Source organism: Elgaria multicarinata, chromosome 1, assembly GCF_023053635.1.
Source record: "Elgaria multicarinata webbii isolate HBS135686 ecotype San Diego chromosome 1, rElgMul1.1.pri, whole genome shotgun sequence".
Classification (NCBI taxonomy): domain Eukaryota; kingdom Metazoa; phylum Chordata; class Lepidosauria; order Squamata; family Anguidae; genus Elgaria; species Elgaria multicarinata.
In genome coordinates, this window is record NC_086171.1 from 170,064,773 (window position 1) to 171,218,205 (window position 1,153,433).

At 42.6% G+C, this 1,153,433-nt stretch overlaps 1 protein-coding gene across 2 annotated transcripts; it reads right to left on the reverse strand.

Moving 5' to 3' along the window:
- Positions 1-98,034: 98,034 nt before the first annotated feature.
- PLXNA2 (plexin A2) lies at positions 98,035-596,275 on the reverse strand. Of its 2 annotated transcripts, XM_063142969.1 has the most exons (32): positions 595,905-596,275; positions 546,164-547,440; positions 540,876-541,058; positions 396,099-396,233; positions 298,426-298,526; positions 285,903-286,026; positions 284,154-284,307; positions 281,138-281,234; positions 275,856-275,970; positions 254,746-254,946; positions 248,887-248,983; positions 245,257-245,456; positions 215,441-215,592; positions 203,089-203,206; positions 195,702-195,838; positions 190,668-190,835; positions 186,040-186,133; positions 175,475-175,714; positions 172,832-172,975; positions 169,866-170,100; positions 163,164-163,306; positions 159,247-159,515; positions 138,446-138,512; positions 137,468-137,614; positions 136,324-136,483; positions 134,809-134,912; positions 117,366-117,465; positions 113,162-113,352; positions 112,010-112,179; positions 104,102-104,314; positions 102,699-102,849; positions 98,035-99,635 (listed from the first exon to the last, which is right to left on the reverse strand). In XM_063142969.1, exons 2-32 carry the CDS (start codon positions 547,349-547,351, stop codon positions 99,540-99,542), a joined length of 5,694 nt encoding a protein of 1,897 aa, XP_062999039.1. In that variant the 5' UTR covers positions 547,352-547,440; positions 595,905-596,275; the 3' UTR covers positions 98,035-99,539. The 2 variants fall into 2 exon arrangements, with proteins under 2 accessions (XP_062999039.1, XP_062999049.1); XM_063142979.1 differs by lacking the exons at positions 98,035-99,635; positions 102,699-102,849; positions 104,102-104,314; ... (18 more) ...; positions 248,887-248,983; positions 254,746-254,946 and adding exons at positions 259,468-259,855; positions 260,293-260,391.
- Between the last annotated feature and the right edge of the window lie 557,158 nt (positions 596,276-1,153,433).

Sequence of the window (1,153,433 nt, forward strand, 5' to 3'; positions counted from 1 at the left end):
CTGACTGAAAATTACTATACCTCATTTTGTTAGCGAAAGGCTGAAGGATATACTGAAACAGATTTACTTTTCTTTCTAATTAGGGGCATGGATATCACTTGTTATCACATAACTCAAAGACTGACGGCTGAATGTGTGAATGACTATCTCCATTGGAAAAAAAAGTGTTAAGTAACTGTTGCATCAGGTAATTGTTTGGCCTTTTCACCCATGCAAGTCATCATGAGGTTCCAGTCACTGAGTGATGAATATATATATATATATATATATATATATATATATATATGTGTGTGTGTGTGTGTGTGTATGTATGTGTATGTGTATGTATGTATGTATGTATGTATGTAGGGTTGCCATACATCATGGAAAACTGGGACTGTCCCGATTTCCAGGAGATTCTGAAATGTCCCGACTGGCTGGGCAAGAATCTCGGATTCCTGGTCCAGCTGGCTGGAGAAATTCTGACCTCCAAAATGGTGCCTCGAGTCTGTTTAGTGGAGCGGCAGCAGCAGAAAAAAAGACGCATTAACCTGGTGTCTTTTCCAGAGCATCACCGCTCTTCCACAGGCTCATCTGAGTCACGCACACCTGCGGATGCATAGAAGAGGAACAACAGCGCACGTGCTTTCCTCAGGCTACCTGAGTCCCATACTATGCAAAGGAGTTTGGTGAGCTTGGTTGATTGTGGTTAGACCTTTAGGGTAAGTGCGGGGTGGAGCTGCTGGGTTATTTGTGGTGGAAGAAAGAGTTTTGTGGGGGCAGGAGGGAGCAAGCGAGTGGGGGACGAAGGGGTGAAGGAGATTAAAGGAGAGAGGGGAGAAAGGAAATAAAAGTCACTCCCCAAAAATCACCTTTCAAAAATCCCCCTCCTTGGATTTGGGTTGCAAGCCTCAAATCTGTTACTTGGAAGTAAGTTGCAGTGAATTTAAGATGCCTGGTTTTACAGTTGTTATTTTAATTGAAAAATTGGGCTTTGCAAAAATTGGGCTTTCCCTAGACCTTTATATATTGCGCAGTTTTTTTTTTTTAAAAAATCTTAGCCCCCCCACTCCAAAAACAATTGTCCCTGTTTTGTGGATTCAGAATATGGCAACCCTGTGTGTGTGTGAGAGAGAGAATAATACCATGAGAGAATACCCTAGGAGCAATGTTAAGGAACTGGTTTATCCTGGCATTTGGATAGGTTATATTCACATAATTGCATTCCTCCACATGCTCCTTTTGAATTTCAGGAAAGCTAATACTCATAGGCCCATTCATCCCCCTACCCCTCTCCTAGGTGCAGTGAGACCCTCCTCTCATCCTGTCCAGCACGCCCCCCCCCCCCTTAGGTTTTATAGGCGAGGGAGAAGCCTGCAGTGATTCTAAACCTGCCTGAGAGGCTGGAGCTTCCACGGAGCTAAGTACAACAAGAGAAGTAAAATTCTTTAAGGATACAGCTGGATTGTTTTAAGGGATACGCCTGTGAGAGTGTGTGGAGGGAGGAAATTATGTTAAAAATCCCCACAAGCGTTTTAAACTATCTAACTAGTTCCTGATATTTACAGCGTAAGGGATGTTAGCCACCTGTTTTTAGTGGGTGGAATGAAAGAGGATACAGAAAAAGCATCAGGGCATCTAGTCATTTTAGATGCCTCTGCTCAAAACCACCTGACTATACTACTTTGTACTTTTCCCTATCCCACGCAACAAGTGCAGTCAGCAGCAGCAACAGCATTCGCTTGTACAAGGATGCAAAGAATACCCTGTGAGAGGCAGGATAGGATAAAAGCCATGAACAAAAACCTATGAAATAAGGCTGTGACAAAATGGCATTATATGTTATTGTTTGTATGTGTATATTTAAGTGTTTGGTTCAGGGTTGGATTTGCTGTGGCCAATTCTTGTCTTTTTCAGGAAATGGTAAGTAAGTGGGAGGGGGGAGTTAGAATGGTGAGCAGTGTGAATGGCGTTGTCTGATTGGTGGGTTGATTTGAAAGAGAGAGAGGGAGTTAGTGAGGGTTGGAGTGAGTTGGGTTTAGTAGAGGCTTGCATCAGGACAGAATTAGGAAAGTGGGGTTATAGGATTTGGAGGTGGCTAGTATTCCCTGGGAGGTGGAGGGAGGTAGATTTATGGATACAACTTAAACAAAATAATGTATTTATTTAAACATTTGTATCCCGCCCTATATCACTAGGATCTCAGGGCGGCATACAGATTAAAATTATACATATAGAACAATAAATATAAAGTGTCTTTCAAAATCTTTTACTTATGAATCAACTTCATTCTTATTTTATTATATTAACCACGTCTGCTCAGTCAAATGCATTACTTTAGTTGGACAATACACATGCACACTCATCATTAGTTAAAAGAAGGTTATTGTTCCCTCATTCTTTTGAGAGATAAAGAATAGGGTGGTGGCAGCGAAGGAGAGGTTTAAATAGATGTCACAGAGGCTGATGATGCCACAAAGGCCATTCATTAGAAGTCTATTCACCTGGCAATTAGAGAACAACTCAAGGTGGATGGTGCAACATGAGACTCAAGTCCTACCTGGTTTAGCACGACGGAGGGGTGAGGATTTTGCAATATTTTTATCGCGAGATCTCCCCCTCTGTTTACACGTGGCGTGCAATGGCCTCGGAGGGAGAGGACGTTACACCTGCCATTTTTTTTTTTAAAAAAACCCAGAAGCGCTCGTGTGCTCAAAGGTATAGATTTGTTTTTTGTTTTTTTAAAAATCCCCGCTCCCCCCACCGATGGGCACAGAGCTCCTGAGTGACCATGAGGAGCTGGGACAAACCGCGACGCCCAGCCACACATACTGTGGCCTCGGGATCAGCCCAGGACCATGGTAAAACTGGGCTGCAAGGGTAGGGCAAAATCCCAGGGAAATGGAGGAATCATCCCTTCCTGCTCCCGCAATCCCCTGTGTGTCATGTGGACGCACAGGGATGATCCCGTGGCAATTCCTGGGATAAGCCCTCGTCTAGCTATGGTCTCAGTGTTCCTGTCTCATATGTAAGATGGGCTTAAAAAAGAAGCCTTGCAGCAGAATCTTTGCCTGGACAGGCATTCTCCTGAACCATGAGTGGTCAAAGTTTGTAGGAGGACAGGGTCACGTATGCTGGCCCCACCTCTACACCTCCATATGTGCTAGTTCCCACCCTCTTGGTCCACAACCTTGCAGCAGTGAGTGGCAAGGTCCGAAGCAGAATTCTACTTGCGTTCACTTGAATGCAAGTAGAATGCTCTATGCAACTGACCACCTTTGCAGCCTCATCCACTACACCAGCCTTCCTCAACATGGTGCCCTCCAGATGTTTTGGACTACAATTCCCAGTATCCCTTATCATTTGACATACTGGCTAAGACCAAAACTCCAGGTTGGGGAAGGCTGCCCTACACAATTTGAGCCCTCACACATTCAGGAGAGCACCCATATACGGCTATCGTATAACATGAAAGTCATACTCTATGAAACATATTTATATCATGTAGCTAAGGTTTAGTGGCCTATGAAAGCTCATGCAACAACTAATTCAATATAGAATTCTCATTTTCAAAAAATAGCAGATAAAATAGTACATCTATTTCACGACTGTACCATTTCAGATTGCAGGGTCAGGCTCACACATGATTGGATGCTGCTTCATTAAAATTAAGAAGATTCCTTGCAGATGGAAAACTAGCATATTAGGGAAAAGGAAACCTTCAGCTTAAGTGACAATGACCGATCAGAATCCTCTCTATTTCAGTAAAGACACAATGTAAGATTTATCCATTGCCCTGTGAGCTAATTGAAAAATCAGAGAGAGTATGTGACATAGGCGGAATCTACACTACTGCTTTTTAGTGGTATAGAAGTGCATTGACAGCTATTGGGGCCCATTATACATCTACACCAAGCAGGATATAACACTATGAAAGTGGTTTATAGAATGTGTCATGGGCCCCAACAGTTGTCAGTGCACTTTGATACCGCTATAAAGCAGTTTTGTAGATCCTGCCTGAACATACCGTTTTCATACCACTTTGATAGTGCTATATCCTGGTTGGTGTAGAACTGGCGATAGATAGGATTCCCCTCACCAGAGAAAATATTTTTAGCACTATAGGACTTATCCTTCCTTTCCAAAGCCTTCCTTTTGGCTTATCACTGATGCCTCTGCAGAATAAAGAAAATCCTGACGTGATAGTGTGTGAATGGTTCTCTGGAATTATAACTCATAACAGTAATTATATTTATCAGTCTAGATGTTCTAAACAAAATAACTTGGGAGTAAGCCTGATGAACACAGTGGGACTTATTTCCAAGTAAATGTACATAGTTTGTATTATAAATGTCTCATTCTCTATAATTATACATTTAGGGTTATTTGTGAATAATTGCACAGAAGTCACATCACTGCAAGCATCCATGGATCTGTCAATGTTCGTTTTACCTGTATGCAAACGTACTGTGACATATCAACTTGATAGTGGGCTCATGCACACCAATTACAGAACTCCTAAGAACTCCAAATTCTCATCTGCATTTGTTTTCCAGGAACATTTGTTAGTTCAAAAATGCTGGATTATTGCCACTATTTGCTGGTTTGAAAGATTGTAATGGAATTCTGCCTTCCTTCCCCCTTTGTGACTTATATTTGAAATTGTAAGAGCAAGCCAAAAATGGTAATACTAACAGATGCCTTATTCATCAGTAAGGGATTCTAAAAAGCAGTTCACTTATCTGAACAGAAAAGGACCTTCTTCCATTCTCAACATATACAGGAAAACTTATTTGAAACACCGACAATACATAGGGCCACAACAGACTCCTAGGTATATTTACTCAGGAATAAGTTCCCCTGTAGTTAATGGACCTTAGTTCCTAGTAAGTGTGGTTCCAATGTATTACCAGTTCACTCAGTATTGATTCCTACATATTAAATTATGGTAATAATGCATATGTATGCATGCGTGTGAAACAGTGAGTTCAGACGTGGCCTTCACAGTGGCCTGGCCTCCTGATTTTTGCAGTGAATGCGTAGGCCTAACATTCAACAAAGTGGTTTTCAACGTTTTGCAACTACAAACCTTGTCCTCTGTGATACTCACCCATTTAGCCCAGAAATGAACAAGTCCTTATAGCCCTATCCAGGTGTTCGGGTGAATGTGTGTGGGGGCTTAAAGTGGGGAATGGTGGGCCTGAAGATCAGAAAGAAGACTGAATGCATTTAGAAGCTTCCCTGTGATCAGGAACTCTGCATTATCAAGATTCCCAGTCACGGGGAGACTTCTAAGCACATTCTGCTGAACGATCTTAGAATTCCCCTTCAGACCTCCATGCTGAAGTGAGCCCCTAGTTCTCCATGCTAGCAGACCCAGTCTTTGAAAGAGGAAATAAGATCTGGAAAAGGAACTCAACCAAGAAAAGCTCCTACTAGGACAAGGCAACAAAGATCACAGAGGTCAGATTTACGGCCAGATCTACACCTTGTGTCAAATCATTATGAATGTGGAATAAAAAGCAGGAAATAGCACTATGAAAGTGGTATATGGAATGTGGCAGATTGTGCCCCAACCATTAACAGTGCACTTCAATACCACTATAAAGCAGTAGTGTAGGAGCGTCGTCATGCGGGGGTGGGTGGGAAGAATCACGTTTCCTTTCCGTGGCTTCTCCACCTGTGCGTTTGTCCCTCATTACTTCCTCAATCTCAAGGGAAAGGAAAGAGGAAGTAAACAATGTGCACGTGGCCCATTCAGGGGCTGTCTTTATCGCCGCTTCTCCAGCACACAGCAGGAGAGAGCGGCAAGTTCTAACCATGGGGGCTATAAAAACATGGTTTAAATACACTCACTAACCATTTCATGCAAAAGGGTTAGCACCCTAACCATGGCTTAAAGTGTTGTCTGAATAAGCCCAAACTGTCCATATATAATTCTTTATTTGGCTCATGCCAATTGTCTTCCCCAAATTCAAAAACTAATGATTTCCCATCAGCTCTTTTTAAATGTTCTGTCTTTAAAAATAGTACAGACTTACGGGGGTGGGGTGGGGGTTGTCAAATGAAGAAGGCTAGAAGGGGCAGAAGGCGCATGGGAGACAGACGACGTCATGAGAGGGACCCGCGAAAATCCATGAGTGCCCAGCAATGAAGGTGCAATGAAAAGCTCGTCTGATGGAGCTCTAGTTTTGCCAATGAAAGGTCAGTGCTGAAAGTAAATAAGAGGCAGGGATTTTCTAAGGGAAGCCAAGAAGAAAACAAGGACAACTAGACGCAGAGAAAGACAGAGATTAACTGGTCAGTGTTCCCTAATAATTTATCAGTACATTTGGAAGATGTCAGAGCCCCATTAACCTGGTTGGTTTCATTGACTGCTCTCCAATGCCTCACTGTCCAAAGTACTTAACTATAATAAACAGCAGCACAACAAAACACCAATAAAAATCATTAAAGCATAAGCTTCATAATTTAGGACACAGTTTAGCCTCTCCATACTTGATGTGCAGATTGCTGATTGCGATTTATTCCACCCATTTATGGATGTCGCATGAAGGCGTGCATGAGATTTATTACTCAGATATTCCATCCATCAACAGTCTGACTGGCAAAAATGGGCAGTTACTACCAGAGACAGATACTGGATGTATAATTTAACCTTAATTTTCAATAAATGGGTTGTTTGCCACTCCATATATTTTAAATATTATTTTTAAAATTGGCAATTTTCATCAAGATTTAAACCATAGCATATTGACAAGTAACTTGTAGTTACAAGCAACAGATTTTGATGAAAATGTATGGAATGCAAATGTTATTGATAATATGCAACTATTAGAGGTAGATCTAAATGTCATATAGTACAGCACAGGGAAGAACAATTCTGGATGGTGGGGCCGCACTAGGTCTAAGATGAGAGAAAGTGACACAGCACACAAAGAATCAGAAGAACTAATATAAGATGGCCATAAATTAGGACAATGCCTTGGAAGATGGTTTGAGAGGGACGAATGCTAAAGTTTCAAGATAGTTTGTGACTTACTTTCATGACTGTTCAATTTCCCATCAGGCAAAGGGATCCATTACCTTCTACAATATCTGGCCATTATTTCCTTCAAGCATGTGCCCCTTGACTGAACAGACCTGTGTGCGTAAACACACAGTAACAGCTGTTTCAATGATCCATATTAAATGGCTTATGTGGTTGATGGGTAGTTAGATCCCCTTTTCCACTCTTTATGTCACTTTGTCATAATTTTACTGCTAACTAAAATGCTTCCTTCCCTCCTTTAACATCTTTATCTCCATAAATATTTTTTATAAATGTCCCAGGAACCGGGGGGTCAACATATATCACTTAAAGACCTGCTGTAAATAAAAATCCTTTATCTTGCATATTTCCCTTTTACAATGACCTGGTCAGACGACACACTAAGCTACAGTGGTTAAGCATTTTGATCTAAACGTTACAGCTTAGCATATTGTGTGAACCGTGCGTTGTGTGTGAACCATTCCCAACCATGGGGGCTATAAAAAGACGGTTTAAATACACTCACTAACCATGTCATGCAAAAGGGTTAGCAGCCTAACCATGGCTCAAAGTGTTGTCTGAATAAGCCCAATCTGTCCATATATAATTCTTTATTTGGCACATGCTAATTGTCTTCCCCAAATTCAAAAACTAATGATTTCCCATCAGCTCTTTTTAAATGAAGTTTTCATTGGGACTGCAATGCACACGGAGGTTTTTTTTTTAATTCTTGCAACTGTTCTGATGAAGCCCTCCCTTGACATTAGCCTCAGGACAGAAGTTCCCATTGGCATCACATCTAATTTGGTCCTTACACCTGTCACTATGGCACAAGAAGTGACTCCCACAGTGGAAGGTGGGGGGAGAAATACAGGGCTGGTCAAAACCATAGAAACAAACAAGGTGCTGCAAAATTAACTTAGTTACATAGGTATCTTGGAGAGAGACCCCTTGCCAGCATTTTAAGAGGAGACAGACAGACGTAGCTTATCAGCTGGACAATATCCTCAGCATTCCAGATGATACTTTTGATTTCCATCAATTGCTCAGAGCATTGACACCGTTGTAAAGGGAAATGACACCAACGATGATGGTGATAGAAAAACATTAAAAATGAAAGTTGGAAAACAGTATCATGGTCAACTCTTGCTCATTAACAAGTTGTGTGTGTGAGTGTGTGTGTGTGTGAGAGAGAGAGAGAGTGAGTGAGCGACAGGGACCTTAGCTAGACTGGGCGAAATCCCGGGGTGAACCCCGGGATTGTCCCTGTGCATCCACATGATGCACAGGATCCCAGGATCAGGGAAGGATGATCCCTTCCTTGCCCTGGGATCTTGCCTCCCCCTTGGGCCCGGTTTTTCCATGGTCTCAGGCTGAGCCCGAGACTGCGGAATGTGTGGCCTGTTGCCATGGTTTGACCCAGCTCCGCGCGAGCTGCGCCCATTGGGGGTAGGGTGGTGGGAGTGGGAAAAGTACTTAAAATAAAAAACCTTTACCTTTAGCGCACGAGCGTTCGTGTGCTCCTGTGTCTAAAAAATAATTTTAAAATGGCAGGCGCGACACCTCTCCTCCTGAGGTCGTCGTGCCTCACGTGTAAATGGAGGAGGGATCTCGCGTTAATCACAACACAAGATCTTCCCTCCTCCATAGTGGACTATGAGGAAGGTCTAGCTAAATACTCTGTGTGTGTGTGTGTGTGTGTGTGTGTGTGCGCGCGCATGCGCACCTAGTTCTACAAAGGTGAATGAGGCAAAACTGATACTATGTGATGTCTGTGGACAAGTGTTGGAAAATTATACAGAATAATAGAAATAGTGGAATAAATCATATCAAATTATTTTGAGCCAAAGATGAAATTTAGCTGTGAACTCAGAATAATTGCCCTTGCCTCAGTATAAATATTGGTACAAAACTACATCACTGCTACCAACACTATCACTCCTACATTTTAAAATATCTTACTAAAAATTGGGGAATGGGAACCTATGTTCTGTTATAATTTATACCAACAAAATATGGCACAACCTCACATTCTGCCTGTGGAAATGTCTAGAGATTTTCCAGGTGAATATTGAACTTGGACTTGCCAGGTGTCATTTTCAGTAGGGCCCAGGGTCTTCTTTTGGCTTTTTGTACCTTGACAAGTTTTAGAATGGAGATATGGTGCAACACTTCCCTCTTGTGGTAGGTGCTGCTATTATCTTAATTTCATCGTGAAATGCATGTTTTATGAAATGTGGCTTTCCTACCTCATAAAACATAAACTTTAGTCGTAGATGCTGCATGAATATTAGTATCATCACCACACAAATATAACACTAGTTAGCAGTGCATAGATCAGTTGAGGTTAATGTTGTGATGGTGTTCTTCAGTTTTGTACGCTCGCCTCGAAAGGCTTTACCACAGAGGCTTTGCTTAATAGATGAGTTTGGAAAAATCAACAACCTACTTTGCATAATTGGGTGGTGGAAATCAAAAAGAAGAAAATACATATATTTAGTGCATGTCAGCCAGATCTACTCCTTGTGTCAAATAGCTACAATCCCATCACGTTAATGCTATATCCCTCTTGCGCATTTATACTTTGTAGGAGGGAATCTACACGTCGTTGTGAGGGTGCTTACATGTGCCCCCAGTGCGCCCCCACAACGACTGTGTAGACCAAGAAAGAAGAGACGAAGAGGCGGAGGAGGAGGAGGCTGGGGAACCGGCCACGTCCTTGCCACCTCCCCGCCGGCCTCCTGCTGCCGGGGTAAGAGCCACCCGGGTCAGAGAGCTCGGCTTCCGCTTCCGCTGAGCTCTCCGACCTGGGTGGCTCTTAGCCTGACAGAAGGAGACCAGTGGGGAGGTGGCGGCAGCGGCGGTAAGGACGCGGCCGGTTCCCCAGCCTCCTCCTCCTCCGCCTCTTCCTCCATCTCTTCTTTCTCGGTCTACACAGTCGTTGTGGGGTGCACTGGGGGCACATGTAAGCACCCTCACAACGATGTGTAGATTCCCTCTTAGACACACAATAGGGCTGTCTATATGTGCTGAAAGCCCCAGTGTGTGTGTGTGTGGTGGTGCAGCATTGATTATATGACGCAGAAGCCACCACACAGGCATCTTGGGGCTTCCCCCTGAAGCAAAAAAGTTTGGGACTTACCCCAATGTTTTTGTCTGGAATGCAGTGAGGATCGCACATGGCTGTCTGTCGCTTTGCTCCGAGGTCATGACTGGGTGGATGGTGAGCCCTGATTGGTTGCTATCTGCCCAGGCAGGGGGGCAGGGGCGGCCCGGCAAGCTGAATGGCCACCGAAACACCCCTGTGCTGCCTCTGGGTGGGGAGAATAGTCTCCCTTTTGCTGGGGGGAAAGTTCTCCCCATTACTCAAGTCTGAAAGCAATTTCATGGGGCATGCCTCCCTTACTGTTTCCCTCACACTTTAAAGATTTATTCTGAATGGACAGCATGAGCTCTTTTCAGACCTTCAGTTCGTGGTGATGAGTGAACATGTTTTGGGGTGAGAATAGGAACACAAGAGGCAGCTCCTGCCCTGAACTATATACATTCATTTGAAGGTTGAATTAGACCCTCTACCTGTATAATTATGCCCATGTGGGGCTCTCTCCACACGATTAGGAACCCATAAAATGCTAGGTGTTCAGTCCCAGGAGTACAGTTGTACATTAGTAGGCTATATGCTGGTCATTAAATGTGTCAGGTTGGGAGGAACAGTGCACACAAGTCCTGCTCTCGCTCCCATGCACATTTAATGTAGGGCTTCACACTGTTCATAGAGAGTAGCTTATACATCCTTCCCCAACCTGGTGCCTAGGTGGAGAAATTCAAGACAAACTAAAGTGAGTTCAGATTTCTAAGAATCTGACTTGTGGAATTTATTTATTAATTATTGCATTTATATCCCACCTTTTTTCCTGCAAGGAACCCAAGGTGGCGTACATAATCCTCCTCCTGTCCACTTTATCCTCACAACAACAACCCTGTGAGGTGGGCTGGGCTGAGAATCTGCGACTGGCCCAAAGTCACCGAGTCGGTTTCCATGGCTGAGTGGGGAGTAGAATCCGGATCTCTGACTCCCAGTCTGACACTCCCAGTCTGACATTCTAGCCACTACACCACACTGCAGACCCAGGCTGCACAGAGTCTGTCGACCTCTGTCTGTATTTTTTTACTTTCCCGAACTTTACGCAAATTCATTCGTAGGAAAATGCGCGCATTTCTGCTAAGACATATGTCATGCTGGAAAACATACATGGGGAAAAGCCAAATGGAATGGGGGACAATACGCTAAATATTACCTACTAATGTAAATTGTGTAAACTCCAGCAGGGTTGCACCACATTTTCCCCATGCTATGGGGCGAGCACAGAGTTATATGGATCATGGGGAGAGCCGCCCCCACCGCCACTGCCTGTCCCTCCCTGGCTTTCCCCCCGTACCTCGTGGGGACTGAAGCCAAGGGAATACATCTTCAGATCTGACTGAAAACAAACCACCACCAAATGGCTCACCTTGAGCACCAGAGTATTTGTTCATTGTAAACCAGTTTAGAGATTAATAAATAAAACAGATAAATGAACAAATGGTGAGACGGTCATGTAAGCTGTCCCATAGCAGACCTTTGACACAGTCAGGAACGGCTTGTTTATTCTCTGCTTTAAACTTGCATACATTCCTGCACCCCATGTAGCAACTAGTCCCAGTCATGACAATAGGGAAGCAGCACTGTCAGGTGATTTCAGAGAAGAAGCCAGGCCAAAAATGGATGCCTAACAAACACCTTTATTGCTTAGAACAATTCAGAACAGCAGCATTGCTGACTGCCTCAGTTGGAGCACAGTGCCACCTATATCTAGAATAGCAATATAACAGTTAAATTCTCCAACACATCTCGCTTGTTACGTTTAGCTCTGTATACATTCTACTTTAGAAATGCAAAATGTGGCTGGTTAATGATAGTCCTCAAAATGAACAGGTTTCCTCACAATCCAACCATAACGAGTAACAACCTGGCTACTGGGCTGACTTTTAGAGGGAATCTACACTACTGCTTTTAAAGCGCTTTAAAGCACTATGAAAACATTTTGAAAACTGTATATGCAGTGTGTCCTGGGCCCCAACAGTTGTCAAACCTGTTATAAAGCGCTTTAAAGCAATAGTGTAGATCCTGCCTTTCTCTCTCTCTCTCTCTCTCTCTCTCTCTCTCTCTCTCTCTCTCTCTCTCTCTCTCTCTCTCTCTCTGTGTGTGTGTGTGTGTGTGTCTGTCTGTCTGTCTGTCTGTCTGTGTCTCTCTTTTGACCATGCTGAAATAGATAGATCTCCCGATACTGAGCCTGGAGGCACACAGAGAATTTCTTCTTGTTTTTATTTAGTCTTTGGTAATGGCTGTAGATGTCTGTGGTTTCTGTCAATTCCCCTTGGTAAAATATTTGAAGTTATGGTCAGCTTCATAGATGCGAGAACTAAATGGCACTTCTCCAGTCCCTGAAGTCTGTGGTTATGCAGGATTTGTATTTCATTCAAATCTGGCCACTCTGAGGGTCTGTTGAAAATTGTACCATGGCAAGTTCTGTGCTGATTCTGGCTAATAGGAGCCTGATGTTGGAAGGTGTTTTTTGTTTTTTGCAGGAGGGGCAATTTGGATCAATAGATAACAGGGCTGCAGGGGCTGCAGGAGTAGCAGGTACTTGAACAAAAAGAGAGTGAGAGAGCAAGTTCACCCTGTGTGGCACCTCCTTGCCCCTCCTTCCCTGCAGCACAGGGCCAGCCTGACATCACACTTGTGGCAAATGGCATCAACGTCAATGTCGTAGTCTTTTGCCGCTGATACTGCTGTCGCCACGAGCAACAAATGAGCAAGCAATGAGGCAGTGACCAGGCTATGTTCTCACTTGCAACAGAAGCTGGGTAAGCTCTGAGCGAGAGATGTGGTGGTATAACAACAGTTTGAATGTCTCCTGCCCCTGCTGATGCATGTGTGCATATACACTGTCTTATGGCTCCCACATGTGTTCTGTGTGCATGCACAGAATAATTTAAAAAGTATTGAAATGATTCATAATTTATTCAATTTTCAAAATGAAATATTAATTTTAAATGCCCAGGCATTTGCCTCCTATTCCTAGTTGCAGGCAGAAGGAAGAAAGCTCTTCTATATGTACAACTAGTTGCAGGCAGAAGGAAGAAAGCTCTTCTATATGTACAACTGCTGCTTCTTTTCAAGAGACAGGGAAGCAGTACCCATTTTCCAACAGAAAGCAAGATACTGGGCCTGTTCAGATGACACACTAAGCCATGGTTAGGCCACTAACCCTTCTGCAGCAAATGGTTAGTGAGCGTGTTTTTTGTAAACCGCCCAGAGATCTTTGGCTATGGGGCGGTATATAAATGAAATAAATAAATAAATAAAATAAAATAAAATAAAATAAAATAAAATATAAACTGTGGTTATGTAGCCACCACTGGTTCACATGACATGCTAAGCCATAATGTTCAGCTCAAAATGCTTAACTGCAATGTCTTAGTGTGTTTTCTGAACAGGGTCACTGAAAGTATGGCCATTAGGAGGAACATAGTGAATCCTGTCACTTAAGTTTTAAAGGCCACCCAGCTGTGTTTCAACAAAGCGCTCCAAGTTGTTGCCATTTTTTTTAGTGTGTTGCTGCTGGTAAGCCAATTCCTAAAGTATATATAATTCCTAACTTGATCAGCCATTGCAGCAGGGTTAGTTGGCCCATTAAGAAGAATCACAGTAATTGAAGACTGCTTGTCTTCCCTTAATTGACTGTCTCAGAGGGTAGGCCACTGATCAATGGGTTAACTAGGATCTACTGAATAGGGCTTAGTGTTGTTAAATCACAGAACAGCTTAGCATTCTTAAACCACAACACAACCACAGAACTGTGTGGCAGACAGCAGCAGACAACTGGAAAGGGAGAACTTTTTCTCATCAGTTCCACATATGCATCCCCATCCTTTTGCCAGTCTTTCTCATCCAATCTGACCTATCCCTCTGTTGCTAACCCATCAGAAATCCCCTTCCAGGACTTTTCTGTCAAGCCCATGTCCTCTTTTAGGTGAGAGGGAGCAATTCTAACAACAGATCTTTTCACTAAACCTCAAACGTTATTCCTGCTGTTTCCTCTCGTACCATTGAGACCCTCCCCTCCCCTTTCTTGTGTCCCCCTTTCACTGGGTGAGCTATAGTAATACCTCAACCCATAGCCCTTCCTGCACCCACTCTGAGGTTTCCTTTATGTGTCTGCCTAGGAAATTAGTCACATAGGTGTGACCAATTTCATGGGAATTTCCCACCAGATTCTTGCTCTTTTGTGATCAGGTTAAAAAAGAGAGACCGATACAGTTGATCCGTTCATGTGGTTTTGGTATTCACACCAGCATCAGAGCCATGTAGAATCAAACTACAGGGAAAGGTTCTCATGGTTGCATGTGTAGGGGACCTAATTCTTTCCCAAACCCATCCCTCCAATAGCTAGTATTAGAGGATCTCAATCCATAAAACAACATGTCCCACTTCAGCAACATGTCCCACACTTAAAAGGAAGGTGTGTTCACATACACATACACAAATACCCACACTAGCTTCCAAATGTTTTGCTAAAGGGGAACTATGGAACATTTAGGGCTCTTGGGCTTAGAAAAAAAGGCAAGTAAAAGGGGCATGACATAAAATTATGTATCCTGTAGACAAAGCGGATAGGGAGAGGTTTTTCTCCCTCTCTCATAATACTAAAACTTGGGATCATCCAATAAAGCTAAATGGTGATTGATTCAGGACAGATAAAATGAAGTACTTCTTCACACAACATAGTGATGACCACCAACTTGGATGGTTTTATTTATTTATTTATTACATTTATATCCTACCTTTTTCCTCTTGCAAGGAACATACGTCTTCTTATATGGTCCTCCTCTTCTCCACTTAATCGTCACAACAACACTGTGAAGTAGGTTAGGCTGAGCGTCAGTGACTGGCCTAAAGTCACCCAGTGAGCCCGGATTGCCTGACTCCCAGTCCAACATTCTAACCAATGCACCACACTGGCTCTCTGGCTACACCACATCGGCTTTAAAAAGGAGCATATGCAAATTCATGAAGCCTGTCAATGGTTGCTAATCACGATGGCTAAATATGATACCTCCAGTATCAGAGGCAGTATACCTCAAAATACCATTTGCTAGAGAAAACAAGGAGGACGGTGCTATGGCTATTGTGGGCTTCCCATTGGCATCTGGTCAAGCAATGTGGGGCAGAATGCTAGACTAAATAGGCCTTTCGTCTGATCCAACAGGTCTCTTCATATGTTTTTGCATTCTTAGCTAGAACTCTGATAAACCTACAAAGGGAAAATAAAAGGTAATAAGTAAGCCTGAACTTCTTTTATTCACCTTCTCCTTTTCCCATAGTGCTGTAATAGGTTTTTGAGGGTATAATATGGCATTGGAAACTCAATCAGAGAGAGAGACAGAAAAACAGACAGACAGAAGCAAAGTATAAGGATATAGGGGAAAGGATCTGCTAATAAGGGCAAATGCCTCAAGTGCAACCTGAAAGTGGTTAGTGTTTCAGAGCTCTGCCTAAAGAAAAATCTGGCAACCTTAGTTGAAGAACACTGTGTCTAATCTATGAAGCAAAGCATGGTGTACAATATCTGTAATTTTGGGAACTCTGTAATAAAAAGCCCCATAATAAAATGCTAGTGATATGAAGGTGTTACCTCTGCTGGGTATCAGCCTGTACTGCCATGCAGATTATGGTAGCTTTTCCTCACTCAACCATTATTACAATTTGCCTGTATTAAGGTGAACACACAAGAAAGCAAAAGTGTTGAACTGCTGATTAAGAAAGGAGCTGTAGGGGGAGCTATAATCCCAGCTAAAATAACATAGGTGCATGCATTCTATTGTTTGAGCTGCAGCAGTGATTATCAAAACTATTTGTGAATGGTATGTTAGCTCTAGCAATCTCCTTGGTAAAGTCTAGAGAAGGTAGAGCCCTCTCTGTGCTGAGAAAGTATCTCCTGCTTTCTAGATTGGTCTGCCCTGCTTGACATAGCTGTGTAACACAAACAAGAAGCGCAAGAGTCAATTCCCAGAACAAAAGAAATTGCCTTAAACTAACTAGGTTGGACTATTTGCACATCTATATCTATCAGAATCTAACTCTCCAAGTTCAGAGATCTTTGGTATCAATAGCTACATGATCCTTTTAACTCGAGGATCCTGGGCTTGAACCTGTGACTTTCTGATCTGTGTTCTATACCACATTCATAAGTCTTTTCTTTAGATCACAGCCATAAATGTGAAAGGAACCCAACCAGTCCTCACAAAAGGTCAGTCTATTGTAATCCTGGCCACAGATTGCCACAAGCAGAGAGCAGGTACACTGCGGAAAGGCACTTGTAGAGCAAACATCTTCAGGTAACTAGAACAGGGAAGTCCAGTCATATGTAGTGTGTGTGTGTGTGTCTGTGTGTGAGAAACTCAATCCAGAACAGCATTTATATCCAATTTAACCTGAGAGAATATTCCTTTCACACCCTAAATATAGCAATTAGTGAGCCTCTGTACGTTAACAAAATGTTAATCAAGAAATCCCCAAAGAATATTTTATTGGAAACACCATGCTAGCAAGCATGATGTCTCTAAGTACGGTCAGCCTCAATGGCCTAAAATAAATGGTGGAAAAATAATTGGGGGGGGGGAAATAAGGGGCAGGGAATAAGGGGCATGAAACCAATTGTCCAAAAATGAAGCATCAGAGTAGAAAATGCTAAGATATCCCTCATAAATATATCCAGTTTCATTTTGAACCCCAACACTCCCATGGCTATATTTTGTAATTTATACCCTTTGAAGAGTCAAAAACTTTCTTCTGATTATCAGCAGAAATGGTTAATGACCAGATGAAGGCTTTACCTAACCATACATCTCTTTTTCACTACTGTTATCTTAAATCTTACTTGCTCTTCTGGTTGTAGCATTACCCATTCTCATATATTTAATAGAGTGCTATCATATATTTTATTCACAGCTTGCAGGCTTTAAGTCAAGACTGGATGCCCTCTGAGAAGTTATGCTTCAGCCAAATAAGACTTAATAGGCTTAGGTGGTGCTGGGAGAATTTCAATTTCTCTATCTAATACTAGAGGTCAGCTGATAATCTTGATAGAATGCCTGTTTTTGAAAATGTACAAGTGTTATTCCTTTTAGGAAGAACGTAAAAGTTGAATCTACTAAATATAAATAGATCCTCACGAATTTATGTAATTGTTACATGGGATACCTCCAAACCAATATCAAATTTACTGCACAGAAGTTTATACTGCACAGATTCAATTATTGCCATTGATCCAGAGCACGGATCATGATTCTTCATGATTGTAACATGAGATGCTAACAAAACCACAATGAAGCACAGAATGCCTCTGTGGACAAAGATGTGACCTATAATTTTATGGTAGTTTTGGGGGGATCCATTGAAAAAAAAATCATGAGGAACCTTAAGAATCCTTGCAACAGATCCATGTTTTTGCACTATGGCAGTGTGGAAAAATCTGTGACTTTTCAATGGACAGATGTGATATGTGATTTGATAATAGTTGTGTGTACATATGCTTGATGCCATGTAAAAATCATGCAAATTCAAGAAGATTTGGTCTTAATTTTACTGAATCCAACTTTTATCCAGATTCTTAATTTTATTATCCAAACAAAAAACAGAGCTAGTGAATGCTAGTTTCTTATTCATGTACCTAAATTTAAGCAGAAATGTGCCCCTTAGGCTCTTTCCCTAAGAAGATTATTGTTATCTATATTGTCTTGTGCTTCTGGCAGTGAAGGGTCTGATACTGATTGATCTATGGATACTCCAGTGCTCAGGGAACAAAACTATTGGTAGTAATGCAACTAGCTTCATATCTCCAAAATCTCTCCCAAGCTATGTGAATGAATTCACCTGAATCTAATGGCCACCCCTACTGTACAGGTGATAGATGAGAGATAGGCTCTGGTGCTATTGAAAAGTATAAAATCTTTAATAGTTCTTTTTGTATCAAAGGCCCTTTGATACAAAAAGAACTATTAAATTTTTTCTACTTTTCAATAGCACCAGAACCTGTCTCTCGTCTAACACCTGTCCAGTGGTGCTTTACCCCTCTACTACATGCCACCCCTACTGTACACACAGAGCTCACATCTTCTAGGCACCGAAAAGAGGAAGTGGTCTCTTAAAGATACAGCAACACTATTTTGCAGAAAGAGTAGGGCAAATACTCATGTCTGAACAGATATTTTCAAGAAAGGAGTGTAAGAAAAGGCAAATAATAGTGATGAAGTTCTAGACTAGGGGTAGGCACCTTTTGGTGGGCCTGTGGGCATATTTGGCTATTTGAGAAACCTCCACCAAATGGCTGTCCTGGCTAGTCACAAAGTTACCTGCGCAGAAGAATGAGTACAAGGCAGAGGTGGTGTCTGAGCCCCAATATACTGAAGAACTCATCTGAACCCATAGTTTTCAGCAACAATATAAACCTATTTCACAGAAGGCAAATGCTTTCTTTCTCCCCCTACCTCCACCAGCCAACTCATGATATATAAAATTATATACAGTATGGAGAAAGTGGGTAGGAAGAAGAGTTTCTCCCTCTCTCATAGGATTCAGTGAAGCTGAATGGTGAGAGATTCAGGATAGAGAAAAGGAAGTACTTCTTTGCACAGCATATTGTTAAACTATGGAATTTACTACCACCCATTACCATAGGTGATGGCCACCCATGTGGACAACTTTAAAAGAGGCTTTGACAAATTCATGGAGGATAAGGCTATCAATGGTGATTAGTTAAAATGACTATATATTACCTTCAGTATTGGGGCAGTGTGCCTCTGTATGCCAATTGCTGGAAATACATGTGGGAAGATACTGTTGTAATGTCCTGCTTATGGGCTTCCCATAAGCATCTGGTTGACTACTGTGCGAACAGAATGCTGGACTAAACGCCTTTGGTCTGATCCAACACAACTCTTCTTATGTTCTTATGGTTGTCAGTCTGGCTTGGATTTAAACTTCAGATGGGCACTGTGAAAGGAGAAACTATGTGAGGCAGGATAAGAACTAGAACCAAAAGTGCAGAAAGCTCAAAAACAGGGTGGCTGAAAGAAAGAGAGAGTGGAGTGCGATATCCAAATGTGTGCGAAAGGCAGATTGAAGGAAAAATGATTAGTGGAAATCAAGACATAGAGGAAGGCTAGAGGAATATTTCCATATAACTTCAAAGTACCTAGCTGATCCTTTGTCTTCAAACTTCAGAATATTATTATTTATTATATTACTATCATATCTAGTCCCCAATAAAGCTACAGTTGGTTCTGAGTAAGTCCTCTGGAATCAGATGAAAACAAGTAAGTCCCATTGAGTTCATTAGGCATTATTCCAAAGTAAATGTGTATAAGATTGCGGCCGTCAATTTCTAGTAAGTATTTTTATTAATGGAGACAAGAATGGTCTCCAATGTGTAGACTCCACCATCTAGCTTACCACACTCAGAACAGCAACATGGAGTCCCATTCTTTTCCATGGAACTTAGACATGGTTAACTTCAGCTGGTTTTAGACCATAGATTCTAAGTTGATAACATCCATAAAAAATCACTATACAAAAATACAGCAATTGCAAAATTCACCAATATATAATTAAAATCCCATAAGATATAACAAAAGACACACAGATTACGTTGTCGAGGGAAGAAATGCTTTTAGATCCAGTTTTACCTTGGGGTGTTGGTACTTACTAGACTGGCGCCTGCACATTAGCACAATGTTTCCCCATCTTTTTTGTTTATAGCATGGCATGTTTTCAAGAAAAGTCTCACAAACCTTTGGTATGTTTTCCATCCTATCACTGACGGGAGCTATGAAAAAGATGATAGCCCTGCCAAATTGTATAACCCACTGCGGTCTATTCACTGTGGTCGTAAGAGACCACCCAGAGCATTCTGGGATATGGTCCAAGAATTTATGTCTAGTTGGAAATGTTCTTGACAGCAAATTCTTATTCTTAATTGCACAGCCACGTTCTGCACTGTAGTGCAAAGCCAGCAGCACAGTGGCCTTGACCTGGAGCTCTGGAGATCCTCATACTTATTATGTACATTTGGTACACTTGTGGCACCTCCCGGTGGGGTTGCAAAGCCCATGCTTTGCATGCAGAAGGTCTTAGGTACAATCCCTGACATCTCCGGTTGTAAGGATCAGGTAGGAATAAGCCTGATGCCCTGGAAAGCTGCTGCTAGCCAGAGTAGACAATACTGGGGGCAATATATCAGCTGCTCAGTAGCACACCTCAGTAGCATCACCTTTGTGTGCAGTGATGAAAAATGCTCAATTTATTTTTAGCCAAGTTATAGGTTTTAGCCATAGTAATAGACACTTTAACATACAGGGCCTGCTACAGATGAGTCCTAGGAACTCTGTCCTACAAGGGGGGCGGGGACTGGTCCTGGGTAGGGATGACTAGATATTGTTAAATCTGTTCCGTCAGTATTTCACAGATTGTGAAATGTCTTTTGTTCTGTCATCCTCTCATTGATGGAATTGGATTGATTGGATTTTTTGGTGGGTGGGTGGGTGAGAAGTTTATTCTGTGAACCGCCCAGAGAGCTTCGGCAATTGGGTGGTATAAAAATGTAATGTAATGTAATTTAGATGTGCTAATTCGCAATAGCTCAAGTGCGTATTAATGCCAATGCAAATGAGCACAAATCCCCCTCCTGCAAAGAGAAAAACTGGTCCGCAATGACTCCGAAAAGGCTGGTCTCAGAACAAGCTGGTTCATAGAAATACAAATTCATTTGAACCCCCTACAAATTTCTACAACATCCTGTGTTTGCTGCCCTGTCTAAGGATTGAGCAGCAAACAAATACAAAGTTTACTCTAAGCTATTAAGCATGTATAGAAAAGAAGAAGAAGAAACTACCATGGTACAAAATATGAAGCAGAAAGTGAAAACATGACATGAAAGCTTACAAAAATACAGACCATACATTGGCACTCACAGTACATTGCTACAAGTGGTGACCCCTTGCTAGAAGCAACACTACCCTTCTTTTTTCATTCCTTAATTTGTGATCTCTTGTTTCGAATATTGATATTCCATCTATCTATCCTTCACCCCTCATCAGTTGTTTTCTCCATATCTTTCAGTAACTGTTGTTCTTTACCCACCATTTGTTTCCTGTACTCTTACTATGTTCTTTGTACTTTTTGTTCAGACCACAAGATAAACACATCCCCATGTTGGTGTATTCTTGTACGTTCCACCTACACATATGTCAACATCACTTCTGGTTAACGCTAACCTAAACTCTACTATTACAATTCTTCTGCAGGCCTTTATTTGTAAGCCTTCATAACCCCCCCCCCTCTCTCTCTCTCTATATATATATTATATAGGTGCCTTATATCTATGCTTATGCTACCTACACTCTGTGCTGCCAGATATCAGAGACACTAATCACTAATAGAGGTGCACAAAATGATGTATGGTGTGGAAAAGGTGGATAGGAAGATGTTTTTCTCCCTCCTTCATAGAATCCGAGATCATCCCATGAAGCTGGATGGTGAGAGATTCAGGAAAAATAAACAGACGTGCTTTTTGACTCAGTGCACAGTTAAACGATGGAGTTCACAACCACAAGATGTAGTGATGGCCACCAATTTACTCGGCTTCAAAAAGGGATTAGACAGATTCATGGAGGATGACGCTATCTGTGGCTACTAAGAATAATGACAATATATTACCTCCAGAATTAGAGGCAGCATGCCTCAGTATACTACATATTTGGAAATCCAAGAGAAAGAGTGCTGTTGCATTGATGTCTTGTTTGTGGACTTTGCATAGGCTGCTAGTTTATCACTGTGTGGACAGAATGCTAGGCTGGACAGGTCTTTGGTCCAGCATGGCTCTTTTTACGTTCTTATAGATGTATGTATGTATGATATACGTTAGTGTATAAGCCACATATGCTTTTTGTACTCCTACAAGAGACAGACACTGAATAAAAATCATTTTATTGAATAACCTTCTGAAAGTCAAGGGACATACAGTACTCTTGGCATCTGGTGAAGAGCTGCAGTGAAAGAGTGCAGCCTGTTCATTTAGCTTGTAAAATCTGCACACTGGAAGAGAAGTTTAATTTAAAACTGTATGCATTAAAAAAGGAAGAAAGTGGCTGAAAAACCGAACACTCGAGTGTGGTACTGCTTGTAACTGATCATTAGGCCTAATTGGATAGCCTGAGTCAGAAAAGTAACATTAATAAGGATTATGGGGAGAAAAACACCCCTCGAATTCCATCGTTCAAAAGGGGGTAAATCCCCTCCAGCTGTAGTTTATTTAAAGTAAGCACAGTCTAAAAGCAGTGGCAATATATTTCAACAGGAAAGAAAGCATGGTTGTTCTACAATAGATTTACTGTTTGGAATAGCTTCACTGTGAAGTCACTAACATTTAGAGCACAACAAGTCGGTGTTTATGTAGCTACACCACAATGAATGACAGTCTTTATGAACCTTGCAAGCAAAACTTAGTAGAGGCTGACAGTACTTGAAAGGAGAGAAATGTAAAGTTACTGGCACTGGCAGCTCAATAGGAGGCAGGCACACCATACTGCACGTCAGCGCCAGGCTGAGCCCAGAGACATACGGAATAGGTAAGTTTGGTATCCTTTCATTGAAGCAGATTCTGTTGGTATCCAATTTTTAAGTTGGCTTGATGATTCAACAGCTTTTGCATTCTTACAAGCATTGGTTCAATAAAAAGGTGGGAAAATAAACGTTCATATTATTTCCTAATTCTTTGGAGCCAATGTGGCAATAACATATGCATCTATCCAGATAACTTTTCAGAGGATTTAAAATAGAATTAAATACATATGAGAAAGAGAGAGAGAGAGAGAGAGAAGTAAACTCAGATTTATCTTTATTGGATTATTCTGAATTATACCAATCTTTCTTGATATGTCAGCCTTCTCCAACCTGGTGCCTGGTGTTCTTTCTTGAAGAACACCCCAATACCATAACTTAGAGCCTTTTTACTGAGAAACTCAGCCATGGTTAAAGTATCCATTTTGTTCTGGAAGAGGTTTCAAGAAGAGGAGATGAAGGCTGCCAGGAACAAGAGAATACTAGATGGTAGCAGAGAAGCTATCACCTAGGCTAGATCTAGAGTGTAATCAGATGAGTGTGTTATTGCACATTAATTACTGGCCATTCACAGATTTTTGTGGGTCCTATTGATGACATCGTCTGCCTCCTGTGTGTCTCCCACCCCTTCTAGCCTTCTTCTCATGATGAAAAATGACCCCATTAAATCCATTTTATTTTTGGAGATGGAACTTGCCACTATCTCCGCTGTGTGCAGAACTGGCACGATAAAAATGCCCCACTGAATGTGTCACATGCACGTTGTTTACTTCCTCTTTCTTCTCTGTGAGAAAGAGGAAGTATTGAACAACAAACAACAATAGCGGGGGTGGAGAAGTGAGAGTAGGGAACCGTGATTTCCGTCCGTCTGATGGAGCTCCTACCCTACTGCTTTATAGCGGCATTGAAGTGCACTGATGCCTGTTGGGGCACAGTCCACATTCTATATACCGATTCCATAGTGTTATATCCTGCTTTTTATTTCATATTCGTAATCATAGAATCATTGAATAGTAGAGCTGGAAGGGGCCTATAAGGTCATTGAGTCCAATCCCCTGCTCAATGCAGGAATCCACCTTAAACCATACCTGACAGATGCCTGTCCAGCGTATCTTGATTTGACGCAAGGTGTAGATCTTCCCCAGTTGACCTTACTCTGTTGTCTACTGTAACTCAATCAAAGGAGTTATCCTGCTGCACTATGCAAAGCTTGGGAACTCTGAATAAAAGCAAATGCCTTCCTAACTCCCGAGTCACCACCCCAGCCAGACAACCCTTGAGGGTAATTTTAAATTTGCTAATTTAGAGCCTGTGCAGGAAACATGGTCCATCTTGAAGCATTCTCGCTCTCCCTTCTTCTTGGAACCACCTTGCTCCCTTGTTTGCACAGATAGATCCATTGCTTTGTATACCTAGAAAGATCTTCACCCTCTGGTGAAACATGCAGTGTGGCTTTCTAGACAGCTTCCATTTAGAATCATAGAATAGCAGAGTTGGAAGGGGCCTACAAGGCCATCAAGTCCAACCCCCTGCTCAATGCAGGAATCCACCCTAAAGCATCCCTGACAGATGGTTGTCCAGCTGCCTCTTGAAGGCCTCTAGTGTGGGAGAGGCCACAACCTCACCAGGCAACTGATTCCATTGTCGTACTGCTCTAACAGTCAGGAAGTTTTTCCTGATGTCCAGCTGGAATCTGGCTTCCTTTAACTTGAGCCCGTTATTCTGTGTCCTACACTCTGGGAGGATCGAGAAGAGATCCTGGCCCTCCTCTGTGTGCCAACCTTTTAAGTATTTGAAGAGTGCTATCATGTCTCCCCTCAATCTTCTCTTCTCCAGGCTAAACATGCCCAGCTCTTTCAGTCTCTCTTCATAGGGCTTTGTTTCCAGACCCCTGATCATCCTGGTTGCCCTCCTCTGAACACGCTCCAGCTTGTCTGTGTCCTTCTTGAATTGTGGAGCCCAGAACTGGACGCAATACTCTAGATGAGGCCTAACCAGGGCCGAATAGAGAGGAACCAGTACCTCACGTGATTTGGAAGCTATACTTCTATTAATGCAGCCCCAAACAGCATTTGCCTTTCTCGCAGCCATATCGCACTGCTGTCTCATATTCAGCTTGTGATCTACAACAACTCTAAGATCCTTCTCGTTTGTAGTATTGCTGAGCCAAGTATCCCCCATGTTGTAACTGTGCCTTTGGTTTCTATTTCCTAAATGTAGAACTTGACATTTATCCCTATTAAATTTCATTCTGTTGTTTTCAGCCCAGCACTCCAGCCTATCAAGATCACTTTGAAGTTTGTTTCTGTCTTCCAGGGTATTAGCTATCCCACCCAATTTGGTGTCATCTGCAAATTTGATAAGCATTCCCTGCACCTCCTCATCCAAATCATTAATAAAAATGTTGAAGAGCACTGGGCCCAGGACTAAGCCCTGCGGTACCTCAGTCATTGCCTCTCCCCAGTTTGAGAAGGTTCCATTGATAAGTACTCTTTGAGTCTGATTCTGTAGCCAACTATGAATCCACCTAATAGTTGTTCCATCTAGCCCACTTTTTGCTAGTTTGTTAATCAGAATGTCATGGGGCACTTTGTCAAAAGCTTTGCTGAAGTCAAGATATATGACGTCCACAGCATTCCCACAGTCCACAGTCCACTGTGGCATGGCATAACCATACTTGCCTCTGTAGGGCACCATGCCATGTAAGAGGCCATGTCAATTCTTATGAGCGGCTGACTGACTGAGTCCAGTGGATTATTCACTCATTAGGTGGACAGTCTGTGTTGTTGTGCTGAGGGTTTTCAGGGCATCCCACAATTTCAGCTAGTTTTCTTCCCTTGCCTCCGTTTTCTTTCCCCAAGTTTTCTTTTCTCTCTCTATGTAGTCAGGATCCAAGGTGAGAACTTCTTTTAAGGCTCTCCATTCTAAATTCTGTTTTTGCGACCAAAATTGTCGGGGTTCGGGGTTCCTAATAACAGCTTGGCCAACCATTCAATTTCCCCTTCATTACCTTGGCCTCTATGTCCAAGAGTCCAACAATATTAGCTAAATTTTGGATCTTCTCAAAACAGTATTTGGATATTTTGGCCCTTTTTGGCTATTCCTGAACAACTTGACATTCTCAGTAGTCTAGGCAGCCAGGGTGACTATTTCATTTTGAATTCATGGCTAAAAACCTCTAAACCAGAGAGTACCCTGTGTCTTCTGTGACTTTCCAAGTATCCATAAACAACTAGGAACTGAGGCCCTTTGAATTCCCCTCACTCTGAAACAAGGTAAATATGCCTGCTTTGACTTTATTTCTTCTCTGTCTCCTGATATTTCTCTGCATCTACCCATCTGGCCTTTAAATAGCCTACTGTGCACCCTTGCACTTCAAAGCTCCTATGGTGTATATCCTTCCAAGCCTCACCTTGCCATTTGTCTAACAAACTTCCTGCTCCTTATTTGGAAGACATGAATTCCCTGTCTCTGTCTTTCTCTGTCTCTGTTATTGCTATTAGGAATGGTGCGCTAGTCTAAGTGCAAAGAGTTGGTTAAGGATGCATTCTTCTTTCATAAATTAATTTGTGGTAAAATAAAGTTTATACTGATCCCCCTTGATCATTGCTGTCAAACTGATTTCTCAATCTGAAGAAGCTATTTCCCGCATTTGTTTCATTACGATGCATGATCTGCCATGTGCATGCCACGTACAAGATCATCTTCCCATGTGAACAAGGACATGTGGTAAGAGACCACACAGCTGATATCTCTCTGACCATGTGCTGAAAGTCAAGAGAACAGAGAGTGTGAAAAGAGGGGGCTTGAACAAATGATCTTCTGATAGGTGGAAGAAAAGTATTGCAACCAAAAGTAGTGCAACCATGAACCTACCCGCTCACTGCACTCTACATCTAAGGTCTTCCTCTGAGTGCCTACTCTGAGGGAAGCTTGGATGGCAACAAGAGAGAGGGCCTTTTCAGTGGTGGCCCCCCAATTATGGAATGATCTCCCTGATGAGGCTCACCTAGCGCCAACATTGTTATCTTTTCAGTGCCAGTCTCTTTTCACAGGCATTTAACAGCATTTAACAACATATGCTGAGTTTGTTTGTTTTTAACGGACCCCAGAATAGCTGTTTTTATAAGGATACTGTGTTTTTATGCTTTTTATGTTTTTAAACTTTGTATATTTGTTTTAATGTTTACTGTTTTAAACTTTTGTAAACCGCCCAGAGAGCTTCGGCTATGGGGCGGTATATAAATACAATAAATAAATAAATTCTGGAGCAAACCTCTTTGGGCAGCTTTACAGGCAACTTTGGGGCAAGACCTCTATGATCTGAGATCAGCGATTAAGCTTCTGCCATCAATTATCAGCCCCAGCCCTCTGAATTCCTAGACAGGCCATCTAGCTGGAACAGTTGTCACTGGTTACTATATTCTCCTCCCTTGTAGAGTAACCATGAATGTATGCACCAGTATGAATCCTTTCATTTTTAGTTTTGCATTTATTAAATTTAGTGTTTCTTGCTTTACCTACGATATAATTTTTTGAAAGTTGGTTTTCATGCACAACAATATATACTCCAAGGCCACACATACAAATGCCAATATCATGACAAACAGCAGTTGAATGCGTGCAGAACACACAAACCCTCATACTCACAGCACAATACCTTCCTAAAACCCACCCGCTCTGAATACATGACAAGTAAAGGGAATTAGATCCGCAAATAGGAAGGACTGGAAGTAGTACACAGACAACACAGATGAAGCACTTGAACTAGCTCGCGGCTGTTTACCTATTCATTATAACATCCCTATCTTGATGGAGTTATTTATCTATACCAACATCGGTCATGTGCAGGAGAGTCAACTTATTTTAACTATTCTGTTCTGGCAGGAAAAATCAATTGCTCCCCTCTCCTTCGATGATAGAAGTGAGAAACACAAGAGCGTCCAATCCCTCTGTTGGGTGACCTGGGAAAAATAACGTGGCCATGCTAGCAATTACGAGTACATTACTAAATTCAGGTGTCGTTTATTTATTGATATGTTTCTACATTAGTGGCAAGGCTGCCAACACCCAAGCCCCTTCTGATGACACATAATAAGCACAGGCAGGCATGCGTGTATGCGCACATGCACACACACAGACATGGTGGATAATAGAACCAAAAACCTTCTAGCAACTCTACAAATCAAAGTGCATAAAGGCAAGCAGTTAAACCTCTCAGGAGAGGGGGGAAATGGCAGGATGTCTTAAGGAAGAGGGAGAGGGTGCTATTGCGAGAGGGTTAAAATAAACACAAGACTTTGAGGGAAATATTGATTTTTATTGCATTTTTGTTTCCCCCCTTCCTTTCTTCAATTAATAAGCCATCCTACAACAATAGTTATCTAGGTGGCATTTTTTTTCAGTTGCATTCTCCCGTATTCTAGTTGTGAACTCTCTCATATCCCTCTGTCTCTTAATCTACTGTTTTTGACCAATGCATGCTCTTTCTTAACCTGTCTCACTTCATATTTCCTCCTTTCATTATGAGCCAGGTCAGACAGGGTTTCCAGACAGTCCCATTGATGCTCTTTAGTTCCTTGCTCCCTCTTCCCTTCCCTTGCTTCTGAAGAATCTCTTGACCTCCATTTTCAACAGCTGTTCTCTGTTACTAGTCCACTCCTACCTGCCATCCAAACCTTGCCAGTCCTTTTACGAAGCCCTTCATTATCACCTTTTCCTGCTCTATTAATCGAATCACAAATGTTAGGACCTTCTGCGGAGGTGCTGTGTGGAACAGCACTAAGCATAAAGATGGCACTAGACAAAAGTTAAAAAATAAAACAATAGCTTTACTAAGACAAATGATACACTGGGAGTAGGCAAATCCCAAAGTTTTCACCTAATGCAAGCAATTACTTAGACATCCCAGATTGCCATAGTTAGTAGATCACATAGGGGATTATTATTCCAATAATTGCTACATAGTGATGGAGGAATCTATCATGCCAGTGAGATCAGATTTTTAAATATTGGGAAAGTGTAGTTTTCACAGTAATCAACAGGGTTACCTTTGAATCTGGAGACACAAGTTAAGATTAGGGCCTGGCTGCAGTCAGCACTGAAAGGAAGACACAATGCAGAAAAAAGTGACTATCTGTGAACAACTGTGTTAAAACTGGAACTAGATTGTAAGACAACTGACAGCTTACATCAGGAAGAAGAAGGCAATGTTCAGTAAGAAGAGGTTGTTTTGACGGTTCCCATAATTTAGGTAATAATTTGTGCCATTGAAAAATCAGTTGATAGTCTTAAGTGATGTTCTCATAATAAAAGTGGTAGAGTTGTTTTGAAAGTGTAGCCTTTCAGTATACAGTATATCATGAAACTCAGTTATCAAAGGACTCTTGTCTTGTCTTTCTCCCTTTATAAGACTTAAATAGCCATCTGCATATCTAAAACCTTAGTTCTCTTTTAAAGCAGCCTCCAGCCAAGCACCTTCTAGGTTATGTGAGACCACCACAGTGTGCCAAATATTTTATTATAACAGGATGTGGAATTTGCAAGTGCAGGAATAATTTTGCAATAAAACAAAACATGCAGGGCCTGTGCACTATAATGAGACTTATGAAGTACCATTAACATGTCCTGTTCATCTGGCTGCCATCTATCTTGATGTCCCATGGCCTCGAGGTTAACTGTATTTGCAGTGGGTGACTATAATAGGCACATTAGGAATACCCAAGATAGAATAAGACTCCCCAGCATAATGAAGAATTAATGACTCCTAATTTGTCCAGAGATAGAGAATGGATGTCAGATCTGATAGATGCTGGCCTGGTGAAACAGATTTGTCCTTTCTTTGCTCATGTTGGCACCTTGTCAGCGGCTAAACAAGATTAAAGTCAGGCTTGTACCAAGCACCCACAGTAATACAGGATATATTTTATTGACGTTGCTGTTTGGCCTTCTGTACAGGTTATGGCGATGAATAGGTATCGGGAAAGATTAGCTTCCTACAGAGAAAAGGTTAACTGTTTTGCTATACAAGCCAAGTCAAGGGAATTTATTCCTTGACTTAGTTGGGAGAACCACATCTCATGATGCAACAGAAGGATAGCCAGATGTTTCTTATTTGATAGGTGTGCCCTTTATTCTAGATCACTGCAGGTCTTGTCCAAACACTCAGGCTCCAGTAGAATCAACATCAGAGATCTCTAAATTTTCTTATTTTTTGAAATACTGTGCTGGCCATCCTAGCATCCTTGACATGGGAATAGACTAGCTGGGACCCATCAAGGTAACTGTCCTCTTTTATCCTATTTTTGGATTTTCCTCTGTTTTGGCAATTCAGAAGTGGCTACCCTAGCCCCATTCCCATTGGGACAGGATTGGTATAATTTTCATGGGAAGGCCCAGATGTCCTGTAAGAGGCCAGCACAGCCAGAAATCCAAGCATGATTTGCACTTTTTTTAAAAAAGAGATGACACACTGTGGCTTCCAAAAGTGAGCCTGGAGAGGAGGAGGTAGACTAAGCAATCCTCACCCTTCACACCTGGGGAATAATCTGTTTAAAGACACACAGCTACCGATGGTGATGGCAGAAGGGAGATTTCAGAAGGCAACAAGGTAGGATTACAGAGAGCTCCAGCTATTGGGTGGTATAGAAATGAAATAAATAAATAAATAAATAAATAAATAAATAGGAACTCGAGAGTCCATTCCCTAAATCCCTGGCGTAATATATTTTTGAAATACTGAAGGAAATGTGAGACAGCGTGCAATATAATAAGCAAATGCTATGATTCATGGTTAGAAAGGCTATATTTAGCATTAATTTTCTGTTTTCCATTACAGTAATACATACAAAGCAAACAAGTGTGCCCTAAATTTTCAGTCTTACTAATGTGAGTTCATTGATTTACTCAACCAATTAAAACTAGTAAAAGTTTGCAGCCCTATAGAATACCACTGGAGCTTTGTATGTGAAGTTATAAACAGTGTTGTAATATGAAAAATAATACCGTAAGGCCTAGATTTTGCAAAGGGACAGCCAGTGTAGTTGTCTGTGGAAAGTGAATATGGAGGAATAGAGTTCAAGTCCCATCTCTGCTGCCATGGATGATTGTGCAGTCTTGTACAAGCCACCATTTTTTAAAAACTTCAGATTCTCATCCATAAACATGGGAATATTGACTTCTTTGTAGGCAGAATATAGACAGGAAGTACATTGCAAATCAAAATGACTCCAGTCTCACCATGTCCTTTATTATTACTAGTTCTTTTTGTTTTGTTTTTTTGTTTTGTTTTGTTTAAATACCCAGCTATTGGGAATATTGCAACGTTGTCTGCAAGTTACAGGAAGGGAGCATGTTGCACTTATTTCATGGGAATTTGGGCATAGATAGCCTTAGGATCTTGATACCTACAGTGTGGTTTCCTGTGATTTGCTCCTCCCCGTCCTCTCCCCCCCTAAATTTCTCCATTGCTGGGAGCATACATGTTTTTGCTCACTTGCTCTGGCCTGTGTAATGGAACACAAAATGGGCTGTACAAACTCCTTTTGAAACTCTATGCTGTATCTGCATCTTATATGCAAGAATATTGTGAGTAAGCTAATTTAGCTTTTCCTCACTAAATGAGGGTGTAGTCTTTTTTATCCTAAGATAGTCTCATGTGCATGTGGGCTTGGTAAATGCTCGTTTTGTTTTGCCTTTTTTGTTATTCTTTGCTAAATTAACTTTCTAACAAAAGGCATCATTACTAAGTAACAGGGCTGTGCATCGCTTCAGTTTTGAATCCCAAACTGAAGCGGGCTGATTTGGACTCCTTCAGTCCGAATTTGGATCAAGCCTGGATTGGGCTGAAGCAGTCTGGAATGGGTTGGATGCGGACTGAGGCAGATTGGGGCCTATTTGGAAGCTCCAAAGTGGCTTTGGAAGTGGTTCGGGGTGGGTGGCTGGGTCCCTGCATATACCTACTAAATAATTCCCATCACATGCAGGATAGATGAGAAACTCTTCTCTTTTCAAAATGGATTCCCTCTGTGCCTGAGCAACAAAAAGCTCAGCCACGTTTTATCAAAGTGAAGAGCGGTTTTGTGTGTGTGTGTGTGTGTGTGTGTGTGTAAAGGGTGTTAAAATGTACCCATGGAGGCTATAAACCAAATGTGAAATCCAACATGAGGAAAATATGCTGTTTTCCCCACATGGAATCACCCCAGCTGCTTTTTGCTTTGTATCCGGGGGCGGGGGAAATAGGGTTGGGTTTTTTTGCTCTGCATAGGGATGTTTAGCAGAGCAATGGCGCAAGGGGAAAAGGGCTCATAACCTCCTCCCCTCCAGCTGCCTCTCCTCCGGCTTTAATTTGCAGCCTCTGTCGCTGCATTTGGTAAAGCAAGCAAACAAAACATGTTAGGTACAAAACAACATAGCACTGAGCGTCACGAAGGCAGAGCAGCTTTATTTAAAAGCCACCGGCCTTCTCTTCCCTGCTTTCTAGTTTTATTGAAAAAGATAAAGCATGTGGCCAGGGGGGGGTTCCAGTTGTTCACTTGAAAGCAAATAACACGTTTGTTTTCTAGGCCACTGCAATGGATGGCAATAATATGAACAGAAACAAATATGCCAGTCTTTAAACAACAACAACAACAACAACAGAAACCCTGGCTGCCTCTCCCCCTTTTCACTCCACTTGCCCCCAAACACCCACCTGACCGTGTTAGCCTGTTCATTTTCATGTACGACCTGGTGTTACAATGAGTACAAGCATGGATGTGGTACGCTCTGCTGCACAGAGACCTGAAGCCCATTTTCACTAACCTTGACCTGCTGTAAGCCATCAACCTCCGGTGAGACTTGCCTGGGCTACTTGCTGTTGCTGCAGAGAGAGGGGAGGCGGAAACCCACGAAGCATGTTTATTCTTCCATGGGGAATTACGGTTGGCTTGCCCCAATGCCACTCTAAATAGGAACCACAGTCCATTCAATCACATTGGCTCCCCGACTCCTTCAGGTGTATTCCTTCTCTACTGCAGTAATTGCACACGGCCTGTTACCCCTGGCAGGGCTGTGGACTGATCGACTGATATTACTTCTGCTGAAGAAAGCAGTGGAGAGGGTGGAGGGGAGGAAGGGAAGACTGGAGCAAGAAAACTACAGTTATACCTGTAATTCACCGAAACTAGTCATTATTGTATTATATGTAAACTTTCTCTTTTGTGTGCATTCTCTCTCTCTCTCTCTCTCTCTCTCTCTCTCTCTCTCTCTCTCTCTCTCTCTCACACACACACACACACACACACACACACACACACACACACACACACACTTACTTCTAACCAGACATAACCCCTTTTGTTTGGGAGAGGATGGAAATCAGAAATCACTTTCTCTACTTTCTGTTGGATGGAATTGGGTTTCATAGGCCCCATACATTTCATCGAACAAGAATCTTCTTTTGCTTCACTGGAATTAGGACGTGTATTTGTCACAAGAAGATCAGTCTTCCCACTGCAGGAGATAGGAGCTTGAGAGGGAGTGAGGTGTGCAGCATATAGACAACTATGACTTTCCTAGATGCCGGGGGATTTTCTGTTTTGCACATCACAAACACTTAGAAGCAGGAGGGGTCGGGGGAGAAACTCTCTCGCCTTCAAAAGATACAGAAGAGAGAAATGTCAAAAGGAAGGGCAGTATATTTTAATTCAAAAATAAACAAAGGGTACAAAAGTCTGAGGCTTCCTTATTATAATAAACCCTCTATATCCAACGTGTGATTTTGGCCTCAGTAAATTCAATAAACAACCTTAATAGCAAGCAAAGAACAAGAAGGCTGTAGCAGAGCTCTGTCTTTAGCAGGTGTTTGAACCCACTGCAGCTACTACCATTCATCTCACTTCCCCACTGGTTCAGGCACACAATGGACGGATCAACTACTTCTAAAAAAACCCTCTGAGCTCTCTCCACAGTAGAAAGTAAAAACAAATTACATTAGCACAGTCTTGCACGCTTGTGAAATAAAATCACACTCTACTCCATTTTAGTCCTCCTAAAAGCAGGGAAAACAAATTAAGAGGTAATTACATTCTCCTTTCCAAACTGCTTAAGTAATATAAGGTTTGTTGCTTTAAAAATGTATACAATGCAGGAAGATGCAAATTTGGATGACTCTACAGTGTGCTCATTACCAAATAGTTTATTTTTAAATCAGAAGCTATGGAAAACATTTTAAACAGTTCCTTAGAACAACATGGTTAAGAGCATAAAAAAGGGTAGAAAAATAAAGTACAAAGAAAAAAGAGCACATCATTTTTCAGGCAAATAACATACAATGGCAAAGCAAGAAATAATAATAATAATAATAATAATAATAATAATAATAATAATAATAATAAAGAACCCATTAAAATTTTCCTCTTATTTCATGCGTATGTGTATCTGGGCTTGTCTACACCCATGCACAAACTCAAAAAGTCTTATTGATTCCTTATACAGATGACCTCATCAAGAGGCTGTCAGTTGTACTTTCCAATCTAGTGTAAATGATATTGGGCCTTTCATAAATAATAATCAAGGAATTATTTGTTGCTACTATTTTAGACAGAGGTGTGCGATTCTCTAGAATGCAAACATTGAAACGTGATTAAAGAAAATACAGAGCTTTATCACACCAGCGTTATACCGTGCAATCACTGCGAATTGCGTGCAGACTGTGTTCGCATCTAAAGATTAACAATAAAAAAAGGGGGGGAGAGGAACGGGGCAGCCAGAGTGAGCTCAGAGGGAGGAGAGCCGGATGCCTTGTTCCTCCCCCCTCCCCGGTGCTTGTCCTGGCAGCGGCGGCTGACTCCCTGCTGCCCCGTTTCTTTAAAATGTATCACTGTGGAGCCGGGAGTTCCCTGTCTGCCCCCTTCCCCCTTTTAATTTGTTTTTCTTAAAAAGGCTCTGTAGAGCTAAAAAGTTGACTTTTTTAGTGCGGAGCTTTGGGGCTTTGCCCCTGGATCCCTTCGGAGTGGCGGCTGCATCATGTAGATCACCTGCCGCCACTCTGAAGCTACCCCAGGGGTAAAGTGCCCGTGTAGATGAGCCCTTTGGTTTCCCCCCATCACTGCCTCCTTTGAGTTGTTAACAGAGTGTACTAGGAAACTTATCTGTAATCCATTTGTGAGGACCTACAGGTCCTGGTCTACCAGATGAACCCCTGAATCACTAATTCATGACAGAGAACCTCCTTCTGTCTTTCTCACATTCAGAGAAAGAATATCTGCACCTTAAACCTTCCTATATAATATTTGTTCTCTTTTCCTCATCTCTCTCCTGTCTCCCTAACTTCAGAGCCATTGCCCCTCTCTCCCAAGGTAACTATTAACATACTCTCCCCACCACTTTCCCTCTCTAAGCCTAATAGATCCTGTGCATGGGATTCTAAAAAGCCTGTCTCTCTCCCCTTCTTCCATCTAAACACCACTCAGATGCTGCTCTATTTATCTGCATTTATTTCTCCAGCTGCAGACCCTTCTATAGATGTAGCTAATTAGCTGCAGGTCCTATGCAGGTTTTGTGCATGTAATAATCTTTGGATCTCAGTAATAAACATCTTTGGTTCTTGTCTTGTTGCAAATTCCAAAGGAAGAGCCCAGGCTCCTCTTTCAAGGGAAGAGCCCAGGCTCCAGTCAAGTGCATGGCTAAAGACCCTTGATGTTTATTTATTTATTTATTTATTTATTACGTACATTTTTATACCGTCCAATAGCTGAAGCTCTCTGGGCGGTTCACAAAAAACATGTGTTCCTCAGATACATGTGCATTACTAGACGCATGTAAATGAGGACACATGATAACACATGATTATCTTCAGCAGTCCTAAATAATTCTAACTTAGTATGAACTGAATCCTTCTTAAATGTGTTGTTCTATTGACATTACAGATACAAAGCTGAGAGACTACTTATTGGATTTCTGGTTGTGGAGTGATTTGAACTGGCAATGCCCTGCCTTACATCTCACGCTTTGATGACTGTGTCACACCATCTACATAGGCTTCTTCTTAAGGACCATGAATATTGGTTGGATTTATAGAACACTGAATACGGTTTGCTTGTGCTGATAACAAAGTGATGCAACAAATAGCTGTTTTTGTAATGACTTATAACAAAATGGTGTCAATTGTAGATTAAAAGTGATGTGGCAGACTGCTCCTTTGACCATTAGGACTGTATAAGTTGAAAAGAAAATGGGCCAAATTGTCTTTTAGTTGTCAATCTTCACTTGTACAGTACAATCCTATGCATGTTTACTCAGAAGTAATTCCCATAGTATTCACCCAACCCTAATTAAAATTCCTTTAGTCCATCTCAGTGGGATTATCTACTCACCAGCAGGGCCAGATCTACACCAAGCAGGATGTGACACTTTGAAAACAGTTTGAGAACTCTATATGGAATGTGTCCTGGGCCCCAACAGTTGTCACTACTGTCACAATCCATTTTAAAGCAGTAGGGTAGATCCTGTCCTGTGGTAAGGAAGAATGAAGGCCAGAAAGTGCAGCATAACTACCTCAGAGATGAGATGACAGTTCAAGGTGTTTGATTGTTTTCTGAGACCGATAGGTCTATTACCACTTCAGGGGGGCAAAATGAAGTATGGGGAAATTAGTTTCCCATGCCTTGTTTATCTTTCTAAACTTTCCCAGCTCTTCTTTCACCTTCTATGTATCAATTCAATTCTGTGAAACTCTTGTCATTTCTGACATATATCATTCTTGTCCATTCCTGATGCAAGCTGCCATGATGTCATGTCTGCAGTCTCTTGCTACGATAAACAAACATAAATTATGCTCTCTTTTTCAATGTCATGGACCCTGACAAGTTGACTCACATTTGGCTCTCAGAAATATTTGTTTCTATTTCCATCAGTGAATATTTTAACTTATGAGTTTATTGAGTGAGCTATATTCAAGAGTTTAAATTCTCTGAACATCAGCTCAATTCTCTCCTCTCCTCGTTTTGCACTTGAATTTGTGATTGCTGCTGGTTTTGCACAAATGTGAAAACTGTGCTTACATTTACCAAAGTTGTGCACGTTTTCCCCCATAGTCTAAGGGCACAGTCTGAAAGCACATAAGCTAAGCAAGTCTAGGTCTGGTTGGTGTATGGATGGCAGAGCACCCGGGGACCACATGTAACCACTTTGAGTTCCACGATGGAAGAAAAATGGGATTTAGGTGTAAGAATTAAATAAATAAAGTCTGAAATTGCACATTTTTTAAAAAGCACAATTTGAACTCCCACCCCCAAGCAAAATTGGTGTATTTTTCAAATGTAAGTACATGTTCTTCTGCTTGCGCTCAGGCTTGAGGACAGGTTTTTTTTGCATTTTTGTGAGGAGAAATGAAATTTTCATACATCCCTAAACTGAATTGTTTGCCTGTTGAGCCTTACATTGAGTTTGTGCATGCTCTTTCTATCCACTGGACCCTCTACCACTGAAAGAAGCAGCAGATGGGGAGGCTAGGTAGTACTATTGACATTGGAACATATTAGCAAAGATGCAGAGGAGAAATGGGGGGCAGAATTTGGCATATTCTTGAAAGTTCTAACACCTAGGGGCAGTTTTAGAGTAACAGTTAATGCTGTTATGTAATCCTATCATGGTTTCGTGTGGTTTGACATTGTTTTCATAGGGTTGGATCCAGATTTATGCTGAATCAACTGCACTGATGGAAATGGACTTCCCTGCCCCCTCATTACCATAGTCGCCACATTGCAGTAAGGATACTACACAGAGAGTCAGGGGACCCTGCTGAATGGGCTGCGTTGTGGCGTGTGTGTGGGTGTGGGTGGGTGTGGAATCCCCAAAACTCAGTAGGAGGGTTTCTTCCTCTTACAGAAGACAGATTCTCTATCCAAACCAAAGTGTGTTAAGAGATGTAAGAGAATGGTGGACAAGGGGTGGAAAAGAGGAGAATACAAGCAGGCCAGCTCTCCAGAAATTCAACATATGATACATGTAGCCAAGAAATGGAAAGAGGTATGGAGAACAATTTACATCTGCTGGATTATCTCTTGGTGAGGAATGGTTGGGAAATGAAATGTCAGGGCACTGAGGAACGAGGAAGCCATGTTTAGAGGTTTAGAAGACATGCCTATCCCATATTTCAGAATTTCTCTCAAGCAGCCTGGTTACAAAGACAATATTCACCATTTCATTTGTTTGGGTTTTCTTTGTTCAAATACAGCATTTTTATGTACTATTCTAATATCCAAAGCCCTTTGGCTTTGATGGCTCTATTGGCATGGAAAGATTGTGGAGAATTCAGAGCTTTTCTTTTAGATGGACAAAGAACTGACTGATGGATCCAACTCATACAACCAGATTGGCATGGTGAGAAAGCTGTTTTTGTGGATACATGATGATTTTGATACTTAATGAATGCTATGTGTAATTTTTAGATAAACCATACTTTCCACACCACACACCAGCTTGCCACAAGCAAAAAACCCTCTTTGCAGCCAGGACTCAAATAATTGCATATAGGAATGTAGACTGATATCGTTGCACACTGAAATAAAGATTCAGTATGGGGATACACTAACTAGATCTGGGACCATTTGATAATGGAAACAATGACCCTGTTTAGATGATACAATAAACCATGGTGGGTGAACCATGACTTAGGCCGTAGCTAGACCTAAGGTTTATCCCAGGATTGTCCTGGGGTCAAACCTGTTCATCTAAGTGCCACACAGGGCATCCAGCACTCAGGCAGGGATGAATCTGGGATGATCCTGGGATAAACCTTAGGTCTAGCTAAGGCCTTAGTGTGTCATGTGAACCATTCCTAACCATGGTGGCTCCATAAACATGGTTTAAACACACTGACTAACCACTTGTGGCAATAGGGTTAGTGGCCTAACCATGGCTTTTGTGTGTTGACTGAATTCACCAGCTGAGAACATACAGAGGACAGGCAAAACCTTCTTGCCGAGGTCAAATTCTTTTATGTCCTTTGATGACTATCAGTGCCCAAACTATCACCTCATTGGACAAATACAAAATATTTTTACTATCTTGATCTCCCCTGCTTGATTAGAATGCAACTTTCTAATGTTATCTGCATTGTAACTCATCTTCATTTGTAAGAAAAATATAATTTGTTGCAATTTCTTTTTGAAATTAACATTAAAACAGAGATTGAAAATGAGTTCACTTTGATGGTGTGACAAATTTGTATCTCCTAGAGTAGTGAACTGAAAGTGCCCCATTTCTTATCAGTGAAATGTACTTACAGATATTGTTAGTAAAAGTTTAGGGATGAATGAGTTGTCATCGCCTTCCACTTTTAGCACCCAACTAATACTTAGGACAGACTTCCCCAATCTAGCACTCTCCAGATGTGCTGGACTGCAAATCCCATCATTCTTAGACAGGATTGCCATTGCAGTCCAACTTACCTGGAAGTCCCAGGTTGAAGGCTGATTTAGCATATATATAATTCAATTGAAGTGTTCAAAGCAGTTTTCATATAGAGCTTTTCTACATGAGGCATTTATCATGCACACATCATTCCCTACTGACAGTTGTTTACGGGCTCATGAGATGATATTGTGATCCTCCCCTTTTGCTTCTGTTTGTAAGCAACACTTTCTGTGAGGTTTTAAACAGCATAGAAAATGGGGTATTATTTCTGATCATCAAAAGGAAGCACAAGTAACTCTTGTGTATTTACTCCACTACACCACAGTGCCACCTAGAGGTTATGTAGCAGGAAAGCAGGAAAGAAAACACTCCTCGTGTGGTGCTCAGATCTCAATTCTGCAACAAAGTAGATTAACAGCCTTGTATAGAAAAGCCCACAATATCACTGTAATCCTTACAACATCCCTGTAAGGTAGACTAGTATTATAAGATGATGGTAAGATTTGAATCAGGGACTTTCTGATTTATATCTCACAATGTTAGTTACTCTAGATCTCAGTAAGGAGATGAAATGTGCAACATAAGAACAAGTGTAAAAATCCTTCTGAGATGAGCAGCAATTCCTTAAAAACAATTGATAGAGAGTAGCCTGTTCATAAGTGCTCAGTACTATTCATATCTTTGCTGTTGTTTGTAATTAACAACAACACAAACCTCTCTCCCCTCCAAACCCTCTTTCCCCTCTTTTTTCTTGTCACCATCTAAACCTGGCAGCTGTGAAATATTAATTGTCTCATTTGAGGCCTGTCATAGCTGTCAGGAAACATCAAGCTGGCATTCACTGGGAGCACAGCCATTTCAAAACACGATGTGGCGATCACCTTTTACATCAGGGGAGGAAAATGTGGCTTTGTTTAGAACCTTCCTTTTTCCCTTCATGCTGATGTGCCGCCAAACCTGGCCTGAGGGGGAAAAAACATACGAGTGGGAGGGGGCTGCCGTCAAAAGCTATATGATGCCAGCTATGATGCTGCAGTAGGACGCAGGCCCCAAAGACTTCCCCTTCTAGGCACCTTCCTGGGAGCAAAGGGCCCTATTTATTCTGTCTGTGCTCTCTCCAGCCACCTTGCTGCAAGCATAGCCTAGCATGGCAATGACGGCTTGATGAGCCCTGACTGCAACAGAGATTGTCAAGAGCCAGGTACAGGGATACCAATGAGATATATCTGGGCAAAGTCAAGAGTGACGGGAATGACTTGCTGAACCACCCTGACCTTGCAGTGATGCCAAATGACATTTGTATTCAGAGATGTGCCATGTGGGAAAGGCACCAAGGCAGAATGGCTTTGCTTACAAAATGCCCATGGACTGCATATCCCCCTTTGGGCCCTCAGATCTAAGGGCAATGGAATTAAGCCTAAACCTGTAAATAGTAATGCTGAGAATTCAGGTGTGTGTGTGGGGGGAGAGAAACAGTTTCTTAGCAGATAGGTGTATTCCGAAATGAAAGAACATTCAAGATGCTTGCTTTATAAAGAAAGAGGTAGAGAGTCTCTGAATCAAATCCACTAGCCTCATTCATTGAATCCCCTCTCCCCAATTTTCATTAAATCATTCCTTCCCTGAAATTTTCTTAAAACAGTAGCTGATAGGGGTTGATTTGAATGGTTAGAGGGCAAAAGACCCCTCCTCCCCACACCCTCAATTCTTACATTGAAGTGTCTTGCATTTTTGTGGCTTTAGGGCAGGGTTGTTGAACCTCTTCCAGACAAATTCCATGTCCAAAAAGCTCTCAGGGACTGCTTCCTAGCGGTGGGGAGGGTAAAAAGGGTCTGTGTGTTTTAGTGTAAACTCTGCAACTAAGCCTTAGGAGAGGTGTTTCAACCTTGTAGAATTGGGGAAAAGATGTGCAAAAGCTTGGAAATGATTGAATAGTCAGCGGTTGGGGAAAGGGGTTGGATGGGGGAGGAAACAGGGGTGTGGCCATTTGGGGGATCTGTATTTGGCCCACAAACCCAAAGTGGTGCTTTACGCAACCACTTCACAGGTGGTTCTTTAACTTCAAACTCAACTTGAACTGGACAGCCCATCAAATAGAGGACAGTGCTCTTAGAGCTCTCCAAAATGGAGGACTTCCTTTAGTAAAGTAGGACACTCTACCAGGCAGGCCAATGCAAAGGGCCTCTTTATGGCTCCCTCTCCTGCTACGTTGCAGAATTGCTGGCCACTGGAAGGAAAGCAAGAATCAGGCCTAAGAAAAGCAGAACCAAACCAAACAAAAACAAAGAACTCCAATTATGAGCAGGAAGGCTTTTGCAAGACTTGCAGTGGTAGGAGGCTGCTGACCAATACCCATATATGCAGCTGAAAAGAGAGATGGATGCTGAAGATATGCTGAAGATCATTCCACCAGATTTGAGGGTGGAAAGGGTTCTTTCCCATGAAGAAAGGCAACATTAGCACCGAAGACTGAAAATCCTATTATTGGAACCTATGGAGCGGGAAAGTGTGTGTGTGTGGGTTGGAGGTTATCACAGCTGGTCCTCAAATGCAGCAATCACAGCTTCTGTTGAAGGAAAACATGCCACCAATGGCTCCTTCCCTCCTTTCCAGTGGTGGCCATCTGCAGAAGAGCACCCATTGAGCAGAGTCTTGGTGAAAAGAATTAAACCAGCAATGGCACCAATGACTCAGTGGACTGATTTTGATGTGCAGTAACATAGGATGATTTTAGAACCTGAAGTGGTGCAGTGTATTTTGCGTAGGGAATTCAGGTGAGAAAAGCTGGATTTTGCCACTGTAGGGATGGGGTAGAAATTTGTTCAGTTTACATTTTTATGAGAATCTTACTAATTCCTGAAATGCAGTTATTTACACTTCTCCAACTTTTGTAATGGAATTCTCCAATCAAAATATGTGCACATTACAGAAAGATGTGGACAAACATGCCTTATATTAGGGGAAGATATATTACATATATTAGGCACAGTGGCATACACAAGTACATATATTAGGAGAAATTCATGCACAAACCATGTGTACAAATTTTCATGCTGTGTTAAAAACACACACCAAAACCCCAAATTGATGCAGCATCAGGATGACTTAAGATGAGGGGTGGGGTGGGGGGAGAAACTAAGGCCTTAGCTAGACCTAAGGTTTATCTCAGGGTCGTCCCTGCCTGCTCCTGGGATATCCTGTGTGTCATTTACATGAATAGGGATGACCCCGGGACAATCCTGGGATAAACTTTAGGTCTAGCTAAGGCCTAAGACACACCAAAATTGTCAGATTTGTTCATCATTACACTCAAACTGGTTAAAATATATTTGGGGAAGGTAAACAATGTGCAACCTTTGACAGAAGACATACACAGAGGCCTTGTGAGTGAAATGAGGCAGCTGATAAGGTGTGTGAAGAGATCAGATGACTGCAAGGTATTAAAGAATTGTGTGTCATTGTAGAGGCAGAGGGTTGCTGTTGGGCAACTTTCCTCCTTTTCCCTTGCTATAGCATACACCACTTGCCACCTTCAGTTCTCAAATGCACTCTGCCAAATTAGAACTTGAGCGCAGACATCCCTTGCCTTGCTGGGAGATACCACAGCAGTCTCAAGAGGCTCCAAGGCATATCTGAAAATAAACCACTCATAGGGCACCCACCTTCCTAAGGAGAGGGAATCAATCATCCCTGGCCACAGTCCCCCTATATGACCCTAAACAGGTTTCTCATTCTCCACATTCCCCTATTTACAAAGCTGAGCACTACCACAATTGTGCAAGAAAAGCAGATTAAGCATGATGAATGATGTTCAGATGTTGCAGCAATGAGACCGACCCAAATACCTAAATTAGAGAGAAGTTAACAGTTCAGATAGTACCTGGATGCTCTCCTCATTGCAAATCTTGAGGGCGTCATCCCTCACTGGTAATGAACTGGTAATGAGCATTTCTGCAGATGTGTGTGTGTGCTATACGCCCTCCTGCTACTGATCATGGGCCTGGAGCACATTTATGTCACATGAGCCTTCTTTATTTCACCTGCTTTCAAGGGTAATTAAAACCTAAATCTACCATCATAGAGTTGTTTGATTCTTTTAAGTCTCATTTAGAACCAGGTGACAGCCAGAGTGAGACCAAAGTGCTTATTTGTTTTTCATGAACTTGTCATAGATGATGTTTTTGTTACCTGAAGATTATATTTGTGTAGGAAAAAATGCTTCTAATATCTAAAGCATCTTCCAAGAAAAGATGTTTTGGATATTATCATCTTCCAAGAGAAAGAAGAAATTATTGGCATCCAACTAGTAACTGATGAAAGGTTGCTCCCAATGGATGACGCTTGCCAGACATATTTGCACATTTCCCTAGCAAAAATAATCTGCAAGTCAAAGAACTACCAGGGTCAGGACTGTTTGTACCCACAACGATGCTGCCTGAAAAGTAGTCTGGACCAAATGAGGGTAGGTACACAGACATATGTAGAAATCAGAATCCTGTATCTTTTTTCTCTCTCCCACAGCTTGAGCCAACTTCTCCTGACCATGAAAACCCATTTGACAGATGTGCTGGTTGGAGAACTGAACATTCATTCCATTCAGAGCAAACTTTCATCTGTGACCTTGTGCCACAGAACTGCCCTGTGGCTAAGGAGGGGCAAAATTTGATCCAGCAAGAAACTAAAAATGCTTATAATGGCTATAAAATGGAAACTGAGGACATGCAAAATGCGTAACAAACTAGACATATTTTCCCTGTGCTATGCTGCAAAGAGGAAGGAAGAGCGCACTTTAATACAGAGAGAGAGAGAGAGAGCGAGAGAGCAAAGAACACACAAACACTGCTAAAATTAAAAGTAAGGTAAATGTAAAAGCACAAAATGAAGCTCAGGTCACTCTGTGGAATGCAGAGATGGCTCAGGTAGATGACATGATCAAGCCCAAGTGCCCTCTTCCTCTGAGCAGAGCCCAGCCAGCTCCTTAGTATATACCAGAGCTGAGGGAAATAGAGAAAGAGGGAAGATGGCTAGAATGCAGGTGGAGGAAAACTTGTGCGGAGTCTGTCTGAACACAGGTTAGAGTTCATTATTGGACCTGCTCTGTGACACTGATTTTTCACCACCTTCTTGGTGTCATCCAGCAAAGCTTTTCTGAGTGGTTCATGGCCTGCTACATTCTGGGCCACTGAGAGAGATGATGTGACATGTTTATGGGGAATTTTGAAGATAACACATTCAAATACAATAGTTATTCATTTCCATTAGCAAAGATGCCCAGGAGTCTGGTATAGATAGATAGATAGATAGATAGATAGATAGATAGATAGATAGATAGATATAAATAAATGAATGAACAAAATTCAGTGGAACAATTGGCTAGGAGCCTCCAGGAATGGGGAGACGCCTTAGTTTGGCCTCCCTGGACATTAGAGCTCTTTTTGTGGTACATGCCAGCCAAGAGGAAGCCAGATGTCTTTGCTGGAAGAAAATTTCCTTGCTCTTGGCAACCGGTAACCCCACCTGCTGGCTGATTTTGTTGCCGGAGAGACCACTGAACAGAGTAAGGAGATTGTCTCTCATAGTGTTTTTTATTATTTAGAGTTATGAAATATTCAGTATCCCAGCACTATCTGGAAAAAAATTGTTGCCTTAGTAACAGCAGGAGTTGTGAAGGAATTGTATTTTTTATAAGTCATGAGGCTACCGCATAGCACACACCTGCCCTACTGTGTGTTCTGAGTTCAGAGGCTATGGAAAGTTATTAACAGAACTATTGCAATCAGGACCCCTCTGTTCTAAGGTTACCAAATGATTTGAAACACACATCCATCCATCCACACACACCGATTTTGTCCAGTTGTGTGGCGTTTTGTTTCGTTTTAGTAGTTTATCATTTTAAAATTCCACTTTTCAATCTGTTTGCCTGTTCTCTGCCATCTTTCCTCATAAGTCCGTTTGTTTGGCAGTTTCAGTTTTGAAATGGTAAGGTTTGTTGTATTTCATGAATATTGTGAGGTTCTTAGGGGTCTCCAGTAAAAAAAAAAAGCAGCATACAAAACTAAATGTAAATATCTCAACGTCCCTGAACATCTCACTATCCCAGAACAACTCAAGCCCATACTGCCCATTCCAGATGTACCCATTCCAGATTGTCTTGATCTGCCTTTACCAACCTGGTACACTCCAGATGTTTTAGATGATGGGTCCCAAGATACTTTGCCATTGGCCATGCTGCAGAGCTGATGGCAATTTAAGTCCAAAACATCTGGAGGGTATCTGATTAGAGAAGGCTGGTCTTGATCGTTCCAGGGTGTTGTTGTTGTTGTTGTTGTTGTTGTTGTTATTATTATTATTATTATGCCTTTCCCCCAATACTGGGACTCAAGGCAGCTTTACAAATTAAGACATACACAGTTAAAACAGATAGAGATATACAAAATTTTTAAAATTAATTAAACATGCTACAATATTAAAACATTTAAAACATTTAAAAACATTTAAAATACAATTTTTTTTTTGAAAAACCAATATATAAACAGCAAATAAACAGAAGTCCAAACTAGCCCCCAAAGGCCAGCTGGAACAGAAAAGTTTTAGCCTGTCTCCAGAAACACACGAGGGAGGGAGCCAGTCTAGCTTCCCTGGGAAGGGAGTTCCAGTGCCCAGTGGGACAGCTACCGAGAAGGCCCTCTCCTGCGTTCCCACCAGGCGTGCCTGTGATGGTGATGGGACCAAGAGGGCTTCCTCTGAAAGTCTCAGAGGATGGGCAGGCTTGTAAGGGAGAATATGATCTTTCAGATAACCTGGACCCAAGCCGTATAGGGCTTTATAGGTCATCCAGCACTTTGAATTGTGCCCGGAAATGGACTGGAAGCCAGTGGAGCTGTTTTAACAAAGGAGTTGTATGCTCCCTATAACCATAGAATCATAGAATAGTAGAGTTGGAAGGGGCCTATAAGGCCATCGAGTCCAACCCCCTGCTCAATGCAGGAGTCCACCTTAAAGCATCCCTGACAAATGGCTGTCCAGCTGCTTCTTGAATGCCTCTAGTTGTAGCCTATTACCTGCATATTACTTGCATTTATTCCATAAATGCATATTACTTGCATTTATTCCATACCTAGGGAGCCCACAACCTCCCTAGGTAACTGGTTCCATTGTTGTACTGCTCTAACATTCAGGAAGTTTTTCCTGATGTCCAGCTGGAATCTGGCTTCCTGTAACTTGAGCCCATTAGTCTGTGTCCTGCACTCTGGGATGATCGACAAGAGATCCTGGCCCTCCTCTGTGTGACAACCTTTTAAGTATTTGAAGAGTGCTATCATGTCTCCCCTCAATCTTCTCTTCTCCAGGCTAAACATGCCCAGTTCTTTCAGTTTCTCCTTATAGGGCTTTGTTTCCAGACCCCTGATAATCCTCATTGTCCTCCTCTGAACATGCTCCAGCTTGTCTGCATCCTAATTGAAGTGTGGTGCCCAGAACTGGATGCAATACTCAAGATGAGGCCTAACCAGTGCTGAATAGAGGGGAACCAGTATGTCGCGCGATTTGGAACCTATACTTCTATTAATGCAGCCTGAAGTAGCATTTGCTTTTTTTGCAGCCACATCACACTGTTGGCTCATATTCAGCTTGTGATCTACAACAATTCCAAGATCCTTCTCATTTGTAGTATTGTTGAGCCAAGTATCCACCATCTTGTAACTATGCATTTGGTTTATTTTTCCTAGATTTAGAACTTGGCATTTATCCCCATTAAATTTCATTCTGTTGTTTTCAGCCCAGCACTCCAGCCTATCAAGATCATTTTGAAGTTTGTTTCTGTCTTCCAGGGTATTAGCTATCCCACCCAATTTTGTGTCATCTGCAAATTTGATAAGCATTCCCTGCACCTCCTCGTCCAAATCATTAATAAAAAATGTTGAAGAGCACTTGGCCCAGGACTGAGCCCTGCAGTACCCACCCAACCCCAATTTGAGAAGGTCCATTTGAAGGTACCAGCCCCTGTCAACAATCTGGCTGCAGCTCTTTGAACCAGCTGAAGTTTCCGAACACTCTTCAAAGGCAGCCCCACATAGAGTGCATTACAGTAATCCAAATGGGATGTAACTAAGGCATGTATCACCGTGGCCAGGTCAGATATCTCTAGGAACAGGTGTAGCTGGCGTACTAGCTTTAACTGTGCAAATGCACTCCTGGCCACCACTGAAACCTTGGCATCTAGGCTCAGGGCTGAATTCAGGAGTACACCCAAGCTGCGAACCTGTTTCTTCAGGGGGAGTGTAATCCCATCCAGCGTAAACTGAATCCTTATTCCCTGATCTGCCTTTCGACTGACCAGGAGCACCTCTGATTTGACTGGATTAAGCTTCAAAATGTTTGCCCTTATCCAGTCCATTATTTATTTATTTATTACATTTATATACCGCCTCACAGCCAAAGCTCTCTGGGCGGTTCACAAAAGTTAAAACAGTAAACATTAAAAAATATACAAAATTTTAAAACCATCAGAAACATAAAAACAACAGTATAAAAACAACAATATCCATTACTGCCGATAGACACCAGTTTAGCACCAAAACAGCTTCCTTGGAATTGGGTGGAAAGGAAAAGTAGAGTTGGGTGTCATCACTGTACTGGTGGCACCACACCCCGAAACTCTGGACAACCTCTCCCAACAGTTTCATGTATATCTTAAATTGCATGGGGGACAAAATGGAACCCTGAGGGACTCCACAGGCCCCCTGCACCACCTTTTGGGTACATTGCTCCAGGAAGGAATGGAACCACTGTAAAACAGTGCTTCCAAGTCCCATCCCAGCGAGGCGGCCAAGAAGGATACCACTGTCGATGGTATCAAACGCCACTGAGAGGTCCAGCAGAACCAGCAGGGTCACACTCCCTGTGTCCAGTTCCTGTTGTCGGTTATCCACCAAGGCAACCAAAGTTGTTTCTGCCCCATAACCCGGTCTGAAGCCAGATTGAAATAAATCTAGATAACCCGTCTCATCCAGAAATCCTTGCAGTTGGGAGGCCACCACACACTCCAATACCTTGCCCAGAAATGGAATATTGGAGTTCTGTCCAGGATGGCCAATGGACTTATTCCAGTTGCTAAGTACAAATGGGCTCTAAACAATATGAGGCAACTGCACTAGATAAATGAGAAGTAATCAGTAGTGCAGACATGGAGTTAGAATGTCACCTGTTGTCCTGTTTACATGGGCCTTTTGGGGCTCCCCCTGCTCTCACTCTGCTTGGAATATAAGTTTCCCAATGCATTGAGTGAATTGTCATTTGATGAAGCCTACAGCACATCCCGCATCATGGGATGATAAGGTGTGTGCATTCAAGGTGATGGTGGTCTGGGAAGGGATTCAAATCCTAAGGCACTCTGACAATATGCAAAGCAAAGCAAGGTTACCCCACACGGTTCTTTTTATCGATCCTAAAACTTGCTTTCAAAAGGCTTTTCCTTTCATTTCAGAGCTGATATTCTTTCTGATCCTAATAGATGCTGCAGCTCACAGGCTACGTCCTCCCAAACTGTTATTTCACAGACATTCAGTTTTACAAAGCCCCTTCCCACTACCCAAGTTTCAGAAACAATGGTATCCTCTAGCTGATCACTGTGTGACAAAAGGCATTTAGGTTTTTGGTTTTTTTGTGGCTTCACACTTTAAAAAACCCTCGGACCCTCGTGGCTCAACCTCCCCATTTCAATGCTATTCCCCTCTCCCCTTCTGCCTCCACTCTGCTTAGCAGGTGTGAAATATTAATTGCTACACTGGGGACTGGGCGCTCAGTCTGCTGCATCTGACTTAAATATCATTCTCCATTGCAAGTATAATTATTGTGGCGGGGGTGGGTGGAGTTGGGGGAGAGAAAGGCAACTGCATTTTAAAAAACCCCAACAACTTCCCGCCTGCCTCTTAATTAAGAGCTATGCTTTGCTTCATACTGAGATATTTTGGCTAATTATGAAAGTGGGGGCCGCACAATTTGTCACCTCTTTTGTTTGCATTCCGCCATGTCTCTCCATGACAGCATCACCAAGACGTGATCTACTGCTCAGCCGACAGTTCCAGATGCTCCCTCGCAAATCAAGAGAAAGCCACAGCTGAAAAATTCAAAACTACATTTTTAAAAATTATATATATATATATATATATATATATATATATATATATATATATATAAAATATTTTTTACAGAAAAACTAAAATGTGCCTCCCTCCACTCCCCCCACACATGGATGGAACAAAATAAAACAGGATGTCTATACCTCTTTCAAAATAAGTAGTCCTTTGGGGCAATGTTTCATTCAGAGAACCTGTGCGCATTCTTGTGAAAACATGATCTTAAAATGGTAACAACAATCAGAATTTTTTTCCAGCGATTAAAGATGGATTTATGCAGGGCTGCACAGCATTCTGCATATGTACTATCCACCCCACCTTCCATGCAACAATAAGGTCTGGTGTTGAAATTTGGCATTCTAAGATTATCAACTGTCTTCCCCACCTTCCTTTTTTAAAAGAACATTAAGCAAATGCTTATTACAAAACTCATGGAAGGACACCTTGTATAGAGTTGCCAACTGGCTGGTTTGTGGCCAGCCTAGCCACTTTTGAACTTCTGGGATGGCTTCCAGACTAAGGGGGAAAGCTGTCTTACATTTCACACTGGTTTCCCTGCATATGCAAAATTTAAAATAGCCACACCCTGGCTGGGTCTCCATTTATCAAAAACAGTGTCAGAGTCTGGATGATTGGCTGAGCCGTTTGTTCACAGCCCCCCTTTGTCCTGCAGTGGGATGGTAGTGAGCAACAGCAATGATAATAGTGGGTGAGCAGCATTAGAACTTCTGGCCCAGCCTTGCGACTTGTGGCTGAAGCACCACTTGATAGTGGTCCGGCTAGCAATCTCACACCACTCGATCACCTCATGATTGGGGTGAGAGGTCTGTTGGTGGTTCATTTGTGGTGGCTCTTCAGTTTTCCAGCCCTGTCTCTCCAACATTTAGGTATTTACTAGCAAATATGCCCAGCTTTGCATAGGTTGTAATAGTCCATCTGCTACCTCTTGACCAAAGGTGGTACTGCTGGCTTCAAACACATAGACACATATAAATTAATTAGAATTAATCAATGCATTTTAACAACTGAATAAACCTGAAGCACACAACCCTAGGTATGCATGCCATGTTTTAGGTATCTGATATCACTGTTTTTGATCTATAGTACTGATAGGTAGACATACAAACTTCTTCTTCTTCTTCTTCTTCTTCTTCTTCTTCTTCTTCTTCTTCTTCTTCTTCTTCTTCTTCTTCTTCTTCTTCTTCTTCTTCTTCTTCTTCTTCTTCTTCTGAATTTTTAAACCGCCCTTCAATCATATTTCTGGGGGAGGCTCAGCTAATAGCTCAGTTGCCCTACCTAAGCTGTGACTAATGTAGCAGAGCTGGTGCCCAAGGAAGATACCTGCTCCATTTTACCTGGCATATCAAGCGAGTTACCAATTTTAAAATGTATAGAATAGAAGGGGGATTGGCTCTTCCTCTGTCAAAGCAGACACCAAATCCAATATCACAACTTACTGGGATACATTATCTTCAGACTAGTAGGAACCCATATATCACCAATCAGGAAAGCTTATACTAGACAAAAAAAATCTTGCTGTTTGGAAGAACAATTCCTTCCAATGTAATCTTGAATATGTAATCACTGCTTAACCTCTGTTAGGCTTTAGCAGCAAACACATTGATAATTTGTAGGGGTGTGCACGGACCCCCCGCTCCGCTTCTCTTCCAGATCCATGATTTGCGGATCGGGCCACTTCGCTCCGCCCCCGCTCCACCTATGTCCGCTCCGCTGCGGAGCTCCGGATCTGGATCGGAGCTCTGTTTCCCCCCCCATAGGCTTGCATTGAAAGCTAAAAAAGTATACAACTTTTTTTCTGTTAAAGTTAGAAACCTCAAGTTTGGCACCATGACACCTCATGGAGGTATACACACGCACGCCAAGTTTCAAGCCAATCCCATCATTCCCTGATTTTTGGGGAATTTTTGAAAATCGGGCACCCCATTTACACCCCTTTCGACAGCTCCGTCAATTTGCACGTTAGAAACCTCAAACTCTGCACCATGATAGCTTATCCAGGGATACACATGCACGCCAAGACTCAAGGCAATCCCATCATTCCCTGATTTTTAGCGGGGCTCTAACCTCTAACGCACCACCCATAACCCCAATTCACACCCCTTTCGATAGCTCTGTCAATTTGCATGTCAGAAACCTCACCTTCAGTCCCATGACAGCTTATCCATGTGTCCACATGGACGCCAAGTTTCAAGCCAATCCCATCATCCCCTGATTTTTGGGGAATTTTTGAAAATCGGCCACCCCATTCACACCCCTTTCGATAGCTCCATCAATTTGCACGTTAGAAACCTCAAACTCAGCACCATGATAGCTTATCCAGGGATACACATGCACGCCAAGACTCAAGGCAATCCCATCATCCCCTGATTTTTGGCGGGGCTCTAACTTTTTAACTCACCCCAAATCAAGTCCCATTTTACAACTACGTCAATTTGCACATCAGAAACCTCACCTTTGGTACCATGACAGCTAATCCATGTGTCCACATGGACGCCAAGTTTCAAGCCAATCCCATCATCCCTGGATTTTTGGGGAATTTATGAAAGTCGGACACCCCAGTATCTGCAGACAGCTCAATGGGCCCATTTCAAAGGAAATCCCAACATGCCATGAATTGGGGAGTAGAGATAAACCTAAATATGAATCTTCTTCCACACTTGAAAAATTGATTTGGAACTTGAGCACAGGAAGGACTTCTCCCCTGAGTCAAAGCAAGACACACAAAAACCATCCCTGCGAGGTGGGCAGGGGAGGAGGGAGGGTAGGCAGGCAGGCAGCAGACTTTCTGGGGGCACAAGGAAGTGAGCCAAGGATAGTTTCAAAGCCAGTAATGCATATAAAATGGAATAAATAAATAAATAAACAAAGGTGGGGTGGAATTAAAAGAAGCAGTGTTGCTGAATAAACAACAAGAATAATTTTTTTAAAAAAGGCTAGTTTCAAGCCAGTAAGAGGGGAGTGGACGTGCCCAAGAGGAGGAGGAATCATATGCCGATTTGACTGGTCCTGTCTAGGTACAAGTCTTTAAGAAGCAAACGATCACTTCAACTCATGATAGGCATTCTCTGATTTACTTTTGGAGGGCTCTGATGGCCCTCCAAGGACAGGAGAGTGCACAGGGCACGTCGTTGCCCTAGGGGAGCTCATCCCCTTGCACCACATCTATTCAGTTGTTCCCCAAAGTTAGGGTGGGTAGCAGTGCTGTGCTTTTTCTATCTCTTATTATTGGCTTAGTATTTGATTTCAGGTTGTGTTTGTGCATTTGGTGGGGCTACTGTTTTAAAAAACACTGGGAAAAGTCCGTTCAGACTAAGAAAGAGAAGTTCCCAGAATCCCAAGTTACCCGTTTTGCCTATCCCCTCCTCCAACTTTGGGATCATGTGATCATGACCTGGAGTTGACTCTGCCCCTCAGCCCTTCAAAAAAGGTATTTTCCCGCTGTTTTACCCGATTTCCCCAAAAATTCTAGCAAGCGAACCGCAGCACGCAGAGAGCTGAGAGTAGGCTCAAAATGACCCCCAGCCACGACTCTCTAAGCACAAGAAGTTTCAGAAAGATAGCTTAAAAAACAACACAGTTATCCCCTATTCTTTTCCACAATGCAATCCTATAGGCGAAATTTTTCAAAACGGCGATCGGATCGGTCCGCGGAAAGAGAAGCGCTCCGCGTATGGGTGCTTCTCTTCGCCGAGCTTCTACGGGTCCCCGGTCTGCTTCTACTCCGCCTCTGGGCAAGGCGGAGCAGGCCAATTCACTTCTGATTCTCCGCTTCTAATCGGAGCGGAGCACATCCCTAATAATTTGACCAAGAGGGCATCAGAAGGCAAGTAGAATAATCACAGTCTATTACATCCATGGTCCTCACTAAGAGCTCCATCAGATGAATGTTTTATTGCTTGCTCGTTACTGGGCACTCATGGATTTTCGCGGGTCCCTCTCACAACGTTGTCTGTCTCCCAGGTGCCTCCCGACCCTTCTAGCCTTCTTTGCACCACAAAACAAACAAACAAACAAAAAACCCAGTAAGTCTGACTTATTTTTAAAGACAGAATTGCCACTATCTCCTGCTGTGCAGGAGAAGCAGTGCTATCAAAGCGGCCCACTGAATGGGCCACGTGTAAGTTGTTTACTTCCTCTTTCAAAAGAGGAAGTAATGAGGGACAAATGCGTGGGTGAAGTGACAGTAAACAAATGCGATTTCCCCCTGTGTGGTGAGTCTCTAAAGTCAAGTATTGCTTTGGTAATGCAAAATTAACTGAGTTATATAAGGTTGAAATAAGTCACACAGACCCAGTTTTAAGGCAACACAGGCTGGGTGGGTCTCTATATAGGGAAAAGGATTCCCTTGTTTCACTAAGGAAATAACTCACTTCAGTATGAATGAAGAGTACATTACACCTGAGAGATTCCTCACTTTCCATTAAAAAGGATGTGGGGGATTCCTGGCACCTATGGCCAAGACTGCCTTCTATCAGTTTATGATTATTTGCCAGTTACATCCCTTTCTGGAAAAAGCAGACCATGGGGGATTCCACACGTCGTACTGAGGGCGCTTCCATGCGCCCCCAGTGCGCCCCCAAAGCGATCGTGTAGCTTGCCTGTTCGAAGAGATGAGGAAGAGGCGTCCTTGCTGCCGCTGCCACCCACCTACCTCCTCGCCAGCAGGGTCTCCACCCGAGAAGCTCTCCACCCCGCCTTCTTCCGCCGAGCTCTCCAACCCGGCCGGTGAGGAGGTAGGTGGGTGGCGGCGGCGGCAAGGACGCCTCTTCCTCGTCTCTTCTCCAGGCAAGCTACACGATCGCTTTGGGGGCGCACTGGGGGCGCATGGAAGCGCCCTTAGTACGACGTGTGGAATCCCCCCTGGTTCAAGTTATACATGCATTGGAGACATGCAGGGTCAATTACTCCAGTGCTTTCCACTTGGAAATGCCCTGAAAGACAAATCAGAAACTTCCAATTGGTTCAAAATCAGTCACCAGGAGGTTTATTTTATTTTATTATTTTATTTATTATTCAGGTTTATATACCACTTTCCACAAAAGTATCAAAGCAATGTTAGTAGGGGCAAGGTGGTTTGATCGTATAACCCATATCTCACACCAGTTACATTGGTTACTGATTTATTTCCATGCTCAATTTAAGGAATCGGCTTTGACCTTTAAAACCCTAAATACTCCAGGACCTGATTATCTAAAAGATCACCTCCACCCATATCAACCTACCCAGGTTTTAAGATCTTCAGCCCAGGTCTTGCTCTCTGGAGTCCAGTTGAATCAGATGCATTTGTTGAGTACCAGAATCAGAGCCTTTTTGCAGCAGCAGCAGCAGCAACAGCACCACCACCACCACCACCACCACCACCACTCAGGCTATGGCTCTTTCTGTCTGGAGTAATCCAGCAAGCCCTTTCTGTCTGTCTACACATTTAGGGCATGGCTAGATGAGGGGGGCTGAGGGGGGTGATCTTGCGATTTTATGATCGTGAGATTGTCCCCCTCAGTCCACATATGGCGTGCGATGTCCCGGGAGGAAGAGGATGTCGTGGCCACCATTTTTTTTAAAGACGCAGGAGCTGGAGTGCACCAGGGCTCCAGCGCAAAGGTTTATCTTTAAAAAAAAAGGCCCGACCTTGCTCCCCCAACCTCCGATGGGCACTGAGCACTTGCAGAGCTCTGTGCCCCACGCCCGGTTTCTGGCTCCTCGTGTTTACTCACGAGGAGCCAGGACAAAACTGTGATGGTGGGCCACACGTCCTGTGGTCTTGGGATCATCCTGAGACTGTGGGAAAAATCAAAATTAAAGAGTAGGGCGATATCCCTGGGCAAGGGAGGGATTGTCCCTCCCTGCTCCCGGGATGCCCTGTGCATCATGTGGACACACAGGGACAATCCCGGGACAATCCTGGGATATCGCCCCATCTACACATGCCTTTAATGGCATTCTGAAAACTGTTTTTTTTATAAAACAAGAACAACAACAAGAACAACAACTTTTTATGATTAGTCTAGTTGTGTTGGCACGATTTTAGCTGAGGAGCTTTATGTTATTTTGTTATATTGCGATTTCATTGCTTTTGTGTGTTTTTATTGTTTTAATTTTGATAAACCACATTTTAAGGAGTTATCTGAAAGGTGGGATAAACATATTTTGAATGAACAAATGAATAAATCACTTTTAGAATAAATTTCATTCGAATAGCAAGTTTTTGACTTGCACACAAGTCTTTTATATCAAGGCATATTACTGCCTTCTGACTACTGTAAAATGTAATGTAATCGCCCCTAAAAACAGCTAGTAAAAGGTCACTATGGAAAGTGCACTAGATAAAGTGGCTTATCCATTAAAATCAGAGCAATCATCCATAAACAACTTGAGTATTTTTGTAACTTCTACACAAACAAAATTTCAGCTGGATCTCCCTAATGCTGCTACAACAAAACGTGATATAAAATATATGTATTGAGAAACAAGGTGAAGGGCTTTAGTTTAAGGTTTGATACTTCCTTTCTCCCAGTAGTAGATTTGCATCTAGGAGAGGGTGGACGTTCTCTTTCTCTGTCTCTTTCCTTTTCTGTCTCCCCCTCTCTTTCCCTCCACACCATCCTACTTCATTTCAGAAATCTAATTGTTTTCTGTGTTTGTGAATAAAAAAGGATTAGCAACAATGCTTTGCATTAAGGTGCCATTTTGTAAAAGGCTTTATAATTATTTATGAAATTACCCAGCATTTCATAGTTTGCCTGATAACAACTCAAATTGATGTATTAAACAGGCACAGTAATTATTTTAACAATATTAAATGTCTCTCTGTCAAATAATCATTTCATAAATATGAAGAAAGCATTTCTAAGTGGCGCCATCATTTAAGACGTTACCAGATTAGTGACACAAAAATCCTGTATCCTTTTTCTTCAAGACAGATGGAACTCCTTATCTGCTCGTGAGCTTCCTATTTCTTGAAAAATGAAAATGAATTTTTAAATTAAAAAAAATTATATATTATAGAGGCAATTTTGGCAGTGAACCGGAAAAATAGAAAGGAAGATAAAAGGAGGTATTTCTTTATCCAGGAATAAATTGTGCAAACCTTGTTCTATTACAGACAGCCCCCCAGGGTCCGAAGAAATAATTCATTTTCTGTCATCTGTTTAAGACTCACAGTTCAGACTGGGTGTATTAGCTAGAGGTGTCTGTACCAAAAACAAACCAAAAACCCCCTGCAAACCCCATGAAATTAAACAGTCCTATTCTTTGGGTGAAACACAAATGTTAATGCTGCTTATAGCCTGAGGATACTCTAGTCCAGATGTTCACAACGTAGGAAGATATAGAGTTTATGGATTTCTAACCCCCTTCCTCATTTTTTCCTATCCCTTACATTAAAAACAACAAGAAACCAATGATCCCTCCCACGCCTTGCACACACAGAAACAGACACACCATTATGGTTACAAGGAAATACATATTTACTTACACCAGGGGTAGGCAGCCTGGAACCTCCATTTGTTTTGGACTTCAAATCCCATAACCCCTGAGCACTGGTCACACTGGTTGGGGGTGATGGGAGTTGTAGATCAAAACATTGGGGAGGCACCAGGTTGCCTACCCCGACTTATACAGTAAAAAAAGCTAGAGTTCAATTCAAGGAATGTCTTGGTCCGAGGAATAAATCCTGTCTTTGCCAGGGCCAGATCTACACTTCGTGTCATATTGATACAATCCCATCATGGTGATGTTACAGCCCTCTTGGACATTTACATCTCATAGCACACACAATGATATCTTTTGGATAATACACAATAAAAGTGGGAATTAATGCTAGAAAAGCAGTATACGGAATAACTAATGTACCTCCAAAGTTATCAGTGCACTTTAATGCGGATAAAAGGGACTAGTGTAGCTCTAGCGCAGGTTTTACTTTCAATGAAATTGCAAGGACAAATACTCTTCCTCTCTGTACCTAAATAATAGCCTTTTGCCAGATACGGTGAGCCATGTGTCCTACTTTACAGAGATTTGTTTAAAGGGCTGTCAGACCAAATGCTAGTCCACTATTTGGAAGTGTACTTTATTTTAAGGGCTGCCCAGTCCAAGTTTGGAAAAACAATAAAAGAGCAGCCTTCCCCAACTGGTATCCTCCAGATGTCTTGAACTTCAATTGCTAACAGCGTTGTAGCTTGAGAGTCATCAGCTCTGCAATCTTGGGAGTCATTGTCCAAAACATCTGGAGGGCACCAGGTTGGGAAAGGCAGATCTAGGTAAACTAATGGTACATCTGGTATGGGCAGTTTGGTCTTGAGGTTTTCTGGGATATTGAGATGTTCAGGAAAGTTGAGATATTTACATTTAGTTTTTGATGCTGCTTTTTTTACGGAGACCCCTAAGCACAATATTCATCAAATGCAACAATCACATTCACAACCCCTTTCTGTTTCTGCAGTGTCATCCATGGGTAGCACAACACTTGGGTAGACTCCAACCCAACGTTGCAGCAGCCAGCCGGCACTAGAATAGAAATTGCAGCTTTCGCAGGCCAAGCCTTGCCAGCCATCATGACCTATCTGCTCACTGCCCAAGCAAATCTTGGAGGAGTGGCATGAATTTCACGAGCCGTTGGTGGAGATGAGGTGAGACATAAAAATGCTTCTAGAATATTGAAGCTGTAGCTCATTATAAAGGAAGAAGTGACTCTTTATTTTCCATAAGTGGCATAAGTGTAGAAAAAAATGTCAGGGAAATGACGTTAGTTGAAACAATTATTTCACCCTGATGGGGTAGCATAAAGTTTAGCACTTTGATAATCACCCAGGATTTTTGATGGGTGGGTGGTTTTTTGTTTTAGATTAGAGAGTAATAAATCTTTGTTGAGAGGATTTAAATACTTGTTTTTGTTCTTTCTCCAGCTGAGAATGGCTCTATGCTGTAAAACAAAGGCCTATGGCTGATCAGGCAGATATTTTATGGTGGTTTCAATTTTTTTGAAGGGTATATATAGAAACCTCCATGTTCTTTAACATTGGATACAAATACTGTTGTTCAATAGGAAAGCCACACAGAAGTAAGTAAAATACCCCCAGTACTAAGCAAACAGCCCAACAAGATTAAGCCTGGGTCTATTCAGCACACTCATCCTGTCCCACAAGTAGGATTCTGTCCTTACAGAAAGCTTTGCAGAAAAGCACACAATTCAGACCAACTCCGCCATCCCCCGCCTGCAAAAGAAGTAACAAACAACCCAAATTCATTTCTGCCAAATGACCAGAAGAAAAGACCTTTGCTGTTTTTGTTGTATACTTTCAGATCAGCTACCAGGACAAGGCTATTTGCCCATCCATTAAGTATTTTTATTGTAAGGCAAATTGCCTTTCTGCTAGTATTAGATTTGCCAACCAACCAAATACAACAACAAGCAGTTTTGGAACTCTTGACCTTTTCATCTCCCAAAAAGAGGAGGGAAAGCTGACTAAAATATTTTATAGTGCAGTCCTATGCACATCTACACTGAACTAAGTCTGAATGAGTTTAATAGGATTTACTCCCATATTAATGTGTATAGGATTGCAGCCTTAGTCTTTCGTGTGTTTCCTTTTAGTACAGGTGCATTGTTAAGTTACACTTCTCAATCTTCGTGGGTGATTTACTGCAGACGGGAAACACTTTGAGGTGGTTTAAGACACATGAAGTCATTGCAAATCTATAGCAAAGCCGTTGCTTCCCTCTGGAAAAGGTGCAGCTTCTGAAAGTTCTTTCACTGTGTCTTTTTTTTAAAAAAATGTGATTCCCACGCAGTTTTGCCACAGTGTCCCCTTCTGTGCATTTTTACTGGGAAGTAAGAAATAAATCTCACTTCCATGCAGTGAATCTTTAACACATCCCAATGCATAGGGAGCACATTATATCACTATATCGCTAAAGCATCACATCTCTAAAGTGCTTTAGCTCGTTTAACCTAAATGCAAGACGCATGTGCTACCCACAAGATCACTACGTCTCTCTCTCTCTCTCTCTGGGCATGTCTAGACCTCCAAGCTTTCCGGGAGGGAGTGGGGGAAGATCTCGCAATATGGTGATTGTGGGATCCTCCCCCTCTGCCTACACGCGGCGCGCAACGTCCAGGGACGACGTAGGACGTCATGTCTACCATTTTTATTTAACGCAAATAAGCACAGGAGCATTCCTGCACAAAGGTACATTTAAAAAATAATAATATTCCTGTCCCCCCCCCCTCGATGGGCATGGAGCGCCTGAGGAGCTCCATGCCCGGTTCTCAACTCCTAGCAGTTACTCGTGAGGAGCTGGGATGAAACCACGATGGCCGGCCACATGTCCCACGGTCTTGGGATGAGCCGGAGACCGTGGGGAAAAACACAATTAAAGGGTATGCCAATATCCCAGGGAAAGGGAGGGATCATCCCTCCCTGCTCCAGGGATCCCCTGTGTGTCATGTGGATGCACAGGGATGATCCCAGGGCGATCCCCAGGATATCGGCAGGTCTAGACGTGCTCTCTGTCTCTCTCTAGTCTCTTTCTATGCAGGGAAAAGGAGCCAACTAAATAGCAGTAGGCAGAAACCTAACTGTGCTATACCATCAACCCAGGTAAGGGAAGTTCTCATTTCAAACTATACAAATTTTACTATGAACAACAAATGCTGCACCTTTCTATAGAATTTTTTTTAATGATAGGACAAGAGCAAGCGTCTTAAAGATGATCCATTTGCAAGCAAAGTTAGAGTTATCTTCTCCTATTATCTAGTGTCAACAGGAAAACCTCTTTTTTATTTTGCTGCTGTTCCTGCTCTCCTTTAGGGTTGTGTGCATGCCATTTTGCCCACATTATATGTCATCACGAGGCACTTTGCAAGACTGACAGAACTTTTGTCTGGGGAAAATTTAAGCTTTAAGTGCTTCAGAAATGAGTGTGCCACTCATCTCAAATGTTAGCACTTTTAAGAGACCTTTTCTTTCCAATTTGTGAAATATTATTGTACGCTTTTCCCATTGTTCGTTCTTTTTAAAATGTTACCCATCCATTAGATATATCCTCTTTGCTCGCTGTGAAATATTATTGTAAGTTCTTCCCATCGTCATTATCTCTTTTTAACCTTTAGGCTATCTTCAGCTCTTCATAAACCATACAGCTTTCTTCGTGTGTCCTTCACACTGCAACAGTAAAGCACTCTTTTGAATGTGAGTCTCTTCTTTTTGTAATGGGTTAATTCCCTGCCCAAAAATTGCAAACCACTTTATATAGAATGGCACCCTAAAAGAGTGCCATAGTGCAGAACCAGATATAAATATGGAAACAACTAGCAATATCCCACAACAATTTAAGGACAAGAGTCAAGGACAGATCATTCATCTTTAGTATTGCTATTTTTTTTTTTGACTGACTCTGGAACCCCAAATAGGAGCTGTTATTCACAAGCCAAATTTTTCTGCATCATCATCATCATCATCATCATCATCATCATCATCATCATCTACAACATTTATATACTGTTCAATTATCTAACACAGATTCCAGGGGGGTGAACATAGATGATGATTATCGTAAACAGTAAAGGAGAGAAGATTAAAAAGCAAATTAAAATTATTCAATTTAAAAACAAAGGAGCCAGGGGGAAAAAACCCCAATGGCTACTCAGTTGGGAAAGGCTTCTTGAAACAGAGATGTTTTCAGGTAGCCTAATGTTGGTGCCTGCCTCTCCTCCAGGGGCAGAGAGGTCCACAGAGAAGGGGCCACTACACTAAAGGCTCTTCTCCTGATGGATTCCAATTTGGCTACAAGTCCACATGGAAAACTAGGAGCATGCCCTCCGATGACCTCAGTGATTGGGCAGGTTGGTAAGGGAGAAGGCACTCTCTTAGGTATCCTGGTCCCAAGTTGTTTATGGCTTTGTACACTAGTACCAAAACCTTAAGCCTGGCCAGGTAGCCAGTGCAATCCCCTCACCAAAGTAGTTATATGCTGAAAAGAGGCAGCTCCTGACAACAGACGAGTTCCAGCTTGTTCCAGCTTGCGGAGCAGTCTTAAGGGCAGCCCCTCATAGAGCACATTGCAGTAATCCAGTCTTGAGGTTACTAATGCCTGTAGCACTGTGGCCAAGCTATCCCTGTCAGAAGAGGCTGTAGCTGGTGAGCCAGCCAAAGCTGGTAAAAGGCACTCCAAGCCACCCTGGCCACTTGGGCCTCCAGCGACAATGATGGATCTAGGAGTACCCCCAAACTACGAACCTGATCTTTCAGAGGGAGTGCAACCCTATCCAAAATAGGCAATGTGCCTATTTCCTGGACTTGGGAACCACTCACCCACAGGGCTTCCTTCTTGCCAGGATCCAGCTTCAGTTTATTGGCCCTCATCCAGCCCATTACTGAGTTTAGGCACTGATCTAGGACTTGCACAGCCTCTCCTCATTCAGATATCACACACAGGGAGATAGAGCTGTGTATCATCAGTGTACTGATGGCATTTTGCTGCAAATCCCTTAATGACTGCCCCCCAAAGCTTCATATAGATGTTAAACATCACTGGGGACAAGATGGTGTTCTGCGGCACCCCATAGCTCAACTGCCAAGGGGCTGAGAAATGATAACCCAATGTTACTCTCTGAACTGGAACCACCATAACACAGTGCCTCCAATGCCCATCCCATGGAGTTGATCGAGGAGGATACCATGGTCGATAGTATCAAAAGCTGATAAGAGATTGAGCAGAATTAACAAGGTTGCACTCCCCCTGTCTATCTCTCGATAAAGGTCATCCATCAGGGTGACCAAGGCTGATTCAGTCCTGTAACAAGGTCAAAACTCAGAATGAAATAGGTCTAGATAAACAGTGTCCTCCAAGAGTGCCTGCAGTTCCACCATGACTCTCTCCAATAACTTCCCTAAGAAAGAAATATTTGCAACTAGGCAATAATTGTCTAATACCATTGTGTCCAGAGTGGCTTCTTCAGGAGTGGTCGCACTACCGCCTCTTTAAGGATGGCAGGGATACCCCTTCCCATATTGAAGCATTCACCACACCCTGAACCTACCCAGTCAACCCCCCTTAGCTATCGTTTATTAGTCAGGAGGGGCAAGGATCAAGAGGGCACATGGTCAGTTGCATTGCTGCAAGTCCCTTGTCAACAGCATCAGGCTGCAGCAGCTGAAACCGATCCCACAAAATTGGGCAGATGGCGGTATCAGACAGCTCGACTGGAATTACGCTAATAACAGCATCAAGTTTGCTGCAGAGACAAGTGATTTTGTCTTCAAAGTGAGGCCTTGAGGGAACCAGGGCTCCATGCACCATGGAAAGTGTTAGCAACCCCCAGACCACTCGAAAGAGCTCCACTGGATGGCTACTTGAGGATGCAAGGAGGCAGCAAAGGAAGCCTTCTTTGCTGCTCACTCTGCTGCACAATAGGCACAATTGCATGCTCGGTCATCTTTGCTCCGAGTCTTGCGCCATTTGCGCTCTAGCCGACATCCAGCCTGTTTCATTGTCTGCAGCTCCTCACTATACCAGGGAGAAGAGCAGGTTCCACAGCACCGAAGAGGGTACTCAGGTACAATCAGTTTGATGGCCCTCCACATCTCACTGTTCCATAATGATGCTAGGGCCTCAGCTGGATTATCAGCTCTCTCTCCACTGGAAAGTCCTCAAGAGCATTCAGAAATCTATGAGATTCTATCAGCCTCCTGGGGCAGACAATCCGGATGGGTCCCCACCCCTGCAGGAGGGAAATAATGATGAGACTTTATCTCACCAGAAGTGATCTGACCATGACAATGGGGTTACTTGGACCCACCCGGATTTTCAGATTACTCAACTCATCACTTGGAGCAAAAACCAAATCAAGGGTATTGGGCCGATGTGTTGGGCCGATAACAAACTGAGACAGCCCCATGGTTGTCATGGAGGCCATGAAGTCGTGAGCCGGCACTGTGATGTAGCTGAGACAGGATACCCTCTTCATTCATCCACCACTTTCCAATTGTCCTTCGGGGCCAAATGATTGTGATCAGGCTAACCTTATGGCTCTGATGATGGCTACCTAATCAGGCTTACATTCAGTTAATTTCAATGCTGACAGACTAAGGCCTCAGCTAGACCTACGGGTCTAGCGTGCCGGGGGTGGTGGTGAGGATTTTGTGATAGTTTTATCGTGAGATCTCCCCCTCTGTTTACATGCAGCGCACGACGGCCTCGGAAGAACAGGACGTCGCACCCACCATTTTGTTTTTGTTTTCTTAAAGGAAACGAGCGCATGAGTGCTCGTGCGCAAAAGGTGAGTTTTTTATTTTTAACAATTTTTCCCACTTCCCCCACACCATGCCCGATGGGTGCAGAGCTCCTGAGGAGCTCTGTGGTTCCTGGCATCTCATGAGTAACCATGAGTAGCTGGGACAAACCTGAGACTGTGGAAAAAGCGGGCTGAAAGGGTAGGGTGATATCCTGGGGAAAGGGAGGGATCACCCTGTGCGTCATGAGTTGTACACATTGTACCCGCCTCATCTAGCCATGCTGCCTGGCAGCCCTAAGCATGGCCCCTGCCATGGTGCATTCCTATAGCCCCCTGAGGCAGGGATCTGTCCACTTTATTCTTTAGAGGAAGGGCTTCCCCAAAACAGTCAGGGAGGGCATCTGTTTAACTCTGTACATAAGACTACTCCCCACTGGCTTTAAACTGTGTTGACTTCAAAGCTGTGCCCTAGTTAGTCTGCCGCCTAGTGACTGAAGATATTATTTGAAGTTTCAACCATAGTGACATATTTAAATTAATTAATATGTTTTAAAAACAGAATAACCCCAAGAGGGTCTAGGGTCCTTTTAAGTAGGCATGCTAAGTTTCAGGTGTTTAGGTTTCACAGGTTTGGCACAATGGCACTGATAGACACTTATTATTATTATTATTATTATTATTATTATTATTATTATTATTTTATTATTATTTTATTATTATTGGACCCATCGTGCTTAACTTGCAAAATCAGAAGGGGGAACTTCCCTTGTGGTTCACACTGCTTGAATGGATAGCCCCAGCACAGAGAACGATTGATGTTCTTTCTAACTTTGCCAAAATGAGCTTTTATTCCACTCTTTGCTGCCTCAGCAGAGGCTTCTTGTAAAGTCATGGCTGTCATCCAGAGAAGCTTTCATCGGGTGCAAGGCTGGGTTTATCTATCACAACAGTGAAATATTTATGCCTTAGACTGGCCATTTACAAGCAAATCTGCTCAAATATTGATACCACAGCATGATTGGTATCAATTGGTATCACAGCATGACATTTGGTTGGGCCCAAAATATCTAGACAATTATATGGACAGGCATCAATGTTTCTAGAGGAGTGTGCCTTCATAATAGCATTGCAAAGCATTCCAATAACTTATGCATGAGATTTGTAAACATACAGAGATGAGTCCTGCTAAACCAATCTTCATAGTGAAAGAGATAAGGGGGGGTGTCTATATGCCTTATTTGCCCTGTGGTGGCTGCACGGTGGCACTGTGTTGGTTATACAATGCAGGCATCAACTCGCAACCATCCTGGGGCTTTTCCCCGAAGCCGTGAATTTTAAAAGTCGGGGAATTACCCTGACTTTTTGCTTTGAAGCAAGGTCACCATGGTCCTTCTACTGTGTGAACTTGCTTTGGTGTCGAGCTCGGGGCATTCTGGGATGGATGGCAACTCCTGATAGGTTGCTGGAAGAGCGGGAAGGCCAGGCAGTGGGCAGGTTATGGGCCCGATGAGCCAAATGGCCAATGGAAAGCCTGCACTCCCTCCTGCCCTGGGGATTTCACTCGGACCACCCTCTGCCCAGCCTTCCCTCTCTTTCAGCCCCCACTCCACAGCAGCAATACTGAAGGGTTTTATAAGGAAGGAGCGGCAAAGTGGCACCGTGAAAACATCCCCAAGGAGTTCAGGTTCCAAGGTTTCAGAATCAAGACACATGCCTTACTCTCTCTCTCTCTCTCTCTCTCTCTCTCTCTCTCTCTTTACCTCTGCATTAAAGTTCTCTCTTTCGCATTAATGTGTGTCTGTATTTAATGAAGGTTAAATCACAACAATTAACTCAGGCCCCTTTTAGAGGAGGAAACAGACACAAAAAATCATAATACATCTTGTTCCAACAAAAAACAGATTTTGCCAGCTCTATATTCAGAGTCAATAATATATTTTAAAATCATAACTTTGGGACTCCAGTCTGTTACTTCATTCACTGCTAAGCATATATCCTAAATTCTAAATTCATTTCCCAGTGAGTGCATTCCATTGAACACAGTATGATTTATTTCTGAGTAAACATGCTTAAGATCACAGCTTAGTAGCTCCATCCTAAGCATCTTTACTCAGAAGTAAGTCACACTGTGTTTATATGGTTTACTCCCACCCCAGCTTTCAATTAAACATAATTAGGATTAGATTGCACAAGGGTCTTTGCAGAGTTGTGCATGTGATGAACAGCATGTGCTTCTCCAGATATCCGGCTTCTATCTTCTCAAAAAGCCAATTTTATCTTGTGAACTGGTCCCAAGATATTCTTAGGAAAATGATAATCTATCCGTGCATATTTTCGGACCGAACCCTAGTGCAGTTCAATCCTATTCATGTGTGCTAATTCACTGCTTTCAATGGGACTTACTCCAATTGCCAAAGCTTAAGCCAATAAGAATTTATAGGCACACAGAGAGATGCCACTATGGATCTTTGGCCAGTTCTACACTGAGCAGGACATGACACTTTGAAAGCAGTTTGAAAACTGTATATGGAGCATGTCCTGGGCCCCAACAGCTGTCATACTGTTATAAACCAATATAAAGCAGTAGTGAAGATCCTCCCTTAGACCCAAAATTAAGAACTACCTTAAAAACAGATCTTAAGAAATGTCAAGCAGGCATATATGAGCAATCCCATTTTTTTCAGGGACAATTTACAGATTAAAAATTTCAGAGCTGGGCTATAGCATAAATGCAGAAGACCATTGTATATCAAGGAGTCCATGGTGCATCAGTTCTCCTGCCATATCCAAAGCACCTCTTTGTTGAGCTGATGGGAACGGGGTAGCTGTGCTGGTTCCTAGGGTTGAGGCTGTTGGTGTTGTGGTCAAGCTAGTAGAAAAAAGGCTTTGGCAGAATCTCAAGGTTAGCTACTTATTGCATAGAATGGCTGAGAAGAATGTTATCTTCTAGGCTGGCAATCTGCCCATTATTCTGCTGGTGTTCTTCCAGTCTACAAGATTGTATGCTGAAGGGTTGGGCCATGTGCAGAATAAGAGGAATCAAGGGGATAGCATATGATTCCCTGGCATCCTCCCAATTCCTCTTTGTGGGGTGAGCCAACAGGTACTACAGGACAGGCCTTTGAAGCTGTTCGTCATTGCTCTTATCTGATTTGCTGAACTTAAGCTAAGAGTATGAGGTTCCTGATGACTGAAGGAACGTACTGACTTGCTTTTTCTTGTTTTATTAGCACATTTTAGCTAAATATATTTCTTTATTTAGAAATAAAGATTATTTGAAGGAACGCCTCCTCCCATATGTACCTGCCCGGACCTTAAGATAATCTACAGGAGCCCTTCTCCATGAGCCCCTGCCAAAGGAAGTGAGGCAGGTGGCTACTAGAAGGAGGGCTTTCTCCGCTGTGGCACCCCGGTTGTGGAATGAGCTCCCCAGAGAGGTCCGCCTGGCGCCTACACTGTACTGCTTTCGTCACCAGCTGAAAACCTTTTTATTCTCTCAATATTTTAACACTTAATTTTAACTTAAATTTAAGTCTTACTGTTTTAACTCTGTATTTTAATCTTATATCAATTTTGCTGTGTGGTTTTATCCTGGTTGTGCTTTTTATACTGTATTTTGTAATTGTGCTTTTAACCTGTTGGTTGTTTTATTGTGGTTTTAATTTTTGCGAACCGCCCAGAGAGCTTCGGCTATTGGGCGGTATAAAAATGTAATAAATAAATAAATAAATAAAATAAATTTCCTTCACCCATTGGTGTTTTCATTGCTTCTGAATATACAAACAAACAAACAAACCATTGCCTATTGGCAAAACATGGGCCCAGCAGATTCCTCTATTTGAAGGACTGTCAGCTACGAAGGAAGAGCAGGGGGCTTGAACTTTTGCAAACTGCCCAGAGAGCTTCAGCTATGGGGTGGTATATAAATGTAATCAATCAATCAATCAAGGTCCCATCAACAATCCGCCCCGCACACTCAGGTCCTCTGGGAAGAATTTACTCCAGCCAACAAAAACAAGGCTGACAACTATTATCCAGAGAACCTTTTCTTGTGCCGCTCCCAGTTTGTGGAATGACCTGCTGGGAGAGATTTGTCATGGACTCCACCTGTACACAGTCTTCCCACTCTGGTGAAATGTATTTTATTTCTACTTCTAAATTTGTACCTATACAAATAAATTAGCACATGCAAATTTTAAGTAAATTGTGGACAGTTTTGGTGACAGTTTTTCCTTTTTTTATTTTGGCAATTCATAAGTGACCACCCTAACCTTATTTGACTAAAGCCCAGCAGGAGTTGTATAACTTATTGAGAGGTTGAGCTTTGTTTCTGTGAAAGGATAAGATAGGTTCAAAAACCTTAAAACATGAGATCTATTTGTAGCAATGTTGATCTATATGTACCATTTCTGGTGGGGTGTGCAAAATTCGGGGATTTGTTTTGGAAGTTAGGCTGAATGAATGTTCATATTCAAAGTGCCACTAATTTTAATATTGCAAAAACTAGATGATTCTCAGCGGAATGCATCTCTCCATGGGTATGAATTGCATTGTATTAATCACCACAGTGTGCCAGTTAGTTCTCCCCCGCCTCGCCTCCTCCAACCTGAGAAGGAGAGTCCCTATTACCAATCAGTCCCATTCCTAGTGAATTAGTAATTTCTGTTCCTTACCCTATGTTTCCATTCAGGATTTGTTTGGTGGTGGGATTGGGCAGTGCTCTACAAAATGGCAGTAATTAACCCAGCTGCAGAATGTAGCAAGCTGAGAAAATCCCTATCATTTTCTGGAATGGGGGCGTTTGCGGGAGGAACCTTCTCACTGCCTCCCTTTTCGTATTGTAATTGCCATAACAGATGCTGAAGGAGAGCTAATTTCCCCCCCAGTCCCGGGCCTCTCTCTGCTTGTTACCACCTGTGAGGACAGCCACTTTCACCCTTCAAAAGCTAGTGTTTAATAAGCCTTTCTCAGTGGCACGTATCAATTATTACTCAAGTACCTTGGCTCAGGCTGGGTAACTGTAAAGCTATTGAGTTAAAGAAATAATGAGTGGAAAGCCAACCCTCGCCATGGGGCAGCCACAACAAACTAGGGGCTCTGTTGTTAAGTGAAATTCGCCTTTTTCACGCTGGGCTTTCAGATCTGAAACCTGTAGATGGTTCCCCCTTCAGCCATCTGCAGCATTTCAGATGGCTCCTTTATAAAATGTGTGGTGAGAAGGAAATTAAAAGCCCAACTGTATGTAAATAGGAACCTGAGCAAATGCACTCGGCAGCTCTGGGGAATGAGCAGCTGTGATTTGCCAAGCCAACCAGAAAATTAAAAAGATTGTTTTACAAACAGGCAGAGGAGGTGTGTCGGAACATGAAACTCTGGGAGCACACACAGCTTACGGAAGGCAGCTTTGTGAGGATTTCCTGTGATTTAAGCTCGGCTTCTCAGCCTCTTGGCATGAGCCAGACCATTGCAAGAACAAGATTTACTAGGGGCTTATCCCCTTGAAGTATCCCCCTGTTCATCCGTGGTTTATCTTTTGCACTGAGAGAAGGGATGCCAATTCCTTTTGCATTCAGACTGCCTGGTTTTCAGGCCTAGGGCAGCTGTATCCAGTAGGCTGGGCAGATCTCAACTGAGGGCCAAAAAAGACATTACTTTAAATCCATGTCTAGCAGCAATGCCCCACTTTGCTAGAGTTCTGATATGGATTGGACATCCTGCACCTACTCTAGAATAACCATTAAGAAAGATTGGATTAGATAAGGATTATAAGTAATGTCTATTTTAGCACCATAGGTTCTGTTTGGATTTCTGAATGTCTAAGTAGAATCCTAGGAAGTTTCTATAATAAGTTCCTTATTCATAAATCAAGGGTGTGGAACCTTTAATTTTTCTGGTTGAGGGTTTCATTCCCTCAGGGTTAATCTGTCGGGGGACTACATGCCAAAGGACATGGGGCTGAAGGCAGCAGAGAACAGGGCCAGGGCCAAAATTGGGCAAGGTGAGCTCCCTCTCCCTCTCTCTGACTCTCTTTCTGACATGCTTCTCTCTTTCTCTTTCCTCCATGCCCTTGTCTGTGTCTCTGATACTCCCTTCTCTCCCTCTCCCTCCTTTGCCCAGCAGGCTGCTAGGGGAGGGACAGGTCGCTTTTGCCAGAGGTCTGAATGGAGGGCTTTTGAAATTAGGCTGGAGGCCACATGAAGCCCTAGGATGGCAGGTTGCCCATGCCTGTGATAAATAAAGGCAGCTTGAACAAAGGCCCATCATGAGTTGAACATTTTCAAAAGAAATATGTATGTCTGCCTGGGGGTAAAGAAAAACCAGGCAGCATCACAAAGAGGGTGTGTTTGAAGGAGGATCTCTAAGGATCATATTCTTCATATTAGGGAGCTAATAAACCTAGGCCATGAAATGGTTAAAATAGTGTGATAAGGGTTTATTTAATTTGCATAGTTGGAGATGTAATGCACCTAGTGCTTCTTTTATTCATACATTTTGGTAATGCCCTATAGTTGCCCTTTTTGGGAGGCAGTCATAATAAGGATAAACTTCATATTGGAACAGCCTTTCATATGGAACGATGTGCATCCTACTGGTTTCTTGGAAGTTAATGCATGGTCCGTGCAAATGGATTTTCCAAGCCTTTATGGCAGCTAAAAGACTGTTATTATTGCATTGGAAGGATAAATGTTCACCTCCCATAATGCAATGGACTGAGGACTTAATGCTATCAACATTTGAACAGGTGGTATATAGATACCACTTATGTACAAGTGGATAAATACATGGATATTTGGTCTACTTCTCTTGAAACCTACGTATAACTCTCCCCCACCTTTTTTAAGGAAGGGTGTATCAGATGCATGTAATGTTTGTTCTCTCTCTAGCTCTCTCCAATTTGTTTTCTGTTCTGTTTTGTTAAATACACAATAAAAAAGCAGCAACAAAAGAAGTGTAAGCCATTCCAAATCTTTGCAATAGAGGAGGCTATAAATCTAATGGCACATTACCCATTGCTCTAACGTTACCCTCCTTCCCATTATTTAATTTTACAGGTAGGGAACAGTCACAGAAACATTTTGCTAATTTTCATAATAGGTTTGCAGCCTAAGTCAAACGGATGAAAGCAGATAGGAGCTCAAACTGGATTAAGACTAGTTTATTTTAGCTAATATCCATGTTATATTGATTAAGGTTAGGGTAAGCTGGGAAGATTTTGAACAAATTATTTGACCACAATCCTTTGCACACTTTTTAGATCCATTGAATTCAGTTTATTAAGAGGGAATATGGAGTCTCTTTTAACAAGACCTTTCAACGGAGTACCCTAAACTATGCAAGTCTAGATAGTGGAGAGTCTGCCTTGAGAAATGCTGTATATTTTTTATATAGGTTTATATATATTTAATAGCCCCAGGGCTCCTCTATTCCCCTCCACTCTCAGAACAGACAGCCTAAAGACCCAGAAAATTTCACCCTTCCTTCCTAGATCTCTGTCCAGTGCTCATTTGCTCTTGCAAATTACAAGGGTAGTGTTCTTTCTTTTCTGTGTGCAGTATCCCCTCTGACCTATACCTACCTGTCAAAGGCTAAAGTGCCATTTGAGAGTACTTGTAAAATATGCATGGGGATCCCTGACCTAGCCCATAAACTCCTGTACTGCCGGAGGCAATGCCTCTGTGGTGAGCTCAGACTGACTGTGGGTTCCAGCTGCAAAAATCAAATGGCTGTGTCAAAGGAATGTTGAAAAACCTCATTCAGGAGCACCCCCACCCCGACAGTCCCCCCACCCCTGAGCATCCCTTTGGAGAAGCTGAACACGGCTTGAGAAAGAAAAAAAAGAAAAGAAAACGTGAACCTAAGCGTTTTATATCTTCTCTTCAAAGCCAAATCTAATTGAGATCTAACAAGAGAGAAAATGCTTTCCTCTTCCTTTCAGAAACCAGCAGCTGGACCAGAATTGCAATTTGGAGAGCATTAAGGAAACAGCCTCACCTGAAAGACAGAAAGGAGGTTTCTCACATGAGGCTTAAATAACCTTCAGGGTGTTTTCTTTCAAATGTGAATATGGAATGGTAGCATCTGTGATTGTAATGTGCAGGCTGCCTGCTTTCAAGAGTGTTCCAGCTCAGGAGTGGGTAGGCTTCAGGATTACTTTATTAGAGTCCTGAGCTCCACCAACATGAGCCAGGTGCAAAAGACAGACACTTAGAATTAAAGAAGTTTGGTAACCCAGGAATTCGTTTTGAGTACCAGAACTGAATGTCCTTCTACACAAAAACTCCTAGTTACCGCAGTTTCAGCAGTCCTCATGTCAGCAGTATAATTTTAGATTGGTGGCGGGAGGAGGGATAGTCACTGACCTGGTTTGTACAATCACTGTGGGTTAAACAAGCCATGGTGGCTTGCTTAAGCTGTGGCACATGCTGGGCACTATTTGCCTAATCACCCACCCAGGCACAGCTTAGTGTGTTGTCCGAACCTGGTCAACATGGCTTGTTGGATGGAGAAACAACCCTCAAATTACCCGACAACAGCCCATAGGTTATTTGAAGGTTGTTTCCCTCTCCAACAAGATCATGCAAACTGGGCTATTTTGTTGTTAAACAGTTGAGTGTCACAAACCCTTGCTAATCTACTGTGAAAAGACCCAGAGATTCGCCTATAATTACTAGGCTCTTCAGTAAAGGAGTCTAACAGGCAGGGTTTTGTCTCTTGCTTACAGGCCAGCTTCCAGAAAAGCTAGTGGCATAACTACTCCCTGGCTGTTTTGTTGTAGTTTCTTAACTTGTGTATGCAAGGGAAATAAACAACTTTTATGTGGGGCTCTACTCCATACTTGCCAAATAACTGGGATCAATGGATACTTCACAGTCAACTCCACCAGGTTCTAGAATGTTCTTTATTGCAAGAGTTTACTCCTATCTCCTGAGGCAGAGGCAGAGAAGGGCACTAGAAGCTTAGTAACTTGCTCTTCTGCACTCCACACAAGATACGACCCGATTGGGCTCTTAATTTGCAGCAACTGTTAAGGAACAACAAAAGCTTATTTCTGCTGGCTGATAACATTAATTAAAGAGTTAATTGTAATCATTATACAGGCTGGCTGTGATCCAGAGTTCTCTGTGATCCAGAGGCTTGGTGAGCGTTAATGGTTACTGCTGCCTCAGCGTGGGCTAAAGTGGCCAGGTGTCCTCATTCATGAGGCCTGGTATTGCTACCACTCCATTTCCAGAGCCCATAGAGGGCATTTTTTATTTTTCTCTGTGGAAACAGAAAGGATACCTGTTGTTTCACAGCAGCAGATTCAAGGTTTCTCAATTTGTTCGCAGTGCCTCAGCAGCAGGCTTCTGCATTGCCAGCTTAAAAGTGACCATATGAAAAGGAGGACAGGGCTCTTGTATCTTTAAGAGTTGTGCAGTTAAAGCTGCAGGAGATAGAGTTACCAGATACAAAAGAGGGCAGGGCTCATCAGCCTTAACTGGTGTGATGAAGAGGGAATTTCACCAGGTTCCCTATATGTACAAATGACACCTGCTGAAATTTCCTTTTCAATACAACTGTTAAAGATACAGGAGCCCTGTCCTCCTTTTCATTTGGCCATCTCATTTTATAGTGAGAACACCCCTCCAAGTGGTGTACAGAATTCATTAAAATAACAATTAGAATAAAATAGCAAGCCATAATAAAAACAGAAAAATCTACTAAGCTATGTATTAAAATCAGCAAATGCCAAGTTAAACTGAAATATGAACAGGTGCCAAAACACCATCAAGATTGGTACCTGTTCCATCGTGGGGCAGGGCAGGGGGAATGCCAGAGATGGGGTACAGAAAAGAGCTCTCCCTTTTTAATATTTGAATTTTGAATTTGTTAGGGTGATAGTAATGATGACTGGTCAATGGGGATAATTATTAATTGAAGGAAAAATAATTTTGAACTGGATCCATCTTAGCTAGACCTACCGGTCTAGTGTAATGGAGGGGTGAAGACCTCACAATATTTTTATCGTGAGATCTCCCCCTCTGTTCACAAGCGGCGCGCGACAACCTCAGAGGGAAAGGCGTTGCACCCATCATTTTGTTTTTTTTCTTAAAGAAGAAGATGTGCATGAGTACTCTTGTGCACATGGTAAGGTTTTTTTTTTAAAAAAATATTCCCTGCTCCCCCCACCCCACCCACAATGGGCGCAGTGCTCCTGATGAGCTCTGCGCCCCATGCACGGGTCCTGGCTCCTCGCAAGGAACCATGACAAACTGTGACATCTGCACACACATTCCGTGGTCTCAGACTCAGCCCGAGACCTCGGAAAAAGTGGGCCTAAAATGTAGGGCAAGATCCCAGGGCGAGGGAGAGATCATCCCTCCCTGATCCTGGGATCCCTTGTGCATCATGTGGATGCACAGGGACAATCCAGGGGATCACCCTGGGATTTTGCCCCATTTAGCTAAGGCCTGGGTGGGATATTTAACTGGTGAGAAATTAATGGAATTGTATAGATTGGTTATATCTTGTTACCAGAAGATCATAGATATACCCTGCTTGGCTTCTCCTTTTAAGGCCATGATTCTATGCATTTACCTTTGAGTAAGTCCTATTGAACTTAATGGGCCTTCCACAGTTAAACCCTTTTGTATTGTATTTTATATTATGGTTTTATACTGTTGTTTTATATGTTGAATGGTTTTAATTTTTGTGAACCACCCAGAGAGCTCTGGCTATTGGGCGGTATAGAAATGTAATAAATAAATAAATAAATTTGTTAGGAGAAATGTATGTAACTCCAACAACCTGGGCCAATGGAGAGTTAACTGCAGCTAAAGCCATTGATTTCAGTGGAGTCTGGCATACCCAACTCTGTCTAGGATTGGGCTGCATTTAAAAGAACATGCATTTTCACAAGTGATATGAGGAATATGTTTTTGACTAGAATGTGTCACTCATGAATGTTGTCGGTGCATTATAGAAAGAAGGTGGCCATTTAAAAATCAAATACACATTCTAATCAATTTAATTTGTTCATTTAATTAAAAGGATGACATCTCCCCCTTCCCAGCTCTTTTGGAAATGTACTCCAAATGTGTCATGTCTCCCTAAGAGTCTGAGAAAACCACAATTTTGCTTGATTATGTTCCAAACTGATTGCCTCATTCTAAAACCAAAATTGAAAAAAAATTACAAGAACATCTGTAGGCTTTCCAGCTTGTGTAGCAAATGTGGCCTTTAATTAATTGATTACATTTAAATAAATTTGCATATCACCAAACTTCAATATAGGCCTTTTTTAAAGGATAATGGGGGAGAGAGTGGCAAATTCGTGTAACAGAATTTGCCACTCATTCGAGCGAAAAGATAACCTCAATATTTTCCCCCACACATTTGAGAATAAAGAATATAGAATATTGGTAATTATAATGCCAAAACAACAATGCCAAAATTGCTTCCAGAAAGTGAAGTGCTGTGGAAGTTAATTAGTATTGGGAGCAATCCACACCACACCATATGACCCCATCTTGGATATTCAGTGTGTGGTTCCGAGGACAGGGATTTCTTTGCAGTGGCACCTCATCTGTTGAGTTTTAACACACACACCCCGGCACATTTGCTTTAGAAGTGGCTGCACTTTCAGCTGAATAGTGATTTAGTTCTTTTAATGTTGTTTTTAAATTTTGTAGTGACTCTTTATATTTTATGCTAAGTTTATGCTGTTATTTAGTATTTTATTATATTTATGTTTATGCTATTTTAATAATTTTAATCTTGATTTGTAAGCCAATTTAAGAATTGTAAAATTGAGTGGATATGAATTCTTGAAATAAATAAATAATCCTGTGCAAGCTTCATTGGCATATGAGAGCAATTAAAACTTTACTCAATTAATCTACCAATGAAAATCAATTAATGCTTTCAGCTTTGAAAGTATCATTGGCTCCTGAAAACATGCCATTGATTTTGGTTTTTTAAAATCCAGTTTTCACATCAAGATAGAGGTACCTACATTTGATTTTATTCTCATTAAAGCAGAAACAATATGCAGTAATTCAGGAATTAGTTTTATTTAAAATGCCAGTTTCCCACATGTTTATAATTATACTATAAACAGTTGTGTTTAATACGTATGATTGATCAAAATAGCAAATGTCTTATAAGAAATGTACACAAATAATGATAGACGGCTCATTATGCTCTCCCAACATTAACCCTTCATGCTCAATATGCAGTCAGAGAAGGCAATTTTCAAGAGCAATAAGGGTGAAATGATAGCCATAAAACTCCAGTAATCAAATGTAAAAATGATAGACCCAATTCATTAATACAATGTCAAGCTAAGGGGGGTGTCCGTCTTAATTATGAGATGGACTGATTTAATTTTAATGTAATTGTTGTTTAAGCTTGGGATCTCTCCTTAGTTACAAACATTTTGCTTCAGAGTGACTTGGTGAAGAACTGAAACTGGATTCCATCACTGGACTTGCTTATATGGGCACAATAAATGTTGACAGAATTCTATTTCAGTATCTCTTACTTTATGGAAACATTTGTTGTCAGGATGGGAAACAGACTGCATTTTAATTTTAACATACCACCAGTGTGAACATTTTTTAATTTCCATACATGCTCATACAAAGGGAACATACCCTCAGCTCCTACATGTGTTTACCTGGAAGTAAGTCCCATATGAGTCAATGGGACTTACTCCCAGGTAAGTGTGCATAGCATTTGCAAGTTCAATGTATGCCCTTCAATACCAGTTGTTGGAGAACATGACTGGGATGGTGCTATTGCATTCTTGTCCTTGTGGATTTCCTACAGGCACCTGTGTGAACAGAACACTGGACTCAATGGACCCTTGGTCTAATCCAGCATGGCTCAAATATAGAGGATCTTATATTCTTATGTTCTTAGTGTAGGTGGGCTTTTGCTTAAGTTCTGCTTCCCACCTGTTGGAGAACCTAAAGGGTAACTTCTAGCGGAAATCACTAATGATATGGATTCTGGTCTCTAGATTTACTTAGCATTTGGGAAGTGAAGAACATCAAGACTTCAGTTCAGAGGAACCCTTGAAAGAACCATATATACAATGGGCCTTTTAAACATCAACATTATCATGCCACATTGGAAGCTGCTTCTTGGTTCTGCTCAGATAAAGAGCCCACAAAACAAATGAGGTAACTTTCAGAAATTCTGTTGAGTAGATGTGTGAAGTTCCAGGAATGCAGCCAGCTAGGAATGTGCATGCCCAAGAATCCAGCAGGCACAAGGATAAAAGGTTCAGTAATAAAAAGACTACAAGAGCTGCCGTAGAAGCCAATAACTGGACTTGGGAGCCAAAGACTAACAAAGAACACTGCACTCAACTGCTCCTTAATATTGTCTGTTGCAGCTCGTATATAAGCTCATACATCTTATCCTGAATGTTATCTCAAGAGAAATGAAGATACGGAAAAGGGGAAATCACTCAATGAAGTATGTGGGTGAGTGACAGTGGAGGAGGGAGTAGTGGATGTATGGGTAAAATGGAGTGTGAGTGGCGTTGGTTTGTATCTGTGGTGAGGAGAATGGCTACAGAGAAATTATTACAACCTCCCCACTCCACAAATTTCCTTGTGTTTTTCTACCTGTATAATTCCACAGCCCATTAGTACGAGAGTACAGTATGAGAAAATGGGCAAGGAAAAGTTTATATATGTTTGTGTGTGTGTGTGTGAGAGAGAGAGAGAGAGGGAGAGAGAGAAAGAGAGGGGGCGGGGATATGTCTAGACCAGGCCTATATCCCGGGATCATCTTGGGATCATCCCTGTACATCCAAATGACACACAGGGGATCCCGGGAGCAGGCAGGGATGACCCCTCCATTTGCCTGGGATATTCCTTAGGTGTAGAAAGGACCAGAGAGAGAGAGAGAGAGAAAGAAAGAGAAAGAAAGCAAATGAGTTGAATAATGAGTTGATATATGAATAAGCATCTTCTGGGGAAAGAAAAATCATAACAAGAAACGTTTATGATGAGAGGTGACCTAACAAATAGGTAGAATAAATAGAACCAGACAATGGTATTTTTTCAGAAAATTGAAGGCAATTTGAAAGAGGAATTGCTTTGCATAGCATATGTATAATCATCTTGTTTTTGCATATGATAAGTTCGGCACGTCTTTATTGTTTGAAAACCTGCCAAACCCACTCCACATTTTTAACCAGTAAAATAAAGATGCAAATGATCTTCACTAAGAAAGCCATCGTCAGAAGTGTACAGCCAAGACTACTCCTAGCAATGGGGAGGAATCCCCATTAAACTACATCCCATCATGCCCATTTTATAGAACCCCCCCCATAATTCTGCTCCTCCTCCTAGGCAGACTCTCACGTGCACATTACCTCCCCGCTTCTCAAATCCTGGAAAGAGACTTGCATGACTGAAAGGAAATGCATGCAGAATAAGTCAGTTTTTCCTTTTTTTATCGCAAAGTAATCCCTTCAAATTCTGGGAAAGTATTTCTATTGATATTGTTTCCTGGCTGACAGATTTCGTATTAAGCAGCCAAATACCATAACCTTCTACCACAAAACTTCTGCAGATCCAAGGGGCCTGTGATGTGCCTAGGGAAGTGGGAACATCCATTTGGTGCAAAAATACCAGCAGAAGTAGTCATATATATTATGTCTCCCTCTCCCCTGAGTCCAAAAGAAAGTTTTATCCATGAGAAGAATGTGTAAAGTCCAGGACATTTTCACAGTTTGTTCAAGCGTAGATTCTTGCTTTCAACATGGGCGTACCTGAGACTTTCTTATTTCACCTGAAAGAGAGATCAGGAAGGGTTACTTCCAGGGTTGTACTCAAACTATTTACTTTGCTTTTGTCCATTTTAATATTATTAAACATTCCTGACACCCCATTGACAATCAATTGGGTATATAAGTATTCAATTTCCAAAGGAGCTCATGGCATGAGCCCCCAAACATTGCTGGGTACTGAATATTATCTAGTCTTTATTAGCCCTTGCATTGAAATCATAATATCTGTATTTGAAAATATAGTTCAGTGAAACTGATATCCAGGTAAGTGTACATAGGATCACAGCAAAAATAGACATAGAGCTCTCTGGGAATTTTCTCAAAATAGCTGATTGATATTGAGAGAAATGCTCATTTTGCTAGTCCTTATCTGGCAAGATGCTGAAGTATAGAGCAGGGATGTCATAGAAATCTGTAATGGAATCAAATGAGTTCACATTTCTAGGAATCTAGGAATCTGCTGATTCTGCAGTGCACTGGCTTTTTCTGAGTTGCATGAATTCTGCAGATTTGCACATCATTGATTTCAATTTCCAGAATCTTAGGCAAATTTAGTCATAGAAAAATATGTAAAATAACAAAAGCATGGGCCAAAACATGTACATCTCCCCCATAGGCTAAAGCATGAAATAGCACATTCGGGGGGATTTGCACATTTGGAAGGGGATTTGTGCATTTTCGCAAATGTGAATTTCTGCAGATGTGAATTTGTGCCACCAACGAGCAGACGACAAGACAAAAGGCAGCTGAAAATCTGTGAAACACAGACCGAGTGGATTTTACAAAATCTGCATATCCTTTAGATTTAATATAGGCTGGTAACTGTTGCTGCTGTTTTATCTGGTTGAGCTTTTATATTGTACTTTATATTATGGTTTTATACTGTTGTTTTATATTTTGAATGGTTTTAATTTTTGTGAACAGCCCAGAGAGCTCCGGCTATTGGGCGGTATAGAAATGTAATAAATAAATAAATAAATAAATAAATAAATAAATAAATACTCTGACTTTTTATCTTTTGTGAACTGCCCGGAGAGCTTCGGCTATGGGGCGTTATACAAATGCAATAAATAAATAAATAAAGGGAGAGAAACCATGCAAATAAGGTAATCAAACATCAGTGAAAATAGGAACGTGCCTTAAATGAATTCAGTCTACTTTGTCCATATAGCCCATTATGACTGGCAAAAGCTTTATCGGACAGTTTTCCCCAACCTGAGCCCTCCAGACGTGTTGGACTATAACTCCCATCATTCCCAGCTAGTATGGTCAATGGACAAAATCACTGGTACTGATAGAAGTTATGGCAGAATACATCCAGAGAGCTCCAGGTGGGGGAATCAGGCAGAGATCTTTCCTGTCCCATCTTTTTAACTAAAGATGCCAGAGACACGATTTGAGATCTTCCACATGCAATGCTTCTGCTCTAATAGTGAACTTTGGTCCCAAATTAAATGCAAGCTTCTTAGATCCAAGGCCAATTCTCTCTACCCACTAGACAACAGTGGCTCTCTGAGTAGTGAGTCTATTACAAATGCAAGTTTGTGATCCAAATTTCACAAAGATTATGTGCAAGATTACAAATATAGCAAAATATCATACAATTGTGAATCTTTTAAATTAGTTTCAGACACTTAGAATTTCATCAATAGGGAGATACATGGATCACTAGGAATCTCCTGCAAGGGCAGACACAGGGGGAAATCAGCACACCAGCAATACTTAATGCTCCAAACAGAGCATCCTCAAGAGGCAAATCCGAGTCAGAGAGGCCCAATTTGGAAGTAGGGAGCAGTCGGCTTTTGCTGACCTTACAGATGGTTAAATCCACCACTGGGTCCTAGTACACCATCGAAGCGAAGTGCATAATTAGCCGGATGCTGCAACCAGATGAAGATGATAGGACTGGTTTTCTTTCAGAATCTCTGTGGGATAAACAAAAGCACATTCCCATCAACTGACTCTCTTGCTAATGATGTTCTCAGTGCATCCCAGTTGCTGAATCAGTCTGGATTTTCCCATATGGGAATACAAATAATCAGATTCCGTAGAGAAGCCATTTTAGCTTGGGTTAGAGAATTCACTCATTAGGCCTCAGGAGGGGCTTACATGTTGGCCTGAAAGCCAAACCCATGATTAGGTGAATAAAATATTCCACTTGTGAACCTTTCTCCCAGCAGAAAAAAAGAAAGCTCTGAAGATCTGTGTGGTGCAGAATACTGTGGAATGCATTGAGTTGTCTGTCACTGGTACTCCATGGTGAATTTACATTTCAAATGCATGATCCATCTATACATGTTAACTCAAAAGAATATTTATGGGAATAAAAGGCATTGGATTTTTGTGTTTATTATCATCAATTTAGAACAACCGTGTGTCATTAAATTCAATTATGTGACACCCTCCAGTGAAGTGTTTGTAGAGGTGGAAAGATGTTGGGGTTTCAACAACTGCAGGTCAAAATTAATGTAGTGATTGTATTTGATACTTAAAAATGCTACATCCATTAGCTTATCTTGAAAGGCAGGCTGGAAGAAACTCAGAAATGTTCCTGATATGATGCAGCTTAGAAAGATTGAGAAAAGGCTAAACGAAAGCTGAGATTGGCACTGATGAGCAGAGATACCTAAGGGACAAATTCCAGACCAGCAGCTGTGTGAAATCGGATGTAGCAAGAACAATCAAAGAGCGGCACTTTAAAAAACACATTTTTGTGGCATGAGTTTTCATAGACCAGCACCTGCTTCTCTCAGCCTTCAAAAGCTGATGTCACCATAAGTTTCTTCATCTTTAAGATGCTACAGAATTCTCTTTCTATGCCAAACATTAGGTAAAGCTGTAGGTAGTGCAAATTTCAAGATGGTGCCATTTCACAGCCAGCATGAGTATGTGGGTGAGCGTCATTAAGCAAGCCATCAGAACTAAGCAAATTGCTTGGTGCCTTTGGAGACAGACAGCAAGGCTTAGAAGGAGATGCATAAAAACCGGGGATGACCGCAAAAGGTAGCTGGGCTAATGATCAACATAACTGCATGAGATTGCATATATTACTGTTTCCCATCTAGAGTTTGTACTTCTCAGTCCATCAAGTTCATTTAATATTTTACACCAGAAATACAAAAAGAGAGAACACAATTCATTTGGCTTCCTAGCTTTATAGTAATGTGTAAAGCGTCCTTTACATGTGGCACACAAAGTAGGTGTGGAGCTATGGTCTCAGTGCACATGAGATTTTTTATGGCACCAAAAGAAATGTGAACCTTCAGTGAAGCCACCGTAATATTGCTGTGTCAAAATGGCTGTGCAAAGGGGCCCTGATACAATAATCCTTTTCTTCCAATGTGGTGGATGCACCTTCATGCTTAGATATTGAATATCCCAGATATACAATATCCATACATTTTAAAGAGTTCGAAGCTGTATGGCAGAAAAATAGTGCTGCAGAGATCACGAAACGTATGGTCACTTTCATTGCGGCTAATAATGTTTCCCAGAGCCAGTGAGAAGATTCTCCCAACCTTTCTCTCCAGAGAGCCTAGCCATTTGTGATACAAATTGCCTCTTTCACAAGGTTACTGCACATTTCCCCTTTCTAGTTATTTGCAAGGAGTCGAGAAGAAGGTGGGAGAAGCTCATCGTGCCAGAATATACCTTGCCACAATAGACCACAGGGGACTGTGATGTCGCAAACATAAAGGCATTGTGGATTTCCTTCTTCCCTTCCTTACCTAAACACTCTCCAGTGTACAGGAAGAATACTGGCTGGGCTAGGGATTGGGAAATTTACTGAGAGATTAGGGCACCAATTAAAGTAATCATCCATTGGACAGAACATTTCTCTTGAGAGATCTACAAAATCAGATTCCAAACCACAAACTTCTAGGTGAAGAAAAAAGAGCAGAAAGGAAGACAAAGCTGAAAATTAAAACCATCTCTTCTAAATGTTGAATTCCTCTAAAATTAAAACTGTCTCTTCTAAATATTGGAATTCCTGTGTGGGCTTGTCTGTATAACTATATAACAGCTATGCAATGTTGAAGCCAGGAGAATTGTGATCTTCTTCAGACAGGATTAAACATATTTCTTAACTATGAAGAAAGAAGTAATTTCCACAGGTGCCATTTTGAAGTTTGTTCAGAAGCACCTCCAGATGCAGATCCTGGGCTCACCATGTTAGACAGGAGAGGTTGATAGGGTGAGGGCTTTGAACAGAGTGGGCTATCTGCATTTTATATTAACTTTCCTAAGCATCATTTGACCTTGTCAGTGCAGATAAAGCCTTGTGAAGTGCACACCAGACAAAATGTAATTTTAATTAAGTATAGTTATATCCGGCCAAGGTAGCATGGAATACAAATGACCCTGCCACCAGTGAATCCTTCTCAGATTAAAATTTCTTTTGTAACCCAAAAGACTGAAAGAGACAATTGTCCAAATCCCCGAGGAAGGATTTGGAGACGGAATTCTTCATCTTGTGGTATCTGATTGCCTGCACTACTGAGATGTCCCCAAAACCCACAGCAATATCTTAGTTTCTCCATGTCACTGAACTGAAAAAAAACTTTCATTTAGTTTTCTTCACCCATCTCTCTCTTTCAGGAAGACACTTCATGTCCCAATGTAGTCAACTGTACCCTTTGTATGTCAATCAGTTATCTACACCTACTGTGGCATCTGTGAAAATAGGCCAGCAACACCCTGTATTGTCCACAAGGGAATCCATCTGTATAGTTCAGATGGCAGGACAGTAAATGTAAAACCTGACTATGCCCCTAGAAGTTTGATTTGTCATCATTGGATGACTCTTTGTTTTGTATCTGAAATTTGCTTGGAAGAGCAACACTAAGGACATTTCACAAGGAATTGTATGAATCTATTGTGTTTGTGTCAGGGGGTGCATGCTGGTGCCAGGCAGGGCCAAACCCAGTGGTGGGCCAGGCAAGCCAAAAGTGGGCAGAGCCATCCTTTCTCTTTCTGTCACCCCCTTTTCTCCAGAAAAGGGACAGATTGTTGTTGCTAGAGGTCTGAGCTGATCATTTGCAGACAGTTTTGAAATTAGGCTGAGGCCTACCTAGGGCTACTGGTTGTCCACTCCTGCTATAGCAGGCAGGTCTCTCTCACATTATAGGTACTATGTGGAGTGGCATAGACGTCCTAAGCCACCCATGCACCCACCTTCCGTCCCTCTACTAAGGTGACCATATGAAAAGGAGGACAGGGCTCCTGTATCCTTAACAGTTGTATTGAAAAGGAAATTTCAGCAGGTGTCATTTGTATATATGGAGAACCTGGTGAAATTCCCTCTTCATCACAACAGTTAAAGCTGCAGATACCCTGCCCTCTTTTAAATCTGATCACTCTAGTATAGCTCCTGCAGCTTTAACTGTGGTGATGAAGAGGGGATTTCACCAGGTTCTCCATATATGCAAATGACACCTGCTGAAATTCCCTTTTCTTTGCGACTGTTAAAGATACAGGAGCCCTGTCCGCCTTTTCATATGGTCACCCTACCCTCTACCCCCATGCCACCATTGGAGCAGCTGCTAGGGAATGGATGTGTGTGTGTGTGTGTGTGTGTGTGTGTGTGTGTGTGTGTGCGTGCTGACTGGAGCAAGGGGATTTGAAGGCTCAAATCAGGGCTGGCAACTCAATCTAAAGCATTCTTTTCCTGAACATTCCTCACCTTCCTTCATAGATGCTGGCTCCAATCTGAATCAGCATGTGCTGAATTGCCTTTAGACGGGAAGTTTAAAACTGCAGGAGCTCTACTAGAGTGACCAGATACAAAAGAGGGTAGGACTCCTGCAACTTTAACTGTTTTGAGGAAAAGGGAATTTCACCAGGTGCTGCATGCATACAAATGACACTGGCTGAAATTCCCTTTTTTCCTACAACTGTTAAAGATATAGCAGCCCTGTCCTCCTTTTCATATGGTCACCCTACATTGACTCTCCATTCTTCTCCAAATGCAACTAGATGCTATGCTTTTTTTCTTTTTTCTTTTAACCTCCAGAGTATTCCTACATTTATTAAAAATCTCAGTTCCTTTCTGAGATGAACAACCCCCTCCCCCCTTATCCTAGATTACCATATTTCCTTTCTGCTCTCCCCAAAGGGTCTCCATTTCTCTGTCTCTTCTCATCACCCAGAGTAATTTGGGGCTGTTAGAGAAAGTTCATTGCTGTAATTGCAACCAGATTGGTCATTAAAGTTGACAGACAGCTGTTGAGAAAGTCGTGCATTGATTCTTGCCACTCAGCTGCTGCTCCCACTGCTTGCTCAAAGCAAGCTTGAATTGCTGGGAAAGGCAGCATAGGCCCGTTACCTCCAGGAACAATCGGTTCTGAGAGGAGAGAGTCCTCAGAACTCCTGCCTTTATATGTAAACAAGGTTCAGATGCACCTTCCCTAAATCAAGCCAAACTATTCAGCAAATGAAAGATTCCCCTGGAGCTCTCTCTTATGGTTCGAAGTTGGTAATGCATTTTAGAAAAATAACACTTTACCCTCACAACTGAAATAACAGCCTTAACTCAGGATCTTTAGGTAGGGTGACCATATGAAAAGGAGGACAGGGCTCCTGTATCTTTAACAGTTGTAGAGAAAAGGGATTTTCAGCAGGTGTCGTTTGTATGCATACAGCATCTGGTGAAATTCCCTCTTCATCGCATTAGTTAATGCTGCAGGTACCCTCTTCTCTTTTGTATCTGGTCAAGAGGGCAGGACCCCTACAGCTTTAACTGTTACGATGAAGACAAAATTTCACCAGGTGCTACATGCACTCAAATGACACTTGCTGAAATTCCCTTTTCTATACAATTTTAAAGATACAGGAGCCCTGTCCTCCTTTTCATATGGTCACCCTACTTTAAGAATTGTGCATAAGTTATTGTCCTTCTGGCTGGGGTCCTTTTTCTGTAGAACTCTTTCCCATTTATCAATATAAAAGTGAATGGTTCATGCATGCTCTCCCTCAGTGGAAGCTGGTATCTCCAATGTTAGCGGGGTGGTAAATCCACTTCAGGGCCATGGCTAGACCAGGCCTATATCCCGGGATCATCCCAGGAACATCCTTGTGCGTCCACATGATGCACAGGGGATCCTGGGAGCAGGGAGGGATGATCCCTCCCTTGGGCCACGATATGACCCTACACTTTATTCCCGCTTTTTCTGCAGTCTCGGGATTATCCCGAGACCGTGGAACATGTGGCCAGGCATTGCAGGTTGTCCCAGCTCTTTGCGAGTAACTGCAAGTTGCTGGGACCCAGGCTTTGCACCCATCAAGGGTGGGTGGGGGTGGGGGGAGGGCAAAGTTTTTGGGTTTTTTAAAAAAAACTCACCGTTTGCGCATGCGCACTCATGCACTCCTTTCACTTTAAAAACTGCAATCCAAAATTGCGGCCACAATGTTGCACGCTGCATGCAAACAAGGGCAATGATCTCACGATCATAAAATCGAGAGATTGTTGCTTTCCGACCCCCTCATCTAGCCGTGGCCCAGGTTGCAGTCAGATCTCTAAACATCTTGAATAGCTCCTTTAGAGTCCTGACTGTTTCTAACTAAAACCCGAAGCGGATTCACCGCCCCACTAATATGAGAGCCAACAGCCTCTACTGCCCTCCCTTTTCTTTTGCAAGGATGCTGAGATTTGCAACCTTTAAGTTATGTATGAACCCATTTTGTGGTAGTGGTACCAGTGTTTTTAAACTTGTTCATAAATGATCTGGAGTTAGAGGCAAGGTTTGTTCATGACATCAGATTATTTAGGATGGTTAAAACAAAAAGAGATTGTAAGCCTATGCGGCAGGGTCTTGCTATTTACTGTTTTACTCTGTACAGCACCATGTACACTGATGGTGCTATATAAATAAATAATAATAATAATAATAATAATAATAATAATAATAATAATAATGAAGAGCTCCAAAAGGATCTTTCCAAGCTTAGAGAATAGCCATTCAAATAGCAAATGCAATTCAATATAAGCAAGTGTAAAGTGTGCATAATGGGGCAAAAAAAAATCCTAACTTCACATAGATGCTGACTGATGGGGTTTGAGCTGGTGGTGACTGACTAAGAAAGATATGCTGAGTACTGGTCTGGTCACTGCACCTCAAAATAGATGGGCAAAAATGCTAAAAAGGTGATCAAGGGGCTAGACCAACTCCTCTTTGAAGAAAGATTGCAATGGTTGGGGCTTTTTAGCTTAGAAAAATGGCAAGCAAGGTGGAACATATATAAAATATTCCTAGTGTGGAAGAAGGGTTTATTTCTCATACTACTAGAACCTGGGGTCTTCCAATAAAGCTGAATGGTGGATGATCGGGGTTGCCTCCTGACTGTGGAATGATCTTCCCAATGAGGCTCGCCTGGCGCCAACATTGTTATCTTTTCAGCGCCAGGTCAAGCCTTTTCTCTTCTCCCAGGCATTTTAACAGCATTTAACAACGTTAAGTTTGTTTTTAATGGACCCCAGAATTGTTCTTTTTAAATGGATACTGTTGTTTTTATACTGTTTTTTATGTTTTTTTAAATTTTATATACTTTTAATGTTTACTATTTTTAATTGTTGTAAACCACCCAGAGAGCTTCGGCTGTGGGACGGTATATAAATGTAATAAAATAAATAAATAAATAAATATTAAGGCCAGATCAAAGGCAGTATATGCCACGGCTGCATTTCACACAGTACATGCCACAATTGCATTTGGACTGGGAATATCTTCCACAGGGCAGTAGCAGTGTTCTTGTATTAACTCAGTTCCACCTGCATTTTTGATGAGAAAATATTACCCTTTTAAAATCAAAGCCTATAGAGTGGAGAGCGGGACTGTAGGTAGCCTTCCTTGCCAGATGGAATTTAAAAACAAATGAATGGGAAATCTGTTATTTCCTGAGAACCACCATAAATAAAATATGTCCCAACATGGATGTGTGCTCCTGAAGAAAGAAGGAAACAAAGAAACCCCTTTAGTCATGATGATTTTATAACACCCTTTTAGCCATTATAATGTTGAATATTGTAGGGTGCTTAAAGAAGAAAATTACACTCATTTAGCCACAATTCCAGGGTGTTATTGCTGATTTTGTAATGGGGGGCTATGTGCACAGACCACAGACCCACAAACGTACATGTAATACACAGCTGGGGATGCACATGTGGCCTCTAGCTGGATTGGGGACTATGATTAGGGAGTAAATTTAAATTTAGCCTCTTGATATAAAAAGTTGAATGTGAAGATATGTATCCTTTGGTAATGGATAGGAGGGTATTCTGGAGGTGGGATGTTTCTTCTCTTAGCCACACTGAATGCCTCTGCGTTCATGCCCTAAAAGGAACAACTCATCAAATAAAAATCTACTTTTTTGTTTATTGCTCTTGTTGAAAATGTCAATTGGATCCAGTGTCATTTTACAACCTGAACAATGATTTCTTCTTCGTCGCTGATCTGATACATTGAGCTTCATCAGACGCGCATTTTATTGCATGCTCAATACTGGGCACTCACGGATTTTTGTGGTTCCCTCTCACGACATTGACTGCCTCCCACCCCTTCTAGCCTTCTTCAAGCCACAAAATAAGACCCAATAAGTCTGACTTATTTTTAAAGACAGAAGTTGCTGCTATCTCCTGCTGTGTGCAGGAGAAGCAGCAGGATCAAGACGGACCACTGAATGCACCACATGCACATTGTTTACTTCCTCTTTTAAAAGAGGAAGTAATGAGGGACAATCGTGCGAGTAGAGAAGCGATGGTCAGCAAATGTGATTTCGCCCTGTGTGATGCTGCTCCTTATTTCTCAATGGCAGGATTTAAAAACAAACAAACCAGTTCTTTCACAGCGGATGTTTCTTCTTTGTAAACTATGGGGGGGGGGGAATACCCTTTTCAGTACCTAAAGCTAGATGGCAGTGTTTAACCTTCTTCAGCCTCTTGAGTTTTAAGTACTTGGCATGTTGTAAAAGTAAATTGGAGATTAAATATTTTATTTTGGATCTCCTATTACTGATTTACTACTGGTGCAACACAGCAAGTAAATATCCCTTCACTGGTTTATCAAAAGTGCGCATTAGTAAATTCAACCTATCCCAAGCCAAGCCGACTAAGGAAATAGATATAGATATTTTTATCCAGTAAACTTTATTTATATATAACAACAGTACAAAGTGAGTCCTTGGATTGCAAAATAGGAGTGTTTCATATTTACAATAGGTACACAATAATATATTAGAATAATAACAAAAAACCTTTTTTTCCCCTTGTAACATTTTTTTTTAAATATTTCAGCTTTCTTACATTCCCCCCACAACACTTGTAAAAACAACAAAAACCAGACAACCATCTCTTTAAAAAATTAATACAGAACTCCAGTGTGTCAAGTATAAAGGAGGAAGATGTTGAGAAAATGTTTAGAGTAGTCTGGAGTGGGTAAACGGAGATCTTGCCAGCCTGCTGTGGCAATTTCATTCCAGGACTGGGACAAATTAAATAAAAGCCCTTTCTTACGCCTCTCAAATCTTCCTCACAGTACTAAAATGGATCTTTATTAGAAATTCCACAAGATTTGGGTCCTGTCTATTATTATTATTATTATTATTATTATTATTATTATTATTATTACTACTACTATAGTGCATGTGCAGAAAGAAACACTGCATGAAAATAAAGATTGCCGTGAGAGGAACAAATGCACTGAGCATAACTTCTTCAGGACCTTTGTTAGGGTGACCATATGAAAAGGAGGACAGGGCTGCTTTATCTTTAACAGTTGCATAGAAAAAGGAATTTCAGCAGATGTCATTTGTATATATGGAGAACCTGGTAAAATTCCCTCTTCATCACAACAGTTAAAGCTGCAGGAGCTATACTAGAGTGACAAGATTTAAAAGAGGGTAGGGCTCCTGCACCTTTAACTGTTGTGATGAAGAGGACATTTCACCAGGTTCCCCATATATACAAATAACACCTGCTGAAATTTCCTTTTCAGTACAACTGTTAAAGATACAGGAGCCCCGTCCTCCTTTTCATATGGCCATGCTACCTTTGTCCATTTAACAAGGCTTGGTGGAAGTTGCTCAGTGGGTTCCACCCTCAGAGCAATCAAAATGCTTGCTTGTGAATAAACCTCATGATGTGCTTAAGCACAACGAAAGCTTATGGACAAGGCCTACATCATGCTCAATATAGATCTAGAAAGCATTTTGAATTTTTTAAAACAAAAGCACCATTTCAGAAACTGTGCAAAGTTTAGTTCCAGTAAACATTCTGAAATCTTGATTCAACATTGCTGGGAGGTTATCTAAGCAGAATGTTGACAGCAAAATTTGAAATGTCAACTATTTCTCTTTTTCAGAAATGGTAAGTCATATTTGAGAATAAAAATTGACAGGTACCAAAGACCCCTTGTAATTATGAACAAGTTGTAGACTGTGTTTTGGTCGGTCTCTCTCTCTCTCTTCCCCCCTTCCATTTTGTAGCTTCACCCACAAAAATGATTCAACTATTGGCCAACAACATTTTAAAAATATGCTTGAAAAGCTGGTATTAAAATGTTGCTGACCTCTCTGGAGCACAACCTGTCTTGTAAACAAGATAAAATAAAACAAACAAAAATAAGTGGAAAGTTTTAAGTGTCCAAACTTCTGCTTGCTTATTGGGATAAATGTATTTTCCAGTCTTAGCCCATCATCATGTTTCACCTGTGAAGGGGGGAAAATACACAAAGAAGCCAAAATACAAACAACATAAAGGGAGATTCTGGGCAAAAACAAGAGACAAACACAGAAACCCAAGCACTAACAACATTCAAAGCAAAGTGTATCTTATTTCAATTTATTTATGACCAAATTTGTTTAATAAAATATGCTGAGGAACAATGCCAATCTGAAATGACTACATGAGGTGAGTTGCTAGTTGCTCATCAAATTTTTCCAGATGCTGTTTCTTGCTAAAAGGGGTTGCACAGAACAGCCCCCGGTCATGCTTACACCTGAGGCAGGACACCCACCCACAACAAACCCTTGCATTTATCAGGGGGAAGGCCATTCTGCACTGTTTGCTTGAGGAGGTTTCTTCCAGTCAGCCCCAGATCTGAACAACTGCTTACAGACACCACAATAATAGTACCTGGGATTCTGGTGTATGTTTGTATCATTAAGTTATCTGGAAATAATGCCCCATCATTATGTTTCTAAGGGTGGCCTTGCATGTTAGGAGGAAGCGTGTGGAGAGTGAGTTGCACTTTTTCCTCTTTGTGCTTCTGATGTCATGTGTGAAGGGCATTTTGGATTTCCTCCTTTGGTGAGGCTCCCAAGTCTCAGATGCTGAAACAGCTCATTGGTCTCATTGTGGAGGAGCTAGAAAAACGGTCCCCATTTGCATGTTATATGGGAAGTGCAAAAACAGAAAAGGATGATTCACTCCTGCTTCCCCTCCTCCTGCTTCTTTATACCGTGTGATACTGATAGATTACGGTGTGCATTTGGAGGAGGGGAGGGAATGGTATGCACAGAATATCTCTTCAAGAACTACACTTCAAGCCACTACCAACTCCTTCAGAGATATTTACTGCGAATTAACAAGAAAGATTTTCCTTCCTGTGAAGCCTTTTAAAAGGAAATACATTCAAGGGGTGTTTTCAGTTTTAAAACTATTTTTATTCTGCTAAAACTGAAATAACCTGCATTGAGAGTGTGGTATTTTCTTAGCCTAATGGTTTATGGACACTGACCTGGGGCCTTGCTAGACCTGCCGGGATAAGCCGGCAGGGAGGCGGGGCGACGGCGTGCAAACTTTAACGCGCGCCGCCCAGCCTCCTAGACGCACAACGCGCAGGGACGACGGAAGCCCTGCAGCGCCGGCCATTTTTTAAAAAGTTTAAAGGGGCCACGTGCGCCCGAAGACTGCGGAGAAGGTAAGGGTTTTTTATTAGTTAACCCCCCCCCATCCGCTCCTGATCCCTTCCTGATCTTTCTCTCCCTCCATGTCCCGTGTGTCGTCTCCCCTCCTTTTCCCTCCGTGTGTGTGTGTGTGTGTCCTGTGTCATCTCCCCTCCTTTTCCCTCCGTGCGTGTGTCCTGTGTCATCTCCCCTCCTTTTCCCTCCGTGCGTGCGTGTGTGTGTGTGTGTCCTGTGTCGTCTCCCCTCCTTTTCCCTCCGTGCGTGTGTCCTGTGTCATCTCCCCTCCTTTTCCCTCCGTGCGTGTGTCCTGTGTCATCTCCCCTCCTTTTCCCTCCGTGCGTGCGTGTGTGTGTGTGTGTCCTGTGTCATCTCCCCTCCTTTTCCCTCCGTGCGTGCGTGTGTGTGTGTGTGTCCTGTGTCGTCTCCCCTCCTTTTCCCTCCGTGCGTGTGTGTGTGTGTGTGTGTGTGTGTGTCCTGTGTCGTCTCCCCTCCTTTTCCCTCCCGGGATCTCCCCGGCCGATGGGCACAGCGCTCAGCGCTGTGGCCAGTCCGCGGCTTTTTGTGGCTACTCGTGAGTAAGCGATTAGCCGCAAAAAGCCACGGAAGTCCCTAGACCTTCCCCAGCTCCGGCCTCAGGCCGGAGCTGGGGAAAAGGCGCGCCATAAGCGAATTCGCTTATGGCGCGTTGGAGAAGGCCTCAGCGCGGCCTGTCTCCGGATTCCCCTGTGCGTCATCTGGACGCACAGCAGGGAAGCCGGGACAGAAGGCGCGCTAAGGCCTCGTCTAGGAAGGCCCCTGGTTTCCATGACACGACAACCCATGTTGGGTTGTCAGCCTTGTTTGTCGTGTCTTCTGAAGCTTGCTTAGTGGATTCATTGTGGTTTGCTAGCCATGCACAAACCACCCTGAGAACCCATTGTTTGTTATTGGGCTGTTCAAAGTAGCTTATTTTCAGAATGGCTTGTCATGATGTGGGAACCCAGCAAGATGGCTTCTGTGTGGCTTGTGCCAAAAGGCCACAGGGTCGCTTGGCAAGAGCGGCAGAAAACCTGACTGTTCCACTTGCTGACTCACGATCTCGCTAGCTGTATGTCAGGCTGGCAACATCTGTGTGCCTGATTCCCATTCGCAAGTGCTGCTCCCTCTGGGCAAACGTGAGAATTCCACAAATCGAGCAGCAACCAACTATGAAATTTGCACAAATTTCCTAATTTGCAGACCAGTTTTTTTAAAAAAACTTTCTGGAATTGAACACAAATTTAGTTGGGGGAAAAACCCAGAGATGAACAATAAGCATTCCTACCCTCCCCCATAGGTTAAACAGTGAAAATATGGATTTTCGGGGTGATTTGCGGTTGGTTGTTTTTTTACTCCCCCTGCACTTTTAGGGAGATTTGCACACATACGCATTAACTAATGTGCATTTACTCATGCACGTATTAACTAATGTTTATTAGTTAATGCAATGTGTGCAAACCTCCCCAAAAGTGAAAAATGGTTAAAAACCACAAATTCCCTAAATCTACATTATCATGATTTAGCCTGCATGTGTGTGTGTGTGTGTGCGGTGGTGGGGAATCCATATTTTTGGCTTGATTTTTTTTTACCCCCCAGCTAAATTTTAGTACAATTCCAGAATGGATTGAATAACATTTTAATCTTAAAACAAAAGTTGTGCTGTGAAGGGCACTGGCAGCGCCTAATCATCTGATAGCAGCAACGTGGTATGTGATGGATTAAACAAGCCACCGTGGTTGGTTTTAGGGTGGCTTATAGTGACATGTGAACTCATCCTGTGAGATCTTTTAGAAACTTCAAAAGGTATTATGCTGGCATGGGACAGGGTGGATTGGTAATTATCACTCACAGGTACAAAAGGAAGGGACCTGCTGTGTTATTCAGAGGTTTGGAATATCCAGCTGGCATCTTGAAATATGAAATATTAATTATGGCATTTATTATTATGGCATATTATGGAATCTACAACTTAGCTCCTCCCACTGCTGAGTTCATTGGGTAGATCTGGGACAGATGGGTACAAGGCTATGGGGCACAGGATGGTGGGGGCAAGAAGTCTCTGGAGACACATCCTCTGCTTAGAACATCAGACTAGCTCTAACTAGCAAGTAAATATATAGTGTAACATGTCTCCAGACTATTACTGGCTTGTGGTTTATAATACAAATGGAATACTGAAATCTGATAAACTCTAGCTCTACTGGAGTTTAAATGCTTCTTTCATGTTGGTTATTTATCCTCCTCCAACTGCTCCTGCCACCTCCTCCTCCTTTTCTCTCTGCAGAGTTCAGCCTCTCTCCCTTCCCCCAAAGCTCATCCAGGTCAGGCTATTTTTGTTTCATTTTGTCTGGTGAACTGAATCCCCTTGACAGGTGAGTTTAGATAACACTGGAGCCTAAAAGGAGGGCTGTTGGGGAAATCACAGCACCTGGTACTGCTAATGGGAAAAGCTCTAATTCCTACATAAAGCTGTAATTTGCTTCTTCTCAAACTTAATCTCCCTCAAGAAGATTCTCAATCCTGCATCCAGTTTCTGCAATTCAAGGGAACATTTGCAATACATTATGCGACTGAAGTTTGCTTCCTGCTAAGTTTTTATATGGTCGACTTGAATTTAGATCTAGACAGTTTCTGTTTCTGCCAAACTCTGATCTTCAGTGTGGTGTTTTTGCTCTGTACCCAACAAAACAGTACGGAGGAAAATTCAGCAACTGTAGCTAGAGTTAAATACTGATGTTTACGGAGCAAAATTCAAAAGGCAACACTAAACTATGTATATTGCTGACATGGACTGCCATTTTATTAGACTCCCTTTGACTCCATAGTTCCAAGGCACAAGACAGTGAACAAGCTCAACAAGTGCTTGCCATCATGACTTTTCCATTGCTGCACCAATTACATTTTGGAGGCATCACAAGAGGTTGCTTACCTCTAACTGGGGCCATTAAAGGTTTGGCCCCATCCAAGAGGAGGAGGAGGAGAATACAGCTGGAATTAGAGTAGCTCTTGTGATTGGATGGGGCCTTCGTAGAAGAAGGCTTGCATAAAAGGTAAGTTTCTACTGAAAATACAAAGCAATCTCTCTCTCTCTCTCTCTCTGTGTGTAAGTGTAAAGAATCAAATTTTTGGCCCCTTTGTTTAGTCTGGGACAGTTGATCCAGATGATGTTATGTATACTGAGTTCACGTAAACTTTAGTAGACTCAAGTGAGCTACTCAGGAGTAAGACCATTCTAGTGAAGTAGCCCTTACTGAAAAGATATAGGATGCCTTCTACCAATTTGGCAGAGAGCAAAGACTTCCTGTCCTGGTGGTCAATCATCTGATCCTGTGACTTAAACATTACAGTAGCATGCAATGGAAGGATACTTTGATTAAAAGACAGGTGTCATGGTATGAAACTGTAATATGGATGCTAAATATTACACTGGATTTCCTGACTGGAAGGAAAAGGCATCCCACAATGACAGGGATAGAATGGGAGTTTTCTAGTCCACATCTGTTTTTCTGGGTCAGGCGAAGATGTCCACTGTTCTGAATAAAGTAGAGAACCTTTACCTATTCCTAAGACATTTCCCGCTAGCATTTTTAATTTCCAACGCCGGTTTTTACCATGCCTATCATCAATTTAGCCAGAAGCTATTCTCAGTGCAGTTGTATCAGTATAGCTGTTTACCCCCTTCTACCATTTCCTAAGTACTCGTGAAATATATTCCAAGAGGAGCTGCATAGATGGAATGTCCCACTGCTCTAGCAAATGAAACTGGCTGCTGAATTTTAGTGCTAAGGGGGTGGGGGAAGTACAGCAGGGGCAGGCAAGTGTGCTAACAAGATGGAAATGTTAAAATAAAGGCCTTCAAAGGAAAGAAGCATTTGATTAGCACATCACTACCCCTTGCAGAGGGCTCTTTGATGGCTCTGGATAGCACTCATCAGTGGAAGATTAAATGGAATTATTCAAGCAGCAGTGCCAGGCACAGAAATTCCAAAAATGACGTCTCTGGCTTTGATGTGAAAACACCTGAAACAGAGCAGGCTGAGACTCAAATATCAGGACAAGGCGGCACTGACACGGATGGAGAATGTCACCCAAGGTAATCACAATGGCTTCTGAATGCTCAAATGCTGCTGCTGTCCAAAGAAAATAGCACTTCAAACTTGCCCACAGTACTTAACTGAATTGTCTATGAATTAGGCCATGCAGCTACAACTAGCCTTTTGGTTTTCATTTTTTTTTTTAAATCATGGAGCAGAAATTATAGCACAAATTGGGTTCCCAGGTCAGAACTTACGATAAGTTCTAAGTAATCAGGGTGCAAAACAGGGCTGACTGAAGTCATTTTGCTGCCTGACGCAAAGGACAAGATGGTCCCCCACCCCCAAGGCAGATTCCACATACAGAAGCCAACTGGATTGGCAGTTGAATCTTACTTCAGCATTGGTGATGGGACAGCATCCTCCCAGCATCTTGGCTGAGGACTGAACACTAGCTTAGTGGGGACATGGCAGGTCACGTGGCACACACACCTCTGTCCTCCAACACCTCACTGCATCTCCCACCCCCTCATTTCAGATCTGTCGACTGAGACATCTGCCTCACTCTGCCTAATGGTAGGACCAGCCCTCGTGCAGATAATATGAAATGTTACAAAACAGGAGCTCCCTTCTAGCTTTAACAACTATGTGTGGAGATTACCAGTCTGCTATGGAAAACATAACTATAGAAAGCAATGGTCATTGTTTAGGGCATCTCCAGAAATATGATGCCTGAATCAACATGCCTGACAACTGCTAGCTGCCTAAAGACGCTGACAATCCTTGTACTGTTTGCCACTCAAACCGGCCAGCAGGATCAATGTTGGTGGCACAATTTACATCAGAAACGGTAGTGCCACCCCACCCCTACTAGTTGGTATCTCTGAGTGAGTTACCTCTTTCTCCAGTTCTGAATAAGGATACAGGAAAGTCCTATATCTTGGTTTGGAAGGCCATAGCTACAGCCACACGGTCCAAATGTCCCAGCAGTAAAAACTGGTACAAATGAAAATGCACTCAAGGAGACCCCAAAATGGTCAAATTGTGAAGTCCCTGAAATGGGGTGAAGTGGACATTTGTTCAACCAAAACTGGCTGTTAAAGTTAGTCCTGACACCAATTACATTCAGGAAAAGAGGAGACAAATAAGCCTTTGCAATCAGACTCGCCACATTGCCGAAGGGTACAGAAGTGACTCTCCTGAAACTGGGCTGCCCTTCCTCTGAGATGCTTCTTGCATTTGGCTCCTGGTCCCTGTTCCTGCCAAGTCAATGTAAATCAGAGCTTTCTGGCTGCAAAGCTCTGGCTGCTGTGAATGTCAAAGGCTTTGGCTTCTTGTACAAGGTCAGTCATTAGTATTTCTTTCAGGCTATTAATAGGGCCCAGGGAAACATATGAAAGTGAATTATCAGGGGGAAAGTGGGCTTGGCACAGCTTATAATGAATTATAATTGAAGCAGCAAGTTGCTCCTTTTGCTGGCAGCATTCAGGATAATGGTTTGAAAGTAAAAATTGGAGATTCTCGGTGTGAAACCCACTCACCCACAGCCTTTTGTACAAGCACCCCCCTGTCTTGTTCTGAGGGGAATGGGAGTGGTGTGTGCTGGAAGGTGGGAACACTTTGGCTGATACGCATCTGCGCAAGCCATTGGTGGCAAGAACTGTCTACTCTGCCAAAGAAGAAGCCAGTTCCTCCTTTCTGATATGGTGATTCACTAGTCCAATATCAGTAACGTATGAGTCCCCTTGGGCAGGAGGTCTGCACAGTTAACGGCCCATGCCACTGGTCCCTGTTATGGTGTTGCAAGCCTCCCTGCTTCCCCAATGAGCATGGACATCTGAAGAGAAGAAGCCTGTGCGCCTAGAACTCTGAGCACTCTTGCTTTCCTGCAATCTGGAACATCAATTGTGTAAGGTTCCAGATTGCATGGGAGTCTACAAGCATAGAGCTCTATGAATGCTCAATGTATCAGCACTGAGGAAGTACAGGCCCACTGCTTGTTAATAGTGTGGAGCCCCTTTCATGGGTATAATGTGTAATGGGTGCTAGGGTAACCATCCCTTCCAGACTCTCTCTTTAAAGCCGAGTCTTGCCTTGGATTTATAAGGCAAGGATAGTTCCTGGATATAACATAGACAGATGTTGTAAATGTGGGGTAGGAGCAAAAGCTTTGGGTCTTCTGACCCTTGAGACTTCCTCCATTGAGCACTTACAGAATACTCCAAAATGGTTGTCCCTTGACAACCCCTTGCTTGTCAAGGAACAACCATTTTGGAGTATTCTGTAAGTGCTCAATGGAAGAAGTCTCAAAGTTCTAAATCTCTTTAGGTTTTTCTAGTATTAATGCTCAAGCAACCTATAGCTAACATGAGATGGCATCCGCTGATTCCATTTTGAGCAGCTTTCAACAACCCTGGATTATTCTGAAAATGCTACAGCCTTCAGGGAAACTGTGACAGGATCAGAATCATCATACAAGACAGTGGTAGAAACAGCCCATCCCAGACCTCATTTGAGAAAGCCATTTTGCTTCTCTTCAATCTGACTCGGATTCCAGTCACGGGATCTGAAAACATGTGGTCGATATCCTGCCTTCCATTAGGCCTAATCGCCTTGCCCCTTAGTCACCCCTCTTAACTGCAGCCTGCACAAATATCAATATTTATTACAGAGAGAAATATTTACAGCATACCTCCTGCTACTTGGCACGCCTGAAGGGGACAAGAAAGCTTTGGTCTTGTGTGTGTGTATGTGTGTGTGTGTGTGTGAAAAGAACAACAACAACTCACAGACATCATCAGCCTTCCATTGATCACTAAGAAATGGGCTCTTAGGGTCATCTAAGAAACCTAACCCGAGACGAGACACATGGACAAAGACAAAGACAGCCATTAACTGGCGTGTAGAGTGTGCCATTTCCTTTTGTCTAGAGAAGACTCCCTCACTTCACCCTCCCAGTGGACCGAGAAGTCTTATGCTTGACCTCTGTATGACCTTGCACATGGTGTGAGAAAAATGCAAATACTGTTTGTCCCGATCGCATAAGGATCAGTGGATCTGAAGAGGGAGAGCAATAAATATGTCGCCTCACTAGGTCTACACTGTTCAAGTATTGCTTGTTGTAAACAGGGTTGTTTTTTTCTTTAAACTGCAAGAAATCACATAGTGACTAGGGAAAAACAACAACAACAACAATAACAACAACAACAACCCAAAAGCTAACCATCCCATATCCCAAGCAACTAAGAAAGCCAATTAGTTTTTACACAAATCGCACCTGCAGAATAGCACAATGCACCAATTTCAGTTTAAACCACTCACAACTTCCTTAGCTTCAAACGGACAGGACATTCTTTAGGAACATAGTTGTCAAACACAGAGAAACAGGGAGGATTTCCCCCCCCCCCAACAGGTTGAGTTTTGTGTCAAAGTTGAAGAGGAATGAAGGACTTTCATAAAATCATAGCGCCCCTCCAATGGGAAATAAGGAGTATTAAAAAAATATCCGCACTCTATAAATACATAGTTGAAGTTGGATTTCAAGACAGATGGGTTGGATGACTGGATGGCTTTTCCACTCATACATTTCTGCTAAGTGCCTTTTGCGGACACTTCCCCAACTGCACTGTTTAAAAGGTTTGGTGCAAATTTGTGCTCGTGGGGTTTTCTGTAAGTTCCCAGGAAGAGGAATAATGGAGTTTTTCAAACATTCCCAAAGGCGTGAGAATCCACTCGCGAACCATCCATCTGAGCCACCGCTAACGAGGATCTCATGGGATGGGAGGGGCAGTGTGTGCAGTGGAATCTTTTCAATGGGATATTTGATGTGGCCACTGTGGTTTTTGTTACATTTCATTTTTTTCCTTCTCTCTTTCCTTTTTCTTTAAAAAAACAAAGAAAAAAACTTTAAATAGTGTTTTTGTTATCTCCTAATATACATCAAACAACTTTCATGCAAAGCAGCAGTCATGGAGGAATCTAGGTTTCCCAGGATCTTTCTAGGTTACAACTTGAAGAGCTGAAGTTCTTGGCAAATCCAAGTGGTTTCTGAGACGCACAGATGTGATTGGTTTGGTTTTCTCCCATTCTTTCAACTGGAATCTGATGAGTTCTGACCTAAGTATCTGGGCCAACTTCTGCTTTTTTGTTGTTTTTTCGGAGGTTGTCACAGTAATTCAGGTATGTTCCCTGTGGCCTCCTTGCCTGTTTTACTCTTCATTCCCAGAAACCTTTGAAGTAACCACTTCATTTTCTTTGTTGTAGGAGTTCCTGCTCCTTTCTTCAGCTCTCCATAGACATGGCACCAATAAGCTGTTCTACTTTGTATGCCAAACGCTGCCGGCGCGCCTGCTCATCTTGCTCCAGAGCCCCGATGATCTGGAACCAAATCGAGACCAAGGTTTTAGAAAGCACAGGAAATAAAATGAGCTGACAGAGTGAGTCAGATTAAATGGAAGGATGAAAGGAAAGAGAGAGGGAAACAAAGACAGGAACAAAGGAAGGGTCTTCAAAAGTCATGGTGAAATAGTCTACAGCCTATAAGAGTACAACATGTTTGTTCCATTCCATGGATTACCAAGGAATAATCCATGGAATGACATTTCAGCCTAGTTTTGTTAATACTTACGGTATTAAAACTTTTCTAGAGATCCAAAGTCCAATGGTGATAGAACCTCATGCTAGGTAGGCTCTTTGGATGAGGCAGCTGGATGCTAAAGTGTAGCTGGTTAGCCTAGTCCTAGTACTTAGTTGCATTTTCCCAGAAAAAATGTAAGGGATGAAAGGAAGGCAAAGTATAGAGTGCCATTGCATTCATGATCCCATACTCATTTATGTGTTATCGTGTTGGTGCACATTACCGGCAAAGAACACAATAATATTCTGGATGCTACATTTCCTGTATCATTTAGCAGGAAAGTAATGAGGTTCTCATTCCTAATCGGCAAATGGCTGCTGCACAGTACCACACGCTTATACACGCAATTAAATGACAAAAGCTTTGCCTTTAATGGTTGTAATTGCAAAATAGGCTTTTCTTGCACTGCAAATTAAAGGGCTGAACAGATGGTGGGAACTTGGTTTCAAGTGATGCATCCATCAGAAGAGCCCATGCTGCCAGCAACACTTTGCAAAATAGATGGTGTTCAGGTTGTGCCATGCTATTTGTTTCTGGGGAGACAAGGGATGGTGGGATGGCTCCATAGGCCACAATGATTTTTAAAAGCATTTTGAGAGCAGTGCAGCTTTTCAAGAGCTGGATAAAACACCACCCCCCTGCTTTCTTTGAAGACTGTGACCTAATCTCATCAGGATGAAGAGTCACCATTAATTCGATTCTACTTGAAACACACTTTGGATAATGGTAAAGAAAACAAATACAACCTGAAATGAGGCAACCTTTCAAAGACTAGTAAAAAAGATCATATACCTCAGAGAAGACACGGGTGTTTTGTTTTGTTTAAGCAAGAGTAAACATCTTTCACTACATACATTTTCAATCAATGATACTACGGGGATTTATAAGCCCATTTATATCAATGTAGAGATGGCAAACTTCTAGAGATATTTGTAAAAGCTTCAGGATAAGAAACTAGGTCATATTGTATCAGTGCCCATGACTGGAGAGAAGGCCTTCTCCATGCCCCATTTATGGATTGGTCTCTTTGGAGAGTCTCACCTGGTGCCAACTTTTCTACCTTTTTGGTGCTGGGCAAAGTTCTTCTATTTCAAGGCTGTGATAAATTTTCCCAGCAGCAAAAAATATAATTTTTAATGTTTTAGTGTATTTCTGTCTTAATGATACATGCTCAGTTTTATGGTTGTGAGATATTTTGGTTACATTATAAAGTTACATCATATGGGCCAGAAACCCCCTGCAAAATGGGCTCCTGATTTTTGCAGACCCGAGGGAGCTTTGGAAAACTGTTTTTGAAACTCAGAGGAGTTTCAAAAGCATCATGTAAGATGGCATAATGGTCTGCTGTTCAAAGGAGAAAAGACAGCAATCTCATTTGGCAGATGCACTACAGTAGAGATACTAGTGCAGTGCATTGTATGTGCGGGCTGGTTCAAAATACAGCTGCAAAGCTTTTAACCAGGACCAGTTGGTGGGAAAATGTCCCTGGTCCATTTCTGAGCACAATTCATTGTGCTGGTGCTTAACTTTAAAGCCTTTCATGATGTTGGCCCAGGTTACCTTTCTCCACACCATCCTGTCTGTCTGTGGAGATCACCCTTCCAGGATTAACCCCAAGTGGTCATACCCTTTGAGGTGAAGCAAGGTGGCAACTAGAGAGAGGACCTTTTCGGCTGTGGCACCCTGGTGATGGAATTCTCTCCTCAGGGATGCTTGCCTTTTAATCTTTTTGGTGCCAAGCTTTGAATGGCTAGGGTTTTGAAGTGTTAGCCTGTGACAAGGAAAAACTAGCCACAATAAAAAATATTATTATGGCTGTGAGATGCCCTTAGAATATTTTATATTGAAGGAACAGCATAGAAATGAAAAATAAAATAAAAGTGTAGGCCCTTATGCTCACCTAATATAGCTGTTTGGGTCATTGTTTCAAACTTCTTGTAAAACAATTCTTTGATGCATTTTTAAACAGTTAATGCTTATGGTCTGTCCTGCCCATTTTCTACTTGGGAGGAAATGCTTTTAGGTTACTATACATACATATCAAAACATGAATGTTTTGAACAGGTATTTTGTGACATTTTATCTTAAATGAATCTTGCCTTTTTATTTACAAAGCACAATATTAATAATTTTCTCTTTGAGAGAATAAGGTTGCAATCCTTAACCTACTTACTTGGGAGTAAGCCCTATTGAACTTAATGGGATGTCTGAGTGAACACACACAGTATTGCGCAGTTAATATTCTGCAGTGGTTGTGAATGCATATCAGAAGGCCGTGGTTTCTTTTCATCATAATTCATTTGTTAAGATTGCGTACTAGTAAACACAGCTTGCATTCCGCAAGCACAGATATGTTCCTGGATGAATGAATGAATGAATGAATGAATATATATATATATTCTAATTGTAAATGATTATGATTTGAAGGGAACTATACTAGGTCCTAGACTTTAGGCCAAAGCCATACAGTAACTATTAGCTGTTAGGCTAAGACCTTTGTAGATGTACAAATTATCACACATTGCACTTTTTGGCAACTATTTAACTTCTTGCCCTTCCTTTGAAGCCCTAAAAGCTAATGACAGCTGAAGACAGGCAGCTAGGCTAGAATAAAATTCCCCAAGCCCTGAAACCCACCAAAGCTATCATCAGGGGATGGAAATAGGTGACAAAATATTGGAATAAAGTCACAACTTCCAAGCAAGACATTGTGTGTCCCATATATCTTGGCAGCAACACTCATAGAAGTGTCTTATAAGACAAATGGTTCCTTGTGCCCCTCTGTGGATGGAACAATCCCTCACCTCCTCACTGTATTTGCTGACGTAGGAGTAGATTTCATTGAGTGCACTCAGCATGTTGAAATCAACAGAGTGGAGACGTGACTGTTCTGCGAGGTAGGCATTCATATCCTGGTCACTGATGGCTGGGAGTTTTGCAATGTCTGCATAATACCTGCAAAAGAAATGGAAAGACACAAGGGAGAACGGTGTGGTTCAGAAATAGAACGAAATGTGTCTATTGCTAATGTTTAACAGCAAAACAAGCAAGGAGAGGGTATGTATGAATTGTATGAGAGCCGCAAGTCATGTTCAGCAGGCAAGGTGTGCCACAAAAGGAGCTGAATAAACTAATCAACATCAGGAAGATCTGGTAGGATTACATAATGAACATAAAGTAAGTTGCACTTTTTCTAGTACTCTGTTTATCACCATGTACCATTACATTATGGTGGCACATAGGAGAGGGCTTTCTCTGTTGTGGCACCCTGGTTGTGGAATACCCTCCCCTTGGAGGCCCGACTGGTGCCGACGCTGGCTTCATCTTGGTGCTGAGTTAAAACATGGCTTTTTATCAAAGCCTTTGAGGGCTAAATTCGCCATGGTTGCAGATAGTTTTAACTGTTTTTAATTGCTTCTACTGCTTTTAAGAAAATTCTACCAGTTTTAATTTGTTAATGATTTAATACTTTTTTTTTAGCTGTGTATGTTATTTATTGTTTTACATTGTTCTGATTTTATCTGTACACCACCCTGAGATGCCAGTGATATAGGGCGGAATACAAATGTTTTAATAAAACAAATAAATCAATAAAACATACCCTTGTACAACCATTATATACATACTAGTAACTGCCTGTTGATTAAAAAAATAGTTGCACTTCTTAAAGGCAAACCAAAGAAACAACTCCATTTGTAAAAATACTTTGGGTGTTGGAGAAGAGGAAGAATTCCTTGATGGTCTAATACAGAAAGCTCCCTGAAAACAAAAACAAACTAAAGCTGCACTAGACTTAATTGGAAGCACAGGAAAAGGATATTACATTAGGAAGTAAAACTAGTGGGTGAATGTTGACAAATGACAAGTAAGCAATCTCTTGATTTCTCTTGTTATTGCAACTTCCCTGTTATTGTAATTTTTGCAGAAGTTCAATAAGTCTCATTAAAACGCGCACACACACCTAAGAAAGTGAATGGGAGAGGACATTGGGGGTAACACTACAACTCTTCCAGAATGTGCAGACAAATCCTTAATGGACATACTAGCAAATACAGCAATAGAGACAGGAAGAATACACTGTGTTGCCTCTCTAAATCTGATCCAATTTCACTCAGTTCACAGTGAAATAGCAGTAGGCACAGTAACTGCAAACTTGGTGGAGCTTTGCAGAAGGAACTCACAATATAGCACTCATCCCCACACTGACCTCTCCACCCAGCTCTTATAGCTGGGTATATCCTTGGCATAGAGCAACTTGTTGGAGGGGGAGTCCTTGCCCAGGCGGTGTTCTGAGGTGGAGCATGAATCCATAAAGGTCTGGGCCACGACTGAGAGGCAGGCGTCCGTGATACTTCCTTTGTGGATGTCGAAAACAAACTGTGGGTTTTTAATTACATTCACCCAGAAGCGGAGGGGAAGACTGTACAGAAGAGGGGTAGAAAGACACGTTACAAATCCAAGAACGAAGAGGGTAGTATATCTCACCCTGCCGCCATTTTGCACAAAATGACCCTTGATAGCCAAAAATAATGATCTGTTTTTGGCAACAAAGGCTGCTATCAGTGCAGCCAGGAAATAGTCAAAACCAGACCACACTGGGTACCAAATTCCAGCCAAGTTAAACATCATTTTCATCTAAGATGTTATAATGAGTAAACAAAATCAATAGGCAGCAGTTTCTTCATCTGAATTTATCATGTGCTTTTGATTGTTTTTGCTGGACACGTACCAGAGTGAAAATGTCTTATAGCCACTTCAGGGGAATTGGATTGGTTTTTTCGTGAAGGTTCTACTTTGTGGTTACTCTCCACATGGGTGTGTTTTTGTGTTTAATGTGTTAATGGGCATCTGCAGTGTGCATTGTGTTAATAGGCTCTTCTCATGGATCTTCAGAAGTGTGTTCCAACCAACAATCAATTTTCTTTTTGAATGTGAGTCTGTTTTCAGATATTCTCTTTGCTCTCTTGAGTTCTCTTTAATCCTAAGAGACCAAATGCAATTGACATTTACTGGGTCAACTGTCACTAGGTGCCACTGTTTGTCTCTTTTGCTCATAAATGCCAGTATTATGTTCTAACAACAAACAAAAAACTCCAAAGTTATCCTATGCAACACATGAATATGTACTCTGAAATATAGGTAACCAGCCACAGAAAGAGAACCACGCCTATTGATTATGTAAATATCCTTCTCTGAAATCTGTAAATCACAGCTGTTTCAAGCCACTTCAACAGCTACTTCCATGCTGGGAGAAAACAACAAAACTAGTGATGCTGTCGAAGTCAGCAGTTCCTTTGTTCAGAATGAAAACCTCAGTGACTTGTTATGTTCACCTTAAACAGGCAAGTAATACAACTCCTGAGAACTTTGTGGGCTCAGAATTCAATGTGAGCCAGAGAAGAACAACTCCCTCTTCAGCCTACTCATCTCTTGCTCTGGTGGCAGGGTAGGGCAGGATCTCTCTTCCTCCCTTCTCTCATTCACCCTCTGATATCTTGAATGCTGCTACAGCAATGCCCTAGGCACCAGGAGCCCAGGAAAATGTAGTTTTCTCAGGCTCTTGGTGGCTCAGTCGTTGCTATAATGCATTTCAGGCAGATTGGGGAGGAGGGAGCCTAACTCAGTAATAGGGTACATGCGTTGTATGCAGAAGATCACAGATTCAATGCCTTGTGTTTCCAGTTAAAAAGGATCAAGTAGTAGGTGAGTGAAAGACTTCTTTCTCAGATCCTGTACATCTGCTGCAAGACAGAGCAGACAATACTGGATTAGACAGACAAATAGTCCGACCTTATATAAAGCAGCTTCTAAGATGTTTTTAAAATGTATTTAGGATGTTTTTAAGGATGTTTTTAACAATGTATATTATGTTTTAATTGAGTATTATGTATTTTATTGTTTATTGTTGTTCCCTGCCTCGATCAAAATGGAGAGGCAGGCAAGAAATATTATTATTATTATTATTATTATTATTATTGCAGGAGTTAAAACCAAGACATCTCCCTCCTGCTGGCAGAACAGCTGCCAACAGGCAAGAGGATTTGAAAAAGGGAGGAGGGACTAGATTTTCCCATGCTCACTTTGATGCCATTAGGAATTCGAGAGTGTGCGCACCCAACTTTGCTTCATAATTGAGTATGGAATAAAGTGTGCTATTTTCCCGTTTTATTTTTTGAAAGGGCTAGGTTTGAAAACCCTATTGGATGTATACATCATCCTTCCCTAGGGGGAACATGATGGATCGCCTTCCTCAGCACAGACCCATATGATTGCTAAGATAATCAGAGGAGGACTTGCTGGTTGAACAGTGACCTGCACATTGCCATTTGGAAGCAACCTTAAAGTGGGATTTATCCATGACAGTGCCCACCTTATGGAACATCCACTCCCCTGCTATTCAGGAGGTGCCAGCTGTGGTGTTTTAGGTGTCTGTCTAAGACCTCTGTCTTTACCCAGGCCTTCCCTGCTCCACAGTTTGTTTGATAATTGTTATGCTTTTGGATTTTAGTTTTAATTTTTTTAATTAATTAATTTGCTGAAATTTTCTAAAACAGGCAGTTTGTTGCTTCTACTTCCGTTTTTTGTTTTGCAGAATTAAGATCAGATCTCTGGACAAAGTTTAGCTCGGTCCCCTCCTGTATGCCTATCTAATGAAGATGGAAACACCGAATGTGCTAAAAGCCAGAAGAACTGCCTGAAAGCCAGAGGAAAATTGCCTACACATGAGCTGAATCTGGGACTTAGAATAGCCACAAGCAGCACTGTGCTTCTTGAAGAAATCTAGCTGGTTGCTTGACTCCCATGTAATGTGTTTCATTAAATCTATTATCTTGGAGCCAATTCCTTACTTGTTTCCTTAAAAAGTGTCATCAACCAAAAAATTACCACAGACAGGTGTTGTTGTTTTACTGGGTGCATGATCAACTGCAACACTGAGGCATGTTTCTGGCAAACTCTCCAGAAAGGTTTTCCATTGTCCATGCATCTCAGACTTGCACTTGTCAGTTTGCACATTACAAAATCGCAGGCCACTTATAGCTATTTTCTTGCTGCTTTGGCTCACGCATCAGCTCCAAAAACCAGAGGAAGGCTACTTATTGCCCATTGTCTTGGAAGGTGTATTAGAAGCTTTCCTTCTAAGTCTCAGGCATCTGCAACCAAAGGTAAGTTATGATTCATTTTTCTGTATGGCAGGATCAACAAAGCTGCACATTCCTGCTAGCTTTCAAGCATGTGACAAGGCATCCCGCTTCAATAAGGGTATGCCCAATGCTAGCTAGATTCCTGCTTTGCTCTTTTATCTGACTTGGATTTTGTACAAGCAGCATTTCGCTATTCTTTAATTTTGTAATAAATTACCAACCTTGTCCTCAGTTTCCTCTCAGCGACTTTACTCAACACTTCTACTGACTGACCTTCAAGTGTGAGCAAAACACCTCAATCTCAGGTACACCATGAGGCTTAAATCTTTCTTTCTTCAGGGGCATTCAGGGATACAAGTAATCTCTCCTACATGTAATGGCAGCTACAGGCCAAACGCCCAGGGAAAAAAAAGTTGGCATAAAGATGCAACAACTTAGCCTGGGCAGTTTGAATCAGCTACATAATTCTGTTATTGGTTCTCCTGAATCTCAGTGAATGTAATAACTCATTTATAAAATAGGGATAACAATGCTATTTTGCCATATTATGTGCATGTTATGGGAATGAATGGTTCCGTGAGAAGCATATTCTCAAATTCCACAGAAATGGTGTGGAGCATCTACATTATTTTTGCTGAATGCCTTGGGACAATGTCCCTTTTTCTAAATCAATTAGTTTTTTATTTGTTTTAAATTTCATCTAGTTATTTGATTCCACTTACTACTGCCCATCTCCATACCCAGTGGTATCACAAAGAATAATATATATTGGGTGTACAACCTTGTAATGATGTCCACCAACTCCAATGGCTTTAAAAGAGGATTAGACAATAACATGGTTAGCATGACAATATCATGCTAGAGAACATGAGCAGGAGAGTGCTGTTGAACTCATGTTCTGCTGTAGGGTTCCCACAGGCATCAGGTTGGCTATTGTAGGAACAGTATGCTGGACTAGTTAGGCCATTGGTCTTATGTTCTCAGATTTTGAAGAGAAGGTTCTATCTCACATGGGTAAGCTGATGGTACTGCTGGTAGAGAGGAATGTAGATGTCTCAATTTTTCATTGGCAGCTGTCAAAAACAGGGTGTGTGTGTGAGACTGGCATACTCTCTCGCCCTCCACATCCCAAAGAAGTGTTCCCTATGGCCAAGCCTTTGCAATTTGGCAGCAGACAAATTTAAAACACACACACACACACACAAAAAAAGTCTTTCCTTCTTTTAATTGGCAATCTACTTGTGGCAGGATTGAAGTTCTTGGAAAAGGGCCACAGTTCGATGTCAGAATAATACTTAGCATGTACAAAGACCAAGATTCACCTAGAGATGCTTATATCTTTTTAAAATTCCTATACAAATTGATCTGCACCTTTTGGACTAATGTGTGAATTGGAACTTGGCTACTCAGTAGATTTACACTTCACTGCATGTTGCAATGCAGTTCTCAGCAATTTAAGTGTACCAAAATACAGTACATATTGAGACAAAATATGCATTTAAATACATATTTAAACAACATATTTAAATATGCATTTTGAGAAAAATAAAAACCTTTGCAGATTAATGTGGAAGTGGAATGAAATTATGAGTAAAAGCATGCAAAAGTGATATAGACTGGAAATAGATTTTTCCATCTCTTGAACTTAGACCCCACTGAAATCAATGGGACAATTTAGTTATGACTTAGGTTATTTCCAATTGATTTCAATAGGAATTAAGTTCAATTCACTTAATCTGGATAGGAGGGTTGGAGAAGACTAGATGGACCAAATGAGCCTGATGGACCAATGATCCGATTCAGTGTAAAGTGGCTTTGTCTGTTTGCATGATCACAGCTGAAAGGGGAAGATTTAAATGCTGGTCTGAGTTTGAAGTGTCTGTCTCTCCTCTCCGGGTTCTTTTCTAGCTGTTGCATGCAAGGATTAGCAACAGTTGGGGAGCTCTTTATGCTGCAGGCCCATGTGATCTGGCAGCCATAGGGGGAAAAAATCTCTGCTCGTCGGCGCCACTTGGTAGCTTTAAGAAGTGTCATTTTATTCAGGATTCCAACGTTTTATCCTAATAACCCATTCCTCTAAAGCTTCGCTAAATTGTTTTTAGCTCCCTACAGCCTTAGCAGGGAATCTGGCTTTGGCAGACAGGATGATTAGAGGCTTTTCAAACCACAAGGGATTGAACACACACACACATACACACACACACACATACACAGTCTGGGGTTGGCACTTTGTGTATATATGAGCTTTTATTTTCGATACTGTAGTAAATTTTTAACCCAGGGAAATTTTAATCCTAAAATAGCTAAAGAAATATGTAATAGCAGCAATTGTTCTGAAAATGTAGAATAAAAAATGCTGCTTCCATCAGTCGTAATCAGATGAAGTATGAGATCCTCTCAGCTGCCTCATCCCTTATGCAAGATCAGGCTGGAAGTCCTCAAAACATTTGAAAAGTGGCTAATTGAACAGTCACCTGTGTGTAGTACTGCAACCAAGCCACAACTATTGATTTGGGTCGTGTTTTGCTTTCACAATTGTTGAGTTTTTGATAACAAAACCCCCTCTTTGGGGCTTCTTGCAAAAAGAGCTGTGCAGGAAGCTCCAAAGGGATTTTTTGGGGGGTGGGGGTGGAGAGTTGGGCAGTCCTGGGCTGAGCTAGGTGGACCTCCTGATTCCCAACTAAGTAAAATTTCAGGTGACCTCCTTTTATATCACTCAAGAAGAGTCTGCCTCACCAGTATATATGGTGAGGACCTGCCTCACCCTGGCTCTCACCCACAGTTACAGGCACCAGGAAAGGGCTTACATATGGGCTAGAACTACACTACTGCTTTGTAGTGCTATTGAAGTGCACTGATAACTGTTGGGCCGCATCACACATTCCATATACCACTTCCCTAGTGTTACTTCCTGCTTTTTATTCCACATTATCCAAAATATTTCAACAAATGTCATTGTGTGGCCTACAAGGGATAAATGTGCAAGAGAGATATATCATTACCATGATGGGATCATAATGATTTGACACGAGGTGTAGATCTAGTGATGGCGAATAAAGGGAGGCTCATGAAATTCCTGTACATTTGGCTGAGCTCTAGTTACAACCACATTTGTATATTGTGTTCATGTTGGCTTCCCTGAGCAGCTCCTTTTACCCTTTTCTAAGGCCTGTCATCTCTTCTCAGTGATAGAGCCAAACATTTCCTTTGCCCTTTAGGCACCCCCATGCTGTTCAGAGAACACGGATTGCATTTCTGGCTCTACTGACTGAGAGTGCATCACTCAATCAGCTCTAGATGTGATAACACTATCAAGTAATGGAATAATTAATAAGGCTAAAATAATTAATGAGAGAGGGGCATGAATCAATCGCAAGCCTCTGTCCTGAAAATGAATGGTTATAAACCAAGGGACTTTGAGGTCAAATTATTCTACACCTACCTAATGCAAATCTTGTGCTTTCTTTGAAGTGTTAGGTTTTATCACTGCCAAGAACAAAATGTTGGTGAAAGCCAATCCAATGAAGCTGGACCATCTGGTGGGTGAAACAATAAATGTGCCCTATAGAGTACACAGACAGCCTCAGAATTGGGACTCTCTTCCCATTACTTCAAACACTGAAGCCCATTTCTCACTTTCCAACTTTCCATGTTGAGCAAGATGGTCACTATAGCTGCAGATGGTCTAAGGCACTATCAGCTTAGACCTCTGCCAGTTTCCCCTTCAACCAGAATGTGGTACTGAGACTATGGGGTTGAGAGATCAAAAAGGAAAACTGTACCCTGCAGTTCCAAGATACCTCTTTGAAGCTTTGGTGAGGTGCTGATGAAGTGACAGGAAAACATGCAGACATTTATAGGAGTGCTCTTGAGCAAATCTGGTAAGTCCATGTTAAAAGGAGTAGTATTAAACATGCTACAGTAAATTTCTGCACAAGACTGCATGGTCCTAATTTGTGTTACTATTTGGGGGGAGCAGATGGTGCTAAACCATCAAACTGACTACCTAGAAAATATTAGAGAAAAAACTGAACATTAAAAGAAGTAGCAACAGCCTGCCTAGAAAGGGAGTTGGGCACAATAAAATCCACCTTCTTTTTCGGGAGTAAATGAAGACGACTTTCCTGAAGAGTTATTTCTTTGGTGTGTTTTTTACTTGTTGTTGTTTAAAGCTTGAGAGTCTTTAGAAAATACATCTTTCTGAAGAATAGACTAGAATCTGAGTCTCTGAATTCACCTTCTCTTAGCTGAGACCTGTTCAGCTGCACTGTGAATTTGAATGACCCATTTCAGTGCAGTACAGGGCGCTGTCTATCTGCAAGGTGCTGCGAAGTGGTGTGCAGTGGTGCTGCATCAATTATATGACACAGCAGCCAACGTGCAGCCACCTGGGGGCTTTCCTGCAAAGCTGCGAAGAAAAGAAGTCAGGGACCTCCCTCGACCTTTTTCTCGGGACCAAGGCGAGTATGCCACATCTGCCGTCTATGCTCACTCTGAAGATTCAGCAAAGACACGACCAGGCAGATGGTGACCCCAATTGGTCACTGTCCCCCCAGGCAGAGGGCTGGCCTGGCTCCCTAAACCCCCCACTTTTGCTGTAGCATTGGGATTAGCTGCCATCATCCCAAAGTAGCAAAGCGCGGGGTTTTGCTTATCATGGCGGAAACCCATCGCTGTAAATGCAGCCCCCTGGATTAATAAAAATGCAACAATATTGTCTAAGGCCAGGTCCAGTGAATGCAACAATATCTGCTAATTCTAACAACAACAACAACAACAACACACACACACGACTGCTTGAAATTCTAGAGCAATATGGACCATCAAAATGTGTTCATGTGTTTAACTTCAGAAAGCAAGCTCAAAACATTCCAGGCAGTTCCATGACAGGCTTGATTTACACAAACCCTATACAATACACATCAACATAGTTCAGCTCTTTCTCCATACCCATAAACCTTGACCCCTCTCACCAGTTGCTCTTCCAGGTGTGCCTCACATCGGTGTCATGGATGCCATGCTTATCTGCTTGCTCATCCAGGAAATCAAACATATATTTGATAGCCAGTGGGAGAGCGCTGCCTCGGTGCACAGTGCTGAACAAGGTCTCGAACAAGTCGTCCACAAACTTTTGCAGTGTACCCTGATGGAAGCAGAAACCAAAGTATGAAGGTATTTGACCACAAGCCATGAGGAGAGGCAGGTGCAGGACAGTTTTGTTAGAGGTTGAGTAGAAACAGCCTCAGTAACGTCGCAGACACATTTGCAGTTGTTCCCTTTTTGTTGATACTTCAGGGAAGGAGGGGAAGAAACTGGGCAGAGTTCACACGGGGAAAAGAAAGCATGTCCCCACATTGCATAGGCAACATAGAGTAGCTGGTATCCCTCTCTTCTCATGCCGGTGCTGGTATGGAATAGTTTAACTTTTGTCTGCTCTACTGAGGCCTCAGCTAGACCTACCAGTCTAGCACGACGGAGGGGTGAAGATCTTGCGATACTTTTATTGTGAGATCTCCCCTTCTGTTTACACGCGGCGTGCAATGGCCTCGGAGAGAGAGGACATTGTGCCCACAATTTTGTTTTTGTTTTTCTTAAAGAGGAAGGAGCACAGGAGCGCTTGTGCACAAAAGGTAAGTTGTGCTGGTTTTTTTAAAAAAAAATCAGTTCCCCCCGATGGGCGCCGAGCTCCTGAGGAGCTTGGCGCCCTGTGCATGGGTCCCGGCTCCTCGTGAGTAACTGCGAGGAGCCGGGACAAACCACGATGCCTGGACACATTTTCTACAGTCTCGGGATCATCCTGAGCACAGAAAAAGCAGACCTAAAGTGTAGGGCCATATCCCGTGGCAAGGGAGGGATCATCCCTCCCTGATCCCTGGATCCCCTGTGTGTCATGTGAATGCACAGGGACGATCCTGGGGATCGCCCCGGGATAAAGCCCCATCTAGCTATGTCCTTAGCCTCTGTTACTAACTCACTTGTGGGATGGTCTTAAATTGTTTCATTGTTCATTTAATTACTGCTTTCATTATTTGTATGCAAAGAGACAGAACAGTAATAAATTCCACTGTGAAGTCAAACACTTTCAGGTGATGAAAAAGAGATTTAAAATCAAAGCCCTGTATTACCTTTGTAGCTAGCAGCCTCGTCAGGTAGATTTCTGACACCATCTTACTGCCCCGATCTCCCTCTTTCTGGTCACCATGGTCGTGATTCTTGACTAAGTGCCAGACTTTCACCCCACTCTCTAGATCTGGGGTAATCATGGGTGCCCTGGAACGGAGACTGTCTGGGCTGCCTGTGTACCGAAATGTGGAATCTGAGGAAAAAGAGGAAAAAGAAACTGGTAATGCGCAAAAGGAAAGCAGGCTTCGGTACATCTCTGTCTCCCTTTGTCCACAGTTCTCTAACAGTGAAGGCATCTTCTGTGGCTTATTTAAACAGTAATGACAAGGTAAACACACTATCAAGTCTTTCTCAAACAATTTCCAGTTCATTGAGCCGATCCATCTAATTTTTGGAATGGTGCAAAAAGGTCCAGGCATTTTTTATGCTTTATGATGCATGAGGGTGTGATGTGGCCAGTATTATGTGCCACTACAATTGACCTCATGGACATAACGGTTCTTGGATCACAGGATTGATTTAATAGGTCTGAAAACAAACCCTTCTGAACGGAAGTCATTTTGGCCAATATAGCTACAATATTTAATAGGAAGTTAAGCTAAAAGGACATATGTCCTCCTATATCACATGAAGTTTTCCTTATTATTTATCAGAAATTGGAAAAAGTTTTTTGGGGAGTAAAGTCAAGCCAGTCTATACAGTTTTCTTTAAAAACAAAACTTTCTTCCATTTTATTCTTGAACAAAGGCCTGTTTTGCTGTGACCAGCTCAAACTGGTTTCTTAATTTGCTGCTCTTCCCTTTTGGGTGACAGTAGGATTAAGGGGATCCCCATAAATTAGTAGGAGAATGACTGAATCATTACGAAATTTTCAAAAGCTTCACTCTTGATTAATGCTCAGATAAATATGAATATTCCTGTGGATGTAATTAAGGGGTGAGAGCACTGAATCATTCTATTTTTAAACTAAGCTCTGCACTGATTCATAATGCAAATGGAGAGAGTAAATATGCAGCTTCATTTGCATGCCATCTGCGTAATCAAAGATATCAATATCAATGTTAGCAACAACTGGAGGACTCATTGCGTGCAAATGCTCTTATGTCAACGACTTCTAACTGAACAGTTCAACAATGATCTTGTCAGATGCAACTATTTTCGGTCTTTAAAACAGGAATCCTAGCCTGGAAGAACTTCAAAAGGGATGTCTCCTAGTCAGATGCAAACAAAGCTATATTGTTGCAGAGTTGTTATGGTGGTCTCCTAACAAAGTTGTTATGGTGGTCTCCTGACCCTTAGAAAAGTTGTCCATGGGTTCTTTTATAGAAATATGTTAGAGAATTAGAGGGATAAAGTTGGATAGTGCTTAGAACTCTCTCACACACAAAATGAAAGAGCTGAAAAACCATTCTATTTGCAAATTTAGTAAAGCATCCTGGTGTTTTATTACCAGACATATGGTACAACAATTCTTTGGGCCAACACAAACTTTTACCAAAAATAGAAGACAAAAATAATCTAGTCCCAATTCTCAAATTTGATATTTGGTTTTAATCCCAGTTTGTTTTTGTAATAAAATATTTGTACCCCAAAATCAGTATTCAAATTTCTTTTTTATTCTTTTTGTTTAATATTAAAAAAAAATATCGAATGGAAAATACGTGTTCATATTGACACATTTATGTTAATGTACATTCAACTGAAAAAAAAGGAAGTGAAGAGGAATGACAGCCACATTTAGATGTGCATTGGTTGTACATAAAAATGTACATTTAAATATGCAAGGAAGAGTTCTTGTTGCCTTGGCAGTGGGAATGTGATCCCTCTAACCCCCAATAGCTATGCCGGTGCACACATCCCTGTTTGGCAGAGGAGTATGAAAAGTGCTGAAAAGCAAGAGTGCATTTTCCCTGGAAAGGGTCAGGGCATTTATAATTTACATCTAATTTTTTAACTTAGCAGTATTCTGAACTGACGTTTTCATTAGTGATGTCAGTGCATAGCCAAATCTGATTGGCTGTTTAGTACTGTGACATGATCATGCTTCCTGATTGGTTGAGGTCCCTGATGGGATTAAGGCTGAAAGAAAAAAGAAATACCAGCCAATAGTATCACAGCAGCATCTTGAGGAACAACATAAGACACAATTGAAAAAAGATGAGTAGTGTCACAATTAAATTTATTTTCTGAATAATTTTTCCATCCCTGACAAATAGCTAATTTCTGCCCAAAACCAAAATAGGATAATATTAGGCACATCTTATTTACACATTAAATTTTAGATGTACAAATAAACATTTCTGGGTGCACATGTAAAATAATATTTAAATCCATCTTCAGATGGCTTAGCTGAATTTTTACCAAAATTATTAGTTTTGCAACCTCATTATTTGAATATTAGTGGGGATATCCGAGAATCCTGGATATTTGATTACTACATCTATTGCAAAATATTTTGAACAGGGAATTTAAGCAATAGTAACCCAGGTTGAAACTAAATGTTGCCTTTAATACATAGCATGCAACTACATCTCTTCTTTTACTTTACTCAAAAATAAACAGGGTGGTGGGAGTAGGAGAGGCTTTAACCCCTTCCCACCCACAGTGATCCCAGTGCTGACTGCCAACTGCCCGCCCCTGTAATTTGCATGAGAAAAAAGGTTCTCCTATTCAAATTGCAGCTGTGGGCTGCTTGATTTAGACTGGGGACCACAGTGGGGGATAAAGGGTTAAAGCACTTTTTACCTCACCACATGCTAGGGTCAAAGTATGGATTGGATTTCTGCACTTACTTTTGAGAAAAGAAAAAGAACAAATGGAGCTGCATAATACATATTAAATATAATGTGTAGATTAGCTCTCAGAGTGTAACCGTTTCAGAGAAATTGCCCAAACCAATGGTTCTGGTACATGCACAAGTGATCTCAGTGGGAATCCCCATTTCACAGGTGGAGTAGGAATCCCTACTTCACAGAATTTTTGTATGTGAAGTGTTCCATATGTACACTAAAACTACCATGGAGGTTTGGACTGTGCCCTGTGTTTGGGAAATGCCCCAGTCTACCAAACAAAGGCCAGATCTACACATTTTGAAAACTGTATATGCAGGGTGTCCTGGGCCTCAACAGTTGTCAGCGTGGTTATAAACCATTTTAAAGCAGTAGTGTAGATCCTGTTACCGAGTGTATTTTCCAAGCGACACTGGGATAAGAATTCTCAGAAGCTTCTGTGCCACCTGGCACAATTAACAGGTGAGACCACTAAGATCGAGAATCAAAGAATTAGGGCCTTGCTAGACGAGGCCTTAGCGCACTGTGAGGCCCGGTTTCCCTGCTGTGCGTCCAGATGACGCACAGGGGAATCCAGGGTCAGGCCGTGCTGAAGCCTCCCCTAACACGCCATGCCTAGCAAGGTCTGTGGCTTTTTGCAGCTACTCGCTTACTCGCGAGTAGCCGGGAGAAGCCACGGACTGGGTACAGCGCTCATACGAGCGCTGTGCCCATCGGGCCGGGGGGATCCAGGGGGGGAGATAGGGGGAAGGCTGGACCGGCAGGAGAGGGGGAGGGTGGCACAGATACAGGAGGGAGGGGTGAGGGTGGCACAGATCGGGGACGGGACGGAGGGCAGAGGGTGGCAGATACGGGAGGGAGGGCCGAGGGTGGCACAGATCGGGGACGGGACGGAGGGCGGAGGGTGGCACAGATACGGGATGGAGGGCCAAGGGTGGCACAGATCGGGGATGGGACGGAGGGTGGCACAGATACGGGAGGGAGGGCTGAGGGTGGCACAGATCGGGGACGGGAAGGAGGGCGGGGAAAGAGTGGGCAGGAGGCATGGGAGGGGATCAGGAGCGGATGGAGGGGCTTAAGTAAAAAAAAACCCGCTTACCTTGTCCGGAGTCTTCGGGGCGCACGTGGCCCCTTTAACAACAAAAAAAAGAATGGCCGACGCTGCAGGGCTTCCGTAGTCCCTGCTCGTCGTGCGTGTAGGAGGCGGGGCGGCACGCGCTAAAGTTAGCGAGCCGTCGCTCCGCCTCCCTGCTGGCTTATCCGGCATCGTCTAGCAAGGCCCTTAGTCTCTGTAAGGACAGAAACCTACACACATTTAGAGAAAAAAGACCTACTGCTGGGAATTGTAGGACATTTTCTGTCTGAATGTGTATAGGATTGTGCCCTATGTTTCTCATCGTGTAACTTTGCTTCTTACCATATCTGCTAATTGAGGTCCGTGATATACTGGCAGAGGCGGGAATGTTGTAGGAAGAGGTCTGCTTGGGAACAAGGGCCACTACAGAGCGATCAGACACCTGGTGGAAGAAAAAAGGCAAAGAAGTTAAGCAAGCAAATAGAACCGTGTAAGGAAGTTCTCTACTAAAAGATATTCACAGAGTACAGCTTGCTAAAAACACTTAACATTATAAATCTTGCAACCCTTGGCAGAAACATATGGCATGACATGTGGTGCCAGAAGACCAAGGAAAATAAAGGATATATTTCCCTATTGGCCTGTTCTGTCCCTGAAGAAAAGGACTGAGAAATGAAAAGACATATTGAAGGCATTCTCAGTGATTTTGATTTAAGATTACATTTGATCCAATAAAAACGGAGATTCCCAAGAATTGTAGCAACCCAATTAAAGCAATAACACACTGGGAATAAAACAGCTATAATAATGTTATGGACCATAAAACATTCCTATTAAACCATTTTTTATTTTAACCATTTTTATGAACTTTAAAAGTTTGATTTATGGCAGAACAAGTCATAAAATCATCTTTCGAGATCTTAAATGGCCAGTCCCACAACTGCACCAAAAATGGGAGGGGGTTTAAATCTGGGAAAGTCAAACTATAAATGAACATTAACACTAACGAGATTTTGTTATAGCGGGTTTTAGTGGCAGCGTTTAATTTTACCCTCCCTATAAATCTGAGAGTCACGAAGTTTTTAACTTATCTTCATTAACAGACCTTTACATCTCTGTGATTTGTATTAACAGTCTCCTAGTGTAGAATGGTTGTGGGAATTGAAATAGCAAACTTTTCAAGCTGGAAATATTCTCTGACTTGTATTTGACTTTGTATGGGTGCTCACACTTTCATATCACCTGTTGAAATCATTAACACGCTGTTGGTATTGAAGGTGCTCATTATTTGGGCTTGATCCACTCAAGTGCTTAAGCACACTTATAACATGCTACCTCCATTAGTAGAGGCGATAAGCCTATGTTTACCAATTCCTGGGAACATGGGATGGAGGGTGCTGTTGCACCTGTATCCTGTTTGTGGGTCCTGGTCAACAGCTGGTTGGCCACTGTGTATACAGAAAGCTGGATTAGATGGGCCCTTGGTCTAATCCAGCATGGCTTTTCTTATGTTCTTATGTTAGGATGTATCTTCCTTGAAATTAATAGGCACAAGCTCACACTTTTAAATATGGTGTCAGGCCAGATCATTCATTTTCTTGAAAGAGACATGTGTCCCAAGTTTATCTATTAGAGGCAACTATGGAGAGTAGTATGAATACCTACTGGTGATAAAAAGTAAATAAATAAATAAATAAATAAATAAATAAATAAATATAATAATAATAATAATAATAATAGTGTTCCTTCGATTTCTTCTCCATTTTACTGAATCTTCACGCAGTTTCCATCTATAGTACTTTCACTGTGACTTTGTAGTTTTCCTGTACACATTCACTGCTGTGATCAGTAATGTATGACTTAGCTGTCTTTCTGACTACTTTGTCCCATATAACTCCATATTCATCCAGTAATGCATTCAATGCTGAGACAATGCCTTCTGTCCTTCCCTGCATTACTCCATTCTTCTTACACAATCAGGTTCTTGGTATACTTGGAAGATATATATGTAAAGCGTCAGCAGAACACAATCCCATTTGCTAACATCTTAGCTTTTTCATCCCTTCTCTTGCCCAGGGTTGCATTATCCCAGAATACTGCTGCCTCCTCCTCTCGATCAACCCAGAGTGCAGGACACGGAATAACGGGCTCAAGTTACAGGAAGCCACATTCCAGCTAGACATCAGGAAAAACTTCCTGACTGTTAAAGCAGTACGACAATGGAACCAGCTACTTAGGGAGGTTGTAGGCTCTCCCACACTAGAGGCATTCAAGAGGCAGCTGGACAACCATCTGTCAGGTATGCTTTAGGGTGGATTCCTGCATTGAGTGGGGAGTTGGACTCGATGGCCTTATAGGCCCCTTCCAACTTTACTATTCTATGATTCTATGAATTTATCTCTTCTTTGAGGGACTGCTTCAGCCCCCCTTGCTATTTGAGATATGGTGAGGGATCATCCAGGACAGAGACTATTCTACTGAGGCACCAAAGCTCTGGAACTCCTCCAGACCTTTGCTGATGGCTTCCTGGTAGCAAGCTAAGACTGTTCTATTTCTGAGGCAGTTGTACAGGGGATATTCATTCTTGCTGCCCCAGTAGAGGTTGGCAAGTTTTTGCGGTGGCAGTCAGGCAGTCAGTTGTGTTTTCTTCCCACAATGCTTCAGAAAAATTTAATATCAGGGACATTGGACAAAAATGAATCTGGCAGCTGCTCAGAAGAGGAGCATAAAAAAAAGACCAAGGCAGTGGAAAGGGGACTTATGGGCCCTAGCATTTGCCCAAGAATGCCAGGTGTTGACATCATCCTTATTCTTACTAGGGGTGTGATCCGCTCCGATTAGGAGTGTAGAAGCAGTAGCGGATTGGCCTGCTCCGCCTTACCCAGAGGCGGAGTAGGAGCGGACCGCGGACCCCCTAGAAGCAAGGCGAAGAGAAGCGCCCATTTTTCGGAGCTCCTAGTTCAGGCGGAGCGCTCCGGTCGCCATCTTGAAAACATTTCGCCATAGGATTGCATTGCGGCAAATAATCGCGCATAACTACGTTGTTTTTGAAGCTATCGTTCTAGAAATTCTTGTGCTCAGAGAGTCGTGGATGGGGGTCATTTTGAGACCACTCTCACCTCTCTGCGTTGTCTGGGTCGCGTGCTATATTTTTTTGAAAATCGGGTCAACCGCGCGGCTCAAACGGCGTTTTCGGCTTTTCGCCCATAGGATTGCATTGAGGGAAAGAATCGGGGATAACTGGGGGGGGTTAAGCTATCGTTCTGAAAATTCTTGTGCACAGAGAGTCGTGGATGGGGGTCATTTTGAGACCACTCTCACCTCTCTGCGTTGTCTGGGTCGCGTGCTATATTTTTGTGAAAATCGGGTCAACCGCGCGGCTCAAACGGCGTTTTCGGCTTTTCGCCCATAGGATTGCATTGAGGGAAAGAATCGGGGATAACTGGGGGGGTTTTAAGCTATCGTTCTGAAAATTCTTGTGCACAGAGAGTCGTGGATGGGGGTCATTTTGATGATCCCAAAGTTGGAGGAGGGCATAGGCAAAACAGGTAACTTGGGATTCTGGGAAACTTCTCTTTCTTCATCTGAACGGGCTTTTCCCCGTGTTTTTTAACACAGTAGCCCCACCAAATGCACAAACACAACCTGAAATCATATACTAAGCCAAGAATAAGAGATAGAAACACAGCACTGCTCCCCACCCTAACCTTGGTGAACAACTGAATCGATGTGGTGCAAGGGGATGAGCTCCCCTAGGGCATCTCATCGTGGACGTGCCCCCACTCTCTCCTGCACTGGAAGGCCATTAGAGCCTTCCAAAGAGAGTAAAACGGTGGAGCAATGCCTATCATGAGTTGAAGTGAATGCTCACTTTTCAGTGGTGGAGCAATGCCTGTTATGAGTTGAAGTGAGCGTTTTACTTCTTCTCAGAGCTGTTGGTGGCTGTCTTGAACTGGCAGCTACTTCCCCCTCCCCCGGGCACGTCCCCCTATTGCTGGTAAAAGACAGATATAGCCTTTTTAAAAAAATTCTTCTTGCTGTTTATTGAGCAACACTGCTGCTTTTAATTCCACCCCTCCTTTGTTTATTTATTGATTTATTCCATTTTATATGCATTACTGGCTTATCCTTGGCTCACTTCCTTATGCCCCCAGAAATGCCAGCTGCATGCCTGCCTGCCTTCCCTCCCTCCTCCCCTGCCCACCTCGCAGGGATGTTGTGTGTGGGGTGCCCGATTTTCAAAAATTCGCCAAAAATCAGGGGATGATGGGATTGCTTTGAAACTTGGCGTGCGTGTGTATATCCCCATGAGGTGTCAGGGTGCCAAACATGAGGTTTCTAACTTGAACAGAAAAAAAGTTGTATAATTTTTTAGCTTTCAATGCAAGCCTATGGGGGGGGGAAACGGAGCTCCGGATCCGGATCCGGAGCTCCGAGCGGAGCGGAGCGGAAGTGGGCGGAGCGGGGGCGGGGCGGAGCGGCCCGATCCGGAAAATGGCGGATCTGCAAGTGAAGCGGAGCGGGGGGTCCGTGCACACCCCTAATTCTTACCAACAAGATTCTCAGCCATAATACATTTATTTTCCTGAGCATTTTAGATACAAGTTTAATTCTGCAGGATGTTTTATGCTGCTTTTTAAAATTTTGTACCTTTTGACTTTTTTATTTTTTGTAATTACATTGCATTATTATTATTAGCCCTCGCTATGTGATTGAAGGGCAGGAGAAAAATATTTTAAATAAATGGGACTCTTAAGAAGCCATAGCTCTCTTTTCATGATTATTGTAAACAATGGTATGCAAAGGTACATTATGTTATTTTAAATAACTTGTCTTCACAACAAATAAATCTGAATCCAAATTCCTAGCTCCTAGACCAACACACTACTTTACTCACAGGGATGTTGTGAGAATTCATAAGACAATGAGTTTAAAGTGCTACATCAGTGGCATTATAATGAGCTGGAGAAGGCGCATTCTTACCAACAGATAAACTATTACTAATATACAGGACCATGAAGAAAGTCATTATAAAATTATTTCATAAGAAATATTATTAGTTGTATTGGTAGAAATAGTATGGCAGTTTAGCAGGCTATGCAGCAATAATAAGATTTAAACTGAACACTTTGTTCGTTATTTCTTCTCCTCCACCTCCTTTCAGCCAGTTTATAAGTCTTTAGACAGAACTATCAACAGTTATATTATTTTCTTAGGATGTTATTAGCTGCCATTTTGGTTTAATTCCAGTGGCTGGAATATACAAGGCAGTTCACATACAAAAGTATTCACTCCCAGGTTTCCGGGTCTGTACAGTTACTTCACTCTATTGAACTAAAAGAAAGAAATTCTAAATATACATGCACATGTACTTTATTGCTTCAGGCAGGGCTGGACAAATATTTCAAAGTCTTAGCCAACAGTGTCATGTTTCTAAATTCCTGGGCAATCAGGCACCTAGAGTTTTTCTGTCTCTGTTTCCATCCAAGGCTTAAATAGGATGCTTCTTCTTTTCAGCTAAAGCAACATGTGATGTAATACACACACTTTTCTCCATCCCATTTCGTCTAAAGCAAAACTCCAGAGATTTAGGAAAAACTGCTGGACACTTTTTTTGTCTTGATCCACAACACTGTGAAGCTCCAATACTTAGATTTAATGGATTGACATCCGAATGCTGGCTGGATGACATGTTTTATGATGGAGTGTTCTTTTAACCTGAGCCATGTAATGTTATAACACATACACACAAACGGGTAAAATTTCCTAAACTTTTGCTAAAGGTACCCCACTAATGGATCATGTCCGGTTCACAGGCCATGTGAATTAACAGTTGCATGGGTCCCACCTGCCAGTTCTATATCCGTACCTTATAATTAAGCCTCTTCCAAGTTCACTAGCCCATTATTTTTCAGAATTGCCCAAATCAATGCATGCAAAAGGCAACATTTATTCACTGTTGGCGTTCCCTCCTAATCTTTTCATTAAGAAACAACAGAATTAGAATGTTGGAATGGTTTTTTAAATTGTTTATATTGTTTTAATTATGTTTGTAAGCCATCCTGGATGGCTTTGACCAGAAAGGCGGCATATACATTTCACAAACAAACAAACAAACAAACATTACTGGCAAATACATTCATGTGAAAGAAACAATGAATAAGAACTACTGGATAAGGCATCTGTGTTTTGTTTTCTGTACTTATTTTCCCCTAAACCTAATTTTTAATTGGAAATAGACTCTAACCCCTCTTTCCTTAGCTTTGTCAGCTTTCCATTGACTTGGTTCGCTGTGTTAGAATTAACCTTACACATGCAATTATACATTGTTCGATGTTAAATTGAGGGCAAGTCATTTTTCTTATAAAAAGGACGTATTTGTGGAGCTGTATTTCCTTCTTCAATCTTTTTGAGTCTTTCAATCTATTTTTAGAACCCTCAAATCTTCCGTTTTATTTGTTGCAAATGGTAATAAATGGCATACATTTCAAGGCACTGCTAATTGGAAATAAGTCAGCATGCTGGGAAATGGCAGCCTTTGGAAACAGCAAATGGAGATTTTGTGGGTTTCTGATGTCTGCGGTTGAATGATATATGATGCATCTGTATTCAGAAAGCTGCTCCATCAGAGGTGTGTCATACTGACATGGGTCCCATATACTACACAGATCCAAATACCTAGGGATGTAATTCTATATCCTGTTATATGTTTTTCAGTATCTTTGATTTCAATGGGACAAAGCTTATGTATCTGCATTACAAGATTGTAGCCTATCCTTCCAATACAAAAAACCAGAATTATAGCAGAACATAGAAGAGAAACACTGTGTTTGTGGGGCCTAAGACATTTGCTCAGGTCTGGTGAATCCCTGGGCCATCTTGCCAAACTCCCACCCTGCTTAACAAGCAAGCAATCCAGTCAGAAATTGAAGATAATGTTCCTATTAGGTAGGGCAGAATGGGGGAAAGGGAAAAAGAACAGGAATGGGCACCACTTCCCGCTCTGTTTCCAGCTCTATGAGAACACCTTGGGCTTCAGAGCTCTCAAAATCCAATCTACTAATAGGTGAGGGACCACTGAGGCTTTGCCCCTGTGTCCAGTGTAGGAGAGCTATGCTTATACACTGCTTGGTGTACGTTTCTGCACTACCACCATGCCCTGTATCCGGCTTTTGCATACCTGGGAGGAATGATCTGTTGAAATCTGCTTTTGCATGAGAATTGCCTATAAAAGTACTGCTGCCAGACAACAAGAACTTTACAGGATTGGTGTTGTATTTTATCCAGGATCCTTGTGACAGGAGGAAGAAAAGGATGAAAAGGCTCTCCCACACTAGAGGCATTCAAGAGGCAGCTGGACAGCCATCTGTCAGGGATGCTTTAAGGTGGATTCCTGAATTAGCAGGGGGTTGGACTCGATGGCCTTATAGGCCCCTTTCAACTCTACTATTCTGTGATTCTATGATCCAGTGGGATTAGTGCTGAATAAAGATCAGAGTTAGATGATCTTGTTTTTAGATACATGTTGTCTTCTTATATATTGTCTGTGTGCTTTATGTAAATGGTTTTTAAACGTTGCATACTGTATTTTAATGTTTTTAATCTTTGTAAACTGCCTAGAGAGCTTTGGCTTTGGGGAAGAACAGAAATAATAATAATAATAATAATAATAATAATAATAATAATAATAATAATAATGCACTGACAACTGAAGGAACCAGTTTAAGCCATGGAAAAGGCTTAGCCTGCAATGTGAACTGTGACGGTCTGTTTGCCTTGGCAATAGGGATGCTGCAATCCCCCTTCTTGGGCCTGGATGTCTGCTGAAAGACTGACCATATCCAAGAACATGCATGGTTTGTTATGCCTACTTCTAAGGTGAACAGGGAACAGCCAGAGTAGTTCAACTGCTGCTGGATTTATTTTCATTTCACATGGTATTTTTAAACTTTTAAAGCTTTATATTATGTTTTGATTTGCTGTATTCTATGGTTTTAATTGTGAACTGCCCCAGAGAGCCTTGGCTATTGGGCAGTATAAAATGTAATAAATAAACAATAGAATAGAATAGAATAAAAATTGGGGCCAAGCTCTTCTTTAGCATCTGTCTGGGGAACATGGATGAGTGAAGAGGAGGCTAAGGCCAATATTTCCACTATCATTCCTCAGATCTGAGACCAAGGCCTTAGCTAGACTTAAGGTTTATCCTGGGATCGTCCCGGGTCGTCCCTTCCTGCTCCTGGGATATCCTGTGTGTCATTTACATGAACAGGGATGACCCCTGGATGATCCCGGGATAAACCTTATGTCTAGCTAAGGCCCAAGATATTCAGTGGAAATGCACTTGAGTCCTTTGGGTTCAGACTGGGATTTGCTGAGCAAAGGCCCACTTGAATCCAGGCTTACAGTATGCCAGCCTCTTGCTACTGTATGGCAGGAGGAAAAGAGAAGGCCACAAATTCCATTTATGTGTTAATTGTCTATCATGCCACTTGGCCTATGTATAGATGCTCAGAACCAGTGCTGACTCCAGGTTTTTGAAGGCCTCTGGGTAAGTCACCCTCAATGGGTCCCCTCCCTTCTCACCACCATTGTGGCCAGCTGATATAGTTCCTCCTTCTCTTTCTCATCATTGTTAACACTTCCTTGCTGGCTCGCTTGGCAGGCAGAGAGTGAGCGAGCAAGTAGGCAGTAGCATCTATTTCTTCTCCTTCTCACTGCTACCATTGTCTGTGCCACAGCGAGAGGAGAATGATCAAGTAGGTTTCAAGGAGGAGAAGGAGGAGGAGGAAGTCGAAGGAGCTCCTGTCAATCGGCCTCTGCTGGGGTATGGGCCCTCAGCAAGTGCCCAACCATGCCTACTTTTGATGCTGGCCCTGCTCAGAATGACATGCAAATATAAGTGCACACAATACAGAAACGCAATAAAAATGAACAGAATAAAATTCCAATTTACAATTAAAACCAACATTTTTTTTTAAAAAAAACCATTACTAATACTCATAAAACAGCATGCAAAAGAGGTAATTAAAAGCAGGCTATTCTGACTTCCAAATGCATGCTCAATTTTTTTAAAAAAAGTTTTGGCCAAGTGTCTAAAGGTTAGGACATTACTAGATTGTTTGAGTTTTCCTTAGGAGAGAGAGCCATCCTATGTGTGCCTCCACTGAAAAAGTCCTGCTCTGTCCGTCCTTCCTTCCTTCCTTCCTTCCTTCCTTCCTTCCTTTCTTTCTTTCATTTTTATACCGCCCAATAGCTGAAGCTCTCTGGGCAATTCTTTGATAAAGAAGTGTCTTGGAGAAACAGGGCTTTTCCCAAGTTCTTGTGTGTGTGTCTCATATTGGAGGAAATACTGCCTAAGGCAATCTAGATCCAGGCTGTTTAGGGCTTCTGAAATTAAAACCATCACTTCAAATTGTATTGGGTTTGGGAGTCAAGTCGGTTCTTTCAGCACAGATAAGATGTGCTAACTCTGTATTTTAATCTTATATCAATTTTTGCTGTGTGGTTTTATCCTGGTTGTGCTTTTTATATTGTACTTTGTATTTGTGTTTTTAGACTGTTGGTTGTTTTATTATGGTTTTAATTTTTGTGAACCGCCCAGAGAGCTTCAGCTATTGGGTGGTATAAAAATGTAATAAATAAATAAATAAATAAAATAAATAAGATGTGCTCCATCACGCCATACCCACTAGCAAGCTGGATCCTGAACCAAATGAAGTTTCTAAACTGTCTTCAAAGGTTGGTGCACATAGAGAGTGTTACAGCAGCTGTGTAGTGTTGAGGTTACCAAGCCATATAATCATGGTTACCCTGTTCTAGGAGTGAAAATTGAAAAACACACACAGAAAAACACTCCTAGCTATGGGTACCACAGGAGATTCCAGAAGCAACACAGGGTCCAGGAGGACTCTCAGACTATGCACCCAGTTCTTCAAAGGAATAGAATCCCTTTGCAACAAATGTTTGCTAGTTCCATTACAGTAAAATGAATTGTTCTCAGTTCAGCATTAAATAACAAACAGAGGACATTTGACGGTTGCCCTCTTTAGAGTAAATCGACATTCATTGCACTGTCTAGTCCTCGAGCTTCTGTAGTTTTGATAATGTTATCACTGAATTTGAAAAGAAAATGTGTTGGGAACAAACAGAAAATTGTGACTGGTGTCTGGTAAAACATCTAATGTTGCAAAAAGGGCAGCTGCTTTCTGCAGCTTAAGCAATCTTGAGCTGGGCTGCTAAATGATCTGGTATATGCTAAGAAAGGATTGTGCACATTTGGCAGCAAATTATTTCTTTTTCATACTCATGAAATGGAAACAGCTATTACTGTCAGTTGAGGCAACAGTCTGATTAATGTAAAGGACAAACCAGGAGTGCAGCAAAATACTAGAATCCCTGAAATGCATGCCCTGGGCAACTACTACTGAATACATGCATATATCACACATGCTTTGGCTGATACTGCATGGCAGAAGAGCAACATGAACAGGGCATTTAAACTCTTAGATGATCCTGGCATGGTGATAGCCTCAGCTGTATATTAATGCTAAGACCTTCCACATTACTAAAGGTATTTGGATACTTGGTTTCCAATCATTTTAAATGGAAGCTAGGCTGGGATTTTCAAAAGGAAGGGAATTTGTGTTGTTTTTTTTAAAAGTCATTTAGCTGCTTGTGAAAATCCCTACTTCTCCACTCCCTTTAATAAGAGCTGAGGTGGCTTTGCAAATCTTAGCCTGCATTTGTATTGCATTATAACAGTCTGCATTTTGATCTGCAGACAGACAAAATGTTGGGTTTAGACAGACGGATAAAGGTTCAGACCCTGCTTAGCTATGAAGATCAAAGGGTGAACATGGGCAAGTCATGATCTCTCTCAGCTTTATCTACTTTGCAGAGCAGAGCTGTAAAGCACTTTGTACCTTGAACAATGTTACAGAAATGTTTCCTTTAAATAATGAGAAAAGGCAGCAGTGCTTTCAACAGTGTGAGTTTCATTTATGAAAATGCTTCCAACATTTTTTGAATCAAGGATCTTGAAAGTATCATAGCACGCTCACATCTGTTTCACTAGGTGACATAGGTATAACTGTTTCTCATGTTATGGTAATGTTAGGACTTGTGTTAGGACTTGTGGGAGCCCTCCAGTAAGTGGGTGGGGGAGCTGAACCACTGGTAGCAGCTCTTACGCTATATGTGCACAATAGTCCAAATTCAGGCCCTGTAGTCCAAATCCAAAGCATATCTGGCCTGTACAACATGCAGAAGTGCTATCACCTGAAGCACCTCTGCTGACCCAGGAGTCTGTCTTGTACCACCATGCTATTCCTGATCCAGCCCAAATGCACAACTGATCCTTCCTCATGCTTCAGCCAAAATGCAAAAGTGACAGCACAAAAGTACAGGACGTTACAGCCAGAGCCTAAGGTGATTTTCAGTGTAATCCCATCACAACCTGTAATCAAATGATAAAAGCAACAAGAAACTGTAATTCCCTGCATAGCTCCGCTACAATCAGTGGCATTAGCCTAGGCTAGTTATTTGTATCATAACTGGAACAAGAACTGTCTAAAGGTCTTTCTAGATTATTGCATGTTTCAGGAGATTCAAACCTTTCTCCTCTTGCCAAAGTCCCTTTTGTGTGTGTATGTGTGTGTATAATATGTGACAATAGGGGCAACGGTTTTATCCTTAGGAAAATGTGGTTCCCCCAGTTTCAAGCAAGCACCTCTATTTTCAATAGTGGATGCTGTGGGAACTGCAGTTGCTTGATGGTTATGGGCATCAATTGGAAAGCTGGGATGAACAAGACAACAGCTTCTCATGCTGACTGGTGGCCTTTATGATTTACCACTCCTGCCTACTGATGAGAGGATTGGAATTCTCCACAGTAACATTCAGAGGTGGAGCATTCAGGCAACTCTTTATAATCAACCAAAGTGATGAAAAAGAGCAAAGCTTTTCCCTCACCCAAAACACTGCCCACCATTGGGTAAACTTTTATCTCATGTTTTCCCCAAATGTACCATGTTTTCAGTCCACAGCTCCCAAAGTCTTAAAGTTTCAAGAACTGTGAACAGACTATCCTTTTTAAAGGAGCAAGGATATTGAACTTATTTATTTATTTATTTATTTATGGCTGCTTGTAGACAAGAAAGCTCTCTCAAGGTGGCTTACAAAATCCATAAAACACCAACAATGTACAATTAAAATCCAACTAACAATTTAATAACAAATAAAAATGAAACTGTGGGACTGAAGCCAACTAAATACGAACATTAAAATCAACCATGCACTAAAACTATTTCTATGAAGCAGACCCATAAATCTATAGTACCACTGATGCCATATAATATGAACCTACCCACGCATTAAGATTTACCAGGGAGATTCTTCTCCATGTGCCATCTGTAATGGAGACACAATGGGCGGGGAACATTCGTAAAAGTATTCTCAGTAGCCATGCCTAGGCAATAGAATGCTCTTTCTAGGGACACTCAACATGTTCCTTCCCATGTTTCCATTTCAAATAAAATACTCAAGGTAGTCTTTGCAATGCTGATCAATGAATTGAACTGAATAATCCCCTAAGCTCTGCACTGGGGACAGGAAAAGCTGCTGTTCTTAATTTTAATAAGAACCATGGCAACTGATCCTGGGCGAGTAAGTGCTGCTGGCTGAAACTACAAGCCATGTTTAAGACTTAGTTTTGTGAGCGGATGGGATTTGGTTAGAAGGTCAACTGGGGAAATTGCCAAAAAAGAGTTCCTAGCTAGCTGTGTGGCTAGAAGAAGCTATTAAGCAGAGTTTCCTTCAAGTTTACGCCAACAACAATAAAAGCAAATGAAGGAGGATACATTTCTATAGTGGAAATTTGAGTAAAATAAAAGAAACAAAAAAGAGATATCTTGTGTCTTTTGTATAGCATATAGTTGCCTCACAGGATCTGAGAGGCCTCAGGAAGCAATATTTCTATTGAGTTGAATGTTCAAGAGTGACAGACAGACGAAATAGGTGCAGAGTCCTATGCAGAGTTACAGTAAAAGGGAGTTTCTGAGAATACACTAGTGTTGTGGGAGACAATAAAGAGGTCTGCTAAGCAATCTACAAAGCTTTATTCAAGCAATAAACATCTCTTCTCACCTGAAGAGAGTCTAATCTCTAGGAACTTTCCTTTAGGCATTATGCAAACTAAGCAAGGCAATTGTCCTTTCAAGAAGAAGAACAGAAAGCCTTTTCTCAGAATGCGTTAACTTCAGGGAGACTAGTTCTGATGCAGCTTCTGCCGAGATGCTAGTCAGGCCGACTTTCTCTCAACTTCCTTTAGCTCCGCCCTATTTAGTCTGCGGTGTACTCTAGGATCAGCTAACCTCTCCGTTCTCTCTCCCTCAGAAGAATACTGATTTCTCACTGACTGTGTGTTGTTTACCCTTGAAAAGATAAGCTCTGGAGAAGGTTCACTCCCAGTTGGTGAAGAGCCTATGAGAGCTCTTCACCGTCTCCTCTACTTCACAGTCTGATTCTGATTGATTGCCTGAAACTCCTTCCCCCAACCTAAGGGGAGCAGAGCTAGACATGACACCCAGAAACATTCCTAAGAAGGGGTATAGTGACTCCTCAACAGGAGGAAGGATAAGCAAGTGAGGTTAATCCCTGGATTTCCACCCCTTGGCTAGCTGAGCCCCTGGTTCTATTACTCTTGAATTTCATTTGCCAGTTTTGGCAGCGGTGGTGGGGAAACACCGAGTTCTTCAAGGAATTCCAATTTCTCTCCCAGAAGGCTAAAGCAGCTAGTAATTAAGGTTGCATAGTTGTGGAAAGTGTGCATATGTGTGTAGCTGCCACACAATTAGTCAAATGAAACCAAGTAAAAAATAAAAGTAAGGAACAATATAATAAATGGAGCTAGACTACATTACCTTTGAGTGGGACTGTCTAACTTCTGCATTTTTATGGCGATAGCCAATTTATTTATTATTACATTTATATCATACCTTTTCCCCTCAAGGAACCCAAGGTGGCCTACATGACCCCCCTCCTCTCCATTTTATACTTACAAGAACCCTATGAGAAAGGTTAGGCTGAGAGTCAGTGACTGACCCAAAGTCACTCATAGCTGAGTGGAGCAGAACCCAAAGCTCCCAAGTCCCCTTCCAAGATTTTAACCACTACACCACACTAGCTGTTGTGTGAGTTAAAATGATTATTTGTTTGCCACATTAGTATCTTGCCCTTTCTCCAAGGAACTCACAGCAACATACACAGGGTTCCTCATCAGTTTCTCATCCAGATACTGGTTAGGCCAAGAGCCGCTTAACTTCAGAAACAGAACTGCATCAAGAACCTTCCAAGCATTCTTCTTTCATGAAATCTGGATGCTAAAACCAAAATTGAATAGGGAAACTGTCTAAAGCCAGAGGACAGCCACCCATCAATGAGCTCCTCCTTGAGACCATCTTTCCTTCTCCACAGGAAAATCTGAAGAAGCTTTGACATAATCAGTCACCCACAACTTTCAATCCTTCCCTCACCAGTCAAGTGTTTCCAACCACTGGTTCACTGGTGGTGAGCTAACCCTAACTCAGCAAGGGTTAAATCTCCTCTCTCAGCCTAGTGCACTCTCTGTTTCACCCTAATCAGCACCTGCAATTGAAAATTCATTGAATTCCTCTGCCATGCAATCCTTGTCTGGACAATGTCATTTGCACAGATTACAAGGCCGAATCCTTTGGGGAAAATGGGGTTATCAAGTAGCAAATTGCAAAGGCTGCGGAGGTTGTCAGGAGCTGCATCTCAGAGAATGAATGAATTTTATTTACGGTCTCGCTTATTTGCTGACTGAAGATAAATAAATGGTTTACGTATGTGACACCTAGAGTGTCTATAGCCCCAGATATCATATAATGGGCAGAATGCTTACCAGAGAGTTAGCACAAATGGCAGGTATAATTTTTTTTTACCTTTCCTAAAGTAAATAAATAAATAAATAAATCAAATAATCTGGAGAGCAATCCAAAGCACATTTACTAGGGAGGGTCTCATTAAACACAATTGAGCAAATCCATTTTTGGATTACACTGGGTTCTCCTGGGTGCTTTTTGACCACCATAGAGTGATTTTTATTTCACATGCCTTATGGTGAGATCCATCCATGTGGACCATGAGAGGGACTCAATAAGCATTCAGCTTCCTGGACAAGACGGATTTTGTCAAAACTGATTTTAAAGTTGGCTGAATATTTAATAGAGTGCCATGCACTTGCCAGGCTCTTCCTATTAAATCTGTATGCATATAACTTAACTGCCGCACACAAATGAACAATACACATATTTCCACTGAAAGAAAGCAATTTAATTTCTGATCCTGAAATCATCATCTTCCTGCTATGTGACCATCTGTTTTGTTTTCAGGAGGCACAATGGTTTGTTTCAGAAGCAGGGTGAGTTATGTAGGATAAAGTCCAATAGTCATGGGATTTTACAGGAAGAGTAACAGCAGAGGAAATTAACATGTTAGTTCGAGGAAGTTGTGTAACTTTACAACTAAAATAGAAATGTTTTAGGTTTTTCTTTCCTCCTTAGAAATTTCCCTGGAATAGCAATAACTATAATCCTGTTATCACATTATATGTATACGAAAGGTTCATCACACAATAACCAGACATTGGAAGCCATGATACTGGCCTCACTGCCAAGACTATGTGTCTTCCTTTCCCCACCCCGACGTCCACACATTGAGTGTGGACATCTACAGGGGGGAAACCATGTGCATAGAACTTTATGTGCATAGGTTTTTCTGGGAGCTGGAACCCTGCACACTCTTGAAGGCAGTTCAGCCAAGCTCTCTGGTTTTATTAGCATTTAACATATTTCTTATCTAATTTTCAAGACTGTAGTCTTTTCAAGGAGGTTAATTGTGGAAATTGTGTGAAGACCCCTTCATGCGTCTAACACATGAAAGGAGCTTTCGTTGAGGAATATAAATGCAGCCAAATAACACTTTCGATGTTCATTTTCAAGTTTTTTTATGTGTTAATTGCTGTGTTTATATTTGGCCTTAGAGTGCAAGTTCCCCCCTTATTTCTCCTTTACCCTGATGCTTCCAGGTGAGTAGATAAGTAGTCTACAGCATAAGAGCTAAACTGGGCACTCTTCCTTCCTGACAAACCAACTAAAGTGATGGTGTTTATGATGTGGACAGCAGATTACTGACTAACACTGTCAAACTTAATCCAATAGGAGGCTGCCATACAGTTGTGCAATTAATTAAATTTAACACAAAATGAAAGGAGAAAAAGAAATCCTAAAGGAGCAAATGGTAAGAAAATCTGTTCTGCTTTAGAAAATGCTGAATCAAGAAGAATAAACATTCACAGAATTTACGGCTAAAAGAGGATAATAATATCCCTTGTTATGTTCTCCTGCACAATGCAGACCTGATAAAAACTACACACTCTTCCTTTATTAAATTCCAAGCATCTGACCGAGCAAGAGTCAATCTTCCACCATGTTTTGGGTGAATAATTAGACATGTCATTTATTCATTTGATTTGTGAAGGTCTCAGGGAAAAATACAAAATAAAAACAATAAAACCAACACTACCACATTTTTTTTAAAAAAAAGCAGCAATAGGAATTGCATTTTTAAAAAAGAAGATAAAAATCAAGGCAGAACAGAGATGTGGCAATTTTAAAATAGAATAGCAATTAAAAATACCATGAGACACCAAACAAGTAGTAAACTAAAAAATTGTAAGAATGTCAAAGCCTTGAGAGATTTTTTTAAAAGGTATTTTATGAGGTGCTGGAAAGTCAACAAAATCAGCATTAGGGTGATTTCTAAGGAGGACATTCCATAATTTAGTTACTAAGTGGGAGGTTTCACTGGATCTGAATGAAAAATTTACTGAGAAAAATGATAATGCAGATAGGATTCTTGGGACAGCACATTTGCTCTTTAGAACGCTGCTCTACTTCAGGCTGAAAAAGTGCCATTCCAATACGCCCATTTCCTGTGTAGCACTCCAGACTTGGAAAAGTGGATTGGCCTGACTGAGCATTTATACTTGTAGATACACAACATATCATCATCCTCTTTCTAGCTGGTGCAGCCTTTGCTTGTTTAATCAGATCAACTGATCTCGCATAATATGGCAAACAGGACTACAACCCAAATGACCTGCTGAAAGTCACAGCTTGGCTCTGTGGCAGAGTAGGGAACTGAGCCCAGATCTTCACAATATGGAGACAGTGACATATGAAATGGGCCAGTCTTTCTAAATTGAGCTGTAATACAGCTTTGTGTGTGAATTGGTGGAGAACCAATTGCCCATGCAGCCTGATATCTTGCGACATTTGTTCTGACTGTCGCTCTATCCAGCTGCATAATCTGCAGCCCGTAACGGATCTCACCCCCACCTCGCGCAATGCTCCTCTGTCACATTCTAGTCCTAGGTTTCTGCCCATGGCAGCTATTGCACTGGCCTCCACATCCTCAGAGCTGGGAGCTCAGCTCCTCTGCATATGCTGCCTGTCTTACGAACACGGCTGGCATGTTTAATTTAGTCAATTTTCAGCTCTGCTTGTTCCTGTGAGATGTGTGTCAGGGCTGTTTTCCCTTTTAATACTTGGAACACATTGAACCATTTTGATTTATCATAAGAATGTGACTCTCCCTGCCTGCCTCGTTAGAAGAGATGCTGAGGTATTAAATGCCTGGTCTTTTTGCTTTGTCTTCCGCTCAGCTGATTTCTGTGGGCTGCATGGTAGGTTTGCTTGCTTACCTGATAATGAATCAGGGTGTTTAGCCGCTTCCAGTCACCCTCAATCTTGGTGGTGATGTCTTCATCCTGAAGGACCACTCGTGCTATTCGGCCCTGGCGCCACTCTGCAGTGGAAACAAGAGCATGGTAGGCAATCAAACTCAGAAGCGCAGATATCTTAATGGGAGGTGGGTTCTCTGGAAGGCTGATCTTTCAAGAAAGGGGGGGGGAAAGGAAGGAAAGGAAAAATAGGATTTTTTTCCTGTTTACTCCTCTGCAACTGTAGTTGTTAAAATGGTTTGGCTGTAGGCAGATGAGACTAAACTAATACTAAGACTGCAGAACCACACATCACAAGCCCTAGCTCGCCTTCTCCCCCTTGTATGGAGAGCTTTCTGAAGGGGCAGCATCAGGGCCTGTATCAAGGCTAGTCATCATGGGGCACTTGCTGAGGGCCCATACTTCAGCAGGGGCCCACTGATAAAAGCTCCCTGGACTTGTTCCTCCTCTCCATCACTACAAACTGCATGTTCACCTGTCTCTCGCTGTAGCCCAGGCAATGGTGGGAAGGAGGAGCTGTAGATTCCACTGCTTACTTGCTTGCTTACTGGCTCTCTGCCTGCCAAGCAAGCAAGTAGTAAGTAATGTGGAGAAAGAGGACAAGGAGAAATAGCAGTTAGTGGCAATAGCAGTGAGAAAGTAAGCTCACTGAAAGAGGAGGCCCACGAAGGTGTCTTGTCTATGGGCTCTCAAAAACCTGGATCTGGTACTCCTCTACCCCTACTCTTCTTAGGAGTAGAGGAGAAAGGAGGACCTGTCATTAGACTCACAGAGAACAATGCCAAACACTAGAACAGGCTTCAGTGATCTTCCTACATTAATAACATCTATATTAGGTGAAGGGTATACACATACATACTCTACATGCAGGAATTGTAAGCTGTTGTATGATTGTTCTAAGCAAGAACCATTGCCTCCTTTGATATGGCAAACCTCTCAAAGATACATCCCAATCCCTTCTGTGAATCTTCCCTTTGGGCATGTCTACACCACAAGGATGTAAGGAGAAGATTGCAGACTTACCGGCTTCCACGATCCTCCCTGGGTGTCTAGATGCCTGTGCAACATTCCAGACGGCTGCCATTTTAAAAAACAACGAGAGGAGCGCACTTGCGCTCCACTGCTAAAGGTAACCCCCCCCCCAAATGCTCCTGCTCCCCACCCCACACCCCTGATGGGCATGGACTTCTGCTGTGCAGCTCTGAGCACATTTCAAGTGACCCGCTACTCGCGGGGAGGACAGGATGACCCAGGAGCAGTGACCACATGGCCACGCTCCATGGGATGGTCCTGGAACTGCAGAAAAGTCAGATTTTCTGTGGTTCCTGAATATCCCGGTGTAAGTCCTTGCTCATCCTGGGTTGTCCTCGGGATCCCCTGTGCATCATGTGGACACACAGGGACGATCCAAGGACTACCCCGGGATATAGGCGTGATGTAGACATGCCCTTTATCTCAAAGTAGGGATGCTCCTACCCAAATCCATGTCGACAGCTCGTGGCCTTTGAGAGTATGGGACATTTTTATACACTGCATCCAGAATCTTCTCTTTGACCTGGGTGATGGTGTCACAGTTCAACACCTTCACAGGAATCTCAGGACTGTTTTCATTGTCAGGATTCACACAGTTCAAGATCTAGAAAAGATAAATAATGAGAATGCTAGGCTGAACTCATAAAAGCCATGAAGAATGAAAACGTCTGCATATAACTATAGAAATGTTCACCATACTATGGAAACATTGTTTACTATGTAATTTCCATAAAAATCACCTGAGTTCTCAATTTAGTGTTGCTTAGACTGGGAAGATGACCATATTTAAAATTGGACAATAATTTCCTATTTCACTAAAAGGGTGTGGAAGCCTACACCAGGAAGCACGTGGAGATAAATTTGTGAATTCCGCATGTGCAAACACTGTGGTTGTGGCTGGACTTCGCAGAAGTGGATGCACAACTTACACGCAAGTTTTATCCGCTTGCGCAAGGAACACAATACTTTTGTAAGTCAGGTGCTTTTGAAAGCCATCCCTTCAATTATAGATGTAAACCGCCAATAAATCAAAAAAACTCAATTCTGAAAATGAGGGTGAGAACTACTTGAGATGGTTAACTTCCTATTTTCTGCTATTACTCATATGGACATCTGTAGGTATGTGCCCTAACACTGAAAATGATGAACTGGGTAATAGAGCAGATCCTTTATTTCTATTAATAGAGGTGCTCCAACAAGGTACTCCCTGCCTGCCTAAGCTCTCAGCCTTTTGCAGGAAGGATTTCTATTTGGATTTGTGCTCAGAATTGCTGCTATTTGATGATTCACCAAGGCAGGATCTACACTACTGCTTTAAAATGGTTTATAACAGTAGTGACAATTGTTGAGGTCCAGGACACACTCCCTATACAGTCTTCAAAACGTTTTCAAAGTGTTATATCCTGCTTAGTGTAGATCTGGCCCAAGCCTTGCTATTATACAGAGGACTTGGGAGAAGAAAACATTTGCCCCTTAGCTTTCCAGCTTAATCCATGTCCAGCTATGGGGACTGTGTACTTTCTATGTTCTCTATGATGGTTCAAGACTGGTGCTAGCATAAGCTGTTCAAGAGAAGGCACCCACTCACTAGAGTTTTGTACTCAATCTGCTGCCGGATCAGCTTGTCCTCGCTTAGGGAATAGCGTGCCTCCCCCGTAATAGCATCAATTGGGCCTTTCTCCATCTGTTGCTTGATGGCACAGTACAACATGAAGAGTGGCTCTCCAGCACATTCCTGTTTCACATAAAACACAAGAGAACCAGCTTATCAGTAAAGATAGAACTTTACTATAAAGTAGCTACACAATTCTGCTGATACTTTATTTATCTAGCCTCATAGGCAACATAGGCTGAGGTGGATTCACATGTTTTGGCTCCCAAGGTGCAGGCAACAGCACTGGACTAGATAGGCTTTTGCTCTAATCTAGCACAGCTCTCCTTATATAATATTGAAAAAATGTATCTACCCACTCCCCTCTGAACCCTGTCTAAAACTCTGTTGATGGCTGTGGTCATTTCCAACGTTGACAAGATCAAATGGGCTGAAAGTTGGAATAGTTATTTAAATCTTCAATCCACCTGAAGGAAGCATAAAGTGTTCAAAGGAAAAACAAATATTCAACTGTTGAAAATGCAGTGAACAGCCTATAAGACAGGGGAACATAACTGCATAGCCTTGGAAAGACCAGTTTAACATTTTGTTCCTCCTATCTTTTTCACCTTTAACCATTTGTATCCGAGTCTCTTGATTTCTCTCCACTGAGTATGCATGTGTGGAATTTTAGATTTGTAATGTAATCTAGAAGCCAAGTGCTAAGGGAAGCAGTACAAGACACACCTATACTGCAATCCTAAATAATCCTGGCATCCCCCAAGCAAGTACAGAGTAAGCACCAAGATTTTGATATGTTAAGAGTACAATCCTATGCATGTTTAAACAGAAGAAATCCTACAATTCCCAGCACCCTTCCAGCATCCTTCCAGGTTAAACTAGATAATCAACAAGGACATGAAAAGCACTGAATTAAGGAAATGGGATCTGGGTTGAAGTTAAATAGTCCTTTACCTTTAGGAATTTGTGGAGAAGGAATGCAAACCAATTAGTCAACATCTTCTCAGCCACTGACTCGGTCCTGGGAAAAGATTAAAAGGTGTTTTATTAAGCCCACGTTAAAAACAACAACAGTTGTCTATCCTGTATTCAGCATCACTGCCCATATTCGATCCTCAGAAGCAGCATTTTTGATGGTTCCATATGGTCCTGGGGTTCGTTTTATGAGCTCTAACAGAAGTGCATTTAGTGTCATAGCACCCACCCCCTGGAATGCTCTTCCTAATAGCATTAGTCAAGCGTCTTCTGCCTTCATTTACCAAGGTCTCCTCAAGACTTACAGACTTTGCCTGAGGTGTGACCCAGTCAGTTACAGTATTTTTATCGGTGGTCAGGTAGAATAATTATTGTTGTATTTGGTATTTATACTTTAGTGAAGTTGTTATTGTGTTCACCACTTTCGTAATTTTCTTGAGAAGCAGTATATAAATTTGTGAAACAACAACAATAATGACAAATAATATCATTAAGTATTACAAGTGAGAATTTCTGGACTGGTTTAACATCTCCTTCCTTTATAGATTAGGAATAATGTCTGGTTGCCAACAGTCCCTCCATGTTTTCTACAGTGGGATACTAGACCAGGGCATTGGTTGCCAGGAGGTCAATGAAATACAAAATGGGGGTGATATCATTATGTAGGAGATTTCAAATGATGTGGCTTCTGCCTCATTGACATATTTTTTTATTTTTCAAAGTTTTTCTGCTTCTTGATGAAACAATGAATAAGATTCAGAACACTAGACATTATAACAGAAAGCCATCTGCTGCAAGAAAATATAATATAATATAATATCACACAAAGATAAACATAAGCCCCACGATGTAATCTGAGGGCAAAATTCAATGTGAACTACCATGGGAATCTATTGTAATACTAATAGCCACATATGCTATGTGCTATTCCCTATCAAGCTGTGAACTAAGTGTTTTAAAAGACAAGGAAAGTGTATAGCCCAAACCTATAAATATTTACTCAAAAGTAAAAACCACTGTGTTCAATAGAACTTACTCCCAGGAAAGTGCACAAAGAATTGCATCTTTAATCAATTCTTCCTCTCTGTTTGGACACTCCTAAATAGCTATCCAGCAACTGCTTATGGTCAAGAGAGCTGCAGCCCAGGTATAGAGTTGTCACATTTATTTCTTCAATTGAGAGACCCAATCCAAAAGTGCAAAGCCATGCATACATGGATTAGGCCTCTCACTGACCCTGATGGGGGAAAGAATGCACACATGAATGCCCCAAAGCATTCACAGAACTTTAGATTGGGACACTTGATTTTAAAATCATGAAGGATTATTACAATCACAAATCTTGACCTTCTGAGCAACACAGACTAATAAATGTATCCAGCAATTCTTCCACCAATCTCTCAACTTTAGGCTTTTCTTTCAGACAGAGATGATATATTACTGTCTATACACCCCTTCTGCCTGCCTATAGGGATGGATTTTGGTTTACACTAACTGAGTGTCTATTGAAGTCTAAAGCTGAAGTGGACTTGGCAAAAAAGTCACACTCCAATCTAGCCAAATTTAGCCAAGATTAAGGCTACATTTAGAGTAAGCTTCATTGAACAAAGTGGGGCTTAGGTTTGAGTAAACATGCATAGATTGCTCTGCACATTCTATTGAAACCAGCAGAGCAAATAATAGCAAATTTCAGCCTGATCCTGTGCATGTTCATTCCAAAGTAAGTCTCTCTGTGTTCAATCTCAACTCACAGTGGATAGGTTTGCATGGTCACAACTTATTTTAGCTGGATGGGGGACAATGTGTATACCTGATATTTACTTTGTGAGCAACAGCAGAGACACAGTTTAACAAACTTTTGTGAAGTTTGGAGTTGGAAAAATTGTATGCAGAGAATTTACACATCCACATTGTGTAAATGGGATGGATTTTTACAAACCCTAGTGCTAAAACTAGAAGCATCATGTGTGTATTTGCTAGCCAGTGCCAGGCATCGACTGGTGTGGTGCAGTGTGTTTAGCAAACCCCACTCAGCTATCAAGTTCATTCACCAGGTGGCCTTTGAGCAAGTCATACTCTCTCAACCTAAGGCTAAAATGGCACTGGGAGATTTTTGTAGGAAGGGTGGGAGACAAATGGAATATATAATAATGGTAATTATTAGCAAATGTCAGTTTTAGGATCTCTGACGATGTGTGACTGCATTGTGTTTCAAAAGAAAGGGGAAGACAAGAACAATTGGATCAAACGCTATAGCTTATGAATGCAAGAGGGTCCCTCTCTTGATTTTTGATCAGTTGGAATTGGAAAGTCAATTGGGAGCTTTTGTCCCCGGCCCGGCCCCTCCCACAATTTCCGTAAATGCAGATTGCTCATGAACTGAAAGTAACAAAGCCCAGCTGACAGTCCATCACCAGCCCCTCTGAAGGGGATGCCTGGTGGCGCTGTAACTTCTCACACGTGGTGCAAATTATACCCTGTGGCTCAGTAAATCACTGGAATTTGTGGCTTGTGGCAATCAAGGACAGCAGAGTGACAATGGCAGAGGAAATTGCAGCTTTTCTCAAGGGCCAAACCCAGCACTAGCTCCCCCCATTGTACCCAAGATTATCTCTAATTTAAATACAATGGTTGTTAATGATAGTTTTTAATGCTTGCTCCGCAGGATTGCCAGTTCCGCTTTAAAAGGGATATAGCCTCTTTCCCTGGAAAAGGATAAGATTTTGAAAGATATAGCAATGAAAGGAGTAGAGTTCCTGTTCTTCTTATGTACTGAGCAGGGAGTTCATGTGTTTGCAGAGCGGCTGCAGAGTTGTGCCAGCCAAAACCATGCTGCAAGTGAATCTTTTACAAGGCAGGCTGATCTCCTTCATAGTATCGTAGAATCACAGAAGAGTAGAGTTGGAAGGGGCATATAAGGCCATCGAGTCCAACCCCCTGTTCAATGCAGGAATCCACCTTAAAGCATACCTGATAGTTGTCCACCTGCCTCTTGAATGTCTCTAGTGTGGGAGAGCCCACAATCTCCCTAGGTAATTAGTTCCATTGTCGTACTGCTCTAAGTCAGGAAGTTTTTCCTGCTGTCCAGCCGGGATGTAGCTTCCTGTAACTTGAGCCCATTATGCTGTGTCCAATTCTACACTGTAGCTTTTACAGACTTTCTTCCATAGGACATTGGTCTGTTACATACTCATCTGTCCCCAGCAACATAACAAACAGCATTGTTATGCATCATTCACTTGCATATTATCCAGAAATGATACACTAGGATGCATTTTTCTAGAATGACAATAAGATATGCAATGATTTACTGCAAACCCTTCTTGGCAGATTAAGTGGTCACCAGAGATCCAGAAACATTTTTTTCCTACCTGGTTATATATCCATTTACAACAACTAGCATGAGTATTTTTCAAGTAGAGTTTGATGTGAATATAGGCTCCAGGGATTCTTCTTTATGTAGAAAAACAGGAAAGGCCACAGCAGTTCTGCTGGTTTCTCAATTTAAAAGATTTTAGGTAGGAGAATTGGGAACATTTGTGACTAAGGGACACTCCGAACCTTATTTTTCCTGACACTGAGGTTAATGCTCTTGGTCCAATCGTGTAATGAAACTCCTTTGCCGAGCAGATCAAAGTTTAAATCAGATCTGGTCATGCTGTGCATAAAAACAAACAAACCTACAACACTCTAGATTTATATGTAGACAATTATGATATGCAAATTTAATGCAATTTTTTTGGGGTGATGTATTAGTTGGTGCCCTAATCCAGACATACATTTACTCTGCTAGAATTAATTACATTTTCATAGAATATCAACTATTTCAGGTGAAAAATGAATGTTTTGGCTAGATGTGCAGAAGGCAGTGAAGGATTAGGAAACACTGAGATGAATAGGGAGATGTAGAGAAAGGAGCTTTCTACATGTTTTTTTATTTATTCTAAAGCAATTATGTTTACAGATTATTATTTTTAACAAATATGAAAACTGGGAATTTGAAGCCAAATTGTGTGTGCATGCTGGATAAGGAGAACCGCCCCACCCTCCTCTTTCATCAGCAAGACCTTCCTTCAAAGCATACCCCCCCAACAAAGGACATTGCATGAGTGCTGCAATACACAGGGGCAGAAGAGAACTTTTATCCCATCTGGAGGAAATAAACTGGACTTTCCCTGCTCTAGAAAAACATGAAAAATGGAGAAGAGGTGGGATGACTGCAGGACAAGCACAATGTCCTGCAAACAGGCAAACCAGGCATGACGAGGGTGCAATAAAATGCTGGTGTGATGGAGCCCTTAGAAAGCACTTTATAAACAATACATATTAGCCAGGATCCAAAGAGCCATGTGCATGCAAGAGGGCTTTTCCTGTGTGCCTCCCTCCCCCTGCTTCCTGCATGGCAAGCTGCTTTTGCAACAAAGGGTGTTTCATAAACTGTGAAATGGCATGTGAGTCAGCAGTTGAAAGGAAAAGAAGTCATTAATTTGACTGGGCTAGAGGAAGCCCTTTGTGTGAGTTAAGCACCTGTTTGGATGATGGCTATTTTAATAATATCAATTAGTGTTATTATCATTATTTATAATTTATCTATTTTATTACATTTATATACCACCCCATAGCTGAAGCTCTCTGGGCGGTTTACAAAAGTTAAAAACAATGAACATTAAAAACGGATTTACAAAAATTTAAAAGCATAAAAACAATATCTATTTAAAAACAGTATCCATTTAAAACAACTATTCTGGGGTCAATTAAAAATTCAGCATATGTTGTTAACTGCCTGAGAGAAGAGAAAAGTCTTAACCTGGCGCCAAAAAGATAACAACGTTGGCGCCAGGTGAGCCTCAATATCATTGTCTAAAAAGTAACAGCAAAATCTATGGTATCTCCCTAGTTCAGGTAAGGAATATACACACATCCATCAACTCAGCTCCACCCCTTGCACTGAGCTCTTGCAGCACGTTTTAATCCACTGCATATCATTTTGCCACCCACATCTCATTGTGGCTAATAGTCTCTGAAATCTGACCTGTGCGGGAGGTCCCATAAGTAGTCCTGCCATGTTCTGGAGGGACCTCTGCTATTCTCTGCTCTACTGAAGAGGGCCTTCAGATCTGCAAAGATAGTTTCTTTGGAGCACTGCATTGACCCCCCAACAGCAGGCATGCTTTTTGCCCCATAGACTCTGAAAAGACTGCTTTAGATCTGCCTGTAAAAATATTAAATAAGCTCCCAAAGATTAAAGCAGCAGGGGACCATCCCCAGACTCAAAGAAAATCCTTTTCATATTGACCACATAATGAGGGCAAAGCGCACTCCAGAGATGAGCCAGCATTCCAAAAAGGAAAAGGAAAAAAGAAAAGAAAACGAGGCCTGATGCCAAAAACCAAAGCCCTCTAGCTGGCTAGAGGCAAGAGTAATAAGACTAAGTCAAACAAAGAGGTTTAGGAGAACCCTAAAAAAAAAATCAATGTGTATATTATTATTTTTTCTTGGGTTTGCCTGGGACTCTGAACTCCTGCCTGCTTCTTGTTCTAGGGACAGGCACAGCAATTTCATTTAATATCAACTTTCTTCCAGATTTCCAAAAAGGAAAGAATAATGAGAGACAGAGGGACAGGGTGGGTGGGGGGTGGCGGCGGGAATTGAGCGCCAGCTTAGAAAGTGCTTCCATCTGAGATCTCAAAAATAAAATAAAATAATCTCTCACTTTGTGGCTGCTCATTCATTATTAACTTAGAACAAAATGTTCCGTCTCACAATATTTTGCATATTAAATAAAACTCAAGGAGTCTGTGGATCCACAGGGTTGGAACAGGCCTTTATTTGTAGCTTTCTGCCTGAAATGTTTGATCTTCACACAGTCAAGCAGGCTTTTAAGTTGTTTTGCTCTTCTCTCTGGTTCCCTCCTTGCATCTTTGCTTTGCCTTATGAATAACTGCTACTTCTCATTAACCCTTCTGAGACGGCTGCTGCGGTTTCATCCTACCACATGGTTCACCCTCTCAGCCTCAGCAGCATGTCAGTTATCAAAGTCAATAGTACAGGAGAGAGAGAAAAGGGAAGAATAGTACAGCACTGCGGGCATTGCATTTCTGGGACAGAGCACAGGATCACAGATGTGAAATGAAGCACCAGAGAAGGTGACTATGTGAAATGCGTAGGTGGAAAGCATTCTGCAAAAGACACCTTTAGGGATCGCTTGGGGCTGCAATATTCAGCACATGGTCTCTTCATGGACTCTGTATTCTGCAACCGATGTCTACTCTAACTTTCACAACTACACTGAACTAATTCGTGCATGGAAACCAGAGTTTACTGCAAAAGTAAAATGTAGTCTGTTTTGCCTCAGTGAAGACCTTAAGTTCTTGATAACTTGTATTTAGCCCTGACCTCTGATGTTCACACCCTTTTGCTAATTTTTTGAAGCAAATCCTGGTTCCACAGATTGCATGTGAAACAGCAGAATGTGGAATGATTACTTTTCGCACTGAATCTACTTGGAACCTGACAGAAGGTCTGCAGTTCAAGACACTGAGAATCTCACACTTAACTTCTGGCAAACAATACCGTTTTTCTATTTGAATTTTGTCAAGTGTTTGCTCCCTTACTTTTGAGTCTAGGGTGGAGTAACAAATCTCAGTTTAAGAAGTTAAAAACGAAACAAAACAAAACTGAACTTCTGTAACAAAACGATAAAAGGTTTCACAGATTTCTGTGTGGAATTTCTGTGTCAGGAGTTGGTGGGTAAGAAATATATCATGGAGATGTGACCTCCTGTCCCTCAATCTATTTACAAGTCAAAATGGATGTCTGTTTTGCAGCTGGTGTTCATGATAGCTAATGAGGAGAAATTCAGCAAAGAAATTTAAGCCTTGACAGAGTCCCAGGCCACAGCTAGACCTAAGGTTTATCCTGGGATCATCCAGCAGTCGCCCCTGCCTGAGCACTGGATTCCCTGTGTGTCACCTAGATGAACAGGTTTCACCCCTGGGCGATCCAGGGATAAACCTTAGGTCTAGCTATGGCCCCAGTTTCCAGAATGTGACTTCTTGGTGGATCTTTTTATATGCTGAAACTTTCACGTACATCTTATAGTGGACTACACATTATGATTAACACTGAAAAATGTGCATTATATTCTCCTGGTCCAAAATGTATGGTGTTTTGACATATGCTATGCATTTTGCCTCTCTAGCACCATATCATTAGGTACAGTTGACCAAGATGAGAAAGTGCACAATGGAAAAACATCAATGGGAGGTGGAAAGAAAGGGGGAAAGTTATCCCTATATCCCTGCCCTGTTGCAACCCCTGCTATCCCTTGGTGCTCACCACCAATATGATTTTCTTTTTTAAGATGACCATAGTGGCTACAGAGTGCCCAAAGCCATTGCACTCTGTAGCACAACAGAGGGTTGCCCATTGAACTTCGGGAGCAAACATGATCTCAGGCCTTTCCCCCTTCTTTAATTGGGTGGCTCCTGGTGGATTGTGCAGTGCCCTGTGGAAAGAGGCCCATGGTACGAATCCAGGGTGGGTGGAGAATGGCCTCTGGACACCCAGAAGTTGCCCTTCCCTGTCACAAGATATAGTTCCACCTTTACCATTGACCTCTGGTGTTAATACCTCATTTTACAGGGATACCAGAAGTGTGTGCATCAGGGGGACGAAATTGCTTCCAGGCATTGAGCTTTACCTATGTAGCAATCGTAGAACATTATGGCTGCATTTAAAGATGATTTCTGATAATACTCTTGATATCTTAAAAAACCAAGCAAACATACAATACCAATTTTCTGACCATGCAAACAATAGTGACCACTGTACGGTGCAAAACAGCTAGGCATATGGAATACCTGTACACTCTGTGCTAGGTTAAGAGCCCCTGTTCTGCCCCAGTATAATAGTTCTTATTTTACTTTGAGCAGCAATAAAGTTATACTCTACAGTGTAAATCTGAAGAGTTCTGTTACCCGGAATTTGACTCTGCCACAAGAAAGGCTGTCAGAGATTTCTTGCTAAGCCTTCTTTGGGCAATGAAACATCTGCTTCTGGCTTAATTCCTTTCCCTTTTCAGCTCAAAGACGCCTTCCCAGCTCATAATGGAATGCCCTGTGACTGGGTTTGGCAGAAAGAAGTCAAATGAAAAAAAAAAGCCATGCAGACTTTAAGCAGGCAAGAGAAGACAAACGCAACACCACAGCTTGCCACACACAGCCTCTGTGGGCTTGTTGTTCCTGCCTCGTGCGCCATCTCTCTAGGAATCAGGCTGCACTGCTGCCAGGCTGGCTCTGATGTGGTACACTGGATTATGAAGAAAACCTGATGCTGATGCTGGTAAGGCATAAGGAAATGCTGAGTTCATCTTTTTGGGAAAACAGTGAAAAGTCATTACTAATAGCTCTGACAGAAGATCCTTTTCTGAAGCTGAAAAAATTATGGGAAATACAGTAACAGAGCACTGCCATTTCTGAAATGCATTACCGACTCTGTGAACATGACCAGATATATACCAATTTAATGTCAAGTGAATTTACTGGCCTGGTCCAGGCAATCACCTAAGCCATGGTTTAGGTGATTGTGAATGAGCCACAGCGAGCCTCGGAGTTGCACACACTCCCCCCTGCCCCTCACCCTCTCTTGCATGCAAAAGGAAGGAAGTGAAAAACTCCCCTTGTGAGCAGAGTAGCATTATCTTATGGGCTGAGTAGAAGAGATGAGGGGAGTGTGTGAATCCCTGGTTTGCTACTGCTGCTTGTGCCTAATCATGGTTTATTAGGTGATCATTTGAACTGGGACATTGAGTCTAGATCAATTAGAAGCAATGGACGTTTCTAACAATGTCTTTGATGAATCTTGGATTGGACCCATTAGGCTAAAGAGGTCCCTAAACATCTTTCTCAGTTGTGTTGGTGCTCATCATCATCATGATCCCTTGTTTCCTCTATCTGATTTTTTGTCACAGTATCTTCCATGATGTGCTGTTAGATGCTTTTTGCAGCACTTTAAGGGTGCAATCCCATGTATGTTTAGATAGAAAAAGTCCCTACAGCTCCCAGCAAATCCTGCAACTCCCATGCCCAGCAAGGCTGGCTGGGGAAAACTCGGAGTAGAAGGATTTTTTTCCTGTCTAAACATGCATGGGGTTTCACCCTTAATGTGGTGAACCAGCCACAGACAGACATTCTCATGGAATGCTAGCATGGTGAAGTAGTTTTGCGAATACAGATGGCAAAGTTCATTTTTCAAGGGGTTTCCACAAAAAGTGATGAGTTGTTGTCTCGGCATGTGGCTGAGCGTTAGAAGATAGTTTTATGGAACCTGAAACACTCAGAAAAATATAGTTCCCCTCAATCCACCACGTTAAAACAATGCTTGTGTAAACTGGAATTTTGGAACACAGATTCCAATCTAGAATTGGTTAGGTCACAATTCTACTTTTCAAATCCTTGCAATTACTTACAGGCTTGTGGCCACATAAAGAGCATGTGTTTAGGGCTTAAGTCCCACCAAATTTTGGAATATTTAAAAACTGTGGTAGCTAAAAGTTGTGAGTAATTTGGATATGATTTTGGGATTCTTGGAATTATGTATAAAAAGAAGTAGAAGCGGGCAACATTTCCCCAAACCCTCCTTCTCTGATCTCTTAGCTCTCTTCCTTCAGCCCAGAAGATCTGTTGGTTGTATTTTTTTCTGATTGCATCCCTTTACTCCATCTATACACTGAAGTGATACCTCCCTGCCTTCAAGGCAGCTAAAAGAATGAACAGTAATGATTCCCATTAGCTGAGGTAGGATCACAAAAATAAATATCTAAGATAAACACCTGTGCACATGCAGCGTATGCACTAGAAAAACAATTACAGCAGTTTGAAGAAATGTATCGGAACAAACTCCTGTTGGGATACAGTAACATTTACTGAACAACCACTACATTCAATTAAAATTTTCGCCTTGCTCTCTTCCTCGCTACTCCTTTTAATGGACTCACTCCTCTACATTTGTCTCAGTCCTATCTATCTTTGACTGTAAGCTCTCAAGGCACAATGCCATTTCTTTGGGATGGTTGTCAAGTTCTTTTTTTGGTGTGTGCTATGTTTTAATATATGTTTGCAGTAGACGTTGATTGGGTTATTCTGAATATTTAATCACACTTACTGTCCATAGTTTAAGATCAAGCCTATGTGCAGTAAAAAATAAAAAAATAAATCTGGTGTTTGGGGATGTGGGTCAGCATGCTAATGACATTTGGCTCTCTTCGTTCCATCTAATTCCAGAGAAGCTGTGGACTCTGAAAGAGTCTGGCTTGATGCAGGCTAACAAGCTTAATCCGGAAGCCCCCACCAAATGTAGTGAAGTGGGTAGCTACTAAAGAGAGCGCCTTTTCTTTTGAGGCACTCCGGTTGCAGAATGAGCTCCATAGATAGGCTCGCTTGGTGCCTATGTTGTAATCTTTTCAGCACCAAGTGAAGAACTTATTTCCTGAGACTTTTTATTCTTTCAGTTTTTGTTTTAAATCCGTTACTGTATTTTAAATCTTTGCACTGCTGCTCGGTTTTATTTCAGTTTCTAATTTTATTTTATACTATAGTTTTAATTTTTTTTATGCTTTTAAATTATATTTTGTCATGTTGTATTTTATGGTTTTAATAGTTGTGAACTGCCCAGAGAGCTTCAGCTATTGGGCGATATAAAAATGTAATAAATAAATAATCCAGGCAAGATAGAGGTGGTGACGGTGGGAAGGGCAGTCCCTGAAGAGGTGTTCAACTTGTTCAGGGGTGTGTGTATATGTGTGTTGAGCTTACCCTAAAGTAACAGGTATGTAGTTTACGAGCACTTCTGGAATATGCTTTGCTCCTGGATATACAACTAAAAAACTGTGGCCACGGGCACTTCTGCACAGCTTTGGCTGGTGCATCAGCTGAGCCCCTGCTTTTTCTACAGTTCCACATGCACAGAATATATCCAGGTTCCATTACTGTAACACACATTCCCTGGGGCTACCCCTGAAAAGCATCCAGAAATTGACATTGGTGCAGAACGTGACAGCGAAGCTGCTGATAGGAGCCCAATCGTATGACCATATCACACTAATGTTATATCAAAAACACTGGGCCCCAGTATGTTGTTGGATCCAATTCAAGGCACAGGCAGGGTCTATAAAATTATATTTGGTCTGGGACTTGGAGATTTGAAAGAGCATTTCCTCCAGCATGAACTTATCTGCACACTACGATCAACGGGAGAGGCTTTGCCATGCACCCCTGTGCCAGTGAGGTATGGAGACGGGAGAGTGTGATCGCTTCTATTTGGCAGTGGCGCTCAGACTTTGGAATTCATTGCCCATAGTGACCTGGCAAGGCACTTTCTTCAGTGCAGTTTGAATGCTGTCCATTGATTATTTATTTTGGCTGCTGTTTGGCTGTATCTAGTGCTGCTGTGATTGGTTGTGGTATTGGTTATGGGTTTTTAAAATACTTTAACTGATTTATAGTATCGATGAGTGCCCTATGGGAGTGGGAAAAGTGGGGTTAAACAATTGCATAAATAAGTTGCTGCAGAATCAGCCTGCCTAATTCCTGCTCAAAGACCCATACCATATAGGAACTGGCCCTTTTTTCTGCCTAGCGCTTAAACCATTGTGGAATTCTCATCCATGCTAAAGAAAGTATTGTCTCTAAGCGACATGTTCTACAAATGAAATGCATTTGTATAAAAAACACAAATATTATTTCATTAGAACAAAACTGTGCAGAGACAAGAGCAAAGAAAAAGGTATTTGTGCCAATGGATAATATCTCTTTCATTGGCATGACTTTGGAAGAAGCATCTTTCTTATTCCAAGGTAGGCTTGTGTTGGAGTACTGTTATAACTAGAGATGGATGGTGTGAAGGTGTGAGGCCTACACAGGCTTGGGTTTGGTTTAAGCCTGAAGGCCCAAAAAATCTCCTGATGGGAGGGGGCATTCCTTGAGTTTCATTTCCCCCCTAAAGGAGTTAAGTTTCATTTGCCCAGTTTTAGGTTACCTAATGGTTTGGTTTCAGTTCTGGGGGAGGGTATAAAAAGGGGTGGAATTAACTGTTTAAATGGGGCGGATCCGCATGTCGGCCCCAGAGCGCATTTATGCGACTCCAGGGCACCCCGAAAACAATAGTCTGTACTTGCCTGTAAAAAGAAACGAGGAAGAGCCGCTGCCGCCGCCCAGCTTCCTGCTCCCTGGCCGGCTCGGAGAGCTCTTTTTGAAGAAGGCGGGGTAGAGAGCTGCTCCTTCCGCTCTCCACCCAGCTCTCCATCCCGGCCGGGGAGCAGGAAGCTGGGTGGCGTCATCGTCGTTGTCTCTTCCTCGTTTCTTTTTACAGGCAAGTACAGACTATCGTTTTCAGGGTGCCTTGGGGTCGCATAAATGCGCTCTGGGGCCGACGTGTGGATCCGCCCCAGGAGAGAGAGGAAGAACTACAGAGAGAGAGCCTCTGAAGAAGAACAGCCAAGAGAACGCTGGAAAGGACTCTAGGCCAAAGCCTACAGGTGAAAGAGTAGCTAGGCTAGAGGAAACTGCATTTTTATTTCTTTTATGCCTTTTAAAGCCTTACAGCTCTGTTTGAGTAAATACCTTAAGGTTATCTGCCTGCCTTATGTCTTGTAATCTAGTAAATTTTTTTGTTAAAACCTGGTGTTCAGGAGCGTCATTTACACTACGCCTAAACCCTAAACCCAACGTTACTAAGAGGGGAAGGTAGAAACTTAACATCAGATGAGAAGGGCTCTTAAAGAGGCAAAACATCTTTAAGGAGCAGATCAAGGGGTCCAGATAAAGGAGGAACCTTGACAGATGGATTTCTGGTTAATGTCAATTTTGCATGTGTTCATTCATAAGTCTGTTCCACCCCATTTCTGCATTAATCTGCCTGAAAATTTGACTCTAAAACTTATTTACAAACTTATGCATTCCTAAGTGTGCATTCTGGTCCTCCCCCGAGGGCTGGTTCCAGAAGGTGGTGTTGGGGGACTCCAGCTGAGCCCCTTGGTCATTGGCTTATGTGTCACAAAGGGATCAATCTTGCCTCCCACGTTATTTAACATCCACATAGAACTGCTGGGAGTGCTCATCCTGGGTATTTGGGGTGTGCTGTTACCAATATGTGGATGACCAAACTTAGTTTATCCTTTTCAACTAATACCAAGGAAGCTGTTGATGTTCTGAATCCGTGCAGTTCTAGAGGCAATAACAGGCTGGCTGAAGGCTAACTAATTAAGGCTTGATCCAGGTAAGACAAAGGTGGTCCTGATCAGGAAGAAGACCAACTCTGGAACCTACTTTGGATGGAGTAATACTCCCCTTGAGGAATAAGGCTAGCAGTCTGACGGTGCTCTGGACTCTGCTTTACACAACCAGGTATCGGCTGTTACCAGGAGCACCTCTTGCCAGCTAAGTCTTGTGTGCCAGCTGTTCCCATTCCTGAGGTCAGACCTGGTCACAGTAATACATGCCTTAGTTACATCCAGGTTGGATTTTTGCAACATGCTCTACATGTAGCTACCTTTGAAGAGTCTTTGGGAGCTTCAGTTGGTTCAGAATGCAGACGCAAAAGTGGCTGCACGCCCATGGGATTATGTTATGATCACTTGTTATGAATTTGCTTGCAGGCACAATTCAAAGTGACAGTGATTACTTTGAAAACCCTAAATGGCTGGGGTCCAGGATACTTGAGGAATTGTCTCCTCCCATACTGTTCTGCTTGCTTCCTAATATCAAGAGGAGAGGCTGTTCTCTGTGTCCCAGCCAGGGTGGAAGCTTCTTAGAGGGCAACAAGATACAGGACTTTCTCAGTGCTAAATTGATATTGTGGAACACATTGTCCTGCGAAGTACAGATGGTCACATCTCTGGGTATATTTTATTGGCTGGTTAAGATGATGATGATGATGATGATGATGATAGCAGATGTTTGCCTGATAAGTATCTGCTGTTTTATGTAAAGGTTTTGTTTTATCTGTGCTCTCTGCTTTTGTTGTATCTGTAACATATTTTATCGCACTTTTAATATTTTTACTGTATTTTATGATAAGCTGTCCTGAGTAATAGGCCCTAGAAAGGCAGAACAGAAAATTTAAAACGTAAAATAAAATTTAAAGGTACATTTGAGTTGAGAATTGCATTGCAAATTTCACAAAAATGCAAAATCTGAAGAATAACTGCATTCGAATACACACATTAGTTTGGAGGTGTGAGTCAAATCAGTTCACTTTGAAATGCAGATTGAACAAAATCTTCAAGCATCTATAGTTCTAGCACAGAACGCTATGCACTGACAGTCCAGCATAACAGTCTACCTGTTAAAATTACATCTGTCTGTCTGATTATTTATGCCATTTCATCTCTGTAATGTCTGAGCAGAAGGCCTTGCAGGCCCAGAGAAAGGAGCCACACAAGAAATCAGGTAACTGGCAATACAATGAGATAATTCAGAGACACAGAAGATGGAAATTCTGCTTCTGGCATTGTTCTGAAACTGCACCACTTTGCTGACTTCAGCAGGCATTTAAAATCCAAACAAATGTGAATCCCAGGGATTTCCCACTCCACTTTGAAATGGGAAAGTGGTGTTAGGAATGTGCTGCTGCAAAACTGAAACAAGCAGCACCGTTAGCCAAGTTGTGCTACAGCAAGAGCTCTACTAGCTTGTTCTTAGACCTAACATCACCCCTTTGAAAAAATATATCCATATGAATATTGCAGCCAGAATACTCCTTCTTCTCACATCAGTTCGTTGGTTTCTGTTCACCGCTCTGCTGCTAAGATCATCTTCTTGGCTCGCCGCTCTGACCATGTTACTCCACTTCTGAAATCTCTTCATTGGCTTCCAATTCACTTCAGAATCCAATATAAACTTCTCCTGTTAACCTACAAAGCTTTTCACTGTCTAGCTCCTTCCTATCTTTCCTCTCTCATCTCACACTATTGCCCCGCTCGTGCTCTTCGCTCCTCTGATGCCATGTTTCTCACCTGCCCAAGGGTCTCTACTTCGCTTGCTCAGCTTCGTCCATTTTCTTCTGCTGCCCCTTACGCCTGGAATGCTCTTCCAGAACATTTGCGAACTACAAGTTCAATCGCAGCTTTTAAAGCTCAGCTAAAAACTTTTCTTTTTCCTAAAGCTTTTAAAACTTGATTTTGTTCTGACTTTTATACTGTTAGTTTTACTCTACCCTGTGCCTGTTTGGTGCATTCTCTTCCCGTCCTTATTGTTTTATTATGATTTTATTAGAATGTAAGCCTATGCGGCAGGGTCTTGCTATTTTATTGTTTTACTCTGTACAGCACCATGTACATTGATGACGCTAAATAAATAAATAAATAAATAAATAATAAATGCACAGAAACCAGGTTATGCTATTTGGTTACTTGCATAACATATGGATCTTTGGGAACATCTGAATGCAGCTTTCTTTGAGCTTGAGATGTACTCATTCAGTGGGTCCAATATCTGAAACAGGAGGCAGAAGAAGAACCTGTGCCCATGCACAGAAAAAACACACCCATAGTTTAAAGCAGGGGTGGGGAATGTTTTTGGGGCACGTGGGCACATTGGAAATGTTCTGGGCACCACCATAACATGGGCATGCTAAAGATGAAAACACTAGTCTGCAACCACCTGCATCATCGTTTCCTAAGAATGTCTTGAAGTCTCATATGTTGCCCAATGGCATCCACAGGAAAACTAGGTGGGAGCAGCTAAATGCCCTCACTTGGCTTTGAAGTGATCCCAGCTTCCAGTAAAAGACTTTGTCATTTGAAAATAAATAATAAAAAAGTGGGAGCGGTAGAGAACTTCAGCAGGTGCCAAGAGGCACACTGGCACCTGTGGGTTCCCTGTTGCCTACCCTTGGCCTCATAGGTATCATAGGTTACTGTGTCCTGACTGTAGTCAGCCATAACAAAAATAAAGTCCACAAAAGCTATAGTTCTACCTCAGAATGTGGCTTTGGAACTGATTCCAAATATACAGCATCTTTTGTAACATGCAAAAAAGTTGGGGTTGGCCTTCCCATGAATCAGGGTGAGGTACTTGCATCAGGCAGCTGAGTAGGAAGAGCAGTGAATCATGTCACATCCTACCCCTGCCCGGAGGCTACTGCCACATTGGCTATACGGAAAGCCTCATGGCCAGAAGTAGCAGCTCTTGTGAGAGCCCCACAGCTGCTGCTTCTGGCCGTGTAACTTTCCATACAGACATGGTGGTGGCACCAAAATTAGGGGGAGCATGATGGGGAAAAGAGCACACAATGTGAAGGCAGCAAGAAGAGTTGCTTCTGTAACCCTCTGTCCAATATATCTTCTGCAAAGAAGCAACACTGTCAAGATTTGGAAAACTCTGGAACTGAGCTTTTCCATTTAGGGCCTTTTGTATCTTTCTCATGACACTGCAGAACTCAAAGAGGCTAGGACACATATGCAATGCAACAAGGCACTTGTAAGTCTTGCTCTTGTGGTGTAGTTGCTAAGGAGAAAATGGACATATATCTACATGTGGGTAACTGCAGTGACAAATGCCTCTCTCTCTCTCTCTCCCTCTCTCTCTTCTTTCTTTCTTTCCTGAGGACACTTTCATTGGAGTAACCTGTACTAGGTCTGGGCCCAATTGAAAGTGCTGGTATTAACAGTCAAAGCCCTAAACTGCTTGGGGTCAATTTATCTCAAGGAATGCCTCCTTCCATATGTGCCTGCACGGGACCCTAATAACACCTTCAGAGGTCCTTCTCTGTGTGCCCCTGCCAAAGGAAGTGAGGCAGGTAGCTACCAGGAGTAGGGCTTTCTCTGCTGTTCCCCTCGGTTATGGAATGAGCTCCCTAAGGAGGTTTGCTTGGCACCTACGTTATACTCTTTTCGACGCCAAGTGAGGATCTTCTTATTCTCCCAGTGTTTTAACAGTTTATCATCTTAGTCTTTTAACTTTGCAGTTTTAAGGCTGTATTTTAAATTCGTATTTTAAATCTGTACAACTCTCTGCATTGCTGCTCGGTTTTACCCTAGCTGTGTTTTTATATTGTATTTTTATATTGTGTTTTTATACTGTTGTTTATTTTATACTTTGATTCGTAGTTGATGGTTTTAACTTTTGTGAACTGCTCAGAGAGCTTCGGCTATTGAGCGGCATAGAAATGCAATAAATAAATAAATACTAATATATTATGGGAAATAGCTGGGTTCACACAGCATATCTTGTGTTTCAGGGCTGTTAGGTAGAACATCATTCAGATAGAAGGCTGTAAGATTATCACTGACTGAGAAAATTAGCCCATGTGCTACTGTTCTATGTGATGCAGACCCAAGAAACATGAAACCAAGTGGCTTTGTCATAAGGGCCACGTCCCTTCAGAGATTCAGATAAATTAGGTGTATTGAATCCTTGACCTGAATTTCCCCTCAGATTAATCTCCTGTCCATTCCTAACTCCTGAGGGAACGTGTTTTCCTGTATACTTGCCCTTCATCTTGTTCCTTTCCTTTTGACAGCTACTCCAGTCCACACAGAAGATGAAATAGGCTGGAGAAAAGTGGAGGTGGGGGAGGGGAGTGTAAGAGTGTTTCTGACACCTAAGGCCCTGTGTAACCTTAAGGCACTGTTGAGAATGATGGTTCTGTCTGTGGTGATTTTGCCCCTCCTCCATGGAAAGAAAGATTAGTATTTTGGAAAATACAGAGCCACATCTGGTACACTCAGGAATCCTGCCTCCTTCAAATTCCCAGTTGTGTTACATTGGGCTAGTGACGTGAAGAAACAACGCTCTCCTCCATCAGGGGCCTTGAGCAGCCAATTCATTTCCCTTTCCTGTCTCCAGTACAGGAGGTTAATTCTATCGTATGATTTCATGGGTGGCTGCACAAGGTCTTAAATTGGATATAAGAGAATGATTGTCTCCACTACTTCCCTCTCACATATTTCCTGCTCCCCTCTCCCCTTCCACTCTAGCTAGAAGACACAACAATCCTATAAACCTCATAGGATTTTGTCTTCTAGATACTGCTTCCCTATCAGATAAAATGGGAGTGGTTTTAGGTAGAAGTATAGAAGGGCCTAACTTTAGAGAAAACCATCACTATCAAGAATGACGCAGTGGGAAACTAGGAACAAGCAAAGACTTGTTTAGGCAAATGTGTAAAGGCTTAAAGGGGGTAGAGTCGGGGCAGTGTACACCAGCAGAGCTCCCTACATCTCCAGGCAAGCTAGCTTTGCCCACCCTCAGTTCAGACTTTGCTGTGCTGAACTGGACAAGGTCTGAAAGGAAGTTCTACTCATGTTTCCTTGACTGCAAGTAGCATTCTCCATGCAATCGCCTTATCAGAGTTCCCAATCACACAGAGAGTTCTACTTGTGTTCAAGCAAATACGAGTAAAACTCCCTTTCAGACTTTGCTAATTTAACGTGGCAGGGTCTGAACTGAGATGGGTCTGGCCTGCCCAGAAACATAGAGGCTCGGGCCAATGTTCAAGGCCCCGGCCCTTTAAGCCTTTATGCTTTCATCTGAACAGGGCTATAGTCTCCAGCATGAGATACTTCCCAAGACAGGAAGCAGAGGAACGAAGTTCCTGCAAGGAGGGACTATGCAACTTTCCACTTTCTGTGCAACATTATGCAGAGACGATGCAACTTCACATTGTGTGCAGTGTGCCACCTACAGTAACCTTATGATTTCCCTTCCATATCATTTGGACCAAAAGGAATTTGAACAGGGTACAGAACAGTTGCTCAGTTGCTTGCAGGGACTAAATACACTGAAATCTGTTCAACTAGGACACTACAAAAAAACACACATGTGACCATGGCCTAATGATTTCCTCTACATTCACAATAACTAATTGGGATGTGGTGTGGGGCTGTACCAAAATACCAGTTAGGCGAAAAATGGTATGAGCTGGGAATAAAAGCCTGACATCTGGAAAATGTAGAGTAACATGGCTAATGTCCCTGTAGGTCAGGGTCAGGCTGGTGATGCTGAGCAATGCATTTAAACTGTCAAGCTGTCAAAACCTCCACCGCATATCCTTACTTATTACTGTCACCTAGGGTCACCCCATGTGGAGTTGCTCCTTGACAATGCAGAGACCTCCAAGCACTCCTGGTGCAGGTCAGGTGAAAAGCTTAGGCAAGGATCCCCAGCTCAGTTTCTGAGACACCAAGGGCAGCATGAAAAAGTAATTGGTAGAAGAATGAGAAAGTCCCATGGGGTCTTGGTATGCTCTTGGTATGATTTACTAGACAGGGAATTCCCTGCTCTTTACTAACAGATCTCAGAGCCTTATAAATGCAGCTTTTGTTTGTGTGTACATACATAGATAATGGATAAAGTTTCAAGTGTCAAAGGATTGTGATTCCCTGGTTTCGGGAAGGATTCCTTCCCCACCCCTGCATTCAATACCTTGTTTCTTCACCCTGCACTTAAAACCCTGGCCAGATCTACACCAAGCAGGCTGTAACACTTTGAAGATGGTATCTGGAATGTGTCATGGACCCCAACAGTTGTCAATGCACTTCAATACTGTTATAAAGCAGTAGTGTAGATCCTGTCCATGCCTTCCCTAACACCTCATGGCAGCAGGGCTACCACAACTAAAGGCACAATGCAAGCCCATTCCGAGTTATACATGTAGAACCTGTCTCACCTCCCACCTGCCACCGTCCTTTTGAACCCTTTCAGAATCTGTTTTTTTGTTAAGAGCAGTCTATCTGAGCTTACAAAACTTTCTTAAGACTGGCTGGCCCAACGTTACTGTTGTGCTAATGCAACATCACAAAACGTGACATTACACAGGAATTGAGGTGATATCATGATTGAGTGAGAGGCAGATCGATCAGCAGAAATCTTTAGAATAGGAATGTTTGTCAGATACAAGTAACAGGATATTTGCTTTCTGTTTTACTTGTCTTCTAGTAAGGAGGAAACAGACCCAGAGCATCAACAGGTGAGTTCTCTGGTGTAGTCAAACAATTGTCCACTATGACGCCGAATGTGCTGTTCCTCCACTGTTTCCTATTAGCCAGCTCTACTACTGCTATCCTTGGCTCCTGTTGCTGCCACTGCCACTTCCTTCTGGCATTGATCATTCTAAAATCTTCCAGCCCCCTCACTTCTGCTTGGCTAAAACAACAGAAAAAAGGCACTAACAACCTCCTTACAAAGGGGAGGCATAGTCACCCAGCCCATTGACAAGAACCCCCTGGATCTGTTCCTGCTCTTCACCAGTGCAACCTCCTTCTCTCTCTGGTCTGGACAACGGTGATGGTGAGAAGGAGCAGCAGATACCACTGCCGACTTGCTCACTGGCTCTCTGCCTGTCAAGCAAGCAAGTGGTGGCAATGATGAGAAAGAGGAGGAGGAGCAATAGTAGTGAAAAGGTGGACTTATTGAGGGTGAGGGCACATTGAGGGTGTTATGCTCAAAAACCTGGAGTTGGCACTCCCTTTGCATGCTAGGGAAAGACACAGGGAAAGAAGAACAATGGCAGGAACCTGAGATATCAAATGCTCTAAATGAAACACCACATTTCCCAGGACCAAACCACAATTGTACAGCAAAGATTTTTTTTGAAAAGGAGACTTTCAACACTTGGTACAGTTCAAATGTTAAGCCTGGTGGATGAATCTGGTGACTTCAGCAAGATTATTTCCATCCCCACCCCTGAAATCTGCACAGCTGGGTATTTCATTCTTGATCTACAGTCTTTCCACACAAGGTACCAGGCTCTGCCAAACTGCCTTCTCTTTCCACACTTACCTGCGCAAGAGGAGTTTGGGGTGGTTTTTGTTTTCCAGATTCTTCTCAATCAGGTCAGACAGTAACTGCTTCAGGACATCGGTGGCATATTCTAACTTTCCCTGAAGTCCTGTCATGATGAGGGAAGCCACATTACCACGGTCACGCATAGAGAAACTTCGCTGCATCTCCAGGGTACGGATGAAGGTCAACAGAAAGACCTTGTTGTTGATCAGCTGGGCAAAGAGCTTCAAGGCCTTTTCAACATTCAGCTGCCCATTCCCTTGGACCTGTAAGGAGGAAGAGTGTTCTCAAAGATCAAGTTAAAGAGATGGTGCCTCTTATTTCCAGCCTGGCTTGAGCTTTCCAAAAGCTCAGAGTGTAGCCCAGTGAAGTATATTATATTGTCTGTGCACCGAGGTAAAAAAGCTCCCTAAATAGCACTTGAGCCGTGGGTCTGTGGCACACTGGCAAATTAATTACAATTTAGGCTACAGCTCAATTGAGAAGCAGCAGTAAAAATAAATAAATAAATAAATAACATTCAGGCTTTTTCTATAGTCATGGTTGTAAGTAATTCATTATGAGTCAATGCGATAAAGCATTGTGAGTAATTCTTTATCAAACTTTTTGGAGACTTATGTATTCAAGTTATTCATGTTATGTAACTAAGCAGCTGTCTAACTGGGAGTACATTCATCAGTTCTATAGCATTCTGAGAACAGTAAATAAACTAAGTATCAAGCACCAATATTTGTTTGCTATTTGCCAATGTAAACAGAAAACAAGGGATGACTACTGACTACTTAAATGGGTATTATCTCAGAGCTCCATCTGATGAGCGTTTTATTGCACGCTTGTTACTGAGCATTCACGGATTTTCGCGGGTCCCTCTAATGACGTCGTCTGCCGCCCACATGCCTCCTGCCCCTTCTAGCCTTCTTTGTGCCACAACCCTCCCCCAGTAAGTATGATTTATTTTAAAGATGGAAGTTGCCACTATCTCCTGCTGTGTGCAGGAGGAGCAGCACAATCAAAACGGCCCACTGAATGGGCCACGTGTAAGTTGTTTACTTCCTCTTTCAAAAGCGGAAGTAATGAGGGTCAAATGCGCTGGCGGAGAAGTGATGGTAAGGAAACACAATCCCCCCCCCGGTGTGATGACACTCTCACTGGTAGCCTTAATTGACATAGGTAGTGAAATGACAGAAGCAGGAGGCTCATTGGTTCGGCCATGGCATGAAGATAGGTTGGTACGAATGCAGGCTTAACAATATGCTGCTTCTTGCTTCTGAGCTCAGAACCAAACCACACCAAGGCACTGGGCAATTCATATATGCTCTAATACTATGTTCTAGAGTGATACTACCTTATACATAGGTCAATGGTTTAGATCAAAAAGGAATACAAATGAGACCAAATACAAAATGGCCCATGCTGGCCCAATTTTCATTAGACCAAATCTGCAATCAGCCAAATTTAACTAAGTTTATATGTTTTTGACTTTTTATACATTTTTTTTACATTTACAACTGTTTTTCTACTTGGAGGAGAAGATTTGCATACATGTAGCTTAGCTTACTGGAAAAGCAATATGTGTTGTATACAACCCACCAAGAACACTTCCTCTGTAAGCCCATCAAATGCTTCTGGGCTTGGCCAAAAGATTTGTTTGCAAAAACAATCTTGTACAATGAAACCAAGTATATGTAACACAACATTCTCTCGCTTAAGCTAGGTTTGACCTTCCAACCCTTCCAGCTCTGGTCTTCACAGTACTACCACTTGAACTACTTTTTGTAGCTGCCAGGTTTGTTTTAATTAGGGCCCTAGAGAAGGACTTCATATATTAATCAATAAATTAAATAGCTATTGGCAGGATATTGCAGCTGTGTAGGACAGCAAAGTTTTTTAGTTCAGCATATATGCAGACCTTGGATTTTCTCTGCCTTCACATGTCATCTCTTTGCAAGCTGTATGGTGGAAAGAGGCATGATTGCAGAGTTCCTTACCTTCTACAACAGAAGCTTTATTGAAAAGACAAAGAAAACAGGGAAGTGTTGGCATAGGAGCTATCAGGAGCAAAAATGATATCCAAACTACTTCACAGGGCACCCCTTTGGCTTATTGAGGCATGGGTATTTCTATGTAGCCATTATGCCAAGTACTCTAAGGTTATGTTCTGTAAAGAACCGTTGTTACTGGAATCAGTCAGTCAGTCAGAATACGTCATTATTAACGTTTTTGTGAACCTCCCAGAGAGCTTTGGCTATTGGGCGGTACAAATATGAAAAATAAATAAATAAATAAATAAATGAATGTTACTACTCTCACAGTAGAGTAACTGTGCATTAGTTATATATTCTGTGCATATATAACTAATGCACAGAAATGTCACTGGTGGTGTTACTAATTCTTTTGTTTTCCCATGGTCAAATGCCAGCAACAGCACTTTCATGTTGAATAACGTGTGCCATCTGCTCCTGCAGTTGCTTTAACTATATGAGAACTGTGAAGGACAGGGGTGCAAATCTGTACCTTTAATTCTGCTGTTGCTATGGGGTTGTAAGATCTGCCCCTAGGAAGGATCTGTGGTCTATTGTTCAAACTGGCTGTGCCAGGCTTTGGTGGCTGCCAGCCAAGGTCATCCCTGTTCAAGCCAGTCCAACTCCCACTGGCACCTGGAGATTATCAGGGCGGTGAACAAACTAACAGGATTCAGCTGTGGGGAAAAGAGGTGGCTTGGCCCCTATGCGGGGGGGGGGGGGAGGGCTATAGCCCGAAAAGGGCACTAGTTGGTCTATCTAAGTCATGGGACGGGGGTCCCAAAAAGAGATAAAAAGCTCTATGAAGAAGATCCTCCATCTTCCTTGGAGGTGTGTGCATATGTCAAGTGGGAAGGTCAGGTCTGTGGCAACCATGGAGGTTGCCTGGAGTTAGAAAGGTTTTTTATATTTTAACATGTGTGGGTATTCTGGAGAAGGCCAGCCGGATTTCGTCTGGGTGTGGGGTTGTATGAATGCTTCTTGGGGTAATGGCTAAGTATTAGAGTTTTTCCTCACCTTCTTTCTTCACTCTCCCTTTTCCACATTACCTCTTCCTCCCCTCTTCCCTATCCTCCCCCTTCTTATTTTAAAAGGGGCTGTTTTATGACCAAGGCCTTATGTGTTAGTTTTAGTGATTACAATAAAGTTGCTTTGGTCCCTAAATGTGTGTCTGTGGTTTATTCCCGTGAACATCTGGCTCGTCCCGGTTGTGGACAAGGCAGGGAGGTGGGTTACTTGGGAGTTTAGGATGTTTTGTCCAGGAGCCTACCTTGCAGGGTTGTCAGGTAGACCCTGACTTCCTTTACAAGAACTACCTCAAAAATGGGGTGGCTGATGATGTCATTGGTAAAGCTGAAGTGATGTGATCAAAGTCTGTCACACACAAGAGCTTTGTCAAGCAGAGGACAAGATGTAGAAAAATTGGCATGCTGCTTTGCAAAAATGGGAGCCTCGTTCCCCTTGGAACTGCAGGGTGTAATTTCTCCAAGCGCCCCCTCTCTTTGGCTTCCTTTTCACAAAGGGAGAATTCAAGGAGCATTCAAACAGTTGCTGGTGGCAAACGCAGCTGCTTTGCTGCTGGATGTTCAGGCCTGGTCATGGAGCTTTAGCATGGGGGGGGGGAAATAGAAGGCAGGACAGCAGCTACACAGAAGATCTCAAGAGGAAGCAAACTGTGTGTAAAATATCTAAAACACAGGGCTTTTGTTATAATGAACATCAGTGTTCATTGTGCTTAGCCCAGCACTTCTAATAAGATTCAGCGTGGGAGGCAGAAAGGTGCTTTCACAGCTGTGTGGGTTTTAATCTAGCTTCCCAGAGGGAACCTGGGAAGCAACAATGCCAGTTACCTGATGAGACAGAGACAGAGAGAATGCGCAGTGACTCCATTACCTCTAGTTCACGCAGGACAGGGTGGTCTTCGATGCCAGGGAACAGCACCCTCATGGCATACGTGCGATAGTCAAGGTATGGGATCCCCGAGCGGTCCAGGTCACTGGTTAACTCATTGATGTCTGTCTGCAGCTCTGCAAAAGCTATTAGAGGGAGGGAGGATGACAGACAATCAGAGACAAGCCCTGGGAATGGAAGCAGTGGTACAAGCAATCAAGGGCTGCAAATGAGCCAACCCAGGGAAGCTCGTTTACTGTAGACCTCTCTGTGTCACTCAGCTATGCCCTCAAGATGGAAGCCACTTCCCCAGCATCGCAGGAAGAGGGAGAGAGAAGGAGAGCGCCCACAATGCAAAGAACAGATGCTGAGAACAAAACACTCTTGCTAATTTGTATGCAGTTCACACCTTGTATGTAAGCACTGAAAATGCCTTGAAAGGCACTAGATAAAAATAAAGATCCTATTTTTAAATCTCTGTGCGGTGCTGCTCTCTCTCTCTCTCTCTCTTCATTCCTTATGTTCTTTTGCTGTGGCTAGCACAGGGAATCAATTCCCATGCTTCACAGCTTAAATGGCATTATCCAGGGCCCCGGAAGAAAATGATGCTGTCAGGTGGGGGTACAGAACTGCAACAAGATTCACACGCCCACCAGAATGGGCTCTTGATGTACATTGTGGGAGAACACGAAAATTCACATACCATGGCTTTAACATAATTGAACTTTTCAAATATTGTGCGCATATGGCAGCGTCACATGCCATGCCTCCAGCATTTGGCACGCTGCAAATGTTCATGCTCCCCTAACATGCATACTTGGAGGCTTGTTTTGATGTATTTGAAAATTGGCCCGAAAATGCTTGATTTATTTATTTATTTATTTATTACATTTCTATACCGCCCAATAGCCGGAGCTCTCTGGGCGGTTCACAAAAATTAAAACCATTCATAATATAAAACAACAGTATAAAACCATAATATAAAATACAATAAAAAAGCTCAACCAGATAAAAACAGCAGCAATGCAAAATTACAAATTTAAAACACCATGTTAAAATGTATTTATAAATTGTTAAAATGTTGGGAGAATAAAAAGGTCTTCACCTGGCGTCTAAAAGCATATAATGTAGGTGCCAAGCGAACCTCCTTAGGGAGCTCATTCCATAGCTGGGGTGCCACAGCAGAGAAGGCCCTCCTCCTGGTAGCCACCTGCCTCACTTCCTTTGGCAGGGGCTCACGGAGAAGGACCCCTGAAGATGACCTTAGGGTCCGGGCAGGTACATATGGGAGGAGGCGTTCCTTCAGATAACCTGGCCCCAAGCCGTTTAGGACTTTAAATGTTAATACCAGCACTTTGAATCGGGCCCGGACCTGGTTGGCAGCCAATGAAGCTGGAAAAGGACTGGCGTAATGTGGTCTCGTCGGCCAGTCTCTGTTAGTAAGCGTGCTGCCCTGTTTTGTACCAGTTGAAGTTTCCGGACCGTTTTCAAAGGCAGCCCCACGTATAACGCATTGCAGTAATCCAAATGAGAGGTTATCAGAGCATGGATAGCTGTAGCTAGGCTATCTCTGTCCAGATAAGGGCGCAGATGGTATATCAGCCTGAGCTGATAAAAGGTGCTCTTTGCCACTGAGTTCACCTGTGCCTCAAGTGACAGTTCTGGATCCAAGAGCACCCCCAAACTACGGACCCGATCCTTCAGGGGGAGTGCAACCCCATCCAGGACAGGGCAAACATCACCTTGTCGGATAGATGAACCACCCGCTAACAGTACCTCCATCTTGTCTGGATTGAGTTTCAGTTTATTAGCCCTCATCCAGTCCATTACCGTGCCCAGGCACTGGTTCAGAACAGCCATTCTAAACATGATTGCCTACTTGCTTGAAAAAGTACCAGTCCTCATTAGGTTCATGGGGATTACAATCCATGATGTAATGCATCATATAAAGCTAGTACACAAGCCACACTTTCTGCTTCATCAACATGAAACAGCCACAGAGAAAGACACACTTCTTCCATTGTCCTCCTAAACCCGAAACTAAAATGCACTATGGTAGTAGACAACATAGTACTTTTGACCTCCTGCCCGACAAAGTAAATATCAATAAAATAAAAATAATATTGTAACATTTAAAATTAAGGCCCAATGTTCATCAATGATCATTCCAGTGTGTTTGCACTTATTGGCCAGAACACTGGAAGAAGAGAGCAAGTTTGCATCTTGGTAAGCAATTGGGTAAAATACTATCTCTAGCATGGCTAGTGAATTACCCCCTGCTTCCCCCCTCCAATAAAAGTTGCAAAGTGCACTGTAGACATTTGGCCAGTGCACACCAGTATTTCAGCTTATTCTCTATGATCCTGCTTGGGAGACAACATCAAGTCTGTATGACTTATGGAAACAAGTGCAAGAATATGACATGCTAAAATGCAAAGGTTTCTGATGATTAATTGGTTTTTAAAAGTCCACAGTCTTAAAAGCATCTTAGAGAAGCCCGCTTGGGTCTACTGCTAGAAGAGGTGGTTTTTGATCTGCAGTCACACTGCCAGAAAAGAAATACTTTGGTTTTTAACTGGACTTTTTAATCTAAAGGATTGTTCTGCTTAGTAGACCTTTTTGCTTTTACAAGTGTTACACCCTAAAAAGCAAGCTGCGCATCTCACACCATCACCATTGAGTGCCGCATTCCCAGACCTATACATGTCCCGAGTACATGCTTTGAATTTATACACATATATAGAGAAACAAATTATCCTGCTGTTGATTCTTAAGAAATCTAGTCTTCAAACTGAAGACTCTTCAAGGTTTTTCTGAATGCCCGTGGTAAAGGTTCAAGAGAAAGAGAAAGAGAGAGAGAGAGAGAGAGAGAGAGAGAGAGAGAGAGAGAGAGAGAGAGAAATTGCAATACAACGTCTGCTACTGCCTCCTTCTTCTCTTGCCTCTCAAACAAAAACTTTTCTGGGGATGTTCCCAGGATTTTCTCTCTGGCAAAAATAATGTGAATGGTGGCCATTTTCTGTTGAGGATTCTGCAACTAGTAGTCCAGTCCTATCCAAAAGATGCTGAACTTGGTCTTGGGGAGCATCTGCTGACCAAGCTTAGCGGGAGCAGGGGAAAAGGGAGGTGGTGGCACTCTCAGGGTGAAGGTGAACAGGGACCTGCTTGCCTCAACCCTGTTCATGTCTCACAACTTTAGAAAGGCTGGCTGATAAGCTTCCACAGTGAAGTATTCTTCCACGAAACTGGCAGTTTCTTTCAAGGGAGTTGCCTCTCCAAGCCTTTCAAAACAGCCCCTGAAGAAGGATTGTCACCATCCAAAACGTTAGGCTATCCGTGATTTAAAAAAAAACCTTTTTAACAAGAAAAAATAAATAAAAGATCTTCTTACCAGCACCAGAGCTAGTCTCTCCCTCTTTTTGTACATACTTTTGGTGCTTCTCCCTCCAACTTCTTTTCGCTTGCCTTGGGAGGACTACAAATCCCTAGATACACCACTGGGAACCTCAGTGCAATGGGGGGGGGGGGGGGGAGGCAGAACATGCTCTTTCCCTCATGCTCTCTTCTCAGCACAAAGTGCTATCCAGAGTGCAGGGTAAATAAAAGGGATCACCCCACTGCTCATTTTCTGAGCTCCAGAAGGGTCTCAAGAAATGAGTTGATTTCTCTCTATTTTTTTCAGAAAGAAATCAGCTCATTTCTGAGTGAGTTTGTTGGGGAGATTTGGCAATCTCACCCATTCCTATTCACCACAATCCTACATATTCCACATGCTTGTCTTTGCTTCTGCAACAGCACCCTGCTACCCATGTTCCCCAGCAACTGGTGTACCTAGACAAACTGCCTCTGATACATGAGGGAGCATAATAACCATCAGAACTAGAAGCCACTGAAAGCCTTCTTCTCCAGGAATTTGTCCAACTATCTTTTAAGGTCATCCAAATTGGTGGAAATCACCACATTCTGTGGTAGGGAATTTCATAGTTTAACTATGCGCTGTATGACAAGATACTTCTTTGCAGGATCTACTTTTTAATTCTTTTTACTAGATTCCCCAAGTTCTAATCAACAGGAGCCTGGTGCAAAATGGTGAGCATGAGTGGTGGGGGTGGGCAAATATAGAATAAATTAACAGAGTGTGTCTGAGTTTCATTGTAGAATCAAAAGTGAGCTCACAGTTCTTTCACACAAAATCCCACTACTGTTCTCCCCGTGAAAAAAACTGGTTTCAGCAGCCTTATTTGAAAGAAGGAAAAAAGAGGTTCTTTTCTTGTCGCTACTGTTAAATGACTGGGAGTCAGTTTGTCTACCAGAAGATCCCATTCTACATTATGTTCACCCTCAGTATACACTATGCTACATTACATCCAGAGCTTGGCTATTTTGCAGGGTGGTCTGTGATTATTTTATATTCTAAGGTTTAAAAATGGGCAAACTTTCTTCAATAACTCAATCAGTCATCAGGGGGTGCAAATTATTTTCTTGCCTGGGTCTAATTCACCCAGTGTAGCACTCAGATCATTGCAAAGGATTCTGGATTTCCTCAACATCCACATGAAAAGCCTTCAGAAAAAGGTCAGCAGACAACCAGGCCTAATGACCTGGCACCGACAAACTCTATACATGTCGCTTAAATAGGATCAAGCACTAATCCTGTTCTCCACACATTAGGCAGGCAAAGGATGCGTCTGCATCCAGTACACTTGTTACTGTTTTCCCTCACATACAGGCCCTCATGGGAGAGAGTTCAGAGCCTTTTGCTGCAAAAGAGGGCTATTTTTGAGTGTGTTTGTTTGAGATTGGCCAAATGTTCATTTGACAGCTGTACATGCGCTCAGGCCCTGTTAAATTCATACCAGATCAAAGGCAATAGGGCAAGCAGGAGGCGGTTACCACGGAAACTAGACTTGGCACTGCTCAGTACTGGAGATGTATTCAATCAACGGGGAAAAGTTATGTTAAGCAAGCTAGATCTGTTTAGGTACCTCTTGGTATGTATGAGAAGGACAATTCTTTTGTATAAAATGTCCCATCTTAGTGTCTGCTGCGGGACCCTTGCATCCCAATTCTATGAATGTTTAGTTGGAAGGAACTCCCATTGTGTTCAGTGAATTTTGATCCCAGGCATGTATGTAGATATTAAGACAGTATTTTTTTCTATACTGCATTTTTCTTCTGGTGTTCCACATGGACCTTTGTCCCAATTGGACTCCACCAGAAGAAGAGTCTTTAGTGTGGTGGCCCCTTCTTTTTGGAACTCCCTTCCCCTGGAGGTCAGGCAGGCACCAACACTATGCTGCTTCCATTATCTCCTGAAAACAACTCCTTTCCAGGAAACATTCCTCAACTGACCAGCCACTGTATTTATTGGTACTTTGTTTTAAATTGGACAATTTTAGTTTGCTGTTTTAATCTTCTTTCTTTTTACTGTTTTATTCCTATGTTTACCACTCTGGAATCTATTTTAGATATGGAGTGTATAAATATTGTAAATAAATAAATAAATAAAGATGATTACAGCCACAGGTATGATCCTCAAACTCTTACAGTGGAGTAAAGACTGGACGTAGTTCCAGGGTACAAAAGAGGTGAATTAATGTGTTTGCCTGAGAATGCTTAGATGTAATAATGGTCTGTGAACATGATTATGAAACTGTGTACATTTCTTTGTATTTCCTTGAGTTCATCAGTTGAGCTGGACCTGTTGCATGGGGGCCTAATTCAAACAAAGCTTACTTGTGGGCCAGTGGGATTTTACAATGGTGTTACTCGCAGAATAACATGGGGACAGGTTCTTCCTTAGTCCTCCTGATTTCTGACACTGAAGCTTGGATGCATGTGCATCCCTTCAGTTGAGGTGTGTATATCAGGTGTATCAGCAAGCTGACATCCCTCTTCCAAAGATTTACATAGTTTAAGTAAGAGGACTGAAGTGAATTTATCCTTTGGAGTCAATGACATTGAGACAAGAAATGCACTATGGCAATAACTCTTACAGAGAAGACAAAAGATAATATGAAATTAATGGCCATGGCCATTTGTCAATGACATATGTAGCTTATAATGGGAAGTAAAGGACTGAGAGTGACTTTGACTGACTCTCCAGTTCCATTTATCTGTATGCATGTGCGCATGTGTTCTTGAACCTGAAAACCTCAGGTTATTGATTCCTACGTTGTACCTGCTTTTTTTTGTCCAGCCAAGATAGGGTATATAACAGCAGCTTTCCAGATTCTGACTTGATTACCATAGACAGAACTGGTTAGGTCAAATGACATAACCAATTTGAGATGATGGATCAGACAACATGGCCATTTCTTTACGCAGTTCTATTTTTGGAGATACTGCAATAACCTGAGGAGAAGGGATTTTGATCAAGAATTTAGGCATTGGCATGATCTCTTGGATCATCTTCTGAAGTTGATTTCCATGACGCACTTTCCTTTATTCACAAATGATGGCCTTAAGGCAATGTAGGCTGGCAACTGCCTTGTATTGATTCAACAAAGCACCCCCACTTCATTAGTCAAGAACCTCACTGGATCTCAAACCTATAGTGCTTCCATGAAATTATGCTGGAGGGTGTTGTGAATACACTTTGAACAGATGCATATGCCCTTGTTTAAGTAGCTTTGTGAATAGACCTCATGTTTATTTGACATGTCGATATTAGTAGCATGAACATCCACGGGTGGTATTACTGACCTTCTTTGCATTCGAGGGCCACTCGAGATTCCAGGTTGTCCATCTGCATCTGTAGCCTCTTGAGGGTGAGGTCATTTTCACGAGACTTGCGCTTGTAGGCAATGAGGACGATGATGACTATGATGAGAAGAAGGCTGCCTCCTGCTGCAATGCTGACAATAGCTGGCAAGGTGAGCAGGCTGTCTGAGATCACGTTCACTGAGCCAGGTGAGAAGATGATGCCACCCACATGCACCTAACGAAGCAAAAGATATGACCATCAGATTTCATGCAGTAGCCATGTAGATCAATTTGGGGGTAAAACACCTATTTGGAAAGGGGAGCACAGGAGCATTCATGCAAAGGATCAAACAACTTTAACAACTCTGCTACTGGCAAAGAAAGAGAGGTGCTAGAACTAGTATTATCAGTGAAAATGTGAACAAGCCCAATACTGGTTCGAAAGGTGTCTCTCTGCTCACCTGTATTGAGCTAAACCATGGAAGAAAAACTGCTATTTTTGCTCTACTAATTATCTCAGCAGGATTTTTTTATTTTATTTTTTAGAAATGTGTGCCTTCAAGGACTGGTGCCTGACAGAGATTCCTTGCCCATGTCACTCCTACCATGGAAATCATCCCCAACGCGTCAAAGATACTTTTAGAGGCACAGTATGCCATTTGTCTGCCAAGTCACAGACAAGACCGTGCAAACAGTGTCTGTCTTCGGAAAGAAAGGGCACAGCCTACTTGAAACACAGAAAAGGCTTCAAGTTGTGATAAATACGTCATCGCGGCACTATCTCTGGCTTTGTTCTGATTATCTGATGGCTCCATTTGACTTTCATTTCACAGGCTTTCAGCTTCCTTTTGTAAACTATGGACATTGGAGACAGAATGACAATTTCATTGACAAAGGAATTTAAAGAGAGAGTAGAGAAGAAGAGAAAAACAAAAGGGCTGATGGAATGGCAGGACCTGGGGAAGACCATGGGATTGCTGCAGAATAAACAGACAGACAGTTAATGATGGACTAGGGTTTAACAGAACATGCTTTGATAAATGCAGAAACTAATGGAGTAGTCTATAGTAGTACAGTGTAATTGTAACAGAGAGCTGTTATGCCTTGTCACCGGGGAGTATGAGATCCAAAGTATCTAAGGAGATGCTTTTTGCTAGATTCCCAGCAAAACAGACTTGAAAGTCCACTAGACATAGGAAGTTGCCTTATACTGAGTCAGACCATTGGTCGACACTGACTGGCAGCAATGGCTCTCCAGGGTATCAGGCGGGATTCTTTTCCTCGCCCTACCTGGAGAAGCTGGGGATTGTACCTGAGACCTTCTGCTGTATCATACTGAGCTATGGCCCCTCCCATCGTATTGAGCTATGGCTCAGTGTGATTACTGGATGAAGTTCTTTGGGGGAAGGAAAATGTAACTATTCTTGTTTCACTGGGTTCTCCTTCAAAAATAATGAAAAAAGTGATACAAAAAGTCTGATCCAATAAATACACCTTATTTGCAGTATTTTAATACCATTCTGCTCATTAAAATAAACTTGGAGAAAAATTGCCATCAACCAAAGCAACGTTCAAGCTCTGCTAAGACTCTTCAGAGGCTGTCTGCCTGATCTTTAACTATGTTGTATTTTGAATGGAGGGCATGTCTTACAGTATGAATTTCCCAAGGCTCCCTGACTTGTGTATTCTATGCAAAAAGGTGCTCTTTATGAGGTATTCAGATTAGCACTCTGCTAAAGTCAAGAGGACCAGGATCAAATACAGTGAAAAAAAGTATTGGGCAGTATCCAATACTGCCTGTTCATGAGCGGGGGCAACTGCCGCTTTTGTTCTGCAGGATTTACATTAAATGAGTTACAATGGATTCCAGAAAATGTCAGTTCTTTCAAACTGATGGCAGACTTAAAAACAGGCAACTCATTCACCTGAAAAAGCTACTCACCTGCACCAATTGAATGCTGGATATACATCTCAAGGAACTATCTAGCCTTACAACAGACCCCAATGCCAGCTCTACCCTTCACCTACTCTGGCAGCATTATTACCCAAGTAGGTATCAGCAGGCAGTAAAATGAACAGGTAGAGATGGGAGCATTTCATATGTCCACATTACTTCCCTTGTTCCAATTTGTAAACACTGTATGTGTCTCTCATCATATGAGAATTTGTTCTAGGGTGTATCTCGTCTAGATGTGCCTTTAGAGTGCATAAATGGTAGTCATCAAAAAATCTGACAGACAAGCTGATCCTGTCTTCAGCTGTAGCTTCCGCTAGTGTGAGCTGAGACAAGGTGTCTGCTTCCAACAGTGCCGGGAGTCCTGCACACCCACTTATATGCTCTGGCGCCTATGAAAGCTCTTGCTGCAATAAAACTAGCTAGGCTCAAAGGTGTGACAGCACTTTTTGTCTTTCGACAGCTGTGGGGTTTAGCGCTTTTCAGCTAGTAGTTCAGAGTTAGTCATTGCTACTAAATAAAATCCCTGCTGTGCCAGTGTGTGCTTGTGTAATATGTGGGTGGACAAGCAACATACAATTACACACTCATGAAAGCTAAAAATGTTCTACAAATACAATATATCTAGGCTGTTCCCTGTAGGAACGAGTTCTACAGGCTGTTGTATATTTGGTGAATAAAGAGTTCTACATGCTTTGTCTCTCAAAGCCATTTTGCCACATCGTATTCTCAAATTCATTTATTTATTAAGAGCATTTCTGTGCCTCCCTTCAGTAAAATCTCTCGAGCTGGCATACAAAGCTATTCACTTAGGTTTCCTGTGTTTCTAGAAAGCTGGGGACATTGGAAAATTCCTTCTCTGATATCAAAAAAGATGTGGTTTTTGTTTTAAACCTCAGTTTCTATATCAGAAGCCAGAATAGGAGTCAGTGCAGAAAGGGAAGAACTCTGACACTTCAGTGACATGAAACACAAAAGATGGTTAGGCAGAAATATGATTTTTTAACCTCACCATAACTTTGTGTTGCCCGGTGAGATTTGGAGGCTCACATAGCAGCTGGGTCTCAGAGACAGTGACAGCACAAGCGGTCTCTCCAATCAGAACGGTGTAATTCAGCTTTGCTCCACCAGAGGCAGGGGGGCACAGATTTTTACCCTATGAGACATAAGGGGTGGGGGGAGGTTCTATGAAGATATAGCACATGCCCTGGCTTTTCCCAGATGGGCTCTTGAGAAAAAAATAAAAACAAATCAACATTATATCATACTCTGTGTACCTGGACAATACAACTGCATAATCTTTTCCCAATAGCTTTTACTTGCCATGACTTTAATGATAGTGACACACATTCCTATAAACATTCATATTTAATCAGAGCTTAATTTCCAGCAAGGTGCTTGGAAAGGCGCACATTCAAGGTAGGTACCTGCTGCACCTGTGCCTGTTTGTATTTATATATCCCTCTTATGGTCAGGGGGGACGATTGTTCCAGTGCCAAACCTGAAGGGTAGTCCACTAGCAACATGCCCTCTGCTTCTATACCCTCTTCTTGACACTACCCATTTCTTTGTCAAATCTAGCCAGTGGGATTCCCAATGACTTACAGTTTGTTACTCAGGAGTTATGGAAATTGCCAGCCCAACTCCCAGTTTCTTATCAGTCAGCTTCTGCCTAACATCTTTCCTTATCTCCCATTAAAGCTGGTAATATAACACCAGTGGTCTAGGCAGCATGGAGAGGAACACAACCGTTGAGTGTTAAGAGAATCCAGTCCAGCCAAGGAATCCAAGTCAATAATGTTTTGTTTGTAAGCATAAAAAAAGGGAAAATAGGAAAAAGGTCGTGGGTATGGACTGTAGTAAAAATGAAATAAAACACCAAACCAGACTACTGGTCTATCTAATCCTATATGAACCAGTCTAAAGCAGAAATCATTTCAGGTCATGTCACCAGTCTGTAGCCTCTTGAGACGGTCAAAAGTTCAGTGACCAGTTATAAAAGGCATTTTATGCTGCTTAATAAATAATGGTTGACAGCTCATTGGCAATTGGCCAATGTAGGGAGCCCCAAGTAAGCAAGGGATACATGAGGAAAAGTCAGTGGATGCCACCAATCACTACAGAAGGTGAACAGTAGAACCGAGATGACTAGTCTTTCTCTGCCACACAAGTTTGTGAATATGAAAGGGGCGCTGGTTTGCAACTGGCAAGTCATCATGAAATGGTGTCTGATATTCCAGCCAATTATACAGAAGATTTAATATATCAGGCTTTTCAGGCTCAGGGATCCATGACAACATCTAACACAAAAGCCAGCCTCTCTCTCACTGTATTGTCTAGCAACATAGAGCATACCTACACATTCTGAAGAAGATAAGAAACCATCTGGATATGTCTATCCCTGCAATGTTCAACATAGCTCCTACAGTCCAGGATACCACATTTTATTAAGGGAAATGGAAATGCTTGCTTGAAATGAGAAAAAAGGCCATGGGCTTCACTGATGCTGCATGCCAGGTATAAAGGTAAGAGTTCAACTTCAATAAGCAAGTCCCAATTTCAATTGGATTCTACCCCCTACTACTTTTGTACATACTTGAGGCATTGTATGTTAGAATCAGTAATAAAAATAAGCATGACACATCTCTGCAGTACCTTTCAGTATGTTAAATGTTACACTAAAAAGCACATCATCACAATTGAGTCCTATAACTTGTGCAACATGGGAGTGGAGAAATAATGCTGATGCAGTGAACAAGAAATCGTGTTCATACAATATTAGACTTTAATCCTGGTGTGTGTTTAGTGGAAATGCACAGGTTGGGTTCTTAATGTGTAGCGTTACATTGAGACAGCAAGCAAAAGTGCATGGTTTATCTGTACAGTTTAAAAGTACAGTTTATCTGTACAAGGAGAGGCTGAAGCATTTAATGGACCTGTGGAACATCAATAAGAGTTGAGTAATTAAAATTTTGTTTAGTGGAGTTTTTAGGTAGAAGATACAGGTCAAAGACACCCAGAATTTAGTTCTTCTGGGTAGCTCAGAGTTCCACCTAGGACTATATCACACACCATGCAGAAGAAAAACTGGATATATTCAATAGATATATTCAATAGATATATTCACTCTATTTCAAGTTTGGCAAAGGCTCTAGAAGCACCACTTCCTATTAATGAGAGACCAAAAGGTCTTCCCTGCTGCTTGTCACTATCTTTCCCTTCTCAAAAGTAAACAGATTAGTTGGGGAAGGGGATGGGGGAGTGGCAGAGAGGGCTGACTAGCAACTGGGGTGTGTTTAATCCAACTGCGTGTTTTTTAAGCAGAACTTTTTTTAAAAAATCTTGAGTTTTACAAGTATTTTTGTTGTAAGCTCAAACCACTACCACCCCCCCCCCCCAAAAAAAAATGAGGGAAATTTGCACATCTCTATTTTTTTGTATTTACACTTTACCAATCTAGATCTACACTTAAACCCCCGCCCCCTAGAAATATAAATATGTGAAGTGGCCACACAATATAATACATTTATAGGGAAATTTGTCAATTGAGGCCAAGGTTTGACATATAGTATATTGCTGTTCCAAGATATGCTTATTCCAATTCACCTGGATTTGCATAGCCAGGTAAGTCACCTGGACTGTGTTGTCATCTTACCTTCAGGATAATGGGTGAACCTGGCTTCTGATCCAAGACTCCAGTGGCACTCAGAAGCTCAAAGGTAGGGTTTGGGTAATAGATAAACTTGGTGTCATTGTAAGTCAGCAAGGACTGAACATTGTTAAAGATGAAGCCAAACTCATCTGGCCGTTCAATAGCATCCAAACCAGGTCGATACTCCGTGGTGAGCGAGGGAGCCAAGCAAGTCAGGGTTGTTGTATTCACAACTTTGCAGACCTGAAAGCAGATAATTAAGGAAGTGTTTACACTTTGAATAGCATCTTTCTGTCTCTGGGAAGAAGTCAGAGATTTCACGTAACGATGCCACCAACATAAGTGGAACTAGGTAAGACTGAAGCATGATATCCTTTTACAACCGATGTCCTGCCTTGCACTAATGACTGAACTGTGTGTGTGAGGAAAAACTCTAGATGTGAGAGAAACATTTTTTTCTCTTGAGTTTGAATATCCTTGCAAGACACAGAAAGCTAATAGAGATGTATGATACTGGAGGTTTGGCAGAGCTTCAGTGTATTGGAAATAATGTGAAATGCTACCTAAGTAAAGAAACAAATACACGCACACTTGAAAGTTTTCTTGCTGTTTTCACAGATCACATGAAGATCATGTCAAGGCACCTCACAGGCACTGTGACACAACACTAATAGAACTATTGCTATCACTTCCACAAGTATCTGCATCCACAGGCTGTAAGTGGATAGAAAAGTCTATCACATACCTGATTTACATCACTCTGGGCCTTGCTAGACCAGGCCTTAGCGCGCCTTCCAACCCGGTTTCCCTGCTGTGCGTCTAGATGACGCACAGGGGAATCCGGCGGCAGGCCGCAGTGAGGCCTGGTCTAGCGCGCCATAAGCTAAGTCGCTTATGGCGCGCTTTTTCCCCAGGCCGGGGCTGGGGGAAGTGTGGAGACTTCCGCGGCTTTTTGCGGCTCCTCGCTTACTCACGAGGAGCCGCGAAAAGCCGCGGACCTGGCACAGCGCTCATAGGAGCGCTGTGCCCATCGGCGGGGGGGGGGGGAAGAGAGGGGAGGGCGAAGGATGGGAGGGTGGGTGGCACGGGGGAGGGCGGGTGCGATCGCGCCGCTGCCGCCCGAGCAAGCAGCCGAGCGGCGCTTGCCCGGGCAATGTCGCCCCATCCCGGGCATTGCCCGGGCAAGCGCCGCTCGGCTGCTTGCTCGGGCGGCGGCGGCGCGATCACACCCGCCCTCCCCCCGTGCCACCCACCCTCCCATCCTTCGCCCCCCTCCCCCGTTTTTTAAAAAATAATGAAACAGCCACTTACCTTCCTGGAGTCTTTGGGCCACCCGCGGGCCCTTTAAACAAACAAACAAAAAAATGGCGGACTCCGCAGGGCTTGCGTCCTCCCTGCGGCTCCGCCGTCTGGAAGCGTGGGGGAGGCACGCTAATGTTAGCGCGCCTCGGCCCCGAATCCCTGCCGGCGTAAGCCGGCAGGTCTAGGAAGGCCCACAGTCTCTCTTTCCTATTCTATTATGTGGAAGGATTTAACAAGATAGCCTAAGATCAATTTAGTTCTCTTCATACAAAGACATAAACGATATTACAAAAACAAAATTCATGTTAAATGACTCCATCAACTACAGTGAATTTTGGTAATTCCAAAGCATGGGACCTTTTTCCATTCCAGAAATAAGGAAATAAACACACATCCACACCTGAGCTCTACACATCTTATTGAAATGCTGGAAAAAAAACCCAAACCCTACAGATTGCAAAGCTCATTCAGCTTCTTTCCCAGTTCTTACTATCCTATTTATTCTTTCTTTCTTTTTAAACAACACACCACAAACCCAACAACCTCTCACTACAACTTAGCATTTTGCTAGGTTGTACCTAAAATTCCAACATAAAGCCAAATTCAGAGGAGCCTGGGGCTGTACAAAGAAGCTTAAATATGGATTACCCAGCAGTTGGCATCTGGAAAAGTTCAGGTTCTTTTTAATGTATATAGAATCCATGGGGGGGGGGAATGTGGAGAAAGACTGAGTGGTTGAAGCAAACCTGTTTGGAACATGATAGGATCATTAGCTCAGATTTGCATCATTATAGTCTCCCTTTGCCCCCAACCAAACATCAGGCCATCAGATGGCACTTCAAACTGAACATAACAACAGAATATGAGTTTTTGAACTAGACCCTTCCCCCCCCCACTCTACTTTCATGCTGTCTTTCTTTCTGCCAAATATGCCTTTCAGCTGAACTTGTAATTAATGTCTGGTTCTCCTGACAAATCTAAGCCATTTCCCCATGCCAGCTGTATTGAACAATCAGTTGGTCACACAAGGGATTTGGAGTAAAATGAAGGTTATGTCCCATTGGTAAAAAGTTGGCGGCCCAGCTCCTTCTTCCCCTGAGAGAAGAGATCATTAGAAAGAAAAGCATGGTTCCTACTGTTGGGAGTATTATTTACAAATCATGTCCTGTGAAGCAGCAAGAGGTGTTTAATTTGGACTGGCTCAACAAACCAGACATTTACTTTTTGTCCACATTTGTGTATTAAGAACAACCTTTTCAATAATAATTCAATGAAATGTTCTTTTTTAAACCAGAAACACGAAATGTGGAGTCAAGGGAAGAATTGCATGGTGCTTAGGTCCTTCTAAGGATGATATGGAGTAGGCACCTCCTCTGGGTGCCTACTCCGAGAGAGGCTCGGAGTGTGGCAACGAGGGACAGGGCCTTTTCGGTGGTGGCCCCCAGACAATGGAATGATCTCCTTGACGAGGCTCGCCTGGCGCCAATGCTGCTATCTTTCCGGCGCCAGGTTAAGACTTTCCTCTTTGCCCAGGCATATGGTGGCACATCGTAATCACCCATATGCTTAGTTTTTTAATGGTTTTTAATGCTTTATGTGTGTATGTTCTATGTTTTATTTATTTTATTTATTTATTTATTACATTTTTATACCGCCCAATAGCCGAAGCTCTCTGGGCGGTTCACAAAAAGCTTTCTGGGCGGTTTTAGGATTTTAAATTTTGTATACTCATTTTTATCTTAATTTTAGAATTTCTGTAAACCGCCCAGAGAGCCCTGGCTATGGGAGCGGTATATAAGTGCAATAAATAAATAAATAAATAAATAAATATGCAAGAGGCTTGTATCTTCAGAATGTTTTTTTCAAATTAATAATGGGCCTGTTCAAACAACACGCTAAGCCATAATTAGGTTGCTAACCCTTTCGCAGAAAATGGTTAGTGGGTGTGTTTAAACTGTGGTTATGTAGCCACCATGGTTAGGAATGATTCACACAACACGCTAAGTCATGGCTCAATGACGTGCTAAGCCATAATGTTTAGCTCAAATGCTGAACCATTGTGGCTTAGCGTGCCATCTGAACAGGTTCTATGAATCAGCCCCCTACCAAAAAAATGTCAAACTGCATCAGACGTATGGGCCCATCTAATCCAATGACAACGGTTCTCTGTCAGAAAAAAGAGAACTGACCTCAGGTTAGCCAATCAGGAAGAGCAATTCATATCTGCCACATCTTTGCCTTTGACTTGTGAGGCACAAACACTTCCCGTGGCAATTTCCAGTGGAACTCCCATGTCCTGATTTGCCTTAAAGGCTCCACAGTTATCTCCAGTGAAGAGCACCAGAGCTATCTTCTCGTGCTATCTCCAGTCAGCACAAGGCAGCAGTACCTTTCACTCCAGCTAACTGTTGCATCACACCAAACTGTATTAAAACTTCAGACACAGGCCATGAATATCAGGGGTGTGAGAGGTCCGGCCTACCACCCCCTTATAGCTGCAGCACTGCTTATCCCTTCCTTATCTCTGATTAGAGGTCAGAGATAAGGAAGGGATTTCCGCATTAGCAATAGTAAGGGGAGTCCTTCCCTCATCTCCAATCTCTGATGAGAGATCAGGGATAAGCAACAGTCCCCCTTAACTAGACTTTACTCCATTTTTTTTTATTCCTTTGGTAGCATTAGAGCCATTCTCAAACTGTAGGTGAATATGTGTGTGCGAGTGTGTGTGTTTGTGTATGCATGAGTATGTGTATGGCCGAACTCCTTTAACTGGAGAGAACAACATAAATATCAATTATTATGTCCACCTAGTATATCAAAAAGATGACAGTATTTGCCGTAAAAGTGGAGTTGTTGGGACAAGGGAGCACACCCATTCCACTTCACTGTTCAGTTTCAGAAATATTCATACTGTACACTTTTTTTGACCCTTCACAGCATCCCTAATGAGAACAAACGAGGAAGAAGAAAGCTCTGCCAGCAAACATCAGACCATTTCAGAATACTGCTCTATAGCTGCCATTTGTTTTAAATCTACACCATTTGGAGCCATGAGACTCTCAGCTGCAATACTGCGTACAGTTAAGTGCACTTAAATTTCATTTATATTAATGGGATTTCAGTGCAAAGAACTGTGTGCTGGACTGCAGCTATCAGTTTTACAGTTTTGAGTCCTGACAGTTGTGGGGAACTGCCTCAATAGAGAATTTTAAAAGGTAAGTAATCAGAAGCTACATTTTCACAGATTTATGTAGTTTCCCCCTGCAAAATGGCAGGCATCATAAAAATACGTAGCTCATCTACACAATATCCCAGCAATGTGTATCTACATGCCCTTCATCAATCTGACATCTTGCTTAGACTTACTCATGACCTCAGTAGTCAATATCCAATCCTGTCTGAGGATCTTTTTATCAGCTCCAAACTCCGAGGCTGCCAGTGACACGCACGCCAACAAAGTCATGTTGCCAGGTAGTAAAATGAAGCTGTTTCCTTGCAAAACAGTTCCTGAAAGTCACTAAATGGCACCAGTAAATTTGATTCTTTATGGTGTTCTAGGTTCCTTGCAGAACAACAATATTCAAAATCATAAAACATCCAACAGCACTACAATTCAAGGAGGTAAAATCTCTCTCTCTCTCTCTCTCTCTGTGTGTGTGTGTGTGTGTGTGTGTGTGTGAGTGAGTGAGTGAGAGAGAGAGAGAGAGAGAGAGAGAGAGAGAGAGATTGATTATGAATGGCAATGGTGAATGCCTCTCCAATGGGAGCCAAAGATTATTCTTGGGATGGGGACATCTGAGATGAACAGACGAAAGAAGAACATAAATATGAAAATTGTATGGCAGCGCATTGATGCTACGGTGCTCACCAACTTGTAGTGACCTTCAATTTAAAAACAAAACAAAAAACATGAACAACCATAAAACACAGAAAGCAGCAAGGTTTTAAAAGCGAAATGAAATCAATCAACAAGACCAAAATTATATCTAAAAGAATTGGGAAAACAAAAGGTCTGAAAGCACAACAAAATAGGTGCCAGGCAGATCTTTCTGGAGAAGATATTCCATAATCTGGGTGTCACTACTGAGAAGGCTTTCTCCTTGTTAGCCACCTGCCTTACCTTAATGGTAGGGGGCATGCACAGAAGACCATGAACTAAAGATCTTAATTTATGGGTAAAAATATAAAAATAAAGGCAATTCTTCAAGTATCTTGGTTCTTAGCCATGAAGGGCATTAGAGATCAAAATCAGCAATTTGAATTCAGCCTGGAAACTGAACAGGAACCAGTGCAAATAGCATAACACCAGCATAATTTGGTCATAACGTCCATTCTCAGCTGGTAATCTAGCTGCTACATTCGGAGCTATGTTTTTTTGTATTCTTACATTTATATCTTGCCTTTCCTCCAAGGAACCTATGATTTCATTGAACAGACAATTGTAAAAACCTTTTCGAATAAGCCCTGAGGAAGGATGTTTTTTTGTCCAAAATGCGTAGGCATTTAAACCCTTTTCTGTACAAATAATATTTTGCAAGATTACCCTTGGTTCCGCCCCTGCCTTTGGCTTATTTTTTCCACTCCCATCTTTAAGGGCACCTCCAGGCAGAGTGGATTACTGTAGTCTAGCCTGGAGGTTATTAGAGGCTGAATCTCTGAGGCCAGGCTATCTTTGTAAAGGTTTAGGCATCTTTTAGCCTGTCATCTCTAGTTCATTCATAAGAACCGCCTGTTTTATTTAATTGCACTCAATACAACACCAATATTCCTTCTATAATATTCATAGAAACAGGGAGGAGGCTAATAATAAAAAGGGTAAGTTGAATCAAAAAGAAAGCATAACGTCCATAGCTCTATGAATTTGAAAAGAACCCCCCCACACACACACAAAGAAACAGTAGTAAGGCCTTATAATGACCTTTTTTTGATAACGAGGCATTTGTACAGAACAGAATGATGGCAGGGAGCCTTATTAACAACAGCAGAAAAGGAATATGTTTAAAAGACTTCCGTTATGGGAAGGTACCTGGGACATAAGAACATAGGAAATTGTCTTATACTGAATCATACCATTGCTCCATTTACTTCAGTATCACTTATTAAAGTGATACTGGCAGGAGCTTTCAAACAGGAGTCTTCCTCCATTCTACCTGGAGATTCCAGAAACTGAATCTGTGACCTTTTGAATGTGAAGCATGTGCTTTACCACAGAGCTCCAGCCCTTCTTGTTCTAAACCCTGATTATCTTGCCAGTTGTTCTAATGACTAAGGGTCAAACTAGATGAGATACCATCCACACAATTAGAAAAAGATTGAATGGCTTTTTAAAAGTAAATTGCTGATATATAGGGGACATGATCTGGACTACGAACCTGGCATGGGGGTGGTGGTTAGTTTTTTTTTAAAAGAGTTTGCTCCCACTGCACTCCCAATCCAGATTGGCCTTTTTGCACCTGTTATTTGTATTGGGTAAAAAGCTCCTATTCACTCCAACGAGAGCATTTTTATCAATGTACCAATTTACCAATGTATCAATTTACCAACGAGAGCAATTTTATCAACTCTCCTTTATTCCTCATATTGAGGCAGTAGCTAAATCTTGTCGATTTTTCCTGTATAATATTGCCAGGATTCGATCATTTTTGTCTGTCTCTTCCGCCAAGACGCTTGTTCATGCACTGGTTATTTCACGGTTGGACTACTGCAACCTTCTTCTCTCTGGCCTTCCTTCTTCTCACATCAGTCCGTTGGTTTCTGTTCACCACTCTGCCGCAAAGATCATCTTCTTGGCTCGCCGCTCTGACCATGTTACTCCGCTTCTGAAATCTCTTCATTGGCTTCCAATTCACTTCAGAATCCACTATAAACTTCTCCTGTTAACCTTCAAAGCTTTTCACGGTCTAGCTCCTTCCTATCTCTCCTCTCTCATCTCACACTATCGCCCCGCTCATGCTCTTCGCTCCTCTGATGCCAGGTTTCTCGCCTGCCCAAGGGCCTCTACTTCCCTTGCTCGGTTCCGTCCATTTTCTTCTGCTGCCCCTTACGCCTGGAACACTCTTCCAGAACATTTGAGAACTACAAGTTCAATCGCAGCTTTTAAAGCTCAACTAAAAACTTTTCTTTTTCCTAAAGCTTTTAAAACTTGATGTTGTGCAGACTTTATACTGTTAGTTTTACCCTACCCTGTGCCTGCTTACCCTACCCTGTGCCTGTTTGCATTCTCTTCCCCTCCTTATTGTTTTACTATGATTTTATTAGATTGTAAGCCTATGCGGCAGAGTCTTGCTATTTACTGTTTTACTCTGTACAGCACCATGTACATTGATGGTGCTATATAAATACATAAATAATAATAATAATAATAATAATAATAATAATAATAATGTAAAAAAAAACACCTCTGAGATTGGGATTAAAGTAGGAGGCAAAGGGTTAATGCTTCCTACCCACTCATCAGAGTCCTAATCTGGATATTCCTCCCACACCTGCAATTTACTTGCCTCTTGTTTAGTTTGGCCCTGAGTGAAGGTAGACAGAATGACTAAGTCAAGGGAGATCACAATTTACATTCTGTAGTCAAAGATAAAAGGTATTACAACTCTTATGTATTGGCATGGTGATTTATAAAGTGAAGGACAAATGGTTGAAGGCTAGATAAAAGTGGTAAGAAGTGATGGATAAAAAGAGAGAGATACAAAAGCAAAATCCTCTTCACCTAGAGCTCCAAGTTCCCAGGAACAGGGAGAAAACTATTCCCCCTCTCTGTTACAAACATGCACATCTGGATATTCTGTGTAACAGAACCATTGATTCTGAGTGTGGTGAAAGCATGCTGGAAAGCATGACGACCATTAGGGTCAGAAACAAATTCTGCACTTGCAATAGAAGTGTACATGCGCCAATGTCTTTCCCTCCTTCGTTCTTGAATTGTGTTGTGTGAGTACTATACTCAGCTGCATATGTAATTTCTCATACGATGCTGAGAAACATCTGGGACAATAGCTGGAGGCCCCTTTTCTATAGTGACAGCTTCATTTGTCTTGGCTTATAGGTACCTTTTTGGCATTGGAGCTGTGACACAAGTTGTGTTTAAGAGCTGAACTTGATTTTAATTAAAAAAGGCCTCTTGAGCGCACATTGGTGAAAACCATTGTGCTACGGTGGAAACTCCTTGGAACTTTTTATCACGTTGTCTACAAACAAAGGATGCAAGAAAGGGAATGTGCTCACAAGAGCCTGAATTTGTGGAATTGCCATCTTCTTAGAGATGACCTCTAGTTATTAGCCTGTGGGGGCTAAGGGTATGCTAAGAGCAGGGAGGAACTATATGGAAATCCAAACATAAAGTACATTTGCATGGGCTGCATTCCACACTGACCTGGGGCAGAGCAAATCTTTGTGCTTAAAGGGGGCTCTTACATCTCTTGCTTTTACGAGGCTCTGATAGTTCCACATTAGCCCCAGGACAACCCCATTGTCATGAAGCAGGTGCTCAGAGGGGTAGGCTCAGTGAAGACATCACTTCCATTGTGTCTCTGTCAACCCCTCATTGCCTGTTTACGAAGTGCACCTCTCCCTTCTGCTGAGGTTTTTTTGTGTAGCTTGGATGATATATAGCAGGGCCTCATAATGACACAAGCGCCATATGCCTCCATTGTCCTCTGCTAAATGCAGTTTCTCCATATGACAGAGCTCTGTGGAGCAAAACAGGAACAAGCCCTTGAGGTTCTCCATGATAATGATTCCAAAGGGGATTCACCGATTGTACCCTAAGATGTGACTGCACAGAGGTTACTTTTGCACTTTAACAATATGCTGGAGATGCAGGATGCAATCCTCAGACATTATCAAAACGTACAATGTAAAGTGAGTTATCCTGAATGAACATAATTCTTTCTCAGATGCAGGACACCACCTGCACAGACCTCACAATTCCAGATGAAGAGGAAAGCAACATTTAGCCTGGGCACTGAGCGGCTATTTTTATTTGTTTGTAAGCTTCGGCTATTGGGCGGTATAAAAATGTAATAAATAAAAAATAAAATAAATATCCTGGTTTATCAGCCCAGAAAAAGTCCTCCAGGCATCTCTCATAAAGATGCTGAGTAAATGCATCTTACCCTAGATGGAAGGCCCACACACAGACTAGGGATGTATGAGAAATTCATTTTAGCCCATTTTTTAAAAATCAGAATTCACCCAATTTGCATCTCCCAGACTCGAATACAGACGGGAATGCAATCTGTGGTCGAAGTCTGTACATTTCGAAGGAAGAAGTTTGAGCTCCAGTCCCATGTAGCCAAACTAAACATGATATCCTGCAACAGAAACATTTGTGTTTACGAAAGTAAGTTGTAAATGTGTAGGGGGGTCGTACGCAAGGATCTGCAAAGTTTGCTAGATGGGATAAATCAACCCTAACATACGAAATCCCTAACTGGTAAAAATAAAATAAAAATCCAAACAAAACCAAAATAGACTGCACCATATTATTCCTCCCTTAACAAAAGGTCAAAGGCTACCTTCGTTAATTGTCTGTCCTGTCGATCCCTTTTATTACAAGAGCAATCTATCAACAAGCAGAGTAAATAATGCCCCTTCTCTTAGGCATTGTGTGAACTCAGGCACTACTTTGTCTGTGTGAACAAGCCTGCTGTCTGGACTCTTTGGAATTTAGTCACCTACATCTGAGATCTAATTATCCTTTTAAAAATCTAGTTTTAACAAATAAATCATCTGAAAGATAAACACTGCAAGTTTAAGCCCTTTGCCAAGGAGGCACTTTTATTAAAGGATTCTGCATTTGTAGAGTCGTTTCACTTTCAATGAGAATTTAGAATCTGAAAGTCACTGGAAGGCTTCCCTTATTTTGCTGGCATGTGTTGGATCACATATTGGAATTGTTTTGCTAACAATATGGTTCAAAAGGTTTGCTTATGTGCGCCTGGAAAAAGAAGAATTGTAGAAAGCTATGAAGCTATATATTTAGGAAATATGGTATTCCCTCAAAAGAGTTTAAGATGGAATGGGGTGGTAAAATCTCAGTACCTCAAAAAACACCCTCAGAATACATCTCAATTCCCCTGAGTAGAATGTGTCTATCCTATTAGCAAAGAATACCAGAGACACACTTTGTAGAGAATACTTTCTTTTCCAATGGGCTAAAAATACTAAAAATGCAGAGGAACAGTTTACGATGGAATGGCCATGTCCAGAAAGAAACTTGTTTAAGGCAGGATGAAACTCTGGCAAAAGCAGCTACTTACATTGACTGACTCCTTGCCATTGTACTTCACTCGGATCCTGGGCTCTTGTATGACATCCAGGTTGGATCCTGTGACAGTCAGAGGCGTATGGCCACTGAGAGGAAGCAGAAGACATTGGGTTAATGAGGTTTGGCAAGGGGAATTGGGGGAGAGCCCAGTACCCATGTTTCTGGAAAATACAAATGCTTGGTGAACTCAGCAAGATGCTTCCTACTGGCTGTATAGGAACGAGGTGACAAAGTGGATTAATATACCATCACCCGGATTCTGGCTAGAGCTGTCTCATAAGTTAATTGGATTTTCTGGTCTCATCTGTCCCCCTAGTGGGCAGTTATATCTCCCCTGCAACATTTTTTTTAGGGTTGGCAAGAGGAAAAAATAAAGATCCAGGACTAAATAAAGACAATAAATTAGAGTGCTTAATGGTTTGCTTTACACATTAAGCACACTCCAAAGAAAGAGAAGGTGCACATTATATAGTGCTTGCAGGGAACAGATTGCTATTTTGCTAATCACTTTGTAATCTCTAGCAAAATTACTACACATTGGGCAGGGATTTTCACAGAAAAATGGATGTCAGGTAAATGAAAAGAGAGGCATAATGGCCCAAAGGAAGTGACAGTGAGGGTGCTCGTCATAGAGCTTATTTCCTTGACTGAAATACTACAGCTCAACAGGAGTAAGCTTATTTGAAAATCAAGTTTCTTTTTAACTTCCAAAGCAGCAGAGATGTTGGGGGAGGTGAAGAATCATGATTCCACATTTGAAGGTGAAAAGAATCCAAAGCCAAACTAGATGGCTGGAAAAAGCGACCAGGAATTACCTTATACAAAAAAGTCTCTCCTGTGGCATAATCTGACTACCTGAAAGTCATGTTAAAGTAAAAAACAAGAAAAAAAAGAGGTCAACAGCCCTGTTGTTGTGTGAAAACTTTTAAACACACTTAAGAGGTTCTTTGGATGTCTTTTGAATCCTCCTCTAAATTCAGCCTCTCCAAATTCCTATGGTATGTTTGAGTGCCTCCATGATCTCACCCAGCCCAGGATATGTGGATGCCTTGATAGCGTATCAAGTCATTTCTGCCCAATCAATGTTATTCTGAGTTTCTCCTGCAGTGAGTTCAAAGTGTTCCAGGGATTGGCATGGGCTCAGTCTCACAAATTCTCCCCACCCTTGGTGTTTCAGGTACTGAAGCGGTAGGGGAAGTGGCCTCTACCAGCCAAGTCATCTTTATTCTGTCTTACTTACATCCAGAAAGCCAGAGTTTGACATGACCTAGAGAAGTACAATATGTACAGTTTGGGAACCCCAAGAAGCCACTGAACACATAAAACTGGTCTGCCTAAGATATCAATACCTGCAGATTTTTAAAGTTTGGGCATTCCATTTCCCCCAGCATGTTGTGCACTTCTGGAAATCAGTTTGAGCCCAATGCCTCAAGTGATCTCCAGAATCTCCTCTTAAAAGTTCACCCTTGTCCATTTTTGCAAGAAACACTTCCATCTCCCTAGTGGTCAGTTTGTTTTCAGAGTGTGAAGCTTCTGCACAAACATTTCATCCTTCGTGTGCAGCTCTATGAGAGCCAAAAAAAGTTACAGCAGTGAAGAAATTGACCCAGCATTATCGAAAGAGGTCCATCCGAGCCTGTACTTTAGAGCACTCCTGTAGTGTGCAGCAGTGCATTTTGGGTAAACAACATGTTTTGATCGGCATCAGCTTTTTTATGCATTGGTTGTCACTGGCTCTGTTTTATTCCTGACTCTCTGACGCTCTTAAGAAGAAGCCTTTAATGAGCAATTGTGCATTTCTCCAGCAGATGGGAGTGATCACGGGACTCCGTTCACTCTCCCGGAATCTCGTCACAGATTGCCATGGTTGTAATTGCCTCAGTAATTACAATTGAGTTAATAACTCTGATTTTCCAACTCAGGGAACAGGGATGCTCTAACTGCCTAGCAATGAAGAATTCAGGTCTGTGGATGGGAGACATTCTATTCCAGATAGTTTGCTCTTTAGTAATATACTGAAGGGGACTGAGATGTTTTCAAAGAGCTTTCCTGAGCTTCTGCAACTACTATTCATAGCCCCAGCAAATGCAAACTATGTGTTGCTCTTAAGGGCATAATTCTTCAGCATGCTCAGATCCTCTCAACCCAGAAAATCCACAGGAATGGATGTGCCAAGCTCATTGATGGATCAGACCTTATCCATAAATCTTTAGTATTTACACAAGTGGAATAAATCCCCTAGGAGCCTGAGAAGCCGGGTGTTGACAATGGAGAGCAAAGCAATGCAAGGGGATGACAGATAATAGCTCTTTCTCCCAAATAAAGGACTGTGCTGAATCACAGATTGTGTTTTCTTTTCTATGGGGGGGGCAATAATAATTTTTAAATGAGAACTTTTAAAGTTAGTGTTGATTCTAGAGTCATCACCAATAAGACTCCAAGGGCTGAGACGGCAAGGGAAAAAAAGCAGCTGCAGAAAGTCCCCCCCCCAAAAAATCCTCTAAAACACTGTTTCTGTTCATTAACTGTTGATTGCAATTTTTAACTTTTCAATACAATGAACCTCTTCCCCCCTTCCTACCAACCCCTCTGGGTTTCCTCCCCCACTCCCTTTCATACAGTCCTTAGAAATATACTTAGAGCATCATCAGACAGGGAGGGGGGAATCGTGTTTACTTACCATTGCTTCCCTCCCCACACTTCTGTCCCATGATACTTCCTCTTTACACAGGGGAAGAAAGAGTAAGTAAACAAAGACCACGTGGCCCATTCAGTGGGTGTTTTTATCACACTGCTTTTCCTGCACACAGGTGGCACATTTTGCTTCCAACCCCCACACCCCAAAGACCCATGGATTTACCAGGGTCTTATTTGTTGTGGAAAGACCAGAAGGAGTGGGAGACGCATGGGAGGCAGATGGTGTCGTCAAAAGGACCCATGAAAAGATGTGAGTAGGCACTAACAAGTGTGCAATGAAACACTCGTCTGATGATGCTCTTAGAAAATAGACCTATCCTGGATAAAACATTTGTTGTAATTTAAACAAATTAGTTGATGGTGAAAAGTATTCATAGAATTTGTGCCTGTAAAGATGTAACTTTCATCAGAAATTTCACTCCAATGTTTTTCTTTCCCCACCATTCTTTTTCTTCCCAGTTTCTAGAAAAGGGCATTTAGAGAAGAACTGGGTACAATGGGTGGATAGACTATGCTATTTGGGCTAAGAAAAGGCAGCATCCTAATTAAATGTACATCCTGATTTAAACACTGGCACCAAAAGGATTGAGAAGGTCACCACTAATCACCCAAAGTAAACATGCTAACTGTGTAGTAGAGCACCCCACTTTGCTACATTATGAAGCATTATGAAGTATTGTGCATAGGATACTGAAGTGTATCTGTGACTTAAATCCCCTTAAGGTGAAAATTCCAACTACACAATTCATGTTGAAGATGAATTAAAGTCTGTCTCATTATACCAAACAAACATTTCTGGTTTTTTAGCACACCCAAATCAAAGGTGCCTCCAGAAATAATTCTGGCAAATGCATGTAGACAGACTACTCTGTTCCTAAACAGCTGCCCAGAAAGGGTGGATGCTCATAGAACTGAATTGTACTCTATAAGGAAGGACAGATTTCATTGCACAGTGGTCCATGGCTTAAGACAAGAACAGCTAACCCACAGGCTCGATACCCCATGATGGATATTCAGCCACTTGGGTGTGTCCTCATTGGATCCAGATCCCCCTTTCTCTTTTTTCTTTCCCAAATCACTCTGTCAATTGGGACAGATTGTTCAGCAAATTGCAGGCACAGTGGCCCTGATCCAGAATGGGACCTTGGAGTGGAGAGATAGTAGGGTGCTACAATCCTTTATCCCCAACAGTAATCCTGATCTGGACTGGGCCACCTGCACCAGCAATTTGCATTGGGTAAAAATGCTCTTATTCACTCCAGTTGATTAAAGTCCCCCACACCAGGGGTCCAATCTGCACTGGTCTCCTTGTACCTGCAAGCAAGAGATTTTTTTTTAATCTAAGTTGCAGACAAGCTTCTTACTGTTGATCTGGACTGGGAGTAAAGCGACAGGGGGGAAGGTTAAAGACCCCCCCCCCTAACTTCCCATGCTAGGTCCCAATCCAGATTATGACCTTGCATCTGAAATCTGCAAAGCAATCTGGGGAGGAAGAAGAGTAAAAAGGAGGTGGGGCCAAGGAGAAGAGAAACCTGCAGGAGAATGCATGTGTGTCTGTGGGTAGATAACCTCCCAAAGGGGATTAAGGCTAACCAAGGTGGGTGTGCTTTTGGAAGGATTAGTTCAAAGCCACATGGTTTTTCCCAGATTTTTGGGAGGAAGTGAGTTTCATATCTTAAACCAAGGGTGGGGAACCTTTCCCTCTCCTGAGGGCTGCTGTGCTGTTCTTTAGGGGTAATGTGCTTGGGGCCATCCCCACTCTCCATCCATCTTCATATAAGCACACACTTGATTCATCCATTCACTACCTTTCCATCTCACCCCCCTCCCCACAAAACATGGATCTTGTATTATTCTCTTTTTTACATCTCCTGATCCAAACCATGTGGTTCTTAGTTCCCCTAGTGTTAAAAGCCCAGTTACCTGGCTATGCTCCACTCGGGCTCAATACGTTGAACTTTGGGGTCATCGATGTATTCAAACTGTAACATGCTCTCTAACTGGGCCCGATCCACACTGACTGAGACATGCACAGGTCCTAGACCATGAGTAGAAGGTGCAGAGACACAAACAATCTCATTTATAGATCTCCTGTAAGAGAAAAGAGAATACATAAACCTTTAACCAGTAATAAGGCAAACAACAGATAGTAATACTCTTGACATTCTTATAATGGTCTCTGGTTGAACTACAGATACAATTAATTTATTGGGTTTACTTAAACACAAAGTGGTGACAATCTTAAGGGTAAGATGTGGTGCCTACCTAATGGATATGGTAACTACTGGGAGCAATCATGCCACCAACTGCACACTAACATATTGTCAGCTGAAGGCATTCAACTAGCACAGCTCCTTGTAATGTTTGGACTGGAACTTGCTCAGAGTTATAAATCTGGTGTTGTGATCCAAACGTTCAGGAGCATCACCTGACCACATCTCCTCAAAATGCATGTGGGGATTGCTTGTTTAAAAGTATGCTCATATCAAGATCTCACTTCCTAGAGATAGGAACATAGGAAGCTGCCTTATACTGAGCCAGAACATTGGTCCAACTAGCCCATTGTTGACAACATGGACTTGCAGCAGCTCTTCAGGGTTTCAGGCAGGAATTTTTCATGCCCTGCCTGGAATTGCAGGGGATTAAACCTGGGACCTTCTTAATCCAAAGCATGTGCTCTGTCATGGAGACCCTTCCCTTTAGGCAAAAAATCGACTAACTGAATCCTGCAATGAAAAGTGTGTGTGTGTGTGTGTGTGTGTGTGTGTATGTGTGAATAAGTGAGAGTGAGAGCAAGAGCATACAACAAGGTGGTCCTGCGAGGGCAGCGGAACCAGTGGGAGGACAGTGGCAATATTTGATACTGGCCAGTGCCTTTCCTAAAATAGGGTGACCATATGAAAAGGAGAACAGGGCTCCTGTATCTTTAACTGTTATATTGAAAAGGGAATTTCAGCAGCTGTCATTTGTATATATGGGGAACCTGGGGAAATTCCCTCTTCATCACAGCAGTTAAAGCTGCAGGTGCCCTGCCCACTGTTAAATCTGGTCACTCTAGTATAGATCCTGCAGCTTTAACTGTGGTGATGAAGAGGAAATTTCACCAGGTTCTCCATATATACAAATGACACCTGCTGAAATTCCCTTTTCTATGCAACTGTTAAAGATACAGGAGCCCTGTCCTCCTTTTCATATGGTCACCCTACCTAAAAGGAACAAAAGACAAGTTTTTGCCCTGAGGAGCTTACAATCTAAGAGCCTTTCTACACCAGGCCTTTATTGTGTGCTCATCATTCCTCACTTACGATAGTTTGCATGTCCTTTACATGACATTGTTATCCACCAGGGTCTCTTCCCTGATTTGCAATTATTTTAGTGTGTGTGTGGGGTTCTAACAAGGAAAGACTGGTATTATTTCTGTATGGTAGGATAAGGGAAAAAAAGGAAAGGACCCTCTCGTGCAAGCACTTGAGTCATTGCTGACTCCTAGAGGGAGGCCTGCTTTCGCTGACCTTTTCTTGGCAGACTTTGTAGCGGGGTGGTTTGCCATTGCCTTCCCCAGTCACAGTTACCTTTCCCCCAGCTAGCTGGGTACTCATTTTACTGACCTCAGAAGGATGGAAGGCTGAGTCGACCTGAGCCGGCTGCCTGAGAACCAGCTTCCACTGGGATCAAACTCAGGCCTTGGGGAGAGTTTTAGCTGCAGTAACTGCCGCTTACTGCTCTGCGCCACACAAGGCTCTATGGTAGGATAAAGCCCAGTGTAATTGCTCAATTCCACTGTACCACAGTGCCACCTAGGCAGGATCTACACTACTGCTTTAAAACAATTTATAACAATAGTGACAACTGTTGGGGCCCAGGACACACTCCATATGCAGTTTTCAAACTGCTTTCAAAGTGTCCTATCCTGCTTGGTGTAGATCTGGTCCTAGTGTTTGTGTAACGGAATATAAGAAAAAGAAGAGAAAGAAAACCTCCAGAAACAAACACATGTAAAGGAACCAAGCTTAATCCTGCAAAGAATACAAAAACAGAAGCCTCAGAAAAAAGCCTCATGTAGAAACGTCCATTATCTAGATGGGGGTGGGTGGGATTAAAAGAGCAAAGGAAATAGTAAAGCATGGAAGAGTGATGGGTAACAATTCAAGAGCGAGAAAGAGCACACGGAGGGAGGGATGATGGAAAGGAAAGGAAAGAATAAGTAGAGATGTATGTACTGCTATGACTGTGTGCAGCCTGGGCCTGAGTAAGAGCCAATTCCCCTTAGAGCTTAATAATTCTCAGCCATTCCCTGCCATGTCCTTCTTCTATCCGTCAGTGCCTCATGTGAGTACAGGCATTTTAGCATGCCAGAGACCAGACTTCAGAGAAGCCTGCTTAGCCCTTGTGCAAGATCCAAAGCGACACATCACTGCTGGCAAAGAGTTACTGCAAGCTCCCTGTGATCAGTTAATTAGCTTTCTGCGCTATTACCATGTCGTCATGGTGAATCTCCCCACTCCTCCGATCAGAGGCAGGAGAATAGAGGGAAGCTGTAATTATAGTGAATCTCATTAGAAACTGCTTCATCTAATCAGTCTCTCTGCACATCATGAGTACATGCCAAGTTCATCACCTACAAACTGTGCAGTAAAAAAATGAAAAAGAAATCGGCCATGTTATGACCTTGTGTGGAAATTGGGCTGGATTCTAGGCAATGCTGGTTTACTGGTTTATGTGAGTTAATTAGATAATATGGTGAATTAGGAGCCGCTCTTAAAAGTAACCATTTATTTAGATGGATTATTGTGCTGGATGAAGACTGGACATAAAAGCAACTATTCCTGTACCAGTTCCTTGATCTATACATTGGAATGAAAGAAACTTAAAAAAAAACTCCTCTACAGACAATTATAAAAAATGATTTTGATTACCAGGAAAACTGCTCTTACAGCCTTAGTGGTATAATGTGAAGCTCAGCTATGCCTTTGGCTTGAGGTATTGGTGCTTCAGCTTACAAGAGTTCTGATTGGTCAGAAAATGAATAGAATGTTACCCTTCTACTTCCTGTTTCCAAATGAATCCAGTAGTGGGTGGAAAGCGATACAGAAGAGAGAGAGCACAGTATGGGGCACTTCAGCAGGGAAGCTTCACTACTTTGGCTTCATACTTTTCCACTATGGCACTTGCCCTCCAGCACAGTTTGTTCTAGGATGCTCACACTTTTAGGAAGACATTTTTGAATGCCCTTGGATAGCTTAAGGAAGGAAGTCAAGACCAATGTTTACTCTGCCAGGGTTTTGGTGTTTGGGACCTTGAAGGGAATGGAACAAGTAGCAAGATCAGGGCTGGATCCAGACTTAGTCATACTTGGAGTGGATTCATTGAAATCAATTGAATCCCATTGATTTCAGTGGGTCTATTCTAAGTATGACTAAGTCCGGATACAACTTGGTGTTCAACATAGCTTGAAGTATTGTCAAGTTATTATTTTATGATAGATGTCATTCTATATTATATAATATATTATCATAGCATTCGATAACGCTGTTGTCGTAATTTATTGTCATATAGCTCATTAGCCAAGTGGAAGGAGGAGGCTTCTGCAAAGTGAAAAGAAGGATAAAAGTCAATATCTGAACTCAGTTGCCCACAAGTGATTCACTGAATTAGGAATCTGTGAAAAGAAGTCAAGGGCACTCCAAGCATTCTTTCCAACTGTTCATGTTACAATACACCATCCAAATAATCCATCATCCAATTGCCAAAGAACAACAGCAGAAAGAGGAACATCCAAAGGCATTCAGATATGTTTTAGTTTTCTTTTCGAGCAACAAATCATGTGGTGTGGTTGGAAATATTTGTTTGTCATGTTGTGGCCAAAGGGCTGACAGTAGGCATACAAACAAGCAAAAGACAGAGTTCTGCAGAGGTCAGTGGTGTGCCCCAGGCCAGCACCAATTTCTGAGAGATCCTACACAAGTCCAGACTTAAAAGGACACCAAAAAGAGAAAATCTCATTTACAGATACAAAAAGAAATAGGTGGTAAATTTTAACTAGGAATATTCTGTTTTGCTTTTTATCTGTTCCAAAGGTATATATTAACTGTTTATTGAATGAGAAGAGGATATACTAAGACCATTGCTTCCCCCAGGCATACAAAGGGTGCTGGGCTGTTTTATCTCTTCAGAGGCTAGAGAAAGCAGCAATTCTGTCAGGATCCCACCCAGTATTTCTTACTCAAGTGACCATGTAAAGCACAAAGGCATGTGTCCATAGTTATTTACTGGTCATCACTTTGGCATGCTGTTGATATGGGTACATAAAATCAGTGTATATAAATCAGAGTACTGCATGTTTAAGAAGCATAAATGACAAATAATGCAAGCTGTGTCTTTTCCTTTAAAGAGTAAAAAAGCAACTCAAAACCTACTTTAGCTTTTGAGGGGGAAAACTTACAATTAAGCACAGGAATTAAAATACGCGTTTGCAGTTGCGAAATTCTAAGTCTACACACACACACACACACATGGCAAAGCTGCATCCTTAGTTCCTTTCTCTTAAACCTTTTCTCCACCATTCAGGTCACTACTGAGAGGAAGACGGATCTGCTGCCACCATAGCTACAGTAAAGATAACAGAGTGGAAGGAGATGTCTGTTGTTCTTTCAGGATTACACTTTTTCCTGAGAACAAGGGGATGGAGAACTTTTAAAGGGATTTTCCCAACAGCAGAATGTGATTTGGATTTGGGGAGGAGACAGGATTTTAATATATGTAAATAAAACAATAGATAAAATTAATACACGTTAACTCAGTTTATTGCTGTGCAATGCTCATCACTGTCAGTGAAAGGATGGCTTAATGTGATTAATGACAGGTTGGGTGTTTGTAGCTGGAGTAGTTTAAATGCTTCCCAGGGAAGCATGGAAGATATTATTACAACACAGAGATATGTATGTGCTAGCCCCTTACCCATAAAACTCGCAGGTCTGGTTTCCCAGTAACACCGACACACTGCTGCCAGCACCTAGAAAATGGCCAGTGATGGTCACCATAGTTCCTCCGGACTCTGGCCCACGGTTGGGACTCAGAGAGCTCACTGCAGGATTCTTGGAAAGAAGAAAGAAAAAGATAATCTGCCTTGGTCTGATGAAGTCCCATGGGAGAATACAGCCCCAAGATACATTTCTATGGACTGAGGTAGACCAAGAAGGACCTTTAGCAGAAGGTCCAAAATACATGACCACCTATCACTAGTGATAACAGTTTGCATGTTGTGGTCTTCTTCTCCTTCTTCTTCATTTTCTTTTGAGTGAACAATTTCAGTAGTTTGCAGCATGGATGTGGGAAACTGAGGCTCAATCACTACTAAACTGTGAAGCTCACTGGGTGGGTTTGGGCCATGCACTCAGACCTAACCCACCTGAACTCACTGGGCTGTGGGGAGGCTAAACCTCTGTTTTGAATTCCTTGGAGAATGGCAACATAAGAAACAAAAGTAACAAAATAATGACACTGTTTGGATTATGCATGCCATTAGTATCCTAAATTAAAGAGTTTTGCTTTTTGCACAATACTTTTCTTGCTGTGATTTTGCGTTCACTTGCAGGATGGGATTATAAGTAGAACTGCATTTATTAAATATGTATTTGTATTAGATTTGATTCAATAAAAATAATAACATAAAATTACCAAAGTTAATCATATAGACTAATCACACAAGGTTAATCAATCAAATGCATTCATTAAGTGATGTTCAAGTAAGATCTAAAGATTTCACTGCCGTAAGTATAGGTACTGCATTATCCACAAATCTTTCTATAGCAATCCATGGGAGCTTCATGGTGCTTTTGTGTTGTTTTCCTTTCTTTCTTTTTAATTAACATCATAAATAAAACTTTATCAAAGTTCAAACAAGTTGTCAGCTTAATTATTTTGAGTCCTTGCTGCTCCTAATTGGTTAATTTTTCTGTCAGAACAATGGTCCATAGGTGATTATACCATGAATCAATTCTACCATTTCTACCTGTTTGCCAACAGATGACTGTGAACACATGTGTGCAAACACACATAAACCCAGGAAGTTGTATAGATTACGTTGCATACAAAATGAGCCTGTTTTAGAGATGGCAGGGTTAAGATGAATTAAGGTCAATTGGTGCACTTACAATTCGTGATGGCTGCTTATTCTTACAAAAAGAATCTGAAGAAAACAGGCACTTTAAAATTTGTTTTCAGTCATGGATGTAACTAAATTGTTTCACTAATTCTTCTCCCCTTATGGCTCTCATCTGCTATCTGGCAAAACCCCAGCTACTTTCCCTGGACAGTGTCATCTTGGTGCTACAGCAGCACAGTGAATATGAGAGATTTCTTCACTGCTCTCAGATCATTGCATTTCCCAGGAGGCATCATACAAGCTGCCATATAAAATCAACTCAGTGGTCAAACTAATCCAGTGCCCTGGCTCTGAAGAGTGACCTATGAGGAATGATTTAGATATAATTTTCCTAGCTTGGGGATGTTTGGAAAGCATTCAAAGAGGCTGTATCTGGAACAGAGGGATAGGTTTTCTCCATATATGAGACTGTCTTACATCGGGGTTTGAGATTTATGCTACATAATGATGCTGTAATGACAGAACTGTAACCTAGATAGGTTACTGAACTCAGCATAAATAGGTGTTTGTCGCAGTTCCTGCCTGGCCTAGTGAATGGCTTTTCTGTGCCATAATTTCACTCCTTTCTATAATGGGGATAATGATGCTGACTTTTACAGCAAAATGCTTTGAAATCTATGAATGAAAAGTACAGCAGTGTTAATATTAAATTGTGCTCAACACTGGGTGGTTACCATGCTGAACTGCTAAAAAATATAAATGGCACATTCTAAGCAATTTTAGGTAACAATAGACAAGATGGCTGTTGCAGAAACAGGCAAACTTTAGGTCTTACATGGCCTTCAAGGCATCTTCCTTTGTTGTGCATAGGCTAATTGTTGCAGGGTATCAAGTTTTGTTGTTTAAGAATCCAGCCTTTCATGGCTGCATATAGGACAAAGCAAAGGCATCAAATTGAGTGCACAATTTATAAGAAGCTCAAATTCTTTATGCTTTTTTAAAAAAAATATGTCATGATTTCAATGACAGGCCAAGATTTTTGAGGCACCCCACCTCTCTTTCTAAATATGGTAGGTTAAATTATATGAGACCAAACAAGCTGCACATCTCCATTCCTGAAGCTAATGTCCAAAGCATATTAATTCCATGGAACAAAATATTTAAATTAGCTGTGACTCACCTAGTGTCTCCTGGTCCTAAATAAATTGCCTTTCCATAGTCAAAAGTCCCCCATGCTTTGGCTAGCAGCCAGTGTTTTCCTTGTCTGATTCCATTGTATATCTGAGACATTTACTTTTTGTTATGCTGGGAAAACAACCTCCATCTATAAATCAGGAATTCTAGGATGCTTCAGCCAGACAGCATTGCTGACTTGCTTAAAACACTGTTTTTCTCCATGAATTGTGAACACTCAACAAGAGTCACAACCCTACTGATGCTTACATGATCATTTATCCATGGATGAAAGGAAGAAGAATACAGAATTTATCTTGCCAGGAGTTATTGACTCTTACCTAACTTCAATCTGAGACTCATCTCCTGAATGTGTAAATGTTAAGACACTGCAGAATGTCATCCCATGATAACTGATCAACTATTGGGCAAACTCAATGTGAAGGACACGTTTTGTTCATGTATGTTCATATATAAATGTATAAAATGGGAGGTCTACTTTTTACCTCAAAGGGGGAACTAAACTCCCTCCCTCCCAAACTCCCTTTTTTTCTACCCAGTTTTAATACCAGAAGGGATCTATGCTGGGGGGGGGGGGGGAAATGCCAGGAGTGGTGATTACAAAAAGATAAAACAAGAAAAGAGATAAGGCAGGAGAAAATTACAAAGAGATTACAAAGAGAAAAGGCAGGAGAAAATTCAACTCCCCTTACCTGCACTTCCCTGTTGATGCTAAAATGAAAAACCATCTGCTTTATACATGAACAGGAAATATGCATGAACAAATGTGGGTACCACTGTCATATTGTGTTTGGCCTTAAAACACAACAATAGAGCCTGGTTAGTGTGTTGGACATTGGGTGAGGCTTGACCCAGGGTTGCCTCAGAATCAAAGGGAAGCTTTTCTTTTTGACATCTCTCCATTTCGTTATGGTATTTAAACAGCTCCAATTTGCCATTATGAAGTCTGTGTCAGTGCCAACAGAGAAGCAAAAAATGTCCAGGCAACAGGAAGAAATTATGTGCTGGTCGCTTTTTCCATTCATAAACAAGGTGCAGCAATGCAAAGAATGATAATGTTCAACATATGTTTAATGAGTTGCTGCAAGGTGTTACTCAGAGATTCATCTTCACAATTGCCTTCACCCATTTCAGCAAGGAGAAAGAGCTTTCAGATGTCCCAAAATATGCCTGAAATTATCTTCAAAAGCAGATCCTGAGCATTTTAAAATATTTGCTCTTTAGGATTTAAGACAACTTTTAAACTTATTACTCAGCTAATCTATAAGTGACAGCAAGACAATGGCCCTCTTCACATGAGGCTTTTATCGTGCACTTGTAGTTGGTCACTCATGGAAGTTTGCAGGTCCTTTTCATGATGTTGTCAACCTCCACTTATTTAAGCTTTATTCTGCCTTTTTTAAAAAAGCCCCGAAAATGCAATAATAATTATAAACAGCCATCAAAGAGGTGGAGTTTTTCTGGAATTGCAAAATATTGCAGCACCATTTACTGGCTGTATAAATGAAACATACGGAGCTTGCCTACAAAGGAAACAACCAGAAAAAAATGGGGGAAGCACGTGCATTGTTCTGATCTTAATCCTGCAAAGACTCCAGAAGAAGTCTTCCTTACATTTTGCTTCAATGTAGAGAAGTCCAATAACATAGCACTAGGGCCAGAATCCAGCATGATTTTTTAGTCATATGGAAGACTTTGTGCTTGGTCAATGAAGATTTCTACCCCTGCCCCAATTCTACATAATGTACAACTTTTAGATGCAGTCCTGGGCTGAAAAAGCAGGTGGTGTTCTTTGAACACCACTGCAGGAGGGATGAAAAATATCCTAATGACTAAATAAAATGCATAAATGTAATGTTTTTTGGTAATTCTCTCTCTCCTGCAAGCTGTTAATGTGCAATATTTTGCCAACAAAAAATAATTTTCCATTCTGGTACAATGTTCATAACAGTGACGAGAAGGCAGATGCAATCCGATTTGTCTATCAATTACTTTACAAATTGTGGACAATTGGTAACCACTAACATGTAATCAGCACAAAATCAATGAGGCCAGATTGCCTTGTTTAGGCAAAAATGGAAATGCAGAGAAGCCCCAGGTGTGACTTGCAAGCATATGAATAAAAAGGTTCATAATTAAATAACAGAAGGATGCAATGATCACATCAGGAATGGAAGGCCACAACAAGATCTCTGGATTAGTCAGATAAATTGAACCTCTATTGAATTAGCATCTATTTGCTACCTAAATAGAGAAATACACTTGCACATCAAGGAAAGATATGAGAGAGAGAGAGAGAGAGAGAGAGAGAGAAAGAGAGAGAGAGAGAGAGAGAGAGAGAGAGAGAGAGAGAGAGAGAGAGAGAGAGAGAGAGAGAGAGAGAGACATTGGAAAGAGAGAAGGGGGAAGGAGAGAGAGAGAGATTAGAAAGAGAGAAGGGGGAAGGAGAGAGAGAGAGAGAGAGAGAGAGAGAGTTACTCTTCAGAAGCTATCAAAAGAATAGTACTTCTTCGAGTAGCTAGACAAAACTATTCCACAGACTTCTGAATATAAGAGAATGAAAAGAGGCATCTCCATAGATTAATTCCAGTAAATTAAGTTCCAGAGAAATAAGGGTTCCCATTCTTTCCACTGTGAAAAGGGGTTGGAATGGGAGGAATTATGACCAGCATGATGCCTTTCTTTGCTTTGATAGCACAGAAGGAGATCTTAAAACTATTGCAAACTCACAGTTAAAGGCACACTTTGTAACAGAAGATACCTGCAAACATTAAGTCTCAGCATCTGTGCAAGATGCATCATCTTATAAGACTTGCAGAATTCATTTTTGTCTGACAAAAATATATACAAATAAACATACATTGTTCACATTGATTGTAAGCTCTTTGGGCTGTAAAAGGGCTGTAAAAGACATATAAAAGTATGTACAAGGTTCTAGTCCACAAGTTAGATTGCTAAAAACTACCAAATATCTAAAGACCAGTTAATGTTAGGGCCCCATATCATGTCTATCAATACTATTTATTAAAGTTAGAAACCATATTTATTTATTATTTATTTATTTACAATATTTATATACCACTCCCCATTCAAAGTTTCGGAGTGGTGTACAAGATAATATATTTTAAAGCATTACTTCTAATATTCCTGCCAGGAACACCAATTTCTCCTGTGACAAGTTGTAAGATCAAAGGAATTCTTTCCTCGAAAAGGAGAAAGGTGGGTTCACTGAGGGTTTCATAGACCTGTCCACAGACACACTGTTAGTCTGGATCAGAGCTGAGTTTCCTTTCTACAATATGGACTATGTGCATGTCTACACCAGGGGGCTGGAGGGGGAGGATCTTGCGATATGATGATCGTGAGATCCTCCACCACCAGTCCACACGGGGTGCGTGATGTCCCGGGGGGGATGGAGGACATTGCGCCCACTATTTTGTTTTTTGCTTTTTAAATTCAAGATGAGCGCAGGAGCACTCCTTCAAAAAGGTTTTTTTAAAATAACAAACAAACAAAACCCTTGCGCTCCCCCTGCAATGGGCATGGAGCTCCTGAAGAGCTCCGTGCTCCATGCCCGATTCCCGGCTCCTCGCGTTGACTCGCAAGGAGCCGGGAAGAAACTGAGATGGCTGTCCAGACTTCCAGTGGTCTCGTGGACGCACAGGGATGATCCCCGGGATATCGCTCCATCTAGCCATACCCTATGAGTACTGAAGCCTAAATTTAGTTTTCATCTACTATATGGTAGTAGAGAATGTTGTTTTATTTTCCCTTTTGACAAGCTGCTCTGCCATGGGGCTCCAGAGGGCCTCTTTAATTTCTCCCTCTCTGGCCACACGCCACACCTCGGCACAAACATTTCAAATCCTCCAACCAACTTCCCTCAATACAAACAAATTTATTTATTTATGGTGGGGACACTCGAATCTCTCCTAGTCTTTGACCAATCTTGCTGGATTTCGACTTCACTGCTAGATGGCCCATTCTCTCCCAGCCTGGCAACTTTCCATCCACATTTTGCATGACAGGCAGTTGGTCATGCTTTTTCACTGTTTTTCCTCAGATTCTCACACTAAAAAAGAAAATATTTCTACCATAGCCTATGCGCTAGAACTCCCCATGGACCTCTGTCTGAAAGGGCAACACTAACTTCCGTCTGTGTGTGTGTGTGTGTGTAACCCTTTTTCTTAGCAACATCTCATAATAAGCTTTGTTATGCACCAAACTCAACTAATCCGCTAGCAAATTACCATAGCTAACTATGTGCAAAATGTGGGCTAGATCAGACAAGGGGGAACTTAGCTATGCCTCCCAAACTGACTTTTCGCCCTTATGGGAAAAACGTGCAAAATATTAATGTTCTCAACCATAAATAGGGTGGCCACAATCACTTACTCCACTTTATCACTCCACAGACGAAAAAAAACAGGCATTCCTACCTGCTTGAGTAATAAAGAAAAAAGTGTGGTGGTCAAAGACACGTTCCAGAACAGTAGACATATTAATATAGCATCAAAAGACAAAAGGCATTGTGCCATGTTATGACCCACCTGTGAGGGCCACTGAAAATAGCTGGCCCTCCCACACAGAAACTTTTAATATTTATATACAACTTATCACATGGATAGTTGATCATCAGAAACCACAGTTTCTGGGTAACTAGTGCCACTGGTATGGAACCATGCTGAAATTATTATGACATATGTATTCATAGCCAAGAGCCATTCTCAATCATATTACAAAAGAGACTGAACAGAGTTTGAAGAAGAGTAGAACATTAACATAAGGTGACCGAAATGTATAAACAGCCACATCCTACTAGTTTGTATGCTAAATGTGATCACAGTATATAACCTAAACGTTTGCTATAACATCAAAGCATGAATAGCAAAACATTGTAACACTTTGAATATTTTTGTAATATTCCCCCTAAATATTCATTTGCCAGAACTGGAACTGACTCATTATTATTTATTTTATTTATGTATTAATATTTGATACGACTTTGCCAAATCAATTAATAAGAATGGCTGTACTCATACTTACCACAAATGTGTAATGCTGTGCAGATTTGGCCACAAATTCTGACTTGCATTCTCCAATGCAGAGAAGTGCAGGACCGGAACTGATTTCAGGCTCAGCCTGTCCCATTTCACACACAATTCTGAAAATGTAAAATGCACAATGAATTCTATGAAGAGATATTGCTATGAATACGCATTCCCCACCCCATCATTTTCATGCTCGATTCTCTCATCTTCTGAATGAACTAATTATGGAGTCTCTTTTCTTTTTTTCTTTTTGCGATGGAGCAATTTAAAGGGGAGAAAGTCAAAATTAGACATAATTATTGCAAGCTGTAAACTTGAGTGCTAAGCAAAACACAAACGGTAAATATATTAGACTATAGAGAAGAGAATGCAAAGTCCTTGAAGTAACGGATGAGTTCATTAACGGAACAATTCTCATTGCAGGTTACAGTTTAATCAGCAATAGGCACACATGCTCCAATGAGGTATGATGGACTTGACACGTTTGACCACAAGAGAATGCTCTGATGGTGCTGAGAGCATGAAGCCAGTAGAAGGGAACATAACTGACACAATGCAATAATAATCACAGATAAAACATCAAATGTGTCAAATTTGGGGGGAGAGAACTAAAATATTATGTATCGGCACTCAAACCAGTTAATGCTGGTGATGACATAGGTATATTGGATAGTCCTATTGTCAGACTCCTCTCCAAAGCATGGAGAATGTGATTATGGCTGTTGATCCTAGACCCCCATGCATTGAGCAGAATGTAGGAATGGACCTGGTACATGTACAACTGCACACATGATGAAGAATCATGGTTCCATCAGGGATCCTGTTCACAAGTATGGGCTCTGCCCATAGTTGTACATGCATTAGGTATGTTCCCATGTTCTGCCCTATGAGCAGAATTTGGATGTGGGTGCTGGTAGAGACACAGGGATCTGGTGTGGGACCAGTCACTATGATTGAAGAGGAGTATAAAAAGAGAGCTAGTATATGTCAATCTCTATTACTTTATGTTGGGTTTTCTCTACTATCATTCATCTTGTGCTGTCTATTATATGGGTGCAATTAGATGTGATGTTGCTTGACATAGGGCTAATGTCAACATTTAAGCTATTTCAAGAAGTAAGGATGAGCTGGGGTTGAATGTAATGCAAAAGGGTATCCCACAGCTAAGGCTACATTACATGTGTAATTCAACTGTGGGTGAATTTTGCAGCTAAAAACAGGTGCAGTTATCATGGCAAATATAGTTCTACTCACTTTAGCAAACTCTGCCCCATCTCCATGACGCCTCATATTGGGCAAAGCTACACCCAGAATCTATACTAGTTATGCATTAATTGTGCTTCATCCATATGATTTCCCTTTGCTCTTAGGTGGCTAATTCCATTTTGAATGCAGGACACTCCTGCACAAGGCGACTGATTCCATCTGGCAACCCCACTATTCATGTACTGTTTAAACTTTTGTCTTTAAGTGCTTGCTATTCTGATGTTATCCAGGTGACACCACCTAATATCTTCAGCTTTTGTTAGCCTTATTCGGCACAAGACTTTAGGCTCCCATTTTGTCTAAGGAACAGCTTTGTTTAATTCAAAAGTTTGCATTCTTTTTCGCCATCAAAGTGCCAGTTGTAATAACAAGTATTGCTTCTATGGATGGGCAAAGACAAAGCTGTTTACTCCAAATATTAATTGGGCCCCTTCAAGCCTTCTAGGCAAACATTGAAACCCTCAAGAGGGTGTTGATGTTCAAAAGGATGCTTTATGGCGCTCAATTCTTCCCCCTTCCACCACCCTGATTTCAAGCTGGAAAAGACACTGCCTGCAAAGATCCACTTCAGGTTTTTTTTTGGGGGGGGGAGTGTGGGAAGGAAGAGGAGAGATGTACCAGGCCTCTCCCATCTTTACTGAAACCACAAGTGGAGCCGCCCTCTACCCTGTTCTTGCCTGCAAAGTGAGCTTTTCTCCTTTGGTGATGAAGATGGGGTTAGTGCGTGTTGGTGAAAGCAGAATTGAGGTGGTGTGTGCTGTCCACCCCAATTCTGTGCAAGCACCACAACTTGGTTTCTTTCATCACCCCTAAGTGCCGAACTGATGGCAAATCATTCATTATGTGAAAGCACAGTGACAGCATCACCCCATACTGTCCTACCATTTTCTGCAGCTTTAGTAAAAATCCACTCCCACACAGAAACTTAAATCGACAAAAAAACACTGTCGGTAGAATGCTGAAAGAGGCTTAGCATTAAACACGTAAATGCTACCAAATGTGAGATCTGCTATCACTGCACATCAACACAAGCTCCCCATAGAGAAGCTGCCCTTGGAGAATCATAGCAATTCTTATGTCTGCCTAATCCTTTGTATGATCTCCTCTATCATCATCTTAATCATGGATTATGTGTGTGCCTCTTTCTTACTCTGATCAAAACAGAGCTTCTTCCTTCTTCAAGTTCACACACTAAATGCAACAGGAGCAGTGATTCATTTTGGTCATGGCACATTACAGGTGTATAAACAGGCTAAAAAAGAGTGGTGGTGGGGACTCGCACAAATTCCTCTTCTCAAATAGATTTAAATGGGGATTTGAATTGGCTTCAACAGAATATGCTGACACTGTCCAATTTAAAAACACACACACACAAGTATATTATTGTAGCATCATCCCGAGAGAATAAAGTACATTAAGGGCACTTTTATGATTGCTATACCATCCGCTTAGTTTGCAGCCCATCCTAAATTTGTGATGGCACTACAGTATTGCTGAAATCAGGATGAACATTTGGGTAGTGAATGAGCCAATTCAGATGAACTTACAGCAACCTTCCCCAACCTGGTGTCCTTCAGAGGTTTAATTTCGATTGCAACTCCAGAATTCCTGACCATTGGTCATGCTGGCAGGGGGTGTTGGGAATTGAAGTCCAAAATATCTGGGGGGCACCAGGTTGGGTAAGGCTGATATATAGGCTATGTGTGCTATGGTAGTAGGATTTTACCCACCCACCCCTAGCACATCTGTTGCTCTTCCAGGCCTATGGCTCTCCATATGTGAATGTCACAATTGCATGGTCGTTGTCCCCCCCGGATTTAATGTAGGTGAAACGGATTATCTAGATCCATTTCAATCGGGTTTCAGGCCTGGTTTTGGAATGGAAACTGCCTTGGTCGCCCTGTGGGATGACCTCTGTCGGGAGAGAGACAGGGGGAGTGCGACCCTGTTGGTTCTCCTGGACCTCTCAGCGGCCTTCGATACCATCAACCATGGTATCCTTCTGGATAGGTTGTCTGAGCTGGGAGTTGGAGGTACTGCGTTGCAGTGGTTCCGCTCCTACTTGGATGGCCGATTCCAGAAGGTGGTGCTGGGGGATTATTGCTCCGTGGCTCCTAAGCCATGGGGTTCCACAGGGCTCTATTTTATCCCCTATGCTGTTTTAAAATATACATGAAGCCGCTGGGGGAGGTTATCCGGAGATGTGGACTGAGGTGTCATCAATATGCGGATGATACCCAGCTCTACCTTTCCTTTTCATCAAACCCAGGTGAGGCAGTGGCTGTTCTGAACCAGTGCCTGGGCACGGTAATGGACTGAATGGGGGCTAATAAACTGAGACTCAATCCAGACAAGATGGAGGTACTGTTAGCGGGTGGTTCATCTGTCCGGCGAGGTGATGTTTGCCCTGTCCTGGACGGGGTTGCACTCTCCCTAAAGGATCGGGACCATAGTTTGGGGGTGCTCTTGGATCCAGAACTGTCACTTGAGGCACAGGTGAACTCAGTGGCAAAGAGCACCTTTTATCAGCTAGGGCTGATATACCACCTGCGCCCTTATCTGGACAGAGATAGCCTAGCTACAGTTATCCATGCTCAGATAACCTCTCATTTGGATTACTGCAATGCGTTATACGTGGGGCTGCCTTTGAAAATGGTCCAGAAACTTCAACAGTTACAAAACAGGGCAGCACGGTTACTAACAGGGACTGGCCGACGAGACCACATCATGCCAGTCCTTTTCCAGCTTCATTGGCTGCCAGTCCAGGTCCGGGCCCGATTCAAAGTGCTGGTATTAACATTTAAAGCCCTAAACGGCTTGGGGCCAGGCTATCTGAAGGAACGCCTCCTCCCGTATGTACCTGCCTGGACACTAAGGTCATCCTCAGGGGTCCTTCTCTGCGAGCCCCTGCCAAAGGAAGTGAAGCAGGTGGCTACCAGGAGGAGGGCTTTCTCTGCTGTGGCACCCCGGCTGTGGAATGAGCTCCCTAAGGAGGTTCACTTGGCACCTACATTATATGCACACACACACACACACACACACACACACACACACACACACATATATATATATATATATATATATATATATATATATATATATACCAGGTGAAGACCTTTTTATTCTCCCAGCATTTTAACAGTCTATAAATAAATTTTAACTTGGTGTTTTAAATTTGTAATTTTGCATTGCTGCTGTTTTTATCTGGTTGAGCTTTTATATTGTATTTTATATTATGGTTTTATACTGTTGTTTTATACTTTGAATGTTTTTAATTTTTGTGAACCGCCCAGAGAGCTCCGGCTATTGGGCAGTATAGAAATGTAATAAATAAATAAATGTGGTTTGATGCTATGCATGTTTGATTTGTCACATGTAACCCCTATGCAAAGAAGATGCCCATCCATGGATGGATAACTGACCCATAGACAAGACGAGGTTGACAGAGAAGGTCGATGTGATTCCTCCCCCACCCCCGCATCCTATATGTTCGCCCAAATTAGTCTTTCCATCGTAAGAAACACACACATGATGATCATGATGTCATTTTTTACTGGACTGCACTTGATAAGACTACCAACCTTCAAGTTTCTCACAGTTGTTTAGCCTGATCACAATCAAATTTACATTGAAGTAAATCCCAGTGATTTCAAACTACAGAAGAAAACATTGCTCAGTCTAATCTTTGCCATTTGGTGTGACTTGAAAAAAAGAATCCACGTTTTTCGTGGAATGAGATTCCATTCTTTTTAGCAGACTCTAGTTATACCTGACTTTTCAGCCCTCCATTGGTAGAATTACGACCTTTGAATAATAATACACAGTTATGACATCCACAGGCAAGTAGGAAATTAAAGTTGGGATATTAATTGCTATGGTTCATCTGCTCCGAGATAGAAGTGCTAATCCATTCCAGGCCAAAACCGCAGGTATCCTGTCACAAAATGATGCTCTTGGAAGAGCTATAGGGGGCTGATAACTGGGTTAAGTGGCCTTTTAACCAATATTAACCTAATTGCTGGCTGATAGATAGCATAGTTAGAACATGGTAAATCATTACTGTCTCAGAATCCAGTCTGCCCACAGAACCCTTAAGAGAGTCCTTTTATCTGGATTCATCTTGAAAATGCAGCCAACACTTGCTGTTATCTGCCTAGGATAAATGTTTTAATGATGTTAACAATCTTTGAAAGCTTGAGAGCTGTAATTAGAGTTCTGATTATAAAATCAGGGTTTCATACTATCATCAAAAGAGGATAATTTTAATAATCCTCCATCTCTTGTCCTAAAAATAAAATGGAACTCTACAGTGTATAAAGTATAATGGCTGTGCAAACCCATTCCTACTATAGCTTATGATGGCATTAGTGCACGACCCCAAGCTATTACTGTAATAATAATATTACTTTGCTCTTCTATAAAATCTTTTAGCCAGGGATCTAAAGGTACTTTACAAGCACTAGGCCACCCACAGCACTTTGGGCAGGAACAATAGATAAATACAGCTTTGCTGGTTTTTGAGAAGAGACAGCTGAGGTACTTAGCAATGAAGTGATTTGCCTAACATGAGTGAGAGATAGGATTACAATTTCTTGCTGCAACCATTTGAGCTTCCTCCTTTCAGCACGCAACTCCTTTGCTGAGGGAATGGCGTTTTATTTTATTTATTTATTTATTTATTTCATTTCTATACTGCCCAATAGCTGAATCTTTCTGGGCGGTTCACAAAAATTAAGGCGTTGGCTTAAAATAGGCGTTGGCTGCCTATTTGCTATCAGGTCAGGTTTAATGTTTTTATACTAGTATACAAAGCCCTTAATAACTTGGGACAAGGATCCCCGAGACAACGCCTTCTTCCTTACCAACCTGGTCGGTCGCTGAGGTCATGCTCAGGAGTTCCACATGGACCTATGCCTGATTAGAGTCCACCAGGAGAAGAGCCTTCAGTGTAGTGGCCCCCTTTCTTGGGAACTCCCTTCCCCTAGAGGTTATGCAGGCACCAACACTGTGTTGATTTTGGTGCTTCCTTCAAACAGCTCTATTCCAGGAAACATTCCTTAACTTTCAGCCACAGTTTTTATTGGCATTTGTTTTTTAAAAATATAATTTTAATATAGTGTTTTAATCTTTTTTTTTTTTACTGTTTAACTTCTTAGATTCACTGATCCAGAATCTGTTTTAGATATGGAGCGGTATAATTTTTTTGTAAATAATTAAAATAATAAATAAAAAGGGGTGCAATTGAAAAGATGGTTTGTGCTTAGTGCTTTTAAAGTAGTTATTCGGTGCAATAACATGGGTCATTCAAGGCGCAAATTAATAGCCCTGGATGCATCAGAGAGCTTTGGGTGCAAACAGAGGTCAAAAGCAGCGAAAAGGAAGGGGTGTTGCTTAGCAGCCCAGTGGACCCAAATAAGGTTCCTTTTAGCCTGAATTTCTTGTGTATAAAAGACCGATTTGTTCAGCTGTTTTATATTTCTGACTGCTTAGCCAGGGAATTATCTGTTTATAGATGAGTAAAATTTGCCAGGCCTTTCACTTTCTGGATTCAATCTGCTTTATTCAACCACTTCTGCTAACGAAAACTCCTGACAGGACGCATAGAGAAAAAATTCTGAGGAGGTCTTCCTGCCTCCCACCCTGCCACCAGTCCTCCTGGAATTATTAGCATTTACCAGTGACATTTTCTTTAATATGGAATTGTTGCAGCACAAAGTTCCTTCTCTACAGCTGAACTGGAAATGAAGGTAGTAGAATTTATTATGCCACTTCAGAGTGCAGGTGGTGGGGAATCACATTTTTTGATTCTCCTCTGTGGTAAACAATAACACCCATAAGTAGTCAACAACTACCACAGCAGGGACAGGGATAGGCTAGAACCTTTCTCCCTCAGGTATTTGTTTTCTATGTGCATGGTACTTGGAGAATCATTCAAGAATGCCATATCCTACTGCAATCTAAAGTGGTGAAGTCAGTCCATTCTATCAGCTTATTCTGTTGTATGGCCAGGCCTAAAACTTTACAGGAGTTGATTCTAATACGTAAGCACTGCTGACCTGAGTTGTAAGCAGTTGAGATGATCTTAGCTTTCGTGAAACCAGATTGTCTAAAGTATCCTCCTGAACCTTGCCAAACTTCATTATTCAAAGGAGAAACCAAGCTGAGGAACAGACACTGGCCCAGTTCACACAATCACGTCTCCTTCCATACATGCCTGCCTAGACCCTAAGATCATCTTCAGGGGTCCTTCTCCTGCCAAAAGAAGTGAGGTGGGTGGTTACTAGGAAGAGGGCCTTTTCTGCTGTGGCATCGTGATTGTAGAATGAGCTCCCTAGAGAGGTTCACCTAGCATCTACATTGTATTCCTTTTGACCCCAGGCGTTTTAGCATCCTAGTCTTTTAGCTCTGCTGTTTTAAAACTGCATTTTAAATCTCTGCATTGCTGCTAGGTTTTATTTTGGTTGTACTTTTATGATGCCGTTTTAAGCTTTTATATTTTATATTGTTTTTTGCTGTATCCTGGGATTTTAATTTTTGTGAACCACCCAGGGACCTTCAGCTATTGAGCAGTATAGAAATCTAATGACTGCCCTGAGTTCCTGAGAGTAGTAGACCAAAACATCTGGAAGGTTACAAGTTGCCCATCCCTGGATGAACTGAAATTTAACAAACTCATTTTGTATAGGTCACCAGAGTGCCACCAAGTAAGAACTTGCTGCTCCCAACTTGGTACCAATATAAAACAATGTAGTGAAATGCCAGGCACTGGGCTCTGTATCCTCTCTACTTCCCACATTATGATTGACATGAGGTGGGAGATTTCCTAGCTAATAGCATAAAAGAAATCACAGCAAATAATTACACAGTTAAGATCCAGAAGCCATGGCCACTAGTGATCCAGTTCTGGAATTCTGGCATATCTATACCATCCTCAGAAAGTGGCATATATCTTAAATGTTTGCATGTTAAACTGCATAAAAGACTCACCTGAGGCATACTTCCAGGTAAATAGGTATAGGATTGCAGTCTGAAGCTCTAATTGAATTGTCACAAACCGTTCACATTTCACTGCCATCTTACTCTACCTTTTACATCATGCATCTGATGAAGTGAACTCCTAAGCTTATGCCATAATAAACATGTTAGCCTTTGAGATGCCACAGGGCTCTCTATTATTTTTGCTGCTAAAGACTAACAGGGCGGCCCCTCTGGAAATGCTTTTAGTTGGGAGGGATGCTTAATGTATTCTTTCTTACCTTATCATGCATGGGTGAGCATTTACAGACATGCTCCTCCTTTCAGTACAGTGGTGTTGCATTCCCCCCCCCTCCCTGCCACAAAAACAAACAAATAAGCAGCTAACATGGGGGACATGTGTCACAGGGGAAGGGTTGTTTGCCCGGCCTTTGTTACATGCCTATTTTCTAATTTTCAGCTGACATTTTTCTTAGTGAAATAAATGAATTGACTCCAGCAGAGGCCTATTCGGATTAAACTGCTGTCACTGCCTCACACGCTTAACAAATGGCTGCCTGCATCTGGCAGCACGGCGGGATGCATTCCAATTGGAGCAGGGAGGAGGCTGAGTGTAAACCGCAAGGTACTCATCAGGAAAGTTGCTTAGCAAAGCAGGAGCCCAGACTTGGGAGGGAAACAAAATGCTTAATAAAAGTTTTAAAGGATCATTTAATCCCTCAGATAAAAAAATAAAAATAAAAAAAAATCAGTCTCTCGGTTCTTAGTTGGTGCAAGCTGGCCTAAATCATTGGAGCGCTGTTGATTTATACTAGCTGAGAATCTGGCCTGACAGGTACAGGGTTTTCGTTTGTGCAGTGCTGTGGAACAGGAAAGAAGGAAATGACAGGAATATAGAACTATGCGTGTTGTTGTGCTGGAAGGTGACTCCAGAAGTCATCCTGGCACTGAGGCAGGGTTAATTAAGCAAAAACTATTAACAGCAGTTGTTTTATTTTCCCAACAGTGTGCCATTTAGGTCATGTTAGCCCCAAGAAAACTATGGTTTTGCATCAGAATGTCTAGGAATCTCTTCAGATATTGAGAAAGAATAAGGGCATGTCTACATGGGGCGATATCTCGGGGACTGCCCCGGGATTGTCCCTGTGCGTCCACATGACACACAGCAGATCCTGGGAGCAGGGAGGGACCATCGCTCCCTTTCCCCAGAATATCGTCCTACATTTTAATCACTGTTTTTCCTGTGGTCTCAGGATGATCCCGAGATCACGGGATGTGTGGCCCACTGTTATGGTTTTGTCCTGGCTCCTCGCAAGTAACCACGAAGAGCCGGTTGCTGGGCATGGGTCACAGAGCTCTTCAGGAGCCCTGTGCCCATCAAGGGAGGGGTGGGGGAAGCGGGATTTTTTTTAAAACAACAACAACCACTGACTTTTTCGGTGGATCGCTCCTGCGCTCATTTTCGATTTTAAAAAATGGCGGGCGTGACGTACTCTTCTTCCCGGGACGTCGCGCGCCGTGGCTAGACACCCTGGGACGATCCTGGAAGCAGGTAAGTCTGGGATCGTCCCACCTCCCTCCCTCTACACTGTATGGTGTAGACATGTGGAACCATTTCGAGCTCCCATTTCAAAATCTTACCACGTATTCAAAGTGCATAGGAACATGGGGCCATTTCCAAGCAAACATTGGAACATTTTGAGATAGAGCAATGTTCCCATGGGAGGAGAGTGCCAGAGTATTTTGAGCAATAACTGGTCCAGTCATTTGGGGTGGGGGCTGTAGCTCAGTGACAGAGCACATGCTTTGGATGCAGAAGGTCCCAGGTTCGATTCCCGCATCTCCATGCAGAGCAGAAAAAACTGCCTGAAAACCCAGAGAACCACTGTCAGTCAATGTCAACAGTACTGGACTAAATGGTATAAGGCAACTTACTATGTTCCTATGGCCCCAAAGGGTTATAAAACTGTATAGTACTTTCCCCTCAAACCAGTGTTCCTTCATACCCCAAGTACCCTCCTATAACAAAGCCCTTGCTTTTTCTGTGATGTATCAGGCCTCCTGTTTGTATGTGCACACACAGATGCATGTGTGCAAGAAACGTTCCACTAAAGGAACACTGGAATAGTTAGACCCCAGTTAAAGTGCTCAGAAGAAAAAGTGAAATGCTGTAAGCTCAAGATTTATTTTGGAGGGGGGAGGTCTAAATGACTGACTTCAACATGGTGAATGCTCTCATCACCATAACTTGTTGATATTGAAGTTAAGGAGATTATTACCATTCAGGTTGTTGTTGTTGTTGTTGTTATTATTATTATTCCCACATTCAGGAGGTTTTAAACTGAAGAAAAAAGTGCACGAGTAAGCTATCTGTAAGCTTTGAGTTAAAAACCAGTGTTTCTCAAACTGTAAAAGCCACAAGAGGGATGGTTGAACGACACTGGCAGTTGGGATGGGGAACAAGTTAATAGTGAAAGAAGGGGAGAAGAAATGGCAGGACATGGGTAAAAAGACTTTGAGACACATGTGGGGGGGGGGATGGAGAAAAACAATGTAAAATATACAGGGAGCCCCAACCTATTTTGGTCATTGGATGCATTAAGAATGTTATGTGTGTCATGGGCACACATAGCTGCCATAGAGGGGCTTGCTCATTCATAAAATAGCTGCCATGGCAGGCATGGCCAGCCACAAAACACTCATTTCCCAGAAGGCAAACTGGTGAGAGTAAAAAGAATCCAAGAACCCAAGTACAAGGCAGAGGTTTGAGCCTCGTCTGAGCTTCAAAATACAAAACCACTATTTTGAACCCAAATACATTATTATTATTATTATTATTATTATTATTATTATTATTATTAATAATAATATTTATTTATATATAGTGTCATCCATTTTCATGGTGCTGTACAGAACAAAATATCCCAAGCCACAAGTGCGCAGCCTAGCTGGACCATTGGGAGACTTTGGCAGAGAGAGAGAGAGAGAGAGAGAGAGAGAGAGAGAGAGAGAGAGAGAGAGAGAGAGAGATTGTTTGAGGCTGGAGGCTTTGGTTTGTCTGCAATGACTTAGAGTGAGAGACAACAGAGGCTGCACAGACAACCCAGAGACATCTATTGTAACGTAGCCCCATGGTGCTGGCATGGAACGCAGGGCATTAGGAAGAGGGTCTCAGAGTTGCATGTTTGTGCAGGAAGTAGAGAGGAGTTCAAAGTCTGGATGTGCCAAGTGGTGCCAACACACAAGCCTTGAGAAGCTAATGTATATAAGTGAGAAGTGTTCACTGCCACAACACCCACCCTAATGTTAGAGTAGAGAAACTTGTGACAATCATACACAAGTTTTTTTTAAAAATTGAAATTTAAAAATAAAAAAGCCAGCCATCCGGCTGGCCAGTAGCAAACCCCATTAACCACAGCAGCAGCTTGCAACGAGTGAGGATACAGTCAGAAAAGATATTTGAGGGAAGGGGAGACTGTATCACACAGAGTATAGCAAAAGCTTTGAAGTACAGCAAAAGCTATAAAAGTAGGAGTGAGTGAAGTTAGTTTCAGATACATTGAATGTCTCACTTGTTCTTTATTTCAGCGATTTTAACATTAAGATGTTATGTTTGTCTTAAATACGTGCTGTGACCAAGGCTATGTTCGGGTGGTCACCCCCCCCCTTGGTGCTGGACATGCCCACTTGGGGGCCAACCATGTTGTCCTCCTTTTCGGTTTCCAAAATATGGTCACCCTAAACTAGAGTCATTACCAAATACATAACGTTATTTAAAAGTATGACTTGACTAGTAGCTATTTAACACCAAGATCTGGCTAGTAAAGTGCTTTTTACACACATGTAAGAGGTTCACTGCTTATTCTTATATTTATTACAGTCCTAAAACACTGAATGCCACAGTTTATATACTTTTCCCACTAATGATTCACCCAGGTTTATATGTTTATCCTACTGAGATTACCAGTTGGGATTCCAGATTTAAAAACCACCATCTACCATTCTCCGAGCATAGGTATACTCAATTGCGTTATGGTTGTTACAAGCTAAATGTTTAAGTGGTCTTTAGTTCACATAAAGGCTCAGGTGGAGATATGAAAACTCACTGCTCAGCAATAATGTACTGGTCTTCCAGCGGAGTGCACTCTACACCAGCCACTTGAACATTGTGGGCTATCTCAGAAAAGTCCAGGCCCAGATTGACTCCACGAATTGTCACTCGTGTTCCTCCTTCTGGTGGGCCTGACATGGTTAGGATCTGGAAAAGGGAAGCAAAACACAGGGTTTACAATAGAACTAAATATAGCATACTTCCTAGAAAGCCAGAAATTATTTGGTAAGAAAAAGAAAATGTGGTTCTGCAAGTGGTTGTGGAGAACGCCCAGCTTTCAATTCTCTCCCCTGCCCCCCACCAACACATACACTGTAAGTATGGGATCTATCACTGAGCAAATCACAGTATTTCTGAACCCCACTGGTCCATCTAGAAAATGGGTATTTCATCTCTGTTCTTTGAAGTATAATGTGGAGTATAGTAGTTCTTTGGAGTGTAGTATGAGACCGTAGTGAAAAGATAGGACCATACAAGTCATGCGGCAGATGAATCCAGGATAAGACATTCCTTCTTAATGTGTAGTTCTGGTCTAAGTGTCTTGGTGAAACAAGAACCACACATGCAGCCATGGATTGTCAATGGGAACTCTAGTATAAAGTGGTATAGATCCTGTTCAGATGACATGCTAAGCCACAGTCATTAAGCATTTTGAGCTAAGCATTACGGCTTAGCATGTCAGGTGAACCATTTCAAACCATAGTGGTTATATAACTACAGTTTAAATACAGGCCCTTTCTACACCTAAGGATTATCCCAGGCAAATGGAGGGATCATCCCTGCCTGCTCCCGGGATCCCCTGTGTGTCATTTGGATGCACAGGGATGATCCCAGGGGAAAAGGCAGGTGCAGAAACAGCCACACTCACTAACCATTTGCTGCAAAAGGGTTAGCAGCCTGACCATGGCTTAGTGAGTTGTCTGAACAGGCCCACCATAGTAAATTTTGAAGAACAGGAGCTCACCATGTAAGTGTGTGTGTGTGTGTCTGCGCGCGCACACACATGCAGAAGCAAAGAGCAGCATTATATACCCAATTTATTAAGAACAGCATGATGTCAATCTTATACACAGTTTCCTGAAGTAAGTGACACTGAACTCAGGGCTTACTTCTGACTGCACAGAACCAACTGGTAAAACACACTGAACTTTAACAAAAGATCCCCAGCCAACTGAAATGCAACCTTAAGCTTTTAAGTATAAAAACTCTCTCACAAACTATAAGAAAACTTGAAAGCCTCATCATTGCCATTCACTTGTTAGAGGGAGGGTTCTTCAATTACCTTGCTCTTTAGCAGGTGACATCGCTGCTCCTGCTGTGAAAAATGTCCTGGAGCTGTGTCCCCCTTGTTTTCCCTCCACCACTACACTAATGGTGGTGGTACAGCATGAACAGGAATCAGCTATCTCCTATTCATCCGTCTGTTCCACACCTCTTCTGTTGCAGTGCCAATTTGTCCTTTATTATCCCTGTTAATACACTTAAGTTTTCTATACACATGCCACAATAATCTGAGGATTATGAAATTGTTTTGGATTTAAATAAAGCTAAATATTCAAAATCTGTTCCCTCCCCAACTCCCCTATCACTGATCTTACAAAAAATAGTTAACAGAAGAAATTTGTGGCTAAGTGAAAAAAATCAGCAAAAAATAACAAAAAGCTGCAGCTAATACGAGGGACAAAGAGAAGCATTTGTCCAATATAAAGAAAGGCTACTGTGGGAAGCCCAGTACATGTTTAATGAGGTACTATGCAAAGATACCTGGAAGTGAAGCATCAACTGGGACAGAGTATGTAATGAAGTGTGAGCTGCCCAAGACATCTGCAGTGATTTCAGGTGTGAGTCATGTGAAAATCTGTGCATCTGAATATACACTCTGTGAATATTACACAGCCAAAAATACCTTAATGGCTTGTGGCTGTAAAAAGTAACAGTTGTAGTTGGGCAAGAATATTCATTGGAACAAACCAAAATGTCACAAAATAGCAAGCAAGTTTTTGAGTTCTCCAGAACCCTTCATCAGCTGAACGTAAATCAAAACGGATGGGGGAAGAAAGCAGGGGAGAGAAAAGCTGGCTTGATGTTGGACCCACAAAGTCTGCATTATAGTCACAGTCCTAATATGGAATGTAGGAGGAGATTTCAGATTTAGGTGGATCACTGTCTACGAGGTGCTAAGCAGCTGTCAGGTTGCACCTATGGCTGCCAGGACAAAGCAGCAAATAATTATTGATCCCCCATTTTGAAAATATAAAATCCAGCAGTTAGGCAGATTTGTCTCTATCTGTAAGTGAAACATGCAAGTTCTTTGTGAGGCACCAAAAATAAATAGGGAAACATGGCTGTTTGTATATGATCAATGCTAGGGATTAATTTTAGGTTCTGAAGTAGTTAAATGGTTGACAGAAATCAAATTGTTTAGAATTGTCTAGTAGTTGGAGGGCATATAACCTGGAAAACCTTGACATATTGGTTGGTCATATAAAGGTATTGCACAGCTGTGGACCAACATAGCTTCCTCTTGGAGAATACAAAATTTAGCTGTTCACAAAAGAAATCTTAAAACTGAAAGAAGATATTTTTCTACCACCTGAAGACAGACCAATCTCATCTTTCTTCGCTTTTTGTGTAAAATGTCAGTTGATCTCCAGTCATTGCAATGATACCATGCGTCTTATGCATGTTAGATAATAATTTCTTTGTGATTTAAAAACCCTAAACCTAATGAGATAAAAAGATTAACAAAATCTAAGTTGTCACCCCAAATATATAGGAGGCTGACTCACAGACCAAATTGCTGCCTAATTCATAATTTCTTATGCTTTTATAGTTCCCCTAAAATTCTGTGATATCGTTCCATATTTAAATTTCCTCACACATCTATGGGAGTGATAAAGTTATTTTATTAAGAAAGGGAAGCTGAAATTCTCACACTTTCAGCAAGTAGTATTTAAAACATCACTTAAAAAGAGTAGTAGGCTTCCATGGAAAGGGCAGGAACTGGTAATCATTTCTATTCGTTCCACATCTTGACAATTTTTGCTATTATTATGTAGTGAAGTAGGAATAGGCCAGTTTTTCAGGTTCTGTGGATGTGAGCTAAGGCATGTATAACCAAATGCAGAGGTTATTTCTCTACACTGCATCACTTTCAATGGGATGTGCATTTAGATGTGCATCCCAGTGTGAAGGAGCATTGGCCCAGTTATCTTGGCAATGCTAATACATTCCTTCTTCCTCAAAGCCTTACTCCCCTGCATACAGTGTCATTCCCTTTTGCAAATGGGTGTGAAAAATCACCAAAATGTTTGGGCTCAGTTCAGAAGGATGTGTGTATGGAATTTATTTCATTAAACACAAGTACAAAATTTATTATTACTATTATTATTATTATTATTATTTATTAATTATGCCTCTAGCTCAGAACCTGGCACAATCTTGGTCAGTTCCTTTTGTACTGTAGGATATCCTTTAGGAGAGAACTTTCTCATCTTTATTCCTTCAAGAACATTGTATATTTGTTCAATACTGTGACTATTATACTGTAACAGCACTATTGTGCAATCAACACACAGAGACACATGACATGAGGAAAAGAGGACCCAATGAGTGTATGATGCCATCTATACACATGTACTTTACAGAGTAACGAATTAAAAAAGCAGGTCCCTTCCCCAAGGAGTTTATAATCGAAATTTCAACAAGAGGGGAAAATGACAACAGGAAGAAAAGGAAAAAAGGAAATGGGTAGACAAGAGCTTTCCACATGGTAGAAGCAACTTCAATGATATTTTATTTTGTTGCACTTTCTATAGTGACATATTCTGACCCCACTCCAGCTGATCATCACTCCAATCTGGGTTTAAGCACACAATTATTCAGCAGCTGTGCCAAATACCACCTGTTTCTTGTGCAGATGTCGCAGACCAGATGTGAGCGTTAATTTCATCCCAATACACAACAGATCCTTGGACGGCATTCCCAGTAACCCCATCACTCTTTTTAGCCTTCACTAGACCCCATACTGCACTTCATCTTGCAATTTTCACATCTGCTGTAAACATGAACCAAATAATTGTGTCCAAATCTGAAGACTGCTCCATTTATCGTAATCATTCCTAGCCCGGCATGCGGATCTCAGCCTTCTCAGCTTCTGAATCATGCCTTTAACAGCCGTAGGCGGCCGCTTCTATGCCTACTATGGTAGAAACACAAGAAATCTGGTGGGAGGCTGCATGCAGCTGGTGGTTTGTGGCAGAAACGTCTGCTGGGGGAGTAGGCCTGGCTTCCTTTTTATAGACTTTTATAAAAGCTAGTAACCTTAAAAAGCTTGACAGTTACTTTGGAGAACTTCATTAAGCTCCACTTTGGACAGGCTTTGAATGTTAAATACCACATTTTATTAGGGAGCAAGGCATTCACACCTCCTTAAATGTCTTTTTGAAACACTAAAAGGGGGAGTTTATTTCATAAGCTGCCTATTTATAGTACACCTCTATCATAGCCACTTCAGCTCCTAGTCTAGAAAAAAGGTACCTTCTATAATATCTCCTGATGGTATGATCAAAATTTGGCTATGTGCTTAGCAATAGGTGGATCAGAACATACAAAGCTAATTTCAGGCTCTGTTAGTGTTTTGCAGTACAATTTGGGTAAACCCTTTATTGCATTCCTTTAAAAAATATGTAGGACCAATTCTCAGACTCTTTTAGACAATGGTTTTTCATTAAAAGCTACAATTAGATTTTTGGGCCAAAGTGACTCATGTTGGTACATCATGCTCTGGCTCATGCAAATATTACAGTTCATAATGTCTTGGAAATGTTTTATGATATGGGGAGAGTTGCAGTCTTATGTGTGTTGGACCAAGTGATCTTTGGAAGCCAGGGAACATAGCCCTCCAGATGTTGTTGGATTGAGATTTCCATCACCCCTTGCTTTTGGATATGCTGCCTAGGGCTGATAGAACTTACAGTCCAACATCATCTGGAGGGTCACACATTTCCCACCCTGCCATGACCTGTAATTATATACACGAAGAGTGGGCAAATTCAGATTTTCTTCCCCCAAGCCAATGGGGGCTACAGGCCCTGCCACTGCCAAATTGCAACAGAATTTTGGCAGCAATTTGGTAGCGGAAAAAAGAAACCCAGAAAGTGTGATTTTGCATTAAAAGAAGGTATGCACCAAATTTTAAAAGGAAAATGGTTTGTTCTTTTCTGCCACCATGCACTGCCAAAATTCATCAGCAATCCAGTATTGTACTGGTAGCAATTTGGGGAATCAGGGAGCAGAAAAAAAGACAGGAGGTTGGATGCAACCCACTGAATACATGTTGCCCAGCCCTGTTAAACACACTTACCTGGGAGTAAGTTCCAGAATTCAATGACCCTGTTCAGATGACACGCTAAGCCACAGTGGTTAAGCATTTTGAGTGAACCATTCCTAACCATGGTGGCTATATAACCACAGTTTAAACATGGTCACTATCCATTTGCTGCAAAAGGGTTAGCATCCTAACCATGGCTTAGCGTTTCATCTGAACAGGGTCATTGGGGTTTGCCTTTGAATAGACATGCATAGGATTGCAGTGTTAATTTCATAAAATCAGAAAACATTTGCTGGATACCTTTAATGACAATGGAAACAAAACTAGCTGATACTGCCCTTGGTTTTGAAGTGTAGATTCGGAACTAGTATTTCTGTTTCAAATGTTTCCAGGAGCCCCCATTCCTCTTTCACAATAGACATTTTCATGTAGTGAAGAATGGCTAAAAGAATGCCCCCACACAATCTGTGACGGAGTTCTGAGCTACAGTCCTTTTATTTTGTAAGATTTTCTGCTATTCATGAAGAAAAGTCAAATTAACGTAGCATTATTATTATTATTATTATTATTTATTTATATAGCACCATCAATGTACATGGTGCTGTACAGAGTAAAACAGTAAATAGCAAGACCCTGCCGCATAGGCTTACAATCTAATAAAATCATAGTAAAACAATAAGGAGGGGAAGAGAATGCAAACAGGTACAGGGAAGGGTAAGCAGGCACAGGGTAGGGAAAAACTAACAGTAGAAAGTAACAGTAGAAGTCTGCACAACATCAAGTTTTAAAAGCTTTAGGAAAAAGAAAAGTTTTTAGCTGAGCTTTAAAAGCTGCGGTTGAACTTGTAGTTCTCAAATGTTCTGGAAGAGCGTTCCAGGCGTAAGGGGCAGCAGACGAAAATGGACGAAGCCGAGCAAGGGAAGTAGAGGCTCTTGGGCAGGCGAGAAACATGGCATCAGAGGAGCGAAGAGCACGAGCGGGGCAATAGTGTGAGATGAGAGAGGAGAGATAGGAAGGAGCTAGACCGTGAAAAGCTTTGAAGGTTAACAGGAGAAGTTTATATTGGATTCTGAAGTGAATTGGAAGCCAATGAAGAGATTTCAGAAGCGGAGTAACATGGTCGGAGCGGCGAGCTAAGAAGATGATCTTTGCGGCAGAGTGGTGAACAGAAACCAACGGACTGATGTGAGAAGAAGGAAGGCCAGAGAGAAGAAGGTTGCAGTAGTCCAACCGTGAAATAACCAGTGCATGAACAAGCGTCTTGGCAGAAGAGACAGACAAAAATGATCGAATCCTGGCAATATTTGTATGGCCAGATTTCTTCATTTTCCAAATTGGTCTACAATATTTTGAGCTTGGGTTCTAGCCCTACGAATCTTCAATCCATTTGTCTTGTCAGGTCTGATGACTGATCACATTCAGTCTGAATTTCCCTTACAGCCCACTCCATACACCAGGAATTCAGTGAGAGGTTGCCAGTAGTGCCATCAGTGGAGGACTTTGGGACAAAAGTCTAAAGCCTCAGTCAGACGTATGAAGTATCACATTTTGAATTAAGTTAATATGCATTACCATCTAAAAAGGGGCCATTAAGGCCATTAAGTCGAGAGCCTAAAATTACCTAACTGCACCACTGTAGAATTCAGCATACCTTCTCTAGCCCTGGCACTTCTCTTTAAAAATTCACCATTGCCTAGATGTCTGTCCCCTGTGACCAAATTAAAACTTGCTTCCTCTGTGTATTCACTCCCCACTCCCACCACATATTGTGTGAGAGGAAACATGACAGTTAGCCTCAATTCCTTCTCTGAAAGTAAGCCTTACTCATCAATTACCTGCCTCCATTCTTCTGTCTCTCACTTACGCTTAATTTTTCTCACTTCACTTCTGCTCCTGTTTATTCTGTAACTCTAAAGCCAAACCCATTCCAGAATATAGGTAACCATGCAGGTACCAGTCTGTATAGGACTGCATTGTATTTAAAGAGTGCTCGTTTCATTCTTCTGCCTTTAACTCAATTCCCATCGTCCCCCATGTTCTCAGCCCCAGGACTAAAAGCTTTAATCTATTCACTGTGTCGCGTCTGTTACACTCCATTTTCTGTAACTCACACTCTGTAGTGTGTCTTGTATCATTTTCCTTTGCAAAGCATCATGTGTCTACAAAAGACAGGATACAAAACTCAAATTGCATTATATTATACTAAGCAAGGTTGAAGATCTGCTACTACTAATGTTTACAAGTCACCCATACACAATGGTTCACGGTTCTTGACAGTTATTTCCCTTACATCTGCATGTTATTTTTAAAAATGCATTTGCTGGAACATTTGCATGACAAGCTGAGGCACGATGCCCCTCCCAGTAAAACCCACTGCTTGCCATTTAAAAAAGAAAAACAAAAAACCCAACGCTGTTAAAAATTCTTACCTACCTTGAGTCAACAAAACCTGACTACAATGTCAAACGATGCAGTGTTGCCTTTCTATTTTCCAAATGTTCTGACCTGGAAAATACCCAAACCAGACTTCCAATTCGACCTAGATTTTAGCGGCCACTAATTGAACAGTTTTGAAGGAACTGTGTCACAATGCAGCCGCAGGGTTAGAACAGATGCATTCAATTAATTACAGCTGGGGAAATTCAGTCATAATCACAGAAGGCAGCAAAGATTTAAAGACTCCAGTTATACAGGCCCTTCTAAACAAACTGGACCGGGCCAAAGTCCAGTCAGCTGCCATCTATGTATGGTGTCTGAACCAGGAGCTTTTTTTTTTTTTTTAAAGAAAGTCATAGCTTTTGGATCTAATGCTAATAGTCCAACCTCACCCTTCTGCCTGCATTGTAGTATTGGCAGAATGCTAACCACCATTAAGGCCACCATCTTTTTACTAGACCAGCTCCTTTGTCTATAACAACAGCCTGACACACAGAAATTTAGCAGGTGAAGCTTTTTATTTATTTGTTACATTTCTAGCCCACCCAATAGCTGAAGCTCTCTGACAAACATGGCAAACCAGTGGCACCATCAGCAGAGGACTTTGGGGCAAAAGTCCAATGCTTCACTCAGAAGAAGGACAAAACATGGTATAAAACTTTTAAAAGTTCAAAACTACAGTATAACACCAAAGTAAAAAACATCAGCTTTTACTGGAATAGAGATAGGAAAAAAACCAGATGTCTGTGGGTTGGTTTACTGTTCAAGGCACAAGTTACCAGAACCTGGGATCATTGCATGAAACTGATTGGTGGGAGATTCAAGACAGATAAAAAGAAGTACTTGTTCACACAGCACATAGTTAAACTATGGAACTCACTACCACAAGATGTAGTGATGGCTACCAACTTGAATGGCTTTAAAAGGGGGTAGGATAAATTCCTGGAGGAGCAGGCTATCAGTTCTGCTGGCTATGCACTACCTCCAGTATCAGAGGCAGTGTGGGGAACATGGGTGGGAGGGTGCTGCTGCACCTGTGTTCTGCTTGTGGGTACCTGGTTAACAACTGGCTTGCCACTGTGTGAACAGAATGTTGGACAAGATGGACCCTTGGTCTGATCCATCATGGCTCTTCTTGTGTTCTGGGGTCAGAAAACATTCATGAAATACGTCATTGGAATGTTTCCTTTGCTGAGGGGAAGGGGGGTTATAAATAATCTATATTGCACTTTTAGACTCCAATCCATCAGAGCATGTGTACAGCAACCTTAGATGCATGTGCACATTTTAAAGAGCTGCAGCTCCACTATTACAACTACTTGGTGAATAAAGAGGAGGGAGTGGCACTGAATTCAGCCCCCTGTTGTAGCTCTGAATACTAGATTGGGCTGGGGAATCACATGCACAGGACCCATTTGCACATACAATTCTCCATTCAGGTGGGGATATATGTGCAGAGCCTGCTTCTATACATGCACAAATGTATAAGGATGTTAATGTACAAGATGCCTAGTAATTCTCATCACATTTACCTTACAACAAAGAAGATAAGGAAAGAAGCTGTTATTTTTGTAGGACAGGCCTCTACTTCTCAAATCATGTTTTTTTAAAAAAGGGTCAAGGAATTTGCTACTTGTGAGTCTATTGTAATTGTACCAGCATGCCACAAATCTCCAGCTGCTTCCAATATTCAAAGTGTCTGACAATTGCTGGATAAAAGAAGAGACACAAGGTAAATAATTATATTATCAATCTGAACATGTCAGCCAGGATCAAGAACTTTTTGGGATGAATCCATAGCTGACTTTCTCCAAAGCCACAAATGACAGAATTATAGAGTTGGAGGGGACCTGATAGGTGGCCAGGCAGTTTCTGCTTAAAATCCTCCAAGGAAGGAGAGTCCATCACTTTCAAAGGCAGTCTGTTCCACCATAAAACCGCTCATACCACAGAAAGTTCTTAATAGTTAGTTGCTTTTTCGAATCATTTGAGTCTATGATTTCGGGCCCTATTCTCAGTCTGGAGCAACAGAAAACAAAGTCCTTCCCTTCATCATTTGATCTGTTTTTGTCTGGTCAGGTACAGCTTCTTTTGTGTGCAAAGTTGAAGTTAAGCAGTTCTGCCTTCTCTATGTGGCCTTTTAGCACATCTCCATCTTCTTGCAGTGGGCTGACTAACTGTTCTTCCAGTTCTCAACAAAGCTCCCAAACTCCCTTTTTGGTGTGTGTGTGTGTGTGTTTTTAACATCCCTCATAAGCCCTCCTGAACTCAAATAGAACTTTAGTGCTTGTGACAACCCAAGCTTTGGCTACTACTACTTTGCACTCATCCCTTTTAAATCTGTTTTCATGAAATAGCTCCTTATGCTGTTTTCTTTAGATGCCTCTCATTTTTTTCTTGCTCACTGGAATAGTTTATGATTGTGGCTTCAGTATTTCACTTCGAACTTGAACCCCTTCTCCTCACATAGTTTTGTCCTTGGGGCTGCACCCAGTATTTCTCTAAACTAGTTGAAATCAGCATTTCTGAAGTCCTGGGTGCATGTCTGATTACGACTGGCCTTTCTCAATAACATGAATCCAAAGACAACATGGTCAATTCTAACCAAGGCTCCCGCTACTTCCATCTTACCAATAAGGTCTATGATAGTTGACCCCCTTGTCCCTTCATCCACCTTCTGGAAGATGAAACAGTCAGAATTTGTTAGACCTTTTATTCTTAGCAGCATCAGACTTCCAGCAGATACCAGGATAACAGAAATCTCTCATTACCACCATATTTCTCCCCTTCAAAAAATTGGTAATCTGGTTTAGGAAGGCATCATCCAAGTCTTCTGCCTGGCTTGGTGGTCTAAAGCAGACTCCCACAAGGGTATCACTATTATTTCCCTCTCCTTTTATTATTGCACATCTTTTCAACTGATCCATCATCCAAGTAGCAAATATTAATTTGGCATCACAGGGTTCCAGAACTACCTTATTTGCCTCCTGAGTAATCTAAATAGGATTTATTTAAAAACATTTATCCTATAAGACATATGCAAAGATGGATTGGAAAAGGAAGAATTCCATTATGCTCCTGTATCTTCCACATCCATCACAGCCTTTAATGACTCAGTCCTATGGTCTTCTGTGTAAAACAAAAAAACCCCTGGAAGCACTGGCCATTGGGCAGCACAAGCCTGAAGGTCATATTGTTGTAATTATGGCAACACAATACAGGAAGTTGCAACAATGCACCCCAGGACAGTGCAATTACAACAGCTTTCCCCAACCTGGTGCCCTCCAGATGTTTTGGATGACAACTCCGAGCATTCCTGGCCATTGGCCATGTTGGTGGGGGCTGATAGGAATTGAAGTCGGAACCATCTGGCAGGTTGGGTAAGAATGAATTAGTCTGTGCCAAAGTTTTGAACAAGCATTGCTGCAATTACTGAGTATTATCCTGGATGTATAAATACCAAGTACCAAGTCCCTAGCCTGAGTGGCACCTCTCCAGCAAAAAGCATGACTGACAGACAGGTGCCAGTGGTGCGCCACTCCTAGACTATACACCTCAAAATAAAGGGGACAGGTGCTGTCCATTTCTTATATTTTGGTACATTTTGTTTTGAGCATATGTAATATAAATAAACAAATCACAGGCAGGAAATGAACAGCCATCAAGCCCTGTAGTATAAGCCACCTTTAACATAATAACACCAGGTCTGACAAGGGAAAAAGGCAGGATTGTGGCTGTACCAAAACATACCCCTTTTTCTTCCATGGCTATATTTGTATCTGGCTGCATCCCAATAGATGAGCCCAGCAGGAGCTCAGCACAGCGCTAGTTCATCAGCCTGGCATGATCACTCCTTGTCTCTGTCTTAGCTGATAGTACATTCCAAACCTAATTGTTATCTCAGCAGAGCAACTCCATTATTCAGCCTGACAGTGCTCCCCCCAACCCCGTTAGCTGTTTGTTTCAGTGATGTTATATTAATGAGGCCTGCAAATAAATGAATAGGAGATCAGAGCGCTGCTTGTTCATAAGGAAGCTCCTTTATTTATTTATTTAATCACTGGGGCTGCAGGCAGCAGGGGAAGATTTATGCTGTCAAGAGGAACATAGAATGGATCCCAATGATGTGCTGCATGAATGAGAAAGATTTCTTGTTAACATGTACACTATTATTGATTTCTCTTTTATGTCAACAGGTACAGATTCCCCTAATCTTCACTCCCTGTTGACTTGTGACAATTTTAAAAGCATACTGTTTAAATGTTTCATGAAAAAAAATCTGCCGCTGACAAAATTTCACCCTCTTTTCCAGACTGTTCACACACAACCCTATCCAAATTTGAGGGTTGATACAGATGTAATCTTTCCAAATATGTAATATTGGTTAAAAGATTAGGTGTGGATCATAAGATGATGAGTTTTCTACTCCCCTTTCCCCTTTGGAGCACAAATCCTTCTCTCTTGCTAGGTTTAGCTGGTTAACTATTACATCTGCAGTGTTGTTAACCATAGTTAGAGACAGCCAAGTTTCCCCACTTAACTCAGGATCTGAACAAACTTTAAACTGTGGTTTCAGAACTTAGTTTAAATGGGAATAGTTAGCTCTTATCCTGGTTAATGTAGCTCCTGATGTAATGGTTAACTGAAGTTAGACTGGAGGCCAAAGAAGCCATAACAGTAAAGAAGTAGCAAGCAGCCAGTTTTGCTCTGTTTTAGAATGCATCCCAATCTGGATTGGGACCCTAGATTGGGGCGTGTAGGGAGCTTTAATCCCTCTCCCACTGCAGTCCCAATCTTTACTGGACCCCCAGCAGGTGCAGTTTAGTGCCAGAGTGCTATCTAGTAGGAATAGAGAGCAGAAGGAAAGCACACTCGGGCTTCTGCCATCAACCAGGGGCAGGGCCACTGGGAAGCTGAACCCCCTGCTTCCCAGGAATGACAAGCCAAGGAAGGGGGACCAACCTGGACCATATATTAGCCAGAGAAGGCACCTTTGCAGGGACCTCACTTTCCCCTCCTTTCCTGAAAGGAGACAACTCCAATGGACAGTTGCTCTGAGACTGCAGAAATTGAGGGGGGAAAACGTTCTGGCCTCATCCAATGGCCTAAGAAACAAGAGCCTCATTCAAGCAAAAACATCAGCAAGGGAAGCCTAGGCAAGGTGCATTGAAATGCCTGCTCAGCATCTTGCTCTGGCCTTGATTTCTCCCTCATCCTTTCCTCTCACTCCCCTTTCCTTGAGTGTCCTGTCATTTTAGTTTGAAAGCCTGATGACAGGATCTCTCTCTCTCTCTCTCTCTCTCTCTCTCTCTCTCCTTTTAGTTGATGTGAACCACGAAGGGAGACAGTTGTCTGGAAAGCAGGATAAACATTTGTAAATAAATAAATAAATAAATAAATAAATAAATAAATAAATAAATAATAACCCCAAACTACAAACATGAACTGTAAAAGCTACAGCTTCTCCTCAACACTCTAAGCCCACATACATGGGAGTAAATTTATCAGGGTTTGGGTGTTCACACTGCCTCACATTCGCCTTACTCTGCCAGGTAACACAGTGAACTATTCTTCCATCACAGAAACCTTTGAAATTAATTACTTTCTACTAATTACACTGAGAATTTCTGGGGGAAGCGGCCTTGGATTGTCCTAACCCTAACTTGCAGTGCCTTTTACAGAGAAGACAAATCAGAGTTATGTTTCCCCCCTGCTAAACAGCTAAAGCAATGATACCATACTCTGTAACAGCTGCATTTTACATTTTCCAGAAATGAGGGATCTGTGTTTCTTTCTTTGTCTCAACAGTTCTAGGTGCAATCTGAAATCTACACAGTGCCTAGGAGTTGAGAAGCCTAATCCAATTAATAGTGCTATCTTATATAGTATATGTCTACACAGAAGTATGTTACATTGTTTTTATGGTAAGTCATATAGTAATTTTTTGTCTGCAATCTATTCCTATATTCCTAATGAATATGCAGTGGAAGTGAAGAACAGATTTAAGGGACTAGATTTAGTAGATAGGGTCCCGGAAGAACTATGGACAGAAGTTCGCAACATTGTCCAAGAGGTGGCAACAAAAAACGTCCCAAAGAAAAAGAAAACCAAGAAGGCAAGATGGCTGTCTGCTGAGACACTGGAAGTAGCCCAAGAAAGAAGGAAAGCAAAAGGCAACAGTGACAGGGGGAGATATGCGCAATTAAATGCAAAATTCCAGAGGTTAGCCAGAAGAGATAAGGAATTATTTTTAAACAAGCAATGTGCGGAAGTGGAAGAAGACAATAGAATAGGAAGGACAAGAGACCTCTTCCAGAAAATTAGAAACATCGGTGGCAAATTCCAGAAAAAAATGGGTATGATCAAAAACAAAGATGGCAAGGACCTAACAGAAACAGAAGAGATCAAGAAAAGGTGGCAAGAATATACGGAAGATCTGTATAGGAAGGATAATAATATCGGGGATAGCTCAGACGGTGAGGTCAGTGAGTTAGAGCCAGACATCCTGAAGAGTGAGGTTGAATGGGCCTTAAGAAGCATTGCCAATAACAAGGCAGCAGGAGACGATGGTATCCCAGCTGAACTGTTTAAAATATTGCAAGATGATGCTGTCAAGGTGATGCATGCCATATGCCAGCAAATTTGGAGAACACAAGAATGGCCATCGGACTGGAAAAAATCAACTTATATCCCCATACCAAAAAAGGGAAACACTAAAGAATGTTCAAACTATCGGACAGTGGCACTTATTTCACATGCCAGCAAGGTAATGCTCAAGATCCTGCAAGGTAGACTCCAGCAATTCATGGAGCGAGAATTGCCAGATGTACAAGCTGGGTTTAGAAAAGGCAGAGGAACTAGAGACCAAATTGCCAATATCCGCTGGATAATGGAGAAAGCCAGGGAGTTCCAGAAAAACATCTATTTCTGTTTTATTGACTATTCTAAAGCCTTTGACTGTGTGGATCATAACAAACTGTGGCAAGTTCTTGGTGGTATGGGGATACCAAGTCATCTGGTCTGCCTCCTGAGGAATCTGTATAACGAACAAGTAGCAACGGTAAGAACAGACCACGGAACAACGGACTGGTTTAAGATTGGGAAAGGAGTACGGCAGGGTTGTATACTCTCACCTTATCTATTCAACTTGTATGCAGAACACATCATGCGACGTGCTGGGCTTGACGAATCCAAGGCTGGAGTTAAAATTGCAGGAAGAAACATTAACAATCTCAGATATGCAGATGACACCACTTTGATGGCTGAAAGCGAGGAGGAGCTGAGGAGCCTTATGACAAAGGTGAAAGAAGAAAGTGCAAAAGCCGGGTTGCAGTTAAACCTCAAAAAAACCAAGATTATGGCAACTAGCTTGATTGATAACTGGCAAATAGAGGGAGAAAACGTGGAGGCAGTGACAGACTTTATATTTCTGGGCGCAAAGATTACTGCAGACACTGACTGCAGCCAGGAAATCAGAAGACGTTTACTTCTTGGGAGGAGAGCAATGACAAATCTTGATAAAATAGTTAGGAGCAGAGACACCACACTGACAACAAAGGTCCGCATAGTTAAAGCAATGGTATTCCCCGTAGTAACCTATGGCTGCGAGAGCTGGACCATAAGGAAAGCTGAGCGAAGGAAGATAGACGCTTTTGAACTGTGGTGCTGGAGGAAAATTCTGAGAGTGCCTTGGACTGCACGAAGATCAAACCAGTCCATACTCCAGGAAATAAAGCCAGACTGCTCACTTGAGGGAATGGTATTAAAGGCAAAACTGAAGTACTTTGGCCACATAATGAGAAGACAGGATACCCTGGAGAAGAGGCTGATGCTAGGGAAAGTGGAAGGCAAAAGGAAGAGGGGCCGACCAAGGGCAAGATGGACGGATGATATTCTGGAGGTGACAGACTTGACCTTGGGGGAGCTAGGGGTGGCGACAGCTGACAGAAAGCTCTGGCGTGGGCTGGTCCATGAAGTCACGAAGAGTCGGAAACGACTGAACGAATAAACAACAACAATTTCAAAATTGACTAATTGCAGACTTTGCAGCTTCATCATCAATCCAATTGTTTCTCCCTTGTCTTCCCCCCACTGTGTTTGCCATCGAGCCTGATGAAGACTTCCGGAGAACTCCAAAGCTTGCTCACTATTTTGTGAGATTTGGGTTAATCTTAATAAAGGTATTGCCTGCCAGTGGATTTGGAAATATTAGTTCAGAGTTTTCATGACTGCTCCAGGGATGAAAGCAGGGAGACCGCATGAGCAGCATTTTCTAGGAGATGTTTCTTTCTTGGGTCAAGGAATTATTTTTCCCTTCTGCTTAGCTCAAGGAAGGGAAACGAAGTCTCCGATTTCTGAAAATGTTATATCTGTCTGAACAGTTTAGTGGGAAGAGAAGTCTGTTTGCGGGCCATTTTGCTTCTGGTGACTTGCAAACACCCAGCTCTTTGCATAGAATAGAGCGATCTCTGTGAGAAGAGCAGCCTTAAAATGCTGAGAAGGCAAGTTTGTTTATTTATGGAAGAGCTCTAGGTTTTGATTAAAAATAAAAAAAATGGAAACAAAACCCCTTGGGATGAAAATAAAATCCACTGAGTCCATCAGGTTGGCAGAGTGGGTGGGTCTCAGTGTCACATAGAATCTAGCTGGAAGAGAGACGTATTACTTGGATTCTCGTGGCTGTAGAAGTGGGGGATGAAAAATGCAGTCCTGGGCAGAGAGCCAGCATAACGTCTGTGCTTTACTTAAATTCTATTGAAAACTAAGGCTATGTCTAACAGCACCAAAAGTCTAGTGAATGTGGGATACCAGAGCTGGCTAAACACACTTCCTTGCACATTCCTTGCACATTTTGGGAGCAAACATGGAAAATCTTAATTTATTATGAATTGGTTATTATCTATTATCAATGGGCTAAGGTTTATTGTGGTGTGCCTGGTTGCCCATTTGTTTAGCCATACATAAAAAAACCCTGGTTACTGGACACTGTGTTGTGTTAGCCCCAATGAAATACGTTAACATAATTACCCTGATCCAGCAATTTGCTCATTACATTTGTATCCTGCCCTTCTGAGAATCTCCAAAAAGCACATGTGTCCATGTCTCAATTTAATCCTTACAACAACCCAGTGGCATAATGGTTAACTTTGCTGGCATTCATCATAACAGTCCACATGGAGTTTTCATCTCCACCAGAAGCAAGTGTTTGGTAAACTTAATGGGTCTTAATTGCCCAGTCAAGATCAAGGAAGCCCCAAATACTTTGGATTACAACAGGGGGCAATATTTTGTTGCTGGAAAAATTAATTTCCACCTCCTACTCCCAGCTCATATGAGGATTGCAGCTAAAATGAGAGAGAATGGGGAAGCTTAGGGGAGTGACTGATGACATCAGCATCCTTGTTAATAAAAAAATGCTGGTTTTGCATCTTCTTGAACCTTGGCAGCACTACACCACTGCAACAACTATGTGAAGCAGGCTGGATTAAAATATCGTGAAAGGCTCAAATGAGTTTCTTGGTGGGGACCTGAAACCAGGCCACCCCAATCTGATGTCCAACCTTCTGTTCATTACCCACATACATGATCACCTTCTTCATGCATAAACCTCGTGTCCATGCTATAGAGGAAGTAAAAGAACCCGCTATACCAAGGGGGAAGCCCCATATTTGAGCAACCTTTTCTTGGAAGCTGCAAATACTGCAACCTTGTGGTGCCTTAGTCTGAGATCACTCAGTTGGTATGGTCATGCCTTACTATACATGTGGTGTTATGCACACTTCACTAGGATTTTAGACTTTGCACTAGGATTTTGCAATATGTTAAGGGTGTAGGTGTTTGGGGAGATTGTCATCAATAATTAAATGTCACCCAACTCAATTTCTCTCTTTTATCCAAACCAAATGATGCAACTTCTTTGATGTATGCCTGTCTGGGATTAGTAAAAGACTGGATAAAGGTGATTAAACTGAAACTACTTTTGACTGATTCACGCTTCCTACCGAAGTATTAGGTTTGTAGTGCTTTTGGATCAGGGCTTCCTTCTGGCCAGGCAGAAGCCTCTTCTATCAGCTTCACCTGATCCAGCAGCTATGTCCCTTCCTGGAAAAATGGGATCTCAACACTATAGTAATGCCCAGGTAACCTCTTGCCTTGACTACTGTAATGCACTTTACATGGGTCTGCCCATGAAGGCAATTTGGAAGCTTCAGTTGCTCCAGAATGTAGCAGCCAGGTTAACATGTTTTATTCACTTCAGGGAGCACATAATGTGTCTTCTCTATGATTGCCAATCAACTGTCAGGCTAAGTCCACAGTGCTGATATTTAACTTTAAAAATCTTTATAGTTTGAGCCCAGGTTATTTGAGGGAATGGCTTTCTTCTTATGCTTCCCACTCTCTGCTTCACTCAAGGAAGGGAAATGAATCCCACCATCTATCTGGTTTGTGTCCACCACTAGGGAGTCTTTTTTAGTGATGGTCCCAAAGTTCTTGATTCAGTTTCCAAAGAAGTCAGTGTTCTGGATTGTGTGGACTGCTGCCATGGATAGAGGAGGCCCTCCTCTTCATAAAGTGGCCCTACATGCCTAAAACACAATGAGATTGATGACGGTGTCAGGGGAGGCTCACATGCCCCCTTATTCATGTGTGCATTGTCCTCTTATTTTGAGAAGGCCTATTCAGTGCAACAGTGCTAAGAGAGTGGTGCTTTTAAATGAGCTGTCAAGATCTCTTCCTTCAGGCAAATGTTTTACAACATTCTGCTTTTAATCTGCAACTATTTTAATTTTGTTTTGTTATTGCTATAATTTTATTGGAGCTTTATTTTTCTTTAATTATAATCCACTTTGAGATCCACTGTTGAAAAGCGGACTATGCATTTGCTCAACAAACAGGATAATGTATACATTACCTTACTGGCTTGGGATGATGGGAGTTGTAACTCAACAAATCTGGAAGCCAGATGTGGGGAAGACTAATCTAGATGAAGACTTGTTTATGAGACTGACAGACATCTGAGCTTAATGCTACCAGCCGGAAGTCTTAAGTTGCTAATTGTACCTTGCACATGAGCTCACAGAACACTTGGGAAACTGCACTGGTACCAAATTTACACTAAGATTCAATGTAGTATTTCTCTTTGTCACTGCACTTGGTCTATAACCCACAGCAATTTTGATATTCTATTCGCCCACCTTGCAAAGTATTTTGTTTAATTCAAAAGTCATAATTCCAAGATGAGTCGTCATAGATTATTCTTCATTTTGAACTCTGCCTTCCATTTTAGGACACTTAGCACACGTGCTCTGGTTCTTTGCACACATTTAGGTTTTTGTAACCATTCCTTCTTGAGCCCCCATCTCCAGCAATGATCAAGACACTTAACTAGGGTGACCATATGAAAGGAGGACAGGGCTCCTGTATCTTTAACAGTTGCATAGAATAGGGAATTTCAGCAGCTGTCATTTGTATATATGGAGAACCTGGTGAAATTCCCTCTTCATCACAACAGTTAGAGGTGCAGGAGCTATACTAGAGTGACCAGATTTAAAAGAGGACAGGGGACCTGCAGCTTTAACTGTGGTGATGAAGAGGGAATTTCACCAGGTTCTCCATATATACAAATGACAGCTGCTGAAATTCCCTTTTCTATGCAACTGCTAAAGTTACAGGAGCCCTGTCCTCCTTTTCATATGGTCACCCTAACTTAACTGTCAATATTGCTGGAGCACAGCCAACAAACTGAAACTGATGGGGCTTTTGAAAGCTGGCTAGAATCTCTGTGAGCCATCTAAACATCATTCTCTTTTCCAAGAGTTCTCAATTCATGATTTGAGGATGATGGAGTGAAGTTAATAGAGACTCACCAACTTATAATAAGAAGTACCATTTATTGTCAAAAAGTTGTTTATACTGTTGTTTTATACTTTGAATGGTTTTAATTTTTGTGAACCGCCCAGAGAGCTCTGGCTATTGGGCGGTATAGAAATACAATAAATAAATCATAGAATCATAGAATAGCAGAGATGGAAGGGGCCTACAAGGCCATCGAGTACAACCCCCCGCTCAATGCAGGAATCCGCCCTAAAGCATCCCTGACAGATGGTTGTCCAGCTGCCTCTTGAAGGCCTCTAGTGTGGGAGAGCCCACAACCTCCCTAGGTAACTGATTCCATTGTCGTACTGCTATAACAGTCAGGAAGTTTTTCCTGATGTCCAGCTGGAATCTGGCTTCCTGAAACTTGAGCCCGTTATTCCGTGTCTTGCACTCTGGGAGGATCGAGAAGAGATCCTGGCCCTCCTCTGTGTGACAACCTTTGAAGTATTTGAAGAGTGCTATCATGTCTCCCCTCAATCTTCTCTTCTCCAGGCTAAACATGCCCAGTTCTTTCAGTCTCTCTCCATAAGGCTTTGTTTCCAGACCCCTGATCATCCTGGTTGCCCTCCTCTGAACACGCTCCAGCTTGTCTGTGTCCTTCTTTAATTGTGGAGCCCAGAACTGGACGCAATACTCTAGATGAAGCCTAACCAGGGCCGAATAGAGAGGAACCAGTACCTCACATGATTTGGAAGCTATACTTCCATTAATGCAGCCCAAAATAGCATTTGCCTTTCTTGCATCCATATCGCACTGTTGACTCATATTCAACTTGTGATCTACAACAATTCCAAGATCCTTCTCGTTTGTAGTATCGCTGAGCCAAGTATCCCCCATCTTGTAACTGTGCATTTGGTTTCTATTTCCTAGATGTAGAACTTGGCATTTATCCCTATTAAATTTCATCCTCTTGTTTTCAGCCCAGCACTCCAGCCTATCAAGATCACTTTGAAGTTTGTTTCTGTCTTCCAGGGTATTAGCTATCCCACCCAATTTTGTGTCATCTGCAAATTTGATAAGCGTTCCCTGCACCTCCTCATCCAAATCATTAATAAAAATGTTGAAGAGCATTGGGCCCAGGACTGAGCCCTGCGGTACCCTCTACCAGAAAGTAAGTAAATAAATAGTAATAAAATGAGGCAGGAAGGAATGTGTTAATAATAATTAAAAAATAACCTGCAAAGAGGGGGAAGGAGTGATTCAAAAAGACTTAATGAGGAATGTGGAAAGCAGTGATGAAAGGAATCATCTGTTGAGGTGGCATTTCAGGCAATTTTGCCCAGCCACTGAATGAGCCAAAAGGCAACATTCTGCAGGATGCCGGAGAGTGTGTGTGTGTGTGTGTGTGTGTGTGTTGTCTATATGCGGGGAAAGTGCTGTGGTGGCTGTGGATCTGTGCCATGTTGGTTAAACAACACAAGCGCAGCCACCGTGGGGCTTCCCTGCGATGCTGCGTTTTGAAAAATTCAAGGATTTACCCCAACTTTTTCAAAGGGAGCGACATCAGCACGGTGCAATCTGGGGTCAACCTGGGGGTGGAACCTGGTGGAAGGCAACCAGCAATTGGTTACCTTCTACCAGAAGGAGGGCAGGGGTGGCTCCAGGAGAGGAATGCACAGGGTTGAAGAGAGAGGAGGTGCCAACCTGGCACCATGAGAGCACTGCAGAGAAGAGTTCTTTGCAATGGTGCTGCAAGTACTCATATCAATCAACCTCACTTGTTTGCACAAACATCCAGTCCCCACAACCCTGATCTTTCTCCCTTGTTTTTCAGGTTTTAAGGTTTTGACAAGAAATGCCCAGCCTACTAATCTGTCTCTGCACATAGTGTAGTCACAATCAAGCATAATGTAGCCACAATCAAGGCCTACCACAATAAACATGACAATGAAAAGTATTAGAAAAGGACACATAGATGTCTAAAACAAAGATACGAAATGTGGTTACTTCCATTAATGGTCCATCAGGCACTTGATTTTGTTCTGACTTTTATACTGTTAGTTTTACTCTACCCTGTGCCTGTTTGGTGCATACTCTCCCCCTTCTTATTGTTTTATTATGATTTTATTAGAATGTAAGCCTATGCGGCAGGGTTTTGCTATTTTATTGTTTTACTCTGTACAGCACCATGTACACTGATGGTGCTATATAAATAACAACAACAACAACAACAACAACATATAAATGGCTATAGCCAGGATGAAATAAAGGCTGTAATTTGTATTTCTACCAAGGTTTTGCTATTAACATACATGTAAATTTCAATAAAATTAGAGGATTGCTGTCAACATTTTGCTAGTAAATTGCAACCCTTGCACCTAGCCATTCTCCCACAGAGCACTATGAGAGAATCAATCTCAATCTCAATCTCCCTCTCCCTCTCCCTCTCCCTCTCCCTCTCCCTCTCCCTCTCCCTCTCCCTCTCCCCTCTCCCCCCTCCCAACCTTTTTCTCTTCCTAACTCTCTTTGCTACTGGGTGTCCTGAGCTTATATGCTGGTTGCCCCTGATTCAGTTGCAGCTGGGTCTGCCTCATCAGTAGGCTTCTCCTGGGTCTTCCGGCAGCCAGGTGAGCACTCTGTCATCAGCTCTCAGCTTCCCGCCTGGTCCATCACCACTGGTGTTCCAGTGAGGCATGGAGTGAGGCAGGAGAGTCTGGAACCATGGCTGGGCTTGGGACAGGGCTAAAGGCATTCTTGGGAATCTCAGAAGAGGCATCCCAGCATTAGTGTGCTTCCTGTTGCACCAGGTCTACCACAGGAGAGAGCTGAGCTAAAGAAATAGACTCCTCATCTAGGCTTGGGTCAGCCAGGACCCTGACACTGGGCCAGATGTGACATGGGAGTTCTGTGTTCAGATCTGCCATGTTTTAAAGGAATATTAATATCAACAACTGGAATCAGGCATTTGGAAGCAGGCAGGGCCAAGGTGCTGTGGGTATCTGGGAATTGACTGTCATGGGGCATATCGCAGCTTCAGGAAATGGCAATTCAAATCTGAAAAACAGGGAAGGGGCAAGGATTAGCTCCTCTCCCCCAGCACAGTGACCCCAATCATCACATCTGTTTTGGTGCCCTGATTCTCTTGCCGTTGCCACTCCCATATCTCTTCCCACCACTCCTTCCCAATGCAGTTGACACTGGTGGCAAGATTCACTGTCATAAGCACTAGATAATATGCATAACTTGCTCTTAGATCATTTCCCTTGGATTAAAGTGAGAAAACTGAGACCTTAAGAACATTACAATGGATTTTCACTGAAGGAGTGAAAGGGAGATCCCTTGTGTTTTTTTGGTTTGTTCTTACATAATCTAAACCACCAAAAGGACGGGGGAATTAAGACATGTTTTGGATGGATGTTGGAGTGGGGGGAAGGTTACAAGTGTGACCCTTGGACTGCAATGCAACTTTTAAAAACAGCAATCACAAAGTCATTCTCCGTTTGATTGCCTTCCCCACCCCATGAAATTGGGCCAGATTATATCCCTTATGAAGTAGCTTCTCCATACCAACATTCCTAATGAAAGGCCAAACCTTTTGAATTCTATAGTGAATTGAACTTTCAGGCTTTATAAATCAAAACACTAACAAACAAACAAACTCAAACCCAAGATACCATAGTTTGTGGAGCCACTCCCACAATGTTGATTCTAAATCCGGTTCTCTACTGTGTAATTTATCCAGAAACTTCTCCTGTAATGAATTCTTTATGTTCTGTGGCCAGAAGTTAAATGGAAATTGTTCACTGTTATATGCTGCTTTGAATTAACCAGAGCATTAAAAAAGATTTTTTGACAAAGCTTTTTTTTTTAATGAGTCTTTTACATTATGTGATTCTTATATAGTGACACTGCTCTAAGTTTCCTCTCATGACAAGGTGGAGTCATACCATTTGGAAATGACAGTATTTTGCAGCCAATGTATAAACCATCCTAACAGATAAAGGAACTTCAGTGCTGAGAATCATCAACATAAGAAGCCAGCGATTTCTTGATGTATAGTCCTCAACTCATGGCTGAAAGCTACTGCTAAGAAAAAGGGGAGGAGAAACCCTACTGTGCAAACACTAAAGATAGGATCCAAACCTTAAAAGCCTATGAGTGTGACAAATGAAGTCAATGGAAGATTCTACTGTGATATAAAAGATTAGACATGTGCTCCGCTCCGATTAGAAGCGTAGAAGCAGTAGCGAATTGGCCTGCTCCGCCTTGCCCAGAGGCAGAGTAGAAGTGGACCGCGGACCCCTAGAAGCAAGGCGAAGAGAAGCGCCCATTTTCGGAGCGCTTCTCTTTCTGCGGAGCGCTCCGATCGCCATCTTGAAAACATTTCGCCCATAGGATTGCATTGCGGAAAATAATCGCGGATAACTGGGTTGTTTTTGACGCTATCGTTCTGAAAATTCTTGTGCTCAGAGAGTCGTGGATGGGGGTCATTTTGAGACTACTCTCACCTCTCTGCGTCATGCGGGTCGCGTGCTATATTTTTTAAAAAAATCGGGTACATTTACAATACAAACGGTAGGGTAAACCGGCTGCGGCGGCGGGGTATATTTGAAGCGATGACAGGCACATTCAACTCCCAATCCTGATGAGAATTGATCACCTCATGAAGCATCATCCTCCAATCCCAGCGTTTGAGGCGGGGACTAAGCCAGAGTCACCCTCACAGTCAGAGAGCTCTCAGCCTCTTGTGGGTTTAGCGTTCATTGAGAGAGGGTCTACTTAGTGAGCTGCTGCTGTGTACTTTGGAGATAGATTAGGATTTTAGCTTGGCGTGTGTGTTTGTTTGCTTCTTTCTGACTTTTAGCTTAGTTTGCTCTGTGTTTTTCCCTTACTTTGATTTAATATAAACTTTATTTTTAAATTTTGGTGTGTTTGTTTGTTTGTTTGGTTGTCCCCCCGCCTTCCCTCTCTTAAAGCCTGACTGTGTTTGATTTTCCTTCTGCTTTTGTGAAAGCTTTTTTTTTTGAAAGCATACACACACTTCTTGTCCCATTTCCCTACATTTATTAGTAATATTCTTAAACATATTCTTATATTCTTATACATATTCTTAGTAGTATATTAGTATATTCTTATACATATTATTAGTAGTATTAATATTTTATTAGTCATCATGAGAAGAGGGAGCAGGCGTGCTGAAAGCAGCAAGGCTCAGGCTGGCACCAGCAGTAAGCAGCAGGCTGCCTCTCCTGCTGTGAAAATCAAACGGGCAACTCCTTGGCTGGCTGCTCCACAACAGAAGCAGGACAAGCAGCAGGCAGAGCCACTCTCTTCTGCAACTTGTGCCCGGCGTTCTCTTTTTGAGGGTGGGAATGGGAAAAGTGCCCCTTTACAAGAGGTAGGTGGCATTAGAGTAGTAGTAGTAGTAGTATCCCCAACTCCTTCATTATCCTTTGAGCCCACGAGCCCGCTGATGGACCTAGACGAGGTCCTCAGCACAGTGGAGGGGGAGGAGGAGGAGGCGGTGGTCCTCCAGGATGTGGGGGCTGAGGAGGAGCAGCAGCAGGCCGAGGTTCTCTCCCCAGTCTCATCCCACACCTCTTCCGCTGCAACCCCTGTTTCTGTGGCAACACCAGAGAGCTCAGGCGGGCAATTGGTGGTGTCACCATGGAAGCGAAAGACAAGCATCGTGTGGGACCACTTTGAGGTGGGAGCGGGTCCCCGCTTTGCTGTCTGTCGCCACTGAAAACTCACCCTAAGCAGGGGTTCATCTACAGGGCATTATGGAACCAGCAGCATGAAGATGCATCTTCAGAGGCAGCACCAGTCGGTCTTGCTGGGGAAAGAGGCGGGCAAGGTGACTGGTTCCAGGGGAAAGCCGAAGGCTGCTGCTGGCACTGCCACTCTAAGCTCTCCATCTCCCATCCCCACAAGGGTTAGGCAGGCAACCCTGCTGGAAATGGGGTGGGGGAAGTATGGACCCACAAGATGGCGTTTTCCAACGCCCACCCAGGGTGCTACTGTGGTGGGGCATCTGCCGGGACTGACTCCTCCCCAATACTAGATCTATGACATGTCACTCTGCCTGCCCCTCTGCTAGCCTGTCCTCCTCGGTGACCAACTCGCTGGGATGGTTTGCGTTTGCAATGTGTGATTAACTGCAGTGCTGGCTTAGAAACCAGCCATCCTTGCCTCACTTCCTTGTGCCCCCAGAAATGCCCGCTGCCTGCCTGCCCGCCTCCCCCGGGGTGCTGCTGTGGTGGGGCATCTGCCAGGACTGACTCCTCACCTGCTCTGCCTGCCTCTCTGCCTGCCTGTGCCTGGGAGATGGGCTTTGCGGTTCGTGCCCAGCACCCTCTGGCACGCTTGCTCCCAGTCGTCCTCCTCTGTGCCCCTCAATGCATAACTGCTGGTTTAGAAAGAAACAACCAGCCATCTTTGCCTCACTTGCTCCTTGCGCCCGCTTACGGGTTGGTTTGCTATGCGTTAGTGCTGCCTGCCTGCCTGCCTGCCTTCCCTCCCTTCTCGCCTTCCCTCCCTTCTCCCTCACCATCGCAGGGATGGTGTATGTGTCTTGCTTTGACTCAGGGGAGAAGTCCTTCCTGCGCTCACTTAGACTTTATCAAGTTCAATAATCCATTTTTCAAATGTGGAAGAAGATTTAGGGTTATCTCGTGGCATGTTGGGATTTCCTTTGAACTGGCCCCATTGAGCTGTCTGCATTGCAACTTTAAATCCCTGACATATTGGAGTGCCCGATTTTCAAAACTTCCCCTAACATCAGGGGATGATGGGATTGCCTTGAAACTTGGCGTCCATGTGGACACATGGGTAAGCTGTCATGAGACCAAAGGATAGGTTTCTGACGTGCAAATTGACGTAGTTGTAGAATGGGACAATTTGGGGTGAGTTAAGCTGCGCCAAAAATCAGGGGATGATGGGACTGCCTTGAGTCTGGGCGTCCATGTGGACACATGGATAAGCTGTCATGGTGGTGAGTTTGAGGTTTCTAATGTGCAAATTGATGGAGCTATCCCAAGGGGTCTGAATGGGGTGCCCAATTTTCAAAAATTCCCCAAAAATCAGGGGATGATGGGATTGCCTTGAAACTTGGCGTCCATGTGGACACGTGGATAAACTATCATGGTGCCAAGTTTGAGGTTTCTAACATGCAAATTGACGGAGCTATCAAAAGGGGTGTGAATTAGGGTTATGGGTGGTGCATTAGAGGTTAGAGCCGCGCCAAAAATCAGGGGATGATGGGACTGCCTTGAGTCTGGGCGTCCATGTGGACACATGGATAAGCTGTCATGGTGGTGAGTTTGAGGTTTCTAACGTGCAAATTGACGGAGCTATCCCAAGGGGTCTGAATGGGGTGCCCGATTTTCAAAAATTCCCCAAAAATCAGGGGATGATGGGATTGCCTTGAAACTTGGCGTGCATGTGTATACCCCCATGAGGTGTCATGGTGCCAAACATGAGGTTCCTAACTTAAACAGAAAAAAAGTTGTATACCTTTTTAGCTTTCAATGCAACCCTATGGGGGGGAAAAACGGAGCTCCGATCCGGATCCGGAGCTCCAAGCGGAGCGGAGCGGAAATGGGCGGAGCGGGGGCGGGGCGAAGCGGCCCGATCCAAAAATCGCAGATCTGGAAGCGAAGCGGAGCGGGGGGTCCGTGCACACCCCTATAAAAGATGTATATTCTACTACAATAGTATCAATGTTCTATGTGCATCATCTGTTGCAACACATGCTCAGGGTATCATTAACATTTTATTGAGGTGCAAATGCGTGTTACAACACAACCCAAGAATACACATACATATTGCAACATACAGTTGATGGAAAAGCCAACAACATGAAACAACTTTCACACACTAACAACACCAATTGGGAAAATTAAGATATATTATTATTATTTGCACGCAAGCATCTATAGGGATGCTTTAGGGTGGATTCCTGCATTGAGCAGGGGGTTGCACTCGATGGCCTTGTAGGCCCCTTCCAACTCTGCTGTTCTATGATTCTATGATATACAAACCCCTAATATGATCACAATATATCTTCTAATTAACAATCACAGATGAACACCTTGTTCTGGTTAACCCCCTTGGGCTTTATGATCAACAAGACATATTGGGTCTTTTCACACTATCAGGTAAGTTAAGGCACACTTAATTTTATTCCTACTGGATCCTTACCATACTTAAAGAGGTTTTCTCAAAGGGGAGGAGCTCCCTTAGAGGAGTACTTAAGGCTGTTTGCCTTCCTCCTGTTAACAGTGCTTCCTTTGTAGATGAGACGGAGTCTAGAATTTGGGTATGTTGTAATAATTCCCCCCCCCATGTTGATTATAGCACAAGGTGCTAAGTATGAGTAATGTCACATATCTTTATTCCACAGAATGTTATTATGTGTAAATCTACATGATGTTGAGAAGTTGTACAAGGTTGTGGAAAGTTGTTCATTTAGAACTTCTAAAAGACTTTTTTTCTGTCCACTGAAAATGGAATATTCCCTGAGTGAACTGTCATATAAAATATATTTGGTTACTGAAGAATGAATATGAAATGTTGTTAAATCTCTGGAATCTTCATTTAACGAGAATAGGGTGTTTAAGAATACCTGATTATTTAACTGTGATTGTTAACCAGAATATGGTGTTTAACTGTGATTTTGAAACTATGATTGTTAACCAGAATACTTGAATGCTTAAATGTGATTGTTAACCAGAACAAGGTGTTCATCTGTGATTGTTAATTAGAATATACATTGTGATCATATTGGGGGTTTGTATATAGATGCTTGCGTGCAAATAATAATATATCTTAATTTTCCCAATTGTTGTTGTTAGTGTGTGAAAGTTGATTCATGTTGTTGGCTATTCCATCAACTGTATGTTGCAATATGGATGTGTATTTTGGGGTTAATTGTGTTGTAACATGCATTTGCTCCTCAATGAAGTGTTAATGATACCCTGATCATGTGTTGTAACAGATGATGCACGTAGACCATTGATACTATTGTAGTAGAATATACATCTTTTATATCACAGTAGAATCTTCCATTGACTTCATTTGTCACACTCATGGGCTTTTAAGGTTTAAATCCTATCTTTAGTGAAAGCTACTGCTAGCATTGCCAGCTTCCACCAGTGATAGCTTTAGAGCGAACAAAGTTTTCATAAGACTATTGCCCCTGCACTGGCCTGCAATCCAGAGAAATCAATTACAGACTAATTACTTCCCTGTTTTAATTAGTGTGTCTGCCGAAGGGCAGAAAGGACACCCCCATACTGATGGTGGAGTTTGACAACTGAGAGCGCATAAACGAGGGCAGTAAAAATGCACACTGGTTGTGCATTGCAGATATTAGCAAATTAATTTAATAGGAAATCACACACTGCTTTATTTGTTCCTCTTTAGTATAATAAGGATAACAGGCTACATCAGGATAAACAAGGTGGAACCAGGAGCAGACAAGGTTCCTAACCATATTGCTGTGGAATTGATTAGCAAGTCCTAATGACTACAGTGGAATGTACTTCATGGTAACTGTGCATAGGATTGCAGGTTTAGATCCATTCCTTCCTTCTGTGCAATACTTTTAATAGTATCAGAATAATACATCACAAAGCCAACCTGACTGGTGTGATATAATGGTTAAAATGCTGGATTTTGGCCAGAGGGATCAGAATTTCCACCCAGACATGAAATTCATTGGTTGACTTTAGGTCTCTCTCTCTCTCTCCTTCACCTACTTTGCAGAGTTGTTATGAGCATAAAGTGGGGCAACCCATCTCTTTGAAGGCAACTTTGAGCTCATTGGACAAGATAAAATGGGATTAAGAACAGCTCCTCCTCTATAGGTTGCTTTTATTTATAAACAAAACATCCTTTAGACTTACAATGAAAAATGTCATGACTGATTGTCCAGGGAAAAATCAGGCGATGTCATCCATATGGAATTAGACCAGAGAGAGGGCTTCACCTTTGAAAAGCCCTCCTCTCCTATAACCACCTGCTCCACCTCACCTGATGGGTGAATGTAAAGCAGGGGCTCTGGTGAAGATGTCAAAGTCTGGTTAGGCACATGTTGATTATTACACATTATTAACATATGCATGTTAAGGCAGTTGTAGGATACAAAATATTTGGTTTGGATTCAATGAAGACAAAGCAAGCGAAGAATAGAAAAAACCACTAATCTGACTGGACATCATTACCTCGGTGATGCGTGGGTTGGAGCATTTGACATTCCTGCTTGACCAGTCGAGCCACCGTCCCCATCCACCAATAGGAGAGGGGCAGTGCTGGCGCAAAGTGCACTTTCCTTCTCCAGCACACCAGCCACACTCAAATTTTTGATCTGCTTTCAGGCACAACCCACAGCTTTCCCGCTGGGCTGCACACTTGTACAGATGAACTGTGGAGACAAATAATAGGAGTATGATCTGAGAGTGGGAGGCAGCATAGCCTAGTCAATCCAAATAAGATAATCTGGTCACAGTGCTGAAAGGTGACTGAAGCTTGTACTGACTCCTGTATGAACTTGCCCACTAGTTCAAATAGTTTTCTTAGGCCTTCTACTAGCTGCCCTCACTGTTGAGATTAGGCGTGAGGCTACCAGACAGAAGGCCTTTTTTATGGTTGTACCCTGGCTGTTGAAACTCCTCCAAGGAAGATCAGCCTGCCTCCTTCATTAATATTCTTTAGGCACCAAGCAAAGTCTATCCTGTTTTCCTTGGCTTTGGGCAGGGGAACTGATTTGCTTTATTTGCTGGATTTTTGTATGTGCGCCTTGGGTTGGTCTGACAGATGCTGACTGTCTAACTGCTGCTTTTATTGGGGTGTGTGTGTGTACTATAAACATATGACATAAATATCAATACAGCATAAATATACATATATATAAATAGCATAAATAAATGCTCGCTGATTTATCTGCTGTTTTATGTTTTTATTAATAGCCGAGAGCTTCGGCTATTGGGCGGTATAAAAATGTAATAAATAAATAAATAAATAAATTATATGGTTGTTTTAATGAAATTTTGTTAAGCCACCATGAATGCCAACTGTGAAAGAAAGGCAACTTGCAATTAAAAGAATGAATGAATGAGGGTGTGTCTGGATTGAATTTTGAAAGGACTGTGTTTCTCAGATGAGTAGTCCAGACTATTATGCACTTTGGGAACTAAGCCTATCTCCATTTCATGCCTGGACTAGCTCGGTTTTGTCATCCTCATAATACTTCAAAACATCAGTGCCTCTGCTGGGGTGTGAATCCTGGTCAAAGTGAAGGTTGGGGTTTTGAACTAGCCCATCCAGTCCCTCTCCACATCTCCATATTAAAATAATATGAGTTTAAGAACTCGTTACACTTGTAAATTGTACTATAATGCTTGCTTAAGAAAACAACACAGTCCTAACTCTTTGAACATCTAATTTTTGTGAACTGCCCAGAGAGCTTCAGCTATTGGGTGGTGTAGAAATGAAATAAATAACATCAAATAATCTAACAATTTCCAGAGGGGTAGTTGTTTTGTTGCAGCACAAACAACAGAGTCTTATGGTATCTTAAAGACTAATTCAGATATTATGACACCAATTTTTATGGACTATACATTTATTATTATTTATTTATATAGCACCATCAATGTATATGGTGCTGAATACTTAAATACATTTGTTTGTATTTAAAGTGCCACAAGACTTTTTAATGCTTTAAACCAAGACTATAGGCATGCTTCACAACACAGGTATCATATATGGCAAAAATGAATTAAGAACATTAGAAGAGCCATGCTTAATCTGACCAGGGGTCCCTTAGTCCAGCATTCATACAGCTGCCTGTGTTGATAATAATAATGTGTTGATAATAAAATGAAAGATGTTTAGTAGATTTTGATGCAATTGTTTCTAACCGGGTATGTATTTTAATTTTATAGAATACTTGGATACTCCAATATTAATTTAATACCAAACTACAGCTGGTCAGTTATGAAGCCAATAGTGATAGTATGTCTAGAAGTCAGAGGCAAGCTGGCAATAAGAACACACATAGGCTAGTTCTATAGATTTCTCTGGTTATTGCAGCCTGAATTTGGTTCTCAAACCTAGAAAAGTTTTTCAAACTTTTTTTTCTTTCAAATCTTCAAATCTTTTTTTTCTTTCAAATCAGGCAAAAGAGCCTACTATTTTTGATATCCATCTACACATGTATACATATCTATGCTACTTAGTACATCTATGGTAAAATTCATCTATAAATAAAAAAAGAAATAGATTCTAGGGGTGGATGGGCTAATCTCCGATTGCTTCTTTTCCCTTTGTCCTTCTGGTTTTATGGATGAAAATTAACTTTTTCTACCAAATTCTCAAACCTTTATATAGAAGAACCTCCCTGGCCTCTTTCCTTGATGCTATTTCTAGAGTTTCCATTGTTAATCCTCTTAAAAGCCTTCCAGGCTTTTAATTGACTAAGGAGTATCTATGCTTTCCCCACACCATGCAACAACTGTAATTCCTATGTTCATTAATCAATGCGTGATTAGCTATCCACAATCCATCATTTCTAATGGATTAGTAAGATTTGGTTAAAATAGTAAGCTTCTTGTAATGAAGACCACCCCATTATTTCTTTCACTCTTTCAACCTTTTAAAAAGCATATTTATTTCAGTGCTTGCCTACCACATACAATGTCCATTTCAAGTTTATTTGTTTTCAAGTAGCTCTGTACTTATATTATTATTATTATTTATTTATATAGCACCATCAATGTACATGGTGCTGTACAGAGTAAAACAGTAAATAGCGAGACCCTGCCGCATAGGCTTACATTCTAATAAAACCATCTTGAAGTATTAAGGCTTACAAGACTGAGCACATTCAAAACGAGGGTCAGGATCTCTTTTGAATAGGTAAACTATTGCACACTGTGGAATAAATTGCTCCCTCTCTCTCTGATTTAGTGGCTTTTTCTCTCTCTCCAGGTATTAGTAAAATGTACCAGCCAGGATGTAACCAAAAGCATCACTCAAGAGCTATGGGCAAGGTCAGATAAGGTCTTTGCTTGTGTACAAGAGTTTGGACAATGGGGGCGTATAAACCCATCTCCATCCTGTTGAACCTTTCTGCAGATGTTCTTAGATATTATTTCTTCCATGCCTGATTTGGACGACAGTCTTCAAAACCTCTTTGTTTAGTTTCCTCCACTGATTTCAACCAAGAAAGACCTCATTGAAAACAATGTCTCCATTCCCAGGGAGCCTGGCAGGACTTCCAATATATCAGGTTCCATAGTAAACTTCAAAAGCACTCAAAGGCAAAACATAGCTCAGATGGGAACAAACGGGAACCCATTAAATGGATGTCCTGACTGCCATAAAAATGAGACCCTTTAATGGGTATTCATTTCATGGAGCAAACTTGTTGTTTTCACAGGGCTTGTTTTGGTCTGAACTGGCACAGATTTGGTTATATTATAACTGACTCTGATAATGTGTATTTTTCTAGACATTGCACCTGTACCAGCAGCTACCACAATATGGCTTTTCTGGTATATTAAGTATAGATTTACCCTTCTAAACTGAACTACTTTCCCCAACAAAAGGAAATTATCAATCAACCAGAGTTACATGTGTTGATCTCGTTAATGGTTAGATGTAATTGCCACCCCATGTTTAGAGGTGTTTTTTTTAAGACTTTCAAACATCTAGCTTTTAAGTGAAACAGTATTAGTATTATTAACAGAATTATCTCCAATGGATGAAAACAGAATCTCAATAAGACTACCACCTAGCCCAGGATATAAATTAGTAAACAGACATCAAAAATAAAAAAGGGACATCTTTACCTTTCAAATCCTCTGGGTTGTCAATAATGAAGTTTCCATTCCAAACCACAGCAAAATCTACTGCTAGGTTACTGATGTCCATTCCATCATAGAGATACTAAGAAACAAGAAAATAAAACATATTTATGAAGATTTTCTGTGTGAAAAGTAAAGAGCCATTAGGCTGGACATTTATTATTATTATTATTATTACTATTATCATCATCATTATTATTATTGAGGTTTGACAATACACAGCTTGGGAAAGTGTGAGAGAATCTGAATGACTGGCAATTTAAACATATATTTCCATCGTCTGCATGGGGAGAGACGCTGTGTGCCATAGACTCTATGGCATAGAGGGATAATTAATTGAACTGACAAACCTGGAGAGAGGTAATACATTAATTATCCAATTCATGCAGACTGTTCTCACCACTCAGTCCTTGGGTTTGCCAATAAAGCCCCATCACCATTGAAAGAATTAATTAGATGAAAAAGATAAGCTTACATTCCTATTGGAAAGTCACAACAGACTCCTCTATATGGAAACATGCCATGGTATTCCATGGAAGTTACATGGAAATATGCTACTCGACATGCCATGTTTTAGGCAGTATAAATAGAAATACATGGTTTTTTTAAAAGGATTTTAATTCAAAGATTACTTCTTCGGAGCTTGCTGGGCTGATACGGACTGCAGGTTTCAGTTTCCTTCAACCAGCTGTGCCATCATAATATGTACTAATAATGAACTCATTCTCTTAAGTGCTGATCTGTATGTCACAAACAGCAATGTTCAGGAAGATGAGGGGAAAATCAGCAGACTCAGGGAAACCAAAAGTTTTGCAGTACCCAAAGACTTCGGGGGGGGGGAAATTAGGAGGGGAAGAAGCCCTGAACACCCCAATGAGTACTGACTATGGTCAGCAGCCACAGAATATTGTGCATCTGTTGGAGATGAAAAATAAATAAACAGAAAACTGAAACTCGGGCATCCTGGAAGAGGGAACTGCTGGTTGAAACCAGAAGACTCCATACTGGATATTTTGTTGCAGGTCCCAGTTGTTCTTTCTATTAGCAATGATCAGGAATGAGTGCTGATCCTTATGTAGCCAACTACATCACCCAAGCACAAGAGGGAAGTCTCAGGAGGTTCAAGGAAATTCCAAGGTCAGAAGTACAAAAACCCACCCACCCACCAAAAATGACTCTAGGGAAAAAAAATAAGAGGGGCATGTCCACCTGACGCCCCTCCCTACAACCAGTTCAATATGGATTAAGTATGCTCAGTAGTCACATAATGTTTGCTGACCGTCAGAGGAGAGTGGACCAGTCAAAGAAAAGGGTGGGGGAATGGAGCAGGTATTCTAGAAGAAGGCATGAATAACTGACTAGAACACGGATCAGGATCATTTCACACTGCAACAATTTGTTGTAGGTTCCGCTTTCAAGAATTCTAATGGTATTCCAGTGCTGGAATTCTCTTGTCTGTCTAATAGGAGTATTAGGAAATGTGCTTTATGATGTCTCTTTGGATTTCTTGTGGTAACGTAATATAGCTCTACATGGAAGAGAAAGAAAGCTTATAACCCATCTAGCAAGTCCTTCTCTTCCCTTGCCTAATGAGGTCTATTCCACAAATTTCTTTTCCAAATAAGAAAGTTAAGCCTATTATCAGAAAGAGAGGGAGGGAAAAAACACCTGTGTATTTTATAACACATTCTTTGCGGCCCAAGTGTCTTTTTAGCTGCAGAGACACTGATCAAACGGATGCTGCTTGAAGTAGCTTTGACATGCAGTTAGGGCCAAAAATACCACAGGGAAAGGGAAACCAGGGAAGGAGAGAGTGGCAGTACAGTGTCAAAGACCGAAACTCGTGGACTGCTGTAGCTCTTAAGTATACGACCCCCTTTGCTCCCTTCCATCTCTTTAGGAAGTTGAAACTACAGCTAAGAAATACCTTCCAGAGACCACTATAAATGTCCAGGTAGGCCAGGATGTTCCTGCAATTAAAGTGGCAGTTTAAACAGGCAGATGAGACCAGCTCATCCAGCTTTCTGCTGCAGGTGTCACGAAGCCTACCCACTAGTAAAAATAATATATATCTTAGACCCAGGGTTGCCGCCAGCACTGGAGATCTCAGACTATGCTGACATGGTCAGGCAGGATAAAACAATTACTTATATGCACACTTCAAACTTGAAAAGGAATCAAAGCTCTGGACTGTTTCAAAGTGTGTACACATGCTACTGGCTGCAGTGAAAGTGATCATCACTTGTAATGTCTACAAGAGATTTCCATTGTTTGCTTACATGGAAGTACTATCCATATAGAAATTACATAGCCTCTGGTATTTTCTACAGCCTTAAACATATGGAAGTAAACTCCATTCAACTCAATAGGACTTACTTTTGAGTAGTCACACATAGGATTGTGCTGAAATAATCACATGGCTTGGGATACTTTTATTGGATCAACTGGATGTTTGGTGGCCTTTTGGCTTTACAGGATTCACCTTTAGGCTTCTCGTTTATATTACTTTTGCTCTGGAGGCTAGTGCACAAGCACCACTGGTCAAAAAGAACCACTGTGAACAATTAAAATGTTTGCAAAAATGCTAAGCGACCAGCTGGATTATTCCCATGTTTAAAGAAAAAAGATTCTGTGTAGTTGTGGCCTCTACACAGCAGCAATGGCAGGATATTTTTCCCCTGGACTTTGAGTTGCAGTAAATGCTGATTGCCTTGACTGATCTGATTAATTCCAACATCATTTATGTCAGCTTGCACAATCCAGTAGATTCGTCTTACCAAAAACCCTGTTTCAGAGCCAGGTTGCAGCGGTATCCTTGACTGTGCTTATTTAAGGGAGACTATTTTTCTTCCGACCTTCCCTCTCTTGCTCATCCCTGCGCTTTCCACATCTTCTCCCAGCAACAGGCAGCTTTCCAGTATTACACATTCTATCAAGCTACTGCGGCCTGGAATTTGACAGCTCCCTGATAAGAGGCCTGCAATTCTCTTTATCTCTCCTGTGTGAATTAGCTTTGCCTTAACACCTTTGTCACATCCCTGCACCAACTCCCCCTTTCCTGACCTCCCACAGTCACAGACGGGGAAGCTGACAGATAAAAGATCTTCTCTGGGGCCAGGATTCTAATTAAACACCTCACTTGCCTGTAGCACATTCCCGCCTGGAATTCAGGATTAGTTTAACCCCTGGTTTTTGGTTTCATCTCCCAGAATATATGCTTCCTGGCGCCTTTTCTTCTATCATCTCCATTTGCCTCATTCGTAGCTCCGCCATCTAGGTTGGCAGTCTCTTCAGTACTTTGAACACCAATAAACTTGAACACGATATTCCTCCAGTCATCCAGGATCATAAAATATATTTCTCATGTATATACAGGGGGAAAATGTTTAGAGGGGCTCGACAGAAAAGCTAGAATTGTTCCATGTAACAGCTTTCCATGTCATTAATGAATGAGAAGTCCTGATAAATCGTTACAAGAGATAAATGCCCCATACTTACTACTCTTGGGAGATATGAATTTCTAAATATTTGTTTAATTGTCACGAATAAAAATGAAAACACGGAACTTCTTTTCAGAGCATCCAACATAGCTCTGAAGCACACACTGAGTTACTGCTCCCACTCTCCCCAGAAACACCTGGCAGCAGCCATTACATCAGGCTGAAGCAGAGGGAGAAAGCACAGCAGGGCCTTCAGTAGCAATGCTAAGAATCCACCATCATCAGGCTCCTCCCTCTTCCAACTGTCATCTGGCAGGAACCATAACATCAGCCACCAAAGAACATCACCCAGCTGCTAAGGGACTGCAGTGGCAGCAGGAAGGGAAGGGTTTTTCCATTATCCCTTGATTGCTGCCATGGTATGGGATAGCAGAAGCACCAGCTGGCCACTGAGAAAACCTCCACAAGAAGCCTAGAACATCTGATTTGTGCATCTGGACTTGGTGTGGACAGCATGAAAAACCGCCAGCCACCAGGGCAGCAGCTGGCTCATCACAGCAGCTGGCCCATCAGGGAAGCCAGGAGAAATATTGATATTTCTGTCATTGTCCTCTTATGGATGCCTCAGGCACTGCCATGGTGGAGATTAAAAGAAGATCAGCAGTGTCTACTAACTGACCATTTATGATCCTTTAAGCTATCTTGTGAAGGCAGTGTAACCTGAAAGGTGGTTACACATCTTTAAAACAAACAAACAAACAAACATACAAATGTAAAATGGGGAGGGGGCAGAGGAGAGAATGTACAAGTCTTACAGATTAGGCAAGTTTCTCTCTGTTGGAGTTTTGTATGAATGAAATGACCCATTATCCTGAGGTTATTTATCAAGTTGCTTTAACCACCATGGTTAAGCCAGAAAGCCAGGCCATGTTCAGAAGACACCTTAAACCACAGCTTTAACCATGGTGAATAAAGCAAAAAGCCTTATGGTTAAAGCCACCGTGGTTAAAGCCATGGTTTAAGGTATCTTCTGAACACAGCCTGGCTTTCTGGCTTAACCACCATGGTTAAAGCCATGGTTTAAGGTGTCTTTTGCATGGGCCCTATATGGCTTACATCTCTCCTATATAATTTATTCTATCCATATAAGCATCTCTCCCTGGTTCTATCCTTTAGGGAGGAAAACTACTAATTTATCAGGAACAGAACCTCTTCCCTGGTGGTGCAAAGTTATGGAATGCACTCCCCCAAGGTCAGCTTGTGTTCTTCCCTATTCTCTTTTTGGAGGCATTTGGGAATTAGTTGGAAATGTTTGCTGTTGCTTTAATGTCATTTTAAATGGTTGCCTTATACTGTTTTAATTGGGTTGATTTTCTACTTTGTATTTCAGTTTTTTGTGTATAAAACCACTTTGTGAAGAGCTTCGTTGAAACACTACAAATATTGCAAATAAATTTCCTCCTCCTCCTCTCCTCCTCCTGTGGTCTCTTTTTTATTCCTTCTCCTCGATGTCACGCTTACTCTGATCAAGGAAGCTCGTAGTCTTGGCTTTATATTTGACTCCTCGCTCTCCTTTACTCCTCACATCGAGGCAGTAGCTAAATCCTGTCGTTTCTTCCTGTATAATATTGCCAGGATTCGACCATTTTTGTCTGTCTCTTCTGCCAAGACTCTCGTTCACGCACTGGTTATCTCTCGGTTGGACTACTGCAACCTTCTTCTCTCTGGCCTTCCTTCGTCTCACATCAGTCCGCTGGTCTCTGTCCACCACTCTGCCGCTAAGATCATCTTCCTGGCCCGCCGCTCTGACCATGTCACTCCACTTCTGAAATCTCTTCAATGGCTTCCAATTCACTCCAGAATCCAATATAAACTTCTCCTGCTGACCTTCAAAGCTCTTCACGGTCTAGCTCCTGCCTATCTCTCCTCTCTCATCTCACATTATCGCCCCGCTCGTGCTCTCCGCTCCTCTGATGCCATGCTTCTCGCCTGCCCTAGGACCTCCACTTCCCTTACTCGGCTTCGTCCTTTTTCTTCTGCTGCCCCTTACGCCTGGAACGCTCTTCCAGAACACTTGAGAACTACAAACTCAATCACTGCTTTTAAAACTCAGCTAAAAACTTTTCTTTTCCCTATAGCCTTCAAATATTGAGTTTGTTCTGACTCTATACTGTTAGCTTCTCCCTACCCGGTGCCTGTTTACACTTCCCTGTGCCTGTTTGCATTCTCCTTCCCTCTTTATTGTTTACTACAACTTATTAGATTGTAAGCCTATGCGGCAGGGTCTTGCTATTTACTGTGTTATCTGTACAGCACCATGTACATTGATGGTGCTATATAAATAAATAAATAATAATAATAATAATAATAATAATAATAATAATAATAAACCCCATCAACTTACCGAGCTATTCTGGCATTGGACACTTGAGCTGTTGAAACGAAGAGCAGGGACACGATGAATCACACCTTGGATGTTGAGGACACACTCATAACCACGCTGGCCGGACTGAGGCTGAGGTAAATTCCTAGCCTTAAGTGTGATGGGTTTCACTTCACCAACAGGGATCAAAATCTCTTCTGTAGGAAAAAGCTGTGGGCAATCCTGGAAAATATATAAAAACACATACAGAGATATTCAGATAAGCCACCATGGGCATTTTGTACTCCAGATACATTTGGATGGTCTTCTATGCTTGGGTACATATGAGAATTGATATCTCACTTTTGTTTGAATTACCCTGTGGAAGGACCTTAGGGTCTAAAATGTGTTGGTGATTATTTTTTAATAAACCACACCTCCGTTTTCACTCCTTTGCCTCTGGCTTTTTTGGCTTTCTTATCCTCCAACAACCCAGAACTACTGGGTTGAATGTCACACTAAAACAATCCAAGGACAGAACCTCAGTCAGGAAGTGGGAGCCAGCACACTCACTCGCTCCTTCGTTCACAACAACCCCCCTGGATTGTTGTGATGACAGAACAAGGTAAAAAAAGAAGAAGAAATCAACCAAAGGCCTTTCTAGTCCAACAATATCCTGCTTTCAACAGAGGCCAACCTGATGTTTCTAGGAAACCTACAGCAAGTTATGAAGGTGACAAGTCTTCCCCAGCTGCCCCTCTTCCACATGTAACTGGCACTAGGTTAAGACCTTCCTCTACTCTCAGGCGTGTGTGTGTGTGTGCTGTCTTACATATATGCATATATGTAAATGCTTTTGTATTGTGTACAGTATTGTATTTGTAATCTTTGTAAACTGCCTGGAGAGCTTTGGCTATTGGGCAGTATAGAAATGTAAGAAATGAAATAAAATATCAACTCTGTGTTGGTGAAGAGGGAAACTGCCTACAGAGATCCAAAATCATCTCTCCCCCCCTCCACCTTTTTAGGTCTTATTCATTTATGCCAGGGTTGGGTAATTTGTGGCCCTTGAGATGTTTTGGCCTACAACTCAGAGAATCATAGAATAGTTGAGTTGGAAGGGTCCTACAAGGCCATTGAGTCCAACCCCCTGCTCTATGCAGGAATCCATCTCAAAGCATCCCTGACAGATGGTTGTCCAGCTGCCTTTTGAATGCCTCTAGTGTGGGAGAGCCCACTGTAATGATTTTTTAAAAAATAACTTCCAGTGCTTTATAATCAGTTTCAACAGTAATTTCTCTACCATATATATATTGATGGAATCTAGTACACCCAAATACAATAGCCAACATTTCTTTTTCTATTTGTGCATATGATTGCTGACACTCATTCACTGCCTTAGAAGCATATGCCACTGGTAAACCTCCTTGCAGCAAAACTGCTCCCAATGCTGTACCACTAGCATCTACTGATACAACCACAGGTTCATTAACATTATAATATCTTAACACAGGAGCTTTTGTTAATATCTGTTTTAATTCATTGTATGCTTCTTCATGACTCTGGGTCCATTCAAACTCTACCTCCTGAGTTAGAAGTTGCCTCAAATTAGTTGTCAATGTAGCAAGATTTGGAATGAATTTAGCCAAATAATTGACCATGCCTAAAAATCTCTGTAACTCCTCTTTATTTTAAGGACTTGGCATTACATTAATAGCTTAAATTTTACCTCTATCAGGTTTTATTCCTTCTATAGTTAAAATATGTTCCAAATATTTTATTTCACTCATAGAAAATTTACATTTATCTTTGTTCAGTTTCAAATTTTTTAATTTACGTCTTTCTAGAACTTGTCTAACTCTTTCATCATGTTCTTGTGTCTTTCCCCATATCAAAATGTCATCAATGTAACACACAACTTCTTCTAACCCTTCAAACACTTGTTGAATGGCTCTTTGATATATTTCAGGAGCAGATGAGATACCAAAAGGCATTCTAGTAAATCTATATTGGCCAAAAGGTGTATTAAAAGTACATAGTCTGGAACTCTTTTAATCCAGTTTGATCTGCCAGAATCCATTACTAGCATCCAACACAGAAAACACTTTTGCACCTGACAATTTACTAGTAATTTCGTCTGTTGGCAATTGAAAATATTCTCTCCGGATTGCTTTATTCATATCACTTGGATCCAAACAAATTCTTATTTGATCTTTACCAGGTTTGTCCACAATTACTATTGAATTTACCCATTCAGTAGGTTCTTCTACTTTAACAATTACACCAATTTGCTCCATTCTTTTAAGTTCTTTATCCACCATTGCTCTTAACATAACTGGAATTTTACAAGAAGCGTGCACCACTGGTGTTACCTGTGGATCCATTTTAATTACATATTGACCTGGCAGACATCCTAATACCTGAAACACATCTTCATATTGTTTAGATATTTCTATTCCTTCCTCTCCTTCTAACAAATTTACTCTTTTCACTAAATCAAATTCAATAACTGCTTTTAAACCCAAAATTGGTTGTGCTTCAAAATTTACTACTTGAAATTCTAACTCAAATTCTTTCCCTTTATATGTAAATTTCATAACACACTTCCCAAATACTTCCAATCTTGTCCCTGAATAGGTAACTAATCTCATGTTTGATTTCTGTATGGCAACCAACAAAAGTAATTGAGCTTCATCAAAATCCTAGATCATATGTGGTGGAAACGCAGGATGAAAGGTTATATAGGAGAAATAGAAAGGACTTACAAACGTCTGGGGAAAGGATGAGTGAGGAAAGTCATGATAGGGAGAGTGAGAAAGAAGGTGGTGGAAGTGTAAATATGGAACAGAATGAAGAAAAAAAGATGGAGCTGGAGGAGAAACCAGTAATCACATCTAGAGGAAAAATTGTGAGAAAATCTCTAAGATTTGGGTTAGAAAATAGAAAAAATAGAAAAAAGGAAAGATGTAATGATTGTGTGCTGATTGGGTTAATTGACTTGAGTGAGTGTTCTAGTGATTTCTATAAATGCATTCACCTGACATGGGAGAGGCAGTTTTTGTATGTATCGTGACTCACTTGAAATAAAAGTTATTCTTCGGATGCTGGCTGTAGGAAGTTCTTCAGATATATAAAACCATAAATACTACACCCACGACATCCCTAGGGAATTGGTTCCATTGTCATATTGCTCTAAGAGTCAGGAAGTTTTTCCTGATGTCCAGCCAGAATCTGGCTTCCTGTAACTTGAGCCCATTATTCCATGTCCTGCACTGTGGGATGATCGAGAAGAGATCCTGGCCCTCCTCTGTGTGACAACCTTTTAAGTATTTGAAGAGTGCTATCATGTTTCCCCTCAATCTTCTCTTCTCCAGGCTAAATATGCCCAGTTCTTTCAGTCGCTCCTCATAGGGCTTTGTTTCAGACCCCTGATCATCCTTGTTGCCCTCCTCTGAATGCGCTCCAGCTTGTCTGCATCCTTCTTAAAGTGTAGTGCCTAGAACTGGGCACAATACTCAAGATGAGGCCTAACCAGGTCTGAATAGAGGGGAACTCCCATGATTCCGCACCCTTAGCTATGCTGGCTAGGCCTGATGGGAGTTGCAGACCAAAACATATGGAGGGGCAAAATTTGCCCAACCCTGATTTATGCCCAAATTCTCCTGGGATTATCTCTTTTGGTGACCTAGGTGTGGAGCCTGTGGCTCCCCAGATGTTGCTGGACTACAATACCCGTGATCCCTGAATTTGGGCATGGGTTTGAATCTTGTGTGGGCCACAGATTTCCTACTCCTGCCCTAGAGCAATTTTAAAATTAAGCCTGGAAAGAAATAAACCAAACCTGTTATCATAAACATAAATAAATCGGATTTAGACAGATAACCCATCAACCTTTTAGGTAGAAAAGAACATGCTTCTTTGAAATGATTTAGTGAGTCAAACAAATGGGTGGCAGGCCATTTACTATTATGATCAAAACTGAGGTTGGTCCAAGAATGTATTTTTTTCTGAAAAATCAGGGGGAAAGTTTTAAAAGAGTTTTGTTAAAAGAAGGATGCATTGTATTTAGGGCTGAAATAAAAAGGGCTTTTGAACTGACAAATACAACTTTTGACAAATATGTTGGTTTAGCATATTAATCTGCTTTGAGAACTTCTTTTTCATTTGTAATACTTTATTTCATTTAGCTGCTTCACAAACAAGAAAGCCAAAATATATAATTCATAGCACTCACAACTTTCAGAATAAATCACTCATCCAATTACACACTGTGCCCTGCAGCATGATTTGTTAAGAGAAAATAACAACTCTTATATTTGCTAATTAACAAATGGAAAATTTCAGCTTATGACATCACAATTTATATAATACTCTGTTTTTCTGATGTCTCATTTTTCCCCATTAAGAATCTATAGATTTCTTTTTTAAAGGTTACACATGAAGGAGAATTTTCTGTCTAATCTACCACCACCAAATCAACTAAATTCATCATAGACAAATAGCAGAATGAATAGTCCATTCAAATTGATTTTTCTTTTTGTTCCTGTTTGGAACTCAACTTTTAAAATTTTTCAATATGAAGCTGAGAATCTTAAATTATACATGGGTGATACTATAATATGGATGGGGTGGCATCGATCCCCATCCTTTCTCCAAATACCTCCTACCAGCTGAGTTGTGCTACACTGGCAACTCACTGGCCACTGACCCCAAACTCATCAGGCACCCTGCCCACTCCGCTCAGAATGGTATCCTGAGGCCAGTTGAAGCCAATTCATAGAAGCGTGGGGAAAAGAGATCTCTGTCTGTCTCTCTCTCTCTCTCTCTCAACAAAGACACAACACATGTGGCAGAGTCAAAGCCTTTATTGAACAGCATCTAAAATTAAGTGGAACCCTAACGTCAAAGATACATGTGTGGGGTTGCCAGCCAGTTACTACAGCAGGGCTCCTGTGACTCCGACAGGAACTTGATAGACAGCAGGGTAGCAGGCGCTGCGGTCCTCATGGCACCAGCTCCATGGTTGGCATAGAGGAGTCTGCCTGAAGCAGATCAGTTGTCATCTCCATGGAGAAATAGACGGGAGCATCCTGGTCACTGCTGCTGTTCATGGGATGGGCCTCGCTACTGGTCTGCCTGGAATGGGATGTATCTGTGAGAGAGTGAGGGTAGACACAGATGGAGAGCAATGAGCAATAGTCAGCAGCTGCAGCAAATTGCCCCCTGGTGCATAGGAGGTGCATGGGGAGAGGGCAAGGAAAATGGGGAATTGCAGTGGAGCTCTGTGGGTGTAGTGACTGCTTGTTCTGTTCCATGCATCTGGGCTATGACCCTGCAAGGCAAAAGTGATCATGACTGCTCGGCCAGCAGTTACAGTGGCCTGGTCTTTGCCAGCACTTGTTACCAGCATATAGTGATGAGCGCTTCCCCTGTGTGGGAGACACTGCTCACCACTGTTCAGGAGGTAGTGGTGGTGGTAAAGAGTATTAGAAAAATACAGACAGGACACAGTATTGACAGAGCAAAGAGGAAGGCAGGCATTTGGAGCACTGATACTTTGGAGCATGTGTTTCCCCTCCCATTGCTTACCTGTGTAGGGTGCTCTGTCCTGGCATCCCCAGGTTTTGGACTGGAATGAAGTTTGGTGTTGAGTGCCTGGTGTCCCAAGGTGAGGTACCTGTTAGGGTTCTAGGAAGAGAAGTATTAGCAATGTGCTCAAGTTACGAGGAGTGTTTTAGTGATAGGCTGTTTGTGGAAAGTGCTCCCTTTTTGCGCAAGGTGCCCTTTCTTCCTGTTTCTCAACACCAAAGTTCACCCTTGTGAGTTCTAATGTGAATGACATGGGTCCAGAGAGACATCACCCCACACTGCACACCAAGGGCATGTCTACACCATGCCTATATTCTGGGATCATCCCAGCATCATCCCTGTGCATCCAAATGACACACAGGGGATCCCAGGAGCAGGCAGGGTCGATCCCTCCATTTGCCTGGGATAATCCTTAGGATAAAAATGCAATAACTAACTAATTAAATAAATAAACAGAAAGGGCCCAAGTCATCTGAATTATGGTCTCCCAGTGTGGAGATTATATATTGCGAATGGTGTGCTGTGACTGGGTGTAGAGTTACACAACATCCTATGTCATAGTGACATGGACAGTAAAGTTGTTGATGTAAGGCTGCATTTTTAATTTCTCCCCCACCCATTGCCAACCGTTGAAATCAACAGGAGAACAAATATTGTTCTAGTACCAGGGCAGGGGTAAAGTTACACTGTTGATAGGAGTGGCTTTTGGTCTGTGAAGAAGTATAGGAAATGGCATGAATGTGCTACCCATTGTCCCACCCATGAGTCTGCTCTGCCCTGTGTTGGCCATTCCACCAGTATAGCTTTGCCAGTGGAATAACTCAACTAGTCAAGTGTTCCACTGGTGTATCCTTTGTTCCATTTCAGTATTTAAAATTATGCCAGTGTAGTGGGACTTCCTCCAAATCCTACAGCTCCTCAGCCAGCAGAACTCAAGTATTTCATTATGCCTTATATATGTTTTCTCCTAGACCTCATTTGCTAAAGGCTATAGTGCTTCAGCTTCTTTACAAGCTCCGGTATGGATAAATGAGGAACAGATGTTTCCCATGTGGGGAGAGCCAGTAGCTTTACCCTGCTATTTCATAATCCTTTTTATGGCTCTTCTGAAATATATTTAATTTTAATTTTAAGAGGAATTTTGTGCAGATTAGTAGTCAAATAATTTTTGAATCCTGTTGTGGAAAAGGCATTCTGTCACCAGGGGAAAATGGCCTTACTTCCAGGCAGTGACTTTATAAACCAAAAGAACTTTGAATTCTGCAAGAAACAGACAGGTAGCCAGTGAAGCTGTCCTAACAAGGGAGTCACATGAGCTCTGTAACCAGTCCTGGTCTTCAGTCTGGGCACAGCATTCTGGGCCAGCTGAAGTTGCTGAAATACAATGAACACCTGTCATAGGTACCATCTCTTGCAGCTACTACCCATTATGCTTTGTTCTTGTCTCTTCACAGACAGCCATCCAACACCCAGAGAGTCAAGGGTGATGCAGTAGTTAGGATTGGGGAGAATCTGGGGTTCAAAGCCCCACTCAGCCATAAGGCTCACTGGGTAAACTTGAACCGCTCACTATTTCTTCACATAACCTGCCTCACAGGTTTGTTGTGAGAATAAAACAGATTAAAGTGGAGAGAGAACCAGGTACAGAAGCCTTGAACTCTTTAGAGGAACAGTGGGATAAAACTGCAATGACAATAAATAATAGTATTTCCCTTACGCAGTGCCAAGCAGACAACAAGCAATGCCTACAGCTGCTGCAATGACCTGTGATAAACCAGCTACTTTCATGTTTGGCTGCCATCCCATTTGTCCTCTCAGGGCTTATGGGTATTTGCATGGCAGGCAGTAATGAAACATGTGAAGTTATAAGAAAAATTCCTCTTCTGGCTGTCATGCAGCTTTCTGAGGTCCAGGAGCCCCTCCAACAGGGGTCAGCAACTTAGTCTACAACTCCCATCAGCTCAAGCCAGAATGGCCTATGGTGAGGAATCATGGGAATTGTAAGCCAAAACACCTGGTGGACCCCAAGTTACTCACACTTGCTCTACAGGAACGAAAACGTTGGCAAGCCCTTTTCTACTACGTTACCACTATTGATCAGATGGCTGTGAGAATGCCATCTGATGTAATATTCTTATGATAGTCAGTCAGCAGAAAGAGTAACTTTCCCACCCCTTGTTACTCATGGTGAGGGGCTCATGCCGGAAAAGAGCAGTAGATTCCTCACCTCCACACCTTACTAGGGCTCAGAGTCTACATCTTCCTCCTGACCTTGTGACTGGAGCACCAGCAGGTAGAGATGGGGCTGCAATTTGTTCAGATCACATTTTAATAAGAAGCGACTTAATTTACATTTCCTGAATTAACCCATGAACCAGAATGCAATTATCCTTTAGTTTTTACACTTCTCCAAATTTTGCAATGCAGTTCTCTGGCTTAAAAACACACCCCTGTACATAAAAATGTATACGTTAGGAAAGAAGTTGGGGAAAAAAAAACAAAATAAAAAAAATCAAACGCTGGGGATGATGGTGTGCAAAAATGCACATATTAGGAGAAACTGTACAAAAAAGCATGGAGGTTTTCATGTGGCTTTCAAAACTCCCAGTCTCAAATTCTTGTGGAAATTGGGATGGAACGAACATGTGCTTGTAAAAGAAGTAGCAGCAAATGCTATAGAAAACAAAACCGACAGATTGATCCATCCCTACCAGCAAGGGAAAGGTGAGAGATCCCAACAGCTCGATGTCCTCTTAACCGTCCAATAATTACTGCTACAATGATAAACTGAGCAGGGATCTGCATCAACTAGTAGGAAGAAGATGATTTCTAACAAGGCCTGCTGGGTAAATTGTCAGCAGATACTGGCAATGAATTAAAAAACCAAGGAGGAGGCATGACTGGATGGAATATGAAAACTTGGCAAAAATGAATTAGAGACAGGCAGCCCATGTAGCACTCACTCTGGTTATTGCATTGCACATATATATTTCCCCAACCCCTCTTCTTGGAGGCCTGTAGCAAGTGACCAGGCTTGGGGCCACTTCTATGTTAAATCTGCACTGTTGTACTGAATCACGACTCACGACTCTGTGCAAGCCACTTTCATCTGGATCTGTATGTCTGGTTGAGAGAAAGGGGGCATGTCATAGCCTAGCCTCCTAGGAGATGGCAAAAACCCCATTTTGGGACTCTCCTCTGTCTATTCTGTGGAGCAAGGGTCCTGCATTCAAGACCTGCTGCCTCCATCTAAACAGGTTGTTGCTGGCAGAGTGCTTTGTCACTAAAGTGATTAAAAGCTAGACTCTGTCTTGGGGAAGTGACGTTTACAGGGCACGGGACTGAACTTTGAGCTGCTGTATACCACTGCATTGCTCTTTTCGCACTGAGCTACAAAGCAGCTCACACAGATTTCTCCTGTGACCTTGCTATTGTTCTTTCATTCTTCTTTGTCCATGTGGCTCCTTTCCCAACCCCTCGCCAAAAAAAAAAAAAAAGACTTAGGGCCTTGCTAGACCTACCTGATAATCTGGCCGGGAGTCAGGGCGACGGCGCGCTGCAACTAGCGCGCGCCGTCGCCCTTTTCCACACGTAAGACGCGATGGGGCCAGGGGAAGCCCCATCGCGTCCGCCATTTTGTTTCCCAGTTAAAGGGCCATGTGCGCAGGAGTGCACCGCTGGACAAGGTAAGTGATTTTTTTTAAAAAAAATAAAGGCCCCCCCGCTCCCCCTGCCCCTGATTCCCCCCACAATGCCTGATGCCCCCCCTGCCCGCTCGCTCATCCTCCCCCCGTCCGCCAGGCCCGTCCCCATCCCCGATCTTCTTCCCCCCGCTTGCCAGGCCTGTGCCCACTCTTCTCCCCCTGCACCCGCTTGCCAGGCCCGATGCCCGCTCTTCTCCCCCCACCCCTGCTTGCCAGGCCTGTGCCCGCTCTTCTCCCCCCACTTGCCAGGCCCGATGACTGCTCTTCTCCCCCCGCCCCGATGCCCATGCCCGCTCTTCTCCCCCCGATCTCTCCTGCCGGGTCGGTCTTTCCCCCGGCCCCCATCTCCCCCCCATGATTCCCCCCCTGGCCTGATGGGCACAGCGGTCCTATGGAGCGCTGTGCCCAGTCCGTGGCTTCTCCCAGCTACTCGTGAGTAAGCGAGCAGCCGGGAAAAGCCACGGAAGTTGCTAGACTTTCCGCAGCCCCGACCTGAGGCCGGGGTTGCGGAAAAACCAGGCCATAAGCGAATCCACTTATCCTGGTTCAAGCGAGGTCTTAGCCTGGTCTGACCCCGGAATCCCCTGTGCATCATCTGGATGCGCAGGAGGGAGACCGGGCCTCACACCGCGCTAAGGCCTCGTCTAGCAACAGCCTTATTCCCCTCGCAGACAGCAATACAAACATGCTGTGTGCAATGCGATAAACATTCTCTCCTCAGTTGGGTAAATCTCTTTCCAGTCCACGTCACTTTTGCATGTTTTTATTTATAATTCTGTTTTGCTTCTACAAAACACATATTTAAATGTGTATTTTCTCTCAAATGTTTGATATGTTTAAACTTCTGAGAATTGTGTTTAAACTTCTGAGAATATTTGGAGAAGCACGAGGTGGATAGCCAAGTTCTGATCAGCGCATTCACCTGAGTGGTGTAGAGCAAGGTCACTTTGCATAGGAATCCACAAAGACAGAATTCCTCAAGCATCCCAGCAGGACCCCAGAGTTCTCCTGGGGGACTGTGGCCTATGGACTCTACATGCAGGGCTCATAATCATTGGGTGGTGGATTTGGCTGGTTATGACAAGAATTGTGACGCTTCCTTCCCTGTTTTGGCCCTGGCTTTCCCTAAGAAAAATGTTGTTTACAAGCTGCGATTGCCTGTGCTTCGAATGGCACTGACATCCCAGAACTGGTGACTGTAGATGTCAGTTGCTGTTGTCCTATCCATTGGGCTATGGGAGGCTGCTGTTGGGGAAGGTGCCATGGGCTTTTCCTGGGGGATGCGCTTGTGAACTGTGTGTGTAAACTAGGTCCTTGCTATCACCACACTGACCACATTAAGCTTTACATGTATATAGCTACTATGCAAGTATCCAATATCATAATCGGTGGGTTGTTACAGAGTTTTCAGAGTCCCTGTGGGAACGGCTGTCAATTTTGCTCTAATGGCTTTTGTTTCTAACTGCTATTATTGTGCTTTCTGTTTCACTCTAAGAGTACATAGGATCACACTATACTACATGTTAGCCGTTGCATAGTGGGACCATGGAAATAGCCTGTCCAAAAGATTCTTGAAGTTGACACAGTTATACACAAAAAAATGTTATCTGTTGTGTCTCTTGTAGGTAGACAGTGGGAGAGAGGATTAGAGGGTGGGGTAATAGAAAAAGACTGTGGTGCCAGTCTGCTATCATATCCCTTATTGTCCATGCTACTAACTAACATGGATTGCAGTTATTTCTTTCATTTTCTTTTTAAGACTATTCAAAATAAACTATTGCGGCCATAGGCATGAAACTTACAGGTATCTCACTATCCTTTGATCTTTTAAAGTAGGGCAAGCAACTTCAGGAATTCTCAGGGGCATTTTCGCCCCCACCCCCACCCCACTTGCAGGAGCTGAAAATGAAGGAAAAATTAAAAATATTTTTTAAAAAAGGCATCCTGAGCTACTATGGAGCACCCAAAAGGTTAAAATTAGCTTGTTTGCAAGCTAATTTTAAAGATTTTGGGACTTTATGGAGCCCCAAAGGATGAAAATCAGCTTGCAAACAAGCTAATTTGATCATTTTGGCAACTGTAGCAACTCCAGATGCCATTTCATCCACACACACACACACAATTTTTAAAAAAATATTTTGGGACCCCCTGAATTTTGGGGGGCTTCATGTTGCCCGCCTTTGTTTTAAAGACCCACAACATGAAATTTAAGATTCTGTGCTGTTTTGCTGAAATACATCAAGTTATTGTTGTTAAGGGTCAAAACCCTGGTTTGTTCCATAGTATAGCCTTAGCATTTAGGCCTTGAAAAGGAACAATATTATATGGGCCATTATCTTCCTGGGTTAGTCTTTCAATAGATCTGTGGAGTGATGGGGAAAAAAGCTTCTTCCTAGGGCAAAGGGGGTGACAATTCCCTTTCCTTTGTACCCTCAAGCTAAATCTGTAGACTGCTGAGTTGGAAATGTTGGTAACAAAAAGAATTTCTGTTATTGTTAGATACAAGGAGGATAAAATTGAGTTCTTCTCATAGCAAAGGGTTCATTGGGAGAAAAATGTCACATCGGGACTGTAGTGAAAGTAAAGAGTCAGTCAGACTGAGTAGACTCCACTCAAGGGACAAGAGAGAAACTGTAGGACTTTTCTGCTGTTTGACAGCTTCAGTGATTGCATTAACAAAGGGATCGAAAAATGTGGAGGGATAAGCTACATGATGTCACATCACCAACTGCACAGGGCACATGTGGGTATTGCATTGCTACTGGCCATTTTTACTGAATTTATCAGATGAGTGAATGAAGTCACATAACCTGTAGGGGCTTGTGGAGAATACTGGGTTTGCTTAGGAGAGGCATACATTATGGAGAGTGCTGTTGGGTGTTCCTATGCTGCTCCTTGATGTCATGATTTATATTGGCTTTTCTTTTGATTTTTGCTGGCTTCATCTTGTTGATTTTGAAGTCGTTGACTGGAGCGCAGCCCTTTCTTTACAACTTGCCTTCTTTCAGGCACCTTTCAGGCACCATTAGCTAATTATGCTCATTGATAAATGTTAACCTAATTAGCAGGTTATCTAAAATTCTGCTCTCTGTGTACAATGTGGATGGCTCCATTGATTTCACTAACATAATTCCTAATTTATAGTGGATAAATCCAAACACGAATGTGATCCTTTGGAATCCTGGAATAAAAAGACAAACTCCAGTAGTAGCCAGAATGTTTAGTAAATGCTGAATTTCTGTTCATCTTATCTGTAGTGTTCTTGTTGTTGTTTTTAAAAAATCCAATTTGTTATTATATATTGTTGTCTGGCCTTTCCTTTGCAAACAGACTAGTGCATTTCACCATGAAGATTAAATATTACTAATAATGTAAAATGCAGTTTATGTCAGCCAATTTGCTTTGAATAAATATGCCCCCTTGCACATGCAACCTCAGCTTTATCTCATTAATGCCTGCAGTTCTAGTCAACATTTTGCTTTAAAATATAACCCACCCTCTGTGATCTTTCCCAAAATACAGGGCTGCTAATTTCTCTTACCTTGTTGCAAATCTCCCTGTTGTCAGCAGCTATTGAAATCCTACTGACCACAATTCCTTTAGTAAATCAGATTCACAGCTGTTATTTAACAAAATGCAACCTCCTTCGATAGGACAAAATCACGAGAAAGTGTATAGAAAAGACTAATAATATAAAAGGCCATGATTCCAATGCTGTTGAGTAGGGTGACCCTATGGAAAGGAGGACAGGGCTCCTGTATCTTTAACAGTTGTGTAGAAAAGGGAATTTCAGCAGGTGTCATTTGTGTGCGTGCAGCACCTGGAGAAATTCCCTCTTCATCACAACAATTTAAACTGCAGAAGCCCTGTTCCCTTTTGTATCTGGTCACTCTAGTATGGCTAGTGCATTTTTAGCAAGAGAAAACAACAATAAATGTTTGAAGCTACCTTTTAAATGATTGGCAAAAACAGGAAGCCTAATGGTTTTGTTTTTACCATACCTCCTAGAGTGTAATATGAATTGATGCAGCTTGCTTTCTCTCTGAGTACTGGTATTCACCACCACCACAAACCAAACAAGCTTTTAGTATGCCATTGTGTGAAAAACTACATAAGGATCCCAAGACGGATCTGCACATGATAGCCAAATCAATGTTTGGGTTTCATGTATTATATTATTTATTTTTATTCTAATAGCTTTTTTGCATTTTCAGGAACGTTGCATGTTCATGAGCTACAGTCCAACATGGCGGCCCAGTTTGTATGCAACAAACCAAGTTTTATTTTTTAAAAATTTAATTTAAAAACTGGATTCCAACTCTGGCTTGTTGAAAGAGAGACAAGCCAGAGTTCTTTAGCCACTCCCACTGTCAGGAGAAGACAAGCAGGAAAAATCAAGCAGGAGCACTCAAAGTCACAGTGACTAGCACACTGACTTGTTCACAACAACCCAGTGGGGTTTTTGTTTGTTTGTTTTAAAACACCTGGGTTATTCTAAATATACTTTCATAAATTAGATTACTCCTGGTATGTGTCACAGAATGAAATGTTAATTATCTCTGTAAAAACGTTAGGACAGATATTCAGAATGTCTCTGTTTTATACACTATGTACACTATTTACGATTTCAAACCAGACTTCATTGGAAATCCTCCTAATATTCTAGTATTCAAAATATGGACAACATTTTGAGAAAGTATATTGTATTTGTGCCAAGAAATGTATGGCATAGCTCCTGTCCTTGTATATATCATTAATTGTGGATGTCAGGACCGCCTGCTTGACTGACTCTTCCATTTGCTTCAATACAGTGGGGTCTCCATAATGTTCTCCCGTTCCACCGAAGTGCATGGGCAAGACCTGGTGGGCAGGAAGATGGGTGTGCTTCCTGGACCGTTTGGGCAACAGAGTCCTTGTATCCATAAGAAAGAATGGAACATGGTTCTGGTTCAGAAGTACACGGTGTATCTCTAGTTTTAGTAAAGACCACAAATCACTGAAACCCCTTATGTACATACCAGTGGTTGCACACCGGGCTCCTGAAAGCCTTTCCTGTTCAGCAGCCTTGCCTCTCCCCACACCCAAGCTGCATGCTGCCTTTCAGTCTTGGAGAATTGTAAAATATTGCTTGGTGGTTCAATGGTACTCAGGAAGGAAAAGGAATGCTTAACAGAGAGCATGGCAAAAATCAGAAGCACGTGCATTGCTCCTTCCAGTCCACAACTCTCAAACACTGCCAGTCTAGTAAATTAAAATGAGATACTGATACAAACAGTCTTGTGGATGCTCTGTCATACGTTTTACATAACATACATCTGAATTCATATTAAGGCTTCATGTGCTGGCAAAGTCTGTCAGCAAAATGACTAATGAATAAGATGGCTGGCTTTACTTGGCTTTGGGCTCCAGCCTTTAGTAAAAAGATCTAGGCATTTAAAGGTCAGGCAGATGCTTCAGTTTTTTGTTGTTGATGATGCTGACAATGATTATAATTACAAGGAACTTCAAACCAGGCTGAAAACACAATCAGGTATGGTGATTTTTCCAGGTGAGAATATTATCTAAAAAAATTTCCACTGAAAGGAAACAGAATGCACCTTCAGTTTAACCTTTCGATGTTTGTGAATACTCCATCTGCTTGATTCAGTGCCACACATGTGGTAACTACATTAACTGTACTAAGTGGACACCAAAGAAGAAAAATTAACCCCAAGTTAGGAAGAAATAAATTAAATAATTCTCCTAATTTCACCACTGAGATAAGACCACAGAAAATTATATATATTCTCCACCATCTGGATCCACCCCCCAATTTATACAGTTACATATTTTGTTATCATAAACCTCACACAATTATACAAGGACAACCAATTCACCCCACCCACCCCGAAATCTTTCATCATTTTATAGGGCTCATTTAAAAGCCGATCTCCACAGTGAGGTGCCTTTCTTATATTTACTTAAAGGGTGGAGCATACATACTTTGATAGGCTTTGATAGCTCACCTGATAAATCCTTTGCCTTTGTGGGTATAGACATATTCCATTTTCCCTTTATTTCAGTGAGACAACTTTAATCTTAGTGAACTGCATTTCTCACTAAAGTTAATAGGAGTGAGCTGTCTGCACCAGCCTTCTTTCCATCATGTGCCCTCCAGATGTTTCAGCTCCAAACAGCATGAATAAATATTAGGGATGTTGAAAGCTGTAGTTTAGGTTGGGGAAGTCTAGCCTAGACTATTACACAATATTGTGATGTTGGAGAATTGTCCCTTTTAATCCTTGAGGAAAATGAATGGGAATGATTTCCTAGGAGCCTTGCTAATACTTGGCCACCTATGGAATGATGTACCATTGACAACAAGCCACCCCTGCAGCCAACATTAATCAGAAATGGTTGCTCTTTGATTAAATGTAGATCTGTTAGCACCAAGGCCTTCCATGTATATTTTGTCGATGATTCCATAGCAACAAAATTATTTTTTACCCCAAATGCTTCCACTGAAAACACAATGCAGGGACCTTAGAATCCAGCTGGGTTCACTGCCGTTCGATTTGTCAACAGGGATGGCAAGTCTCTAGGCCAAACTCTAATCTTATGCTGCATTCTCACTTGATACTGAGCTCCACATTTAGCTAAGGCTTAACTCTGGCCTTAGCTAAATGACGGGGCGTTGAAGGGAGGCGTTCTTGCAATTTTATGATTGTGAGATCGTCGCCCTGGTTTACATGCAGCGCGCGACATCGCAGCTGTCATTTTTTGTTTTAAGGAACACAGAGTGCACGAGCGCTCGTGAACAGGTGGTTTTTTTTTTAAAAAAAATACTTTACCCCACTCCCGATGGGCACAGAGCTCCTCTTCCTGGCTCCTCGCGGTAACTTGCGAGGAGCCGGGACAAACCGCGATGCCCGGTCACATGTTCTGCGGTCTTGGGATCAGCCTGGGACTGTGGAAAAACTGGACTAGAAGGATAGGGTAAAATCCCGGGGAAATGGAGGGATCATCTTTCCCTGCCCCCAGGATCTCCTGTGTGCCATCTGGATGCACAGGGATGATCCTGGGGCGATCCCTGGAATAAGCCTTCGTCTAGCTATGGCCTCTGAATTCATGATGAGAAGACATTGCTTCTATTTCCATTTCCCAAGCCAGTGTTTATATGTTCACAGTGGTCCACATCATCTACATTTTTCTATAATGCTTTTGGGGTGGGATGGGGTGAGTGAGCAGTGTCTTTGGGCTGTGGAGAATTGCTCACGTGGAAGCCATTGATATGCAAAAATTAAGACATGATGCTTGAGAACCTGCCCATATCCATGATGATGACTGGGTATTTATTGGAATGAAGAAGCATGGTAAAACCCCTGCCTCCAAAATATTGGATAAAACATTCAGATGTACATTGCATCATCGGTACCTGAAAGAGAATGTTAACAAATTCTGGCTAGGGAAGGCTGGCAGTTGTAGGACTTTTTTTATATCTAAAGATACATAGGACTGGTCCCTTAACGTATTTAATACTCGTCTCCTTCAGTATGAGCTTTGTTGGAACATTTTCCATCGGAAGGCCATATTGATCCTGACCTTTCCATGAATGGCTAAGATGTGGCTTTAAAAAAAGATTCTAGGGTATAATAATTTTATTTGCTGCTGCTGAAAAAAATTAATTTGGGCAGGAAACGGGCTTTTATGTTTTCTCTCATGGCTGTTTTATACTGCTAACTTCTTCTTTTTTTAAACCAAGCTTCTTTTAAAATTTTATATTGTAAGTGTCCTAGAGGGGATGTGGTGAAAAGGTGAGACTAGAAGTATTTTAATAAACCAACATTTTGACAACTGATTCTCCTCACAAGGTGAATCATCCTGTTTTTAGCGAATTCCTCCGACAAAATTCACTTCAGATGTGCTCACTGTCCTAGCAGTCTGGCTTGAATAGGTGTAAGAGCACAGTTGTTTAACTGGGTTGAAGAATAATTCTGCTGAAGTGCAAAGAAGAAAAGAAATCAAGCAGTGCAAATTTGCTTGAGTGACTGTAGACTGCCGATCTGCCTCTGAGCATTAATAGGGAACAAAGTGATGAAACATGAAAGTGCCACTTTTTCAGTCATTTTGCAAACTATAACCTTGCTTTAAAGGCTTCAAGTTGCCTGCACTCAAACATAAACAAGCAATTGCTAGCAACATGTCATTGGTTCTTACCATTGGTTTAACGTCTGATAAAGAGTATGATTTTAACCTTTCAGAAAAGATGTGCCAGCTAATGCATCAGAATGGTTGTGGAGGTCAACTCCCGCATTTACATCCATCCTGATATTAAGTTGTATGCCAGCCAGTATCCATATGGAAGGTTTTGTGTATATTTTCTTCTTTGACAGGAACTAGTTTGTCTGAAATATTATCATTTTTGCCTAGGTTCCAAAGGCAATACACCCTCTGTTAACAATGCCTACTTGTGTGAGAGAATTCTGCTAATATATTAAGGCAGATGTAAGAACAGCTTTGCCAGCAGGGTGATGCTGAAAGCGGAAACCCTTACAGAGACATTTTTGGACCCCAAGCATTGCTCTCTGCAAAGTGCTTTTAACAGAATAACTGGAGTACGGTTTTGTTCTCACAAACAGCATTTTATTTTCCTCAGAGACTAAGCAAATGAGCCTGCTGAGCTGGCTGGGTGTGAGCACATATGCGTGTCTGGAGCATAGAGGAACAATATTCCATTTGTATCATCATGGTCATGCTTAGCAAGAGCGATCCCTCAATGTGGCACAATACATTTGCTCAACATAAGCTAATGAGAAAGAAAGAAAGAGAGAGAGAGAGAGAGAGAGAGAGAGAGGCGAACATTAACTCTGCCAGCTACAGATAACAGTCAGGAAGTGACAAGGAGATTTCCCCAAGCATTTCAGTTCCCCCAAATCAGATCCCAGAGAAGTCTTTCTATGGGTAAGTAGAAGATTAAAAAAAAATGAATACATGATCTCCAAGAAACCCAAATCTCCTGCAGCCCTCAATCCTTTCCATGTGGTTAGATTTTTAGGAGAGCTCAGCACACTGGGGGAATTGCACTTTGGAATATTTTGCCCAAATCCATGAAGAGGTTTGTAATAGTAATTAGAGTAGACACAGAGTTGGGATTCCCTCCAGAGTTGGATTCCCAGCTGTGTCGCTCATTCACTTCCTTATCCTGGCCTAGATAAAATAACCCTTTTGTGTGTGTGTGTCCCCTCCTGCCCCATCCATTTCCTGCTGGGGTAGTAAGACCATCCTACTGGGGAACTTGGTCATTATTGCTTTCAAAGTGCAAAACTGGATCCTGATGTCGAGCAAAGGGAATGCAGAGTACTCCACTGGCCAGGAAGGAAAATCCATCCACATTAGAGCACAGGAAAAATAAAAGATAATCGCTCCCATGTGCCAGTTTGAAAAGATGCATCTTGGTTTTGTATCAAGCTATTGAAAACTTAAACCTTGTCTCCAGACTTGAGTACTCCTCCTTGGGCATTTCTCTTCCTTCTGAGTGAAACGCTTTGAAGTTCAGAGTGCAAGCCACCTGGTGTCCATTTTGGTTAAAGGCACCAACAAGGCAGTGACCATTCCAGTTATAAGAACATAAGAACAGCCATGCTGGATCAGACCAAGGGTTCATCTAGTCCAGCACTTTGTTCACACTGTGGCCAACCAGCTGTCAACCAGGGACCCATAAGCAGGACATGGTGCAACAGCTCCCTCCTACCCATGTTCCCAAGCAACTAGTGAATGCAGGCTTACTGCCTCAAATACCGGAGATAGCACACATCAGGGCTAGTAGCTTTTGATAGCCTTCACCTCCAGGAATTTATCCAACCCCCTTTTAAAGCCATCCAAATTGGTGGCCATCACTACATCTTGTGGTAGTGAGTTCCATAATTTAACTATGCACTGTGTGAAGAAGTGCTTCCTTTTATTTATAAGAATAGTTATGTACATCTGATGGTTGCCAAGCCCTGCTCATGCATACAAGCATGACGCTCTTTCATGTTTCATGCTTAACACTCCATCAGGAAGATAATCATGTTGTTTTAGCCTGATATTTCTTGTTGATTTAGTATGCAGCACAAATCCTTGATATGAAGAAAGGAAACTTGATTTTTCCCCACTTATTACTGAGGGTTTTATTCTCTTTAATCTCATTTCCTTGCTGGTCAGACTCCACCTTTATGAGGCTGAATTACAGCCAATTATCCCTGTTGCAATGTGAAATATATGTGAAGTTTTCAACCAAAGGCATACGTTCCACACCTCTCGCCTTTTCAAAATGTTGATGGCTTGAAGTTCTTATTGTCAAAAAGGGAAATGAAAGCTTTTGCCTGATCTCCCGGATAGTGTCTTGTCTGACCTACCTTACCAACACACTCATTCTTCTCAGCTAGAAGGACAAAGCTCTTCTCCCACAAACAATCTCTGTTGATAACAGCTGGCAATTTCTGATGCAAAATGCAGGTGCAGTTCCTCCCCACCCCCCACCCTGCTGCATCCAGATCCAGGGGTCCCAGTCAGGTTCTTCCCTTGCTGGGAGGAAAATGCTTACACTCAAGGGTAAACTACATGATTGAAGTTATGTGTAGTTTGGCCCCTCAGTCAGTACATTTCCTCAAACCAGTTGTGCAGCTAGGTTATTTTAGATCCTGGATTTTAGATCTCATGTTCCCTCCTTTAGATGGCTAGATGTATTACTTCAGCTGAGAGGCACACAACCAACATTCCTCTTCTCCCTCGGCCCATGATTCCGTGCTTTAAACCCGCTTCTACATTCCTATTATATTAGAATAAAACCAGAAAAATCAAGTAAAAAAACCAAAAAAACTGTTTGCAATCCCTGTGAGGGACCTCCTCAGAGAAGAAGGCCAGCCTGGTTGAGCTGGTATTCCTAGGCAGGCCGCCTCATGCTGCAGGGCTGACCAGCTACCTGCACTATGCCTTTAGCCATATTTGTAACACAGATTAAATGTGGGTGCAGCTCTTTTTCAATCATGTGCTTCCAGGTCTCGATATTTGTGATTTCCTAGTTTCAGCCAAGAGTTAAAGAAAAGATATCCATAACCCAAATCCACCCCAACATTTACAAATATGCCTACATTACTATACTTACCAATTCATTAATAAACTTGGCTTAATGGCAAACACATAATCAAAGCATAAAAATGCTGATAATAGACTCCCAAATCTGCTTTACAATGAGTGAGGATGAAGAACACTCTGTCCAAACCACTCTGCATAAATCCTCTTCTTGTTAGGTCTCTGACCGAGATCCTCAGTAAGACACTCTGCGGTATCATGTCAAAAGCAGGCTCTATAAACATATATGTGCTGCCATGGCTGTGACAATCCATATAAAGTGGTAGAATCCTGCTAGCTATATGTTAGATAAACCCCATTTATTTCTCTGGGATTTGTGCTTCAGTAAACAGATGGTGAATTACCGCCTAAAGATACAGAACCCAATTTTTGCTAGAATAGAAGATGATGGGGATCATTATCTTTTGCATCAATCAAATAGATGCTCTTTACCATTCTTTCAAGAGAATGAGTTTTTTACAGGCCTTCTGCTTACAAAACAACCTCCATCTCTGGCTCGAATTGTGATGTACACCTGTGTGGTTCTGTACCCTCCATTTGCGTTTTAGCCCAACCAATCCCAATCCCTAAAATGAGATCGCTCACCTTTACTTTTCACCTTGGAAAGGTTTGAGTCTTTGTGGATGTGTGTGTGTGCAAGGGGAGAGGGAGGGAGGGGGGAGGAGGAGAGGAAAATCATGAGGAAAAGATCTGAGACTAGTACTACAATAAAAGGTGCTGCGTAGCCCCTAAATCCAGTGTGCATACCTCAGAAACATTAATCCGCCCCTCTTGGAATGAACATGTTGTGGGATCATGAGTGCAGAGGTTTCGATATTTACACCAGTGGCAGCGAAAAGCACTGTTCACGCAAGACAGGCACCTGCCAAGAAATAAATAAAAGACCAAGTTATGGGGGTGAAAGCATAAGTCTGAGCAAATGTGTTTATTTTTTATTACATCTGATAATTACGGAATAGCCAATAATAATACTATTGATAAAACAACAACATTTATGGATCCATGTATTAAAATGTTAATTAAACTATATGCAGATTTGTTTAAAAAGAATGAACACTGCTCGGGTGGATACTTGATGCATTTTTCTATCTATGATATTGACAGTTTGGTGTCTTTTAGTTTTTAATGTCAGCTTCTACTGCCAAATGGCTTTCTTCCTTACTCCTAACAAGTGTTAAAATGAAAATCTAGAAACAGATGGGCAGCGTGATACATAATAAAACTTTGACGGAACTTAGAAAAAAAATGTTTTTGCACTTCCGGCGCATCTGCAAGGAAACAGATAGAACCATGCAGGTGAAAGGATACAATAATACTTAGCATTTGTACTGTACCTCCTGAGACTTCAAAGTGCTTCCCATACACCTTCTCAGTTAATCTTACAATAACCCAGTAAAATAGTTTACTATTATTGTCCCCATATTGCAGGTGCAGGTTTGCCTAAGCGGCTTATCAGTGGCTTGCCTAAGCAACCTAAAAAATTTATAGCAGGGGTGAGATTTGACTCAGGGACTTCATAGTCCACAGCTTAGCCTCCTAACCACTATGCTACACTGCTTATGTGCAAAGATGTATGTTGATGAATGCTTTTTGAAATATATCCACTGAGACACAAACCTGCGTATTAGATTTTGAGTTTCATCACACCTTGGAAGAAATGCTGGCTAACGCTGGCAACTGTCACTTCTCCATGGACACTCAGCTACTTCCTGTTTTCAAACAGGAAGTAAACAAGGTGCATGAGGGCTATTCAGTCCCTCGTTGTGAACATGCTGCTTCTCCCACACACAGTAGGAGAGAGCAGCAACATTGGTTTAAAAAAATATTTCGTAGTTTTTCTGGTTTTTCTTGCGGCGCAAGGAAGACCAGAAGGGGCGGAAGGGGCGTGAGAGGCAGACAACATCATGTGAGCTACCTCCAAGGAATCCATGAGTGCCCAGTAACGAGTGTGCAATAAAACGCTCATTGGATGGAGCTTGTCATCTCAAACAATTAATATGATGCATTATCCAGAGCTCAGTATATCTCTCCACTGGGTCAGGCACTGGATATATAGAGAACAAAAAGGTGGACTTTGCCACGCAGAGAACTCACAAGGTAAAGCATCTCATCCTTTGTGGCTCCTCAGCTTATTAGAAAGCCTTAGGGACAATTCATGTAATTAGCATTGTCTTGTGAATATTTGGACATTAGAATTGAAATGTGCTGTTAATAGTACATCTAGGCCTTAGCTAGACCAGCGTTTATCCCGGGGCGAACCTCGGGATCATCCCTGTGCTTCCAGATGACGCACAGGGGATCCCGGGATCAGGGAGGGATCATCCCTCCCTGGCCCTGGGATACAACCCTACACTTTGGGCCCGCTTTTTCCATGGTCTCCAGGACCGTGGAAAGTGTGGCCCGTTGCCACGGCTTGAGCCGGCTCCACGCGATTACTTGCACGGAGCCGGAAGCCGCGCATGGGGCGCAGTGCTCCTTAGGAGTGCTGCTCCCATCGGGGGTAGGGGGGAGCGGGTAATGACTTAATTTTTTTAAAAAAAGCCTTACATTTGCACACGAGCATTCGTGCACTCCATCTTTTTTTAAAAAAGTGGCTGGCATGATGCCTCTCTTCTGGAGGTCGCCATGCCTTAAGTGTAAACAAGGGCAAGATCTTGTGTTAATCGCAACGCGAGATCACCCCTCCTCCATCCAGGATTATCCGGTATGTCTAGCTAAGGCCTTAATCATCATGGTTACATGGGCAATTCTCTACACATCCATAGTCTTGCTAGGCACCAGTAAAACACTAATCTGGACGGGGTAGTCTTCAAGGCCACATTTCTGATAGAAAGGGTGTTCACACAAGCAGGAGCATGGGCAGTTTTTTTGTGAGCCTGTTCTAAAAGTGGAAGTCTGATATAACTGTTAAGCCTGGTCCGAATCCAGAGTAAGTTATCTACTGATATGTCTGGGGTATCTGCAGTCTTGAAAATCTAATGCAAATAAAAATGAAATTATGGCTAATATTCTTTGGTTTGGGCTGAATCTGTATGCCATTTAAAAAAGATGGCACTAGATGGGACACTGGATATCCAGATGACACAGATAGAAAGGGATCTCCATATGCCCATTGACCCTGCCATCAGAGGGAGGGAGGCAGCAGCTGGACACCCCTCCATCATTCTTGGATGGACCTGACTGAGATCCCCCTTCCCCAAGTGCATTTTATACCGTATTCAAATTATCCTCTAGAACCAAGGTCTTGTATTCAAATTTCCCTTGAATATTTTTTTGGTATTCCAGTTGCTCCTGTATTCAGACTGCTCTTGGGAACCAATTTTTTGGCTTAAAAGTGTAAAAAAAAAACAATCTAACAAATCAGAAACAAACCTCAAATCCACAACTACCAGTTTTATGTGATAAATTGGGATTGCAAGGGTGGGCTTCACATGACTGGTACAATTACATGCACAAAAAGAAAACCAATGAAGAAAAAAAATTAAATGACTTTTGATAAAAGACTTTCGGCCCGGGATAGCAGGCCTTTCATTACCATCACAGATCTAAGCTTTGTACAAAACACGTCAAAAGTAAGGGTGGTTCATTTGACTGTTTGTGGACTGCTTATTTTCCTCTATGATCATAGTATCACAGCTAAAAGTTTATAAAATGGCTTTTTTCTTTGCTGGAGAATTGTTGTTGCTTTTTGGCTAATGAGCCAGAAAGATTTAGAATACCACAAAAAAAAAAAAAAAAAAAGTTCTATCCCTTGTCTTGTCTCTCCCTACCACTCTCCCCATATAAGTTGTCTGCTAGTAATTGACTTTTGGAATAATTTCATTTTCTCTTTTGAGGATTTTAATTTCCACATCGCTCCAGATAGGTACTGCCACTTACAGACAGTAACTTTCACGACTCCAGGTAATTGGTACATGACAGCAGCAACAATAGTTTAATGCCATCTAGTGGGTCAGCTACTGTAGAACTCAAGCAAAGACAGCTGTGATTGCTCTAGATTCTGCCCAGGGCTTTGGTTAGCTTCTGCAATGCATGCAATTTTTCTTCTCCTGTCACTGAGATGGTGTTTTTAGCCAAATTTTGCCTTGGGATATTTTGAGAGCAGCTGCTCCCAAAGGGACAAACCTCTAAACAGCATTTGAGTCATGAGCATTTCTGTTTCTACCACATAGAAGCATCTTTTCTTCTATTTCTAATCATAAACAATGTATGAGAAAAAGGGAAAGTTAATATTTGCAGTGGCCAATAGCATCTGTATAGGGTAAGAGTTCAATTCCTCCTGCTGCTTTCTCTGTTTTCCTGGCATAAAATCCTGGGATTCTCTTTTCCCACAGCAACAAATGGTAATGCAATAGTCAGTCATAGATTTTTAAGGCCAAGGTGGACCACTGTGGTCTATTACTCTCTCTCTCTGGTACCACTAGAAAAACCAAATTAAACACCAACAGCAACCCCTGTAATCTAACATAAGATATATGAGAAATTTCACCACCTCACAAATAAAATATGCTTTACTGCTGAACTAGAGATTGTGGGCCACCACCACCCCGCCCCGTACTGCGCTAAAACACACATTAACCATCTTCTTCCATCTTAAATCCTCAATTGTAATTTCCTTTTGATTCTTCTGTAATGACCTTAATAGCTAAGGAAGCTTATTCTAATCATACAAATGCAAATCTGAGTGGGATAGGAATATTAAGCAGTGTGAGCATATTTAATTACTCATTTATTTGACCCATTTCTCTCCTCTCTTCTCTCTCTAATTGACAAGGATCTGAGTGGCACCTGCTCTTTAGCTCCTATTTCCACAATCAAAACGAGTCTTTCACCATTTTCTACCCTGCCACAGCTTAGAATTGCCCTCTTCATAACCCCTCTAGTCAGGGCTGGCCCAAGACATTTTGCTGTCTGAGGCAGAGGAGCAAATGGCACCTCACTCACCTACCCAAGTCAAAGTGCATAGAATCCAAAGCCAGCCAAATATATGAGGCAGAAAATCCCATAAGCACCTCTCTCCACCCCTGGCAGTAGAAATACAATAAAAACAAAGTAAATAATTAACAATTTGCTGCTCTTTCATGGCATTCAAAATCTGCTGTCTGGGGCGGGGAATGTTTCACATTGCCTTATGGTAGGGCCAGCCCTGCCTCCAGTTTAGGAGTAGCTGTTGTTCCATGGAATTTTGCTTCCCCCACCTTATCAAAGACAGTTATGCTACCTTTGACTTTTTACTGACAAGACATCCTGGCTCCATTATCCCTGGAAAACTCTTAGAGGAAGTGCTTACTTCTTTTTGGGACAGATGGCTAAACAACAGGCCCATAGGTTACAGGACTTAAGAAAAGCAAGACTTGGTTTTAAAGTCTGCCAAATTAATATTAACAGCCTGATCCTAAGGCATAGGCCAGATCTACATGAAGCAGGATATGACACTTTGAAAATGGTTTGAAAACTGTATCTGGAGTGTGTCCTGGACCCCAACAGTTGTCAATACTGTTATAAACCATTTTAAAGCAGCAGTGTAGATCCTGCCTAAGTCTCTCAGTACAAGAGGGCTTAGCATGCAACATATCAATACCTATACAAGCACAATATCACAAAACATGATTTATTGGATTTATTTATTTCATCCATTTATAGCCCACCATTCAAAAAAGGCTTTAGGCAGCTTACAATGATTAATTTAATATGATAGTGTTGTCGTGATGATGATATACTGCCCTGTCTTTGATATCTAATCATCTGAATACTACCTTTGGTGACAAGATGATCAAGTCATGCTCATATATCGGTGTACCTAAAAACCAGTTATCCTAACAAATGTGAGAAAAAATAGTTCTGCCTGGTGCAGATGTCAGTGAACACTGGCAGCCAGGGCCTTGCATTTGGCTCTTTTTGCCACACTATCTTGGTTTTCAAACCTACTCCTTGACACAGATATTTTCCTACACTGAGAATCCTTTATGCAAATCTAGCATTACTGTTAAAGCCTTTAGGCATAGGAAGAACAAGAAAGGATGTCTTACAGCTGGTGGGCACTGCAGTTGTAGAACTTGAACTCTGTGCTGACGAACATCTTGCCGGTCTCTCTGGATTTCAACAGCAGCTCTATCCCAAACCAGTCTGGAAAATTAAATAGAAAGAGAGAAGGATGATTGAGACAACAAGCGCAGGCACAACAATGGAACTTTTCAGATATTTATTTATTTATTTATTTATTGCATTTATAACCTGCCTTTTTTCCTTCAAGGAACCCAAGGTGGTGTACATAATCCTCCTCCTCTCCATTTTATCCTCACAACAACAACCCTGTGAGGTAGGTTGGGCTGAGAGTCTGTGACTGGCCCAAAGTCACCCAGTGGATTTCCATGGCAGAGCGGGGTCTAGAACCTGGATCTTCCAGCTCCCAGTCCAATGCTTTAGCCACTACACCACACTGGCTCGCCATACATAGTTTCATTATCCTTTGGGCCTCTTTCCTTCACCTTTTTCTCTTGCTGGCCTTTCAGTTGCAAACATGGATGCTTTCCCACAATTCTGGTGAGATTGTTACAACCTTTTCTTTCAAGTTTGGATGTGGCAAACTTAATTCATGGCATTGTGCTCTCCATGGAGCTTCTCTTCAGCTGGGACAGTATGTGGTGACCAGCCTCTTCTTTCAAGAGGACCACTGGGTCACAGCCCACTGGTACTTTAGCATGGGCTCCCTAAAGCCTTCTAGATATAGGTGAGTAGTGCTTTTTTTGGATGATAAAGCTCTAAAAGGGCTGGATTTTATATCCCTAAGAAGCCACTTTTTCTCCTCTCACAATCTCGAAGACCTAGTCCTCACCCCAGCAGCAGGTGGAAGCCACAGCAGTGCTACTCCTTCCTATGCCACTGTGGTTATGTGAGTAGCACCAAGCCACACAGAAAGAGACCATGCTGGATCTCTTTCCTATGCCAACAACTATCCAGGTTTTCAGGGTTCATGCTGATATGTGAAGCTGAAGCATGAAGTCCCCTTACTTGGTTCATGGCTCCTCACATTATCCTAATGATGTGGGAAAGGGTGGCATTGCTGGAACTCTCACATCACTGGGACAATATGAATATTGGGCCTGACTGGTGATGCTATCTTGATTCACCATATCTGCCAAGCACCCATGACAGGGGCACAAGGAAAAGTACTCATAATTGCTGCTGCACAACTTGTGGAAAACATATTGCTCTGAGGGATCCAAAGTCAGTATCAAAGGGAAATTGGGAAAGGGTAAAATAGTCAGATAATGGATGAAAAAGTTGAGCTGCAACAGGACTCTGTCCTCGCTCTGCTTAGATCTTTCAGGCCTGAACTTACGTGCACATTCATTAAGTATTTGCTGCATTTAAAAGAGTGATCAGGAAAGTATGGAAATGAGCTAATGAGAAAACAAGTTTAAAACAATGAGCTGTTTAATAATGACATGTGTAAGAGAGAACTTGACAGCAATGATATTAGCAAAGCAACCCCCCCCCCCAAAAAAAAGTTAGCTTCTCTGCCCACTCATGGTGACTAAGTCAGACTTCAGATACGAGTAACACCCACCTTGCCTCCTTCCTGGTCCGCCTCAAATAACAAAAGACTAAGACCCCTAATGATACATAAGCCCAGGAGACAGATGGCTTAAAGACTGGCTTTTAAATGTGCGGGATGTATAAAGTTTGGTAGAAGCAGATCACACCCACTACAGAGAAGTCATATTTGTGGATGATATCCACTTCTTGCCTACTCTTTGGGGATAAAGTTCTGTCTGCTGGATAAAAGCTGTAGCCAAACCACATGTCACAACGACATTTACTTACAAGGGACATTTGTAAAACTACGGCATCTACCTAGTAAAGTGAAGAAACAGACTGGTATACAGAAGTTGTCTACTATAGGAAAGGCCCATCAGAGCAAGTGGGTGCTATTGCATCTAGTTCCAAGGTATCAGTCCATCCTGGACTGTGTCTTGTCAGCATCACTTTGCTGCTCATTCCCTCAAAACCCTGCAGCATCACTGCTGCGGGGCGGGAGAGGCAAATCGCCATGTCAGGAGGGAGTGTGGGATTTCTGGGCAGCACTGGTGACCATTCAGCTCATTGGGTCTGCCCACTGCCTTCTGCCTGGCCTTTCCACGCATCCCCCTGACCTACTCAGGGCCTAAATCCACCCCTGCAATGCGCCCTGCCTCAATCTGAAGTGAGGTCACCATCAACAGACACAGCAGAGAAGATGGTGACCTTGGAGTAAAGTAAAAAGTCATTGTAAGTCAGTGACTTTTTAAAAGCACAGTTTGTGAGGGAAAGCCCATGGTGGCCATGAGTTGGTGTCTGCATCATATAAACAATGCAGTGCTTCTGTGCAGCCATCATGGGGTATACAGGGCAGACAGACATTCAATCTTAATTCAATTTCGTTAACATCAGAAATTGTTCATTTGTGAGAATATCATAGCTGGAAAGGTAGTTTTATATCCAATGATTCCTATTGTGAATGTGTCACTCTATCCTTGCATATATTCTATGGTCCCTGCATAGAAATGTCACAGACAGTGTCACTCATTGCATTTCATGATCTTTTGGCCCCACAACAATCATACCAACTCAGGATAACATTCCACGCAACTGATAATATAGTTCCAGTTCATTAAAACCTATGCTAAAATAAAATTGCTCTTTAAGATTCATGGGATCTTAAAACATTTTTTCCATAGAAGTCCAGACTTTTACGACTTGCTAACTGCTCCCATGCATTGTAAGGTAAGTCCACATAAAATGCAAATGGAAGACAACCATCTAGAAAGTGGGCCACAATTCAATGGCAGGGTATCTTTCTAGTGTGCATGAAGATAAGTGTTCTTTGGGGTGTCTTTGCCTCTAGTTTAGTCGGTCAAGGAACAGAAAACAACAACACTGCAGGGACAGGTAGGAGTGTAGGACTATTCCTTTCCCACACTCAAGCCCACCAACAATTTCTTTCTACTGTCTATTCTACAAGTTGATCACATATGCTTTAACCCAACTGTCAGGCCAACTCACCCTGGTCCACTGGTATGGCAGGGACATCCTTAGATGCTGGTGAAATGCATATGATCTGCTTGCCCAAAACCTGGCCTTCCACTTCAGTGAGGTTTCCGAATACGCAAGTGATGCCATTTGACAGGTCAGGTGCATCATTCACCAGCAAGCTGAGCTAGAAAAAATGGGATAGGGAAAGGAAAGAGATCACCATCTGACATTGCATAAGGAAGGGAGAAGGGAATAGGTACATGGACCATTTATTCGCTTCCTTTTCTTTCTTTCTGCTAGGGAGAAGTGAAAAAGCTCTTTGACAATTTTGTTAAGTCACTACATCATTGCAGTTGCAGTTGCTCCACTGACCTGAAAAGTGATAATACCAGTAGGCACAGAAGAGGAGTTGACAATTCTGTCACAACCTGGTGGTACAAAGCTTTTAATAAGACTGCAGGTATCCCAGTTTTCAATTTTCTTGCACATGTTGTTTCAAAATATAAAAGAATTATATTTTCCATTAAAACTCTAAAAACTCAGTGGTAATAAAAGATATCTCCTTAGGGCCCAATCTCACAAACTCCTCAGATCTCTATACACAGAAGTCAATTTTTGTTCACTTCCCGCCACTGCTGACACATGCTGAGGTGATAGCACAGACGCCATTGCCACACACAAAGCTCAGCATGGATTGGCTGTTTATACACCAATGGAAACACTCAAAGTGCTCCATTCACAGTGTTATACAAAAAGCCAATCATGCTTGAGTTGTGTGTGGCTCTCGCAAGAGTGTGGCAGCTACAGCTGTAAGTTAACACAGAACGAGTCAAACTCTAGCTGCCACATTCTGAGCGGGTAATGGAATAGGCCCTTAACTCTGAGCTAATGATATAACTGTCAAGACGAAGCACGATTTTAAGATCAATTTTATAATTATGGAGCCCTGATGCAGAATTTTATTTATTTATTGTCATACAAAGCAAGAAACCTTGCAGTAATCATCTTCTCACAACTCTCAGGCCTCAGCTAGACCTATCTGGTCTGGCGCGACGAAGGGGTGAAGATCTCGCGATATTTTTATCACGAGATCTCCCCCTCTGTTTACATGTGGCGTGTGATGACCTTGGAGGGAGAGGACGTCGCGCCCACCATTTTCTTTTTTAAAAACACACACAGAAGAAGCGCACGAGCACTTGTGTGCTCAAAGGTAGATTTTTAATAATAATAATAATAATAATAATAATAATAATAATAATAATAATTTCCCCGCTCCCCCCATCCCACCCACAATGGGCACAGCACTCCTGAGGAGCTCTGCAGCCCATGAACGGTTCCCGGCTCTTCGCAAGTGACTGCGAGGAGGCGGGACAAACCGTGACGCCCGGCCACATGTTCCACAGTCTCGGGATCAGCCTGGGACCACAGAAAAACCGGGCTACAAGGGTAGGTCAAAATCCTGGGGAAATGGAGGGATCATCCCTCCCTGCTTCTGGGATCTCCTGTGCATCATGCACAGCCCTCGTCTAGCTATGGCCTTAGTCATGTAAATGAAAAGCAGTAAGATCCAACCTTACTGGCTCAGGATAAAATAAACATTGCCACAGAACTTTGCAAAAGGGCATTTATTTTCTCTGCCCCTCTATACTTTAGTAGGAGGTATTAAGCAGAATCCTTCTTGTAATATGAGACAGTAGAACATCTCACTCTTGTGGAAATTCAGAGAATGAGAATAGGAAATATTTTTAAAGCAAGTAAACATCTGCCATGGCTACTTACCGGAAGGCTGTACTCGGAAACCGGGATGCTGCTGGGTTGAACAATGATACTCATGCACTGGTTGATGTTGGCTGCAAATCTGTATGGTTCATCTTCTCTCTCACACTTGTCCCTCCGGGAGCACCTAATACCAAGAGAACAGGGCAGTGTAAACAGGCAAGTAGCACTTCCAAAGCTGTTCATATACCCAAGTGTTTGATTTCCAATCATATTCAGAACCAGATGATACAGAAGTATACTAGAAAAATGAACACAGCTGTGGAACAATTCATCCTCTACCAGCATTCCTACCTGTTCTGCAATAAGGGATTTAAGAACATCCTACTGCATTCACTGGCCATTTGCCTAAATTTCTTCTCAGAGTTTGAGTATTGGTGTGAAGGAAGCAGGAGAGCAGGGAAGGGGCATTCAGTTATAATACAGCCCTTCTCAGCAATGTCCCATTTGTAATACCTTCCAGTGGTCAACTGTGTGGGAGGAAAATGTTCTTTAGCTTTTTGTATCACCTACCTATTAATTTAGGTACTGGTAGACATTGACTTTCCCCAGCTCAGTTAGGATTTTAAAGTGATCGGTCACATCCTGCCTCAGTCACAATTCAGCAAAAGAATGTCAGATATGCCTCTGCTGTGGAGAACTCAGGGCTGGTGTTTCAGATTCTTCTGGAGAATAAAGAGGGTGGCCAATAAGGGGACGAGTGGATTATCTAGTCAATAAAGCAATTTGATTTGGTTCCCATTTATCCTATCAGATTTTAATCAAGGTGTGCTTGTCAGGAAAATTGTTTGTAAAATGAAAGATAAGAGATATGTCACAGCTAGTTATAGTTGCTTTTGCATTACATACATAATATCTCAGACACGTGTTTGCACTTCATAACTGTAGCACTCTTGCTACTACTACAATGTGCTGATTTTATTACACAGCCTGACCACCTGTGTGTAGACTGGCTTGTGTATTATTATTAATTATTATTATTTACATTTTTATTAGGGCTGTGCACGGTCCCCCTGATTCACCTTGGAGGCTGGTTCGGAGCCCCCAAAACAGCCCTGATTTGACTTGGGGTGCTTTGGGGGTTGCCCACTTTGCCTCGGTGCCAAAGCCAAGGCGAGATTCGGGCATTTCGAGGCAACTCGGTCTTGCAACTCCCTGGGTACCAGCTGCGCAGCCGGCACTCAGGAAAGCCAGTAGCAAGGCTGGTCATGAGTCCATTGGACTCATCTCCCTCTCCCCGCTCACCTGCTGCCATCGCCGCCCAGTGCACCACCGCTGCCACATCGCCCGCTGCGACCAAGAAACGCGGTGCTCCTGAGAACCAGGCCTTGATTTCAAGATATCGTGGGAGCTCTGACCATTGAGGTACTAATCAGAGTCCCCGCGATATCTTGAAATCACGGCCTGGTTCTTAGGAACACCACGTCTCCTGGTTGTGGCGGGCAATGCAGCGGTGGTGATGGCGGAAAGAGCAATGTGGTGGCAGTGATGGCAGCAGGAACGATGTGGCAGCGGCGATGGTGGCAAGTGAGCAGGGAGAGGGAGGTGAGTCCAAAGAACTCATGGCTGGCCTTGTGCTGGCTTTCCTGAGGTGGTGGGAGGGAGGAGCTAGTGCCGCTCTTAAGTGGCCCGAGGCATCCTGAAACTTTGGTGCCGATTGGCTTCGGGGACCCGGAACCAACTTGGAACTGAGGCAAGGTGGGCTGAATCAGCACAGATTCGGCCTGAGGAGGTGCACAGCCCTAATTTCTATACTGCCCCATAGCTGAAGCTCTTTGGATGGTTTACAAAAGATTAAAACATTAAACATTAAAAATCTATGTACAAAATTTAAAACCATAAAACCAGACAGCTTCTGTATGCTTCTGGATCTGCAATTATAGAAATTATCTATCCCTGCTTTAGAAACTGGCCTGTACTTGTTTATTTAGGCTTCATGCCTGGGGCTCGGAGTGAGCTAAATAAAACCCATGCTGTTTTTTTGCTCACAAAACCTGAAACATTCCCACAAACAGCAAGATTATGCAAAACCTCTAAAAGACGCTCAGTTGTTGTTGTTGTTGTTGTTGTTGTTGTTATTACATTTATATACCACCCCAAAGTCGAGGCTCTCTGGGCGGTTGATGAGTCTGCAGTGATAGATAGTTCAATGGTTTCACAGAGGATCCATCAAGTTGTTGCTTTGCATCCCCTTGTTGTGTGAATCTGATGCGAGGACTGCAGACTTAGGAGAATGCAATGGGAATTAGGGAAGGAAGTGGTTTCTAAGGTATTCAAGGCCCAAGGTTGTTATTCTCTGCAGACTTTGAAAAGTCAATGAACAGGAAACATAATGGAAACCTCTGGGGGTACAATCTTTTGAAAAACAAAGAAGTGAAATGAAAAATGACTCATTGTGTTGATGACTAAAATGGGTGCAGTGCCACTCTCTGCTCGCTTTGTATGCTAAGCACTTGAAAAGAGTTTCTCCATTGTGGAGTCTGAATATCCAATACTGGGCTCTGTGGCCCTTCATTTTCCTAAGCATTAGATCCCCCAGCTACTCAGACTTAAAGGACTGAAAACCAATGGAAGGCAATAGCTACAGTTTAATTAAAAAAAGAAAGCTGTGGCTAATTAATTTCCTTCACATAGAGGTGAAGGGTCTTGAAGCTTGGATTCCTCCTCTCCACACTGGAGACACTAGAGTTAAGGTTCATTATCATGCCTGAGTCTCCCAGGTGCTCCCTCCCCCCACCTTCCTCCTTGAACAGAAGCCATTACATGTCACAAGCTGAGTTATGAGCACTGCAGCTGGCATGTGTTGGACACCTGGCTCATCACCAAAGTCATTTCATTTGAGAAGAGCCCCAGAGTGGTCTGAAAGTCTTGAGCGTCTATCAAAATGAAGAAAAATGAAGAGAAAAGGCTAATCGTCCTGCCGTCTTTCCATTTCCTTCATCATGAGAGGCTAAAAGGTCACTGAACACACCAGCTCTGAGAAAGTTGGTAGAAGAAGGAATGCTACCAAACAAGCATCACGGTCGCTGTTCTGCCTGCAGCACTCAGTGCAGAAGGACAGAAAATGAGGCACACGACGAGACTGAGCTGGAAGATCCAGGATAAAACGTGGCATTTCTAGGGCTGAGGAAGAAATTTGTTCAGTTTGCAATTTCAATGCAAACCTACCAAATTCAAACCTAAACATAAACCGGGACACAGAGAGACACCAAAACCTGTACTTTTCCAATGTTTGCAATGCAGTTCACAAAAAAGCATCCCAAAATGCATACTTCTGAAGAAGTGTGTGCAAAAAATATAAGCATAGCTGTAAAAATGCACATAAAATGCTTTATTCAATAGAAAATGGCGTAAAATATGTACATTTGAAATCATGCAGACAAAAATGTCTTTGAAAGCTTACAAAAATGTGTATATTTGAAAACTGCACATGAAATATGTGCACGTTTTTGTGCAAATTAATTCACAATCTGATGCAGAAACAGGCTGGAACAAACTCAGCAGTACAAAAATGAGAACCTGAGCAAAATCAAGCTTGACAGGTGCATCCATCCCAAGGCACTACATGGTTAATGGTCTTGTCTTAAAGAGAGACTGTAAGCAAATTTCTCTGATAGATTTGGAAGGGTTGCCTTAAAGAAGGGGGCTTGCTCTCAAATTATCACTGTTTCTTGCCTGATGAAGAGATCTGGAGATCTCATTTTTTTTAAATATTTTTTTTTCTACAATACTTAAACATACACCATTACAATTAAAGAAACAACATACTACATAAATGTTGAATAACATCAATATCCTATCTATATAACATAATCAAACTTAACATATAAGTGCACCCCCCACCTCGGGATCTCATTCCTGATTCCAAAATCTCATACTTTCTTCTGCTGGTGGTTCCCCACTTCCCTTAGAAAACACGAATATTAGGAACTGTTTCCAGATTCCTTCACAATCATTTGTTTTAGCTATACCTCTTCTGAATTTAATATTACAAGTCAATTTATCATTAATAGCTATATCCCATACTTCTTTATACCATTCTTCAATACAATAATCCCCTTGAATCTTCCAGTTCCTAGCTACAATCAATCTTGCTGCAGTCAGCAAATTCGTTATCAATTCCTTAATTTCTTTTTTACATTTTAAATCTTCAAATAGTGACAGTAAAGCAACTTTTGGTGTTCGTTCTATCTTCATTCCCACAATTGCTTCAATCTCCAAAAACACCATCTTCCACAATTTTTGTACATATTTGCATTCCCACCACATATGTAAATACGTTCCTTTTCCCCCACATCCTCTCCAACAATTTACTGAGTGCTGATTATTTATCTTATTTAATCTAACCGGGGTTAGTTACCACCTAGATCTGGAGATCTCAAAACCTTACACATTTTTCATGACCTTGAGTTGGTATAAGACTAATACACCAGCATGAATTTAAAGGCTGCTACTATCTGCAGTTCCATTGGGCAACAGCCTGTCCTGCATTGGAAACAAAACCATTAGGGACTATGGCATAGTTCTGAATAGATGCTGAAAGTCTCTGGAGTCCTACACTGGCACATTACGCCCTTCTACAGATTGGTTTTCCAGAATTCTTTTGGGAGCATTTGTTACTGTAAGTCGTGCAAGAAGATTTTGTTTTTCTCCCACTACTGAGACCAGGTATAATGGAAAAGATGCACACTGCAAAAACCAGTTTCACTGTTTCCTTTTCCGTTTGCCATGGCTGGATTCAATCTTACGGAAAACGTCTACATTAGCAGACACGCTGACTGCTCAACAAAGGGTCTTAATCTTCCCGTGACAAACTTCCTCCAGATGAGGTGACAAGAATGGCTCACAAAACACAGAGCCTTTGTTACTGGGGGGAAAAAAACCCCATTTGCTTCTGACTAAGAAACAGCATTCGGGGAGCTAGTTGTGCGTGGGGGATGGGGGAGGGTGCTAAGCATTTCCCCTTTGCAAATAGCTGCCATGATACCTGGCAATTGATACACCTATTTTCTCCCTGCACCCTCCTCCTTTACTTGAAAATAATGGACCAGAAATATGAATGCTGCCAAAGAAAAGAATTATTGTGTTTTAAGTGAATCTGTAAGATTGCTCTAAAGTGAGCTCTTGACTGGAGCTCACTTTATCTCATTGACTTGCTGGAATGGCTCTCTCTCTCTCTCTCTCCCTCTTTATCATACTATTTATGGCAACAGCCCTAACAGAGATGAATAGGTCTGGAGACAATAACATACTAGCAAACAGCAGCATATGGAGGAGCCCTGCAGCTTATAGATCCCACTCGACCAAGGAGACTCTTTAGCAGTCTCCTTGGGGGCTGTACCTGCTGCCAGAACAATGGGACAGCGAACAGAGAAGGAGGTGGAACCAAACTTTCCTTCCTTTTCAATCTTAAGGCAGAAACTCACATCAAAAGCTGGCATACCAGGTGTTGGGAGCCTTTGCACACTGCACAGGATTCCTTTCTACCATTTTAACCTAGGAGTCCCTCAGGTGAATCAGATTTTTTTAAAAAAAATCAAAGCAGCACTTTCCCCTTGGCTTTATCTTAAGGCTTTCTGAACTGTAGCTCGCAAGCTTACAAACTGCACTGAGAACAGAGTCGCTACTGAATATTGCTCAAAGCAAATTCCACAGCCAGTGTGGAAGATCCTGCACAGGTGGAACATTAGTAGGAGTCCTGAAGTTGTGAGGAGATTAGCCAAGTCTCTGAGGGTTCTGCACATCTTTGCTGCCACTAAATTTTGCCTAGAGCGAAGTTTGAGGAAAATTTCAGGGCAATTTGCAAAATTTCAGTGGAATTTAAAAGCAGGACATTAAGATTAGCAACGTATCACACATCTCTAACTGAAAGCTCCCAGCATCATTGCCACTGTGCCTCCTGGCCCTCATCTTGATGTCGACAATAAGGCTGCACAAGGCGCACTGCCACTGCATTGACACTCTTTCTGACCATCTACATTGGAAGGAGTGCAGTTGAGGGCTTTCCAGGCACTGGCACTGCCACCGCCACCGTGCCTACCCACTTGAGCACTCATGCGGCCAGGCCAGGGGTACCTGGGAGCATCCACGCCCCCTCTTCTCTGGTTAGTGGAGCTTTTAAACAAAAATGGGACTGATGTCTGGTTTTTTTTAGCTGTAAATGCGAAGGGGGGAACCAGGGGGAGGACGGGCTGCTCCCTTCCTGGTGGGATTTCCAACCCCCTTTTAAATTTCATTTATTTTTTCATAACAAGGCTCCGCAGAGGCACGGAGCCTTGATCCAAGCTAAAAAAGTAGGGGTAAGTACCCAACTGTTCTAGTGCAGAGCTTTGGGGCTTTGCCCCTGGCTTGCTTTGGAGTGGTAGCTGCATCATGTAGATCATCTGCTGCCACTCCAAAGCAATCCAGGGGCAAAGTACCCGTGTAGACGAGCTGCTGAAAGAGGTTCTGTGCATGAAACAGCAGTGTGGCAGGTGGAAACTCAACAGCTAGGGTATCACCATCACTTAATTTCTGCATGAGGTAGAAAGGTAGCAATCACGCTTGGGAATCAGATATAGATTCCATAAAGCATTTGGGAATCACTTCAATAATAATAATAATAATAATAATAATAATAATAATAATAATAATAATATTATCAGAATATGGGTGGACAGCTTTAAGGTCTTCAGGCTATCACCTTTCTGGCAGAATTTCTAGTTTTTACTTCTCAACCAATTTCCAGCCTTGTCCTCAGGGGCAGCATTAGAGGGGGGAAAGCACCCCCCCAAACAAGGAGCTCGCCACCCTACACACCTCCCCATCATTGCTGGATTCCTGTCAATACTTGAAGTAAAGGCATTTTTTTCACATATGCATTCTACATTCGCATTCTCTGTAGCTCTTCTACAGTTCAGATGCAGCCTCTGCATTTTGTAGTTACTGAGGTACTCTTCAAGATGCCACTGGACCAGTGGCTATCCACTAAGGGCATGTGGGGGAGAGAATTAACTTAAAAAGAAAAGAAATTCTAACCACAAATTAATATTTTTCAAAATTAAAATGAATTTCCCCTTCTGTGGTGTAGGCCTCAAATAACCCTTTCCCCATTTATTTCAAAAATAATATGGTTAGGATGGGAGTTTTAATGTGAAATATACCATTGCCTTTCTTTCAGAGATCTTAACATATGGGACACATCTTGTCCACCTTCTGTACCCCCCAATTTATTTATTTATTTATTTATTTATTTTAAAAATGGTGCCACCATTGTTTGTCCTCTTTTTCAGTTAAACTACTTCCGGGTCCTTTCTCTACACAGCTTCCTGACTTTTACCTTCCCCAGTTCTAGCAACTGTATAGAGCTGCCCACCCCACCCCCATCCCTAGGAACAGCATGATTGCTTTTCCACATTCAGACATGCTTTTGATTCCTCCTTTCTTTGAGTTCCTCCTTCCACCAACTACCACTGACTTGTCTATAAAAGTGTGGAGTAACGTGTTCTGCCACAAATCCTGAAATAAAGGGACTATCCTGCATATGTGCAAAAATGGAAATGAACTCAAGTGTGACCATGCAGACATTGTTAAGTCAGATGTGAACTCTGAGCAGTCTGACTGTAAAAAAATAACAGAGGGGAGGCAGTGGCTCAAGCATGAGCCAGTTGGCCATCCCGTGGTGTCACCATCCCAAATCCCCACTTCCTTATTTGTCTCTATCAGCCGCCTAACAAATGCAGGGTGAACAACACTGCTTGGACCTCCAAACTCTTCTCAGCGGAGCTGACCCATGTGGCAGAAGCAATGTCACAATTAGAGAGGCAAGAGCGGATGTGAGAAATACAAACACTCAGGCATTCAGAGACTCCAAACAAATGCAAGAGCAGCTTTGGGAACAGTAAGATTAACACAGTCATTCAAAGGTTCAGACGAGGGTTTCAAAATGATCACTGCTCAAAAAAGAGGTTTGGTGAGGCAGGGAAATTCTACAGAGAGGCTGATAAAATACCATAAGGCTGAATAGAGCCACTGTAGCATGTTCTTTATGCACTCACAACTCAATGCTTTATCTTATTGCCTCGGGACCACCAGATTTTTATTCTGATCTGTAGTGTAAACCTACAAAGTAACACAGCTTGCATTTAATTCCAAGTATTGCTAAAGAATAGCGCTCAACAGGACTCTGGGGTTGTACTGAGTAACAATAACTATTTTGTAAACCACCCAGAATTATTATTATTTTTAAGGAAGTGATTCCCAAATGCTTTATGGAACCCATATGTGATTCCCAATCATGATTGCTACCTTTCTAACTCATTCAGAAATTAAATTTGTAAACCGCCCAGAGAGCTTCGGCTATTGGGCGGTATAGAAATGCAATAGATAAATAATAATAAAGCTGGGAGTTAGTGCTCCAGAGGCTGCAGCTTTCCTCTGCCATTTACTGGCTCTGTGATGTTAGGTAAGGCATCACCGTTATTATAAGGGTGCTTCATCAACTCTCAGCCTGGCTTTGTTCTGTGTTAGGTACTTGCAAACATCGTACTCCCATTGTGGAATGCTCTTCTCTGAAAGGGTCTTCTGGATGTATCTATTCTCACCTTTAGAATGCAGATGGAGGACAAATCTATTTTGCTGGGCCTTTTTTGAAATCTAAAAGTTGAAGCTCTTTATAGATGCTGCTTCTAATATTTTGCTATTGCTATTATTTTCAGTGTTCTCAAATGTGGTCTTGATGTGTTTTAAATGGTTTTTTAAAGTGTTCTGTGAATGCTTGAGTGTAATATTTAATGGTTGTTAACTGCTTGTGTATGGATAGGGCCTCTTGCCAAAAAACAGGATAAAAACATAATAAATAAATAAATGTATGTTGGAAGAAGCAGTTATTGAACTGAAGAGTAAGTAGAATGAGACACAGCAGGGTGGGTGAAAGTCAGAGTCTACTGCTTTCTATTTTATTTCTGGTATGAAGTGCATCAAAACCTTGATTTGCTCTCCCAGCAGTGGTTCTAAGGAAGAATCTATTTAAAGTATGTCAAGGTTTGTTTGTGAGCAGCTGCCATGATATTATGTTGTGTTGTTGACGTTTTGTTTTAGGATACATACTACAGAACCCACTTCCATAGTGCAAGCCTGGATCTGCAAAGGTTTCCATGCTGAGGTATGGGGCTGTGCCTAACTCAAATTAAACCTTCCAATTAAGGACTTTTTCTGGAGAAGGGTATTGTTGCTGGCACCTTTTGTCTTCATGAATCAAAGGTGTGTATATGAACTTGACAGTGGCTGTAGAAGCCATGCCAAAGTAAAAAAAGCAGAAATGCAACTGACTCGGACTGAAGATTTCCATGCTTCCTATGTTAGGTCTAAAAGTGGAACTTGAACAACTTCCCCCATGGAGAGATGTGTGGGTTCCAGATACTGTGACGGCTTGTGCATCTCACTAAAGAGAAGATGTGCTTATATCCCTTTGGATGTTATATCAGAAGCATGAAAATGAGATATACGACTCACTCATGCATACCCTTTTTCCCTGCATCAGTCTAATGTCAGAAGCTACTTTCTGCACGTTGCTGACAAGCTGCTAGCTGAACTTCAGAAAGGCACCCAAGATGTCAAGCAGCCCTTTGAGATCTCTTTCAGAATTGGCACTGGTCTTTTCTGTGCCATTTGCCTCCCAGCTGACCCATGAGGCCCTCCCTAATGTGGAGACATGGGGGAAAAAGAAAGAAATGTAGATAATATTATGCTAGAAGTGACCTTATGTCATAGCTCAAATAACTTAATCAAAAGAGGTTGGAATTGCCTGGATATTGCTGGTCAAGGGCAGGGACCCATCCTGACTAACAGAGGTTAGAAGATTCACCTCTCAGCAGAACATGCTTTGTGGAAATTAGGATTTTGTGAGACTTACTGCTTAAACATCTGTAGTCTATGCAACATAAGATACATGAGGTTACGCTAATGTTAATCTTTCTTTCTGGCCTTGGCTGCACATTCTCAAACACATCAAGAAAAAAATACCTGACAATGCAATCCTATGCATGCTTATTTAGGAGTAAGTCTCATTGACTGGGTTGAAATGATATGCCGCAACTTGTCATGGGTTATTTAACCAACAATGAGCCACGGTGCCCACAGGCACAAAATTGAATATGCAAACCCCTTTCAGGGATTGTCATGTTGTGTATATGTGATGGCCATGGGTTATGCAAGGGTGAAACAACCCTCACATAACCCTAAACAGACATTGGGTTATGCAAGCATTGTTTAACCCTCACATAACCCACGCTTGCTGTGTTCCTATGAGATGTCATCACCTAAGCGAGAGTTACATATTCAAAATGGCGGCTGCACAGAGCCTCCATGCCCTGCAGCTTCACTGTGGATTAAATACCCATGGTAGGGTGTTGTATTGTGCAAACACCACCACTGTGTCCAACATAGCTTACTTCATAATAAATGTATTAGGGTTGCAGCCTGAGCCTCTGCAAAAGTAGCAAAAGGCACCATATAGCCATCCTAGAGGCAACAGTCACTAGTCTTGCCCTAGCCCATGTAAGACAGACAGATAAAAGTAAAAGGATGGACTTATGATATGCTTTAAGCCTTAAAGTTTAAGGTATCCATGGGACAATAGGACAGGAGAAGAAAACTCTTCGAAAAAATAGATAGTTTCCAGTTGCGTACCAAGAGGGAACTAAAAGTTGAACTGGAGGAGAGTTCAATTAGTATGTATCCTGATTTGATCACGATGCACACAAAATTGGTCCTAGTGATCTAAGGCATTTATTCTAGCAGTTTCTCTGGTGATGCCATTCCCCTAACAACGCCTTGGGGAGCTCTGCCTCATAACTTGAGAATCATGGCAATAGGAATGATGCAAAATGTGATTTCAAGGGGATTCAGTTCCAAAATATTAGGTCTCTTCCTTCAGGGAGGCATCAAAGCATGTGTGCAGGTCCTAGTGTGCTGCTTTTTGTTGCTAAATCCAGACTCTGAATGAGCTTTTGTTCCTTTAAGACGTATGCACGTATTAAAAAAAAATTCTGGGTACAGCTTCCCGTGTTCCTTTCGAACATTGATGGGGAAGTTTTTGCTAAGAAGATGCAGGCAACTGGAGCTGCTGGGCATTTTGAAAAACCCAGGCCTTATTTTTATGCCAAAACGGAAGCTGAGCTTTTCAGAAAATCTGTCGGCATGTGCTTTACTTTTACTCCAATGTGGTGCTAAAAGTGGCATGGGGAACAGGTTAGAGACAAACAGGGTTTTTTCCCCCCCCAAACAAAAGGTGGCAATGAACTTTGGAAATTAAATGTCTTCTGACAGCACGGCACTGAAATTAGCCTGCTATATGCAGGTCTTCGATCCAATCAGGATATAGCATCAGAGCCTTCCTCCGCTCTCTCCCTGTCCCTCTCTCAACACCTGCTGCACGGGCATCTTGCCAATTGCTATTGTGTGGGTACCCTTTGCCTCTGCCCCAACTGCTAAACATTTAATGGGAGAGCTGGCATCAAGCCCAAAGGGGTTTTTTGGACTCGTTTCTGTAAGTGAACTCCAGGCCTCTCCCTCCTTCAGGCTCTGGGCACCCTTTCCGCTTAAGGAAGCATTGCCATTGTTGAAGAGAGAAAGATGCCAAACACCTCAATAATTCAGAGCCACAGCTTCCTCGGCTCTCCCCAGGATGTTGCCTAGAAAACCTTTATCCTTTGTCCTAACAGACATCTTCGAGCTCAGCAGAGAATGGTGAGACTAGCAAGCCTGGACAATTTCATTACTTTTCAGGTTTTAAGCCAGGGGCTGGAGTGCACAGCCTTTCTGAAATGTCTAAGTGGTATTTAAACAGTGATTCTATTAGGTTACAGTCTAAAAGGAAGTGATTGACGCCAGGAAGGACTCTTGGCAGGTGTGTGGCAGCTTGTTTGGTGGAAAAGGAAGAGAGCAAAAGAGAAAACAAGGTATGGGGAAGACACTGCAATGAGATTAAAGTGACAAACGTAGGCTAAGATAAGTCATTTGGGAATGGTGGCTATATGCATTCAGTTAATGGTAAAAACACACAGCTTATGTAATTTGGATATGTGTGTGTGTGTGTAAAATATCAAGAGTCTGAGAACCTTTTCTTTTCCATTTAGTTGGTCAGATCTTACAATCACGTCATATCAGTCTCATTGAAAATGAAATTATTATACTGAGTGACTGTGAAGTTGCAGATAATTCTGCTAATAGAGTTTTTTTAAAAACAACAACAACAATGCAGTAATTCAGGTAACAAAAGGATGTGTGTATACCAGATCCATTGTCCTGATGTCACACCCCAAGTCATGTTATTTAATACTTTTTCATTAATGTCTCCTTTACAAAATGGAGAGTCTCCTCTAGACACCCAGTGATATTTATCATGCAAAGCTAATAAATCCCTCTAGGAACAGAGGAATGTTAGGACTGTATTAATTAAGTAATAATGGTACCACATCTGGAATGAATTAAGAGGTGTTTGGGTTGGTCTTAAGTTAATGTAATCAGCAGTTAATGCTGAACTTACGTATGGTGCAGAGCACACCAGCCACAGTGAGGGTCTCCTGAGCTCAGACATTCTCTACAGGTTGTGTACTGCTCACAGGATTCAACAGGAACCTGGGACACCTAGAAAGAAGGGAATAAAGTAAATATTCAATGCATTTTCTCTCATTTTGTTTGCTCAGTAAATCAAGAAAGCAAGACATGCACAACTGAAGCTTCAGCAGTTAATGAGTGCACATATTTTAAATAAGATTCAAACATCCTTGGAAAGGTAAGTAAATATGTTTCCATTTCCCCCCTGCTTTCACTGTAATGATGGGGAAAGTAAAACAGAGAAAGGCAAAGCCAGTGTGGATGGAACACAGGTTAACCATGGTTATAAAATCAGGAACCAGCCTTGGGAATGCGTACTGCTTATTCCCTACACCTCCTCCCCTCCCTGGAGCAAATCCTCTCATGCTGCCACCTTAATTGTGGTTAAGAGTAAATTAACTAGGATTTCCCTTAATCCAATATCTGAAAACGAATTCAAAACATGGTTTCAGATCCCTGTTGGAAAGGAAACCTGATTCATTGATTGCTGCCTTTCTGAGTTGGCTTTCAAGACTGCAGGCTTCCCAAGGTAGCTTACAATATAAAATATTTCACCTTACACACAATTAAGGTGAGTGCTGTCATTTCCTTTAACCCCACAGATAATGCAGGAGAAGGAAATTTGCTCCATTGAGGGGACGGGTTGCCAAGAGGGACAATGTGTTTCTGAGGCCAGCTTCTAATTTGTTAACCCTGGTTAACAGGGAGCCAGTTTTACGTCTCCAATGGTCCAAAGTGACTTGTGGAACATCAGTTTAGCAAAAACAAAGATGTGAGTCCTTGGAACTCAATTCAGGTTCAGGTTCACCTATCCTGATGGAATCTTTTTTCAAGACACTAGCATCCTTTGGACAACATGCATAGACAACAAAGTACTGCTGAACTGATGGAAACACATGTCTTGGTATAATGAGGTCCTCCAAGGAACATTAGTTCTGGTTAGTTTTCGTACAGTATGTGTTGCCAGAGTTGGAGCAGGAAATGCTGCTCCACAATCCAAATCAAGGTCTATAATACCCAAACTGGCATTTTAGACCAAAAAAATCTCCACACATCTCTCTCTGGGAGCAAAAATACAAGTACTACTACACTTCAATAGCCAACAATATACTTTCTTTTTCATGACACTCAAAACCAGTTGTTAGTTTAGTTAAGTGACATACTGCTTTTCCACAGTGAAATGTGCCCAAAGCAGTTCACAATAAATAAAAACTGATCAAAATATAGCATATTTGGGGGGAAATATTTTACCAAACCAAACAACAAATTCAAATAAGGCAAAACAACAACAACTATTCAATATTACAACGAAACAATCTAGACTTAATACCCAAGTACAAAACAAAAGTAACATTAGCGAGGTAAAAACAAACAAAAAAGCCAGGCCAAGCCTAGTCTTAATGCACTCTGACAAACCCCAGCAGTCTGGCTAAGAAACAGTTCAGGATCTTGAGGTGGGGTTTTCTCACTAGGTGACATGGTTCACCACTGGTACCTCATCTGTCCTCCAAAGGAGCCTGGCAGCAATGAGAGGCAAATGATGGAGAGGGGGGAAATGATATCAAGTCCACATTCTGCCTCATATATTACTACATCAACATTCACATAGATTCATTTTATTTATTTTATTTACAACATTTATATAATATGTATTTCACTGGTTTTTTTTAAATTCATATTGTGGCAGCTGGCTCCAACCAATAAACTTACTACCTTATTTCTATACTGCTCTTATGGCCTGTCGGAGTGCAGCAAGATGAGATATAACAAGGTCTTGACTTTCTTAGCATCATCCTATCAGCTGAGCTGGCTATTTATTTATTTTTTTAAAAAAATTGGTTGGGTAGATGAAAGATTTGGAAGTTCAAAATTCCTCTCCCAATTCAGTAGTGAGGAGGGGTGCATTAGATGGCAGTGCAGATCCATACACCTGCATAAAAGTCCACTAATGGACTATAAAGTTGTCTGTCTTTTTGGCGCCAAGTCAAGACTTTTTCTCTTCTCCCAGGCATTTTAACAGCGTTTAACAACGTTAAGTTTGTTTTTAATGGACCCAGAATTGTTGTTTTTAAATGGATACTGTTGTTTTTATACTGTTTTTATGTTTTTTAAATTTTTGTATACTTTTAATGTTTACTATTTTTAATTGTCGTAAACCGCCCAGAGAGCTTCGGCTGTGGGGCGGTATATAAATGTAATTAAATAAATAAATAAATTTACACAATCTGTGAACAGGAGGGATTCTCAGTTGGGCAGACTATTGAGAATCCGAGCTGGGGAAATGCTGGAGACAGAACATTGTGCTAAAGAACATATTCCCTCCCAGACCCTTCCACTGGCTTTTCAGGTTGCATATGCAGTGAATGGGGAAAATATGCCTATTGCTATCTATGCGCCTATGAATACCTGGCATGTCAGTAGCCCTAACAGCAGGGTAGCTTCTGGGCAAGCAATAGAGCAAAAACTGTTACGTGGTATTTTGTTTATAAGCAGTGAGGAGTATCAGCAAGGAAGCTGGCAACTGCGAGAGAAGTTCAAACAAAGAGGTGACCCAACAGGATGGGAAGCTGGAGGTGAAGGCTGACCAGTCACATGCTGCAATAAATTAAATGTCCATTTGACAGGTGAGGGTTGCTGTATTTCTCTGAATAAACCGACAATAATCATAACGAGTCCTTTCAGTGGCAGCAACACAGGGATAGCTGTACATCAACCCATAAAGATGGTGCCACCTCACTGTCTGCTGGTACTTTGTGTAAGTGCGGAGAAGCCTAGCAGGGCCAGAGAACAGGGTACAGCCTGTGCTGACAGATGGCCCAGCAGTCCAAGCTGAGCACATCAAGGATCAATTCTTGGCTAAGGCAAGAGAAACCTGTCTGTTAATGCCTCAAGCGACACTTCTCCTGGCACAGCTCCGCATCAAAAAGCTGTTTCCCCCAAATGCCCAATCACATGAATTGCTGGGGACGTGAGTCTGACTGGAGATGGATGTGTATTCAACTTGCATTTTCAGGCAGGCCTTATTCCAGGCCGTGATGATAGCAAGATGAGGACTAGTAAGGTAACTTGCATTGAAGGACAGTGAAGAAGTGGGAATAGGGCAGAAAAGGGCAGCCAAAATGATCAGACGGCTGGAGCAAAACCCCCACAATGAAAGGTTACAACAGCTGTGGCTTTTTAGCGTAGAAAAAAAAGGCTGGGGAAGCCTTTATACAATTATTTCTGGTGTGGAGAAAGCGGATAGACGTTATTTCTCCCTCTCTTATAATATAAGAAACTGAGGTCATCCCATGGAGCTGAATGGTGGAAGATGCAGGGCAAACAAAAGGAAGTGCTTCTTCACACAGTGCATTGTTAAGCTATGGAGTTTGCTACCACAAGATGTAGTGATGGCCACCAGCTTGTATGGCTTTAAAAGAGGATTAGACACAGTCGTGAAGAACAAGTGTACCAGTAGCTGCCAGTCATGATGGCTAAGTACCACTTCCAGGATCAGAGGCAGTAGCCCTCTGAATAGCAGTTGCTGGGACACCATCCTACTTTTGGGCTTCCCATAGGCATCTAGTTGGCCACTGTGGGAAAATGGATGCCGGATTAAATAGACAGGCCTTTTGTGTGGTCCAGCAGGGTTCTTACTTATGTTTTCAGCAAACGTACGTGTGTGTGTGTGTGTTAAAACATGGTTTCCTGAGTGAATGCTGGTTTTTCCCCAAGACACAATGTCTAGATAGATTTCAGCTTTTACAGTTTTCTCAGGGGACTCAAAACTGGCAGATTCCAGGACACGAACCATGGTGTGAACCATGCACAGCAATGAGAAGAAGTCAACAATTATTGTATAAAAAGCTCACTGTATTGAAAATCCTCTGGAATATGGTCTTCCATCCTGTCATCTCTATGCTTTTCAGCTACCTTATTTCCATTACTGCAATCAAGTCACCCTTAAATCTGCCCCTTTAGTTGAACAGAAATTGGCCTGCTTCACTGGATTTGGGACTAAACTATTAAGTATACTTATGGAAGGCATTTGTCCTTGAATGTAATTTAGCAAGTTCTTTGAAATGTCTGAAGTTCACAGACAGGGGAAATGAAATTCTGGTGGGAAGAATGAATATGTTCTAGATACTTTAAAACAACAAGACCTCTTTTTTTGGGGGGGGGCACTTCTGGCACTGTATATACAACTATAATAAAGAAGAAAAAGGAGAGGAGACCGAGCAAAGTGAAAGGGAAAGGAGCCCCTGGGGATAAGATGAAAGTGAAGAGAAAACTAAGGTTTTATGTCTCTCCCATCTTCCCAAAAGCGTCATGCTCCAGTTGGTCTGAGAAGAAATTTCTGATTCCTGCTCTTGTTCACCTCTCCTACGCATAACCACAGTCTGCTGTATCCATTACACTCACCAATCAGCTCTCTTTTTGCCCTGCCATCCAAATGTAGTTCTTGTGCCCAGCTAAGTCAAGAAAAGAATTCTGGTCCTTGTGAGTGATGTCGGCAACTGGCTAAGAATTAAAACAACTGTCTGCATTGCATTTGCTCCGTCCGTCAAAACACTGCCCAGCTCCCAGCAGCTGGAGAGTCAAAAGCTGAAAGGAATCAGTGTGCCTTGGAACAAAGGGCACTTTCATGCTAAATACTGTTGATACAGTAAGAACTCAGTTCCTCTCTACATTTGAAACCAATAAGGCCCCCATTTTTCTTGTTTCCTGGGCCCTACTTAACAGATTTTTCCAGAGGGGGGAAAATGCATGTGTGTAAGTGAGTAAAATCAAAAGGGTATGAAGTTAGGTTCAGCTCAAGTCCCCTTGGAACAAATACGTCAATGTAGCTATCATAAGCATCTTGATCTTATTCCATAGTTAAATTAAGAGTGATGTTAAATCACTTGTAAAGTGAAACAATGCTCCTAGTTGTGCAAAATGAGATCTGGGAATCCAGGCCAGCTAAAGGCACCAGGTGGCAAATCAGAAATATAAGCAATATGGGCAATCCTGTACTTGAAGGCAGGTTCAAAGTCTCTGTTCTTTTCAGGCCTAACTACATGTTATGTTAATGACATGATTAGCAAGCTACGCATGGATTTCAAAAATCAAATACCAAGCATGGGAGCTCTTCTGTTGTCCTTAGGAACAGGATGCACAAAGAAAGGAGACTTAAAGCTTTCCTACTCAGCTATGATATAGGTGCAACTGGTGAGTTTCTTTCCTAATTTTACTTGCCGTGTGGAGGGGGAGGGATTTTCATCTTTATGGTGGCTGGGGAGGAAGACTCAAGCCTCCCCTCCCCATATGCTGTGTTCCAGGGGACAATGACCTTCCCCCCATGCCCATCATTTACTTTTGAAAAGCTCTTAGAATGCTTGCTAACCACATCATGAACATAATGTGTAGTTAGGTCCTTGGCTAGTCGAATACCCTTTGAGAATAACCAGGGATGATAGATATTATTTGCTCCCAAAAAAAGATTCCACAGGTGGCTGAAGTGTGAAACAAACAAACTTTACTTAACATGTTCAGTTCTTACCAGAACTGATCTCAAAAGAACTTACATCCTGGGGTTCAGTTAAGTGATCGTGTTCTGAGAATTGCTTCCTTCCATGCATGCATTCATAAGAACATAATAAGTGCCATGTTGGATCAGACCGAGGGTCCATCCAGTCCAGCACTCTGTTCACACAGTGGCCAACCAGCTGTCGACTAGGGACCAACAAAGCAGGACATGGTGCAACAACAGCACCCTCCCACCCATGTTCCCCAACAACTGGTGCACACAGGCGTAATGCCTTGGATACTGGAGGTAGCACATAACTGTCAAGGCTAGTAGCCATTGATAGCCTTCTCCATTTGGGTTCCTAGTAGGGTGACCATATTTGGAAAACCAAAAAAGAGGACACCTAGTGTGTGTGGGGGGAAGCAGCTTTGTGAGTCCTGCAGAAAGTATGTTATTCCCCCTGCCACCTTAAAGAACCCGATTGGAGTGGAGGAGGGGAAAGGATTTCATTCTGCACCACCACCATCCACTCCAATTGGGGCCTTTTCTATAATGTCCAGGAATGACCCACTTTCCCCTTTAAGACCTCAACTGGAGCTCGGGGTGGGGGAATGATGTGCCTCAAGAAAGCATGTCATTCCCTCCTGCTATGCTAATGGCAGCCTTAAAGGGGAAGGTGTGTCATTCCAGGACATTATTGAAAATTATAGAAAATCCCCCCTGACACCATGGAAAGAACAAAAACCAGGACAAATCCGGGGAAATCCTGACAGTTGGTCACCCTAGTTCCTAGTATAATTACACCTCTTTTTCTTTTTAAAAGGAACTATTGCTATCTATATCTAAGAATGTTTCATATCATTCTGCCTCTTGATATAATCACATGCATCTTGATATCCAAAAGTTTCTTTGAAGTCTCACTGAGACTTTCAGATACAGCTGATCCATTTGTTCTGTCCTGTGACTCCAGCTTGTCTATATTTGATGTAGGTATGTCTGCATTCTGAGTTGTTTCATCCATCACTAGCTCAAGATTTTTAATGCTCTGCAGGTTTCTTCTGTTCCTCCTGTAGACAGATGCATCGCCACTCTGAACCAATTATTATCTTGGGGTCATATGTTGCTCAGTCACTTTTGCAGTTTTCTACAGTCCATTTTGACAGATGGTAACTGGCTCTTTTTCGAATTTCATGAGGCCGCAGAGGTTCTTTTTGGGTTTTATTTCTGAAGGTTTAATGACTGCTACATGATTGTACCAAGTCTTATATTTAATCACATATGTCTGCTCAATAAATAGCTCCTCAAGCCATTCTTTTACATAGCTCCATTCCTAGATTAATGTTGTGTATGCTATTTAGTTTTTCATACCTTAAGTCTTGTGGCCCTCTAATTCTCTCATGTTTAAAAATAAGGTCACTGTGTATACAATTCCAGTCTACAGTTTCAATGAACAGGGATATCTTCTTATTCTAGCCAGACAGCCATGTTGGCTGGGAATGATGGGGGTTCTAGTCCAGCACATTTGGAGGACACAAACTAGGAGAAAGTTGCTATGTACTAATAGTGAAATCATTTTCCAAGTGATGTCCTTGGCAGGATCTACACTACTGCTTTATAATGGTTTATAACAGTAGTGACAATTGTTGGGGCCCAGGACACATTCCATATACTGTTTCCAAACTGCTTTCAAAGTGTTATATCCTGCTTGGTGTAGATCTGTCCCTTATATAGCTAATACAAAATAACCCATGCACATGAAGGAGAATGCTGGAATCTCAAGGTTTGCAGAAGTACACACACACACCCAAATTGATGGTGGTGGTGGTGGGACTCTTAAGGGAAGGATCCAAAAACAGCACAGTGAGGACTGAACATGTTCATTGGCCACTGGATGCATAGTGCCTGCAGGTGGAGGGACAGAAAACTCAGGAGAAGAGGAACTAGAATAGAATCTCCAGGAAGTGGGCATGGCTGGCTGATGGTCTGGCTGGAACATTGAACAGGGGCACTCTATGTTGCAACGTTCTATTGCAGGCCCCACATGTGTGTTTTTTTTAAAAAAGATGTGATGTTTGAAACTTATTTGGAGCACAATCCTATGAATGTTTAGACAGGAATAAGTGCTACAACTCCCAGCATTCCCTGGGCAACCAAGCTGGCTGGGGAATGCTGGCAGTTGTAGGATTTATTTCTGTCTAAACATACATAGAATTGTGTCTTTTGTTTTTGTTTTTGAGACTGACAAATAGGACATTATCAGGCATATATCAACACCAGCTTTTTCAAATGACTCTTTCTCCATGTTCCATATTTTCCTGGCTAAAAACAACTCTTTACCTGGTCTATATATCACTTATACTTGATCTTCTTGTAATATGAGTGCCTAGCAATTGCTAGAAATCTTTGTAGCTCAGCCTCATTCCTTGAAGTGTGCATTTAAACAATAGCCCCTATTTTCATCCAGCTTTAAACCTTCATGGAAGCAGTATAAAACTTTTGTCATGGCAAACGTACATTTTCCTTTATTCAATTTCATGTTCTCTATCTATAATTATCTAGAACTGGTCTTTCCCTTCACAGGGTTATCATCTCTATAAAATCTGACACCATCAACCCATAAATAGTAATCGTGCAACTCTCTTTCAGCCAAAAGTATAGATCTATACAATGTATAGATTCTGAAAAATTTGCCGTACAGGTGAATTTGCTAAAATACAGTATTGGCATCAGAGTACAAGTAGTTCTGCAGCCTCTTGTTAACTGACTGATGATTTTGATTACATAAAGCAACTGAACATGTTCTCTTAGAACTGCTTTGTTCTTATCTCCCAGGTCCAAATATATTCTTATCTGGTCTTTGCTAGTCTTGCCCACAAATCAACTGTTGGATTGACCCACTTTATAGGTTCTTCTACTCTATTTACTATTTCCATTCGATTCATTTCCTTTTGAACTTTATCCCTTATAGCAACTTGAATCTTCTGAGATGCTTGAATTACAAGTGGTACCTGTGGATATATATTTTATGGAGTATTGCTCTAATAAGCAACTGAGGTCTCGAAATGCATTCTTTGTTATCTGTATCATCATTTCCTTGATCTTCTGACTCTCCTTTTATTAAATTAACTCTTTATAACAAATTTAAATTAGTCATGCTCCTTTGACCAAGTACAGCATATGCATGAAAATCTGCAACTGGAGTCGCAACTGAGTTGTCTTGTCTTTATACCTGCAGATCATATTGCATTTGCCATACCTTCGGCGCATCATCAGTCGAGCGCTTTATCACATGCTCGTTACTGGCCACTCATGGTTTTTTGTGGGTCCTTTTGACAATGCTGTCAGCCTCCCATGCATCTCCCACGCCTTCTGGTCTTTTTTCCATAACAAAATAAGACCCAGAAAATCCAATTTTTTAAAAAATGAAACTTGCCACCATTTCCTGCTACATGCAGGACAAGCAGCATGATAAAAATGCCCACTGAATGGACTACATAGTCGTTGCTGCTTCTTTCTTCCCCATGTGAAGGAAGAGGAAGCTGCTTGTGCCTACTGTGGGACAGCAGCAGGAAGCCAAAGTGACAGTAGGGGAACGTGATTTTTTTCCCCTCCGTCTGATGGGAGTCATTTCCTACAGTATGTTACAAAGGTGGTATTTGAATGTTTAAGGTTGCAAACCTATGCATGCGTACACAGAAAAAAGTGCTACAACTCCCAGCATGGTTGGTGGCGAAATGTTGGGAGTTGTTGCACTTTCTTTCTATATAAACATGCATAGGATTGTGTCCTAAGTTATTCAGTTAGCATGCTTTATATATATTTTTAGGCTATGTCTTTGTTTTAAAATGCATCACTGTTATTAATTAGAAGATCCATTCATCTACCAGAGCTGAAAAATTCAGCATACCATTGGATTTCCATCTTATTCTGCCTATGTAAATATAACACATTTTGGAAAAATATCTAAATTTGCCACATTTTCTGAATTTTTGCCATATGCTGACTAAGACTTTATGAGACAGCGAATTACACGGTTATAGCAAGCCTTTGCCAGTTCTGCATACCTCTCTGGCATACTTTCTGAGTTAGAGCTTGCTTTGCCCCAAGGCTGGCTGCATTCTACCTTTGTAAAAGTACTTAGGCATCAATTTGTTTTTCTGCTGCTTTCATTGTTTGTTTGTAGTATTTCTATGCTGCCCTTCAATCATATTTCCAAAGTGGCTTATGATGCAAAACAATAATACAAATAAACAAAAAAGCCACAAAATCACAGAAGCAGCATAAAGCAGTCAGCAGGATTCAAATTGTATAAAAAAATCTTAGGAAAATAAAAATGTCTTTGCTTGATATCAAAAGAACAATAAGCTAGGTGGGAGATGTCTCTCTCAAGAGAGTGTTCATCCTCTGAAAAGAATCCCTTTCTGGTAGCCACCTCTCAGACGCCAGGGGTACTTGCAGGAGACCTTCTACTGAGAACCTTACTGTATGGGTGGGTACCTGCATAATACTTCAAGTACCCTGAACCTACAATACCTCAACTTTCATAGAATCATAGAAAAGTAGAGTTAGAAGGGGCCTATAAGGTTATCGAGTCCAACCCCCTGCCCAATGCCAGAATCTACATTAAAGCATACCTGAGAGATGGCTGTCCAGCTGAATCTTGAATGCATCTAGTAGCAGGGGGAGGGGGGAGCCCACAACCACCTTAGGTAATTGGTTCCATTATCATACTGCTCTAACAGTCAGGAAGTTGTTCCTGATGTCCAGCTGAAATCTGGATTCTTGTAACTTCAGCACATTATTCCATGTCCCACCCCCTGGAATGATCAAGATGAGATCTTAGCCCTACTCTGTGTGACTATCTTTCCAATACTTGAAGAGTGCTATCATGTCTCCCTTCAGTCTTCTCTTCTCAAGGCTAAACATGACCAGTTCTTTCAGTTGCTTCTCTTAGGGATTTGATTCCAGACCCCTGATCATCCTTGTTGCCCTCTTCTGAACACCCTCCAGCTTGTCTGCATCCTTCTTGAAGTGTGGTGCCCAATATTCAAGATGCGGCCTATCCAATGCTGAATAGAGGGAGACCAGTACCTCACACGATTTGGAAGCTATCTTGGTCAGCACTTTGAAATGGCACCTGAAACAGGATGGGAGCAAGTGTAGTTGCCATAGCACAGATATAATATAAAAATAATGCTCAGTCCCATTGAGCAATTAGCAGCTGTCTTCTGCATTAACTGCAGTTTTCAGATAGTCTTCAAAGGCAACTCCATATATAGTGCATTACAATAGCCTAAAGTGGAGGTTATCAGTTCCCAGTTAACCGAGACTAAACTATCTCTATGCAGGTGGAGTTGCAGTTGACACATTAGCCTAAGCTGGTAAAACACACTCTGTACTAAAATACCAACTTCTACATCAAGTGATGAAGACAGGTCAAAGAACACTTCCAAGCTGCAAACCTGTTCCTTCTGGAACAGTGCAATCCCATCTAGCACATGATCACTTCCTTGGGCAGCAGAACCACCTATCCACAGTACATGTGTCTTGTCTGTATTGAGCTTCAATTTATTGTCCCTCATCCAGTCCATTCCTATGGCAAGACATGGATTTAGTTTTGTATCCACTTCCTCGGCTCTGTCTTTGTCAACTACATGTTCAAGGTTTGCACCAATTTATCTCAGTGCCCTGGATCTCGGTCTGTTTATGCCACCCATGACGAAAGCTTTGAGAAGTGATTCACACAGCTCCCACATTTGTGAGTTTGTGCTACTACTTTATACCAGTAGCACAAAGGCTCATGTTTTCATCTTCACTCTAGCAAAGAAATATTGCTTTTCACCCATTTCTTCGGGTGCACAGTATGCTTCAAATTTATGAAACAAAATTTGATCTGTTTTCCCTCCTCCTGCACTTGCCTTCTTCCCTAAAAAGTCACTCTATTTCAAGCACCTATTTCTGTACCAACTCCCGTGCTCTCTGGAGAACTCCTTTCTTTTCCTTTAGCATGTAGTAAGAAGGCAGCCAGAATAAGTAACATACATGTTAAGTACAATTCAAGTAACACATCATTGCAGAAGTTGGAGCATGATCAGAAAGAGCCAGGGTCAACAATAGGGCACTTAGTCCAAGGGCAATGAGGACAGAAACTAAACCTGTAATCCCACACCCATAATGTGTGGTATAATGGCTAGAGTGTTGGACTGGGAGTCAGGAGATCTGGGTTCTGGTCCCCACTTGGCCATGGAAGCTCACTGCTGACTTTGGGCCAGTCTCAGACTCTCAGCCCAACCTACCTCATGGGATAAATGGAGAGGAGGGCTATATACATTGCCTTTGGTTTTTTGGAAGAAAAAAAGGCAGTATAAATGTAAATAAATAAATAAATAAATAAAATTTGCTTAACATCCACTTAACCACTTTTCTTTATGGACCACAATTTTGCAATAGAAATTGCAGGTGCAGGGCCCCAATCCATATGGGGAGGAGGGTGAGAGTTGGCTTACTCTGGAGTAAAAATGAAAAGGAAAAAAACCAGACATAGCTGAGTCTTTGTTGCGGCCCTTACTAGGGAGTAAGCTCCATCGAACACAGTGCATAGGCTTGAGCTGCAAGAGAGGCAAGATGAAAAACCCCAAAGGAATGAACAAGGCAAATCAAGTAGGTTTGTGGAAAACTATAGGAACTTCTGCTGGTGGTGACCTACAGTTCAGCCAGACAGAAGAGCTGGGCAAAGATGACTGTATGGAGCCATTCCAGCCTTCTTCAATATGGTGTTAGGTGTGTGTTGAACTACAGCTCCCAGTATTCCATGCTGGCTGTGGGATGCTGAAAGTTGTAACTCAACACATCTGGAGATCCCTAGGTTGGGGAGCTAGCTTGGAATAACAAAAGCCCATGAAAAACTGGGGATGTTCTTACTAGGGGTGTGCACGGACCCCCCGCTCCGCTTCACTTGCAGATCCGCCATTTTCCGGATCGGGCCGCTCCGCCCCGCCCCCGCTCCGCCCACTTCCGCTCCGCTCCGCCCGGAGCTCCGGATCCGGATCCGGAGCTCCGTTTCCCCCCCCATAGGCTTGCATTGAAAGCTAAAAAATTATACAACTTTTTTTCTGTTCAAGTTAGAAACCTCATGTTTGGCACCATGACACCTCATGGGGATATACACACGCACGCCAAGTTTCAAAGCAATCCCATCATCCCCTGATTTTTGGGGAATTTTTGAAAATCGGGCACCCCACACACAACATCCCTGCGAGGTGGGCAGGGGAGGAGGGAGGGAAGGCAGGCAGGCATGCAGCTGGCATTTCTGGGGGCATAAGGAAGTGAGCCAAGGATAAGCCAGTAATGCATATAAAATGGAATAAATCAATCAATAAACAAAGGAGGGGTGGTATTAAAAGCAGCATTGTTGCTCAATAAACAGCAAGAAGAATTTTTTAAAAAAGGCTATATCTGTCTTTTACCAGCAATAGGGGGACGTGCCCGGGGGAGGGGGAAGTAGCTGCCAGTTCAAGACACTGACAGCCACCAACAGCTCTGAGAAGAAGTAAAACGCTCACTTCGACTCATAACAGGCATTGCTCCACCACTGAAAAGTGACCATTCACTTCAACTCATGATAGGCATTGCTCCACCGTTTTACTCTCTTTGGAAGGCTCTAATGGCCTTCCAGTGCAGGAGAGAGTGGGGGCACGTCCACGATGAGATGCCCTAGGGGAGCTCATCCCCTTGCACCACATCGATTCAGTTGTTCACCAAGGTTAGGGTGGGGAGCAGTGCTGTGTTTCTATCTCTTATTCTTGGCTTAGTATATGATTTCAGGTTGTGTTTGTGCATTTGGTGGGGCTACTGTGTTAAAAAACACGGGGAAAAGCCCGTTCAGATGAAGAAAGAGAAGTTTCCCAGAATCCCAAGTTACCTGTTTTGCCTATGCCCTCCTCCAACTTTGGGATCATCATGACCGGGAGCTGACTCTGCCCCTCAGCCCTTTGAAAAAGGTATTTTTCCCGCCGATTTTTTAAAAACTTCTAGCCCGCGACCCGTACGATGCAGAAAGTTGAGAGTGGTCTCAAAATGACCCCCATCCACGACTCTCTGTGCACAAGAATTTTCAGAATGATAGCTTAAACCCCCCCCCAGTTATCCCCGATTCTTTCCCTCAATGCAATCCTATGGGCGAAACGCCGTTTGAGCCGCGCGGTTGACCCGATTTTCACAAAAATATAGCCCGCGACCCGTACGATGCAGAAAGTTGAGAGTGGTCTCAAAATGACCCCCATCCACGACTCTCTGTGCACAAGAATTTTCAGAATGATAGCTTAAACCCCCCCCAGTTATCCCCAATTCTTTCCCTCAATGCAATCCTATGGGCGAAAAGCCGAAAACGCCGTTTGAGCCGCGCGGTTGACCCGATTTTCACAAAAATATAGCACGCGACCCAGACAACGCAGAGAGGTGAGAGTGGTCTCAAAATGACCCCCATCCACGACTCTCTGTGCACAAGAATTTTCAGAATGATAGCTTCAAAAACAACGTAGTTATGCGCGATTATTTGCCGCAATGCAATCCTATGGCGAAATGTTTTCAAGATGGCGACCGGAGCGCTCCGCCTGAACTAGGAGCTCCGAAAAATGGGCGCTTCTCTTCGCCTTGCTTCTAGGGGGTCCGCGGTCCGCTCCTACTCCGCCTCTGGGTAAGGCGGAGCAGGCCAATCCGCTACTGCTTCTACGCTCCTAATCGGAGTGGAGCACATCCCTAGTTCTTACAAAGTTCTGTGATGTAAAAAAGTATTTTTAAACAAGAAAAATCCAGTATAATGCTTTAGGCTGGGAGAGGCACATTGCTGTGTCAGATATTATATTTTCCTGTCATTCCAAATGACAGGATGTATATCTGGTTGAGAGCCTAAAAGTGCCTGTGTTTGCCCATGTGTGTCCTCAGCATTCCAGTTAGATGGGTCTGTTAATGAGCCCTTGGCCAAATAATTTATCAAACTGTGTTAAAGTCTATCTTATGAGTACAGGTCCATGATCTCAAATGGAGCATTCAGCTAAAAATTTAGTTAGTGCAATGAACAACCCTTCTAATCTTTCAAACACACCAAAATTGATGCGGTTTCTGCCAAAAGAGACACACAGACACATGGGTGTGTGTGGATGTGTTATTCCCAACCCAATTTACTATATGTTGTTTTGTGCATTGTGTATATTCCATACAAAGCCTCTAGTGGGCTTCTGCTGGTTACAAACAATTTCTCTCACCCCCCCCCCCTTTTCCCTTAGGAAATCTGACTACCATGTGTGAAAGGAATGTTGCATTGGCCCAAGCACTTCAGAATCAGGTGGGCTGGTGAAAGAGGTGGGATTTAGGCTCTGAGGTTTCTGAAGGAATGGAAATCAACCAGAAACAAAGAACTTAATCCCATCTCCAATCTGGAATCTGCTCCTGTCCCTTCTAAGCAAGAGCTCTCGGACTGGACACCTGTTTTTGCAAACATCCCCTCTCTGAAAACGAACATGCAGACTGCAAAGGAAACAACTGAAACGGAGCACGCGGGAGGGCTGTTTGTGGAAAACGCACCTGTCCTGCTTAAAATCTGCTGCCCTAAGACTCAGAAACGGTGGCATACCTTGTGAAGGCAGAACAAAGAGGAGATCCGTGATTCAAACCACCCTCCCTTTTCTCTGGAGTCGTCACCCCCAGAGCTGTTCAATCTCAGTGACGGAATTCCTGTCACTCGGCAAGATTGTGCTCACTGACATCCTATGGTGTTTTAATTAAGGTAATTGTCACGGGACACTATGCAAGATGTGCATTTTCCTTTCTTCACAGAGCAGGAAAGCGAGTGTCTGAGCCCGTCACATGAAACGCCTGCCAGAGGCCACTGGGGGCTTTATAACCCTGGCTTTTTTACACGATGAAACACTTTGCAGTCCTGTCACGCCTTTCATCAAGGATCTCAAAGCACAATAAATTAGATCTTGCAGTCCTTGCCGGGAGAACGCTAGGCTCACAGCACTGCTGGACAAAGCCACCTGACGTGAGAGGTTATATAGGCAGGATAGGGTAGGACGAGCTATCCCGGGGAGGTATGTAGCACTAGCACTGGCTTAATCCACTAGCAAAGTACTGCTTGATTCCCTTCTTGCAGTGTCTTTGGGACTGACAGGCCTCAGGCACTCAACTTTGTGTCAACCTTGCAGAACCTAAGGATCATTTCTTCATTTATCACATTGATTTTAAAAGGCAGAGGTGCATCATGGGAGCCAAAGCTATGTCTAAAAGTCATGATCATGACATTGTCTTGATGATGGATCATGATACATGTGCCATGTTTCTCATTATTTTACACTTGAATATAGGGTAGCTGAGACATAACCCCAGCATGTAGAATGCATACACAATGACCATGTGCTACATGCATATATGGACAGAATACTTAATATGAATCAGAGTAATACAAACAAATACAAACAAATTTTATTCATGGCTACCCTGAATGGGTTTTAGCCGAACACATATTATCACACATTATTACATAAAAAATTAAAATGAGCCGGACTCTGTACAGCAATTACTCCCATCAGCACACATCTTCTACAGTAAACACATCCTAATTTCTCATTGTACTCTGTATATCTATGGTATATCTATTATTTACAGTCATCCACCTGTACGTGTTCCTTCCTAATTTTTGCAGCTCTTACTGCAAAATAGGCCAAATTCAGTAGGGTCGATTTCTCTGCCGTTAGTAGGTAGCCTAATTTCGCTTGGTCTGTTAAATGCACCATAGGGGCCAAATACCTAGCTAAGTATTTATTCCTAGGGCTATTGTATAATCTGCAGTATAATATATAGTGAACAGAGTCCTCCACCTCTTGTTCTCCACAACAGCAAATTCTTTGGTCTCTGGGTATATTATTAAATCTTCCTTCTCTAAAATTTGTCTGCATGGTCTGCATTCTCAGGCTTGTAAGAGCTTTACGCAAGACTGGAATCATAATTTCAATTAGGTATTTTTCTTCTCTGTGCTTTAATTTTATGAAAGGATAAATATTGGAGAATTTGGAAGCTTTAATTGCATTAATATCAAGCTTACCAAAATAATTCCTCAATGTTTGTCTAATCACCATGCGTTGTTGATCTATATTTCCTTCTAATATCGTTTTAGTATCTATTCTGAATTGTCTTAGCTTGGCTTCACACCTTTCTATCCAGTTGCCATGTGAGGGGTATTTTCTCTGATCTTTCACCACCAGCTTAACTAGGTTATTTGTTGATGTTTTCATTTTGAGGTAATAAAAAAACATGTTCCTCCAGATGGTATACTCTATTGGGAGCATCCCAACTTCCGCCCTCATATAACAAATGGGTGTGTCAGGGGGAAGACCCAACAATATCCGTAGGAATTTATTTCGGACCACCACAAGTTGCTTTATATTATTGTTGGCCCAAATTTCTGCCCCATAGAATAACTGCGGCAAAACCTTTGCCTCAAAAACTTTACATGCTGGGGCTATCATTTGTCCTCCTCTTATTCTGGCGAATTTTAACACTGTCTGCATTGATCTATTTGCTTTCAGTTTTATTGCCTCCATATGATTCGTCCATGCACCATTTTGTTTAAAAAATATACCTAAATAGTTAAATTGATTTGTTTGTTCCAGACAGTGTCCATTTAATGTCCATTTATGTATTTGTGGGCTTCTCCCAAAAACCATTACTTTTGTCTTCTGATAGTTAATGGTTAGTAATTTCTTCCTACAAATCTCACCAAATGCTTTGAGTGATCTTCGCATACCCACTAGGTTTTCTGATAATAATACCATATCGTCTGCATATAATAAAATGTTCAGTTTTCTTGAACCTACTGCCACAGGGAAATTCTGTTTATTTACTAATTCACCAATGATATTATTTACATATATATTAAATAGAGTTGGAGCTAGCAAGCAACCTTGTCTAACCCCTAAAGATGTTTCTATTTCATTGGATAATTGTCCACCTCTACCTACTCTTACCCGCATGGAGGTATTTGAGTGGAGATTTTTTATCAGCCATAAAAGGCGCCTGTCCATTCCGAGTTGCCAAAGCTTATACCATAAACGATCCCTGTCAATACTATCAAAAGCTGATGTTAAATCTATAAATGCAGTGTATAGGTGCTTCTTCGGGTATTTACAATATTTCTCCCTGAGGTGATTCAAAACAAAGCAGTGATCAATTGTTGATCTGCCGCTATAAAAGCCGGCTTGTTCATCACTGATTATATTATTTTGATGCACCCAATCTTCGACTTTATTAAGAAGGAACTTAGTATATATTTTTAAGGACACATCAAGCAAACTTATAGGTCGATAATTAGCTGGAGACATTTTATCACCTTTTTTATAGATTGAGATAGTTATACTTTGTGCCTAACCCTTGGGGAATTTGCCATTCTGATTTATGTAAGAGAACAGTTTGGCTAGAATCGGGCCCCACCAATTTTCATTCTCCATATACAGCTCTGAGGGCACCATGTCTTCCCCAGGTGCTTTATTTTTTTTTAATGTGGATATGAGTCATTTTACTTCACTAGGGGTTACATCTGGCCATAAATCTGTCTCCTGCATATTTAAATAAGGCAATTGTATGTTACCAAATAATCCCTTTGGGTTATATTTTTTTATATAATATTCCTCCCATTGCCTGCTCGGTATTGGGACTGCCGGGACATATATTGGTTCCTGTAATTTACATGCTACCAATTGCCAAAATTTAGATAAATTTCGTTCTTTGGCAGCTTGTTCAATATCGACCCATAACTTAGTTATAAATGCTGTTTGCTTGCTTTTAAGAAGTTTTCTATAACTACATCTTTTCGTAACCATATCTATTAGGATCTGCGGCTGTTCCCCACGTTTGTATTGTCTACTCATAGCATTAAGCTCTCGTCTGCTGTGTCTGCACTCTGCATCAAACCATTGTTCCGGGTGGGATCTATGCTTGATTGGTGCAGAGGTTGAATCAGAGTATCTACATTTAAGGACCTACATGAACAGGCCAAACCATGTGATTCACCCAGTATGAAAAAGAGATTGATGGATTGCCTGAGCAGAATCTATTCATGTACACATTTATGCATGTAGGCCTCAGTTCACTCTGAAAGTTTTATATGTGAGGTTGAGGTGGGGGGAGAGTGCATATGATCCGGGGCTGAGTGTGTCTTCCTATGCCCCACTAATTTATATCCATATTGGGCCCTGGCTGTGATCAGAGCCCAATATGTAGGGACACTTCTATGCCATGACAAAATGCATAAAAGGCAGTGTAATATTTGTTACCACAATCAATTAATTCTGAAAAACTGGGCTCTATTGCTAAAAAAATATATGTAAATGGCTTAAAGTTCAAGGAGAGCACTTAAGTGACAACCAATATATAAGGATAAATTTGAGACAACACAACACTGTTTATACATAGAGTAGATGTATTATTCTCCAAAAAGCTGGCCAGTGTTCCATACTAAGATCTAAGAATAGCAGTCACAAAACTAGTAAAACTATCAACAGTCCATATTCATTCCTTTGCCTGTACAGCACAAGTCACTACCTCCATTCCATGTGTTGTGCACACTAACTGTGTGTACTGTTAAGATGCCTAAACTAGGTCTGGGTGAGAATTTCATTCCAAGTCATGTTTGATAAGAACTCACCAAAATTCGCTCCTGGCTCTAGTTCTGGGTATGGAAGTGGTGTCAACATATGAACACATGAAGACATTTTACCTCATTAATACTTTCTTGTATTAAGAAAGATGGCTCTTCTACAGTCCACTCCAATCCCACAGCACGTATTATTTTTCTCCTCTTTCTAACAGATCCCCTTTGTCCCTCCATCTCCTAATATCCACCTTCTCAGAGAGAAACGAATTGCTGTCAAAGGCCTCCTTGAGAGAAGACATATCCATCAAAGTATGGGTGAAATGGATTCATTGTAACAAGTAGAAACTGCCTCCCCCCACTCCTCCTGCTTTCTTGTATTTACTCTTGTAATCCACGGTACAAATATATCCTAATATTTCCATTCCACTTCACACACAAAAATTGGTTCACTGAGAGCAGAACTGCCACTGAATTTACATATTATCATGTAGTTCTATCTGACCACTCATGGCTCTGCAATGCTACGGTACCAAAGGGAAAAAGAGCTTGTGTGTTCTTACTCTTTACAAAGACAGAATGGAAGCACAATTGTTTCTGTTTTCATTGTTTATTTGCTGCTGCTGTAATTATCATTCTGAGATCAAAGTGCTTCTGCATGTGAAATGCCACATTGATGAAGATAAAACAACTACCACCCTGTGACTGAAATTCAAGACTGCCTGTAGACAGTTGATATGGATAATTGTTGACTTAAGGCAATGAAATCAGGCAGACAAGGAAGGATTTGAACCATAAAATGAAAAATATGGAGAGCAGGAAACTGGCAGGAACCAAAATTAATTTGGAAGAGTGATCATGGCCACTGTCTGGCACATTTTTCCATCTGCAACAGCAGATGCAAATATTGGGGTTGGAACTGCAGTGTTTCCCAATATTTCCACTGGAAATAACTTTATTTTTGTTGCAAGTTCAAACCAACTCTTTTTAAACCTTATTCATATATTTTTTTTCATATAATTGGGGAGTTTTTTTTTTTACAGATACAAATAACGTAATAAAACACATATTTTATATAATATGTATAATATGAAATATGTTACATGCATTTATATTTCCTGGAAACAGGCTATGCATGTCTAGCAATATCTTGCTGCAGGACTTTAACCCATCCTTCAGAAGAAAAATGAGACAAAAGAAAAAATGAGACAAAACAGGTGATAGAATGACCAAGACAGAAGCAAACCAATTGTAGCCTATTTCTCTCCCCTACCTTAACAGTATGATCCTGTACATATCTACTCAGAAAAAAGTCCCACTGAGCAGGGCCAGTATCAAGGGTAGGCATCATTGGACACTCGCTGAGGGGTCATACCCTAGTAGGGTCCCACTCCTTTTCATCATTGCATCCTGCATGTTTTCCTGTCTCTCAGTCCAGCCCAGACAATGGTGGTGAAAAGCTAGACTCATTGAGAGTGTCTTGCCCAATGGCCTTTGAAAATCTGGAGCCAGCATAGGAACTTACTTTGAGGTCAAGGGTATATAGGATTGCAACTTAAAACTCTTAACAGGACAACACTGTACAGTACAATCCCTTACTCAGAAATAAATCCAATGGGACTTACTCCCAGATAAGCATGTACAGGATTTCAGTATACAAATTTAAAATTTCTCAACATTAAGTGAGTTAGGACTTCATTGCTAAGTGTTGATTCATATTACTAACGTAGCAAAGTTATTTTGCCAGTACTTTGCCAGTACACTTAAATCCTGGATTAAGTAGGGGTTTTGGCACATGTATACAAATCAGGTGTGAATAGACTGGTTCTTATGACCAACTGAGCATGAGCACACATTCAACATTACATGTGAGCAGTCCTTCCATTACTGAGCTTTGGGAAATACTATTCTCTGGAGGTTTGGGAGAATAATATTTCCCAAAGCCTAGCTAAGGAGAATTCACAAATCCATTCCCACATATAAGAATCTATTAAAACAAAATTAACTTTTAATAACTTTGCCATTTTTTTACAAGTAATTTCAGTCATAGGCCCTGAAGCGTGACTGGTTCTGCTAAAAACAAACAAACCAGTGAGGTATAATAGTCATACTCCCAACTCTAGGAAGGGAATACATTACAGAAACACCACAAGCAGTGGCCACTATTTAAGATTACAACCTTAAATTCCTTCTCTTTCTATCTCCCCCTTCCTCATACCACTCCCTCTGTGAAGCCTGCCTATCCTTTCCAAGGGGAGTGCAGAGTTTATAGGTAAGAGATAAAGAATGTTGACTAAGCAACAGGAAAAGTAGACAAGGGAGAAAAGTGTGTGTGTGTGTGTGTGTGTGTGTGTGTGTGTTAAAAAAGGATAAAAATAGAATTATTTTAGATTAGAAAGGTAAGTAAGGTAATCAGTCTTGCTTTATGAACAATTCCTCTCCAACCACACTCTCTAGTGATTCCTCCACAAAAACATATTTTTCACGCACATAATTGCCTGAGTCCCTGGCAGTCAAATAGACTTTTGACACAGGGATAGTTTGCTGACAAGTGGAAGAAGTCTCTCTGTTGTACTTTGATGGACTTCTCTCATTACAGCTCCAATATCTACCTGCTCCTGCCTGAGGTTCCCGACTGGCTCGCCAACTGAGATGGACAACAGACTGACACTAACAGGCTTTGCTAGGCTAAGATCACACAACAAAAAGCCGGGAGCGAAGAGGACAGAAGTGCAGGAAAAAAGAGAGTATTTCCACATCTCACCTCCATCTATTCCAATCTTTCTCCCACAAGCGGTAAATGCAAGGGAAAAGCCCTTTCCTAACTGAAACAGGATACTGTTAAAATAATGAAGTCCAGAGTTGTCCCTGTTTCTGCGAGGTAGCAGGGAAGCCAATTGATGCGAAGCTGTCCACAATGGGCCTCAGAAAAAAGGAAGGTGAGAGGCAGAGGAAAGGCAGAACATATGTGAACAGTTTGAAATGTACTAAATTGTTACACCAGCAGCACTTTCACCTGCCCTTGCATATTCTCCCTCTGCTTCCTGTTGGCTATTTTAATCTCATAGATTCACACATATCACACAGACACAGCAGGCCAGTTCCTGTGTTTATCCTCCTGGCTCAGCAGACACAGCCAGGTTGTACTCATCAACATGAAGTGATGCAGTTCTGATGTATTTATTTATTTAATGTATTTATTACATTTATATACTGCCCCATAGCCGAAGCTCTCTGGGCAGTTTACAAAGGTTAAAAACAGTGAACATTAAAAACAAATATACAAAATTTTTAAACCATCAAAAGCATAAAAACAACAATATCCATTTAGTCAGTTGGGGCAACCATTCATCCATCCAATTTATAATCCCCCCTTGTTCCAAAGTGCTCTCAAGGCTGTCCTGTTTTATTTCCACAAACATCCTATGGGCACTTCCGAAAGACATGCCACCCAACTGGTTCTCCATCCCATGAAGCTTCATGAAAAAGCCCTCTGCTGGCACTGGCATAGCCGTACACTGATTTAGCCACCCCACATTTGTTAAACTCGGGGATGGAACTTGCTGTGAAAGTAAGACAGGGCGGGCATGGGAAAGAGGTGGAGCTTTGCCTTTTTCCTAATGGAAGCTCTCAGGTAGTTTGGGTAGGGGTGAAATGGGATCAACTTGGTTTTCCCTAGAAAATCCCTGCTTACCAAAGTATTTTTTTTTACTGGTTGCAACAATATGCCCAAACTTCATGCTCAATTCAGTCCAAGGAGTCATGGCAGCTGGATAACAAATGATTTTCGAGCTCATCAAGGTTCTCAGTTTTCCACCTTTATGATCATCTCACCTCATTCTCTCTCTCAAATGTGAGCGTGTTTCCCCCCCCCCAAACAAGTATAGTGCACATTTTCAAATATGAAAAAGGCACCCTTCCCAAGCATCCACTCCAAATGCGTATTTTCCCTTCATAAGGAGGAAGTGTGCATTTTTGGAAGTGCACAAGTGCATGGGAACTTGCAAACTATTCCCAAGAATTACGCTCCTGCTGATGTTCAGGGTTGCAAATGAGACATGTTCGAATGAACAAGAACAAAATTCTTGTACATCCCTAAGGGCAGCATGGCTGAAAGTTAACATAGGCTGATGCTGGCTGAGCCAGTGGCAAAATAACTGAGGGCGAAATCCTGTAAACAGTCATAACCCCTGTTCTCGGAGGCATCCTGTCATCCAATGCAGGGTGAGAGGAGCAGCAGGGGTGGTCTTCACCTCCCTGTCCTCCCACCCTGCAGATTGTAGCCCATCTTGTGAGGTTGATTCAGAGCAGGAGGGGAGGAGGCTGGAGCAGGCTCAGGATAAATCATACCCTGGCCTCTCCATTGTTCTCCCTGCCCTGTCCACTTCCCTGCTCCTCCAAGTTCACTTTTTTGAACTCAGATGGCAACCAGCATTGAGGGGATGTGGGAAGGGTGTGTCAGAGCTCGTGGGGTCAGAAGGGTGTGTCAGATCACTGATTCCCGCTTCTGAGGTGAGAGCGCTGTCTCCGGAGAAGGGGAACTCTGACGCTTGCCCAGGGACTACAGGATTGCTCTCTGAAAGTCAGTTGGTTTGACAAAAAAATAAAATAAAAATAAAAATCTGCCACAGGCTTAAAGAGATATGTCAATAGCCTGTTAAGGAGACACATCTGATCTCCACATCCAAAGAGGATTGACAAGTATTCAGACCTACACCTGGATAAATTATTAATATGATCATTAATATCCCACATATAACTGATGGTACACTGATGGTGCTATATAAATAATAATAATAATAATAATAATAATAATAATAATAATAATACTTCAATCATTTTTTTTAAAGTCAAGTAATAAATGAGCATGAAAGGAAGGAGTGCAGAACAATGACTGCCAAGTGATATGTACCAGAGCTTTACATATCATTTACAATGTTTTCATTTTTAGCCATTTCTAAATCAATCCTAATTATCATTCCCTACAAGTACCAAGATGCCAGCATTCACCTGGTGTTTCTTCCTCCCACTTTTCGACAAGAACCTCAGAGTACAGCAACCTTTTTGTTTGTTTAGTTGACATCGCAGCTTTGGGGCTCACTTTCACTTCCCTAATTGCAGAACTTCCTACCCAGTAATTAAATGATAAAGACTCATTACTGTTTTCCTTGATTGCCTGATCGGCTCTGTTTTACCAAAACCTATGGGGACATTCCACAAACCCTTACATTTAGAAATGCTTCATTCCTTGACTAGCCACCAGAGCCATAAAACAAATATGCCAAGCAATATGGTCCTAGAAATAATTAAATAATTAAAAACCCGAGGGGGGGGGGAAGAGAAATCCTGGATAACACCCCCGCCCCATGCCTCCATTCCTGCCTTTGTGATTGCTACCAAAACAAGCAGCTGACCTCTCTGACTAGGAGCCAACCCATGGGGCATCCCGTCAGCGGCACACCGCCTTGGAGACCTGTCGTGGTGAGAAGAGTTCAAACAGAAAATCTATTTTTAATGACTTTGGGGAGTTCTGGGGAGATGCTGAGTAATTCAATGTAATTAAAGCTATCTATCACTCAGTGAGCAGGAGCTGAAAGTTGATGAACTTTTCAGTGATATTTTCTTTCATTCATTAAAAAAAAACATCACAGCTATGTGCTCCAGAAGGAGTCGTAAAATTGGTATATATAAAATACACACACACAGAGGCAAAAACTCATCATTTTGTAGCAGTTAGTGTTTCATGCAGTATAAGCTTAGAGAAAATAAAAACAAGAGCACTTGCCTCCCTTCCAGGCTTATAAAAATTCCCCTAAACCTGACAAAAAATGGCAGCCTATTTCTAAATAGAGTATTAAAAGTTAAATAATGAAGTTTAAGATTTATATTTATAATTAAATACAAGAGTCACTGTTGTTCAAAAGACAAGAAACTAGACTTGGATCTGCAAGCCCTGGGTTTGAGTCACCATCTTCAAAAAACAACAACCTGCAATTCAGTATATATGCACATCATCAAATAAGTAAATTATAAATACTTAATTGAGTCACTATCAACCACTCAACTTTGGTTTTCCTTCACTAAGAGCACTTCAGGACGTGGTTCTGTGCAGTGACAGCAGCACTAAACCAGAAGTGCAAAACAAAGCACTTCAAAGAACTATTTCTCAATGCAGGAGTTCATAGCCCAAGATCCACATATTTTGACTGGCCTTGGGATCCTTTTGAGACCCCATGCAATTGGGAGGACAAGGCCCCACACTCCATTCACAAGCTTCAACAGTGCTCAGAGCATTGCGTGAGTGGAGTGCGTAAATAAAGAGACGACAAACAGAAAATGGATTTTAAATAAGGGCCACTTTTATTGAAAATTCAGCAAGAGGTGGAGGCCTAAGCGGGCATCCTATCTTGGCCATCCATCTGGCCTTAAAGGGATCGGGCGAGACATTCGTAGCCAGAGAGGTGTGGCTTGTATTCCACCCCCCCTCTGGCTTCCCCAGGATGGGGTTGGTAGGCCTTCCGGTGTCGCTCCCCCCGTGTTACAAAACTCCGGGTGAGTGAGAAAGGTTGGCCTCAGAGGTAAGCCCTATCTCACCAGCTGTTGCCACAGGGCTCCCAGCTGTGAGCCTCAGACGTTACCCCTCACCACTAACGGTGCCAAAGAATGCTCACCATTCCTATGCTCGCCCACAATGCCCGCAAATAACCGCCGAATCAAAATTGTGACCAGTAACGCCAGATTAACTTAATTATTACTCCCCCCTTGTCTCACAGTGTGAAGTAGGCGAAAAAACTCATAGCCAACTTAGGATATGAGCAAAAAATTCCTACTTGGCCCCCAAACGGGCAACCGGAGAACCCACACTGCCTACAAGGGAGGGAGGGAGGGAGACTCGCGCCGAAGAGGGCGCTGGGAGGGGCAAAGCGCTTTAAATCCTGCGCTGCCTCCTCCCCCGAGTGGCACCACTGAGGGCGCGCCAATAGCTTGCCCCCAGCGCCGCGTCTCTCCGCCCCCACCCGCAATGGCCCCCGCACGCCCATGTGCCAGGGCGTGGCGGATAGGCAATTGCGTGAGTGGAGTGCGTAAATAAAGAGACGACAAACAGAAAATGGATTTTAAATAAGGGCCACTTTTATTGAAAATTCAGCAAGAGGTGGAGGCCTAAGCGGGCATCCTATCTTGGCCATCCATCTGGCCTTAAAGGGATCGGGCGAGACATTCGTAGCCAGAGAGGTGTGGCTTGTATTCCACCCCCCCTCTGGCTTCCCCAGGATGGGGTTGGTAGGCCTTCCGGTGTCGCTCCCCCCGTGTTACAAAACTCCGGGTGAGTGAGAAAGGTTGGCCTCAGAGGTAAGCCCTATCTCACCAGCTGTTGCCACAGGGCTCCCAGCTGTGAGCCTCAGACGTTACCCCTCACCACTAACGGTGCCAAAGAATGCTCACCATTCCTATGCTCGCCCACAATGCCCGCAAATAACCGCCACAAGGGAAGGATAAGCGGAGCTTAATCCAACCCTCCCCACCTAAGCCTAATGGCCTCCAACAAACCCTTGTGAAGCTCTTGCAGAAATAAGTCATTGCCCTGGTCCGATAAATGGACCCCATCACGCCTATAGAGCTCCCTCCGGGATCTAGATATCGCAGGATGTTTTATGCTAAATCCCCCGTCTGCAACCAGTTGTTTATAAACCTCACTGTTAATTCTACGCCGGGCACGCTCCATTGGCCTGTAATCGCTGTTAACACGCCAAGTGATTCTGGGCAATATGCAAGACCAGACAATCAAGACCTCGGGCCATTGTCTTTGGATTGTTTGGAAATCCGCTAACGCTTGCAATACAAGGGCTTTTCCCTTGATTACGCCAATATCATTACCCCCCAAATGGATAAGTAAAACTTGAGGGGGGGCAAGAAACCAACGCTGCTGAAACAAAGTGGGCAGGAGACGCTCCCAACGCAAGCCCCGCCTGCCAACCCACTGGATGCTGGCAAAGCGGTCCAAACCGAGGTGCGATCCGATACCCGATGCGGATGCCCTCCGTCCGGCCCAGTAGATCAAACTGTTGCCACAGATGATCACTCGCAATGGGGAACGCTCCCCCTGGCCATCTAAAAAAAACATAACAACAACATTTCAAACGGAGAACTGTATGAACCTATTTTGGGAATTGTCTAACATAAGAATGAAATGCCTTGGATTTCCACCTGCCCACAGATTGAATTTGGGCTGGAGAAAAACCAATAGCTGCAGCTGTGGAGGCAGCCCCAATCCTGAATGAATGGGTGCCAAAGTTCCTTTTGTCCAGGCCTAGTGCCGACAGAGCTCTCTTAGTAATAGTCCAAAACTGGTATTTCGTCAGTGGAAGCCTGTCTTGGTGACGGAATAGTATTCCCTCACTTTGACCCCTGATTAAGAGGAATTCTCTCAAAGCCTTAACTGGACATAGCTCAGCTAATGGGGCTGCTAACAATGGCACTAACGTTCCCTTGCCGCCCTGATCTGTTTTGGAACGCCTTAAATGAATATTTATAGCTTGGTCAGATAACTGCACATCTGCAAATTGTAACGCCCAGCCAGAAGAATCAGTTTTGGAAGCCACCAAGAGTTCAGAAATTCTGAAAGCTCCAAAAAATGCTGTTAAAGCAGCAGCATGAAATAAAGTGACTTCGTATGAAGAATGACAGAGAGAAGGCCATACATCCTTCAAACCCAATAATACTTCAGGCGATAAGGGCTGCCTGTGATCCTGGCTGGCTGGGCTAATCCTAGCCCAACCTCGTATTGCACGTCTTACCCGGAAGTCAGACGTGTTATCGCACACGCCACGCAGCTTGGCCAGAAACGCTAAGGCAGCCAACTTCCCACTTATTGTCCTTGCAGACAAACCTTTATTCCGTGCAGTCACGCAAAACTGTAAAATATGGTCCACGGGAATTGGCCATACCTGCTGTAATCCCACGCTATCTCTGAAGAAATTGAACTCGCCACCAGTCTTACTGTATGCCGCCCTGGTGCTAGGGGCTATGGACTGCCACACCGCTCTTTCTATCTCTGCCTGCCAATCTCCCACAGATTCGTTGGCATGGCTTCTGGGAACTGCTGGGCCCAAGGAGCCAGACTCCGGAACCTGTCGATCTGATTACGTGACAAAGCATCAGCTATGGGATTCTCCAATCCCGGAATGTGCTTTGCCCGGAATAAAATATTATAATGCAGGCAGTGCATTGTAAAAACTCGAACCAGAGACATAACCCGAGTATTATGTGAAGAAAGGGAGTTAATAACATGTACAGTGGCTAGATTGTCACACCAGAAGTGTACAACTGAGTTGGACATCTCTTTAACCCAAACATATACTGCCACGACAATCGGGAAAAATTCTAGAAATGTGAGGTCTTTGCAAACGTCAGACTCTAGCCATTCCCTAGGCCACTGTGCCATGAACCAACGAGTGCCCCATATCACGCCAAAGCCATTGGCACCAGATGCATCTGAATGTATTTGCATCTCGGCTTTTAAAAGCAGCTCCTGCCTCCAAAAGGAAACCCCGTTGTATTCCTTCAGGAAATCTAACCACACTCTTAAATCCTCCCTCATAGTGCGTGATACCCTAACGCGGTGATGAGGTTGCACAAGGCCCCTCATTGCCTCACACAAACGTCGGATAAAGGCCCGACCTGGTGCGATTACCCTGCAGGCAAAGTTAAGATGCCCCACTATTTCTTGAAGTTGCAGCAATGTAACCTTCTTTGCTTCCGCCATTGCCTGTAGTTTAAACTGTAAAATATCCAGTTTATCACGAGGCAATCTGCAGCACTGCTGTATCGAATCGATTTCTATGCCTAGAAACGTGATGTTGGTAGTGGGGCCTTCTGTTTTCTCATGAGCTAATGGAACTCCCAGCTCCCTGGCCATTGTTTGAAATTCTTCCATCAAAAAGATGCATTGATCTGAATTGGCCGGTCCGGAAAAAAGGAAGTCATCCAAATAATGAATGGCGTCCTGTATTCCAGTCCTGGTTCTTAAAAGCCATTCCAAAAAGGAGCTGAAACGTTCAAACATTGCGCAACTTATGGCGCAGCCCATTGGTAACGCTCTGTCGAAGAATATCTTTCCTTGGAAACTAAAGCCCAGAAGATCAAAATCTTCTGGATGTATGGGCAAAATGCGAAAAGCGGACTTAATGTCACACTTCCCCATTAATGCTCCCTTCCCATTCCTGCGCACCATTGTTACAGCTGCGTCAAATGAAGTATAACGCACAGAAGACAGATGTTCTGGAATATAATCATTTACAGACTCTCCCTTAGGGTATGACAGGTTGTGAATCAACCTGTATTCCCCAGGTGTCTTTTTGGGTACTATGCCTAAAGGTGAAATTCGCAGGTTTGCCAAGGGCGGAGTATCAAAAGGTCCAACTACCCGGCCTGCTGCTACTTCTTTGTCAATTTTTCCCCGAACTAGGTTCTCCATAAAAATAACAGATTTCTGATTTCTTGCAAAGGAAGGCACCCGTGGGCCTTGAAAAGGAATCCGAAAACCTTCGGTGAAACCTAACTCCAGATAGGAAGCATCGCTGTAACTTGGATACTTCATAAGAAATTGTTTTAAAACTGAAAGTTTAACTGGGCTGGGACCCTTTCGGAGGGGGTTGTTGTCCACCCTGTTTCTTTCCTCCTTGTCCATCCCTGTTTTGACCCCTCCAAGCCCTGTTCTTAAAACAGTTGGATGCTGGATGAGGTCCGTTGCAGATAGGGCAGTCATGCCGAAAGCGACATTGTGGCCTTGAACAGGTGCCACGGGAGTTAAAATCCCAGCACGGCAAGCGGGGTTGAACCCCTTGCCCTGCCCCACTCCTTTGAGGGGGGGCAGGCTGTACTCTTGCCACAATGTGACCACTGTCAGATCTATCACCAAAGCCTGGCCTTGCTGGCGTCATAAATTGAAGCCAAAGATCGTGGTCTTTCATGTCCCAGCGTAAATAATGCTCGATGGCAGCTCTACGTCGGAAAGACTCATCATAGGCCAACCAAGCCCCGCCCTCATATTCTGTATAGGCCCTATAAATCATATCCAAATACTTGGTAAGAATATACCCTCTTTCAGGAAAGTGTTGTTGAATAACTCCCATGTATATGAGGAAACCCGGAAGCCAATTGGCCCAATTCCGTGCCACCCTCTTCCTTCTCTGCCTTTCAAGATCTCGTTCTATGCTTTTATCTTTATCATTGCTTTCCAATTCACGGAACAGCAATGAAAATATGTCAACATATTCACCTTTCCAAATTTTCTCACGAGTAGCCGGAGAAATGTGATAACCTAAAGGAGCTGCCGTGCTGACAGTTGGAATTGCGCCCAATTCCACTCCAGCATATGGATCGCTATCCAGCTGAGTATTCCCAATTTTTGAAGGTAAAATTCCGGCAGGGCCTTGCCAAACCGCAGCGCAAGCTGCTGCTACGGTGGCAGTTTGCTGAATTGGCTGTGAACTTGAATCGCTAATCTCAGTGGAAGCAGTTCCTGTACTAATCCCTTGGGCTGCAGTAAAGACTTCGGGGTTAGTTTGTGTTTCTATTGACTGCATGTTAGTTGTAGAAGGCATCTGTTGAGGGACTGGAACCTCCGCTGTGACAGACGTGGAAACAGATCCAGGCATGGTGTGGGTGTGTTGTGTTGTGACTTGTGCCATGCCTGAGCCTGCCCCTGAAGGTAATCCTGTTCCCATCAACCAAGGATACCATCCCCATGGAGGGAATGTACCCCAGGTCTGACCAGGAACCGCAGTGTTGTGTAGTGCTTGCTCACCTTGACTCTGCAATTGAGGAAAACCAGAAACCGTAGCTGCTGATGGCAAGTTCCTTTCAGGCCCTGTAGCTGTGCTTGGGAGTGCTGTTGAGGCTAACACTGCTTCATTTGCTACCAGTTGCATGCCCTGAGATGTCTGGGAAGGTGTTTGTCTTGATTCTGCTTCAATGGCATCCAACCTAGCTGCAACAGAAAGCCACAATTTGTTCTGTTCTCTTTGCCTGGTGTGCCTCCCCCCATACACTGAAGGTGTTGGAACAGTAGGCCCAGGAACCGGGTTTTGTGGAATCCCCCTTTCTTGTTCTACTGCATTTAAACGAGCTAATATCAAATTTATATCAGGAGTCCCTGTGTCGTCCTCTGAAGAAGAATCTTGCCTTGGCCTAGAGCGCTTACTAGGAGGGGGGGCTTTCCCCTTACCTTTCTTCCCTCCCATCCCTTTTTTAGGGGGCATAATTGGTTACCCTCTGAGAAAATGCCCAACAATTAACTGATTTAGGTTATAAACAGGATCTTGCATGCAAAGTATAGGGTGAATAGAATCCCACACCCCTACACACCAGTAAACCAAATAAAAGATATTAGGTTTGTAAACCTGATCTTCCAAAATAATAAAGAGTGAATGAATAAACTCCCAAAAACCCTTACTCACAAGTAAACCCGGGTAAAGATCTATTAGGAAAAGGTGGGGGGAAATCCCTCTATCAAACCTCCCCCCAGAATGAATAAACTCCCAGAAACCCTTACTCGCAAGTAAACCCGGATAAAGATCTATTAGGAAAAGGTGGGGGGAAATCCCTCTATCAACCCCTCCCACCCCGAATGAATAAACTCCCAGAAACCCTTACTCGTGAGTAAACCCGGGCACAGATCTATTGGGAAAAGGTGTGGGGGGGGAATCGGGAAGGGCTTTTAACCCTCCTTAAACCTGAGGCCTCTTAGGCCAGTGAAAGCTCCGTCTTTGCTGCCAGGACTTGCAAAGAGCCCGGGCCTCTCCCTGACAAATGCCTCCGCTCCTCCGTGCAGGCAGCCGCCGGCTGCGTCCCTTCCCTCTCAGGCGCACGCTGAGAGAAACTCAAGCGCTGGGGCCCGTCTGCCAGGCCGCAGCTCTTCCAAGCGCCCAAACGCTGCTGCCTCGTCGCAGCGTCCTCGACGCTGGAGGCCACGCTCTCCCTCGCTCCACCAAAGCTCCGAGCACGGGATGTGCTCGAGCAAGAGACTCGCGCCGAAGAGGGCGCTGGGAGGGGCAAAGCGCTTTAAATCCTGCGCTGCCTCCTCCCCCGAGTGGCACCACTGAGGGCGCGCCAATAGCTTGCCCCCAGCGCCGCGTCTCTCCGCCCCCACCCGCAATGGCCCCCGCACGCCCATGTGCCAGGGCGTGGCGGATAGGCAATTCTCAAAGCCAGCACATCTGCATTCCTCCCATGGCTGGGGAGGGTGTTCTTGTTCCTGGTGTTGCAGTTTTAAAAGAGCTGGAAGTGCTTCCAGGACTAGGAGAACTGTGGGGGTAACCCCCCTGCCCTCCTTTTCAGCTGTGATTCAGCCAACAGGTGGTGAGGTGCTTTTAGGCAGGGCCTCAACCTGGAGAAGGGCAGGGCCTCAAACTAGAGAGAGAGAAAAAGAAACACTTGCTGCTTCCATATGCGCCTGAAATTCAATATGAGATCAAGAAGGCCCCTATCTCCTTCTGTTCTGGAGAAGGTGGAGATCTCACGAGATTAAAAGATGTACTTGTCAGTGCTGAGCAGGTTGCCACAATTGTAGACCCCCTGTTTACAGATACTATCCCTAATCTGGCCCAATAGCAGCTGTGCCATTCATGCTGGTCCAGTCCATCTGGACTATCAGCAATCGGTCACACATAAACATGGAAGTGACTCATTATCACTATAAGCATGCAAATGATTCTTGCTGAGATTTGGAGTAAAACAATATGAGTTGTGCCAGCAGAAGGCAAGTCTTAAGACTGACCATTCTCTTCCTCCCCTCCCTGCTGCCTCTCTCCCTAACCCCCCTAACCCTCTCCAGATCATCATGGGGCCCTCTTGAACAGTGTGGGCTGTGTCACATGGTACATCAGGGAGTGCAGGGGGAGTAAAGAAGAAAGACCATTTGCACAAGCTGCCTTCGGCTATTGAAAGTATTGGATACCACCCTATGTCTGGAAGACACCTAAAATGCAGGTAACCATGATCTTTCCTAAACTGATGGCGTAAAATTAAAATTTATAAAGTTTCCAAAGCATCTGAAACTAAAAAAAAGCTGTATATGTGGTAAATAATAGCAATGGAAACAAAATGTGCTCTAACCCAAAGTCCTGTGATGTTCTAATGTGTACATGAATTTTTGAGCACACCAGTTGCACCACAGATTTCAATGGAGGGAGCAAATACACTTGCATAGAGGAATGTTTTATGTAATCACATTGCTATCCTACCTGTTGTCAAAGCGGCTTAGAGTCACATCCATGGTTTCCTTCCATCACACTCCATATTATTTTATCCTCAGAACAACTTTGTGACAGATTAGGCTGAAAGATGGGAATTGCCCAAGGCCATCTAGTTAGCTTCATGGATGAGGTGAGTGGGGTGAGGGATTTAAACCTAGCTCTCCTTGGTCACACATCCACAGTTTTATTCATCACATAATCTGGCTTAATGTATAAGACCATCAGCTTCTTTGCTTGGAATGAATGTGACATCACATGGCAGAAAACTGGAACTCTCATATCCATAAGGTATCGCTGGATTGGGCCATCACTTTATATTTTTGTGTATATAGTGACACTTATTGAGTACCTCTGGGTTCCAAACTCACCAGTGCTTGGTGGGGGGTGGGGGTGGGGGGTGAGAGAAACCCTATTCATTTTAGGACAGCATTGCAATAGAAGAATTCTATGACCCTTAGTATAAATTATGTGGGTTTTATATTAGTATTTGATCTACAGAAAAGATGGCATCAAGCTATAGGGTCTTGCTTTGATGGGTCCTTGTGGAATTAAGACTGCTGGGCCCCCAAAGGCAGTTCTTTCAGTTTTGCATCCAATATTTTTGACTCGTCCTTAAAGGTCAACATTTCACATAGCTGACAGTAATTGTATGATTGCCTACATTGACATTATGGCAGTTGCTAAATATGCATATTTATGCCAATTTAGAGAGCTGGATTAACTTTAACAGATAATGCATGATTTTTGTGTTGTCAATTCCATTGTGGCTCATTAGGATCAAAAAGGTATTCCCTTTCTTCTGGGCCATCAAGTGGTGTCATAAAGCAGTATATTATAGGCGATGTGGCCTTACACCTCCAAAGTTCCTTGGTGATTGCTTTGTAGATGGATTTTACCATCATTTTTAGAATATGATTACCATATCTGCATATCCTACATAACATTATTATTATTATTATTATTATTATTATTATTATTTACAAAGCACCATCAATGTTCATGGTGCTGTACAGAATAAAACAAAACAAAACATAACTAAAGAAGCTGAACCTCCAAATGTTGAGAGAAGGCTGCAGAAAGATAGCATTGAAAACCTGCGCGCGCCAGAGCCCTTCTTAAAATGTGGAAGGGTGTGGTGATGGCTCCTATAGGGATAAAGAAAGGTGCACAGCAAGCATGATGCCAGACAACTTCCAGATTTCTAAGAAATCTTCACATCTTCTGCTTGCTTTCCAAATTCACAGAGAGTCTTGGGGCAGCTTCTGGAAGTTTCAAAGGATTTAGAGGGTCTTGATTATCATCCAAGAAATGTGATATAGCACTTTTTCTTTTTTAAGCACCAGAGCCAAGAGTGCTCACTCTTCAGGTTTCCTTTCTCTTGACCCACTTGATTACCAGCTGGTCTTGTGCTGGGATCCATAAACTCTTCCTGCTCTTTCTGACTACCTTCTTTTGGTGGGCTGGGCAATGGATGAGGACTACTGAAGTGTTATTTTCTCCCTGTAGTTGCTTCCTGCAGAATTTTCTTGTCCTATCTCTCTTCCTACCAACTGAAATATCCAGTTATAAGCAATGTACCTCGTGTCCCCCCCCTCCTCTGGAACTTAACAGCTTTACTTCATGTGAAATGCTTAATATCACATACACCATGCACACTTCATGATAGTAAAGCCATAACCCTACAAGCACAGCCGTTGTTTTCGTTGGCATAGTATAGAACACTTAGTCTTTTTTTGGGGGGGGGGTCAAGTCTGGGTTAAGCTTTGTCCAGCTCCTGTTGCTCTGTACACTTGAATATGAATCAAGTCTATGTAACATTGGCACGGTTGTGAATATTGTCTCCACAGAAAACTTAGCACAGCAGTGTTTGTAGATAGTTCATCTGAAGTTATTTGTTCTGCTCTTACTTTTACACAATATACTCTCTGATTGCAGTACAATGTGATCTGGATTGTGGAGGTTAATGCGTCTACATACTGGGAGTGGAGTGCAGATGGTAGTGGTTCTGTTTCGATATGGAGGGTAGCTGGGTTAAATGGCTTTTGGGGCCTCTAAAAAATTCTATGACAGAGCAATTATATTTTTGGCCACAAATGGAAAGCAGTACAGGAGTATTTAATGCATTTCACTTTAGATTTGAGCCTTCTGATGGCAGAGAGGCAGGTGCACAAATAACTCCACTGGGTCAAAGAATCAAAAGCATCTGGACCTTGTCTTTCACACAGTATGAACTACTGGAAAGTCTTAATCATACCGGCCAGTGGGGCTATATTTGCATTTCAAATAGATTTCCCTACATGTACTAATACCTGCAGGCATGTTTCAGAGCTGCCTGCTAGCTTTCTTTACATCTGTCTGGCTTGTTATATTGACTGATTTCAAAATTTGCATGTGCACAGATAGTGAAGTCTGATGATGCAACAAAGGGGAACAGCAACTGGAAATTATACCCTGTGGGCTTTGGAGCAATAAACATGTCGTCTGAAAATAATGCAATGTATTGTTTTAATTTGTAGATCTGGAATATTATGACAAATGAGATAAAAAAAGAGGCCAAAAGACATAGAAGAAATGACCCACAAGGTCAAGAGGCTGAGTCAAAGCTGGAGTGCTTCTTTCCTATTCATCTGATCCCAAGGGCCTGGAAAGCTCTCTGAGGTCACATCTACAAAATGCTTCTTCTTTTTCTTCTTTTTTTTAAGGTCAGCAGTATCAAATGGCAGGTATTAACTTTGAAAAGCAGATACTGAATCAAAATTCTTTGGTCAGGTGTGGGAAAAGGTACAGGAGTGTTTATTACATTTCACATTATGAAGTATGTAGATCTGAGTCTCCAGATGGCAAAGAGGCAGGTGTGTACCTAACTCCACTAGGTCAAAGAGTCAAAGGCATCTGGATGCAGATTTTCATACAGTATGAACGCCTGCAATTATTAATTACATTACATTGCTGGCAGTTAAACTTACCTCGTATCAATTTTTTCTGAGGAAGCTAGTTCCTACTTTGCCTGCCAGAGGATGTACATGAGCCATTTAAGTAGGTAAGGAGAAATCTGGTGGATTACACCAAAAGTCCACCTAGTCCAGCATCTTTTTTTCCATTGGTGGCCACCCAGATGCTTGAGAGAAGACCACAAAAAGAGCACGAGGGCAGAAGCCCTCTTCCACTGTTCCCTCCCAGTAACTGATACTCAGATGAACACGGTCTCCAATTCTGGATGTCCCATTAGCTCTCCTGGCTAAAATCCACTGATATACTTCTCTATAATAAATGGATCTAATTCTTTAAACTTGCAGCCATCATCACATCTTGTGGCAGAGAATTCCATAAATTAATTCAACTGCTTATAGGAACTATATAGAGGCTGGGTCCTAAAATGAACTCATGAAATAGAATAGAATGTTTAAGGAAAGATTCAGAACACCAAGTAAGCATTCTGGCTGAGCAGAAAGGTTGAAGGAAAACCAGTGTCTGCCTGTGGTTTACCACAACTCCAGTGAATCATCGGAGTTGCTTTAGGAACCTCAATGAAACATGCTGAAATAACAGAGAACTAGGTGGGAGATTAACTTTCCTATTCCCAGACAAAATGTCTGAGGTAGGTGTGTGTGTGTGTGTGTGTGTGTGTGTGTGAGAGAGAGAGAGAGAGAGAGAGAGAGAGAGAGAGAGAGAGAGAATAGTTCTTGTAGCAAACAAAAACTGTGCAGGCTAAGATCATCTGGTGCTCCCTCAAGTAACACACCAACACCTCCTCTTGTTCCAGCAACCTGAGGCCAAACTAGATATGATGGTGACAGCCATGTTTCTTTATCTGTTTGTTCACATCTCTGCTTTCTTCATGTATAAATTGGGGGAATGGGGGTTGGGGGTCTAATTTTAAAATCAAAAGTGATGCATAGGTGAGGAGAGGAGAGCTCCACCCCACTATACCTCCCATATGGCCACTTTTCTTTCAGTCTGAGTCACTTCTCATACCATAGGAGCCTGGCTGCAGAATAAATCAGTTTCAGTAGACCACAGGGGTAAGAGGTGGTGGAGTGTTCAGGTTCCTTACATAATGCCCTGTTTGAAGTTAAAGTTATATTCCCACTCCTGGGAAAGGGACCTGGTTGGAAATCTGGCAGAGCCATGTGTGGCAGTGTCTTCACCCAGGACTTGAGGGCCCTCTGAGATGGAGGTTTCCAGCAACAGTAGTGATTCCAAGGAGGAGTCAGAACCTGTTTTCAGGCCTTCGCAAGTAGGACCCACCATGTTGAATCCTGCTCCCTGCCCACTTGATCCCCATGATGTGCCATTACCTTATGATTCTGAAGAGTGGGTCTCAGAGTCCTGCAGTGAACAGAGGAGCATTCCCCATCTCACTCCCCAGGCCCTCCCCACCAGGAAGGAGCCAGCAATTGCAGGAAAAATGACTGGCTTGTTAAAACAAAACAAAACCCAGTTGAGGAGGTGGAGTCCCCAGAAGCCACTCTTGGCCTGACTGTAAAACCCTACCAAGTTCCTCTAAGCCAATTTTGGGCTAGCCTAGCCTACCTAGCTGTAGGTTCACTCTCCATGGTCCTGAAATTGAGCCTATAGTCCCTGAGTCAACACCTACAGTTATATCTGAAGTTCTGAGACTTAATTACTTCAGTCACTACCTAACCTGTATCCTCTTGCTTGTGCTGTCCTTTTGTAGGGAAGACCGAATCCACAATGGAAGTCATTGGTGGCTTTGTCTATGACATTTTAAGCAATGCAGTTCCTGAATGAGTGCCCCCACTTTTTGCCAATCACTGCTGTCCATGATTTACAATTACAATGAAGCTTTCAGAGTATACTGTGAAAGTCTGTTTCATTATCCAGCATGTGTTTGACAAGGCAGAGTGTTGAACCCTGAGGATCAGTTGAATTCATTTCTGTTTTGCTGTATTTGAATTTAAACTCAGGGGAGGAAAGTGGAGAGTCTCTTCATTTATGCAAGTTCTCAGAAGTATCCAGCGCTTTTGACAGGCTCTTTTTCATTATGATACTATATGCATAATTTAAAATATAGTCCAGAACTCTCATGACCTTTCTGGATGGTGACTATACAGCATTGTATATGTTGCGGAACTCCTCCAGGTACAGCAGCAATTGTTAAAAGAGATAAGGAGAGTGTGTAAGGTGTCATCGATGGCAGTTTTCTGAGCAAACATGGAGCAGCAGCACTGCAGATTTTGTCTGTAGGCAGGGAATTGTCAGTATGAGCAGTGTCACCAGGAAATAAGACGCTACCCTCCCACTTTCACTGTTCAAGGAATTTTATTTGTGATAATGTAGAGGAAAACCTGCAAGAGGGTGAGACAGACAGAGACGATCATGGTGCCTGACTGTGTGCTCCAAATGAGCCTTTCTTCCCTTTCCTGCCAACCACTACAGGCTTCTTCTTTTCTCCTCACAGCATTAGCTGGGGAAGGAAAATGAGAGCAACAACCTTGCAGTAGTTTAGGACTACCAGATGAGCACTGGGAAAACTGATTTGGCAAGCAGGAATGATTGTGTAGAGGATAATACCTGAAAAGGGGCACCATTTCTTAGCCTAGGTTACGTCGCAAGATAAATGTGGAGATGCACACCTCTTGGAGCTTCTGAGAGGAATGGAGGGAAATGTTTGTTGTTGTTGTTTTAACTTTGGCAATATTTTGCCTCAAAGCAGAATTCTTTATTACTGTTTCACCAAAAACACAGGAATGATACTTCAAGGACAAGGACAGACAGACAGACAGACACACAGACACAGACACAGACACAGACACAGACACACACACACACACACACACACACACACACACACAAGAATCTTTTGCTTCTAGAGAAGGTAACATATGAAGAAAATGGGACAAATGGCAATAAGCTGATAGCCACTGGGAAAGAGTGGCTGAAAGAAAAAGGCACACAGACACATAGGAGACATTCTGCATGGATGGTATCAATACAATGGGCTGAATGAATACAAAAGGCAAATTTGGGAGGCTATGGAGGAATCCCAAAGAAGTGGGCAGGAGCCCAAGAGGGAAATTCTTACATCTCAGTCGGAACTCACCAGCCAGCAATTTGGCTGTCGAACACTAGTTGATAATTATTATTTCCAACCTGGCTGAAAACGTGGCGTATGGCTGATATACGCTCTATGTCTGGCTATAATTTCATATAAATATCAAATAAGGATCAGGTTTTCCCCAGCAATTCCCCTTGCACCACCCATGGCCTCATTTTCAGAAAAGCTCCATAAATTGAACAAACACTGGCCTTATATAAACACATGGCTACTTCCAGACACATCACTCAAACAACCCGAATAAGCTGCTGAAGTCTTTATAGTATCCTGGCTCTGCCACAGGCGTTGCTATTTAAGCAATCCTGCGCATGCTCATGTCACAGATGAAGCTCAGCATTGAATGAACAGCTGTATCAGGGAGAAGAAACCAGAGAGCCTGATCCACAGATGAAGTGATTTAGGACTGTTCTGTTTGGGGTCATAAAGCTTCTGCTGATTTTAAGTCAGGACAGGATACAGCATTGGAATATCATCCAGAGCAACCAGATCTGCAGCCATTTCAACATGTTGAAACTTAGCATACTTAAAGACAGAAACCTGATAAAAGTTGAATGAGTCCCCAGCCTCTTGCGCAGACAGGACATAATGCGTCATCAGACAAGTGTTTTATAGCACGCTTGGGACTGGCCACTCATGGTTTTTTGCGGGTCTTTTTGATGACGACGTCCACCTCCCACACATCTCCGGCTCCTTCTGGTCTTTTCCCCTCAACAGAACAAGACCTGGTAAATCTGATTTTTTTTTTAAAAAAAAAAATGAAACTTGCTGCCATTTTCTGCTGTGTGCAGGAAAAGCAACACTACAAAAACGTACACTGAATGGGCCATGTGGCTATTGCTGCTTCCTCTTTCTTCCCCATGTGATGGAAGAGGAAGCTGATCGTCCCTATTGTGGAACAGCAACAGGAGGCCAAAGCGATGGAAGCGATGACGCTCATAATAGCTTGGAACAAGATGCCAAAGCAGGACTTCACGAAAGAATTTCAAAATAAATCTTCTTTTTGCAAATCACCTATTACTGGAACCACAGGAACTATATTCTATTCCTTCCACCCCACCTCCCTGCATATCCCATTCCCCCAAATGCACACTAGCTGCTTCCTTTGTTTAGAAATAGCCAGTTTGACTCAGCCCAGTGTTCCTTGCAGAGAGATTTTTCTTTCCCCCTAAAAGGATGGCTGATTACAGATTCTAAAATGCCTGCATAACAATGGACTGTTTTATACAGCAGATTACAGAAACTGAAAAGTGCAGGTTAAGCATATGGACTCACTGTCAACTCTAAAATTATGATCCTCTCCTACAACACAGAAAGGCAAGTTCCCTGAGGAAAAGATGGACTCTCATGCTCACTTGATCAATGCCTTAATTCAGAGAAGTTTAATATGAAATGAGTTGCAGACTTGTGTGCAGTTTTCCTCTGGGTTTCCTGTTTAAAGCTAACCGTACCTTGCCTTGACATCTGCATCAATCTTGTTAGCATCTGCCTTCCACAGTTTGAAGTGGGTTTCTGATGCCGGTTTGGAGATCAAATATGAACTAGAGTTTGCTGATTTGGATATCATGGCTAATGACATGAAAGCGAGATCAGATGTAAAAGAGAAGGAGGGCAGTAAGGATGGGGCATATGAACCTGCAGCTTATTCACAATCCTCCAAATCATGGTTTGGATGACTGTCTAAATCAGGGGTGGGCAACATGTGGACTGCAACTCCCGTCAACCTAGCCAGCATAGCCAATGGTGAGGTGTGATGGGAGTTGTAGTCCATCAACATCTGGAGAGCCACAAGTTGCCTACCCATGGACTAAAGTTGGTCCTTTATGGTCCTTATAAAGTGTAAAAAGCATAGGCACAACACATCCGCCTAGGTGAAATTTTCACAGCATTCCTTAATGGCAGCAATAGTGTAGATACAATAGCCAGATGAGTATGGATACATGTTTGAAATGCTACCTTTCTAGTCACTTTTTGTCAGGGCTTGGCCATGTTCTGAGATGGGCTGCAGATGAAGGTCTCGTTCTGGCACAGGCAGACTGAGGTCCAAAGAGCCAGAAGTAGCTGATGTGGTTGAAGATGGGTTTGGGGTAGATTCCAGATCAAGTAAATGAGGATCAAAAGGGCCAAGGTCAGAAGACCACAGACTAATATGGACTGGCGATCAGGTCCCAGATCAAGCAGGCAAGTTAAGCCAGCCAAAGGAGTATGTGTGGGTACTTGGTTCCCGAAGCTGAGCAGCAAAGCCTGGAGCAATGATTATACAGAGCTAGCCAGGCCACTTTAGTTCCTCAAATGATCTGATGAGACAAATGATCTTATTTGGGTAGCACTACAGCACAGGAAATATCAAGCCAGTAACTCCTTCACCCTATGAGCTGTTTCTGTGGCACATGGAGTAATACAGTGTCTAGGCCCCGCTGGCTCGAGTCCCTCAGTGCCTTATACTTTTGTGAGAGAAAACTGAGCTAGCTGATCTTGAAGTTTATCAATACTTTATTGTGGGATTTACCAGCTTATTTTGGATCTGGGTTTAAGTGCCAAGAGGTAGTTCAAAAACACTTCAGTCCTTGACTGGCCAGGAAAGGCTGTCTCCCGCCAATTACAGGTCTCTCCATGCTACGATCTCCCTAGTATGATCATACTTTGAGGCCTGGCAATCATAATTACTTTGAGAGGAAAATGCTAATTTCTTTTTCTTTAATGTTCTGTGCCAAAAAATGAAATGGAAAATGTCAGCTATTCATACTGTAACAAAACACTTATCCCACTTATAAAATGTTTAAAACATTTCATTTCATTTTAAAGCAGCAACTGCTCATTTTAATTTCTTCTTTCAACTATTTAGGTATTATTGTCACTTCTTTGTGAAAGAGGAAATTTTGATATTTTGACTTTTATATATAATGCAAGACGAAAGGAAAAAGGGAGAGAATGGAGCAAAATATCCGACCTGACCTGTCCCATCATACTTGACTGACTTCTCTTCTTAAAGCATTCACTGCCTTCACCTTTGCACATAAAATGTTCTCTTAAAACCTGCTAATAGATTCAGAGTCGCGTAGCACATCCATACATCTTGATATATCTGCTCTGCGAGTCTTATCCCTCAGACAGAAATAATTATTAAGGATAAACGGGGGGCAGCCGTCGAAAATTTCGCAGCTGATGTTGGGAACTGTCCACTGAAGTTGGACTTTGATCTTGCATTGACTAGTAGTTTACCCATGGGTGTTTCCCCTCCTGAAGCACACACCTGACAGCCATTTCAGGACAGAAAATTAATTAAGGGAATAATTACTGGGCAGGCATCCCTCCTTTAGCTATAAGTGGCAAAAATAGGATTTTAAATAATTTTAGAGTTATAGCCAATGTAATTAGGTGTTCAGTGAGCACTTAACAATTGAGCTATGCTTATTAAAATTACTGTTTTAATCAGACCGTTGCCAGAGAATCTTTAATAGCACAATGGTTTGATTCCCTGGAACTCTAATTAGGCCCAGACTCCTTGCCACCTGGGGAATTTAATCCTGCCTTGGTGCTACATCAGTCACCACCGCCACCACCCTGCCCCCATGGGTAGAAGAAATTGATGCTGCTTTGTCATGACCTCACTTTTGCAGACCACAGCTAGAAGTAGTCAACAGTGGCTATTGAAACTTCTGAAAAATCAGGAAAGGTAGGCTGGAAAAGGCTGTTCTGAAATATTAAAGAATCTCACACGATTGCCTCCAGGACTGGGAAGGAATCAAAGATCGGGTGTTTACTTTAGTTTGAAGAATTGGTTTCTTTGGTCAGACTGCAAAGGTCACTCCAAGACAAGCAGATCTGTAACTCTGTTGTCTCCTGATGTAACCAGGGAAAAAATTCTGACTCCTTTGTACTAACTCCTTTAATGCTTCTCCTCTGTGCTTCATATAGCTCTAGGCAGGGAAGTCTGTGCTTTTCTTAATTCCGTCTTCTTGCATTTTTGGCCTTGTGCCACTAATAGCTGCTCTAACAAGCCAGAATCCAGCACTTTATTTTAAGCACAAGAAAACCAAGATCACAGACCTGTGGGCTCAGGGTGCATCTCAGCATGTATGTAACATGCAAAGCACTAATTAGACTGTACAGTTATCAGTACACATGGTATTCCCAATTAACAGTACCACCCCTTTTGCAAAGCTGGCCCAAGGCATTTTGCTGCCTGAGGTGAAGAATGAGATGATGCCCTCTCCCCAGGGCCAGTCTTACCATTATTTATTTATTTATTTAAAACATTTATATCCCACCCTATATCAATAAGATCTCAGGGCAGCGTACAGATAAAAGCATACAGTATAAAACAGTAAATATACACAGCTAAAAACAAATTAAACCAAAAACCAAGTTAAAACAATATATAATTTAAAAGCAGTAAAACTATTAAAACAGTTAAAACAATGTGCCAGCTTAGTGAATTCAACCATTAAAAGCTTTGTGAAAAAGCCATGTTTTCACTTGGCGACAGAATAAAATCAGCGTTGGCGCCAGTCGGGCCTCCAAGGAGAGGGCATTCCACAGTTGGGGTGCCACAACAGAGAAAGCCCTCTCCCTTGTCCCATCATAGCGAATGTGTTGTGCTGGTGGGATGCGGAGAAGGGCTCCTCCAACAGATCTCAAGTCTCGGGCAGGCATATATAAGGAGAGGCGCTCCCTCAAGTATTGAGGTCCCAAGCCGTTTAGGGCTTTAAACGTCATTAACAACACCTTGAATTTTGACCAAAAGTGTATAGGCAGAGTGAGGCAGCTGCCTCAGACAGCAGATACTGGGAAGCGGCATCAAGGTGTTGAAAGAGAAAGTTATTTGCCATACTGCTTGTCTGTACCCCTAAGTTAGCCTGCTGCATTATGTGTAGTGGAGGTCACTGTCCCATCTACAGTGCTGAAGAGAGATTCAACTGTCAGTCCAGTATGCTTTTGTACATAGAATGGGAGGGGCACCATCTCATTCTTTGCCTCAGGCAGCAAAATGTCTTGGGTCGGCCCTGCCTCTTATATTCCATGTAAAAAAGCCAACTGCACTAGAAGCTGAATCTTTCTTTCAACCCTGGCAACTAGCAGCCTCTCCCACCATCCCTAAAAGCAGAAGGCCAGCTTAGGGGACCCGGGATAAGCTGCTTGGCACACATGTCTCTCCTCCAACCCCTTGCTGCTTTCGCCTGAGCTGACCACCTCACTCTGCCTAAAGGGAGGGCCAGCCCTGCCCTTCTGTGTTCTAGCATATTAAACATACTCCCTCCACGCCATTGCAGAATTTGAGGTGAGCTTGCGCTCTAAGATACACTGCTTAATTTTGCATGCAGTATACATTGGTTCTATTGCTCTGGTCTGTTGTCATCGTATCTCCAGGTCTCTACACAGTCAGCTACTTTAAGGTAATTGAATGGGAAATTAATAACACGATCTGTACCTACCCACATTGGGCTTTATATGTTTCATTCACACATAAACATCCAGTGGAGGCAGGAAAGCCACACCAGCTGTAAATTACTAGGTCATCTGGGAGGGAAGTCACAAACTCACTCCCAATATATGTGTGGGGCGGGCAGCAATCCAGATATTGCCTGATCTGGCTCTGCCCTGGAAGAGGCCCTTAAACCATTACAAATATGTTCATAACTTGTCTATGCTTCAAAAGAGCTTCATTATAGAAAATTTACCTTAGGTGGTTTTTGAACTGGTTTCAATTTACTTGCATTTGGAACCCATGGAAATTGTGGCTATATCACCACTAGGTTTTGTGGCCTAGTTTCTTTTGTCTTGCTTATTTATAATGCACATGCCTCCTGGTTCTGAAATTTCCATACAACTCCTGCTTTTAGGTCATCCACATCTTCAAGCAAATAGGCTTTACATTTGCATACCATCCACCTACGGGGTTCTTTAGACATTCTATAAACAAAGGTGCACATATTCAAATTGGGTTGGAGAATATTCACTAAGTCTACTGTTCTCTATGAAGCACAATTACATAAACATCAACAGATAAAAGGAAGTAGATTGAATCATTCAGTATGTATTCATAGTGGCCAGCACTATAAATGTATTTATTTATGTTATTACATTTATATACCGCCCCATAGCCGAAGCTCTCTGGGTGGTTTACAAAAGTTAAAAACAATGAACATTAAAAACAGATATACAAAATTTTTAAAGCATAAAAACAATATCTATTTTAAAACAATATTGATATTTATTTATTTATTTTATTACATGGTATGTGTAATAAAAACAAATAAAAATAGCAAAGCAGGCATGCAATAATAAGCCAGTGAAGAGTAATAGTTCAGATAGATGTCAGCAGTAAGTACAACAGAGATATAGGCAGAAACCGTACTTTTGTGTTTCAAACCATGTTTCTAGTAGGAGAAAGGATGTGTTTTTGCTACTGTAGCTCCACTAAGGTCCACAATACCTGCAAAGATCCTTCTCAGCTCCACTGCAGAATGCCACTGGATGTAGAAGGAATTCTATTTGAGATTGCAATTTGTATCATTGCAGGAAGTAAAAACACAAACATTCAAAATCACTATCACTATAGACTGGGTTTGGACGATAACCAATGATTGGTTAAATAGTCAACAGTGGGTTAAATGGTCAACGGTTGGTTATTGTGTTGTCTTTCAGGACTTTTTCACACCACGGTTGGTTATTCGGCTGAAATAAACAACACAAATAACCAACGCTGTGCAGAGTTGAATATCTGAACAACTGTTGGCTATTGTGTCATGTGTCGGGCACCGTTGACTTTTTCATCACACAGTTGGTCATTTTCAGTGATTCCAGAGTTCCCTGTCAAGAACGACCAAAGTGGCAGCTGCAGCTCTAGTCCAGCTGGCAGAACTCATAATGGCTAATGGAATACCAGTGGGAGGACTGAGGGGGGGAGGGGGATGTGTCAATCAAACACACCATTGACTAATAGTCAATTTGATGCTGCCCTTAATCCATACCACAGTTGATGATAATCATGTTGTGTGGGGAGTACCGCCTCGGTGATTAACCATAGAGTTGACTATTAACTATTGACTATTGTGTTGTCCAAACGCAGCCCTTGTCAGAGCAGACTGGTGTTATCCATAGTCATTAAGTAGGAACGTCAGCTCCACCATACTCTTACAGGGAATGCGTAGACTGTTTCTCCTCTAGTGAGGAAATGCAAAACGTGTCAATTTGTCAGCTTCCATTTGGAAACAAACAAAAGGCCCAGGTTTGCAATATACCATGATACCAGCACCTCCTTATTACTATGATAGATCTCCATGAATATGTTCCCTATGACTAAAAGTTTCAGAAAAGCTAAGTGAAAGGGAGCTGAGCTCCTCTGGCAACTTAGCCCACTGCCTTTAAGTACAAAGGTCCATCCATTCACAAGAGACCTGCTGTTTTTAAAGCACCATATGCTAGAAAGCAGGGATCCTCTCCCCTCTGTCTGCGGCTGCCAGAACCCCCCTCCCCAAGTTCATCTGTGCTGTTAAAAAAGGATTAGGACAGGGCACGATTAAATAGAGGAGTTTAAAATGACAAACAAGCCTCTAAATGGGATTAGAGCCTTAATGAAAGCAGTAATGAATGAAAGAAGCACTGGAATATTACCCATAAATATCCAGCAGATAGATTAGATCCCTGGATACTGCATTAGCAGACTCTATAAAATTATTTCAATTACTCTTCATCGATAAATAACAAGGCCATATTCCACATAAAAGAAAGTTCTTCTCTGCTTCTGTTTGAAGACAATAAAAGAGATTTGGTGGTTTTATCCCACGAAAAGTGAGAAAGAGGCAATACACAGAGATGCTGAGAAATGCAGCAGAAAATAACAAATATGTATTCACACAAATATGCATTCACACTATATAATCTCTCCTTTCCTACTTATTGCTTGCACTATGAGGCTGGAGGCAGGCAATAGTTATTTTTTTAAAGTAAGTTGAGGGGGGCATGATACGAGACATTATGTGCTTTTGTTTTCTCCTACTGCCATTGCAGGTTAAATGAGGTATCCGAAGCACTAAGAAAAAACTGATAAACCTATTTACCAGTGGTAATAGCAAGGTGAGTGCGCATTATAGGTAGTGATGAGGAGCAAAATCTTGGGCTGACGCTTGATGTGCACTCAGGGGAAGGTACTGCTCTACTGACTAGATGTGACAGACCTCTATGTTCTGATGTAGCACAGCAGTAAACCCTTGAGTAAATGTGGGGAGACCTCTTTCAGGGCTAAAATTCAATTTTGGAGAAGCTCTCAGGGATGGCATTCCAGTGGTAGGCAGGGCCAAAGCTAAAAGGGGTGGACCCAAAATACAAAAACAAAACAAAACAGCGTAACGTAGCTTAAAGCTCTGACTCCCAATAACTACATCGTAGGAGTGGTACTTTGGTCATTAAAATGGGGTGTGTATACAAAACCTGAGAAAATACCCAATGATTGGTTGTTAGAAGAAAGGGGATGGGTCCAATCAGGCCCTGCTAAGGGGACAGTTTTCTTGGACTTAGATTCTTGCAAAAGTAAGAGTTTGCTCACTCCTTGAGAGCCTTCCATCCAACATCTAACTGAAGGCCAAGATACTGTCTCTCAGACCCTTTTCTTTGAAATGAATTCTGCATGTGTTCTGGAATCCTGGGTTCTACTCAAGGAAGTAGCATGTCACTAGAGAAATTAGAGTGACTTTATCAATATTATTTGGAATTCTGCATGCATGTGTTTGTTTCCTTCTTTGCTTTTCATTATCCCTTCCTGCCTAAAAAAACTCCTTTTAAAATATTTGGTCATTTGGCTGTGCTGTTTTAAATCGGAATTCTCACTCAACTTTTCCTCTAACCATATGGTCAGAAACTACCATTTGTGTTTTTAGGATTTTTACAAGATGTGTGTGTATAGTCCTGGAATACTAGAAATTGTAGGCCAAATTATCTGGAATGCTATAAGACGCTGACCTTTGATCTAGGGTGAATCAGGAAGCTCACCCTGTCTGGTGGTAGCGTATCAGTACTTCTTTTTCCTGGAGTCTACCAAGAGGAAAAAACTTTAACACTAGGGAAAAGCAGAAGGCTCCTAGTGTTTGTACCAGACTTGTCAATCTATCTTGCTGGAAAATCCAGGGGCCAACATTGCTTCCTTCAATTTCCTTAAATACCCTTTGGCCTGTCCGTACATGTTCCTTGGTAGCTCATTAGCTCAGGGCTCAGCTTAGAGCCACGAGGTTCTCAGTTCATGCCCCAGAGTTCTTCTGAAAAGTGCAAACTATCAACTCTGTAGAGCTCCATCGAAGAAACAGGGGCCTAATCTAGACCAAGCAGGATATTGCACTATGAAAGCGGTATATAAAAGGCAGGAGCCACACCAAGTAGGATATTGCACTATGTATGAAAGTGGTATATGGTATGTGTCAATACGCCCCAACATTTGTCAGTGCACTTCAATACCTCTATTAAGCAGTAGTGTGGCTCCTTTATATACCACTTTCATAGTGCAATGGGACACCATGAATGAAGATGGAGAGATGAAATTCATGTTACTGGAAAATATAAATTAATTTCCCTCTGCTTCTGATCTTCTACCCTATCCAACTGTTCAAGAAGGCAGGAGAGTCACATGCACTATTATTCCTGCAGCTGAGGGGATGGATGACCTTTCCGATACAGTACCTTTATAAATCTTAAATAATGAATTTTTTTACAAAAGAAATGAATAAGTTCAGGTTAAATCATTTTCTGCAACAGATTTATGCTGAGAGCTTGGAGTGTGTGCAGACAGAAGGCTGGGTCAGACAATAGACCTTCCACATTCTTTCCCTGAAAACTACGGTGACTCCTAAACCAATGGATGAGTGACAGGCACTCTGGAAACAGCATTTAGCTTTCCAGATAAAAGCAAGGGGAGCACAGAAGTTGAACTATATCTGTTTTTTCTTCTTTCCAATACATTATTACAACATCTAGGGTACACATTAATTCAGTGTGCTCTGCATTTCCCCAGGCAGTAGCGCTCCACGGTTTTGGTCTCCTTTGGATGAGACCTTTGTCTTTGTCCACAGGCACGACCATTAGGCAAACAAGGCCACTGCCTAGGGCGCCGACCTCAGAGGGGCGCACTGTATGTGATAGTGATGCAGGTGGAAGCGACAGTTCATGCTTTCCTCATGTGTGCGCGTGATATTCTTTTCTTGGTGCAGAACCTGGCGACTTAACAGCCTAGTAGGAGAAAACGCCTTGAGTCGCCCAGCCCAGGGAGATTCAGGAGCGCATGTCAAGGTTAATTATTCATTCAAGCTATATCCCATCCCCGTTTGTTCTCGGTGCTGATTGGCTGCAGGCATGTGTCCACCATCATCCGTGCGCACCCTCGGCCCCTCCCGCACCATGCTCTGCAATTAAGAGAACAGCGGGCTGTTTAGGGGTGCTCCGTTTACCCGCCAAGGAGGGGGAATGGAGGTGGTGGTGGTGGATGCAGTATCGCGGGGTAAGGGAGGGCTGCAAAAGGGAGGAGGCACAGATCGTAAACAACAACAATGCAGCGCCAGCCGCGGGGCATTGGGCACTTTCCCTGGCTACCAAACACTGGGCGCTTTCCCTGGCTACCAAACACTGGTGAGCCAAACTGTGGAGTTCGTAGGCAGCCTTCAAATAGAGCTCAACGTGATTGAGTGGAGCCCATCTGTGTGTGCATGTGCGTGTGTGTGTTTGTAATGATGTCTTTGTCTTTTTGGAGTGGGTCAGATGGGGGACACACACTAAAGGCAGAGGAAGCAATCACACCTGCCACGTGAGAAAATAAAATATAAATAAATGGTTCAGGCTGCAATCCTGTACCTATACTTACCTGGGAGTAAATCCCATTGAACTTAATGGGGTTGACTTCCGAGTAGATATGCATAGGATTACTTTATTAGAAAACAACCTTAGTCTCTGGGAGAACAGAGCAGTCTGATCCTGGGCACATGTAAATCGGGACTAGTCCCATTCAGTTCAGATGTATCTAGGATTGAAGCTCTGAAGATGCAATCCTGTGTATGTTGACAGAAAAAGAGCCATACAGCATGGCTGGCTGGGGAACGTTGGGAGTGTAGGACTATCCCCTCTAAACATTCTATCCTTATGGTGCTATCCTATGTATGTTTAGAGAGAAAAAAGTCCTACAACTCCCAGCATGCTGATTGGGGAATGCTGGGGGTTGTAAGTCTAGTCTATCTAAATATGCATAAGATTGCCACCCACCCACCCCTAGTTCTATGAAGGAAGCCTTGCTGGTTGTTACTATTACAGCTGTTGTCTGCAGAACTTCCTAATAACATTTAGTATTTAATTTCTATGTTTCACATGAATCATTTTGTTGTAAGCCTTACAATTCTGTAGCGTCGACCTGTATTATCCCCATATTTGCTAGAGGTCTAGTGGGTGAGAGCTGAGTTTGAGAAAAAGTAGCTCGTCTAAGGCCACCTAGTCAGATCATGGACTTCTGCACCCCATTTGCACCCCTCCGGGTGCCTTCAGTCTATGTGTGAGATAGAGGGTGCCCCCCCCCAGTGGATTTGTGAAAGTTAATCAAAAAATTATTATTACTTATCCTTATAGGCCCCTTCCAACTCTACTATTCTATGATTCTACATTTGCTTTATTTACAAATATAAAAACAGAGCATCAGTGGAGGCAAACAGCAGGCACACCTACAAGGCAGCCAATCCACTACCTGTGTCAGATCTACCGGGACAGATGCTCTGCAGCCCAAGCTGTCTTCGAGACAATGCTCCATTTCTTCCAAACTGTTGTTTTGCTTGAGCACATGCATGTTTTGCCCAAGCACATAAATCTGATCCTTCCCCATAGCGGGGAGGAGGTCACCTCCTCTAAAGTATCAAGAGACCATAGCAATGAGTTCCCCTGAGGAGACATCAATACACCATTCTGGGCTATGAGCCAAACAAAAGAATGGCTGGCCAACAGCATAACAATATCATGTCCGAATAATAATAATAATAATAATAATAATAATAATAATAATAATAATAATAAAAAATTTATTTATTTGTTACCCGCCTCTCCCGCTGGATTGAACATTGTTGCTATAGCAGTATCCCATACTATTCTTCAAAAGTCCCATTCTACTCCTGGGGCTGGACAGCACTCATTTCCACTAGCTAGTCAAGTACCTTAAATTCCTGGCTTCTCCTTAATTCTTTTGCACACTGCAAAGCAAATACTAGTGTTTCTAGTTTAGAAGTGCCCAAGGGAACTAGGGGAAAGAACATTCAAGAAGCTCCTATTAGCCTACTTAAAAATAGAAACAGCTGCCTGAGCCACAGGACGTTTGGTCAAGGAGCTCATCCGTAAGCCAGTCAAATAAGGTTAGTGTATTGGTCTCACGGAACACAAGGTGTTACCATGTCTCTGATTCTGTGTTAATGTTTTTTATTCTAACACAGCATTAATGCAAACATGCTGCAGAAACATTCAGAATCTATACAGATTTTGCATTCTTTGTCATATACTTTTAAAGAGAAAAGCCATTAACCTAAAATGGACTTCGTCAGTTAGACCATGTGTTACCTTTTGGGGTCCAGTGCCCAATTGTTCCCCTAGAGAAAGAAAATCCATGTACCCCTCTGTGTTGTGTGTCAAATCTCAAGCTGCTCAACCACCTCTTTTGAATGTACCAAGGAAAACTGTTTGAACTCACCCTGTTGTAAGAAAACTAGAGTATAGAATTTCAAATACTATGTTCCAACAACCCCTCAACGTTCTGGAACAAACATTGATCCCAAATAGGTTCTATGAATAAGTGTTGGGGCTAGTCTGGCCTGATCCCTGCCCTGGCTCCTGGGCCCCAGATGCTGTTACTTGCTCAGCTGCTGTGTTGCTGCTGAACATGGGGCTGTTTATATGTAGGGAAAGCCCCATGGTGGCTGTGGATCTGTGCTGCATCAGTTAGATGATGCAGGCGCAGCTTCACAGCCACTGCGGGGCTTTCCTGTGAAGCTGCGGATTGAACAAGTTGGGAATTTACCCCAACTTTTTCAATCAGAGTGACGTTAGTATGGCACTTCTGCCATCTGACATTGCTCCAAGGCCAATCTGAGGGTGGTGCCTGGTGGAAGGTGACAGGCAATTGGTTGTCTTCCACCAGAAAGGGGTGGGGGCAGCTCCAGTACCCTGATGGCTGCCCAGAACCCCCACGCTCCCTCCTTGGTGTTGAGATTACCCAATGGCACCCCGGGAGAGGGAAAATTGGGGTTTCAGAGGAAGGCAGTGCCAACCCAGTGACATGAAGACACCTCCTAGAATCTGTTGACATCTAAAGAGGCTTCACGAAGTCCAAGTTACATCTGGTCTAACAGATGTCTATAGATTAAGATTGTTGAGTGAGATTCTCAGTCTTCCTCCTTCCACCAACAGTTAACGTGCATTTGGTGAGCGTACAGGAGAGGAGGTACTCAGTGGCTGGGCCCAAGCTTGAGAACCCCTTTCCTCTTTTATTTCAGAAGGTTTCTGATTGATTGAACTGATGGATTTCTGCCCTGTTACACTTTTTAATATTGTTTGTTTTTAATCTTCATGCTGGGTGCTCCCCCCTTTTAAAAAACAAACAAACAAAAAACTATTTTATATCTTTGCTCTTTTTAGTTTTTATAGTATTGTGTATATTTAGTGATTTTAGTCTTTTTAGGCACCTTGGGCATTATAGTGGCTGAATACAGAATATTTAGCCACCATGGCTAAATAGGGGGTCTACAGAATATTGTCTTTTATACTAATAAAACAAAACAAATAAATAATAGTAGGTACTGTATTTTTCTGGTGTTAAAAGCAATGTGTCCAACTGAAAGTATTTTGGTGCTGGCATCAATTAATGAAATATGTAACATGTATAAATATGATTCAGGCCCCTAAAAAAACTTGACTGGGCTATGTTAAAATTGTATGCTTTGATTTACTTCATGCTTTGATCGCTGCAAAATTAGTATTTGCAAAGACTCGAAAACTAGGGTTATATCGGGAATAAAATGAATTGCTCAAAGTTCAACAAAACAGTATAAAATTGCAAGGGATTTTAGGAACTCTGTGGCAAGCTCTATTTCAACAAAATTACACATTGCTAATATGGACGATGATGATTTAAATCTAACTTGATAAAGTAGATCGTTGTTTTTCAGAATTAATTCATCTTCATTTCTTTATTGTGATATATATCATCTAGATATACCAATAAATAAATGAAATAGTGACAGATTGCACTAGCATATCTCCTATAATTATAAAAGAGGACATGTGTCAGTCTGTCAATGCCATAGTGCCAAGTATGTGAAACCTAGACACGTGAAATTTGGCATGCATTTTAAGGGGTCCCAAGGGGTGTTCACCTCAGTTATTTGGATTTTAAAATGCATGAATTAATTTTAATTCATTTTAAATGTGTCCATGTGTTTGAAGCCTCTAGTTATGATCGTCAGGTAACAGACTTCCATAACTAACTGGTAGCTTTGCAGTTGGCATAACTGAAAGTCATGGGGGAATATTCCGAGGGACAGAGTTATACTGCTGCCCTTACCCACTGCTGTGAGGAATCCTCCACCCACCCTCAGGGGAATGGAGTGACCACACCCATTGCCCACAGGGGTATACCATGGCAGGGACCATGCCTAGGGAAATGGGGGAGCCACAATGGGCCTGTTCAGAAGATACCTTAAACCCTGCTGGTTAAGGCTTTTGGTTAAGCAGCAGGTTTTAAGGTGTCTTGTGTGATGCGTTTTGCTAACCCCTGCTCACTCACTAACCACTATCAGACTGTTTGCAGCAAGTTAGTGGCTCTAACCGTGGCTTAAAGTATTGTGTGCGACAGCACAGCTTGTGGTTAGTGCTAACCCCAGAGAACCACGGTTTCACTAACCACAGAGCCTGAAGTGTCATCTGAACAGGCCTATTGTGTCAGCTGCATACTTCTGCTTGAAGGCTTTGCTTTATCAAACTAAGAGCTTTTCCATCACATGTGAAGCCAGGTCCATTTGTTAGTTATAAATGAATTGGTCAGTGAAAGAATCATAATACAACCTGGCACTATTAGCACCAGAAGAAAATTCCCTACAGAAACCTAGTTAAGAGAATTGGAAAGAGGCCCAAGGAAGATGTAAAGGGGAAGGCCATTGTGAAGGAGGACTTATAAAAAGATTTTGTAAGAGTCATTCTGTAACTGCTTAACCCAAGTAGTATCCAATGTGAGCTCATTCAAGTTCATTGTGGCTGGTTTTCCTTTCTTCTGGAGACAGCAGTGAGCACTGACTCCCCTCCCCTAACCTCCCCATCAAAGCTGAACGAAAACTCACCAGTACAGAGAGGCTTCTCTGTAGGACAATCAGCCAGGGATGAGGTTAATGGGCCTGCCCCATGTGTGACCTCCCTTTTCTCACTCTAAAACCTCTAATTACCAGGCAAAGGAAGAAAGGAAATCCTACAGAGTGGGTCCACCCTGCCAAGCTGTGCTCTTCCCTCACCAATCAATTGGTAGCCACCCACTGGGCTGAATGAGGGAATTTCTCTTCAGGTGGAGCATGGGGAGGCCACGAAATCAGCTTTTCATCTCTTCCTGGGCAACTAATCAAGGCCAAGCTGGCCCTTGAAGGTAGGGACAAACCAGCAAGTATCCTCAGTAGCTTGTGGAGGGCCATAAATAAGTAACACGGCTAATGAAAAAAGAACGGTTAAGATGAAGAAGGGGGAAATCAGACAGATGACACCACTTGTAATGCACCAGTGGTATAACAATAAGCAAATGAGCAGCCACACTTATCAGTTTTCTCTCTTATGGGGAACGTGCAGGCAGCAGGAAAGCAGTTTATGAAAAATGAGCAGCATATGTATCCAAGACAAATGGGAGCAAGGGGGTTGTTGTGAAACGAGGCGACCTGGCAGCTTCTCTCACATTTCCTTAGCATATTCAGGAATTTGTAACAGGTTGGTTATGTCCCTGCCTCATTACTGGCTTCTGTCATACCTACCTCTGCAGGCCCTTGGGAAAAGAAGAATAATGAGAAAGACTCAGACACTATTCCTTGCTTTGCAACAGGAGAAGTCTGTTGGTTCCCTTGGCCTTCAATTCTCCCTCTACAAAACAAGAGCTAACAATTTTGTCACCTTTCCATGGCGGAACACATGTCCTTTTTCTTGTATTAGTTTTAAACCATTCAGCTTCTTTGTCTCTCCTGCCTACTTGTGGTGTCCAGAGTCTCCTTTGTGAAAAGAAGCTTTAGGGCCATTCAAAATATTGTCCTGAAGTGAGTGTAATAGCAGCAGTGTTAAGTACACATTTCAGAGTCAGAAAGGGGCAAAAAGATCAGCTCAGAGAATGTGTAAGTTGTAAAAGAAGGCAAAAGCACAAATAAAAGTAAAAGGGATGTATAAAATGGTGAAAGATTAGGCCTGCCTTGGTTCGTTCGTTCGTTCGTTCGTTCGTTCTCTCTCTCTCTCTCTCTCTCTCTCTCTCTCTCACACACACACACACACACACACACACGATAGAGAGGGAGAAAGCATTACCAGTGGCCACCAGTATTTCATGCTGCCCCTTACCTTCCACTTACAGTAATTAACTGGGCTAACCCAACAAGTCCCCTCCAGTCCTCATGACTGGAAGAAGTGCTCAGAATGTGCTATTTCCCAGTCACCCTAAGGAAAGTTTTTTGTTCCTTGAAGGAACTAGAGGCATAAAATGCCAACTCTATCTGGAGCACTTTGTCTTGGGATTTCAGCAGCAAGCTCAACCAGAGCATCACAGCAGCAATGAGACTCTCTGGCATGTAATACATTAACTTCCAAACCTAGTTATTTTAAAATGTGTTGCAGGGAATCCTGGGGTTCCTTGGAAGTTTATCAGGAGTTCTTCAATGAAAAAAGCTAGTAATGGTAAAAAAAAAAAATCCCCCTCCCCTGCCAAATGACATATTCCACACCAGTGGGAGGCTGGAGGTTCGGATGTCAGTGGAATTTGCTCTGGGTTTCAGTCAGAAGTCTAAAGGAGCTATCCAAAGTGTGAAGCAAGGAAAGGTTCTGCAGAAAGGTTCTCATAATCCTCAAAGTGGGAAAAAACAGAATGTTATAGCACTGGATGTAATTCACAAACCATTTCCAATGATGCTTTGAATCATAATTCTTATAGAAATTGTCACTACTAGGGAATTCGTAATTTGGGCACTCGCCTTTTGGGTTGACTGCACACCTGAGATTCTTCTGTTGTAGATAACAGTTTGCTGTCATTTTCTAACTACCTTCTATTGTCCTTCCTGTTTGAGCACCCATGCTTTTTCGGTCTGTCATTCCACCCAGTTCTGTATATCAGCTCATCTAGCTGTCAAAAGCAATTTAGGAACCTGACCACTGTTGTGAAAAATGAACTTTCTTTCGATACCCATGCAGAAAACTGTAGCATTGCAGCAGTTGGGCACAGCACAGAAGCTGCTTAGAAAGCAAGACTGCTGGATGTTTGATTACATGGTACAGGAGATGAATGCTGCTGAGGAAGAGCAGATCTCCACAGAAAATACCTGAAGTTAAAATTTCACATGAGAAATACAAGGACTCACCTTGACAAATAGAAGTGGTACAAACTTGGGGGACTTTTCTAACACAAAAGCAGTTTCTGGAGCATTATAACATATGCAGGGCGAGTGGACCTTTCTCTGTCCTAGATCACACAAGGCTCCTGTACACTGCTGTGGTTCCGAAAGCTCTATCCATTAAAAAGGGTTATAATCAGGATTTGTCAGCAAATCATGTTATCCTTCTGTGCCCATATAACCTCTACTGATGTAATTACATCAGTACAAGAAGGGTCTATAATCTAATTTGTCAGCTCCTCTGAGATTTTCAAGTCCTTGAGAAACTGCCCTGGGATAAATATTATGAAGGACGGTACATAAACCCTTAAATATAAATAAATAAGCCATAATAGTAAGATTACCACAGATGCAGTATGAGCTTTGCACATGGTTTTCTCAACTGTTGTTGCTAAGAACTAGCTAGTGGCCATGTCCAGACATCACAGTAACCCATGCATTATCATGAGTGAATCAACTTACTAGCACACATGGCTTTAGCTCCTTTTGCCAGTGGGAGCAGGGACACTCTGTCCCTGGCTTGGTTAACTTGACATCTGAACTGGGAACTCTAGCTTGTTTCTTCCCCAATAAGCCTGTGTTGTAACCCAAGATAACTCTGGAGTGATTTAACTACATGCATGCAGGGGTGATTGAGTCCTGTGCTTAGCATGCTGGCTCACTCATGATAAACTAGAGTGTACAAAAAATCTGGGTTACTCTGATGTCCAAACTGGGCCAGTGTGTATGAAGCCGCATGTTGTGATTCCAGGCCCTCCTGCCAAAATGTGAGACAATAAAGAGGTCTGCCATGCAATCCACAAAGCTTTATCCAGTAAATAGACATCTCTTCACACCTGAAGGGAGCATAAATGCCAGGAGCTATCCTCTAAACTTAATTAGCCAAACAAATCAAGGCAGTTGCCTATCAACTAAATTGACAGTTTCCCCGACAGACTTTTAATGAACCCTTCCTTCAGGAAGGGTCTTCAAGTTGTAACTTCTGGCAAGTGGCTAGCCTAGCAGACCATCTTCTCTCAACTCCACCCACTTGACCCTGTAGCGGACTCTCCGATCTGTCAATTTTTTTATTTTCTCAGTATTTTAACACCTAAATTTAAACTTTGCTTTTTTAATTCTGTATTTTAATCCTATATCAATTTCTGCTGTGTGCTTTTATCCTGGTTGTGCTTTTTATATTGTATATTGTATTTGGGTTTTTAGATTGTTGGATGTTATTATGTTCTTAATGGTTTAAATTTTTGTGAACCGCCCAGAGAGCTATGGCTATTGGGTGGTATAAAAATGTAATAAAATAAATAAATAAATAAATAAATAAATAAATAAATAAATAAAATTCTGATGCTCCCTCCCCCTCCGGCAAAGGCTTAGCTACCAGGGGTGGGGAGGATGATCTCTGAGCCTGGGCTTCCTGTCCAATAAGCTCCTGTGAAGATTCCTCCTTAACACCTGCAGAGTCTTGGATAATTTCTTCCCCTGCTTCCTGTCATGGCTGGTCTTCTTCTTCTTCTGGCTCTATGTCCAATTCAGGATATACACCAGGCAGACTGGGCCTGATCCTGACACCAAATAGGATATTGCCATGTTGCCCATTCTTAATTAAAGTCAGTGGATTTGACAGATGGATTGAATGGAAGAAATAGTTTGTACAAATTTGATCATGGATGTTTACTAATGGATGAATTCAAATAATATATTTAATAATTACAATTAATATATTAACAAATGCAAAGAAAAGCAACCAGAATGATTTCAGGAATGGTTGACCAAAGTAGTAATTTCTCCTGTTGCCCTTTCCATATAGGAAGCCCTAGCTAATCTAGATGTAAGAAGCTCTACTGAGTATTGCAGGAGCAACAGCTGTTAACACTGCTACAGCTCATATCAACATATCATGGAAACATCACATGGCAACATGTTCCACAGCTTAACACAAGTGTCCACAACTGGCTTTGACCCTTTTGGAGCAAAATTTTGGAGCAAGCCCTTTGGCCATGCACTTTACTAGTTACCTGCAACGAATGTGTGGTCAAACTCTCTTTACCACTTAGCAGGATTATACAAATGATCAAGCTACCTTGAGGTAGAATGTAGCTCACCCTGAGGTATTTTTGGCTCACCCTGAGGTATTTTTGGTTATCTGTAGGGACTTTTATTTCTATGAAAATATTGAACCAATAGAACACCATGCTTAAGTTTTCAGATTGGCACAAAATACGTACATTAATAATACAAATGTTGCTTTGCCAATCTGCTGTTTTGGCAAAATGCATTCTGCAGTATTGGCCAGTGTAGCATCTCCAAGGTTATTCAGCCTTCACGAAACCAGCTGTGTGTTGCAGCCCCCACATGCAGTGCAGTACACACCATTAATTAGTGACTTCATTACAGAGATTGACTGAAACTGAAGCCAGAAACAAATAGCTTTGTGTTTTAGCGCAAGCCATGCTGTGTTTTGCTGAGCAACAAGGGTATATGGACAATGGGAAGTTGGTAAACTCAATTTTAGCTCAAAGAGTTATAGTGAAATGCCAGAAATAAAATTGGTAGCCCCACTCAAGCCACTTGGGTTTCTCCAGTGGTTTATGAAGGGCAAGGTTAGCTGTTTAGGGGGGATGTTTCTGTAATTTCATGACCGTGTTAAATTTTCTGAGAAGCATTCTATGATGGAAGTACTGAATGTTCCCACCATTCTAGAAAAGAAAGGGCATGGAGAAAACATCAGGCAATGAAGTTCCCCTGTGTGAAACCCGCAGAACCTGTGTCATTGTAGATATCACTCCCATGCTGTGGAGAGTCAATCCAAATGAATACGACTAGGAGGTACAAAGCACCTGACATAGCAGGGGAGCGAGCATATACATTAAGTGATTATATACATTGAGCTCACAACAACCCAATTTTCCCAAGGGTTGAGTTGAACATCCCACTATATGAAAGATGAGTTTGACAGACAAGGTCAGCACAGTGGGTAATGGGATTGCCAAGCTCCTCTTGGCCTTATTGCTCAATAAGAGGACCAATGCAAAGGTCTCCACTGAGAAACTACTGGTTTTGAAACAAAACAGCTCATGATGGTTTCTGAATCTGTGCTTTCATTTATGTGAGTTCCTATAGGAAGCTGATGTTTAAAACCCCAAATTATTTTAAAATCTTCCTAACAGTTCCAAGATGAGATTGTTCTTGTACCCACAATGCAGTGAGCTGTAAATCAAGGACAAACTTTACCCCTATTTCTGTAGAAAAATTTTTAACCACTCAGAAGCTCTCTGTTGTCTTCCTAGCATGAAATTAAATTAAACTACTCATTCTATTCCTGCCAGACCTCGATTTCAAGCAAGGTTTCTTACACAATTCATTGTAGTGGAAGAAGAAGGGATTATATCAGGTATCTAAGAGTGACAGAGTGAAGACACACAAAATGTCTAGCTTAGGTATGATGTTACTTAAGACAGAGATCTCAAGTTTAAGCTGGATTCCTCTAAGATCCCAGGTAAGTGGTGACCATAATAACTGACTTTCCCCAAGCAGTAGTCATGTTCTGAGAATAACTTACAGTGTTTGAGAACTTTATTGATTTCATTAGTCATGGTGGGATTGTTAAATAATTTTTCACTTTTTAAAAGGTGAAAATAAGAAGAGAAATTCTGATGAAAATATTAAGTAACTAGTACATTTGGTGGAAGTAGACATTTGCTATAATTTTCTCACTTACGGAAAACCCAATCTTTCTACTACATACTTTCAAAAAACAGTGCCCTCTACTATTCCTTTTCTAAAACTTAGTTTTATATTTGTCACCTTCAGAGTTCTGTCCACATAAAACTGTTTTCTATGAGAATCCCATAGCAGCAACTGATGTTATTGGCATTGCACTAGAGGTTCCTGATGCAAGCCGAACATAATTTACATTAACACTAGTGTCTGATTGCATACTGCCAAAAGACTTTTGACATTTGTGAATTAAAACACATAAGGTAGCTGAAGTACACAGGGCTGGCTCAAGGTATTTTGCTAGGTATTTTAGGCAAGCTTGAATCGCACACTTCAGCACAGGTGTTGTCATATCTTGAGAATGACAGAGTCACAGAGTGTGTGACAAACTAGATGTAGCCACACTAGATGTGGCAGTTCAGCCTAGTCCATTGTTCCTTATCTCCCTTGTTCACATATAAAATAGAGGATGGGATTTAACTTCAAAGAGTATGTGTGGACAGCTGAGCCCTATCTCTCCCACAATACCATGCAGTACGATATGGCCATCCTCCAACTTTATTCTTTCTATGTGTCTTTCAGCATGTTTCTTGGAAGAAAGTCAGATTGAGTTCAGTAGAGTTTACTCTCAAGTAACTAGGCTTAGGATCGCAATTTGATGTTCTGGATGTTTATTCAAAGCAAACTGCAAGCCGGTTTCTCAAAAGGAACTGCACAAGCTTAGAGCCATCCACCACAATTCTATTCATGTCTACCCAGACATAAGTTTCACAAGCAGATAATGGGGCTTATTTAGCGTGACCATATGAAAAGGAGGACAGGGATCCTGTATCTTTAACAGTTGCATAAAAAAGGGAATTTCAACAGGTGTCATTTGTATATATGGAGAACCTGGTGAAATTCCCTCTTCATTACAACAGTTAAAGCTGCAGATGCCCTGCCCTCTTTTAAATCTGAGCACTCTAGTATAGCTCTTGCAGCTTTAACTGTTGTGATGAAGAGGGAATTTCATCAGGTTCTCCATATATACAAATGACACCTGCTGAAATTCCCTTTTCTATGCAACTGTTAAAGGTACAGGATCCCTGTCCTCCTTTTCATATGGTCACCCTAGCTTATTCCCAGGTTTGTGTATACAAGATTGCAGCCTTAGTCTCTAGCAGAATATATCACCCTTTAGCACTCCTGCAAGTAACTATCAATTGGCAAAATTATTACGAGCATCATCACATGGGAGAAAATCACATTTCCTTACCGTCGCTTCTTTGCCCCCACTTTTGCGCCCTCATTACTTCCTTTTTCTGCTCGGAGGGAAAAGAGGAAGTAAATAAAGACCACATGGCCCATTCAGGGGTCATTTTTATCACTTAGTTTGTATTGTCACATTTTTATCATGGCACATTCTGGGTTTTTTCCATTATACAATTTTATTATTTTCTACCAGCACATTCTGGGGTTGTTTTTTTTTTAAAGTCGAATTGAAAGGGTTCTATTTTGCAATGGAAAAATGAGTGGAAGGAGCGGGAGGCGTGGGGAAGGTGGATGTTGTCGTCTAAAGGATGCACACATATCCGTAAGTGGCCAATAGTGAGTGTATGATAAAACACTCATCTGATGAATCTCTACATTGTTTCATACAGTTTCTTCAATTGTTTCTTTTGAAGCATACAAATTTTTGAGCTGTTCTCTGACATTTCAGGTTGACTTCGGTTCGGAGAACTACAGTATGCCTCATCAATTCATTACCAGCTGCAATTGTATCCCCAAACACTTACAGGAAACAAGATCTTGTTGTGTCAACAGACACAGCAGGTCATACCTGTGTCAATCTTGTCTTTCCTTTTTCCGTTGCTGCAATTTCTTCCTGAACATTTGTATGATGGATCAAACTCATCCCTGACTTAAACCTCCAGTTGCTTCAGTAGGTTTTTCCCAAGAAATCTGCTTGGCTCTGTGTCATCCCATTTTATCAGCTCCCCTAGTAATCAGCTCTGGAAATAATTTGCTGTTTGCCTTCTCTGATGTTTTCCTCTTTTGTGCGTATCGAAACGACAAAGCAATCAGACCCTCAAAGTCCAATTGAAAAATAATTGGAAATCCAAAGTGGCACTAAATGTTATTTTCTAAATAAAACACATTCAATTACAGAACATGCAACTGTGGAACATTAGGAAAGATTAGTTAGCATTTTAAAAAATGTATTAAATGTTCAAAGTCTTCATTATACGCAAAGGATAACGTACTTGCATTGGGCAAGGCATGAGTTGTAGAGAGAATGCAAAACAATGAAAGCTCCACATCCTTTAAGCAAAATGGAATGCTTTTTCTACACTGTATTTATGTTTCGTCTGCCACTTGCATTTTGTATTTGTTACATGTGGAATATAGTCATATCTTTTGCTGTACATCACAGCTAGGCGTCACCATTTTTAATCTCTGTTATCCAGCTTTCTTTAGACATACACATTTTTAGGTTAATACTTGGGTGCACACAACTGCCTTTATTTTTATAATAATGCACCATTTTATAAGGGCCAAAACAGACATTGCTTTAAATCTGTATCTAGCAGGTTTTTTGTTTAAATATTATTGTAGCCCAACTCTGCCAATTGGGTGGTGTGTGTGTATGATAAATAAATAAATAAGTAAAGAGCAGGTACAATTTTAAAAAATTGTATAGTCTATTGTGGGCACAGAGTCCCCAGTTCAGATCAGGACCATAGCATAGGGGCAGAGGGACTTTTAAGTCCCAGACTGGGATTGGGGGGCAGGGGCTCATGCCTACTTTACAGTAAAAAAATGTAGCTGTTATATACAGATTAAAGTAATGCCTGTTTTGGCCCTTACAGACAGCCTGAAGCACTCTAGAAATTCTGTCATGAGCAGATGACAGAAAGTTTCCTAAACTTTGATTCCCAGATTTTGTTGGACCACAGCTCCCATAATCTCCAATCATTTCCTAGGGTGGGGAAAATGAGGGGTGGTAGTCCAACAATATTTGGGGACTCTGGGTTGAAAAAGGCAGTAGAAGTAATGCAAAGAATTGATTTTGGGAAACTTTATGGACATCACTGGCACCAATACCTAGAGTAGTTTCAGGCTGAAAAGGTGAAAGAAAGATATTTAGAAATGACTGCAATATTTGGAAAATGGGGAAAGCCTAGTGGGCCAAACCAATGCTCCGTCTGACTTCAGTAACCTCTGTCTGTCAGCATCTAGTTCCAGCAGGACTCCAGGTTTGAGGGGTCTGGTACCTCTTGACCCTATATAAATGCAGAATGCAGTCACTCCAGACCTTTTCAGCCATCATAGAATCATTGAATAGTAGAGTTGGAAAAGGCCTATAAGGCCATCAAGTCCAACACCCTGCTCAATGCCACCAGACCATGGTGGCTTAGTCCTGCTTCTGTGATTATTCACAGCCTTTGCTGTTTATTTTGTGAACCACCCAGCCAGCTTTAGCTATAGAATGCAAGTTATCAATAATCAATCAGCTAATCAATAAGTAGCTCTGCCTGAGTTACTGGGCAATGGGGTGTGGGGGGCAATAGTGGCAGCAGGGCTGAAAGGGAATGCACTGTTCAAATGAGTCAACCATTTTTTTTAAATGCCTCCATGCCCTGATGTAGCAACACTACGTTGGGGATTTTGGGTCAGGAATCAAAAGATGGCTCATTCATTCACTCAGTGCAACTGACCGGCACCTCTGAATTAAGAAGCACTGGACAGCTACGTTGAACAAGCAAGAGAGCCATTCCCACCATATCCATGATGTAGCAACCCTTAGGCAGGAGTACTGAGAAGGGAATAAAAAGATGACTTAAAGTTCAATCCTACGTGTGTTTAGATGAAAAAGTCCTTTAATTCTTAGGTTGGGAGTTGTGGGATTTTTTCTGTCCAAACATGCATAGGATTGCACATGTAGTCATTTTTAAGGGTGGTGGTGAGGTTGCCTCAATCTCACTTTTAATCAGCTGACATCAGTCCTGAGTTCCAGGTGCTTTTGAAGAAATGTATTGGAGCAAAGAGCATTAGAGGACCATTTCTAGGTTTCCTGTGATGTGAGTAATTAAGGTTCTGCCAGGGTAAATTCAGACAAACATGTTATTTTTAAATGCAATTACGCAAATGATAGAGCGGTTTGAAACCTTTATCATGATGGTTTGTTGTGTGTGTTTGAATTCCATCAAAGGAATTCAAATATGACAAGAATATTCACCATGTGAATATTAACTGGGTTGTCTGAATCAAGTATCAGAGCCTATTCTGCAAGAGCAAAAATTGTGAACACGGCGGGGCACTGAGTGAATTAGGCAGGTTGTCAGTCTGAAGGTGTTCGTTTTCTAGAGATCAATATTCAGAGTCAGACAAAGGTCAAGTTTAAATTACCAGCGGATAAGACAAGGCATGGCAGAATGCGGGAAGCTAATTCACAAAGCAGGAACATGATGTGGGCACCAGTGAGCAATTGTTCTTTGATTGCTTAGCATTGCCTACGAGCTGTCACATTCCCACACTTCAACAGTTGGTAGCTGAAGAAGGAAGGTGCCGATTTAGCAGGGTCCACAATTCCTTCCTTCAGCCAGTGGTGCAGGTCCAGGACCCCACTCATCAGAATGAGTGGGTGGCCCCCCAAATGGAGGTGACATCACATTTTGAAGTAAATGGGGTAATACACTTTGCCATCTAAAGAGCCTCCCCCACATAAGACCATTAAGTCAAGATCTAACTGCACCACTACTTTCATCCTCTCTGGGAAGTGTTTCACTAATTTAGCTATGACTCACAAAACACTGGCCATTATTCAAGTTCCCCTGCAGGCCTAATTCTTGACTGGGTTTCCCCCCCTAAATTAAGAAATGTTTCTATACTAGTGTATTATTATTTTAGCCTCTAATACTGCTTTTAACTCTTGTAATGCAATCCTTATGTCCCCTTAGAGGCAAGAGTAACTCCATATACCTATGGAGTAAGGAGTATGGCGTATGGAGTACCTATGGAGTAAGGTGATTTGTTCCCACTTCTTGGCAGTGAGACAGGATGATTTGACAGCCATGGTTAAATGTCTGGTGCTTCCTCAGGTAGTAAGGGTATTTAATAACCCAGGATCATAGGATCTCCAATGCCACTCCAATTACAACTCTAAAGATATTGATACTGGGTTTTCCAACTCTTCCAAAGCCAAGAAATCTCCAGCAATGACAGCAGTGCTGTGTGTGGTCTGGATCTGAAAACAAGCCTTTGTGCTCATAACTGTTTGTTAGAATTTATCCTAATAAGTTCAACAATGCAATAGATGCACACATAAACTTCAGCAGACATAATGGACTCGGAAAAAGAAAGGACCAAGATAATCCTGTTTCACACAATAGGAGCTGGCACATCAGTGCTTAGCAGTGAAGTGGGGGGTCTAACCAAGCAAAACTCTGAATGGGATCCAGTTCCACAGCATGGACAGCGCCAGCCAACAGAGAAAATGTAAAATGAGATACATTTATCTGTTACTTCTGAAGATTTGCTTAAGGGCTCCATTCCTTCAAATTATACACAGAAACTGAACAACAGAAAAAGGCAAGCGCTGCACAGCTTAATGACTTATTTTGTTAGCCATTTCACATCTTGCTTTTTACATTTCTTACAGAAAAACAAACTGTAATTTTCACAGGAGTGTGCATGAAAAAATGACTCCCTTGGGGCTCATATCCAAGAACAATGGCACCATCTCAGTTACTCCAACAAATACAATCATGCATACAAGAAAAACCACAAAAGAAAGAACAGACTACAAGTAACTGAGACGGATTCACCTCACATCTGCTACAAGTTTTAAAGGTGGAAAACCAAATTCTTCTCAACCCAGGTCTTCATTATTCTGGAATGGGTTCCTACCTATATTTACACATACACACCTGGAACCTGCACATCTTGAGACAGTAACTGCAGGGAGCAAAAGGACATGCTGCCTTCTTCTACAGTCACCAATAATTCAAGCACGCTACGCCACTGCCATCAGTGTGATTACACACAGGCTGCACAGTGAAATAAAGCTTGGCCTTCTATGGAATTACAGCTTGATTTCAGGTGACCCTCAGAGATACAGGAAGCCACTCCATCTTTAAGCTAGGCCATTAAGGATGAGTGTAAAATCACAAATCAACACTGGAGAGACTAAATGACGTTTGCCATTCTCTTTACGTTACTGCAGAATCTGAACATAATTGGGATGTATTGTTCATATGCAACCAGTGGTTAAGGGGCGTTTCATAGAAAATCAGTTCCCTACTTGGAAGTCAGTTCCATGTAAAAAAAATTACATGAATCACTTATATAATTCAACTCATTTAATAACCCTATTATATGTATTTCAAGACACACACACACACACACACACACACACACACACACACACACACACACACACACCTACCTGCCTTTTACTGGGTTTCCCCACAGACTGCATGCAATTTCCTACATAGAAGTGATTTCTGTGTGGGAAATGTTGTTTTGTGTTGAAGTGGCCATAAAACTACCACCTGGAACAGGAGCACAACAATATTTTATTAGGATCACCTAGATGAACAAAGAAAATGATTTTGTTTTGCTCCTGTAATGCCAGTATGCTGACTGCTATTGTACCATGGCTATGCTGGCATCATGAGTGATGTAGTTGCTATCCTATGAACAACAAGCAGCAACACAGAAAGTGGAATGTAACTGTAGAGACACAAGAGATAACGTAGCAACAGTACTAATAACTGCCCCCAAAGCAGGCCAGGCAACTAACCACCACTGCAGTACCAATTGACACCAATGAGGTGGCAGGAGGGAGTGTTTGCATGAACATGTTCCCAGGAAAAGCCCACAATGCTTCCCCCATCACATCCCTGGACCACTATCTAGGAGGCCGCTACTGTCATCTGCAGCCAGCAGCTCCCCTCAAATAAGTATTCAATTCCCTTTACACCTCAAACACAGGAGTAGCAAATGGCAAACAAACCTTTTGGCATGGGCAGAACCAGAGCAAGGCAAGGGATAACAGAGTACTGATCCAATCTCAATATTCAGCCCACTCCAGAGCCCAGTACATTGGGGTTCAGCACATAGAATCCATAGACCACAGGTTCTCCACCAGGAAAAGGGTGCTAATGAATCCAGGTAATAGCACACACAATATATTGGCTCTGGTGCAAAATTGGAAGCAAAATGAATAATGAGGAATGGGAGCTGGGATATAAAAACAATAAATAAAATATAGCCCAGTATTTGAAGAACTCTCCCATGGTTTGGTTCCATCAGCAGGAGAGAACTACTGGTCGAATGGATTTCTCCCTCTCCCTTGCGGCTCTCCTGCATCATCCAAATCTTCTTCAGGGAGTAGGCGAGGACAGGTAAGTCCTGCCATGTGACTGGAAGTGCCATGGCACAAGTGGACATCTGCTCATGCAAGGGTTGGATCCAAACCCTCCAAAAGAAAAGCAATTCCTGAACAGCATTTTATGAATGATCTATCCTTCTCAAGGACCACTGTGTGTATTTTCCACCTGTGGCATTTGTGACCGGTGTGGTTTCAGTAAGCCTCATGTCATGTATGTCTTTATTCAGTGGGTAGATTCTGTTGCCTTGAGGTATGATTCCCACTGATCCAATCCTGGTTCCTGCCGCTGATCCAATCTTCCTAGCATTTCATACGCAGAATGAAAGAGAGCACTGCATGGTTACCTAGGCGACAGACTGTCTTCCCTACACTACAATTCCCAAGCAGCACTGCAAAAGCACAGAAGCATAAAATAATATTGAGCAAATTAGAACCTTGTGGGGAAAAGAAGAAAATGTTTTTGAGGTCACATGGTTGATCATATTTTTTGATCTAATTATGAGATCTATAACTGTGCATTCCTAAAATTATGAGATCACATTGTATTTTCTCTATCAGCTTAGAATTTATTTTTGTTCTTGGGATAACAGAACTTGTTTGGATTATGTAGAACCTTCAAGGTAAACAATAGCAGTTTTAGGGACTAGATGTGACTACAAAGCAGCTGAAACACGGGAAACAGAATTTATTTTGGCACCCTGAGCTTGATATAGTCTAAACTTTGTTATGTTGTTTGTTCCACTCCATTGTGGAACTTCTGTCTTTCCTGTAGTGATCTGAAGGAAGACAACACAATGAGGAAAATCATGTTCTTCACAGAGATATAAGAATCATGCTTTCCTAGATTGTGAAATAGGAAGCCCTGCAGAAGTAATTGGATTAGATGTATGTTTATTTAATTGATATGTACGGGACTATAGTCTACAGGACTTCATTTTCTAATAGTTATTGGGCAAAATGATAGGATAACTATAGAAAACGTGGTTCCTGATGTCCCAGTTGTACGTTAACATACATTTCCCATGGTTCTCAGCATGTCTGGATCCTGCTCCACATGCTCTCTGCTTGCAGTGGTGTACAGATCTTGAAACCTGAGACCTAGAGTTCCTACAAGCATTCCTCCATAAACTTGGGGAAAGGGGGCAATAGGTCAAAACAGAGCTCTTTGGGGTTATCTTGGGTACTTAAGTGTGTGCGTGAAATGGATCCAGAAGTGGACCACATTAATACATTCAAAACTCACGCACTTCCAATTTCAGACTCTGCACCATCACTAAATATTACTATATTTCAAAGGCCTATTTTAACTGAGATTCCTTGTCTTACTTCCTAAAAAACCCAAAGAGCTTGTTTGGCAGACATCATGGAGGCCAGCATTCCACAAAGCAGGTGCCACAGTAAAAAAATCCCTGCCCCTACTGGACACCAGTCTCATTTCTGACAAAGATGGTATTTGAGCAGAGAGGCTTATGTGGAAAAGGAGCCTACTCAACAGTATATTATCTATGACAAGAGCCTCATCTACACCAAGCAGGCTACTGCACTATGAAAGTGGTATATAAAAAGCAGGAGCCTTACTACTGCTTTATAGTGGTATTGAAGTGCACTGACAACTGTTGGGGCCCATTGATGCATACCATATGCCACTTTCATACCGCCATATCCTGCTTGGTGTGGCTCCTGCCTTTTAGATAACACTTTCATAGTGCAACATCCTGCTTGGTGTAGATGAGGCCAGTGTTACCATCACTATCATCCTTATACAGTTTTAATCACTTTGCAATTGGATAGCTTACAATATGTAGACCAGCCATCTCTCACCAGGTACCCTCCAGATGTGTTAAACTACTCCCAACAGGCATTTGTAGTCCAACACATTTGGGGACAGCTGATATAGACTTTTCCAAATTCTAAGATGTTAATCAGTCTTAATTTCTTCTTAATTTATGGCACCAGCATCATTTCGAAAACATTATCAGTTCAGATATTGAATGCACTGATATTGAAAACTGTGGAGAAACTGCACATTCTTGCTGAAGATCTTGGCTTGATTTTAAATAAAACAACAACCACCGTTTATACTAAATAAAGATAGAGAAAGAAAGATATAAACTGCTAGGAAAACTGGATTGGCAAACTGTGTCCAAAAATATATTCATCCATGCCTTTGATGGCAGTCTTTATCAGTAAAGCCTTATTATCACCTCTCAGAATGTACATAAACCAGCACAGTTTCAAAGTCTGTGCGACTTTACATGAAAGGATGTATTTTGACTTCCTCTTATGCCTGCCAATCTTCTGCCCCCACTTCTGTGACACACACCACTGCCTTGGTGTCAGTAACATAAATATGAAATAATATTTTCCTTCTGCTGAAGACCATGTAAAGCAGCCTTTATGCTCCAGTTCCCAGCTTACTCTGAAATGCTGGTAGTGACTCCTGCTCAGTTGAGTGCCCTGACAAATTCCCTTTTGGGCTGGCAATCCTCAGAGTTGGAAGATAACCATAATCTGATGCATAATCTCTTTCCTGCTGTCTTCTGGATGTACAGAAATAGGCCAATTTTGTCCAACAAGGAGAGACGAGCAATCACGGCAGGAAGATTGGATTTTAGATGGTAGCCTTGCCCAATTGCATAACCTTTCATGAGCACAGCAGAATCAAATTTGCTGGTACAAAATGGCTCATGCTGTGTGGGGGTTACTACTATGTGAGGAAAGCACTGCCAGATCTATCCTGAGAATGAATGTGCTGCCAAGAATATAGATCATTGCACATATAGCCTTGCAAAATATGAGCTATGCAGGACCATCTCTATATTCTGAGGAGGAGCTTAAATAAAGACAGGACCGTTTGATGGACAGAGATGGTGCTTTCCAAGCACTTCACATAGCTTAGTAAAAAGATGGATGTAGGAATGGGTGAGAGTGGGAGAAGAGAACAACGAAGGCTTTGTCAGATGAATATCTCCTTTGAAGGTCTAACTTGTTCCTTTCTAACTTGGATTCCTAATTTCATTATACTTAACATATTGTTCCTGGTCTTATACAAGCTTTGCCATGTCCCACCGTGCCTAACACAGAGTACAGAAACATTGTCCACATCACATCCATAACTACATCCCACATACCAGCATATACCACAGTATGTACTAAGCAAAACAGAAACTCTTACCTGGGAGTAAGTCCCAGTCAATTCAATGGCACTTACTTCTGAGAGACCTGGAAGTAATTCTAAAAAAACCCCACTTACTAGAGAGTAAGACCCATTGAATAAGGACTTTCAAATAGCATTTTTACTAAGAAGTAATAAAGAACATCACATCTACTCAGAAGTAAGTAGGACAAACCACTGCAAAACAGTGCTAAGTGCTTTCCCCATTAAGCACTGAGAAAGGGATCCTTTTTTAGTGTTAACCAGTGGAAAGTGCTATAAGAACATTAGAAGAGCTGTGCTGGATCAGACCAAGGGTCCATCTAGTGTAGCATTCTGTTCACACAATGGCCAACCAGCTGCCCACAGGAAACCCACAAGCAGGGCGTAAGTGTAAAAGCATCCTCCCACTCATGTTCCCCAGCAATTGATGTACATATGCATTCTGCCTCTAATAATGGAGGTAGTCTATAGCCATCAGAACTAGTAGCCATTGCTAGCCTTTCCTCCATGAATAAGGCTGCTGAATGGAGATAAAAGCTTTTCCTCATGGGGCAGGAGAAGCCAGGCTGGATGGGAAAGTTCGGCAGACTTTATTAGGTCCATGAGCCGGAGGTTCCCCATCACTGAGTTAGAGGGTTTGAGTGACTTTTTGTTAGCTTCAGGCAGAAATCTGGGATATTCTACAGTACATGAATATCGTCATTAAAATCTCTAGCCAGTTTGGCAAACCTCTATAGTCAGGACTGAGGTTGTTTCCCTAGCTAATTCTAAATGTATCATAGAGTGTGAGAGTGAATTTACACAAAGTCTAAATAGTCTCACACTGATTACATATTCATTCCTGCCTCACTCACCAGCAAAAGAGCATTTTCCTTTCAAAGCAATGCATTAATGGGGGATACTCCAACTGATGCACTATTTGTCTGAACAAATAAATCCCTTTTAAATTGGGGGGAGGAAGAGGATTAGGAGTCTGAATTTTATCCCCAAAGGCTTAAATTATCAAAAGTTTGCCCCTGAGGATAGAGAGGGAGGTGGGGGAGAGGATTTTTTGGAAACTAAGATTTCTAGAACTGCCATCCATGATATTCAGTTCAGAATATGCATAAGAAGAACAAATCATTTTAAGAATTCTTCATATATAAATTGGGTGTGCATGCAAGCACCCCCCCCCCCATGGCTTAAAACACTATACAGAAGTGAGAATGGGTCTGAGAAAGTAATCCTCGGATACTGCAAAGGTATCATAATTCATCACTTGTCATAGTGACCACTGGAATGTTGTGTCCTATTCTCTGCATAGCTGCTGTTTACCATTGAAAATGCAGTATGTTAGGATGACATTGGCTGAGTTTGGACAACACGCTAATCAACGGTTGTTTCCCATTCTGTTCCTATTACCCTGCCCCCCAGTTGATTAGCATGTCATCCGAACTCAGCCATTCTCTATGACCACTACTTTGTCAACAATTTTTATCCCACACTCCTTCCAAGGAGGTCCAGGCAGCATCATGATTCTCCCTCCACCCATTTTATCCTCACAACAACCCTATGAGGTGGGTTAGAATAAGGGAGTGTGATTTGGCCAAGGATACCCAGTGAGTTTCAGATCTGAGTGGGGATTTGAACGTGAGTCTCCGTGGTCCTAGTTTGACCCTCTAAGCACTGCAACGTACTGGCTCCATCTGGGGCTAAAAATGGCACCTAAGAAGAAAGGAACAGAGACGTTGTAAGCAAGTCATGTTGTGCCAGTGTGTCATGTACGCCTGCCAGCTTTAGCCACATTAAGCAAGAAAAGGAAGAAATGGTTACAGTCAGGATTCCACAGGTTGTGGTAGTACATCACAAACAACAGGTATCTCAATCTACTTCTTTACTTTATTTTTTTCCTCTGGCACTAATTCAAGGGAAAGTGTTGGGAAATAATAGCAATGTAGTACTAATACTAATCGCACATTTATCCTATGTAATTTGATATCTGGATGCATCCTCTGACAGACCTTCCAATACATGCCTTACATACCAAGATACTAAAGCAGTCCACAAATATGGATGTTTTCACCTTCATGTATCATAATATATTTCTGAAGAAGATGACATCTATGCTTACTTCAGAGATGGAGAAAATGAAGCTCAATGTCTTCACAGTTGGTGGCAAACTGAGCACTACTGCTTGACTGTCCGTCCCAACCAAATCTGAAATCTAAAATTGTGAACTGAAGGCCCAGAAAGATTCTCACGGTACTGCTATTCATGTCCTATCATACACCCACTACACAAGGGCTAGTGAGCACTACATTCCACTCTCAGCAGGGACACTGGCAACTTGGCAGATTTAAATTTGCAAGCTTAGCAGTGGGCACTGTTGATGCTGGCATCCTGCCCTTCTCACTTCCTTACTCCTGGGAGCTTTGAGGTAGAGAGGGAAAGCCAGAATGTTTAGTCTGCCTGGCACATTCCCGGATTGCTAAAATAAATAGAAGATTATTAATGGAGCTGCCTTTCCTCAGCAGCGTCGCCAGGAGATGCCAAAGTTATCAAGCAGCTCCTGAAGAATGTCGAAGGCTCTGTGGGGAATGGACCAGAGTGACTCTTTACATAAGCAAACTGACTCCCCCACCCGGTGCCTTGTTTGGAATTAATATAGAACTGGCCTGCTAACCAAGTTTTAGCTGCAGACGTTTTGCAGCCTCAACTCAGAAGGCTTCCTCAAAGGAAAGCTGGGTTGGCGTCAAGGAAATAGAATGACATGCAGATCCAATCCTTTTCTCTGTCATAAACTTCCAAGGTGACTTTGAGCAAGTCACCCAGTGCCTTGACTTTTGTCTCCCTTTGCAGAATAGAGATAATAGGACCACGCAGAATATATCTGGACATTATTTAGCAGTATACAATAATAATATTTATTTATTTATTTATTTATTTATTACATTTCCATACCACCCAATAGCCGGAGCGCTCTGGGCGGTTCACAAAAATTAAAACCATTCAAAGTATAAAACAACAGTATAAAACCATAATATAAAATACAATATAAAAGCTCAACCAGATAAAAACAGCAGCAATGCAAAATTACAAATTTAAAACCATGTTATTTAAAATTTATAGATTGTTAAAATGTTGGGAGAATAAAAAGGTCTTCACCTGGCGTCTAAAAGCATATAATGTAGATGCCAAGCGAACCTCCTTAGGGAGCTCATTCCACAGCCGGGGTGCCACAGCAGAGAAGGCCCTCCTCCTGGTAGCCACCTGCCTCACTTCCTTTGGCAGGGGCTCACGGAGAAGGACCCCTGAAGATGACCTTAGGGTCTGGAATGTAACGGAAGGGAGTGCTCTAGCCCCTTCTCATGCATTTCCATTGCCTGCTACTTGTGGAGAGGGACTGATTCAAACTGGGGGAAAAATCCAATGCAAATGATCCTACGCAAATTAATTTGCATTGGGAAATTGGTCCCAAAAAAGTGCAATTCAAAAATTTCTAGAAAACCCACACCAGTGTGGACAACCTGCATGTACTCCAAAATTGTATGTACCTTTTTTCTGAGATGCAAAATTTGCAAATATCTCAGGATGTAATTTGAAGTGCGTCCACATTTTTGAGCATCTACTAAAACTTTACATGTACTTACCCTGTTCAGGAGCAACCTCCTCTCTTTGAGGAACCTTTCTTTTCTTAGAGACAGAAATAACTGAAGGTTTGTTTGTTTTTGTATTCTGAATTAACTTGAACTTGTTTTGTTTTGTACAAAACTCCAATATTTGGAATAAGTTTCTTTCATAATTTTTCTTCTTGCTGTCCCCTCATGATTTCCCCACCAAATCCTTGTGTTCTACAATGGCATTGGGTGCTATCTTCTGAAAGCATCACTTCTAGAATTGCTTTTCTTGGGAAAATGCCAGTAATCAACATGGTTTAAGGAGCATGTTAGGGAAATGTCCTTCTCTCAGTGGAGAAGGGAATCATTTCCTGGTCACAGGCAATCCTTTCTCTTCCATGGACTTGCAGGCAATTCTGCATATGCCATATTTCCATGCATCCCTGTTGAGTCTTCATGAATCAGCATGATGGGAGTCTCAGCAGCATGGAGGGTCTGTGTATATCCTATATTCACTCCCTGCAAACTTCATAATAATAAAGTGATATACTATACCATATCCCTTTTCCCATTTCACCCTTCACTGGATCATTTTATGCATCTATTCCCATTGCTAATTCAAACTAATTAAAATATAAAATGGAATAATTTGTGCAATTTCAAAGCTCCCCTTTCCATATTGAGAGTTATGTTTCTTTTCTGTTAGCGCCCAGCGTGAACAATTCCCCTTCCTCACCGGCTGACTAGCTGCCAAACTCATTTACTGAAAAGCTTCTAACAGCAACAGCAGCACTGAAAAGGAATAGAGAAGGAAGTCCTGATAGAGAGAGAACAAGGAGTCTGAGGTTTGCTTTTAAATTTCATAGCTGAGCACTTTTTGAAGTGGGCAATGGGACATTTCAGTCTTGTCCTTTAAGTAATTACCTGACTTGAGAATAGTTTCCTACCTTGTTATTCTTATTCTTACGAAAGGGGAGGGAGACTGTCAATCAAACATGGGCCTGTTTATCACTTTCCAAACTAGCAGCTACTAGTCAGTGCACATTTTCATACATCTTGGATTTTATTTGGGTATGAAGGCACATATTTTGTAAGTGATAATTTCTGCACCATTGTCTTTTCCTTCCTGCCAGTGTGGTGTAGTGGCTAAAGTGTTGGACTGGGAGTCAGGAGATCCGGGTTCTAGTCCCCACTCACCCATGGAAACCCACTGGGGACTTTGGGCCAGTCACAGACTCTCAGCCCAACCTACCTCACAAGTTTGTTGTTGTGAGGATAAAACGGAGAGGAGGATTATATACTCTGCCTTGGGTTCTTTGGAGGGAAAAGGTGGGATATAAATTAGGGGTGTGCACAGACCCCCCGCTCCGCTTCACTTGCAGATCCGCCATTTTCCGGAGCGGGCTGCTCCGCCCCGCCCCCGCTCCGCCCACTTCCGCTCCGCTCCGCCCGGAGCTCCGGATCCGGAGCTCCGTTTTCCCCCCCCATAGGCTTGCATTGAAAGCTAAAAAATTATACAACTTTTTTTCTGTTCAAGTTAGAAACCTCATGTTTGGCACCATGACACCTCATGGGGATATACACACGCATGCCAAGTTTCAAAGCAATCCCATCATCCCCTGATTTTTGGCGAATTTTTGAAAATCGGGCACCCCACACACAACATCCCTGCGAGGTGGGCAGGGGAGGAGGGAGGGAAGGCAGGCAGGCATGCAGCTGGCATTTCTGGGGGCATAAGGAAGTGAGCCAAGGATAAGCCAGTAATGCATATAAAATGGAATAAATCAATCAATAAACAAAGGAGGGGTGGAATTAAAAGCAGCAGTGTTGCTCAATAAACAACAAGAAGAACTTTTTTTAAAAGGCTATATCTGTCTTTTACCAGCAATAGGGGGACGTGCCCGGGGGAGGGGGAAGTAGCTGCCAGTTCAAGACACTGACAGCCACAGCTCTGAGAAGAAGTAAAACGCTCACTTCGACTCAGAACAGGCATTGCTCCACCACTGAAAAGTGACCATTCACTTCAACTCATGATAGGCATTGCTCCACCGTTTTACTCTCTTTGGAAGGCTCTAATGGCCTTCCAGTGCAGGAGAGAGTGGGGGCACGTCCAAGATGAGATGCCCTAGGGGAGCTCATCCCCTTGCACCACATCGATTCAGTTGTTCCCCAAGGTTAGGGTGGGGAGCAGTGCTGTGTTTTCTATCTCTTATTCTTGGCTTAGCATATGATTTCAGGTTGTGTTTGTGCATTTGGTGGGGCTACTGTGTTAAAAAACACGGGGAAAAGCCCGTTCAGATGAAGAAAAAGAAGTTTCCCAGAATCCCAAGTTACCTGTTTTGCCTATGCCCTCCTCCAACTTTGGGATCATCATGACCGGGAGCTGACTCTGCCCCTCAGCCCTTTGAAAAAGGTATTTTTCCCGCCGATTTTTTAAAAACGTCTAGCCCGCGACCCGTACGATGCAGAAAGTTGAGAGTGGTCTCAAAATGACCCCCATCCACGACTCTCTGTGCACAAGAATTTCCAGAACGATAGCTTAACCCCCCCCCAGTTATCCCCGATTCTTTCCCTCAATGCAATCCTATGGGCGAAAAGCCGAAAACGCAGTTTGAGCCGCGCGGTTGACCCGATTTTCACAAAAATATAGCCCGCGACCCAGACAACGCAGAAAGTTGAGAGTGGTCTCAAAATGACCCCCATCCACGACTCTCTGTGCACAAGAATTTCCAGAATGATAGCTTCAAAAACAACGTAGTTATGCGCGATTATTTGCCGCAATGCAATCCTATGGCGAAATGTTTTCAAGATGGCGACCGGAGCGCTCCGCCTGAACTTGGAGCTCCGAAAAATGGTCGCTTCTCTTCGCCTTGCTTCTAGGGGGTCCGCGGTCCGCTCCTACTCCGCCTCTGGGTAAGGCGGAGCAGGCCAATCCGCTACTGCTTCTACGCTCCTAATCGGAGCGGAGCACATCCCTAATATAACTGCAAATAATAATAATAATGATCATCATCATCATCATCATCATCATCATCATCTGGGAGCCCATCTCTGCATTTGCTTTCCCAAGTGTGTATTGGGAGAAAAATAGGCACAGATTATGAAAGAAGACCTGCAAGTATGGAGATTTCAATTAGAATAACAGCCTTGAAATCCAGGGAATGTGACAATAATCTTCTTAAAATAGTTGAGGTCCCTAACCCACCACAGACAACCACTGAGGCCCAAACCAGACATTACTTTAATGTTATTTATTACTCTACTGAAAATGCAGGGGGTCAACCTGGATCAGTACCCTAGCATGGAGTGAAGACACTTTAACCCTTCCACTGTGGTCCTGTTCTTCATCCCTCCTTCCCCCTTTATAGTTTCGAATAGTGACCCATAAGGGATCAGGAATTCGGAATCCCTATTCCTGTGTTCTATCTACTGTTGTCTGCTAGTTTGTGAATGTGTCTTTAGAACAGCCTCCCCAACTAAAATTTGAATAATCCCTGATCATTGGTGCTGCTAGCTCAGGCTGATGAAAGTGGTAGTCCAGGCATTTGGAAGGACCCAGGATGGGGAAGTCTGATTTAAAATATTCTCATGACTAGACCCAGCTATTGTGCAGTGAGGATTCTAAGTCTTATACAATTTCTCACCTGGATAACAGCATTTGGATAAATTGGTCTGCTATTTACCCAGGTTACAACAACAGGGGCAACTAACTCTTTAAAATGTTTGTTTTTTAAAATTAAAATGGGACTAAGCGGAATAATACATCCATTGGCTTAAATCCAATGCCATGCAAACAGACTTCCACATGTGTGATGGGACCTCCCCTTACTCACCTCTCACCTGCAGCCCCTTCTGCCTCCCAAATTTGCACCAGAGGGTCCCCAATCCTTTGGAGCAGAAGGGGGACATGCCGTGCAGGTGTGGGGGAAGGGACCATTCTGCCACCTGTTCCCATTCCACTGATGGATGGTCAGGGCGGAATACAACCCATTGTTTACTGCCCCTCAGTACATCCCTGCAAAGCAGCATTTGAAACAGAAAGAGAAAGATACTGATTTAAATGACTTCCTTTAAAAACAAAACAAGCCATGACAGCTAATATTCTATATCAGTCAGCTCCCACACTAGCTGCTGTGAAACTACCCCATAGAGAGAAACAAGAATTCAGTAATCACCATGCTTGGATAATGGGCACTTTCTGCAGATAGCTGAAATCAGCTATCTCGGGGTCAAGCAATCTGTGATGGTGGCTGTTCCTTGTGTTTAATCACAGAATTGCCCCAATCACATAGAAAGAAAGTGTGGATTGTGGGTGTGAAAGTGAAAGAGATGCACAGGAGGAGTGAAGTGTGGATTTGTCACCCTGACTGTGGCTTAGCTATGAGGGGCTATGTGAGGGGCTATGCATTCCTCACCCACATATCACTTTTGCTCTTAAAATCTCATCCCCCAACCCCCTCTGACACAGTGTGTTTAAACACATGGGATTGCAGTCCCATTACATTTAGCTTGGGCTTAAAAAGGTGACAACGGAACGTATGATATTGGATCAAGGTACTTGGTTCACATTTTGCCAGAGAAAAAAAGAGAGCAATCAAAGTACCTCTAAGCAGGTAAACCCAATCCCAGACTTAACCTCAGTTGACAGCAGTGAACAGCTACTTAATTGTGACTTTTAAGTATTCTTCGTCACTAAAATCTGTTGCCATTTCCCTAGTTTTTCTGCACTGGCATTTGGTAGAAACTGCTTTTCTTATGAGAATGCTAGAAATGTCTCAGAGCAGTGACTGCTGATCTGAAAATTAAACAAGAGGAATGTGATAAAAATGGAAAAGGAAGCTAACATCAAGGCTCATTCATGCTGGGAACCTTGGGGCTCAGTTAGGCAGGTGGAAAGAGGCTTAAAAAATTAAAACTGAGCAATTCTAAATAATATGTGCACAGAGGGAGAGAGAAAGAAAGAAAGAGAGAGCACGTGAGAGAGAGAGATTCAATATAACGCTTAAAAACATTTCACTTTCTGAAAAGCCATCTCAGATCAAAGACGTTAACAATAATTTCTGTGAGAAAGAAATTCATGTTTTGGTTTTGCCCATTCAAAAGAAGAAATTCAGCTCCAACCTCCAAATACAAGAGTAGTTTGTAAATTATGGGATTTGAAATACAAGGAAACACGCAAAACCATGTAGTTTGAAAAGCACAAACACAGAGCTTACACTAATAATTACTTCTCAGAAGAGCCCCTGTGAATAGTAAAGAATGCCCATGGGTAATTTTTTGCAAATTGAGCAACAATTTAGAAATGCCCTAAAATTGACCTAGACAAGGACAAGTGCTTCAGCAGTCTAATAAATTGTCTACCTCCAAGGAGAAAAATGAAGCAATATGTTATCCCACCTGCTTATGCGCTTTTTAAAAGATCAATTAAGAGTAATTAACACATCCTGCTTGTCCGGTAGATTTTCTTATATGACCTCAGACTAATTTTAGCAAGATTTCTCTACTACTGCTAAATGATTACAGGAATGGGAGACTCTAAATGTTTAATATAAAGTTGAATGTCATAATGAGAGGGCAAAGGACAATAATGAGCCAGCAGGAACAACGTTGTTTGCCAATCCCATCTAACCAAGTAACTATACCAGTCAAGTTTTCAGCCTTATATGGCATCAGGAGCATCCTTAGAGCCACTGAACTATATCTTGAAAATGACATGGAAATCATATCCTGTTAATTCTATTCAATGTTTAAGATGCTCTTCCATACATTTGATCATGTGGTGTTTATGAAATAAAGCAGGATTTGACAGGCAAGGCTGTTTTTGAGTAGGTCTGCTCATTCCATAAGATCTGTCTTCTGGGTTCCTAGAGGGATCTATCTTATTTCAATTTGGCCCCACTATGTAAAATGTGTAGATTTTCTAGAGTGACATCTATGAAGCCAATGGGCATCCTTAAAGAACCGTGTCTTTTCTAAAAAGCAGGAGTAATTGCATGGTATCCACCAATAGACTATTGCTCTCTGCATTACTTGAAGGACGTGGTAGAATGAAATGACTGCTTCCAGAACGATCTCTTGGCCATGGTGTCAGTATTCAGCAGGGATCACTTTGACCCACTTTGCAAGGCTGAATGAGAGAGCATCCATAGTGGTACAGCCGGGGCTTATTCCAATAAGACTATCTCACTTTGACACTGTAGAGCACAACTGGAAAAAAAGAAAATGTTCTGCAGAAAAGTACATACACTTCCCTCCAGGGTATCATGTCACATTGTCACACATGCCGCACAGCAAAGGGGGCATAGAACAAGATGCCTCTGAGCTCATGCTCAGCCCAGGAATTCATTTTCAGTACCAGCTCCCACACAAATCCTTATGCACACACCCCAATTTCTTTCCAACAAGCTTTCTTGATATCAGCAGCATGATTTAGGAAGGGAAAATGCTTTTACCTACTGGGAGCCAGAATCCCTTGCTGATCTATTACAAATCACTTGGAGATCTACCAGGGGATCCCAAAGTACCTTTTTCCCTCCCATGATACAGAGTACTTGAGAACCTCCTTTGAGAGCCACAACACACTGGGATTTCCTCAAATATTTCTCCTCAGTGGATCCTGGCTGGCAGCCAGCTTCAACTCTTTTCTCAATTGTCATCCCAAATGTCAACTCAAATGCTACTCACCTTTAAACTCTCCAGGTGTTCTCCAACTGGATGTGCTCAAAATCTGCAAATGCTCATTTTAATGAATGGAAGCCTATGCTATGGTCATTCAGGAAAAAACATTTGGACTGTCAATAAAGACACTGACTTAATTTTAATTAATTTTTGGCAGATCTACACAGAGGATCTATTTATTTAAGCTTTGAACTGTTTGTACGAGACTGGTAAGTACTTTAATATCAGGACTGTACAAAACGTGGCAAGACTGGAAATAGAGTATATAGATTTTTTGTGGGTTTATTTATTTATTTTTTTAAAAATGTCTTGGATTCCATTAAAGATTAGAATGTCTCCAGCTTCAGCTTTCAGTTGCTGAATACGTAGCCAAAGCTTGAGTCAAATAACCTGGTTCAAATACCATCAATCCCAACTTTATGTATTACCCACCCGTTCAGCATAACCATTATTAGACAAGATCTCTCAGAGGAAAGGGTTTAAATATAGGGCATAATATATTTGATTAACCTAGCCAAGGCAGGTCTCTCTATTTCAGTGCAACAAATATATTCAAGATCATGTCCAGAAAACCATCTGAAAAGGCAGATAAAGTTCAAATTTAAGATGGTTTGTGTTTCATCCTCATCCCCCACCCCAACCCATTTTATTATCACAGCCTAGTAGTTTTTCTCACTTCTTTTCAGGACACCAGCAACATTTACAGCCTTCCTGCTCCACAATTGATGTCCCTTCTTTACTCTTCTTAGCCCTCAATCTAATCCTAATCCCTTGTAAATCATCTGGGCATCTAGCATTTATGCCCTACTCCACACACACACACACACACACACACACACACAAACACACACCACCCTGGCCACAGTCAACAGCCAGAAAATCCAATCAAACACAAAGCTGTTTTCATGAGATTTACACGTTTTAGGGTTATAGGGCACAGAGATTCATTGCAATTTATTTCTACAGACACCTGTATCTCTACAGCTCCTGACACAGAAACATTTGCTAGGCAATTGCATCACAACCAGCGAAGGAGAAGAAAACAGAAAGCAAGATGGACACACAGATGATGACAGCTTTATTTACACGAAACTCTGGTAGTGCAGTGTGGAACAGCTACATTGCACTCAGCCAACAGTACATCTGTTAGTTTCCCTACTTTGATAGAGCCTTGTCCTATATGTTTTGGAGCCATGATTCTCAAGATGGAAGGTGGGTCTCCCTAAGTCAGAAGGGCAAGAGGTGTGAGTCCTGCCTGACCTCTGACCCCCAGTGACCTTCTGTTAATGCAACATTGGTGGCTGTGTCCAGAAGGATGACCATGCCAATCTACTGTAGCAAAGCCAACAAAGAGTCTGACAGAATAATAACGCATAGAGGCAGTTGTCCAATCCTATTCTTCCCTCCCTCCATTCCTCAATTTTCATGGTCAGCAGCTTAGGAATCCCTGGGTATAAAGAACTTTTCTACATGCATATTATTCATTTGTTCAAAGGCTGATGGGAATCCATTTCCCCTCTATCCAGATAGATAGATAGATAGATAGATAGATAGTGTGTGTGTGTGTGTGAGAGAGAGAGAGAGAGAGAGACAGACAGACAGACAGACAGAGAGAGCAAATTGTCCTTTTGTGTTCACCTTCTGTCATTAAATTTCTTCTGGTATCCTTTATTACATGTAAAAAGTTCATAATAAAAGGGCTCAGCCACCACATGTACAGCAGGTAGCAGAAGACTCCACCTCCTGTCATACAGGCATTTATGGGCACGTTTATTATGTGCATATGGGTGAAGGCAGCATGCTACACAAGTGGGAACTCTGCATTTCAACGTCCTTGACCATATGGAGTAGTGTGTACAAACATAGGCATGTTGCAGATGTGCCCATGAATGTGCATACAACAGGGAGAAGTTCGGTTCACATCACCATGAATGATCTGAAAGACAAATCTTTACTTTTACATGCAAACTCACAAGCAGAAATATACTACACATCTGAAAGACCAGCTGCCTTTGGCTCTTTCTCAACTGTCACCTAGCAGCAGCCATTCAATCAGCTTCCATCCCAGGTGGTAGTTGTAAGAATTATAACTTTAAAAGCTGGTGCCTGCTTGCTTCCCCCCTCCCCCCATCCCTTTCCCTCTTTTGTGTTGAGTCTTTTAAGGCAAAATTCTATGCCTTTTTAGGTAGCAAAAAGTCCTACAACTCTCAGTGATGCTGTCTAAACATGCATAGGGTTGTGCCTTTAGACTGTAAGCCTGAGGACTTGGGACTGTCTTTTTAAAAAACTTGATCTATAGGGCACTTTGGGAGCTTTTCCCACTGAAGAGTGGAGTAAAAATGCTTTAAATAAATATATGAATAAATAAACCTGTCATCTTCCAGAACTGTGTGGTAACCATGTTGTGGAAAGGTTAGGAAACCAAATTACAGAGAGAAGAGTAGTCAGTTTACACTAGCTCACTGAACAAACCAAGATAAGCAAGTTAAAGTCCAGTCATCTATACTAGATGAATTCTACCTTTTAATTACTGCAGGTAAATAGTATTATAGTAACTTTTATTCAGATTCATAGATCTTCAACCATAACCCCAGTTCATCCTCTAGTGCAGTTTTCTTAAACTGTGTTCTACAGTATTTGTTGTTCATAGTGCACTTTCAAGTGGTCCCTGAGAACATGTTAAAAACAAAGAACAAAAAGGCCTTCTATCAAATTAAAACTCATCAGCGGAAATTGCTCAAATCTAACAGCATCTACCTGCTAAACAACCATTATCCTCCTCTCCCTTTAACCCATTATTCTTTTCTTTTTTTATTTCCAGTAGACTTACACTGGAGTACAGAAGAGGCTGAGTTTTAATTCAGGTCTTCCAAGTGGTCTCCTGCATGGAGGCCATCAAGTAAGAAAATGAGGTGGACTACAAAGAACAGGGAATTGGAGCTGTTGTCCACAAGACCATCAATTTTAACAACCAGTGTACTAGGAGATGTTTACTACTAATCATCTGAAGTACACAGTCCAGCAATAAATCTTGAAGATGCACAACACACAATTTTAGAAACCTCTGAAGAGGAGAAATGCAACATTAGTCAATTAACTGAACCAATTAAACATTTGTGCCTTGATGTGTGTGTGTGTGTGTGTTTTAAGGACTCCAAACTACTTAAACACTTGTCAGTCACAAGCCACATAACTCAATTGAAAATTTATTTCAGAAGCCAGCAATTCCTTATCTCAGTCGGTCCAATCAGAATAATAACAAAACTGGGGAAGCTGTGATGTTCGCGTGAGACGGACTGTACTTGTGATTCCCATGATCTTATTTGGTACTATGTGGTAAGCAAAGGTAAGTGTGCTCACATTTTAAGCAGTGCGGTAGTTAGAGGGTACAAGCAAACAGTCTCTAATTTCTTGCATCCTTCTCTTCTATGCACAGTTCTGGCTTATGTGCGCTATCAGAGAGGGAGCATTCCATCTCTTATCACTGTTGTTATCATAGCTGACAGAAACCACACTGGCTTCTTGTTTTAAGGAGTCATTGCTGCTAGTAAATAAAGGTCCTTTTGGGTCATATGTTGTAAAAGTGATAAATAAGCTTTAAGGAACAGTGGTGTTTGCCAAAAAAAAAGAAAAAAAAAGACATGTGATGGGAAAAATCTGGTACTAAAGAGATGTTGCAATTTAGCTCATGGCATAGGGATAATTATCAAGATTAATTTGTACTATGTGAATGATAAGATATACCAATAAGACAACACTTACTGTTGTATCTTACTGCTCTTGTGTTGACTCGGGAACCATTTCCAAGGAAACAAGACCACCTTCTCCCATATAAACCTGCCTAGTCCTTAAGAACTTCTGGAGAAGCCCTTCCTTCAAGACCACCACCATCAGAAGTGTGTTTGGTGGCAACACAAGAGAGGGTACAGTCAGTTGCCACTCTCAAGCTGTGGAACTCTTTCCCAAGGGAGGCTATGTTTGCTTCCTCTCTGCTATCCTTCCAACAGCAGGCAGAGACTGCTTTTTTCAAGAAGGCCTTTGGCCTGTAAATGGGTTGGGTGCTGTAATTCTGTAATGATGATTTTATTGCATTTTAAATGTGTTTTATTGTTTTAATCTCTTTTAAATTATTTTTGTCAGGCTCTGCTGGTGGAAAGATGGGGTATCAATGAAATAAATAAATAAACAAGAAATCCTAACAGAATCCTGGGTTTATTGAACCTTGATCTGATCCAGCAGAGATGTTCTTAATGTTTGTGTATGGGGCAACTGCAATATTGGGGAGGATTTCTTGGATTAACCTGGTATCCATGGCTATTAGATTTAATAGGTAAATCAAACCTCATGTTCATAAACTGTGCACCTCTGAATACTAGTAGCACAGTTGTAACCTATGGAATGAAAGGAACTCTTGAGTAAGGTAAGAGCTAGGATTCTACGAATTTGGTAACAGTGTGGTGATATATTTATTTCTTATGATAATGTTTTGTTGATGAGCTAAAATGTCTATCAGAATTATTACTTGGATATATATGAAAATTTCCTAAATTAATATATTAACTGAATAAACTCATATGATCAATTCAACAAATATTAATTTTATATATTTATTACATATTATTATTATTATTATTATTATTATTATTATTATTATTATTATTATTTACATTTATATACCACCTCCTAGCCGAAGCTCTCTGGGCGGTTTACAAATGTTTATTGCCCAATAGCTGATTTAAGTGAGTGACAACCCCGTAAAGTGCAATGTTTTATCTCAAAATATCCAGTGAAAATGAAAAGAACTACTTCTTTTTCCAATTTACACTCTTTGTTCATTATGGGAACACACTTTTCATCCTTTGCACAAATTATTTGGAATGGTGTGCTATCTAAACACACAACCAGAACTGTATGTGTTCACACAATTTAGCAGGGAACCCAGAGCTTGCAGTAAGAAGCCTCTCCCCACCCCACCCCACCCCACCATTAATACAACTCCCCTGTTAAAACAGCTCCACTGGCTTCTAGTCTATTTCAAAGCACAATTCAGAGTGCTGGTTATGACATATAAAGCCCTATATGGCTCGGGTCTAGGTTATCTGAACCTATTTTCCCTTACGAGCCTACCCATACTTTGAGTTCTTCAGGGGAAGCCCTTGACTCAGTCCCACCACCATTACAGGCATGCCTTGTAGGAACGTGGGAGAGGGCCTTCTCAGTGGCTGCTCCAGTTCTCTTGAAATCTCTTCCCAGGAAAGCTAGACTGGCTCCCTCCTTGATGTGCTTCTGGAGGCAGGCAAAAACTTTTTTGTTCCAACAACCCTTTGGTGAATAATCTGGACCTCCGTCTATGCCTAGGACTTTTAAAATTGTTATGTATTTTAAATGTTTTAAATGTTTTAATGTTGAAATATATTTAATCATATTTTTAACTTTTGTATATTTCTATTTATAGGTTTTAACTGTATATGTTTTAATTTTGTAAAGCCACCTTGAGTTCCAGCACTGGGCAAAAGGAGGAAATAATAATAATAATAATGATGATGATGATGATGATGATGATGGAATTCAAACATCTTTTGTCTTTTGCAAAACTTATATTTATTTATTTATTTATTTATTACATTTCTATACTGCCCAATAGGCGAAGCTCTCTGGGAGGTTCACATGTCCCACTTTTTGAAAGAACAAGAGACTAGCAAGGTTTCTCATCAACACGAATGTTAGTTGTTATGAGACTCAGAAACTGGATACCAGGTACAAGTTCTAATTAATGGCTGTTTGAGCTAGCATTCCTATGAAACTTTTCTGTGTAGGGTTGGCAGAATTTGATTTTTATTAGTAAATGTCAATTCCTACACATACGGTGGGAAAAGATCCCCTGATGACAATTGAAATTTACAGTTAGGCTAAATGATTAATACTGCAGAAACGTATTTGCAGCAATTCTTAAAAATAGATTGACTAGCAAAAGAAGCTTCCAAAGGTAAGGCTATTTTGCATTTGAACATGTGATGATAATAGGTGCAATTCCATCCTCAGCCTTATTTTCACATAAACCCCATTGAATTAGCGGTTGTGCAAAAGCATTTTGCTGTTGATGGTACGGAATAACCACCACCTGGAACTCTTAATCCTCATCTTTTGCAGCAATTAAAACAATTACTGATTCATACCATAATAGACCATAATTATGAAACTTTAAATAGATAAAAAATGGAGAAATGCTTAAAATAATCATAAATACTATTATGTGTTCAAATTACAGAGGTAATCCATTTGCTCTGCCCGGCCTGGGTTTTGCCACATTCTTGAGACTGATCAGATCAGCCTTAAAATAGCCTTAGCATTTTAGCTTTTGTCTGTCTTTCAGTTTTTGGTGACCTTGGTTCAGCAGCCTTAGTTCAGCAACCATCAGTTTTAAATGTGTCTACTTTTAAATGAATTCACATGTACAAATTCATACGCAATAGTGGTCTTGATGATGAGGTCGTTTCCCTTGTGGGAGAAATGGCAGTCCTACGCACATCTTGATTAGTATTCCAAACTTCACTCAGGACAACAATGAGATCTCCTCCAGCTGCACTGGAATAAATTTTACACCAAACCTCTGTGTTAGGTAATGAGCAAAAAACCCATCTATTCCCTCATGTCTTCCCTTTCACAATTTCTTGGAATGACTCCCCTATAGCAAATGCTAATTACCTGGACCAGCGAAAACTTCCTGGGATTGGCCCGAGGGGATCTATCCCTTTCATAAACCTTGGCAATTTATGTAAAGTTTTTCATGCCAATAAAGTTTCCTTGAACTGAACTATGCATGTAACCTTTGCTGCAGTTAAAAAAGAACTCCCCTCCACCCCTTCCATTCAAATAACCTTCAAGAGTCAATGTCCCCACCTCTTCCATACAGAGTTCACCTGCCTCCCCTAGGCTTGAGTGAGGCCTATCATTTATACAGGCCTTCCCTTTGCTTTGACTGCCTTGCCCTTCTTGTTGCAACGTGAGGAGAATCTTTAGGGCATGGCATTAATCTTTTCCCACCTCCCACGGAGTGACAGGAATGAGTGCAGCTCTGTTCATAATGTTCTGCATAAGGGTCTCTAAACTACATCAAACCAGTGTAAAAATGTCACATAAGCCATGAGAAATTGTTTCAGGTGCTCTGTTGTTCACTTACTCTTTCTCTCTCTCTTTCAAGAATTATCTCCACAGATGAAACTAAGGAATGGGAACCACCTACACTTCCTATAGGGAGCATGGAAGCAGCATGGTGGGGGGCTAGATTATGTCACAGCCTCTTTGTGCTATTCTAGCAATGACAAAGAGGTATTGTGTAATGTGTAGCCATGTTGAAATGGTGTTAAGGGCAAGAGATATAGGACAGGAACTATGTGAATAAGAAGGTGTTGTTGGAATGACTGATCAACGAGCCCTAAAATGAACTTCTCCGGTTGTGTGAGTGTGTTTAAATCAAAACAGACCCTGTGTTAACTCATGGTATCCTGAGGCATCTGCTAGGGTTCCAATGTGCTGGCAGTGCCCACCACCAATACCATCTTTTGGGGGCCTTTAACCAGTGCTCCAGGCAGCTTAGTCTAGGGGCCACCATTTTAATTTCCCACAATTCCCACAATTACTCTGAGACATTGTGAGATAGTAAAATTATTGTCCACGATCAGAGACAAAGACTGGCGTGTTCATCTTTAAAAACTGAAGTGGCTTATACAGCAGTGTGAACAACGTGAATTATGGTCATCATTTCCTGAGTACCAACTCAGGAGGAGGGGACAGAGGCAAGCCTCAAGCACATGTAAATTTCACAGGTAACAAGAAAGGAATCTGAGACTGAAGTTCCAAAGAGGCACTCTGGAGAAGAGTGAAGACTAGAGCCAAGTCTGAAGAAGACAGTTCAAATAGATGTGGAGCTGCCTTGGTTTGCTGATCGTAATTGCTTATAGGATGTTCATGACTTGAAGTTTCCACCTTTTTTCCTGCAGATGTCAGCAGGTGAGACTTTCACTAAAAAAGCATCTCCATGTCAACTAAAGGTTCAGATAACGAACTTGTGACTTTTGTGTAGTCATCAAAGGCACAGGAGCCCTCCCAGAAGCAAGTTGGCAACTTTAATTTCACCTGCAAATATATGTGCCAATGAATCTATTACAAGGACTGGCTAGAAGACAGGCTGTCCAGTGGCACAAAAAGTTGGGCTGAATGCAAAATTTCCTTGACCTTTTAGGTTGGATAGTTGTCTAAGATCTCCAGATCTGAAAGGCCTTATTATAGCCGCTGCAGGACCTAGCACAGGATAATAATTTTGGAACTTGAAGCTTTGTTCTTGTTTTAAAATGTAATTTACTGTGACCTAGAGTGTCATCAGATGAGTGTTTTATTGCACACTCATTACTCCCCGCTTACAGATGTTCGCAGATCCTTTTGATGGCATTGCCCACTTCCCATGCGTCTCCTGCTCCTTCTTGCCTCTTTTCCATCACAAAATAGACCCCTTTAAATCCAATTTTCTTTGGAAGCAAAATGTGCTGCCATTTCCTGCTGTGTGCAGGAAAAGCAGTGAAATAAAAATGGCCCCTCAATGGGCCACTTGGTCATCGTTTACTTCCTCAGTCTTCCCCTGTGTGAAGGAAGAAGTATTGTGGGACAGAAGAAGGGTGGGGGAAGCGATGGTAAGCAAGCAATTTAAAGTTCCTAGATTGTATGTTAGGGGGAAAAAGCAGCTATATGGGATTTTATTTGCCTGCTCATAAGCCTAGGAAATCTTAGGGTATTTTTAGATGTGAGGTCTAATATGCACCTCTGAGCCTGGCATGTGAAAGTTGTTCATGTGGAATAGAATGCAAAATAAACAATGAGTGATCAATGTAACCCAAGTTGGTTTTATAATCTTATTAGAAACCACTTTATGTCAAAACACTTTTAAATTTCATTATGTGAAAACAACCTTACAGATTTGTTCTTGCAGATGTAGAGGTTTGTGTTTATAGCCTGAAGCTAACTGTGTTTACTCAGAAGGAAGTCCAATCGATTTCAATGGGACTTGCTTCCAGGGCTGCAGCAGAATGTACCTGCCTTCAGTAGCTGGGCTAGTGGCAATCATTGGACATTCACATGTGTTCGGCTGTTGCAATCTCTTTAACCCCTCAACTGTTGTTTAATATGTGAGCTCAAGTCCAGGTGCAACATTCTTGATTATGAATCCTCATGGCTCACTAATTTCTGCAGAAGCAAACAAAAATAAAATAAAAAATAAATCTCCATCATGAGTAGCAGCAAGGACCCAGGACCCAGGGTTGTATTTCCTTTAGAAAGCACACACACAAAAACACGCTAATTGAATTTGGATTTTTTTTAGAAAAGCAAGGTGTCTCATGCTGTGAAAAAAGCTAAAAATGGTTCCTCACAAATTCTCTCAGTGCAGATGTACCAATGGATCCTAGTTTTGCCTGCAACAGCCACTGTTGTTTCTAACAACACTGACTCAGCACATCACCCTGTTTGTGTTTCTTCATCCTGAACTGCAGAATTACCTGCTGCTATTCCACATACACAGCAGTATAAACTGGTAGCAACATCCATCTCTCTGCTGGAGATAATCCCCAGCTCACTATTGTAAGCATGGATGCCATGGACCCACACTCAAAGCCTGTGTTAAGAACATTAGAACATAAGAAGTGCCCTGATGCTGGATCAGACCAAGGGTCCATCTAGTCCAGCACTCTGTTCACACAGTGGCCAGCCAGCCATCGGCCAGGAACGAACAAGCAGGACATTGTGCAACAGCACCCTCCCACCCATGTTCCCCACTGGTGCACCCAGGCTTACCGGGTTTAGACAACATGCTAACCCACCATGAGTCACATTCAGGAGTGACCCATGAGGGGTTAGCGTGTTGTGTGGGAAGTGTCATTGGACAGAATGAAGCCTCTGAGATTGGAGCGCTCTTTCATCTGGGGTTCCCATCCTTGGGATTGCAACCTTAGAGTCTGAATTTGATGGTCTTTTCCACTTTCCTCTATTTTGTCTGTTTTGAAATCATCCAGTATAGTTTCCTGCTCATTGCTAAAAAGCAACCTGTACCAAAATGTTTCATTTTCTTAAGGCCTCTCTCCGAAGAGTTGTCTCTTTAAATGGGAGCAGAAAAGAAAGTACAGAAACTGTGACAAGCAGGTTAACAGCAAAGAAGACATGTAGAACACTTCACCAAGGAACTAAACACAACTCTTAATGGAATTATATTTGAGGTTGGTTTCATTATTTAGTAATTCTCTCTAATTTACAATTAACAAAATTAGCAGCTCTGATGAATATTTAGGCTTTCTCTCCCCATAACAGATTATTATTATTATTATTATTATTATTATTATTATTATTATTATTATTATTATTTATTTATTTATTTATTTATATAGCACCATCAATGTACATGGTGCTGTACAGAGTAAAACAGTAAATAGCAAGACCCTGCCGCATAGGCTTACAATCTAATAAAATCATAGTAGAACAATAAGGAGGGGAAGAGAATGCAAACAGGCACTGGGTAGGGTAAACAGGCGCAGGGTAGGGTAAAACTAACAGTATAAAGTCCGAACAACATCAAATTTTAAAAGCTTTAGGAAAAAGAAAAGTTTTTAGCTGAGCTTTAAAAGCTGCGATTGAACTTGTAGTTCTCAAATGTTCTGGAAGAGCGTTCCAGGCGTAAGGGGCAGCAGAAGGAAATGGACGAAGCCGAGCAAGGGAAGTAGAGACCCTTGGGCAGGCGAGAAACATGGCATCAGAGGAGCGAAGAGCACGAGCGGCGCAATAGTGTGAGATGAGAGAGGAGAGATAGGAAGGAGCTAGACCGTGAAAAGCTTTGAAGGTCAACAGGAGAAGTTTATATTGGATTCTGAAGTGGATTGGAAGCCAATGAAGAGATTTCAGAAGTGGAGTTACATGGTCAGAGCGGCGAGCCAAGAAGATGATCTTCGCGGCAGATGAGTTTGAGGCATCCCTGCTGGATCTCTACTTGAATGCCTCATGTGTAACTCATTCCACTAAAGATAAGGTTCCCTTGCAAAAACAATTATCCAGTCTAAATTTCAAATGGGGCAGCATACTTGAGAAAGATCCCCTCATGCTCCTCACAGCTGGGTCTGGCTCCTTTTTCTGGTTTAACAAAAAAACTATAGACAGCAATGTTGCTCCATTGTCGTGTGTGTGTGTGTGTGTGTGTGTGTGTGTGTGCGATTACAAGAAGTAGTATCAAATGAAGGTTATGAAATGGTGAGATAACTTTTGAGGTTCATAGAACTCTTCCTCTGGCTTGATGTTAAACAACATTAAAGTGGAAGAGGGGAGAGAAAAGGATATTGTTGGTAAAGGGCTCAGGGCACAATAATCTGCAATATGCAAGTCTTGATGATAATCAAGGTAGCCCTTTGTAGTGCCCTGTACCATTATTTATTGCCTGAAATAGCCTAAGGGCTTCTCAGTGAGGAAGAGCTAGGTTTAAAATAGTGTCAGGGGTCCCACTGAAACAGGGCCTGCTCCTTTTCCCTCTGTGTGAATAGAGCTCATATGATATACAGGGAAAGGAAGGGATCAGTTGTAAGAGAACATTTATGCAGTTCAAAAATTCAAGTTAGGCAAAAGTTGGTAGGATACAAAAAGTGACTCATAACAATGTGAAAAGTAAAGTGATTAGTCCAGTGCTCTAGAACCCAAGATTCTTTTCCCCCTGCAAAGACATTCCCTGCAGACCCCACTGCTAATCTCCAAGAGTATTCACCAAGGTTTCCTGGCAAGTCATGTGAAATTGTGGTCAATGCTATGATAAAATTCTGTGATGCCAGAAAAAGTTTTTAAAAGGTTCCTTATTAGGCCAAGTTTACATGAAACATTTGTGTCTGAAAGTAGGATGGCAACACAGCAGCCAGTCTGGTCCCCAGTGGGAAAAAACCCCTTTAAGCAATTTAAAGATCTTGCAAATACAATAAGACAATTCTCATTATTGAACTTCAAGAAGAGAGAATTTTTCTATCAAAATTTATCATTGTAATGAGAAGTCAGCCATATATTGACCTCAAAGAGGCACATGTGGAAGTATGACTTACCAGCTCATCCAAGATCTCTCTTCCAAGATGCTCTCTGTGTCCTTATTTATATCAAAGGTCAGCCATCCTCTACGTCTCCACCACCATGTACTCCCACATGTATGCTTTTATCCTCCGCACTCACACAGTCCTCCAATCAAAAGAGCTGTTCACTCAGGGAATCTTGGTAGACAAACTGAAAGCTCCAAGAGTGATCCTACTAATACAGAAGGCTATGCTGTGGCTTCTTTCAAGACAGGAGAAGAATTCTCTGCCTTCAGGGGAGAAATGCTTTTAGCTTTTGACCCACTTGCCTCTAGTCTGCAGATGAGGCAGAAAATCCCACAAGCATTTCTCCCCATCCTGGGAAGTAAAAATTCAGTAACAATATCTAACAATTTACTGCCCTTTCATGATACCCAAAATCTGATGCCTGAAGCAGCCACGTCACTCTGCCTAATCGTTGGGCTGACCCCAGCTGTGGGGCAGCCAACGAGAAAGCCTGTCTGCCACGACCTTGGATTCCTACGTTTGAGCACAGACAGAATAAAACACATGTTTGGTAGTTCTAAGATAGCACAATGGGCACTGGGGATGCAGGGTTCTAAAGGAGATGGAGATCTGTTGTAGCTAAAATCTATGGAGGGCTGAGGAGCCATTGTAGTCACTAGGGCATTGCTGTAGTGTGGTCTGTAGTAGGACATGGACTGAATTCACCAACTTGGTGAACTGCTAATTACATGGGCCTTAAAACAGATTCTTCTCCCAGGTCTGGAAAGTGAGGATCAAGCTCTCTGGCCACTAAGCAACTGCAAACATACCCTCTGTCATGTGGCTATGGCAAATTCTTGTTATTAAACATTCACAACCCATCCTATAGGGGAATGTGTCTGTCACTATCACTGTTTCAGAAGAAAGGATGGGTAATACTCTGGGGCCTAATCTACACCAAACAGGATATTGCACTATGAAAGCGGTATATAAAAGGCAGGAGCCACACTACTGCTTTATAACCGTATGGGCCCATTGATACATATACCATATACCACTTTCATAGTGCTATATCATGCTTGGTGTGGCTCCTGCCTTTTATATACCACTTTCATACCTCTTTCATAGTGCAATAGCCTGCTTGGTGTAGGTTAGGCCTGGGTTTATAGTTAATGAATGAACAGCATCTCACAATCACTGGAAGCTACAGCATAAATCTTTTTGCTTTGGGGTTCTGTTCCCTCCCTCCGCCCCCAAGATATGTAAAAAATCACTATGAAACATGATCAGAAAATATTAACTATTCCTACTGAAGGACAAACATACAAAATGGGTGCCACCTCAATACTTTTTGTACTGGGTACATCTCAAAAACTGGTTACTAGGAGACACAATGGAAGCTCTTTTGTGTTTGGCACCTTCAAAATTATTTCTTTCTTTGATGAGTACATGCTAACTTAGATTTAGAAAACCAGGTACCTTGTTCTAGCTTCTAAAAACCAGTTCTCAAAGAGTTCAACTTCTCAAAGAAATATGCAGTGCAATCTAGAGTCTTTGTGATGATACCTTCATCTCCTGCCATGCACACAGCACTAGAGAAATTATTCAGTATTACAGAGTCAAGAGCGATAGCCACTAAAATGCTTAACAGAATCAGTGAACCCAAGAGCAAGGCTTCATGGCTGCGACCTCTTTTGTATTTTCTCATCTCTGACAGGAGTGGAATGCAGTCGATGTGTTGCAGATTCTGGGTTATTTACATGGTGTTGGCTCCTGTAAGCAACAGACTCTAGTGGACTGCAAAGGCTATAAATTTCCATCATAATCATTTTGGTGTTGCCAGGTACAATCTGGTTGCTTTTTTTTTTCCTTCAGAAGGACAGTTTATCACACTCATAAACTGGTTCAGAGCAAGGGCCATGCCGACAGTAAATATCAGAGAATTGAAGTGCTGACACAGCTTGGGAAGCAGTGACTCAGCTACCAAGTCTCTGGTTTAGAAGGAGTTCATCACTTTCCATTTTTCCTGCACTCACAGCTGAAATGAGTTTCAACCATCATCGGTATCTCCAAGAAACTGCTGGCTAGACTGTTCAGTGCAATTCATCGGCTTTGTAAGCTGGCATGCTCAGGCAATCTTGTCTAAGTGGGACTGAGCTGGCTGAAGTGTGAGTACAGCGGCGGAAGTGCTTTGTGGATCACCACCCATATCTATTCTCCAAGGGTGTAAGATAAATGTGATAAATGAGAGGCGTTGAGAACAATGCCTGGGATAACTGAGATGTGTACTTTATGAATTCAGTGTGGAGGGATCACTAAGAAGTGCAGGGAATTTATAAGAGATGCTTCACAGAAAACAAACACAGATAAATTGTGGCTGATCTTGAGAAAAATAAGAGAGAAGAAAGCAATAGTACCATGCTAAGAAATAATCTGCTATCCAGTTGACTTCTTAGTAGGACAATGGACTGGATCCAGATTTGGTCATGCTTAGTGTAGTCGCACTGAAATCAATGGGGTTTGAGTCAGTCAATGCTGACTTGTCCCATTGATTTCAATGGGTCTATTCTAAGCATGACTAAGGCCATAGCTAGACCTAAAGTTTATCCCTGGATCATCCAGGGGTCAAACCTGTTCATCTAGGTGACACACAGGGGATCCAGTGCTCAGGCAGGGGCGAACCCTGGATGATCCCAGGATAAACCTGAGGTCTAGCTGTGGCCTCAGTCTCAATCCAGCCCAATAATTATACAGTGAGTACAATCCATTTCCAATAGAATCATGGCCTTCAATAAAATGGGAATCATCCCCAATGTAAGTAATATAAACTGAACCTACGAAAATTTGAAAAATTTTTGAGCAGCCAAGTGAGTAGTGAATAGATCAAACTTGAGAACCCTTGGACACCCATCATAATACCGTTATTATGTATGACAACTTCTGAGAAACTTTTTCTTCCCCCACTTCTTGATATATGGCACAGAAAGAACACTAGACTGGTGTATGAGTGCATGTGTGGGTGAGGTTTAAGATCAGGAATCTAACATTTGAGTCATTCTTGTTACATCCAGATATTCCAAATGCCAAGCCCAATGAGTCCTTAAATGGTAGGTTTGCGAGTATATCACAGAAGTCTTATAAATGAGTTGCCAAACTAATAATTACTACAAAGGATCTCAAATTTCCTACATTTGTAAATAAAAAGAAACAAAGTCTCAAAATACTTTCAATTTTTAAAAAATACTTCCTTCCTGCTTTCTATGGGATATTAACAACATTCAAAAGTGTCACATGGAGCAGGACTTTGGCCATGACTATCTTTTCTAACCTTAACAAATAGTGGGTCAATATGTACAAATTGCTCATCGACATGGCTGGATGGATAGAACAGAAATGGAATAAAGCAGTGTCCTGAACTTCCTTGAACACAGTCCGCTTGCAGTGTACTTTGCTTCCAATCCTGTATATTACAATCTTGCAGTTTCACTGCCTCTTAAAACATACACACTTGAAATCCAGAAAAACAAAACAACAAAATACCTTCTATACAAAGGTAGCCTACTGCCAAACATATGGAGAGGAATGAATGGATGAGTCTTCTGCTCAATGAGATGGGCTTTGCTAGCAGATTGAAGTCCAAATCCCCAAACCATATTTCATTCATAGTGCTCTGTCCAATTTCCATTTCTTGAAAACAATAGTGTACCAATGAGAAGGAAAACTCCTCCTCCCCTGGTGCACAGACAGTTGTCTCTGCCCAGACCTCAATAAAAATAAAGCCTCCATTGGCACTATCCATACCAGAAGCGAACGTTAAGAAAAAGGAACAGTTTAGAATATGCAGTGCTTTCTCGCTGCAAATAGAGCTAAGTGTAAAAGCTGCAGTGAGGTGGAAGAGCAATGCTTACCTGTTTTTCTGACATGACATAGAGGTAATTATGATCTGTGGAGAAGGCCATGTCACGAAGGATAGGACTCCCGTCTTTGAAAATTGGCACCATTTCATACTGAATTCCACCATGAGGAGGCCCATCTGCTCGAATCTGGAGTAAAGATAGACATACTATGGGTTAAGTCACTGTCATTAAATGCCAGGAAAAATACAGACAGATATTAACTAAGGGGCTATACAATGGAATCTAAAGTCAAGGCCAGTTTGATACCCAGTATGTCAGAATGGCATTGAGACATAAGAGTACTATGAAGAATTAGGGCATTTTCACAAGTGACATTTGGAATGCCCTTTAGTCTTCAATGGATCCCTTTTTACATCATCAAAAATATACATGGACTGACTACATGAGCCATTTCTACACCAGCCTGAAAATTTGGGCTGGTTACGGCTGAGTTCCTGTGCATTCAAAGGAGAGACTAGAATGGGTTTTCCCAGGGATAAGTACTGTCTGGGAAAACCCAGGTTTTCCTGCAGTCTTGGGATCGTCCCGAGACTGCAGGAGGTGTGGCTGATGGTCCCAGCTTCTTCCCTCCTCCCTGCAAGTAGTGGGGATCAGTAGAGGAAAGGAACCAGTCCGGGAGGAATCAGGGGTTGGTGGGGGGGAGAGTGGGGTTGGGCCTTTTTTAAAAAACAAAAACAAAACCCAAATAAACAAACTTACACTTAGTTGGAGCACACGTGCACTCATCTTTTTTTAAAAAAAAAGGTGGGCGCCACACCCTCCTTCCTCCCAGGATGTCATGCCCGCATGTGCCTGCATGTGGACTAAAGGGAGGATCTCGCAATCAGGATATTGCAAGAACCTCCCCCTCCCTCTACTCCTCCCTCTACATGGCCCTTTCTATGGTGTAGAAAGGGCCATGGAGAACAGGATTATACCCACTGTCTTTGTCCAGATATCCATGTGTTCATTGGCTTTCTGTTCACACAGCCAAAAAGCATATCAATTTTTCCTTTTGCTTAGTCTCGCTACATGATTGGAGATACTATTTTTCTGATCCAGTCAAACTTGTATGCATGCCGGCTCAATGCAAACATTAATAGGTGATAGTTGAGGCATGGGACGGCAGATCTCATCCCCTCCCTACTTTTAACATGTTAATTCTTTGTCCAGTCAGACCTAGTGAAAAAGCTATTGTTTGATAACTGTGGCCCTTTTCTTTGAATTAGAATATGGAAATTCAAATGTATTTCTTTTTTTTCATTTATAAAGACACCCTTAATTCTTCAAGCTCTTAGAAATAGAAGGTGGAGAAGCTGATTTGTTGGCTGTATAGATGTTAAAAATGGGAACAAAACAGGGAAGGGGGAAGCCCTCATTCTTTAATCCAATCCCACCTACCCCAGTTATTTCACATCTAAACTCGTTCTAAACATTGATTCCTAAGCAATGAATCCAAGAATTTCCACATTTCTCTCATTACTGCTTTGCACCTTCACAGTGTGTGTGTGTGTGTGTGTGTGTGTGTGTGTGTGTGTGTGTGTATTCCATCTTTGAAAGTAAAAATGTTATATGGTAACTTTTGCTTTCTCCCCATTCTAATAAGAACCAGAAAGGGAACCCAAAGCACCAATGCACCTCTGAGCCTGTTTCCTTCCAAAATGACAGGTAATGTTTTCAAAAGCATCAAAGTGAGCCAAGGCATCTTAAATTTCAGCATCCAAATAGGAAAAGGAAAAACAGTGTTTTGTTTTGTTTTAATTTTATAGTAATACACAGTGCATGTGAGTGACACAACAACCCTTATGTCAGAGTTGGTAATTACGTATAAAATTGCAGCTTAGGTTGATAATAGAAATTTGAAGAATTACTTTTCAAAGACAGATTGTACAAACCAATAATCCAATGTTATGATGAGACAAGGGCCTGGCTTTCATTGAGGAGGTAAATCTGTGTCTGGGCTAGGACCACTTCTAAGGTGGCCATTTTATGCATCACCACAAGAATCATAGAACTGTATCATAGAATAGTAGAGCTGGAAGGAGCTTATAAGGCCATTGAGTCCACCACCATCACCCCGAAAATTCACATAACGTTAGCATATGCTAATTTACATGTATGAACGCAAATTCAGGAGTCATTACTATAATTAAATTAAAATATAATACATATTGCCAGAGTGACGAAAACCATAATAAGGTGAGCTGTGTGCCTGATCATTCAGTTGTCCAAGTGCTAACTATTGATGGGCAACTTGAAAGACCTGACTCTCCCTTATTATACTCCTTCGTCTTTAAATTGGACTTGGACTGAATAATCCTTCAAATAGAGGAGGCCTTCAGATAGATGAGTATACTCTGTAATGTAGAAAATACGTTAATCCTACCTACTTCAGGCTTCAGGTGGAGGAATCACATGATTGAATGTTTGTCCATACTTAAATAAAATACCTGAACATGGAGAAACACATCAGGGGAGGAGTGCTTACTTACTTTGCTCCATAACATCTACTTTTCTATGCAGACGGGTCTTTTTAATGAAGGAGCATTCAAGCATGTGAACTCTGTGCCTAGAGTCTCACACTGAACAGCCCTGACATAAGTTGACTCATCCAGCAAGGACACATCCTTTGTCTTAAATGAAAATGAGATTTATTGGTTGACACCAATATTGTCAGGCGATCCAATTTCAGCAGAAGATTTTTTTGGGTGTGTGTGTTATTACAGGCAGCAAATAGTCATCTATGCATGCATGCATGTATGTATTTATAAATTGCCTTTTGGCCCAATAGGGCCCCCAAGGAGACTTATAATTAAAACTTACAGCAATTTACTTTATTATGATATTTATGACATCATGAGGAATGCCATTTGTATTTTCTGCATCAAACACCAGGGCAAAATATCTGATCTAGATTCTAAAATCATATAAAACATCACACATCTCATAACCACCAAAAATTGGCTGATACCAGCAAAGAAAGCATAGCTCTCAGTAGATAAGCAAATGAAGTGAGTACTTGGCTAGTGCCATATGAAGGCTTCCTGGCCTCTTGGTATTGGTGATAGTTGAGGGTTGATTATGCAAATTCCTCTTCCTGCAGGAAAACTCTGCTCAGATTGTAATGGACCCCACTGCACGCAGCGGGAAGACAACTGTGTGAGCTGATCCCAGGCTCTTTCCAAATGTTAATAATTGATGGCCTTGGGGAAGAGAGGGGGAGGGATAAACAAACAATTTACATTGTATTTTCCCTACAAGGATTTGCATACTTGAGTAGCCATTTGATTACAACACGGTGTCTACATAACACCAGGCTACAAACATTGGCAACTATCTGGTTGGGAGATTAGACCAGCCCTGGAAACCAACAGCTCTATGAATCTGCCTGATGGCCCAGTGGCACTTACTGACAGAGATTCTGTTACTTGCTGGCCAAAAAACTGCTGTGCGTGAAGGGGTGCTTCAAAGCACATGCATGTGCTGCCATGCTAGGAAGATGTGATGGTGACTGAGCAATGGGGTTTGGGGGGGGGAGTTCATCGCAAAGGAGCCATCTGCTGCAACTCCATGTCTGCCTGTTGTTCATCGTCCCATCTTGCTGCTCATTGACTCAAATTCTGATTATTGTGCTAGTGCTGAAGCATGAAAAGGCCATTTTAGTAGGGTGACCATATGACCGGATTTGCCCGGATTTGCCCGGGTTTTTGATGGCAAATCCGGGAGGGGGAGGGGAAATCTGGATTTGTTTTTCTTCCAGAGAGCAACTCTAATGGGAACTAACAAAAATGCTTATAACTCCGTCATTTTTTAAGATAAAGACATGAAACTTGGCACAATGGTAACTCTTAGGAAGGGCTTTAGTCATACCAAATATGAAACAGATCCGTTCATCCATTGATTTTTAAGGAATTTTTTAAAAATTGAGGGTTTAAAATTATCATTTTTAAAAACGTCATTTTTAAAGACAAAGAGATGAAACTTCGCCCCATGATAGGATTTAGGTAGAGCTTTAGCCACACCAAATTTGAAACAGATCCGTCCATCCATTGATTTTTTAGGATTTTTTTTAAAATTGAGGTTTTAAAATTATTATTTTTAAAACTGTAATTTTTAAAGATAAAGAGCTGAAAGTTGGCACCATGATAGCTTTTAGTTAGAGCTTTAGCCATACCAAATTTGAAACAGATATGTTAATCCATTGATTTTTAGGAATTTTTTTAAATTTGAGGGTTTAATTTTTTAAAAATATATATGTTATTTTTAAAGATAAGGAGATGAAACTTGGCACTATGATTGCTCTTAACAAGGACTTTAGCTATGCCAAGTTTGAAACAGATCTGTCCATCCATTGAGTTTTAGGATTTTTTAAAAAGTTTGAGTTTTTAAAATTATTTTTTAAAAATGACATTTTTAAATATAAAGGGCTGAAAGTTGGCACCATGATAGCTCTTAAGGAGAGATTTGTCCATGCCAAGTTTGAATCAGATCTGTTAATCCATTGTTTTTTTTAGGATTTTTTTAAAAAGTTCAAAGTTTTAAAATTATTGTGTTTTAAAACTACTGGAGCCATATCCTTCAAACTCAGGTTGTCAAACCTCCTCTTTTGGTGGAGACAGAGGCCGCTGGTAGTGGAGTTTTTTTTAAAAAAACAAGAGTCACCAGATGCAACCAAGTCATAAGCTGTTGTCCTACCCACCCCCCAGCCACAGGGTACAAGTGCACAGCCTGGATGGACTGTTGGGAGACTTTGGCAGAGAGAGAGGGGGTGGGAGATTATTTGAGGCTGGAAATGTTGGCAAGCTGGCATAAGGCAGAGAGAGGCTGAAGGCAACCTAGATGCACCTATAGCTTGGCCCTGAGGCTGGCTTGCCACACAGAGTGTTTTAAGAGTGCATCAAAGTTGTGCAGGAGGAGAGGAGGTGGCTGGTGGCAGAAGTTTTTAAAGCACTGGGCAAAAGGTGGGAAATAATAATAATAATAATAATAATAATAATAATAATAATAATGTAAGAGTCACCAGACATGACCAAGCAATAACCTGCAATAAGCAATATCCCAAGTCACAAGTGTGCAGCCTAGCTGGACCATTGGGAGACTTCGGGGGAGAGAGAGAGAGAGAGAGAGAGATTGTTTGAGGCTGGAGGCTTTGGTTTGTCTGCAATGACTTAGAGTGAGAGACAACAGAGGCTGCACAGACAACCCAGAGACATCTATTGTAACGTAGCCCCATGGTGCTGGCATGGAACGCAGGGCATTAGGAAGAGGGTCTCAGAGTTGCATGTTTGTGCAGGAAGTAGAGAGGAGTTCAAAGTCTGGATGTGCCAAGTGGTGCCAACACACAAGCCTTGAGAAGCTAATGTATATAAGTGAGAAGTGTTCACTGCCACAACACCCACCCTAATGTTAGAGTAGAGAAACTTGCGACAATTATGCACAAGCTTTTTTAAAAAATTGAAATTAAAAAACCCAGCCATCCAGCCGGCCAGTAGCAAACCCTGTTAACAACAACAGCAGCTTGCAATGAGTGAAGATACAGTCAGAAAAGATATTTGAGGGAAGGGGAGAATGTAACACACAGAGTATAGCAAAAGCTTCCAAGTACAGCAAAACCTACGAAAGTAGGAGTGAGTGAAGTTAATTTCAGATACATTGAATCTCTCACTTGTTCTTTATTTCAGTGATTTTAACATTAAGATGTTATGTAGAACAGATTTGTCTTAAATGTGTGCTGTAAAATCAGACATGTGACCAAGGCTATGTTCGGGTGGGCATGCCCCCTTGGTGCTTGGGGGGCGACCATGTTGTCCTCCTTTTTGGTTTCCAAAATATGGTCACCCTAATTTTAGTGAAGGATGAGCTTCCAAGAAAGGTGGTAGAGAGGTAGACAAGAGCTGAGGAGAATCAGAACATTTAAAAAACAATTTCCTTTTCCAAAATGGCCAGAAATTTTTTTTATATATATATATATATATATATATATATATATATATATATATATTCTATCATGGTCAGGCAACTTCAGGCCCTCTAGTAGTTTGGGGCTATTAATCTCATAATCCTTCACCATTGACTAGGCTGGCTAGAGGTGTTAGGATTTGTGGCCTTTTATTATAGGCCACAAGTTATCCACTGTGCATTAGATCCAAAAGGAAAATATGTGTTTAATGGTTCATGATGGGTGGGGCAAAACTCATTCCAAACGCCCCAAAACATCTCTTCTCAGTTTGCCACTTGTAAGGAAGCAGACTGCTCTGTCCCCAAGCCCAACTCTCCCAGCAATCCCCTTCTCCACCCATCATTAAACCAGCTGTTTAAAACTGTTGCCAAGGCAACAGCCTCCAAAGTCCTTCCATTAAAATGTCTGATTGTAATTTAATTAATCCTCACAGGCCAGCAGGCAATGTGTTGCTAAACCTGGCATGGTGGCATTTCTTGATCACTGAGACATGACTGAGTTGGAGTTTCTGGCAAGGACATGTTGTCTTTTCCTTTCCACAAGCAAATAATCAACCTTTCCTCATAAAACAGGAAATCCCCTTCCCATTCAACTCATAAGAGATGCCCCAAGCAGACTATAGTGCGAGGGAGATGGTTCGGTGCCCTCCTTTGCCACAGACCCTCTGGATGACACAAGCAGTGCCAACTAATCTTGCTGTAAGAAGGTGCAGCATTCAAAATGCCAAAGTGGCATCAACTGGTCTGACATTTCAAAAGGAGGCCTTAGATACATTTCAGTGAACAGCTGCTGCAGCATAATGACTGCTTTGAATGGCATCCTGTGGCAGGTACCTCCATGCAGTAAGTCATTTGTCTACAGTATGTCAGGGGTGCTGATACACTTCCTGCCCAATGGATGAATTCCACTGGCGCAATTCTTCAGAACCACATTCCAGTGGTGGTCTGGGGCAAAGGCAAATATACCAGCAAGTTTTAGCTTAACGCTTTTATTGCTACTAGCTAGGCCTTAGGAGAGGCATTTCAGCAAATCACCAAATGATTAGTAGTCAGGGACAAGGGGCTGGATTGGGATCCTAGATAAGCTAGATTTGACCCACTGGTCTCAGGTTCAACACACTTGGCCTATGTTCACACATCACACAATTCACAGATACTTGCATGTCAATACAGATTTAAAGCCCTCAGACTTTTGGGCTGCTTCACACATAACCAAATACCTACATTGGAAGGAACATCTGTATCAGCAGTGTGTGTTGTGTGTGCTAAGTATAGCATTTCTTTATTTGTTGCACTGCATCCTGCTCTTTGTCTAAGAATCTCAAGATAGCATTCATTTTATAATGACAACAATCCTGTGGGGAAAGGCATGCAGAGAGAGAATGAGTCCCATGGCGAAGTAGAGATTTGAAGCTGGATCAAACATGGTCCAATTTATAAAATGTTGATACTGCATTTTCCATTAAAATATATGATAGTTCAATAATATAAAATAAACATTTACTGTGGAACAACGTGGAATTGTAAAATGTGTGGTGAAAAACTCTCATTTAGATCACCCTTTCCTTTCCTATAAATTTCCATCGATTCTGGAAATGCTGTCTATGCACTAAGATACATAGTAGCAAAGAGTAAGTGGCAGGTTGGAAATGAGAAATAATAATAATAATAATAATAATAATAATAATAATAATAATAATAATTTTATTTCTTACTTGCCTCTCCGTTTGGGTCGAGGCGGGGAACAACAATAAGTATAAATACATAAAATTGATTAAAAACATAGTACACATTATTAAAACATCCTAAAATTCCAGTGGGTAGGCCTGCTGGAAGAGATCAGTCTTAATAGCTTTCTTGAATGCTAGTAGACTGTTAAGTTGACAAGTCTCCTCCAGCTGGCCATTCCACAGTCTGGGAACAGCAGAAGAGAAGGTCCTTTGGGTAATTGTTGTCAGCCTAGTTTTGGATGACTGAAGTAGATTCTTCCCAGAGGACCTGTGTGTGCAGGGCAGATTGTACGGGAGAAGGCAATCCCGCAGGTAGCCTGGACCCAAACCAAAAATATTCACAGTCCAGATGTTATTGACAAAACTCTCTTGCGTTTGCCCACAACCATCACACCAAAATATACAACCACTCTCGATATGGAAAGAAGGGGCAAAGCAACTAAGACCTTCTACATAGGGATGGCCTAATGAGTGATGCTTGAGATCACCAGGATTCATTGCTCATCTGGTGCTTGAATTGCTGTTCTCTCTGCATGAATGGGAAATGTGCATAAATCGAGCAACAGTTGAATGTGAGATTTGTGTGAATCTCCCCGAATTTGCAGAAATCTCCTACATTTGCACAAATTTCTTCCGTAGGCTGAAGTGGGGCTGATTATTGAAGAGATTTGCACAAATTAGGAAATGTGCTTAAATTGAAATGGGAATCAGGAATGAGAGGAGCTCAACTATATATTTGACAATTTCCAAATATTTTCTGCGGACATGTGCTTGTAGTCATGCTGATGTTCAGAACTTCAAACTGGGTGTATCTGCACATTTTTTGAGCAAAAATAAAATTCTTGTACATCCCTGCTTCCACACACTTTCTATAGAAGCCTACCCTTGATGTGATGGTTAAAAGTAAGGAAGTTACCTAAGAATGTATACTGGGCCTGACCTCTACTAAAGGGTAGAACACCTTATTGGTGGACAGGAATCAGTGATTCACCAAGTAGTATGCCTTGACATGTAAGAACATAACAACTGCTTTGCTTGATCAGATCAAAGGTCTACCAATCTATGACAAGTGGAGCGGCTTTCATGCAGGGTTAGGGAACCTGACATATATGTTCAGTTCTGTCCCCTGCCCTCCTTTTTTGTTGATGCAATGGTGGCGGAGGTGCAGCAATATTTTCAGGGAGGGTTTACCTTTCAGCTGAAGCTGTTGGCAATTGCTACTCAGCAATGTAGAATTTATTATTTCCCATATCCTTTGAAAAGACAGGAGTGAATGTAAAAATGAGACTACAGATCTGAATACCACAAGTAAAGGCAGAAAAAGCAGCATAAAGGTAAGAAGATGGGTGTTCAGAAAGACATGATGCTCTAAGTTATTTGTGAGTATGGATTCCTTCATTATTTCCAAAAATTCTCTATTAACCATTTATTGGCTTATGATGGATTGTGAAAGAGTGAAACCCACTTATTTAAATGCCTGACCTGTTGAATCTCTGACAAGTTGCATGAGGCATGAACTCAGCAGCTAGAAATGAAACCCACAGTATAGTTTATGATACAGAAGATGGAGACTGCCCAAAGACTCATCTGTGATGCTGGAGTCTCCTGGGATGGAAGGAGGTTGTTTCCTCAATCAATGCTGATATGTGTTTGCAAATACAGCTTGAAAGGAGCCTAACAACATAATCTGCAAATCCAAATATCAGTCCCAGCTCAGAGCATTCAAGGCCAGCAAAACATCTGCACGTGACCAAGCAGAATGCATTCTGATTTGGAAATTTCAGTTCTTCAAAGGCATCATGGAGATTTGTCTGGCTAATACCCCTACAATGCAGACTGCAGGCATAAGCTCTGCATTATCTTAAGAGATTAGCAAAACACCATATTGTGTCATGTATATGTCGCAGAGTAGCACCCCTGGTGATAGTGTCTGATCCATTCAAGGCTCTAATACAACCCAGGAGGCCCCATCCACCCATTCAACAGAGTCTCCTGCACAGGATTTTACTCACCATCACAACTGTCATTATAACTAAGCTATGACAGGTCTGCATCTCCTTCCAGTTCCTCTCCGCAGGCTCTCATTAAAGGGTGTTAAAGACTCTTTGTGGGAACTTTCCGTGATTAAATTACCTGTCTTTTTTCATTATGAATTCTTCAGTGAGACAGAATTTCATGACAAAGTGTTTCATGCTAGAAAAATAGCAGAAGAAATGCCTTCATATCAAGCTCCATATCTTGAAAGCAGCAAGGCCTGCTTCTCTTAATGCCTAGGGAACAACAGCTACCTTTTCACACCTCTTCAGAAGTACTGAAAAAGGGAAGATGGCCCATGAATTTAGGATCAGTTCTGTCATTTTAAAGAACTGCATGACTTCACTTTAGCAGCCCCTCCTACCCCAACAGTTCTTGATAGCCTTAGCTCGAGTAACTGCAAAAGAAGGGATGACACTACTCTATAAAGTGGTGATAAATAGGGGCCATATTTCAAAATGAGTAAGGTCTGAAGAGTCAGGCACATTGGTTCCAGGAGTTCCTTTCTCATCACAGAGCAGGGAAAAGTCCTGCAATAGCCACTACTGCAGTCGTGGTCCCCCCTTTTGCATGGTGCTGCCAGATGTTCCCCATGCCTGACCTACAGAAGAATTCTTAACTCTGGCCTTTAAAGAACCCTAAAGGAAAATCCCTCTGCCCCACCCCAGGATCATCAATCAGACCCTGTGTATGTGCTACCAGAAATTGTATGTGACCTCTATATTTTGAATTTCCCTCAGTTTCTGATACCCAGGCAAAAGGGAAGAAACATAAGATCACACATGCATGGGAAAACCCCTCATGACCACAGGATGCCATGACTGTGGTGTAAAAATAAGAGTCACAAGGTATCTTGCATAAATTTACCTTACTGTGTTTTTGTTGTGTCACTGTGAGGAACAGCTCCGTTCAGGAACTACTTCCTAGTAACCCTTAGCTTGCATTTCTCTCTGCTACTACTTTAGTATCCACTGAGGTTGCTCTCTGAATAGTATCACAAAGGCAGAGGAAACACACAACCTCATGAATGGTTGCAGTTACATTTCTCCACCTCATTCTGTGTTCTGGTACATTAAAGAGCAATACTGATGTGATTTAATGCTCTGTCTTCTGTGTGGGAAGCTTCCCCTTTGAAATTAAAGTGAAATACTAATCCTATTAAAAATCTTCCCCTTAAATCATAGATATGTCCACAAGGAAATTAATGACAACTCTTTACATGCATATTCAGTTCAAATCAGCATATCCAATTAACCATGTTACCTGGAGGCCCCCTCATCTCAGTATCTCTGTCACATTTCCACTATTTAGCCCTAAATTATGGCAGAATAAAGTCATTCTTGGTGGACATCATCTCCTTTTGTTGTTGTGAGGGCATCAGTGAATAGGTTCGTCTTTTAAAGGTCACCGATAGGGCAAATGAAAATAGTTCTGTGAGAATATGCTCCACATGAAATATGGAAAAAGAGTACAATGTGCAGCAAAATTCTCTCTAAAGCAAAAGGAAACTCGTGACCACGGAAGACATTTCATCTTATTAGAGAATAAAGCACTGTTCAGGTGTTATGCCTGAACAGGGCAGAGCAACACCATGAGAGGCACAACATCCATTCCTTCCCCATCCACTCAGTCTCCAACTTTGGAGTGCACAGCCAATTCCCAGACATGAGAATCCACTACTCACAGCACTTCCATCTTGTTGAGGATTCAATGTCAGTTTACTGGCCCTCATCCAGCACTAGCACTGCTTCATCTAACTCAGGGCTTTGCTAGACCTGCCGGCTTACGCCGGCAGGGAGGCGGGGCTGAGGCGCACTAACGTTAGCGCGCCTCCCCCACACTTCCAGACGGCGGAGCCGCAGGGAGGACGGAAGCCCTGCGGCGTCCGCCATTTATTATTTTTTTGTTTAAAGGGGCACCTGGAAGGTAAGGTTTTTTTTTTAAAACCGGGGGGGGAGGATGGCAGGGTGGGTGGCAAGGGGGGGGGGGCGGGTGACAGAGGGAGCGCTGCGCGCCGCCGCCCGCCTGCTTGCGAGCGGCGGCGCGTGGCGCTCCCACTGTCACCCGCCCCCCCCTTGCCACCCACCCTGCCATCCTCCCCCCTCCCCTCTCTTTCCCCCCCGCCCCCGGGTCGATGGGCACAGCGCTCATACGAGCACTGTGCCAGGCCGGTCCGCAGCTTTTCGCGGCTCCTCGCAAGTAAGCGAGGAGCCGCGAAAAGCTGCGGAAGTCTCCACACTTCCCTCAGCCCCGGCCTGAGGCCGGAGCTGGGGGGAAAGCGCGCCATAAGCGACTTTGCTTATGGCGCGCTAGACCAGGGCTCACTGCGGCCTGCCGCCAGATTCCCCTGTGCGTCATCTGGACGCACAGCAGGGAAACCGGGTTGGAAGGCGCGCTAAGGCCTGGTCTAGCAACGCCCTCAGATGACTAGAAGAAACAGAGCTGAGTGTTATCAGCATATTGATGACACCTCACTATTAATTCCGTTTTCATATAGATATTATAAAGCATGAGGGATAAGATGGACCTTAGCAGGACCAATCATGCAAATACCACGGGATCAAGCAATCTCCCTCCCCCATGTCACTTTCTGAGACAAATCCTGCAGGTAAGAAGAGAACCACTGTATCATTGTGCCTCCAACGCCCAACCTGTGGAGCCAATTCAGTAAAATAGCAGTTTGATGGTAACAAAAGTCTCTGAGAGATCAAGGAGCATCGAAAAGGTTGCACTCCTCCTGCTTCTCTCTTGAGAGAGGTTTTTGGAGAATCTCCTCCTACTTTGGAATTACATTTCGCTTGTACCACAACGTTTTGAGCAGCAAAAGCTTTATTTGATTACGATGCAAGCTGAAGCGGTTATGACTTATCAGAAAAAGCAAAAACAAACAGATTTATAAAGCCATGAAACTTGGTAGACATGCATATATATAGGGTACAAGTATGGTAACACTTGTGCTGTAAGCTCTTTGGCAATCATGAATATATAACGTGTGATGTTGGGCTGCAACCAAGAACAGACAATTGAGCCCGGACTGCAAATCCAGCTTGACATACCAGCCTTTTTCTCACACTGCTGGGCGTAAAATAAACAAAGCAGTAAACCAGCATGAGGCCAAGCAAGCCTGTCTGCTCGGATTTTCAGGCCTAACCATTCTTTGACAGGCCTTCCTTCTCCCATTTCTTGCTTAAGGGACATTCTCCTGGCAAATACATAACTGGGGACCCTCCCCACTCTGTCTTTTTCCTCATAACATTCCCAGATATCCACCTCTTCCCACCTGCGGTCTGAATAGATCTGGGTGTATGTCCACGCCTGTGTGAAGAAAACACAGGCATGCTTTGTGAATCATTCACTACTTCTAAAAGAGAGGCGGCGATCGAGAATGTAAAAGAAGGAGAGAGCTGGGAATCAGATCTAAGGAGCCAGAGAGTGAGCTAATGAGGTAGAATTGGGAGTGCAGCACCACAGTCAGTGCTGAGAGCAAAAGAAAAGGAGCCAGAGGGTTTATTTTTATAAGGCTTTATGACCCAAATTATTTATAGATTCAAGTCTTTTGTAAGTTCAACACTCATGTCAAAATGTGTGGCTGTGTATTTCTTTTTCCTCTCTCTAGCGCACACACATCCCTCCCAAGCCCTATCTTTGGAAATGTTAACTAAATGTTCAAAGTCTCAACTCAGCAGCCTAAAGCTCCCTAGAGGAAGTCTTGTAGTCTGACCCTAAATGCCAAGATAATTGTCGAGGAGGACAGAAAACTTAAACTATCTGCCTCCCCCACCCCACACTGCTGTCTTGCCTGCTGATGCTGTACTGGAAATGGAGGGGGAAGGGCTGTATGGCTTCCTTAGTGCTTCTAATAATTTTTGTTTTTAAACAGAGCCCTGGGATGATTAATTTGCTCTATTGTTTCTGAGAATATCTTGGCTCAGTCCTTTGCTCCAATATAGGCATGCTTTGTTGCATTAGGCAAATCAGGACCAATTTGCAAGACCAAACTGACATGCCGAGAACACAGGCTGAGCATTATCTGTGCTGAATTTCACCTGTAGTAAAGTGGTCATGTGGTTGCATCATTACATGCTATAGCTATAATGGGCGCAGGGATCACTTTATCACAGCCTTCCCCAACCTGAAGCCCTCCAGATTGATTTGGACTTCAACAATCATCATCCCCAGCAAGTAGGGCTAATGGTTAGGAATGCTAGGAGTTGTAATACAGAACAACTGGAGTGCACTAGGTTGGGGAAGGTTGCTCTCATGGGTATGTGTGTGTTTTATTTGTTTCCCACAATACCGTATTTCTTCAATTCTAAGATGCACTTTTTTCCCTAAATTAACAGCTCTAAAAATGGACTGTGTCTTAGAATCGATGGCGTCTTAGAATCGAAGCAATACGGTAAGAGGAAAAGAGGAAGCTCCTGCAGCAGCCTCGAGCCATGCGAGCGAGGAGGAGCTGGTTGGGTAAGCGCCTGGTTTTTTGTTAGGCAAATTTATTCGTAAGTCCCATCGATTTCCATGGGACTTACTCGTGTGTCGTCGTCCCCTGGTGCACAGACAAGTAAAGAGCGGGACTGGAGAGTTAAGCGTTTTAGCTCCTTAATTGCGTCTTCTCCTCTCTCTCCCCGCCCGAAAATATTGTTTACTCTTTGTTTCAATGCCCCCCCTTCTTCCCGCGCAAACGGCGGTTTCTTCTCTCACAGAGGGAAAAAAGAAAAGGACACAACCATTAGAAGAAAGTGTGGAGGGGGGGGGAGGTTGGCTGGGTGGTGAGGGAAGTATTTCTTTGATTCTAAGATGCCCTTTTTTCCCAAATAAACATCTCTAAAAATGGGGTGCGTCTTACAAACGATGGCGTCTTAGAATCGAAGAAATACGGTATGTCCTATACAAAATATTACCCAATTTGAATACCTTCTTCTGATCTGCCTACAAAATGTGGAGGGTTTTCATTCTAGACACACAAACACCCTTCCTAAACTTCTCCTTTGTAAGCATTAAGGGAAAGTGTACTGTGTGAAGTGGCCTGGAGGCTTAGGAAGTCAATGCACACTAAATACATTTACTGGACAATGGTCCCATATGTGGAGCCAAATAACATGCCAATATTTTTATATAGGTCTACATTTGCTTGAGCACACATCAATGAACTTAATATGGAAGACACCACAGTAAGTTCACCATTGTCGGGATATATTGAAGATAATTGAAGGCCCCTTCCAAGAGAACTCTCTTACAAGAATTAAGAGGTGATGGAACAGCAGTAATAAACTGGTTGTTATTTTCCCCACCCCACCCCATATGTAATACATTAACATACTATACGTGGAAGGCCAACTGATAATAATTACCATGATGCTTGGTTGTGGCTTACTTCTTATAGTAGTTAACCATATTCATCCTATTTTGCTAGTGGTTTGCTACTGGCAAAAATATGGTTATATGTGTGTGTGTTCAGATACAGGAAATGGGCCGGAGAGAGAGAGAGAATACAAGATGAGAACCCCAATAACAGAATTCCATCAATTCTAACTAATTTAACCTTCGCATATTGAGAATTTGTATATTTAAATGAGTCCAATAATTAGTTCTCCGTTTTCTCCCTCTCTCTCTCCCTCTCTCTCTCTCTCTTTTTGCAAAACAGGGAAACAAGATTCCTTTGTTTTGAGTTAGTAAAAATAGATCATTGCATTGTATCCAAAAAACCCTGAAAGGACTTTGGTCGTTTGAAGCCTCTTCTCATTGCTCTAGCCAAATCCCTTCAAGGGCACTTTGGTGTGGGCAAAGAGTGAGACAAAGTTACCTCTCCTGAGTCCAGACACGGGCACACAGCAGATGTTACTCCAAGAGTAGCACAGATGGCTTTTATTCTAGCAAGTGCCCATGCTTCCCTTTGGCACATGGTAGCCTGAACCAATTGCAGCATAGGTATAGGGATTTTGGGAGGCACCGAGAGTTGAAGAAGTATCCAGTTTATGCGGTTCTTCTTATTTTGGCTACAGAAATGTTATCTTTAAATGGAAGCTGGAACCAAAATTAATTTCAGCTCAAAATGTGTCTTCAACTTCTCATTAAACATGTGCACACAAGTGCATGTACACACAAGTGCTCTTTATTGTACATTTTGCTTTAGGCAGTTACTTTGCACTTTATCTGAGGAAATTACTATGTACTGTTTGTTATGGGGAATTATCAGAGCACACAATACTTTGCATAACAAACAGCTTGTTGCCCCAAAGGGCTGAGGGTTGCAGGCTTGTGGTGGTGGGGCTGCTTATGAATTGCTGCAGTTCAGCAGGCAGATTTCTTAACCTGGAACTGCTGCAAAATCAACGGAGTGGTATATGCAAGTGGATTTCCTTAAGGTCTACTGATAACCAGAGCTACAATACTAAATGACCACGAAGGACTTCTCCCTCCCCCTGTCTTGTAAAAGTGCTGAGATAGCTGGCAATTTTTCAAAGTGAATAAACTAGTTATTAATACACATCCAGAACACAGCACGATAAAGGGGGTTCCAATATTCTCAACATGGCATGTCAGTGAAATAAACTGTAAGCGCAGGAATTAAATGGGTACTTTGGATGTTGTTTTTGTAAACTCTGTTAAAGTGGGATATTAACGAAAACAGCAGCAGCAGCAGCAACAACAACAATATACTAACCTTCCACCCAAGGAAGCCCAGGGTACTGTATACCATAATAAAATACATCATTTATAAAGCACAACGGACATACACACAAATCTTAAACTAGCAAACTCTCAGGGCCAAGTTATATCTTCAAAGGCCAGGTGAACGTATGCTTTTAGCTGCTCTCTAAAATATGACAGTTAGACAAACAGGCAGACAAGTGAAAACAGGTCCCCTCACATTGGTCTCAGAATTGCTGCTGCTTTTGGAAGGACCAGAGGACCAGTCTGGAACATAGTCATAGGTATGGGTTGAGGGGTTGGATATGCATCTGATGCATATCTATGGGCCTGTTCACAGAACATGCTAAGTCGCGCTAACCCTTTTGCATCAAATGGTTAGTGAGCATGTTTAAACTGTGGTTCACACAACATGCTAAGCCATAACGTTTAGCTCAAAATGCTTAATTTCTGCGGCTTACCGTGTCATCTGAACAGGGTTTATGTCACTTCAAATCTAAAATCTGAAGCAACCCAAAGAGAAAACAAAACAAAACAGCACCTCTGCTTCTAGCAGCCTTTACAACCCAGTGCCATTTTATAATGTCAAAGGCTCCCATTAAACCAATGAACAATTTTAATGTGCTAATGCTTTGCACTGAATAAAGGACAGGCCTGAATTCAAATCCCTTTTCGCAGCCATGAAGCTTACTGTCCCTCTGCCAAATCTGCCTTATGGTATCATTACAAGGATAAAATGGGAAAACCCAATGTACACTATCCTGAACTCCATGGAGGAAGGGATGCAACTGTAATGAATGAATACATTTATGAAAAACAGCTGAACAAAGAGCAAGAAAACCATCTAATTCTGTCCCATGTGAAAATAGGGAATGTATGCATCAGTGCCCACTGGGCTGCTCCTTATGGTAGCAGCAGCAGTGCAGGCCCAGTAAAGGAGATAAAAGGTAAAGGCCGTGTTAAAAAGAGTCTGAGCACAAAAGGAGAACAGTAATGTGCAACTCTGCATGGTGCTCTTCAGCAGCCATGCCAAGAACACAAGAGAAGCATCTTTCACACCAGCAAATACAGAACCAGCCTCGGAGCTAACGTTGACATTTCAGTCAATATTCCTAAAGAAAACTATAATATTCAAGCTATTAGCTTTGCGTTCTACAGAGCTGAAACAAATGAAGGGTGGTGTGTGTTTTTTTGGTCTCATTAAACATTCCAAAGACGTTTTACTGGCTGGTGCCATCCCTATGGTCTCTTTCAGATAGCCTCCAAATTTCTCTATGCATTAAAATAGAGGTCAACAAAGGAAGAGCATTTCTTCCCATTTTCTAGCCCAGCCCTATCTCTACAGCTTGGTGGCCTTAATCAGACCTAATTTAGACCTGACGTATTAGCCCTTACTTTGGATTAGAGTGGCTACTTGATCATCGGCAAAAAAGAGAACATGCATCACCAAAACAAGAGAACATGGCTTTGCATAAAATTTGCATATGTTAATTGATCACTATAGCTAAGAATTTATAAATAATTATTATAATTTAAATAGACATACAATAGTGTGGAAGACTGTGACCAGGTGACCTACATGCCCTGGTCACTCTACTGGGCCAGATCTACACTAAGCAGGATATAACACTTTGAAAACGTTTTGAAGACTGTATAGGGAGTGTGTCGTGGGCCTCAACAGTTGTCACTAAACTGTTTTAAAGCAGTGGTGTAGATCCTGCCCAGGTGTTGTTGATGGGTTACTTCAAGGTTCAGCTTCACCTGCTGATGGTTCTGTTCTGGACAGGCCTTCAAAGATAGGCTGCCTTCAAAATAGAGGACAATCCTCTGTGAAAGAGGACACATGGCCCCTCCCAACTTTGAATCATATATCCTTTCTTGTCTTATCCCTCTTGAGTTTGTTGTCCTGAACCTGCAAGGGATCACACTAATTCTTCATGACATTTTCTCTCTTAACTTTAGTGGACTCTGAATCAAGTTTTCGCTTTCTTCTCTACCAGCTTTATACAACGGAGCCAGTCAAACTAGATGAAGGTGGTTGCAGCTTTGGCTAGAGTCCTCTTTCATTCTATTTGCCCCCACTGCAGCATCCTCTTCAACCTTCTTCCTTTTGTAATTCCCCCCCAAAAGTATCTTCAGATATGCAACAAGGGAAAAGGTAAGGAGAAGCCATACCAAGAGTAATCAGCATTCCCAGCATCCTTAATTTATTACTGCATGAGAGAGCTTGTTGAGAACAAAGTCAGCAGTTTGGGAAGAACATTCCTGTTAAAAGATTTTTTATTTGAAAAGCTGTCAGCCTGCACCTTGTCATATCCCAACTCGCAAGAGAGGAACTTTAATAATGTGCCACCTCTATGCAAATGAGATCCTAATTAATTAAGTACTATTCTCCCGAGGATAGATTCATTAGAATCAAATTTGGGGAGCTGGGCTGACAAGGTTGGTTTTTCTTTTATTATGATCTGATATTTTATTTTCCCCATGAGTCTGGACACTGGAGAGATTCTGTGGATTGAAATGGCAGCACCTTCCTTCTCACTTCTCTTGGCTTGAGCCAATCTGATAAGAACTTCGCTGTGGGCGAAACATTCAATGTGCCTTTGGAAAGATTGTAAGCTGTGCAGAAATTAGTACAAGTCTCAAAAGTGCACATGCAGAGGCAATCAGAGGTCACCATCTATAGTCATTTTCTTCTTTTTTCTGCACATCTCCTTTAGCCTCCAGATTGATGGAACAAATATCCCAAATGTAGTAAGAACATAATGAAGTCTATCCTTAACAGAGACTTTGGGCATGTCTAGACCAGGTTTTTTTCTGCAGTCATCCCTGGATCGACCCTGTGAGTCCAAATGATGCACAGGGTATCCCAGGGACAGGCAGGGATGACCCCTCCATTTTTTGCAGGATAACTGGTTGTCCAGTTATCCTGATTTTCCCTGTGGTCCAGGGACCATCTCGAGGACCGCGGCTGGTGTGTTGTGCAGTCCCTGGGCCTAAAACTGGCACAGAGCCATGTGGGGTGGCTCTGTGCCCGGTGGGAGGCAGCTATTTCCCCATCCCTGGTATGGTGGGGGGTGGGGTGGGCACAGTTGTTGTTGTTTGCCTTTTTTGCCATGCGTGTGCAGCTCCTCCTTCTATAAAAAATAAGAACAACAATGGTGCCTGCAAGTCCCTCCTTAGTTCTGGGATGTCACGCAGTTGTCTAGACACTGGGGGATCACAGAAGCAGTTAAGTCTCCAATCCTCCCTCCCTCTACACTCTTAGGTGTAGACATGCCCATTAAAATAATATGTTGACACTCCAAGAATCCATTGTAGTTGCACACCACAATTTTCAAACCGTATCGTAGTGGACCTTCTTAAGACCACATCCAGGTGGCCATTTCCTGCAGTTCTGTTTGGCCAACATAAACATAAGAAGTGCCATGCTGTATCAGACCAAGGTTCCATCTAGTCCAGCACTCTATTCACATAGTGGCCAACCAGGAACCCACAAACAGGACACAGGTGCAACAGCACCCTTCCACCCATGTTCCCCAGCAACTGGTGCACACAGGCTTACTGCCTCGAATACTGGCGATAGCACACAACGATCAGAACTAGTAGCCATTGATAGCCTTCTCCTCCAGGAATTTATCCAACCAACCTCCTTTAAAGCCACCCGAATTGGTGGCCATCACTACATTTTGTGGTAGCGAATTCCATAGTTCAACTATGTATTCTGTGAAGAAGTATTTCCTTTTATCTGTTCTGAATCTCCCACCAATCAGTTTCATGGGATGACCCCGGGTTCTAGTATTTTGAGAGAGGAAGAAAAATGTCTTCCTATCAGCATTCCCCATATCATGCGTAATTTTGTACATCGCTATCAGGTCTCCCCTTACCCTCCTTTCCCCCCCAAGCTAAACAATTCCAGCTGTTGCAACAAACCCCTTGTTCATTTTAGTTTCCCTTTTCTGTGCCTCTGCATAACTATCTCCCACTAACTCTAGTTCTAGCAGTAATAGGGAAATTTGCAACCTTAAAACAGGGATGAGCTGACACCAAGCCTTACAGAGCTAATACTACTCTCATACCTGTCTGAGAGCGTCATCAGAGGGGGAGGGGGTCGCATTCCCCTACCATTGCTTTGCCTCCTGCTGCTGTCCCACAGCAGCAATGGACAGCGTCCTCTTTCTTCACAAGGGGAAAAAGGAGGAAGCAAGCAATGACCACGTGGCGCATTCAGTGGGTGTTTTTATCACATTGCTTCTCCTGCACACAGCAGGAAATGGCGGCAAGTTTTGCTATATCCCCCCAAATCAGATTTTCTCTGCCTTATTTTATGGTGGAAAAAAGACCAGAAGGACCGGGAGATGCACGGAAGGCAGATGGTGTCATCTAAAGGACCTGAGAAAAACCATGTGTGGCCAGTAATGAGCGTGTGATAAAATGCTTGTCTGATGATGCTCTGTAATGGCCAAGGAGATATAAATCCGGTGGGATTCAATAACATTTATATTGAGATCTGAGGGTTCTTGGGTAAAATGTGTAGCAAACAGCAGTATAGCTATTTGTGGCACTGGAAGCATATGAAAGCTGTCTCCTTGCATCTGGATAGGTATGACTTTTTTTTAAAGCTAGAAAGTCTTTACAGAAAGTCGCCTAAGTATTGTCCATTCATGCCTCCCCATGCCTATCGACATAAATAATCCTCTGACCTTCAGTGTCATTTCTTCTCCCAGAAGATCATAGTTTCACAGTAGCAGGTTTCACAGCTGAGAGGACAGCAACACAGCCAGAATAGCTCCATTTGGTTGAATGACCAGGCAACATGGAATAAATAGCCACACACAGTACAGTTTGACAATAGATCAAGTGTGAATCATTTTCTCGGGGCAATTCATCTCAGTAGGAAATTGTAAGACAACTTATCACCAAGGATCAAAATAATTCGGGAATTCCTCGCATGCCAGATGAAATTAGTTCAGAGTTTCTGAGCTTGTTTGTGAGAACCGCTTTCTCCTGTATCCAGAACATGCCTGGTAAAACACAGCACGGTATCTTGCTGCACACACAAACATTTGCCAGCACCGATATCAAATGTGTTAAAATGACTTTAATGGAGTTAGGATTTGTTTTAGTGCTCTTCACAGTGCATTGGATCAAATATGGAAGAAATGTATCTTGACATATTGTCACAGATCTCTGAAATACCTTTATTTTATTGTATGTATTTTAAAATGGTTCCTGAGAGTCCCTTGCTGGAATTAACCATTAGAGGGTTCCTTTGAAATGCTAAATTTGTTTTCTTGTTTGCTTGCAAAAGCTGTGGCAGAGGCATCGGAGTGGTAATTGCTAGGGGTGTGCACGGACCCCCCGATCCGCTTCTCTTCCAGATCCGCAATTTGCGGATCAGGCCGTTTCGCTCCACCCCACTCTGCCTATAGTCCTCTCCGCTCCGCTGCGGAGCTCCGGATCCAGATCGGAGCTCCGCTTTCCCCCCCCCCCATAGGCTTGCATTGAAATCCAAAAAAGTATACAACTTTTTTTTCTGTTACAGTTAGAAACCTGATGTTTGGCACCATGACACCTCATGCACGTATACACATGCATGCCAAGACTCAAGCCAATCCCAACATCCCCTGATTTTTGGGGAATTTATGAAAACCGGACACCCCATTTGCAGACATGGGCTTTTCTTCGACATTTTGACAGGTAAAATTTTTTGAAGTGGGCACCCTCACAGATGCCATTTAGAGCCACATTCATGGCAAGACTCAAGCAAATCCCATCATCCCCTGATTTTTGGCGGGGCTCTAACCTTTTAACTCACTCCAATTCACACCCCTTTCGATATCTCCGTCAATTAGCAAGTCAGAAACCTCACGTTTGGTCCCATAACAGCTTATCCATTTGTCCACATGGACGCCAAGTTTCAAGCCAATCCCATCATCCCCTGATTTTTGGGGAATTTTTGAAAATCGGACACCCCATTTGCAGACATGGGCTTTTCTCCGACGTTTTGACAGATAAAAAAAATTGAAGCAGGCAGCCCCACAGATGCCATCTAGAGCCACATTCATGGCAAGACTCAAGCAAATCCCATCATCCCCTGATTTTTGGCGGGACTCTAACCTTTTAACACACCCCAAATCAAGTCCCATGCTACAACTACGTCAATTTGCACGTCAGAAACCTCACGTTCGGTCCCATGACAGCTTATCCATGTGTCCACATGGATGCCAAGTTTCAAGCCAATCCCATCATCCCCTGAATTTTGGGGAATTCATGAAAATCAGACACCCCATTTGCAGACATGGACTGTTCTCCGACGTTTTGACAGATAAAAAAAATTGAAGTGGGCACCCTCACAGATGCCATCTAGAGCCACATTCATGGCAAGACTCAAGCCAATCCCATCATCCCCTGATTTTTGGCGGGGCTCTAACCTCTAACGCACCACCCATAACCCCAATTCACACCCCTTTCGATATCTCTGTCAATTTTCACATTAGAAACCTCAAACTCGGCACCATGATAGCTTAACCAGGGATACACATGCATGCCAAGACTCAAGCCAATCCCATCACCCCCTGATTTTAGGGGAATTTATGAAAATCAGACACCCCAGTATCTCAGGGATTTAAAGCTGCAGACAGCTCAATGGGGCCATTTCAAAGGAAATCCCAACATGCCATGAATTGGAGAGTAGAGATAAACCTAAATATGAATCTTCTTCCACACTTGAAAAATGTATTTGGAACTTCCAAAACTCCAAGTGAGCGCAGGAAGGACTTCTCCCCTGAGTCAAAGCAAGAAACAAACACCATCCCTGCGAGGCGGGCAGGGGAGGAGGGAGGGAAGGCAGGCAGGCAGCAGACATTTCTGGGGGGCATAAGGAAGTGAGCCAAGGATAAGCCAGTAATGCATATAAAATGGAATAAATAAATAAACAAAGGAGGGGTGGAATTAAAAGCAGCAGTGTTGCTGAATAAACAACAAGAAGATTTTTTTTAAAAAAGGCTATATCTGTCTTTTACCAGTAAGAGGGGAGTGGACGTGCCCAAGGGGAGGGGGATTAAGAAGTCACCTTTCACTTCAACTCATGAAAGGCATTAGCTCAGCTGCTTCTATGCCAAGAAGCTACCTGTTACTTCAACTCATTACAGGCATTAGCTTCAGCACAGGGCACGTCCACATGCCCTAGGGGACCTCATCCCCTTGCACCACATCTATTCAGGTTAGGGTGGGTAGCAGTGCTGTATTTCCTATCTGTTATTTATTTGCTTAGTAGATGATTTCAGGTTGTGTTTGTGCATTTGGTGGGGCTACTGTTTTAAAAAACACTGGGAAAAGTCCGTTCAGACTAAGAAAGAGAAGTTCCCCAGAATCCCAAGTTACCCATTTTGCCTATCCCCTCCTCCAACTTTGGGATCATGTGATCATGACCGGGAGTTGACTCTGCCCCTCAGCCCTTCGAAAAGGTACCTTTTCCCACTGTTTTAAACCGATTTTTTCAAAAAAATTCTAGCAAGCGAACCGCAGCATGCAGAGAGCTGAGAGTAGGCTCAAAATGACCCCCAGCCACGACTCTCTAAGCACAAGAATTTTCAGAACGATAGCTTAAAAAACAACCCAGTTATCCCCTATTCTTTTCCGCAATGCAATCCTATGGGCGAAATTTTTCAAAATGGCAATCGGATCGCGCCGCGAAAAGAGAAGCGCTCTGCGTATGGGCGCTTCTCTTCGCCGTACTTCTAAGGGTCTGTGGTCCGCTTCTACTCCGCCTCTGGGCAAGGCGGAGCAGGCCAATTCGCTTCTGATTCTCCGCTTCTAATCGGAGCGGAGCACATCCCTAGTAATTGCTGATGCAGCCAGCCCCCCTGTTGCTAAGGATCTAAATTAAAAGTAATAGCTGGAAATCTTATTAATATCATTATAATTAATATTTGCTCAGACATTTCCCTAATTGATCATTATCCAATCTTGAATGTCTTTAACTTCCTGCTCCGTGAAATATCTTGATGTGGAAGAAGGAAGGAAAGTTTCACACTTATTCTCTGTCGCCCCACACAGCACACCATGGTCACACTGCAGAGGAGTTTGCCAAATCATGCCTTAGGAGCTGCTCTGCTTCAAGGCCAAACGAAGTATTTTATTTATTTATTTATTTATTTCATCAAAAAAGGGAATTTCAGCAGGTGTTATTTGTATGCATGCAGCTCCTGGTGAAATTCCTTCTTTATCACAACAGCTAAAGCTGCAGGAGCCCTGCCCTCTTTTGTATCTGGTCACTCTAGTGTAGCTCCTACAGCTTTTTTTTATACACATGAGTTCAGGGATGTATGTTATATTTCTTTTTCTTTTTTTCTCCATGTACATGTGTAATCAGATATTATATTTCCAGATCCGTTCACTGTTTGAAAAATAATATTAATCCTGTCATGGCTTTTCCCACATTATGAAATACTGTTGTTCATCCATATACCGGGAAATATAATGTGAGAATTCATTTAGAATCCACTGTGTTGTAGGTGGATGACTAAATCAAAATTTAAGGAAAGTCAAAGATAAGAACTGATGACTGCCTGATGCATGTACTGTTTAAATGGATACTTTTGTTTTATACTGTTGTTTTTATATTTTTGATGGTTTTAAATTTTGTATACTTTTTAATGTTCACTGTTCTTAACTTTTGTGAACCGCCCAGAGAGCTTCGGCTATGGGGCGGTATATAAATTTAATTAATTAATTAATAATAATAATAATAATAATAATAATAATAATAGCCACTTAGCGACCTAAATGGTGTGATAATTTGGGACTTTCACTATCTTAGTAATGATATTTTATTGAATATATTTTATCCTGCTTTTCTTCCATGACGGAAAAAAAAGCTGGCATGCACTGGAATCCCAGGTGTTCTGCCATCTGGGCACTGAACAGACCTAGTATGTTGACTACATTAGGTGCTTTTATAGACGATTGGGAGCCAGATTTGGCCCCCCTGGCATCCCAATCCAGCCCTCACTTTCTGAGGCCGCCTGTTCCATTGTCAAATAACTCATATTCTATGAAAGTTCTTCCTAATGTTTAGCCGAAATCCCTTTCTTGTCATTTGAAGCCATTGTTTTGAGTTCCACTCTTTGGAGTGACAGAAAAGAAGACTCTCCTTAGTGCAGTATTTAATATAATAATTTACTCCCCAAGTATTTTGTGTTAGTAAATTGAGCATCCATTTCCTTGTCAAATATTTTAAGAATATAATGCTTAATCTTATTTTTTTTAAAAGCTGCAACTCCAACACATTCAGCATCATGTATTCTTGGGCCAGGCAGTTAGGAACATCAACAAAATTTTAACAAGGCACCCCCCAAACTATAAATAAGCACAAAACAGGAGCCTTAGTGCACTGTGATCTACCAGTAATTTACTAGGATGGGTACCTGTTGGGATATATGCTCGATTCTTGCAAATATATTATGCCAACTGGTTTTTCCGTTGCAACTGAAATCTAGGAAGCAGCCACCATTCTACAGCTTACTTTACAATTTGTGAGAGAAACAGAAGAGTTTGGCTGACAGAGAACTGTGCACATCCTCCTTCACGTAAGTTTTTTTTTTTTAACTTATCAGTATCGTTATTACACATTTCTCTCCTATATATTTACATGAAGCACAAAGATAGTTTAGCTTTTTTGGTCAAGTTGTTGTAGTTGATGAGAATGCTGAGTAACAGAACAATTTCAGAGTCTTGGCTTTAAACACAAACACACACCCACACACCCACACACATGATATAGCACTCTTGTTAGTATAGGAAAATGCCAGAGCCACACAGATTTACATCAGGAATAGACAGAAAGTAGATCTTGGGGGAGATCCTCACGAAGCAGGATATGGCACTTTGAAAATGGTTTGAAAACTGCATATGGACTGTATCCTGGGCCCCAACAGTTGTCACTACTGTTATAAACAGTTTTAAATCAGTAGTGTAGATCCTGCCTGGATGTAGTGGTAGTTCTCTGGGTTATTTGGAGTAGATCAGCAAGGATGTCTTCCTCCCAATTGTTTTAACAACAGCAGCGACAAAAGTGACTCTCATGTACCAGCCTTAAATTATACAGCTGAAATTAAGAAAAGTAAACAGGAGTGGGTTTTTGTGTGTAAAGATTGTGAACTCTGTTCAGTTTCAATACTCAGAACAATTCCTGGGCTCAGAATTCTTTACTTCTAAATGTATGCCTTTTGCACCAAGCTCTGGTTGGCAGTTTCAGGGCTCAGGTAAATAACAAAGTGGATCCCGCAAGTGTGAAGTCTGCCCTACCCTAACTTAGTGGTGGTGGTGGTGTCTATACTCTCTATTAACCCTGTAATGGTTGCGCAGTGACGCTGCGTTGTTGGCAGCTGCCAACTTGCAGCCACTTCAGGCTTCTACCCCGAAACTGCACTTTTTCGCAGTGTCCTTGTACTGCAATTTCTTGAGTTGCTCTGAGGTCACCGTGTTGTTTTCCAGTCTATCAGTGGTGGCATTGCTTTGGGTTAAGTCAGTGAGCATTTCTGGGGGTGGATGCAAGTCCCAGGGAAAGTCCAGGTAAGCGCAGGAGGGTGGTGGGCCTTGACGAGCCAAATGGCTGCTGGCACTGTGGTTTTCTGGCTAGAGAGCCCACGTTACCTCCTGCTGTCTGAATTTATCATTCCTGCCTCACAGCAGTGAGGCTGTGGGATTCTGAGGGAACCCAGCTACAAAGCAGCATTGTGTATAGACACAGCCCAAGATGACTCTTCTAAAAAATAACACTTTCAGTCTGCATCTCATCTGGCAGAGGCTGTGAGCAGCACACACCTCTGTAGAAATTGGTCAGTGAGCTGAAGAGCTGACAACCCAAGTCACAGAAAATCCCTCCCTTATCAAAGGAAGGAACTCTTTGAAGTAGGTGATGTCACAAACCCATGCGGGTAAAGAACTCTTTTGAAGTTTCCTTATAACAATTGGCAATTAATTGAAACCTTACTTATAGATGCTGACACTGGGAAAGAAGACTGCATGTTCGAAGTCCCATTAGCGCAGCTAGCCAGTGCCGATGTTGGGATATTGATTCAATGTTGCAAAAAGAAAAGATTAGATTTGATGCAATGGGAAGGGAGAGTATAAGTGAAAATTGTTCCAATGCATATCCAAGAACAAAGTATAGCAGGAAATATAGTATAGCACTATTGGTTGGAAAACTCAACCTTTGACCCAAGAAATGGCATTATATTCATCAGGGTTATAAATTTAATGCATAGTACAGGGAGACTTGTCCTTGTGTCACATTAGTATATTTGTTGAAGAGCAAAGCGTATCAGAAAGTCAGTTGACCCAGAAAGATCAGTGTCTCCAACAAAACCAAGGCAGATTCTCAGATTTTGTCAAAGAGTGTTGTAATGCAAGATTGCAGAGGCTTGGCAACAGCTGCAAATTAAGTAAACTCATCCAACTGCCCTCTCCGTCTTTCCATAGCTCCTCTGTTTAAGAGACTCCTCAAGTAGAGATCTTTACTTCACAAGCCAAGGGGGTGGGGGTGCATGTTTCCAGCTTGGTACCTACTTTCAGGTGAAATACATATGGGTTCCAGACTGGGTTAAATACAAAAAAACAATACCCAACTCTGCTAGTCCTTTAACACAGTAGATGTCAGGACTAGACTCAGTTCTGGAGAACTGGGACCATAGCTAGACCTAAGGTTTATCCCTGGATCATCCAGGGGTCAAACCTGTTCATCTAGGTGACACACAGGGGATCCAGTGCTCAGGCAGGGGCGAATCCTGGATGATCCCAGGATAAACCTTAGGTCTAGCTATGGCCTGGGTAGCAAAGCACTCACAGCTTCATATGTTTCTTTGATCACATTGCATTAACATGTAGGACCTGTTCAGACAACACCTTAAGCCATGGTTAGGCTGCTAACCCTTTTGCAGCAAATGGTTAGTGACCATGTTTAAACTGTGGTTATGTAGCTACTACCATGGTTAGGAATGGTTGACATAACACAGTAAGGCCGTAGCTAGACCGAAGGTTTATCCCTGGATCGTCCAGGGGTCAAACCTGTTCATCTAGGTGACACACAGGGGATCCAGTGCTCAGGAAGGGGCGAACCCGGGATGATCCCGGGATAAACCTTAGGTCTAGCTGTGGCCTAAGTCAGAGACACTAAGCCTAATCTTTAGCTCAGAATGCTTAACCACTGTGGTTTGGCATGTCATCTGAACAGGGTCACTGAAACATGAGAGCTAGAAACTTATTTTTTAAAGAAATGAGACTACAATTCCCAGACTCCTAATGGGATGTTATGTGCCATGCAGGTAATATCCTTGGTGACAGTTACATTTATACACTCACAAATCCATACACACCATTTGTATTCCTTTTATTCTTCATGAAAAGGAACTAACTATAACTAATGTAGACACAGGACAGAACCTGGGCAGGATAAAAGTAGACAAGCAGTATGGCCAGAGTTCGGAAAAAACAATTTGGCTTCATTTTGCTCCTGTCATCCAGATTTTGGATGCCCAGGATCAGAAGGTCAGGTTCAAAGCCTGCTGAAGAATACCCAATGGCTTGTTTGCTCAGGACCTGCAACAGAGTGACCCCAAATGACTCACTTTAGATGGGACCTCCATCAGCATGTCAGAATTGCACTGGACATTTGGGGGTTCCAGAGAGTTCCAAAGAGGAAGAAACAAAAGCCCCACAGAATAATCTCTGAGAGTAGTGAGAATCCTAGGCCAGATAAAATAGCTGGAGGATTGCTTTGGTGGATAGCCTATAAGCTGTGTACAATCCAATGCATCTCAGCTCAGGTTAAAATTAAAATATGCCACCAATTCCAATGAGATATGACATGCCCCAGGAATAAACGCATTGCATTCAGCATCTCCGACCCCTTCAATTCAGCTGTTCAGTTCTACCTTATTTTCCTTCCTTTTGCTCATCTTTTCTCTTTCTGAGCCCAGATCTGTTCACAATTCCTCCCATTCATTTGGCCTCCTCCCTAATTGCCGTAGTTCTGATTGTGGCCCAAACGTACATTTCATATCCATGACCAAGGTATGCTTTTAGGGTGCCCAGAGGCAGAGGAGGACTGCACTTCTGGACTTTTAATAATGATAATAGTATGGGGAATCCTAGCAGATGCAAACTTCTCTTACTCCATATGATGAACTGCTGAAGCCAAAACATCCTCGTACTCCCAACTACTAAATACATGGGAGGCCTATCCTTTGTATCAGGTCATCTTACCTAACCAGCCAGAGCAAAAACACAAGGATGTGCCTTTAGTCTCCCTAGAGTTTCTTGGTTGTTAGCTACATTTTTCATGTAATTAAACAGAAAACTCTAATCCAGTGTAATTAGCTCCCTCATTGCCAATGTCAGGCTGAAAACACTGTTTTAATACTCTTTCAGGTCTAGCTGGCTAGAAAAATACAAGTGTGCGGTTCAGCGCTTTAACAAAGAAAGAGCCCCCCTTTCTCTTCCCCTCCCCTTCCCACTATGCTTGTAGATTTGTTTTCCTAAACAGCACTGAATGATTTCCTGAGTCCAATAGGCCTGACATCTCATGAAGCACTGCATTGCTTGTCTCATCCAGACAAAAAGGCTGCCATCGTATCCCTGTTGGGGTAGCAAAAGAACTGGCAGACCAAATGCCAGCTGTAGTGCTTGCCAGTTTGGGGAACTTCTTCCCCATCTGCACCTCTAACTTTGCAAATTAACATTAACTAACACGCACAGACACGAGGGAAAAACACTAGTTTTGTCCAGCCAATTTCTCTCTCCTCCCTCACACCAGTCTTTCCCCCAAAACCTTGTCTGTCTAAAGATGGGCTCCAGAATCTACATTTAGGGCTGTGAATAAAAGTGGCCTGGTTCCCAGAGCTTTAGAGCTGAAGCAGCTCTGACTGATTTCAGACGGTGAGAGTGACAGATGCTCAACACTTTGGAGAATTTAGCCACTCTAATTGGAAGCCCAGCTGTGAATTTCGGAACTCCAGTTTTCAAAAGAGGCAGGTTTGGAAAATGTCAGTCTGAGCAATGAGAAAATGAAGTCACTGCATTGTATTGCCATTCAAATTTTCTCACGTGCTCTTCCAAATTGTAAAGGGTTCAAACAAAAGATGGGCTGGAGTCAATGGGACATATTTTAAAAGTGGAATCATGTACACATTAGCTTTCTGGTTAATCACAAGTCTTTTAAGCATTTGATTCATTGGCTGAATGCTTGGTATATTTAAAGTGGGACAGGGGAAAGTATATTTAAAGTGGGACAGTGGGACATTTGGGAGCATTCCATTTTCACATACCTCAGTACAAACTTTCTGCAAGGATGGAAGGAAATAATATACTATTTTCAGTTCCATCTACTATAGCTGATACACGGCTGCCCAAAATTCATACGATCCTAAAATTGATCTGGAATGGACTTGATGTTCATTTTGCCAAACCCAATTCTGACCGGGGTTATCCATTCGCAACACTTCTAACCAGCTTAGTTTGTGTTACTAAAGCCTTAGCTAGATGGGGTGAAATCCCGGGGAGACCCCCAAGATTGTCCCTGTGTGTCCACAAGATGCACAGGGGATCTGGGGATCAGGGAGGGATGATATCTCCCTTGCCCCGGGATCTTGCCCTTTTAGCCTGCTTTTTCTGTGGTCTTGGAATGATCCCAAGACTGCGGAACATATGGGCGGGCATCGCGGGTTGTCCCGGTTCCTCACGAGGACCCGGGACCCACGCATGGGTCTGAATCAAGGCTTCATAGCCCACAACCTCATAGATCATTAAACTATGATGGCATCGGAGGGTTTGGGGAGGAGTCTGTAGATAATGAAGACACTAGTTGTCTTTGCATGTCCACTCGTAAGGTCATCACTCTTGCCACTGGTCCTAGAATCCGGAAAGGATCCATTTGTTTTGATCCTTTTGGGTCCTATTTTAGTGGCTAAAACTGATAATCTAAAACGGGCCTAAAAGAATTGGATGATAGAATCTAGTTTCTGAAACTGGAATATCCAAATTCCAGAAACAATGGTAGAGGGACACAAAAAACAAACTAACAAATGAGTCATGCCAAATGCACAAAGAAATAAAATCTCTCTCTCTCCCCATGACTCATCTCTTAGGAGCCTGAGGGAAAACAAGTCTTCTCAACCCGGTGGCATTCAATTAGCCCCTGAGCCTCTCTCAAGACAAACTTTCCATAGCTTTCTAGCACAATTCCCCCTAGTCTAATAGTACATCTCCCAAGACACAGCTATTTCAGGATTCCCTACAAAACAGTAAGTTCCTCATAGTTAGGATCCCCATATGTTACATTAATAGCCAATTTGTGTTGTTCTAAGTTTGTCTTGGATAACCCAATGGTGTATTCTTTTACACACAAGAGAGCCAAACTAGATTCATTTTCAAAGTGCTGTCTCTTAATTCTGATGGATGTTATCCTCTGAAACCCAGGCTGATCACACAAGTAGAGGAGGAAAAAAATCTTCTTTTCTTTTGCTTTGATAGGTACATGTTTGAGTGCACGGACCTAAAATTCTCCTAGCAAACATTCTCATGCCTCCTTATTGTATTGATGTTTTTGAAAACTGCAGCCAAAAACACCCATTGTACTAAACCATGTAATAATCAGTTATTTGAAAAGAATGAACTCATTTTTTGTAGCGCAAAAATTCCCCTTACAGTGAAGTCCTATGTAAAGTTCCAGCTGAGACCCATCATTGCACTGAACAAGGTAAGTTAATCCCCTGTCTTGAAGTTCAGTTTTCCCACAGTGAGAAGGTTTCAAGAACAAGGCATTGATTGCAACTGGAGCCTTTTGGCTTGATGACAGGACTTCAATAATAGGGGCATTAGCCTACAATAACAAATATGTAACAACTCCTCCCAAGCCATCAACGCATCAGTCAAACCTGCTGTCCCAAAGGAGCTTGGGCAGATCAGCTTGTTTTTGTGAACCGCCCAGAGAGCTTCGGCTATTGGGCGGTATAAAAATGTAATAAATAAATAAATAAGTCAAGTAGCCCCAGGTGTGCGATATTGAAGCTTGGATAACATTGGGGCTGTTCAGTTTCTTTGTACTGCAGTCTTTGGGCAGCACATCTAGAGTAGTGCCTGCCTGTCAGATACAAAAGGGTTGTCTGGCCATGTGGTCCATTTGTTTCCCCTGCCAACAGTGGTCAGCATCAGCTGACATTATCAGAGGATTTTCCATGTGGATACAATGGGTTAGTGCTTATAGTTTACCATTACCATCATCAATACTATATAATTATACAGCACAATCAATTTACATTGTGCTTTTCAGAGGAGCTTACAATTGAAAACTGATAGTGGACAAACAACCCACAAAGATGTTAACGTGTGGATTCCAGAACTATTTCTCGTGCACTTCACCAAATATTTATTGTATACTTTCAGAAGTATACAAAATGTTTGTTGACTTGTCAATAAAATTCCACTTGGTGCCACTTAAATTCCCATCATGCTCTGTTTTCCAGCCCAATGTGATGGTAGTTTATCCCATGAGAATGGAAGGTCATGTGTTCTTATGAGCAAAATACCATGTCATTAATGGGATTGATCATATAAAATATTTGTAAACTTCCCTTCAGAAAAATGATCAGGACTGCTTAGATGTCAATGTAAGGATCACAATCTAAAATAGCAAAAAGGGAATCATAATAAAGCTCAGGATAAAAATACAACATAGTGGATAAAATCTCATTAAAAGCAGCTCATCCTATGAGCTGGAATGTCTGGGAAAATAAAAATAAAGAAGCATGGTTGCTCAGTTAAAATGTTTGATGAAAATTTGCAAAACTTGTGATGCTGGGAGAAAATGAAAGTGGAGGAAATGTCAATAATAGTGAAAAAAATGGAGATGTTTCTAAGTAATTTTAAGTTGCAGAACTTGGTTCTTCATTTCAGAAGAGAGACTTGTGTTTAGCACTAGAAAGCCCTAGTTAATTAAGGGAAATCAGTCTAATGTCCATAACCGTTCTGGCACCTAATGCCAGGGCAGTTTGAACTTCTTATGGGTGACATTGTGATGAAGGGACATATGACATAGCACCTGCCTTTGTGCCTTGATGGGTGCTGGAAACATAGGAAGAGCCATTGAAAAAGATAGTAGAATCTCTCTGCAACACAACAATTTTGACTGAAGGAAGCCACTGCAGAGCCCACATAGATTCCTCTTAGTGCAATGCTATGCATGTCTATTCAGAGGTAAGTACCACTGTGATTGATAGGACTTACTCCCAGGTAAATGGGTATAGGATTGCAGCCTCAGTCATCTTTGGGCCAAACTACATGTTACCTTAGGGCACAATCCTACTGGGTTGCTGCCCACTAGATGGATACCTCCAATCCTGGGGACTTCCAAGTATCCAATGCTCTGCCAGGCTGCTGCTGGCAGAGCAGGAAAATCAATGGAGGCAATTTTTACCTCTCAGTCCTCCTTTTCAATTTCCCCATCAAAATTGGCCTCAGAGCCATAGGATCCACCATATCCCAGCCTCTTCTCTCTCTTCCCTTCCTTGCCCACTGGAATGCCTTTTTTCTTCCATTTTCCACTCTGAAGTTGTCCGTGGTCACTTTTGTAATTTCGGGAATATACCACCATGGTTCTTTCTGCAGTGGCTGCAAAGGGGCTGGGGGAAGGATCAGAATGCAGAGTCCACATCCCAAAGCTATAGGATTGACTTTGGCTTCAGGAGGGAGACTCTGACATATCCTATGATCCCTAGGATTCTCTCCCAGGGACCACAGGATCGCTCTGTTAAAGATTTAGCTAGCAGCTACATCTTTTTTTCTTTATTTTTTACTCTAATGTAAGTAAAACGGAGCCAATTTGGAGCAGGACACTAGTCCAGGGGTTAGGGGGCTTTTAACTTTTTGGCCCCTGCTGTGGTCCTAATTTGGACTGGGGCCCCTGTACCTCCAATTAAAACAAATAGACCAGCATTTGGTAATATAAATTGCAGGCATAGAGAGGGGCTATCCAGATTGGGACCACAGCAGGAGACAAAGGGTTAAAGCCCCCATCCCCATGCTAGCGCTCCAATCCAGATTGGGTCTTCTGGACTTACTTTAGAGTAAAGAAGTCTTAAAAGTAATGTGCAATTTGACACTTCGTCAGTGGCTACTAGTCCTGATGGCTATATGCTACCTCCAATATCAGAGGCAGCATGTTTATGTAGACCAGTTGCTGGGGAACATGGGAGGGAAGGTGCTGTTGCACCAGGTCCTGCTTGTGGATTTCTCATGGGCAGCTGGTTGGCCACTGTGTGAACAGAATGCTGGACTAGATGGACCCGTGGTCTGACCCAGCATGGATCAGGGCAGATGAAGATGCATCCTGCCCATGTGCTCTGCAGTGATCAAATGTGTTGAAACAGCTATCTGACTGTGCCAACAGAAACAGGGAGACTCTCATATCATAGGCACTAGGTTGAGGTAGGTTGTCTTAGGGGATAGCTGCATTTTCAGATTTACAAGTCAGCTGGGTTTAAAGCAAACAGGGACAGAAGGCACCTAGAGCGGAGCCCAAAGGAATTCCAAAACAGACTTGAAAACGCAATCCTCTCAAACCACTTCATGTTGCTATCGGTGGTTTTTGTTTTTCCCCCCAGGCTGAGAATGTAGTCAGTGAAATTTATGACGTGCCATATCCTAAAGACCAGAAGTAACAAATAAAAAGGATCATATAACTTGCTCTAAACATATAATAAAATAGAGATAAAATAATGCTAACTTCCAAGAGCCAGCCCAAACAGCTATTTCTTACAAAATTTGTGAAAGATGCTTAGACTCAGAGAAGACGTTTTTCCAAGCAGAATGGTGGGAGTTCGTAACTATACAGGTAGCTAAAGCTTCTGGATAGTAGGATATATGATCCCTTTGATTCATAAGCATTTACCTCTCCTTGGGATTGTAAATCTGTCTAATTAGGCTCATGTAGAGAGGGTGGATTTTGCATTTCCCTGGATTTACAAATGCAAAGTGGCCCAGGTTGAACCATGTCCAGGCAGACTGGGGTATTCCAGAGGCAGACAGTTGAGGAAACGTACAAGCGAGTCATTCTCTCCATAGCCCAAATGAAAACTTGATAAATATCGCCCCTTTCTTCTCTAGCCACAAGTGCCACGCTAAGCTAAACACACTATGGGGGATTGAATTGCTAATGAATTCCAGCTGGGATATCGAGTTTACACACTGTGGTTACTGCAGGGTGGGTTTTTTTCCCCCCAGAAGGGATTCTCTTTCTTTTCTTTTCGGTCCCTTTGCAGTTATTCCACCTTTTGATTTGGTTGCTGGGAAATAGCTTCTGCCAAAAACAAGCAAAACCCCCACCACAAAATACCAATGTGACAGAAGTCTGTACCCCCACTGGTTTGTGGTTTCTTTGCTTCACAGTCATCCTGCAGACTTCCCTTTCCAATCCTTATCTCACGTGTCCCATAGAAAATGACACACGCTTGTAAAGCCTGCAGAAGGCCACTTCCATGTATGACCACAGCTTTTTACAAGCCTGCTTGGTGGGGGTGGGGAAATTCCCTCTGCTGTCTCTGAATCCGAACGGCCTCAGTGGCAGATTAGTCAGAGAAAGCCAGACCACCAGCCAGATGGCTGGAGCCGGAGAGGTAGAGTGGATAAGGCTTAGGTAACTGGCTATGACCTCTCTTGGGCGGATTGTGCTGCCACTTGGCAGGTGATAAAGCAGCCAGCACAATCAAATCAGTTCAATAATTTTTCAACAGCCTTTTTACAACAACTAGAGGATGGTGGAGATGTCTCAAAACGCTCAACCGGGAGTTGACTTGTGCTTGATTTATGAGCCAAGCGGAGCTGTATCTAAAGTCAAGTCCTGGGGACGACAAAACAACAGACTGTGGCTGCTTTGCACATCGCACTTCAAAAGCCATAAGGTTAGCGGCTGCCACACAACTATCTTGACATGCGACTATTTAAACATTAAATAGTTAGCAGTTGCCGAGAAAGGAAGAGTGTGGCTGATAGAGAGCCTCCTGCTTGTCAGCACTGTTGTTTTTGGATTCTGAGTGCAAAGTACTCCCTTGATCAGTTAAGATACTCCACGGTGGAAGGTGATGAGCCTACTGGGTTTTCTCTCTTTAAAAGATTAGCAAAGGGCACTGACAGGCCCCCTTTCATTAGAGTAAATAGATGCTGGATGTGAAGCTCCATGCTAGGGTTTGAAGACATTTCAAAGAATGGGGTGTGCGTGTGGAAAAGGAACACAAGTTCTAGTGCTATGCATTAGAAATGCCTGCCTGTCCTTTGCAAATGTTTACAAACATGTGAAACTGCCTTATGTCAATCTAGTTAGCATTCCCCAAGCTAATGTCCTCCAGATGGGTTGGACTGCAAGTCCCAGCATGACCAGTTAGGATGTTGGGGATAATGGGGGTTGCCATCTAGCCCACCAGGAGTGCGCCAGGTTAGGAAACTAGTTCATTGTCCATCCACCCAATACTGACTTCTCAGCAGCTTTGCATAGTCTTAGGCAGCAGCCTCACAGAGTGTTGCTGGCTGAAACTGTTTTGACTCAAAAGTCAAAGATTTAATCTGAGGTCTTCTGAATTCAAAATGTGAGATCTGCCACTGAGTTATGCCCCTTCCACAGCTAAAGCTCTTCTAATGCCCTGAAACAGCAAAATGCACACACAAGCCCCTCCGAAACAGAACCGATATGTACAGTTTACAATAACTTACATTCCCCTCCCCTGAAGTTGATTCCATGTTGCCCCCCATGGTTCTGAGGCTGCAGCTTGTGCAGAATGCAGCAGCTAGGGTGCTCACTGGGACACCTAGCTATGTTCACACATTTACTGTTTTACTCTGTACAGCACCATGTACATTGATGGTGCTATATAAATTAATAATAATAATAATAGCTCCAGACTCCTGTCTTCTGCAAACCTTTTCCTGCACTATCCTAGTCTCACCTGGCACTGACACTTTTCCCCCACTACTCATTCATTAGTCAATGGCCTCCTTCCCACCATCTAGACACTACCGTTTTATAATCCCTCTGGATATATATGGCATCAAATCCATATTTCAACAGCATAAATGTGTAGTAGTAATACTACCAATGATAGTAGTAGTTGACTATAGATTTTGTTGCAATGCTAATTTAACGTAAATCAACACTGCTGATCAGTGCTTTCTTGAAGGAACTGGAGATGGCTGTTCTTTATTGTAATTTTTAAGTGCAACCAAGCTGGCCACAAAGGTGTAAAGTTTATATAGTGGTTGTTTATTATTGAAAACTAATCTCAATGCAAGCTTTTATATATTTTCATCAATATCACCTAGTATTGATAACTAGGGAGGGCCTTGGAGAAAGCCGGTGGTTAGCATTGGCTCAATCAGACAGCATGTCCCACTAGCTGGCATTTAGAAAGGCCAGGATGTATTTCTCCACTTCACTGCATGGTTTTCAGAAAGTTAATGCTCCGAATCAGTACTTGCAAAGCAAAGATATGAGCCTTGAATCACAGTGGGGCTGGGCAGATTAATAAATTAAAGATGATGATGTGGCACCCTGGTGAAAACGAGATAGCACCCTAGTGCAAACTAGATAGGTTGATCAGATAGGTACATTTAATGGACAATCATGTTCTCTCTTTTCTCATGCGACAGCTTCCTGTGGGATTCTGAGAGGCCCTATATTCAGGATCCATATTTGGACCTTCTTTGCTAACTCATTACTGTTAGAACTAGTTCTTGAAAGCACAATAACTTTAGATGTTTCCCTCCACATGTTGAGTGAACACATGGAAGAGGGAGTAGGACTGTGCCCACTGGTCCCACCCCTCTGACATCTACTTCCCCACCAATATATTTCACCCAAATGCATGAAAGGGCCCTGTCCATGCATAGAGCTTCCATTTACCCAGAAACGCTGCACCATCAAGCCCTAAGGAAGGATAGGCAATCTGGAGCCTTCCCAATAATTTGGAATACAACTCCCATTCGCCCCAGCCAGTGCATGGCCAATTATCAAGGTTGATGCAAGTTGCATCTGGAATACATCTGTAAGGCACCAGGTTCCCTATCCAGCTTTGTGTGTGTAGAAACTCCTTTTGGGCATTTGGTGAAATACAGCAGGCAGGCTCATGGACCGCAGGGGCTATGCCAGCAGATACAGTCCTGCCTACACCTCCTGCTGCATGTATTCAGTACACATCAGAAAGAATGTCTACACAGGGCTCCATTGCCACCTTTCAGGATTAAGAGTCACCACTGTTCTGTTTGTGACTGTTATCTTATTTTTCCACATCAATCCCTAAAGTTTGATGTTCATTGCCAGTTTTAAAAATCCACCCCACAAGCTGTCCCTTCTTTGCAAAGTTTGATCCAGACTGGCATGGAATATTCACAGAAGGAGCCCACACCACTTCAACGAACCTCTTTCCAATTTGAGGGTTAATGACTTTTTCCAGGAGTACATCCAGATTGGCTTTTGCTGTTTCTCATAACTCTTCTCCTTCAGTTTCTCTGTGGTTTATTTTGAAAAGCCCACACATAAGCATGATAACCATGTCTTTCAAGGCTGATTCTTTGCTGCAATGTCACATTTCATTAGGCATGTTGTGGTTTGCATTCAGCTTTAGAGAATGCGTTTGGTGAGCAAAACTGCAGGGTTCCATCTCCTCTGGTGTATAGCAGAAGTCGTTTAGGAATAGAGAACTGAGCCTTACAAATGGTGTGTTGACAAATTATATTGTGGGGTCCAATGCCCTGTGGTTTTGAATGCAGAGAAAGCATGGAGTATCAAATCTTTAACTATGCCATAGTGTGTGCGCAAATCATTAAGAGTGCTGATGCAACTTAAAAGGCAGCTGTGCATTAGAATTAGAATTAGAAAAGGAAAAGAAACCCTAGGATTTGTATTGTGTTTGTAGAACAGCAGAAACAATCTGAGCCATTCTACTGCTTAATGATGAACTATTTATTGTTACAAAACTTATTGGAAGGCTTAGGGCAAAAACATAGGCTGGTGAATTCAGAGCAATCAAATACTTAGCTTATCTTTAAGTCTAGCTCACACATTGTGCCTTTCAGGTGATGCAGAACCTGAAAGCAGTGTGTATATGTGTGTGTGTGGGGGGGAGACATGTTGTTGCCTGAGGCAAAGGACAAGATGGCGCCTCCCCTTTCAGAAGCTGATTGGACTAGCAGTTAAATCTTATGGCACTATATGTCCTCCTGAAGGCAGCAGACTAGCTTAGGGGGACAAAGAGCAGGCCGAGTGGCTCACACAGCTTCCTTCTCCAAGTGTTTGCCACTGCTCTCTGGCCTACCCAGCATCTGCCACTTGAGGCAGACAGCTGTCTCACACTGCCTAATGAGCTGGCCCTATATTTTATTTATTTATGATAAATAACATATTCTGGTTTTATATGACATTTTTAATTTTTAAAGTTTTAAATCTTGACTTTCATATATTATGGCTTTAATGGTAAACTGCCCAGAGAGCCTTGGCTGTTGGGCAGTATAATGGCTGCAAAAGTGTTTCAACCCATAGGGCTGCCATGCAGGTTCAGCCATAAAGCACTAGTGCTGAAAAAATGAGCAAGATGCGTCAGATTTAATATGGTCAGATTTAATATTCCCTCATTTTTATGAGGGAAACATGACCATAAACTGAATGTCGTTCTCTTATCAAATGACATCATAAGTGTGGCCGCTTGTAAGTGTACAACAGAACAAATCCTATCAGTTTATTTATTCACTGTGGGCCAATCGGAGGACTCCTGCACTATAGTTTCAAAACCACAGGAAACTAAATGATATAAATGAATGGAGAAAACTTTATGCACAGGGGGAACGGAACCTAGGTTTCTTGTCAGTATGCTATTACCTAAGTATCTTCCCTCCAGAACTTTCTCACTTCCTGAAGGATCGAGCTGCAGCAGGTTTAAACCATGCTTTCAAAATATGATCCCTTTTGTTTTGAACATGGATGGAACGTCCTTAATATTACCCACTACAAAACTAGAGCAATGAAAAAAACAAAACAGAAAACTATCAATCTCTATGATATAGATCAAGGGGGGGGGATCAAGTCCTCCATATTCTGTTGGATTGCAACTCCCATCAACCCCAGATAGCAGAGCCTATGATGTGGTATGAAGGGACTTCCATTCCCACAACAATAGGTGGGCCATGTGGTCCCCACTGCTGGTATAGATTATAGAAGCTCCTGGCAAGGTTTGTTCCTAGTCAAGTAATATCCACACAGACTCAGGGAATGTAGTTCAACAAATGAGAAAGGTTAACTTTTCAAAGTGGTTGGATTTGATGTCATTAATTAGTCTGCTTGCCTACAAGTCCAAATGACTCGAAGGTTGCGTGTGCACTTGCAGTATATGCCTGATCACTTTTTCTTCCAGCAAAGCAAACCTGCTTGATGCTTCAGTTCTTTTGAACTCATCTCAGGTGTGAGGAACAAGGGGTTACTACTTTTCCTTCAAATTGCCACAACTATTAGAAAACCTTGGAGAAAATACCTCAGGCAATGAACCAGGGCTGATGGAAACACTGCTGGATGTGGTGTGCATCTCAGGTTAACATCTATAGAAAAATACCATCTTGAGACTGTGTGGGTTTCCAGAGGAACGGTGGCAAACTGAGCGCTTGACTTAACCAAGCAGACGGCTCTGCCTCTATTAGCAAGCTACTCTGGGCAATGATTTCAAATGAAAGTCTGTATTTTATTAATTATGAGTCTGCTTTGCTGCTGAACTCTTTAATGAGTTCCCCAGCTGTATCAATCCATAGCCATTAAGTCTAAATGGCTTGTGTGCGCACACGGATAACAGTTAGGCTAAAATGCATTCATCACCCAGAAATTAAGCATGTGGTTTTACAACAATACACAGCTCATCAGCTGCATGCGTCTCATGTGAAGCCATTTTGCCTTAGTTTAGAAACTTGTGATGAAATTCGTAAAACTTTTAGTTGTCAATTTTGCAGAACATGTAAAGCTTAGAGCCTACACAATTGTAAAGGACATGTTGAAAATATAACTACACTGGGTATACTGAAGGCTCATGTGGAAGGTGGAAAATGCTAAGACACAGAATTATTTTTAAAATGGCTGACATTATGAGGTAGGGCTGGTGTTTAGAGGAAGGGCCTATACATTATAAAGACCTAAAGTAGCCTTCCCCAAGATAGTGACCCAACAGATGTTTTGAGCCACAAGTGACCATCGTGTCTGGGGCTGATGGGAGTTATAGTCCAAACATATGGAGGGCACCAGGTGGGGAAGGCTGATCTAGTGTTTTTCTTTGGACTGGGTTCACAGTCACACAGCCACTATTCTTCCACTGCAGGAAGATTCCCCTCCCCCCAAACATCTTGTAGTGAAATCTATCTTGAGCCTGAGCTTGAGAAAGGATCCAACATTTACTGGGTGCCGAGACCTTTCAGAATGCCAAGAAAAAGTCAACCCACATAAAGAAAAACACTTCAATGAATCATGCAGTGTGTGTGCATGTGTGAGGGAAGGAGGGAGGGAGGGAGAAATTCCAGCTTTGTGTCAATCATTTAACAACTCTAAATGAGAGACAGAAGTATATTAAGTCTAATTCCTTGTTTTCTACTAGCAGAAAACGTGGTTACAGGAATCTGCCCTTTGAAAGAGCCTTTAAAGGATGGCGTGATCATTTTAATCTGGAGTATTTACTGTTCCATCATCTCAGGATAAGTAATCCAGAAAAACTACACAGATTTACATAGTATTAGGAGCTAATCCTTTGCCAAATTCATGCTCAGCTTGGAATTGTGCATTTCCTACACTGAAACAGCATGAACATTTCTGACTAGAGTCAGAAGCAAGAGTGATGTTTGTCCTACAATAAATCACAATCTAGTGTGAGATGCTGGGAGGACACCCAATTAATGAACTGTCTTACTACTTCAATTCTGCACCCCTCTCTGGGGGGATATCTTGCCCCCAAACCAAGACCCACAATACTTTTAGACAGTGATGACAATTATTCTCCACCTGGTGGGATGAAAATGAATTACAGGGTAGAAATTAAGAAGATGCTGTCGCTTGACAAACCCATCAGGATTGTTAATGATTACAAAGCAAAGTCCATCTGGTGACTCTGCCGGGTTCCTCCATCCTTCAAGCAGGTTGGCAGGAAATGCAAAGAGCTATCTCTATCACCGCTGGGTTTCAACAATGCATTGCCAAGGCCTGTCAAGGAGATAAGATGAGAAGAGGCGCTAAGATCATTTGCATTGTTGCAAATAGTTCTTCTGGTCTCATTTACAAACTCAGCTATCCCAGCCAATTCCACTAGCTGTATTAATGACTCCTTCAAACCCTAGGCTCACTGCCTCAGTATTCACTTCTCAAGCAATTACAACAGATTTCTTTTTTCTTTTCTTTTTTGGCATATACCTTCTCCAACCACATAGGCAAATTAACAAAATATGATTCCATACAGCTGAAGATTTATTCATCTGTGAACTGACAAAGTCTGTTGGTTTTGATGGACAGACTGAAATCTGTGGCTATGTTTATCAACAGTTTAGCATGTGAACAGGCAAAGATGTTCATTTCATGGATGGTGTTAGAAGAAATGTAAAGCTTTTTGTGTGTGCGTGTGTGGCTTTCATAGGTTTGTTTAACAGCTGAGATTACACTCAGAACCATCATCAACCGAGGTCTCCGGGGCGCAGAGATGCTCAGGTCATACAATGGATGACAGGCAGAATGGCCCAGGGAAGAAGGGGCAGAAGAACCAGGAAACTAAGAAGGTTGGGTGCTAAACGTTGGCACATCAAGGGAAGCAGAGGGAATCCCAAGGCAAGAGATCTGGAAGTGGAAGTGGTCCAAGGAAATATCTTGGAAGAGAAAGCCATTGGGAGAAGAGAAACAGAAAGGGGGAAAACCAAGGCAGAGGGATGAGAGATACACATGGTTCAGCCCTGGGAAAGCTAAACTTCACCTACTGATTTGAAATCCCCAGCCAAATATTTAACTGCAGGCCTGTACGAGGGTCATTGAAAAGAAATGGAAACTATACAGAAAAAGTACCTGCTAGTGTTAGCGAAGTGTAAAAAGCAGTGATAATCTCTGTGTTTTTAGTCCTTGAAGTTTTTTAAGAATTAGGCTGATCACATTGCCTTGTCATTTTATTTTAGACCAGGGGCAATGAATCTCTCCCCTTCCCCCTCCCAAGGGATGCATTCCCTCTGGGGTAATCTATCAGGAGCCACACACTGGTAGCGAATGGGGCCAAAGCCAAAAGTAGGCATGGATAGCTGTTTCTTTTTTGGCCACCCCCTTTTTCTCTTCCTCTACCCAAGGTCATATTGCTTGCAGATAACTTTTGCAATTAGCCACATATGGCCCTAAGGCTGCAGGTTGCAGCCCAAGAGCCATATGTGGCTAATTTCAAAATTAACCACCAGTCTTAAACACCTACCCTGGCCTTCTGAGGCTACAGAGAAGGGAATGAGCCACAATTAGCATTAGCAGCAGTTAGTGCTGTAAAGACTGAATGTAAGCTTGTGTGCAACTCCATACTTTATGCTACAAATATAATTGCAGTGCATACACTTATGTTATACCAGTGTCCCCCACAGTAGGTGTGGAAAATATAGGCAATGTACACACAACCTTTGAATATTCAGATGCATGTATGCAAGTGTTCAGCTCTGGAATCTGTATTCACCACCCCAGAATCTGTCTAGATGTGGAGCAGTATATAAATGTTGTAAATAAATAAAGATATGTGTTTCTCTACACTAGATGTATTTGTTGTAGGAAGCACCAATGGTAAATGCAACAGTTTGTCACATGAAGTATGGAGCCTTGTTGCAGTTGCGCTGCTGGATGGATGCATCAGGGTTTGCTTGGATTCATAGTTCTCTTTCTCTCTGCTGAAGAAAAAAAGAGAGAAAGAGAAAGCAACCAGTGAGCCTTCTTTGCTTGGACCTGTATCTCTCTTGGAGCTGCATCTCTTGGCAAGTGGGGGAGAGAGAGAGAAGGAAGGAAGGAAGGAAGGAAGTGATAGAGATCAACCGCTTGCCTGGAAATGATCTTTAACTCATCTGAAGTGAGTAGGGTAGTGGCATTTTACACTTGTGTACAGAATAATTACCTCTCTTCCTCAGGTGCTAAACAACAACGGCAGGGTTCTTTTCCCATTGGATTCACCAAGCAGAGATATAGTCCAAACCTTTGAATGTCATTCAGAAGCATCTCCTTGTTTTCAGTGGGACTTACTCCCAGGTAAATGTGAACAGGGTGCAGCCTAAGTTCCCTCCATCTCCAGGGCTATCAACCCAACCACTTCCACCAGTGGGTGATTCACTTAAGAAAATAAAGTCGCTAATTATTTAACAACCTTCCTGTAATCCTAGCAGCACTAATGGGTTCTGCTGTCTTACTACTGCTCTCATTTAAAGCTTGTAATGCTGAGCAAGAGAGGCAGGAGGTTAAAAATATCACCTTCCAAGCAAACAGCATCATGTAGGGTCTTTTCAGAGAAATTAAGGCAACAAAAGGGCCCTGGACGTGCTTGTAGTGTAACCAGGAGATATACCCACTGCTGTACACGTCCATCTGGCAGGGACATACTTTCAATTTTAGCAACTGCTATGATGAGCGGACAACAACTGTGATGCGCACAAGGACAACAGGCCAGACGAAATGAAAGCTACACGACAACACTCTTCCTCTTTGGAATACTGTACGTCTATTCACATAAGAAATTATACAACTGCTACTGATGCATGCTCTTGCCGTACCCAGCATGAAATTAAAATTCCTCCTCAGTATCACATTGCAAGCTAGAGTTGTTTCACAGAGCCGACAGAAAATGTAACCATTGGCTTCCTCAGCGCCGGGATTGGAAGCCAGTGAGGTGAGGGAGACAGGTCTATCGCCTGAGGTAAAAATATATTCCATTTCCAAAATAAATCCCGTAGAAATATTGCTAGCCTAGAGCATGTCTCTTGGTATTAATTTCACAGTATGGGTTCATGCAGAACTTCGGCACCACTCCCTCCCCCCGCCACTCTTTTCCCTCTTATCTTTTCAGAACAAACACAATGTGTAAACTCATTCAAGTAGCCTTCCACCCAGAGTCCACCCAATGTCTTGCGGAAAATGCAAATGGAGCACACTCAGCAAGGGAATGATGAGAAAAGGAAAGCAATGATAACAGAAAGTTGGGACAATGAAATGCTGTACTGTGCTTCATGCCATGGACAGGCCACAGAAGGGTCTGCACATCAATTACAATTAAGTCCAATTCAAACTTTACCCTGGTTGCATGGTTGGTGCCAAGGCTACCTAACAGCAAGGCTACCTCTCCATAAGGTTACCTATTTTTGTGAAGCAAATAAGGCTAAGTATGTGAGTAAAGCTGGCTGAATACAAAGGATATCACTCCTGTAGTTACACATGGCCTAAACAACATGGACGTCAGTTCACATAAGTAGCTTACAGCTTGAAATGGCACATAAGCACTTAGGGCAACCATGCTGAATTGGGCCAGGTATGAAATGGGCTTTGTTAGATTCCCCAGCCCAGCCCCCAGAATATATGGTCCTTTTAATGTGCAAACTGCTTTACAATGTTTTGTGATCTGTCACCAAACTGAACTCACCAGACGTGATTAGGAGGGTGGCATTTAGTACAGCGGCTTAACGACAATTTCTGACCAAATCGTGCACATTGTGATACAAGTGTGAAATTTGGTATGGTGGGATTTATGACCATGTAGATTAAAATGAGATATAGCGCATCTTGGGAAGTCATCATAGCGGCTGCCATCTTGGAAAATGGCGGCCAAAATCCAGTTTTCGCACAATAACTCTATTATTTGTAATCTCACAGAAAAGATGTCTCAATACAAATTAAAGAGCATAAATTTTGCTACAAAAAAGTCATTAACAATCCTTTCATAGGAGCAACCCTCGTCGAGATATAAAGGTTTTATTCCTACCCATTTGTCTGAGAAGTCAACAACATGCACTATCTCACCATCATTCTAATCTTGCACTTTGTGTTGCAAGCCTGAAACTTTCAGAGGTCACATTTTACACATTGTTCAACATTATCAAAGTAAAGGAAAACTGATCCTCCACAGATGCAAACATGTGGAATTTTGCATTGGTGGGCTAGCAGGACAATGGCTTAAGGAGGGGGGGATTAAAAAATCATTAAAAAAAATCAAGGGATGGACCGATCTGATTCAAGCTTGGCATACCCAAAGCCCTACTTAAAAGCTCTCAGGGCCCCAAGTTTCATCTATTTATCTTTAAAAATAAGGGAGCTGTGGGCAAGGAGGAGGGTAGGGTTGGAGCAGCAAAAGTACCATATGTTACACCGTCTCAGCCCCTTGGTTTGAAAGGCGTGGAGGAGGAGAACCACCCCACCCTCCCCTTTCATCAGCAAACTCTCCCTTACAGCACATGCCCCCGACAAAGGAAAAAGCAAGAGGACAGCACTACACGGAGGCTTCAGTGTGCATTAAATTCACTTGGGGAAAATAATCCAGACTTTCCCCATTCTAGGTAAAGACAGAAAAGGCTGTGGAAGAGGCATGTGAGTACCATGCTGCAAAACTGCACACCAGGCATGGCGAGAGTGCATTAAATCACTGGTGTGATAGAGCCCTACTCTGATTCAGCATGCCAGTCTCTGATGTGACACAGCAGCAATTGAAAACAATAGAAAAATTTGTTATAGTAATGTATGATCGTACCAGCATCAAAGAAGACGCAAACAGGAAAGAACTATTTGCAAAAGAAGGAAGACACATGGAATGGATCCCACCAACTTCAAGTGCTTTGTTACAGCATGTAAAATGTGCTGTCTTTGAAGCAGGTCATGTGTGTGGGGAACCTCTTTACAGCCAATATCATCATACCCTGATCCCAGCAACTGGGGATGGGAGAAAGACGCTGAATCTGGCTGGCTACCTACGTGGACTACACTTCCTCCTGCTCCAAAATCCTGCCTCGAGTTGGTTTCTTGTAACTGTAAAACAAAATGTGACACTAATAACAGATGCAAATGCAGTACTGCTGGACTACCTTGTACTGTGATGTGTCAGTGTGATGGAGAATGTAGTCGATATTTCCACGGTCTTGGGTGGAACGTCTGGCCGGGTTCCGCAGTTTGTCCCAGCTCCTTGCGATTCCTTACGAGGAGCCGGGATTAGCACATGGGGCACAGAGCTCCTCAGGAGCACTGTGTCCATCGGGGGTGGGGTGGGGGGAGCAGGGAAAGTTTTTTTTTTTAAAAAAAACCATTTACCTTTTGTGCATGAGCGTTTGTGTGCTGCTGTCCCTTTAACAAAAAAAATGGCGGGCGGGCGCAACACCTCTCCATCTGAGGTTGTCGCATGCCGTGTGTGAACTGAGGGGGAGATCTCGCAATGAAAAAATCAAGAGATCTTCACCCCTCCATCCTGCTAGACTGCTAGGTCTAGCTAAGGCCTAGGTGCTAAGTGAAACTCTTTAAGGAGCTCATTCCACAGCCAGGGTGCCACAGCAGAGAAGGCCCTCCTCCTGGTAGCCACCTGCCTCACTTTCTTTGGCAGGGGCTCACAGAGGAGGACCCCTGAGGATGACCTATGTTCTCCATCACTGAACTACAACTCAAGTGTTAGTATCCTGTTACTTTGAGTTTTAAATACCCCTAGTTCAAGCCTAGGTAATAGCCAAGATTGCTTCATCGTAAAGTTTGATTGCATACATGAAATATGTCAGCACATTTGCCAAAAGCTGAAGTGCTGGATGACATAGAGGGTAAAGCATCTGTGTTTAAGGCTTCCATGAAAACACCAGGAAACAGATTGAAAAAGCTGAGTCTAGAAAAGAAAGTGTACCCCCCCCCCCAGTGATTTAATTTCCATTCCATTTAATTATTTTCACACATTAGAATGATAGGCATATGAACTTGCGGAACCTACATCATAACTGTCTGAATTAGGCCTTAAGAGGAATCCCTGGTGAGTGAGAAATACAACCTGCTGAATGAAATATTTTCTGTGGTGGACAACTGAGACATTTAAATATACACCTTGAAGTATAAAATTGCCTCAGAACACAAGAGGCTGGACAAACTACTGTTTTAGTCAAGAATGGCACCAGGAGCAGGACCATTTAAATAAAATGCCTGTGGCTCAAATGCTGATGAGGGGGAGCATAAGAGCATGTAGAGAGTGAGAACAGCCTCTCAGGATCATGCTGAGATCTTTAAAATGGTTGGGAGTGAAGGAAAAGGAGTATGTTTCTCTCCTATGAGAACCCTAGAAACAGCTGCAGGTCCTTGGAGAGCTCTCTGCAGGAAGGAAAGATTTTGCTCATAGATGAACATGTCATACAGCAATTCAAAACATTGGTTTAGTATTGACTTGATCCTTTGTCCCTTGCTGTCCTCAGTATTTTGAATTGCTCTCACAGAAATCCTGTTGTGATCCCACCTAAGAATATAAGCATAAGAAGAGCCGTTCTGGGTCCATCTAGTCCAGCATTCTGTTCACACAGTGGTCAATCTGATCCCCACAGGAAACTCACAAGCAGTACAATGGCACCCTCTCACTCATGTACCCCAGCAACTGGGGGAAAAGGCATACTGCCTCTGATACTGGAGGTAACATATAGCCATCAGGACTAGGAGCCATTGATAACCTTATCCTCCAGGAATGTGTCCAATCTGTTTTTAAAGCCATCCAAATTGATGTCCATCACCACATCATGTGGTAGCAACTTCCATGTTAAACTATGCACCATGTGAAGAAGTACATTCCTTTATCTGTCCTGAATCTCCCACCAATCAGCTTCATGGATGCCCTCAGGTTCTAGTATTATGAGAGATGGAGAAAAATGTCTTCCTATCCACATTCTCCGCACAATGCATAATTTTGTACATCTCTATCATGTCTCCTTTAAGTCTCCTTTCCCCCCAAGCTAAACAATCCCAGTTGTTGTAAACTTCCCTCATAGGGGAGATGCTCCAGCTCCTTGATCATTTTAGTTGCCTTTTTCTACACTTTTTTCCAGCTCTACAATATCTTTTTTTTAGGAGCGGTGATCAGAACCACCTCTCTTCAGTATTTCAAATTCCTCCTCCAAATCCACCTGTTGCATGAAGCCTTTGGCTCAACCCTGTCGTTCTCATGCCCTCCTGTGACATCACATAGCATGTAAGTAAGCATAAGCACATGTAAGGAAACCAATGACATATTCCTTGCCTGGTTAACTGCTGCCTTCACTTCCTCTGTTATTTCCCCAGGTCTCATTTTTGTTTGTAAGTTCCTTGAGGCAGGGACCTATCCTCTTGTACTTTGTAATGCTCCATGCACAGTGATTGTGCCTCATAAATAATAATTGCTCTATGGGCATGTCTAGATGATGCCTTATCCTGGGGATCGCCCCGGGATCATCCCTGTGTGTCCACATGACACACAGGGGATCCCGGGGGCAGGGAGGGATGGCTTTTAGTCCGATTATATTCCCATGGTCTTGGGATTTTCACGAGGATGCGGGACGTGTGGGTGGCTGTCCCTGTTTCATCCCGGCTTCTCGCAAGTAAATGCGAGGAGCCGTGAACCAGGCACAGAGCATGAAGCTCTTCAAGTGTTCTGTGCCCATCAAGGTTGGGGAGGGGGGAGGGGTCGGGGCTCCAGGTCATTTTTTAAAAAAAGGGCAGGCATGACATCCTCCTTCCTCCCGGGACATTGCGCATCATGTGTGGACAAAGGGAGAAGATTCCACGATCAGCATATCGTGAGATCCTCCCCCTCCCCTTCCCTGGTATAGAATGCCCTATGTTGATTGGCAGCAGCTTTCCATGGTCTCAGGCAGACGTCGTACCCAACCTGCTACTTGATCTCTTTTAAATCAGACCTCCCCAACCTGGTGACCACTAGATGTAAATGGCTACAATTCCCAGCATCTCCCAGCAAGCCATGCAAATTCCTTTGCAAAACCCACCTTTTCCATGAAGCCAAGCCTTTGACTAGCTGGGAGATATTGGGAGTTGTAGTACAACACATCTGGAGGGCAGCAGGTTGGGAAAGGCTCCTTAAGAACAAAATAATATAAGGAGAGCCATGCTGGATCAGACCAAGGGTCCACCTAGTCCAGTACTCTGTTCACACAGTGGTCAACCAGCTGTCGACCAGGAACTTACAAGCAAAAAATCGTGCAACAGCACCCTCCCACCCATGTTCCCCAGCAACTGGTGTTATATAGGCTTATTGCCTGACACTGGAGGTAGCACATAGCCATCAGGGCTAGTAGCCATTGATAGCTGCCTCCTCCAGGAATTTATCCAACCATCTTTTAAAGTCATCCAACTTGATGACCATCACTACATCATGTGGCCCCTGGCGTAACCTTTAATTGGATATGCCAGGGACTGAACTTGGGATATTCTGCATGAAAACGACAAGATGCAGAAGTGACTGGGAAAGCAGAAGGCCTGTCTAGAGCAGGGCAATGTTCTCCTGGGGTCCTACAAAATCTGGACATGTGTGCCCTGTGAAGAGATATTCAGGAAACTTATTTGCTGCCTTAGATTGTGTTAGAGATGGCTCTGAATTTCCCTCCTTCCAAATTTCACCCCAGATATAGCCATCCCACTGTATATTTCTCCTAGCTGCATTATTTATTTATTTAAAACATTTATATCCCGCCCTATATCAATAAGATCTCAGGGTGGCGTACAGATAAAAGCATACAGTATAAAAACAGTAAATATACACAGCTAAAAACAAATTAAACCATAAACCAAGTTAAAATGATATATAATTTAAAAGCAGTAAAACTACTAAAACAGTTAAAACAATGTGCCTAGTGAATATGCATTCTACCCACTTCTAACTTGGATTTCTGTAATTTGTAGAGACTGCTGAGCATGCATAATTTACTCTTGATACAACTTCCTTTACTTTTTGTGATTCCCTCACCCCATGGTCAAGTAAACCATTTGCGCTAGTGATCATGGACACTGAAAGACTGTGCAGACCTGATCACATAAAATTAAATATTTGTTTCCATTAGTGTGCATATTAATACAGATCCTGGTACTAGTGCCCATTTTTAAAGGCATACAGACTGCCAGAAATACTAGTGCACACTTAGTCCCCTATTCTAAGCCCCCTCTGACTTGCTAATGCTCGTCTAGTAGAGAAGGAAGAGTCTCTCTTTTCTCTTCATTTCCTAGTTAACATTGAAAAAAGCATACAAGAATAAAGCATATGCCTTATTCATTAGGCCTGGAGACCTAGTGGAATGGTTTTAGTTAGTGCCTTTTAAGCAAAAGGTTGTGAGTTCTAATCCCATCAAGTATCAATGTCATCTTCCCCTTATTCCACTTTCAAAAGTTAGCATACTTAATACATTTTTAAATTTAATTTAAAAGGCAAGTTGCTATAACAAAATAGCATCCTTCCTCCCACACAATTATTATTTTTAATAGAAATGTTTGCAGGAGAGAAAAAAGGCAAGTTTTATAGATTGTGAATCAACACATATGCTACGTCTAATTGTATTAAGAAGTTTATCAATAGCTGTGGAGAAGAACTAGGCCCTCCGCCTCCATACAAAAAGCATCACTATCTGGCTGCAGTCCCATACCCACATACCAGGGAAGAAACCCCATTGAACTCAGTGGGACTTATTTCTCAGGAGACATACATGAGATTGAACTGTATGCCTTTATGACATATAGCTACATCCTCTAAAAACATTCAATAGCACTATCCAAAAGACTTCTCAGACATAGGAAGCTGCCTTATACCAAGTCAGATCATGGGTTCATCTAGCCCAGTGATTGGACTCCAAACCTACCTGAGGATGCCAGGAATTGAACCTGGGACCATCTGCATGCAAAGCAGGTGCTTTACCACCGAGCCATGGGCCCCTTCCCTCTGAGATATTTTGAAGGAAGAAACCAAACTACTTTTCTACATGCTGAAATTCCTGTACATTCAGCGAGGTGGTGATTTGGGGGCAGAACAAACAGGAAGGAAAGACCCTAATTGCTTGTGAAGTACAAGACCCCGCCACTAAATTTGCCATATAACGTGGAACGCTTAAGAAGGTTAGCTTATTACACATGCAGTGAAACAGCAAGTAAAAGTGGGGAAATCTATATTGTGCAGTAACATGATATAGAATTAATCCCTCTAGGTAGCAGAATCCCTCATAAATAGCGAATGGGGGAGATATCCACAGCATTATAGCGTATCACATTTTCTGTCAAAATATCCCCCATAGGGAGTCTTTCACATGATGATATCACCAGTAGAGCCTTCCTCGCGCGAGATGATTTTTAACCAGGCAGCAGCAGCCAGCCATCAATACATTTCTTATTGAGATGAGGGTGTAAGGAGACACCTTATAGTCATATCTAGTCTGTTATTCCTCTTCCTTATGGAGTGTAACTATTTTTATGAGTCTATATACACATAGTATATACCACACCATTTATTGTTAATACAAGACTGACTTATATTGACATAGTACTTCCCATTCTGCAAAAACTTTTATTGATTTAAAGGACCAAAGAACAGTTACCCCATAATGGGCTGCTACCCCTAGGCCAGTAAGTGGCAGCTGCTTATGCAAACAAGCTGCACAGAGCGGACTGGGAGAAGGAATTTCAAAGTGCCATCCCACAGAGTTGCAAAGCACCCCCAAAACATATACGGCTACATCCCCCTGGGAAAGACATGAAACTTAAAAGCACTGAAAAGTCTAGGAGCTTTTGCAGAAATTTATATTTCACAGGCAGAAGATGTAGTGATCACTCTGATGTCATTTCTCCCCAGGTGGTGCAGGTGGGGAAATGGCATTTTTCACATTTTCGAAAGGCAGAATTGAGTTGCTGGTTAAATGTGGTTAGATTGGCTGCGTAACTGGGCTTGGGGAAAGCAAGTGGCGAGTGAAGCCTTGCAAAGCTCAGGGTCATTAAATCATGCTTTTGATTAAAGATTGCCATCAAGGGACTGACATTACATGCTCTTTTATCAACACAAAATGCCATTGGCCAGTCTTTGGATCTCTCAGACACTGATTCAGTTTGCATCAACAAATGCAGAAAGGAAAAGGAGGGAGGAAGTTCAACCTTCTGAATCATAGAATCATAGAATAGCAGAGTTGGAAGGGGACTACGAGGCCATCGAGTCCAACCCCCTGCTCAATGCAGGAATCCACCCTAAAGCATCCCTGAAAGATGCTTGTCCAGCTGCTTCTTGAATGCCTCTAGTGTGGGAGAGCCCACAACCTCCCTAGGTAGCTGATTCCACCGTCGCACTGCTCTAACAGTCAGGAAGTTTTTCCTGATGTCCAGCCGGAATCTGGCTTCCTTTAACTTGAGCCCGTTATTCCGTGTCCTGCACTCTGGGAGGATCGAGAAGAGATCCTGGCCCTCCTCTGTGTGACAACCTTTTAAGTATTTGAAGAGTACTATCATGTCTCCCCTCAATCTTCTCTTCTCCAGGCTAAACATGCCCAGTTCTTTCAGTCTCTCTTCATAGGGCTTTGTTTCTAGACCTCTGATCATCCTGGTTGCCCTCTTCTGAATACGCTCCAGCTTGTCTGCGTCCTTCTTGAATTGTGGAGCCCAGAACTGGACACAATACTCTAGATGAGGCCTAACCAGGGCCGAATAGAGAGGAACCAGTACCTCACGTGATTTCGAAGCTATACTTCTATTAATGCAGCCCAAAATAGCATTGGCCTTTCTTGCAGCCATATCGCACTGTTGGCTCATATTCAGCTTGTGATCTACAACAATTCCAAGATCCTTCTCATTTGTAGTATTGCTGAGCCAAGTGTCCCCCATCTTGTAACTGTGCATTTGGTTTCTATTCCCTAAATGTAGAACTTGGCATTTATCCCTATTAAATTTCATTCTGTTGTTTTCAGCCCAGCACTCCAGCCTATCAAGATCACTTTGAAGTTTGTTTCTGTCTTCCAGGGTATTAGCTATCCCACCCAATTTTGTGTCATCTGCAAATTTGATCAGCGTTCCCTGCACCTCCTCGTCCAAATCATTAATAAAAATGTTGAATGAGTGGGTTAGGGTTAACATTCTAAGGCTGTTCACACTGTTTAATAGTGGTCCAACTGTGTTGGTGCACAATTCAGTTCCTTGATGTTAATACATTTCAGTTTTTCTCCAAATTAAAATCCTAACCTTAGAGGAAGCTTGTTCTTATTTACCTATATATGGCATGACTAAATACAAATTTACAGATTCATGCATGCAAATGACAGAGAGAAATCATGCATGAAAGTCATGTGTAGTTGTGAATGCTCTATAAATGTTACTCTATAAATGTTAGAAAAATAAAATAACAAAATTGCAAGATTTGTAATAGTGTAATATCAAAGGATCTATATATATATATATATATATATATATATATATATATATATATATATTCAAGTTCTCCAGCTCTCTTTCTCAGGTGAGATGTTACAAAAGAGACTCCAGGTAAAACTAAAATCCATCAGATCACCTGCTAGAGCCTAAGTTCAATGTCTGCAGAACCTCCCCCCACCCCGGTTTCCATTTAAACTAAGATTGTAACCATGTAGACATCGTCAGTTCCTCCACCCCACCCCATCGCACAACCTGCTTTTTGAAGCATTTTGCCTGATGAAGAGATCTGGATATCTTGAAAGCTTGCACATTTTTTCTGACTTTTGGATTAGCCTAATAAGAGTATTACAATAATACAGATTTTGGATTTTTCTTTCTTATGTTCAACAAAGCAATCTTCACTTTTTGCTTGACGTGTTGAATGGATGAAGGGGGTTCCACATGGGATGCCATGTTGCCTAGGATTGGCCCTTTCTCTCCCTGCCCTCTTTGCAAGCACAGCCATTCTACTTATCAGTAATGATTGGATTGTGGTTGTGACAGGGAGATAGACTATAAAGTATTTATCTGCACTTGAATAAGTTGCATCTATTGCAATCCTACCAATCTAACCCCTCTGCAAATGCCAGAAAAGCTTTTAGAAGTCATTCTCATTCCTTAAGGCTCTGAACCCAGCTATCCTCTAGGAAAGATAAATGGCCAAATTTGCACGTCATGTTAAGCCATTGTGAGTTAATTAACCCATGAGGCTCTGAGATGCATGCTGGCCACCATTTTGAATATGCAAGCCATGGGGAGCGGTGTGTGCCATTGTTTGCTTTAGAGTTATCTGAGGGTTATTTAACCCTCATATAACCCATGATTCCCTGGTTTGCATGACATGACAATCCACTCTACACACCCACTGCAGCTTGGATATTCAAAATGGTGGCCGGCGCATGACCCAGAGATTCATAGTCAGCTTAACTCATGATGGCCTATCATGATATGTGAATTGAGTCACAGACTTTGCAGTCTTCTGATGGTGATTAAGGCTATGTAACTCTCTAAAACAAATATGAAAGGACTAAATGTGAAAGGATTAAATGTTTGAGGACACACAGAGAGTTCTATTGCATCCTTGGCTGAGTTCCCTTTGATTTGCATCACGGAAGGTACCTAATCACCTATCCAGCACAGATAAGAGATTGTCTTTTTGTCCTGAAATATTTCTAAGGAACAATAGTTCACAGTAACCTCTGTTTCATTCATCTTCAATCAAACAAACAAGAAGCCAGCCTAGGAAAGGCAAATAAATATATTAAGGCATTATTGAAGATCCTGGATTCATTATCCTGGATTTAGGGAAGAATCTTATTCATGTTTAGACGAAAAAAGTCCTACAGTTCTCAGAACTGAGAATGCTGGGAGTTGTAGGACTTTTTTCTGTCTGAACATGCATAGGATAGCATGCTTAATCAGAACAAAAACACGTTAAAAACATGCTCCAGACACTCATTTCTTTTTTCTTCTTCTGAAATACAGCCTTCCTTTGAATACAGAAGACACAAGCATCCTGCATGCCCCACTGAGCTCAGCCGTGGGGCCTTCTGCCTTGGTCAATTTGGCTTTGTGGCTGATCCTGCAAGGCACTCACCTGGAAGAGAGAGGGTCTGCTTATTATCTCTTCTGCTTCCTTGATGCCCCAGATCAATGACCCCTAACCTGTCACTCTGCATTTGCCCTAGATGTTTTACACATGGCAGGGTCAAAGCCATTACAATAGATCCAAGCCAAGTCCCTGCATTTAATCTTCATTGCACTGCAGTTGGCTAGATATTTTCTTTAGATCAACATCAGCCCCTTTTTCAGGCTGTCAAAGCTTTGAACACAGGATAGAGGTTATTTATTTATTACATTTCTATACCGCCCAATAGCTGGAGCTCTCTGGGCGGTTCACAAAAATTAAAACCATTCAAAGAACAAAACAACAGCACAAAACCATAACATAAAATACAATATAAAAGCTCAACCAGATAAAAACAGCAGCAATGCAAAATTACAAATTTAAAACCATGTTATTTAAAATTTATAGATTGTTAAAATGTTGGGAGAATAAAAAGGTCTTCACCTGGCGTCTAAAAGCATATAATGTAGGTGCCAAGTGAACCTCCTTAGGGAGCTCATTCCACAGCCAGGGTGCCACAGCAGAGAAGGCCCTCCTTCTGGTAGCCACCTGCCTCACTTCCTTTGGCAGGGGCTCGGGGTTAGAAGAGTGAGGATACTTATCATCTACTCTGATAATAAATTTGAAGTATCTGTGAACCTACAAAGCTAGGTAAATGTGGAAGTCCTAGAAACTTCAACTTCCATTTAAACATAAAATGGAATCCAGCCATTATGATGGCAGTCAGTTCGAGAGGTGCCAGACTTAGACCTTCCTGAAAAGCATGCACTGTGATCTGGGCGCAAACAGTAAAAAAAAAAGGGTGCTTTGGAAAGGGGTGCACTTCAGTTTGGAACCTCAGATAGACATTCCACTTTGGTACATTTTCTGAAGCTTTGTTTGTCCCCACCCCAAAAAATGCCCTAGGCAATTATTCTGGCCTCAGCTAGACCTACAGGTCTAGTGTGACAGAGGGGTGAGGATCTCGCCGTATTATGATTGCGAGTTCGTCCCCCTCTGCTTACACGCAGTGCGCAACATCCAGGAAGAAAGAGGACATCACGCCCACCATTTTGTTTTGTTTTTTAATGAAGGAGCGCATGAGTGCTCGAGTGCCAAACTGTGAGGGGTTTTAAAAAAATAAATTTCCCCACTCCCCCCACCCCACCCCACCCCACCCCACCCCTGATGGCCACAGAGCTCCTGAGGAGCTCTGTGCCCCGTGCACAGTTCCTGGCTCCTCACGAGTAATCATGAGGGGCTGGGACAAACCGTAATGTGCGCCCACACATCCCACGGTCTCAGGATCATCCCAAGATCATCCCAACTTCAATTTAGTCATGCTGTTTAAAAGCAGCCTTCCCCAGTCTGATGCCCTCCAGATGTTTTGGCCATCCACTCCCATCAGCTCCTGCCAGCATGGCCAATGTTCAGGAATACTGTGAAACATTTGATGGCACCACATTAAGAAGGCTTGTTTAAAGTTTCTGTGATAATTCCCTTGCTTATACTGTACATACCCAGCTTCCCCCAGTGTATCAGGCTAGCCCAAATCAAGTGGCCCAAGCTGCAGTACAAGAGGGTTGGAGTACATGACTGTGGGTCTATCCAGTCTTATAATTCAGTGAATATATACAACACTGTAGGGCTGGGATAAAATGGGAAGGAAATAGGAAAAGCAGCCACAAAGCCTTCAGAACTTCTGTACAGCATCATTACAAATCTCCTTCTCATACTCACAGGGTCCCAACAAGGCAAACTGGCAGCTGATGTTCTGTAAGCTAGCAAGAGGTTGGGTCAGGACAACTGTTCCATAGCCAATGCAATGTTGTTTTGAGAGCTACTGAGACATTGATCAAAACTGTGATCAATCAGATGGTACTAACTTACTCTGACGTACCACTGGGGAAACAGCTCCCCATACCCCACAACAAGTGTTAATTATTTACATCCCCTGGACTTTTTCAATTATCTCTCCAACAGCGAGTGGTTGTGTTTTGCTCTTCAGAGATATTGATTGCCCAGGGAAGAGAAGAAGGGCATTTAGCTCAGAGCGTCATTTGTTTCTCCAAGAACTTATTGACATAGGAACGTTATAGGGGTGCAAGGCATGATCAGACCCTCAGTCAACCTAGCTTAGTGTCATGCCTTAATATTAAGTCTCTATTAGGGTAAAACCACATGCCATAGACTCCAAGCCAGGTAGATATGGAATAATCTGCCCTTATAAAAATATCCCCTCATAGACTCTCTCTCTCTCTCTCTCTCTCTCTCTCTCTCTCTCTCTCTCTCTCTCACACACACACACACACACACACACACACACACACACACACACCCTCTTTTGATTTGAAAATAATAAAAAACCAAACATGATCCTAGGTTTGGAACTCTGTTAAGATCGAAAATTTCAGCTGGCTACAGAGAACAACCTCAGGCCAGCAAAGCAATCTCTTATTTTCACAGGTCTGACCCTTGGCTGTGGTGGAATGATTGGTGCCCACTGAAAATGTCACGCAAGGTTTAAGATAACCTTAAGAAAATATGAGAAAGACATAAACCTGCTTTGCTCAATCCACCCCACTACATTCAAACAGAGTGAGTGATAAAAAAAATTAAGGCCCAGCTTTCACAAAAGCTCAGCTATTACTTCTCCCAGAATGCAGAACTGTTGGTGTTTAACTGGAAGATCAGTGGGACAGTATGAATGGTACATCAGCTAGAGAATTTATTTTATGGGTCAATTAATAAATGTAAATAGTGAATGAATGAATGAATGAATGAATGAATGAATGAATGAATAATAAATAAATAAGCCCAAAGTGCCCTTTTGAAGTTGCAGGTAAAAGTTTAAAATAGCAGCAGACAGAGTGAGGCCAAGAAGGGACCAGTGAAGGAAATAATAATAATAATAATAATAATAACAACAACAACAACAACAACAACAACAATTAAAAAATCCTGCCTTTTCTCCAGTACTGGGACTCAATATTGCTGGGTGTTCCTGAATTCCAACTGGTATAAATATGTTCTTATCAAGAGAGAACAATATGACCTACTGAAAACTCACTCAAGTTGCTCAAAGCTTGTGTATTCACCACAGAATCTGTGATAGACAGGTTGCTTTCATAAAAGGACACTTTGATTCCTCCTTTACACACACAAGCACATCTGTGCAAGAATAACCTGCATAATTTATTAATGCTTAAGTTTTAACATTTCATATTTTCAGAAATGCCACCAAAATCACTCTTTAGCATATAGAGGTCATGTCTCCTGAAGGAGAGGCTTTGTGCTGTTTTCCTTAGAGCAAAATGATGGTTGGTAATTGATAATGGACGTCTCTAAAGAATACATCTGTCCATAGAAGCATGGAAACACATACCCACCAGATTATTGAAATTACATAGTCACATTTTAGGCACAATCATTCTAAGCAAAATTGGCTTTCCCTTGTTATGTTCCACATTTATCATATTCAGAAGTTTTAAAAAATCCTATGTTCCTGGAACACAAAAAGGCATTGTTGACATTATTTATGAAAATTCCTTGCTTTATGTTTAGGGTAGTAGCAACAGTACCTTGAACAAGCTCCAGTAATGGGCAGCCTTAAATAGAAATCCTATCAATCTGAATCCTATGAAAAATCCCATTGTGGGGCCAAACTGCAAACCTGGATAGTAACACAAGGCCGTGTAGGGCTAATTACATTTAATGTAACTCACGCCAATAGAACTCACCATGTTCCTCTTGACAGGAAAAAGAAAGGAAGTGCCACAATCTGACTACTCATTTTTCCACAAAGAAGCACAGCTGCTACTACTGAATGAAGCTAGTGACAACTTTCTCCCTAGACATGGTATAGAGGTCATGGAAGAAGCGGGCAACTACCTAACCTGGCAGTAACTCAGCCCTGTGGCTCACCTACAGGTTCAGCTGTCCCTGATGGAAACAGGCAACAGTACATCTTTAAACTAATTCATTACAGGATTATTATTATTATTTAAACTCTAGTCCACCTTACATTGCCTGCTATCTTTGTTCCCAGGAGCGACCATAATAGACTTGGGTTTTGTTATATAATTAAATGCTAACACATGTATCCTTTGCTTAGCACCATTCCTGTATTTGCTTGTGTTAATTAGGATGTGAACCTAGGAATCTCCCAGCAGCATTTTAAACATGGTTTCAAGCTTCTCCTCCTCCTCCTCCTCCTTTTTTAAAACAAAGGCCTGGATAGAAAAAAAAAAGAAACCCAGTGTCTACTGCAGCCTCACTTCAACACATTCTTCTAACAAAATAACAAGGAGTTTCTTCAACAGCCACATATCTCAAATACTCCTATCTCTTACATGTCTATATTATTCACTCCACAAGGGCTCCTTCCCACTCCTCCAACCTAGTACTGATACGTGCATCAGCCAGATCTACACCCAGCAGAACATGACACTTTGAAAACAGTTTGAAAACTGTGAGCTTCATCACACCGTTTTAACACACTCTTGATATGTCTGGTGTCCGATTGTACCCGACGTTGTACCCATCCTGCTGTGATCTTGCTGTGATCACGCTATTTCCCCCTCCTCTTCCATTTTATTTTTGTACGATGAAAGTCCAGTTCTTTTCACCATGCACGACAACATCGCTGTTCTGTTCCCATGTAATTTCCTTTTCAATACTATTTTGGATCGGCCCAATTTTTCTGCTGGGTGTGTGTCTGTGGAAGGGCGTGTGTGTCTGTGGAATGGTGGTGTCACTGACAAAAGCAGAGGGCAGGGTAGTTCTCCGCCATGTATTAACAGAACAGAAACAAACTGTGCTACCAACACAACTTCTCTCTTGGGGAAGTGCCTTAGGAAGATCTGTTTCAATCTTTGGCATTTCCAAGCAAGGATGGGACAGAATTCTTTGGAGAGGTACTGCCAGTCACTGTAGGCAATACTGAGCTATATGGTCTGATTCAGTCTAGAGCAGTGTCTCTGTGTGATGCAGCTTCTTATATTGCATTGCCTAAAGCAACATCCAAGTGGGAAAGCTAGTCATAGGTGCCTGTGCACATAGTCATTACCCCCAGACATATTTACATGCATTGTGTATGGGACTGGTATTTTATTATGTCCACAATTCTATGCAGAATTCGGAATACCTCACTGCATAGAATTGGGTTGCAGGTAGTCCCCAATCATCTCCTAAATGAAATGACAAATGACCTGTTGATTTCAGGAAGCCTCAAAACGTCTAAAATGTAAACTACATTCCCCCGACATACAGTATCTGAATAATGGAAATTGGAATCTGAGAGATGCATGGACATCCAGGACACCCAGTTTAGAGAAGCTAGCCTGTCCATTTACTCTGCTTACCATTGTGAAACCTGATTGGGGGAAGTGTGTATGTGTGTGTGTGTGTATGTCTCAGTGTGCCAAACATGGACTCTCATTTGTTTCTATATATATATATATATATATATATATATATATATATCAGAAACTATGGATTGAATTAAATCCAACACATGAAATCTGTATTCTCCCCAAAAGGCCAGATGATTAGCCTGATAGGATTGGTATATTTTTAGGCAGACTGTAAATAAAAATAAATAATAGCTGCCTCCTTCTGTCCTGTCCAAGTCCATCTTTGATACTTCAAAGAGATGAAGATATCACTATGCACACTGCTCTGTTCATACAGGAGATGAATAACTCCATGAACAGACTGCACCATATCACCAAGGGAGGACCACCTTCAGCGCAATCAGTGCTGAATTACATTGTATAGCGCAGAGTCCCTTGTCTGCTCTCCTTATCGTAATCAATTTATTTTGGACAGTCCTCAATGGAATCCTTAGAGGCTGGATGCATTACAATGAAGAAATAAAAACAAGAGTTTGCTGCTCTTCAAAGCACTAAATTATATTCTCTCCTAGGCTGAAGTAAAAGAGAAGAGGGCCTCAATGGCCACATTTGTCGCTTAATATAAACTGGCAATAAAACTGGTCAAATGAGAATTTCTAGCCAAAAATAGTTCAATACTACCTTATCCCAAACATGAGAATCATAAACCAATCCTATGAGTCACCTCACTGAGACAGCATCTCTGCAATAGCATCAGATGGATAGGGCTCTATTATAGGCAATGGGGGCCATGCGACGGGACTTTTGCTACTTCAGGGAAAAAAGGGATACAATTGAAACAAGCATTAATAGGAGCTCATGCTCTATCTTACAGGCAGTTCATCATTACAGACCTGGGAAGATCAGCAGAATCCTGAACCACTACTTTCTAATAATAAAGGATAAGATAAAGCTAGTGGGTGGATTGGCACAATCATTTCCAGCCACGGTAGCTTAAATAAGACATTGAGGTTTGTGGCATGTGCTGGCTGTCCATGGACACTTGTTCTGTAACACAACCGCCACTCATCTCATCCAAATCATTTGAGGGTGCATTTTTGGTGTGGTTAACAAACCACCCCATAACCTAAAACAGTTGCTGGGTTCTGGATGGCTTGTTAAGCATGCCAACAACCCATCCTTTAAGGGTTTGAATAACCTACAATTGGAGATCAGGTTGCAGAATGGGTGGCTGCAGGTGCTCGGCTTGTGCTGCAAAGCATGGTGGCTTATTTAAGCCACTGCAGCTGAAAATGATTGTGCAAACCTGGATCTACACTATTGCTTTAAAGTGCTTTAAAGCACTTTAAAGCAGTTTTGACAACTGTATATGGAGTGTGTCCTGGGCCCCAACAGTTGTCAAAACTGTTATAAAGCACTTTAAAGCAGTAGTGTAGATCCTGCCCAGGTCTGCCTCACTTGGGATCAGTAAAGCAGCTGGGAACAGCAGCACAACCTGGTTCACACTGTAGCAACTAAGCTCAACCACAGGGTCATGCAACCCAGCCAAGTTAAAAATCTAAGCTCTATAATATTATTTCTAGGCTACATATCGTATTCCATATAAAGTAGGGGGTATGCGACAGGCCAACACATTTTCCATAATTAGACTTGGAATGGAGTGCCTATTCCAAAATAATCTGGCTAACAGGAGTGACTGAGCAAATCAGGATTGTGATAAAAATCTTAGTGGGAAAATTCTTTATAACCATGACCATTCATGAGTCAGACCTGGATATACTTAACCGTTCCCTAATTCTCGGCATGCCCTCTATGTAGTTCATAAGTACACATGGGTATAATTCCATCCTGTGATATGATTCCTGACTCACAGGACTACTCTTATGAACAATAATTGGAACATCTGAAGCAGTTTTGAATAGTCTCTTATCTATTACATCTTTTATGTCTCTCTCACCACTTCAACTAAATGCAAAAATTGAAATCTAGTTCAAGAAGAAAATGAAAACAAAATGTGGGTGGAGAGATCAGGAAACTATAAACAGACAATTTCTTGCTTCCTCAATCATTTATCTTGGAAGAATTTGCTTAGTTTTTAATTCTGAAGCAATCCATATTCAGAATATTTAAACAAATTTGCAGCACCTGCCACAAACTAAATTTGCTTTTTTGTTGTTTTTGTGTGTGTGTGTGGGGGGGGGTTTACAAAAAAAGAAGAAGAAAAAAAAAGGCATCCATACTGGTTATGAAGCACCAAAAGGGCCAAAGTTTAACCTCTGTAGCACTCTGGAGAGGTTGTCACCAGATTTTGGCAGCAAACCAATGATTTGGGTTGTTTTTTTCTTGGGGTGCCCTACTGACTCTGTGGCAACCCATGGAGGAAGAGCTATCCAGGTGGTGGCGGGGAATGGCTTCCAGACCACCCAAAGTTGCCCACTGCTGTAAAACACAAAAGGGAGTTTTTCCATACTCTTTACTGAAGCATTCTGAGTTTATCTACATCTGGCATTCCCAACCTTTTAGGGTTGGTGGCTGGTTTGGAATTTTGGGAGAATGTCATGGGAGCTCTTACATAATGGTTGCCATGGGAGGAGGATTGACCATCCATAAAATGGCTGACATGGTGCCAGCATTGCCAGAAGGCAAACTGGTGTACCTATATGAAAAGTAACCCAGATAAGAGGCAGAGGTAGGGCTGAGCTACAAAACACAAAACCACTCTTTTGAATCCAAATAAAGATGATATGGGGTGGGCACTTTGCTTTGCATCACACCACCCTGCCAGTTAATTTGTTTAATAAAAAATGGGGCAGGCAGTCTGGTGGGCACTAAAATAGGCATATGTGAGCACATTGGTGCCCATGGGCACAATGTTCGAGACCTCTGATCTATATTTTGATCAGTTGAGGATGTCTTGGAATACAGCTGCACCTTCATGGCACATCGTCCCACTTTGCATATGATCCATTTTCACCCTTATGAGCAATAAAAGAATCCCACAGTCATTATTGCATTGGCTGAACTGTGGCAGCTTCCCAGACAAGTAAAAAGGAGCTTACATATCGTACATGTAAGTGAGATAGTTACATGATTCTGTATAGAAAAGAGAAAATAATTCAGCAGATGCACAGCTGTGCTGGCAACCTGTGTCTGTGTTCATAGGGGGAAAGAATAGTTGTGCAGATGTAGGTGATGGGGCAGACAGGGTAGGACCATCAATTTAAAAGAAAAATAATCAAGCATAATGGAACAGCTACAAGTTGGGGAAGGCAAAGTCATCCATCCTTGTTAAATTAACATACTATCTGTTCCTGAAACAACTCATTGCTATTTAAAAAATAATAATTTACACAGTTTTAAATTAGAAGGAATGTTTGTGGGCTGCAGTTCTTCTCAGTACTGATCATTAACAAAAGCCAGTAAAAAAAAGAGAGTTGTCATCTGAAAAGGGTGCACTCCAGATGAATATCCATCTGCCTCAGGCTGCAGCACAGCTGGGAAACAGCAGGGAAGGTAAAGCAGCAGCCAAACTATTATGTCTACATATCTCCAGTCACATGAGACATGAAGCAATATTCTGTGGTTACTTACTGCCACAGATGCAGCTGAGACATTTCAACAAGTGACTGCCAACCTACTGATAAAAGAAGATACTTCTTCATACAGCACATAGTTAAACTATGGAACTCACTACCACAAGATGTAATGATGGCCACCAACTTGGATGGCTTTAAAGGGAGATTCAATACATTGAAGGAGGATAAGACTACCAATGGCTATTAAAAATGATGGTAATATATTACCTCCAGAATGGCTCTAAATACTGCTGGGGAACCAAGCAGGAGGGTGCAATCAAGCTTATGTCCTGCTTGTGGGCTTCCCATAGATATCTGATTGGCCACTCTGGGAAGCTAATTCTAGATTTATTATTTATTTATTTATTTATTTATTTATTACATTTTTATACCGCCCAATAGCCGAAGCTCTCGATAAGCTTTAGGGTTCTTATATTCTTACGTTTTTACTTGAATGAGGATTATCTCAGCCCTTCACAAGAGATTTTAGCTAATCTAATACTATTGTTATTGTTCATTTACATAGAACTTTTAATCTCCAAAGTATTGTGCAATCCTTGTTGGATTCACTATCCAGACTATATTGTGAGACAACATCACTCCAAGATGGTGTCTAGAGTTCAAAATGGAACCTTGAAAATCTGGGCCAATGTTCCTAGTCAGCCATAGACTAGCAGGCCCTCATGCAAACCACCAACTGCTATTCCCATTTTTCAGGTGGTGGTCCGATGGGGTGAGGTAGTAACAGCACAGCAGAGGAAAAAACTGAACCTAGGCATAGATCTACACTACTGCTTTAAAGCACTTTATAACAGCTTTGACAACTGTTGGGGCCCAGGACACACTCCATATACAGTTGTCAAAAATGTTATAAAGCGCTTTAGAGCAGTAGTGTAGATCCGGTGTAGGTCTCCCTGGTCCAAGTTGAACTCTCCTTCCCCCACATCATACTAATATTCCAGGGAAAACAATGAAGTTTTAAGGGAACTGTAGCAGATTATACTACAACTTTCTTCAAAAGCATTGTGTTGTTGCTGTCAGAGAGATTGTCCTATAGGCATATCAACACTAGAAATTTATATTGGTTTTCAACTGCCATAGCTTTTCCCCGAAGAACTCTACAGTGAGGTGCTGAGAACTTCCTGCTAGAGATTTCCAGTCCCTTCCTCACCTCACAGAATGATTCCCTGGAAAGAGGGAATGGCTATTAAACCAATTTAAATTGGTACTATATGGCCTGAGGGGGCACATTCAGACCCCAGAAACAACAACACACTAGACACTTCAGTCCATGCTATTCCCCACCCTGACACTTGTCAGGGAAAATTGGGGGATCAAATCAGCAGTAAATGCAGCTGGACACATTGTTAAAACTCTGGGTCGATGAAGTACCATACAATAGCTATTTAGAGAGAAGTTTCCAAGAGCATTTTTTTTAAAAAAATATGTACACTATGTAAGGATGGAGATGGATTCCGGAAAGCTACCTGTTTGTTTCTACCTTCAGACATGTGTGGCTCTGGGGCACTAATAGTTATAGATTTCTGTCAAGGTCAATTTACTCAGACATCCCGTTACCTCAACTCACACAGCCCTGAGAAACAGTAATAGCAAAAAGGACTGCAGTGCCCAGAGGTTGGCAAGAACAGGTCAGTGTGCACACTGGCCAGAGAAAGAGGTGTGTGTCCATATATGTGTCTGAATCACGCAGTAATTCACTTGGAAAGTGTACAAGCAGCACCAGACAAGAAGGCTCCAGTGACAAACCATGCAAATCTATCAGCGGAGATGGAACTGAGCCATAGTGTTCTTTTGAAATGACAGTTGCTTAGTTGATTTCATATCAAGAGTTCTGATGCAGGCAAATGTCTCTCAAATGCTTTTCTCTAGAAAGGCTTCCATGGGTAAGGTCAAAGAATAAACAAATATGGGGACACTGGCTATTCACTAGAGAAATCAAATTCTGCCCAGCTTTGTGACTTTGAAGTGCAGCTCCAGTCGCATCCAAATTCAGCACATACCAATAAACAGTATGCACAAATTAGAATTTTTTTAGGAACAATCATAACATTGGGATGCAAGTTCTTCTCCCAGCACATACACCCCCACGTTTTCCACTTTGTAATATTAGAAAAACCCTGGATTTGCTTTTGCTTTGAGCACTGGTCAGGAGATCTCCTTAGCCTGAGTAGCAGTGAGATATTTTTAGCCCCAGTGGTTAATCAAGCCTAGACTTGTTCATGGATTTTTACTGCCTCCTCTTTGTTATTTGATTGGGTTGGAGTCAGGAACTCCTCTCCGGGGCAAAAGGAGTAATAAGTCACATCACTTGTATTCTCAGTATAGTTTGCTCCTTTGTTAGATGTGCCAAAAGGTCTGGCATTAATTATCATAAGACACCTGTTGTTTGTATTGAGCCATGGCGGGATGGAGAGCAAAAGAAGATACCAGCGCTTATGGGTTGTTTGCAATATCTCACCTGTGAATGGTGAAGTCGACATGCCTTTTATAAGGGGCAAGGCTCCATAACTCAGAGGAGGCACACCACTGACTTATGAAGGTTTCCTTCATGGCTGAAATATTCCTTTTCTTTTAAGGGTCTTTATTTGTGGCAATTTTAATTTTTCATCTTAAAGAGCTTCGGCGTGCTATTTTGGGTTCATTAACCCCCAAAGTGCTGGCAGTTTCCAGCCAGTCAGACACCAAAATGCTAGAGAGAACATCTAGATAGATTATTAGATAGATTTGGTATATATCAGCAATCTGAAAAAGGGAGAGATGGATAGATTGCAGTCTGAGGAGAAGAACTCAAGAAAGAAAAGAAGGGAGAGGGCAAGAATTCAGTGACTTGGGCACAAGCTCCCACAGACTCCTGTGTGACCTTCAGCTGACCATTTATGGCATCTTCCAACTTGGTGCCTTCAAGATATGTTGAGACTGCAACTCCAATCATTTCACATTGGCTGCAAATTATGGGAGTTGCAGTCGAGCACATCCGAAGGGTACCTGGGAAGGCTGATTTAGGGAGATGTTTCCAAAGGATTTCTCTTCTCCTTCCTCAAGCAAGATGAGCTCTTCTGAGAATTAGACTGCAGGTGATACAATCACCTGGTTCTTATGTTAGGATAAGCCAGAGTTCTGGGGGAACTCGGGCTTCTTGTTTATGAGCTGCATGCCCCTGGAGCCCTGGCTTCTTGTGCTGTGCAGACCGGGTCAATGGAAATGGGAACTTCTACTACTATGCAGGACTAGCTTGGATCTTTATGCTTGAAACTTCCTTTCCTTTCCTCTCCCCTTCCTCCCTGCTATGGTTTACCCATGACCTCTCTCCAGCAGTCATATGAAAATGACTCATGGAAAGAATGCTAAGCACCCTTATAAGCAGCCTTCCCCATCCTGTTCCTTCCCCCACAGATATTTTGGACTTCAACTCTAATCAGCCCCAGCCACCATGGCCAATGATCAGAAATTCTGGGACTCCAAAACATCAAGTTGTGTAAGGCTGCACAGAAGGCTCCCAGGTATATCAAAGCCGCTAGGGAGTACCATGCCATTCTTATCAGCAATTCACCTTTCCCTTTTCCACCTCCACATTACCCCACCTCCATGCAGCTGGCATTCCTTTTCTAGCATCCTCCATTCTGATGGATGCTGACAGGTAAATTGCTCTCAGACAGCACCACTAGATTGCCAGAGGCTGATAGTCAAATGATTTTCTCCCCCTCCTAATAACACGGAAGTTCCTGTTCTCTATCTCTCCACTCACCCTAGTCTCCCCCTCCCCCTCCACCCCACACCTCATCTGCTCTTAAAGCAACAATGCACGACTTGCTTCCCTGCCAAAAATTCAGGAAAGGAACTTTAATGAGAGTTGAAGTGTCTTGAAGCAATTATTACCAACCTGAGAGATGCTGCAATGGATTGGGCAGATTAGTTTAGAAGACGACAGAAAGCAGCTGATGTGTAACAATGTTTATTTAAATCTGAAACAAGTTCAAGATGGTTGATAAAACCTCAGGCTCCTGCAACACACAGTACACGCTGAGCAAGAGGCTGTTTGTCTGGGAGAAGACACACTGCAGGGCTGAAACTTATTCCTTTACAGCTTTATGTGTCACTATTTGTGTTTCCATTTTTTTAAAAAAATGCAATGTCTAAATCTAACAGTTAATAAAACAACAATTAAAACACTAAAATATATACCACCAACCAAACCATTAAAACTTCAAGAAGAAAGGCAAAAAACCATTAGGGTTTTATCAGTGCCCATCTGCATAAAGCAAGGGTTGGCAATTCCCAGGAGTTAGGAGGCTGAACGGCGGTGGCAAAAAACACAACAATTTTGCAAGGAAACAAGACACACAGGGAGAGCACACCTTGCTTGCAGAAGTGCAGAAGGATCCTGGGAACATAATTCTGCTTAGTAAGAAGGCATGTAAGAGCCAGTGTGGTGTAGTGGCTAAAGTGTCAGACTGGGAGTTGGGAGATCTGGGTTCTAGTCCCCATGGAAACCCGGGTGACTTTGAGCCAGTCATAGACTCTCAGCCCAACCTACCTCACAGGGTTGTTGTTGTGAGGATAAAATGGAGAGGAGGTGGATTATGTATGCTGCCTTGGGTTCCTTGGAGGAAGTCAGGCAGGATATATATATATATCTCCCCGCCACATCTTGTTTCCTTGCAAAATCACTGTTCGTTTGTTTTTTGCTACTACAGCAAGTTTTGCCTGGCAAGACAGTCTCAAGAACAGCCAAGGGGGTCTAGATATGGCCCTCGGGCCACGTGTTACATACCCCTACTTAAAGGCAAGGCTTACAAAGGCTTAAAAGCTCTTATAATTCTGTCTACTTTCCTACCATATTTGAAAGAAGAAAGTAATTGGTCTAGCAGACAATATGGAGCATCTCCCAGGGTCTCTAGAAGAGGCCTGCAGTACTTGTGATTCACCACGCCAAATGCAGATTGCCCAGGGTCTCCATAAACATCTAATTTTTTTCTATGGGGCAGGGGGGTGTTAAGCACTGGGAAGGCTACCATATAAGCTGGTAGGGTCTGAAGTTGTGCAGGACTATCTAATAATTAACTGTGTGTGTTGTGGGAAATGGGCATAAACACAAGTATTGCATAAGAAATTGAGAATATTATGGTGATATGAAGCAGCCACAGTGCCTTTAATGAAAGCCAAAAATACTATTGCTAGTGGGCAACCTGCTCCTGCCCCAGCTCAGACCAGATCAACTTGGAAAGAAGACAAACCATTACCACCACCCCAAAAAAGCAGAAAATAGTACAAATTTGGCCAGAACTAAATTTAAACCTATAATCCGCCTTGCCTTCCAGCCATCCAAATACCTGCATAAAAGCCCATAAGCCAGGTAAGGTGGGTTGAAAGGGCAGGGGCAAGCAGTTTTGTGGGATCAAGTGGGGAAGGAGATATAGGGGTTGAATCCATTCTTACCCACCTCTGGTTTTAAATCAGAGCTGGAGAAGAAATCAGGGCTCTTCTAGAAAGCAAAATTTATGAGTCCTTGAAACTCATAATTGGCCCCTGGAACTATGAATTTCTCTGCCACCGTTATAGATCCTGGTAAATCATTGCCTCATTCTGATGTTTTGCACTTCTTCAATGTCACTCTGATTTCTCAGATGTGAGTATGCTGCTGAATGTGTACTCTCAACCCAAGAAGCTTATAGCTTCTGGATTGAGCGCAATTGTCAAAATGTGAGACATATTCTGGGAAGATCTGTCTAGCCGTTGCTCATACCAGGCCTGAGTGACCTCCGTATTTCATTAAGGGTAGGATTTCCCCCCTAGTCCATATTGCCTGTCTTCCTATGCAGCATGTTGCTCCCTCCCTTTCATCATTTGAAGCTACATTTCTGTGGTATTTCTGGTTTGTGGCATGCAATGGTCTGTCTGGCATAGGCTGATCTGTGGTGGACCAATAGGCAAAACATTTGGTTTCATGGCTGGAATAGTTAACGTTTTGGTTTCTTCCAACAACATGATTCATATGCACATGGCTAATCCCACATGAAGATGACTCAGGCAGCTAAAAGACGGAAAGTTCTTCATACAAATCTTCTGCTGTCAACTGCTGACCTGTCTTTGCACCAAATCAACTAGGGGCTAACATGAATTGTACCCTGGGAAATCCATAGGATCATTATATAAAAGATGATGCTTGAGTTACACTGATACATTTCTGACACAATCAACATGATTAGATTTCTTGCACGACAGACAGCTGATACACACATGGTTGAAAATGCCCTTCCTACCTAAAAAGCTCAAACAGACAAAATTCAGGATATAATAGCAGTCAGCACTGATGTGAGAGAGTAAGCCAAGTCACACAGGGGTGAAATTGGGATCCCTCCTTCACGTGCTTTACTGAGCCCTGGAGTACAGGAGGGGAATTTGGTGTGGTAACCAGCAACATATCTATGCTTGGGACAAAAACACATGTGACAAAATGGTAGCTTGTGGATATTTTCCTGTCACACTTTAACTAGGTTAGAGAAGGGGGTTTCCCAGCGGTATCAAAAAACATTTATGCGAGCATTATTTTCACTAACATATACCCCTCCCCTAGCATCACCACCATTATGGTGACCAGGTGCAAAGGAGGACAGGACCCCTGTGCCTTTAACAGAATTGTAGAAGGAGATTCAGCTTGACAAGCAGAGGTGAGAAAAAGTGCACTTGCTGAAATTTTCTCTTCTATGCAGTTATTAAAAGTAGGGCTGTGCACGGACCACCCCCCATCCGCTTCTTTTCCAGATTCGCAACTTCCGGTTCGGGTCCGCTCCGCTCCGCTCCAATCCATCTATGGTCCGCTCTGCTTCGCTGCAGAGCTCCGGATCCGGATCGGAGCTCCGCTTTCCCCCCATAGACTCGCATTGAAATCCAAAAACACCTACAACTTTTTTCTGTTAATATTAGAAACCTCAAATGTGGCACCATGATAGCTTATCCATGTATACACATGCATGCCAAGCCTCAAGCAAATCCAAGCATCCCCTGATTTTGGGGGGATTTTTGAAAATCTGACACCACATTTTCAGAAACGGGATTTACTCTGACATTTTGACAGATAAAAACTTTGAAGCAGGCACCCTCACAGATGCCATCTAGATCCACATTCATGGGAAGTTTCAAGCAAATCCCATCATCCCCTGATTTTTGGCGGGGGGTTTCCCTTTTAACTCACCCCAATTCAAGTCCCATGCTAGAACTCCATCAATTTTCACGTAAGAAACCTCAAATTAGGCACCATGACAGCTGATCCATGTATATACATGCATGCCAAGCCTCAAGCAAATCCAAGCATCCTCTGATTTGGGGGGGATTTTTGAAAATCTGACACCCCAGTATCTCAGGGATTTTTAAAGCTGCAGACAGCTCAATGGGCTTTATTTATTTATGGCCTTTTCAAAGGAAATCCCAACATGCCATGAATTGGGGAGTAGATAAACCTAAATATGAATCTTCTTCCACACTTTAAAAATTTATTTGGAATTTCAAAAAGTCTAAGTGAGCGCAGGAAGGACTTATCCCCTGAGTCAAAGCAAGACACACACAAACCATCCCTGCAAGGCGGGCACAGAGGAGGACAGGCAGCACTGGGAGCAAGCATGCCAGAGGCTTGTAGGGTTGAACCACAAAGCCCATCATGTAGTACAGCTCCCAGGCACCAGGTGGGCAGAGAGGCAGGCAGAGATATGCCAAAGATTTATGGGGAAGTCAGTCCCAGCAGATACCCCAAAACAACAGCACCCAGGCGGACGCGGGAAGGCAGGCATGCAGCAGTCATTTCTGGGGGCACAATGAAATGAGCCAAGGATTGTTTCAAACCCAGTAATGCAAATCATCCCTGTGAGGCGGGAGCAGCACAGAGAGATGCCTTTTCTTTTGCATCCCATAACTAGGAGGCTAGGAGGATAAGAGTAAAGCTTTGTGATCCTTGCTTCAGAGTTGATTGACTGCATTGTGATCACAACCATTATTAAACAACAACAAAACAATAATGTTAATAATAGCAGTACTAATTAATATTAATAGCAATAATAACAACAACAACAACAACAACAACAACAAGGAGTTGAACCACAATGAAAGCCTGCCTGACTTCACTGAAGAGGAAAAGCCAGGAGAGCTTGGGCTATGGGGTGTATAAAATGTAATAAATAAATAAATAAACAAACAAACAAAGGAGGGGTGGAATTAAAAGCAGCAGTGTTGCTAAATAAAAAACAAGAATAATTTTTTTAAAAGGCTATGTCTGTCTTTTACCAGTAAGAGGAAAGTGGATGTGCCCAGGGGGAGGAGGAACTGTGCCAATTTGACTGTCCCTAAGTACCAGTCTTTATGAAGCTACCTGACACTTCAACTCATGACAGACATAGCTTCTCCACTGGTTAATCTTTGGAGGGTTCTGATGACCCTCCAAGGACAGGAGTGTGTGCACTGGGCACATCCACATGCCAATCGCATTCCGGGGGGGGCATGTTTATGTAATTTCCACGACCAAAGTTGGAGCTGTTTTTTTCTTTCAAGCCTCTTTTTTGCAGACACTTTTAGTTTCACTTTTGGGAGGCTGCTTGCTGGATTGTTTGCTGGTGGAGGATTCTCGGAGAGAAGAGAAAGTGGGAGGGGAAATTGGCAGATGGGGAAAAAAGAACAAACGGATTTCTTTTCTTAGTGTGGCCAAAAGGAATGCATTCCCACGGAAAGAGAAAAGTAAGTAAAGGTTTTAAAAACTGCTACATTTTAAATCGTTCAAAAAAAAAAAAAACATTCAATGACTAAAAACAATTTTCATATATTAGTGTAGATCCCCTCCTGGTAAAACAGCAATCCAGGCTGCCTGGGCATTGCTGGGGGAGGAAGGAGTTAAAGCCTCTCCACTGCCTCAGAGACCCCGACCAGATTGCTTTTTTACTGCTATTAGCAGCAGTAAAGCTGCAATCCAGGTTGCGTAGGGGCACTGGGGAAGGCAGGAGGCTATTATTATTATCATCAACAACAACAACAACAACAACAACAACAACAAGGGTCATCCCATCATCATCATCCCACCTTTTCCCCAGTAATGGGACTCAAGGCAGTTTACAAGATTAAAACAAGTACAATTAAAATATATAAATTTACAAAAGTTAATTAAAAATAAAATAAAATCCAATACATTAACACAGGTCCAGAGTATTTCCAAAAGCCTACTAGAAGAAAAAAGTTTTTGCCAGTCTAGCACCCCTGGGAAGGGAGTCCCAGAGCCTTGGAGCCTGGACCAGCTGAGGCAACTCAGGCGGCAGCCTAGAGCGCCAAGCAAACGAGGGCACCAAACAGCGCACCCGGAAGCTGCTCTCCTAGAGCGGCTTCCGGGCGCGCTATTCCAAAACCGTCGCCCCGGCCCCCAACCTCAGCATCCTGGCTTCAAAGCCAGGAGCGGGCGTGGAGGGGCAGGGCGGAGGCTTCAGTATGGCGCGCCAGGAAGCCACTTTAGGCACGCTGCTTCAAAGCCTCCGCCCCGCCCCCCAACCCCAGCATCCTGGCTTCAAAGCCAGGAGTGGGTGTGGAGGGGGCGGGGCGGAGGCTTCAGTATGGCACGCCAGGAAGCCACTTCCGGGTGCGCCGCTTCGAAGCCTCCGCCACGCCCCTCAACCCTAGTGTCGTGGCTTCAAAGCTGGGAGTGGGCATGTGCGGGTGTGAGCGGGCGAGCGAGGGGGAGCGGCGGGCAGGCGGGCAAGCGAGGGGGGTGGGGGGCAGGGGCGGGCGAGGGTGAGTGAGGGGGGCGGGGGCTTCAGAACGCGCCTGCCTAGGGCGCAATATAGTCTGGCGCCGGCCCTGCTTAGAGCAGCCACTGAGAAGGCCCTCTCCCATGTATATATCAGGCATGCCTGTGTTGTTGGCGGGACCGGGAGAAAGGCCTCCTCAGAAGATCTCAGAGCATGGGTAGGCTCATATGGGAGAATATGGTCTTTCAGATAAGCTGGACCCAAGCTGTATGACCCTAAAGCCAATCTCAGTTACAAATCTAGCCACCTCATTCTGAACTAACTGCAGATTCCGAACCATATTCAAAGGCAGCCCCACATAGAACTCTATCAGATGAGTGTTTTATTGCATGCTTGTTACTGGGCACTCACAGATTTTTGCAGGTCCTTCCCATGACGTTGTCTGCCTCCTGCGTGCCTCCTGCCCATTCTAGCCTTCTCTGCATGACAAAAAACCACCCCAGGAAGTCTGACTTATTTGTTGAGACGGAACTTGCCGCTATCTGCTGCTGTGTGCAGGAGAAGCAGCGTGATCAAAACAGCCCACTGAATAAGCCACGTGCACATTCTTTACTTCCTCCTTTCTCTCCCTTGAGAATAAGGAAGTAATGAGGGACAAATGCGCGGTCAGAGAAGGAATGGTAAGGAAACACAATTTCCCCCCCTGTGATGATACTCATAAATTGTATTACAATAGTCTATCTGGAGGTTAACAGTGCATGGATCAGTGGGGTTTTTTATTTAATGAAAGTCAGTGGGGTCGATTCACATGACCATATTTTCCCATTTCTCACAGAGCTATAACAACTATGATGCAGTTGACAAATCGGTTAAAAGCCATAGCAAATACAGCCTTTGCGTCATATGAATTAAGTGTTTGTCATTGGTGAGAAAAACCTGCATGTGAAAATGTCTTTAACGTGTTAACTACCATATAAGATGGTTGTTTGACTTTGCCAGTGTTTGGCTGCCAACTTTAATGGAACATTATTGATTCCTTCTCCTTCTCCCTCCAGCCTGCTGGCCTGGATTCCCTAAACCTGTATATCCCATCCAGAAGATGGTGTAGCAGTCTTAGGTAAAAACTGCTGCAAAAGGAGGATTCCCAGTCTGAGGCATTTGTATATATATATATACACTTTCATAAAATGCTCCTATTGGTTATTTCTCCTGAGTAGACTTTGCTACATAAGAATAAGCAAACTATGCAGCATAATTTTCTGGCTGTCTGATGTCCCAGAGCTGCCTGGAGCATTTAATCTGAGATCTGGAGAAGCAAACGCCACAAAACACAAACCTGCTGTTTATCTATTTCTAGGTCCATGTTCCTTTCATGGAATCATTGCCTCTTGAGCAAGCATAAGCTCCATGCCATCTGGATCTTGCTTCCAAATAACCCCAAAGAGGATACTGACAGAGACTTGCTGCCCTCCTTCACTATCTGTAGCAACAAAGTGAGGCAGAAAGATGGGGAAAAGAGAGAAGCGAAAGCATGCCCATATGGGCAGACAAAATTATAGACATGGGACTTGCTGATTATTCCAGTCACTGGGTTACTCAGACCTGATCATTTAAGAACCACAGACATGTGATTTTGTTGCAGAGGTCTGGTGGAAAACCTATTGCCAATGTAGAAATGTGTCTCTGTTCTGAAGCTTTAAAGGTGTGCTATTCTGTGCTTACCAGTGGTATAGTGGAGAAGAAATCCAGAGGAACGTAGCTCCATGACATTTTCTTTTTTGAAAGGACTGATGAAGTCATCTGCCCACGGTACCAGGGTAATTGATGGATTTTCCTTACCCTGGCAAATGAGTGAGGTGATAACAAGACTTTCAAATTCTACTGTTGTTTGTGACACATTGAGAAAATAACAAAGCAGGCCTGGGCATGTCTTTCCTTTTCTTTGACAGAATTCCTACTTCACTCAAGCAGAATGGTAGCACTACTTGGCAAGATGGTTTGCATTTCGAATTAAAAAGAAAGGTTATATTTCAGCTGGTTGCAGATCCTTTTGTTAATTCATTTATTTATTACATTTTTATACTGCCTGATAGTGGGGGCTCTCTGGGCAGTTCACAATTGTTAAAGCTCAATGTGTTGACAGTTTGAATCAATACAATCACAAGAAAATAATACTGAGTTCAATACTGATATAAAGCAATGTCCCAAGTTCCTACCATAGCGGGATCTACTTCTAAGTAAATATGCATAGATTTGTGCCCCCCCCCCCGCCAGTTATAATGCATAGGATTGTAGTCTTGCCACATGAACATAACTGGGAGATTTAACTAGTGGTTTCTTTCATTTTGGGATAGAGTTTTTAGGATAGAGTTTGAAATGTGAGTGTTAGCTCCTTTGAATATAAATAATATATTTCTTTCTTTCTTTCGTTCGTTTGTTCGTTCGTTCGTTCTCTGACTGTCTTTCCTTCCTTCAGTTTTTTGCATTGGTTGCTGTGGAGCGAAGCTCTAGACAGTCATACATAATCTTCATTGCTCAGAAGCACTCTGGGCAAGGAGATAGCAAATACCAGTGTCTGGAGCGTTGCTCCGCAGCAGCACACCCACGCATAAAAAATTTAAAACCAAAAAGAAAGTGAAAGGAATGATGCTGCGAGGACTGCAGCTAACAGGGTCTGCTGTTTATTGGCCGTCTTGGCTGTGGGGCACCAGACCTGTTCCCAGAGGTCTGGCCACAGTGGCACCATTGGGTCCCAGGTTCAATCCCTATTTAGAAGGATTATGTAGCAGATGTTGTGAAAATTCTCTAAGTGAGACCCTGAAGAGCAACTGCCAGTCAGAATAATCAATACTAAGTTAGATGGACTTCATATGAAGTTTATATGAAGTTTGACTTCATATAAAGCAATGTCCCAAGTTCTTACCATAGTGGGATTAACTTCTGAGTAAATATGCATAGAACTGCCCTACACACTGCTGGGGAAATGTTTATTCCCTTCAATACTATGTGGGTGTGATGTCCCTTGTGTAGAAACCAGAATGTTCTTTAATGCCCTTGGAAAAGAGGGAGAAACAACATCTTGGTAGGTAATGACTGATGCCGTAAAAGCAACATCCCAGTAACACATGTGTGAATTTCAAAGGTGTCTTGTCTTTGCACAGAATATATAACTGACACATTCACACCATTAATTGGGATGGGGGGTCTTATGTACATAGCCTGTTCTTCTTGCAATGCAAAGTTTAAAGTATTCACAGAAGGGCTGACATTAACTGCTCTACTAATAAAAACTACTAGGCTTGAGAAAAGGTGACAAAAATGGTTTCCCATTATGTTCTTTGTTCAAGGAAAGCCAAAAAGAAGAAGAAGGTCATTATTCCCCTTTCAGTGTGTCAGGGAATCCTCATTGCATTAGACAGTTTAGAAGCAACCTCTACAAAAGAGCAAGATCTGAGCATAAAGAGATCAGTGGCCCACACACTTCTTCGAGAGAAAGAAAAGATCCGAAGTCACCGGGAGCAGGGACTCTTGAGCCATCGTTGCGAATACCAGCATAAACTGATCTCCTGGACTAGTATGAAGATTAGAATTTACTGGTTTCTGATTAACCTTAACATTCCAATGCTGTTCTTACCTCAAATAATATACCCAAAAAAATTCAAAATCATATTTTGAGATGAAGAAAATATGCTTTAATGCACGTTTTTGTGTGTGGATTTTTTTTTAAAAAAAGATTAAATGTGGAAACAGGGGGGAACAGATTTATTGGTGAGCATACATGAAAGGGACGTGAATCAGAACTAGACTGATTCATCCATCCCTAACCAAGACCTCATTAAAATAATATCTTGACACTCCAAGAATCCTTTTTAGTTGCACACCACAATTTTCAAACCATATCGTAGTGCACCTTCTTAAGATCATGTCCAGGTGGCCATTTCCTGCAGTTCTGTTTGGCCAACATAACCAAAACCACATATTGAACATGGCACATCCACGATAAGGTCAGATTTGAATTATCTAAAAAAGATGGCAGCAGAAGCAACCAGGTGTGCTGTAGGAACTTGAGGAAACAGCTGGGATTTCAGCCTGGTGTGTCATTCAACAAAGAACCTCTCTTCATTGTCTTTTTCAGGACTTCCTCGTGCTCCAATTCTACAGAAGCAAACAGCAGTTGCCAGGTCTCCCTGGGAGTCCCTTCCAGATCTCCCATTCAATTGCTCAATAGTTCTTACTTATCCATCATCAAAGCCTGAAAATGCTTATTTATGCCCATCCTCCCAACGGCTGCATTCAGCAAGAATTACCATAGAGAACCATCACAATAAACTGGAGGTTTCATGATATCACAAGCTTCAGGACACTCAGTGAAAAATGGTTTATGCCAATAAAAACACTAACAGCTGAACGTCATGGACCAGCTGCATGGGAAGCTTGGGGTAAGGGAGGGGGAATTAGATTAATCCCTTCAGTATCGGTCTGACCCCTTGAAAATGGAAGGAATGGGTATGAAGGTTCACTGTCATGAAGTGAAGCCAAGGGGATCAACTAACAGCAGCATCTGCTAGTCCAGGCTGGTTCTGCTGTAATCTCCACCATTCCAGCTGGGGCCACAGACTACAGGCTGCCAGAAAAACACTCATTCATAAGGAACAGCAAGTCCATGCACTGAAATCATGTGCTGCAGGGAAGTATCAGGCAAGTGTGAAACTAAGAAGCAGGCAATTTGCTTCTTGGGAAATTGCAACCATTTCCCAGATGGCAAAAATAAAGGCATTGTTAATGCATGCTCCTGTTAACCCCAATCCAGTGCCAGTAGTGTGATACTCTGTCTCCATGTACTGTCTGTTAGGTAATGACAGGATTACTAACTGGAAGGTAGCCATATCCCTTTATGGAACTGTCTTTCTTTTTTAATGGCACTCCAGCAAAGCTTTTATACAGTTGGATTGGGAGTACATGATCAACAAAATATTTTTTAAAAAATATTTTTAAATCAAGTCAAAGTTCCTGGAATAGTGAGATAATATAGCATGTATGAATGTGCATTTGTTTGGGCTACTTCTAAACTTTTTTTGTGGGGGGATCCTTCGGTCCAGCTAAAGCTGTTTGTGCTTATGTCCTATTGACAACAATGGAACAAGTTAGGCCATAGCTAGACGAGGGCTTATCCCAGGGATCGCCCCAGGATCATCCCTGTGCGTCCACATGATGCACTGGGGATCCAGGGAGAAGGAAGGGATGATTCCTCCATTTCCCCAGGATCTTGCCCTACCCTTGCAGCCCGGTTTTTCTGTGGTCTCGGGCCGATCCAGAGACCATGGAAGTGTGGCTGGGCATCGCGGTTTGTCCCAGTTCCTCATGGTTACTCGCAAGGAGCCAGGAACCAAGCATAAGCTGCAGAGCTCCTCAGGAGTTCTGTGCCCATTGGGGTGGGGTGAGCGGGGGATTATATGTATTTTTTAAAAAACTACCTTTGAGCACACGAGCGCTCTTGCGCATCTTCTGTGTGTGTTTTAAAAAGAAAATGGTGGGCACAACATCCTCTCCCTCTGAGGTCATCGCACGCTGCGTGTAAACAGGGGGGAGATCTAGCAATAAAAATATCATGAGATCCTCACCCCTCCATTTTGCTAGACCTGTAGGTCTAGCTGAGGCCTAAGTCACAAGTGACTTCACAACAATTGAAATTAGTGGAAATTCAGTGCACCTGTCTTTAGCTTGATTGGGAACTTCTACTTCACCAGGCTGGGACAAGTGCTCCAGCGTTGGAATGGCACATTGCAACCACTACGGGGCAATTTTAAAAGAAAAATGAAGAGAATTGGTGAGCATGTATGGGAATGGTGGAAAGGTCTTGCCTCCACTTCAGTGTACTGCAGCCTGATGCTCACAGAATAAACAGATGCCCACTGGAAGATGCCCACAAAATAAACAAGACTCATAAATCAAGCAGAAAATGATGAAGGGAGTGCCTAACTTTGCCCACAATGGGCGTACCACAGATACCAAGGGAGAGCAAAGTATTGTGGTAGAGGCAGCAGCAGGCCCTCTTGCCAAATAGAAGGCTGCAGTCAAAACACTGAAATGGAACACTTGGAGGGAGCCATGACTAAGTCTGAGAGCTGAGCTGTTTCCCATGATACCATCGGAGAAGAAACATGCCTTGCTTTTTAACCAGGAATTTTAGAGAACCCGCAACAGAGAATTCTATGTGGTAGTCCCCTATCTCCGAAACAGCATCTCAAGAAAGATCTCTGTGGTGCCTTCATTTCTGCTTTAAGCATCAGGGGGAGACCATCTTATTCTCAGGGCTTTTATTTTACTGGGGCTTTACTGCTGATGATTTTAACATTTAATTGTGATAGGTTTAGAAACATAAGCAGAGCCATGGTGGGTCAGACCAAAGGCCTATCTAGTCCAGCATACTTTTTCTTACAATGGTCAACCAGATGCTGATGGGAAGCCCATAAAGCAGGACATGAAGGTAACAGCCTTTTGCAAGAGCCAATACAAAAATGCCCCATGGACTGTAAGAGGAGGGGAAAACATTGGGTGAAGCTACAGAAAATAGCAGCGAATATAGAAGGCGAACAACAGAGTCCCTGGTCTATTGAAACAGCTGGAGAAGAAATCTAACTGGTGTAAGGCGTTCCTATGGCAGGCATGAATAAGTGTTCTATGTACAGCTTCATGACTACACCCTCCAGCTATATCAAGTCCTTTGAACTAATCTGACACTTTACGGCAGAGGATATCTTGAACAAGAGAGGGCTACTATTCCAGGCATACCAGTTATGTTGTCTGATATTCTGCACCACTTTGGGTACCAAACCAGCATCAGATGTATCTGTTTGTGGGTATGCATAAACACTTTGATGATTTTTTAAAATGAAAGTACACTTAATTTTTTTTAAATAAAACAATTCAAATCAGTCTTGTATTAAGTGAGGAGGGGAAAGAAAACTGAAGTGCAAAAGTTCACACATGGTACAAGTATGGTTCTTTATTCTGCTGAGTTAGTAGCTAAGAGTAAGGAAACGGAGGGAAGCAGTAAGTGTCTCTGATGACATTGATATACCCCAGTGTTACTATAGCCCAAATTGTCAAAAGAGAGTATCAATCTATTAGAGGCCGCATCCCAGCATGCAGGTCTTGTGCTTGGGTTCCGGAGGGCACCAGTTCAGTAGCTGACTGGTCAGATAAATGGAAACCATCCCATGGACATCTGCCCATGCTAGGGACTCTACTAAGACCCAGAGGCTCATTCTTCACACACCAGTGAACAGCGAGCTGACAGTAATGACTTTTGACAACTACTGACCTGGGCAAGGGTCAAACCAGTGACCCAAAACAGAGTAGTTTCTCTAGCCTTTCACCAGCCCCCAAGAGCCAAACAGAATTTGCTTTTGCTTCTTAAAAGACAACCCTGCAAAGAAAACCTAAACAGGTCCTGAACTGCATCTCAGCAGTAACCTTATCAGCATGCATTCCAGATAAAGGCTCCCTTTTCGCTGGGAGGAATCAAAGCCTTATTGATACGTGAATTATGAATGAAACCTTAAGCTTTTAAACTTTTAACCTGTGCATTTCTAAGAAAAAGTTTCCACAATGGATTCGGAGGGCGGGGGGTGGGGAGAGATCTTACAGCTCCTGTGAAGGCATATCTTATAGCTCCTGTGAAGTTGTTTAGTTTTAAGGATGTCAATTGCAGAACACAGAATTCTCAAGCTAGTTTTGCAACTCTGATCAACATAGCTGAAAAGAAAAGAAAAAAGCATCACATATGTATTGTTTACAGCTCATTGTGACCAGTCACTAGAGTTTACTCATAAACAAAACGGACTACCATGTCACCTTACCAGATTTTCACATAACTTTTAAAAAACTTTCTCACCCATACTACTTGTGCTTGCTGAGCCTTGAATGCATCTATGGCACTAAGATCATTCACCATTTTTTAAAATGTAATTTAAGGGGGCAACCTGTATGAGTGCAGTTCTACAGTTCCTACTGGAGGAATAGGGATCATAGTGTTGCGCCTTGGTTGTCAACTTTCTCCAATTCCAAGATTTGTAGTGACCAAAGTAAGAGTTTGAAGTATCACTATTTTAAAGTGCTCAAGACCCTCCAGTGTTGCTGATTTACACTGTAAAGTATATGGATGCCTGTATCAGGAACTCATTTTTACACTGGATGCTGCTAGTCTGGAAACTGAGCTCTTGCACCATTTATGACATTTCACTCATTTATGAGTGAAAGGACAGGGATGCAGCCAATCATGTCTGATGAAAGAGGGTAAGTTTCTGGGTTATATACATGGAGGATTCTACCTATTATGGTCCCAAGCATTTCAGGCTATGGCACAAACAGGAGCTGTGCTGTACCGTCCTCACCATTAACACAGGATACTGTGTGGGGCACACCCCTGAAGATCAAATGCAAAAGGCAGCTAATTGCTTAGAGTTGTCATCAATGCAAACTGTATCATACAATGATAAATGGAGAAAAATGTTCTCCTTTACTGTGAATGATGCTAGGTGCTGTTTCCTGAAGAAATAGGAAACTTTCCCTTCATGAGGAGCTACTCCAAAAACAGATGTTCAAGTACGTGCATTTGATTTGTGTTCATTTTTTTTCCTCGCAAGAAACTTCTCATAGTCATGTTCCCACTCCTGAGCTAATGTGAAAATATCTTCCTTTATAAACTGGGGCTTAAGCTCCCTCTTCTTTTAAAGGACTATAATCCACAACACTAATTATGTAGTTGCCATGTTTCTGCTATTTTTCCAGTGGAGTAAGTCCCATTTTCCCATATACTTTGAAGGTCAAACAAACAAACAAACAAACAAACAACATCTTTCAAGGTTTTGCTGTCTGAGCACAGGAGGCATCTTTACTTCTGAAACTTTCATGCAACACTGGAGTTTGCACTCCATCAGTCTCATCACAATTAGCTTTATTAAGAATTGTAAAATTAGTCCATTGTTATGGCCAGGTCAAAGTACACACTAAGCAATGCTTAACACCAATAAGAAGGAATAGTACAAGCATCCTTCTTGAAAGAGGAGGTCTTTCACAGCCCTTAGCAAAATGGAAAGTAGGAGCCTGTATGTTTCGACCAGCAAGGCTACTCTTGCTAATCTAAAGGCCTGACTTTCACTTGGAGGTTGAAAAATATTGGGCTCAGTTCCTAGAAAAGCCCATGCTCTTAGCTCAAAAGTCTTGGGGAAAGAGGAACCCTACCATGTGGACTTGTGTTTATTGAGGGTGTGGTACATATTGTATTTATACTGCACTTTTTCCATGGAGCTTAGTACCTAGTCCTTCTCTCCCTGTATACATTACCCTCACAATAAAAGTAGGTTATACTGGAAAATAGTACTAAGCCAAGATGAGCTTGAAGGCTGACTGGAGATCTGAACCTGGGTCTTTCCAGTCCTAGTCTAGACACTCCAGCCACTACACTATACTTTCTCCCTCCACAGCAAGGATGTTACTTCTTTCCCCAGAACATATACATATTCATTCATCTGTCTTCCACCCCTACTGAAACTATCTGCTCTGACTGCCTAATGTGGGATTGGCAGTCACATGCCAGAGGACCTTTTTCCCAAAGTGGGACACTATGAATGAAAATAGTATTGTCCTATGCAGTCCAGCATAGGATTTAGATCTCAAACCGGAGAATCTGAAAAAAAGAAACTTTGCTTTGACTAAAGCTCCAGTACTCTCTGCGCCCCCCCATTCCTTAAGGATGGCTCCCCAGGACCAATGTTAGAATCCTGCTGAACAGAACACTTTAGAAAACAGAGAAATCAGAGATTTGTGAAGAAAATATACCTTAATTGGAAGCGCTTCTGTTAGAATCACTAGAAGAAATAGGAGGGGAACAAGGAAAAGAAACAAAACTAATCAAAGATAACGAGAAGGCCATAAACCCTGCATGACTTGCCTGCATCTGTTTTATTATATCTCTGCTTACACACTCGGTTACATGATGAGGCAAGCCAGGCATTTTAAAGAGAGAGTTAAAAAGCAAGGTAGAGCTTTATTATAGACCAAGAGTTTGGTTTAAAATTTGGCATTTTTGAGAGCAATTTAGAGCTTCAAATGAGCCCCAGAGGTTTTTTTTTTGCTGGTGTGGACCTGGTGCAGGTTCCTTGACTGATCCCACCAAAGCAAGATCTAAAAAATGAATGCATCAAAATGAGTGTGAACTCTGCCTGTTCCTTAACTACTTATACAATCTGAACAGCAAGAGAAACTACCGGACTTGGATTTGTTAATATTAACATTTTATATTTATGTGTCAGACCTATAAAAAGACTGCTTACTACCCATCACACATTGAGTGTGAATTGAAAAACAACAGGAGGTCCTCAGAACAAGTCAAGTCTGTAAAGTTGTTGGGGCTTTTTAAAAAAGAAAGAAAAAGAAACCAATCAACTTCTTTTCGGGAGAATTAATAAACTTAGTGCAAACCAGGCTTTGTGCTCAGAAGACAATAGGGTTTAATTTATATTATTATTATTATTATTATTATTATTATTATTATTATTATTATTATTATTATTTTATTTATATAGCCCCATCAGTATACATGGTGCTGTACAGAGTATTTAAATTTGTTTAAAATTGAAGACTTGCAGACCTGTCCCCAGTTTGACCTGGATAAGGACTAACATTAAGACTATACACACATACACTTTACAGCAGAGTACAGACAGCAAACAGAGATCACAACAGTCAGGAAAGCATTTCCCCAAACTGGACGCAAACCTGAAAAAAATCTGTGGTTGGAAAACTGTATATTGCTGAGATTGCAATGCATTCCACAAAACAAAGATGTGCACACTGGAAAACTATGCAAAGGAAAAAAGTGTGCAATTCTAAAATGTGCACAAACTTGCTTTAAACAATGTATGCATGCATACAAATATATGCACATTTGAAAATTATGCATAAAAATATGGACGGATTTTTGTTCCAGGGAAAAAAAATAGTGCACATAGAACTGGAGCACAATGAGCTTAGTGGTGGAAAGATGAGAAGCTGAATTCACCCATCCGTAGTGAAGAATCTATGGTAGGAGCAAAGCTATTGCTTTATAGTGGTATTGAAGTGCACTGACAACTGTTGGGACCCATTGACACATACCACATACCGCTTTCATATATCCTGCTTGGTGTGGCTCCTGCCTATGTCAGGGGTTCTGAAACTCTTTCAGGCTGTGTTCTGAATTCCATTTCAGAGAAGCTCTTGGGACAGCATTCCAGTGGTGGGCAAGGCCAAAAGCAAAGGGAGCAGGGCTAAAATGAACCTCCCAGAGAGCTTCGGCTATTGGGCGGTATAAAAATGTAATGAATAAATAAATAAATAAAATACCCAAAATAAGAACATGAGAAGAGCCATGCTGGATCTGACCAAGGGTCCATCTAGTCCAGTACTCTGTTCACACAGTGGCCAACCAGCTGTCAACCTGGAATCCATAAGCAGGACATGGTGCAACAGCACCCTCCCACCCATGTTCCCCAGCAATTGGTGTACATAGGCTTACTGCCTCTGATATTAGAGGCAGCAAATAGCCATCAGGACTAGTAGCAATCGATAGTATTCTCCTCGAAGAATGTATCCACCCCCCTTTTAAAGCCATCCAAATTGGTGGCCTTCACTACATCCTGTGGGAGTGGATTCCATAGCTTAACTATGTGCTGTGTGAAGACACACCTCCTTTTCTTTGTCCTGAATCAATCAACTTCATGCGATGACCTTGGTGTGCAGCTCTTTACAGTCAATAACTAAGCCTTAAAAGAGGCATTTCAACCTTTTAGAATGGGAAAATATGGCACAAATGCCAGAAAACTACCCAAAATTGGTGGTCAGGGGAAATAATAATAATAATAATAATAATAATAATAATAATAATAATAATAATAATAATTTATTTATTTATTTATTTGTTACCCACCTCTCCCTCTGGATCGAGGCAGGGAACAACATTAAATACAATATAATACATAAAACTAGTTAAAAGAGCATATAAAACCAATACAATATTAAAATTGTTTTTTTCCCCGGTATAATATTGCCAGGATTCGATCATTTTTGTCTGTCTCTTCTGCCAAGACTCTTGTTCATGCATTGGTTATTTCTCGGTTGGACTACTGCAAACTTCTTCTCACTGGCCTTCCTTCTTCTCACATCAGTCCGTTGGTTTCTGTTCACCACTCTGTTGCTAAGATCATCTTCTTGGCTCGCCGCTCTGACCATGTTACTCCACTGCTGAAATCTCTTCATTGGCTTCCAATTCACTTCAGAATCCAATATAAACTTCTCCTGTTGACCTACAAAGCTTTTCGCTGTCTAGCTCCTTCCTATCTCTCCTCTCTCATCTCACACTATTGCCCCGCTCGTGCTCTTCGCTCCTCTGATGCCATGTTTCTCGCCTGCCCAAGGGTCTCTACTTCCCTTGCTCGGCTTCGTCCATTTTCTTCTGCTGCCCCTTATGCCTGGAACGCTCTTCCAGAACATTTGAGAACTACAAGTTCAACCGCAGCTTTTAAAGCTCAGCTAAAAACTTTTCTTTTTCCTAAAGCTTTTAAAACTTGATTTTGTTCTGACTTTATACTGTTAGTTTTACCCTACCCAGTGCCTGTTTACCCTATCCTGTGCCTGTTTGCATTCTCTTCCCCTCCTTATTGTTTTATTATGATTTTATTAGAATGTAAGCCTATGCGGCAGGGTCTTGCTATTTACTGTTTTACTCTGTACAGCACCATGTACATTGATGGTGCTATATAAATAATAATAATAATAATAATAATAATAATAATAATAACAATAAAATAACAATCTCAACATCTTAAATCTTAGGTTTAAAATTCATCTGGAGAGGTCTGTTGGAAGAGACGAGTCTTTATAGCTGGTTTTGGCCCCCAGGACTGAGGTTCTGCACTACTGGCTAGCATACAAACTCTAAGCACATAAGCTCTGTTTGGCAGCTCAGAACCCCCTTCAAAGCAGGGCCGTTGTGCACAGTTTGTACAGATAAGCTCTTTCACTAGTTATGATGAACACACATAGCAGGGGACGAGGACAGCAGGTACAATGCCACTCCCCCTCTATTCAAGTTCCTGTACACACATGTAACATGTTTATGGTCCTAGTATTGGGATAGAACCTGAGCTCAGAAAGGGGCTACAACTACTCCATGTTCCTGCAGAGAGGGAAGCGTATAACTGAAGACTTGTTAGTTGGACATGAAGGACACTGCACCACCCTTTTGCACCCTTGACAAACCAGATGTAAAACCTTTAGGTTCTTAGATGGAGGAGCACTGATTGAGCTTAAACGGAGAAAATGCAATCTTGGAGTAGAAGGGTTCTCTTCAACGCAACAGATATCGTTCAAAAATAGAAAAGGTATGTATGAGACCCAAACATATATAATCTCCTGACCTCTTTGAAGGAAATGTGGTATAAAAACATAATAATGAATTAGCATGCTGAAGAACCTGGCGGCAGGCCACAATAGAGCAGTGTTTAGCACTGAGGCACAATAGCAGAAATGGCTAAGTTCTGCCTCTTACCTATAACAATAAGAACACTTGTTTTTATACTAAGCGTATAGCAGTAGAGAACAAGGGCTATGATCAACATGCTGTTGTGGGTGGCTCACCTCAGTGAAGAACTTTAAAAAAACTTAACTTCCCAAAGGCGTATTTCATTGATATCTAAAACCACACACCTGTTATATGATTAGGAAAGAAAAATGCATATATTTTCTGCATCATGCTCTGCATTTTCAGCTCCACAATAAGTTCCAGCATGTCCAAACTCTGTGTATCTGCAGCAGTCTTAGCTCCTAATATTAGATATAAATTCAGTTCTCACCCATAACTTGTACACATAGTGAGAAAACAGAGAGAGTAGCAATGATTAAAATGCGTAAGTTGAGGGGAAATGCTGGTTGGTGATAGCTCTTAGGCCTGTCTTGGCTTAGGGAACATATGAGTTGCTCTATCAAGTGCTAATAATGCTCTTCATTGTCACATACAGGGGAGGAAAAAATCAATCACCTATAAATTATAAATAGAGATGATGCAAGTTAAAAGTTGTAAAAATAAATAAATAAATCAGCAAATCCCCAAATGGTACAGTGCTTGAGGCAGCTTTGACTAATTTTAGTTTCCCTGTTGGATTTTGTTCTGTTTGGTTCAGTGACTGCTCATACTGCTCAGCTGATGATAGTTCCACTGCAAACCTTGTGCGTAGTGGTCTAAAACAGATGATAAATCAAAACAATCTGAAGTCAAGGAAATGATGTGATGGAAGATGAAATTTTGGTTTCAGTTGAGGTCTCCCTAAAGAAGTAGACAGAATTACAAGATGGACTTTTACCCATTCAGGCTAGTAATGCCAGCTGCACCAGAAATGTGGGCTATGGATAGGCATTCAGGAATGCCTGGTTCATCTCATAGCCACTTACAAAGCCAACCACATCCCTACAGCACCTTAATATTTTGTGAAATATGTGGTTGGTTTTAAGTTCACCTGGATATCATCAGATTCCTAGATCTGTGTGCTTAGATAAGAACACAAGAAGAACTCTTGCTGGATTAGACCCAAAGTTCATCTTGTTTCCAACAGTGGCCAACCAGATGCTTCCAGAAAACCCAGAGGCAGGAGATGAAAGAAATACTTCCCCCTCCCTCCACCATTTTGTCTGCAGCATCTGGCATTAAGAGACACATTGACTTTGTATGTGGTGCTTAATTTAGTTACCATGGCTAATATCTGTTGGTAGATCTAACCATCAGGAATGTCTCTAATCCCTGTTTAAAGCCATCTAAGGGCATGTCTACACCTCCTGGTGATCCAGGAGGGAGGGGGGAGGATCTCACAATATGCTAATCATGAGATCCTCCTCTTTGTCCACACGTAACGTGCGTTATCCAGGTAGGAAGGAGGACGTTGTGCCTGCTATTTTTTTATTATCATTGAAGATGAGCGCACAAGCACTCCAATAAAAAGGTTAGTTGTTTGATTTTTTTAAAAAATTATCCCACTTCTCCCACCCCACCCCCGATGGGCACAGAGCGCTGAAAGAGCTCTGTGCCCAGGTTCCGGCTCCTCGCGTTTACTCGAGAGGAGCCAGGATGAAACTGGGACGGACGCCCACACCTCCCATGTTCTTGGGACAATCCCGAGACCACAGGAAAAGTCGGGATTAAAGCCATCCTGGTTATCCTGGGGAAATGGAGGGATCAACCCTCCCTGCCCCCGGGATCCCCTGTGCGTCATGTGGATGCACGGGGATGATCCCGGGGTGATCCCAGGGATAAGGGAAGGATATAGCCATGCCCTAATTCAGCAGCCATTAGCACATCTTGCATTAGTAAATGGCACCAACTGGCTATGCATTATGTGAAGAAAAGGTTCTTTCTTTTCTCTATATAGAATCTAGTGCCAGTCAGTTTCACTGAGTGACTCTGTATAGTAAGAGAGAAGGAGAATTTTAGTGAATATAACCTACCTTTCTTGTATATCAGGTAGGGCAAGTAATATTATGAAACTAGAACTATTTTGCTTATTTGCCTTTTGCAATTCTGTGTTCCTTGTTAAACTTTTCTCCAGATCTGGAGAGAATTTTAACTAATCTTACCTCACCCCATATTAATGCATTCAGCCAAGTTACTGAGAAAATGCAAGCTAGCCCTCTAGAGGAATCAGATGCTTAGAGATTGAAAGCTGGCAGTGTTTCACTCAGTACCACAGTTAGATATTCCCTCTTAATAGATAATAGCCCTCCTGTAAGCTGCCCTTTGAGGACTTCTGCCTGAAAGGTGGCCAAGAAATATTTTACATCAATAAATAAGATTAATTCTTTTCTTTAGCACAGCAGGTGTTAGCAGCTACTGGTTTTCTGTGTATGTTGGGTGAATTTGCTCCCAGAGATAAAGCTAGAATGACTACTAGACTCTCACCTAAGCCAGTTTACCAAGTTCGCAGAGTGGCCATGATTCAGTGGCAATGCACATGCTTTGCATTCAGCCAAACCTAAATTCCACCCAGTGGAGGATGGCTCCGATGTTGATGGGGCTGTGAATCCATTCTTGTACCAGTCAAAACTCCAAAGGAGCGATCTAAGGTTCTGAAACTATTTTGGGGATGAGTCTTAGCACCTTGGATAGCTCCTTTAGAGTTCTAGCTGGTTCTGACTGAAACCCAGAATTGATTCACAGTGCCACTGAAATCAGAGCTACAAGCCTCAACTAGTTCAATCTGCAACACTTCCAGTTAAAAGGACCATGTAGCAGGTCACAAGCAATCCTTAGTCTGAAATCTTGGAAAGTGGCTGCTAATAGTAGTAAAAAATCCAGGGCTTGATGGACCAATGGTCTGATTCAGTATAAGGTAGCTTCATATGTCCACCAACGCAGCCTTTACCAATGTAGGGATTACCAGATGTTTTGGACTATAACTCTCATTATCACTGATTATTCACCATGCTGCCTGGGGCTGATGGGAGCTATAGTTCAAAACATCTGGAAGGCAATTGGGGAAGGCTGCCTTATGTACCAGGGCACAGACTCCCTCAAGAATCCCAAGTCATACAAGACCTTAACAGTATCATGAGCATATAGCTGTCAAATGTTGTAAGGCACATGAATCCTGTACCCCTAACAGTGCCATTTTAATGGGTGCAGCTTTTTCTACCCCAGAAGCACTACAGTGGGAGATGAGGTAGGTGCAAAAATTCTCCCTTGTATGCAGTCAGAAAGACTCATCCTGCCCTGAATGTGGAGAGACTACATAGTTTCCAAAAATAAATCTCCTTTTCTCCTTGTTACTTTATGTCAGGAGAAAATCCCGAAGAGCTGTGTTCTCTACTGTGTGTTATCAGGGATGCAGCCCCAGTATTTATTCGGCAGGGGGAAGAAAATGCAGCAGTTTTATAGAAGTCTCTCCTATACAGTGGAATTTATTTAAATTACTAATGAAGGAATAAATCTGCAAGAGGGAGACATTTACTGCATCCTTATTCACACAGGGCTTTTGTGTACATGGGGGCGATGAGGGGGAGGCGAAGCTTTGTGCTATACTAAACCCTGCTTTGCCAGTATAATGAATACTGCAGGATTCTATTAAAGGAAGAGCCTACCTGTCAGGGAGGAAATTGAATGCTCCCTGTGACTGTGTGCATTCCGGGAGCATCGCCTCAGTCAGGATAACACCTGTCAGAAAGGGGCCTTCTTGTGGCAGCGGGATGGCAAAGAGGCACTTGTTTGTGCAGCAGCGAAGGCATACATCCACAGGCAGGCTGGTGCCAAACCAAATCTGCAGAGGCCTACAGTGTTTGGGGTCCTGCTGCTCTCCCCCTGGGCAATGTTCCCAGAACTGAGATGAGCTGATTGCACCTGAGGTTACTGAGGGGTGGGCGTTTGCAGAGAGAAGCTTGCTGTGTCAGAGTATGTCAACACAGCGAACACCGGCTCAGAGCAAATCTGATTGGCATACTTCTAAGGAGGAATTGTGCTTGGGAAGCAGGATAGGATGAGTAGCAGGAGATTGGTGTCCCTCTCCTTTTTCTATAGATTTTCATTTATTTATTTATTACATTTATATACCACCCCATAGCCGAAGCTCTCTGGGTGGTTTACAAAAGTTAAAACAGTGGACATTAAAAAGTATACAAATTTAAAACCATTGTAGATAACCTACATGGGGACTGGATGTACTTTTACCTTACCCCTATTAATCATATTTACTTAAAACCTGTGACATCTGCATGGGAGCCATATTTTGGAGCCCCTATAGTGAGTTGAGTGACAGAGGTTATAAACTGCACTATGAGGATTATCAGATGGGGGAGGAGAAAATCACATTTCCCTCCCTTAGCTTTGCCTCCTGGTTCTGTCCCACAAAAGGAATGAGCAGCTTCCTCTTTCTTCACACAGGGAAGAAAGGGGAAGCAAGCAATGACCACGTGGCCCGTTCAGTGGGTGTTTTTATCAGGCAGCTTCTCCTGCACACAGCAGGAAATGGTGGCAAGTTTCGTTACAGCCCTAAAAATCGGATTTTGGGGGTCTTATCTTGTGACAGGAAAAAGAGCAGGAGGAGCAGGAAATGTGCAGGAGGATCGCTGCATTGTCAAAAGGTCCTGCAAAGAACCCTGAGTGGCCAGTCATGGGCATGTGATAAAATGCTCGTCTTAAAAAGCTCTGTATATCTTACAGCAATACGTTGTACGCATACACCAAAATTCTGCTCTGGACCTAGGAACTTGATCTCATGATTCCTGTGTGTGCTGTAATGTTACCATCTTGTGGTGCCCCCACCAACAGTACACCACTCTGCTGAATTTCTTGGTTTTCCATGGTACAAAGGAGAATACATTTACACAGATAAGGTACTTGCACAGACTTCATTGTTTTGCTTGATTATAGTTTTCTTGTGTCATTTGCGGTCTTCTCTTGTTTTTGCCAAATTGATATGTTGAGGAGTACAATCGTGCAAGAAAATAAACAAACTATCCCTTTAATGCAGGGGTCGGCAGTCTTGAAGTTTGCAAGGATTATTCTGTATTTTAGTTGGAACCATCAGCCAAAACCAAGATTAGATGTATGTGTGTATGAATGCTTATAACCAGGTGCAGAATGGTGACTGTCCAATTGCCGACTGAATCCCCATGGAATGACCTCCATATACAAGTACAAATTGACATCTGAATTACTACAGATCAGGGATTCTAGCAGCCTAATTTGGGAAGGAGAAGGAGTGATTTGTTGTTGCTATTGTTAAACAATCGGGAGTTACGAAGTCTTCCTAATGTACTGCAAGTCATCCAATGATCTACCAGCACAGTCTGATCGACCTTCTGCTCAGCTAACTCTAGAACCACTCAACAGTGTAGCTAAAGAAAAAGAAAATAAAATGTGCAAGCAGAGAAGAAAGACAAATAGATGGCAAATGAGAGCAATCTGAAGTTAACCAGGGGCGGGGGAATCCTGCTATGAAGATTTAGCTTGAATATGCTTCGGTTTCCATCTGTCGAGAATGGATAAGGGCACATATGTCTCACCTTAGTAGGGTGTTATAAAGATAAATCAAGATTTCAACAGATTCAGGCATTAAGGTAACTAAGGTAACCCTCATTTTTCAAAAGGCATATGCAAGCAGAACACTGTGTGTATTAGGGATGTTTGTTAAATTTGTTCCGTCTGTGTTTCACGGATTCTCAGGCATCTTTCATTCTGCTGTCGACTAACTGAGGTATGAGAATTTTGTGCAAATTCTCATCCAACCAAAAGTAAAACAACAGTTTTATGGGAGTACATAGTATGCATACACCAAAATTCTGCTCTGGACCTAGGAACTGGATCTCACAATTCCTGCATGTGCTGTAATAAATTAGCATGTGCTTGTGACTCAGAAAAAGGCAGTGTGCTGTGAAATCTGCAGGTTGGATTCATAGAAATCCCAAACTTATTTGAATTCATAGCAGATATCTCCGCCACCCCTAGGATGTACAGTATATTGGGGTATGGATAAACACTAGACGGGGGAGGTGGTAACAATTGCTGCTCTCATGAGATTTGTGGTTGCTGTGCAGTGTTCCTTTATATTAGATGCATCGATACCAACCCATTTTGTTCAATATAAAGGTAAACAGCTGCATCACAAGTTTAATCTTTGTCATAATTTCTGCATATGCATTAGTAATTGGCCGCATTCATACAAAACACTGCACCAGAATTCTTGAAAAACTTAGAGTACCATTCAAGAGGAAGCATGCTGTTGCACCCTGCCTGATCACTCCCACTTGGCTCCTCCTGGTATCAGAAGTAGCTAAACTAACCAGGAACACACCAAGGCAGAAAAGCTTGTTGTTACATCAGAATGGGGCCTCCTGGATTGCTGCTTCTCTAACACTAGATAGATAGCCAGTGTGCTGTAGTGGTTAGAGTGTTGGACTAGGGAGAGCCAGGTTCTAGTTTCTATTTGGCCACAAAGCTCACTGGGTGGCATACGTGACCCTCCCCCTAGAGGGGGGGGTCATGTATGCCACCTTGGGATCCTTGGGGGGGGGGAAGGCACAATATAAGTGTAATGAATGAATGAATGAATGAATGAATGAATAGATGGACCACATCTCTGCCAAACTCTTTCCAGTATGCCATGCCTGGCATTTCATTGCTGGGCCAGATCTACACTAAGCAGGATATAACACTTTGAAAACATTTTGAAAACTGTATCTGGAGTGTGTCCTGGGCCCTAATAGTTGTCACTATTGTTATAAACTGTTTTAAAGCAGTAGTGTAGATCCTGCCAAGGTTAAGTTGCAAGTACAGCAAGAGTCAGGAGTAATGGCAGTCTCCTCATGCCTTGCAGGGTGCAGATTAGGACTGGAGACTCTTCTAGAAACAGCATTGCTATCCAAATGCATTTTTAAAGGGGCTTGTTTAAAGGAGCCAGAAGAATTGGAGTTCCTACTGGGATTTAAAACACACACACACAACATCACTTCCCACAAGATCAGGACCATTTGCCTCATCCTATGCTGTGATGAGTTAGCACAGCCTGGAGAGAAGAAAGAATCAAGGAGGAATAAATGAACTGGTGATAGAAGAAAGAGAAAGAGTAGCCCTGCGAGTAGAATCCCTGGCAGCACATCATTAACAACCGCAACAGGGTGAGCCGGAACCATGCTGGAATGCAGAAATAACCAGGGGCTGCATTTGACCTCACACAGATGATGGGGGTGAAGAAAAAACTAACTTTAGAGAGTTGCCACTGCCAGGACTTCTCACATCAAGTATTTTGGGTTTTTTTTTTTTTAAAAAAAAAACACATCCATTGCACAGGCAGCTTCACCTTGAGGCCAGGTTCGGATACCATTAAGGGTGGACGAGTGATGGCTCCAAGCCATGGGCACAATCAGCCAGGCCACACTGGACTGTAGCTCCCATTCATATCAATGAGGCTTTTGCAGGAAAGCTCCAGGTAAATGGCTTCCTGTGTTAATCAGAATTTAGAAAAGTACAGTTTCCCCACAGTGGCAACATCTCCACCTTAGCAGCAGGAAACAAACTCCCAGAAGCAAGAGGGATCAGGGAACCCAGCTCACACAGCCCGGGGAACACAGGGCCAGTCATTTCTCTCCTCGTGGCAGGAAGCGCTAGCATTGTTAGAGTTCCTTGCACGTGTTAAAACCATTAAGACTGTGGAGAGGGAGTCAAGATGAAAAGGGGGAGGACAGCGCTGCCTCTGAGCTGTCAGCAGGGGAACTCACCCAGGCTCAAGGAGGGAAAGTGATAGATTTGTGGCCCCTCTCTGACCCGAGGTTCTGGTGACATATCTAGATAAACAATGAGCTCTCTGGCATCTGTGAAACTCTCCTCCCGTTAAAGGCTCAGCGGGGTAGAGGGTAGGAGGAGGATGTTGACAGGAGGAAAGCTGCACAGATGCCGGAGCGCTCAGGATCTGGGTCTGATCTAGGAACGGGCAAATATGTTTCTCTATGCCATGCAGAGGGTAAACTGTCCCCAGCTTGGTGCCTTCCAGATGTATTGGGCTACAACTCCCATGGTACCTGAGGATTATGGGAGCTGTACACCAACACATCTGGAGGGCACCAGGTTGGAGAATCTTGCACTAGGTATTCATAACAGTTCCTGGCAGGGCCTTGTAATTTATGAAGGAGGCCGTATGCTGGCTAGATGGAGGGGAGGGGGAACAGACCCTGTGTGTGTTGGCTACCTTTGCATACTGGCTAAATGACGAAGACAGCATTTGTGCTTGTAAGTAGAGAGTTAACGATACCATCTCTTTCTGCTTCTTGTGGTGTGGGGGACAACGTAACTCTGACATGGCCAGCTCTCTCTGAAATGACAAGCCAGTTACATACGTTGATTATTCAAGCCTCTTTTCCATGCCCCAACCTGTTTCACCCTTGATAAAGCGATTGATTGTAACACATCTAGAAACAAGTGATAATATAAAACCTTGCTTCAGAAATTGCCACAACGTAAGTGTGTCTGGATTTGCGAGGAACAACCCAATTGATTGGAAGCATCAAGGCAAATGGTTGGGAGAACTAAAAGCAATCTAGCGAACGCGCACAGCAAGAGAGAAAATTCTTTTGCAAAACTTAGTGTTTTTCTTGGGGTTTAAGTTTGCAATCACCTCATCTCCTGGGAGAACAAGTTGCAGACTGGGAGCTTATGTTTCCTTGCTACATCTCCATTCTCAAAGCCGGTCTTAGTCTTTCTCAGTGCCAAAGAAAGCTGGGAATCATATGAGAACACCAAGATGATAGTGACAAAAGGAGAATTCTGGGAGGTGCTGATTTAAAACAAGAGTTCAGCTGCATCTTTAGGAAGCAAAATGTACCAGAATATTTTTTAAAAAACAAAAATCAGTGGCATCTCATGGAGCATTCCCAGCTGTGCCCATTGACTCCACTGCACACATGTAGCTTTGCTTGAAAACTGAGCCCACCTTCAGCTTATTGCATTTCGTTGCTGGTATTTTCAAATAGCTCTTCAGGTTGACCCTGCACCCACCCCATTGCCCCTGCCATGGAAAGGTCATCTTTGAAATTCTGAGGTCACCAGGGAGAAATGTAGAGAAGTCACAGGGGAAGAATTTTACCCTGCTCTGAGCACTTGTGGGAACAGTACAAATCCCACCTGGAGAAAGCAAGGCAGGGACTGCTTGAATTACAGGCAGGCAGAAGAAGCTACTCACTCTTCCAACGCCCACTCTCTAATTACTATTTTAAAACGGCCAAGCAGGCATTATTTGGTTGGAACTGAGGTGGGAGTCAGGATTTGGCTCATGGGTTTCGTCAAGGGCCCCCTACCTTTCCATCCCCCCCCCCCAATAATTTTGAATGTCTGCCCACAATGTCTGTTCTTGGGAACTTGCAACTTCTCACATTAAATAGAGTTAGCAAAAGGGAAAACCTGTTCAACCCTCAGAATGAGGTACATTCAAGATCCAGCTGAACTCAATATTGCCAGATGTCCATTGTTATCCAGATTTTTTAAAGTGGACACTCCTTATTTTAAATAAAATGAATGACTCTCCATTTCAGATTTTGATCTGGTATCTTTGAGGATAGATCTGTATGGGACAATCTCTTTCAGCATACCCATGCAGAGCCTGTATTGATCTTCCAGCCATCTGCTTAGCAGATGCAAGGAACGGGATGCTATGTATAGCCCACATAATCTGCATGGGGAAAGAAGCATTTTGACCAGATGGCTCCTCCTCTTCTCAAGTACTGCTTTCTGATTTTCACATTGGCGTAGCTAAAACATCAGATGAAGAGCATAGTTCCATGGAAGCCACAAGTAACTACAGCAGGGGTAGGCATTGCACAGCTAAGTAGCACACAACATTAGGCACTGTGGGCACAATTTACTTTCTACTCTGAGATGGAACACACTGGACTTCATACCTACAAAACAGCCAGAATGCTACCAGTCTGTAGCTGCATTCAGACATAATGCTAAACCACAGTTAGTTCCATGGGAATGACCCTTGGCCTTTCTCCCTCCCCGCTCCTCTGGTACAGTCATGAAGAGGCGATCATGGCTATTTCTAGATGTGGTTACATGTTTCATCCAAACCAAGAACTATGGTTTAAACCAGGATAGTAAACCATGAGGGTGAGGTTGGTTCCCCCCACCCTAAAATGAAGGTAAGGTTAACCACTGTTTGTCCAGATTCAGACAATTAACCACAGTTCCTTGAAAACAGAAGCAAAAGCTTCAGATCTTGCAGCTGTACCAGAGGAGTGGGGAGGGAGAGTACACAAGCTCTGAGGCTTGTGTGTACAATGCTGAACCATTGTTTGGCATTACACAGAAACCAGGCCACCCACTGTTTTTCTATGGGCCTTACTTCCTAGTAAGGTTGTTTAGGATTGCAGTCTTAGAGTGCCTGTAGAAGATATCCAGGGCTATGTTTTTTGGGTGGGGGGAGTCTGAGTTTGGGAAATCCATGAATCCAAGTTTTAGTACTTACAATATGGAACTCTAAGGAAGAGGGCACTATATGAAAATAAGAGACTGGGCTGCTTTAAAATGGACTATTACCAAGCAGCCAGAGAAAATATACTTTACAAAAACCCTGATCAGACATTTAAAAACTAGACCCTATTTGAGTAGCATTGACATCTCACAAAGATAATTTGAAGAGGCATATGGCAAATAGAACCCAGCGAAAGCCCAGCTATATACCACAACTTGCTTCTACTGTCAGATTTATTAAGTTTCGCCAGAGGCTGGGCAAGCATTAGAATTCTGTGCTTTCCATGGGCCAAAGGGGTGCTCCCCTCTTTCCTTCCCTGTGTCTGGCGCCATCAAAGCCCCAGTCGGCTCTGACCCCAAGCACAAGGGAATGAGCAGAGACACAGCACGCTGTTTATCTATCGCTGCTTAATAGACTAACGGCTCTGCCGGCCTGGCCCCTGCTAAAACTCCCTACAAAGCTCAGTTCATATAAGTTATATGTTTTTTTAAAAGCTGCAGTCACTGAAAGCAGTCAAGAACGTTGCAACAGCTGGGGTAGCTCTAACCCAGCTCATAAACTGTTTTCCAGTATCATAAGCCAGAGGGCAGCAAGCAACAGGAATTTGCATTCATGCGTTACTTTAGTCACCAAAAAGGAATAGCCATTTTTTCTACTTGGCCCCTTGTCCGTACTCCTGTTGATATGGATTCTCCTGCTCTGCTGCCCTGTTATATACAGGTGCAAGTCCCAGTATCGGGGGGAGTGGGTTTCTCAAGACTTTGACACCTTTGAAGTCTTTCTTTAGCCATCCTATGCATATGTCATGAAAGCCAGACCCGCCATCTTCATATTCTCAGTATACTATTGCCATGCACACTTATGCTACTGTGCTTCATGATGCCACTGTGTGCTCCACATGCAGGCTTGAAGGAATGTTTGAAGTGTATAGTTTTGGAGACTGATGGGCCATTGCTCAGTGGTGTAACACCTGCCTTGCACATGGAAGGTCCAAAGTTGCATCTCCAGTTTCAAAAGCATCCAGTCATAGATGATAGGAAAAGCCTCCATTTGAGACCCCAGACAGCTGCTGCCCATCAGAATAAGCAATCCTGAGCTAGCTGAACAAATAGTCTGACCTGGTATAAGGAAGCTTCCTATGTTTCTTTAAGGATAATAGGAAAGTTAGAAGATATAGATGTCCTCAGTCTGCTCCAGACTGTCAAGAACTCTTAACTTTTAAGTCCCTTTCATTTCAATGGGTCTACTCTAAGAAAGTCTAACTGTCCTGCCTTGACTGCAGCAGACTCTCAGTGCAGGGCTAACTTAGAAGCAAGGCAACAAAGCCAGCAAATGTCCAGGCACACAGTCCAATGGGGTTCAGGCTACGCAGGAGTGGTCAAGATAGCAGGTGAAGGGCAAAGTGCAGGCAAGCAATCAGATACGTGGGGTCAGCCTAAGGCAAGAGTGGTCAAGATAGCAGGCAGAGATCAATACAGTCAGGCAGTCAGATACATTACACAGTCCAAAGCAGAATCAAGAAGGAGTCCAAGGATCAATAGCCCAGAGCATCAATCACAGGGCAAAGTCCAGGAAGCAAGGTAGAAATACAGGCGTTAGAAGAATGGTGTAGTTTCCAACACTGGCTAGGCAGACACTGAACACCAAAGCCTGTTGCCCCACCAGGGCTCAGTTGCAGTACATTGGAGCTCTCTGGTCAGAGCCTTACTCATGAGGTGTCTCCTGAGGAGTCCTTCCTAGCAAGCACTCTTTCTCACAGAAGCCCTACTAGCCCGTAGCTTGAGGTGACGATACTCCTGGGGACCAGGGGGTTGCTCAGCCTCTGCCTCAGAGGCAGAGTCCATGCCCACTAAGAGGAATAGGCCTGCAGCCATCTCCCCTGAGGGCCCAGGCTCCTCCTGGTCTGGTGACAGTGTGTGTTCTGGGGCGCCCTTGATCTCTGGAAGCTATAGCTGTTCCTCTGAGGAGGATTCTTCCAGTGGGGGCACTAGGGTGACCATGTGAAAAGGAGGACAGGGCTCCAGTATCTTTAACAATTGCATAGAAAAGGGAATTTCAGCAGGTGTCATTTGTATGCATACAGCAATTGGTGAAATTCCCTCTTCATCACATTTAAAGCTGCAGGAGCCCTGCCCTATTTTGTATCTGGTGAAAAGGGCAGGGCTCCTGTTGTGATGAAGAGGGAATTTCACCAGGCACTGTATGCATACAAATGACACCTGTGGAAATTCCCTTTTCTACACAACTGTTAAAGATACAGGAGCCCTGTCCTCCTTTTCATGTGGTCACTCTATATTAGGACTCTCCCCCAATGAGGGCTTACTGATTTGCCTGTGCTAGTTTGCTTAAGATATTAGCACCTATTGGGAAGCATTTTTTTTTAAAAAAAATCCCACATATGCAATTCAAAATCTTGCAAGGACGCAAAAAACAAACAAACAAACAAAAAACTCAAACAAAACAAAAAAAAAAAGAAAGAAAGAAAAGAAAAGGGTATAAAATAGGCCAGATGACAAATGGCATCCTTGCACAAACTGGAGGAAGCATGGAGCGTTCACAATCTTGTACCCTATGATGGTGTGATCCACCCCACAAAGAAACCTGGCAGATATATAGTTATTGCGACAATTTCCAGAAGGGTAGCCATGTCTGTTGGAGCAAAAACATCAAAGAGGCACCTTAAAGACTAACACATTTTATTCTGGCACAAGATTTCGTGGACACTGTACATTCCATCAGATGCTTACAAATCTTCATGCATCTGATGAAGTAGTCGTTGTCCACAAAAGCCTATATGTCTTTAAGGTGCCACATACTTTATGGCTATTGCAGAAACCTAATGGAGACAAAAGAGGAGAAATTGCATCCTTGCTGGGTGGGAATAACTACACACCTTCACGTTCAGAGTGGGGGGGAAACCAGTGTGTTAAAGAAAAAATGGAGATTCTCTCCATGGTTGAAAGACAGTTTTGTTACATTACTTCAAAACTAGCCTCCTCCTCCACATGGGACAATACAAAAGAGTCATCTGCTTGCAGGGTATAAACCAGTGTTTCATTTGCCCAGTTTTGACAGGAACCAAAGAGACTTTGGGGAAAGGTTCAGGCTTAACAGCAGGTGTTTTGTAAAGCCCACCTCTGTTTCTTCTTTTTCTCTCGATTTCTCACCCTTTCTTTTTGTTACTCTACTGTCTAGTAGCAATAACTGGGGCAGGATCTACATTATTGCTTTAAAATGGTTTATAACAGTAGTGACAATTGTTGGGGCCCAGGACACAGTCCATATACAATTTTCAAGCCGTTTTCAGAGTGTCATATCCTGCTTGGAGTAGATCTGACCTGGCTGTCAAAAATCTCCGTTGTGCCTGGACCTGTTCAACAACCCCACAATAGAAGATACAAGCACTGAAGAGATTACAATAATCCAGAAAGTAGAATCATAGAATAGTAAAGTTGGAAGGAGCCTAGAAACCCATCAAGTCCAACCCCCTGCTCAATGCAGAGATCCAGCTTTAATCCACCTTAAAATTTGGGTTAATTTAATTTGCAGAACAAATAATAATAATAATAATAATAATAATAATAATAATAATAATAATATTTTGAGTGTTCAAAGCATACATATTATCTCAGTAAACCTGAGAACAATAATATATTATTATGGGGTGGCAGGATTGAGAGAATAGCAGCTTGCCTAAAGCCACATATGCTTAAGAGATGTTAACAAAGGCTGTTATCCTCTACCTACTTGCCTGGTTGTAAGTCCCACTGAACTCAATGAGTCTTTCTTCTGAATAGACATGTACAGGATTATGCTGCATGATGAGATTTTAACTGGGGACTTAGAAGCTCTATGCTAGACCCCATCTCGTGAGGCCTATTAAAATAGGCCTAGGGATAGTACAAATCGATCTTATAAATCTCAGTATTCCTGTGTTACATTTTTCCATTCACAAATTGCAGTGTAATGTTAACCCCTTGGTACATTACATTTCCTTGTTTTATATTAACTGATTCTTTCTCTTTTTCTTTTTAACGTGTCTGTGTATGACAGGCAGAGAGAGAGAGAGGGAGGGAGGGAGGGAGAGACGAGGGAAAGGGGGAGAGAGCGTTGTTAAGTAGCTTCAGTTTTTAAAGCCTGAAGCATATTTATGAGCATCTAGTAGAACCAACTAAAAACAGACCATAAACTTTTCCAAAATCAAATCTTGTGGCACCTTAAAGACTAAGTAATTTATGATGGCATAAGCTTTTGTGGACGACAGTTCATTCATCAGATAAACAGTGGACGAAAGCTTGGATCATAATAGATGAATTAGCCTTTAAGGTGACACAAGACTCTCTGTTGTTGTTGCAGCAACACAAACACGGCTACCCTACTGGAAACTTTTCCAAACAATCCTCGCAGCGAGCTCAGAAAGTCTGGATGTAGCACATTTCAAACACGTTCACAGCAGATGCTTGTCAAGTCCTGCTTACTCATCACTTGGCTAAGCAAGCCATATTTCATCTTCAGTAGCTAATTCCAGCACCTTCAACATTTTTACTGCTCGCTTGAATCCTCTCCAACTTGGAACATCTCACGGATTCTGAGGTGTCTGGAAATGAATATGATAATAAAAATGAACCTTGTATCAGAGAAGGTATTGCCTCCTGCCTTTTTCATTGTGTTACGCTTTCGAGGTACAGCCCAAACAGCTGTAGAATTTATGTTTTTAATTGGTAATCCACAGAAATAACTATGCAAGCTGAAATCTATCTAGACATTGTATCTTTGGAAAAAACTAAACTTTAGCTCAGAAACAAATGTTGCCAAGACCCTGTTTGCTTAAAACAGTTCTGCTGGATAAGAACACAGGCCTATTGATCTAATCCAGCATTTTGCTTCTCACAGTAGCTGAAAATCAGGACTGTTGTTATCCAACAACTGGTATTCAGAGGCATGTTGCATCTGATTCTGGATGTATCATATATAGGCATCATGACTAGTTTCCATTCTAATATGTCTTTCAGAAGTTACAGACATATATTAAATATATATATATATATATATATATATATATATATATTAATATATATATATTAAAAAATAGAATTTGAAATTCTATTCTCACCTAGAACCTTATGTATGTGCATTCATGGCATGGCTTTATAATGTTCTACAGAGGAACATCCCATCTGATTAAACTGGTGGTTTCTTAGCTGAGACTCTATGCTACAGCTCTTCTTATTAGGTTTGGGTTCAGGTAATTTGAAGGACTGCATACATTTGCATGTACCTGCACATTTTTTCAAGATAATCCTTGGAGGCCCTGATCACTAGCCCACCAGCAAGATGAGTAAGGTTGGGGGGCTCTAAAGATAGGGACTTCTCAAAGTGGTCCCTACCCTATGGAATTCCCTCATGAGACAGATATGGCCGGTCGTATCTTTGACTCTGGCTGCTTTTAAGTGGGTTTTTAAAGTCATCTGCTCTATAACATGAACTCCCCTTCCTCTTGCTTTTCCCTGCTTGGACATAACAATGTCTTTCGGCATCAATTTGTGGGTTAATTAATTAACCACGTGTGAGCCCTTCCAGTTTTCAATAACAACTTCTGAATGTAGCATTCCTAGGTTGATTCCATTATGTCCCAACAACTTGGGGTTTTTCATGGGTTAAACAACCTCAAGTTAATCCATAGTTTATTCTCCTGCCTAATGATGATCATCTCTCTTTCTCTCTCTCTCTCTCTCTCTCTCTCTCTCTCTCTCTCTCTCCTCCTCCTCCTCCTCCTCCTCTTCTTCTCCTGATTTGTGCAATTCATGTCTTCCAAGCTTTCCATTTAGAGCCAAGGTTCCCTCTCTATACCATGTTTGTGCAAATATTGCTGTTAAGTGGGAAGGAATGCAAACACAACTCAAAATGCATTTGAGGTAGAAAAGTTTTTGAAAAGGTGAATATTTATCAACGTTTTCTAGAAGGTGTCAGCTGTTCTTGAATGCTCCTAACAAAATAACACACCATTCTCACACAAAAGTTCAAGTTTGAAGCAGCTCTGATCACAGTTTCTTAACAACCACAGCTGCTCAGTGAGACAAAAAGGTTTTTTTATAGTTACACCTGCTTGCATTTCTCTCTAAACACCCCCCCCCCAAACAAACCCCAGCCTATAAGCTGTATTGTAGGTTTCTTCCTTTTATTTCTGCAACACAATTTAGAAAATATAAAATCTTATCTCTACTGGACAACTTAACTAGAGGGGAAGATGGTTTAAGATGCACATCTGGGTGTTGAGCTGAGCCAGGCCCTTTTCTCTCGGCCACAAACATCTTACACTAGGGTGACCATAAGGAAAGGAGGACAGGGCTCCTGTATCTTTAACAGTTGTATTGAAAAGGAAATTTCAGCATTTGTATATTTGGGGAACCTGGTGAAATTTCTTCTTCATCACAACAGTTAAAGCTGCAGGAGCCCTGCCCTCTTTTGTATCTGGTCACTCTAGTGTAGCTTCTGCTGCTTTAACTGTTGTGATGAAGAGGGAATTTCACCAGGTCCTCCATATATACAAATGACACCTGCTGAAATTGCTATGCAACTGTTAAAGATACAAGAGTCCTGTCCTCCTTTTCATACAGTCACCCTATCTTACACGAATTTGGTCAATTTTCTGAGATTTTCCCAGACATTCTCTGAGTGAATGAGCAAAGTCTTCTGGGCACAGTGATGCATAAACACCCAGTGAAGTGTTCTATGGTGCTAAGTTGTGAACACAATGCTACACAACAGTTATGTTGCCTTCTTTCAGAAAGGTCTTCATGCACTTGGGATTTAATTGTAATTTATTTTGTAATCAAGAGTTGGGTATTGCTTGTCTAAGAGTGACTTTCAATCATGCAATCTAACCAAGAAGGCATATTCCAGAATGGTACACTTGAGGCTGCAACCCTATACACTCTTTCAATGGCTACTAGTTCTGATGGCTCTATGCTACCTCCAGTATCAGAGGCAATACGCCTATGGACCCTAGTTGCTGGGGAGCATGGGCAGGAAGTTGCTCTTGCACCTGTGTCCTGCTTGTGGGTCCCTGGTCGACAGCTGGTTAGCCACTGTGTGAACAGAATGCTGGATTAGATGAATCCCTTGGTCTGATCCAGCTGGCTCTTCTTCTGTTCCTAGTAATAAGTCCCATTGAAATAGTGGGACTTTCTTTAGAGCAGGCCTGCAGAGGATGGCACTGTAAACAAGAAAGCACCTATTTATAATGAAAAGAAAGCAGTTTGAACAAATTGCTTCTGAAGTGTCCAACGGATATCACACCCTTGGGGAAATTTTGGAAGCCTTCACTTCAAAATGAACATTTTCCTTCTGCATGGGTTTAGCAAATGCTGCTGTCTGATGCCAGATTAAAAATGTGCTTGGCACCTTCTGACCTCTTGGTATTCCAGAGAGAAGAGCTCAGAATGCCAAGTCAGCATATACACTGTCAGCAGACCACTACCTGTTTGTAAGTTCAAACAGTGATTGAAAGCTTTCTATTTCTCCTGCTCTCTTTAACTTGGCAGCTCTTTCCCTAGCTGGGAAGTGGAAAGAATCATCTTTCCCCCCTGACACTGGAATACAGAAGAATGCAAGCAACACGTCAACTTTATCGGAAACTTGTTGTTGACCTTTCCTTATGATTCCCTGGAACTCATTCTTCATCTAGCCCAGAAATAAGGTTGCCTTCCCCATTGCTGCTCCTGGGCTCCAAAGCTTAGGGAGGCCCCTTTGCTGCCCTCAGCCATTCCAGTAATACCCATCAGCCACCTTGATCCAGCCACTCTGGACACAGAAAAGAATGGAAGTGGCAGCAATAGTGGGCAACCTGTGGCCCACCTCCATGTGTTTTTGGCCTACAACTCCTATGTTCCCTCATCATAGGATATGTTAGCTACGGGTGATGGGAGATATAGACCAAAACAACTGGAGAGGCACAATGTGGGGCACAATCCACCCCTGGAGTACAGCAAATAGGAGCAGCCAGCATATCAGTCCAGGCCCAGTGTGTGTGCTTCTGTACATTTGTTTCATGTGCATGGATGACAGAGGGTGTTTGCATGTTTCTTGTGTCTGTTGGTAGCATGCATATGTGTAAAAGTGGGAGGGTGGCTAACTGCAGGTATTCAATCAATCAATCAATCTAAAGCGTATGCTTGAAGACACATCACATCTATGTTAGGAACATAGGAAACTGCCTTACTGAGACCAGATCTACACCAAGCAGGAGAAGACACTTTGAAAACGGGTTGAAAACTGTATCTGGAGCACGTCCTGGGCCCCAACAGTTGTCACTACTGCTATAAACCATTTTAAAGCAGTAGTTTAGATCCTGCCTAAGTCAGACCACTGGTCCGTCATGTCCAGTACTGTAGGCACTGAGTGGCAGCGGCTCCCCAGGGTTCGAGGCAGGAGTTTTGGGATCTTCTGCATGCATAGCAGATGCTCTGTCACTGATCCATGGCCCCATGGCCCCAGTATAAAAATCTGGGCAACTGTAGAGTGGCTCCTAGCCAACCAGGTGAGTTTGGGGAAATTTGGTACAAATTTGGCTGGATTTTAAGATGAGTATTGACATTAATATTGCCCAATTCTTTCATAGTCCTCCTCCTTGAAAAACAACCCCTATGGACTCACAGTGCCCTCAGGGACACAAAAAGGTGACAATACAACTTCTGATTCATTATCACACTTGATTCCCAAGCATCAGCAAGCATCAGCTTAATTCCTCTCTTCTGAATGCGCCCCTAAAGCTGAGCTTTAAACCTTCTTGTTACAAAGAATGGCCAGTCTCGAGCTGAAGGCGGGGGGTGGGGGGAGAGGCGGGGTTGGTGGAGAGATAAAAGGAAGATTTGATGGCAGAAAAACTGTTAATTCCTTTATTGCTGAGACAGTGACAAAATCTTGCAAAAGAAAAAAAAAGAAAAAGCTTTATCCGCTTTCATGGTAATTATATTCCCATCACTCGTTGCAAATCCAGACCCCCTTGGAAAGCTAAGTGAGCCCTAATCCAGTCAGGGGATCTTAACAGATGCAATTTTATTCAGGGTTTCTCCCGCCCCCAACTCCCCTCTGCACCCTTAACAGTTGCCCAAATCAAAACTAGTTTCTATTTTTAACTTGCCCATTGGATTAATAGCAGCCTTTTATCAGTTGTTGTTTAAAATAGAGAGAGAGAGAGAGAATGAAACCCGAGGAACTACCCATCCAGGACACTGAGTCGTTTATTTCTCAGAGCTGTTCCTTTAATCACACATAGCTGAGCTGGGCATAATCATCTTTCCCCTTCTCTCCTGTGAGCGTGCAAAATAACGTCTCCATTGGAATCAATGGAGACTTTTTGTTTTTTAAACCCCCTTCCTCTTCTGGGGGTTGATGGAAATTGAGGACAAAATGGTGAGGTGGACTTCAACTGTCATCTCCTGAAATGCCATGAAGCCAATCCATGCTCACTTGCAGAAGAACAGGAGCTCAGCTCTGTGTGATTAAATGAACATCTTGTTTGGCCCTCAGTTGCTGAAATCGCAAATGTATTTTTGCTTACTAACGAAAACAGAGATGTATCTTGGTGCATTTTGTTCATAAATTTGCTATAGTAAAAAAAAAAAGTGAAAATTTAGAACAAGGCCTAATCTACACCAAGCAGGATATTGCACTATGAAAGCAGTATGGAAGTGGTATATAAAAGGCAGGAGCCACACTACTGCTTTATAGTGCTACTGAAGTGCACTGACAACTGGTGGGGCCCATTGACACATACACCACTTTCATACTGCTTTAATAGAATGTCTGGGAAAATCTCAGAAAATTGACCAAGTTCGTGTAAGATAGGGTGACCATATGAAAAGGCGGACAGGACTCTTGTATCTTTAACAGTTGCATAGAAAAGGGAATTTCAGCAAGTGTCATTTGTATATATGGAGAACCTGGTGAAATTCCCTCTTCATCACAACAGTTAAAGTGCAGGAGCTATACTAGAGTGACCAGATTTAAAAGAGGACAGGGCACCTGCAGCTTTAACTGTTGTGTTGAAGAGGAAATTTCACCAGGTTCTCCATATATACAAATGACACCTGCTGAAATTCCTTTTTTTATGTAACTGTTAAAGATACAGGAGCCCTGTCCTCCTTTTCATATGGTCACCCTACACTATTTAGGTTAGCATATGTGCATGGCTGTTCTCTGGTTTGACTACTGAATCCTAGCTTGGAGACTATTTTTAGCTGACCACATCCAAACGAAGCAGCATTCCCTGTTACTCCACAATGTGTAAACAGCTGGTCCAGATTATCCCAATGGGCCCTACTAACCTTACCCTCAACACACATCTGAAAGATCACCAGCTTGTGGCACCTGGAACTATTGCACCAAATAACACTACAAAACTCCACAGTAGCCAATGCAAATCCAGACTGAGTAGCTACAGGACAAGAGGGCAAGGAATTCCAGGAGCCATTGGCCAGAGGGTGAAGACATCAATAGTCCAAAACAAAGTCATTCTCTGGCTGAAGTCATAAAATTAAGTTATCTGCCCAAAGGGAGCAGGAGGGAAGGAGACAGATGGGATGAAAAAGCAGCAAGATAGCTGCAACTAGTCCAGGTAAAGAATGCAGGGAGAATCAATGAGATGCCTAAGGCTGGAACAATTTTGGATCTTGGGGCTGCTAATACTTCCCCTTTCGTCTCTACTCTCTACAGCCTCTAGTGGCTTACCATAAGGCTACCAGGATGCAGATCAGAGGTCTCCCAATTCAGTTCCAGCTGACCATAGAAACTGTTGTATGTGAAGTAGTTATGACTGCACTAACTTAGATACCTGATCTGGGGCCTAACTACATATGATGCTAATTGTGTTACTTACAATCTCATAACTTTTTTTCATTACAGATGCAGAAAGCTGTGATTTTATCAGGAGCACAGCACGAGTGGAGAGGGCATTTAACCCTTCCTCCCCATGTTATGATCCTGACAAAACTCCTACACTCATACTGCAATTAAGCTAAGAAAAAAGTTAATTGTTGAGGAATTTGCACTGTGATCATGTCAGGGGAGAAGAGGGCTAAACTTCCCCTTAAACACATTTTAATTCTGATAACCTCGCCTCCTCATGCTTGCATTCATTTTTAAAAGCCCAACAATGTGATTATAAGCAATGCAACTAGTGGCATGAATAGTAAGGCTGTGAATGATAGTATTTCCAGAAATCCATGGTAGAAGGACCAGAAAATGATAAGTACTGGATATGCATCCCAAACATATACTCTTTCAGATTCTCATACCCACTTCCACATTCTCTAGTTTCTGCAAACATGACATATTTGGAAATCAGACGTGATCCCATGCACCCTATATTTGTGCAGTAGATGACTTCCCAATATTTACTGGCCAAACAGTGCCAACAGATGAGGAGAAAAAAGTGTATGGTAAGTGACTGCAGGATGGGGGTTTGTAAAGTCTGGGAACCAGACATATCTCTGAGAGAAGCCAGGGAGATCTCAAGCTATAATATAAATGTGAACAAGCCACATCAAAATTTCTCTTAGTTACACAAGCAGCTTCTTCTTCTGAAGTTACATCTGGCCATGGCCATGTACCTCCCTTGAGATGTCCAATTTGAAGATTAGGATGTCAGCTTTCCAAGAATTAATAAGGTGCAAAAAACCTTCAGTTTTTCATGAGCTGGGCAGGCCCGGTAAGCTTTGGCATCAGCTGTAGGGGTGGAAAGGAATTTTTTAGCCCTCCCTTCACCCTTTGGGTCTTTTCATGTGCTGAAATAGACTCCATCTGTCCCCTCCTGTTCAGACATAACAGGAACAGAGTTTGAGGAGTGTAAATCTCCTTGTGCTCACTTTATTTCTTATGAGCATAATTAGGACAGCAGTGTTGACAATGATGGGGAATTGCTCTCCCCAGGGGCCCTGAATTCTAGCCAGCAGACTGTTAAACAAAGGAAATGCCTGCTGATCAGGAGCTCAGAACTGATGTAATGCTTCCCCCCTGTCCCCACAGCCATGCCAGCAAGCGCTGTAAAGCTGTCAACGAGCCAGGCAGGAATGGGAACCTATACTAGGGTGGTGGATCAAGATAGAAGGCTTGTTTTCTATGAGACTAAATGTAACGGGAGGGGGCACTTTCTCCTCTTTATGGGCAGTTAAGTCTCAAAACTGTCACCTCTCAGAAAAACATTCCACTCAGGCCTGTATAACCATTCTGGTGCCAACAAAACAAAGCGCTCTTGTCACTACTAGATGCAGTTCATGGATTGGTTCAAATAAAGGTCTGACAGTGTACACGGCCACACTGGCAATTTTGGCAAGTAGTGTGACATGTTAATTTTCACTATCACCTGTGTGCAGGAAACTGGCAGGATTCTAAAACCTGGATCCAATTCACATGACTTATATGTATGCTGGTGGTTGCTTGATCCATCCACCTGTTGCAGCTCTATTGGGCAGCTAATAATAATAATAATAATAATAATAATAATTTTTATTTATTTATTACCTCCTCTCCCTTTGGATCAAGGTGGAGAATAATGTTAGTACAACATTGATTGACCCATACTAGGCAGTTTTCTAGGCCACTACAACCTTCACTGATGTCATATGTAGGCTCCAGTAGCTTTTAACAGTTGTGTAGAAAAGGGAATTTCAGCAGATATCATTTGTATACATACAGCATTTGGTGAAATTCCTGCTTCCTCACAACAGTTTAAGTTGCACTAGCTACACTAGGGTGCTGGTATGCAAAAGAGGGCAGGGCTCCTGCAGCTTTAACTGTTGTGATGAAGAGGAAATTTCACTAAGTGCTGCATGCATACAAATGACACCTGCTGAAATTCCCTTTTCTATGCAACTGTTAAAGATACAGGAGTCCTGTTCTCCTTTCCATAGGGTCATCCTATACAATGGCACATAAAACTTGCAGATTCTAGCTGAAGTAGAAGTGCTGCACAATTCAGAGACTATACGCCAGGAAGTACCACTGGCTGAAGAAACAAACAGCCACAACATATGAATTGGTTCTCAGTATGCTATTAGGTAACACATCCAGATCGTGTCACATGTCCAAGTGTATATGAGATAGAGCCACACTTGATTGTTTCAATTCCACTTCAATGAATTCCCCAATGCACTTGAGTGTTGTGGTGTCATTCTACAATCTTGACCAGAACTAGGGTAATGTTGTGAATACATCCTCACATCCTGGATATGCTGTGTTGTGTTTCATCTCCAGATCAGTAATTGAGACAGGGCAGAAGGCAGTCATCTGAAGTAGACTCTGCCAGTCTGCCTGTTTACAGGATTGGATAAACAATTGTGGTGTTCATCCTAGCAGCTTTATTAACACTTGCTTACCTAATTGGGCCAATGGAATATCAGTGAATTGGTCCCAACAAGCATGGGAACCTGCTGGGATTTTTCTGGAGCAGAGTTAAAGCAATCTCAACTTGGTTCAAACTTGTAATCAATAATGTTCTGCAATGTCACAAATTGTGCTAGATTACAATTTAGCCTCCATGCATCCACACTTTTCCTTGTCCTTTCAGGCCCAAATCCAAATGGGGAAGATTGAATGCCTGGAACTAGCAAAGGTGCCCCATGTTGTCCTGGTCCTGCATTGCTTATGAAGCATCTGAGCTTTCTGTATCACTAGAGGAATCCTGGCATTTGGCCCCTACCAATCTGTTGCTCACATTAGTAATTGGCAGGATGGGTTAAACTGTGCAGCCAACAAGCAGGTGCTGGCTCTTCACGCTTACAGTCTAAAACATGACACAAAAGGAAAGGGGTTTGGGAGGAAGGAGGAAAAGGAAAGAAAGAAGCAAATTCATGCACTAGATTCCTCCATCTCCCTTTAATAGCCTCATACATATCAAGGCACAATGGAGAGGTGCCTGTCTGCTGCTTCCTTTCCTACTGATGGCCTCAGCAGTGACAGTTGGTAGCAAGAAGGAGGGGGCTCTCAGCTGGACCCAGGCAATTATTACCAACAACCAATTGAGAGCCTTGCCTTGGAGCGACCTTCTCCAACCTAGTGCCTTCTCTAGCCAGCCTGGACCAATCACCTGGGATGATGGGAGTTGTAGTCTATCTGGACAACACCAGGTTGGGGGAGGCTGCCTTGCAGAATGCTCAGATGGGCCTTTATAAGGCCTGCAAGCAGCAGGTTTTTGAGACTGAACACAATAAATAATGTAGCATCTCACTTAAGCAGTACGGTGTCCAGATATATTTTGAATGCACACCAGTTTCAGCCTCATGTGCCTTTTTGATGCATAAACATGTAGGTGAACAAAAAGAACAAGGAGAATGACAACCATAAAAGAAGATTTTAAAAGTAGCCAGTGTGATGATAGCGTAGGTTACAATCAGCTCATACACTAATTATTTTGAACTTGCTGTTCTTCTGTTATTCAGGGCTGTGCTATTTCTTAGCATTTTTCTGTTTGCTGATATGTACAGGCTGGAAGAAGAATCTTAAATCCTCATTTGGTCAAATTATTCATTCCGACTGTTTCCACCCTGCCCCCCACCCCCTTTAAACTGACTATGTTTATGGAATGAAATTAGTTGGCTTCAATCACCCTTTGCTCACTGACATGCCCTAGAAGCGTTGCCAGCTGAATGCTAAGTGAGCTTTCAAGTCTAACTTAAGGCCTGCTGGATTTCATAAGGAAGAGCCTCATTCATTTATTATTGTGAACACTTTGCATCTGATATTATTTATTTATAGAACACCAGTATCTTGAGGCCTTAAATGGGGTCAGGCCCCCATTTGTGAGAGGTGTTACACTTAAAAGACAGACGCTGAACCTAGAGTGGGAAAAGGCAGGCCAAATGGATTATCAGTATCTTCATTTTTAGAGTCTAAACAATCCTGTGAGGTAGCAGGTTTATTCTTATTTTAACAATTAACTTTAAGTAAATTCATACTCTAAACCAGGGCTGGGCAACCTGTGGCTCTCTCGATATTTTGGCCCACAATGCCCCCCCCCATCACTAGCATAGCCAACGCTGAGGAATGATGAGCATTATAAGCCCCCCCCCAAAAAAAATGAGAGGAAGAGAAATTGACCACTCCTGCCCTAAGCCTTACAGTACAGGTGGGATATAATTCATAAAATACTGTGAACAGTTGAGATAACAGTTATATAAACTACTACTTACGCAGCACCTAACAAGAAGTCATAGAAGTGAATCAGAACTCTGGTAACAAGGTTTTTCTTTATAGAAACAAAGAGAATGAACACACAGCATCCTTTAACTAGAGAAAGTGGAAGTTCTACCTGTTTTATTCACATATGATGATGCTTGAAAGGATGCAAAGAACACTACTCATCGTTTGAAGACATAAGTTCCCAATTCACTCCCTGTGAAGTTGAATCATGGACCATCATTTCAAAACTACCTAACCACTCACAGCTCTTGTACATTTTCCTAGCAGGGAGAAATTGCTGTACCAATGTGGAAACAAGGAAGAATTATGGACAGACTGCAATGCATAACACCCTATGTAGAGGAATGACCATGCAGATGAGGGTTTAAAAGCTGAAACAAAACCAGGCACTCCAGGGGCCACCCAGTGTGTGTCAAATTCAGACTAAGCAGTTGAAGAGATATGAAGATCTCTTGCCCCTTGCATTCTTCATAACAGATCCTACATGTATGTTGTTCCATTGATTCTATTTGGACTCTGTTACATAGAAACAGGTAGTTCTATATAACAGTTATTTCTATGATACAACTATCCCTATGCCTATATCTTCCTGCATTTAAGAGCGTTCATACCAGAAACCTGTTTTATCACCCTTTGCTTATTACCCAACCCAGGCCTGAGAAACCTGGTGTCTGCCTTTCTAAGCATCTATTTCCAGAAATGAAAAGGGCAGGATTTTTTTTTAAAAAAAAAGGAGGGAAGGGACTATGCATCATGATGGTTGCAATAGCCTTGTGGTAATATACAGATTGGCTGCATTCAGCTGGTGCCCATTTAATATGGCCATAAATATCCTGCAGAAGCTTATGTGATGAATTTGCATGCTCGATACTTGTCATAATTTTGGCTTTTGCTTTTATGCTTTCTTTCATGGGCCAACGCTAGCTGGCAATGTACAGCAATGATAACAATAATCTACAGTACACTTCAACTGAAAACAGAATTAAAGGAGGCATCCCCTTTTGTTGAAAAGACTTGGAACTGAGATCTGTCCATATCTTGGCCTATTTGTGCCTTATGTATGCATGGAGCTGTTTTCAACTTCAACTTTTATCATGGTCTGTCTGTATGTGCATGTGTAATTGGCAAAAAGCAGTTGCATATAATCATTGTCTTCACAAACTCACAGATCTGCAGGATTGATAAAATGGCTGCATTAGTCAATCATATCTTATTATTAAAAATGAATTCTGTTGCTTTGCTCCTGCATTCCTTCAAGCAACCAAACAAGCCAGGAAGTCTTCAGTTTCTTCAGTTCTTCCAACCTGGGAAACTATAGTTAACAGTGTGAGAACAACCCAGGCTATGGTTTGAAGTTCATTTCATATCCTGGCTTGTTCCAAAGTTGTTAGCCATTGTTTCCTGTTTCAGACAAAATGGAAAATTCTAGTTAACAGATGATTTCCTGGTTTGCCTACTCATGTAAAGGGAGGAACATAGCAGCAGGGGTTGGGGGGGGAACAAAAGACTCTCTGGAATGATAGATAAGGTCTTTGTAGAAATGGCCTTGGGCAGTAGTTAATTTACCTAATCCAAATTACACACACACACGTTTTGTCTCATAATATTCATACAGGTATGCATGCTCACTACTAAGAATGATGTAAACAGAAAAGAAGCCCTCTATTTTTTTCAAGTCACCAAGAGAATCCAGCATCCAGCAGTCTTACAGAATTCACACAAGAATGTGAAACCAGACTTCAGTGAGTTTTGCCCAAGAATTCTTAACACTATCCTTTGATAAAGAATGAAGGATCCTGGTCCGGGCACCAAGGTTTTACCCTTCACTTCCTTGCACTCCCTGCAAAAAAATAACCATGAGCAGACACTAGTATTGATCTATGAACCTTAAACTTTTGTAGAAGGAACCCACAGAAGATACCTTACTCCTCTCTGGCCCTCCACCCAATGGAGGCTGGTGGCTCCCATGTTAGTGGTGTGGGAAATCCGCTCTGGGTTTCAGTCAGACTGGTTCTGACTGAAATCTGGAACAGATTTACCCCCACTGACTTCAGAGCCACCTACTCGGTGAATGAGTCAGGACAGGCAGCGGGCTATAATTGGATGAAATCATCACTAGGCTTGCAGAAATACAAATAAACAATTGGTACAACCCCCCCCCCCTAAAATCTCTAGTCCCCCTTCAAAACCATGGTCTGAGTATGTCCTAGGAGGGCCAGGCAAGTTTACAGATATTTTAAACATTGTTGGGAAAGGGGTGAAGATATTTTCTACATTTGTATTATGTTGTTAGGTTTTATGTTTCTGTTTTAATTTTGCAGACGTCACCCCAGAATCTTGGATATAATATTTCAAATCAAGAATTACTCTGGCTATGCTTTTTAAAAAATTGGCATAATTATTTCATTTAAAGGAGACAAGACATCAGAAGTGTTGCAAAAGGAATCTCTAATGAAAGTATTTAAGGATAAGCCTGCTTGTGGGAAAACATGAGAGAAGATAAAACTGTATCCTTTACCTATGTTATACAAATGTTTTAAGGTTCAGTATTGGCTGCAATCAGAGACATGATACTAAACCAAGGCTGCAGTTCTAAACAGGGTTACCTGGAAATAAGTCCCATTGAATTCAGTAGGACTTTCCTCTGCATTTTTGTGATCAGGTTCTGAGTGTTTCCCAGAGCCAAGATAGATATTACTTTAAATCTGTATCCAGTAGCTATGTCTTTTTAACCCCTCCCCCTCTAGTGTAGGTGTAGGGCCCCCAATCCAGATGAGGAGCCTAGCCTCGGTGTTGTGGGGGGGAGGGCTTTTTAAGGGGCAGATTAGGCCCCTTCACCTACTCAAAAGTAAAAATAAAAAAACATGGAGCTGCTACACAAAGATTTAAAGTAAAGTCTGTTTTAGCCCCCAGTTTCCAATTGTGATATTTTAAAAAAGAGACCCAAATGTAATTTTATACTAACCCATCAATCAAAACTAACGGAGCACATATGTATTTTCTCATCAGATACGCGTAACAAATTTCAAAAAATAATAATAGAGAATTGGCTTACAATGGATTATGAAAATCTGCCATTCTGGCAATGTCTTTCTTAAGGATCAGGAAAACCTTTAAGATGCCTTGCACTTCTGTAGGCTTTGCTCCAAATGATGTATACATCTGATGTGTACTTTGAACTCCCATGGACTACTTCAAATAGCAAAAATAAGACTCTGTTCCAAGAGAAACACATGGACGAGAAGAAAATTTGTCTTCAGCATAAGAAGAGGGAGTATGAGGAGAGGCATGAGAGAGGAGGAGGATAATTTAAACATTATGAAGAACGCCTTGGCAACCAGTCTTTTAATTACATTAGTGCTAATCAATTTTCATTGTGACAAGATGCCTGCACACTGGTGAAATAAGCTGCTAGCTAAAAGATTTGGAAATGCTACCTTTGTTCTGTCACATAATGTGCTTGATACAAGAGAACTGTGTGGGATACATGTGCAGGTGTAACATGGTAGCAGTTCAGAGGGGCACCAGTACGGAACTTGGGGGGGAAATCTGTTCTGCTTTGGGGAGAGTTTTAAAGGGAGCGAATATTTATGACTTTCAGTTATGATAATGCAAGCAAAGCAAGCAAATAGCATGGATAGTAAAGATAGTAGATAGCCTGGTAGATAGCCTGTCCAGTTTAAAACACACTCTCCAAAAAACCCTGGGATCAAAACCTACTCAACAACAACAGGGAGGCACTCCAATCTGAAAAAAGAAAGTAAGTGGCTAAGGCTACAATCTTATGCATAGAAAAACATACAAATAAAACTGCTTACATGGCATTTAGCGATTATCCCTGAGAAACTGTGCATGAAAAACTGGGTGGTTTGACTTTTGAGAAGAGCCCTTGACCTGGATTGTATGCACGTGTGGAAGTGAGATATAAACATGACTGGGGAACTTACTAGTAGTGACAGCTTAACAGCCAATTGTTGAAGCTGATACAGATAGTGCAAGTAAAAGCTTTTTGGTGGTTTGGCATTTCAAATGTTGGAGGGTGGTTTTATGTTTCTGTTATTAGAATGTTATTCTTAATAGAATTTGTAGATGTGAATGCTTTCATCTGCATTTTGTCCATGGCGTTGTACTATATGCCGTTTGGCTTTTATAAAAGAGTGTTTTTAAATTTCTATATTTTGTTATGTTGCAGGCAGCCCCTGAAGAAGGAGACCTGTTATCCACAATGCTGGGCAAGCACACAATAAAACAGGCACTTCTGTGACTCAGAGGTTCATCAGACGAGCGTTTTATTGCACACTCACTACTGCCCACTTACAGATGTGTGTGCGTCCTTTAGACAATGTTGTCCACCTCCCACTCCTTCCACTCATTTTTCTGTTGCAAAATAGACCCCTTTTAATCCGACTTTCTTTTTTTAAAATGGAATGTGCTGCAATCTCCTGCTGTGAGCAAGAAAAGCAGTGAGATGAAAACGGCCCCTGAATGGGCCACGTGGTCTTTTTTTTCCTTCCTCTTTCACCTCCAAGCAGAAAGAGGAGAAAGAGGAAGTAAACAAAGGTACAAAAGTGGAGGCAGTGAAGTGACAGTAAGGAAACACAATTTCCCCCCATGTGACGACGCTCTCAGCCACTTGTTTTTCTTATCAAAACTTCCTTGACAGGTAAAAAGGTTAATATTTGTCCACAGACCAAATTCTTGCAAACCACTTGACACTTATGCTGACTCCTGCTGGTCTCTCTGTAGTTTGCACTTATTGGATTACTTGTGAAAACCACATGCCTGGAAGATCTATAGCACAAGGCACAAAATAGCATCTTCTCTTTCCTAGATCTTCATTAAAACGCTTTAAAAGTATCATTTGGAGTGAGGTGTGTGTCCATACAAATTGTTTTCATACACAATAAACATGCACCTTGCTCATTTGTTGTGGGACACAGAAGCCTCTTTCCTCTTGTTAATACAGCTTGAACTTGATTACAGTTGGCAGTTCAGTGCTGGCTTTGGTTGCATGGGTGTCATGGCCACCTAGTGCCTTTGATAACACTAGTGATAAGTGACACACAGCTTCTCCCCCATGTTCTCACATTTTGAAAACTTTAATTGTAATTTATTTTCCCCTAATTATCTTACCAACCAATCACAACAACACTGATTCAAAATTAAGCACTGTTTACTTCCTAGTCGGTATGCTTATTGCAGCCATGCAACCAGACTCTATGTATGTTCATTCAGATTTAAGTCTCAGTTTGTTTAGTTGGATACACTCCCAAATACATGTGCAGCCTTAGAAGTCTACTATATCACTTCTGCCAGAGTGTTCGTATCCTATTGAAATTTGGGGGAAAGCCCTGGCAAATACCACTGGGTAACAATCTTGTGAAATTGGGTGGCAGTTTTCTTCTGCTACTAGGATCTATAGTTGTGTGCTCCAGTGCAAGAGTGTAGCACGTTGTTGTTTTTAAAGTGGCAAGCCTATGCAATTCCTGTGCAACACAACTACTGCTCTTGCAAGAAGGGTAACTTCCCATTTATTATATGGGTGCAGGCTATAATGGGCTACATTCAATGTTACATGAGTGGGTGTCCACTTGTGCAATGGGACTTCCTCTTCCATTTCTCCACCCTGCAGCTTAGGAATGTCCTCAACCCTCTGGAGCAGATTTGGGATAGGGGAGGGTAGAGGGCTGAAGGGGGGAGAATATATTTCAGTAGATACCATTGCATCAGCAAACAGAGACTATTGGATGCAAGCCAATGCTACTTGGTGCTGGAGTCACAATAGCCTTACTTTTGTTTGTCTGTAAAGGCCCTAAAGTCCTGGCAAGCTCTAAAAGTCTGTTAACCATTAATGCAAAAACAAAAAACAAACATTAAAAACAAGCAAACATCTTCTTCCTTCTGTTTTGGGAACCACTGTTGTCTTTTCACACTACAATATAGTGACTCATCTTTATGCTTGGATTCCATTGCCAACCCAACATTTTTGAATAAGTCTTATAATATTTAATCTATTTTTAAATGTTTTAGTTCCACGTTATAATGGGTGCAAACCAGTTTCATTAAAATCTATGACAGCTTTGCCATTAAGTTAATTGGGGTGTAAATTAAACCCATAATTTTGTGAGAATCACAGAGTTTTAAAAACAAACAAAGAAGTATATTCCGTTATTGTGAGAAAATACTTGAAAATGTGACCCACCTCATGACTTTGAAAAGCCATTTTTAAAAGTATCACAATTCATGTTTTAAATCTATTTGGAACACATTCTGGAGATATTGGATTCTCTGAACAAACCGTCATTACAGGCCCATGGGAATGGCTGGAAGTTTCCAAGATAGGGGCAATGTATTCCCCACCCCCCCAAGAAAACTCTTTGAAATTTATTCGTATTGATGTGGAAGCTTATTGCACATATTGGATTTGCACTAAACATAAGAGAGTTCACAATCCTCAATATTAATTCCTGGTTTTAAATGATTTTAAGCATATTCCAGCCAAAGTTAAGCACTTTTCATTCGCATTGTTCTTACTGGGAGGGATTAGCGCACACTTAAATGTATGCTATTGAGATCAATGGGACAAGGGCATAGATTATATTTGTGTAGCCTCAAGTGGCATGTTGTAGTTACAGAGTGATCCCCACCAACACACACAGAGACCTATGGTAGAACTACCCTATCTAGTGAGTTTGACTCCGAGCAGGTTTTTTTGAGAAAGCAAGTCTGGAGCTGATCATAAGGGGGATCAGAGACAGTTCCTTCAGGACCTTGGATAGTTCCCAAGGTGCAGACAACCTGTTATGACCAAGCCCTTCTACATGTGCCCTGACTACCTTTCCTCAGCCCTGCTGCCTGGATGGGGAATGGAGAAGTTAAAGGGGAAACTTTCCTGCTTGAAGCCTGGCACCCTGTTATCTCCCCATTATCTCTTGCTGGGCATTTTGCCTGCAGCTGGAGGAAGCATGAGGCCACCAAGGGCAAGGAAGCTGGCCCTTCGAGGGGTATTCAGCTCTGGGGCTGCAGTCATTGGGGGTCCCAGATCAGGAATTGCTGTCTTGGGAGGTTCCTGTTCCATGACTCATGCTTTGTGCCAGGGGCACAATGCAGCACCTCTGCAGTCTGTGCCACTGCCCCCTCTCCCTCTATGTCAGTATCCAAGTTGCTGCTGATAGTTTAGGTCATGGCACATCTTTAATTATTTCAGCAGCTATTTCTACCTTGCAAAAATAAAATAAAATGTCATCACATGTCTGGGAGTACTGACCATAACCTCTTTGGGGAATCCACACAGTATATTGGCTCTAAGCTTTGGCATATGGTATCAGATCCAGATAGCGGCTGGCAAAACAGCTAATGTTATCGCACTGCTACCTTAGGCAAAAATCTCAGTACAGTGTCAATATGAAGTCTCCCTGTGTCAGTAATTTCCCAAGGGATCCAGTGTGGTGTAGTGGTTAGAGTGCTGGACTAGGACCACGGAGACCTGAGTTTTGTTCTTCTCTAGGCCATGAAGCTCACTGGGTAACTTTGGGCCATCACTGACTCTCAACCTAACCTACTTCACAGGATTATTATGAGGATAAAATAGAGAGGTGAAGGATCATGTAAGCCATGGGGAAAAGGCAGGATACAAATAAAAACCAGTATAGTGTAGTGGCTAAAGTGTTGGACTGGGAGTTGAGAGATCTGGGTTCTAGTCCCCACTCAGCCATGGAAACCCACTGGGTGACTTTGGGCCAGTCACAGACTCTCAGCCCAACCCACCTCACAGGGTTGTTGTTGTGAGGATAAAATGGAGAAGAGGAGGAGGATTACGTACGCCGCCTTGGGTTCCTTGGAGGAAAAAAAGGCGGGAAATAAATAAATAAGTATTTTTTAAGAAATCCTTATACTATATTTAAAAAGTAGCAGAATATACAGACAGGTTTTATGAAGATGCAAAACTCCCTACACACACAAACAAGTTTAGCAATATGAAGTATCCTGGTATTTAACTATGGAGTAACTTCTTTGGGCAGAAATGTTGGGTAGTATCCAATGTTAGTCCTATGTAGAGTAGACACATTAAAATGAATGGGACTTAAGTTAGTCATTAGTAATTTAAGTCTCATTCATTTCAATGGGTTTACTCTACATACAACTAACTCTGGATACTAACCTTTGCATCCAATGGTCCGGATCCAACTGATGTCATGAGAACTAAGCACATACAACAAGTGTAGTCCTGATGTATATCCTATTCACATCAAGGCTGTATTCAGCCAGTATAGTACAATTTGGATTGACATGGAATGCACATCTCCATCTGCACTTTGCACAGAAGGATGAATATATGAATGTATCTTGCTGGATCAGTGTAACTAACTCTCTGTTCTCTTTTGCCTTTCTCACATGAAGGTAAGGCTGTCTTTTTTAAAAATGCAACAATTTATGTATGTAATTAAGAATTAATGAAACGGGTATGCTCAACGTCCATGGGTATAGTTACAAATATTCTTATGGATATTTCATTCTGAAAAATCAAATTTATCCTCACCTATAGAACAAGGCATATCCAGCTAAACTGCATAAAAAATTCTGCACATTCAAGAGAAAGCCACCACATTTCAAATTACCCAGTCAGGAGAGAAAGGCAAATATGATCACTTACCACTATTATTTAGCTGAGTGGAGTACAGAGCTATTGTCCATTGGCTGCCTGACTTATGAATATAGATGGCATTATGCATTGTGCATTGAAATATTCAATAGTTACATAAAGCAAACTGCACAGAGTCTTGGAGTTGCAATAATACAAATGTCTCAATGCAATCACATTTTAAAGGGTGCATGTATGGAAGAATTACCTCAAGCAAACAGCAATGAAAGGCAGTTAAAGACAAGGGCATAGAAAGCTCCCCTATGCAGCAGGGAACAGAGCCTCGTCTTCTTAGTAATGACTCCCACACCTAATCCTTTTTGTCCATCTCTCGTTCTCCTCCCCCCCGCCCAAATTTATTTATTTATTACATTTTTATACTGCCTAATAGCTGACACTCTCCAGAGAAATGTGCCGCTTTGCAAAGAGTGTGAGTTAGGATCAATCATGGGTGCTCACCATTCCTCATATCAACTGTATCCACCCGAGGCTGTCAGATATCTCAGGCATGTAGAGGAAAACATACACGTGGGGGTAAACCTGAGCAGGCAAACGTCCAATCATCGCCTAGTGTATGTGAGTCAACCAGTGCGATATACTGCTGCCTTCCCCAAGCTGGTACCCTCCAGATGTTTTGGAATACAACTCCCATCAGCCTAAGCCATTATGGCCAATGGTAATGGATGGTGGCACTTGTGGTCCAAAACATCTCAAGGTCACCAGGTTGGAGCAGGCATGGACTGGGGCTAGGAAAATCAGGTTCAGATCCCCACTTGGCCTTGAAGCTGATTGGGTGACTTCAGTCTTGTCACTAGCTGTCAATCTAATCTATCACATAGGGTTGTTAAGAAGATAATGGGACACAGAGAGAAACACCTTGGGGTGGGTGGTGATTGATAAGCACCTTCCATGCCATCTTGAGTTCCTTGGAAGAAGGCTAGAATAACGTATAAAAAAATATGTGTAAAGGGACATGTCTTTTGCCATTCAAGCTTGTTACGACTATGATCACAAAGCAGTGAGAGTAAAGCAGTTTAGCAGCATAAAGGGGGGGGGGAAGCTAGACAAAGATTTACAGTAGGAAGTATATAATACTGTGTCTGATCCAAATTACTGTTGTTTGTCATGGGAGAGATACATTTTTCTGACTGACACAACACAAAAGCAACACAATTGTTCTGTTAAATTCTCTTTGCAAACTGGCCGGATTCCATGCATCGTATCATTGTTTATTTCATGGGACACAAATGCATATTTCATGGCAAACTGTCCAAGAAATGAGGTAACTTCTCAGTTAAACAAAATATTTACTAATGTCTGGAAAACAGCCTGGTTGAATGGATTTCAAATGGAATATGGTTGACTCCTGGATGAAAAGGATTTCACTGGCCTCTAAACTCTGTGACTGGAAAACAAATAGAGATTTATTTAAAATGACATGTGCAGATTAGCCAGCTTTGCATAATTTACCGTTAATTGCAACATTTTGGTTTTAGCAAAATTTGGGGATTTTGTTTGTTTGTTTGTTTTTGGCTGTCACTAGGGTAGAAGGAGGCAGGATGCCACATGTGGGATTAGCATGCAAGATTTAAACTGTGTATATTTAGAAGGACTGGCAACGTGAAGGCTGGCAATGTGTTGTAAGGATTATTGAGATAATATACGTGAAATGCAGCAAACAACTGAAATATGTCATATAAATACTAAGTATAATAGCAATCATTACTATTATTTATATAGTGCCATCAATGTGCATGTGCTTTACAGAATAACCATGAGATGACAGATCCCTGCCTCAAGGATTTTCTACTCTGAAATTGTGTGCTGATGACACATAACTGCACTAGGGATAGCTGTCACCCGGAGGTACTGGTTCCCCTCTATTCAGCACTGGTTAGGCCTCATCTTGAGTATTGCATCCAGTTCTGGGCACCACACTTCAAGAAGGATGCAGACAAGCTGGAGCGTGTTCAGAGGAGGCAACGAGGATGATCAAGGGTCTGGAAACAAAGCCCTATGAGGAGAGACTGAAAGAACTGGACATGTTTAGCCTGGAGAAGAGAAGATTGAGGGCAGATACTTCAAATACTTGAAAGTTTGTCACACAGCGGATGGCCAGGATCTCTTCTTGATCATCCCAGAGTGCAGGACATGGAATAATGGGCTGATGTTACAGGAAGGCTATGAGGAAAAGAAGAGGCTGGCTCTGGTGCTATAAAATATGAAAGGAGGTTTTCTTTTTTTTTTCCTTAACCAAAATGAAAAAAATTCCAAAAACTTTCAACTAAACTTGTACAAACGCTCAACATTTCGGATCTGGCGATCCTTCATCAGGAGCTGTACAAGAAAATGAATTCCTCCTTGAAGCAGTTATCAATTAAAAACCTTTTAGGTATTTTTAAGGACCGTAGTCATATTTGTTCTGCCTCCGTTGGCAATTAAACACTTCCAATGGAGGCCGAATGAATACGACTGCTTTAAGGTGGATTCATGCATTGAGCAGGGGGTTGGACTCAATGGCCGTGGGTTGGACTCAAGAGAACTCTCTGTTCTCTTTTGCCTTTCTCACATGAAGGTAAGGCTGCCTTTTAAAAATGCTACAATTTATGTTACAATTTATATTAATTAAGAATGAATGAAATGGGACTCAATGGCCTATAGACCCTTTCCAACTCTACTGTTCTCTGATTCTATGATATCTGGCACTTTTCAGACTCCCTAGACTTCCACGGTGCACCTGACATGGGTTGCACTTGCAAGCTGAGCCACACATTTCCCTCTAATTCTGGGACCTTTTACATTATTATTTTATTTTTGAAAAATGCAGAAATAGATATTTGGAGAAATTGCAGCTGCAATTTGTGCAAATGTCTATTTCTGCAAAATACTAACAACAACAACAACAACAACAACAATAATTATAATAATGGGGAAGCCACCAGGTGGCCTTACTCACTGTGGGCCAGTTGGTGGAAAACAAAATGGACTCTAGACAACAACTAGTTGGGCTTCACTCCACAACCGGATTCCTCTGACATCTCTAAACTATACTTTTCCCAAGTGAGCAGAGGGAATTGAACTACTAAATTGCTGTCTAGACTTAGTTCTGGGACAACTGAAAAATAGTCCTGGTAAGATTAATTGATTTACTTCATTTATACCCTGCCTTTCTACCAAGAAATTGGCTTATATTTATAATTAAATTTTTAAAAATGATTAAAACAATAATAAAACAAACATGTTAAGTACTCAGTTAAAAACACAACAGTAACAGAATAAAAACATCACCCAACTGAATAAACCTGTTTACATGCCAAAGGCCTGCTTGAATAAATAAGTCTTTGCCTGATGGCAAAAGGACCACAGAAAGGAAACCAACCTAGCCTCCTTTGGAAGGGAGTTCCACAGCCTGGTGGCAGCCCGCTAGAAAGCTCTCTCTGAAGGCTGTGGGACTGAAAGAAGGGCTTTCCCAAAGATTGTAAAACATGGATGAGATTCTTTGGGTTGGTTAGTTATTCAAGGATATGGTTCTGAATGGGATTGCATTCCACATGAAGGATCAGCTTCACAGTTAGCTAATGCTCTTGAATCCAGCTTTGTTAAATCCAGCCTAAGTTACTTCAGCTTGGAGCACATTCTGCTGTCTAAGGCCTTAGCTGGACCAGGCTATATCCCAGGGCGAACCCTGGGATTGTCCCTGTGCATCCACATGATGTACAGGGGATACCGGGATCAGGGAGGGATCATCCCTCCCTTGCCCCATGATATAGCCCTCCCCTTTGGGCCAGCTTTTTCCATGGTCCAGGGCTGACCCCGAGACTGCAGAACATCTAGCCTGTTTCCGCGGCTTGACCCCGCTCCGCACGATTACTCACGTGGAGCCGGGAGCCGCACACGTGGTGCAGCACTCCTCAGGAGCGCTGTGCCCATCAGGGTTAGGGTGGGTGGGAGAGCGGGGAAATGAAATGAAATTTTAAAAAGCACCTACCTACAGCACATGAGCGTTCATGCGCTCCTCCCCTTTAAAAATAAAAAATGGTAGGCATGATGCCTCTCTTCCTGAGGTTGCCGCGCCTTACATGTAAACGGGGGCGAGATCTCGCGTTAATCCCAACACAAGGTCTCCCCTCCTTTCCCCCAGAACATAAGGTAGGTCTAGCTAAGGCCTAAGTCTGATGTGCCCACTGCAGGTTTTCCTGGATAGAGCTAGTCTCACTACCATTACCTTCAGGTTAGACTACCATAATTTGTTGTACATAGGGGTGTCCCTTGTACAACACATAGTGAAACTTAAAAAATCCTCAGCTTCCCCCACCTCTTTTGGGCATCCCCACCAAGAGCTGTGTTATCTGAGAGAATTCCTGCTCTAATTTTTATTAGTGTACATTATAGCAGCTTGCGTCTTTCTTCAGGTCAGTCCATTTAGTAATATATTGGAGATATATATCTTTGTTGGTCACAGTGTCCAGTATTACCAATCTGTTTTTTTACAATAAGTATGTTCAATGTTTTCTTTATATTCGTAATATTTAATGTCATCAAATGAACTGGGTATATGTATGTGTGTGTGTGTGTGTATATATATATATATATATATATATATATATATATATATATTCATAATCACATTTTCTGTGTTTTGGGTGGCTTTTAAAATTATGGATGGTATTAATTTGAGAAACCCTTTGAAAGTGCTTTTAATAAAATAAAATAAAAGCTCTGAAAAACTGAAAGTTTGAGATTACTAGAGTCCTGATGATATGACAAGATTGTGCTCAGATGGGAGAACAGACCTAGGCAGAAAGTCTAAAGATGACTTATCTAATGAGAAATAATTGTTCATTCCCACTAGCATATAAACATCTAGAATCATGCAATGGAAGTCTTTCCCAAACTGGTGCCATCAAGATGTTTTGGTCTACAACTTCCATCAGCATCAGCCAGCATGGTCAATGATCAGGGATGCCAGAAGTTGTAGTCCAAAACATTTGGATGGCATCAGGTTGAAGAAGGCTGTGCTATGGTATCGGTTAGATGCCAACGAGGAGGAAAAACCACCAGGAAAGCTACATATGCAATCTTGGTTCTTTTCTTGGGTGTCTCTGTGACCTCAACTAGCTTATGATCACATGCTGTTGCAGCATGGGTCTAAACTTTCCCAGCAATGCCATTTTTCTTATGGTAGCAGTTATAAACGGCATGATAACAAAATTATACATATACTTCTCTATGCCTGACAGCACTCTGGCCTTCATTTATTCTCAATCACACAAACACTGTCCTCCATTGACAAGCTGGATGAAGGATACTTCACTGATTTATTAGCTATAATAAGATACACCACTTCTTGGCATGAAAGCAAGATTGATTTCTCACCCATGAGCCATGCAATCTACCCTAGTTGTTCCATTTGCCCTGCTGTGACACAACAGGGGACATGACCCCACCATGAGGAATACAAAGCATGTGGGAATCAGTGTGGTGGTGGCTAGAAGGAATGATGGGGATGAAAGTAAAACTTGCACCTTAATGGAAGGCTAACAGAAACATAATCTGCAAAACTAAAACCAGCATTAGTTTACCTACCACCTGTAATAAGCTTTCATTCTATCATTTCTAACACATTGGATGGAGGAAAGGGCAACATGCCTTGTCTAGCCATCCAGATGCATTTGATGTTTTCCCTTGATGACCACCAAGTTTTAAATACAGGTTTCTCTTCATTACCATGAGCTGCAACTAGAACATAGCATCTCCCCGCAGAGTATCTTACATGCTGTACTCTAACAATAGGATTCTTCATTCTAATGAAGCCCATCACACTGCACTTTAGGCAAGGGTATATCTAACAAGAGGATATGGTTAGAAAGCACCAGAGCTAACAAAATGTCATTTGAAACCCAGATACAGCAGGATTAAATTAGTTAGGCTCAGATTGTGCCCAGTCCTTTAAATATTTGTTCCCATGACTCATGCTTGCAAAAGTGCAACTTTTAAAGCTGACCTTTACTGGTGCGATACAGTCAACTCAGCCATTTGGTGCTTTTAGTAAAGCAAAGCATTATTCTCCAGACAGAGGGACATTATACCTCTAAACACATAACCAGCAACACATTTTCTTATTTTTTAAAAAGAAAAAAATCTCTCGCAACTTGCTGTTGGTAAATAAAGCAAATTGCATATTGGAATTCAGGCTTTGGCATCGGATTTGTTCTCCTTCCCCAAAACGTTATATTAAATAATTAATCAGAAAGCAACTGTGCATCTATAAGTCTGTATGTAATATATTTATGGACAATTCCTACCAAAATAGGAGCCAAGCATGATCTACACATTGGTATGTTATTTTTGTCTAATAACGCTAAACATGAACAGGATATTTTCCTTTATTTCCAATTATTTTCCTTTCTTTCTTGTTTTGCTCTCCCACCCAATGCTGTCCAATGTTTACTGGAAGCTCTGCAGACTGTCTCAGGCATCTGTGCAATAACCCTCTGGATGTTTGTGTGTATCTCCCCACTCCTGATAAAGCTGCTCTTTCCCTTCCCTGTTCCTCATGCAATGGTTTGTGCATCTAGCTATTGCTCCTAGAATATTCAGCAATAGCTGTGTGTTATCTAGTCCCTGCGCAAAGGATGTAAAGAGCAGTGATCAAACGGGCAAGTTTTCTTCTAACCTCCGCTGCAATGAAAAGTCCCTTCTGACAAGCCTGTTTGAAGTTTGAAATACCTTGCTAGTTTCCCTTCCACAGTAAAGGGGCTTTTCCCAAATCAAGCTTCATCACTATTCTTTGCAGCTGTAGGAGTAGGCACTAGATAATGCCCAACATCTTTCTCAAGCTCTGCGAATTTGTTTATTTATTTATTTATTTATTCATTCATTGACAAAATGTGTATACCACTCCATATTTGAAAAAGATTCTGGACATCAGAAGTAAAACAGTAAAAGATACAATGATTAAAGTACCATTAAAATGATACTTTTTAAAAAAATAGAATGCCAATAAAAACTGTGGCTGTCACTTACGGAATGCTTCCTGGAATACAGCTATTTTTAGGAGGCACCAGAAGCTACACAGTGTTGGTGCCTATCTGAACTCCGAGGGCAGAAAGCTCCAAAGAAATGGGGCCACCATACTGAAGTCTCTTCTCCTGGTGGACTCCAACCGGGTGATAGATCTATGTGGAACCACCAGGACTTGCATGCAATCGCTGCAAAGAAGAGCCAAGAAACTGAGAAGCTTTCACTCCCACCTCTGCAGCAAGTTGGCAAAACATCTCCATGAGCAGATGAAATTGACAATGAAGTTTAAATCCTTTCTTACTTCCACTTCTTCAGTGGAGGAGCCTTTCCAGACTTGGTCCAGAAGTGTTTGTGTGTTGCATGTGAGATTTTGTCAGCTTCACCACAGCTGTTTGCAGCAGCCTTACACAATTGTCAGAGCTTAGACAAGCATTTGCACATGTGGGAGCGGGCCTTCTCAGTGGCTGCTCCAAGGCTCTGGAACTCTCTTCCCAGGGGGGCTAGGCTGGCTCCCTCTGTGCTACACTTTCAGAGGCAGGCAAAGACTTTTTTGTTTCAGCAGGCTTTTGGAGCTACTCTGGACCTGTGTTAATGTATTGGATTCCCCCTTCTTTTAACCTGTTACTGTTTTTTTATATATATAAAAAATTACCATGTTTTTAATTTTGCTTTAGGTTTAATTCTATTTTAACTTTTGTAAATTTACATTTATATGTTTTAATTGTATATGTTTTAATCTTGTAAACAGCTTTGAGTCCCAGCACTGTGGAAAAAGCATCATCATCATCATCATCATCATCATCATCATCATCATCATCATCATCATCATTTCTCTGTAAGCAGCATGCACAAGTTTACACATTCAGCCACCAATAACTCTCTCCTACCATGGAAATTAAATGAGATAGAATTAGTTGCAAACAGGCAGGTTTAGAATACTCATCCACACCAGTTGCCTGGCCGTATTCACATTGGAAAATTAACTTGATGGATTACAGCAGCATCTTTACATAACACTATGAATCAAAGGAAATGTTCAACTTTGCTTATCGGTTTTCAGATGTGATTGTATAGGCAAGTGGGATAGAAGAGAAATGACTGGGCCTCCCTGCCCACCCCGGCTCCACCCTGAGGACCTGCTCATCTTTAATCTAAGAGAACATGATTAAAAACTTTGACTATTATGGTGGAAATCAAGAGGACAACAGGTTTAGTACAAGACTTCGAAAAAAGTAGAAGGAAATCCAAGCCTTAAGCTGGCTGGTACCCAAAAATATTTTTTTTCCACAAGATGTCAAATGCCCAATATGTTTCATTTTTAAAAAAAATACACACCAACCAAACAAAAAAAATTCTGGAGCCTAGGTTCTTTTGTCCTTATCTACTGAAACAACTTTCTCATGATTATTTCTCTAGGGTGTAGTCTTAGACTCTGAAAACCAAGCCTTCCTTGACTTTCCCACAGTTACAATTTTTTTCAGTGGCAGAGTTCTCTCAGAAATCTGTTATTATTTCACCTGCTCTCAAACTGATGCAAATCTGTTAGATTGTTAAGGCTTTTTAAGAAATAAAATTAGATTCACTAGGAGTACCTTTTCCTAGTGAGCTTAAGTGGTTTAAAGATCTTAAATCTCAGGAAAATTCCCCTGGGACTTAAATAAGTGCCTACCGTCACTTTGAAATGAAGAGTTGGCCATTTTTACACATTTATGCCATGTATAAAACTCAGCTGAAACTGCCTTAGTTAAAGTGTGCATGTGGAGACATGCCAAGAGAATTACTACAGCTCTTGGAGATCCTAAAAAAATAATAGAGATCCTTGGTAGAAGACATCCTCAACCCACCCACCCCCAAAAAACCCATGCCGAATCACAGAGAGCCTCACAATGTCCTGTTCGAAACTGCTCAGCTAAACTTCCATCTTCTTGCCAGATTCCTCTCCTCTTCCACCTCATTCCTTGCTTCAGGATAGCCAAATCTCCTCCTGGAATTCGACATGGATAAAATTTGGCCCAGTCCCCAGGGTCCAGAATTCTTTAGGCTTGTCACAAAAATAAAACTCCCCCATAGGCTGGTTGTAAACGGTAAATAAACGGCCTACACTGGCCTTGCCCAGCTTCCAAAAGCCCAGCTCGCTTGGCCCTCTGGGGCTCATAAAACAACAAAACAAACAGCAAGCTCACTAGCAGGAGTCTGGGAAGCGAGCCAATCTCATTATAGGGGAAGCAGCATTAAGCGCTCGCTCCTTTAGAGCAGACAAACCCCCCTCCTTTCCAAAAGTCAGTTATATCTCTGACTGACTGGTTACTGGAGCAAAGTGAGGGAAAGGCGGTAAGGGGCTTTCTATACAAAAAGGAGACAGCATCATGTGACAGATTTCTAAACTCTCTCTCTCTCACACACGCACACGCACACGCAGCAAGATCTCTGCAATTTGTGGCAGAGGTGAAGTATTTCCAAGGGTCCAAAAGGGTCAGGCTTGAAACACAAAGACAGAATTTCAGTTTGAAAAACCAGTCTGGACTGACCATAATGCATGACTTGTTTTTCCAATCTTAAACAGAGCTTTCCTTAGCTTTATGGAAAGCAACAAATGCCAGGAAGTTAAACATATTCAATTTGGTTTTAAACAATACAGTAGCTGCTAGAAACAAAGGTTTGCAGTCATCCCAAATGATTAACCTGGGGAAATGATTGAGGCCTTTCTGCACATTTGTGTGTGTCGGGAGGCACCATAAGATGTAATGCACAAAAGTTAGGTGGGCCACAACTTTTGCCTGGCTTTGCTAATCAGCCCTTGCAAAAGAAAGGCCAGGCTGTTGTCTATGATGACACACTGAATTTTGGAGGTTCTCAGAAAGTCTCCAAAGCTGCTCTTTCCAGCATTGCTGACAATTGGCCATGCTAGCTGAGACTGATGGGAGTTGTAGTCTATAAAACATCTGGAGGGAGTACCAGGTTAAGGAAAGCTGGGGTAGACAAGCTCTTGCACTCCTCTGCATACCAAGCTGGATAGGGGGTGAGAGTTCATCTACTCAGGTTTGGTGGTGCTCTCATACAACTGAGCCCTCCTGTATCTCCCCAGCTCTAAGAGAGGCCAGGTGCTTATGCAAGACACACTCAGCAAAACTTAGGTATATATTTATTAAGTACATTTATGAATCACACCTTCTGCCTAACAGGCACCGGGAGCGATATATAATAAAAGTACCTATTAAAAACTTTACATCATAAAACAAGAAACACAGGAGCAGAGCCATAAAGAAGAGAAAATCGAAACACCACAATTAAAATTACACTAGAAGAAAAGCCATCGGCATCATAAAAATCTCAACAGGACAGAACTACTCATTTCAAACATAGTAACAAGGGAAGCAACTTCACCTACCTGGGGAAGGACTTCCAACATTGGGGTGCTGCTACCCAAAAGGCCCTGCCCTGAGCACCCCAAACCAAGTCTCCCTAGGTAGTGGAATGTAGAGCAGGACATCTGATGATGACCATGAATTACAGGCAGGTTCAAATGGGAGGAAGCAGTCCTTCAGATATCCTGACTCCACACAATTTAGGGTTGTGCAGGTCAAAACCAGCCCCTTGAATTATGTTTGGAAACAAACCAGAAGCCAACGAGGTTGATCCAGGACCAGTGTAAGGTGATCTCTGAAGTGCACTCCTGACAAATGTCCAGCCACTACATTTTGCATTGGCTAAAGTTTCTGAATGTTTTTTAAAGTGCAGCCCCAAATACAACACTTTAAAGTAACATAAATGGAAGGTGATCACCGGATCACAGTGGCCAGATCATCCTTCCCATCAAAGGGATGTAGTGGGTGCCCCAGCTAAACTGGGCAAAGGCACCCCTGGACACCACTGCTACATGAGCTTCCAGGTCAAACTGACGTATTTGTGGACATAACCCTTCTCTCCATTCCCCATGTGCAATCAGCTACATAAGCCATGCAACGAGCTGTGCAACTGTTACTAGCACTGACTATTGTCCGAACTTTTTGAGACTGTCATAAACCACACATTTATAGGTCTGGTTACCATCTGATGTACACAGTCTGAACTCTCTTCGTGATATCTCATCTTCCTGTCTCAACCTGTAATACATTTTACTTGATGCCGGGAGGGATTTAGCAAAAGACGATAGAGATCAAATAGGTTTGTGATGCAGCCTGTACGAAGGAATCTTCAGTGTGCTCACAGTTCTGGGGTCCCCTTTCAAACACTCAGGAACATGCAGAGAAAAAGAAACTGACTAGTCCCCAGGATTTCACAGGACTTGGCTAATTAGCTAATAGGAAATAGCACATCACCAAAGGAATGCAATGTTTTCAATGATGAATCCTCAGTGGACAGGCAGATAAATTTAGAAAACGATACACTCATACTCAGCATCCTGAATCTTTTCCAGTCAGGAAATCCCCACAGGGCAAAAAGAGAGGGGGGGAAATCCATTCAACTGGAGACTACAGTTAATAGCTATTGTGGCAATCAGGATTCCTGGCTCTCGACTCCCATTGGCTCAGATTGGTAATCAAAGTGGTGACCCTGTAAATTGTGTTTAGATTTTACAATGCACTTCTCCGCCATAATGTTTTAAGACAGGCAGGCAATTGTGTTACTGGCCCTGTATGCTGCGTCCAGGAAACTGAGGCAAAGAGCTTCAGCTGAATAATGCTGCCCAGGATTATTGCTTTCAGTAGCAGGCTTGTGTCAGATTCATTGTTAACAACATGCCTTCCCACACCCCTGGGTAAACAAAATTCCAGAGAGAAACATCTCCTGAAAACATCTTAGATTTTCCTAAATTGCTGCTGGCAATCCTGCAGGGAACATTTTGTTTTTAACAGAAGAATAACCAACATCTTAGGAAGAAGGAGTAAAAACTGAAGCAGGCATAGTCCTAAGGTGAGAGGCATATAAATGTCTTTAATATCAATACAAACACACAGTGTTGTAATAACATATGAACAGCTGGACCCACTTATAAAGCTGTGCTTCAGACCTAGAGAGGTTTTATTGGGTGGGGGCTGTAATTAGTCAGTTTTAGAAATTAATTATGAGACTGCATTGTCCTTCATAATTCTCACCAACTGATATCTTTCTCATCTGGTGGATTCCACATTTACATTGGGTTTTTTTCTTCTTCTAAAAAAATTGTACACTACAAACATTTGAAAACACTCATTCAAGGTAAGTGAGCTAAGGAACCCTGAAAATTGTAATTTCTGAGGGTGCTGAGAGAATTCTCCAAATATAGCAAGTTTTTACAGGGAGAAGCCATAAAACAACCCTGGTTATGTACATTTCTGAAGATTTCCCTCACCTTTGTTTGAATGGCACACTTATAATATACACCTACGTGCTCCCACATTCCCCAAGTTGCCACTTCTTCACAACACTAAGTCATGTCTAAAATGTAACTATCAAGGATAGCTGAAGCCCTACCACATATATATTTAGCCCTGTCCCCCAACATGCGTATGTATATATAGGAACACAGCATGCTGCTTTATACCAGATCAGTCCATTCGTCCATGTGCTTTTAACATGTTGGTTGTTTTATTATGGTTTTAATTTTTGTGAACCGCCCAGAGAGCTTCGGCTATTGGGTGGTATAAAAATGTAATAAATAAATAAATAAATAAATAAATAAATAAATAGCTCAGGATTGTCTACCCCAGCTTTCCTTAACCTGGTACTCCCTCCAGATGTTTTATAGACTACAACTCCCATCAGTCTCAGCTAGCATGGCCAATTGTCAGCAATGCTGGAAAGTTGTACTCCAAAACATCTGAAAGACACTATGTTGGGCTGATCTACACTGACTGGCAGCAGCACTCCGGAGCAGCAGAAAGAAGTCTTTCCCAACCCTACCTGGAGATACCAGGGAATGATCATGAGGTGGGGAGAAAACTCCATCTACAGTGTCCTCCACCCCACTAGTCCAAAGAAGGACCAACCACCACTGAAAGCCTGTGCTCAGTGTGTACCACTGAGCTATGGCTCTTTCCATTTACATATGTCTATATTTTGCAGAATTGTATCCTGTCCTTCAATGTACCTGTTTCTAGGGTGGCTTCCAGTAACAATAAAACACATACAGAACAAAACAACATAAGAATAAAACAGAAGAAAAAATGTAGCATTAAGCCAATCTCATCAGATGTTAAATGTTAAAAGGGCTCAATGAGATTGGGGCCTTAGCTAGGAAAGGAAAGGAAAGGAAAGGAAAGGACCCTCTCGTGCAAGCACTTGAGTCATTGCTGACTCCTAGAGGGATGCCTGCTTTCGCTGACGTTTTCTTGGCAGACTTTGTAGCGGGGTGGTTTGCCATTGCCTTCCCCAGTTGCAGTTACCTTGCCCCCAGCTAGCTGGGTACTCATTTTACCAACCTCGGAAGTATGGAAGGCTGAGTCGACCTGAGCCAGCTGCCTGAGAACCAGCTTCTGCTGGGATCGAACTCAGGCCGTGGGGAGAGTTTCGGCTGCAGTAACTGCCGCTTACCACTCTGTGCCACACGAGGCTCTAGACCTAAGGTTTATCCCAGGATCATCCCAGGGTCATCCCTGTTCATGTAAATGACACACCGGATATCCCAGGAGCAGGCAGGGACGACCCTGGGATAAACCTTCGGTTTAGCTAAGACATGGTTCCCAATGTCCAGTCCCAGTTATCAGCCTAGTGGCTCTATTTTCAAAGAATGAAATAGTTAGAAGGTAACTTGGAGGTTCTCTAATCCAACCTACTGCTCAATGCAGGATCTGCAATGTAGAGTGCAATGTAGGGTGCAACTTCAGCGTCCTTGACATCCAACCTCTGATTAAAAGAGAGTCAACCACCTCCTGAGCCAGTTTGTTCTACTGCCAAACAGCTCTTACCATTAGGATGCTTCTCCTAATGCTTGGCCAAAATCTGTTTCCATGCAATTTGGCCCTCCAGATATTTGAAGACTGGCATAATGTCTCCCTTTAAACATTTCTTCTCCAGGCTGAAGATGCCAGACTTTTCCAACAACGTTCCTTCTCAGACTTAATTCCCAGACCCCTCACTATCCTGGTTGCCATCTTCTGAACACTACATTTTGTCAAAACCCTTCTTAAATGCACTCAGAACTGGACACTGCATTCTAGATGAAACATGACCAGCATGGAATAGAGTGGAAAGATTACTCCTCATGATCTGGACCTGCTTCTGTTAACGCAGCCAAAGATTGCATTAGCTTTTTAAGCATCACATTGCTGGCTCATGTTCCATTTCTGATCAACTAAGACATCTAAATCCTTTTCACATGTAATATGAGGTCTCCCTCATTCTATATTTGTACATTGGAGTGTTTGTGTTACTAATTCACTAAACTGTTGCACTCACTGTAGTTTTTAAGCAATCTTCAAAGGCAGCCCCCTGTACAACATGTTACAGTAGTCTAGTCTAGATGTTATCACAGCATGGATAACTATGATCAGGTTGCATTTATCTACCTCAAAAACCAAGATTCTTTTTGGGTTAGGCTAGATGGGACAGGGAAAAGGCTGAATGCTGATGAATGAAAAAAATCCAGGTAGGTACACAAACATGTGATGTCATGGGTAGTTGTTTTTAAAAGCATCTCTTATTTGGGCCAAGATACAGCAGCAATTACCCCCAAATCCCCTCTTTAATGTTGCAATTAGTCTTTTTAAAAACTTCCACCAGCACCTGTGAAAGCTTTTGTAAAGTCTGATTGCAGCATGGGAAATTGATTTTTCAAAGAAGGATCACAGTGCTTGGGGAGAGGTAGGACATCCCTCCCCAGCAGAGATTCTCCCCCTCCCAAAAAAAAGCCTCCTTGTGCCAAATTGTGTATTTTTAAAAAGTTCCATTGGTAATATTTTTAAAAGCCTAAATGCAACGTGGTAAAGGGAGGCAGCAGAAATAATCTCGCTGCTGATCAGAGATCCTTCTTGGGGAGAAGAGGAAGGGTCTGAGGAAGAAGCTGACAGGTCAGATGGGTAACTTCGACAGACCACATCCAGCCCATGAGCTGGAGGTTCCCCACACCTGCTATACAAAACCTTGAAAATGCTGCTATCATCTCTTATAGCAAAGACTGAAATGGGGATAAAGCAGGATGTGCAGGTAAAGCTAAAATAATTTCGATCTACAGAGTGAAAATAGCCAGGGTCTTGATCACACTTACCAATATTCTGGGCTGACTCACTTTATCCCAGTCCCTCTTGCTGGATGGCCAGTATTTTTAGTGAAATAGTTAAAGGTCAGATGATACAGGATGATGATGATGATGATGATGATGATGATGATGATGATGATGATGATAGGGATAACAACTTGCAAATGCCATGAAAGCTGGTTTCACTATATATCTGGGATAAAATCACCAATCATTTAAATCTAAATTCCCAACAGTTGTTTGCTGATCTCGTGAATAAAGGAGGCATAAAAGTAGAAGCCCATTTCCTCTCTTTATGCTACTCTGTGAATGCAGCAAAGCAGACCAACACATATAGATCTGTTCTGCTTCAGAAATGCAGCCGTTTAAAAAGCCTCCACTATATAAATGCCAACAGGGATTAAACCAACCCGGAAAGAGCATTCCTTTAGTAATCCTACATAATTAATGGGACACAATTCTACTTGGTATATTAAATAGCCAACATGCAAGCACAAGCTGCTTGCTTTAAGTGCCTTTAAAGCAAGGTCTTCCCCAGCCACTAATGCAAGAACACAGACACAAACTGATGCCACCCGCTATTTAAATAGTGTATCTTTGAAATATGGTATCCTGGTACAGAGCTACAAGTGGATGTACAGAGCTACAGATGAATGAAAACAAAACTTGAAATGGGTCAGGCCAAAAGCTCACTGTGTATAATACTACAAGTAGTCAATGGTAGCCAGTACAGGAAGCATAGGAGATGGGTAGAAATTATGGAGGGATAAACTCTCTCCTGTCCCTATTTCAAGCAAGAGATTAACAGCCCAATCCTATGCATGAATACTTGGAAGTCAGTCCCACCATGTTGAGTGTGACTTGGTGCCCTCCAGATGCTTTCGACTGCAATCACCATCATCCTCAATTAGAACCAGCAATGAGATGCTGGCTCTGTGGATGATGGTAATTATAATCCAACACAACTGAAGGGCTCCAGGTTGGGTGAGGATGGTATCAGAGACAGGTAAGGGCCCAATTCACAGATGAGTTTCTGTAAAATTGCACATCCCTTCTTACATTCAACTTTTGAAACAGACATTTGATAGTCTTTGATAAAGTTTGATAAAGGTATGTAATATTTCTGACATTGCAAAGACAAGGGCTTAGTTAGGATTTTATAGGATACGATTTTATAGGATAGGATTTTATGATGCACATTCTGTATTGGTCTGAGTAGATGGGTTTTTATTCTAAGCCTCCTTGAACAAATTAATAGGAAAAATGGGATAAAAATATTTAAATAAAATACTATCTATAATTTTAAAATATAGTGATTCTTGACAAGTGCATTAATATATAATTTGGAAATACTGTATATGTTGCTGAGCATAGAGAAGATTAATTGAACTCAGTATTCCAACTATTAAGTATTCAATGTATTTTGACATGGATCCATAAAATGAAAACATAAAAGAGAATAGCCTTGACTGGGATGCATAGGCAGTTCCTTCATACAGAATAATGGGAATATATTTAATGTAAACCTTACTGGGAATCTTTGGGGATTGAAAAACATGATTAAAAATAAAACCTGAAATCAATTGATAAATAAATATTCTGGATTATGCCAAATGCTCTTTAGTGGCTGGTTCCCTGCTCTAGAATCTCCTTTCTCTTAGGGTTTGACAAAGGCCAATCCTGAACATCTTTCAAAGGTGTTGCAAGATTAGTGATGACCACCAACTTGGATGGCTTTGAAAGGGGATTAGACTAATTCATAGAATCATAGAATCATAGAATAGCAGAGTTGGAAGGGGCCTACAAGGCCATCGAGTCCAACCCCCTGCTCAATGCAGGAATCCACCCTAAAGCATCCCTGACAGATGGTTGTCCAGCTGCCTCTTGAATGCCTCTAGTGTGGGAGAGCCCACAACCTCCCTAGGTAGCTGATTCCATTGTCGCACTGCTCTAACAGTCAGGAAGTTTTTCCTGATGTCCAGCCGGAATCTGGCTTCCTTTAACTTGAGCCCGTTATTCCGTGTCCTACACTCTGGGAGGATCAAGAAGAGATCCTGGCCCTCCTCTGTGTGACAACCTTTTAAGTATTTGAAGAGTGCTATCATGTCTCCCCTCAATCTTCTCTTCTCCAGGCTAAACATGCCCAGTTCTTTCAGTCTCTCTTCATAGGGCTTTGTTTCCAGACCCCTGATCATCCTGGTTGCCCTCTTCTGAACACGCTCCAGCTTGTCTGCGTCCTTCTTGAATTGTGGAGCCCAGAACTGGACGCAATACTCTAGATGAGGCCTAACCAGGGCTGAATAGAGAGGAACCAGTACCTCACGTGATTTGGAAGCTATACTTCTATTAATGCAGCCCAAAATAGCATGAATGATACAGCTATAGATGGCTACTAGTCATGATGTCTACATACTCATGTATCTGGATAGTAGGCCTCTCTATGCCAGTGCATGTTATAGACCAAAAGATAGATGTAATTCAAATACATTACATCTGATAAATGTAAGTAAATGAATAAAACTACCTTCTCGGGCACCTATGTGATGCTCATAAACTCGTACAGGTGTTAGTATCCAACTCAAGCATAGTGGGTTGGATACCAACAAAACTAGGGATGTTGGAAAAATCTACAATGAATTCAAATGAGTTCAAATTTCTAGACTCTGACCTGTGATTCTGTGATGGACCAACTTTTTGAGTCATATAGATTTTGCAGATTTTTTTTTTAAAAAAAGTCTTTAGGGGGAATTTGTGCAAGTGTGCCTTAGTGAAGATCCACATTTGCAAACAAATGAAATTCTCCCACAGAAAATCCAATTCCGTCAATGAGCAGATGATTTTCATTGAATGAAAAGAAATGAATAAATGGTGGGACTCAAGAAAGGGCCTTCTTTGTGGCTGCCCCTAGGCTTGGGAACTCCCTACCATGGGAGGCAAGGTTAACTCCCTCTTTTTTTGTCCTTTCACAGGCAGGAACAAACATTTTTATTCAGGTAGGCTTTGGGCATGTAAACTAGGGGTGTGCACGGACCCCCTGCTCCGCCCCGCGGGCCGATCTGAAAATTTTGGATCGGCCCACTCCGCGCCGCTCCGCCCAGACTCCGCTCCTCTTCGCTGCGGAGCTCTGGCTCCGAATCGGAGCTCCGCAGTGGAGGGGAGTGGTGCCAGGTAAGGCCGGGAGAGGAGGGCAGGGGGGGTTACCGGGCCCTGCCGCCGTCTCCGCCTGTGCGGCGACAGCGGCAGAGCCCGGTAAGGGACCAAGGGGGAGGGGGGGCCTTACCTGCCTCCGTCCGTGGTCCGTCGGCTTCTTCAATTGAGCCTGCAGTTCAGCCAGGAAGTCTGGGCCGCAAGTGTGGCCTAGACTTCCTGGTTGAACAGCGGGCTCAATTGAAGAAGCCGAGGGACTGCGGATGGAGGCAGGTAAGGTAGTGGAGGGGGGGGGTTTACCGGGCCCTGCCGCTGTCGCCACATGGGAGACAGTGACAGCAGCAGGGCCCAGTAAACCCCACTTACCTTTCCGGCGGAGCTCTGGATCGAGGCAAAGGATCCGCCTTCACCTCGATCCTCTTCGCCACGCTCCGCTGGCCCCCCAATCCTCTTCGCCTCCGCCTTAAGGGGAGGCGAAGCACCCCGCTCCGCTTCTAATTCGCCGGTCCGATTAGAAGCGGAGCACATCCCTAATGTAAACCTGTTTGGTTGCTGCAGGGTTGTTCTTTTCTTTTCCCCCCCTGTTGGGTTCTATTTCTTTTTATTGGTATGTTTTTAATTGTGTTTTTAATTTATTTGTTATTAAGTATGTGTTTTAATTTCCTTGTTTTTAAGTTTGAATTGAGATTCTGCCATTATTTCTATTTTACTTTTGTTAGTCACCATGAACATATTTTAGGGGAATGATGGGATATATATTTAATAAATAAATAAGTGGTTGAACACCACTGATGTCTAATGTAGATTTGGCTTTTACTCTGAATATATGGGAAGAACACCCCCCCAGCCTAATCATAAATTCCCAAGTTCTACAAAACAAGAGCTTTTCTTTAAGCCCAAAAGAATGTGGAATATTTCTTTGCCTCCGGCAAATAGCCCTACTTTTGTGATGCAAACAGGAAGGAATGTTATCTAATGCAGTCAATCAATCACACAAAAGTCCGTAAGAAGGGCGGAAGGTGAGAGGCAAGACTAGAGTGCAGAAAAGCAATGCTTACCCCAGGCTATGGCATCCAAAAGGCTATCACTACCAGTTAACCCATTCACTTCTCTTAAGAACTGCAAAAGGAGATGTTGCCTATTCTAGAATTTTTACTTGTCTAGGAACAAGGGTGCTATCAAGAATGCTTGCTCACCAGGCTTTAGTAAACGTGTACAGATGATATTCCAGAAGAGATTAATGATCAGTTCTCAGTGCTAGTCTGTGGCCATGAATAAAAGGATGAGCCTGAAAGACAGCACAAGATATTAATTCTGGGCAGTGACATTACTGTGAGACGACTCAAGTGTGATTTTAATACTGAAGACCTTGAAACACCACGTGTTTCCTCACTGTGCCAGATTCTTTCTGATGTAAATACAAGCGAACTGATTTCAATACACAGATTCATATCACTTACATGAATTTTCTTCTATCATTACTACTGGAGCTTTCTAGATCTCTTAATTGCAGGGAGCATCCCTAGCATCCCTAGAAAGCAACAAAAACTCATTTCTTTTTCTCTCTCAAGGACATTTCTCCACACTCAGTGGGCTGGTTTGCCCGATTATTGTTGGCCAAACCAGCAATAGTGGCTTGTTTAAGCAGCGACACATGCCAGGTGCAATTTGGATCAACAGCTGCCTGGCCACAGCTTGTCATGTAGTTTGAACACAGCTGGCATGGCTTGTTTGGGCAGGAAACAACCTTTAAATAACCCAACAACAACCCATGGGTTGGCCAACCAGCCAAACTGCACAGCCCACCTTAGTACTGTACCATTCCCTAGGCTACAGGAGATCAGAACCAACGACACCATGTTACTAATGATCTCTGAAATTAGAGTCTTCTTGAGAAACATGATACTTCTTACTCTTTTGAATGTCACACATTCTATTGTTTTGAAAGGTCAATTATAACTCTTCTTTGGACGCTGACATCAAGGACACAAGTGAGAAAAGTACAGGCATGAGCAGCCACAGTGAAATGGATATACATGATATATAAATAGTAACTTGGCAAGATCTTGGATCACTATCCCTTTTTGTGATCCACATTCAAAAATACTTATATTCCAGATCAAACAAAAACAAACAAAACAGAAATAAAACAAAAGCAGCCATGTTGGCCATAAGAAAAAATAAATTAAAACATCCATACACTGAAATAGCTTTATTAGGCTAAATCAAAAAGCTTGAACATTTGGGGTGATCTTTGAGTTGGCCTGATAAACATATTACAGCATATAGATTTTAAAATTTATATCCAAGAGAAAGCCTAGTTTCCAAGTTGGCCATGAACAGCCAGTAAGAGAACATAAACAGTGGGCACTGCCTAGTACCATTAACATTCACCGGCAGGGAATTGTGTCTAACACCATGTGACTCCCCCAAACAAACAAAAATCACAATCTGACTATCTGACATCATGAAATTGCCAGAAGCTAATTACCTACTACCTTAATACCAGATGTGGTATTAGCCTTTCCTTAAATGTTCAGATATTATTGTTTTCTTAAGTGTCCATGTATAAATGCATATATGCATTTATGCATTAACTGTTTTAAAGTTATTGTTTTAAAATATTACCATGACAATTTTACTAGGGCAAATTATGTTTCTGGTTGTTTGCTTAAAACATAATCCACAATTATTATCCTGCTCGTCAATGGGCCAGAAATGATTATAAGCCATAGTTAGAACCTACATCTAATGTCAATGGTTACATGTTCACTGCTCAGTTCTGCCATATACCAACAGCCAATGCATAAAATACTTCTTCGCCTTCACTCTTGAAAATCAGCTGGATTCCCAAGCATTCAGTAAAAAATCACATTAACGCAGAGATGTCCGAAGAGCATATCTCTTCCAAACAACAAACACATTTTTTTTAACATTGTCTAAGCACTATAGAAACAGAAGCAAAGACTTGGATCAAATATGAAATGTATACAGAAAACAGCGGAATATGCCTCTTAGAAATACAGTATGGAATTGTGGGGGGAAAGTGGCTGATAAGCAGGTGAAGCAGTGTGAGGTATATTGAATTGCATCACCTGGAGGATTTTTAAATCTATTTTTTTTCTTTATGAAACAATGTGAATTCCACAAGACCCTGAGTGTGCAATTCCTGTATGTCCCAGTTCTTACATTTCTCCTCAGTTTTGTATCTCTCCGGTGTCTAAAATGGTTGGGGCTTGACTTTAGATAGCAATCAACAGCAGATTTGTACTTACCAGCTGGACTGTTTCAAGTGTACCCCCTCTTTATTGTCCTCCTCTGTGGTTATCAGTAAAGAGGTCTCCACAATTCTTGGAAGCTGGCTTCACGCTTGTGAAACCAGCAAAATACAGAGAAAGATGTGGCCTCAGACTCCCTAGAGCCAAAAGAGCAGGCTTACCTTCTTCAGCTTGCCACTCTTGGTGCCCACAAACACCACACTGTAGCCATTGTAGACATACGAAGTGACAGATGTCATCCGGTCACGGCTGGATGTGTAAAGAGTCACCCCCTCTACTGGGATGGAGCCTCCCAAAGGCTGGTTAATGTCCAATCCACAGAAGTTATCATCTATTGGGACTGGCTGAAAGGGAGAAGGCATTTAGGTGAGTGTGAGTGAAGAAAAACACAAACAAAGAATAGGCACTCTGAGCCTTGCCAAGCAATTTCTGGCAACATCTGACATGTGTGTGTGTGTGTGTGTATATATATATATATATATATATATATATATATGCTCAGTTGGGCCTGAGGCAACATTCTGAAAATCGAGATCTAGAGCAATCTGTTTCTCTATGTCTCTTTCTGTTTTAGGTGTCTTAAAAGATTCACCTTGAAGATTCAGTCCACAGTGTCATTTTTGGAACATATTTTATGGAGCTGATTGCAGATGTGCAACTGATGAACACACACACCAGGATAAATCATTTCAGGTCACGTCACTTTTAACATAATTGTTTATTACGTTCTTTGGGCCTCCAGGATTAGGGCTTCATTTTGTGTGTGTTTTATAGTTCTCCTATCTCCTCTGAGAAGGAGAAGCATTGCCCATAACTTGAAGCTTCAGACTGACCGTCATATCATTGGTGTCTCCACACTAACTGGAAACTCTTGCTTATTATTTGCAGGGTTTGCCATGTAATCATTCATTAGGATTTATTCACCCAACCCTCCAATCCATACCACAACTGCACTTTTCCTTTTACATGATCCAATCTTAGTGATGACAATGATACTATGGTCCTTTCTACACCATACCAGTGTAGAGGGAGGGAGGGGAGAGGATCTCACAAGATCCTTATCATGACATCCTTCTCTTAGTCCACATGGGGGGCAACATCCTGGAAGGAAGGAGGGTTTTGCGCCCGCCATTTTTTTTTTAAAGGAGATAAGCGCATGTGTGCTCCAACAAAAAGTGAGTTTGTTTTTTTAAAAAAGAATAAGACCTGACCCAACTCCCCCCACCCCCGATTCCTCCCGACCTGGTTCCTTCCCTCTACTGATCCCCGCTACTCGTGGGCAGGAGGGAAGACGCCAGGATGGATGGCCACACCTCCCGCGGTCTCGAGACGATCCTGGGACCGCGGGAAGAATCAGGTTTTCCCAGGGAGTACTTATGCCTGGGAAAACCTATCCTTGTCCCTTCCTTCCTCCCGTGAGTCCCTGTGCATCATTTGAATGCACAGGGACTCAGCCGTGACCAGCCCTGATTTTCAGGCTGGTGTAGAAATGGCCTTTATTTAGTTTTCATAAGATCTGGATTGGGGATGGATGCCTTGATGCTGAGGATATCATGGGAAAGAAGGAGGAAGAGGAGGAGGAGGAGGAGGAGGAGGAGGAGGAGGAGGAGGAGGAGGAGGAGGCAGCAAATTCTTCATATAAGTTAAAAGGGCCCTGTGGTAAACCCTTCACCACTTGACCTTTCTATTGCCATGTAATGTCAGCTATTGATCAAGAAATGTAGTCTTCCCAACCAATGGGTTAATTCCTCTGGTAGTTCAGGAAGATTTTCCTGGTACCCCATCAATTATCTTCCATGGTATCCAAGGGGAAACTCTTTTACTTCCTAGGCCAGAGGCCTTTGCCATGGTTTGACTTTACTCTCCTTGCTGTGGAGAGACATGCATAAAAGGCTAGCAATTTGCTGTATCCAATTCCAGAAATTCCCATCACCTGTTTTGATTGACATACAGTCCAATCCTAAGTATGTTTACTCAAAACAAAGTCCCACTGCATTCAATAAGCCTTACTCTCCAGTAAGTCCTTTTAGGATTGAAATCTGAGATTCCTATGATGGAATTCTGGGAAACATGAAGGATAGAAAATTCCTCCCCCTCCCTTTGTTTATAAGTACACAGGGCATATTTTAGAGTTACCAAGAGGGCTGCATAAAATCAATGGACTATTCTGGGTGTAAAAGTCAGATTCCCAGGCTATTTAATAAGCCTTGAGCTTTATGCAGTTCATAGTCCTTATGAGAAAGCACGAGTACATGAGTCGTTGCTTCTTCCTAAAAGAAAACCTGTCCACACACCCCGATTCTATAATCCCGGTTATCATTTTGTTTCCACTGTTCAGCTGACTCAGGAAGCCAGCCAAGCTTAGAGCTAACCTGAGTTTAGCTTGCTACCATCTTTGCCACAATTACACTGCACTTTCCTGCTTCAGAGACAGCCGGAGTCTTTCTTTCTACTCCTCCTGTGCAAACAACCTGTCAGAGATGTGATGGCTGAAATCAGCTACATCATCCTTCCCACTTGTCAAAAACTGACTCAACTGTTAACAGCATGGGATCAGAAACAGCCATAGGAAGTGCAGGTGTCTGCACTCTGAAAGGAGAAAGGAAATGGTGATTTCCGCCTTGTGGCTGCTCCCCTCCTTTCAGGAAAACAGCCAACTACCTCCCATGTAACAATCTGACTTAATGACAAGAGCTGACACTCTACGGTTTCCTGAAGACACCTGGGACACAGCTATCGGATGCACAGCAGTAGCAAAGATGCTCTCTACCCCACTGGAATGTTCTAAGCAATCAATAGAATAGTTTTCCTTCACTGGCTTGTTTCAGCAATAAACTAGCCCCACAAACAGAGTATAAATGCTAAGTTCACTTGGAAATATAGGAAGCTGCCTTAGACTGGGCAAGCCCATTTGTCCATCAGGTTCAGTAGTGCTGACACTGACTGGCAGTGGCTCTTCAGGGTTTTAGGCAGGATTCTTTCCTAGCCCTACCTGGAGATGCTGAGGACTGAACCTGTGACTTTCTTCATGCAAAGCATGTGCTCCACCACTGACTTACATCCCTTCCTGTGTGAGGCAGTGTGAGGCATGGGATAAGGAAGCCAAGCAAGTGGAATGTTAAGAACATAGAACTTAAGTAGAGCCATGCTGGATCAGATTAAAGGTCCATTTAGTCCAGCATTCTCTTCACACAGTGGCTAACCAGTTGTTTACCAGGAACCCACAAGCAGGACACGGGTGCAACTGCACCCTCCCACCCATGTTCCCCAGCAACTAGTGTACATACGATTACTGCCTCTGCTACTGGAGGTAGCACATAGCCATCAGGACTAGTAGCCACTGAAAGCCTTCTCCTTCAAGGAATTTATCTAACCCCCGTTTAGAGCCATCCAGATCAGTGCTCATCACTACATCTTGTGGTAGTGAATTCCAAAGTTTAACTACATGCTGTGTGAAGCACTTCCTTTTATCTGTGCTGAATCTCCCACCAATCAGCTTCATGGGTTCTAGCATTTTGAGAGAGGGAGAAAAAGTCTCCCTATCCACATTCTCCACACCATGCATCATTTTGTACACTTGTATCATATCTCCCCTTAGCCTCCCCTTAGCGAAACAACCACAGTTGTTGTAACCTTTCATCATAGGGGAGATGCTCCATCCCCTAAATCCTTTTAGTTGCTGTTTTCTGCCATTGTTTCAGGGCAAGGAGAGTATCATGGCAATACTGGCCAGAGGAAATGGAAGATTGGGAAAAGGGCAGCTAAAAAGGCAGTTGGAGAGGGGGTTGGGTAGAAAGAAGAGGAAGGGAAAGAAGAAGAAGTTGGGGTTGGGGATGGCATTGCCTATGTATACCAATTGCTGAGGAGCGTGAGTGGAAGGGTACTATTGCACTCATGTGCTACTTGGGAGTTTCCCACAGGCAGCTGGTTGGCCACTGTGTGAACACAACGCTGGACAAAACAGGCCCTTGGTCTGATCCACCATGGGTTATTTTAGGCAAGCATGGTTCAAAAGGCAAGTCATCATGGGACACAAAATATGTAGTCTTGGCTTTTGAGTAACCTTGGATTCTTAACATCTTCTTGTTGGTCTCAGTGTAAGAGAATAAAATAATAGTACTCTTCCTCTGTAAACATATAGAGGAAAGCCTGAATAACAAGTCACTGTTATTTATTGTCCTCTACATATACTGGGCAGGCCTAAACAAGGTTTCTGCCTAGTGGAAGACAAAGGAACCTAAGCACATAAGAACATAAGAAGAGGCCTGCTGGATCAGTCTAAAGAGCTCTCCAGTTAAGCAGTCTGTTTCCTATACCCTAATGGCCAACAGATGCCTATGGGAAGCTCACAAGCAGGACAGGAGAGCACTAGCCTCCTGTTAACAACTACTGCTTACCCCACAGGCACAACTGGCTGTGTGATGCCTAATCCTAATCCTGTGTGATGCCTTATCCTAATGCCCACCCCAATTCCTTTATTTGCCAAAAGGTTACAGATCAAATTGATTTTGCAATGATCAAGGGGGTCACAGTTCTTCTGAACCTACCCAACTGGCCCAGCTACATCAATCAAGGTTAAAGAAGACAAAAATGTGCCCCTAAAATTGGCCTTAAACTTTGAGACATGTTCACACAAAACCTTCCTGCATCACACTCAGTTGCAGGTAGAAATGGAATACTCCAATTCAACTACGTCTTATTCTTGCCCTCCATCACTATAATAGCAGAACAATTCTTAAAGAATTCCCCTTTCCATCATGATAAAGGAATGGATTACATTTCTCAGTTTGATACTTGAGTAGCAAAGGCAAGAATCACTCGATTAACACTTCTGCATTGTGCAGCAACATTTACAAATGGGAATTGTTTTACAAAACATTTCCCGCAAATAGTTATTCCTCACGATGGCCTGCTGAGATTGACACATCATCATTGGTGTTTTTATTTTCCACATTAAGAAAACAGAACTAACTCAAGGTCATAGGCTAAGCCTATGACTGAGCAACGATTTGAGTCTGCTTCTCCAAAATAAACATTATGTATATTATCTATTAGAAAACATTAGCCCTTTAACGAATATGCTCAAGATCCTTTGAGGCCATGCCAAGAAAGAAATTCTTAGATCCTAGAATTTCTATCACTCATCTAATCTACACCAAGCAGAATACTGCAGTATGAAAGTGTTATAAAAAAGGCAGGAGCCACACCAAGCAGCATATAGCACTATGAAAGCAGTATATGGTATGTGTCAATGGGCCCCAACAGTTGTCAGTGGACTTCAATACCAATATAAAGCAGTAGTGTGGCTCCTGCCTTTTATATGCCACTGTTATACCGCAATATCCTGCTTTGTGTAGATTAGGCCACTGTTCAGATGATGCTACGACTATGATATTCTTGGTACCTTCCTCTAAAGGACAGCTAGTTAAAATACTGTGAATGTTCTTACCGCCTTGGTACATTGAACATCTTTCCCTAGCAGCCAGTTGAGTTCCAGGTTGCCTTCTCCTTGATAACAAGACTGTAGGCGCTCCTTAATTTGAGCATTGATCGCACGGATTGGAAAGATGCAAAGAGCTGAGTCATCAGGGGGCTGATGATACTGCTTTTGCCCCTTGGAGAAAATGGCAAAAAGGACATCATCTTGGGCAGTGATATTGAGGGACCTGGCCAGTACCTCCCCTGGTTTGGAAAGATAGGCTGCCTGAAGGAGGCGATACTCAACATCACCCTTGACGCAACCAAAAGGCAGAGAAACATAAGAGTGGAACTTGGGGTCATCCTTGCAGAGACGCACAATTCGAGATGTGTAGAAGAGGTCACTGGCTGAGTTGATAGAGACTCCTTCAGGTGTCTCCGGCTGGACAGTCAGAAAATAAACAAAATTGCCACTAGCAAATCCATAGATATAAAAGATGTCAAAGTGAGAGACCAAGGCCAGTGTATCTGAAGGGATTTTGATGAGTGATGAAACGAAGTCGCTGTGGAGCTCATAATCCAACATGGCTGACGACTCTGGGTCACGTGGCAGCTTCCGGCTGGAGAGAGTGGGGAAGTAATCCTGCTTGCCATCCACTGCTGTACCAATGAATAGCTTCCCATCTTCACCCTCAGAACGAACTATAACTCCATACATGGTGCCAGTCTTGTTAACGCTGGAAAGGTAGTGCTCCTTCTTGTGAGATGGTTCCACCAGTATGAAGAGGTCATCCAATCTCAGCAGCTTGCAGACTCCTTGGTAGAGGCTCCCGCAGGCCAGCAGCCTGTTTTCTGAGTAATCGATAATCAGTAGTTTGTTAACGTTGTTAGTGAGAGTCAGGATCTCTGTGCAGGGTTGTACAATGAGTGGCGGGTAGCAGGACTTGTTGTCCTCCTCAGGTCCCGTCTTGTGAGCTACCAAGATGGTCAAATTTCCAGACAGCTTGTAAACCCGATTGATGGCTCCCACATAGACAGCTCCAGTGGCCTGATGGACCGTCAGGTGGTTGAAGGTCCAATCACGATTCTCAGAGTGGAAGGTATTATAGATGGGCGTGCTGGTGACATTCCGTGAAAAGGAAACCAAGAAAAGAAACACCAAGGCCACTGACCGGCCATCGGAGTCCCATATCCGAGGCCAGATCTTTCTCTGTTCCATCCTGTGGTGGAGAGTGAAGAGGAAAGGGAGTGTGAACCTCAGAGCTCCCCCTGTGCGTCTCTTGTCGCAGCAGCGTTCCTCACATGGTTCTACAGAAAGAAAAAACACACACATGCACAGAGCAAAAGATTAGAACTGAAATATCCTGTAGATACCATTCAAGCAGGCTTTTTCATTAAGGACTCCTTGAAACAAAACAAAGACATCTCTAAGCCCAGGAGCAGGATTCCCATTTGGGTAAACAGTGCAAGCTTTAGCACTCTGTTCCACCTCTGTGCATTAATTGTTACGCGATTTAACTGCTCATAATATGCACTGAGTCATGAGTTCATTCAGCTGCAGGAGGGAATAATCAATCTCCACCCAAAGACAAGTGTTTTGCAGACAGTACACCTACCCAGTCATCAGATCTAACAATCCTGGATGAGGAGCGCGGGGGGGGGGGGGGAGTGGGGGCGGGGCGGCGGCATTTGTTTTATTTTTGTTTTTGCAAGGTGAGCAAGAGGGTCCCCTCCCCCCACCCGGTCCATGAAATCCATGGGAGTTACAATTTAATTAAAGAGAAAGACATCTCAGCCAGAGATAGTTTATATGTCTCCAGCACCTCATGTTTGCTCCTGAATAACTCGTATCATGCACAGGCACCTTAGGCTGTGTCTGCACTGCTTGGAACTGGCAAGTCCATTAGGTATTGGCTGCATGCCAACTTGCCTAATCTGCATCAGGTCAGGTATGCATCAGCCACTCACAAATATGCAACCATGCAGGACAATCTTGACCCCCACCCCACCCAACTGAAGACTCCTGTTGTACCTAAGCAACTCCTGCGGCACCTAAAAGACTATTAAACTGATGGAACTACAAGCTTTCATTAACAACAACCAGCATTATCAGGTGTGTCATGGTGCACTTCATATGTACAACTGGGCTTGGCCTGAAGTGTAAAATGATGTGGATGAAGAATTATCTACTTTCTAAGGTACAATGTGTGCCATGCCTCAGCTCTTATATGGAGGGGCATCAGTGAAAAGTGCGGAGAGAACTGTGGGCTGTGGGAAGGATACCAGTGCATTCTTTTCAGTGTGCTTATTGTTCTGGGGGTAATGTTGATCAAAGACACTTGGGTAACCTTTCTATTATTTAGCATCTCCTTTTTCTGCAGAAGACAAATCTCTAGCTTGCACATTTATTGAAAACGTCTGGTTAATATGTGCATGAACAGAAGAGATACATCTGAGGATATTTCTTTGGATACCAGGGTCAGCTGTAGCTAAGTTACCTAGTTGAGTTCCAGCCATGTAATCCATATTTCCCCCAAGTTTCCCTTGATATTCTTGCATGCAAGTGCCACCATATGAACTTATGAAGATGCTTGGACCAAGACAGAACACTCGTTCACCTAGCTCAGTACACTGGCAGCAGCTTCCTAGGTCCTCAGGTGAGGGTCCTTCCAAGCTCTGCTACCTGGGTTTCTTCAACTGGAAGTGCCTATATTGGACTTTCTGTATGAACTATGGTCCTTCTCCATAAAAAGGATGTATGGAAAGAAGTGATGAAGTTGCCCCTCAGCAAGATCCAGGCATTACTCCTCCCAATGTGTTCATTCCCTCCTTGTTGGGGAAGACACTGACTCTCCTCATCACCTCTCCCCTTCCCTGCCCACTTTTGCTAACTAACCAAAATTAATTGTCCCTGCCTTGTGTAGCTATTTGGCAGTTTCATCCTGCCTGCCTCTCACCCCATTCATTCCAGGTGAAATGGCTATCTAGACCAAGGATGAAACACTGATTCACTTCTGGGCTGGACAACTATCCCTCAAACAAGGATGGACAACCTTTCTTCTGCCGAGAGCCATGTTACCTCATAGTTAATCTGTTGGAGACTGCATGTTGGAGGTGGAGCCCCACTAGTGCCCCTGCATCAACCCTCCCCCCAACCCCAAACTGATTTTTAGAAAGAGAAACAAACCACTCTCCTCTTTCTCCTTTGTACTGCTCTGTCTGCACTTGTGAGCGAGTTACTGTGTCTGCTGCAATCTCTAGAGCATGGGTAGGCAATCTGGTGCCAATGGGCATCAATCCACCTCAGGAATCTTCTTGAGTGTCCACTAAGGTGCCCTACCACTTCCACTTTTTTAAAAAAAAATTAACACATTTCCTTATTGGCAGCTGGGACTGCTGTTAAATATGTTTCTGTTGGTGCTAAAACCTCTGGGTTCAAAGAAGAATACACCTTTGCCTTGTACTCAGTTTTGGGGCAAGTTATTTGTCATACCTGTCACGGCAGCCATTTTGTGGTGGTAACCATTATTATTATTATTATTATTATTATTATTATTATTATTTATATAGCACCATTAGTGTACATGGTGCTGTACAGAGTAAAACAATAAAATAGCAAAACCCTGCCACATAGGCTTACATTCTAATAAAATCATAATAAAACAATAAGAAGGGAAAGAGAATGCACCATACAGGCACAGGGTAGAGTAAAACTAACAGTATAAAAGTCAGATCAAAATCAAGTTTTAAAAGCTTTAGAAAAAAGAAAAGTTTTTAGCTGAGCTTTAAAAGCTGCGATTGAACTTGTAGTTCGCAAATGTTCTGGAAGAGCGTTCCAGGTGTAAGGGGCAGTGGAAGAAAATGGATGAAGCCGAGCAAGGGAAGTAGAGACCCTTGGGCAGGTGAGAAACATGGCATCAGAGGAGCGAAGAGCACGAGCAGGGCAATAGTGTGAGATGAGAGAGGAACGATAGGAAGGAGCTAGACTGTGAAAAGCTTTGTAGGTTAACAGGAAAAGTTTATATTGGATTCTGAGGTGAATTGGAAGCCAATGAAGAGATTTCAGAAGTGGAGTAACATGGTCAGAGCGGCGAGCCAAGAAGATGATCTTAGCACCATAGTGGTGAACAGAAACCAACGAACTGATGTGAGAAGAAGGAAGGCCAGTGAGAAGAAGGTTGCAGTAGTTCAACCGAGAAATAACCAATACATTAACAAGAGTCTTGGCAAAAGAGACAGACAAAAATGATCGAATCCTGGCAATATTATACAGGAAAAAACGACAGGATTTAGCTACTGCCTCAATATGAGGAATAAAGGAGAGCGAGGAATCAAATATAAAGCCAAGACTATGAGCTTCCTTGACTGGAGTAAGTGTAACATCATTGACCGTAAGAGAGAATGAGAGATGAGGAGAAGGTTTAGGAGGAAAAACAAGCAATTCAGTCTTTGCCATATTAAGTTTCAAACGACGATGAAGCAACCAAGCTGAGATATCTGAAAGACATGCCGAGATACGATCATGAACATCAGGAGAAAGTTCCGGAGATGAAAGATATAATTGTGTATCATCGGCATACAGATGATATTGGAGGCCATGAGATTGAATAAGATTACCCAAGGACAACATGTATAAAGAAAACAACAACGGGCCAAGCACTGAGCCTTGCGGAACCCCTACTGAAAGGGGAAAAGAAGACGAGCTGCCATTAGCCAACACGTTGAAAGAACGACCCGCTAGATAGGAGGCAAACCAGTTATAGACGGAGCCACAAAATCCGGGAATGCAAACATGTCCATAGGATGAAAAGCTTGCCTACCCATGTTCTAGTGTCTTCTGGAGTAAACAAAGTTGTGTATGATTCCTTCTCCTCCTCTGCTAGGTCTAATTCTCTCTAGCATACCAGGCAGGTCATTGGGTCATCCAGCATTGCCTAGCTGCTATTTATGGGCAAATGTTCCATCCTTCTACTACAAGAGATGGAGGAATTAAGTGGGGAAATGGGCATCAATGAAGGCCACCCAAAGGGCTGCATGAATTACTTTGAGGGCTGGATGTTGCCCTAGAGCACCCCTGCTCTAATATTTATTTATTTAAAACATTTCTTAGCTGCCTATCAGGACAGAAACCCTCCCAAGGCAGCTTACAACCATACATTTGAATCAATAAAAGCATAGACATTAACATTAAAAGCAATAATAGCACAGACAGTAAAATATCAGTTAAAAGCAATAAAAGCTCACAGTAAAAACTAACAATAAAAACAGCAAGGGTAGTAGCAGCAAAACAGTACTAATTTATGAGAAGGCCATAGTAAAATAAAACATTTTTAAGGCCTTCTTAAAAGCCTGTAAGGATGGTGCATGGTGGACCACCAGTGGGAGTTCATTCCACAGGTGTGGGGCCACTGCTGAGAAGGCCCTCTCCAGTGTGGAGACCCACCTACCGCATGACTGAAGCTCTTTGAGCAGCTTACAAAGGGTAAAAGCATTAAAAGTGCAATATGCAAATAGATGAGCTACTCCCAATGGTTATCATTTAAGAGCTATCAGAATCCTTCCCAGTTTCATCTTCCATTTGCCTTTAATCCTTAAATTCAGAAACAGAACGAAGAACAGTGAATCTAGCAAGTCAGGGGACTTAAAATCAAACAGGGATGAGATGGGGATGAACTACTGAGATGCTCAAGTACCCTCTGGGAAAAGAAAGGTTTTCCTGCCATCATGCAGGTAGGAGTGATGCACTTTCCTCAAAAGCCATTTGACCTCAACGTAAACAGTATCCCAGGGCTTCTGTCAATTGTACCCTGCATTGCATTGAAGAGTATACTGAAGCTTGCAGAATCTCCAAATCCACCTCCTCCTTTCTTCTCTGAGTGCTAGCTGAAGCTCGCCCTGACTAGGAATGGATCAACCCCTGCTCTTTGCTGTCACAGCAGGGCAGTCCTTGATTGGTTCTGGCAGGCACCAGCTGTATGCTCCTTTCAATACTGCCTTGCGTCTCTTTTCTGATCTGTACACTGGCCTTCAGCTGTGCGTAGTACCTGTCTGAAAGAACATTCATTGCAAGCAGATCCGGTTTAGCAGCTGCACGCATTCTTTACAACAAAAGCATTCACTCGGCCAGGGCAAGGAAAAAAGTGCTATTTACACAAGATCTGAAATTGCCATTGCTCTCACTCAAGTAGTTTTGGACATCCACTTACAACACTGAAATCCTTGGATTTTGGTATTCATAGAGGTCATAGCATCTATTTCTTGTAACTTAAAGTAGGGACTATGCTACATGTTATGATTGGTGCAGGGATGCACCAGTATTATAACCACATTTACGCAGTGGCGCAGAGTGGTAAGCGGCAGTTACTGCAGCCAAAACTCTCCCCATGGCCTGGGTTTGATCCCAGCGGAAGCTGGTTCTCAGGAAGGCGGCTCAGGTCGACTCAGCCTACCATCCTTCCGAGGTCGGTAAAATGAGTACCCAGCTAGCTGGTGGAAAGGTAACTGCAACTGGGGAAGGCAATGGCAAACCACCCCGCCACAAAGTCTGCCAAGAAAACATCAGCGAAAGCAGGCGTCCCTCTAGGAGTCAGTAAAGACTCAAGTGCTTGCACGAGAGGTTCCTTTCCTTTCCTTTCCTTACGCAGCTAACGTGTGATGTGTAGAAGTAATACATTTACCTTTAAACACCCACATACATGCGTTTTGGAAAAATGGCCTAATCAAGCCTCCCAGGCATGTGTACATACATCTTTTACTTCCACATGTTAAAGTGCTTGCTGCAGAAATGCCCAGTGTTTCTGCTACCAGCTCTAACATTGCCCATATACACTGCACAAGGCATAAACAGAGCGAGGCAATGAGCTCAGGCAATTGATTTTGGGTGTCAGGAAAGGGCAGCAAATTGTTACTTATTTAATATATTTATACTGGCAAGGAGAGGGAGAAGTGCTTGTTGAATTTTCTGCCTCAGGTATCAAAATCATTTGGCATGTCCTGGGTACTATGTGCCTTGACATGTGCGGGGAAAGGGCACCATTTGCTGCTCGGCCTCAGGCAGCAAAATGTCTTGGGTCAGCACTGGGTTACTCCTATCTACTTAACTGAAGACAAATAAGCATTCTTGAAGAGACTGATTTTAAGTAGAGATAGGCCCTTTCTACACCTAAGGGTGTACGGGGGGCAATCCCAGATTTACCTGCTTCCATGATCATCCCTGTGTGTCTAAAAGGAAGCACAATGGGTGGAGGGACATTGCGCCCATCGTGTTTCCCATTTTTTTTTGAGAGAAAAACAGGAGCACACTCGCGCTCCAGCGCAAAAGTAAGTACAAAATAATAATAATCCCCGATCTCGTTCCCCACCCCTGCTGGCCCTGGACTCCCCCCATCCCGGCTCCTTTCCTTTGCTGACCCCCGCTACTCGCGGGGAGGAGGAAAGAATCCAGGACGGGTGCCCACACTATCCGAGGTCCTCAGGATCATCCCGAGACTGCAGGTAAAACTCAGATAACTGAGGTCTCAGATATCCCGGGGAAATGTAGGGATCATCCTTCCCTGCTCCCAGGATCCCCTGTGCATCATTTGGATGCACAGGGATGATTCCTGGGGGAAAAGGCCTATGTAGAAAAGGCCATACTTTGACATGCCATAATGAATTCCAGCTTAACAGAATCAAACTGGTTCCATCCATTTCAAAAGGCTTCTTTTATGCAGAAGGCCTCACCTACATGCACACCAGGTTCTTACACCAACAAGGAGTGATAACACTGAAGAACCATGTTGGCACTGGGAATCTCCATGTGTGCCTAATGAAATCCATGAACACCGGATTCTGTAGGATTTGGGGGTAACTACGGCATGGACATGGAGGTCATATGTCACTGGTGCATGAGTCTCATTTTATAGCAGGAGTGAAAAAAAACATAGGCAGCCCCTTCCCAAACTTTGTGTGGTGGCCCCCAGCATCTGGCTTCATTGAAACTGGGGAAACACTCAAAAACAGGATCTATGGTAGAAGCCTTGTTGCTAGAGTGACCTAAGAAACAATGCTTGAAGGATCCTGCCAGGTTCCTAGTATGCTCTTGGGATTTTCCTGGGAAAAGGCTTCAATGAAAGGAACCATACAGCCCATACCTACAGCGTTTTCTCTCTTTTTGTGGGCAATTGGGTTGGGGCAACTTCAACATCTTGATGCTGTGACATGGAACAGATGGTGTTGCTACATGACCACGGTCTGTTGCTGCTGGGGTGAGCAGGAATGGTGTGTGTGTTTGCGCATGTGTTGGGCACGGGATGGAGAGAGAGAGAGAGAGAGCAGTGTGTGAATGGTTTGTGGGGGCAAGTGTATGTATGTGTATGTCTGAGAGAAAGAGAGAGAGGGAATTTATGTGACTGGTGTTTGTGGGTGAGAAAGCAAGTGAGTGAGAGATAACATCTGTGTGTACATGCACACATGTGTGGCCCTCCGCCAGCCCAGCAAACACCCAATTCAGCCCCCAGGGCCAAAATGTTTGTGCACCCTTGTTTTCCAAGATCCTCAAAAAGACATGATTCTGTTGTGTCCCATCCCAACATATAACATTTGTCTGCTTGGGAAATGTACCCAGGTGCTCTTCCTTAAGTTAGGATACTGAAGACTTTCTGTCCTTCTCTCTCTCTTCACAGTTCACAGCCTTCATCCATACAGGGCCTAATCACAGTTTGATATGTTCACATGGTGATTCCAAACTATGGCTCACCAGCTGCCTGCACAATTGGCATGGGCAGGTTTAGACTTCACATGTGCTAACAATCAATTTCCCAGGGTTTGCTAAAGAGTGCCCAAATCCAGATCCTGCAAGCTCATTGACCTGCTTGACACAGGCTGGCTGGGGGCACAATGTGTACACTTTTCAAACACCTGCCATGTGTTCAGATGGTTGTGTGTGAATCAGCCCTCCATGAATATAGGCTAATGTTAAACAGACTGAAAAAAAAGCAAACTGGGAGGCAATGGGTTGGAATAGGAGCTTTTAGCGATCTGTTCTCCTACGTACCTAACTACCTCTCCTCTCTCATTTAAACAAAAGCAAAATTAGAAGTCATAAGGTTGAGATTTCCTTAGGAAATGGGAGGCTTGCCTTTGAAAAGCACTGGTTGTGTGATGCAGGCTTATATCAGAGAACCTTTTTATCCACGTTTCCAAGATACGAAGTTATTAAAAGATGTGTGTGTGTGTGTGTGTGTGTGTGCGTGTGTGTGTGTGTGAGAGAGAGAGAGAGAGAGAATTTTCCTTCTCCAAATCAACTACCCCTTCCTCAAGCTATACAAGGAAAAACAGCCGTGAGCATGTGAAAAAATGAGATGACACGCCGTGTGCTTCATAATCTCTTTCCCACCTTAAGAACTCCCCACTTTCCTGAAACAGTGCAGAATGCAGCTACAAACAGTACGACGGCTGCTAAGCGAGAATCTGAACTTAACTTAATCCTGTGAAAATGCTTTCACAAAACCGCTCCGAAAGGCTGGCTATCCAAGTGACAGTTCCAATATGATCTCATATACTTGAGGGCTGGTTTTTAAAGTGATAAAGTAAGTTCCAGCTAAATGGAATTGTACGGTCAGAGAATCATTAGAAATTAGAAGCTTTCTGTTCTATCATTATTGCCACCTAACCACTACAATCATTGAATGCCTAGATTATTTTATTTGGACAGAAGCAGTTCTATTCCTGACTGTTTCCAGTTTTCTGTGTAATTTATAGAAAGTTATCTTCCCATCTCGGTTTCCCAATGCTATGTGTGCTGCATTTTACAGGTGGGGAAATTAATCCAAGTGCTGATATTTTTTTCGTGTGTGTATACAATTAGGCTGAAATCCTATGCACACTTATTTGGCAGTCAAGTGCATTGAATTCAATGGACCTTAATTCTGAGTAGACATGCATAGGATTGTGCCTTAGTCACCCTTTTTTCTAGACTAAATGCCCCAAATGCCTTATCTTGCCCTTATAAGGTAGTTGTTACAGGTTTTCTAGCTATAAGTTAGTATTTTTAGTAACATGGGGCACCCTGCATTTTAGAAATTAAGGACACCAGAATGCCAGTTATAGATGGACCCCATTAGAAGAGCAGTGTTACTTATTTCTTAGTTCCTTAGAAAAATGGAGTGAGGCAACCCAATTGGCATCTTATTGTTTCTTGCAGAACCAACTAAACCTATTTCAAACCTGTAGCTCAGAGCTGCCCCTCAGGCTAAAAAAACACAGCAGTGATGAACTGTAAGTACAATACAGGAAGCTACAATACAGGATTTAGTGCTTTGAGATAAAGATCACCTTCGGTAGTAACCTTATTTTCATGACTCAGCAATTCTGATGCAAACTAGGTTAAGAAGCAGTCTAAGAGAGACACATTCAGCTTCATGGATGCAGCAAGAAAATTTGGCTGTTAAGGAAGTGGCAGCAAATGTGTAATGCTTCTTGTTATTTGGAGAACAAAAATAAAAATTGAAGGAAGATATCATGAATTTGGTTATCTCTTTTGAATTGCTGGCACATAGGCCTAGTTTACATAGAGTTAATAACCCTAGGTGTAGGCCTATTGTAGGGTGACCATATGAAAAGGAGGACATGGCTCCTGTATCTTTAACAGTTGTATTGAAAAGGGAATTTCAACAGGTGTCATTTGTATATATGGGGAACCTGGTGAAATTTCCTCTTCATCACAACAGTTAAAGCTGCAGGAGCCCTGCCCTCTTTTGTATCTGGCCACTCTAGTATAGCTCCTGCACCTTTAACTGTTGTGATGAAGAGGGAATTTCACCAGGTTCTATATATAGAAATGACACCTGCTGAAATTCCCTTTTCTATGCAACTGTTAAAGATACAGGAGCCCTGTCCTCCTTTTCATATTGTCACCCTACCTATTGTCAAGAACTCACTCAACCCAGATTCTAAGCAGACTTCCTCAGGGGAAGGGGACACCAGTCCGATGGAAGAACTTGCTATAATCCCAAGGCAGCTCAAACTGCCTCATCTCATAGATGTCTTGCCTGCCCTTCCTCCCACCGATCATATCCCAATCCTTGCCTCTCCCCCTTTGCCTAGTGACAATGATGGGTGGCTGGGAAACTGTCACTTAAAATTTCCCACAATGCCTTGGAATAATGCTGTGTCACCTGCTTTAGGGTATTGTGGGGAAATTTAAATGGTGACTTTCTAGATCTGGCTACCCAGTGTATATGGGGGGAGGGGGCATCAGCACTGGAAGTGCTAACACCAGCCTAGGCAAACCCTCTACTTAAGTGTTTATTGCTTGTTTGAAAATAAAATGATAATAATAAATCTTTCAGTCTTTCCACACTTGGTCTGGGGAGCAGGAATTGGTGTAATGTAGTAGTGCTGTGAGCTAAGAAGCTCTTAGTTCAAAAATTGACACATCTATGAACTCACTAGGTGGTCACATACTATTCTCTCAGCTTCATGTACCATCTGGAATATGGGGATAATATGGTGATCTACCTTCAGAAAATGTGGCAAGGTTTACTGAGATAATGCATTTGAAGTACTTTGAACACTGTAATCACATACTGTGCCTGCAAAGATTTCTCTGGATCTCAGAAACTTCTTGGTCGCTTTGAAATATTGCTTAATCTTCCCTTCTTCCTCTCAGTGCTTCACCTTTAAATCAGAGGTGACACTTTCCTAATTCACAAGGCTGCAATCCACAAATGAGCATGACCGACTCATCTGCTACTGAGAATATAAGTACTTCAATTAGCAGAATTTCCAAAGAAAAATCAGATTGTCTTAGCATGTAATCCAAAATCCCTGCCCTGAAGGAAGCTACATCTAAGGGTCAAACTACACGTTATGTTAATTATGTAGTGTGCAGCTGCTCCCCTCTTGGGTTGGTATATATATATATATATATATATATACTCCAACGTAAGTTTGGGGGCATTGGTCCAGATCAGGACTGCTGTGCTCAGGGAGCAGAGGTTTAATCTTTCCACCTGCACATGCCCTACTCTCCAGCCCAGCAGTCAAAAAGATGGAGTCCTTTTCTCTCTCTTTCTTTTAACGGTTTTGGGAACGGCGTGTTTCAGAAAGGGGAACAGTTGGGGAGGAAAGGAGTTGACCTCCCCTCCGCATGCCTGCCAGTTCTGATCCAGATCAGTCTCCTGCACAGTTACTTCAGATTATAAAAAAAACAAGAGGGGCGGCTGCATGCATGCCAAGTAATTAATGTAACATATGGTTTGATCCTGAGTACTATGACTTACAAAAGTACACTCAGCATTATTCCTCTGAATTCTACAGAGGTGATTCTGACACGTACTCTTGTGGGCCCTTTTCACATACAAATGGGTTATGTAGTCCAGCAAAGAGATTCTCTCTTTAGTTAGCAATAATTCAGTTACTAATATTCAACACTGAAGGCTGCTGAAATCATACCAGGGCAGGGCTACACTATTGGTTTATAACGCTTTATAACAGTTTTGACAACTGTTCGGGCCCAGGACACATTCTATATACCACTTTCAACCTGTTTTCAAAGTGTTATATCCTGCTTGGTATAGATCTGGGCCAGGTGTAAAAGGCTGGCGGTAATGTTCAGAGATGTCCTGACAACGAAATGTCCTGACAACAAAAGAGTCTATAGATTTGCTTCCGTTGCTCAAAGCTTCTTACTGTAAACACTAAAACTGAGCATCCATCCAATCAGCACTAACAATGCAATTTGATGTATGTCTACCAAGCTCCCTTGAGTTCAGTGAGACTTACTCCTGGGTAAGTGGGTATAGGATTACAGCCTAAAGGTGCAATCCCATGCAAGTTTAGACAGAAAAAAGTCCTACAACTCCCAGCTGTGCTGGCTGGAAAATGCTGAGTGGTAGGACTTTTTTTCTGTCTAAACAGTCATAAGATTGCACCCTAAAACTGCAGAAAGCGAAACAAAATTCTTTGAGGCTAAATGCAAGTGAACAATTTTGAAGCAGAGAGCTTTACTTCCCACAGTAACAGCCATTGCTAAAATAAATTCTGAAAAAAAGCTGGTTATCGTGTTCGTTAAGAACACAAATTATGAGCTAGAAATCCATGGTTCTAATTTCAGCTCAGGCACAAGCTGACCGAGGGAGCCAAGCCAGTATGACCACATTCAGACATAACACCAAACCACGCAGCAACATGTGCAGGAGAAAATTCGGATTAGCACGCTCCTTCTCATTCCCACCCCCAACGTCTTGCATGCCTATGATGTCTAAAGTGACCATCAGGTCTAATAGCAGCCCAGCCCTCCAGTGGGAATCAAGCCAGAGGCTTCAGGGGGAAGCATTTCCCCAACAATGAATTCCCCCCTGTCATCTGTCATTCTGAGGGGGTTACTCCACGAACAAGGAAGGAGCTTCAGATGTGCGTTAGACACACGTGTCCACAGCAAGTATGATTAGAGCCTTTAGTTCCGCCCACCATAAGGATGCCGAAGTATGTGTGGTTACACAAAAGGCCCCCTGAAAGGCTCAAGGAGAAGTCTGCAAGCCTTCCAGTTGAACAGTTCTTTCCCCCATTTTAAAACAAAACAATCCATGAGCCATCAAGCCCTGTCCAAACCCAGGGCTGATAAACAAGTGCCACTGAATGGTTTTATTTTAAGCTTGTTAACATTTCTTCCCGATAAGGGAAGCTAGAAAGAGACAGGTATTTTCCAGAGGTAACTAAGGCACTCTTGGGGGTCAGTGACAAGAGAGGGGAGGGAGAAAGGGCAATCATAACAGGCAGCCTGTTCACCTAAGTGATGACTCCTTCTCTTCTCAGAGGCCTTTTCATTTGCAGGCATTGTACCTGTCTCAGTGTTAATGAAAGGAAAAGTACAGTTCCTATTATGAGGAGGAAGATTGCAGCAGCGGAGCCGGAGAGTTACCGTGAGGTGAACATGAATTAGAGAGTGGAAACAGAATGGGACTGGAACACAAGGTTACCGGCTCACCTTTCAGCTCAGCCTCACTCACATATTTCCTCTCATTAATTTTCCAAGCCAACTTTAGCAAAATAAAACTCTCCTTCCTCCTTTCTGGAGTCAGACCATTTCCAAAGGGCAAAATCAAGTGGCTCAGCTGCTTCTGCTCTGAGGAAGACACTTGAGGTTGCTAACTGCTTTTCAAGTGGACAAAAGAAGCCCGATAACCTGTAATAAACACCAGTGACCGGAACAGGAGAACTACACTTTCGGAGCAGCTTTGTTCTCTGATAAAATGACAGTGCAGCCTGAAAGCAAATACCCAAGGAGAGAGAGTCAGAGAGTACAAAAGAGAACAGTGTGTGGCAAAACTAGTGGAGGCTGGTGGCAGTGAATCCGCTCCACGTTTCGGGCTGAACCAGCTAGAACTCTAAAGGAGCTATCCAAGGTGCTTGCATAACTCCTTTAGAGTTCTGCCTGGTTTGTACTGAAACCTGGAGTGGATTGACCACCCCACTGACATTGGAACCACCAACCTCCATTGGCCAGGGGATCTATTTTTGCTCTGCTATTGAAGGGTGAAGGAAACCCTTCAATAGCGGAGGGTTTTTCCCCAGGATAGTCCCTGGATTGTTCCTGTGAATTCAAATCCCACACAGGTGATCCCGGGAGCAGGCAGGGATGATCCCTCCATTTTCCTGGAATAACTCTTAGGTGTAGAAAGGGCCTGTATAATAATGAGATGGGAAATCCTGACATGCTGTGATCCTAAGCATGCTAATTAGGAAAAAAGTTCCACACTGCAATCGGTGGGACTTACATCTAAAGCAAAGAAACAAAAACAACTAGGAACCCCAAAGCATTTCAAGCTTGAATAAGCTCTTTATCAGGGGAAATCTGAAGTTAATACATAATAAATAAATAACTCACTGAGAACATTGTAAGAATCTGGTCGTAATGCAAAGACTCAAAGAAAATCACAAAAACAAACAAGAATTATGAGTTCTAAACCCACTCTTTTGGCTCTAGTATATTTTGTTATTATTTTCTCCATAGCCCTCACACCTAGCAGATATGCTCTCTACGAACTGCTATGGTTGATTAAGAGTTAAGCTTGATGTGGAGGCAGGGGATTTGTCAGGGGAATTAGGATTTGAACTGGTGACCAAATAGCACAGGGATGTTGTTGGACTATAACTCTCATAATTCCTCACCATTACCTATGCTGGCTACGACTCATGGGAGTTGCAATCCAACAACATCTGGAGGGCCACATGTTCCCCACCACTGGTCTAAGGGGTAGGATCTAACCTAGTGAGCTGTTCAGAACAACTACTCCAATAAAACAATAAATTACTATCACTAAAAGGAAGTGTCTTCATAGTACTACCCCAAATTACCACCTGTCCATTGTTCATATCTATTCATATATAATCTAATGCAAAGCAATAATACTATTTTATAAAAAGAGACTTAGGCCTTAGCTAGACCTAAGGTTTATCCCAGGATCATCCCGGGGTCATCCCTGTTCATGTAAATGACATACAGGGGATCCCAGGAGCAGGCAGGAATGACCCTGGGACAATCCCGGGATAAACCTTAGGTCTAGCTAAGGCCAAAGTCTTACTTGGAAGACACTTGAGGCTGCTAACTGCTTTTCAAGTGAATGACCATAGCCAATGACCATAGCCAATGGTCAGGAATGCTGGGAGTTGGTGTCCAACACATTTGGAGGCCACCAGGTTGGGGAAAGCGGCTTTATTGCCTTCTACTCTCCAGTAGGAATGGCTGTGGTGGGGGAAATATGGCTCTTTGGGGGTTTGACGGATTGCCACGGATCCAGCTTGCATTTGTGAGCTGAGTGGCGAGTCAGTTCCCAAAACTTGGGAACTTTGCTGGCTGCCTCTTCTTCTTCTTCTTCTTCTTCTTCTTCTTCTTCTTCTTCTTCTTCTTCTTCTTCTTCTTCTTCTTCTTCTTCGCAAATTGCAATTTGTACAATATTGCAGCTGTAAATATTTATGAAAACTGTGATTTGCACAGTCTTGGCTGTGAAAAGCACATCTTGTGCAAAATTGCAAGCATAAATTAATTTCCAACTATGGTTTTGCACAGAATGTGGTATTTATAGCCGGAATTTTGCACATATCATGATTTCCATAAATATTTTATACCTCTGATGTGCAGAAAACCACAATACAATATGAGCTTGCCCAACTCATTTCATGACAAATAGGGCCAACTCATGGATGAACGAGACATAGTCCAGGAGGCCAAGCTGGCAAAATCCTGCTGAACCTTGTGAGGATGGGGTTAATTCATACCAAGAATGGCTTTTTAGAATGTTAAAATGTACTTTTATTGTTATGATTTTAGGAGCAGAACAGATAAGCGCCAGCTGCATGGGGGCATTCTGGCACATCCTGGAACCGCTTGGGGCCAGGCCGATAGGCCTTGAGCGAAAAAATTAACATCTCAGGGAAGGTGTGAACGATCCTCGCAAGGGTGGGGGGAAGGAGCAGGGAAAACTATCTATAAAGAGTACGTTTTGCAAGGGGCTTTTGTTCTGAGCTGGATGACCACATGGCTGGGTGAAGTATAGTTTGCAACTTAGTTATTTTAGTTTGCTTGGTCTGGGTGCCTACTCTGTATCTGCATGTTTTATCCGTTGAATGCTAATCTTGTATTTCCTACCCTTATCCTCAATAAATTTGGGCCTAACCCTCCAGTTTTGGAGCCGTGTGCGTGTGTTCTTTGGATCTGTGCAAAAGCCAGTGGAAAAGCCAGCTTCGCTGGGGCGTGCTTCCTTTACAAACCTTACCCCACAAATGGATTCCTCCATCCCTACTATCCAGTACCCTAATGGCCATTCAGCCTCTGAATTCTTATCTCTTTGGAGCATCACTTGTGGGAACAACCCACTGTCTTTATTGTTATAATTTATTTATCAAACTATATACCTCACATATGTATAAAATACTTAAGGCAGAGAAAAATAAGTAAGGAAGTAAAACAATACTCCACAGTAGCAACAATCAGCAATTACAACAAACTAATAAAGAAGATTTCCAAGGCAGTAGCACCATGAGATCTTTAGAGCTGGTGCAGGACTTGTAACTCCTGGTCTTCCTTATTCTGCACTTGAGCTTAGGAGTTTCCTTTCCTTCTTCGCCCAGTGGAACGCAACCACTGCACATGAGCTAAGGCGGTGCCCTATTTGCCCTCCCTCTCTTGCCTTATTTTCTAAACAGGGTAATAACAAGCAAGTTAACTCAAATCATTCATACTGCTGGACTGCTTTGTGGGGTGGCTTATGGTGTGTGTGTGGGGGGGGGGGGAAAGAGTGCTCTGTAATTTATGTAGCCTATAAATGCAACTTTAAAAGCAATTTGGATCCATTTGGTAAAGGAAGTTGAGAGGGAGCAAATGCTGCAGTGCAATCGAATGCAGGGAGCTGAAAGGCCTCAATTAGTCTGAAAGGCGTTATCTGGTATTTAAATAATTATTAGATTGGAGGCATAATCACAGGGTTTGAGCTGATTTTTTCGCCACTGTCATCTTAATGGAGACCATAGTATTATTATTCAAATGCCTGTGATTCTCATTGATGGAAAAGTAGGAGCGCGGTGGGGGGTGGGGGGAGGGAGGGAGAGTGTCATTTAATCTCTGTGTAGTGGCAGGAGGCATGATCAGTCTTTTCTCTCTCACACACACTCTCTCTTTTCCTTTGCTGTTAGTAGCAGACAGATGCTATGGACTACCCTCAGTCTTGTATGCAGACAGAAATATATATGAGAGAATCTCTGGTGGAAAAATAACAATTGGAGCAAGAGAAACATTTAGATGTGCTTTAACTGCATACATGTCATTAAACTACTAGAGTCTCTTTTTCTTTCTTTTGAAAAATAGAAGGATTTAGCTTTCAACAATGCCATTTATTGGCAACTCCTTTTTCTCTCTCTGGAAGGTCCTACTGTTGGGATACCTTCTACTGTCCAGCAAACAGATCCAGGATCCCTTCTAAAAGTGGAATACCGGTCTCTGAACCTTGGGTGGCCAATTTATGGCCTACAACTCCCATCAGTCCTAGCCAGCAGAGCCAATGGTTAGGGGATCACAGGAGTTGAAGTTTAAAACATCCAGAAGGTCACACACTGCCCACCCTTGTCTTTTATTATTATTATTATTATTATTATTATTATTATTATTATTTATTTATTTAGCACCATCAATGTACATGGTGCTGTACAGAGTAAAACAGTAAATAGCAAGACCCTGCCGCATAGGCTTACAATCTAATAGTCTTTTACCAATGAACTTCTGCTTCACATGTTTTACAGCAGACAGCAGGCTTGTGGGATCTACTAGAATCTTCTGATTCAACAGCTGAAGCCAGATGCAAAATGGTGGCTCAGGATGTGGAGCCAATTACTTACTGCACTCCATGAACCCAACAGCTGGAATAACCTGCCCATACATGCACTAACTTACATACTGCGGATCAGGAATTCTAGCAAATGACTCCAAAACTGTACAGCAAAGCTGCACAAAGACCTGGCCAAAGCCAGCCCAATTAACACCCATCTTTTACAGTGAGGAACACTGAGGCTGAGAGACATGATGTGACACAAAATCAGCCATTTTGCAACTTTCAATTTTGCTTGCTGTTGTGAAACTACTCTGGGAAAACACTCACCGATCTAGTACAACTCACTCAGGGATCTGCCACTAGATCCTAATTTATCAACCCCTGGTTTACAGCATTATTCTGACACAAATTTCAATGACTTCAGGGGAACTTCTTCCCAAGCAATTGTGCCTAGGGCTACAGTATCTGTATAAGCATCTTTGGTGGGAGTGAACTCATGTATATGGCTTGTGTGTTTCACTATTCAAGCAGAAGATTAATCCAAACCTCCCACTGCTAACCTTAAAATTTAGAAACTGATGAGCTGTCTTGTGCTGATGTGTCTGCATTTCTGATTGACCAGCACTCAGTGTGCCTAAGAAAGCAGATGGCTGTTTTGCACAACCTTTAACATCTGGGGAATAAGAGGGAAGAGATTATATATAAACATGTTGCCACTTATAGGTCTAGTTTGTCCTTCGTATAGTGACCTGCCTTATCCCTATTGCATTCAAAGTCTCCATCATCTTACCCTTGCTAAAAATAGAGAGCACTGTGTTTTCAGGTTTGCATTCATTTAAGCAGCATTCCAAACCTACGGGCAGGACCTACCACAATCACATGGTGCATTGTATCTGCTCCCTCCCCACAAGAGGAATGTTCTTGTTCTTGTTCAGGTTTCCAGGCAATGATGGTAAAATCCCAAAGACTACAGTCCTCCCAGGTGTTGAAAAGGCACGTTGTCTCTACACACAGGAGGGGGGCAGTGAAGAAAGCCAACTCTATCAAATGCCCCTCTATCAAGTCCTCACCCTCTTCTACACAGAGGTTCTCTGCACGATTTAGAACCCTCATCACTTATGGACAAACAGTAGATGCCTAGCAATTTTGTTTTAAAGTAAACTAAAACTGTAGCGGGAACTCCTAGAAATATGTTATTGGTGTTAATGTATGTACACATAGGAGGTTTGCATTCTCTTTGGAAGCTCAGCACTCTTGCTTCTAAGTCAATGATACAATTTGGAAAACTTCAGTGAGAAAATAAACTCGTAGTAGCTAATGAAAGAAATAAACAGAAGGAAAGCAAACTAGATGAAAAGAATATCTTGTGTCCAATATTAATGGATACAATATAGATAGATAGATAGATAGATAGATGGATAGATAGATAGATAGAACATCCATCTCAAGGTAGAGATGGTGGGGTTGGTTTCCTTGAGTGCAGATGAGTGCCTTCCAGTCTTTCGGATACTTCTGTTTCACCCACTTTGTAATGTCAAAGAAAGATTCATTACTGGCTGGTAAAGAACAGGGGGATGCACTGTTTCACCCTGCTGACCACGGTGATATGTCACCAGCCTGTCAGAAATTCCCTAGAATTCCATATATTGTAGCAAGGGTCACCAAAAGGGCAGGGCTTACAAGCCTCAATGGCTTCAGCTAAAAAATCCATGAACATTCCTCTTGAAGCAGCCTCAATCCATCCCCCTTTTATGAAATCACACTATCTGTTCCAGTTTGCTCTAGTTCGTTAGTGACTCAAATGGATATAAAGCGGGAGTAAACAACTTGGTGCCCACAGGCACCAACTGTCCCTGGACACCTTTCTTGACATCTGTTGAAGTGTCCTACCCCTCCCACCTTATTAAAGAGGGGAAAAAGGTGCAAGACACATTTTCTGACTGGTAACTGGGATGACTTCAAAGAGATGTGAGGGCTACCAGCCACTGCCATCTTCATTTCCCATAAATGCCTCTGACCCACATGTAAGACTTGGGGACATTTTAGGAAATGAAGAGTTTTGTTGGCTGCACGCCAATGCTTTTCTCTGCAGCACTGCCAGGCACTCAGAAAAAGAAGGGTAGCAGTGTGGCAAGTATGACTAAGCCTGAGTCCAATGTTGTGTATTGTGTTGTCTGAGTAGTTAAATATAATTTAAGGACTACATTGTTTAGATTACCTCCAGCACAACGTAGCCAGGCATCATATACAGTAGCTACTTTTGCTGATGTTTCCAAACACTAGCAAATTACCCAAATGTGTATTGTCCTGCTAATACAAGTCTGAATTCACAGTGTATGAATTTCTGTGGTGGGGTTCATGCTAAAACCTCTGGCAACTACTTGTCTTTAGGTGGTCTTTGGGCAGTTAATGTTTAAAAGCCCTCTAAGAGTCTCTTCCCTTCATTGCTCTACTTTCTTGTTTTACTGTGTACACCTGCAGGGTAGGCTAGTTCCCGGCCATGTTTCCCCCCCCCCAGTAAAAGTACATTCCAGTCTGTTGTTGTCTACAATTAGCAAAAGCGATGCTGTCTGTGGTCCATGCCACATCTCTAGTTCACTATCAAACCGATTTTTCCACTGCCAGTAATACCCCCTCCCCCACCCACTCTCAGGGTGCCAGCTTAGGAAGAAGAGTACTCTAGATTTTGGACCTGGGGATCTCATACAGCATCTTCCTACTTCCTTTTACAAAGGCAGCTGGGACACTGGCCTGGCTGGAACCAGAGCAAACAAATTAGTTCTATATAAGTTTGACTGGGGGGAAAAATCAGCAGAACAGGACTGAGGGGTGATTCCTGACACAGCTTAATGCATAATAAGTCAAGTGAATGAGGGAGAAATGAGCACATAAAGCAATTGACAGTTTAATGAGGTGGGGAGAAGGAGGGTATATCTCAGAATATATAGGAGAACATGCATCTTTTCTTTCACAGGATAGAATGGCCATTTGTTCCCATCTGTTAAGGAAGGCACGAGCACAGAATTCAAACATTGCTGTAGAATAAAACAAGAACAGCTAAGTTAGGCTTGAGCCTTCTTCCCAGCCAAAAGGCAAATTAACAGCACAACCCTGTGCATGTTTAGACAGAGAAAAGTCCTACAACACCTGGGAGTTGTAGGACTTTTTTCTGGCTACAGGCATAATATTGCACCATAAGTAAACTGAGGGCTCATCTACACCAAGCTGGATATTCCACTATGAAAGCGGTATATAAAAGGCAGGAGCCACACTACTGATTTGTAGCGATATTGAACTGCACTGCAGGATCTATGCTACTGCTTTATAGTGATACTGAAGTGTACTGACAACTGTTGGGGCCCATGACACATCTACACCAAGCAGGATATAACACTATGAAAGTGGTATGAAAGCGATATATGGCATGTGTCATGGCCCCCGACAGCTGTCCGTGCACCTCAACACCGCTATAAAGCAGTAGTGTGGCTCCTGCCTTTTATATACCGCTTTCATACCACTTTCATAGTAGAATATCCTGCTTGGTGTAGATGAGCTGCTAGTGTCTTTTCCTCTTCACAGTGTTCTTTGATAAGGCTTGAGAGAAAAGGCAGGAACAGAGTTGCAGTTCTCCTGGCCTGGCCCTTCTACCAGATCAAGAGGGGGGAAATAGGTATGATCCAGCCAAGTATGAGCATTTTGGGGGTCTCTCTCGTTTCAATGGGAGCAAGTTAAACAAAGCCGTACTTAATTTTCCCACTGAAACAACCAATGGTACAGGAAAATGCTTCATGTTGGCTGGGTAATGCTCTATTTGTTGATTTTTCATATGACAACTCATTGAAATGTGTGCTGACTTAATACTTTCCCTTTGCTAGTATTGAACATGAGCAAGGAATACAAAAGCACACAAGGGGCTCATCTACACAAAGCAGGATATTCCACCATGAAAGCAGTATGAAAGCGGTATATAAAAGGCAGGATCTACACTACTGCCTTATAGTGGTAATGAAGTGCACTGACAACTGTTGGGACCCATAACGCATCTACTCCAAGCAGGATATAACACTATGGAAGTATATGAAAGCAGTATATGGTCTGTGTCAATGGACCCCAACAGTTGTCAGTGACTTCAATACCACTATAAAGCAGAAGTGTGGCTCCTGCCTTTTATATACTGCTTTCATACCACTTTCATAGTGTAATATCTGCTTGGTGTAGATGAACCCAAGGAGAAGAGGGGAAGCAGGGAGGTAGTGTCCTGGGACAAATGCAGGATCAGTGTCACGGGACAGCATTGTTGGGCACCTGCCGAGTCCCATATCTGAGTAGTGGGCCCATTGCTGGTCCCCAGTGTTCCAACACTGCTTCTCCTTGCAGTTACTGTTTGTTTGTCTGTCCTTTACAAGGTTGTGAGCAATGGCAAGAGCACGAAGGAGCAGCAGCCTCTATCTGCCTTCTGCTCTCATTTGGGGCATTGGTATTAATTGAGCTCAAAGGGAGCGGACAAGCTGCAGTGTTGACAATGGAAAGGAGGAGGGGGTTAATTTGGGAAGGAGGACCACTGAGAGCAACTGGCTCAGATCCCCCACCACACACACACTTGAAGATCTGGAGTCAGCAATAGGCAAACTGCAACCCTACCACCCCCAATTCTTGGCAAAATAGCCAGTGTATAACCTCCAGAGGTACCAGCATGCCTGAGAGAATTAGGGCTAGCAGTGACACGGGTAACTCATTGGAAGAACCATGCACATGTAATACGGCTAGAAACCATTTCAGGGCACTGGAGTGTCCAAGATCTGATGACCCACCCTTTCCTCTGATCCTTTGCATACATGCCGGGATAATATTTTTACAGTCCTGTCCTCCCTAATCTGAGAAATAGCTGGGAGGCCCAAATACAGTATTGCAATAATTGCTTCCTGCAAAGATTCATACTTAGGGAGGGGGAGTTCAAGAGGAGGAGAGCTGGAGGGAAAGAATAAAACCCAGCTGTGAAAAGGCATTTCCCTGATAACAAACATAATCACATGAATTATGGACTTAATTCTCACTTATTGTCCCAGTTTCAGATATTGTTTATCCAACAAGTGTACCGGATGAGCCTTCTCCCTTTCCTCCCCCAGCCTCCTACCCCATATCTCTGCCACACACACATCAGCATGTCAAGGGGGAAAGAGGAAGCAGAACCTATCTGTAAGCATAACTGCTGGCAAATTACAAGTTAAGACAGCATTTAACCGCAGACAACGTGGTTTGGAAGAATAGGGATTTTCAGCCAACAGGAGTCTATCTCCAGTTTTGCCACTGACTGACTAAATAATTCTGAATGAGTTACTTTCCTTCCCCGAGATCCAGCTTCTCTTGGTGTGGAACAGACCTTTTATTGCAGGATGAGCGTAAGGCACAAGGCATGAAAATGCCTTAAGATTCAAGTGAGAAGTGACAAGTGCCACTGGCACTGTGCCGGAGATCCTTCCCATCCTATCCCAGATAGGATCTGCCTTACATGGAGTCAAACTATTAGTTCATCTAGCGCAGTATCATTTCTTACTAGCAGTAGCTCCCCAGGGTTTCAGACACGGGTCTTTTCCAACCTTGCCTGGAGATACCAGGGCTGAAACAGTAGCTCAGGGTCATCTCATGAAGCTGATTAGTGAGAGATTCAGGAGGACAGATATAAGGAAGCACTTAAACTATGGAATTTGCTACCACAAGATGTGTTGATAGCCACCAATTTGGATGGCTTTAAAAGGGGGTTAGACAAATTCATGAAGGCTGTCAATGGCTACTTGGCTAGTAGTCTTGATGGCTTTATGCTACTTCCAGAATCAGAGGCTGTATGCCTAAGTTCATCAGTTGCTGGGAAACACTACCAGGAGGGTGGTATTGTACTCATGTCCTGCTTGTTGGTTACCCATAGGCAGCTGGTTGGCACTATGTGAACAGAATGCTGGACTCGATGGACCTGGATCCAGCACAGGTCTTCTTATGTTCGTATGAACCTTCTGCATACAAAGCATACATGTGCTCTACCACTGAGCTACAGTTCTTCCTGCTGTCCAAAGGCAACAGCAGAAAGCGTTATTGTCCAGCACAAGAACTCACACATGATCATCATTTTCTTCTGATGCCGGGAGGACATACAGTCTTGCACTGAGAACCCCTATTGTGAAAATAATGGGGGAGAACTCCCTACCACAGCATTTCCTGAAAGCATAGAGAGAATAGATGGAAAGAGTTCCATGACTCAGATCGATTACTGTATCTTTCTGAGCCACAGGTTCCCATCCAAACACATTGTGTGCCTTGATGCTTAAGGTTATAATCTCAGTCTTCTGATCTGGATATATACAACATTTAGCACAGTAGGGAATTTAAGTAAACAATAATTTGAAGAAAGGCAGAACTAGCTCTATGAACTCTAGCCCAATAGTAATTATATATGCCACATCATGCCCATTGAGATCTTTTAAGCTCCATCTGAGAAACCAGAATGAAATTTCAGCCTTGGTTCCCACACATAACTCCCACTTCAGAAGTATCTGCCTTCAACTGACATTGAGACTGACCTGAAAGGAGGACCACGTGTTTTTGAAGCTGATCTTGTAGGAAGAACATCCTTTGAAAAAGTAGTATAATTCAGGTTTGGGAAATCAGAAGTATTTTCTTCTGAGGACAAAGGTGGCTAGAATGTTGGATTGGGATGCAGGACACCTAATTCCCATTCAGCCATGAAACTCACTGGGTGACTTTGGAACAGTCACCAACTCAACCTAACTTACCTCGCAGGGTTGTTGAAAAGATAAAAAGGGAGAGAAGAATCATGTATGCCCCCTTGGGGTCCTCAGAGAAAAGGAGGGTTACAAATGTAAATGTAATAAATACATTCATGTTCTCAAGCACCTCTTTCCTTTTACTGTGAAATTTGAAAGCAAACCAGTTTTCAGAAACACTGAACCTGCTTTCATATCTCCGTGTCTGAGGAAGATGTTGACCTGGTTTGCACGTCATTGCGGCAAATCGTGGTTTATTTAACTCATGATTCATGGGGATGCACACTGCCGGTGAGCTGCTCCCACGTACTGTAAAAAACTTCAAAATTCCTACACTACTTAAAATAACAATTTTATTTACAGGGTTATATATAGATCCCTAAAAATGCTTCCACGCAGTCCTGCAGGAGGGTTTCTATGAGGCCAAGGAAAGAGAAGGAGAAAATCTGGAGATTGTACAAAACCTAGATGTCTGCACCTCCACCCTGCGAGGTAGGCCAGATTGCAAGACACCTTTTGTCTAGTTTCTTCAGATATAGCTGCCACCACTCATGTATTAATAGCTCTTATTGAATATTAATGTTCAATAACTCATAACCTCTTATTGAATGTTAATATTTAATAACTCATAACCTAGATACATTGGAATCCAGGTTTATCACTTTTATTTTTGCCAGAGCTTCTTTTAAACTCCTTAACAACCATGTAAGCATGTTTGCCAGGCTAGTTAAGAGAATCAAATCAACATCAGTTTCCTATCTAATATATTCATTAAAGAACCAATCAGAGAGTAGTTGAGAAATAGTTAGTTGCTCTTAAAAATAAAAGGAAGCATCAAACTAGCTCATTAACCTCACTGGTCAAGATCTTAAGAGTAATTCACCAAAGCAGCTTACTCAGGGTGGGGTGGAGGAGATAACCCATGGGCCTCCACAGCATGGAAGGGTTTTGCTTTGACTCTTTGCCAGCTACCCAAAAGACAGAAAATATTTCACAATACAGGTATTTCTATGGGCTCTGGGCAGCTCCCAGAGAGGGAAAATTGCTATTGTAGTCATGTCCTCCTTGTGGATTTCCCACAGCCAGCTGGTTGACCACTATGTGAACAGAATGCTGGCCTAGATGGAACCTTGGTCGGATCCAGCATGGCTGTTCTTATGTTCTCGTGTTCTAAAAATTCAAACTGACCAATCAGTCATCTGGGAGGGCCTGATCATGATTTCCAGGTGAATTCTACAGTGCTTACTTTGAATGAGCTGAATTAGCCTGAAAAGGATACACAAATGCAGATTTTGGGGTCTATCACAGTCTGGTCAAGGTCTTTGCTCAGAAGCCTTTCCAAAAATGTTGCGGTAGGATTTCTTAAAATATGCAGGTAAGGTAATATAGTCCCCACATGACAACTGCACCACATCCAAAATGAACACAACACTCGGCCCTAAGAGCCTCAGTACTACAGACATAGAGCCCCATAGCATCTCTGGAGGGGGGCGGGAGAGGAGGGGAAGGGAAGTGTTTAGAAAAGAAATAAACACACAGGATAGAGTAACCTTGCCCAAGGTCATGGAGAGAATCTATATCAAAAATTGACTTCAAATGAATTGAATTTAAGACTCCAGTGTCAAAGTTCAGCCTACTAGCTTCTAGCCTGCCACAAAGCACATCACAGAACAGGTCCAAGAGAATATTTGTTTTCTCCCATCTGAATGCTAGAAAAACTACCGGCGGCAGATAAACCCACCCAGCACCAAATTAAATGACTCCCCAGGCACCCCATTAAAACAACACAAGCCCTTGGCCATGCCAGCCCTTTAAAAGAGAGTGGTGTTAGTTATCTTGAATGCTCCCCCACGGTGGCTACACAGAAGCCACAGTGCTGTTACCTAAGTAAACCAGGAAATTGTACATTTGTTTAAATTAGGTTCTAAAATTCTGAATCCCCGACTGCGCAGCTATAGATTTCACTCTGCCGCTAGCACTGATATTATTAGGAGCAAGCAGCAGCGAAAGGCTGCACATACACAAGCCCTGAAAGATTCTCTCTAGTTACTGGATAAATAATTCTATTCCAGGTGTGGGATTATCTTTGGAGCTTGTGAGCAGTAAGCACCGAGTAAAATCAACAGGAATGCAAACTCTTGCTGTCTGTCAACACACTGGTTCTTACTCTTCTTAGGGGGAAGAGAACGACGCAGCACCAAGGAGGAGTGTAAAAGAAGCCAGAGGTCAGAGGAACACAGGCACTCCGATGTGACTGAGATTCATAAGTATGCTTATACTGAACTAGAAGAGCTGCATGGATGGGTTATTCATTCTAATTTGGATATGACTGTGCAACGTCAAAAAACCACTTTAGAAGAGTTTTGTATGCATTGATGTATCAACTAATTAGTATCACCAGGTTGAAGAATTAATTTGAGGTGATGCTAATAACAACACGGTAGCTTTGTACTAACATAGAGTTTTGTTTTGTTTTTAAAGAGAAAAGCTTAATCTCCATAATGTAGTGAGATCTGAGGGTTTATATTTATGGATAGTTCCATAAGGGTATGTTAATTCAGAGAGAGAGAAAGGAACGTAGGAAGCTGTACAAGTGAACGAGTGATGTTGTACACTTCTAGGTATATGCAAGATCAGGCAGTCTGGGGTCATGTCATGCCCCTCTCTGTTCTGTGTGATTTGTCTGAGTGTAAAAGGAGAGAGTATAGATCAGTGCAAAAACACATGCTTTGCATGCAGAAGGTTGGAGGTTCAGTCCCTGATTTCTCCAGGTAAAAGGATCTGATAGCAGATGATATGAAAGACCTTTGGCTGAGATGTTGGAGTATTGCTACCAGTCAGAGTGGACAATACTGAGTGAGATGAACAAATAGTCTGACCTAGTATAAGGCAGCTGCCTATGAAGCTGACAATCCATGTAGCCCACTATGTACTCCTCCTCTAAGGGATAATCTCAAGCAACTTTAGATCTTTAAACTGGAGATGCCAGGATGCAAACCTTATATTTTACCATAGAGCCATGCTCCCTTTAACAGCTTAGAATTCCTAAAACTCATAAAAGATTCTACATAGATTTACAGGCAAGAAAAAAAAGATGTGTTATATGATGATATTCAAGTCTAGGTGGTCTATTTGGTTATCTTACAAAGGGGACATTATCCATCTGTGATTTGCACAAATTGTCCAGAAAGCTGAATACACAGATTTGTATAATAATGGAAAATAGGAGAAGTTGTTCACATATTATTATCTTTGCTTAGGAGAGCAATAAATATGACAACAGGGTTACAGGCAGCAAACACATCAAAATATGCTTGTAAAAATGGTTGGGTTTTTTTTTTTTTTGTAAAGATGTTGAAAAGATGCTCAAATATAGCATAGGAATTTAAATATGTATATCTTTATGATTTGGATTGTCTTAGCTGTGGACACCCCTACCTCAACATGCACACACAATTACCTCCCATTTTCCTTTCTGTCAAGAATGGTATGATAAAGTAATTCACATAGTAAGAAACCTAAAAAGCTGAGTAGATGAAACGATGAGAAGCTATCAATTACTAGATATAGGATTGGATCCTGACTTACGATTGGTGGAGATCCATTAACACCAGAGAGCAAAGAGATTTTTTTGCCAATCCCTCCATCCTGCTGAAGCACCCTGTACCCCTGAAAAACTGCTCTGAGGCTTGAGAGATTCTCCAGGTCAGCATTAAAGGCAGTGCGGTGAAAGGGGAACTAGTGAAAATATTCACCCCTCCGGTGAGGGCCTCCACTGGATCTCAGTCTGTTCTCCATGAATGGAACAAGCTCTTCTATTCAAGGAATGGCCTTGAATTTAATGCCTAGCTTTTGCAATGTTTCTGTTTTATTGTGGTCTTTATTTCAATTTTAATTGCTGTTTTAACAAATATTGTGATGACCCAGGGATTTGTTAATGTAGGACAGAATGACCCTGTTCAGATAACACTCTAAGCCACGGTGGTTAAGCACTTTGAGCTAAATATTATGGTTTAGTGTGTCATGTGAACCGCCCAGAGAGCTTCGGCTATTGGATGGTATAGAAATGAAATCAATCAATGTAAACCATGACTTAGCATGTTAGGCCTTAGCTAGACCAGGCTTTATCATGGCGCAAACCCTGGGATTGTCCTGTGAATCCACATTATGCAGAGGGGATCCCGGGATCAGGAAGGGATCATCCCTCCCTTGCCCCGGGATCTCGCCGTCCCCTTTGGGCCCGGTTTTTCTGCGGTCTTGGGCTGAGCCCAAGACCGCAGAATGTGTGGCCCATTGCCATGGGTTGACTCAGCTCCACGCAATTCCTCACGCGGAGCCAGGAGCTGCGCATGGGGCACAGCGCTCCTCAGGGGTAGGGTGGGGAGAGCGGGGAAATTAATTTAATTTTAAAAAACACTTACCTTTTGGCGCTCAAGTGCTCCTGCGCTCCTGTCGCTTAAAAAAAAAAAGGCAGGCGCGATACCTCTCCTCCTGTGGTCATCGCTCCTGAAGTGTAAACGGAGAAGGGCTGTCGCGTTAAACACAACGCGAGATCTTCCCTCCTCCATCCTGGATTAAAAGGTAGGTCTAGCTAAGGCCTTATATAAACCATTTGTAATCATGGTGGCTACATAACCACAGTTTAAACATGCTTACTAACCATTTGCTGCAAAAGAGTTTGCTGCAAATGGCTTAGCATGTTGTTGTCTGAACAGGCCCAATATAAATATATTAATTAGGTGGTGATGATGATCAATGATAATGATGGCAATAACCATGAATGAATTGTTTTTCCTGGGTCCTTGTGCCAAGCAGCAGAGGGCTTAGGAGCACCTCCTCACCCTCAGCAGAGCACCAGATGACCTCTTCATAGTTATTTAATGTAAACGTCTACCTGGGAAAGTGACTTCCTTCCCCCTCCATTTGCCTCCGCCCTGCTTTTTGATTTCAGAGTAGTGGCAGATCACTGATTAATTCAAGCTTCTTTAATAACCTTTCTGTTTAGATGAAACAAGCTGTCTTGTTTTCTGTATTCTCAACTCCAACTCTTGCTTCTTCACTAAGGATGTTTCTGTCATATAAAAAACAGAGGGGGGGGAAGCATTTTCTTTCCCCTGGTCATGCTAATAGGGTGGAGAAAGCAGCAGATAAGAGCTCCATGGGGCAGTGGTTGCAATGACAGGGGTGATGCTATATGAGGCCCTAAAATACAGGTGGGGAAACCTCAAGCCTGAAAGTAATATCCAGCCCTCCTGGGGTTGAAATTTGGCCCCCTGGGGTTTGCCCAATCACCAAACATTTGGTGATTTTCTGGCTTTACTGCAGTTCTCCACCCCCACCCCCATTCTAACATTTATTTATTTATTTATTTAAAATATTTCTTGGCTGCCTTTCATAATAAAATCCAATAGGGTATTCAAATTATTAAAAACACAGTAAAAACAGCAACAGCAGCAAACCTAAAAATAAAACTACCAACAGAGAACTGGTGCCCTCCAGAAGAGTTGGTCATCCCAGCCTATGAACGATGGGAGTCGCAGTTCAACACATGTGGACAGTATCACATCGGGGAAGGCTGCCATATGTGGATGCAGCTATGACTAAATGTTTGAGGAGGACACGGATCCAGTGAATGGGAGATGGAGCAGGTAATCACAGTTAGGGTCTGGTTCTCCACACATAGTAGGAGTGCTAGGCTCCATTCACATGCCAGTTTGATGATCAGCTAGTTTATTAGCTATTAAGAGCAGGCTATGCCAACAGCATGTTTTCTGTTTGGTTGGAGAACAGTCCCAGTGTCCTGCTATGGCTGAATCAGACTCAGCATTAAAGCAAATCATGGGGCAATCTAAAAAGCAAGGCAACAAAACAAGCGAATGGTCAAGCACAAAGGTTGCAGTCCAGTATGTGAGCAGGCTAAAGAAGGAGTGGTCAAGACACAAGGAAAGGCACAGTTAAGCAGTCAGATACAATCCATAGTCCAGAAGCAGAGAGAAGCAGGAGTCCAAGTGTCTGCAGCACGGATGGTCAATCAGAAGGCATGTAAGGTTTTACAGATGTGTCCCATGTCCGCTCCATGAGCACTTGCCTCTAACTTGTGCGGTCTGCCCCAACGAGCTTGGCCACATGAGCTCTGCTGAGCAAGCACCCACCCTTTTCCCCCTTTACACTAATAATGGCCACTACTGCATGATTTCTGGACCCTCAAACATTTCCCTCCCTCCTATGCCAATGGGGGTCTTAAAGGCCCTATTGACATGTGGGTACCCGATCCACTGGGAGCAGTGACAGAAGAAGCGACAGGAGCTGCGCATTTGACTAGATGTGATGAAGCTTTTAGCGTGCCTGGAAGAATTGCACAATTTCTGGAGGCTCCAGAAAGTGGCTTTCCAAAGGTGGACCCGCACCCAAGTGCTTGCAGGTGCATGGGCCTGCCCTCATGCTGGGTGCGTCTGGTTGGAACTGTGAGGGCAGGCGCGACGGGGTCCACTGTCCTCATGGACCCCACCGGATATTCACAGCACCCCTAAAGGCAAGATCCAGAAAACAAGGCACTGAAGCTGAAAGAACAATGTTGTTCCAGCACTGGCTAGGTTAAAAAAGAAGGCTTATACAGCCACCCACGGCTCAGCTGCACTGTGTAATAGGGCCCTTTTGCAAAAGTCCTACTTGGAAGGAGGGCCTTGCTCCTGAGGACTCCTTTACAAAGAGTAGTCCTTCTTTGTAATCAAGCACTTCTTCTCACAGGAGCCCCATTGGCCTGCCTGTTGAGATGAAAATGCTCTTGGGGGCTAGGTAGTCATCCAACCTTTGCTTGAGAAGCAGAACTCTCTTCCTCCTGTGGGAATGGACTAGGTGTGATCTCTCCTGAGAACCCAGGCACCCCAGACTTCATGACAAGTGTGGCTCTTTGGCATTGTCTGTTTCCGGGTGCTCCAGCTCTTCCTCAGAGGAGGATTCCTTCAGCAGAAGCGTAACATGAATGGATACTGTTGGTTTTTTTATTGTTGTCTTTATGTTTCTGATGGTTTTTTAAAGTTTTGTATACTTTTTAACGTTTACTGTTTTTAACTGTTGTAAACCGCCCAGAGAGCTTCGGCTATGGGGCAGTATATAAATGTAATAAATAAATAAATAAACATCCAGTGGCATATTTGCTGAACAAAGCGTTATGGGGCTGAGTAGATACAGGAATAGCTGCATGGTGCAATGAAAGCTTGAAAGGGATAGAAGGACTGTGATCCTATAAACCAATTACCTGGAAGTAAGCTTAATTGAATTCATAAGCAGACATGAATAGACCTGCACTGTAAAATACCTATCATAAATAAATGCCTATACTGAATGAAATCCCCCAAAGAACTGATCTGGGCCAAGGTGTGTGTTTGTTTGTTTTGCCTTAGGCTACTGGGAGAACTTATGAGGCCTCAAATCACTTAGTAGTTGCTGAGCTCAATACAAAGTGCTGTTTTTGACCTTTAAAGCCTTAAATAGTTTGGGACCAAATAACTTGAAGGACTGCCTTCACCCATATCAGCCTGCCTGTACTTTAAGACCAGAAAAAGATGTCCTTGTCATTTGCCCACATGTAGGAGATCACATGTGAGAGGGCCTTCTCTGCAGTGGCCCCATGCCATTGGAACATGTTGCCATTGGAGGTCTGCCATGCTCCATCATTGCAGGCCTTGAAAACATTATTCTTTGCCTTCTTTTGATATGACTGCTCTTGTTGTTGTTATTGTTGTTGTTGTTGTTGTTGTTTTTCCAGTTTTTAATTCTGGCTTTTATTATTGTTCTTATTGTTATTTTATTGTACTTATGATTTTATCACTTTTAAAACTGTAACTCTTTTTTGTTGATTTGTATTTTATTGCTGTAAGCCACCTTGGGAGGGATTCTGCCCTGAAAGGTGGCCAAGAAATGTTTTAAATAAATAAATAGTTCCACCCAGCCGAGCTTCTGCCAGTCTCATCTATGTTGCTTCTTCCATGCTGCTCACAATTCCTGGAAGACCTCCTTTATTAATTATACCCCTCTTCTCCCATGGTGCACCAAAGCAACATCCTGGGTTGGACTGGGACATTGGTGCATAGTCATGCGGTTATGTCAGCAGTTCTTTGTATGTTTACTTTTGCTGAGCGGTGGATCATAGAAGTAGGCCTTAAGGATCTCTACAAATGTATTAATTGCAACAGTGGGTGAACAAAACAAACACATACTTAATCTCTAACACTGTAGCTAATCAAATAGAATGCACACACTGCAATGTGCACACAAGGCAAAACTGAATAAGGACTGATCTGGGCCCTGCTTCCTTCCCACTCCAGGTAATACAGGGGCAGGTGACCTTTTATTTTTGCAATCTTTCCCATCTCCCTTGACACAAGCCCTTCATTTCTACCTGGCAGCCACAGAGTGCTCCTAGTTCCAATACAGAAAGAAGGAAACACAATGACACTTTAGGGACTTCAGGAAACCTACTGCGACAAAATGTGAGGCTCATGCTCAAATAAAACATACTTGATTTTCATATCACAGCCAGCATTTCCATAGATGAAATACCAGTAAATAACCCCAAAGAGCTTTATGCGAAATACAGAAAGGGAAGGGCTTAACTTCTGGCTAACCCAGTCGGGTCTTAGTTTTGCTGGGGCCCCACGTGTGCAGCAACTGGGCATCTCATGGCTTTAGGACGTGGCCTGAAGGCACAGGATGTAGCAACCTTGCAATACTAAGTACTAATGGATCTGGTCAAAGCCTGGATGCAGGATTGCCTAGGAAGTCCATGAATGTTGCCCTGAGCTCCATCCCTGGGCAAACCCCTCATCAAGGCAAGCCCTTGGAAAAGTGAATGGCTGCTGTGTTGTCTGCTGAGCATTGTCTAGTGAATTCAGGCTCCATGCCAGTGTTGGTAACTTAACTAGTTTATTAACAGGGTTCTATACAACCCTCCAGATGGGCTTTGATTATTGGCCAGCAGCAGGACTTCTTCTAGTAGCCTGAGGGAAATGAGGGTGGATTGGGGAGTGTCTAGAGGTTGGGCTTTACTGAAGAAGACAGTGAACTCCGCCCGGATACAACTCTATGCAGATCGGCTCTGTTATTAGGCAGGGAGCGGAAGCTGCCTGAGGTGGCAAATGCTGAGAGGCGGTGAAGAGGGGCTAGAGTACAGACCTGTGTCCCCTAAGCTGCCCACAGGTTTGGTGGAGGATGCTGCTCCTTTCCCAGTGATGAAGTCAGATTCAGCTGCCAGTCCAGTGGGCTTGTGAGAGGATGTTTGTGTCCCACCTTGTCTTTGGCCACAGCTAGACCTAAGGTTTATCCTGGGATCATCCAGGGTTCGCCCCTGCCTGAGCGCTGGATGCCCTGTGTGGCACCTAGATGAACAGGTTTATCCTGGGATAAACCTTAGGTCTAGCTATGGCCTTTGTCTCAGGCGGCAAAGTGCCCTGGGCCAACTCTGCTCTTATGAGAAAAAGCAAAGCATTGCACTCAGGGACACCACTGCATTTATGAGCAAAATCTGTTCCCTAGGCCCAACTCTAAGTGGGACCATAGTTTCCTACAGTGGTATTGTAGGAAAGCGTGTTTAGAAGTATTAACACCGCTCCAATCTTCTGTCCATTTCAAAGTTGCTTTGGGCTGTAGAGTCACTGAGTCATTTCCTTCCTACATCCAGCCGTAGAAACTGAATCCAGCGCTGCCTGGAATGCAGATAAATCTTTCAGAACCTGCGTATTTGTTCATGGGATTGTTCTTCACACGGACACAGGAAAACCTGACTCATTCCAAAATTCCTAGACCTCTTTCCTCCATCCTGTTGCTTAATCAAAACTAGCTTGTGGGCCATATTCTGCAGTTTTGCTGAGCAAGGGGACTTGGCCAGCACATCAAGAAGGGGGAAATACTGCCTTCGCTGTTACCACCCAAAAGACAATAGTGATGGTCCCAAGCCAGTGTTTGACATATATTTGGAAAGTCTCATTTTTAATACAGACTCAGTCAGGCATCCAGTAATTTCAAGATGTGTGCGTGTGTTGCCAGGAGTTATAAAATCCCCACTTCTGGGTTGCAGGAAAAAATAAATAAATTTTATATAAGAAAACAAACGGAAGCACAAGAAAATCTGCACAATATCCCATCCAGCAACAAGGTGGCTTGATGCTGAGAAAATGTAGCACTTGTTTCCAGCTGGTTCTGCCTAGCAGAGAACTGAAAAGGAATCATTAGGGATGACCACATCCATGAGTCAGTATTTTGCTAGTTTTCTCAGTACATTTTTTCATCATTAAAAGCAAATTTAAACAAACAGAGGAAGGAACTAGTGTCAAACATGTTAGGAGATGTTTGTTTTCAAACATAGAGTCAATTTCTGGCTAAATTAATGATGGTGTAAAAACATTCTAATCTACAGTGGTTAATTGCTACAAGGAAAGGGGCTGGCACTAAAATCTGCCTGGAAGCAAAACATTGTGAGTGGTGAATCCTATTCTCTAATCCCTGAGCTCTGGTCACTAAGTGGTAATGGAAATGCACTCTGTATATGCTCAGAGAAGATCTCTTTTTAGGATTAGATGACACATACAAGTTGTGAGTTGTTTGGGAGCATCTCATGGTACAGCGTTGCTGAAGCTAACAAGATGTTGACCTGATCATACCTTGGAAGCTATCAGCCTGTACCTCATCATGTCTCCTATGAACAAGATATACATTTTCAGAATAATCCTAAATCTTGTGGAGGGCAGGATACCAGATACAAAAGAGGGCAGGTTTCTTGCAGCTTTAACTGTTGTGATGAAGAGGGAATTTCACCGGGTGCTGCCTGCATACAAACGACACTGGCTGAAATTCCCTTTTTTATACAACTGTTAAAAATACAGGCACCCTGCCCTCCTTTCCATAGACACATAGACAACCTGGTGCTACACTTGTGGCCTTAGAGGAAAAGTGGGCAGAAGGCAGAGCTCCAGATGTTTTGGACTTCAATTCCCAGAAGCTCCTGCCAGCATGGCCAATGGTCAGGAATACTGGGAGTTGAAGTCCAAAACATCTGTAGATCTACTTTCTGCCCTCATCTGCATTAGACCAACATCTTATCCCACATAACTGGGCAGTGAGAAAGAGATGGTCTGTATGAGTTCTCCAGATCAGACTTTGCACAGCAGTGAGGTACACTGCAAGGAAAAATATAGAGTAAAGTAGGGAAGGCAAGACCTTGCTGTATGAGTGCGTGCGCACGCGCGCACACACACAGAGCTAGTGCTGGATAAGTGTGCTGCTGTGGAAGTGCATAGGGGGAGTGCAGACTTACCAAAGATCAAAAAATGACCAGTGCCCAAAATGACAGGGAGGGGAAAGTTATGTGCTTATCACTAGTGACATCATTGGCACTATCTAATAGTTGCCCTTGTAACTTACACTTGCTGTTTCTGTGCAACACTTGCAACAGCAATGGGCTGGGAAATTGCTATTGCTAGTACTGCAGTTTCCTAGTAACAAACTACTGTTATTTGAATGCTGGGAAAATGCAAAGGCACTACATTGAAGGAAGATATATTTTCTTGTGTGTAGCAAATGAGTAAGAGCTAACATTCACATTCTTCATGGCAGTATTATTTATTACGCTTATTTTCCACTCTTCCTTCACTTCGGGAAATCTCAGGCACAGCTCTCTCTCTCTCTCTCTCTCTCTCTCTCTCTCTCACACACACACACACACACACACACACACACACACACACACACAGGCTCCTGTTCCAGGCAACGACCAGTAAAAGACCTGCTTAAACTTTAACAGCACAACAGCATCATGTGCCCTCAAACAAATCCCTAGGATTCCCTTTGTCTGTTCTACGCTGCAGGTTTCTCGATGTGACGGTTTCTGTCTTCTGAAAGCTGCACATGCTGATTTGTTCTCATGGAGACAAAATTTCAGAAGTACCCAGCAGAGCTTTTGGAAAACAGTGACTACTGTAGGTTGATGAGAATTACATTAAAAGGACCACTTGCATTTGAAAACCAGAACCTTAACAAATAAATAAATCAGTGCTTTTTTTTTTTTTTTTTTTACAAAAGTCCAGATTCCTTTTCAGAGCTGCGCTTGGGCAAAATAGAAAGAAAAGAAAAAGCCAGCAACAATTCAAAACAGTTGAAATCCATTCACCAAAATCAGTTTGAATTTCCTAACTTTCCACACACAAAAAGAGAGACTTCACACCAGCCCACTATATGTGTGTGTTTGTGTGTGCGTGCGTGCGCGTGCGTGCGTGCGTATGTATACATACACATGCTCACACAGCAAAAACAGGCTTCCAACTCCTTAAACAGCAGCTGTCTTTGCATCTTCCTGAGAATTGGTTCTGGTGCTTTGCAGCCTGGGCTGCCACAATCTGTGACCACCTCCGAGTCAGAGAATTTATTTGGTGGAACTGATGCACTAGAATTGCCCATGCCGTGTGATTTCTATGCTTTGAAAAGCTGCATTGCACAAGCCCTTCTATCAGGACATTATTACACAGAGAGCGGCCAAGCGAATAAGAACTCCGAGGCTTCTCTTTAACTGGGTTGCAAAGAATTTGCAGGCGCTCCACCAGGGCTACACAGATTTAAAGCTGGCACAGACCAGCTTTGGCACAGATCAGCCCGGGCAGATTCTAGCAACACACTGAGCTACCAAGACTTCAGGCTTCCCGAGGCCCTAAGGTGGCATCCAGATTTAGAGGTATGATTGCTGAAAGACATTCAGCAAATTGTTGGTTCTGCTGCCATTACTACAGACCCAGCCACAGTATATACAAATTTCTTTAGCTGGGGCTCTTTTCTCTGAAGCAGTTAGTCATGGTGGGAATAAATGTAATGATGCTAGGACTACTGCCTCTTGGTTAGATGCCTATGGAAAGCAGAAAACTCTGCTTGATAAATCTCATTGACCTGATCTCATGTTCCGGTCAAATTCATCCAACCATAACTGAGATCAGATCACTGAGATCTGCTGAATGTGTCTTCCATTTCCCATGGGCAAGGCTTTGGGTTCAGAATTGACAAGTATGGGTCATCTCTCTCTCTCTCTCTCTGGCAGGATCTACACTACTGCTTATAACGGTTTATAAGGGTTATGACAACTATTCAGGCCAAGGACACATTACATATACCGTTTTCATACTGTTTTAAAGATGTTATATCCTGCTTGGTGTAGATCGGCCCATAAGCAGGATATTCCACGATGAAAGCGGTATGAAAGTGGTATATAAAAGGCAGGAGCCACACTACTGCTTTATAGTGGTACTGAACTGCACTGACGACAGTTGGGGGCGATGACACATCTACATCAAACAGGATATAACACCATGAAAATGGTATGAAAGTGGTATGGTATGTGTCAATGGGCCCCAACAGTTGTCAGTGCACTTCAATACCACTATAAAGCAGGAGTGTGGCTCCTGCCCTTTATATACTGCTTTCATGGTGGAATATCCTGCTTGGTGTAGATGAGCCCCCCCTCTCATTTCATGGGTGTCCCTCAGGAAGAAACACAGGGCATGGCTAGACAGGGCGATATTCCTGTGCGTCCACATGATACACAGGAGATCCTGGGAGCAGGGAGGGATGATCCCTCCCTTTCCCAGGGATATTGCCTTACAGTTTTATTCTGATTTTTCCATGGTTTCGGATCATCCAGAGACTGTGGAACGTGTGGCCTAGCATCACGGTTTTGTACTGGCTCCTCACGAGTAACCGCGAGGACCTGGGACTCAGACACGGAGCTCCTCAGGAGCTCTGTGCCCATAGGGGGTGGGGTGGGGGGAGTAGGAGGTGTGTTTTTTTTTTAAAAAATGTACCATTTTCATAGGAGCGCTCCTGCACTCTTTTCTGATTAAAAAACAAAAACAAAATGGCGGCCGCAACATCGACTTTCTCCTCCTGGGATGTCGTGCACCATGCGTAGACGAGGGTGACGATCTCACGATCATAAAATCATGAGATCCTTGCCCTCCACCCCCCTCGTCTAGCCATGCCCACAGACTGTCCATTGGTGTGGCACTGGCCAACTGTGAGTGGGACAGAAGGATTTTTTAAAAAATCTATTTTTAAAAAATTAAAATGGTTTTAGGCTGCCTTTAAGGTTAGACTGTAAACCTTAGAAGAGCTTCAGTTTTTCATATGAGTTATTACTGAATGAAGAAGCAAGGCGAACGTCCATTGAATTTCATAGGATCCCTGATGACAAGAAAAGGGAACTGACCTGAAGCAAAATACAGAGTGTCTCAAGCAAGCATGAAAACCTCTCCTAGAGGCATTTGTTCCTGAAGGGAGCATGCCTGGAAATTACCTGAATAATCTGTTCCAAAGTGACGGGCCTGATAGTTCTGAGCAAATCAGCAGCGGTCAGCTTCCTTAAGAGCCTCTCCTTGCAGAACAGTCTGTGACTAAGCACTCCTCCCTAGAAGTTTCCTGTTTTTCTCAGCTTCCTGAACACTGGTAAAGAGGAATGAGAGTTTGGCTGTCTTATGCGGATCAGTGGCTATGATGAGGAGGGCACATACAACTCATCTTCCTAACAGCTGATATGAGCTGCAGTATAATGTTGTGGCTAAGAGTGTGACCTGGAAAGTCAGTTGTTTAAATCCCCTGTCTCCGTGGACTCACCAGATTGTCTTAGACACGTGGCTCTCCTGCAGCCTCAGCCCCCTGCCCCCCACATTTACATGATGGGTACAAAACTATATACCTTACTGAGTCATTGAGAGGATCACTGAGAAAAGAATGGAGCTGTTCCTATCCATGTCAGACGCTTTGTAAGGGATGTGAACATTGGTAGTCCTGGGGGGAGGGGATCTACACTACCGCTTTAAAGCAGTTATGACAACTGTTAACAGTTTTGATATAACAGTTTTGACAACTGTTGGGGCCCAGGACACACTGCATATACAGTTTTCAAAACGTTTTCAAAGTGCTTTAAAGCGCTTTAAAAGCAGTAGTGTAGATCCCCCCTAGCTCTGGGGATGAGTTGATGGAGACGGACGAACATACTCAAGGGTGCAGCATCCAAGAAGGTATTAAGAAAGTAACTGGGCAGGAAGCACTGCAGGGGGTCTCAGCTAGGACCCTGTGCATCCCTGATCTTGCTACAAAGGCTTCCTGTATTTTCAATATTCTTATCTTCCTGCTTTTCTGTCTCTGCTCTGGCTCCTTGATCTGCTATCTCTTATCTATTGAGTGGTTTGACTCGCCATCAGCTCACACATTTCAGTCTCGCTCCTGTGTAGTATTCTTCCCCCATCTGAATCTATGTGTGCACCTGTTCTCCTCCTGTCCACTTGCTATCTTTCACAAACAGACCACCTTGACTCTTATTGCATGGATTATACCTTCAGAATACCTGCCTGGATTCTGTGTGCATTTGGTCCTTGATCTAATTTTGAACCCAGCTCATCCTCAGTTATGATCTCATGCTGCAGCATCCCTTACACTGTTCACTTAGTACCTTGCCTCTGCTTTACACTATCACTAGTTTAACCCCATGACAAGACTACCCACATGAAGCTCCCAGATGGCAGGCACCCCAGGGCATTAATGGAAGGCGATATCAGAGCAATCCTGTCAAAGCTCACATTCAAATATTCATTGCAAAGAAAGGAGGAGGAGGAGGTGTGTGTGTGTGTGTGTGTGTGTGTGTGTGTGTGTGTGTGTAACCAAACAAAACTATCACAACATTACAGAAATTTTCCCAAGAGCTAACTTTGAGTATTTGATAACCTCAACTGCCTTCAACCAGCTGGGAAGCAGAGGCTGCCTCGCCCCTGTGCAATGAAACGGCAGCGCTTTGAGGCTGACGGAAAATCCTTATCTCACCCTCACCCAGCCTCACAATCACTTTAGGCAACTAGGAAGGAGACTTTCCTTTCCTGTTAAGCTGTTGGCTTTGAAATAATACAGGAGTCTTGCACAAAAAATTGGAACTCTTTCCCTCTTAACCCACCTCTGGTGGTGGTGGGGACTGGTGCTGAGTAGGGTGACCATATGAAAAGGAGGACAGGGCTCCCGTATCTTTAACAGTTGCACAGAAAAGGGAATTTCAGCAGAAGTCATTTGTATATATGCAGAACCTGGTGAAATTGCCTCTTCATCATAACAGTTAAAGCTGCAAGAGCCCTGCTTTCTTTTGTATCTGGTCAAGAGTGCCCAGCTCTTGCAGCTTTAACTGTTGTGATGAACAGGGAATTTCACCAGGTTCTGCTGAAATTCCCTTTTCTATGCAACTGTTAAGGATACAGGAGCCCTGTCCTCCTTTTCATATGGTCACCCTAGCAGTGCTGAGAGAATAAAACATGTTTTGGATGGGGTGGGGGGGAAACCCTGCTCTTTCTGTCTCTCTGTCTCTCTCCGCCCTTGACACTCCATTCCAGGCCCTCTGGTTGTTTCATTAGGAAGCAACGAGAAAGATTAAGCAGGAGGAGGACTGGGAGGTGAGAGGTCATGGTAATATTTACCCAGATGTCACCTTTCACTTTCTCGAAGCGGGGAAGTTACTTCAAAGCAGAAGAAGGGCTGTGAGGCATAGTATTGCCTGTCTGTGAGGGAAGCTACACTTGTGCGAATACAACGGAAACACTTTCCTGCCTTGGTTTCAATCACTGGTGCAAATGGCAGTAGAACTGACGGCAGTGAGGCCTTTGGGAACAGGGTCTAACAGCAAGAAGAGCTGAAGCAGGGAAAATGCCACCTCAGGGTAGGTTGGGGGAACTGTACAACACGGAGTTGGAAATATCAGGTCTGAGACTGATAGTGTAGTTTACAGCCTGAGAAAGGAAGGAGGAGCAGGAGGAGGAACAGCGTCAGTACGAGCAATTTGGAAGAGCTGGTCTGCTTGGCAACAGTGTATGTGCAATGGGAGATCACAGAATACCTCAAAAAAATAAGCAGAAGAAAGAGTGATCTTTAAGCATTTATGTAAGTTTAGTAAGAATTAGTGCCTATAAAGAATTAGTGCAGGAACTTGCTTTGTCCCCTGTTCTCTCACCACCCTTCCCCCCACATTTTGTATCAGATGTATTAAAGATCTGGGGTAGGGCCAGTGTTAGAGTGACCATATGGAAAGCAGGACAGGGCTCCTGTATCTTTAACTGTTGCATAGAAAAGGGAATTTCAGCAGGTGTCATTTGTATGCATGCAGCACCTGATGAAATTCCCTCTTCATCACAACAGTTAAAGCTGCAGGAGCAATTCCCTCTAGTACAGCTAGAGGGACCAGATACTAAAGAGGACAGGGCTCTTCTCAAACTGGCCTCATGCTGTGTGCCCTAGCAGAGACAATTCCTGGCAGTCATGGAAATATGATTTGTTTGCCTCCTACAGCTATAGCCAACGTAGGTTGTTTACAAGTCAGCCCAAAGACAATAATGTATTTATTTATTTAAGTATTTATATCTTTCTCTTTAGCCAAAAAAGGCTCCTAGAGTAGCTTACAAAGCTCAATAGTAAAACAATCTCTGCTTTCAGAGTTATAATCTAAAAGACAAGACACAAAAGGAAAAGGGGTTGTGGAGGGAGGAGGAAAAAAGTAAACCCAGGGACTAAATCTTAGTTATAACAGCTGCAGCCATTGCAGGTGACACAAGGAGAGTTTGTTTGTTCGGACAACATGCTAGGCCATGGTTAGGCCGCTATCCATTTGCAGCAAATGTTAAGTGAGTGTGTTTAAACTGTGGTTATTTAGCCACCATGGTTAAGAATGTTTCACATAACACAGTGGCCCCGTTCAGAAGACACCTTAAACCAGGCCCGATTCAAAGTGCTGGTATTAACATTCAAAGCCCTAAATGGCTTGGGGCCAGGTCACCTAAAGGAATAACTCCTCCCATATGTGCCTGCCTGGACCCTAAGATCATATTCAGGGGTCCTTCTCCATGAGTTCTTGCCAAAGGAGGTGAGGCAGGTGGCTACCAGGAGGAGGGCCTTCTCTACTGTGGCACCCTGGCTGTGGAATGAACTCCCTAGAGAGGTTGGCCTGGCACCTACGTTATCCTCTTTTTGACGCCAGGTGAAGACCTTTCCTTTATTTCCCCAGTATTTTAACAGTTTATCAACATAACTTTGCTGATTTAAAACTGTATTTTAAATCTGTATAAATCTCTGCACTGTTGCTTGGTTTTATCCTGGTTGTGCTTTTATATTGCACTTTTATATTGTGTTTTTATTCTGTTCTTTGTTTTATACTTTGAATTGTACTTTATGGCTTTAAATTTTGTGATACTGCCCAGGGAGCTTCGGCTATTGGACAGTATAGAAATGCAATAAATAAATAAATAAATCTGTCCACCGGGCCTTAGTTATGCAGATATGGACATTCTGAGCCAAGTTCCTTTTCTTCTCCCACTGCTGCAAGTCAGCAATATTAGGCAGGAGGGACTGGGCAGCAATACCTCATTTGCTTCTCCTCTCCCCTGGAACTGCCTCTGTGTGCGATCATTGGATTGATGGCTTGTCTGACTCGGTGCGCTATCGCTCTGCCTTTTAAGATGATCTGGCCTTTTTTTTTATAATGTTACTCTGATGCCTTTTATCTCCGGCTCTGCATGTAATTTTAGCTACAGCAAAGCAGGATTAAACTTTCATAACATGATACATTTATCTCTCTTTTCATATTTCCAGCCTTCTTTCTCTCACTGTTCCCCCTCCCCCCGCCTCCGGCCCCCAGTTCAATTTCAACCCAAAGAGAAGAAGAGATTAAACTCCGAAACACGAGTGGGGCTGGATCACATCAGAATGAGGGAGGCCAATTCTTTCTCAGCACCCCTTCGCTGGCAGGCACTACCCCACAAAGATGCCAACTGCACCCTTATTTGTTGACATAGGGTAGGGCCACTATATTCTCCCAGCCAATGAAACACAAGGATGGGACACAATTCAGGCAAATCAGCAAGCAACGGACATGGTACAAGGTTAGATTATATTGGATTAGAGAGAGAGAGAGAGAGAGAGAGAGACCTCAGAACTGATATTGTTTGCTGCATTTTTATATTTCTCAGTCCTCCTAATATAGTTTTACTACCATCTGTGATGTGCACTCACAGTTATATTCCTGCCGCAGCAGGGGAGGCAGAAAGATGCTGGGAAGATTCCAAAAGCAGGTCTCTCTCCCAAATAAAACCAGGGGAGAAAACATCGCCCTGGTTCATCCAGGGATTTAGATCAAGGTTCTTTAATAGGCATTGCTTCCCTCCACTGTAGTGCTATTTTCATTTGTAGTTGGGACTTCCCAAAACAGCAGGTCACACGCTGTATACATTTTGGGGACACACAGACCTCACTGCAATGTCATATATATAGAAGACCAAAAGATGACCAATTTTAGCAGATTCGTAACGGGGTTTTCCTCACATTTCATATATAAAAAACACTCTCCCAAGTATATTCACCTCTATCTGCAGGAGCCCCCTCTAGTGGGAAAAGGTGGCACTGCAGGATTCACAACCCATTCACATGAACTGCAAAAGATGAAAGTGGGGAGGGGGACCCTTTGGATGTTTTGAGGGTAGACAGACCGAAAGGTAGAAACAGACATTAAAATCAGCAAAGAGCTAAATATAAAACCCGTGGCATTCTTCATCAATGGCTCTATTTTGCTAAGTTTAAGATTTCCTCCAGCTGACATCACCTGGAGATTTATATATAGCTAGGTCTTTCTTGTGTCCAAATTCTATCAAAGAGTAGATGCATTACAGGCCTGGTGGGGGCCATCTATTTCGGAAAGGAACACTTCCTTTTGAATAAAATAAATATCGCCACTAAGTCCTGTTCATACACGAATGGATTGACAGGAAGGATTCTCTGTCTCTTTAAGAGTTCTGGATCTGAAAAAGGTGTCAGAAGAATTGGAAGAGGAATTGGAAGTACTTGGCTGACATTTCCCTCATTGACATAAATCGGACCTTGGAGCAAAGTGACACCAACAGAAAGAATTTATGCCGGGGAACAACCACCTCCTGCTATCAACGTGGACATCCTTAGATCATATCTGCGAAATAACAGGGCTAAGCCTCCACTGCATAGATTGGAAACTGAGGTGCAGAGAGGGATGAGTGGTTTGGATCAAGCTTTGTCAATATGTGACAGCAGTGGAGGCTGGTGGTTCCGATTTCAGTGGGGCAATGAATCCACTCTGGGTTTCAATCAGAACTCCAAAGTAGCTGTCCAAGGTCTGACTGAAACCTGGAGTGGATTCTTCACCCCACTGACATCGGAGCTACCAGCCTCCACTGTGTGGGACAGCACAGAACTGAGAGCTTTGGTAGAGAGCTTTCCTCTCACCAGCCTTCAGATCCTCTGTGACATGTTACTTTATACAATTTCTTTTTTCTTTTTAGCTCTTCAGGTATTAACCTGAAAGGTGGCCTACAAATAACTTTTAACACATAAAATAAATAGCTGCAGTGGATGAATTTTCTTTTAAAAGTCATGTTAAACCAGTTTTTTGCAGCGTGGTGACATCCAGATGGTTCAGACTCCAGTTCCCAGCATCCCCAGGCAGCGGATTGTAATCCAACACATCCGGAGAGGACCAAGCTGGGCAGCAGTCCGCACCTCACAAGGACAATAATCTGCCTTAATCCTCCTTTTAATCTGATGTTATTATCATTGAAGCTTTCAAGAAATCGCTTTTTCTAACAACAAAGAACTTTCTTTCTTTTGCCTCTGCCTCTGAGGGCTTATGTTTCACAGTCACTGAGTTCAGGTCATATTTGGGGCAAAAATTTGAACCCCATAAAGACAGTTGAAAGTGCCCTGAACCTCAAGGAATCACCATCTGGGAAGAGCAGTGGGCCTAAACTTGATTTTAACTAGGGCTGTTATTGGATAGGAGGGGTTCTCTCCTTATCAATATTAGTAGAAAACTTGAGAAATAACCCCTCCTCCTCCTCATCGGCCGTCTTTTCTTCCTTTAGTAAGCGCCATGGCCTGCAAGCCAAGCTGGTTAAGAGATTAACACTCTAAAAACCACATTTACCCTAATTAGCCATGAAATCTTTGTAACTAAGTGAAAAAATGTTTCCCTTGAGGGAGTTTTGTCCATTCACCACTGTTTGAATTGTAGTTGTGGGAGGGGAGGGGTATTGGTGGAAGAAGGAGAATACCAAGAGGGAGCAAAAATAATAAAGAAAATTCAGATCTAATGAATTAATAGCAGAACGCTCGGGGGGGGGGCTCAGTGGATGTCTTATACGAAATACAGGCACCTCAAATGAAGAAGGGGTGGGGGCTTCTTTGTGGTGTGTCGTCCCCCCCCCCCCACAGCCCTAGCTGGCTCAATGGACAGTTGTGAATTATTTCTAGTTAACAGACTGTAACACAATGCATGGGTCTCCATGACTTGGAGATTGGCTAGCAGTTCCTGGTTTTCCCATTTGTAGTGATGGACAGAAGTACATTGTACCCCCTGGCTATGCATGTAGACAGCTGTGTGCAGCTATACGAAGAGACAGCTGGGCAAGTGGGGGGGGGGAAGCATCAGAAAGTAGGGCCCCGTGTTGAATTGTTTAAATATTATTTTACAGAGGGAGAGGGGGGCAGAGAAACGGTTTGCAAAGCAAAGAAGGATGGGGAGAGAACCTCACCACAACTTAGAGCCATAAATATTTCATGTCAGCGGAATAAGGATGATTATATTCCTGCCAGCGCCTTTCTTGTGTATTTTAAACGTGTCACCGCCTTCCACTCTCTCCCCCCTCTGTTTGTGTGTTTCTTGTAACGTGCCCATGAAATAAAGATTAGCTGAATAATCAGGAGTGTTTGGAAATGGGAAAAGGGACTGTCTCAAGAGCACCGCTGGCTCAGGTTGAGGAAGAGAACCAGAGGGAGGGAAAGCGAGAGAGCTTTAGTCTTATTAGCGTTATTATTCTTTTAAAGGATGCCCAACAGGCAGCGGAGTAAAATGTTCCAGGGACGGAATAGGAAGATCAGGAGCGAGAAACTGGAGGATGAAGCTTTACTTACAGCGCAATTGCTTAGATATGGAGCAATGGTCAAGGGTGTGTGTGTGTGTGTGTAATTTCAGTACAAGTTAATCCAGGGCAAGGTTTGAATTGGACTGCAAACAAACTGCACATGAAAACAGGGGAGTCCATACTTTAGTGTTTCTACTGGCGCTTGGCAGTCTTTTGGACACTACTGAGAAGGCCCACTTTCAAACTGTTGCAAAAGTGGGCAGGAACACACAAGGATGGCATATCAGCTGTTCTTATGGAGGCTCAGAAAAGTAAATCAACCACATTCATTCCCTTGCTGGAGTACCAATATAACATGATGGGGCATTCTGGCAAACCATGTACATCACTTCTGTCACTGCTCTGGAGTGTTACACACTGGCATCAAAACAATGGCCCTAGGATTCTTTTCAGCAGCATCAGCTCAAGTCCTAAACATCACCATGGGATGTGAGGAATGCCTCTTGCCTGAGGACAACTAACATCTCTGGAAGCCTTCAAGCAATCTTGCAAATGAGCGGTAAGCAGCAACTGAGCAGAATTTTTATTTTTTATTTTTTTACCACTCCTCTCAGCACTGGGGCTCTCAGATTACAGGAGACACCTTCCAAAGACCCTGTGGTCCATGTGTCTCCACCACAAACCCACTGCAAATATCCTTTCCATTTAGCAGCACTGCCAGCCAATTTGTCCAGTGCTCAATGTAATTTGCCAAGCAGAGTTTAAGAGCCAAAGGCAGGTGGAGACATTTACTAGCCAGCCTGAGAGTGATTGGAACTGTTGGGTTTATTCTTGGCTTGCTTGCTTTAATTTTACATTCTGGGAAATTCAGGCTCTTCAGCTGAGGAAATGGGCAAACTAGAGGGTTAAAAGAGAAGCGTCAGGCAGGGTGAGAGAGGGAGAAAGAGAGGAAGTAGTTCTATCACATTTGTGGAATCTGTTCTGATTCTAAAATGGGATCTGTTACATCTTCCACAGCACAAACTTGTTAGAAGTTGGGCTGGACTAGGGATGATCCAAAAATAAATATGTCAGAGCAATCTGGGGCAATGAAGAATAAATACGGAAACTATCTTGGTACAGTGAATGTTGGATAGAGTCAAGCAAAGCGCTTACATTTCAAAACCCAAATTCCATACCAAATTTTTATCCATTCAACTGGACATTACATCCCAAGTTGACGTTGGCTGTTTCCAGTTAGTCAACAGAACGATGTTGGAAACGTCGTGTTTGACAGAGAGTATGAGGTTTCACAGAGGGAATTAAAAACCTGGCCACAGGGGATACAAAGGAAATTAATTGTTTAAGGTATTGACGTTGCTGACTTTGAATGGCATTTGCTCTGTTAGGGATATATAGCCATCAGCCTCCTGACCACTGAAGACAAGTAGGTCATTGACTAAACTTGGTGAGACAGTGTCATCAATGAGGCTGTCCAGTCAACAAGAGCTCATAAAACACGATCAGTCAGAGCTGCAGAAGTGACCCATTTCACTGACAAGTTACACAAATTCTGGAGAAATGCGTGCAAGCTCAACATTACCGTGTGTGTGTGTGCACATAAAGAAATATGCAGACATACATTAACAGACACATACCCACAGACATACAGTGAGGCACCTTTCATAGTGTTTTATGTCTCCATACATGGTGAACAACCCAGCTCCAAAAGACCCATCTTTTCCCATACCATGTGGTATCCTTCTGTTCATTATGAATCCATGGGCTTTCATCTAATGCCACTGTGTGCTGTAGCATGGATGCTGAAACTATCCATACTCTCCAGAAGCACAAAGTTTTGGAGCAACCTGCCCTGCAAACAAGGTCCCCAGGGGCGGGCTTCCCAGATTAAACTGGGCAAAAGGGGAATTGAAGCGAGGGAATTGAAGCACAGTCTATTTACTGTGCAAATAGACAGAAGAGATTCCGTCTTCCAATGGACACATGTACTGAGCAAACGACTTGGGGATTTGGTGAAAATAATAATATGCGGCGCTTGAGTTTCCCCATTTGAAACATACCGTTCACTTCCTCAAGAGATGTTCCTAGACCAGGAAAGATGTTTTCATAGGACTATATCACTGGGATGTGAAAACACTTCAAGATCAACCACACTGGGAACTTTTTTGAACCTGTTTGCTTCCTCTTGTGCACTCGGCTCCACCAGATGCAGAGCAGGCTGTAGAAAAGAGCAGCCCATTGGGTTTTTGGAGGGCATTTGGCAGCAGAATACCAAACCCCAGCAAACCCTCACCTGGAGAGGTGTGAAACCTCCTTGTGCGACTATAGGAGCCTCTTAGGAGACCGTCCCCAAATAGAACTGGGTCCTAAGGGGCACGCGTCTTACTGGTTTGAAAGGGAAACCTCCTCTCAGTCCTCGAAGTGTGACCCAGCATTACGCTGCCTGATGGAGCCTTAATGGTCACTAAGAAAACCAAATTCCACCCTATCCCTGTGAGAGGAAAGTGCTTGGAGAGACAGGTGGGATGATGATGATGATGATGATACTAATGATGATGATGAATTCTCACTGCCATGTTGTGTTACAAAGAATTTCAAGGCTAGATTGGAGAGGGGTGGGCGGAAGACCAGGATTCCACCTCGCGCTCCCCCAGAGCCATGCAGAAGAAGCGGGAACCAGGTTTCCGCGGAAGGCATGGGCTGCCCCTCCGCCAGCGCTGGCCGGTCGCCCGGCTCCAGAGACTTACCCAAGCTCAAGAACGCCTGTCGCCTCTTTCCTCGGGAGCCCCCCAGTTTCTCCCCACACCTCCTCCTCCTCCTCGGAATCACGGCGTGGTAATCCACACAGCGCCCGAATGCATTGAAATCCACCTCAAGTCAGCCCCGCTGGCATTGATCTGTATTCCTAAAGTAGCTCCGCTCGGCTTCTGCCTGGGATGGGCTCCGTCAGGCAGGCATCCCTCCGAAGCGCCCCTGCGCTGGTGGCTGCCCAAGATACGCGATCGCAAGCAGGCTCGGCCAGTGCTCTCGCCGGCTCAAAGCGTTTGCCCACCTAGGTATATCCTGACTCCTCGCCTGGCACCAGCGAATTTCCCCCTGGGCTGTTCTGCTGCTGCCGCCGCCGCCGCCGCCGCCGCCGGTCTCTTCACGTTGTCATTTCCTCCGTGGATGTGGATCTGCTTTTTCCTCTCCCTCCCTCTCGCCCCCCTCCTCCCTCTCCCTCTCTCCCTCTGCCTGCCTCCCTGCCTTTCTCCCAGTGCCACAGCCACCGCGCGCTCCTTCCTCCGGCTCTAGACTGGCACTACGCTCAGCTCCCCCCCATCGGCGGCGGCGGCGGCGGCAGCTCAAGCCGGCCTCCTCGTATTACCATGTAGCTCATTAACATACACTCACCGGGGGTTAACCCTTCCCCAGCCAGCGCCTCAAATCCCAGGCCTTCCCAATTTGCTGCAGTCTCTGCCCCCCCCTCTCGACCACCCCCCTCTGGCGACGTCACAGACAAACGAAATCAATGGGGGGGGGGGAGCGAAGAGGCAGACATATGTTTAAAAATAGATCGGCAGCCGGTTTTGTCCCCGCTGGGCCAAGGGAAACGAACCCATCCCTCCACGCAGCAGTCGGGCTACCTTACCGGGAGGTGGGGGGCATCCTTTCCTATGTTTGCCAATAAATAATAATAATGAGGAGGAGGAGGGGGAGGAGGACCCCCCCCCCAAACACCCAAGTTCAGTAAAGCAAAAGAATTCGGAGTCATCGGGGTTGTCACACCGGGCCACATCGAAAGGGAAAGGCACGCGAAGGGAAAGTAGGCGCGTTCTTCTGGCCACAGCCCCGCCTGCTCCAGGTACACAAGTGGGCTGCCACAGGTGGGACCTCGCTTTGAGGATGGAGGGCTGAGGCAGGAGAAGGGGAGGGGGCGAGTCGGAGCCCCTCTCCCCTCCCCTCCCCGGCAGCCTCGCTCTTCTCCGAAGAGATTCGCGGCCCGATCCCCATCCAGGCGCGCTGACTCCGAAGCGAGCGCCGCCCGGCTCAATGGAGCTGCCTCCTCGCAAGTAAGCGAGCGCAGGTTCGCAGCAGCCTTGAGACGAGAGGTAGTGCCGCGCGATCCCCGTGGAGATCCCTTTTGTGCCTTCTTCCTGGCGTGTGGGGCATTTTGATGCAAGTCACCGCGGGAGCGCGTCGCAGTGATTTAATTTAGGGCTTGAGGTTTCTGTACGGGAGGCTGTTGGCATGTCCGGTGTGCATAAAAGTAAAGAGATCGTTGTTGTGGGTGTGAATTGCCCGGACCCCCGGGAGTCCAAAGAGAGGACAGTGTAGAGCACAAGAAACAATATTTCGGATTCCTATTTGCAGTTAATAAGGTGTGTGTGTGAGAGTGAGAACGTGTATGTTTGCAGGCACAGCAGAGAAATGAAGGAAGTTAACGTACTACTACGTCTGCAAACGTTCCTTAAAGCCATTGCTATTTTTCTATACGGTGAACGTACATCATAACTGTTATAGTACTATTATTCATGGAGGGGAATCCCTTATTACAGTCTTCCCCAACCTGGCGCCCTCCATCTGTTTTGGACTACAGCTCCCGTCGTCTCTGTCTACTGACCATGCTTGGCGGGGGCTGATGGAAGTTGTAGTCCAAAACATCTGGAGGGCGCCAGATTGGGGGAAGGGGAAAGCTGCCTTAATTACGAGCGTTTAAAATGTTATTCGCCGAACGTGGACGTGTAGGTTCATGGAAGAAAGGCAGCTTATAAATGTACTTCCCGAACAAACGGTCGGCAGTGTGAGCTGGGGGATCCTTTGGCACTGGCCGAGGAAGAAAGTCTCACAGTGATGAGTCTGTTGTTAGGCTCAACAAGACTTTCTGACTGCAGGTCGTCGTCGTCGACGTTGTAAAAAAAATTCAGAAGTAGGAAAGGCAACAACTGAAAACTAAAAAATGTATATTTCTTGTTGGAAAATGGGGCAAATTAATTAACATCAGTGACCGCAATTCACCACTGGAACTACATGCCTAGAGACATCATCCTGTATCTATCAATTTACTGTACAATTGGATCTCAATGGGCCAAATATAGCAACTGCAGAGATGGCTTGAATCTCACTGGGAGTGTGTGTGTGTAAAATTAACCCTCCATTCTACACTATTTTCCCTGTGAAAACCATCACAAAGCTACCGCGTTGTGGGCAAAACAATTCAGCTCTCTCACAGTGCAATCTGGTGTGATGTGTTTATTTTAGTCTACTTAGAGTAGACCCATTGAAATGAATGGGACAAGTTAGTCATAACTAGAACGGAAATTAATAATAAACTAAATAAACAACACTTTGGGGAAGAGTATAATTATACCTGCTGGCCCTGTTCCTAATCTCTATGTGTTGAGTGGCTCTTTGTATTCAAATTGCATGTGCAGAGGCACTGTACATACAGTCAGTGGAGGCTGTTTGCTCTGATATCAGAGGGGCTCCGAATCCATTCAGGGTTTCAGTCAGAACCAGCCAGAACTCTAAAGGAGCTATCCAAGGTGCTGAATCTATTTTGGGGCTGTGGTTCAACACCTTGGATAGCTCCTTTAGAGATCTGGCTGGTTCTGACTGAAATCCAGAATGCATTCACAGCCCCACTGAAATCAGAGCCACCCGCCTCCACTGTGCACAATTTGTACCCTAAAAAAATGCAGGGTGCAGGGAGAGCTCATGTATGCCGAACTTGTGTGTGTGTGTGTGTGTAGTCTCTGTGCAGAAGATCTGATTAACACATAAAAGTTGGGAGTATGATCCTGCAACTCTTCCATGAGTTCATAGCCAGATTTCATGCTGCCTGCACAAAGCTTATATTCATGGTGTTCAAATCCTGCCTACTGTGTAGGAATAAGCTACAAAAGGGTGTCATTTCCTTGTCTCCAGCCTTTGCTTCTCTGTGACATATCTCCGTCTGTCTCTAAAAGTGTTCCAGCATAAGGTTGAATAGGCATCTTCACCATTTTGCTTTACACAATCCTGGTATCGAGCTTTTGCAATGCTATTCTCACACAATAATACCTACGGCTATGGGACAGCTAATGTATGACCTATTGGGTTGTATCCACATTAGTTCTACTTAGAGTAGACCCATTGAAATGAATGGGGCTTGTTAAACTAACTTTGGACACAACCCACTTGTGTCCTGTCACATCTTTCTGCCAAGGAGCTCAGAGCAGCATTCATGGGCTTTATCTCATTTTATCTTCACAACAATCCTGCAATGTAGATTACACTGAGATGGTGACTAGACTCAGGTTATGCAGTGACATTCCCGACAGTGCAAGGATGTCAACCCAGGTCTCTCTGCTTCTAGTCTAGCACTCTACCACTATGCTACACAGACTCTCCTAAGAGTTCTGGCATTGGATCATTGTAAATGGTCAGCTTAGTCAAAAGCTTTGGGCTCAGTTAGGGGAAAATTTAACGTCTAGAGCACATCCACCAAACATTCACCATGAATCTCAACATCCCTGTTATTTGTTATGGTTACAAAAAGGCTACAGCATATAGGGTCTGTCGTAGCGGTCCTCATGCCAGAACAATGTGTCTCCTTGCTCCAGTGCTGCTTGTAATCAAGTCCATCCTCCACACTAGCAAAGCAGCCACCATCGGTATTGCTGCTTATGGGCTCTATCCAAGTCTCTGAATTATTCAGCTGTGCCACAACAGGGTGCTGTTGTTTTTTCCTTTTGTTTTGTTTTGCAGAACAAGTGGGAGGACAGTGCCACTTTTATTTTTAAAGGCCTCCATAAGCACTCAAGCAGGGGAATGCTCAGCTTCAAAAGAATTTTAAAGACAGAACATTTTTTAAAGTTTCTATAAGAACATAAGAAGTGCCCTGCTGGTTCAGACCAAGGGTCCATCTAGTCCAGCACTCTGGTCACACAGTGGCCGACCAGCTGTCGACCAGGGACCAACAAAGCAGGACATGGTGCAACAGCACCCTCCCACCCATGTTCCCCAGCAACTGGAGAACACAGGCTTACTCCCTCAGATACTGGAAATAACACAGAACCACCAGGGCTAGTAGCCACTGATAGCCTTCCCCTCCAGTAATTCATCCTCACCCACCCACTTTCAAAGCCATCCAAACTGGTGGCCATCACTACATCTTGTGGTAGTGAATCCCATAATTTCACTATGTGCTGTGTGAAGAAGTACTTCCTTTTATTTGTCCTGAATCTCCCACCAACGAGCTTCATGGGATGACCCCGGATTCTAGTATTTTGAGAGAAGGGGAAAAATGTCTCCCTATCCACATTCTTCACACCATGCATCATTTTGTCCACCTCCCCTGAGCCTCCTTTTTCCAAGCTAAATAATCACTGCTGTTATATCCCTCCTTTATAGGGGGAGATGCCCAAGCTCCTTAATCTTTTTAGTTGCCCTTTTCTGCACTTTTTCCATCTCTATATTATCTTTTTTTAGGTGTGGTGACCAGAATGGTACACAGTATTCTAAGTGTGGTCGCACCATAGATTTGTATAACGTCAGTATGATACTGGCAGTTTTATTCTTAATTACTAGGGATGTGCTCCGCTCAGATTAGAAGCGGCGAATCAGAAGCAAATTGGCCTGCTCCGCCTTGCCGAGAGGTGGAGTAGAAGCAGACTGGGGACCCGTAGAAGCAAGGCAAAGAGAAGTGGCCATTGGCGGAGCGCTTCTCTTTATGCGGAGCGATCCGATCGCCATTTTGAAAAATTTCGTCCATAGGATTGCATTGTGGAAAAGAATCGGGGATAACTGTGTTGTTTTTTAAGCTATCTTTCTGAAAATTCTTGTGCTTAGAGAGTCATGGATGGGGGTCATTTTGAGCCTACTCTCAGCTCTCTGTGTGCTGCGGTTCGCTTGCTAGAATTTTTGGAAAAGTCGGGTAAACAAACAGGGACAGCGGGTAAACCGGCGGGGTTTTTTTTGAAGCGATGACAGGCACATTCAACTCCCAATCCTGATGAGAATTGATCACCTCATGAAGCATCCTCCAATCCCAGCATTGGAGGGGAGGACTAAGGCAGAGGCACCCTCAGAGCTTTGAGCTCTCAGCGTCTTGTGGGTTTTGCATTCGTGGGGAGAGGAGTTAGGTGCTGCTGCTGTGTTTGGAGATAGATTAGATTTAGCTTGGCGTGTGTGTGTGTTTGTTTGCTTCTTTCTGACTTTTTGCTTAGTTTGCTCTGTGTTTTTCCCTTACTTTGATTTAATATAAACTTTATTTTTAAATTTTGGAGTGTTTGTTTGTTTGTTTGGTTCCCCCCCCTTCCCTCTCTTAAAGCCTGACTGTGTTTCATCTTCCTTCTTTCTTCTAAATACAAAAAAATACCAAAAAATATATATATTATTCTCTATTTCTTCTCTCTGTTACTTGGACTGTGTGTGTGACTGTGTTATTGTGTGAGTGTGCTGTGTGCACTGTTTGTGAAGTGCAACAGCCACAGATTGAGCATTTCAAATCCTGTTTGGGCAAAGCATACACACTTCTTGTCCCATTTCCGTACATATAGTATTAGTAATATTCTTATACATATTATTATTATTAGTAGTATTATATTCTTATACATAATATTATAATTAGTATTAGGGTGGCATCTGGGAGGGTGCCCGCTTCAATTTTTTTTATCTGTCAAACCGTCGGAGAACAGCCCATGTCTGCAAATGGGGTGTCCGATTTTCATAAATTCCCCAAAAATCAGGGGATGATGGGACTGCCTTGAGTCTTGGCGTGCATGAGTATCCCTGGATAAGCTGTCATGGTGGTGAATTTGAGGTTTCTAACGTGCAAATTGACGGAGCTATCGAAAGGGGTGTGAATGGGGTGCCCGATTTTCATAAATTCCCCAATAATCAGGGGATGATGGGACTCCCTTGAGTCTTGGCATGCATGTGTATCCCTGGATAAGCTGTCATGGTGGCGAGTTTGAGGTTTCTAACGTGCAAATTGACGGAGCTATGGAAAGGGGTGTGAATGGGATGTCCGATTTTCATAAATTCCCCCAAAATCAGGGGATGATGGGATTGCCTTGAGTCTTGGCGTGCGTGTGTATACATCCATGAGGTGTCATGGTGCCAAACTTGAGGTTTCTAACTTTAACAGAAAAAAGTTGTATACTTTTTTAGCTTAATACAAGCCTATGGGGGGGGGGGGAAACGGAGCTCCGATCCGGATCCGGAGCTCCGCAGCAGAATGGAGCGGACATAGGCGGAGCGGGGGCAGAGCAAAGCAGCCCGATCTGCAAATCGCGGATCTGGAAGAGAAGCAGAGTGGGGGGTCCGTGCACACCCCTATTAATTACATTTCTTATAATGCCTAACATGGAGTTTGCCTTCTTTACAGCAGCCTTCACCATGCCTTTTCCCCAGGGTCATCCCTGGGTTGTCCCTGTGCATCCAAATGATACACAGGGGATCCCCGGGGGGTAGGCAGGGATGACCCCTCCATTTTCACAGGTTGCCCAGTTATCCTGATTTTCCCTGTGGTCCCGGGACCATCCTGAGGACCACAGCTGGTGGTTTTTATATAAGGCATTTATCATGTGCTTTTCATTCCCCGCTCACTGGTATTTATGGGTTCTTTAGGTGACATATTGACCCCCCCCAGTTTCACTTCTGTGTGTCTAACGAGCATTTCTGTGTATCTAACCATAGTGACCCTCCAGTTTCACTTCTGTGTATCTAACTATCATTTTCAGAGTTTTTTTTTTTTTTTTTAGAACAGGGAAAATGCATTATTTCATTGTCAAAATGAAAGAAAGCATGGTCTCAACTTCTGTTTTTGTGCTACTCTGCTATGCCATAGTGCCACCTAGGGCTTACATAGCAGAAAAGCAGGAAAGGAAGTGTTCCTCATGCAGAGCTTGGATTTCAGAAAAAAACCAAAGGTAAATGCTGTCACTTAACAGGAGATTAACAGCCTCATGTAGAAAAACCTCGGTATTGCCTTGAGAAAAGTCATCTGAATCCCAAGCAACAATGAACAATTCTAAAATTACATGAGGGGGGGAAATCACCAGGAAAGTTTTTGATTAAAGCTATAGTCCTGCACCTAGTTACTCATGCAATTCTCTCAGTGAAATCAATCAGAATTACCCAAGCATAATTGATGGCAGAATGGCACCTGGAGGCAGATTCACATTCCTGCTGTTTAAACATCTCAACACATCTCTTAAAGATGTTTCAATGGTGGGAGAGACACATGTGATGGTTGCAGTGACACCTGAGCTTCTTCTATAGGCCATGTGCCAATAAAACTATAGAATCATAGAATAGTAGAGTTGGAAGGGGTCTATAAGGCCATCTAGTCCAACCCTCTGCTCATTGCTGGAATCTACCTTAAACCATACCTGACAGATGGCTCTCCAGCTGCCTCTTTCTTGCCTAAGCAGAAGTTTTATTCTTCCTCTAAGATATGGTTCTAGATTTGAAGCTAAAGGACCACCTCTTCCCATATCTAAAGGACCACCTCTTCCCATATGTAACTGCCAATGCCCTGAGATCATCATCTAAGTGCTCCTACATACTGAGATTTGGTGGGTGGCTCCTTGCAACCAGGCCTTTTCTGTGGTTGCCCCCAAATTGTGGCATACCCTCCCCAGAGAGATCCACATGGTGTTTACTTTGTTTACTTTTCAGCACCAGGTAAAGCAGATTGGTGGTGATAGTGGGGGAGAGGCAGGAGAAAAAACAAAAATAGGCTTATTTGATGTTGAAGTTATCATGTCTGCATAGTCCAGAGTCTCAAGGAGATATAGTGGAGGAGGGTTTGCAAACATTCAAATTGTGCTCTGTTAGGTTTCAGTACCCCAAGGTCCACTGCCAGCAAGAGGACTGAAGACAAGTGTTGGCCCTCCATTTTTGAAAATATAAAATCCAGCTGTTAACTCAGAACTGTCTCCACCCCAGGAGAACCAGATAGGTTTCTTGGTTGGCAGAAAACAGAAGCAGAGATTAACTAGGCAGTGTTTTTCTAATACCTTGCCTAATGAAGAGAGGACCAGATCTACACCAAGCAGGATATGGCACTTTGAAAATGGTTTGAAAACTGTATGTGGAGTGTGTCCTGTGCCCCAACAGCTGTCACTGCTATTATAAAACATTTTAAAGCAGTAGTATAGATCCTGCCCTTGAAAGTGTGCCCATTTTTTGTGATCTATGAGTTGGTCTAATAAAGATATTGCAGCAACATGAGCTTCGGCTATTGGGAGGTATAAAAATGCAATAAATAAATAAATAAATAAATAAAAAGTGTGTGTGTGTCCTCCACATTTTGGCCAACATGATTATCTTTGCTTTTTGTTGTATTTTTTAAAAATGATTTAGATATGTGGTGAACCCATTTCCCTGTGAGGCATACAACCAGTTACTGGGTCTGTTCAGATGACACACTAAGCCATGGTTAGGCCGCTAACCATTTGCAGCAAATGGTAAGTGAGCATGTTTAAATTGTGGTTATTTAGCCACCATGGTGAAGAATGTTTCACACAACACAGTGGCCCAGTTCAGAAGACACCTTAAACCAGGTCCAGGCCCAATTTAAAGATCATCTTCAGGGGTCCTTCTTCGTGAGCCCCTGCCAAAGCAACTGAGGCAGGTGTCTACCAGGAGGAGGGCCTTCTCTGCTGTGGCACCCCAGCTGTGGAATGAGCTCCCTAGAGAGGTTTGCCTGGCACCTCTGTTATACTCTTTTCAACACCAGATGAAGACCTTCTTATGTATTTGTTTTTAGATTGTTGGTTTTTTTTATGCTCTCTTTTTTATGCTCTTCATGGTTTTAATTTTTGTGAACCACCCAGAGAGCTTCGGCTATTGGGTGGTATAAAAATGAATTAAATAAATAAATAAATAAAATATTATCCAGTATTTTAACAGTTTATCATAGTCTTTGAACCTTGCTGTTTTAAATCTGCATTTTAAATCTTTATTTTAAATGTGTATTTTAAATGTATATAAATCTCTGTATTGCTGCTCGATTTTACCCTGGTGGTGCTTTTATATAGTATTTTTATTGTGCTTTTATACTATTGTTTGTTTTACACTGTTGTTTGCTTCATACTTTGATTTGTATATGATGGTTTTAACTTTTGTGAACCGTCCAGACAGCTTCAGCTATACAGAAATGCATAAATAAATAAATAAATAAATAAATAAATAAACAAGCCATGGCTTTAACCACAGTGAATAAGGCTTTTTGCCTTTTTCATTGTGGTTAAAGCCTTCTGAACAGGGCCACTAAGTCATGGTTTACATGACACACTAAGCCATAATGTTTAGCTCAAAATGCTTAACCACTGTGGCTTAGCATGTCGTCTGAACAGGATCTCTAACTATAAGCATATTTGGTTTAAAGAAAAGGAAAGGGGGGAAAAATCAACCTAGTTTGGAAAAAAAATAGTCCAAAATGGGATGCACGATCAATCAGCCATGAGTTTCGGTCAAGATAGGGCTTGCTTAACAAAGCTTAGAAACTGATGCCTCCAGGCCATCCCGCACAGTCACCAAATGATCACTGCAGAGTAAGCACTTTTACTTGCTCCCAAGTTGAGCTGGATTTGAACTGGTGATTAAAAGTTAATGGTTCTAAAACCGCCTACTATCTGGTGAGTTATCCAGTGCTTTCCGGCTGAGCTCCTTGTAAATCTTTTTTCATCTCCTACGAAAACTGTAAAGATTCTCTGACAGTCTCATTTTCAGAAAAGGTGGGTTGTTTTCTGTTTGTTTGTTTTTTGCATTTTAGTGGCTCACCTTAAACTTGGGGGAGAATCAGCTAAAATCAGCTCATGTCACCACACTGAATAGAAAGAGAGAGAAAAAGAAAAAGCCAAATGACCCTGACAAAAGAAGAGGCGCTTCATTGTTTGAAGTGCTATTCCACCCCCACCCCTGCATTGGACACTACGAATTTCACTGAGGATATTTTGCAGCACAAAATATTCCCTTTTAATTGTTTCTCTCCAAACTGAATCCTTGCAGTTTTTGAACTAATTTCCTTTGTACAGGGTCACTGAAATAAACCAATAGGTTCAGAACAAACAAAATGAAGTATTTCTTTATACAATTAACTTACAGAATTCCTTGCCATGACAGTATTAGCCACTGGCTTAATTGTTGTTGTTTTTAGATGGATTACATAGATTAATGACGGATAAGTCTGTCAATGGGCTTTTCTTTCTCTGCCTTTCTATATGTTTAACACTTGATGTTGTGCAGACTTCTACTGTTACTTTCTACTGTTAGTTTTACCCTACCCTGTGCCTGCTTACCCTACCCTGTACCTGTTTGCATTCTCTTCCCCTCCTTATTGTTTTACTATGATTTTATTAGATTGTAAGCCTATGCGGCAGGGTCTTGCTATTTACTGTTTTACTCTGTACAGCACCATGTACATTGATGGTGCTATATAAATAAATAAATAAATAAATAAATAATAATAATAATAATAATAATAATAATAATAACCACTAGGTGGCACTGTGGTATATCAGAATTGCAAAAATGCATGGGGTTTTCATGCCACCATTCAGGTTATACCAGACTTTCCTCATTAGAACCCCCCTCCCCTAGTGATACTGGTTGGAAAGAACAGGAGAGGCCCTGGAGAATGACAATGTCATGTAAAGCATCTGCAGTCTACTGTGAATGAGGAATCACGAGCACACAATAAAAGCCACAACCCTCAAAAATGTAACCTCCATATTCAGAGGTTGTACACATCTGTGCAATGAATCAACACAAGGCATGGCTATCAGAATCATACTTTGTTTATAAACTTTCCAGAAGCACCTTGGCAGTCATTATTGGAGACAGACTGCTGGCTTAGAGGAACCTTGGGTTTGATCCAACAATAAAACTCTTCAGTGTTTTTACTGGTATGGACCATCAGGTAAGGCAACTGCCATTACTAGAAATCATCCAGAGATCTACCGGGAGACCCCAAGCTATGTTCTGCCAATTCCTGAAGTATGACATACACAGATACAACTGTATGGTATGAACACTCTCATGGCACCTTAAAGACCAAAAGATTTGAGCTTTCATGGACTAGAGTCCACTTTATGAGACACATTAAGTGTTACGCTCAGTTGGCGCACCCACCCACCCACACCCACACCCAAAATAAATGCAAACAGGTAGCTATGAATTGCAAAATGTACACTCTAGACCTTTGGCTCTACTATTTACCCTTCCCCCTCTATAATTTTATATGTACCTGGTTTGGTATCATACTCAGAGTGTTGGACTATGGTTAGGGAGACAGAGGTTCAAATCCCTAAATTATGGGCAACCTTGGAACAGTCACTGACTCTCATTCTAACCCTGCCCTCCCTAAGGAGGCCACCAGGGGCACCTTAGCATCCACAAAGCCTGTTGTCTCTACTAAATTTGTGTCTCCTCCTCCTCCTCCTCCTCCTCCTCCTCCTCCTCCTCCTCCTCCTCCTCCTCCTCCTCCTCCTCTTCTTCTTCTTCTTCTTCTTCTTCTTCTTCTTCTTCTTCTTCTTCTTCTTCTTCGCAGTGACCCTGTGCACTACAAGGGAAGTGCCAGCACCCAGGGACCCACCACCTTCATTTACTGAGAAATGCCTCCAGGCCCCATGTTGAAATGGGGAAATGAAGAAGGTGGGTGGCTAGAGGCCAGTGCTTCATTTGCAACCTACCTGGCTGCTTGGTAAATACACAAAAGAAAAAGAAAAAAGAGAGAAAAAGGACCCCACCACCTGGTAATTTCTACAATTGACAGTAAAATCACCTTTTAGACTTCCTTGTGTAATTTGCATGCATTTTTGAATAATTGTAATCCATTTTGACTGCACAGGTTTTCAGTCTGATTGACTGTTATGCAGGAAAGTCAGGTTTCCTACATGTTTCAGCTTTCATATGCTTGTGGTATCACCTCTGAACAGAGGTCCTCTGCCAGTGTCATAATAATGGATTTCTATCCTTCATGCTCACCGCAGCATTTTCAAGAATAGCCCATGTGTGGGCATTTCCTTTTCATGATGAGCTAGTAGGAGCTGCAGTAAACTAAGACAGGATCTACACTACTGCTTTATTACAGTTTATAACAGTCTTGACAACTGTTGGGGCCCAGGACCAGATACCGTTTTCAAAATGTCATATCCTGCTTGGTGTAGGTCTGGCATCAGTTAACAGTGGGAGATATTTCACTTGTGAACAGAAGTAATGTGAACCAGCTGGGACTGTGCTGATATTAGCAAAGATTTCCAGGGCTAGATCTACACTACTGCTTTATAGGGGTATTGAAGTGCACGGATAACTGTTGGGGCACATTACATATTCCATATACTGCTACTGTAGTGTTACTTCCTGCTTTTTATTCCACGTTCATAATGATTTGCCACAAGGTGTAGATTTGGCCCTGGTAATGATTAAAGTAATTTTCAAGGCAGTTCCTTGAATGCTAATATGTCTTGTGGCTACTTTAGAGTGACCCTACTATGGAAAGGAGGACAGGGCTCCTGTATCTTTAACAGATGTTTAGAAAAGGGGATTTCAGCAGGTGTCATTCGTATGCATGCAGCACCTGGTGAAATTCCCTCTTCATCACAACAGCTAAAGCTGCAGGAGCCCTGCTGCCCTCTTTTGTATCTGGTCACTCTAGCTAAACTCTAGCTAGACTTTTATGTTTGTTCAGATGTTTTTGACGTGGGGCTAGTCAGAAGTCTTTGGAAATCTGAAGTAAGCAATGTCTACAAGATCACTCTATCCAGGGCCACTTCCCTTCTGTTCTAGGGTACAGTCATATAGGGTCTTGAGAAATTAAGGGTGCAATCCCCTAGAACTCTCAGCATTTTGAAGCCAGCTGTGTTGGCTGGGGAATGCAGGGATTTGCAGGACTCCCCCCGCCCCCCTATCTAAACATGCAAAGGAGCAGTCAATGTGAGGGTAACTGAAGTTAGCAATTACTACAACTCTTCCTTGTTTGGATGCCTCCTTGATTTCATTCTCCATCTCAAGATTACCCTGAGTGTTTTGGTCAGTGGGACAACAGCCTGTTCCCAGTACTAAATTATTTTTGAAGCCCATACTGATTCTATGGAAGAAAGAGTCTGCCCCTTTTAGCCTGCTCCTTCTATAGAGACGTTTTCTGTTGTTAGTGGAAAGGCAGCCTTACCTCCATGCACTCTGCTCTGTGCTCCAGCAACAGCAAGGGGTAAAGGAGATCTTGACCAGATAGAAAAGGGTGTTTGTGAGGAGGAAGGAGGATAGCAAATTACTTGCACACACGTGCACACTTCTGTGCTGATGGAATGAGACATGGCCAGTATTAGAGGTCAACAGGACCTGGCAAATGCTGGATCCTGCTTCTGGCTTTATCAGACATCCAGAGCAAAATGAAGGATTACATTTTGTCAGAGTCCTCTGGCAGATGATAAGGATGGAGGACTCAGCTCAGATTCGATGCTTTCCCTGTCATCTTCAGTGAAAGGAAACTGCTGATTGGTATCTTGCCCAAAGATCAGTCTCTTGCCCAAAGAGTCCCCAAATCCTGGAGCTCAGAGGTTAAAGGAATTGTCTAGGGAGAGGCAATCACAACTCTATGGTATATGCAGGGTCTTACTCCATATGTTGGATCACAGCCAAGTCACTACATGCCCAAGTAAGATAACTTTTTTAAAAAAATGTTCCTAGTGCAAAAAGCTTAGGCTGGAATCTTATACACACTTTCCTGGGAGTAATCCCCCCTGTATGAAGAGCCAGTGTGCTGTCGTGGTTAAAGTGTTGGACTGGGACTCAGAAGATCCAGGTTCTAGTCCCCACTCAGGCAAGGAGCTCACAAGATGATGTTGAGCCACTCACTGATTCTCAGCCTAATCAACTTCACAGGGGTGTTGTGAGAATAAAATAGAGAAGAGGAGGACCATGTAAAAAGAAGAGTTGGGTTCCTTGGAAGAGGGGAAAAAAGAGGTGAGATGTAAATAAATATAAATAAATAAATAAAAACTCAGTGAGTCTTACTTCTGAGTAGACACATAGATGCTTGTGCTGTTTCAATCTTAATGGAAGGTGGAAGACAATAGGTGCAGACAGCAGACTCACTCTGGAGAAGGAGCCGTTCCTCTCCCCCTCTGGAGTGGGTGAGATGACCACTGCATAGCTTAGGGTGACCGTATGGAAAGCAGGACAGGGCTCCTGTATCTTTAACAGTTGCATAGAAAAGGGAATTTCAGCAGGTGGCATTTGTATATATGGGGAACCTGGTAAAATTCCCTCTTCATCACCACAGTTAAAGCTACAGGAGCTATACTAGAGTGACCAGATTTAACAGTGGGCAGGGCACCTGCAGCTTTAACTGGTGTGCTGAAGAGGAAATTTCACCAGGTTCCCCATATATACAAATGACACCTGCTGAAATTCCCTTTTCAATGCAGCTGTTAAAGATACAGGATCCCTGTCCTGCTTTTCATATGGTCACCCTAGCATAGCTAGCAACTGCACCACAGCATGGCCTTTCCTAAATGAGATGAGATGAATGCAGTGTACTCGTGCAGGGATTACATCTGAAGACGTGAAAACCAGGGGAGAATTCAGCAGCTTGCTGAGTAAGCAGCACGTCTCTCTGTCAGCATGCTCCATTCTCCAGATTGTTTCCAGGCAGAGTTAAAGGGTGCTTTGACACTTACGATGGGTGGCAGCAGCGGTTCAAACAGAAATAATCCAGTACGCTCTCTGCTGACTGAGCCGACCTTCATCCATTCTAGCCAGCCCAAAGGCAATGTGTTAACCTTGAAAGAGACCCACCAGTGCACAGGGAAGGTGTTCTGAAGCAGTCGCTGACCATGTGGGGCCATTATGTACCAGAGAAAAGCTGTGTACTTGTGAATGCCTGGCTTCGCAATAGACACAGCATTTTCCAGCGAATGGAAGTGTATGGTGCCACATCCTTGCAAATGTCAAAAGTGGTATTATTGTGGCACGAAACAAAGGACAGCAGGAACCCTGATTCCAGATGTATTGCCGAACAAAACAAGCAAATAACAACCAAAGGGGGGGGGGAATGCCTCCCAGAACTCCGGAGACTCAATTGATGTGAATAAATCTCTCATCTAGGAAAGCACAAAGAACACAAATTATGACAAAAGGAGAGCCATATGTGCAGGAGCAGCTGAGGTTTTTCGCCAACCAAGCCCCAGGGAAGCTACAATAGGCAGTTTGCTCTTTGATGATCTGTTTCTTCCATCCTCAGTTCTTGAATATGCCTGTAGCAGAGAGCAGGTGCCAGTGGCAACGATTTCTACATTCAGGTCAACTCTTGTAAGTATCTGCAAGAAAAGCTCTACTGTGTGCATGTCATTCTGTACCAAAAGGAGATATTCCCCTTCCTTTCTCTACTTTGGATGGATATGGAATAAGTCACAGCATAAATATGAACAAAGGCAGTGCTTTTATTTTACTATGGCATTGAGCACAGATCCTCTGGCTTTCTTCAGACAATCTTGGAAAAAACAGGTGAAGTTCAGCTGTAAAGGTGCATTAGACTCCCTCTAGTGGTAGGTCGCATGCCTGCAGCTACAAACAGGAAGGAAATCAGCTGAATGGGATTCCCACCAGTATATCTACACAACAGATTTAAACTGGTTTAATAATCATTCCTCAGGGGAACTGTACTTCTGTGAGGGCAGGCTAGGAATCCCTAACAGAGAATTCTCAGAGCCCTTCATAGAATAGAATCATAGAACAGTAGAGTTGGAAGAGGCCTACAAGGCCATCGAGTCCAACCCCCTGCTCAATGCAGGAATCCACCTTAAAGCATCCCTGACAGATGGTTGTCCAGCTGCCTCTTGAACTCCTCTAGTGCGGGAGTGCCCACTACCTCCCTAGGTAATTGGTTCCATTGTCATACTGCTCCTACAGTCAGGACATTTTTCCTGATGTCCAGCCGGAATCTGGCTTCCTGTAACTTGAGTCCATTATTCCGTGTCCTGCACTCTGGGATGATTGAGAAGAGATCCTGGCCCTCCTCTTTGTGACAACCTTTCAAATATTTGAAGAGTACTGCCAGTCTGCTCTTCTCAAGGCTAAACATGCCCATTGCCCAGTTCTTTCAGTCTGTCCTCATAAAGCTTTGTTTCTAGACCCCTGAGGGTCCTCGTTGCCCTCCTCTGAACCCCCTCCAGCTTGTCTGCATCCTTCTTGAAGTGTGTTGCCTAGAACTGGACACAACACTCAAGATGAGGCTTAACCAGTGCTGAATAGAGGGAACCAGTGCTTCACGCGATTTGGAAGCTATACTTCTATTAAAGCAGCCCAAAATAGCATTTGCTTTTTTTGCAGCCACATCACAATGTTGGCTCATATTCAGCTTGGGATCTACAGTAATTCCAAGTTCCTTCTGGTTTGTAGTATTGCTGAGCCAAGTATCCCCCATCTTGTAACTGTGCATTTGGTTTCTTTTTCCTAGGTGTAGAACTTGGCATTTATCCCTATTAAATTTCATTTGGTGGTTTTCAGCCCAGCGCTCCAGCCTATCAAGATCAGACTAACTGGTTTATAGTTCCCAGGTGCCTCCTTTTTGCCCTTTTTGAAGATAGGGACAATGTTAGCCCTCCTCCAGTCATCTGGTACTTCACCTATCTTCCATGAGTTTGTAAAGATAATAGACAGTGGTAGGGTGACCATATGGAAAGGAGGACAGGGCTCCTGTATCTTTAATAGTTGTATTAAAAAAGGGAATTTCAGCAAGTGTTATTTGTATATATGGAGAACCTGGTGAAATTTCCTCTTCATCACAAGTTAAAGCTGCAGGTGCTCTGCCCTCTTTTAAATCTGGTCACTCTAGTATAGCTCCTGCAGCTTTAACTGTTTTGATGACGAGGGACTTTCACCAGGTTCTCCATATATACAAATGACACCTGCTGAAATTCCCTTTTCTATGCAACTGTTAAAGATACAGGAGCCCTGTCCTCCTTTTCATATGGTCACCCTAGACAGTGGTTCTGAGAGTTCTTCTGCCAGCTCCTTTATTACTCTAGGATACAGTTAATCAGGACTTGGAGATTTGAACTTGTTCAAAGAAATTAGGTGTTCCTTGACCATTTGTTTATCAATCTCAAACTGCAATCCTTCCCCTTCAGCTTGTACTTCACTTTTGCCGGGGGGGGGGGGGGTCATAGATCTGCTTTTCGGAGAAGATTGAGCCAAAGCAGAATTCAAGCATTTCGGCCTTTTCTTTGTCATTTGTTATTAATTTGCCATCTTCATTAAGCAGTTGAACTACCATTTCTTTCCTCTGTCTTTTACTATGCACATACCTGAAGAAAGCTTTTTTGTTGCTTTTAGCATCCCTCGCTAGTCTCAGCTCATTCTCGGCTCTAGCCATCCTGATGCCATTCCTGCACTTCTGAGCTGCCTGTCTGTACTCTTCTATTGTAGCCTGGCCTTCCTTCCACTTCCTATATGTGTCCTTTTTTTTAATCAGACAATATTTCCCAGAATCCTCTGGAGGAGGCTATAACAGTTAAATTGAGATAAAACTGATATATGTTTGTAGTGTACAAATGTCCAGAAACTAGAGTTATTCATATATTAAACTAACTGTAGCATCATCATAATCATAGATTAGATCTAGCATGGGATCCTCCCCCTGAAGGAAGTGGGGAGGCAGTTTTCCTTTCTGCTTGCAGCTCCCTGTACCCCTGAAAAGCCTCAGTGGATGATTAGAGGACGCAGTCTGGACTCATGTAGAAGCTGCAGGGAGAAGGCAGCATCGGTGATAGTCATCTCATGCCTGACCTAGGGCCAGGTCAGAAGGCCTCCTCCTCTGGTAAAGAATCTGAGGCCAAAAAGCCCATGAGACCCCCTGACTCCAGAATTACTCTAAGGACCCCTTACACCTCTGAAGAGTTCCTGCCAGGCCCTTTGGCAACACCATAGTGGTACTTTCATGAATATGCCACATGGGGTCACAGGAAGAGGCCAAGTGACCAACCAGAGCTGGACAATGTCAACATCAAAAGGTGCAGGTGCTGGCAGCCTGCCATCAGCAGAGGACATGTTTGAGGGTCCAAACAACCTGGACACTTTAGGAGTAAGAGGGCTCTTCTTAGTGTAGGTGACTCCTCAGGCGCAGGAAATCTAAAGGTCTGGATTAACAGTTTGCAGCTGGATCTGGGTGGGGCTCAGATGACCAGGTTATATAAGCCTTCAATTCCATTAGAACAACATGCACTACAATTTCCATGTTTCTGACTCTTGCAGTTGCCTTGATCCTTGTCCCTTGGTTTTCTCCTTTGTATTTGAAGTGGGCTTCACTGAATAACCCCGCTGGCAGAGCAAGCTCAAGCAGGATATCCTCCTTCCTCCACCGTCCCCCTTCCACTGGGAGGCTCTGCTGGATCTCAGTTCCTTCTATGAGTTGCAGGAGCCCTTTTATTCATGAAAGGGGTAGTCTGGGTCCATGCTGATAATAGTCACAGTAGTTCCTTTCTGTAATGGATCAGAAAAGAATAGGATTATATTTCTTCCTATGAAGCTCTGAATAGAAATGGGGTGGAACTTTATGGTAGCCATTTCAAAGCTTATTATTGGGGAGGGGGCAGTTATCTATAGCTCATGATGTTATTGCCATCAAGCTACCCTTTCCTCTACCCTTGCAGATTTCTGTAGAGCTCTAACTAGTGTGGTGATAATGGTAGCATTAGGCTTTCCACTTTTTAAGTTAAACTTTTAAGCATATAACATGTGGATCCCATTCATTTACTTCCAGCCTTGAAAGGTTGTTTGGAGGAAGAAAATAAAAAATGAAGCAAAGCTGTCAGACTGTTTTTGCTCATCAGAAGGGCTGAAGTATAAAGGTGCAAATACAATTCTTGTGTTTGCAAATTAAACTTTTGCTGGAATGCTGCACATTTCTCATTCTTTTATTTGCTGTAGCTCATAAGTGTTGCCCCCCAATGTAAAAACTCTACTATTTAGTCTAACTAGTGTTTAATGTTTGTCTTTCTTGTCTCTATTTGGCTTGGTGCTCTGTTGCCAACATGTTCGGGATGTAAACCTGTCACATTGAAAGTCATTTTGGAAGTGCATAAAATAGCATAAGAAGAGTATGAAAACCTTCTCTAACACAAATAAACCCTGCCTTTATTTATGAGTCCCTTCAAAGGAAAAAAAAAACACCCACCCACCCTCCGTTCAGACTGTGTTGTCCAGTAGTGCCCTTCAGTTTCTGATAACACTAGTCTAGCCAGTAAATCCAAAGGTTACTTAGGCCTTAGCTAGACCTACCTTATAGTTTGCGATGGAGGAGGGAAGATCTCACGTTGCGATTAATGCGAGATCCCTCCTCCGTTTACACATGAGGCGCGATGATCTCAGGAAGAGAAGCATTGTGCCCGCCATTTTTTTTAATTTTTAAAGAAACAGAAGCGCACGAACGGTCGTACACAAAGGTAGGCCCTTTTTTTAAAAAAAATCATTTAATTTCCCTGCTCCCCCCACCCTACCCCCGATGGGCGCAGCTCCCGGCTCTGCGCGTGGAATTGCGTGGAGCTGGGTAAAACCGCTGCAACGGGCCACACGTTCCGTGGTCTTGGGCTCAGCCCGGGACCGCGGAAAAAGCGGGCCCAAGGGCCAGGGCAAGATTCCGTGGCAAGGGAGGGATCATCCCTCCCTGATCCCGGGATCCCCTGTGCGTCATGTGGACACACAGGGACAATCCCGGGGTTTGCCCCAGGATTTTGCCCAATCTAGCTAAGGCCTCAGTAGGTGCATCACCTTAGAAGGATCCTACACTTGAATGAACTGGCCAGTTTCAACTGGACAACCATTGTTCTAAAAAACTTAAGTTTTGGATGCGTATTGGGAACAAAAGAGTGAGATTGGGCTTATTCAAGTTTCTGAGCTAATTTACCAGATGCTCTAGGGGGATACTTTTGAGATTCATCAGAGTATAGGGGTTTGTCACACCATATATTTAGGGCCTAAGGCAAGGCCAATGGATGTGACATCAGTGTAATGTGAATGTTGGAAGATTCAGGACACAGACCAAAGGAAGCATTTCTTCACTCCACACATAGTTAAACTATGGAATTTGCTTCTACATCTGGAGCTCACCATGTTGGTGAAAGTTGATATTCCCCATCTTGGTACTTTCCATTTCACACACACTGCAGAGGTATTTATTGATCAGTCATAGGGATATTGGGCATTTTGATTCCCAGTTCCTAACCTATAAGCAGAAGCTAGACTGAGGGCGCTTTATGAGGTGAAGCTAAGTAGGACTGAAGGCCCAAAAGCAGAACCCAAAGAAAAGGTATTCAGAACCAAGCAGGATAGGGGCATCTCAAAGACACTGCCTGCATCTTCCACTGAAGCATACTCTATTCCAGATCATTTGAAAAATCTGCCTTGGTTAAGCATTACACACCACTAAAGCAGTTCCTCCTTCCGCAGTGAGATATACAAGGCAGGGTTAAAGCATCTCCATAATTTCTCTTCCTGCATGACTGTCTGCATCCTGTCTATTATTTATTGATTGCAAATGGTTTCTTTCTTTTCCGAGCTCTTTCTTGGGCTCACAGAAGGGTGGCTGAGTTGGGGCTTCCGAGAAGGCAGTTTGGCCGGCAACTTCATAGCCTGCTGGAAGTTATGAGCTAGGATGTGGATGGGAAGAAAGCAGCTCAATATTAAACAACTGGCATTGCTTGTATGCAAAGCAGTGAATTTTGCAGTTCCCATAAGGCAGTTTTCAAGGCTGTTTGGCTTTCAAGCCTACCATCTGGGCATGAACATTCTTTTACCTGAAATGGAAAATTTCTATTCTTTGAGGTGAATATCCAACATGGGAAATAGAATTAGTACCCTCCAAAAATACCCTTGGATACAAATTGGCACACCTTCAATGCTAATATTTGTTGTCTGTTGTTCAGGCATATATGATTGAGCAATACAAAGAGGAAGGTTAGTTTCAGTTTCATATGGATGGTAGCCCGAATTCAAATATGCAAGCAGGGCTGTCCGCGCATAGCTCTGTCAAATCTTGCGAGTCAGCTGTTTGGTGGGAAGAAGGGGTGGGGAGGTGTTGTCATATATTAGCTGTTACTGATAGGATTTTAAGGAAAATCTTCATTAGCGTATTTGGTTTCTAACCTATGTTTTGAAGATGTGAGCTACTTTGACTGCTGGAAGGTTACAAAGGAGGGTTGCAAATGCTTTCAATAAAGAAAAAATATAATAAAGCAAATGAGAGAGATGAAAAGGATCAAAAGGCAAAATACTTCGCTCCTTCTTTCATAGTCAAACATGCTCTTCTAATGTCTCATCTCAGGAGACAAAAAGGCTAAACTTTTGTCTATTGGAGGGGTGGGCAACATGCAGCCCCTGTAGCCCTCCAGTGTGTTCCCAGCCCCACCCCCACATCACCAAACAAAATAGGATCCAGAGCTGCTATGGAGAAGCAAGAGTCAAAATTAGCTTGTTTGCAAGCAATTTTTAACCCTTTCAGTGCACTATAGCAGCTCTGGGTGACATTTAAAATAAATGTACTCCCCCCCTCCCCTGGTTTCAGCAGCAGTGGCATGGGGTGGGGAGGCAGTCTGGGTGCTCTATTGAGAGGGCTGTTCTTGGTTTGCAGTCCCACTGCCCAACTGGGCAATAGAAAAATAAGTGGTTCTCTACTGCCTATTGACAGATATTAAGCTCTTCACTTCAGAGGTTGTTACTGGGGGCCATATAAGTGTATCCTTAATGTCAGGATAGTGAATGGGTGTAAGAGTTCTTATTATCAAGCCTGAGTCGCAATCAAAATTAAATACATGTTTAAAGTGGGTCTCCCAAGTCTTTGACAGAATGTGAGCATCTAGGCCATATTTTGCTACCTTTAGCTTGTCAGACACTAAATCCCAAAATTTCTTCGAGTCTTTACAGACTGAAGCACATTCAATTTCTGCCCACATTTGTGCATAGAAGGAAGCTTGTTTGCTTTTCAGCAATTTCCACTTCTCAGTCCATTGTTTCATTGCAGAAGTAATGACATTGCAGCTAGCTCGCCTACCCAACGAGTGAAGATCTCGTCTTGCTAATCTTTATTTTATAACATTTTATAACATTTTATCTATTCTTTTGTATATGACACGCTTTTATACTCTGTGTATAACTTTTGTGTATGTAATTGGCTAAAACTTGAATTTGGTTGCCTTCAATAAATTGATTGATAGAGCATATTGACAGAAGTACATTATCCCAGACCTGAACTCCTTGCAGCACCATTTGGGGAAAAACAAACTTAATGAACCATAACTAATTTTTTTTAGTACACCACCATAGATTCTTTTTTCTTTTCTTTTCTTTTTTTTTAAAAGCAGTGGCATAGACAAATTGGGTTAGAACCAGACTTGGAACATCACCAGACAAGTGTTTTATAGCACTCTTATTGGCCACTTATGGATGTTTGCGGGTCCTTTTGACGCGCCGTCTGCCTCCCATGTGTCTCCTGCCCCTTCTGGTCCTTTTTCTGTGAAAAAATAAGACCCAGAAAATCCATTTTTTTTTTTGGTTTGAAGTGAAATGTGCTGCCATTTCCTGCTGTGTGCAGGAAAGCAGCATGAAAAAAATGCCCACTGAAATGGGCCATGTGGTCTTTGTTCACTTCCTCTTTCTTCAGCATCTTCCTCTTCAGAAAGAGGAAGCTGCTCATCCCTATTGTGATACAGAAGCATGATTCAAAGCGACAGGAAGGAAATGCAATCCATTGATTTTAGTGGGTCTACTCTAAGCATGACCAAGACTGGACCCACCCCATTGTTTAAACCATATGGTAGACTGCTGACTACCACAAAGAGCAATGTGAAGCAATCTCCAGAACCTTGTCATAATATGTGGATTCACTCCAAAGGTTGCTTCTACTGGAATAATATCTGGGAAGCTAGCTCCCACAGTTCTGTCCCTCGCTCACATGGAGATATCTATTTATCACCAAGTAAGTGATGGTTTTTAAATTTTGTATACTTCTTTAATGTTTACTGTTTTAACTTTTGTGAAACGCCCAGAGAGCTTCGGCTGTGGGGCGGTAAATAAATGTAATAAATAATAAATAATTAGTTGGTAGGTTTGGGATTATAGCAGCATCTTCAGCTGCCTGATGATATATGCAGGGTCAATAAAACCATGCATTAAAAAGAATCAGGATGGGAGATACTGAAAGAGGTATCACTTGTTTCAAAAACTCAGATTTTTTCCAGCCACCCAGTAGATTTGGACAACAAAAAGTCCGTGTGCATCCACTCTATTATCCTGAAATGGAACCAGCGTAATTATGTCTCCAAGGCTTGGCTGGCTCTATAAAAGACAAATGTCTTCCACAACAAAAGTATGTGGTAGACAGAAACACACATGCTGCAGGGCATGAAGACAACATTACACTGTATAAAATGGTGAGGGAACCTTTTTTAGCCTGAGGGCCAAATTGCAAAATGAGAAAGGTGTCGGGGGCCACATTCAATCTGTGCACACAGTCAAAGGCAGTGTGGATGAAACCAAATGGGATCATTGCCACTTGAAATCTGCACAGCACAAAGTGGAGCAAACCTTCAGCATGTCTACTCAGAAGTAAGCAGGACTGAATCACTCAACAGAACTTTCGAATAGCATCCCAAATACCAAGTCTTTGCATGTCTAACTCACAAGTAAGCAGGTCTCCTGCCTGCAAAATGCACATCTCTGTGCTGTGCAAAGCTTAAAAGCTTTGGAACAGCTTGATCCTTTGTAGAATATTTAACACTTAATTGGCTTTTAAAGGCCCTCTTATTTCCTATCAGCGATAGAGGCTAACAGCAAAAGAAGCTCACTGGCTGGATGGGGAGCTGCATCTGGCCCATGGTGGGAAGTTCCCCATCCCTGGCACAGTCACTGCACATTGGTTCTTCTTTTTATTAAAAGGAAAGAAGTTGCCTGCATAATAGGTGTGATGCCATCTTCATGATAAGAACTGCAAGGTGCAAAAGGACAGGTTTGATCTTGAAGATCTTGTTGGCCTGATACTCCTGCCACAGCTTAGCTTTGATCATTGAAGAGAAGCAGTTAAATGGAGCTCTGGGATTTCTGCACACCAGGTGCATTTCTGGTAATGAAGCTTTACCCACCAGTTCATTTCCTCTAATGTCAATTTGCCCAGGAGTTTATTGGAACTTCATAAAAGCCAGATACGTCTGCACAGACAGGCCTGGTACATATACAGAGCTGATTTGCACACCAATGTTTTTTCTTGGAATTATTATCTCACACAAGAGGTTTCATTCGGAAACAGGGTAATGGGTGACCTGGCACACCACAATGTTCTGCTGCTGCATCATCCATGCTGAAGTTCCAAAAGAAACTCTTTGTGATCATAGCAGTGGTGTATGGTGGAACTCCACCATTTGCCAGCTCACGTGTTGCACTATTCCCTCATTGGCACTAATGGCGCAAGACCATTTTCATAATTTGAAGAAAAAAAGAAATGACTGAACAAAGCCTGTTAATGGACATACGTTGCCCTTAATTCAGTTCTTGGCTTGTGCATGACAGCCGCTGCTGCAGGATTTCTTCAACCCTGACTGTTACTTTTAAGTCATAGTAACAGGCTGGGAACATGGTTGTCTGGAGGCTTCTGTCTTGAAGGCTTCTGTCATGCCCCTAGCATGTCATGCTACCAGATCTTTGGATACAGATGTTATTGGGCTGCAACTCCCATCATCACTGACTGTTGAAAATCCTGCCTGGGGCTGATAGGAGTTGGAGTTCAGCAACATCTGAAGGGCCACAGGTTCCCCACCCAGGTTTTCATGTGACCCAAAGGCAAGGCTGAGTTCATCTCATGCATTTGCATGGTGGCTTCACCAAGAACTTGAGTGGTCCGATGGCTTTACCAAGCACAGACTGTGAAATTGGGAGTTCGAAGTGGAGAGTGAGGCAGTAATTACCCTTTCCAGCCTGTGCACATGGGATTTTTTTTTATTTGATCAACACCACCATTTAAGAGCACAGGCATCTTCCCACATCATTTGCCTCTCCAGGGCTTGTGATCCTATTTACATACATACTCATCTTAAAAAATGGTGAAATAATGTATCCCCACCCCCACCCCATGCCTCTTGTGTTTTACCAGCTGTTTGCAGTAGGCAGGGTTTTTGTATAGCAAAATGTATTAGTGCTGACGTTCGGGGCTGTTTCATAGTGGGGACATGCATACAGTCACTTGTGAAGTGTGACATGGATGTTTATTTTGCTTTGCCAAATCTAATGCAATGTGGTATTGGCTTTCAAATCTTTGAGCTCCATCAGACGAACATTTAATTGCATGCTCATTGCTGGGTACTTATGGATTTTCATGGGTCCCTCTCATGATGTTATCTGCCTCCCGCCCCTTCTGGCCTTCCACGTACTACAAAAAAACAACCCAGAAAGTCCGATATATTTTCTCCATGCAAAATAAAAGCGCCTTTCCATCCCTGTGTATTTCTGTCCTTCATCTATGTTGCTTTTGTTGGGGGTGGTCCTGCTGATGAAAGAGGAGGGTGGGGCGGTTCTCCTTCAGGTTGCTGAGTCTGTTTGTCAAACTAATGTACTGGGACTGCTCCAACCCACTTACCTTTCAGCGCACAAGTGCTCGTGTGCTCCCTCTGTTTGTTTGTTTTTAATAACAAAATGGCGGGTGTGACGTCCTGTTCCTCTGAGGCCATCACACACCACATGTAAACAGAGGGGGAGATCTTGTGATAAAAATGTCATGAGATCATCACCTCTCTGTCGCACTAGACGCGTAGGTCTAGCTGAGGCCTGAGACTCTATTTTGAAGGCATCCTCTTTTTGAATGGCTGTCGGCTCCAAGTCTGGTTTAAAGGTGAAGAACGATCAGAAGGAAGAGTTGGGTCTTGAAGTTGCCTACCAAGAGCACCTTCACTCAGATTGATCAAGGTACACAGGTCACCTGCTCACAGTCTTCCACACTGTGGTGAGATGTAGTATATTTCTATTTAAATTATAACAATTATTTCTAAATTTACACCCTTACATATACATTGCCATATGCAAATGTTATGCAAATTGTTATCCTTTGTTTTGCTAATACATTTCCTTTTTTGGGGACGATTCTTAAGTGGCTGCCTTAAAAAGGGCAGCATACAAAGTATTTCCTATTCTGATATTTTCTCCAGTGGATGTGTGACCCTTTCTTATACATACCCATTGAGGTAATTATGGTGGCATATTATCCAGGAAACTGTCTGTGTTTCTCTGGGAAATTATAGGAAGAGAAAACAGCACCATCTATAGATCCCTTGGTATACCAAGCAGACACTTCTTGGCCTACAATGGGAAGCTCTGCTCAGAGGCATGGTAGCACTTTGAAGCAACATTCAAGGAACTAATAATGGCTTAACTGTAATCACTGCTACAGGAGAATCACAGGCAATTATTTCTAAATTATTAGTTCCACTCAGTTGTTGCTTATGACAGAAACGGAAACATTAAATAGGTGAGTGCACACATGCAAAAGAGAACAAACTGTCAGTTAGAGAGTAGCCTTTATGATTCTTTCTTCTTCTTTGCAAATGTCGCATTGCTATTTTTCATGTGTTCATGGCAGAGAGAAAGACGTCTTTCTTTGCCTTACCAGTTTGTTGTGATTCCCTTCAAAGATCATGGCAAAAGAGTTTTTCTTCTCTTTCCTGCATCTTGCCATTTGATTGGAGCAAAAATTAACATGGATTTCTCCCCACTTGCAATTGAAATATGTTTTCATTAAGTTCAATGACAGCAGAACAGAATGGCTGAGACTCTTGAGTTACGGAATGTCTTGTTACTGTCAAAAACACAATTGCCAACAATTTCTGCAAAGATACCAAAAATTGAAGGCTCGGATAATGTGCTGTTTTTAACCTGCTTTCATAAGCTACTTAAGAATGGCTTCTGAGGAGTAGGGCGGGATACACAGCAAAAAAGATAGCATTACCCTAGAATTCTGCAATATCCTAAATAGTATTTTCTGAAACATGGTAAGAATAGTGTGAATATTATGCCAGATATGTATGCAAATGGGGGAATGTTAATTTGCATTATTTGTTCTCCACCTAATTAAAAGTGAGGCAACAGTAGAGCAGATGGAATGTTTTCAATTGGCATTTTCTCCTTACTGTGCTAGGAACTCATAACTGTTTGTATCTTTTGATGCATGGATTGTGTGTAAAAATGCTAAAGACGTATTTTGGATATCTTCAGGAGCAACAAAAAGATTTCTACCCCACTTAAGACTGAAGATTGGGATGAACCGAAATGCCATTTGAAACAATATGCCAGTAAAAACTAAAACATCAGATATACACTACAATCTAAAATAATAAATGGAACTGATAACATTCCACCCTTAAGGTATTACAGCACTTCAAGAAAATTCTTGGACTTGGTGAATTTCCTAGGGGGTAGAATTTCAGTCATAGGGCAGATACTAAGAGCATCTCTGTATGCCTCCTTACCATACAGACTTCATCTACCCATCCTACCCATCTTCTGCTGTCTTATTGAACTTGCCAGGGCTTCCTTGTATCCCTCATGTTTGGGGTTAGTCTTCATGGGATGCAGCAAACACAGTACTGGATTTCCGAAATGCCTGGTTCTCAATGATTTGAAGGGCTGTTGGTTGCCATTAATATCCCTGCAGAAGATCCAAGTAAGATGTTCCTCTGGTCTTCCAGGAGCAAAAATTGTAGGGCGGTTCCAGATACAGAAAATAGATTAAGGAAGGGCATATCAGCTCCCTGGGTCTTGCATGTTCAGAGTTGAGCCATGGCAGGAACAACTAATACCCTGGAAGACAGAAAGAAACTTCAAAGTGATCTTGATAGGCTGGAGTGCTGGGCTGAAAACAACAGAATGAAATTGAATAGGGATAAATGCCAAGTTCTACATCTAGGAAATAGAAACTAAATGCACAGTTACAATATGGGGGATACTTGGCTCAGCAATACTACAAACGAGAAGGATCTTGGAATTGTTGTAGATCACAAGCTGAATATGAGCCAACAGTGCGATATGGCTGCAAGAAAGACAAATGCTATTTTGGGCTGCGTTAATAGAAGTATAGCTTCCAAATCACGTGAGGTACTGGTTCCTCTCTATTCGGCCCTGGTTAGGCCTCATCTAGAGTATTGCATCCAGTTCTGGGCTCTACAATTCAAGAAGGATGCAGACAAACTGGAGCGTGTTCAGAGGAGGGCAACCAGGATGATCAGGGGTATGGAAACAAAGCCCTATGAAGAGAGACTGAAATAACTGGGCATGTTTAGCCTGGAGAAGAGAAGATTGAGGGGAGACATGATAGCACTCTTCAAATACTTCAAAGGTTGTCACACAGAGGAGGGCCAGGATCTCTTCTCAATCATCCCACAGTGCAGGACACGGAATAACGGGCTCAAGTTAAAGGAAGCCAGATTCCAGCTGGACATCAGGAAAAACTTCCTGACTGTTAGAGCAGTACGACAATGAAATCAGTTGCCTGGTGAGGTTGTGGGCTCTCCCACACTAGAGGCATTCAAGAGGCAGCTGGACAACCATCTGTCAGGGATGCTTTAATGTGGATTCCTGCATTGAGCGGGGGGTTGGACTCGATGGCCTTGTAGGCCCCTTCCAACTCTGCTGTTCTATGATTCTATGATTACATCTTGTTACCATTACAACAGAATAAGCACACCCTCCACCCCTTTTCACATATTTGCTGAATTTGGGCAAAAGAAGTAGATAGTGTGTTCATCTTCTGTTTCCAGCCTCCTTGCAGAGTAGATTTGTACAAGTGCTGCCTCTGTTCATGGACATTGTGCAGGAACCCATTTTTTCCATGTATTCAGGATGCATACTGACTTGTTGTCTGAGTGGAGTTTATATACAACTGTTGTAAAACATTTCAGTGAAAACATTAGATACTCCTTAAAATGTAAAACTCTCTACCAAACTGATGTGATTCTATCAAGGTCTTACAGCAGATATCATGAGCTTTTCCACTGTATGTACTTTCGGTTTCATTGCAGAATTGAGATCCGGAGCTTTTCTACATGAGGCATTGTTTGCGTGCTTATCATTCCTTACTCATCCAGTTTCACTTGTGTTTTTAAAAAGCATTTTCCTGTGTTTTTTGTTTGTTTGGAGTATTGAGCTTTTCTACATGAGGCTGTTATCTACTTCATTTTTGTCACAGGATTGATATCCGAGCTTTGCACAAGAGCTTTGCCTTTCCTGTTTTTCCACTACATAACCTCTAGGTGGTGCTGTGCTACAACAGAATACCACAATTAAACAAGTAGGGAAATATGTTTTCTTTCACTTTCAGAAAAAGTACTTCAATTTCCTTGCTCTAAACAAACCCCAGGATCTTAAAAAACCCAAAGTGAAACTGGACTGTCACGACATTATCTAAACAGAACACATAAACAATCATGTGTAAGGAACGATGAGTGAACAATAAATGCCTCATGTAGAAAAGCTTCGTGTCCGTTTCCAAAGGCATGCCCCATCCCCTCTGTGTTTCAGCCAAACCCCAATGAACTGGGGCTACTGATTCATCCATGCATCCCTTTTTTCTCCCAATGGACTCCTTGCCATGTTTCCCTTGCTGATGCTGGAAACCTTAGCTACATGATTTCTCTGCCATCAAATCTTTCCTAGCAGCAAGTCTTCGAGATTCAGTTGACAAAAAAACTATTTGTTTATGCCCAAAGCATATTAAGCCTTGTGATCACCATCATTATCATTATCATCTGTTCAGTTCAGTAATACTCATTGACCAACATCATATTATAATGCCACTAAATCCAATCAGAGCAGCTTCCAGCTTGGCTAAGTACTGAATTTAACACAGCAAAGAAACTGCATGCCAAGCTTCTTTGCAGTTATACGGACATCCACCTCATTCCCAGCCTTGAAAATAGTCTAGTAATGTGACTGTAATGTGTCACAAGTCCTCGTAACTCTTTTCATTCATACCCTTCTGCATCCTTGCTAGTTACACCTCTGGGCCTTGTAAAATAACCTTGACATGGCAATGCAAATATCACAGTGCCTACATTTTCCCATTGCCATTTGTTGTTCTAAAACAGGAGTTGGCAGGATCAACTTTGTGTTTTTTGTTTTGTTTTGTATTTTGTTCAGTAGAACCCTGAGATCCATCAACCAGAGTCAGGTGCAAAATACTGGCTCAGATGTGCAGACATACACTAAGAATTTTGGAATAGGGTTTCTTTGAATACACACTCAGCCCAGGACTTTGTGATCAGTACCAGACCCAAGCTCCATAATCCTTTGGCACAGAAAGCCACTCCTGGTTTCCCCCCAAGTGTTCTTTTTCAGCAACACAGAAAAAAGTGTTTTAATTGTTGATATTGTTAAGACAATTGGAAATCAGAAATCCTTGGCTATCTATTGCAAATCACCCAGAAATCCACCTGACCCAACTTCTGCCTGGTCTAAAACGTAGTTGATGTCTCTTTTTCCCTCCTAGTGGAAAGCCTTCAGAGTGTCCCTGTTTCTGAAGGAAGGTAGCCATAAATGCGTGTACACAAACCCAAACATACATATGTTCTCTGAGGGAATACTTTTATTGTGGTTTTGAAATGTTCTTTCTGCTAAAGTCTGCACTATGGATAATACACACAATGGTGGTACAAATGTTCATAAGTGCTTTAAACCAACGCCCAGCAAAGCTGGTGCGGGTGGGGGTGGCTAAGAGGCATGGAGGTCACCCATTGGTGAGCCTCGCGTGGCGCCACTGGGCGAGGAGAGGAGAGCCTATAAATGGGCGCTCACCCCCTCCCTCGCCCTTCTTCGAAAAAGCAGCTCCCTCCCTCCCTTCCCTGTAGGCAGTGTGGGTTATCTGGTTGTCATTAGGAGACCAAGTAGGAATTTTTTACTCAAAACCTACTGTTAAGGTAGTGAGTTTTTTCGCCTACTTCACACTGCAAGACAGGCGGGCAGTATTAAATAAGTTGATTGGTTATTTCAATTTAATTATCTAATTTGGTCACATTTGTTGGCAGGGAAGCGGACATCTTCACATCACGAGGATTGGTGAGCATTCCAAGGCACCTAGCGGTGAGGGGTAAACGCCTGAGGCTCACCAGCTGTGAACCTAGCGGCCCAGCTGGCGAGATAAGGGTTACCCTTGAGGCCGACCTTTCTCACTCACCCGGAGGCTAGCATCACGGGGAGGAGTGACACTGGAAAGGTCTCCCACCCCAAAAGGGGGAGCCAGTGGATGGCGACAAGACTGCCGCCACCCTAAGGCCAGGAATAGCTCGCCCTAGCTGGTAGCGGCTCTTGGCTGCTGAAGTTCTGATGTCCGCTTAGGTTCATCCCTCTGCAGATATATATACATTAATAAAATGTGGCCCAGTTTTATACCCAGCTATTTTGTGTCGCCTCGTTATTTACACACTCCACATTCCGCAATGCATTTTAGCTCAGATCTAGAGTTTAATGAATGTTGGATTCTAGGTGTGAGTTTTGACACATATGGTTCAGTCAGATACTTGCTTCCTTTGTAGGCCTGTCATTGTGACTATCCAAGACCTGCTGTCAGGGGCTGGTGTTTTTGTTGGGGACTTGCTGAGGCTCTCTCAGCAGAGACCTTACTGGGAGAACCCCAGTAGGGAGGTTTCTGGCCTTTCTGGTCCTCCTTGGTATCACTGCCTGCTCATCTCTTCTCTCTGAGCATGCAACAGTGAGGAGACAGAGCAGCATCCTCCACTTGACTTCTTCTCTCTCCTTGTGCAATTATTAGAGGGAGAAATGAGTGGGCCATGGTGACAGTGATGAGTAGCAGAAGGGGTTACTCTGGGAAGGGGATCCACTGAAGTCATCTTACCCTAGGGTCTCCTAAAATGTGGAGCTGGCCCTTCAACTACCAACTCAGGGTGGCTGTGTGTCCTACTTCATAGAGAACAGTCTTTGATTTGAAGGTGTCCTAAGCTTGAAGGGCTGTGCAATCCACGGCTGGTTTAAAGATAAAGAAGCTCATGAAGCCAGGAGAGCAGGGGCTTCAAAGTCATCCATCAACAGTGACCACGTGGACAGCAGACTGAGCAGGCAAACAGCTCTCCCGGTCACAGTCTTCCCCCACTATGGTCAGGTATAGTGTATTTATATTCCAATTGTAGTCATTTCTGAAGTTGCATCTATATACATACATTTGCATATGCAGCATTTATGCAGACAAGTGCCCCTTTTTGGGGATGATACACTTTCTCTTTTTTGGCCATGCTTGCATGGCCACCCTGTATTGACCACTCTATATTTAGCAATGTGCTAAATATGCTAGAACGTAGAATAAGAACATTATTCACCGGCAAATGGGACTGGTTTACAAGGAGAGGAAGTCATTTTCAGCAGACCGGGCAGAAATGCCTTAGGAACGTCGGGACTGCCGCCCCTGGCCAATGTGGTTTTGAAGGCGTAGTAGTCCCAGCCTTTACATCAGCCTCTTGTTTACAGTGAATAAGAATCGCTTCTAGCTGAGCAGGATGATTAGCGAAGTGCTCCGTGTGATGCATATGCAGACAAATGGTCTTGTAGCACTTCTTAAGGCTTGTTCATATCTTTGCAAGTTATCTGGAAAGCTGGCACCTGCATTTCAATGCTAATGTGCACACGTATTGCACCTTGCTGATTGTGGAAGCCAGGCTAAAACAAATTTCACACAGGTCACAAAAGCAAAATAGCCACTCTTCAGTTTTAATCTAACGGGGCAATAAAGCTAGAAAGAACCTGATTATTAGGAAACCGCTTTCCTGCTTTTATCAGTAACCAATCATTTCTCTTGAGATATCGCTGCTGTAAAATCACTAGTTCCTTATACAAAATGTGTCCTCAAAGGTCTACAATTAGTAAAATTGAAGGTGCTTTGCTTCTTCCTATCTGCTAATTAATTTTGGGTTCTTTATTTATTTAATTTGTATCCCTTCTCTCTATAAAATGGGTGGGCAACCTCTGGCCTTCCAAATATTTTTGGCCTACAACTCCCTTCAGCCCTAGCTATGGCCCTGTTCAGACTACACGCTAAACCATGATGGTTAAGTATTTTGAATTAAACATTATGGCTTAGCATGTCATCTGAACCATGGTTTAGTGTGTCATGTGAACCATTCCTAATGGTGGCTACATAACCTCAGTTTAAATACACTTACTAACCACTTGCTGCAAAAGGGTCAGTGGCCTAACCAGGGCTTAGCATGTTGTCTGAATAGGCCCACTGCTTGACCATATGGACCCTTGGGCTGAACCAGCACATCTCTTCTTATGTTCTTAAGCAGTTATTTAGGAAACCCAGCCCTAGACTATCCTACATACAGTATGTTACCTCCTAATTTCTGTGGCTTCTCCACGGAGTCTGATCTAAAGTAATACAACTGAACTAAAGTGGTGCAACCCTACATGAACAGAGAACCCATAAAGGATACTAGCATGTAATTTGTTGAACATTTGTCCAATGGACTGTATCTGATCAGAATGAGCCATTATGAGCCATTGAGTCAATTATTGATTAACTAACTAAGACATTTCCACATAGCCCTTGAGGTGAAACAGACAAGCAGAGTTATTCTAGTTCTTTTACAGCTTAATCATCTTCTAATGGTCAAATTAGGCATTCAACTGGGAACCTATACTGCCATCAGAATACATATGTGTGTGGGTGTGGGTGTGTATGTTAGAGTTGCCAGATGCTACCGATTTTAAAGGAGCATCCCTTATTCCAGAAAGTGACAGCTTCATTGAGAATAATGGATGTCCCTTCTTTTAGAACACTACAGCTCCATAGCAATTCTCTAACCCTTTTTGAAACTTATTAGGCAGGCGCATCTGTGGTTTATCAATGCATGTGCATGAGGGGGAAAAATTAGAGTCTTGTGCATAATTCATACGTGCCATTGTATATGCATATGCTTTTTTCTTACATGGAGGCAGTACTTAAATCACAAAGAAGCCAGAGGTACCCATCCCCTTAATTCTTTTGTGATGACCCATTTAGATTTTAGAAGGCCACTAGGGAGACTGGATGTAGCTAAAACTGGGGAAAGTCAGGAAGGAGGGGTTGTGGATTTCATTAAGAGTTGCCTTACCTACAAAATTGAGTATTGCCTAGAAGTGACGTGACCTTTATACTGGATTTTGGAAACCGGCATCAATGTGAACATGGAAAGGCAGCCTCTTCCTGAAATCCAGCTTCCTTCTTCTAAGGAAAATTCTGAGAAAAGCTTGAGAGAAGAAGAGGGAGAGATGGTTGCCAAGTTTTTCTGAATGTGTGAATAGGTTTCAGTAAGCAAGAGCTTTTTTAAACAAGGCATTTATTGTGTGCTCACGATTCCTTACACACAGTTGTTTACAAGTTCTTCAGACAGCGTAGTGATCTTCCAGTTTTGCTTCTGTCTTTTAAGAGCACTTTTTTTTAAAAGAGTGGGTATTATTTCTGCAAATGAAAAAAGGTGTTTTCCTACTTTTGTATTTGTGCTATTCTGTTATAGCATAGCGCCACCTAGAGATTATGCAGCAGAAAGGTAGGAAAGGAAAAGGTGGATGTGTGGAGTTCGGATCTCAATTCTGCAATAAAACTGAAAGTAGATATAGCAATTTTCTCAGTCAGGTGTTCCAGGAAGCATTATTTTAAAGAGGCAGGGATCAATGAGAGGCTGGTACATACAACTGTCCTGTTTGTAGTGATCACATTTCTTTTTGGTGTTCACCATGATCACTTTGTCTCAACTAATTTGCCAAGAAGAGACAAAATTTTGCAAACCACTTTCTAACCTTTGACACATGTTTGGCACCAGCTACATTGGTGTGGAGGTAAAAGCCACAAATACAAGCTTGCTCTCTCTCTCTCTCTCTCTCTCTCTCTCTCTCTCTCTCTCTCTCTCTCTCTTCTTATTGTTCAAATGCTGATAAAGGGCACAATCCACCTGGACATTCTTTTCCATGTTTAGATGAATGGGAGCAGCACAAATGCCTGATAGTGGGTTAGGAAAATGGGCAGATAGATTAATGTTCAGAAGCTTAAGGATATATGGATTTGTATATGAAAAGTACATGCTTTTGAATTAGAATGAAACGTGAAAACACTCTTTCTAGACATATGCCTCCTAAAACCGTTCTTTTGATTTGATACGCATGTGTGGTAGTGGGCAGCTGAAATATACAGTATGACATCAAAACAGACATTCCAGCTTATAGGACTGAATGATTATTTCTCCTTTTTCACCAAGCTGACACTGTTGCACATACATCCCATATGCAAAAGAGTCTGCTGTGAGAAGAAAAGAAATGATCACTGAAAGAGATTTATTGTGTGCATTAGTGATTATTGAAGAAAGGTCTGTCGGGTTTAATTGATGTATTGGGTTATTGTATGATAAAGGTACCTAGGGAGTTTCAGCATTATGGCCAGATGTATAAGGAGAAATCGCCGCTGGTTCTTTTCTTTAGTTGAATACTCAGCGAGGGGCCTCTGGATATTGGGGGATTAGTCCTACAGCAAAGGATAAAAAAACCAAAAACCCAGCGATTTGATATATTTTAACATTTTATTTCACCAGGACACCAATTAAACATTGCCCTTTCTGAAGCTCTGGGGGAGAAAGTAATAGGAATGTAGGCAAAAATTGTCCCAATGGAGCCTTGGCCATACAGCTGGTCTTTTCATACTTTCCCTTGCAAATCGGTAAGGGAAAATGGTAATGAAGCTGAAAGGGCATTATAAAAGCAAGTTTGGGGATGTGGCTCGATTCTTCTTAGTCTTTCTTTCAGACGCTGAATGCTACTCCCAAGTGAAGCCGTTGCTTTGCCCTTTTTGGAGGCGGCATCACTATGGCAATGGAGACTTGCTGGATTCCACCCCTTCCCATTTCAAAGCACCTGAGCATAGATGGTGCTGAAGGCCCAGGTAACTCTGAGGCAGTTCATGCATTATTGGAGTGGTATGACATGTACGAATAATAGCGGTTCATGTTAATATTCTACTCCTGTGAGCAGTAAAATAAGTAACTCGGAAATGATACTCAGAAGAGATAAGAACATAAGAAATGCCATCAGACTGAGGGTCCATCTAGTCCAGCATTCTGTTCACACAGTCGCCAACCAAGAAAGCAGGACTTGGCAGAACTGCTTGTTTTTCCTCCTAAACCTTCTCCTCACATCTCATTCTCTCTTACTGTCAACGATGTCACGCTTACTCCGGTCAAGGAAGCTCGTAGTCTTGGCTTTATATTTGATTCCTCACTCTCCTTTATTCCTCATATTGAGGCAGTAGCTAAATCCTGTCGTTTCTTCCTGTATAATATTGCCAGGATTCGACCATTTTTGTCTGTCTCTTCTGCCAAGACTCTCGTTCACGCACTGGTTATCTCTCGGTTGGACTACTGCAACCTTCTTCTCTCTGGCCTTCCCTCGTCTCACATCAGTCCGCTGGTATCTGTCCACCACTCTGCCGCTAAGATCATCTTCTTGGCCCGCCGCTCTGACCATGTCACTCCTCTTCTGAAATCTCTTCATTGGCTTCCAATTCACTCCAGAATCCAATATAAACTTCTCCTGCTGACCTTCAAAGCTTTTCACGGTCTAGCTCCTGCCTATCTCTCCTCTCTCATCTCACACTATTGCCCCGCTTGTGCTCTCTGCTCCTCTGATGCCATGCTTCTCGCCTGCCCAAGGACCTCCACTTCCCTTACTCGGCTTCGTCCTTTTTCTTCTGCTGCCCCTTACGCCTGGAACGCTCTTCCAGAACACTTGAGAACTACCAACTCAATCACAGCTTTTAAAACTCAGCTAAAAACTTTTCTTTTCCCTATAGCTTTTAAATATTGAGTTTGTTCTGACTCTATACTGTTAGCCTCACCCTACCCAGTTCCTGTTTACACTTCCCTGTGCCTGTTTGCATTCTCTTTCCCTCCTTATTGTTTACTACAACTTTATTAGATTGTAAGCCTATGCGGCAGGGTCTTGCTATTTACTGTGTAATCTGTACAGCACCATGTACATTGATGGTGCTATATAAATAAATAAATTAATAAATAAACAAATAAATAAATAATAATAATTGGCACAACAGCACCCTCGCACCAATGTTCCCCATCAACTGGTGTATATAGGCTTACTGTCTTGGATACTGGAGATAGCACAAAACCATCAGGGCTAGGATCCATTGATAGCCTTCTCCTCCAGGAATTTATCCAACCCTCTTTTAAAGCCATCCAAATTGGTGGCCATCACTATGTCTTGTGGTAGTGAGTTCCATTTTTATGAACTGTCCAGGAAGCTTCAGCTATTGGGTAGTATAAAAATGCAATAAATAAACAAATAAACTATGTACTGTGTGAAGAAGTACCTCCTTTTATCTGTCCTGAATCTCCCACCAATCAGCTTCATGGGATGACCCCATGTTCTAGTATTTTGAGAGGGAGAAAAAGGTCCCCCCATCCACATTCTGCACATCATGCCTAATTGTGTACACCTCTATCAGATCTCCCTTAGCCTCCTTTTTTCCAAGCTAAACAATCCTGGCTGTTATAACCTTCCCTCATAGGGGGAGATGCTCCAGCTCCTTAATAATTTTAGTTGACCTTTTCTTCACTTTTTCCAGCTCTATAATATCTTTTTTTAGGGGTGGTGACCAGAACTATACACAGTATTCTGTACACAGATGGTAGCAGCTATTTCTGTTACCAGGATAAGCTCCATGATTGAGGGGCAGGCGATTGTGCAATAACCAATAATAGCCACACCTATAAAAGCAAGAGAGACTTGAGTTGCCCATGATCATAGAATCATAGAATAGTAGAGTTGGAAGGGACCTATAAGGCCATCGAGTCCATGTCCCTGCTCAATGCAGGAATCCAACTTAAATCATACCTGATAGATGGTTGTCCAGCTGTCTCTTGAACACCTCTAGTGTGGGAGAGCCCACAACCTCCCTAGGTAATTGGTTCTATTGTCATACTGCTCAAACAGTCAGGAAGTTTTTCCTGATGTCCAGCCGGAATCTGGCTTCTTGTAACTTGAGTCCATTATTCTGTGTCCTGCACTCTGGGATTATCGAGAAGAGATCCTGGCCTTCCTGTGAGTGACAACCTTTTAAGTATTTGAAGAGTGCTATCATGTCTCCCTTCAATCTTCTCTTATCCAGGCTAAACATGCCCTGTGATTTTCCTACCTGTCCGACCACACACATTTGGCTTCCAAATGAGGATAACACGTCATGCATCTGACAAAGCACTCTAGTTCTCTACAGCTAATGCTACAATGACTGTTGTCTTTAATTTGTCATAGCACGCTTCCTTTTTTTTTATCTTTCCTGTAACAGATTAGTACAGCTACCACTCTGGAAGTTGATGTCATCACATCATGCTTTCTCTTTTACTGCACATTATGGGGCAGAGAATGAGGTTTGCCAAGTACAGTGCTCCTCATCTACCTTAAAACTTTTCCTGAAAAGTCAAAAAGGTTAACATTTCGAAGCAAATCACAGTATAGGTGTCCTAGCTTTCAAGTGTTTCCAAGAGAAAAATCAGACACAGCACAGTGCGTTTAAGCAAACATTTTGATAACTAAAGTGAGTCCCTAAACAGTTACAGATTATTTTGTCGAAGCTACCAAGAAATCTCAAACAACTTCTAGCTGATCCCTGGGGATAATCTTTAGATTTGACATCACTCTAAGGAAGCTGTTTTCTGTTTAGGTATATTCCTGTTCATCAGAAAACAAAGTGTGAGATTCCAATCTGTGTCACAGAAACTAAAGGATAAATGACTTAGTGCATATCTGCACTAGTTCTTTACCACATCAGTTTAAGGCATCTGTGATGTTGATCTGACCTGATAGAGTTAAACTAGGCATTGCATGCAGAGGCATGTAACATTGCCCTAGTGGCTCCTTTTAAACAGGAAGCCCACCGCTGGATGAGTGAGGTGGAAGGAGAGGAGATGCTTGGTTCTTTCTCCACTCCAATCCTTCCCCAATGGCTCCCTCCTAGCACAGGGATCCAAATGTACATTTGCCCAAATGCACATAGAGAAACCTGCAAGTTGGGGGTAAGGGTGATGTGGGGGCAATTTGAAATGGGGAAATGATGGATGATGAAAGGGTCAAGTGCCCTCTGTTTCCTTCAACTTAATTGCACCTCTGGAAACAGGCAGTCCTGTTTTAAAAGGGTCTGCTGGATAACGATATGCACCTACCAGTTGTGTTTAGGTGGGATCATAGAGCTCCATCACACCAGCAGTTGTGTGCACTTTTGCCATGCCTGGTGTGCAGATTTGCAGCACGATACTTGCATGACGCCATGCCTTTCCTGCTGACACCCTGCCTCTTCCCCAGCCTTTTCTGTCTTTTCCTAGAACGTCTAAAGTCTGGATAATTTTCCCTAAGTGCGTTTTCCTTCGTTGGGGGCATGTGCTGTGAGGGAGCCTTGCTGTTGGCTTGAATGGATTGCATCATGTCCTGGCAGGGAAAAGTGATCTCTCCCAGCAGCCAGCTCCAAGCCTCAATATAAAACCCAAACCTTGCATCCCAGGCTCAAAAGTGTTTTTTAGAATTGTACAATGCCCAAATCTCTGCAGAGACAGTATTGTACTCCCTCGATGCCCCCAAAGAGCCAGACTAAAGAGTTGTTCCACTTTTGCTAGGCAGAAAAGTGGTCTGGTTGAAGTACTCATCTGACAGGACCTTCTTGTTAAAGGGGGGAAGGAGCAACCAATGAACTGGAGGGAGAAAGAGAATGGGCAGGGTGGAGTGGAAGAGCAAACAAGCAAAACAGCATTGAAGGTAAAAAAAATGCAGAGACAAAGCAGTGGAAAAATTATGTGTGATGGAGCCCATAGTCAAGCCCATGTCTGGGAATCAATCAGTGTAGGCCTTGGTGGAGAATGATATGGCACTGATGATTGGACTGGTTTGAGGAAAAGTAAACTTCCCTGCATCAAGAAACCAGGCAATGAAAATGTGTATAGATGGTCAGTGGAGGCTGGCAGCTCTGATATCAGCAGTGCTGTAAATTTACTCCGAGCTTCAGTCACAACTAGCCAGAACTCTAAAGGAGCTATCCAAGGTGCTGAATACACCTTTGATAGTCCTCCAAATAGGGTCAGCACCTTGGATAGCTGCTTTAGAGTTCTGACAGAAACCCAGAGCAGATTCACAGCCCTGCTGACATTGGAGCCACCATCCTCCACTATAGACGGGTTATCTTGTACATTTGTTGACACTGTGCTATCCTTGTTATCTCCCTTCCAGGGCTAATTTTTGGACTACAATTTCTTTCCCCCCACCCAGCATTACCAATAGGCAGGGATTATGGGAGCTATTGTCCAAAACACCAGGAAGCCCTGCTTTACACAGTTGTAAAAATTCACAAGAGAGAGACCCACAGTTCAGTGGTAGAGCACATACTTTGCATGCAGAAGGTGTCAGTTTCAGTCTCCGGCATCTGTACTTAAAGGGCCTTCTTTGCAGTGACTCCACACTTGGTGTTGATGGTCCATCATTGCAGGCTTTTAAAATCCTCCATCATTGCAGGCTTTTAAAAAGGCTTTGAAAACATATTTTCTTACCTTGGTCTTCTCTTGATATGATTGTTGCTGCTGGTTTTATTGATGGCTTTTATTGTTTCTATTGCTATTTTATTGTGTTTATGTTTTTATTGCTTTATATTTTAACTGCTTTTATGTATTTTATTGCTGTAAGTCACCTTTGGAGGGCTTCTGCCCTGAAAGGTGGCCAAGAAATACTTTAAATAAAGCTAAATAAGGATCATGGGTAGCCACTCTGGAAAATAATACCTCTGCCTATGACTATTGCTTGGTTTTTACACAGTATAAGGCAGCTTCATACATTCATCAGCCTCAATTATGGGAAATAATAAAAGGTGTCTATTTATAAACAGAATTCATAACAAAAATGAATCTTCAGTGGAGATATGCCCTTTGGGTAAATGTGCAGCTAATATATCTGAAATATAATGAATTTGGGTGTGAAATTTTGGACCAATATTCAGGTTTGCTGGAAACACAATATTTAAACAAAAAAATTGGCCTTTTCTCTTGGCCCAAAGGGGGAAAAAATCCAGAGGAATGCAGCAGAAGGGAAACCATATGGTCAAAAACAGCAAAATAACTTATGCCAAAAGATTGTTTGGGGATCTGAAAGGAGGAAGGGAGGGAGGGAGACAGTCCAGGCAAGTAGTTTCCACAACACCAGTGAACAGAACACAAGATCCAAAGTAACGCTCCCCTTATTCAGAAATATTTTTTAAGGCAACGGAGGAAGGATAAGTCAAACTTTTCATCAGACTATCCACCACAACTCTGAGATTACTTTCTTAGTCACTGCTAGCTCAGATCTCATCAGGTTATACATGAAGTTGGGACTTTTTGCCCCAACATGCATCACTTTACACTTGCTTACATTGAACTGCATTTCCCATTCTGCCAATTTGGAGAGATATCTCTGGATAGGGTGACCATATGAAAAGGAGGACAGGGCTCCTGTATCTTTAACAGTTGCATTGAAAAGGGATTTCAGCAGGTGGCATTTGTATATATGGAGAACCTGGTGAAATTTCCTCTTCATCACAACAATTAAAGCTGCAGGTGCCCTGCCCTCTTTTAAATCTGGTCACTCTAGTATAGCTCCTGCACCTTTAACTATTGTGGTGAAGAAGAAATTTCACCAGGTTCCCCATATATACAAATGACACCTGCTGAAATTCCCTTTTCTATGCAACTGTTAAAGATACAGGAGCTCTGTCCTCCTTTCATATGGTCACCCTATCTCTGGAGTACTTCGCAATCACTTTTTGTTTTAATCAGACTAAACAATTTGGTGTCATCAGCAATCCTGGCCACCTCACTGCTCACTCCTAATTCCAGAATATTTATGAACAAGTTAAAAAACACCAGTTTCAATACAGATCCTTGGTTAAAGAACAGCAGGGACACTACTGCATTGCGAGAATTGACCATTTATTGCTATTCTTTGCTTTTCTATCCTTAAACCAGTTACCAAATCTCTTCTTATTCTATGACTGCCAAGTGTCCTCAGGTCCCTTCGGAGTGAGGCTTTGTCAAAAGTTTTTTGGAAGTCCAAATAAACAATGTCTAGCAGTTCACCCCATCCACATTTTATCTGCACTCCAAAGGAAGTATTTTCCAGTAGAAATATTTAGATCATGGACACAATCCTAGATAGTTATTGAGTGCATGGGGGCTGAGGGAGAGCATGCAGACACCTACAAGTGTCCTTAAGGTTTTTACAGCAACCATTTCATTGAGAAACAAATGATTTGCAAAACTTGGAAAAGATCTCTATCTGCAGGGTTATTTCTCCCTTGCCTATGCTAGGGGTGTTTAGGGCTGTGGTCTAGATTTCTAGTTTCAAAGTTTAGAGTCGTTAATCAATGATATCTTGCTATTGTTTTTGTATAATGATCATGTTCTCCCTCACAGTGGAACAATTTTTGATAAAAGGTGATGTTTAACATCAGAAAAGTCAGTAACTAAATGTCTAGCCTCATACCATGTGCTCTTCAAGCATTGCACCCTTCTGTACATATGGCTAAGCAAGCCAGTCACATATTTCAGTCAGAAGTATAAGCATGAACTGGATCAATGATAGGCATTTACTTCTTCCCATGACTAAAAGCCTGTGAGCAAAAGCCATGGGTCTCTGCCAAGTACCACATCCAGAACCTCTGTGTTTAGATAAGGAAAAGGTTTAAACATTTTTCTTTGTTAAATATTAGCTGGCTTCAGCGCCCAATGAGCTAGCAATACCAGACCTGCTGAAGAGAAAAGACTGCTTTTAATTATAAATCCTTGGAAATTTTTCTTACATGCCTCTTGATGTTATCTGGACTGGGAGGAAAAAAATTTGGATTGGCAACAGGGAAAACCAAAGATGTGCCTGCCAATATTTGATGAACTTTCAAATCCCTGAATTATTTTGGCACAGGAAATTCTTTGGTTACCAGCTCTTCAAATTCCAAGGTGTATTAATCATTTCCCAACTATCCTTGGTGGTCCTTGAGACAGAGGCAAAATATTTGTAATTGTTTAACTCATTATTATTATTATTATTATTATTATTATTATTATAAACAGTAAAACAGGATAGCGGTGTCTAGTAGATATGCTCTGAGGATTTCATAGATGGTCTTTTTTTAAAGGAGAGAGGCACTATAGTAAACATTCTAGTATTCTTCTTCATATGGTCCAGATTCAAGTCTTGTCCACCTTTCAGAACTCCTGGAAATATAGGGGTTCACACAACATGCTAACACTCAGTGGTTGAATGTGGGTTTGTTGAACCATGGGATGTTTGTTGGTTAGCATGTTATCTGAACCCAAGACAAAATGAGGCAGAACAACTGGAGCCTCTTTCATAGGGGAAATAAAACTTCCAGGATTTGGAAGACAGATTTCAGCACAATACTAGCTCTAACTCTTCCCTGGAGCTAGACACAACACTGCTTCCCTCAGACCTGAATAGTGGAGGAAGTAAAATTGGAACTGGCCTGCCGACAGCTGAAGCTGTTGCTACTTGCAGTGGTAGCATAAAAGAACCTTAGGAAGGAAGGATCTTTCTTTTTAGACCAGATCACCTATGTTGGCTGCAGAAACATTTGCATGATCAGTGAATAACAAATCATTCATGGTGACTGCTGCTCCCATATGATAAAAGACTCACTATCACCTGATAACAATTGCAACTGATATTTTTAATAACGTGCATATAAAGCAGATCCTAAATCCACAACAAGTCAGATCTAATGTGTTCATCACAGTGTGTGTGTGTGTGTGTGTGTATGTATATATATTAAAACTGTTTTAAAGTTGCTGTCTTCATTAGGCATTAAAATAGTCACCCACTCACCTCTGTCTAAGCCCACATGTTACATTGTGGCTGTAAATTGCCTCATAAGAATAGAAGCAAGTGCAATGTATGGATACAAATTAATCTGCCTTTATTAAGCAGACACAACTGTAGGTACTCATTATTCTCTGTCTATCACTGATAAAACAATTTTAAATTGTCTTTTAGCTTAGTTATTCATCCCTTTGAGGTAGATCATTATAATTATTCCTTTTATATATAAAATGGGAGTAAATCATTCAATTCGTCATGGTGGCAAGAAGGAAGGACCAGGGTTATTGTTTATCCATTTCTTCCTCCTCATCCCATTACAACACTTTAGCTTGGTCAGGCTGGGGATTCTTCTTGGCTAGATGTCTGTCCTGTTTGACCTTCCCTAACATTCCTTCTTTCCCCCATTTTCTCCCTTCTTTTCTTCTATACCATGGGTGTCATGGAGGATAAGGCTATCAGTGGCTACTAGTTCTGATTAGGGCTGTGCACGGACCCCCCGATCCGCTCCACACCTGATCTGCAACTTTCAGATCGGGTCCACTCTGCCCTGTGTCGATCTGCCTATGGTCTGTTGCGCTGTGGAGCTCCGGATCCAAATCAGAGCTCTGCAGCGCCGCCACCGCCGCCAGGTAAGGCCCCCTCCCTCCTCCCTCCTTACCTGGCTTTGTCATGGTCCAGAGGCTGCTTCAACTGAGCCTGAGGACTCAAACAGGAAGACCACGCCAGCCTGGTCTTCCAGTTTGAGTCCTCGGGCTCAGTTGAAGCCACTGCTGGAACGTGACGGACTCAGGTAAGACCCTTCCCCCCTGCCTCCTTACCTGGCTCTGCCACCGTCACCGCATGGACTGCAGTGGCGCCACCGCCACCAGGTAAGGTCACTCTCCCTCCTCCCCCCTTACCTGCATACGTCGTGTTCCGGCAGCAGCTTCACCTGAGGCTCAAAGCAGAAGGGCAGGCCGCGATTGCCCCCTGGTTGTCTGGTTTGAGCCTCAGCCTCAGGTGAAGCCGCTGCCAGAACATGACGGACTCAGGTAAGACCCTGTCCCCTTACCTGGCTCCGCCGCCATCGCCGCATGGACTGTGGTGGTGGCGCCAGCGCCAGGTAAGACCCCCTCCCTCCTCCCTCCTTACCTGCGCCTGTTGCGTTCCAGCAGCGGCTTCACCTGAGGCTGAGGCTCAAACCAGAAGGGCAGGCCGCAGTTGCCACCTGGTCTTCTGGTTTGAGCCTCAGGTGAAGCCACTACTGGAACATGACAGACTCAGGTAAGACCCTGTTCCCTTACCTGGCTTCACCGCTGCTGCCACACGGATTGCGGCAGAGGCAGGTAAGCCCCCACTTACCTTTTTTCGGAGCTCCGGATCGAGGCAAAGGATCCGCTTGGTCTCGATCCTCTTTGCGTCGATCCACCGCCCCCAACCCACTTTGTCTCCGCCTTTGTTGGAGGCGAATCAGGCTGCCTCGCTATTGCTTCTACGCTCCGAAGCGAAGCAGAGCACAGCCCTAGTTCTGATGGCTCTATGCTACCTTGAGCATCAGAGGCAGTAAGCCTATGCACAGTAGTTGCTGGGGAACACAACTGGGAAAGTGCTATTGCCTCATGTCCTGCTTGTGGGTTTCCTGTGGGCAGTTGGTTAGCCATCATATAAAAAAAGGGCTGGACTAGATGGATCCTGGTTTGATCCAGCATAGCTCTTCTTATGTTTTTATGTGTATGCCTCCTCCTCCTCCTCCTCCTCCTCAACAACAACAACATTTCTGTACTGCCCCATAGCCAAGGCTCTCTGGGTGGCTTATAAAGTTCCACCTTCTTTGATCCTGCTTGGTGCTGTCCTCCTCCTTGGTAAATCCCACTATAATATTGGACTATTGAAGAGGTTCATGGCTGAGAGCTGGAGTTTGAAACTAGTTCAGCCATGGGTTCCATCACCAGGCACAGTACTCTGTAGCCAGGACCAGTCCAAGACATTTTGCTGCCTGAGACCAAGAACCATGTGGCACCCCCTCCCATTCTAGGTACAAAAGCCAACTGGATGGGCAGATGAATCTAACACTGAAGTTGGGACAGCATCCTCCAGTGCACCTGGAGACATCAAGCTAACTTACTTAGGGGGTGCGGAGCAGGCCTCATGGCACACAGGTTTCTCCTCCAACACACCATGGTGCCACCTCCCAGCATCTGCCACCTGAGGCAGCTACTACTTTCTGTTTAATGGAAGGGCCGCCCCTATGTGTAGCACACTCTGCGGTGCCTTTACTGTTGGAGCTGCTCACAAACTTCAGTGTACTAATACACAAAAGACTCTGATATCCAACTAGCCAAACAGAGAACAACACAAAGTGACTGTGACAATAGTTACGCAACGCTTCAGTTCACAGAGGGTAGTGACACTGTTTGGCTGCATTGTGCGGAAAGGGAAGAGAAACACTGTGAAGTGTTTGGATGCTGTGGCAAAGAGGCTCTCACGTTACCTTTCAGTATATATGAGAGCACACTCCAGTAATTGTTATATAAGAGAATCCACTGGTGAACTTCTGTCTATTGCTGGTCTCCGTGATGAGAATGAAAGAAATCAGCATTCTTCTTCTTCTTCGTTTCATCATGATTAATAATCAAGCACGGACCACTTCACTTTCCCTTCAGGAAAGAAAAAGGGGGGCTAAGAAAAATGTCGCAACTCATTAAAAGAAATCTGAATGTGCTTCAAAAACTGCAGCCATTTGTTACCTAACAAAGGAACAAGCAAAGGAACTCTTTGATGTTAAGGGAGGACGATTTATCCTCATGGGCCAATGAGCATCCAAATATTTACAAGCTGTTCTCAGCAGACTGATTGCAGCAAAGGCCTGATGCTATTGTGCATGGTTGAGGGAGGGGGCAAGGAGGGGGAGAGGGGGGAGCAAAAAGAGAGAGAAGAGAAACAGTGCAGAGAGGTACTTCAAACCCAGCGCAGGGTCTGTTCATTAGCACAGATTATATCAGTGGGATCTTCCCCCCTCCTCTTTAGTCGCTTGTTTTCTTTTATGATAATTTTGTGCCAGCTTAAAGTTGAAATCCTTGATCTGCAACATCTTTAGCTTTAATTTTTTTTTGCTCTCTCTCTCTCTCTCTCTCTCTTAGCAGAGAAATGAATTCAAATCATTTGCATTTATTGCCAAGAATATACCGCCTCGTCTGTAGCCTTTAGTCTGACTGAATTGCTTTTCTGCTTCATGAGACACATAGCATGGGGCAGGGCATGGCCCTTTACCTCCTTCCTTTAGTGAGAAATAACACATTTTGCCGTGCGAGTTTTTTTTTTTTTTTAATATTTAGCATATTGATCACATGTAAAGACAGGTAATATCAGCAAAATTATATGACAGAATGCAATGATCTGATGCTCCGTATGGACCGGATCAATTACCTGGCAGACAGCACTGAAAAAAAGATCTTTCGCTCAATGATTTCCAAAGTTGATTTTCTTTGCAAATAGAATCCTCATCAACTGAAGCACCCTGGGGGGGGGGGGGGCAAGCTGCACTTTCTCTCCCGTATCCTACCTTATAGGGAGGGGGTTGGTGTATGTAACGTACAAAACCTAGAAAAACATTTCTTTACTTCTGTTTAATTCTGTTTATACTGCTGTTTTTATGTTTTTGATGGTTTTAAATTGTGTATACTTTTTAATGTTCACTGTTTTAAACTTTTGTAAACCGCCCAGAGAGCTTCAGCTATGGGGTGGTATATAAATGTAATAAATTAATTAATTAATTTACCCCACACATCAAAGCTGCAAAGCCAATCAGCCCAATGTTGGGGGGGGGGCTGCCCCTTGCCATTGCATCCATCCCCCATCCCAAAGCTGCTTGCCACAAAGAGTGTCTCTACTGCCCTACATCAGGGTGGGCAGATAACAAGAGCTGTTCCAGGCACCTTGAACCCAGCTGGCCCAAATCAGCAGCAACCTTCCTGGGGAAGTGTTTCTTTCTCTCCAGTTCCAACCTTGGAGGTAGTCTCCAATATTATGAATCATCATCATCATCATCCAGAAGGCGACTGCGATCATATGGGAGATTTTTTTGGGTTTCACATCTTGCATTGCCCTTTGTTCTGCCCATTTCCTATGCAACTCACCTTCAGTAAACATGTGAAGAGTGGGCACTTAGAAAAAAATCACATGTACAATGCATGCCTTGGAAATCAGAGGCAGCTGACAAGATTTAACTTGAATAACAACAACAACAACAACAACAACAACAACAACAACAACAACAATGTCTTACCCACCTCCCTCTGGATTGAAGTGGGGAACAACATTAAATACAACAATGCAATACATAAAACTGGTTAAAAGAGCATATAAAACCAATAAAATATTAAAATAACAATCACAACATCTTACAATTCTTAGGTTTAAAATTCATCTGGGTAGGCCTGCCGGAAGAGATTAGTCTTTATGGTTGTCTTAAACTCAGAGAGAGTATTAAGGCAATGAATCTCTTCCAGCAGGCCATTCCACAGCTGCCCCTTTAGTATAATTATGAGGGTAACTATGTTAGTCTATTGCAGAACAAACAACAAAGAATGCTATGTCACCTTAAAGACTAACGAATATGTTTTTACATAATTTTTTATGGACTATAATGTTGGACTAGACAAGGCTGTGCTTTGTAAATGGGCTATCTTGAAAGGGATATAGTTATTCCAGTATTCAGTTTCCCCTTTCTTCTCTTTCAAAGTTTAGATTGTAATTTCCTTGGGGCAGGGACTTGTCTCATTGTACTGCACAAAGTGTAATGCATGCCACTATTACTAAACAAACAAGCAAACTATCAAACAAACACGTTTATAATCCATAAGCAGTATTGGGGGACTTCAGGTTCATGGACTAGATGCCTCCCCTGGGAATTTCCCATATGGTCCACAAGCCTCTTTTGCTCTTACCTCTGATCAACGATCAGAGATAAGAGGATATTTAAAAGCAATTAGCCTTCAAATTCCTTGCAAAGAAGAACTGAAGTGTGCATTTTGCAGGCTGTTGCACTGGGGCTTATTCCTGAATAGACTGGCTTAGAATTGAATGTGGTTTGTATGCTTTCTGGGAAAATGTCCAAATTGGTAAGAATGCATGTGCCCCTCCAGACTTTTCCCAAATTGGAATTCAGCCCCTGTGCCTAAAAGATCTGACACTTCTGCCATAAAGTATGTCACAGTTGTAAAAGCTTCCCCCACCCCCAACTTAACCCTTTGCCAGGGCCAGCCCTACCATTAGGCAGAGTGCGACAGTTGCCTCAGGAGGCAGATGCTGGGAGGCAGCAGCAAGGTTTTGAAGGAGAGAGCCATCTGCCATGTGGCCTGCCATAAACGAGCCCCTAAGCTGCCTTCAGGTATGGTGGAGAAAGCTGTTCCATCATTGGTGTTGAACTGGGTGGCCACTTAGGAATAAACAAAAAAGAGGAAATGTATTACCAAGAAAGAGGACAAAAGAGAACACAGATTGGCATAAAATGTGCACATGATAATTTATACGTACGGTTGCAAATTTAGAAATACTTACTATAATTTTAATTGAAATATAGTACATCTCATGATGGACAACGTCAAGGCCCAGTTCTTCTTTCTGATGGTTCTTTATTTTTAAACTGGACATGGAATGGACAGCCCTTCAAACAGAGGACCCTTCAGAATAAATTGAGGACTGTCCTCTGTAAAAAAAAAAAAAAAAGACACTTGCTCACCAAAGATTCAGCTGCCCATCCAGTTGGCTTCTGTATATGGAATGGGTGGGGGGAGGGGCAACTTGTGAACCAGCCAGAGAGCTTCGGCTATTGGGTGGTATAAAAATGAAATAAATAAATAAATAAATAAATAAATAAATAAATAAATAAATGTTTAAACAATATCCCATCTCTCTCTTTTGTCACAACTTTCCTATCTATTCCCCCTCTTAAAGTGTGACATATTTTATGGAAGTTTGCAGAACTACGAAGTCACTCCATCTAGTACAGGCTTGCTCAACCTGGGGTGCTCCAGATGTGTTGGACTGCATCTCCCAGAATGGGGAATTCTGGGAGTTGTAGTCCAACACATCTGGAGCGCCCCAGGTTGAGGAAGGCTGATAGTAGGTATCCTCACGAAGAAAGTGCAGTTCAGTTCACTTGTGCACAGGCTGGGTTATTGTTGTACTAATTCCATAATATCTTAAACCATCCCAGAATGGAAGTGTGGAGTGAATGCACCACAATGTATAGTCACTGAGATAGTTGGAGCATGTAGTTTTAGCAATGCTGTGAAAGATTAAAATGGAACAGAAGAGTTTGTGTAATGTTGTTTTTAAAAACCACACGTAAGACAGTTGGTCTCTCCCACACATGTTATGTCATTGTGCTGCCAAAGGAACATGGTGACATATTGCTATCCATTCCATTTTCACCTAGCAACAGTATCCAAGCTAGAAATCAACGCATCATCCTAAGCACCACTAGTGACCAGGTCATGAAACATGCCTGAGCATTTTTAAAGCAGTTGCGCTATTTATATTATAATTGAGAGACAGGCAGGGGGAGAGGGGGGAAATGGAATTGGGGAGACTGACAATTTTTTTCTAGACTATTCAGTACAATTCAAATGGACAATTTAGCATGAATTACAAGAGGCCAGTATAGAAAGCTCCTGTGTAGCTGCATCAGATTTAATGGAATTGTTCTGTTCAGATGAGATGATTAAGGTTAAATATTCACTAAATGCTTTCAGAATGTAGGTAAGAATGTTTTCTGAAAATCTTTATCCATTCTAAAAATATTACCAAATTACTCACTATTAATAGAAACTGTACTGTTAAAAGCTGTGCACTAGAAAAAAAATAACAGATTAACAAAAATGCTTTAAAATTCATCAGTTTGATAATTACTTTTAACTAAGAGAACACATGACAACCGTCTAATAGAAGAATGAGAAGGAAGGGATGAAACAGTCAAGCAAGAAGAAAAGGGGGTGCAAAGTGAAAGACAAGATGGAAAAAAGGATAAAAGGGAAAAGATAAAAAGAGAAAATTCAGAATAATTGCTTTATCTATAGAGATATTTCTGTACAGAAAGATTACTAGGCTTGAATCAAAATGGTCAAGATAAACTGCATTTCAGTATTTTGCCAATTGTTCTTTTACATGAAAGAAAAAATAATTTTGGTTTTAATCTTCCTAGACAGCATAACAAGCATTTTACTTATATGCAGTTCATCAGATAAATGCCCTGTTAAAGTGGAGTCTTCTATTCTAAAGTGGGGAATTCCCTATTCTTGTTTTGTACCTATGGAATAGTAACACGTCTATTATTAGGGGTAGGGGAAGACAGCATATTTCCTTCATTAAGGGCACAATCCTGTTGGGATTGTCCATCAGCCTTCATACTCTTCACCTCTGTACTCTTCCTGCTCTGCAATTTGGCTAGGTGGGCTTTTTTGCCCATCTAGCTGGGGCTCTGCAGATTGGGCGGGAAGGAGGCTGGGGAGACCTAGGGATATGGCATAAGCCAGCCTCTCCAGTCTCCTCCCTTCTCTCCTCTCTAAGGTTGCTTTTGTGACTTTGGAAAGGCACCCAGCATGGTTCTCTGCACACCAGCTGCAAGGAGGAAAGGGGTGGGTGGGAAGCTTGGATTCCTGGCTCCGAGATCAGAGTGCTGTCTCTGTCCTTGGATCCAAGAATTGAAACTATCCAAATACCCCTCAGATCCTGTCTAGGGGCCACAGGATTGTTCTATAAAACTTCATGATGGGAATGATACAGAAGGTTCAACCTCCTCCCTCCTGCCCTGCACACATCAAAGCAAGGCCATGTAAAGCACATGAGACTCTAAGCTCCATCACAACAGGGGAAAAACGCTGGCTACCGTGGCTTCTCCACTCCTGGTTTCATCGCTCAGGAGAACGAGGAGCACGAGGCCCATTCAGTCGGGTGTTATAATCACGCTGCTTCTCCCATACACAGCAGAAGGGAGCAGCAACTGGACTTTTTCTGGTTTTTCTTGTGGTGCAAGGAAGGCCAGAAGGGATGGAAGGCATGTGAGAGGCAGACGATGGCATGTGAGGGACCTGTGAAAAATCTGTGAGTGTCCAGTAACGAAAGTGCAATAAAACGCTTGTTGGATGGAGTTCTCTGATAACCCCCAGGGAAATGTACCAGGATAGAGCAAGAGGCAGCATGGGTCCAGTCTCCACTCTAACTACCCTCCCCAGTCAAACACAGTTTGTGACTTTCCCATGCCAATTGATTCCCTAGGTTTGAGGTAATGTGTATTTTGTAAATACAATTGAGGTGTACATTTACCCTGGAGAAATCTCAAATCCAGAACCACAGAGAGACTCTTCAGAGATATTTGAGAGTTGTCCAAAACAAAACAAGCACATTCCAAAGTAGTCTGAAGTGAATCAGGGTCCTCTTACAGCTTTAGGAGTGATCTGGAAGGCAAACAGTGATGCAGACTGTTTGTCAGTAGAAACAGATATGTTTTCCTCCAAGCTCTCCATATAAGGAAATCACCAAGGTGGAGGGAGGCAGGAAAGGGAGAGGAATGGATACAGTTAGTTGAATGACAGCTCTAGTTTCCAATGAGAAATAACTTTACCGGGGCTTTCCTTTTAACTTTGGCCTTCGCTAGACCTACCTGTTAGTCCGCGATGGAGGGTTGAAAATCTCATGATGGTTTTATCACAAGATCCCCCCTGTTTACACATGGCGCGCGACAACCTCAGAAGGAGAGGTGTTGTGCCCGCCATTTTAAAAAATTTAAAGGGACAGCAGCACACGAATGCTCGTGCGCAAAAGGTAGGTGTTTTTTTTAAAAAATAATTACTTTCCCCGCTCCCCCACTCCACCCCCGATGGGTGCAGTGCTCCTAGAGAGCTCTGCACCCCATGCGCGGGTCTCAGCTCCTTGCGAGGAACCCCGAGGAGCCAGGACAAACCGCAGCGCTCGGCCACACGTTCCGCGGTCTCAGGCTCAGCCCGAGACTGCGGAAAAACTGGGCCTAAAAGGGAGGGCGAGATCCCAGAGCAAGGGAGGGATCATCCCTCCCTGATCCCAGAATCCTCTGTACATCATGTGAATGCACAGGGATGATCCTGGGGATCGCCCCAGATTTCGCCCCATCTAGCTACGGCCTTTGAATCACATTGCTTTGGGAGGAATAAAGAAGTAACTTATCAGAGGCTGTTTCTGTGTTTTCACTATTTTATGAATGACTAAGGGCCAAAACAAACATGGTTTTAAATATGAATTGAGAGTAGGACCTAGAGTAGGTCCAGATCTTAAAAGCCCCCCTAGCCTCATGTTAGGGTCTTGATCCAGATCTGCCCCCCTATGCCTACTCTAGAATAAAAATGAAAAACAAAGAGATGTACCACCCAGATATGGATTTAAAGGAATGTCTGGTATAGCCCTGTGTCTCTGTGATAGCAGCAGCAGCACCCAGGGTCTTCAAGGATGGCTTGAAAACCACTAATAATGGGAAATACCTGGACCCACAGGGCTACTGACACCAAGGCAAGAACTACACTAGTGCTTTATAACAGTATTGAAGTGCAGTGACAATGGTTGGGGCCCAGGAAACATTCCATATTCTGTTTTTAAACTGCTTCATAGCGTTATATCCTGCTTGGCATAGATCTGCTCCGGATCTACACTACTGCTTTAAAGCGCTTTATAACAGTTTTGACAACTATATCTGGAGTGTGTCCTGGGCCCCAACAGTTGTCAAAACTGTTATAAAGTGCTTTAAAGCAGTAGTGTAGATCCTGCCCAAGTTTCCATCCAGATATGTGGAATTCCACTGACTCCCCACAACCCCTGCCTGGCTTTTTCTCCCTCATACAGCAGAGGATTCTGTACCTCTAGGATCTACCCTGTTTTCAGGACAAAGAGAAATGCATATGTGAGTGTGTGTAGTGGTGGTGGTAAGATATTTCCAAATATGCTTCTTAGCCTAATGGGCATGTCCTAAAACACTAAGAGCTCCATCAAACGGGGTGGGGGATGGGGGAATCACGCATGCCGACTGTTGCTTCTCTGCCACGACCGTTGGTGCTCGATATTTCCTCTTTCTCTCTGGGAGAGGAAAGAGGAAGCAAAAAAATATATACATGGACCATTCAGGGGGCATCTTTAACATGCCGCTTCTCCTGCACACAGTAGGAGATAGCAGCAACTTCCATCTTTAACAACAATACAGACTTACCAGGGCCTTTTTTGTCATGCGAAGAAGTCCAGAAAGGGCGGGAGATGCACGGGAGGCAGACGATGTCATGAGAGGGACCCGCAAAAATTTGTGAGTGCCCAGTAACAAGCATGTAATAAAACACTTATCTGATGACACCCTAAATGGCTGAGCCCATCAAGGGGGCAATGAACAGATTAAAACTGCCCTTCCACAACTAACTCTAGCTGCAGTTTTGTCATTGTTGACAGATGCTGCTGTAGTCAAGTGGAAATAACCCAGGGAACTTTCCACATGGTGTCTAGCCAAAGCGAAAAATGAGGCAGTCAGCTAGAGACAGGAAAGTGTGTGTGTGTGGATCTTTGCAGAGAGCTGTATCAGTATACTGAACCACTGAAAAGGGGTAGCAAAACATCTCTATGATGTAATAACTGCCCAGATTAAGCAGAGCTGTAGAGAGGTGACATGACATACAGACATTAGAATGAAATAGGTAGGAAGCCTGGAAACAAGGCAGTATTTCACCAGTTCTTATTTAATGCCAACACTAGGAATCTATCCTTCTTCTACCTGCCCCACCTTCCCTTGTGAAGCCTTCTGTATCAGTATTGTTGATTTCCTGGTTCCAATAGGACATGTACCTTTACAGTGAGGTTTTCAGCTCCACTGGGTTGAGAAGTCCACATCCTTCAACATTATTTCTTGCTGCCAATGCCTGCTGCCAATGCCTGAGAATGCTTCCTCACTATCCACCTTTTGGATAAGATGAGAAAGGACTCTCCATGTGTGCTGATGCATGCACATAAAGCATTTTATTGCACGCTCGTTACTGGGCACTCATGGATTTTTAGCAGGTCCCTCATATGACATCGTCTGCCTCCCACGTGCCTTCCTCCCATTCTGGCCTTCCTTGCACGACAAAAAAACCCCTCAAGTCTGATGTTCTTTTAAACTCGGAATCACTGCTCTCTCCTGCTGTGTGCAGGAGAAGCAGCACCATTAGAACAGCAGACTGAATTACAGGGAAACACAGGAATATTTCCCTGTGTTATAGGCGATCACTGAAAAGAGCATTCTACCACGTTAAGGCCAAAATTGGGGGTGGGTCATTCTGATGTTCATAACATGGAAAATGTTTCACCAATCTTTCTGAAACAGAGACCTGCCAGAAAGAAATGCTGGTTTTACATACCCTGCGCTTTCAAGAAGATTTGTGAAATATTGAGGGCAAGATGGCAGTTCAAAGTACGAAAATGGGGAAAACCTCTTTGGCTCAAAATGGCTTCCTATTTCCGGGTGGTGATGATTTTTTTGCTCACTAAAGCTCCGAATTGGGACCCTTACCCTTCAAACCAGTGGTGGGATCTTGTCCCCCTGTCCTTCTAGTTGGTGGAATGGCTTTTCTTTTTTCAAAATTCGCATATATTGTTTTTTAATGAATATTTCTTTGCCCCATTAAAGTGAATAAGACTCATAACTCCTAAATGGAGCATGCTCAGTAGTGTCGCTCTCCCCCTCCCTTCTGTCTCAGATAGATTGGAATGTTGGAAATAAGATGGCTGCCTGGCTGAAATAAGATGGCCACCTGGCTCATTTAGGAGCCATTTCCTTCTGCAGATAAGCCAAGGCCCTGTCTGGGCCCTCTCCTTCCCCACAGTGCTGTGGAGGCCAGGAAGGGAGAGAGAAACTATCTGCCTTGCTTGGAGGGAGGCCCTTCCCTGGCCTCCAAGGAAAAAGAAAACCTGGCTGGCTCAGGTAGGGTTTGATTGATTTTGTTGTGTGACTTGTAACTTGAGCCCGTTGTTCCGTGTCCTGCACTCTGGGATGATCAAGAAGAGATCCTGGCCCTCCTCTGTGTGACAACCTTTTAAGTATTTGAAGAGTGCTATCACGTGGACAGCTCTTCCCCGTTTCTGCTGGGATTTGTGGGTAGGAAATGTTCAGAAACCTTGCATATTCTTTCAGTGCACATACTTGTGTGTGTGAGGTTGTGTGAAGCACCCAACTTTCTTTTGAGGTTTGAAATGTATCACAATTATTCCTTTTGTTTGCTGCTCTTTCTCAATGGAAGGTTGCCACAATGGAGACATAGACCTTTGAGCAAGTAAAGCTATTATCATGATATGGTCATTCCAAGTATCAAATGTTGCCACCACACATTCAGCTTTGTGTACTATGTTCAAAGTACCATTTAGTAACAAAATTAATTTCAGTAGGCCTACTCTAAGTATGATTAAATCTGTGTCCAACTTAATTATTTTTTACATTTATATCCCACCTTTTTTCCTCCAAGGAACCCAAGGCGACATACATAATCCTCCTCCTATCCTCACAACAACAACCCTGTGAGGTAGGTTGGGCTGAGAATCTGTGACTGTCCCAAAGTCACCCAGTGAGTTTTCATGGCCGAGTGGGGACTAGAACCTGGATCTCTCGACTCCCAGTCCAACACTCACCTGGAAGAGAGAGGGTCTGCTTATTATCTCTTCTGCTTCCTTGATGCCCCAGATCAATGACCCCTAACCTGTCACTCTGCATTTGCCCTAGATGTTTTACACATGGCAGGGTCAAAGCCATTACAATAGATCCAAGCCAAGTCCCCGCATTTAATCTTCATTGCACTGCAGTTGGCTAGATATTTTCTTTAGATCAACATCAGCCCCTTTTTCAGGCTGTCAACGCTTTGAACACAGGATAGAGGTTATTTATTTATTACATTTCTATACCGCCCAATAGCTGGAGCTCTCTGGGCGGTTCACAAAAGTTAAAACCATTCAAAGAACAAAACAACAGCACAAAACCATAACATAAAATACAATATAAAAGCTCAACCAGATAAAAACAGCAGCAATGCAAAATTACAAATTTAAAACAAGTTAAAATTTATAGACTGTTAAAATTCTGAGAGAATAAAAAGGTCTTCACCTGGTGTCTAAAAGCATATAACGTAGGTGCCAAGCGAACCTCCTTAGGGAGCCCATTGCACAGCCGGGGTGCCACAGCAGAGAAGGCCCTCCTCCTGGTAGCCACCTGCCTCACTTCCTATTGCAGAGGCTCGCGGAGAAGGACCCCTGAGGTAGGGTGACCATATTTTGGAAACCAAAAAGGAGGACAACATGGTCGCCCCCCAAGCACCAAGGGGGCATGCCCACCCGAACATAGCCTTGGTCACATGTCTGATTTTACAGCACACATTTAAGACAAATCTGTTCTACATAACATCTTAATGTTAAAATCACTGAAATAAAGAACAAGTGAGAGATTCAATGTATCTGAAATTAACTTCACTCACTCCTACTTTTGTAGGTTTTGCTGTACTTTGAAGCTTTTGCTAAGCTCTGTGTGTTACATTCTCCCCTTCCCTCAAATATCTTTTCTGACTGTATCTTCACTCATTGCAAGCTGTTGTTGTTGTTAACAGGGTTTGTTACTGGCCAGCCGGATGGCTGGCTTTTTTTAATTTCATTTTTTTTAAGAAAGCTTGTGAATAATTGTCACAAGTTTCTCTACTCTAACATTAGGGTGGGTGTTGTGGCAGTGAACATTACTTTGCCCATTCACACTTCACTTATATACATTAGCTTTTCAAGGCTTGTGTGTTGACACCACTTCGCACATCCAAACTTTGGACTCCTGTCTACTTCCTGCACAAACATGCGACTCTGAGACCCCCTTCCTAATGCCCTAAGTCATTGCAGACAAACCAAAGCCTCCAGCCTCAAACAATCTCTCTCTCTCTCTCTCTCTCTCTCTCTCTCTCTCTCTCTCTCTCTCTCTCTCTCCACTAAAGTCTCCCAATGGTTCAGCTAGGCTGCACACTTGTGGCTTGGGATATTGCTTATTGCAGGTTATTGCTTTGTCATGTCTGGTGACTCTTACATCATCATCATCATCATTTCCTGCCTTTTGCCCAATACTTTAAAAGCCTCTGCCACCAGCCACCTCCACCTCCTCTCTTCATGCACAACTTTTATGCACTCTTAAAACACTCTGCGTGGCAAGCCAGCCTCAGGGCCAAGCTACAGGTGTATCTAGGTTGCCTTCAGCCTCTCTCTGCCTTATGCCAGCCTGCCAACATTTCCAGCCTCAAATAATCCCCCACCCCCCTCTCTCTCTGCCAAAATCTCCCAACGGTCCAGCCAGGCTGTGCACTTGTACCCTGTGGCTAGGGGTAGGGCAACAGCTTATAGCTTGGTTGCATCCGGTGACTCTTGTTTTTTTTAAAAAAACTCCACCACCAGCTGCCTCTGCCTGCACCAAAACTGGACTCTGAGACACTCTTAAAAAGGCTCTGTGTGGTACAGCAGCCTCTCAGGGCTCAGCTACAGCCATCTCTGAGTTGTGTCTTCAGTCTAACCCTGTCTCTAAGAGATATGCCAGCCAGCCAAAGCCACAAATCTATCTATTTTTCTCTGGTATGCATTTCAAATGTTCTGCATTGCATCCCAGCAGTGCAGTCAGAGCCTAGCTCACAAGTGTACAAAGTGAAGTGGAAGGGAAGTGGTAGCGAAGCAAAGCAATGATATGCCAGGTTCCAACATTCTCAGCAACAGGGCATCTGCAAAGAAGAGAGCCTTTCTCTTGACTGGCACCTTACTGTTGGTCGTGACAGTTTTTCTCTAAAGGTGACCCTTCATCGCCCATGAGGTGGAAATTTGAGAAAAAGGCCTCTGAACCATTCTGTTTTGCCCTGTGGGCACCTTTGACTGACCTCTCCTTTCTCATATTTTGCTTTGTGGATGCCTTGCCTCTGCTGAGCTCCAGGTACCCAACTGCACACCAAATCTGCAACAGGAAAGGTGCCCTGCTTGCTCAGGACTTCTTACCTAAAGACTGGAGATCCCCTTAATGTCAAGGGCTGAAACTGCTCAATATGCAACACCCCAAAGAGGAGGTTTGACAACCTGAGTTTGAAGGATATGGCTCCAGCAGTTTTAAAACACAATAATTTTAAAACTTTGAACTTTTAAAAAAATCCTAAAAAAACAATGGATGAACAGATCTGATTCAAACTTGGCATGGCTAAATTTCTCCTTAAGAGCTATCCTGGTGCCAACTTTCAGCCCTTTATCTTTAAAATGTCATTTTTAAAAAATAATTTTAAAACCTCAAACTTTTTTAAAAAATCTAAAACTCAATGGATGAACAGATCTGTTTCAAACTTGGCATAGCTAAAGTCCTTGTTAAGAGCAATCATGGTGCCAAGTTTAATCTCGTTATCTTTAAAAATAACATTTTTTTAAAAAAATTAAAATCCTCAATTTTTTTTAAAAAACCTTAAAATCAATGGATGAACAGATCTGTTTCAAATTTGGTATGGCTAAAGCTCTACCTAAAAGCTATCATGGTGCCAACTTTCAGCTCTTTGTCTTTAAAAATGACAGTTTAAAAATAATAATTTTAAAACCTCATTTTTTAAAAAAATTCTAAAAAATCAATGGATGAACAGATCTGTTTCAAATTTGGTATGGCTAAAGCTCTACCTAAATCCTATTAAGGTACAAAGTTTCATCTCTTTATCTTTAAAAATGACAGTTTAAAAATAATAATTTTAAAACCTCATTTTTAAAAAAAATTCTAAAAAATCAATGGATGAACAGATCTGTTTCAAATTTGGTATGGCTAAAGCTCTACCTAAAAGCTATCATGGTGCCAACGTTCAGCTCTTGGTCTTTAAAAATGACAGTTTAAAAATAATAATTTTAAAACCTCATTTTTTAAAAAAATTCTAAAAAAATCAATGGATGAACAGATCTGTTTCAAATTTGGTATGGCTAAAGCTCTACCTAAATCCTATTATGGTACAAAGTTTCATCTCTTTATCTTTAAAAATGACAGTTTAAAAATAATAATTTTAAAACCTCATTTTTTAAAAAAAATTCTAAAAAATCAATGGATGAACAGATCTGTTTCAAATTTGGTGTGGCTAAAGCTCTACCTAAATCCTATTATGGTACAAAGTTTCATATCTTTATCTTTAAAAATGATGATTTTAAAAATGATAATTTTAAAACCTCAATTTTTAAAAAAATCCTAAAAAATAAATGGATGAACGGATCTGTTTCAAATTTGGTATGACTAAAGCCCTTCCTAAGAGCTACCATTGTGCCAAGTTTCATATCTTTATCTTTAAAAATTATGGAGTTATAAGCATTTTTGTTAATTCCCATTAGAGCTACTCTCTGGAAAAAAATTCGGATTTCCCCTCCCCCTCCTGGATTTGCCATCAAAAACCCAGACAAATATGGGCAAATCCGGTCATATGGTCACCCTACCTGAGGATGACCTTAGGGTCCGGGAAGATACATATGGGAGGAGGTGTTCCTTCAGATAGCCTGGCCCCAAGCCGTTTAGGGCTTTAAATGTTAATAGCAGCACTTTGAATTGGGCCCGGACCTGGACTGGCAGCCAATGAAGCTGGAAAAGGACTGGCATGATGTGGTCTCGTCAGCCAGTCCCTGTTAGTAACAGTGCTGCCCTGTTTTGTACCAGTTGAAGTTTCTGGACCGTTTTCAAAGGCAGCCCCACGTATAACGCATTGCAGTAATCCCAACGAGAGGTTATAAGAGCATGGATAACTGAAGATAAGGGTGCAGTTGGTATATCAGCCTAAGCTGATAAAAGGTGCTTATTTAATTTGAAGTATTTCTGCACCAGCTTTTAGTCAAAGAATGTCAAGGCAATGTACAATACAAAATTTAAAACACTTCAATTCGCAGAACTTAAAAGCTTAAAAGCAGAGCAATACAATTAGAATAATAAAAAAAGTAAGCTAACTCAAAAATAGTCATGGAAAGGCAAGCCAAATAAAAATGTCTTCATTGCTCACCAAGAGGCAAGCAGTTAGACAGCTAATCTAATCCCCCTGGGAAGCAAGTTCCACAGATGGGGTGCTGCCACTGAAAAGACCCTATAGGTCAAAGACAACTTATACCAAATGCTGTATTTAAAAAGAATCAGGAATGCAGCCAGTAATTCTGCTAGCACATTTAAACAGCTGGTTATAAACCTATTTCAAGTGGCTCAATTTGTCAACATGTGCATTTTTCCACTGCGAAGAAGTATTCATATGACAGTCCTGAGGCTGATATTTCCTTAATGAAATGCACACCGTTGATCTTACAAAGTCTAATTGCTTAAAGAATGAGTGTCAGGTTTCTTTATTCTACTTGTGGCACTGAAAGCATTCCAACTTGCATGACAAGCAAAAGAGGTTAATGGGGCTGTTATTAAAAAGACTCTTGTAGCCAAGTTACATTAACAAACAGAAGCAAGAGCTCTGGCACGTCTAAGTTGGGAAAGTGTCTGCATTTATTGTGTAGATGGGTGGGGGCTATGGTTGTGGGGGCTGTTGATTCTTTTGATAAGTTATTGTGAGCTCTCCAAATGACTGTATCCCTCCATTCCTTAGATAACACCAGGATTTTCTAAATGAATGGATACTGGCAGCAGTAGATATTCTGGAATTAGAACTCCTGTGCTTCTTTATCCACTAGGTTTGTTATAAAATGCTTAATTCAGGTCATGCTATTTTCGGACTTGTTTGGCACTGGTATTAAAAGGACAAATCTGCTAAATGTGGGGTGAGAGAAAAATATCGCTCTCTCTCTCTCACGCACGCACGCACGCACACACACACACAAACAAACAAACACGTATGCTATATAACTTATATATCCAATCTTTCATTTCTCCTTAGGCTGTTTTGCTGTAGCTGTCCCACAGGCATTTCTCCCAATCAGACTGAGCCCTCCAAAATCAAAGGGCTTGATCTATTCTGTGCCCTGCTGGCATAGGCAGGGAGTGACTTCCGTGTGTGTGTGTGTGTGTGTGTGTGTGTGTGTGTGTGTGTGAGAGAGAGAGAGAGAGAGAGAGAGAGAGAGAGAGAGAGAGAGAGAGAGAGAGAGAGATCTGAGCCCTCCACCCATTCCCTTAATTTACTGATGAACCACATTAGGAAAATATGAACTTCCACTATGATGGGAAGTTATTGTTTTTAAATAACAAGTGGAGCAGGCAGGAAGAGACAGATCAAGATTTTTGTGAAAATGCAGCTGCATGTTCCATTAGCTTACCTTAGCAAGAGACCTCACAAATGATGATGGAGGATGGCAAGAGCCAACATCACAGACATGCATGAAGTGAGAAAGGTCATAAAAGACTTGAATGTAAAGACAAGATGTTTATACTGGATGTGAAAGGTCAAGGATAGCCTATGGTGGTAACTGAGAAGGTTCTGTGAAGCAGTCAAGGCAAATAATCCTAGCAGGAGAACTTTGAACAAAAGTAAGAGAGTCAAACTATAATAAAGATGATAATGTTCAGAATCTCAGTGTATCAATGCTCAGAATCTCATACTACTAGGGAAGTCATTAATGTCTATGGTTTTCCACTCTTGGAGAAAATCCCACATATTCACTGCTGTGGATAAGGTCCTAGTCAGGTAGGACCATTTTTACCAGTGGACCATATATATGACACTGCTTTATCTACTCATTCCCCGTAAACCCCACAGTGAAGCAGCATCATATGGGAGGAATGAGTGAGGGCTATCCAGCCAGGAAAAATCAAGGCGCTGTTGCTGTCAGATGGTGTTAATGGGCAGCAAATACTGAGGGACCAAAAACTGTGAAAACCTTTTGTTGTTGTTTTCTAGAAACTCTGTGCAACTTTGAAAACCAGTAGCAGTGCATCTATGCTGCTACAGTTCATTGAATTTATGCAGTATTGCTCATAACTGCCCTTACTTTCATTTTCCAGACTTTACTATTGTGATGGCAGCTAGCTTGTTGAGACTGCCCCCTGCCCTGCATTCCTCAGCTTACCCTGCACTGTGATCCATCCCTAACTACGCCTGTTTCTCTTAATCCAAACTGGAGCCACCACTGAGGGCTTGTCTATACGGCTTCTTTACCCTGACCTAAATGCGCATATTTGTGTTTTAGGTTACATGACGCAGCCATCCATTCACTTCAATGCTGGGTTTTAACTGCAATAATGCACTTATTTGCACTTACCACGATTTTTAGATCGGGTCCAAGTTTGCATCGCTTTATGGCTGTGTGTCTTTGTGGGAATTATGTTGGATTTTGACATGTGGGTGGAGCTTTGAGGGTAGGATAATGTGACTGGCCCATTTCCCATTTCCTCCTTCATTCGTACCGATTTTAGTTTGAAGTCTCTTTGCAGAGCTCCGCAGAGAAAGCTTCTTAAAAAAAAACCCTCTCTCTCTCACTCTCTCTCTCTCTCTCTCTCATTTCTGTACCACCCAATATGCAAAGCTCTCTGAGCAGTTCACAAAAAGAAAGAGAGGGAAACAGGCATCCAGACAAGGAGACGTGTTCTTCTTCCTCCTTCCTTTCCCTCTGTAGCCTCGTCACCCCGCCCCCCACTCCCTCTCGGTTTGTGTGTTATATTAGTCTGTGGAGCTCCACAGATGATTTATAGCTTCGTTGGCTTCTACTCTTTATCATCATATATGGGATAATGCGACAATGCGCATGTGTGCATTAATAACTCACTATAAAAAATAATAATTCAGGAAATTAAATCGCTGTTGCTGCTGCAGTGTGACACTCTTTACCTATGTTTGAATCAGCGGAAAATTGGGTTTTTATTTAATGAGGAGCAATCCCACTGTTGTATAGACGAGGGCTGACAGACGACAAACAACTGTGGTGACATCGGAGCAAAGTAAAAAGTCACAGTAAAATAACACATCTAAAAAGCAATTTCATGGGGAATTGCATGATGTGGCTGTGTGTTGGTGGCTGCATCATATAAACAATAGGGCACAACTGCGCAGCCCTGACAGGGTACATAGAGTGCATAGACAAGCCCCGAACTATGAAAAACAAACACCCCCTAACTAAGGCTTAATTTTCTCCAGTCCTGTTTAATTAAACTAGGTGTGAAGAACAGTAGCATCGATGCAGCCATGATATTGTACATACTCCATGACTATGCATACAAGTGAATTCAGGACTGGGAATGCTCCTATGAAACCTGCACATCCATAGGAAAATATGAAACAATCTTCAGTGGTAATTATGCATATTCATGTACTGCTTCCATTATATGCAGGTATGAATTCACGGTGACTGCATATGTGTTCTCTTCCAAGCCGTAGAGTAGTGCAATTTGGCTACTCAGCATTTGTATTTGACTATTCACCGATAAGAAAACAGAGGAGAGTGACACTTACTCATTGAAACTGACAAAGGGCCTCCCCCTCCCCCTTTTAAAATCCAGAAAACATGACAGGAACAAGCTTCATGAGGGACGAATTGTGAAGGGAAGATACAAGTGACGGTTGTGCAAATATGGGGACATCACAGAAAAGCAGAAATGGAAGAGAAAAGCTGACTGGGATATACCATACAGGAGCTTTTTAAAAATGTGTTTAAAACAAGTGCTTTTGAAAAAGGGGTGAGCACTGAGATGGCCACGTTTCCTGATGGTACTAAACTATTTAGGATAGTTAAAACAAAATGTTCATGGTGACTAACTATGAAAGGGATCTTGAGGTTGTGGTGAAGAGCACAATGAAAATGTCACTGAGAGGTTCACCTGCCACCTACGTTGTACTCTTTCCAGCGCTGAGGGAAGACCTTTTATTCTCCAAGTATTTTAGCATTTTAGCATCCTAGCACATGTCTACATTAAGGGTTTGCCCCAGGGTGGCTTCGCAGTAGCGGTACGTCATCTAAATGACGCAGCTGCCATGCGAAACCATCCAGGGGCAAACCCTGGAAACGCCACTCCAAAAAACCAGGCACTTACCCTGACTTTTTTGGTAATAGAGCCCATGGTGCCCCCTGATTGGTTGCCATGGGCAGCCCCACACTTCTGTAAAAGTAAAAATAAATAAAACGGGTGCAGAGGAGAAGAACGGGGCTGTTCCTCAATGCTCTTTTTTCAAATTTATTATCTACATCTGCGCAGGAGCTCTGTGCCCATCGGGGGTGGGGTGGGGGGAGCACAAGCCTTTTTTAAAAAAACAACAACCAAACAAACCCGTACCATTAAAAAAAATCCAAAAGGGTGGATGCAACATCCTCTTCTTCTTGGGATGTCGCACACCACATGTAGAGGAGGGGGATGATCTTGAGATCATAAAATTGCGAGATCATCCCCCTACACCTCCCTCATCTAGCCATGCCCACAGAGAGTAGAAGTCCTCTTGAGACTCCACTTACTTCTAGAGCCCATTTTGCTTCAAAGCAAGGTGTTCCAATGATCTCTGACGTGGGCATCCTCACTTTGGACCACTATCAGAGGCATTAAGCTTATGCACATCAGATGCTGGGGAGCATGAGCAGGAGGGTGCAGTTGCAGTCATGCCCTGCTTGTGGATTCCTGGTCGACAGATGTAGTTGATGGATCCTTGGTCTGATCCAGTATGGCTCTTCTTATGTTCTTATGGACCCAGTGGGAGCTGATGGCTCTGATGTTAATTTGCTCCATGGATAGAACTCCCTTAGAGTTCTGACAGAAACCTGGAGTGAATTCACTTCTCCACTAACATTGGAACCACCAGCCTCCACTACCTTGAACTTCTGTGTCTTCTTAGGCAAATGCAAATGCACAGCATTTGTATTTTGAATTATTTAGAAAATCCAGCCATTCATCTGCGGGATAGTGAAAGCTTTTGAAAGTGTGCCTTTTGTTCAGATGTCTTGATGCTGACCTCTGTTGTTTGATATGATTTGGCTCTACAGAAGTACGTGGCAATACATAATTTGATGGAGAGTTCCCCCCGCCCCCTTTGAGTGTTGATCTTTTTTTCTTTTTACATTCCTCACCTCCAGAGATTTCGTGGGGAAAGTGTCAAACCTTTGAAAAGAATTATTGGAAGGATCTCTGTGGTGTGGATATTGTCAGTAAGGGATCATGTTGCAAACTGAAAACTGTTCATTCCTTTTGTCTTCTCATGTCAATGATGTGAGAATCTCATCAGAATGCTTATAAAACATATGACACCCTATACACAGTGCATGTTAGCACATTAAATGCAAGATTTAGCAGGTGAGCCCTATGCAAGGGATACATGCTGGAAACTTGTTTTTCTTTCACCTTTTACCCTTCAGCTAATAGGATTCAAAACTCAGTCTGTAGCTCTTCCTAAATAAGCATTTATTTTAAATGACATTCAGATACTACTAAGGATTAAAGATTATTTTAAAAGGCCCATTACTGGATGAAATAATTAGTTTTAGAGAAGTAGCTATGCTATTAAAAAGAAAAGCTTCCATAGCAGAAATTATACACGGAAGCATAGTTGATATTCTGGCTCTGACCCACTTCAGCTCAGGTAAACAGATAAAACACAAAGGAAAAAGGTGCAGATGCAAACATACAGTGGAAATGCACATAGGAACAAGGAATAATGGAAGCATCATGGCATGCCCCTCCCTTCACATATTTGTGTTTAGAAAGGAAATGCAGTGAGAATCTTGGGTTACCTAGGGCATCATCAGGTGAACGTTTTATCGCACATTCACTACTGCCTACTTATGGATGGTTGCATGGCCGACTCCTGCACACCTCCTGCTCCTTTTTCCATTGCAAAATAGACCACTTTTAATCGGACTTTTTTTTAAAAAAAAATATTGAATGTGTCATGGTCTCCTGCTGTGTGCAGGAAATGCGGTGCACACGTGGTCTTTCTTTACGTCCTCTTTCCTCACTGAGAAGAAAAAGGAAGTAATGAAGGACAAAAACGGTGGCTGAGATGTGACAGTAAGGAAACATGATTTTCCCCTTTGTGATGACGCTCCTAGACAGTCATGAAAACAGTGAAACAGCTCTAAGGATCAAACTATACCACAGCTGCCTCTAACAGCTATGACATGTTTGCTGGACTCTTCAAGGATGAAATTGCACACCTTCATGGTTACTTGAATGCTACTATTGATGCAGTGTCTGTTGAAGTGTCCAGTGCATCATCTTATTCTTGTTGGTTGGTTCAGTTCCAGCTTTTGGAACATGAGAATGTGGACAAGATGTGTACAACCCACAACATGCTCTCTCAATCCTTGCCCTTCATGGCTGATTTGATCCAGCCATGGGGGACTGACTGGATGGATCAGGGGAGTGGTAAATGGATCCTTGAAGATGGCAGTGGAGCAACCACTCCTGAAAAAAAAAACTTCCTGTAACTATTGCCTGGTCATAAATACCCCCTTCCTGGGTGACATGCTTGGGAGCGTGGTGCTGTCTTAGCTGCTGGCCCTCTTGAATTGAACTGATTATCTCGACCCATTCCAGTATGGATTCAGCCCTGGTTTGGGGATGGAATCAGCCTTAGTCACCCTAATGGATAACCCTTTTCAGGAAAAGGACAGGGGGAGTGTGACCCTCTTACTTTTTCTTGGTCTCTTGGCAGCTTTTGATACCATTGATCGCAGTATCCTCCTGGACCATCTCTGTGAGTTGGGAGTTGGAGACAGTTTTACAGAGGTTTGGCTCATGCTTAAGGGGTCGGTTCCAGAGAGTAACATCGGGTGACTGCGCCTCAGCGCCCTGGCAGTTGAAATGTGGGGTGCCACAGTGCACAATTTTGTCCTCAGTGTTATGTAATATCGATATAATGCCATTGGGAGTGGTCTTTAGGAGATTTGGGGCAAGGTGTCACCAGTATGTTGATGACACCCAGATCTATTTCTTTGAATTGGGAATGCTATGCACGTTATGAACCAGTATCTGGATGCAACTATGGCTTGGATGAGACCTAAAAGACTGATGCTGAATCCTGCTAAGACAGAAATGTATGGGTGTGTAGTTCCCAGGACTGGGAATTGGTTTGTTTGCTGTAAAGGAGGAAGTACATGGTTGGTTTGGGCATACTCCTGGATCCATCCTTGTCACTTGAGGCACAGGTCACCTCAATGGCCTGGAGCACACATTAGCAGTTTTAGTTGGTGCACCAGCTATATCTGTTCCTGGACAGGGATAGCTGAGCCACAGTAATCCATGCACACTGGTAATTTCATGATTAGACTAATGCATTGTGGTCTACATGGAGCTGTCCTTGCAACTGGATCACAAGGGCACTCAGTGGAGAACCTAGCTGTACACACATTACACTTGTAATAAAAGAACTGCCCTGGCTCTTTATTAGCTACTGAGCCATGATCAAGGTTGTGTTGCTGATAGTCGAAGAAGTAAACAACCCAAGACCAGGTTACCTAGCTGACCGTCTTCTCCTTAATACATCAAATTGACCCTTGAGATCTTCTGAGGAAGATCCCATGACCAACTTGGTGTTCTCAAGTAATGGCATATCAGTGGGCCTGCTCCGTAGTGGCACTCCCACCCTTGCTTCCCCATATGCGGTCTGAGAGGTGGAAGCTGTAGATGCCTCTTGGAGATACAAGTGTTTCTATAACATTTGAAATGTATTTATTATTGGTTTTATATTGTTTTAAATATTGTAATTTATATTTTCTCTCTCTAAACCACTTAAGAGACCTTATGATATCAAGTGATATTTAAGTAGGTTAAAAACAAACAAACAGACAAACCTAGTGCTTCCCCCCCCTCCCATATTTTGGAATGCAACTGCTATCATCCCTGGACATTGGCATGCTGGCTGGAGCTGATGGAAGTTGCAGGATAAAATATCTGAAAGGTACCAAGTTGGGTAAGGCAGATATACAAGATATGGAAGTTGTTATTTGTAACTTTTGACAGCTGCATTTTTTCTTAACGTCAGCTACAGGTGTGGTCCAAGCAAAGGTGCTGCTTGAGGTTTTGGACAGAGGGAAGAAACCCTTCTCCCTGTGACATCTTCCTGATCTGTGCAGGGCCATCCCTACCATTAGACTGATTGAGGCAATTGCCACTGGTGGTTATTCTGCTCCACGGTTTGATGGCACATTATCCACTTGTGCTTCTCCCAGAATCTGTGGTGGTGTTCTGAGAGGCTATGCCTGCAGTACAATGGCAGCCATGAATTTTGATTTTAAGTAACTCATGGTTTGTTCCGGAACTAAAACAATTGACTTTGCTTGTGCATTGGTATGGAGAACCCTGGCACATGACCAGGGTAATGTTTACCAGCTAAACATGATAACTGATTATATATGAGGTGTTCTGGCTTTCTCTCTTTTACTTACATCCTACTATTCTTTCAGTAAGCTCAGAGAGTTTCCAAGGGCTTTCCAGTGATCTCCCATCCAGGCACTGATCTTTTCCACACCTGCTTAGCTTCAACAATGCTACAGCATCAATTGTCCCCAGAGCATTCCCTGGCTTTAAGGACGAGATTGCTGGAGGACACAAAGAGGATTTACTATGGCTTCAGTTGGCACCTATGGCAGGCCAGGTGTTCCTACCTTGAGTGTATTTCTGAAGATTTGTTTAGCTTCTCATTCAGATAATGTGGGCATGGTAACACCAGCATTCACAAGAAAAGACTGATGAATGTGCTGCAGGCATACATGAGTCGGAAAACCAATATTAACGGGCTTTGCAGAAAAGCTTTTAAAGTTGCACTGCACACTGTTTGGAGCTACTATGGAGAAATCAGTGACACTAGTTAAAAAGGCAAAGCCTCCTTCCATTGCCTGATAATATCTTGGCATTGCTGCTCCAGTGAAAGCAGCTGTGGTAGATGCTAGTGTGCTAATGCCACTTCTTTCCGATTTCTGACACAGGCGGAGTAGAGTTGCTGCTTCTTTCAAGCACAGGGAAAATCTTGTGCTGCTTCCTCTACCTGTCTGGCCTCATCTCTATACATGCAAGTCCTGGCCTTCGTTCAACACCTGGCAGCTCATTAATGAGCATCAAAGTGCAGAAAGCCCCAGAGTTTCCCTGAAGAACTCTTTTTATTATGATCTTTTCCACATGATCTTCTCTCTCTTTCTCTCAGCAATATTGTGGTGAACCCGACAGTCTCTTTTCTGAAGGTGATGCCACTGTTAAGGGAATGTTGTGTTCTCTCTAGCAAACAGCAATATTTTAGCAAATGAAAAGTGTGATTTCCTTTCACCCCCACTGATATGTGTGTAGAAGGAGATTGCATGGGTGTTATTGGATAGTGCCTGTGACTTCAGAAGCTTGGGGTGACTCAACTCTTGCCCTTTGCAATGTGTGCATGATTTTAAATTCTTTTAATTGGACAAGATCATTAGGAGCTGAGTGTTCATCTTCTGTGCAGGATCAACCTTTTGACATGAACATAACAACAAACGTGTTCTCTTATGAACAAGAAAACATCCAATCATGGTACACCTACTAGAGTAGAAGATGCAAGCCTGTAAACAGACAAAAAGCCAATATGCCTTTTCATGTTTTCACCTGGAATTGAATTAAAGAGACACACATCGGTAGGCTAATATATACAACTCTTCACCATGAGCTCAGAAAAATAGGCTATGGTGTCACGGGAAAATGTATGATGCCTGTAGTGAGTTACTTGTTTGTACTTGTACTCTAGCAGAGGGCTATTTGGCCCTGAACTTTTCACAATTTCCTGCCATACCAAAAAGTTCATGTGAATTAGCCTTGAGAGAAAGAGAAAGTGGATACTTCTGAACAACAATATCATCAATGAGTTTCACACATCCCTTTCTCTATCGGAGGATATGATTCTTCACAGTGACCCCTGTAACATCTTTAATTCATCATATGGTTAGGTCTCTAAAGTATTCAGGTATAGTGAATACTCTTCACTGGGTGCTAATACTGTTCACTGTGATCTTAAGGACAATCCAGCTTCCAGGCTGTCCATATACAGCTGCTGGAGATTCTGTTTTGCAGAATCTTCATGGGCTGAGCTTGAAACAATGGTTCTGCAGTGTGTAGGGTGACCATATGGAAAGGAGGACAGGGCTCCTGTATCTTTAACAGTTGTGTAGAAAAGGGAATTTCAGCAAGTGTCATTTGCATACATGCAGCACTTGATGAAATTCCCTCTTCATCACACAGTTAAAGCTGCAGGGCCATGCCCTCTTTTGTATCTGGTCATTCTAGTATAGCTCGTGCAGCATTAACTGTTGTGAGAAGAGGGAATTTCACCAGGTGCTGCATGCATACAAATGACACCGACTGAAATTCCTTTTTCTACACAACTGTTAAAGATACAGGAGACCTGTCCTCCTGTTCATATGGTCACCCTAGTAGTGTGTTTGCACTCAGGGTAAAGAAATCTCCAAACGGTTGTTTAAAAGTCTGAAACAAAAGATTGATCTGAAACGGTGTTTAAGGCCATGTCATGATTATTATTTCTGTGTAGCAAAAGGAGCAACTTCTCTGTCCTCACTATGATGGCACTTGTCTCGATTCTGCTTCAGGAGCTTTATATAGTTACGAATGTAATGAAAACAAGAGATTGCCTTGTTTAAGGAGAATAGGCTCGCTGCAATTTGAAAAGGCTGTTCTCTTATTTTTTAAAAATCTGGACCTCCGTCTGTGCCAAGGACATTTAAAATTGTCATTTTAAATGTTTAAAAGTTTTAATATTGCAATATGTTTTAACTTTTGTATATCTTTAAGGTTTTTTTCCTGTTTAATTTATTTATTTTTCCCGACAGCATCTAGACAGACATCACATATAATACATGCAAACAAAGGTATACATAAATCAACTACAATTACACTAAAAACATTTAAGGGTGAGGTTAAGGTACATTTTTCTTTTGCCCTCTTCATGCTAAAAATGCCCACTAATTTCTTAATTACCATTTATATATCCGTGTATATCTCTAAGGTTTTAATGTATATGTTTTAAATTTTGTAATGCCAAGCATTGGATTTATCCAGCATTGGATAAAAGTCAGAATATAAATAATAATAATAATAATAATAATAATAATAATAATAAGAAGAAGAAGAAGAAGAAGAAGAAGAAGAAAGGGAAACCCCACAGGGCATGTCAATTATAGTGAAAAGAAATGTGTACTAAAATTAGGTAAGGCTGCAATTCTGTACTTATTTAAGAGTACGCTGCCTTGAACTCAGTGGGACTTTCTTTTGACTATTCATGCATAGGATCATGCTGCAAATTTCCTTGAAGTGGTGGAATATTGCTTTTGAGAATCTGGTAGACTTGCACTGTTAAAGGTTTACATGAGTGCTCATGGTGGAGTGGAATGTGTATATTGGCACTTGTCAGATATTATTAAGGCTGCATTAAATGCATTGAAGTATGTTTAATACGGAGAGGGGAACTTTTGGCCCTCCAGATATTGTTGGACTACAACCCCCATCATGACTGACCCCTGGCCATGCTGGCTGGTAATGATGGAGGTTGGACCCTAGCAATATTTATTTATTTATTTATTTTATTACATTCATATACCGCCCCACAGCCGAATATCTCTGGGTGGTTTACAACAATTAAAAATGGTAAACATTAAAAGTATACAAAATTTAAAAACCATCAAAAACATAAAAAACAGTATAAAAACAACAGTACCCATTTAAAAACAACAATTCTGGGGTCCATTAAAAACAAATTTAACGTTGTTAAATGCTGTTAAAATGCCTGGGAGAAGAGAAAAGTCTTAACCTGGCACAGAAAAGATAACAATGTTGGCGCCAGGTGAACCTCATTGGGGAGATCATTCCCCAGTTGGGGGGCAACCACTGAAAAGGCCCTATCTAGAAGGCCACCGGTTTCCCATTTTATTTAGAAGCCTGCCTACATTTCAGCAGTTATTAAATGGGGGAATATGGGTTAAATTGTTTAAAAGGCTATTAGTTGACTTCCACAATAGTGACTGTAAACCAAACAGAAGCTGTAATTCAAACTTTGGGCTCCTCTAAATGAACAATTTATTGCACGCTCATGATTGGCCACTCAGACATTTTTGGGTCAATTTCATGATGTTGTCAACAACCAGGACATCTTCCGCTGAATTCTCCAGAAATCCCACAATAAAAAGAGCTACTTTTAAAGTGGTAATAGCTGGGAAACAGCAGGTTCTTCCACCACTAGATGGCACTGTCTCAACAGAACTCAATGGAACTGGATGGAGGAGATATGTTCAATTCAAACCTCTTGTCAACCTTCTCCTCTCATGTAATTCAGCCCATAACAATCACGCCAAAGAACCAGGAAGTACAAAAGCCCCAGGAAAACAACATGATTTGTGGAGATACTCTCTGTCCAAGTCATCTTGAGATAATGGGCAATAATAGAAACATGAGTTTCACACATGTGGGTATATCCAATTCTAGAACCACTATTCGCAAATGGGAGCTATTTCCACCCTCTCTCTGTTCCATTTCAGCAGCTATTAAACGAGGAGAAACAGAAAACAAACAAACTGCAAATTCTAGGAGGAAGCACACGTGAAAGGAAACTGCACAAGGATTAATAAAGATACAAGAATGGAAAAATACAATAGAGGTGCTGGCCTAAGCACCCATTTAAAAGTGACTTTCCTTGGAGGCGAAGGCACCAAACATTAAGCACTCTGAATAATTATAATCACTACATATATGATTCATCATGAAAGAGAAAAGAAATTAGAATTAGATGTTTAAAAACAACATGCTCCAGAGGCTATTTGGCTCAGACACGAGGATAACTGTCAAATCTGTAATGTTGGGACAGATGCTAGTTGCTCTGGCCCATTCAAATGGCTTATATAAACAGGCATGCTATTCCTGGCTTGTCCATTTGGCTAAGTGCCACACCCAGACTCAGCTCCCGGGCATGAAGTCTGGTTAAAGTCACAGATTTAGGAACCAGCTTGATTGAGAGGAGCAGGCAGGCAGGGTGCTTTGGGGCTGCCATCCCAGCAGGCCATCTGCACTGTTCATTCTGCACAGATTGAAGCTCATTGCTGTGTTTGACTTTCATGGCAAACTAGTTGTCCATGAACTCTCTGTTGGAATTTTGGTTGCAACTGAAAAACAAAAGAAAGAAGAGGAGAAAGCAGACTTAGGCACAGCTTGACTGATAAACGTCACTGACATGTTTGGAAAGAAACATTCATGTAGTATAGGATTCCACAGCCCTACAATTTCAGCAAGTCTTGAGGAGGTGAGCCTTCTGATGGCACTGTTGTACAAAATGGCAGCCATTTGCCATTTTTGATGCTGAGTCGAAACTCATGCATCAGCTAACCGTCTCACCTCATCTACTTACTCTGATTGTGACTGTATCCCAGGTGACACTGGTAACTAGGGTGACCCTATGAAAAGGACAGGGCTCACCTGCCCAAGGGTCTCTACTTCCCTTGCTCAGCTTCGTCCATTTTCTTCTGCTGCCCCTTACACCTGGAACGCTCTTCCAGAACATCTGAGATCCACAAGTTCAATCGCAGCTTTTAAAGCTCAAGCTAAAAACTTTTCTTTTTCCTAAAGCTTTTAATACCTGATGTTGTTTGGACTCTATACTGTTAGTTTACCCTACCCTGTGCCTGTTTACCCTACCCAGTGCCTGTTTGCATTCTCTTCCCCTCCTTATTGCTTTACTATGATTTTATTAGAATGTAAGCCTATGCGGCAGGGTTTTGCTATTTACTGTTTTGCTCTGTACAGCACCATGTGCATTGATGGTGCTATATAAATAAATAAATAAATAAATAATAATAATAATAATAATAATAATAATAATAATAATAATAATCAGTTGTATAGAAAAGGGAATTTCAGCAGGTGTCATTTGTCTGCAGGCAGCACCTAGTAAAATTCCCTCTTTATTACAACAGTTATGGAACCCCGCCCAAAATACTGCAACAAATGCCATAGTGTGTCTTACAAGGTATAAATGTGCAAGACTGAGATAACGTTACCATGATGAGATTGTAATGATTTGACTCAAGGTGTAGATCTAGCCATTGGTATTAGCTCTTCTCCTGTCACCATAATATATATATATGTTTAATGTATTGTTCTGTGATAGGTAGGCCTGTATCAACTCTGATCCCTCCCCCAGTTATCAATTCACAGAGAAGTAGAGTTAGGGCAGAGGAAGAATCTCAGGCCCAAATCTGACTCTCATGGGGTCCTGATCCGGCCTTTCAGTGTGCCTCTGATGGCCACATCCCCTTCACTGGTTCCCCTCCTCACAATTGCTTTGTGGTTTCCTGGCTTCTGTGCACACGCCCCCACCCCGAAAAGTTGGAAAGCTTTTAGTTAAAATAGGCTGGTATGTTTGGTTCTGTCCATTTTGCCTTAGGCTCTGCCCACCACTGGAATGTAGGCCCCGAAATGGACTTTGGCCCTCAGGCTGAAAGAGGTTCATCACCTCTGCACTATATGAACAATAGTCACAATTACTATTATTATTATACTTACCCTTTATATAGATCATTGCAATTGTCCGCTGGTTTCAGGAGTCTGTGTTGGAGGGGACAGGGATAAAACATTGGTCTACCAACTATCCTTCCTTTTCAACATGGCCGTTTAGTTAGACTATTACTGTTTGGGATTTTAAAGGCAACGTTTGATTGGCTGTGAAAAATAATAATCCTCCCAGTAGTAACTTGGGCCAAATTCTAGTGATGGGGATGAAGTTCAAATCAGGTAGGGAGGTTTCAACATGCAAAGTTCTGGGTTTGATCTCCATTCCAGCATCAGATATAGATTAGATCTCTCCAGAATTTAGGCTCATGGGCTCAACTCAACATAGATTGGCTTTAGCTCCTCTTTCTACGTAGTTCTTTCACTTTCCCATTTCCATCCTTTCTTATCAGTGGTGGAGGCAGGGAAGCTTTGTGTTAGGTGATGCAACTACATTTCCCATTATTTATTTATTTATTACATTTATATACTGTCTCATAGCTGAAGCTCTCTGGGCTGATTTGCATAAATTTTGCCTATATATATGTGTGTGTGTGTGTGTGTGTGTGTGTGTGTGTGTGCAACTTTAGAAATAATTATTATAATTTAGATAGATATACTGTATATTTCCCCGTACTGAAGAAGACTGTGATCAGGTGACCTCTGTGCCTTGCTCAGCCTGCTGCCCAGGTACTGCGGATGGGCTATTTCAAGGCCCAGCTCTTCCTTTGGAAGGTTCTTTGTCATTAAACTGGGCCTCGATTGGGCAGCCCTTCAAAGGGAGGACTGTCCTCTGTAAACATGGCCTCTTTAAAAGTACTGCCCATACTTGTGAGAACATTTAGGGTCTAATGGAGGATCCTGTGACAGCTTTTCTAATCACAAGTCTGGGAAAGGCTCTATCATGCTCAATAATATAATATCATCAGCAGTGTGGAATAGGACTTGAAAGTAAAATGATTCCATATTATCCATCAATCAAATGCCCCCCAAATTAAACTGCTTTGCCCAAGGGAAGTTCACCTATCACTATCAAATTCTACCCTAAGTGAAGGAATAAATCATGGTCCATGGAAATAGATGGAAGTAAGTGTGGGTATGGATAAGTAAATAATTTATTAAAACAATGTTAGGGGGAATCCACACGTCGTACTGAGGCCGCTTCCATGCTGCCCCAGTGCGACCCCAAAGCGCTCGTGTAACTTGCCTGGTGAAGAGACGAGGAAGAGGCATCCTTGCTGGCGCCGCCACCCACCTCCCTCCTCACCGGCTGGCTCAGAGAGCATGGCAGAAGAAGGTGGGGTGGAGAGCTTCTTCCGCTCTCCACCCCGCCTTCTTCCGCCGAGCTCTCTGTCCCGGCTGGCGAGGAGGGAGGTGGGTGGCGGCGCCGGCAAGGACGCCTCTTCCTCGTCTCTTCGCCAGGCAAGTTACACGAGCGCTTTGGGGTTGCACTGGGGCCGCATGGAAGCGGCCTCAGTATGACGTGTGGATTCCCCCTTAGTCATGCATTGAATGAAATGGTGACGTTTGCTTAGTGCAGGTAACGCTTTTTCTTCTGTGAATTGTTTTTATCCAACTTCCTGTTTGTCTTCCTTTCTTTGGGTTGGGTTGCTGTATGAATTATTGTTCAAATCATGCACATCTTTACTTTGGCATCCCCCTATCCTATCAAAATATGGATGTGGCAAGCACAATAGTTTAGTATAAGATTATTACTGTGATGACTGACAAGCAAACTGAACAGTGAGAGCACTGTCCTGAGTTGAGTGTACTCACTACACACGGTCCTCTCCTATATGGTCCATTCATTTATCATCTATCTGTATAAAAGAATCTGCATGAAGTCAAAAGGACAGATATAGAATAAACACAACAGCCCTCAATAACATGAGCCTCAAGAAATCAAACTCCATATCACACTTAATAATTTGCTAGCATTTTAGTGTGCAGAGTAATTGTTAGCTGTTTTGTTTCCACAATAACCTCATGCCAACGGTTGTTGTTACGAAATAGGAACAGATGCTTAAGACACTGATTTGCTCTTCTTTTCTAATGCACCCACTCATGCCAGCAATAATAAGCGGGGGTTGGAATCCACTACAGTACTCTGCCTATTAGGCCACCCTAGCTACGAAAGTAAAGTGGCTGGCTGGGTTGAATTACTCATAGAATACATCAGTTTCTCTGCAATTTTAAGGGCATCGCCTACAGTTGCTGTTAGTTTTTTGTTTTTTGCAGTTCTTTTTGGTAGAGTGTAAAGCAATACTTCAACCTGCTGAAAAATAAGGAAAAAACCACACAATATATTTTTGGTGTATTATGTTAACACATGTGTGTATCAATATCTCTATCCATTTATCTATGAAAGAGAGCACCAACAGATGTTTTCATGAGGTATTCATGACTTTGATGGAGAACCAAGTATTAATAAAGCTGTTCACTTCTGTTCCCATGCTTTTAACAGGTACTTGACAAAGAGAAATTCAGCAAGTTCTGTTTCTTTCCAGCACTTCATTTATCAGAGATGCCATGTTTGGCATGTAGCAATTAAAGGTACAAAAGCTCCAGTTAAAGGCAGGTAACGTTAGAAGTTAACCATCATTGTGATGCCGAAGGGAAGCAAGATTGCATGAATCACGTTTCATTTACAATAGTGAGTGTCCTGCTATGTATCATTAGCTTGCAAGCATTCAATAAAAATAAATTAAAATTAACTATCCTTAGCCCAATGTGATGATGTCTTCATGCTTCTTTGGTGGAATTACGTGGTAATCAGACATTTTTTTTTGGGGGGGGGAGAAATTCTGTACATCATTGCCCAAATTATCCAAGAGATCTATAAATATTTATCTATGGGTTTTTTTCTTGGATAATTTGATCAGCATGTTGAAAGAAATCATCAATATGGATGGTGTTGGCAGCTCCAAACATGTGATTATTATTATTATTTATTATTATTTATTTATATAGCACCATCAATGTACATGGTGCTGTACAGAGTAAAACAGTAAATAGCAAGACCCTGCCGCATAGGCTTACATTCTAATAAAATCATAATAAAACAATAAGGAGGGGAAGAGAATGCAAATAGGCACAGGGTAGGGTAAACAGGCACTGGGTAGGGTAAAACTAACAGTGATGCCTTAACTCTGATGCTACCCTAAAGAAATTGTTAATTACATTAAAGAAAATGACAGAGATGATGAAATTGACAGAATTTATTCATATAAGAGAAGGAAGAAATACAATCTAGACTTTTTGCATTTAGTGGTTTCCTTTTATTGACTGGATGAGGAACAAAGACACTTTTCCATGGTGTAAATTAAGATGCTAAATATTTTCTTAGGCAATATTGTTAAAATAATAATGTATACATTTCTTATTCTTCTGTTCCTGCATTATGAAGCTGCTTATGTGTTTTTATATTCTTGCAATAAAAATTGCAATTAAAAAAGGGAGAGGGGACATGGCCCTGGATGATCTCTGAAACTATTACTGCCCCAAGGCAAATAGATACAGATAAAAGAAATCATGAATATTGACAGATTATGCAAACTTCACCCCTGTTTCGATGTTCTAGATAAGCCAACTCTGGTCCATCACATGGTCAGTATATCTTTAAAATCTGACTAAAGTATTATTATTATTATTATTATTATTATTATTATTATTATTATTTTAAAAATTCAGATTAAACGAGAAAAAAATAGGAATCAGCACTAACAAAAAATATGTGTTCAATTTTCTAGCACATCAAGTGTTCTCTGCTTGATTTCAGTATATGTTCCCCCTTGGCTTGCTTATCTAGGCTTTCCACAAATTATCTGAAAGTTGTTTAATTTGCATTTACTAAAAGTTTTCTGCTCATTTACTGAAGCTTTCTGCATATTCTCTATTTTAGTTAGCTCTACTAATCTGCTGACTCTTGGAGAGAAGAAATCCTCACTTCAGTTTGAAGGGAGGCAGCTTTAGCTTGCAGGGTGGAATTTACCATTTGGAACGTTCACAGTCTTGTGATCTCCGCTGATCACAGATCGAGGGGAATGTTTGCGTACCGCCAAGATTCTCCCTTCGCTTTCTGCTACTTCCTCCCACTCTTCACCACTAAAGTATCTTATTGTGATAACATCTGCAGCAGTACAATTAGATGATTTTTGGCGCTTGACTTAATGATCAAGTGGTGCAGCACGGTACAGCCTAGTGGCTCTGACGTCAGTAGGGCAGTGAATCCATCCTGACTGAACCAATTCCAGACTGAACCACATTTACACCTTGGATAGCTCCTTGAGAGTTCTGAGTGGTTCTGAATGAAACCTGGAGCAGATTCAAAGCCTCACTGACATCAGAGCCACAAGCCTCCATTGGTATAGTGTATTGTTTCACTTAATTCAATATGTGGTGGGCCAGTTCTGCTCCGTTTGGAGGTCCTTCTGCTCATTCTGCTACGTGGAGACTTTGAAGTGATCCTAAAGTTCTGCCCTGACAGCAACCAGTCATGTGCTTCAAAATCCTTCCCATCACTGACGTGGAGTGGAATCTTTTCCAGAACTATTTTTTTCCCTACACAATTTTTTTCCATTTCTAAAAAAGTATTGTTTTATCAAGCTATTAATAACATAAAAAATACACAATCAGTACAATAGTACTAGTCAAGTTTAGGCAGTTTCAGAGTTGTAGTCCCCACCCTCAAATATAAATATCCACAAGAAATTACAATATAACCTTTGTGTCTCACACCCACACCATGTCCATGTATTTGTAAAGGTGGGGGGAGAATGGGTAAATTAATACCAAATGTACACATCATCCAAACTAAATTCAAGTTACGGATTTATCTGATTGGCTGCAAGTCAAATCAAAACTAAAGCTAAATGTTTTATTCAAATTGATTGTAAGTGGAAACCAAAATCAAAACTAAAGCTGTGATTGTATGAATTAAACTTTATTAAGTGCACTTTCTTGATTATTTTCCCTTTAATCAAATATGTCAGTTCAACTACTTTTGACTAATGGAAAAAAGTGTGTGTGTGTAATATCAAAATAGTGTACTTTTAAAGTTGTGCTGATTAAACATGAGAAAATTACACATGAATTAGAATTAGAATTCAATCTCCAGCATCCCCTGTTAGAGAAGGAAAAACTCCAGCAGCTTCTGTTGGTGAGAGCAGTCTCCATTGTCAAAGATGCTGCAGGTGTAGTGGTGGGGTCACCGCCTGGTATCTTGGGCAGGCACACATTGGGTTACATTACATTGCTTATGCCACAGTGAGTTGTGGTACATGCTGGGTGGTTTCTGAATATTCAAACTGAGGCTGCAGCTTGTCATATCATCTGAATCTGGGGACGGTGGGTTATGCGAGGGTTAAACAACCCTCCAATAACCTGTGGTCTGTTGCTGGGTTATGTGAACATTGTTTAACTCTTGCATAACCCACAATCGATCGGTTTTGATGACATGACAAGCCACAGCTTGAATATTCAAAATGGCCACCCACCCACACTAGTATGCATAGCAGGCTGTTCTATCATGCAAACCAACCCATAGCATTAGGGCTTGGTGATGGGGCAGTGGCCACTGGCTACACTGAGAATGTTGCAACCCAGACCTATCCGCAATGAGAATCGGTACAAGTTAATGACCTGGGATGAATCTGTTCATTACCAAGGTCACAGCCAAAGATACATTCAAAACAAAAACAAAATAATAATAAAAAAAATCTGGAGAAGCTTCATTTTTCTCTCTATATACATAGATGCAAATATATGATTGGAATCTACATTTGATCCAACCAAATTTATGAGCAAAGAGGCCGATCATGGTCATCTTGACAAACTATAATTACGAAAGCTATTCGCCTTCCTCGTTAATCTCCAGCAGACATTCAGTTGTGTATCATGCATCACTATTTTTGCAACTCACATTTCTGGCAGATAACAAGATACTTCATCATAAAGAGAAGAAAGAGAAAGTGAGCGAGAGAATTCATTTCTCACTCATGTAATGAGTTAGATTAATCTATGATCTTTTCAGTTCAGAGACCTCAATTGAAAGCCATTCCTGTTCAGATTGATCAGGAAAGTTTCCAACCTGGTCCTTACTGCATCAATTAATCTATCCATGACTACATTTTTAATTACTAATTTTATTTCATGGTTCACAAGACCAAAGGGAATGTGTGGAGACAAGGGCTGCGAAAACCCTATACTGCAGGATAATATGGCTCTCCTGAGAGAGAGAGAGAGAGAGAGAGAGAGAGAGAGAGAGAGAAAGCAGGTTATGGAGTAGGGAGTACACAACTAATGGAGAAGTTACTTTGTTCTCTGCTGTGAATCCATCTTCCAATTGCCATGCAGTGGAGATATTCCAATGAACAGACTTTTGGTTCCTCCTGACTATTTCCACTCACAAAATGAGATGCCTCTTGACCACCATAACTAACTTTGCCACATATTGTGCAGTCAAAGATCACAAATATTGAGTATACAGTGCTAGTTTAGATGTGGTGCTAATTTTTCTACATGGGGCTGTTAATCTGCTATATCTACTTTCAGCTTTGTCGCAAGATTGAGATCCAAGCTCTACACAAAGTGTTTCCTTTCCTGCTATTTTGCTTCATAATCCCTAGGAGGCACTTTGGTTTAGCAGAATAGTGGAATTACACAGGAGGGAAAACCATTTTCTTTCACTTTCACAACTCATGCTACATTTCCCTGCTCTAAAAAAATTCTCTGAAAGTGCTCATTAGACACATAAGCAAAACTGGAGGGTCAATTAAATAACCCCCCAAAATTGTGATTAGGGAATGGTGAGCACACAAGAAATGCCTTGTGTAGAAAGCTTAGTATCTGTTTCACTATTGTCCAGATTTTCAGCTGGGTGTTTTTGTGCCAGATCATGAATGCTAATGAGGACCAATATAACTTTAAATGGCCTGTTTAACAGAGTATTTTCTCCCTTATGTTTGCCAAAAAGCCAGAAAAAAACTGGATCTGTTCAATTCCTTTCCCTTTAGCAAGGTTAATTTTATTTTAAAATCCTTTTGTTGTTATTGGTTTACTGAGTTTCTGTTGGTTTTTTTGGAAGATACATTTTAAAATAAACACATGGATTAAGATGTATGGTAATAAAAACATGTTGCATGTGCCTAGGAGGTGGAGAATGGGATTGTGTCCACTAGCCTCCTTCATGAATTCAGCAAAACTTTTGAAAGAGCCTGTGCACAAGGCACCTGATCGTGTGTACGTTTTGTACTTTTATAGGCTGTTTCAGAAGTTATGCTGGTGGTATGTAGAGAAGAAGGAAAGGCCAGTTAGCATGATCTTGCTCTCCCTAGTAGATGCTCTCACTGTTCACACATGTTTACCGTAGTCCTAATTTATGCCATAGAGTACCCTTGTGACTCACCAAGCTGAACACAGTTTACCAGCCATGCATGGCAGCCCACCAAAGGTTTAATAAATTTATTGGTTTTGATGCTTGCTTGGGACTATTAGAATACAGATGACTGGGAGACTGGTGGGGAGGCGAAGTGGCCATTGTCAAACACATATCAGGCTACAAGCCACAGTGGTAGGGAGTATTCAGCCAGGTTGGCAAAACATCTGGTAGTGAAAATTGGCTGAGAGGCAGGGTATAAATTTCAGAAACTGCCAAGTTTAAACATGCTTGCCATAGACAGATGTATGTGTCCATGTGGAAAGTACCAATCAACCTACAAGGGTTTTTTTTTTTTTAGGAATGATTTTTAGCTATTGTTTCTAGAAAGAAAGAAAGAAAGAAAGAAAGAAAGAAAGAAAGAAAGAAAGATTGACCCTGTGTGAAAAAAGTGAACTTCATGTTCAGGGTTACTAGGAAAGGAATCGAAAATAAAGCTGCCAATATCAAAATGCCTTTATAAAAATCTATGTTACAAGCACACTTGGAATACTGTGTATGGTTCTGGTCACTGTGCTTAAACAAAGATCTTGTCGAGATGGAAAAGGGCAACCGAAAATGATCAAGGGGCAGGGGCAACACCCCTTTGAGGAAAGGTTACATCATCTGGGAATGTTTAGCTTAGAAAAAGGGTGAGCATGGGAAGATTTGTAGAGGGATAAAAACCTATGTATGGTGTAGACAAAGTGGCTAGAGAGAATTAATCTCCATCTCTCATAGTACTAGAAGAATGTGATGTTATTCAGTGAAGCCGGATGGTGGGAGATTCAGGACAGAAAAAAGGATGTGCACACAGTTAAACTATGGAATCAATTATTTTACAAGATGTTCTAATGATGACCACCAGCTTGGATGTCTTTAAAAGGAGATAAGCCCATGGAGGATAAGGCTGTGAATGACTACTAGCCATGATGGCTATATATTCCTTCCAGTATTAGGGACTATATGTTTCTGTATGCCACTTGCTAGTGGGGATGAACAGAAGGATACTATTTCACTCATGTCCTGCATGTGGGCATCCCATAAGCGTCTGGTTGGCTACTTTGGGAACAGATAGGCCTTTGTATGATCCAGTATGGTTCTTCTTATGTTGTTAAGTGTGTGTGACAACCCCTCCCCACCCCCCAGCTCATGCTGGACAGGGTTGCAAAATCAGCTGAGCTATTTTCAACACAGTGGTTCTCTACCTGCAGGAAAAATCTCGTGCTTTACTGTGGCTTTCCTCCTGGCAGTAATCCCACCTTCATGACATGCTCCTTCACACATGACCATGTGATTTGTTCCATTTTCGGAAAGGCCTCATTGTGTTTTAATGAATCAGTGCCATCCAGCTGTGGAGAGATCCCACTTTTTCTGGATATTACCACGTTGTTGTTGTTGTTGTTGTTGTTGTTGTTGTTGTTGTTGTTTTTGATTTCCAGGGGTTAGCACAGGAGACATCCTGGCTGTTAACAACAACATGTAATGGACCCACAAATTTCAGTGAGTGGCCACTGATAAATTGCTTGTTTAGAGAAGCTCATCAACTAGTAGCCCTTGGGAGCATAGCCCAAGGGTTCCAGATAACTTTTTTCTGACACATTACCAGTATGTTGTAGAGGGGACGGGGAGAACAGAAATTCTTCCTTTCTGTGGCTAGAACATCACCACTACTTCTGTTGCTCTAGCCAGGTAAATGATGTTTAACAAAAGGGTCTTTTTGGTGAGTTCGGGAGTTGGTTGGGTATGTCTGGAATTATAAACTAGTTCAAATTTTAATCTGAGGGCCTTGTAATTTTAGGGCCTTGTAATGCTCACATCTTTTTTTGAGGTGAGCATCATGAACCCCCAAATCTCACATTTCTTTGCAAGCCTGGTGAGCATTGTTGGCATCTCTGTTAATGCCTAGCAATTCACACATCCATTAATCTCTGGGTGCAATCTTCAGCACTATCACATGGGTGTGGTGTCTGTTCCTATTCCGGCAAATGTTTACCTTAAGCTTGCTGACTCAGTAGTCTGAGTCCTAAAGAGGCTAAAGAAATAACTCCAGCTGCCTAGCTAATTAATAGACTATGAGGGAGAGCTGTTATCTTCCTTAACCCTATGAATGCTACAAGATGGTACCATTCTGCTTGGCCCAACAGGACACAGTGACATTTCTTGTTTTTTAATTGAAATTCTGATCAATAATTCATCCTAAAATGCTTTCTCTTCCCAGTATACCCTTTTACTGATCTTTGAGAACACTGCTGTATGTATATTTCATTGGTTAAGTGTGGAAGAGCTTCCCTCTTTCAAGGTGAACAAGCACAGAGGTAAATAACACAGAAACGTGAGGATAACGTAGCCCCACGCACCAAAACAAAACAAGCAAATGTCATGGCAAAATGTGTGGCAAAATCAATTTATTCTGTCTAAAATAACAACTGCATTTGAAAGAGGAAAAGGTTAAGTAGATAAAGCAATGCTGGCAGAAGCTTTTGTAAATGGCAGTTTCTTTTGGTAGTAGTTCACATCACTTCTCTGGGTTCACTAGTCTCTACCATCACCCCTGTTTTAAACATGACCTTCTGGGTTGGGAGTCTTCTTTCCACAGAAAGCATTCTAGGTAGCAAAAAGCCTAAAATCAATGCTTTCATTGCTGGCACTTGTTACAGGGGAGGTTATGTACGTGGGTGTATTTATCGGTACAAATAGCTGAATCATACAAAGGTGCGAAACAGGTTGCACAGGCTATATTGCTGTTAAGAATGTTAGCTAGAAATATATATTCAGGCATGCGGAAGATCAAATGACTGTACCATGATTACATAAATGTGGTGTCAACTTAAATGGGTGGTGACAGCTACGTGTGCAAATGCCTTTTTAGATTTCACATATTTTGTAAATACGAGTTCATTGTGCCTGCTAAAATGAAGGTTGTCATATAAAAATGAGTAGGATTCTGCTGCCACCTTTTGCATCCCCTTATGGGTGCCTCGTCAAAAGGTTCCATACTGTCTTGATGGAGCCGGAGCTGGAAGCAACCTAGCTATGCAGGGCACTTCAAGCTACAAGGGCCCCCTCTATTGACATGGACAAAGGAGGATCCCCTCCCACTTTTCAGCCAGTGCGGTATCTCTGGAGATCATCATTAATTGCCAAATCATCTTCCAATTCGAATCTATCCAAGACTTGTTGTACTATCCACAAAACCTGAGATTTCAGGTATCTCCTTTTAGAAGTACTTTGTAAGTCTGGATGCCTCCCTTTGCTAAACAATAATTTCTTATGGATTCACTTGGAAATTACCATTCCAAGACCATGCCAATGCCAATAAAGCTCCCTCCCTCATGGATATAGTTGTTCTTGTATCTCAGGATGGATACAAGATATCCCTGAAGTTTCAGTATTCCTTTCTCTCTCCATTGTCCCATCCTGGAACCTTGTTTCCCCTTCCTACTCCTCTTCTTCTCCCCTTTTCTGTGATGTTAATGAGCTTCCAGCTGGGTGTGCCCTTGCACCCTGGATCACTGTTTTCTTCTTTGGGGTTCAGAGAGTACAGAAGGAAGGACCAGTACTAATTCTATCTATATCTATCTATCTATCTATCTATCTATCTATCTATCTATCTATCTATCTCTCAATCTCTTTTCTTCCTTTTCTAAGAGCAGCTTTACATTAAGGAAAAAACCCCACACCCTTACCATTTCTTCTTCTTCTGGAGTTTGTCCGTGTTGACTGCAGCTCATTTAGACAACAATCAACAGTGATAATGTGATTTGTATTTGAAAAGTTCCCCTCTTGGCAATGATCCATAAAGTTCAGTGAAACAGCACTATCTAATGGCCTGTGATATCCCATGATAATTTTAAAAAGTGCATTTTCTCTGATCTTTTTTAAAGTGATATTTCTGGGGGAAGGCACAGGAGATGTCCTGGTGGTTGATGGCATCATGTAAAGGACCCGCAAACTTCCATGAGTGGGCCAATTGTGAGCATACTGTTAAACACTCATGTAAAGAAGCTCTAAGTCAAAGTGCAGTTTTACTTTGTGTTTCTTAAATCCAAAGTCATACTGTGCAACCGTGCTACAAACTCACCCCTGGTTCCTCCTTTTCTTTCTGTCTGCATTACTGGGAAGCATTCAGGAATTAAATGTTTAAATTCTGTTTTGTTGTACTTTTTCAATAAAGCTCACTTTTCTAGATAAGCACTGATCTCATCTCTGTATTCCCTGAGTACTTTACATGGGCACCCTGCTACTGAGAATAAATAAGATAAACATTATCCATACGTGGCTCTTTTTGGTATTTTGGTTAAAACGTGCTACTTCTGGGTCAGCTGTACCAGACAAAGAGCAATCTGCCCTTCAGAATAGAGCAGGGGAGGAATGGCCTAAACAGTGTTTGAGCTATATACTCCCAGACACTGCAGTTTCAGAAGGCCTTTATCCCTGTAAATGGAGAAGTAGTTTGCAGATGTGTTAGAAATGCAAGTGTGGGACCATGGGGGATGGGGTGGGTAATATACATTGACAAAAAAGAAGAAGTTTGGTTCTTGATTTGTATGAGATGTGTGTGGATTACATTTGGTATATGTACATGATATACTGTACACCGCCCTGAGATCTTAATGATATAGGGTGGGATACAAATGTTTTAAATAAATAATAAATAAATGATAGCTGGTTTCATTTAGCTGTAAAGAGCATGCATTAGGATCTTGAAATCCTTTTCTACATCACTATGAACTCATTTGGTGTTCTTAGGCAAGGCATATCTTTTTCGGTCTTAACTCCACTCCTACCTGCAATGTTTTACTTGCTAAACCTTCTTTATTACCCTTACTAAGAAAAAGGCTATGTATTGGGCACTGAGGGAAACTGATGTGTAAGTTATTATTAGTATTCGTATTATTAAAGAGATAAATTCCCAGAGGAGAAGGCTATCAATGGTTACTAGCCCTGATGGCTATGTGCTGTCCCCAGTATCCAAGGCAGTAAGCCTGTGTGCACCAATTGTTGGGGAACATGGGCGGCAGGGTGCTATTGCAACATGTCCTGCTTGTGGGTCCTTGGCCAACATCTGGTTGGCTACTGTGTGAACAGAGTGCTGGACTAGATGAAACCTTGGTCTGATCCAGCAGGGCACTTCTTATTAGGGGTGTGCACGGACCCCCCGATCCTCTTCGTGGCCGATCCGCAAATTGCGGATCAGGCCCGCTCTGCCCCGCCTCGATCCACCTGGGGGCCACTCCGCTCTGCTTCGGAGCTCCGGTTCCAAATCGGAGCTCCACAGTGGCGGGGAGTGGCGTCAGGTAAGGCCCCCCTCCCTCCTCCCGCTTACCTGTGTCCATCGCGGCCCATCCCAGCTTCACTAGAGCCCACGGCTCAACCAGGAACTGTAGGCCCCGATTGCGGCTTACACTTCCTGGTTGAGCCACGGGCTCTAGTGAAGCTGGGATGGGCCGCAACGGACTCAGGTAAGACCCCCCCTCCCCCTTGGTCCCTTACCTGGCTCTGCCGCCGTTGCTGCACGGGCGGTGGCAGCAGGGCCAGGTAAACCCCCTCCCTCCTCTCCCTTACCTGCGTCCGTCCGCGGTCCCGCGGCTGCTTCAACTGAGCCCGAGGCCTCAACCAGGAAGACTAGTCTTCCTGTTTGAGGCCTCGGGCTCAGTTGAAGCAGCCGCGGGACCGCGGACGGATGCAGGTAAGGGAGAGGAGGGAGGGGGGGTTTACCTGGCCCTGCCGCCATCACGGCAGGGCCAAGTAAACCCCACTTACCTTTTTGGCGGAACTCCAGATCGAGGTGAAGGATCCGCCTTCACCTCGATCCACTCCGCAACGCTCCGCGGGTCCCCCAATCCTCTTCGCCTCTGCCTTAAGGGTAGGCGAAGCCCCCCGCTCTGCTCCTGCTTCTCCGGTTCGAGAAGTGGAGCACATCCCTACTTCTTATGTATTATTAATTATTATTATTATTATTATTATTATTATTATTATTATTATTATATCTAAACACATGCCCATGTTAACAGAGAATTATTACACTGGTAGCAATAAAAATATGGACATTCTATATTGTATATGCAAATAATAGAACAGAGGAATAGCCCAAGATTACGTATGGTCAGACAGAGCACAATATGCCAAGATTACAAGCAAATCTTTCTCAGGATTTGAGCCATTCTGAAGTTTTACATAATTCAATAGGATTGAACAGAAAACAAAAACAAAACACACATGCACAAATACATACACCCCTCTATAAAATTAAAAATGATCTTCATCTCAGATGTAGGCCAAACATACTGCAATTAGGATGGCAAATACTCCCAAATGAAGTCTGTAATATCTTCAAGTGTTATGTTCAATTTGAGAGCGGGAAGGAAATAAATAGCTTAATGATTTATCTATTCATTTATTGAATTCATTTTTTTTAAAGTAAACATGCCTGAGCAGTTCATAAATTAACTATTTCAAAGTGAGACACAAACTCTGAGATTTCACTTACCTCTGAATTCCACTGCAAGTATTTATTGTGTGTAGGTTGAAGATTCATTCCAGTTTATTCTAACTTTGTTGAGGCTCAGCTGTAGAAAGCTGGGAATGGAAAAAGAAACAACCCAGGGGTCCAATGACATCATTCTAAAGCAGTGGTGTTGAACTTCTTTCAGCTCGAGGGCTGATCAGGAACCCACACGCAGGACATGGGTGCAACAACACCCTCCCACCCATGAACCCCAGCAACTGTTGTAAGTAGGTATACTGCTTCTGATACTGGAGGTAGCACATAGCCATCAGGACTAGGAGCCATTGATAGCCTTCACCTCCAGGAATTTTTCCAACCCCCTTTTAAAGCCATCCAAATTGGTGGCCATCACTACATCTTGTGGTAGCGAATTCCATAGTTTAACCATATGCTGTGTTAATAAGTACCTCCTTTTATCTGTCCTGAATCTCCCACCAGTCAGCTTCAGGAGATGACCCTGGGTTCTAGTATTATGAGAGAAGGAAAAAAAAAATCTCTCCCTATCCACATTCTCCACCCCATGCCTCCTTTTTACAAGTTGAACAATCCCAGCTGTTGTAATCTTCCCTCATAGGGAGATGCTCCAGCCCCTTGATCAATTTAGCTGCCATTTTCTGCACCCTTTTCAACTCTACAATATCTTTTTTTGGGGTGTGGTGATGAGAACTGTACGAAGTATTCTAGGTGTGGTCACATCATAGCTTTGTATAAAGGCAGTATGATACCGGCAGTTTTATTCTCAATTCCTTTTCTAATAATGACTAACATGGAGTTTGCCTTCTTTCCAGCAGCCTCACACTGGGTTGAACATTTGCACATGTGCAGATTGCCAAGCATTCTTCTGAAAACCACTTCTACAATTGAATTTCCCACCACACCCTGGAATCATCCCCATCTATTAAGGGTACAACCCTACGCTTGTTTAGACAGAAAAAACTCCCACAACTCCCAGCATTCCTCAGTCAGCCATTGTGGTGGCTCTTTTATAGAAGCTAATTCATCTAACAGAGCAATCACAGGAAAAACAAATCAATCACTTGTGTGAGTATATGTATCTCATCAGGAAATGAAGAGCCATGCTTCCCCAGAAGTGTACAGCAGCCTTTATGCAAAGCTACTGTTAAGATCTTCAGGCACTTCCGAATGAAGGGACACTCTTCATCTATAACAGAGTCTCAGTTATCTTTGTCTGGAGCGAATATTGTCCTAGAGAACATTTTGAAAACACCACTTTGAAGAGACAGGTATGGCCAGGTTAGTATCCCCATATACACCCTCAGAAATGGCCTGCCTACCACCAAGTACTACCATCACATGTCCTGATCTCCATACACCCTTTTTAACATCTGAGGGACTACTAGAGGCTATACAGCAACCTTTATAGAGTGAGGGCACAGATTTGGTTCAAGGGCTGCAGTGGCTGGTCCCAAATCTATACTTTCCCCTAAAAGTTGCAGAGAGATGATACATCAACAAAACATGATGAATTCCTAGGGCAATATTCACACATTGTTGGAAGAAGTCTGAAAACACAAATTTGAAAAAAAGAAATACTTCTGTTATTTGAACAGTGTAACTAAAACCATCAATATTTCACTGGGAGGCAAAGGAAATCTAAATTGTAACCAGATTATTGCACATCTAGAGTGGAAACAATGGAAAGTACCAGGGGAACTCGTGTTTTTTAGCTGGTCATTGGATTAGGGTCTCCCAAAGTCCCATCTTTCCTTATACCTACTAAGAGAGGGACTACAGGTGTGTGTGTGGGGGGGGGGCAAAAATCAAGAGGCCAGACCTCTTTTCACTAATGTTTGGATGACAGGTTTGCAAATATACATTGCAGAATACCCCCAGCTAAAGTCTTTCGATGGGAAATTACCAAGTCTCAATTAGACTTGTTGGCAGGAATGCTTGTCAGTGCTTCAGCTCTTTTTCCCATCAGCCTTCCCTCAAACTGACAGTCATCCTGTTTGATTCAGAAGTTATTACTCATTACAACATCCCTATCAAATGGGTCAGTATGATAATGACTGTGATGAATGGAAGGGAATTAAACTCTCTGGCTTCTGCTGCTAGTTGATCTTGCATGCAGTTTCTTAGAAGAGGCCATTTTTTTGGATTTATGTGTGTGTATATATGTGTGTGTTTGTGTTTGCTTTGGTGCTTATTTTGTTCTGTAAGCAATTACAAAGGCAGCTGCAGCCTGTAAAACATTTCGAAAACCAGCTGCCTTTTAAAAATATCCTTGTCTGGGGATCCCTTTCCAACACACAGTATGGTGAAGCCACTTGGAACAATTGGGTCCATTTATCTGAGACCAAAATCTGATACGCAACTCTTCCTCATTTAGAAAGGCTCTTGGGGAGGTGGTTTTGGTGGCTAGCGGATTTTAAAATATTGTTATGCTTTGCTTGCAGACTAAGAATATCATACATGTATGTAATGAAAAGTATTACATGGATCTTCCCAGCAGCCATTTCCAGACAGTGCAGCATCCATCTTTAGCTTGGCACTCTCCCTCTTAGACAGGATAACAGTTTCCTCTGGGAAAACACTTGCAAGATTATACTTGTATTCCTGGTGACATGCTGGTATATGCAGGTTGGTAACATTTCTTGTGTGTTTGCAACTGTTCTGTGCTGATTTGTAAAGGTGCTTTAAACCCTTCAAATTATAAAGGCTGATTTATAGATGCTACATTGATAGATGGCAAAGGAGTGTAGCTCAGGAGTACAGCACATGTTTTGCATGCAGAAGGTTCCATCTCCGGCATCTCCAGGTAGGGTTGGAAAGGCTACTCATCAAACCTTGGAGAGCTTCTTCCAGTCAATGTTGATAATATTGACTTAGATGGACAAATGGTCTGACTCAGTATAAACCAGCTTCCTATGTACGCTTGCTGGAAATGATTACATAGATTGGCATCTTTAAATTTCATTTCAAACATGCAGAATATTATCTGATCATGCTACTAAGAAAACAAGAAATAAACAAACAAAATTCCTCACCACCGTGAGAAAACTAGCACAGAGGAGAACAGGCTGTGATAGAAAAAAGCCTTTTTCCTACTTGAAGAGCCTGCACTCACTCTTCCCATGTAATCCTATTGTTGCTGCCTTGTGATAGGAATGAGTAGGCAAATGGCAACATATACACAGTCCCCCTGTTGACTCAGTAGTCACACAAATCATCCATCAGGGCCTCCAAATCTGTGTCAGAACCAGTCAGAAGTCACTTTGTATATTGGCTGGAAAAGGAGGTTACTTCCAAGAAAAACAGTGTCAAGCATCTTTCTTTTAAAGGGAAGATTAGCTTTAGGTGGCTGTATAAGTGCTAGGGTCTTTTAGATAGCGTTTTGAAGAGGCGTCTAAACCATTACTTTCTTCCAGTCATTTGGCAGGGCATCCCATCCTCCCCCAAAAGTTTGTGTCAATGATGGTCCCTTTCAAGAGCAGAGGTGTAGATGTTCTTCAAAGAAAAAATGTCGCATTGAAATCAGCCTTCCAAAACAACTGCTATGTGATGTGTATTTATCCAATGCTCATGTGACTACTGCCTGGATGTGTGTGTGTGTGTGTGTGTGTGTGTGTGCGTGTGTGTATGCATCTAGTCTTTTTTATCACACTCTTGATTGCAGTAAAACATTTACTTGTTAAGGCCCTGCATATACAAGCTGAGTTCCTGCATCCACCAGTTTCTCTACAAGTTAGACATGAAAGTACATTGTGAAATCTCGTGATATTCTTTCGGAATTTCAAGTGAATTGTGCTAGCGTAGCATAGCCTGTTTTTCTTACAAAGACCTTTCTATTTTATGACTATTGAAGAAAATTCAATAAGCAGATTATTACAACAACAAAAGAAGCTGTGTAGGAAGAAACCTTGGGTTTTGTTACAGATGTCTGTAGATGCATAAATTGAATGCCAGATTAAATTACTAATGCTGAAGAGAATCATGAACCAGTGGCGGGTCTAGCAGTCTTGTATTATTGTTCCTCAGAAATGTTCCAACATGATTGGGTTGGGAGAAGGGAGTAGGGGGAATCAAGCACTTTTTTCCATTTGAATTCAAAGAAGACAATGTAGCAATATTTGCTTTTCGGTAAAGTGCTGAAATCCTAAACTTTTTCAAAGTAAAAATAAATAAATACAAATGTTATTCATGGAATCAGAGTCGCAACTGTCCAGGCAAACTGTTTCCTTGTCATCCCTGAAACGAACCATGTTGTGTCTTAACTGCACTTGGTCATGACATTCTGACCCTGTTCAGACAAGACACTAAATCACAGTGGTTAAGTATGTTGAGCTAAACCTTATGGTTTAGCATGCTGTGTGAACCATTTCTAACTATGGTGGCTACATAACCATGATTTAAACATACTCACTAACCATTTGCTGCAAAAGGGTTAGCAGCCTCACCATGGCTTAGTGTGTTATCTGAACAGGCCCACTGTTACAATAGTATAAACCCCATGTTGCCATGGGGGTTAGTAGTGTGGGAATGACTGGATACAAATAGGTTTGCTCATTTCAGTTCTGACTGGAAGAACTGTACACTTTTAAATTAAATGTACTACAAATAAACTGACAAAGGTGAAAACAAAGAAAGTCTAAACCTTCAGAACTACAATTCCCAGAATTCATAGCATGTCCCTTGGTAGAGGATTATTCGCCACCACCACCACCAATGCCAATGTGTTTTTTTGGGGGGGGGGGTTGAACCTTGTTTCCCCCTAAGCCTACCCCATCATCACCCAAAACTACAATTCCCAGAGTGCTTTGTGCTTGCTCATTCACTTAAGTGGCTTTACCTCAGCCTCTTGTCATTGGGTCTAATATATTCGTAGTGCAGCTCCAGCTTCTTCTCCGGCTGAGGCTTGTCTGTGGTGGCTGCTTTCTTGAGGGCCTTCCTCTTGAAGTGGGCTGGGCTCAGGGCTTCAGGGTAGGCCTGAGATGGGCCTGAGGGTGGTTGCGGAGGATGTGCCGCTGCTGCTGAGCCTGCTCAAGTAGGCAGCTTGAGGGGTGGGGCTCCTCCTCAGCAGGTGCACCCCTCTTTGGCCAAGTGCCATGTTGCCCCAGGCCAGCCTCAGCAGCAGGAGGGAAGCCCAGGCTAGCCTCACCAGGGCTACCATGTTGGTTATGGGTGGCAGCAACAACAGTGATGGGAATACGAAGGGTATTGTGAGATTTCCATTGCCAGAGGAATAGGAAACTGTTTGGCATGAAGCCAAGAAACATAGTGTTTTGTTATTAAAGCTCAAGCTTTGAACATTTTTGCAGTTTCAAAATTTTCTTGAAATTCTACACTGCACTGCTCAAGCTTCATTTTTTAAAAAAATGAACAAAATTGTTCTGATCTGTAATAATAATCCTTGGACTACTATAGTCTTATATAGATATAGTTGCTGTCTTTTTTGGTTAGAAAAAATAACTGAAAAATAAACCTCTGAAAAATAAACCTATTCAAATGACATTAGGACATTCAGTATTATAAGACCGTAAAAAGACCTATGATCGATCAGACCAAAGATCCGGCTACTCCAACATTCTGTTCTCACAGTGGCCAACCATATGCTCCCATGGGAAGCTCATGAGGAGGACATGAGTTCAATAGCACCATGTTGCTCATGTTCTCCGGCAGCTAGTAATCATGGGCATACTGTCTCTGATACTGGTAGCAACGTCTAGTAGCCATTGATAGTCTTATCCTTCATGAATTTGTTTAAACCCATCCAAGTTGGCAGCCATCACTATATCTTGTGGCAGCAAATTCCTAGGTTTAACTATGTGCAGTTTGAAGAAGCACTTGTTTTTCGTTCCAATTGAATCTCCCAGAATTCAGCTTTATTAGATGAATCCAGCTAGTAATATTGTTAGAGGGGAAGAAAAACTTCTATCTATCCACTGTCTCCATACCATGCATAATGTGTGATACACTGCCCCACATTACCTGCTAAGCTAAGCTAACCCCAACCCCAAGTGTTGTAACCATTTTTTTATAGGGAAGTTGTGCCAGCCCCTTAGTCAGCAGGATTTCTGCACCCCTGATGGCCCTGGACTCCCCCCATCCTGGCTCCTTCCCTCTGATGACCCCTGCTACTCATGGGGAGGAAGGAAGACGCTGGGACAAGCATCCACACTGCCTGTGGTCCTTGGGATTGTCCCAAGACTGCAGGTAAAACTGGGATAACACAGTTATCCCGGCAAAATCCCTGCTTCTGGGATCCTCTGTGCGTCATTTGGGTGCACAGGGATGATCCCTGGAAAAATGGATAGTGTAGAAAGGGCCTAAGCCTACATATGTGAAATAACACATGTTTTCCACCGTGTGCCCTGCCTTCTCTTCTGTCCCTTCCCCCCCAACTATCTTCCCTGTTTTGAGTTTTAAATGAGCTTGGAAAGTTGCCATGCTCGTGGAGGGCACTATCTAAATGCTACTAATAATTTAAATATTAATTTAAATTTGTATTAATATTTAATTTCTCTCTCTCTCATGTGTGTGTGTGTGTGTGTGTGTGTGTGTGTGTGTGCGCACGCACACACAAGTAGAAGGAAAAAGAAATCCAAGAAATAAAGCATAGCAGTACTCAGTCAACATTACAGCATAATGAAACCAACCAGTTCATTCTCATTTTTCTTTCTTTAAGGAGGCATGAGTCAGATAACTCAGTCTGCACTAGTCAAAGCTTTCTGAAATCCCTCAATCTCTATGAGCTTTATCACACCAGCATTATACTGTGTAATCACTGTGAATTGCGTGCAAAGGACTCTGAAGTTTTCCAGCTTATAATCTGCTTTTATTGTGAAGTACTCAAAGTTTCCCAGTTTATAATCTGCTTTGACTGTGAAGTACTCCCGTGCATCCTGCTTTAATTGTTGCTCAAAGGCAATATACCCAACCTATTTTGGTACTGCTTTTGGAGCGAATCATTTGTTGTTTTCTGAGCGGCCACTGGGGGCGCAGGAGCAGGATTTGATAGGTTTAAAGAAAACTTAAACAAATGCTTACATCTGTGTAAGTTTTAAAGATAGAGACATCAAAATTGGCGCAGTAATAGATATTAAGGAGAGCTTTGAGCATACCAAATTTGAATCGGATTAGGTCATCTGTTGATTTTTTTTAATTTTTTACATCCCCCCCCCCTTTAAACCCATTTCCTGGTATGCAAAGGATCTTAGGAGCACTGCTGCCCGGGGTGTGATTTAGCTAGCATCAACAACAACGACAGCTAAATGCTGAAGGGGATAATTCAAGGGAAACAGGTACGTGGGATGAAGCTATAAAACAGTCAAGATCTTGCTTTAGCTGCAGGCTATCTCACTCACACCAGCCTTCAGGATCAATTTTCTCTAAGGCCTTAGCTAGACCTGTTAGTCTGCGATGGAGGGGTGAAAATCTCATGATGGGTTTATCACGAGATCCCCCCTCTGTTTACATGCGGTGCGTGATGACATCAGAGGGAGAGGCGTCACACCCGCCATTTTTTTGTTTTCTTAAAGAGCCAGAAGTGCACGAGTGCTCATGCACAATTATTATTAATATTTATTTATATAGCACCATCAATGTTCATGGTGCTGTACAGAGCGCGAGAAGTAAGCATCATTTTTTTAAAAAAAATTCACTGCTCCCCCCACCCCACTCCCCATGCGCGGGTCCTGGATCCTTGCGAGGAACCGTGAGGAGCTGGGACAAACCACGGCACCCAGCCACACGTTCCACAGTCTCGGGGGCAGCCCAAGACCATAGAAAAAATGGGCCTAAAGGGTACAGCGAGATCCTAGGGCAAAGGAGGGATCATCCCTCCCTGATTCCGGGATCCCCTGTGCATCATGTGGATGCACAGGGATGATCCCAGGGATCATCCCGGGCAAAAGCCCCATCTAGCTAAGGCCCATGTGAAGTAAAGGTCTAACTTGAATGATGGTGTTTCTGGAGCATGGCAAGGGAACCGGCAAATGGATGGAAGCACATGGACAGGAGGTAGGCAGGTGGAAGTCTATGGGTAGAGTAGAGCAATCCTACTGGTGGGTGAGTAGGAGATCCAGAGGTGGAGGGAGCTTGACCACCTTATCCAAAGCCCTGTGGGACTGCACCAGCAGGTTGGAAAGCAGGAAGCAGAAGGCGTTCACCCTTTCTGCCTCCACTATTTCCCCCCCTTTGGTCACGAATGTAAATGCAAGTAAAACAAAGGATTAAACTATAATATTTCCATGAAGAACAGAGACAGAAAACCAGTTTGTTTTTATAGCAAGTATGTTATAGCAGCCAATGCACTTAGTTAATTTGATTAAGTATTCTGTTTTAATTATTTACAGTAATGCTTGGTGTGATGTTGGTAAATGCATTTTAGATAAAAGTGGTGATATCTGAACTACAGTTGGAGATGACTCTTTTCTAATGCACAGTAGGAAGAAACATGAGTTTGTGTTTTTGGGTATGGAGATGGTCTTTTCTTTTCTGCACACCAATGAAGACTCTCGCCTCTGGTGGGCTTGAATAATGTATACTCCAATTGTGCGGCAGTTCTGTACACATCTAACTGGGAGTAACTCAGTTACTCAGTGGTAGGGTAACCATATGAAAAGGAGGACAGGGCTCCTGTATCTTTAACAGTTGCATAGAAAAGGGAATTTCAGCAGATGTCATTTGTATATATGGAGAACCTGGTGAAATTCCCTCTTCATCACAACAGTTAAAGCTGCAGGAGCTATACTAGAGTGACCAGATTTAAAAGAGGACAGGGCACCTGCAGCTTTAACTGGTGTGATGAAGAGGGAATTTCACCAGGTTCCCCATATATACAAATGACACCTGCTGAACTTCCGTTTTCAATACAAGTGTTAAAGATACAGGAGCCCTGTCCTCCTTTTCATATGGTCACCCTGCTCAGTGGGGATTATTGCTTATCTCCCACATGTAAGGGATTGCACTCTTAATTGTTCCATGGTCAAATATCAGAGACTGGAGTCATCACCAAGTGTGACCAAGACGTATTATTTAATAAAAGAGATTTATTTATTATGTTATATCTATCCCCCCTTTCCTCCCAGGATTTCAATGTGGCATACCTGGTTTCAGTATTTTATCCTCACCACAACCCTGTGAGGTAGTTTAGGCTTTGAGATAGTAAGATAATAATCCATGGCTGAAGAGGGAATTGAACCCAGCCCTTGTCGAACACTCTAACCCAGCCTGGTGCATGTCAAGATGTTTTGTACCATAACACCCATCATTCCCAGCCAGCATGACCATTGACATAAGAAAACTGGCATTCACTCACATATGAAGATAATTTAGTTTATGTTTTGGAAGATCTTTTGGTTAAATAGGCCAAAATTAATATTTGGAGGATGAAAGGTAGTCCCAGGTTTTCCCTACCCCTGTGATTATGGCCATAGCTAGATGGGGTGATATCCCGGTGTTTGCCCCGGGATCATCCCTGTGCATCCAAATGATGCACAGGGTGTCCTGGGAGCAGGGAGGAATGATCCCTCCCTTGGCCCAGGATATCGCCTGCGTGTGAACCAGGGCAACGATCTTGTGATCAAAAAATTGCGAGATCGCCTCCCTCAAACCTCCCTCGTCTAGCTGAGGCCTAAGTTGCCACTGACACAGGATTAATTATTATTTGTATTATTTAATTCACTTCTATACTGCCCCATAGCCAAAGCAGTTTACAACAATCTAGTAACAAAAGGACAGCTTTTGAACTAGCAACAAAAGAGTAGCTGTAGAGTGCTGTACACAATGGAATTTTCACAAAACTATCTCTGAGGCAGTCTCTGAGACTACTACATTCCCACCACCACCACCATCTCATCTTTTTCACTTCCACTCTCTGTTTCATGCTTCTGACCATAGAAGGCAACCACACACCTGACAATCACACACATCCTTCGAAGTTAAGATAGGATGGAAACTGAGGAAGTATGGGTAAGGGCAGTGGTGAATGCCCATTTATGGGAAGGTGTGATTCCGTCTTACCTAAAAGAGGCGGCAGTAAGAACTTTGTTAAAAGAAAACAAACAAAACAAATAGAAAAGAAAAACCTTCCCTGAACTTCAGTGTACTGGATAATTTCCAGCTGGTCTCCAATATACCATTCTTGGGCGAGGTAATGGAGTACATGACTCCTATGTTACAAAAGCTTCATTCACTACTGGGCTGTTTCCAGGCAGAATTCAGAGTGCTGAGTATGACCTATAAAGCCCTATAATGCTTGGAACATGGCTACCTGAAAGACCTCCTTCTCCCACATGAGCCTGCCTAAATTTTAGGATCTACAGGAGAGGCCCATCTTTCAAGATGCCTTCAGAGGCATGTTTGGTGGTGATTCAAAAGAAGTCTTTCTCCATGGCCACTTCCAAGCTGTGTAACTCCCTTCCAAGGGAGACTAGGTTCACTCCCTCTCAGTTGACTTTCTGCTGGGAAGCTAAGACTGCTTTATTCAAGTAGGCCTTTGGCCTGTAAGCAAGTCTATTAGATGGGGTGCAGTTTTTATTCTGTTGTTGTTGTTGTTGTTGTTGTTGTTGTTGTGTTTTTAATTGTGTTTCAATGTATTTGTTCTTGTTGTTTTAATCAACTTTTATTTGTGATTGTAAGCCACTCTGCTGCATGCTATTTTTCTGGGTAGAAAGTCAGGTTATAAATCAAATCAGTCAATCAATCTGGGGTTTTACTTTTCAGGTTCCTGGGGATGGTGTTTTCATAGTCAGGAAGCTGGACATAACATGCAGAAAGTGACAAAATCAGCTTTGGGTATTTTACATTTTTATAGAACTAGGACTGGACATCTAGTAGCACTAGCACTGGAGTTATATAGCAGGAAACACATTCCACAACTTCTTTATGGGACCTACATGGAGGGTTCTGGGAATTTAAATTTCTTGGCAATAATTCAATATCTATTCTTAATGATCACTCCCCACTTCAATCCCTTTTGATTTAAGTAGAGCTGAACTGACTACGGTAATAACACAAACAGTTACATATATGATGTCTTGTTAAAGATTCTCTTTAGTGAGCCTTTGTGTCCTTTTAGGGATGGAAATGAATGGACAATCATTTTTGGAAGGGCTTTGTTTAATCTTTAGTGGTAAAATTAGACTTTTCTGAAGTATATATAAAGAATTTGGGATGGAGTTCACCAAAAGGTTTCTGAGCCAGAGACTGACTAATGTATCCTTACAGTTGGACAGAGCAACTACAGTATGTCAATTCCTAAAACAATGTCATTGTGTAAGAATTTCCCTGATGCGCCTTTTGTTCTACGTTGTTATTTAAAGGATTTACAGAGTCCTAGATATAGGACAGCCTTTGCTAAAACTTGGTTAAATCTGATGCCTTCAGCTGTATTTGAGGTGTCCAGGTGTCTTCTTTTAAAGAGGACAGTCCTCTAAGCATCTTCTGTTGAAAGGCTTGTCCTATCTAATTCCACTTTAAAGATAAAAAACACCTACAAGAACTATTGTCCATCAACCATTAGTATCTGGGCACCAGGCACACGTCACCTGCTCACCGTCTTTCATGGTATAGTGAGATGGACTGTATTTCTATTCAAATTATAAAAAAAATATATCTAAATTTGCAGCTATCATGAGAAATAAGCATATGCATATTTTATAGGAGGGCTTTCTCCGCTGTGGCACCCCGGTTGTGGAACGAGCTCCCCAGAGAGGTCCGCCTGGCGCCTACACTGTACTGCTTTCGTCGCCAGCTGAAGACCTTTTTATTCACTCAGTATTTTAACACTTAATTTTAACTTAAATTTAAATTTTACTGTTTTACCTCTGTATTTTAATCTTATATCAACTTTGCTGTGTGGTTTTATCCTGGTTGCGCTTTTTATACTGTATTTCGTAATTGTGTTTTAACCTGTTGGGTGTTTTACTGTGGTTTTAATTTTTGTGAACCGCCCAGAGAGCTTCGGCTATTGGGCGGTATAAAAATGTAATAAATAAATAAATAAATAAATTATGCTAATCACTGTCCTCTTTTGCCTTCTTTTCTAGTGAGAGATTTCCTCTGTTTTGGTGATTCATAAGTGGCCAGCCTAGCTGTCTTAGAAGGAAGATACAGAGCATTTCTACATTAAGTTAAAAACCTGCATCCTTAACAAGCTTTCTTCCTCTGCATTTACTACAGGTTCCTTTAGACAGCAACCAACAATGACTATGTGATTTGTAATTAAAATTCCACTCTCAGCTATGCTCCAAAAAGTTCAATGAAATAGCATCTTCTAGTGGCTGTATTATAGCGCAAGGTCAACTTTACACACAGGCTGTCCTGTGATACTCCATGATAATTTTAAATAGTCCATTATCTCTGATCTTTTTAAAAGTGATATTACCAGAGTAAACCATGGGAGACATCCTGGAGGTTGATATCATCATGTAAAAGATCCACAAAATTCCATGACTGGCCAATCGTGAGTGTGCAATAAATTGCTCATGTAGAGAAGCTCACAGTGTGTCTGTCTTTGTAGTTTAAAACAAGTGGAAGATCTTTTACATATTCTTATATATTGTCCTTTATATAATGTGCTAAGGGAACAGTATTTGGGTTAGATTTTAGAGAGATATTTGAGGAAGTCTGTCCATGAGACTGTACTCTGTCTGACTTGTGGCAAGGTAGATATTTAACTATGAAAAGTGCACACTTTCTATCTTGGTGCTAGCAAAAATTTCTTAAAGGAGAATGCTGGGCCTTCTTAGGGAGATTGAGAACTTTTTAAGTTCTTGAGTGATTGTATATAATTTTATACAGGTCTGTGTAATGTTATTTATTTTAACTAGAGATCCAGAATGTTAAATTTATTCTATACAATATGAATTTGTGTTAACTTTATCTAAATATGTTATCTTTGTATTGCTATCTTTTGTTAAATGTTTGTTTTGTGATGGTCTGGTGACTATATACAAATAAACAAGTCTGATCTGATCTGACTGACTGCTGGTGAGCACCACATTTGTTTACTGACCAGAAAGCATTGCACTCACTTTAATTTGGTGACATGATGACATCATGGACAACTAGCACACTGTACAGTACAGAGCTCACAGGTTGATTGCACATCTATTGTGTGAACCCACTCTCTGGATTTGATAAGACCTTTATTCCACCTGGAACCTTCTCACAAAAATGCAAGTTTTTTAGCACTAAATTTGAAATTTGGGAAATTATACTTGAAAGAAGAAGGTATTATATTCTGCAAGGAGAATTAGTGTAACAACTCTTTCTGGGACTATGTCACCTGATCTAACATGAATTAGTCTGCATCAATTCATGGATCTGTACAGATTATGTGGCCTGAAAGGGGCAGTTAGATGCATTAAATCAATGCAGATGTCCTAACTTGATGCATCTGAGTAAATACAAAAACACAGTTTGGTTATACTCATGGAGTTGCCTGGCTGGACATGGCTGCACAATCTCAGCTAATGTAGCTTCTGCTTTGAGATGGATTCTATCAAATATAGATATAAGTGCATAAGAAGAGCCATGCTGGATCAATCCAAGGGTCCATTTAGTTCAGCATTGTGTTTCCACAGTGGCCAAGCAGTTGTCTGTGGAAAGTTATACACATATATGCATGACTTTCTACCTGGTTACATCCAATGCCACATCATAAGAAGTATGAAGCAGTGGCATTCCTATCCCTGTTCTAGTGAGAATTCCCTTCCTCTAAAGCCTTTCTCACTCTTAACAGGAACCACTTTGTCACATACACTGGGGGCTTTGCTAGACCTACCTGGGAATCTGGGCCTGTAGAGGGGCCAGCCCGTGCTAGAAGTAGCACAGGCTGTCGCTCCTAGCTAGACGTAACACGTGACAGAGTAAAGGAAAGTCCCATCGCGTCAGCCATTCTTTTTCAGCGTAAAGGGGCCATGTGCATAGGAGTGCACCAACAATAAGGTAGTGTGGTGTTTTGTTTTGTTTTTAAAAAAGGGTTCCCCGCTCCCCCTGCCCCCAATTTCCCCCCACCATGTTCAATGCCCCCCTCGCCTGCCTGCCCACCCGCCATGTCTGATGCCCGCCTGCCCACCATGTCCAATGTGGAGCGCTGTGCCCAGTGCGTGGCTTCTCCCGGCTACTTGCGAGTAAATGAGGTAGCCGGGAAAAGCGGTGGAATGGGCTAGACCTTCTGCAGCCCTGGGCTCAGGCCGGGACTGCGGAAAAACCGGGCCTAAAGCGGTGCCGGTTAGCTTGGGGCCAGGGCAGTTTGAGCCCTGCCTGAGCCCGGGATCCCCTGTGCGTCATCTGGACGCACAGGGCCGAGGCCAGGGCTCGCACCGTGCTAACACCTCGTCTAGCAAGGCCCCGGGTTTCACTGCCACCAGGAGCTTTAGCGCTCAGGTCCAACCTTTTACTGAGGCCATAGCTAGACATAAGGTTTATCCCTGGATCGTCCAGGGGTCAAACCTGTTTATCTAGGTGACACACAGGGGATCCAGTGCTCAGGCAGGGGCGAACCCTGGATGATCCCAGGATAAACCTTAGGTCTAGCTGTGGCCTGTGTCCCCAATCTTCAAGGGCCCAGAGACTTGACTTTATAACCTTGTCATGTTCCCTATAGTACTTCCCTCTTATGTAGCCAAGAGCAGAAGGCATAGGATTTTATAAATAAAGAAAGCTTTATTAATTACAATAATAAGTTGTTGAATAATAAACAAGTAACTCTTGAAATGGCTCTCTTTATATCAATTCTCTCCAAAATCACTCTCTCAAACAATCCTTGCACAATCACCACGAATCCCCCCTTCTCTTCTCTTACCTAAAATCCTATCTCTGACCTAACCCATCTCACATCAAACCCCTGTCTGCCACGCACAAGCCCAGCACCCTGTTTATATAGCCTACAGACACACTTCACTCCTCTTTCTCAATCTCTTAGCCAATCAGCTCACACATGCAAATCCTTCATTCTCACCCTAGAGATACTTACCAAACCCCAGATCTATAGCAAGAATACATAGTTATAAACATAAACTGACTATGGACAAACGTGTATCATCACAGATGCCTATAATCAAACATGTTGAAATAGAGTTGCAATGTGTAAGTACCTCAGGTTAAAAATAAAGCATCAAGCTAGCGTTTGCAGCCTTCAGCTGACCAAGTAGTTGTGTGCTGCCATGCCACAGTAACTCACCCAAGCTGTGTGTGGCATTTCTTGTCCTGAACTGCAGCAGGCACATAATATCAGTCGTACATTGTTGGGAAAGAAAGGGAGGGAGGGAGGGAGGGAGTGGATCAGGCAGAAGGCAAGCACTGATCTTTTGCTGACTGATGGAGCTCTAGCTGAAATCAAACCAAGCTGACTAACCCACCCTGTTTCTTTTGAGAAGAACCCAGCCCTCTGAACCTCATCCAGTGCAATGCATTCAGGTGGTGAGCCCCCATTTCTGTTCTCCCCCCGCTTTTCAACTATCTCCATTTAATTTGCAAGCTGATTTCATGATGGAGCAGAAATGTCAATCAATTGTACAGCCATCAGCAGGAGAGCATCACCAATCTGCATTAGCCAGCTGGGCTGCTTTCCAGAGCATCATCTACAACACATGAATTATTACCGAAACATTACTGCTGTCAGCACATTCCTCTCCATACAACTTCCTATTATTATTTTTTTGGCGGACAACCCTGAAATTTTAAACAGCTCAATCTTGCTAAGCTAATGCAACTGCCGAGTGCCTTCAGGATGAACTTTCTATAAAACCAACAACAATCCTTCTACTTGGGGAGGGTAAAGGAAGATGCATATCCTTGCACTTTCTTTTTCTTGTTTGTTTTTGCTTTTGGTCTCTTTAGTGATCCCAGCTTCCATAATTTGCCATAACAACTGCTCTTCACTTGTCTTTCAACCCTTTCTTTTGGGAAGAGGGTTCCTTACACTCTAGCAACAGAGTATGTGATATAGTATATAAATCAGTCTTGTGGAAGTTAGGGTGTGCAACTTAGCTCATAAAATGCACACTGGTTGCTCCCGTGTAAAACCAGCTGCTGCTACAGCTCATCCAATGCACTGCAGACATCCTAGATGCAAAGATAATTTATACAAAGGCTTTATTCAAAAGCTACTTGAGATTATTTTGAGCTATTGTAAATGCTGCCTTGATAGTATAGTTTCAGAAGGGAGATTGTATGGACTAAATAGAAGAGCCATAGGCTGAACTAGACAGCTATCTTTCAGGGAGGCATGCAGCTGGATTTCTGCACTGGTGGGTTAGAGCCAGAGTTAGTTGTACTTTGTGTAGACCCTTTGAAATCAACAACTAATTAAGTTAGTAAGGGCACAATCTTATGCATGTAGAGACAGAAAAAAGTCCTACAACTCCCAGTATGCCACAGGCATCAGGGCTAGCTGAGGGCATGCTGGGAGTTGTAGGACTTGTTCTGTCTAAATATGCAGGATTGCCCTCTAAGAGCTTCATCCCATGTACCTGTTTCCATCGAATTATCCCCTACAGCGTTGCTGTTGCTACCGGGCGGCAAGATCCTTTGCATACTAGGAAATGGGTTTAAGGGGGGAAATGTAAACAAATCATAAAAAATCAACGGATAACCCAATCCGATTCAAATTTGGTATGCTTAAAACTCTCCTTAATATCTATTACTGTGCCAATTTTGATGCCTTTATCTCTAAATCTTACACAGATGTAAGCATTTGTTTAATTTTTCTTCAAATCATGCTCCTGCACCCCATTGGCCGCTTGGTTGATACACTTGAAAACTAGTAGCAAAATACGGTGAGTCTTTTGCCTTTATAGCACAATTAAAGCAGGATGCATGGGAGTACTTCACAATAAAAGCAGATTCTAAGCTGGAAAACTTCGGAGTCCTTTGCACGCAATTCACAGTGACTCCACAGTATAACGCAAGTGTGATAAAGCTCAGAGTCTCATTGACTTAAGTGGGTCTACTTTAAGTATGGCTAAACATTTGGATCTAACTCTATGAATATTTACCAACAAAACATTTCTGTCCCAAGACAGCCACTAAATCTACCCAGTAATGATTTTTTGCTTCTGGAAAAGTTTGTCATTGCTTCTGGAGAAGTTTGGGAAGTTGAAGCAGAGCTTTCAGATAAATGGCCTTGTTACATGTCTCTGTTCTCTTTCCCCTAAATTCATTGTGTTTTCTTTTTGTATGGTCTGTTTTCAAAGCCCAAAGCATATTTTTCTCAAGTTCCATGACAAATGCTAGTGAATATTTAATAAATAATCTCCAGGAACAGCTGCTTAAATGCAGGATGGCAAAGTGTGCCCCCTAAGAGGCTTTCGGATCACATTCTTGACATACGATGCTTGAACAACTTGCTGCCCTGAAAACGTTTTCTTTGTAAGAGTGAAATGTTATTAGTGACACATGGTCCTTTGTTTAATGATGCTGTGCCAAAAGGATTTTCAGTTACCATTCAGACAAATTATATTTGCACAGAAAAAAGAAAGAAAGAAACTGTTACTGAAAGTTATATCTCTTCTTGCAGATTAGTGACAAGAGTAAAAACAAACAAAAGAAATGATACTAGAACCAGTATATAGAGAGATTTTGTCCTGGCTGGTTTCAAGAAATGTGACATCATGAGGTGAAAAGTATCCACCTAGAGAGGCACCCTGCTCTCTCATGTTTATGTGCTTTCTCCATAATGTAATTCTATGGGTTTAACGGTTTACCTGACAGCAGGAAAACAGGCCTAGACAGGCCTAGACCTGTTTAATGCAGTAGGAAATGAGCATGTGTGAAGGCTGAAAGGAATATTGGGAAAGCAGGTATGTTTTTGTTACACAGCCATAGCCATAATGTTGAAAGGGATTCCATTACTCCATGGATTGGTAACTAGAGCTGTACACAAGTAGCCTCTTAAAATTCTCCACCCTATTTGTGGGTAGAGAAATGAGGGGGGGATTTCACTGGATTTCTCCAGGGGGAAGAGGAATTCTTCAACAATTTCTCCCAGGTAGGCATCACCATTGGCCATGGTCAAGAGCAGCTTTCTTTCTTTCTTTCTTTCTTTCTTTCTTTCTTTCTTTCTTTCTTTCTTTCTTTCTTTCTTTCCTTCCTTCCTCTAAGGTTTTTTAGGGTTTTTTTTGCACTTCCACTGCAAGTGGCAACAGAATAAACTGCATTGGCAGACTGGCCCCCATTTTGCATCCTCCATAATGCCCCATATATCTCACATCACTCTAGGGCATTGAAGGGATCTGAAAAGGCTCTATGGGAGGAATAAATTTATGATGTCTTCCCCTGGGTGGGAAGTGTGGAAAGCCAAGGAGGCTACAGGCTGTCAGAGAGATGACTGTACAATGAAAGACAGGACACTCACACACACTTCTCAGCCACTTCATAAGTAAGGTAAGCACAAGAACCCTGAACCAAGCCCATGAGAATTTCTCAAGAATTTCTTCTCCTTAAAATGTATTTTTGAAAGCAATTTGTTTTCTATGAAATTGAATGAGAATGGTTGAAAGTTTCATAGGAGAATTTTTTTAGCATAGTACTATTGATAACATCATTATCTCAAAGTGGTAGTACCAAAAATAAAATGAAAGTTCTCTGAAACTCTTGCAGAATAATATTAAACCCTAAGGAAGGAAACGTGATGCTCCATTGTCTGTTGTATACTGTTCTGCAGATGGAACCCTTTATATAATTAAATGTTACAAAGGACTGAATAGTTGAATTGGCACATTTAGAGATCTATAAAGAGCTCTGTAGATTGATGTTTGATGAAGTAACATAACATATGGAGATGATCTACACTTTCTGTCAAATCATTACGAATTTGGAATAAAAAGCAGGATACAATACTATGAAAGCGGTATATGGAATGTGACAGATTGTGCCCCAACAGTTATCAGTGCACTTCAATACCGCTATACAGCAGTAGTGTAGATCTAGCCATGGTGTGCTGGGTCAGACCGCAGGTCTGTCTAGTGAAGCCTTCTCCAACCCACTCCCTTCAAATGTGGTGGACTACAATTGCCATCATTCCCATCCAGCATGGTCAGTGCTCTTTGGGGATAATGTGTATTGTAGATCCAAAACATCTGGAGGGCACCATGTTAGACAAGACTGATTTTGTGCAACATTATGCCTCCCGCAGTGGCTAGTCAGATACTCACCAGCGCAGGACATGTATGTGACTGTCATTTATTTATGTATTTATTTGATTTATATCTGCCTTTCTACCAAGAAAATGGCTGTCAAGGTGGCGTACATTCATAGATAAATAAAAACAGAATTAAAGCAATAATTAAAAAACACATTAAAAACACAATTTAATTTTTTTTTAAAGTAAACACCATCCTCTTTTGTTGGTTGTTCCCATCACCTGGCAATCAGGTAAGGTCCCCCAGGAGCAGAAGAAGAGATGTTCCATTTTTAGCTTGGATCTATAAGCCAATGCTGTGTCTCACCTTTGTCTAATGTTTTTTTTTTCCTTTCAAACTTCATCTATGCTAGTGGCTGTCACCACATTTTGGGGCAATGAATAAATTTTGCTCTGTATAGAATCAAAGAGCTGGAAGAGACCTAAAAAGTAACCTAGCCCAACCCCTGCCAGTCCAGGAAATCCACTACTACTACAGCATCTCTGATCGTTCGCTGTCTAGCTTCTGCTTAAAAGCTTCTAATGAAGGAGAATCCACCACTTTTCAAGTCTGTTCCACTGTAAAACAGCCCAGCCCATACCATTAGGAAGACTTTCTTAATGTTTAGACTAAATAATTTTGCATATAATTCAAAGCAATTGGTTCGAGTCCTGTCCTCTGGACCAATAGAAAACAAATTTGCTCCATTATCATTCTCTGTGAATCTCCTTCATATATTTGAAGATGGCTATCATATTGCCTCATTATTGTCTCTTCTCCAGGCTGAACATACCCAGCTCCTTCAAACTTTCCTCATAGGGCTTGGTCTCCAAGACCCCTCACTGTCTTTGTTGTTCTGCTCTACACACATTGCAGATTGTCAATATGTTTCTTAAACTCTGGTGCCCAGAACAGGACACAGTACTCCTGGTGGATACCCCCAAAGCAGAATAGAGCAGTACCATTACTTCTTGTAATCTGGACAGTGTTCTTCTGTTGATGCAGCCTAGAACTGCACTAGCCTTTTTTTTCTTTTTTTGCCATTGCAGCACACTGCTGACTCAGGTTCTCTTTGTGGTCTATTAAAGCTCTAGAACTTTTTCACATGTACCTGCATGATAAAACGCTTAAAAATATTAAACTCAGAGTCATTCAGTTCCATTGGGTGACTCTGGGGCCACAGCTAGACCTAAGGTTTATCCTGGGATCATCCAGGGTTCACCCCTGCCTGAGCACTGCATCCCCTGTGTGTCACCTAGGCCACAGCTAGACCTAAGGTTTATCCTGGGATCATCCAGGGTTCACCCCTGCCTGAGCACTGCATCCCCTGTGTGTCACCTAGGCCACAGCTAGACCTAAGGTTTATCCTGGGATCATCCAGGGTTCACCCCTGCCTGAGCACTGCATCCCCTGTGTGTCACCTAGATGAACAGGTTTGACCCCTGGACAATCCAGGGATAAACCTTAGGTCTAGCTATGGCCTCAATGCAAGTGGAAAGAGAAAGAAAGAAAGAGGGAAGGAGAGAGAGAGAATAATTTCTTTCTACTCATTCTTTCCATATTGTTCATAGTTTATATAGTGATTTATCATTTAAGGCAAGTGTTTCTCAAATGTTATGAATTTAACCCTCTTCCCCGCCTTCTGTCTCTTCTCAGCACCTTGTTATTCAATCTCCATTTGATTGGGCTGTCCAATGAACATCATGCTGAAGAGGGTATGTCCAGCTTGCAATGTAGCTATTACCCTAAACACAAATATATAATGGTAGTTCTCAGAAGGTAAGCCAGTGTTTTCAGTACAAGCTCAAAGACGTAATTAGAATGCCAAACTCAACTCACCATTCAGTTCCAAACTAGATGTGACAGCATCAGACCCATCTCCTTTAATGTGGATCTACCCAGTAAAGCAAGAGCAATGAGGGTAAGAGGAGCATAGTGCTAAACTTCATCCCAGATTACACTTCTTACACATGGCGACACTGATACTGAAAATAAACCCAGCTGGGGAAAATGTGCCTTGGGAAGTGCTGTGGGAAGTATTCACACAGATGGGAGGGAGAAACAGTTAAGCACACACACACAGCCACCACCTATGAGCCACTTTTGCTCTTAAAAATGTATCCTGTCTTTCGCTTTATGCATAATTAAGGTAAACCTGCGTTTTAAGAACTTGGTTTGCCAATGTCAAACTGCTAAACTTGCAGAGTAGCTTTGGGCCAATTATGGTCTCTCAGCCTAACCTACATCACAGGGTTGTTGTGTAAGGCAAACACACCTCTCCGAGCTCTTCAGAAGAAGGGTAGAGTACCAATGTAACAATTAAATAAGTGTGTTTTTCTGGAAACAAGATCAAATGAATTTTATAGGGAATAACTTCCAAGTTAATATGTAAAGGATCACGGTATGTAAGGGACCTAAATAACTGAATAACTTCTGGGGAAAAAATTCTCTTGTTGCCATATACTGTGACTGTTCTCTTGTGTACAGCCATCCCTGGGACTCAATATTTTATTAATGCAATGGAATGAAATGCCTGCAGCTAAAAAACAAACAGAAAAGTTTTGCTGAGTTTGGAAGACAGAATAAAGGTCATACTTCTAAATTACATGAAACCAACAAAGACTGCACTTAGAGCTAAAAAGACAATTATACTGATTACATATCTTCCAGCCATTAAATACAGATTTGTTTAGCTTTCATAAAATTATAGCTGAGAATTGCCTATTTAATATATTGCTAGAATATGATAAATGTATACCTTTTTAATGAGGATTTAATTGTACACCTAAATGACCAATGTAGTTTTATTATTTATTAAGCAGAAATTATTCTTCAAAGCTTTTCCAACTTTGTAACACAGGAATACTTCCATTAATATAAAATATTTAATTTCTTTGCTACTAAGGCCTTGATAAATGTTCTTTCAATTAATTTGAAATTAAAAATATATGAAGTAGGGAAGACATAATTGTTTTCCAAAGGTACAAAGTTCTCTGCTATTTTACTGGATACACATTAACATTACTGTGTGTGCTTTAAAGCATCGGCACAGCACAAAACAAATATTCACACATTTTCCAGCAGTTTTTGTAACGGATAATAGAAAGTGTGATATATTTACTACGGTGTCATTTTAGCTGTGAGAAGCCTAGCTCACGTCCCTTTCAGTACTGTCATAAGCTGCATGGCCTTGGGAAGTTCATATTTCTCAGCCTAGCTGACCTCACTGAGTTGTAAAGGGATCTGATTGGCCACTGTAGAAAACAGAATGCTGGATTAGATGGGCCATTAGCCAGATGTAGTTGAGTTCATCTCGTGTTCTTATGAGTCAGTTCATGCAAAGTCCTTTTGAGGCATTAATTCTGGGATAGCAAACATGTAGGGTGTGTATAGGAGTTGGCAGACTCAATTGCCAATCCATTTGCCTTCACTAGAGCATATGAAGATCTGTACAACTGTACATAGCGATATTCTAATGAACATACATAGATCAGCATGATGCACAGAGGCTGCCCTCTGACACATTCATTTTTCTCTGAGTGAATCCTTGAAAAAGTTTCATGTGCAGTAATCTGGTGTATAAAATTCCAGGCCTGTACATGCATGTGTTGTTAGTCAGGCGTAACTCTTGTCTAAGGCAGCCTTCCACAACCTAATGCCTTCAGGTGTCTTGCATGGCAACTCCCAGAATTTCCAGTTAGCATGGTGATTGGGAATGATAGGAATTGCAGTCCAACATATCTGGCAAGCCCCCAGGCTGGTCTGAGGTCTGCAAAACTGGAGAATTTGGTCTTACGCAATCACAATGCTGGCTAAGTAATGGAAGACAGCCATGCAGTGCAAGCCTATATTTGTCTACTCAGAAGTAAGCTAACTGAGTTCAATGGGATTCACTCCCATATAAGTGCATATCTAGGACTGCAGCTTAAGGGAGCCAGTCACTACATGGATTTGTATTATATGATCCTTGAGTTCCCTTGCTTCATGAATATTCATGTTGGAAATTTAGGAATCCGCTTCTGTTATTCTATCATCTCAAAACTCTCCACATCTTAACCCCTCCTCCCCCAACAACCCTGTTTAATAGAAACAGTGTCCTATACTTCAGACTGATCAACTGCGTTAACTTGAACAGCTGCGTATCTCGACTACACAGGTGTTTGAATGTGTTGTCTGTCACGCAGCCAATAGATTGCGCTGTGGGATTTACTTCTTTATTTGAAATTGTCATTATGAGTGAGAATGCATTCGACAGCAAATCCATTCATAAACTCTTTCTACTCTCCTGTTGCATGTCCTGCTGTGAGATGCAAGCAACAGATGCTGACTCTGGGATGCTTATTACTGGGAACACTGGGGTACACCCCTCCTTTCCCCACTCATGGTCAATATGAAGATGAAAGCTAAGCTGAATTTCCCATCCATGCCTGTGTGACTTGTAGAAGTTCCAGATATGGAAAACAAACAAACATTGCTTTAAATTTAGAGAATGTCTGAACTCAACCCTACTCAGAAGTTAGGAACCTGAAGCTGTGCAGGGGACTTGGGGATGTGTGGGTCGGTCCTACCTCCTCCATGACCATCCTCCCTGTGTTGATGGGGAAGCTCTGAAGAGAAGCTGTAACTGCAGTTGGCTAAGCATAGTTGTGAGCCCTGGGATCCATTGCCATAAGACATTATGGTAGTCAGGGGCAATGCAACTTGGGGGCAATGCAGACATTACTTTAAATGTGTGTCTAGCAGCTTCAGGGGCCCTTATCCAGAGTTGGACCCTATTGAGTGTGTGTGTATCAAGCCCAAATTCATGGAGGAAAAGGTCATCAGTGGCTACTAATGATGCTACATGGTATCCCTGCATCTCTCAGTGCCAGTTTCTATGGAAGAGGAGCATGAGAAGGTTGTTGAGTTGTCCATCAGCATTTGATTAGTCTTTGCAGGAAAGAAGTTGCTGCACTAGATTGGTTTTTGGTTTGACCCAGCAGAGCTTTTCTGACATTTTCGTGTTCAATCTCTGATCTGGTTTAATAAAACAGATGATTATTTCTTTTTCTTTCTCTTTTCAAATTAAGGCCTTAACTAGACCTAAGGTTTATCCCGGGGTCATCCCGGGGTCATCTCTGTTCATCTAAGTGACACAAAGGGGATCCCGGGAGCAGGCGGGGACAACCCTGGAATGATCCTGGGATAAACCTTAGGTCTAGCTAAGGCCTAAGATAATATGTTTATTTCACCGCTCCGAAATTTTTTCAATGAGGAGCGGTATATAAATATTCTAAATAAATAAATAAATAAGATAAAATGAAAACTGTTTCTGGTGTTTTTTTTTCAAACTCTGTGAGCAAATGCTTGCAGAATGGATCATGTTCACATGCTGCAGGACTATTGATCATGCTGGACAGAGTTATTAGCAGATTCACTTTTTCCCTCTCCTTCTTATGAGGCCTCACCAACACAAGGAACTGCTACCCTCAAGGTGGTAAGAAAGTCATTTTTGTTGGATCAACTGTGTAGGCAGCTGAGAATTTCTCGCTCTCCCCTTGCCCCCCCCCCCAGTTAGGGATTTGTTCAGAGTCTGTTGGAAGAAACTTTCTCCTTCTCTGCCCCCATTCTTAATGACCAGCTGGCATAATTTATTTATTTTTTTGTTTGATAATGAAAGAGACCAACTGGTAAGTGAAGTTCAAGTCATCAGAAGCTGGCTTTGTCTACAGCCATTAACAGTTTCACAGAAGCTTTACAGATAGAATTTCCTTGTCTCCCACTGCTCAGAATGGAAGAAGCGATGGCATTCCTGGGATAGCTTTGCTGCTAGGCAGCCAGACCAGGTGGAGCTACAGCCCTGCCTGCCAATCAAAACTTTTGAGTAGCTTCACACAGCACATTGTCCCTCTCTCCCTGCCAGATGGGCTCCTCTGTTCTCATAGCACCACCCTCTGACCTTCATAAACACACTTTCCATGGAAGAATGAGGGAAGTATTGTTTGAAGGAACTGGGTATGTTTAGCTTTGAGAAGAGAAGATCAGGGGTGGGGGAGGGTTCAAGAACCTAAAGTACCTTTTCAAGTATCGAAAGGGTTGTCACACAGAAGAGGGTGGCAACCTGTTCTCTATCATCCAAGACTGTAGGACATGAAATAACAGACTTAAGCTACAGGAAGGGAGATTTCAGTTGAACATCTGGAAAAACTAATGGTCTGAGCACTCAGATAATTTAACCAACAGCCCAGGGAGGAACTGGGCTATCTGTCATTCAAGGTATTCAAGCAGAACCTGGACAGCCATCTGTCAAGGATGCTTTAAATCAGACTGCTACACTTAGTAGGGGTAGGACTTGATGGCCTAAATGGCCTCTTCCAACTCTCTGAGTTTATGATTCTGTCATACTGCTACCAAATAGTATATACTTCTTTGGTCAGATAAATCCTGTTATAAACTGCTCCTGAATTTGTTTTTCTTTGGAAGTGAAATCTGGGCAAACAAAATGACTTTTTGCAGTGTTAGGAGTGCTGCTGCTGCTGCTGCTGCTGGTGGTGGAATAATCTTGAGTCCTGTGTTGTGACATAATTCCTGCTCCTTTGTTAGCGTTTCCTAGGATTTACCTGTAAAGAAAGGTACAGATGAAACACTTTCTGAGCACTGAAGTCAGCGTGATAATGCCATCACTGCAATATTGCCATCATTGCCCCCAATGCATCTTTTTGCTGTGGTCTAAGGGGATACCAGCTTTGCAGGTTTCTGGCGTTTTTCAAGCTGAACCTGGAGAAATCTGATCTATCCTGGCAGAAGGGAGACAAAGGGAAGCGGGACCTACTGCAGGCGTGTGTATGGCTGTTGGTGGCATAACATCAGCGGAACCAAGGAAGTCACACACACATCACCTCTAGAGCCTTTTTTTAAAGGTTCATTTTTCCCCTTGATAAGATGAGGGAGTGACACATATGCAGAGAAACATATAGGTGACTCTTAAAACAAACCAACAACACCCAGTGCATGATTACTTGATGCAGAAGTATTGCAACCTACAATTTTCTACATCTACCCTACACTACTACTACATGCTTTTGAATCCCTCTGAAATACCTCCAAAAACACAGAGACACACATACATCTTGTTCTGCAGACATTAACTATACCTTTACTTTCCTCTCCACCCTCTCTCCATGTACCACCCAGCTCCCTTTAATGCACACACACACACGGTTCTCACTACAGTACTGAGACTCCAGCCTTTGCTAGACCTGGTGGAAAATCCGGGGGAGAGGAGGGGAGACCTCGCATTATGAATAATGCAAGTTCTCACCCTTTTTCACACGCGAGCCATGATGAGCTCTGGAGGAGAGCCGTCATGGCCACCATTTTTTTTTAAACTTTTAAAGCAGCAGCAGCGCAGGAGCCAGGAAAGGTAAGTGGTTTAAAAAAAAAAAATCCTTCCCCCCTATCCGCTATCTCCCCCCCCCCCGGCCCCATTCTCCTTCCCCCCCATCTGCGATCTCCCTGGCCTGGCCCTGTTCTCCTTCCCCCCATCTGCGACCTCCCCCCTGGCCCCGTTCCCCTTCCTCTGCCCACCCACCATATCCAATGCCCCCCCTGCCCGATCGCCCCCCCCGCCTGCCATGCCCGCCCGATCACCCACCCACCTGATCACCAGCCCACCATGTCTGATCGTCCGCCCCGCCATGTCCGATCGCCCACCTGCCCGATCGCCCACCCGCCCGCCCGCCATGTCCGATGCCCCCTCCACCCCCCAGCCGTGATCTTCCCACTCTGGCTCTGCTCTTCCCCCCATCTCTCCTGCTGGGTCCACTCCCCCCCCCCGGCCCCCATCTCTCCCCCCCGCAATTCCCCCCCCTAGTCCCAATGGGCACAGTGCTGCTATGGAGCACTGTGCCCACTGCGCGGCTTCTCCCGGCTATTCACGAGTAAGCTGTGTAGCCGGAAAAAGGCGTGGGACCAGCTAGACCTTCCGCAGCCCTGGGTTCAGCCTGGGGCTGCAGAAATACCAGGTCACAAACGGTGCCGGTTATCCCTGGCCAAGGGAGGGTTTAGCCCGGGCTGACCCTGGGATCCCCTGTGCGTCATCTGGATGCACAGGGGTGAGCCCGGGTATCAGCCCAGGCTAAACCCTCATCTAGCAACAGCCTCCTTGAATGCTATCTTCTCTTCTAACACTGATTTTCTGATACGCTGCTGAACATCTCATCCACTAGCCATTACTTTACTGCAAAGCAAACAACATGGATGATCCATCTTTCTTTTCGACAATATGCTTCCATCCCCAACAAGTGACTGAATTATAATATCCTTTATTTATTACCAGGGTTTTTATAGCAATGATGTTAAGTCTCTTATCCTTTATCTTTCCTTCCTTTTGGTTTTGTTTGTTATGAATGTCACATTTTATTTATCAAGATCGGCCTCTGATTCCTCAGTAGACACTGCAAAGAACGGCTTTATGATTTCCAAGCTGCCAAGACAGGGCCTCTATAGAACTCTGCAGAACAAGAGCTAGAGCGTGCCAACCTTCCAGTTTGCTCAAACAAATGAACAAAATAGGCAGAAGGCTGACTTTTTTTGATGGCAAAGTTGCCACTGGCTTATCTGGAATAGTTAAAAATGTTTAGCCACGGTGTTTTTGGAGATTGAAGAAATTGTGGGAATGAAGATAGAACGAACACCAAAAGTTGCATTACTGTCACTATTTGAAGATTTAAAATGTAAAAAAGAAATTAAGGAATTGATAACGAATTTGCTGACTGCAGCAAGATTGATTGTAGCTAGGAACTGGAAGATTCAAGGGGAATATTCTATTGAAGAATGGTATAAAGAAGTATGGGATATAGCTATTAAGGATAAATTGACTTGTAATATTAAATGGAGAAGAGGTATAGCTAAAATAAATGATTTTGAAGGAATTTGGAAACAGTTCCTAATATTTGTTTTTTCCAAGGGAAGTGGGAAACCGCCAGCAGAAGAAAGTATGAGATTTTGGAATCAGGAATGAGATCCCGAGGTGGGGGGTGCACTTATATGTTAAGTTTGATTATGTTATTTAGATACGATATTATGTATTCAACATTTATTCAACATTCATGTAGTATGTTGTTTTCTTTAATTGTAATGCTGTATGTTTAAGTATTGTAGAAAATAAATAAAAAAAAATGTTTAGCCACAGAGGGCTTTTTTTTGAAAAAGAAAATGCTAATACTATCCATCAGCTGGGTGGATTTTTGCATTTCCCTACCATCGCTGGGGCCTCCTGCTGCTGTCCCACAATAGTGATGGTCTTTTTACATGGGGAGAGAAAGAAGCAGCAGCAACAACCATGTGGCTCATTTAGGGGCTGTTTATTTCATGCTGCTTTTCCTGCATGCAGCAGGAAATGGCAGCACGTTCCATTAAAAAAAAAAAGCTGGATTAAAAGGGGTCTATTTTGCGATGGAAAAACGAGCAGGAGGCAGATGGGAGGCAGACAACGACATCTAAAGGATGTGCGAACATCTGTAAGTGGGCAGTAGTGAGTGTGCGATAAAACGCTCATCTGATGATGCTCTAATTCAGCATCAGGAGGTTTTTGTGTGGGGATGATGACTAGGAGACCATTGCCATTCAACTGATCCATGGTTGATCTCAAGGACCACCATATTGTGTGTTTTTTTAGTACATTTTAGCTGCTCTGGTGTACTTACACTTGGAGAGTGGCCCTGTCCCTTATCTATGCAGAAAGGAATACCAGAGAATGGTAATTATCCTAGATTAAATAGCATGAAGTACAAGGGAGGGACAGAGTGCTTTTTTACATGAGCGATTTATTGCACACTCATGATTGGATGCTCATGAAAGTTAGCAAGTCCTTTACACAGCAGTGTCAGTATCCAGGATGTCTATCGCATGTTCCCCCTTTTATCCCACTTTCAAAAGATTGGAGTTAATGCAAAAAGGGACGTTATTCTGCTTAGTGGCTGTGTGAAATGCCGTCATAGTGCTATAATGATTGCACCATCTAGCAGCTGTAAATTGAAATACACATAAACATATAGAACTAGCTGAGGAAGCTTGCTTGATTCAAACCACATGTCCGCCATGTATAGAAACCCATTGCAATACGCAAAGAAACCAAAAGCAGAAAGCACTGTTAAGAATGCAGGTTTTTTGCTTAATGTAGAGAAGCTCCTTGCATATGTGTGTTGCACGTAGAGGAAAGTGACACATGCAAGAGGACAGTTTGTGTTGTAACTGGCTACTCAGTAATTGTAGCCCAATGCAGGCATTTGCCTGCGCACACAAGGGCTAAAGCTGGGCACGTCCCTAATGTTGGGGTGTGCATTCAACACAAGCCTCACCCCCAACATCTCTCAGTTTGTAACTGCATTCCGCTGAATGCACTTACAGCCTCCCTTCAGTCTTTAGCACTAAATGCACAAAGATCTTTAGAGGACCAGGCATACAGGGATGTTGCGGTGGAAGGGTTTTGCATGTACCCCGACCCTCATACCTTTAGGCCTCATGTAAGCAGGCCTAAAGACATGTCTTTGCTTTGGTGCTGCCATACAGTATTTTAAACTCAACACCAATGACACTTTTTTGTGGAACATCATCAACAACCAGGGCCCATCCTACACTTTCCCCTGGAAATCATGGTTTAAAAATAACACCCAGAGATAATGTGGGAACAACTCCTAGTGTGTAAACTTGCATTGCGCCATAATTATGCCACTAAATGGCGGTGTCTCATTAAAGTGGTTGGAGCATATAGAGCATGCAGAGAGAGGAAATATTCAGTTTCAAACCACAATACTGCCCATGTTTCTATCTTTCTGAAATTTCTTGTGCTTAGAGAGTCGTGGGTGGGGGTCATTTTGAGCCTATTTTCAGCACTCTGCATGGTGTGGTTTGCTTGCTATAATTTTTTTTAAAATAGGGTAAAAAAAATGGGAGAGGTACCTTTTTGAAGTGCTGAGAGGCAGATTCAACTCCCAGTCATGATCACCTGATGAAGCATCCTCCAATCCCAAAGTTGGAGGAGGGGATAGGCAAAATGGAATACTTAGTAACTTGGGATACTGGGAAACTTCTCTTTCTTTGTCTGAATGGACTTTTCCCAGTGTTTTTTAGTCCCACCAAATGCACAAACACAACCTGAAATCATATACTAAGCAAATAAATAACAGATAGGAAACACAGGACTGCTACCCACCCTAACCTTGGTGAACAACTGAATAGATGTGGTGCAAGGGGATGAGGTCCCCTAGGGCATGTGGACGTGCCCAGTGCACACACACTCTCCTGCCCTTGGAGGGTCATCAGAGCCCTCCAAAGAGTGGAGATTAGTGGAGACTAATGCCTGTCATGAGTTGAAGTGACAGGTAGCTTCTTAAACACTGGTACTTACTTAGAGCCAGTCAAAAATTGGCATAACCCCCTCCCCCTGGGCACGTCCACTTTCCTCTTACTGGTAAAAGACAGACATAGCCTTTTTTAAAAAAAAATTCTTCTTGTTGTTTATTCAGCAACACTGCTGCTTTTAATTCCACCCCTCCTTTGTTTGTTTGTTTGTTTGTTTATTTATTTATTTATTACATTTTATATTTACACACCCCATAGCCCAAGCTCTCCTGGCTTTTCCTCTTCAGTGAAGTCAGGCAGGCTTTCATTGTGGTTCAACTCCTTATTGTTATTATTATTATTATTATTATTATTATTTATTTATTTATTTATATAGCACCATCAATGTACATGGTGCTGTACAGAGTAAAACAGTAAATAGCGAGACCCTACCGCATAGGCTTACATTCTAATAAAACCATGATAAAACAATAAGGAGGGGAAGAGAAAGCAAACAGGCACAGGGTAGGGTAGACAGGTACTGGGTAGGGTAAAACTAACAGTATAAAGTCAGAACAAAATCAAGTTTTAAAAGCTTTAGGAAAAAGAAAAGTTTTTAGCTGTGCCTCACAGGGATGGTTTGCATTACTGGCTTTGAAACTATCCTTGGCTCACTTCCTTGTGCCCCCAGAAATGTCTGCTGCCTGCCTGCCTGCCTGCCTTCCCCCCGGGGTGCTGCTGTGGTTGGGCATCTGCCGGGACTGACTCCCCCATACTAGATCTATGGCATATCTCTGCCTGGCTCTCTGCCCGCCTGTCCTCCTCCTCTGTGACCGCCTCGCAGGGATGGTTTGCAATGCGTTACTGCTGGCTTAGAAAGAAACAAGCCATCCTTGGATTACTCCTTGCGCCCGCCTCGAAGGGTTGGTTTGCAATGCGTTACTGCTGGCTTAGAAAGAAACAAGCCATCTTTGGCTCACTCCTTGCACCTGCCTCGCAGGGTTGGTTTGCAATGCGTTACTGCTGGCTTAGAAAGAAACAAGCCATCCTTGCCGCACTTCCTTGTGCCCGCCTCGAAGGGTTGGTTTGCAATGCGTTACTGCTGGCTTAGAAAGAAACAAGCCATCCTTGCCGCACTTCCTTGTGCCCCCAGAAATGTCTGCTGCCTGCCTGCCTTCCCTCCCTCCTCCCCTGCCTGCCTCGCAGGGATGGTTTGTGTGTGTCTTGCTTTGACTCAGGGGATAAGTCCTTCCTGCACTCACTTAGACTTTTTGAAGTTCCAAATAAATTTTTCAAGTGTGGAAGAAGATTCATATTTAGGTTTCTCTACTCCCCAATTCATGGCATGTTGGGATTTCCTTTGAAATGGCCCCATTGAGCTGTCTGCAGCTTTAAATCCCTGAGATACTGGGGTGTCCGATTTTCAAAAATTCCCCAAAAATCAGGGGAGGCTTGGATTGGCTTGAGTCTTGGCATGCATGTGTATATGTGCATGAGGTGTCATGGTGCCTAACTTGAGGTTTCTAATGTGAAAATTGATGGAGATATAGAAAGGGGTGTTTGAATTGGGGTTAGGGGTGCTGCGTTGGAGGTTAAAGCCCCCCCAAAATCAGGGGATGATGGAATTTGCTTGAAACTTGCCATGAATGCGAATGTGCCTGCTTCCAAGTTTTTATCTGTCAAAATGTCGGAGAACAGTCCATGTCTGAAAATGGGGTGTCCAGTTATCAAAAATTCCCCAAAAATCAGGAGAGGCTTGGATTGGCTTGAGTCTTGGCATGCATGTGTATTATGCATGAGATAGCCTCGTGTGGCGCAGGGCGGTAAAGCAGCAGTTTCTGCAGCTGAAACTCTCCCCACGGCCTGAGTTCGATCCCAGCGGAAGCTGGTTTCAGGCAGCCGGCTCGGGTTGACTCAGCCTTCCATCCTCCCGAGGTTGGTAAAATGAGTACCCAGTTAGCTGGGGGAAAGGTAATCATGGCTGGGGAAGGCAACGACAAACCACCCTGCTGTAAGGCCTGCCAAGAAAATGTCAGCGAAAGCTGGCGTCCTTCCAAGAGTCAGTAATGACTCAGTGCTTGCATGAGAGGATTATGCATGAGGTGTTATGGTGCCGAATTTGAGGTTTCTAACCTTAACAGAAAAAAAGTTGTAGGCTTTTTTTTGGATTTCAATGCAAGCCTGGGGGGGGGGGGAAGCGGAGCTCGGATCTGGAGCTTCGCAGCGAACCGGTGCGGACTATAGGTGGATTGGAGCGGAGCGGAGCGGACCCGATCCGGAAGTTGCAGATCTGGAAGAGAAGCGGATCGGGGGTGTGTGTGTGTCCGTGCACACCCCTAATCTCCAGTATTCGAGGCAGTAAGCCTGTGTGCAGCAGTTGCTGGGAAACATGGGCGGGAGGGTGCTGTTGCACCATGTCCTGCTTGTTCATCCCTGGCCGATGGCTGGTTGGCCACTGTGTGAAGAGAGTGCTGGACTAGATGGATCCAACAGGGCTCTTCTTAAGTTCTTATATTTTCCCTCTTGTTACAGTGAATAGAGGAAAATAGTTTAAGGGGGGGGGACCCTCCCTTCCTCCCATCGTGCTAGTGCAAGCCTTGGCAGGGTTCTTCTGCCTTCAGATCTCCTTCTCTACGCACCCCCCACTCTGCACCGGTAGGATTGCTTTGCCAGAGATATTGTATTTTAAACAGTGCATTTGATTGTTAGATACTCTGAAGGGTGCAATATAAATATCCAAAATAAATAAAATAAAAATAAATAAAAATCTGATTTTGTCATGAGAGTGGGAGGCATTTTCTTTCCACCTTGATTGTTACTCCCACAGGGGTGATGCAGTCCTTAGGTATACAAAGATCCACAAAGGCAACCCAGGCTCTTGCAAACTATACAAACGTAACCTTCGTTTGACTCTTTGCCCCCACAGAATGAAGTTTTATATGGCAAATGGGAAGGATCAGTGCAGCATCAGTTCAGAGTAAATGGTTTTGCCTTTTACACAGGAATGACATTCAGGTTTTTTTTGGTTGTTGTTCTTCATCATAATTCTAATAAGCATATAAGATATTCTGAAAACCATCTAATTGCAAGTAAGATCAACTTCCTTTTGCTGTTTTGTGCAGCGCTGTGATTAGAGAACCCCCTGCCGTGTATGTAAGTGTTCACTAAGCTTCCGCCAATCCTCTCCATGGCTACCCTGGTTACATAGACAGAAGAATGCCAGGAAACAGAACCCATCTTGATAAATGTAAGAGTACCCCTACTCCCAGCGTCATTTTACTCAAAGCAGAGGTGAAATTTGGATTCCTTTCCTTTGTAATGTGTTTTTCTGTGTGTTTAGGCAGGGTATCACACTGGTTATGTTTACATGCACGAAGCATCCTAAAGCCATACAGACGTCCATCAAAGCTCCATCTGAGACTCCATTAAACATTTGGGCTGTCAGCCAGAACATGGCTGCATCAAAAGGCTGCATGAATGATTACAGGAGCATTTAGGGAGCATTAACAGAATCATTTTGTCTGCAATGGTGTTTGGGTGCGTTGGAAAAATGAAAGAGGGAATAAAACGGACAAAGAATTTTCCGCTTGTAAGGCATGGTGATGGATTAATGGCAGAGCAAGCTTTCTCAAATTCACCAGAACCCATCTGGCATCAAGTGGTGGTCTGCCTCCATTCAAGAGATGGATTTGTATCTATAGCTCTCATATGCACTTCTGTATCATAAACAAATACCATTTACAAAATCAAAGTATGAGAGGATAGGCTCCAAAATTGAAATGGATTTCAAAATCCTTCTTTGTGCAATATTGTTTGCCAAAGTGCACAGTACAACTTTGGGTCCCTTTATGAGGCTCAGATAAATGGGAATCTTGACCTCAAGGCCTCATAGGTGACCCACAGGGGTGGTATCCAAAGAATTTTGAGGCATTCATGGGTTGTTTATTTATAACTTCTGGTGGCAGCCAAGGCACCTTTTTTTGGGGGGGGGGGAAGTACAGGAGTGGCCACTAAAACAGAAGCCTGTGTCCATAGCATACAACTTTGGCTCAAGGTTTAGATAATAGGGTTCCCTTCATACAGAACTACAGCTTACTGGCAAAAGCAGAATTGACTGGGTTGAAAGATAAAACTTTAACTGGTGTCCCTCTTTATTTTAACAGTTACCCACAACTTTCTATTTACAGACAGATTTTGTACACCATATGGGAACTTAATAAAATACGCCAACATTTCTTGGCTGCTAGAGAACCCATAATTATCCTCGACTTTCTATAATTTCTTTTCTAGTTTTACAGAAATAAAGCATTCCCTTTGTCATAGGGCCTTGCTAGACCAGGCTGGCTGAGCCGGCCTGGAGGTGGGGCGACGGTGCGCTAACTTTAACACGCGCCGCCCAGCCTCCTAGACGGCCGACACGTAGGGACGACGGAAGCCCTGCAATGTCGGCCATTTTTTTTTGTTTTAAAGGGGCCACGTGCGCCCCAAAGACTGTGGACAAGGTAAGCGTTTTTTTAAAAAAATTAAGCCCCCTGCCCCCTCTTTCCCTGCCCTCCCCCTCCCCGCCTTGTGCCAGCTCCCCCTCCCCCTCATCGCCTTGTGCCAGCTCTCCCTCCCCCTCGTCACCTTGTGCCAGCTTTCCCTCTCCCTCGTCGCCTTGTGCCAGCTCTCCCTCCCCCTCGTCGCCTTGTGCCAGCTCTCCCTCTCCCTCTCCCGTGTTGCCCCCCAGGATCCCCCCCCTGGCCTGATGGGCGCAGCGCTCAGCGCTGTGCCCAGTCTGTGGCTTTTTGCGGCTACTCGCAAGGCCAGAGCTGCGGAAAAGGCGGGCATAAGCGACTTCGCTTATGGCGCGTTAGAGGAGGCTTCAGTGCGGCCTGGGGCCAGATTCCCCTGTGCGTCATGTGGACGCACAGCAGGGAAACCGGCTCTCAAAGCGCGCTAAGGCCTCGTCTAGCAATGCCCATAGTCTATCCGAGAGAATTTGGATCCACAGCAAGGCATACATGCTCCTTAGAGCCCTTTAATCTAGGATACTTTTTTTGATGGGTCTACAAATACAGGTGTTGTTCTTACAAATACAGCATGGTCCTACTCCCCTCTTCATAGATACAGAAAATACATTTAGCTCAATGCCTAAGTAGGACTAGTGCAGATGTCAAGAGGTAGTGAATAGGTGGCAGGGCAGGGGGAGGGGAATGGGCATTGTACCTGTTGCCCCCGGCTCTTGACATCCATACAGTCATCTGATTGTACAGTGCTTGCATGGGCATCAGTTCTATGCAGACAATCATACAACTAGAGTAGGCTAGAGTCTACAGGGTAGGAGCAGTGCAGATGTTTCAATCCAAAATTCCTTCTCCCTCCAGCATTTACTGACTGCCATGGGCAATATTCCATTTCCAACAGTACCTTTCTTGGATCTAAGCATTAGTAGTTGTGGATTAAGTATTAACAACTAGGGACCCACTCCTACTCAGAGGGGAGGGCAGAGAGGGAAAGGAAATTTATGCATGGAACACATGCACGCATACTCACATGCCAGTCTCTTACATGCTTGCACACAAACATGCTCATAGACCCACCATAATGAGAAACAGAACTAGGTATCAGCAGCAGATCATCAAATGTTCTGCAATGCATAGCATCCGTCTCATCCATGCCCCAGATTTTTAACTAGGGTTGGTACCCTGTTTCCTGACAGACACCTTATGCCTTCATAACAAGCAGAATTTTTTTTACTGAGGCAGCATTCCCTGTCACTGCATCACTGCACCAGAAATGCTGCCCGAATGCATTTTTGTGTGTAGCTAATGCATTTTTAATACGTAAAAAGTACAATAAATTTCTTAGTCTTTAAGGTCCTCAAGACTATTTGTTGTTTTAGTTGGGAAAAGGGTGGCACTTCTCTAACATTTGGAAGCTACACCAACAATCTGATAACTGATGACTGCCTGATAACTTACTATTCAGAAAAGACATGGAGATAAAATAATGATGACGATTTCCTTGGCTTAATTGCAATGGAGTGTAGAGAAGGAGATGGTCTCCAAGAAAAGCATGGCCCACGGTTTTACCGTTTTAGCTGCTATAACCAGCATATTGACATGTTCTTGGAAGGGAGTAGTATCAGTGCAGAAAGTAACTATAATAAGCATGTATGGCTGCAATCCTATACCCATGTATCTGTGAGTAAGCCCTATTGAGCTCAATAGGACTGACTCCGGAGTAGACATATAGAGGATTTGCTCTCCAAATTTTATATGACACTCTCCTAGGAAAAGTTCAAATTAAATGCAGTTTGACGACATGATATTTTTGGCTGTTAGGCTAGCTCCAGATTCCTAAACAAACAGGGTTTCTTCCTGGGGGAAATACACACAAAAGATTTTCACAAATCTGTCCCAAAGATTCTGTAATTAGTTGGCTTGATGGCCTTCCAGGCACACAACAAAACTACAAAAGAAGGCTGAAGAGAATCCTAACAATGGCTCTGAAAAATCCTGCTCTTCAGGGGCTCAAGATATCCCCTATCCCCGGTAATGAAAAAAGTCCTCTTGTCCAGTGTCATCCAACAATCTGCCTTTAATGGGGTTACTATTGCAGAGGTAAAGCATTTTATATGGAACCAGGTTTACATTATCCTTGCTATTGGAGATCTAGCTTGCAAGGCTGTTCAAATCCTTTAATCCATAAATAGGATTGGAGCCAGAACTGGGCTGCCTTCCAAAACTGTAATCTCCAGTATATGAATTATTACAAAAAGATTAGGGTGTTTCAAGTAATAACATTTCAAATAAATCAGCTTTCATGGAGAAACAGCAAACTAATATTTGAAATAACAATATGAAGACATATATAGCTACCTGCTAGTGTACCTTGCCTAACAGGGAAAGATTCTGTTTTTTCATCCACATTCTCTATTGCACTTGTGTTACCGCCCCATATTTTTCTGAGGCAAAGCAAAGGAAACATTCTCCTTCCCTTATTGCCTTATTCCCTATTCAATCCATAGACCTAACAATGAACCTGATTGGAATTATCTTTGTTAAGCTCTGAAATCTTGTGTTCATTCTGAGGAGAGACATTAGACAGACCACCGCACCCCACCCCACCCCACCCCACCCACCGCACCCCACCCCACCCCTTTCTTTCTTTCTTTCTTTCTTTCTTTCTTTCTTTCTTTCTTTCTTTCATGCATTTCATTGGTGCACTTGTTCTCTTATTCTGATTTATTTCAAAAATGTATTTAAGTTAGCACATCTCCTGCTATGCATATCATGAGTAGTAAGATGCCATTACACAGCAACAGCATGAAGAATTTTAACGTGCACGCACATTCAGTCCTAGCCACCTGCCAGACAGAAAGGTCTTACATTGCTTCCCAGTGGCGATGTGCAAGTGTATCATATGGGATTCTTAAGCATGTGGGATTCATGTATATTTCCATGTGGAGCTGGTTTATTTTATGCTAGACAATTGTTCTATCTTGCCCAGTAGTGTCTACTCTACTGACAGTGGTTCTCAGACAAGAGTCTTTCCCACCCCTGGGAATGCCAGGGATCAAAAACAATCACTCTTTCACTAAGTTGATTGACCCAGGGTTTCCGGTTGTATGGAAGAGCCTTACACGCAGAGGCAGCCCAAGACATTTTGCTGCCTGAGGCAAAGGACAAGATCTTCTATTCCATCTACAAATGCTGACTTAAACAATGATGGGACAGCTTCCTGCACTGCACCTGGGGCCCTTCCACACGCCGGAGTGAAGGTGCGTGCATGCGCCCCAACTACGCCCCCAAAACGATAGTGTGTACCAGCCTGAAGAGATGGAGGCGGCGGCTGGGGAATCCGGGCGCGTCTGCCGCCGCTGCTGCCGCCCTCCTGCTGCCTGCTGCCTGGGTAAGAGCGACCCGGTCGGAGAGCTCGGCTTCCGCCTCCGCCGAGCTCTCCGACCCGGGTCACTCTTACCCAGGCAGCAGGAGGCCGGCGGGGGGGGGGGGGGGCGGAGGCGGCTGGGGAATCTGCCGCCGCCTCCCCGCCTCAGCCGGGGCTCCGGAAGAGCCGCCAGGAGGAGGCGAGGAAAGGGGAGGAGGCAGCGGTGGCGGCAGGAGGAGGCGCTCCGCTTTCCTCGCGGGCTTTCCCCCCTCCGATCCAGGTCGCTCTTACCCCGGCAGCGTCTTGGGGCGCATCTGCCGCCGCCGCTGCTGCCGCCGCCCTCCTGCTGCCAGGGTAAGAGCGACCCGGGTCGGAGGGGGGAAAGCCCGCGAGGGTCGGAGAGCTCGGCGGAGGCGGAAACCGAGCTCTCCGACCCGGGTCTTACCCAGGCAGCAGGAGGGCGGCGGCAGCGGCGGCGGCAGACGCGCCCGGATTCCCCAGCCGCCACCGCCTCCGACTCTTCAAGCTGGTACACACTATCGTTTTGGGGCCGTAGTTGGGGTGCATGCACGCGCCTTCACTACGGCGTGTGGAAGGGCCCCTGAAAGCAGCAGGCCACCTAGGAGGTGCAGAGCAGGCCACATGGCACACAGGTCTCTCTTCCAATACCTTGCTGCCACCTCCCAGTGTCTGCTGCCTGAGGCGACTGCTGCACTCTTCCTAATGGTAGGGCTGGCCCTGCCTACACATGTATATATTTTTTACATTCTAAATGTATGACTGTGATGGGGGCTATGGCAAGTAGGTGTGCTCTGTTTGAGAATGTGGGACAGTGTGTGTGTGGTCGTCCCTCCCTCTTACATTTATTCAGTGTATGCAAGCGAGTGGGAGGCTGGAATTATTTGAACAGTATCTGGGTAACCTTAGGCAGTCACCTTCTCTAAATCTAGTCTCTGACAGGCTTTTTTGAGGACAAAAGGGCAGGGAGATAATCATGTATGTTGCCCCAAGTTCCTGGGAGGAAAGATGTAATAATAATAATAATAATAATAATAATAATAATAATAATAATAATAATAATAATTCACTCATTGCCCTGTCACCAATGTCTATGCCAATTTTATGTGAGGTGGATGGGACACATAGCTGTTGCACAGACTTCTGCCAAGCCATACCAGAAAGAAGATATGGCTTTTTAAAGTGCTGCACAGCCAAGTGCTCAGAAATGATACTTATGTTTCTGCTGTGGGGAACAATTTCTCTTCGTTTTGAGGAAACAGCTAATTGAAGAGTGCCTGTTAACTTTGGACTCTTGCTTGGAGCAGGAATAAAGGCCAATATTGTGGTGCTGATTGGGCTAAAGTGAAAGCAAATGCTGATACATAATGGCTGTTTTCATCTTGTTTATTTGTTTGTTTAATCTCCTTCTTTATTAGCAAGTGGCTTAATATACTCAGGAAGAATGTTTAGATCGGGAAGTGGGGAGCCAGACGGATCCCTATAAAGGAGACCACGTCTAGTATCCTAGGCTGCCCTATTTTATTTTTCTTCAAAATACTAATGTAAAGTGGCACAATCCAGTTCCTTATTCATCTATTTGTGGTGTTTAATGGGCAGTTGTAGACATCATGATTGAATTTTTATGGAGAAGGGCATGCTGACCTCTTCATTTATGCACACATCAAGAGAAACGTGTGGTCATTTCAGCAGAGCGGAAGGCAGGTTCTGCAATGCTCATACTAATACGTTGGTTTAAAACAATACAGTTAATGAAACAGGATGGGCTTGGGGATGCATACTTCAAACTTGAATCAAGGACAGTAATGCTAAGAAAATGCCTAACGCTTCAGCCTGCTGAGTTCCCTTCAGTTGGAGCTTGTGGCTCCAATATCAGTGGTGTGAAGAATACGCTATGGGTTTTAGTCAGAACTAGTCAAAACTCTAGCTGTCCAAGGTGCTTTACTCCTTGGGTAGCTAGAGTTCTGACTGGTTCTGACTGAAACCTGCAGCAGATTCACCACTCCACTGACATCAGAGCCACCAGCCTCAGCTGATTCCTTTTTACTTTTAAGCATCCCCCCCCCCATGCTCCCCTTTGTTGCCTGTTTGTCCGAAACAAAGCCCACTGTCAGCAGGGGGCTTTCTTGAGCAGCTTCTGAGAGCCTGCCACTCTTTCAGCTCTGCCCTGCCCCCCCCCCCCCTTTTCAGTGCCCTGATGCGTAAATGCCATGATAACTGCCCACAATTCCCCTCAGGGATGCTTTGTTGCTCCAGTGCATTGTGGGCATTTATTTTCTGTGGTGAAAACGTCTTCCATGTTATTTTGTTTTGTATTAACCATTGTTATTCAATTTGGAAAAACAGAAAAATTGCTTTCAAAAAGCAATTCAAAGGAGAAGAAAATTTCTGAGAAATTCTCATAGGTTGGGTTTGGAGTTCTTGTGCTAACTTTACTCATGAGATGAGTGTCCTGTTTTTCATTGTACAGCTGTCTCTCAATCAGCCTGTAGACTCTTGTCTTCCCGCGCTTCACTTAAACACCATCATAAGACATCAGGAGATAATTCCTCCTATAGGGCTTTTTCAGTTGAGGAAACATCAAAGAGGTGGCAGATCAATGGAGAGATGTGTGAAGGAAAGAAAAAATACATACACAGCACCCTCAGCCACCGTACAGTGATTAGGCAAGATCAAAATGATCACCAAATGAAATCCAAAATAAATTATAAAACCCCAGAGCATGAGACATAAACATTGAAGTCTCTTTCATAGGAGAAGAAAGCTTTCAGGAAATTGCAGGAGAGATTTTGGCACAGCACGGGCTCTACCTTTTCTCCAGAGCTGGACGCAACATTCTGTCACACTTGTTACAGGGCTTACAGGGTATTGTAATGATCTGCATTTGGGACAAAATGTATCCACGATCACCCTCGCCCCCAGAAATTTAAAGTTTGAAGGACCCTGGAGAAGGTGCTGAACCCCAAAGAATGACAACTAGAGCTCAGTCAAAATTTCTCAGATTTGTTTTCCTCAGGTTTTTTTCCGTTACTTCCTTAGAAATAAAAGACCACTTTGCAGAATTTTCTCCAAATTGTCTTCACTTTTTTGTGGTGGCATTATGGAGAATGCAAAATGGGGTCCAGGCTGCCAACACTGTCGTTGGAGTTCCCACTTACAGTGGCAGTACAAAAAAGCCAAAAACCACTTAGGAAAAGAAAGAAAAAAGCTCACTTGGCAATAGTGAGTCCTACCTTCGAGAATGTCTTCTCCTCTTGGAGAAATGTGTTGAAATTTCTCTGCCTACAAATAGGGTGAAGAATTTCAAGTGGCCATTTGCACACCACTCTGCTGATTTATTTACTTCAATTAGTTCTATCCCTCGTTACAGAATAAAAAATCATTCCAAGGCAGCTTACAACATTATATAGGTGGGATATAAACTGAATTATTACTATTATTAATAATGAAAACTACCATAAATATTAAAAATAGCAACTCATAAGAATCCAACCCACAGGGAAGTTGAGGATGAAAGGCCCTCTGGAGGAAGGGAGGAACAGTCCAGCTGGTACAAGAACCACAGCGGCTTTTGCCTACCTACTTCTCTCTCTAGGAATCCTTCCCACAGGGCAGTTGGAGTTGGTGGTAATGGCCCTGTGGGTGGAGGGAACCATTGCAGCTTCCTGGTACACACTGGAAGAGTGCCATTGCTGCCTTCCTTCTACTTTAGCATACCCATGCACCTGTCCCTGTGTCTGGTGGCATTTTGGTCTGGCACTACCATTAGGTAAAATGGCGCAGTTGGCTCAGGCAGCAGATTTTTAGGGCAACTGTTTGTTATTTAATTTGTTATTTAATTTGTCATTATTATTATTATTTTTGTGCCAGAGGGACTGCTTGTGGGATTTTCTGCCTCAGGTGCCAAAATAACTTGGACGATCTTGGGTTCCGTGCACTTTGACTCTGAAGTGCGAGCGTGCCATTTTCTGTCTCAACTCAGGCAGCAAAATGTTTTGGGTGGTAATAAAGAGTGGGAGGGGAGGGGGCATCCACCACCATAGGTTAGCCCACAAAAATGGAATGCACCTGGCATCGTGCCAAAGGCTCCCAAAGCTGGAGCTGCCTCAAAGACTTTAGCTTTTCTACATAGAGGAGTTCTACCACTGATTATTTTCAGTATCCTTTCCTGTACCTGAAAAGCTTCAATCATGTCTGTGATTTTGCTAAGCATTCTGCTTCAAGTCATCTCCAAGCTTTTCCATTTTTGATCCCCCCCCCTCCGGGTATACATTTCTGATGATGACATAACTTCTTTCGCACAAGATGTTTTTAACAAGAAATTGAACAAATCTCCCAATGAAAACAGTTTTTTTAAACCCCCTCAAATGCCCTATACTTCCTTCTCTTTTGTTTGTTTTCTAGTGGAGAGGAATGCAAGCAGACTCCGATCCCATGAAATACAGCTCTCCTTCCTGACCTATAATTACAATGCCTGCTTTCTAAGGTGGAGAACAGCATTCTAGTTAAAGACTCTGTCAGCATGTCCATTACACAGCTGGGATTATTTTACCCCTGGAATTCATCTCTCAGCCATTTCAAATCAAGCTGAAACTTTGAGTTTCCAGCTGTCAGCCCACAGAGGAATAATTGTAATACTTACAGAATTTAATAAAACAACTGGATGTTTACCACCGCGCTCCTGAAAAATAAAAAGCATGGATTTCTCTCTCCCCTGCTTTATGTTTATTTGAAAAAATTCTATCATATACATAGTAAGTTGACAAGACAGGACCTTGAGAGTAAATCCTTTTACCTAACTAAGGTTTGTCACTGATAATGTGACAGCCAAGATGTTGTTTGGAACCTCATGGGCAGTAGGCCCACATATCTTATTTCACATTAGTCAAATGTTGATGACTTAGGGTGCAATCCTATGTATGATTAGACAGAAAAAAAGACCTACAACTCCCAGCATTCCTCGGCCACCAAGACTAGCTGGGGAATGCAGGGAATTGTAGGGGCATGTCTACACCTAAGTATGTGGCAGGGGGAGGAGGAGGATCACAGACTTACCTGCTTCTGTGATCCTCCCTCAGCATCTGTACAGCCACACGGCATCCCAGAAGGGAAAAGGGATGTTGCGGGAACCTTTTTTTAAAAGTGAAGCCCCGCGTGCATTGCAAAAAAGTAAGTTAACACCTCCTGCCAAACTCTGCTTCTAACCTGCCCCCCCTCACTGCCATCCCAGGGATGGTGAAATTGCTGCCTCCCCAGCCCCATGGGCATGGAGCCTCCCTGCACAGCTCCGTGCCCATTTGTGGACCCAGGAGGCCACAACAAACCAGCCACGGTCCTCGGGGTTGTTCCAGGACTGTGGGAAAACCGGGAAATCCCTGGGCTCAGTAATCCTGGGAAAAGTCTGTGGTCATCCCTGGCTGACACTGGGATCCCCTGTGCATCATTTGGACACACAGGGATGATCTAGAGATGACTCTGGGATAAATGAATCATGTAGACATGCCCTAGGACTTTTTCTGTCTAAATGTGCATAGGATTGCATCTTAAAGATGTAAATAATCAAGGGCTGAGGGGTGGGGAGCCAAACTATGCCTATTGTCCCCACTCATGTCCTCCCATGACACATTCCATATACCATTTTCAAATCTCTTTCAAAGTGTTATATCCTTACTGGTGTAGATCTGGCCCTGGTCCCACTATGGTGAGATGAATTGTATTTAAATGCTATTTAATTGTTTCTAAATTTGTACCTAAAGCTATGGACTAGCATACACAACTTCTATACAAATCTTTATCTTGTTCTGTCGTGTGTGTGTGTGTGTGTGTGTGTGTGTGTGTGTGTGTGTGATGCATTTCTTCCTTTTTGGTGATGGTTAAGTGTCCACCCTATTATTGCATTGACACTGTATATGTGATCTGTACCTTGAAAAATGCAGGATACAGATGATGTGGATGTTGGGTGGGAAAGGCCTGCATGTACAATTTGGACATGCAAAGGCTGTATGGAGAACAACTGCTTACTCTCAGGAACCTGCTCCCTCCTGAGACAAAAATATGTAAGACTATAGAGATCTGATCAGCTTCTTAAATGTTGATAAACAGCAGATGTGTAGTGAGGATGGTAGGATGCAAATTGGGACAATAGAAAAGATAATTTAATCAACAACATATTTGAAATATATGTTAATTACAGAAACAAATGAGCTAACTGTGATTGTGAAACAGCAAAAGTAACTTTTTTTTAAAAAAGTAACAAATTACTTTAACTGTTAACAATATTTGGCAAGTGTTTCTAAAAATGTGAACACTTCACTAGACAGGATTTTTCTCTTTGGTCTTGATCCTAGAACATCTGTGTGAATTTACAGAATCTATATGTGCATATATAAAACAAAGTAAAACTTTTTTTTTAATGTCAGTTTTAAGGATAGTTCAGCTGAGTAGATCGCCGCCCAATTCTGCAAGCTTCCTCAGCATCACAGTTTCATGGAATACAGTATTTGACAATATTTCAGTGTTGTCCCTATTTGATAGTGGACAAAGGGAAAGAGTAGAGATGTATGAGAATTTCATTTCAATTTGCAAATCATTTGAACTTGAGAACTTGCAAACATGTCAAAAAAAAAAAGCGTATTTAGAAAAATGTGCACCTTAAAATACACATCCCCCCCCCATACACATTTTCACACTTTGGTCAATGTGTGGGGGGAAGTACACAATTTTTTAAATTGTACACTTTCCCCATTTGAAATGCACACTCTTCCTGTTCAAACAAAAATAAAAATAAGTTGCAACCAAGAATGGGAGTGAGAAGAACTGAGCAATGAAGTGGAGCTTGGAGAATTTCATTTAACTTGAGCATCTCTGGTTCTCCTAGCCTTAGGGCAGGGTTGAAAAAATCTGAACAGATTAGCCTCAGCATATGTTGACATTCAGCCTGGAACTGGAGAGTTCAAGGAGCTGATGATGATACAAGACCAGGAGATATTCTGGACGTCTGCTTTATGATGCGAACCTGCTGGGCTAAGACTGGGGGTGGGCATAAGCCTCCTCAGCCCTTGTAGGCAATTGGGAAAGAGATTTGAGTGGCTTAACCACATTCAATGGTTTCGTTTATAGTGCTTGAGATTGTGAGACTGCATGAGCAGCTCAAGGCTTGTGATTCACTTTGTCAACCTGCCTGGCTCAGGTCTGAGCAGAGATTAAGGAGGCAAGACATGGTGCTTTCCCTGGCAGAAGTGCAAGGTGATCCTAAGTACCTGTCCTGGGGGCATGGAGCAATTAGCTCCCCTATTGAGTATGTAATGCAACACCTGGCTTTTCCCCAACTGCGGTTGGTACCTAGCATAAATTAACTATTAGGCCTTGCTAGATGTAATGCCTATTGCATGTGCCAGAAGGAGCTTATTTAATTTAGAGGTTCCAGAGGATACTGACCAACTTTCAGTGAAGTTAGGGTGAAGAGGGTAGCCCTGCTTCAGTACTCACTTGTACCTGGTAGTGCACTCCAGCAGTCTGGGCTTTGACAAGAAATTCCCAGAAACCTGGAGACTCAGGCCATAGCTAGACCTAAGGTTTATCCCTGGATTGTCCAGGGTCAAACCTGTTCATCTAGGTGACACACAGGGGATCCAGTGCTCAGGCAGGGGTGAACCCTGGATGATCCCAGGATAAACCTTAGGTCTAGCTGTGGCCTCAGTTGGGTATCAGCTCCAACAGAGAAAATGTGAATGCCAATGAAAACATTGAATTAGGAATACACACATACATACATACACACACACACACACACACACACACACACACACACACTATTCAGATGATACACTAAGCCATGAAGGTTAAGTGTGCTGACCTAACCATAATGGTTTAGAATGTAATCTGAACAGTGTTATTCCTAACCATGGTGGCTACATAACCATGGTTTAACCACCCTCACTAACCATGTGCTGCAGAAGAATAAGCAGCCCTAACCATGTCTTAGCTTGTCATTTGAACAGGCCCATACTGTCATGTATTCCTCCCCTCTCCAGTATTATGGGCTACACTTCTCCTACTCATTTGGATACACTGGACCAGATATGTCCTTAGTTTCAAGAGAAAATCACATTTCAAGAACTACCTTGAATAAGGACATCACTGAGAACAGAACCATGTAATTTGCTGCTGCTTTTGAAGGAAGCAGCTCAGTGGTTGACCATGTGCTTTGGATGTAGAAAGTCCAGATTTAATTCCTGCAATCTCCAGTTAAAAAGACTGTTGGATACCTGAGATATTGGAGAACCACTGCTACTCAGAATGGACCATCCTAGGGATATATGGGCCAGAACTCTGACTCAGTATAAAGCAGCTACATATGCTCATATGTTTTCCTCAAGGGAGAAACATAATGTCCAAAAGGAGCTTTATATCTCTGCTTAGGGGCACAGATTAGATTGACACCATCAGTTGTACCCAGGAATATATCATCATCATCATCATCATCATCATCATCATCATCATCATCTCCCACTGGTGGTTTTCTCCCTGCTCTAATCCTCCCAACAACCCTATGAGACAAGTTGGGCGAATGAAGAAAAGATTGGCCCAAGGTCACCCAGTATTATGGTCTCCATGGCTGAGTGGTGATTTGAATCCAAGTCTCTTCAGTCCAAGACTCTAACCACTACTGCACACTGTTTCCTTGCAGATCCTTCTGTCCCACTGCATGAGTATTCTTCTTTGCTCAGGAACAGATCAATAAGCCCCTCTCCCTTTGTAGTGCCTATTTAGCCCCACTGTGCTTTGCTAAGTGCCTTTGTTTCGGGGTAACTATGGCTTATTCATTATTTGTACACAGCAGCTGAATGCTGCAGGCAACTTCTCATCCATTGTGCACTGTACAGAAAGTCAAAAACAGCTGCTCTTGTATGGAGCCGTCCGTCAAAATCGTGCAGCGCCTGCACGTTAACAGCATTCTAATGGGAGCCCCCCTCTCCGATTCATGCATAAGGAGGATAACTTCTTCTCAGCTCTTGCTCCCCTGGCCTTGTGACCTTGTCAGTCTTTGTAAGTGGCTAATGGAAAAAAGAACAAACAAACAAAACATCAACAACCAGAACTATCATGTTTTATCCAACGATGACCCTTTTAATTTGTTATCTTCCTCTTAAGAGTGGGCAATAGGCGATACAGTAGCCTTTTCAAAATTAGCTAAGTGCATTTGGTAAGTGCTCTTCATCATTATTGTTACCCTCCTCCCAGCTTTTCTTTTCTTCTTGGTCACTAGTACATCACAGTTACTTTACCTTCTCCAAGGACCTTTGCTTCATGGCTGGTACCATGGTTTCCCCTGCTCTGCCTTTTTCTGTGATGGATTTCCTCCTTATGTTAGAACTCTATCCATTATCCTATTTAATTGAGAACTGCTTGCTCACTTTCAAGTAGATCACTTCTATGATTCCTCTTCAGCTGCTCTGGTGCAAGTACAGGCTTATGCTGCAACAGCTAAAGTGGCACCCTATCCCTAGCAACGGGGGGGGGGGGGGTGGAGAGAGAGAGAGAGAGAGAGAGAGAGAGAGAGAGAGAGAGAGAGAGAGAGAGAGAGAGAGAGAGAGATATTTTGAGAAATTAGATTTTTGTGTGCCACATTTTTTCCAAGAAGCTCTGGATGGGGTATTTTATTATATCTTCACAACAGCCCAGTGAGAAATGGATGGATAAAGTGATAGTGACTTGTCCAGGGCTACTTAATGGGATATTGTGGCTAAGCAGCAATGTTCGCCTGTGTCTCAGCAAACCAAATCTAACGCAATCCACTACATCACACTGTACCTTCACACCTGCCTTTATATAAAGTGGCTCCAATTATTTAACTAGCCATGGCTGCCACAAGTCACTGCTACTGCTCATACAAGGGGTCAACTTGGGTAAGAGGTGTAACATAGGGGAGTTTCCAACTCCCACAAGCTCCTTCCCTTCCATGAACTGCAGTGACTGCATAATTGTGATGCCTGAATTATTTATTTATTTATTATTAATCTTTACTGCAAAATGTTCTTGGTTAGTTTATTGATGAATTGTGTTTCAAATGGTTTGTTTAAAATAAAATAAAGAAATAATTAGCAATGCTACTGATAATAGGGAAAAAAGCTAATTCTGCCTGATGGTTGTGGAGTTTGTCCCAGGATGTTTTGGGGTGGACTTCTTATGGTACTTACTTGTTTCTAGAAAGTGTCCAGAAATATACTCAGTTCTAGTGTGCTGTCACTGTGCAACAGATAACACAGCTGTATTGGCACAGCTGAGTATGGACTTTTCGACATAAGACTTTTAACCTGTCAATTTACCTAGGTTTTTGCTTCTGGGTTCTTTGTGGGTTTAAGATTGGCTCCTTTACACATGTTCCCCCCCGCCCGTGGGTTCTCTTTCTCTGCCTTTCTATATAATCCATTACACAACCACTAGGTGGAGCTGTGGTTCAGTGGAACTGTGCAAATACACTACAGTTTCATGCTGCCATTCATGGATATATCAGACATCCCTCCTTAGATTTTTTTTTTCTTAAACAAGCTAAAATGGTTTTAAAAAATGGCAAAAGCCCTGAAGGATGAAAGCACCCACAAACTACTGTGATTGACAACTCACAAACACACCATAAATGTCTCATGTTGAAAGGCTCTATGTCAGCAAGGGGACCAATCTAGAAATAATTCTGTAGGTCTGGCTTATTTGAACTAGAACTGAAACATTCACCCATTCCTTTCTTCTAATGGGTAAGGTCAGAGAAGGGCAATCTGGACAGAAACGTCTATATACAGTCCTCATTCTCATCTTGTTATGCCCTCCCCCATGCACACTCTCAAAATCTGCTCTGCAGAGCTGGGAAACTCCACACAAACAGATTTTAGGTTGGTGTGGAGGGCTGCAGGGGGAGGGAGAGAGGGAGAAAGTTCAGTCACACTAGCAGATTTCTGCTAGTGTGACATTGGATTACTTGTGGCTTACTTTTTTAAAAATATCCTTCCAAAGTGCTTTCTGTGCTGGATTGTTTTGTTGTCAGTACGATTTCAGAAGCAACATGAGTGCATTATGTTATTTCTCCCCATAGGTTTCCCAGATATTTGCATCAATTTGCTACAACCTTACTGTGATAATCCACATTGTGCTGCAGATAATGTACCTTTGTTGGATATTCCCTTAACCTTGTTGAAACGTGGAAAGCTTTATCTCTGAGTAGGAAAGATACCAGGGTCTGAATCAAACAGTTTGATCCATCTTTAAAAGCTCCAGTTGCAATGTGCATTCAACTCCATGGGTGGGGGCAATTGACCGTCTTTGCCCTTGGTTTACACTGTCAGTGCAAATAACAATTTTCCACTGAATTTCGGTGACATTTAAATATATATTATTATATGCTGTTTTACCTAGATTAAATAAAAGCTACCTTTCCAAATTGCTTCCTTTAACTCTACTTTGTTTCTTTCCTACTTAAAGTAATCACAATGTCAAACGGGATTTTATGTAAATTGTTACACTTGGGGTACTGCTCACAGCAAAAGGAATAACAGCAACAACATCTGACAAAGTTTATTGTATTAAATGGAAGGTTGACAAATCACTTAACCTATTGTACTTGGAAGATCTGGCAGTTGTGCTGAAAGCAGAAAAATAGCACTGATCACTGTGAAATTGTAGCTATTCATATGGATGTCGTGTGTAGTTTGCAAGAACAACAACAGTAACAAAACATATCTACTGCAATTCAGCTTTAATAAGCAAATACTTTCTATAATGTAACCATCTCATTACATTCAAGTTAAAACCCTTTTCAAAGTGGAAGAATTTAACTCAGCAGGCTACGTGTTATAATTTAGACTTTTTGTCCAATAACTTCCTAGAAACATACATTAAGTTAAAGGTGCATATAAAGTAATAAGCTTCCACTTTAAATATTGTACTGTAGGGATTCGTTGGAATTTTGGGCACATTATAATTAGGCAAGATTAAAAAGAAAGGAAGAATTGGGACACGTTCCAGAAACCCGAGTGCTTTATGCATTCCCTTAAGAAAAACAAAACCTAAAATAGAGCTGGGGGACTTATGCTGTTGAAAGAAACAGATCTGAATGTTTCAGAATCTCAACCAAATCAACCAAATCTTACTTGGCAGAGCCCAATTGAAGCAGAGCTCGAAAAGAGGCAAAGCACTGAAAAGGCTTCCATTCAAAAGTAAAACAGGCCTAATTTAGTTCTATTTATGTGAGTTATGGACAATGATTCTGCCTCCTACATCCAGGTAGTGTCATTCCCAATTTGCTTGAGTTGTTGAGAGGCAAGAATGCTAGTCCCATAAAATTGGAAAGTATGCCCGAGAAGAAGTTAAAAATCTCTCTTCTCGGGTAATTGTGTCTACCCCTAGACAATTATGTGCAGTCTGGTCACATGCCTGCTTGCTCACTAATAAATGCCATTGAGTGTAATAGAACTTAGACAACAGTGTCTAGCATTGCAGCCAAGAAAACCATTCCTATCTTTGCTTACTCAGATATATTTCCCAATCCACTCAGTGGTGATCAGTGATCGATTGCAGCCTTACAGTGTAATCCTATATGTGTATAACCAAAAGGAGGCCTCCTCAAGTTTAATGGGATTTACATCAAGGTGAGTGTATAGGATTACATACTCAGCTGCTTTTTTAAAAAAAATGGTATTAGTGCAAGCCCCACAAAGTTCCTTAGATTTTTTCCCTCTAGTGCCAAATGCATTGTCCCTTAAGTGTAAACATAGAATCAAAGAATTGTTGAGCTTGAAGGAGCTTATAAGGCCATCGAGTCCAACCCCCTACTCAATGCAGGAATCCACATCAAAGCATACCTGACAGATGGTTGTCCAGCTGCCTCTTGAATGCTTCCAGGGTGGGAGAGCCCACGACCTCCCTAGGTAATTGGTTCCATTGTCATACTTCTCTAACAGTCAGGAAGTTTTTCTTGATGTCCAGCCGGAATCTGGCTTCCTGTAACTTGAGCTCATTATTCTCTGTCAAGAAATACTTTTGTAAGCCGCCGTGAGAGCCTTTTTTGGCTGAATGGAGGCATAAAAATCCTTAAATAAATAAATAAATAAATAAATAAATTATTCCATGTTCTGCACTCTGGGATGACAGAGAAGAGATCCTGGCCCTCCTCTGTGTGACAATGTTTCAAGTAATTGAAGAGTGCTATCATGTCTCCCCTAAGTCTTTCCTTCTCAAGGCTAAACATGCCCAGTTCTTTCAGTCTCTCCTCTTAGGGCTTGTTTCCAGACCCCTAATCATCCTCTTTGCCCTCCTCTGAACCCTCTCCAGATTGCCTGCATCTTTCTTGAAGTGCAGTGCCCAGAACTGGACACAGTACTCAAGATGAGGACTAACCAGTGCCAAATAGAGGGCAACCAATACCTTACATGAATTGGAAGCTATACTTCTATTAATGCAGCCCAAAATAGCATTTGCTTTTTTTGCAGCCACATCACACCGTTGGATCATATTCAGCTTGTGATCTACAGCAATTCCAAGATTCTTTTCACTTGTAGTATTGCTGAACCAAGTATCCCCTTCTTGTAACAGTGCATTTGGTTTCTTCTTCCTAGTTGTAGAACTTGACATTTATCCCTATTGAATCTCATTAATATTCTTTTCAGCCCAGTGCTCCAGCCTATCAAGCTCAGCCTTTACCTTCTGTAGTACAATATATATAGTGTACATCTGAATTGTTTTCACACCCCTTCTCCACTCTCTTTTTTGGGGGAAGTGGACTTGATACATTCTGTCAATTACTCTAGATACATTTCAAAATGCTATTACTGACATCACATGCCTACTTCTCTCAGTTCTTCCAAATCCTTTCCGCCTCAGTTTCATCTTTCCGAAGTATTTTTCTATTAAAATCTGACTACTGTCGAATAAACAACCAGAAATATTTTCCCCCATTGATAACCCTTCTGCTAATGAATCCCACAAGACATTTCTTGTTCTTCTCAGCCACCATTCTATTCTTGACTTATGTTCCTTAAAAAACATGTCAGTAGAGAAGCTTCCTTCATTCCTGAGGGCACAATCTTATGCATGTTTAGAGAGTCCTACAACTCAACATGCATAGGATTGCATCCTTAGTGAGGCCCAAGATGTGCCATGAAAAGACAAAAATGTTTCCTGAGCACAATTCAAAGTGCACATTTGGACTTGTAAAGCCCTAGACCCTTGGGAAATGGCACCCTTTTCCTGTATAAGCCTGCCCAGTTATTATAAACAGCTTTTGAGGCTTAGCTCAGGTGGGTAGCTATTGGAGACAGGGCCTTTTTTGTTACGGTACTCTGCCTTCAGAATTACCTCTCTGTTTTCTTTTCATTGCCAAGTGAAAACTTTTTTTATTCACCAGGACTTTTGTTGTTTCAGTTTTAGCTATGGCTGCTTTGCTATGGTCTGTTTTATTATTGCAGTATTCCATTGTATTTTTTTCCTTCAAATTGTGATTTAAATTGATTTGTTTTCTAAAAAATTTGGGTGAAGAGTGGTGAATCATAGAATAGTCGAATTGGAAGGGGCCTGTAAGGCCATCGAGTCCAACACCCTGCTCAATGCAGGAATCCACCCTTATTTAAACACCTTAAATAAATAAATAAATAAATAAATAATAGGTTATGCAGGACTTGGATAATCTCTCTCTCTTTCTGTCACTGTGAAGTTTGCCACCCACACTCCTGCAATTACTCTGGTTTACCAGGGGATCAGTTTTGGGTCAGCATGGATATAATATGTCTTGAATTAGTGCATCTGAGACCCAGCAAAACCCCTGCAAGACATGCCATAGAAATGAATCCAATATATTGTCCTTTACCATACATGTGGTTTCCTTACTTTGCAAACCTAGGGCATGTCTACACCAGGCGATATCCTGGGGATCATCCTGGGATTGTCCTGTGCATCCACATGATGCACAAGGGATCCTGAGAGCAGGGATCCCTCCATTTCCCTAGGATATTGCCATACCCCCCCCTTTTTTTTTTTTGGTGGTTTTTCCCATGGTCCCAGGACGATCCCAAGGGCTGCGGGTGGTGTGGCTGCCCATCTCAGCTTCTTCTCTGCTCCCCGAGAGTAGAGGGAAGAGGCCAGGACAGGGGGAATCCAGGGCCATCAGGGGTGGGTGGGGAGTTGGGTCATGTGTTGTTGTTTTTTAACTTACTTTTTCACTGGAGCGAAAGTGCACTTCAGCTCCTGTCTTCTTCTTTTTTTAAAAAAAAGGCAGGTGTGACGTCCTCCTTCCTCCCTGGACATCACACGCTGCGTGTGAACCCAGAGGGAGGATCTCGCAATCAGCATATCGTGAGATCCTCCCCTCCCCTCCTCTGGTGTAGACATGCCCTTAATCTACACCAAGCAGGATTTTGCACTATGAAAGCAATATGAAAGTGGTATATAAAAGGCAGGAGCCACACTACTGCCTTATAGTGGTATTGAAGTGCACTGACCACTGTTGGGGCCCATTGACACATACCATATACCGCTTTCATACTGCTATATTTTATATTTTATATCCTGCTTGGTGTGGCTCCTGCCTTTTATATACCGCTTTCACACCGCTTTCATAGTGCAATATCCTGCTTGGTGTAGATTAGGCCTAAGTTTTTGTCAGTGGAACAGGTAAAATTTAGAACAAAGTTATATTCAGATCTTTTATCAGTAACACAGGAGTGCTTAGTACAAAGATGTTGAGCTGCAAAATGCTGTCCATTACAGCAACATCTGTTGTTTGTGACTTTTTCATGGCCAAACTTCTGAATTCTTCTATCGGAAAAGAGCTGCTCTGTTAAAGTAACATCTGTGAATGCTGTATTGAAGGCAAATTTAGCACAATTTTTTCACACTTTTTCAGAGTGCAGGTGATCTTGATGCAATGCGTACTTAGGCACTTATGCAAAAATTGGATGCAGCAGCAACTGTTTCGTGTTCTAAATGGATTTAATTTCAGCTGAAAACGTGCTTCTTTGTGCATGTTTCAAAAGGGCTAAATGTTGGCTCGGTTTGTCCCTGAAAAATAACCTTTGCATTATTTCAGAGATTATACTGGTTTCCAGTTAGTTAATAAGCATTACCAAGCTAATCGAAAATAATTGACTGGGATACATAAGACTGCTGGGAGCTCAAGTTTCTTTTTTAAAATGATCTGACATGGAGTGATTTGACTCTAACCTGGCAGAGTGGCAGAGGCAGGGGAATGCAATGCAGAGAGGGTGTGTTTTTTCTTTCTTTAAAAAAGAAACTTGGAGGAAAACACTGGTGATCCCATTCAGATGACACACTAAGCCAGTATTTTAAGCTAAATATTACGACTTAGCATGGGTTAGTATGTCATGTGAACTATTCCTAACCATGGTGGCTACATAACCATGGTTTAAACTAGGGGTGTGCACGGACCCCCCGCTCCGCCCCACGGGCCGATCCGAAAATTTCAGATCAGCCCGCTCCGCGCCGCTCCGCCCATACTCCGCTCCTCTTCGCCGCGGAGCTCCGGCTCCGAATTGGAACTCCGCAGTGGAGGGGAGTGGTGCCAGGTAAGGCTGGGAGAGGAGGGCGGGGGGGGGGTTTACTGGGCCCTGCCACCTTCGCCGCCCGTGCGGTGATGGCGGCAGAGCCCGGTAAGGGACCAAGGGGGAGGGGGGCCTTACCTGCCTCTGTCCGCGGTCCGTCGGCTTCTTCAATTGAGCCCGCGGTTCAGCCAGGAAGTCTGGGCCACAAGTGCGGCCTAGACTTCCTGGTTGAACTGCGGGCTCAATTGAAGAAGCCAAGGGACCGCGGACGGAGGCAGGTAAGGGAGAGGAGGGGGGTTTACCGGGCCCTGCCGCTGTCGCCGCATGGGCGACAGCGACAGCGGCAGGGCCCGGTAAACCCCACTTACCTTTCCGGCAGAGCTCCGGATCGAGGCAAAGGATCCGCCTTCACCTCGATCCTCTTCGCCACGCTCTGCCGGCCACCCAATCCTCTTCGCCTCCGCCTTAAGGGGAGGCGAAGCACCCCGCTCCGCTTCTAATTCTCCAGTCCAATTAGAAGCGGAGCACATCCCTAGTTTAAACTAGTACTGTGCCGAAGCCTGCCCCCTATATTCAGTATTTTTTTCTTTCCCTGTGAAAGAGGCTTTGTTTTTTTCTTCCTCTTTCACAGGGAGGGGTAGAATTTCTGAGAATTTTCTCCTTGGGAGGCGGACAGCATTTCCACATACTTTATAAATGTGTAGCCAGTTGTTTTGGGGTCTTCTTTCTGTATTTTATTTTATTAAAAAAACAAACACACACCACTGGCACTTGGAGGTGTTTAACTACAACTCCCATCATCTTTGTGGGGATGGCGAGAGTTGCAGTCTGACACATCTGGTGGACAACAAGTTGGGTGAAAGGGTGGTCTAAAGAAGCCATTGGCCATTCTCCCAAAGCAGTAGGTATTCACCCAAGAATATAAAACATATACTAAAATTTAGAACAAGATCTTGGTTTATATCATATTTGGCTGGCTATAAGAAGAAAGGAAGGAAGAAAATAGTTGTTAGATTAGCAGTAACCTTTGTTGGTTATTCTTACACTATTTTTACATGGGTCTTGTGCTTACAATCCAGACATTTTTACAGTTGAAATGTTAAAGCTGTGTATACACATTGAACTTAGTACCATACAAAGGCATTGCAAAGTACACTTATAGGGGCTATATATACAACAGATTTTACTTCATACATTCATATAAACAAGACGTCACACATCTTTGTGGTTAGATAAAATGCAGGATTAAATCTGGAATGTCTCCATTAATGGCATTGCTTTTGTTCCAGATTTACTTGAATGCATTCTGGAAACAGAATCTGGCTCACCAATAAGACTCTGTGTTTCTGAAGTCGCCCCCCCCCCCCAACCCATTCATTTCACTGCTAATGCTTCAGACACTTAGCATTAGGCTTTTAATGCATTTCCTCACTGCCCATGGGCAGTGAGAATGTCCAGAAGTAAAAAGAGACCTATTACTATAAATGGCAACAAAACAAAGGACAGTTTTTTTTAAAAAAAAGCCCCCTTCCCCAAGAAACAGGGAAAGAGAAGGAATATTTGTGTTTGCTTCCTCTCTCCAGATGTATTAAATAAGAAACAAAGCTGGTTTCAGCTGCTGCTGTTGTATCTCCCTCTACTGGAGATTAGAGGCACAAAGTCATTACCGTCTTAGCTGCCTAGGCACACTACACGTATGATCCTTTCTCCCCCATCCCCACTTATTATATAATTACACTATGTCCCATTGGTGATATACTGTCTTTAAAATTTCCTAATCAAAGACGGGACCCAAGGCACAGAGGAGCTAAGCATTTCTCTCAAGCTAGAGTAAGGCAGTGCATAGCAGTACAATGCTGGATTTGCATTTCTAGTTTAGCCCGAGGCCATTTTTCTGCTGGGATTTAGGAATTCATAGCAAATCATTGTTGGTGGCAGCAGGATCCAGCAAGGTTGGTCGGCTGTGTGAAGGTTCATCAAGCTGAGCCCCAGACCCAGCATAATCCTTACTCTGCCTTTCCCTATGCTTTCTCTAGGCACTGGAAAGAGCAGCAGGATGAAGTGGGCTAAGGACTGCAGATGCACTATGTTTGTTTGTTTGTTTGTTTATTTATTTATTTAGAATATTTATATACCGCTCCTCATTGAAAAATTTCAGAGCGGTGTACAAGATAAAATGAAAATAAAAACAGAATAAAACACTTAAAACAAATTTTAAAAGAAGCAAATACAGAGACTTAAGGCTGAATATTAAGGAAAGGCTTCCTGGAATAAAGATGTTTTCAGGAGGTGCCGAAAGGAGTACAAGTTTAGAGCCTGCCTGACCTCCAAAGGCAGGGAATTCCATAGGAGGGGAGCCACCACGCTGAAGGCTCTTCCCCTGGTGGACTCCAATCGGAGGATGGATCTATGTGGAACCACCAGCTTCAAGGGCAGCCCCACATAGAGCGTGTTGCAGTAATCCAATCTTGAGGTTACCAATGCCTGTACCACCATGGCCAAGCTATCTCTGTCCAGGAGAGGCCGTAGTTGGCAAACCAACCAAAGCTGGTAAAAGGCACTCCAAGCCCTGGCAGCTACTTGAGCCTCCAGCAACAGAAGTGGGTGTAAGAGTACCCCCAAACTATGAACCTGATCTTTCAGAGGCAGTGCAACCCCATCCAGAACAGGCAATGAGCCTGTCTCCCAGACTCGGGAACCACTCACCCACAGGGCTTCCATCTGCGTGTGCGCGCGCGCACGCACACACACACACACACACACACACACACACACGTATATATATATATATATATATATATATATATATATATATATATGCTATTGCAGAGGAGGATCCTCTGACCTAGTGTTTACAACCCATTATACCCATCATAGGGTGGCCACTTAAGTATAGGGTGGTCACATAGGGATCACCAGAATAGAGAAAATACATCACCAGAAAAGAGGGCATAAGAGGGCATAAAATAGTATATGCTAGTTTATACATATAGTTGCAAATTTAGAAATAATTGTTTTAATTTCAATAGAAACACAGTTCATCTCTCACCATACTGGGGAAGGCTGTGACCTGGTAAGCTGTGTACTTTGCTCAGTCTGCTGCCCAGGTGCTGTTGATGTATAACCTCAAGGTTCAGCTCTTCCTTCTTTTGGCCAGATCTTCACCAAGCAGGATGTAACACCCTGAAAGCAGTTTGAAAACAGTGATATGGCATGTGTCATGGGCCCCAACAGTGGTCAGTGCACTTCAATACCATTATAAAGCAGTAGTGCAGATCCTGCCTCTGGCTTTAAACCAGACATGAACTGGATACCCTCTCAAAGACAGGAAACCTTCAGAATAGGGGACAGTCTCTGTCAGTCCTCTGACAGTCCCCTCCAAATACAGGACTGTCCTTTATGAAAGAGAACACATGGCCACCCGACTTAAGGATCACCCTCTCTTTCCAAAAAATAAATCGATAACCAAAAAAGAGGGCAAAAGAAAGGCATATGCTAATTTATAGGTATAGAAACAATTATAGTATAGATTACTATAATTTAAATAGAAATGCAATTCAGCCCACTATAGCAGGTGAGCCCATTCTGTCTGAAGTCCAGGTTACAACTTTTGACAAGCAACTCCATGGCTCCTGCTCTCCCTTCTTAGGGGCATTTTTATCCTTAAACTGGACTTGGGCCCTGCCTATATGGTGCTGGATTGCCGCCACATTTAAGGAAAACCCACACTTTCTCTGCTGTGGGGTGGCAGCAGGTAATCCCAAGGCAGAGGGAGAGTGCGGGCTTTCCAGCGGCCATTCAGCAAACCAGGCCCGGCCCCTGCTGGGTGACAGCAACCAATCAGGGGAGCAAGGATAGATGGCAGATGCACCATACTTGCCTTGTTCAGTGAAAATGTCAGGATAAGTCCCCAACTTTTTAAATTCATAGTTTCACAGGAAAGCCCCGCAATGGCTATGAGGTGGATGTTGTGTTGTATAATCCACACAGTGCCATTGTGCAGCCACTGTGGGGCTTTTAAAGTGTATAGACAGCACCTTGGATTGCCCTTCAAATAGAGAATGCTTTCAAATAGAGAGCTGCTCTCTGTAAAGTAGGACACAAGGCCACCTGAACGCAGTGCCTAATCACATGTCTTCTTTAAAGACATAGGCAGCAGCTATGTACTTTTTCTTCTTCTTTTACTCTAGAGCAGGGGTGCACAGCCAAAGGCCCATGGGCTGTGGGCCACCCAGTAACCTGTGGCGGAGCTCTCCAAGACCCCCAGCTGCCTCTGGAAATGCTACCATCACAGAGTATTTGGCAGTGATACTGCTGCCCAGTCTCCGGTTTCCCCCCTCCCCACCATTACTGCTGCCAATTGCCATGCTTATCCTAACTACTGCTGATCACCCCGTCCCCTATCTCCCCAATTCACTATTCACTTCCTATGTCTTCCCAAAACAGAATTTCCCCACTTCTGGAAGGATGCTCTAAGATCCACGTTCAGAGGGCAGGAACCACAGTGCCCTCAGTAAGCTGCTGCCAGAACATCTTCTAGAAAGTGATCTTGCTTTCTGGCACTCTGTGACTCTTTGCCCGCTCTGTATGGCTGTGGCTGTTTCTGCTGCAGCCAGGAAGCAGAGTGGAGAGCACTTCTTGAATGGAAAAAAAAGTTGTCAAGTTATTTAAATAAAGAAATAAATCCCTGCCTAATTGGGAGAGATGGGGGTTCTGGAGGGATACCAATTGGAAAAAGCAATACACATCATTAATACAAAAATAACAGTAAGTGAATTGTAAAGTAAGTGTGCAAATCCATGAATGTGAATGTATGTGACTGTGTGAACATGTGTGCTTGCATATGCTCCTGCCCCATGCCCTCCTGCTAACACTGGGGCCAAAAAGATTGTGGACTCCTGTTCCAAAGTAAGTGCAGTACCCACTGTCTGGTTTGGGACCCTAGCTTGTGGGCTAGGGGACCTTTAATCATTCCTCTCCTGCTGAGATCCCAAAACATATTGGGCCACCCACAACTGTAAGTTCTACTGACAGATGGGCTAATATTTGGCTATATAAATTTCAGACAAAGGGGACCAATCCACATCAGGACAGCTGCAGGAGGTAGGGTTAAATCCTGTACCCCCTCCTAGGGTCCTAATCCAGACTGGGCCCCCTGAGTTTACCCTAGAGCAGAAATGTTGAACCTCAGGTCCACAAGCCAAATCCACACCAACTGGGTTCCCAATCTGGCCCTTTGGGATTCCCCAGATGGCCACACCCCCTTCCTCTAGCCTTACTCTCTTCCTCCTGACTGCATATCATTTGGTGGCGTTCTTGCTTTGGCACAACTTTTCCCCATTCTAAAAGGTTGAAATGCATCTTCTGTGGCTTAGTCACTGGCAGTAAGGGGTTTAAAATACAATACGGTGGTATTTTGTCCCTGCCCCCTTTGCCTTTAGCTCTGTTCATCACTGGGCCAAAACTGCATTTAGCTGTTGGACTGAAGTGATTTAACACCCCTGTTATGGAGTGAAAGAAAAAGAAAGAAAGAGTAGCTGCTAGCTACATCTTTAGAAGTAGTTTGTGCTTTGGTCCTCACTCACTCTGACAAATGGCAGGGCCGGCCCTGGCATGACCCAGTCCACAAAAGAGGCTTAGAAATGGGAACTTCAGTAGAGACAGCTTCTCTTATTGTTATAGCACTATGACAGGAGAAGCCGCAGATGCAGCTGGCAATCTTACTCAGGAATATGACCATCTTCAGGAATAAATAGTCAGCAAATCTTGGAGCCTTATAGCCTAAGTAGTAAAATAAAACACAGCTGAATGCCTTGCTTGACAGGGAACCAGGCATGAGCTAATAGAAATGACAATGAAAATAAAACAGCACAATTAGTGGAATATTATCCAAACAGGAGGTAATCTTGGTGGATTCCTTTGTTAGATGCAGAGAATTCCCAGGAGCTGCTTAAGGAACAGGATGCTCAAGGGCCGTTGCCTTATAGCTGTGCTATAATAATTCAGATGCATCTGTGAGAGCAGAGAGAAACTTGCACATCCGGAAACCAAAGCTGCCTAAGGAGTGCTGCTATAAAAAGCCTGCCAATGGCAAATGAAACATAAATGCCCGTTTCATGCCTAAAACACCCTGCCAGAGTCTAATACTATTTTTATGTCCATTTTTGATAGAACAGCTCCTGATGGTTATATCAGAGAACTTTATTAAGAAGTACTTTGCTAGAGTGTCCTCTTGTTAATTGAACAGTGTCCATCATCAACTAGTCTGATCCTCAAGGGCATTTCCCATATTTAAAAAGTTGGTCAGTTCATAGGAGTTGGCATGTCCCTATTCTAAGCACATAGATCTCGTGCAATGCTGGATGTTATAGGACTAGCCATGAATTCGAATCTGAAGCACAGAATTCCCCCTGGAATTTCAATTCCTGCTTTGGCCATTGTTCTCCCATATGTTCTCTCCATTGCACAATGATGGTAGAATCAGCAGAGACCTTGCTCTTTGCATGAGGAAGTTGCCTTATTCAGAACTGATACACCGGCTGCGCCCCTTCTTAGAGTTGGAAGACCTAAAGACGGTAGTGCATGCGCTGGTAACTTTAAGGCTCGACTTCTGCAATGTGCTCTATATAGGGCTACCTGTGTGCCTAGTCTGGAAACTTCAACTAGTTCAAAATATGGCAGCCAGGTTGGTCACCAGTACACCTAGGGGTGACCACATTATACCAGTTTTAAAATCTATTCACTGGCTGCCTATTAGTTTCCGAGTGAAGTATAAAGTGTTGGTTATCACTTTTAAAGCAGTGGTTTGGGTTCAGGCTACCTGCGGGATCACCTTCTCCCATACAATCTGCCCCTCACACTCAGGTCCTCTGGGAAGAACTTCTTTCAGCCAGCCAAAACTAGGCTGACAGGTATTACCCAGAAGACCTTCTCTTCTGCTGCTCCCAGACTGTGGAATGGCCTGCCGGAGGAGATTCGTCAATTTAACAGTCTTTTAGCATTTAAGAAAGCTAGAAAGACTGATCTCTTCCAGCAGGCCTATCTAGTGGAATTTTAGGATGCTTTTAGGTTGCTTTTAGGTTGCTTTTAGGAAGTTTTAACAATGTATACTGTGTTTTGATTAATATTTTATGTATTTTATACTTGCTGTTGTTCCCCGCCTCGATCAGAATGGAGAGGCAGGTTAGAAATAAAATTATTATTATTATTATTATTATTATTATTATTATTATTATTATTCCATTGTTCTATTGCCCATCTAGTCCAGTATTATCCACTACATCTGGCAGTGGCTCTCCAAAACTTTATGCATAGGTCTTTCCAAGTCTGGCTACCTGAGATCATTTCATTGGAAATGATAGAGACTGAACCTGACATCTTATGGCAAGAATGTTTTCCATTCCAGATGTGTTATATGACTGTGCTATATCCTCCCCTTCTCCAAATAGGGAATGGACATAAAAGAAAAAGAAACCATTGATTTCCATTCTTCCCACCAATACCAGCAGAGTCTACTTGAAATTGGCAAGGAATTGAAATACAATTTGGGCCATAGCTAGACCTAAGGTTTATCCCAGGATCATCCCAGGTTCATCCCTGCCTGAGCGCTGGATGCCCTGGGTGGCACTTAGATGAACAGGTTTGACCCCAGGACAATCCTGGGATAAACCTTAGGTTTATCAGCCTTGGATAAAGGCCTTGGAATCCAGCAGGGACATCTGGTCAGCCTGAAAATATTCCTGATAGACGTGAGCAGCAGTGTCCCTTAGTCTATCAGCATGTCTACTTTCCTTTCTTGTTAGTTGGGAATGGGGGTGTCGAAGTGCACGTGGGTTGTCCCGGATGTTATTCAATAGCTGAGAGCATTTGGACTTCCATGTGCCTAAAGGAAGTCCCTTGAGTTTGTGTGTCTGTACTCTATAGCATCTTGCTAACATTGCAGTATATAAGTGAAGACATCTTTACATATTTTAATTACTACAATACCTTAACTAACTTGTTTGTTTATAATCTAAGTAGATGAAAAATGTTAAGATGATGCAAGATTGGATTCCAATCTGTGCCAGCAATAGTGTGAGGCCAAAGGTTGGTCCAAATTAATTAATATGAAATGTATGCAAGAGTGGGATCTTGCATATGTGCTCTGATCATTATCATTATCCACCTACCCCCTGCCAAAAATGTTGAATAATTTTAAGTTTGGGAAATGACAGATAATTCAAAAGTTCTGAGGGTACTTTGTTTTCACCACAGTGTTGAGTTCGCAGAATATCCCATTTGCTTCAATCTCCCTCTCTATTAGAATTGTTTCAAAGGTGATACTCTTCAGTTTGGCACCCTTGATTGCTGACAGTGGAATGTATTTTACAATTTCAAGTTGTGCTCAATGTTAATTGGAATTTTGCACACACAGCAAATGATGAATGACTCCTTCAATAATGTTTTGTTGACCAACACATGTACTATGTGTCAGGTGTCATAAAAGTAGGAGAAGTGCCATATGCAGCACAAAAATATCTCATTATTAATAACAGCTGCTACAATAATTTTCATCCCCCAAACATAGATGATGAGTCCCATGAATTGCTAATCCACCCACTCAAGTTATTGCTCCATCTGGTCAGTTTCGAATCAGCGACCAGCACAGTTCCAATCCCAAGCTGTCTCGTGGTAGGATGATACAAATTAATGTTTGCAGATATCTCCCGAATACTTTGGCAAGAGAAATGTTTAAAAAGCTTTCTCTCAGGTTTTCAGGGAATCAAAATGTCACATACGTTTCTATGTAACCACATCCTGATTCAGCCTTCTCCTAAGTGCCTCTGTTGGACCCACAAAGTTTTACCCAATGGGCAAACAAATCCTTATTGCCCACATAAATGAAATGGTTACAGGAGCTTTGCATATGTGCGCATTTGCAGAGTCACCAGTTCCTGTGACATGAAAGGTGAAGCTCTTTCACAGGCAGGTACTCCATGTGTTCACTGTAGTGTTTTTATGGCCGGAAAGAACAATTATACCCATATTGACCCCACTGAAAGTAGCAGCCCTGCTTCTTCTCTTCATCCCCTGCCACCCCCCACCCACAGTAACATATAGTATTACAAAACATGTGGTGCAATATCATCGTTGCAATTTCTGCTCTTCTGCATGTAGAAGCCAAGTAACTGGAGTGGGAGTGAATGAACATGCAGCATGGTGACATTATGTAATGTGGATTCTAGTACTAGATGGAGGATCACTGGTCCATAGGCTGGATGCAGCCCCTGGGGGTTCTCCATCGGCCGCAAAGTTCTTTTACTGTAACCTCTGATCACTGACTGGAGACAAGAGGGTATTTAATCAGCTGTTAAATACTGTGCAAAGGATAGAGCATTTGAAAAGATTTTGAGGTGTGCATTTTACAGGTTCACTAGTGAGTAGACATGGAGGTGCTTGGTATGTTGGCGGCTACTTGAAAGTCCTGCTGAGAGATTCAGTCTTGCTTATTTCTGAGTAGATATGCAGAAATGTGCCTTGCTTACTTCTCAGTAGGCTTAAAGTCACAATAATCACATTCTAAGAGAACCCCCAAACTAGGAACCTGGCTCCATCCACTCTGTCTTTGGCCCTGCCCACAAATATAGGGTGACCATATGAAAAGAAGGACAGGGCTCCTATATCTTTAACAGTTGAACAGAAAAGGGATCTTCAGCAGGTGTCATTTGTATGCATGCAGAACAAGATGCATAAGAGGACAGGGCTCCCGCAACTTCAAATGTTGTGATGAAGAGGAAATTTCACCAGGTTTTGCATGCATACAAATGACACCTGCTGAAATTCCCTTTTCTGTTCAACTGTTAAAGATATAGGAGCCCTGTCCTCCTTTTCATATGGTCACCCTGCACAAATGGAATGTGGCCCTGAGGACTTTTCCCATTTTGCAACTTGACCCTTGTGCTTAAAAAACGTTCCCGATCCCTATACTGGATACTATGAGAGAGAGGGAAGAGGAGACAAGGACTGCATAGTTAATTTTCTCTCTGCCCTTTTGAACCACCTTTTCCAATATGATCCTGTCTGAGCCTTGAGATTAGCTGTTCTCTGCCCCTTTACTCTGGAAGGTTTCATGGGTAGTTGTAGAAGTCAGAGCCTTTTTTGTGGAGGCACTGAAATTTTGGAATGACTCTCCAATGAGGTCGGGCACATTTAGGTAGGTCTTGAGATTTATTTGTTCAGGCAGTTGTTCATTCCTTAATGATCTACCAAGTTAAGGCTGTTTTAATCTGATAGTGATGCCTCATTGTTTTAGTGTTTCAACTGTAATTTTGAAATCTTTTCTTTTTTAATTTGATCTTTTTATTGGTTTATATTCTTCCCCACTATTTCCCCCTTTTTTGGTAAGCCATAAAATGAACAAATGAATGAACAAAATCTGGTAGCTGCGATTTTTGGTGAATAAGATGAACACAACATCCATTCTCTTCTAGAAAGAGGAAGTATAAACTAAATCAGTAACACCTATCCCAACCACTAGTGAGCCATCTGAATGCAGAAACTGGCTTTGAGCATACATCCTGAGCTAGAAGAGGAGCCACATGTACAAATGGTGCTGAATGCTGGGTTCCTCACCCTGATCCAGTTTCCAGGATTGCACATGGAAACCACTTCAGAAATCTATTTGGGTAGAAGCAGGGGATGCTTGAATTATTATTTTTTAAAAATAATAATAATAGTAATTATTATTATTATTATTATTATTATTATTATTATTATTATTATTATTATTATTATTATTATTACATTATATACCGCCCTATAGCCGAAGCTCTCTGGGTGGTTTACAAAGATTAAAACACTGAACATTAAAAACTAGTATACAAAATTTAAAACCATAAAAACCATAAAAACAGATTAGATACAATATTCATTTAAAACAACTATTTTGGGTCAGTTGAAAAACTGAATATATGCTGTTAAATGCCTGGGAGAAGATAAAAGTCTTGACCTGGTGCCGAAAAGATAACAATGTTGGCACCAGGTGAGCCTCTTCAGGGAAATCATTCCATATTTGGGGAGCCATCACTGAAAAGGCCCTCTCACTTTTTGCCATCCTCCAAGGTTCCCTCGGGGTAGGCACCCAGAGAAGAACCTTAGATGTTGAGCACAGTGTATGGTAGCTTCATGTTGGGAGAGGTGGTCCCAAACTGTGTAAGGCTTTATAGGTTAAAACCAACACCAATGGGCTCAGAAACATACAGGAAGGCAATGCAAGTGGGCCAAAGTCAGTCTTATATGTTTGAATCTTCTGGTTCCAGTATCAATCTGGCTGCTGCATTTTACACAAGCTACAGCTTCTGAACTGTCTTCAAAGGCAGCCCCACACAGAGTGCATTAAGTAATCTAACTTGGAGGTTAACAGAGCATAGCCTCAAGTGACAGAGGTGGTTCTAAGTGAACCCCCAAACTAGGAACCTGCTCATTCAGAGGGAGTGCAACCCCATTCCTGTGCTTGCTCCTGGCTGTGAACAGCAGATGAGCACAGTTACTCCTTTTAGAAGAAGGGTTTATGTAAGCACGGTTGGATCAGGGCCATTATGTCTGGCTTTGTGACAATCCTGACTACAGTAATCTGGAAATGAAGATGGCATTTTCCCATTCCTCCCCCTTTGGGGCTGAACTTGGACAGTGATAAGTTGAAGGTTTTATCAGCAACTTGGCTGTAACTGCTAAAAACTCTTCGGAATTTGACACCCCCCCCCCCCTGTTAACTCTGCTGAGTGTATCTCCGTTCATCAAGGCCAGTGGCAGCTTTGCCCCTTTCCCATTAATCAGGGTGTTCTTTTGCCTCTAATGAAAGGCCAGACACCATTGACAGTAGCACTTTGATCTCATCCACCAACCTCTCTGCACAAGAACGACCTCATTTTCATTTGTTCTGACATTTTTTTCTTTCCATTAGTATCTTGGCCAGGGATAATTTGGCCAGGTACTTGCTTTTTCCCTTTTATATCCTCTGAATGAATCATTTTAAAAAATCAAAGAAATTTAGCCCATTCACTCTATCTCATAGTGCCTGATGTAGACTCAATTTTTTTATAGCACCATATTGAGTGTTTTATCTAGCTTTGTTATAATTCTGCAGAACACAGATGACCCGGCTGCAAATTTTACAGATCCAACACACTCTTTTTTTCATTGTGGGCCATATTTTGTTTGTTTGCTTTTGATTTGGGGAATTTATTCCGATCAGTAATATTGCTACAAGAGTTTATAGTAGCATAGCTTTGATAAAAAGCTGGTATTAGACTAAAAAAACAAAACAAACATATCTCACCCTTCTTTGGAAAAGGATGATGCTTTTGCATTATCTGTTATGAGGCAGTATTCACCTTCCCAATAAATTCCCAGGTCACCAACCAGTGCCTAGGTGATAGTTCCTGGTTCAGAATTGTTTTGCCACAGTGGCTTTATCAGATATGCAAGAAGCCACTCTCTGCACCGGGGTGGAAAATGTGTCCCCCCTCATCTCTTACCATTGGCTATGCTGGCTAAGACTGATGGGAGTTGAGTCCACCAACATCTGGGGAGGGGGTTCACACATCTCCAGCTCCAGCTGAGAGCCCCCTCCCTCCTGCTACCAACTGTCCCTGCAGAGGCCACCAGTGAGGGAGGAAGCAGCAGCCAGGCAACTCTTCACCGTGCCTGGGTCCAGCTCCAGCTGAGAGCCCCCTCCCTCCTGCTACCAACTGTCCCTGCAGAGGCCACCAGTGAGGGAGGAAGCAGCAGCCAGGCACCTCTTCACCGTGCCTGGGTCCAGCTCCAGCTGAGAGCCCCCTCCCTCCTGCTACCAACTGTCCCTGCAGAGGCCACCAGTGAGGGAGGAAGCAGCAGCCAGGCAACTCTTCACCGTGCCTGGGTCCAGCTCCAGCTGAGAGCCCCCTCCCTCCTGCTACCAACTGTCCCTGCAGAGGCCACCAGTGAGGGAGGAAGCAGCAGCCAGGCACCTCTTCACCGTGCCTGGGTCCAGCTCCAGCTGAGAGCCCCCTCCCTCCTGCTACCAACTGTCCCTGCAGAGGCCACCATGAGGGAGGAAGCAGCAGCCAGGCATCTCTCCACCGTGCCTGGGTCCAGCTCCAGCTGAGAGCCCCCTCCCTCCTGCTACCAACTGTCCCTGCAGAGGCCACCAGTGAGGGAGGAAGCAGCAGCCAGGCACCCCTCCACCGTGCCTGGGTCCAGCTCCAGCTGAGAGCCCCCTCCCTCCTGCTACCAACTGTCCCTGCAGAGGCCACCAGTGAGGGAGGAAGCAGCAGCCAGGCACCTCTCCACCGTGCCTGGGTCCAGCTCCAGCTGAGAGCCCCCTCCCTCCTGCTACCAACTGTAACTGCTGAACTTTCCAACTAAGATTGTAGTGCCTGAGTTTGCTTTCCTTTCCCCCCTCCTCCTCCTCCCTCCCAATCCCCTTTCCTTTTGTGTCATGTCTTTTAGATTGTAAGCCTGTGGGCAGGGACTGTCAAGAAATACTTTTGTAAGCCGCCGTGAGAGCCTTTTTTGGCTGAATGGCGGCATAAAAATCCTTAAATAAATAAATAAATAAAATTCCTCACCCTGTTCTAGACATTCTCTTATTTCAGTCATGCTTCAAGGAAGAGAATGACAGATGCCCTTGGTAGTTCAGCAGGCAGATAATTTCATGGAGCTCTAATTATGGAAATGGAATTACTTGCCTGTGCCATAAGAATGTGTATTGGAACATGGCAACCAATGGGATGGGTTATGAATCAGTGAGATTAGGACAGGGAAGGACAGAGGGAACTGAAACAAGAGGGCAGAAGTCTGGAGGCAATGGGCCAAGGCAATGGGCCAAAGAGAAGGAAGGATGGAGGAAACAGTCAACCTAAGAAAGCAAAAGGAAGGGAAGCTGCTGCAGACAAGTGGGGAGCTCCCAAAAGAGGAGAAAACAGAGAGAAAGGGCAAGGAGATCAAGGGAGGTGGATGAAGGAAGAAATAAGCTACAAAAGGAGGACTGGAAGTAGTAGAGGCCAAGGAAAAAGCGGGATGGGCAAAAACATCTGGGATGTTAGCTCTAGCCACACCTTATAGCCACACCTCACACATTTCAGTCATTAAAGTACCTGGCTTATTTGCATAGTGATTCAAAAATGACCAGCAAAATACTTCGCAGGAGGTCTCTGATTGACTCAATAATTATGATCATATCCAAGGATTTTTATAGAGTTTATGTGTAAAACAACAATAAGAACAGAAAACTCTACTATGAAACATTCTTCCAACAGGGATATAGAATATATTTCAGTTGAGTAGACCAATCTTAAATGAATTAGATGCCAGTGGATGACTGATTTTTTGGAATTGATTCTCTCTTCTCCACACTCCCGCTTCTTTCTGTGGCTGAGTGTACAAAGCAGTACTTTTGTGTTTGCTTTCAGATCTCACCAGCCCTGTTCTGTGATGTACTTCCATGTGTTAAAGACCGATAATGACTGACTTCTCCTTTTCTTGACAGACACACATCTAATTTCATCAGGCAATGGGGGTTCTGCCCTTTAATATGTATGTGAAGCAGCATTTAATGGGCATTTAATTTGGCCGTATGACATTATGGGGTTAAAGTGTGTGTGTGTGTGTGTGTGTGTGTGTGTGTGTGTGTGTGTGTTAGTCAGTTTCAGTGAAACTGTTTATTGGTTAAAATTTTAGGTAGACTGTAGAGCTCAGGAAATTGTGATCAGTAGAGCAGATGATTATAAAGCCCAACAGAAGATCAGAGGAAGAGAAAGAAAAGTTTCAATGGACAAGAAACTCCCCTCCTGATTGGTTGGAATTGGGGAGAGAAAGCACTAATTTTAAGAGATAAAATCCTAAGGCTAAAAAGGCAGAGAAGGAGAAAGAAGGAGAGAGAGAGAGAGAGAGAGAGAGAGAAGGAATGAAATAAGCCAGAATCCTAGAGGAAAGAAAGAGTCAAACCTGCTAAACCTGCTAAAACTGGAGCACTGATGGAGGATGGCCAATGACAGTAGGATATTGCTTGGATAAAACATGGACACAATCTAGTCAGGTTAGTTGGATGCATTTATCACCTTTTTTTTTTTTTTTTGCAGGTGGGTTGTTATGTGTGTCCATGTGGATTTTTATTTTTTTTTAAATTCCTATTGACGTTCTTCTTCAGTAAAACAGAAACTTGTCATTTGAAATTCTGTGGTTTTCTTATTGGTTGCCCATGCTATGTCCATAGAATCATAGAATAGCAGAGTTGGAAGGGGCCTACAAGGCCATCGAGTCCAACCCCCTGCTCAATGCAGGAATCCACCCTAAAGCATCCCCGACAGATGCTTGTCCAGCTGCCTCTTGAAGGCCTCTAGTGTGGGAGAGCCCACAATCTCCCTAGGTAACTGATTCCAATAGACAACCCTTTCCCTGTCTAAAGTAGATACCTGAGACCCAGGGATTTTTAAGGATGGTCTAATGGGCAGAGGCAGGAGGCGAAAAAAGAAGAGAGTTCCACCTGGTGACAGCAGAAAAGTCTCTAGGAAAGGAAGGGCAAAAAGGTTCAGATCCTTGTCATGACCCAGACAAGTTTTGGTGTCATATTTAACCTGCCTTCTAACATATTTAACACCTCATTTGGAAGAATTTCTTCCCCTGTCATAAGTCTCCCTAGCCCTTGTAAGTCACAATCACTGCTGAATAAACATTTTGTCCCCTCCATCCCCCAAGTCACTTCTCCTTTCTGACTGTAGAGATGTCAACTTATCCAAAGGTTCAATTATCCTCAGCAGACCAGTAAACTACTGGAGTTATGGAAAGCCAGAACAAATAAAATAAGTTGAACATCTGTGGAGGCAAGCTGAGTAGGAAAACAGCTGAAGGTTGATTTGGGGCAAATGATTTAATGGGTGAACAATTACCATGCTGAAGGCTTACAACCCATAGGGGGTTGTGATTATTCTTGCGAGTCCATATGGACTGGTAAAATCAGCACAGGTGGCACAGCTACCATTGCTCCAATAGAGTGTCAGTAGCTCAAACTGCTGTGTCTCATTCCATGACATACTTTCCTCCACTTTCCAGTTTGGCACCGCTCTCTCAAGAGTGACATCTGTCAGTGCACCTAGTCCTCTCCCACCCATTCTGACCTCTAATGAGGTCTTACAGAAGAATCATTCACAAAATACAACAATGGTACTGAGGATTAGAAAGCCTGCTCAACCCATCACTTAAGGAATTCAATACCACAAGATGTATTGATGACCACCAATTTGGATGGTTTTAAAAGGGGGTTGGATAAATTCCTGGAGGAGAAGGCAATCAATGGCTACTAGCCCTGATGGCCTTGTGCTACCTCCAGTATCCGAGGCAGTAAGCTTATTTGCAGCACTTGCTGTGGAACATGAGTGGGAGGGTGCTGTTGAGCCATGTCCTGCTTTGTTGGTCCCTGGTCGACAGCTGGTTGGCTGCTGTGTGAACAGAGTACTGGACTAGATGGACTCTTGGTCTGTCTAAGAACTGCATGGCAGTTCTTATTCTCACCAGACCATGTATGTCCTTTCACACACATTTTAAGTACATATTAAATGCAGAAGTGAAAACATGAGCCAGATCACCTTTTTGGACCCAACTCTACGGTGACCATATGAAAAAGAGGACAGGGCTCCTGAATCTTAAACAGTTGCATAGAAAAGGGAATTTCAGCAGATGTCATTTGTATATTTGGAGAACCTGGTGAAAGTCCCTCTTCATCACAACAGTTAAAGCTGCAGGAGCTATACTAGAATGACCAGATTTAAAAGAGGGCAGGGCACCTGCAGCTTTAACTGCTGTGATAAAGAGGGAATTCCCCCAGGTTCTCCATATATACAAATGACACCTGCTGAAACTCCCTTTTCAACACAACTGTTAAAGATACAGGAGCCCTGTCCCCCTTTTCATATGGTCACCCTACCCAACTCTAGAACTAATTCAGTGCATAGAGGACTTTCCTTTGTAGTTTTCTGCCTGTCTAATTGAAGGATGTGTCTTCCTGCATTTGAAAGCACACTGTTTTAGCAAAAACACTGTTTAAGATAGCACACTTCTCTCTTCACCACCAGACAAAGCTCTGTCAGTCTAATGACTATCTTATTATCTTTTGCTAAGTTCATTATTGAACCTTTAACTGTTCCTTATTATAATTTATTCACTGGTAATGACTTGAAGCCAAAGAACTATATATTTAGTGGCACAGATAGGTTCCTACTGCGTTGATGGATCATTTTCTAAATAGGTAGCATATGGGGTCCACATCACACGGCGTTGGATTTGGGGTCTGTAATGCTTATGGGATTTCACTCTGTGTGCTTGAATAATTTCCATTAACAATAACTAGTAAAGCACAATGTTTGAAAGATCTCTTTCTTGACAGTGCATTAAAATCTATTCTGCATATCTCCCACCATTGAAAATAATAATAATAATAATAATAATAATAATAATAATAATAATAATAATAATAATAATAAATAATAATACCTGCCTCTCCCTCTGGATCAAGGTGGGGAACAACACTAAATGCAACACAATACATAAAATTAGTTAAAAGAGCATATAAAACCAATACAATATTAAAATAACTATCACAGCATGTTAAAATTCTTAGATTTAAAATTCATCTGGGTAGGTCTGCTGGAAGAGACTAGTCTTTATGGCTGTCTTAAATTCAGAGAGAGCTTTAAGCTGATGAATCTCCTCCGGCAGGCCATTCCACAGTCTGGGGGTGGCAGAAGAAAAGGTCCTTTGGGTAGCAGTTGCCAGCCTAGTTTTGGCTGACTGGAGTAAACCCTTCCCAGAGGACCTGAGTGTGCGGGGTGGATTGTATGGGAGAAGGCAATCCCGCAGGTAAAATGGGCACAGATGTTAGAAATTTTTTTGGACTCAATGCCCAAGGTTGAGAGCATTGTTGAGTGATCTACATCTTTCCTGGCCTTCTTGAAGGGGAGTACTTGGTTGAGTTTCGTGTAAACATGACACATAGCATGACATCCTGAACTGGGTTTGAACTTGAAACATCAAATGGTATCCTCATCCTAGAATAAGAAACGTCTTACCTATCTTTGGCCACTGATGTTTGAACTTTAAACACAGAATGGCATCCTGAATGTGCACACTGACTTTTAGTTTGATGTCTCAGTATTCAAGTGAGATACCTTATTGCCTTGTGGTTTGCCTTTTCCTCCTTCCTTTGATTGGTCAAGCTGGTATTTGAACCTAAAAAGTAATAAATTGTGCCCTAAATGTGTATATCAAATTTTATTCCAGCATCTGGGATCATATTACAAACATAATATGAATCAGCACTTTTGAATGGGCAAAGGTTTTACTTCACTCAGCCAATAAGCAGAAATACAACCAGTAAGTAGAAATATTGACAAAGCTTGCTGAGCTCAGAGCTTGATACAAGCTTTGGGGGCTCATGATGCTTTCCTAAAAGAAGAGGTGAACCTTATGATGTCCCCTAAATGTTTCTCCAGTTCAAGTTAAAATTCCAGCCAAAGAGGAATTACCATCTTAGCCCTCCCATGAAGCCCAAATTGACAACTTTGCATAGCCAAGGGGAATCATGCAGATGACCATGAGCATTTGCAGCTAGGTATTGTGGGAACTTCAAAGCCTCCATGAAGTCTTCCTGCAAAAGCCAGCTTTGTGGAGACAGGGGAAGCTGCATTGGGGCCACTTGCAAGCTTCCACAATACCTGGATGCCTTTGACAGTTTCATGTGGCTAGGAGAAGCCACACCAGAGCTTCTGCAGGCTGCAGTATTGCAGTAAGCATTTGCGGGCAGGTTACTGGTGACCTGGGCTGGTACAGATGCTTCACTTACTACTGGAGAAGGGCAACACACCTGCCACAGGAAACTCTGGAGCAAAACAGCCCCCTGCACAGTGGATGTTTCCCCCCACCCCTGCCCATCTCAAGTAGTTTTCCTGGCCTGGTTCACACAATCGTGGCTGGTACATGCCGGTCACATGTTGGCAGTGCAGCTTATCATGTTGTGGGAACCAGGCCAGGATGGCTTGTTGCTGTGGGTAACAAAGCACCCAGAACTCATGGGCTGTTGTAGCCACCCTGGTTAGGTAAATGACATAAGCTATGCTGCCTAGGATAATTATGCTAATTCCCCAGGCATGCAACCAGCATGTGCAGGGTGGCTAAGTCCCTGTGGTTTATTAACTACCCTGAGATCATGTGAACCAGGTTTCTCAGTTGCTATGTGCAAACCAATTGAAATAATCACCCTGTTCACATGTCATGCTAAGCCACCATGGGTTAACTAGCCTCCAGTGCTTAGTGGATCACATGGATGGCCATTTTGGATATTAAAGCCATGAGTGTGGCTTGTCGTGACACATGAAACTGGTGAGGGTGGGTTGTTGGTGTGGTTAACAAACCACCAAGTACCCACGGGCTGTTTTAGGGCTGTGGGTGGTTTGTTAACTACAAGAACAACTCACCTTACATGACACGACAAGCCACGGCAAGGGACTGAACAGGCAGTTTGGGCACATCATTCCTCAGCCAATCCAACATCAGCAGGGGAAGAGGAATCAGAATCTCATCCACTTTGTAAATAGGATTTTTTTTCTCTCTAATAAAAGAAAAGGTAAAAAAGGGGGAAAGAACCCTCATTGGTCCACTAAAATAAATGATCAAAACATGTACTTATGGATGAATGACCAAGCAGGAAATATAATAGCAAATATGGATGAGACATTTTCAATTCTGAATAGAAATATGGGACACTTCTCCTCATTTTACTGTTTGCAATTGCCATCAAGGCAGGAGCTACAGGTACATTAAACTTTATAATCCACGACACACTAAGGTCTCAACTCAAGAATTACCTGTGCTCTGCTCTAATTGTTCACTTATGTTCTGTCAGTTCAGATGTTAGGATGTATGCTGTTTATTGTGCAGGAAGTAAATGTCCAGCTTAAATATGAAGGAAGCTTAAACAGAGGTTTAAAGCAATTAGCAATGGGGCAGACACAAAGAAAGTATAAGCTGGAAAAAACCAAGGTGACAGTGCATTCACTAACAGTATTTTTAAATAAGGATGCTGAAAGGGGTAGGGTGGGGAGCAGGGAAATATATATATATATATATATATATATATATATATATATATATATATATATGAAAAACTAACCTTTCGGCGGTACTCGAGCACTTGTGTGCTCCTGTTGCTTAAAAAAAAAAAGGTGGGCGCAATGCCTCTCCTCCTGAGGTCATCACGCCTCATGTGTAAACGGAGGAGGGATCTCGCAATAATCACATCGTGGGATCTTCCCTCGTCGTGGTGGAATAAAAGGTAGGTCTAGCTAAGGTCACTGAAGCACAATGGTGTGATTCCAGGTTAAAATTCTTAGCAATTCACCCATTGAATTTTGCCTCTCTACAGCAGAATAAAAGATTTTTGTAGCAGCAGCAGCATATTAGTAGATAACAGCTGATTATTTATTTATTTGTGACATTTGTATACTGCTGAAAATAATAAATACATTTAAATACAAAATTAAAAGCACAACATTAAAAACACAACATTCAAAGCACAAAATTAAAACAACTACAGGAAAAACAATTCGAGGAGCAGTCTGTCATTCCAATAAATAAAAAAAAGTTTGTTATGTTAGAAAAATCTTGTTACAAAACCACTGTGATTGTTTTGTACATCTAGAGCAGGGATGGTTCAACTTGTGGGTCATATTGTAGATGGGCACCATGTTCAACTTATTTTTGCACCTTGGGGAGTGAATGCATAAATTATCGGTTTACATATTTGCATAATAGAACATGGGGGATTCTACACGTCGTACTGAGGGCGCTTGCATGCGCCCCCAAAGCGATCGTGTAGCTTGCCTGTTCGAAGAGACGAGGAAGAGGCGGAGCAGGAGGCGGTTGGGGAATCCGGCCGCATCCTTGCCGCCGCTGCCGCCCACTTCCTCGCCGGCCTCCTGCTGCCGGTGAAAGAGCCAGCTGGGTTGGAGAGCTTCTTCCGCTCTCCGGCCCGCCTTCTTCCGCCGAGCTCTCTGACCCGGCCGGCAAGGAGGTAGGTGGGCGGCGGCGGCAAGGACGCGGCCAGATTCCCCAGCCGCCTCCTGCTCTGCCTCTTCCTCATCTCTTCGAACAGGCAAGCTACACGATCGCTTTGGGGGCGCACTGGGGGCACATGCAAGCGCCCTCAGTACGACATGTAGAATCCCCCCTAGTATTCTAAAAAAAAAAAAAAAACTTGCCCCAAAGAACCTTAATGACACCTGTGTCAGATCTGCACCAAGCAGAGTACGACACATTGAAAACAGTTTGAAAAATGAATATGGAGCATGTCCTGGGCCCCAAAAGTTGTCAATACTTTTATAAACCATTATAAAGCAGTAGTTTAGATCCTGCCCAGGTTGTGCACCCTTTACTATAAGGAATATTACTCCCATGGAGGAAGCCACAGTGAAGATATAGGACAAAATTTGTTAAGGAATATGAATTGTTTTAATTGAAAGTGTAATGGGGGGATTTTGTTGAAGATAAGGGTTATATGTTTTGACCGCTGTTGTTTACCAACCTTACAGTGTCTGAGCAAGCCCTCTTCTACTCCAATATTTCTTTATAAATACAAGCACATAAAATGTGCACATATATATTTCTTACTTTAATAACATGGCACATCAGAGTATTTCTTTTCCCAGGGTATCACTTTTGTAAAAAGGTCAATCTGTTTTCCTCTAGGCTGAGGGGAAAAGGATACATAGAAAATGGTCTTAGCAGTTGTTTTCTTGACCAACTTCCTATGTATATGCAGTGTACATATCTCCACTTTGAAGTGGCCTGACATCTCATTGAGTTGGAGTATTTTATTAGGGGATTGGCACTGGAAAGTTGACTGATAGTGCTAATCCGAATGAGGTTGGTGGCTTTCCATTCTCCCTTCTTTATGACATTTCTTCACTTACATTTAAAGAATTTTTAAAAAGCTGGTTGAAGAAGGATCAAGCTGCAGAGGTTTCACTACTGTAACTGCTTGTTTGGTGACTTTTTCCAATGGCTCCATAGGATTGACAGTATTGTACACAAGGCCTTCTATAGTTGAGCACACACTTTGAACTTTCTTTGCTCAGTGTATTATAGTTATTAATACATTTTCAGTCTGTTTGATCCTAACTAAGAAGTGATTATATGCAACAAAGTGTTGTGTATAGTAATTGGTAAACTGATGTTGTTATAACTTGCTCACCAAGTTATGAATCCGATGTAATAAACGCAGACAAAAGTTCTATATTATTAAGAGAATTTCTAATATCATTGGATTTTTGCACACACTTGTCACCAAAGTGCCTATTGGGAACATGGTGTGCATAATTTGGAATTGTTTTCCAACTCTGTGCATTACAACATCATGCATTACAAAACATACTTCTGTTATTGGCTCTGATTGGCTTTACATGTGCTATATTTATAATAGTAGATTTCCATGACACCATGAATGGAGGCAGTGATTGTGGAGGCAGACCAAGCATCAGCAACAAAAATGCCTATTTGTCATAGAAAGACTCATGTTGCATGCTGCTGATTGGTTCCTTTGGCAAAGAGTAACTATAGGGTTAAAGTAAAACATTCTACATGCATGTACATTGCCAATGGAACATTTTCATTTCCTTGGGAAAGTAAATGGCTACAACAACATTTGAGCATGCACAAAGATTGTGAAGTTTGGCTGCTTAGTCATGCAGACCACACTAGGATGGAAAATAAATGAACTTGTAATTAACCCTAGTTTGAATTCCAAAAATGTTAAAATTTGGTGGACTGAAATCAGGGCTTGTTAAACAAAACCTAATAGATTTGTTTTATGAATCAACTAATTAGAATTTCAAGTACAAAAGAGAACACAGATTTTCATAAAACTGGTATAGTCTAATGCATGTACAAATTGAAGTTTTTAAATAATTACTATCACTTCAACAGAAATACAATACATCTGATCATAGTAGAGAAGACTGTGACCAGGGTACCAGGGGCTTACTGATGGGAAACCTCCAGGACTCTAGTCTTCCTTCTGGTTCTTCATCTTTCTGCTGGATATGGATTGGACAACACTTAACAGAGGCACTGTTTTATTCTGGTATTGAACAGCACTCTGGGTTTCCTGTCCTGATGTATAGCATAGGGAATTTCCAAACAAAGGACAATGCCATAACGGCATTTAGAGGTTGAATCTATGGACAGAATCCAACGTGCGCTTACACTCCCAGCAATTCTCTTACGCCCTGCCGATTGCATCGTGCAAGTGGCTCCCTGCTGCTTGTGCATCAGTGATTTCACTCTTCCAGGGCAATATAGAATGAGCAGAAATACTCGTTTCTGGAAGGACACAGGTTGGCAGAGCTCGCACAAGGTAGCTCCACCAACCTGTCTCCTTCTAGAAATGAACGTTTCCACTCCTTTTGTGGCTTCTCTTAGGGAGTGTTAAATCTCTGTTGCATAAGCAAGCAGGCCTCATTTGTGAGCTGCGATCCGTGGGCCCCACCACTTGTAGAAGGGAATTGGCAGGGTGGGGAAATTCAGTGGGGGCATAAGGAAGGAAAGGAGGAAGGAAAGAAGACAGGCCTTGCAAAGCTCTACCTGTTTCCATTATTGTCAGGTAAGCATGAAGGGAATGAAGTAGCTTCATTGTGTTGTGATGGGTTGTGATGTTGCCAAATGAATGTAATATGAGACAGGCCTAAATTCTAGATTTTGAGCTCAGGTCAAAAAAAGTTTGGCTAGGATACATGCAAACTCATTAAATTACCACGATAGCCTGCCAATTGTGAACTTTGGCACCAACCTCTTTGACCCATCATTGCCACTTCTTGCACTCTCCTTTGAAGATTATAGTGATGGATGTCATTCCTTGATGGAACATAGTGTCAATGTAATATAACTTTTGCCCTGTTGCAAGGCTGCTGTTATTTTTCCTCGCAACCATTACGTGTGTGTGTGTATGATATATATGATTTTGTATAGCTGAAAGCATTTCCATTTTAACGTTTGGATAGTGATGATCCTGGGTGATATATGTAACTGTGGGCATTGCAAGTCACACTGTGTTGGGCTAATAAGTGTGTATATCTGTTCCATCTTAGTGTGAGCTAGGGAAACTGAAAATGGTTGGTTAGAAACCACCATGTGTTTGGCACTGCAGTAATGGAGATCAAGACACAGGGATGAGCTCTGTCTCTCTCTCTCAACCCCCCCCCCCTTTTAAGGCAGGATGGGATAATCATTAGTGGACAGTTTTTTTTCCTATTCCCCTTTTCCCACCCCACTACCAACCTTCCTCCTGCCCCATGGGTCATTAGATGACATAACACTCACACCGGCAAACTATATTATCCAAAGAGAGAAGCTTAGAAATTGAAATGCTTACATGGTCATGAACCCTGTCTGCTGTTAAAAATAAATCCCCTTATCTCTGCCACATTCTCAGCCATGTATTCTCATTCTTTTCCCCATGGAAAGCCCTTTAAAGTGCTGTGGACTCCAAGCTGAACAAGATCGAATGTGACTTTTTAAAAATAAAATGCCCAGTCTTATCCACTTCCCTCTTCGGGATGACAATGGGAGATAAATTCGCTCCACGGGAACCTTTTGTGGACCATGCGGCTGAGGCAATTTGCAGTTTGCTATGAAAAAAAGGCGTCTTACGCTACATTTATCCCCCCTCCCTGCCGCTGGCTACAATTCAACCCACTTCGAGCCACTGAGCAGAGGTGCTGAGCTGAACTTCTGCATTCCACATAATAATGGGTGTGCAAGGAAGCAAAAGACAAAATACGAAGCCTATTCCAGGAAGACTCAACGGGAGGATGGGGAGAAAGGCCCAGGGGGAGGGCAGGAGGGGAATAGGGAACAGCAATTGCAAAAGGGCTTGAATAAAACATTTTTAAATGAGGTCATTTCATTTGTCTCGAAGGTTCTAAATAAGCATATGTGGCTTTTGTGTATTCAGAGTGGGGGCAAGACTGATTGAAATGGTTCTAACCAATGCAAATGAAGGGTGTTATGGATAGCAATAGGAAGGAGCTCCTCAGGAAGACCTGTGGAGAGAGTGGTCGTGCCACACAATCAAGGATAACTCAGCTTTATAGATGAGAGAATGAGACACAAAGAGCTAAGAAACTGGAGACGGAAGAATTAAACATGCACCAGAAAAAACAATATCTGACCATTTTGGTAGCTTTAAATTATGTTAGGGTGACCATATGGAAAGGAGGACAGGACTCCTGTATCTTTAACAGTTGTATAGAAAAGGGAATTTCAGCAGGTGTCATTTGTATACATGCAGCACCTGGTGAAATCCCCTCTTCATCACAACAGTTAAAGCTGAAGGAGCCCTGCCGTCTTTTGTATCTGGTCAAGAAGGCAGGGCTCCTGCAGCTTTAACTGTTGTGATGAAGAGGGAATTTCACCAGGTGCTGAATGCATACAAATGACACCTGCTGAAATCCGCTGTTCTAATCGACCGTTAATGACACAGGAGCACTGTCCTCTTTTTCATATGGTCACGCTATATTATGTTCCAAATCAGGGGCCAGATCTACTCTAAGCAGGATATAACACTTTGAAAAACATTTTGAAGACTGTCTATGGAGTGTGTCCTGGGCCCCAACAGTTGTCACTACTGTAATAAACCATTTTAAAGCAGTAGTGTAGATTCTGCGAGAGTCTACAGAAAATGAAGCACAATATTGCAACATGAATGGAGATACAATGTTTTCTCATGGGTTCAGAAACTTCAGTGTAAGGCAGAACTCTCCATCCTGCAAAGGTCCTGCTCCATTCACAACCCAGCCAGTGAATCCATAGGAAGTTGCATCTATTGAAATGAATTAACTATGGCAGTCCAGAGGCACAAGAATTCTAAATGACATGCTAGATTGGTGATTGTGTAACTGTATTATAAAACAATGCCAAGCAATGGAATTTCGAAGAGCTTTATTCCATAATTGATTAGCATTGGAGAATATGTCATCTGCTTCAGGGTATATTACTTCATCAGATGAAAGTTACAGGTGAAGATTTTCCTTTTCATAGCTTTGTACATCATCAGGTTTATTTATAGGGACATGGCAGTGCCCCTGTAGTTAAGGTTGGAGAGTAGATAAAGCATTCTACTATTATAAAGGGGTAATGGTGGTGGTGGTGGGGTCATTCTAACGTTCATAAAATTGAAAATGTTTCACCAATCTTCCTGAAAATTATTTATTTATTTATTTATTTATTACATTTTTATACCGCCCAATAGCTGAAGCTCTCTGGGCGGTTCAGAAAAGTTAAAACCATAATAAAACAACCAACATGTTAAAAGCACAATTACAAAGTACAGTATAAAAAGCACAACCAGGATAAAACCACGCAACAAAATTGATATAAGATTAAAATAGAGTTAGAACAGTAAATTTAAATTTAAGTTAAAATTAAGTGTTAAAATACTGAGAGAATAAAAATGTTTCACCAATCTTCCTGAAATTTACATTTGCCAGAAAGAACTGTTGGTTTTACATACCCTGAAAATTTCAAGAAGATTGGTGAAAGATTGAGGGAAGGAAGGCAGTTTAAATTACAAAAGAAGAAGAAAAAAACCCTCTCTGAATCAAAATGGTTCTAATAACTTCCATTGGTGATTTTTTTTTTATTGAACCCCTTACCCATTAATCCAGTGGTGGTGTCTTCTTCCTTTTTCCTTCTAGTTGGTGGAATTGCTTTTCTTTTTTAAAAAAATCCCCTTCCGTTGATTTTTAATTAATATTTATTCATCCTATACAGTGGCCTTCTTCAACCACACACGCTCAGTAGCGTTGCTCTCCCTAGGCAGTCAACAAACAAGTGGCTACATCCTATATCTTGACAAAACTACATGTCCTAGCCATGGCAAAATAGAAGAGCACTGGGGCTCAAGTGCTTTCCCAACTTTTAAAGTTTTTTTTTAATTGTTAATGCTTTTCTTTCAAGATAAGGCTTCCCAGCCCACAAACACATATCTTCCTCACCAGTTATCAACACTGAAACCCGTCATAGCTAATAAGAGCTCGAGCACCATATACCCATATTGTGATTCTCAGTCAGACTGGATTGCCAGAGTGGGGTGGGCAAAGGAGGGGGAAAGTTTCCTCAAAATATTCCTCCCCCCCACTTTCCCAGTGCAATGGGGGCTCTTCTCCTGCACCCCTCCCCCTCCCTTCTGATCAGCTCTAAGGCTCCATATGTAACTGCATCACAATATGAAGTCAGATAGGGACTCAAGGAATAAAAATTCTTTAAAAATGAAATATATGGGATTTTTTTTAAAAATAAATTGTGGAAGGGGAGGGGGAAAGAAGCTTTAACCCTTCACTCACAAAAAGTCCTGGTCCCTAAATACACAGCATGTGTACAAACAACAAAATCCACATACCCCTTCAAATTAGTGCATGGAAATGAGACCAGTCCAAAATCTCATCAGCTGGCTGTTTATACCCTCCTCTGGTAATCAGAGATAGCAGCTAGCCCCCAAACACTGCACTTCTATTTTGCCATGGCTAGGACATGTAGTTTTGTCAAGATAAAGGAGGTAGCCACTTGTTTTTTGACTGCCTGGGGTTGGTTGTAGTTAAGTAAGATCCCCCAACTGCTGAAAGCAAAGGGAAAGGTAATCCATCCCCTGCATCATTTCCATCCCATAGAAATAAAGCTTCTAGCCACACTCTTTCTTTTGTACAAGTCTGTAATCCAATGCCATACTGACTTGCAATGATGGGAGTTGTAGTCCAACACCTTTGGAGGGAACCAGGTTAGGGAAGGGCTGCTTTAAACAAAAAAAAAAGAGAGAGAGAAGTAGGTGGCCCTAAGCTGTTCGTCATCAGTTTTCCACAGTGACCTCTGAATATCATATTCTCCATCCTGTCCTCATGGTTTATCTGCTTTGGGAGAATGAGAATTTCACTAGCACTTTCTGCCTTCTTAGGGAGGATGTGGCATTAAGGTTTGTGAGCCTTAAGTCCCAATTTCCCTGCTTTTTGGTGGTTGGTTGAAAACTGTAGAGCCTTAATGCTGTTTTGCAAACCATAGGTTTTTTGTTTAATGAATTTTGTTTTATCCAGAAACAACAAAACCATCTAAGTCCAGTGCATTAATCATATGCTGAGCATATTTTAATGCTACGTATCTTGGGGACTTTCACTATCCCTGCATCTCAACATGACTGAGAACTTTCTATTTGTCTTGCTGTACGTGCAACAAGCTCAAGCAAGAACTCATGAAAAGGAAGCTCAGTGGCTGCTCACAATTATAAAATGCCCTTCTCTTGGACATTTGGCCAATTCTGAGCTGAGCATCTTCCTTCAGCAGTTTAAAGTATATTGTTTGGACTGGCATTTGATGACTGGGGTGGCACCAGCATGTGCAGATCATTTCATTGTTCGTTTCATTGTCCTAGCCCCTAGAAATTCCCCCATCTGGCCTGCAAGCTTCTCCTCCTATATCCCATTGGTGATCTGAGATAAGAGGGCAGTTAAAGGCATTTAAACTTTAAATACCTGAGAATTGAGCAGTGTTTTGCAGGCATGAGAGGTGATGCACTCCTGAGTAGGCATGCATAGAATTGAGCTGCAGTTTGTATGCTGGGTGGTAAAATGTCCAAATTGGTGCATCCCCCCCTCCCGCTTTCTTTGGCCCTGCTACTCTGGCTTTGACCCCACTCTCTGTGCCCTCACCCCTGCCCAATGCTGGAATGTGGCCCTGAGACCCTTCCTCAATTGGAATTCAGGCCAAAAATGGTTCATCACCTCTGCCATAAGAAATGAGGGCAATGACACATAATTATATGAAAAATTTGGAAATGGCTGGAAAGTAAACAAATATAACGAAACCGAGTTTTCACAAAGGCAGAAGTTCTCAAAGAGTACAATATATATTGCAAGAACAAAGGCAATCTGAGGAATTAACCACAGCCTTAAAGGTTTAAATTGTTATGGAGGAGCATATAATCTTAACCATTTTATCTGGGGGCTACCTATACAATGCAGCAGCCACCTTGCCGCCGCCATGGAGCTTTCCCGTGAAACTGCACATTGGAAAAATTGGGGGCAGCTGTCTGACCTCACTCCGGCATTGCATTGGGGGGTGTTCCAGAGCAGAAGGTGACCAGCGGAAGCTGGTTTCAGGCAGCCGGCTCGGGTCGACTCAGCCTTCCATCCTTCCGAGGTCAGTAAAATGAGTACCCAGCTAGCTGGGGAAAGGTAATAACGGTCGGGGAAGGCAACGGCAAACCACCCTGCTATAAGGCCTGCCAAGAAAACGTCAGCGAAAGCTGGCGTCCCTCCAAGAGTCAGGAATGACTCAGTGCTTGCACGAGAGGTTCCTTTCCTTTCCCTGATAAGCAGAGCATTTAGGGTGTGCCAAACAAACTCTTAAAAAGAGGCAGCACAGCCACAAAGCCTGTATCAGGTTCCTGTTGCAGGAACACAAATCAATCCTCATTATTAACAATCTCTCTCTCTCTCTCTCCCTCTCTCTCTCTGTGACAAAGAGAGTGAGTGAGTGAGTGTGAGAGAGAGAGCTTTATGAAAACAGTAGAGTTTCCGAGTTTTCCAAAAGCAACTCTGTGCACCACCTGAAGTCAGGGGAACCAGCAGACATGACCTCACATTGAATGTGAAGAGCTGGTATTGGAGAGGGGTGGGAGTGATAAGCCATGTTGCATTTTGTAAGTACGTAAAGTAGGTATTTTCCATTTACCTAAAGTAGGGTGTCCATTTATAAATCGCCAAAAAAGAGGAAACTGATTGCCCCCCCAAAAAGAACAAAAGAGGACAGCAATTTGCATGAAAAATGCATATGCTAATGTAGATTTATAGATGCAAATTTAGAAACGATTATTATCAATTAAATAGAAGTACAGTGCATCTCACCATAGTGTAGATGTCTGTGGCTGGGTGACCTGTGTCTGTTGTCCAGCTGCTAACTCTTGATAAGCAACAGTTCTTACGGTTCTTTCAACTGGAACTGATCCAGACAGCCCTTCAATAAGAGGATGCCTTCAAATACAGGATGGTCCCCTGGGACCCTCCAAGCAGAGGAGTGTCCTTTTTAAAAGTGGACATCTGGCCACCCTACAAACTTGCCTGGCTAGAGGGCTCTGTGTTCTCCAGCAGCCAGTTAGCAAACACAAACACACACACGGCTGCAAGCAAAGGTAAGGGATGCAATGTTGAGTTTCATTTCCTTTGTTTGCCAAGGTGGGGGAAGAAAAAAACCATCATCTTTGAAAACATTATTTGCTGGTGCTCACAAAACTCTTCATGGTTTTGCAGTGGTGTTTTCAGGGTAGGACTTTGGGGCAGGTGTCCAAGGCCCCACTCAGTCGAATGGGCAGGAAGGCCCCCTGTTTAATAGAGGATGGCCTGGCAGCCCTTGAAACCAAGGAAAGTCTTTCGTAAAAGAGGACACGTAGCCACGCTAACCTAAGGGGGTTCTCTGAACTGCACATAAACCCCTATGGCAATACCTCTCATTGCTCACCTTCATGTCAACTTCACCCTAAGGTTATTGTTCCAACCGCTGGACAGCCCTCATGTTTAGAAAAGGGCATATTGTGCTTTGTGTTGCTCAATCTACAACCTGAATTTCAATTGAGTTACGCAGCTGTGCCCTCCTGCGAGATAACAAAAATCGCAGTAAAACTGTCACAAGCTGCTGCAGGGGACTATTCAATAATGCTGTATCTTTTTATAAGGGATACTTTAAAAAATAGAGTAGGAAATGGTTGCCAATACCTCAGAAGCAGGGGGGAAAACAAAAAACAAAGGGGGAAATGGGAGTAGGGAATGGCTTTCGTTCAATGCAGCTTGCAGGCAAAGATGCTTTTATACTACAGACCTATCTGTTCGCAACTCCGGGCTTTGTTGAAGCAAGGCTTTGGCGCCTGGTTTAGGCTAACAAGCGTCTGTTGAGGAGACCTCCTGAGCATGTTAATTGTATGGATTCTTCACCCGCAGATAAAGCCACTTTCGTCTTATATTCTACTGTTTTACATCTCTGTGGATTAAGAAAAGGAATATGGGGGGGGGGAGTGTAATATTGTCCTCCCAACTGTGGATTTGGCTGTGATCGCTGCCTTTGTTCCTTTACAATCATTTTCAATGTCCCTGTTTGACACCTGTCATTATCATTCTGTCACACAATCAGCTATATTCTCTCAAGCAACCGTATAGGGGTGTGTGTGTGTGTGTGTGTGCGCGCGCGCATGTGAGCATTATTCTATGTAGATGACCCTCATCTACACATGTGTGCAAATGTGCACAGGTTTCCAAGATATGCATTTGTTAAGGGACCTTATAACTTTGGCAATAGGATGTCTGGCAAGAGGAACCCAATGATTCAAACACACACACAATGGCTTCTTCAATATCAGGGGAATATATTATGCATAAGCACACATTTAAAATGTAAACTCCTTAATTGGAGAAATTAACTTTGTAGAGCATTTGTGACCAAGTAAAACATACATAAACATGCAAGAAACCCTAAGCAGATATGGTGAGAATTAGATTGTGGGGAAATGACCTTAGTTCTCTGGGTGGCTGTGTTTGAGGGCTTCACTCCTTAAAGCTAGGCTGTAAACATGCATGAACAGTCTGGGGCAGGATGTACACTACTACTTTATAATGGTTGTTAAGGGTATTGACAACTGTTGGGGTCCAGGACACACACCATATAGAGCTGTGCACGGACTAGGGCTGTGCACGGACGTCCCGATCCACTCTGGTTCCCAATCCGCAACTTCCAGATCGGGTCCACTCCATGTCAATCCACCTATGGTCTGCTCCGCTGCGGAGCTCCAGATCTGAATCGGAGCTCCGTGGCGGCAATGCCAGGTAAGGCCCCTCTACCCCCTCACAACTTACCTGGCTCCATCATGGTCCAGCAGCGGCTTCAACTGAGGCTGAGGACTCAAACAAGAATACCAGGCCACAGCTCGGCCTGGTCTTCCGGTTTGAATCCTTGGCCTCAGTTGAAGCCGCCGCCAGACCGCGATGGAGCCAGGTAAGCCACCCTCCCCCCTGCCCTTTACCTGGCTCTGCCGCCATCGCTGCACGGACTGTGGCAGCGCCAGGTAAGCCCCCACTTACCTTTTTTTATAGCTCCGGATTGAGGCGAAGGATCCACTTGGTCTCGATCCACAGCTCCCTCAACCCGATCCGTCTCCACCTTTGTCAGAGGCGAATCAGCCCACTTCGCTATCGCTTCTCCAATCCGAAGTGAAGTGGAGCACAGCCCTATTTATTTATTTATTTATTTAATTACATTTATATACCGCCCCACAGCCGAAGCTCTCTGGGCGATTTACAACATTTAAAAATAGTAAACATTAAAAGTATACAATTTAAAAACACACACACACACACAAAAAACAGTATAAAAACAACAGTATCCATTTAAAAACAACAATTGTGGGGTCCATTAAAAACAAACTTAACGTTGTTAAATGCTGTTAAAATGCTGTTAAAAATGCCTGGGAGAAGAGAAAAGTCTTGACCTGGCGCCGAAAAGATAACAATGTTGGCGCCAGGCGAGCCTCATCGGGGAGATCGGGGAGGCCTACTTTGAACCAAAGTTTCAAAAGAACAAAGGGAATGTCCTATCTGGTATGACCAAAAAAATGGGCTTCCAGGTGGTCTCAAGAGTTGCTCTGGGCTATAACAATGAGGTTGGGTGCTCAACAAAGAGGGCACATGAGCCTGCAGCTATTCAGACATGGGGTCCTTTTTCAACATTGATAATTTTTTAGTATATACCTGGATATTGATTTGATCACACATCAGGAAATCACTTCAGGCTGGTAAATGTATACATAATTACATTTGCATTTTGTTTATCTTCCAACTACTGAATATTTATAGCCCTACTTAAGTTGGTATTGCCAGATTTGACCTTGGGTACATGACTGGCAGAGCCATTACACAAGACAATTACAATGTCACTCTTTCTGCCTTGGTTTTGACTAGGATTTCTTGAAATGACCATCTCTCTTTTGGGTTCTCTAGCCTGGCAATAAACGCTCTAACAATAAAAATACACCATTTGACTGTATACGCAGCAAAAGTCTCTGATCAGTCAAGTGATCTGTACCTGCAAGGAATCATTTGAAAGCTCATGATGCATTGGCGTAAAAGAGGAGCTTCCACTTCACAGAAGACACTCATGGGTTTATATCCAATGTTAGTCCTACTTAGAGTAGAGCCATTGAAATGAGTGGCACTTAAGTTAGAGTAATATTGGATACAACCCAGAGGTTATCCGAATTCAGTCCCAAGGTTTCCCCATTGCTTCTAAACACACTGCAGTCTTGGCTAAGGCTGGACAGCCCCTCTGAAGATGCACTGCCAGAGCAGCTTTGTCCATTGCAGCAAGAGGGGCCCTGTCACCAGTGGGTCTGATGCAGGGCCAGGCAGTTGAGTAACTTGAAAGGACAACACACTGCCAATGTGACTTCAGAATAGCTCAAGCATCAGCAGAGATGAAGCATGCCGACAAATCAGAGGAGACTGCAAGAGGGAGTGATTACTTACTTCTGCGTAATTGTGATGGATTGGGCACAAATTGGCTTCTATTCAGGAGAAGCAAGTGAAGAATAGTCTGGAGGGTGGTTTGGTTCTTGCTGACAGGGCCTTAGCTAGTGTTTGCAATAAGTAGTAACAAAAGGGTAATTTTAAGATACACGTTTATATATGCATGCATATGCATTCATTTGTGGGGAGTATTGGGAGGGGTGAGCAAGCAAAGGAGAGTTAGAGGGAATGCCTTCATACTTCTGTTGGAGTGCCTATCAATTGCATTGCTGGATCTGACTAACGTATCAAGAACCTTGCAGACCTAGGGGTTTTATTGGGTAACTGCAGCTCCAAAATGGTCTCTTATCTAGCCTAAGAAGGTTGAAAGCCTAGTAGGGCAGAATGGCGACAGGAATACAGATAAGGAGGTTAAAGAAGTTTCCAATAAAGGAGTAGCTCATCTCCTTGCAGGTATTGCTAAAGGAAAGGTCAGGAAAGAAAGTACTTTAAAGAACTGAGCTGGGGTGGGGTGGGGTGGGGGTGGGGAGAGAAAAACCCAAAATGTATCTTGATGTTTGTAAAATGAGATCACTTTGAAACCTCAAGGTAAATCTTCTTTTGCATTGGACTGAACAGCTATATAGCACTTTGAGAATGAACTGTCAGAGAACCAACTGGAGATAACAAAAAATATATAATTGATTTATGTTCAGCCAGTGTGTTGCATTGGAGATGGAATTGCTTGGATTTTTTAGCAATAAAGAACAGCTTTTGCTATTATAACACCATAGATCATGAAGCAGCCTGTCATGGCTGCAAGCGGCCATGCTGTCATGTGAACGAAATAGTCCAAACTTTCAAGATCTCAGTGAATGAGCTGGCAAAGGCTGCTCTAAAACTGTGGGTGATCTAAACGGGATTTCATATATGGGGTTGGAGGTTCAGTCAAGTTTTATAAAGTTGTTTCAACTCTACATTGATCAGAAGATTAGTTCAGAAGTCACCGCACTAGAACAACCCAGAAATGGTCAACATCCAATATCTTATACAGTACATAGATACTATGAAGAAACTACCAAATACCCTTTCTCCAAGGAGGAGGGGAGGCCTAGGTGTGTTGGAAAGTGAACCTCATTTTGAGGCCAACCATGCTTCAGAGGGCTTAGACTAGTGCTAGGCAATATTTTTTAAGCCCATAAGCATATTTGGCAATTGGAGAAAGTGTCCTGAGTACCACCACAAAATGGCTGCCATGGGAGGCATAGCTAGTCATGAAAGTCAAATAACCTACCCAAAAGTCTTAGTACAAGACAGTGTTGGGGGTTTGAGCCTCAGCATACAAAACACAGCATTTTCTGTGCCAACAGAAACCTATTTCACAGAAGCAAGTTCTCTCTCTCTTCCCCACCTTGTCTCCTCCAGCCATCTCATTCCCCCCATCTCTCTCACCCGGATCACCACCCATACATACAAGTACACATTCTCTCACTCCCCTCCATACACACACACACACACACACACACACACACACACACCTTTCCCCCTCTCCCCCACACATACAGGTCCCATCTATTTAGACGTAGGAGCAGACAAACCCTCCCCAAGGCCCTCAGATTGTTCCCAGCTGGCTTCTTGCTGCTCTCCCCACCTCCTCCCTGCTGGTTACCTGCTGGCTTCCCTGACCCCCCAAACTGGCTTACCATTGTTCTCCCTAACCTCTGCTGTTCTCCATCCCCGCCCCCAGGTTACCAGACAGTAGCAATGGAGGGCCCTTTTTCTTTTTTCCTTTCTTTTTCATGATGGCTGGAAATGATGTGGAGGAAAACATCAGCCTGCAGCCACCTGACACCTTCATTCCTAAGAATGTCTCTGAGCTCCACCTACAGCCCAGAGAGATTCATGGGAACTGAAAATGACAGGGGCTTGAGTCCCTCACTTCACTGATCCCAGCTGCTGGTAAGAAAATGGATCACTTTATTTAAAAAAAACAAAACCTAAATCAAGAGGGGTAGGATACATTGGTGGCCACCAAGGAAGGTGTTTGGTGCCCACCACTGGTACCACATTGTCTACCGCTGGCCTAGACCATTCTCAAAAGGCATCTCCAGTCAAAAATGGAAGGGTTCACATTTTTGCACTCCCTTTTCCAGCTCATCTCTACTTACAAAACAACATCAAATAATAAACCAGTGTTAGTACACTTATGCTGGGAGTAGCCTTAGGAATCACAGGGTTGGCAGGATAGAAACTTCCAATAGATAAACCTAGGCTGAATGAAATCTGGTACTGAACAGTTAAATGAAGAATGGGGATGTAGCTGTCACTTTGAGCTTAGTTATATGGGCTACTGGATCCCAGGTAGGTCTCTAGGAGAAACTCATGGGATGTGATCGACTTGTTCATCTGCAGATTTGGGAGATATCTCTAAAAAGTGAGATGGTGGATGAGTGATCTTTCATATATAATTATTCAGGGAATTGCTGTCTACCTGATGAGAAATAGTAGAAAACCACAAACTGGTGCAAATATATTCATTTTGCAAAGGCTATGTGTAGACACGTCATCCTTTCTGTAGCAGCTCAGCTCAATTTCCTGTGTCAGGGAGTGACTGTGCCTGACAAGTCTACTTCAATTACAAGTCACTTTCTGGGGCCTTGCCTCTTCTAAAAACATTGCTGGTCTCTCAAGATGATGCCCGGATAGATAAGATTATTCAGTGTGTGTACATAGAGCTCCTAGCCCCTCTATTTGCAGTACAACCAGAGTCTGCCAATTTGATTTACTGTAAGGCTTTGAAAGAAAACTTTCTGATGTGTATTTAGTTGCTTTCATGCCTCTCCTAGACAGGCACATGCAGATGTAAAAAGGGAACCATATGCAGGCTTGAAAGGAGCAGATGCTACACAATCAAGAGTAATTTAAAAGAAAAAGAGAAGGTGGTAGAAGGACAAATAGCAACCACCATCAAGATCTGTCTCTCTTGTTTTATGCTGTTGCGTTTGCATCTCAAAGTCCCGTAGTGAATACTCTGGCTGGATTCCAAGTCAGTGCCACCAAATGCCACTTCTTTTTCCAGATGTCATCATTTCAGTGCAGAGCTCCTGGCTTCCTGCCCTGAATGGGATATCACTTTTACATCGCCTCTAGATTTTCCCCACACTGCTTGCTCATTGCTTCATGCCGCACGCTGAATGGGATGGGCTTTTCTCAACAAAGGCACATTCAGTTCCTTTGATATCATACGAGAGGGCCAGCACAAGACCTTTCACCACAGTTGCTGGGTGAGTTGGGGGGCAAAACAAGCACAAGCCACCACTGCTGCCCGGTGAGAGTGCCAGATGCCGCCGCCACCATCATCACCCCCTTCCCCCAACAGCCCCACCTACCTTCTTCTCAATACCTTATCTTGAGGGCTCCATTGTGAGAGCAAGGTGTTGGCAAGGAGGTGTCCCAGAGACTGCCTGTGCAGCAGCAGCAGCACAGGTGACCATCAGGGTCACTTTCCCCACCCACACTCAGAGTAAGGCCATTAGGACAGGCAAGCTCTGTGGAGAGTCATGATGGCTGATCTCTGGAGAAGCATTGCTGCGGTCGAGAAACTGCCATTGTAGCTTCCCAGACAGTCTATCCATAGAATCATAGAATAGTAGAGTTGGAAGGAGCCTATAAGGCCATTGAGTCCAACCCCCTGCTCATTGCAGGAATCTACCTTAAAGCATTCCTGACAGATGGTTGTCCAGCTGCATCTTGAAGGCCTCTAGCCCACAACCTCCCTAGGTAATTAGTTCCATTGTCATACTGCTCTAACAGTCAGGAAGTTTTTTCTGATGTCCAGCCGGAATCTGGCTTCCTGTAACTTGAGCCCATTATTCTGTATCCTGGCCCTCCTCTGCGTGACAACCTTTCAAGTATTTGAAGAGTGCTATCACGTCTCCCTTTAATCTTCTCTTCTACAGACTAAACATGCCCAGTTGGTTCAGTCATTCCTCATAGGGCTTTGTTTCCAGACCCCTGATCATCCTCGTTGCCCTCTTCTGAACATGTTCCAGCTTCTCTGCATCCTTCTTGAAGTGTGGTGCCCAGAATTGGACACAATACTCAAGATGAGGCCTAATATAACCAGTGCTGAATAGATGGGAACCAGTAGCTCACGTGATATGTAAGCTATGCTTCTATTAATGCATCCCAAAATAGCATTGCCTCTTTTTGCAGACACATCACACTGTTGGCTCATATTCAGCTTGTGATCTACAACAATTCCAAGATCCTTCTCATTTGTAGTATTGCTGAGCCAGGTATCCCCCATCTTGTAACTGTGCATATGGTTTCTTTTTCCTAGGTGTAGAACTTGGCATTTATCCCTTTAAATTTCATTTTGTTGTTTTCAGCCCAGCGCTCCAGCCTATCAAGATCACTTTGATGTTTGTTTCTGTCTCCCAGGGTATTAGCTATCCCACCCAATTTTGTGTCATCTGCAAATTTGATAAGCATTCCCTGCACCTCCTCATCCAAATCATTAATAAAAATGTTGAAGAGCACTGGGCCCAGGACTGAGCCCTGCGGTATCCCACTCCTTACCTCCCCCCAGTTTGAGAAGGTTGATAAGCACTCTTTGAGTCTGATTCTGTAGCTAATTGTGGAACCACCTAATAGTTGTTCCATCTAGCCCACTTTTAGCTAGTTTGTTAATCAGAATATCATGGGGCACTTTGTCAAGAGCTTTGCTGAAGTCAAGATATATTATGGACACGGAATAACGGGCTCAAGTTAAAGGAAGCCAGATTCCGGCTGGACATCACGAAAAACTTCCTAACTGTTAGAGCAGTGCGACGGTGGAATCAGTTACCTAGGGAGCTTGTGGGCTCTCCCACACTAGAGGCATTCAAGAGGCAGCTGGACAACCATCTGTCAGGGATGCTTTAGGGTGGATTCCTGCATTGAGCAGGGGGTTGGACTCGATGGCCTTGTAGGCCCCTTCCAACTCTGCTATTCTATGATTCTATGATTCTATGTCCCCAGCATTCCGGCATTTCACAAGGGAAGTTGCCTGATCAAAAAATGAGATCAGATTAGTCTGACAGGATTTGTTCTTGACAAATCCATGCTCGCTTCTGGTAATCACTGCATTGTTTTCAAGGTGCTTACAGATTGACTCCTTTATAATCTATATGCTTTACTTCAGATCAGTGTTGCTGGTAGGATCAGAACAATAGATGACAATAGTCTCTCCCAGTCTTATTCATAATATAAACTTTTTGTCTTGGTTAAAACCTAGGTAATACGCAAACTAATAAACAAAAATTTAACAGACAGCCAATCATATGGTCTTGTCAGTTCCTGTTCTATCTGGACTATTTGGTTCAAAAACAAAATGACCATCCACCAAATATAAGATAAGTTTGAAACAGTCCCTCTTTTTATAGACTGGCTGATTGTCACATATAAAGCTCTACGTTTTCAGGAAGTCTAGGAACGAGAATACTCAAACAATTCTACTACTGTGGATTTTATGCAATACAGTATTTTTGAATGTATGACGGATTTCTGAGGGTTCTGTTGATATCAGTAAGTTTTTATGTAACATTTAATGTGCTAAAATTGACACAGTGGGTGATCCAGAGATGGAATGGCTTACAAGTTCTGTGGGATAAGTCAAGATTGATATACTTAGGGCACAATCCTATGCATGTTTAGACAGAAAAAAGCTTTAGGGTGGATTCCTGCATTGAGCAGGGGGTTGGACTAGATGGCCTTGTAGGCCCCTTCCAACTCTGCTATTCTATGATTCTATGATTAAGTCCTAAAGCTCCCAGTATCCCCCAGCCAGCATGGGAGATTGAGCCTTTAGACAGATATGCAAGAATGTCAAAGGTTGAGAACAGGAAAAGGTGTGGTTGGTCCATAATGGTCCATTTGCTGCTTCATTCTTCCTGGTCTTCAGTGTTTGAGTGGGGAGTTGAGTGGGAACTGCAGCAATGCTTGGCATAGGTGATATTGTTGAGTGGGATTTTGGAGGTCTAGTAAGAAGAATGCTTGGTTGGTTCAAACTGGACACCAACAACCCTGCTCCTACTTAAGCATCGCATTTCACCTTCTTCCAGCAAAAAATAAAACTAATCTTTTTGTAATTCAGTGCAATACTAATCAATTGTGACAGGACCTAGAGAATATTTTCATGGTGCCAATTACTTAAAGGGCATAGATGCCATAGCACTATTAAAGTAATAGCCAAGACCGCTCTCTAGGACATCGTGAAACAGTGTACTAAATGTTGTTCAACTTGTTCGATGAAATAAAGGATTGGATCATTAACCTTACCAATGTCAATGTGTTGTCACTATCAAATTCTGCTAAATGAGTGTCCAAGGTAATAGTTAAGAGCACATTTCACACCAACGAATGCATTAATATATTACTGGCTACTAATAAAGAGAGAGAAAGAGACTCTCTGATGTAGTGAGATGAATACAAAATGAATACAAAAACTATGCTAGAAATAGGTTCATAGCGATCAGAAACAGATTCAGAAATACATACCGATGTAAAAACATAGGCAAATCTATTATGGTGCTTACCAAAAATATTTTTATTCTATTTTTAACTGCTTGGAACTTTGCTAGAGTCTAACATTGAGAACCAGTTCAGAAATAGCTAAGAGAATAGAGCACTGGAAGGTAAGCTTTCTTTTTTAGAAATTCTGGCTCTCTTTTTCAAGGCATTCAGCTGGTCCTAGGCCCAGTTGATGCAATGGACCCAGCATAGAACTTGGAGAACTGAGCCAAGAGCCTAATTTTTTTTTCAAAGGTAAGGTTATGATGTTATTTGATCTCCATAGGAAGGACATTCCTAAAGGCAGAGAGCTCCAAACTAGAAGATGAAGGGAGCAAACCGTATTCGTTTGAAGTCAATGGCAATACATTTTGTCTTCAGTGCAAAGGGTATTTCAGCCAAATGTATAAAGATTAGGGATGCATGGATTGTGTAAAATCTGCTCCATCTGTGTTTCACAGATTGTCAAGTACCTTTCTTCCTGTCATCCATCCATCAATGGAATCAATTTTTTTCCAGTTGCCAAATTTGTTCAAATGTGCAATTTCACACTTTAGTCTATGAGGAAAATTCAAATTTTTGGCTTTTTTAAAAAATAAAATAAAATTGCATATTTTTCTATGATGAAATTTGCACAAAATTCCCAAAGATTAGGAAAACGGTCCACAAGTCCACAGACTGCCTAAAAGGGGAAAAGCTGGTTCGCAGCAGAATACATGGGTCAGAGTCCTAAAAATCTGAACTCATTTGGTTTCATTGTGGATTTCTCCGACATTCCCTAGTAAAGATGGCTAGAAATTGAATTAGAACAAGCCTGAATACAAATCAGAGCTGAGCTCACTGGTCTTCACTTTCATATTTCATTCACGTTGATTTGACTTGTGCAAGTCCATTCTATGTGTTGGTACAATGGCACATGGGTGTCCATGTCTTTTATGAAGTGGTACTCAAAGATGTAAACATCTCATGCATCCATTTCTTATGGGCATTCCTATTGGTTTTGATGAACTATATAAACTCTTTGCAGTCATCATTTCTGAAACTCAATCATTCCAAAGATCTGAACAGGAGGATAGAACTTAGATATCATGACAGCTTCTTCTTTTTCACTCCAGTATAAGTCCATGGGGACCTATCAGGATTAGAACCCTAGCATTGGAGTAAAGGAGACTTAGGCCACAGCTAGACCTAAGGTTTATCCTGGGATCATCCAGGGTTCACCCCTGCCTGAGCACTGGATCCCCTGTGTGTCACCTAGATGAACAGGTTTGACCCCTGGACGATCCAGGGATAAACCTTCAGTCTAGCTATGGCCTTAATCCTTTTGCCATATTGCTGGCCCAATCGAAATCTCCCCATCTAGAATTTATACTGCAAAATAGCAACACATTTGCCTTAATGGTTCAACAGTTGGCATGAAAAATTGTAGGTGTGACACCTGCCCAATCCAGATTGGGACCACATTCTGGGGGTGAGGGTTAAAGCCCCCCTTTACCCTGACACTGGGGTACCAATCCAGATTGGGGGACTTGCACTTACACTTGAGTAAAAAAAGAACAAAAGTAAAATGAACTATCAATCCTATGGTTCAGGTAGAGCATCCCAGGGATGATAGGTTTCTTTGGAGTCCCCCCCCCCCCCATTTTAAGGCCATAGACACTGCTATGACATCAGAAAGGAGACTCTGGAATCCAATCCAGATCTAATTATTCAGCAGCAGATTGAATCCAGAGATCTAATTATTCAGCAGTGGGCTGCTGTGTGAGGATTTTTGATTCTCATTTGAATGAGCAGATTATCAGGTTACTACTCTTCTGTTTGGAGCATGTGAATAGTGCAGAAATGCTTCTTTAATAACTGAATACCAATCAATGTTCGTTCTGTATTAACACAGAATGGAAGATTTAGATTTAGAGTATACCAAACTAATAAAAACATACAAAAAACAAAGACAGCCATGACGGCCACAAGAAAAATCCCAAAATAGTACAATAGCTTTATTAGGCCAACTCCAAGATCACCAAAAAGAAAAAAAAGTAGTCTCAAAAGCTTGCACATTTTTTCTGATCTTTGAGTTGGCTTAATAAATCTATTACACCATATGGATTTTGGAGTTTTACTAAAAACTTGAGGACAAAAGTGCATGAACTGCTTTATTCTCGAGTTCCCTTTTGATTTCTCAATTAACAGCTTAAATGGAATGATTTAAAATAGTTAATTCTTTTCAGAGAGTCTTTGTGAACTCAGGTGATGCCAGACGTGCTTGTCATAGGTAAGGTTAAATACTTAGAGCACTTGATAATTACCTAATCACTATTACCATCTCACATTAATTCTACCCCAGGAACTGGTTCATTATGACTAGCCTACATTATTTTAGCATGGGTTGGTATGAAGCCCCCCTGTTGTCTGCAGTGATTTAAATAACAGTAATGTTCATACTGTGAAAAGGCAAGAAATAGATAATATATTCTGTCACTGGACAGCCAAGCAGCTAGTAGATGGTGTTGCCCCTTATTTCCCTCTGGCTGGACTTTTGTGCCTTTACTTGCTGCATGTTAGGCAGAAATTGAATAGGTGTACAATTCTCTAACATGGGGGTGCAGTGATATGAACATTTCCCTTATTGAAATTGAATCTCTGCCACTTTTGCAACAGTAATGGGCACATGGACTAGGATAAAGGCAGAAACCACAACTCCTTGCTAGCCTTCAGGCACTCAGCAGGCAGCAGGACAGGATAGCCCCAAGGGAGGAAGTCCTAGTTAAGTCCTTTAGGGGGCTTTTCAGAAAGTTCAAGCAGTCGGAGAGACTGCAAGGGGAGAACAGGGGTAAAAAAGGCAAAATAATGAGTGCACACTTCACCCTCAGCTGCCTCCTTAGAGTAACGTATGCACTGCAACCCTGTCCAATGAGAAATTTCACCAACATTTTAAATATCTTTGCAAAAGAAGCAGGCAAAGATGTTGTGAAAGGGCAGATGGGCTTTTGGCACAGCAATAAATATTACAAACACAATCGAGTAGGTCCATGACACATAGACAGTGGGCCTGTTCAGAAGACACTTTAAACCATGGTTTTAACCATAGTCCTTAATAGAGGTGTCCACGGACCCCCCACTCCGCTTCACTTCCAGATCCGTGATTTGCGGATCGGGCCGCTTCGCTCCGCCCCCATTCCGTCCATGCCCGCTCCGCTCCGCTGCAGAGCTCCGGATCCGGATCGGAGCTCTGTTCCCCCCCCCCATAGGCTTGCATTAAGCTTAAAAAGTATACAACTTTTTTTCTGTGAAAGTTAGAAACCTCACATTTGGCACCATGACACCTCATGGAGGTATACACACGCACGCCAAAACTCAAGGCAATCCCATCATCCCCTGAATTTTGGGGAATTTCGGGCACCCCATTCACACCCCTTTCAATAGCTCCGTCAATTTGCACGTTAAAACCTCAAACTCACCACCCTGATAGCTTATCCAGGGACACACACGCATGCCCAGACTCAAGGCAGACCCATCATCCCCTGATTTTTGGGGAATTTATGAAAATCGGGCATCCCATTCACACCCCTTTCGATAGCTCCGTCAATTTGCATGTTAAAAACCTCAAACTCACCACCATGATAGCTTATCCAGGGACACACACACACGCCCAGACTCAAGGCAGTCCCATCATCCCCTGTTTTTTGGTGGGGCTTAAACCTGCAGACATCTCAATGGGGACATTTCAAAGGAAATCCCAACATGCCATGAATTGGGGAGTAGAGATAAACCTATATGAATCTTCTTCCACACTTGAAAAATGAATTTGGAACTTCCAAAACTCCAAGTGAGCGCAGGAAGGACTTCTCCCCTGAGTCAAAGCCAGACACACACAACATCCCTGCGAGGCGGGCAGGGGAGGAGAGTGGGAAGGCAGGCAGGCAGCAGACATTTCTGGGGGCATAAGGAAGTGAGCCAAGGATAAGCCAGTAATGCATATAAAATGGAATAAATAAATAAATAAATAAATGAAGGAGGGGTGGAATTAAAAGCAGCCGTGTTGCTGAATAAACAACAAGAACTTTAAAAAAAAAGGCTATATCTGTCTTTTACCAGCAATAGGGGGACGTGCCCAGGGGAGGGGGAAGCAGCTGCCAGTTCAACTCATAAAAGCCATTGCTTCACCACGAGAGCCGAGGAGTAGAACTCTCACTTCAGCTCATGATAGGCATTGCTCCACCGGGTTACTCTCTTTGGAGGGCTCTAATGGCCCTCCAAGTACAGGAGAGAGTGGGGGCACATCCACATGGGATGCCCTATGGGAGCTCATCCCCTTGCACCACATCTTTTCAGTTGTTCCCCAAAGTTAGGGTGGGTAGCAGTGCTCTCTTATTATTGGCTTAGTATATGATTTCAGGTTGTGTTTGTGCATTTGGTGGGGCTACTGTTTCAAAAAAACTCTGGGAAAAGTTCAGACTAAGAAAGAGAAGTTCCCAGAATCCCAAGTTACCCATTTTGCCTATCCCCTCCTCCAACTTTGGGATGATGTGATCATGACCGGGAGTTGACTCTGCCCCTCAGCCCTTCGGAAAAGGTATTTTCCTGCCGGTTTTTAAAAAAATTCTAGCACACGAACCGCAGCACGCAGAGAGCTGAGAGTAGTCTCAAAATGACCCCCATCCATGACTCTCCAAGGACAAGAATTTTCAGAAAGATAGCTTCAAAAACAACACAGTTATCCCCCTTTCTTTTCCGCAATGCAATCCTATGGGCGAAATCTTTCAAGATGGCGATCGGATCGGACCGCGGAAACCGGAGCGCTCCGAAAATGGGCGCTTCTCTTCGCCTTGCTTCTAGGGGTCCGCGGTCTGCTTCTACTCCGCCTCTGGGCAAGGCGGAGCAGGCCAATTCGCTCCTGATTCTGCGCTTCTAATCGGAGCGGAGCACATGCCTAGTGCTTAAGCCAAAAAGCCAGGCTGTGTTCAGAAGACACCTTAAACCATGGCTTTAACCATGGTGAATAAGGCTTTTTGTCTTCTGAACACAGCCCAGCTTTCTGGCTTAAACACTGTGGTTAAAGCCATGGTTTAAGGTGTCTTCTGAACGGGGCCAATCACTTACTTTTTAAACACCACACAAAATGGTGATGGAGCCACCAGTTGGTGGGAAGATTGCATTTCCCCAGGAACAGAAAATTCACATTGGACAGGAAGGGACTATAGGTTTGCATTCAGAAGGATCAAGATTCAACCCCCAACATCTTCAAGTAGTGCTGGGAATGACTCCTACCTGAAACCGTGCAGAGCCACTAGATGGACTAATACTGAAGGCAGCATTGTGTGTGCCAGGAAGACATGATTTACTTTCCCCTGCAATCTCAAGTACTAGCTGGAAGTGCAGGTGTTTTGGTTGAAATGCTGATGTGATGGATGTACTGTTTAAGAACCACATCTGGACCCAGTAAAATCATTTCATAAGTGGAGCACATATCTAGATAAGAAAGCCTTTGTCTTAAAGGTCTTAATAGAACTCCTCATGCTGAGCAGGGTGCTATTTATCCCCCTAATGGAATAGTGCAGGGATGCAGAACTAGTGTCTCTAATTGTTGTGGGATCTTGGAACTGTAGATCACAAGCTGAATATGAGCTAGCAGTGTGATGTGGCTGCAAAAAAAGCAAATGCTATTTTGGGCTGCATTAATAGAAGTATAGCTTCCAAATTGTGCGAGATACTGGTTCCCCTGTATTTGGCACTGGTGAGGCCTCATCTTGAGTATTGCATCCAGTTCTGGGCACCACACTTCAAGAAGGATGCAGATAAGCTGTAGAGGTTTTAAAGGAGGGCAATGACGATGATCAGGGGGTCTAGAAACAAAGCCCTATGAGGAGAGACTGAAAGAACTGGGCATTTTTAGCCTGGAGAAGAGAAGACTGAGGAGAAACATGATAGTATTGTTCAAATACTTGAGAGCTTTTCAAACAGAGGAGGGCCAGGATCTCTTCTCGATACTCCCAGAGTGCAGGACACGGAATAATGGGCTCAAGTTACAGGAAGCCAGAGTCCAGCTGGACATCAGGAAAAACTTCCTGACTGTTAGAGCATAAGACAATGGAACCAATTACCTAGTGTGGTCATGGGCTCTCCCACACTAGAGGCATTCAAGAGGCAGCTGGACAACCATCTGTCAGGTATGCTTTAAGGTGGATTCATGCATTGAGCAGGGGGGTGGACTTGATGGCCTTATAGGACCTTTCCAACTCTACTATTCTATGATTCTATGTGTCCCACATAACTTCCATATCTGGCCCATACAGCCTCATGGGGTTCTATGGTGGGGCTTGGCCTACAAGTTTTGTCCCCTGGAAGGATCCCTGCTGTTATCTCCAATCTCAGATCAGAGATAACAGTGGAGATGTGGGTGGTGGGTAGCCACTGCTGGGAGGTGCGGACATTCTTCCTACCAATAATGGAAAAAGACATATATATTTTTTGTTCAGGAATCTCTACATAATGTATGATAATTGTCTTTGTTTGGTGGACTGTAAATAATAATCTACTACTATGTTATATGATAATTAACACTGTAGTTTCCTTAAAATAACTTTGATCCTGCCATATTGATTGTAAAAGTTTATGAAGTCATTACGATGACTTCAAAAGGATTTACAAAAAGAAAGAAAAAATCAGCACTGCTTAAGTTCAAGAAACAAATCTTGGCATGCTAAATACAATGCAGAGTGTGCTAATGCCATTTCAGAGCCAAAGCAGCAGAAGGATATCAAAAGAGTAACACACATACAAAAAAGGATTTATTCTGCCAACTTCCAACCACCTGAAATAAGTTATCTGCTTCAAAGATTCCATCATGTCTTCAGATGATTCATGGAGAAGCTTTCCTTGTTTTGGAGCAAGACAGTCCAGTCAGAAGAAACCTGGCAGGTCTGTGTCAGAGGCCAGAAAGTGAGATGTCATTTTTGTAGCTTGGAATCCATCCATGTTGGACACCTCCATCAAGGAGCATTAGTTTCAAATTAAAAGTAAAGTCTTAACTTGGATGCAGCAATGCCAGCCTTTGGGACATTTAGGGAGGAGAGAGATTGTGTTGCTTTTTCAGCTCTGATTGCCTTAACAATTTTTAGCTTGCAATACACTTGCAGTCTATGGTTATTGCTACGTTCCAGTACATTTAACACCTCCTAAATGTGGGTAAATGAAAAATCACATCTACTACTCTATTTTGCAAGCAAAACATTCTTATGGCCATGGTGGTTTCTTTTTGGGTTTTTTTAAAAGCTGCTCTGCCTGAAAGAAACCAGAGTAACACCAAACTGTTTTTAAATCATGGATTTCTATGAATTATTCTACCTCCTTCCTGCATACTGGGGGTTAGAATAAAAATATATATGCAGTATTACTTTAGAATGAATTATTATTATTATAAAGCAATACTTAATGAAGGGATGTCCTAATTAAGTCTCATTGATCACACTAGGGCTTACTGAAAACATGCATAGGCTTGCACTGTAAGGAAAATAAGAGGGGAAAAGAGATTTCAAAAGGTTGTCTGGACTACTGCAGTTGATTGAAATTGTTGCTGCACACATTTGGACTAGGGTTAGTCCTCTGGAGCATGTTGCTTCTTTATTGCTGCACAGTACTAATCCTGGTCCAAATGTTTGCACTGGCCATTGCTGTTTTGGGGCTCAATTAAAGGTGCTGAGGGCACTATCCACTTTGCTGAAGCTAAGCAGGTCTGGCTCTAGCCAGTGCTTGGATGGAAGGTCACCTGGAAACCCCAGGTATACCACCTTGAGTTCCAAGATTGAAGAAAGGTGGGCTATGAAGGTAACAAATACATACACTCATTTCAAGCCCTAAATGGTATTGGGCTAAGATACCAAAAGCACTGTCTCCTCTCATACAAACTTGCCTGCTCTATAGGATCAGCTAGATGGATTGGGGCATTTTTGTGCGTGCCAACTGTATCTGACGCATGTGTAGTGGAAAGGAATGTGTGAGGGTGTTTTCCAGGTTCTAGAAACTCTCTGCACCAGGAGATGTCTCTCATCTTCATTGGTTTTCTGATACCTTTTGAAGACATATTGCTGTCATTTAACCTATCCAGTTAGTCACTCTCTCTCTCTCTCTCTCTCTCTCTCTCTCTCTCTCTCTCTCTCTGTGTGTGTGTGTGTGTGTGTGTGTGTGTGTGTGTTCTCTGCCACACTATTTGCATTTAGTTTTGGTTTTATTGTAGATTTGTATTTCTTTCATGAAGTTGTTTTATGGATTGTATATTTTTAGTTACCTTGGGCATCTCTTTGTGGAAACTTGGGATCCATCTGACTACTAGAAAGGCCTTCATGAATTCACACCTCATGGACAACTGACTACAGCCTCTGGAAACTCCAGACAAGGAAGAGTTCCTTTGGACTTTGTTAGGCCAGTGACATCCAGAATAATGTTTCTGATCTTTTGGGAAAGAAATGAAGCATTTAGGAATGCTGGTAGTAGAAACTTGACTGCAAATTTCCCTAGTTTCTCATTTCACTCTCGTTTTAATTATAACATTCTACTAATGTTGTCTTACAGTACAATCCGGTCATATCCCCAATTCTCTCTTAGTAAAGTTTATTATCTGTAAATGTGCAATAAAATAGAAAGTTCTTGCCTTGAACTTTTCCAACATCTCACTATGTTCCAGAGGATCAGCACTTAACTGACACAGATTTAAGAATCCATTGCTAAGTCCCTACCAAAGAAGATCCAGACATATAGAACAGGAATGGGAAGAAGGTGCATCAAGATCTGCTGGTTGATCTTTCAGTGATTTGAAGTAGATTGGCATGGTTTTCTGACTCCCAATGGGTTCACAACAGCAGCAAACACAATGACTATTCCTGCAGCACCCTAGATTTTATTGCTGAAATTAAAACAATTTGTGTCAACGAAAAGTAGATGTTTGTGTAGAAGGACTATGAGATCCATTCTTTAATTCTAAATTTGTGTCTTTGGAACTTGACTCCAGTTGGTGGATCTCTAGTTTCTGGTAAAAACAAAGATCCTGCAAGCCTGAGGTCTTCCCAGCCTTGATGTAAATTAGCTTGCTAAAGCCCTATTCGCATGTAACTCACATGGGAGCACTCATGTGTGGCAGCTGAACCAGAGCTGTACTGCTGGTCCTACCACCAATGCTGTATCCTAGGGATAGCTCCACCTTGACTTTTGCAGAGTGAGCATGGAACTCCAGCTGTTTGCAGAAATGTTTGTTAAATCTGCTCCATCTGAATTTCCTGGACTGCTTGTCTTCTGCTCATTGATGGAACTGAAGTTTTTAAGGGATGCACAAGAATTTCATTCCACTTTGGCACAAGTGCAAATTCACACATATCCACCACCCCACAACAACTGGTCTGCAAGTCCACAGAATCCATGTGACTCATAAAAGGTTGATCCCAGCTGTGGAATAGGAACACATTCAAATCTGTTGCAGATGTCTTCAACATCCCTAGTTGTTGTGTGTAGGGTCTTGTGTAGGACTGGCACAGTGAGGAGTCCCTTTCATGTGGATCCCCAACTCACAGAAGATCAGGTCAGGGCTGGCAATGTGGCTTTGCTTCTGATGCAGCACGTGTCTTCCCCACAGATGGATAATAACTAGCCATTACTTCTTAATAAAGACCTCCAGCCCCAAGTTTCAAAATACTTCAGAGAGTTTGATCCAGAATCAGCTTTCCACAAGAGGAAGGGACCTTTCATAAGATGAAGTGCTCTGCTCATGGAAGGTCCTTCTGCCCAGATTTGGGGATCCCTCCTGCTCCACACACCACAGCCCACCCCATTCAGAAGGGTCTCCTAAAACTCTATGTACTATTTTCATGGGGCTGTAGGGGCTGACATGGGAAGGAGGCATGTGAAAATCCATTTCTGCCAGAGCATAATTTTGTATTCAGCCCAGTATATATAAAATTCAGAGCAGCACCTCTTCTTCAGTTCCCTGGTCTATAGTGTCTTTTCTTCAAAATCCCTTGGCCTGTTCACTTCCATCCTGTCAACTACTTACACATCCTTCAGTCCTACATTCAGTGTAAGACTATCAGGCCTAGCCTCAGTGCCACCGTGGCCCCTATGGTTTTGGAATCAGAATCCATGTCAGTGTTAGAGCAGAATCTCTCCTGTACTTAAGTTGGTGTACAGGCTGAAGGGCCTTTGCTGAGAACATCACCTTAAATGCCAGAAATGCTTTCTTGCCTGGACTTATCATGAATCTGTCATCTGTGTTGATTTTCAAGAGAGTGTCAAAAGCCAGGCCTGACAAAGGCTTTTCCCAATTCCCCCTTTCTTTTACCCCTGCTTTCCACAATTTCCTGCTTTTACTATCTCCATTTATCCTTCTCTATCCTTTACTTCCTGTTCTGCCTTTCCTTCAATCATTCTGTCTCTTACATCCCACTCCAACATTTCATAGCTCCACCAAATTCTTATCACTATACACTTCCCCCCCACCCCCTTTGGCTAACCTGCACTTCCATTTCTTTCACAGAAATATCACCTTGTCAACATGCCACTGCTTGCATCTGGGGACACAACTTTTTTTATAGCTTACATATAAAGATGCTTTTAGCCTAAAAAGAAGATGCTTTTATATCAATACCTAACATGAAACCAAGACAGATATTTCCCATTGTCTTTCATTGGCTCTAATTAAACCACACAGCTTATCTCTGAACAGGTAACAAAACAGTTTCAAAAAAGATTGCCAACTATCAAAAGTTTGCCAGTTCCTCTGGGAGGTAGATGCATAGTAGCTCCCATCTAAGTACACGAAAAGACAGAGGAAAGTGGCTCTTTTTCAGCAAGGCCAGGCACTATGGCAGCCTTGTTACCTCTGCACATTATATCAACCATGTGCCTACCCCCATTTTCACTGGGAAGTACTGGGCTATGGCAACAGTGGTTTTAGTGAGCCAAGGGCAACATACAGTTGCTACCTCACATCCTTAGAGCAGTCACATTGCAGGCCTTTCGCTGAGATGATCCTGTGCCTATTGATTATGTGTTTGTACCCTATATTGGGTTGTATGCTCTTTTCCCAAACTGGGGAAAAGATGAAGGGCAACTGGCCAAGAATCATGAGAACTTAAAAAGAAGGCCACCTGGTAATTACTATGTAGATGCATTTACCAGCGTAATTGATGCAATTTCCCTCCATCCTTTCTGCAAAGTGCACTTCAAGATCCAAGCACTTAAGAAATGCATCTCAATGAAAATGCTTACAAATGGGGATTATAGGAAAAACAATCCCCCTCAATAGGGTTTTCAAGTTGGAAACAGTAGACTAAAATTCAGAATCCCCGGGCAAATGATAACGTAGGCAGTTTCATGCTGTAAAGGCCTAATCTAGCACTTGAATTTTACAGTGCAGCTTCAACAGAAAAAAGGGCGGCACTTTGACATTACTGCAAGCATCCTGGGGGAAGGCAAAGAAAGAGCAATAATAATGTCACAAATCATAGAAATAAACTTTATGGCATTGACTCGTCAAGAGCATGAAAGGAAGCACAAATGGGTAGAAATCAAGACAGAATCTATTTTGAAATTAATTTTGTATCGAAGCTCTCCTCATATAAAGCCATATAAACCCATATAAAGCTCGAAAGGGCCCAAAGCACTTGATAGAGTAAACAAGTGGCAATGGTAGTGAGAGAGTGCCCCATAGGATCAGAAAGAGAAGACACAGTGTTGTCACAGGGATGTGATTTTTGATCACAAAATGATGCTGGGGGTAGAGTTAAGCATCCCCTTGTCCGAGTACTACTGCTGCTTTGATCAAGTTGCCAACACCCCCGCCCCCCGTAGCAGCATTACAGCTCAAGGGAAAAATTTAGTTGTGGATCTTCCATAGCAAATCCTGTTTTTGCCCTGAGAGTGGCCCCTAAAACTTGCCAGCAGTGGGCTAATAAGGGTTGCAAGTGTACACAGAGAGATATTTGAAAACTTTTTAACCCAGCTCTTTAGCTGAAAAGGCTTCCAAGGTGGCTCACATAAGAGTGATAACAGACCAAAAGAAAAAGTCCCTGCCTTGCGTGTTCAGTGTAAGAGACAGGACATGGGGGGCGGGGGGGGGGGAGGAAGGAAGGAAGGGATGAGGAAGAAAGAGGAAAACAAGTAACATTTAATAATGAGCAGCTTAACTGGAAACAGTTCAGAGGAGTCAAATGACGTTGGTCACTCAGCAGAGGTGATGGGACAGGTCTTGCTTCCCATCTCTCCCTAGATCAGGGGCGGGCAACTTGTGGCTCTCAGGTCACATATTGCTCTTGGCCTAATTCCATGGGGTCTTCCCAGGAAGACTGCTGTGAGGGAAGGAGAGAGAGCGAAGGGGTTTGACAGAAAGAGAGAGAAAAGTGGGGGGCAGAATGAGAGAGAAAAGGGGTGACCCACCCGCTTTTGTCTCTGGCCCTGCCTACCACTAGTTTGGCTTTGGTCATCACCAAAACATTATCCCTGGCAAATTACCTGTGAGGAACACAACCCTTGGGGGGGTGGGGTGAAGCAAGGCTGTGTTTTTATATGCCAGCCACCTAGGCCTAAGACACAGTGATAACATGGGTTAAAAATAAAATCTATTGCGTCACTGTTAGTATTTTTTTTAAAAGAAAAACCTACTTCCAAAATATATAACAAACCATACAAATATATTATATGTATATTTGGCTGGGTCATGCTGGGATTTCTATAATGCATATGATTGCACCTTAAATTATGAACATCTTCCCAAACCCTCTCGTGAATTATGCCATTCTTCTTTTTGAAACTTAATAACCTCTTCAAGTACTCCTTCTTACACCCTCCCCCACCCACACATTCCACTAAATAAATCTAAGGTTCAGGGTCTTCTGTTATGTCACCTACAATCTTGCTAATAAATGTTACCAGGCTAACACTTTTGGCAATTCATTCATTACAGTACATTAATGATTCTGAAAAAGCTGTGAGGCTGGTGAACACATAGCGCGGTTTATGAAAATAATTTGTCCTAGTGTCAAACAAAATGTAATTGTCAACCAAATTTAACAGTAGTGATCCTATCCTGGAGTTATGCCTACTGGATCAGGAGACTGTTGCTAATAAATCCACATCCAGCAGCAGAACACAAAGGTGTTCTTTACAGATGCTCCACTTCCAAACTCAGCAAATGAATGAAAAACCACAATTTTGCTTCTGCAGCTAGGGCTTGGAAAGACAAGGCCTGCCACACAGTAAGCAAGGAATGGGAGTTTGCCAGCAAGTGGGAAACTATACCTCAAAACAGGATTCTTTCACAACCCCCTGCATTATGGGAAAATGACTACTGTCTTAACACCCCTCTATTACTCCACAGAGCATAGCAGAATCTTCCAAATGGGTCAGAAAAGGATCTCTTATTGGCCATGACTTCCAACATACAGTAGAAATATCAATGAAGAGTGCAGTCACACTAGCCATTCACATTATTTATTTATTTATTTTCTATATCTCCTCATAGCTGAAGCTCTCTGGGTGGTTTACAATAATTCATAAAAATCCAACAGCATTACAAAATACAACATAATGAAAACAGTCTAAAAATTTAACACAGAAAAATTAAAACAATGTAAACAACTAAACACAATTTAAGTAAACTATATATTCCATAATAGAGCTGTTCAAAAACAGCAGACATAGATGCTCCATCATATACCATTTAAATTCCTGGGAGTAGAGGGTAGTCTTTAACTGGGACCGAAAAGATGTCAGTGGCAGCACCAAGTAGGCCTCAGTGGGGAGCTCATTCCATACATGGAGGGCCTTCTCCCTTGTTGCCGCCTTTCAAAACTCCCTTGGAGATGGCACTTGGAGGGAGGCCCCTGATGTTGATTGTAACGTTCAGGTCAGGAGAGGTGTTCCATCAGGTATTGCAGTCCTGAGCCATGTATTAGTACTAAATACAAACACTTATGAATCCCCCTTTTTCTTTCAGTCACAGCCAGGGTAAAAAAAGTCCACAAAGCAACTGAAGACAGGGGGCCTTGCTAGACCTACCTGAAAATTGGTACTTCAGGCACGGCAAGGCCACATTACAATTAGCATGGGTCATCGGGCCTATGTACATGTCAGACACGACGAAGCCCCATCGCGTCTGCCATTTTTTTTGTTAACGGGGCTGTGTGTGCAGGAGCGCACCACCGTAAAGGTAAGGATTTTTTTAAAATAAATAAATAATAGGGTCCCCCCGTCCCCCGATTTCCCCCCACGACCTCCCCTGGCCTCCAATCCCCCCCTGTCCACACCTCCTGTGTCCTGCCGCCACCGCCGTTGGCCCTAGCCACTCTGTCCCGCTGCTGCCGCCGCCACTGTCCTCAGCCAGCGTTTCCTGTTGTTGTTATGTCCGGCCTGTGATGCCTGCTGTTGCCATGTCCTGCAGGCTGGACATGGCGACAACAGGAAATGCCGGCTGGGGACAGTGGCGGCGGCAGCAGGACAGAGTGGCTGGGGACATCGGTGGCAGCGGCAGGACGGAGCTGCTGGGGACATCGGCAGCGGCGGCAGCAGCAGGACACAGGAGGTGGGGACAGGGGGATATCGGAGGCCAGGGAAGGTCATTTGGACGCACAGGGACGAGCACGGGATGAGCACTGTGCTAATCCCTGGTCTAGCAAGGCCCAGGGTTGCAGTATATGTACATGTAGCAGAAGCTTGTCTTCTTAGAAACTCAAGTGTAAATACACACAGCCCCAATTCAGATTGGGACCACTGCACTCCAAGAAGGGAGAGTTAAACTTTCCCCCTCGTCAATCTATGGGGCGGATTAGCGGGTTAAAAAAGAATTACAAAAGGAGGGAGTCATCATATGGATAAACTTTGTATTGGAAAGCATTTTAATATTTTCTGATGTACATGTTCTCTTAAATTATTTACCTGCTTCTTGGAATGTAACACACAGTCAGCGTAAATTGATTTTTCATGCCCTCTTGACTCCTAAATGACTGATACTACAATACTGGAGCCATAAAAGCTCACTGCCTATAAAGCAATAGATTGAAGATGTAACAACACTAGCAACATTTGAAAAAGTGGTATTTGGGTACCATTCATGAATGGACTTATATTTGGATATTTGGTCTGTTTTTAGTGAAGTTTATGTGTAATTTATTCCTTTTTCTCTTTTCCTCTGAGAATGTTGTAATATTTGAAACTGAGGCCTTTAAAGTATGGAGTTACACTTGCATTTGTTTGTTTTTGTTGAAAGTTATAATAAAATTGATTTTAAAAAGGCTCCCCCACTCTAGCTCTCCCACACTAGAGGCATTCAAGAGGCAACTGGACAACCATCTGTCAGGGATGCTTTAGAGTGGATTCCTGCATTGAGCAGGGGGTTGGACTCGATGGCCTTTAGGCCCCTTCCAACTCTGCTATTCTATGATTCTATGATTCTATACATTTAAGAGTTATGCGGAAGAAGAAATATCAGATGCAGTTTATATCACCCCTACAGGAGATTCTTTTCCCACCACTAAATCCTTCTTCTTCCAATGTAATCATATACATGTGTATCTGGGATGTGCGCTCTGCACTGAAAATTCGGGGAGCCACCGGACCTCTGACAAACCTCCAAACTCACAGTGCAGTTAGAGGGCAGTTTTAAAACTAGCGGAAACCCATGGTGTGGTCAGAAGATTGTTCAGAGCCCCAAATGGGTCCATAGGTCTAAAAGTTTTTTAGGTGACATGAGGGCACATTTCATGTTGATGGATGGCTAACTGAAAATGCTTCCGCATTAGGAAGACACCAAGAGGTGAAGAGGGGTAAGTTTTGAAATTGCCATCTGTGGCTAACCAATAGTCACAATCTCCTCCCTGTCAACACCTCCAATCACAGTGCTTAGGGGGAGGGATTGCAAATGATATAACTCATTTTTCCTTGCTCTGGAACTCATTTGTTTGCTAGCTCATGCAGTGAGAAAGAGTCTAAGTTCCACTCCTTGTATGCACTATTGACGTTGGCTGAAAGGAAGGATTTTGGGAAAAATGGCTCACATTATGAAAATAATGAAAACCATTCCATATAAATGACTTGTCCCAGGAAGTGATGATGGCTGGCAGGCAGTGTAGATTCATACAGTCTCACAAGCCAATATTAGGATACGGAAAAGAATCCTGTGCCAAAGGCTGATCTGTGCACTGCAGGTATGGATGCAACTCGGCTGGGCATAAAGTCAAGAGAAGAAGGGGTGGTGAGAGAAAAGTTTGCTAGTACTAGTATATCACCTGTTTTCAAGACAGGACTCAAGTTTATATGCTTTAAATTAGGGCTGTGCATCCCCCCATCTGCCTCGGAGTCCAGTTCAGAGCCCCTGAAGCAGCCCCGGTTTGGCTCGGGGGTGCTTTGGGGGTTGCCCGACCTGCCTCGGCACTGAGGCAAAATTCGGGCCCTCCGAGGTGATTCAGGCTTTTCTGGGTGCCGGCTGTCTCCCCTTCCCCACTTACCTGGTGCCTCCGCCATCCGGCGGTTCCACTGCCGCCCACGCATAAGCCCAGAAGTATCAGCAAAATAAAGGATAAAAGGTTCTGTGCAGTTTCGTGTGTGTGTGTGTGTGTGTGTGTGTGTGTGTGTGTGTGTGTGTATGTATGTACAGGGTGGGGTTTGAAGGGGAAAGTTTTTTTAAAAAAGAATCTTAAAAATTAAGAGATGAAGGGATCGCTTTAAATTTGGCATGGCCAGAGCCCTACTTAAGAGCTACCAGGATGTCAAGTTTCATCTTTTTATTTTTAAAAATGATGGAGATGTATGCATTTTTGTTATTCCCATTGAGGCTAATCAAGTTCTCTGAAAATGGAGCGGTTTTACACCGGGTAATCTGACGGTGCAGGGAGATAGAACTGCCCTGAAAAAAATTGGGGTGGGGAATTGCCTCATTGGGGTGCTGCTTTGAATTGCGGGGAGGAACACACCCACTCTGCACACCCCTAATAGCAAAAGTAAGTCCGAATGTGTCCAATGGGGCTTTCTCCCAGGTAAGTAGATAAAGGATTGCAGCCATAGTCTTCCACATAGCTATTAAAGGTGCAGGAGCCCTTTCCACTTCTGCACCCAATGCCTATATATATATATATATATATATATATATATATATATATATATGTGTGTGTGTGTGTGTGTGTGTGTGTGTGTGTGTGAGAGAGAGAGAGAGAGAGAGAGAGAGAGAGAGAGAGAGAGAGAGAGAGAGAGAAAACTGTCAAGAGGAAGCAAGGTAAAGCTTGTAGAAGGCAGAGGAGTCACGCCTGGAAAAAGCAACAGACCTAAATTTCTCTCCCCATTTCCTTTGGAGATTTTCATTTGACATTCATACTGTTTTTCCCCCACCCACCCCTTCCTTCTCATGCAAGCAATGCAGTTGGAGTCCAAAGTGGCTGAATCAGCAAGGAATCATTTACGCAGGAATGATGAAAACTGTCATTTATTTCCCTGCTTGGTAATTTGCAGCAAAGGGAGCTGGAATTGGGCGAAGAGCCAACTGACAAGCGCTGTAGGCCTGAAATGGAAATGTCTCTGGACAGAGAGACCCCAATCTGAAAAATTACCCACTAAATAGATGTGGAGAAAAGACAATGTATGATTCCAGGACATAGGCATTTGCTCTTGCAATATGAACTGGCTTGTGTGTGCTCAGGTTGGGAGGATTCACTGGAGACTGGGCTACCAAACCAATTATTTAACTCTGATGAGTGTGAAGTGTTTGTGCAGCACAGTCAAAGTAATTACAAAGCCCAGCCCAAAGCCGTGGTGATAGATTTAAAAGAGGAATAGCAAGCTATGCACTGTGACCACTACGAATGTACAGATTTTGTTAAATATGTTCTATTTGTGTTTCATGGGATTGCCATCTGCTCATTGATGGAATTGTATTTTTTTAACCAGAATTTCATTCTACTTGTAATAATTCACACTGACACTAATGTACATTACTACAAAAGTAAAAGTAAAAAAGAATGATCCACAACTCTGTGGAATCCATACAACTTGGTAAACATCATTCTGCTGTAGAATCTGCAGGTTGGATTTATAGAAATCTGAACTTATTTGAATCCACTGTGGATTTCTCTGACATCCACCGCTTCCATCTCAGTTTATCATGTTTGTGCTCCTCAGTGCTGCTTTTGGCATATTCAGCCAGGGGGAGTCCCTTCACTTGGCCATGTACAAGATGATCACAACACGACACCAAGCCAGGTGAAGGCAGTTTTGAAAACTCACTGAATGGTGTAAATGAATCTGAGTTTCTAAAATATTCAGATACTATATAATAAAAGATCTAGAATCATTAGCTGCTTTCCCCTTTCTATTCATTTGGAGGGGTGTAGAACGTAATCACTAGGGGTACCACAGATATGGTTATGTAGCAAAGATCTGTAGAATCAGAGGACAGAAATGAAACTTGGGTATTCCTGAATACAATACAACCACTTTATTGATGCCTAGACAAATCACCTCAAATACCTAGTCAGTTAAAAGAAATCAATAGTGGAAGAGATTCAAGCATTTCTTTTGGTAACCTGCTGCATTTTTCCAATATTGTTTTGGTTAATGTGTGGTTTATTTAGACTTTTTAAATTTCATTTTCCATGGGTATAATGGGGGTTTCCAGTGAAGATAACCACCCCACCCCCACTGTCAAGGGAAGCCCGCTTCACTGGCAGAGGGCAACTCTGCTCCACTTTCCTGTCATTTTAGTCCATTGTCTCTTCTCTGGCTCTGCTCTTCTTTGGGGCAGCCTTTTGAATGCACATCTCTATTAGTAATGGATTATCTAGATTTTCATAGTCAAGGAGAAAGAACGCTTTGGCAGAGTGAATAGCAGTTGAAGAGAGTTATCTGTACTGAGACTATGGGGTAGTCTCCTCCACACCACACCCTGATCTGGGTGCTCCCCCTGCCCCATAGCTGTTATTGAGTAAAGAAAAAAAAACAAGTACCCAAAGACCATCCATACAATTAATGTCACATCTAATTTGGCCCTGAGCCTGCTGGCTTGAACTGGCCAGGGCAGAAGATGCTGGGAGGGGGAGATTTATATCCCTCCCCCATGGAATTCTTTTTGAATTTCCTCCCATTGGTTCCAATTTAGTTACACCATCTTTAGACTGGTATAGAGGCCTCACTGGTCCTGGGGCTTTGGAATCCAGTGGATCCAAGGCTGCCTCTTTTCTTTTCTTGCCCCACCCCTGGAATGCCCTGTTTGGGGTGTGTGTGAATGTGGGCAGGGACTCTACAAGTAGTACAATTATGCCTGCAGTGCTTTCCATGGGTATAACTGGAGTTTCCAGGGCAGATTCACTGCCCCCCCCCACTGCTGCCAGTGAAGAAGGGAGGACCTCTTCACTGACGGAGGGGCACCTTTGTTCCATCGTAGCCTTCACCTTTTATTGTTGCCTGAAGGGATTCAGGTTTATCTGTACGTTCTGATTCACATATTGTTCTGAGAGATGCAGGTAGAGTTCTCTCCAAGCTTAGATAAGGCATGAGAGATGTCTGTCCATATCCTCTACAGGTTAGCATTGTGAACCTAGTTTGTTCTATTACCTATAAGGCAATATAAGGGCTAAAACAGACATTAGCAGCGACGTCTATTTTCACTTTTACTCTAGACATCCCACTGAGTTTTACTCTGGAGGTGCATTGGGACCCTAGTATGGTCAGTAGGGGATATTTAGTATTGGATCAGGTCTGTTGTGCCTACTCTAGAATAAAGATGAGGGTTGGGAGAATGCATAGCTGTTAGACACAGATTTAAAGTCATGTGTGTTTCCGTCCTAAAATGCTTTACAGGAAATAATTTAACCTTCTGAACATAGCATGGTTTCATGCAGAAATGATTCTTTGGTTCTTAGCAAGTAGTCTTAAGTATTGCAGCCAGTTCTTGGAACACAGCAGCTTCATCTTTATTGCTGTGTTCTTTCCCTCCCCACCTCACCCAGCAATGGCTTTCAGAATCACCACTCTGGTTGAACACAGCTTTCCGGGCAACTGTTATTCCTTTCTGAAAGAATGTTCACCACCTTATAGGTCACCACCCCCCTTCAACAAACAAAAGGAGAGGAGTTTACATCCACTTCATCTCTTTCTATCAGCTGATACTCCTCAAGGGTCACTTGTCTTCTCCATTGTTATTTGCAATTTATCTGATTCCCAAACCTGACATTATTGCTCACTGTGCTATACAGTTGCTTGTCTATTGCTTACCATGTGCAAGTATATTATTCTGCATCAACAATTCTTTTGTGTGTGTATATGCTGCTCTTCTAAGTTTAGAGCAGCATTCACAGATTTACAAAATCTGATGTCTGCAAATCATCTCCTGATCTACAAAGATAAAACAGGATTCATTATGCTAGGCTGTACTATAATTATTTAGGTCAACTTGCCTTGTCTTTGGACCTAATATCACTTTGCTATTGCATTTACCATGCCCAAATTCCTAGCTTGTTTATTGAAGTTGCCTTTGAACATGTAAGAAACAATAACATCTGAAAAAATGCTAAGGGCAGCCTCCATTAGCTCAGAATAATCTTAAAATGATTGCATGAAGAGGTGGGTCTTAAGCAGATATCTTAAGACAACGTTGAGACATCTGCTTAAGACCCACCTTTTCATACAGACTTTGACATGTGGTATGACCCAGGCAGTATTGTTATAGTTTTATTGACCAGTGGTTATTTTATTGCATTTTATTGTTATACTTGTGTAGTTATATTATTCTTGTTAACTGTATTAATAGTTCATAGAAAAGTGGAATATAAACATGTGTTGTAGTACCACCAGCAACAACAGCCATTTGTCCATACCAAATGCAAATTACTTATCACAGGATGGATTATATTGCAGGATGTGATTTTCCTGTCTACGTAGTCCCAACGTCTCTTCAGGGTATTTCTTCCTCTTTCTCCCCTATTTATGTTTGGTTGCTATTGGAATCAATAGCATTTTATCCTGGTTGTGCTTTTTATACTGTATTTTGTAATTGTGCTTTTAACATGTTGGTTGTTTTATTATGGTTTTAATTTTTGTGAACCGCCCAGAGAGCTTTGGCTATTGGGCGGTATAGAAATGTAATAAATAAAATAAAATAAATAAATAAATAAATAAATATATGAGATTGTAAGTTTTGAGTCAATGCAACTGGAACTAGCTGTCCCACCTTCATGTTCCAACAATATTGACAAGCCATATTCAGGCATTCAAAAATGTATGTGGTAATAAAGTGTGGAGGAGCCACAGGGTCACCCACCTCTACCCACCCCATGTCCCATCTTCACTGGCTCCTTACCTGACCTTCCTGCATTGAGTGAGAAGGTCTGAAAGGGCTTGCTTCACACATTTGACTGCACAAGGTCAGGGATCTCGTAAGGGACGATTTTAAGTGCATTCAGCTTAAGCCTTGCATGCCTTTCATCACTACATGGAAGGTAAGGGGTAAAGCGTGTGAGGATGGAACATAAATAAACCAATGCCCTGCACATCTGATTTCCACATGCATTCTTTGAATATCCGAATAGGGACTAAAGTGGCATTGCCGTGTGAATATGGGAGTGAGGGGGCTTGCATCTATATGCATACACACACACACACACGTTCTTCATTGCATTGTAGGTGTGTGTTAGCAGACAGGTGGAAATGTGGGTCAGAGAACTGCTGGGGTCACCTGACTTGAGGCTGAGGAGCAGAATGTAATTCCAATTATTGCTGCCTGTATTGTTCTTTACATCATATGTGACAGCAAGGACAATGCCTTTAATGCTGCTTCAGAAACCCGGGAAATGCTATTCAGCCTTGATCAAGCAGCATTCCGATGGCCAACCAGTGCACAAGATTTGATGGAGCCCATCGTCTTCTTCATAGTTATGCAAAGACGTGAAATCGCTCTTAGAATCATTTTGCATGTATCATGTACTCTCATTCTACAAGGGGTTGCACGGTCCTGATTAGCCATGGTATTCATCTCGGTATATGGCTGAATTGGTTTGTACTTTGGCTGTGCTAAGTAATCCTTCCCACTTCACTTTTGCTTACTCTTAACAGATTTGGATAAGGAGAGGTGCTGGATAGGTAGCTGCAAACTCTTATTATAGCTTCATACTATTTTCTCGATCCTGCCCCCCTGCCCTGTGTCTTTAGAATCACAGTGGATGGATGAAACTGCTTACTTTTGGCAATCACTCACAGTATGAGTGATCAAGGGAAGGGCTGTGGCTGACTGGTAGTGCAGGTGATTTGATAGTCATAGGAAAGGTATTCATAGGACAGCACTGATGTAAGGGAATGTGCCTGAGTGGTCTCTCCATATTTGGGTTAGGAAAAGGGGGGTATTTCTGTGAAAAAGTGATGCCCTACACAAGGGGATGAGCTTTAGGGTTGGTAGAATGTATCTGTTGTTCTTTTTTGGCTTCCATGGTTGCAAGCTCTAGGTATGGGCATGTATGCTGCTGGCATATTAACTTAGAACGAGTTAGGATGTTTTAGTTCTTAAGTAGGGGAATTTAGGACATAATATGATGTAGAGGCTGACATCATTTGCTTTATTTCTGTTTAGTTCTTTATAATCCTTATTTGCTTATATTTTTTCTATGCATTTTTTATTTTTATTTTTTGCTTTATTATTTTTTAGCCCACATTCTTGTTCTATTTTCTATTTCATAGAATCATAGAATAGCAGAGTTGGAAGGGGCCTACAAGGCCATCGAGTCCAACCCCCTGTTCAATGCAGGAATCCACCCTAAAGCATCCCTGATAGATGATTGTCCAGCTGCCTCTTGAAGGCCTCTAGTGTGGGAGAGGCCACAACCTCACCAGGCAACTGATTCCATTGTCATACTGCTGTAACAGTCAGGAAGTTTTTCCTGATGTCAAGCCAGAATCTGGCTTCCTTTAATTTGAGCCCGTTATTCCGTGTCCTGCACTCTGGGAGGATCGAGAAGAGATCCTGGCCCTCCTCTGTGTGACAACCTTTTAAGTATTTGAAGAGTGCTATCATGTCTCCCCTCAATCTTTCTCTGCTGTCCCTTATGGAATGTTGTGCTCGGTGACAATCTTGAGTTTATGATCCCTGTTACTGGTACTGCTTTCCCCATTGGGATACTAGTCTGAACCCAGATTTACACATGCCAATTAAAGCCTGCATTGTTCCATCTCAGTGGGCAACCCCCAACTCAAGACGAATTCCCGGCTGAATTTGATTGGCGCAAGATCCAAGTGAAATCATTCCCGGAAAGGAAGATATGTGGTGTGTAAGTCCGATGGTGCAAAGAACAAACAGCAATTGACCCTTAACTATAGTGTTGCAAGCATGAAGCAGCAATAACAGTTACATGAATAACTGTTTATTCCATTCTGGCAAAACAAGCAAATAAACTGCCGACCGTGGTTCGAAACTTCATACAGTGTAATATTCCTTTAATGGAATGCTTTTAGAGATGAGCAATAAAAATAAATTGAAAAGTGCTTTTCTACGGGATACAGCACCATAAGCACCATCTGAGTAAACTGGATAACACAAAGCTTAACTTAGCATCTCCACTTTTATTACTCGGAGACGACAGGCCTTATAATAGTATAAATTCACTTTAAAATGGACTTTTAAAAACAGCCTTCTGGGTTAATTCCGAGGAGTATAATTACAGGTCTTTTAATGATTCTGAATGCAATGTAGAACTCACTTACTCGAGAGCAGTCCTAGTGATGAGAACAGGACTTCTCTGCAGTAAATGTCCTGTGAATTGCAGCCTTGGGTTTGAGACCAATTAGCTAACTTCTGCCAGCTTTCAAAGGACTATTTCAAGCCACTGCAGCCACCAGTCACTGTGCAAACTCAATTCCAAAGTGAATTTATCTACATGCAGTAGTAAAACTAAGTGGTTTCTGGGGCTGGAAATAGCCATATTTGTTTTCTTGTTCTTTAAGTATATAGAAGCTATTAGAGGGAAATGGAAAAGAAAGCTGCGTTTCCCAGAGCCCAGGCATGATGTTTTATTTATTTATTTATTTATTTATTTAGGGTAAAGAGTTCAGTAATTGAACTATATTTTTGAAAGGCCATGTTTGCTTTTTATAAAAGCAGCCGCTCTGCCAGGTCACGGTTAAGAGTGGGGGGAATCGCTTTGTGGCCCCCTCCAGAAGGAGATGGGCAAGCTGGTGCCTAGCTGGGAGATGCATGCAACATCCCCACAATTGCTAAAAAAAGAAAAGAAAAAGAGGAAACACATCACCAAAAAAGAGGATAAAGATGGCACCAATTTGCATAAAAATTGCACATTCTAATTTATATGTCTAGATGCAAATTTAGAAATAATTATTAAAATTTAAACAGAACTACAGTACATCTCTTCATAGTATGGAAGACTATGTGACCTGCACGCAGGTGACCTGTGTGCCTTGCTCAGTCTGAGTGTAGGAGCTCTTGATTGGCAATTTCAAGCCCCAACTTTTCCTTCTGATGGTTTTTTAAATCTTTAAACTAGACTTGAACTGAACAGGCGTTCAAAAAGAGGATGCCTTCAAAATAGAGACAGTTCTCTGGCAGCCCTTCATACAGATGATTGTCCTCCAAAAAGATGGCACATAGCTAACCTGTTTCTGGGGCTATATATGCCCACCCCAACCTACTCAGAACACATGTGTTATTTGGTTAACTGTACTAGAATATAAGGACATAAGAAGAGCCATGGTGGATCAGACCAAGGGTCCATCTAGTCCAGCACTCTGTTCACACAGTGCCCATCCAGCTTTTAGCCAGGAACCCACAAGCATGGCACCGTGTAACAGCACCCTCCTGCCTATGTTCCCCAGCAACTGGTATACATAGGCTTACTGCCTCTGATACTGAAGGTAGCACATTTTGGTCTTTTCCACTTAGATTAAATTTTCCACCTTGGTGAGTTTTGGAATCTTCCTGTCTGGATCCTCTCTCCAAATGGATCACATTAATTTGTCGCATATTCAAATAGACAGGGTTCTCCCCACAATTACAGTTATTTATTTATTTATCTCATTTTTATACCGCCCAATAGCCGAAGCTCACTGGGCGGTTCACAAAAATTAAAACCATAATAAAACAACCAACAGGTTAAAAGCACAAATATAAAATACGGTATAAAAAGTTAGTGATGTGTGGCATATAATGTCATGTCAATTCACATTGGAAGGATAAAAGCTCACCTCCTATAATGCAATGGATTGAGGGCCTAATAAAACTTTCAACATTTGAATGGGCAGTATACAGGGTCCACTCGTGAATGCATACATATGTGGATATTTGGTCTGCTTTTGGTCTGCCTTGATGACCTCAATGACCTGGTAGATTGATAAGGGAGAAGGTGCACCTTGCTGTGAACTGCTTTTCAATCAGGTGGATACTGAGGTATAGGGCCCTTAGGTCTAAAACATTGGCCACTTAAGCAATAAAAGGGTCAATGAAATCTCTCTCTTCATCACCTCAGATGAGTGTGGCTTGTCACCCAATCTCATTCATAAAAAGCAGAGGTTTGGCAGACCACCTCATCTCACTTCTCATCATACTTCCATTTGTATAAAAGCAAAATAAATGTTTTCTTTATTCTCTTGTTAATGCTTTCTGTAGTACCTCATGCAACGAATGACCATACAAATAGAATCTCTTCCATTGGTGTGCTTTCTGTTAGGTGATAATCCAGTGCTGTGGTTCATGGTATCTCTACACATCCAACAAAAAGTTTGCATTTCAGCCTTACCTAATTGCTTGTTAAGGTTAATAGAACTCTTTCATTTTTGACATCTCTTCTCTAAAAAAAACCTGGAGTTTGTAGAAAGTATGTGGGCTGTATAAGAGTGGTTTTCTGGCAGCTTTGAAAGAGGCTAATGCATCTCAACCAAAATTTAACAGTGATTGAATATACATAGATAGCTATAATGAAATTGGGCAATTTCTCATTGTGAACTAGCTTCAGGATTTGCAGTGATTCATAGAAAGAGCCCAGAAGCAAGACTGGATAGTTGAGTGATACGGTTATATGTTCAGGACATCATAAGTTTACATTTCTTCTAAAAATACTGATAAAGTTTTCAAATAATTTTTGCAGCTTGTAATGCTTGATGATTATGATAATTTGGGCACACTTACTATGAAGCTACTGGTTGATGCATGCTCAGAACTTGATTTCCTTAACTCAGGGGGTGGGCAACCTGTGGCCTTTTGGCCACACGCCCTAGGTTGAAATTTCAAAAGCTCCCTACATGTGATCAGTTCAGGCCTCTGGCAAGAGTGATCTGTTTCATCCCTGGCAGCCTGTTGTGTCGGACTGGGAAGGAAGAGGGAGGGAGAGAAAAGGGAGTGGCCCACCCACTTTTGTCTCTGGCCTTGTCTGTCACTGTCTTTGGCAACACTCACCACCAAAATGCTCCACCTCACAGGTCATCCACAAGGGAATGTGAGACACTGTCTTATTTCCGTAATAACAGCTGTATTTTAGGAGGCGTGAGTGTCAAGAGAAGGGAGAATGAATCCCCATTGATGAGGCCACTAGTTTTGTATAGGGGTGTGCACGGACCCCCCGATCCGCTTCTCTTCCAGAATCGCAACTTCCGGATCGGGTCCACTCCGCCTATAGTCTGCTCCGGTTCGCTGCGAAGCTCCGGATCTGGATCGGAGCTCTGCTTCCCCCCCCCCAGACTTGCATTGAAATCCAAAAAAGCCTACAACTTTTTTCTGTTAATGTTAGAAACCTCAAACTTGGCACCATGATAGCTTAACCATGTATACACATGCATGCCAAGCCTCAAGCAAATCCAAGCATCCCCTGATTTTCGGGGAATTTTTGAAAATTGGACACCCCATTTTCAGACATGGGATTTACTCCGACATTTTGACAGATAAAAACTTGGAAGCAGGCACCCTCACAGATGCCATCTAGATCCACATTCATTGCAAGTTTCAAGCAAATCCCATTATCCCCTGATTTTTGGCGGGGCTTTAACCTCTAAAGCATCACCCCTAACCTCAATTCACACCCTTTTCGATATCTCCATCAATTTTCATGTTAGAAACATCAAATTAGGCACCATGACACCTGATGCATGTATACACATGCATGCCAAGCCTCAAGCAAATCTAAGCCTCCCCTGATTTTGGGGGGATTTTTGAAAATCGGACACCCCAGTATCTCAGGGATTTAAAGCTGCAGACAGCTCAATGGGGCCATTTCAAAGGAAATCCCAACATGCCATGAATTGGGGAGTAGATAAACCTAAATATGAATCTTCTTCCACACTTGAAAAATTTATTTGGAACTTCAAAAAGTCTAAGTGAGCGCAGGAAGGACTTATCCCCTGAGTCAAAGCAAGACACACACAAACCATCCCTGTGAGGCGGGCACAGAGGAGGAGGACAGGCAGCACTGGGAGCAAGCATGCCGGAGGCTTGTGGGGTTGAACCACAAAGCCCATCATGTAGTACAGCTCCCAGGCACCAGGTGGGCAGAGAGGCAGGCAGAGATATGCCATAGATCTCTGGGGGAGTCAGTCCTGGCAGATGCCCCACCACAGCAGCACCCAGGGGGGAAGGCAGGCAGGCAGCAGACATTTCTGGGGGCACAAGGAAGTTAGCCAAGGATTGTTTGTTTCAAAGCCAGCAGTAATGCATTGCAAACCATCCCGGCGAGGTGGGCACAGAGGAGGAGGGCTGGAAGCAAGCATGCCGGAGGCTGGTGGGCACGAACCACAAAGCCCATCATGTAGTGCAACTCCCAGGCACCAGGCGGGCAGAGAGGCAGGCAGAGATATGCCATAGATCTATGGGGGAGTCAGTCCCGGCAGATGCCCCACCACAGCAGCACCCAGGGGGAGGAGGGAAGGCAGGCAGGCAGGCAGGCAGCAGATATTTCTGGTGGCAAAAGGAAGTGAGCCAAGGATTGTTTCAAAGCCAGTAATGCAACCCATCCCTGTGAGGCAGGAGCAGCACAGAGAGATGCCTTTTCTTTTGCATCCCATAACTAAAAGGCTAGGAGGATAAGAGTAAAGCTTTGTGATCCTTGCTTCAGAGTTGATTGACTGCATTGTGATCACAGCCATTATTAAACAACAACAAAATAATAATGTTAATAATAGCAGTACTAATTTATATTAATAGCAATAATAATTATAGCAAGCAAACTGCACCACGCAGAGTGCTGAAATTAGGCTCAAAATAACCCCCACCCACGTCTCTCTAAGCACACCAAGTTTCAAATAGATAGCTTGAAAAACAAAAAAGTTATCCACTAATCTTTTCCGCAATGCAATCCTATGGGTGAAAAAATCCAAAATGGCGGGCGGATCGCTCCGTGAAAAGAGGAGCACTCCGCCTATGGTCGCTTCTCTTCGCCATGTTTCTCCAGCCCCCTGACTCGCTTCTCCTCTGCCTCAGGCGAAGGCGGATCACCCCAATTCGCTGTTGCTTCTCCGATCCTAAGCGAAGCGGATCACACCCCTAGTTTTGTACCTCTCTTCTACTCATATCACAGAGTCCATGAGAACCAGTTGCCCTGTGAGCAAGAGAAGAAGCCAGCAAAGTGTCATTTCCTCAGCCTAATCGAATCCTATGGTGTTGATACATCAGAGAAGAATGTGGACTGGGATGCACTTTGGGATGTGTATCTGAATGTGCATTCCCTTCAAAGTCATACAGTGTAGATGGACAACATTCACATGCCTGGTTGGTTTGGTTCATGACATTATGTCTTTCAATGCAAAAATAACAATTGGATGAGGGCAAACAAATTGAAGCTCAATCCAGACAGTCCTGGTCAATCAAAAAGCAGATCAGGGAATAGGGATTCAGCTTGTGCTAGATGGGGTTACACTCCCCCTGAAGACACAGGTTCGTAGCTTGGGTGTAGTCCTGAATTCAGCCTTGAGCCCTGAGCCTGGATGCCCAGGTTTCAGCGGTGGCCAGGAGTGCATTTGCACAGTTAAAGCTTGTGCACTAGCTGCGCCTGTTCATAGAGATGTCTGACCTGGCCACAGTGACACATGCCTTACATCCCATTTGGATTACTCTAATGTGCTCTACATGCCTTTGAAGAATGTTTGAAGACATCAGCTGGTTCCAAGAACTGCAGCCAGAGTGTTGAACAGGGCTGGATACAGGCAGCATACAACTCCCTTGTTAAAGCAGCTCCACTGGCTTCCAGTCTGTTTCTGAGCACAATTCAAAGTGCTGGTTATGACCTATAAAGCCCTATATGGCTCGGGTCCTGGTTATCTGAAAGACCATATTTTCCCTTATGAGACTGCCCATCCCTTGAGTTTTTCAGGGGACGCCCTTCTCTCAGTCCCACCACCATCACAGGCACACTTCGTGGGAACACAGCAGAGGGCCTTCTTGATAGTGTTTATGGGCACTGGAACCCCATTCCCAGGCAAGCTAGACCGGCTCTCTCCCTGGTGTGTTTCTGGAGGCAGGCAAAAACTTTTCTGTTTTGGCAGGCCTTTGTGGAGTAGTTCGGTCCTCTGTTGATATATTGTTTATATATTGGATTATTATTATTTTTTAAAAAAATGTATTTAAAATGTTTTTAAAGGTTTTAAATATTTTAATATTGTACCATGTTTAATTATATTTTTATTTTTGTATATCTCTATTTGTATTTAACTGTACATGTTTTAATTTGTAAAGCTGCCTTGAGTCCCAGTATTGGGGAAAAGGTGGGATGACGATGAAATAATAATAATAATAATAATAATAATAATAATAATAATAATAATAGTGCAGCTGTAGATTGAGCAACAGTGACTGTGAACAGACATGAAAAAGTGAACAAAGGGTAGCATATTTTTGGTGGATCCTCCGCCCAGTGATTCTATTTGCAATAAATGCTTATTGCCATTGCTACAGGATAGAATTCAGTGGGAGAAAATTGGGCTCAGTTTCAACCTTTAATATAGTTGCAACATTGTAATCTGATTCAAAAGAAAACATGACTTCAGCCATATTAAATTGTCATGTATGTGTGTATGAGAGAGAGAGAGATTTTACAGTTGATTATGTTGTTTCTATGCCTGAAATGCTTCCAAATCCTGAGCACTCAATATGAAGCTTCCTTTTTATTTTGCAACTGCAAAGTAAAATAATAATCTGTTGAAGGAGACACACTTGGAGATGTCCGTGAATCATGTTTTCAGTCCTTGTGATGAGTAAGAGCTGAGAGTAGAGAAAGGGCAAGTTGTAGGGTGACCAGATGACCTGGAAAATCCCAGAGACCGCTGGAAAAATGGGGATCTCCAGGACACCTGGGGCTGGGCCCCAATTTACCAGGTAAAAAGTAGGCATGTGCTCCGCTCCGATTAGAAGCGCAGAAGCAGGAGCGAATTGGCCTGCTCCGCCTTGCCCAGAGGCGGAGTAGAAGAGGACTGCGGACCCCTAGAAGCAAGGCGAAGAGAAGCGCCCATTTTCGGAGCACTCCGGTTTCCGCGGTCCGCTTCTATCGCCATCTTGAAACATTTCGCCCATAGGATTGCATTGCGGAAAAGAAAGGGGGATAACTGTGTTGTTTTTGAAGCTATCTTTCTAAAAATTCTTGTGCTTGGAGAGTCATGGATGGGGGTCATTTTGAGACTACTCTCAGCTCTCTGCGTGGTGCAGGTTGCGCGCTAGAATTTTTTAAAAAACTGGTGGGGAAAATACCTTTTCCGAAGGGCTGAGGGGCAGAGTCAACTCCCGGTCATGATCACATGATCCCAAAGTTGGAGGAGGGGATAGGCAAAACGGGTAACTTGGGATTCTGGGAACTTCTCTTTCTTAGTCTGAATGGACTTTTCCCAGTGTTTTTTAAAACAGTAGCCCCACCAAACAAACACAACCTGTGAAATCATATACTAAGCCAATAATAAGAGACAGAAACACAGCACTGCTACCCACCCTAACTTTGGGGAACAACTGAAAAGATGTGGTGCAAGGGGATGAGCTCCCCTAGGGCATCCCATGTGGACGTGCCCCCACTCTCTCCTGTACTTGGAGGGCCATTAGAGCCTTCCAAAGAGAGTAACCCGGTGGAGCAATGCCTATCATGAGTTGAAGTGAGAGCTCCACTTTTCAGAGCTCTCGTGGTGGAGCAATGGCTTTCATGAGTTGAACTGACAGCCTTGCTTCTTAAAAGACTGGTTGACCAGTCAAATTGGCAGCTACTGCTTCCCCCTCCAATGGGCACGTCCCCCTATTGCTGGTAAAAGACAGATATAGCCTTTTTAAAAAAGTTCTTCTTGTTGTTTATTCAGCAACACTGCTGCTTTTAATTCCACCCCTCCTTTGTTTATTTATTTATTTATTTATTCCATTTTATATGCATTACTGGCTTAAACTTGGCTCACTTCCTTATGCCCCCAGAAATGTATGCTGCCTGCCTGCCTGCCTTCCCTCTCTCCTCCCCTGCCCGCCTCGCAGGAATGTTGTGTGTGTCTGGCTTTGACTCAGGGGAGAAGTCCTTCCTGCGCTCACTTGGAGTTTTGGAAGTTCCAAATCCATTTTTCAAGTGTGGAAGAAGATTCATACTCCCCAATTCATGGCATGTTGGGATTTCCTTTGAAATGGCCCCATTGAGCTGTCTGCAGGTTTAAGCCCTGCCAAAAAACAGGGGATGATGGGACTGCCTAAGCTGTCATGGTGGCGGGTTTGAGATTTCTAACGTGCAAATTGACGGAGCTATCGAAAGGAGTGTGAATGGGGTGTTGGATTTTCATAAATTCCCCAAAAATCAGGGGATGATGGGACTGCCTTGAGTCTTGGCGTGCATGTGTATCCCTGGATAAGCTGTCATGGTGGTGAGTTTGAGGTTTCTAACGTGCAAATTGACGGAGCTATGGAAAGGGGTGTGAATGGGGTGCCCGATTTTCATAAATTCCCCAAAAATCAGGGGATGATGGGACTGCCTTGAGTCTTGGCGTGCATGTGTATCCCTGGATAAGCTGTCATGGTGGCGAGTTTGAGATTTCTAACATGCAAATTGACGGAGCTATGGAAAGGGGTGTGAATGGGGTGTTGGATTTTCCTAAATTCCCCAAAAATCAGGGGATGATGGGACTGCCTTGAGTCTTGGCATGCATGTGTATCCCTGGATAAGCTGTCATGGTGGCGAGTTTGAGGTTTCTAACGTGCAAATTGATGGAGCTATCAAAAGGGGTGTGAATGGGGTGCCCGATTTTCATAAATTCCCCAAAAATCAGGGGATGATGGGATTGCCTTGAGTCTTGGTGTGTGTGTGTATACCTCCATGAGGTGTCATGGTGCCAAACTTGAGGTTTCTAACTTTCACAGAAAAAAAGTTGTATACTTTTTTATCTTAATGCAAGCCTATGGGGGGGGAACAGAGCTCCCATCCAGATCCGGAGCTCCGAGCGGAGCGGACATGGGCGGAGAGGGGGTGGAGTGAAGCGGCCCGATCCGCAAATCGCGGATCTGGAAGTGAAGCGGAGCGGGGGGTCCGTGCACACCCCTAGTAAAAAGCCCAGAGGGGATGTGTTCCCAGACTTCCAGAAATGTGTCCTCCAGCTCCACTGCCGATCCGGCCTTCTCCTTGGCTGGCGCAATCGCATTCTACGCTGGGAGGGCGTAGAATGACGCATTTCTGGACTTTCAGGAATGCATCCTCCCCCCCCCCCCCAAAGCACTGTTCTGGCCTTCTCCTCAGCTGGCACGATTGCACCGGGCCAAGGAGAAGGCCTGGATCAGCCCTGGGGGAATTGAAGGAAGAGGAAGAAGCTTTTAACCAACACACAAGCACAACATCTAAACTCTGCCCTGCTGGCAGATAAGGACTAATGGAAACCATCAACTATCTCTGACAGTGGCAAATCCCCACATTGGGCGCGTGCCCAAATCATGGAGTCATTAATAGGGATGTCAGAGGAATCCAGTTCTGTGGTGGAGCTTGACAAGCTTTCATCAGCTCCTCTCCCCCCGACTTCAGTTCATCTTCTGCTAGCTGCCCAACTCAGAATGCAGAGAATTGGGCCAGCTAGCACATTTTTTTAAAAAAAATTGCACAAACTATGATTGCAATTTGCACAAATCACACAAATTTCAGCCATGATTTGCGCAAATCTCAATTTGCGCAAATGCACAGACACACACACAACTATGGAAAAGGTCCCCAGAGCTCAGGGAAAACTCATGGCTAAGCTTGCAGATTCCCCCCTCCATACAGTGGGTTTGAGCTAATGGCTGTGTATATTTATGCAGGCCATGTCGATTCTACTCCCAAACGTACCTGTGAAGGGTGTTCTTTAGCTAGCTGTGCTATCACAGGCTTTTCAGTCTACCCAAAACAATGTAAATCACCATGCACCAAACAAGCAAGCAAGCAAACATTAAGACCAGTCCTCAAAAAGGCCATATGAAGATTACTGGAAAATCGCACCATCTAGGGCTGCAATCCTAACCACTCTTGCTAGGTAGTACCACACTGAATACTGTGAGTAGACACATAGAGGACTATTCTCTCTCTCTCTCTCTCTCTCTCTCTCTCTCTCTCTCTCTCTCTCTCTCTCTCTCCACCCCCACTCTTTGCATCAACAAGCACATGGCTGCTTCTGGATGTTGCTGTTGTTTTCCTGGCTGATGCACTCAAAACTCATCTTAGGGAATAAGACCATTTTGTAAATAGATCGCACCTAGAATACTATCCCTGAGTAGCATGTCTTAGGAGTTTGCTTTTCATATAAGGCTGCAAAAATAATAATAAAAAAGGAAATAATTTATCCCCATGATGCTCAAAAGCAATCAGATTCAGCTCATGAGCTGTTGCCCTCCATTTCTCGAGAGCAGAATAATATCCTCCAGACTGAAGCCACTATACACCTACCAGACTGATCAATATAGCCAGCTTCCTGGATCCATGTTACGTCTAATATAATGTCTGAGTTTTAGTGCTTGCTGATATTAAGTCTGATGGATGGGATTTTTTTATTGTTTTAATCCATTTAGCCAGTTGCTTGATCAAATGTTTTATTGTTATATATTATATTGAAATATTTTTTATGTTTGTGAGTACTTTGGTAGCCTTCATTGGGGAGTTTGGTAAACATTCCAGAAATAAACAATGATAAGTAAGCAGTACTGGAGCCAGATCCCATTAAAAATGAGATTCAGCTAGACATTTTTAGTTTCAAGAAGTCAGAATAGTGTTCCAGTCCCTGACTTTTCCCAACTGCTCAAAAGTTTCTGCACAGATGACGCATGCCTGCATACGCACTTTCAGTGCAAACTTATGGAGGTCTACTCACAATTAGGTCTCATTGAGTTGAATGGGACATACTCCCAAGTAATTGGATATAACAGGGTTGGGAAAGTTCTGTCTGGTGGAGGTTCTCAATCTATCCTACAAAGGTTCCCTCCAAGGCCCCACCCCATCTCCCGGGCCCAGAGATGGATAGAAGAGCGACGGTCGAAATCACCATGATACTTTGAATATTGTCTTACTGCTCCTCTCACACCTAATTCCTGCTCATGATCAGTCCTCGCTGTGCACGAATGGGAAATTTGTGCAAACCCAGCAGCGATTGCTCCCCAATTTTGTGCAAGTTTCCTCCATAGATTAAAGTGGGCTGGCTCAGTCTAAGGAAGGAATTTGCACCAATGAGGAAACCTGCACAAATCAAAGTGGGAATTAGGAATGAGATGAATGCCAGAACGTGTTTGACAATTAATGTATATTTTTGGTAGACATGTGCTTGTATTTGTGAGCCCAAATGGAATTCCCCTACATCCCTAGCCAGGCTCCAGTCCCTCTCCAAGAACTAGAGAAAGGCAGCTCCTCTCTAGTACCAGAACAAGAAATGCACTGTTAATCTCCATTCACAGATCAGAGATAAGAGCAGGGGTTTCCTCTGCCAACACTAGAGAATGTCTGCCTTTCTCTGCTGCTGAGAAGGGCTACTGGTGATAAGGGCACTGGGGAATAATCTGCCTTGCACTGGGCTTTCAGTAGCTCTTATGGACAGATTTATTTATTTATTTATTGCATTTTTATACCGCCCAATAGCCGAAGCTCTGTTGGATCATTCTGGCCTCTTGGGGCTTCTGTGAAGGCACAACATATATGTGCATTGGGCTTCTCCTTTCCAACTGATTCACAAGGCCTACTTCACGTCTCTGTTTTGAACTTGTTTCCCTCTGGGCTTTGCTAGACGTGCCGGCTTACACCGGCAGGGAGGCGGGGCTGAGGCGCGCTAACGTTAGCGCGCCTCACCCACGCTTCCAGACGGTGGAGCCGCAGGGAGGACGCAAGCCCTGCGGCGTCTGCCATTTTTGTTTGTTTGTTTGTTTAAAGGGGCCGCGGGTGGCCCGAAGACTCCTGGAAGGTAAGGGTTTTTTTAAAAAAAAACCGGGGAGGGGGGGAAGGATGGCAGGGTGGGTGGCAAGGGGGGCGGCAGGTGACAGAGGGAGCGCCGCGCGCCGCCGCTGCACGCAAGCAGGCGAGCGGTGCTTGCCCGGGCACTGGGCATTGCCCGGGCAAGCGCCGCTCGCCTGCTTGCGAGCGGCGGCGGCGGCGCGCGGCGCTCCCTCTGTCACCTGCCCCCCCTTGCCACCCATCCTGCCATCCTCCCCTCTCTTTCCCCTCCGCCCCCGGGCCGATGGGCACAGCGCTCATACGAGCGCTGTGCCAGGCCGGTCCGCGGCTTTTCGCGGCTCCTCGCGAGTAAGCGAGGAGCCACGAAAAGCCACGGAAGTCTCCACACTTCCCCCAGCCCCGGCCTGAGGCCGGAGCTGGGGAAAAGGCACACCATAAGCGCATTCGCTTATGGCGCGTTGGAGGAGGCCTCAGCGCGGCCTGCCTCTGGATTCCCCTGTGCGTCATGTGGACGCACAGCAGGGAAACCGGGTCAGAAGGCGCGCTAAGGCCTCGTCTAGGAAGGCCCTCTGTTTTGTGTGTGAGACACACACACACACATACACACACCATGAAAACAGAGAAACAGTTATAGTTTAAATTAATTAATTGACTGATACAACATGTGAAAGATCTTGATGTTTTTAGATGCTATTATGTTGGCATGTACTATGACTACTAGGAAAATGTCCGAATAAAGTTGGGAGAAAATAGCCAGTTCCATTGCTTTTCTTAACCTATTATCTGGAAAGCAGAATAAGACACAACGTACTATCCTTACCAAAGTGGAAGGATGCATTTGGAATAGTTACACCACAATAAAAGTTTTCAAAAACATACAACTTCCTGAGTCTTCATAGGCCCTTTACATTTCTCCTTGCATTAATCTTTCCCATTTGCCATATTCATTCAATCTGATATTTCATTGTTCTTACAGGCACAGATTCACTAACCACATTATCAACCCTGCAAAAGAAAAACAAACGGCTTAAAGAGATTTGTGCCTACTCTGGAAGGAACAGTGACATATCCCTTTTGACTCCTTGGTTAGAAAACACAATTAAGTGAATGAGAGTGGGGCCTCTGGGAATAAAATTGGCTGCATAGAAATGTGCAGAATTCAGGCACTCGATGGGCAAAAATCAATCGTTCCCATCCCATTGGGTTATGACACTTTGGGGGAAAGTTTGCTTTGTTATCACTCCACTGTGCAGAGATGTGTGTGTACAGTAATTCCTAAGCCAATCAATACACATTGCAGAATGAAAGATTGAAGCCGTCAAAAGCAGGGACATCCCAGAGATGAGAAATGCCCGTGCAGGTTTTTCTTGGCCAGCTGTCAGTTCTCATCCCCAAGCTCCTTATACTGACAAACTGTGGCTGCACTGTACAGTGTTTAAGGTGGACACTGACGCATCAGGATGTTTTGCCAGAACAGAGGCAGTCACACATTCCTTTCTAGAGAATGGGAAATGACTCCTTTTACTGGTGTTTTCCTTGCTCCTTATTAAGTATGTACACTACTCGGAATTGAGTTACAGTACATTGATCCTTGATTTAACTCTACCTTCCTTGTCATGACTCCACGTAGGGGTTAAGAGCCAACTTAATTGTTTGAAAGTTTGTTTGTTTGGGTTTGGGTGTGTGTGTGTGTGTGTGTGTGTGTGTGTGTGATATTCTACAGTATGAGGCGAGGATGTTAAGTTTAATATAAAGTTTAATATAAAGGTTTATTAGTTAATAATAATAATGATTGAAAAGTTTAAAGAAGGTACTCACTGTGTATTGACAGCAGATACACTCCCCCATAGAGGGAGTGCTGGATAGAAGGAGAGTGCTGATTGGATGCTTCTGTGGAGCGTCTGGATTGGTGTGAGAGAATGGGAGGAGTCAGAGGACTGTGGAGTATATATAAACTGCTGCTGACAGGAGAAAAGGTATGATGTTGTTGGATGAGTTTTGGATTAGAGATAGGAAGGGTCTGCGTGCTTTGTTGTTTTGGTGGATTAGTGTGTGGGAAAGAGAATAGTGTAGACTAGTAGGAAGGAAACCAATAATATTAAATTTATTTCTAACCTGTGTCTCCATTCTGATCCAGGTGGGGAACAACAGCAAGTATAAAACACATAAAATATTAAAACACAGTATACATTGTTAAAACTTACTAAAAACATACTAAAAACATATTGTGAAACATTTAAGAAAAATTATTGTGTTTTATAACCATTATTCTTGAGAACTGAGGAAACTGTTATGCTTTTGTACCTGCACTACATACTTGTTAATAAATTACATTCAATTACAACTGGTGTGGTCCTTGGAGTACCTGGGAAAGGTACAGCTCTATCATGGCAGCACAAGGGAGAATTTGGGGTAAGGGTGTTGAACTGTATAGCTGTGGGGCCTAAGTAGAGAAAGGTGTGTCACAGGAACGGCTGCAGCATTCCAAACCTCTTGACACCTGCACCGGGTCCTTTGATTCAGGAAAGGAATAAAGGAGGTGGAGGTCGTCACAGTGTGGCACTAGCAAGGGTTAAAATTAGGATTGCAGAAAGCTGTAGAACCAGTAACAACAACAACAAGAAGAGTGAAACAAGGAAATATGATATAAAGTTACTAAACAAAAAGAAGTAATCACCAGAGAGAAATCCTCCAGTCCATCTAAAAGCATACCTAAACAGGTTTCTACATGACATATCCCAAACTGGATAGAAATTCACACATGCTAATAGATGCTATGCATGCAATTAGCCAGCCAATAACTAAGGCTATGCACACCCAAAAAAGCAAAATACCTGCTAAACAGCTCTTTAGGGAATATCAGGTGTGTGTATTATGTGTAGAACAGGATTCTCAGCAGCCAGGCTCTCTCACAACTTACCTGCTGCTCCACAAGGGCTATGTTTCTGGAACAGACCTTGAACATTACTGAACACACCCCACAACCTGACTAGTGTCAGAAGCTCCCAAATCTGTGTGAAGCTCCCCATGTGGTGAAGCTTTGAACTTCAGGTGGTAACTTCTCAGTGAAGTACTCTCAAACCCTAGACCTTCAAAATTCTGTCCACCCAGGCTTACCATTGGATTTTCTGGACAGGAAAGCATGTAAGAGACTTCCTGTTCCAGCCCAGTTTTTCTTGTGTAACAAGTTATTCCTGACCTTTAATGTGCCAAGCAACTTGGACAAGGTGCCAATTTGTTTTTAATGCTAGAGGCATGTTTCGTTGGAATAGGGCTTTTGAGTCTTCACTTTAGCTGAAGAAGAGTGAGTAACATTTCAGGGACTTCCACATGTACCTAGACAAATTTGCACCTATGCAGTAGAAACTGAATACAATCAGTAGCCTTAATATGTGCTTGCTGTGAACCCAGCTAAGTTAGGGTTAACTGTTTGGTAGAGTGTGATTGAAAGGTGGGCGGGGCTTGTGTTTGTGTGTGGAGACTGAGTTTGTATAAGGAGAGAGTAGACAGTTAGGGCCTTGCTAGACCTACCTGCAAATCCGTGCGGGAGGAGGGGCCAGCCCACGCTAAAAGTAGCATGGGCTGTCGCCCCTATCTACACATAAGATATGACGGACTGCAGGAAGGATCCATCATGTCCACCATTTTTTTTAGGGGGCCATGTGCACAGGAGTGCACCAATGTGAAAGGTAGGCTTTTTTTTAAAGGGTTACCCGCTCCCCCTGCGATCTCTGATCTCCCCCCGCGATCTCTGATCCCCCCCGGCCGCACTCTCTGATCCCCAATCCCCCCGGCTCCGTTTCCCCCCATCCCCCCTGGCTCCATTTTCCACCCCATCCCACCCTGGTTCCATTTCCCCCCCCATCTCCCCCCCCCCGCCTTGATGGCCGCCGCTTTTCCCAGCTATTTGCGAGTAAATGTGGTAGCCGGGAAAAGTGACAGAACAGGCTACATGTCGCGGCCTCGGGCTCAGACCGAGACCACGGGAAATACCGGGCCAGAAGCGGTGCCGGTTATCCCGGGCCAAGGGAGGGTTACCCCTGCCTGAGCCCGGGATCCCCTGTGCATCATACTGGACACACAGGGGCCGGGCGGGGGCTCGTACCAGGCTACCCCGTCATCTAGCAAGGCCCAGAGTCAGTTAGTTAAGAGATAGGATCTCAGTTAACACATAGGGGATAGGGCTTTAGGGATTGATGAAGCTACATCTAGTTAGTGTGAGTTAAAAGGAGTTGAGTAGGCAGGATAAAACCAATAACTGAATAATTGATTATATGATATAGCATCTCTTGTATTAAATAAACTTTAATTTTGTTTTTAAAATCTACAATCCAAGGCATTCTTCATGTTTCTGCGCTACTAATATTGTTCATATTTCCTGGGTACTTCTGTGTGGGTAAAAGGAACCAACTGGGCATATTGGGTGTCTCTTATACTGGGTGAATATATGGGCTGAAGCTTGTGGGTCAGTGAGGACAGTTGACCCAAAGTAGAGACAGATGGACCCGAGGGCAGGTTGCATCACAGAAGTACATAACAAGGAGGTCTTATAAGGCTGCTTCCCCATGCAAGGATTGATGGCAGAACTTGTTGTTTATCCCTTCTTTTTGTTGTTTGCCAGAACATTTCCTTCCAAGCTGCTGAAGATGAGTAATATTGATCTCCACAAGACTTCCCAATAGTATTCTTTTTCTTATGGGTTTGGACCTTCATCTAAAGGCTGTACTCCTCTAGCCACATTATGTGTTGTGAAACATGTTATGATATATAATTATATCAGTGTGCCCCATGTCTCATCTGCCAGCATATTTTATCCTTGTAGTGATGTTCCAGATGAGAAAATAATTAAAAATCATTCTGAAGGTTGCAACCTAAGTCTCCTCTTTTCCACCACCATCTTTTATGAAATTAAAAGAGGAATTTATTCTTCTCTCTCTGAGCTGACATCCCGGATTCTGAAAAGTCATTACTATGGATGGGAATATTGCCAAGGGAACATACACTCATGCTGATATTGTGTAACTTTTCTCCTCTGCTAAATGTTAGCGCTCAGATTATCAGAACAAGAGCGATGGGTTGGGAAACATAAAACAGAGTGCATAGTGAGGAACTGCTGCATTGGCATGAAATAAGGTGTGAGAGAGGAGAGAGTTTTAAGTTGGGAATAAAACACAGTTAGATTGGGACATTTTAGGGACAATCCTTTCAAATATTTATCATTCACATCTTGCCTTGACCCTACATTCTTATTCTCTGTTGAACATATTTTTCTTTCAATATGAGAAAAAGGATTATTATTTTTTTACCACCACCCACATACGGTAGGTAACCCCATTCCTAAAATGTTAAGCTTGCATCATTATTTTGATGAATAAGAATAATTGATAATGAATCAAAGAAATACCTGGAAACTTCACCAAACGAGGCACACAAAGAGGAACATTCTCTTCTTTGTGTGCGCCTGGGTGCCCATTATGTGCATTCGTGACACTAAGTAGTGGGAACGATTTCTGAAGCATTTTATTGTTTTAGATTCTTGTACACTGTCTTGATGGCTTTTTATCAAAGAAGGTGGCATATAAATGATAGTAGTGAATCAATAATAACCTCAGCCTGGGATAAGGGCAAGCAACTTGATACAGGGGTCTTATGTGTGGCAATCTGATCCCCAATGTTTCTTCTTTTCTGGCTCCTCATGATAAAAGCATGCATTTTGCCTAGTTTCTCTTAAGCTGAGACACAGTCAAAGGGCTCTTTCACTCTTTCTCCTGCAGTGTGGACAGCAAGTAAGGCTTTGACAGCACCAAGGCAGGATCTACACTATTCATTACACCGTTGTTTAAGTGCATTGTTGCGTCCTCCCTTGCTACGTTACAAAATGCAACTTGAGCCCAGTCAATCAAAATACCTTTTCTTCTATCGTTTTACCCCGGCACACTCTTCTTTAGAACGTTCTTCATTATGCTCATACCGGCTCTGAAGTAAACCTCCTTCTTCCGGTGACTCTGAGCTAGACCTGCCGGGATAAGCCGGCAGGGAGGCGGGGCGACGCGTAGGGACGAGGGAAGCCCTGCAGCGTCTTAAAGGGGCCACGTGCGCCCCGAAAAATAAGCGGTTTTTTTAAAAAATTAAGCCTCTGTCCCCTCTTTCACCGCCCTCCCTCCCCCTCCCCCTCGTCACATTGTGCCAGCTCTCCCTCCCCTAGAAAAGCCCTCACTTGTCCTAATCAGGAAGCAAAGACCATGGTCACGAGACATGACTTTGAAAGACGGCTTTGAATACAACTAAACCTTGGGGCACATTGTTAGTTTTAAAACGATTTTAACAGAAAGTGGAACAGTTTTAAAAGTCAGAAGAAACATAACAACAACAGCATCACGTGACTGCTGATGTCATCTCTGCCAACTTGTTACGTTTCATCTAGACAAGTGTAGACGGGCTCCTAGGGTGGCCTTTTACAGAGGGCAGTCTTCTAACTGAAGGGCTCCCAGATAAACATCCTGTATTTTAAGCCATCCTCTTTTTGAAGGGCTGTCCGGTCCAAAACTCGTTTAAAGACAATGAACTATAAGAGCTGTTGCCTATCAATAATTAGCACTTGGACAGTAGACTCAACAGGTCAGTACACAGATCACCTGGTTAGAGACTTCCACACTGTGGCGAGATGTACTGAATTTCTATTTGAATTGTTTCAAAATTTGCATTTATACATGCAAATTAGTAATTAGAAATGTTATGTAGTCTTTTGTCCTCTTTTTGGGTGATGCATCTCTGCTTTTTTGATTATTCATATGTAGCCACCCTAACATGCCCCATTATTATGCAGGCCAGATGCTCACTCTCATTCATAAACCAAGACACAGGTAGTGAAATGCCTAAAGGAAAGGGGAAAGGTTGTGTTAAGGAGCACTTTGTGTCTTGATTGTGTGGGAATAAGTGGGTGAAGTCATCCTTTCCTAGTTGACAATATGGCAACTCTTAGAATGTATTTTCAATCATGAGGCTTTCCAGGATTATGCTTACAAATACTTGCTATTTATTTATGAGTAGGGCTAAATCTAAAGATAATGTTTCCATGGGCACAATCCTATGCATAACTGGAGAATGTTGGGAGCTGTAGGGCTTTTTTTTCTGTCTAAACATGCATGGGATTGAGCCCTAAATCATTTTTAAAGCTTTCATTTTCTCAGTCTAGAAGTCATGACTGATCCATTGGAGGGGTGGACCGGGTAGCTCTTCAGTCTGTCCAGTCACAGTGAAACTTATGTTGCATACATGGCATGGGAACATTAAAAACTAGAGGGAAGCTGAACTGAAGTAAAAAGACTCAGAATAAAATTTGCCCATTTTATCTGACATTAAAAATGAAGCACCTAGACTTCATAATTGCAGAGAGAAAATGTAAAATATATCATAGTGCACCTCTCTGCATTTTAATGAATTAACATTCAGAGATTCTTTTTGTTTGTTAAATCAGGACAGGAAACGGTTCACTTTTCAAGTTCAGCCTCTTGGAATGGAACAAAGTTCTGAACCCTATGTGTGTCCTCTTCAGATGAATGGAGAAAGCTTCTTCAACTTTTACCTCTTCTAACTACCAAGTGCAGGACATGCGATCTATGGGACACATTCTGTGCAATTGATGGCACACATTATTTTGTGTCCTTTTTGCTCTTCAGATAGCAAGGACATTGTGAAAAAGCCACAGCCAACAAATATACTTATAGAGGTATAACTGATTCAAGAAAAATACAAACTAGGCATACTCTATAATGATGGTGACTGAAAGAAACAAATTGTTCCATGTGTGGTTATATCTGATCAGGAATACTGAGCAAGGAACAGAAAGCTAGAGCAGTAAACATTTTATACTATCATTATAAGTTGTAGCATTTAAATAAAGTTTCTTTGGTTGCACAAAAAGTCTGTAGCGTGCAATATTTATATGGTTTGCAGCACATTAAATATTACACCCCATATCTACATCTCTCTATCACAGTCATTCATTTTAGCAGCAACCAAATTATGCTCTGAGGCTAACTGGATGCTTAACACACTCCAATTGTTATATGTTGGACATATGCAATGAATACAGTTGGCTTCAGTGGGGCTTGCAAAGCCTAAAGTGGATGAAGAATCTGCCTCTTCGTGTCCAAGAGTCTTTTCATGAAAGCATTACTTTGATCTTGAATTAAATCTACATGTGAAGGGAGCCCAAAGGGCAGAACTGCTTAATTTGCCTTAGCTTGGTTTCTCCTCCTTCTAAGGATAATAAATACAGACATAGAGAAGAAAGGACACATATAAATGGCTGGCATCAAAGAGCCACTCTTTAATGCCATTCAGATAATGTCATAGCACTCGGTCTTCCTAAATTCAAATTATTAGCAATGACCAAGCTCTGCTCCCTCTTGATGCATCACTTAACCCCATAATCAGAAAATCTATTCCATTCTCTGGCTTAGATTGATGATGTCACATTACACTTGTTTTTTTCCACCAGACGGAGCAATCATGCTAGAGTGAATCAGTCCTGAGTGTGGCTGCAAAATGCCTATCAAGAGTGTGATTAATATCACTGATTCCTTTGGTAAGCCACAGCCTGCATTTCAGAGCCTACTTTATTTGGGATGCATTAAGATGTCACTAATGGATACTCCCCTTCTTCTTCTTCTTGTTCTTCTTCTTAATATGATAGCTCACTGAAGACGCTTTAAGGGGTGTATTAATTTTCCCCAAAAATATATAATCGATCTCCCACTCTTGTGCATGATTCTTTCTTTATGGTAAGAAATGACACAGAATGAAAGGAAAAGAATCGATGTTTTCACACCTTCTGGTTATACTAATGTAAAGTACCTGCTTTATCACTATAACAGTTACTGAGAAAAAAAGAATATGACGGTGCTTTCTACAAGAACACCACTTCTTGAATAACCTGTGAATAACCTCATGGCTTTTCCACATCTGTATTATGGACAAGCAGTAGGGTTGTCCTGGGTCTAACGGCAAGGAAAAAAACCCATAAACACATCTATCATAACCATATTCATTTGAAGTAATAGGTACTTAAATTTATTGGATCCTTGCAGACAGTGGTTCTGTTTATCCTATTTTGCTTCTCCTTCTTTTCCCCACACTGTGATGTCCCTCTGAGCTGAAGGCAGGATTGACCAGTCTCACGGACCTGAGTATCATGAGCCTCTCACATCCATAACTCCTTGGCTTCTAGGACTCAAGCCTGCGCTTCCTCTTATGCTTTGTTCTTCCTTTCTTCTCTTTGGTCATTTCCTCCATCACCTTTATGCTTTGTCTTAAAGCCAGTTGCACCTCAACTTGTCGTCTTCTCTCCACTGCCTGGAGTCTCTCTCACACCATCTTGCCCTTTCTGATACTGTCCTTTTATTTTTCATTTTTTGCCCTTTTCATTTTTCTTCTGCTTCTCCTCTGCCTTTTAGATCTCCTCCTCCATTTCCCCACATTTCTTTTTCTCCCCCTCTCTCCTCCACTCCTCTTCTTAATCTCTCTTATGCTCCCTTCCTGCACAGCCATCACCAGTGATAGCATAGTCTTGTGATGATGACCACAGTCAAGCTGGCCAGCTTCCTCTTTAGTGCAGGGCTGGGCTGGTGCCATGGAATCAAGTGTCAGGTGGTCAGAAGTGGATTAGCACTGGTTGCAAACAAGTGATGGAAGGCTTTTGGGTTGGTTGAATAACAGAACTTACATGAGACCTAGTAGAAAACCCCACATGGGTATTTCACTAGTTTCCGGTTTGCACTGGATTTGTGCTTTATTCTGGGTATTTTCTAAAAACTTATCTGTTTGGCTGGTTGACAGGAACTCTGCTTTCTTGTTTTGCTGCCCAATCTTTTATTTATTTATTTATTGCATTTGTATGCCGCCCTATATACGAAGCTCTCTGGGCAGTTCACATAAGGCAAAAACACTTAAAAACAATATACAAAAATTTTAAACCTCAAAAATCTAATACCTTTTAAATCTCCAGTTTATAACTGAATATGGGAATTCTGAAATGTCTTAGGGTGTCATATTTATGTTTTGTGGTGCCTACCTATATGCAAAAATAGGTTTCAAATGAAGATTACTAAATATATTTAATGGCTATGATCGTCTTCTTCTGGGAATCAAATCACCCATGCTGTCTTTTCTCTATACTAGCATGATTCTCACATGGATATGTAACACAAGTGCACTGAAATGTTGATGGAGATATACACTTGATTTAGAAAATCAAGGGCCTGGCTGAAACTTGCTGATGGGTTCATATTTTATTTTTATGTTTGTGCCTAAATCTCCTGTTGCATTATGTTGTACATTGATTTAATAGCATTGCCTCAATGTAGATGCATATTTGGCATTGTCCTGCTTTCCAAGAATAGGGTTTGACTAACAGATGAAGGTTTATAACCAGGTGACCCTTAGGAAGACAACACAGATTAGGAATTAGCAGAGAGCAGATGCAAGGTAGCCAGCAAAAGGGCCAAGGTGCTGCAACAAACAGGGTTCAAGCAGGAAGAGTGGTCAATAGGCAGTCCACAAGGTATTCATAAGCAATTCATTCCAGTGGGTGGGGAGAGAAGATAATAAGCAAAGGAAGTAAATGCAACTTCTAAAAAGTCATTCTTCTTAGCCAGAACACTAATAGCTATTTAATTAGTTAGCATTAACTGCAGACCTCCAAACAAACATACCTCATCAAGAGCCGGAGCAGTAGAATAGACCTAGTAGAATAGACCCAGTAGAATAGACTTAGCTAGACCTACCTCATAGTCCACGACAGAGGAGGGAAGATCTCGCATTGTGATTAACACAAGATCCCTCCTCCGATTACACATGAGGTGCGAAGGCTTCAGGAGGAGAGGTGTTGCACCCCCCATTTTTTTTCTTGAGGAAGGAGCGCACAAACGCTGGTGTGCTAAAGGCAAGGTTTTTTAAATTTTAATTACTTTTCCTCCTCCCCCTCTACCCCCCCCCCGATGGGTGCAGCTCCTGGTTCTACGCAAGGAATCGCGCAGAGCTAGGTCAAATTGCGGCAATGGGCCACACGTTCCGTGGTCTCAGGCTCAGCCCGAGACCACAGAAAAAGTAGGCCCAAAGGGGAGGGCAAGATCCTGGGGCAAGGGAGGGATCATCCCTCCCTGATCCTGGGATCCCCTGTGCGTCATGTGGACACACAGGGATGATCCCAGGGTTTGCCCCGGGATTTCACCCAGTCTAGCTAAGGCCATAGTTTCAGGCAATCAAAATTGCTCTCAGAAGCCATCAGAATCTCACCCAGAATCCAGCTGTGGCTTGTTAGAAGCTTTTAAAGAGTCACTTCTGCTGGGCTCAAGGAGTCTGCCCTACCTCTTCAGTCTATGCCACACCTGGGAGTTTAGTCTATGCCTCACTTGGGAGCTCTCCCCTTCTGCTTCCAAAGCAGATCCCTCCTCCTTCTGTGGGGGTAGGTCCTATGTGGGCATTGTTGAGGGCCCAGGCTCCTCTATGCCGTTTGGCCCTGGGGACTCCTGAGCATTAGAAGTTGCTGGGGGCTCTGGATCTTCTGAGGAGAACTCAGCCAGTAGGGGCATGCCAGGCATCCCAACCTAAATGGACCCACAAAGTCAAAGAGTGATGCTCCTAAAAAGTCCTGGAGACTTGTTTGTGTTGAGAGGGCACATGTTGTGACAGCTATTTGCAGTGTGTTGGGGAATTTTTTTTTAATATAAACTTCTGTTAAAGTAGCTAGTGTTTTCCACTAGCTAGTATTTTACTGGCCTGACCAGTAATACTTAGGGATGAAGGAATCAGTCTATTTCTTGTCTATCAATTTTACATGTTTTCATTCATAAGTCCATCTTGTCCTGGTTCTATATCAACCTGCATTTTTTTAAAAACAAAAACAAAAACTGGCCAACGTTTGCATTATTTTAACTTTTTTTTCATAAAATGCACATTTTTGTACACTTCTGAACTTAAAACATGCATTTTATATGCATCTTGATATTGTTGCTGAGCAGAGAACTATATCTCAAAATTTGGAGAAGTGCAAAAATGGAAGAAAAGCTGTATTTCAATACGTGTATTAGTCTGGGAAGTGCAAAATCAGGTTGGCTCACTTAAAAATGCAGAAATCCTAGAGCATCTTTAACAATACTGCCTTCTTCCATTTAACTACCATTGGGTCTTAAAAGCCAGTAAAATTCCTTTTTCTGCCCCAATTTCATCTTTCTTTGGCTCAACCCATCAGATTATTTTTTGACTCCACCCATCCTGGCTTTACTCATGGGGATAATATAACTGAAATGAGAAGTTGACTTGTGTTGTTCGCAGATGTAAGAAAGGCAAATGACTTTTGAGCCTTGAGAAGATGAGTTTAGAATTATTGGACAAACCTTTATTTAGAGAAGTGTCTAGTACTCCCTAAAATTTCAGAAGTCTCCAGACTAATTAGTAGAATTGTGAATGACAGGCACAGAGAATGATCTGTACCTCCTCTGTATTTTCAAAGCTCTGGATGAGTTGTCACACCATATGGAGTTTGGCTTCTGTCAAATGAGAATAAGCTCAACAGAATTGGTGGGAAGCAAAGATTTACTTGGCACTATACCTACCACTGAATACATTGTGATAATCAAGTGAAAGTTAAAGGATTGCATGCTATTGTAGGTTAGAGGAGAGAGAAAATAAATAAAAGTGTGTGGGGGATAGCTAATGCCCATTTTGTCATTTTTAAAAGTAGCATAGCAAACTATTCTGCTAAAACTATTTCTTTTCCTTAGACTGGGAAAAAAATATTTTAAGGAGTCCAATTTTAGTTTGCTTTCAAACAATAAAATAGAATTGTGGTTGAGTCTTGCAAAGCCAAAAAGCATAGAAATTGTTTAGTAGAATATGTTGGCGATGATGGTAAAGGTTGCTCTGAGTTGCTAACATACATTCTGGAAATTAGTGGAGTCATCTACATTAAAATCTGATCCACACAGTACTTATATTTTGCACATATGTCACAATTAATCCTGTGTATCAACCCATTTACTGTGGTGTATCTGTCTCATGGATAGTAGGTGGAAGGCAGCTGGGCTTAAATTAAAATGTAGCTCAAGTGACATTTCTTTTCCTGAGAAAAAGGGACCATGGTGCAAAAGACAATCAGGCTTCTGTTTGGTTGTGGGTGGCTATAAATCAGTCATGGAACAAGGTTCATTGACAAGCATGTGCATTTATTCATGAAAATAAATATCTATGGAGTATTACATAAATTCTGAAGAAATGGTTTCAAAATTCTATATCAGACATTCAAACAATGCTTGGGATGATGATGATGATGATGATGATGATGATGATGACATAACTAGTAGGGGGATGACTTGCTTTCCTATAAATGTGTTTATATACAAAAGATGTATGAATATAAATGAGCATGAAATCATGCATGTTTGCAAGACACCTGAAATATCAAGATCTGACACCACTGAGCTAAGTTGAATCTTCTTTCCGAAAAGCTTTCGTTGGTCAACATTTGATTTCTGAAACCATTGAATATTACAATCCAAAGTCTGTGAGGACTGGATATTAAAGTTGGGATACTTTCCATAAGCTCTAGTTCTTTATCTAAATCTAATATTCCTAGGCAATGAAATGTCATACTAATGAATCCAGTTGTTGGATTGGGAACCTCCATTTGCATCCCATATCTTACAGGTCTTCAGATGTGTGTGGCAGCCTGCTTGAGTGAATAGCATTATGCAAACAGAGTGATAGCAGTGACACCAAATATTATTTTTTAATCACGTCGGAGGCCCTGCCTTCACCCCGGTTCCATGTTCATTGTTGCTTTCACCCAGCATTTCTATTCTAATGGATTCATTTTGAGAAGATGGATTTCCAAGGGGTAAAATCCATCATTGGGAAGACTGTAACGCACCCTAACAATGCAAACATTAAACAGGAGCAAAGATCATTGGTCCAGCAATTTTTCACGTGTGTCTCCATTTTGTATAGATTGATGATGCTACTGTGTTTATCAGCTAGATTCCTGTCACATGTGGAGGCTGTTTTACAGTCCCCAACTTAACCTTGCTAGCATCGTTGTATCACAATATCTTGAGACTTCCTTAGCAGTTTATAGAGCTTTCAGCAATGTAGTGTGTAATGACATTCCAAACTCATATGTACATTTATATGAATTCTGTCTTCCTGCATTCCCAGTGTAGGAGGAAAAACTGCTTTCTTTATTATTTTTGCTCTCCCTCCTGCTTCTTTTTATTATTTTTTTAAAAAAGCAATCTTGGTTATAAAGTCTGACTCAAATCAGCACTGACCTTTGTTCAACAGTTACTGAGTTAAAAAAACACACACACATAAAAATGTCCATTTAGATATTGGTAGGGGAAAGAAAGTTTATTGATTTTCTTAGTTCGCTGAGCCCCTTGGGCTTTTCACAGGTATTTGTCTTTGGAAGAAGGGATGGCGCAAAATGGGTGAGTTTATTCTTTATTCCCAGATAAAATTAAAATTCTGGTGCAAAATTGATGAGGTGCCTGTTCAATGCAGCATTGAATTTTGCTGGCTCAGTCGGTCTCTTGGATAGCAGACAGAATGTTTATTTAAATTAAAGTGTTGCCTGTCCAATCGTCTCTAGGAGAAAAAAAAACCTTTACAGAAGAAAATCAGTTTTTTTAACCCTTTGTAGTATAAATGCACTGATTTGCCAGGGAAACTTGTGCTAGCAAACCCTATTGGCATTGAACTAGAGGTAGTTTACATTAATGCAATATAATTTACATTAGCAGTTGTGCTTCATTGGATACCACCCAAAGTAAACATACTATAGCTGCAGCAAGTTCACTATCAGCAAGATAATGGCATGAGCACAAGTGGCTGGCGTGAGTCTCAAAGCAAATGCAGTCAGACATTAGTGAGAGGACAATAGCATGCTTACCTTGTTAGCCATGATGATGGCAACGACAATGTATCTTGCAACCACCACTACATCCTCAGGTAGCAATCAAGCAGAGCTACTCCAAGTGGTTAGAGGGCCCTTAAAACTGGGCCCGGAGGTTGATATAAGAGAGCTCAGGTAAGTTGCTGTGGAAAATTTACAAGGCAAAATCACTCACATTCATATTGAAGTTGCTAGTGCTGTTGGTACAGATCTGCTAGTAAGTCCAAAGCTCCAGTAAGTCAGGTTGCATGGGATCAGTTTCAGTTGTTTTGGCTTGAGGATGTGGGCAGGGTTCTTTGAAATGTCTGACCAACTACAAGTATACTCAACCTTTGCCCTTCATTGTTTGTGACATCTAGCTCAGATAGGGAGATTGACTGTTTGTGTCCAGGACATAGTTAATGCCTCTTTAAGAGAGGGGGTATTGCCCACAACCTTGAAAGGGCTTGTGGTGCATCCACTCTTTAAATAAAGTACTCCTGGACCTGGAGGATTGTGATAACTAGTTGCAAATCTACCCTGCCTAGTTGCAGATCTACCCTTCTTGGACAATTTTCTTGAGATGTTGATGCTTGGGTTGCTCCGGGAACTCTTGAGAGAAGCAGGTTATCTCAACCCAATTCAATCTGGCTTTAGGCTTGGGTTTGGTATGGGACAATTCTGGTCACTCTGAAGAATGACCTTTGCCAAGGGTAGTACATCCCTATTGATTATCCTGGACTTCTGGCCAGCTTCTGATTACTATATGGACCACAATATCTTGCTGGAACAACTGCATGGGTTGGGGCACTGTGAAATGGTGGTTCTACTTCCATCTGCAGAATCATTTCCAAAAAGCAGCATTTAAGGGTGTTCTGCTTAACCCCATGGCAACTGCATAATGGTGTCTGCAGGTTTTATTTTGCCCCCATGTTTTTTAATATCTATATGAAACCAATGGGAAAGGTCGTCAGGGGATTTGGGGTGAGGTGTCAGCAGTATGCTGATGAAATCTTGCTCTATTTCTCCATGTAAAAATTTCCCCATTAGTTCTCATTAATTTGAAATTGGGTCTGATGAGAGGATAAACAGTCTGAGAGATGCACAAGGCAAGCACAAATACATTTTCAATAGATTTGACAGTGTACACACAAGCAAGCATTTCTCATTGTTTGTTTACCTGGATGTTCACCATTTGAGCAGTGATTGGTTGCCAAAAGCAGGATAATTTATTGAGAGCTCAGCAAATAAAGTGTGATTTGAATCTGTCAGAGATAACCTTTGGAAGAGAACAGGCCTACAAAATGAGTCCTAAGATGCCAAGCGTTGGCTCGGTTCTCATCATGCCAGAAAAGAGTGCATCTCGTGAGTCACAAATGCAAATGGTAAACTGGCAAATGAGACAAGAATAATTTCAGCCAGGGATGTCTTGTGCACTCTCTCCCATCCCTTCCCAGCAATGGAATACAATGTGAATTCTATTGAAGTGAAGTGAATTACTGCAAGATAAGCAGTATTCATTTCATAGTGGAAATAAAATGTTCCCCTCCAGCGATATGTGCTGTGTCTTTAAGGGATCTGCTTATACCTTAGGAACACAGGAATACCAAGGCATACCATTGATCCATCTAGCTCAGTATTGTCTACAGCTAGTGAAGCTGCAGAAATTCGAGACAGACTAAAATGAGTTCAGATTTCAAAGAATCTGACCTGCAGAAACCACTGTGGATTGGCCTTCCCTGGCCATGCAGATTCTACAATTTTCTGGATTTTTATTTTTATTTTACTTTCCCTAAACTTACACAGAAAATACTGACGTTTCTGCTGAGACAATTGCCAGGCCGGAAAATATTAGGGCTGTGCACGGACCCCCCCAAACCGCTTCGGGCCAATTTGCCCATCTCCTGCTCCGCTCCACGGAGTGAGATCCGGAGGGACAGATCAGGATTTTGCCCCCTCCCTACTTACTTGCCTCTGTGGCGGATGGCGGAGGCAGGTAAGTGGGGAAGGGGGGGACAAAATGGGACCGATAAGCCCAACTCCCCCCACCCCCTTACTTGTGTCCATTGCGGTCTGTCGTGGGCTTCAATTAAAGCTTTTAAAACTTGATGTTGTGCAGACTTCTACTGTTACTTTCTACTGTTAGTTTTTCCCTACCCAGTGCCTGCTTACCCTACCCTGTACCTGTTTGCATTCTCTTCCCCTCCTTATTGTTTTACTATGATTTTATTAGATTGTAAGCCTATGCGGCAGGGTCTTGCTATTTACTGTTTTACTCTGTACAGCACCATGTACATTGATGGTGCTATATAAATAAATAATAATAATAATAATAATTGAGGCTCCAGCTTCAAGCCAGAAGAGAAGGCTGTGGCCTCTTCCGGCTTCAAGCCGGGACCTCAATTGAGGCCTGCGATGAAGCATGACGGAAGCAGGTAAGCCCCCCTGACCCCTTACCTGTCGCTGTCGCTGCATGGACAGCAGTGGAGCTGGGTAAGCCCAACTCCCCCCCGCCTCCTTACCTGTGTCCATTGCGGACCGTCATGGGCTTCAAGCCAGAAGAGAAGGCCGCGGCCTCTTCTGGCTTGAAGCCGGGGGCTCAAATAAAGCCAACGATGGACTGCGAAGGACACAGGTAACCCCCTCCCCCTTCCCCCTTCTCCCTTCCCCGGCTTCATCACCATCGCTGCACGGGCTGCGCTGCCGCAGCCAGGTGAGTCCCCCTCCCCCCCACTTACCTGTGTCCGGTGCTCAGGATTGAGGCGAACTGCTTCAACTCGATCTGCAGCCTCCCCAACCCAATCCATCTCCGCCTTTGTCGGAGGCGAATCAGGCCGCTCTACTATCACTTCTCCGAAGTCAAGCGAAGCGGAGCACAGCCCTAGAAGATACAGGAAAAGTTGAATGGAATCATTTATATATTTTTCCACATAGCAGATTTTTAAAAAACCCTTCTGTGAACAGATGATGGATCCTCAATACTAACTAGTGCCAAATAGAGGGGAAACAGTACCTTGTGCAATTTGGAACTTATACTTCTATTAATACATCCCAAAATAGCATTTGCTTTTTTTGCAGCTACATCACACTGTTGGCTCATATTCAACTTGCAGTCTAAAATAGTTCCAAGATCCTTTTTGCTTGTAGTATTTCTGAGCTACGTATTCCCCATTTTGTAATTGTGCATTTGGCTTCTTTTTCCTAGGTGTAGAACTTGGCATTTATTCCTTTTAAATTTCATTCTGTTGTTTTCAGCCCAGCACTCCAGCCTATCAAGATCACTTACCTAGGTAATTGGTTCCATTGTCGTACTGCATGAAGTACTTTGCTGCCCTGGGTCGGGCAGCAAAGGGAGTTGCCTGTACCTTCACCCCTCCAGATTCCTGCCTGGTCTGCCATGGCCCAGGCAAGGCCCAGCCACCTGGGCCAGGCAGCAAAGGGAGCCTCCTGCCCCCCTGCCCCACAAGATTCCTGCCTGGGCTGCTGTGGCCCAGGCCAGGCCCAGCCGGGCAGCAAAGGGAGCCGCCTGCCCCCCTCCACCCTGAAAGATTACTGCCCACACCGCCGCAGCCCAGCCCAGGCCCAACTACCCGGGCCAGGCAGCGAAGGGAGCCGCCTGCCACCCCGCCCCCCAGGATGGCTCCCCATGTTGCTGCGGGCCAGGCCCCGCCACCGCTGTTCTTCCAGTACCTGCGCTGCCGCCTGGCCAGGTGGTCTCATCCACTGCCGGCAGTGTCCTCACCGCCTAGTCTGCCGCCCACTGAAGCAGAGCAACCTTCCTTCCACACTGCTGCCTGCTCTGCTTTTGGTTTTGGGCAGAAAAATCATGCAAGATCTTGGCTGCTGGCTGCGTCTGGCCAGACTTCTGGCAAGACTTCCCCAGCCAGCAGCTGAGAACTCGTGAGATTCTTATGAGAGTTCTGGCTGCGATTAAGATGGCTGCCGCCGCTGCCCACCATGGAGAGGGCCGTAAGTTGGGGTTGCGGTTGCTGTGGGCCCAACCATAACCCTGGTACTTTGAGCCCAAACTATGGTTCCTCCGGTCCGCCTAATCTCCCCGGAGGTTTCCTGAGTTCCCCGGAGGGTATGGTCAGGCTATATGGGCTTATCTGCACCAAGCAAGATATTGCACTATGAAAGCAGTATATAAAAGGCAGGAGCCACATTACTGTTTTATAGCCATATTGAAGTGCACTGACAAATGTTGGGGCCCATTGACACATACCACTTTCATACCACTTTCATAGTGCTATATCGTGCTTGATGTAGATGTATCATGGGCCTCATAAGTTGTCAGTACACTTCAGTACCACTATAAAGCAGCTGTGTAGATCCTGCAGTGCACTTCAATACCACTATAAAGCAGTAGTGTGGCTCCTGCCTTTTTTATACCGCTTTCATATTGGAATATCCAGCTTGGTGTAGATGAGCCCTTAGTTACTGGCAGAAAGAACTTTGAGCAAAAGTAGATGGTACGTTTTCGTAATTTAACCCTGCCTCATTTGCCTTTGGCCACATCCCTTTTGCCTTTGACTCTGCTAGTTTTTTCTTTTTCCCTGCCCACCACTGTAACACACTCCCCAAGAGCTTCTGTGAAATTGAACTCAGGCCTTGGTCTGAAAGAGATTCAACACTCCTGCAGAAATTAACTCTCTTTTATCTCTTTCTATATCTGACCCTGTAGACAGCACAGGGAATTATGATGTTTGGGACATGAAAACACATCATTCATGTTATCAAACAAACTAGAAAATAAAGATAGCAGAATGTTTCTTGAAAATCCATAGCATTTCCTAGACAAGTGTGGTTTTCAAGAAATCAATACATATTAGATTAGCTCAGTTTTGACCGAGCATTTCAGTCTTCACCAGTTTAGGTAGATTAAAATGGTGATGTTGTATCAATCTCATAGTTGGGGGTTAAGTAACTGACCCACCGAAAAACCCATAGATTATGGATGGAAGACATCACACCAAAGAGAGAAAAGTTTGACTCCATCTCTGTTTTATAGTGCAGTTAGTTCTCTTTGTGCTTTTGGTACCATGGATTTATTTATACTATATAGTCATGGCATTTATTTAGTTGCTTTTGCAAAGGAGGAAGAAAGGTTTCCTTTAGGAGCAAAGAAGATGTTTGGCAAACAGAAACATCTTCCAGGCCAACTGGAAGACCGCTGCTAATTTGCACATTTTAGTTCCATGCAATCAACATCATTTACATATCATTTTCATGAACATGGGAGATGCCAAGCTACATCTGGTGGACAAGTTGCACTAATTCCCAAGTAAGCTTATAGCAGAACTGCTAATATGAAATGTTAAGAGCTTTTGAGCTAGTCCTTCCAAAAATGTTTAAAGCCCTATTAAAATAATTATATTAAGCACTTTTCTTCTTTTTTCTTGCCTTCTTGCTTTATTATTGTACTCAGTCACATCACATCATTTTCAAAGTCACATCTGAAATCAAACAGACCGTTAGTAAGCAACCAATATCCATTTTCATTTTCTGATGCAAAAGCCACTTCTTTCCAGTAGTGAAGTTGTCCAAAATATAGCAAATAGTTTGTAAAAAGGTATCAGTGATGCCATGACGAAAGCACAGCATTTATTTATTTACTTTTCAAAGAAAGCTAGTTCCTAGTCCTAATGGCTGCACACTTAGAGGTTTGTCCCTAAGATTGGACATTGTACCAGGGGACTGAAGAATGGTCATTTGGGATAGCTGTAAATGGGGATTAAACAAATTCATGGAGAATAAGGCTATCAAAAGTTATTAGTCTTGATGGCTGGCTATATTACCTCCAGTATTATGGTCAGTATGCCCCTGTATGTCATTTGTTGGAGAACACAAGTGGGAGGAAGCTATTGCATTTTTGTCCAGTTTGTGTGTTTCTCATAGGCATCTGATTGGCTACTGTGTGACTGAATTTTGGACTCAATAGGCTCTTGGTCTCATCCAGGTTGGCACTTATGTTTTTATGTTGGGTACTATACAGACAACCTCCAATGAAAACTTGTTGACAAGTGGGCTAGTCAAATAGGTAGGAGGGAGGACTTTAGTACCAAAGTCTTTGGCTGCCTTCTTGGCTAGAATAAATAATGCAAATGAAAACAAACACATGCAAATTCAACTTTGTTTGGTATTTACGTTATTCCAATGCCTTGTGTTCATCTACATGTGATTTTTTGCTTCAGTTGGGGATAATTGGTGTACGTCACTGGTCCCACAGCCCTTAAAGCTGTATGACCCCTGTGACATGCTAAAAAAAGAAGAGACAAAGTCGGTGCTTTTCACCATGTCACATTTAAAGTCAGTGAATATCAGGAAGAGATGGAGGGTCAACTAGAGACAACCAATTTGCATGGCCCGTTTGGGCCATCATGGGTATTTAACCCACGATGAACTGTGGTGCATGTTGCACACCTGCTGTCCAGGAAAGCCGCCAAATGGCTTGACAAAGAAAGATAAGACCAGCCGGTAGCTAGGTAACGAAGGTGTTTATTTACAGAAGCTAAACAGTGCAGGGAAAAGAGGGGAAAACGGGGGTTTGACAGCAAAAGTCAAGGAACAGGAACAGTTCAAGGAGCAGGCTTGTAGAGTAGTCAATGTCCAGTCCAAAGTCAAGGGAGCGTGGCAAAGAGGAAATTCGATAATGCAGTCCAAGTTCAAACACAGCCAACAGTCAGCGACAAACCAGTAACACAGTCCAGAGTCAGGGGCAACAACAGGCAAGACGTAGTCACAAACCGGTCCAAGGTTGAAGCAGGAATCCAGAGTAGGCAGACGTCGTCACGGGGTCCGGGAATCAAGACAGGAATCAGAATCCAGGCGTTCAGGAACAAGGCACGAGATCACAAGATCCAAGAGCAAAGGCTTCCGCCAGAATGCTCAGATAATCTCTGACAACTTTGCAGGGCTCACAGCTGCGCTTTTATCCTTAGTCAGAGTGCTGAGTCATGGCCTCTCAGCTGATCCCTAATTGCCTGGTGTTTCTGGTGGAGGTGGCGAGACCGGCGTCTGGTTGCCTACTCCGCCCACAACTGGCTGAAACCAGGCTTCTCTGCCTCCTCCTCAGACCTCTGCGGCTCCTCCGTAGTCTTTGCTGGCATCAGGCCCTCAGAGCTAGCAGAGGTCCCAGCTGGCCTTGGCTCTTCTCCCTGAGGCTCTGCCACAGTCTCTGCCAGTCCAGCCTCCTCACTACCTGAGCTGGGCTTCTCGGTACTAGGTCCAGCCTCTGCCACCTCCTCCTCATCTCCTGACTCCATCTCTATGCAGGGCATGACACCTGCAGCCACCATTTTGAATATGCAACTCCCAACTGGAGTGATCAGGGGTTGCTCCATGTCATACAAAACTGGCCACCATGGATTATTTGAGGGTTAAGCAAACCCCATATAACCCTACTACTCATCACTGTGTTGTGCAAACTGGGAGGTGTCAGGATGGCTCAGTGAGAAAGTCCTGAGCAGAATAGCTTTCTGTTGACATTTGCATGGTTACAGTCTGATAAAGTTCAGCAGATCTGTATAGTGCATGTGGACTTGGGGGGAATGTCTTAGTATTTTCATTAAGTTACCTTTCTTTGAAACATACTTAGCTAAAAGAGTGAGAGTCTAATTTCATTTCACAGCCCACAATGTTATTCAAAAACACATTTAACCCTACCACTAGAGAGGTCACTTCCATTTGTAATATATTTGCATGGAAAGGAGGCTGATTTCACCTTAAGACAAAGGCTAACCTGGCATCACCATGCAAATGTATTTAAATGAAATTTATCCAAGGTTGCAATATTACATTTCCAGGGAATAAATGATTGCCGATCAGTTGCAAGGGAGCACTTTGTTTTGTTGATTGAAAACTCATTTCAAGAGAATGAAAAGTGCTTAAGAGAGTAAAAAAAGGATCATTCAGTGAGTTACAAAATTACTCTAGTTCTCAGACCATGTCCAACTAAATATAAAACAAACAAACTAGCAGAATTGAATTATTTAAAACCCAGGAACAAAGAACTATAGAGAATGGATCTGTATAGCAACATGCTGTTTTCTAGCCACATATGAACCAGAGATTACTGGAAAAAAGGAAATTGGCTTTACTTTCTATAACACAGAGTCTTGTGATACCTTAAAAACTAATAGACACGTTGTGACATTAGTTTTCATGAACTACAGCCCTCTTGAAGTTATCCTCAGTTGGCAGGTATAATACATGTACATACATACATACAAGATTCACCCTCCCACTAAATAGTGAGGTAAAAGGGCCATGGTCCCAGTTCACACTGAGGAAGATTAAAGAGCAATTTCCCTGCTGTCTTTGTATAAGAAGCCGAGTTGCATAATAAGTCGTGGCCTCTATTCTGAGTATTCTGAGAAGAAGGGGAGCTGAGAAACTTTTGTTTGTGTGTTGAGCTTATGTAGCATTGAATCACCGGGGGAACCAATATTGCTATCCTTTTCACCTGTGCTCAATTCAAAATATGGCTCCTGTTCAAAATTAATGGCCAACCAGAAGTCTACTGAAAAGACTGCCCTGGCCCCTGATTAAGAGCTGGAACCTGCAGTGTTCTCCCACCACTCTCACTTTTCCAGTAACATAGTCTTGCCACTGAACCAGGGTAATTTTGAGCCACTGACCTTGCTGTGAAAGGCTCCATATCTCATAAATTACCAGTCCCCATGAGCTATCTAGTAATAAGGAAAATGCTGAGGATAAAGAACATCTAAGATAAACAGCAGGCCATAAATAAGCAATAAAAATGACATAGAGAATAGATTAGGTAAAGACATAAAGTAAACTCTGTGGGAAGGTTAATTGTTGTCTTCCCCTTCACCTAGAGGCACTGAAAATAAACAAGAGGAGACATGTAAACAGTCGTGTTCTGGGCTCAGTCCAACTGCCACAAAGGCAATGGAAAGGCTTTTGTTTAGTAGTTTGAACAGAATAAGAGCTTGTTCAGACATTTAGTAGTTGGGGCATTTTAGAAGCCCATTTCAGATCCACCACTTCCCATATGAAGAGGAATGCACACAAGTCATCACAGGCGAGACATGTGAATCCCTACACGTGAATTAATATACAGAACAAAATCCACGGAATTTGGGGAAACTCTGGCCAGATCTACACCAAGCAAGATGAAACACTTTGAAAACAGTTTGAAAACTGTATCTGGAGTGTGTCCTGGGCCCCAACAGTTGTCAAAACCATTATAAACCATTTTAAAGCAGATCCTGCCTAATTGTGATTTTCAAGCTTCTGAAGCCAGTTTTTTCTCCACTTTGCTCAAAATACCTTGCAATACAAGGGATCAGAGCTCTTCCTTGAAGAATGTTACATTTACCTCCTTTGAAAATTCAAAATGATGAAAAAATAATCTAAACTCTTCAAAATATAAGGAGAGCCATGCTGGATTGGACTAAGGGTCCATCTAGTCCAGCACTCTGTTCACATGGTGGCCAACCAGCTGTTGACCAGGCACCCACAAGCAGGACAAAAGTGCAATAGCACCCTCACACCCATGAACCCCAGCAACTGCCTACTGATACTGATAGCTTAAGAAAACACCTTGGATAGGGACATTTTAGACAAATGTTACAAAATTTTAGACAGGAGTAAAGAGGAAGAGAGCTCAATGGACTGGAAACAAAAGGCAGGCAAGTTTCAGTGGTCAGAGAAAGAAAGTTTATTATGTACTCATGCTTTGCATTCTGCAAGTAGGAGTTCATAAAATGCCAAAGGAAACTCTGTGGTAGAATCCATTCCCTTTGTGCTGGACCAGAATTTCAACAGACAATCTGTCTGGTCCATTGTTTTCCAATTTCCAGTATATTCCACACTTGCTACTGTCAGTCCCCTCTATTTATGCAAGCCTTGTTCCACCTATAGCTCTCTGCACATGTACATTACCTTCATTTATTTGTACAGCATATGGGCACTGGTATACATGAATCATCACTCTCCTGCACATCAAGAAGTATGAGATCTACACTGTTAATATTGCTGCTGTAGGAAAACGCTCAAGAGGGATTAAAAGCAAACATAGGTGTGTTTTGGCTTTAAGAAAAATATATATCCAAAATCCATAATAGGGTGAAAATTAGGTCAATTCAAAGGTCACAAATATATGTGCAAACTTTCAAGAGCTCCAGGTCTTTTCATCAGGAAAATTATTAAAAAGCAGTTGGGTTTGGGGATAGGGAGAATAAAGGTCTGGTAAATTGAAGTCATGAAGTCTGCAAACTTAAGATAAAATAGAAGAAGAGGGACAGTAGGGAGCTACATTAATGTTAGACTGGGACTGCCCTAGGACCAAAGAAGAAACAAAATCAATGGTTGATCTGCCATTTTTGAAAATATAAAATCCAGGTGTTACTTGAAACTGTCTGCATTAAGGATGTCCATCACTGGGAAATCCAGGCCTTTTTAGGCTCACCAGATGTGAGCCTAACTTGGTTTGCATTGTGAGGTGAGCTACATGTTTTTTTCTGGAAATCTAGGAAGGTTTTTTGTTTTTTGTTCTTTTTAATTGTGTAAACAGACATTTGCTCAAATTGCAGCTCTAAGTTGTGCAGATGTCTATTTATGCTATTTTTTAAAAAAGGATGAAAAATTCCCCTTAAAGAACCATAAACAGCCCCCATCTTCACATAAAAGATTGGCTCTAATTCTTGAATGCATGGCTAAGGTAAGTCCAGTGGGTTGTGGTGCAGGAGTTCTTGGTTCTGGAGGCAAGTGTTGAGGGAGAGGGAGAGGAAGGGGGTGAGCTGGGAGTCCAAAGGACTCCTGGTCACCCTCACACCTGGCTTCCCAGTTGTTAGCTGGCTAGTGCCCAGGAACCCACAATGGATGAGCCGCTTCAAGAGAGGATCTGAAACTCACTTTGGAACCGAATCCAAAGTGTGCCATCCCAGTCCTGAAGCACCCCATGTCAAATCAGGGCTGATTTGGAGTTCCCAATTTTGAATATATCGCAACCAGTTCTGAGTTCTGTCTCCTATTTATCAGATTATTTCTACTCCAAGTATTGTAACCCTACCTATAAAGATTGGGCAACTCCTAATGGAATTGTGTGAGGGCTGGTTGTTATTGAGATGCCCTAGAAAACTGAGAGGCATTGATCTTCAGAGGAAGGGGTTATGTAGTGGGGCTTCTCTGCCCCAGTAAAGTATTCTTGATATCAGTCAGCTACCATATAACATGGTTTACTAAGCATTTAACTACTTTTTTCTTGATCTTTGGGTAATTGTTGCATGACGGGCGGCGCCAGAGGATTAAAGTGCTGCCAGAACATGAGTATGTAGGGGAACACAGTGAAGATTCATGTTCTTGTTGGCTAGACGCAGGAAATAAAAAATTAATGCACATAAATATTGATCGGTGCCGACATGGAAATCAATTTGTACACATCCTTGCTAAATGGAATAGGAACAATGTTCTATGGTTGTTTGGGAGGGAGTATATGAATATGAGATAGAGAGAGGGGAGTCAAATTAAAATTCTTCAGGGCCAAACAAAGCAGGGAAATTGGAAAAGTCTGCAACAGATCCAAATGTATTTGGATTTCTATGAATCTGGGCTGCGGATCCTGCAGCAGATCAGCTTTTCCCTTCTGAGGGGATTTTGCACTTACGTGCTTATGTTTAAATTATGGTTTAAAATTATGTTTTTTAAAAATCCAATTCCAGCAATGAGCGAATGATGGAATGAAAAATACCTGACGATCTGTGAAACACAGACAGAATGGATAAAACAAAATCCATACATCTCTACAAGCATAAGGCTGTGCTTATGGTGCGGCCCATTTATTAATTAAAATATTTTAACCCTAACCCTATATCAATTGATCACAGGGTGCAATACAACAATAAAAACAATTCAACATGAAATCTATCTATCTGTCTATTTCTGTCCCAAATTATTTCCAGGCTGCTTTTAAGGATGGAACCATCTCAAGGTTACATACAAGATAAAAACCACAAAAAGAGCCAGTGTGGCATAGTGGCTAGAGTGTTGGACTGAGAGTCGGGAGATCTGGGTTCTAGTTCCCACTTGGCCAAAGTCACTCACTGGGTGACTTTGGGCCAGACACAGACTCTCAGTCCAGCCGACCACACAGGGTTGTTGTGAGGATAAAATGGAGAGGATTATGTACACAGCCTTGGGTTCCTTGCAGGAAAAAAAGGTGGGATATAAATGTAATAAATAAAGTGGCTAGATTTTTTTCCATAAAAACTTTTTCAATAAAATCCATAAAAGCAAAACCATTATAACCATCAATGCCCCAAACTGAGCTATGGTCAGTAAAACTTAAAAACTTTGGTAAAAAATATACTGATCTTAAACGAGATTAATATTGGTGGCCAGATGAACCTTCGTGACCTAAAATATACATTTCCATGAAAGGTGGTCTATGTGGCCAAGGACTTTGAGTTCTGATTTCCTTCCCTGCTGTGCTTCTTCTGATTCTGAAGTATTCATTTTGTCTGTTTTTATGTTTTGCACTTTCTTCAGAAACCAGACTTTGCTACAAATCCATAGTCTAAATACCTGAAGAACCCCCAAGCAAGTGGGTGGAAGAACATTTTGTTCATTTGCTTTAGGGCAGGGAACGCACAGACTTCAGGCCTGTGGGATCCACCAAGGCAGGATCTACACTACTGCTTATAACAATTTATAATGGTTATGACAACTGTTCAGGCCCAGGAAACATTACACATACAGTTTTCATACCGGTTTAAAAGTGTTATATCCTGCTTGGTGTAGATCGGAGTCGGGCAAAAGAGATACACTCTGAATTAAAGAATTCTGAGCCCAGGAATTTGTTTTAAGTATTAGAACTGAATTGAGTTCATAGTCCTTACATACAAAATACCTGCCCTTGTTCATTCCCTGCAATTTCCTTAATTTCAACTGTATATGTTTTGTTTGCTTAAGGGAGAGGGGTAATTTTATTGTTGCCACTGTTAAATAATTTGAAATTAGAAATCCTTGTTGATTTATTTCAAATCATCCAAAAATTGACCAGTAGAACCTGATCTAACTTCTGCCTACCCTTGTTTTAGGGTTTGTGTTCTAGGGATGGATGAGTCTGTCAGTTTTTTTATATTATTTATTTTATTTGTTGCATTTATATCCTACCTTTTTTCCTCCAAGGAACCCAAGGTGGGTGTACATAATCCTCCTCCTCTCCCTTTTTTATCCTCACAACAACAACCACCCTGTGAGGTAGGTTGGGCTGAGAGTCTGTGACTGGCCCAAAGTCACCCAGTGGGTTTCCATGGCCAAGTGAGGATTAGAACCTGGATCTCCCAACTCCCAGTCCAACACTTTAGCCTCTACACCACACTCTCCTCTACATTCATTTTTTTTTTAAATCATCATTGTCATCATCATTTATTTATTTATTTATTACATTTTTATACTGCCCAATAGCCAAAGTTCTCTGGGCGGTTCATCATCATCATCATCATCATCATCAAGTTCTTTATGTCCTGGATAGCACCTAAATTTAGTAAGATGTGCAGGTGCAATGAAATCCCCAACAGTAGCAAACACAATAGTAGATAAACTAAATACAATACTTTATTAAAATCTCCAATAGTTAAGAGGGGAAAATGAGAAAATGATACACAAAAGGGACAACATAAGACCAATTGTAGAAACCATGAACCTCTTGAATGAAGTACAATGGCTTGAATAAAATAAAAGGTAATGTATAATATAAAATAGGGTGACCATATTTTGGAAACCAAAAAGGAGGACAACATGGCCGCCCCAAGGGGGTGTGCCCACCAACATGCCCAGTCTCCAAGGGGGCTGCCCACCCAAACATGGCCTTGGTCACAGGTTTGATTTCACATTACACAATTAAAACAAACCTGTTCTACATAACATCTTAATGCTAAAATCACTGGAATAAAGAACAAGTGAGACATTCAACATATCTGAAATTAACTTCACTCATTTTTACTTTTGTAGCTTTTGCTGTACTTTGAAGCTTTTGCTATACTCTGTGTGATACAGTCTTCTCTTCCCTCAAATATCTTTTCCGACTGCAAGTCCTTCACTGGATGACCATAGTCTAACCTTTCCTAACATTTAACACTCTTTCCCCATCACCTTTCTCATATCCATTATCACACATTCAGCATACTCCTACCACTGGACAAATGAAGTAGTTGACAAGTACAGAAAAATCTAGTACAACGAACATAGAATCATAGAATCATAGAATAGCAGAGTTGGAAGGGGCCTACAAGGCCATTGAGTCAATGCAGGAATCCACCCTAAACCATCCCTGACAGAAGGTTGTCCAGCTGCCTCTTGAAGGCCTCTAGTGTGGGAGAGGCCACAACCTCACCAGGCAACTGATTCCATTGTCGTACTGCTCTAATAGTCAGGAAGTTTTTCCTGATGTCCAGCTGGAATCTGGCTTCCTTTAACTTGAGCCCGTTATTCTGTGTCCCGCACTCTGGGAGGATCGAGAAGAGATCCTGGCCCTCCTCTGTGTGACAACCTTTTAAGTATTTGAAGAGTGCTATCATGTCTCCCCTCAATCTTCTCTTCTCCAGGCTGAACAAGCAATGAAGCATTCAGAAATAGTATAAACTACTATTGCCCTGCAAACATTAGCCATGGAACAAAATGGACTAAAGGCTAGCATCTCTTAGCTTGTTTCAGCTTCAACCAGACATAACAGTCAAAAACAACCAAGAAAAACACACCTACCTCATTGACATAGCAATACCTAATGACAAAAATGTTGCAGAAAGGGAAAAGGAAAAGAGAGGAAAATATACACCACTGGCTATGGAAGTTAAAGAACTCTGGCAAGAGGAAAAAATTACAATTATTCCATTAATCACATCACTCACCAGTATCACTTCATTATTTTTTTTTTGAGAAAACCTCAATCTTACTTGAAACATGTTCAATAGTCAGGAAATTTCTGAATCAGTAAAAGACAGCACGACTTGGCGAAGCCCGTCATGCTCATCTAGAAAAACCACCAAGAGCAAGAAAAGAGAGATAGATGATGATGATAATAATAATAATGGCTACCCTGTAATTTTAAAAGATTTTAAAGAAGGGTGAACAATTAACAGCCATTGTTACAAAATATACATCATGCCAATTATAGCAAACAAGTTGGAGAGAAAGGTCTATGAGTCAAAATGCATTATTTAATAGGAATATCACCTCCAGCTCATCCCCCCCAACTCACACACAGAAAACTACAGCCCTCCCCCACCACACACTGCAAACATGCACATGCATTCAAACACCCCATGCACCCCATTCAGACATCAATACACACTGCCAGCACCCCCACACGTGCACCCCCCCACACCCACTCAGAATCACCCACTCCAAAAACACACTCATGCACACTTCCATTCATTCAAATACCCCATGCACCCCATTCAGACATCAATACACACACGCTTGTGCACCCACCCACACACTCAGATCACCAACTCCAAAAATACATGCATGCACACATCCATTCATTCAAATACTCCATGCACCCCATTCAGACATCAATACACTGTACCCAATGTTAATGTGGCATCCCACCAAGAAGCACACACCTGCTGATGTAGATACGCCCTAACATATCCAATTCTCAACTTCTACCAATGAAAGAAGCCCCTCTAATGACAAATAAACATGCATGCACACACATCCAAAAGTGGAGCTGACCATATCTAATGGGTGGAGACATCAAGGCGTAAAGCAAGCCAGCATCAGACAAGCTGCCACTGACACCCGATGTGACAACAATGCTGTTGTCAGGCCTTATGCATACAGGCTAAGGTTACTCCTGTAGTCTGCCAGTCAACCAATAGCAGAGGCCACTAAATGTATACTGGAGGCCAGATTTAAAGCATTACACCATCCTTGCTCACTGAAACAGTAAAAATAAAGAAGAGTTCAACACTGAGCTAATATTTTCATTCAGCAAAAATACACCATTAGAGAATCAGCACCATAGTGCGATCAATGAACTGCTGCAGGGTTGGTGCCAGACTATTTTGCGCCCTAGGCAAGGCGAGCTACTTGCACCCCCCCCAAAAAAATTGCCCACTTTGATTTTTAAGAATAGTTGTTTTGTAGAAAAAATAAGAAGCACAAAACTTAAAACAGCTAAATTTATTTTAAATTTATTTTAAATTGCTCAGTCCGTTGCCTCCACTCATCTTCAACTGTTGGGTCATCCCCCCCCCCCACAACTGGTTAATTATTTAGGTGGGGTGGTTTAAGTGAAAGATGACAACGAAGAGAAAGAGTATGAAAAAGGCAAAAATAGTTAGATATTGGGAGTGAGTGATAAGTACAGTAGCTTAGATGGCTTTAAAAAGGAATTCAATATAGTTATGGAAGAGAAGGAATCTGTGAACAGCTACTAGTCATGACAGCAACATGGAACACCCTATACGCATTTACCTGGGATTAAGTCTCACTGAAATCAATGATTACTAGACAACTCCAGAATTGCACTGCAAAGACTTATAGAGTGATCGTACACCTGTTTCCTCAGAAGAAAGCCCAACCAATTTCAATGAGACTTTATCCCCTGTCTGGACTCTGTATTTTGGTGCTTTTTTTTTTTTTTTTTGGTAACTTTGGTGCCAATTACACTCTGATATTCTACGTTTTGCTTTTATGCAGATGTAAGCCACCTTGAGACCAACCTATACAGGCCATATACATATATAAATTAATAGTAACTAGGGTTGCAATCATCATGCCACTCTTCCCTTTTTTAATACGTCCTCTTTTATTTGCCCATAGGAACCTTAACATGCATATATTGTTACCATCCTTGGGCTCAATCCTCTGCCTGTTCAGACAGAAAAAAAGTCCTACAACTTCCAGCATGCCCAAGCCATCTATGCTGGCTGGGACATGCTGGGAGCTGTAGGACTTTTTTCTGTCCATAGGATTGCACCCTAACTCAAGCTGACTTCACAAAAGCACAAGCTCTTGGACCTAGTTCTAACCTTAACCCTAAAAAGAGCCCTGCTGCGTGAGACCAAACATCCACTTCCAGTGCAACCCCATGCATGTCTACTCAGAATTAAACATGCTGTCTGGGGCATGCTGGGAGCTGTAGGACTTTCTTTCCTGTCTAAACCGACAGGATCACACCCTAAACTAATGAAAGGAAGAGAATCATAGCATTAATAATTAAAAGGAAAGGAAAGTGTTTCCCAAGCCTGGTAGGGTGGTGGATCAGTGCACGGGTCTGCTATGCCTGGGCTCTCCCTTCTTCCCTCGTCCCCTTCCCTCGTCCATGCCTGGGAAGGGCAGCGGCTGCACCCTGAGCTGTTGCTCCACCGCAATCTTGATGTGATCCATGCTGGCGATAAGCTTCTGCATGACAGGGGGGGTGGGCACCAGCAACGAATTTGGGAAAGGTGAGAGGAAAAAAGAAGGAAGAAAAGTGTCTTCCTCAGTTCTTCCTCTGCCATGCGTTCCACTCTCATCCCACATACAGTATAAAACTGTAACCCTTAAAGGGCCGTACTGTGCCCCTCTGAAATCTGCGCCCTACCTCCGTTCTGCACAACCTACAAACACAACACAGTCCCTTGCAAGCATTCCTCACACGCCCCAAACCCTAAACACAACAACACTGAAAAGCGGTCCAGCCGTCTAATTAATAAGTAAAAGGCTGGGAGCAAAGGGAAAACAAACAAATAAGCAAAACAAACAGGAATGGAAGAGGAGAGGGACCACTCACCCAGTAGAATGATGTTTTTCCCTGAAGGGAGTTTAGAAAGAGAACGAGTGGCCACCTCGCTGAGGATACAGGACGCTGCAATGAGGGCAAGGGGCGGGGCTCCGGGTTCAATCCAACTCTCTGGCGGCTGCACCAGGCCTTAGCTGCGTGGAACGGGGAACAAAGTGAGGCCCCGCCCCTTGCCCTTGTTGCAGCACGCCGAGAGCAAGGGGCGGTGCTCCTTGTTCAATCCCTATTTCCAGCGGCTGCGCCAGGCCTTAGTCATGCGGGATGAAGAGCAAAGTGAGCCCCGCCCCTTGCCCTCATCGCAGCGTGATGAGAGGGAAGGGGAGGGGCTTGGTGTTCGCTGGGGAGCAAACAAGCCCCAGATGGTGCTGGGAAGGGCTGGAGATGCATCCTCCAGCCCCACCCACTCAGCCATCCAGGTTTTTTTCTGGGCCCCTGCCCCTCCCAGCACGGCGATTGCGCCGGCCAAGAGAAGGCCTGGATAAACCATGGGACCGCGATTTCCCCGGACATTTGGGGGGCTTTTGAAATCTCCTCCCAGATCCCGCTTGGGGGTGGGATTTCCGGACATGTCTGGGCAAATCCGGGCATATGGTCACCGTAATATAAAATGTGGCAGATAATGGGGTACCATGCAGACTGCAGTTCTTTCTTGTATACAGATTGTACAAATGCAATGCACTTATGAAGTTTATTACTGGGAATAAGTAGGGACCTTGGAGAAATCTGCAACAGAACCAAATGAGCTCAGAATTCTTTGCATATTCCACAGTGTGAAACAAAGAAAAGCAGAGGGACACTGCAGCTCTGTCTCTCACACTCTCTCACACACACTCTCTCTTCCTAATGCTCCAAGAAGTAGCAATGGAATGAGTTCCAGGGTGAGGACAAATGAGTGTCAATCATTTGCAATCCTTCTCCCTAAGCACTGCGATTGGAAGGAGGACAGCGATGACACTGTGGCACTGGTTATTGGTTAGCCACAGATGTCGATCTCAAAACTACCCGTCGTCACCCCTCAGCCTTAGCATCTTCCAAATTTGGAAATATGTTCATAGTCCATCAAAAAACAACACCCTCACATTGCCTAAAATACCTTCAGATACTTTCAATGCTTTGAATGATCTTCTATCCGCACCACAGGTAACCACCAGTTTTAAAAAAGCCCCCTAACCGCACCATCGGTTAGGATATCCGATGGACCACCATCAGACTTTTGGATTTTTGGTGTGGGGTGCACACCCCTCTATGTTATCTTTTTTTTTTCTAATTATCAGCTCAAATGTAAATATCTGGCTAAGCAAGATCAACACATATGTATTTAAATTCCCTGTATCAAAAATGCATGATGTGTTTGAAACTCTTTGCCTCCTGACACATAGAGAAATAGTCACACTCTTGTTTTCTTCTTTTTTCCCTTTCTTAATTTACTTGTCAAACACCCATCTGTTTAGCACTTTGTAATGGTTGTTTCCATAATTAATCTTATTTCTTTTACAATGGTTTGTATGCTGTATTCAGTAAGTTAGTGTGTGCGCCTGATTTCTTTCTTCTAAATGTGTGGTGGAGAGATTTGTCCCTCCACATGTTTTGGCCTACAGTGCTCATCAACCCTACCCAATACAGCCAATAACAGGGAATGATGGGAGTTGTAAGCCAAAATATCTGGAGGGTTGGAACCCACCCCAGCTCTGAAAAGCTATGTGTACATGTAGAAGGCACTACCGTCCTTTGTATCTGGAGACCCAGGGGTGGGAAGATTTTAGGGTTATTTGCATACAGAGCTCCATCACACCATGGCTTTTCCCCTGGGTTGTCCCCGCACTATTCACCTCCTTTTCGACAGCGCGTCAAGCACTGATCACTTTCAAATGTGTGCGTTGTTGTGCAATTTCAGTGCTATTTCAGTGCATGCATTCTTTCACCTGTGTAGGCTCACATTGCTAACATACCGCCCTGTTTCCTCTCTTCCCCTTCCCCTTGCAGTTCATTGGTTGTTGTGGCTGGAAGGGACTTTGAGATAGATGTGGGACATGGGTTTCTTCCCCCACCCTAATTCTTATTTTCCCTTGTTTTATTTTTTATTTCTCCGCAAATGCAATTGAATGCAATTCTGGTAGGCTGAAATGGTGTAATGATGCAATGGTGTATTTAAGGGATTAAGGATTAGGGAAAGTCAACCCCTTGCATGTCCATGGATTGGTCTACCTATCCTCATTTCAATGAAGTATTGTTGCACTGTGAAACTCAGGAGAAAGGAGAGGGAGAAAAAGGACACATAATGCTTTTCCTAGGATCCTTATAAACCGAGTTGAGGGACCAAAAATATGATGGACCAACTCAGCAAACTCCGTACCAACAACTCAGCAGGCATTCCCAAGGAGAATGATGAGGAAAGGAAATTGAAATGGCACACTGGAGGAGAACCACCCCGCCCTCTGCTTTCATCAGTGACACTGCCCTACACACACACTCTTCCACACCCACAGCAGAAAAATTGGGACGATCTGAAATATCATCGACAAGGAAATTACATGGGAACAGAACAGCGATGTTATCATGCATGGTGAAAAGGACTGGACTTTCTCCGTACAAAAATAAAATGGAAGACGAGGGGAAAACGGTGCAATCACAGTGAGATCACAGCAGAGAGAGAAAGATACAGACAGAGAGACTTTTAATTGTTGCTACTGTTAAAACAATTGAATATTAGAAACCCAGGGCAATGTACTACAAGTCATCCAGAGATCAACTAGTATATCGCAAACTGTCTTTTGCTCATCCCTACATTAAAAAGATCACAGGCTACATGGCAAGGACTCCAAAGGTAATCACACCTTATTTATTATTTCTATGTATTACATTTCAATGATTTATTCTTGTATGGACTCCAAATGGCAAAGAAGTTTTCAAGCTTTGGGGTGGGTGGGTGGTGGATAGGGTGAAATCGTGAACAACAATAAGAACTTTGTGGGGACAGAACTTGGAGTAGAAGTTTATTCCCTATAATATGGAGAAACCTAGTGCATCCACAATGATAATAGCGATAGCTTCCCCAATCGTACTAGTGAGCATAAAATCTAACAACTGCTATCATCCTCATGCTTCAGGGCATAAAGAGATTGGGGTCAAGATGTAATGTTGCTCAGTATATTGTTCAGAGGCTAGGTGTACTGGGAGCTTGTGTGTGTATGTGTCTCTTCCTCTAAAGCACTGGACAAAGAATAGATCATTGTATAAGAAAAATTGCTCAATTGTATATTTGCTTCCGTGAAAACATGCTTGATGGGATGCTCCTATGAGAATTCCTGGCAAAAAAAACCTATTATCTATTTCCTTTGTGCATGTATAAATAGGATTTTGTCATAATGAAACCCCAGGTGAAAGCCCATCTCTCCTTATGTGCTATAGTGAATAAATATTTGGCAGAAAGTAGATGAGGAACTCTCTTGGGCAGAAAAGATCTTTGTTCCACATAGGGTCAAACAACACTATGTTAAATACATGGGAAGTAGCTGATAGTCTCTTTGTTTTTATTCTCAAGTAAATAGGGGGGTAATATGAATCATGTCCCCTGTGTGCAGGTAAGGGAGGTTTAACATTGGACTACAGATCTGATTTTGCATATGAGCCAAATCCCACTAATGAAGAGATTCTTGAATAAAATGAGCAATTGTGAAAGTTTTGAAGCAAAGGAAGTGCAATCAGAATCAGATAAACCTTGAATGGTGGATGGATTTCCCCACCACATCTAAGGAGCACTCTGCTGGGACAGACCAAAGAGCCATTTACAGGGCAATTGTCAATTTGGAGCACTCCAAGTTCAGAGTGGTCTGACATTTCCTAAGCCCTGCTGGGCTCCTATCAGCAGGGTAGAAGGGAGGAAGGAGTGGCATTAACTTCCCTCCATTTCCTCCCATGCTTGGAACAGCTCTTGGGATGGTCTAAATTTCTCCTTGTGTTGGGATGCGGCAGAAGGCTTAGAGGGCTTTGGATGCTGCATATTTTGAGCCTTCTCCACTCTGTCCATGTCATGACTTGTGCGCCCCCCTCCATCCCCCAAATCAGAGCTTGGATATTGGAGAGGGAAAAGCCAGTGTGAAAGGAAGGGAGTGTATCTGAGATCATATCTACTCCAAGATCAGAATTCTGTCTCTAACCACAGAGGGGGAGATCAGATCTCTCCCAAAGTCCTTGGGACAGTGTCTGCTTCAAACCATGGCCAGCCAGATGTCTCCAGGAAGCTCTCAAAGAGAGCAAGAATACAAAGAGAGCATGGTCTCTCCCTGTGGATCTTGAATGGGCATGGTCAAGTATCTCCTCCACAAATTTGCTTAATCCCTTTCGAATCCAGTTGTCATCATCATATTTTGTAGTGACTCTGAGAAGAGAAGTGCAGGGTCAAGTGGTGGAAGCCACTACCATATTCATTTAACCAGAATGGCTCTGGGCACCAATATCGCAAAACAGAGAGACACTATATTGCAGCCCAGAGCCACTGGGAAGACGGCAGCTGCCCAGAATGGCACGCCATATAGCACTGGTCCCTAAGCTAAACTGAATAAATAAAAAAGGAGTGACATGGTAGGCCCTCCAAGTTTCTGGGGCCCTGGCCAACCATATCATGTGCCAAAACCAGACCTGTCCCAGAGTGTCCCTTTCAACTGCTTTGTAATGAATCTCCCCATTTTATATAAAAAGTGTCTTCTTTTGAGATTTAAAGTAACTGTTTTAGACTTTCTGGGCAACTTTTTACATACTCCCTGTTTAGAAAATGGAAGTAGAAATGGAATTTCTGCTGCAGGTTTCACACATGACTACCTTAAATCCCCACTCAGTCATGAAACCCACTGAGTAACCTTGAAAAAGTCATTATCTCTTAGCTTAACCTACCTCACAGGATAGCAAGCTAATATAAAATACTTTTTACAGACACTGAAATGTTCCTTGGAAAGTATTATTCATAATAAGATGCAAAGTGAGAATGATAGTGATTGATCTCATGGCCATTAGCAAGATGAATGAAATAAAGGAATGTTGTTATTTGTCCTGTCTTTGGCCTGATCCAGCACATCGATTATGTTCTTATGCCTATCAAATCACACACAAAAGCCTAACATTAAGTGTTTGCATATGATGAATAAGATAAAATGAATGATAGAAAATACTGTGCTTGAATGACAGCATCCACAAAACCTACAACAAGACAAGACTATATGTTAGCACACTTTCATCACAGAGAACTTTTTTCAAAGAAAGAAGTACTATCTCAACAAAACAACAGAGATTGTAAATAAATAAACAAATCTCTGTTTTAAATCACTTTTAAGTGAAGTGAGACACTCCAAATATCTCTCTTCAACATGAAAAACTAGTCATACAAGGGCTGTGAGGAAAATATACAAACCAGAAATACAAAAATCAAACAAAAAACAATTCAGTCTCATTATATTTTAGCAGTAAAAGACATCTGTGATTTATAGTAGCAAGATTAGTCATGTTTATTGATTTCCCTGGGATTATTAAAGAAGATCGGAACAGAGCAGCAGCAGGAGTGGCGGAAAGTTGTGCTAAAATGTAAAAAAAATATATGAGATGTTTACTAATTTTGGCAATTTCCAAGCAAATAGCATACACCTTACACGTAAAAATGCTCATGAATTGAACAAATAGCATACACCTTACACACTCATTGTGAGTGCTCGTGTTTGGTTGCCATTTCACTGTGTTTGTATGAAGAAATTTGGAAGAAAAAGAATAAAAATGGCTGAGATATGCCCAACTCTGCAGAGGAAGTCAAGGGAAGGGAGGGAGGGAGAGAGAGAGAGCATTATATGTTTTATAGGTACTATAAACTTTACCATTAGAGACAGGTAAACTCACCCCATTGCATTCAGGCATTTTTCATGGGGGGGAAATTTAGAGGTGTGCACGGACCCCTCCGCTCCGCCCTGCGGGCCGATACAAAAATTTCAGATCGGCCCACTCCGCGCTGCTCCGCCCATACTCCGCTCCTCTTCGCCACGGAGCTCCGGCTCCGAATCGGAGCTCCGCAGTGGAGGGAAGTGGTGCCAGTTAAGGCCAGGAGAGGAGGGCGGGGGGGGTACCGGGCCCTGCCGTCGTCGCCACCCGTGCGGCGATGGCGGCAGAGCCCGGTAAGGGACCAAGGTGGAGGGGGGCCTTACCTGCCTCCGTCCGTGGTCCGTCGGCTTCTTCAATTGAACCCGTGGTTCAGCCAGGAAGTCTGGGCCGCAAGTGTGGCCTAGACTTCCTGGTTGAACCGCGGGCTCAATTGAAGAAGCTGACGGACCGCGGACGGAGGCAGGTAAGGGAGAGGAGGGGGGTTTACCGGGCCATGCTGCTGTCGCCGCATGGTCCGGCATGGGCGACAGCGACAGCGGCAGGGCCCGGTAAACCCCACTTACCTTTCCGGCAGAGCTCCGGATCGAGGCGAAGGATCCGCCTTCACCTCGATCCTCTTCGTCATGCTCCGCTGGCCCCCCAATCCTCTTCGCCTCCGCCTTAAGGGGAGGCGAAGCACTCCGCTCTGCTTCTAATTCGCCAGTCCGATTAGAAGCAGAGCACATCCCTAGGAAAATTCACTCAGTTTGCATTTTAATTTGGAAGAAAAAGATCAAAATATTTAATGCAAACTTTGCTAATTTCACACTTTTGAACCACTATGCAATCTAAAAATCAGTTATCCTTTGAAATTCGCATTGCTAGATATTTTGTAATGGAGTTCTCCAATCAGAAAATGTGCAGAAAACTATACATTATGGGAAATAGCATTAAAAATCCATTCTATTAGGAAAATTGCTTACAAAAATGTAAGGAAACATGAATTTTCTTGCAAACTTAAAAAAAAGATAGTTGAAGTTCTAGATGAATCAAACTTAAGTTTGAAAAAAATGAGAAAATGAGCAAAACCAAAACTGTCAGATTCATCCATCCGTACATTGAGTCCATTTGTGTGTTTGTGTGTGTGCACTTGCATACATAGGTGCATGTGTGTGTGAGAGAGATCTATCACTAGTGGAAACTAAAGTCTGCAGCACTTCTCAAAGCTTAGGGAAGTAGAGAATGTTTAGTAATACATTATGCCTATCCTGCAATGTGACCTGGTATCACAGGGTTGACCATTCTTTCACCGCAGGGTTTATGTGCCTATGCATGTCACACAGCAGGGAGAAAATCTAACATATGTATATTTAGGCATGAGTATGGCATTATTCTTTTCTGCCTCTTTTCAACACTGCATTTACTGTGCACAGTAATAGGGTGATTGAAGAGCTCCTGCATTAAGTTATAGGAAATCTATTAGGATGTAGATGGCTTAGGCCATTTATTTCTCCCTGTTACCAGTCTGAGCCAAGGAACCGAACAGCTTTATATAAAGGAGGTGTCAGAAAAGCCATAGCTCTTCAATTTGCAGCTGGCCCCATAGTGCTAGAGGCTTTGATTCTTCTTGTCACTTCCTGATAAGCTAATGCTTTTTCTTTGCTGAGTCCACTCAAACTCATGAAACATGGTGGCCACACCTCACCACGTTCTTTGAAGACACCTCTGGGAAAAATGCTCCACAAGGTTCAAGCTCCCCTAAAATGTATACATCAATGGTAATGACCATATGTCACCTCAGGCTGTTAAAAATATGGCCTATCTTTGGCTCTCAAATCAGAAAAAAATCATAAATCATCAGACTTGGGAAATGTTCCCTGAACAGGAAAACATGAGTTTGAATTTTGTCCCTAATATTTTCATTCTCTGTACCTGATTTATAGATTGCTTGACTTCAACCTGAGTTCAAATACCAACTTACATGTGAGTTCAGTGGAGAATAGGTCCAGTCATTTATCCTCACCTACATGTCCCCATCTGTAAATTAGAATGAGTAAAATGTGATGAAGAAAGTTTAGCTACTCTGAGCCTTACTGAGATGACATATATCATCTATCGCTCGATCTATCTATCAATCTATCATCTATCCCCTTTCCCTATGGCTCAGAATAGCTATAATATCTTCAGGAAGAGCCATACTCAGTGGCAGAGCAGATGCTAAAAAAAACACCACACCAATTTGTAGACAATATTGAAGTAGATGGACAAATTATCTGACTTGGATGACATTTCTAAAAACACTGAAGATGCAAAAAGTTATCTGTATGGTATTATCTGCCATATGAGAAGTATGAATAATACAAGAGAGGTTTAAACAAGAAACAAAATGTAAGTTTCTTTTCCAAATTAAGGCCATGGGATGTTGAAAATCTTCTGTTTGAATATCCAGAACTTATATATCCATTTTGTTTAATGGAAGTGGAGGAGCATCCTTGCATGAATTTATCCATGGTAGACCACTCGCATATTCTCAGAAGGGATGTCACAACCAAAGCCATTAACTATCCCTATCTATTTAGGATTTGGAGTCAAAATTAGGTGTGATGTTAACTGCATCTCTAAATCTAATGTTTGGGATTCTCTTCCTCTTCTTTAAAGTAACAGCAACCATGCAGGGTGCTGATCCTGACTGGAACTATAGCACAGAAGAAAGGGGTTTTAACCCTTCTACCAGGATCATTTTCCTGATAAAAAAAAATGGCTTAAGCTGTTGAATCAGCTCTCCCATCTGAATCACCCTCCCATAGCTTCTTTTAATTTTAATAAAGGTATGAAAGAAACAGAAATTAGAAAAAAAAATATAGTCAGCATGGCTACCTTTGCCGCCGCCTTCTTCTTCTTCTTCTTCTTCTTCTTCTTCTTCTTCTTCTTCTTCTTCTTCTTCTTCTTCTTCTTCTTCTTCTTCTTCTTCCTTAGCACTGCTTTCAAACATGTAGTTAATGTCATGTCTAGCAGGATTTACAGGGCAGAATGCACCAGTGCCTAGTCAATGCGTGGCCCAGAATATCTAAAGCAGGGGTGGGCAACATGCAGCCCATGGGCCACATGAACTCCCCCCAGCCTTTTTGAGGGCCCCACTGCCCCCCCCCAATCACTACTGCTGCTGGATTGTTGCCAAATGTCAGTGGCAATTTGGCAGCAGCGAATATGGCAACAGGGTGTTTTTGGATAAAAGGGGTTCAGATTTTTGTATTTCTGCTTTAGAAACTGCATTTTGGATTTAGGCTGGTGGTTGTCCTATTAATTAATCCATTTTAATAGGCCAATTAAGGATCAGAGTTTGCCCAACTAACATAATGTTGGAGAGGTAACACAAACTTTTTCCTTATCCACACTCCTTAATAGAATTAAGAACTGAACTGAGAGCATCTTATCTGACAACAACAGTGCTGAACATTGCCCAGAGTTGGATGAGCCTTGTGATTCTGGTACCATAGATATTGGTGTTATTATACTAGCTAGCAACACCTGCAAGACTCTCCAAAAATATAATCAGAAAGTCTGGCTCTGTCATTATTTTGAAGGGCTGTGCACTGCTTCAATTCCAGATCTGGAACCAAAGTGGGGCAATTCAATCTGAATGCTGGTTATCCTGGTTGTGCTTTTTATATTGTATTTTGTATTTGTATTTTTAACTTGTTGGTTGTTTTATGATGGTTTTAATTTTTGTGAACCACCCAGAGAGCTTCGGCTATTGGGCGGTATAAAAATGTAATAAATAAATAAAATAAATAAATAAATAAATAAATAAATGCAGATCAAGTCCAGATCAGACTGAAGCGATTCAGGGTGATCCAAAGTGCTTCGGATTGCATCAGACCAATCTGGACAATATTGAGCTGCTGCCCCAAGATGCACAAGTGGCTAGGACTTACCGGACCTGTCTACTCATTGCATGGCAGCCTCCTGTCCTCCATGCGAGCCACCGTTTTTATTTTAAGAAAAATGGGGGCTCTGCATTTTCATAGATCTAATGTTGCACACGACAGTGGGCAGGGGCAGGGGCTTGCTGGGTTTGGGAGGCAAGGCAAGGGAGTCCAACAGCCTCCTAGATGGATGCTCACAACAGTAGGCTTCACGCCCAGGGAACCACAACATCTGACCTGCTTCAGATGTCTGAATCTTGCTTCAGATCTGGATCCAATGTGGGGTACACAGGATCCAAAGCAGGTCAGGCTGGGTCTGAATCAGGCCGAGGTGGATTTAGGATGATTCAGAAACTCCAAATTGGCTTCTGAAGTGGGTTGGGGGGTGTCTGTGCAGAACCCTATTATTCTGTACAAAGGTATGACACAAAGAAAAGCCAACCTAAACCACCACTTTCTCTGTCCTAAACCACAACTGTGGTGGTGCTGGGAAATATGATTACATCCAGTGCTCAAGGTGGAGTGGGATTGGGTGAGGTATAGCATTCCACTTCTTTTCAGAGAATCTGAAACCATTCTAGTTCTTCTCAGTTGATGTAACATGGGGCATGTCTACACCAGCCCTATATCCCGGGATTGTCTCAGGATCGTTCCTGTGCATCCAAATGCCACACAGGGGATCATGGGAAAAGGCAGGGATGATCCCTCCATTTTCCTGAGATAACCCGAAGGCATAAAAAGGGCCTGAGTCTGGCTCAATTTGAATTGCAATTATTCCTCTTCCATTCTTCAGCCCTCTTTGAGCATCCAGAAGCCCCCATGGATATGCTGCTTTAATGGTTATTGAATATTGTGTGTGTTCAGGTCTGGGGAACCATTTGTACAGCTTTCTTTTCATTTGGCTGTTTGATTAGATCTTACTAGCACATAGATAAATGGTTTTAAGCTTCCAGGTCATGGTGTTCTTAACTGGTTTACTTTTAATCAGAGGTATGATCCAGATGCAAGCTGTATTTATGGGTGTAATTCTCTGAAATGCTGTTCATGCTTTTGCATTTATCTTGCTCCTGCTGTGGTCTGAGATCTATTTATTTGTTAGTTCTTAATGCAGAAATTTTACTATCAAACAAAATATGTAGCAGCAACTATGGTACCAGAATCTCTCTCTCTCTCTCTCTCTCCCCAACTCCCCTGCCTATCTAAATTAAATCTCATTCCTTGCTTTTCCTTCTGCTTCACCTCCACCACTGCCCCCCCTTCTGCAACAAGTCTAGAGCCCTCACACAATTTTGATTATGCATGCAGCTCCTAAAGTCAAACCAGGTCCCTTGCACAGCCTGAAACATAAGATCAGAGTACTTAAAGAAAGAAAAGATCAGCAAAATGGGAGCCTGGTATTAATGTCAGGGGGGAAATCCACTTATTTCAGAATTATTACATACAGTGCCTTATGTATGTAATACCATGGCTCAGTAATTAAAGGCAGAATGATTTATGAAGCTGTAGGGTGGGGAGAAGTTGTTCTCATACCTCACCATACCAGATTCAAATGGAATAGCTTGCACCAGTGAGGTGCCCTTTTTGTTTTTGTTGATAACTCTAATTTCCTGGTTTAAGCCCAACCAAAGGTATTAACCCATGACCAGCAGACATTTCTGCAGATTCTGGTTTGTTCTGCTTTCTGCCCTAGGGTGCTTCCCTGTGTGGTGTTAAAAGGATAATCAACATATTTCTTTCTCTTTAGAAGGCAACTTTCTTCTCACTCTGCTTCACCTCTCATTGAAGTAGTTTATTTCATGTTAAGTGTAATCTGGGAATTTGTAGAATGCAGCTGCAGCAATTTCCATAGTTTATTTGAGTGCTTTTCTAATCATAAACATGGCCACAGCTCAGTTCCTGACCTGTGGACATCCGTTATACTGTGAGCAGATTAGTCTGACCCTAACACCTGGAAAACCCCAGAATGGTAAAACGAGGCTTGACCAGAGCAACCGGGATCACGGGCCAATTTACCGGGGAAAACAGGTGCCTGGCAGTGATGGTCAAGCCTCGTTTTCTCAGCTGCTTGCTTTTCCCAGGAAGTATCAAATCTCATGAGACTTTCAGCGAGATGTCCAGCATCCCAGAAGTCTCGTGAGATTTGAGACTGCTGGGAAGGCATACACTTGCCCAAAGACCCTGGGCTGGCTGGCAGAGAAGCAGCATCAGCAGCAAAAGAAGAAATAGGAATAGACATATGCAATGTTTATAGTTTTAAAATTCATTTTCGAAACGTGTCTTAGGAAACACAATTTTTTAAAGGCTAAACAACCCATTGGTTAACCCATGGTTTATTTTGCTTGGTTATGTACTCCCTAAACAACCCATAACTCTGACTTTGGTTGTCTCACTCAACAATCTATGAAGCTGCAGGCTGTGCACCTGCTCTCTGCCATTTGTCCCTAACATGTGCACCTGCTCTCTGCCATTTGTCCCTCCCATGGTTTGTTTAACCCATGGACTGTTTATGTGCAAAAGGCCTATATATAGGCTAGTTAGGCATGTACATTATTCAGAGTATGTCCAGGCTGGTTACATTTTAACTCCAGATTTTCTGCTAAGGCTTTGAACTTATGCACATGTACCTGAGAGTATGCCCCATTGAACACGTTGGGACTGATATCTGAGAAAACATTTATAGGATGTGTTTTCTTAAATAAATAAATAAAATTAACATGATTAAAAACAAACAAACATGTGCACCTGCTCTCTGCCATTTGTCCCTCCCATGGTTTGTTTAACCCATGGACTGTTTATGTGCAAAAGGCCTATATATAGGCTAGTTAGGCATGTACATTATTCAGAGTATGTCCAGGCTGGTTACATTTTAACTCCAGATTTTCTGCTAAGGCTTTGAACTTATGCACATGTACCTGAGAGTATGCCCCATTGAACACGTTGGGACTGATATCTGAGAAAACATTTATAGGATGTGTTTTCTTAAATAAATAAATAAAATTAACATGATTAAAAACAAACAAACAAGTTTTCCACTTATTTGTTCTGTTTCATGCTAATTGGTTGCTATTCCAGCTGGGTTACTATTTTTCCTGTTTCTTAACAACATGTCTTTAAGGATCAAGGTTTTGAGAAGGATTAGCAAGTTCATGGAAGACAAATAAATATTGGCCATTAAGCATTTGAGCCATGAGGGAATGGAATCTCATTCTCACACCATCTCCAAAGCTTTAGTTAATAGAAAAGCAAAACAGGGTTTGGGATTAGTCACAAACAGCTTAGTTTTTGTCTGCTTCCTATAAAGTGTCCTACAGAGGCCATTATCAAAGACAGAATCCAGACGGAATCCTGCTTTGACCCAATCTGGCAGTTCTTAATTGTCTTTCATTCTGGAAGCTGATCACCGACTGGCCTTCAAAACCTTTTAACCACAGTTTTTCACTGGGATACAAAACAGTGTGAAGAAATCCATCACCCAAGGGAGTACACAATGTCCCAGTCTGAGAAGCACTTAAAACTATGTGTTCTTATCTACTTTGTTTTGTTTCATGTGTAATTAAGGAAAACAAATGTCTTGGAAATGTCCTTCCTAATTAGGGCTGTGCACACACCCCTGAACTTCTTCGTATCCTGATCCGGACCTTTCGGATTGGGCCCAAACCAGTTTGGGTTGATCCAGACCCCCCCCCCCGACCCACGGTGGGCAGTGGAGGCAGGTAAGTGGGGAAGGGGGGATAAAATGGCATCTGAATAAGCCCCCTCCCCCACTTACTTGGCTCCACCGTCTGCCGCCACACAGACCATGGCAGCGGCGGATGGCAAAGCCAGGTAACCCCCCCTTCTCTGGCTCCGCCGCCATCACTGCATGGACCGTAGCGGCAGCAGATGGCAGATCCAGGTAAGGTGGGAGGGGGGCTTACCTGGCTCCCCCATCTGCCACCGCCATGGTCCGTGTGGCGGCTTGGACTGCCGCCGACCCCTAAGGCCAGAAGTAGTCCACAGCCTACTTCCGGCCTTAGACGCCAGCAGCAGTCGAAGCCACTGGACACAAGCATGGTGGCAGTGTCAGCAGCAGACTGCGGAGCCAGGTAAGTCCCCCTACCCCCTTCCCAGGCTCCACTGCCATTGCTGCCACGGTCCTTGTGGCGGCTTCGACTGCCACTGACACCTAAGGCCGGAAGTAGGCCGTGGCCTACTTACAGGCTTATGTGTCCAGCGGCAGTTGAAGCTGCCGGACACAAGCATGGCGGTGATGGACGCAAGTAAGTCCCCCTCCCCCCTTCCCCACTTACCTGCCTCTGAAGCTTCGGAACAGTCCAAATTGATTCGGACCATTCTGAACCGCTTTGGGTTGATCCGGACCTCCCCCAACCCGCTCCAGAACTGGGTTTGGGAGGTCCGGATCAGCCCACTCTGCTTCGGATTCAGGGATCCGAAATGGAGCAGACCACACCTCTATCTAATGTCTGTTGAAATTTTGAAGGGGTTCTGAAATTTTGAAGGGTATCTGTTGAAATTTTGACAGGGTTTTGAAGGGGGCCGCAAGCAATTAATTAATTCCACCAGACAGAAAATATCAAAACATAATAACAATAGTGTAAAATATCCAAAAGACCACCTCCTCACAAATGATCCCAGCCATAGTTTCCCGTCATTGGCAGGGACTCTATTGCATGTGTCTCCATCAAAATAAGTTCAGTTGGTGGGAACAAGAGACAGCTCCTTTTCTGTGGCACCTTGACAGCATTTTGACAAGCAAGTGAATGTGAAAACCTCTTTATTTGCTCAGCTTTTAGTGGATGGTTTTGACTCTACTATTTTGATTTAAAGGGTTAGGTTTTAATTTTGTTGAAGAGGTGTTACGTTATGTAAATGACTTGGGGGGGCTATCTATCTATCTATCTATCTATCTATCTATCTATCTATCTATCTCATTTCTAAAATTATTTCTAGGCAGCCTGTCATCCTATGTGCATGCATGTTTCAAAAATATTCCCTCTCCTAATTTTGGCCATTTTTAACCCCTTTGCAAAGGGATGCAAAACTATTTACAAGAGAGCAGGTATAATGTTGGTATGATTGACAAGGCAACTGGGGCTAAACTCTGTCACTCTGATCCACTTGTGCTTAGTGGACTAATTAGGGCAAATTGTGGGTGTGGAAGTGTGATTGAAAAGCAGTGCATCCCACTGAAAGCAATACAGCACAGGTACACATCCAAATGCAGAGTTGTCCTTTGGCACACTTTTTCAAAGAACTTAGTTGTGCATCTGATTCTGAATGCCCCCCCCTCCATATGCTTCCCCCACCAGTCATGCATGACAACACATGACGAGAACTGGAGTGGGGCAATGAAACTACTAGCAGAGCATGGCAGGAGAGGGAGCATCAGCCTGGTTGCCTAGGCAACAGAAATGTGTTCCCTGACCTCACCCCCTATGCAAGGTATTGGTGGAACAATAGCTAGAAACAGGCACAGAACTCAACTGCATATCTAAGGAAATTAGGGATGTTACCTCTGAACGGTTTTCATGTGCCAGAGTTTCTAATATCAATCTTAAAGGGTAACAAAAATGTCCTTCATCCACTGCTTTGCAAATCGGTTCTCCTCCCTTGCGATCTATCTATTTATTTGTCTGTCTGTCTGTCTGTCTGTTGATATACAGATGTATGTGTTCTCTGCTTCTGTGTGAAGGGTAATGTATTAAGCCACGATGCTTCAGCAATTTGCAGTGAAAGCCATCTAGTGGTTTCCTACTGCATAAAAAATGATCCAGTCAAATATATTCCATATTACTCAGCGGCTGACACATTCTCCTACAAAGCAATCCATTTATTGCAAACTAAATTCAGGTTTTTTTTACCCTTTGTTCAGCTATGTCCAGGTCCTATATTTTCATGTCAGATTTATTGTACCATGTAAATATGGAAGTCATCTGTTAGAAAGAGGCCCCTGTGACAGAAGAATGATATTAGTAACATAATGTATTTATTTGTGTTCTGTCACATAGCAATGCAAGTGATCACACACAGAGTTCAGCTTTCTTTCTGCAGAGCTATCATGCAATATTATAAATTTGTTGTTGTTAAACAGATGTGACACAAGACTGAAAATTACTTAAGAAGTCTTAGAGTGTCTCTACATTAAGGGAAATTACATTGTTTACCTGGGGCTGTTGTGCTTTCTGGTTCTTTTGGTGAAACTGATATGGGCTGCGTTACACAGGAGAAGAGGGGTGACAAGGCAGAACATGTTTCTGTTTCCCATGGCTCCTTTAAATGGCAGACACATTTGAATTGAGGGACTGCCTCCCTCCACCCCTGGCATGTGTGCAAAAGAGTGAGAGTGGGGGAGTCTTGTTTTTGTCTGCTCTAAGTTTGCAACCTTTGGCACACTTACTTGGGAGTAAGCCCCACTGAACACGATGAGGAATTACTAGCACAAATGAACAAAAAGCAGAAAAAATAATTAAAAAGAATCACATCGGTTTTAAACCTAGCACAACACTAATCTATAGCATAATGAAGGTTCTTGTTCTTTTGGCCTTATAGAACCCTCTATGCCTCCATGGCACACTAACTTGGGAATAAGCTCCAATGAACTTGAAGGGATGCTCCTGATGGGGTGGGGAATCAGATGTCCCCCTTTGTTGCGGGGAGATATTTTACTTTCTTCTCCATCTGATAGCAGGGAAAATCCTTCCTCTGTAAATTCATAGTGCAACGTCAGCTTTACACACTGCCGATTTCAGGGCCAGCTTCTCTGATTTTTTTTAAACTGCAATAAAGGGGGAGGGGCACAGAAAACATCCTGTTTGTTGACAACTTCATGTAATTAATGCTCAAACTTCTAGTGGCCAGTCATAAGAGTGCTATAAATCTCTAATTTAGAGAAGCCCTTCATGTTAGCGTCAAATGTCACCAAATGTGGGAAATCCATGATTGGTTTGCCTCATGCTTCTATTTTTTAGTAAAAAGCAGCTACTGAGGAGGGGAAGGAGTTTGGTCAAAATACAAACTTTGGGATTGCTGTATAAGTCTTCCCCCTGTGCTGTTTTGCTGATCTCAAGTTCCCCCATATCCCCAAAAACTTCAAAGGAAACATACAAACAGATGATTTTAAAATTAAATATTGAAATGTTAGGAGACATAGGCCATTACTATACCTGTCTTTTCCCCCAGGATCATCCTGGGATCATCCCTGTGCATCCAAATGACACACAGGGGATACCGGGAGCAGGCAGGGACGATCCCTCCATTTTCCTGTGATAATCCTTAGGTGTAGAAAGGGCCTTAGTCACTCATGTCCTGTGCCTTTATATAGTTTAATCTCTATTTCTTTTATAATTAAGAAATGAGCATGTAAGAAGATCCAGAAAATCTTTTGACAACCAGTGAAAGCCAGAAATGTTCATTTATCCCAATGTCATGTACTGTTGCAAGTATAAATGACTTTCCAAATATCTACCAAGGGAAGAAAGAACAGTTGTTTTAATTGTCTATGTCACTTCATTTTTTTTGTGGGGGGGGGCAGGAGGGAGCATTTAAAGGTGCCTATAAATTAGGGGTGTGCACGGACCCCCCCCCCGATCCGCTTCTCTTCCAGATTTGCAACTTCCAGATTGGGTCTGCTCCGCTCCACTCCGATCTGCCTATGGTACTCTCCGCTTCGCTGCGAAGCTCCAGATCCAGATTGGAGTTCCGCTCCCCCCCCCATAGGCTTGCATTGAAATCCAAAAAAGCCTACAACTTTTTTTCTGTTAATGTTAGAAACCGCAAACTCGGCACCATGATAGCTTAACCATGTATACACATGCATGCCAAGCCTCAAGCAAATCCAATTTTCAGACATGGGATTTTCTCTGACATTTTGACAGATATTTTTTTTTGAAGTGGGCACCCTCACAGATGCCATCTAGATCCACATTCATGGCAAGTTTCAAGCAAATCCCATCATCCCCTGATTTTTGGCGAGGGTTTAACCTTTTAACTCACCCCAATTCAAGTCCCATGCTAGAACTCCATCAATTTTCACGTTAGAAATGTCAAATTAAGCACCATGACACCTGATGCATGTATACACATGCATGCTGAGCTTCAAGAAAATCCAAGCCTCCCCTGATTTTGGGGGGATTTTTGAAAATCGGACACCCCAGTATCTCAGGGATTTAAAGCTGCAGACAGCTCAATGGGGCCATTTCAAAGGAAATCCCAACATGCCATGAATTGGGGAGTAGATAAACCTAAATATGAATCTTCTTCCACACTTGAAAAATTTATTTGGAACTTCAAAAAGTCTAAGTGAGCGTAGGAAGGACTTATCCCCTAAGTCAAAGCAAGACACACACAAACCATCCCTGTGAGGCGGGCACAGAGGAGGAGGACAGGCAGCACTGGGAGCAAGCATGCCGGAGGCTTGTGGGGTTGAACCACAAAGCCCATCATGTAGTACAGCTCCCAGGCACCTGGCTGGCAGAGAGACAGGCAGAGATGTACGACTATGCCAAAGATCTATGGGGAAGTCAGTCCCAGCAGATACCACAAAACAACAGCACCCAGGCGGAGTTGGGAAGGCAGGCATGGAGCAGACATTTTTGGGGCACAAGGAAGTGAGCCAAGGATTGTTTCAAAGCAAGTAATGCAAACCATCCCTGTGAGGCAGGAGCAGCACAGAGAGATGCCTTTTCGTTTGCATCCCATAACTAAGAGGCTAGGAGGATAAGAGTAAAGCTTTGTGATCCTTGCTTCAGAGTTGATTGACTGCATTGTGATCACAGCCATTATTAAACAACAACAAAATAATAACGTTAATAATAGCAGTACTAAATATTAATAGCAATATTAATAACAACAACAACAACAACAATAAGGAGTTATACCACAATGAAAGCCTGCCTGACTCCACTGAAGAGGAAAAGCCAGGAGAGCTTGGGCTATGGGGTGTATAAATATAAAATGTAATAAATAAATAAATAAACAAACAAAGGAGGGGTGGAATTAAAAGCAGTAGTGTTGCTGAATAAATAACAAGAAGAATTTTTTTAAAAGGCTATGTCTGTCTTTTACCAGTAAGAGGAAAGTGGACGTGCCCAGGGGGAGGGGGATATGCCAATTTGACTGGCCCTAAGTAAGTACCAGTGTTTAAGAAGCTACCTGACACTTCAACTCATGACAGGCATAGCTTCTCCACAACAGTCTCCACTGGTTAATCTTTGGAGGGCTCTGATGATCCTCCAAAGGCAGGAGTGCACTGCGCACGTCCACATGCCCTACGGGACCTCATCCCCTTACACCACATCTATTCAGTTGTTCACCAAGGTTAGGGTGGGTAGCAGTGCTGTGTTTCCTATCTGTTATTTATTTGCTTAGTATATGATTTCAGGTTGTGTTTGTGTGTTTGGTGGGGCTACTGTTTTAAAAAACACTGGGAAAAGTCCATTCAGAGACTAAGAAAGAAATGTTTTCCAGTATCCCAAGTTACTAAGTATCCCGTTTTGCTTATCCCCCCCTCCAACTTTGGCATTGGAGGATGCTTCATCAGGTGATCATGACTGGGAGTTGAATCTGCCTCTAAGCACTTCAAAAAGGTACCTCTCCTGCTTTCCCCCTTATTTTTTAAAAAAATATAGCAAGCAAACTGCACCACGCAGAGTGCTGAAAATAGGCTCAAAATTACCCCACCCATGACTCTCTAAGTACACCAAATTTCAAATAGATAGCTTGAAAAACAAAAAAGTTATCCACTAATCTTTTCTGCAATGCAGTCCTATGAGCGAAAAAAGAAGAGTGCTCTGCTAATGGTCTCTTCTCTTCGCCATGCTTCTCCAGCCCCCTGATTCGCTTCTCCTCTGCCTCAGGCAGAGGCGGATTACCCCAATTTGCTGTTGCTTCTATGATTCTAAGCGAAGCGGATCACACCCCTACTATAAATCACCATTCTTCAACCTGGTGCCCTCCTGATGTGTTGTTGTTGTTGTTGTTATTATTATTATTATTATTATTATTATTATTATTATTATTATTATTATCATTATCATTTATTGCATTTTTATACCGCCCAACAGCTGAAGCTCCCTGGGCAGTTCACAAAAACTAAAATCATTCAAAGTATAAAGCAAACAGTATAAAAAAATGATATGTTACACATTAAAAAATGATTAAAAACATACAATACATGATTAAAACATCTTTAAAATATTAAAACATCTTTAAAACATTCTAAAATTTCACTGGATAGGCCTGCCGGAATAGATCAGTCTTTATTGCTTTTTTAAATTCTAAAAGACCGTCAAGTTGATGAATTTCCTCCAGCAGGCCATTCCACAGTCTGGGAGCAGCAGAAGAGAAGGTCCTCTGGGTAGCAGCTGTTAATCTAGTTTATACTAGCTGAAGTAGATTCTTCACAGAGGACCTGAGTGTGCAGGGCGGATTGTACGGGAGAAGGTGATCCCTCAGGTAGCCTGGACCCAAACCATGTAGGGCTTTAAAGGTAATAACCAACAATTTGTACTTCACCCAGAAACTAATCAGCCAAAAACCATTGAAGAGATTTTAAAACTGGTGTAATGTGGTCACCTCTAGGTGTACCAGTGACCAGCTTGGCTGCCATATTTTGGACTAATTGAAATTTCTGGACTAGGCACAGAGGTAGCCCCATGTAGAGCTGGGCTGTCATTTGGAGCGACGGATCCGGAAGCACCCCCAAGCTGTGAACACAGTCTTTCAGGGGGAGTGTAACCCCATCCAGAACCAGTTGACACGCCTCCAAACCCAGGTTGTGGCCTTTGACAGCGAGCACCTCCATCTTGTTTGGATTCAGCTTCAGTTTGTTTTTACTCATCTGGGTCATTACTGCCTCCAAGCATTCAGAGGAGACACACTATCCTTAACTGACGCTGCTGTCGAAGGCATAGAGAAATATATTTGGGTGTCATCAGCATACTGATATCACCCTGTCCCATGCCTCTGGATGATCTCTCCCAGAGGTTTAATGTAAATATTAAATAGCATTGGGGAAAGGATGGCACCTTGTGGTACGCTGCACAGCAGCTCCTTTTTTGAGGATCAGCTATCCCCAAGCATCACCATCTGGAACCTGCCTGAAAAGTAGGACCGGAACCACCAAAGGACAGTGCCCCCGATTTCCAATCCCCTCAGGTGTTCCAGAAGGATACCATAGTCAATGGTATCAAAAGCCGCTGAGAGGTACAAGTGTACCAGCAGGGACATGCTCCCCCTGTCAATACTCAGGCATAGATCATCCGCTAAGGTGACCATAGCGGTCTCATCTCCATATCCTGCTCTAAAGCCGTTTGAAGTGGGTCTAGAAAATCCGTGTCATCCAAAACTGCTTGGAGTTGGTGAGCAACCGCCCTCTTGATCACCTTGCCCAGAAATGGAAGATTTGATACTGGTTGATAGTTATTAAGTTCCAGAGGGTCCAGGGAGGGCTTTTTTAGAAGTGGCAGTTGGACTAAAACCCCTATCAGCCCCAGCCCACATGGACAAAAGCTGCTCTCAATATACTGCAAGACAATCTCAATTGTCAGAATGTGACCCCAGACTAGAGCATGGGTGTTGAACTTCTTTCCGCGCATGGGCTGAAATCCAGTGGTGGGCAGGGCTGAATGTAAAAGGGTCAGGGCCAAATATACTAAAAATACCAGCACATTTTAGCTTAGAGCTCTTTCTCCCAGTACTGAAGCCTTAGGAGAGGCACTTCATCCTTTCAGAATGGGGGAAAAACTGCACAAAATCTGGGAAACCACAAAATGGTTTGTGGTCAGAGGAGAAGGCCAGATTGGGACACTTGGTGACTAGTGAGCTGGATTTGGCCCTGGGCATGAGGATCAGCACCATAGACCAGAGAGTGGTGAGGATCGTTGACAGGCTTGACAAAACTACCCAGCTCTTCCTCTCATATAAAAACAGGTCTAGACCATCAGTCTGCAGGGTTCTCTACAGTGGCCAAATTAATTTGGCCCACCTCTCATCAGCAAGTCTGAGTGTTTTTATTTTATACCCAAATCCACACGCCCCAAGCCTTACAAGTCCCCCTACTTAGTGGCTCTTTCCCTTCTTCTACCTGAAATGGCCGCACCCTCTATTGTGTTTTGGCTTGAGCTATAGCTGGACAAAACTACTCCATCCTCTGATCCTTCCCTGGCACCTTCTCAGGTCCTCTGAAAAGTTTTCCCCTTGAATTCTCTATACATGGAATGAATAAAGACCACTTCAAATGTTACTTGTGACCACTTTCAGAGCATTTCTTCAAAGATGAATAATTGCTTCAGCTATGAAGTGAGCCAGGAGCTAGCAATTTCTGATGCTTTGACATACACCTTTAGGATTACAGTGCTGGATTTCTGAATACCTGCTTATATGTTGCATTATTATCATGAATGAGGACAATGGTGGAAAGTAATGTTTGAACAAGACCTAGCTATCTGGCATTTCTAAAGTGTATTTTAATTATTTATTGGGCTGGACTTGATTTTACTTTCCCCCTGATCACATGGAGGGATGTGAGTGTACTCCTGCCTTCCTACCCCTCTAGTGCATCTGCCCCATTTCTAGTGTCACCACATATTCACACGTGGAAGTCATGTGCAAATATTGTCGACACACATAAAACCCAATGTGTAAAGGCCCAAAGCTGCATGATAGATTACAGTGTGGTTGAACCCTGGGGAATCAATTATATGCTTCTGCACTACATGATTCCTACATGGGCATCTGGGGATATCAGACCTATGGCAGCCCTATAAGGCAATTTGAGAGGCCCGGTGTTCACATTTGTTCACCTCAATGTGATGGGCCAGATTGAGGGAATATAACATCCAATCTATCTCACTGTAGTTGTTCAAATGTAAGTCTATTAGGTTGATAATACCAGGGTGGGGAGGGGATTTCACACAAATCCCTCTTAGAATTCAATGAACATATAGAGGGGATCTTGGAGGCCCATGAGCTAGTCCCACCCACTGCTAGGATCACATCTGCCTTCTGGCTCTCCTAATGAATTTCCAATGCACATTCATGAGAATGTATTCTCCACATGAGGAGGCACCTGTAACAAATTGTGTGCTTGAGAAAATATTCATTAATACCATGCACTTGATTGAGAAGCACTTATTTTGCAGGAAGTTTGATAAACTGTTTTTAGGTCCAATCTGCTTCAGATATTCCCATGAACTTGTGTGTATATCCAGAGTGATTTGGGGCCTTTTCCTTGAGCAGCACACCTTTATAACATAGCACAAATTGACTTTTTGAAATTATCCTCAATTTGAAAAGTAAGTTGCCATTTGATATGACTTGAGGGATCCTGGACTGCCACGGTATGAGAAACACAAATCTCAAATCTCACTGGGAATACTGAATTCATTGCACAGTTCCTTGGCCACAGAATTCACCAAAGCCAATAGTAGCTTGAGTCTTATAGCACTTTAAAGACTAATAGTATGGTGTATACATTGTTTTACAGAAGAGAATAGTTTCCCTGCAGTTCAGACTATCATCTCACTTTTAGACTCAATGCTTGAATTTCTGCAAGGAAATGCAAATACATCTATTTGAATTGGAGTTTCTGAATTCAGAAGCTGATTTATCAGACTGATTCTGTGATAGTTTTACATGGTTAAATTGATTCCATATCCTTCATTTTTCCTCATACTTCATATGTATCCATAAAAAGAAAAAGAAAAAGATTTTCAGAGTGAAAACCTGCTCTGAGCTCAACAATTGTAAACATGCATCTTGTAGGTTTTTGATAAATATGGAAACTAGGGGAAAATTTGATATTTGGTTTGAAGGATGATTCAGAGTGGTGAGTCTACAGAGAGTTCAAACCCCTTTGTTAATTTGAGAACTACTGATCCAAAACATCACATTACTGAATTAGATTTCTCAAGCTACTCTACCAAACCATACAAAAAAGTGGAAATGAGTTCTGTTTAAAATATGAATCTGAACAAAAACTATTAATTATATTCCCATGGAAGTTCAACACTTACAAGTAGCAATGTTTCCCAGGTAAAAGAGGAAACGTCCATTTCACTTTTAACTGTAAGTTCACTTCTCTCCAGAGATCTTTCAGGATTTATTCTGCTTCTTACTTCTCAAGGCCTTTTGCAGAAGTGAATCATGTTCTTCCCTATCACCTCTTAATTTGAACGGTGGCCCCCTTCCCTCCACTTGGCTGTCACTTTTCTTTCAGTCGATTTGATATGACCGGCTCTTTCCCCCAAGTTAATTACACTAAGATACATCTAGCAGCAACAAACAAACAAACTGTTAAAGAAATCTGTGAGATTTAGGGCGTCAGCCACCAACTCTAGCTCCCCCATTCATCCATTCTCAAGAGGCTAAAGTAGCACAGTTAAGCAGTCAAGGCTAAAAATAAGAAGTAGTGTGGCCTTAACATATATACATATTATGCTTGACTGTTACAGAAGGGGAGTGCTGTGATGATTGAAGGACAGCTGCAGGTCTCCAGAGGCTAGATTCTGCAATAGGCCATCAGTAACATGTTTCAACATGTCTATGGAGCTAAGAAAGTTGTAAAAAAATAAAATTGTGTGTGTGTGTGTGTGTGTGTGTGTACAGTAAGGTTCAGCAGGATTTTGTATATATACTCAGGTAAAGCGAGTGTGACTCAAGGCTGTTTCTAGTTCTGTTTTTTCTCAAGTAGGTAACATCATCTTCCATGTAATGCCTTGGGATGCTCACTAACATCACCTTTTCCTGCACTTGCATTGCAGTCATGACCTATTTAGACAATGTTGAACCCTAACAACAACACACACCATCAAAAGGTAGCCACAACCTAGCAGTGTAGGCTCGTTGTAAAAAAGAAAGAGGGGTATTTCCATGCAGTGAATTCAGTCAAGGATAAAAATAAATAAGTCCTACTTCGTCCCTTACAGATGGCCAGCCAATTACACACTACATTGGATTGGGACAGTTAGTGCCAAGCTGACTAAGGCCCTTTCTACACCTCCAGGAAAATGGAGGGATTATCCCTGCCTGCTCCATGGATCCCCTGTGTGTCATTTGGATGTTCAGGGATGATCCCGGGGAAAAAGGCAGGTGTAGAAACTGCCTAAGGCCTAATCTACACCAAGCAGGATTTTGCACTATGAAAGGAATATGAAAGTGGTATATAAAAGGCAGGAGCCACACTGCTGCTTTATAGGGGTATGGGCTCATTGACACATACCACATAGTGCTTTCATACCACTATATTCTGCTTGTTGTGGCTCCTGCCTTTTATATACTGCTTTCGTAGTGCAATATCCTGCTTGGTGTAGGTTAGGCCTAATAACAGCTTTGGGAAATGGGCCATCCAGACTCAAGTATGGCACCTTACGACTCTCCCATTGGCTGTTCCATAGGAACCACCACTGCCAGACCCCCAGAGTAAATTGCCCATTAACTTTTCCCTTCTATTACATGCAAGGCCATGCTCTTGTCAGCCTGCAAAATGGGGAGGGGGGAGAGAATGTGGGAAGCAACCGCCTCATCTACTGAAAAAGCGATCTTGTTCCTATTTCTTACGTGGAAATATCTATGCAAAGACAGTGATGTGCTGTTGACTGCAGCTTTTGAGCTTGCGTTGCTTTCGACCCTCAGCCCTGTTGAATTTTCCACTTTCTGGATGTCACCAAAAGAGGAAGCACAAAAGGACCAGAGCCAGCACAAAAGGCCTCTGTCCAATGCATGGCAGCCCTCTGAATAGGCTGGAAAATGCTAACAGTCAGCTTCGTATGAGCATCCAGGACTCCTGCAAATGTTTAGAGGGTATGGAGAGAGGTAGAAGGGATTTTCTGGAGAAAAGCAATTTCCATTTTTTACCATCTGGTTTTACCACTGACTTCTTTTGTCTCAGAGGCAGATCCTTTTTATAGTCTTGAAACATATAGACTCTGCTGCTGAAAGTCTATATAATACCTGCACTTAAGCCTAAAAAGCTTGGATAAATAAAAGGAAGGGAGGACAGCTCAGGGTTTAGAGAGGGCAGCGTTGAGGTTTAAAGAGAGTGTTGATGCCCAGGGCTTTGAGATGACAATAGAGGGAGGAAAAGCTACAGTCACCTTCAAACCCCAAAATATCAGATGCTTCTTCTCAGACAAAAAGAAGGACCCAGTGAGTTAGGGTATGCTAGTTAGTCTTTACTGCACATCCCAAAGCCATGTGGCTTGTTTAAAAACAGATATATAAAAATATTTAGTGTGACTAAGGTACAATTTACAGTGAACTAATTTACTTGAGAACTATTTGTTTTTGCAACTGCATAAGCACAATCAGCTATACAAGTAGTCATAATTGGATCTCTCCCCTCCAAAAGCATTACATTCATCTCCCAAACAGAACAAAATATAAAATAGACATCAGCTTATAGAAAGGGCATTTTGCCTGCACTGTAAATAAACACTTGAATTGAGTTTGTTTATTTATTTATTTATTTATTGCATTTTTATACTGCCCAATAGCAGTTCACAAAAATTAAAAGTTAACTAGAGACTAGGGCTGTGCACGGACCCCTCCCCTGATCCGCTTCATGGCCCGATCCGGATTGGGCCTGATCCTCTTTGCCCGCTCTGCCGGTCCCCTGCTCTGCTCCGCGGCGCGAGATCCGGCTTTGCTGCCATCGCTGCATAGAAAGTGGTGGTGGCGCCGGCACCAGGTAACCCACCCCTACCCCCTTACCTGTGTCCATCATCGTGGGCTTCAACTGAGACCCCAGCTTGAAGCCGGAAGAGGCCTCGGCCTTCACTTCTAGCTTCAACCGGAGCCTCAATTGAAGCCCGCGATGGACGCAGGTAAGCCTCCCTCCTCCCTGCCCCCTTACCTGGCTCTGCCATCACCATTGCCACATGGATGGTGGCACCGGTGGAGCCAGATAGGCCAACACCCCCGTCCCCTTACCTGCGTCCATCATGGGCTTCAATTGAGGCCCCGGCTTAAAGCTGGAAGAGGCCTCAACCTTCACTTCTGGCTTCAACCGGGGCCTCAATTGAAGCCTGCGACAGATGCAGGTAAGCATCCCTCCTCCCTGCCCCCTTACCTGACTCCATCACCGTCACCGCAGGGACAGTGGCAGCGGCAGCGGTGCCAGATGAGTCCCCTCTCCCCCATTTACCTGCGTCCGCAGCTCCAGATTGAGGCGATCTTCTTCACCTTGATCCACAGGCCCCCCCGACTCTCTTTGCCTCTGCCTTTTCCGAAGGCCGCCTCGCTCCTGCTTCTCCGAACCAAAGAGAAGCGGAGCACAGCCCTACTAGAGACCCAACTTTATTGAAACATAACATAGGAGATCTGCACAATTACTTAATTTATTTAAATTATTTATCTGCCTAGGGCAGGAGCCACCTTGCAACTACCTACTACTACTTCCTAAATTAAGGGTGAATCTGCTCTGCCCTTAGCTGGACACAGTGAACTTGTCTGCTTCAGGCCAACCTGCCCACACTTTTTGGTGTTGAGGGAAGCTCTCTTAAATCATTATCTTCCCTGAGCCCCAAGGTTCTGAGTGTGTGAATCAGACAAACCCAATGGGATTATGTTCCCTGCCCAGAAGCTCCAAAGCCCAAGGGCAATCTTCCTTCACTGTCCTGGTGTCTCCAGGTTCTCACCAATGACATCTGCTTTGAACACTTACTTCCTGCACTGTCCTGCTGTTGTTGACTCAAAAGAGGGTATTTTGGTGGTCATTCCCAGGCTGGAGAATACCCTCCCAAAGGAAAGTAGCTCCATCTCTCCTGCCAGCAAACAAAGACCACCTAATTCAAGAAGGACTTTGGCATATAAATGGGTCTGCTAGGTTAGGTGCTGTTTTTATTTTTATTCTGTAATTATTAGGCATGTGCTCCGCTCCGATTAGAAGCGCAGAAGCAGGAGCGAATTGGCCTGCTCCGCCTTGCCCAGAGGTGGAGTAGAAGCGGACCGCGGACCCCTAGAAGCAAAGCGAAGAGAAGCGCCCATTTTTCGGAGCTCCTCTTTCAGGCGGACCGCTCCGATCGCCATCTTGAAACATTCCGCCCATAGGATTGCATTGCGGAAAAGAAAGGGGGATAACTGTGTTGTTTTTGAAGCTATCGTTCTGAAAATTCTTGTGCTCAGAGAGTCGTGGATGGGGGTCATTTTGAGACTACTCTCAGCTCTCTGTGTGGTGCGGGTCGCGTGCTAGAATTATTTAAAAACCGGCGGGAAATACCTTTTTCGAAGGGCTGAGGGGCAGAGTCAACTCCGGGTCATGATCACATGATCCCAAAGTTGGAGGAGGGGATAGGCAAAACAGGTAACTTGGGATTCTGGGAAACTTCTCTTTCTTAGTCTGAACAGACTTTTCCCAGTGTTTTTTTTAAAACAGTAGCCCCACCAAATGCACAAACACAACCTGAAATCATATACTAAGCCAATAATAAGAGAGCACTGCTACCCACCCTAACTTTGGGGAACAACTGAAAAGATGTGGTGCAAGGGGATGAGCTCCCCTAGGGCATGCCATGTGGACGTGCCCCCACTCTCTCCTGTACTTGGGGGGCTATCACAGCCCTCCAAAGAGAGTAACCCGGTGGAGCAATGCCTATCATGAGTTGAAGTGAGCGTTTTACTTCTTAGTGGTGGAGCAATGAGTTGAACTGACAGTGTTGCTTCTTAAAAGACTGGTCACTAAGACCAGTCAAATTGGCAGCTGCTTCCCCCTCCCCCAGGCATGTCCCCCTATTACTGGTAAAAGACAGATATAGCCTTTTAAAAAAAGTTCTTGTTGTTGTTTATTCAGCAACACTGCTGCTTTTAATTCCACCCCTCCTTTGTTTATTTATTTATTTACTTATTCCATTTTATATGCATTACTGGCTTATCCTTGGCTCACTTCCTTATGCCCCCAGAAATGTCTGCTGCCTGCCTGCCTTCCCTCCCTCCTCCCCTGCCCGCCTTGCAGGGATGTTGTGTGTGTCTGGCTTTGACTCAGGGGAGAAGTCCTTCCTGCGCTCAAGTTAGACTTTTGGAAGTTCCAAATCCATTTTTCAAGTGTGGAAGAAGATTTCATAGGTTTATCTGTATTCCCCAATTCATGGCATGTTGGGATTTCCTTTGAAATGGCCCCATTGAGATGTCTGCAGGTTTAAGCCCTGCCAAAAATCAGGGGATGATGGGACTGCCTTGAGTCTTGGCGTGCGTGTATCCCTGGATAAGCTTTCATGGTGACGAGTTTGAGATTTTTAACGTGCAAATTGACGGAGCTATGGAAAGGGGTGTGAATGGGGTGCCCGATTTTCATAAATTCCCCCAAAATCAGGGGATGATGGGACTGCCTTGAGTCTTGGCGTGCGTGTATCCCTGGATAAGCTTTCATGGTGACGAGTTTGAGATTTTTAACGTGCAAATTGACGGAGCTATGGAAAGGGGTGTGAATGGGGTGCCCGATTTTCATAAATTCCCCCAAAATCAGGGGATGATGGGACTGCCTTGAGTCTTGGCATGCGTATGTATCCCTGGATAAGCTTTCATGGTGGCGAGTTTGAGATTTTTAACGTGCAAATTGACGGAGCTATGGAAAGGGGTGTGAATGGGGTGCCCGATTTTTATAAATTCCCCAAAAATCAGGGGATGATGGGACTGCCTTGAGTCTTGGCGTGCTTATGTATCCCTGGACAAGCTATCATGGTGGTGAGTTTCAGATTTTTAACGTGCAAATTGACGGAGCTATGGAAAGGGGTGTGAATGGGGTGCCCGATATTCATAAATTCCCCAAAAATCAGGGGATGATGGGATTGCCTTGAGTCTTGGCATGCATGTGTATACCCCCATGAGGTGTCATGGTGCCAAACTTGAGGTTTCTAACTTTCACAGAAAAAAAGTTGTATACTTTTTTAGCTTAATGCAAGCCTATGGGGGGGGGAAACGGAGCTCCGATCCGGATCCAGAGCTCCCAGCGGAGCGGAGCGGACATAGGCGGAGCGGGGGTGGAGCAGGCCGATCCGCAAATCATGGATCTGGAAGAGAAGCGGAGCGGGGGGTCCATGCACACCCCTAGTAATTATGTTTTTATTCTATGTATTTTTTATTGTTTAATCAGTTTTAATTCTGCCTGCAAGCCACCTTGAGTGCCATGTTTTGGTAGAGAAGTGATGTATAAATTAAATAAATAAGAAGCTATTTGGGCAATACTGCCCCCCCCCCACTACTTCTCTATTTGTTACTGTGCAGAATAGGGGCTCATCTACACCAAGCAGGATATTCCACTATGAAAGCAACATGAAAGCAGTATATAAAAGGCAGAAGCCACACTACTGCTTTATAGTGGTACTGAAGTGCACTGACAACTGTTGGGACCCATTGGCACATACCATAAACCACTTTCATACCACTTTCACAGTGTTATATTCTGCTTGGTGTAGATGTGTCATGGGCCCCAACAGTTGTCAGTGCACTTCAGTACCACTATAAAGCAGTAGTGTAGATCCTGCAGTGCACTTCAGTACCACTATAAAGCAGTAGTGTGGCTCCTGCCTTTTATATACCGCTTTCATACTGCTTTCATAGTGGAATATCCTGCTTGGTATAGATGAGCCCCAAGTGGAAAAAAGTGTTTCTTTTGGACGAGTCTGGTCCACAAAATACCTAAATGGAGATCAAGTATCTGAGGCATGAAAAACAAATAAACCTTAGGATCCAGTTTCCCTACAACTTTATTAATATAAAAAAATAAAAGCTATGGTGCAAAAACACATTCTGGTCTAATTCCATGCACAATAGGAACTAGATCTAAGATGATTCCTTGCAGTATTTTGTAGATTTAGCTTCATCAGCAAAATTATAGACCCATGATCTATATTAGTTTGTGCCAGCCTAGCCCACAACAGTTTTCTATTAATCAAGTCAAATGCATGAGTGAGGTCTACAAAGGCTACAAATAAAAGGTTTGATTATGATAAATAGAGTATTTTGGGATTTAGTGATGGAGAACAAAGGCATTTTCCATAATAGTTCTTGCAAGAATGATCCATAATAGAGCAGAATCCTCCCTATTCTTCAGCAAAAACATAATTCAGTTTTGCCAACGATTCTAGTTTATGTAGTAAAAACCAAACTAAACCAAACCAATACAAAACATTTCTAAGGTTTAAAAGAAATATCCAAAATGCCTATTGGCTGATAGTTCTTTGGCTCCATCTTACTTCCCCTTTAATGAACAGACCTAATTATTCTAGCATGAGACATGGCCCAGGGGTCAGACCCGCTACAACTAGAACAAGGGTCTGAGGACAGCAAGAAGGAAGTCTGGGAGCAGGAGTTACTGCCAGAGCAAACTCTGATAGACACATCTATTCTGGGACCCACCATTGTGAGGGGAACCACAAGAGTCCATCAGACTCTACTTTCAAACTGTTAGGAGAGACAGAGGCTTCTCAGCTCCACTGAAAACAACAAGTGTAGACACAAGCAGGAGTCCCTGAACAACTAAATACTTGTAACAAACAAACAAACAAACAAACAAACTAATAGCTGCTTCAATGAGGGAAGAGATTTTTTAAAAAGTATGACCTGGCTACAGCCTATTCAAGCCTTCAGTGGACTGTGGAGCTTGCTGACGCAATATCTTCAGCCTGCTGCTCTTGGATGAGTGTATATCTAGCCTGTGTTGGAACTCTCCATGGTCCTGTTTCCTTGCCTGATCTCTTGCTTTAACTTTTCCAATCCTTCCTGTGGAGTCTTTCTGGAACAGGCTAATGTGGCAGTCCAAGAGCAGCTTTCCATGTAAATAATGCTGCCACAGGGGTGCCCATCTATCTACATTTTGATTTAACTCCTCCCTGAGGTTTTAATGTTTCTCAACTGTTCCCATCATCACTTTGCAAGCTGTGTCATAGACATGACCATTTTGCAATTGTTCTTATTAATCGGGACTTGGAAGTATGCATTGTAATAAACTGTACCACACAATTTTAAAAAAATACTCATCATCTACCTTAGAAAGTTTCTGTTGCAAATTTCATTGCATTGTATCACTGGTGACCGACTGGCAAAATGTGCTGCAACTTGTTTGTGTCATAGTTAACTATGGGGCATGTCTATACCATAGGGTGTAGAGAGAGGGAGGGGGGACAATCCTGGACTTACCTGCTTCCCGGATCATCCCTGGCCATCTAAACTGGAAGAGTGATGACCCGGAAAGGAAAAGGGCCATCACACCATCGCCCCACAATTTATTTATTTTTTAAAAAAGTTAGGAGCTGGAGCACACTTTTGCTCCAGCAAAACAGTAAGTAAAAAAGAAAAAGAAGCCCCGCTCCCACTCCCCCCCCACCCCTGATGTCCCTGGACTCCCCCCATCCCAGATTCTTCCCTCTGCTGACTCCCACTACTTGCGAGGAGGATGGAAGAAGCCAGGTCGGATGCCCAACTGCCAGTGGTCCTCAGAATTGTCCCAGGATTGCAGGAAAAACCAGGAAAAAAAGTGGTCCCAGAAATCCTGGGTAAATGGTCCCTGCCTGCTTCCAGGATCCCCTGTGCATCATGTGGATGCACAGGGACGATCCTGGGGAAAAGGCATGGCGTAGTCATACCCATGGTTACCTTTGAATGCTTAACCATCATGGCTTAGTGTCTCATCTGAACAGGGCAAAAGTCTTCATGTAAACTTTTGGGAGACTATTTTTGTTATGAAATCACCACAGTTGCCAATCACCACAGCCAGAAATCCCATGCAGGCCATTTTGTTGTTCTGCCTAGTCAGTTGACATATCTAATTGGGTTGTCTTTGCTCTGCCAATAAGTATTCCAACAAACAACATTAGGCTTCACCCTCTTACACTTGCTTTATGCCAGGGATGAGTTACCTAAGTTAATGAACTGAAAAACTCCTTTTTAGCCCTTCATATTCATCCAGTAAAAATGTTCTGTGACTCCATTGAAGAGCGTGGTGTACTGCTGAACCGCTACTACTTGTATTGTGTTATGCTTGATTGTTCTTATTTATTGATTGCATTTTTATACTGCCCAATATCTGAAGTTCTCTTATATTCTGCAGTTGCTTCATGTTTTCAAATTTAGATGGTTAATTCCTTGAGGCAGAAGGCTGACTTTTTTCAATGTGTTTTAAGTGTGTTAAGTAGGTTAAATATATTTTAGAGGTGATTGCACAGTGGGGTCCTTGTTTATGATTGATGTTCCTAATAACAATAATAATCCCTATAGCTACTAATGATAATAATCCATATAGAAGATTGACATAATTGTGGTTTAAGATGAATTCCACTCTTCCTAACATACAACAGCCTTAAATGCTATTGTATTTGTTGTTTCCACAGCAATATTAACGTGTGGGGGGGGGGCATAGTTACCTCAGTCTTTTAGTTTTATCAGTATACACTACTCTCTCTCTCTCTCTCTCTCTCTCTGCATGTGTGTGTACATTTCTCTGTGTTTCTGTGTTTATATTTAGAGCTGTTCTTTTTGTGTGTTTTAAATAATTGAGTGGGCAAATGAGAGAATGCAATTAAGAAATTAAAAATGTAAAGGATTGTAATATTCATATTTTCTTATAAAAGTTTAAAAATGCAGGGGACACCCTACTTATAAAGAAAATTATGTTTAGATTCTCTGGTAAACATATTTTCTCTTTACTGCTTTTTATTGTTGCTATCCTGACATGAATTTCATGACACACAGAATATCAGGGTTAGTAAGAGTGGTAGTGATAACCTAAGATGAAATGGGAAAATGCAGTAATGTGCTGGTTGGTTCTGGTGGAATGTTCTAGACATGAGGAGTATGACAATGGAAAAAAAATGGGGTCAAATACTGTCCCCCCAAATGGAACTGTTGTCTTCACAAATCCACTTTGGTTGGGAGAGCAGGTAATACTAGTCTCTCTTGCTGGAGAGTGCTCAACTCTATCACATAGCATTAAAGAATCAGACCCTATATAACTGAGCGAATATTTTCAGCAAAATTAGTAGTATCATTTTGCCAAACATTTTTTTGGGGGAAGAGAAATTATCCAACAGTTCCTTGAAGGTGGGATACCTATCAGAAATCACACAGTTTTATTTATTTATCTAGTTAGTTATTACATTTCTAATTCAGCCAATAACTAATGGACTCTGGGTGGATTACAGACAGTTCAAAAACTAAAATTTCATAGAAAAGTTAAAAATATCAAGTACAATACAAATATTTAAAATATTAAAATACAATATAATGCAATAAACAGCACAGGGATAATTAAAACAGGATAGTTCATTTTCCTGGTTCCAAGGTCAGAGACAGGGCTCCAACCTCCACCCCATCCCCCTCAGAGCTAGCACGGAAAGAATTGCGCTGGTTACCATTGGGAAATAGGATGTGGCGTTGAGGAAAAGGGGGCATTTCCAGGGGCAGGGAGGAGACGAGACTGGTTTTGTGGCTGTATGACATATCCTTTGGCCATCCCAGATTCCTTCTACCTCCCCTCTGAGGCACCACTGCTAGATGGGCAAAATCACCCATCTAGCAGAAATGCAGGGTGGGTGGAGCATGGAGGTGGTGCATGGTGGTTTTTTTTTGGGGGGGTTGCATTTTATTTTCCTCTGGCTTCACTGCTTACACCTTTTCTCTCTACACCTGTTGGAATATCATTTCATTTTATTATGCTGTAATATATTTTGGTTTTGGGGTTTTAGCTAGCTTGAGCCCTGGGAATTAGACAGGCTACCAAACCTCAACCTAACAGCCCAATACAAGTGCCCATTTTAGCAACAGGATAAAGCCTCAACGGTTAAAGCAACACCCTCTCCTGAAAATTAAGGAAGAACTATTTAACTCAAACATATGAAGCTGCCTTGTAACATCAGACCATTTGTCAAGTATTGAGTACTTTGGCTTACAGGACCACTCCAAAATCTTTAATCTTTCCACAGCCTTGGAAATTATGGAGATTCAGCCTTATGCATGTTTAGACCGAAAAAAGTCCTACATCTCCCAGAATTCCTACATACGTAAGATTGTGCCTTAAGCCATGTAGATCAGAGGATTGCTTGTAGGTCAGGGTGCAAGTAGTATTGTGCTTTTAATCTCCAAAGTCTCCCTATGACAGATATTTACAAGTACAGATCTGTGGCATCTTAAGTAGGTATGGGGTGTTGAAGTAGTCTTTAAAATGGGGTGCAAGTGCCTTTTTGCAAAGGAAGCTCTTAAGTTCCCCCTGTGCTGGACCTGAGGAGTACAGCACCAGTTCTTATGATCTCCAGTACATGTAGCACAGCTTTGGGCAGTAGAAGAAACAAACAGATAAAAAGTGCTGAGTAAAGCTGGGTGAAGGCAAACCATTTCATAATGAAGAAAGGCAGGCGTTCTTCAAAGCTGTCTTGAAAGGACAAGACTACAATCTTTTGTCTCTGTAACGTAACCAAATTGTAGGTCTCTTGGGTACATACACACAACAGCACTCAAGTTTATTTTTCCAAACAAAACAAATCATATGTAGTGATGTCAACATTTCAGATATTCTGAAGAATCAATTAGACCCCAAATGTAAGATGTCCAGGGAAGAAAAACAAATCTCCTTGAAAGCAGTGATAAACTGTTTTAGCAAAAGCAAGAACAGAAACATCCTTCACTGACTTGCTCTGCATCCCGGAGCAGAAATCAGTGCATATGTTAGCAAGGAATATACACACATTTTCTAAATGGGCAAGAAAGCAAATTGTAATTGAAACACCACCTTTTGCAGGGTGATCCTGCAAATGGTAGAAAATGATAGTATGTGATGACAGCAGATGGAATTAATGAGCTTAATTTCGTAAGCAATAAAGACCACTACAGACAAGGCAGCTGCACTAAATATCTCTATTGATTTTAGGCACCGTGGTCTAGTTGCCAGGGTGACCATGTTATAAAAATGACATGGCTTCTGTCCATTTATGACAGACCTAGAGAAGTTCCGAAGCCATAGCCTCACTCGTTCACTGGCCTGCCACAGTTTTGATGAAAGCTGTGCCCTTAGTCCATACAACCTATTGTAGGATAAACCAGTATTTGGGTTGGGGGTGTTGAAGTGGAGCAGAAGGTGTCATCTATCCAAACACAAACATGAAATCTGTGCCCCACAACCCATTGTGACATTTCAATTCAAGTAGCGGGGCTGTCATCATTGGACTGAAGAGAGTGCTAGTGGATGAAGTGTTACAACAGTTTGGATCTTACTGAACACAACTTAGAGCTCATTTGAAGGCCAATGCTATGGTGGTGACAGTGACAATGAAATCTTTCTTGACAACTTCAAGAAAATAAGCCAATTCATTTATTATTATTGTTATTGTTATTGTTGTTATTATTATTCCATGCTTGGAGAGCATAGATTCAGGTTTGGTCCACCCCCTCCACTTCCACACTACTTGTGATAGTGATATATGTAATTTATTATTATTATTATTGACTTTTTAGCAGGTTTTCTAAAATGATGGATTTATTTTTGTCAGTTGTCTTAAGGTCCCTTTGTGTGGAAAGGTGGGGGTAAAATGGAATGAATGAATGAATGACATTAAAATGATCTGGGATCACTCTCTATTTGGATGGTATTGCATGTCAGGGAAGATTCAGCTGGGCCAGTGAGTGGTCAGGGCCACCTTTTTCTTAGTATGGACCTGTGGCTAACCAAGGATCTGGACATTCTCAGATCAAACAGTGGATTACCAAATAATTGTAAGTAAGCAAGTAAAACAATATTTATTCATAGGGGTACTGCTAGGATGAGAAAATCGGTCTATGTCCAGAAAGAAGCATACCTTTTGCATTCCATTTCAATCCATCCCATTTCTACATTAATCTGTGGCAGTGTTGCCCTTAATGATATCTTTGAAATATTTTAATCAAATAAATAAATGCAATTTCTAAAATCTGCATGAAAATTCAGATTTAAATGCACATCTCTAAACATCCTTCCTTTTCAAATACATATTTCGAAAGCTGAGAATTGAGTTGAAGCCTTTGAGTAGTGGAAAAGCCAGTAGATAATTAAGCTCTGATACACACAATCCTCTTAGAGGTAAAGATCAGGTCACTTCATTTCAGCATTTGCAAAGATCAAATTCTTCAAGCATCCCTAGGTACCACTGCGAAAGGACATTACTGTTCACTTCTGATATCCTTTCTGATGCCTTTCACACATCCATGAATAGTTTTTTTTCCAGTGACCAAATGTGGGCCAGTGATTTCCAGTGATTTCCAGTGATCCAAATGTGGATCCTGGTAATTGGACTCATTGCCATGCTTCCGCTCCTTTGGGCTCTGCTGTCTTACAAATTCTGTCTCAGTTTATGTATGCAAGCAGTGGGATTAGTGAGCCTGAGTTAGAATTAAAGTTACACCCATTCTTTCAGTGATATCCTAGCAATGCACAGTGCTGTCTCTTTGTATCAGGACAAATAAGAAGCACTCAAAATCAGCTGGCTAAAGTGAAAAGAGAACCTTGCATGTTCCCTCCCCCCTTTGGGGGCCCAATTCCTACACAAAATGCACTTTAAAAAAGAGTGAGTGTTCAATAACAAATTCTTTGGGGTTTGGTAACTTCAATGAACTGTGGAAAGAACATAAACCAACCCAAAATTGGAACAAAGACAGACTAAATGAGAGATGTGAGCACACAAAAAGCCTTCCATTTATCTAGTCACCAAAGAGCTCAGCTTTCTCTTTCACATTTTATGTCTGTATCCCAGGCTAGACAAATTCTGTAATCACTGGATAGCATTTCCCTTCATTTCAAACAGTGATCTTTCATCCCATTAGCATTGATCATATCAGCAGGAATGTCCCCTTGTGTTCCCATGGGTGATGACTATGCTAAAGGTACCAGGGAGCTTAATAAGCTTTCTTGTTGGTTAATAAGTTGCCTGAGGCAAACACAAGCCATCTTCAGCTTCTAACCTAGATCTTGTGGTGATAGATACTAGCAATGGAGCAGCTTAATGTTGGAAGAATGCCTTTAATGTGCCTTGAAATATTGCATTCCCTTTGTTATCTTCTATGAAGCATTGTTTTCCAGTTCCAGCACAGAATCATAATACTAGCAAGGTGTTACAGACTGCTAAATGACACTCAGTTCTGGAATTTTATTCAGGAATGGGGCTGACTTATGATGGAAAATTCCCTACAACTACATTGTAGAGCTTAACTTGGCTCCTCAACACATGCTGCAACCTCTGATGATCTCCACACAACATTAAAGTGTCTTTCCTGTGAAGTGTTTCTTATTCCCACACTACAAACTTGAGATACACAAGTTTATGAGATGTGGTGGAAAGCCGGGATTGCTTTAGATGCTCCAGCAAATATATATCATGTGTATTACTACACTGTGTGGAAACATCCCACAGGTGTGATCATCCCATGGGCAATTTATATGTGGAAGCAATGGGCACAGATTGAATGCTGAGCTATGCTGGCCTTGAGGAATTATTGCGCTGGGAAGGAGTATTCCAAGATGGTGGGTTGTTCTGCCCAGAGGGGATAGACTGATGCTGCTCCTTTACAACCCTTTCACACTCTTCTGCGGCCAGCATAGCTGGGCATTTGGCCCAAGGAGTTGATTTGGGAGAGGGGCTGGAATGTTGTGTGATGGTGGGAGGGGTGGATTCTATAAAGGATCCAGCACTCCCCCGCTCTTTAAAATTTGGTGGTATAAAAGAAAAGAAAAAACACCCCAGCTGCTTCTAGGCTGATGAAAGCTCAGTGCTACAGTGCCATTTCAAACTATCACATATTGAAAGAAAACCTCTTGGTGAAAGTTCTTGGTTTCATATTATAAGAGCCTGCAGATAAGCACAAGTTGGTTATTACAGATAAACCAGGCATTAACTGGAATAAGCACTAGTGTTGTTATCGCAATCTGTGGTTTTAGCAAGATCAAACCAACTTGCCGATCATGGGCAAAAAACCACAAGCAAGCAAAAAGCCCAAAAAGGTCATCTTAAAATGATACTACTACATCATCTTACTGACCTTCGCTTTTAACTGCCTGACCCTAATTAGCAATCTGATTGTAGCTGAAGGCAGCTGCGGGATTCTCCAGATGATGCAAATTCTATGTAGGTTCTTAGGAGTTCCAGTGTGGCCACAAAGCAAAGCAAAAATGCCAGTCTGGATTTTTGTTTTATGAACCAAACATCCAACAGACATTGGAAATATATTTTTAAATAAGACAGAAATGGAAATGTCCTTGAAGGAGTGCATAAAATATTAGCTGTTTTCATAAGTGACGATTTTAAATACCGTTTTATATTTTTCACAACTCTAAATAAAATGAAAATTCCACATAGAGTTTGATATTTTTTTTAAAAAAATTGTGCAGTGCAATCTTAAGTGTCAGGGAGAGCAAAATGGAGGAACCTTATGCTGGCCAGGTTGGGAGGTGAAGGGAGTGAGCTTACCTTGGATTCTTTGGCAGCATTTTTAGGGTGACCATGTGACAAGGAGGACAGGGCCCCTTCATTTTTAACAGTTGTATTAAAAAGGGAATTTCAGCATTCAGCATCTGGTGAAATTCCCTCTTCATCACAACAATTAAAGCTGCAAGGGCCATGCCCTCTTTTGTATCTGGTCACTCTAGCATAGCTCTTGCAGCTTTAACTATTGTGATGAAGGGTGAATTTTACCAGGTGGTGCATGCATACAAACGACACCAGCTGAAATTCCCTTTTCAATACGACTGTTAAAGATACAGGAGCCCTGTCCTCTTTCCATATGGTCACCCTAAACTTTTTCTTTTTTTTTTAATCCTCCCCATTGAATCCAATGGAAGAAAATTAACTATTCCATTTCCAGACTGGTATAGCTGAAGAACTAATCCTTGGGCCCCTTGGAGGATCAGAGGGGCTTTGGATCCAGCAGGACCAAAGCCACCTCTGCCCCACCCTCAGATGGCTTCATGTCAGAGCCTGATGCCAGCTACAGCTGGAGGGAACACTGCCAGTAGTAGATTTCTGCCTGCTGAGCTTTCCATGTGTGCCATTGGGCCTCTGGGCTGGATGTGCCCTCCCCCATCTCCAGCAGAGCTGCTCTCTGTCAATGGATAGGCTTGTCTGCCAAAATAAATACCTCCATCCATACTTACATCCAAAGTGTGTAAGAATGAGTACCTATGTGAACAAGCATTATGAACAAAGTGAATTCATTAAGATGAAGTTAATGTCCGTCTATCAGCATGGCTTAGGGCTTTTAACCTCTGCTCCTCATTATATTTATTCTTTAGCACATTGCCTTTCTTCCATCATAGAACTCGGGATGGGGTTCTTGGCAGTCTACCATCCAGGCACTGACCAGAGCCAGACCTGCTTAGCTTCAACTGTCTCAACTGCAATCATAATTGTAAGGTGCTCAGGCAGTGACGCCAGTAAACCAACAACAAATGCCACATATTTAATCATATGTAATTCATATCCTGTAAGTAATATGCCTCTCGGTTGGCATTAGATCATGCTTAGATGATGTGATGAAGCGAGTACCCTCTCACTGTGCTCCTTTTGCCTCCTTCTCCAGGAACTGGCCTTCATCTGTCAAAGTTATCTAACTAGTGTCCCTTGTAGGCAGTAAATACATTCAAAAGAGTTCATAAAAAATAAAATAAAATGTCTCCCTTCAGCTGTCGAATTAAGCTGTTATTCAAATTGGATAGGAAAAAATGTTATAACATGACGACAAACAAATGCTGTCGTTCAGGCACCCCCCCTTTTTTTTAACTGAAGGACTTTTCAAATAACAACAAAACCTTCACATCTTTTTATCTACCTGTGTAAAACTGCAGTTTGAAGAAACGTAAAAAATAGCAGTGTGTGGTGACAGCTTGTTCTGACAAGAATCAATTGGTTGTTGTTGTTTTCTTGTAATATACAGTTTGCTTATGGAAGGGTGTTTGTGTGTATGAGGGAGAGAGAGAGGGAGAGAGAGAGGGAGAGAGTATACTAAATCCTCCCATGCTTTTCCTGAAAGTGCATGAAACTTACAATAATCTTTCATGGACTGACCAACCATTTTTTAACACAGTGTAAGGTTGGCATTCATGTAAATATTGGTAATTCTGAACGCCCATTCATGAAGAGTGCTGCAAAATCCCATTTTTAAGCACCATGATTTTCTTCTACGGCTAATTTTCAAGCCAAGTATTTCTCATTCGTATATATATATATATATATATATATATATATATATATCTCAGGCTCAATGAAACACAGTGGACAGTTACTAAATATGCATATATTTGCCTACACTAACATAGTCAAATATATTTTCTTTTCTATAGGAGAGCCTGACAGTCCTAGTGATCTACAGAATGGACCTGTTCAGACAACAAACTAAGCTGTGGTTAGGCTGCTAACCCTTTTGCAGCAGCAAATGGTTAGTGGCCGTGTTTAAACGATAGTCATGTAGCCACCATGGTTAGGAATGGTTCACATGGCATGCTAAGTCATGGGTCACATGACATTAGGGTGACCATATGAAAAGGAGGACAGGGCTCCTGTTTCTTTAACAGTTGCATAGAACAGGAAATTTCAGCAGGTGTCATTTGTATATATGGAGAACCTTGTGAAATTCCCCCCTTCATCACCGCAGTTAAAGCTGCAGGAGCTATACTAGAGTGACCAGATTTAAAAGAGGGCAGGGCATCTGTAGCTTTAACTGTTGTGATAAAGAGGAAATTTCACCAGGATCTCCATATATACAAATGACACCTGCTGAAATTCCCTTTTCAATACAACTGTTAAAGATACAGGAGTGCTGTCCTCTTTTTCATATGGTCACCATACATGACACGGTAAGCCATAATGTTTAGTTCAAAATACTTAACCACCATGGCTTAGTGTGTTGTCTGAACAGGATCTATGTGTAGAGGGGGTTACGGGTAGAGATGTGAAAAAGACACAGAAAAATGGGGGGGAGACAGTTTTTCTCCATTTCCCCCCCTGAAGCCCATTTTGTGTTTTTCACTGAAAAATTGGGGGGGGGGGAATGAAGAAAAAATGGATTATGGAATGTTTTATTTTAGAATTATGAATAAAATGTTTAAGACAAGGTCTTCAGATATTTACTTCTCCAAATGATTTCTAAAAACTATGTACAGTATCAGATTATTACAATTTTAGTGCACCAAGGACATGCAACTGCTAAATTGCAAACTGAAACTATAACTCTCAAATGCAAGAGCAAGATGCATTTCTGCCTCTAGGGGGCACTGCCACTGAAGCAGAGACTGAAACTGATAGTGATAGTTATTGCTCAGAAAATGAGTTTGATTACATTCCATATATATTAATTGAATCATGGTTCTCCCATTTTTCTGAATTCTTTTTATGGGGAAGGGTGATTTATGTCTGCTTGACATTGTGGAGGACTAGCGGAGACATAAATAATATTTTTTGTTACTAAAGTTGATGGCTTCTGTTAATTTTTTTTTCTTTTTTCTTTACCTTAATTTTCGCTGGAGTGTGAGTGCGCTCCAGCTCTTTCTCTTTTTTAAAAAAAATGGCAGCTGTGATGGGCACGATGCCCGTAATGTCGCATATCCCATCTGGACTGAGGGTGACAATCCCAGAAGCAGGTAAGTTCGGGATCTCCCCCTCTCCCTCCCTCTACACCCGTAGGTGTAAAAAGGGCCAAAGTGACTTCCAATTTGTAAAAAATGCTAATATTGCATTTAAAAAACAAAAAAACAAAACCCAAAAATCAATTTCCCCCTGAAACCCTCTGGAAAAACCCATTTCCCCCCCATGGCTTCAAAATTTCCAGAAATTTTACATCTCTACTCATGACTGCAGCTGGATCAGAGCTAGAGTGCATATTTGAAAGGCAACTTTGTTCAGCTAGTCACATTCAGCTTCCAAATCAAGGTCTGAAGTTGAGAAAGAGAAAGAGAGGAAAGGACAACAAAGAAAGCCTTTGGTGCATCTGACAGTACAATGTTTAGCAAAAAAAAATGCTAATGTTCTCTAGCGCTGGAGAACACTTATCAATATTAAGGAGTACATGGGAGAAAAGAAAGAGGCAAGAGCAAAACAGAACATTTAACAAGAGGGTAATTTAGCCTGTTGGCAAGCGCTTAAAGTCTGCTTCATGAAAAATTACTTGCACAATAGTGTGACTGGCTTTCTGGGCTTTTATGCATAAATCATAGTATTGATTCAATGTGAATATCAAACATATTCAGGTGTATAGCTGCATGTGGGCAGAGTTAAAGCAAAAGTGTGAAAATTGGAGAGGGAAAAACCACCCCCCTGTTGCTTCTACAAGCTTTGCTACAACAATCAAACAGCTGGACTGTATGCAGATTGTTAATTAAAACATACTGGTAGCCACCTTCTGTAGCATTCTCATGAGGGCTTCCATGCAGGAGATAACTTCCAAGCAGAATCTTTTCATCCTTCTTTATAACTGGCTTTTTTTTTCTTTTTAAAAAATGGGGGGGGGAGGAAGAAATGCATACAGTTATATAGAGACTGATGAAACCAAAACATGCAAGAACAACAATTTCCTTTCAAGGCAAACCTCAATAAGAACAGGCATCTGTACTATTTGGATGGCAGTTGTGGGGATATTAGTGTGTAAAGGAGTGAGTAAGATAGCATCCATTGGCCCTTAATCCTTCTCACATGTTAGAATCACAGTGCTATGCGCCTGGGGCTGGATGCTTGGCATCACCCCAAAGAGGGCTCTGAGCCTGGCAAGACTCTGGTCACCTCACTCGAGGAAGGACCTTCAGGAACCTTTGATGCATTCCCCAAACTCAAGGCTTTGGCCCCCAGGTCAACCTCAGCCTCCAAGAATGGCTTCCACAAAGCATCTCAGGTTCATCAGCTGCATAAGAGCTTGAGGCTACAAAAACGAGCATAGGCCCTTTATGCCTGCAGTCAGTACCTAGTGGGAGGTGGAGCTTCTGAGAAGCCTGAGCTGACCAACCTACTTAAGCCCTCAGTTGCTGCTAGTACTTTGCTGGAAGAGCAGCTCTTTTCATGGGGAACTACCTCAGACTAGGAAGTCCTGTATTATTATTATTTATTGCATTTTTATAGTGCCAAATAGCCAAAGCTCCTTGGGTGGTTCACAAAAACTAAAACCATTCAAAGTATAAAACAAACAGTATAAAAAACATGATATAAAATACATATTAAAAACTGATTAAAAACATACCATACACGATTAAAACATCTCAGCATTGTCTGAGGTGTTCTAATAGTCTCTTCCTTGCCATGTCCTTGTTTACTGGGCATCACTGCTGATGAAACTAACTTGAACCTTGCCTTGACAGTCATAGCTTTGTTTGACCACAGCCTCTGTAAGTGCCCAATTGACTGGCTGCTTCTCCCAGGGCCCAACACTAGACAGGATACAGAGAACCATAGAACTGGAAGGGATGATTTGGGCCAGAACTACACCTTGTGTCAAAACATTACAAATGTGGAATAAAATGCAGGAAATAACACTATGAAAGTGATATATGGAATGTGTCATGTGCCCCAACAGTTATCAGTGCACTTCAATACTTCCATAAAGCAGTAGTGTAGATCTAGCCCTAGTCTAACCCCCTGCCAATGCAGGAAATTCACTTCTACATAGTATACCTGATAGGTGGCCATGCAATCTCTGCTTAAAAATCTCAACCCCTGGTTGGCCAACCAGCTCTCTACCAGGAACCCACAACCAGGACATGCATGCAAAAGCACATGGGATAACTTGTCAAAAAAAAAAAAAAAAAACACTTGCTGAAATCAAGATATACTATGTTCACATTGTTCATCTAGTCAACCAGTCTAGTAATTCTGTCCAAAAAGGAGATAACATTAGTCTTCCTTGTTATGTTCTGGAGAAATCTGTGTTGGCTCTTTATAATCAAAGCAATAGAATCATAGGGTTGGAAAGGACCTTGAGATCATCTAGGCTAACTACCTGCTCAATGCATTCTTATCTAAATGTTCACAGACTGACTGTTAACTATCAGTTCTATTTCCATTTAATTCAGTGGCATTGCTCAGTATGTTAAAGCTTAAATCTCTACCACTGAAATCAATTACGCTTGCAAATATCCCCCGCTTATATTAACTTCCAGGATCTTTATCTTTCATTTGTGACATTTGAGCATGTCCTATTTACATTCTTATTGCAATGTCTGTCTATAACAGTACACATTATATAGGTCTTTTGTCTAGAAAATGTTAATAACTGTATATATCAAGTTTTCAAAAGGTAAGCCTTTGAGTACCCAGCTATCATAAGAAAAATTGTGCTTCAGTTCTGCAATTCAGAGATATTATTTTTATTCAAGCGGTTATTCATTTTAAGTTGCAAGTTTTACTTGTTATCAGATGTTCCCTACAATGTACGGTCAATGTAAGCACATTTGGGACAAAATACACAGTATCTTAATTTTGACAAGGAGTCACATGTTTCAGCTTTGCTAGGGCTTCTGGAAACTTCTTGAATAGCCATGTATGTTATTAGTGTACAGACAATAGAAACATTATGCAAGAGGGAAAGCAAGTATGGTGCTGCTAGTCTGAAAAGCAATAAAAATAAAACAAAATCAAAGTCAAGGACATGGAAATAGATAGAGGACATCAATAAACTGCACGAGTGTGCTATGGTTTCCCCATTCTCTATTCCTATTCATCCCTCCGTATTTTTCAATAGAGAAATTATACAAAACACATGGAGTTGACCATATCACTACATGACTCACATTAAATAATAGAAGTTAAGGCCCTAACTAAAGTAAGATGAGGTATTTGCAAAAGACAGCTTGTTACAAGAGACAGAACCCACATTATATGCCCTAGAATATCACTCAAGCATCAGTCACTTTGAAGGAAATCCTAAACTAGTCAATGGCGTACAGTCATTCCCTCTCCAACATTTTTAGTTTTTGAGGGAGTGCAAAAGACTATTCATAGTGTGAATGTAATGAATTTGCCAGGCACTTCCAGGACAAAATCTCTGACATCCGTCGGGACTTAGACTCCAGTGTTATAGCAGTTGAATCTAGTGAGGTGTCCAGAGTACAGTCTTGTCCTGTAATCTTGGATGAGTTTCAGTTGGTACAGCTCGAGGAGGTGGACAAGGTGCTTGGACAGGTCCGCGCGACCACCTCTGTACTGGATCCTTGCCCCTCTTGGCTAATAAAAGCTAGCAGGGAAGGAACAGCCGGCTGGGCCAAGGAGGTGATTAATGCCTCTCTACGAGAGGGAGTGGTCCCAGACCGTCTGAAAGAGGCGGTAGTGAGACCACTCCTGAAGAAAACTTCCTTGGACCCGGAAAATCTTAGTAACTACAGGCCGGTAGCAAATGTTACATTCCTAGGCAAGGTCCTCGAGTGGGTGGTTGCGGGCCAGCTCCAGACACTCTTGGATGAGACTGATTATCTGGATCCATTTCAGTCAGGCTTCAGGCCTGGTTTTGGCACGGAAACAGCCTTGGTCGCCCTGTATGATGACCTATGTCAGGAGAAAGACAGGAGAGGGAGTGTGACTCTGTTGATTCTCCTCGACTTCTCAGCGGCTTTCGATACCATTGACCATGGTATCCTTCTGGGAGTGGGAGGATCCTTGCTGAGCTGGGAGTGGGAGGTACTGCTCTGCAGTGGTTCCACTCTTATTTGGCAGGTCAGATACAGAAGATGGTGCTTGGGGAACATTACTCGGCCCCGTGGACTCTCAAGTATGGGGTCCCGCAGGGGTCGGTTTTGTCCCCCATGTTGTTTAACATTTACATGAAGCCGCTGGGTGCGGTCATCCAGAGCTTTGGAGTGTGCTGTCATCAGTATGCTGATGACACGCAGCTCTATTTCTCCTTTTCATCTTCAGCAGGAGAGGCTGTGGATGTGTTGAACCGGTGCCTGGCTGCGACAATGGACTGGATGAGGGCTAATAAACTGAGACTCAATCCAGACAAGACTGAGATGCTGTTAGTAGGTGATTCCGCTGACAGGATGGGGGATGTTCTACCGGTTCTGGATGGGATTGCACTCACCCTGAAGGAGCAGGTTCGTAGCTTGGGGGGTTCTTTTAGATCCATCATTGTCACTTGAGGTTCAGGTGACCTCTGTGGCACGGAGTGCCTTCTACAAACTCCGGTTGGTGGCCCAGCTACGTCCCTATCTAGACAGGGATAACCTGGCTTCAGTTGTCCATGCTCTGGTAACCTCCAAGTTAGATTACTGCAATGCACTCTACGTAGGGCTGCCTTTGAAGACGGTTCGGAAGCTGCCCCTCGTGCAAAATGCAGCGGCCAGATTGATTCTGGGAACCAGAAGGTTTGACCATATAACACCTGCTCTGGTCTGCTTGCACTGGTTGCTTGTATGTTTCTGAGCCCAATTCAAGGTGCTGGTTTTGACCTATAAAGCCTTACATGGCTTGGGACCACAATACCTGATGGAACGCCTCTCCCGACGTGAATATACCCGGTCACTACGTTCAACATCTAAGGTCCGCCTCCGGGTGCCTACTCCGAGAGAGGCTCGGAGTGTGGCAACGAGGGATAGGGCCTTTTCAGTGGTGGCCCCCTGACTATGGAATGATCTCCCTGACAAGGCTCGCCTGGCACCAACGCTGCTATCTTTCCGGCGCCAGGTTAAGATTTTCCTCTTTGCCCAGGCATATGGCGGCACATCTTAATCACCCACATGTTTAGTTTTTTAACGGTTTTTAATGCTTTATGTGTGTATGTTCTGTGTTTTAGAGTTTTAAATTTTGTATACTTGTTTTTATCTCAATTTTAGAATTTCTGTAAACTGCCCAGAGAGCCCTGGCTATGGGAGCGGTATATAAGTGCAATAAATAAATAAATAAATAAATGTCTGAGAAATACACAAGTTTCAAAGGAGTTCACATCTTTCTGAATCCAGCAAGCTGATTTATCAAGGGACTGGCTTTTTCAAAGGCACATGGATTCTGCTGGCCTGTGGACCATTTTTTTCACTTTGGGGGAGGATTTATGCTAATGTGCATTAGCACTAATCCACTATAGTTAATTTACATTTGCGCTAAGGCAAACTAGCGCAACTACAATGAAATTCTAGTTCTAAAACAAATCTGATTCTGTCAATGAGCAGATGACAGAATGAAAAATGCCCGACAATCCATAAAACACAGATGGAACAGAAATTCATATATCCTTAATTCACAGGAAGCCAATTTGGTGCAATACTCTTCAATTTCAGGTCTGTGAAAAATGGAAGCATCTTACATAGATATTGTTCATGATATGATTTGTATTAAAGATTTGTACTGTGGAATGTGCTTAATAAAATAAAATTAATAAAAAATGGAAGCATGGACAAGGTGGCATCTATGGGATATTACATCATAACTTTACATTATATTGATTTAAATAGAATTCAATGAGTTATCAGTGGTGTCTAGGATCCTATGTACACTTGTGTTCTATGCATGTATATATGTATGAGTGTATGGGTTGTATCTAGGGATGTTGGAAGAAATCCATAATGGAACCAAATAAAATTGGATTTTTATGAATCTGACCCATGAATTTTGAAGCAGACTGGCTTTTCCCCTGTGGGGCAGAGTCTGTAGACTTGAAGACCATTTTCCTAATCTTCAGTAATTTTGCACAAAATTTGACGTAGAAATAGTTGCAATTTTTAAAAAATAAATAAATAAAACCAGCTAAAAATGCACATTTCCCCCATAGGCTAAAGTGTGAAAATGAGTATTTGGGGAGAACTTTCTCATGGGGGGGGGGGATTTGCAAATTTGTGCAAATTTGGAAACTAAAAAAGAAATCCAATTGTGTCATCCACCCATTGATGGAACAAAAGGCTTCTAGCAATCTGTAAAACACAGATGGAACAGATTTTTGGAATACAACTCCACCAGTTTAAAAAGCCTAATCCGAAAATGACCTAAGAGCCAAACTATAATTTCCATCTGAGTTAGACAATGACCATGTTGCTTGGGAACTATAGATGATGCAATCCGAACACAATCTGAACACATGTATTTTAATTTTATATCAATTTTGCTGCTTGGTTTTTATCCTGGTTGTGCTTTTTATACTGTATTTTATATTTGTGCTTTTAACCTGTTGGTTGTTTTATTTTGGTTTTAATTTTTGTGAACTGCCCAGAGAGCTTCAGCTATTGGGAGGTATAAAAATGTAATAAATAAATAAATAAATAAATAAATAAATAAATAAATGTGGAGTGTGCCAGCTTGTAGCTTAGCATGTCGCTCAGGGTTTGTTTTTTAGGGTGCAGTCCTATTGGATCTGCCCTTGATACTGATAAGCCTCTGAACTTGGAGGCTTATGAGTATCTAGTGCAGAGCGGGAGATGTGGCAGAGGCAATCCTCGCATCTGCGATGTCTCCTGCTCTGCAATTTAGCCACATGAGCTTTTTTGCCCATCTAGCTGAGGAATTGGGGGGGGGGTGAGGGGAGGAGGATGGGGAGGCCTTGGGATATGGTGTAAGTAGTCTTCTCCTCCGTATGGCATGTCCTGTTTCCCTTCCCACTGAGGTCACCTTTGTGTGGTTCTCTTTGCACCAGGTGGTGGGGAACTCAGACTTTCTGGTCTGAGGTTGGAGTGCTGTCTCCAACCTCAGATCCAGAAATCTGAACTATCCTATGCCTCTCTCTCCCCATGTCCTGATTCTGTCTAGGGGCCATAGGATTGCTCTCTTATTTGCTGTAGTGTAAGTGTGTGCAGTAAAAAAAACTGCACTGTGGGAGAAGAGGATTAAGCCTGCCCACCCACTGTTTGTTCCTCCACAATTCCTTTCCTCTTGGGTGGGTTAATGAAACAAAAAAAGTATCCATGGGCATCACCAGGGAAGCAAACTGTTGGGTGTGGGGGGGGGGAGGTTTAATCCTCACCTCCAAGAGCATGGAGGTCCCAGTACGAAAATAGAAAAAAATAAAAAGATAACTGACCTACCAATGTACCTGTTCAGTCTGTTCAGTCTGCTGTTTAACGGCATCAGGGTTTACCCATAAACCAGAGTTGGGGAGGGCAGCCCTTCAAATAGAGGACATTCCTCTGTGAAAGAGGCCACATATCCACCCTAAGGCCAAATGAAAAAATGAAAGGCCATTTTAGCAAAGCCAGCTGTGAAAGTTATGGCTCCATTTTCCACACACATTCTCATCATTTTGTGGGTCTCTTGCTAGAATACAGCATATTAAAACAAGACCTGAATGTATTGAAGTTGATATTATATACAAATTAATCTCTAATGGATATTTCTGTCACAACAGTGTTTTCATAAAGTAAAAATAATTTTAAAAAGACTTTAAAGTAGTTGAAATACAGAAAGGGAACTGTGTAGCAACGGTGTGAAAGATTGTGCCAAATATCTAGCCTTTGAGGGGTATTGGGGAATGAAGAGATGCTGGAATGTCTCCCCTCCATGTTTCTATGCTAATTTGAACCAGTTCAGAGTACAGTTTGGATTTGTTCCCTTCCAGACAATTTCTACAGCTGTCTGACATGGGAATTGTAGATCAGTATCTCCAGGAGCTACTGAAGAGAATCCTGGTGGGACAAGTTCAGGTTTTATGTAAGGAGATTTAAACTAAAGCAATAACCAGGCCTCTATTCAGATTATGTCTGCCGCACTAAACCCTTAATAATAAATATTAATTAAACGCTAAGGCTATTCTAATTTCATTATATGAATTTAGTTCTTTCCCAAAAAGAAGAAAGAATGGAGGGCTCAGTTAGGGAATTTCTTTTTATTATTATTATAACAAGCATTAGCCACTCCAAAGGAAAAGTTTTAATCAATGTCATGGTACCCTTGACATCTTGAGGTTGGAATACAATTTCATTTTCATCTGGCTACTAGGCACATTGGCTAAACTCTATGGCTATATGGGACAAGAATATGAAACAGCTTCATATGTGGATTGCCTTCTTCATTGACATGGCCAGAGGCACTGGAATTCTTTTTTTACTGTGGGCAGCCTTGGCCTGCCCACCCAACCTTCTTGGCTGGCCAGTCCCTCACTTGTCAGCCAGCCCCTCTGACCAATTGCTCCTGCCCACCTGGCTGCTATCCTTGCCTGGTGTCCCAGCCATGGGGCTCCTGTGAGAGGCCGACTGAAATATTACAGGAGTTCAGCAGACCTCTTGTGGGAGTCTGGCTGATCTCTCACCGGAGCCCCATGGCACAAGGCAGGAGCCAAGCAAGAAGGAGCAAATGGCCAGCCAGCCAAGTGGGTTGGGTGGGTGGGTGCTGGTGGGTGCAGTGACAACATCAGCCATGACAAGAAGTGAGTAAGTGGGCAGTGGCATTGCCATCACCCTGGAAGCGGTAAGATACCTTTGGCCAGGCCTGATGATGAATGTTTCCCCATCCCCACCTTTATAGGCAAATGGACTTTAGGCTTTTTTTTTTTATCTTGGCGCCACAGCATGACTTTCCATTTTTATAATTCCATCCCATTTCCTTATTGTATATTTATTTCCATGCTTCAATATATATATATATGGATAACTGCAGAATTGCACATCTCTCCCTTTGGGTCCTTTTATGGTCTCAGCCTTCACCCGAAGCATTTAAATGATAACATCACTTTGAAAGAAGTAATTGCATGGTATGGATTTTTATCAGAATGGAGTTTGATTATCTAAATGCTCTATGGTTCTTTTGGATGAAGTTAAGGATGAGCACTGCCTTGAAAGCAATTCATGCAGAACTTTACATTGTACAAAGGAAGGTCTGATGTATGAGTAATCCACTTGCTAAAGACAGCAAGAAGCAGCCGCCAAGTTTAGCTTGGAATTCACTTTTCCAAAATCTAATCAGTAAAGTATATTTCAGATAATGGGATTCAGAATAATTGGATGCAACATCTCTAGTGTTTAGAATATTCTTTCATGCAGCAACAAAATGGGAAGGAAGGAAGGAAGGAAGAAGAAAGAGAAAGACAGAAGGGACTGTGTTCATTACATGTATATGATTGGGAACAATCACTGCTGTGCAAGAATGCTTTTACTCAGGATATTCACCAAGCACAGAGGTGGGGGTTTCTGTGCTACACTGGGAAAATACCCTACAATTAACAGACAGGGCATAGCAGATGGACCAGAAGAAGGTAGAGAAGGTATGAAAGAGGGCTGATATAGGGAGAACTGTTTCCCGTTTCCCATGGAACCAGCTCTTTTAGTGCAATCCTAAACACCCAAGGCTTTACAGTAATGTCTTATAAAGGGATCAGGCATTGCAGCAGGATACAGAGCAAGGTTTCAGGTGTGTTGTTAGTTGGGCTTATTGATATGCTGCTGGGCCAGAGGCTGCTACACATGCTCAGCAGCATAGTCTATGTGGACTATGTTCCACTGGGCATGTGAAGCAGGTCTCTACAACAACATGACACACTGACATCATTGCATCACATTAGCACCTCTCTATGCATGACCACTGAAGCCTGGTGTAGTCTGGAAGCCTCTGTACTCCAGAATGGTTCTTCTCTGGTCCGGAAGCACTTTCTTCCCAGCAAGGATACCAAAAAACTAGTCCACATTCTGGATAAATGAATTTGCTGTGCTGAAACTTTCACCCTAGCCACTTGTAGAGGGCAGAGGGAGAACCCTATGCTGTCCTTGAAGATTGGGAGCTGGGCAGACTTTGCTGACATTTTCAGGATCTGGGGATTTGGTGCTTACCTTACTTAACTTGACAAGGTAGCTGAGTTTCCCCCCTTGCTTTTTTTTTTTTGTTTTGCTTTTTTTAAAATACCACTCATAGTACAGTCACTCACAGTGATATAAAGCTCTAATCTCTGCAGTCTCCTGGTCAGCCACAGTTCCAAGAATGCTCATGGGAGGGATTACATCATGGGATTTCAACAACATTTTGGGACTCCCTCCTCTGAAAATTTCACGGAAGCTCATCTGTCTCCCCCCCCCCCGCCAAAGCAGCAGAAAATTCCCTTCCATTCTCACTGAGAACAATTTTCAGCCCACCTTCACCTATTTCTCTTTGAAGAGTCTGCCACCGAAGGAGAGCAGCAGCTCCCAGTCCACCTTTAGGGTTCTGTAGTCTTCTGTTGTAGAACCCACTTTAAAGGCCTCTCTGAGGTGACTAAGACAATGGTTTGGATACTAAGTTGCTCCTCTGTTCATGTAGAGGGGAAATTCCCCACAACTCTCCTTCCATCTGCAGGCCCCCCACTATAGACCACATCCCAAACCATTCCCAAGGACCCCTCAAGGTTAGGCTGACCATATGAAAAGGAGGACAGGGTTCCTGTATCTTTAACAGTTGTATTGAAAAGGAAATTTCAGCAGGTGTCATTTGTATATATGGAGAACCTTGTGAAATTTCCTCTTCATCACCGCAGTTAAAGCTGCAGGTGCCCTGCCCTCTTTTACATCTGGTCACTCTAGTATAGCTCCTGCAGCTTGAATTGTGTGATGAAGAGGGAATTTCACCAGGTTCTCCATATATACAAATGACACCTGCTGAAATTCCCTTTTCTATGCAACTGTTAAAGATACGGAAGCCCTGTCCTCCTTTTCATATGGTCACCCTACTCAAGGTGGCTCAGAGGACTGCAGAGGGAAGGGGGGTAGCATATGCATATTCTGTGGTAGCACATCCCATTCTCAGAAGGGAAGTCACGGGTGGGGTATCTTTCAGCCCGAGGGCCCAATTCAATTACAGAAAAAGCTCTTGGGGCCAAATTCCAGTGGTAGGCAGGGCAAAAGGCAAAAGGGGGTGCATCTAAAATACAAAAAAAATATACCATCATATTGTAACTTGAAGCTCTTACTGTCTGAATCCAAGCCATAAGAGAGTCATTTTAACCTTTTATGATGAGGAAAAATGTGCAAAGACTGGAAAACTTCCAGAAGATTGGTGGCCAGGGGAAAATTAGACTGGCCAGGAAAGTGGGACTTGTCTAACAGGAGAACCTCAGCAGGCTGGACTGACATCCCAGGAAGGCCTGATTTAAGAACATAAGAAGAGCCAGGCTGGATCAGACCAGGGGTCTATTTAGTACAGCACTCTGTCCATTTAGTCCACACAGAGGTTAACCACCTGTCAACCAGAGACCCACAAACAAGATACGGTGCAACCGTACACACACACCGCCAATGTCCCCATGTATACGGGCTTACTGCCTGTGATACTGGAGGTAGCACATAGCTATCAGGACTAGAAGCTATTGATGGCCTATCCACCCTTCCCTTTTAAAGCCATCCAAATTGGTGGCCATCACTACATCTGTGGTAGCGAATTCCAGAATTTAAATATGCACTTTGTGAACAACTGCTTCCTTTTATCTGTTTTGAATTTATTTTTTATCCATTTATTTATTTATTGCATTTTTATACTGCCCAATAGCCAAAGCTGTCTGGGCGGTTCACAAAAATTAAAACCATGAAGAGCATAAAAACAACCAACAATTTAAAAACACGAATACAAAATACAATATATAAAGCACAACCAGGATTAAAACCACACAGCAAAAAATGATATGGGTTAAAATATGGAATTAAAACAGCAAAGATTAAATTTAAGTTAAATTAAGTGTTAAAATACTGAGAAAATAAAAAGGTCTTCAGCTGGCGACAAAAGGAGTACACTGTAGGCACCAAGCGAACCTCTTTGGGGAGCACATTCCACAGCCGGGGTGCCACAGCAGAGAAAGCCCTCCTCCTAGTAGCCACCTGCCTCACTTCCTTTGGCAGGGGCTCACGGAAAAAGACCCCTGTAGATGATCTTAAGGTCCGGGCAGGCACATATGGGAGGAGGCATTCCTTCAAATAACCTGGCCCCAAGCCGTTTAGGGCTTTGAATGTTAGTACCAATCTCCCACCAATCAGCTTCATGGGATGACTCTGGGTTCCAGTGTTATGAGAGAGGGATAAAAATGCCTCTCTATCCACATTCTCTACATCATGCATACTTTTGTACATAATTTCAGCCTTCAGGACTGAGATTCCCATTCCTGATCTAAATCTATGCCTGAAAACGTTTTTTTCTTCTTTCATAGGGATATCTCAGCTCTGTTTAGTAATAATTTTTCCTGGAGTATGATCTCATCCTCAAAGCTGCAGCTTTGCTTCTGTAAACTATTGACATAATACACACAGGAAAGTGTGAACCACGGTATAATGTTTAATCTTTAAAAAAGAGTCATTCTTGGTTACTTTTTGTTGTGCCCATTTAGAAAGTTCTTTGCATAGAACAAAAGGTAACAAGCTTGGTTCTATACCCTACTTCACCATGTTACAGACGTTGAAGCCCTCTTGAAATTGAGGTACTACATCATTCACTTTGAGAAAAAGGCTGCCCTTGGCTCATTCTGTCAGGGAAGTATTGAAGCAAACAAGCTTTGTACTGCTTATTAGAGGTAGAGGAGAAATCGTTTTGTTCATATTTGAAAGCAACCTTACCTAATTTTGCACTTTCAAGCCAATACACAATCTAAAATGCAATTATCCTTCAACATTCACACTTTTCTGAATTTTGCAATGGAGTTCTTCAGTCAAAAAAAATGTGTACATTTGTGTACAAAATATGTATATTAGAGAATATGCGTATATTAGAGAAAATAACGTTTGAGTACATTAAATTAAGAATATTGGTTGCAAAGAAGAAAAACACATACAAAATTGCATGTATTATTTATTTATTTATTTATTTATTTATTTATTTATTACATTTCTATAACGCCCAATAGCCGGAGCTCTCTGTATTAGGAGAAATGTGTACAAAGTTGCATACAAATTTCCATGAAACTTTTTTTTAAGATCCTCAAAGTTTGAGATGAAGAAAATTTAAGACTAGAAAAATGAGATACTGAGGGAATCCAAGATTGACAGATTCATCTATTCCTATGGCGCATCCAAAGCGGCCCTCAGGCCACCTTTGTATGCAGAAGGCCCCAAGTTCAATTCCTGGCATAGACAGAGTTGGAAAAAAACCTGCCTGAAAGCCTGGAGGACCACTGCCAGCCCATGTTGACAATACTGGGTGAGAGGGACCCAAGGGTAAGGCAACTTTCTCTCTGTGTGTCTTGAGCTCAACAGCGCCATCTCTGATCTATTAAGCACTATCCTTAGGAACAGCTTCGATGCTTACAGGAATGCATTGGAATCAGAACTGTAATGTAGTTTTCTACATTTGATTCTACTAGTTCTAAAATTGGTTCTCTAGTTCTCTGGCCTGATGAATCACTGCGATTCCCTAAGGAGGCTGATTTCATATCTTGAAAGACTCTTTGTAAATAGTTCATCTTTAAAAAGAACCAAGTGGTATTATTTCGAAAACATAACAAATAATATTATTCTCCTAAAGCAAAGGGAAGCTTATTATAGATCACGTCCTGTGGCTAAAAGGGGGGAAATATCATTCTTGATTGGCTGTACCTGAACAAATATCAAGCCTCCAGACATGCTGGTAATTCAATCAATCATTGTGTATTTAAAGCTATACAATCAATAGGCATACATAGTTAGCTTTGCCATATAAAATCATTATGGGGCGAGCATCTATGTGCATAATGGATGCTGTGCATCAGCACAAATACTGGTTAGTTGGTGTCACTTGGGCCTTAGGTAGACCAGGCTATATCCCGGGGTGATACCTGGGATTGTCCCTGTGCATCCAGATGACGCACAGGGGATCCTGGGAACAGGGAGGGATCATCCCTCTCTTGCCCCGGGATACAGCCCTACCCTTTGGCCCTGCTTTTTCCGCAGTCCTGGGCTGAGCATGAGACTGTGGAGCATGTGGCCCATTTCCATGAGTTTACCCGGCTCCGCAAGATTACTCACACGGAGCTGGGAGCTGCGCTCATCAGGGTTAGGGTGCAGGGAGCAGGGAAAGTAACTTAAAAAAATCCAACTCTCACTGTTCCTCACTGAAGTGCTCCTGCCCTGCTTCCCTTTTAAAAATAAAAAATGGTGGGCATGACACCTCTCTTCCTGAGGTTGTCGTGCCTTACGTGTAAATGGGGGCTAGATCTCAAATTATTCAGAAAGGGAGGTCTCCTCTCCTCTCCCTCGGACTTTACGGTAGGTCTAGCTAAGGCCATGCATGTAGTAACTAAGATAGTTAAATCTCCCAAAATTTCTCTATAAGAATTTATTTATTTATTTATTTCTATTTACAGCATTTTACCCTGCTCTTCAGCCAAAAAAGCAGTTAACTTGGAACGTCTGCAATCCAGAGTCTCAAACTGTAGGTGTGATTGGAAATCCTGCTTTTTTTCAGGGTTTATTTATTTACCAAATTTATATCAGCCTAAGGCTGGTTACCTTTCATTTTGCTTTGAGGGTTCTTCACACCCACAAAGGCCTTCACTGACACTGAAAAGATCATAGCAGATGCCAGGAAGGCCTCTTTGGGGGGAGCATTCCACAGATAGAGTACTACTACTAGAAGGACCCTCTCTCTTGTAGCCATCCACCATGCTTTATTTATTTATTTATTTATTTATTTATTTATTTATATCCTGCCTTTTTTCCTCCTTAAGGAACTCAAGGCAGTGTACATAACCCTCCTCCCCCACCCCAATTTATCCTCACAACAAGGTGGGTTGGGCTGAGAGTCTGTGACTGGCTCAAAGTCACCCAGTGGGCTTCTGTGTCTGAGTGGGGGGATTAGAAACTGGATCTCCCAATTCCCAGTCCAACATTCTAGCCATTACACCACACTGGGGCCAGATCTACACTAAGGGCCTTGCTAGACTTACCTTTAAATCCCAGCGTGTGGAGGGCCCAGCCCGTGCTAGAAGTAGCGCGGGCTGTCGCTCCTGTCTACACATGACATGCGACAGGGTAAAGGAAAGCCCCGCTGCATTGGCCATTTTTTTTTTACATTTAAAGGGGCCATGTGTGCAGGCGCGCACCAACGATAAGGTAGGGGTTTTTTTTAGAAAAGGGTTCCCTGTCCCCCCTGCCCCCGATTCCCCCCACCATGTCCAATGACCCCCTGCCTGCCCACCATGTCCAATGACCCCCCGCCGCCCACCATGTCCAATGCCTCCCCACCCGCCCACCATATCTGATGCCCCGCCATGTCCGATGCCCCCCCACCCCCCCGCCTTGATCTCCAATCCCCCAGGCCGCAATCTCCCTACCCCACGGCTGCGATCTCCCCACCCTGGCTCCGCTCTTCCCCCCATCTTTCCCGCCAGGTCCGCTCTTCCACCCCTGGCCCCATCTCTCCCAAAATGATTTTCCCCCCTGGCCCCGCTCTCCCTCCCCCCCCCCCGTGATTTCTCCCCTTGCCCCAATGGGCACAGCAGCTTCTCCCAGCTACTTGCGATTAAGCTGCGTAGCTGGGAAAAGTGGCGGAATGGGCTAGACCTTCCGCAGCTCCAGGCTTAGCCCGGGGCTGTGGAAACACTGGGCCACAACCGGTGCCAGTTATCCCAGGCCAAGGGAGGGTTTAGCCTGGGCTGACTCCAGGATCCCCTGTGTGTCATCTGGACACACAGGGGTGAGCTCGGGTATCAGCCCGGCCTAAACCCTCGTCTAGCAATGGCCTAAGCAGGATATAACACTTTGAAAACGTTTTGAAGACTGTATAGGGAGTGTGCCCTGGGCCTCAACAGTTGTCACTACTGTTATACACCATTTTAAAGCAGTAGTATAGATCCTGCCTAAGTCCCATTGGTGCCTCATTAGGAGGGAGCTTTTTGAATGCTACCAACATTATTGTTGTTCTTTTGTGTGTAAAGTTGAACCATTTCCCAGACAACTGAATTCTTCACCAGTAGCACATTCTATACTGGATCTGTATCACTGCTTGTGTCAGATATCAACATACATACAGCTCTGGTGATTCAAATGGATTGGGTAATTTTCACTCAAGAGCTAAAGCTATTGGATGGTATAGAAATAAATGAAATGAAATGAAAATGATACCAAAATCTCGAGTTTGAATTTCACTGATTATTTGCAACATGGGGTGGGGCAGGTCCTTTTCCTTGCTGCATAGGAAATGCCACTGTGAGGTAAATACACTGCTGATTTTGAAGTGCTTATTTATGTAGACACTGCCGTGTCCATGTAGTTATAGACAGTGAGTAGATTCAGCATTCCACCATTATAAAGCCATAATCTGGGGGTTGGTCATTCTAACGTTCATAAAATGGAAAATGTTTCACCACAAATAATATGCTGATGAACTTCTTATAGGGTTTCTTTCAAATTGACTTGGCTGCAGTGTTTTCTCTTGAGAACTCTTCAGCTCCAGTTTGAAAACTGATGCCATCAGGGATGCTGCTGCTATTGAGGTGCAGGTGGGGATGCTACGGGCAGACGGAAAGCTGAGATGCAAAATGAAAAAAAAAAAAAAAGATTCCAGGCCAGATTTCCCCATCCTTGTGCCCTCTGGATATGTTGGACATCATGTACATCAGCTGGCTGGGACATGATGGGAGTTCTAGTTCAGCACATGTGGAGGGCACCAAGTTGATGGGTTTGAAATGCTGGTACTGATTTGAGGTCCAAAGGGAGCCTTGATGGAAAAGATACAGGGAATCCTTGTTTTAAGCTTCTCATCACAAAATACCCATGGAAAAGTCCCAATGTAGCTATAGTGCTTGTTTTTATCAATTATAATTAATATGGCATTTGTGACAGACCATACAATACATTGCACTGATTCCAGGAATGGATTGGCCACATATCATGTTTCACCACAAATGCCAGATAGACAGAGAGATGTGTTGCTTGTTTTCGGCCTTCCCCTTTGTTTTCCTTAGAAGTTGATCTGAACTTACTATGTGCCTTCCCTAAGTGCAATGGGATATGGAAACACAACATCATTTCATCCCCGTAATGGATGGTGCAGCTTTTTGGCACAAGCACAACTTCTATAAGGCCATTCTGACACCATTAACTTTGCAGCTCTAACATGTCACTGAACCAAAGCTCAACCGTTTTGCTTTTTAATTGGTGAATTGGATTGTTTGGGTAAATTAGACTCTCTCCCCTCCCTCCCCCCAGAAACAAATGGAGCTGCTGGGAAGAGCATCCTTCTAATGAATGGTTGTTTAATCCTATCACTCCCCCACCCCCATTAGTCCATTGCTAACTGGCAGCTCTCCAAAAGATGAGGGATATTGGATGCTCCCTGGAATATTGAACTTTGCTGATTTGCTTTCTGCTCCAGCTTTTTAAATATTTTGTTCCTTTTTTTTAACTCATAGTCTTTCGTCTTTCAATCTTGCTGCAGCATTCATCCTCTGACAATCTTACTTGCCTCTAGGTACAGAGAAAGCACAAATGGGTTGTGTTAAAGTTCTTACCAGGAGCAATGCACAGATAAAGATAAACATGGAGTCAAAATGTGTCATCATTTTGAGCTCTTTCACAAGCATAAAAATGAAATGCTTCACTTTCCACTGTTAAAGGCCAACAGCCAGAAATGTGATCCTTACCTAAAGTAGAGATCAAAGTTTGGCTTGGCAGTGTACAGCTGTACAACCAGAAACCACACTGGACACATAGCCCCAGTTAGAGAAATGCTTGTATTCTCGTTGTAAACCTAAGACTAGTTAAAATAATTGGGATTTCTCATGGGGAGAAAAATAGACTAGCAAATCCACTTTATGGTTGGGGGAGATTCTGGCCAGTACAGTATGCAGGTTTGGAGTTATACAACCCCATCCTGTTGCATACATAGTTTTCTGAATTATGTATCAAGTCCTCACACTACTAGCTCTTTATGCTACTTTTTCTTATCATCCCTTGATATCATGTCTGAAAGGCAAAGGCCTAATCTATACCGAGCAGGATATAGCACTATGAAAGCAGTATGAAAATGGTATATGGTATGTGTCAACAGAACCATATACCATCGGGCACTGTTGACACATACCCCAACAGTTGTCAGTGCACTTCAATACAATTATGAAGCAGTATTGTGGCTCATGCCTTTTATATGCCACTTTCATACCACTTTCATAGTGAAATATCCTGCTTGGTCAGCAAGAGGTAGCAGATCCCTTGGGCAGATTTTGTCCTGAGATTCCCATCACTCTTATGCCAAGGGGGCATAAGTTCCCCATATTCAAAATGAGCACTTGGAAATATAAGAAAATTAACATAAGAGGGGGGAAATTATGAATTCATGAAGCTAATTATTAGGGGTGTGCACGGACCCCCCGCTCCGCTTCACTTGCAGATCCGCCATTTTTCGGAGCGGGTCGCTCCGCCCCGCCCCCGCTCCGCCCACTTCCGCTCCGCTCCGCTCGGAGCTCCGGATCCGGATCCGGAGCTCCGTTTTTGCCCCCCCATAGGGTTGCATTGAAAGCTAAAAAAGTAAACAACTTTTTTTCCGTTGAAGTTAGAAACCTCACGTTTGGCACCATGACACCTCATGGGCGTATACACACACACGCCAAGTTTCAAGGCAATCCCATCATCCCCTGATTTTTGGCGAATTTTTGAAAATCGGGCACCCCACACACAACATCCCTGCGAGGTGGGCAGGGGAGGAGGGAGGGAAGGCAGGCAGGCATGCAGCTGGCATTTCTGGGGGCATAAGGAAGGGAGCCAAGGATAAGCCAGTAATGCATAGAAAATGGAATAAATCAATCAATAAACAAAGGAGGGGTGGAATTAAAAGCAGCAGTGTTGCTCAATAAACAGCAAGAAGAATTAAAAAAAAAAGGCTATATCTGTCTTTTACCAGCAATAGGGGGACGTGCCCGGGGGAGGGGGAAGTAGCTGCCAGTTCAAGACAGCCACCAACAGCTCTGAGAAGAAGTAAAACGCTCACTTCAACTCATAACAGGCATTGCTCCACCACTGAAAAGTGACCATTCACTTCAACTCATGATAGGCATTGCTCCACCGTTTTACTCTCTTTGGAAGGCTCTATGGCCTTCCAGTGCAGGAGAGAGTGGGGGCACGTCCACGATGAGATGCCCTAGGGGAGCTCATCCCCTTGCACCACATCGATTCAGTTGTTCACCAAGGTTAGGGTGGGGAGCAGTGCTGTGTTTTCTATCTCTTATTCTTGGCTTAGTATATGATTTCAGGTTGTGTTTGTGCATTTGGTGGGGCTACTGTGTTAAAAAACACGGGGAAAAGCCCGTTCAGATGAAGAAAGAGAAGTTTCCCAGAATCCCAAGTTACCTGTTTTGCCTATGCCCTCCTCCAACTTTGGGATCATCATGACCGGGAGCTGACTCTGCCCCTCAGCCCTTTGAAAAAGGTATTTTTCCCGCCGATTTTTAAAAAACTTCTAGCCCGCGACCCGTACGATGCAGAAAGTTGAGAGTGGTCTCAAAATGACCCCCATCCACGACTCTCTGTGCACAAGAATTTTCAGAACGATAGCTTAAACCCCCCCCCAGTTATCCCCGATTCTTTCCCTCAATGCAATCCTATGGGCGAAAAGCCGAAACGGAGCCCCGCGGTTGACCCTATTTTTAAAAAACTTCTAGCCCGCGACCCGTACGATGCAGAAAGTTGAGAGTGGTCTCAAAATGACCCCCATCCACGACTCTCTGTGCACAAGAATTTTCAGAACGATAGCTTAAACCCCCCCCCAGTTATCCCCGATTCTTTCCCTCAATGCAATCCTATGGGCGAAAAGCCGAAACGGAGCCCCGCGGTTGACCCTATTTTTAAAAAACTTCTAGCCCGCGACCCGTACGATGCAGAAAGTTGAGAGTGGTCTCAAAATGACCCCCATCCACGACTCTCTGTGCACAAGAATTTTCAGAACGATAGCTTAAACCCCCCCCCAGTTATCCCCGATTCTTTCCCTCAATGCAATCCTATGGGCGAAAAGCCGAAACGCAGTTTGAGCCCCGCGGTTGACCCGATTTTTAAAAAAATATTGCACGTGAACCACAGCACGCAGAGAGGTGAGAGTGGTCTCAAAATGACCCCCATCCACGACTCTCTGTGCACAAGAATTTCCAGAACGATAGCTTCAAAAACAACGTAGTTATGCGCGATTATTTGCCGCAATGCAATCCTATGGCGAAATGTTTTCAAGATGGCGACCGGAGCGCTCCGACTGAACTCGGAGCTCCGAAAAATGGTCGCTTCTCTTCGCCTTGCTTCTAGGGGGTCCGCGGTCCGCTCCTACTCCGCCTCTGGGTAAGGCGGAGCAGGCCAATCCGCTACTGCTTCTACGCTCCTAATCGGAGCGGAGCACATCCCTACTAATTATAGTTCTTTCACCACCGACAATGCAAGGCAATGAATATTGGATTTTTCCACTGGAACAGCTGGTACCGACAATTATTTGGAACAACATTCCAAGCTTATTTGGGTAGACAGTGTACTAAGCACATGGGGGAATACTGTAAGATGTTAGTAGTATACATATTAGAGATGAATGCATTTTATTTCAGTTTCAGCATGCCACAGGATGCATAAATGTTCCCAAGGTCTTACATTAAAAAGTATGGGTGGGTTCAGGGTCACCTTAATGAAGCTCAGATTAGTACCCCATTTTTATCTCAAGGCAGCAGCTGGAAGGAAAGAGGTGCATTGTGGATCCTCTTTAAATATTGATCACTACATCATTCACGCCAAAGCCCATCTACTCAGCGGTGGCCTGCCACAGCTTTCATAGTTTGCTGAATGCTTTCTTTCAGACAAGAGAAAGCTTCTTGAATTATAGCGTTAATAAGAGCAGCACAGGAGGAATCCTTGAGGTTCAAACAAGAACCTAAAGAAGTATTTTCCACTGGCAGGGCTCTCTGGGTACCAGGCATGTTTTTAATGCATCCCAGTCAGCTGTGCTGGTCAGCTTCTTACAGGGTTCTTTTCAAATTGACATGGCTGTAGTGTTTTCTCTTGAGAACTCTTCAGCTCCAGTTTGAAAACTCATGCCATCAGGGATGCTGCTGCTATTGAGGGCAGACGGAAAGCTGAGATGCAAAATGAAAAAAGGACTCCAGGCTAGATTTCCCCATCCTCGTGCCCACTGGATATATTGGACTACACATCAGCTGGCTGGGACATGATGGGAGTTCTAGTTCAACCATCAACCAGCACCAGGTTGATGGTTTTGAAATGCTGGTACTGATTTGAGGTCCCAAGGGAGCCTTGATGGGAAAGATACAGGGAATCCTTGTTTTAAGCTTCTCATCCCAAAATACCTTTGGAAAAGACCCCATGTAGATATAGTGCTTGTTTTTATAAATTATAATTAATGTGGCATTTGTGACAGACCATACATTACATTGCACTGATTCCAGGAACGAATTGGCCGTAGGAAGGGACTCCAACCATTTTCAGCTTGGCCCAGAACAGGATATTACTTTTAAAGAGCCAAGCATCTCCCTCCGCTTCTCTTTCCCCATCTCTATGTTTTTGTTTTTTTCAAAGATAACTTAAGGCTATTTAATAAAGCCAAAATGTCTGGCAATTTTTCAGGAATGGCTGCCAATCCACAGAGACACGCAATTTTGTGTTTTGCTAGCTTCAGTATCTCCAGGCTACAAACAGGTTTTCCCCCCTTCATTTTTTACTGGAACCGAGTGAATGTTTTATTTTATTTATTTAAAGTGGTTCTGTGCCACAGATCATTTGTAGCATGGCAGCACTTTAAAGCCATTTAGCTTGGCCATCTGTGTGCATTATGATGATGTTCTTTTTACATCACATGAAAGAGGTCAGGCATTTATCGGATGGCCCCATCTACTCAGCCAGGATTTGGTATTGGCTTTGGAGGGCATGGGCCATGAGAATAACCTAACCATTAGCAGTTGTTGTGGAAGTGGAGGTGGGGGCAAGGGGTGCATGGTGGACTGGGGAGAGAGGGAGGTGAAAGACCCATTTGTCCCTGTGCTCTGCCCCCTCTACCAGTAAATTATCCTTGCCATAATCCTTGGTGCCTTCAGTAGAGATAATCACAGGATAAAACATTTCCATTTGACTTCATAACGACTCTTCCCTGTATTAGGTATTCGGCTATAAACAAACACTTTCCTCAAATCAGCTTGTCTAAAAATGCAGTATGAAGAAAACAAGTAGATCCATTTTTTTTAGGCTGAAGGAAGAAAATGTCTTAGACAACAGAGACAGAGCTGTAATATTTGGTGCTGCAAACTTTATAAAATTATGGCATGGGAAACTGAAATGTGGAACAAGCAAGCTTTGCTTACTTCTGTGCAACTCTTGCAATAACTCAAAATGGCTGCTGTCCTGGGTTTTAGTGCTGATGTTTATTCCCGAAGTTCATTCTACTCATGACTTATGTCCAGAGGGCAGATAGTCATACATGAATCATACTGTACAGTACACAGAATAGTCCACACCACCCTCCTTTCTGCCTTCACAGATGTGTGTTTTTTTGTTTTTAAAATGGGGTAGTTTATGAGTGGGCACATGGAAGAAAGCAAATGGGATGAGGTAGAAACAGCTCATAAGCATGCAGAAGAACATGATAACAAGTCAGAATAGCCAAAGGGCCATAGGGAAAATGCAGATGCCAGAGACATATGGCTAGGGACCCCATGTATATGTGTTTCTCTTCTAATTTTAGAAGCCTCTGGGCCAAACTGGCGAAATTGGAGTGCTTTATTCAGAAGATATTTTTTTCTGAGAACATTTCTGAGATTTTCTTTTTCTCACCTATAAGATAAAGGCCTCTGTGCAGAATTTTCTCCAAATATTCTCTACCATTTTTATGTATCTATTTGGGCCATTTTTTCTTCACAATGACTCAGAATAATACAAAGTCCAGGGCATTCTGGAGAACCCAAAATGCTGACCATGCTGTCAACACAGTTGTAGCTCTTGACACTTACACTTGCAGTTGCACTGGCAACAAAGCAGACAGACAGTGGCTTCTGCCACTGGTATGTTGGAAGAGTGATTGGAGGGGATCACACCAAATAAATGTGCAGGCATAGGGTTCAACTGTTCTTATGGTTCCTAAAGCAGTTAGAAGGTACAATGACAGTGGTCATGTGGGGGAATGTTGGCTAGCCTTGGTTTCTTGTGTACAAAACCCCAGTATGTTCTTCAATACTAGTGGCTTCATCCTGTTAGAAGCCCGGTCTGATTTGCTCCACTGTTTTATGGCTGCTTAGCCAGGGGGCTATCTATTTATTATTTATCATATCATATTTATACCCCGCGCCTCAGCCAAAAAAGGGTCTCGGAGCAGCTTACACTTAGCAAAAAAGACAGTCCCTGCCCTTAGGCTTACAGTCTAATAAAGACATGACACACAAGGAAAAGGAGTTTAGGAGGGAAGAGGTAAAGAGAGAGAGAAATTAAGTGGACTGGGAAAAGGGCTGATGGGATTGTCCTGCTCTCGAAGGAGGGGAGTCCAACTGGAGCAGGCCCTGATATTTCCTCGGCCTGCTCCTGTCCCCTCGGTCTTTCTTCTTCCTCACAGGGCCAAGATGGCAGTTTGCCCTGTGGGGGTGGGGGAAGAGTCCAACAGGAGCAGGCCCTGATGTTTCTTCAGCCTGCTCCTGTCCCCTTGGTCCTTCTTCTTCCCCACAGGGCCAAGATGGCAGTTTGCCCTGTGGGGGTGGGGGAAGAGTCCAACAGGAGCAGGTCCCGATGTTTCCTCAGCCTGCTCCTGTCCCTTCGGTCCTTCTTCCCCACAGGGCCAAAATGGCAGTTTGCCCTGTGGGGGTGGGGGAAGAGTCCAACAGGAGCAGGCCCCGATGTGTCCTCGGCCTGCTCCTGTCCCCTCGGTCCTTCTTCTTCCCCACAGGGCCAAGATGGCAGTTTGCCCTGTGGGGGTGGGGGAAGAGTCCAAAAGGAGCAGGCCCTGATGTTTCCTCGGCCTGCTCCTGTCCCCTCGGTCTTTCTTCTTCCCCACAGGGCCAAGATGGCAGTTTGCCCTGTGGGGGTGGGGGAAAGAGTCCAACAGGAGCAGGCCCCGATGTTTCCTCGGCCTGCTCCTGTCCCCTTGGTCGTTCTTCTTTCTCACAGGGCCAAGATGGCAGTTTGCCCTGTGGGGGTGGGGGAAGAGTCCAACAGGAGCAGGCCCCGATGTTTCCTTGGCCTGCTCCTGTCCCCTCAGTCTTTCTTCTTCCTCACAGGGCCAAGATGGCAGTTTGCCCTGTGGGGGTGGGGGAAGAGTCCAACAGGAGCAGGCCCCGATGTTTCCTCGGCCTGCTCCTGTCCCCTCGGTCCTTTTTCCCCACAGGGCCAAGATGGCAGTTTGCCCTGTGGGGGTGGGGGAAGAGTCCCTTTATGATCAGAAAGGTTTGCCAAGACCTTCACTTTCTGGATTCACTCTGTTTTATTCAGTCATTTCTACTAATGTTAATGATGAGCCCAAATCCTGAGAAACTGTTGGAGAACTTCTCATCTTCTGGGAAAAATTCAGTGAAATTATCCCCCTAGTTTCTCTGTCCACAAATTGGGTCGGGGAATTTCAAGAGGCCATTTGCACAAAGTTCTACTATATATATTTTTTTTTGTGTGTGTATATATATATATAGAGAGAGAGAGAGAGAGAGAGAGAGAGAGAGAGGGAGAGGGAGAGGGAGAGAGGGAGGGAGGGAGGCAGTAAGAGGGTAGCTAAAGGTAAGCCAGAAATCTGAGGGTAAACTGAAGTCTCACCTTGAGTGCAAAGAGACTGTGCACAGTGAATTCCTAAGCGAGTAATGTTTAAGTTGCTGTAAATAAATCACCCAAGAGAGAGGACTGTGAATTGACTTCTACAAGAAACAGAGTTACAGGGAACCAAAAAGTTGTCTAATATGAGTTATGTGCTTAGGTATTGAGGGGGAGTGGACCTCATTTTCCCTGCAGTGCGTGGTTTGGCTCCCTAGCTTGAGGCATCTGAAGTTATTAGATGTACAAGCATCTTTCTGCACTGCACCTGTTTATCTGCTTGTGGCACACAGGGATCTGCATTGCATAGATTGATCTGGGCAGGGGGTGGATAGATGGTTCTGCCTCACAGATGCCTGGGTAGTTGAACTTGTATAGGCTTTTATCCATTACTCTGAACATTGAGCCTTTAGCTACAGTGAACTGCTAACAATGCCATAGCAACGGGCAATCTAAACTAGACTTATGATGAGACCTGTGGTGGTAGCAGAAGTGGCTTTTTGCTCAGTTTAAAAAGTAGTGAGGTTCCAGAAGTGAAGATTTTTTTAACACCATTCAGATGTTCAACTGAGTGTGTGTGTGTGTGTGTGTGTGTGTGTGTATGTGTGGAGTAGGATCAATCTAGATTGCGGCCACTGGCCCCCATGTACATCCAGCCTTTACTAATGTAGACTCTGTCCACACAACTTGAGTTCTTGCCTACTCAAATATTCTCCACTTATGCCAATGGAACCTGTGCAAATACAGTTATATAGGTTAAGGGAAGGGAAGTAGTCACAAATGGACAAGATTCTGTTCTTCCCCCTACATACAAGCAATCCTTAGATATCTAAATAGTGCTTTCTGGATGCTATTGATGAAATAATGCTAAGGAGAATGCTTGTTGTAGATGTATGCATGGATGTACAGAACCTGAGACACTAAGTCTTCAATCTGGATTGTTTTTTTTATAACATGTGCATGTTTCTATCATTCCCAGTGTACAGAGATAAAATGTGTGTGTGTGTGTGTGTGTGTGTGTGTGTGTGTAAGCAGGCATGTGTGACACACACAGCAGACTAAGGATGGTTGTGGAGATATTTCACTATAATGTGGCTCTCTTGATTTCCTGGGCCTGCAACTCAGGTAATTTTTGCAAATAGTCTGTACTTCCATCCACACACAAATATAATTTCAGTAGCTAAACAATGTGCATATAAAACAGCTTGTTTTGCTAGTGGTCTTAAACCTTTATCAATTTTTTTTAGTGAGAAAACAACCTGACGAGTACAATGTTTTCATCTCTTCCCCCTGCCCCCCATTGTCAATTCCTGTAATATGCTCTCAATTTACACTTTCCCATTTTATATGAAAGGGAAAAAACAAAAAACAAAATACACAGACAGCCACAATCCACACTTGGGAGGCATGAAGAGCATCCCTGTCCCTTCAACAGGAATTATCATTCAAGCCGTGACAAATCTGCATCCTGTTTGTTTACTTTACAAGGATGCTCAGGAGGGACCAGATTGCTGATGTGAAGGTTTTATCAAACAGATTTCCTGAGGGCTGAGCCTTGGAACATCATTCTTGCTGGAGGAAAGTGAGCTAGTTATTTGCCTGGGAGATGGCTGGATCTATAAAGCCAGGGGTAGATTTTCACAGGGGTGACATTATGCATTTGTAAGTGCCAAACAGGCTGTAAAATGCTATATACACGGTCATACACACTGCTTTGTTTTTCTGCATGCTTACTGAAAGAATTGCTCTTAGAAGCCAATGTCTTCATACAGGACCCACAGTTTGCCCACCCCAAAGTATGATAAGAATAGGGTGACCAACTGTCAGGATTTCCCCGGATTTGTCCTGGTTTTTGTTCTTTCCATGGTGTCAGGGGGGATTTTCTATAATTTTCAATAATGTCCTGGAATGACACACCTTCCCCTTTAAGGCTGCCATTAGCATGGCAGGAGGGAATGACATGCTTTCTTGAGGCACATCATTCCCCCACCCCGAGCTCCAATTGAAGTCTTAAAGGGGAAAGTGGGTCATTCGTGGACATTATAGAAAAGGCCCCAATTGGAGTGGATGGTGGTGGTGCAGAATGAAATCCTTTCCCCTCCTCCACTCCAATCGGGTTCTTTAAGGTGGCGGGGGAATAACGTACTTTCTACAGGACTCAGAAAGCTGCTTCCCCACACACACACTAGGTGTCCTCTTTTTTGGTTTCCCAAATATGGTCACCCTAGATAAGAACATAAGAAGAGCCATGCTGGATCAGACTAAGGGTCCATCTAGTCCAGCATTCTGTTCACACAGTGACCAATCCAGCTGCCCATGGGAAACCTACAAGCAGGACATGAGTGCACAGCACCTTGTGCCCATGTTCCCCAGCAACTGGTGTACATAGGCATATTGCTTCTGAACATAGAGCCATCAGGACTCATAGCCACTGATAGCCTTCTCCCCCAGAAATTTGTCTACCCCCCTTTAAAGACATCCAAATCAGTGGTCATCACTACATCTTGTGGTAGCAAATTCCGTAATTTGGCTATGCCCTCTTCCCTACCCAACAACTCAAATTACTTACCAGAGTGTGTGCAGAGGATGGTCAAGAGGCTCCTGTGTTAGCACTGTATACTGAAGCAGTATTGTTATTGCTTTGCAGGAAACTCTTATCTCCTGGGGTTCTCACCTTCCTTGAGTGCACTGTGCAGGTGCCTTTACATGCAAATGGAACCACCTTGTGAATTCATTCCATAATAACTTGAAGTGGAGATGCAATAGATGTGATTACATGTATGTATATAGGCCTGGGGGCCAAAACCAGCCTTGTGTGTGGGGGGGTGTCAATCCAACCCTCTGTGGTTCCCCCAGATGGCCGCACCCCTCAACCACCAGCCATTTGGTAGTTTCTGGGCTGTTTTGCAGTACCTTTCCCCATTCTGAAATGGGAAAAGGGGAACTGCTCCTCCTAAATGTCAGTTGCTGGCAATAAGAGCTTTAAGGTATAATAAGCTGGGGTGGGTTTTCGCCCCACCCCTTTTGCCTTTGACTCTGCCCACCCCTAAAAGGCAGCCCCTGAGAGCTTCTCTGAAATTGAATTCAGCCCTCGGGCTGAAAGAGGTTACCCACCCCTGATATGCAGCTTTATGAATGCCTGCAAGTGTTAGATTCTCTGTCCTCCTGGAGGCCCAAACCAGGTTTGTTGTTGCTTTATTTTTATGGATTGTTGGGGTAGAGACAAGCCAGAATTCCTGGTTCACATGTCATGACAAATAACCCACAGCCAGAGTGTCCCTGGGTTGTTTAGCTGCTTCTGCTCTCAGTGGGACTGGTTGGGCAGTGTGCACCAGAATGTTACTAGCTCACTAAATGTGAACCATTATGTTGCGTGAGCTGCGCCACACTATGTCCTCCTACTCTGCTGAACATTTTGCCAGTACACACGGCAAGCAATTAGTAGCTCCACAACTGGGAGTTCTGAAAAAACTTTACAAACTGCCTTTTGGCAGAGTATGAATACAGGAGGATGTTGTGGTCTCAGTGAGGGAAAAACTCATTTTGTTAACTTTACAGGTGACAAAGATTCATGCTCCTTTTAAAAGAGGATAAGTCTGAATAACACCTACGCCTTACAGTGTACAGAGCTATTTAGATAAGTATACATCAATACTTGCTTTACGCTTCCAATCTTCTGAGGCTCATTTCTAAAATGTCACTGAGCAACTACCATCAACCAATTGCCTATTCTTTTCATGAATACTCCATTCTCTTAAAGGTATATACATAACTTGTACTTACAATTTATTTTTAAAACTTAGTACACAGTCACACCAAGTTGATCTTGCAAAGCGATGTTAAAAAGTGATGTAAAAAAGGTCTCTTTTCCTACTAATTCTGACTTTTATTTATCTTTGACATACAAAAGTGCATTATCATGAAGTCCACTTTCCAACTGTGTTAACACTATAGTGAACATCGGTCAGCTTAGGGTTCAGTAGGAATTTTTACCTGTAGACTTGTTTGGAAAACAAGTTGTGTTCTTTGTCAACTGTATATATTGCTCTCAGGAACAGATAGGACATTGACATGGGTTGCTTGTGCTGGCTTTCCTGGGTGGGTGGGCACCTGCGGGGAAGTGGCTCAGCACTGTTCTGAATTGGCCCAAGGCACCCTGAGGCTTTGGTGCTGATCTCCTTCGGCCTTGGAGTGCCTCAGGCTGACTTGGTACCATCTCAGATACAGACCAAGGTGGGCCAAATCAACTCGCCTTGGCTCAGATTTGGGGATTCAGCCCGAGGCAGTGCATAGCCCTAGTAAATATCCCCCACAACAACCCTGACAGGATCCAAGATATTCTTTTCCTTTCTGAACTTGAACTATTGGAGCAGAAACATTTAAGGGATGTCACCAATTTAGCTGCCAAGAATTATTTAATCTCTAAGCAACTCTACTAAAATGTACTCTGCATTTGACTTTGATCTGGAAACTTTTTCCTCTTCACAAAAGTGTTTCTTCTTGTTTTGTTTTGTTTTGCAGGCTGGCTCCATTCTGGTCTATGATTGATAGCATTGTTTAAATGAAAAATCACACCCTGGTTTCAGAGAAGTTCTAGAAGTGACAGTTTTCCTAACACTCCCAAAATATTGCTAAAAAGCACCGTGTGTTTGCCATTATGTGTGAGGATCAACATATCAGGCATCTCCTTTTGCTGAGCATCCATGGAAGGCACTGATACCTCTTGATTTGAGACCCTCTAAATGAACAGCCAAGTTCTAATGCACAGATTCTTTGTCTATGGGTATAACATATGCAGTTCCATAGGCATTCGTTGACCATTATTTTGCCATTATTGGAGATAATGCTTTTCAAGTGTAATGTCTTATCACTGTTTGAACATCCTGACACACAATCGCCTCATATTATCACTTCAGTCAAGCCATTAAGCAACTAAAGGCTTCCAGCAGCTGGATACATGAGCAATAAACGAGGCAATCTTTCCAACAGTTAATCCAGGGAATGCCTTGTTGTTGGTTTTTTTTTAAAAAAAAATATCATAATGTCTCTGCAGACACAAGATACATCAAGTGATTTATTGCTGGTCAATATGATGTAGCTCAACCAAGAACAAAGACAAATGCAGCAACATATTCACTTTATTAAGGACCTCTTCAAATGGTCACTTTAGTATGTGGCTGCCACAGGAGCAAAGCCTTTACTGTGGCAAATGCCAGTCAGTTCAGGCAGTTGCACACATCTTATCATTTGGCTCAGATCAAAGTTTGGCATGTCACCATATGGTTGCAGTGGTGAGCCTTATCTGATCCCCGTCCAACTTCTGTTCTTGCTGGCAGGATGCACAGAATACACCACGGATTGAGACCTTAGCTAGACCTACCTGAAAGTCCGGGGGAGAGGAGGGGAGACCTCATGTTGTGAATAATGCGAGATCTCACACCCGCTTACACGTAAGGCATGATGACCTTAGGAAGAGAGGCGTTGCGCCTGCCTTTTTTTTTTTAAGGAGACAGGAGCGCAGGAGCGCTTTAGCGACTAACAGTGAGTGGTTGTTTTTTTTAAAAAAAAAATGATTTCCCCTGCTCCCCCCACCCTACCCCCGATGGGCGCAGCACAGCTCCCAGCTCTGTAAGAGTAATCGCGCAGAGCCGGGTAAACCCGCGGAAATGGACCACATGCTCTGCGAAAAAAGTGGGGCCAAAGGGTAATTCTGTATCCTGGGGTAATGATCCCTCCCTGATCCCGGGATCCCCTGCTCATCATCTGGGTATCACCCTGGGATATAGCCTTGTCTAGCTAAGGCCTGAGATTACCGGATGTCAAGAGTGGATAAAGAGTAGTTTTCTTGTGACAGCCAAATACTGGAATGGTCAAAACAGAAGAGATGGTTTTGGCCTCCCAGCTCAGCAGCAAATGACACTGATAACTAGGGATATTGGAGAAAACTTCCAATGGATTGAAAGGGCACTGGATTCCTAAGAATCTGACCTGTGGAATCCACAATGGACCAGGTTGTTTGCGGCCTGTGGATTTTGGCTTTATTTTTTCTCTAAAAACGGCAAGCGTTTATTTATTTTATTATTCATTAAAACATTTGTATCTCACCCTATATCACTGGGATCTTGGGGCGGCGAGTAATTTGCATATCTTGGGCAAATGACAGTGGTAATTAATTTAGTTATGCGTAAATTGCAGTTGTAAAGCAGTTTACAGCTGCAATTTGTGCTGTACGCTAATTTGTGTATCTTGCTATTTTTAGAGAAAAAGAAGAAGCTGATATCTGCAAGCAGAGCTGGGGGCTTCGGGGGAATATGTTGAACCCCAAGAGGGATGGATTTCCCTGTGACCGACATCTCTCAGACCAAATGTCTGTCAAGGCTATAGGTGGATTCATATAATCCCTACTGATAACACAGAATGACACGAGAAACGTCAGTATATTTTTGATGTATATGTACAGCATATGAATGGCTATGCACAGCAGAGAGATACCTGTAAAATTCTCATTCTGTTGAAAATAATAATACAACAAACATGAATGAGATTTCCATATATAAAAATGGCTTGGCAAACAAACTCATAACAAACCAAAAACTTATAGACAAGACGGTTATAGAATGCACCTTAATTTTTGTACTCTTGATGTGTGTGTGTGAGTGAGTGAGAGAGAGAGAGAGAGAGAGAGAGAGAGAGAGAGAGAGAGAGAGAGAGAGAGAGAGTTTGCTTGCATGTCTCTGTGTTTATATATTGATAGTTCTATTACATTTTTTAATAGCAGGGGTGCAAAATGCATGGGCCTAATCTGGCTGCCAGGCTCCCTGCTCTGGTCCACAGAGCATCCAGCAGTGTATGTGCCTGGCATCCAAGCCTCTAGGAGGAATCCTATTGGAGGTAATCCTTGCTAACATCTCCAATCTGAGATTGGAGATAACTGCAGGAATTCCCCTGGGTGCTTCTCTTCCAGCACCCAGGCTGGTTCAGGCGGCTCCTGGCGATGGTCAGGTTGCTTTTGTACAGTGTCCAGAATCTCTGTGGAGACATGATGCACTGCATGAAGCCAAAGACTCAGCCTCTGCCAGCTGGGCTTCACAAAGTCAAGTACCTCACAAAGACTCTAGATGCCACGCAAAGCAACCTGGTCACCAGTGGGAAGAATAGTGCATAGTGGAATCACTGGAGCTCTGTGCTGCTCTCCACATGCTGAAATTGGATGCGGAAATTGGCCATGCCGGGGTGGGGGGGAAGAGGAGTGATTATGGCAGTGAACCTAGTCTCTATTGGGAATATTGTAACCTTGGCTATTTCCACACCTGCCTTTTTCCCCAGGATCGTCCCAAGATCATCCCTGTGCATCCAAATGGGGATCCCAGGAGCAGGCAGGGACAGCTCCTCCATTTTCCTGGGATAATCCTTAGGTGTAAAGAAGGCCCTTGTCTGCAAGTTGCTGGGAGGGGCAGTGTTGCAATTAGTTAATACCTAGGAATTTTGACCATAACTAGCCTTAGGATCTCTACAGCCCATAATGTAGTTTCCTGCGGTTTCTTCCTTTTACTCCTCTCCTTCCTTCCCCCTCCCTCTGACCTCCTCCATTGCTGGGGACACATGTGTTTGCTCTCTCGCTCCTGCCTGCTAGTGTAATAGAAAATAAAATGGACTAAACAGGCTCTTTTCAAAGTTTACACTGTACCTGCATTGTAAATGCAAGAATATTTGTGAGTCAAACTGTTTTCTTTTCTTTACTAAAGAAGGGTGTGGTCTCCCCACATACACACAGATAGTCTGTGTGTATGTGGGACTGGTAAACACGCATTCTGATTTTGCCTTTTTATCCCGCTCTGCTAATATGAGGCATTATGACTAAGTAATCACATCAGTCACCTCTGATGTCCCCTGCTTGAGAAGCTAAGGGGTTTCTGTATTTGTGCCAGGGGTGTAGCAGTCTTTATGCAAAACACTTCACATAGCATGTTGCTACTAGGGCTGTGAATGGACCCCCCACTCCGCCCTGCTCCTGATCCGCAAATTGCGGATCGGGCCCACTCCGCCCCGCCTTAATCCACCTAGGGTCCACTCCGCTCCGCTGCGGAGCTCCGGCTCCGAATCGGAGCTCCGCAGCAGCAGGGGGCGGTGCCAGGTAAGGCCTCCCTCCCTCCTCCCCTTTACCTGCTTCTGTCCCGACACACCGCCAGCTTCACTAGAGCCCGCGGCTCAACCAGGAACTGTAGGCCCCACTTGCGGCCGACACTTCTGGGTTGAGCCGCGGGCTCTAGTGAAGCCGGTGATGGGCTGCGATGGACACAGGGAAGACCCCCTCCCCCTTGCCCCCTTACCTGGCTCTACTGCCATTGCTGCACAGGCGGCGGCAGCAGGGCCAGGTAACCACCCCCTCCTTCCTCCCCCTTACCTGCGTCCGTCTGCGGCCCCGCAGTTGCTTCAACTGAGCCCGAGGACTCAAACAGAAAGACCAGGTCGCAGCCTGGTCTTCCTGTTTGAGTCCTCAGGCTCAGTTGAAGCAGTCGCAGGGCCGCAGACAAATGCAGGTAAGAGCCCCCTCCCCCTTGCCCCCTAACCTGGCTCTGCCGCCATCGCCTCCGGATTGAGGTGAAGGATCCGCCTTCACCTCGATCCGCTCTGTGATGCTCCGCTGCTCCCCCGATCCTCTTCGCCTCCGCCTTAAGGGGAGGCGAAGCACCCCAATCCGCTTCTGCTTCTCAGGTCTGAGGAGAAGCAGAGCACAGCCCTAGTTGCTACAACAAGTCAAAAGGAAGGGATGTTCCTCTAAGGCAGAGCACATACTTTTCATGGGGTGGGCACCATGTTTAATATCTGTCATCTCCAGATATGGCTGGGAAGGAGCTGAGTCAGAACCACTGCCAGTCAGTAGAGGCAATACTGACCTAGATGGGCCAATGGTTTAACTCAATATAAGTCTGCTTCCTAAGTGAATTTATGTTACAGATGTTACATTCATTTATTCATAGAATCATAGAATAGCAGAGTTGGAAGGGGCCTACAAGGCCATCAAGTCCAACCCCCTGCTCAATGCAGGAATCCACCCTAAAGCATCCCTGACAGATGGTTTCCAGCTCCCTCTTAAATGCATCTAGTGTAGGAAAGCCCACAACCTCCCTAGGTAACTGATTCCATTGTCGTACTGCTCTAACAGTCAGGAAGTTTTTCCTGATGTCCAGCTGGAATCTGGCTTCCTTTAACTTGAGCCCATTATTCAATGTCCTGCACTCTGGGAGGATCGAGAAGAGATCCTGGCCCTCCTCTGTGTGACAACCTTTTAAGTATTTGAAGACTGCTATCATGTCTCCCCTCAATCTTCTCTTCTCCAGGCTAAACATGCCCAGTTCTTTCAGTCTCTCTTCATAGGGCTTTGTTTCCAGACCCCTGATCATCCTGGTTGCCCTCCTCTGAACACACTCCAGCTTGTCTGCATCCTTCTTGAATTGTGGAGCTCAGAACTGGACACAATACTCTAGATGAGGCCTAACCAGGGCCGAATAGAGAGGAACCAGTACGTCACATGATTTGGAAGCTATATTTCTATTAATGCAGCCCAAAATAGCATTTGCCTTTCTTGCAGCCATATCGCACTCTTGGCTCATATTCAGCTTCGATCTACAACAATTCCAAGATCCTTCTCGTTTGTAGTATTACTGAGCCAAGTATCCCCCATCTTTCTATACCACTCAATAGCCAAAGCTCTCTGTGCTTGTATGAAATATGGTAAAACATAATATAAAACTTTTATCATACAAATTTTATTTAAAACAGAAATAAGCCCAGTTTGAAAGAGTTAAAAAAAATTATCAATCAAACTAAAACTACCATGACCTGATGAAAGCTAAACATTCAAAAGTGGGTGTTCAGAAATTTTTAAAATTTAATTAGGGAGATTTGCATAGGGTAATTTGCATCAGAGTTTTTTCAGTTTGCTTTGGAAAATTTTGCCCTAGAGAGTTATGTAATTTAACATGTTTATTTTACTACTTGTATTTAGTAAACAACAAAATTTAAAAGAATACCCAGTGTTATTTTTCTTCTTCTCCCAATACATTAACTTGACATATTTGAGTGGAGTGGGGTGGGGTGGGGAATTAATCACGTTGGAGACAAATCCTATGGGCCATGGGGGAGGGGCCATAGAATGGCTTGGATTTTCCTCACCCCTCAGGTTGGAAACATTGGTCCAACCTTGGAAGGCAGAGTTGGAGATCTGCCCCTTCCCCTCCCTCTCTCAGTTGGCATGGAGAGAATCACACCAGCTGCCTTTCTGAGGTCAGAAAATCGACCTCAGAGAGGGGGGGCGATGGGGCGTTCTGGTGGGCAGGGAGAGGTAAGAGACCAGAGAGGCTGGAATAAAATTTATCCTGAGCCATCTCCAGCCTCCTTCCCTTTAGCTACAAAGCTCCCTTGCTAGATGGGCTGAAAAGTCCATCTAGTGAAGAAAGCAAAGATCAGAGGTCAGAGAGACAAAAAATCATCTCTGCTCCCTCTCCTGTATTTCTGGCTTCAGCATGGCAGAGCATAGGAATCTCGGAAGCCTCCAAGTCTGGGGACTTCAGAGTAGCAAGGGGTCAGTTCATGGGATTCCACCCTTAATCAGGTATTGTGATTAATGGTATGTCATGTGGAAACCTTAGTGGAATACTTGCAAAGACATTAGTGTGTACTAGTGCTGGTCTGAAACCTGCTCTCCCCCCTATTTTGGTGAACTTGCTATTGACCTGTGAAAGAGGCATTGTTTTTTCTGCCTCTTTAGCAGAGAGTGGGGTGGGGGAATTCAGAGATTTTTTTCTCCTTGGGGAGGGGACAGGGTTTCCATATATATTTTAAGTGTAGCCAGTGGCTGAGGGCCCTTCCTATTTTTTTTAATTTTTCAAAGAAACACCCCCATTCCTCCAGCATTTGGATGAGCCCAGAAGTTCTAAGTGAATGCCTATTGGAGATCATGTGACCTTGTCCTCTCCAATAAGCATCCAGTCTTCTGAAAATGCAGGGGGTATTTTAAAAAGAAAGAAGCCCCCTCAACAACTGTAGGGTGACCATATGAAAAAGAGGATAGGGCTCCTGTATCTTTAACAGTTGCATAGAAAAGGGAATTTCAGCAGGTATCTTTTGAATATATGGAGAACCTGGTGAAATTCCCTCTTCATCACAAGCAGTTAAAGCTGCAGGAGTTATACTAGAGTGACCAGATTTAAAAGAGGGCAGGACACCTGTAACTTTAATGTTGTGATGAAGAGGAAATTTCACCAGGTTCCCCATATATACAAATGACACCTGCTGAAATTTCCTTTTCAATACAACTATCCTCCTTTTCATATGGTCACCCTAAACAACTGGTTACATTTAAAAAGTTATGTGAAACCCTGTCCCCCTCCCCAAGTAGAAACTTCTCACCTCTCCAAGCCTCTCTTGCCCAAGTTTTCATTCCCCCCCCCCCGCACCTCCCATGAAATGCCAAAAATGGAATGGTTGAAAATTTCAGCACATCACTAGTATGTAGTGTACATCTCTGACACTGTATATATTGAAGAAGACAAACAAAGGAACTAAAAATGTTGGCACTGATACATTTTAAATGAAAACCAAAAGAAGGAAAGCATCCAAATCAAATCAAAAGAAGAGTAAAACAGGTCTTCAGGATGCAAAATAATTTATTTTCCACAGAAAAATACAGCACTGGAAAATGTTCCACCCTGGATCAGTGGTTAGTTATGGGTGTATCAGCTTTGTGCTTCAAATGGGCCATTGCTACAACTACTTATAAGTAAACATGCTTGCAGATTAGTAACTTAATGGGACAGAATACTAAAACAAAAGTGTCCATTAGAGATAAGTTTCAAAATGAGGTATAGCATGCACTACAGTTTATGGTCTAATTCTGAGACATATGATACAGATACAAGCTGCTGTAGGTCTGACCATTTATTAGAGTGATGAGCTCAATCTACGCTTATATTCTTGTATGTCTCTTCTTTAGCATCACAGAAAAGATCCTAGACTGGATGTTCTATGCCTCTAAATCTACAACCCTTTGCAAATTTACCTGGGAATGAGTACAATGGGACTTTTTCCCATATAAGTGTACATAAGTTTGCACTGTAAGAGATGGAGTGACGATAAGAACTTTTTTTTTTTTAATGGTGATTATTCAACAATCAGTTTGCAAATATAGATATAATGCAACTGCTGACAGATGTATTGGACCTCCCTTCTAACCCCTTTTAACATACTGATGTGCACTTTGGGTTTGAGCATAAGTGCTATGATTGAGCAATCTGGTAATGGACCAGGGTAATGTTGGAAAGTGAAAATATGGTGAGATAGCAGAATGCCAATGGACAGACCATGTGCTATACTGCCTCTGCTTGTATGAGAGAGCAGAAAGAGTGCACTGATGTGATTGAAAGAGTCTGAGCTTTATTTAGCTATTGAGGGACAAACAAAAAACAACCCGCCACCTTCTGCAAAATTCAGTGTGTTTACAAAATTTCCTGATACATTTTCCTTTCCATCACATACATTTTGTATGAAATTTCTTCCAAGAGTGATTAAATATTGCAGATGTCCACTTTCACTGGTCATGTTACAAGTTCCTTATCAAAACCCTTCTCCTCTGATTTCTCCAACTCTGGGCCAAAAGAGATATGAAGTTAAATGAGTGGGTGGCAGCTTATAATCATTAGGATCAAAGCAGGTGAGTAGGGTGGTTGTTGTTGTTTTTACTCTTTCCTCTCCTGTGGTGGTCCTGATGAAGCCCCTCCTCTGATGTTTCTATTTGCATTGGAAGGAAATCCTCTATAGGTACGAATTGGAGATTACCTCCCAATGCAGTTCAGAGGAGTGTTTTTGGTCAGGACTTCAGCGAGTCTTCTGTTAATTATGAGTGCTTCCAATGGCTGCTATTTGTGCATACTAAATACAGAGATGCATTTATTAGCAGCACGATGTGCAGTTTGACCCTCAAACCTAGCTATGTTGTCACAATAGATGGGTAACACCTGCAAGAGGAATTCCATTTTGAGAGTCATTTCTCTGGACCAATCAAAGGATTTGCAAGGAAAATCAATTGTCCCCCAACCCCCACCAAATTCTACCTAGGTCCACTTAGGGATGTACAAAAAAATCATTTCAGTTTCTTTAATATCACAACTTGCCTCATTTGAACCCCCGAACAGGAGCACATTTTTCTGGCAAAGCTCACATAATCCTGAGTTTGCCATCGTTTTCACAAAATATGCCCATCAGGAAAATGTGCACTTTTAAAATTCATATTTGGAGGGGGGAAATACACATTTCCACATTTTAGTCAGTAGGGAAAGTTATACATTTGGATGCACACTCTAAAATGTGCACTTAAGAGTGCAGTCCTATGCATGTTTAGACAAGGGTGGGGGGTGGGAAAACCCTACAATTTCCAGCATTACCCAGGCAGCCATTGCTGAATGAGGAATGCCAGAGGTTATAGGATGTTTTTTTCTTTTCTTTTATTTCTAAACATGCATAAGATTGCACCCTAAATGCACATGTTTCCTGGGAATGGGGATGAGATGGACCAACTTCATGGTGGAACTCTCTGATTCCTCCATCCCTAGTTCCATTGTCTAGACTGTCAATTTTATTTTATTTATGTCAATGTTATTTTCAGGTCCTGGATGCCTTTTTGTTTTGGTTTTTTTGCATGGTTATTTTTCTCATATTTACACTGCATTGTGAGATGTTCTAATACCTGCACATTTGTCTCCCTGTTACACTGTATCATGGGGTTCATAGTTAGATTTCATCAAATTCAGATATGGTTAAATTACATAATAATTATGGCCTTCACATTTTCAATTTAAACAATAAAGTATGTCCTAAATGGATCAGAATACTTAATGGATCTGAAAAAAATAATGCACAAATTTAGCCAGTTGAGTATGATTACAGAATGCTTTGTACGTATGAATGAATGAATGAAGTATGTCTGTCTGTATAGTTATAACTAGGGAGGTCTGGATTTTGTGAAATCCATCATGTGCATGTTTGGTGGATTGTGTGGTGTCATTCATTCTGGCATTCATTCACAGATGGATTCAGGTTGTTTCCCCCATTATGCAGAAAAATAGGCAAATAATTCCATTAGACGGTTCACAACAATTTACAATAGTACATACCATTTAGCATATTATCGCCCATTCCATTGAACTGGTATAAATCTCAGCAGAAACGTGCTGTTTTCATATGAATAAATTTGAGTGAACTCTGGGGAAAGTAAAGAAAAAGATCTGAAAGTTCACTGACTCCACAGGGGCCAGTCCGCAGCAGATTGCACAGGTCAGATTCTTAGAAATCTAAACTCATCTTGAATTTCTCCAGAATCTCTAGCTTTAACTAGGACACACTATCTGGATGGTGTGGGGAGAGCCAGCCTGGCTACTGGTTTCACCAGCACCTCACCCACCTCTGCCCTTTCTAAGAGCAGCATCATGGGGCATGGTACCCCTAAGTTGCTTTGTATTATGTATTGTGAAGTGCTTTGCCCCACAGTTTATATTGGATGGTGTATTAGTGCACTGCTTCAGCCACACACTGTGAACAATAATGTATATGCTGCACTCACTCAGCACACACACACACACACATATACAAAAGACCAAAAGTAAAGCAGATAGAGGAAAGAACTATCTACAAAAGCTAAGAGGTGGCGGGGGCGGGGACGGGGACTAACACTAACTAACTAAAGCTTAACAGAAGAGAAAAAGACATTTGTTTGTTTGTTTGATTGATTGATAAGAATATAAATGAAGAGTTGAAAAATGGGAAGGGAAGGAATAGTAATTGAGAAGGGTGGGAGCCAAAGACCAATCACTAAACAAAGCAAGGAATCAAACTGAAGCCCAACAACTAGACGATTTTTTTAACTGTGTGTACACACACATTTTTTTTTTAACAAAACACAACTCTTCTAGTTTAATATATTCTCTAGAAGAATGATTTAAGGGAAAGGGCAGACATAGGGCTCATCTACACCAAGCAGGATATAGCAGTATGAAAGCTGTATATGGAATGTGTCAGTGGGCCCCAACAGTGGTCAGTGCACTTCAGTACCGCTATAAGGCAGTAGTGTGGCTCCTGCCTTTTATATACCACTTTCATAACAGAATATCCTGCTTGATGTAGATGTGCCCTAAGACATGGAATTAAGAAGGGCTGGGTACTAGGAAGATCAAACAAGTAGAGCTGCACTAAAACAATCCAAGAAATAGCAATAAAGAACTCTTCTCCTACACTTCTACCAGCTCGCTCTCTCACACTTGAAAATTAGGGATGTGCTCCGCTTCTAATCGGACCGGAGAAGCAGGAGCGGAGCAGGGGGCTTCACCTGCCCTTAAGGCGGAGGCGAAGAGGATTGGGGGGCCGGCGGAGCGTGGCGAAGAGGATCGAGGTGAAGGCGGATCCTTCGGCTTGATCCGGAGCTCCGCCGGAAAGGTAAGTGGGGTTTACCGGGCCCTGCCGCTGTCGCTGTCGCCCATGTGGCGACGGCGGCAGAGCCCGGTAAGGGACCAAGGGAGAAAGGGGCCTTACCTGCCTCCGTCCGCGGTCCGTCGGCATCTTCAATTGAGTCCGCGGTTCCACCAGGAAGTCTGAGCAGCTTGTGGCCCAGACTTCCTGGCATTGGCGTGCAGACAGGGGGTTCAACAGGTTCAGCTGAACCCCCTAATATGCTGCCGCCGCCATGTTTGCCCCGTCCCTGCCAAAATACCGGGGTTGTGGTTACTGGGCCCGCAGCAACCACAACTCCAACTTACCGGGCCTAAATTTCCCCGGCAAGTGGTGGCGGCCATCTTGAATCTCGCCCGAACTCACGCGAGATCTCGGCAGCTGGCTGGGAACTCTGTGAGACCTAGCCAACAGCTGAGATCTCACGTGAGTTCGGGTGAGATTCAAGATGGCCGCCGCCACTCACGGGAGAAATTTAGGCCCTTGAGAGCAAGGTGAGGGGTTGGGGGCTGCGTGCAACAACGCAGCCTCCAGCACCCCACCCCCCAGCTCAGAAGAAGCAGAAGCAGCAGCAAGAAGAAGCACAAGAAGCAGCAAGAAGAAGCAAGCAGGAGGAGGAGAAGATAGAGGAGGAGGCAAGACTGAGGTTTGTGTGTGAGAGAGAATGTGGGGGTGCATGGGGTCTTTGAGTGAATGCACGTGTGCATGCATGTTTGTTTTTGGAGTGAGTGATGCTGAGTGTGTGTATGTGTGTGCTGACAGTGTGAGTGTATTGATGTCTGAATGGGATGCCTGGTTGTTTGACTGAATGAATGTATGTTTGTAGTGGGGGTGGCTGTAGTTTTCTGTGACTTGGGGGGATGATTTGGAGGCAGAAAAAGTCCTACAGCTCCCAGCATGTCCTAGCCAGCATGTTTACTTCTAAGTAGACATGCATGGGGTTGCACAGGGCTCTTTTTAGGGTTAAGGTTAGAACTAGGTCCAAGAGAAGTCAGCTTGAGTTAGGGTGCAATCCTATAGACAGAAAAAGGCCTACAGCTCCCAGCATGTCCCAGCCAGCATGTTTACTTCTGAGTAGACATGCATGGGGTTGCACAGGGCTCTTTTTAGGGTTAAGGTTAGAACTAGGTCCAAGAGAAGTCAGCTTGAGTTAGGGTGCAATCCTGTAGACAGAAAAAGGCCTACAGCTCCCAGCATGTCCCAGCCAGCATAGATGGCTTGGGCATTCTGGAAGTTGTAGGACTTTTTTTCTGTCTGAACAGGCAGAGAATTGAGCCCAAGGATGGTAACAATATATCATAGAATCATAGAATGGCAGAGTTGGAAGGGGCCTACAAGGCCATCGAGTCCAACCCCCTGCTCAATGCAGGAATCCACCCTAAAGCATCCCCCACAGATACTTGTCCAGCTGCCTCTTGAAGGCCTCTAGTGTGGGAGAGCCCACAACCTTCCTAGGTAACTGGTTCTACTGTCATACTGCTCTAACAGTCAGGAGGTTTTTCCTGATGTCCAGCTGGAATCTGACTTCCTGTAACTTGAGCCCATTATTCCGTGTCCTGCACTCTGGGAGGATCGAGAAGAGATCCTGGCCCTCCTGTGTGTGTCAGTCTTTCAAGTATTTGAGGAGTGTTATCATGTCTCCCCTCAGGCTTCTCCTCAAGGCTAAACATTACCTCTGTTTCCTTTCCCCTCCGGGACACTCATACCTCTCCTGTCTGCACCCTCTCTCCCTCTTCTACCCCACACATAGGGGCATTTCTCTCTCTTCTTTCCCCAGGGCTCCCCCTACGCCAATCCTCTTCTTCTGCCCTTATTTTATTTAGAGTATTTTTATTTAGAGTATTTTTATCCCACACCTCAGCCTAAAAGTCTCCCGGAGCGGCTTACAATTGATCAGTAAAGAAGACTGATGTGCCCTTGTGATGGTTTCCCATCCTCTCTTTTCTCCTTCATCTCCTGTCTTCTGCCAATAGCCCCTTCGCGGCCTTCCAGAGATGCCCCTAGTTCCAGATCTCCTACACTCCCCCAAGTTTTCCAAATCTTGCCAGCCAGCCCTCTCTTACGCTAGGCTCGCAGCCACCCCTCGTCCTCACTATATTCACCCCAGAAGTCTCTCTCCTGGACCTCATTCCAAATTCTTTGCTCAGCAGCACACAGGGCAATCTTTTAAAATCATTATTAGGGCATTTGATGTATGGTGTATTCTCTGTATGGTGCTGGAACTTAAGATGACACTCATTGTTGTTAATGTGATAGAAACTGTTTCAAATGTGAATCTGTTTTAGTAAGTTTGGATTAGGTCATTATCTGATTAAATTTAAAGATGGTGAAAATTGACTGTATCTTTATATATGCCTGGTTATCACTACAGCAAAAAAATAGTATTCAGAGTCTCCATTTTAAAATGTGTATTTTTAAAGTACAGATTACTTGTTAATTAAAAAAAATACAGTTTACTTCAGTTTTCGTTTATTTTGTTTGTTTGATGAATGAAAAAAAAGTCCTTTATTACTGTATATTTAATCAATGTTTACCTTAAAAAAAAAATCCCTGGCTGAACCCCCTAATGAAATGTGCTGCGCACGCCTATGCTTCCTGGTGGAACCGCGGGCTCAATTGAAGACGGCGACGGACCACGGACGGAGGCAGGTAAGGTCCCCCTCTCCCTTGGTCCTTTACCGGGCTCTGCCGCTGGGACTGCCTTGAGTCTTGGCGTGCGTATATATCCCTGGACAAGCTATCATGGTGGCGAGTTTGAGGTTTCTAAAGTGCAAATTGACGGAGCTATGGAAAGGGGTGTGAATGGGGTGCCCGGTTTTCATAAATTCCCCAAAAATCAGGGGATGATGGGACTGCCTTGAGTCTTGGCATGCATGTGCACCCCTGGATAAGCTTTCATGGTGGCAAGTTTGAGATTTTTAACATGCAAATTGACGGAGCTATGGAAAGGGGTGTGAATGGGGTGCCCTGTTTTCATAAATTCCCCAAAAACCAGGGGATGATGGGACTGCCTTGAGTCTTGGCGTTTGTATGTATCCCTGGACAAGCTATCATGGTGGTGAGTTTGAGATTTTTAACGTGCAAATCGACGGAGCTATGGAAAGGGGTGTGAATGGGGTGCCCAATTTTCATAAATTCCCCAAAAATCAGGGAATGATGAGACTGCCTTGAGTCTTGGCGTGCATGTGTATACCTCCATGAGGTGTCATGGTGCCAAACATGAGGTTTCTAACTTTAACAGAAAAAAAGTTGTATACTTTTTTAGCTTAATGCAAGCCTATGGGGGGGGGAAAAATGGAGCTCCGATCCGGATCCGGATCCGGAGGTCCGAGCGGAGCAGAGTGGACATAGGCGGAGCAGGGGCGGGGCGGAGTGGCCCGATCCACAAATCGCAGATCTGGAAGTGAAGCGGAGCAGGTGGTCCGTGCACACCCCTATTGAAAATGAAAGCAGAATCTCTTGTTATATACAACCCCTCCTCCACCACTGTGATTAGAGACTGTTGGGCTAAAGATTTGGCTCTATGGGCATCTAGAGATGTCACTTGATAAATCTCAGCCCCCCACCCCCTCCCAAGTTGTCCTCTCTCCTTCTCTAATCTTCAACAAAAAAATACATTTCCCACACAGGCTGTACGGTCTTCAGAATTGTCCTGATCGATTCGAATTGATCTGGATCGATCCAACCCAATTTGGACCAATTGATATCTAATTTGGATCCAGAATGATTCAGTCTGAATCACCCCACTTCGGTTAGGAATTCAGATCCAGAACTGAAGCAGTGCCCAACCCTAATATAAAGAGCTCTAAATCTACATCAAAGTCTTGTAGGGCTGTCCAGGTAGTGTTTATGTCACTGAGACAAAACACTTTGTGATGATGATGATGATGATGATGATGATGATGATGATGATGAAATATGTTGCATTGGGGACTCATGCAACATTTCAGAGAATGTCCTGAAATCCTTGGCTCCCAAGATTTTGTGCAACTAATGACTAACCAGAAGACAAACAGCATTTCTCTTGCTCCCCAACCTGCTACTATCATATAAATTGAAACCGACACAATTACCATTGATACAAATTAAAAACAAATAAAAGGGGTACACAGAACTGATTCCTTGAGTTCAAACTCCATTACCAACTGATTTACTGTGCAGTGACCTGTGATTGTTTGTACTGAGAAAGTGCTGCATTCGGATCCTATCAGCCTCATGGCCACGTCTCACACCAGTCAATAAGCTATTTAACTTAATGGGAAATGGTATTGACGCGGCTTAGAATGCAGCTTAAAAGGGTTGGGGAGAGAGAGAAAGATGCAGCTGCAAAAAGCAGATAAAGTCTTCAACTTGGGGGAGGGATTGCTCATTGGATGCTTCCCTTTTGTTATCTCATTAATTAAAGTCCAGAGAAACCCTTGCTGGGTTTGGGAGAGTCAAGGCACGTTAGAAAAGTACTGGAGGGATGATCATTCTAGAGCATTTGTAAGGAATCACGGGTTAAAAGCAAAGGGTGGTTGTTCCCTCCCCCCCCCCCCCACTTTTAGCGAGACAGTCCACATAGGAACTAAGATTCCATAAAGGAACAATGTCAAAGCAGTCAATCACTTTCACCTGTATGTTACCCTCACTTGTTCAAGAAAGTGAGTACCTCCATAGGTCCATTGTTACCATCATTCTGTATTACGGTACACTTGAAAAACCAGGTATTCTCTTTTCAAGCTCTACACATGTTGAGAGCCCCAGTTGCAAGAGCCATGTTTACACATGTCTAGGGACTGCCCTCCTTTCATTAATGGTGGCACCTCAGAGGACCTGGGACCAAATTTGCACATCAAGGTGTCCAACAAGAAACTTGGCTCCACACACATCTAAGCTTGACCATCAAGAGAAATACTTCTGTTGAAATGTGAACTGGGAACAGGAACATAACATTCAAATTGGCATGATGGTACTTGATTTTTTTTTTATGTATTAACCCATAAGTATGCTCCTTTCAGAACTTACTCTCCTAGCAAAAAATCCTCCATTACCTATGTGCTTTTGCTTTTCTTGCTGTGTTTACAGTTCCCAAAGTGACTGCTGCCACTAGATATCTTCAGCTGACTCTTCTAGGACCGCCAAATTGAACTTCTTTGTCCTGGAGGGATATGGCATATGCATACCATATACGATGACCCTATGAAAAGGAGGACAGGGCTCCTGTATCTGTAACAGTTGCATAGAAAAGGGAATTTCAGCAGGTGTCATTTATATATATGGAGAACCTGGTGAAATTCCCTCTTCATCACAAGTTAAAGTGCAGGAGCTATACTAGAGTGACCAGATACAAAAGAGGGCAGGGCTCCTGCAGCTTAAACTGTTGTGATGAAGAGGGAACTTCACCAGATGTTGAATGCACACAAATGAGCACCTGCTGAATTTCCCTTTTATGTGCAACTGTTAAAGATTCAGGAGCCCTGTCCTCCTTTTCATATGGTCACCCTAAATAATAGCCAGTCAGTAGGGAAAGGGAAGGACTATCACTCAATGATAGATGATGCTTTGCACGCAGAAAAAAACACCAGGTTCAATCCCCGGCATCTCCAGGTTGGGCTCAAGAAATGACTGCCTGAAACCGTAGAGAGCTGCTGCCAGTCACAACATTGACAATAACGGGCTAGATGGACCAATGGTCTGACCTCTTATATAAGGCATATTCCTAAGTTCCAAATTTAAGCCAAAATAATACATTCATCCTTTGAAGGGGACAATGGCTGCCTTTTATTGTTCTCCATAAAGGAGTCTCTTTGCAGTTGGTCATCTTTCAGTGCTGCTTACAATGAGGCTTCTAAGAATCAGCCGTAACATTCAAGGTTATAATCAGCAGGACCAGCACAAACGTTCTTTTCCTGGGGATAGCTGAAGCACGACAATAAAGATTACAGATATAAATCCTGACCTTAAAAGGTTAGTGAACTGTCCTTCCATTTCCTGAATATCTGAGGGGGGGAAAACCTATGCAAATGAGCAGCTATGCCGATTCCATGACCTTGCATCCGATTCTGCAGGCAATGTTTCTTTTCCTTAATAAATGGCTACATTGAGAGGTGAAGAAAAGAACAGGTCACAATGAATCATTTGGAGAGCAGTTCTCTTCTTAAGATATAAGAGATTGGCCTCTTGATGAGATATTCTTTGTGGGGAAGAAAATAACAGTGGTTTGCATCTAATCTGTAACACCCTGCAAAAAAATCTAACCATTTTCTTTTTCTTTGAAGTTTTTCTTGGTTGTTGTTACAGTAATCCAGACTAGTGCTGAATGCTGCCCCCTATATGCGGGAATGTTTTCCCTCCCTGTGAATGAGGCATAGTTTTTTCTGCCTCTTTCACAGGGAGGGGGAAAATTTTGGAGAATTTTTCTCCTTGGGGAGATGGAAAACCATTTCCACATATTTTAAAGTGTAGCCTTCTTTCTAGTTTTTTTAATTTTTATTTTAAAAAAGCAACACCCCCGGCACTTGGATAAGCCCAGAAATTCTTCCTGAGTGCCTATTGGAGACCATGTGACCCTCCCCTCCCTAATAGGCTTTCAGGGGGGGAAAACTCCTGGGCTCCTGCAAGTGCCAGGGGTGTTTTTAATAAATAAATAAATAAATAAATAAATAAACAAAAAGAAAAACCTTCAAAACTTCCTACACTTAAAAAGGTATGTAGAAATTCTGTCCCCCCTCACCAAGGAGAAAATTCTCTGAAATTCTTACCTCTCCCAGTGTCTTTCAGCAGAGTTCTTGTTTCTCCCCACCCCCATGAAATGCCAAAAATGGAATAATTGAAAATTTCAGCACAGCACTAATCCAGCCACATGAAGGTTTTCAGGCTCAGCCCAGGGCAGGTCTCTTCCTGAAGCAGGGACCCATCACCACCACCTCCCTCCCTCCTGCTCTTCCCACCCGTTTACACTTCTTTTTTTTTATAATTTTTTTTATTTTCTACAATACTAAACATACACATTACATCACATAAAAAAACACACACAACATACTACATAATTCAGTTGAATACAATATCTTATCTTAATAACATAATCAATACACCTACAGTGCACCCCCCACCACGGGATCTCATTCCTGATTCCAGAATCTCATACTTTCTTCTGCTGGTGGATTCCCACTCCCTTTAGAAAATACAAATATTAGGAACTGTTTCCAAATTCCTTCAAAATCATTTGATTTAGCTATACCTCTTCTCCATTTAATATTACTTGTTAATTTATCATTAATAGCTATATCCCATACTTCTTTATACCATTCTTCAATAGAATATTCCCCTTGTATCTTCCAGTTCCTGGCTATAATTAATCTTGCTGCAGTCAACAAATTCGTTATCAGTTCCTTAATTTCCTTTTTACATTTAAAATCTTCTTCAAATAGCGACAGCAATGCAACTTTTGGTGTTCTTTCTATCTTCATTTCAACAATTTCTTCAATTTCCAAAAACACCATCTTCCACAATTTCTGAACATAGTTACATTCCCACCACATATGCAAATACGTTCCTTTAACCCCACAACCTCTCCAACAATTTTCTGTTTGCTGATTGTTTATCTTCCGTTTACACTTCTTGATGCGTGAATGTGCAGGCACTTCACCAGCTTGCCTGCCTGCCTGCCAGCTTACTTTTCTTGGCATGTATATGCACACTCACCTCCCCAGCGTGCTGCCCATAAGGTGGTTCTGCCATGTGATGCTCCTGAAGTTCCAGGACCTCTTACAATACTTGGCCTGACCTCATGCAGGCGCTCTGCAACTTCTGAAGATGGAAACATTTTGCAAGCATCATACAGGGGAGGAGGACTCATGTACACGTGCCAAGAAAAGTAAGCCAGCTGGCTGGCTGACAACCAGACAGGCAGGGCCAGCTGGGTTGGGAGGTGCACGAGCAGGCTGGGAGGCAAGCGAGTGGCTGCTTCTTGGTCCTGCCGGCTGCCTGTATGGCTGGCGAGCTGGCTCACCATGCAGATGGCTGGCAGGACCAAGAAGCCGCAGACCCTTTGGAGGAGGAGAGCACCACCACCTGTTGTGCCTGCATCCTCCCACTTCATGGTAGGGCCACCCCTGAAGGTTGTATTGGATGCATTTAAGGTTAGTTTTTGTTTGTTTGCATAATGAACTCTACAACGGAACCCTATGCAATTCCTATCAAGTTGAATAGAATATTAAATAGAACATTTTTCTGACATGGTCGGTGAATGTGGTGGTTTCTTGTCACACGTAGATACTTCTCCCTGCCTGTGTCTTGTTTTGTCTTGTCCCTACCTTACAAGTTCAGATGTAGGATTTAGATTTGCTCCATCCTTTCCCTGGATCTGTAAACATTCACCTCTAGGTGGGTTCTCAGTGAGAGGCAATTTCTCAAAGCGTTCAAGCCTGCATATTCAGAAAGCCTTGCTGCATCTCCCCACCCCCCGCCTCTCCCATTTCTTATATGAGAAAGGGCTGATTTGTAGGGCTGTGCACGGACCCCCCGATCCGCTTCGTGGCCTGATCTGGAAAATCCGGATCAGGCCCGATCCTCTTCGCGCTGCTCCGCCGGTCCCCCGCTCTGCTTCACAGAGCAAGATCCAGCTTCACCGCCATCACCGCCAGATAGGCCAACCCCCTGTCCCCTTACCTGCGTCTGTCGCAGGCTTCAATTGAGGCCCTGGCTTCAAGTGGAAGAGAAGGCTGCGGCCTCTTCCGCTTGAAGCTGGGGCCTCAATTGAAGCCCATGACGGACGCAGGTAAGGCTCCCTCCTCACTGCCCCCTTACCTGGCTCCATCGCTGTCACCGCAGGGACTGCGGCAGCGCCACCGCTGCCAGTTGAGTTCCACTCCCCCCCCCCCACTTACCTGCATCCAGAGCTCTGGATTGAGGCGATCCTCTTTGCCTCGATCCGCACCCCCCCCCCCAACTCTCTTTGCCTCCGACTTTTCCGGAATTGAATCAGGCTGCCTCGCTCCTGCTTCTCTGAACCGAAGAGAAGCGGAACACAGCCCTACTGATTTCTGCAGTGAAGGCTATTGGCTCCAATTTTGGTGGGGCTGTAAATCCATTCTGGCTTTCAGTCAGAACCAGCCAGAACTCTAAAGGAATTATTCAGAGTGTTTAACCCTATCCTGAAAATGGATTCAGCTCCTTGGATAGCTGGTATTGACTAAACTCCAGAATGGATTCACAGCCCCACCCATATCAGAAACACCAGCCTCCACTACGTTTGGGTACCTTTTGCTTCAGCAAAAGGCCAAAGTTCTCCACATCCTGATTACTGTTTTCCCTTGGTGCTTAACTTTCTGATGGTATCTTTTATATTCATAGATTCACAAAGGTGAACACAATTATTTAGAGCTGAGCCAAAAGAAGGACATCTACAAATACTAGGGCTGTGCACAGACCCCCCCCCCCCCCGATCCTCTTTGTGGCCCGATCCAGAACTTCCAGATCAGGGCCGATCCTCTTCAGGCCGATCCGCCCATCCCCTGCTCCGCTCCGTGGAGCAAGATCCGTTGCCGCCGTCACCGCATGGATGGTGCCGCTGCTGCCAGGTAAGCCAACCCCCCACCCCCTTACCTGTGTCCACCATTGCGGGTTTCAGTTGAGGCCCTGACTTGAAGCCAGAAGAGGCCACTTCTGGCTTCAACCGGGGCCTCAATTGAAGCCCGCGATGGACCGCGATGGATGAAGGTAAGCATCCCTCCTCCCTGCCCCCTTACCTGGCTTTGCCACCGCTGCTGCTGCATGGATGGCGGCGCTGGCAGCCCCAGGTAGGCCAACCCCCCCCACCCCCTAACCTGCATCCATTGCAGTCCATCATGGGCTTCAATTGAGGCCCAGGCTTGAAGCCAGAAGAGGCCTCGGCCTTCACTTCTGGCTTCAACCGGGGCCTCAATTAAAACCCGTGACGGAATCCCTCCTCCCTGACCCCTTACCTGGTTCTGCCATCACTATCGCCGCATGGACGGCGTCACCAGGTAGGCCAACCCCCCGCCCCCTTACCTGCATCTGTCGTGGTCCGTTGTGGTCTTCAATTGAGGCTCCGGCTTCAAGTGGAAGAGAAGGCTGCGGCCTGTTCCGCTTGAAGCTGGGGCCTCAATTAAAGACTGCAACGGATGCAGGTAAGCCTCCTTCCTCCCTGCCCCCTTACCTTGCTCCATCGCCACCGCTGAAGGGACTACGACGGCAGCACCAGTGCCAGATGAGTGCCCCTCCCCCCTCACTTACCTGTGTCTGGAGCTCCAGATTGAGGCAATCCTCTTAGCCTTGATCTGCAACCCCCCCCCCCGACTCGCTTCTCCTCTTCCTTTTCTGGAGGCGAATCAGGCGACCTCGCTATTGCTTCTCCAACCTGAAGAGAAGCGGAGCACAGCCCTAACAAATACCATATCCTGCTCCCTTTGCTGATTTTCAAGAATTCCACTAGGATCTGGAAATATTCACAATATGGCGTCACGGGCTTCAATTCTGAATATGGCAGGCAGCCATCCTCCCTTCCCTTATGACCATGCTTCTCTATTCCAAACAATGCTGGAGGTAGCTTAGGCAATGGCATAGGAAACTAACCAGGCAACAGCTATTAATTGGGAAATGAATGTTTTGGGGGATTAGATTGGTCTACCAGGCCCCAATGTCCTGAAAATATGTTGGGGGTTTGGTCAGTTTGTAGAGTTACCACTTTGCTCCTCCCTCTCGTCCCAACACCCATTCAGAGTAAGAGAGCAATGTGATGATGGAAGCATTATCCTCACTCTGAATTGGCTTTGTTTGATCACACAGTGTGACATCATTACATAGTCAAAGTTTATTGGCTTTGTACATAGTGTCATGCTGACATCACACTCACCATGTGATCTCTGATTAGGTAGAATAGCATAGTAAAGCAGTAAAAGATCTGCAGAGACAAATGGACTTTAAATGCAAAAAGAATGGAAAAGCAAACATACACAGCTGACCTTTGCTGGAATTCTGTGAATATGAAAAACAACAACAACAACCCCAAACCTTATATGTTTCAATAGAGCTATGAACTGCTATGTATTTCTCATCCACAGAACATTTTAAAATGTCAGAATTATCACCATCATTGTCATCATCACCATCATCCAACGTTTTTCTTATCCCGGCTCGTAGCGTTCCTGCCCCTAAACCATTTCCTGAGTTTTGTTTTGCTCTGCCCCTGTTGTGTTTAGATAACCCTTTTTCTGCATCTGCAAAGTTGCCTCTTGCTCTGTGTGTGACTTGAACCTAGCAGGTTACTTTCCCAAAGTAAATGGCAGGGAGCTTGGCAAACATCAAGCAAGGAGGTCTCAGAGCATTTTAAATCCCTGAGGGTATGAGTGAGCAAGCAGAGACTCCCTTGCTGCAATTTCTATGGCAACAGCATGAGTTTGAGATGAAAGTTGCATTTAGAATGTCACATGCATCTCAAAAATGTAAGGAGAAGAAACAGCACTCTGTGGAGATTTTTAATTAGGTGGCCCAGCAGTCTGGCTCTGTCAGGTTGTTAATATATCTTTAAATGATGGAGAGCTACATAGCCAAAAGGTGACTAAATGTAAAATGAAAAGGTTTAACAGAATCACCATTAGTATAACAGCTAGCAAGCTGGGTTTTGCTTTCTGTACTTCAGTCTGGACCAGATAGCTGTATTCTCCCACCATATTGCTCTTGACCACTTCAGAAACCTACCTCAATAGACAACAAGGAAATATTGCTCTGGGGGAGTTCATTCACAATTGCCTTCCATCCACAGCAAACTGAAATGTCTTCCACCAGACTGCTCAGTGGGGAAAACCAAAAAGATCTATATTGTTCAGCAACTTCTTTCATAAGATGCACACATTTGTAGAATTCACATGCAAATATCCGAACTCACCCTCAGCAAATTCCGAGGTAAAGTCTGAATGTTGAATTTATTTCAGTCATCAAGGATGGCATATGTTCAATAGAAAAAAGTGTTTGGCCAGGAAGAGAGAGAGAGTGCTCTGATTTTACCATTAGTCTGCTCAGTAGGTAGCTACATATTGTGCGAAACGATTCTTTCAGGTAAGTACGTCCCATTCTCTCTCATCAATCAGCAGGAGCTACTATTCTGAATAACTGATAAGAGCAGCACATGGGCCACTGGGAAAATTACCATTTTCAGTGTGATCTTTCTGACTAGCATACATACATGATGTCTGCCCATCAGTCTTTGGTCTGCCTCTATACTTACAACTTGAAAATCCTACCTAATATCTCAGACACTTCTTTCAATCACATGATGTCTACAAGCAATATTTTGTGGACATACCTGTTCAATGTGTGAGTCGATGTCCTTAAAGGGGAAAGTGTGTCATTCCAGGACATTATAGGAAATTACAGAAAATCCCCCAACACCCAGGACAGACTGTCCTATCCCACTCCTATACATCATCCCAGCCAAGGAAGGGGCCATAGCATAGGAGAGGAGCTGTGGCTCAGTGGTAGAGCAGCTGCTTTGTATGCAGAAGGCTCCAGGTTCAATCCCTGTCCTGTCCAGGTAGGGCTAGGAAAGAATTCTGCCTGAACCCTGGAGAGTCACTGCCAGTCAGTTCCAACAATACTGGGCTAGATGGACCCGTGGAAGATGGACCCATGGACCCTAAGGAAGAATGTTGGTTTATGCCCAAGTACACTGAGTAATGAACTACTACTGTGTTGGACACCTCATTAAGAAAGGAGCAATCTGGGATAGCTTTTCCTAAAAGAACACAATTTTTCCACAGGGAATCCAAATGTCTGTTTCTGCTGAGGTTTGTTGGATTTTATGTTTAATTTTACTTTACCTTTTCCCAGTAAAGTCCAATATAAAAATTATTCCCAACTGAAATTGTCACTTTTGAAAACAAGAAATGGAATTCCTTAAAAAAAAGCCTCATGTGTATGAGAAATTGAAAGTGTACATTTTTTCTAACTACATATTTATTGAAAACATCCAGTTTTAGAAGCCATGGACATTTCCAAAAACAACATGCATTGTATATTAGTTTTAACACCATGCACTGACAATAGAGTTTTAAATAAAATTTCAATGTGCTCTATTTCCAAACAGCTAAAATTAGTTTTTCAGCAGTGTTATAAAAAATATTAACACACTGGTCATTTTCCAAAAATTGTGAAGATGTTTACTGGCTTGTTTATTTTTCCACTCCTCAACTTTGCCCTCAATGATGCCATGACATAGCCATGGTTATGTAGCACAGTGATGTCATCTTGTTCACTAATAATCCATGATATGCTGACATCACCCATATGACTGATTATGATTTATTGCAACCCTGAGTAACTTGGAAGAAGGGCAGGATATAAAAGTGAGGAAGGAAGGAAGGAAGGAAGGAAGGAAGGAAGGAAGGAATCTAGGTAGGAGAAAAACTGCTGTGGAAGCAGCTAAAGATTGATGAAATAATGGCAATGAACAGGATGAGGAAAAGATGTGAATTTGCACAAAGATCTGCACAAAATGGCAGTAAATCACAGTTAATTAATTAACCGACAATTTATCATCATCATTATTATTATTATTTGGCTCTGGTATTATATCATGGCACCTGCTGGGCACATTCTGTTTGCATTTTGAATATTCAACTCCTGACTGGGAGTTCCTATGTCTGGGCCAGATCTACATCAAGCGGGGTATAACACGATGAAAGTGGTATGAAAGCGGTATATAGAGTAGGGATGTGCTCCGCTCCGATTAGGAGCGTAGAAGCAGTAGTGGATTGGCCTGCTCCGCCTTACCCAGAGGCGGAGTAGGAGCGGACCGCGGACCCCCTAGAAGCAAGGCGAAGAGAAGCGACCATTTTTCGGAGCTCCGAGTTCAGGCGGAGCGCTCCGGTCGCCATCTTGAAAACATTTCGCCATAGGATTGCATTGCGGCAAATAATTGCACATAACTACGTTGTTTTTGAAGCTATCATTCTGGAAATTCTTGTGCACAGAGAGTCGTGGATGGGGGTCATTTTGAGACCACTCTCAACTTTCTGCGTTGTCTGGGTCGCGGGCTATATTTTTGTGAAAATCGGGTCAACCGCGCGGCTCAAACTGCGTTTTCGGCTTTTCGCCCATAGGATTGCATTGAGGGAAAGAATCGGGGATAACTGGGGGGGGGGTTAAGCTATCGTTCTGGAAATTCTTGTGCACAGAGAGTCGTGGATGGGGGTCATTTTGAGACCACTCTCAACTTTCTGCATCGTATGGGTCGCGGGCTATATTTTTGTGAAAATCGGGTCAACCGCGCGGCTCAAACTGCGTTTTCGGCTTTTCGCCCATAGGATTGCATTGAGGGAAAGAATCGGGGATAACTGGGGGGGGGGGTTTAAGCTATCGTTCTGGAAATTCTTGTGCACAGAGAGTCGTGGATGGGGGTCATTTTGAGACCACTCTCAACTTTCTGCATCGTACGGGTCGCGGGCTAGACGTTTTTAAAAAATCGGCGGGAAAAATACCTTTTTCAAAGGGCTCAGGGGCAGAGTCAGCTCCCGGTCATGATGATCCCAAAGTTGGAGGAGGGCATAGGCAAAACAGGTAACTTGGGATTCTGGGAAACTTCTCTTTCTTCATCTGAACGGGCTTTTCCCTGTGTTTTTTAACACAGTAGCCCCACCAAATGCACAAACACAACCTGAAATCATATACTAAGCCAAGAATAAGAGCTAGAAAACACAGCACTGCTCCCCACCCTAACCTTGGGGAACAACTGAATCGATGTGGTGCAAGGGGATGAGCTCCCCTAGGGCATCTCATCGTGGACGTGCCCCCACTCTCTCCTGCACTGGAAGGCCATTAGAGCCTTCCAAAGAGAGTAAAACGGTGGAGCAATGCCTATCATGAGTTGAAGTGAATGGTCACTTTTCAGTGGTGGAGCAATGCCTGTTCTGAGTCGAAGTGAGCGTTTTACTTCTTCTCAGAGCTGTGGCTGTCAGTGTCTTGAACTGGCAGCTACTTCCCCCTCCCCCGGGCACGTCCCCCTATTGCTGGTAAAAGACAGATATAGCCTTTTAAAAAAAGTTCTTCTTGTTGTTTATTGAGCAACACTGCTGCTTTTAATTCCACCCCTCCTTTGTTTATTGATTGATTTATTCCATTTTATATGCATTACTGGCTTATCCTTGGCTCACTTCCTTATGCCCCCAGAAATGCCAGCTGCATGCCTGCCTGCCTTCCCTCCCTCCTCCCCTGCCCACCTCGCAGGGATGGTGTGTGTGGGGTGCCCGATTTTCAAAAATTCGCCAAAAATCAGGGGATGATGGGATTGCTTTGAAACTTGGCATGCGTGTGTATATCCCCATGAGGTGTCATGGTGCCAAACATGAGGTTTCTAACTTGAACAGAAAAAAAGTTGTATAATTTTTTAGCTTTCAATGCAAGCCTATGGGGGGGGGGGGGAAACGGAGCTCCGGATCCGGATCCGGAGCTCCGGGCGGAGCGGAGCGGAAGTGGGCGGAGCGGGGGCGGGGCGGAGCGGCCCGATCTGGAAAATGGCGGATCTGCAAGTGAAGCGGAGCGGGGGGTCTGTGCACACCCCTAATATAGAGGCAGGATCTACACTACTGCTTTATAGTGGTATTGAAGTACACTGACAGTTGTTGGGGCCCATGACACATTCCACATTACTGTTTTCAAACTGCTTTCATACTGTTATATCTTGCTTGGTGTGGATGTGTCATGGGACCCAACAGTTGTCAGTGCATTTCTATACCACTATAAAGCAATAGTGTAGATCCTGTCCTGGATACTATAGGTTAAGTATGGGTTAAACAACCCACAGTTAACCTACAATTAGTAATTAGAGGCATGCTTCCCCCCCCCATCTCCTTCCCCCACTACAGGGGTGGAATTTCAGGACAAAAGTGGGTGGGAGGGAGCTTAAACCCCACCACCACCTGGAATGCCACAGCCCTGATATCAATTAATTATGGAATAAATAAACAAAACACACATAATTTAGCTCTTTGTGGTTACTAGGGATGCATGAGAAATACATTTCAGTAGATTTTTTTATCAGGATCTACTCAATTCACACCTAGACTTGTACACAATCTGGAGTTGACATCTATAGATTTTGGATATTGCAATGTGATTCATGGGGGGGGACGGACAGTATGTTTGACAGTATCCATGCATTTGAAAAATGCTCATGAAAAAAATCATAGTTTTGAAAAATGTGCAATGGAAGAAGGATATGTATATTAGGGCTGTGCTCTGCTCCGTTTTGGGTCATAGAATTGGGTCAGGGGGGCAGCGGAGTGACACCGAGCAGTTCTCTCATTTGCAGAGCGCTCCACATCTTTTCGGAGCTCCGTCCGCCATTTTGGGTGTCTTTTTCCATAGGATTGCATTGGGCAAAAATAAGTGCCTATAACTTCTTTGTTTTTAAAGCTAGATCCCTGAAATGTACTGTGCTTAGAAATTGATCATTGCGTGTCATTTATGTAGATTTTCAGAATTTTTTGTCATGCAGTTTGCTTGCAATTAATTTTTACTGAATGTTTAAAAGAGGGAGGTGGAACTTTTTTTTAGCATTGATAGAAAGGTTCATCTCCCAATTGTGATAAGTGATCAACCCATGTGAAGCATCCTCCAATCCCAATGTTGGAGTGGGGGACTAAGCCAAAGGCATACAGAGACACTTTTCTCCCTGTGTTCATTTTTGAAGTGTTTAACCTGAGAGGAAGATTCTTATTTAGGTTTATCTTTAAATATTCCCCAAAAATCAGGGCATGATCTGATCTCCTTCAAAATGGGATGAATAAGGATCTATGTGGAAGCTCTCACGGTGCCCAGTTGCATGTCTGTATCTGGAAAAATGACAGAGATACATGCATTTCTGTAAATGGGGAAAATATTTTTTAAAATTCGCTAAAAATCAGGGCATTATTGGATTTCCTTCAAAATGGGCATGAATAAGGATCTATTTAGAAGCTATAATGTAATGGAGCCCATTTTGATGTTTTTAACTTGAATAAAAAAGTTATAAGCATTTTACATTTTCAATGCAAGCCTATGGGAGGGGGGAGCGGAACTCTGGATCCAGATCCACCGCGTAGTGGAATGGAGGCGGATAGTCCCAAAGCAGAGCGGACCTGATCTGAAAGTTGCGGATGGGGGGGTGTCTGTGCACAGCCCTAATGTATATTTCAAAGATGTGTACAATTTATGTGTACGTTTGGAAAAATATGCATGAAAATATGGACTGATTTGCATGCAGGGGAGAAAAATGAAGCTCGCAATCAGATACGGACTCAAGTCGGAACAAACTTTGAGATGGAATCCGGGGAACTTTGATGAGCTCAAATTGTGCTGATTTGCACATTCTTAAAAAAAAAATTAAGTTTTGCCCTAAATTGTGCTATTAAATTGAGATTACAGCCTAGCTGATACAAAGCCAACTGTTTTCTGTTAATGTGAGTGGGACTCTGGATGGGATTTACTCCGTTTGTTTAAAATAGAGAAAGCATTCAGTAATGGGACAAGCCTTTCCAAACATGCCAACCAAGATTATACATTTTGTGATCATTCCTATATGCTAGCAAACAATCATGGGTCACAAAACCATAAACCAGAGACTAATGGATTTTTCTCCAGCCCTTTGCACAATTTTTAATTTGCTTTTAATTTGTATTGATCTTTTCTGTTCTGTTTTGGTCTTACCAGTGTCAGCAGGTTAGAAATTGCTCTGAAGAGAGTGAATGTCTACGAAATAGCAGGGAAATGAAAAGCAAACAAACTTCCATGTATGTGCACACTTTTTGAAAAACAATTGGAAGGGAAGGGAAGATTATGTTAATTAATGCCATAATCCTATGTCTACTTAGAAGTGAGTCTCAGGGCGTTACTAGACGAGGCTGTAGCGCGCGTTACCTTCCGCAGTCGTGTCAAGGCTTCCAGATGACGTTCACGAGGATCCGTCGTTATCCTGCGGTGAAGCCTCTTTATCCCGTCTTTAAAAAAGTGAGTTCTAGTGCGCCTTTTCCTGCCGGCCCGCGGTAATTCGGAGTACGTGTGGGAGGATGTGAGGTTACTGCGGTCCACACTGGGCAGGAAAAGGCATGCTAAGGGGAGTGGCCAGCGGCTTCGGTCAAGCCGCCTCCGCCATTTGCGCCCAGTCCGCCAGCTGGGGCAGCACAGCGGAGCAGCTTTTTTTTTATTCCCCCAGTGACAGTTTGTGCAGGAACGGAGGACCACAAAAGTGGCTGGTGTGCTGCTGGGGGTGTGTGGGGGATGGGTGGGGGATGTGCGCCTGCTTTTCCTATTTCAACCTTTGCGTGGGTCACTTTTCGGAAAGGCGGGCATCCCACAGTCATGGGAAGTTGGTGACTCCTCGCGGTGGGCAGCCACCGCGGCTGCATAATGGCGGTGCTGTACGGTGCGCCGAAGATGTAAAGGCGAGCGGGGACTGAGGGGGACGGTCCAGGCATGAAGGGCTGTGTGCCTGTTGGTGTGGGTACGCGGCTGGAAGAGGGCACAGCTGTTTCTGGGCTGCTGCCATGCCTACGGCCAGATGTGGGTTGGCTCCGTGGGATGGGGTAGAGGGCACAGAGGCGGTCATCGCTGCCGACACTTCAGATGCATGATGGGAGATGTAGGCACAGAGTGCCCATGCAGACGACTGACCTCGGGTCATATGACACCCGCCACAACCCCCATCAGGAAGTGACCGCATCAATGTTGACCCTCAGCACCAGCGCTCGCTGGCCGCGCCCCCTGTGAGCCATCCACCAATGCCAACTGGCTCCCCTCCATCCATCCGGACTTGCGCAAACCATGCGGCGAGCGAAAAAAAAGCCGCGGAAATCAGGCTGGTGTGGCTGCGCAAACGTGCTCGCACCGGCAGCAGAACAACCGGCGCAAACTTCCGCCACAAATTGAAGGATGGTGTGGATCATGAGGCGTCATGGCTGAATGGGAAAATCCGCTTTCACCGCTCCTCAACGACGGAACACCCGGTAGGTCTAGCAAAGCCCTCAGTGTTTTCAATGGAACTTACTCCCACGTAAGTGAGCACAAGATTGCTGCCTAAACCTATAAATATAGAGAGCCTTTGCTATGATATGCATTTAAAGAATAATGTTATACAATGTTCATAGTTCCACAATGATCTATATGAATGATATGTTTGCTTCTATGCTTAATCCATAGAGGGCACATCATGGAAAGTCTCTTAGATTGATATCCAAACTGGTTGGTGTTTTGTTTTGTTTTTTAAATGTAGTTGTTCATATTTATTTATTTAAAAGATATCTTGCCCTTCCTCAGAATAGCTCAAAGCAGTTATATTAACAAAATTTAAGATATTCTGTGAATGTGGCTGTCCAGGAAAACAGCTTCAGCTTCCAATATTGACTAACAACATTGCTATTTATTTATTTGAATCATTTATATCCTGCTTTGCATTCTAAGAGTTCAAGTTGGCTAACAACAAGACACAGAGACTAATAATTAAAAATATCCTTCACAGTTTAATACAAAAACACTAAAAGCAGCAATGAATAAAAATTCAGCCACAGCCAAAATATTAAAAAAAAGGAAAGAATGTGATTTCAAACAACAACCACCACCAAATTACAAACCTTCACTTTTAAGAAGATCTTAGACTTTACAAACTTTTGGAAGGCCATTAATTATTATGCATCCTAATTAGTATGTATCCTGGACTCTTTCTGGGGATGTAAAGAGTTGCTTTGGAGCTATCAGATTGAGACAAAACATTAAATGTGTAATAATCTACCTTCAGATAGATTTATAGCTCAAGGTTTAGAGACTCTCACTTTAGTTTTCAGACCCTCTAGCTATGCCCAAATTCCCAGTATATTGCCATGTGTCCACTACAAATGTATCACAATAATTTCCTATCAGTTGGGGGAGGGGGGTAGTGTAAAGAGTTCTTAGCAGGGCACGTGGTCCTTTAAGTGATCTATATGTCTCTCCAGCCCCTGCAATGTCATAATTTAAAGAGAAATAGAGGGAAAAGACAGCACATATGAATGTCAACAAGCAAACAAGCAAGCAAGCAAGTAAACAAACAAACAAACAGAGGAAGTCAGAAAATTGGAATGTGCAGTAAAGCTATAGAATGAGAATATAAGGTCAAGGCAACTGCTGGGAATAAACATGTTTGATGCCTGCAAAGGTCAGAGAGAGAGAAGTACTGAGACTGGGGTTGGGGTGAGGATACTACAGCGCCTGGGGAAGGGGGAGATTCTGATTACGGCTCTGCCCATGAATTCTGCCTGTACAAGTCATTCTTGCCTCTTAACCAATTGTTCATGATGGCCATGCTGTGTCATGTTTTAAAGGGAATACTGTATGTTATTATTGGTGGACGAGCCTAGAGGCTGGTACCTTCTACCAGGAAACCAGAGACTGGTAGTCATTTGTCATACCTACCATCCTTCCTTCTTATTTAATTGCCTAGTTCTCTGATATTTTGTTTTGGCATTGCTCTCTACTCCTGTTCAATAAGGAAAGGTCAGTTTACTGCAATTTTGATTTTCCGATGCTTCCACCAATATAAATCAAAAGTGGGATTTACGGTCAAATGCTGTGTTTTTTCACGTGCGGAACAAACTAAAATCTAATATGTTTTTTCTGAATTCATAATCCAGGAAGAAACCAGGATGTTTTCATTGTTTTTGTGCTTGAATAAATGTCACCACCCATTCTTACAATGTATATATCCTCACATGCATAAGAATTTAAGAAGCGCCATGCTGGATCAGACCAAGGGTTCATCTAGTCCAGCACTCTGTTTACACAGTGGCTAACCAGCTCTCAAGCAGGGACCAACAAAACAGAACATGGTGCAACAGCACCCTCCCACCCATGTTCCCAAGCAACTGGTGCACACAGGCTTTCTGCCTCAGATACTGGAAGTAGCACATAACCATCAGGGCTAGTAGCTATTGACAGCTTTCTCCTTCAGGTATTTATCCAACCCCCTTTTAAAGCCATCCAAACTGGTGGCCATCACCACATCTTGTGGTTAAGAATTCCATAATTCAACTCTGTGCTGTGTCCTTTTATTTGTTCTGAATCTTTCACCCTCAGCTTCATGGAATGACCCCGGGTTCTAGTATTTTGAGAGAGGGAGAAAAATGTCTATCCACATTTTCCACACAATGCATAATTTTGTACACTTCTATTATGTCTCCCCTTAGCCTCCTTTTTTTCCAAGTTAAACAATTCCAGCTGTTATAACCTCATTGGGGAGATGCTCCAGCCCGTTAATAATTGTAGTTGCCCTTTTCTGCATAATTAAATACACATGCACAGCAATGAATTTGCAAAAATTCTGGAGATCTCCCCATCTGTTTTGGCCCACCCTAGCTTAATTTTTGTGTGTGGATGTAAAATACTTCAAACACAAAATGATCTACCAAAACCTATTTATTTATTAAATTTACATACCGCCCCATAGCCGAAGCTCTCTGGGCAGTTTACAAAAGTTAAAAACAGTGAACATTAAAAAGTATACAAAATTTAAAACCATCAAAAATATAAAAACAACAGTATAAAACCTAAAGAGTTGCCAGTATATCTAAAACAGCCTTCCCCAATATGGTGTTCTCCAGATGTTTTGGACTGCAATTCCCATCATCCAGAGACAGCATACCATGTTGGCTGAGGGTGATGGGAATTGAAGTCCAACACATCTGGAGGGCACTAAAGTGGGGAAAGCCTTTCTAAGATCTAAAGCTATTTTCATGTATGGTTCTTAAACGTGTTTTGTTGTTTTGCATTCCACACATTTGCATTTCACGTATTGAAATCTAAATTGGTTCAAAGGTACATTCAGTTTAAAATTAGCTCTGTTCTGTTTCCCCATCCACTCCTGCAGTGCTCATTCAAACAGTGTGAAAGAGAAGGCATGTCTTCAGGCTACTGTCCTGCACACTTACTAGGGAATATGTTCTATTGAAACTAGTGGGATTTTCCTCCAATTAAATATACATAGGATTGCACTGTTAAGTGTCATGTGGAGAAAAGGCTCCCCCCCCCCCAACTAATCACAGATGTCTGGCATTACAAATATGCACATCTCTCAACATTTTCTGGCTGCTTCTTTATACATATCTTAAAATACAAGATAGGGGGTTGGATCCAGAATTCATCAGGCTTAGAGCTTTATCACACCAGCGTTATACTGTGCAATCACTGTGAGTTGAGTGCAAAGGACTCCAAAGCTTTCTATTTTATAATCTGCTTTTATTGTGAAGTACTCCCATGCATCCTGCTTTAATTGTGCTTCTTAGCCAAAAGAAGTGAAATATTTTGGTGTGCAGAAAGTACGGTTCTTCCAGTCATGCGAAAGCACATCACTCAAACTGCAACATGTACTTTCATCCCTCGTTTTGAATCCGGTATTTTGTGGGTGTGTTTTCAAGGGGTGGAATTGCTGACAAAAGAAAGGGGTGTGTCTTGTTTCCAGCAGGTGTCTTTGATTGCCAATTCAAATCCTTCCTCCTGCTGCTTTCTCCATCTTAACTTGTCCATTTTCACTTTAAAAGAAATGTGAGAAATGCACCCTCCTTGCCAGCAGCAACCTCATTTTTAAAGATAAAGAGATCCAAATTGGTATAGTGGTAGGTCTTAAGGAGAGCTTTCAGAATGCCTAATTTGAACTAGATTGGGTCATCTGTTGATTTTTTAATGCTTTTTTACATTCCCTCCCTCAAATCCATTGGAGCTTATAGTCTGCTATTGTGGAGGAATGTAGGATCGTATTTCCATTCCTTTGAACATCCGAAGCTGTGCATCTTCAATGGAATTTACTTTACTCAAAAGTAAATCCCATTGATTTCAACTGCTAACGTGACTGCTGCCCCTTGGTCTGTGCTTGGAGGGGCGAGAAAGAGCTGCCGGAAAGATTTCCCCTCTTTCTGTGCCCTTTTTCCTAAGCACAGACCAAGGGGTGGCATGTCATGTTAGCAGTTGGTGGTGGTGGTGGTGGTGGTGGTGGTGTGCGTGTGTGCTTGCTTGCATCTTCAAGTTCATGAACTACAGATGTGCTGGTTCCCTTACTCAAAAGTAAATCCCATTGATTTCAACTGCTAACATCACATGCTGGCTTACCTTTGAGGAAAGCCCATTGAACAGAGAGAGTCTTACTTCTGAGTAAATACATATAGAACAATGCCCATACACATGCAGATCATGAAGGGAGGGGGAAGTTTTTGGACAGCATGAATGGAGGGGGAGTTGTCCAACTTACAAAAACCAATAAACTGTAGGGGGAGGTACAAAGGAGATCAATGGGCAAAGCCATGGTGAAAACAACAAGGTGTGAGAGTGAACCTCAGTGGGCAATGCACTACAGGAGAGGTGTATGTTTGCAAGTTTTCATATGGTATATAAGCACTATTTAAACAAAGTAGAATAATTCGAGGGAGAACCACAATAAAAGGGTACGTGGGGTGAAGGCTCTAGAGTCGACCCACTGAAATCAATGTGACCAATTAGTCAGGTTGAACTTAAGTCCCATTGATTTCAATGGGACTGCCCTACTCCTAAGCCTGACTGGATCCAACTCAAAAATTGTTGCAACTCTAACAGCGACGTTGCACATTACATGCATACAACATGATAAAAACTGTTGGAATCGTGACTTTCAGAGTAGAATTCAAAAATGAATTATATTAGGCAGAACAACAAATTAGCATCGCATGCGAGCAGCGTCCCATCATAACTGCCATGGACCAATTTTTACTCCATATCTTGAAGCTGAAAAGAACTTTTATCCTATTCTGTCTGGCTTTCAGGCATCCCCACCTTAATTCCTCCAGCCTTGCCGTTATCAAATGCTAATAATACATTCATAAGCAATTTGCTTTGGGCAATTATATTCCTCAGTGCTAACTGGTACAGATTATTATTATTATTATTATTATTATTATTATTATTATTATTTGATCTGGTATTATTTATTAATGGCAAGCTAAGTTACCCCCCCCCACTTCTCTCCACATACCTTTTTTTATTACTATTCAGGGAGAAGAGCTAAACTTTCTCCTGAATTCTACAGGTGTAAATCTGAAATAAATCTACCAACTTTGCTGGATTCACTGCAAATACAAATATTGCTCCCTTTCTAAATTGTAACTTCTTTTTTTCCATGTCTCATCCTCTTTAATCGCCTAAACACACATTTCCATACCAATAGGTTTAGAACTGGGTTGTCTGAAGAGGCTGTTTTGCATTGTATTCTACCAGATGCTTTTTATAGATAGATAGCTTTTGTGCATAAACCAGTTATTTTTTTAAAAAAAAGGCTCTTTTCTTTCCACACTGCACATGCACATATACGTGGACTCTATTAAAGTGCCAGGAAATGACATTCCATGCTGAGGAAGTTATTCTCCCTCAGTGGCTTTCCTTAGTGAATTTACCCAGTAAGTCAAGACGAAGGTTTTTCTCTCCGCGTGAGTGTTTGTATCCCTTTAAAATGAATGCAATGTTGCAGACAGCCCTGGAGACCAAAATGCTTTATTAATACAAAGATGAAATACAGCAAGGGCACAGGAGAGGCCAACCCTTCCCTCAGTTTGCTCCGTTTCATTCAGCAAATTCACTTATTTTCTCATCTCCTGCTTCTGTTCCACAAAATAACCAATATTGTGCTCTGTATGCTTTCCTTCCTTGTTGCACAGTAAGCTTTATTGGGGACTGCATGGTTCAAGGCGATTTCTGATGCTGAGCTGGATCCTTTCAAACGCAGGGCCTGAGTTCAAATCATCCCCATATTAGTGGGAATGGAACGTTAATGCAGTAGTAAACAGTTTCTAAAGGAACAATATTAATTAAAGTACAATTAAGGTTAGCTAGGGTGACCATATAAAAGGAGGACAGGGCTCTTGTATCTTTAACGATTGTATTGAAAAGGGAATTTCAGAAGGTGTCATTTGTATAAATGGGGAACCTGGTGAAATTTCCTCTTCATCACAACAGTTAAAGCTGCAGGTGCCCTGCCCTCTTTTAAATCTGATCACTCTAGTATAGCTCCTGCACCTTTAACTGTTGTGATAAAGAGGGAATTTCACCTGGTTCTCCATTTATACCAACAACACCTGTTGAAATTCCCTTTTCTATGCAACTGTTAAAGATACAGGAGCCCTGTCCTCACCCTAGGTTAGCATGTCATATGAATTAGATTGCATTATAAACAGTCTTTGGCTGAAGAGATGGCAGTCATGAATGCACTTACTTAGAAGTGGGTTCTGAAAATTAATAGGAAGTATTTCCAAGAAATTGAATTTATGCACATGACAGGTGCATAAATTCAAACTTATGTGTGGTGTGGAGAAAGTGGATAGGGAAACATTTTGCTCCCTCACTCATAGTATTAGAACCCGGGGTCATCCCACAAGCTAAATGGTAGAAGATTCAGGACAGAAGTACTTCATCAGCTGTTTTTATAAGGATACTGTGCTTTTATGCTTTTGATGTTTTAAAACTTTTTATATGTGTTTTAATGTTTACTGTTTTAAACTTTTGTAAACCACTCAAAGAGCTTCGGTTATGGGACGGTATATAAATGCAATAAATAAATAAATAAAAACGTACAGTACATAGTTAAAAAGGGTGACCATATGGAAAGGAGGACAGGGCTCCTGTATCTTTAGCAGTTGTATAAAAAATGGGAATTTCAGCATGTGTCATGATTATATCTCTATTAATATTCGAAAGAAATGGAAACCAACTCTCAGAACATGAAGACTTGGCCACTGTGTGAACAGAGTGCTGGACTAGATGGACCCTTGATCTGATCCAGCATGGTTCTTCTTATGTCTTGTTTTACAGAACCCCAGGCTATAGGGTGGCCATGTGTCCTACTCTACAGAGGACAGTCGTCTGTTTGAAGGGCGTCAGAGGGATAGTCCTCTCTTTGAAGTCATCTTCTTGTTGAAGAACTCTCCAGCCCAAGTCTGGTTTAAAGTTAAAGAAAAAGAACCATGAGAAGAGTCCAGGGACTTTGAAAGTTGCCAATCAACTGTTAGCACTGGGACATCAGACTGACCAGAGTGGCACACATGAGCACCTCGTCAGTCTTTTCCCACTATGGTGGGGAAAATACATTGCATTTCTATTTAAATTGCAGTAGTTATTTCTAAATGTGCATTTATGCATATACAAAAGCAAGCATATGCAGGTTATATGCAAGTCTGCAACTTCTTTTATACTATTTTTTGGCAATCTTAAGTGGCTGGCCCTCTGGCCCGATGTTAGTTTTTAGAGGAGACAGACAGAAATTCTGGCAAGCAGCTCAAAATTCTGCCTTTTAACATGCAAAAACTAAGTTGTTCATATCTCTGCTCTTTGCCTATTCCATGTGGAAAGCCCCAATTTTCCATCGTGGGGAAAAATATTTTGTCTTCTATCCACATGAGCTGACATAGATCCGTATTTAAAGGCTATGCATGCACTTTATTCAATCTGTCCAACTAAGATGAAAATGTGTACTGTCCTGATAACCTCTGTGAAATGGCTTTATTGGCTAGTACATCCTGGCTGAAAGACTTATTAATCACCACCATAGAGGATGAAGTTTTATCAACATAAACATCTAGAATACTTTTCCTTATCAGTCCTGTCCTGAGAAGAGGATAACAATCTTAGGTCCTGGTAAATTAATTAGAAACTCTGATATGTAATTAAAAAATAAATAAACAGGGAAACTGTGGGACAGTTTTATTGATGACAAAGCTGAAAAATCATTCGAAACAACCCACTGCTTCCCCTTTGTTGACTACCGCTTGAGGGATAAAGAGTCACTGGCATTTAGCTTCCCAGTGATAACCCTTCTGTATGTGATATACAAACCACACATGCAGTAGAGCTGGAGAGGGACTGGGGAATCTAAAATTTAAGAAGGGTGGGATTCTGGAAACATTAATAAAGAATCAAACTATCCAGTGGCTTATTTTGCTTAATTTACGTCTCCTTTTGAGAGTTTGGAGATGTCCCCAAAGAGCATGTTTTGTTTTGTTTGTTTGCTTCCCATCCATGATTCACTCTATGGAGTTTGTTCCTGAGGACATGAACATCATTCACTTGGTCCAGAGATCACTGTTTCCTCAAATACACACACAGTTATTTTCCATAGATGAACTTGCTCATTTATTTAAAGGGATAGATTTGCTCGAAGACGTGCAAAATTTCTCAGAGAAATCTCACACACCTTGGTTGTCGCTGGTTTTGTCGAAAGCAAATTTGGTGGTGAGTTCACCTGAGGGAAGATGAAAGAGTGAAAATGATAAGACTAGAGCAAAATGTGCATGGCAGCTGGGTGTATAGCCAGGTTGGTGCATTGGGGGAATGGCTAACAGCAGGATCCCACAACCTCCTCTATGCATTCACTGTATATATTGACATGGTTTGAACAGACTTTGGGCATGGCTAGATGGAGTGATAGCCCAGGGATCATCCCAGGATCTTCCCTGTGTGTCTACGTGATGCACAGGGGATCTCAGGAGCAGGGAGGGATGATCCCTGCATTTCCCTGGGATATGACCCTACACATTTTTCACGCTTTTTCCCACAGTCCCGGGATGATCCCGAGACCACGGGATGTGTGGCCAGCCATCATGGTATAGTCTTAGCTTCTCGCAAGTAAACGCAAGGAGCCAGGAACTGGGCACAGGGCACAGAGCTCTGCAAGTGCTCCGTGCCCATTGGGGGTGGTGGGGAGCGGGGTTGGGCTTTTTTTTTTTTTTTTTAAAAAAAAGATTTACCTTTGCTCTGAAGTGCTGGGGATGCTCCAGCTCCTGTTTCTTTTTTAAAAAATGGCAGCTGTGACGTCTTCTTCCTCCAGGAAAGTCATGTGTCGCATGTAGATGAGGGGAACAATCTCTTGATCATCATATCGCGAGATCATCCCCCTCGTCTAGCCATGCTCTTTATATCAGCGATGGGGAACTTCAGGCGCACAGGACCAATGTGGCATGCAAGGTTCTCCATCTAGCTTCTCCCCCAGTTCTCACCCACTCTTCCTAGGCCACACTCCCACTCCAAAATCTCTAATCAGCAGCTGATTGGAGAGAAGATAATTTCCCAATTACCCTCTGCCCAAATCCTGCTGCATTTAGGGTTTTTATAAGTCTAATCACAGCTTCGAGGGCATGGAGGAGACTTCTGGGGAAGGGAGGAATAATTCTCCCCTTTCCAATGCTGCAACCCTCCCTCAACACCCACCTCCATCTGCAATCAAGCTTTTAAATTAATCTTTTAAAAGTGTAATTGCAGTGTGTGGGGCATTTTTTATGGAGGCTGCTGCTGAGACGGGGATGTTAGCAAAAGAAGAATGTTTTCATGAGAATCTTACTGCTGAGATGGGAATAAAGACATGTGCTGCAGTGGCCATAAGCTGTACGCAAAAAAAAAATTCATAATAAAAAGGGAAAAATAGAGAACTCTGGAAAAAGCAACATATAAAACCTGACACACCAGTCATTAATCGTTTACAATTTGGGAACTAAGGCTTAATTCAATAAACAAAAAACCTACGGTTTACAAAACAACATTAAGGATGTACAGTTTTCAACCAAGCACCAAAAAGCAGGGAAATTGGGAGTTAAGGCTCACAACCCTTAACACCACATCCTCCCTAAGGAGGCAGAAAGTACCAGAGAAATTCTCATTCTCCCAAAGCAGATAAACCATGAGGACAGGATGGAAAATAGGCTATGCAGAGGTGACTGTGGGGTTGTGGAAAACTGATGACGAACAACTTAGAGCCACCTACTTCTCTTTTTTTGTTTAGAGCAGCCCTTCGCCAACCTGGTGCCCTCCAAAGGTGTTGGACTACAACTCCCATCATTGCAAGTCATTGCAGCCTTGCTTCCGGGTGGACCCGGGGGCTCAATTCAAGCCCAGGCCTGGTGAAGATGGAGCAGGTAAGACCCCCCGTCCCGCCTGTCCCCTTACCTGGCCCCACCGCCACCGCTGCATGAACTGCAGTGGCAGTGGCTCCAGGCAAGCCCACCTGCACCCACCCCCACCCACTTACATGCTCCGTCATCGCTGGGCCTGGGCTTGAACTGAGCGCCCTGGTCCTCCCGGAAGCCAGGCTACACCTGCGGCCTTGCTTCCGGGTGGACCTGGGGGGTCGATTCAAGCCCAGGCCCGGCGACGATGGAGGTCAGACCCCCCCTCCCACCTGGCCCCTTACCTGGCCCCGCCGCTGCTACACGAATTGTGGCGGTGGCGGTTCCAGGCAAGCCCCCTTACATGCTCCATCGTCGCCGGGCCCGGGCTTGAATCGAGCCCCCGGGTCCACCCGGAAGCAAGGCCACAGGTGCGGCCTTGGTTCAGGGTGGACCTGGGCACTCAGTTCAAGCCAGGGCCTAGCGACAATGGAGCAGGTAAGACCCCCCTTCCCGCTTGCCCCCTTACCTGTCAAGCGCCCCCCCCCAGGCAAGCCCCCCCACTTACCTTATCTCTCCCTTCTTCTCCCCCCTCCCTCCAGGGAATCTGAGGCGCATGTGCTGCCTTATCAGATTCCCCATAGGGAAACATTAGATTTTTTTTAAAAAATTAAAAATTGAAGGAATTTACTGCAAAAGGGTTAGTGGCCTAACCATGGCTTAGCATGTTGTCTGAATAGGCCCAATGATGCAGTTCAAAGGTTCTGACATGAAAGGGAAACTTGGCTGAAACTCAAACCTTAAATAATCAATAATTAAGGATTAGTATTAGTAGTAGGATTTCATGATGATGATTTATATGCTTCTTTTCTGACCATAAGGGGCTTTCTGGGCAGTTCTTAGTTTGATACAGAATAGAATTAAAGCAATCTAAATACCATGAAATAAGTGATGAAATAAAAAAGAAAGGAAGACATTATCTCAGTTTCACAAAATCACTTTAAATTCTGTTTCTCTCTCTCTCTCTCTCTCTCTCACACACACACTCACATGTGTGTGTGTGAATGAATACGAATAAAACAAAGTATTTGGGTGAGTGTGTTTCAGATGGAGAGCCTTCATTAGAGATTTAACTTCCAAATGTAGAGTGAAGAGATACAGTTCTGTCACCATAGTAACTGGGTAACAGACATCTTCTGAGCTAAAACTGCCACTCACATTAAATTGGGCTGAATCATCTGTCTTGGTTTAGTGGCATGGATAGAACATGGCTAACACAGTCTAAGGAGGAATACGTTATCCTTATTTATAATTATCATTCATAGTAACTTAAAATTTGGGTTGCTTGTGAACAAGGCTTGCCCAAAATATTTTGGAAGTTGAGGTGGAAAATCCAAATGGTAAACACAATGATACATAGTTGACAATGATTTGCCTCACATAATTGACACAATCTGCCACATGAAGTGGTCAAACTAAATGTTAGTTTTAATATGCAACATTCAGTTATATTTGTTCTTTTTTTCTTACTCAAAGTAAGTGTGGAAGTTGTGATCTGGATTTGGACCCTAGCATGGGTGGTGGTGAGAGGAGGGCTTTAACCCTCACTGCGGCTCATTGCTGATAACACACACCCTGTGCCTGCAATTTGCATAGGGGAAAAAAGTCCTAGGGCTTATCTACACCTGTAGCCCTTTTGCTATGGAAGAGGGATGCTGCTGAATGTTCCCACTTCCATGATCGGCGCTCACAGGGCACATACAACTGATCTTTAGTGCAATTACAGGAGCACCATTGCAGGAGCACATGTGCCCTATTAAGATGCTTCCGCATGTGTATCAGCAGAGGTGGGAGGGCCTAGGCAATTGGCTACGGTGCATAGGATTTCTGTTTTAATGACTTGTGAGAGGTGCACACCAGCGCAGACATGCAGCAACACATGAGGGGATACGAACTGTCATATATGTGCTCCTGGGCAGAGAGTTGTTTGTATGTATATATAAAAAAACACTCGGTGGTAAAACATGCTGATACCCATGCACACGCCCCTTACATCTGATTGGCTGTTTGCTGTGCCAGGAAATTGGGTTGAACAGCAACATCTTCACAAAGGGGGGGGGCACACCAGCCACGGAGTTTAGGATTGTAGCGAGAGAGCTGGAAAAGCCGTGACAAATCCAGTCAGCGATATCCCGGGAAAACTAAGCGGTCATCACAAGATTACCATGGGAGTAGGTGAATGTCATGTGGCCTGGGAGGGATGACTTCAATATGATTCTGGAATAAACGGCTTGTGTAGACATGGCCTTGCTCTTATTTAACATTTTCTTCTCTGTGAGTAAATCAGAAATGCAGTTTTCCTAATATCCTTCTACGGAATGCTTTCTGAGAGAAAATATTAGACTAAGTTTCATTCCCGCATCTCATTCTGCTTTGCAGCACCCTCTCCCTTAGCTTGTCTAGAAAACAATTCCTCAAGAGGAATTAAAGAAAGATTTCTCAAACATTCCTCAAGAGTTGTGTTTCTTGCTTTTAGTTTGGCAGGAATACTTGGGTGAAGTGTAACTCCCTTCCCTGCAAGCTCCACACTCTCAAAGCTGTAGTTTGGCAAAGGGGGGATGGGTAAAACACAGCAACAGTTTGAAAACAACACATCCAATGATCATCAGCAAGAAGTGACATTCTGAACTTCCTTTCCAGTCTTTTTCTCTGTGTCAGTGGGGCTTTACCACTGCGATGCCTCCTGCTTTCATGTGATCTCCCCCAATAAAGGGTGTGGGCTCCCCATCCTCCCAAGTTATTACTCAGAACTAGTTGTCATTTTCTATCACTGCATCATTGATTTAGACAAGACAAAAAAAAGTACATAAAGAGCGGGTTTGCCTTCTCTGTGGGCTTTGTTAGACCTACCGTAAAATCCGGTGGTGAGGAGGGGCCAGGCCACACTAGAAGTAGTGCGACCTGTCAGCCCCGTCTACACGTGAGACGCGACAGGGTCTAGGAAAGCCCCATCGCATCGCCATTTTTATTTTTACTTAAAGGGGCCGCGTGCACAGGAGCGCACCACTGGAAAAGGTAGGTTTAAAAAAAATGGGTCCCCTGCTCCCCTCTTCCCCTAATTTCCTCCCCCCACGATCTCCCCTGGCCTCCAATCCCCCCACCCCGATGTCCCCAGCCAACATTACCCGCCGCCGCCAATGTCCCCAGCCACCATTATCCACCGCCGCCGCCGATGTCCCCAGCCTCCATTGCCCAGCACTGCCATGACCCCAGCCTGTGATGCCTGGCACCACCATATCCCTCGACCGGGCATCACAGGCCGGGGACATGGCAGCGACGGGCATCGGAGGCCGGGGACCTCAGCGATGGCAGGAAATGGCGGCTGGGGACATCGGCGGTGGTGGGTAATGGTGGCTGGGGACATTGGTGGCGGCGGGGGGCAATGGAGGCTGGGGACTCGGCAGCGGTGGGTAATGGGGGCTGGGGACATCGGCGGCAGCAGGAGCGCTGCGGCCCATCCACTGCTTTTCCTGGCTACTCGCTGGCTGGCGAGATCACAGGGACTGGCTGGCGAGATCACATTACGCCAGTCCTTTTACAACTTCATTGGCTGCCAGTCCAGGTCCGGGCCCGATTCAAAGTGCTGGTATTTACATTTAAAGCCCTAAACGGTTTGGGGCCAGGTTATTTGAAGGAATGCCTCCTCCCATATGTACCTACCTGGACCTTAAGATCATCTACAGGGGCCCTACTCCGTGAGCCCCTGCCAAAGGAAGTGAGGCAGGTGGCTACTAGGAGGAGGGCTTTCTCCATTGTGGCACCCCGGTTGTGGAATGAGCTCCCCAGAGAGGTCCGCCTGGCGCCTACACTGTACACCTTTTGTCACCAGCTAAAGACCTTTTTATTCACTCAGTATTTTAACACTTAATTTTAACTTAAATTTAAATTATACTGTTTTAACTCTGTATTTTAACCTTATATCAATTTTGCTGCGTGGTTTTATCCTGGTTGTCCTTTTTATATTGTATTTTGTATTTGTGTTTTTAACTTGTTCGTTGTTTTATGATGGTTTTAATTTTTGTGAACCGCCCCGAGAGCTTCGGCTATTGGGCGGTATAAAAATGTAATAAATAAATAAATAAATAAATAAATAAAAATACTCGCGTGTAAATGCGGTAGCCTGTAGGGAATCTACATGTCGTACTGAAGGCGCTTGCGTGCGCCTCCAGTGCGTCCTCAAAACGATGGTGTAGACAGAGAAAGAAGAGACGGAGGAAGAGGCGGTGGAGGAGGCGGCTGGGGAACCAGCCGCGTCCTTGCCGCCGCCGCCTCCCCGCCGGCCTCCTGCTGCCGGGGTAAGAGCCACCCAGGTTGGAGAGCTTGGTGGAAGCGGAAGCCGAGCTCTCCGACCTGGGTGGCTCTTACCCCGGCAGCAGGAGGCCGGCGGGGAGGCGGCGACGGCGGCAAGGACGCAGCCGGTTCCCCAGCCGCCTCCTCCACCGCCTCTTCCTCCGTCTCTTCTTTCTCTGTCTACACCATCGTTTTGAGGACGCACTGGAGGCGCACGCAAGCGCCTTCAGTATGACGTGTAGATTCCCTCCAGGAAAAGTGGCGGACCCATTTACATGTGAGACCGTGAGAAAAACCTGGCCAAAAGTGGTGCCGTTTAGCCCGGGGCCGGGGCGGTTTGAGCCCTGCCTGAGCCTGGGATCCTCTGTACATCGTTTGGATGCACAGGGACAAGCTCGGGCCTCAGACTGGGCTAACCTGCCGTCTAGCAAGACCCTGTGTTTGCCTTCTGCTTTCCAGACTTCTACTTGTGTAGTCAACCTTACATTTTCTAAAAGAAAGGCTAGGTAGAAAGTGCAAATGCTGAAATGTTTGCAATTTGTCATAAGCTTTGCAATCTGGGGTCTGCAAAAATCAAAGAGTATTTGAAGCTATTCAGCAAATTGGTCTGGCATCATCAAGTCATGCTGGGCATGATAATACAAGGGAGTGAGGTGCTTGCATCTGACCCAGTACCATAGTCTATACATCGTTTTGCAAATAGGTGAACTGGTGTTAGACTGCTAATTTAAGAATCAGTTAAAATCTCAACCTGTGTGTACAATTGACCTTTAAGTTTGCCCCCTGAATCCCACTGAACCATTTGCCTTCCAGGTATACTGTGGAACATATATAAGCATTGTGCTGTTTTGACTCTGGAAAACTTGCAAAACATTTGGCTATAAAGTGCCAAATGATAATGCTTTAAAATGATATTAAATCCTGTTCCTGTTAAGAATGGGTAGCAGAGTCAGCCCCTTTCTACCAGAAACCTCTGCTCCAGCTTCTTGGGAAAGCAAAGGGATGGCTTCCGTGTGCGGACAATCTGAGGTGCTGTATTGCTGCTCTAAAAAGGGTTACATGGGTAGGAGATTCATGGCAGCAAGGAGCAAAAGCATCCTGATGCTAGTGCCTGACATTTGTGTAACTTGCAAGTCACTGACCTGTGTGCCCTTTACTGTAGCTTAATCCAAGGAGGAACACAAGAGGAACATCAAAGGAGTTGCCCTGCAGCAATAGGTGAAGCTTGGGAACACTGGATAAATGCAAATGCCTTCCTTCCTACTAAGTTGCCACCCCAGGCCTTGGTGGAAACATGTTCCAATCCTGGAACGTCTTCACCCCAAAATAGTTCAGTTTAATGTACCATCTGGGCACCCCTTGTTCTGTATGCCTCAACCCTAATTGTTGAGCCAAGAACCTCCTTGCATTTCCCTTTCATTCCCCAGAGTTAAGCTCATCACCCCCTTGTTCTACCCCAACCTGAATCCACCCAAAGTTGCTGCTGCCTTTGAGTTTGGGCACCCAGCAGAGACAGACCCTCTGTTGCATAGCTCCAAGAATTAACGAGGGTTCACTTGGCAACTCATGATCCTTCCTAGTATTTCCCTATGTTTCCAGGGCCAGAGTTACTTTATCCCCACACCACCTTTGGCTTGTACCACTACCTCATGGCCTTGTAGGCCCAGATTCGGTAAAGCGTCCATTGCAGCTTTCTAGGCAGCTTCCATTTGTGGCAAAGCCTAACAACCCTGTGAATTCAATCTAGTCTTTCTGACGCCAGTGGGCCTCCCTGTTCCAGGTAGGTGAATAGAATATTGGAGTCGCTCAATTTGTTACAGGCCCCTCAGAATTCCAGGGAGGGATGTTTTATAGGAGATGCTATAATTTCTAAAGAATTGCTGACTCTAATACCAGTGGACAAGCTGGGGAACCGTTGTGCTCAGTTTTTGAGTGCAACCACATAGCCATGCTGTTGGCTTCTCTCTCTCTCTCTCTCTCTCTCTCTCTCTCCTCCCTCTCCTTCTCTGATTATTACTTTCCTCAAAATGATCAGGATTCATGGAGGGGTGGTTTTTAGGGTCCCTATTTCAAATCCTATTTTTACAACCAATTCTGGATTCCCTAATAATAGCTTAGTTTAGCTGAGTTGTTTTGTCTCCTTATCATCATCTTAAGCTCAAATGCCTGGCCATTTGCCTGTTTCTGGGAAACTGGGCACTCAAAGGTCATCCACAGCAATTACCCCTTTTGGAATTCATGACCCAAAGCCTGCAGACCAGACAAGAGTCCATGTGTGAACAAGTTTGCACACATGTGAATGAAGAGGTGTGGTAACTAATGATTGGCAATTATAGCATTGCCAGTTTAAATACTGCCCAAGTTATTTTAGGTGTATTTTCTTTTTAAAATATATATCAAATGATGGTAAGAACACAACAATCTGGCCAAAATCTGTTCCGTCCAGCATTTTGTTTCCAGTGATGATCCTAATGTCTCCGGTTGCTCAAAGTGCATGAAGGAAATGATCTTTCCTGGTTGCGTGTGCTCAGCATCTGGTAAACAGAGTTTACCTGCCTTTGAAAATGCACGTTCATTTAGTTATCTTGGCTAACAGTTATTGACAAATGGGAGCTGCAACAAAATGTTGCAGTATGTCCTCCTTACCCTTTAAAATACATGTTCATGTTCAGGGTTCAAGCCAGCCAACCATTCATATTCTCCTTCATGATACTATAAGCGAATCACAAAAGCCATTCCACTCCGCACTCTCAGTGACGAAATGATAAATTGTGTTACTGTTTTTATGTGGATATTTACGTGTTTGGTTTAGGTTTGGATTTGCTGTGGCCAATTCTTTTATTTTCAGGAAATGGTAAGTAAGTGGGAGGGGGGAGTTAGAATGGTGTCATCTGATTGGTGGGTTGATTTGAATGGAGAGAGAGGAGGGGAAGTGAGAGGACAGTTTGACAGTTTAGCAGTTAATTTAGAGGAAGGAGTTAGTGAGGGTAGGAATGAGTGAGGTTTAGGAGAAGCTTCTTTCAAGACAGTATTAGGAAAGTGGAATTATAGGATTTGGAGGTGGTTAGTATTCCCTGGGAGGTGGAGGGAGGTAGATGTATGGGGATAAAGTAGATTAATCTTAAAATGTCATTTAAAATCTTTTTCTGTATAAATAAACTTTTGCTCTTATTTTGTTTATCAACCACGTCTGCTCGGTCATTTGCATTGCTTCAGGTAGACAATACATATGCACACTCACACACAAAAGGTTTATCATTCCTTCATTCTTTTAGAAAATAAAGAATAGGGTGGTGGCAGTGAAAGAGGTTTGATAATAGGCATCACTGAGGTTGGTGACACCACAGGCTACTTGGCATTGTTCAGTCCTCAATTGGTTGATTTTTTTTTGTGGGGCGGGGGGAGTCGTGGGCCACCCTAGGGTTTGTTTGTCTTTGGTATGTTTGTATTGAACTTCTGCAATTCCTGGGGTTTTACTGGGCATGCTGATATACCTTCCCCTTGTTTCTCAACAGCCCTGTTTTGGCTCCAAACCTGTTGGCACTCACCATCCAAGTACACTATTAGAGGGAAGGATAGATGTCTTTTTCTTCATGAATTTGTCTAATCCTTATCTGGATAGAGATAGTCTAGCTACAGTTGTGCATACTCTGATAAACTTTCATCTGGATTACTGCAATACATTATACATGGGGCTGCCTTTGAAAATGGTCTGGAAACTTCAGCAAGTACAAAACATGGCAACCAGACTATTAACAAGGAGTGGCCAACGAGACCACATTATGCCAGTCCTTTTCCAGCTTCACTGGCTGCCAGTCCAGGTTCGGGCCCAATTTAAAGTGCTGGTATTAACATTCAAAGCCCTAAATGACTTGGGGCCAGGTTTATATGCTCTTTTAACCAGTTTTATGTATTATATTGTATTTAATATTGTTCCCCACCTCGATCCAGAGGGAGAGGTGGGTAATAAATTATTATTATGAACTTCATCTTCAGGGGTTCTTTTCCGTGAGCCCCTGCCAAAGGAAGTGAGGCAGGTGGCTACCAGGAGGAGGGCCTTCTCTGCTGTGGCACCTGGCTGTGGAATGATTCCATAGAGAGGTTTGCCTGGCACCTACTTTATACTCTTTCCGACTCCAGGTGGAGATCTTCTTGTTCTCCCAGTATTTTAACAGTTTATCATAGTCCTAAATATTTTAAATATGTATTTTAAATCTTTATAAATCTCTGCATTGCTGCTCAGTTTTGCCTTGGTTGTGCTTTTATATTGTATTTTTATATTGTGTTTTTATACTGTTGTTTGATTTATATTTTGGTTCGCGTCTGATGGTTTTAACTTTTTTGAACCACCCAAAGAGCTTTGGCTATTGGGCAATATAGAAATGCAATAAATAAATAAATAAATAAACCAACCATTTAAAATAAAATCAGTCTGGACTGCAGAACACAATCAGCACTCCCACATGATGAATCTATTGCTGAATCTATTGCATCACTTCAGATTGCTAGTGGAGGATCAAATAGCTCCCTCATGTAAACAACAACAACAACAACTTCTCTGCACACATAAAGTTAATATTGGGTTGTAGTTTTTAAAGTTTTTAAAAGTGTCCTCTCAACATACCCAAAAGCAAAATCTGAAAATGGTGGAAATGTTAAAAGTTGATTTCTAATTCTTCGTCAGCACTAGAGATATGAAGGCTTGGAAAAAAAACTGGGAAAAGCAGAATAATTCAGGAGGGAAATGTTTTCCCTTTTAAATGTTTCCAAAAATCACATAAAATTGTTGCTTTACATTTTTCTAGTCCCTTCCATTGTCATATTTATTTATTTATTTATTTATTTGGAGGGGGAGGCCTTCACCTATCTAGCCAGCTCTAAAATCTGATTCTGCAGCCACTCAATGAATACAGATACAGTCACTCCTGTAATCTGCTCACATTTGATCAGGGTGAAGGAACAGTTATGGTATTTATTTACCCCTGGCATTTTCAAATTGTACCTCTGGAGGTTTTACTACTGTCCTTGAAAGAAACTGCTGCTCTGAGAGGTATGTGTGTCGTGGTGGTAGTGGGGAGGGTTTTTTTTTGGGGGGGGGTTTCTTATGCTTGCCATCCAGCTCTTGGTTTTCCTGCAGTACGTATCATTTGCAACTCACTGTCTTTTCTTCATAATCCTTATCACAACCTCTGTCCCATCCTTACATGTGTGTCCTTCAAGTGTCACCACCTCATTAAACTTGCAGCTTCCTATCTCCCAACAGTTGTTGGATCCAGCAGTATCTCGCCATGAATTATGCAACAGCTGCATTGTACCCATTCAATCAGTTAGGAAAGAACTCTAAGAGAAAAATGCTGATTTGAAAGGCAACTTTCCCAATGCCATTTGCCTTGGGCTCCTGTTGTCCTGGGATATTGTGTACTGGCCAGGGAATTTGGGCTTCAGCCATGGAAGGGATGGCAGTTCTAAGAGATCAGAGATGAGCACTTTGATGACAGCTGTGCTGAATATTCTGCAGTTTCAATTCAATTCTGGGATAGAAACTAGTTTTTGTGGGATGAAGATTCTAAACTCTCCCAAACCCTCCTCTTAGAGCTCCATTACTCCTATTTCCCCACCCCACCCCCAGTTTTCCTCTGTGTTTTTTACCTCCATTTCATAAGCGCAGCAAGCTCTCCTCCCTTTCATGATCGTTGCTATACTGGTAAACTCTCTTTTCACTTGTTTTCTCTCCCCCCCACTTCTCCTTCCAATTCATTGTCTCTTGTCATTGATGGACATTGTGATCAAGTGGCAGCCTCCCACCCTCACTCATTGCAGTTCCTATGGGAATTAACCAAAATGCTTATAGCTCCCTCATTTTTTAAGATAAAGAGATAAAACCTGGGACCACGAGAGCTCTTAAATAGGGCTTTAGACATGCCAAGTTTGAATCAGATGGTTCATCCCTTGATTTTTTAATTCCCCCCCTCAGTCATTCCTTCCCATTAACACACACAAACCCTCTCCAATTCTGCGCAGGGGTGGATTAAGGCAGAATCAGAGGTGTGGGTGGGTGTTCAATGGAACTCCTTTATTGACTGTGCTTGATTCCCTTACTCAAGAGTAAATTCCATTGATTTCAACTGCATTTACATCCAAGCCATGCTAAAATCCAATGCATGCTTACCTTTGAGTAAACCCTGTTGAACAGAGAGAGACTTACTTCTGAGTAAACAGAAGTAAGACCTCAGAAGTAAGCATAGTGTTGCAGAGCACTTTTTTCAAGTTTGCTGTTTTAGACTTTTTTTTTAAAAAAAAGAAGCTTCTGAGTGATTACACGATTAAAAGTCAGTTCTATATGTGTTTACTCTGAAGTAAGTCTCTTTCTGTTTAATGATGCTAGAGTTCATCCTGAACTCCCTATAGCCATATCCCAAAGACAACTCAGAGTCATACTTCCGGAATATCTATTTCTTGATTTTCTGTTATTTCTGCTAAGGTTGCTACATATGCATCATGAAAAAAGAAGAAATTCATCACCAGGAAAAGGACAAAAAGGAGAACACATATTTGCATATGCTGATTTATATATATAATGCAGATTAAGAAATAATGGCTGTAATTTAAATAGAAAAAGGATACCTCTCACAGTATTGGTGAAGGGCCACAGTGACCAGGTGACTTGTGTGTCTATTTAGGCTGTTGTCCAGGTGCTAATTATTGATGGGTCCTTGCTTTCCATTCTTATGTTTCTTGATCTTCAAACTGAACTTGGACTGGACATTTCTTTGAAAAGAGGACACCTGAAAATTGAGGGCTGTCCTCTGACACACCTGTATTTTATGTTGTATTGGCATATGTATTCATATGCCAATACAACATAGGCAGAATATGCATTGTAGTGGGTAGAATTGATAAGAATTTATTGCATCTTGAAAGTGTGACTACTTCTGTATGTATGTTTGTGAGATTACTATGAGTAATGGAATATATATAAGTCCAGGAAGCAGCACATAGCTTAACAAAGCAAGGATACCTTCATCTGAGTGTTACTGGTATCTGTGGCTGACCTGGTTACACTGAGAACAATGGGAATAGTGGTATGACCAAGTCTGAAACTAAGGATGAGGACATTGGCATTATGGGGGTTATAAAAGCTCAGGGTTTGCTCAATTTGAGAGAAAGAGATCCTGGAAGTTGAGAAACCCAATATACATGCTTAGGCTGACTTTGCCCACTAGGCTCTCCACTTGGGTAAATATGAATGCTTGTAGTTGTAGGACTTCTTCTGTCTAAACATGCATAGGATTGTGCCTTAAGACTTCCAAATAGACTTTCTGTAGTCAAAAGGCTACGTACAATCTTTATGATGTGTGTGTGTGTGTGTGTGTGTGTGTGTGTGTATATATATATATATATATATATATATATATATATATATATGATTACATGTTCTTCACTGTGCAATTACCCTCATGTCAAACTGAGGCTGCAATCTATGCAAATTTTCTTTACTTGGGAGTAAGGCCTGTTGAACTCAGTGAAAGTGATTTCAGAGTAGACATGCATAAGAGTGCACTTAGAGTGAATTAATAGGTATTATTAATAGTGATTGATCTCTCAGCTCCTGTTTATGTTATCTAGTGGAATGTCTATTATCCATACCTGAATACTATAGCAATGCATGTGAATTAATACACTGAAGTCATGGACTGCGCTTTCAAATGATCTTCATCTTTTTATAGGGCCTTAGAAAATATATCTGAAGTGATATGACATTTAGATAGTGCTGTCCATTTCCCCATAATGGATGTGGAAGCCTTCAATTCCCATTAACAACTATTGAAAAAATGCTACCAGAGGTTACCAGGGACTGGAAAGATAATAATTAAAAAAAATGATGGATTTCTCTCTCTCTCATGAGCCTTCCCCTTTGATGCACATTTGTATTATCATTACCTTTTAAATGTTGACAAATGAAGAGATAAAGAAGACATCCTCAATGATTAACTCCAATGATGTTTGAAATTAATTTCAAGATCTAATACTGAATTGCAGTTTTACCTTTTGTAGTTTGGGTCCTATTTGGTTCTCGCATAGGAGGATGTAAAAATTGGGGACTACTTACCTTCCCGTAGTGCCAGACATCATACTTTCCTTCCTCCTCCCCCTCTTATTAACATGTTTGAGAGCAAGCAAAACAAAATCTTGTCTGGAATGGGTAGAGAAGGCAGTACAATTATCAAATAATTGGGAGAACTTGGAAAGAAGGTGGTGAAATGGAGGAAAAACCATCCAGAAGTGATATTAACTTCCTTCTACCTTCTTCCACAGGTAGGAAGATCAAATCTTTCTGCATCTGATGTTTACATGGAGAGAATCAAGAGCAAATGTGAACTGGACACTGCTGAATGTACCAGATAAAAAAACAATTACAAGCAGAAAATAGACTTGCTGATAACATGCAGGTTTCATGTGGGATGTTGAGTTTACCTAATGGGAAGAGGGAGAGACGGGCAGGGACATTTAAGAGTGCAAAGAAAACTAAACTCCTGTCCGCCTTAGTCTCTTGCTAAAGTCCTGCTGTTTCAAGCATAGCATGGCTCCACAAAAACATATGTAAAAAATGTTTGCGAAGCTCATTTTGAGCCATTTGCTCTTCCCTCCCCAGTTCTCATTAAAATAGTCTGTTCAGATTGTCTGTGGGAGTTATTTTTTGCACTCCTAAGTGGTTTGGAAGACATTGGAACAGATGAATGGCTAAACCTGAAAGTTTGCTTTTCTACTGGAATCAGCTGCATGTTCTATCCATAGGAAGCCATATAAACTGCAGGGACAAGAAATGACAAAAACGTCTGGCACATGCTGGGCAGAAGGTTCTAACGGTCCATCCTACAGCAGCGACTCTCACACCAGAGATAATACTGCTGTGAAGTCAAGATCCTAAGCACCCCAGGCAGCGCAGTTAAAGAGCTTTTCTAAATGATTGATTTATAGAACACTCATGATTGGCCACTCACTGAGGTTTGAGGGTCCATTACACGATGTCATTGGGATCCAGGCCCCCTCCCATGCTATCCCCTGGAAATTGCGGGTTTATAAAGCCCAGAGATAAGGTGACAATATCCAGGAAATAGCAAAATCTCCCAGTGTGTAAACTTGGCATTGCGCTGTAATTATGTCCCTAGATGGCGCTGTCTCATTAAAGTGAATGACAAAATCTAAATCCATCCCATATATATATATATATATGATTCTCACAATGACATATTCATTTCTGGTGAAGACTGAAGACACAATTCTTCCAAGTAACTGGAAAAATATCACAGTAAACATTATTAATCCAGAAGGACATCTCATCTTCTGTTCCTCATAGAATCATAGAATAGCAGAGTTGGAAGGGGCCTACAAGGCCATCGAGTCCAACCCCCTGCTCAATGCAGGAATCCACCCTAAAGCATCCCTGACAGATGCTTGTCCAGCTGCCTCTTGAATGTCTCTAGTGTGGGAGAGCCCACAACTCCCTAGGTAACTGATTCCATTGTCGTACTGCTCTAACAGGAAGTTTTTCCTGATGTCCAGCTGGAATCTGGCTTCCTTTAACTTGAGCCCGTTATTCTGTGTCCTGCACTCTGGGAGGATCGAGAAGAGATCCTGGCCCTCCTCTGTGTGACAACCTTTTAAGTATTTGAAGAGTACTATCATGTCTCCCCTCAATCTTTTCTTCTCCAGGCTAAACATGCCCAGTTGTTTCAGTCTCTCTTCATAGGGCTTGTTTCCAGATCATCCTGATTGCCCTCCTCTGAATATGCTCCAGCTTTTCTGCATCCTTCTTTGAATTGTGGAGCCCAGAACTGGACACAATACTCTAGATGAGGCCTAACCAGGGCCAAATAGGGAGGAACAGGTACCTCACGTGATTTGGAAGCTATACTTCTATGAATGCAGCCCGAAATAGCATTTGCCTTTCTTGCAGCCATATCACACTGTTGGCTCATATTCAGCTTGTGATCTACAACAATTCCAAGATCCTTCTCATTTGTAGTATTGCTGAGCCAAGTATCCCCCATCTTGTAACTGTGCATTTGGTTTCTATTCCTAGATGTAGAACTTGGCATTTATCTCTATTACATTTCATCCTGTTGTTTTCAGCCCAGTACTCCAGCCTATCAAGATCACTTTGAAGTTTATTTCTGTCTTCCAGGGTATTAACTATCCCACCCAATTTTGTGTCATCTGCAAATTTGATCAGCGTACTCTGCACCTCCTCATCCAAATCATTAATAAAAATGTTGAAGAGCACTGGGCCCAGGACTGAGCCCTGCGGTACCCCACTCGTTGCCTCTCCCCAGGTTGAGAAGGTTCCATTGATAAATACTCTTTGAGTCCGATTCTGTAGCCAACTGTGAATCCACCTAATAGTTGTTCCATCTAGCCCACTTTTAGCTAGTTTGTTAATCAGTATGTCATGTGGTACTTTGTCAAAAGCTTTCCTGAAGTCAAGATATATGACGTCCACAGCATTCCCACAGTCCACAAGGGAGGTTACTCTATCAAAAAATGAGAGCTTCGGCTATTGGGCGGTATAGAAATGTAATAAATAAATAAATAAATAAATAAATAAATAAATAAATAAAATTAGTCTGACAGGATTTGTTTCTTACAAATCCATGTTGGCTTCTAGTAATCACTGCATTGATTTCAAGGTGTTTACAGATTGACTTCTTTATAATCTGCTCCAGAATTTTCCCAGGGATGGATGTCAGACTGACTGGTCTGTAGTTCCCAGGTTCCTCCTTTTTGCCTTTTTTGAAGATAAGGACAATGTTAGCCCTCCTCCAGTCGTCCGGCACCTCACCCATCTTCCATGATTTTGCAAAGATAATAAACAAAGGTTCTGAGAGTTCTTCTGCTAGCTCCTTCATTACTCTAGGATGCAGTTCATTGGGCCCTTGAGATTTGAACTCATTCAAGGAAATTAGGTGTTCTTTGACCATTTGTTTATCAATCTCAAACTGTAATCCTGCCCCCTCAACTTCTGCTTCATTTTTCCAGGGAGGTCATAGATCCGCTTTTGGGAGAAGACTGAGGCAAAGTAGGAATTGAGCACTTCAGCCTTTTCTTTGTCATCTGTTATCAATTTGCCATCCTCATTAAGCAGTTGAACCACCATTTCTTTCCTCTGTCTTTTACTACTCACATATCTGAAGAAAGCCTTTTTATTTCTTTTAGCATCCCTCGCTAATCTCAGCTCATTCTCAGCTTTAGCCTTCCTGATGCCATTTCGGCACTGTCTATACTCTTCTTTTGTAGCCTGGCCTTCCTTCCACTTCCTATATGTATCCTTTTTTGTTTTCAGGTCATCTCTAAGCTTTTTGTGGAGCCACATTGGTTTCCTCTGTTGTCTTCTATCTTTTCTTCTTGTTGGAATTGTTTGTAACTGTGCCTTTAAAAATTCTTTTTTTAAATACTCCCACCCATCCTACACTCCTTTTCTCATTAGGCTCACTTGCTATCGGACCTTACTTATCATAGTTCTGAGTTTATTAAAATCAGCTTTCCTAAAATCCAGAGTATGCGCATGGTTACACTCAGCTTTTGTCTCCTTTATAATCAAGAATTCAAGTATGTGGTCACTTTTCCCCAAAGTACCCGTAACTGCCACTTTATCCACTATGTCATCCCTATTGGCCAATCCTCTAGTTCCTTCCTCCACTTTCTGTATGAGAAAGTTATCATCCACACATGTCAGGAATTTCTTGGAAGGGCCGCTTTTGGCAGTTTTTGTCTCTTAAGAGATATCAGGGTAATTGAAGTCCCCCATCACTACTACATCACACTTCCTTGAAACACTGGCAATTTGTTTCTTAAAAGTTTCATCCTCGTCTTCTCCTTGATTGAGTGGTTGGTAGTAGACTCCGAATATCATGTTCTTTTTATTCCTTGCCCCATTAATTTTAATCCAGATGCTCTCGTTCAGGCTCCCAGTCTGATCCACCTGTATTTCTGTGCAGGGATAGGTATTTTTAACATATAGTGCAACTCCACCTCCCTTTCTATTTCTTCTGTTCTTTTTGAACAAGTTATAGCCTTCAATTGCTATATTCCAGTCATGGGAGTCATCCCACCAAGTTTCAGTAATACCTATCAGGTCGTATTTGCCTTCATGTAGTAAAAGTTCAAGTTCGTCCTCCCTATGTACTAGTCTGCTCCTTTCTGGTAAACTGGATTTTCATGATAATTCTTTTGGTAATGTACCTATTTGTATGAAAATAATTTCTGGGAAGGCTAAATGTATCATCTTAGTGGTCAAAAGAGAAATTTATGATGCTTTGTTCTGTCCTTTATTAATAATTTAACAGGAAAGGCTCTCTTTGCTTCTTAGCCAATCAGAAGAAAAGAATGTAAACTTGCTAGTTTCTTCCCATCTCACAGCTTATTTTGCCCCTTTCAGCCTCCACTTGCAAACTTGCTTTCTTTTGGTGCTTGCATGAAGGTACACGTGCCTGTCGGCCATGTTTTGTTTTGTTTTTGAAGTTGTTGCAGAAAAATTTAATTGCTATGCAGCTTGACATAACAATTGGATAGTGGACCATCTGTTAGCATATGTAATATTTAGTTGCAGATATAAAGAGGAGCGCCACTACCACCATAGCCAGAGTTGATGGCTTGTTATTTTTTAAGGATGTGTCTGACAGCTTACCTGCTTCTGTAGAGATAGACAGAAAGAATGAAGTTCATGGATCAGAAACATGAAGGGACCAGTGCGGTGCCTTACTGGAAAATTCAAGACAATGACTTTTCAACTACCTATAGGTCAAAGGTTTTCAAGACCAGAAGTGTAAATGTTGGAACCACAAATGATCCCAGCAATCCACTAGGTAATATCCATGCAAACAAGACGTGTGCATTTGGTATTTATTTATTTATTTATTTATTTATTACATTTCTATACTGCCCAATAGCCGAAGCTCTCTGGGCGGTTCACAAAAAATGAATATGGTATTTGAGTTTTTTTTGTTTGCGCTTTTTATACTGTGTTTCGTAATTGTGTTTTAAACTGTTGGGTGTTTTACTGTGGTTTTAATTTTTGTGAACCGCCCAGAGAGCTTCGGCTATTGGGCGGTATAAAAATGTAATAAATAAATAAATAAATTATTTTCTGATGCTGAAATTGAATTAAAGTCTAGAGCATGTAAAACGTCATTCCCAATATAAGAGTGGCACCAGATTCTTCCCATGAGAACTGCTCATGAAAAAACACATTTCCTAAGAGCATTCTGGAATAGAAACACTGGAGTCAAGGTATCTTCTTGATAAGAATGTAATCTGCTATACTTTAACCAAGGCCATAGCTAGACAAGGCTTTATCCCGGGATGATCCCTGGGTATCCACATGATGCACAGGGGATCCCAGGATCAGGGAGGGATGATCCCTCCCTTGCCCTGGGATATGGCCCTACACTTTAGGCCCACTTTTTCCACAATCTTGGACTGATCCTGAGACCACGGGAAGTGTGGTCCACCATCACGGTTTGTCCTGGCTCCTTGCAGTTACTCGCAAGGTCCAGTGCATGGGGCGCAGAGCTCCTCAGGAGCTCTACGCCTATCAGGGATGGGGTGGAGGGAGCAGGAAATGTTTTAAAAATAAAAAACACTTACCTTTTGCGCACGAGCACTTGTCCGCTCCTTCCTTTTTAAAACAAAAACAAAATGGTGGGTCTGACATCCTCTCCCTCTGAGGTCATCGCATGTTGCATTTAAACAGGGGAGATCTCGGGATAAAAATATCGTGAGATCTTCATCCTTCTGTTCCGCTAGACTCATAGGTCTAGCTGAGGCCCAAGACTACTTTGATCTCCAGTGAAGCAGATCTCTTTGCCAATGGAATTGTTGCAACTTAATAATGTGTCTGAGCCACATGTTCAGAAATACCGCATAGCACAGTCCTTTCTAGAATGTGGAGCTAATCATATAAATATCTCTAATAGAACCCAGATGCTTTTCTTATTTAAAAGAAGAAAAAACTAACTTTAGGAAGAAACGATTTTGATCATAGAACCAGCGTTAGGGAGTGCTTAGCCCATGCCCTGCCATGGTCTTATGTCAAATTGTATCCCCATCTCTCTGTCTCTCTCTGGGCTTTACAATCTGTCACCATGGCTGTTTTTCTTTCTTATAACAGTCTCTCTATTTTTTTAATGGTGTTGAGAGGTGTGCATATAACCCCTTGAGACTTCCGGCTGGGGATTGCATATTTACTCTCCCATATAAACAACTTCCTAAAATGGTGTTCCCCCTGCCTGTAGCTTGCATCACCCTCTTTGTAGGGATACCAATGTAACTGCATTCTGTTGGATGCATCAGCCCATGGGAATGAGGACGGGGTTAATGAATGCAGTGGAAATGCAGAATACTATTGCTATTTTGAGGAGGAAGTTGTTCCTTCTCATGTCTAGACTTCCAGTTGGGCCAGTTGCTTTTAGTGGCTGGCCTTGCTTCTTCTTCCAATTATTTGTTTCATACTGTACAATTTGATATGCTCCTGCAGTGTGTTTGAGAGTAGCTGGGATTGTCATATCTATGTTGGCTTACTGCCACAAATTCTCAAAGTCATATGAGTAGAGCTTCAGAATAGGGGTGAGATCACTATGAGCATAATAGTATATATGAATCCATGAGATCGGATCCAGACAGAGGCCAATCTGGAAAGGTGCTGCATGGTTATTGCCCTTTTGAGGTTATGTCCATATTTTGATGGGATCCCCAGCAATTAAGAACATAAGAAGTGTCATGTTGCCAGACCAAGACGTCCATCTAGTGCAACACTGTTCACACAGTGGCCAACCAGCTATCAGCCATGGACCAACAAACCACCCTCCCACCCATGTTCCCCAGCAACTGCTGCAAATAGGCTTACTGCCTTGGATACTGGAGGTAGCACATAGCCATCAGGGCTAGTAACCATTGATAGCCTTCTCTTCCAGGACATAAGTTTACAACCTTGCTTTGCAGTGTTTTGCGTTCTTCTGCTTTATTAATTTGCTCCGGCTTAATTATTATTTTTATTTATTTATTTATTTATTTATTTATTTATTTATTTATTTATTTATATAGCACCATCAATGTACATGGTGCTGTACAGAGTAAAACAGTAAATAGCAAGACCCTGCCGCATAGGCTTACATTCTAATAAAACCATAATAAAACAATAAGGAGGGGAAGAGAAAGCAAACAGGCACAGGGTAGGGTAAAACTAACAGTATAAAGTCAGAACAAAATCAAGTTTTAAAAGCTTTAGGAAAAATAAAAATAAAATATTTCCTTCACCCATAGTGTGTTTATTGTATTCTGCATCCTAAAAAGAAGTGTTGCACCTTGGAAAATATTGGGCCAACATGAGGGATGGACTGCTGACCTTTGAAAGTGGCTGTTCCTTTTCCTTCTCCCCAGACTTCTTTCTCTTGCAACACAATAAAACTCTCACCCTCCTTGTGCCACAGTAAGGGATTAGCCAGTTGTTCCCAGTAAGGGATTAGACATTTGACTGAATAGGTATTTTCGGAGTGTCTCCTAATTGGCCTTTGAGTAATCTTTTCTTTGGGGGGGGCATACTCCTTACTGCTTTGACACGTGGTGGGGGTTGTTGCTTGGCGTCCTTCCTTGGTTACTGCAAATATCCAAGCAGTAGTGCTAGTTTATCCTGATGAGCACCTTGAGGCACTGGAAGTGTGAGGTGGCTGGGCCAGCCTATACCTCATTGCTGGCCAGCTGGAGGGGATGTGGGTGGAGGCCCCTCTTGGACCCTGAAAGCTTTTCTCCAGCAAATTCTGGCCAGCTGGGGGTCAGGTGCAGGAGTTAGGGACTCCATCAGTGGGTAGCTGATGAAAAATGTGGTCCTGACATTGGATTCACAGCTTAGAGCCAGGTTGGAATTGCCCTGTAGGTGGCTGTTGGTGTCTCTCCTGCTGCCTTACTTAGGGAATAGGTTTCTATACTTTCCCCCTTTTTATTGTTTCAGATCCTAAGTTATTTCTTTAATAAAGTTTTCACTAGGGTGACCATATGGAAAGGAATACAGGGCTCCAGTATCTTTAACAGTTATATAGAAAAAGGAATTTCAGCAGGTGTCATTTATATGCATGCAGCACCAGGTGAAATTTCCTCTTCATCACAACTGCTGCAAGAGCCCTGCCCTCTTTTGTACCTGATCACTCTAGTATAGCTTGTGCAGATTTAACCATTGTGATGGAGAGGAAATTTCACCAGATGCTGCATACATACAAATGATACCTGCTGAAATTCCATTTCCAATACAACTGTTAAAGATACAGGAGCCCTGTCCTCCTTTCTATATATATGGTTGTGATTCATTAGCCCAAATATACTTTCCTCAAGTTTTTTCTTTGGGGATGGAGGAAAAAGAAAAGTAAGCCCTGCTTATCATGACAGAAGATGTCAATATCAAAGGCAACCTTTTCTTTTTTACAGATCAAAGGGGTTGGCTGTTATTCCTGGGTCTCAGCCCTTGGGTAGTAATAAGTATATAAAACTGTCTCTGCTTTCACATGTGAGATGTTGGAGGGCATGCACTACTGTACATTGGAGAGGAACTAGTGTTTATGTGGTCAAGAGAAACTTTCATTGTGCTATGAGCAGGAAATACTGAGAGGAGAGGAAAGTTCTGTGGATCAGAGTGAGATTATTTCCCCTGTACATGTAAACATTGCAAGGTGTGTGCGTGTGTGTTTAAATGTCTCATTCATATATGTATTCCATTCTTTTTAGGAATAATAGTCCTTGAATGGCCGCCGGCTGTCTGGGTGGTCAGTAGCCTTTTCTAGCAGGGCAGACGGTTGCCAGTTTTTGCCTTGTTGTGAGGAATAATAGTCCTTTTGTGAAATATTTCCATTTTATATCATTAAGGCTCTTCTCATCTAAAGCTAACCCAGTTTATGTTCCCTCATCTGTTACCTTCTGTTAGAGTCAATAAAACCTAATAATCTCTTAAGAGTGTCCAGGGCATTTGCATGCACCAATCATTGGCAGTAGTCTCTTTCGTGAAATGAAAGGGATGATACATGAGGTTTAATGCGGAGAAGATATATTTTAGGTTCTTTATTGGAAAAAAGGGGGGAGGGAGAAGAAGAAGAAAAACAGAATCGGCAACAGCCTTCTCCCCAGAAGTCACATGCATATGCAAAAGCAGCCTAATTGCCCTCTTTAGAAACTAATCATTCTGAATTTTACAAGCTGCATTATAGAACCTGACATGCTTATTTTCTTCTTCTTCCTTCTATTATGTTTGTAAGCAGTGATCCTTCTGAAAAGAAAATCAACCCCTATTTTTATCTGGTGCAACCATCTCCCTTTTTTACCTCAGTCTCTCCCCCCCCTCCCCCGCCCGGCTGCCCCTTCTATCAGCAGAATGGCACAGCATTTCTGTGTGTATTAATTGCCCTGTAAAATGCACTCGAAGTCATTATAATTCCCCATTCAAAACTATTATCTTGGGCCATTATGCTTTTGCATTATATTTATTTAAATGTGGGCTCTTCCGAATTAGCTCATTTTTAACAGCTAGCCATGCCTGAAATATTGTTCCAGCCTAGGTTTCTCACAAATATACCTTTAAAATTAAAAAATAAAATTTAAAAAACGGTGTTATTCTGTGCAAACTCAAAAAGTTTGGGCGTCTAATTCTCTCTCTTTGTTTTAGTTTGTTTCAAATGCATGAAAATCTTTGGAAACATTTGATATGCTCCAGATCCAGTCTAAAAAGGAAGTCCCTTCTTTCAAGAGATTCTCTAGATGGATATGTAAGCACTGACATATAGGAAAGATAAGAATATGGACTTGCTATTCTTATGAGTTCTATTGAACTCAGTTGGATTTAAGTAGCCTAACTGCATGAGGAATTGCAGCCCAAGTGGCTACCAAGATCATCTGACCTCACTATTCCTATTTCACTATTTGTGCCCAGGTGGCTACAGGAGGCTGTGTAAGTAGCATAAAAGAAGGGCAGCAATACCCACCTTTGATCTCCTAGAGTTGCCATCCCTGTGCTCTCATTGAAATAATGGACGTTATACTTGACAAGCTCTTGTTCAACTTAGTACTTGTTTTTAGATCATTCCTGGATTAAAAATAAACAAACGTATCAACTGCAAGAACAGAGAAGACTGAGCTACAGGGAGGGGCCATGGTTTAGTGGGAGAGCACCTGCTTTGCAGAAGGTCCCAGCTTTGATTCCCAGAATCTCCAGATAAGACTGGGAAAGACCTCTGCCTGAAACCCTCAAGAGCTTTTGCAAGGCAATGTTGACAGTGACCCTGCTTAGATGACACACTAAGCCATGGTGGTTAAGCATTTTGAGCTAAACGTTATGACTTAGTGTGATGTGTGAACCATTCCTAACCATGGTGGCTACATAACCATGTTTTAAACATAATCACTAACCATTTGCTGCAAAAGAGTTAGCAGCCTAACCATGGCTTAGCAAGTTGTCTCAATAGGCCCAATACTGGGCCAGATGGACCAATGGTCTAACTCAGTATAAAGCAGCCTCCTATGTTCTATGATTATTATTTATTTATTTATTTATTTATTTATTTATTTATTTATATAGCACCATCAATGTACATGGTGCTGTATAGAGTAAAACAGTAAATAGCAAGACCCTGCCGCATAGGCTTACATTCTAATAAAACCATAATAAAACAATAAGGAGGGGAAGAGAAAGCAAACAGGCACAGGGTAGGGTAAACAGGCACTGGGTAGGGTAAAACTAACAGTATAAAGTCAGAACAAAATCAAGTTTTAAAAGCTTTAGGAAAAAGAAAGATTAAGTCTAGAACCAATCATACATAAAAGTAGACCCACTGAAATGACTAACAAATCCCACTAATTTCAATGGGTCTACTCTAAGTATGACTAAGTCTGGATCCAACCCAATGTCACTGGGTAGAAGACCAGTTAAATAAATGGGAATAATCTCTTGTCATATACAATTGCTCACACTGACTTGACTTTTTGCCAGAGTTTAACAGGTCAAATGTTCCGTATTTTAGTCATACAGTTTTGAAACAAACAAAAGAGCAAACAGTAGTTCCCCATTCCAGGGTGCCACTATAGGATTATTTTACAGGATTATTTTATTTTACATTAAACGACCAATGACTATTGGTCGTTTAATGGACAAAGGCTGTTGGGGTTAATAGGAAACACACCGATTATCCTTTGCAGTATAATTTGGGATAGGTGAGTATGAGGACTTTCTGGCTGTTGTATATTTGTAATGGAATTTCTAAAAATCACCTTATTTTTCCATTTTGAATTTGTTTATTTATTTATTACACTATACTGTCCAATAGTCTGTGCTCTCTCGAAACAGTGTTGAAAGAGAATGGAGTAGCTTTCAAGTTTATTCCATGTGAAGTAGCCATTGGAAAACTTCTACTTAACAGACTTCCACTCATGCAATAGAACTTCCCTTATTACTTATTTCCTTTATTAGTTATTTAGTAGATTTTTATCCCATTTTTCAACTATAGTCCCCATAGTGGCTTACAGTATTTGTAAAATACAATGGATACAGCAAGAATCACATGCTCAAGAAACAAAACTGAAGAGCACAACCAGTGCCACTTGAGAAGGAGCCGACATCTTTCCCACAGGGCAGCTCATGATAGTTGGCCCTGTGGTAGTGGGAGCAGACCTGATGTTGTCTTTGCCTGCTCTTGCCTTCCTGTCTCCTCCTTCCTTCCCACAAGGTAGTTGACACAACAGTTGGCGCTGTGGTGGTGGGAAGTCCAGCTGAAGTAGGCCTGATGTTCTCTTTGCCTACTCCTATTTCTGTCACTCCTTCTTCCTTCCCACAGGGCACTTCCCTTCATCGCCTTCCCTTGCAGCCCCTACAAATCTGCTCTGGAGCACCCCCAACCTTCCAGAGCAGATTTTTGGGGTAGGGCAAGGTGGGGAGGGAGAAATCACCCTTCCCTGTTCCAGTGTTGGAAGCTTTTCATCGACAGAGTGACATGTATTGGATTTCACCCATTCTGTACATCTGCTGCAGTGCACGTTGATTATGCATAAGTTATAGCTGTGCCCTGTAAAATAATTCCCTTGAGCCTTCCATCATACTTTGATGAAATTGCATTTCTTCTTTATGTTCCTAAGTTAAATTCCCTTCATCTTATCACCCGTTCCAACTCCCAGCCACTGTACAATAACTGAATGAATATAGCAACTCCTTAAGGTGTTGTACCAACCTTTGTTAAATGAAATGTGTAATTGACAGTCTCACTACAGAATTCCCTGGCTGCAAATATCTGCCCCTCTTTTGGTTTCTTTCATTTTGACACTCATTATATTCTCTCACAATAGGAATATTAATGCTTCTGATTAATAAAGGAACCACCCCTTCAGTAAAACAGAAGGTCTCCCGTATGTGCCAAAATGCACCAATGTGCCTCCTGTTATTCTATCCTTAAAAGGATGCCATATATCAGGGAAGCTTGGTGGCAGTTCCTCCAATTGAATCCCTGATGTAGGCTGCATAAACTCAGGTTTCTTCATACAGTGGATTCACTCCTTACCAATCTTAGTGATTGTGATTTGCAGCCAGCTTTATAAAGAACATCTCAGTAAGTACGCCTGCAATTTAGAAGTGACTCTGAAAAGAGATGGGAGGAAGGTTTCAAGACATTTTGCTGTTCTAGAGGTCCCTTATGCTAGCCCAATGTAATGTACATTAGCACTTATGTCACATTGGATACTGCCCATTATTTTAGATTGATTGCCAGAGTTCAAGATGTCTGTCCCCTGGAAGAAATAGTTCTTGAAAAATCCAATCGCATTTGGAGAATGTGAGCAAAGCCCACAGAGGCACTCATAAAAAGTGCCAAGTCCCTTTCTCCTGCCTTAAGGGTCCCTAGAAACATATTGTTTGCAGGGGGAAGGCAGAGGTGGTGGTAGCTTTTGGTGCACCAGCCCCTAGAAGAGCATTTTTCCATACCAAGGTCTAGGTTAAAACTACTGAAATCCTCATTAGGAAAAAGGTGTTATGTGTCCATTCCCACCACCACCACCACCACCACAACCACCAGCAACAACAACAACAACGGCTCCAGGAGTGGAAACACATGCATGTTCTCAGTGGAAACATCTGCATGGCTTCAGTTTCCCACTTTGGGTGGTAGGACAAAGTGCTAATCCAATCCCTGGCATGGAAAATATTGTCCACCTCCAAAAAGGATTGTTTCTGGGGACTGTTGGAGCAGGGGAAGGAAAGGTAGGATCAGGGCAACCACAGGCAGTAAGTAGCGATCAAGTCCTTTTATGGGTAAAACAGAGTTCTGTGGCATGCCCAACTTGGTTTGCATTTGTGGGCCAAGCTACAGGTTTTCCCCAAACTCTGGGAACTAGGTGGACTTATGCATGTTGCCCTCTTCCAAGCACTATCAAGATAGAGATAAAATACAATAGAGAACTGTTGTGACGCGATAATGGATGTAAAGTGCTTTGAACACAGAAAAGTGCTATATAAATGCTTTATACCCTGTTTTCTGGAGACTGTCTCCTTCTGTCACTAGATGGCAGCCTCTTAGATCCTGTTTCATTATGATAACATACACCAGGATTTCAAGTGTTAATGAGCAGGGTTTGCTTACATCTAGTTTTTATATCTAAACCTTACAAAACAGCCCCCAGCATTTGCAGGATGACAATTTCCGTTACTAGGTGATGCTTGTCATTGAAGACTATTTAATCTCTCTTAGTCATGCCAGATACAATAATATTTAAATGCATGAGATTTCAGTGCCACTAGCCATTTTAAATGCCTAAGCCAGAGGTGTCCAAAAACTCAGTAAGGGGGACCATACTGCAATTTTCCTTGAGCCCTGGGGATGCACTGATATTGCACATACATTTTTAACATCACAGACGAAAAATGTAAAGGCCTAGAATGAAGTTTGCTTATGCCCAAGCTTTTTGACTGAACAGAAATGACTTGTAAATTCTGTTAAAAAAAACAGAAAAAGCAAAGTTCTCTGAGCCCTGCCAGGACACTAGTGATACTACAAGACCCTCCATGGGGAATTTTTATTTCATAAACAAACACCACTGCTGCTATAGAATCTATCTTATATTCACTGACATACCTTTTAATACAAGTTGCACTGATGTTGTCATAAACTCATTTTATCCGATGAAAGAGGGATGTATCAGTCATGCTGCTAAAGGTGAATGATGGCACATTTCTGCTGTCATTGGGCAGTATCCAATGCTGTGGTCCACTTATGCTGTTGGCAGACTGCCCATGGATCCAGCCCAAGTCTTCATACAGGATTCAGCTTTGGAAAAACATATAGTGTGTCTCCAAAAAAACAGAGACTTTTCCTTACTTTCTCTAAATGTTGATGAAGGGGAGGGAGGGAGTCGGATTAAGTGACTGACAAGTCCACCTTCGAATCATAGGGCACATTTTTTGAGAGACTATTCAATCTTGTGTTTTTGGGATGGCAAGGATGGAACTGTGAGTCGGCCATTCTTTCAGCACCACTAGGCTTCACCATGAGAAACACACACATTAAACTGGCTTTCAGTAATCACAAATTTCCAGCCCCTGTACCTATCCTTCTGAAACTTGCAGGGTTTTGCCTGGAGAAACCTCTACAATGTGTGATGTTTCATAAAAACTGCCCCCCATCAAAATAAAGATTCCTCTTCCACATAAACTGCTGCACCTATCCCTCTGAAACTTTGCATATTTGATCCACTCAGAAGGGGCAAATATCCCTGTAATATTCCTTAAATTCTGCCAAGAAATAAAAAAAGTGATTGGCAGTTCCCTTTAAAATAAAGGTATGTTCATAGAATCATAGAATAGCAGAGTTGGAAGAGGCCTACAAGGCCATCGAGTCCAACCCCCTGCTCAATGCAGGAATCCACCCTAAAGCATCCCTAACAGATGGTTGTCCAGCTGCCTCTTGAAGGCCTCTAGTGTGGGAGGTCCCACAACCTCCCTAGGTAACTGGTTCCATTGTCATACTGCTGTAACAGTCAGGAAGTTTTTCCTGATGTCAAGCCAGAATCTGGCTTCCTTTAATTTGAGCCCATTATTCCGTGTCCTGCACTCTGGGAGGATCGAGAAGAGATCCTGGCCCTCCTCTGTGTGATAACCTTTTAAGTATTTGAAGAATGCTATCATGTCTCCCCTCAATCTTCTCTTCTCCAGGTTAAACATGCCCAGTTTTTCAGTCTCTCTTCATAGGGCTTTGTTTCCAGACCCCTGATCATCCTGGCTGCCCTCCTCTGAATACGCTACAGCTTGTCTGTGTCCTTCTTGAATTGCGGAGACCAGAACTGGATGCAATACTCTAGATGAGGCCTAACCAGGGCCGAATAGAGAGGAACCAGTACCTCACGTGATTTGGAAGCTATACTTCTATTAATGCAGCCCAAAATAGCATTTGCCTTTCTTGCAGCCATATCACACTGTTGGCCCATATTCAGCTTGTGAACTACAACAATTCCAAGATCCTTCTCATTTGTAGTATTGCTGAGCCAAGTATCCCCCATCTTGTAACTGTGCATTTGGTTTCTATTCCTAGATGTAGAACTTGGCATTTATCTCTATTAAATTTCATTCTGTTGTTTTCAGCCCAGTACTCCAGCCTATCAAGATCACTTTGAAGTTTATTTCTGTCTACCAGGGTATTAACTATCCCACCCAATTTTGTGTTATCTGCAAATTTGATAAGCGTTCTCTGTACCTTCTCGTCCAAATCATTAATAAAAATGTTGAAGAGCACTGGGCCCAGGACTGAGCCCTGCAATACCCCACTCGTTGCCTCTCCCCAGGTTGAGAAGGTTCCATTGATAAGTACTCTTTGAGTCCGATTCTGTAGCCAACTGTGAATCCACCTAATAGTTGTTCCATCTAGCCCACTTTTAGCTAGTTTGTTAATCAGAATGTCATGTGGTACTTTGTCAAAAGCTTTGCTGAAGTCAAGATATGTGACGTCCACAGCATTCCGACTGTCTACAAGGGAGGTTACCCAATCAAAAAATGAAATCAAATTAGTCTGACAGGATTTGTTCCTGACAAATCCATGTTGGCTTCTAGTAATCACTGCTTTGATTTCAAGGTGTTTACAGATTGACTTCTTTATAATTTGCTGCAGAATTTTCCCAGGGATGGATGTCAGACTGACTGGTCTGTAGTTCCTCCTTTTTGCCCTTTTTGAAGATAGGGACAATGTTAGCCCTCCTCCAGTCGTCTGGTACCTCACTGGTCTTCCATGATTTTGCAAAGATAATAGACAAAGGTTCTGAGAGTTCTTCTGCTAGCTCCTTCATTACTCTAGGATGCAGTTCATTGGGCCCTTGAGATTTGAACTCATTCAAGGAAATTAGGTGTTCTTTGACCATTTGTTTATCAATCTCAAACTGCAATCCTGCCCCCTCAACTTCTGCTTCACTTTTTCCAGGGAGGTCATAGACCCGCTTTTGGGAGAAGACTGAGGCAAAGTAGGAACTGAGCACTTTAGCCTTTTATTTGTCATCTGTTATCAATTCGCCATCTTCATTAAGCAGTTGAACCACCATTTCTTTCCTTTGTCTTTTACTACTCACATATCTAAAGAAAGCCCTTTTATTGCTTTTAGCATCCCTCGCTAATCTCAGCTCATTCTCAACTGTAGCCTTCCTGACGCCATTTTGGCACTTCTGTGCCACCTGTCTATACTCTTCTTTTGTAGCCTGGCCTTCCTTCCACTTCCTATATGTATCCTTTTTTGTTTTCAGGTCGTCTCTAAGCTTTTTGTGGAGCCACATTGGTTTCTTCTGTTGTCTTCTATCTTTTCTCCTTGTTGGAATTGTTTGTAACTGTGCCTTTAAAATTTCCTTTTTTAAATACTCCCAACCGTCCTGCACTCCTTTTCTCATTAGGCTCACTTGCCATGGGACCTTAGTTATCATAGTTCTGAGTTTATTAAAATCAGCTTTGCTAAAATCCAGAGTACGTGTATGGCTACACTCAACTTTTGTCTCCTTCATAATCAAGAATTCAAGTATGACGTGGTCACTTTCCCCCAGAGTTCCTGTAACTGCCACTTTATCCACTAATTCATCCCTATTGGTCAATATCAAGTCAAGGATTGCCGATCCTCTAGTTCCTTCCTCCACTTTCTGTAGGAGAAAGTTATCACCCACACATGTCAGGAATTTCTTGGAAGGGCCGCTTTTGGCAGTTTTTGTTTCCCAACAGATATCAGGGTAATTGAAGTCCCCCATCACTACTGCATCACACTTCCTTGAAACACTGGCAATTTGTTTCTCAAAAGTTTGTTCATGTTATATGAACACTATAGCAACTATTTTTTCTTAAATCTGGCAAGCAAAGCTATGGAGCTGGTTTACCTGCAAATATCATCTACATATGACTAACAGAAAAGAAGTTACAGCACTTTTTCATTTCCCCATGACAGTTGATGGGAGGCAAAAAGCCTCGGATTTCTGAAGCTCAACTCAGATTTGGTATCCAAGTCAAAGTAAGATGGTCTCCAAATCAGTCTGAGCAGAACTGGGGCATTTTTCACAACACCAAATCAGGGCAAGTTGAATCTTGTGGCCACAGGGCACACGTCTAGTTTCTGCACCACTTTGCAATTTTTTTGAATGTCTGCACAAAAATTCACATGCACAATTACTTTAATCGCTACACCTTTGTACATAATTTTGCCTTATATTCTCACTTTGCGAGTAAGTTTCCTAATAAGATGTGTTTTTGTACATTTTTTAAATTAATATATGCATTTTATGTACATTTCCTCCTAATATGCACGTTTTCATACACCATTTTAAATTGGAGAACTGCATTTCAAAATTTGGAAAAGTGCAAATATGAAAGTATAACTGTGTTTCAGTTTCTGTATCGATTCAGGATATGCAAAATACGTAAGTCTGCATTACAATATGAACCTAACGATTTTCTCCCCCATCCAGTGTAAATAGAGTAAACTGGATTTATGCTTACATGCATTCTCAATGATGTTGTCAAAGGCTATCATTGCAGTAGTCTGAACTGGGTTTCTTTAGTTTATATTTGCATGCCATCTTCCTGCCATGGAATTTAGCGACATGATTGATATTCCCAGGCAGTTTCCCATCTAGGTATTGCCTTGCTTGGCTTTGGAAACCATTCCTAAAATGTACCATCTGTGCTGTATCTGTTAGGAACTAAAGTACAAAATCTACCCTCTAGTGTCAACAAATCCAGGAAGGCTACAATGCTAGAGTGGGACATAGTGAACTGAAAACAGATGTGCCCAGGGCCCCTTAGGGTTAAATGCAGTTGAATGAACATTCCAGCGACAAACGGTTTTTTTTAAAAAAGGTAGAAAGTCATTCATGCAGAGACAAGTTCAGATGTGCTTCAACTTGCCATTTTGTGCAGGAATTAGTTCCAGAAACAAGACATTTAGCCTGAAATTTACACAAAATTATGAACATAATCCAAGGTGGGAAAACATATCGATCCACAGATTTCACTGACATTTACAAATAAATGATGCATTGCTCTTTTCATTTTGCTGGCTGGGCTGACCCAAATGGCCTTTACATAATTTACTTTTGATTAAAGAAGTGCTTCAACACAGAACTCAAAAATAAAATCAATACAGTTATGACACCATTTTTGAAGGAGGGGGAATATATGCAGGATATGGTGAAAGATTTCTATGAAGGGACTGAAATAAAGAAACAAGCATGTTTCTTTCATAGACAGATGTCATACAAGAGCTCTGGATGTAATATAGAAGAATTAACACAGATTTCATGTTTACGTGCATCAGGCAATGTAGGTCTTGATTAAAAGCTGGTTGTAAATTAGGGTTGCATAAGGAATCAGATCTTGGTGAATTCCAATATGACGTGACCTGATTTGTATCTAGTAGACTAATGTCAGGATCAGAACTGAGTTGTCCGTCGGCTTTCACATTTCCTGAATGTTCTGACACAGTTTTTGGCTCAAAAGGTATCAAAATGTGTTTAAAATGCACGTTTTGAGAAAATATGTTTAAGGCTGCAGTCCTATACCCACTTACCTGGGTGAAGGATTGCAGCCTTGTATCTCTTCTCGATCATCCCAGAGTGCAGGACACGGAATAATGGGCTGAAGATACAGGAAGCCAGATTCCGACAGGACATCAGGAAAAACTTCCTAACTGTTAGAGCAGTATGGCAATGGAACCAGTTACCTAGGGAGGTTCTGGGCTCTCCCACACTAGAAGCATTCAAGAGGCAGCTGGACAACCATCTGTCAAGTATACTTTAGGGTGGATTCCTGCATTGAGCAGGGGTTGGACTCAATGGCCTTGTAGGACCCTTCCAACTCTGCTATTCTATGATTCTATATTTTCTCTAAACTCCTATTACCTAATGAGCTTAATAGGAGTTACTGCTGAATAGACATGTATGTAGGCCTGCACTGTGAAAGTATGTATTTAAGTGTGAATTTTAATAATAATAATAATAATAATAATAATAATAATAATAATATAAAATTGTGGAATAATGCAGAAATTAGATTGATTTGGTTCAGAGTGAACACATGCAAAAATAATATGGGTAGGGAATAAACTAGCATGATATCTGAGTTCCAAAAAATATCCTACATACTGGGACAAGGTTTTTAATTATTGACTGAATTAATAGAGTGAATTATTATCTGAAATAATAAGGTGCCCCTGAGGGAGAGTAACAATTTGTGGATCTGGTGTCAACGTAAAACACAGGTATCCTAGGTTGTAAGTTATACAAAAAGGATTGTTGAGAAGCAAGACCTCCCCCCTCCCCTGAAATACTCCCTACCTCTGAAATAATTACAGAAGTTGGATCCTGAAAACACGAGGTTTATGGTCAGTAATCTGTCAATTGATTTATAGCTTCATCCTTGTAATCCTATTTTAAATAAGAATGACACCCTCTTAGTTTGCTCTTTAATAATAACCATGGACTCTGTAGAAAGACATGCTAATACAGCAAACTCTTCCAGTTCAAATTGGACTAGGAATAAATATTATTTCAAGTGTCATGTCTCCCCACACTCCTTTTTTCCCCCTCACCAGCAGTGCTATCCCAGTTTCGTTGTGGTTAGTTGCTGTTATGGTTATTTATTTATTTTACAAAGAAAGTATTTTCCTTCCTGGGAACAAATGAAATGTCACATTCGTCACAATTATATAAGGTTACTTACTGATATCACAGAGGGCAAATGGAGCTAATTTAAAGTGAAGGAAGAGGTTCCTATGAAAAGGCTTTTGTTCTGAATCAGCCTTCAGTGTGTCACTATGAACAAATTCTGATTGCTACCTGATGTCCCACTTGTTTCTCAGCAGAAGGGGGGATATCTATTTTTAAAAAGAAGGCAGCACCATAGCAGTAGCTGATTGAAAGACAGTCACTCTGGACTGCCATCATTACTGCTGCCATGCTGCACAACCACATGAATGCCAGGTACTGGGGAAAAGTCTGCATGCATGTGTGTAGAAGCATTGCTGCACAACTGCACCGCAAACGCTTTTATCTAGGGTGACCAGATATCCTTTTCCCCCAGACAGTCCTCTGTTTTTAGGTTCTGTCTTACGTCTCTATGGTTTTTTATTTGTTATCTAAAAATCTTGGATTTGTGTGTTGGTTGGTAGGGGGTTAGAGCCTCGTGTGGCACAGAGCAGTAAAGCAGCAGTTTCTGCAGCTGAAACTCTCCCCACGGCCTGAGTTCGATCCCAGCGGAAGCTGGTTTCAGGCAGCCAGCTTGGGTTGACTCAGCCTTCCATCCTCCCGAGGTCAGTAAAATGAGTACCCAGACAGCTGGGGGAAAGGTAATAATAGCCGGGGAAGGCAACGACAAACCACCCCGCTATAAGGCCTGCCAAGAAAACATCAGCGAAAGCTCCAAGAGTCAGTAATGACTCAGTGCTTGCATGAGAGGTTCCTTTCCTTTCCTGGTAGGAGGTTGTTTTTTCTTCGCTTCTCAGCAGAGTAGCCTGGTCACTCTCCAGCTGCTCCACTCATGACCCAGGAATCCAGCAGGCTGAAAAACCAGTGATGCAAAGACAGGAAACTCCAGGTGTGAGCACCACTGCAGGACTGCCAGAGATCCCTCAGCCTAGCTCCAGGAATGGATCAGCACCCCCTTATACAAGAGCCCCACATTCCATGGTGGTGATGCAGCAACTAGGAATGTTGGAAAAATTGAGACAGAAAAATGAGTTCAGATTTCTAAGAATCCAACCTGTGGAATCTGTTGTAGATTGGTCTCCTCAGGTTACACAGAGTCCATGGACTTTTGGATCTTTTTTGTTTGTTTAATCTTTCCTGAAATTTACACAAATTTATTCATAGGAAAAGATGCAAATTTTTGTTGAGCCTGGAAAACAGATGTGGGGGGAAATTGAATGGAATTGGGAACAATACACCAAATGTTACGTATTAATGTAAATTACATACATTGTTGCAAACCCTCTTATGGAATTATCTGTCTATTTTTCTGCATAATGAATAGAAAAAAATTGAACATCTGTGATGAGCACCAAAACAAATGACACCGCACAATCCACAAAATACGCACAGGATAGTTTTCCCAAAATCCAGACACCCCTAGTTTGCCAATGCTGGCAGTGTGCCAAGCATGAACTCTTGGAAAGATGGAGGAGTGCTAGGTTACAGGCCAAAGGCCTGTCCCTTTAAGGCTCCCATTTTGCAGGACAGGGTGGAGTCTGGAACTGTAACATAAAAGGCCTCAGACCTCATTGGAGCAAGTTGCTCTCCTTGGTACTGAAATTTCAAGCCTGCCTTGTCTTCTGCCTTGTCCAGAGCCCTGTGGTCTTCTGCTCAGTCCAGAACAGGACAGCTGCTTTGTTATTAGAGATAGCACTGGGATCGGCTCAGGGGAGGATGGTGTGAGCTTCTGGTCAATGTAAGGCTGCTGCAGTTCTTGGCACCCACTCCTGATATCCCCTGCAGTTGTTGGGAGGCTATTTGATGCCATGAGCACTGGTGGGAAGCTATGGAGCCTTGGCTGGTGAGGAGGGGGTATTGCCCCAGCACTCCAGGCTGCTTCAAAATAACGGAGATGATGATGATGGTCAGCAGCAGGCATGGTGAGTGGGAAAGAAACAGCTGCAGTAGAAGAGGAACATATGTGGACTGACTGGAAGGAAGGCGGGCAGTTGGAGGAAGGAAAGAAAGAAAGAAAGAAAGAGGAGAGGACAGAAAGATGGAGACTGAGTGGATGGGGGAGAAGGTATATGAAATTGCCCCAGGAAGGGGAAAGAAGAACCATAGGGTGAAGTAGGGAAGAACAACTGGGATGCAAACAATCTTTCTGGAGCTAAAGATAGAATAAAGACATGATAAACACAACAATGTGACCCAGCTGAATTGTCAAGCCTACTCCACTGAACTTGGATTCGATGAAAATGGTTGTGCCACCTTCTCTCACTCACTCACAAAGCTTTACTTCTGCTTGTTGTCAGAAGACAAGACATATTGCACATGTTTCTCCTCCATTTTCCCTTTCCCTGGACATCACAGCAACAGCAGCTGCTCCTTTGCCTTTGCTACCTCATTCCTCATTCTCCCTCAAGCATTATCCATTACTTTATCCATTATTATTATTATTTATTTATTTATATAGCGCCATCAATGTACATGGTGCTGTACAGAGTAAAACAATAAAATAGCAAGACCCTGCCGCATAGGCTTACATTCTAATAAAACCATAATAAAACAATAAGGAGGGGAAGAGAATGCAAACAGGCACAGGGTAGGGTAAAACTAACAGTATAAAGTCAGAACAAAATCAAGTTTTAAAAGCTTTAGGAAAAAGAAAAGTTTTTAGCTGAGCTTTAAAAGCTGCGATTGAACTTGTAGTTCTCAAATGTTCTGGAAGAGCGTTCCAGGCATAAGGGGCAGCAGAAGAAAATGGACGAAGCCGAGCAAGGGAAGTAGAGACCCTTGGGCAGGTGAGAAACATGGCATCAGAGGAGCAAAGAGCACGAGTGGGGCAATAGTGTGAGATGAGTTGATGAGTGGCTGCATGTGTGTAGGCATGTTCTAATTACTTCATATTTCAGTGTGGGTAAGAGTCTGGAGGACACAGTCTTTCCCACTATGGTGAATTGTCCTGTATTTTTTTCTAAATTATAGTAATTATTTCTATGTTTGCATCTGTTTATATAAATTAGCATATGTAAATTCTATCAAAATTAGTGTTCTTTTCTGCCCTCTTTTTTGGTGATGCAAATCCTCTTTTTTCCTGATGGGTAAGTGGAAACCCTTATTTTCACACCTTTCAAAGCTTTCTGTGAAGAATTGTCAGGGAGGCTTTTTGCAGCTCCAGTTTTTAGCCAGTTGTTCTTTTTCCACCAACATTGTCTTCTTTAACCTAGCTAGGTCTATTTTTCTATTGTAATGATTTCCAGAGGAGCAGCTGGAAGCAAAAATAATAAAGAGTTTAAATACCTTAAATATTAAATACCTTAAATATTAACAAATTTTCTTATGGCCTAAGTTTACATGCAGTCATATAATCTTATCTGTCTACCATCTATTATCTTTCTATCATCTATGGAATTTATATTCCACTTTCCCAATAGAAACAGTGTTCATGGCAGTTAACAATAAAATGCAGATAAAATTAAAAAAGTTATAATTAAAACATTATAACTTATCAAATAAAGCGTATCCAATAATACATTCAATAAAATCTCAAATAAAAAAGATTGATAAGAAATAAGAACACTTACCAGATTAAGGCCTTAGCTAGACCTACCTTTTATCATGCGACAGAGGAGGGAAGATCCCGCGATGTGATTATCACGAGATCCCTCCTCCATTTACATGTGAGGCGTGGCGACCTCAGGAGGAGAGGAGCGCATGAGCTCCTTACCGATAGGTAAGGTTTCTTTAAAAATAATTTCATTTCCCTGCTCCCCCCACCCTAACGCCGATGGGCGCAGTGCTCCTGAGGAGCGCTGTGCCCCATGCGCGACTCCCGGCTCTATGCAAGGAATTGCGCGGAGCTGGGTCAACCCACTGCAATGGGCCACATGTTCTGCTCAGCCCAAGACCGCAGAAAAAATTGGCCCAAAGTGGAGGGCTCTATCCCGGGGCAGAGGAGGGATGATCACTCCCTGATCCCGGGATCCCCTGTGCATCATGTTTGCCCCAGGATAAAGCCCCAGCTAGCTAAGGCCTAAAACTTTTTTCATCAGCAAACCAGCTTAGACACCAAATGCCTGTTTGATCCATGATCTTTCTGTCATCAATTTAGGTTCTGATACAAACTGAGGACAAAATTAGGAAAATTGGTTCAATTATGAAATGTGTATACATGAATAAATCATGCCTTTTCCTATACACACACACACACACACACACACACACACACACACATACTAGGACTGGGTGAGGGTCAACCTCTCTCCCCTGTATTTTAAAGAGGATGGGCAAAATCCAGTGTTACAGGAATGAATTTTTACTTGTGTAACAGGAGTTTCCTTATCCCTGGCAGACCCTTGCATGTCTCCCAACTATGCTTTGGATGGTCTCCCAACACTGCAAAAGAGATCCTGGGGATACGTAAGGGAGCTGGAAGGGGGAGGGAAATTCAATCATAGAATCATAGAATCATAGAATAGCAGAATTGGAAGGGGCCTACAAGGCCATCGAGTCCAACCCCCTGCTCAATGCAGGAATCCACCCTAAAGCATCCCTGACAGATGGTTGTCCAGCTGCCTCTTGAATGCCTCTAGTGTGGGAGAGCCCACAACCTCCCTAGGTAGCTGATTCCATTGTCGTACTGCTCTAACAGTCAGGAAGTTTTTCCTGATGTCCAGCCGGAATCTGGCTTCCTTTAACTTGAGCCCGTTATTCCGTGTCCTGCACTCTGGGAGGATCGAGAAGAGATCCTGGCCCTCCTCTGTGTGACAACCTTTTAAGTATTTGAAGACTGCTATCATGTCTCCCCTCAATCTTCTCTTCTCCAGGCTAAACATGCCCAGTTCTTTCAGTCTCTCTTCATAGGGCTTTGTTTCTAGACCTCTGATCATCCTGGTTGCCCTCTTCTGAACACGCTCCAGCTTGTCTGCGTCCTTCTTGAATTGTGGAGCCCAGAACTGGACGCAATACTCTAGATGAGGCCTAACCAGGGCCGAATAGAGAGGAACCAGTACCTCACGTGATTTGGAAGCTATACTTCTATTAATGCAGCCCAAAATAGCATTTGCCTTTCTTGCAGCCATATCGCACTGTTGACTCCATCAGCAGTCTTCATTCCCATGGCAGAAGGACACAGTTTGATGCAACCCAAAGGCTAGAATTTGTTACTCAGGTACAAATATCTTGCAAACAGTGGCTCTCAATGATCACTTGAACTGTTCTACAAGCAATCAAATCCATGGAGCTCTGAGTGATAATAGCATCTGCCTTCTCCAATGGCAGGCACAAATATGAAGCCACATGGAAACAGCTCAGCACAAGCATCTAAAGCATTTTTTGCTTGACTGGTGGGGACACAGGAGAAGAGAGTAGCATTTGTGTTACTCTAGAAAAGAACCATTTTGTTTCAAAAGATCAAGATGTTGTCCTGAGAAACATTGCGTCACCTTCATCCCACCTCTGTCATGGATTTCCATTAGTTAAATGGGAATAACAGAGTCCTACATTAGAATTTCATTTCATTTTATTTATTATAATTTTATACTGGCCATCAGCTGAGGCTCTCTGGGTAGTGCACAATTAAAACCATAAAATACAACAAGTATAGATAAATGTAAAACATTAAAAAGTTTTTCTTTTAAAGGAATATAAAACCACCTAAGTTAAAATCCAGGGAAGGCCTGTGTGAAAAGGTATGTTTTCAGGAGGCATTTAAAAGATGTTACATTTTCCACCTCCCGAACTGCACAAGGGAGGGTTTCCCAGAGGGTGGGTGCCACTACAGAGAAGGCCCGCCACTGAGGTTCTTCATGGCAGTATTCCATTTGTTTCAGAATGGCCAGCAGGACCTCCTCTGAGGATTGGTACTCTCATCCGGGTGCATAAAAGGGGAGGTATGGAAAGAAGGGGGTTATAGAAAGGAAACACAACATTGGTTTTAAAGCACTTTGCCAAGCACATTCTATAAATGATAAATTGCCAATATACTATCATTTTAAAATGAAAAGTTTCCAAATCTATCGGTGGACACTAAAAGACTACACATGCTCATAAGGGAGGGTGAAGGGAAACTTATCATCCCGTTACACAAAATTGGTTTTCCCATTAGCCACCTTATTGCCATACGCTGGGAACAAAAGAAGGCGGCAATGAGAAACATGATGGTGACACTAAGATAAAGTGATACAACTTGGTTAATGATATCGAAAAACATTCCTTCCTGCTCCCCAACTGTGCACAACATGCATAATTGATGCAGATACTGGCAACCTGGTATTAAAAATAAAATAAAATGAAGGCAAACTGTTTGCCCAGTTCGAAGCAATGTTTTGAAAACCTTTCATAGGCTCATGGGTCTACAGGTGCACATCCAATTATTCTAGAAATTAGAGAGACAGTGTAGGATTATCTGGGGAAAATGCAAGTAGATATAGACAGGTGGGAGGCTGGCAGATGGATGACCTTATGATTCTATTGAACTGCTTTTGAGGATCATCAGATGGAGGGAGGGGAATCACATTTCCTTACCGTGGGCTCTCTTTACTAGGGGTGTGCACGGACCCCCCCGCTCCGCTTCTCTTCCAGATCTGCATTTTGCAGATCAGGCCACTTCGCTCCGCCCCCCGCTCCGCTTATGTCCGCTCCACTCTGCTGCGGAGCTCCGGATCCGGATCAGAGCTCCGTTTCCCCCCCATAGGCTTGCATTGAAAGCTAAAAAAGTATACAACTTTTTTCTGTTAAAGTTAGAAACCTCAAGTTTGGCACCATGACACCTCATTGACGTATACACACGCATGCCAAGTTTCAAGCCAATCCCATCATCCCCTGATTTTTGGGGAATTTTTGAAAACCGGGCACCCCATTCACACCCCTTTTGATAGCTCCGTCAATTTGCATGTTAGATACCTCAAACTCGCCACCATGATAGCTTATCCATGTGACCACATGGATGCCAAGTTTCAAGCCAATCCCATCATCCCCTGATTTTTGGGGAATTTATGAAAATCCAACACCCCATTCACACCCCTTTCGATAGCTCCGTCAATTTGCATGTTAGAAACCTCAAACTCAGCACCATGAAAGCTTATCCATGTATCCACATGGACGCCAAGACTCAAGGCAATCCCATCATCCCCTGATTTTTGGTGGGGCTTAGCTCACCCCAAATCGTCCCATTCTACAACTACATCAATTTGCATGTTAGAAAACTCAAACTCGGCACCATGATAGCTTATCCATGTGTCCACATGGACGCCAAGTTTCAAGGCAATCCCATCATCCCCTGTTTTTTGGGGAATTTATGAAAATCGGGCACCCCATTCACACCCCTTTCGATAGCTCCGTCAATTTGCAAGTTAGAAACCTCAAACTCGGCACCATGATAGCTTATCCATGTATCCACATGGACGCCGAGACTCAAGGCAATCCCATCATCCCCTGATTTTTGGCGGGGCTCTAACCTTTTAACTCACCCCAAATCAAGTCCCATTTTAGAACTACGTCAATTTGCACGTCAGAAACCTCACCTTCGGTACCATGACAGCTAATCCATGTGTCCACATGGACGCCAAGTTTCAAGCCAATCCCATCATCCCCTGATGTTAGGGGAAGTTTTGAAAATCGGACACTCCAGTATCTCAGGGATTTAAAGTTGCAATGCAGACAGCTCAATGGGGCCAGTTCAAAGGAAATCCCAACATGCCATGAGATAACCCTAAATCTTCTTCCTCACTTGAAAAATGGATATTTGAACTTGATAAAGTCTAAGTGAGCGCAGGAAGGACTTCTCCCCTGAGTCAAAGCAAGACACCATCCCTGCGAGGCGGGAAGGGGAGAAGGGAGGGGACAAGGGAGAGAAGGCAGGCAGCCAGGCAGGCAGCATGCATTGTAGTGCCACAAGGATGGCTTGAGCACTAACGCATAGCAAACCAACCTGTAAGCGGGCGCAAGAGGAAGTGAGGCAAAGATGGCTGGTTGTTTCTTTCTAAGCCAGCAGTTACACATTGAGGGGCACAGAGGAGGACGACTGGGAGCAAGCATGCCGGAGGGTGCTGGGCACGAACCGCAAAGCCCATCTCCCAGGCACCAGGCGGGCGGAGAGGCAGGCAGAGCAGGTGAGGAGTCAGTCCTGGCAGATGCCCCACCACAGCAGCACCCCGGGGGAGGCGGGCAGGCAGGCAGGCAGGCAGGCATTTCTGGGGGCACAAGGAAGTGAGGCAAGGATGGCTGGTTTCTAAGCCAGCACTGCAGTTAGTCACGCATTGCAAACGCAAACCATCCCAGCGAGTCGGTCACCGAGGAGGAGGACAAGCTAGCAGAGGGGCAGGCAGAGACATGTTATATATCTAGTATTGGGGAGGAGTCAGTCCCGGCAGATGCCCCACCACAGTAGCACCCTGGGTGGGGGAAAGCAGGCAGGCAGGCAGGCGGGCGGGCATGGGTTGGCGGGCCCAGAAAAGCTGGTACCTTGCACAAGTAAGCCATAGATCTGCGGGGGAGTGAGTCCCAGCAGATCCAGCTACCTCACAAAGACGGCTCCTAGGCAGGTGGGCATGGTCAGGTGGGCATGGTCAGGCGGGCGGGCAGGCAGGAGGGCAGGCATGGGCCAGTGGGCACAAAGGAGCTGGTACCTTGTACAAGTATGCCATAGATCTCTGGGGGAGTGAGTCCCAGCAGATCCAGCTACCTCACAAGGATGGCTCCTAGGCAGGCGGGCATGGGCAGGCAGGCAGGCGGGCGGGCAGGCAGGCAGGCATGGGCCGGTGGGCACAAAGGAGCTGGTACCTTGCACAAGTATGCCATAGATCTCTGGGGGAGTGAGTCCCAGCAGATCCAGCTACCTCACAAGGACGGCTCCAGGGCAGGCGGACATGGGCAGGCAGGCAGGCAGGTGGGCAAAAAGAAGCTAGTAGTTATTGAAGCAGTTACTTTGAGTGTGGAAGATTTGTGTGCAGGCTTGGAGCATTAATGTTGCTGCTGGATGCAAAGTGGAAGTGTTGGATGACATGGAAAAACCAAGCCTCAGCCAGAACCTTCCAAAGGGCAACTCGTGGACTGCTGGAGTTTTCCTCCTGTTCCCGGTGGCTGGGACAGGTCTCGGCTTCTCAAAGCCATGGCACTGGTGCGTATGCACTGCAGCTTCTCCTACGAGAGCTGTCCCACGGACGACCGGTGCATTACTGGAGATTAGCTTTTTCTCAGAGGGGAAGTCAATGAGTTGAAGTGACAGCTTGCTTCTCAAAGAGGGGTTACAGCGGAAGAGGAAGAGGGGTAGGATGAGACTGAGGAGAGAGAAGAGAGCATCCACCGTAGTGGCTGTGCTAGTGGCTGTGCTACGGGCGATCGGTGGATTGCTGGAGTTTACCTCCCGCACATAGGGGAAGTCAATGAGTTGAAGTGACAGCTTGCTTCTCAAAATCAGCAGACTGGTCGAGTAGTCCATTTGATCACTGAGCTATCCAAAGGGCGACCCGTGGACTGCTGGATTTTACCTCCCTCAATTGGGGAAGTGAATGAGTTTAAGTGTCAGGTTGCTTCAAAGCCATGAACGTTACCGAGGAAGAGGGGGTTGGATGAGACTGCAGAGAGAGCCTTGGCTAGCTGCTCCTCCTCATCACCCACATCCTGGAGGACCACCGCCTCCACAGTAGTGGCTGTGCTGAAGTCAATGACTTCCATGAGTTGCAGTGTGAGTTAGCTTCTCAAAGGCGAGGACTCTCCTGTTTCATTTTCGCAGCGAGACAGGCAGCCGCAGTCACACACACAACCACACACACAATGACAGCTTTTGCACAGAGGCTCATGAGTTGAAGTGACAGGTTGCTTCTCAAAACCATAGCTCTGGATCAGGAGTACCTCTTCCACTCCCAGGGCACTCCAAAGGGCGACCCGTGGACTGCTGGAGTTTACCTCCCTCAATTGGGGAAGTGAATGAATTGAAGTGTCAGCTTGCTTCTCAAAGTCATGAACGTTACCGAGGAAGAGGGCTTGGATGAGACTTCCATGAGTTGCAGTGACAGTTCGCTTCTCAAAGCCAACACTAACTCATTGTGGTGAGTGAGGCGAGGCCTAGCCCGTTTCATTTCCACAGCGAGAGAGGCAGCCTGGCTAGTGGTGGTGGTGCCAGGCATTGCCTTGCCCCCTGCTTGCACCTCACCCAAACACGTGTAGTCAATCATGGAGTCTTTTGGAACTGGGTGGAAAACTCCGGATGAGTTTACTAAGCTGTTCCAGACGCCACAGAAATGAAATGAAATCGAGTGTGGTGCTTTGCCCTCACACAGTCACACACACACACACACATGGTGACAAACTCTGCCTACAGCTTTTGCACACAGGCTCATGATGCCCACCAGTCAGGAAGTATTCTCCATTAGGGGAAGATTCAGCCTGACAGTGCCTGCTACGTCTACTGTGGTAGTAAGGAAGAGATAGCCTGAATTTCACATAGTGAACTTAATTGTAGAAGGACTACAGCCTGCCTGCCTGTATGTAAGACGAAGAAGGCATGACCTTACTGAGAGAGACGAATCGAATGATTCAGAGTTGATGTAGTGAACTGAAATGCAGCCACTAAATAATAATAATAATAATAATAATAATAATAATAATAATAATAATAATAAAAAGAAAAAGCCTGCCTGTCTGAACTGTAGTCTGCCTGCCAACCAACGGAGGGGTGGAATTAAAGGGAGGGGAGCCTGCCTGTCACTCTCACAAGGGCTTGAGGGTGGGGTATCCCAGCAGGGGCAGATTGCTCTTCAGAAAGACCAGCTGCTCCACCAAGTCCGGCTCCAAGCGGGAGCGGTGAGGGGTCACTATGTCGCCCGCCATAGAGAAGACCCTCTACCTTGGAACACTGGTGGGTGGGCAGCTGAGTCGATCGCTGGCCACCCGCGCCAGGTCCGGCCAAATCTGGCGGCGGGATGACCAGTAGGCCAGGGGGTCCATGGAGCACTCCTCCATGGGCTCTGCCAGGTAACGCTGCACGGCAGTTGCAGCGTCATCCTGGCCGGTGGCTGGGGAGGGTCTCTGCCCAACCACGGCGTGCAGAGCCTGTGCCCAAAACCCCTGGCCTGTGTTCCTGCTGGGAGGGATGCAGGTGAGGCTGCTGCTGGTGCTGCTGCTGCTGCCGCTGCGGGAAGTGGTGGCCTGCTCCTCTGCCTCACTCTGCCCCACCCTCTTGGCCCGTGCCGCCCGCACTTCACCCACCAGCATTTCCACCCAGTGCTGCCTGCTATTTGGCCCACAAAGCCCATCCTTCACACGAGGGTCGCACATGGCTGCCAACATGTAGACCCTGTCTGTTTGGATGGGCTCCAGCCTCCGCGTCAGGCCATCCCTCAGCCTAGTCACCGCTTCGCGTACCTCGGGTTCGAAGCGCCTGCCGGTGACAGGATCCTTGTACTCCAGAAACTCACCCATCTGTTTCTGGAGATGCCTGCATACAGGGATCACCTGGCTGAGGAGGGCAGAGCTAGTGCTCAGGGTCTCGGTGGCCTCAAGGAACAGCTTGAGGACCACCACCAGCTGGGACATGGCGTCCCACTGCTGCTTGCCCAGGGCTGGGTGGACGCCCATGTCCCTGACCCTGAACAAGTCGTGGATGGCACACTGTTGCTCCACCATATGCTCCAGCATGAGGTAGGTGGAGTTCCAGCGTGTCACCACATCTTGCACTAGCCTGTGCTGTGGGAGATTCAACTCCTCCTGCTTCTCCCGCAGCAAGCGACTGCCCTTGACGCTGTGGTGGAAATGCCCTGCCACCTTTCTGCAGCTCTCCAGGAGGTTAAGGATACCGGCCAGGGGACCGAGGTTGGCCTTGCTGCCCATCCCAAGGCCATCCCTCACCACCAGGTTCAAGACGTTCGCGATGCAGCGGACTCCCTCGAATCCGCCGTCGTGCACCGCCTTCACCATGTTGGCTCCCCCGTCTGTGACCATGTAACCGCGGGTGACCTTCTGCCCAGCTAGCCACCCATCCACCATGTGGTTCATGGCCTCCGTAATCTCCCCTGCCGTGTGGGACTGGTCCATCACTTGCGTGTGGAGGAGGGCCCAGCAGTAGCCCTCCTTGACAGTCCCTCTAGTGCTGGATGATGCTTCCTGCCCCACGCCTGCCCTCCAGTGAGCCGTCAGGGACAGGTAAGCGTGCACTCCGCCCTCGCTGGACCAAATGTCCGAGGTGAAGTGCACCATCCGTGCCTCTGCCTAGCACAGACGACCCAGCACTAACTCCCTGCAGGAACGGTACAGGGAAGGCACCACCCGCCTGCTAAGGGTGGTGCGACACGGCAGCTTATAGTATGGAACCACAAGTGCCATCAGCCTCTTGAAGCCTGCGTTGTCGACGAGGCTGAATGGCTGGTCGTCCAACGCCACCATCTCACCGATGCAGGTGGTGATCTGGGTGGGCGTTGGAAAACGCCATCTTGTGGGTCCATACTTCCCCCACCCCATGTCCTGCAGGGTTGCTTGCCTAACCCTCGTGAGGATGGGAGATGGAGAGCTTAGAGTGGCAGTGCCACCACTAGCAGCAACAGCAGCAGCCGCCTTCGGCTTTCCCATGGAACCAGTCGCCTTGCCCGCCTCTTTCCCCAGCAAGATCGACTGGTGCTGCCTCTGAAGATGCATCTTCATGCTGCTGTCCCATAATGCCCTGTAGCTGAACCCCTGCTTAGGCTGAGTTTGCAGTGGCGACAGACAGCAAAGCGGGGATCCACTCCCACCTCAAAGTGGTCCCACACTATACTCTCTCCCCAGTCTCATCCCACACCTCTTCCGCTGCAACCCGTTTCTGTGGCAACACCAGAGAGCTCAGGTGGGCAATTGGTGTCACCACGGAAGCGAAAGACAAGTATAGTGTGGGAAACCACCAGCAGAAGAAACGATTAGATTTTGGACTCAAGAATGATCCCGAGGTGGGGGGTGCACTTTTATGTTAAGAACGAAGATGTTGTAGTATGATAAGGCATATGTAATAGTTTTTGATATTTGTACTCAACAATTATTCAATATGTATGCAGCAGATATTTGATGTTTTTTTTCTTATTGTGTTTGTTTCAGTTATATTTTGGTAATGTTTATCTATGTTTATATAGTGTTGAAAATGAATAAAAATTATTATTAAAAAAAAAACATGTACATTGACGGAGCTATGGAAAGGGGTGTGAATGGGGTGTTGGATTTTCATAAATTCCCCAAAAATCAGGGGATGATGAGATTGCCTTGAGTCTTGGCGTGCGTGTGTATACTTCCATGTGGTGTCATGGTGCCAAACTTGAGGTTTCTAACTTTAACAGAAAAAAAGTTGTATACTTTTTTAGCTTAATGCAAGCCTATGGTGGGGAAAAACGGAGCTCCAATCCGGATCCAGAGCTCCGCAGCGGAGCGGAGCGGACATAGGCGGAGTGGGGGCGGAGAGAAGCGGCCTGATCCACAAATCGTGGATCTGGAAAAGAAGCGGAGCAGGGGGTCCGTGTACACCCCTAATGTGTACAAAGGAGAGGGGGGTCTGGTTCTCTGTTTCCTCACAGTCCCCAGGAAAGCCCGGACTTACTTCTGAGTAGAAGTAGAATTTTGCTCTAAGTCTACAACCCTCGTGACACTTACTTGGGAGTAAGTCCCACTGAACACAATGGGACTTACAATGAGACCTCCTGTTTGATTGAACACAATGAGACTTACTTCTGAGTAGACACATGGGTATTGGCTCTGCCTCACTTTGTTGCAGGGTGGCATTTTACCCTCTTCTCCCTCCATTCAAGGTGCTTTCTCCCTTCCTCGGCAGGTTCATAGCACAATGTCAGCTTTACATGCTGCCGATTTCGTGCTGTTTGGGTTTATTCCAATTGATCTGTGATGTATTTTAAAATGAAATAAGTGTGGGGACTACGGGAGACCTCCTGTTTATTTACTGTCTCATTAAATTGACCCAAAAAAACTTCAGTGAGAGGCCAGAAATGAACGCGCTATAAATAGCTTGTTTAGAGAAGCTCTATTTCTTATCCTAAAGTGAGATGCCTCACATCTAGTTCATGATCTTTTCTGCTTCATGTTAAGAATATCTTTTTGCCCAAGTGTTTTAATTTGAATAACCTCTCAGTCTGTCTTTGTAACTGAAATTGATATTTTGATTGCTATCTTTTATTTTAGCTGTTGCATACTAGTTTTGTTGTACTCTGTTACATTTTTAAATCATGTTTTCTATTCCATTGTATACTACCCTGGGTTTTTCAGTCAATCAATTAATAAAATTATCCAGGGCAGGAACTTTCTTATAAAATAGCTGCCATTTTTTGTTTTTTGTTTTACACTGGTATGTGTAATGGCTGAAGAAACATAGGAGTGCTGAGAAAAGAGGAAATAAAAATGAAAAGAGGAAGAGAACATGCCGGTTTGAATTGGATCTTGGATATTATCTCTAAGTTGAACTGCAAATGGAAATCATTGTCAGGGGGTTGCACTGTTCAGTTTCACTGTTATAGCCATGTGGATTGAAAAGTAACCATGCTATCAAGATGATTATGGGAAACAATCATCACTCTACAACTATGTTGGAAAATAAATATACACTGTGTTGCATACTGTTTTGCATCCGGCCATGACTCTCAGTGCTTCTGAAGCAGGGACTATGACTGTTGGAATCACTGGGCCACATCATTCCCCCTACCCCACAAACAACAAACAAACAAACAACAAATCAACCTTCATCAGTTATCTATACTCAGAGGGAAAATGGTTTATATTCCTTTACAAGTGAAGGAGGCTAGACAATAAAGAGACAACACAACTGTATAGATTGAAAATAGGGCCGTATTTGTTAAATTTGATCTGCAAAGGGTGATTCCTGGGCAACGACCCCACTAATCAGGCACTAGCCAGACAATGAAATTGGGTGAAGCATCTTTTGCCTGCTGGATGCTGATTATAAAATTTAAATCAGCACCCCTCAGGATTTCCCCATTTGGGGAAAGGGGGGGACGTCCCCCTGAGCTGCAAAACATCAGGTGTGCAAGGGGAGCTGGCCCCACAGATAACCCTCAGACAGAGGCCTCAGGCATCACCTTTCACCATCAATGGTGCCTCATAATGATCCCCATCCAGACAAACATAGCCCACCCAAACCAGACTATCTAGGGGAATGTGGCCAACTGAACCAAAAGAAAACCCACCAAATCAACCTAAGAGCCTCCCAGTGTGAAGCAGGCAAAAGGCCAATCAGATGGTGTGCCAAAAATTCCTGCTCAGCCCTCAAAAGAGTGACCAGTTAACCCTCCCTCCCACACACACACTGCATACAGGAAGGGAGGCAGGGAGGGAGCTGTGCTTCGAAGCGGCAGGGAGGAGGGTTCCGTAGGCTAAAATTGCCTGGTAAGCCTCTCCTCTGGCCAGTGGCACCAGCAAGCCCCACCAATGATGGGGTTTTCAGGCACATCTGTTCATTGCCTCTCCACACCCACAACAGCCCTCCTGTGGTGAGGCAAGCCGAAAGCGGACCAGGGCATTTGCACAAAGAGGGAGCTCAAGATAACTTATTCAAATACACTTTTCCACTGAACAGCTAAACAAAATGCATGCATCCGGACAGTTTAACCCACGTGGTCAGCTTAAATGATATGCTTTCGCTGTTATTTGGATATATCTATTTCAGGGCTGTTCTACATGCTGCACAGAAAAAGGTGGCACACTAGCCTGGTAGAATGATGGCCTGCGCTTTTGGGCCAAGAAGAGAACTCATAGAATAAAAATAAAGACAAAATTCTTCCCAAATATTTGAGTAATGCTGGCTCATATAAAGTCAATGGAGTTTGCTGCCAGTTCTATCACCTATAGGACAGAAAGTAGCACTAAATTGCTTTTATAAGATCACATGGGATTGAGCACTTTTCTCTCATTTATGTCAGTACAGCTGCAAATGGTTCATGTTATCAAATTCCCCAAAGATCTCACACAAAAGATCAGATTTGTACAAGAGCCGAGGACCTGAACCACTCTCCTAGCTTTGCCACCAGCAAGTGCTTTGTTTTATTACCATTCCAATATTGCAGTTTACTGAGTTATTTGTAAGTATCATTCTACTGCCAGTTCCTTTTCCTGTCTTGGAGACAACAGTCACTACAGAAGTACTGCAGGGTCAAGGTAGAGAGGAGTGATTTAAACATGAAGACGCAAGTGCTCTTCTACTCAAGCATTGGTGCCTCTATTTATGTGTTCAGGCTTTGAGGACCACAATAAAATTTTAATTAAGAAACAGTTGACCAAATAGGAGCTATAAATTCCAGCTTGCTGAAAGTAAACCTTAGGTAGAGTTGCTTTCTTTGTAAATGGAGTGGGCGACTCACATAGATCTTCTAACCAGCTCATCGGGCATGGAATAAAAGTTACCACAAGAGATGCTCACATTCTGAATGTGTTTCCAGCAATGCCTCTTGTGTGTCCAACACCCCTGTGTAAGTGTGAAACCTCTGTGCCCCTCAGAAATGAGACTGGCATTGCTCAACAACTGTCTCCACATGGCAAACTGGTTCTGTGCTTTGGCTAGACCACCACACAGATTGGATGGTTTTATCTAAGCCACCATAACCCATTCCCCTCTGTCTCCTGTGGTATAGACCGGGATGGACACCTCCAGATGCTCTTGGACTGCCATCAGTGACAGGCAGCATGGCCAATGACCAGGGATAATGGGAGCTGTGGTTCACAATACCTGGAGAGCCTCCCCTGATGTAGACAAATACAGTAATCCATTATATGCATTGACAAGTGGTGATAGCCTCCACATGACACCATTTCATGGGGTCTTCATATGGCAACATTAATTGGTAGATTGGCCATTATTAACTTGTTCCAGTCCTTGAGGTCCAATGCTTAAAGCAGTAATAACTAAAACCTGGCATTTTATTCCAGTGGTGTTGTATTAGAAAGGAGTTTACATTGACTCTTTGACAAACCTCATATCATTTTTCAGGAGACAAATGACACATTCACAAAGAGATGTGTGAAGATCCATTTTTTCCTTTCTCTCTACTATTTACATCTTTAAGGTGAAGTATTTAAAAGTAATGACTATAGCAGTTTTCCGGTGGATGATTCCCCCACCCTGTTCTGGTCCCCTGGTGATATATTACACCTATACTAAAAGCTATTAGAGTGGACCTGGCCAAACAAGCAATGATTTCTTCTTTAGAGTAATTTTATTGTGGTGTTTGAGGAACTGCCTTAAAGAATCAAACAGGCAGTCTCCCCTAAGGGAGCAAAAATGTTTTATCTTTACCCTGTGCACAAGAGATGCTTGCAAAATGTGATCTTCATCAATCCTGGTATAAACTGGCCTGGTCTGCACCTTCCAGAATAATGTGTGGATCAGAAGTTGGTGGCCACACCAGCTCTGATACATCCTGAATGTTTGGATGCAGTTCTCAGCAGATATATATATATACACACACACACACACATATACACACACACACAAACAAACACAATGACATTTTGAGGGGGAGAGAGATACTTGCAGAGCAATCCTAGCACAAGCGAAAGGCCACCTGAGAGTACAGATGCACAAACAAGCAATTTTTGCAGTTGCTAGGATTCTCCAAACACCACCTTGAAGCTCACTTTATTTTCTGTTTGATTCTTTCTGTTTTTTTCATTTCATTTGCATCGAAAAAGAGCACATTTTTAAAAGTGCACCCAAAATGTGCTCTCCACCCCCAACCCCCATAAAGTAAAGGCTGAAGACGTGTATTTTGGGAGGAAATGCACCTTTTTAATGTGCATATTTTCAGAATATGAACTCAAGTTCATGAAAATGTGACCTTTTCCATGAAAAAGTGCTCCTGCTCGCATTCACATTCAGGATTGTGAATGGGACTTATTTGCATGATTTGGGAACCTAAACAAAATCCTTGTACATCCCTAACAGGGGCTGCAGGATGTGCTGGACGTGCTGCCTTGCCATTGGAATGGCACTTCTACCCTGGAGATGCCCTGGTATTTACCAGTGGCAGTGTTCCCATCAGTTGTAGGGGCCGGAACAGGGAATTCCAGGGGTGTTCTATGAACAGATTGGGGCGACCTTTGATCCACAGGACCCAAAACACCCTCATTACCTCAATATGCCTACAGAGGGGGGCACATACTATGCCAGCCATAAACATGAGGCCGCTACAAAAGGCCCCGTGTCTTATGTCCACCAACCTAATTTCTCTCAAAGGTACACATGTGAAAGCCATGCAGATCTTATACATGTGGGCAGGTTGATGTAGGTGAAGGCAGTCCTTCAAGTAACTTTTTCCCAAGGTAATTAAGTCTTTAAAAGTTAAAGGCTCAGAAATACAGTGGCAACCAGTGCAACTGGCACCATATAGATATCATATGAAAGCAAGCAAAGTTTGTATCTTGCAAGTCTTCAATAAAAACACTGGTTCATCAATATTGTGTAGTGGCTAAAGTGCCAGTGTGGTGTAGTGGCTAAAGTGTTGGACTAGGAATCGGGAGATCCGGGTTCTAGTCCCCACTCAGCCATGGAAACCCACTGGGTGACTTTGGGTCAATCGCAGACTGTCAGCTCAACGTACCTCACAGGGTGGTTGTTGTGAGGATAAAATGGAGAGAAAGAGGGTTATGGGTTCCTTGGAGGGGGGAAAATGGGATATATAAATGCAATAATAAATAAAATAAATATTGTAATAGTACTAGAGGCTATCTAGTGATTAGAATAGCCTTAAAGGATGTTTTAATTGCAAAAAAAAATATTTTTTATAGATAAGATAAAACAAAAATTGGAAAAGTAAGTAAACTCAGCCCAACTCTCCCCTTTATGCTGTCTGGGAGCATCTGGCCTCAGCCAGGATCGTAAGTGCTTTCTTCCTTTAATTCAATGTGATATCTCAAGATCGTTATTTATAGCTAGAATAAAATTAATGCAAGAAACCTATAAAATGGAAATGTTATTTTGTTCAAACGGCCTGACATAAATTAGATTTATTCACAATGGTCAGACCATGTAAATTTAATATCTAAATGCTGGGTTTTCTTCAGTGAAGGGAAATAATGTAAACAGTTGCTGTTTGTTTGGTTTTGTGTTATTTAAACTGTGGATCTAGCATATTGGCAATATATAAAATGATCTAAATATTGTCACCCTTGGCTGTCCATGTGTCATCACAGATTTCCCAAGGAGACTCTGTCAGTGATATCCTCAAGGCCTGCCAAAAACCTAACTTCAGTGCAGGGCTGGTGCCAGCACCTGGAATCCTTGGGCAGCTACCTGGGCTCCAGCAACCTGGCAAGACCACAGTAGACATCTGCCTTGCAGCTCATTAATTTATTTCAAGCAACTTGGGCATCCATGTGTAGGTGCTATTTTAATTTCGTACAGTGGTGTAGTGTAGCACTGCTTGGACCAGTGCTTCAGCCAATCACTATTGCCAGGTAAGCCCACCACCAGAGTGGGTCCACTGAGAGATACTTTGCCCAAACTCAGAACCACTGTAACCATATTGGCAGAAAAATGAGGGTTCAATATTGCACTGGTCCTCCCTATTCTGAGGGGCAAATTAGTGGAAATATTCAATATGGTGAGTTAATTTTTAAGGCACACTTCAGGCTCTCTTGCAATGCACTAATGTGCTCCAACTGGGAATTACTGGCTTAATTTAGCTTGTTCCTATAAAAAGTAAGCATCACCATTTTAAGTCTTTGCTTAAAATCTAAGTCGGATTTATGCACCTAGCAAAATGTCTATAGAAAGATTATTTGTCTGTGCAATATTGGGGGTGGAGTATATAGATATTTTGGGATAATTATAAAAGATGTATAATTGCTCCTTACTGGTACAGTGCACTACCCAGTAACTTTTCCAAGAGAGGGATTTATTTATGTAGTCATTCATTCATTCATTTTTAACATTTATATACCTCCTTCTTTGCTAAACAGCTATCAAAGCTTTGAAATGAATCTCTCTAATTTGGCCTCACACAGCCTAGTGCCCTCCAGATGTTTGCAACTTCAATTCCCATCAGCCCCATCCAGGATGGCTAATGGTCAGGTATACCGTGAGTTGTGGGTCAAAACACCTGCAGAGCACTAGGCTGGGGAAGGCTGGCCTCATGCAATTTTGGAAGTGTTGAAAGAAAAATATTCCAAGTTCCTCCCAAAACAGCTGATGCCTTTTCTGGACTTTTCTTGTAATAATACATTAAATAACTGAACAAGAAAGAGATCTTGGGGTTGTGGTGGACAACTCGATGAAAAAGTCCACCCAGTGTGGAGCCGCTGTAAAGAAGGCAAACTCCATGTTAGGCATTATAAGAAAAGGAATTGAGAATAAAACTGCTAGTATCATACTGCCCTTATACAAATCTATGGTATGACCACACTTGGAATACTGTGTACAGTTCTGGTCACCACACCTAAAAATGATATTATAGTTCTGGAAAAAGTGCAGAAAAGGGCAACTAATATGATTAAGGGGCTGGAGCATCTCCCCTACGAGGGAAGGTTACATCAACTGGGATTGTTTAGCTTGGAAAAAAGGAGGCTAAGGGGAGATATGATAGAGGTGTACAAAATTATGCATGGTATGGAGAATATGGATAGGGAAACATTTTTCTCCCTCTCTCAAAATACTAGAACCCGGGGTCATCCCATGAAGCTGATTGGTGGGAGATTCAGGACAAATAAAAGGAATTCACTACCACAAGATGTAGTGATTGCTGCCAATTTAGATGGCTTTAAAAGGGTGTTGGATAAATTTCTGGAGGCAAGGCTATCAATGGCTACTAGCCCTGATGGTTGTGTGCTATCTCCAGTATTCGAGGCAATAAGCCTGTGTGCACCAGTTGCTGGGGAACATGGGTGGGAGGGTGCTGTTGCACCATGTCCTGCCTTGTTGGTCCCTGGCCAATGGCTGGTTGGCCACTGTGTGAACAGAGTGCTGGACTAGATGGACCCTTGGTGTGATCCAGCAGGGCTCTTTTATGTTCTTATGTTAAAGATGACATCAGTTAAGCTGAGCTGATGGGGATCAGCTCAGCTCAGTTAGGCTATGGCTGATGGGGATTGCAGTCTTGAGGGCTACATGCTCCTCACCACTGTTCGATGGCTTCACCTAGCCCATTTGGAAACCATTTCTTTGTCCTTCCTGAAAAGATGAGTTGCCCCCTGATGGCCAGTCAGTCAAAACATCTTTGCCCAAGATGAGTTTCTGCTTGCCCAAGGTTCTGCCATGGCAAGCAGTCACTCACACTGAAGGTGAAGACTGAAAGGTAATGGTATGAGCAGCTATATGGACAACAGCAATGAAGTGCAGTCATACCGCACAGTGCAAGTCAACACAGGAACTTGCAATCTAATATTGGTACTCCTACAAGCTGTAAGGAAGAGAGATCAATTCTCTTCTCTCTGATGGCAACAGTGGAGTGACTTCTCAGATGCTTTATAATACAAAACACAAAAATAATAGAAAACACAAAAAAGAAAGGAAAGGAAAACAGCTTTATTTGTGAATACTCTTTCACATCACAGAAAATAAGATGTGAAGACATCGCTGGGGAGAATACAACTGGGTTCCTGTTCCTGCCCTTCCCTGAATAAGATTGGCCTTCTTTCATGAGCAACAAAGGCACCTGGAGTACAGAGTACACTAGTGGCGATCAGCCAAGTTCAGCTTACCAGAGAAAGTCTTTTTTTCACGCAAGTCATCTGTGACTCCCTCAATAATTTTCAAGCACATCCAGACTCCCTCTTTCAAAAATGTGTTTGCTCTTCATATAAGTTCCTTTAAATGCCCTGACACACGACATTGCCCTCTATAGAAATGTCTTTACTATAAAGAGCTTTATAATTAGTGCTGTGTTGAAAATGTATCCCACACATTTCTCAACCGTTCTAGTTCAATTGGATAGAAAAAAAAATTGCTTTCAAAAATACATTCATCGTAGAAGAAATTTCAAAGAAATGCACATGGGTTTGGTTCAGGGCACTTGTGCTTACCTGACATAAGAAGTGGCTGACAAGTATGCATGAGTGTCCTGTCTTTCATTGCACAGTAATCTCTGTGGCTGTCCCTAGTTTCCTTGGCTTCCTGCACTTCCCACTCAGGGGGAAACACCATGAGGCAATTCCTCCCATAGGGCCTTTTCAGAACAGGAAGTGCAGGCAACCTGGGATACTACAGAGCAATGCAAAGATGTGTAATAGGAAGGAAAAACACTCCCACAATACCCTCGACCACCTCACAGTGATCATGTAAGGAAAAACAAACAAACAGCAAAAGAAATCCAAAAATAAATTATAAAATGTCCTGAAAGTGAGGCAGGGAAATTGTAGCCTCTTTCATGGTGGAAGAAAACCGTCAGAATTTGGAGGTCAGATTTTGGCACAGCTCTAGCGCCACTCTTCTTTGGAGCTGGACACAACACTGCCCTCCTGTCATACCTGCCACAGGCCTTGCATGGAAGCACTGGTCATGGTATCTTACTGGATCGGCTGTGCGAGATGGGATTAGGAGGCACTGTGTTACAGTGGTTCCACTCCTACTTGCAGCGCTGATTCCAGAGAGTGTTATTGGGGTTTTCCTGTTCCATCCCATGGCTATTAAGCTGTGGGGTGCCTCAGGGCTCTATTCTATTCCCCATACTGTTCAACATCTATATAAAGCTGCTGGGTGAGGTCATTTGGGGTTTGGGTGTTATCAGTATGCTGATGAAACTCAGCTCTACTTGTCCTCAGAGTCAGCTGGGGCAGTGAAGGTGCTGGACCAGTGTCTGGAGGCTGAAATGGGCTGGATGAGGGCCAATAAACTGAAGCTGAATCCTGATAAGATGGAAGCTCTGTGGATTGGTGGTTCCTGAGTCTGGGAATTGGGTAAGCGGCCTGTTCTGGAAGGGGTTGCACTCCCTCTGAAGGAGCAGGTGCATAGCTTGGGAGTACTCCTAGATCCATCTTTGTCACTGGAGGCCCAGGTGTAGGCCCAGGCTCAGTCATTGGAGGCCCAGTCTATGGCCTTTCCTGGAGAAGGATAATCTAGCCACAGTAGTGTACACACTGGTAACTTCCTGATTAGACTACATGGGGCTGTCCTTGAAGATCTCAGAAGTTGCAGTTAGTGCAAAATGCAGGAGCTAGACTGCTGAATGGTACATCTCACAGAGACCATATAACACTGGTCTTAAAGGAATTACACTGGCTGCCTATATGCTTGTTGGAATTCAAGGTGTTGGTAATGACGTTTAAAGTCCTAAATGGCTTGGGACCTCGATACTAGAGAGAGCGCCTCTCCTTATATATGCCTGCCCAAGAATTGAGATCTGTTGGAGGAGCCCTCCTCCGCATCCCCCCAGTGTGAGACATATACTATGGTGGGAGGGCTTTCTCTGTTGTGGCACCCTGGCTGTGGAATGCCCTCCCCTAGGAGGCCCGACTGGTGCTGACACTGGCTTCATTTTGGCACCAAGTTAAGACATGGCTTTTTAACAAAGACTCTGATGGATAAATTCACCTGTGTGAAGGACAAGGGGTCTGAAATGGTTTTTCTTCTGTTCTGATTTAATGTTGCTTTTTGTGTTTGCCTGAATGTTAATGGTTTTTGTGTCTGCCAGAATGTGTATTTCATTGTGCTTTGAGCTTCGCTGTCCCAGGCTCAGGGGGGAGGGAAGGAGCTGGGAGCACCTGCCAAGGTCATCTTTGCTTGGCGCTTCCAACTCCCACTGCAGCACCTGGGGGTTATCAGGGGTGCTTAGAAGACAACTCATTTCAGCTGTGGGAAGGAATGTTGTCAAGATGTGGGTCTCGCTCCTGTTGGGAGGAGTTGCCAGAAGCCCGGGAAGGGCATTGTTTGGTTGGCTTCGGTCATGGGGCCAGGTGGCCCAAAAGGGATAAAGTGTCCAGTGTTGAGGAGTCTCCATCTTTCGTGGCTGGACGATACGTGTGTCAAGCAGAAGATCAGGTCCGGGCAGTCAAAGGGGGCTGCTCGGAGTTAGTTAGGCCTTTCTTATGTTTTAATGTGTTGGGGTATTGTGGACAAGGTCAGCTGCCGCTGCGGCTGGGTGGTGGAATGACTGATGGTTTTATTGGGGTAATTGCTAGCCTTCTTCCCTCAATTTCTGTCCTCACTCCTTTTCCCTCCCCCCTCCCCTAACCCTTCTTTTCCCCTTCCACTTAGCTTTTACCGACCAAGGCCTTACGTGTTAGTCTTAGTGGGGTTAATAAACCTGCTTTGGTTCCTAATGTGTATTGGTGCTTTATTCTTGGAACATCTGGCCCGTCCTGGTTGTGGACAGGGCTAGGGAGGTGGATTGCCTGGGAGTTTAGGACGTTTAGTCCAGGAGCCTACCTTGCAGGGACGTCAGGTGGACCCTGATTTCCATTACAGCCTGTACATAGTTTTAATTGTTTTAATTGGTTTTACTGTTTTTAAATTCTATACTGGTTTTAACTTATTAGTTGTTTAATTTGCTTTTTGCTGTGTGGCGGCAGTGGAGTCAGTCTGTGTGGCGGTGGCGGCAGACCCAGGTAAGCCCCATTTCCCCACTTAACTGGCTCTGCTGCCGTCACCACACAGACTGCGGTGGCGTGCAGGGGATCCTGGTAAGCTCCCCTTCCCACTTACCTGGCTCCGAAGCTTTGGAACAGTCCGAATCGCTTCAGATCCGGGGATCCGTAACAGAGCACAGCACGCCCCTACTATACAACAGATAGCAGAATAATGTTTTAAGACAAGAAAAACAAGTTCATGGTTTTTATACATGTGGTTTGTCTTGTCTAGAAAAGGTTGCAAAGGTAGTGTCCCGATTTGGTGCAGTCCTCTAGTCCTGCCATCAAATGCAGTAAAACAGATCTGTTCCATCTCAAATAGACTGCTGTGACTGCTGTTTTCTATTCCAGAATACATTCTTCATAAAGAGACTGAGAATTGATTCAAACATGTTGAAATAGTGCATTGCACAGCCCAGCCTTGACTACACCATTGAATTACAGATGGCAAGTTGCATGTTTGAATGTCTCCCATATATGTTAAAACATCCTGCATGTCAGAATGTTTTAAAAAGGGGGGAAACCCTAGGCTGACATAAATGTGTGTACATGTGTGTATTATTCAGAAAAATATGGGCAACAGCACTTCGTTGGAATTGGATCAAAAGTTTGAAGGGCTTTAGCGAGATTTCAGGATGGGGTGAGCTAAACATTGAAATAAATCTTTGGACTAAGTTTACCTAATAGATTTCCTTAAGAGCCTTGTTAGTGTCATGGGAACTGATAGCAAATACATTTGTAACCTTTATTATATGCCTCTCACAGCAACAAATTCTGCTATATGATAACATGGTAGTGGATCATGCTGTACAAAGTGTCCTTGATCCTTGCTTTTAATCTAGTTATGTAAGGGAGAAGGTTACAGTCTTAAGGGATACTGCTAAGAAATCTCCATTCATTTTTATAGGGCTTTTGGAAGAAAAAGCAAACAAAGTAACTACCAAGTGGAAAAAGAAGAAGATAATTTTGGAATAATTAATTCTCATAACAGTATGAGTTGTTAAAAATTGTTCATTTTCTCAAATTTTATTTTTTTGGCTCAAAATACTGCTAATTTTAGTTCTAACTAGATCAATCAGGTTAGCATGTCCTCCATGATGAGAACTTTGTAGTCTTTGTGGAAAGACTACTTTTTTTTGCTTACCTTTACCATGAAATTGTCTGTGGTCTTTAATATCAGAGGGTTTTGCCCTCTATTCCTTTTTTAATCATAACTCAGCAAAACCATCTGGATTCCTGAAATGTCAGAAAACATTTTGTCTATCTGTAGACCCAACACAGACAAGGTTATTATCCCTTGCCATCACCCTTTCTTACACTGCCATAAAAATAAAATACAGGGTAGACTTCTTCTTTCTTTCTTTTTTACAAAGTCTGTTAACCAGAATTGTAAGAAATACTTTAGATGAGTAATTCCTGAAGACAGATAGAGAGAGAAAATCCTTTTCTCATTAAACAGCAAAGTTTAGTAGCATGGGCCTGGTTATTGCCTAACTCAACCTTCCCCAGCATGGCAGCTTTCAGAGGTGTTGGACTGCAACTCCCATAACTCCAAGCCAACAGGGCCATTGGTTATGTGGGTTGAGAATTATGGGAGGAGGTCCAATACATCTGGAGGACATCAAGTGGGGAAAGCTGGCCTAACATAGTACTGAGCTGGGGAATGTGTAGCCCTCCAGACATTATTAGACTGCAACTCCCATCTGCCCTAGCATAGGCAATAGTGAAAAATTCTGGGAGTTGCAACTCAACAACAACTGGAAGATCATATATTCTCCATCCCTGGCCTAGATGTTATGCTAAAAATGGCCACCAACACAACTGGTATTTTGTAAGTTTTTTTGTAGAAATACCAAAACTTCAAAAGAGAACAATATCTTTCCCAGATAATAAAACATCACTGCTGATTTCCATGCTATAACTTTATATTTATGAAATCCCTGAGTATTCCCCTACCCCCAGTCATATTGGCTCAATTACTGTATACTTAATTATAAATATTGCCTTGTTCATTGTTAAATGGTTAATGTAATAATTCAGCCATCTCTCAAGAGTAAAGTCTGTAGTTCCTTTGGCATAGATTTTGTTTGTTGGCTTGAGCACTGTTGAGTATAATGTGGTTCAGCTGACATTTAGGAAAACATTAGCATGAGGAAGTATTTTTATATAATTCCTCCACAGATAAGTTTTCTAATGAAATTTCTCTGAAATTGTCAGACCAATATTTAGCCATGATCTAAATTGATAGCTTCAAAATATCATTTAACAGATACAAAAATTCTTCCTCATCCTGTCACAAAGAATATGTACATACAGAGATATCCATATCTATGCACACTTATAGAGATATTCTGAGTAATCTGCTTCCACTCTTTGGTCCTGTTCAGATGTAACTTGGGGAAGGGTGTGCACTAACCACCCTGCCTAACCGCCCTCTACCCTAACCACCCTTCTTGAGTGTGTGTACTTTCTCCTTGCACTGCTGCAGAGTGTGAAATAGCTGCTGTTCTGTAACTGCTTGGAGAACCAGGGGGAGAGGGTTTCATGCCGCAGGTGTTTGAGCCTGGGAGCGCAGAGTGCTCAGGGTCACTGTGCTGATAACAGTGGTGTGGGATTGAAAACATCTTTGTTGCTTGCTTGGGATGTTGTGGTCGTCCTATAGAAGGGTGAATTCTGACAGACTGCCCCCCAATTGGCCTGCCAGATTGCAGCTAGCCACTACTACACAGCCGCGTATCCCCTTAGAAAGCCGCCATTTTGTGTAAAAATGGGGGCTCCTTATTCTGCATAAAGGCTCTTTTACAGAAATGGCTGCTGTATAGTTGCCATTTATGCAAGATTATTCATGCCTCTAACGGTAGCGCTAATGGAAGTTCTATGGCAGTGCTCAGTTAACCACAGAGTGAACCATAGGGGCCTGACAGACAACACACTAAGCCATGGTTAGGGCCTGTAGCCCTTTTGCAGAGGGTGGTTAAACTGTGGTTATGTAGCCTCCATAGTTAGGGAAAATGCCCTACACATGACACACAAAGCGATCATGGTTGGCTCAAAGCATTTAACCATCATGGCTTAGCACGTTGTCTGAACAGGCCCCTTGTGTAGATCAGTTGACTGAGTACTAACCTTGATGAATTGCTGATGCATATTTTAGATCAGCATTTAAGAAAGCTATTAAGACTGATCTCTTCTGGCAGGCCTATCCAGTGTAATTTTAGGATGTTTTTAAAATGATTTTAGGATGTTTTAACAATGTATATTACGTTTTAATTCAGTTTAATGTATTTTATATTTACTGTTGTTCCCCGCCTTGATCAGAATGGAGAGGCGGGTAAGAAATGTATTATTATTATTATTATTATTATTATTATTATTATTATTATTATTATTAGATATAAATCAAAGTACAAGTACATAATAACAAACTGCCCTTCTGACTTGAACAACATTAAGAACAAACAAACAAACCCTCTTTTTCTTTCCTGCCTGTAAGCAGAAGAATCAAGTTAGCCCATGGGTATCTTAGTGAATACCATCAAATGACCATTCATGCTGATCTTTGTAGTTTAGTATTTCCTAGCCATAAACACAAGGCAAGCTGTTTTTGCTAGAAAAGCACTTTTTAAAGCAGCAAGATCTTATCTTTCATTTTGTATAGATCAGCTTTGCAGCATCTTGAAGTATTTATAGTTTTAATACATAACCATAAATGCCCCCTAAACAAGGAAGATTGCACCTTTAGATTACTATTATTGCTTTATTGCTCATCACAGCTATAAATTAACATCTTCCCCCGGCAATACAAAGAGAGTACGGAATTAGGTTACAACATGCGTAAACAAGAAGCTATTAAACCTTTGCTGTTCCTTAAAAGTCTTTATAGTTTACTAGTGTACACCTGTAAGTGTTTCAATTAAAGAGCTACATGCTTGCCCAGTAATTGCCCTCCTATACGAGATAGGATTTTGGCAGTCGGGAAAAGAAAAAGCAAGACTAAAAGGTGGAAAATTGGAGTATAAAACACGGAAAGTGAAACAGCTATAAAATAAAATCATGGATTTAAATTATGCTAATTACGTCCTTTTACATCATGTTAACGCTACACTCTGGCTGCTGGTAAGAAGCTGCTGTTCTGCACCTCTGGGCAAAACGTCTTTGAGTCAATGTCAAACCTCAGCTTATGGCTAATCATTAGCTACAGCAAAAAAGTGAATATATTTTCTGAAAGGCTGCTATTGCTCTACTTCATTCCATCTGGTATGAACAATCAGATTTTCGACGAGAGAGAAAAGAAGTCACGCTGGAAAATCTATCAATATTCTTCGTAGCCATGGAAATGGAGATGGCCTGCACAGGTCATTTTATGCACACTACCTATTATTGTTTTGTAACGATGAAAACAAGTGTTGTAGGAATTAAAGCATATGATGGCTGTGTACATGGAGGGAAACAGTTTGGGGGCACACCCACGGAGAAAGCCATAATGCCCACCTTTCCTCAGAGGGTTTGGACAGAGACGGGGTTGTGTCCAATCCAGATAGGGGCATATACTGTATAGCCATCAGCATGCAGATGCCCACTAGAAGGAGTTATATAAGCTGTCTCTGGCCCTTTCTACACCTGAAGACTATCCCAGGAAAATCGTCCCTACCTGCTCCTGGGATCCCGTGTGTCATTTGGATGCACAGGGATGATCCTGGGGCAATCCCAGGAAAAAGGCAGGTGTAGAAATGGCCTCTGTCCCAAACCAATTTTTGGGATGCAATGTAGGACTAGCTGGTTGCTAAGGGGCCGAATCAGGATGTTTTGACTGCATAACAGATTGGCTCAAATTTGCCTACTCTGCACTGTGTATTGCAGTTACTGCTTGTGCATTCTTAAGTACATAGGGAATGTAGTTACTCACAACAACAGAACTGTATGAAAAAGATAACACTGTGGATTGGCCTTCCCTAGCCATGCAGATTCTACAAATTTCTGGATTTTTATTTTTATTTTACTTTCCCTAAACTTACCCAGAAAATACTGAAGTTTCTGCTGAGACATTTGCAGGCCGGAAAATATTAGGGCTGTGCACGGACACCCCCCCCCCCCCACGAACCGCTTCAGGCCAATTCACCTATCTCCTGCTCCGCTCCACGGAGTGAGATCCAGAGGGACAGATCAGGATTTTGAAAAAAAAACCTCCCTACTTACTTGCCTCTGTGGTGGATGGCGGAGGCAGGTAAGTGGGGAAGGGGGGTCAAAATGGGGGCCGATAAGCCTAACTCCCCCCGCCCCCTTACTTGTGTCCGTCGCGGTCTGTCACAGGCTTCAATTGAGGCCCCGGCTTGAAGCCATAAGTGGAGGCCGTGGCCTCTTCCAGCTTGAAGCCGGGGCCTCAGTTGAAGCCCATGATGGGCCGTGACGGACACAGGTAAGCCCCCTCCCCCCTGCCCACTTACCTGGCTCCACCGCCGTGACCACACGGACTGCAGCGGTGGAGCCAGGTAAGCGAAACTTCCCCCCTTACCTGCATCCGTCGTGGGCTTCAACTGAGGGCCACGCCTCAAAGTGGAAGCAGGCCATGGCCTACTTCCGCTTTGAGGCCTGGCCCTCAGTTGAAGCCTGCGACAGACTGTGATGGAGGCAGGTAAGCCCCCTCCCCCCTTACCTGGCTCCACTGCCATCACCGCATGGACAGCGGCGGCTGTGGTAGAGCCAGGTAAGCCCAACTCCACCCCACCCTCTTACTTTTGTCCGTCATGGTCCGTTGCAGGCTTCAATTGAGGCCCTGGCTTCAAGCCAGAAGAGAAGGCCGTGGCCTCTTCCAGCTTGAAGCTGAGGCCTCAATTGAAGCCCATGATGGACACAGGTAAGTCCCCTGCCCCCTTACCTGGCTCCATCGCCATCGACACACAGACTGCGGTGGTGGAGCCAGGTGAGTCCCCTCCCCCCACTTACCTGTGTCCGGTGCTCCGGATCGAAGTGAACCACTTCGCCTCAATCCACAGCCCCCCCGACCCAATTCGTCTCCGCCTTTGTCGGAGGCGAATCAGGCCGCTTCACTATCACTTCTCCGAAGCAAAGCGGAGCACAGCCCTACTTAAGATAGCATATAGACATCATGACTAGTAGTCATTGATAGCCTTCTCCTCCATGAATTTGTCTGATCCCTCTTTAAAGCCTTTCAAATTGGTAGCCATCACTGTGTCTTATGGAAGTGAATTCCATAGTCTATGTGTGAAGAATACACTCCTTAAATCAGAGGTGCAGCACCTCAGGTCCAGGAGGCCAACACTCTGAACTCTAAAGGAGTTATCCAAGGTTCTGAGCCCAACCACCAAATAGGTTCAGTACCTTAGATAGCTCCTTTAGAGCTCAGACTGAAACCCAGAGAAGATTCACCACCCACTGACAAGCCACTGACCTGCACTGCTGCCTGGTGTCCCAACCTGGTCCTCTGGGTGAAACCATTTAGCAACAGGCAGTGAGTGAATGTGAAGCTAAGAGGTGGGAGTGCAAGAAGGAAGAGGGGGTTCTTTACTGCCCATGTCCCCCCTTCCCAGATTTTGGCCTGTATCATTGTTTGTTGCTTTTTTCCTCATGAAAGGGAGAGTGGGACAGATTGTGTTAGGCTGAATCTTCTGCTTGGTTGCAACTCTTCCTCTGTGTGTGTGTGTATCTCGTATACATACAAACAAGAGGCTTGATGGTCTAAAAAGTGCACTTCATGTCTACTTTGACATAAGCCCCATTGGGATTTTCTCAGTGATCCTCGGTGCCATCTCCGGGGAAAAAGACACGGTGGCTGCTCTCAGATCTCTTTCTGACCTCGCCTTTCACTCACCGCCCCACTAAATAATTTGAATGCATTAGTTTTTAGTATAACTTGCTTAACAATCACAAGCACAAACAGGACTCACTCCTCTGTTGTCCTGCATGAGTGTGTCTTGAAAACATTGTCTGCTCCTCACTCACGCATACTTGTCCTACGTTTCCTCTTCCATCCCTGCTCCCCTCCAGCTCAGTGATGTGCACAACTTCAGCTGATCTAAACAATAGGTAAGATGCTGCCTGAGCCAGCTAAGATGCTGTCTGACCCTGCTACTCCTGTGGCCACCCACAGAGCAAACAAAAACCAATCAAACTTCGTAGGCACACAGTGTCCAATCCACATAATCCCCTATTTTTTACTAGGCAAGCATGACAATGGCCATTTCTCCATACATTTAAAAAAAGGGCAGTTCAATATAATAGGCCACCCTATGTGTTAGAGTCAAATACAGTTGTGGTTTAGTTAACCCAGTGACATTGGGAATAATTTGTCTTGGTATTGCAGGTATAGGCACAATTATAACTCAATGGCAGTCCCTCTAAGTTGTTGTTGTAAAAGTTGCAGCATTAAGTAAGTTTGTTCTGCACTACAGCTACCCATAGTATAATTTTTCAGTAGTAGACATGACATGGTGTCAAAAGAGAAACTGAAAGTGATACAGAAAAGCAAAAACCAGACCAAATAAAGCCTAAAAGAACCTTGGTGTTTGAAGGGAATTTTGCAGAGCACTGGAGAAGGTGTTAGAAACAAGTTAGAGCTATATTGCACATAGGAACACATACACATAGGAACGCAGCAGATAGATGAAAGATTTATGGTCTGTGTAATGTATTTAAACATTTCTGTCAGCACTATATTTTAAACCCTTAGTAGGGGGACATTCTAGGGGCAATACTTCATGGTTTTTATTTCCTTTTGGTTGGAGAGATCACTTGGTACAGTGTTTTATATATTTATTGATTTTTACTTAAAATATTTCAGAAGTTAGTTCCAGGGTGATTTAAATATTGTAAAACAATAACATCATATGATGTGAATAACCAGAAGACAAAAAGGAGAATATTTATTAAAATTGTAATGCCTAGAATATTGTATAAAAATGGGAATGTATAAAGATTTTTGTCAGGTCAATGGAAAAAACATATTGGCACCTGAGGAGGATGTTCCACAGATAGGGTACCATGGTCAAAACCATGTCAACTACTTCACCTCTGGCAAGAAGAAGAAAAAAGATCTTCATTGGTGATCTAAGAGTGCAGGCAGGATAATGTGGGAAAAGGCATTCCTTCAGGTACCTGGGTCCCAAGTTGTTTAATCTTTAAAGCAACGCATTTAAATCAGCATGGATACGAGTGGCTATCTGCAAAATGTCCAGCAAATTGATCACATTATGTTTTTGAATGCTGAGGTTGTTGTTTCTCCAGGTGTCAATATGGTTTTCTCTAAAAGGGGCCTTTACCGCCTATAAGAGCTCTGTTGGGCAACATTGAGCCATACAATAATATTTAAGATGGATTCTTAGCTGTTACTTCATTGCCATCAGCTCCCCAAAATACAGAGTGTCAATATAGCTCTATGAAAGGGTTGAGGATGTTGGGTGTCATCCTATCAAGAGCCTGGGCTATCCATTCATTCATTCCAATTGAAGACCAGCAGGGATGTATGAAAATTTAGTTTTTGCTTGCAAACTAAGTAAGCATGCTCCATTTGATGCTCCAAATGTGAGTGTAAGACTGAACATATCCACCAAAAGTATTTGGAAATTGACAGGCAGGGGATTGTCTTTGTCTTGTTCCTAATAGGGGTGTGCAAGGACCCCCCGATCCGCTTCTCATCCAGATCCGCAATTTGCGGATCGGGCTGCTTTGCTCCGACCCCACTCTGCCTATAGTCCGCTCCGCTCTGCCGCGGAGCTCCGGATCCGGATCAGAGCTCCGCTTTTCCCCCCATAGGCTTGCATTGAAAGCTAAAAAAGTATACAACTTTTTTTCTGTTAAAGTTAGAAACCTCAAGTTTGGCACCATGACACCTCATGGAAGTATACACACGCATGCCAAGACTCTAGCCAATCCAAGCCTCCCCTGATTTTGGGGGAATTTTTGAAAATCGGACACCCCATTTTCAGACATAGACTTTTCTCCGACATTTTGACAGATAAAAAAAATTGAAGTGGGCACCCTCACAGATGCCATGTAGATCCACAATCATGCCAAGTTTCAAGCAAATCCCATCATCCCCTGATTTTTGGCGGGGCTCTAACCTCTAACGCACCACCCATAACCCCAATTCACACCCCTTTCGATAGCTCCATCAATTTGCACGTTAGAAACCTCAAACTTGCCACCATGATAGCTTATCCAGGGATACACATGCACGCCGAGACTCAAGGCAATCCCATCATCCCCTGATTTTGGGGGAATTTATGAAAATCGGACACCCCAGTATCTCAGGGATTTAGAGCTGCAGACAGCTCAATGGTGCCATTTCAAAGGAAATCCCAACATGCCTTGAATTGGGGAGTAGAGATAAACTTAAATATAAATCTTCTTCCACACTTGAAAAATTGATTTGGAACTTGAGCACAGGAAGGACTTCTCCCCTGAGTCAAAGCAAGACACACAAAAACCATCCCTGTGAGGTGGGCAGGGGAGGAGGGAGGGAAGGCATGCAGGCAGGCAGCAGACATTTCTGGGGGCACAAGGAAGTGAGCCAAGGATAGTTTCAAAGCCAGTGATGCAACCATCCCTGTGAGGTGGGAGCAGCACAGAGAGATGCCTTTTCTTTTTCATCCCATAACTACTAGGAGGCTAGGAGGATAAGAGTAAAGCTTTGTGATCCTTGCTTCAGAGTTGATTGACTGCACTGTGATCACAGCCATTACTAAACAACAAAATAATAATGTTAATAGCAGTACTACTAATTAATATTAATAGCAACAACAACAACAATAACAACAACAACAACAATGAGTTGAACCAGCCTGCCTGACTTCACTGAAGAGAAAAAGCCAGGAGAGCTTGGGCTATGGGGTGTAATGGAATAAATAAATAAACAAAGGAGGGGTGGAATTAAAAGCAGTAGTGTTGCTGAATAAACAACAAGAAGATTTTTTAAAAAAAGTTTATATCTGTCTTTTACCAGTAAGAGGGGAGTGGACGTGCCCAGGGGGAGGGGGAAACATGTGCCAATTTTGACTGTCCCTGTCTAGAGATCACTCTTTAAGAAGCAAACTTTCACTTCAACTCATGACAGGCATTCTTTCCACAGGTTAACCTTTGGAGGGCTCTGATGGCCCTCCAAGGACAGGAGAGTGCACTGGGCACATCCACATGCCCTAGGGGAGCTCATCCCCTTGCACCACATCTATTCAGTTGTTCCCCAAGGTTATGGTGGGTTAGCAGTGCTGTGTTTCCTATCTATTAGTATATGATTTCAGGTTGTGTTTGTGCATTTGGTGGTGCTACTGTTTTAAAAAAACACTGGGAAAAGTCTGTTCAGAGTAGAAACAGAAGTTTTCCAGGATCCCAAGTTACCCGTTTTGCCTATCCCCTCCTCCAACTTTGGGATCATGTGATCAGGATCGGGAGTTGACTCTGCCCCTCAGCACTTCGGAAAAGGTACATTTTCCCACTGTTTTATCCGATTTTTCCAAAAATTATAGTAAGCGAACCGCAGCACGCAGAGAGCTGAGAGTAGTCTCAAAATGACCCCCAGCCACGACTCTCTAAGCACAAGAAGTTTCAGAAAGATAGCTTAAAAAACAACACAGTTATCCCCTATTCTTTTCTGCAATGCAATCCTATGGGCGAAATTTTTCAAAATGGTGATCAGATCAGTCTGCGGAAAGAGAATCGCTCCGCCAATGGGCGCTTCTCTTCACCTTGCTTCTAGGGGTCCGCAGTTCGCTTCTACTCTGCCTCTGGGCAAGGCGGAGCAGGCCAATTCGCTTTTGATTCTCCTCTTCTAATCGGAGCGGAGCACATGCCTAGTTCCTAATTCCCAGATCAATTTGTGCAAATTTCTTCATGTGTGCAAATTTCGTCAGTACCAGCCTTGTTTTAGTCTATGGAGAATATCCACAGAAATTTTGGGAGCTTTGTGCAAATTTCCCATTCCATCACTGACCAATTTGCACCTATTTCCTGTTCACGCAAAGTGAATAGCGATTGCAAAGGCAAACAAGAACTGTGCATTAGACGAGTGGTGAGATGATGTTTGGAGCAGCCTGTTGAATTGCAACATCAGTCATTCTCCCATCCATAGAGTCCGGAGCCCTGGAAGGACCACCAGCTGATCTTGCAGGAAAGTACCCCTCAGAAAGCCATTGGGATTCATCAGCCTCCTGGCTGATCAGATTTGGCCCACCACTCCTGTGGTTGTTACAGGCAGCTTGAAGGTCAAAAGCAATCAGATAGTGATCTGTCCATGCCAATGGGGTCACTATTGCCCCCACTCACCCACAGATCATTATCTCCTAGTCCTGTACAGAAAAACAAACTGAATCTACGTCCTCCTGTCACATGTGTTGGGCCATATATTAATTGAGAGAGGCCCATGGTTGTTATGGAGGCCAGGACATTCTCAGCTGTCCCTACTGAGGCAGCTTTGGCATTAGTATGAATTTTTCAACATTTGAAGGGCTCACACAAAACCCACAAATGTTTTCTAAGGCAAGGTAGAGGATTGTCCCCCAGTCGAAATAGATGAACTCCCACAGACTCAGTTTGGATTGGGGCATGCAATTCATATTGGAGAATGCTTTTAGAAAGCTATGTTCTCCTGACAATTCTAAAGTGGATTGTAATTGCCATCCCTTTGAGAGGCCAAACACTTCCCCCACATTAGGCCACAAACATCCTCCTTGGTGAACCTACGAAGACATACCACATTACCTGATAGCTGCTGTTGTTCCAGTGTTGATGGATATTCTGTTGATCTCTGATCCTCTTGCTCCTTGTTCCCTTGGGACCAGAGCTGCTTCCCAGATACACAGAACCCTGGGAAATATATTTCATATTAACATCATGCACTCTGGGAAAATTTATGCCCCAGATCTCCTGATGCCTACAATGCTGCTGTAGCAGTATTCCAGGCACTATCTGGAAGGTGTAGAAGAGGAGTAGAGAGACCTTCCACCTTTCTACCACCACTACAGTGTGGTGGGAGGGAGTGGCAGGGAGAAATTCTCCATGGAAAAGAGTTATATCCAGAACTAGGGAATTACAAACTTATTTAGATGTTTTGAGAACTTATTTAGATGTTTTGAGAACTTGGCTTTTGGGTTTTCTAAGTACAGCTCACTCATGAAAGCAATGGAATTCTGCAACAGCTTGACTCTCAAGCTTGTTGTTAAACCTACAACATGGAGATAATATACTTGCTTGTTGAGGTGACCGACCTAATCTTAAATGTGCCAGCTACCAAGAAGGCAAACCTTGAGTTCCTCCAAGGCAGGCAAACTGCTGGTACTTTCATTCTTTGTCATTTCCCATCTGTAACCTAATTGAGTTAGTCATGTAAGTGGGCTATATGCATATCAGATGTTGAGTTGCTTCTTTATAGAAGGGTGGGGTTTTTGTTTTTGTTATTTGCAATGCTATTAGTGCTATTTACGTATTACTGGAACCCTTTTGTAGAACCTTTATAGCTTCCAACAATACGTTCAAACTGCTATGTAGTTGGCTCTAGGAGATTGCTCCCCAGTTTCCACACAGAGACATCTCCTAGTAGATAAAATACCAATGTTCATTTGCATGTTATATGTATCCAAAGAACGTGAGATGTTCCCCCATCCTAGCCAGGGAGCTTAAATGCTGCTAAAGTTCTTCAGTGCTGAAGTGGATGGGGCCCCAATGCATTCTGCTGTGCTTGTTGTGCCCACCCCACATTTATTTAGTTAATATCTCATCTCACTGCTGTAGTCTCCTTGTCACCTCTCTGCAGGTTAATTAGTTATTTGCTTCTAATGCTTATCCTTTTCCAGCAGAAAAAGTCTGGCAAACACCTAGCACGGGTGGGATGCAACAGCTTCATACAGAAAAATAAGAACTGCCAGAAGCATTACCATATATTGTCCCATGCCCCAAATGCACCTTTTTGGTCTTTCTTTTCTTGATTTAAACAAGAAGGAAGCACCAAAAACACCCTTTTTATTCTGGAATGCAGATAGTGCCCTGCTTTTGTGACCAACCTATTTAACACAGCTCCGCTATTTCCAATTTTTCCATGCATGCCTTTTTAAATTTAGTGTGGAAAAACAAAGAAACCCTGTAGCTCAAGGCCAATCAGGCTCACAAGGAAAATTTCTTATTCACACCCTAACAATGACCAGTGACCAGTAGGGATGGATGAATCTGTCAATGTTGCTTTCTCCCACAGTCAATTTTTAAAATGTTAAACTCTTCCCATCACAAATATTTGTGAAATTTTTGGTAAATCCTTATTTTTAAAAAGGAACTGAAATGAAATCTCCACCCATCTGCACTGGTCAAAGTCAACAGGTATTGCTATTCCAAGGATGGAGAACCATTTTGTAACTGCTTGCCATGTAGCTATTGAAGATGATGCACCTGCAAGAAAAACAGATATGGCAACCATAACTCAGTGAAGCACTCAATGTCCTGAGCAGGAAGGACAATTTTCTACATTTCTCCCACATTCAAATTTAAACACTCTGCAAAGAATAAATAAATCCCAAGCTCTTTTTATCCTAAATATGGGGCAATCAGTGAATTTTGGCAAAACCTTTTCAAATGAAATTCTCACCCAGCCCTAACCTACACTGAATCATATAGGATGGGAGGGCAGGCACTATGAGGACAAGGAAGGTTCCCCGTCAGGCTTTGGGGAGGAGTATTTCTTTGATGTGGTACAATCTTCTTTATCATTTCACATTTGGTATGTGAGATCCATTTTAAAAAAAACATTAGGCAACACAAGAAAAGATTGTACCTTGTCAGGGAAAGCACGTTTAGAACAATTTTAAAAGTACATCAATTGTAAAACTGACTGTTGATTAGCATTGTGGGTGTTTTCATGATTGGATTCTTCACAATGTTCATTCTTAGTAGAAAGCAACCAAATAAAGCAAATTTTAAAGCAAATGTATGTTTTGATCAATGTGGCCTATTCATAGAATATACAAAAGCAGGACATTTAAATGTTCAGTCCTATGCATAGAATCATAGAATCATAGAATAGCAGAGTTGGAAGGGGCCTACAAGGCCATCGAGTCCAACCCCCTGCTCAATGCAGGAATCCACCCTAAAGCATCCCTGACAGATGGTTGTCCAGCTGCCTCTTGAATGCCTCTAGTGTGGGAGAGCCCACAACCTCCCTAGGTAGCTGATTCCACTGTCGCACTGCTCTAACAGTCAGGAAGTTTTTCCTGATGTCCAGCCGGAATCTGGCTTCCTTTAACTTGAGCCCGTTATTCCGTGTCCTGCACTCTGGGAGAATCGAGAAGAGATCCTGGCCCTCCTCTGTGTGATAACCTTTTAAGTATTTGAAGAGTGCTATCATGTCTCCCCTCAATCTTCTCTTCTCCAGGCTAAACCTGCCCAGTTCTTTCAGTCTCTCTTCATAGGGCTTTGTTTCTAGACCTCTGATCATCCTCGTTGCCCTCTTCTGAACACGCTCCAGCTTGTCTGCGTCCTTCTTGAATTGTGGAGCCCAGAACTGGACGCAATACTCTAGATGAGGCCTAACCAGGGCCGAATAGAGAGGAACCAGTACCTCACGTGATTTGGAAGCTATACTTCTATTAATGCAGCCCAAAATAGCATTGGCCTTTCTTGCAGCCATATCGCACTGTTGGCTCATATTCAGCTTGTGATCTACAACAATTCCAAGATCTTTCTCATTTGTAGTATTGCTGAGCCAAGTGTCCCCCATCTTGTAACTGTGCATTTGGTTTCTATTCCCTAAATGTAGAACTTGGCATTTATCCCTATTAAATTTCATTCTGTTGTTTTCAGCCCAGCACTCCAGCCTATCAAGATCACTTTGAAGTTTGTTTCTGTCTTCCAGGGTATTAGCTATCCCACCCAATTTGGTGTCATCTGCAAATTTGATCAGCGTTCCCTGAACCTCCTCGTCCAAATCATTAATAAAAATGTTGAAGAGCACTGGGCCCAGGACTGAGCCCTGCGGCACCCCACTCATTGCCTCTCCCCAGTTTGAGAAGGTTCCATTGATAAGTATTCTTTGAGTCCGATTCTGTAGCCAACTGTGGATCCACCTAATAGTTGTTCCACCTAGCCCACTTTTAGCTAGTTTGTTAATCAGAATGTCATGTGGTACTTTGTCAAAAGCTTTGCTGAAGTCAAGATATATGACATCCACAGCATTCCCACAGTCCACAAGGGAGGTTATCCTATCAAAAAATGAGATCAAATTAGTCTGACAGGATTTGTTCCTGACAAATCCATGTTGGCTTCTAGTAATCACTGCATTGATTTCAAGGTGTTTACAGATTGACTTCTTTATAATCTGCTCCAGAATTTTCCCAGGGATGGATGTCAGGCTGACTGGTCTGTAGTTCCCAGGTTCCTCCTTTTTGCCCTTTTTGAAGATAGTGACAACGTTAGCCCTCCTCCAGTCGTCCGGCACCTCACCCGTCTTCCATGATTTTGCAAAGATAATAGACAAAGGTTCTGAGAGTTCTTCCGCTAGCTCCTTCATTACTCTTGGATGCAGTTCATCGGGCCCTGGGGATTTGAACTCATTCAAGGAAATTAGGTGTTCTTTGACCATTTGTTTATCAATCTCAAACTGCAATCCTGCCCCCTCAACTTCTGCTTCACTTTTTCCAGGGGGGTCATAGATCCGCTTTTGGGAGAAGACCGAGGCAAAGTAGGAATTGAGCACTTCAGCCTTTTGTTTGTCGTCTGTTATCAATTTGCCATCCTCATTAAGCAGTTGAACCACCATTTCTTTCCTCTGTCTTTTACTACTCACGTATCTGAAGAAAGCCTTTTTATTGCTTTTAGCATCCCTCGCTAATCTCAGCTCATTCACAGCTTTAGCCTTCCTGACGCCATTTCGGCACTTCTGCGCCACTTGTCTGTACTCTTCTTTTGTAGCCTGGCCTTCCTTCCACTTCCTATATGTATCCCTTTTTGTTTTCAGTTCATCAATAAGCTTTTTGTGGAGCCACATTGGTTTCCTCTGTTGTCTTCTATCTTTTCTCCTTGTTGGAATTGTTTCTAACTGTGCCTTTAAAATTTCATTTTTTAGATACTCCCACCCATCCTGCACTCCTTTTCTTTTTAGGCTCCCTTGCCACGGGACCTTACTTATTATAGTTCTGAGTTTATTAAAATCAGCTTTCCTAAAATCCAGAGTACGTGTATGGCTACGCTCGACTTTTGTCTCCTTCATAATCAAGAATTCAAGTATGACGTGGTCACTTTCCCCCAGAGTTCCCGTAACTACCACTTTATCCACTAAGTCATCCCTATTGGTCAATAACAAGTCAAGGATTGCTGACCCTCTAGTTCCTTCCACCACTTTCTGTAGGAGAAAGTTATCACCCATACATGTCAGGAATTTCTTGGAAGGGCCGCTTTTGGCAGTAATGGTCTCCCAACAGATATCAGGGTAATTGAAGTCCCCCATCACTACTACATCACACTTCCTTGAAACACTGGCAATTTGTTTCTCAAAAGTTTCGTCCTCGTCTTCTCCTTGATTGGGTGGTCGGTAGTAGACTCCGATTATCATATTCTTTTTATTCCTAGCCCCATTTATTTTAATCCAGACGCTCTCGACGGGGCTCCCAATCTCATCCGCCTGTATTTCTGTGCAGGGATAGGTATTTTTAACATATAGTGCAACTCCACCTCCCTTTCTATTTCTTCTGTTCTTTTTGAACAAGTTATATCCTTCAATTGCTATATTCCAGTCATGGGAGTCATCCCACCAAGTTTCAGTTATACCTATCAAGTCGTATTTGCCTTCATGTAATAAGAGTTCAAGTTCATTCTGTTTGTTTCCCATGCTCTGGGCATTAGTATATAGACATCGAAGACCATGTGTTTTATAGTCTGGCTTTGTTCCTACCTTGTTGCAGACACTATTTTGGGACTCTGTTGGAGCTGTTCTCTGTACTGTGGTGCATTGGCCTTCATCCATTGTTGCCTCAAAATTTACGTCTCCCACCCCCGCAAGATTCAGTTTAAAGCCCTCCTGATGAAGTTCTTCATGCTGTGGCCGAACTCATTCTTTCCAGCCCTTGTGAGGTGCAACCCATCCCTTGCCAGCAGTCCATGTTCCAAGTAGCGTAGCCCGTGGTCCCAGAATCCAAAACTCTCACGACGGCACCACTTTCGAAGCCAGTCGTTCATCCGGAGTATTTTTCTTTCCCTTTCTAATCCTCTTCCAAGAACCGGGAGGATGGATGAGAAAACTACCTGGGCCCCAAAGTTCTTCAGTTTCCTTCCCAGAACTTCAAAGTCTGAAATGATTTCTTTGTAGCTCTGCTTGGCGACATCATTTGTTCCCACATGTTTAGATACACAAAAAAGTCCTGTAATGCCCAGCATTCCCCAGCCAGGTAGGACTTTTTCTGTCTAAACATGCATAGGATTTTGTCTTAGTGTCATCAAGAGCATGAACAACATAACCTAATTCAGAACCTCTCAGATCACATTGTTACATTACTACTATTTCCTAAGACTTATGGTTCTCCCCCCTTTATTCCTATTTTGCTCTCAACTTTCCTTTTTTGCAATTGAAATCCAATTGTAAATACTCTCTTTGAAAATTGGTCATTGGAAATTTTAGTGTATGTGTGTGTGTGTGTGTGTGTGTGCGCGTGTGTGCGTGCGCGTGTGCACCTTGTCTCCTGGTTCCACCAGAATTAAAAACACCACACAAATTGCATCTCCCTTTGTGGTATTTCAATTTCACAGTTTGAGTCAGGAGAAAAAGAGATGAGCATGCAATGGCAAATCTTGGAAGGTCATAGGGAGAGAATGAATGTTGAAGCCCACAGTGTCATTTGTATAGAATCTGCAAGTACTGTGCATAACTAACTTGGCTCCCATGGCAAACATCAGTTCATTACTAGCTTAGCTGCAAACTGGTTTGGGTAGCAGCAGCAATGTGTGTGATAAAGAGCCACGGGGGATAACCGACTCTGCAAATGCAATTTGACTTTTCACATTCCACGAGACGTGTTTCTGATCTAGGAGGCTGTAATGCAGCACAGTTCTTGCAAATGCCAGTATGCAAAGGAAAAACAGAGTAACACTTGATAAGCCATGGACATTAATTAATGCTACAGCACAATGGAATCTGGCTGAAATAATGTATGGTGGCCACTTGTAGAGAAAAGGGAAATTCATCATAGTATAATACTGAATGTCAAAGGCAGCAATAATGATTTGCCACTTTCTGCATAATGTAATGTAATCTAAAAGTAATTGGGGTTGGATAGCCATGAACATCCATATTATATACAGAGGCGGCATCAATGTTTTAAAACAGACGTATAGTGCAATCCTATCCAGAAGTAATCCCACTATATTCAAACAGGGTTACTTTCTAGTAAGTGTATTTAGGATTGCACCACAGTCCACCAGATACATTGCATAAGGATCTATTTTCTTTTAGAAGTGTTTTATGTAGTATAAGAAGTAGCCATTCCAACAAACCACATATGCAGAACATGTGGCCCTCCAGATGTTCTCAGAAGGCAACTCCCTTCACTATTGGCTATGACATGAACCAGCATCTGGAGACCCAGAGATTCCTCACCCCTGCGAGGAAGGCTGAATTTCATTGCGATGCACATGCATGATTAAATATTAGGGGTGTGCACGGACCCCCCGCTCCGCTTCACTTGCAGATCCGCCATTTTTCGGATCGGGCCGCTCCGCCCCGCCCCCGCTCCGCCCACTTCCGCTCCGCTCCGCCCGGAGCTCCGGATCCGGATCCGGAGCTCCGTTTCCCCCCCCCCATAGGCTTGCATTGAAAGCTAAAAAATTATACAACTTTTTTTCTGTTCAAGTTAGAAACCTCATGTTTGGCACCATGACACCTCATGGGGATATACACATGCACGCCAAGTTTCAAAGCAATCCCATCATCCCCTGATTTTTGGCGAATTTTTGAAAATCGGGCACCCCACACACAACATCCCTGCGAGGTGTGTTAAAAAACACGGGGAAAAGCCCGTTCAGATGAAGAAAGAGAAGTTTCCCAGAATCCCAAGTTACCTGTTTTGCCTATGCCCTCCTCCAACTTTGGGATCATCATGACCGGGAGCTGACTCTGCCCCTCAGCCCTTTGAAAAAGGTATTTTTCCCGCCGATTTTTTAAAAACTTCTAGCCCGCGACCCATACGATGCAGAAAGTTGAGAGTGGTCTCAAAATGACCCCCATCCACGACTCTCTGTGCACAAGAATTTTCAGAATGATAGCTTAAACCCCCCCCCAGTTATCCCCGATTCTTTCCCTCAATGCAATCCTATGGGCGAAAAGCCGGAAACGCAGTTTGAGCCGCGCGGTTGACCCGATTTTCACAAAAATATAGCCCGCGACCCGTACGATGCAGAGAGGTGAGAGTGGTCTCAAAATGACCCCCATCCACGACTCTCTGTGCACAAGAATTTTCAGAATGATAGCTTAAACCCCCCCCAGTTATCCCCGATTCTTTCCCTCAATGCAATCCTATGGGCGAAAAGCCGGAAACGCAGTTTGAGCCGCGCGGTTGACCCGATTTTCACAAAAATATAGCCCGCGACCCGTACGATGCAGAGAGGTGAGAGTGGTCTCAAAATGACCCCCATCCACGACTCTCTGTGCACAAGAATTTTCAGAATGATAGCTTAAACCCCCCCCCCAGTTATCCCCGATTCTTTCCCTCAATGCAATCCTATGGGCGAAAAGCCGGAAACGCAGTTTGAGCCGCGCGGTTGACCCGATTTTCACAAAAATATAGCCCGTGACCCGTACGATGCAGAGAGGTGAGAGTGGTCTCAAAATGACCCCCATCCACGACTCTCTGTGCACAAGAATTTTCAGAATGATAGCTTCAAAAACAACGTAGTTATGCGCGATTATTTGCCGCAATGCAATCCTATGGCGAAATGTTTTCAAGATGGCGACCGGAGCGCTCCGCCTGAACTCGGAGCTCCGAAAAATGGCCGCTTCTCTTCGCCTTGCTTCTAGGGGGTCCGCGGTCCGCTCCTACTCCGCCTCTGGGTAAGGCGGAGCAGGCCAATCCGCTACTGCTTCTACGCTCCTAATCGGAGCGGAGCACATCCCTATTAAATATATTATGTACATGCTGTCCTTGGAAGTTAACGAGAAGCTACATCTCCTGAAATGCCATCTATGTAGCTATTAAAGGGGTCAGACACATGCCCTATTTTCACCTGGCCAACTCTAAAGTTATATAGGAACTAGATCATTTTGTGGAAACCTCAATACACACGCTCAAATTATTTATTTATTCCATTTTATTTCTATACCACCCAATAGCTGAAGCTCTCTGGATGGTTCACAACAATTCACACACAAGGGGAAAAAATACAAACTGCAACATTAAAACATTATGCAACATTACAACATTTTATTATAATAAAACATAGTCTAAAAATGATTGAACATACAAATTTTTAAAACAATTTAAATGGCTAAAAACAATTTCAGTAAACAATTTCAATAACAAACCTGTTCAAGACAGCAGAACTAATTGCCTCATCATATGCAATTAAATCACCTCCTCCTATATATACCTGCCTGGATCCTTAGATCATCCTCAGGGAGCAAAGAGCAATCTCAACCTGGTGCTGAAAAGATGACATTGACAGTGATTCTTCTTTATTCATATTTCAAATATTCCATAATTAGGAACGTGCAAATCAGCAAAACCCAAACTCATGGAAGTTTTCAGAGTTCAGCTCATACCTTGTTCTGAGTTGAATCCATATCAGATTGTGAGCTTCCACACACACACACACATGTAAATCCGTGCATATATTTTTTTCCAATTGTGTGCATCAGTCGTGTGCATTTTTTTTAATGTACTTATTCATCATCCATTTGATTAAAATGTATTTGTCAAGCTGAAGAGGGGGGACATTTTATGTATCAATGTATGGATGAATACCACCCAATAGCTGAAACTCTTGGGGTGGTTTACAACACTTAAACCTTTTTTAAATTGCAATGGCCAATGGTTTGGTGCAAATAAAATTTGATTTGAACATTCACACTTCATTCACAGACTTAAAACCAAAAATTAAAGGAATATGATAAAATATAATATAAAACTTCTAAAAGTTTAAAACTACAGTATAAAACCAGAGTAAAGAAGACCAGCAGCAGTGTAAAGATCTAAAAACACAAAAACAAATTTAAAACAATACAAATGGAAGAAGCCTTGGTGAATAAAAAGCTCTTTACCTGGCACTGAAAATACTATTATTATTATTATTATTATTATTATTATTATTATTATTATTATTATTATTTATATAGCACCATCAATGTACATGGTGCTGTACAGAGTAAAACAGTAAATAGCAAGACTCTGCCGCATAGGCTTACAATCTAATAAAATCATAGTAAAACAATAAGGAGGGGAAGAGAAGGCAAACAGGCACAGGGTAGGGTAAGCAGGCACAGGGTAGGGTAAAACTAACAGTATAAAGTCTGCACAACATCAAGTTTTAAAAGCTTTAGGAAAAGGAAAAGTTTTTAGTTGAGCTTTAAAAGCTGCGATTGAACTTGTAGTTCTCAAATGTTCTGGAAGAGCATTCCAGGCGTAAGGGGCAGCAGAAGAAAATGGACGGAACGGAGCAAGGGAAATAGAGGCCCTTGGGCAGGCGAGAAACATGGCATCAGAGGAGCGAAGAGCACGAGCGGGGCAATAGTGTGAGATGAGAGAGGAGAGATAGGAAGGAGCTAGACCGTGAAAAGCTTTGAAGGTTAACAGGAGAAGTTTATATTGGATTCTGAAGTGAATTGGAAGCCAATGAAGAGATTTCAGAAGCGGAGTAACATGGTCAGAGCGGCGAGCCAAGAAGATGATCTTTGCGGCAGAGTGGTGAACAGAAACCAACGGACTGATGTGAGAAGAAGGAAGGCCACTACAACACAGGTGGCAGGCGAGCCTCTCTCAGAAGTTCATTCCAGAGCCGGGGTGCCACCACTGGAAAGACCCTTTCCTTATAGCCACCCACCTCACTTCATTTCGAGGGGGCACCCAGAATACAGCCTCTGAGGATGATCTTAGGGTCCAGGCAGGTATATATGGGAGGAGACAATCCTTCATGTAACCAAGCAAAGCCCACAGCTGCCTCAAGACAGGAGACAAAGAAGTAAAAGAATAAATTGTCATGTTGACAAAACATTGACGGTGCTCTTGTCATGGGCAGTTATAGAAATGCCAACACTAATTAATGAGAGTGAGGTCAAGTGGGATAAAACCTCATTCTTTCTACAGGATAATGGAAAGACATCAGGAGAGACTGAGGCCACAGCTAGACAAGATGAAATCCTGGGGTGATCCCCGGGATCGTCCCTGTGCATCCACATCATGCACAGGGGATCCCAGGATCAGGGAGTGATGGTCCCTCCCTTGCCCCGGGATCTCGCCCTCCCCTTTAGCCCCAGTTTTTCCGTGGTCTTGGGCTGCGGAACATGTGGCCAGTCGCCGCAGGTTGAGCTGGGAGCTGTGCTTGGGGCGTAGGAGGGATCTCACGTTAAACACATTGTGAGATCTTCCCTCCTCCATCACATGCTAAAAGGTAAGTCTAGCTAAGGCCTGAGACTCTAACAGAGGTGAGAGAGGCCAAAAGGAGTTTTAGCCCTCAGCAGGCAAAAGAAAGAGGCATCTCCACCCAGTGCTCCTGGTTCTTCTTCTAGGATTGATGGACACCACCAGGATTGGACTCTGAGCAGGTAGGGGAATTGAACTAAAAGTTCACTGCAAGAAGGAGGTAAGACAGGAGTTTAGACTAGAATGGGATAAGAAGACAATGGGCTGGATTATCAGGGGGGGGAAACTGGTTTGATTTAAGGTTAAATTGAGACTGTTTATTTTCAGTTTTGAGACTATGGCCCTTTCTACACCTAAGGATTATCCCAGGAAAATGGAGGGATCTTCCCTGCCTGCTTCCAGGATCCCCTGTGTGTCATTTGGATGCACAGGGATGATCCCGGGATGATCTCGGGGGGAAAGGCAGGTGTAGAAATGGCCTATGTTGACAACAGTCTGGAAGGTGCTCTAAAAACAGGAAATTGTAATGAATAAAGACTGGATACAGTCTTTCCTTTGGCATTCTCAATGGCTTTTCTCCTCTTTCTCTGTCTCTTTTGCTTGCTCATTGAAGTAAGAGTTTCCTGGCATATGGAGAGTTAACAACCAGCACTTGGGCCCGGAAATGGACTGAAAGCCAGTGCAGATTACTGGTGTAATGGATTCATATGTTCAACCAGTTAGCAATCTCATTGCCCTATTTTGGACCAACTGAACTTTCTGGGCCATTTTTGAAAACAGCCCCATGTATAATGCATTGGAGTAATCCAGATGAAAGATTAGCAGAGCATGGACGACTGTAACTAAACTATCTCCATCCAGATAACAATGCAGTTGCTATATCAGCTTAAGCTGATTAAAGGTACTCTGTGGTACTGAGGCCACCTGTTCCTCCAATGGCAACGCTAGATCCAAGAGCATCCCCAAACTATGGACCTGACTCTTTAGGGGCAGTGGAACCTGCTCCAGAACAGGTTGAACATCAATTAACTGGACAGATGAAGCACTATCATTTGCATCCCCATCATGGTGTGTTGCATAGGGAAGTTTAAACTCTATTGCTCCACTCTGTTGATAATAGCTGGTATATTTTCTAGCTCTATTATGGCCTTTTTAAGATAAAGAAGACAGAAGTCTACAGAATATTCTAAATGGGCCCTCAATGTTTATATATGTTATATTGTTTATTGTGAATTCCTTTTGTAATCGTCCCCGACATTGGGTGTTGCCTTTTGCACTGATGCAGAACAAGGAATTGATATTGTCTCTACAAGCCCAAGATCTTTGGGGACAGGGATAGTAATAGCCAATTCAAACCACATCAGCATTTTCCAGACCTGGATTTGTTGTTTGAGAGAGGATCACTTCTCATCTAAATCAAATCCCATCTGTCATTTTGCTGTAGCTCTATCACAATACTCCTCCAGGCTCCACTGAAATTAGGGGAAATTGATGTGGTGGGGGGGGAATGTGCATCTCTATTCAGGGCTATTTGTGCATGACTGGCTGTGCATGTAAAATAACATACAATTAGAGTGAGGATATATTTAAATAGATGTGGGCTTCTATCCAATATTGCATAAGCAAACGCCTGAGCATGCAATGGGACTTACCCTTGTACTGTTGTCCTCTGCAGCTCCCATGCAATTTCTAAATATGTTCCGGAGTGCCCTCCCCCCCTGAAATCTGGGGAGGGAAAGCCATCCCACCAGCAGTTTCTGTTCCATTGGCTGATGATTCAGGGTTGAAACAACCCATACATATAAAAACCACATATAGGTACTTCCCCCTTTTCTATAATAACCATGAGTTGATCACACATGTAAATTACACACCGGTGTCCAAAGAGCTATAAGACTTATACAGAATATTCCAACCAGCAGCTTCCCCGCCTTTGTTATAAAAGTAACCTTTTGTGTGAAACTGCAAATGATTTATGTGATCTCCCCTTCCCTCCCCACTCAATTAAGTGTTTGGTTGTAGTAAAAAGTCTTCTGCCATAAAAGCCTGTTCAAAAGGATTTCATAGCATCATATTAATTTCTCTTGCTGCTTGATACTGTGGCTTCTAGGGGTGGGGGGAATGCAATTCATTGGAAGCTGCTCTGTACAATATTATTCTAGCACATTGGAAAGCATCATTGTAAGTTCTCTCTTGAAATAAAAGTTATAAAGGGAGATTTTAAAAGCTTATAAATCAGTATTCACAGCAGCCCTATAGATGCTAATTCGTAAAAAATGAAATAATGTGGAACACTGGTGATGTATTCTGCTGGAGCGCCATACAGTTGTTTTTAATGCTGTATTGTCAGTGATATAAGAGAAGATTTCCCCCCATTAATTTCACCTTACTTTTATGAAGGGAAGGTGATGTATGGCTCTTTTCAAAGATCTTTAGTAATGATGATTATTTATTTATGCAGTGTTAAACGCATGCAAGACATTTTGCATCCAGGCAAGTGCTCGAGTGCCACACCATCAATAATGAAGAAAAGTGTGGAACAGTAAAGACAACTTCTATTTTGTTTATGTTTAATATGTGCCCTCCAGACGTCCCTCTAGTTCATTCTTTAGTTTTACAGCAGCATTCCATATAAGGTAGGTACCTATTCTCTACAACAATAGCCAGATACTTCATAGTTGTACAACAGTGGAATTGCATTGCAAAAATCCCATCGAGCTCTAGTCATGTGCAACAACTGCTGACTCAAGAACGTGATGTGCAGGTGTGCCTGCATCAAATAATAATAATAATAATAATAATAATAATAATAATAATAATAATAATAATAATAATAATTTTATTTCTTGCCCACCTCTCCATTTTGATCGAGGCGGTGAACAACAATAAACAATAAAATACATAATACTCAATTAAAACATAATATACATAGTTAAAAACATCCTAAAAAAAACATCCTAAAAACATCTTAAAATTCCACTGGATAGGCCTTCTGGAAGAGATCAGTCTTTATAGCTTTCTTGAATGCTAGTAGACTCTTAAGTTGACGAGTCTCCTCCGGCAGGCCATTCCACAGTCTGGGAGCAGCAGAAGAGAAGGTCCTCTGGGTAAGTTGTTAATCTAGTTTTTGCTAGCTGAAGTAGATTTTTCCCAGAGGACCTGGGAAAAGACATCCTCTGTAAGTTTCAGTGTTGCCCAGTGTTGCAGATGCTCATCTGCAATGAGCATCTGTCATGGCTGCACTATGGATGGGTAGGAAATTCTCTCTGTCAATGTTTTCTTTTGTAAAAAACGGATTCATCCAAACCACACTTCCCGGAACCAAACAAGGAACTGAATGCAATTTGTAGTCAGGAATCCATGCATTTCTGGTAGAGCTGTGCACAAGAGGCCTCTCAAAAATTCTCCACCCTACTTGTGAGTAGAGAAATTGGTGTGGGGAACAGGACAGTTTCACAGAATTTCTCCAGGGGAAGAAGAAATTCTCCAACAATTTCTCACATGTAGGCATCACCATTGGCAAGGGTTGCAGAACAGCTTCTTCCTTCTTTCCCCCCCAGAAGAGTTTTTGATTTCATTGTGGCATCCTGGCCTCCGTTTTGCAACCTCCACAATGCCCCATATACCTAGCATCACTCCAGGGCATTGAGGGAAGGGAATGCCACCACCAGAAAAATAATAATAGTGAAGACAATATGGAGAATATTCTGGGGGGAAATCTCAGGAATTTCTTGAAAGTTTTCTTTCCATTTTTCTGCCTCATTCTCAGGGCATTTTATAATTTATTTTGAATGTGTGTTGGTGGTGTTTTTTACTTTAATCGCTGTGAGGTGGCTAAGGGTACTGTCTATATTTTTCTTTCTATTACACATCTCACTATTGCTCTACCGTCCTCTAGGCTGCCTGCACTTTTTGATCTGAAAGGCCCTATGGGAGGGATAAATTTATGACTTCCCTGGGCAGGAAGTGCAAGAAGCCAAGGAGGCTACAAGCTGTCAGATATTATAATATTATATCCTAAAATACCAATATAATCATGTCTCTTATAGGTTGCTTCTCTAAGCATTTTCAGGGATTTCTTCCATTCCAACATAACTGTTTCCCCTCTAACTTCTGTGTACTCCTTGAGATTCCTGCCATGGCAGCTTATTGGGTTTTATTTTTAAAAATGTTAATTTTTGACAGTATTTACACAAGAAAAGGATATTGAACACTGCAGGCTCCCAACTTTAGTTACACATTTGTTCCATTTAATATATAGCAATTTCCTGCGTTTTTTTGCTTTCCAAGTCACTACCATGTTTGTATCTTCAGCCGACTTCAGTTTTCATACCCATATGCTCAGGTGAAAATAAACATTTCAATTGAAGGATTGTTGCTTGTTTTTAAATGTGTGGTGACCATATCTTGTTTTAGCAGGTGAATACAGCTGTTATCATGTCTATTATTCATGACGTTATTTTCCTTCTGGGCATCCTTCCCTGGTTCCACAGGACTGCAAAGATATGTACAAAATTACTGCTTGCTTTCCTCTCCAGTGTAAAGTTATGGCATTGCATTGCTGGTATCATCATTAGTTATTGTCTATCTGATAATTTCTGTTGGCCATTTTACAGGTTGAGTTACTTTGCTCATTTTGTTTCGTCCTCTCTTTCAGCATAATGGTCCATTTCAGAGAACGTGAGCAATGGATGTTTCTATGCTGTGCCAAACCTTGCATGCTATTTCTGGAATTGTCTTGGGCCTGGAACCTGTGTTCATTCCACCCTAACTGGATTTTGCACAGATTCTAGCTGGATCAAAATCCACTGCTATCACTAATGCTATACCGTGTGCTGCCTCCCTCCTGCTAGTGGGGAGTAATTCTGTTGTGACTTTCGCAAAGGTGAGAACTGGTCCAAATGCATCCTGAATCATTTAGTTCATTCCACAGCATTTACTCTTTTCCATTCAACATATTACTTACTGAATGCCAATAATTATCATTTGGTCATATATACTTCTAACATTATTAAATGTTGCTGCTTATTTAAAAAAATGCTTTTCGGTTCAGATTCTGCTTTTGGCATTATTCGGTAACAACTCTTCCATAAGTGTATGGTCTGGATTGTATGGAAGGTGTGAACTGAGGCCAGACTGAAGCTATGCAGAGGGAAAGACAGAATTCTCCAGAACAGGGTTTTAAATTCTTCCCTTCAAGTGGCTCAGCCTTGACTCAGAAGTAGACAGATTTGAGCCATAGCTAGACGGGACGAAATCCCTGGGCGATCCCTGGGATCATCCCTGGGCATCCACATGATGCACAGGGGATCCCAGGATCAGGGAGGGATAATCCCTTCCTTGTCCCAGGATCTCACCCTACACTTTAGGCCCACTTTTTCCGTGGTCTTGGGCTGTTCCCAAGTCCATGGACCATGTGTGTGGGCATCACGGTTTGTCCTGGCTCCTCGCGGATACTCAGGAGCTCTGCACCCATCAGGGGTGGGCTGTGGGGAGTGGGGGAAATTGTATTTTAAAAAAACAAAAAAACTTACCGTTTGTGCACGAGCACTCGTGCACTACTTCCTCTTTTAAAAAAAATGGCGGACGCAACATCCTCTCCCTCCGAGGTTATTACGCACCATGTGTAAACAGAGGGGGAGATCTCATGATAAAAATATCATGAGATCTTCACCCGTCCATCGTGCTGGACCAGGTAGGTCTAGCTGAGGCCTTGATTTGCTCTTGTATTTTCTTTCTCCAAAACCTTTTCAAAAGGAAAAAAAAGGGGGGTAGGGCAGTGATTTACTAGGGGATGAATATAAGGCAACATATATTGTCCCTGGGAAAAATTGAAGCATATAGTAATGAATGTTCAAAACTGTGATTGTAGTCCAGAGCCCATGGGGAGCCCATGAGCAACTAAGGAAAGACAAAAATCTGCATGCTTTGGAAATACCTCTACTAACTAAATGATACAGGACCTGACCCTATTTAGATTGAGGACAATATGATTTATGTGCTGTCCACAGATCTAGATTTCTCTGGTTTTTATGCTACCAGGACAGACCTGTAGTATTGACTTCAAAATGATGGCAGACCAATGGTCATGTTCAGGGCCAGCATCAAGGTTGGGCACCTACCAAACATGGTACCTGCTTAACATGGTTGGGCACCTACCAAAGGCCCATACCCAGCAGGGGCCTACTGGCAAGGGTCCCTGGACTTACTCCTCCTCTTCACCACTAGGACCATCTCATTCACCTGCTTCTCTCTCTGTGAAATGAAGGAGCAGTAGATGCCTCTGCCTACTTGCTCACTGGCTCTTTGTCTGTCAAGCAAACAACTGCTGGCAATGACGACAGAGAGGAGCAATAGTTGCTGGTGGCAATTGTGGTGAGATGGTAGACTCACTGATGGAGGGAGCCCATTGAAAGTGTTTTGCCCAAGGTCCCTCAGAAACATGGAGCTGGCACTGGGCATGTTGTGAAAACGCAAATGACATGTGGTCAACCCTGCATAGAGTCATGCATGGAGGTTGGAAATGATCTGTTTTTCCCATTCCTAGTTGTTGTGGATGCAGTTGAAGCAATTCTACAGGGTGACCCAGATATGATTTGTGTAAAATAATTCAGTTGTAATCATGGATGTGTTGCCCATGTGTACCCATATCCTTTTAGGGTACACCTGGAGGTGCTTCCAGATGGAGGGCTCCTAGTATTACCAGTCAAAAGACATTGTGCAGCTATTCCATTTTTCCCTTCTTAATGGATTTCTTTTTCTGGTAAGAAAAAAGATAGACAAAGCAGTGGGAAAACAAGGGAAGGTTACAAATGGAAGATTGCTTGGTCTCAGCCCTCCATATAATTCTGTGAATGAGGCAATTGCAAGATAAAAGGCTCCCTCTGGAAGACTCCATTGGATTGTGCCTTTGCACTGCCTACTCTTCAGTATTCAATGCCATTCTCTATACATGAATCACTGCAGTTCCATATGCTTGTGTGAAATATTTGCTGGATCAGCTCATCTGCTTACCCTCCTGGTTTATGCTAGCAAAAGAGATTCCTTACATAAATTGCGGAATTATGATAAACCATTCTCATGCAAATGATCTGACAGGAAAACAACAACAGTAACAATTATATACAGGTTCCCTTAGAGGAGCCAATCTCCAGCCAGGAAACAAATGTAAATAACTGTGGGTTATCAATAAAAACTCTGATAGCAATGGGGACCTTACAATAACTATTGATTTTACCATATAAATGGATGGACTCAAGCTATCGAGAGGCCATTTTAATAAATCTTATTCAAATGAATGAAGGTGGGCTATTTTGGAGGTATTATCAGTCCATAAAGTATGATGGATGGCTTACCAATTAAGGTAACTAGGTTTCCAAAATGTTAATGGGCTGCAAACTGAGTTCTAATGAGTTTGCTCCAGGCTTAAGACTATATTTGTAGCGTAATTATGTTCTGTTTACAATATGCATCTTCTACACCCAGAAGCAACAAATAGATGAACTAGTGAATCCCTCCTTCTTCTGAACTTTCTTTTTTAAATAGATTTTGAGGCCAAAGGGGATCATTCTGATTAGCTGCTAATCTGACCTCAGGCAGAATGCATAGAGAGACTTTAAGTATCAACCAGTAGGGGTTTTTTGTACATAAGCCAACAACTTGTGGTTTAACTAAAGCACAGCACTCTTTAGTCGTATATACAGTGATCACCTGTTACAAAATCCAGCACACTTGGGCCATAGCTAGTTCACATGACACACAGGCGATTCAGGGATCAGGGAGGGATGATCCTTCCCTTGCCCCGGGATATGGCCCTGCACTTTAGGCCTGCTTTTTCCGCAGTCTTGGGATGATCCCGAGACCACGGAAAGTGTGGCCCACCGTCGTGGTTTGTCCCGGCTCCTCGTGGTTACTCACAAGGAGCTGGGACCTGCACACAGGGTGCAGAGCTCCTCAGGAGCTCTGTGCCCATCGTGGGGTGGGGGTGGGGGGAGCAGGAATTTTTTAAAAAATACAAAAACACTTACCTTTTCCACACGAGTGCTCTTGCACTCCTTCCTCTTTTAAAAAACACACAAAATGATGGGTGTGACGTCCTCTCCCTCTGAGGTTGTCGCGCGCCATGTGTAAACAGAGGGGGAGATCTCATGATAAAAATGTTGCGAGGTCTTCACCCCTCCATCGCGCTAGACTGGTAGGTCTAGCTGAGGCCTTGGATAAGAGATGAAGGTATACTGTAGCCACAGCATGAAATACAAGACAAATGAAAAACACCGGTAGGCATATCTTCATTGTTACTGTTCCAGGGCTGATGCAAAGTAAAGTTGTTTCATTTATTAATTTATCTATCTGTCATGACTCATCCCATTTTTTCCCAGTCCAATAGAGTCAAAGAAGAATTGTGTGTGTACAGAGGTGGGGGAGGAGGACTTTAGCAAATCACCTCTCATGTGAGGCTGGCTTTTATAAGCTCCTGGAGATCATTTCTGAACCTGAACTCAGGTTCCCTACCTCTTTTTATGCTGCCTTCCCCTAATCTAAATGTTCCATTTGCCTCTGTATTCTTTGCCCTTGTCCCACCTGAAATTTCTAGGAAATGCAAATATTGGATTTAGAGTGTATCATACAAATAACCTTTTTTTGGGGGGTAAAGTTATTCCTTTTCCCCCCTCAGCCCACTCATTGTCTTTCTTTGCAACAATGCCATATTTGTATTTGAACACTACTTTTTTGATATATTATGCTCAGCTAGATATGCAGAGGAAACAGACAGCCAAAACCTCTGTATTCCAAGGGCTGAGACAGTTTGGTCCAGTGCCTAATCTTTTGTCACCAGTGCATCCTCCTCCCCCAAATAGTCCATTGACCATTTCCTAGTAGTAACTTGTATTGATTAGTGAGGGATATTACCCATATGCTTACATACTTTTGGGGAATTATTACACGTAGACATATACCAGTTTTCAAGTCTCTTACTTCCAAGGTGACTTTTGATGCAACCCACAACGTACTTACCCTGGAACAATCTCATGGAAAACTATTCAATAAGCACAAAAACTTCAGGGAGGCAAGAAGTTATTTGAGTGCTGCAGCCTGTATTACTAACTCTATTTCCTCCTGTTTATCATTGCTGCAAAACAGTGACCCAAAAGATTCAGTCTTTTGGGCTCAATAATATCCTGGCTTAGGTTTTGTTTCAGCTCTCCTGCCATGGTCAACAGCATCTTTAATTTGCCATCTGAGCAGGTCTAATTCCATTTTAGTGCTCAGTAGTATTTAGTAGCATCTGGACACACAGTTCCGTCTGTTTCTGCCATTTGTCCTCTATGCAAATGAAGAGTCACTAAACACAATTCCCAGTGGGATGTGGTCCCCCAACTCCCATTCATTTCAATGGTGGTTCCTCAGAGGAGGGACTTCCAGATGGATTATGTCCTTTATTTCTACTTTACTTTCATTTTAGTGTTTTCCTGTCCTTCTGTCTCAAGTGTATGGCATGTAAAGGAAACTAACCACTTGATGTTCATAAAGGGAAACAGAAAGGAAGACCCTTTGCTTGTCTTTTGAAGGCATTAACAAGGGCAGTGGCAGGTACAGCATTAATTAAAGGTTATGCTGATGAGCTCAGCAATAGTCAATGCCCCCCCCCCCCCCCGTTTTCAGTCCAAGAACCCTTTTAAATCCCTGGTCACCAGTTTTACAGCTGTGACAAGTAATTTTTACGGAAACACTATTAGAGGTTGTAAACTTTAATGATTCCCTTCTTTCTTTCTTTCTTTTTCTTTCTTTCTGGATCCTTGTTGTTGAATTGTTGTAATTAACCAGATCTATGCTCCTTCAAAAGTGGGCCGGGGGATGGGGGGGAGAAACAAATTTCATATTACTATAAAAATCACCATGGCACTCAACAGTACAAACCTTAACAGCCCTCCAACCAAAGAGCAGACCAGGGCTGACAACACAAGAGGAGTCATTATTGTAACTAAATTAGACCGTTTGTTTTCTCTCCCTCAAATCGAAATGTGTAGGAGCTGCTTTATTGCAAAGCAGACATTAAAATTCCAGCAAGACCTCAGAGAGAAAGTAATTTCTATTTTATCAGTGCTGTAAAGCTGTCTTTATGTTCTGAAGCAGGAAATATTGCAAGGATATTTATAGCTTCAGCGCCAAAGCCAGTTTGAATAGAAATGTTACTGCGGTCGGCAGAGCTGTCACGCTGCTCAGTGGAGCAGGGAATTTTAGTGAATTTGTGAATTACTGTTGCAGTCTTGACAAGTCTTTCAGTGAGGCTGGTGTGTGTGACTGGAGCTGTTTTGTGGGGCTGGGATAATGATGAAAGCCTTGGATTGCTTTCAAGAGGAGATTGAAATGGTTGAAATGATATTGTGAAGCTAATCAGTTTCATTAACCAAGCGCCTCCCACCAAAGTCAAGGGTACTAAGCATGTGTTGCTCTTTCAATCCAAAGATCAAAATATGAGCAGTGTGTATGACTATCCAATATGCACACAATCATAGCTGAGTCTTCTCTTTAACCAGTGTTGTTGATTTTCAGTGGGAATATTTTAATTTAAAGAACTCAGGATATCATATATGCCCTGCTCCCAATATTATTCTCACTACTAGCATATGAGATGGGATAAACAACTGGCCCAGGTGAAAGACAGTGACTGGCCCAGAATCACTAGCAGAGTGTTATGACTAATTTATTTATTTATTTATTTAATTACATTGATATACCGCCCCACAGCCGAAGCTCTCTGGGCGGTTTACAACATTTAAAAATAGTAAACATTAAAAGTATACAATTTAAAACACACACACACACACACACACACATAAAAAACAGTATAAAAACAACAGTATCCATTTAAAAACAACAATTGTGGGGTCCATTAAAAACAAACTTAACGTTGTTAAATGCTGTTAAAATGCTGTTAAAAATGCCTGGGAGAAGAGAAAGGTCTTGACCTGGCGCCGAAAAGATAACAATGTTGGCGCCAGGCGAGCCTCATCGGGGAGATCATTCCACAGTCGGGGGGCCACCACTGAAAAGGCCCTCTCCCTTGTTGCCATCCTCCGAGCTTCCCTTGGAGTAGGCACTCGGAGGAGGACCTTAGATGTTGAGCGCAGTGTACGGGTAGGTTCATGTTGGGAGAGGCGTTCCATCAGGTATTGTGGTCCCAAGTAGGGATTTATACTCTAGTCATCCCAAACCTTCAGTCTGTTACCATATTCACTATAGCAAGGGTAGACAACACAATGGCCTCCAGATGCTTTGGGCCACAACTCTCATCAGCCTCAGCTAGCATTGGCAATGGTAAGGGAATAGGGGAGTTGCAGTCTAATATATCTGGAGGAGACCAGGTTGCCTACCTCTGCACTATTTTATTTGATATATCATTTTTATACCGCCCAATAGCCAAAGCTCCCTGAGCGGTTCTCTGTGCCATACTGGGCCCCTGTTGGGCCACAGAACCACAAGAAAACCTTTCTCTTTGCTGTACTTGGCTTCCATATTGACTGTTTTGTCATCCTCTTTGTTTACTGGATTCCAATGGAGGTGTTTTTTTTTTAACTCATGTCGGGAGGGGGTGGAATTTCACCCTCCCAAATAGTGAGGAGCTTACATTCTCCTCTCCTGGAGTGCCATAGACCAAGCTGAATTGGGTCCACACAAACTTACAAGAGAGTAGAGAAAACTAGCACACCTAGTTGTACTATGCATGCTTTAGCGAATGTTTAGTTTGGCCTTCAAATTATTTATAAAGGTTTACCCCACTTTTACATTAGCCTGTTCAAAATTTACTTTAAAAACCCCAACACAGCTTCTGCAAAGGTAAGTCTTATCTCACTAACCATTTAGAGTTCGTTGAGAGTCAATATACGAAGTACAGATTGATTCAAAATTGGATATGTCTAGAAACATAGGAAACTGCCATGACTATTTGTTAGGGGTGTGCACGGACCCCCCCCATCTGCTTCTGGAAAATCCAGATCGGGCCCGATCCTCTTTGCGCCGCTCCGCCCGTCTCCCGCTACGCTCCGCCGCCGTCACTATATGGACGGCGGTGGCGGCGGTGGCGGCGGCAAAAGAGAAACCAACCACCCCCCCCGCCCCCTTGCCTTCCTCCGTCGCGGGATTCAATTGAGGCCCCGGTTGAAGCTGGAAGAGGCCTCAGCCTTCACTTCCGGCTTCAACCGGGGCCTCAATTGAAGCTGGCGACGGAGGAAGGTAAGTGTCCCTCCTCCCTGCTCCTTTACCTGGTGCTGCCACTGCCGCCGCATGGATGGCGGCGCCGGCAGCGCCAGATTAGTCCCCCTCCCCCCCACTTACCTTCAGGCGAAGCTCCGGATTGAGGCGATCCTCTTCACCTCGATCCGCAGCCCCCCTGACTCTCTTCGCCTCCGCCTAAGGGTAGGCGAAGCCCCCCACTCCGCTCCTGCTTCTCCGGTTCGAGGAGAAGTGGAGCACATCCCTACTATTTGTTATTCTGGCTCAGTAATGTCAACACTGACTGGCAGCAGCTTCTCAGGGTCTCACAAAAAAACGTCTTTCAAGTAAATTGGTTGAAAACATTATTAAAGATAAAATTAGTAAGCATATAGATAGGGTGACCATATGAAAAGGAGGACAGGGCTCCTGTATCTTTAACTGTTTTGATGAAGAGGAAATTTCACCAGGTGCTGCCTGCATACAAATGACACCTACTGAAATTTCCTTTTCAGTACAACTGTGAAAGATACAGGAGCCCTGTCCTCCTTTCCATATACTTACGCTAATATAGAGGGACAAGCCCAACTTAAAAAAAAACCCAACACAGCTTCTGCAAAGGTAAGTCTTGTCTAACTAACCATTTAGAGTTCTTTGAGGGTGTCAACAAACAGTTGGACAGGTAATTGTTTACTTAGACTTCCAAAAGGCTTTTGACAAAGTCCTCACCAAAGACTCCTGAGCAAACTTAGCAGTCATGGAGTAAGAGGAGAAGTCTTTTTATGGATCAGTAACTGGTTAAAGAACAGTTGCTGATTCCATAATCAGTATAGTCCCACCAATGCTTGTCAACTTGTTCATAAATGAAATAGGAGTGAATAGTGAAGCAGCCAAGTTTGCTGATCACACCAAATTATTTAGGGTGGTTAAAACAAAAAGAGATTGCAAGAGCTCCAAAAAAAAAAAAATCTCTCCAAAGTGGGACAATGCTCATCAAAATAGCAAACATGTAAGGAAGTGTAAAGTGATGCACATTGGGGCAAACGTCCGAACCCTGTGCTTGCAAAACACTCTTCCTACTCAGGAGGGAAGTGGCAGCCATCTCCTAACCTAAGAGGGGGTCCAAGAGCACTGGCAAATGCAGGGCATATGGCATTTGGATTGTAGAAAGAAGAAAACACAAACTTCAGACCCAAACTCATATGAGTAAAGTAAATACTGAAGCCTTATATTGAGAATTTCTCAGAAAATTTCTCAAAATTCTCACAATCTTCATTAATTGATTTTTTACAGTCTCTGCCCTTGCACGGTTAAAAAAAAGTTGAAATTTTCAGCACATCACTAATTTACAGTGTCCAACATCTTTTTACAACCTCTGCATTCAGAGCTGGGATGACACTGATTCTCTCCTCAGAAAGGCTTCCCTCATCCTTAAACACACACACACACACACACACACATTTCTCCCCAAATCTCTAATACCTGGCTTAGCTAGCCCAACAACACTTGGTACCTCAAAGATCCTCTCAAATGCCATATCCAACTGTAGCTATTCCTTAGGTCACAGAATAATCCATATTGGCTAAACAACAACAACACCCACCCCTCTCTCTGTGTGTGTCTCTCTCCATCCCTGCCTCCACCTGTCTGTCTCTGCTTCCCTCCCTCTCTCACCCACACATACCCACATACTACATTCTTTTTACAAAAAGAATGTAAAAAAGATCCAAAAAAGAGGATGAAGTTGATTGGGCTCAAAAAGCTATTTATTAGAAAGGCAGATTTAGAGAATACTAAAAATCCTCATAAAGTTCAAACGTGCAGATCCCTAAAACAACGGTATTTCCAAGTTAACACTTTAACATAAAAATGATTTCTTTTGATGTTAACTCCAAAAGAAAATAGTGTTTTTGTTAAGCCACTGGTTTGTTTAAGGTTGTCAAAACAAGGTAATTAATAACAGCTATTCATCTTTTCAGATATATATTTTGCTCACTATTGTCTTTGGCTGCTGGTGGTAAAGAATCTTCTTTATCATTGGTGATTTGAGTTTTCTCTAGCTCACAATTTTTCACCTAATTCGTATAGAGATTGGACTGGGAGCTTGGTGACTCATACCTTTTTCAGTATACATTATAAAAATGCACAAAAGGTAGGACTATTACAATTACAAAAACCCTTTACCTAAAATGGTAAATATTTTATGTCACCATTATTATTTATTATTATTTACCTATTTACTGCCCAATAACCAAAGCAGTTCACAAAAGTAAAAACCATCATACGAGCGATGTGCCAGGCCGGTCTGCAGCTTTTCGCAGCTCCTCGCGAGTAAGCAAGGAGCCGCGGAAAGCCGCGGAAGTCTCCACACTTCCACCAGCCCCGGCCTGAGGCCGGAGCTGGGGAAAAAGCGCGCCATAAGCGACTTTGCTTATGGCACGCTAGACCAGGCCTCACTGCGGCCTGCCGCCGGATTCCCCTGTGCGTCATCTGGATGCACAGCAGGGAAACCGGGTTGGAAGGTGCGCTAAGGCCTGGTCTAGCAGTATCTTAAAATACTGGAAGAAAAAAGTATAACGTAGGTGCCAGGAGATCCTCTCTAGGGAGCTCATTCCACAGCTGAGGTGCCACAGCAGAGAAGGCCCTCCTTCTGGTAGCCACCTGCCTCACTTCCTTTGGCAGGGGCGCATGGAGAAGGAGCCCTGAAGATGGTCTTAGGCACATATGGGAGGAGGCATTCCTTCAGATAACCTGGCCCCAAGCCGTTTAGGGCTTTGAATGTTAATACCAATACTTTGAATTGGGTCTAGACTGGCAGCCACCAGTGAACCTGGAAAAGCTCTGACCAATTACAACTTACTAGCAATTTTCTCTTGGACCAATCATGTATCCGTGATATTTTAGAAGAGGCTTGATCAACAATAGGAAGACCGGACATAGAAAATAGGAACTCAATCACAAATTTTTAACCTCAGTTCAGTTGAGTTATCTTGCTGCTGAGCTTGGCTGAAGTGATGGGATTTTGTCCTTTGCAAAAAATATGTTGTAAAATATTTTAAATAGAAGAAGAAGAAGGTCTTTATTGTGTCTTAGCAAATTGCCATTATACACAAACACAGAATAAAACACAGAATAAAACACTACACAATTTAAACTCCACCAACAAACCATTAAGCGTTGAATAGTTGTTCATACAGCTTTTGATACGTATTTGTAGAGCATTGACAAGGAATTTGGCAGTTCTAAAGGATACATACTTCTCAGCATCAGACAATAAATGTTTTAAATAATTTTAGCAGCAGTTGTAGTATTTATTCCATGAATTTATTTATGAATTTATTCATGAAAATATTTCTAAATTATCACACCAGGGTATTGTACAAAGGCATGACCAATTAGCCATAAAAAAATAAAACAAACAATAATGACCAAATTAGTCATGCAAAATAATATCAATAATAAAACAATAAATGACATATCATCATTACCATTGAAAAGTTGCAGAATTAGAACAAGTTAATAGGCAATGTATCATACACATGATTAAATACATGAATAAGAAAAAAAGAATCTGATCCAAGGACTCTGTTTATGAACATAGGAACTCCAATGTTCCCACAGAGCTCCTGCACAAGCAAGAATTTCCTTAATCATTTCAGTATTAAGCATTATTCCACACATGCATTCCCATTCCCTAACACTGAAGGTACAGGTGAAACCCTGGCACATCAGAAACTCCACAGGCAACCAACGCACATGTGGAGCTTTAAATCAAAGCCAATACATCTCAACACAGTGGCAAATTGTCAGTGTCTAAGAGTGCATACAGACCTATCTATAAGCTAGTTTACCTGATAAACATTTGTTCATCTCAGGGCCTGAAATGTTTTTATTCAATTAAAAATAAAAGCAAAATCAAATAGTTGTTTAACTTGAAAATGACTTTGAGATTGTGATAGGGTGACTCAGTCAGTACTGTGAGCAGCTCCTTTAGTTGTGCAAGCAGAAAGTACTGGGTTCCCCTAAGCTTGATGCCTAGAAGATTGTATTTCTGGCTCAAAATGGGATATATAAGGTTCCATCCAGAGTGAGTTCATTGCTCAAAGTATGCGTATCTGAAAGTGCCTAGCTGTCGATTTATACTCATGGCCACAGTCCTCGTAAGGTCCCACCACTTCAGACTTCGGGTGGTGATGAATTTCACATTTAAATGCAATTACAGGTTTTAAACGTACACTAACTTTCCACATGCAGGAGATTCTTCATATGGGGAAGCATCAGATATTTTCCTCCTTCATTCTGACATGCAAGAGTGTCATCAGAAAAACTAGATCACATGCATTTTTCTGGACATGTGCACCAGTCCCTCAAGGTATACAATCTGTGGTGGACTATATTGGGATGAATATTTTACAAATCAGTTGACAATATTTAATACAGTGAAAGAAGGTACCAAACAACCATGCTCCAGGACTGAAATGAAGATGACATCACGGTCATTCTATCTTCTATATCCCGACAATGTTGGAAGCAACATATGTATGTTACACACATATCAGCGGAAAAATTCATATACCATAGAATGTGGTTTGGGAGCAGGCCATGTTTGCTCCCATCCCTTCAATGATGTTGAAGGATGGAAAGCTGATGCACCCAGAACAAATGAGATGCATTGGCCAATAGGAAGTGGAGATGGTTGGCCTTAAACAGCAGGGACCCCATCTCCTTCCTCGGTGTGTTTCTCACGTGGCAAATCCCCTCCCCACAGACTTTCCCTCTAGAAATTCAGCCTGGAATAGTCAATAATTGGTTGCAGGATATTTGGGGTTGCCCTCGCAATTCCCCATGTGAGACATCCTTTTCACTCATACTTCATGCTGTAGTACTTGCTAGAGGATAGTATAGTGATTTGACTGATTGTTTAAATACATTATTTTGGTGCAACTGTTAGCTGCAGAAAAATAGGTAAGGAGTGAAGCAGAGGGTACTTTGGTGAGCAGCCAGGGGCATATTTATGGCAATGAAGGAGTGCTTATCCAACCAAACTCTCACAGTGAATCAGTGCAAGGGGCTAAGGATGGGGAGCTACCCTGGTGCCCTGGCTGCCTCATCACGTCCAGGGCTGTCCAGCTGTGGTGGCATTTGACAGACAAGTGCCTCCTTGGTACACCTTTAAGCTGAGGTGACAAGCAAAGTTTAGTCAATATTGCTATTTATTACTACGCTTCACAAATTATTATTATTATTATTATTATTATTATTATTTATTTATTTATTTATTTATTTATATAGCACCATCAATGTACATGGTGCTGTACAGAGTAAAACAGTAAATAGCAAGACACTGATATTATTATGGACCTCAGCGGGGGTGGGGGGAGGACTTTGGATAATGATTGAGTTTGGTTGTCCTATTACATTCTTTCATGGTACCATAGAGAGAAGATTTGGTTGGAAATTAAAAACCCATGTGGAAAGTCTGTTATAAATCTCTGGAATATGTGTCATGATACATTAAGTCCAGGTGTCTTCATTTGTGAATAGTGATGAAAGTTATTTAACAGATTCCTTGAGACTATAACAAGAATACAATTGTGTGCTATTTCATCAGTTAATAAGAAATAGAAAAAACGATTCAATCTCAAGAAAGATATGCTTTGTTGGGAGGTCACCATCCAACTTGTTTTCAGCTTTTTCAGTTAAAGATTATGATAAATAATAAATGGTAATGTAAGACTTGAAGAATTGTATCAATGGATGCAATAATAAAGGTTTGATTTTTTAAATGTATAAAATATTGATAGGATAGGAAGTAAAGGGAAAAAAATCAATTTAAACAAAAATAGGGAAAAAGATTTTTGGTATTATATATTCTGAAAATCAATGAGAAATTATTTTCACTTCAATATCTGTAATTTCACCTAGTATACATATAAGAGAAAATCTTACAAAATGCTTTGTCAGTGGTATTTGACCCCTATAAAATATCAGAGGATATATAATTTAAGCACTTGTAAATGCTGCTGATGTGCAGGAGAAGCTATAGATTTTCAACATCTTTGGTGGAATTGCCAAGTTGTTAAAATTTAATTTAACTATATTTCCAAAATTACAGTTTTAGTTTATCTTTGGATCTGGGGATAATCCTGGTAGGAAATTTGAGTGAACATTTGCATAAACATAGTCTGATATTAGTTAATTCTTTATTATTAGCAGCTACAACATTAATTGCTGCCAAGCAGAAGACCAAAAAACTACCTTCTAAATTAGAAAGTCTAAAATGAAACATGGAATACAGAAAAATAAGGATTTTCAATGTATATAAAATCAAGGCCAAATGGTTTGAAAAAAGATTATGATCTTGAGTGCCAATTTCTTGATAGAAAGGTGGGCTACAAATCAATCAATGAATAAATAACTTTTATTTGATATGGGCCCATATTATTTCATTTGGTTTTTTTTTTTTAAATCATAAATTAATTTGGAGCAATCCCAAGCTCCTGGGGAAGGCCCCTGAAAAGTGGTTGGATGTGGTGGACCTCCCTCTCCATGGGTGGACTGGGAGATCCTTCAGCCAATAAAGAGCTCCCCAGCGTGGCAGTGGAAAGCTCTGCAGCCATCACTGTACCACCATGGCACACTATTGGTAGGAAGGGAGATGAATACTTTATTGAGAAAGCTATTCTGTGCCATGTCACCCTTTTGAGGGAGAAAAAGTAGCAGTGCCTGAAATTTGCAAGTTGCAAAACTTGTGGCAGGCAGCAGGAAGGAGGCACCCACTCAAGCCACGACAGAAATGAAGCAGTGGAAGAAGAGGGAGAGACCAGCTGAGGGTAGAATTAGACTTGTCAAGTGTCGAATGAATCCCAGACCTGACAGTAGTTTCTGGCCCGTAGGCTTGAATGGCTGGTGGGGAAAGCCCCCCTATTGAACTGTAGATGCCAATTCATGACATCTTGCTTGTCTTCTGACGAAGTGATGATCCTGTAGCATTTGTTCTCTGTAGGGCTGGGACAGAGGCTTCAGATGGATGGCCCAACCCCAGGCTACAATCTTTGCATGCCCAGTTTTGAGAGGCATGAGGTAGCCTCAAACTTAGGTAAGGGACAGAATGTGGGGGAAATTAGTCCAGAACTAATTATATGCTCGCACTTACAAATGCAATACTCTTCGTGATCCCCATGCCTAGCTTAGAGATGCCACATTCCTGGACTGTGCCAGAGGAGCAAAGTTTGTCTGAGGCAATCAGCTCTGCTGCTCGTCATTCTTCTTCCTTTCCTCTTTGACGCATATGTCTCAATCCTTAGTAAGACAGGAGCTGTGACTTCTGATTTACTTACCTGCCATTTTCTTAGTATCCACCTTCATTGATTGATTCATGTGAGACAGATGTATCAGAAGTCACAGCACATTGATTCACAAACTCTCAGGACAAATACGGCATGGGCAACTTGTGGGGTGTGCTTGTAAGATCTCTGTTTTCTCTCTCTCTATCATCTAACTATCTGAATTCCATTTGCCTAAGACATACAATTCAGTTAAAACTGTATGCTGAAGGAAGGTCTCAGGTGATGACCTTCTGCCTGCCATGCCGATAATAAAATACAATATTATGATCAGAACATCTTGAACAGAAGACCAGAAACATATAAAATATCATTCAAGAATTATTTCAAAGATGAACGCCAACAGCTGGGTTCAATAAATGTCTTAAGCGAGTTCCCTGTTACTGATTCTATATCACTAATTTCAGCCTGAATCGAGTGGAATTATTATTCTAGCATAACCTTTTGTGCTAAAGCTCTGTCTACTAGCAATCTCTTAGTTTTCCCATAGCTTGATAGTAAACAGGATTATTATTGTTGTTGTTGTTATTTTAAATTGGAGATTATTTTCTTGGGGGCTAGGTTGGTTTTTCCTTCCATGAAGGCTTCACTCATCAGAAGATATACCTGCATAGTTGAGAAAGAATGGAGTAACTCTGTTATCTCTTCAGTTGAAGCAAATCAATTAGCCTTTGTTAGGGGGGTTGAGGATAGTACAAATTTTAAATTCCCATCAATGGGAGATTTACATTGTAATCCTATAATACCTACTCAGAAGTAAATGGCATTGAATTCAACGGGGACTTAGTCCCTGCTAAATGTGTATCTGATTGTGTTATGGCTTTTGGCATTGAAGTGGATCAAGTGGGAAGTAAGTTATTTTTACTCATTTATTGTTGTTTTTAAGTGTGTTTTAATGAATTTCTTTTTTCAACTTTTATTTATCTGTATAAGACACTTTGGGTGCCATTTTTCTTAGTAGAAAGGCCAGGTGCAAATCAAATCATATCAATATCCCACATCTGGGGAGAACATAGAATGGGCTGATGATTTTCCTAACTTTTCCTCCTCACTGAAGACATTCTGCTTAGTAGGAATAATGGGCTTCCCTATTTCCTTTTTTCTAAATTTCCACTACTATCTTTCAAGATGATGATGATGATGATGATGAGCAAGCTTACTCACATTCTAAAATGGGTTCAGATGATTGTTATGTGAGTATGAACCATTCCTGGGGTAGCAATCTGTTGACCTCCCATTGTATCATACAATCCATCTATATTTATAAATGGTGCCATAGTACTATGATCATGTCATTAATCCCCTTTTACAATTCTTATTTTTATTAAGTTCCATTTTATTCAAGAGGGGCCATATGTATGACTAATGGTTAAAATATAAGATTCCTGTTTCCAGTCTTTAAATCTCTACTCATCATTGACTTCACAAAATCTAGTAGCTGGAACAATTTTTAAAAACTTCCATAGAAATTCCACAGGACAGTTTTAAAGTTCTGATTGGAGGCACTAGATGCTCTTTATGAGCTAATATGCATCCAGTAACTTTCATTTCTGATTTCTACTGCTATAAACTGATAGAGTTTTGTGCACCATATAATTTTGATAGTGATGTAGTCTCAATTCTAATGATAACAACCAGTTATAAAATACCCAGACCTGAATAATATGTTCTTTTTATAAGTGCTGCCTCACAGTCTTTTGCATTTTAATGCAGTTTGGTCATTTTAATGCTTAATGTACTGGCAGCTAAATAATGATTTAATTCATTAGCTGCTTCAAGATCATTTGTGCTATTTGCCACAAAGTCGGCATATCTAGTTGAAACTCTTTCACCCTAACAATGCTATGTTGACCTGAGAAGGGTCAATCCCAGATTTTTGTGCACACACCACAATAAAGAATCAAGGCATGGTTTATCTTGCACCACAACTTTTCTTAACTTTGAACATCAAAGGGAACAATGACTGAGTAGGATAGTACTTAGTGGTATGTACCAACCACCAGATTTGGTTTGGATTCTTATTCAGCATTTTGGGAAACAGGCTGATTTGGCTTCAATTGCTTTGGAGGCTACTGAATTCGAATTGAACCTCAATCAGACTGTAGGAGAGCAATCCTATGTTTCCTGGGCAAGTATCACAGGGCCCATAGACTGAATCAGAAAATCTCTCCTGAGGTCAGAGATCCGCCTCCCACCTCCACCCCACACAGCCGGTATAGAGAGAATCAGAACCAGCTGCTTCTCCAAGATCAGAAAATCAACCTCGGGGAAGGAGAAAAAGGGGCATTCTGGTGGGTGGGGAGGAGACTGGAGAGGCCAGGATATGATTTATCCTGAGCCTGCTCCTTCTCTCTCTATCCAAAGTACCCTCGCTAGATGGGCTAAAAAGCCTGTCTAGTGAAAATATTGGAGATTGGAGAATGTGGGGGAGGGAAAGGTTGCCTCCATTTCTCCTCCTGCCCTGTCACCTTCAGCCTGGCTACACATAGGAATCTTGGAAGCCTCCAAGTAGTGATGGCAAGTCCATAGGATTGTGCCCTAAGTGTGTGCGTGTGCGTGCATGTGCACACACACAAATTTCTTCATAATAGGATAGAAAGACCTTTAGATTGAAGACACACCGTCTGTTTCTCTGTTTGCTTTTGAAATCTCAACTCATGAAGTTTTGGAAGGATCCAGATTCACTTCAGAGTGATTTGGAGGGAGTCTGCTTCACTCTGGATGTCTCTCAAATCTCCTTGAAGCAGCCCCAAATCAGGATTCACCAAATCCAGTGCATGCTGCTGATACTAATAATAATGCAAGACTTGTGTCTGCACTATCCCTATATCAACTTGGTGTGAAACTATCCTGCCCCTGAGTTGTGCTGCCTTCCACACCTCATTGGACCCCACAACCCTGGCCCTCTCACCTGGTGTAAGCTATCTTGTCTCAAAAAGTCTTCCTGTCCTTGCACCTGAGTCTCACAGCCCTGAAAAGTAGTCCAAGCAATCCCTTTACCCTATCTACGTTCCATTTGGTTGTATAGCCAATGGTACCTAGATGTGTCTACTCTTACTCAGAGTAGACCCATTGACATGAACAGGGTTTAAGTTGCAGCAACATTGGATACAATCCTCTGAGTGCTCACAGATGTTCTTTTTTGAATCTGTTACTTTTGCAGTACACTTTTCTGTTGTGACACATTCTAAGGAATTTTGATGTCCATCAGAGCTACACTACTGCTTTATAGTGATATTGAAGTGCACTGACAACTAGGGATGTGCTCCGCTTCTAATCAGACCGGCGAATTAGAAGCGGAGTGGGGGGCTTCGCCTGCCCTTAAGGCGGAGGTGAAGAGGATTGGGGGGCCGGCGGAGCGTGGCGAAGAGGATTGACTTGAAAGCGGATCCTTCGCCTCGATCCGGAGCTCCGCCGGAAAGGTAAGTGGGGTTTACCGGGCCCTGCCGCTGTTGCTGTCGCCCATGCGGCGACAGCGGCAGGGCCCGGTAACCCCTCCCGTTCTCCTCTCCCTTACCTCCGTCTGCGGTCCATCGGCGTCTCCAATTGAGCCCGCGGTTCAACCAGGAAGTCTGGGCCGCTTGCGGCCCAGACTTCCTGGTTGAACCGCGGGCTCAATTGGAGACGCTGATGGACCGCGGACGGAGGCAGGTAAGGCCCCCCTCCCCCTTGGTCCCTTACCGGGCTCTGCCGCCATCGCCGCATGGGCGGCGATGGCGGCAGGGCCCGGTAACCCCTTCCGCCCTCCTCTCCCTTACCTGCCCCGCAAGCGGCCCAGACTTCCTGGTTGAACCGCGGGCTCAATTGAAGACGCCGACGGACCGCGGACGGAGGCAGGTAAGGCTCCCCTCCCCCTTGGTCCCTTACCGGGCTCTGCCTCCGTCGCCGCACGGGCGACGATGGCGGCAGGGCCCGGTAAACCTCCCGCCCTCCTCTCCCGGCTTTACCTGGCGCCACTCCCCTTCACTGCGGAGCTCCGATTCGGAGCCGGAGCTCTGCGGTGAAGAGGAGCGGAGTATAGGCGGAGCGGGCCGATCCGAAATTTTCGGATCGGCCCGCGGGGCAGAGCGGGGGGTCCGTGCACACCCCTACTGACAACTGGTGGGGCCCATGATATATCTACACCAAGCAGGATATAACACTATGCAAGTGGTAAGAGGCATGTGTCAATGGGCTCCAACAGCTTTCAGTGTGACACACACACACACACACACACACACACACACACACACACAGAGGTTCTAATTGATCAACGTATTTGGGGGTCAGACAGCAATATTGTTTGCTACATTAATAGTGCACTGTGTGATTTTCTGAGCATCTTGGGCAAGTCACAAAGAATATGCAAAGGACTATATTTCTGCCAGCTGTAAATGAGATGCAGTAGCTTTGTAAGCTGGGATGGTTTATCCTTAATTGGAATTTGCATGTACTGTATATATCTCTCCTTCCAATCTATAAATAAGTCTAGTGTTTTGGCAATTACTGATGTCTGCTGTCATTTCTCAAGGCTGGGCTTTTGATGAAGCACTCAGTGTTATAGGCTAATATTTCTCATTCCTATCAGTCCCTAATTCTATTTCTGTATGGAAATATAGCCACAGCTTTATGCACGATGATTTTTCTTTTTTGCCTCCTAGAAATAAAAGAATGGAGAAGGGAAATGATTGAGGGCTTGTGGTGCCACTCGGCTAAGTTTTCTTGAGGAGAAAAGTTCCGTGAGGCAAATCTTTTCTCAAGGAATCACTAAATAAAAGAGAGAAGACCTCCTGGGTGAATCCATTGTGCCTTGAAAGAGGAGAAGAGAAGGGTAAAAAGAACTTAGACAGACCACCTTTTAAGATCAAAGGGAGCATCACTCAGTGAGCTTCTTCACAGGGGTAAAATAAGACACACTCATGACTGGCTACTCATGGAAGTCCATGGGTCCTGTTGATGATGTAATTAATCTCCTGCATGTCTCCCACATAATTCCATTCTTTCTTTAAAAAAAAAAACCCAAACCAAACCTGGATATCCCAATTCTGCTGAAATATTTCAGGATGTCCTACCATGTGCAGAGGGAGTTGTACTACAAAGCAACCACTAGAGGGCACTGTCCCATTCAGGGCTATGAGCACCAAGAGGAGGGAAAGTTTTCCATTATAAACCATGTGGCTGCCCATTTCTGGCCATGTAATGCAGCCCATTAAAATTGTGCAAGAGAAGCAAGAAGCAAAGCCACGGTAACACAACACAATTTCCCCTTAATCTAAAGAAGCCCAGTGTGACTTCACTGACCCCCACATAACACTACAACACCATTTATAAACATTATAAACATTTTATTTATTTATTTAAAACATTTATATCCCGCCCTATATCATTAAGATCTCAGGGCGGCATACAGATAAAAGCATACTGTATAAAACATTTATTCTGGATAGTTCCATATTTTCCCATTTTTGATACATTCACTAAACGGCTCCTGCTTTTTAATGCACCTCTTTCCTTTCCTTTATATTTATGTGCATGTTGTTGCCTTTCTGCATACCTTTCTTTAACTTCTAAGCATGTCTGGGTTTTTAATCCTGGAATGCCCAACAAGTGGTAGGGCATTTTTTTTCTGTCTAAACATGCATGGCTGGCTGGGGAACGCTGGGAATTGCAGGACTTTTTCTGTCTAAATGTGCGTAGGATTGTGCCTTTTAATGCGCGTCTCTTTAATGTTGATTTTTCAAGCACAGTTCAAATATTCATTAGTGGTGTTACAAGATATGTAGCAGAGGCCAAAGGATGATCAGCAATGATTTTCAAAGGAAATCAATCTGCATTCATTTCTGTAGATGGAACTACTTTCTCTGTTGAAGTATGTGGATAAGTGAATGGATGAAGGGACTCCATCTGTGCAATGTCATGAGACAGGCTGAAAAAAACATGAATATTCTCATAGTTATTTTGGGTGAAATAGTTCCTACCCCTTTGGTCAATTTTTTGATCTTAAAATCAAATGGGATAATATTCAGTGCTGCCTAATTCATGATATCCCATTGAATGGCTGGGTGAATGATTCGTCTTTAATTGTGATGAGCAAGCTTATTTGTCTCCAGTGGGCTGAGTAAGAAACCATTCTTCAGATGCAGCTTTGAAGAATGATGTATGAAAAATGCCACAAAACATCTTGCAATCAATTGCCGTAATTGTCCTTTGAATAATTTCCCACCATTATTCAGCCCTTGCATCTTGAACATGAAAAGCCTCCACCCAGGCCACCAAGCAGCCCGGAAGTCCCAAGATTTAGAGCTCATTGTGAAGGATTCCAATTTTGTTCGGCACCCTCAGGAAATTTATCTCTAGATTTTCAAGAGGATAAAGAAAAATATGGTACTGCAGTCTTTATAGTCTTTGTCTTCTGCTAATTTCTGTATGTAACATTTCCTACTAATCCTGACAAAGCAATAGACATCAAAGCTTACAACAAAATATTTCCCCTCATTCACCCGCACATATGCCAAATTGAAGACCTCATGCATTATATATGGTGTTAATAAAGGGCCACAATGTTACTGACATTTATTTTTATTTATCTGCAATGAGCAGGACCTTTCCGAAACATTATGAACTGGCTTCCTAATGCTTATGGGATCGGAGGACACTCTCCTGCTGTCTACTTTAAAGTGGCCAAGACCACCCTGGCTCTAAGCACCAGACTGACTACTGATCTGTACTTTTCTCACCACAGCATGTTTGGGCACTTTCAAGAAGTTCACGGACACTATAGCACATTTGGGTGGATAGTGGACTTGCATTTTGGAGGGTTGACAAACAGCTCTTTTTTGACTAGAAAAGAAATAGGTGCCATTCCAAGTAGATGCTTGACTCTGCTCAGCAACCCAGCTGCCATTATTATTATTATTATTATTATTATTATTATTATTATTATTTGCATTTTTTATACCGCCCAATAGCTGAAGCTCCCTGGGCGGTTCACCAAAACCGTTAGAACATTTTCTTTTAGAAAATGTGGGAACAATGTTACATGAATGATGATGAAGAATTGTTCCCAGGGACATTATAGCAGGGAATATGGTTGTCTTCATGGAAGGACCCGTTTTCATAAACACTTTCAACCCCCTCCTAACCATTGCAAAATTTGTGGAAACGAAATCATGGACTACAGATGAGTGCCAAATAGAATAATTTAGAAATAGAATATAAAACAGGAATGATCAAGTAGCATTTAGAAACAGACAAATGATTTATAAATTAATGGATTCATTGTGAAGAAAAGGTATTATTTTTATTTTAAAAATCTTTATTATTTGATTTAAAGGAACGTATAAATGAAAAATGTAGGGAAGTTAATTAATTAATTTTGAACCTATTATCCAAAATGTGATTTTAATATTTTGAACTTTGATGAATGGTGGATTAGTTGCTTTCTCAGATTTCTAGGATGAGTTAATTAATTTTATTTTTTTATCACTAGGCAAAGCAATCCTATGAATGGATTTCTGACAGAAGGTAAAGTGGGATGCAGTTCTATCTACAGCTCCTGGATTATACATGGTGTGCACTCCTTTTCCCCCTGGTATGAAGAGGCAGAGGGGGGTTGTTTTAAATATGTTACTGTATTTTAATTTTGTGTACATTTTCTTTTCTTTTTTTTTCTTTTATAGTGTGTTTTTAAAGGTTTATATATTTATATTGTATTTGATCATATTTTGTTTTATGGCTTCAGTTGTTGTGAACTGCCCAGACAGCTTTGGCTATTGGGTGGTATAGAAATGTAATAAATACATAAATAAATTAGGGGTGGGCTGGCATAGTTCACACCTGGGAGGAAGATGGAAGGGTGCACAGGTGAGCAATACAAGTAGCATCAGCATTTGCTGCATTGGGGCCTGGCACATGGGAGGTCTATATACACCTGCATCACCATTCATTGGGTCTCTTTTCAAGCTGCCTCCCACCTCAATAGGTGACGGTACAGGTAAGACAGGCCATGTTGGGGCTGGGTAGGGATTTCTTTGCCTGTGGAAAGCAGGTTTTTGCATTAACTGCACCTGGAGGAAGATAGCATATTGGCATGGATGGTTTGGATTTAAACAGATTGGTCACAACAGGCAATGTGCACTCTGAGTCACCATTGGGGTGACTGTGGATGACCCAGGCCCTTTCTACAATTAAAGGTGTAGAGGGATGCAGGGGAGACAATCTCGGGATTTCTGGCTTCCAGGATCGTCGCCCTGCACCCAGATGGCCACATCGTGCCCCAGAAGTGAAGAGGGATGCTGCACTCATTGTGGCTTACTTTTCTTTCTTTTTTTAAAGCAACAGGAGCCAGAGCGTACTTGCACTCTAGCAAAATGTAAAGGTTTTTTGTTTGTTTTTTAAAAGGCCTGACCCTGCTCCCCATCCTACCTCTGATGTCCGTGGACAGCTCCCAGCCAGCTCTTTCCCTCTGCTGACCACTGCTACTCATGGGGAGGAAGGAAGAAGCCAGGATGGGAACCCACACCACCCATGGTCCTCAGGATCATCTCGGGACTGTTGGAAGAACTGGGTTTTCTCAGGGAAAACCCGTCCCCCCTGTCCCCGGGATTCCCTGTGTGTCATTTGGACACCCAGGGAGCACCCAGGGACAACCCTAAAAATGGCCAGTATAGAAACAGCCTTAGTTTGGGACTCGTAAGGCAGGGAAAGGCCAGATCACACACCTTATGCTATCAGAATTGGGGGAGAGCATGATTTGGAGGGGTTTTATCAATATCAGCCAGCCAGGGTCAAAGTGATCCTACCTTGGGTTTGGGGCATGTACTGACTTGCCCAGTTTATTTGGAAGTTGGGGAAGGGGATGCTGGCAGAAAGCTCCAGTCCTGGCCAAATCCTACACTGGGTTTCCACGTAGATCTAATGAATAACTAATAACATGGCCCTAGTTTGCCCAATGCCTGCAACTTGCCACTTCCTACTAGGGATGTGCTCCGCTCCGATTAGGAGCGTAGAAGCAGTAGCGGATTGGCCTGCTCCGCCTTACCCAGAGGCGGAGTAGGAGCGGACCGCGGACCCCCTAGAAGCAAGGCGAAGAGAAGCGCCCATTTTTCGGAGCTCCGAGTTCAGGCGGAGCGCTCCGGTCGCCATCTTGAAAACATTTCGCCATAGGATTGCATTGCGGCAAATAATCGCGCATAACTACGTTGTTTTTGAAGCTATCATTCTGGAAATTCTTGTGCACAGGGAGTCGTGGATGGGGGTCATTTTGAGACCACTCTCAACTTTCTGCATCGTACGGGTCGCGGGCTATATTTTTGTGAAAATCGGGTCAACCGCGCGGCTCAAACTGCGTTTTCGGCTTTTCGCCCATAGGATTGCATTGAGGGAAAGAATCGGGGATAACTGGGGGGGGGTTTAAGCTATCGTTCTGAAAATTCTTGTGCACAGAGAGTCGTAGATGGGGGTCATTTTGAGACCACTCTCAACTTTCTGCATCGTACGGGTCGCGGGCTAGACGTTTTTAAAAAATCGGCGGGAAAAATACCTTTTTCAAAGGGCTGAGGGGCAGAGTCAGCTCCCGGTCATGATGATCCCAAAGTTGGAGGAGGGCATAGGCAAAACAGGTAACTTGGGATTCTGGGAAACTTCTCTTTCTTCATCTGAACGGGCTTTTCCCCGTGTTTTTTAACACAGTAGCCCCACCAAATGCACAAACACAACCTGAAATCATATACTAAGCCAAGAATAAGAGATAGAAACACAGCACTGCTCCCCACCCTAACCTTGGGGAACAACTGAATCGATGTGGTGCAAGGGGATGAGCTCCCCTAGGGCATCTCATTGTGGACGTGCCCCCACTCTCTCCTGCACTGGAAGGCCATTGGAGCCTTCCAAAGAGAGTAAAACGGTGGAGCAATGCCTATCATGAGTTGAAGTGAATGGTCACTTTTCAGTGGTGGAGCAATGCCTGTTCTGAGTCGAAGTGAGCGTTTTACTTCTTCTCAGAGCTGTGGCTGTCAGTGTCTTGAACTGGCAGCTACTTCCCCCTCCCCCGGGCACGTCCCCCTATTGCTGGTAAAAGACAGATATAGCCTTTTAAAAAAAGTTCTTCTTGTTGTTTATTGAGCAACACTGCTGCTTTTAATTCCACCCCTCCTTTGTTTATTGATTGATTTATTCCATTTTATATGCATTACTGGCTTATCCTTGGCTCACTTCCTTATGCCCCCAGAAATGCCAGCTGCATGCCTGCCTGCCTTCCCTCCCTCCTCCCCTGCCCACCTCGCAGGGATGTTGTGTGTGGGGTGCCCGATTTTCAAAAATTCGCCAAAAATCAGGGGATGATGGGATTGCTTTGAAACTTGGCGTGCATGTGTATATCCCCATGAGGTGTCATGGTGCCAAACATGAGGTTTCTAACTTGAACAGAAAAAAAGTTGTATAATTTTTTAGCTTTCAATGCAAGCCTATGGGGGGGGGAAAACGGAGCTCCGGATCCGGATCCGGAGCTCCGGGCGGAGCGGAGCGGAAGTGGGCGGAGCGGGGGCGGGGCGGAGCGGCCCGATCCGGAAAATGGCGGATCTGCAAGTGAAGCGGAGCGGGGGGTCTGTGCACACCCCTACTTCCTACTGGAAGTGATCGTCAGCTCATTGTTCCTTTTGAAGAATAGGCTTTTTATGAGTTTCTAAGGAATTAATGAGGGTAGACTTGGGGGGTGGATAATGAGGGGGCATGAATAATACCTAGCAAGGGATTTTTCAGATTGTGTTCGTACATAACCATTGAGTGGCAGCATAATAACAATAGGTGGGGAAGATCACCATGGTGACTGAACAATGTGATATTTGATGATGATGATATTGCAGTACAAAAATTATCTCAGGAATTAAGATCTTTCTCCCATAACAACAAAATAAATGGTCTATAGTTTGGAAGTGAGGAAAAGAGCCTAAGCAAAACAAGATTTTTCAGTAAGAAATGAAATGAAACTAGAACTAATTCCATAAAAGAAAACAGCAGAATGGAAGATAAATATGTACAAAAGTGAAAGGATAAGAAATCTGAAGACACAAGAGGAAGGTAGGAGGAGATGATTGACTGGATACAGTTGTTATTATTATTATTTTAAATCTGGAAATCAATTCAGTAGGCATGTGCTCCGCTCCGATTAGAAGCGCAGAAGCAGGAGCGAATTGGCCTGCTCCGCCTTGCCCAGAGGCAGAGTAGAAGCAGACCGCGGACCCGTAGAAGCAAGGCGAAGAGAAGCGCCCATTTTTCGGAGCTCCTCTTTCAGGCGGACCGCTCCAATCGCCATCTTGAAACATTTCGCCCATAGATAACTGGGTTGTTTTTGAAGCTATCGTTCTGAAAATTCTTGTGCTTAGACAGTCGTGGATGGGGGTCATTTTGAGACTACTCTCACCTCTCTGCGTCGTGCGGGTCGCGTGCCATATTTTTTTAAAAATCGGGTAAACGAACATTACAAACAGGGACAGCGCAGGTCAAACGGCGGTTTTCGCCCATAGGATTGTATTGCAGAAAAGAATCGGGGATAATTGGGTTGTTTTTTAAGCTATCGTTCTGAAAATTCTTGTGCTCAGAGAGTCGTGGATGGGGGTCATTTTGAGACTACTCTCAGCTCTCTGTGTGGTGCGGGTCGCGCGCTAGAATTTTTTAAAAAGTAGGGTAAAGGCGGGAAAAAGATTACCTTTTCGATTGCTGAGGGGCAGAGTCAACTCCCGGTCATGATCACATGATCCCAAAGTTGAAGGAGGGGATAGGCAAAACGGGTAACTTGGGATTCTGGGAAACTTCTCTTTCTTAATCTGAACGGACTTTTCCCAGTGTTTTTTTAAAACAGTAGCCCCACCAAATGCACAAACTCAACCTGAAATCATATACTAAGCCAATAATAAGAGAGCACTGCTACCCACCCTAACTTTGGGGAACAACTGAAAAGATGTGGTGCAAGGGGATGAGCTCCCCTAGGGCATCTCATTGTGGACGTGCCCCCACTCTCTCCTGTACTTGGAAGGCCATCAGAGCCTTCCAAAGAGAGTAACCCGGTGGAGCAATGCCTATCATGAGTTGAAGTGACAGTTCTACTTCTCTTAGTGGTGGAGCGATGCCTATCATGAGTTCAAGTGAGCGTTTTACTTCTTAGTGGTGGAGCAATGTCTTTCATGAGTTGAACTGACAGCGTTGCTTCTTAAAAGACTGGTCACTACTAGGACCAGTCAAATTGGCAGCTGCTTCCCCCTCCCCCGGGCACGTCCCCCTATTACTGGTAAAAGACAGATATAACCTTTTAAAAAAAGTTCTTCTTGTTGTTTATTCAGCAACACTGCTGCTTTTAATTCCACCCCTCCTTTGTTTATTTATTTATTTATTTATTTATTCCATTTTATATGCATTACTGGCTTATCCTTGGCTCACTTCCTTATGCCCCCAGAAATGTCTGCTGCCTGCCTGCCTGCCTGCCTTCCCTCTCTCCTCCCCTGCCCGCCTTGCAGGGATGTTGTGTGTGTCTGGCTTTGACTCAGGGGGGAGAAGTGCTTCCTGCGCTCACTTGGAGTTTTGGAAGTTCCAAATCCATTTTTCAAGTGTGGAAGAAGATTCATACTCCCCAATTCAAGGCATGTTGGGATTTCCTTTGAAATGGCCCCATTGAGAGGTCTGCAGGTTTAAGCCCCGCCAAAAATCAGGGGATGATGGGACTGCCTTGAGTCTGGGCATCTATGTGGACACATGGATAAGCTGTCATGGTGGTGAGTTTGAGGTTTCTAACGTGCAAATTGACGGAGCTATGGAAAGGGGTGTGAATGGGGTGCCCGATTTTCATAAATTCCCCAAAAATCAGGGGATGATGGGATTGGCTTGAAACTTGGCGTGCGTGTGTATATGTCCATGAGGTGTCATGGTGCCAAAGGTGAGGTTTCTAACTTGAACAGAAAAAAAGTTGTTTACTTTTTTAGCTTTCAATGCAACCCTATGGGGGGGAAAAACGGAGCTCCGATCTGGATCCGGAGCTCCGAGCGGAGCGGAGCGGAAATGGGCGGAGTGGGGGTGGGGCGAAGCGGCCCGATCTGAAAATCGCGGATCTGGAAGTGAAGCGGAGCGGGGGGTCCATGCACACCCCTACAATTCAGGGGTCTTTCTTGTATGTATAGTTTCAAGATGTTGGTAAGGTTAATAAAGCCGCTAAACCCTTAGCAAAATTATGAAAAGATAGAAATTAAAACCTTTATACCTCAATTTACAAGGAAAATGGAGATCCTTTATTTATTTATTTATTACATTTCTATACCGCCCAATAGCCGGAGCTCTCTGGGCGGTTCACAAAATTAGCTACTCAACAGGGAATAGCTTCTGAGTAAGATTTGTCATCAATAATTATGAACACTAAACAGAGTCAGCACAAGGAGTACTTGGGTAAGATGTCTTCAGTGGGATCTCTTCCTCCTCACTGCTGTTTGTTTATTTATTTATTTATTTATTACATTTCTATACCACCCAATAGCTGGAGCTCTCTGGGCGGTTCACAAAAATACACTGTTGCCACTGTAACAAGGCAGTGTACATAATCCTCCATTTGTTCATTTTATCTTCACAACAACAACAACCCTGTAAGGTAGGAAGGGCTAAGAGTCTGTGACTGGCCCAAAGTCACCCAGTGAGCTTCCATGGGTGTGTGGGGACTAGAACCCAAATCTCCCAACCCCCAGTCCAACACTCTAGCCACTACACCACACTGGCTCTCCAAGTCCTATTCTTCTGAGCCCAGTCCACAATAGTGAACATATAAAAAGAGCAAGGCAAGTAGAAGCTCCTCCTCCTTCCAGCTGTCATTGCTCACTCCCTCAGTGTTGGGCAGGTGAACAGACAGTGAGAGGAAGGAGGAGGAGCAGCAGCGCCAAGTTCAGGCCTTCAGAGCCTCCAACAATGAGCCCTGTAGTGGTACATGGCCCTTAGCAAGTAACTGTCTTAAAGCCAGGTGTCTTCCAGATATATTATGGAACATGACATTAGATACTTTTGTAAAGGATATTAATGTTACACACACACCCCAAAAAAGGCATTGTCTTGAAAAGTTTGATTCAATAATAAAATAATTATATTTCTGTTGATCACATATATCTCTGTGATTCAGGCTGATTTATGTAGAGTAGGAGAATGAATGATGAATGTTTGATGAATTACTGAAATCCTTTCTAGTTCAACCTAAAAGCTATTCCAGCTATTGGTCTTTTCTGTGATGTGGGGGGAAAAGGCATTTGATATGTTCAATTGGAACATTCTTGATAGTACTACGAACTTTGATTTTAGTCTAGTATTTTGGAGGTTCATTGGAATCACTTATTTATAGCTCACAACAACCTAATATAGCAATTAAGGCTCCATTGCATAGTAAGTTTTATTTGAAAAGAGAAATTTGACAAGATCTCTCCTGTTCCCTTTTTTGTATGTATAGATTCGGAGTAATAGGAGTATGTTGTAAGAGAAAACACAACACTTTATATGTTGATGGCATTGCATTGATGCTGGCTATTTGGGGTGATTCCATCTAATGACTTGAAGAGTTTCAGTAAGGTCTTGGACTATATAATCAGTTTTGACAAACCATCCTAAGAATGCTAATTCCCATTGAAGGGTGGGATAAACAATTCACAAATAAATAAGAAATGAATAAATCAAAATTAATTTAGATGTAACAACTGCTAATAGAATTTCAGCTGTAACAGGATTGATATGTTCTTTCTTTTAACACGTAACACACTTTCTTCGTTGAACAAATATAACAGAATGCTGATCTTTTAACCTGAACCCCACCCTCCATCCCTACAACAGATCATGTGCAATGATGCATTGTCATAGGAACACTAGAAAAAAATTAACTAGTCCTCTGCTATTGCTCTCTTTCCCAGTTACAGACAGACAAATTCTCTGACTGCATTGGTTGGTTGGTTGTGTTTTGGCAGAAAAACTGTAAACATTCTAGAGAAAGAAAAATTGGAAGCATTCTAGAGGAGGGGTGGGCAAAAATGAATAGAAAGAAATTCAGTCAAAATAAGTGGGAAAGTTTTGAGATAAGACACTGTCTGGATGAATTTACCCAAAAAAGGGAAATGAAAATTCCTTCTTAAATTGTCAGTGAATGCAGTCAGTTAATTTTTGTTCTCCTTTGCCTTATGTGAACTCACTTAAGAACATCTCATTCTCTAGTAGTCCAAGAAAACATATTGGATAGTATCCAACGTTAGTTCTATGTAGAGTAGACTAAATGAGGCTTAAGTTAGTCATGACTTGTGCTACCTTAAGTCCTATACATTTCAATGGGTCTACTCTACACAGGACTAGCAATGGATACTACCCATTGTACTAGAGTGCTGCCAGAGTGCTTCTGTGTTGTCCTTATGTCTCCATTTTGTCTGCTTATATCTGTCAAGTTCTAGCAGCTCGATTGAAACACAGATCATAATGTCCTAGCCCCTGAATGCCTCAAAAGAGTGGAATTGCTGGATGTGATAAGCCATTCTGCCCCCCCCCCCCCAAAAAAAAACACAAATGCAATCAGGGCAACATTGCCAATCATTTCTTGACAATGCCAAGAGTACTACATGCCTTTGTGACCTTCTGGTCTAGAAAGTGTTCACCAACAAACATCTACAACAACTAGGGATGTCCATCGCTTGGAACGCTATGTCACTTTTGGCTTGACGGAGTTCTGTGTGGTGCCCAGCTTGGCTTGCATTTGTGGGCTGAGCCGTGGCTTTTCCCCTGAACTCTGTTGCATCAGCTATCATTTGCACAAATAGAGATTTGTGAGACGGAGGTCAGTAAATAAAGAGACGACACACAGAACTTTGGATTTAAACAGGGCCACATTTATTAAAGATCTGCAAAGGAGGGACATAAAGGGGCATCCAAACTGTCCTGGTTTTCAGACCTTTCTGAGTAAGGCGAGCTATTCATGGCCCGTGGGTTGGCGCTGAACAATTCGCCCTTCCACAGGCTGCCCCTTTTGGGGTAGGGAGACCTTCCGGTGTCACTCCCAACCCAGGCCACAAGGCTCAAGGTGGGTGAGAAAGGTTGGCCTCAGAGGTAACCCTTATCAACCAGCCCAGCCACGGAGCTCAACGCTGGGAGCCCTCAGGAATTACCCATCACTGCAACAGTGCCTGTGAATGCTCACCATTACAAAATCCGTCTGGATGCCCATTCCTTCCTGCCTATCATAAAATGTGACCAAATTAGAAGCAATGCCAAATCAACTTATTTATTCTCACAGGCTGTCTTACAGTGTAAAGCAGGTGAAAAAAACCCATGAATAATTTAGAACATGAGCAAAAAAATTCTATTCGGCCCTGAATGGCCACCAGAGAACTCACACTGCCTACAGGGAGAGAGGGAGGGAGCTGCGTGAACACAAATGGAAGCTGGGAGGGGTGAGTGCCTCTTTATATGCCCGTATTATACCCCTCCCCGCTTGGTGGCACCACCTGCTCACAACCAATAGTGGCAGGGTACGTCTCCATTCTGCCCCCACTCACAAATGCTTCCCCACACCCAGGCTATGCTGGGCATGGCAGAATGGCCCTTCTGTCCACAGTTTGCCCAAATTGCAGCTGCACAAATTTAAAAATCCAGAAAAGCATAACTTGCTGGCCTTGCTGCAGAGTGGGTTGTGCTCCACATAATAATAATAATAATAATAATAATAATAATAATAATAATAATAACAACAACAACAACAACAACAACAACAACAACAACAACTGTATTTGTTACCCGTCTCTCCCTCTGGATCGAGGTGGGGTACAACACAAATGCAAACATCATATAACTAATTAAAACATTTAAAACTAATACAATATTAAAAGCAGCACATTATTAAAAGGAAAATTTAAAATTCAACTGGGTAGGCCTGCCGGAAAAGATCAGTCTTTATGGCTTTCTTAAATTCCAGAAGTCTGTTAAGTTGACGAATCTCTCCCGGCAGGTCATTCCACAAACTGGGAGTGGCAGAAGTTGAGCGTTGAAGTTACCCTAGTTTCTGACAGGACTCAGCTCAAGCTGCCCTGCCTGCTAGAGTTAAAAGTATTAAAAAAAAATCTCTCAGTGTTTTTGCCACACATCATGACTTTCTCTCTGTATAATGTCCCTTCGGGCTAAAGCCTGAAAGAAAGAAAGAAAAATCACACTCAGGAATATATTTAATTGGATTTGGTATGAAAAAAGGCCTTTTTATTTCCTTTAGTTTTGTTTAAAAAAGAAGAAAATGTTCACAAATGTTCCTTTTTACAGCTTCATAGGCAGTTTTGCGTGGCTTCAACAGCCAAAAGAAAAAGAAAGGGGGAAAAAAGCTGTGAAAAAAGAAACATACAAGCCCCTTAATTGGTCTTAATTCATAGGCCTGAGCCTAGTGAGCTAGAAAATAGAAAAACTAAACGTGATGAGATAGACGTGTCTGCAGTATTTCAGCTAGAGTGCATTTCTGACTGATGGTGGGTCACTCTCAATAGTCAGAAAGTTTTGCTACGTATCAAAACCACTTCAGTCTGAAATCGGCTAAGAATCTTTCAAAGTTTAGAAATAATCTAATGAGGGGTCTGTTTTACAAAGTGAACTGCACCACGTTCACAGCTTTTGTAAAATGACACAGAGAGAGAGAGAGAGAGCACTGGACATTCTAAAGGAAGAAAGCCAATTTGGAAGCAACTGTTGCCTCCAGTTTGTAGGCAAGAACAATGGGATGCATTTACCTGATAAAACCTTGGAGGTAAAATTTCCCCTCCATATGTGTAATGAGATTGTTGAATCCACTGTCACAGGAATGCGGTGGAGGCAGTACATTTGACAAAAAAGCCATTGAGCAATTCTGGATGACAAGAACAGCTGAAGGCATTTTAATTGTACCCATTTGGAGGCAGAGAATTAGAAACTCTGATTCACTCCTCTAAGGATATTAGGCATTATGATTAGACCTACACCTTGTGTCAGATCATTACAGATGTGGAATAAAAAGCAGGATATAACACTATGAAAGTGATCTATGGAACGTGGCTTGTGCCTCAACAGTTACCAGTGCACTTCAATACCACTATAAAGCAGTAGTATAGATCTAGCCCTATTTAGCCACTGCTTTCCCCATAGGAATAGCATTCAGGACGTTTGCAACCCCTGAATGGAGTCAGGATGAGCAGAATTCACCCATTCTTTTGTTTTTTTGTCCTATGGGTGTGTCATGCATTCCATTCCTGTTTAACTGGAGTGAAACAAAATAGAATTTGGAGACTAAAACTATTTGTATTTGTTCATTTGTTTATTACATTGTTGTTGTTTATTTGTTCAGTCGTTTCCGACTCTTCGTGACTTCATGGACCAGCCCACACCAGAGCTTTCTGTCGGCCGTTGCCACCCCCAGCTCCCCCAAGGTCAAGTCTGTCACCTCCAGAATATCATTCATCCATGCATCCTGCCCTTGGTCGGCCCCTCTTCCTTTTGCCTTCCACTTTCCCTAGCATCAGCCTCTTCTCCAGGGTATCCTGTCTTCTCATTATGTGGCCAAAATACTTCAGTTTTGCCTTTAATACCATTCCCTCAAGTGAGCAGTCTGGCTTTATTTCCTGGAGTATGGACTGGTTTGATCTTCTTGCAGTCCAAGGCACTCTCAGAATTTTCCTCCAACACCACAGTTCAAAAGCATCTATCTTCCTTCGCTCAGCTTTCCTTATGGTCCAGCTCTCGCAGCCATAGGTTACTACGGGGAATACCATTGCTTTAACTATGCAGACCTTTGTTGTCAGTGTGGTGTCTCTGCTCTTAACTATTTTATCAAGATTTGTCATTGCTCTCCTCCCAAGAAGTAAACGTCTTCTGATTTCCTGGCTGCAGTCAGCGTCTGCAGTAATCTTTGCGCCCAGAAATACAAAGTCTGTCACTGCCTCCACGTTTTCTCCCTCTATTTGCCAGTTATCAATCAAGCTAGTTGCCATAATCTTGGTTTTTTTGAGGTTTAACTGCAACCCGGCTTTTGCACTTTCTTCTTTCATCTTTGTCATAAGGCTCCTCAGCTCCTCCTCGCTTTCAGCCATCAAAGTGGTGTCATCTGCATATCTGAGGTTGTTAATGTTTCTTCCTGCGATTTTAACTCCAGCCTTGGATTCGTCAAGTCCAGCACGTCACATGATGTGTTCTGCATACAAGTTAAATAGATAAGGTGAGAGTATACAACCCTGCCGTACTCCTTTCCCAATCTTAAACCAGTCCGTTGTTCCGTGGTCTGTTCTTACCGTTGCTACTTGTTCGTTATACAGATTCCTCAGGAGGCAGACAAGATGACTTGGTATCCCCATACCACCAAGAACTTGCCACAGTTTGTTATGATCCACACAGTCAAAGGCTTTAAAATAGTCGATAAAACAGAAATAGATGTTTTTCTGGAAGTCCCTGGCTTTCTCCATTATCCAGCGGATATTGGCAATTTGGTCTCTAGTTCCTCTGCCTTTTCTAAACCCAGCTTGTACATCTGGCAATTCTCACTCCATGAATTGCTGGAGTCTACCTTGCAGGATCTTGAGCATTACCTTGCTGGCATATGAAATAAGTGCCACTGTACGATAGTTGGAACATTCTTTAGTGTTTCCCTTTTTTGGTATGGGGATATAAGTTGATTTTTTCCAGTCTGATGGCCATTCTTGTGTTTTCCAGATTTGCTGGCATATGGCATGCATCACCTTGACAGCATCATCTTGCAATATTTTAAACAGTTCAGCTGGGATACCGTCGTCTCCTGCTGCCTTGTTATTAGCAATGCTTCTTAAGGCCCATTCAACCTCACTCTTCAGGATGTCTGGCTCTAACTCACTGACCACACCGTCTGAGCTATCCCCGATATTATTATCCTTCCTATACAGATCTTCCGTATATTCTTGCCACCTTTTCTTGATCTCTTCTGTTTCTGTTAGGTCCTTGCCATCTTTGTTTTTGATCATACCCATTTTTGCCTGGAATTTACCTCCGATGTTTCTAATTTTCTAGAAGAAGTCTCTTGTCCTTCCTATTCTATTGTCTTCTTCCACTTCCGCACATTGCTTGTTTAAAAATAACTCCTTATCTCTTCTGGCTAACCTCTGCAATTTTGCATTTAATTGGGCATATCTCCCCCTATCACTGTTGCCTTTTGCTTTCCTTCTTTCTTGGGCTACTTCCAGTGTCTCAGCAGACAGCCATCTTGCCTTCTTGGTTTTCTTTTTCTTTGGGATGTTTTTTGTTGCCACCTCTTGGACAATGTTGCGAACTTCTGTCCATAGTTCTTCCGGGACCCTATCTACTAAATCTAGTCCCTTAAATCTGTTCTTCACTTCCACTGCATATTCATTAGGAATATTAGTGAGCTCATATCTAACGGATCTGTGGGTCTTCCCTATTCTCTTTAGTTTGATTCTAAATTGTGCAATAAGAAGTTCGTGATCTGAACTACAGTCAGCTCCAGGTCTTGTTTTTACTGTCTGTATAGATGTCCGCCACCTTTGGCTGCAAAGGATGTAGTCAATCTGATTTCGGTGTCGGCCATCTGGTGAAGTCCATGCATAAAGCCATCTTTTTGGTTGTTGGAAGAGAGTGTTTGTTATGCACAGTGAGTTGTCCTGGCAGAATTCTATCAGCCTATGTCCCGCTTCATTTTGTTCTCCTAGACCATGCTTACCTGTAATTCCAGATGTCATTTGACTGCCCACCTTAGCGTTTCAGTCTCCTGTAACAAAAATAACATCTCTTTTTGGTGTATTATGCAGTAGGTGCTGCAGATCCTCATAGAACTGATCTACTTCTGCTTCTTCAGCATCTGTGGTTGGGGCATATATTTGGATCACTGTGATGTTAAATGGCTTACCCTGAATTCGAATTGAGATCATTCTATCATTTTTTGGATTGTATCCAAGCACTGCTTTAGCCACTTTATTATTAATTATGAAGGCTACTCCGTTTCTTCTGTGATCCTCTTGTCCACAGTAGTAGGTCTGGTGCTGATCTGATGTGAAGTGGCCCATTCCGGTCCATTTCAGTTTGCTGACCCCCAATATATCTATATTTAATCTTGACATCTCGCCAATAACCACGTCCAATTTGCCCTGGCTCATAGATCTTACATTCCAGGTTCCTATGGTGTGTTGACCTTTAGAACATCGGATTCGTCGTTCACCACCAGCACCGTTGGCCGCTAGCCGTCCTTTCGGCTTTGAGCTAGCTGCGTCATCACGTCTGGGGCTAGTTGAACTTATCCTCTGTTCCTCCCCAGTAGCATTTTGACCATCTTCCGACCTGGGGGTCCTATCTTCCGATGGTATACCGACATATCTCTGGTTGTACTGATCCATTTAGTTTCATGGCAAGAGTACTGGGGTGGGTTGCCATTACCTTCCCCAGGGATCGTATTTAGTCTGACCTCTCTGCCATGACCTTCCCGTCTTGGGTGTCCCTTCATGATTTAGCTCATGGCATCCTTGAGGTGCTCAAGCTCCAGCACCACGACAAGGTAATGATCTCCTTTGCTGGAGGTTTATTACATTACTACACCATCAAATAGCCAAAGTTTTCTGGGTGGTTCACAATTAATGATACAATCACATCAAGATTGGTGTGTGTGGGTGTGGGTGTGATGTTTTCATAAATGCACATTGTATGCCACTAAACAAACAAAAGCTACTTAGGCTGCAATCCTATACACACTTACTTGGGAGTAAGTGCCATTGAATTCAGGCATTTCACATTTGGGTGGGTGGGTACTTCATACACATACAATTAATATGATGGGGTCCGAGAACTTTTATCTACTTAAACAAAAAACAAACCAAAAAATCCCCCCAAACAAAATCCCTTAACACTCAAACTCAGAGACTGCTTCCAGTGGCTAGGCAGTTTGGCTGCCACACAGTTTCAGAACTAGAATGTCCCAGATATGATGCTACAAGATGATGTAGTGTCTTTTCCAGATGCACTCTGGGGCTGGGGGGGGCAGTTGGCTGCTCCCATGTGGCCGTAAAAACAATAAAAAAGCGGGATAAAAAGAAAATTAAAAGATTACATTTGTGTAAAAGGTACAATAAACAATGGTTCAAAAGCTGTCAAACCATCTTAAGTCCTTCTTAAAAATAAAACAATAAACCATGTTGGCCTGTCCCGTGACAGTGTCGTGAGACTGAGGAGCTTCAAAGAAGAGGGTTAATAGAGACAGAAATAACATTGGAGACTTCCTTAATGACACATCTATTATTAGGGAAACTATTATAAGTTAATAGGTGGGATAACAGGTGGGTTAACAGAACAGGTGGTGTGTTTCTATGGGAACTAAGTGATTAGTCAACTGCTTCTTGAAACAGGAGAATTCTGGTATGTTCTGAATAGGAAAAGTGAATCAGAGAAGAGGTGCAAACCTTCTCAGCTAAGGGTGGGGTAACCTCACATGAAGGGGGCATCACATAAGTCAGAGGTTCAGAAGCTCACACTCAGGGTTCTAATCTGGCCTGCCAAGATTTCCCAGAAGGCCTCACTCTTACCCTTTCCTCCCACCCATGGATCATTTGGTGTTTTCCTGAATCTTGTGCAGTTCCCCCCACCTTCATTCTAAAGTGCTTTTCTGTATATTCCATTAGACAACCACTAGTTGGAGCTGTGGTATAGTAGATTTGCACAAATATATCAGGGTTTTATATCATCATTCACAGAAATACCAGGCTTCCCTCATTAGAAAGCAAACAAACAAATGTTAAACTGGTTGCAAAGAACAGGAGAGGCCCTGACGAAGCATAGTGAAGAGAAGCATCCACAAGCGGATTGATATGCCCACCATTTTGGATATTTTCCCCATAGGATTGCATTGCAGAAAAGATTAGCATGTAACTCTTTTGTTTTGAAACCCACATCCCTGAAATTTACTGTGCTTAGAGAGTGGTGGTTGGGGGTCATTTATGGAGATGTTCAGACCTTTTCGTCATGCAGTTTGCTTGCTATTAATTTGTTTAGAATGGCTAAAAGCAGGAGGGGATAAAGTTTTTTTGAAGGGATGAGAGGCAGATTCAACTCCCAATCGTGATCACCCAACGAAGCATCCTCGAATCCCAATGTTGGAAGGGGGGGGGATAAGCAAAACGGGATACTTAGTAACTTGGGATACTGGGTAACTTTTCTTTCTTTGTCAGAACAGACTTTTTCCAGTGTTTTTTGAAACAGTACCCCCACCAAATGCACAAACACAACCTTAAATCATATACTACTAAGCAAATAAATAACAGATAGGAAACAGATAAGAAAGGCAGCTGCATTGTGCGCTCACCCTGTTTAAGATTTCTTGGTGTGTGTGTGTGTGTGCATTTTTGAAGTGTTTCTCATGAGATGAAGATCCTTATTTAGAAAAAATCTTCATTCCCCCAAATCATCTGTCCTATTGATTGCTATGGGCAAGCACTTTGCAATGGATTTTTATGGGCAGGTATGGAAAGATGTCGGAGCTATTAGGATTTCTGAAAATGGTGGATGGTGGATTTTCATATATTCCCCCAAAGTCAGTAGAGGCTCGGATTTTCTTCCAACTTGGAGCTTGGCATGAATGTGGATGCATGGATAACCTCTCATGGTGCCAATTTTGAGGTTTGTAACATTAACAGTAAAAAAGTTATAGGCATTTGAATTTCAATGCAAGTCTATGGGGGGGAAACACAGAGCTCCAATCCGGATCCGGAGCTCTGCAGTGGAGCGAAGCAGACCATAGGTGGATCGATGTGGGGCAGAGCAGACCCGATCCGGAAGTTGTGGATCAGGATCCGGAGCGGATTGGTGTGTGTGTGGGGGGGGGGGGGGTCTGTGCACAGCCCTAGTATAAAGTATCCACTGTGTGTGAGGAATCACAAGGAAATAAATGTCATGTGTAGAAAGGCAAGAACATCAGAAATAGAGAAAAGATATTGAGGTCTCAAGGAGATGGAGTAAGGTGATACAGAACGTCTCTTAACAGCTGTCAAAGATAAAGGTAGATGACCTAAAAGGCTTCATTCAGCTTGGTAATGCTTGTATTTGAATATTTTAATTACATTAAGTTTTTAGAAACTTGTTAGCTTAATTTTGTTTAAAGGAAAATTAAGCTGCAGATTTTTACTTAGCTATACTGACTGAAAACTTTACATATGTGTTAAAATGGCCCGAAGAAAATTTCCAGTAGTAGTGAAGCATTTTTTGCAAAACTAGAACTAGACAACCTAGTGATGATTAATGAACGCTGGGAGTAGAGACTGTGAATATTTTCATTACCTAGTTAAGTTCTTGATATCAGTCAAGTGGCTTTTTGGACTTTGCAACCATTATCAGATTACTGAGATGGCTAAAACATATCATAGTAGACACTGAGACTACCATAAAAAAGAAATCTAATGATAATTATGCACACCAGGCTAGTCAACCAAGAACTCTATTGGCTAATGAGATTAGACAGCAATTCTGTCCAGCAACAATTAATCACATACGAGTGCCAATATACCTGAGTTTAAAAGGGCACCTGATTACCGGTGGGGTGGGATAGGACGGGGGAGGAAATGATACTGCATAATCCGAAACTTGTAGTTTATTTCAGACCTCATGAATTAGATAATATTATTGAACAAAATAATCATCTTCATTACAGAATGCCTGGCAGTTCATAATTTGGATTAATAAGTGTCCCATTTTCAGTTTTACATATAGACAATATATAAATAGCTGGCCATGTATAGCCTTCCCAGACTCTTTTGAGTAGCATATTGGAATTTAGTAGAGAATTCTGTGCTAGACCCCCTAGTCTTAAAATTATGCACCGAGCCAACTCAGGAAGTTGACTTCTGCAGCCATTATTAATTTTGAAAATTAAGGAATAGAACTATGCAGGATATGTGGTTTCCCCTAACCATTGGTCCTGCTGAGGTCCACTATGGTAAAGGAGATTTCACTACATATTGTCCACCAGTGTGTGTATTCATGTGTATGGGCTGTTTTCCTTGGGTAGGATCTAAATGACCCCTTGCTGGAGTTCTGCTTCAGTTTGAGAAAGGGAGAGGGGAGGAGATCTTCATGATTCCTCCGTCACCCTGCAGCCTGCTGTGACTCCTGAAAAGCTGCTCTGGAGGCCTGGGGGACCTGCAGAGCAGCCTGAGAGGTGATGCAGGAGGCTTCAGAAAGTGGAACTGGTCAAGATCACCTCCCCAATCCCTTCAACCTCATGCTTTCCATAGACAGAAGGAGCCCTTCCATTCATTGAATAGCCAATCTGGTTCCAGACTATAGTCTGTAATGTAATATGCCCAAGTGTCCTCCTCCCTGAGTGTTTCAAAAAAATATGTATCTTTGATTGAGTGCATAAAGGACATCAAAGTGAATAAATGTGCTCTGCATGATAAAAAAAAAAACTTAAGTAAGATAGCTCTGCACACTATTAGCATGTGTCACTCCTCCACTGGAGGATTTCAGTCGCATGTATAATGTTTAAAAACACAATGCAACACAAAAGAAAGAGCTCCGATCAACTCCTGGGTTTCCTCCTTCAGGGACCTTAAGAGAAACTGTGATCAAGTGAAAGCGTAATGGAAAAAGCGGATGAGGAATAAGAGAAAAACATCAAGAAATCAAATAACGTATTTAAAAGGGCAAAGCACCTAAATTGCCCGTGAAGAGTTGATCAAATGCACGTGTACTCTTTAAAGACACACCAAAATAAAGAAATCACAGAATACTTCATAAATCAGAAAGGGAAGGAACCTCAATGGACAACAGCTCTCTCATTCATTTTCCCTTGAGGAGCCGGTCTGATTTACAAAAAGAGAAGAATACAAAGGAAGACATATTAATGCTATGTAAATCATTAAAAAGATGATGGAAACGTGGAATGTATTTCTTTTATTTATTTGTGAGTATTTATACGCTGCTTACATATACAGATTCCCCATCCTGTAGGGGAAAAATTCGTAAACTTTCCATGTTTGAACTCTCTCTCAAAGGCTTGGCTTCCTTTCCATGTCTCCTTAATGTATGTGGTTATTTGTCACCTCGCTCCTATTAAAATGTGAGCCTCACAGATACACGGTGGGAAATCATCTGGTATGTATCTTACTGATATATATTGAGTAGGAAAACAAATTAACTAAGGCCCTTTGATCTCAAGATTAGCTACTGGTCGTTTACCTATGGGATTGAACATGAAATGAAGCTTTAATCACACTAGCCACATAAATGGTTTAAGAAGAGATTAAAATTAAGTTTCTCAAATATGCACTGAATTTAAATTTCATATTTCTGCACAACAGGGCTCAATCCTGAATTTCTTATGTAAGCAAAATTTCTCACTTGAATTAAACCTTTCTCTGAATCAGCATAATGGAACAAAAGTTCCATGCTTGATAAGGATTATAAAGGTTTTCCATTTCCCACTGTATTGGATTGATACCCATCCAGCTATTTATCACACATTCAGTAGTCTGGGTGATGTTACATTGTAATCACACTTATCTGGGTGGGGAGAACAGCATCACAACTGAGAATTATGGCCAGTTGATTATTTGAATCAGCTTACAGATAGATTGGTCATCGGTATGAATGACAAGAGTATAAGATTGCAGGAGTTATTACTATGACATTTGTGGAAAGGGTACAAAAGATTCTACTTCAGGGTTAAAACCAATCATTCCATGTTAGGTATTAGGATGAGAACTCTAGGGAGCAGATTATCCTGGCCCATTTTATCACAAGCGTTTTGCATATTGCTGTGAAGAATTTGAATATAGATTCAGCCCATGGAGACTGCCATTGGGCCCAAAAAGAAAAGGATTTTTGTAGTACTTCAAAGTCAGCTTTCTAGTTAGGGTTTTGATTCCTGTATCATGTGGGTACAAGACTCTGCTGAAAAAAATAATATGGGTCTCAATATTGACTGATTTCTCCATGCATATATTTTAAAGCAATAGTTCTGCATATCTCATTAGGGAATGTGACTATTGTTCATGGCTTTCCAAACCCTTTAGGATCACTGAAAACTGGAGCACATAAAAGACAAAACAAAAGTAGCTATGGTTGGTCCATGAAAAATATATATCCATAGCTGGGAAATACCGCTAGTTTGACCAACCAAACTTCCACAAAATTGTGCAAGCTTTTGAGTTCCCCATAACTCTTCATCAGGCAAAAATACAGGGAATAAGAGAAGAAACAAAGAACAACTGTGTGTTCTACCCAAGGCAAGAGACAGATCAGAATTACTGCCAGCCTTTGCTTTTTTCAGAAACAGATCTGGCATTGTTTCTGCTTCCCAGAATGCATTGCTAGGGGTAATCTGATACCTGCAATACCTACCATCGGCTAATTTAATCAGACTGTAATTTTCCATTTTGAGACTGGGTCTATCTAAACTGCAGACCTCACGGCCATACCCTGGCCAACTTTTTGTACTTTTTTTTCTTCCTTTATCCTCTTCATTTTTGCCTGATAAAAGAGTTCTGGAGAACTTCAAAGCTCGCATGATTTTGGAGAATTTTGGTTGGTCCTAATAAAGGTATTGCCTAACTTTGGGTTTTGGCTTGAAAACTGGAGGACTGAAAGGACCAGAAGGACTGAAAAATAGTACCCCCAAAACCCAGCCCCACTGGGTGGTCCAGATGGATATCATGGTCAATTTCATTCTCAACTTCACCTTCTTGCAGGATATATAGGGTGACCATATTAAAAGAAGGACAGGGCTCCTGTATCTTTAACAGTAATGTAGGAAAGGGAATTTAAGCAGGTGTCAATTGAAGTGGGTGAAATTCCCTCTTCATCACAACAGTTAAAGCTACACTAGCTATAGTAGAGTGGCCAGATACAAAAGAGAGCAGGGCTTCTGCAGCTTTAACTGTTGTGATGAAGAGGGAATTTCACCCTCTTCACTTGACACCTGCTGAAATTCCCTTTCCTACATTACTGTTAAAGATACAGGCGCCCTGTCCTCCTTTTCATATGGTCACCCTAGGATATAGGTATATTTTTATTTTCTCGTTTGTCTTTTTCATTCTCTCTGTCCAGTTGGAAGAACAGCAAATGACATCTAGACAAATAATGGAATGCATTATAGACCTCTGTTATAGTACCAAAATGTTTCCTCAAAATGTTAGAAAATGAGAAGACATTTTTTCCAAAAGGTTCTTAATACTAAAAAGCTACCTCCTGGAGAAATTGTATGAAATTGTCTGCCCAGTTTCTCTGCCCATAAGTAGGGTGAAGAATTTTGAGAGGCCATTTGCCCACAGCTTTATTCTATACACCCATCACACAACAAGCAGGATACTGCACTATGAAAGTGGTATATAAAAGGCAGGAGCGACGTGACTGCTTTATAGTGGTATTGAAGTGCACTGACAACTGTTGAGGCCCATTGACACATACCATAGGGCATGTCTACACCACGGGAGGAAACGGGGAGGATCTCATGATACACTGATCATGAGATCCTCCCCCTGGGTTCACACGCAGTGCACAACGTCCAGGGAGGAAGCAGGACGTCACGCCCGCCATTTTTTTAAAAAGACAGGAGCTGGAGTGCACCTGCACTCCAGCAAAAATGTATTATTATTATTTTTTTAAAAGCCCCAATTCCACTCCCCACCCACCCCGGATGGCCCTGGATTTCACCCAGTCCAGCTCCTTCCCTCTGATGACCTCCGCTACTCATAGGGAGGAGGGAAGAAGCTGGGATGGCTGCCCACACCACCTGCAGTCCTCAGGATCATCCTGGGAATGTGAGAAAAATTGGGCTAAAGGGACCTGCCAATATCCTGGGGAAATGGAGGGATGATCCCTCCTTGCTCCCGGGATCCCCTGTGCATCATGTGGATGCACAGGGATGATCCCGGGACGATCCTCAGGATATCGACTGGTGTAGATATGCCCCTATACCTCTTTCATACCACTTTCATAGTGCTGTCTCTTGTTTGGTGTGGCTCCTGCCTTTTATATATCACTTTCTTAACACTTTCATAGTGCAATATTCTGCTTGGTGTAGATTAAAGCTCCATCTAACGAATGGTTTATTGCACACTTATTACTGGGCACTCACGGAGTTTGCTCAGGTCCTTCACATGACATTGTCTGCCTCCCGCACCCCTTCCACCCCTTCTGGCCTTCCTTGTGGGTCAAAAAACTCAACCCTCAATGAGTCCAAGGTTTTTTTAAACTTGAAATTGCTGCTCTCTCCTGCTGTGTGGGCTCAATGGGCCTTGTGCTCATTCTGTACTTCCTCTTTTGAAAAGAAGATGTAACTGAGGAACGAAAACACCATGGAGAAGTGAAAGTAGGGAGTATGTTAACACCCGGTGTGATGGAGCTTTTAGTCTAATGATCAAATATCCTATTACCACAAGCATAACCTCAGAGCAAAAGCATATCTGTTCATCATCCAAGGATGTATCCCTTTTTCAGGATCATTACTCTCTTCCTCAGAGTGTTTCCCTGAAACCCACATTCTCCATGACCATTGGGGAGTAGTCACCCAGGCAGTGATTTATTTATTTTTTAAAAAAGTGATTGCCATCCTTGATGACAGTGAGATCTGTTGCTTGCATGAAAATCAGAAAATCTGTTTATTCTCATTTGCACTCTTTATACAGAGATGCAGAATTAAAGCTCTGTACTTGTTACTAAACCATTTCATCTCCCTAGGAGTATCCTCCTGTTGGGTATTAAAACATCTTTGCATAAAAGCCATCATGTTAGGTATATTTGGCTGATGTTCAAAGTAAGCATATAAAGGGTGTTTGACAAATAAAAGAGGTTTAGATAACTGCATACAAATGATACAAAAGAAAAAATAAGCCAAGGAACAAAAACATACATCTAAATCCTCATAAAGAATAATCCGTTGTCATTGATAACAGTGAAATATATGCAAAGAATGGGGCTGTGCAAAACACACACACATAGCACATGTAAGTTAAGAGCCAGTGTGGTGTAGTGGCTAAAGTGTTGGACTGGGAGTTGGGAGATCCTGGTTCTAGTCCCCACTTGGCCATGGAAACCCACTGGGTGACTTTGGGCCAGTCACAGACTCTCATCCCAACCCACCTCACAGGGTTGTTGTGAGGATAAAGTGGAGAGGAGGAGGATTATGTACGCCGCCTTGGGTTCCTTGCAGGAAAAAAGGTGGGATATAAATGTAATAAATAAATAAATAAATAAATAAATAAATAAATAAATAAGTTAAGATGCAACCCTATGTGTGTTTAGAAAGAAAAAGTCCTACAATTCACAGCATATATTCCCAGGAATGCTGGGAGTTGTAGGACTTTTTTATGTCTAACATGCATAGGATTGTGCCTTTAGTTCCCAATGAGTTCAATGAGGCTGCGATAGCACTTACTTCAGAGACATGCACATAATTGCACTGTTATTTATCAACCTATGAGTGGGTGAGAATTTCATTTGGTTGTTGTTGCTGTTGTTGTTTTATAAGAACTTGCCAAATACATACATTCTTCATAAGTGAAACTGAAAGAATCAGGTTTTTAACATGTTTATGTCAGAGAAAGTGAAACTGACAGATTTGTCTATCCAGTCAGAGGGATTTGAGTGTTCAGCTTTTAAAGGCAGCATTTTAATCTGTGGGCAGTATTCAAGCTTGCCTGCTCACTGCTGAAATCCACCATTTGCACCACAGTTAGCTAGTGGTTCTAAAAGCAACCCAAAATGATCAGAAACACTCATTTCCAGAATAGGTAGTTCAACAGCACTCGCAGAAGGAAACTCTACTAATATATCCTGATCCAGAAACAAGAATTCCTGCTTATTTACGGGATTGCCTTTTGAACTGCTAGCTTTCTGTTGCACAAGCGGTGCACAACAGACTAGTTGGAGAGCAGCAGCAGTATTGGATACTGCTGCATAGGTATCCATCCATGTTTATGGTGGATTCCTGGGTAAGTAGAATCCTGAAAGGAATGTGTAAGAGAGCCCTCCTTGTCATTAGAGGTCTCCAGTTCTCCACAAAGTCTCAACCCAAGGAAGACCTCCTAGACACTAGGATCCTGCTCCCAGCCCTATACCAGCAAAGTAATTGTTTTTGTGTGCCAGGGCGGAAGTGGGAGTGATGTGGGATTCTATCATAGAATCGGGTGAGTCTATTACAATACCATGCAATTCATTAAATGCCGACCTTTATAGGAAATAAGATAATGGTCTTGATGAGCAACTTGTCTGAGCCAGTATAGCAGTCGTTAGAGCTGTACATATTCTTCCACAGTTAAAATGAGTCGGCAATTGCTTTGGATTATAATGTTGGCATCAACCTCTGTTGAATTCCACAGTGCAGCACAGTGTCATCTTAACCACTGGGAGTTCTGAAGATCGGTAATGGCTTCAAAGGAAAAGCAAAGTGTGTATAATTCAGCCTTTTGTAACCAAACGTATTAAATGCAATTATTCCAAAATTATATCTGCAGTCTCTTTCCAATCTGTCTTTGAAAACAAATGGAACCTACTCCAAAAAAGGGGGGAAGGTAGGCAATTGTTATACTTCTGAAATGGAGAAAGTGTCACTCTTCAAAGCAATTTATTCCTAATTACAAAATTGCTTTATAAGAAAGCCCTTATGGGAAGAATACAAGGTATAGAAGCTGGAATTCAAAGGAGGATATGAATCAAATCATTCTTTTGTTTAAAACTTAGATGAGCCAAAAGCAGTTAAAGCATTTTATTGCTCTTGTGCTCGATGAAATTAATTTACATTGAATAAATTAATTTTCTAATTAGTAATTAACTGTTTTGTGGAATAAGTATCTTTTTTAATCCTCTGGTAGGGCATACAAATCTCACATAAAGGTCTGTAACAATGATCCTGCTAGAGATTGCCAAAATTAGATGCCCTCTTTAGCAAAGGACTGAGATGAGTGGAAATTGGGCAAAGTTTGGAATGTATTTCCAAACTGCCCCTGGCCCATGAAAAAGTGTCTTCTTTGAAGAACAGACTAATAACAGTCAATATTGATTGGATATTTCAAAACTCAGACCAGAAAAATGGAAAATGCACTCTTCAGGTTTGTAAGTTTTATCAATGCAATCTTGCAACTCAAATATCCAGTGCCATTTAAGATTGCATGGTTTCCAAGACCTAGGAAGTTATTATAGAAACACGCTGTTCAGTACAGGTAAGACTGCATGCTATTCTGAGTCCTCAAAAAGTGCTCACAAACTCAAAGGTATTCATAAGAAAAGTACCATTTATAGTAAAATACTAATAGCAATAAATGGGAAAATAAATGATATGAGTACAATTTCAAGAAACTGGGTATGTTTTGCAGATCCAGGAGATTAATTGTAGATATCTTCAGTGCTTTCAAATATCTCAAGGTTGTAAAATAGATTAGGCAACATTTGTTCACCCTATCTATCCAAGACAGGATAAGAAGCAAAAGTTACAACCTACTCTGACATAGATCCCAGAAATTTTCACCTTTGGTTACAAAAAATGGAAAGTACTCTTAAAATGAGGAAATTGTCCTGACCTTATTAGCCACAATCATAAAGAATAGTAGGGAATATCTCAATAATTATTTATGCAGTACAGCAGGTACACTGGATAGTAGAACACAATTTTCCTGGGTAATTGCAATTGTCCTTGCATATGGTGTAAACATATACATTTGAACAGAGTGTTTCTCTCTTTGTCAGAGTTGTCCAATACAAATTTAGAGACAAATTTGGAGGATTCCTCCTCAAATGAAATACTGAAGAAATACTGAAGGGAGGCAAAAGCAGTTTAAGTGTGGGGGAGTTATTTTTTTCAGCATGGTTCTATACATGTCGAGTTGTTGCCCTCTCACCAGATTATGCTTTAAGTTAAATTCAAAATGAATTTGGAACATATCTTCAATAGGGGTGAACAAATATGTCAACTTTGCTTTCTTCCACGTTGGAAGTTTTAAAGTTTCTGTTGTTTGTAGATACTGCAGATATCTATGTTCATTCCCTGGTAAACACCTAAGAATATTGTGGCCGCTGGTGAGAATCCAAGATTTCCCAAGGTCCTTAAAAGGATCCCTCTACACTACAGCATCTTTCTCCACTTGACGTTTTGGACTGCAACTCCTATCATTCCTGACTATACTGGATGGAGCTGAATGACATGTTGAAGTTCACTGGTGGGTGTCAAGTTACAGAAAGGTGCTCTAGAGCAGTGGTTCCCAAAGTGGGCGGCACTGCCCCCTTGGGGGCGGAGGGATTGCATAGGGTGGCATTAAGAGGCAAAGGGACAGCAGGGGGCACTAACAGGGGGCGCCAACAGGCAAAGGGGCGGCAGGGGGGCACTCGAAGTGGTCTCTCCGGAAGGTCCTAAAACCCAGGGACCGAGCAGGAAAGAGTGGCAAATTCAGCTGCTCTCCCCACACTGCTCCTGTTCAAGAAGGACTTTCTCACTCACGCAGCTGCTCTCTCCTCCGATCTCAAGCCCACAGTGGCCCCACCAGAAGTAGGGGGTGGGGGGAGTGCCCACAGGAGGCAGCAGAGCAGGAAACAGCAGCGAATTCAGCTGCTCTGCCCACTCTTCTCCTGCCTAGGAGGGCCCAGGGCTTCTTTCCTGCTGCAGCCAACGCTGCCTGCCCACTCACTTGCTCCCTCCGCCAGAGCTGCTCCCTCCTACAGGCTGCCCCGGCAGACCTCTTGCGATAGTTGCTGCACAAGGCAAGAGCAGCAGCCCTGCAGCAGAGAGGAAGGAGCACGTGGAGGACGGCGGGCAGCAGAGCAGCTGCCAAGAACAGCAGCCATCTGGCTGGGTGGGGAGCAGGACTGCTTGTGCTGCTGCAAGGTATCACCAGGCTCCCTTCCCCCATCAGGAGTTGCAGATTTTATTTTATTTATTTTATTTTTATTTATTTATTACATTTTTATACCGCCCAATAGCCGAAGCTCTCTGGGCGGTTCACAAAAATTAAAACCACAAAAAACATCCAACATCTGAGCTGCTGCCCTCCTGTCGCAATCAGCCCGGCAGCTATTGTGAGGCTTGGGGGAGGGGGGTTGGAGAGAGAGAGAGAGAGAGAGAGAGATGCTGTGTGTCTGTGTGTGTGCTCCCACCCCCCCAAAAAATCTGGACTACAGGATTGGGAGTTAAAAGAAAAGGGGGAGGGGGAGAGAATTGCAATTCCCCAGGTCCTTCCTGGCTAAAGAAGATTCAGTAGCACCTTTTTCCAGAATGCTTGCTGAAACAATTCCTATCTGCCCTTGCTTATTTCAGGGTGTCCAACCCCCTTTTTTCAAGCGTTCTTTTGGTAAACATGGTATGTGTGTATCTTGTGTCACCATAAAAACAGAGCTGCAGCACAATCCTAAGTATGTCGACTCAGAAGTAAGCCCCACTGAGATCAATAGAACTTACTCTGAAGTAAATGTGCATAGGATTCAGCCTGAAAACGAAGAGAGGGTGAAGAAAAGACAGGAGAAAATGAACTGTAGAAATAGAATAGCAAGGTAACTGTGGGATATTTAACCATATTTAAAGACAATAAGTACAGTAAAATTAGTGCCCCTCTACTTCAGTCCCAGCCAGGTTTTCCATAGGAAAACTGTACCAGGTGGCAGATAATTATTTTAAATTTTAAATTAAAATACATTATCCTTTCCTATAACAAAATGGTGCTTACGCCTAAGTAAGTGTGTTCCACTGAAGAAGAAAATCCTATTTGATTCCTGTATTCATGCTAGTGTGACACGATAAGTTAAAGGCACAATTTTATGCATGTTTAGACAGAAAAAAGTCCTTCAACTCCTAGAATCCCCTCTAAATGGGAAGCACCCACCCCAGGGAGGGAGGGAAAAGAGAGCAAACACCTCTGTTTGGCCTCTGTTTGCAGCTGGCATGGCGGGGCATACCAATTGGATTTTGAATAAAGTATTCAATTAATTGTTACGGTTTTGAATTTTATTATTATCTTCCTTGGTGGGTTGTTGAAAACCGCTATTCTGAATAATGATTTTTATAGGGTAGGGTAGGGGGGCGCTGGGCATGAGTTTGTGGAACCAAGGGGGCGGTTACCTGAAAAAGTTTGGGAACCACTGGAGGATATCCTCCACCCTGTGATACTATTTCCAAATGGATTTTTGCCAGATTCATACAGGAAAGGATACATTTGGGGTGTACTAAGTGGAAACAAATGGTAAAGCACAATGTAAACAATTGAAGAAACATGGCACCTAGTGAATACTAATCTATATAATTTCCCTATAAGAATGTGGAAGAAGAAGATTTTCCTACTGTTCTTTCAATTCATTAAAAGTCTTCTAATTTCTACTCCTCTATAGCATAATTTCAATTCAGTGATGAACATGAAAGTCTTCTATGCCAGCCACCAGTGAAATTAAAAGAAATTTCCCCCAAAAAAGGAGCCAGTGGGTTAGTCCCATGATTGGCCCGTGCCTGAATCAAGCAATATTCTTATAAATGAATTCTATTGCCAAGGGCTCCTTGTATGGTCAAACTGATTACTTTGGCAGATATGGGATCAAGATCCTATTTTCTGAGCTGAATCTTCATGGTAAGCTGGAAACCCAGTAATGGTAAGTACTTTCTTCAGGAAGGGAAATGACCACAGACTGGGTGGAGGGGACGGGATGAAGGGAAGGACTTTTGATGCAATGGATAGATTCCTTGACCAGATATGAGAAACTGAGGTTACAATCCCCATCATGAAGCTGAGGAAATGGAAGATAAACAAAGTATTTCTCCAAATTTCAAGGTTCAACAGGATTCCAATTGCAGTTTAGAAAAATATATATTCTGATTACTTTCCTCAGAGAAGATGGATGTTCTCCTGATTCCTTTTCCTCCAAGTATATGCATAATCCCTGAAAAACCAGCCCAGACCTCAATAAGACAGCCATAAAACCACATCTACTTCCAGTAATCCTAATCATATATAGGCCAACCTGTGTCCCTTGTCAGGGTTACCACAGCCTGGGTGGTAAGCAGTAGGATAAAGGCCCAAATTAACACTGTTCAAACTGGATTTCAGTTTTAAAAAGAGCCCGAGGGAGGAGGGAACAGACCTTTTGCAGGGAGGGGCTCTCAGTGGAGAGGACAGCTGCAATGATAAGGGTTTACTGGCTCTAGTGTAAAACAAACAGTTTGTCTTGGCAGGGATTTGGCAGGCAGAGACGGTGCCTACTGAATTATGGGCTTATTACACACAATTATGTGTGTTTATAAAGAGCGAGTGGCAGCCACAGACAGAACTGATTCCAACATCCATTCTCTGAGCAGGTGACAGGTAGGGGAGGAGGGCATTGTGCATGAAGCCAGCCAGCAGTCATTAGGATTTAAATGGGTTCATTAAAAGAGGATTCTTTAATAAGATGTGTTCACTAAAGGCCAGAAGTTTCATGTTAAGACACAGTTTAGCTGTAAAGGTGACAGGTAGGGCTGCCTAGAGAGAGAGGTTCTTCTTAAAGCAAATGTCAAATAAATAAATAAATAAATAAATAAATAATGCGCCATTGCTCAATTTTCATGGGGGTTTCAATATGCTCCTTTTCAGGAGGGTGGGAAGGTTTTTTTTGCTATAGGATTTTCCTATTTATTTATATTAAATCTGTTCATTTCTAAAGGATTTGAATGTTCTGTACCCACTCACTGTTGAATATCTCCCAGAATCTAGGGCTACCATATCACAACTGAAAGGGGAAAGAGAGCCCCCAGGCCATGTTGCTTCCACCACCACCACCACTGAGCATGATGTTGTAAACATGCAGCCACAAATGTAGCAAACAGGCTGATGGGTTTTTTTATGGAATACTACATGGTGTCATGCTTCAGGAAATACACAGATGAGTCAACAGAGCCAGACAATGACCCACTTCAGACATAATGTAAAACTAGCCCAAGATACTGTATCTTCTAAGGCAGAGCTGCAAATGACCCCCCCACACACACACTATGTCAAGGTGCACAGAATCCCTGAACACACACAGTATTAGCTCTAAGTGAATGTGGAATGTTATATCAGTAGATAGAGCAAGCTTAATCCACACTACTACACTGTTGGCCTCCTCTTCCCATAGGGCTGAAAATATGTGCCCCTAACTCAAAGTACTGAGGTGGAGCCAGGGGAAATATGTGTTATAAGGTAGACTATGTATGGCAGGATCTACACTACTAATTTAAAATGGTTTATAACAGTTAGTGACAACTGTTGGGGCCCAAGACACACTCCAGATACAGTTTTCAAACTGTTTTCAAAGTGTCATATCCTGCTTGAGTAGATCTGGCCTAGATCTACAGTTTTATTCATGAGTTGCCCCCCTTCTATTTTTGATTCCATTTACACATGGGTACTTACTTGTGTAGCCTGAACTTACCCATGTTTTGGGAGATCAGGAAGAACGGCCACGGTGACTGCCACCACTACCTCATCAGCATCTGCTGCCTGAGGTGGTTGCCTCACTTTGTCTAATGGTAGGGCTGGCTCTGATGTAACAGGTTCAGACTTGGCCCCCAATGTTGAGCTTCAGCTGTACCTCTTTCTCAAGTGTACCCAGATTTTGGTACAGTCGTGTGAAAAAGAAAGTACACCCTCTTGGAATTGTATGATTTTACATAGCAGGACATAATAACAATCATCTGTTCCTTAGCAGGTCTAAAAATTAGGGAAATACAACCTCAGATGAACAACAACCCATGACATATTACACCGTGTCATGATTTACTGAACAGAAATAAAGCCAAAATGGAGAAGCCATGTGTGAAAAAGTAAGTACACCTTATGATTCAATAGCTTGTAGAACCACCTTTAGCAACAATAACTTGAAGTAATCGTTTTCTGTATGACTTTATCAGTCTCTCACATCGTTGTGGAGGAATTTTGGCCCACTCTTCTTTACAACGTTGCTCCAGTTCATTGAGGTTTGAGGGCATTTGTTTATGCACAGCTCTCTTAAGGTCCCGCCACAGCATTTCAATCGGGTTGAGGTCTGGACTTTGACTGGGCCATTGCAACACCTTGATTCTTTTCTTTTTCAACGATTCTGTTGTAGATTTGCTGGTGTGCTTGGGATCATTGTCCTGTTGCATGACCCAATTTCGGCCAAGCTTTAGCTGTTGGACAGATGGCCTCACATTTGACTCTAGAATACTTTGGTATACAGAGGAGTTCATGGTCGACTCAATGACTGCAAGGTTCCCAGGTCCTGTGGCTCAAAACAAGCCCAAATCATCATCCCTCCACCACCGTGCTTGACAGTTGGTATGAGGTGTTTGTGCTGATATGCTGTGTTTGGTTTTCACCAAACGTGGCGCTGTGCATTATGGTCAAACATCTCCACTTTGGTCTCGTCTGTCCAAAGGACATTGTTCCAGAAGTCTTGCGGTTTGTTCAGATGCAACTTTGCAAACCTAAGCCGTGCTGCCACATTCTTTTTAGAGAGAAGAGGCTTTCTCCTGGCAACCCTTCCAAACAAACCATATTTGTTCAGTCTTTTTCTAATTGTACTGTCATGAACTTTAACGTTTAACGTGCTCACTGAGGCCTGTAGAGTCTGAGATGTAACTCTTGGGTTTTTTGCAATTTCTCTGAGCATTGCACAGTCTGACCTTGGGGAGATTTTGCTGGGACGTCCTCTCCTGGGAAGATTGGCAACTGTCTTGAATGTTTTCCACTTTTGAATCATCTTTCTCACTGTAGAATGATGGACTTTAAATTGTTTGGAAATGGCCTTATAACCCTTCCCAGATTGCTGGGCAGCAGCAATTGCTTCTCTAAGATCATTGCTGATGTCTTTCCTCCTTGGCATTGTGTTAACACACACCTGAATGCGCCAGACCAGCAAACTGAAAAAACTTTGGTTTTTATGGAGGTGTTCATACTTGCTGATGATCAATTAATCATGGGCATTTGATTAGCAGCACCTGTCTGCTACTTAGCATCTTAATTCCTATGGAAGCAGTAAGGGTGTACTTACTTTTTCACACATGGCTTCTCCATTTTGGCTTTATTTCTGTTAAATAAATCATGACACGGTGTAATACGTCATGTGTTGTTGTTCATCTGAGGTTGTATTTCCCTAATTTTTAGACCTGCTAAGGAACAGATGATTGTTATTATGTCCTGATATGTAAAATCATACAATTCCAAGAGGGTTTACTTTCTTTTTCACACGACTGTACGTTTCTGAGCCCCTTCTCTTCACACTCCCCCTCCCCACAGAGTCTGTTATCCAGTTCATCAGCTATAGCTTCAACAGAGACAATTGACCTTTCTGCTCCTATACCTCTATATATCTATAGACCCTGTACAAGTTACAGAAGTAAGCCCCTAGATATCCTGAACATGGTATTAAACTCAAGGTAGAATTAGCAGAGTGGCAAGCAGGTGGCATTATAAGATTACAGTCCACTTCCCTTCGAGTATGCCTAATTGAATTCTGTGGGACTTACTTCTGAGTAGATATGCACAGGATCACATCATCTACCATATTGTTGGTGCTAGATGTAGCAGAAAAGTAGCAGTCAGTAACAGCAAACTGTGAATGGTAGAATCATTTGAATCTATAGTTTCTCCTCAGAAAAAACAGCTTTTTCAGGGTAACAGTTTACCAACAAAAGTCTAAATAAGTTTTCAGTTTAAATAAGAAACTGAAAATGACAACTGAGGTTTAGCTTGACTGCTAATTTGCCACAGGGGGTACTAATGAAACAACTGCTATCTCTGTACGTAGATATTTTACTAGCAAGAATTTAGTGCTAAATCTGATTTAGTTATAGTGCTGTGAGATCTAGCAGCTGTTTTGAGCATGCCAGGTGAGCTAATGATAGAAGGAGAGTGAGACCCATTCCCAATCCTCTTGTATAAAAATAATTAAACACAGCATCTTTTTCAAATGTGCCATGATCACCCCATTCTCTCATGCATTGCAAGGGACTGTATGAGAGCCATGTTTGTTTTTTCCTTATTATAAAAGTGTGCCTTGGGAGCCAACTAGAGGCTAAGTTAGATATGATAGAGGCAGACACATGGATTACTGGTGTATCTGTGCCATCCATTTCTAAAGTGGGGAAGTATTATTATTTTTAACATAGAAAGGGACATGAACGTTCTCCTGCCCTCAGTCCCTATGTCCCATCATTCCAGGTACTTCGCTCCCAGCCTGGTTCACTTCTGATATAGGAATTAGGATCAGAGAAAAGTGGTTTCCGAGTTGGGCCATGGGGAAGAGACGACAAGAGATATAACATAAAAAATAGATCCTTCACCATCTTCATCCATGAGTGGGGCAGACACGTGAAAAAGCAAATGTGGTGTCTCATCATGTGCATTTTGGCCCTATGACATTACAGAACCGAAGCAAGTAACACTTGTGTAGCTATAGGAGCAGATTATAAGAGGGCTTTTTTAAAAACAACAACAACATGTAAGCTAAGCAAAGAAGGAAGCCCCTGAAACAGATAAAGGGTTGGTTGCTACAAGGTCTAGGAAAAATGTATATGCATGCAAGTCTCTTTGTGTGTGTTGCTTTACATTTTTTCAGTCTTGAGTAAACATATCATATCTTATCTCTTTTTTCAAGTTTAGCTATAAGAAGCATTAACACATCATCATCACCACTGTCGTCATTGTCAACATCATCATCATAATCTTTTACTAGAATATGTCTATTTTGCCTGTTGACAGAGGTAAGGAAACTGAACATTGGGAAACCTTTAGAAGGTACTATGGAGACTTCTTATGCCAGCACTTGAATTATATCACAAGCTTAAGACTCCAAAAGGATCAAGTCATCAGATTTCCCACACACAATCCTACATGATCATTTCCTTCCTTGTTCTCGAAAGGTGAGCTATTTGAAGATATATAGGTATAGCTAATGCAGTGCCTTGGCTTCTGGCCTCTGTGGTACGGTGGCTCAGGAACAAGTGATCCTGAAAATGGAGATCCGCTTGCTCTTTCCAAGCCATCTCATTGGAAGCTGTATCCTGCTCTGCTATAGCCTCTCCATTTTCTCATCAGCCCTGTGTAAATGCTAGACTTCTCTCTTTTACCTCTTTCCCACCTCTTGCCAGAAGTTCTAATTCCAGAAGTGCCTAGACACAATGCTTCCACTTAGCTCTGGCAATGTTGGAGGGAGGCTCTCCCAGCCTTTTCCCCATATGTTATACTATCTGGACATTAACAGACAAGGCTGCCTGGTGTTGGTCTTGGTCTGAGGCTCATCATGGGTCAGTGGTCTGACATTATGATTGACCTCAAGTGATGGTGCTCGGGCCACATATTGTTCTACAATGGAGACAATGTAAGTGGAACAGACTTAACTAGCTAATAGCTTGCTAAAGCATTTGATTTTTCCTGTATAATTCTAAGGAAATTAAAATGGCATGTCTCTGCTCCCACTGTCCTAGTGTTATATGACACTTTACTTAAAATGGCCATGGCTCAGGCATGGAGGACATTTAGGAACATAGGAAGCTGCCCTACAAGTTTGTTGTAAGCCCATCCAGCTCAGTATTGTTGAGCAGTGATTGGAAGCAGCTCTCCAAGCCCTACCTGGAGATGCTAGGAACAGATTCTGGGACCTTCTGCATGCAAAGCACATGCTCTAACACTGAGCTAGCTCAAGCCTTGGTTCCTCCATTTCAAAGGTTCTCATATAGACAGCACAAGAAATACCTCTTCTGAGATATCAGAAAGCTACTGTCAGTCAGAGATGACAGTGCTGAGCTAGGTGTGCCAATTGCCTAAATGTAAGCTAATATTGTATATCTACCCCTTTGTGCCTGAGCTATTGCAGCTGAAGTGCTTCTATGGGGCTGGGCTCCCGACCAAGAGGCAAATAAAAGCTTCATAGTGCCCTGTTCTCAGTTTGTGAAGCCCAGTACTACTCTGATTTCAGTTATAAAATGTGCATAGATTTAAAACTGTCCCTGTAACTATTGAACAGAAATCTGATTACATGTACATTTGATTACATCAAATACAATACTCTGGAATGGAAGCAGACTCTATTATGTTCAGTCTTGGTAGGAGGAACTGTACAGCATGCCTCACAATACTGATGCAAAATACAGATATACACGTTCATCTCATATAAAGTGAGATGGACAAAGTGGACAAAATATGTTCTGAAACAAAATATGTTCTGAAACTATCCCCACAAGTTTCTTCACCAGCTCGCTCCCAATTGTGTTCGGAATAAAAAGAGGATTTTTGTTCTACAGAGCCATTGGGCATTGCACTCTGGAGCATAACAATGTTGATTTAATGGATGATAGGCTTTCCTGGCACCCAGGGTGCTTCTAGCCAAACCTAATTACTTTTAAGTCTCACTGCACCAGAACGGGTGCCATTTTGATTGAGCCTGGAGGGATCTAGCACTTGTAAAAACAGCTTCTTACCAGCTTTGGTAGGCATGCCAGGTGTGTCCTTTCCTGGAAAAGACTGACTTGGCCATAGTTATTCGGGCTTTAGTTACCTCCAGATCAGACTACTGGATTGTGACCATACCAGATATAAAGAAGTGGCACACAGAAGGCTGGGGAAACAAAGGCCACAACTTTGTTGAATTAACAGGCTAAGATCTGCTATGCTGAGCACTGTCTGGATTTTCCTAAGGTTAGTTAACAAGGGTGAGTTTAACCCAGCCCTGTGTCCCTTCCCTCTTAAGTTTGAGAAATACTTTCCTGGATCCATTCCCCCACCCTGGGTCCTAAGACTAACTGTGGGACACATTCAGACCCCAAATGAACCATTTTTTACGTTCTCCATCGCAAGGAACTCTTATTTGCCTTCAAGGCACCTCCAGCTGCTCACTGATAACTTACTTCCTATGTGCACCATCCACACTACCTGTCTTGCTGTGATGAAGTTAACCTACTCCCAGTGCCATCTTAATGCATGGGCACGCTGGGCAGTTGCCCGGGGCCCCCCACGAGCATAGGGGCCCCATGCTAATCTATGCACAGACCAGAATTTAACACTAATTTTAAAATTTGCAGAAATGAAACATAATGTTTTGAGTGGAGCACAGAAGAGGAAAAGAGCAGCAGAAAAGAAAGAGAAAATGAGCAAACTTCCAAAGTTAACATCTTGGTTCAATCCAAGTGCAATGTCAGCCACTAGTACTGCTCCTTCAACTGTATCATCCACATCTACATCCATTCCTCCCAATCATCCAGTTCCAGAAGACATAATGGTATCATTACCTGTTCCTGCAGCTGAGGACAATCCACAAGAATCTAGCAGACACTGTTGTGGATTTCCTTGGTTGGAGGTACCAATAAATGTAAGTTTTTCATCGATAATTTACATTTTTATTCCTGCGAATAAAATTGTGTAGGTTGTGTAGGCAGGGCCCAGTGCACTGCTTTGCCCGGGGGCCTATAATGCTTTTAAGACGGCCCTGCCTACCCCAATCAATGTCACTCGTACAGCCAATTACCTCCTTGTAACTGCTCAGAGTTGGCCAAATACTGCAAACAGCTTAGGCCAATATGTGTGAGTGACAAAAAGTCCCTATTCAGCCCCATAGCGACCAGCATCACCCACACTGAATTCTACCTACCTCAGGGTAGGTAGGGAGGGAGGGAGAGTGGCGACAAACTGAGAAGAGCACTGGGGTGGATGGGCAGGTTTATATAGTCCTGCCAAATTCTGCTTGACCTCCTAATGCTGCCCTATGACACACACAGACAGACAGACAGACAGACAGAGAGAGAGAGAGAGAGAGAGAGAGAGAGAGAGAGAGAGAGAGAGAGAGAGAGAGAGAGAGAGGCAAATTGCGTCCACCTCCTGAGGGATCAGCGAGAAAGGCTATGTGCTCCTGCATATGCTTCTTGCCATACAACAGGGAATTTGGTATCTTCTCTGTTGCCCTTGAAAAGTGTCTGGAAATGTCAATTGGTCCAAAAAGTTGCTGTTGTCTGGGAGTGTGGCCCAGTGGAGCATAAAACTACATTATTATTTGGGCTAAGTGGTATTGTGGGCAGTGTTTTCAGGTTGAATACAAAGTGCTTCTTCTAAAGTTCAAAGCCCTAAATATCTTGGTATCTGGGCACTGTTAGCTCCAGGAATTTTTTTGAGGAGACAGCATCAGTGGACTCCCTCTTACCACTGCCACTACTCTCCATATACAGATAGTATATAGACATGAGAGCCAGTTTGGTGTACACCCAGGTTCAAATCTCCATTCAATCATGAAGCTCACTGGGTGACTTTGGGCCAGTCTATGACTCTCACCCTAACCTACCTCAAAGGGTTGTTGGGAGGATAACATGGAGAGGAGGAAGATTATGTAAACTACCTTGAGTTTCTTTGAAGGAAAATTGGTGGGATAAAAATGTAATATAAAATAAAATAAAATATATATCCTCTTCCTGTGCACCAAATCCATGTTAACCTATACCATATGCAACTCCAACTTACTGTATCTGAAGATTGAAAATGTACCTTCCCCTTTTATAAAAGATGGGCTGCAACACTCACTTTAAGCAAACTATTAGCCTGAAAAGGTTTCACTTTATCTCTATATAAAAGCCACTTTCCCATATTTATCCTTTGCTGCTGCTGCAAAGCAGAGCTACTTAGCAAATAATTGATGACAAATGCATTAGAAGAAATATGTACTCCTAACTTTAGTAAACACCTGTTTCTGATGCCAAACCTTTAACTTCTGATTGTCTATCATTTATTCGTCGCCTGAAGATCATTAATTGGCTGGCAGCCAATTTCCTTCTATGTGTCCCAGAGATATTTTTCTTGTCCTTTAAAAGGATTATTAAAATGTACAGCTTTGGAAAAAGAGTACATTAAAAAAAAGTAAGCACGTGAGCCTATTCTATCAAACCCATATGCAATAAATGGTTACTTTGCAAATATGGACACTGCAAATGCTATATCTATAGATCAATGACCTTCACTGTTTTTTGAAGTTGGAGCCACTTTGGGAAATAAATAAATGAACGATTAACTAATCCAAGCGAGAGCCACATTAACTTGCTAATAAAATTAGCATAAAATAAAGGAGAATGTGGGTAGTCCCATTCACACCCTCTTAAGAAACTGCATGTGTCTGAAAAAAATATATCCTTCCCTGAGAAAAGGTGTCTCCACTGCCGATGAAGAAGTTCCCAAACACCCCACTCAGGGCTGAAGCAAGCAAATACCTACTCCCGCCACAACTTCCAGTTCCGATTTAATGCCACCTCTTTACGCAACCCCAACTCAAACAGCAGTGGTTTCACCAGGCCTCTTCTCTTTCTCCCCTTCCCCATCAAAGCTTAATTAGTATCTGCCAGCAGGCCCAAGGCCTTTTCTCAGCCTGCTCATTTTCCTTCACCTTCCACACTGTGACTCAAACAGAGGCCTTTGCCAGAGAGAAGGATTCTCTTTTTCCTCTCCTTCCCATGACTCCAACAGCCACTGGGTGTGTTGATAAATGAGGAACTAGGTAGGAGAGATGGGATACCCGTCAGGAAGAGTAACTCAGTGACACAGAGGGAAGGCTTGAGAGAAGAACTATCAGAAAGTGACTTAGCATCAACAGTGCAGTCAGAGCAGGATGGACACTGAGGCCCTTTCTACACCATAAGGGTGTAGAGGGACGCAGGGGAGACGATCCCGGTCTTACCTGTTTCTGGGATCATCGCTCTGCATCCAAACAGCAGCGTGATGTCCCAGGTGTCGCACCCATCATGGCCACCATTTTTTTGTTTTAAAAGAAGAGCTGGAGCGCACATGCGCTCCAGCAAAAAAAAAAAAGTTTTTAAAAATGCCCCAACCCCACTCTCTCCCAACCACAATTCCTCCCGTCCTGCTCCTTCCCTCTACTGACCCTCACTTCTTGTGGGGAGGAGGAAAGAAGCCAGGATGGGCTCCCACACATCCCATGGTCTTGTGATGATCCTGAGACCACAGGAAGAATTAGGTTTTCCCAGGGATTATTTATCCCTGGGAAAACTTGTGCTCAGGAGATAGCAATGTACATTGATGGTGCTATATAAATAAATAAATAATAATAATAATAATAATAATAGCGGCAACTTCTGTCTTTAAAAATGTCAGACTTACTGGGGTGATACTTTGTGGCATGAAGAAGGCTAGAAGGGGTGGGAGGCATGCAGGAGGCAGATGACATCATGAGAGGGACCCTTGAAAATCCATGACTGCTCAGCAATGAGCATGCAAAAAAATACTCATCTGATAGAGCACTTTCTTTCTTCAGTTTTTCTAGCCCCAGGCAGAAATCCAAAGTCCCCAGCTCTTGCCTACCATTCTCTGCCTTATTAGGTGCTCTCCATCTCACAGCTAATGATTGTTTGCTTTCCCCCCAGGCTTTCCTCTCCCCACACCCCAGCTGTCTCACAGCTGATCTGTGGCTGCAAGCAGCTAGTTCTTGCCCAAAGGCCTTAGCTAGACCTTCCTTTTAATCCATGACGGAGGAGGGAAGATCCCACGACGTGACTATCATGAGATCCCTCCTCCGTTTACACAAGAGGCACAACGACCTCAGGAGCAGAGGCATTGCACCCGCCATTTTTTAAAAGCGATAGGAGCGCATGAGCGCTTGAGCACCAAAAGGTAAGTGGTTTTTTTTAAAAAAAAACAAAACTTTTAATTTCCCCGCTCCCCCCTACCCCCGATGGGCGCAGCTCCTGGCTCCACGGCAACAGCCACACATTCCACGGTCTCGGGCTCAGCCCAAGAAAAAGCAAGCCTAAAGTGGAGGGCTCTATCCCAGGGCGAGAGAGGGATGATCCCTCCCTGATCCCGGGATCCCCTGTGAGTCATGTGGACACTCAGAGACGATCACGGGGTTTGCCCCTGGATAAAGCCCCATCTAGCTAAGGCCAAAGTCTGGCCTGTGGAGTCCCCACCACAATCTCACGCCCTGCGCAGCAGTGAGTAAGAGTGAAAATGTCCAGATGGATCCCAAGAGACTTGGGGCCACCAGTGCACTGGATGGGGACAGGGTGGGTACCACACTTCAGGGGATTAAGAGCCACCAGTGGTCCATGGGCCTTGCAATGAAGAACACTGTGGTTGATCAATAAATAGGTGATAGTTAGAGAAAGTAGGTAGATATGACTGATAGATAGATTATGAGAGAGAGAGAGAGAGAGAGAGAGAGAGAGAGAGAGAGAGAGAATGGTACAGCTAGAGCAGGATGTGAGACCTGGAATTAGGTTTGGGGTTGCCAACTCACCACTATTTACTAGGTCACAAAGTAAAAACCAATTCTGGCAGTTAGATAGTATCTGGCCCTGAAAGTAATTTCTGAGCCTGAAAGGCCAGGATATTTCAGAGGCAGCCAGACAAAGAGTGTGAGTGTGTTGATTCTCCCCCCAAATCTTTAGGGCTACTTTACTCATTATGCTTTTCCTGTATTGAAATGGAGTACAGGGGACAAAATGCTCAAAGTTGAATTCCCTTCCTCTCCAGAAAGTACTTGTTCCTGATCAAACTGCTCAGGACAATCCCTTCACCATCTCAAAGGGGCCTTTTTCAGATGCAGATGGATGGTGTGGGGGAGAGTAGTTATGAAACTTTCCTTCCATGAACTTCCTTAACTTATTTTAGGGTACAAACCATAACACACAAACCAATTGTAGATGCTCATATGTGGCCATTTTGCATAGGTATATTGAGCTGCATGGAATCTTCCATCACAACCATCTATGCATTCTCTTGTCCAGTATTTCTATACAGAAGTGTCTTCTGTTTAGGGAAATCTGTAATGTGAGTGTAAGTGATCCTTATTTCTTCCCACATAATTCTGGTATGAAGTGCCACAGCCAGAAAGATGGAGATAATGAAAGAGAAGAACTAATGGAGCAGCGGGTGAGAAAAGTATGATCAAGGTAGGGCAGGACCCTTATGTTAATCATGGTGGTGTTATGGTTAGATTACAGAAAACTTGTTTTCAAATCCAACTCTTGTGATCAGAAATGCGATGTAGGAACACATATCCCAACTCTAATCTATCAAGTCACCTTGCTTGTATATTTTGATGAGCAGCTACCTCGCTTTATATTCTTTGGAAATAACTTCAAAAGTAGAGTCTGGGCGTATAAAATGTGCCACTTGTTTTCAGATGGCATCATTTAGAAGATGTTCAAGGGAACTGTAAAACAAGATGATGTGGATGTTACCAGCAGTGAATCCTAAATCAGATGGATACTACCTTTTAAATTGTGTCAGTGACACCACGGCATCCAGATATATGAGCTTTTTGGTGTCTAGAAGAACCACCTCCTACTAAAAAGAGCTACAGGCTGGAAGGCATCCTTATCAGCCTTGACAGAATGCTCTGGGGTTTATGAAAAAATGTGTATGTCTTAATTAATAACATTTCAGATTTCTTGCTCAGTGTAGTTAGCAGGTGTGAAAAATAGGAAAGCCTTTATCTTTTAGACACTTAAATTAGGCAGTGTATGAAAACCGTCTAGATTGTTATCGCTTATTCTCTGCAAAAATATAGGAGAACATTCTTTGTTTTGTTTTTTGCCTCAGTATCTTGGAGACAGCTCACATTCAAAGGAGGAGGGATCAGTCAGTGCTAGAACAGATGCTTTGCATGCAGAAGGCACAGGTTCAATCCTTGGCATCTCCACTGACGGTAGGAAAACCGCATGCCTGAAACCTTGGAGACCTACTGCCAGTAAGTGCCAACAATATTGGACTAGATGGGCCATGGTCTGATTCAGTATAAGACAGCTTCCTATGTTTCTATGACCAGAAAGAAGAAAGCACTTGCACAATAAAAAAAAGGGAGGGTCTGCCCAAGTGATCCCAAACACTGATGAAGTGTTTGGGATCATAGCCTCCTCCATTGCGCTGATCAGCGAGGGTGGAAAACAAAGTTCCCAATACTCCTTGTCCAATGAAGATTGCCACAGTGGGCTCTGTCTGCTCTTTAGAACTGCCTGCAGTTCCACAGGCACTTAGTCCTGCCAAATATTTCAAGAACCAAGATTCTGTGGTTAGTGTCATTATATCATTTAATCACTAGGCGGCACTGGATTTAGATGTATCTGGTTGGAGTCAGGAATTTCTTGTGTCTGTTCTCTTCTTGTTAGAGAGACAATAAAGTTTTTGTCTAGCTTCCTGACTGGTGGTTCCTCAGCCTAAGACATCCATGACAAAGGCCATAATCCAGTGGTTTTCAGACTTTGTACCTTTCCATGTTGTTGTTGTTTCTTGGCCACCTTTCAGGGCAGAAGCCCTCAGATGGCAGCTTGCAACAATAAATGTTGATTTGTCTGACAAAGAACCCATGTACATTTGCCACCAAACTCCAGTGCATTGGGGAGGCTATGGGGGCATATTTTAGGATGCACATGCACAATTCATAAAGAGCAACAGCCAAGCCTATGAGACGGCTATTGTTCTACATCAAAATGTTCTCCTATAGCTGCATGTTGCATTTAAACAGTGGGTGGGCAAACTGCCCTTCAAAAAATCTCATCCATCATTACTCATCTTTTCAGTGAGAAACCCTGAGAAAGGACATGTTTCTAAGGTATTTCTGGAACACAGTTTGAAACCAAATCTAAACTAGGGTGATTTAAAATGCAACATAGGACAGCATAACTTCACCACACACCAGCTTTTAGCCTATATTATGGTCCATATATATCCTTTGGGGAATTTAATAAGAAGTTAAAAAGAGCACGCTTCTCAATAAAAGACAATTTGTCCAACACAGAAACTACCAATTTGCCAAACAATGAGAAGACCAATTTGCCGTCTTTTTGTCTTAGCATAGTCATGGCTTGAAAAGAATGGGGTGGGGGAGGGGAGGAAAGCTTAGCAGATAACAAAGAACAACCCTACGAAGTAGCATTATTGCCAAACATTCATTCCGCAGATGCTCATTGTTGCTGTTGGAGTTTGGGCAGTTTCGGGGGCGTTGGCATTGAGGTGGGGTAGGGAAGAAAATGCTAGTTTGAAACAGGAATTCCCCGGGTTAAACAATCTCAAGAGAGAGAGGGAGGGTGGGAGGGAGATAGAAGCAGTTGGTTAAAAAGTATTAATTTCAGCGGTGTGGGTTGATATGTGATGTTTGGTGGTGTGGAGTGGGAAATGGGAAACATACAGACATCCAAATGCTATCAGAAACATGTTTATTAGCTATTGTCAGAGAGAATATTGCTATGAGTAACCTGATGTGGGAGACCAGAGTGTGGGGAAAAGCTCCAATTGAAATTTATATCTGTGGGTGCCTAACTGCCTTTGTTTGGAAATCTCAGCCATTTTTCTCTGTGACATTCTCTCAGCAATTTCGCCCACGATGAAAATGTATTCAGATTATAATTATTTTTTAAAAGAAGTCCATGGCGCCTGTTCTTCCCAGCTTCCTGTGGTGGGAAATTTATCATTGCCCTTAGCACTGTGTAGCTGTCATTCCCCATCACCCCTTCTCAGCAGACTTGCACAAAACAACTAAGCAATTTATTGATTGACGACCAAGCCCCATGATGCCTGTGTGATCTGCAGTCTTGCTTTAGAGTTAGTATGCTTCAGGCCTAATCAACAACAAGCAAGATATTGCCCTATGAAAGCAGCATGAAAGTAGTATATGGTATGTGTCAATGGGCCCCAACAGTAGTCAGTGCACTTCAATACCACTTTCATACCACTTTCATAGTGCAATATCCTGCTTGGTGTAGATTAGGCCTCAGTCTCTTTCATGTAGCTTTGATCACTTTCGGTATTTCTCTCAGAGTAACCAGATACAGCTGCCTTATACTGAGTCAGACCATTGGTCCATCTTGCCCAGTATTTTTGATGCTAATTGGCAGTGGCTTTCCAGGTTTTCCACCAGGAGTTTTTCTGGAGATTGAATCTTGGACCTTGTACATGCAAAGCTGGTGCTCTGCCGCTGAACTATAGCTACTCATGTATGGGGAGGGATGGCTGCATATATAAAGAGGAAAATGGGGATGCTTCTGCCTTGTGGCATGGGTTAAATTTGATAACACAAGCTCCTTGCCAAGCCCATGGTATTTAATATAGTAAAATCACCACAACAGGATGACTTTCATAAATAATAATAATAATCTGGTATTAATCACATCAGGGAGAAGCTGGAGTCAGTCTGTGCTATGCCAGGGGAGTTACAAAAAATGTGGAACTTTAATAACTCTCATTTCCTTTTTGCCCCTGAGGTAGTGGTGTAGTGGAGCAAGAGCTCCCAGGGACTCAGTGCCAGCACTTTTTTATTAGCAGGGATGCTGACATCATCTGTTCCCACGCCACCCACCCACCCACCCACCCTTACATGCACAGAGTTCCCTGTTTCCTCTAAGCTTAGCTGCCATCTTCCAAATAGCTGTGGGGGGGGGCATTATTATTATCAGTTGCTGCGAACATGATTCTTTTCCCCCCAGCAACAACATATTGCTCCCTTTTGTAATGTGAAGTACTTTGGGGTGATTTCATCTTGAATGGGTAATTAAGACCCATTAGCTTTATGAAAGACCTGCTCCTGGTGAAGATGAAAACTGCTAGAACTTGTTTGTTGATAGGGATCAACACAACTGCCTGAACCTGTGGACTCTCCTTGAGGGCATGGATGTAGAGACTGTCAAAATGAGTGCCTGCACATCAAAAAATTTACCACTACATACGTGCCCTTAGGAGTAAAGTGCTACTTCCACAACTGCCCCTGCCATACCTGACCCCCAGCATGCTTCTGAATACCAACTGTTGGGAACCATGAGCACGAGGGTGCCATTGCACCCATGTCTTGCTAGTGGGTCTCCCATGGACACCTGGTTGGTCACAGTGGGAAACAGGATGCTAGACTGAATAGATCTTTGGTCTGATCCAGCAGGGCTCTTCTTATCAACCAGGGCACCATTTAGAGAGGATTTGGGGACTGACTCCAGTCCATAGTTCACTCCCTGCATTGAGAGAGGTTCAGGAGGGATGGTGAGCTTCTTGCAAATACACTTACATATTATTTGACACCCATTATCCCAAATGTTACGGTTTTGGCATAAGTTTTAATATCTTCAGTGGAGGCCCTTCTCTCAGTACTACCCCATCAGAGTCATGTTTGGTAGGAACAGGAGAGTGGGCCTTCTTGGTGACTGCTCCCAGGCTTTAGAATTCCCTGTTGAGAGAAGCTAGGTTGTCCTTCCACCAACAGGTGAAGGCTTTTTTTTAGTTAGGCAGGCTTTTGATGTATAAGGTAGTCTATTTCAGAAGAGGTTTAATTAGTTGGTGCTGATTATTTCTTTTGTCCTTCATGTTGTTTTATTGGTTTTTTACTTGATTTGTTTTAATGCTATGTTTTAATTAATGTTTGCTTTTTAATCTGGGTTTTCTTGTTATCCCCATGAGTGCCTCTTTCTTTCTTTCTTTCTTTCTTTCTTTCTTTCTTTCTTTCTTTCTTTGGTGGAAAGACAGGATAGACATTAATTTATTAAATAATAGTTCAGCTAGTGCATGAGGTCCTATCCAATGCGTACAGAGTGTGTGGTGTGACACCAGTACAGAATTATGAAACCATCAGCTACACTTGTGCAGTTTGGAGTGTGCAGTTCTTGTCCTTCTGGCCTGTTTTCACCATAATAGTTATTGAATTCCACACTCTTTGATATTACCATTTCTGCTATTAAATTCGCAGCTGGAAGGAAGAGGGGAATTAAGAAATCAAAAGATAGCTGCGTGACAATGGTGAACTGAGGTAGCCAGCAATTTGAACCCTAAAGTGTTTATGACTGCAGAGTTTATCTAGAAAGTGGACAGGCATCATACCAGTTTCCTGTAATTCATTCTCTCTCTCTCTCTCTCTCTCTCTCTCTCTCTCTCTCTCTCTCTCTCTCTCTCTCACACACACACACACACACACACACACACACACACACACACACACGTACGTGTTGACACTGAACAACTGGTGTCAGTCCTGATTGTGTGCTTGTAGTTGCTCATGATATAGATAAGGAATAGGCTTGTAAAGAACGTCAAATGTGATGGGTTCAATGAAGAAACATACAGTAGTTGAAGTAATGGTTATTGCCATACTAGTCTACGCATTTCCCTTTGACCTTGGCTACATGAGGAACGCCCCCATCTCCCACTACCCTTTCACCCCTAAACTGATGGCTATCGCTTGACAGAACAAAGCTTGCACCCAGAAGTCCAATTTTGAAAGTCTGTTAAGATTGTCTGCCCTTCATTTAAATTCTTTCTCCTGTCAAACTGACGGTGACATTAACAAGCATGCACAGAAGGGGGCTTTGTGCCAATTAACAATTTCTCGTTAGCTTAATTAGGGGACACATGTTTTTAATCACAGCTAAGAATGTGGAGTGATTGAAGAATTGATTCTGAGCTTTTGAAAGCTTCACTGTCAGTGCATGGAATTTAATTTGGCAGATGTGGTAAAGAGCGAGGGAGCTCTTTAAGTGACTTTGCTTAAATAGCCTTAATAGTAGACTAAAGCAAAAGAAATGGCAATTATATGGAAAAATGCTTCTAGCATCATCACAGACAGAATCTCACTAGTTATATATAATAACTGGGATACCAACAAATGAATATGCATGGATACTATTTTACAATATTTAATTGTGTCACTCCAGCCGTCTGCCCCCATCTTATCCATGATTTTCTAATAAGTAAACCCCACGTAATATGAATGGATAGGAATTGTACAGGGCTATTGCATCTTATGTTGACATGCTGAGAGGAGATCTGAACTCTTTGCAAAAGTAATTTGATTGTGTTTGTATGCTTCTCTAATCTAACAACTATAGAAATGGCCAAATCCATCAGAATTCTCTGTACAAATCCTATCCACCAAATCATGGAATAAATCCATTGATGTTCAAGGCATAGTTTATGTTTTTAGTTTTAGGTTTTTGTTTTAATACAGAGAATAGCTGGGGATGGGAGGATCAGTAAGGTTTGAGCTTGTTGAGATTCTGGTGTTTTCACCTCTGAGCTTGGTTTGCCTCATTCCCATTCCCGAATGGGACCATTTTTTTTCTTCCTTTGTGACCTGAAGTGTGCATTTCAGTGCACATTTTTAAATTATGCCCCCAAAATGGGCTGTTTCCATCACAGACTGAAGCATGAAAGTATGTATTTTTTAAAACACACACACACACACACACACACACACACCAAACAAACAGGATTTTTTATGCAATTGCAAACTTGGGAACTTTTGTACTTTTCCAAAAAATTATGCTCCCATTCATGTTTGCGTTGGGCTGCGAATGGGGCAAGCAAAATTCTCATACATCCTGACTTAGAATTCTTATACATATAGTATTTAATATAGTTCCATTATCATGGACACATCACTATGTGGCCAGGCTTAGATCCACCAGCATAAGGGTAGGAGATCTAGAAAGATAAGAATATAAGAGCTGTAAGGTAGCCAGATACATATCAGCACAAAAGAAGACTTGCATCACTAAAACCGCCAGAGAGCTTTGGCTATGGGGCTGTATATAAATGTAATAAATAAATAAATAAATAAATAAATGAGAGGACACAAACGTGCATATGCTAATTTGCATGAATATATGTAAATTTAGAAAGAATTGTTATAATTTAGATAGAAATACAATACAATTCACTGCAATGGGAAGACTGCATCCCCCAGCCCCCCGTCAGAGGACCAAAGTAATTAAATTCCTATATAAATGGAACTTTGCATCAGAAGCTCTATAATCAACAATTACAGGTTTGTTCGACCTCATATTAGGTGGCATTCAGAAAGCTCTGTCTATTCCTTCCATTTTTCTTTTAGTTCCATTTTCATCTAGTTTCAGCATGATATTCTTACCAAGACAGTAAATCTCTCTATCATTTTAAATATTTCACTAAAATGTGGATTCTAAAACCCTTGATTTTTCCAGGAAGAGGCTCATTCATACATGACAAGAAGGCATCAAGCTTAAACAGGTTGTTCTCCATTAGCATGGGAGTATCTCCTACCTTCTGTCAGGCCTGAGATTTCCAAAATGTGCAAATGTCATCCTCCATACTCAGTTCCTAATGCCATCAAGTCCTGTGGGCACTTTCGTTTAATTGGCAATGTAGAGCCCAGAGAAGGAAAGCAAAATCCATGAAGTACTGAATAACATTCCATGGAATTTCTCCAGGGGGAGGGTAAATTCTCCAACAGTTTATCACAGATAGGGCTCACCAATGAAAACAGTTGTAGCACCCCTTTTCTTTTCTCCCCCCCCCAAGGGATTTTTATCTTTGTGTTTTGCCAAGACAAGTGGCAACAGCATGAACTTCGTTGGCAGCCTGACCCCCATTTTGCATCTCCACAATATCCCATTGCTAGCATCATTCTGGGGGTGGGGGGTGGGAGAGGGAGTGCAGTCACCACCAAACATAATAGTGAAAACCCTTTGGAGGAAATTCTGCAAGTGGCCTTTTATTTTTAGAAGGGGTTAGAAAAGAAAATCCTCATGACTTTTCTGGGAGCAATGTCTTCTAAGAAATTTTGGCGTCAGTCTAGTTGTCATTCTTCAGGGTTCCTTGCCACCTTAACCAGGGTCTTCCAAATGTGCAATTTCTGAGGGGTGACTGTGAATACAACTTGTCTCTAATGCAAGTGCTGGTAATATCACTCCTTCCCTGCAAGCCCTGTAGTGGTGTGAGGGGGTGCAGTGTTGCATCTAGCTCCAGGGAAGAGGTGGAGCTAGTGCTGTGCCAAAATCTGACCTGCAAAGTCTTGATAGTTTTCTTCCCCTATGAAAGAGGCTTCCATTTTTTTTCCTGCTTAATTCTCAGGCCATTTTATAAGATATTTTGAATTTATTTTGGTGGTGTTTTGACCTTACAAAATTATTGTGTGAGTGTTTTTTCTTTCCATTATACATCTCTCCATTGCTCTGCAGTCTGCCAGGCTTCCTGAACTCCCTGATCTTAAAAAAGCCCTATGGGAGGAATTACCTCATGATGGTTTTCCCTTGGGTGGAAGTGGGGGAAGTTACAGGCTGCCAAAGACATGATTGTACCATAAAAAAACAGGACACTCGCATTTACTCTTCAGCCACCTCATAAGTAAGGTACACAAAAGGATCATGAACCAAACTCATGAGAATTTCCCTTAAATTTCTTCTACAATGAAATTGTTTTTTTGAAAGCAATTTCCTTTCTATCAAATTGGTTTTGAATGGTTGGAAGATATGCTGGTTAATTTTTCAGCACAGCACTACTTATTATTATTATTATTATTATTATTTATTTATTTATATAGCACCATCAATGTACATGGTGCTGTACAGAGTAAAACAGTAAATAGCAAGACCCTGCCGCATAGGCTTACATTCTAATAAAATCATAATAAAACAATAAGGAGGGGAAGAGATTGCAAACAGGCACAGGGTAGGGTAAGCAGGCACTGGGTAGGGTAAAACTAACAGTATAAAGTCAGAACAAACTTATTATTATCCATTAATGCAGGGGTGCAGAACCTGAGCCTTGGGGGCCAAGTCCAGGCTACTTGGGATCCTAATCTAGTCCTCCACAGTTCCCCATATTGTTATTTATTTATTTACAATATTTATACTACTCCCCATTGAAAATTTTGGGGCGGTGTACAAGATAAAATAAAATAAAAACAGAATAAAACACTTTAAAATAGATTTTAAAAGACGCAAAATGTACAGTAAACTGTGGCTAGTCATTAAGGAAAGGCTTCCTGGAATAATGACATTTTCAGGAGATGCCAAAAGGAATACAAAGTTGGCGCCTGCCTGACCTCAAGAGGCAGGGAATTCTATAGGAGGGGGGCTGCCATGCTGAAGGCTCTTCCCCTCATGGACTCCAATCGGAGGATGGGTCTATGTGGAACCACCAGGAGCATGCCCTTAGGTGACCTCAGTGACCAGGCAGGTTGGCCTACAGCCCCACCCCTTTCCAATCATTTGCCCGTTTCCCAGTTTTTGTGCATTGTTTTTTCCCCATTCTAAAAGTCCGAAACGCCTGTTTGGAAGGATGGTGGGAATGTGCTGCTCTATGGAGGTGCTTTTGGCATTGAAAGAAAGGTGGCAGTGGCAGGAGGGAACATGCAAGGACTGCACAAATAGGCCTGGATGTTGTTTGTGGGCTATGTGTTGCCTTCTACGGCTGTGTAAGCCTCAGGCCTCAGAAATCTGAAGCACAGAGGCCATTTTATGGTGGATCCGCCATTTTATGATGGACCCACCATTTTCTTGCATAGACCTAGGCTGGTAGGCCGCCATGCAACCTAAACTCTCAGCATGGGAGGGCTGAATGTACCAGGGCCTCGCCACCACCATTGCCTCCTCTTCGCCGGGGAAGCCAGTGATTGCGTGCAGAAGCTTGCGATCGCATCAAGGACGAGGTGATCACGCCAGCAAAGAGGAGATAATGGTGGCAGCGAGGCCCCGGAACGTTCAGCCCTCCCATGCACTGGATGCTGGGAGTTGTAGGCTGCATGGGGGCCTACCAACCTAGGTCTGTGCAAGAAAATGGCGGATCTACCATAAAATGGCCTTCATACTTCGGACTGCCAGTCCAAGGCCCGAGGCTTGCACAGCCCTATTGCCTACCCCTGATTTACAGATCTACCTTCAGAACCCATTGCTTTGCATCAAAGGACAACTGTATCAAAGGGGAACAATATCAGTAACTCAAACCCAAGACCATCTTTAGCCCTTTTACTCAGTACCGTAGTACCCTAAGACAATTTAGGTAGCTTTGGAAGGGTGATGGCACAAAGCCAATATAAGTGTGTGTGAGCATTACCTAACACTATGGGTAGTAAACGCCTGTGTCATTCCATTAGCACAAATGACATTGTGCTAGCAGAAAGTAGGTTCTGAACTATGCACAAGAGGAGAATCTAACCAATGTTATGTTTTTGTAAGTAGTTGTGCAACCCATTGTGCAACCTGTTCAGCAAGTCCTTTCACAACTGATTGTGCAAATGAAATGGGCAGCCACCTGCACAATGGAAAGATTCAGCAGAGCTCTGGTCAGGCTATTTGAATTTGCAGAATGACACCATTGTATACTGTCCAGAGTCAACAGAAAGGCACATCCAAAATTTACATAGTTTCCACATCCAGGTGAAATACAGAGAACAGCAATCTCTTATTTTTGAGGTATGAGAGTACAAATAATATTTTTCCCCTCCCCAAGGAAGGAAACAGTAGGGAAAAATACATACTCATATTAGCCAGGTCCAAAGACTCAACTTTCTATAGTTAACGTTACCTATTGTGCTTGTTCTCTAAAGATATTTGTTATTGGCATATTGTAAAGGTTACCTGACTCATCTTCAAGAGCCTTCTCATGAGGATAGAGCAAAATACCAAAAAAGAAGTTTGGTCAATTATACTTGTGCCCTTTCCTCCTCTCTCGGGTATTTGAAGTAAAGCAAAAATATGACTTCATAGCCAGCAACAAATAAGTGCCTGGTCTTTGAGGCAAAAGTCACTGCACATCTGTTTGTTTGTTTTTCATTGAAGTAGATCATGCCAAGCTCATAGTCAGCGGAGAAAATTACCTGGGACTAGTATCATCTACTTCTTTCTAGTCTCAATTGATTTAGGGCTCAATGCTATGCATGTCTAAACAGAAAAGTTGTAGAATTCCCTGCATTCCCTTGCCAGCACTGCTAGCTAGGAAATCCTGGGAGTTGTATGACTTTTTTTTTTGTCTAAACATGCATAGAACTGCACCCTTAGGTAGCAATATTATGCACACCTACATAGGGAGCAACCCTCACTGAATGCAGCAGGGATTACGTCTGAGTAAGCATGCATAGAATTGAGATGCCAGGCATGAAAGGGAAAGAGTCCAATCAAAACTGCTTGCCCAGTGATATCTAATGTTGTGACCTCCAGATTGATGAATCTTTGGAGCAATACCATTGCTATAATACCCCTCCTAAAAATTACTTGCAAAAGAATGATGTTGGTGAAGGAAAGGAAAGGACCCTCTCGTGCAAGCACTTGAGTCATTGCTGACTCCTAGAGGGACGCCTGCTTTCGCTGACGTTTTCTTGGCAGACTTTGTAGTGGGGTGGTTTGCCATTGCCTTCCCCAGTTGGAGTTACCTTTCCCCCAGCTAACTGGGTACTCATTTTACCGATCTCGGAAGGATGGAAGGCTGAGCCGACCTGAGCTGGCTGCCTGAGAACCAGCTTCCGCTGGGATTGAACTCAGGCCGTGGGGAGAGTTTTGGCTGCAGTAACTGCCGCTTACCACTCTGCACCACACCAATGATGTTGGTGAAGATAACTGTTTTTAGACTTATATAAGAGCATTCACCAAATTCTATTTACTGATTTCCCCTCTACTTTTCTCCCCTTCTGAATTCCAGTTTGTTTAACAAGGAAAAATTCTCAAATTAGTCATGGAATCATAGGATAGTAGAGTTGGAAGGGGCCTATAAGGCCATCGAGTCCAACCCCATGCTCAATGCAGGAATCCACCGTAAAGCATCTCTGACAGATGGTTGTCCAGCTGCCTCTTGAATGCCTCTAGTGTGGGAGAGCCCACGACCTCCCTAGGTATCTGGTTTCATTGTCGTACTGCTCTAACAGTCAGGAAGTTTTTCCTGATGTCCAGCTGGAATCTGGCTTCATGTAACTTGAGCCCATTATTGATTTATTTGTTTTAATTTGATTGATTTATTACATTTATATACCACCCCATAGCCGAAGCTCTCTGGGCGGTTTACAAAAGTTTAAGACAGAGAACATTAAAAAGTATACAAAATTTAAAACCATTAAAAACATAAACAGTATAAAAACAATGGTATCCAATGTATCCTGCACTCTGGGATGACCGAGAAGAGATCCTGGCCCTCCTCTTTGTGACAATCTTTCAAGTATTTGAAGAGTGCTATCACATCTGTCCTTAATCTTCTCTTCTCCAGGCTAAACATGCCCAGTTCTTTCAGTCTCTCCTCATAGGGCTTTATTTTCAGACCCCTGATCATCCTCGTCACCCTCTTCTAAACACGCTCCAGCTTGTCTGCATCCTTCTTGAAGTCCAGAACTGCCATAGCTTTATTTATTTATTTCATTCCCCCCTGCCCTTCATACACTACATTGGCAAGATTAAAATCACGACTTTAAAAATCACAAACATATAATAAAATACAATAAAAACATGAACAGAATCAATCAAGTTAAAAAACAAATAGAGCACTTGCCTATACCAACAAAGCCTGCAAAACTAAATAGGTCTTTAATTGGCAGCTAAACGTCAACAGTGTGGGTTGTCAGGTCTTCAGTTTATTCACACCTCTTTCCCTCCCTTACTGAATGTTACCAATGTATGTGCACTGAAAATAAGTGGCTGAAACAGTCTTGCTGTTGTACATATGACTGAATTGTTTTTCCCCTGATGTGAATATGAGTTCCTACACACTGCTCAAACACCATGAAAAAAGTGTTGTGATACAACTGTGCTCATCTACTTACAGTCACATTAATTTGCCTCCCCCCTTCGTTTTGTGGCAAGGTTTCATCAGTGCTCACAAGTTCATGTGCACATGTACATAACTCTTCACAAAGACGTCATACAACCTCATCAGGACTGTTTCTTTTTTCGGGGGTGGTGGTGGTGGTATCAAGGCCCATCCGTAACAGAAAGGGTAAAAGATACAAATGAGCAGAAGGAACGAACAGCTGCACCAAATTGTACCTGCACAGTGCTCTGTCTAAAATTTGGAAATAAAAACATGGACTATTTGAGTACTACTAATGTGTCAGTTCCATTTCAGAAATGAGACCAGGGCCTAATCTACACCAAGCAGGATATTGCAGTATTCAAGCAATATGAAAGTGGTATATAAAAGGCAGGAGCAGTCATGTAGATCTAGTCCAGGTTATTTGGAACTCCAAAATCCAGGGAGAAATTCAGGAAAGGAGAATTGCAGAAACATTCCTAAAATAACTCTGCACTTGGATAATTCAGTATAGCTATACTGAAGCCAAGATAGCTGTGCCATTTTGCCTTAGAGACAACAATCCTACTAGCCCCTATTTGATCCAAAATGGCACTGCTGCATCGTTTGATGCAGAATGAGGTGAGCAAAAGTGGCAAAGCTCTGACTTTATTTTTATATGACCTCTATAATCACAGAGTATGTTTAAACATTTTATTTACTCAGAAAACACTGAAAGCATTTTTGTTCAGTGGGTACTTTTCCTCCTTGACATGCTTCTGTCATGACAATGAAGCCCTTAGTACATCTGTGACATTAACTGGAGCTGATATTCAAGCCCAACTGCATATGATGCTGTCACTTCTCGTGTCCAGTCAAGGGTGTTGGTCAGTGAAGTAATGGTCAAACAAATCTATAAAATTAGGTCACAGGAAAGCATATCTTTCAGTAAGCTAGGAAAAACAAGATAAATGATGAGGTGAGCTATTCACCACCTCTCCCCTACAGACACCCATTTTGTGAACAATAAGAAAAGTCATAATGGATGGAAGATCTTTGTCTTATGCCTGTCAGTGTTGTCCCATGTCTGTAAAGAACCATGCTATTAGTCATGGGTGAACTGTCCTCAACTCAATTCTGAATTAACTTAGTATTTATGAGCTCTCTCAGCAAGTGTTAAAAATATACCCCAGTTTGCCTATTTTCAAGAGTTCTCTTCCAGCTCATAATGAATGCAAGAGTGTTGCTGCTGCTGTGTACATATATCTTACCATATTGACCTCTGAGAACTGTAGTGCCCTCCACTGACCATAGATTGGAGCCACTGGGAATTCAACTGATAAACACAAAAAGAAACATCCAGGAAGAGGGGATTTTAGATTTAGATGAGAGATAGCAACTAGATCAAATGTTTTTGGGTGGGTGGGTGGGGGTGGCGGTTAATCCCAAGAGAAAGAACATATTCACCAAACAAAATGCTGCTTGATCAGGTAGTCTAGGCACATAATAAAGTTTTATTATGGTTTCTAAATTTTTATCTTTTCTGCATCAGGTGAAGACCTTCCTTTTCTCCCAGGCATTGTAATCCACCTAGACACACTTGTTATTGGTAGTGATGGAAGAATCAGTGACACTCGTTTTTTGATCAAACACATTGCTTGAACATTATGATAAGCTTGGGAATATGCCAGTTTTGGCCACAAATGTGCTCCTATTTGTGTTTCAAATTGTGAATGGGGCACGTTCTGCTGTTTAACAAACTGAAATAAAATTCTTGTACATCCCTAGTTATGGGGCAGACTAAAAACATAAGAAGAAAAATGGGTAGGGGGTTACCATTCAAAGCCTACAAAACAACTGGCTTTGTAGTTCATGTACTTTCATAGTACTGACATTTTAATTGATAATAAGATACTTACTAGGGATGAACAAATTTGTGCAAATTTGCATTTACACAATTTTCCATTTGTGAAAATGTACAAATTTCCCCCAAAATGTGCAAATCCCCCAAAAAGTACATCCACCCAAAGCCCAAAGTACATTTACATGCTCTGGACTAGGGAAGAAATGCACACTTTGTCTTTTTTTTATTATACATATTGTTCTACTACTAAGTTTGAATAAAATTCCAGGGAATCCATGCAACTCAGAAAAAGCCTGTCCACTATGGAATCCACGGGTCTGATTCATATAAATCCAAATTCATTTTGGTTCTATTGTGGATTGCTCGGACATCCCTAGTACTTACATTAAGGAACCTTAAGAGGGGAAAATGCAAATGGTTTTTCAGAGGGTGTGGAGGAATGAGCCTTCATCCCATCATACCTCCTTCTGCTGCCCACTGCTGAAATGGCCATTAGTGGTGACCATTGAGAGAGCAGCCTGATGGAGGAGTCTTACAGCATGGCTGTTGGAATGGCCCCGCTTTCCATCACATCTGCCTCCTAATTATTGCTATATGTGCAACTATAGACATACAATATTGCCTGCAATTTTGATGCAAATTGGTGTTCTTTTTTTATTATGCATTTCTCTTTTTGGTAATGCATAAGTGACCACTGTACTCATTAGGTAGCTTCAGGAAACTACTGCCACTGCCTCAGTCTGTCATATGAAAAGTGTGGATAATGATACTAATCTACTTTATAAAGCTGTTGTAAGGGTTACTGAGATAATGCATATGAACTACTTTGTATAATTGCTATTATGTAGTTAACACATCATGGGCATTTCTATTAGCATCAAGATCATGGGTAACTTTGTGAATTATTAGGGGCAGGGAAGTCCCATTCCATTACTGAGTGTATGTATGTGTGTGTGTGTGTGTGTGTGTGTGTGTGTGCATGCATGTATACACACACATGTATGTAAATACACAGTTTACAGGAAGGAGAAAACATTTCAAATAAGACAAATTCCAAACAAGCATATATCTAAGAAATAAAAGGATTATTTTTAACACACACACACAAACCGTGTCTGTGAAAATTGATAAAATGCCTTTTTCTTAATTTCCACCACATCTATTAAGAGCCAGCCATGTGGAGAAACTATTAGTAATGGTAATATTTCAACCTGTGTTCTTTTCCTAATTGATGTATTCTTTAATTAATGTTGCACAGACAAAGTAGTCCATGTTCTCACAAATTATACAATTGCATTAATTAAAGAGGCTTACAATTTCAAGTATGAATCCCAACATTAGGACTAAGCAATAGAAAAGCTCAAATCTAAATGTCAACCCTGCTGAATTGTCCTCCCTAGTTCCCATAAGAATACGCTGTGCATCAGTGTATACAAAATTATGCATGGTGTGGAGAATGTGGATAGGGAGACATTTTTCTCTCTACTCTTATAATACCAAGGGTCCATCTACTCCAGCACTCTGTTCACACAGTGGCCAACCAACTGTTGACCAGTGACCCACAAGCAGGACATGGGTGCAACAGCATCCTCCCACCCATGTTCTCCAGCAACTTGTATATATAGGCTTACTGCCTCTGATACTGAATTCCATAATTTAACTATGCACTGTGTGAAGAAGTACTTCCTGTTATCTGTCCTGAATGTCCCACCAATCAGCTTTATAGGATGACCCCAGGTTCTAGTATTATGAGAGAGGGGGAAAATGTCTCCCTATCCACACTAATCAGGCAAAAGGGGTGAGGCTGGGGAAGGGGGCATGGCTATTTGGGGAATGCTCAAGAACTGTATTTGGACCCCAAATGGGTCAGCCCTTTCCCTTTGGGCCTGAGGTTCTATGCACCTACCTTACATAAACCATGCCACCTCCCTCTGGCTTGAGGATGGGAATCTTGGTGAGTCAATTGTCCTGAGCACCACTAGCCTTCTCAGCTCCCATGGAGACATACCATCAGAATAGCTGGATTATGAAAACTTTTTAAGAGTCTGGTCAGGTGTCTCAGGGCAACGCTTCAAACAGAGAAATCTGATAGGAAACCTGCAACAATAAAATACATCAATTTTAATTAATCATTGCAGAGAGAAACATTGGTCAGTAGTGGCTCCAGAGGCAAGGTAACCTCTAGTGTTAAATGGAATTTTCACTTGTTGGGGTGAAAAAGGGAACTCGGGAGCAACATTCAAGACAACGCTTCCTTTCTTCCACTCCTGCCCTCCTGGGATGGGCAATGAGTATTCATTTCCTTCTTCCCATGCTGGCTACAGCAGTTTCATTACTGGAAACTCAGTGCTATAAGAGATGGTGCATTGTCCAGTTACCTAGGTAACTTGGGTATAGTCTCCTTTTGCCCTGCACAATGGGTGGATTTCTTTCCCTTTACGTAACCACCCTCAAACATTACCAACAAGGATGACCCCTTAAACAGTCCATGAACAAGGCTACAAAGTCAGGGGGCAATTTCAGTGAAGAACAACAACAATAACAAAGTACTTTGGTCCCTTGAGAAGTATTCTCAGTAGCTGTTTTTAAATCACGGGGAATTCTATAAGGTCCTTATCTGTAAGTGGTTGACTTTCTTGAATTACAGAATGCATAAAGTTGTATCTGCCTGTTACCAATTAACTATGTTCCAGACCACACTACGTGTACAAAACAAAGGGGATATTGGTTTGAAAAGCTATTTTTAAAAGAACTTTTAATTTGCATTGCACAGAATTTTGCCCCATGTTTGAAACATACTTTCAAATGGAAACAAACGTTTAATTTGGTGGGGGTGGGGGTCAAAATGTTATGGTTTTCATAAATATTGCCAGCAAAAATACCACTCAATCTACTGTCAATGCTGAGTTCCATAAAGCAATTATGGAATATATTGCAGGAGGCAATATTTTCAACTGACTTTAATATGAATACTGCTTACGTGGCTGATTTCAGCAATGTGAATCTTGTTTATTGGTTGGCTCCAAAATAAATTAGTTATGCACATTCAAATCAATGGGAATTGAATTAGCCATTGGTTTCAATGGGACTAAAATGTGACTAACGTAATCTGGATCCAACCCAAAGAAAGCTCATCTTTCATACCATACAAGATTTCTAAAGCTCTTCAAGTCTGTGGAGTCAGAGGAATCTACAAATCCAGGATTTTCCGTCAAAGATCCCTGAAATTATGATCTGTCTGTAAAATTCCTTGTTCAAACTAGCTGTTGGGTTTTATGTGATACTGTAAGTACACAACTTTTTCTTTCGCCAGACAAATAGCCTAAGCAGTTCAACATCCTTCATACTTCCCTCCCCACCCCAACCTTTTCGAGGGCTCCTGTCTGCTGCATTTCCATTTAGGGAGGATGACATGATTTCATAAAGAAATAAATGAAGATTCATGTAAGCACTTATTGACAGGTGCAGGTCAATTAACCACATGTACATATGTCTATACAGTCACATTCTGCATAATGCAGCTTCCCCATTTGTAATGGATGCCTCTATAAAGGGGCATGCTGTCACTGAGAATGTCATCATTTTCTTTCATGCTTTTGCTTCAGCAGAAAACTAACAGAAGAGCTCAAAGTGTTAAACAAGGCTCCATGCTCTGAAAATGCATTATTTTAATACACGCACACTACAACTTATACTGTATATACACACCATACAAGTTGAGATGCACACATCTCAACTTTACATTAATTCTATATTTATGGTATTAGTTAGAGTTTCTCAAGGCGCTTACCATGGCTATACAGCATCTGGTAAATAGTGCTGCTTGTTGAATGATCATCTCAAATTTCAATAAATGGGTAGAAGCTTAGTTCCTTTATAACTCTTTATCCAAAAAACAGAAGTGAAACAAGAAAGAGATCTTAGGATTGTGGTGGACAGCTCGATGAAAATGTCAACCCAGTGTGTGGCTGCTGTAAAGAAGGCAAACTCCATGTTAGGCGTTATAAGAAAAGGAATTGAGAATAAAATTGCTAGTATCATACTGCTTTTATACAGTTTCCTCTATAAGGGAAGGTTACAACAGCTGGGATTGTTTAGCTTGGAAGAAAGGAGACTAAGGGGAGACATGATAGAGGTGAACAAAATTATGCATGGTGTGGAGACTATGGATAGGGTGACATTTTTCTTCCTCTCACAAAATACTAGAACCCAGGGTCATCCCATGAAGCTCATTGATGGGAAATTCAGGACAAATAAAGGAAGCTCTTCTTCACAAAGCACATAGTTATGGAACTCTAGGGTGACCATATTTTGGAAACCAAAAAGGAGGACAACAAGGGGGCGTGCTCACCAGCATGTCCAGCCCCCAAAGGGGCGTGCCCACCCAAACATGGCCTTGGTCACAGGTCTGATTTCACAGCACACAATTAAGACAAACCTGTTCTACATAACATCTTAATGTTAAAATCACTGGAATAAAGTATAAGTGAGACATTCAATGTATCTGAAATTTACTTCACTCATTCCTACTTCTGTAGCTTTTGCTGTACGTTGAAGCTTTTGCTATACTGTGGGTTCAGCTACACCAAGCAGGGTATTCCACTGTGAAAGCGGTATATAAAAGGCTATTACTTTATAGAGGTATTGAACCGCACAGCAGGATCTACACTACCGCTTTATAGTGGTACTGAAGTGCACTGACAACTGTTGGGGCCCATGACACATCTACACCAAGCAGGATATAGCACTATGAAAGTGGTATGAAAGTCGTATATGGTATGTGTCATGGGCCCCAACAGTTGTCAGTACACTTCAATACTGCTATAAAGCAGTAGTGTGGCTCCTGGTTTTTCTATACCGCTTTCAAAGTGGAATATCCTGCTTGGTGTAGATGAGCCCTGTGTGTGATACAGTCTTCCCTTCCCTCAAATATCTATTCTGACTGCAAATCCTTCACTGGATGACCATAGTCTAACCTTTCCTAACATTTAACACTGTTTCCCCATCCCCTTACTGCATACTGCTACCACTGAACAAATGAAGCAGTTGACACGTATACAACAACCAAGCATTCAGAAAGAGTATAAACTACTAATAGCCTGCAAACATTAGCCGTGGAACAAAATGGACTAAAGGCTACCACCTCTTAACTTGTTTCAACTTCAACCAGACATAACAGTAAAAAAACAACCAAGAAAAACACACCTACATTGAAATTGCAATACCTAATGACAAAAATGTTGCAGAAAAGGAAGAGGAAAAGAGAGAAAAATATATACCACTGACTATGGAAGTTAAAGAACTATGGCAACAGGAAAAACTTACAATTATTTGTTAGTCACATCAGTACCAGCATGACATCGTTGGTTTTTTTTACAGAAAACCTTCAGAAATTAGGCCTACCAAAATACATGCACGCCAACATCCAGAAAGCAGTCATACTTAAAACATGTTCAATAGTCAGGACATTTCTGAATCAGTAAAAGACAGCATGACTTGGCAAAGCCCATCATGTTCATCTAGAAGAACCACCACAAGCAAGAAAAGAGTGATTGATGATGATGATGATGATGATGACGGTGATGATGATGATGATAATAGCAACCCTGTTAATTTTTTTTAAAGTTTCTTTAAGAAGGATGAACAATTGTCAGCCACTGTTACAAAATATAGGTCATGCCAATTATAGCAAACAAATTGGAAAGGAAGGTCTATGGGTCTAAAATGCATTATTTAATAGGAACATCACCTCCAAATCATCCCCCCAACTCACAGACAACTACAGCCACCCCCACTACAAACATGCAGATGCATTCATTCATTCAAACAACTATTCAGACATCAATACACTCATACACTGCCAGCACACGTGCGTGCGCGCACACACACACACACTCAGCATCACTCACTCCAAAAACATGCATACACACATGCATTCACTCAAAGACCCCATGCACCTCATTCACCCATATATTCTCTCTCTCTCTCTCTCTCTCTCTCTTTGTCACACACACACACAGACACACAAACCTCAGTCTTACCTCCTACTCGATTCTTCTCTTTCTTCTTCTTCTCCTCCTCCTGCTGCTTGCTTCTTTTTGCTTCTTGCTTCTTCTTCTTGCTGCTGCTTCTTCCTTCTTCTTCTTCTTCAGCGTTGGGGTGCTGGGGTGCTGGAGGCTGCATTGCTGGAAGTTCCTGCACGCAGCCCCCAACCACTCACCTCGCTCTCATTGCCCACCCCTCGCGGCGGCTATTTTGAATCTCGCCCGAACTCATGCGAGATCTCGGCTGTTTGCTGGGTCTTGCGAGAGTTCCCAGCCAGCTGCCGAGATCTCGTGTGAGTTCGGGCAAGATTCAAGATGGTCGCCGCCACTCGCCAGGGAAACTTAGGCCCGGTAAGTTGGGGTTGCGGTTGCTGTGGACCCAGTAACTGCAACCCCGGTATTTTGGCCCCTAAATCTGGTTCCTCCAGACCCCCAGATCTCCCCGGAGGTTTCCAGAATTTTCCGGAGGGTCTGGGCAGCCTAGGGAACTCACTACCACAAGATGTAGTGATGGCCACCAATTTGGATGGCTTTAAAAGGGGGGTGGATAAATTCCTGGAGGAGAAGGCTATTAATGGCTACTAGCCCTGATTATTATTATTATTATTATTATTATTATTATTATTATTATTATTTTATATAGCACCATCAATGTACATGGTGCTGTACAGAGTAAAACAGTAAATAGCAAGACCCTGCCGCATAGGCTTACATTCTAATAAAATCATAATAAAACAATAAGGAGGGGAAGAGAATGCACCAAACAGGCACAGGGTAGGGTAAAACTAGCAGTATAAAGTCGTTTGTGTGCCACCTCTAGTATTCGAGGCAGTAAGCTTGTATGCACCAGTTGCTGAGGAACATGGGTGGGAGGGTGCTGTTACACTATGTCCTTCTTTGTTGGTCCATGGCCAATGGCTGGTTGGACACTGAGTGATCAGAGTGCTGGACTAGATGGACCCTTGGTGTGATCCAGCATCAGGGCACTTCTTATGTTCTTAAGCCATTAACTATACATTTTATAAACATTGCTGAATTAAACAACAACAGTATAATTTCAAATAATAATGCAACAAACTCATTGTGGGTGTGCAGACAATTGTGGGGAGAAAAGAAACCATCTTGGCTTCCCTCCACCCCTGTCTTGTGTGCTGTAATGTGTGTCATCTAAACATGGTGGGCAGCTCCACCCTGTCTACCCACCCTGCAACCCCTATTGCAACGCATGGCTTGTAACGTGGGTACAAAGCCACTTCTGCCATGCTGCTCACTGGGTTCAGATGACATGCCAACCCTGCAGCATGGATTATGATGTAAATTACTGGTGCATACAGCATGCACAAGGGTGGGAGAAGAAGCCATGATGGCTTCTTTGATTCCTTCAATTATCTGCATGATAATTCCTAAAAATAACAAATTTAATATTTTCTAAGATTTCAGGATGCTTTCTTTCTTTTATGTCAACATATTGAGATTATCTTAAAATGTTCCTTCTTCTCATCCATAATCATTAGGGATGTGCATTGGATCTGGCAGAAGGCCAAAGCTGAATTGAATTAGGTCCCATTTGGGTTATGCTTCTGAAGGTGAAGTCTGCTTCCCAAGTGACCAGAATCAAAGCATGAGGCTTTGCTGAGTATTCAACTTCAGAAAAGCAAACAGTCTGTCTCCTAAAATAGTATGGCCATTCTGCCATGCCCGGCATAGCCTGGGTGTGGGGAGGCAATTGTGGGCGGGGGAGATAGGAGACGTGCCCAGCCACCATTGGCTGGGTGCTGGTATGGTGCCACATGGGGGAGGGGTTAAGGAACCCAGAAATTGCGGGCTCTCCCTCCCTTCACCCTCTTTGCTGTGCGGCTCCCTGCCTCCCTCCCTGTATGCAGTGTGGGCTTTCTGGTTGCCGTTTGGAGCTGAGTAGGAATTTTTTACTCCTGTACTGAATTGTGCAGGAGTTTTTTCGCCTACTCCACATTGTGAGACTGTCTGGGTGTATTAATTAGGTTAATCTGTTATCTAATTTGATCACATTTTGCTATTTGGCGCTAGGTATGGGCATCCAGAGTGGGAATGGTGAGCATTCACATGGCACTGTTCACAGTGACTGGTAAGATCTGAGGCCCCCAGCTTTGAGCCCCGTGGCCTGCCTGGGAGATAAGACTTACCTATGGGGCTAACCCTACTCACCCACTCTGAGCCGGGTGGCCTGAGATAGGGCGTGACAAAAGAAAGTCCCCCGACCCCACAAGGGACAGGCCCGGGGGAAGGCAAAAGATGCAGCGCCTACCCTTGGGCCACAAATGGCTCGCCCAACTTCAGGGCCCTGGCAACAGGCCATACTGGATGCCCAGTAGGATTCATCCCCTTTTGCAGATCATTTAATAAAATGCCACCAGATGTCACTATGAAAAAAAGAAGCCTTAAACTGGTTTCAATACTCATAATTCCTGAGACCCTGCCTCTATGCTTCCAAAACTTTTCAGGTTTCATGCCTGGAGACACCTCTATGATGTGTGCCATTATCATACACCTTTAGAACAATGGTCCACAAGGAACATAGGGGATAAGTGCATCCGTTTTTTAACTCAACATACGGTGGGAGGAACAAGCTAGTTGCCCTTGTAACTAGGATATTATTTGAGCCCAACTTAAGAAGATTCATGAAACTTTATTTTTCTATCTATCCCAGGGGTGGGGACTGAATGGACGTTTGGATATTGCTGGACTGCCACATCCATCGTCCTTCGGCATTGGCTATGATGTCTAAGGCTAATGGGAGTTGAAGTCCAACAACTTCTGAAGGTCCATACATTCCACACCCCTGATTTGGGTCTTGGATAAGAATCTTTAAATCTGTTTACTAAATAAGATAGAAAGTTACAGTCCATGCATCCAGTATTTTCTCTGCTGAAATAATAAGAAACAACACTGCATATGGCAAAACTGCTGACTCATAATTTATAGGTCATGTGCTATACTAATTTCACTTTTGTTTTTTTACAGCTGCTGCCAAGCACATTTATTATGGAGAACAGTGAAGCAGCACTAACAAGAAGTACACGTTTTATGAATAAACAAAAAACCCATCAAGTCCTTTCCTGTACAACATGCCATGCAAAGTGAAACAGGAAGAGACTTTTTGACTTTGACTTTTCACTTGCATTGCCAGAAACAAGCAGGATGGTGACTATTTCTATCGTGGCTGTTCCTGTAACTTGTTTTTTTTTAAAATAATAATAATAATAATGGCTCAGATACATTAATATTAACAAACTCTTCTGCAGTTGAGAGGAAGTAGGGAAAGTCTCCATTCAACCATATTAATTGACTGGAAATGCTTGATCTCGTTGTCATGCCTGGATGTGTGCTGAGAAGTGGCTAGGAAAAAACCCTCAAACTTTTAATTCATTAGAATGTTGGTAGATTTAGGGCAGGGAGCTCCTCTGTCATGTGAATCCCATCCGTTTGGGTTGCAGGAGGGCAGTTCTGGCTGTAGGTTTTTGAGTGCTCTTGGGCAAAACATTCCCCCTCAAGCCCCTCCCTCAAGGAATCTATCCTCTCACCATCGCTGTCACCAGCTGCTATTGCCGCTCATACTCTTTCTCATCATTGCTACCACTTGAATGCTTGACAGGCAGAGAGACTGCAAGCAAGTAGATAGTGGCTCTTACTGGTCTTTGTTGCCACCACCACCCTTGTCTGGGCCAGAATGAGAAGCAGGTGAAGAAACGGGTTACAAAGTTGAAAAGGAAAAAAACAACTCCAGGAGAGACTTGTCAGTGGGCCCTTGATGGGGTGTGTGCCCTTGGCAGGTGCCAGACCATGTTTATCCTTGACACCAGCCAGCCCTGCAGAAGGAGAGGTCCTCTTATCAGTCTGAGGAACTGAGGCAAATAGTGGCGACAAAAGATGAAGTTCTCAACCTTATTGACAAACTGAAAGCAAATAAATCACCAGGCCCTGATGGTATTCATCCTAGAATTCTCAAAGTACTCAAATATGAAATTATGGATCTTCTAACCAACATATGCAAAATGTCCCTAAGCTCAGCCTCTGTACCAAAAGACTGGAAGATATCCAATGTAACACCAATTTTAAAAAAGGGATCTGGGGGAATCCAGGAAATTACAGGCAGTTAGCTTGACATCTGTTCCAGGTAAATTGGTTGAAAGCATGGACTTCCAAAAGGCTTTTGATAAAGTCCCTCACCAAAGACTCCTGAACAACTTAGCAGTCATGGAATAAGAGGAAAAGTCCTCTTATGGATCAGTAACTGGTTGAAGATCACAAAGCAGAGAGTAAGAATAAATGGTAGATTTTCCCAATGGAGAGAAATAAACAGTGGGTTTCTGCAAGGATTGCTATTGGGACCAATGCTTTTCAACTTGTTCATAAATGTTCTGGAATTAGGAGTGAGCAACGAAGTGGCCAAGTTTGCCAATGACACCAAATTATTTAAGGTGGTTAAAACACAAAGGGATTGTGAGGAGTTCCAAAAGGGTCTCTCCAAGCTGAGAGAGTGGGCATCAAAATGGCAGAATGGTTCAATGTAAGTAAGTGCAGAGTGATACAGGTGATGCACATTGGGACAAAAAAAATCCCATCTTCAACTATAACCTGATGGGATCTGAGCTGGCACTGACCGACCAACAAAGAGATCTTGGGTTTGTGATGGACAGTTCAATGTCAAAACAGTGTGCAGTAGCTGTAAAGAAGGCAAACTCCATGTTAGGAATTATTAGAAAATGAATTAAGAATAAAACTGCTAGTATCATACTGCCTTTATACATTTTTCTGGTGTGACCACACCTAGCGTATACAGTACTGGTCACCACACCTAAAAAAAGATATTGTAGAGCTGGAAAAGGTGCAGAAAAAAAGAAACTAAAAAGCTGGAGCATCTTCCGTATGAAGGAAGGTTACAACAGCTGGGACTGTTTGCTTTCAAAAAAGGAGTCTAAGGGGGGACATGATAGAGGTGTACAAAATTATGCATGTTGTAGAGAATGTAAATAGGAAGGCATCTGTTCTTAAATAGCTGGGGCTCTAGCTACCTGAAAGTCCACTTTAGAACTGCCTGAATCCTGCTGTGATCTTCTCTGTGTCCACCCACTATCTAAAGTCAGGTGGTTAATGACTTATTAATAAGAGAAAGTTCTTACTCATGGCACTGCTTCTGCGGAATGCCCTCCCAGTGCACCACATCTGATGTCCTTTTGGCTGGTTCCAGTCAGCCATCTCTTTAATTGCAAAGACTTTTCATCACCTGGTGTAAACTTGCTGTATGTTTTATCCATTCTGCTGACTTTTATGGGTTGTTTTTAACTGCTGCTTTTTATTGTTTTAGCAATTCAACCATTGCTTCTTTCTTTCTATTTTATTACACCATTGTAAGCCGCCTAGGAGGTTTTACAGAAGGCTAGCATAATAATAGTAACACACATACACACATTATAATTGACTTTTGCAAAATAAAGACCTGAGCGGTGAATTAAGGCTGCTTTATTCCTATTTATTAATCTGAAGCAGAAACTCTATACACTGTTAACCTGGGCCTGTTCTTATTTCTGAGTAGATATGCATACAATTATATTTTATTTATTTATTTATTTATTTTTATACTGCCCAATAGCCAAAGCTGTCTGGGCGGTTCACAAAAATTAAAACCATGAAAAGCATAAAAACAACCAACAATTTAAAAACATGAATACAAAATACAATATAAAAAGCACAACCAGGATTAAAACCACACAGCAAATATTGATATAGGTTAAAATATAGAATTAAAACAACAAAGTTTAAATTTAAGTTAAATTAAGTGTTAAAATGCTGAGAAAATAAATAGGTCTTCAGCTGGCGACGAAAGGAGTACACTGTAGGCGCCAAGCGAACCTCTCTGGGGAGCTCATTCCACAGCCGGGGTGCCACAGCACAGAAAGCCCTCCTCCTAGTAGCCACATGCCTCACTTCCTTTGGCAGGGGCTCGTGGAGAAGGACCCCTGTAGATGATCTTAAAGTCCAGGCAGGCACATATGGGAGGAGGTGTTTGTTCAAATAACCTGGCCCCAAGCCATTTAGGGCTTTGAATGTTAGTACCAGCACTTTGAATTGGGCCCGGACCAGGACTGGCAGCCAATGAAGTTGTAGAAGGACATAAGTAAACCTCCTTTTTGTTCCAACCTGCTTCCCGCCAGATGATTTGAACTTTGTGGGCCCATTCAGACAACACAGTAAACCACGCTGTTTATTTATTTTTATTTATTTATTTATTACATTTTTATACTGCCCAATAGCCGAAGCTCTCTGGGCGGTTCACAAAAATTAAAATCATCATAAAACAACCAACAAGTTAAAAATACAAATACAAAATACAATATAAAAAGCACAACCAGGATAAAACCACGCAGCAAAATTGATATAAGGTTAAAATACAGAGTTAATGCATTCCATTAACCATTTTGTGGTTAAACAGCATGGTTTAGCGTGTTGTCTGAACGGGGCCTAAGTCTCATCAGCCAGCACAGCCAATGGTCAGGAAAGCTGGGAATTGTAATCCAAAACATCGGGGGGGGGGGGCACCAGTTGGAGAAAGCTACACTAAGATGAGTTTGGGTTTACAATACGTTTCTCAGTACAAATTTAGCAGAGAAACACTTTTGCATTTCAGGTTGATTTACTGCTTTAAAGTGCAATATTATGCATGTCCACTCAGAGTTCAATGGGACATGTTCAGGTAAGCATATTTAGGACTGCAACCTAAGGATGGTCTTTTTGGTGTAACTGTTCTAAGAATTTGGGTGTTCTGATTCTTGGATAAAGAGCTCTGATAAATGGGCATCAGATATATATATATATATATATATATATATATATCATTAAACAAAAAAACTGTGGTTTACAAAACAACATTAAGGCTCTACAGTTTTCAACAAAGCACCAAAAAGCAGGGAAATTGGGAGTTAAGGCTCACCAGCCTTAACACCACATCCTCCCTAAGGAGGCAGAAAATGCAAGTGAAATTCTCATTCTCCCAAAGCAGATAAACCATGAGGACAGGATGGAGAATATGATATGCAGAGATGACTGTGGGGTTGTGGAAAACTGTTGACGAACAACTTATTTTTTGGACTTATTTTTCCATTTGTATATCTCCGCACACACTACCCACCCCTTACTTATCCAACCAACGCAAACAACAACATTTTAAGACTTTCTCCTTTGCTATTTTGAGTCAAAATTATACATGCAAGCCAGTGACAATGTTGTAAATAGCCTTAAATAAGAAGCAGGAGCAGATATCAGGCCCACTAAAACTCTAGCCCATAACGCCTTGCTATGCCACACCTCCATAGGTACTCAACAGTAATCAACATTAGGTCCTGAGCTCAAGCTTAACCTAGCTATGACTCACACAAGGCCGGTAAATTTTGTGCCACAACCACAGTTACACGAGAGGCCTAAAATAACTCCAATGGCATAAAGTGTGACTAGAATAATTCCCAGCCTACTTTTTTAAAAAAATACTAAACTGTAGTTGTGAAACACCTACAGCGGGCTTTCTCTGCTGTGGCACCCCAGTTGTGGAATTAGCTCCCCAGAGAGGTCCACCTGGCACCTACACTGTACTCCTTTCGTCGCCAGCTGAAGACCTTTTTATTCTCTCAGTATTTTAACACTTAATTTAAATTTAAATTTAAATTTTACTGTTCTAACTCTGTATTTTAATCTTATATCAATTTTGCTGCGTGGTTTTATCCTGGTTGTGCTTTTTTTACTGTATTTTGTATTTGTGCTTTTAACTTGTTGGTTGTTTTATTATGGTTTTAATTTTTGTTAACCACTCAGAGAGCTTTGGCTATTGGGCGGTATAAAATTGTAATAAATAAGTAAATAAACACCTAGATCTAAAGACAACTACGCTTTAATAAAGCAGGCGACTTTGACTCACAAAAACTAAGAAACAAACTAGTATTAGATACCCTACTATGCTTTGTCCTAATCATCAATATTTAACACAACAAACTATCTGCCAGAGAAGTACAAGTGAAAAACTTAAAACTCAAAGGATTTAGTGGTGCTTCACCCAATGTAGAGGAGCCTGTCCTATAATCAATACCCCTAGATCAACCTCACCACTTCTAGCCCCACCCAGTCGATATACCGCCATCACCAGCTTATCTCATGAGAGACTAAAAACAAGCACAATGGTCTAAACCACTAAAACGTCAGGTCAAGGAGTAGCTTATGGTGTGGCAGCGATGGGCTAAACTTTCTACATAAGAAAAAATGAAAGGTACCATGAAATAGTACCAGAAGGTGGATTTAGCAGTAAAATGAACAAGAACACTTATTTTAAAACAGCCCTGGAGTGCGTGCACACTGCTCGTCACCCTCCTCAATAAACCACAACACTTAACCTATAAAATCATAAGACAACCAGATGAGGCAAGTCGTAACATGGTAAGCGCAATGGAAAGTGTGCTTGGAATAACAAAAAGTAGCTTAAAACAAAGCATTCAGCTTACAAATGAATAACACCAGTGTAAACCTGGCCTTTATGAGCCTCTATCTAGCTCACCTAACCATACAAAACCACCTCATAAACCAAACAAATCATTCACTAAGACCAGTAAATGCGATTGAACCTCACCAATGATGCAATAGTAAAAAGTACAGCAAGGGAAAAATGAAATACTGCCAACCACTAAAGCAAAAAGAAGAAGCAAGGATTAACTTCCATACCCTTTGCATCATGATTTAGAAAGAAACAACAGGCAAAAAGATACTACAGTCTGCGCCTCACCCCGAAATCAAGGGAGCTACTCCTAGGCAACCTCCAGAACCAAACCATCTCTGTGGCAAAAGAGTGGGACGACCCAGGAGTAATGGCAAATACCCTAACAAACTTGATGATAGCTGGTTATCTGTTAAACAAATCTTATTCAACTTTAGGGCCATAGCTAGACCTAAGCTTTATCCCTGGATCGTCCAGGGGTCAAACCTGTTCACCTAGGTGACACACAGGGGATCCAGTGCTCAGGCAGGGGCGAACCCGGGATGATCCCAGGATAAACCTTAGGTCTAGCTGTGGCCCATGTTTACCCACACACAAACTAGTAAAACTACTGACTTGAAAGACACTCAATAGGGGTACAACTACAACTCTATTGAACCAGGCTTCAATCTGTTGTAGAGAGTCCCTTAATACCCTCTGACCAGTGCACCCTAAAGCAGCCACCATTAAATTGAAGCGTCAGAACGAACATCCAGAAATCCCAACACTATTCATCATCTCCTACAAACCCATCAGGTAATTTTATAACTTTATAGAAGAACTAATGCTAAAATCAGTAACAAGAAAACTCTGCACACATCTGTAACTCAGCAATAGAACATCTGACAATTAGCAGACCAAAAAAAGGCCTGATATTACACTCACAAGGCAAAAATTCAACTCACTAGTAACCTGACACAAGTGTGCCAAAAAGAAAGATTAAAAGTAAAAAAAAGGAATTCAGCAAATTCCAGTCCCAACTGTTTACAAAAACTATTTGTTGTTGTTTATTCGTTCAGTCGTTTCCAACTCTTCGTGACTTCATGGACCAGCCCACACCAGAGCTTTCTGTCGGCTGTCGCCACCCCTAGCTTCCCCAAGGTCAAGCCTGTCACCTCCAGAATATCATCCATCCATCTTGCCCTTGGTCGGCCTCTCTTCCTTTTGCCTTCCACTTTCCCGAGCATCAGCCTCTTCTCCAGGGTATCCTGTCTTCTCATTATGTGGCCAAAGTACTTCAGTTTTGCCTTTAATACCATTCCCTCAAGTGAGCAGTCTGGCTTTATTTCCTGGAGTATGGACTGGTTTGATCTTCTTGCAGTCCACGGCACTCTCAGAATTTTCCTCCAACACCACAGTTCAAAAGCATCTATCTTCCTTCGCTCAGCTTTCCTTATGGTCCAGCTCTCGCAGCCATAGGTTACTACGGGGAATACCATTGCTTTAACTATGCGGACCTTTGTTGTCAGTGTGGTGTCTCTGCTCTTAACGATTTTATCAAGATTTGTCATTGCTCTCCTCCCAAGAAGTAAACGTCTTCTGATTTCCTGGCTGCAGTCAGCATCTGCAGTAATCTTTGCGCCCAGAAATACAAAGTCTGTCACTGCCTCCACGTTTTCTCCCTCTATTTGCCAGTTATCAATCAAGCTGGTTGCCATAATCTTGGTTTTTTTGAGGTTTAACTGCAACCCAGCTTTTGCACTTTCTTCTTTCACCTTTGTCATAAGGCTCCTCAGCTCCTCCTCGCTTTCAGCCATCAAAGTGGTGTCATTTGCATATCTGAGATTGTTAATGTTTCTTCCTGAGATTTTAACTCCAGCCTTGGATTCGTCAAGCCCAGCACGTCGCATGATGTGTTCTGCATACAAGTTGAATAGGTAAGGTGAGAGTATACAACCTTGCCATACTCCTTTCCCAATCTATAGCCTTTCCCAAACTATAGCCTTTAGCAAAAAAAAAAAAAAAAGTACTAAAGGTCCAGCCTGCCCAGTGACTCACCATTAAACGGCTGCGGTTACCTAACTGTGGGAGGGTAGCATAATCACTTGGATCCAGAGGAAGGCTGAAAGAAATCTCTGCTGAGTTCTACACCTTGCTTGACCAGTGAGCAAAAAACAAACAAAACTGGCCTTGGGAAAAGATAGCCCAAAATACTCTCAAAAAGCCAAAGGAAAACATGTTCCAAAAGAGGAAACAGAACTCTTCTTCTCTCAAAAAGGAGGCAAGAACCAGGCTGAGTCTGTGTCTCAGAAAGCCAGGCCTGCTTATGAATTAAAGTTTCAATCCCATTCAATTCCGTAGCTTCCTTGTGGTAGGGTCTGAAACCAGGCTGCTTAGTGGTTACAGCAAAACCCAACAATCATAAGGAATAACTAAAAGAATTCATATGAACGAAAAGGTAAAGGAAGCATGAGCAAAAGTGTACTACTCATTTAAATATTTTTGCCCTACTTTTTGCAGTGTATAAAGAAGCTTACAAAAAGTTGTTAACTGTAGGATTATTGTGCTGGGAAGGAGAGGAAATTCTCAGTAATGTCTTTCACTTTCCTCCTGGCCAAGGTTCCAGGCCATTTTTAAAAGGCTACAATCCCCTACACACTTACCTGGGAGTCAGACCACTACATTCAATGGAACTTACTTCTGAGAAGGCACTGATGGTTCCACTAAAGAAATGTCTGTGCTAGAGGAGGCAGGTTGCCATTTTATTTTCAACTATCTAATCTAGTTGAGGCAGGAGGGAGGGGGAGTGACACTACTGAGCATGTGTCACACTATGCCTGAAGAAGGCTTCTGTATTCACTCTAATAGGATGAATAAATATTAATTAAAAATCAACTGAAGGATTTTTTTTTAAAAAAGAAAAGCTATTCCACCAACTAGAAAGAAGGAGAAAGAAGACAGCATCACCACCACTGGATTAATAAGTAAGGGGTTGATTCCTCCAAATTTCATGGATAAAAAAAATCACTATCCTAAATTCAGTAAGCACAGTGCGTGTGAGAGAGTTTTTTCTTTTCTACTTTAAACTGTCCTCCTTCCCTCAATCTTTCACCAATCTTCTTGAAAATTTCAGGGTATGTAAAACCAACACTTCTTTCTGACACATATATATTTCAGGAAGATTGGTAAAACAGTTTCAATTTTATGAATGTTAGAATGACCACCCCACTAATTACCCCTTTATAATGGTAGAATGCTTTCCCCCCCTTTTACTGTCCATTCTTAACTAAAGGGACATGTGTGTGTGTGTGTGTGTGTGTGTGTGAGAGAGAGAGAGAGAGAGAGAGAGAGAGAGAGAGGGAGAGAGAAGCCAGATTCCAGCTGAACATCAGGAAAAAATGGCCTGAATGTTAGAGCAGTACGATGATAGAACCAGTTACTAGGGAGGCCATGGGGTCTCCTACACTAGAGGCATTCAAGATGCAGCTGGACAGTTACCTATCATTTATGCTTTAATGTGGATTCCTGCATTGAACAGGGGTTGGACTCGAGGCCCTTATAGGCCCCTTCCAACACAACAGTTCTGTGATTCTATAATAATAATGTTTCTCCTTCAATCAAGTTTTCTTTAGTAGCCTAAAGTCACATCAATATAACAGTCTTGGGAAAGTATATATGATGTTGAAGGTACAACCTCTAGGTCAAAAATCTGTTTCCTCCACCGCTCTGAGCCTTATTCTTGACCTGAAGAAAAATCCCTCTGGCAAAATTAAATCTTCCTGCCATGTGGCAGCAGAGCAAGAAAGAAGGCAATGCTAGAGTGAATTTCATAAAGTGCAAACCATAATTTTTTTAGACATCTGTGGAAATGACTGGATCAGTTGGGCTGCATTATAACAAGCCCCAAAGGTAAAACCAGACTAAACCCTGAAACCTGTATATTATTTATTCCTGATACTTGCAAAACAATCACAATCATCATCATAATCACTTAGGGAATGACACATAGCTGAACCCAGCATAATAAAAGTGAGTGCCATGTGTATGTTTGTGGGTGGGGTGGAGGTGGGGGATAATGCTGAGGCCTGAACAATGTTGTCTGACAAAGATGCAGTAAAAAGTAATTTACTCTGAGGTGACAATTTGAAGGGAGAAGAAAAATAAACTAACAGGAGGGAGTTTACGCTCATTAGCATCCTAGTCTCCATATTTCATCATTAATAATAATAAAGATGGATGGGTGAGTCATAATAAAGCACTGTTCAATTCTTTGGTAAGTACACTATAAAAAGAGGTAGGGACAACAGGAAGCGAACATGAAGAATGGGTCAGACATGACATCAGGCTGCTGTCTCCAAAATTATAGCCCTTCTATAGGGAGCCAGCTGATTTATACTAGCTATTGGGAAAGACAATTAGAACTTGCCGGCCTGCCATCTTTAATGCATCCTGGGTTCCACAGAGCACCAACTTCCAATAGCCGTGACTAGGATGTCTGAAGGTTCATCGTTCAAATGCTGGCAGTTCACATTTATGAATATTCTGACTAATTTGAAAAATTTACTCAGTATCAAAGAAAGATACAAAAATGGAGACAACGGAGAAATGTTGGCATTTTTTTCCCCATGGGATGGCAGGGAATGGGGAAATTCGATGGCAGAAAGGCTGTACTATTATTTTCTGAAATGGGAAGATCTAGATCCATATAGTCTTCCCAAAGACTACAAACCCCCACTGTTGATTCTGTTTCCCACTGCTTCTCTTGAGCTACCTAATGTCTATTTTTCCTGAGCTATGAAGAGAATTTCTGTAAGCATCCCACAATGGAAACACACTGGAAGCTATGAGGAAGGTTGTGTTGGTTGTTGTTGTTCTGCTTTGTTTTCAATTGGCCCTATAAATAATTGCCTAAATGAGAGCTGTGCTCTTTGTAATACCTGGAACTTGTGCTTTAATCGCTTGTCTACATGTTACATTTAGTGTACAGTTATTTATTTACCATGACATGTTTGTAGCATAAATCACATGGTGCATTATGTGATAATTCTGATCAGTCACCATTAGATCAAACTGTAGAATGGCATGGGATTCTCTAAATGACATTTCTCATGTTGCTGATGGACTATTAGGAATGGGCAACTCCTGCACCTGCCTCATACACTGCTCACCAGATCCAGGCATTTGGGGCAAGCCACTAGTCAGTTCACAGGTGTCCAGTGAGCGGTGCATGGTGGCCTCCTTCCCAAGACTCTTCATTTTGTGCAAAATGATGGGTAAGCTATTTATGGAAATCACCATTTTACTCAAATGACAGCTTGTGGGTAACCAGGGATCCTCATGCTTGCCTGGTGTGCCACACGCCACATTGGGCAAGCACAGGGGACCCATGGACTGGCATCCAAAGGAGTGAGCTAGTAATAACTTGTTGAGACCCAACTGGATTTCTCTGACACCCCTAGGACTAGTTAGATGAAACTGCAAGAAGAAAGCAGGGTTTGTACAAGGATTTTGTTTTGCTGCAAATCCCATTCAGAACTCTGAATGCAAATTGAAATGATTTTTTTAAAAAAAGAAATGTTTGTACATTCTCAAACCTGCAATCACATTTTAGAAATGCATATATTTCTTACAATGCACTTTTAAAAAAAACACCACATGAAAACCTCATTTTTACACTTTAGACAATGGAGAAAAAGTTCACACTTTTTGAAAAAAGACACACATTCATGTGCACTTTCTCTGTTTGAGAAAAACCAAAGAATAGTTATAAACAAAAAGAGGAGCGAGTCAAGCTGTGAAGTGATGTCCCGAGAATTTCAGCAAGCATAAACATCCCCAGTTCTCCCATTCCTAGAGGGTAGGGAGCCTGTCCCCTGGAAAGAGCTGCAACCACTGATGCAGAACACTGTAATGCACTCAACATGGGGCCGTTCTTCAAGAGTCTTCAGAAACGCCGGGTGGTCCAGAACGTAGTTTCTCTGTTGTTTTCTGAAACTCCATGGAAGTAACATGCTACCCTGATTCTGTGAGAATTCCACTAGCTTCCAGTTGGCTTTTGGCCTGAATTCAATGTGCTGGTTTGAAATGCCCTCCTGTTGAAGAGCTGAGATGAAATAATGAAGCCTTATTATGGGTCCACCACCAAGGAAAGCAAAGTTATTTCCAAGAAGTCATTTGTCTTGCTTCCATTTGACAAAAGTCAAATGAAAAGGTTTTTTTTTTCCTTCCTCCCCAGGCCTCTCCCCACTGCCCCAGGTCTATGAATTGTTTCAGTCTTTCAACTGATATTATCCCTGGTTGATATTTTTTTTTAAAAAAAATCCGTGTTATTGTTCTATTTTATAATTGCTGATTTGTTGGATGATATGTTTTTAACTTTTGTAAATTGCCCAAAGAGCTTCAGCTATGGGGCGGTATATAAATGTAATACATAACAACAACAACAACAACAAGAAGAAGAAGAAGCCATAGCTATTTTGTCTTGATTTATTGTCAACTCCCAGGTCGGATTTCATGGTTTCATTTGGTGAAGAAATAACATTGGCTACTATGAGCAGGCTTTTATTCCAAATGAGATTACGGAAAGATCTCCTAGTTGTAGTGAATGAGTCCCATAGAAGCCAAATGTGATGTAAAACAAGAAACTTCATTTTTAGTCAATGTTAACACCCACAACACAAACCACACACTTTATCCTCACGTTTAGGAGAGTGCCTGTGTCCATCTGTCTACATTCACTCATCCGTTCACATATGAAGAACAAATGATTTAATTTAAAATAACTTTTCTCCCAAACTGTTCAAAGCTTGGGGGAGGTGGAAGAGTAGCACTTACCCTAGTCTAGCAATTCAAGTGTCAATTATTCTAAACAATTAGTGCACTCAGAAAATTAATTTGAATCTGCTTTGACCCAGATTAACCCAGTTGGAATGAACACATATTGATATTTCAAGTGTGATTGCTGATATATGCACTACTGAAATGGGGCTCATATATGACAAACTTGAACAAGTGACTAGTTGCTATATCATAATATTGAACTAGGATGACTTGATAAAGTTTTAAACAAGCCTTCCTCTCCACTACCAGCAGTGCATTAAATCAGTCCTCGCAAAAGGCCGAACTACATGTTGTTGTTGTTGTTGTTGCTGTTGCTGCTGCTGCTGCTATCTTTAAAACTGCTAAAAATTGGTGGGGGGCATAAAGACTTCAGTGCATCAGGAGGGGAGTTTTAATCCTTCTTTTCCTAGCCATAATCATAGGGTGACCATATGAAAAGGAGGACGGGGCTCCTGTATCTTTAACAGTTGCAGAGAAAAGGGAATTTCAGCAGGTGTCATTTGTATATATGGAGAACCTGGTGAAATTTCCTCTTCATCACAACAGTTAAAGCTGCAGGTGCCCTGCCCTCTTTTAATCTGGTCACTCTAGTATAGCTCCTGCAGCTTTAACTGTGGTGATGAAGGGGGGAATTTCACCAGGTTCTCCATATATACAAATGACACCTGCTGAAATTCCCTTTTCTATGCAACTATTAAAGATACCGTGCTGGGCTTGACGAATCCAAGGCTGGAGCTAAAATTGCAGGAAGAAACATTAACAACCTCAGACATGCAGATGACACCACTTTGATGGCTGAAAGCGAGGAGGAGCTGAGGAGCCTTATGACAAAGGTGAAAGAAGAAAGTGCAAAAGCTGGGTTGCAGTTAAACCTCAAAAAAACCAAGATTATGGCAACTAGCTTGATTGATAACTGGCAAATAGAGGGAGAAAATGTGGAGGCAGTGACAGACTTTGTATTTCTGGGCGCAAAGATTACTGCAGACGCTGACTGCAGCCAGGAAATCAGAAGACGTTTACTTCTTGGGAGGAGAGCAATGACAAATCTTGATAAAATAGTTAAGAGCAGAGACACCACACTGACAACAAAGGTCCGCATAGTTAAAGCAATGGTATTCCCCGTAGTAACCTATGGCTGCGAGAGCTGGACCATAAGGAAGGCTGAGCGAAGGAAGATAGATGCTTTTGAACTGTGGTGTTGGAGGAAAATTCTGAGAGTGCCGTGGACTGCAAGAAGATCAAACCAGTCCATACTCCAGGAAATAAAGCCAGACTGCTCACTTGAGGGAATGGTATTAAAGGCAAAACTGAAGTACTTTGGCCACATAATGAGAAGACAGGATACCCTGGAGAAGAGGCTGATGCTAGGGAAAGTGGAAGGCAAAAGGAAGAGGGGCCGACCAAGGGCAAGATGGATGGATGATATTCTGGAGGTGACAGACTTGACCTTGGGGAAGCTGGGGGTGGCGACAGCCGACAGAAAGCTCTGGCGTGGGCTGGTCCATGAAGTCACGAAGAGTCGGAAACGACTGAACGAATAAACAATTAAAGATACAGGAGCCCTATCCGCCTTCTCATATGATCACCCTAACTAACCCTTTTGCAGCAAATGTTTAAACTGTGGTTATGTAGCCACCATGTTTAGGAATGGTTCACATGACACACCAAACCACAATGTTCAGCTCAAAATGTTTAACCACATCTGAACAGAGTCTATGAAACTTAGGCTGTAGCTAGACCTAAGGTTTATCCCCAGATCATCACAGGTTCATCCCTGCCTGAGCACTGGATGCCCTGTGTGGCACTTAGATCAACAGGTTTGACCCCAGGACAATCCTGGGATAAACCTTAGGTCTAGCTACAGCCTTAGAAGTATTTGTTCTTGTTTTTTTAACCAAGCCTCATAGCCCTATTTTACACATGATCATGAATGGGGAGAGAAATTACCCCTGCCTATGTACTTAAGTCCCAGTGAAAATCATCCTCACAGTAGTAAATAAAAATAACAACAACCACAAACAAAAACTACAGTGCAACTAAGCATTTAATGTAACATGTACTTAAGCTCTCATTCATGGCCCTGTGAAAATATCCATCTCCATTTCCTAGGGTGGCCACTTGTAAATCACAAAAAAGAGGACATACATAATAATGTGACCTGCCCAGAGAGCTTTGGCTATGTGGCAGTATATAAATGCAATAAATAAATAAAAATAAAATAAAATAAAAAGGGACACAAGAGGATTCCAGTTTGCATACAATTTGAATTAAATGCATAGATGCAAACGTAAATAATTATTGTAATTTAAACAGAAATACAGTACATCTCTGTTGTACACTCTGCAGTCCAGGTTCTGTTAACGGGAAACTTCAAGGCTCAGTTCTTTCTTCGGATGATTCTCTAAACTGGACATGGACTGAACAGCCCTTCAAATAGAGGAGCATTCAAAATAGAGGACTGTCCTCTAGCATTTCGTCAAACAAGGACTGTAAAAAAAGGAGATGTAGCCATTCTACATTTCCCTTCAAGGTAACATAACCACATCTTGTTTTTTTGGGGTGGAAGATGGGACAGAATAGAAGAGATGTTCATTCCCACTAACCCCATGAAAGTTCGATGTACATGCTGCTTAGGTCATAGCAGTTCTTCAGCTCTGGAAAGCCACAAACTTTGAGTGAAATATTTAATCTGGGACCCTTAAAGCTGATGGACATTTTGCATTTAAACTCAATAACATGTTGGCTGAACCTCTGCTCCTGTAGACCGTAGTGCTTTAATGCCAGTTCATAACTGATTAATGTCTGTGATGCACCAGGATGCTGTCTTTTAAAGTTTTAAGCAGGCTTGTCTCCTATTCACGTCCCTTGGGTGAGAGGTGCTTGATAAGTGCTGAGCATTATTATGTTAGCACCTGGGAGTGCAAAAGATTATCATCATTGTATCACCGAAAACATAATTAGAGCTCTGTTATGAAAACATGCATATGGTGGGAGCCAGCCTACATTGCACCTCTCTTAATTATGCTTCAAAAGAAAGACATAAGCTCTGCTTAATTAGAGAAAGCATAAATACAACATTATCTTTTATCAACACTCTTTGGCTTTTCTGAATATGAAGAGAAAATTTTAATGGGTGGTGGGAAGGGGGGATCAACGGAACCTCAAATAAATCTGAATGTAGCAAGTCCCAAAGCAGTTCTTGAGGGCCGTTTACAGCAGTTGACTCTGCATGACATATTTCTTCAAAGTGCTTCTATGATCGGTGCTCATGGGACACATGTGACTGATCTTTCCCACAATTACAGGAACGCCATTCTGGGAGTGTGTGTGCCCCATTGCAGTGCTAGCACATGTGTATCAGCAGAAGTGGGCAGGCCTAGGAAGATAGGCATGGGGCACAGGGTTTTTTTAATGAGTTGTGAGGGATGCACACAAGTGCAAATGTGCAGCAACACATGGGGGGATATGAAATCTGTTGAATTTAGGCATGAAGTGAAAGGGACTGGTGTGTGCAGCCACTTCCCTCTATAGATGGAATTTAAGACCAACGCATGTTTGAATCAGAGTCCTATTCTTCAGAGTGAATGAGAAAACAAGCAAGGGTTCTTGCCACTTACACAAAGATCTACTGGTAGACATAGCCATTCAACTATGAAAAAATGAGGTCCCACACAGAAGTAGGAAGAAAAGGGAAACCCTGTGAGGGAGTGAAAAAAACAAGCCGAAGGCAGGGGCGGAACCAAGGATAATCTTGCAAAATGTTTATATAGAAAAAGGTTTAATGAAGGATGCCTACGCGTTTCAGACACAAACATCCTTCCTCAGGGCTTATTCAACAAGGTTTTTGCAGTTGTCTGAGCAGACAACTGCAAAAACTTTGTTGAATAAGCCCCGAGGAAGCTTATTGGAGGCGTCCCTCCAAGATTCAGTAATGACTCAGTGCTTGCACGAGAGGTTCCTTTCCTTTCCTAAAGGAGTACTCACTAGTCCTGCAATAAGCAGGGGGTTGGACTCGATGGCCTTATAGGCTCCTTCCAACTCTACTATTCTATGAGGTGAAAGAAGATTACATAGATCTTCATCTGAGGGCTCTGAGACCAGGGGAAATGGAACAGATCTTCTTGTGGACATCACGCACCCAGAGCATTGGGACCTCAGGGAGGATGCAATGTGGGGAAATCTCCCATGACACAAATAGATGCATGGTGGGAACAGTTAGAAGCAGAAGATGCTTTTTAGACTATGAGTTTGGTCTAATTTTGCCCATAGCTGGGAAAAGTTGATGCTTGCTAGGTGGGGCACATGACACCTTCACCTGATGTTTTTCCAACTCTGCAATTCAGTTACATGCAAACTTACTTGTTGTAAAGTTAATAAGGACCTAATTCTAACCAATATGGGGTGTACGTTTCACCTCTTATTCTGAGTGTGGGCACAATCCCCCTGTTACAAATTGGTGGGACCTGAAATCACCATGCATTTCTTAAATAGCTCCACCACTAGGAATGTACAGTATGGGAATTTTGTTTCAGTTTGCAAATCCCCATTCGCAAATGCATGTTCTCCAAAAATGTTAGAAAATTCCAAAACTCGCTTCTGCATTCACAAAAAGTGCACTTAAAAATGCACAACTTTCTCAAAATGAGCAAATTTCTCAAAATGAGCAACTTTTGAAAACTGTGCAACTTTCCCTATTTGAACACACTGAAAAACAGGTTGCAAATGAGAAGGGGAGTGAGCTGAATCGAGCCTTGAAGCAAAGTTCAGAGGATTTCAGCCAGCTCAAGCATCCCTGTTTTTCCCATCGCACCACATCATGGTAACCTTTACAGTCTTTTTAATGTGCATTTCTGGCCTTTCTTTTGATAATTTAACATGCAAACACAGAAACATCATAGAAAAAAACTGATTTACACACATCCACTCAATTCCTTTATATCAGAACTGTACTCGTCCTGTACTAATGTGTTGAAAATAAACAGTACTTGTGATATTGAAATACAGAGATGGTTTGCATCAGGCAAAGGTATGGATTATGAGTTGTGGTTATGTATCTAGTTACCCTTTTCCTGAAGAGGCCAAGAAAAGTTTCTTAATGCAATGAGAATTTGAATCCCCACTTTATGAACTCATGAAATATTTTGCTTTGAATATCAGCTCGGCTGCATCTCAAACAGAAAATAATCCCCATTATCTGAACCTTGCACATTTGCAACTTCTAGGCATTAGAGCTCACTGGGTCTGCCTATGTATCCCCATGTTGAGGTAATCTACCAAAATTGCCTCCCAGCTCTTTGAAGATCGAATATTTTAGTTATCTCCCAGGCTATTTGGATAAATAAAGTTGACCTGCAGAAGCATCCAGCAAATTCGAAACACAGTAGACTTCAGAACCAGGAAAACATTCAGTTGTTTTTCCTCTCCGCGTTTTCTCTTGGAATTCATAGCTTCAGCTTGTAAAGCCTTACTATCGGTTCAAATCCGACCATGCTAACCTTGCATCACTCTGCAGCTCCTTTCCAAAGGTTTAGCTCAACCTTTTCCAATGAGTTATAGTTTTCATTTGCCCACATTACTATATAAAACTTGTTAATGTTCCTTGGGCATCCTTTCCTCATTGCACTGTTAGACAAGGTTCTGTGCTTTTGTTTGGGATTGAATGTTAGCAAATCAGGATTCATGACTATTGTCACTTTGGAACGTGGCAAAATAATTTATTCCCCTTCTGTATAGTCTGGGTGTCATGAATCTGTCCTGGAAAAAAACAAATGTTATCTAAAAAAAATCAGCAGAATGTTATCATGCAAATTGTAGGAAGTGTTATTATTAGGAACAGCGGGTGGTTCCTGATTCATTGCCATTTGCACTTTCAATGAGCTCAAATTTGCTCCAGGAAATGTACTATGTTCGGAGCGCGGTTTATTCTCCAGTACACAAATATATCTCCAACTGCTTGCAGGACATGACAGGATAAATCCTAGCTACTGAGGTGAATTTTCATATTGAAAGTCTCTGGATCATTGGGAAAGACTTGCATTTAGACAGACTATTATTACTCCTGTAATGCATAGTGGCACTAAAACCAACCAAAGGCAGATTTTCCCTCGATAGCATTTTAATATATGTAACCTGGCTGGGTTGTGGCAGTGGCTTTCAAACCACAGCCCAAAGAAATGCAGGGTTCATTGGAATCTTATCAGGGGTTCTTTGATTTGAAAATCAGTAATGACAGACAAGCTTTCCCTCACAGATAGTTTGTCTGCTCACTACTGACCTTCCCCTGTAATCTTTCCTTCTTTCCCCTTTTAAGCACCTGCTATCTGCATAGCACCATGTCAGGACTGAAGGAAGGACTGAGTAATTCTTGGGAAATGTTGTTTTCCCAAGTGCTATTGCAATGTCCAAAGTGCTGATTCAGTGCACTAGCTGCCAGAAATGAGAGCCCAGACTGCATGTCAGACAAGAAGGGTGCACAATCTTTTTCACCTCAAAGGAATGCATGTCACACTGGTTTAGGGACCATTGTGCCAGAACTTTTCTCTTTCTGGAACTCTGTTTGTGCTCAGAAACAAACACACATCACGCAGGTCTTACACAGCAGAGCTGGTTTATTTCCTTCAGGCTTCTGTGCAGTTCAATTCAGATCAGTTCAGATCAGCACACTGAGGCATACACAGAGAGCAGTGATCATAGAGCAGTGATCAGTAAGCAGTGATCAGTTCCATTTTACACAAGTGAGAAACTATATACAGATCTACACAATTCTTATTTACATTACATACAGCTGTGATGAGGCTAACTTAGAATCTTGGCAAGGTTCCCAGAACAGCCTCTATCTCAAGGTAATTGCCTACAGATAGACTTTCTCTGTTTAACCTTGAGATAGCCATACACACACAATTTTAATGACTAAGCAAGTATTTCTTTCATATACTTAACAGTCCTCTTCTTGCGCATGTTGTTTAAATTGTGTTACAATCTGAGACCTAGCTTTAAAACATCTCTTTGTGTTTTACCGTTTTATTTGTCTTTTTTCATTTTGTTTTTATTTTGAATATTCATTTACAGGTAATGGCTTTACGACCTTCAGGTAAAGGTACTAGCTTTCACGTTTCATTTTTTTTTATTGTTCTGATTTCTTCTGACATTGCTTCATGCCAGCCCTGAGCTTCTGTAGGTTCTATCTCTTGAATTTCTTCAAATGAAGTAGGTTCATAGGCTATTAGTAAAGCTCTATGAGAAACCTGTTTGCTTTGGTATTCATCTGAGTAACGAATTGGAGCTTTGCGTTCTTTTTCTGATCGTCTTGGCATAGTTACAGGCATAGTTTCTTCTTCTATAGTTTCTTCTTCTTTTCTCTCTTGCTGAGATTGTTCAGGAATTTCTTCTGTTTTTATAGCTTTCTGTTCTATAGGCAAACTTACATACTGTTTTGTTTCTTGCATTTGTTCATGAAAAACTACATCTCTGTTCACAATTACACTTTTGTGATATGGAGACCACAAACGATAGCCTTTTGTTTGTGTATCATATCCCAACAGTTTACATTCCAAACCTCTTTGAGCTAGTTTTCTTGGTCTGTTTTCTTTCTGAATATGAGCAAAACATTTATTTCTAAAAACCCTTATATGTGACACTCTAGGTTTTCTTTTGTAAAACATTTCATATGGAGTTTTTTCATGTACAGAGTGGTAAAGCCTGTTTAATAAATAATTTGAGGTGGACAAAGCTTCTGCCTAGAACAGATTAGACAATCCTGACTCTTTCAATAGAGCTCTTAACATGTTCTGCAAGGTTCTGTTTTTTTTTTCTGCAACTCCATTTTGAAATGGTGAATATGGAGCAGTAAGGTCATGTTGTATACCCTCATCACTGAGGAATTTTTTAAATTGGTTGCTAAGAAATTCACCTCCCCGGTCCGTTCTTAGATTAGCTATAGGTTCTTTAAATCTATTTTTATTCTACTTAACAAAGGCTTTAAACTTTCCAAAAGTTTCACTTTTCTGTTTTAACACATACACAAATCCAAATCTACTGTAATCATCAACAATAGACAAGAAAAATCTGTTTCTTTCTTGACTTGTCTCAAAAGGACTTGCAAGATCTGCATGAATTAATTCAAAAATTCTTTTTGTTGTTCTTTCACTATGTTTTGGAATGTTTGACTTATGACACTTGGTTTCACTGCATACATTACATTCTACATAGTTAGAACATGGTTTGATTTTCACCCCTTCACACAATTCTGGAATCTTAGAAATTGTTTTATAGTTAGCATGACCAAACCTTTTATGAGTTAAATGGATGCACTCTTGGTGTGGTTTGCAATTGGCTATTGTTTTTGTTGTGACTTTGCTGGTTACAACTTCATTTTCTGTACAAGTATTAATCACATACAAAAATTCTTTCATTATTCTCTGTACACACACCTTGTTTCTCTGTTTTATAGTACAATTTTCTTCAGTAAAACAAACCTCATACCTCATTTCTGTTAACTGAAACACACTTAGAAGGTTTGTTTCCAATTCTGGTACATATAAAACACTTTGTAGTTCAACTCCCAGACAATCAAAATATACATTACTCACACCACAAATCTGGATTTTTGTTCTATTTGCAAGGGTAACACACTTTTGCTCTGAAGTAGAAGTTTCTAAGGTTACAAATGAAAGTTTGTCTTTTGCCATACTTATTGAAGCTCTAGAGTCTAAAAACCAAGGATTTATTGTCTCTTTGATTCTTGCTAGAAGACACTTCTTTGTTGATTCAGCTTCATTCATGTTGTTTTCTTCTCTCTACTTTGCTGTCAACAGCTTTTTTTTTTTGTTGCAATCCCGCCTTAAGTGTTCTGTGGAACCACAGTTAAAGCATTTCCTTGCCTTTAATGCAGCCACCACGTCAGAAGATTTATGGCTTTGTTGAAATTTAGTCACAGGAAGTTTAAGGCTCTGTTGTTTTGAAGCTTGTCTTCTTTCATAGGTTTCCAGTAGTTTTCCAGCTACATACTCGAGGGTTAAATTTTTCTCTTCTTGACTTTCTATCATGGTGACAACCGCGTCGTACGATGAATCAAGACTTGACAAAATCACATAGACTTGGTGTATAGTTGTAAACTCCATCTCTCGTGCCCTGAGTTGATTGAAGATTTCTCTCATGCTTTTCAAATGGTTTGACATAGACTCCCTTAGTTTCAGCTTCATTCCATACAGCTTCCGGGTTAGAATTATTTTATTGCCCGCTGTTTCTCTTTGATATACAGCTTGTAGCGCATTCTAGCACTCTTTTGATGTATTCAAAAACTGAATGAAGGAAATTTGAGAGTCTTCTATAGCTAATGCAATAACTGCCATTGCTTTTGCATCGTCCTTAAACCATTTAGCATTCTGTGGATCTGCTCTATCTGGTGGATCTTCTGTGACTACATACCACAGTTCAGCCTGAATCAGATACATTTGCATTTTGTAAGACCATAATGCATAGTTAGAGTCATTCAGCTTTTCTAACAATTGATGCAAACTAGACATATTAGCTCCTGCCATTCCCTCTGCTTTAGGAATTGGTATCTCACCGTCCTTCTGCTCAGAGTCCTCCTCAGAGTCAGCCGACTGAGATTTTTCTTCACTTTGCAGCACTGGCTTTAGCTTGATGTCTTCTTTCATCAACAGTTTTCTGTTTTAGCAGACTCCTGGTTCTGATACTGCACTGTTCCCACCAAGTTCTGGTTCTTCTGCCTGGGTTAGGCTGGCGTAGACTGGTCTAGGCTGGCGTAGGCTGACTGGACTGGACTGGGCCCATAACCTTTGTTGGGTTATTGTGCCAGAACTTTTCTCTTTCTGGAACTCTGTTTGTGCTCAGAAACAAACACACATCACGCAGGTCTTACACAGCAGAGCTGGTTTATTTCCTTCAGGCTTCTGTGCAGTTCAATTCAGATCAGTTCAGATCAGCACACTGAGGCATACACAGAGAGCAGTGATCATAGAGCAGTGATCAGTAAGCAGTGATCAGTTCCATTTTACACAAGTGAGAAACTATATACAGATCTACACAATTCTTATTTACATTACATACAGCTGTGATGAAGCTAACTTAGAATCTTGGCAAAGTTCCCAGAACAGCCTCTATCTCAAGGTAATTGCCTACAGATAGACTTTCTCTGTTTAACCTTGAGATAGCCATACACACACAATTTTAATGACTAAGCAAGTATTTCTTTCATATACTTAACAACACACACACACACACACATTTTAGCATTATATTAATTAGTACATAAATACTAGGGGTGTGCAAACTGGGTCTTCTCTGCCTCAAAATTCAATCTGGAGCTCCGTAGAGGTGTTTCTTTGCCATGATTTCCAGGGCGGATCCCTCTCTCCACCTTGTCGAATTACCCATCAAAGAACTGTTCAGTATTTGGGTAACTGGTATTAACAGAAATGCTTACATCAATGTAATTTTTATTGATAAAGAGATGAAAAATGGCAAGGTAATAGCTCTTAAG

Excerpts from the sequence above, each read along its gene's own strand:
- PLXNA2 (XM_063142969.1), bottom strand. The coding sequence starts at position 547,351 with ATGGAACAGAGAAAGATCTGGCCTCGGATATGGGACTCCGATGGCCGG. Across the intron at positions 298,527-396,098 it reads ATGTCATGTCAGAAAAACAG|GTGTCCCAGGTTCCTGTTGA; the intron begins GTAAGCATTGCT and ends CCTTCTTTCTAG. Across the intron at positions 159,516-163,163 it reads CTGTCCTGCGTGAACTAGAG|GTCCAAGGGAATGGGCAGCT; the intron begins GTAATGGAGTCA and ends TCCTCCTTACAG.